At 39.5% G+C, this 1,153,433-nt stretch overlaps 2 protein-coding genes and 3 long non-coding RNA genes across 10 annotated transcripts; 1 reads left to right on the plus strand and 4 right to left on the minus strand.

The window, feature by feature from the left end:
* Positions 1-11,905: 11,905 nt before the first annotated feature.
* On the minus strand, positions 11,906-348,436 carry cntln (centlein, centrosomal protein). The gene is given in 27 exon segments (XM_057843797.1): positions 11,906-13,198; positions 50,476-50,550; positions 77,598-77,792; positions 89,552-89,737; positions 92,295-92,432; positions 92,932-93,058; positions 119,464-119,561; positions 119,906-120,061; positions 133,857-134,104; positions 139,191-139,272; positions 147,391-147,457; positions 153,757-154,082; positions 155,914-156,087; positions 156,089-156,118; positions 159,500-159,597; positions 171,252-171,352; positions 213,245-213,361; positions 230,046-230,167; positions 256,574-256,693; positions 308,092-308,322; positions 308,394-308,556; positions 313,885-314,018; positions 316,924-317,103; positions 321,844-321,978; positions 326,765-326,849; positions 338,059-338,147; positions 348,062-348,436. Coding segments are annotated over 27 exon segments (3,675 nt in total). The 5' UTR covers positions 348,143-348,436; the 3' UTR covers positions 11,906-13,081.
* A 45,114-nt stretch (positions 348,437-393,550) lies between these two features.
* bnc2 (basonuclin zinc finger protein 2) lies at positions 393,551-860,835 on the plus strand. 6 transcript variants are annotated; one of them, XM_057842560.1, is made up of 8 exons: positions 393,551-393,865; positions 614,419-614,727; positions 616,430-616,492; positions 729,607-729,709; positions 733,731-733,966; positions 821,096-823,473; positions 843,331-843,398; positions 852,268-852,414. In XM_057842560.1, the coding sequence occupies exons 1-7, from the start codon at positions 393,848-393,850 to the stop codon at positions 843,353-843,355; spliced, it is 3,132 nt and encodes a 1,043-aa protein (XP_057698543.1). In that variant the 5' UTR covers positions 393,551-393,847; the 3' UTR covers positions 843,356-843,398; positions 852,268-852,414. The 6 variants fall into 6 exon arrangements, with proteins under 6 accessions (XP_057698543.1, XP_057698541.1, XP_057698538.1 ...); XM_057842558.1 differs by lacking the exon at positions 843,331-843,398 and having other exon boundaries at positions 393,551-393,958; positions 852,268-860,835; XM_057842555.1 differs by lacking the exon at positions 843,331-843,398 and having other exon boundaries at positions 852,268-860,835.
* On the minus strand, positions 610,890-613,464 carry LOC130919918 (uncharacterized). The gene is made up of 3 exons (XR_009064031.1): positions 613,162-613,464; positions 611,762-611,813; positions 610,890-611,464 (listed from the first exon to the last, which is right to left on the minus strand). It is a non-coding gene; the product is annotated as an uncharacterized LOC130919918 (long non-coding RNA).
* On the minus strand, positions 809,787-881,541 carry LOC130919919 (uncharacterized). Its single transcript, XR_009064032.1, has 3 exons — positions 881,472-881,541; positions 842,985-843,017; positions 809,787-810,244 (listed from the first exon to the last, which is right to left on the minus strand). It is a non-coding gene; the product is annotated as an uncharacterized LOC130919919 (long non-coding RNA).
* A 167,713-nt stretch (positions 881,542-1,049,254) lies between these two features.
* LOC130920547 (uncharacterized) lies at positions 1,049,255-1,113,048 on the minus strand. Its single transcript, XR_009064170.1, has 3 exons — positions 1,112,852-1,113,048; positions 1,109,825-1,109,908; positions 1,049,255-1,049,869 (listed from the first exon to the last, which is right to left on the minus strand). It is a non-coding gene; the product is annotated as an uncharacterized LOC130920547 (long non-coding RNA).
* Between the last annotated feature and the right edge of the window lie 40,385 nt (positions 1,113,049-1,153,433).

The following is a 1,153,433-nucleotide window of genomic DNA, read 5'->3' on the forward strand; positions in this document are numbered from 1 at the left end:
GCCGGACCAATATATGCAAATCACGGCCGGGAAACCTTGATAAAATTTTAAGTTTCATGACCTCTGGGGCACTCCAAAAATCACTCTCATACATATCCTTGCTTAGGTAAATGCCTCGATGTGCTTTTGTGTGGAAATGTAGTTCATGAACAGTTGAAGTCAACAACGCATCCAATAGCAAGATGGGCAGGCGTACTTATATCTGTGCTATCAGGCTGTCTCACCCGACCAATATACGCAAATCACGGCCGAGAAACCTTGATAAATTTTCTACGTGTCACAACCTCTGGGACACTCGAAAAGTCACTCATACATATCCTTGCTTAGGTAAATGGTACCTCGATGTGCTTTTGTGTGGAAATGTAGTTCACGAACAACAAAGAAAACTATTTACCTTCTAGCCGAAACTAGTAAAACTCTTTACACAGCTATTATAACCAGTGTTGTCACTAACGTGTTACTAAGTAACACGGTATTGGATCTGCTCGTTGTCTTGGTGCTGCAAATTCTAATAATTTCAAGTCCAACTCTTCATAATATCACATATACTCTGCTTGTTTTTCTTAAGCTATGATATAAATGCTATTCATTTTATATTAGGTGTGCAGATACTATTCCCTCATTGATTATATTGGGTGTGTTAGAGCAGTGGTCCCCAACCTTTTTCGCACCACGGACCAGTGTAATGTGGGCCTTTTGTTCATGTGTGACAGTAAATGACAGTCAATATAAAATAACACGTCGAGGCTAAAAACCAATATTAAGTGCAAGGAAAATGTCACTCACCATACACCGAATTAACCTTTTTTTTTAACAGCGGCCTTGCCGGCAAATACCCGCGGTCGCAAGCATAATGAGTTCTTCTCCAATCGTGAAAAGTTTCTTAGCTTTAGCAATACCATTACGATACGAATGCAATATGATGCTCGTGTTGCCTCGTTTGCTAGCTTTTAGCCACATATCGTGCAGAATGGACATGGTTGTAGGCTCCTCTTCTGGCTCAGCAGGTGGCCTTTGCCCCGTAAAAAAGCTGTCCAAAGATGTCACCGCCCGCAGCACACGGTCAACAGCAGCTAAAGTTACTTTTTACGTTGACAGGTGCTGGGCCGCTATAGGTGTGCAAACACCCTAGTAATTGCGGCCAACCACAAGATGGCGACCGATACAAATCTTTACTCGAATTAGTCTATAGAGTAGACAGGGATATATTGTTGTGTCCTGCCCTGGGCTCAGTGGGCCGTGGCGGTCCCACGGTGTGCCGTGTCGGTTGGGGTCTGTTGTGGTGGCTCGTGGGCCGGGTGGGCGGGCGGTGGTGGATGTGGGGGGCGGTTCCGCGTCCTCTCTTCCCATCCCTGAAGGCCATTTGATAGTGGTGCAAATGGTCTGGGGGACCATGCTGGATCATGGAGGGATGACGGCGGTCCCCTTGCTGGCGCTGCAGGAGGAGGTGTGGGCTGCGCTGGCTTAACCCCCCCCCCCCCCCCCCCATTGGCTGGGGACTACCACATGTCTGATGGGATTCACGCATGACGAGGTGCAATTAGACACACTCAAATAGAAAAGCTCGGTCTCAGGATTAGCGATTAGGCAGCATAGAATAGGATGCCAACCAGAGGTTGCGCTAGACATTTTCGTTGTCTGTCATTTTGACTGCCAGGGTCATAAAAATCCGGTCGTAATCTATTTTTACCCGTCACTTTAATTTTTAAAATGATCATAATGAAATATTCAATAGTATTTAGTTTTCATTCATTTTTAATTAATATTGTAACGCTTGCTTGGCGGCGAAAAATTAGACACGGAAGTCATGGTATTTTTCTCCCTCTTTTTACTCTGCTTACCGCCCAACAACACCAACAAAACAACAACTCCGCCCCCAAAGAAAAAGAGGCAACTATATAGACCCCAATCACCAACGTCACACAATGATCTTAATTGTGGTTGTCAGCCCAAAATCTTCTAAATATATATTAAATGCATCTTACCAGATATAAAATGACTACTACATAGTCTGTGGTGATCGTTTGGTGCCCAGATTTCTTGTCGAATTACAGCAGTCCATCTTGCTCTCCTCTTCGGGTCTCTCAGAATACGGTAGAACTTCAAGTCTGTCCGTCTATCTTCTCTGTTACTGCAACCAACCATGGCATGTACGTAGCGGTAATGTGTAAACACGACGAGCTGACACACAATATGGCGGCTCCAGTCAGGGGGGCGGAGTTGTGACGTCATGTGATTGGGGTCTATACACAGGCAGCAATCTAGTCCACCAATTGGATGACGCGCTGGCACACCGGGTACACCAATAAGAACCTCGCGTTGATGTGTCAATCACGGTGCCGCCGCCAGACCCCGGTGACGCTACAATATTCTGACAGAATAGCCAACGACGTCATGCATTAAGAGAGACAACAGCTAATTAATATGCTCACTCACCACCCTGTGGTCTGGGGTGTGAATTGCAACCTGTCAAAATGACGGACGGACTTCAGTTTTTTCCGTCACCGTTTTAAAAAACCGGTCAACGACGGAAAATATTCGGTTAACGCGACCCCTGATGCCAACATATCCACACTCACAGGGGACTCACACAAATACTGGGTCCTACATCTCACATGGCTGATTTATGTACACTTCACCCCTCCCAATCTTTCTCAACTCCTCCACCTCCGTTTTCTCCTCAGTCATCAGGCCCCTCACATGATGTCAAACTGAAATACAACCAGCTAACGATAGCACCAACATATTCACAGTTAATGTAGGAGTTCAATGTATTTCCCTTGTTGTTTGTGCTTCTTCCGTCCCATAACCCCCTAAAAAGAAAGCTAACGAGTGAATAAACAAAAACTTGAAAAAGCACCGACCACCACTGCTTGCAACTCAAGGCAAAAATTGACCCGGCGACAGCTTGTAAGTGAAGTCACATTTGCTTGAAATTTCAAATCACACTATCTGCTACTCTGTGGCCCTCCGTTCCAACATGCTAATGTACCTGCGTGCTACTCTAATTGGTCCCAGTGATGCTGGCCCTGCTCCACCTGTGTTCGCCGACTGGGGGGGACCAGGCGTTCGCATTATGCATACAAACTTGTCTTTGTTGTCGGCCGCCGCAACTGAAGGCGAGAGAAAAGGATAAAAAAATAAGGGTGTGTTAGTTGACTTTGTTAGCTAGATTACCTGAGGTGGCACTTTTAACGCTAACACCGATTCAACCTTTGTATATTTTACTAGGCCGCCATCTTGGAAACTTGGAATTAAAGTCCCCGGCAACCCTACAAAAAACAATGAGTGCTTTCCAGTTTGACAATTAAAGCGCCTCTCTGGTGACTTTCCTTCTCTGACACACTTCTCCACGTTGCCAACGTCCCGCTTTGATATCGCCCGCCGTAGACGTTTGGCACCCGTTTTGCAGATAACAAGCGAACGCGGGACAAGCAGCCAAATGCGTTTTTGACGCATATATAATGCAGTGTTTACTTCTTTTGCATTGTGCTTGTAACCTCCATGTTCGAGCCACGAGGGAAGGAAGGGTCCTTATCAAAAGATGGATGCAGGCCTAATTATATGACTTATCCGCGATTAAAATTTTGGTAGTTTGGTGGTAGACACAATCTAAAGATGCTTTGAGATATACAGTGGGGCGAATAAGTAATTAGTCAACCACCAATTGTGTAGGTTCTCCTACTTGAAAAGATTGGAGAGGCCTGTAATTGTCAACATGGGTAAACATCAACCATGAGAGACAGAATGTGAAAAAAACCCAGAAAATCACATTGTTTGATTTTGAAATAATGATTATCCAAATTAGAGTGGAAAATAAGTATTTGGTCACCTACAAACAAGCAAGATTTCTGGATGTCAAAGAGGTCTAACTTCTTCTAATGAGGTCTAACGAGGCTCCACTCGTTACCTTTATTAATGGCACCTGTTTTAACTCATTATCAGTATAAAAGACACCTGTCCACAACCTCAGTCAGTCACACTCCAAACTCCACTATGGCCAAGACCAAAGAGCTGTCGAAAGACACTAGAGACAAAATTGTAGACCTGCACCAGGCTGGGAAGACTAAATCTGCAATAGGTAAAACGCTTGGTGTAAAGAAATCAACTGTGGGAGCAATTATTAGAAACTGGAAGACATACAAGACCACTGATAATCTCGCTCGATCTGGGGCTCCATGCAAGATCTCACCCCGTGGCGTCAAAATGAGAACAAGAACGGTGAGCAAAAATCCTAGAACCACACGGTGGGACCTAATGAAGGACCTACAAAGAGCTGGGACCACAGTAACAAAGGCTACTATCGGTAACACAATGTGCCGCCAGGGACGCAAATCCTTCACTGCCAGATGTGTCCCCCTAATGAAGCCAGTACACGTCCAGGCCCGTCTGCTGTTCGCTAGAGAGCATTTGGATGATCCAGAAGAGGACTGGGAGAATGTGTTATGGTCAGATGAAACCAAAATAGAACTTTTTGGTAGAAACACAGGTTCTCGTGTTTGGAGGAGAAAGAATACTTAATTGCATCCGAAGAACACCATACCCACTGTGAAGCATGGGGGTGGAAACATCACGCTTTGAGGCTGTTTTTCTGCAAAGGGACCAGGACGACTGATCTGTGTAAAGGAAAGAATGAATGGGGCCATGTATCAAGAGATTTTGAGTGAAAATCTCCTTCCATCAGCAAGGGCATTGAAGATGAGACGTGGCTGGGTCTTTCAGCATGACAATGATCCCAAACACACAGCCAAGGCAACAAAGGGGTGGCTTCGTAAGAAGCATTTCAAGGTCCTGGAATGGCCTAGCCAGTCTCCAGATCTCAACCCCATAGAAAATCTGTGGAGGGAGTTGAAAGTCAGTGTTGCCCAAAGACAGCCCCAAAACATCACTGCTCTAGAGGAGATCTGCATGGAGGAATGGGTCAAAATACCAGCAACAGTGTGTGAAAAGCTTGTGAAGAGTTATAGAAAACGTTTAGCCTCCGTTATTGCCAACAAAGGGTACATAACAAAGTATTAACGAGTTAATTCTGACTTACGCGAAAATTCTGGTTATGTCGCAGGTGTAGGAGCGGAACTCGCTTGTAACCTCGTGATGCGGGAAAATATTACATTATGCTTTTGTGGTATATGATTGCTTCTGTGACATAGATTGTAACAACTTCTATTATTTTTCACCTTGTTCCCATAGTTAGGAGACGCGCTTGAGAATCTCACGAGATAACTTGTTTTGCACCATAGTATTGTTTTACTACACGCCTGGGTCCCATAGAGATAACTTGTTTTGCACCCATAATATTTAACATTTGTTGGCATCTGTTGCAGCACAGCTTATTTGTCCCATGTGAAAAGCCCTTTTTCAAGGGGGCTGAACCAAAAGTAGCTTAAATGTTTGTGATTGGACGGGGCCGCGCCGCTCGGGGGCAGAAGTTGGCCTCTCCGCCTCCGGGAGGTGCGTCCCTACAAAAACCGAACATTTCCGGGCGACCAGTGAAGTCCGCTTGTGGATGAAGCGTACGCATCGCCCAGCTTTGTCCTTTTGCCGCTTTACTGGAGTGTTGCTGACTTCCCACTCACTTGTCATGGTAAGCGATTTTCATTGCTAAAGGGACATTTTGTTTTGCTGTCATGGTAACGCGGGGATTCTGGGGTTGACAAGCTCAAGTCTAGCATCATCGTTGACATTTGTTGATACTTGTTTGCATGCTCTTGTGGGATTGTAATCAATAAATCTCATTTATTCTGCATTTTCTAATCAATAAACATCGTCTATTGAGCAAAAGTGTGCCTGTTACTGATTCACCGTGAACCTGGAAATTTCGGACAACACCCGGGGAATACAGTGCCTTGCAAAAGTATTCGGCCCCCTTGAACCTTGCAACCTCTCGCCACATTTCAGGCTTCAAACATAAAGATATAAAATTTTAATTTTTTGTCAAGAATCAACAACAAGTGGGACACAATCGTGAAGTGGAACAAAATTTATTGGATAATTTAAACTTTTTTAATAAATAAAAATCTGAAAAGTGGGGCGTGCAATATTATTCGGCCCCCTTGCGTTAATACTTTGTAGCGCCACCTTTTGCTACAATTACAGCTGCAAGTCACTTGGGGTATGTTTCTATCAGTTTTGCACATCAAGAGACTGACATTTTTGCCCATTCTTCCTTGCAAAACAGCTCGAGCTCAGTGAGGTTGGATGGAGAGTGTTTGTGAACAGCAGTCTTCAGCTCTTTCCACAGATTCTCGATTGGATTCAGGTCTGGACTTTGACTTGGCCAATCTAACACCTGGATGCGTTTATTTTTGAACCATTCCATTGTAGATTTGGCTTTATGTTTTTGATCATTGTCCTGTTGGAAGATAAATCTCCGTCCCAGTCTCAGGTCTTGTGCAGATACCAACAGGTTTTCTTCCAGAATGTTCCTGTATTTGGCTGCATCCATCTTCCCGTCAATTTTAACCATCTTCCCTGTCCCTGCTGAAGAAAAGCAGGCCCAAACCATGATGCTGCCACCACCATGTTTGACAGTGGGGATGGTGTGTTCAGGGTGATGAGCTGTGTTGCTTTTACGCCAAACATATCGTTTTGCATTGTGGCCAAAAAGTTCAATTTTGCTTTCATCTGACCAGAGCACCTTCTTCCACATGTTTGGTGTGTCTCCCAGGTGGCTTGTGGCAAACTTTAAACGAGACTTTTTATGGATATCTTTGAGAAATGGCTTTCATCTTGCCACTCTTCCATAAAGGCCAGATTTGTGCAGTGTACGACTGATTGTTGTCCTATGGACAGACTCTCCCACCTCAGCTGTAGATCTCTGCAGTTCATCCAGAGTGATCATGGGCCTCTTGGCTGCATCTCTGATCAGTTTTCTCCTTGTTTGAGAAGAAAGTTTGGAAGGACGGCCGGGTCTTGGTAGATTTGCAGTGGTCTGATGCTCCTTCCATTTCAATATGATGGCTTGCACAGTGCTCCTTGAGATGTTTAAAGCTTGGGAAATCTTTTTGTATCCAAATCCGGCTTTAAACTTCTCCACAACAGTATCTCGGACCTGCCTGGTGTGTTCCTTGGTTTTCATAATGCTCTCTGCACTTTAAACAGAACCCTGAGACTATCACAGGGCAGGTGCATTTATACGGAGACTTGATTACACACAGGTGGATTCTATTTATCATCATCGGTCATTTAGGACAACATTGGATCATTCAGAGATCCTCACTGAACTTCTGGAGTGAGTTTGCTGCACTGAAAGTAAAGGGGCCGAATAATATTGCACGCCCCACTTTTCAGTTATTTATTTGTTAAAAAAGTTTAAATTATCCAATAAATGTTGTTCCACTTCACGATTGTGTCCCACTTGTTGTTGATTCTTGACAAAAAAATTCAATTTCATATCTTTATGTTTGAAGCCTGAAATGTGGCGAAAGGTTGCAAGATTCAAGGGGGCCGAATACTTTTCCAAGGCACTGTACCTGTACATGGATTTTCACAGTGTGTGAAAGTCCTTAAAAAAAAAGAGAGACTTCGCTGAAGTCAAAGGCAGAAGTCTTGACCTTGACGGGCTCTTTCAGAAAGTTGAGAGAAAGTAAAAAAAAAAAAAAAAAAAGGAGACAAGGGGATAAGAGGAGGGGAAATGACACCGAGTTGACTGTGCTGGAATGAATAAACAGGCAAGAGAAAGTCTGCATTTGGAAGAAGCGATCAAAGTCGCTCCCAGCGGAGACCTCGCTCTTAATGAGAGCAGAACAAGGAAAGACAAGTGGAAGATGAGGAGAATGAAACGTGCGGAAGAAAGAGAATGGCACTCCATTCCGACACTTGGGGGGAAAAAAAAAGACGACGTCTGGAGCGGGACATTCGAGGCGGTTTTAACGTCTTCACTGCGGGAGCATCAGAGGCAAGGCCAGGTTAATTAAACCCTCGGGGGTCACGGCGAATTTGAATATGTCACAGAAATAGAATAACACAAACATGTTGACTGCGCAAAAGGGAGAAGAGGCTCTAATTTGCCCGGATTGCTGCGAGTTATTAATGTTTGTTATTAACGACGGCGACAAAAGGGGAAGTCGGAGGGGGGCTGGGAATTTATATGGGACAAATATTGACAATAGCCAGCTCGTGGGTATTGGAGCGCAGGAGATGCAAACTATGTTAATGAATGGTAATTAACCACCAGGGTTCGTCTCTCCTGGATCTTGGCTAAATTGGTCCCCGAGATGCAGCCGGAGACAGTCCTGGCCTAATCCTTTATTATAAAAAGATAAAGGAAAACGACATCATTAGCATACGCTTGAGGAGGGAGGACGGTTGCGGTGGGGAGGGGATTAAAAAGTGGATTTTTTTAAGGGTGTAATTCTTTAACGGGGGGATTCTTAATTATATGTAATATGAAGACGGAAAGGCAAACAAAAAAGAAGAGGTGATTTACTCAAGGACAGCGGAGGGCGGAGTTGCACCTTAAACATGTGAACGAAGAGAGGCGAGGATGGGGGGAAAAAAAGTGTCAAGGATGGAAGCTCTCCTGCGTGTTAATGATGTCAACAGCGAGGGGTCGCCGCCCGCACGCTCGGCTGTCAGTCAGGAGGCGCGAGATTCGCCGCATGTTGAATCGGAATCGTCCCTTGAATTGAAAAGAATGCAAGAGAATGTGCCGTTTCTTATTGAATCCATTGGATGCAATGGTCCATTAGCAAAACCACGCCCCCAAATCACAAAAGTCAGACACCTAGCCGTAGAGTTGCATAGGAATACTCTGCGGTCATGATTTAAAACATCTTTTTTCTAACTTTAAAGTGCATGTGACTAGGGTTGGGCATCGAGCATCGATGGGACCCGGTTCTGACACTCCGATGGTCCCGGAACCGTTCGAATTTTAAAATTTCAATTCCATGTTTCGATGCCCTGACCGCCGAGTGGAAAAAAATTGCTGCCGAAAAGTAGTGTTGCACCGATCCCAATTTTTCGCCCCGATACCGATACCTGGCTGTGCAGTATCGGCCGATACCACTCAATTATAATATACATATATACAGGGGTGCACATAAGTGGTCCGCATGCGTGCATGCGGACCGGACGTAGACAAATGCGCTGGCCCTCAACGACTTCCATACGCTTTTGCGTACCGATGGCTGACCACCGTATTTGCGGCGGACACGAGAAAATAACTTCTCAAAATGTCAAAGAGGCAGGCCACACTGAGTAATTACTTCCGTATTCCCCCACCCCCGTCAAAAGACAGACAGACGACAGAGACGTCACCGGAGCTACCGAAAAAAAGGACTTTTGCTGAAAAGTAGGAGGTACCATGGCTAGAAGCAAATGATGCTCGCACGGAAATGCGGTACAAAATGTGCTGTGAGAATCCCAATGTCGCCGATATGAGCAGCGCATTTTATGTAGGGTCAAAGAATTTCAGCCATCCAAACTTTGAAAAGCACGAAAAAAACAGAGCGCATGTGGCAATTAAGCAAACTATCGATGTCAAACAGGACCCCGATCGCCCTATGGACAAGTGGCGGAATAAAGGTAATGAACAGCGACATGCACTGACAAACGTGTTTTTGCTCACATTTTACAAAGCTAAACATGCACGTTCAATAAGGTCTTATGAGGAGGACATCCCACTTTTAAAAAGGCTTGGAGTTGATGTGGGAGCCGCATAATGCCCTTTATTTTGAATTGGTGCTTTTTATTTCTTACATTTCAAAGTAATGGCAATTTTGTTGTGCAAGTTGATGTTAATCAAGCATTAATTGTTAATATAATTAATTAAAGTTAATTGGCTCTAAGTAAAGCTTGTCATAAATTTATCGCATCAGGCGGGTTGGCTCTCAAGCTCAATGAGGACCAAGTCACATCGCCAGGTCCTCCTCTGAGAACCTGGGCAAAAAAATTATGTGCACCCCTGCATATATATATATATATATATATATATATATATATATATGTATGTGTATGTATTAGGGCTGTCAAACGATTACAATTTTTAATTGAGTTAATTACAGCTTAAAAATTAATTAATCGTAATTAATCGTAATTAATAGCAATTCAAACCATCTATAAAATATGCCATATTTTTCTGTAAATTATTGTTGGAATGGAAAGATAAGACACAAGATGTATATATACATTCAACATACGGTACATAAGAAGTATTTGTTTATAACAATAAATCAACTAGATGGCATTAATATTATTAACATTCTGTTAAAGCGATCCACAGATAGAAAGACTTGTAGTTCTTAAAAGAAAAATGTTAGTACAAGTTAGAGAAATTTTATATTAAAACCCCTCTTAATGTTTTCGTTTCAATAAAATTTGTAAAATTTTCAATCAAAAAATAAACTAGTGGCCCGCCATTGTTGATGTCAATAATTACTTACGCAATGCTCATGGATGCTGAAGCCTATAAAATCAGTCGCACCCAAGCGCCAGCAGAGGGCGGCAAAACTCCATAAAACACAACAAGTGAGCGTTTCACTGTGTACTGTAATTTAAATCTCTCTGAGCGGGGCATCTGCGTTAATTGCGTCAAATATTTTAACGTGATTAATTACAAAAATTAATTAACGCCCGTTAACGTGATAATTTTGACAGCCCTAATTATATATACGGTGGGGCAAATAAGTATTTAGTCAACCACTAATTGTGCAAGTTCTCCCACTTGAAAATATTAGAGAGGCCTGTAAATGTCAACATGGGTAAAGCTCAACCCTGAGAGACCGAATGTGGAACCCCCCCCCAGAAAATCACATTGTTTGATTTTTAAAGAATTTATATGCAAATCATGGTGGAAAATAAGTATTTGGTCATTACCAAAAGTTCATCTCAATACTTTGTTATGTACCTTTGGTTGGCAATAACGGAGGCCAAACGTTTTCTGTAACTCTCCACAAGCTTTTCACACACTGTTGCTGGTATATTGTCCCATTCCTCCATGCAGATCTCCTCTAGAGCAGTGATGTTTTGGGGCTGTCGTTGGGCAACACGGACTTTCAACTCCCTCCACAGATTTTCTATGGGGTTGAGATCTGGAGACTGGCTAGGCCACTTCAGGACCTTGAAATGCTTCTTACGAAGCCACTCCTTTGTTGCCCTGGCTATGTGGTTGGGATCATTGTCACGCCAAAAGAACCAGCCACGTCTCATCTTCAATGCCCTTGCTGATGGAAGGAGATTTTCACTCAAAATCTCTCAAAACATGGCCCCATTCATTCTTTCCTTTACACAGATCAGTCGTCCTGGTCCCTTTGCAGAAAAACAGCCCTAGAGCATGATGTTTCCACCCCCAAGCTTCACAGTGGGTATGGTGCAATTCAGTATTCTTTTTTTCTCCAAACACGAGAATCTGTTTTTCTACCAAAAAGTTCTATTTTGGTTTCATCGGACTATAACACATTCTCCCAGTCCTCTTCTGGATCATCCAAATGCTCTCTAGCGAACCGCAGACGGGCCTGGATGTGTACTTTCTTCAGCAGGGGGACACAGTTGAAGCCTGGAACCGTGTGTATTTTTGTGTGAGACCAAGATTGAGCTTTTTGGCAACAAAGCTGAAGATGGGTCATCAATGGGTAATTCAGCAAGACAATGACCCTGAACATATGGCCAAATCTACACAGAAATGGTTCACCAGACACAAAATCAAGCTCCTCCCATGGCCATCTCAGTCCCCAGACCTTGTTTTGTTGGCAAAAGGGGGCTGTACAAAATATTAACACCAGGGGTGCTAATAATTGTGACACACATTATTTGATGTCAAATAATTTTTTTCTTTATGTGGGATTTTTTCCCCACTGAATGAATGCACTTGTATTGAAGGTTGGATTTTTCTCTTTTTTTCCATTAAGGTCCCATAATATTTGAATTTTAAAAAAATCATTAGATGCTTTTTCAGGGGTGCCAATAATTATGGAGGGCACTGTATGAGTGAGCAATTTGCTTTGAGAATTGTAAACACGAATGGACTTAGGCAAATTAATTCTACTAACTTTACATATTGATCAGACTAGATGAACGTTTGAACACCAATTGTTTTGTGTCAAATGTTTTATTGTTAAAATGCGTGTCGTTTTGAACATAAGTGTACGTATGTGTGTTACAGTTTTACAAATTGTAAAGAAATGGAGTTAAAAAGCTTCAAAAAGCAAAAATTGCCTTGTTTGCTGTCTGTAAAGCTGAAGAACTTTACGTTACGGCAGTTTTGACCATTATGCAGTAATTTAGCCCTGTCATACTGAATAAATGCAAAAAGTTTAGAGCTACAGTTTGTGGAGTTATGTGTGAGCAGTTTGCTTTGAGAATTGTAAATACGTTAGCGTTCGTAGCATTTAAGCTAGCGGACTTTTCCTTGGAAAATTAGGGGAATTTAATGTACTAACTTTACATATTGATCAGACTAGATGAACGTTTGAACACCAATTGTTTTATGTCAAGTGTTTTATTGTTAAAATGCGTGTCGTTTTGAACATAAGTGTACGTATGTGTGTTACAGTTTTACAAATTGTGAAGAAATGGAGGTAAAAAGCTTCAAAAAGCAAAAATTGCCTTGTTTGCTGTCTGTAAAGCTGTAAACTTTACGTTTAGTGAGGACAAAATGTGACATATTAAATAAAGTACAGTAAAAAATAAGATCCTGTGAGGTACAGGAAGGTAACGTTTATGTGACAAAAAAAAAAAAAGACTGGAGACAAAATGGTGGTCGAGAATCTGGCGTCGTAAAGTCGAAATCCCCTTAAGTCGGGTACGTCGTAACTCAGGGAACACCTTTATGTATAATATTTATTTATCTTTTTATGACTAATCTGATTTGGTCAAAGTGTCAACTTGGCATTTTCCAGATCAAGGTCCTTTAAAAGTTCTTGAGGTGCCGCCAAACCCCAAAACAGAACAATTAGCCTAAGCCTTGCCTTATTAAAGACTTTTGCGCTGAAAGGCGCTTCCCTAACACAGATGTTGAGGGGCTCATTACAAAAGCTCGGCCCGCAGCGGGTCTGAGGCTCAGCTCGGTCGAGTTCCCACCGAGCCGGCCGAGGGTGGAGGGGAGCTGAGAGGATGACAGTTTTCCCAGCCTCAGCCCGGGGAGTCAGGCTTTTTCGCTGACTGCGGCTTCTGCTGCCAGCGTGGCCAGCTCTTCTGTCAGCACTTTCCTCTCCTTCATCTTCACACGCAAAGCCTCCATTAGCTGGCCGGCTGAGGGGATCTGCGAGGAAGGAAGAAAAAAAAAAGTGGGGGTCAGGGTGACACCAGAAGAAGGTACGTCTTAAAGTATCTTATCAGTAAAACGTCCGCTTTTACAGTGATATGAAAAAGTATCTGAACATTTTGGAATTTCTCACATTTCTGCATAAAATCACTATCAAATGTGATCTGATCTTTGTCAAAATCACACAGATGTAAAAACAGTGTCTGCTTTAACTAAACCACCCCAAAATTGATAGGTTTTCATATTTTAATGAGGATAGCAGGCAAATGATGACAGAAGGGAGAAAAATAAGTACCCTAATTTTCGCACTATAAGACGCACCTTACAATAAGCCGCCACCCACCAAATTTGGCACGAAAACAGAATTTGTTCATAGACAGGACGCACTGGACTATAAGCCGCAGCTGTTTTCACTGTATTATGGGATATTTACACCAAAAGATATGAACCGGTAACACTTTATTTGATAGCGGCATCATACGACTGTCATAAGACCAAATGAACCACCGTGAAACTTTGAACCAATTGGCTGCAAAGCTTCATCGCTTCAAGAAACTTTATTTGGCCATCACTGCTGCCTTGAGGGAGACAGGCAACCTCTGCTGCCACCTGCTGTCAACACTGCTGTGTTCCAACATGCCTCCTAGCATACACTGCAGTGTTACAGATGTAAAATATAAAAAAATCATGTTCTGTGCTAGACATTTCTTTAGTTACTGTTCCAGTTTTTTCATTAATTGCTAGTTATGGTATTTGGTAACACTTCATTCGACAGTGGAGACATAAGACTGTCATTAGACAATCATAATTATGACATAACACTGTATAAAGCGTTAATGAATGCTTATAACAGATGTCATTTAGTGTTAACCGGCCAATTATTTCACTTTTGAATGGATGTAAAAGATCCAAGCTGTACTAAAATGGAGTTAGTGACATAATTTGCCAGGTAATACTAAATAACATCTGTCACAAGCATTTATTAATGCCCATGATAGTGTCATGACACAATTATGATAGTCTCATGAGACCGCTGTCAAATATAGTGTTAAATATTAGCCCAAATAAATCAACAAATAAGCCGCATTGGACTATAAGCCACAGGTATCCAAATGAAGGCAAAAAGTAGTGGCTCATAGTCTGAAAATTACGGTAAGTGAACCCTCTGCCTAGAGACTTAAAGAGCAACTGAAACCAATTTTTACCAAACAATTTATGTCAGGTGTGTGCCCACTGCCCATTCACTGATAAGTGGTTTAAAGCTGTCCTGCCCACTATAAAACACACCTGGTAAGAATTGTCTTGATGAGAAGCATTGTCTGATGTGCATCATGGCTTGGTCAAAAGAGATGTCTGAAGACCTGTGATCAAGGATTGTTGATTTGTATAAAGCTGGGAAAGGATACAAAACCATCTCTAAAAGTCTGGATGTTCATCAATCGACAGTCAGAGAAGTTGTCTACAAATGGAGAGAGTTTGGCACTGTTGCTTCTCTCCCAAAGAGTGGCCGTCCACCAAAGATGACGCCAAGAGTTCAGCGCAGAATACTCAGACAGGTAAAAAAGAACCCAAAGTCACACACATCAACTATATGTAAGACTATGGCCAAGAATGGTGTTCATGGATGGACTCCAAGTAGGAAGCCACTGTTGTCTTTTTAAAAAAAATTGTTGCTCGTTTAATGTTCGCAAAAAAACACTTGGACACTCCACAAAAGTTTTGGCAAAATATTTTTTGGACTGATGAAACCAAAGTTGAACTGTGTGGGAGTAACACACAGCTTCATGTGTGGAGGAAAAATGGAACAGTTCACCAACATCAACATGGTGCATACCCAAGCATGTTGGATGGAGCATCATTATTTGGAGCTGTTTTGCTTCCTCAAGGCCTGGACAACTTGCAATTATCAATGGTAGAATGAATTCTCAGAAATGAATTATCAGGATTTTTTGCAGGAAAACCTGAAGGCGCCTGGCAGACAGTTAAAGCTAAAAAGAGGATGGATACTGCAACAAGACAATGATCCAAAACACAGAAGTAAATCAACTTCAGAATGGTGTCAGAAGAACAAAAAACACATTTTGGAGCAGCCAAGTCAAAGTCTAGACTTGAATCCCATTGAGATGCTGTGGCATGACCTAAAGACAGCGATTCATGCCAGACGTCCCGGGAATCTGACTGAACTACAGTGAAGAATGGGCCAAGATTAGTCTTGATCAATGTGCCAGGAAGCGTCTGGTTGAAGTTATTGCTGCCATAGGGGGGGCACAAAATATAAAAAGTGATGCTTCACTTACTTATTTTTCCCCCTTCTGTCATTGTTTGCATACTATCCTCATTAAAATATGAGAACCTATATATGTTTGGGTGGTTTTAGTTAAAGCAGATGCTGTTTTATTCATCTGTGTGATTTTGACAAACTTCAGATTAAATTTGGTGATTTTATGCAAAAATGTGAGAAATTCCAAAAGGTTCAGATACTTTTTCCATACCACTGTACATTGATTTTGAAAGTGTGGAAAAATATGTGCTTGTTGTGGTCAAGTTAATCTAAAAGGTGCTTGAACTTGCCAACAGAACTTTGAGAAATTTGATTTTTTTCGTTTTTTAATATCATTTCGTGACCCTGGCATATCGAAGTTAATTGTATCATGAGTTAAAGGGTTTTATTCCATCTCTAGCTAGCACACACCCCTAGTGTTGTCTGTCTCTTTAAGCAAGCATTGTTAATGCATTTTTTTTTTCAAGCCTAAGTAGCCTAAATCTGAGACCTGAACATACATTTAAGAAGAACCAAGTGGTCTTCATCTCTTCAAGACAGATGATGGTTGAAGTATTTTTGTTTAGAAGCACCTTCATATCAATTGGTACTATTTCTCTGAGAGTAAGCTCAACAAATTCCCCATTCAAAGAGTTTCACCGTCCCCGGAAACCTTGGTGTTGTTCATTAAAAGGTAGCAAAAGAAGCCAACACAAGGCCACGCAGCGGCTGCTGGTGTGCGGCGGGAACGGAACATCAAACGCATCACAGGTCCTCGGAGATCCGCCAGCGCCCAAAGTAACTGCTGAGACATCGACCCCTGCAACTGACGCCTACGAGCTCCGCCTCCTCCCCGGGGAGGGGCGGGCTCTTGAGGTCCCACAAATACACACCTACTCAAGGGTGCGCTCTTTTAGCTAATTGCACTTGGAGTCACTAACTAGGTGCAAACAACTTGGAAGAGAGGAGGACATGACATGCAAAGGCTTCGATGGGTGGGTTAGAAAAACAATAACAGGTGATTAAGAGCACTTCTTGCAATAGCATGTGACACCCTTTGGGAATAAGGAGGTCCAATCAAATCAATTTTGGGGCACTTGACCTTGGACTTTGAAAGGAAAAGATGGAAATTAAAAAATAATCTGTTGTAGAGTCAATTGGCGCAAGAATTAGGGATTTATGAACAGTTCAGATGGTTGATTTTAAGTTTTATTGTCTTATTGAATGGAAAAATGATAATTCCCATGAATCTCATTATAATAATTGACAATCCGTGTAAAAAAATAATTCTGTGGTCAACGAACAGATACTGGCACAGAATTGCACGAGTCACGATGATCCGAGTCACAAGTCAGATTTCTAACCTTTTGAGGACAAGTTGAGTCGAGATGAGTCACGAGGGTATGTCGAGTCAAGTCAAGTCGAGTTTCGAGGTCAAGTCGTGTCAGGTCAAAGGTTGTAAAGACGAGTAGTGTCAAGTCAAAAGGTTGTCGAGTCAAAGGTTGTTCTGTGAGAGCGAAAGGTGGGAACCAATCTGTGATCCAAGATTTTCGGGTGAGCTCGTCGAGTCTCGTGTCATTGTCTCATGAGTCGAGTCCTGCTCGGACCCTCCCAGCTCAAGCGAGTCAAGTCCAAGTCTGTGTTTTTTTCTTCAAGTCCGAGTCGAGTTGCTAGTAATCAGATTTGCGACGCAAGTCGACCCGGGGCTGACTCCCTGTGATTCAAGTCCGATTGAATAGAATACAATGGTCTTTAATGTCATTGTATACAACAAAGTGAACTTTGTGAACGAACCAAAATTGAGGTGGCACTTCAGAATAATTTAGAAAAAAAAAAATATATAGGTAAACAGTAATATTTGACAGGTTTGAAGAGCGTTTGTGGGTATTTCTGTCCCCCCCCCCCCGCCTCATCTGCTTTTTGAGCAATGAGCTGAATGGAAAATTTGGACGTTCATAGCCGTCAATGGCATAGCCTGACTTGGGTGTCAGTTGCATGTCAATCCGCTGTAATGGTAAGTGTACGGTCAAAAATCACAGCCACTCATGTTTTTCAAAATCCATTCTGCCACATACCCAAGAAATGCCACATGGCAAAAGAAATGCTACATGCCAAAATACATTTTGCCACAGGGCATAAAAATGCCACATGGCAAAAAAAATATGCCACATTGCAAAATCAATTTTGCTACATACCAAAAAAATGCCACATGCCAAAATCTGTTTTGCCACATACCCGAAAAAATGCCACATGGCAAAAAAAAAAAAAAAAATGCCACATGCCGAAATCTATTTTGCCACATGCCAAAACCCATTCTGCCACATACCCCAAAAATGCCACATGTCAAAAAAAAAAAAAAAAAAAAGCTAGATACCACAATCTATTTTGCCACAGCGCAAAAATCCATTTTGCCACATATATAAAAAAAAAATTCTACATGGCAAAAAATGCCACATGCCAAAATCCATTCTGCCACATACCCAAAAAATGCCACATGGCAAAAAAAAAAAAAGCTACATTCAAAAATCTATTTTGCCACATGCCAAAATCCATTTTGCCACATACCCAAGAAATGCCACATGGCAAAAAAGTGCTACATGGCAAAATCTACTTTGCCAAATGCCAAAATCCATTTTGCCACATACCCAAAAAATGCCACATGGCAAAAAAAAAAAAAAAAAAAAAAAAAAAAAAAATGCTACATGCCAAAATCTATTTTGCTACATGCCAAAAACCATTTTGCCAAATACCCAAGAACTGCCACATGGCAAAAAAAAAAAAAAAAAAAAAAAAAAATGCTACATGCCAAAATCCATTTTGCCACATGCCAAAATCCATTTTGCCACATACCCAAGAAATGCCACATGGCAAAAAAATGTTTACATGCAGAATTCAATTTTGCCACATACCAAAATCAATTCTGCCACATACTCAAAAAATGCCACATGGCAAAAAAATGCTACATGCCAAAATCCCTTTTGCCACATACCCAAGAAATGCCACATGGCAAAAAAAATGTTTACATGCCAAAATAAATTTTTCCACATACCAAAAAAATACCATGTGGCAAACAATAAAATGCCACATACCAAAAAAATGCCATATGGCAAAAAAAAAAAAAATAAAAAAAAAATACTGCATGGCAAAAAATGCCATATGCCAAAATCCATTTTGCCACATGCCAAAAAAAAAAAAAAGCAACATGGCAAAAAAATGCCACAGGCTAAAATCCATCCTGCCACATACCGAAAAAATGCCACATAACAAAAAAGAAAAAAAAAAAAAAAATGCTACATGCCAAAATCTATTTTGCCACATGCCAAAATCCATTTTGCCACATACCCATGAAATGCCACATGGCAAAAAAATGCTACATGCCAAAAAACATTTTGCCATATACCAAATATCACATTTTGTTCGTTTCAGTCAGTTTGTAACAGAAAAAGTGTGACGATAGCAGGAGTGTCTAATTGTAAAAATTCATTGTTTTTCAGAAAGCCAAAATAAAATAACCCTTTCTGGATTCTTCACGGAACAATAGTAAATAAAAGAAAAATAATAATATAATATAATATATAGGGCTGTCAAAATTATCGCGTTAATGGGTGGTAATTAATTTTTTAAGATTAATCACGTTAAAATATTTGACGCATTTAACGCACATACCACGCTCAAACAGATTGAAATGACAGCACAGTGTATTGTCGACTTGTTACTTGTGTTTTTGGTGTTTTGTCGCCCTCTGCTGGCGCCTGGGTGCGACTGATTTTATGGATTTCAGCACCAAGACCATTGTGTAATTATTGACATCAACAATGGCGAGCTACTAGTTTATTTTTTTGATTGAAAACTTTACAAATTTTATTAAAACAAAAACATTACCGTAATATAAAATTTCTATAACTTGTATAACATTTATCTTTTAAGAACTACAAGTCTTTCTATCCATGGATTGCTTTAACAGAATGTTACTAATGTTAATGCCATCTTGTTGATTTATTGGTATAATAAACAAATACAGTTCTTATGTACATTATGTTGAATGTATATATCCGTCTTGTGTCTTATTTTTCCATTCCAGCAATAATTCACAGAAAAATATGGCATATTTTATTCTTCACAGAAAAAAGCCAGGAAATAAATAACACTATTGGGAAAAAAAGAAAATAAATCGAAATGCTCTTTGGTATTGTTCAGGGGGCCGGACCAAATGTGTAGGTGGGCCGTAACCGGCCCGTGGGCCGTAGTTTGGGGATCCCTGCTTTAAAGGGTTAAAAAATGATTTGTTATGATTTGAAAGGAAAATTGTGTTGACCTACAACTCCGACAGCAACCCGGCTGCGCACTTGATACCCTGCAGTGTAGTTTTGAGGCGCGCGGGTACACGCAGCTGCTCTCCCGCATCCCCCGGGTCGCTCAAGGCAAAGGTGTCAGTAGCCGCCCGTTAATGTTATGCTACACTTGATTTAGCCGGGCCTCCCCCTGTCGCCTTCGGCGGGCGTGGAAAAGGGCGCTAAGCAGGCCCGACGAGCTTCTTTTTCGCAAGAAGGTCCTGTCCCCCTTGGCAACGGGCAAATGGCTACAGCAGCATTAAGCCATGATAACTCACGCCCATTACTATTCAACAGGCCCCGCAGAGCAGACCTTTTGTCTGGCTGTGATTCCGCGAACATGTTTTAGAAGCGAACTGACACGGAAAGCCACTGACACCGACAACGTGCCAGGACAAGGACAGCGGCTCCGCCGGCAAAAGGTGTTTTCAGCAGCCAATTAAATGACATTGCTATTCCGTAGCCTGCGGCGCACCTCCGGGCGCGGGAGTTTGCGGCGCTCCGGTGGCCATTGTCTGCTCGTGGCGTTTTCATTCCAACTTTTTTTCCTTCTTATCCCCCTTCCTAGGAAGAAAGAAGCATCATTTTGACTCTTTTGTCTTCTCCCTCGGAACAAGTTAGCACGATTATTTTCAAGGGCTCAATTTGGGAGACAGTGGCAGGCTGCTGAATATCTAAAACGGTCTAAGTAGACAGGCAAAAAAAAAGGCGATCTTTTACTCAAGTAAGAGCAGCATTACTTCCAGAGTTGGGTCGTAACGCGTTACATTTACTCGAGTAACATTTGAGAAAAACGTACTTCTAAGAGTAGTTTTACTACGCCATACTTTTTACTTTTACTTGAGTAGATTTGTGAAGAAGAAACACTACTCTTACTCCGCTACTTTGGGCTACACTAGTCGTTCTATTTTTCCTCTTTAGCCTACATATTAGATTTTACTTCTTTTTTTTTGCCTGGGATGCCAACAGAGACTAAACCAGTTTCACCACTGAGACTTAGCAATAATAATCACTAAAGGTGCGCATCGGCACTGCCCTCACGATTCGATTTGATTCAGAGGGTCACGATTCGATTTGGTTCGATTCGATTCGGCAATGCATCGCGATGCATTAAAGCCTGGGATGCATTAAAATTCTAAAGCAAAGCGTATTTTTCGTGAATCATGAGGCAACACAAGCGGTCAGGCATTAAACAACTTTTTATTGGCTCTTGTGTCACTCCTGGTTGAAGTCAAATGAAAATACTTTCAGATACATACAGTGCCTTGCAAAAGTATTCGGCCCCCTTGAACCTTGCAACCTTTCGCCACTTTTCAGGCTTCAAACATAAAGATATAACATTTTAATTTTTTGTCAAGAATCAACAACAAGTGGGACACAATCGTGAAGTGGAACAAAATTTATTGGATAATTTAAACTTTTTTAACATATAAAAAACTGAAAAGTGGGGCGTGCAATATTATTCGGCCCCCTTGCGTTAATACTTTGTAGCGCCACCTTTTGCTCCAATTACAGCTGCAAGTCGCTTGGGGTATGTTTCTATCAGTTTTGCACATCTTGCCCATTCTTCCTTGCAAAACAGCTCGAGCTCAGTGAGGTTGGATGGAGAGTGTTCGTGAACAGCAGTCTTCAGGTCTTTCCACAGATTCTCGATTGGATTCACGTCTGGACTTTGACTTGGCCATTCTAACACCTGGAAACGTTTATTTTTGAACCATTCCATTGTAGATTTGGCTTTGTTTTGGATCATTGTCCTGTTGGAAGATAAATCTCCGTCCCAGTCTCAGGTCTTGTGCAGATACCAACAGGTTTTCTTCCAGAATGTTCCTGTATTTGGCTGCATCCATCTTCCCATCAATTTTAACCATCTTCCCTGTCCCTGCTGAAGAAAAGCAGGCCCAAACCATGATGCTGCCACCACCATGTTTGACAGTGGGGATGGTGTGTTCAGGGTGATGAACTGTGTTGCTTTTACGCCAAACATATCGTTTTGCATTGTGGCCAAAAAGTTCAATTTTGGTTTCATCTGACCAGAGCACCTTCTTCCACATGTTTGGTGTGTCTCCCAGGTGGCTTGTGGCAAACTTTAAATGAGACTTTTAATGGATATCTTTGAGAAATGGCTTTCTTCTCGCCACTCTTCCATAAAGGCCAGATTTGTGCAGTGTACGACTGATTGTTGTCCTATGGACAGACTCTCCCACCTCAGCTGTAGATCTCTGCATTTCATCCAGAGTGATCATGGGCCTCTTGGCTGCATCTCTGATCAGTTTTCTCCTTGTTTGAGAAGAAAGTTTGGAAGGACTGCCGGGTCTTGGTAGATTTGCAGTGGTCTGATGCTCCTTCCATTTCAATATGATGGCTTGCACAGTGCTCCTTCAGATGTTTAAAGCTTGGGAAATCTTTTTGTATCCAAATCCGGCTTTAAACTTCTCCACAACAGTATCTCGGACCTGCCTGGTGTGTTCCTTGGTTTTCATAATGCTCTCTGCACTTTAAACAGAACCCTGAGACTATCACAGAGCAGGTGCATTTATACGGAGACTGGATTACACACAGGTGGATTCTATTTATCATCATCGGTCATTTAGGACAACAATGGATCATTCAGAGATCCTCACTGAACTTCTGGAGTGAGTTTGCTGCACTGAAAGTAAAGGGGCCGAATAATATTGCACGCCCCACTTTTCAGTTTTTTATTTGTTAAAAAAGTTTAAATTATCCAATAAATTTTGTTCCACTTCACGATTGTGCCCCACTTGTTGTTGATTCTTGACAAAAAAATGAAATTTCATATCTTTATGTTTGAAGCCTGAAATGTGGCGAAAGGTTGCAAGATTCAAGGGGGCCGAATACTTTTGCAAGGCACTGTATATATTGAAAAAAAAACAGATCACAGCATTTAATTAGTGCTTTGAATGAGACCAGGGCTTTTTTTTTTATTTTTTACAGACAGTAGCAGCCTTTCACACAGTGCAACATCTGAACTCCTGTGCAAAATCAATAATAACAGTAACTGTATTTCAGTCACAACGACTGATCAATAAAAATATTCAAATAAATATTAAAGAAAACGACAAAGAAAATATTGCAGTGCAGCAGCATCTTGATCGCAATATCAATCCAGGGATCAGTTCAGTTGCAAACAAAACATCAACTAAATTGCAATGTAGAACAAAAGTAAAATGTAGGCCTAGCCCACTATATATGTGCAATAGAGGTTAGATCGGGCCTAAAAAATCCAGCCCGACCCGAAACGGCCCGCTGGTATTGAAGCCCGACCCGGCCTGAGCCCGATCAATTAACTAGATTTGCAGGCCCAGCCCGAAAAACCCGAATTTTTGTTGTTGTTGTTGAAGTGAGTCTTCGAGTTGGCAGAAAAAACGCAAGTTTTCTTAATATTTAAATACTCTATATATTTTTATGATCATTATAAAAGCATTTACACAACGAAATAATGCTGGGAAAGTTTAATATTAAAAAAAAACCAAAAAAAAACATGCGGGCCACGGCGTTCATGTGCGTGCACAAGCAAATGCACAATACAGAGAGCCTGCTCTCGGTTTTATCCCATTAAAAATTTTTTTTTTTTCTAATTTATTAGCCCGGCGCGGCGGCCCGACCCGACCCAAACGTGAATGCTTAACATTTGGGCCCGACCTGACCCTCGGATGTGGAGGGGGCAGTCAGAGAATGTTTAGTTATACTGATTTGTTGCTTAGCAGGCTGGCATAGCACTCTCAGTTGTTTTGTACTGTAGCCTACATGGGACAATAGATGGAAATTGTTTGTTTATATTGTGTCACATCACATTACGGTCTGTTAAATTTAACTGTCCATCTCAAATTAATTAATTTGAAAATTTACAGTCATTGCTTGCAAAGTGTTAAAAGTAGGGCTGTCAAACGATTAAAATTTTTAATCGAGTTAATCACAGCTTAAAAATTAATCGTAATTAATCGCAATTCAAACCATCTATAAAATATGCCATATTTTTCTGTAAATTATTGTTGGAATGGAAAGACTACGGATATATACATTCAACATACTGTACATAAGTACTGTTTTTGTTTATCATAACAATAAATCAACAAGAGAGCATTAATATTCTGTTAAAGCGATCCATGGATAGAAAGACTTGTAGTTCTTAAAAGATAAATGCAAGTACAAGTTATAGAAATTTTATATTAAGACCCCTCTCAATGTTTTCGTTTTAATAAAATTTGTAAAATTTTCAACCAAAAAATAAACTACAATAATTACACTATTCTCATGGTCACAAAATCAGTCGCACCCAAGCGCAGCAGAGGGCGACAAAACTCCAAAAAACGCAAGTATCAAGTGCGCTGTCATTTCAATCTGTTTGAGCGGGGCATGCGCATTAATTGCGTCAAATATTTTAACGTGATTAATTTAAAAAAAAAAAAAATTACCGCCCGTTAATACGATAATTTTGACAGCCCTAGCTAGTTAAAAGGAGAGCTGAAACGAATACTTGAGCAACTCGAGTAACTCGAGTTTAAAAACTGATCCGAGTAATTTTATTCACCTCGAGTAATCGTTTATTTTGACAGCTCTAAGCATCACGTTTTGCTCCGACTACTTTTAATGCGGGACAACGCGCTGATGTCACGTGCGTAGAGGAAGAAGCAAAAAAAAAAAAAAAAAAAACATCAGCCGACAGCTGCTACAAACGACGCCGACGTTGCTAAAGACTAGCCCGCACGATGCTACGTTTACAGCAGGTAGCGTCTGATGAGTCTCATAGAGATCACATCTATGTTGAACTAGATGCGCAATGACAGACTCGGCCGCGTCTGGCCAGCGTTAGTAAACAGCCGCCATCTTAAAGCAGTAGGGCGCTAAGCACTAATAAAGAGCGCTAAGCGCTAATAAATAAGATTCACGTAACGTTAGCCCTGCGGAGGGCTAGGTTTCTATTAATTATGACCATGTATGTATGTCGATGTGTGGCTAACTAGTCTTACATACAGGCTTTAACATAACATAGCGCTGTGGAGTGATGAAGGTGTAAAATAAAAACTCAATAATGCTAACTATCAATTTTAGCTCAGTAGTCATTTCTGGATAAAACACCAAGTAGCACTGGTCCCTAATGTGCTCCAATACAGCCTTTATCATACATTTATTTTGAACACTGCAAAAACTCAAAATCCTATCAGGGCTTACAGTTTAGACTAACTTAAAACTTAACTATAACTTAAAAATGGCTTGACACAAATAGAAATTCAATTGAAACACGTGGGGAAAAATCCGAACTTTTAAGTGATGTGTGTTATCAAGCGTAACGGCATTTTTAGGTGTGTGTGTGTGTGTGTGTGTGTGTGTATATATATATATATATATATATATATATATATTTTTTTTTTTTTAAAAATAAGATCTAACTTTTTTTGAGTGAAAGCAGTGAATTAGTCTTTTTTAAAATTCTAGTTACATCTGAGATGGAATTGTTGGCTGTTTTCAACAATATACATCGAAAATAAAGACATTGATTGACTGAAAATGGTTCAAGATGAGATTAAAGGTTTTGTTTTCTCATGTATATTTATAATTGCTCTTCACCTAAAAATATATATGTTTTATCCGATTACTCGATTAATCGATAGAATTTTCAGTCGATTACTCGATTACTAAAATATTCGATAGCTGCAGCCCTAGTTAAAAGTACTGCATATGTTGTCGTGACAAGCCGGTGGCAGGTCATGGGTGGGGGGGCCCTATTATGGTCTCTTGTCCCCGGGCCCCTGTAAGTCTGTTGACAGCCTTGCTCATGACCGTGTCATGTCATAATAATAACGGCGTTATGACAGTCATATGAACTCACTGTCAAAGAAAGTGTTTCCAAAATAAATAAATACATTTTCTATATTGCATGAAGGTGGTTGCCCGCCAACCACACATGTGACCCGCTCAATGTAGGCCACCATTCAAGGTGAGGGAAATAAAAACAAACCTACTGCTGATCTTTGATCTTCTCACTTTTGTTTGAAAATCAAATGTATCAAACAGGGGAATAATAACAACAACAACATAGATTAAAAAAGTCCAAGCACAAAGGCATCAGCGTCTAAAAAATCTTGCATTTGATTATCCCCGATAATGAATATGTCACATTTGCAAAGTGGGGCTCAGGTAAGAGAAGCGCTAAAGCACACACAAGCCTATTCTCTCCTTCATAATTACCTTCCCCTGCAGCGGCGCTGATCCCTCCTTTCTCCCCTTGAAGCCACAGGAGACTGATATGAAAGGGAATTGGACACTTGGGGCCACACGTAGTGTAATTAAAAAGCTCTCCCGTGCTTGATACGTTGTTTGGAAACATCATTTTCGGTGCGCAACGTGCATTTGTTAGGGATCTGACCTAAATACACCCCAGATTAAACACGGGGAAGTACCGGAGCTTTGTTTCAGGTTGCTACACTCATTAGGTGTGAAAATGAGGTGATTCAGGCACCGCTGGGGTTTAAATATAGAAAGGTGCTATCCATACAAAGGCGATGCAACCCTGGGGTAGGATTTAGTACCGGAGAACACGCCGGTCACTTTGCCACGGCTCATTGGCCGGGGCTAATATGCCGAAAAGCGGCGTAGGGATCAACCTGCGGCGCGCTGTTGGGTAAAACAGTGGGAAAGACAAGTTGAAAAAGTTTAGTGAGTGTTCTTTAATTGCATTACAATCACATCTATTTTTGATTTTTTTAGTTTTGTACAAGGGTACCTTAAGATACGAAAGTTTCAGTGCAGGAAAAATTCATTTCATTTTACAAAGTAGATGGTATGATGACAAGTGAAATAATGATAACATTTTGAGTAGGGCTGTCAAACGATTCAAATTTTCAATCGAGTTAATTACAGCTTAAAAATTAATTAATAAAATCGCAATTCAAACCATCTCGAAAATATGCCAGATTTTTCTGTAAATTATTGTTGGAATGGAAAGATAAGACACAAAATGGATATATACATTCAACATACAGTACATAAGCACTGTATTTGTTTATTATAACAATAAAACAACAAGATGGCATTAACATTATTAACATTCTGTTAAAGCGATCCATGGATAGAAAGACTTGTAGTTCTTAAAAGATAAATGTTAGTACAAGTTATAGAAATTTTATATTAAAACCACTCTTAAAATGTTTTCGTTTTAATAAAATTTGTAAAAATTTCAATCAAAAAATAAACTAGTAGCCCGCCATTGTTGATGTCAATAATTACACAATTCTCATGGGTGCTTAAGCCCATAAAATCAGTCGCACCCAAGTGCCAGCAGAGGGCGACAAAACAAAAAAAAAAACACAAGTAACAAGTTGGCATTGCACTGTGCTGTCATTTTAATCTGTTTGAGCAGGGCATGTGCATTAATTGCGTCAAATATTTTAACGTGATTAGTTAAAAAAATTAATTACCGCCCGTTAACTGGATAATTTTGACAGCCCTAATTTTCAGCCTGAAGGCAAAAATGGTGATGCTTTGAATTTGGCTGCTTTGGCAGAATTATGCTCCTTCAGAGTACTCCTCTATTTAAAAAAAAAAAAATCCAATGTATTTAACTCATTGCCTGTCATTGACAACACCCTCCATCCATTTATCCATTATCTACCGCTTAATCTGTGGTCGGGTCGCGGGGGTAGCAGAAAAGTCTGGGCTTCCCTTTCCACAACAACTTCAACCAGCTCCTCCGGCGGGATCTCAATGTGTTCCCAAGCCAGCCGAGAGACAGTCTCTCCAGCGTGTCCCACTGGTGGGACAATTCCCGGAACAGCTCTCTAGGGAGGTGTCCAGGAGGCATCCGAACCAGGTGCCCAAGCCACCTCAGCTGACTTCTTTCAACGCAGAAGAGTAGCAGCTCGACCCTGAGTCCTTCTCAGATGACCGAGCTTCTGACCCTATCTCTAAGAGTGAGCCTAAACAACCTGCGGAGGAAACTCATTTCGGCCTCTTGGATCCGGGATCTTGTTCTTTTGGTCACGACCCACAGCTCGTGACCATAGGTGAGGGTAGGAACGTCGATCAAATGGTAAATCGAGAGCTTCACTTTTGTCTCAGATCCTTTTTTCACCACAATGGACCGGTACAGAGTCCGCATCACTGCAGATGCTGCACTGATCCTCCTGTCGATCTCCCGCTCCTTCCTACCTACACTCGTGAACAAGACCCCAAGATACTTGAAATCCTCCACTTGTGGCAGGATCTCATCCCCGACCCGGAGAGAGCACGCCACCCTTTTACGACTGAGGCCCATGGTCTCGGATTTGGAGGTGCTGACCTTCATCCCAACCGCTTCACACTCGGCTGCGAACCGCTCCAGTGAGAATTGAAGATCACGGCTTGATGAAGCCCACAGCACATCATCATCTGCAAAAAGCAGAGATGCAATGATGAGGCCACCAAACCGGACCCACTCAACGCCTTTTGACTGCGCTTAAAAATTCTGTCTATAAAAGTTATGAACAGAATCAGTGACAAAGGGCAACCTTGGCGGAGTCCAACCTTCACAGGGAACGAATCAGACTTTCGATTGACAACACGAGATGGCCAAATCACCTTCAAATACTTATTTTAGACACTGTTTATGAGCCTTATTGAACTTTTGCTTTTGTTTTATGTTGTTGTACTCTGTCATCATCATCGGCGGTTACTCGTAATTGAGTATGACTGTCCTCCCTCTTGGTCCTTGTGGGTCTTCAGGTGGGCATAGAGGCTGGACCCAGTTATTCTGCTGCAGTGTGGGAAGGGGAAAGTAGTCGTGGTGGGTTTGGGTTGGTCCTGTTTGGAGGTCGCTCTCTCTCCCCCCTGAGTCCGCGTTTGTCTTGTTCAGCACAGTGGAGGTCAACATTGTACCGTGCAGCACCCTCACGGACGATGTTTCTCCAGGACGACCTTTCGGCTGCCATGTCTTCCCAGGCTTTTACATCAATGTGGCACTTATTTAGATTTGTTTTTTTGTTGTCCTTAAACTTCTTCTTCTGGCCTCCAGGAGCCCGCTTCCTTTCAACAAGCTGCGAGAAGTGGACTCGTTTCGGGAGACGAGAGTCAGGCATTCGGACAACATGGCCAGCCCATCTCAGCTGTTTTTGAGAAAATGGTGGCAGTGATGGTAAAAATACAGTTGGGCAAATAAGTATTTAGTCAACCACTAATTGTGCAAGTTCTCCCACTTGAAAATATTAGAGAGGCTTGTAATTGTCAACATGGGTAAACCTCAACCATGAGAGACAGAATGTGTGAAAAAAAAAAAAAAAAAGAAAATCAAATTTTTAAAGAATTTATTTGCAAATCATGGTGGAAAATAAGTATTTGGTCAATACCAAAAGTTCATCTCAAGACTTTGTTATGTACCCTTTGTTGGCAATAACGGAGGCCAAACGTTTTCTGTAACTCTTCATAAGCTTTTCACACACTGTTACTGGTATTTTGGCCCATTCCTCCATGCAGATCTCCTCTAGAGCAGTGATGTTTTGGGGCTGTCGGTGGGCAACACGGACTTTCAACTCCCTCCACAGATTTTTTATGGGGTTGAGATCTGGAGACTGGCTAGGCCATTCCAGAACCTTGAAATGCTTCTTACAAAGCCACTCCTTTGTTGCCCTGGCTGTGTGTTTGGGATCACTGTCATGATGAAAGACCCAGCCGTCTCATCTTCAATGCCCTTGCTGATGGAAGGAGATTTTCACTCAAAATCTCTCGATACATGGCCCCATTCATTCTTTCTTTTACATGGATCAGTCATCCTGGTCCCTTTGCAGAAAACCAGCCCCAAAGCATGATGTTTCCACCCCCATGCTCCACAGTGGGTATGGTGTTCTTCGGATGCAATTCAGTATTCTTTCTCCTCCAAACACGAGAACCTGTGTCTCTACCAAAAAGTTCTATTTTGGTTTCATCTGACCATAACGCATTCTCCCAGTCCTCTTCTGGATCATCCAAATGCTCTCTAGCAAACAGCAGAGGGCCTGGACGTGTACTTTCTTCAACAGGGGGACACGTCTGGCAGTGCAGGATTTGAGTCCCTAGCCACGCATTGTGTTACTGATAGTAGCCTTTGTTACTGTGGTCCCAGCTCTCTGTAGGTCATTCACTAGGTCCCCCCGTGTGGTTCTGGGATTTTTGCTCATCGTTCTTTATACCATTTTGACGCCACGGGCTGAGATCTTGCAAGGAGCCCCAGATCGAGGGAGATTATCAGTCTTCCATTTTGTAATAATTGCTCCCACAGTTGATTTCTTTACACCAAACATTTTACCTATTGCAGATTCAGTCTTCCCAGCCTGCTGGAGGTCTACAATTTTGTCTCAGGTGTCCTTCGACAGCTCTTTGGTCTTGGCCATAGTGGAGTTTGGAGTGTGACTGACCGAATTTGTGGACAGGTGTCTTTCATACCGATAATGAGTTAAAACAGGTGCCATTAATACAGATAACAAGTAGAGCCTCGTTAGACCTCGTTAGAAGTTCGACCTCTTTGACAGCCAGAAATCTTGCTTGTTTGTAGGTGACCAAATACTTATTTTCCACTCAAATTTAGACATAAATTCTTTAAAAATCAAACAATGTGATTTTCAGTTTTTATTTTCACATTCTGTCTCTCGTGGTTCAGGTTTATGTTGACAATTACAGGCCTCTCTAATCTTTTCAAATAGGAGAACTTGCACAATTGGTGGTTGAATAAATACTTATTTGCCCCACTGTACTCTTATGTTTACCATTTTTACCATTTAAATATCACATAAACAGAGCAAAATTCTCAATGTGATGATTCAACTTCTATCAAAGCCACTTTAACAAGCCAAATAACTCCGTCTTAACTCTGGCAAGAGAAAAAAAAAAAAACAGCGAGTTCTCTCGAGGGTCCTTCTTATCCCTGCCACTGTGTTGTGACATATTTACAGTAACAAAGCCACAGGGCTCCAGTTCCCGCCGCACGCATACAAACACACTTAGAGGAACCCAAAAAGATTTAATTAGTTGAATAATTAAATGAAGCTTAATTAGAGTCACTTTCCTTAGGAGAGGAGGAGCTGTTCCTTGTCATTACCGAGCCGTAATGAGCCACAGAACATGACGCTTCGCCTCGACGGCGATGATAATAACAATAAAAGTTTCTTTTTTCTTCCGAGGCGCGGCATCTTTGATATGTTTAGCGCAGAGGAATAATGATGTAAGCGGCTGCGGCAAGACAAATTAAGTGTATTATTTAGCAGCGGTGAGCTACAGCGCCCCCTTTCCCTCTCCCCCATCCCAAAGTTCAATAGGCTTTTAAAATGAAAGGAGTTATGTCAGCCCTGTAGCCAATCCATAAAGACCTTTGACGTTTTATAGCGATGCCCCTTCCAGATTGGTCCGGCTTGTCTCTACACGGCCGGGTCTAATGTTCACCTGCTTGTTATGGTTCCGAGGCTGATAAGAAGTGATGCTCGGCGCTCTCCCGCGGGTGTGATTGCCCAGTAAATATTAGCGGGCCCTCGGCGTGGCCCCGCGCCAGTAAACCACTGTCCTCTCATAAAGAAATCAACACACCCAATGACTTTTTAAATGTTAATATACTGTCATGAGGCCGCGTCTTCGTGTGTGTGCGCGCGAAATGAGTCTGAAAAATGATCTGGAGGGAACGCGAGCGCGTTTCTCCGTTTCATTATTGGCCGGCAGCAGAAGCCAGTCATTTCCCTGTCTTCATAAAGACTTGGCCCATTAAAATCTACCTCTATTCAATAATTAGGACTCCACAAATAAACCAAAGGCAATTAAATCAATGCTTCCCTGGGCTGGTGCCTGGACCCCATGGCCCACGTGGACACTAGATCTTCAGCGCTGGCATCATTCACGCCGGGTTGCAGCCGAGCGCTAGAGCACCCCCCTCGGCCCGCTCACGATTATTAGATAGCGCCGTCCCTAGACTCCGGACTACAGTGCCGCACGTGGTGGCTCTCTATTGACCGGCGTAGGCTTGCATCACATTAGCCAGTAGTGGCAAGTGAGCGATTTGGGATGACTCTGATGAGTCGATACTACTTTTCGACAACTTGGTGGAACGTCAATTATCAGGTTAGGATGTCTATGGAACAGTTTGACTCTGGTCTTTCTATTTGAATCTTTGGCGGCCATTGATGGGGATATATGTCCTATCTATTTTGACTGAAATAGGCTCTTTTCCACTGCACTCTGGTACGGTGATGGGGAAAATATTATGTGACCCGAAGTGAATTAGCACATTATGCCTTATGATAAATTCAATCCGGGTCAAAGGGCGGAATGATGGGGGGAAATATTATGTGATGCCTTAAAGTGCATGTGACACGAAAAAGCATGTTTATTTCATAATACACGCGGTATTTTATGCTCCTGAATGATATGGACCGCTTGGATGTGTGTGGAAGCGATCGCTATATTTATTTTGTGTTTTTTAATCCCGCGCCATAAAAATGAGTGACTTCCAGCTTCGGTCTTGCATTGGGGAGGAGGGCGCTGTGACGTGTACGGGTGAAGGCGTCCTCTTCACTAAACAGCCGTACTGTTGTGTATGAGGACTCAGGGGTCGCGTTAACCGAATATTTTCCGTCGATGACCGGTTGCTTAAAACGGTGACGGAAAAAACTGAAGTCCATCTGTCATTTTGACAGGTTGCAATTCACACCCCAGACCACAGGGTGGCGAGTGAGCATATTAATTAGCTATTGTCTCTCTTGATGCATGACGTCGTTGGCCTTACTCGGAAAAATGTCAAGGCAACTGAGTGTCCGAACTAAGGCTACATTCATACTACAGGTCTTAATGCACGAATCTGATTTTTTCATGTTTTTCCGACTCGAGTGAGGCATTAACTTGAAGGTCTGAACGTGACAAGTCGCATAGAACGGGACCATTTCAAATCCGATCTGGGTCACTTTCGTATGTGGTCTAAATCCGATCTGGGCCACATTTTTCCAGACTGTCGTGGCGGTCTGTACTGTCCAGTCCCGCAAATCGGATTTAATGCAGCAATTACATCATCAAAAAGCGAGAGACGGTACGGTAGCTACCAAGTCAAGTCCGACCCTTCCTAAAAAGCCGTGTTCAAGGCAAGCAAGGCACTAATAACGCACAGCTGCTTGATGTGTGATGGCGCGGTGTGGATTCTCTGTTAAACTTGTTCGGACAGAATATTAATTAAAGATGAATGAAAACATATTATTGAATATGTCATTATTATCATTTTAAAAATTTAAGTGACGGGTAAAAATAGATTATGACCGGATTTTTATGACCCTGTCAGTCAAAATGACAGACAACGAAAACGTCTAGCGCAACCTCTGTGAGGACTAAGGATTCAGCTGATTTTGCGGATTAATACGTTTATTTTTCGCATCACGCCAGTCAAACGGCTGCAGAAAAATCTTGCTTTATGAGGGAGAGGCGTGTGCGCCTTTTTGGAGTTTCAAAAGGTTCCCATTCACCGTGGATATTGGCCAAGCCCTACTACTGTGGGACCAGTGGACTTACGAGGAAGTGAGTAAACATCTTGTTTTGTATTATCTCAAATATTAATAAAGCGATTACAAAGTAAACACTACAAACTTTCTTTAAATAAAGGACTACTTACATTTGATCATTGATAGGCATGTAAAAAAATTTCCACATGCACATTGGCTGCATGTTAGCTGCACAACAACTGCAGCCGAACTGTAAATTGCTCTCTGCCGGGTGGTTTGCCGATCCGCGAAGACAATCGACAACCCAGTCGTCATGTCAAATAATCCGGGCTAGTTATGTATGATTTTCAGGTAAATATACCTATAAGCTAAAATACATATGCATGAAAACATTAGCTCAAACAAAAACTTATGTTGGTCTTAACAGGGAGCAGCTGGATTCAGCCATGTTAAATAAATTATGTCATTTTCACTGTTGACACCAGAGGGCATTGTTTGACACCAGAGGGCATTGTATCCACCCAAATCAATAAAACTAAATGCAAACACTTTCGAAACAAACCACTAAAACGCCACTCAAACAATACTCGAAGCAGGAAAATTTGATTCGAAGCATTTTTCTAATCGATTTAATCAATCAATCAATCAATCAACTTTATTTGTATAGCACATTTAAAAATCCGCCAAGGAGACCAAAGTGCTTTACATAGCAAAACACAGCAAAATAAGTCAACTTTGAAAGATAAAACAAACACATAAAATAAAATAAATAAAAGACGAGGTCATAAACTGTCATTGCACATTAAAAGCTGACGAAAAATAAAATGTTTTAAGACGTGATTTAAAATCCGTAAGTGAGGGGGCCTGTCTAATAGTAAGTGGTAATTGGTTCCACAGCCTGGGCGCCATCACCGCAAATGCACGGTCACCCCTAAGCTTCAGCCTTGATCTTGGGACTACTAGAAGCAGGTGGTCAGCTGATCTGAGGGTTCTGGTTGGACTGTAAGGCTGAAGCAGTTCTGACAAATATGGCGGCGCAAGATTATTCAAACATTTAAAAACAAATAATAATATCTTAAAATGTATTCGGTAATGTACCGGGAGCCAGTGAAGAGATGCTAAAATTGGGGTGATATGTTCACGCCTGCGGGTTCTAGTTAGGAGTCGAGCAGCAGAGTTTTGTACAAGTTGCAGACGGGCCAGTGCCGCCTGACCGACACCTGCATACAAAGAATTACCGTAATCCAGCCGAGTTGTGACAAAAGCATGAATCAATTTTTCCATATCAGAGCGTGAAACAATAGATTTCACCTTAGCAATCTGGCGAAGCTGATAAAAACAGTCCCGAACAACACAAGAAATCTGCTTCTCCAATTTAAAATCAGCATCAAATTGGACCCCTAGATTTTTGACATAATTCTTAAGAAACGGAGACAATGAACCGAGGTCAACATTCAGGGAGGCCTGGCTACTCGGTTTGAACACCATGACTTCAGACTTACTGTCATTCAAACTTAAAAAATTACATGAGAGCCACGACTTTATATCGTTGAGGCATTCAATAAGTTGACAGAAAGTGCCATTCTGCGCCAATGGAAAATAGATCTGACAGTCATCAGCATACAAATGAAATGAAACACCATGTTTTCTAAAAACAGAACCAAGAGGCAATAAATAAAGTGAAAATAAAAGAGGGCCGAGAACAGATCCCTGGGGAACCCCATGTGGAAGCGATGCCTTTTTGGACATGAAATTGCCCATTTTCACACAAAAACTCCGTTCATTTAGGTAAGACTTAAACCATTCAAGAGCGACACCTTGAATACCCACACTGTGTTCAAGACGAGAAATTAAAATCTGATGGTCTACGGTATCAAATGCTGCAGATAAATCCAAAAGAACTAAAACAACAAACTTGCCAGAGTCTGTTGCCAGAAGTATATCATTTGATACTCTTAAAAGTGCCGACTCAGTGCTGTGGAGGGATTTAAAACCAGACTGAAATGGTTCCGAAATCTGGTTTTCTTCAAGGAATGGTAGCAGCTGACTATAGATAACCTTTTCTAGTATTTTAGAGATGTATGGAAGATGAGAAATGGGCCTAAAATTTGAACAGAGGGTGGAGTCTAGGCCTCTCTTCTTCAACAAAGGTTCTACTACTGCATGCTTAAAGTCACATGGCAATGTGCCAGTAAGGAGACTACAGTTAATAATTTTTAAGACGTGTGGAGCAATGATGTCAAAAACCTCTTTAAATAAGCGAGGGGGAATTACATCGGAGGGGGAACCGGAGGGCTTTATATTACTAACAATGTTTTCGACAAAAGAAGAAGAAACTTGCTCAAACTGGGCGAAAACAGATGAACAGCGCATGGGAACGGAGGGATCATTGCAAAATGGTGAAATAGAGGCTCTAGTTGTAGCAACTCTGTCAATAAAGAATTGAAGAAAGCGGTCACATTTTTCATTTGATGCATCAGGATCTAGGGAAATTGGAGCATCGAGGACAGAATTTATAGTTTTGAAGAGAGCACGGGGATTATTACTACTAGCAATAATTTCCGATAGGTACTTGTGCTTCTCAGCTTTCACAGTCTTCTGATATTTCACCAAGCAGTCTTTTAGGATCTCGAGTTATTCGAAGAATCGTTGTAGCACTAAAAGTAAACACATTTTTTAATGTTTAAATTAGGGCTGTCAAACGATTAAAATTTTTAATCGAGTTCATTACAGCTTAAAAATTATTTAATCGTAATTAATCGCAATTCAAACCATCTATAAAATATGCCATATTTTTCTGTGAAATATTTATATATATTCTGTAAAATAAATTGTTGGAATGGAAAGATAAGACACAAGAAGGATATATACATTCAACATACGGTACATAAGGACTGTAGTGGGCATTTCACTCTACTGTCATTTAACTCTGTCTATGCTGTCCTCACTCCAAAGCGTCTACTTTTTCCAAACCAAGACAGCTAGTGAACGACGCCTTAATAATCAGACTTCTTCCTTTTTCATCTGATTTATTAATAAAATGGCCTCAAACCATTGTCCTCTTTAGACCGTTTACGTAAAACTACAAAAAAAAGTAAACAAGCATTGCATTAGCAACACTGTTAGCTTAGCACGCTATACAGGTTGACTAAACATAAACAAAAAGCGTCTCATACAAAAAATATAACATTTCGCTTATTAACATAATATGTACATTCTTTACAACAACCATACTTACGGACAAATCTTTTCCAAGGATCATACAAGCACAACAGAGACGTCGTGCAGCCATATTGAACTGGCAAGAAAAAAACAAACCATGTCGCAAAGCGACCACAAGAGTTCGCTTTTAGACAGCACAAAACGCCTTGCTGTAAAACTTACCAAAAGGCAGAATACTGTCTGAGAGGGACATGTGCGTTAATTGCGTCAAATATTTTAACGTGATTAATTTAAAAAATTAATTACCGCGCGTTAACGCGTTAATTTTGACAGCCCTATTTTAAATTATTACAAAATGCATTTCCTAAATAGAAAAACAGGAAAGAAAACAGTAAACTCTTATTTCTCATCATTTTTTCCTAAATTTTTTTTTTTCCAAAATAGGCAATAACATAAAATTCAATATTTTTGATTTCTATAGCCCTTGCTGAAAGCTAATAATCATCTTTGTGACAAACCAAAATCAATCTTATTTACATATGATTCAATCTCATTGAATGATTCATAAGGAAAATAAATTTGACGTATAAGCAAATTCAAACTGTATCTGAATCTAAATTAATACAATACGGTTAAAAAAAATGCTTCACTAAACATGATAAATTTAAGCAGCCTGTCTCTGATGCTATTCTGAAGACACCGCTGGCCGTTTGCTCCTCTTGTTATGTTGACATGTGGCTGAACATGACAGCCACGAAGAACAATGGCCCTCACTGGCGCACTAACACATACACACCGACTGAGTGACTGATGCGCGGACTATTGACAGGGCCACTGAGATAATAAAGCGCTGTCCCACTGGCAGCTCTATTAGACTCTGTCAGTGACAAGAGGAAGCTGCGCCGACCGACACATCCTCATCTCGACTCGGTGACAGCCCAGCCAGTTAAGGACACTCGTCTTCTCCTCCTCATCCGTCTATCGCGCGCTTCCTCGGTGTCTTCTTATTTTAGAAAGCGCAACGGAGAAAGGAATGATATCACCATTAGGGCAGGGTGACTATTAGTGTCACAGGGAGGGTGACAGGCGGGGAGAGTTGACTTCACAGATGTTCTGCTCGCTGAGCTTTTCATAAGCAATGACAGGGAGGAGAAGAAGACACGGGTGGGAGCTCACTTGTTTTTTTTCCTTGACTGGTGTTTTACAAGAAGGTCCTTACCGCTGTCTGCTCTTCTCATACAAGGGGTAGGAAGTAGGATTGATTATGAAGCCAAATATGAGCTCTCTTATACTGTAGATTTGGGACAAAATATCATTTGGCTGTATATCCTGATACAATATGCATTGAGTTTGAAAAACAGCCGCTAAATACCATATTGGGCCGAATATAAGACGGCCCTGATTAGAAGACGACCCCCTCTTTTTCAAGACTCAAGTTTAAAAAAAAGACTTTTTGAACACCAAATTAATTTTTATGCAGAAAATAATTACAGTATTTCTGAAACAAATGATTATAACAATATAGCTGAGGGAAAAAGCATGTTATTTTGCCTCATTCAAATCTTAATATCTGAACATTTAAATATGTAAACTAAAGTGCAATCACATTCGTAAATGAATGGCTTCTGGTTTTTGAAATGTAAATAAAGCAATCTATTGTGATAAAATAACAAAATTGCATTAACTAGAGATGTCCCGATCCGATATTTGGATCGGATCGGACGCCGATATGGGCAAAAAAATGTGCATCGGTATCGGATCGGAACACAGGAAAAATTCCGATCCAGACTTCCAATCCAGTTTTTTTTTAAAAAGTTTAACCCGGGTTTTCCAGCGCACCGATTTACATAATCCATTCCAGTTTTTGCTTCAGTTTCCCTAAAATCGGTGCGCATTTTACGGCACACCTTCAACACACTACATTTACATTACCGTCTCCCAATTTACCGAGAGCCTTTATCGGTAAAAATGTCAGCTGTGTGGGATCATTTCACCTTAAAGGACGACAAAGACGAAGAGGCAGAGAGCAACATATGCCACAATAAAGTCAAGCGTAGTGGTAAAGCTGTAAGAAGTTTTAATACAACCAACCTAATCAAGCATTTAGCGAAATACCACCACAAACAATATGAGGAGTATGTTAAGAAAACCGAAGACAAAAAGAAAGGTCCTACGCAAATAACACTGGCAGAAACTTTTGCTATGCGTGACAAACTGGCACTCGACAGTCCCAAAGCCCAGGGAATAACAAGAGTCATTGCCGAAGAATTCATTCTGGATGACGAGCCATTATCTCACGTGAGTAAAGACGCACCATCCAATACGCGATTCGGCCGTGGAAGATTCGAGAACGATTCACAAACATCCAAATTCCGATTACTGAAATATGTCAAGTAAAGCGGAACTAATACACGGCGCAGTCTTCGGGACGCAATGAGAAACTGACCGCATTGCGTCCCGAAAGTAAACATAACTTGTCTTAGGCCCGGGTAATGCCAATGCTCAACTCACTGCTTTAGCTCAACTCATGCCGCTGGATAAAAAACACAAGAATACCTGACTGATGCTGACAGCCGCTACAAACTACGTCAACGTCGTTTTACTGGAGATAATAGATATCATATGTATATAGAACCAGATGCTACACGACAGACTTGACTGCGTTAGCAACATTGAAGTATTGAAAACCAGATGCGTTAGTAAACCGCCCCCATCTTAAAGCAGAAGACTTCCCTAGTAGGCTGTTGTGAACCTTCCAAGCGAAGCTAATTAACTTTTCATCTAAAATACTCTTCAATCGGCAGAATCTTGACTTGAATCTATCTTCAAAACAGTTTTAAAACTTTCACATGTCGAAAGTAGACAGAAGGGAAATTATGGAATAACGGCAGCAATTTTAACAACTTTAACAGTTGATTTGCAAAATTAAATGAATTGAATGTAGTTTAAAGCTGCTGATACAGAATGGGGACTTGAGTATTTTATTTACTGTTTTAAAATGTTAACTTGATACTGAAATAGTCGTTTTTTTAAACCTGAGAGGCTTTTTATACAATTTTTGTAACTAATGCACGAAACATTAAAAGCATCTAATAGCTTGGGGGATTTGTGGGATTTTCCACTGAGGTTGTTGATGTGTTTTGCTTTTTTAAGACAGTTTACAAAATTATTTGCACGTTTTACTGACTAACTATGCCATTTCTGTTTGTTATTTATAATGTTTTGTGTGTCACTGAATAAACAGGTCAGTTTCTTGTTACCAACCGTTGTGTTTTATTCAAACTCACCTAATTCAGCTGGCTAGTTGTTATCAAGAGTACTAAAACCTTTATCAACATGAGTCTGACAACTAAGTAAGGAGGCTAAATAACTTTAAACTTTAACACATGCTCAGATAGGTCGGTATCGGTATCGGCCAGTATCGGTATCGGATCGGAAGGGCAAAACAATATCGGTATCGGATCGGAAGTGCAAAAACCTGGATCGGGACATCCCTAGCATTAACCATCAAAGTAAAGTCTAACTGTAACAGTAGTCTTGAAACAAATCTGAATAAGGAAAAACATTGCAATGAAATAATACAAACTGGTTAAACTTGAGAGTAGCTGAGATCTGTTATGAAAGAACATCCCTTCAATGATATCTGGCGCCATCTAGCGTCGTGAATGGGTATAATGTCTAGAGCGTGAATATAAGACGACCCCCTCTTTTTCAATCTTATTTCAATGCAAAAAACACCGTCTTATATTCGGGCCAATACGGTAGTTTAATCAAATTGCTTTATTGAACAGGTCTGGCAGTGCAGGATTTGAGTCCCTGGCGGCGCATTGTGTTACTGATAGTAGCCTTTGTGACTGTGGTCCCTGCTCTCTATAGGTCATTCAGTAGGTCCCCCTGTGTGGTTCTGGGATTTTTGCTCTCCTTTCTTTTATCATTTTGATGCCACGGGGTGAGATCTTGCATGCAGCCCCAGATCAAGGGAGATTATCAGTGGTCTTGTATGTCCTCCATTTTCTAATTCCTCCCACAGTTGATTTCTTTACAGCAAGCGGTTTACCTATTGCAGATTCAGTCTTCCAGCCTGGTGCAGGTCTACAATTTTGTCTCTGGTGTCCTTCGACAGCTCTTTGGTCTTGGCCATAGTGGAGTTTGGAGTGTGACTGACTGAGCTTGTGGACAGGTGTCTTTTATACCGATATTGAGTTAAAACAGGTGCCATTAATACAGGTAACGAGTGGAGCCTCGTTAGACTCCGTTAGAAGAAGTTAGACCTCTTTTATAGCCAGAAATCTTGCTTGTTTGTAGGTGACCAAATACTTATTTTCCACTCTAATTTGGAAATATATTCTTTAAAGATCAAACAATGTCATTTTCAGTTTTTTTTTCTCCCCACATTCTGTCTCTCATGGTTGAGGTTTACCCATGTTGACAATTACAGGCCTCTCTTATCTTTTCAAGTAGGAGAACTTGCACAATTGGTGGTTGACTAAATACTTATTTGCCCCACTGTGTCTCAAGAATTCAGGGATTTATGCATTTATTCACAAGAACTTTCAACGTAAAAAATTCTGTGTTTCCACTCGGACAGCTTTGCCCGAGATAGGCCCCGCCAATACATTATGAAGTCGATGGCGCAAGAAAGTTTGTCAATGGCGGTGATTTCGCGCTGAACCGGAAACAACAGTCCGAGCGGACCAATTACAGTCCGTTTGTGTCAAGTCACCACGCGTTGACGTGACGCGTGGTCAAGATTTTGCGGAGGTGCACGTCAGGCTACGGCGGAGGGTCGTAAATCGGGCCTGCCTTAATGGCGTAGGTCCGCCGCAGAAGCAAAAACCAGCCTTCACGTGCACGTGACACGAAAAAGCATGTTTATTTCATAATCAGTGTTGTTAATTTTACTTTAAAAAAGTAATTAATTACAGTTACAAATTACTTCTCCAAAAAAGTAATTGCATTAGTAACTCAGTTACCTGAATGTAAGAGTAATTAGTTACTTGGCAAAGTAACTAGTGATAATTTTTATGTTTTTTTTTTCCCTCAAAAAAAAAAAAAAAAAGGTCACACAATGTGAATTTTAAAGGGTTTTGGGGACAATTGGCCCTAGCCCACTTCTTTACCCTCCACTTAACTAGACACAAGGGTATTGCGATAACTAGATAGTAACCTTTGCTATGTGTGGAAGTCATTTAAAGTTGTGAATCAACTGTTAAAGTTGTTAAAATTGCTCCCGTTATTGCATTAGTTCCCTTCTGTCTACTTACAACAATCAACATGTGTAAGTTTTAAAACTGTTTCATCATTTAAAGATAGATTTAAGTCAAGACTTTACCGATTTAGGAGCATATTAAAAATAAAATTAAAAAAAAAAGTTACTTAGGTTCGCTAGGAAGGATCTCTACATCAGAGCCTTTCTGCGAGGTCTACTGCTTTAAGATGGCGGCTGTTCACTAACGCATGTAGTCCTTAAAACATGTTGCCAATGCAGCCGTGTCTGTCATTTGCATCTAGTTCTATAATATGTGATATCTACCGTATCATGTGGGCGTAGTTTATAGGCTATCGGCGACGGCTACAGTTAGGTTTATTGGAGCCACCTAGCATCGCGTTTGCAACGTCGTCTTCCCCACTCCTGCTCTGCTCTCTCGTATCCGTGAGTCCGTCTCTCTCAGACCTTTTTTATTCAACCAAATTAGTAACGCACACCTTTCCCGCCTCAGTAACGGTAAAGGCGTTGCCAAGATGAGAAAAGTAAATAATTAGATTACTCATTACTGAAAAAAATAACGCCGTTAGTAACGCCGTTATATTCTAACGCCGTTATTAACAACACTGTTCATAATACACGCGGTATTTTATGCTTCTGAATGATATGGACTGCTTGGATGTGTGCGGAAGCGATCACTATATTTATTTCGTTTTTTGAATCCCGCGCCATGAAAATCAGTGACTTCGGGCGTCGGTCTTGCATTGAGGAGGAGGGCGCTGTGACATGTACGGGAGAAGGACTCCTCTTCACTAAACAGCGGTACTTTTGTGTATGAGGACTAAGGATTCAGCTGATTTTGCGGATTAATACGTTTATTTTTCGCATCACACCAGCCAAACGGCTGCAGAAAAATCTTGCTTTATGAGGGAGAGGCGTGTGCGCCTTTTTGGAGTTTCAAAAGGTTCCCATTCACCAAGGATATTGGTCAAGCCCTACTACTGTGGGACCATTGGACTTACAACGAAGTGCGTAAACATCTTGTTTTGTATTAGGTCAAATATTAATACAGCGATTACAGAGTAAACACTACAAAGTTTCTTTAAATAAAGGACTATTTATATTTGATCATTGATAGGCATGTAAAAGCTCTCCAGTGCACATTAGCTGCACGTTAGCAACACGACAACTGCAGCCGCCCTCCTCCGCGGAACGAGCTGTAAATTGCGCTCCGCCGGGCGGTTTGCCGATCCGCGAAGACAATCGACAACCCAGTCGTCATGTCAAATAATCCGGGCTAGTTATGTGTGATTTTCAGCTTCGAAGACTTTGAAACATCACTCGGTTCGGGTTAGCATGTCGGCTCGCTGTCACGCCTCTTGGTTTGTCTACATTCTCCGAAGCCGGGGAAGGGAAATGACATATGTCCGATTTAGGTGTCATAAAATATCATTCAGAAGGTGCGACAGTAAAGGTGAAGTCGATAGTTTTGACTATTATAGAGTAATTTTGCCATGTCGTTCTGAATAAGTGCATTTTTATTATTTCATATTCCATTTAGCACAACACTGTTATTTGTCATGGCTATGCCATTTATTTAGCAGTTGGGGAAAATACTTGGATAAAAAGAATATCCTGTAAAAATATTGGAGTAGAGAGACTGAAACAATGACATTTTGCAGCTCTCTTCTTCCCGTTTTCCTCATTGTGAATAGTTTCCCCTCGACGGGCTGACTGGTCCTTCTCAAGCCATTTATTTAGCTATTGGGGAAAAATACTTGGATAAAAAGAATATCCTGTAAAAATATTGGAGTAGAGAGACTGAAACAATGACATTTTGCGGGTCTCTTCGTCGCGTTTTCCTCGTTCTGAATAATTCCCCCTCATTGGGCTGCATAGTAAAACCGATGAGCCCAGTCTCCCGCTGACGTCATCCACCTGTTGGGGACGCTTGAGCCCTATAATGGTAGGCGTGGCTGACCGGCAGATTAAAAGACTTAATTTCTCATCATCTGCGCTTTGCTAAATTGTTGTATATAGTCGAATCGTCTCAAAATATGATTCTAATTCACATAATAATGCTATTTAAGACTTTTTTTCTCCTGTTGTATGCTCTTTCAGTCCACCCACTCAGAGAGATCCCAGTCTGAATTAGCTCTCTTTTTCAGAGATGGTGAAGAAAACTCTCCAAACAGATCAAGAAAAAATGAACAAGATGGACTTGAAAGCAGATGGAAAAAGTCTGCTGGAGTGGGGAGGGAGGGCGGCGTGACTGCACGGGTCCCAGCGGTCCCGGGCGGTTTGGCGACCCGCGAAGACAATCGACAACCCAGTCGTCATGTCAAATAATCCGAGCTAGTCATGTGTGATTTTCCACTTCGAAGGCTTTGAAACATCGCTCGGTTCGGGTTAGCATGTCGGCTAGCTGTCACGCCTCTTGCTTTGTTTACATTCTCTGAAGCCGGGGAAGGGAAATGACATATGTCCGATTTAGGTGTCATAAAATATCGTTCGGGAGGTGCGACAGTAAAGGTGAAGTCGACAGTTTTGACTATTATGGAGTAATTTTGCCATGTCGTCTTGAATAAGTACATTTTTATTATTTCATATTCCATTTAGCACAACACTGTTATTTGTCATGGCTATGCCATTTATTTAGCAGTTGGGGAAAATACTTGGATAAAAAGAATATCCTGTAAAAATACTGAGGTAAAGAGAGAAAAAAATGACATTTTGCAGCTCTCTTCGTCGCGTTTTCCTCGTTGTGAATAGTTCCCCCTCGACGGGCTGACTGGTCCTTCTCAAGCCATTTATTTAGCTATTGGGGAAAAAAATACTTGGATAAAAAGAATATCCTGTAAAAATATTGGAGTAGAGAGACTGAAACAATGACATTTTGCGGCTCTCTTCGTCGTGTTTTCCTCGTTCTGAATAATTCCCCCTCAATGGCCTGTATAGTAAAACCGATGAGCCCAGTCTCCCGCTGACGTCATCCACCTGTTGGGGACGCCAGAGCCCTATAATGGTAGGCGTGGCTAACCGTCAGATTAAAAGACTAATTTCTCGTCATCTGCGCTTTGCTAAATTGTTGTATATAGTCGAATCGTCTCAAAATATGATTCTAATTCACATAATAATGCTATTAAAGACTTTTTTTCCTCCTGTCGTATGCTGTTTCAGTCCACGCACTCAGAGAGATCCCAATCTGAATTAGCTGTCTTTTTCAGAGATGGTGAAGAAAACTCTCCAAACAGATCAAGAAAAAATGAACAAGATGGACTTGAAAGCAGATGGAAAAAGTCTGCTGGAGTGGGGAGGGAGGGCGGCGTGACTGCACGGGTCCCAGCGGTCCCCGTAGGGACCCGGGGGCAAGTCTCAGACTTGTCATACTCGGCTCTTCTCTTCCTCACCCCCCCTCTCCTCGCCGCGGCCCCCCCTTTTCACCCCTGTTCTGCCCACGGAAAACGTCGATAGCAGGCTGCCGGTGCCGAGGTCTCTAGTGAACACTAGCTCATTCTCCCGGCATCGACAGGCCCGCCAAATCAATATTTAGTTCCCCACTAACAAGCTGCCTCGGGGTCTGAGCCAAAGAGAGAGAGAGAGAAATGTGGGACAGGCCAGGATGGCAGAGATAGACAGAGAAGAGGGACTGAAAGCTGTCCAGCTAGAAGGGAAAAACATGGATTCAAGTGTGTGTGTGAGTGTGGGAGGGGGAGAGGAAGGTGGAAAGGTCAGAGGAAGATCTGGGGAACAAGAGAACAGTGCCTGGTGTGTGTCGTGGTGCGGAGGCGACGCATGAGTGCCTGCGGCAGCCGCTGACAAGAACACAGAAGAGACGCGCACGTACACACGAATACACACTCAATCACACACATATCACAGCGAGCAGACGTTGACAGCGCTCCAGTAAAGCTCCTGCAGATGAGTGGCCGGAGTTGCTTTTGTTTTTTTTTTTCCTTTTCCGCAGAAGATACAGCGATGCCTCTCAGGCCCTCGTCCGCACAAGAACACGGTTATTGTTAAATTATTTTGTCTTGTTTTTTTTGTTTTTTGTTTTCATTTCGTGAAAAGGCGCAAGAGTCAAATGCATGCCAAAGCAAGAAGTGGCGCTGTAAGCCCTCGCAGTCAGGCCTGGCGTGGGTTGCCGCAAGCCCCCGGGGCGGAGAAACTATTACACCCGTATTCACAATGCCAATATTGAGCATTTTTGACCCCGCGGGGCCACCGTAGTTCTTAGCCATGTGTCGGTACTAGTGATGCGAGCCTAAACAAGTAGACGGGCCACATAATGTTTGCTGTTGTTTCTTATTCTGCAACAATTTGCTGAAAACATCAACCATTTGCCGTTTTTGTACTTAGATAAAAGTAAACTGCTGGAAAGTTACGTTCGGACCAGACGTGTTTTTTACTCATAATCTCATGTGAATCATGAGGGGTGTAACAGTAGTGGGGCTGCAGCTATCGATTATATTTGTAGTCGATTCATTTATGAACAAGTTAGTTCGAATAATCGAGTAATCGGATAATGAACATAAAACATTTAAATACCTGAGCTGAGCTTCAAACCGTATAAAAAAAATAAATAAAATAAAATAAATAAGGATCTAAGTACAACAAAAGAACAATTGGTTAACTTATATAGCAAAAGTCTGCTAGCTTAAATGCTATAAATGTTTTAGGGCTGTCAAACGATTAAAATTTTTAATCGAGTTAATTACAGCTTAAAAATTAATTAATCGTAATTAATCACAATTCAAACCATCTCTAAAATATGCCATATTTTTCTGTAAAAATTATTGTTGGAATGGAAAGATAAGACACAAGATGGATATATACATTCAACATACGGTACATAGCGGCTGTATTTGTTTATTATAACAATAAATCAACAAGATAGCATTAACATTATTAACATTCTGTTAAAGCGATCCATGGATAGAAAGACTTGTAGATCTTAAATGTTAGTACAAGTTTTAGAAATTTTATATTAAAACCCCTCTTATGTTTTTCGTTTTAATAAAATTTTTAAAAATTTCAATCAAAAAATAAACTAGTAGCACACCATTGTTGATGTCAATAATTACCTACACAATGCTCATGGGTGCTGAAGCCTATAGACCCTACCCACCGACGTCACAAAACCACGTGCTCGCTGTATGGTTCCGCCCACTTGTCCGTCATTTTGTCTCTGTATTAGCATTGGTTTCAATTGATCGAGGCATTTAAAATGCATTTCATGGAAGACCCGGTGCTTTCTGATGCCGTAAACTCACTGGATGTGTTGCATAAAAGGCGTTATGTGGAAAAGCTTCGTTCTATACAGTCGCCAGATCCATATTTGATGCCCAAATCGATGTTTTTGGACCCACTGTCTTCGCCCTGTCTGCCTGACATCTGCTACGCTGATATTATCTTGTCCACACAAAATCAGCCTATTCTCACGAAAATTTGAAAAACTTCAAGAGCTTGGAGGCTTATAAATACTTCGTTGCTGGTTGGGTGAAACAGGTCCTCGTCCACGAAAATTCGGCAGGAATGTATCTTGTGCTTGGAAAGGTGAGTTACGAAATTTTCAATTCAAAATCTTTTGTTATTGCTAACATCCACTGTCAAGTCTAATGTATTTCATGTCGTTTGTCAATGGAGTTAAGGCTTTTAATGTTTATATGGTTTAGCGATAGCACTCTCACTACATACATACGTGTATGTTGTCGGCGATTAGCCTAGCAATGATCTTAATTGTGGTTATTTGTCAGCCCAAAACCCTCTAAGTATATCTTAAATGCATCTTACCGGATATAAAATGACTACTACATAGTCTGTGGTGATTTTTTGGTGCTCAGTTTTCACGTCGAATTGCAGCCGTCCATTTCTCTCTCCTCTTTGGATCCCTCGGAATACGGTAAAACTTCAAGTCTCTCCTTCCATCTTCTCTGTTAGTGCAACCAACAGCCACACACGCCTTCACCATTTTGATTATTAATGTTAAGGAGCAGAAAAACACGCCGTAAATAGGAGGAATGTACGTAGCCGTAACAGGTTAACACTATGTTTTGACGGACAATTGGGCGGTACCATTCAGGAGAGCGGAGTTGTGACGTAACGTGGGTAGGGTCTATAAAATCAGTCGCACCCAAGCGCCGGCAGAGGGCGGCAAACAACAAAAAACAGGTAACAAGTAACAAGCGGACATTACACTGCTGTCATTTTAATCTGAGCGGGGCATGTGCGTTAATTGCGTCAAATATTTTAACGTGATGAATTAAAAAAAATAATTACCGCCCGTTAACGTGATAATTTTGACAGCCCTAGTTTTTTTTTTATTTTTATTTTTCTTTAACAATGCTCTTCACAAATTTTTATTTTTCTTTAACAATGCTCTTCACAAATGGTTAAAACACATATTCCCACAAAAAATGGCTAAATATTAGGGCTGTCAAAAATATCGCGTTAACGGGCGGTAATTAATTTTTAAAATCACGTTAAAATATTTGACGCAATTAACGCACATGCCCCGCTCAAACAGATTAAAATGACAGCACAGTGCAATGCCAACTTGTTACTTGTGTTTTTTGGAGTTTTTTCGTCCTCTGCTGGCGCTTGGGTGCGACTGATTTTATGGGCTTAAGCACCCACGAGCATTGTGTAATTATTGACATCAACAATGGCGGGCTACTAGTTTATTTTTTTATTTAAAAAATGCTATTAAAACAAAAACATTAAGAGGGGTTTTAATATAAAATTTCTATAACTTGTACTAACATTTATCTTTTAAGAACTACAAGTCTTTCGATCCATGGATCGCTTTAACGCAATGTTAATAACGTTAATGCCATCTTGTTGATCTATTGCTATAATAAACAAATACAGTGCTTATGTCTGTCCCCCATCCTTCACACCCTACACTGGCTCCCTGTTCACCTCCGTATTGAATTCAAAATCCTCCTTCACACCCATCACTGTCTACACGGTGTAGCCCCCACCTACCTCACCGAACTCCTCACATCGCATACTTCAGCCAGAACCAGGTCAGGCCAACAGCACCGTCTACTCCCGCCCAGGACTCGGCTCAAGACTATGGGCGACAGGGCCTTTGCAGCTGCTGCTCCCCGTCTGTGGAAGGCCCTCCCAGACCACCTCAGAGCCCCGCAGACGGTGGATGCATTTAAAAAAGGACTAAAAACTCACCTTTTTAAAAAAGCTTATTCTAGCTAATTTTATTTGACTATCTTATTTTTATCTGATTGGTATCTGATTTTATCTGTGCTTCTGCCCGTTTTGCTTTTACTCTTTTATTCTTAGTCTTTTTATTTATTTTATTTCTTTCTGGCGATGTGCACTTTGAGATTTGTTTTCAAATGTAAAGGGCGTTATAAATAAAATGTATTATTATTATTATTATTATTATGTACCGTATGTTGAATGTATATCTCCATCTTGTGACTTATCTTTCCATTCCAACAATAATTTACAGAAAAATATGGCATATTTTATAGATGGTTTGAATTGCGATTAATTACGATGAATTAATTTTAAAGATGTAATTAACTCGATTAAAAATGTTAATCGTTTGACAGCCCTACTAAATATACGTATAAACTAAATTACGAATACAGTAAAAAACATTAGCTAAAACAAAAATGGGTATGAGGTGCTTTTCAGCATGTGCATCTTTCGTGGCACGCCAGACCCACTTAGAGTGTTTGGTTCCAAAAAGCTCAATCTTGGTCTCATCTGACCAAAGCACACGGTCCCAGGCTTCAACTGGGACCGTGTGCTTTGGTCAGATGAGACCAAGATTGAGCTTTCTGGCAATAAACACTCTAAGTGGGTCTGGCGTGCCACGAAAGATGCGCATGCTGAAAAGCACCTCATACCCACTGTGAAGTATGGGGGTGGGTCAGTGATGCTGTGGGGCTGTTTTGCTTCCAAAGGCCCTGGGAACCTTGTTAGGGTGCATGGCATCATGAATGCTTTGAAATACCAGGACATTTTAAATCAAAATCTGTTGCCCTCTGCCCGAAAGCTGAAGATGGGTCGTCACTGGGTCTTTCAGCAAGACAATGACCCTAAACATATGGCCAAATCTACACAGAAATAGTTCACCAGACACAAAATCAAGCTCCTCCCATGGCCATCTCAGTCCCCAGACCTCAACCCCATTGAAAACCTGTGGGGTGAGCTGAAAAGGAGAGTACAGAGGAGAGGACCCAGGTCTCTGGATGATTTCGAGAGATTCTGCGAAGAGGAATGGCTGAAGATCCCTCTTTTTGTCTTTTCCCATCTTGATTAGGAAAAGATTAGGTGCTGTTTTGTTGGCAAAAGGGTGTTGTACAAAGTATTAACACCAGGGGTGCTAATAATTGTGACACACATTATTTGATGTCTAATAATTATTTCTTTATGTGGGATTCCCCCCCCTCCCCCCCACTGAATAAATGCACTTGTATTAAAGTTAGGATTTTTCTCTTTTTTTCCATTAAGGTCCCATATTATTTAGAAAAAAAAATATTAGAAGCTAAAAAACACATAATTATTATAAATCCAATAATTATGGAGGGCACTGTAAATGGATGCATATTTTTCAGGGCTTTCAATTTGGCTACCTCAGCAAAAATCTGTGTTCTCGGAGTACTTTATATATTTATTTATTTATTTATATTTTTCAAATTATTTCATTAACTCATTTTGACTGGGAGTGCTGGCAGCAATTGTACGTCTCGTTCTGTCAATGGCAGACATTCAGTTAAATTCTCTGAAATACCCATGTAATTTTTTAAAATACTCTTGAAAATGAATAAAGGAACATCAGAACTACTGCTGCAGATTAGATGGATCACAAATTGAAACTGAATAAACATTTGCAAAGAGACAACCCTTACCTTCTGTTGTAGGATCTGGTTTAGATAGTCCAACCATTCCTGATCTTCACGGAAATCTGAAAGACCCTCTGTCCCCTGCAAAGATGGACATGTTATGTACCATTAGAAACAGAAATAGCAGAAACCAAAACGAACTTTGACTTCTCCAGAGAGAACGGGCCACTATTTATCCAAACACTGGTCGAGTGGAGCGAACGAGCTCCGGACCTTGATGGACTCTCCCCGGAGACTCGACGGACGCCAGTGAATGTTTACCTATTTTCACGAGTAAAACGACTCTACAGAGTTGTGTAGCGGCTAATGAACACAGTGAAGGGTGACTGCACCGCACTGGTTGTGGACCAGGTGTTAACGTTCCAAATGAAGCGACAAGTCTAGTACTGTCTTACTGTGACTTGGCCAAACAGAGGAGAAAGTGAGTATCTGTGTGTGTCTAACTCAATGCTCAAAAAAATCAGGTAAACTCTGCGCCTCCATGTATGTACAAAGTAGGAACGATCATATTCCATAATGTTTCAAATTAAGTCTCCTATATTCCCAATAATGGTCAACTTTTATAAGAAAGGTCGTCACGCGAACAGAGAACATAACAGTTATCCTATTATATCGGCTATATATCGGTCGATGTCCGATCTTAAAAGAAGTCCATACATCACCGCTATCGAGCGATATATCGGCTGACCGATATATCACTCTATAGGGGTGTGTATTGCCTCATATCTGGCAATATGATTCGTATCACGTTTCATAGGTCACGATTTGATTCAATCCGATGAATCCAGATACTACACTTGAAGATTAGGGGTGTCAAACGATTAAAATTTTTAATTGAGTTAATCACAGCTTAAAAATTAATTAATTGTAATTAATCGCAATTCAAACCATCTCTAAAATATGCCATATTTTTTCTGTAAATTATTGTTGGAATGGAAAGATAAGACACAAGACGGATATATACATTCAACATACTGTACATAAGTACTGTATTTGTTTATTATAACAATAAATCCACAAGATGGCATTAACATTAACATTCTGTTAAAGCAATCCATGGATCGAAAGACTTGTAGTTCTTAAAAGATAAATGTTAGTACAAGTTATAGAAATTTTATATTAAAACCCCTCTTAATGTTTTCGTTTTAATAAAATTTGTAAAATTTTCAATCAAAAAAATAAACTAGTAGCTCACCATTGTTGATGTCAATAATTACACAATTCTCATGGTGCTGAACCCATAAAATCAGTCGCATCCAAGCGCCAGCAGAGGGTGACAAAACTCCAAAAACCACATGTAACAAGTGCACATAACCCTGTGCTGTCATTTTAATCTGTTTGATTTTTATTAACATTCTTTCTGTTAAAGGGATCCACGGATAGAAAGACTTGTAGTTCTTATAAGATAAATGTTAGTACAAGTTATAGTAATTTTATATCAAAGCCCCTCTTATTGTTTTTGTTTGATAAAATTATTAATAAAATTTAGTTTTAATGAAATTTGTTAAATCTTCAATCAAAAAATAAATTAGTAGGTTTATGTAATAATGGCGAGCCATTGTTGACGTCACCAAGCGGTGACGTCATATTATTAAAAAAAAAACTAGAGGTGCACGATAATTATCGGTTCCATAATTATCGGTCCGATAATAGGAATTATGACGTCATCCTAATAAATCCGATAACAATATGTTATCGGGCCTATTAACATATTTTTGGCACGGTGTCGAATTGGAATGTGTGCGTTTGTTTCCACTCCTGTTTTGACAATATGTAAAGTTTTGTTACTGTTCTAGAGGCCGAATTTTTCCTTCACTTAGTTATAAACCTTATTATGGCAATTAGCAAATGTTTGCATTTTACAGTATTATGTTTACAAGTTCTTGATAGGCCTTTTGGGTATTGATAGGCTTGCTGTTCTATAATTGCCAGGTTAAGAAAGTTGTTTCATGGCCCAAGACGACAAAAAATATCCTTTCCCGTTGCACCAAATGTTTTATCTGCTAACAAAGCACAATACCTGTTGGATTTATGTTTGTTTTAGATCAGTGATCATTGTTCAGGGTGACACATCGTCAATGACATTGACTGATTGTGATTGACTCAAATTATATTTATTTGAAAAAATTAATATTGGCACTTTATTTGAAGTCAAAACTGTTCTTGTCTTTGTTTTGTTCATTATAATAATGTTCATGTCATCATGAAAATTCTGGTTCAGTCAAAGGCAAATCTATGCTGAATCAACCTCAAGTATTTTTGATCTACATGTGTTCCGAAACTCAGGTGAATATACATTCAAAAATTATATATTATCGGTTATCGTATCAATATCGGCCTTGAGGAGCAGGAAGTTATCGATATCGGTTTCAAAAAATGGATATCGTGCACCCCTAAAAAAAACCACTGTCTTTAACTATGTAAGATAGTGATTGAAATACACCACAAGGTGTCAAAGGCGAGTTTTAAATTACTTAGAAATCAAGCCAAACAGTGTTTTGTCCCTCGACTGACGCCGTAGTTGCCTGTTTACTGGTGCATCCATTGTACTTCACGGTTATTGAGTGCAGGCTTCACAACGTATGAAACCTCTGATAGTTTGTATATTGTGACTAAATATTGCCATCCAGTGTATTTGTTGAGCTAAACGAAATGTTTGAATAGTTTGACCAAAGTCTGAGTAAGTTTATGTGTATTTTGCATAGCTATTTTGATTGGGAATGCCAGTTCTCTTTGCATTGTTGTTTAACTGTTAGAATAGGGCCTCATTAATACAGATTGAAGCGCTTTTCTTTTTGTGAACATTTTTTTGTTGTTGTTGTGAAGGAGTTGCCGAAGCTTATGCCAATAAACAGCGCGATCCAATGAACCGTGTCCACTCGTCTTTTGTAATATTCTGATATAGAATTATCCGAGGCACCCTGAAGTGCACGCGGCGCCAATGTTGTCTACTCACATGATGAAGGAGTGAGTTAGAGTTACGGCCTGCCGAGAGCCGTAAGCTGTGTTAATGTTGAAGCTGAATGTGCTAATAAAGAAACAAAGTGCCAGCACGTCGCGTGTGGTGTACCTTTGTTAAGAAAAAGCATAAAACAAGACACCTTTCTCTTCCTCTTAGCTCTCAAAGTGCAAAAAACAGCGTCATTGTAATCTGTTTGAGGCAATGCATGAGCGGGTTATTCCGTGCATGCGTTAAATGCATCAAATATTTTAACATGATTAATTTAAAAAATCACCGCCCATTAACGAGATAAATTCGACAGCACTATTGAAGACGGTTAAATATTCAGACCTATAAAAGGACTAAGCCGAGCAACCACTAGAGGGCTACATGAATTAGTCTAATGTTGTTGTTACTTTATCAGACTGCAAGGCAATGTTGCTGCGTGCTTCCAACTACTGGACGGGAGTAGAAGTGCAGCCACTGAATTGTTTATTCCCACCAAAAAGATGTGTAAGGACCGATAAAGATGGAATTTGAATCGGTATGAGAATTGTGTGACGTAATATCGCGATATATCTCAGAATCGATCTTTAATTTTTATGACATGGCCATTTGCGATCAAAATTTACTTGCTCACAGTGGCTCTGTTTACATGGATAATTTTATTTGGATTAAAAAGCCTGATCGGAATAAAAATGCTTCATGGAAACCCCCAATTCTAACCTGATCCAGCCCATTCCGATTGTTGAGTTAATTATCGAAGGTTGATTGAATATTTGCTTGATTGATTGAATATTTGCTTGCGCTCATAGATACCTAATACATACATAATACATATTGCCATATTTTTTCTTATTGATATAACAAGTAAATGATTATTGTTTGCTATACTAGGTTGTAGTATAATGTTTAAGTGTTATAAAGTGTTAAAGAGGGTCGGGGTGACAACTGCCTTGCTTCATGGCCACAACATTGCGTAACTAGACCTTCTGGGACATCTTCAGCATCTTACGTCTAGACTTTCGAGGACATCTTCCATTCGAGGACATCTTCCATGGCCGCAGCGTTGCATAACTGAAGTGTCTAGGTCATTCTGACCACTTTATCTAAGTGCCTTTGCTTACACACGTGTATTTAGTTAGTTCCGCCTACATGCTCGCCAATCAAAATCACATGGGTGTCTCCAGCTTGCTTTCCCCCTCCCTTTAGGGTGGCACCTTTCTGTGTTAGGACAAGCCCCTAATAAAAGAAAGAGCAAGGAGTTTAGTTTGAGATCAATTTTGGTGACTAAACAGCGTAATCTAGCATTTCATTGTCTAGTCCCTCCTTGCTTTCCTTGGCCAAGAAAACTGAGTGTCCTCTCTCCTTATTTTTTGGTAATTTTACAAATGTCTACCTAAGGGTCTATTTTTTAACTTGACACCGATCAAGATTCTATTCTGAAAGATAGGGGTGATTTATGTCGATTAATAATCCGATGGGCGCGCATGAAAACACTTTATTCCAAAATTGCGGAACAAACCATCTTTACCTTACATGTCCGTGATATCTGTATACCTGGTCCTTCTCAAAAAATTAGCATATTGTGATAAAGTCAATTGTTTTCTGTAATGTACTGATATGACTTTGATATATTTTAGATTCATTACACACAACTGAAGTAGTTCAAGCCTTTTATTGTTTTAATATTGGTGAATTTGGAAAAAAAGTCAAGAAAAAACAAAAATCCCTATCTCAAAAAATTTGCATATTTCATCCGACCAAGACAGTATTTTTAATACAAATAAAGTCAGCCTTCAATTAATTATATGAGCTTTGACTCAATACTTGGTCGGGAATCCTTTTGCAGAAATGACTGCTTCAATGCGGCGTGGCATGGAGGCAATCAGCCTGTGGCACTGCTGAGGCGTTATGGAGGCCCAGGATGCTTCGATAGCTGCCTTAAGCTCATCCACAGTGTTGGGTCTGATGTCTCTAAACTTCCCCTTCACCATATCCCACAGATTCTCTATGGGGTTCAGGTCAGGAGAGTTGTCAGGCCAATAGAGCACAGTAATGCCATGGTCAGCAAACAGTGGTTTTGGCACTGTGAGCAGGTGCCAGGTCGTGCTAAAAAAAGGAAATCTTCATCTCCATGAAGCTTTTCAGCAGATGGAAGCATGAAGTGCTCCAAAATCTCCTGATGGCTCGCATTGACCCTGCCCTTGATAAAACACAGTAGACCAACACCAGCAGCTGACATGGCACCCCAGACCATCACTGACTGTGGGTACTTGACACTGGACTTCAGGCATTTTGTCATTTCCTTCTCCCCAGTCTTCCTCTAAACTCTAGCACCTTGATTTCCGAACGACATGCAAAATTTGTTAAAATTTTTTTTCATCAGAAAAAAGTACTTTGGACGACCGAGCAACAGTCCAGTGCTGCTTTTCTCTAGCCCAGGTCAGGCGCTTCTGCCGCTGTTTCAGGTTCAAAAGTGGCTTGACCTGGAAAAATGCAGCACCTGTAGCCCATTTCCAGCACATGCCTGTGCACGGTGGCTCTGGATGTTTCTATTCCAGACTCAGTCCACTGTTTTTGCAGGTCCCCCTAGGTCCGGAATCGGCCCTTCTCCACAATCTTTCTCAGGGTGCGGTCACCTCTTCTGGTTGTGCAGCGTTTCCTGCCACACTTTTCCTTCCCACAGACTTCCCACTGAGGTGCCTTGATACAGCACTCTGGGAACAGCCTATTCGCTCAGAAATTTATTTCTGTGTCTTAGCCTCTTGCTGGAGGGTGTCAATGATGGCCTTATGGACAGCAGTCAGGCCGGCAGTCTTGCCCATGATTGCAGTTTTGAGTAATGAACCAGGCAGGGAGTTTTTAAAAGCCTGAGGAATCTTTCGCAGGTGTTTTGAGTTAATTTGTTGATTCAGATGATTAGGGTAGTAGCTTCTTTAGAGTACCTTTTAATAATTTTTTGAGTTAAGAGATTTTTGTTTTTTCTTGACTTTTTTTGCCAAAATCATCAATATTAAAACAACAAAAGGCTTGAACTACTTCAGTTGTGTGTAATGAATCTAAAATATATGAAAGTCTAATGTTTATGAGAACATTACAGAAAATAATGAACTTCATCACAATATGCCAATTTTTTTAGAAGGACTAGTATACATTTCCGTGATTCCCGGAAGCTAGTAGAATAGAAGTGGTTTGTATCTGAGATGAACACGTTGTTGGAGATATTAAAAGATCTTAAAATGGCTTTTTGAGGGTGGAAAAACGAGAAAAACACACGAAATAATGCTATGTTTATTGTCGAAATGGTCGGAGCGATGTTTTGTTGACACTGAAGGAAGTACAGCTTCTGCGCCCCACTATTTGAGAAGTACTGGGTTAGAGTTAGGGTTCGTCACCAGATAGGATAACTTCTGTTTGGTCAACCTGTCTTTTGTCATGGGCCATGTGGCACCGATGTAGTCTACGTACTCTAATTTATGTTCTATGTTGCTTTCCTGTCCCTCTCATCTTTTTGTTTTCCCCTGAATTAAGACAGTGGCACCACCAGGTGGTGGCCACGGCCACCCCTATAAATTTGTTGGCCACCCTAGTGGCCACCCCGCTTGCCAGTACAGTATATCGTTAGATTGTTGTAGCATCAGTTATGCATTTCATCCCAAATGCACAGCCAGGACTATTGTTGGATTTAACTCGGGTGTCAGAAGGGGGGCGGAGTCGCCACTGACAGGTGGGTATTAAACACACCGGGGTTTGATTGCAGTACGAATTAACAGCGCTCGTCACCAGCATGACCACACTGGTAAGCCACTTTAAGGTCATGTATTATATTCATGCCATTTGTTTAAGATGCCTGTTTGATTGATCACTCCTTTTCAATTTCTACTTTGTAGTGTGCGTGACGCTACATTGATAGTTCACTGTTGTCAGAGCCACGTGAGAAATCGCCCACAGTAGCGTTGACCGCATGGGCAAAGTCAGAAAGTTAGAGTTACAGACTTAAAAATGAGGCGATGTCCATGCCGTAATCAGTAGAGGAGTTCCAAAAAATCGATTATTACATGCATCGCGATTCGACACGTGACGATTCGATTACGATTCATAAAGGTTAAAAAACGATTATTTTCACTCCTAACAACGCTCGTAGCGAAACGAAATTCAAGACACGTCTGCGGCCCGGACACCGTTAACGGACGCACACACAACGTTATGATGGATGCTCCCAGTTACTGGAAGATAGATTTACTCCTTTTTAAAAGACTGGAAAATAAATTTGTGTATATGGCAGGCAGGACCAGAAGCCGGTCGCGCTTTTGTGCGCATTTTTAGAGCGAGAGGGGAAGAGAGATAGTTCTTTGCTCGTTGCTCCTTGCCTTTCAGATGACCAGCTGTAGTTTTAAGGCATTTCAATTAAAAAAAATATCCTGAGTGTGTTGCTAAGACCCGTGTGCATCTATAAGAGGTGAGTACAAGAACCCTCTTGTACTGTTTAGCCTTTATTGTTGTTGTTTTTGAGATGTTAATAGTTAGCGCCGAGCGCTAAGCTAATGAGCTAATTCGCTAACGTGTATTTCATATGCAGAACTTGTAAAACCATGATAAAGTACAGTGGTAACACTACAAACATGCGAAATAGAAAGAGAAGAAAGTGCGCGCGCTGTAATGAGTGTGAGTGTAGCAGTGTCAAGACCAGTTGAGATTTCCACCTGTTACTCCAAGAGGTAACACTGTGAAAACAAAGTATATTGGTTAAAAGAAGTCTTATTTCTAAAGACACTTTGTTTGTGTCCAGAAAATGTCGAATTCATTCCACCAGTGTAAATTTCATTGCATTGTTGAGAGAAATGAGTACTCCCTTTAAAATAGTTAAGCATTTTGCACTTTCTTGTAAAACGAAATAAATAAAAAAGCAGCTTAAGGGCAGCTTTTTGTTGTATGGGCATTATTCCATCTTTCCTGTTGAATCATAAGGATATTTTAAATAAATAATGGACATAAATTTGCTTGGCTGCTTTAGTAATCAGTGCTGCACGATGCATCGATAATCGTGATAACCGCGATCATAGACGATATCGCGATAATCGATTAAAATCGAATCGTGGCGTCCTGAATCGTAATCGAATCGAATCGTGGGGTGCCTAAGATGGCACACCCCTAGTAATCAGGCTACTCTATTTCCAATTGTCACGTTGTGTGTGTGTGTCTGATTATGCTGGAGAAATGCATTAATGCTTGGTCAACACCGGCGCTCAACTTCCTGCTTTGGTTGTGGGCATTCTCTTCCATTCACACAATTTCACTATAGTATTTGTAGTTCCGCTGACAGCCACCAGTCTGTGCTATTGGACAGTGTTTGCTTGTATTTCCCATTACCGTAATTTTTGGACTACAAGCCGCTACTTTTTTCCTTCACTTTGAACCCTGCGGCTTATAGTCCAGTTCGGCTTATTTGTTGATTTATTTGGGTTAATGGGTAACACTTAAAAGCGGCGTCATAAAACTGTAATAAGACTGTCATAATTCTGAAATGACACTATCATGGGCATTACTGATTGCTTATGACAGATGTCGTTAAGTGTCATCTGGCAAATTATGTCACTAACTAACACTATGTCACTAACACTAACGTTTATGTCCAGGCCGGATCTTTTACATCCATTCAAAAGTGAGATAATGTGTGGGATAACACTAAATGACATATGCATTCAATAATGCTCATGACAGTGTCATGTCATAATTATGATTGTCTAATGACAGTCTTTTGGCACCACTGTCAAATAATGTGTAACCAAATACCATAACTAGCAATTAATGAAACAACTGGAACAGTAACCGAAGCAATAATTAGGACAGAACATGAATTTTGATTGTTATTTACATATGTAGCGCTGCAATGCATGCTAGGAGGCATGTTGGACAACAGCATTGACAGTAGGTGGCAGCAGAGGTTGACTGTCTCCCCCAAGGGAGCAGTTATGGCCAAATGAAACATCTTGAAGCAATGACGTTTTGGAGCAAATTTGTTCAAAGTTTCATGGTGGTTCATTTGGTCTTATGATAGACACTCATAATAATCATATATGTAAATATGTTTGATGTTATATGATATATTTAACATGATTATCATCATGTATTTATACACTACATTCATGTTTACATATCATATATTTAACATGAGAAATACCCGGTAATAGTTACTGGTGACAATAGTAATACGTAATCCTAAAATCAATGTGTTGTAGTAGTAAAATCATACTATGTTATAAATTGTAGTTTATATCAGTTATAATAGTAAATATAAGTGAAGTTTTGCTTATTTGTTGCATTTTATTTAATTTTGTACGTTATGTACAGATACATTTTGATTACTCATGTTTTACTTTAGGTTATTACCTGCTGTGCTCTGCTGTGTGCTGCTGTGCCCAATAAAGTACGAAAAGTGTGCATAGCAAGTAATCCATTTTGTGCTGAGTGACGAACCCTATTCAGACGGCCGTGAAAAACGGAACAAACTGAAAAACTATGGATTATGGACTCTGCACATTAAATCATTAGTAATATTAAATATTACACAATACACCAAAGCATATCAGTAACCGTGTCCTTAAGTCTTTCTGATAGTTTTCCCCTGACCTTTTCACTGCAATAATATAATGGAAACCTGAAATTATGGCTCTTAGTTTTGGTGTGCCACCCCAAGATTTTAAGTAGCCCCACCTGGCCACCCCTATGAAAAATTTCTAGAGGCGCCACTGAATAAAGAGGGTAGCCATTACAACACCCACTCCACAAAAGCTACATCGACTTTCTGCGTGTTCTTTTTAGCCAAGCTAGGTGTACATAAACTTCAAATCTAACAGATGCACTACGCTCTTCTAACACACAGGGTTTAACACTTCCAGTAAATTAAGTGAGTGTTTATCCCTTGGCCTTTTATCAGCTTCCCGGAACAACAGGTGCTATCTTTTGCGATAACACCACGGATTGGTCTAATTTCAGCGTGTGCCTAATTAGTGGCTGTTGCTTTTCAGAAGCGAGAAAAGGGGAAGTGTGAGAAGGTGGTCTTCAAACATAAAACGTGTCAGGGGGCGATCTACATGCAGAACAATGCGTTCATCCTCCACTCTTTAAAAGGCCCGGAGCTGCTTGACCCTCGCTGATCTTTTGCTGCATACTGTGAAATGGACACATGCACATAAGCAGCATGATCCATGAGTGGGAGAAGAGGGCACATGTGCTGTATAGGTGCGTTACTATTGATCTTTAGCGTTTCAATCTGACAAGCCAGCTTATATCTTTGATTTTTATTAGCGATGACGACCAATTAATATCGCAGAAACTTTTCATGAGTTTATTGAGGAAAACGGCTCCAGGAAAAGATCAATGTTGCAGAAATAGCGGAGCAAACGAAGGCTTGTCAACTCATTCATTGCCATTGACAGCGATGGACGTCAAATCCATTTGAACGGAGATAGCTGGCATTGAACGATCATGTTTCAGTGCCTATAAAAAAGTTAGGCGTCTAATCCATTTTGACTAGCGCCGTCAATGACAGGTACAGTGTATCACAAAAGTGAGTACACTCCTCGCATTTCTGCAGATATTTAAGGTTAGCTTTTCATGGGACAACACTGACAAAATGACACTTTGACACAATGAAAAGTAGTCTGTGTGCAGCTTATATCATAGAGTTAATTTATTTTCTTCTCAAAATAACTTAAAATATAGCCATTAATATCTTAACAAAAAAAATGATTGCACCCCATAGAAAGTACATCTGGTTCGTGGCCCGGGTGGGCGGACGGGGTTGGGGACGGGCGTGGTGGTTGGTGGTGCGTCCCCTCTTGCCATCCCCGAGGGCGCGCCTGGATTCCGGGGGGGGGGGGGGGGGCTCCTTTGCTGGGCTCGCCCTCCCTTCCCTGGCTGGCTGGGTGGGGGCCGTGGCCCTGTGTTGGTGCCCGCGTGGCGTCTCCGCTCGTCTGCGTGGCTGCTGCGTGCCCGGCGGGGCCCGCATGCGGCTGAATGTTGTTGGGCACGCTCGGGCAGGGAGTCCTGGTGCCGGGATTGGTGGCATGGCGGCGCAGGGTCGGTCGCCAACGGGCTTACACTCACTAGGGATTCAGACGACTACTGGGTTCTAAATCACAGAGATGATTTGTGTAGACTCTACCCCTTTCTATCACTTAGCTTATAGACTCCCCCACCTTCTTCTCCCTCTTTCCCTGGTCAACAGGCCCCCCACATGGTGTCAACCGGAAATACATTTAGCTGACGATAGCACCAACATATTAATAGTAAGTGTAGTTAGGCGTTCAATGTATTTCTTGTTGTTGTGTTTCTTCTCCTGTTGTGTTTCTTTTCTTCTGTTCCCCTATAACCCTTTCCTGTTCGCTGTTTTGTCATAATAAATGAGGTATGTTGAATGATCAACTGTTCAGACTATCCGGGCACTTAGACTCCCATTCTCCGTGTCAAACAGCTGAGCAGGACAGGTAAAAAAGAAAAAAGAAACTACATCGCTAAATGTCCAAATTAAGTACTGCTTGTCATTTTCCCTCCAAAATGTCATGTGACTCCTTAGTGTTACTAGGTCCAGGTATGCAGAGGGAGCAGGTGTGTTCAAATTTGTAGTGCAGCTCTCACACTCTCTCATACTGCTCACTGAAAGTTCCAACATGGCACCTCATGGCAAAGAACTTTCTGAGAATCTTAAAAGACGTATTGTTGCGTGACATGAAGATGGCCAAGGCTACAAGAAGATTGCCAACACCCTGAAACTGAGCTATCTTAACCCCTGGCAAAAAAATGAATACACCCCGTAGAAACGACATCCCTAAATGTCCATATCGAGTATTGCTTGTCATTTTCCTTCCAAAATGTCATGTGACTCCTTAGTGTTACTAGGTCCAGGTGTGCAGAGGGAGAAGGTGTGTTCAAATTTGTAGTGCAGATCTCACACTCTCTCATACTGCTCACTCAAAGTTCCAACATGGCACCACATGGCAAAGAACTTTGAGAATCTTAAAAGACGTATTGTTGCGCGACATGAAGATGGCCAAGGCTACAAGAAGATTGCCAACACCCTGAAACTGAGCTGCAGCACAGTGGCTAAGATCATCCGGTGTTTTAAAAGAGCAGGGTCCACTCAGACCAGGCCTCGGGTTGGTCGTCCAGAGAAGCTGAGCGCACGTGCTTAGAGTCACATCCAAATGCTTTCTTTGAAAGATCATTGCACAAGTGCTGTCAGCATTGCTGCAGAGATTGAAGAGGTAGTGCTCAGACTATACGCCGCACTCTACATCAAATTGGTGTGCATGGCTGTCATCCCAGGAGGAAGCCTCTTCTGAAGGCGGTACACAAGAATACCCGTCAACAGTTTGCTGAAGACATGTCAACAAAGCACATGGATTTTGCAAAAGAAAAAAAAAACACGAATGCAAACTGCCACAACACGATCCCCAATTCCTAAAGCGCGATCGCAAATTGGCAAAAGCACGAACCCCAATTGCCACAACACGACAGCAAATGGCTCGCAACACGAATGCAAATTGCCACAACACAATCCCCAATTCCGAAAGCGCGATTGCAAATTGGCAAAAGCACGAACGCCAATTACCAATCGCGCTTTAGGAATTGGGGATCGTGTGGTAGCAGTTTGCATTCGTGCTTTTTTTCTTTTGCAAAGCGTTTACAATTGGGGTTCGTGCTTTTTCTATTTGCAAAGTGTTTGGACTTTGCATTTCACCTGAGACCTCTCTGCCACCATACATTCTATTGTAACATTAGCCGTTTCAACAATATGAAGGCTGTTTATTCCTTTCCTTAACCTCAGTGTTTAAATAGTAATACTGTATACCCAAGTTACAATGTGGTAAATGTTAAAACAGCTTATTTTTAAAGCAACTCTGGTTCATCTATCACCTTCAATGGCAGCCAATGAATTTATCAGCTATCCAAGAAGTTGCGTTTGGAGAAAGGCTTCAAGCATCTGCTTCAACCAAGACATAAGTAATGCAGTGCTGCTGTGCCAAAAGCTACCAGCAACTAAAGAAGAGCAGCAGAATAGACTGCACCCCAACATTGGAAACCAGGGGAGGGACATACTAATACATTAGCTATTGATACTTTTGCTATCCAACGTGAACGTCTGTGCGGTCGGGCTTCTGCTGACGAGGCGAACAATCGTGATGCGAATCTAATGTTGTGTCAACACTACAGTACATCCAAATACTAACCTGAAACACCAGATTGATTGTTCCCAAAAATTTGAAAACAACCTTTTCAAACGAACATTGACAGACAAGCACATATTGTAGCGTCTACAAGGACAACGCCAACTTGTTGATTATACACACTCAGCAGGAAAATGTCATTATTTTCAATTAATTATACCCTCCTGGACGCCACGTACTCTATGTAAAAATAAGTTGTCCGAGAGATGAGGCCCGCCGTTAGCATTAGCCTAATGCTAACGCGACTGCTATGCTAACGCTACGAGTTACATTTCGTGTGTGACGATCACTCAGCAAAGACTTTTAAAGGATAAAGCAACATTGCATATTCTCTCTGGCCAAGAAAACAAATCTTACTGTGTGTGCAAGCCTGCTCGGAGACAGGAGACGACACACTGGTGAGTCGGGGGCGGGGGGGGGCACAGCACGTCACGAGCTGACACAACAAGACACTGCTACATGCAGGTTAGCTACACATAAAATGTCATTGTGAAAATGTGACGGAAACAATGGCGCATTTTCGTCTCGTCTCTTCAGATGAAAACAGGCATTCTTCTCGTTATGGTTTAATCTCCCAAAACACGTTTTTAGCTAGTTATCGCCTCGTCACCATCATGACGAAAGTGTTCGTTGACGAAATATTTTCAGTATTGTCACCATTCACAAAAACAACGCTGGTTTCATGGGAAGAACCTGAAAAAAATATCCGACTGCTGATTGGACGATTGCTCTTCTCGGCACACATGCGAAAACTTTTAATAGTGTTCTTTGCTTCTCTTTTAATAAGGAAATGAAGTCTATTTCCAACAAAACTTGGGAAATTGACCTATATACAAAGAATTGCTTTGAATTCCGCCATAGTATTCAAGCAAATAGTCGCTTCATGGTCACGTCTGCAGCTCCGGCTTCTTTCCACTTATCGGCTCGCCATTAGAAAGTGACCAATCGGCATGAAGCAACAGTATGACGTGAAGAAAAACTTTTCATGGCGTTCTATTCCTCAGCCTGAGGAAAGGAAGTTTATTTTGGACAAAACTTCCGAAATTAAACCGCTTTGCACTTTGACATTGTATTCAAGCAGATCGTTGCTTCCTAGCAGTGTTGTTAATCTTACTGAAAAAAAGTAATTAATTATAGTTACAAATTACTTCTCCCAAAAAGTAATTGCGTTAGTAACTCAATTACCTGAATGTAAGAGTAATTAGTTACTTGGCAAAGTAATTGGTGATAATTACTTTTTTTTTTTCCTCCTCAAAAAAAATAAAAAAAATAAATAAAAACATTGGCCACACTATGTGAAGTTTTTTGTGGAGGTTTTTGGTACAATTGGCCCGAGCCCAATTCTTTACCCTAATTTACTCTTTACCCTGAATCAACTGTTAAAAGTTGTTAAAATTGCTCCCATTATTGCATTAGTTCTCTTCTCTCTACTTTCGACATATGAAAGTTTTAAAACTGTTTCATCATTTAAAGATAGATTCAAGTCAAGATTTTGCCGATTTAGAAGTATTTTAGATAAAAAGTTACTTAGGTTCGCTAGGAAGGTTCTCTACAACAGAGCCGTCCTAAAAAGCCTACTGCTTTAAGATGGCGGCTGTCTACTAACGCATTTAGTGCCATGTCTGTCATTTTGCATCTAGTTATATCTATATACAGTACATGTGATATCTACCATGTCTAACATATCTACCATAACATGCGGGCGTAGTTTGTCGGCTATCGGCTACAACATGTATTATTGGAGCTACCTAGCATCGCGTTTGCTCGGCGTCACAACTTTCTTGCCTCCTCCCCGCTCCTGCTCTGCTCTGTCGTCTCGGTGAGTCCGTCTCCCTCAGACTTTTCGACCAATATAGTAACGCATAGTAACGCATGCCTTTCCGTCCTCAGTAACGGTAACGGCGTTGCCAAGATGAGAAAAGTAATTAATTAGATTACCCACTACTGAAAAAAATAACGCCGTTAGTAACGCCGTTATATTGTAACGCCGTTATTAACAACACTGGTTCCTAGTCCCGCCTCTTTCTCCTAATTGGCTGGGGAAGTAGTTGGATAGTTGAGGTTTGCAAGACGATTCATGAAGAAGATGATTCATAATGAATCAATGAATCAAGAAGTACCGTCTTGCTTGCAAGGCTATCCAAATAAAGTACACATACAAAAACCACAGTTTAAAAATAAATAATAACTAGGCCTGCAAGTAGAACTGACTGGCATCTCGCAATTTGGCAATTTCTCGCAAGTCGGACGGCACACAGCTCAGGGTGGTGGCAGGTCGTCCCCCTCTCATGATCCCATGAGAAACTAACATGCGCTTGAATTCCTCCCCTTGTTTGTGGTGAGAAATACATTCACACACAAGTAAAAACCCTATGGTAATGGGTCAGACAAAAATTGAGGTGCTAATGAGATGTGCAGCCACGCCCTTATGCAAAACCAAAATGAATCTTCTAATTGGTCCAATTCGACCAACGGTGCCAAATTTCGTGGCTCTATTAAGCTGCTTTCAATGCAGTCATGTTCGGGCTGGAATACCTCTCATACGTGCCAGATATGAACAAGACTGAACCTTGGATTACAGAGTTATTAGTTATTTACTGAATTTGGCATGTTGCTAAAAAAAACCTGACTATGGCAACCTGCCCAGGTCGGGCTCGCGAATAAAAACTCACCATTTTGATAACTTTGTGATAAGAAATACATTCACACACACAAAAAGAAAAAAACTATTGTAAAGGGTCAGACAAAAATCGAGGTGCTACTGAGCTGTGCAGCCATGCCTTTATTCAAAACCATCTCAAGCATCTCTACAAATTGGACCTTCTGCTGCTAATACCACCATCAGTCCTGGTGCATCTATAGCCTGTCCGTCCTGGGAGTGGATCTCTCCTGACTGTGGTTCTCCCCAAGGTTTCTCATTTTTCCTTGCCGACATGGAGGGTCTAAGGATGGGGGTTGCCCAGGACTTGAATTTTATTAGTTCATCTGTTTCTGACTGTGTATCATATAGCCTCTGCAAAGCCCTTTGAGACAATTTTGTTGTGATATAGGGCGATACAAATAAAACTGACTGGCGTACCGCACGCATGCTATTTTTAGACCGTGACGTCGCATCGTAAAGCGGGAAGTAAAGCCGAAGTTATATATATATATATATATATATATATATATATATATATATATATATATATATATATACAGTGGGGAGAACAAGTATTTGATACACTGCCAATGGGTTTTCCCATTAGGGCTGTCAAAATTATTGCGTTAACGAGCGGCAATTAATTTTTTAAAATTAATCCCGTTAAAATATTTGACGCAATTAACGCACAAATGCCCCGCTCAAACAGATTAAAATGACAGCACAGTGTAAGGTGTACTTGTTGTGTTTTTCGGAGTTTTGCCGCCCTCTGCTGGCGCTTGGGTGCAACTGATTTTATAGGCTTCAGCACCCATGAGCATTGTGTAAGTAATAATTGACATCAACAATGGCGGGCTGCTAGTTTATTTTTTGATTGAAAATTTTACAAATTTTATTAAAACGAAAACATGAAGAGGGGTTTTAATATAAAATTTCTATAACTTGTACTAACATTTATCTATTAAGAACTACAAGTCTTTCTATCCATGGATCGCTTTAACAGAATCTTAATAATGGTAATTCCATCTTGTTGATTCATTGTTATAATAAAGAAATACAGTACTTATGTACCGTATGTTGAATGTATATATCCATCTTCAGTCTTATCTTTCCATTCCAACAATAATTTACAGAAAAATATGGCATATTTTATAGATGGTGTGAATTGCGATTAATTACGATTAATTAATTTTTAAGCTGTAATTAACTTGATTAAAAATGTTTATCGTTTGACACCCCTAATACATATATATATATAACAACTTTAGTCAGGGGGAAGTGTAAATAAATTATAGAATTAAGATTTGTTATCAATGAAAAAATTAAAAGTGTTCATTGGCTGTCGCTGAGTAGCATTTGCGATCGCTACACAAAGCTAACTAAATTACCCCCCAAGAACGGTCAGAGACGTAGGACAACCAGAGGATCTATAAGAAAGACAGGGCTGATGGTAAAGGATAGCTTGTTGAAACAGGACAATGTCATTGTCAGTCGCGTCGATAAAAAACCTAAGGCTATGCTTAGGTCGGCTCGTTTTTTTCGTCTTTTTCAGCCTTTGACACTCAAGCCATCTCTTTAACAGAACATTTTTATGTTCTTCCACATCTTTGCCAGTGAATTTGGCACCAGGCACATCATTTTCAGAGAGAATTGGTAGGTTTAGCTCTGTAAACATCTCCTTCGTACACGATTTCCATTCATTTCCCATTAGGGACACCCGGTGGCTTGTCCCTACTTAGCAACAGTAGCTAATGTCATGAATATTAATGAACGGAAGTGACGTGTTGATCGCGGTACGCCATTGAACTGAAAACCAAAACGACTCTTCTAATTGGTCCAATTCGACCAACGGTGCCAAATTTCGTGGCTCTATCAGCTGCTTTAAAATTCAAGGGAGTCGTGTTCAGGCTGGGATACCTCTCATTCATGCCAGGTATGAAAAAGACTGAACCATGGATCAGAGAGTTATTAGTCTTTTACTGAATTTGGCATGTTGCAAAAAAAGCCTGACTTTGGCAACCCGCCCAGGTCGGGCCCGTGGACAAAAACTCACCATTCTGATAACTTAAGATCTCATATGTCTCATCAACAGTCTCACCAATTTTGAGGAGGATCCAACAAACTCCCTCGGTGCCAATGTTTCAGATATGCACCCTGTAACCCAATATAAATTTCACATTCAATTCAAATGATCAGATTTCCTGATGGGTTTGGAATATGGGTGCAGGAGACTTTTTGGAGCAGTTTTGCACAAAATATTGACTCCCCAAATTTCATGTTCTATGTAGAAAACCCTAATAGGAGAGGCCTTTTTGAAAAATTCAAGGGGGCCATTGAGCCATTTGAAAGAGATGAGGGATTCGGAACCGGGGACCATTCAACGGTGATGAGTGGGAAATTTTGTTCTCCTTACAGCTTGGGTGGAGCTGAGCTGCGCGAGGATGAAATTGGTTTCAAGTGTGAGTAAGTGCAGGGCGCACCCACTCTCATCTCCGATCTGATGGAGGAACAGGAGGAGGACGTCTCGGGGGACTTGAGGTTGATTGCAACATGGATTTGCTAATTGTCGACACTGTCGGTGTGATGTGTGGCACTGTGAGTTGGCAGCTTGAGAAAGTGAGTGAAACTCTCTGACGGGGATGAGGACGAATTAATAATTGTTAAAATATGCTGGCAAAGGGGTGACAAGCACGCCTGCCAGAATTGGAGGACATTTTCATTTTAATAACATGTATTATTATTATTATTTTCGCTTCAAACAACGTTTTCGTCAACGATGACGATAACTAAAATATCAACGAACAATTTCTTCATGACGATAACGTCACGAGGACACGCTCAAATTGTATCTTCGGAGAAGAAAACATAACGAGATGGTTGTTGTCTGATGACACGAGTACTAGATGAAAATTCGCCATAGCTTCTGTCATAAATTCCCAATGTAGAATGTAGAGGCTCCATTGACTACTATGTTATGTTTAGCAAATGGCTCTGGCCCAAAATGGCCGACTTTAACAAAAAAATTAATTAAAATTTTAAATGTTTTGAAATTCAATTTGTGACTCTAGATTTATTTAGTATTCGACAAAAATATACATTTTAAAGTAGGGCTGTCAAAATTATCGCGTTAACGGGCGGTAATTAATTTTTTAAATTAATCGCGTTAAAATATTTGACGCAATTAACGCACATGCCCCGCTCAAAGAGATTAAAATGACAGCACAGGGTCATGTGCACTTGTTACTTTTTGGGAGTTTTGTCGCCCTCTGCTGGCGCTTGGGTGCGACTGATTTTATGACCATGAGAATTGTGTAGAGTGAAAAAAGCAGCAACACGGATGAAATCATTCGACTGATCAGAGTGAAGTATTACCGAAACAAAATGGTGACGTCACGTACCGTAATGGTCGGCAACGGATCGCCGCATACGTTTCTTCAACACAACATGGCCTTGTCAATTAAAAAAAATCGGTTTTTATTAGGGCTGTCAAATTATCGTGTTAACGGGATGAAATCAATTTTTTAAGATAATCAAGTTAAAATATTTGACGCAATTAACGCACATGCCCCGCTCAAACAGATTAAAATGACAGCACAGGGTCATGTGCACTTGTTACTTGTGTTTTTTGGAGTTTTGTCGCCCTGTGCTGACGCTTGGGTGCGACTGATTTTATGGGTTCAGCACCATTAGCATTGTGTAATTATTGACATCAACAATGTCGACCTACTAGTTTATTTTTTGATTGAAAATTTTACAAATTTTATTAAAATGAAACATTAAGAGGGGTTTTAATATAGAATTTCTATAACTTGTACTAACATTTATCTTTTAAGAACTACAAGTCTTTCTATCCATGGATCGCTTTAAGAGAATGTTAATGCCATCTTGTTGATTTATTGTTCTGATAAACAAATACAGTACTTATGTACAGTATGTTGAATGTATATATCCGTCTTGTGTCTTATCTTTCCATTCCAACAATAATTTACAGAAAAATATGGCATATTTTGTAGATGGTTTTCGGGCTGCAGCTATCGATTATTTTAGTAGTCGATTAATCGACTAACTAGTTAGTTCGAATAATTGAGTAATCGGAAAAGGAACATGAGAAATGAAAATACCTGAGCTGAGCCTCAAACGGTATCAAAAATGAATAAATGAGGATCTATGTACAACAAAAGAACAATTGGCTAACTTACATGGCAAAAGTCAGCTAGCTTAAATGCTATAAAATGCTAAAAAAAAATTTCCAATGCTCTGAACAAATGGTTCAGAATCATATTCCCAAGAAAAACGGCTAAATATACATATAAACTAAATTACGAAGGCATTAAAAAACATTAGCCCATAGAAAAAGCTTATGTTGGTCTTAAAAGGGAGCAGTTGGATTCAGCCATGTGAAATGAGGCAGACCAGAGGGCAATGTATCCACCCTAATCAATAAACTAAATGTAAACACTTTCAAAATAAAACATTATAAGGCCACTTTAATTAAACGAATACTCGAGGCAACAAAATTTAATTCGAATATTTTTTTCTAATCGAATATTCGAGTTTATCGATTAATCGTTGCAGCACTAGACGGTTTGAATTGCGATTAATTAATTTTTAAGCTGTGATTAACTCGATTAAAAATTTTAATCGTTTGACAGCCCTATTTTAAAGCATTATTTTTTTTCCCTCAGTTTCCTTTTTAGATTTGGTAAATTTACTCAAAAATGGCATGTTTTTGTATTTTGTATGTGCATCATTTAAATTGGTAGGACGCAAAACGTCCTCCATTTCTGGAACGACCCAGGAGTAATAGTTCTGTTGCTCAAGTGCTGAGATGTTTTCCCCCTCATCCGTCCTCTTGTTTCGCCATAACCTCCTGCCCAAACTCAGCCGGGATAGGCGCTAGCTCATCGGCGAATCTAATAAGTCCGAGCGGCATAGAAAATAGATGGTCTTCATAAAAGTTTGCTTTGTGTTCAGCCTTGCCCACGTCTGCTTATCCATCAATAACGCGAGGTTGACCAGGAGCAAAGAACGGCAGCGAGGCTAAACAACAGAAATGAACTCAGAAGTTCTCTCCACACCGACGCCAATCGACTGTTTTGACTCCCAGAGGATAAGCTGAGGTTACTGCGTTCATTTAGTCTCCGTCGACAAAGACGATGCCCAAAAGCAACCGGTCGATTGCGCCGTAACTCTGCCGTGTCAAAGCTTAAGGAAACTTTAGCATGTTTACAAATATTACAGTGCGTCGAGTTGGAGGGATTGCTTGTCATCAAGACTCGATCGACGCCGGCGGTGTCTAAACTACAGCTCGTCGTCTGTCTTTTTAGTTACCCGCGGAATATTTATGGGAATGCTTTGACTTTTCAAAGCATCACACGTTATTGCGTCTTCTTTTTGTTGCCAAAACTCCATTTATCCCCAATGGAACCATCAACAGAACATGTTGGCGTTGCTCATTGAGTTCTCATTGTTACGTTTTGTTGCTATTTGGTCAAAAAAAACTCACCATTTTGACCCAAAATCACAGGGAGTGACCCAGAATCAACACAAATGTCCCTCTTATTGACTTTAACTGGGACCTACAAAAAAGCCCCTAAAAATTAAACTGGAAATGACTTAAAACACCCCAAAATAACAGCAATTGACCCAGAATTTCATCAAATGGGGGTGGCGTGGCTCAGTGGTAGAGTAGACATTCCCCAGCCCAGAGGATGTGGGTTTGAGTCTCTGCCCTGATGAACTCATCTAAGTATCCTTGAGCAAGATACTGAAGCCCACATTGCTCCTGATGCTGCGTCACCAGCTAACTACCGTAATTTCCCGAATATAACGCCCCCCCCCCCCCCCCCCCCCAAATTAACTTGTAAAATCATTGTGCGCATTATAAACGGGTACAGGGATGGAGACAAAAAAAAATATATATATATAAATATATATATTATATATACAGTGCCCTCCATAATTATTGGCACCCCTGAAAAAGACGTGTTTTTTAGCTTAGCTTCTAATATATATTTTTTTTATTCAAATAATATGGGACCTTAATGGAAAAAAAGAGAAAAATCCAACCTTCAATACAAGTGCATTCATTCAGTGGGAAAAAATCCCACATAAAGAAAAAATTATTTGACATCAAATAATCTGTGTCACAATTATTAGCACCCCTGGTGTTAATACTTTGTACAACCCCCTTTTGCCAACAAAACAAGGTCTGGGGACTGAGATGGCCATGGGAGGAGGTTGATTTTGTGTCTGGTGAACCATTTCTGTGTAGATTTGGCCATATGTTTAGGGTCATTGTCTTGCTGAAAGACCCAGTGACGACTGGTCTTCAGCTTTTGGGCCTAGGGCAGGGGTGGGCAAACTATTCCACAAAGGGCCGCAGTGGGTGCGGGTTTTTGTTGCAACCCATTAAGAGGACACATTTTCACCAATCTGCTGTTTTACAAATGCAATCAGTCGATTGCAGTCAGGTGCTTCTCATTTCTGCTGAAACCTCATTGGTTATACTATCTGTGCTGGGTCAGTTGGAACAAAGACCAGGACCCACTGCGGCCCTCGAGGACCGGTTTGCCCACCCCTGGCCTAGGGCAACAGATTTTGATTTAAAATGTCCTGCTATTTCAAAGCATTCATGATGCCACGCACCCTAACAAGGTTCCCAGGGCCTTTGGAAGCGAAACAGCCCCACAGCATCACTGACCCATCCCCATACTTCACAGTGGGTATGAGGTGCTTTTCAGCATGCGCATCTTTCTTGGCACGCCAAACCCACTTAGAGTGTTTGTTGCCAAAGAGGTCAATCTTGGTCTCACACAAAAATATACATGATCCCAGGCTTCAACTGGGACCGTGTGCTTTGGTCAGATGACAAGACAGGCCTTCCTGTGTCTGATTTAGGAAGGGCAAAACATGTCTGACTGGTTTGGCCCTTCCTGAGTCAGGCTACTTTCTCTTTGCTTGCAAAGGTTTCGCCCAACCCCCCTCCTCATCTAATGGCTGAATTTGCATTTGATATTATTGCATACTTACCTTGTTTCGATCCAAAAACTCCTTGTAGCATGTATCACAGAGTGTCAAGACACAGCTGTGAATGGCCCCAGCCGGATTTTTGGGGGAGTTTATGGGTGAAACATGTTAATATAACAAGGGTCGCGATGCAGAAATCGCACACATCAAGGAGTGGTTGGGATTTTCTTTTTCATATATTGACCCATTAAAAAAAAAATTTTTTTTTCTTTGTTTGGATCGATTATCATCTAACACAGGGGTCCCCAAACTTTTTCCTGTGAGGGCCACATAACTTTTCCCTTCTCTGATGAGGGGCCAGGGTCAGTTTGTAACAGAAAAGGTGTGACGATTGCAGGAGTGCCTATATGTAAAAATTTTTATTTTTCAGAACGCCACAATAAAATAACCCTTTCTGGATTCTTCACGGAACGAAAGTAAATTAAAATAACCCTTTCTGGATTCTTCACGGAACGAAGGTAAATTAAAAAAAAAAAAATACAATAAATAAATAATAATATATGTAATATAGTATAATAATAAATAATAATTACACTTTTAATTAAATAGATAATAACAAAATAACCCTCTCTGGGTTCGTCACAGAAAAAAGCCAGGAAATAAATAACACAATGAAAATAAATAAATAAATAAATAAAAATTTTTGTTCAGGGGGCTGGACCAAATGTGGAGGCGGGCCGTATATGGCCCGCGGGCCGTAGTTTGGGGACCTCTGATCTAATATATCGGAGAAAATAAGACAGTAACAAAAAAAACATAAAAAAAAGTTAAAAATCCAATTAAGCGATTGTTATGAGGTAGATATCGTGACTTTTTTAACAGACACCATTTTTTTCATTGTGACGTAATTTTTTCAAAAGTTTAAAATATGCGAGATTCGTTTTTTCTTTTTAAAAACCAAATATTAGACATCAATTAATGATTCTAAGCTAAAATGACATTTTGAATAATAAACATAATTATTTACCTTTTTTTATGGCTGGGTTGAAACAAAAGCGGTTGTGCGACGTCTGTAAACGGGGGTTTCCAGAGTAAAATGGACAAATTAAAAATAGTTCAGGGGGCTTTAAGCGCCATGAAACTGCTATGGCAGCATATAGACATATTGTTCTATCAAACACAACAGTTCTCTCAAAGTGGCGCCACTGGGGGGTGGCAAGGGGTGGCCACGGCCACCCCTATAAATTGGTTGGCCCCCCCACTGGCCACCCCGCTTGCCAGTATCTCGTTAGATTGTTGTAGCATCAGTTATGCATTTCATCACAAATGAATGCATTTATTTTGCATTGTTATAATTTAGGGCTGTCAAATTTATCATGTTAACGGGCCGTAACTAATTTTTAAAATTAATCACGTGAAAATATTTATCACAATTAACGCATTCGCGGTACGACTCATTCACGCATTGCAGCAAACAGCCCACAATGGCGCCGTTTTACTTATATACAGAGATAAGAGGCAGAGTGGAGTAGATACAAGCATTCATTGGGGCCGTGCTTTTAATTGGCAAAAGCTTTGTCATCTCTCCCACAGCAACTATAAATATTGTGGGAAGCGACGTGGGGAAGAATGACAGGAGTTGATCTTTTTCTTAACATCCTGTAGTGTACCTAACACAGAGAAGATATAGCATTTGCAGCCACCAGACACAGTCATGGTTGCACCACTTCTGATCATGCATTTGGGCAGAACATTTAAGTCGCTACAGTATCATTTACTGAAAGCTCAACAAATACACTAGATGGCAATATTTAGTCACAATAAACAAACTCACATTTATCCTTTAAGAATTACAAGTCTTTCTATCCGTGGATCCCTTTCACAGAAAGAATGTTAATAAAGTTAATGCCATCTTGTGGATTTATTGTTATAATAAACAAATACTTATGTACAGTATGTTGAATGTATATATCCATCTTGTCTTATGTTTCCATTCCAACAATAATTTACAGAAAAATATGGCATATTTTAGAGATGGTTTGAATTGCAATTAATTACGATTAATTAATTTTTAAGCTGTGATTAACTCGATTAAAAATTTTAATCGTTTGACAGCCCTAGTTAAATGTACACCTTATGCCTAATATATACATTACACAATAAAACAGAATTGTTGTAGAACTCAAAATGTTGACTGGACAGTTATGGACTATGCACATTAAATCATTAGTAACATCAAATATCACACAATATACCAAAGTATATCAGTATCCGTGTCCTTAAGTCTTTCCGATAGTTTTCCCCTGACCTTTTTACTGCAATAATATAATGAAAACCTGAAATTATGGCTTTTAGTTTTGGCCACCCCAAGATTTAAAGTGGCCCCATCTGGCCACCCCTATGAAAAATTTCTGGAGGCGCCACTGTTCTTTCAGCTTAAAATACAACCGTTTATTTTAAGAGGGGTGCAAGAGCAGAAACTGCTTTTTCAGCCTTGTCTGTGTTTTCCACCATATATATTTCAAACGGAGTGGTATCGGTATGGTATCGGCCGATACTGCACAGCCAGGTGCAGTGGGGAGAACAAGTATTTGATACACTGCCGATTTTTCTGGTTTTCCCGCTTGCAAAGCGCGTAGAGGTCGGTAATTTGTATCATAAGTTCTCTTCAACTGTGAGGGACGGAATCTTATACAAAAAAAAAACAGAAAATCACGTATGATTTTTAAATAATAAATTTGCATTTAATTGCACGAAATAAGTATTTGATACATCACAAAAATCGAACTTAATATTTGGTAGAGAAACCTTTGTTTGCTATTACAGATACCAAACGTTTCCTGTAGTCCTTGACAAGGTTTGCACATACTGGAGCAGGGATTTTGGCCCACTCCTCCATGCAGATCTTCTCCAGAGCCTTCATGTTTCGGGGCTGCTGCCGTGCAACACGGACTTTCAGCTCCCTCCATAGATTTTCTATCGGGTTCAGATCTGGTGACTGGCTATGCCACTCCAGGACGTTAAGATGCTTCTTACGGAGCCACTCTTTAGTTGCCTTGGCTGTGTGCTTTGGGTCGTTGTCATGCTGGAAGACCCAGCCACGACCCATTTTCAGGGCTCTCACTGAAGGAAAGAGGTTGTCAGCCAAGATCTGGCGATACATAGCCCCATCCATCCTCCCCTCAATACGGTGCAGTTGTCCTGTACCCTTGGCAGAGAAGCGGCCCCAAAAAAATGATGTTTCCTCCTTCATGTTTCACAGTTGGGATGGTGTTCTTGGGGTTGTACTCATTCTTCTTTTTCTTCCAGACACGACGAGCCGAGTTTAGACCAAAAAGTTCAATTTTGGTCTCATCCGACCACATGACCTTCTCCCATTGCTCCTCTGGATCATCCAGATGGTCAGTGGCAAACTTCAGACGTGTCTGGACATGCACTGGCTTCAGCGGCGGGACCTTGTGTGCGCTGTAGGATTTTAATCCATGACGGCGTAATGTGTTTCCGATGGTTTTCTTCGAGACTGTGGTTCCATCTCTCTTCAGGTCATTGACCAGGTCCTGCCGTGTAGTTCTGGGCTGATCCCTCACCTTCCTCATGATCAGTGAGATCTTGCATGGAGCCCCAGAACGAGGCAGATCGACCGTCAACTTGAACTTCTTCCATTTTCCAATAATCGCTCCAACAGTTGTTACCGTCTCACCAAGCTGCTTGCTTATTTTTCTGGAGCCCATCCCAGCCTTGTGCAGGTCTATTATTTTATCCCTGATGTCCTTACACAGCTCTTTGGTCTTGGCCATTGTGGAGAGGTTGGAGTTTGTTTGTTTGAGCATGTGAACAGGTGTCTTTTATACAGGTAACAAGTTCAAACAGGTGCAGTTACAGTACTTCCGGTAATGAGTGGAGAACAGGAGGGGTTATTAAAAAAGAACTAAGAGCCGAAATATTTACTAGTTGGTAATGTATCAAATACTTATTTCATGCAGTTATATACAAATTTATTATTTAAAAAATTATACAATGTGATTTTCTGGATTTTGGAATGGAATTTTATCATTAACCGAAGATGACGACAAAGGCGGACGGGATGAAGCATATGCTTATCAGTTCCCCGTCCCCCCTATTTTTGGATTTGAGTCCGTCCTTCACAGTTGAATAGAACTTATAATACAAATTACAGACCTCTACATGGCTTGCAAGTGGGAAAACCAGCAAAATCGGCAGTGTATCAAATACTTGTTCTCCCACTGTATATTTCAAACGGAGCGGTATTGGCCGATACTGCACAGCCAGGTATCGGTGCCAAAAATGGTATCGGTGCAACACTACTGAAAACGAAGACCCTCACCTGGTCCGAGTCCATGATGTCGGCCAGATCGTTCTCGGACATATTGAGAATGGAGGCTGCGACGGACTTGGCTTTGATCATAGATTTGGCCGACGGGCCGCCCTTCGCCTCCACGGCGCCCCGCCTCCACCTCCTCCTCTTCATCAGCTGCCGCTTGACCTCTCGCACGTCTATCAGCATCTCGCCGGCGAGGGCCTGCACGGGGAGGAGTACAAGTGAGAAGAACATGACGAAACTGCGCCGGAGAAAAAGTGCGAGGGACCGCCGTGCCCTGTCGGATGAATAAATGAAATTGATCAAGCATGCGCCAGAGCGGCTTAGTACATTATGGAGGAATATTGAGTTTGACACACTCAGAATCTCCCCGGTTTTTGCCGCTCGCTCCCTTGAAGGAATGCGCTCCTGAGGGCGTGTAGCCCCGTCGATTGAAAAGCTGCGGGAACGCGGCTTTGATATCGAATGCACCTCGAGTTTTGGCTAAAATCTCCACAGACAGAGAATCATTCATCAGAGGCAGAAGAGGCAGAGGGGGGCTCGTGAAAAGATACAGCCATTCATTTATTTATTTGCTTTCCGAAGGTCTCGCGGCACAACAGGGCAGCATAACACGGTTAATAATTAAGCTTGCGAGGGGCCGCTGGAAAATGGTGCCCGGGTGGACGGCCGACCGAGCGAGGCGAGCGCCGGCCCGGGATGGCGCGGCTGTCGGGGCGCTAAACGGGAGCGTGCGCGCTAAATACGGAGAGACAATTAAATGTTAAAACTGCCACTGTACACGAGCAAGTCAATAAAGCAAACTCCCTTTTGCTTCATTTTCAGCTTATTGATCGAGGCAATAATCTTCCGTATCATTCCCCTGCAAGCCTGCCGAAGAGCTGACCTTGGAATAGATGGTCGGACGAGGGGAGCTGGGGATGGCTCGCGCTCTCATCGTGCGCAAACAAATAAACAAAAAGACGTGTTCAACTCGCTCTCGGAGCAAGGGACGGCGGGGAAAAAAAAAAAACTGGACGAGCGCGAAGGCTTGATGAAGATTTTTCAAGCGCGGTAACATCTATTGCTCGCGTAGTTGTACACTGGTGAGGTTCATAAAAGCTATGGTGAAGTTGGGTTTTGTCGACTAACAGAGTTAGAAGGTGATGTAATTGGAAAAAAAACAGCTCTACATGAAAAAAATATGATTTTCTCCAGTTTACTTTCAGTTCGCTATTAGTAGGGGTGCGACAATAGGGTTTCCCCTACAGATAAAAGATTGTGGCACACTGGCATTTATATATAAAAGCCGCCACACCTTGCAAATTAGATTAAATTTTTTTAAAGCTTTAAAGATACATTCTCATTTATGATTTGTGTAATTTAAAAATAACATCCAAATGAATATATATAGCTCATTATTTACGCCCTATTTGCCAGACGTCGTCTGAAATAGCGTGTCAAATACAAATTGTTCCTTTACGTGCTTTATTTCGAAAATCACACCGGTTCTCCTGTTGCAAGATTGTGCCTAACTTTGTTGGCTTTTTCACTTCCTGTTGATTTTGGGTAAGTGAAAAGGAAGTGACTCAAGAATGTCCCCAAATGAATAGAAAGTGACTCGAAATTAACAGGAAGTGACCTATAAATGTCCACAAGAATGCTCTGGTTTAAGTGCTATAGATGGTGCTAGATGTCCAGTCCAGTCAAAATAAATTGAATGTCTCGCGGCGTCAGTGGCAGCGAATGCCAGACAATGAGTTAATTTAGGGGCATTTCATTTGATTTTCGGTCACTTCATGTTGATTTTGGGGCATTTATGGTTAGCTTCCTGTTCATTTTGGGTAATTTAAAAGGAAGTGACTCAAGAATGTCCCCAAATGAATAAGACAGTGAGACAGACAGACAGACAGTGAGACAGACATAGGAGACGGATAGATAGACAGACAGACAGACAGACACAGTAGATAGACAGATATAGACAGACAGAAGGATAGATACAGTAAATAGACAGACAGACAGACACAGTAGACAGATGGATATATAGATACAGTAGACGGAGACACGATAGATATATAGATACAGTAGATAGACGGATAGAGTAGCTAGATAAAGTAGATAGAGGAGATAGACGATAGATATAGTAGAGGAGAGAGATACAGTAGATAGATGGAGGAGATAGACGGATAGATACAGTGAATAGACAGATACGATAGATGAATAGATACAGTAGACAGACAGCAGATAAACTGATACAGTAGATAGGCAGATACAGTAGAAAGATACAGTAGACAGACAGACACAGTAGATAGACGGATAGATACAGTAGATTGAGTAGCTCAACACAGCAGATAGAGGAGATAGACGGATAGATACAGTAGATAAAAAATAGATGATACAGTAGATACAGATAGTTATAGAAGACAGACGGATAGATACAGTAGACAGATACAGTAGACAGACAGACATACACAGTAGATAGATGGATAGATACAGTAGCTAGACAGATACAGTACAGTAGACAGACAGACAGACGGACACAGTAGATAGAGTAGCTACATACTGTAGACAGAGGGACAGATACAGTAGATGGATACAGTAGACAGACAGACAGAGTACATAGATGGATACAGTAGATAGAGAGATAAAGTAGATAGATACAGTAGGTAGACACAGTAGATTGATAAATACTAGGGCTGTCAAAATTATTGCGTTAACGGGCGTTAATTAATTTCTTAAATTAATCACGTTAAAATATTTGACGCAATTAACGCACATGCCCCGCTCAAACAGATTAAAATGACAGTAGTGTCATGCCCACTTGTTACTTGTGTTTTTTGTCTCCCTCTGCTGGCGCTTTGGTGCGACTGATTTTATGGGTTGACATCAGCAATGGCGAGCTACTGGTTTATTTTTTGATTGAAATTTTTACAAATTTTATTAAAACAAATACATTAAGAGGGGTTTAAATACAAAATTTCTATAACTTGTACTAACATTTATCTTTTAAGAACTACAAGTCTTCCTATCCATGGATCGCTTTAACAGACTCTTAATGTTAATGCCATCTTGTTGATTTGTTATAATAAACAAATACAGTACCGTATTTTTCGGACTACAAGTCGCTCCTGAGTATAAGTCGATCCAGCCATAAAATGCCCAACGAAGAGAAAAAAAACATACAAGTCGCACCGGGGTATAAGTCGAATTTTTGGGGGAAATTTACTTGATAAAATCCAACACATAGAACAGACATGTCATCTTGAAAGGCAATTTAATACAAAAATACAATAGAGAACAACATGCTAAATAAATGTACAGTGTACAGTGTATGAACAACGAAATGTGAATATTCGTCAAACCATTTCTTTTATCCCAGGCTGTCCTACGATACGGCTCGGTCCTGGCTATACAGCGAACTCCGAAAAGACAATGCTGGACGTCCGTATAATTTGCTGAATCAATTTGGTCCTCGATAGAAAACAGGTTCGCATCAATGTAAATAAATGATAATTAGGTACTATTAGTAATAAGTAACAGGTTAGCATGCGTTCGCTATCATTAGCACATCGTTCAAACAACCACACAACTGGCTCTAAGTGTCCGATCGCGGGTGGAAAACACACAACAACAACAGAAAAGATGATACACATAGGCGTTGCCTCTGTAGAGATGATTTAAAAGCATAAACAATGAAAGTAGGTTCGCAGCCATCTATTCTCTCTCGCTAACTCGCCCACTCATTCACTCACTCACTCACTCAGAGCTACGTAGCTGTCCATCTTCTTCTGGCGTGTGAGCACTCTTCTTCACGTAAACAAGTGCGAGTGCGCCCTCACGTGGGCGTGAAAGCGCCACAAACTAAATGCATCCATTTCAAGATAAAAAAGTCAATAATACAATTGAACATACACTGCTAAAGGCAGAACGCAAACGTGGCCATAGCTATAAAGAGTTATTCAGATAACTATAGCATAAGAACATGCTAACAACTTTACAAAACCATCAGTGTCACTGCAAAACACCAAAATAACATGTGAAATTATATCATAATGTGTTAATAATTCCACACATAAGTCGCTCCTGAGTATAAGTCGCACCTTCAGCCAAAATATGAAAAAAAAACGCGACTTATAGTCCGAAAAATATGGTACTTATGTACAGTATGTTGAATGTACATATCTGTCTTGTGTCTTATCTTTCCATTCCAACAATAATTTACGGAAAAATATGGCAGATTTTATAGATGGTTTGAATTGCGATGAATTACGATTAATTAATTTTTAAGCTGTGATTGACTCGATTAAAAATTTTAATCGTTTAACAGCCCTAATAAATACAGTAGATACAGTAGATTGACAGATAGAGTACCTAGATACACTATATAGAAAGAGAGGAGTTAGACGGATGAATACAATAGATAGATACAATACACAGACAGACAGACAGACAGACAACTTTATTGATCCTGACAGGGGAAATTCTGGTGTTCTTTAGCAGCACATGGGTAAAAACATAAGACATGGACAGTTAAAAATAAAAAATCATGAGCTTGGCATCACAAATCGTATCGTATCGTGAGCTACTCAAATGTTCCCACCCCTAATTATGATAATTAAATTTGGACATCTATTACAGTCAATAAGTGAAAACATTCCCCACAATATTGAGTTTGAATTCCAATCTCCAAACAAGAGGTCAAGTGCGCATCCCACAACAGATTGTGTTCGACCTTCCACCGCCAGCAGAATATGACAAAGTCATAACCGTCATCCATTTGATCTGATAAACGACTGCCGCTGGAGCTGGTTTTGGCGATAAAAGAGCACGTTTACCCTTAAGGACGACATCTCTCATTACCTAACAGCCCCAGATCCTGTTCCTTTATTTACCGCCTAATAGATATTCACTGTCACTAGTCGAGGGTTACATTTAATTGACCTAAACCCTGCATGTGGAATAATCCGGAAAGGAGATTAAGAAGGGAATTCATCAACCGTTCTGTGGCGCAATAGGGACGACTAAACCCACACAAACACACAGTCTGGGTTGTATGTGTGTGAACGCGTGTTTGTTGAGAACTCTTCCAAGCACAATGACTATAGCCAGAGGGCCAATTTAGACGAGGTGAGGATTAAGGCGTAGCGATGGGCATCAAACGAGCAGCTAAAAAGACATCTTCAATAATAACTAGCTTCTTCTGAAGCCTTTGACGCAAACAGAAACGCGAGGGCACTCAAAGCTTTGCGGAGAAGAAAATCATCTGCGTTTATTAAATGACAGGATAAATAAACCATTTTGACAGCTTCTGTTTACTTAAATCGAGTGCTGGAAAAAAAGTCTTGAATCACGATTCGGGCCATTAGATTTCACGGGAATGATATGCCATATGATTTTTTATTAATTGATGCAGTTTATCAAGTAGTGCTGCAACATAAAAGTATCAAAAAGTACACAACACTACAACGGGTTAATACTGTAATTTTCGGGCTATAAGGTGCACCTGACGCCATAAGCCGCCATCCACCAAATTTGAACAGAAACGGCATGTGTTCGTAGAAAAGCCACACTGGACTATAAGCCACAGTTGTCCTGACTGTATTATGGGATATTTACACCAAAAGATTTTAACCAAAGAAGACAAAGGCGGACGGGATGAAGCATATGCTTATCAGTTTCCCGTCCCCCATACAACTAAAGACGCACATTCAGATATGGAACATACATCAAAACTGTACAATAACACAATCAACAATCTGGGTTTAGTCACTTAGCGTCCTGTCAAGCAGCTCGATTAATTTCAGGGCGTACAAGGTTAGGGCTTAGTCATGTCCCTGACATTTTTGCATCTGTTTGCTGTGGAACATTTTGTTGTGGCTATGTGTGTGGCAAAAGTGATTATTTCTTATCACAGCTGGTGTGAGTAGCGACTCAAAATGCTTTTCTTGCAACAACTGCCGCACACAAAGGTATAGCGTGCTAAGCTAACGTTGTTGCTCATGCAATGCTTGTGTACTTTTTTTTTGTAGTTTTACGACGGTCTAGAGAGGACAATGGTTTGAGGCCATTTTATTAATAAATCAGATGAAAAAGGAAGAAGTCTGATTAGTATGGCGTCGTTCACTAGCTGTCTAGCTTTGGGAAAAGTAGACGCTTCGGAGTGAGGACAGCATAGACAGATTTAAAGGACAGTAGAGTGAAATGCCCACTACAGTCCTTATGTACCGTATGTTGAATGTATATATCCATCTTGTGTCTTATCTTTCCATTCCAACATTTTACAGTATATATAATTTACAGAAAAATATGGCATATTTTATAAATGGTTTGAATTGCAATTAATTGCGATTAATTACGATTAATTAATTTTTAAGCTGTAATTAACTCGATTAAAAATTTTAATCGTTTGAAAGCCCTAGTTATTACAGATAGTGTGCTGTTTTCCTGCTGGGTGTGGAAGATGTTGATGTCCTTGTAGACTCTACAATTATGTGCTCGTCTGTCAAAGTTCATTCGAAATTGTTGGAAACCTTTTATGTATTTATTCACGGACTAAAACTTATGAAGTTTATAGATGAAAACTTTTTTAGAATTTTCGACAAAAACGAGACGATGTTTGAGTTACAACGTACCCGACTTTAAAAAAAAATTTTTTTTTTTTTTTTTAAGGACTATAGGAATTAGGACTTTTTTTGTGTGATGCATGCTTTTATTTTGGCGAAGAAAGCGTAGAGCAGGTGGTACTAATGGCACATGAGTAAGAGCGCATGTACACATGAAGACGAATGTATGCGTGCACATGAAGAAGTCGTGCAGTGTGAGAGGGGGGAAGGATTACAGCTGCAAGCCTGCGCGCACATTTGTTGCTTGTGAAGGATTTACAGAGGCAACACCTGTATATAATACCTTTTGTCCTGTTTGTTGTGTGTTTTCAATTGTGGTCAAATACTTGGGGCGAGTTGATGTGATTTCTTTTATTGATGTGTGGACGCTAACTGATACAAGCTAATCGTTTGTGTGGATTGTTATTGCTGTATGAGCAGCTAGTTATAAAAGCAAATTTCAATTGCTCTTATTTAAGATGAAACCAGTTTCATTTCATTTTTAATTTAGTTTTATTCTGAAAGTGTTGATGTCATGAGCAGCTGAATGAAGACAGCAAACCACACGGACGACTGACATCGTCATTTCGGAGATTAGCTCGCTGCCTAGCTAGGACTGAGGTCCAAAATCTTGGCGAGGATATTACAATGACGTATAATACATGTTTTTGGATAGTTATTTTAAGATTTAGCGTGTATTTAGGGTTACTTAAAGGGTTAATTCCGATTTATGGGAAATTCGGGTTCCGTCGCCAGTGTAGGAACGGAATCCGTTCGTAATCCGGTGACTATCTGTCACTGACTGCTTGAAATGTGTACATAATATCCTCGACATTACAGTACATGTCATGACAGAACATTAAATTCTTGAATTGAAATCCTATTTTGACACACTTTATTATCGGCAAATATCATATTGCTGTCCAAAGAATTGATATCAATATCGTTTTATCGTGAAATTGGTTATTACTAGGGTTGTTCCGATCATGTTTTTTTGCTCCCGATCCGATCCCGATCGTTTTAGTTTGAGTTTCTGCCGATCCCGATATTTCCCGATCCGATTGCTTTTTTTTTTGCTCCCGATTCACTTCCAGTCATTCCCGATAATTTTTCCCGATCATATACATTTTGGCAATGCATTAAGAAAAAAATGAATAAAACTCGGACGAATGTATACATTCAACATACAGTACATAAGTACTGTATTTGTTTATTATGACAATAAATCCTCAAGATGGCATTTACATTATTAACATTCTTTCTGTGAGAGGGATCCACGGATAGAAAGACTTGTAATTCTTAAAGGATAAATGTGACTTTGTATATTGTGACTAAATATTGCCATCTAGTGGATTTGTTGAGCTTTCAGTAAATTATATTGTAGCCATTTAACTGTTCTGCCCAATTACATGATGGGAAGTGCAACCATGACTGTGCGTAGTGGCACCAATTGATATATCTTCTCTGCATTGGGAAATAACATAGGGTGTTAAGGAAAAGATCAACTACTACCTTTCTTCCCCACATTGCTTCACACGATATTTCTAATTGTTGAGAGAGGGATTGTAAGGCTTTAGCCAATTAAAAAAAGGCTCCAAAGGCTGCCAAAATTCTCTCTACTCATTTTACGCTGCCTTTTAGCTCTATATATATACGTAAAACGGCGCCATTATAGATTGAACGCGACAATGCGTGAGTGGGTCGTGCAGCGCATGCGTTAATTGCGTTAAATATTTTAACGTTATTACCGCCGTTAACGCGATAAATTTGATAGCTCTACTTTAAGCCAAAGACTCTAGATGAGTGTAAGACATTTTGTCTGTAACGTTAAATACAATTAGAAACCGATTTAATTAAAAAAAAAAATTTTTTAAAAAGGCATGTCCGACATTTTTTTGCCGATTCCGATACTTTGAAAATGACGTGATCGGACCCGATCGATCGGGACATCTTTAGTTATTACACACTCGTAGTGTTCACCCACTTCATAATTGATTAATTTTCATTAACTATTTGTTTTATTAATGCACCATGTGTTAGTGTTTTGTGGTGCCCTATGACACCTGTTTGTTTTTTTTTAAAATAAGAGACATCTACTGCCAGTTTTTTTACTTCTTTTGCCAGAAATATCAGCTCCTCATTGTAGCATACAGTCAGCAAGCAACATAAATGACAATAGTCACAGTAGAAGTAAAATTTTATATAATAATATATCACCAAGCACTACTTAAACCCAATTCAACTCGTAGTCTATAAGGAGGACAATAAGGTAAAACTTACTGCGCACTTGGCCACTGCACACAGGCGACTTTTTAACAGTTTTAACAGCCTGAGGCAAGTGCAAGGGCCAAAAGGGTCTGCTGGCCCACAATACTACTTAAAAAAAAAAACAACCCTGCATACACATTCAGCAACAACAGGCTCATAAAGACACCGAGACAACACATATACACGCACACATGCGCAGCCCCTCCAGTCGTGATCGATACACGACAAGAGTAAATCTCCTCCGGACGTAAGGCAGCCCAATCAAAGGGCTGGCGGTTCTTATAGGGGATCACAGGAGCCAGGGGCAGACAAACAATGATGTGAATCCTCAACACAACAACAACACGACGGCCCCACCCCGCCTGAGGTGATGGGAAATTGGACGGAAGGAGGAACGTAAGCATCGACTGGATATCGATACATCTTGGCTTCCTTGAATTCAAATTATGCATCTTTTTGTTTGGAGGAGTTAAGCGTGTCTTTTGGAACTGTGCGTACAACGTCACAGGAGCACTAAATGAGCTCCAAAAGAATCTGTTGGTTGCAGGCATGAAAATGGGTCAGGGGTTAAAAAGGTGAGAACGGTGTGGAGGACATATGTTCCGGAGTTTTGCCAAAATGTCTACATCGGCGAAGCGTCCTACTGTATATGAGGCAAATTTGACACACAAAGTACTACCGTGTGCTTTCAACTTGTTTTGTTTAGATGCATACAGGCAGTACGTACTAAAAAATGCCTTAAGAAAGACTTAAATGTAGTTATATCAAATAAGGACGGTTTAAATACGCTACGTGACTAATGTGGTCAAATGCTTTAAAGCTACCACAAAAAAACACAATGGTTAAATGTAGAGATGTCCCGATCGATCGCGATCACGTCATTTTCAAAGTATTGGAATCGGCAAAAAAATATCGGCCATGCCTTTTTTTTTAATATATATATATTTTTAATTTTAAATCGTTTTATAATTGTATTTAACGTTACAGACGTAGTATGTTTCACTCTTCCAGAGTCTTTAGTTTAGGCTTAAGGTAGGGTTATCACATTTATCCTAATAACGGCAGTAATTAATTAAAAAAAAAAAGTATCACGTTAAAATATTTAACGCAATTAATGCATGCGCTGCACGACCCACTCACGCATTGTCGCGCTCAATCTGTAATGGCGCCGTTTTACCTATATATAGAGATAAAAGGCAGCGTGAATTGAGTAGAGAGAATTTTGGCAGCCTTTGGAGCCTTTTTAATTGGCTAAAACCTTACAATCCCGCTCCCTACGATTAGAAATAGCATGGGAAGCAATGTGGGGAAGCAAGGTAGCAATTGATCTTTATCTTAACAACTTATGTTATTTGCCAACGCATAGAAGATATATCAATTGGTAGCACTACGCACAGTAATGGTTCCACTTCCCATCATGCATTTGGGCATGACTACAGTATCATTTACTAAAAGCTCAACAAATACACTAGATGGCAATATTTAGTCACAATCTACAAAGTCTACAAGTCTTTCTATCCGTGGATCCCTCGGAAAGAATGTTAATAATGTAAATGCCATCTGGAGGATTTATTGTCATAATAAACAAATACAGTACTTATGTACTGTATGTTGAATCAGAGTTTTATTTATTTTTTTCTTAATGCATTGCCAAAATGTATATGATCGGGAAAAATTATCAGGAATGATTGGAATTGAATCGGGAGCAAAAAAAAGCAATCAGATCGGGAAATATCGGGATCGGCAGATACTCAAACTAAAACGATCGGGATCCGATCGGGAGCAAAAAAAACATGATCGGAACAACCCTACCGTTAAATACACAAGCTTGACGCTAACTTAATGGGAGCTATTTTTTCACTGGAGATTTGGCTAGCTCTGGCAGTGACTAAAAGCTCAATCTTGGTCTCATCTGACCAAAGCACACGGTCCCAGTTAACTGGGACCGTGTGTATTTTTGTGTGAGACCAAGATTGAGCTTTTTGGCAACAAACACTCTAAGTGGGTCTGGCGTGCCACGAAAGATGCGCATGCTGAAAAGCACCTCATGCCCACTGTGAAGTATGGGGGTGGGTCAGTGATGCTGTGGGGCTGTTTCGCTTCCAAAGGCCCTGGGAACATTGTTAGGGTGCATGGCATCATGAATGCTTTGAAATACCAGGACATTTGAAATCAAAATCTGTTGCCCTCTGCCCGAAAGCTGAAGATGGGTTGTCACTGGGTCTTTCAGCAAGACAATGACCCTAAACATATGGCCAAATCTACACAGAAATGGTTCACCAGACACAAAATCAAGCTCCTCCCATGGCCATCTCAGTCTCAAGACCTTGTTTTGTAGGCAAAAGGGGGTGGTACAAAGTATTAACACCAGGGGTGCTAATAATTGTGACACACATTATTTGATGTCAAATATTTTTTTTCTTTATATGGGATTTTTTCCACACTGAATGAATGCACTTGTATTGAAGGTTGGATTTTTCTCTTTTTTCCATTAAGGTCCCATATTATTCGGGAAAAAAAAATATTAGAAGCTAAAAAACACATCTTTTTCAGGGGTGCCAATAATTATGGGGGGCACTTGTATATCGAAGTTGGAGAATATATCGATTTATCGGTTAAAAAGTCATTATCGGACAACTCTATTTATTAGTGCAAAGTAATGCAAGATCTTGTGAAATAAGTACGGCGATAAAACGCCCTTATCCACTGAAAATTTGCAATGGCGAACTGCCACCAAACTCGCCGCATGATTTATGTATGTGCAGAAATAGATTGTCTGGCCTCTTCCTTCTTTGACAGACAGGTGTCAGCAAAGCAGAGCTGCGGGACGCTCTTTATCGCTTTCTCTTCTACTTGCCAGATATACAAACAAACCTCAACGTGATGGATCACATCTCCCCAAAAACAAGCATGCCAATTCCCGCTAACCACTCATTTATCTAGCCGCGATGGCCTTTATCTCTTTATACCCACCAAAAACATGCATAATGACATCAATCTTCTCCGAGAGAAAAAAATGCGCTGGCCCAGAACGATGATTTAAGACCAGTTAGATGATTCAACGTTTCGCCCCTCTGGCTTTTGATCAAGCGTTGCTTTTAAGCGGAGCACCTTGATAAAAGAGCGAAGCTGCTCCAGCTGGGAGGAGGCCTGGCCGAGCTGCCTCTGAAGCCCGTCCAACGCTTGGGAGCGCTGCTGGGTCAGCCGCTCCGTTTCCTCAGTGGCGCTCTGCTCCAGAGCGGCCAAGGCCTGCTCGCCGGCTCCCACGCGAGCCTGGAGGGCTTGAATGCGATGCTCCTGCACACACACACAAAAAAAGACCACAGATAAGAGATGGTCAGCGATGGAAAAAGAAGGTGGGAACTGTCTGGGTTGGTTTGTGCAACACTCGCCAGATTTGAGTGGATCAATCAGATATACAGTAACAAGAAATAGGAAGTGTATTCTTTGGAATGACCCGAATTTCTGCAAGAATTGCTCATAAAATGTTATATGATCTAATTTCAACTAATAATATGTATGTTGTCCAGGCCCTGTGGGAGCAAAACGGTATAGGCCGCCATGAAGGGTGTAACGGTTCGGTTAGTCTTCGGGATATCAGGGAAAACGAAAAGGCTTTTTATTTTAATGACAAAATTTAATTGTTTGCCTCTTTTGGAAAAAAACTGAAAAGCAGCTGTTATTAAAGTACAAAATAAATAGAAGAAAACATCAAACTTGTGAATTTGTGTTTTGATTTGTCCCAACATTATTAAATTTACATTTTACGTGCAAAAATAGACAACCCACACTTTTTTGTAGAGATCGACTGAGGTAACAGTTAAAGCCAGGGAGCACTCGCCAGTTGTCAACCTTAGTAAGTTTTTTTTTAAATTTAAAAAAAAAATAATAAAAGGGTACCTCTACTTATGAATGTCTCTACATACAGAATTTTCAGGTTAAGACATGCCTCAACGGGAAAAAATTGCCTCTTGTTAAGAAAGAAATTTCAAGATACGAAAGGCAAAAATACAGTATGGCTAGTACTCCCAGCTCCCATTTTACTGAGAGTAATATACAGTGGTACCTCTGCTTACGAACTTCTCTACAAACATAAGTTTCAGGTTAAGACACACCTTAATGGGAAAATATTGCCTCTTATTAAGAAAAAACACATCTGGATACAAAAGGCAAAAATACAGGATGGCTGGTACTCGCAGCTTTACTAAACGTAACATACAGAGGTGAACATAACATACAGTGGTACCTCTACTTACGAACGTCTCTACATACAGAGTTAAGACACGCCTCAATGGGAAAATATTGCCTGTTGTTACGAAATAAATTTCAGTATACAAAAGGTAAAAATACAGAATGCTGGTTGTTGTTTACTTTCACAGGGGATGAGACGAAACCTACTCCATTATGTCTCAAGTTCCATTTAATATCATACCGAGTCAGTGTAAAATTTGAGAAATTATATTATAACTATGGGGCTTTGCTGTGGGGAGATACAGATCTTGGCCCAGCCCAGGTCGATTTGGGGGACAATATCAGGTCACTTCCTGATGATTTGGGGACATTTGGGGGACATGTTCTGGTCATATCAGGTCATTTGGGGACATTTAGGGGACATGTCCTGGTCATATCAGGTCATTTGGGGACATGTTCTGGTCATAAATGGTCATTTGGGGGACATGTCTTCGTCATATCAGGTCATTTGGGGACATTTAGCGGACATGTCCTGGTCATATCAGGTCATTTGGGGGACATGTCCTGATCATATCAGGTCATTTGGGAACATTTGGGGGACATGTCCTGGTCATATCAGGTCATTTGGGGACATTTAGGAGACATGTCCTGGTCATTTCAGTTCATTTGGGGGACATGTCCTGGTCATATCTGGTAATTTGGGGACATTTGGGGGACATGTCCTGGTCATATCAGGTCATTTGAGGACATTTGGGGGACATGTCCTGGTCATATCAGGTCATTTGGGGACATTTAGGGGACATGTCCTGGTCATATAAGGTCATTTGGGGACATTTAGGGGACATGTCCTGGTCATATCAGGTCATTTGGGGACATTTGGGGGACATGTTCTGGTCATAAATGGTCATTTGGGGGACATGTCCTGGTCATATTAGGTCATTTGGGGACATTTAGGGGACATGTCCTGGTCATATCAGGTCATTTGGGGACATTTGGGGGACATGTCCTGGTCATATCAGGTCATTTGGGGACATTTAGGGTGACATGTCCTGGCCATATCAGGTCATTTGGGGGACATGTCCTGGTCATATCAGGTCATTTGGGGGACATGTCCTGGTCATATCAGGTCATTTGGGGATATTTAGGGGACATGTCCTGGTCATATTGGGTATAAATAGATAGATATACTGTACAGAAAGTCATTTTCAAACATTTTTAGTTTGTGGTTTGTTGCAAGATTTTTTCCCCCAATGTAACAATGTGCCTAGCATCCCTGGCATCCAATTGGCCAAGAGGGACCTCTACTGTATTTGTATGCGTGTATTAATTTCGTAAGAAGAGGTACAACAGTACATGTATTGTATAATTTTGTGGAATGATTTCCTGATCCATGACTCGATAACTTGTAGATATATTGTGAGATAATCCTTATCGTGAGCCTTGTATTGCAAATCGTATCTCAAGGTACCCACCCCTGATAAGAAGTGACCCCAAAATGACCCCAGATCAACAGGAAGTGACTTGATATGAAAAAAAGTGACCCCGAAATGCCCCCCAAATCAACAGGAAGTGACCCGATGTACCAAACATAACAGCAAAGCTACCATCTCAATTTTTCCTGAAATTGTATTTTCTACTTAATTGCGTGATTATACTCTCAAACCTTTTTTTCCAGGTCATCCTTGAGTTTAGCGCACGATGCTTCATGTTGGCTCTTCTCGGAGGTTGCCACGCTCAGCCTCCTCTTCAGCGATTCAATGAAGGCCTTTCTGTTCGAAGCTTCCTCTGATAAACACTTAACCTGCGAGGGCGAAAGGGTGACACCATTTAAATGACGCAAAATACACAAGCAAACTTAATAGGAAACATGTTGCAAACACACAACATGGCTTTTGACTGCTGGCAAGACCTTGACAAAGGCCATTCCGCGCTGCTGTTCGCTGTTAATGAAATTAGCGCGCAAATGACACCGCACAACAGTCGGTCGGTCGTAATCCGATATTGTGTCCGCGCGTGGAAGACATCGGATGACTCATGCGAGCGCCATTGCGTCAGTTGGAACACTCGTATCGTTCAGGTAGATGACATCACCGTCAGTGCATTTGGCCACAAATTTGCTGTGCGCTCATGGTACAAACATCTGCATTTAGAAGGAATTCAACATTTGAAGACATGGTGTAATCATCCATGCTGCCCAGAAACAAATACAATTTATCTCAAAGGCACTTTGATCAAAGGACAGCTAAATCCTTTGATTCCAAACGTATGCGTTTTGAGCTTTTGAGAGGCATGTGAAGCACCTTCTTCTCCAGATCCTCCACCTGCCCGCGGTAACTTTTCTCCGTTTCTTGCACGAACTTGAGCCTCGTCTTCAGGTCTTCTACTAACTGCCTCTTCATGGTCGCGTCTCGCTCGGCGTGGCTCGCTCTGCACACATTTTGCATTCGGCGTATGTGATTTCACATGTATGCACAGGAAGAAAAAGACACAAAAAGTGTACAGTCCCTGCCAAAAGTCTTGTAGCTTATCCATTTTGTAGAAACAATTGCTAATAACTAGGGCTGTCAAACGATTAAAATTTTTAATCGAGTTAATTACAGCTTAAAAATTAATTAATCGTAATTAATTGCAATTAATCGCAATTCAAACCATCTATAAAATATGCCATATTTTTCTGTAAATTATATATATATTCTGTAAAATAAATTGTTGGAATGGAAAGATAAGACACAAGATGGATGGATATAGATATACATTCAACATACGGTACATAAGGACTGTAGTGGGCATTTCACTCTACTGTCATTTAAATCTGTCTATGCTGTCCTCACTCCGAAGCGTCTACTTTTTCCAAAGCTAGACAGCTAGTGAACGATGCCTTAATAATCAGACTTCTTCCTTTTTCATCTGATTTATGAATAAAATGGCCTCAAACCATTGTCCTCTTTAGACCATCGTAAAACTACAAAAAAAAAGTACACAAGCATTGCATTAGCAACAACGTTAGCTTAGCACGCTATACAGGTTCACTAAACATAAACAAAATGCGTCTCATACAAAAAATATAACATTTCGCTTGCTAACATAATATGTACTGTATATTCTTTACAACGACCATACTTAGGGACAAATCTTGTCCAAGGATCATATGAGCACAACATTACAATGTAGGCGTCAGCCCGAGATGTCATGCAGCCATATTGAACTGGCAAGAAAACAATAAAGCATGTCGCAAAGCGACCACAAGAGTTCGCCGTTAGACAGCACAAAAAGCCTTGCTGTAAAACTTACCAAAAGGCAGAATACTGTCTGAGCGGGACATGTGCGTTAATTGCGTCAAATATTTTAACGTGATTAATTAAAAAAATTAATTACCGCGCGTTAACGCGATAATTTTGACAGCCCTACTAATAACCTGACTTTTAATTATTCAATTGGGGTCAGAAATGGCTCATATGAAAGCTAAGACCCACTCGAATGATGTTGAATCTACAAAATATCAGGGCTGTCAAACAATTAAAATTTTTAATTGAGTTAATCACAGCTTAAAAATTAATTAATCGTAATTAATCGCAATTCAAACCATCTATTAAATATGCCATATTGTTCCTGTAAATTGTTGGAATGAAAAGAAGACACAAGACGGATATATACATTCAACATACTGTACATAAGTACTGTATTTGGTTATTATAACAATAAATCAACAAGGCATGGCATTAACATTATTAACATTCTGTTAAAGTGATCCATGGATAGAAAGACTTGTAGTTCTTAAAAGATGAATGTTAGTACAAGTTATAGAAATTTTATATTAAAACCCCAACTTAATTTTTTTAATAAAGTTTGTAAAATTTTCAATCAAAAAACCAACTAGTAGCTCGCCATTGTTGATGTCAATAATAATTATGGTGCTGAAACCCATAAAATCAGTCGCACCCAAGCGCCAGCAGAGGGCGGCAAAAAAAGCATAAAACACAAGTGTAAATGACACTTTGCTGTCATTTTAAACTATGAGCGGGGCATGTGCGTTAAATGTGTCAAATATTTTAACGTGATTCATTTAAAAAATTAATTAACGCCCGTTAACGCGTTATTTTGACAGCCCGACAAAATATATTTGTTTCACTGAAAAAAAGATTTATCATTTAATGAAGTCATAAAGGTCAAATTTTGGCAAGACAAAAGTTTTGTCGCCTACAGAAAGTAGTGTGAAAATTGAACAAAAAATGTATCGTATTGGCCCGAATTTAAGACAGTGTTTTTTGCATTGAAAAATACTGAAAAAGAGGGGGTCGTCTTATATTCGCAATCTAGACATTATACCCATTCACGACGCTAGATGGCGCCAGATATCATTGTAGCGATGTTCTGCCATGACAGATCTCAGCTACTCTCCCCATTCACAACGCTAGATGGCGCCAGATATCATTGAAGCGATGTTCTGTCATGACAGATCTCAGCTACTCTCAAGTTTAACTAGTTTGCATTACTTTATTGCAATTTTTTTTCTTTATTCAGATTTGTTTCAAGACTACAGTTACAGTTAGACTTCACTTTGATGGTTAATGCAGTTATTGCAGTTTTGTTGTTTTATCACAATCGATTGGTTTATTTCCATTTCACAAACCAGAAGCCATCAATTTACGAATTTGACTGCACTTTAGTTGACATATTTAAATGTTCAGATATTAAGATTTGAATGAAGCAAAATAACATGCTTTTTCTCTCAAATATATTGTTATAATCATTTGTTTCGGATGTACTGTAATTATTTTCTTTATAAAAATTAATTTGGTGTTCAAAAAGTCTTTTTTCAAACTTAAGTCTTGAAAAAGAGGGGGTCGTCTTATAATCAGGGTCGTCTTATATTCGTGCCAATACGGTACTTCAAACACAAAAATACAGTATGTTACATAACATAAGCGAAATAAGTAGTGGTGCTGTGAGATCCAAATTTAATATTTTGTATGACTTCCATGGGCTTCGGCAAGGATTCATACAATTTATAGATGAAGTCATCAGGGACATCAAAGAAAGCAGTCTTGTATGCCTCCCAGAGTTCATCAACATTCTTGGGTTTCATCTTCCATGCTTCCTCTTTCATCCTACCCCAGACATGCTCAATGATGTTCATGTCTGGTGACTGGGCTGGCCAGTCCTAGAGGATCTTGATCTTCTTTGCCTTGAGGAACTTTGAGGTAGAGATTGAAGTACGCGATGGAGCACCATCCTGCTGCAGAATTTGTCCCTCTTTATGATTAGGAATGAAAGAGGCAGCCAAGATGTGTTGGTATTTCAGAATATTTATCTTTTAGGGTGCAGACAAAAAAAAAAAAACGTGTGGCATTTGCCAAGGCCCACAGCCTGTCAAAAGGTTGGACGCTGGAAAAGTGGCAAAAGGTGGATTTTTCAGATGAATCTTCCATTGAATTACACCACAGTCGCCGCAAATATTGCACGAGACGTACTGGAGCCCGCATGGATCCGAGATTCACTCAGAAAACAGTGAAGTTTGGTGGTTACATCATTACCAAAATCATGGTCTGGGGTTACATCCAGTATGGGGGTGTGCAAGAGAGCTGCAGGGTGGAAGGCAACATAAATTGTCTGAAATATACAGTGCCCTCCATAATTATTGGCACCCCTGAAAAAGATGTGTTTTTTAGCTTCTAATATTTTTTTAAAATTCAAATAATATGGGACCTTAATGGAAAAAAAAGAAAAATCCAACCTTCAATACAAGTGCATTCATTCAGGTGGGAAAAAAATCCCACATAAAGAAAAAAATTATTTGACATCAAATAATGTGTGTCACAATTATTAGCACGTCTGGTGTTAATACTTTGTACAACCCCCTTTTGCCAACAAAACAAGGTCTGGGGAGTGAGATGGCCATGGGAGGAGCTTGATTTTGTGTCTGGTGAACCATTTCTGTGTAGATTTGGCCATATGTTTAGGGTCATTGTCTTGCTGAAAGACCCAGTGACGACCCATCTTCAGCTTTCCGGCAGAGGGCAACAGATTTTGATTTCAAATGTCCTGGTATTTCAAAGCATTCATGATGCCATGCACCCTAACAAAGTTCCCAGGGCCTTTGGAAGCGAAACAGCCCCGCAGCATCACTGACCCACCCCCATACTTCACAGTGGGTATGAGGTGCTTTTCAGCATGCGCATCTTTCGTGGCACGCCAGACCCACTTAGGCTACGTTCATACTACAGGTCTTAATGCACGAATCCGATTTTTTCGTGTTTTTCCGACTCGAGTGAGGCATTAACTTGACGGTCTGAACGTGACAAGTCGCATAGAATTGGACCATTTCAAATCCGATCTGGGTCACTTTCGTATGTGGTTCAAATCCGATCTGGGCCACATTTTTCCAGACTGTCGCGGCGGTCTGTACTGTCCACTCTCCCAAATCGGATTTAATGCAGCAATTACGTCATCAAATAGCGAGAGAGACGTTACCGTACCGGTGCAGCTGTGCGTTATTAGCGCCTAGCTTGCAGTGAACACGGCTTTTGGGGAAGGGCTGAGCTTGACAACAGTCATAAAAAATAAAAATGGGTAGAGGATAAGCCTGAGAATGATCGGTTTTCTGTCTGCTCCATATAAGCAATATTTCAACATTGCTTACACGGCCGAGAGTCCGGGCAAACTAACCGTGTGTGTGTGTGTGTGTGTGTGTGTGTGTGACATGCACGGACAGTGCGTGCATGCTATCGATCCATATAAACTTTGAATATAAACCTAAACGGGGATTATTTATGTCTGTTATTTGTGTCCTCCTTTTGAAAAGCAAAATATGATATCCCTGGAATGACGGATGACGTGTGTCATTTGTTTTGATGCTTCTGCGCATGCGGGTCTTCTTGCTCAACGCGTGTCGGACTGCGAATTACTGCGCATGCGTAATGCTTGAACGGTTTCAATGGACAAAGGCAGTTTGAACGGGCACGCCAAAAAAACGGATATGACAAAAAATCGGATTCGTGCATTAAGACCTGTAGTATGAACGTAGCCTTAGAGTGTTTGTAGCCAAAAAGCTCAATCTTGGTCTCATCTGACCAAAGCACACAGTCCCAGTTGAAGCCTGGGATCGTGTGTATTTTTGTGTGAGACCAAGCTGTGTCTTGACACTCTGTGATACATGCTACATGGAGTTTTTGGATCAAAACAAGGTAAGTAAGTGATAATATCTCGTTAAAATCGTGGCGTCTTTAATTCTGCTCTCGCGTGCTCTCGCCTCCAGTTAGGGTTTTGCTGTTAAAATTTGTATTTATTTTTTTTAAATGCCCTGCTGTTCAAAATGTTTCTTCCCGCAGAAAATTGAGATTTTAAGGTTTCCAATGATGTATCACACATGCTTATCGGACAATTTTGAAATTTGGCCAAAATTGGGGGTCTCACAACTTCAAGTCACCTTAGTGTTTTCCACCATATATTAAAAAAAAAATCCTAAAAGTCATCAAAGGTCATTTACAATTTCCAAAGTAATGTATTGCATCCTTGTCTACAACTTTCTAAAGGGACCAAAAATAATGAGACAATTAGCTGTTCGGTGGGCTTAAATAGCTGTCAAATGAGCTGCTTCTCTTGTATTTATTTATGATGATGATGAATATTCATGGACTTGAGTGTAAACGCTAAAAAAATGACAAAACTATTCTAACCTTGACACGTGCACAAGCACACAAACACACACAAGCAACACTGGCAGGCACGAGTCCCCACGTAGTGCGGCATGCATGACAGCTCATTATGACAACTAAATACGCCGCTACGTGGAGGTGTTGAATTAAAGATGCCTCCCAACAGACGCATATTAAATCAAGCGCACTGTCGAGGAACAGGAAGTGTGACGGCGAGCCCCCCTCCCCGGCCCCTTGTTGACAAACGGCATTTTGAATCGGCAGTGACACTGCTTGGCAGACAGTAATCAATGAATGTAAATGTTTAAATTACGATCAGAGGTTTAAGCAGTCACGTACAAGGAGGCATCACCGGGAGGTCTTAGTACGGATGACAGAAAATATTTGTTTGCTGACAATAATCCCCTTTAGACGCGAGTATGCACCGACTGTTGAAATTCTGACGAATGCAGCTAATGCCACTTCTCATTTCAATTAGCGGTCTTTAGCGGCATGTTTCGTTTTCAGCATTGGGTACAGTGGTATGAAAAAGTATCTGAACCTTTTGGAATTTCTCATATTTCTGCATAAAATCACCATCAAATGTGACCTGATCTTTGTCAAAATCACACAGATGATAAAACTGTGCTTTGACTAAAACCACCCAAACATTTATAGGGTTTCATGTTTTAATGAGGATACTATGCAAACAATGACAAAAGGGGAAAATATAAGTAAGTGAACCATCATATTTAATATTTTGTATGGTCTGAGCACTAACAGGCTGACTCCCACCTCTTAAATCTCTGCAGCAATGCTGACAGCACTCCTGTAACGAGTCACATGACATTTTGGAGGGAAAATGATGTACTCAATTTGAACATTTAGGGATGTACGTAGTTTCTATGGGGTGTACTCACTTTTGTTGCCAGGGGTTTAAATGTTAATGGCTATATTTTGAGTTACTTTGAGGGGAAAATAAATTAACTCTATTATATAAGCTGCACACAGATGACTTTTCATTGTATCAAAGTTTCATTTTGTCAGTGTTGTCCCATGAAAAGATATACTTAAATACCTGCAGAAATGCGAGAAGTATGGTTGTTCCGATCATGTTTTTTTGCTCCCGATCCGATCCCGATCGTTTTAGTTTGAGTATCTGCTGATCCCGATATTTCCCGATCCGATTGCTTTTTTTTCTGCTCCCGATTCAATTCCAATCATTCCCAATAATTTTTCCCGATCATATACATTTTGGCAATGCAATTAAGAAAAAAATGAATAAAACTCGGGACGAATATATACATTCAACATACAGTACATAAGTACTGTATTTGTTTATTATGACAATAAATCCTCAAGATGGCATTTACATTATTAACATTCTTTCTGTGAGAGGGATCCACGGATAGAAAGACTTGTAATTCTTAAAGGGTAAATGTGACTTTGTATATTGTGACTAAATATTGCCATCTAGTGTATTTGTTGAGCTTTCAGTAAATGATACTGTAGCCATTTAACTTCTGCCCAAATGCATGATGGGAAGTGCAACCATGCCTGTGCGAAGTGGTACCAATTGATATATCTTCTCTGCGTTGGGAAATAACATATGGTGTTAAGAAAAGGATCAACTACTACCTTTCTTCCCCACATTGCTTCCCACGATATTTCTAATTGTTGAGAGAGGTATTGTAAGGTTTTAGCCAATTAAAAAAAGGCTTCAAAGGCTGCCAAAATTCTCTCTACTCATTTTACGTTGCCTTTTAACTCTATGTATACGTAAAACGGTGCCATTATAGATTGAACGCGACAATGCGTGAGTGGGTAGTGCAGCGCATGCGGTAATTGCGTTAAATATTTAAATGTTATTACGGCCGTTAACGCGATAAATTTGATAGCCCTACTTTAAGCCAAAACTAAAGACTCTGGATAAGTGTAAGACATTTTGTCTGCGACGTTAAATACAATTAGAAAACGATTGAATTAAAAAATACATATATATATTAAAAAAAGGCATGTTCGATATTTTTTTGCCGATTCTGATACTTTGAAAATGATGTGATCGGACCCGATCGGACATCTCTAGGGAGAAGTGTACTCACTTTTGTGATACACTGTAGGCATTGATGTAACGGTGCAAAAATGCTATCATGTAACAGTGCAAATATTGTACAGTGGGGCAAATAAGTATTCAGTCAACCACTAATTGTGCAAGTTCTCCCACTTGAAAATATTAGAGAGGCCTGTAAATGTCTACATCGGTAAACCTCAACCATGAGAGACAGAATATGAAAAAAACAACAACTGAAAATCACATTGTTTGATTTTTAACGAATTTATTTGCAAATCACGGTGGAAAATAAGTATTTGGTGAAGGGAAAAGATACCGTCATCGCACACACCATATAATTGTTTGCATTAGTCTAACACATTCATCTAACTATTGTTTAAGCAGACTCCACTACATGCCCTTTTGACACAGTAAAGGGAATCACCTTATCCGGGCTAATGAGGGGGAGATGAGAAAGAATGGTACAGGTTCTCGTCGGCACCGTCTAACTGTTTGCATTACTCTAACACACGTAATATAATTTATCAGGAAATAGTATCATTTTCATATTTACAGTAGGACTGCACTACTAATATAAAATAAATAGCACACCATAGTTTAATGAGAAGAAATAGAAGAGATACACAATGTCGTCATATCACAGAAGCCCAACGCGTGCGTCACGAACAAGACTGACGCACCAACTCTTGCAATCAGCTCTCCCAGCAAACTCCAAGGACAAAGCGCTGTGTCCTAAAACAAGTACAAACCAGCCCGGGCAACAAAGTTGATAGTGGGGGTCCCATCCACGCACGAACCTAAGCCGCCCAAAACCAGCCACAGAGGGGAAGACCCAAAAGCAACGCCCAGACACACCTTCAGCATGGCCCGCTTCAGCAAGGCAAGGCAAGGCAAGGCAAGGCAAGGCAAGGCAAATTTATTTATATAGCACAATTCAACACAAGGCAATTCAAAGTGCTTTACATCACATGAAGATCATAAAAATCACATTTAAATCAACACAACGTAGAAACGAAGACAAAAGATCGCATTTAATCACAGAATAAAAATAAATAAATAAAATAAAAATAAAACAAAAACTACTACTACTAATAATAATTGAAATCAGCAATGGAGATAAAAACAAGAGGAATAGAAAGCAGGTAGATTGAAATATATAGACAGTTATAGATATGCAGTGCTAAACAAAAGCGTTTTTAGCCCTGATTTAAAAGAGCTAACAGTTTGAGCAAGGACTTTAAAAAGACTGGACACTGAGATAACACAGATTTTTGCTGCTCGGAAACACGTAGCCTTGTTTTGGATCCAGACTTGTCCCTCCGTCGTCTGTTTTTGCCTTGTTTTTTTACCATTGTCGACGAATAAATTGTCAACCTGTTTTTGGTGAGTGTTCTTCAAACTTTTGAAACATGGGAGTCAGTACAGAGGGTTAAAAATAAGAAGAGAACGCGCGAGGTTCAGCCTTCCCGGTTGGCGCGCGCGGAGGCAGCATCGGCAGAGCGACACTTTGTTCGGCCGTCGCTGTTCCCGTGCGCTTTGGCCGGGGGGGCGAATTTCAACATTGGTCAATACCAAAAGTTCGTCTCAATACAGTGGTACCTCTACATACGATCGCTTCGACACACGAACTTTTCGACATCCGACGTAAAATTTGACTCGCCATTTGTTTCTACATCCGACGACATGCTCGAAATACGACGACAATGGCAGCACCGCAGACGAATGCACGGCGGATTTTCTTGTGTGACAAATCAACACAGGTTTCAGAAAAGGTTGGTACAGGTGGTGAAACAAGGAAAAAGTTGATGCTTACCTTCGAAATGAAGATGCAAATGACAGAAAAATATGAGCGTGGGGTGGGCATCCGTGAAATGGCTCAACAATACATCTCCACGGTCCTCCTCCGACCATCGTTCGCCAGTCTTTATAAATTAAGCTGACAATTCTTATTGTCTCCAAAGAAATCGCCAGCTTCGCCACGTTTTCATCATTTCTTTTACAACTTATTCAACACAAAACGCCTGCTGTCTGCCGCAATTGATGGTGTTCTCAAGAGAACATTCAAAGTGAAAGTGAAACTCAAGCTCACCGGTCTGTCTCTGGCACGTGAGCCCCGCGGTGCGTTCAGGTACACAAAAAAACGTCCGCCTTATTAGAACCCGATTCGTTACACTATTACAGGAATTATTATTATTCTTTTTATTACATTATTCCAATTTTGATTTATAATTTATTTGTTTTGCTACGTGTAATTGCCATTTGTAATAGCACCAGCAGTATTTTTTAAGGAGTTAGTGCAGGTTTTTGGGCTGTGGAACGAATTAATGGAATTATAATGTATTCCTATGGGAAAATCCTGCTCGACATACGACCATTTCGACTTACAAACAAGGTCCTGGAACGGATTAACTTCGTATGTAGAGGTACCACTGTACTTTGTTATGTACCCTTTGTTGGCAATAACGGAGGCCAAACGTTTTCTGTAACTCTTCACAAGCTTTTCACACAATGTTGCTGGTGTTTTGCCCCATTCCTCCATGCAGATCTCTAGAGCATTGATGTTTTGGGGCTGTCGTTGGGCAACACAGACTTTCAACTCTCTCCACAGTTTATCTATGGGGTTGAGATCTGGAGACTGGCTAGGCCACTCCAGGACCTTAAAATGCTTCTTACGAAGCCACCCCTTTGTTGCCCTGGCTGTGTGTTTGGGATCATTGTCATGCTGAAAGACCCAGCCACGTCTCATCTTCAATGCCCTTGCTGATGGAAGGAGATTTCACTCAGAATCTGTCGATACATGGCCCCATTCATTCTTTCCTTTACACAGATCAGTCGTCATGGTCCTTTTGCAGAAAAACAGCCCCAAAGCATGATGTTTCCACCCCCATGCTTCACAGTGGGTATGGTGTTCTTCGGATGCAATTCAGTAGTCTTTCTCCTCCAAACACGAGAACCTGTGTTTCTACCAAAAAGTTCTATTTTGGTTTCATCTGACCATAACACATTCTCCCAGTCCTCTTCTGGATCATCCAAATGTTCTCTAGCGAACAGCAGATGGGCCTGGACGTGTAATTTCTTCACCAGGGGACACGTCTGGCAGTGCAGGATTTGAGTCCCTGGTGGCGCATTGTGTTACTGATAATAGCCTTTGTTATTGTGGTCCCAGCTCTCTGTAGGTCATTCACTAGTCCCCCCCGTGTGGTTCTGGGATTTTTGCTCACCGTTCTTGTTATCATTTTGACGCCACAGGGTGAGATCTTGCACGGAGCCCCAGATCGAGGGAGATTATCAGTGGTCTTGTATGTCTTCCATTTTTTAATAATTTCTCCCACAGTTGATTTCTTTACACCAAGCGTTTTACCTATTGCAGATTCAGTCTTCCCAGCCTGGTGCAGGTCTACAATTTTGTCTCTGGTGTCCTTCGACAGCTCTTTGGCCTTAGCCATAGTGAAGTTTGGAGTGTGACTGACTGAAGTTGTGGACAGGTGTCTTTTATACCGATAATAAGTTAAAACAGGGGCCATTAATATAGGTAATGAGTGGAGCCTCGTTATGAGAAGTTAGACCTCTTTGATAGCCAGAAATGTTGCTTGTTTGTAGGTGACCAAATACTTATTTTCCACTCTAATTTGGAAATAAATCATTTAAAAATCAAACAATGTGATTTTCTGTTTTTTTTTTCTTCTCCACATTCTGTCTCTCATGGTTGAGGTTTACCCATGTTGGCCTCTCTAATCTTTTCAAGTAGGAGAACTTACACAATTGGTGGTTGACTAAATACCGTATTTTTCGGACTACAAGTCGCTCCTGAGTATAAGTCGATCCAGCCATAAAATGCCCAACGAAGAGAAAAAAAACATATACAAGTCGCACCGGAGTATAAGTCGAATTTTTGGGGGAAATTTACTTGATAAAATCCAACACATAGAACAGACATGTCATCTTGAAAGGCAATTCAATATAAAAATACAATGGAGAACAACATGCTAAATAAATGTACAGTGTACAGTGCATGAACAACGAAATGTGAATATACTGTCCTACGCTACGGCTCGGTCCTGGCTATACAGCGAACTCCCAAAAGACAATGCTGGACGTCCATATAATTTGCTGAATCAATTTGGTCCTCGATAGAAAACAGGTTCGCATCAACGTAAATAAATGATAATTAGGTACTATTAGTGATAAGTAACAGGTTAGCATGCGTTCGCTATCATTAGCACATCGTTCAAACAACCACACAACTGGCTCTAAGTGTCCGATCGCGAGTGGAAAACACACAACAACAACAGAAAAGATGATACACGCAGGCGTTGCCTCTGTAGAGATGATTTAAAAGCATAAACAATGAAAGTAGGTTTGCAGCCGTCTATTCTCTCTCGCTAACTCGCCCACTCACTCACTCAGAGCTGTCCGTCTTCTTCTGGCGTGTGAGCACTCTTCTTCACGTAAACAAGTGCGAGTGCGCCCTCACGTGGGCGTGAAAGCGCCACAAACTAAATGCATCCATTTCAAGATAAAAAAAGTCAATAATACAATTGAACATACACTGCCAAAGGCAGAACGCGAACGTGGCCATAGCTATAAAGAGTTATTCAGATAACTATAACATAAGAACATGCTAAAAACTACAAAACCATCAGTGTCACTCCAAAACACCAAAATAAAATGTGAAATTATATCATAATGTGTTAATAATTCCACACATAAGTCGCTCCTGAGTATAAGTCGCACCCCCAGCCAAAATATGAAAAAAACCCGTGACTTATAGTCCGAAAAATACGGTACTTATTTGCCCCACTGTATGTAGTACCCAGATTGAGACAGATGTCTGAGAACATATTACAGTGGTACCTCTACATACGATCGCTTCGACACACGAACTTTTCGACATCTGACGTAAAATTTGACTCGCCATTTGTTTCTACATCCGACGACATGCTCGAAATACGACGACAATGGCAGCACCGCAGACGAATGCACGGCGGATTTTCTTGTGTGACTAATCAACACTGGTTTCAGAAAAGGTTGGTACAGGTGGTGAAACAAGGAAAAAGTTGACGCTTACCTTCTAAATGAAGATGCAAATGACAGAAAAATATGAGCGTAGGGTGGGCATCCGTGAAATGGCTCAACAATACATCTCCACGGTCCTCCTCCGACCATCGTTCGCCAGTCTTTATAAGTTAAGCTGACAATTCTTATTGTGGTAACATCTCCAGAGAAATCGCCAACTTCGCCACGTTTTTATCATTTATTTCACAACTTATTCAAAACAAAAACACCTTCTGTCTGCCGCAATTGACGGTGTTCTCAAGAAAACATTCAAAGTGAAAGTGAAACTCAAGCTCACCGGTCTGTCTCTGGCACGTCAGCCCCGCGGTGCGTTCAGGGTCAGCAAAAAACGTCCGCCACATTAGAACCCGATTCGTTACATTAATACAGGAATTATTATTATTATTATTATTCCGATTTTAATTTATAATTTATTTGTTTTGCTATGTGTAATTGCCATTTGTAATAGTACCAGCAGTATTTTTTAAGGATTTAGTGAAGGTTTTTGGGCTGTGGAACGAATTAATGGAATTATAATGTATTCCTATGGGAAAATCCTGCTCGACATACGACCATTTCGACTTACAAACAAGGTCCTGGAACGGATTAACTTCGTATGTAGAGGTACCACTGTACTTAGTGAGCTGCATGTCACAATGTTGTGGCATTAGCAGTGCAATGACAGTGACATTTCAGTGCAAACTTGCGTTTAGCCCGATTCCGATTACGTGACCGTATCTAATTAGAACGCAGTCTATGATATAGAGTGACTCCAAACCGTGTACTCTACTAGCTGTGACTTGAAACTAAACACATAATGCAATGCTTGAGCGAATGCTTTGCTGTAAGTAAATGTCGCCGGCTCCCCGGGTGGACGAGTGCCTGAGGGTTCGCCGGCTGAATAAATGCGAGCTTGCTTGTCCTATTGGAGTGGCATTAAATTAAATAAGAGCCGAGTCTGGCCCGGGGACTCGGGCGCCCCGACGGATTTGGCCATTAATGAGAAAACCCATATTGAAGCTTTCAGTTGACTGTCTGGTGTTGACTTAAAGATGAAGAGCGGCAATAAGGGCCTCGGTAGGCTCCCTCTGCCCCGACGCTAATGGCAATTAGATGGACAACATTTATTTTAGATGTTCCCTTCTCGCAGCCCAAAAAGAATAGAGGATGAAAAAGAATGAGGGATATATACGCTGCTTGTCTCCGGTGTGTGATCTGTATTTATGAGTGTTAGCAGACGGCGGAGCGAGAAAACTCCGGCTCTGATCACTAGCCACGTTTGTTCCCTTTGTTCTAACGCTTGTTGCGGCAATATTGTTCATCAAACATGCGCGCATTGTAATGATAACAGCGGCAAGCTCGCGCTTTCCCGCCCCGTGTTAAGAACGGAGCGGACACTTGATGTGGCTGATAGACAACAGGGCTAAAAGATGAAAGCGGCACCTTCATAAATAAAGCAGCGCCACAGCGCCCGGATATTGACTGAGGACATGCCGGTGTACTTTGAAATTCTTTTTTTTTTCCTGTGCTCTTCTCTTCTGTAAATCGAAGCAGCACCGGTCCCCATGTGCGCGCCGAGATGTATATTTCAGAGGCGTCTAGACGCGGTCTTTCATTCTGAGAAGAGGGGTCCTCTATTGCGGCGAATGGAGTGGCGGGCTACAAATGTGAACGCGCTTTGGCTTTCCGGAGGCTGTCGTGAAAAGCCGGCGCGAGGGGATGCTTCGCTCTGTCGAAGCTGTGATCCGCCTGCCGCTTTGGTCACATCCGAACACAACATCCCCACTGTGATTGTACACATGCCCCGGATGCATTATTGAGGGGCGGCGGGCACGCGACACAGCATGCCCGAAGCAGCGGAGATGAAGGAATGGCAGCGCTCCGAGAGAGGAAACTTGAAGACAAGAGTGATGATAAGGCGGGAGATCGGTGTTATGGTTTGATATTTGATGGACGTTTCGGCATGGGGCCTTGTGGGTAGTCAGACTGCTGCATAAATATAAGGTTCTGGCTTTAAATCTTGGGCAAACTTCATAATTATATTGACGGGACATGGGGCGGGGGGGCCGATTAGTAGGGGGCCTGCATTTTTGGCGTGGCCGTGAAAGCTGACCGAGTGGAATCACAGACGAAGACATTTTTTCGTTGAAAATTATTGTGAATAAATGCTTAAATCCCAGAATTCTTTATAGATATGGACGTAAAACAGTCTTGATTCTTGGTTATAGGCAAAGAAACTGTGTTGTAAGCATTTACTCGCATGCAGTTAGCCTTTACTTTACGTAAATACGTCGAAGTACAATGCTAGTCTGTTAGTCAATGTGGCGGCCGCCATATGTAACAGCTTTTCCGTTGAAAATTCTTGTGAATAAATGCTTCAATCTCTGAATTCTTTATAGATATGGACGTAAAACAGTCTCAATTCTTGGTGTAAAGCAAAAAAAAACAAAACAAAAAAAAAAATGTGCAGTTAGCATTTATTTTACGTAAATATGTGAAGTACGATGCTCGTCTGTTAATCAATGTGGCTGTCACCATGTGTAAACAGAGCTTTTCCAGTGAAAATTCTTGTGAATAAATGCTTAAATCCCTAAATTCTTTATAGATATGGATGTAAGACAGTCTCGATTCTTGGTTATAAGCACAAAAAACAAACAAACGTGCAGTTAGCGTTTACATAAATATGTCGAAATACGATGCTAGTCTGTTAGTCAATGTGGCGGCCACCATATGTAACAGAGCTTTTCCGGTGAAAATTCTTGTGAATAAATGCTTCAATCTCTGAATTCTTTATAGATATGGACACAAAACAGTCTCAATTCTTGGTGTAAAGCAAAAAAAAACAAACAAACAAACAAACAAAAAAAAACGTGCAGTTAGCATTTATTTTATGTAAATATGTGAAGTACGATGCTCGTCTGTTGATCAATGTGGCGGCCACCATGTGTAAACAGAGCTTTTCCGGTGAAAATTCTTGTGAATAAATGCTTAAATCCCTGAATTCTTTATAGATATGGACGTAAAACAGTCTCGATTCTTGGTTTTAGGAAAAGAAAAAAACAAAACAAAACATGCAGTTAGCCTTTACTTCACGTAAATATGTCAAAGTACGATGCTAGTCTGTTAGTCAATGTGGCGGCCACCATATGTAACAGCTTTTCCGTCGAAAATTCTTGTGAATAAATGCTTAAATCTCTGAATTCTTTATAGATATGGACGCAAAACAGTCTCGATTCTTGGTGTAAAGCAAAAAAAAAAAAAAAAAAAAAACAACAAAAAAAGTGCAGTTAGCATTTATTTTCATAAAATATGTCGAAGTACGATGCTCGTCTGTTAATCAATGTGGCAGCCGCCATGTGTAAACAGAGCTTTTCCAGTGAAAATTCTTGTGAATAAATGCATAAATCCCTGAATTCTTTAATTTTTTAAAATTTTTATTTCTTTTACCTGTCCTGTCCAGCTGTTTGACACAGAGAATGGAAGTCTTAGTGCCCGTATAGTATGAACAGTTTTAATGTTTCACATTGAGAGTCTGACATAAAACCATTGTGATCATTCAAAATACCTTTTTATTATGACAAAGCAGCGAACAGGAAGGGATTATGGGGGGACAGAAGAAAAGAAACACAAGAGAAGAAAGAAAAGAAACACATACACAAACAACAACAAGAAATACATTGAACATCTAGACTAATTATTACTAATATGCTGGTGCCATCGTCAGCGAGATGTATTTCCGGTTTACACCATGTGGGGGCCTATTGGCCAGTGAAAGAGGGGGGCGGGGGTGGGAGTGTCTATAAGCTAAGTGATTGAAAGGGGTAGAGTGTACACAAATCAGTTCTGTGATCTAGAACCCAGTAATCGTGTGAATGTCTTATGAATGTAAGCCCGTTGGTGACCAACCCTACACCGCCCCATCGCCAATCCAGGCATCTGGACCCCCAACCCGAGCATGCCCTACCACATCCAGCAGGTCGCGCGACAGCCACGCAGACGGGCGGAGAAGCCGCGCGAGCGCCAACCCAGGGCCACGGCCCCCACCCAGCCAGCCCGGGGAGGGAGGGCGGGCAGGGGGATTGGGGGTCAAGCGCAGCCCATCTCTCCTCCCGCAGCCCAGCAAAGGAGCCATCGCCCCCCCCCCCCCCGCCCCCCGGGATCCAGGGTGGTCCCCCAGGCCACCCGCGCACCCATCAACCGGCCTTCAGGGATGGCAGGAGGGGACGCACCACCAACCCCACGTCTACCCCCACCCTCGCCCAACCACCCGGGCCACGAGCCACATGCGCAGCCCCCCAACCGGCACGGCACGCCACGGGACCCCCAGCGGCCCACCAAGCCCAAGGCAGGGCAGGGTCCCCCGCCGGTGCAGGCAACACCCCGCTGATACACCGGCGCCCAGCCAGCGACCCGCGGCGGAGCGCAGGGCGGATGTCCAGTCAGAGAAGAGAGGGGAAGGCGGAGGCAGGAGAAGGCCAAGGAACTGCCACGGGGCGGAGCCCCGACCCCCCACCCCACTCCCGCGGCCGGCAGCCCAGGCAGAGGGGAGGGCAAACCCCAGGAGCCACGCCATAAGAAAAAAGTGTGGGACCCACCTACCACCCTATTACTGTGGCTGCCAGGTTCCTGGCTGGCAGCCATCACCCAGCACCATGATGGGATTGTGAGGGGAGGGTAGTGCAATGTATGCATTAAAATAGGAGAGCTTTGCTTGGGGCAGTGGGACCACAGCATGGAGTTTCTGCCCAGCCGCCCGTCCCACCGCTCTTGCCGGAGCTCTCCTATGGAGTATGATGTGTGTGGTGTGGTTAAAAAAAGGTGCAGGGATGGCGGGGCCTGTCGTGAGGAGGCAACCGTGAGGTACCCCCCCCCCCCCCCCAACAGGTCCCAACCATCCCACAACCTTGGTGTGTGGTGCATTAAAAACAGGGGGGAGCTGGGCCTGGACTGTAAAGCCCTGTCCCAACTCTCCCCGGAGAAATGTATGAGCATGTAAGTGCCAGGGTGAAAGATATTTACAGGATGTACGATGCTAGTCTATTAGTCAATGTGGCGGCCGCCATATGTAAACAGAGCTTCTCCATTGAAAATTCTCGTGAATAAATGCTTAAATCCCTGAATTCTTGAAAGATATGGACGCAAAACAGTCTCGATGGTTTAAAGAAAAAAATAACAGGAAAAAAAAAACGTGCAGTTTGCATTTATTTTACGTAAATATGTCGAAGTACGATGCTAGTCCGTTAGTCAATGCGGCTGCTGCCATATGTAAACAGAGCTTTTCCGGTGAACAATCTTGTGAATAAATGCTTAAATCCCTGAATTCTTTATAGATATGGACGTAAGACAGTCTCGCTTCTTGGTTATAAGCAAAAACAAAAAAAACGTGCAGTTAGCGTTTACATCAATATGTCGAAGTACAATGCTATATGACTATTTCGAAGTCCGATGGAAAACGTTAAGATTGTGTCATGTTCGTCCTCCGACAGGAACCATGTTAAAACAAAAAAAAAATATTTCCCTCACCCATCCGTTTCCATTTTCAAACATTTTTGAAATGCTCCAGGGAGCCACCAGGGCAGCGCTAAAGAGCCGCCTAGAATGATTTCGAGCCAGGATGTGTAGTCATTTGTTTTGAGCCTCTGACTCTTCTTCCTGCTACTTTTCTTGTTCAGCAGGCAGCTGCAGCTTGTTGCTTTGATCTAGCAAGAGAAGCTTGGGAGCGCTACCTTTCAAAGACAACGAGTCGTTTAGCTTGTTAACCACCAATGGAAGTGTGCTGTGTGCTGTTCTAAGCAGCGTGAGTGGATTTGAGAGGACTCACTCAATGAAGTATTCAATAAAGAATGCTAAATCTGAACGAATACATTGAACACGCCCCCCCAAAAAAAGATCATTATTATTATTATTATTTTTTTTTTATTTAATGTGAATAAGCTCTGCCTTTACTTCGAAGATTTTGATTATTGGCGGGTGGTCCACATTTCCGGCGAAAAACAAGGGATCACAGTTTTTTTTTTTTTTTAAACTTTCTTTCGTAGAATTGTTTATACCTGGTGGCCCGCCAGGCTTATTAAACACTGGGGAAAGCCCTGAACAGCTATGCTACATGACTGCCAAGCTAAAAAAAAAAAAAAGAGCAAATGAACACTTCTGTCAATGGCAAAAATGTGTCCAAATTTGGGCCTGTTATAGGATATTTAAATTAGCAACATTGTATTGAAAATAAGAACCGTTTTAAGAGTCTAAATGTGTGTTTAACAAGCCCTTTTGAATCCATTTTTAATGTCATCACGTTCATTAATTGTGTTCCTTCAACAGTGGTTTTTGCTTTTTCAGATACACTCACGACAAAGCGCGTGAATTGTTTACAGCAACACATTCAAAAGTCCGTAAGGCGTCGGGTGTCACAGCGCGAGTGTGTGCGCGCCATCTAACTCATTAGGGCTGGCGGCCCACAGGCAAAGAGTGATGCTGCGTGGGTTTTAGTGTCACGGGCCAAAACGGCGCCTCCTGCGGCACGCAATCGATCGATGCGCTGCTTTGATCAGCACTCCACATCAGCTACCCACATAAACAACAGCAGCGCTACATGACACATGCACGCACACATAGGAGACGCCCACGTGGCCACTCGCTAATTCCTTCAGCCACTTGCGTTCTCTTGCTCATGCATTATGGTGTGAACGCCGACAGTCGAGCGTTCACACTCGAAACAATGCAAATGTGTCACATGAATTCGAACTTGGTCAAGCATCTCATTTGGATTTGGTGATATATGAAACGCAACTTCTTCCAGATTATTATTTTGAAATTATTGTATAACTGGGGATAGACAGGTCAACACATCTTTTTCTCAACATTTTGAAAGCAAATTAATCATCTTGTTTTCATTTATTCTCAACCTTTCAGTAGGTAGACTTACTGTAAATAATAATTTAAACTAGGCCTGCAAGCAGGACTGAACGGGCCCTCGCAATGTAGCGCAACTCGGACAGTGTGCAGGTCAGGGTGGTGGCAGATCGTCCTCTCTAATCATCTCATTAGAACCTAACACACTCGAAAGTCGCCTCTTTACAGTCACACATCTAAGAGATAAAACTACCATCACAAACCATCACAAACTACAGGGGCTCTGCTGTGTCAGCCGGGGACTCAAATGCGGCATTAGCGGAGGAGTTGAACAGCTTTTTCGCCCGCTTTGAAGCCCGGGCGCAGCACACAGCCACACCTCCTCCGCCTCTACTACAGAACACACCAACTACCAGCACACCTCCACAACCCCCACTTCAACTAACAGCAATCACCGGCACTCCTCAGTTCATCTTGAGGGTGACGCCTGAGGAGGTGAGAGGAGTACTCAGGGCCGTCAACCCCAGGAAAGCCACTGGACCAGACGGAGTACCAGCAAAGGTGCTGAAGGCCTGCGCTGATCAACTAGCACAGGTCTTCACAAACATTTTCAACAGGTCACTGGAGCAAGCCATCATCCCAACCTGTTTGAAATCCGCCACCATCATCCCTGTCCCCAAAAAGTCACCTACAACCTGCCTCAACGACTACCGCCCCATAGCACTCACCCCCGTCATAACGAAATGCTTTGAGAAACTGGTTCTTCGTCACATCAAAACCTGTCTCCCCCCCACCCTGGACCCACATCAGTTTGCATACAGGCCTAACAGATCGACGGAGGACGCAATAGCCACAGCTCTTCACTCTGCGCTGAGCCATCTGGAGAGGAAAGGGAGTTATGTCAGAATGCTCTTCATAGACTACAGCTCAGCTTTCAACACCATCTTACCGGACATCCTAATCCCCAAGTTGTTCAGCCTGGGGCTCCCATCATCTATCTGCTCATGGATTAAAGACTTTTTAATCAACCGGCCCCAACAGGTGAAACTGGGCCGCCACCTTTCATCTACCCGCACACTCAGCACTGGCTCACCGCAAGGCTGTGTGCTGAGCCCACTCTTGTACTCGCTCTACACATATGACTGCAGCCCCTGCCACCCGGAGAACATCATCGTCAAATTTGCTGACGACACTACAGTGGTGGGGATGATAACAGGGGGAAATGAGGTGGCCTACAGGAATGAGGTCCTGAACCTGGAGAGGTGGTGTGCAACTAACAACTTGGCACTAAACATCTCCAAAACAAAGGAACTCATCCTGGACTTCCGGAGAAACAGCACCACTCCTGCCCCCCTATACATCAAAGGTGAATGCGTTGAGCGAGTGCAGTCATTCAAATTTCTAGGGGTCCATATCTCTGCGGACTTATCCTGGTCAACAAACACGTCAGCCTTGGCCAAGAAGGCCCAACAGCGGCTACACTTTCTAAGAGTGCTCAAAAAGGGACAACTGAGCACAAGCCTGCTGGTGACCTTCTACCGTTCCACCATAGAGAGCCTGCTGACCTACGCTGTGTCAGTGTGGCACTCAAGCTGCACAGTGGCAGATAGGAAAAGACTGCAGAGGGTGACCAACACAGCCCAAAAGATCATCGGCAAATCCCTGCCTTCCCTGGCTGACATCTATGCCTCCAGATGCCTGAACAGAGCAAAACGCATAATAAAGGACACCACACACCCCGGCTTCCATCTGTTCAACCTGCTACCCTCTGGCAGGCGATACAGATCTATATCGGCTAGAACTAATAGACTTAGAGACAGTTTCTTCCCTAAAGCTGTCACAATACTCAACTCCAGTCTGCACTGAGTAACAATATCGTAAACTTTTTTTTTTTTTTTTTTTTTTTTTTTCTTTTTTTTTTTTTCCTCTCACTGTTAATAACCAATATTTATCACTGAAAGGTATCACACGTCACTTTTACCTATACTACTGCCGCGATCTACAAATGGACTGTAAAACTGAAATGTTTTATTGCACTGTTAATAACCAATATTTATTACCGATGCTGCTATCAAATATCACTTTACCCTTACTTTTTGACCCTTTTTATATTGTTTTATCTTGCGATATGTAAATATATACATATGTAGATATATAAATATTTATATATAGACATATTTTTTAAATTTTGCATATTGGAGACTGTATATACTATTCTGTGTGTAAGTATGTGTGCACTCTATAGGGCAGCTTTGAATTTCATAACACTTTGTGTAATGACAATAAAGGCATTCTATTCTATTCTATTCTAAAACCCCTACTGGAGAAAGTACTACAAAAAAGGAGCGAATAAAGGGTCGTCACGGCAACAGACAGAGACATGTGGACGTGGGCCATAAAATAAGTATTTCAAAAGGTCTTGAAACTACAATGACCAACCTGAAAAGAACTGGACATATATTAGAAAAATGAGTGACTTTCCATTGCCACTAGTTGGCGCTGTAGGGTTGATGCAAATGACCCCTACAGGACCCTTCAGAGTATGACTCAACAAGCACAAGATGTTTGGCGCAGATATGGTGTAGCAGTTATGACTGTTCAAAACTTGTGGTGAGACGAAATGGCTTCAGTCATTTTCACTTCTCCTGTTGGACCCTTCTGCTTCAACCAAACCTCAGTATTTTTCGTCAGGCACCTGAACACATGTCTTATGGCTCCCCTGATGCAGGTTTGAGGTGAATATATATTTTTTCCTTGGAGGAGGAGCCTGTTTCCTAAAAAAAAGGCATTTCCTGTTCCCACTAGGGGGCGCTAGGCCTAATGGGTAATATTTCAATGCACTCGTGTTAAGGGTGGGATCCCGCACATACATGCCAGATATGAAAAAGGTTGAACGTTGTGTCAAGAAGCTATCAGTCATTTACTAAATTTGTCATTTTGCCGAAAAAATGGCTGACTTTGGCACCACGCCCAGGTCAGACCCGTGAATGAAAACGCACCATTTTGAAAATTTTAGATCTCCTATGTCTCCTGAATAGTCTCATCAATTTTAAAGATGATCCAACTAACTCCCTCTGTGACAAGGGCTCAAATGTGCACCCTGTTAATTGATAAAAATTTCACATTCGATCCAAAATACCCGATTTCCTGTTGGGTTTGGAATATGGGTTCAAGAGACTTTTTGGAGCAGTTTTGCACAAGGTATCGACTCCCCAAATTTCATTGCTCTACGTTAAAAAAACCTAATAGGAAACGCCTTTTTGAAAAATTCAAGGGGGCGCCACTGAGCCATTTTGTTACATTTTTTTGTAACGTCGCAAGATTATCGAAATCCAGGCAAAGCCGCATGTATGTGCAAAATTTAGTGAGTTTTCGTGCATGCTCAGGCCTCCAAATGTAAACTATACTACAAATGGATAAAAATTTCACATTCGATCTAAAATACCCGATTTTCTGTTGGATTTGGAAAATGGGTGCAAGAGATTTTTTGGAACAGTTTTGCACAAGGTATGGACTCCCCAAATTTCATTGCTCTACGTTGAAAAAACCCAATAGGAAAGGCCTGTTTTAAAACTCCTTTCTGTCGCCACTATTTGGCACTGTAGAGTTGATGCAAATGACCCTTACAAGACCCTTCAGGGTATGACTCTTAACAAGCACGGGAAGTTTGGCGCAGATATGTTGTATATCTGCCGAGTTATGACTGTTCACGTCATTTTCAAAGTATCGGAATCGGCGAAAAAATATCGGCCATGCCTTTTTTTAATACATATATATTTTTTAATTAAATCATTTTCTAATTGTATTTAACGTTACAGACATAATATGTTACACTTATCCAGAGTCTTTAGTTTAGGCGTAAGGTAGGGTAATCGGATAAATATGAAAAAATGAAAATACCTGAGCTGGGCTTCAAACGGTATAAAAAATAAAATAAAATAAGAATCTACATATGTACAACAAAAGAACAATTGGCTAACTTACATAGCAAAAGTCTACTAGCTTAAATGCTATAAAATACTAACATTTTTTTTTAAACAATGCTCTTAAACAATGGATCAGACACATATTCCCACAAAAATAACGAATGCATTAAAAAAAATTAGTTCAAACAAAAACCTAGCTCATGTTCGTCTTAACAGGGAGCAGCTGGATTAGGCCATGTAAAATGAGGCAGACTAGAGGGCAGTGTATCCACCCAAATCAATGAAACTAAATGCAAACCATTACAACGCCACTTTAATTAAACGAATACTCGGAGCAGCAAAATTGAATTCGAATCTTATTTTCTCATCGAATACTTGAGTTAATCGATTAACCGTTGCAGCACTACATATATTTACCCTTTTAAACCCCCCCCCCCCCCCCCCCCCCCAATTTTTCTTTGTTTGGATCGATTATTTATCATCTAAAATATTGGGGAAAATGCGACAGTAACGAAAAAAATACAATAAGCAATAGTTATGAGGGAGATATCCGTGACTATTATACAGACGCTAATTTTTTCATTGTGATGTAATTTGTTTAAAAGTTTAAAATATGCGAGTGAATAATTTTTTAAAGTCGTTTTTTTAAATTTTTTAAAGTAAATATTAGACTTCAATTAATGATTCTAAGCTAAAAATGACAGACATTTCGAATAATAAATATAATTACAGAGCTTTTTATGGCTGGGTTGGAACAAAAGCGCGACGTCTGTAAACGGGGGTTTTCAGGGTAAAATGGACAAATTAAAAATAGTTTGGGGGCTTAATGCGCCATGAATCTGCTATGGCAGCATATAGACATATTGTTCTATCAAACACAACAGGGGTTTTGGCTTAAAATACAGCAGTTTCTTTTAAAGAGGAGTGCAAGAGCAGAAATTGCTTTTTCAGTCATGTCTGTGTTTTCCGCCATATACCCTAATTTTCGGACTATAAGCCGCTACTTTTTTCCCCTCATTTTGAACCCTGCGGCTTGTAGTCCAGTGTGGCTTATTTGTTGATTTATTTGGGTTAATAGGTAACACTATATTTGACAGCAGCATCATAAGACTGTCATAAGAACATCATAATTATGACATGACACTATCATGGGCATTACTGAATGCTTATGACAGATGTCAATATGTGTCATGTGGCATATTATGTCACTAAATCCATTTATGTCCAGCTCAGATCTTTTACATCCATTCAAAAGTGAGATAATTTGCTGGCTGACACTAACTGACATCTATTATAAGCATTCATTAATGCTTATGACAGTGTCATGTAAAAATTATGACTGTCTTATGACAGTGTTATGGCTAGAGGTGTGCAAAATTTCCGATTCTTAGATTATTCGCGATTCGGCCGTGGAAGATTCGAGAACGATTCACAAACATCCAAATTCCGATTATTGAAATAAGCCAAGTAAAGCGGAAGTACAACACACTCAGCGCGCCGCGCGGTCAATGAGCAACGGAGCGAGAGTAGCTAAACATCATGCTTCTCATTACCTGGCCCCTCGGGTAATGCCAATGCTCAACTCACGGCTCTAGCTCAACTCATGCCACGAGATAAAAAAACACAACAACATACCTGAAGCTGCTACAAAAGTACGTCATCCACATAATGTTACGGTAGATATCATTTATATAAGACTAGATTCACTACGGTAGCGGTAGCGTTGGCAGCACATCTACAAAAAGCTAGATGCAGACGTAGTAAACGGCCGCCATCTTAAAGCAGTACACTTCTCTGCAAGGCTGTTGTAGCGAACCTTCCAAGCAAACCTAATTAACTTTTTATCTAAAATACTCCTAAATCGGTAAAATATTGACTTGAATCTATCTTTAAAATAGTTTTAAAACTTTCACATGTTGAAAGTTGACAAAAGGGAAATTATGGATTAACGGGAGCAATTTTAACAACTTTAACGGTTGATTCACAACATTTAATTAATTGAATGTAGTTTAAAGCTGCTGATACAGAATGGGGACTGGAGTTTTTTATTTACTGTTATTTTTGTATATTTGTTTACTGCTATATGTTAACTTGATACTGAAATAGTAGTTTGGTTTAGCCTGAGAGTATTTTTGAACAAATTTGGAACAAATGTACAAAATATTTAAAAAAAAAAAAAAAAAAAAAAAGGGGGGGGGGGTGCATCAATAATCGTTTTAGAATCGAATCGGACCATCTGAATCGTAATCGTAATCGAATCGTTAGGTGCCCAAAGATTCCCAGCTCTAGTTATGGCACCACTATCCAAGAAAATGTTACCAAGTACCATAGCTAGCAATTAATGAAACAACTGGAACAGAAACTGAAGAAATAATTCTGTAGTGCCGCCATGCATGCTAGGAGGAATGTTGCATGACAACAGTGTTGAGAGCAGGTGGCAGCAGAGGTTGATTGTCTAACCCAAGGAAGCAGTGATGGCCAAATGAAGCTTTTAGTGACAATAAGGCTTTGCAGCCAATTGGTTCAAAGCTTAATGGTGGGTTATTTTGTCTCATGACAGTCTTACGGGGCCATTGTCAAATGAAGTGTTACCAGTTAATATCTTTAGGTGTAAATATCCCATAATACAATGAGAACAACTGCGGCTTATAGTCCAGTGCAGCTTATCTATGAACAAATGCCGTTTTCATGTCAAATTTGGTGGCTGGCGGCTTATAGTCAGGTGCGCCTTATAGTCCAGAAATTACGGTATGTACATTTTAAATGATATTTATTGTACTAATAATTAGTTTAACAATAAATTAAATATTATTTGATACAGTATAGTACTTTCCTGCCTTTTATTGATCATGAACCATGTTTGCCTATGTTGTAAAGCACTTTGAGGACCTTTCGGGTTTTTATAAAGGCCTATACAAATAAAATTGATTGATTGATTGATTGACTTATTTTGTTCTTTAAAGAAATATTCCATACATAATTTGTGTTTTTTTAAAACCACAAATACATTGCTTATTATTTTCATAACAACGATAAATTCAACTCAACAAAATCCAATTATATTTGTTATTGCTATATATTGTAATAAAGCATCCCTTCCATCACTTCTTCTCTATGCCATTTCTCAGCATTGCATGCAACTTGAATATAATTCATTCTTTCCAATTGTGCTGAGTGAAAGAGTATGTGCCTGTGTGCTGCCACTTGGTGGAATCAAACACTGCAGATTCGAGCTGCAGCTGCCGAGCGGGAAGCAGGGTAGAGAGGAACAGACAAAGAGAAGAAGAAGTGACTAACTTGTCCTGCAGTTGTCGAAGCTTTTCCTCCTTCTCCCGCAATTGTCCTCGAAGGTCTTTGTTAGTCGCCACCTGCCTGGTGACCTCTGCACTTGTACTCTGGTGGGGGGAGGGAAGAAAAAAGCGCACGTTACGACCGTGCGCGACACGTATGGGGGAGCCGGTTGTCTCACGACGCGGCTGATGACAGGTCAGGCGCAGCATGCCTCCTCATTAGAGTTACAGCGTGAGGGGGGAAGTGCTAAAAGAGGTTAAGAGGAAAGCGTGCGTTCCAAAGTGGATGAGATAAAGGGGGTCGAATTGAACGCATTAACGCTCATCTTACATTATACACCTTAGTTTTGTACGTAATTAAGCCCCTGGAGGATGGGGAAAAGAAAATGACACTTGTCATGAGTTCTTGTGCAAAGATACTTAATGAAGTGTCCTGTGAGCAGACTGACCTTGACTTTGGCCTGCAGTTGTTTGACCTCTGCTTCCAAAGCCTGGCACGAGCAATCAGCCACACGGCGGGGGAAAGTGCTTTGCCTCCACTGCTCCAGCTCCATCTCCAGAACCTTCTTCTGCTGCTCCACACCCGCTAGCTCTGATGACAGCTTCTAAAAGGGTGAAGGAAAAAGTCCCAAGAGTAAGAAAATGTGGAAACTCTGGATGAAATTGGCTGCGTTCAGAAAGCAGGTACAGTGGGGGCAAATAAGTATTTAGTCAACCACTTCCTGTGCAAGTAACAAGAACGGGGAGCAAAAATCCCAGAACCACACGGGGGTGGGGGGGGCTAGTGAATGTCCTACAGAGAGCTGAGACCACAGTAACAAAGGCTACTATCAGTAACACAATGCGCCGCCAGGGACTCAAATCCTGCACTACCAGACGTATCCCCCTGCTGAAGAAAGTACATGTCCAGACCCGTCTGCGGTTCGCTGGAGAGCATTTGGATGATCCAGAAGAGGACTGGGAGAATGTGTTATGGTCAGATGCAACCAAAATAGAACTTTTTGGTGGAAACACAGGTTCTCGTGTTTGGAGGAGAAAGAATACTAAAATGCATCCGAAGAACACCATACCCACTGTGAAGCATGGGGGTGTAAACATCATGCTTTGGGGCTGTTTTTCTGCAAAGGGACCACGATGACTGATCTGTGTAAAGGAAAGAATGAATGGGGCCATGTATCGAGAGATTCTGAGTGAAAATCTCCTTCCATCAGCAACGGCATTGAAGATGAGATGTGGCTGGGTCTTTCAGCATGACAATGATCCCAAACACACATCCAGGGCAACAAAGGGGTGGCTTCGTAAGAAGCATTTCAAGGTCCTGGAGTGGCCTAGCCAGTCTCCAGATCTCAACCCCATAGAACATCTGTGGAGGGAGTTGAAAGTCCGTGTTGCCCAACGACAGCCCCAAAACATCACTGCTCTAGAGGAGATCTGCAAGGAGGAATGGGCCAAAATACCAGCAACAGTGTGTGAAAAGCTTGTGAAGAGTTACAGAAAACGTTTGGCCTCCATTATTGCCAAGAAAAGGGTATATATCAAAGTATTGAGATGAACTTTTGGCATTGACCAACAAGTGTCAAAATCGGATCTGGGGCCGTTCAGACTGGGCCGATGGGTTGCTGTGGAAACGGAGGCGTCATCTAGCGTAAAGTGATGCCACGGACAGTCAAAACTAGGGGTGAGAACCTCTGGGTACATCACGATAATGATATGGCGATACAACAATTATTGATACATGGATCAGGAAATACTACAAAACAACTAACAATCAGAAAAACAAGCTATTTTCATCCTTCTGCTTTGAATCGGAATGAGTTAATCACTCCGACTTTAACTGGCCGATAGTCGGGTAGTTTTGTGTGACTTTTAATTTTCGAAAGGCGAGGTAGAGACTTGGAAGAGCCGCTCGGTTCGGGTTAGCATGTTGCCTAGCTCTCTTGTCTCCAGTTTTGGTTATGCTCTTTCCTCCGTCTCCGAAGCCGGGGCAGGGAATTGACAAAAGCCGGATTAACTCCGGTGGCACAAAATACCGTTCGGGAGGTTTAAGAAGTGGGCAATTTTGACCGTTATGTAGTAATTTAGCCCTGTCGTACTCAATTAATGCATTTTTAGTATTTCATATTCCATTTTGCACAAGACTATTATTTGTCACGACCATACCATTTATTTAGCAATTGGGAAACATACTTCGAAAAAACAATAACCTATAAAATATTGTAGTAGAGAGATAAAAACAATGACATTTTCCTGTTCTCTGTCGCATTTTTCTCGTTCTGAATCTTCCTCCTCCATTGGGCTGAATTCCAAATCAGCTGAAATCGTTACTCTGCCGACATCATCAGCCAGATGGCGGCGCCAGAGCGCTATAAAAGACAGGAGTAGCTAGACGGCAGATTGAAAGACTCATTTCTCGTCATTTGCGCTTTGCCAAATTGTTGTATATACTCGAATCGTCTCAAAAATGATTTTAATTCACATAATAATGCTATTTAAGCTATTTTTACTGTGTCACAGGCATACTTTCACTCTATATGTAACTTGTAAGGTTAGTGTAGCATTCACGTTAGCATTAGCTTAGCATGGCGAGCACACTCTTAAACTTTCACTTGTTTACATCTCGCCGTGAGGTCCTGGTGGTTTTAATTATTTGAAAATAATGTACTGCTCTTTCTGTATACAAGCATAAAAACAGTGCTGCGTTGTAGGGTTGGTAGTACTTGACCAAATTAACCCTTTAAGTCTCAGCTAGGTCACTGTTGTAAATTTGAAGCTGTTGAATCAATTTATTTTGAAAAAATGGCCTTTGCCAAAAAAAAAAAAAAAAAAAAAAAAAAAAAGTAGATCGGCATCAAATATCGGCTTAGGATATCGGCAGTCGGCTGAATATTTGTTTAGATATCTGTATAGCCATCGGCATTTGAAAATCCCATATCGGTCGACTTGTAGTACCTTTCATATTCACTGCGTGATGTGTTGGAAGGAACTATCAATTCGGGCTGCAGCTATCAATTATTTTAGCAGTCAATTAATCGATGAACTAGTTAGTTCGAATAATCGAGTAATCGGAAAAGGAACATGAAAAATTAAAATACCTGAGCTGAGCCTCAAACGGTATTAAAAATAAATAAATGAGGATCTATGTACAACAAAAGAACAATTGGCTAACTTACATGGCAAAAGTCCGCAAGCTTAAATGCTATTAAATGCTAACGTTTTTTTCCCCCAACGCTCTTAACAAATGGTTCAGAATCATATCCCCACAAAAAACGGCTAAAGATACATACAAACTAAATTACAAATGCATTAAACATTAGCCCAAAGAAAAACTTACGTTGGTCTTAACAGGGAGCAGTTGGATTCAGCCATGTGAAATGAGGCAGACCAGAGGGCAATGTATCCACCCTAATCAATAAATTAAATGTAAACACTTTCAAAATAAAACATTACAACGCCACTTTAATTAAACGAATACTTGAGGCAACAAATTTTAATTTGAATATTTTTGAATCGAATACTCGAGTTTAGGGCTGCAGCTATCGATTATTTTAGTAGTCGATTAATCTATAAACCCTTAGTTTGAATAATCGAGTAATCGGATAAGGAACATGAAAAATTAAATTACCTGAGCTGGGCCTCAAACGGTATAAAAATAAATAAATAAATGAGGATCTACGTACAACAAAAGAACAATTGGGTAACTTACATCGCAAAAGTCTGCTAGTTTTAGAAAGTTTTAGTTTAGAAAAAAATATTCGAATTAAATTTTGTTGCCTCGAGTATTCGTTTATTTACGATGGATACATTGCCCTCTGGTCTGCCTCATTTCACATGGATGAATCCAACTGCTCCCTGTTAAGACCAACGTAAGCTAAGTTTTTTTTTGGGCTAATGTTTTTTAATGCATTCGTAATTTAGTTTATATGTATATTTAGCCGATTTTTGTGGGAATATGATTCTGAACCGTTTGTTAAAAGCATTGGAAACAAAAATGTTAGCATTTTATAGCATTTAAGCTAGCGGACTTTTGCCATGTAAGTTAGCCAAATTTTCTTTTATTGTACATAGATCCTCATTTATTTATTTTTAATACCGTTTGAGGCTCAGCTCAGTTATTTTAATTTTTCATGTTCCTTTTCCGATTACTCGATTATTCGACTAACTTGTTCATCGATTAATCGACTGCTAAAATAATCGATAGCTGCAGCCCTAGCTAGTTTAAATGCTATAAAATGCTAACTTTTTTACAATGCTCTTCACAGATGGTTCAGACACATATTCCCACAAAAATAGGCTAAATATACCTATAAACTAAATTATGAATGCATTAAAAAAAACATTAGCTCAAACAAAATTTAGCTTATGTTGGTCTTAACAGGGAGCACCTGGATTCAGGCATGTGAATTGAGGCAGACTAGAAGGCATTGTATCCACCCAAATCAATAAAACTAAATGCAACCAATTTCAAAATAAACCATTACAACGTCACTTTAATTAAACGAATACTCGAAGCAGCAGCAAAATTTAATTCGAATCTTTTTTCCTAATCGAATACTCGAGTTAATCGATTAATCGTTGCAGCACTACTCGAGTTAATCGATTAATCGTTGCAGCACTACTGTCAATACAGTATTTTGATCCTGGTTGCGTTACCATCTCTGGCCACCAGTCTTAAATATTGCGCCATTCAAAATGTTAAAAGACATTAGCTGCATATTGATGATCGTAAACATCAATGTGGATGCTTTTAACCAAATTTCTATGAACAAATGAAAATGATGAATGTCTAATGGCACTAATAGGAGACCTGATACGTGAAGATGTATGTCACACATACCCACGCTTGAAACCGCAGATTCCCACAGGTTAGCGCTCTGCTCTACATACACCGAGGTTATTGATATCTGCTTGCCGGCTGACACCTTTTAATAGAAACGCACTTGTTTTAGGTTTCCAGAGGTGAGCAAGTGATGGAGAGGGGTCGGCGGCGCTCTGGGAATTAGGAGTGGCATTGATGACACTTCCTGTTAACGCAGGCTTTGATTTCACCGGGCCATTTTCAGCCCCTCGGTGAGACGTGACACTGACATGGACTGATGACACGCTGGCGGTCCATTAGGCTGGAAAAGACAGGACACATCTCATGACTAACGTGGCTCGGAGTGACAGTCAATCATGTGCGGGAGAAATAAGGGAGGACAGGTTGCAGAAATAGCCACATGTCCGAGCCTGGCTGTCAGTGTTTGAAGAGGCACTTGCTGGCAAAAATGTGGCTAACAATAACGAAAGAGTTGAAAGGAAGCCGCAAATTCTACTAATACGAGGAAGTTTTTTTTTTTTTTTTGGATCAGTCAGTGGCCTCTTTAATCCTATGATAATCCTAGCACTTTACATGAAAGGGGAGGGTAAGACATTCCACGCTTAAAAAGATAAGGCAGGTAAAAAACACGGGCAACGTCACAAAATGGAGCCAGCTAATCCGTGCGAGGAAGAAAATGATCTTATATGTGGTTGATATGCTTGACAGGAACAGCCACCTGTGTTTTTTTTAAGCTTCTTATTCCACATTGACACTAGTAATTTTTACAACTTCAATCTCATTTGGAAAAAGTGATATTTTGTAGGGCTGTCAAACGATTAAAATTTTGAATCGAGTTAATTACAGCTTAAAAATTAATTAATCGTAATTAATCGCAATTCAAATCATCTATAAAATATGCCTTATTTTTCTGTAAATTATTGTTGGAATGGAAAGTTAAGACACAAGACAGATATATACATTCAACATACGGTAGGTAAGTACTGTATTACTTTATTATAAAAATAAATGAGCAAGATGGCATTAACATTATTAACATTCTCTTAAAGCGATCCATGGACAGAAAGACTTGTAGTTCTTAAAAGATAAATTTTAGTACAAGTTATAGAAATGTTATATTAAAACTAGGGCTGTCAAACGATTAAAATTTTGAATCGAGTTAATTACAGCTTAAAAATTAATTAATCATAATTAATCGCAATCCAAACCATCTATAAAATATGCCATATTTTTCTGTAAATTATTGTTGGAATGAAAAGATAAGACACAAGACGGATATATACACTCAACGTACGGTATATTAGTACTGTACTTGTTTATTATAGCAATAAATCAACAAGATGGCATTAACATTATTAACATTCTCTTAAAGCGATCCATGGATTGAAAGACTTGTAGTTCTTAAAAGATAAATGTTAGTACAAGTTATAGAAATTTTATATTAAAACCCCTCTTTATGTTTTCGTTTTATTAAAATTAGTAAAAATTTTCAATAAAAAAATAAACTAGTAGCTTGCCATTATTGATGTCATTACACCATGCTCACTCATGGTACTAATCCATTAAATCAGTTGGACCCAAGCGCCAGCAGAGGGCACCAAACACCAAAAAACAAGTAACAAGCGGGCATTACACTGTACTGTCATTTTAATCTGTTTGAGCGGGGCATGTGCGTTAATTACGTCAAATATTTGAACGTGATTAATTAAAAAAAAAAATTACCGCCCGTTAACACGATAATTTTGACAGCCCTAATATTTTGTAAAAGTTTTTACTTTTTATTCCAACATGTGCTTGTCTTTTGAATTCTGGTGGAATATTATACTTTGGTGATTATGTTCTGCTTTTTCCTAAATTCTCAGGAGAATTTCCCTTATTCATCCATTTCTTTTCCCTTTTCCAATGACGGAATCTGGTTGCCACTAAAACTGTCATGAGCATTAATGAATGCTTATAACAGATGCCATTTAGTGTTATCCGGCAAATTATCTCACTTTGGAATGGATGTAAACGATCCGAGCTGGACATATATGGAGTTAGTAACATAATTTGCCGGATGACACTTAATGACATCTGTCATAAGCATTCAGTAATGCCCATGATTGTGTCATGTTATAATTATGACGGTCTTATCTTATGACAGTCTTTTGACGCCACTTTCAAATAAAGTGTTACCAAATACCATAACAAGCAATTAATGAAACAACTGTAACTGTAACTGAAAAAAATAATTAGCACAGAACATGAATTTTGATTGGTATTTACATGTGCAGTGCTGCAATGAATGCTAGGAGGCATGTGTTGCCTATAAACCCAAATAAATCAACAAATAATCCGCACTGGACAAATAGCCGCAGGGTTCAAAATGAAGGAAAAAAGTTGCGGCTTATAGTCCGAAAATTGAGATGAAAATACGCCATAGTTTCCGTCATATATTCACAATTCTTTTCTTGTCTAGATATGTCATGTTGCTTTAGCCTTTAAAAGTCTGTGCTGAGTGATCATCACACACTAAACTAACTTGTAGCGTTAGCATAGCATTCGCTTTAGCATTAGCATTTCGCGCGGTGACTTCTTAAACTCTTGGAAAACATTTTAAATCCAGTTCGTGGCGTCCAGTAGAGTTTAATTAATTGAAAAATAATGTGCTATTTTCCTGCTGAATGTGTATTACCATAATGAAAATGGTGATGTCTTTACAGACTACAGTTATGTGCTCGTCTGCCATGTTTATTCGAAATTGTTGGAAACTTTTGGGGCCGTTTACATGGTGACTCTCCGAGAATACGAAAAATTTCAAATTTGCATTTGCATTTGCGTCTCCATTTGAACAATGGCGCGATTCCGCATGAAAACGATGTAGTATTCATGCCAGACCCTAGGGGGCAGTGCAGATTTACTGGGCAACAGAGAATGATGCACTTTGACCCCACCAAGATCCCTCAGCCCGGAAAAAAATATCCCCGCCCACTCGAAGCAATGTCATTTTTCTTTTGTTCAAAAAGGCACAAAAATTGAAACGTTCAACAGATTTAATTTAAAAATATGATTAAAACAGTAAATTAAAGCCGACATTCCGCCATATTTGCTGTTTTTAATGTTTAGTAGCACCGCTGCGCACGCCCAATGTGACGTGTACGAGTGCTGACGTTAAAGGGATCCTCTGTTTTTAAGACAAGTAATTCTTAAAAGATACATGTTAGTATGAGTTCTAATAATTTGATATTAAAACCCCTCTTAATGTTTTTGTTTTAATAAGTTTGTAAGTCGCCATTCTTGTGACGTCGCAGTGTGTGACGTCACTGGTCCCGTTGCGGAAATTCCAGCGTGTCACTCGTTAGCTTTTCCAACATATCGTCAGTTCTACCCTTCCTATTTGAACCAGATCTGAAAAGTGAAGAGCAGGACAGCACTGTCGGTCGTTCACAAGACGAGCTTCAGGGAAAAATGCGTACAGCAAATACCTGATAAGACAAAAGTTGGGCAAAACTGGTGATGCGAGAGAGTCCTGTTGGGAAGTCCGGTTGGGAGCGAGAGTGTATGCTGTCCGGTTTTATTAGCAGATATTCAAGGAAAGCATATTGTTTTTCAAACTTATCCCAATATAATTATGTAGATTGTTAGCATCCAGAGCTGTTGTGTGCTTACAGTACAGGCCAAAGAGCACACCTTGTGTAATCCATGTCTTGTACATTGTAACGCGTGGTAGCTAGGATACGTGTATAAAAGTACCAAAAAGGGGAGAAGCTTCCACTTATGCACATTTATTCACAAAAAATAATATTTCCACCTTGACCACTCTTCACTCGGGAGCTCAGCAGTACGCACACACGCGTTCCCTGACGAACTCAGACATTGTTGCAAGGTCCACGTCAGAGTCACTGTCGTCACTGTAGCGTGCCATAGTGCTTTGATTATTTAGTATGATTTGGGGAAAACTCCCACGAAGAATAGTCAACAAAAAAGATAGCAATAGTAATCCAAATCTGCGTTTTTTACTCACTCGAAGATCCAGGAATTAGACCTATACCATGGCAATGTCGCAGCCGCGATTAGGCCGTCGATTCCACACAATAGACTGAATCGAAAAGCCGCTGTGGGACCGACAAATAAAAAAAATGGACAGATCCGAAACCAAAATTGCAGAGGCAGTGGGACCGTCGGATCCAGAAAATAGAAGGATCCCTTACTTGACTGAGGATCCAGGAAAAATGTTCGGGCGCCAGTTGTAACGCGTGGTGGGTAGGATGTGTGCATACAGGGACCAAAAAGGGGGAGAAGCTTCCACTTATGCACATTTATTCAGTAAAAATAATAATTCCACCTTGACCACTCACTTCACTCCCCTTGTTTCCATTTGACTGGAAATTGCATCCAAAAGCAGCACATCGTGGCATTTTACTTCGCGAGTTTAGGCAGCGATAAGCAATTGTTGAACACGAAAGATACCAATGATGTCATCACAGCGAGCCCGCAAACCATGGCGCCAACTAACGGTCAAAATATGGACTAAATATTATAAAATATTGCCATTAATTTAACATTTTATGTGTTTCTAACAACATATTTCAGTACAAGAAAACAATTGTGGTTTATTAGAGCCTACATGTATTTAAGTTAGAGGATCACTTTAACAGTGCGGTCTCGCGCCGCAGGAGCCTTTGATATGCATGCCGAGGAAGTCTCCCTCAACCCCCCGCAATCGGATTCTTCCACTTTGGGGGCAGGATTCAGAATTTTTCGTCTTCGCCGACACCATATGCACGCGAGGCGAGTCCGCAACTCAGTCATTGCGTCTTTGTGTCGCAGAGTCGCCATGTAAACTGCCCCTTTAATTTATTTATTTATTTTTTTCATGGACTAAAACTTTTGAAGTTTATAGACGAAAACATATTGATAATTGTCGACTAAAACGAGATGAAATTTGTTTTCATTGACTAAAACTACACGAAGACGAACACGTTTTGAAGTGACTAAAATATGACTAAGATTAATAAGTATTTTCATCCAAAAGACTAAGAAGAAAATTAAAATGGCTGCCAGAAACGACAGTTATTTTGAGTATCATTTTAATAAGATAATCTTATAAACTTAAAACTTTGAGTTCTCACTACTTAACCTTAAGTCCAGTTTACTATAAATACCGTTTCTAACTTAACCTTTAACTTAACTAACATAAGTTTTTTTAGTATTCCATAAAAACGTGACTTATTTTAAGTAATGCTAACGAGTTTTATCAAGTTTATACTGTAAACTTATTTAACTAAAGTCCAGTTTACTTAAAATTTTGAGTTTTAACTGATAACGTTTTTCCCCATAAAAACTTCAAATTCAAGTGAAATTGGTCGACTTGGAATTTCAAATTTTTTCCATTTACAGTGTAGTTAGGGAGAAGTTGCCAAAATACGAGTAACTATTTTCCCAGCATACCTTCGTCAGCATTGGCACTACAACCGAGCAAGTTCCTGTGAACGTGTCCAAGTACTTCTCACATGATGCCCCCTGCGGAGACTGTCTAAAGCCAATTACACGCCACCGTCTGGAACGGACCCAAAGTCCACCACCTCGCGCCCTTTCCAGTTGAGGGCAACAAAACCCGGCTCGGTCGGCTCCAACTTTCTGTGGCAGAGTGACATTAATACTGCAAGAGTAAGAGGAAGCAAACAAGACAACAACGCCTCTCTGACTACACTAGTGTGTGCGTCCTGTGCACTTCTGAAGTTGGACTTGGCAATCAGATGCCTTGGCGGGAGCGCACAGGGGCCACATCCGAGGTAGTATCACTGTGAGGTCAGTACTACGACCCGTGCGCGGGTCCACTCCGCTGCACTGTAAGAGCACACGGTGAACATGCAGACAGACTGACACCTAATCAGGTGCTTTCCACCAGCGACCATGTTGGAAACCGCCGAAGATGTTTCGAAGGCCTGTCAGATTAATGACCGTGTCTGCCAGTTTCTTTGATGGTGTTCTTGTGTGGTCAAAATAGCTCTGACATTAAAATAATGGTGATATTTAGTCAACTTCAAGAGTCGTATCATAACATTGAGTAGCGATATGGAATTAAAAATCTCGAGATGGGCCAATTTGCATTAGTAAAATAAGACGCCATGATTACCTCTCCCAGTAGGTGAAACCTATGGAAGCAGAGTTGATGTATTCGGTTCTGTATGTCTTGTTTGTTTGTATGTTTTCGTTAAAAAAAAAAAAAAAAAGAACAAAGAACGGGCAAATAATAAAACTTGCAGGATAGGCAGACAATAAGTTAAATACTATGAAATTAAAAAAACATACAATTAAAATATTAAACTCCAATTTTGGAGTGTTATTGGGGGCAACAACCAACGTGTATTTTTTAAAAACATTTTATGCATTATTTTTTTATTTACTATGAATAGTTTTCCGATAATATCGGCCAATGAAAGCATTTTAAAATGATATCGGATATCGACATTGGTTTTTCATTATCGGTTATGGGCCAATATGCATGTTGACTTCCAAGTGAATGTAGAAGCCTTCTGCCTTTGTACAAGGGCTGGTCACCGCTTAGCACAACAGTTATGCTTTTTGACCATTAGATGTCTCCAAACTACGTTGCTTGTGATTTGTTATATCAGCAAACCATGTGCATTAATGGTGAAAAATTAAACGACCAATAAATGATAGAAAAATAATGAATTAAAAATTCATTACCATGATCGCATACAGTGGGGCAAATAAGTATTTAGTCAACCACCAATTGTGCGAGTTCGACTTGAAAAGATTAGAGAGGCCTGTAATTGTCAACATGGGTAAACCTCAACCATGAGAGAGAATGTGGAAAAAAGCAGAAAATCACATTGTTTGATTTTTAAAGAATTTATTTCCAAATTAGAGTGGAAAATAAGTATTTGGTCACCTACAAACAAGCAAGATTTCTAGCTGTCAAAGAGGTCTAACTTTTTCTAACGAGGCTCCACTCGTTACCTGTATTAATGGCACCTGTTTTAACTCATTATCGGTATAAAAGACACCTGTCCACAAGCTCAGTCAGTCACACTCCAAACTCCACTATGGCCAAGACCAAAGAGCTGTCGAAGGACACCAGAGACAAAATTGTAGACCTGCACCAAGCTGGGAAGACAATCTGCAATAGGTAAAAAGCTTGGTGGAAAGAAATCAACTGTGGGAGCAATTATTAGAAAATGGAAGACATACAGGACCACTGATAATCTCCCTCGATCTGGGGCTCCATGCAGGATCTCATCCCGTGGCGTCAAAATGATAACAAGAACGGTGAGTAAAAATCCCAGAACCACACGGGGGGACCTCGTAAATGACCTACACAGAGCAGGGACCATAATAACAAAGGCTACTATCAGTAACAAAATGCGCCGCAAGGGACTCAAATCCTGCATTGCCAGACGTGTCCCCCTGCTGAAGCCATTACACGTCCAGGCCCGTCTGCGGTTCGCTAGAGAGCATTTGGATGATCCAGAAGAGGATTGGGAGAATGTGTTATGGTCAGATCAAACCAAAATAGAACTTTTTGGTGGAAACACAGGCTCTCGTGTTTGGAGGAGAAATAATACTGAATTGGATCCGAAGACACCATAGCCACTGTGAAGCATGGGGGTGGAAACATTGGGGCTGTTTTTCTACAAAGGGACCATGACGACTCAGCTGTGTAAAGGAAAGAATGAATGGGGCCATGTATCGAGAGATTTTGAGTGAAAATCTCCTTCCATCAGCATGGGCATTGAAGATGAGAAATGGCTGGGTCTTTCAGCATGACAATGATCCCAAACACACAGCCAGGGCAACATAGGAGTGGCTTCGTAAGAAGCATTTCAAGGTCCTGGAGTGGCCTCGCCAGTCTCCAGATGTCAACCCCATAGAAAATGTGTGGAGGGAGTTGAAAGTCCGTGTTGCCCAACGACAGCCCCAACACATCACTGCTCTAGAGGAGATCTGCATGCCAAAATACAAGCAACAGTGTGTGAAAAGCTTGTGAAGAGTTACAGAAAACGTTTGGCCTCCGTTATTGCCAACAAAGGGTACATAACAAAGTATTGAGATGAACTTTTGGTATTGACCTAATACTCATTTTCCACAATGATTTGCAAATAAATTCTTTAAATCTCCTTCCTTGCTGATGGAAGGAAATTTTCACTCAAAATCTCTCACAGATCAGTCGTCCTGGTCCCTTTGCAGAAAAACAGCCCCAAAGCATGATGTTTCCACCCCCATACTTCATAGTGGGTATGTTGCAATTGTGTATTCTTTCTCCTCCAAACACGAGAACCTGTGCTTCTACCAAAAAGTTCTATTTTTTGTTTGATCTGACCATAACACATTCTCCCAGTCCTCTTTTGGATCATCCAAATGCTCTCTAGCTAACCGCAGACGGGCCTGGACGTGTACTGGCTTCAGCAGGGGGACACGTCTGGCAGTGCAGGATTTGAGTCCCTGGCGGCGCATTGTGTTACTGATAGTAGCCTTTGTTACTGTGGTCCCAACTCTCTGTGGGTCATTCACTAGGTCCCCCTGTGTGGTTCTGGGATTTTTGCTCACCGTTCTTGTTCTCATTTTGACGCCACGGGGTGAGATCTTGCATGGAGCCCCAGATCGAGGGAGATTATCAGTGGTCTTGTATGTCTTCCATTTTCTAATCATTGCTCCCACAGTTGATTTCTTTACAGCAAGCGGTTTACCTATTGCAGATTCAGTCTTCCCAGCCTGGTGCAGGTCTACAATTTTGTCTCTGGTGTCCTTCGACAGCTCTTTGGTCTTGGCCATAGTGGAGTTTGGAGTGTGACTGACTGAGCTTGTGGACAGGTGTCTTTTATACCGATAATGAGTTAAAACAGGTGCCATTAATACAGGTAACGAGTGGAGCCTCGTTAGAAAAAGTGAGATTTCTTTGCCAGCCAGAAATCTTGCTTGTTTGTAGGTGGCCAAATACTTATTTTCCACTCTAATTTGGAAATAAATTCTTTAAAAATCAAACAATGTCATTTTCGTTTTTTTTTCCACATTGTCTCTCATGGTTGAGGTTTACCCATGTTGATAATTACAGGCCTCTCTAATCTTTTCAAGTAGGAGAACTTGCACAATTGGTGGTTGACTAAAAATTTTTACCCTACTGTATGGTGTCAATGAGTTAATGTGCACATTAACCACAACAATTGACCGAAAAACAAGGTACTGATGTAACAAGCAGATTCGCTCACCACTGCAGAATATAACTCCCCTCTTGTCGTCTTGTTTTTTTTTTCCCATCCTTTTTAAAAAATATCAAGTACCACTAATTTGGTGAGTGTTAGTTCAGGCCCAAAACAAACTTGTTTGTAACTGTAAGGGCCCATTGGAAGACGTGCTTAGAGAAAGCAAAATGGAAGTGACAGACTACTGTTAAAACTTTAATCAGAAAGAGACAACAAGCAGAGTCACAGAAGGTGCGATGTAGCGGCACTGTCGAGGCTTCGCTTGTCAATCCAACCCTTCCAGTACCGGCATGTGCTCTCGGCCCCGCGGCAAATAAATATATGACGGGCACAAAAGCAAAAGGAACAAACTTCTACATCCTTTCCAGCTGGAGTTACCTGTGTGATCTGCTTGCTGCTGCCTAGTTTCTCAGCGAGGGAGTCGAGTTGCGCCGCCATCTTTTCGTTGGCGCTCCGTAGCTCTCGGGCTGAGAGCGCGGCGTCTTTCCTGGCACGTTGTAGCACGTCCACGTGCCGCTGTAGGGATTCGACGCGGCGTTGTAAGGCAGAAGAGGTGCAGTGTGAAGCCTTTATTAGCTGCCACTTCCTCCTCTTCTCGCCTCTCGTGTTGTGCTGTTGTTTGTTGTCTAAACAGAAACACACCAATCGCAACATACTGTAAGTGAGGACGTAATGGAGAATAGTGGGAAGAACTTTATTTGTACAAACACATCTCAGGAATTCTACGGAGCCCCCGCGTTTTTCATAGCTAATCTGTACCCACAGTTTTGTAATTTGCGCGGACAGTTTAGTAATCTGTGGGTATGGTTTAGCAATCTGTACCATAAATTTAGTAATCTGTAACCATAGTCCAATGTACCGTAATTTTCGCACTATAAGGCGCACCTGACTATAAGCCGCTAGCCACCAAATTTGGCACGAAAACGGCATTTGTTCATAGATAAGCCGCTCTGGACTATAAGCCGCAGCTGTCCTCACTGTATTATGGGATATTTACGCCAAAAGATATTAACCGGTAACACTTTATTTGACAGTGGCATCACATGACGGTCATAAGACCAAATGAACCACTATGAAGAAGAGAGCATTGCCTCAAGAAGCTTCATTTGGCCATCACTGCTCCCTTGGGAGAGACAGTCAACCTCTGCTGCCACCTGCTGTCAACACTGTTGTTGTCCAACATGCCTCCTAGCATGCATTGCAGCGCTACAGATGTAAATTCAATCAAAATTCATGTTTTGTACGAATTATTTCTTCAGTTGTTGTTAAAGTTGTTTCATTAATTGCTAGTTATGGTATTTGGTAACACCTTATTTGACGGTGGAGCCATAAGACTGTCATTAGACCATCATAATTATGACATGACACTGTCTTGAGCATTTATGAATGCTCATGACAGATGTCATTTAGTGTTATCTGGCAAATTATCTCACTTTTGAATGGATGTAAAAGATCCAACCTGGACATAATGGAGTTAGTGACATAATTTGCCGGATGACACTTAATGACATAAGCATTCACTAAAGCTCATGATAGCATCATGTCATAATTATGACGGTCATATGACAGTGTCATGACGCCGCTGTCAAATAAAGTGTTACCTATTAACCCAAATAAATTAACAAATAAGCCGCACTGGACTATAACCCGCAGGATTCAAAATGAAGGAAAAAAGTAGCGGCTTATAGTCCGAAAATTACGGTAATTGTTATTCTAAGCAATGTATCGCAATTCCTATCATATGGTGAGCTACCAAGAGGTTCCCACTCCTATTCTTTATAATTGTCTACTGATGTACAATCTGAAAATCAAGTTGGGGAAAAAAAACAATGATAATCGACATCAACTTTCGACCTTATTTTTGCCCGGTCGTCCAGACTAGGGTTGAGAAGCTCAGGTGACCTAACGATACGATACGTGATACAAGTAGTGCTGCAACGATTAATCGATTAACTCAAGTATTCGATTAGAAAAAAAAGATTGAAATTAAATTTTGCTGCTACGAGTATTCATTTAATTAAAATGGCATCGTAATGGTAAATTTTGAAAGTGTCGGTATTCAGTTTTATTGATTTGGGTGGATACACTGCCTTCTAGTCAGTCTCATTTCACATGGCTTAACCCAGCTGCTCCATGTTAAGATCAACATAAGCCAAGTTTTTTTTTTTTTTTTTTTTTTGAGCTAATGTTTTTCTTAATGCACCCATTATTTAGTTTATAGGTATATTTAGCCATTTCTTTTTGTAGGAATATGTGTCCATGTGTGAACCATTTGTTAAAAGCATTGGTAAAAAAAAAAAAAAAAAGCGTTTTATAGCATTTAAGCTAGTGGACTTTTGCTACGTAAGTTAGCCAATTGTTCTTTTGTTGTACATAGATCCTTTATTTATACCGTTTGAGGCTCAGCTCAGGTATTTTAATTTTTCATGTTCCTTGTCCGATTACTCGGTTATTCTAACTAACTAGTTCATCGATTAATCGACTACTAAAATAATCGATACAGTGGGGAGAGCAACTATTTGATACACTGCCAATTTTGCTGGTTTTCCCATTTGCAAGCCATGTAGAGGTCTGTAATTTCTATCATAAATTCGACTGTAAGGGACGGAATCTAATACAAAAATCCATAAAATCACATTGCATGATTTTTAAATAATAAATTTGTATTTAACTGCATGGAATAAGTATTTGATACATTACCAACTAGTAAATATTTCAGCTATTAGTTCTTTTTTAAGAACCCTTCCTGTTCTCCACTCATTACTGGAAGTAACTGCACCTGTTTGAACTTGTTACCTGTATAAAAGACACCTGTTCACATGCTCAAACAAACAAACTCCAACCTCTCCACAATGGCCAACACCAAAGAGCTGTGTAAGGACATCAGGGATAAAATAATAGACCTGCACAAGGCTGGGATGGGCTACAGGAAAATAAGCAAGCAGCTTGGTGAGAAGGTAACAACTGTTGGAGCGATCATTAGAAAATGGAAGAAGTTCAAGTAGACGGTCAATCTGCCTCGTTCTGGGGCTCCATGCAAGATCTCACCTCGTGGGGCATCACTGATCATGAGGAAGGTGAGCGACCAGCCCAGAACTACACGGCAGGACCTGGTCAATGACCTGAAGAGAGCTGGAACCACAGTCTCGCAGAAAACCATCGGAAACATATTACGCAAGGTCCCGCTGCTGAAGCCAGTGCATGTCCAGACCAGGGGTCGCGTTAACCGAATATTTTCCGTCGTTGACCGGTTTTTTAAAACGGTGACGGAAAAAACTGAAGTCCGTCCGTCATTTTGACAGGTTGCAATTCACACCCCAGACCACAGGGTGGCGAGTGAGCATATTAATTAGCCATTGTCTCTCTTAATGCATGACGTCGTTGGCTATTCTGTCAATATTGTAGCGTCACCGGGGTCTGGCGGCGGCACCGTGATTGACACATCAACGCGAGGTTCTTATTGGTACACCCGGTGTGCCAGCGCGTCATCCAATTGGTGGACTAGATTGCCGCCTGTGTATAGACTCCAATCACATGACGTCACAACTCCGCCCCCCTGACTGGAGCCGCCATATCGTGTTTACACATTACCGCTACGTACATGCCTCCTATTACGGCGTGTTTTTCTGCTCGTTAACATTAATAATCAAAATGGTGAAGACGTGTGTGGCGGTTGGTTGCAGTAACAGAGAAGATAGACGGAGAGACTTGAAGTTCTACCGTATTCTGAGAGACCCAAAGAGGAGAGCGAGATGGACTGCTGTAATTCGACAAGAAATCTGGGCGCCAAACGATCCCCACAGACTATGTAGTAGTCATTTTATATCTGGTAAGATGCACTTAATATATATTTAGAAGATTTTGGGCTGACAACCACAATTAAGATCATTGTGTGACGTTGGTGATTGGGGTCTATATAGTTGCCTCTTTTTCTTTGGGGGCGGAGCTGTTGTTTTGTTGGTGTTGTTGGCGGTAAGCAGAGTAAAAAGAGGGGGGAAAATACCACGACTTCCGTGTCTAATTTTTCGCCGCCAAGCAAGCGTTACAATATGAATTAAAAATGAATGAAAACTAAATACTATTGAATATGTCATCATTATCATTTTAAAAATTTAAGTGACGGGTAAAAATAGATTATGACCGGATTTTTATGACCCTGTCAGTCAAAATGACAGTCAACGAAAATGTCTAGCGCAACCTCTGCTCCAGACACGTCTGAAGTTTGCCACTGACCATCTGGATGATCCAGAGGAGCAATGGGAGAAGGTCATGTGGTCGGATGGGACCAAAATTGAACTTTTTGGTCTAAACTCAGCTCGTCGTATTTGGAGGAAAAAGAAGGATGAGTACAACCCCAAGAACACCATCCCAACCGTGAAACATGGAGGAGGAAACATCTTTTTTGGGGGCTGCTTCTCTGCCAAGGGTACAGGACGACTGCACCGTATTGAGGGGAGGATGGATGGGGCTATGTATCGCCAGATCTTGGCTGACAACCTCCTTCCTTCAGTGAGAGCCCTGAAGATGGGTCGTGGCTGGGTAATCCAGCATGACAACGACCCAAAGCACACAGCCAAGGCAACTAAAGAGTGGCTCCGTAAGAAGCATCTTAAGGTCCTGGAGTGGCCTAGCCAGTCACCAGATCTGAACCCGATAGAAAATCTATGGAGGGAGCTGAAAGTCCGTGTTGCCCGGCAGCAGCCCCCAAACCTGAAGGCCCTGGAGAAGATCTGCATGGAGGAGTGGGCCAAAATCCCTGCTGCAGTGTGTACAAACCTTGTCAAGGGCTACAGGAAACGTTTGGTATCCGTAATAGCAAACAAAGGTTTCTGTACCAAATATTAAGTTTGATGTTTGTGATGTATCAAATACTTCATGCAATTAAATGCAAATTTATTATTTAAAAATCATACAACGTGATTTTCTGGTTTTTTGTATTAGATTCCGTCCCTCACAGTTGAAGAGAACTTATGATACAAATTACAGACCTCTATATGCTTTGCAAGTGGAAAAACCAGCAAAATCGGCAGTGTATCAAATACTTGTTCTCCCCACTGTAAGTGAAAAAGTACAAAAACAAACAAACAAAAAAAAAAAACGAAAAAGAAAAGCTCATGTAATGTGATGTATGCAACTCTACCATGTTAGACTGTGCGTCCCTGGCTGTAGGGGGGGGCGGGTATTGATAAGCATATGCCTTTCCCGTCTGCCTTTGTCTGTCTTCGATTTCCTTTCTTTCTTCGGGCAAATTATTTCACATTTTGTGACTGCCAAAGATTTCTTTATTTCTTTGGGCAAATTATTCAACATTTAGTAACTGTCAATGCTACCGATGATGATGACAATAAACATTTCATTCATTCATTCAAATGAATGGCTGTTGGTTTTTGAAATGTAAATAAACCAATCTATTATGATAAAACAACAAAATTGCCATAACTGCATTAACCATCAAAGTGAAGTCTAACTGTAACTGTAGTCTTGAAACAAATCTGAATAAGGAAAAACACTGCAATAATGCAAACTGGTTTAACTTGAGAGTAGCTGAGATCTGTCATGACAGAACATCGCTTCAGTGATATCTGGCGCCATCTAGCGTCGTGAATGGGTATAATGTTTAGACCGCAAATATAAGACGAACCCGTCTTTTTCAGTATTATTTCAATGCAAAAAACACCGTCTTATATTCGGGCTAATGCAAAAGTTCCTTACCTCGATCGACAATATCAGGACGCCCCATGCTGGAATCCGCCGGCAGCTCTCTCGCGTCTGCGTTCGGCCGACACCTGTCGAGCTAAAAGCGCGAGAGCAGTCATGAGACAGTGATGAAAAGCAAGCGCATAATCTAACACAAGCGGTTGACATGTTGCGCTTCCCGCAACGCGGCTCATAACGACACCGTGATCACAGGCCGCTCTCGGTTTAACACGACAAGACAAATCACCCGGCGCTTTAATAATTCACCTGAGCGCGCTCGCTCGACTTTCCCGGCCGACGTCGCTCAGCGATATTAGCCGTGACGGGAGCTGGCGGAGGCCGCCTTTGTTCAATCACTGTCTCCCGGTCCTGACGCGCTCCTACGGTATGACACGTCTCAGCGCAGTCATTTGCGCGGATGTGTGACATCTCCCGAGCGCCGGATCGTTTGTAGTGACATCAAAGGGGCGCGCCCCCCTTCCCATCCCCTCCCTGCCGCTTCGCTAACTCTTCACTGTTTGCTTCCTGTGACGGTCAGGTATGATTTCATCAGCGGCGCGTTTGATCACACAAAGCCGTGCTTAGGCGACAGGAGATGAACTGTTAAAGAGCAAAGCTTGCCGTAAAGGTGATGCGAGTCATGCCGCTAATCAGCCTGGGAGGAGCCGCGGGGCGGAAATTACACGGGACCTACTTGGATGAACTCGTAGGCTGCCAATGACGGCTATAGACGTCCGATCTATTTGAACTAGGGCTGTCAAACGATTAAAATTTTTAATCGAGTTAATTACAGCTTAAAAATCAATTGATCGTAATTAATTGCAATTAATCGCAATTCAAACCATCTATAAAATATGCTATATTTTTCTGTAAATTATTGTTGGAATGGAAAGATAAGACACAAGATGGACATACAGTGCCTTGCAAAAGTATTCAGCCCCCTTGAATCTTTCGCCACATTTCAGGCTTCAAACATAAAGATATGAAATTCAATTTTTTTGTCAAGAATCAACAACAAGTGGGACACAATCGTGAAGTGGAACAACATTTATTGGATAATTTAAACTTTTTTAACAAATAAAAAACTGAAAAGTGGGGCGTGCAATATTATTCGGCCCCTTTACTTTCAGTGCAGCAAACTCACTCCAGAAGTTCAGCGAGGATCTCTGAATGATCCAATGTTGTCCTAAATGACCGATGATGATAAATAGAATCCACCTGTGTGTAATCAAGTCTCCGTACAAATGCACCTGCTCTGTGATAGTCTCAGGGTTCTGTTTAAAGTGCAGAGAGCATTATGAAAACCAAGGAACACACCAGGCAGGTCCGAGATACTGTTGTGGAGAAGTTTAAAGCCGGAATTGGATACAAAAGATTTCCCGAGCTTTAAACATCTCACGGAGCACTGTGCAAGCCATCATATTGAAATGGAAGGAGCATCAGACCACTGCAAATCTACCAAGACCCGGCCGTCCTTCCAAACTTTCTTCTCAAACAAGGAGAAAACTGATCAGAGATGTAGCCAAGAGGCCCATGATCACTCTGGATGAACTGCAGAGATCTACAGCTGAGGTGGGAGAGTCTGTCCATAGGACAACAATCAGTCGTACACTGCACAAATCTGGCCCTTATGGAAGAAAGCCATTTCTCAAAGATATCCATAAAAAGTCTCGTTTAAAGTTTGCCACAAGCCACCTGGGAGACACACCAAACATGTGGAAGAAGGTGCTCTGGTCAGATGAAACCAAAATTGAATTTTTTGGCCACAATGCATAACGATATATTTGGCGTAAAAGCAACACAGCTCTTCACCCTGAACACACCATCCCCACTGTCAAACATGGTGGTGGCAGCATCATGGTTTGGGCCTGCTTTTCTTCAGCAGGGACAGGGAAGATGGTTAAAATTGAGGGGAAGATGGATGCAGCCAAATACAGGAACATTCTGGAAGAAAACCTGTTGGTATCTGCACAAGACCTGAGACTGGGACGGAGATTTATCTTCCAACAGGACAATGATCCAAAACATAAAGCCAAATCTACAATGGAATGGTTCAAAAATAAACGTATCCAGGTGTTAGAATGACCAAGTCAAAGTCCAGACCTGAATCCAATCGAGAATCTGTGGAAAGAGCTGAAGACTGCTGTTCACAAACACTCTCCATCCAACCTCACTGAGCTCGAGCTGTTTTGCAAGGAACAATGGGCAAGAATGTCAGTCTCTTGATGTGCAAAACTGATAGAAACATACCCCAAGCGACTTGCAGCTGTAATTGGAGCAAAAGGTGGCGCTACAAAGTATTAACGCAAGGGGGCCGAATAATATTGCACGCCCCACTTTTCAGTTTTTTATTTGTTAAAAAAGTTTAAATTATCCAATAAATGTTGTTCCACATGACGATTGTGTCCCACTTGTTGTTGATTCTTGACATAAAATTAAAATTTTATATCTTTATGTTTGAAGCCTGAAATGTGGCGAAAGGTTGCAAGGTTCAAGGGGGCCGAATACTTTTGCAAGGCACTGTAGAGCCACAACATTTGGCACACTTGTCGAATTGGTCCAATTAGAAGATTAATTAGGTTATGAGTAAGGATCGGGCTGCACAGCTCAGTAGCCCCTCCTTTTTGTAGGACCCTCTTCAGTTGGGTTTTTTCTCCTAGGTGTGTGAATGTATTTCTAATCCCCCCAAAAAAGAGGGAAGTTTCAAGCATGTTAGGTTCTCATGAGATGATGACAGGGGGACGATCTGCCACCACCTTGACCTGAGTGGTGTCCGAGTTGCACCAAACTGCGAGGACCCGTTCAGTCCTGCTTGCAGGCCTCGTTTTTGTTTTTATTGAACTCTTTGTGCCATTGACAATGACTGATGTCCAATTATCCGTCTGCAATGAGTTGAAATTAGTTTGTCTCTAGTAGAAGTTTAGTTCATTTATAGTGGTAGGGCAGGTAGCGAATGAACATTCGCTGTCAATCACAGCCAAAAAGTTGATAGGAACTAAATTTGAATACCCTGAAGGTTACTTCCACTTTCATTTCTAAATTGTGAAAATTCATTTTTTTCCTCACAAACAAATGCGTGATTTCACTAACTCACCAACTGTTTCAATCTCACCCGTACAAAAAAAAAAAAGCAGTCTGTCAGAGGTTTGGAGTTAGCATGTTCTATTGTGAAGACATTTGATGGACACGAGCGTACCAACCGGGCTTTACGGCCTGGAGGGACGGAAAGTCTTTGCCAACAAAGGAACACAAAAAGTGGTTGGTTTAAAAATTTATAGCATTGACATGGTGCCGACAATGCAACAAATCCTGGATAGTTCGAGCAAAAAAAAAAAAAAAAAAAGCGCAGAGACATTTTATGTCCGTTTCCTTTTTTGGCCTAAATAATTCAAGGATTAACAAGGTTGGTCACTCTGTCACCGCCATCGACGTCCAATCCATTTGAACTGGATTGGACGCCAACACCATCAGTGGCAGGTGACGATTTGAGAATGGCTCACTGATTGGAGGTAAAATATTTGGGTACAATAAGTGTACATTTTTTTAAACTCTCAGTTGGGGTATATTTAGTCAATACTAAATAATTTCAGTATTAAAGTTAGAGATGTCCCGATCCGATATTTGGATCGGCTCGAATGCGGATATGGGCAAAAAAAATCGGTATCGGATCGGCCGACACGGAAAAATTCCGATCTAGACTTCCGATCCAGTTTTTTTAAAACTCCTGTCCGGGTTTTCCAGCACCGATTTACATAATCCATTCCATTTTTGGCTTCGGTTTCCCTAATATTCGGTCCACATTTTACGGCAAACCTTCAACACACTACATTACCGTCTCCCAATTTACCGAGAGACGATCGGTAAAAATGTCAGCTGTGTGGGATCATTTCACCTTAAAGGACGACAAAGACGAAGAAGCAGAGTGGAACATATGCCACAATAAAGTCAAGCGTGGTGGTAAAGCTGTAAGAAGTTTTAATACAACCAACCTAATCAAGCATTTAGCGAAATACCACCACAAACAATATAAGGAGTATCATGTTAAGAAAACCGAAGAACTTTTGCTATGCGTGACAAACTGGCACTCGACAGTCCCAAAGCCCAGGGAATAACAAGAGTCATTGCCGAAGAATTAATTCTGGATGACGAGCCATTATCTCTCATGAGTAAAGACGCACCATCCAACACTTAGAACCACGGTGCAACATGTCCAGCCGTCATTACATCCTTGAGGGATTCGGCCGTGGAAGATTCTAGAACGATTCACAAACATCCAAATTCCGATTATTGAACTATGTCAAGTAAAGCGGAACTAATGCACAGCGCGGTCTTCGGGACGCAATGAGAAACAGACCGCATTGCGTCCCGAAAGTAAACATCATGCTTGTCATAGACCTGGGTAATGCCAATCCTCAACTCAAGGCTTTAGCTCAAATCATGCCGCTGGATAAAAAAAACACATGAATACCTGACTGCTGCTGACAGCCGCTACAAACTACGTCAACATCGTTTTACTGGAGATAATAGATATCATATGTATATAGAACTAAATGCAAAACGACAGACTTGACGGCGTTAGCAACATTGAAGAATTGAAAACTAGATGCGTTAGTAAACAGCCGCCATCTTAAAGCAGAAGACTTCCCTTGTAGGCTTTTGTGAACCTTCCAAGCGAACCTCATTAACTTTTTATTTAAAATACTCCTAAATCGTCAAAATCTTGACTTGAATCTATCTTCAAAATAGTTTTAAAACTTTCACATGTCGAAAGTAGACAGAAGGGAAATTATGGAATAACGGGAGCAATTTTAACAACTTAAACAGTTGATTCGCAAAATTAAATGAATTGAATGTAGTTTAAAGCTGCTGATACAGAATGGGGACTTGAGTATTTTAGGGCTGTAGCTATCGAATATTTTAGTAGTCGATTAATCGATGGACTAGTTAGTGCGAATAATCGAATAATCGGATAAGAAACATGAAAATTTAAAATACCTGAGCAGAGCCTCAAATGGTATGAATTAAAAAAAAAAAAAAAAATGAGGATCTGTGTACCACAAAAGAACAATGGGCTAACTTACATAGAAAAAGTCCACTAGCTTAAATGCTAAATGCAAAAGTTTTTTTTTTACAATGCTCTTAACAAATGGTTCAGACAGATATTCCCACAAAAAACTTCTAAATATACCTATAAACTAAATTATGAATGCATTAAAAAATATTAGCTCAAACAAAAGCTTACGTTGGTCTTAACAGGAAGCAGTTGGATTCAGCTATGTGAAAAGAGGCAGACCAGGCAGTGTATCCGCCCTAATCAATAAAACTAAATGCAAACACTTTCAAAATAAACCATTACAACGCCACTTTAATTAAACGAATACTCGAAGCAAAAAAATTTAATTCGAGTATTTTTTTCTAATCGAGTACTCGAGTTAATCGATTAATCGTTGCAGCACTAGAGTATTTTATTTACTGTTTTAAAATGTTAACTTGATACTGAAATTGTCGTTTATTTAAACCTGAGAGGCTTTTTATACAATTTTTGTAACTAATGCACGAAACATTAAAAGAGTCTAATAGCTTGGGGGGTTTGTGGGATTTTCCACTGAGGTTGTTTGTGTGTTTTGCTTTTTTAAGACAGTTTACAATATTATTTGCACGTTTTACTGACTGACTATGCCATTTCTGTTTCTTATCTATAATGTTTTGTGTTTGTCACTGAATAAACAGGTCAGTTTCTTGTTACCAACCGTTGTCTGTTATTCAAACTCACCTAATTCAGCTGGCTAGTTGTTATCAAGAGTACCAAAACCATTTTCAAAATGAGTGACAACTAAGTAAGGAGGCTAAATAAATTTAAACTTTAATACATGCTCAGATAGGTAAAATATTTAAAGCAATTAATGCAAGCGCTGCACGACCCACTCACGCATTGTCGCGCTCAATCTGTAATGGCACCGTTTTACCTATATAGAGAGCTAAAAGGCAGCGTAACATGAGTAGAGTGAATTTTGGAAGCCTTTGGAGCCTTTTTTTAATTGGATAAAGCCTTACAATCCCTCTCCCTACGATTAGAAATATCGTGGGAAGCAATGTGGGGAAGCAAGGTAGTAGTTGATCTTTTTCTTAACACCCTATGTTATTTCTCAACGCAGAGAACATATATCAATTGGTAGCACTACGCACAGTCATGGTTCCACTTCCCATCATGCATTTGGGCATGGCTACAGTATCATTTACTGAAAGCTCAACAAATACACTAGATAGCAATATTTAGTCACAATATACAAAGTCACATTTGTCCTTTAAGAATTACAAGTCTTTCTATCCGTGGATCCCTCTCACAGAAAGAATGTTAATAATGTAAATGCCATCTTGAGGATTTATTGTCATAATAGACAAATACAGTACTTATGTACTGCATGTTGAATGTATATATTTTTCCGAGTTTTATTCATTATTTTCTTAATGCATTGCCAAAATGTATATGATCGGGGAAAATTATCGGGAATGATTGGAATTGAATCGGGAGCAAAAAAAAGCAATCGGATCGGGAAATATCAGGATCGGCAGATACTCAAACTAAAACGATGGGGATCGGATCAGGAGCAAAAAAACATGATCGGAACAACCCTAATAATTATTATTGACATCAACAATGGCGAGCTCGAAGTTTATTTTTTGATTGAAAATTTTACAAATTTTATTCAAACGAAAACATTAGGAGGGGTTTTAATATAAAATTTCTATAACTTGTACTAACATTTATCATTTAAGAACTACAAGTCTTTCTATCCATGGATCGCTTTAACAGAATGTTAATAATGTTAATGCCATCTTGTTGATTTATTGTTATAATAAAGAAATACAGTACTTATGTACAGTATGTTGAATGTATGTATCCGTCTTGTGTCTTATCTTTCCATTCCAACAATAATTTACAGAAAAATATGGCATATTTTATAGATGGTTTGAATTGCGATTAATCACGATTAATTAATTTTTAAGCTGTGATTAACTCGATTAAAAATTTGAATCGTTTGACAGCCCCAATTTGATGCTACTGCTCATGGAAACTCATATATGCCTAAGGGAGGTGCCTGTTTTGGTTTTAGGTCGCTAGCGGGTTTGGTTTTGAAAATATTTGGATTTTAAGTTTTTGAAAATAGGCCCCGTGTCCGGTCAACTGATAGTGAGGTCGATGGTTTACAAACTTTATTAAAACGAAAACATTAAGGGGGGGGGGGGGGGGGGGGGGGTTAATCTAAAATTTCTATAACATGTACTAACATTTATCTTTTAAGAACTACAAGTCTTTCTATCCATGGATCACTTTAACAGAATGTTAATAATGTTAATGCCATCTTGTGGATTTATTGTTATAATAAAGAAATACAGTACTTATGTACAGTATGTTGAATGTTTATGTCCGTCTTGTGTCTTATCTTTCCATTCCAACAATAATTTACAGAAAAATATGGCATATTTTATAGATGGTTGAATTGCGATTAATCACGATTAATTAATTTTTAAGCTGTGATTAACTCGATTCAAAATTTGAAACGTTTGACAGCCCCAATTTGATGCTACTGCTCATGGAAACTCATATATGCCTAAGGGAGGTGCCTGTTTTGGTTTTAGGTCGCTAGCGGGTTTGGTTTTGAAAATATTTGGATTTTAAGTTTTTGAAAATAGGCCCCGTGTCCGGTCAACTGATAGTGAAGTCTATGGTTTTACTCTCTCAAAACACGTTTTTAGCTCGTTATCATTCTGAAAAATGTGTTCTTGACTAAATATTCGTGTTATAGTCATCGTTAACATAAACAACACTGCTAACTACCATGTGACAGTGACAAAAATGAGTTTGACACTTCGTTCTGGCGTCTAAAAACCTTATTTTAGGACACATACAGTCCTTTATATCACCGACACAGAGTTAGCGCACCGCTAATCTGCCCAAAACTTCCATAAAGTTAAATGTACGCCTTTTCCCAACTTCTAAAACTACCCCCCTCCCTCTTCGTAATATTTACACCAGACCCTCATTCCACTTTTTAATCTTGTGGACCACCGTAGCGTTAATTGGGGAAACGCAGACCCTTAATTTGGAAAACTATGTTGCTCTCATAGATCCGAAATTGACAGCAGAGTTGATTTAAGCCCTAAATGGGATACACAGTAATGCGTGCAACTCCAAAACAGCAGGTGGACTCACCTTTCTCTTGCGTTGCGCGGTCCCTGAGGGCACACTGTCGAGGCTGTCGGAGTATTCCTCGCTGTCGCTGCGGGGAAAGTTGAAGTTCATTACAGTGTGAGAGTTGACTCCGTTTCTGCCCGTGTACCACCCTCGGACCAAAAATCCAATTTGCCTTTTATGCTTGATTTAGTTGACTTCAAGCAAAATATGTGCATTTCAAGCTCTCCTCCTACCTTTTAACAGAAAATCAATGTCCCATCCAATTTCTAAGCAGGAAGTGTAAATGCGGGTGTAAATTAAGTGGAAAAAAAGTGCGGCGTCGGTTGCCGACAGTGAATGCATCAACATGTGTGAGAGCGGCCGTGGCCTTCATTAGCCCGCCAACGTGTGACAGACGTGTGCGTGAAGCTACTCGCGCCTGATGGACGGCAACGGTGAGGGCTAGCACACAAATACGCCGACGCACACACTCGCGTTTATTGACAGTGACCTTTGACGTGAAGGTGGAAGCCAGTGACATTTACGCCGGTGGGTTTATTAAGGTGGAGTACGGGGAAGAGAAGCGGAGGGAGAGACCGCAGTAAGGGGATCTAACAGGAACATGACAAGGCCGGAGGCTAGTTAGGGTTAAAACTGGTCAGGAGGGAGTTCAGACGAAGCCGAGCTAGCCGCCCGCAAGCCCCGCCATCAACGGAAGCTTTCAGAAGCTTGTCGTAATACCGAACAATAGACGGAGAGCCCCTGAAGTAGCGGACGACCGCTCGCTGCTACTATAATGCGCACAACAAACAGGAAATGAGAACCCGTGGAGAATATTTTTATAGGCAGTGTCATCAGGTACTTGTACTATAGCAAAGGTCTGTTTTAAACTTAACCCTTCCTGTTGATATTTCGATCAAGGAAGTGATATCTATATCTATACTCACCGTATTTTTCAGACTATAATAGAGCTGAAACGAGTACTCCAGCAACTCGAGTAACTCGAGTTTAAAAACTGATCCGAGTAATTTTAATCACCTCGAGTAATCGTTTATTTTGACAGCTCTAAGCATCACGTTTCGCTCGGACTACTTTTAATGCGGGACAACGCGCTGACGTCACGTGCGTAGAGGAAGAAGCAATAAAAAAAATATATAAAACATTTCCGCAGCCGACAGCCGCTCCAAACTACGCCGACGTTGCTAAAAACTAGCCCGCATGATGTTAAGTTGGTAGCAGGTATCATCTGGTGAGTCTCATAGAGATCACATGTATGTTGAACTAGATGCGAAATGACAGACTCGGCCGCGTCTGGGCAGCGTTAGTAAATAGCTGCCATCTTAAAGCAGTAGAGCGCTAAGCGCTAATAAAGAGTGCTAAGCGCTAATAAATAAGATTAACGTTACTGTCACTACTAGCTCACGTAAAGTTAGCCCTGCGGAGGGCTAGGTTTCAATTAATTATGACCACTGTCGATGCGTGGCTAACGTGTCTTACATACAGGCTTTAACATAACATAGCATTGTGGAGTGATGAGGGTGTAAAATAAAAACCTAATCATGCTAACTATCAATTTTAGCTCAGTAGTCATTGCTGGATAAAACACCAAGTAGCATTGGTCCCTAATGTGCTCCAATACAGCCTGTATCATACATTTATTTTGAACACTGCAAAAACCCAAAATCCTATCAGGACTTACAGTTTAGACTAACTTAAAACTTAACTAGAACTTAAAAATGGCTTGACACAAAGAGAAATTCAATTGAAACACGTGGGAAAAAATCCTAACTTTTAAGTGATGTGTGTTATCAAGCGTAACGGCATTTTTGGTAAGATATATATATGTATATATATTGTTTTTTAATAAGTTCTAAAAGTTTTTTGAGTGAAAGCAGTGCATTAGTCTTTTTTTTTTTTTAATCTAGCTACATCTGAGATGCAATTGTTGGCTGTTTTCAACAATATACATTGAAAATAAAGACAGTGATTGACTGAAAATGGTTCAACATTAGATGAAATGTCTTGTTTTCTCATGTATGTTTATAATTGCTCTTCACCTAAAAATATATTTGTTTTATCCGATTACTCGATTAATCGATAGAATTTTCAGTCGATTATTCGATTACTAAAATATTCGATAACTGCAGCCCTAGACTATAAGTTGCACCTGAGCAGTGTTGTTTTTGGCAGCCCTTTTAATTTTCGTCTTAGTCTTTAGTTTTATCTGCCATTCTGTTGTATTGTTTCGGGCCATACTGCTCAATAAATCCACCCGGCATACAATAAAAAAAAAAAAATCCTGGAGAAGTTCTAATTTCGAGGTTTCATATGTGTCGTTTTAACAAACCTTGGGCTCAACAACCCAGCAACGCCATGCCATACTGCCAGTACAATAAGAAATGGTAACTAGACACTTGTTCAGTGTGTTTACACCATATAGGCACAAGGGCTGTTCGATTAACCGATTTGAAACCGAAACAGACTTTTCTGGCAAAAACGATGGTAAAAACGTTCAAATCGGTACAATAGATTTTCAAAACCACACCATTTCTGTTTACGGTAATCAAGCCGTAGTTTCCGCTACCGTAGACTTCACCATCAGTTGACGAAAGAGCTCCTACAGACATTGTGCCACGCTTCCCCGTAGGAGGCTGGCGCAGGAAGAGCGTTGGGGTGGCTTTCACTGTAATAAACTCAAACACACGCTGCGTTCTAACGCCGGATTTATGTGGAAACAGGACAGACGTTTTAGTGAATTCAAGCAGGCAAGAGTGATTTGGTTGACGATTCAAGGTAATTATTATATAAAATAACACCATGCATGCACTTTGAAATGTGAAAAAAATGAATGGAAAAAATTAGCGTAACTTTAGCTTGAAATATTTACGGAAAATGAATGATAACTGCCCATTTTTTGCTTCGAAACAAGAAGCTAGGCTGTCTTACGTTCATATCTATAAAAATTTGGGGATATACACATTTATTTACAAGAATTTTCAACTTAAAAGCCTTTCTTTTGTGATGGCCGCTATGTTGGATTTTGTATCCATACACAATAGAGGAACTTTACACTCAAATAATCAGGTAGTTTTCGGCCAACTGCCCAGCAAGACGTGCTGAGGCAATAGTGACATCGGAATTCAACTTATATAAGTGATTGTATGTAGAAAAATGCAAAATTTGCTTTTGTTGAGTGAAGTTAAGATGATTCTCCATGCTTTCCACAAGTATTAAGTTTCTGATGTGAAAACTGAGTGATTTATTAGCTGTTGAAAAGCTAGCTGTCAAAACTGCACTAGATTAAAAAAATTTAAAAATCAAGTCGCTATTTCAGGCAAAAAAATATATGTTAAAGGGTACAATTGATCCTGAAAATATAGGTGATTAGCTCTGCATTTGGTGATTTTTTTTTTTGTGCAACTAGCGTAAAATCTGAGGATTTTATAGCCATTTTAAGTTTTGTTATACAATGGTACCTCTACATACAAAGTTAATTCGTTCCAGGACCTTGTTTGCACAGTGGGCAAATAAGTATTTAGTCAACAACTAATTGTGCAAGTTCTCCCACTTGATATTGAATATTAGAGAGGCCTGTAATTGTCAACATGGGTAAACCCCAACCATGAGAGACAGAATGTGGGGGAAAAAACTGAAAATCGCATTGTTTGATTTTTAAAGAATATATTTACAAATCATGGTGGAAAATAAGTATCTCGTCATTACCAAAAGTTCATCTCAATACTTTGTTATGTACCCTTTGTTGGCAATAACGGAGGCCAAACGTTTTCTGCAACTCTTCACAAGCTTTTTACACACTGTTGCTGGTATTTTGGCCCATTCCTCCATGCAGATCTCCTCTAGAGCAGAGATGTTTTGGGGCTGTTGATGGGCAACACGGACTTTCAACTCCCATTTTCTATGGGGTTGAGATCTGGAGACTGGCTGGGCCACCCTAGGACCTTGAAATGCTTCTTACGAGGCCAACCCTTTGTTGCTGTGCGTTTGGGATCATTGTCATTGCCACGTCTCATCTTCAATGCCCTTCTTGATGGAAGGAGATTTTCACTCAAAATCTATCGATACATGGTCCTATTCATTCTTTCCTTTACACAGATCAGTCGTCCTGGTCCCTTTGCAGAAAAACAGCCCCAAAGCATGATGTTTCCACCCCCATGATTCAAAGTGGGTATGATGTTCTTCGGATGCAATTCAGTATTCTTTCTCCTCCAAACATTAGAACCTGTGCTTCTACCAAAAAGTTCTATTTTGGTTTGATCTGACCATAACACATTCTCCCAGTTCTCTTCTGGATCATCCAAATGCTCTCTAGCAAACCCGCAGACGGGCCTGGACGTGTACTGGCTTCATCAGGGGGACACGTCTGGCAGTGCAGGATTTGAGTCCCTGGCGGCGCATTGTGCTACTGATAGTAGCCTTTGTTACTGTGGTCCCAGCTCTCTGTAGGTCATTCACTAGGCAAGCCGTGAGGTTCTGGGATTTTTGCTCACCGTTCTTGTCATCATTTTGACGCCACTGGGTGACATCTTGCATGGAGCCCCAGATCGACGGAGATTATTAGTGGTCTTGTATGTCTTCCATTTTCTAATAATTGCTCCTACTGTTGATTTCTTTACACCAAGTGTTTTACCAATTGCAGATTTAGTCTTCCCAGCCTGGTGCAGGTCTACAATTTTGTCTCTGGTGTCCTTCGACAGCTCTTTGGTCTTGGCCATAGTGGAGTTTGGTGTGTGACTGACTGACTTTGTGGAAAGGTGTCTTTTATACCGATAATGAGTTAAAACAGGTGCCATTAATACAGGTAACGAGTGGAGCCTATTTAGACCTCGTTAGAAGAAGTTAGACCTCTTTGACAGCCAGAAATCTTGTTTGTAGAAACCAAATACTTATTTTCCACTCTAATTTGGATATAAATTCTTTAAAAATCAAACAATGTGATTTTCTGCTTTTTTTCATATTCTGTCTCTCATGGTTGAGGTTTACCCATGTTGACAATTACAGGCCTCTCTGATATTTTCAAGTGGGAGAACTTGCACAATTGGTGGTTGACTAAATACTTATCTGGCCCACTGTAAATGGAATAGAAAGTGAGCTGTTAACAAAAACTAATCTATTTTGATCCACTAATTGCTACGCCCATCTCTATTCCATAAACATCTGATCCTGGCCCTCTTTACTTAGTCCTCAATGAAAACGCTGATGTGCTGAAAACAGTCAGCTGCCTCCAGCTGTTTCAAACTTGAGAGAAAAAGACCGATGAGAGCCCGAGGATGAAAACAAAGCCATGTCAGCATCTTTTAACAAGCCTGACATCTTTGTCACGTTCCGGGCTAAACTTCTTAAGGCAGAATTGCGGCGTTGACCGACATATTGCTGAGAAGGGCTTTCCGGTAACACTAACAAATGAGTCGACAGGTGCCTTAAATAAGACAACATCTCCGTTTCGGCAAATCCGCTCCGATCCCCCCTTGCAGGTAAAGCGTGTATTAGACGGCTGCTTATTAGCCACGCGGAAAGCATTAAGAAAGCCGAGGCAAAGCCGCGCCCGGTCCCCGCTCAACTGCCTCCGGTGGGCCGGAGGTGGATTACGGCCTGATGAATTAGTCGGCGAAAAGGCGGGGCCTAGCACACAGGAAGGGGTGGGGCTAAATATCAGCTCCGAGTGTTTGAAATCAAATCATTTCGAACATCGCTCAATAAACGGCTCAGTGGCTTTTTTGCATAAAACATACATGAAATAATTACTGTCGATGGGTCTTAATTTAGAGGCTGTTAAACAGCTTGTCGACATCTGGTACGGAGCCGAGTGGGGTCATTCAAAATTTATCCCGGTAAATTAACGCGCGGCATTTTGCGAATTGACACCGCGCGAGCGGCGCAACAACGGGGCGCGTTCGCCGGGTGGTTTTACAGCATGCTGGGGATCCTTAGAGCTGTCAAGGGTTAGTGAATATGCAAAGGACCGTTATATTAAATCAAACTGCCAAACTGTCAATTCCGGTGCGTGAAAATGGCACAGCTGAAAGGTATCAAGACTTTGGCGGCCCCTTTATCCCCGGGCTTTTCTGGCACAGCTTCAACTTTGTACACAGAGACTTGTAATTTTGCATGCAAATTTCAGTCAATAAGCTTCCAGCGAGGCGTCCCGGGACGTTGACGGGATTTGACAGTGGGTTCCCCCACCTCTCTATCATTCCTGCTTGTATTCCTCATTGGCTCTTGAATACCAACTAGACAGGAGGATGAAATTCAATCACCCATTTGCTTATGCTTTGCATATGCGCGTTGTCCCCTCGATGCTCCGTGGCCCGCCGGCCTACTCGAAACACCTAAAAATAATGAGCTCGGAAGCAACGTGTGCGCGCGCGTGAGTGTGTGTATCATTACCTCGCCGCGCTCATGTCCTCCCACTCGTCCTTGGAGGGACTGAGGCTGCGGCCTTGCCAGCTGATGGCTTGATTGGGGATGACGGTCGGGTGGCGGCGCCGGCGTAACGAACCCCCGAGCTTAATTGTTTTCAACTTAGTCTTGCCGCTAACGTTGCCGGCGATCCCGCAAGGACGCGCCGGTCCCGTCGCGCGCTTTCTGTAGAAGTCCCTCGCCGCTCTGAGGACGCCGAGCTCCTGCCTCAGTTTCAGGAGCTGACGGTGGAGGTCGGTGGATTCTTTGCGAGCGGCGGACAGTTGGGATTGGAGACTGGCGATTTCGCTGGACTGTAAAAAATATAACAATTAGTCATGCTAACATACCTGTCAACCCGAGGCCGTTGGCAATCTTAAAAATAGTGACTTATGCCCTTACAAATTGGGGGTCCAGTGTTGTTAATCTTAGTTTAAAAAAGTAATTATAGTTACAAATGACTTCTCGCAAAACGTAATTGCGTTAGTAACTCAGTTACCTGAATATAAGAGTAATTAGTTACTTGGCCAAGTAACTTAGTTACTTGGCTAAGTAACTGGTGATAATTTTCACGCCCCCCCCCCCCCGAACCCCCCCCCCCCCCCCCCCCCCCCCCCAAAAAAAAACTTAGGTCACACTATGGCTACATCCATACTACAGGTCTTAATGCACGAATCCGATTTTTTCGTGTTTTTCCGACGCAAGTGAGGCATTAACTTGACGGTCTGAACGTGACAAGTCGCTAGAGCTGAAACGAGTACTCGAGCAACTCGAGTTTAAAAACTGATCCGAGTAATTTTATTCACCTCGAGTAATCGTTTGTTTTGACAGCTCTAAGCATCACGTTTTGCTCGGACAACTTTTAATGCGGGACAACGCGCTGTCACGTGCGGAGTGGAAGAAGGAAAAAAAAAAAAAACTTACTGCAGCCGACAGCCGCCACAAACGACGCCGACGTTGCTAAATACTAGCCCGCACGATGCGAATTAGTGCGCATGCGTAATATTTGAATGGTCTCAATGGACAAAGGCAGTCTGAACGCGCACGCCAAAAAAACAAATATGACAAAAAATCGGATTTGTGCATTAAGACCTGTAGTATGAACGTAGCCTATTTCGCAGTCCGACAAGCGCTGAGCAAGACGACCTGCATGCGCAGAAGCATCGAAACAAATGACCACACATGCTGGCAGTCATCCGTCATTTCAGGGATATCATATTTTGCTTTTTAAAAAGAGGACACAAATAACAGATATAAATAATCCCAGTTTAGGCTTATATTCAAAGTATATGGATCGATAGCATGCACGCACTGTCCGTGAATGTCACACACACATACGGGCAGTTTGCCAAGACTCTCGGCCGTGTAAGCAATGTTGAAATATTGCTTATTTGGAGCAGACAGAAAACCGATCATTCTCAGGCTTATCCTCAACCCATTTTTATTTTTTATGACTGTTGTCAAGCCCAGCCCTTCCCCAAAAGCCGTGTTCACTGCAAGCAAGGCGCTAATAACGCAAAGCTGCACCGCTACCGTAGCGTTTCTCTCGCTTTTTGATGACGTAATTGCTGCATGAATTCCGATTTGAGAGACTGGACAGTACAGACCGCCGCGACAGTCTGGAAAAATGTGGCCCAGATCGGATTTGAACCACATACGAAAGTGACCCAGATCGGATTTGAAATGGTCCAGTTCTATGCGACTTGTCACGTTTAGACCGTCAAGCTAATGCCTCACTCGAGTCGGAAAAACACGAAAAAATCAGATTCGTGCATTAAGACCTGTAGTATGAACCTTGCCTAAAAGACTAGTGTTCAAATACTTATTTAAAGCATTATTATACAAATGAATTGTTTAAAAAAAATCATATACTGTGATTTCTGGATTTTTTTGTTGAGATTTTCTCTCACAGTGGAAAAGCACCTACGATGAAAATTTCAAACCCGCCCATCATTTTTAAGTGAGAGATCGCAGGGTATTCAATACTTATTTTCCTCACTGTAAGTGGTTACTGACGATGCTAGACGTCCAATCCATTTTGACTTGGAGGGGGGTGGTGTTAATGTCCCTGTCAAAATAGATTGGACGTCTAGCACCATCAATAAATGAAAAGAATGTCGCCGCCGGTGTGCGATAACACTCCACCTGGGTTAAAGCCAAGGCACGGGCCTGGGCTTGAGCTGTTTGCAGGCGGACATTTTCCTGGGTTTGCAGATTGTCCAACGATGCTTGTAGTCCACGGCAATCGCGGGCCAGGTCTTCGTTGGCCTCGAGCAGTTGCTGTTTCTCATCCCTCAGCAGCTCTGTCTCCTCCTCCAGGGGACATCATCCTCCGCTCCAGATGCTCAATCTGGGGAAAATCAAGGATTTGGAGCCTCAGTGGTATAACAAGAGTTTTGCATATCAGTCGTTTTACTATAAATGGTCAAAGTCCTTTCGATGATTTAATTGCGGTCGAAAAACAATAGAGGTCGAAGTGCCGCGGTGCCCGATGTCGCGAGGGACTTCATTAAATCTCTGAAGATTTCAGCTCGGTGAGCATCGGAAAGATTAACTCCACAAGCTTTTTGTTTGGCAAAAAAATCTAATCCTAAAATCATTTTGGGAATTTTCAAGCCATAAAAACTGCAAAAAATGAACATTTTGTTTCATTTTACTGACTTTAATTCACTGTCTGCTATTGATTGAAAGTGTTTAGCCAGTTAGTAGATCTTTAATATCTATTTTGTATGAGCATTTAGGATTTGCAAACCTTTCCTAAATCAGGTCCTTAGTCTTTTTGTTAGATCTTTGTCAGGGATTGTTTTACAGCACAGTGGATGCCTGCTGGGGTTGTGCCTCTGGGCATTTTTTCCCCTTTCACATTTGTGTTTCGCTCTTCCCACTGGTGAAGAGCACTAGCTTTCAACTTGAATTAAAACATGCCACGAAAGCAGAAGGGAGGTGACAAAGTAGCATTTAAAATTAGGGGACTTTAAGTTGAGTTTTTTTTCCTGATTAACTGATAGCAGCTTAGCATGTAACGCAAAACTACAATACAGTATAGAATAATCATTCACATACGGTGGGGCAAATAAGTATTTAGTCAACCACCACTTGTGCATGTTCTCCTACTTGAAAAGATTAGAGAGGCCTGTAATTGTCAACATGGGTAAACCTCAACCATGAGAGACAGAAAAAACAGAAAATCACATTGTTTGATTTTAAAAGAATTTTATTTCCAAATTAGAGTGGAAAATAAGTATTTCGAGACCTACAAACAAGCAAGATTTCTGGCTGTCAAAGAGGTCTAACTTCTTCTAATGAGGCTCCACTCGTTACCTGTATTAATGGCGCCTGTTTTAACTCATTATCGGTATAAAAGACACCTGTCCACAACCCCAGTCAGTCAGACTCCAAACTCCACTATGGCCAAGACCAAAGGGCTGTCGAAGGACACCAGAGACAAAATTGTAGACCTGCACCAGGCTGGGAAGACTGAATCTGCAATAGGTAAAACGCTTGGTATAAAGAAATCAACTGTGGGGGCGATTATTTGAAAATGGAAGACATACAAGACCACTGATAATCTCCCTCGATCTGGGGCTCCATGCAGGATCTCACCCCGTGGCGTCAAAATGATAAGAACGGTGAGCAAAAATCCCATAACCACACGGGGGGACCTAGTGAATGACCTACAGAGAGCTGGGACCACAGTAACAAAGGCTACTATCAGTAACACAATGCGCCACCAGGGACTCAAATTCTTCTGCCGGTGAGGGCCGGACAAAGCATGGCTCAAAATGACCCCTTATGACGAATAAAATATATGGACTCAAGTTTCCCTTGCCCGGACGCAGGATACTGGGGGCCCCCCTTTGGAGCCAGGCCTGTAGGTGTGGCTCGAAGGCAAGCATCTGGTGGCCGGGCCTGTTCCCGTAGGGCCAGGCCGGGCACAGCCCGAAAGGGCAACGTGGGTTCCCCTTCACATGGGCTCACCACCTGTGGGATGGGCCAAATGGTTCGGGTGCGAAGGGAGTTGGGCGGCAGCCAAAGGGGGGGGCCTTGGCGGTCCGACCCCCAGTTGCAGAAGCCGCCCCTCCTCTCCAGCACCCCAGAATAGACTTTACCGGGAGGAGGAGGAGTGTGATCCCTCTATAATTGGAAAACACCCTTTGGTCCCCCTTCTTAAAAAGGGGGACCACCACAACCACCTAGGTCTGCCAATCCTTAGGCACTGTCCCCGAATGTCCACGTGATGTTGTAGAGGTGTGTCAGTGATTGATGCATATGAAAGTTGATGCCATTGACGGCCATGGACGTCCAAATTTCCCATTCATTTCCAATGGCATTTACGTTGGTTCATGCCATTGATTGCTATGTATGTCGATTCTATTGATGCCAATGTACTTGAATTCCATAGCACACAGATGCTATTGACGGTAATGATTCCAGAATTAATTATTCGACTCTTGTTATTCCCTGGGCTTTGGGACTGTCGCGTGCCAGTTTGTCACGCATAGCAAAAGTTTCTGCCAGTGTTAGTTGCGTAGGACCTTTCTTTTTGTCTTCGGTTTTCTTAACAAACTCCTTATATTGTTTGTGGTGGTGTTTCGCTAAATGCTTGATTAGGTTGGTTGAATTAAAACTTCTGACAGCTTTACCACCACGCTTGACTTTATTGTGGCATATGTTGCGCTCTGCCTCTTCGTCTTTGTCGTCCTTTAAGGTGAAATGATCCCACACAGCTGACATTTTTACCGATAGTCTCTCGGTAAATTGGGAGACGGTAATGTAGTGTGTTGAAGGTGTGCCGTAAAATGCGGACCGGACTTTAGGGAAACTGAAGCAAAAACTGGAATGGATTATGTAAATCGGTGCGCTGGAAAACCCGGACCTGATAAAAATTTTTTTAAAAAAACTGGATCGGATGTCTGGATCGGAATTTTTCCATGTCGGCCGATCCGATCCGATACCGATGCGCATTATTTTTCCCATATCGGCGTCCGATCAGATCCAAATATCGGATTGGGACATCTCTAAATGTATGTCAATTCTATTGATGCCAATGTACTTGGACTCCATTGAAGCAAATGTAAGTTAAAGCCATTGACGGCCATGAACGTCCAAATTTTCCATTCATTTACAATGGCATTTACTTCGTTTAATGCCATTGACGGCCATGTATGTCAATTGTATTGATGCCAATGTACTCTGATTCCATTGACGCATATTTAAGTCGATGCCATTGATGGCCATGTACGTCCAAATTTCCCATTCATTTTCAAGGTCATTTACATTGCATTGACCTGATGTCACCCGGACATTTCCCCAAAATGTCCCCAAATCAACAGGAAATGACCTGTTATGACCAGGACTTGTCCCCAAATCAACAGGAAGTGACCTTTCATCAATGGGACATTTCCCCCAAATCATCAGGAAATGACCTGATATTGTCCCCGAAATGTCCCCAAATCAACCTGGGCGGGGCCAAGATCTGTGTCTCCCCATAGCAAAGCCCCATAGTAATTTCTCCAGAAATTGCAGTTTCTAGTTATACATAATGTGCTGATTGTTGAAAGAACATTAAACTTGAAGACACGAGGACCGAAAAGTGACAGGTACAAAAAAAAAAAAAAAAAAAAAAAAAAAAAAAACATCGAAAGACTTGAAGGCAATTTACGCAATTATGGCTCTGACTGTTTTTTTGTGCTAGTGACAAAGAAAACTAAGTAATGGCATAGCGTTGTACCTTTATAAATGACTGTTCCAATCGCTCTGAAGAAACAGACTGCTTTTTTGGAGAAGAGCTTTTGACCCGGCGCTCCTCTTTCACTTTGTGAAGCAGCACTGCAAAAGAGAACAAAGGTGCTTGTTGTGACACGCGGCGTCAAACCCCGGGCCGCTCAGTCAATAGCATGATTAAAAACGGGCTACATTAAATCAATTAGCGCCGCTACTGGGCTAATTTTCTTCATATGGAACATTCATAAAGCACTTTTTTCTCTTCATGTCAGTCAAACGGAAAGAATGTTCAGAGACTTTGCTAAAGTCATCTTTACACCGAATCACAGTGGAGTGTTTATTTAAAAGTCCACTAGGGAATAGGAAAACAATGTTGGAAAAGTATACAACATGCAACCGCTCCCGAGGGATCGTAAACAAATGCGAGAAATACTTCAATCTCGCAGCTGAAGTGCTTTCTAGTCCACTAGGTTTTCCCATTTGTAACTGTACTTAACTCATTGCCGCCATTGACGGTGACAAATGTCAGTTCACGGGGCTGTTTTCATCCCTCTGTTGTGAATTTAAAGGAGTTTATCATTAGTAGATGTCCAATTCATTTGACCTGGGAGGCTAGCAGCTGCCATCCATCCCATTTCAAATGTATTGGACAGCTACCGTAGTCAGTGGCAGCCAATGAGTTAACATATGCGCTTGTTTTAAAGTTGTCACCATCACATATTTTTGGACCAAAGTTCTATGTATTTAAGCATATTTAGCAGTTTCCTTGTGGAATTATGTGTTTGAAAGATTTGTGAAGAGAGTTGTATTTAAAACAAATAAATGAATAAAAGTTAGCATTTTATTGCATCTAAGCTAGCGGACTTTTGCTATGTTTGGTATGTATGTAGTTAATGGCAGCCAATAAGTTCAGATATGCACTTGTTTTTGAGTTGTCCCTATCACATATTTTTAAACCAAAGTTCTATAGACCCTACTCACATGACGTCACAACCACGCCCCCGCGCCATATTGTCCGTCAACTCGTCGTGTTGACAAATTACCGCTACGTAAATTCCTCCTATTATGGCGTGTTTTTCTGCTCGTTAACATTAATAATCAAAATGGTGAAGGTGTGTGTGGCGGTCGGTTGCAATAACAGAGAAGATAGACGGAGAGACTTGAAGTTCTACCGTATCCCGAGAGACCCTGAGAGGAGAGCGAGATGGACTGCTGCAATTTGACGAGAAAACTGGGCTCCAAACGATTACAACAGATTATGTAGTAGTCATTTTATATCTGGTAAGATGCATTTAATATATATTTAGAGGGTTTTGGGCTGACAACCACAATTAAGATCATTGCTAGGCTAATCGCCGACAACATACAGTTTCAAATTCAAGATGCTTATTTCTTCCACCATCTTTATTTTTTAAATAATATTTAGCTGTTAACAAGTGAAAGAAGCTGGCCTCATCTACGGATCATCGGTTAAAAAGGGGTGTCCAAACTTTTTGCAAAGAGGGCCAGATTTGGTGTGGCAAAGATGTGGGGGGCTACCTGGGCTGATTTACGTAGAACAATACATTTAAAAAAAATTTTAGCAAGCCCTTCTGTGTGTCACATTTGTGTTATTATATTTTTTTTTTATTCATAATTCCAACAATCTCGCCTTTGTGGCGTTCTCTTTCGACCCTCGGGCTCTTGCGAAATACTACTGCTGTGAAATTAAATTAGCTTCAAGTTGCTTTAATTTCTCGTTGCATATCTTCCGCGACTGTCTCTTTGCAAATGAGGCAGACACAGTTGTGTATTTTATTGAAGAAATAGTCCAATATGCACCTATCCTTGACGCGTCGCAGTCAACTTTTTTTTTTTTTTTTATTGATTGTCGGAAGTAAAGAAATTGGAAGTAAAGGGTCACACGGGGTAATTTTGCTTAGAGTGCTGCTCTTAAAGTTTTTCAAACTTTCGTGAGAATAGGCTGATTTTGTGTGGACAAGATAGTTGTAGATATCAGGGTAGCAGATGTCAGGCAGAAACGAAGACAGCGGGTCGAAAAACATCGATTTTAGGCATCAAATATGGATCTGGCGAATGGATTAACTGAAGCTTTTCCACATAACGCCTTTTATGCAACGCATCCAATGAGTTTACAGCGTCAGATAACACCAGGGATTCCATGAATTGCTCTATAAATTGCACGACTAATTGAAACCATTGAGAATAGGGCTAAACAATGACGGACAATATGGCGGCCGGATACAGCGACACGTCATTTTGTGACGTTGGTGAGTAGGGTCTACATATTCAAACATACTTGTGAAAATATGTGTTTGAAAGATTTGTGAAGAGAATTGTGGAAAAGAAAAAAAGTTACCATTTTATAGCATTTAAGCTAGCGGACTTTTGCTTTGTTTGCTATGTACACTGCTAGCCAAAAGTATTGGCACCTCTACAATTCTGTCAGATAATGCTCAATTTCTCCCAGAAAACGATTGCGATTACAAATGCTTTGGTAGTAATATCTTCATTTATTTTGCATGCAATGAAAACACCCAAAAGAGAATGGAGAAAAAAAATAATCATTTTCATTTGACACAAAACTTTAAAAATGCGCCGGACAAAAGTATTGGCACCCTTTGAAAAATTGTTTGACGCTTCTCTAATTTGTGTAATTAACAGCACCTGCAGTATTACTTACCTGTGGCACATAACAGGTGGTGGCAATAACTAAATCACACTTGCAGCCAGTTAAAAATGGATTAAAGTTGACTCAACCTCTGTCCTGTGTCCTTGTAAGTACCACATTGAGCATGGAGAAAAGAAAGAAGACCAGAGAACTGTCTGAGGGCTTGAGAAGCAAAACTGTGAGGAGACATGGGCAATCTAAAGGCTACAAGTCCATCTCCAAAGACCTGGATGTTCCTGTGTCTACCGTGCGCAGTGTCATCAATAAGTGTAAAGCCCATGGCACTGTGCCTAACCTCCCCAGATGTGGACGGAAGAGAACAATTGACGAGAGAGTTCAATGAAAGATTGTACGGATGGTGAATAAAGAACCTCGACCACTCAAACATGGTGGAGGTTTCCTGATGATTTGGGGTTGCTTTGCTGCCTCTGGCACTGGACTGCCTGACCGTGTGCATGGCATTATGAAGTCTGAAGACTACCAACAAATTTTGCAGCATAATATAGGACGGCCATGTACGCCCAAGCCGCCGACGGCCATGTACGCCCATGCCGCCGACGGCCATGTACGTCCATTCCGCCGACGGCCATGTACGTCCATGCCGCCGACGGCCATGTACGTCCATTCCGCCGACGGCCATGTACGTCCATTCCATTGACGGCCATGTACGTCCATTTCATTGCCTGCCATGTACGTCCATTTCATTGCCTGCCATGTACGTCCATTCCATTGACAGCCATTTATGTCCATTCCATTAACAGCCATTTATGTCCATTCTATTGACAGGAACTGACATGCCGGGATCTCCAATTGATTACTTAAACAATCAATAGCTGTGGCCCCAACAGCGATAGAAAGTTCATTCACTCCCAGTTTATTGGATTGGACGTCTATCGCAGTCTTTAGCAGTGAGCGAGTTAAGCACTACAAACCAACCATCTGTGATCGTTTCAAGTAAGAAACCAGCAGACACTTGATCTTCTTCTGGCAAAATACCAACTAGGCCACCAAAATAATTACTTCGGACACTTGGATATTTCAGGTCAGTTATCCGGGCACCGTCAAAGGCAAGCGAAGGACAAAGTCAAACCTGCCGCTCCCTCGCGTTGCATCGACGCTTTGTCCCGGGAAGTTTGTTACTTCGAATTAGCCGGCTCTTTTGTCTTCCCGGCATGTCACATCCAATCAAAAGGAGCGCCCGCTAGGACAGAAGGCCCGCCGTGTCGGTCGGGTATACATAACCAGCACCGGGAGTAAATTATCCGGCTCCGACAGATCGTGAGTCGTCACCTTGATAAGAAGACGCGGTGGCTCCCTAGTCGCCCGCTGTCGGAGGAGGTCCCGGCACGGCGGCATACATTAGTGTCCCCTCCCATGTACGGCACAAAGGCCCGCTTCCTTTCATGTGCTGCCTTTGCTGGGAGATAATCCTTGCTTGAGCGCCTCAACCCCGCGGCTCTTTGATCAGGTCGCAGAGGTTTCAGGAGTGAACGTTGTAGTCGCTCACAACTTATTTTCCGCAACCGTTGAGGTGAGCTCCTCATGACTCCTGACACGCGGGTTACAGTCAAACTGCTCATGATGGGGCCTGCGAGTAATTAGATGAATAATTGAAAGGGTTTTGACGGAAAACGTGCCAAGCGTTATCATGTCAGAGGTGCTTGTCATTACGAGTGTTGCTTTTTCTTCGCTTTCTTTGCGATCCGTTCAATTCGTAAAATGTCATTGGCTACGTTTACAGAATGGAACCTATGGGTAGCAAAGGATACAACACAATTTGCGATAGAAGGCTCATGATCTCACGATTTGGTGATACAATTATCGATACATGAGTCAAAAAAACATTTCATGATATTCTACAAAACCACCATTAAACAGAAAAACAAGCTATTTTCATCCTTCTGCTGTCAATTGTAATGAGTCTCACTAGTAGACGTCCAATCCGTATGAAGTGGGAGGGTGGCAGCGAATGAACGTTCGTTCATTCGCTGCCATCCCTCCCACTTCAAACAGATTGGACGTCTAGGGCCATCAGTGGCAGCCAATACCAAGCAATTAGTTCATTTTGGGACATTTCACGTCATTTCTTCATGATTTCCGGACACTTCCTTTTCCTTTTGGGACATTTATGGGTTATTTCTTGATCATTTTAGGCCATTTACAGGTCAGTTCCTGTTCATTTTAGTTTACTGAAAAGGAAGTGACTCAAGAATGTCCCCAAATCAACAGAAAGTAACCTTTAAATGCTTTAAAATAAACAGGAACTGACTTGTAAATGCCCACAAAGTGAATACTCTGGTTTCAGTACCATTGACGGCGCTAGACGGCCAAGCCAGTCAAAATGAATTGGATGTCAAGCGCCGTCAATGGCAGCCAGTGAGCTGTCATAGACGCTATTCTAATGGAAGATTTTTAGTAAACCCCTTAAAACCATATATATATCAATTCTTGGTGGGAGCATATCGATGACGTTTTGGGCAACAGAGAATCGCAATTTGTCACGTTTTCGCTTTATTTTCACTCCTGGTGTTGTTTATAGAATTTGAGTTTCCATGAGGAGATGACCTTTTAGCTCTCAAAATGGCGGGGAGCCAGAGAAGTCTTTTGATAAGGATTTATATAGAGATAGATTTGTGTCTTTATTATTCAATCAAAAAAAAAAAAAAAGTCACTTCTATCAAAAAAAAAAAAAAAGCATTTAAAACCAAATTTTCTTGGAATTATTATTTTTTGATCAAAGTTATTTTTGATTGAAACTACTTTTTGGATTGATGTTTTGTGTTTGGACCACACTGTGGCGAGGACATTTGTATCTTTATTATTCAATCAAAAAAAAAAAGTCACTTCAATCAAAAAAAAAAAAAAAAAAAATATATATATATATATATATATAGTTGAATGCAAAATTAAATTTGAGACAAAAAAAAAGCATTTAAAAACAAATTTTCTTGGAATTATTATTATTATTTTTTGTGATAAAAGTTATTTTTGATTGAAACTACTTTTTTGACTGAAGTAATGTTTTGTGCTTGGGCCACATTGTGGCGAGGACATTTGTGTCTATTATACAATCAAAAAAAAAAAAAAAAAAAAAAAAAAAAAAAAATGTTTTTGAATGCAAATTTAAATTTGGGACTAAAAAAAAGCATTTAAAACCATTTTTCTTGGAATTATTTTTTTTATTGAAGTTATTTTTGATTGAAACAACTTTTTTGATAGGAGTAATGTTTTGCGTTAGGGCCACGTTGCAGTGAGGACATTTGTATCTTTATTATTCAATCAAAAAAATAATTTGCTTCAAACAAAAAAAATATTTTCTAACGAAAAATCACTTCAATTATTTTTTTTTCTAATCAAAGAAAAAAAGTTTTTGAATGAGAAAAAATATTTTTACACTAAAAAATTTGCATTTGAACACAATTTTTTTTTAGATTGAAGCAATCCTTTTTGTGTTTGGGCCATATTAATGTTGGACATTTGTGTCTAAATTATTCAATCCCTCCCCAAAAGTAGCTTCAAAAAAAAAAAAAAAAAAAAAAAAAAAAAAAAAAAAAAAAAAAACAATCTTTTCAATCAAAGAAAAATTCAAATGCAAAAATAAAATTGGCTTCCCCCCAAAAAATATTATTATTATTTTTTTGAATTTTATTTTTATTTATTTAAAAAAAAAAATATATATATATTTTGTTTGTCTGAAGTGGATAGTTTATAACATTTTTTTTGATTGAAGTTGAAAAAGTGTTCAACTATTTTATTTTGATTGAATCATTTCGACCTGAATGTTGACAGACAGACATGTTTGAGTGACAAGTGGCTACACCAATGGCGTAAGCCAGAAAAGCTTGAAGAAGCAAGAATTTTTTACACGGCAAAATAGACACAGTTTAGCACTTGGTGGCATTCTGAGTAGAACTTTCATGTATATAGACCCTACCCACCGACGTCACAAAACCACGTGCTCGCTGTATGGTTCCGCCCACTTGTCCGTCATTTTGTCTCTGTATTAGCATTGGTTTCAATTGATCGAGGAATTTAAAATGCATTTCATGGAAGACCCGGTGCTTTCTGATGCCGTAAACTCACTGGATGTGTTGCATAAAAGGTGTTATGTGGAAAAGCTTCGTTCTATACAGTCGCCAGATCCATATTTGATGCCCAAATCGATGTTTTTCGACCCACTGTCTTCGCCCTGTCTGCCTGACATCTGCTATGCTGATATTTACAATTATCTTGTCCACACAAAATCAGCCTATTCTCATGAAAATGTGAAAAACTTCAAGAGCTTGGAGGCTTATAAATACTTCGTTGCTGGTTGGGTGAAACAGGTCCTCGTCCACGAAAATTCGGCAGGAATCTATCTAGTGCTTGGAAAGGTGAGTTACGAAATTTTCAATTCAAAATCTTTTGTTATTGCTAACACCCACTGTCAAGTCTAATGTATTTCATGTCGTTTGTCAATGGAGTTAAGGCTTTTAATGTTTATATGGTTTAGCGATAGCACTCTCACTACATACATACGTGTATGTTGTCGGCGATTAGCCTAGCAATGATCTTAATTGTGGTTATTTGTCAGCCCAAAACCCTCTAAGTATATCTTAAATGCATCTTACTGGATATAAAATGACTACTACATAGTCTGTGGTGATTTTTTGGTGCCCAGTTTTCACGTCGAATTGCAGCCGTCCATTTCGCTCTCCTCTTTGGATCCCTCGGAATACGGTAAAACTTCAAGTCTCTCCTTCCATCTTCTCCGTTAGTGCAACCAACAGCCACACACGCCTTCACCATTTTGATTATTAATGTTAAGGAGCAGAAAAACACGCCGTAAATAGGAGGAATGTACGTAGCCGTAACAGGTTAACACTATGTTTTGACGGACAATTGGGCGGTACCATTCAGGAGAGCGGAGTTGTGACGTCACGTGGGTAGGGTCTATACAATAGTCTATAGCAGTGGTCTCCAACCCAAGGCCCGCTGTGGGTCATGGTTTCTGTTCCTGCTGATCCAGCACAGATAGTTGAACCAATGAGGTTTCTGCTACAACAAGCAGCATCTGACTGCAATCAACTGATTGCACTTGTAAAGTGCCAGATTGGTGAAAAAGAGTAGTCATCTTGTTTGGTTGGAATGAAATCCTGCACAGGGTTTGGAGACCCCTGGTCTATAGTACATGGCATTGAGAGGATCATTTACTGGGACCCCGAGAGGACTCGATAAGACCACATGTTGTATGTGGAACCACATTTCCAATCCACTCTATGGATAAACTATGCAAGTGTTTAATAACTGTTGTATTGCAAAATCATGAGATCATCATTATCGTGGTCCTTGTATCGCAAATCGTATCTGTAACATATTTATGTCACACTTCAGTTGCCATATTTGTGCGCTACCTGTGGTGTGGTATTACAGTAAAAAGGAACCTAAGTGATGAGTTGTGTGCACATGAAGTGTTGTTCCACTCAAGTCTTGACTTTACATGTACTTTGACTGAGGAAGTGCATATAACAGTATCGTATCGTGAGGTTCCCACCCCTGCTGGAGATATTAAAAGATCTTAAACTTGTTGAAGGACTTGACGATAGAAAAACGGGAAAAATACGTGAAATAACGTGAACGTTTCAAGTAGAAATGTATTGTTGACACGGAAGGCTTCTATTGTTATTTCTGGTATATTTTGTCAGTCCATAAGAAATATGATGCACAAACACGCAATACGTAATCTCATAAAACATTTTAAGTGTCTAAGAAAACAGTGTATCTGATCATAGATTAAATCTGAACTCAGATTTAAGACATGTTTTCCATGTAAACTATTGGAATGATTATTCATAAAAGATGTCAAATTAGAACGTCTTTTCCTATTTAATTTTCTATATTCTTTCGTATATTATTTGCATCTCATTTCTTAATTTTATTTAGTACATCCTTTCCGAGGAGTTCAATACTTTGACTTACTGCCTCGGGTGTCAATTGCAAAGGAATCTCCTTTTTAATTAGTGCCATCCTTTTAATGAAATGTTAGCGCCATCATTGGCGGGGAGGAAAATTAAAGTGATCCAGGACAGATTTGTTATTGAACGGCTTAATTAAAGCCATGGTGGTTACGTTGGTCACCGGCTGACAAAAGCCTTCCGACGGAATTAAAAGTGATTTTCCCCCCCCCCAACATCGGGAACGGCCGGCGCAGATGAGATGAAGAGTACTTGATCTACTGATCAATTAGCGGCGGGGTTGATCAAGTCTTAATTGAGTTGTCCAATTAATTCCGACGAGAGTTGCCTCGTTAATTTGGCTAGCGTGTCGGCGAAGATGGGAGTCAAAAGTGCTGTCACGTTTGAGATAGAAACGTTTTTGCACAGGAACAACCGGGAGCTAGATAAGTATATTGCAAGAAATTAAGTCTTGGATTGAGAATGAGCAACTATGCGGACTACTTTTGTGGATTCCATGCTTTTCAAGTGGACATTAATTGTTATTGAACTCATTTACTGTTATTGGCAGGGATTAGGAGAGGCTGGCAGTGAATGATCACGATGGTTTGATCGCTGCCAGCCTCCCAGTCAAATTGGATTGGACGTCTATTGCCGTCACGGGCAGTGAAACATGCAGCAGGGCCGAGAACCAAAAGTGGAATTTACGATGTGGCAAAATGGATTTTGTCATGTGGCATTTTTTTGTTTTGTTTTGTTTTTGGTATAGCCTGACTTGGATGCCAGTTGAATGTCAATGCGCTGTAATGTAAAGTGTATGGTTTAATAATCACAGCCCATACATGTTTTTCTGCCAATTAAAATGAATGGAAAATTTAGACGCGCATAGTTGTCAATGGCATGCACGTGCATGGCCTGCAAAACTGCCATTTACCCCCCCCAAAAATGCCATGTATCCCCTCCCCCAAAAAATGCCACAAACCAAAATCCATTTTGCCACATACCCAAAAAATACCACATGGCAAAATCAATTTTGACACATGGCAAAAAAAAAAAAAATAATAATAATAATGCCACATGGCAAAATCCATTTTTCCACATGGCAAAAAATGCCACCTGGCATAGAAAAAATGCCACATGGCACGATCCATTTTTCCACAAGGCAAAAAAAAATACCACATGGCAAAATCAATTTTGACACATGGCAAAAAAAAAAAAAAATAATAATAATGCCACATGGCAAAATCCATTTTTCTACATGGCAAAAAATGCCACATGGCATAGAAAAAATGCCACATGGCACGATCCATTTTTCCACAAGGCAAAAAAAAATGCCACATGGCAAAATCAATTTTACCACATGGCAAAAATGTGCCACATGCCAAAGAAAAAAATGCCACATGGGAAAATCCTTTTCGCCACATGGCAAAAAAATGCCACATGGCAAAATCCATTTAGCCACACAGCAAAAAAAAAAAAAGCCACATGGCATAGAAAAAATGCCACATGGCAAAATCCATTTTTCCACATGGCAAAAAAAATGCCACATGGCAAAATCAATTTGCCACATGGCAAAAATATGCCACATGCCAAAGAAAACATGCCACATGGCAAAATCCAGTTAGCTACATGGCAAAATCAATTTTGCCACATGGCAAAAAAAATGCCACATGGCATAGAAAAAATGCCACATGGCAAAATCCATTTTTCCACATGGCATAAAAAAATGCCACATGGCAAAATAAATTTTGCCACATGGCAAAAATATGCCACATGCCAAACAAAAAATGCCACATGGCAAAATCCATTTAGCCATACGGCAAAAAAAAAAAAAAAAGCCACATGGCAAATACCACTTGGTTCTCGCAATGCCAGCCTACCCTTATAGGGCAAAAAGCAACAAAATAATCCAGAGGTGTAACGAATATGGACGTCCCCGATTCATTTTGACAAGAAGGGTTAGCAGCAGTGATGTTTTCGTCAACGATGACTAAAATGAAAATATTTTGTTGACAATGACAAACAATTTTTTTCATGACGACGAAGAAACGATAAGGAGCTATAAATGTGTCTCGGGCAGTGTTCCTAATCTTACTTTGAAAACGTAATTACATGTACAAATAACTTCTTCCAAAAAGTAATTGAGTAAGGAACTCAGTTACATCATTGTTAGAGTAATTACTTAATCAGCAAAGTAACTGACGTGACTTTTCAGGTTGTACACATGGTTATATTATACATTCTATAACATCTTTCACATCAAATATGTTTATATTAGGGCTGTCAAACGATTAAAATTTTTATTCGAGTTAATTACAGCTTAAAAATTAATTAATCGCAATTCAAACCATCTATAAAATATGTCATATTTTTCTGTAAATTATTGTTGGAATGGAAAGATAAGACAAGATGGATATACAGTATACATTCAACATACGGTACATAAGGACTGTATTTGTTTATTAAAACAATAAATCAAGATGGCATTAACATTATTAACATTCTGTTAAAGCGATTCATGGATAGAAAGACTTGTAGTTCTTAAAAGATAAATGTTAGTACAAGTTATAGACATTTTATATTAAAACCCCTCTTAATGTTTTCGTTTTAATAAAATTTGTAAAAATTTCAATCAAAAATTAAACTAGTAGCCCGCCATTGTTGATGTCAATAATTACACAATGCTCATGGGTGCTTAAGCCCATAAAATCAGTCGCACCCAAGCGCCAGAAGAGGGCGACAAAACTCCAAAAAACACAAGTAACAAGTTGGCACTGCACTGTGCTGTCATTTTAACCTGTTTGCACGGGGCATGTGCGTTAATTGCGTCAAATATTTTAACGTGATGAATTTAAAAAATTAATTACCGCCCGTTAACACGATAATTTTGACAGCCCTAATTATAATGTATTCTCATGGCAAAATACTGCTCAACATACAACCATTTCGACTTACAAACAAGGTTCTGGAACGAATTAACTTTGTACGCAGAGGTACTACTGTACTATCGTCCAAAAGACTAAAACGAAAATTAAAAGGGCTGCTAAAAACAACATTGGTTAGCGGCCATCATTCGCCCACGCAGTCAACATAGAATGTGTACCGTCCACAATTGCGAAAAATTGAGTTCGAATTTTGTTTAAATAAAAATCCACCTTGGTGTTCTTCAGCGAGACACAAGTGCAGCTCCTTCACCAAGGCCCGATCCATCGCCGCCTGGACTCGTTGCGTGTCTAGCTCCTCTTCCAAACTGGTTCTGCATGAAACCACAACAAAACACATTTTCAAAATTCTGACACAACTTTACAACAAAAGGAGATATACAGAGTATCACAAAAGTGAGTATACCCCTCGCATTTCTGCAAATATTTAATTATTATTATTTCATGGGACAACACTGACAAAATGACACTTTAACACGATAAAAAGTAGTCTGTGTGCAGCTTATATAATAGAGTTGATTTATTTTCCCCTCTAATTAACTCAAAATATAGCCATTAATATCCAAACCCTAGCAACAAAAGTGAGTACACCCCATATGAACTACGTACATCCCTAAATGTCCAAATTATGTACTACTTGTCATTTTCCCTCCAAAATGTCATGTGACTCATTTAAAGCTGAAACAAATACTCGAGCAACTCGAGTAACTTGAGTTTAAAAACTTATCCGAGTAATTTTATTCACCTCGAGGAATCGTTGCATTTTGCCAGCTCTAAGCATCACGTTTTGCCCGGACTACTTTTAATGCGGGACAACGCGCTGAATAAAAAAAAAAATACTGCAGCTGACAGCCGCGACAAACTACGCAGACGTTGCTAAAAACTACCCCCGCATGATGCTAGTGTGGTAGCAGGTAATGTCCGAGGCGTCTCATAGATATAACATGCATTTAGAACTAGATGCGAAATGACAGACACGGCCGCGTCTGGGCAGCGTTAGTAAACAGCCGCCATCTTTAAGCAGTAGACTTCTCAGCGCTAATAAATGTAAGGTTACTGTCCCTCGCTCACGTAACGTTAGCCCTTCGGAGGGCTAGGTTTCTATTGATTATGACCACTGTCGATGCGTGGCTAACGTGTCTTATATACTGTAAAATAAAAAAGCTAACTGTCAATTTTAGCTCAGTAGTCATTGCTGGATAAAACACCAAGCAGCACTGGTCCCTAATGTGCTCCAATACAGCAGGTATCATACATTTATTTTGAAAACTGCAAAAACTTAAAGTCCTATCAGGACTTACAGTTTAGACTAACTCAAAACTTAAATAGAAGTTAAAAATAGCTTGACACAAATGGAAATTCAATTGAAACATGTGGGAAAAACACCAAGCTTTTACTGTAAGTGCTGTGTATTATCAAGCGTAATTAAATTTTTAGATAATTTTTTTTTTTTTTTTTTTTTTTTTTTAAATAAGATCTAGAAGTTTTTTGAGTGAAAGCAGTGATTTTTTTTCCCCCAAGTCACATCTGAGATAAAATTGTTGGCCGTTTTCAACAATGTACATAAAAAATAAAGACATTGATTGACTGAAAATTGTTCAATATTAGATGAAATGTCTTTTTTTCCTCGTGTATATTTTATCCGATTACTCGATTAATCGACAGAATTTTCAGTCGATTACTCGATTACTAAAATATTCGATAACTGCAGCCGTAGACTCATTACAGGAGTGCTGTCAGCATTGCTGCAGAGATTGAAGAGGTGGGGGGTCAGCCTGTTAGTGCTCAGACCCTACGCCGCACTCTACATCAAATTGGTGTGCATGGCCGTCACCCCAGGGGGAAGCCTCTTCTGAAGACGGTACACAAGAAAGCCTGACCATCTCATCAGACCATAGGACATGGTTCCAGTAATCCATGTGCATTGTTGACATGTCTTCAGCAAGCTGTTTACTGTTGACCAGCAGTACTCAAGTTTGACATTTAGGGATGTACGTAGTTTCTAAGGGGTGCACTCACTTTTGTTGCCAGTGGTTTAGATATTAATGGCTATATTTTGAGATATTTTGAGGGGGAAATAAATTAACTCTATTATATAAGCTGCACACAGACTACTTTTCATTGTGTCAAAGTGTCATTTTGTCAGTGTTGTCCCATGAAAAGATATACTTAGATATTAGGGCTGTCAAACAATTAAAATTTTTAATCGAGTTAATTACAGCTTAAAAATTAATTGATCGTAATTAATCGCAATTCAAACCAGCTATAAAATATGGCATATTTTTCTGTAAATTATTGTTGGAATGGAAAGATAAGACACAAGATGGATATATACACTCAACATACGGTACATAAGTACTGTATTTGTTTTTTTATAACAATAAATCAACAAGAGGGCATTAACATTATTAACATTCAGTTAAAGCGATCCATGGATAGAAAGACTTGTAGTTCTTAAAAGATAAATGTTAGTACAAGTTATAGAAATGTTATATTAAAACCCCTCTTAATGTTTTCATTTTAATTAGGGCTGTCAAAATTATCACGTTAACGGGTGGTAATTAATTTTATTAATTAATCACGTTAAAATATTTGACGCAATTAACGCACATGTCCCACTCAGACAGTATTCTGCCTTTTGGTAAGTTTTACAGCAAGGCTTTTTGTGCTGTCTCACAGCGAACTCTTGTGGTCGCTTTGCGACATGGTTTATTGTTTTCTTGCCAGTTCAATATGGCTGCACGACGTCTCGGGCTGACGCCTACGTTGTAATGTTGTGCTTATATGATCCTTGGACAAGATTTGTCCGTAAGTATGGTTGTTGTAAAGAATGTACATATTATGTTAGTAAGCGAAATGTTCTATTTTTTGTATGAGACGCTTTTTGTTTTATGTTTAGTGAACCTGTATAGCGTGCTAAGCTAACGTTGTTGCTAATGCAATGCTTGTGTACTTTTTTTTGCAGTTATACGACGGTCTAAAGAAGACAATGGTTTGAGGCTATTTTATTAATAAATCAGATGAAAAAGGAAGAAGTCTGATTATTAAGGCGTCGTTCACTAGCTGTCTAGCTTTGGAAAAAGTAGACGCTGCGGAGTGAGGACAGCATAGACAGATTTAAATGACAGTAGAGTGAAATGCCCACTACAGTCCTAATGTACCGTATGTTGAATGTATATATCCATCTTGTGTCTTATCTTTCCATTCCAACAATTTATTTTACAGAATATATATACAATTTACAGAAAAATATGGCATATTTTATAGATGGTTTGAATTGCGATTAATTGCGATTAATTACGATTAATTTTTAAGCTGTAATTGACTCGATTTAACATTTTAATCCTTTGACAGCCCTAATTTTAATAAAAATTGTAAAATTTTCAATCAAAAAAATAAACTAGTAGCCTGCCATTGTTGATGTCAATAATTACACAATGCTCCTGGGTGCTGAAGTCCATAAAATCAATCGCACCTAAGCGCCAGCAGAGGGCGACAAAACTCCAAAAAACACAAGTAACAAGTGGACATTTGCACTGTGCTGTCATTTTAATCTGTTTGAGCGGGGCATGTGCGTTAAATGCGTCAAATATTTTATCTTGATTCATTCAAAAAATTACCGCCCGTTAACGCGATAATTTTGACAGCCCTATTAAATATCTGCAGAAATGCGAGGAGTGCACTCACTTTTGTGATACACTGTACATTTTCTAAAAATCCCCCATTCCGCACTCCATTTTCTCCACTCCCCGAAATGAATTAAACCGTTTTATTTATTCACACGGAAATCAAAGTGACAAGTGAGATGAAACGCCAAGGTAGGAGGTCGTCGCGCGGTTCCTCTGCGCTCGACACAACAGGAAAGTGTGCCCAATTACCACTCCGCAATTAGTTTGATTCGTGCTAAAGGCTAATTACGCGGCGCCATTCTGGAGACTTTGCACTTTCAAGTTATTATTAGGACACCGAGCAACGTCTAGCGAGGATACGCGGCAGGATCCGCCGAGACCGGCGCACCTGAACAACACGCGGCTCGCATCCCTCCCCTTTGCTGCCGAGCGCAACGGCAGAAACGAGCTTCTGCTAGTGTCGCGGCATTCTACCGTCTGTTAACCTCATTTGCGCGGGAACGAGAAAAACAGTTAAAAGAGGTCGCTGGTGCAAACAATGCCGCCATGGTAATGGCAATTAACTAACGAGACACCTTTCATTTTACGTGAGATGTTTTCCCGGCCGAATGTCAGGAAAATGACCTGGGGAAAAGTTGTAGCCGCTGCACAGGGGAGGGAAATAATTAGCTTTTTAGCCCTCGCAGTCCAGTAAACGCCTGGTCTAATGGCTGACCGCAGCTTAAATAAGTACACAAATGACTCTCCCTTAGGGGTGGGGGTGAGGAAGCAGATGGATATGTGTCGCTCCTTTATGGATTTTCCTCCATAAATGAACTCCAGTCGATGAGGCACCAGCGCTGCCTCCTGTGTCCCGCCCGTTAATGGGACAAATGAGCTGAAATATGCAGTAAGTGGAAGGTGCCTGTTCCAGATCAGGTTTCTCTCGTCGACATGCCGAAGCCAAAACTGCGTACAAAACATTGTTTTCTTCAAAGCTGCATTTTTTTCACATTATTTTTCATAACCTAGGATGCCAATATTTGCATTTGACCTCTTAGCCAAACCGCTGTCTGACTCCAAGAAGACCAGCTTTTAGGGGTGTTAAAAAATCGGCTGAGATACAGTAAAGAAAATAAGTATTTGATAGGGGTGTAACGGTACACAAAAATCTCGGTTCGGTACGTACTTCGGTTTTGAGGTCACGATTCGGTTCATTTTCGGTACAGTAAGAAAACAAAATGCAAAATACAAATGTGCTAGTTGTGTATTACACACTTTTGTGCTTTCAACAATAGGAACATTAGCCTACACAAAGCTAGAATTCTGCTCAAAAATAGAAAATACAATATTTTAAATATTTATAATATATTTATATATATTATATATATTTATAATATTTTGAAAAACAAAATAAAAATAACTTTGGCTAAGACTTTTTCTTTAAAATAAATATCTGATGTGCAAAATTGAACAGTTGCAACACTGAAGTGAAGAGTTGTTCCATCTATATTCTTTTTTAATTTGAATTCCCCACCCAGAGGGCCAACCATCTTCCATGTTAACATTTAACCGTTACCCACGCTGCTCACTGTACTTCTGAGTGGTGCGACGGCCCTGGCTGTTAAATTGTTATCTTTTTTGAGACCGTCAGTCATCTGATCGCCGCGTCCGCCAGCTGGCTGCCTCCCCTCCCAACGTGGCGTACTCTGATTGACGCCGGACGGGCACACGACGTCACCGCCGCTGACGGGCCACCCGAACTAGCCGCTGTCTGACATGTATCCATTATGCAGCGCTTTGTTTACATTTGCGGCAATAACGATTAACGACACTTGCTTTACGGCAGCTAATCCGATACACGGTAATACGGCTCTGGGTAATACTATTAGGCCGTTGTTTGAGCTTGCATACCCGCATGTGTGTTGTATTGTGCTTGAGTCTTGTTAACCAAATAAAGGCAGCGTTAACAAAAGTCATCTGACCGCTCGTCATTTTACAGTCAACACTCAGAGTTGGCAAATTCGCATTTGACAGAATACGTGCCGCGTACCTCCTCGCCAGCTGTTTGCTCGCCATTCATTCACCTGTGCATTTGATCGCTATTTTGTTACACTCCCGCTTTTTCGGTGAGGTATTTTGTGTTCATTCGTGATTGGATCGTTTTTGTTCACCACTGTAAATAAGAGCACCGCAGCAGTAGAGGTAAACTGCCGTTTTCGTTCAACCCGTTTTGTTTAGTGTAGAAACCAGGGTAGTGGCTGTATTGTTTTTTCGTTTTTACGATCAGGGTTTACTTAGCGGGTGGGGTTCAAGTGTAGTTTCATTTTGTTTGTTGTTTTGGCCTGGGCTTACGCTGAAGCCAGCTTCCGCATTTTGTATATTTTGTTCATTGCGAGTTCGACTTGTGTGAACAAATTTGTGTCCACTTGCAACTTGTGTGCGTGGCTCATTTTAAGTTACGCCATTAGCAGCCGTCTGTGGGACGTAACAGTGGGATTATGGGAAGCATGAGCGGGCATTCCGCGCTTGCGTTAAATGCGTCAAATATTTTAACGTGGTTAATTCAAAAAATTAATTACCGCCCGTTAACGCGCTAAATTTGACAGCACTTTAGATTACATCAGAAACTCGTTCGGTACGCCCCTGTACCGAACCGAGGACCACGTACCGAAACGGTTAAATACAAATACATGTACCGTTACACCCTTAGTATTTGAACACCCTGATATTTTGCAAGGTGTCCCACTTAGAAATCATGGAGGGGTCTGAAATTTTCATGGTAGGTACATGTCCACTAGGAGAGAGATAATCTACAAATAAAAATCCAGAAATGCATGATTTTTTGAATGATTTGTGTGATACAGCTGCAAATAAGTATTTGAACACCTGAAAAAAACAAATGTTAATATTTGGTACAGTAGCCTTTGAACGTTTCCTGTAGTTTTTGACCGGGAGGGATGTTGGCCCACCCATTAGGCAGGTTTCTGGGCTGCCGCTGAGAAACACTGAGCTTTAGCTCCCTCCAAAGGTTTTTGATTGGATTTAGGTTTGGAGACTGGCTACGCCATGCTAGAACCTTGTTATGCTTCTTATGGAGTCACTCCTTGGATTTCCTGGCTGTGTGCTTCGGGATATTGTCATGTTGGAAGACCCAGACACGACCAATCTTCAGTGCTCTTACTGAAGCAAGGAGTCATCCTTTCACACAGTGCACTCATCCAGTCCTATGAGCAGCAAAACACCCCCAAAGCATGATGCTTCCAACCCCATGCTTCACAGTAGAGATGGTGTTCTTGAGATAGTACTTATCATTCTTCCTCCAAACACGGTTAGTGGAATTACGACCAAAAAGTTCTATTTTACTCTCATCTGATCACAAAACTTGCTCCCATGACTCCTCTAGATCATCCAAATGGTCATAGTCAAAATTTAGGGTGGGCCTTGACATGTGCTGGTTTAATCAGAGGAACCTTCATTGCCATGCATGATTTCAAACCATGACATCTTAGTGTATTACCAACAGTAACTAAGGATGGGAATTGATGATTTTTACGATTCAGATTCCATTATCGATTCTCTTATCGATTCTATTTTTGGGCTAATGGACTGTATGAGGTTCTGGGTTCAATATGTTTTATGGTTCATTCGCCTCGGGGTGTCGGTTAGAACACAAGCAGCGGAGCTGGTTTTTGGCACTTTTAATTAGGGTTGTTCCGATCATGTTTTTTTGCTCCCGATCCGATCTCGATCGTTTTAGTTTGAGTATCTGCCGATCCCGATATTTCCCGATCCGATTGCTTTTTTTTTTGCTCCCGATTCAATTCCAATCATTCCCGATAATTTTTCCCGATCATATACATTTTGGCAATGCGTTAAAAAAAAAAAAAAAAAAACTCGGGCGAATATATACATTCAACATACAGTACATAAGTAGTGTATTTGTTTATTATGACAATAAATCCTCAAGATGGCATTTACATTATTAACATTCTTTCTGTGAGAGGGATCCACGGATAGAAAGACTTGTAATTCTTAAAGGATAAATCTGACTTTGTATATTGTGACTAAATATTGCCATCTAGTGTACTTGTTGAGCTTTCAGTAAATGATACTGTAGTCATTTAACTGTTCTGCCAAAATGCATGATGGGAGGTGCAACCAGGACTGTGTGTAGTAGCACCAATTGATATGTCTTCTCTGCGTTGGGAAGTAACATAGGGTGTTCAGGAAAAGATCAACCACTACCGTTCTTCCCAACATTGCTTCCCACGATATTTCAAATTCTTGGGAGAGGGACTTCAAGGCTTTAGCCAATTAAAAAGAGGCTCCAAACTCCAAATTCTCTCTACTCATTTAACGCTGCCTGTTCGCTCGAAATATAGGTAAAACAGCACCATTATAGATTGAACGCGACAATGCGTGAGTGGGTCGTGCAGCGCATGCGTTAATTGCATTAAATGTTTTAACGTGATCAGTTTTTTAAAAAAAATTGCCGTTTACGCGATAAATTTGATAGCCCTAGTTTAAGCCAAAACTAAAGACTCTGGATGAATGTAAGACATTTTGTCTGTAACGTAAAATAAAATTAGAAAAAACGATTTAAATAAAAAAAATATATATATTAAAAAAAGGCATGTCCGATATTTTTTTGCCGATTCCGATACTTTGAAAATGACGTGATCGGACCCGATCTTTCTTTACTTTTAATACAACTTGGCAACAGGCACAACTATATACAGGCAATGGCACTTGATATGAGAATCACTCAATGAGCAGGTGGGAGCATGCGTGGAAAGATGTTGATGTATTTGAATGGGTGTGAAAGACTGGAATGTGTGGATATAATAGTATGTGTGGTTCTGAAAGAAAATTAGTGCTGACGCAATAAACAATGCAAATTGACTGTAAAGCAGTTAATAACACACATACATGACTCGCAGTGTAATGAACACAAAGGGGGGGGGGGGGGGGTACGCACAAGCCGGAAGCACGCTGCGTGCGCTGATAACGGCTCTAATTTATCATAAGAACTTTATGGCATGAAGAGGAAATACTTACATTCGTTCATGGACGCACAAAAATGAATACTTCCTCTAATAGGTTGCCGTTCTCTGCTCGAAATGCGCACCTTACGCCTATTCTCGGTCCCAGAAGACACAGCACGCATGACGTAGGACAATAACAGGAAATTGACTGGTTGCTATGGGAACGAACCAGCATACTCATGAAATCTCTCTAACAGGAGTATTAAAATTGCTAATAAAATCGTTTAGGATTATTTTGCATGCATATATGTTATATTTTTCTTATAGAGTATTTGACGAGGAATACGATGGACCTAATAAAACTTTTTTGGAAAAAACACAATTTCTTTAAATAGTCTCATGAATAATGACTTGGCCTGTGAATGTCATTGCGTTATGACTCGGCGGCGACACCTACTGGTACTTTTAGGTGGTTACACTGTGAGCAATCATGTTGTGACTAAAGATGTCCCGATCTATCCGATCACGTCATTTTCAAAGTATCGGAATCGGCAAAAAAATATCGGACATGCCTTTTTTTAATATATATATAGTTTTTAATGAAATCGTTTTCTCATGGTATTTAATGTTACAGACAAAATGTCTTACATTCATCCAGAGTCTTTATTTACAGCTTAAAATAGGGCTATCAAATTTATTGCGTAAACGACGGTAATTAATTTTTCAGAAATTAATCACGTTAATGTATTTAATGAAATGCAATGCACGACCCACTCCCGCATTGTCACGTTCAATCTATAATCACGCCGTTTTACCTATATATAGAGCTAACATGCAGCGTAAAATGAGTAGAGTGAATTTTGGCAGTCTTTGGAGCCTTTTTTTAATGGGCTAAAGCCTTAAAATCCCTCTCTCAACAATTAGAAAAATCGTGGGAAAGCAATGTGGGGAAGAACGAGTGGTTGATTTTTTTCTTAACACCCTATAATATTTCCCAATGCAGAGAAGATATATCAATTGGTGCCACTACGCACAGTCATGGTTGCACTTCCCATCATGCATTTGGGCAGAACAGTTAAATGGCAACAGTATCATTTACTGAAAGCTCAACATATACACTAGATGGCAATATTTAGTCACAATATACAAAGTCACATTTATCCTTTAAGAATTACAAGTCTTTCTATCCGTGGATCCCTCTCACAGAAAGAATGTTAATAATGTAAATGCCATCTTGAGGATTTATTGTCATAATAAACAAATACAGTACTTATGTACTGTATGTTGAATGTATATATTCGTCCGAGTTTTATTCATTTTTTTCTTAACGCATTGCCAAAATGTATATGATCGGGAAAAATTATCGGGAATGATTGGAATTGAATCGGGAGCAAAAAAAAAGGCAATCGGATCGGGAAATATCGGGATCGGCAGATACTCAAAGTAAAACGATCGGGATCGGATCGGGAGCAAAAAAACATGATCGGAACAACCCTAGTTGTGACATTTGCTTGCTTGTCGGTGTGTATCATGCGTCAATTTCGTGACATTGATTGTACTGTTAGGAATCTAAAAGAGAATCGTTAAATAATCTGCCAAACGATTCCATGGAATTGATACACGCGGAACCAGTTCTCTATAAGAACCGGTTCTTGATTCCCATCCCTAACAGTAACCTTGGAAACAATGGTCTCTTTTCAGGTCATTGACCAACTCCTGTCGTGTAGTTCTGGGCTGATTCCTCATCTTTCTAAAGAACATTATTTTAAAAAAACAAACAAAAAGAAAAAACGACTGTAGATTCCGGCATCGTCATGTCGAAATCACATAAGGAGGATTTAACTTCCAAACCCGATTGCAATCAAATTTTAAAAAAAGACTTCAACCAAGGACACACTTCCATTTCTCATGCATGAAACAGTTCAAAATATTGGAAACTGAGTAGAGTGCCTCTTAATAATGATTTGGTGATCAAGAGAGGATTGAATTGCAGATGTGGACATTGTTGGCCGAGAGCTTTCAGTTTGACTTCAAATGTGGGGTTCGAAACCAAATGCATTCTTCACTGGGAGTCCTTTATTAGCATGCTGTGCGACTAATGGATCTAACATACACTGAGAAAACCATCCAAGGATATCGCGGTAGCTACAAAGAGTACACCGAACGCACATAACTGAGTTTTTTTTTTTTTTAAATATCGTAAACGTCCAAACCACAAAATTCCCCACGCAGGTTTTGGGCGTATATGAGAGGATTACAAAACTATGTGCCCAAAATGTTTCAAGCAAATTTATTTGACCGATATTTGCGGTGAAAATCTTTTCAAAAATGTCACATTTCTGAGTTTTGACTCGTAAAAGGGGGAACATTATGCAAATTGATATTTTTATGGCTTGTCTGCAAACAGTTTGGTGCCCTCTAGAGCAGGGGTCCCCAAACTTTTTCCTGTAAGGGCCACATAACGTTTTCCTTCTCTGATGTAACAGAAATTGTAACAGAAAAAGTGTGACGATTGCGGGTGTGCCTAAATGTAAACATTTATTGCTTTTCAGAAAGCCATAAATAACCCTTTCTGAATTTGTCACGGAACAAAAGTAAATAAAATAAAAATAATAATATAATATAATATAATATATAGGGCTGTCAAAATTATCGCGTTAACGGGTGGTAATTAATTTTTAAAATTAATCACGTTAAAATGTTTGACGCATTTAACGCACATGCCCCGCTCAAACAGATTAAAATGACAGCACAGTGTCATGTCCATTTTGTTCTTGTGGTTTTTGGTGTTTTGTCACCCTCTGCTGGCGCTTGGGTGCGACTGATTTTATGGGTTTCAGCACCATGAGCATTGTGTAATTATTGACATCACCAATGGCGAGCTACTAGTTGATTTTTTGATTGAAAATTTTACAAATGTTATTAAAACGAAAACATTAAGAGGGGTTTTAATATAAAATTTCTATAACTGTACTAACATTTATCTTTTAAGAAATACAAGTCTTTCTATCCACGGACCGCTTTAACAGAATGTTAATAATGTTAATGCTATCTTGTTGATTTATTGTAATAATAAACCAATTCAGTACTTATGTACAGTATGTTGAATGTATATATCCATCTTGTGTCTTATCTTTCAATTCCAACAATAATTTACAGAAAAATATGGCATATTTTATAGATGGTTTGAATTGTGATTAATTGCAATTAATTAAGATTAATTAATTTTTAAGCAGTAATTAACTCGATTAAAAATTTTAATCGTTTGACAGCCCTAGTTTTAATATAAAATTTCTATAACTTGCACTAACATTTATCTTTTAAGAACTACAAGTCTTTCTATCCATGGATCGCTTTAACAGAAGGTTAATGCCATCTTGTTGATTTATTGTTATAATAATCAAATACAGTACTTATGTACAGTATGTTGAATGTAAGAGTGTGACAATATCTCGATACAGCGATATATCGCGATATTTTGCAACCCGATGGGTTATCGATATGCTCCCGCCAAGAATCGATCCTTTTATTTAACATATTGGCCATACAATGGAGTATGGATGCTGTAAACTGCTCAATGTTTGTTGAGCAATTCCTTGGCGGTCCACTAGGGGCGCTCGGGAGTGGCGGTGAGGGTAAAGTGCGCACAAGTTGTCTAGAGAAGAAGAGAGAAAGCTCCAAGTGGGTTGAAAAAATAAAAAAGCTCCGTGAGAACGGTGGAGGAAAAAATGAGAAAAATATTGCTACAAATCACACATGGGGACACACTTTAGATTTTACACCAACAAGAAAGGAAGTAAGGTGAACAAGGACTTTGCTGTATGCAAGAATTTTCTAAGAAAAATAAGTTTCACTGGGAGCTGGTGACGTAGTGGACACTGGAGTTTGTGAGCTTCGCTTTCATCACTTGAGGTAAGAAAGTTTTGCAGTGTAATTGACTTTTTAATTTACATGTATTATTTTGATGACATTTGGTGTTGAATGATATAAAATAAACCAGGACCCTAAACTGGATGAAAATGAATATCGAACAAGCCCACATGAATTTACAGATTTATTTGAGAACCAATTTCCATCTAGTTTACTACACAAACTGTTATGACTGTCATTTTGATACAATAAGCTATAAAAATGGTTTGAATAGGTTCCAAGATATATAAAGTGATTTGCATGATAATTAATGTAGCCTACATATTAAAAATAGGTAATTATTGATGTAGCCTACATATTAAAAATAGGTCATTATTGAATTTTTAATTTCTATACATTCAATTCATATTTTTTTAAATTCAATACTTCCAACACACACAAAAAAATCAGGATTTCAACTCAAACGCTATGAAGTAGCTAATATTTTTTGTTTTATTTTGTTGTTTTTAAGGTGAGGAAGACTGTGACTGAGCAAGTCTGACATCTTAAATGCTGAAGCAGATAGCGGAAGTGCTCAAACCAAGCAACAAAGGTCATATACGAAGAAAAGACCCACCAATTTTATCATTGCCCCACTCCAAGCTCAACTGCTGACACCCACGGCACTTTTTATAATTATTTTTTTTTTAAAGATTTAAAACTTTAAAGAAATTAAGGGTGGCATTCATCATGATCTCTCCAAGCGATATCAGTGGTCGTGGTTGGTTTCCTCTATATGTGCAGGGGCACAATTTGCAGTAGATTTATATTTTACAGCAATGTTGCACAGAAAAGGTGTCACTGTTTAATAAATGACAAACAGTATTTTTTCTATTTTTAAATATCTTTTTTTTTTTTTTTTTCGTTTCAACAGTTGTATCGTAGAATGTCATGTATCCAATTTCTGACCAACATATCGATAATCGCTGTATCGTGATATAATCGTTATCGTGAGCCTTGTATCGCGAATCGTATCGTATCGTGATGTGCCGAGGTTCCCACTCCTAGTTGAATGTATATATCCATCTTGTATCTTATCTTTCCATTCCAACAATAATTTACAGAAAAATATGGCATATTTTATAGATGGTTTGAATTGCGATTAGTTACGATTAATTAATTTTAAAGCTGTGATTAACTCGATTAAAAATTTTAATCGTTTGACGGCCCTACTATAAACCTAAATTAAACTGTTTTGGGATATATTTACGGATCCAAATAGTGATTGCGGGAATTATAAAACATTTTAGGGGTTGGTGGGGTGGATCTATTTGTTGAACAATTCAGTCCCTATCCCCTTTAGTGCTGCATATCCCACAAATGCACAAGAAAATCAGGTTAAAGTACAAATTTGAGCCCTATAGGGTACAGCGGTGCGGCTCCTACGATGTCTGTAGGGTCAACAACAATCGGACGATTTACAAAATACAACAGATTTCTCGCGCAAGCAAACCACAGGCATCTTGTTGCCGGGCGAAACAGTCGACATCGGTTTCAAGCTGCTCTTTTGGCCCCATTTTTGAAAACAAGCTCTCTCTCGCCGAGCGCTAGGACTTTAGCCCAGAGCAATACCCCTGAATGTCATTTGATCTGAAGTCTACCTATGCTGTAGCAAACGCACACGGCCAGTCGGGATCTGCAACCCAGCTGCATCCTCCGCAGCCATCGCGCCGGCAAGACTACGCCGCTCTTGTTCGGAACATAAGAATTCGCAAGGAATCAAGGGAAGAAAGTGGAAGGACCTCTGGCATTTCCATTGTTGGAAAATAATCTTGTTCTTCTTTGAGGTCTGTTGGGGGATACCCCTGTAGTCAAACTTGAGCTGGAGGGCTCCTTGTTCTTAGAGGGTCTCGAGTGGCTCGCGTGGAGACTTCGTAGCATGCTGCTGTATTTTACATGAGGGGAATGGAAAGCCCTTTTCACAATGCCTGGAAAAATCAGCATTTTTCAGATGGTTTGATCTTTGATAGGTTTCTCTAGAAGCGGCAAAGGCGTGGATTTAAGGAATGAATCGATTTAGTCATTTCAATCGATCGCAGATGATAGAACTACTGTATTTTGATACATTGCATGTAATTCAAAAGATACCATCAATAATATTCCTTTTTATCCCCGCCAATGGTGCCTTCCCAGCCACAACTGTTTGACCGATTGGCACCATTCATACACAAAAACGGACGGAATTACCATGTAACGCGGGCTCTTTTCATTTGATACCCCAAAATTAACCTTTCACTCAAAATCGTGTTTTTTGTTGTTGTTGTTGCTTTTTTGGGTGAAATTTCAAAATAAATTGTTGTCCAAATCAACTAATTATACACAGAAAAATTCAGGACGCTAAGTGGCATCAAAGTTTTTGCTTGAAAACATACAGTTTGGCCAAAATTTGCCAAAAACATACCCAATCCTTTCTAATGGCCACAATTTCACATTCATTTTCAATGGCCCTAAACGTTCATTAGCAAAAAAAAAAAATCATTCATTTCTATTGATTTCCAGCCAAAATGACCTGATATCAACAGGAAGTGACCCAATATCTACAGGAAGTGACCCCAGATTCCCTAAAATCAATAGGAAGTGGGCCAATATCTACAGGAAGGGAACCTGAAACCCCCCCAAAATCAACAGAAAGTGATGCTGAAATGCCTAAAAAAAAAATTAGCAGAAAACGATCCTGGAGTACCTCAAAGTCAACAGGAAGTGACCCAATGGCTCCTTTGCGGGGCTGCGGGAGGAGGGATGGGCTGCTCTGCCCCCACTCACACCCCTCCGCCTGCCCTTCCTCCCTCCCCGGGCTGGCTGGGTGGGGGCTGCGGCCCTGGGTTGGCCCCTGCTCGTCTCCGCTCGTGTGTTTGGTGGGGCTCGCATGCGGCTGGATGTGATTGGGCGTGCTCGGGTTGCGGGTCCCAGTGCCGGGATTGGCAATGGGGCGGCGTAGGATCGGTTGCCAACAAGCTTACACTCACAAGGGATTCACACGATTACTGGGTTCTAGATCACAGAGCTGATTTGTGTAGACTCTCCCTCTCCCTATCACTTAGCTTATAGACTCCCCCACCACCCTCCCCTTCTTTCCCTGGTCAACAGGCCCCCCACATGGTGTCAACCGGAAATACATTTAGCTGACGATAGCACCAACATATTAGTAGTTAGTGTAGGCGTTCAATGTATTTCTTGTTGTTGTGGTTCTTTTCTTTCTTTTCGTGTGCTTCTTTTCTTCTGTTCCCACATAGCCCCTTTCTTTCTTTCTTTTCTTGTGCTTCTTTTCTTCTGTTTCCCCATAATCCTTCACTGCTTACTGCTTACATACAGTACATAAGTACTGTATTTGTTTATTATGACAATAAATCCTCAAGATGGCATTTACATTATTAACATTCTTTCTGTGAGAGGGAGCCACGGATAAAATGACTTGTAATTCTTAAAGGATAAATGTGACTTTGTATATTGTGACTAAATATTGCCATCTAGTGTATTTGTTGAGCTTTCAGTAAACGATACTGAAGCCATTTAACTGTTCTGCCCAAATGCATGATGGGAAGTGCAACCATGACTGTGCGTAGTGGCACCAATTGATACATCTTCTCTGCGTTGAGAAATAACATAGGGTGCTAAGAAAAAGATCATCCACTATCTTTCTTCCCCACATTGCTTCTCACGATATTTCTAATTGTTGAGAGAGGGATTTTAAGGCTTTAGCCAGTTAAAAAAAGGCTCCAAAGACTGCCAAAATTCGCTCCACTCATTTTACGCTGCCTGTTACCTCTATAAATAGACAAAATGGAGCCGTTATAGATTGAACGCAACAATGTGTGAGTGGCTCGTGCAGCGCATGCAGTAATTGTGTTAAATATTTTAACGTGATTAATTTAAAAACAATTAATTACCGCCGTTAACGCGATAAATTTGATAGCCCTATTTTAAGCCAAAACTAAAGACTCTGGATGAGTGTAAACCATTTAGTCTGTAACGTTAAATACAATTAGAAAACGTTTCAATAAAAAAAAAAAAATATATATATATATATATATATATATATATATATATATTTTTTTTTTTTCAAAAAAAGGCATGCCGATATTTTTTTGCTGATTCTGATACTTTGAAAATAACGTGATCGGACCCGATCGATCGGGACATCTTTAAATGTTAATAATGTTAATGCCATCTTGTGGATTTATCGTTATAATAAACAATTACAGTACTTATGTACAGTATGTTGAATGTTCATGTCCGTCTTGTCTCATCTTTCCATTCCAACAATAATTTCCAGAAAAATATAGCATATTTTAGAGATGGTTTGAATTGCGATTAATTACGATTAATTAATTTTTAAGCTGTGATTAACTTGATTAAAAATTTTAATCGTTTGACAGCCCTAATATAAACATATTTGATGTGAAAGATGTTATAGAATGTATAATATAATAATGTGTACAACCTGAAAAGTAACGTTAGTTACTTTGCTGATTAAGTAATTACGATTAAAAATTTTCATCGTTTGGCAAAACTCGTACCGTATAGGCCCGAATATAAGACGGTGTTTTTTGAATTGAAATAAGACTGAAAAAGTGGGGGTCGTCTAATATTCGCGGTCTAGACGTTATACCCATTCACAACGCTAGATGGCGCCAGATATCATAGAAGCGATGTTCTGTCATGACAGATCTCAGCTAATCTCAAGTTTAACCAGTTTGCATTATTTTATTGCAATGTTTTTCCTTTTTCAGATTTGTTTCAAGACTACAGTTACAAGTTAGGCTTCACTTTGATGGTTAACGCAGTTATTGCAATTTTGTTGTTTTATTACAATAGATTGGTTCATTTACATTTCAAAAACCAGAAGCCATTCATTTACGAATGTGATTGCACTTTAGCTTACATATTTAAATGTTCAGATATTAAGATTTGAATGAGGCAAAAAAACATGCTTTTTCTCTCAAATATATTGTTATAATCATTTGTTTCAGATGTACTGTAATTATTTTCTGTATCAAAATGAATTTGGTGTTCAAAAAGTCTTTTTTCAAACTTGAGTCTTGAAAAAGAGGGGGTCGTCTTATAATCAAGGCCGTCTTATATTCGGGCCAATTCGGTAATATTGTGAAACCGCGGTATTTTTGCTGAAGGTTATCATACCGTCAAAATCTCATCCCGGCACATGCCTGTCAGGCCGAGATGACGAGGCGGACTCAGCTGCGGAGGTTCAGGCAAAAATTTATTTTGAAAACACAGGTTCTTCCGCTAACATGCGGGGATGAAAAAAAGCACAAACAAAAAGCGCTCCAACGGAGGAATGAGTCAGGATGACTAGAAACAAAATAAGGTTTCAAACACAAAGCGCTCCAAACGGGAGGTAATGCAAAAACAAAGCGCTCCACAAGGAGGAAAAATTCAAGCTGGCTAGGATCAAAAGTTACAAATGCAAAGCACTCCAAAGGAGGATAATGTACCGAATAACTATGATGGCTATGGCGAGAGGCTGACTTGACTGACCTTACATGAAAGACACTTCTGCACAAGACAAGGGGAACTAGGGCATTATATACACACACAAGGTAATGGGGAACAGGTGGAAACAATAGGTGATTAGATGACAAGAGGAAGGGCAAATACGCAACTATGAAGGGGGTGAAGCTTTCAAAATAAAACAGGAAGTGACGTGGCATGACAATGCCTAACTCTTGGTTCGAATAATTATTTGTGTTTAACCCTTTAACACTGAACGTGTCGGCAGCGACGCGTTTACGCATATCGTCTTTGAAGCTTCGTCACGCTGTAATTACATCACCCACGTGCTGCTGGTTGGTCTCGTTTGAAAGTGCGGAAGTTGATGTCCACACCAGTTTTTATTTGAAGTCAATCGGCCAAGAAAAACGGGAGATAATGTCATTTGAGTTTTATAGTTTTATTGCACTCATAAATATGCATTCAAACACTGCATGGACCATGTATCCATCTCCATAATGTCATCATTTCTTGTCCTTTTTCAAAAGCGAAAGCAGCACAAAAGACTACTTATCCCAAGAGTCGTTGTGATGTCAGGAAGGACGAACCGAATGTGATCATTTTTAATAAATTTCCGAGCGAGGCGCCAACTATTGAAAGGGAGGCATGCGAAGCAAGCAGCGGTTGTTTTGAGCGAGCGACTTTGAAACATGCAGAATGAATCTAAAACTACATTTAGCACAAGCTAATGCATTATTTCATTAACTCAAGGAAGAAGATGAGTCGTATTTGTCGTTGTTTTCCTCTGATGAATCGGCGTCTCGGCGAGTAGAAGTGACAGTAGAGCGCAAGCGGCGAAAGAGTAGGCTGTGTGACGTTGTGTGTGACGCAGCTCCGTGACCTGTTCATGCAGAAGCTTTATTGAGTGGGCAAAAAAAAAACAAAAAACAAAAAAAAACTTTATTGGGTCGTATGCCAGAAAAATTTAAATTGAACTGAACTACTTGTCAATATTTTTGGAAAATACTTTTTTTCAATGTTATATATATTTTTTCTTCACTATAATCTTTTCAATTTTTATGTAGATGTGTGTGCGAGAAGCTTGATTGCATGTACGTATATACTTCTGATAAGGTGATGGGTACAACACCTAACTTCACAAAGAGATATCTTCCAAACCCTTTTTTTGTTAGATGATATAAGGCATATTATTTTTTTTCTCACTATTTTGCACTATATATAACCTGTTTTGACCATAGTATGTGTAAAGGCCAAAAACGCCTATGACCATACTTGCTGTTTGTGTTGAATTGTCAAACATAAAGCTATTCAATCTTATTTTTTTCTATTGAATGTTTATCCTAACAAGTTGAATAAATATTATCAAGCTTCAAAACGGTTGGTCGAGCATGTTTGGTTGGCAATGGGACGTCAACATTACAAATTTTGAAAAAAGATTTTGGGATTTTTTTTGTCTTTTTGGGTCCAAAATGTGGATTATAATTGGTCAGTGAAGAAAACAACAGTTTAGACATGAAGTTCAAGGTGTCCTGAAAAAAGGGACCCAATTTGGCCATTGTAAACAATTTTTTCTTTGAAATATAAAGGCAACATCAAATGCATGCAAATTCGGCCAAAATAGGCTTAGGTGTTTAAAGGGTTAACAAAGAAAATAAATATTTCTAGGTTAGAAGGTGAAAACATTTTTATTTTTTAATTAAAATTAAAATTTAATAACAATAATCACTGTTTCCCCCCTTACTCTTGTGTTGAAAGCGTTGTTGTCATGCATACCAAAATACAAAGTTTTTTTAAAATCATCTTTCCTTTGGGGTCAATCATATTTCAGAATTTGACTTTCTTGAAATAACTGCATTATTTATGTCGCAATTCATTTTCGCTTAGACAGAAGCTAATACTGCGTGACAACACAGAAGCATGCATTCTAATTACAAAACGCAAAACAAATTTTCCCCCTCAAAATAATTAATTTCCCAAATAATTAATGAAGGGGAAATCCTTAGTAGTCTGATTTTTTAAAATCATGCATAAAACATTCTGTTTGCGCGAGCAAAATATGTCCCTCCTCCAGGTCCGGAGGGGGCAAAAGACACTCATTACTTGTATTACCTTTTAGCAAATCAAGATGAAACGAGCAGAAAGACGAGAAACGTGCTGGTAAACTTTATTAAACTTAATTAGAGTCAACGTCGCTTAGTGGGGAGCTTCGTGTCCGTAATGGTCACCGTGTAAAGGATCTCACATTGCTGCTGCTGCAGTGCAAATGATCTCAAAGGCGTTTTTTTTTTCCCAGCCAGTAAACGCTGGTTAATTTATGCTTTGATGTTATCTGAGTGCAGCATCTTAAATCTGAGGGAGCACTGCATGTGTTTACTCTACTTATGAGGCCTAAATAATCCCTGCCTCTTTTTACCAACAAACCTTTTACAACAATTAACAAGTGCGGACACCGAGTGGAGAAAGGCGCATAATGAGGCAGATAAAAGGATCCCACTGCGGTTATTTTCCAGCCCACACTGCAGCTACTTTCATACCAGTCAACCACGAGGACATCTCAATCAAACAAAAAAAAAGGAGAAATGGTTGGTAAATTGATGAAAATTGCCCTTTTGCCACTTTTGTCTTTTAAATAGAAATAATTCAAAATCTGTTCCAGGGTCAACTTAACCTAACCTTCATCAACTAGACACTGCAATTTCTGGATAAATTACTCTGGGTCTTTGCGGTGTGGAGATACAGATCTTATCCACGCCCAGGTTGGTTTGGGGACATTTCAGGGACAATATCAGGTCGCTTCCTGTTGATTTGGGACATTTGGGAGACACATCCTGGTCTTCTGAGATCATTTGGGGACATTTGAGGGGCGTGTCCTAGTCATATCAAGTAATTTGGGGACATTAGGGGGCGTGGCCTAGTCATATCAAGTCATTCGGGGACATTTGGGGGCGTGGCCTGGTCAGATCAGGTCATTTGGGGACATTTGAGGGGCGTGTCCTAGTCATATCAAGTAATTTGGGGACATTTGGGGGGCGTGTCTCATCAAATCAAGTCATTTGGGGACATTTGGGGGTGTGTCCCGGTCATATCAGGTCATTTGGGGGCATTTTGGGGGGGCGTGTCCTGGTTTGTCTGATGTTTTTACTGATTATTGTAACTGTTTCCGTTAGTGTATTTTGTATTGTTTGATATTTGTGAATGTTTCTTTGTGCTCAGGCCTCTCTTGTAAAAGAGATATTAATCTCAATGAGACTGCCTGATAAAATAAAGATAAAATAAAATTAAAAATATCAGGTAATTTGGGGGTATTTGGGTGGGCGTGTCCTGGTCATAACAGGTCATTTGGGGATATTTGGGGGCGTGTCCTGGTCTTATCAGGTCATTTGAGGAAATTTGAGCGGTGTGTCCTGGTCATATCAAGTCATTTGGGGGCATTTGGGGGGGCGTGTCCTGGTTATATCAGGTCATTTGGGGACATTTGGGGGCGTGACCTGGTCATATTAGGTCATTTGGGGACATTTGGGGGCGTGGCCTGGTCACATTAGGTCATTTGGGGACATTTGGGGGCGTGGCCTGGTCACATTACGTCATCTGGGGACATTTGGGTGGGCGTGTCCTGGTCATAACAAGTCATTTGGGGACATTTGAGGGCGTGTCCTAGTCATACCAGGTCATTTGGAGACATTTGGGGGGGGGCGTGTTCTAGTCATATCAGGTCAAATGGCGACATTTGGGGGGCGTGTCCTGGTCATATCAGGTCATTTGGGGATATTTAGGGGGCGTGTCTTGGTCATATTACGTCATCTGGGGACATTTGGGTGGGCGTGTCCTGGTCATAATAGGTCATTTGGGAGTACTTAGGGGCGTGTCTTCGTCATATCAGGTCATTTGGGGACATTTGGGGGGGCGTTTCCTAGTCATATAAGGTCAATTGGCGACATTTGGGGGGCGTGTCCAGGTCATATCAGGTCATTTGGGGACATTTATGGGGCGTGTCCTGGTCATATCAGGTCATTTGGGGATATTTGGGGGGGCTTATCCTAGTTATATCCCATCATTTCCTGTTGATTTGAGGACATTTATTTTTTGCCATTAAAAATGAATGGGTAATTTGGACGTCCATTGTCGTCAATGGCATCGATATTACAGTTGCGTCAATGGAATCCAAGTACATTGGCATCAATAGAATCGACAAACATGGCTGTGACAGTGACGAATGTCCAATCCATTTTGACTGGGAGGGAGCAAATGAACGACGTCTTTGAACAGTGGTTAAAGTGGGCCAGAACACCGTCCCGGTATAAAATTTGGGGGCGGAGCAGTGCTTTGATCCCAAAAATATGCCTACACTAACTATGATTATAGTAGTGCTATCGTTAGTTAATTGTATTTCCGGTTGACACTATGTGGGGTGCCTGATGACCGAGGAGAAAACAGAGGGGTGGGGGTGTCAGAAAAAGAAGTGATTAGGTGGAGAGTACACAAATCGGCAATGTGAGGTGTAGAACCCAGTGTTAAGTGAATCACTAATAAGTGTGGAGATGTAAACATCCTGTTCTATGCTACCTGATTGCTAATCCTGGCACCGATAGTTTCTCTATTTCAGTGTATCTAATTTCACCCAGGCATGCATGAATCCCATCAGACGTGTGATAGTCCTGCAGACAAGTGGAAATGCTGTGCAGGGGCCGCCCCAGGGCCAAGGCCACCCCCCCAGCCAATTGGGGGTGTGAGCCAACGCAGCTCGTACCTCCTCCCACAGCTCCAGCTCCCTCTGGGAGCAAAGGTGGTCCCCAGACCATCCGCGCCCCCATTAACCGGCCTTCAAGGAAGGAATGAGGGGACACGCCACCTCCCCCCATGCCTGCCCCCAACAACGCCCGCCTACCCAGCCCACCAGTCACTGCCGCAACCCCCTAACCGACACGGCACACTGAGAACCCCCACGGCCCCACCCGGAGTGGGCGACACCCCACCGACCCACGGCCCATCTGCGCCCCCATTAACTGGCCTTCAGGGAAAGGATGAGGGAAAGCGCCACCACAACCCCCACGTCAGCCCACACCACCGAACGCCCACCCAGCCAACCAACCACCGCCGCATTCCCCCAAGGGACTCTGCACACTGAGGACCCCCCCATGGCCCCAACTGGAGTGGGCAACACCCCACCGATCCACTGGCACACATCCAGTGACCCACGCCGGGGTCCAAGGAGAAAACAGAAGGGAAGACGGAAGCAGGAGAGTGTTGAGAGGCCACACCATAGAGAAAAAGTGTGGGACCTACCGCCCAATTACTGTGGCTGGCAGGTCCCTGACTGGGAGCCATTACCCAGCACCGTGATGGAATTGTGTGGTGAGGGTAGTCCAGTGTATGTATTAAAGTAGGAGAGCCCAGCTGAGGGCAGTGGGACCGCCGCATGGAAGTTCTTCCCAGCCCCACATCCCACAGCCCCTTGCCAAAGCCCCCCCATTGAGTATAATGTAAGTGGTGTGTTGAAAGAGGTGCATGAATGGTGGGGAGGCAACTGTCAGAATCAAGGGGGAGCCGGCCTAGGACTGTACGGCCCCGTTCCGACTCTCCCTGAAGACATGAATGAATGTGTAGGTCCAAAGGTGAAAGATATTTAAAAAGTAAAGTGAAGAGTGCGTGAGTTCAGAGGCAGGCTCCCGCAAGTGGGGCCCCTGCCCGCCATAACCACCGGCTGCAAAGCGAGAGAAGACCCAGGGCCCCGACCAGCCGCCGGCACAGACGACCCCCAGTGCCCCAGCAGCCAACGCCTCCCCGCCACCCATCCCGCATCCCCGAACGGGCGCCACGCCATGCGCCGGAGACCAGAGGACAACAAGCTCCACACCAGATCCCTCAGGTCCCAGGAGGGCCTGCCGATGACACCGCCGATAGAAGGGCAGTGGCAGCCACCCCAGGCCCGGAGAGGCGGGCGGACCCAGAGACAGGCCAAAGGGACGGAGGCGCACCCTCCGTTAAGATTGAAAATCCCATACAAAATACTGGCAAACTATACGAGTTGACAGGTATTTACTTTTTCTTTTGTATGTTAGCAAACTGTAATAAGCGCATTTTATTAGATTTTTATAAAAATTTGAAATGATTTAAAAATAAACTTTCACCTTAGAAGGTTTCACTTACAAGCCTGAATTGCCAGGAAAGGTTCCCCCAGTGGAAATTCATCTCAATATAGTTGCTAGTCAGATTTAAAGTAGGGCTGTCAAACGATTAAAATTTTCAATCGAGTTAATTACAGCTTAAAAATTAATTAATCGCAATTCAAACCATCCATAAAATATGCCATATTTTTCTGTAAATTATTGTTGGAATGGAAAGATAAGACACAAGACGGATATATACATTCAACATATGGTACATAAGTACTGTATTTGTTTATTATAACAATAAATCAACAAGATGGCATTAACATTATTAACATTCTGCTAAAACGATCCATGGATAGAAAGACTTGTAGTTCTTAAAAGATAAAATGTTAGTACACGTTATAGAAATTTTGTATTAAAACCCCTCTTAATGTTTTCGTTTTATTAGAATTTGTAAAATTTTCAATCAAAAAATAAAACTAGTAGCCCGCCATTGTTGATGTCAATAATTACACAATGCTCATGGGTGCTTCAGCCCATAAAATCAGTCGCACCCAAGCGCCAGCAGAGGGCGACAAAAGTCCAAAAAAACACAAGGAACAAGTTGGCATTGCACTGTGCTGTCATTTTAATCTGTTTGAACGGGGCATGTGCGTTAATTGCGTCAAATATATTAACGTGATTAATTTAACCCTTGAGAGTCGAAGGACGCGCCGGCGCGTCCTCAGCGCACGTCGTCTTTGAAGCGCCCTCACGTTTTAAATACGTCACCCACATGCCGTTGGTTGGCCTCGTTTTAAAGTGCGGAAGTTGCGGTTTACTCTCGTTATTATTTGAAGTCAATCGACCAATTAAAACGTGAGATATTGTCATTTAAGTTTTATAGTTTTATTGTCCTCTCAAAAAAACATTAAAACGCTGCATGGATCATTTGTTTGTGTCTATATTTCCATCATTTCTTGTCCTTTTTCAAAACGGAAGCTCCATGAAAAAAACACAAATCAAACGAACCCTTTCGAAGTCACAGTGGAAGCACAAAATGCGTTTTTTAAATAAATATAACTGCCGTGCGAGGTTCCACCGAACGAGAGAGAGGAGTGTTCTGAAGCAGCGAGGTGGCGAGCCGACGGCCGTTTGGATCGAGCAGCGACTTTGTGTGACTTTGAGAATGAACGGAAAACTAAATTTAGCGCAAGCAATTGTGCTATTTGATCAACTTGAGGAAGAGGATGGTCCAAATTCGTCATCATCGTCTTCTTCGGAAGAGTCCTCGAGTGAAGATAGTGACGTATTTGAACACGTGGGTGACGCCATCGACGAGCAGAGGTAAGCAAACTCACTTTTTTTTTTTTTTAGGCTGGAAAAAGTTTCTTTTGAAAGTTTCTTTTGATATTGCATGACAAAGTTAATTTTGATGCAATATAAGTGTGTGTTTGTGTATATAATAATAAAATGTGCATATCAGATCAAAGTCGTACGTGAACTGTGTGTATCCAAGGCAGGAATTTATAATTGTGGTGATCTTCTTTCTATATGAAGATTAGGGATGTAGCACATATTCAGCTATGGTATTCTTTCTATTGTCATACATATAGATTTCCATTATTATTTATTGCTGTATATATTTTTATTTTATACTTTATTATTTTCATAAATACTGACTTTTTTTCATGTACATTTATAGTGACAATGAAAGTAAAGTGCAATGAAAATGGAAGGGTGGAAAGAGGACCAACACCCCATGGAAGTGTGGGCTGTGTGATGTCGCCCTGTTTCGAATTCCAGGACGAAACTGCTTTTCGGAGTGGCATGCCTGAAAAAAATGTAACTTGTTTATTGTAAATATTTTTGAAAATACTTTTTTCCCCCCAATGTTATATATATATACATTTTTTCCCACAATCAGTCTTCTCAATTTGTGTATATAAATGTGTGTTCAAGAAGCTTGATTGTGTGTACATAGTTTTCATCAGGTGATGGGCCGCAATACCTAAACTCATAAAGAGATGGCCTTTAAACACTTTTTGTGTTAGATGGTATATATTTTTTCACTGTTCGGTCTGCTGTATATAACCTGTTTTGACTAGAGCATGTATAAAGGCAAAAAACGCCTATGCTATAGCTGTTGTTTATGTTGAATTGTCAAATATAAGACTATTTATTCTAATTTTTTTTGGTTGAATGTTCATCCTAACATGTTGAATAAATATTACAAAGTTTCAAAATGGTTCGTTACGCATGTTTGGTTGTCAATTGGACATCAAAATTAAAAATTTTGACAAAACGATTGTGGAATTTTTGGTCTTTTTGGGCCCAAAATGATGATTTACAATTGCTCAGTGACGGAAACAACAGTTTGGACATGAAGTTCAAGGTGTCACAAAAAAAGGGACCAAACCAGGCCATTGTAAACAATTCTTTCTTTGAAATATAAAGGCAACTTCAAAGGCATGCAAAATCAGACAAAATAGGCCCAGACCTTAAAGGGTTAAAAAGTTAATTCCCGCCAGTTAACGTTAGGGCTGGGCGATATGGCCTTAAGTACATATCACGATAAATTGAGCAGATTTACCTCGATAACGATAAATGACGATAAATCCGCCCAAGCAAACAGTTATATAATTTGAAAATTTGAATCAATGCATGGAATACAAATTAACAGTTTCTCGTTAAATTTATTTACCAGCTTTCAATTTAACAATTGCACATGCAGTCTAAACATTAAGTATTTAAAAAAATCTTGTAAACAATAAGAATTCTTGTGTGAACATTTATAACAGCTTGTATGGCTTGAAAAATATCATCACTTGAATTTCATTAAATTCATTCCGCATTGTTATACACTAGATAGTGGCATACGTTTAGATATTTAGAATAGATACAAATACGACACATCCACCCGCCCCCCAGAAATTATACTTAATTAAAAAATAAAATGTTTCACAAACCTTTCCTTTCTTTTATTCGGCTCAATTTACATCTTATGATTTTGGAAATCCTTACAGTATGCAATAATATTCCTGTTCCCAAGCACTGTGCTTACTGTAGTGTAATTTTTACAAAGAATAAACAATACATAGTTACTCGCCGTCATCTAGGACGAGCCACTTACAAGACTAGCACTGTCGTGTATTACAAATACTGCTTTGAACACATCTTCACAGACAAAAGCAATGACACAGGCTTAAAGAGGTCAACTTTAATTGTGTAATTCACACTTAATGACGACACGATCTCCTGGTTGAAATAGACGACATCCACTTAATTCTATTGAAGATACTGTATGTAATGCTGAGGCAATTTGTCAACTTTACTTTTAAAAAGAAACTTGCACTGTTTATCCAGTAGATGGGGCTCTTGCAGTGTGTCAAACAGTGATTCAATTTAGGGCAATTGTCTTAAAAGTGGTTCATTGTTTCAGAAAGCCTCGGGTTTTCCATCTTTATCTGGAACCCGTCAAGAGTTTACTTAATGTCGGGTGAAAGTTTGGCGAAGCTAACTTAAGCCCGACTTCATCCCGTTTACTTGTAGCGTTAGCCGCTAGCGTTAGCTGCTAGCGTTAGCCTACCGGGCTTCTGTTTGATTGGCTTCCTGAAAACCATGTGACTCCAAACGTAAGCGCACTGTCTGCTTTCTTAAAGGGGAATGAACATAGCCGAACAACACAGAGTCAAAGCGGGATGAAAAGGCTATATTTTCTTCTTTTATTAAATTACCGAATTTACCGACATGGTCAAAATTACGTCGGTCATCGTGAAGAATTTCGGTAACGGTAAATTTTCGGTTTACCGCCCTGCTCTAGTTAACGTGATAATTTTGACAGCCCTAATTTAAAGTCAATGAAATGGCAATTTTCCCCTTCTTGCTCAACCTTGAATCATAGGTCTGAAATTACCGGAGGAGTTAACCTTCTCTTAGCACTGTGTGGGACCCTCTGTGCAGGAGTTAACCCATCTGTACTTGCAAAGTCAAGAGTCATTTTGGACCTCTGGAAGGTGTTTTATAAGCGTTGTGCGCACTTTCATGACAAAGAAGACTACGGAAACCACAAGACGAATGGACTGATGAACACTGCTGGTGTTTAAATCTTTAAAATGAGTCCTAAACTCTCAACTAGCGGGATTTAATTAGCCATTAGTAGACTATTGCCCGACACTTGCACAGCATAACCTTCACGGGCGTAATCATCATCACACGGTCAACGGAGGAGCAAGCTGTGACGACTTGCCCCGCAAGTTGTAATTCCGCAAAATTGGGCTCTTTGTGCTTCGTGACGAATTGACTTTTTACAAAGACCAAGGTGTCTGATAATCCTACTGTGAGCTTTGTTCAATGGAGATTTGTTCTTAAGGTAGAAACGGAACTGGAATTTGTATCAAAAAATTCGAACCTACACTAACTCAACGCTAAAATAATGCTAACGGAACGTTTGCATGAAAACCACTTGTAGATGATGAATAATGACAAATTCCAACTCCAGTGGAAGTTTCCTGTCAAACCAAACTACAACCAAAAGGAATAATTTGTTAATTAAAAAAAACTGACAAACTACTTGGCCTTTATAAGAGGAGCTAAATGATAATATGAATAGGAAAAGCTACTGACACGCTAACGTTAACATAGACTATTGCGAGTTTACATCCTTTAACTGATTTAGCTGCCATTGCCATTCCACCAAAGCCAGACTATAGGATTGAAAATTTTGAAAATATACTATATATTAATCTTTTCCAGAACTACAACACATAGACTTCACTATCATTTGACGGTACATGGGGCTCGGGGCCGATCCGTATTGGGGCCTATTTTCAAAAACCTCCCTTAGGCATATATGAGTCTCCATGAGCAGAGACATCAAAAATTCAAAGTCCTTCCCTAATAAAATCCCAATTAATTGTTTTTATACAAGTAGAACAAAACTTAAAATGGCTACAAAATTTTCAAATTTTATGCTAGATGCACAAAAATCACCAAATTCCGAGATAATCACCTATATTTTCAGGATCAATAGCAATATTTAAACATATATATATATATATACAATACAGTGGGGAGAACAAGTATTTGATACACTGCCAACCATTGGCAGTGTATCAAATACTTGCTCTCCCCACTGTATATTAGGGCTGTCAAACGATTAAAATTTTCAATCGAGTTAATTACAGCTTAAAAATTAATCGTAATTAATCGCAATTCAAACCGTCTACAAAATATGCCATATTTTTCTGTAAATTATTGTTAGAATGGAAAGATAAGACACAAGACGGATATATATATTCAACATACAGTACATAAGTACTGTATTTGTTTATTATAACAATAAAGCAACAAGATGGCATTAACATTATTAACATTTTCCTAAAGCGATCCATGGATAGAAAGATTTGTAGTCCTTAAAAGATAAATGTTAGTACAAGTTATAGAAATTTTGTATTAAAACCCCTCTTAATGTTTTCGTTTTATTAAAATTTGTAAAATTTTCAACCAAAAAATAAACTAGTAGCTCGCCGTTGTTGATGTCAGTAATTACACCATGCTCACTCATGGTACTAACCCATAAAATCAGTTGGACCCAAGCGCCAGCAGAGGGCGCCAAACACCAAAAAGCAAGTCACAAGCGGACATTAGACTGTACTGTCATTTTAATCTGTTTGAGCGGGGCAAATGCGTTAATTGTGTCAAATATTTTAACGTGATTAATTTTAAAAAATTAATTACCACCCGTTAACGCCATATTTTTGACAGACCTAATGCATACATACATACATACATACATACATATATTAGTGCTGCAACGATTAATCGATTAACTCTTAACTTAGTATTCGATTGGGAAAAAAAAAAAAAATTCGAATAAATTTTGCTGCTTCGAGTATTCGTTTAATTATCATTTAATTATTATTGATTTGAGTGGATACACTGCCCTCTAGTCTGCCTCATTTCACATGGCTGAATCCAGCTGCTCCATGTTTAAACCAACTTAAGTTTTTGTTTGAGCTAATGTTTTTTTTTAATGCATTTGTAATTTAGTTTATGGGTATATTTAGCGTTTTTTTTTTGTGGGAATATGTGTCTGAACCATTTGTTAAGAGCATTGTAAAAAAAAAAAAAAAAAAAAGTTAGCGTTTTATAGCATTTAAGCTAGTGGAACTTTGCTATGTATGTTAGCCAATTGTTCTTTTGTTGTACATAAATCCTTATTTAATTATTTTTTGTAAAAGGCCAATATTAATTAAGTGAATTTTTTATTTTATTTGTTAACGATCTTTTGCGATTTTGTAAATTGTTAATAAATTGTTTGGACCAATGCTGCGCATATTTAAACGACGTAACATCCGGTTGTCAATCAGCAGACAGCCGCGTCTTGTCAACGCAGGAGCCGGTAAGCTCGCTTCCTTGTTGAGTTACGATATCTACGCTTTGCCTTTTTTCCATCTAACAAATTTAAACTGTTATTTGATTTAACCAGCTGATGTCAGCTCAATTTGTCTTGGAGCGGCACTTCCGTGTTGGGGTTGATTTGCACGCCTCGGAGAGCGCAGCGAGGTATTTTATTTTGGAATTGTTTGATAACTAATCACTGTGAAATGTTAATTGTTTTGTATTGAATTTTTAGTTTCACGGTGTTGTAAGGACGTTTGGAAAATAAAGAAACCTTACACATCAGTCGATCTCACGTCGTCATTCCGAGGGGCTGCTACAGTGAAACTCGTCGCTACGCCGGAGCTTCCGTCACGCCACATGCCGCTGTCATCGGAGTTCGTCAGCCTGTCACTGATCCACGTGTATTCAGGCAAGATCGGACATTGACAGCGATCACGTAGCGGAGCTTAACGGTGCAGTGAGAAACCACGAGTCACCTAAACGAAACGAACCATTCACCCGAATGTTTCAAGAACTACGAAGTTGTTGGATGTCATGTTTAAACGGATTTGAATTAGTTATTTTGATGTAAATGTCCGTAAAAACACGACTAAAACATTAATAAGTAAAGTTGTGATTGAAACCTTTAAACTTTGTGGAGCACCTCGCTGTGGTTAACGCAGTAAATTTAAAGGTTCACGTAGTTAAAATATTTTATTTTTGGAGTAGATTGACACTGATATTTATTGTATATTGTGGCCTTTCCAACCTTTAAAAACAAACAAAAACACACACACACACAAAACGCAAATATATCTGTTGCTACCTGTAAAACAAAATGGATGAGGAAAATATGAAAAATGCAAGCAATAGTCAAGAGGGAGTTCCAAATAGACCTGCACGTGAACGGCAGCTCACAGAAAAAGGGAACCAAATGTGGGAGGAAATTTCTAAAAGGCACCTAAAGGCTTTTTTCAATGCTTATCAATCATGGAAGGAGGTAGCCAGACAATGTCGGTCAAGATTGAAGAAATTCTGTGGAGTGGAGGATCTGGAAGAAATAAATAAACAAATCCAAAGTCGATATGATCTTGTAAATCAAAATTATGAGCCTCTTCAGCGTAATTCCTTAAATACGGAAAGCATTGTCCAGAAAATGGATGCTTGTGTTACACTCACAACAGAAATAAGTGATCTTGTCAGTAAACGACTTGAAGTGGAGCCAAAAAAAGGGACTTTTAAAGCAGAAGTTGAGAAGGAAAGGGTGCGAATGATTTTAAATCGGGATGATTACGGATCGGTGTTTGGTGGTACAAGCACAGAAAGTGTCATCTCGGAGCACTTTGAAAATGTCTCTGTCACCTCTCAAGCTTCAAGTAAAAGAGCTGATGCTGAAGCAGATTTGGCAGCTAAGTTGGAACAAATAAAGTCAATGCAGGAGATACAGGCCCAACAAACTAAACTCAGCAAACTTGAAAGTGATTGGAAATTGCATGAGTCTCAAATGATGGGCCAAATAAAGCAAAGACAAGTGGAGGTCGAAATTGCATTGGAGGAGGAGAAAGCAAAGTTAAAAATTCTTCAAGTGCAAATGGATGTTAATGCGGCTGCAGCTCGTGTAAGGGTGTACAACAACCAAATGGGAGGCGGTATAGATGCTGAACATAACATACCAGTCCCTACTACCGGAATAGCACCTGTTACAATTTTAAATGGACAAAGCTCCACCGCTGCCGCACCACCCCGGTTGCCAGATCTTTCTCAGAACTCAATAGGCAACTTAGCCGAAGCTATTGCAAGTTCTGTCACTTTAAATCGGCTGCCTGTTCCTGAGCCAACGATATTTTCTGGTGACCCATTGAAGTTTATTGATTTTAAAATTGCATTCACAACATTAATTGGAAAAACAACCTATCTCTGCTAGCGAAAAAATGCTTTATCTGAAAAACTACTTGACAGGAGAGGCACGTAAAGCCGTAGAAGGGTTCTTCTACCGGTGTTCAGAAGATGCTTATGTAGCGGCGTGGTCTGTTTTAAAAGACAGATATGGCAATCCATTTGTAGTTCAGAAAGCATTTCGAGATAAACTTGCGAAGTGGCCAAAGATAGGGCCAAGTGATTGTTTCGCACTAAGAGATTTTGCTGACTTCTTAAAAGCTTGTGCAGAAGCCATGCCACATGTCAAAGGTTTGTCTATTTTGAATGACAGTGAAGAAAATCATAAACTCCTAAAAAGGTTGCCAGATTGGATAGTGCATAACTGGAGCAGAATAGTAGTGGACGAAATTGATGCATCTGGAGACTACCCCACCTTTCAACATTTTGTGGAGTTCTTACAGAAGGAGGCACGTATAGCCTGTCATCCTATTGCTTCTCCCTGGTTGCTTGCTTCAACAGCATATGACGAAAAATTCCCCAGAAGGGCCAAGGCCTTTAATACCAACACCCTAGTTAATGATGATTCATTAGAAGGTCCTGTTGCCCAGAGGCCAAGGCTCCCATGTTTGATTTGTGAGAACGATCATCACGGTATAGCCAAATGTCCAGTCTTCGCCTCCAAGTCACTGAAGGATAAAAGGGCAATTATATATCAACATAGTCTTTGTTTTGGTTGTCTGGGAAAAGGTCACATGACAAAGGACTGTCGAACAAAACACATCTGTGGCGAATGTGGTCATCGCCATCCTACCAGTATGCATGAAGCGAAAGAGAGGCAAGTGGAGACGAGGATGACCAGAACTCCAGGCTCAGTGGAGGGAGGAACCAATCAGGAGATTCATACCGCTACGTCTCATGCCCTTGTTCACAAGGCCGCTTCTACTTCCAGTATTGTTCCAGTCTTTTTGTCATCTGAGAAGGAACCGCAAAGGGAAATCCTCACCTACGCTCTTCTTGACACCCAGAGCGACTCAACCTTTGTTTTGGAAAGTTTTGTCAAGGAGCTGGACGTTGAGACTCAACCATTGCAACTGAGGCTGAGCACAATGACCGCCTTGGACACTCTAATATCCAGTCAAGGTGTGTCTGGTCTGCGTGTTAGGAGTTATTATCATAAAAAATATTTACAGTTACGGCAAGCATACACACGCGATTTCATTCCTGTTGATATGTCGTGCATTCCAACAAGAACCACTGCTTTGCAATGGCCACATCTTGAACATCTTGCTAGTAAATTGCCCACACTGCAAGATTGTGATGTTGGTTTGTTAATAGGATATGACTGTCCATCAGAGCTAGCCCCACTGGAAGCCATTCGGGGAAACGATGATCAGCCATTTGCACAGAGGACCGAGTTAGGCTGGAGCATAATAGGAGCTGCAAACCCTCATTTTAAAAGACTGGTAAGTCACAGCTATGTCAACCGTGTCACTGTGAGTGAGCTGGCAGTTCCACTGGCCTCAGATGTTTCAAAGATTCTTAAATCAGATTTGAACGAGAGAAACCCTGAGAATAAATGTGACCACCAAGAGGATGCAAATTTTATCCAGCTTCTCAGTGAAGGCATCCAACAGCGACAAATGTCCCTTCCATTCATAGGCTCTAGGCCATCGTCATTGCCCAACAATAAAAGACTGGAAATCATTCGTTTGCAACATCAAAAGAAAAGACTCAAGGTGAATCCATACTGCTTTGAGCATTACCAGACGTTTATGCCGGACTTAATCAAAAAGGATGACGCAGAGTCGGCACTTGAAGATCTATACCCACGGTGGGAGGAACGGAAAGCTAAGCTGCAGAGTTTGGGAGGCTTTCTCATTCCCAAACGTTACCATCCTCCATATATAAACAATGATGCACTGAGATTTCTTTTGTTCATGACAAACTACTTTCAGTTGATAAAAAGATACAGCTGTCTGGAGGAATGGAATTTTGTTGATACCATGGAGGTCCAAACCATCAGAGCCTTTACAACAGTAGCTTGTGACTACACAGGGTTTCTTGACCATTTGTCAAGGTTTTCATATTGGTCGGCACTCTTCAAGGTGGTAGCAAGAATTATGAGAGTTTTCGCAACACAAAAATGTAATGCCATTGTGGTGACCGTCAAAGAGCGGGAAGAGTCAACTAGAATAGTGGTGAAGCTTGTACAACAGGCATTTAGCAAAGAAATTACCCTGTTTGAGAATGGGAAAGGTCTTCCCTCTACAAATCCACTATTCAAGTTAAATCCATTCATTCAAGAGGGCATGTTACATGTTGGTGGGAGACTTAAACATTCTTCTAGTGCAAAAGTCATACATTCATTCATTTTGCCAAAGGATGGCCATATTCAGCTCATCATAATATGCTGTCATCAGCAGATTTGCCACCAAGGTAGAAACCAAACCCAATTGGAGATTGAGTCAAGAGGCTTGTGGATTATCGGCTGCAGCAAGCTGGTTTCAAAATTTATTCAAAAATGTGTGTGGTGTATGAAATTGGGATGTCCAGGTGAAGAGCGACAAAGGGCGGAACTTCCTAAACGGCACATCGAAGCATCCGCCCCCTTCACATGTTGTGGAACGGATCGTTTTGGACCGTTTGTTGTTCAGAGAAATCGAAAAGAGAACACAAGATATGGGCTGTTATTGGCCTCTGTACTCCACAGCTGTCAATCTGGAAATGTTAGAAGATTGCAAGAAATTCCTCGGGAAAGTCCTTTTAAAAATGAACCCTTCAGTTGTAGAAAGACCAGTACAAAATTTGGTGCTGCTTCTGAAATTAATATTTGATCCTCATTCATTTTGTTATTTAGAATCATTCATTCAAAGTATAGTAGTGTGAATGATTGGTGGGAGTGTAAAAGGCCAATATTAATTAAGTGAATTTTTTATTTTATTTGTGAACGATCTTTTGCGATTTTGTAAATTGTTAATAAATTGTTTGGACCAATGCTGCGCATATTTAAACGACGTAATATCCGGTTGTCAATCAGCAGACAGCCGCGTCTTGTCAACGCAGGAGCCGGTAAGCTCGCTTCCTTGTTGAGTTACGATATCTACGCTTTGCCTTTTTTCCATCTAACAAATTTAAACTGTTATTTGATTTAACCAGCTGATGTCAGCTCAATTTGTCTTGGAGCGGCACTTCCGTGTTGGGGTTGATTTGCACGCCTCGGAGAGCGCAGCGAGGTATTTTATTTTGGAATTGTTTGATAACTAATCACTGTGAAATGTTAATTGTTTTGTATTGAATTTTTAGTTTCACGGTGTTGTAAGGACGTTTGGAAAATAAAGAAACCTTACACATCAGTCGATCTCACGTCGTCATTCCGAGGGGCTGCTACATTTTTTTTATACCGTTTGAGGCTCAGCTCAGGTATTTTAATATTTCATGTTTCTTATCTGATTACTCGATTATTCAACAAACTAGTTCGTCGATTAATCGACTACTAAAATAATCGATAGCTGCAGCCCTTATATATATATATATATACACACACACACACAAACAGACACACACACATTTTTTCTTTTTTAATTTAGTTTTCAACAGCCAACAAATCACTCAATTTTCACACCAGAAACGTCATATTTGAAAAGCATGCTTTTTTACTCAATAAAAGCAAAATTTGCATTTTACATATATATGTTTGCATTTTACATTAATGCAGACAGTTTTTTCATCTGTGTGATTTTGACAAGGATTTCACACATCACATTTGATCGCCTCTGATGGTGATTTCATGCAGAAATGTCAAATTCCAAAAGGTTCAGATACTTTTTCATTCACTGTATCAGTCGACCTTCACTAACAATCCTCGTCATTAACGGGAGATGACTAATAATACTACAACTTAGTGAGTTGTAGTACAGGTCAACCCTGTACCTCGACATGACCAGCACAACACACAAAGCACTTGGACCACTATCAAGAGTCTGGTCCCACGAACCAAAAGTTTCTGTTGATCAAACACAACCCGACGTGAAACTCTGAAAACCTGCGAGAGGCCGTAATCTGAAAAATAAAGTGTAGCCGGTCAGCGGCACATGAACGGGATCAACACTAAACCCTTAGGACAGGAGAGTTACACCGTCAGGAAAAGAGGTTTCCCCTCGCGGGTCGGTTTCAAGGACCCTGCGTGTAGTCTGTTTACCCCCCCTAGCACTGACCCCCATTTCCCACAGACCATCTAGTGCACTGCTCAGTTCCAGGCAGGCAGGCTGGCGGATGGACATCCCTTAACAGGCAGCATCAGCGGCACTAGGGCTACTAGCCTGTAATTAACTCGGACAGCTCAGGCTTGGAGAGAGGCAGCCGGGCTATATCATAATGAGCTCAGCTGGGATTAGGAGGACAGGGCAGGGGGCTGAGCAGAGGGGAGGGAAGGGGGTACCACAATTCTGGCCTCAACCTACACTGCGGCATCACGGAGGGCCAGGGGGAGGCGGGCGGCGAAGACGAAGCGGAAAAAGTGAAGAGGGAAGAAAGCGCGGAGGCGCCGGGGAGAGGTGAGGAAAGGTGAAGGCCGGGGGAGACGGGAGGAGCCGAGACTCTGGCTCGAGGCCAAGCTTTGTGCGGGGCGTCGCGGAGGGTCACCGCTAGTGCTGCACTTACAAGCGCTTCTTCACATCAAACAAGACAATGGAGGCAAGCAGAACCAACAGAGTACCGTGTTTAAAAAGACAAGAGCACATATTTAAACGTTTAATGTTTTTTGGGTGACGGAAAAATATTGAAAGCATTAAGTGTTTCATGCAACACAAAAAAAGGTCATGACATTGTCTCACCTTACTTAAAAACTTAAAACCAGGCCTGTCAAATTGAATTGAAATTAATAACCGTGCCGGAAGCAATACTTTTGAGTGAGTTGCAACAGGTGTATACACATTGGACTAGGGATGTCCCGATCCAGGTTTTTGCACTTCCGATCCGATACCGATATTGTTTTGCACTTCCGATTTGAGACGATACTGGCCGATACCAATACCGGCCTATCTGAGCATGTATTAAAGTTTAAAGTTATTTAGCCTGCTTACTTAGTTGTCAGACTCATGTTGAAAAAGGTTTTAGTACTCTTGATAACAACTAGCCAGCTGAATTAGGTGAGTTTGAATAACACACAACGGTTGGTAACAAGAAACTGACCTGTTTATTGAGTGACAAACACAAAACATTATAAATAACAAACAGAAATGGCATAGTCAGTCAGTAAAACGAGCAAATAATATACTGTAAACTGTCTTAAAAAGCAAAACACACAAACAACCTCAGTATAAAATCCCACAAACCCCCCAAGCTATTAGATGCTTTTAATGTTTCGTGCATTAGTTACAAAAATTGTATAAAAAACCTCTCAGGTTTAAATAAACGACTATTTCAGTATCAAGTTAACATTTTTAAAACAGTAAATAAAATACTCAAGTCCCCATTCTGTATCAGCAGCTTTAAACTACATTCAATTCATTTAATTTTGCGAATCAGCTGTTAAAGTTGTTAAAATTGCTCCCGTTATTCCATAATTTCCCTTCTGTCTACTTTCGACATGTGAAAGTTTTAAAACTGTTTTGAAGATCGATTCAAGTCATGATTTTGCCGATCTAGGAGTATTTTAGATAAAAAGTTAATTAGGTTCGCTTCGAAGGTTCACAACAGCCTACTAGGGAAGTCTCCTGCTTTAAGATGGCGGCTGTTTACCAACGCAACTAGTTTTCAATACTTCAATTTTGTGAACGCCGTCGAGTCTGTCATCTTGCATCTAGTTCTCTTTACATATGATATCTATTATCTCCAGTAAAACAATGTTGACGTAGTTTGTAGCGACTGTCAGCAGCAGTCAGGTATTCTTGTGTTTTTTATCCAGCGGCATGAGTTGAGCTAACGCCGTGAGTTGAGCATTGGCATTACCCAGGTCTATGACAAGCAGGATGTTTAGTCTCGGGACGCAATGCGGTCCGTTTCTCATTGCGTCCCGAAGACCGCGTTGTGTATTAGTTCCGCTTTACTTGACGTATTTCAATAATCGGAATTTGGATGTCTGTGAATCGTTCTCGAATCTTCCACGGCCGAATCGCTCAAGGATGTAATAACGGCTAGGCATGTTGTACCGTGGTTCTAAGTGTTGGATGGTGCGTCTTTACTCACGAGAGATAATGGCTCGTCATCCAGAATGAATTCTTCGGCAATAACTCTTGTTATCCCCTAGGCTTTGGGACTGTCGAGTGCCAGTTTGTCACGTATAGCAAAAGTTTCTGCCAGAGTTGGTTGCGTAGGACCTTTCTTTTTGTCTTCGGTTTTGTTTTTTGTGGTTGTATTTCGCTAAATGCTTGATTAGGTTGGTTGTATTAAAACTTCTTACAGCTTTACCACCAGGCTTGACTTTATTGTGGCATATGTTACACTCTGCCTCTTCGTCTTTGTCGTCCTTTAAGGTGAAATGATCCCACATAGCTGACATTTTTACCGATAAAGTCTCTCGGTAAATTGGGAGACGGTAATGTAAATGTAGTGTGTTGAAGGTGTACCGTAAAATGCGGACCAGATTTTAGGGAAACCGAAGCAAAAGCTGGAATGGATTATGTAAATCGGTGCGCTGGAAAACCCGGACCGGACTTTCAAGAAAAAACAGTAAGACCCAACCAGACAAAAAAAAGTAAGTCTGGATCGGAATTTTTCCGTGTTGGCCGATCCGATACCGATGCGCATTTTTTTGCCCATATCGGCATCCGATCCGATATTTGGATCAGATCGGGACATCTCTACATTTGACTATGTGCCATGTAGTGGAAGAGCAATTAATTGTTAGCTAGTCGTGATACTTTGCTAGCATAAATGGATTAACTAGGGCAGGTATGTCCGTCAACATCAGATGTTGTTAATCTTAGTTTAAAAAGTAATTAGCTACAGTTACAAATAGGGATGCGAATTGATAGGATTTTAACGATATTGCTTAACGATTTGATTCTATATCAATTCTCTTACCGATTCTAATTTGGGGAAAAAGAAGAACAAACATTTTGATTGGCATCTAGTTTGTTTAATCAGAAGTCACAACCTAACAAACTCCCAACGAGGTCAAAAGAGGCCCAAAGCCTCGATGTTAACTGTGGCAAATAGACAAGAACGTGTAACATTTTACTGAAACATTTTTCTCATAGAAATAAAAAATCCTCCTTTTTAAAAGAACATATGAGTGCAGTGGAGAACACCCACTCAGATGGGGTGGAGAAAGTATTGACGAAATACTTATTTTCCACCATGATTTGCAAATAAATTCTTTAAAAATCAAACAATGTGATTTTCTCATTTTTTCTCTCCACATTCTGTCTCTCATGATTGAGGTTTACTCATGTTGACAATTACAGGCCTCTCTATTATTTTCAAGTGGGAGAACTTGTACAATTAGTGGTTGACTAAATACTTATTTGCCCCACTGTAAAGTTGAACAACTCTCTTATGTCTTACTTTCAGACTCTTTAAAACTTGCCTGTACTGGACTGTCTCAGGAAATTAGAATACACAATATTCTAATTTTCTGAGACAGTCCTGTATATTGTTCTATGTAAAGGACGTCAGCCAAGGTCGGCCCCCCACATTTTTACCACGCCAAATCTGGTCCCCTTTGCAAAAAGTTTGGACACCCCTGCTTTAAATGGTGGATTAATGTACAGGACTGTCTCAGAAAATTAGAATATTGTGTATTCTAATTTTCTGAGACAGTCCTGTAATCAATTTATCAAAATAAACATCCCTAGCATATATAGTGCCTTGCAAAAGTATTCGGCCCCCTTGAATCTTGCAACCTTTCGCCACATTTCAGGCTTCAAACATAAAGATATGAAATTTAATTTTTTTGTCAAGAATCAACAACAAGTGGGACACAATCGTGAAGTGGAACAACATTTATTGGATCATTTAAACTTTTTTAACAAATAAAAAACTGAAAAGTGGGGCGTGCAATATTATTCAGCCCCTTTACTTTCAGTGCATCAAACTCACTCCAGAAGTTCAGTGAGGATCTCTGAATGATCCAATGTTGTCCTAAATGACCGATGATGATAAATAGAATCCAATTGTGTGTAATCAAGTCTCCGTATAAATGCACCTGCTCTGTGATAGTCTCAGGGTTCTGTTTAAAGTGCAGAGAGCATTATGAAAACCAAGGAACACACCAGGCAGGTCCGAGATACTGTTGTGGAGAAGTTTAAAGCCGGATTTGGATACAAAAAGATTTCCCAAGCTGCAAACATCTCAAGGAGCACTGTGCAAGCCATCATATTGAAATGGAAGGAGCATCAGACCACTGCAAATCTACCAAGACCCGGCCGTCCTTCCAAACTTTCTTCTCAAACAAGGAGAAAACTGATCAGAGATGCAGCCAAGGGGCCCATGATCACTCTGGATGAACTGCAGACATCTACAGCTGAGGTGGGAGAGTCTGTCCATAGGACAACAATGAGTTGTACACTGCACAAATCTGGCCTTTATGGAAGAGTGGCAAGAAGAGAGCCATTTTTCAAAGATATCCATAAAAGGTCTCGTTTAAAGTTTGCCACAAGCCACCTGGGAGACACACCAAACATGTGGAAGAAGGTGCTCTGGTCAGATGAAACCAACATTGAACTTTTTGGCCACAATGCAAAACGATATGTTTGGCGTAAAAGCAACACAGCTCATCACCCTGAACACACCATCCCCACTGTCAAACATGGTGGTGGCAGCATCATGGTTTGGGCCTGCTTTTCTTCAGCAGGGACAGGGAAGATGGTTAAAATTGACGGGAAGATGGATGCAGCCAAATACAGGAACATTCTGGAAGAAAACCTGTTGGTATCTGCACGAGACCTGAGACTGGGACGGAGATTTATCTTCCAACAGGACAATGATCCAAAACATAAAGCCAAATCTACAATGGAATGGTTAAAAAATAAACGTATCCAGGTGTTAGAATGGCCAAGTCAAAGTCCAGACCTGAATCCAATCGAGAATCTGTGGAAAGAGCTGAAGACTGCTGTGCACAAACACTCTACATCCAACCTCACTGAGCTCGAGCTGTTTTGCAAGGAAGAATGGGCAAGAATGTCAGTCTCTCGATGGCAAAACCTATAGAAACATACCCCAAGCGACTTGCAGCTGTAATTGGAGCAAAAGGTGGCGCTACAAAGTATTAACGCAAGGGGGCCGAATAATACTGCACACCCCACTTTTCAGTTTTTTATTTGTTAAAAAAGTTTAAATTATCCAATAAATGTTGTTCCACTTCACGATTGTGTCCCACTTGTTGTTGATTCTTGACAAAAAAATTAAATTTCATATCTTTATGTTTGAAGCCTGAAATGTGGCGAAAGGTTGCAAGATTCAAGGGGGCCGAATACTTTTGCAAGGCACTGTAACTACCAAATTTCATTGTGATCAATCCACAAATAATGGAGGAGCAATTTCAGTCAATGTCCTTCCTAAGAAGAGCAACAAGAAAAACTAAGTGAGCGAGAACTTGAGATCTCTCTCCGGGCGTTCAAAATAACCAACAATTTCACAAGCGCTATCATCTGATTCGTATCGGATTAAGTGAACTATAGGTGGGAAAACACCCTTGGTGAGACCGCCTCTTTTGTATCCGCTTGTGCTTTCATGTGTGAATATTTGGGTGGCCAATTTTACAAATGAGGAAAGTCTAATGATCTTACTCCGACCCCCGCTGTTGGGTAATGATGTGACGGATTGAAGGGGTGCTGTGAAGTTGGGAAGGTCAAAGTCAATATAAAAAAAAATTCAATGTGACTGTCAGTATCCTCATGGTGATGCAGATAAGATGCTCAAGTGTTTCAAAAGCGACTTACTTCTCAAGAGTGAGTTTCCGGGTGAGATTTTTGAAGTAGGCAAGTTCGTTCCACACGGCATCGCTATTCTCTTGTCGTAACTGCCAGGGCTCGGCACGCGGCGTCTTTCCATGTGGCCTGAAGTATAAAAGATGATTCTTAATAGTCATTACAATCAGGGCTGCAGCTATTGATTATTTAAGTAGTAAATTAATCGATGAACTAGTTAGTTTGAATAATCAACGAATCGGATTAAAACACCTGAGCTGAGCCTCAAACGGTATAAATAAATAAATGAGGATCTAAGTACAACAAAATAACAATTGACCAACTTACATAGCAAAAGTTTGCTAGCTTAAATGCTATAAAACGCTAACTTTTTTTTTTTTTTAACAAATAGTTCAAACACATATTCCCACAAAAAACGGCTAAAAATATCTATACACTAAATTACAAATGCATTAAAAAAAAACATGAGCTCAAACAAAAATTTAGCTTATGTTGGTCTTAACAGGGAGCAGATGGATTCAGCCATGTGAAATGAGTTAGGTCATATTCATTGTTGCCACTAGAGGGCAGTGTATCCACCCAAATCAATAAAACTAAACACAAATACTTTCAAAACAAACCATTACAACGTCACTTTAATTAAACGAATACTCAAAGCAGCAAAATTTAATTCGAATCTTTTTTTTCTAATCGAATTACTCGAGTTAATCGATGAATCGTTGCAGCACTAATTACAGAGCTACATACAGTATAGCTTGGTAGCATACGGTAAATTCAATAGGGGTGGGAACCTCAAGATAAGATACAATTTGTGATACACAGGTCAGGAAATCATTCTACAATATATTGAGGTTTGGTCACTTCCTGTTGATTTTGGAGCATTTCTGGGTCATTTCCTGTTGATATGGGGGCAATTACAGATCCTGACCCTGAAATGTTCCTAAATGAATAGGAAGTAACTCAAAATCAACAGAAAGTGACCTGTAAATGCCCTAAAATCAACATAATGTGACCTTTAAAGGCCCTAAAAACATATGAAAAAAACTTTTATATTCCACACAAAAACAGTACGTACCTACATCAGTGGGAAACAAAACTTTACTGCATTTTGCTGTTGTTTTTCATGTTGGAAAATTACCGTAATTTTCGGACTACAAGGCACACCTGACTATAAATCGTCACCCACCGAATTGGACACGAAAACAGCATTTGTTTATAGATAAGCCACCCTAGACTATAGGCCGCAGCTGTCCTCACCGTATTATGGGATATTTACACCAAAAGATATTAACCGGTAACACTTTATTTGACAGCAGTGTCATAGGACTGTCACAAGACCAAATGAACAACCATAAAGTTTTCAACCAATTGACTGCAAAGCTTCATTGCTTCAAGAAGCTGCATTTGGCCATCACTGATCCCTTGGGGGAGATAGTCAACCTCTGCTGCCACCTGCTGTCAACACTGTTGTCGTCCAACATGCCTTCTAGCATGCATTGCGGCGCTACAGACAAAATTCATGTTCTGTGCTAATTATTTCTTTAATTACTGTTCCAGTTGTTTCATTAATTGTTAGTTATGATCTTTGGTAACACTTTATTTGACAGTTGCGCAATAAGACTTTATAAGACAATCATAATTATGACATTACCTTGTCATGAGCACTAATGAATGCTGATAACAGATGTCATTTCGTGTCATCCGGCAAATTATCTCACTTTTGAATGGATGTAAAAGATCCAAGCTTGACATAAATGGAGTTAGTGACATCCTTTGCCTGATGCCATTTAACTCATTTTCTTCCAAAAATGTAAAAATACGTTCTATTTTTGTATTCTTTCAGTGTCCCAGAGATGTATTTATACGTCTTTTACGTTTCTTTTTTTTTTTTTTTTTTTACAAGAGACATCTCTGGGTTCTGATTCAACTTAGCTCCAAAGCAAAAAGCTGAAAATCTATTTTAAAGCTATAAACCTGGCCACTGGAGGGCAGTAGCGCAATTGGGAAGACACGCAACCCGTTTAAACGGCCACCGGCGGAAGACGACCGAATGGAGAACAAACTAGAGGACGCCCGGGATGACAGGCGCTGGACGATGCGGTTGAGTCCGTGCCGCTCGCCAAGCCGACCCCACAGAGATTTTTTAAAAATCCATCTTTATGAGATAGGCGGCGATGAGGGAAAAGTTTACCCGGCTGTCACAGCCACAACAGCGTCCTCTCTCAATTAGTTATGTGTAAATAAATTGTTACTTTGCTAATAAAAGCTCTATTTGTCTTGTTGTTTATGTTATTTTGTAAAAGGAAAACATTATTCAGATGTTTGGTATGTAAATCAAGCAAAAAATAGCTGTGTTAAAGTCAAAGGTACAGTGTGTTTGAAATGTATGCTTTCACAAAAAGCTCAATTTCTCTGTTTTTTCATCAGAAATTGGAAAATTGCTCAAACTAAGCTATTTTCTCATGCTGATTTCTAAACAATGGAAAAAGATATGAACTTACTTTTTTTCTGCTGAAAGAAGAGAGTCTAATCTTTCTTTTGTTGGGTTCCATGTTTATATAGCAATAGAACAGAATTTTCTGTGGGCCTTGCAAAATCAGTCAAAATCCAGTAAAACGGCCGGGAGAGAAGGGCCTTGCTCCGGTGAGGATGGCTGGGAGTCAATGACATCTGTCATTAGCATTCAGTAATGCCCATAATAGTGTCATGTCATAACTATGACAGTCTTATAACAGCCTTATAACGCCACTGTCAAATAAATGGTTACCTATTAACTAGGCCTGAACGATATTGGAAAAAACTATTGTTGCGATTTTTTGGGGGTTTGCGATATATTGCGATATTATATTGCGATATTAAAAATATAATAAAATAAATGTATATATATATTTTTTTTAAAGAAATTTTCACTAGATGACTTGAATAGTTTTTTTGGAAGGACTTTGGATGACTCACCATCACCACAGTGTACAGTGATCCCTCGTTTTTCGCGGTTAATGGGGACCAGAAACTGCCGCGATAAGTGAAAAACCACAAAGTTGCGCCCCCCCCCAATTTTTTATTATTTTTTTGTGGGTGTGTGTGTTTTTTGTGCTCAATGTATTCTGATTTAGCATTGGAAAGAGATACATATAAGACATGTTTTTTCTCACTTTCCTCCCAAAGTGATTTAAAAAAAAACTTAAATTAAACTATAAATGTTTTTTAAGCACTTCAAATGTCATAATTATGATCAGTTTTAAACATAACTGTCCAACCAAATTATTTTTGAACAAGAATAAAGTACTGTAGTAGATAAATGCTTGGCTTTATTAAATGCTTCTGTTTATCTACCTTAGCTGTGACCGTTGGAGTGACATGTAGAAATTTCAAACTCCTCATGATCACTTCTGGCATTTATATGTCTCCAACGTCTCCACACACACACACACACATTCATTCCAGCAAGGCTTCCTTACAGAAACTGTTTAACAAGTTAAACGATGATTGACAGATTGCTGCCCGGCTTCTTTGGCCAGATCAAAGCCATCGTTAACTTTAATAAGCAAGTGCCGCAGTGACTGAGAGGAACAAAGGGCTGGGAGAGGGAGGGTGTGAGGCTGTGCGCAGAGCAGAAAGCAAGGCATATGCGGATTTAAAAAAAAGAAAAAAACTATCGCACGTGCTTGCGATGGGACTATCGCGCAAGCGCACATCGCGATGGCGATGTTTAAACGATATATCGTTCAGGCTTACTATTAACCCAAATAAATCAACAAATAAGTCGCACTGGACTGTAAGCCTCAGGATCCAAAATGAGGGGAAAAAGTAGTGGCTTAAAGTTTGAAAATTACGGTAAATGAAACTCATTTCGTTCCAAATTGTTCTTTTTCTGTTTTTCAGGTCTACATTCTCATTTTATTGTCGCATCCTTGCATCATACTTTTTCATGACTTCCTCATACCAAGTGCGTGTCAACCTTCAACTGAGCAAACCAGTTTCTCCTTCCATTAGATGGAGGACTAGCAGTTGAAAGTTTGTTTTGCTTTGTTTAACACCCCAGGAATAAAGCCTGTAAATTGGGGGCAAACCAGTCCAAAACCTGGTCTAAAACAACACTTTGCCTTTAGTCAATGTATGAAAACAGGGCTCTGTGTGTCTTAACATTCGCCGAACCCCTTTAGACTTACTCGCCAAACCCCAGGGGTTCCATCAAACCCAGGTTAAGAACCACCGCCCTAACGGTTGGTACTGCGCATTACCACGCCACCTTTGGCCAAGTCGCACAGGGATAACGAGGCTCTCCGTCGCACTCTGTTTTCGTTATCTGGCTGTATTCAAATGAGAGACCTTGACTTTTAGTGGCAAATCATGTAGCCACCTATGCGTATTCGTTAAACCCCAGGGCGCCGCCTTGTGCGGCCACGCAACGGGGCATTCCCAGTGCACCAAGAAAATGTAAATACACATGCAAACAAGGGCCTTCAAATGTCTACAGCTCGCTTATAAATACTTAATGACACTTTGTGTTTTGTTTTCACTAGCTGAACTCAAACGCACGCAAACACACACACACGCCGATAAGTATTTGCCGAGGTATTCAATTCCAATTAGCCTTTCATTTGCAAACTAACATGGCTTTTAGGGAGGAATTGGCAGATTGGGGGAAAAAGGAAACCGCTTTTTGTGGCCTCGCAAGCAACTCTTACGCCACAAAACGCACACACAGGCTTTCTCATTCACATCAAATCGATGCGGTGCAAGTGCTCGGAGTGGACAGTGGGGCCTTAAAAGTTTAATTTTTATGCGAGACTCCAGTATTTGTCACAGCAGCTCAGTTAAGCAAGGACTAGGCGTGTACTTTGCTCTTGTCAGCAGTTCAATTCAAGAATTGAAATGGTGTGATGCTTCTATCTAGATTAAAATGAAAGGAGCACAATCATTAAACAGGGCAAACACTGCCTGATTTCTATTGAAGGATATGGTACCTTTTCTCGTAGGCACTGTCTAACTGTTTGCATTACTCTAACACACTTAATATAATCAATCAGGGAATAGTATCGTTTCTCGTATTTACTGTATGGCTGTTTTTATTACTTTAACACACCCAATGTAAAATAAATAGCACTTATAACATAGTTTAAGGAAGATAAGCAAAACATAGGGCACAAGAGATACATGACGCCTTCCTATCGCGGAAGCCCAACGTGTGCGTCATGCAACTGACTGAGCAAGACTGACGCTGACAAGCACATGTCTGCACCACAAAGTCTCGCAACCAGTTTCCTGGACTGTCCACGACAAAGGGCAGGATGATCTGTCCTAACACGAGAACACCCGATAACCAACTGATAACACGACTGACAAGACTCCAAGAGCCCCGTTGACGTGGAGGTGGGAAAAATCCACATCCTCGTTGCTCGGACAACAGTAACTCCCAAATCCTCCTGTCCAATCCACAAACAGAAAATAATCCCAAACACACCCTTCTCCCGCCCTGCGAGAGCCTTCAAGTGCAGCACAGCCCATTCCTCCTCTCGCAGCCCAGCAAAGGAGCCATCATTACCCCCCCCCCCCCCCCCCCCCCGGGATCCAGGGTGGTCCCCTGGGGCACCCACGCTCCAATAACTGGACCTCAGGGATGGGAAGAGGGGGACGCCCCAGACCACCCCCGGCGCACCCGCAACCGCCCACCCCTCCCCCCGCCGCCTGAGCACCAACCCCGTACCCCGAGCAGGCGCCAAGCCAAGCGCCGGACACCAGGGGATGTCCCAACCACTGGCAAGGGACAGCAAACCCCACCCAAGGCCCCGCGGGCCCCACCGACGACCCTGGGCGGCAGAAGGGCAGTGGCAGCCACCGCGATCCAGAGAGGCGAAAAGGGCCGGAGACAGACCAAGGGGACGGAGGCGCAACCACCCCAACCTACCCCCGGGCCAGGAGGGGTGCGCAGTATGACACCAGGAGGCACCTCCCCGGTACCCGAACAAGGTGACGCGGTTCCGGCCGGGCCGACCCGGGAGGGAACTATGGCCACCACATACACCACCCAACCCCCATCCCACTCCACCCCACCCTGCCAGCCAAGGAAGGGCCGCGGCCCCGGGGCGGCACCCCACCCGCCCGCGAGACCACCGCGCGCCCGACGGGATCCACGCATGACCAGACCCAACCAGACAAACCCTAGCTGAGAAGAAATTAAATGTGATGGTTCACTTACTTATTTCTCCTCCTTCAGTCATTTTTTGCATAGTATCCTCATTAAAATATGAATAACTGTTTGGGTGGTTTTAGTTAAAGCGGACACTTTTTCATCTGTGTGATTTTGACAAAGATCAGCTCAAATTTGATGCTGATTTGATGAAGAAATGTGAGAAATTCCAAAATGTTCAGACTTTTTTATACCACTGTACCTGCTGTTTCTGTTGAACTATCAAATATAAAACTAGTCACTCAGTCGAGTGCTGCAACGATTAATCGATTAACTCGAGTATTCGATTAGAAAAAAAGTTTCAAATTACATTTTGCAGCTTCGAGTATTCGTTTAATTTAAGTGGCGTTGTAATGGTTTATTTTGAAAGTGTTTGGATTGTTTTATTGATTTGGGTGGATACACTGCCCTCTAGTCTGCCTCATGTCACATGGCTGAATCCAGCTGCTCCATGTCAAGACGAACATAAGCCAAGTTTTTGGAGTGTCTGAACCATTTGATAAGAGCATTGTTAATTTTTATTTATTTATTTTTCAAGTTAGCGTTTTATAGCATTTAAGCTAGCGGACTTTTGCTACGTAATTAGCCGATTTTTCTTTTGTTGACATAGATTCTTATGTATTTATTTTTATATCGTTTGAGGCTCAGCTCAGGTATTTTTATTTTTCGTGTTCCTCATCCGATTACTCGATTATTCGAACCACCAAGTTCATCGATTAATCGACTTCGAAAATAATCGACGGCTGCAGCCCTAATTCAGTGTCATTTTTTTTTTTTTTGCTGAATGTTTATCCTAATAAGTTGAACATTACAAAGCTTCGAAACGTTTCGTCGAGCATGTTTAGTTGTCAATGTGACATCAATATTACACATTTTGGCAAAAGTTTTTGGGATTTTTTTTGTTTTTTTGGGTCCAAAATATTGGTTATAATTGGTCAGGAAGAAAACAACAGTTTGGACATGAAGGTTATGGTGTCCTGAAGAAAGGCACCCAACCTGGATATTGTGAACAATGTTTTCTTTGAAATATAAAAGCAAAATTAGGCCTGCAAGCAGGACTGAACGGGCCCTCGGAATTTGGCGCAACTTGGACAGCACGCAGGTCAGGGTGGTGGCAGATCGTCCCCCTCTCATTATCTCATGAGAACCTAACTTCCTGGAAACTCGCCTCTTTTTGGGGGGATAAAAATACCTTCACACCGAGGATAAAAAAAAAACTATTGAGGAGGGTCCTACAATAAAGGAGGTGCTACTGAGCTGTGCAGCAGTGCCCTTATTCAAAACCAAAATGAATCTTCCAATTGGGCCAATTCGACCAAATATGCCATATTCCCTGACTGTAAACAGTGTAAGTTCATGAAAAAAAGGTCGGTCCAGATATGAAAAAGATTAAACCTTGGATCAAGGAGTTATTAGTCATTGACTGAATGTGTCGTTTTGCCAAAAAAAAATGACCGACTTTGGAACTCCGCCCAGGTCAGGCCCATGAATGACAACACACCATTTTGAAAACTTAAGATCTTATATGTCTCATAAACAGTCTTACCAAATTTAAGGAGGACCCAAGTAACTCCAAGGTCTCAAATGTGCACCTTGTAATTTGATTTAAAAAAAAATTCACATTCAGTCCCAAAATTTCCTGTTGGATTTGGAACATGGGTGCAAGAGACTTTTTGGAGCAGTTTTGCGCAAGGTATCGACTCCCAAAATTTCATCGCTCTATGTTGAAAAAAAAACCTACTAGTAGAGGCCTTTTTTAATAATTCAAGGGGGCGCCACTGAGCCATTTTGTTAAATTTTTCACAATGTTTCAAAACTATCTAAATTTACGCGAAGTCGCACATATGTGCAAAGTTTTCGAGCATGTTCAGGCCTCCAAATTGGCCATTTTTATTTGCCATGAAGGAGAAAAAGAATAATCCATGCATTACAATAGGGCTCTCGCACCAGTTGGTGCTCGGGCCCTAATAAAAGCCATGCAAATTAGGCCAAAATAGGCTTAGGTGTTAAAGGGTTAAACCCAGCAACTTGAACTCGGCCGCTCCTGAGAAACACGTACTTTAGACCCCCATAACTTTTTAAATTCATTTGTGCTTCTATAGGTCCACTTAGCAAATAACCTCACTCTATAGTCACCATGAATTCGGCCTAAACTACCTTAAGAGTGGTTTCAATTTCCTGAGCGCGATATTTAGGTGCGTTCTAAAGAAAGGTGTAAGATGCTTTATTAAGTCACAGTAAAGCTTTATACATTTTAATTTGTTTGGAGTGCTCCTAAAAGCTGTTGAACACCAAGCCATGAGAGAGCTATCGTCTTCAGGCCTGACTGCTTCCCCCCTACGGTATCCTAGTTTCCATTATTAAGCAGGGGGAAACGGAGAGAACTTTTCCACGCCGCTACGGCTAATTGCTCTGATTCAGGGGGAATCTGTTTATGGGCGCAGCTTTGATCAGAGTACGGATGCTTTAATAACCTTTAATTTTATTTGCGCACCCCCCATCTCACCCAGTATGATTAAAAAACTTTTTCCCATCTCTAATATAAACAGGAAGTCGGCTTTTCCCCGCTCTCGACCACGCCGTTTCGTGAAAAAATATGTGGGTAATGTTGAATGGCAGCGAGGTTTCAGCGGGACTGATGGGCCGCACACTGTCTGCATTCTAATGAGACGGGAAATTTCAGGGAGGTTTTTAGTGAATTGACGTTGGGACGGACGGGTGAGGGATTGAAATCGGGAAGATGGTGAATGGATAACACGAAACTTTGTTTTGCTTTGATTCAGGGCTAGGTGATAACTGATCCCTTGCTATTTTGCGGCTCAACTTTCGCACCCTCAGTGCATCGCAGATTAAAAAAAAAAAAAAAAAAAAAAAAAAATATATATATATATATATATATATATATATATTAGGGCTGTCAATTGATTAAAATTTTTAATCGAGTTAATTACAGCTTAAAAATTAATTAATCGTAATTAATCGCAATTCAAACCATCTATAAAATATGCCATATTTTTCTCTAAATTATTGTTGGAATGGAAAGACAAGATGGATATATACATGCAACATACGGTACATAAGGACTGTATTTGTTTATTATAACAATAAATCAACAAGATGACATTAACATTATTAACATTCTGTTAAAGCGATCCATGGATAGAAAGACTTGTAGTTCTTAAAAGATAAATGTTAGTACAAGTTATAGAAATTTTATATTAAAACCCCTCTTAATGTTTTCGTTTTAAGAAAATTTGTTAAATTTTCAATCAAAAAATAAACTAGTAGCCCGCCATTGTTGATGTCAATAATTACTTACACAATGCTCATGGGTGCTAAAGCCTGTAAAATCAGTCGCACCCAAGCGCCAGCAGAAAGCGGAAAAAAAACACAACAAGTACTCCTTTCACTGTGCTGTCATTTTAATCTGTTTCAGCGGGGCATTTGTGCGTTAATTGCATCAAATATTTTAATGGGATTAATTTAAAAAATTAATTACCGCTCATTAACGCAATAATTATAATTATCTAATATATATATATATATATACATATATATATATATATATATATATATATATATATATGTATACACAGTGGGGCGAATAAGTATTTAGTCAACCACCAATTGTGCAAGTTCTCCTACTTGAAAAGATTAGAGAGGCCTGTAATTGTCAACATGGGTAAACCTCAACCATGAGAGACAGAATGTGGGGGGGGGGAAAAAAAAATCACATTGTTTGATTTTGAAAGAATTTATCTCCAAATTAGAGTGGAAAAAAAGTATTTGGTCACCTACAAACAAGCAAGATTTCTGGCTGTCAAAGAGGTCCAACGTCTTCTAACGAGGTCTAACGAGGCTCCGCTCATTACCTGTATTAATGGCACCTGTTTTAACTCATTATCGGTATAATAATGCGGGCTAGTGTTGTCCAAAATCTCAGTCAGTCACACTCCAAACTCCACTATGGCCAAGACCAAAAAACTGTCGAAGGACACCAGAGACAAAATTTTTTACCTGCACCGGGCTGGGAGGACTGAATCTGCAATAGCTAAAACGCTTGGTGTAAAGAAATCAACTGTGGGAGCAATTATTAGAAAATGAAAGACATACAAGACCACTGATAATCTCCCTCGATCTGGGGCTCCATGCAAGATCTCACCCCGTGGCGTCAAAATGATAACATGAACGGTGAGCAAAAATTCCAGAACCACACGGGGGGACCTCGAGAATGACCTACAGAGAGCTGGGACCACAGTAACAAAGGCTACTATCAGTAACACAATGCGACGCCACAGACTCATATCCTGCACTGCCAAACGTGTCCCCCTGCTGAAGCCAGTACACGTCCAGGCCCATCTGCGGTTCGCTAGAGAGCATTTGGATGATCCAGAAGAGGACTGGGAGAATGTGTTATGGTCAGATGAAACCAAAATAGAACTTTTTTGGTAGAAACACAGGTTCTCTTGTTTGGAGGAGAAAGAATACTGAATTGCATCCGAAGAACACCATACCCACTGTGAAGCATGGCAGTGGAAACATCATGCTTTGGGGCTATTTTTCTGCAAAGGGACCAGGACGACTTATCTGTGTAAAGGAAAGCATGAATGGGGCCATGTACCGAGAGATTTTGAGTGAAACTCTCCTTCCATCAGCAAGGGCATTGAAAATGAGACGTGGCCGGGACTTTCAGCATGACAATGATCCCAAACACACAGCAAGGGCAACAAAGGCGTGACTTTGTAAGAAGCATTTTAAGGTCCTGGAGTGGCCTAGCCAGTCTCCAGATCTCAACCCCATAGAAAATCTGTGGAGAGAGTTGAAAGTCCGTGTTGTCCAACGACAGCCCCAAAACATCACTGCTCCAGAGGAGATCTGGACGGAGGAATGGGCTAAAATACCAGCAACGGTGTGTGAAAAGCTTGTGAAGAGCTACAGAAAACGTTTGGCCTCCATTATTGCCAACAAAGGGTACATAACAAAGTATTGAGATTAGGGCTGTCCCAAACATCTAATTTTCTCCCGATTAATCAGCCGACTATTTTTACGATTAGTCGACTAATCTTTTAATTTTTTGCAATTTTTTTTTTTTTTTAAACACTAATTTAGCAATGAAATTTTTGTTGATGCTTATCAATTCACAAAAACTTTTTTTTTTTTTTTTTTTTTTTTAACTAATTTAGCAATGAAATTTTTGTTGACACTTATCAATTCACAAAAACATTTTGGAACACTTAAATTCTTTATAAAAGTACAAATAAACAAATAATAATAAATCACAAACAATGAGTTCAAATACTGATAGAATTAACTTGTGCAAATAAATCACAAACAATGAGTTCAAATACTGATAGAATTAACTTGTGCAAAAGAATGGAATGTGAACAGATTCAGGCCACTGAGTTCACCTTTCCAACATGATTCTAAACAATTCTTAAAAAAATACCTAGCATTAATATTATAGTATACTGTAGTACTACATATAATAGTATTATAATAATTATTCATTGCCAATCAGACTTTTCATAAAGGGTGTCATTTTAAAGGTATTCTTAGTGTAGAATCTGAAGTATGTGGGATTAACTCCAGAAATCGTTATTTATATGACGAACATGACATGCTTTTATTTTGAAATGTTCACCGGAAGTACGCTCGCTAAACCGCTAACTTATGCTTTACAGTCCACAAAAAAACACTTTTTGTCATTGCATGTGGTGTCAGTAGTAGATTTTTTTGTCCTTTTGCAAATGCTGTTCACCAGCGATTTTTCATGTTTGAAGTGTCACCTTTTAACTGCAAGTTTTGGACAAGGCTGCCTGTTTTATAGCCAGCTAAAGTAGGTCGTCTTTTTTCCCATTCACCTCAATGTAGCAATGCTAACGTATATAGTGTTTAATATAGATGTGTTTTCTTATTTTGTTTGTCTGAACTTTAATTCTACAGCGTGTTGATGACAGAGAAGAACTGGAGTCTCATATGCCATCAGCACGCACACACAACTGTATGCACGCACGCGTGCGCGCAGCGATAAAACCCAGCCGTGAAAATGACCGCCCTTATTTTTATTTACCATGCGATAAATGGAATCATTGCATATCGCGACAGGCTTAGCAACTTCAATAAAACATGTCATTAGTTAGTTAGATGGACTTACAATTTCCTGTCGTTATCATTCACGGCCGACGTGCAGCCAAGCTTGGCATTGAAGAGACAGGACACAACAGTGTACCCTCCTTTGTTTCTTTAAAAATAAGTCAATGTTTTGGACTCTCTGGTGCGCTTTTTTGGCTTTGTGCCGATTTCCCCGCTTGCATACCAAGCGTCCGACATTCTGAACTTTTCACGCATATATTTTTTAACCCTTCATTAACCGTCGACGGGATGTTGTGCTCGTCAACGGATTTACGTCATCGATGACGTCGACAATGTCGACTAGTCGGGACAGCTCTAATTGAGATGAACTTTTGGTATTGAGCAAATACTTATTTTCCACCATGATTTGCAAATAAATTCTTTAAAAATCAAACAATGTGATTTTCATGTTGACAATTACAGGCCTCCCTAATATTTTCAAGTGGGAGAACTTGCAGAATTAGTGGTTGACTAAATACTTATTTGCCCCTCTGTATACGTGTGTCGAATATGCTGCTAGTCTTTAAGCCACTGTGGCGCCGCCTAATAACAACAAAGAGCTTTTTACGTTGAAATTTTTGGGAATAAATGCTCAAATCCCTGAATTATTGGTAGGTATGGATGTAAAAAAGTCTCGATTCTTGTTTCAAAGCAAAAAAACGGTCAGTTAGCATTTATTTTACATAAATATTGTGAATTATGACGCCAATGCCATAGCCGTTAATTTCTCCCATTAATTTTTTTTCACGTTTCAAAAGTATTTTTCTGTATCAAAAAGATGTTCATGAATACAATCCAAATCCAAATTCAAAGCGAGTTTTTTTCTTTTTTTACTTGGTTAGCACTCCATGCTAAGAAGTAACGCCTCATTAACAAAGAATACAAACAATACAATTGGCTTCATTTACTCACCGCTGACGGAGGCACACTTGCTCTAACAATACAAACGAATCTAACTCCCGACACTTTGTAAAGTTATTGATTGAGCAACCCAACCTGAGTGTAGCAGTGAACCCTTTCTTTCATCGTTGGCGCCTTGTTGCCAACTTGCCAAATTGTTGGAAACCACGTTGGCAACTAATTTATTAACTGATTTAATCGAATAGTTGTTGCAGTTGTACTCTTTCTACTTAAGTCTCCTGGTAACCACTTTTGTACACATGGAGTTTGTTCAGACAAGAGTGCAGTTTTTGGGAAAATGTGCACACAATTTCCTCCTTCCTTAGAAACGATTTGAAGCCAAGTCATTTTGAGACGTTTCTCGCCAAGTGCACACTTCAGCATCTCTCATTAGGATGTGAGAACCAGAGGGTGAAGGTGTCTCCTCCTGCAGGGTGCAAGGTGCGGCGCAAAGAGAGAGGGCCACTTCCTGCTATATTCACCAGTAACCACAGGCCTTTTTTTTTTTTTTTTTTTTTTTAAAACAAAGTGTCAAAATATCATTAATAAGCGGGTATTGTTATCTCCATTCATTCAGCGAGGCTGTTTAAAAATGCATGTGCGAGTGCACATGGGTGGCGGCTGAACGGGAGCTAAGCGCGGACCCCCGTCAGATGTTTTCTCTCCGGGTTAATTAAAGACAACAGCGGTGCAACGTGAGCCCGTGAGAAAGTGTGGCGAGGGCGCTCGGCTCACGTCAGCTCGGTGCGGTTAGAACAAAAGGCGAGCGGAAGAAACGCCACGTGTTTTTCTTAACACTATCAAAGACCGTGGCAAACTCATCGGCTGACATTGACCGCGATACTGGCGATCGTTCGCTATTTATCACAGGCAATGAGCATACCTGTCAAGTTGTACGGTTTTGGTGTAATTTGTACAAGTGAGCACTGATTATTAAATGTGTACGCCGCATGTTCAAAATCCATACGTTTTTCGTGCATAAGATTTTTTTTTTCACCGTTCGGATTTTCTCACTATACTAACTTGTTTGGATGTTAATCGGGGTTCTTTATCCACCATCCCCACAATCTTTCGTTGAAACCTCAGTCTCGTCAATTTTTCTTTTCCGTCCACATCTAGGGAGGTTAGCCATAGTGCCATGCCAGTGCACTTATTGATGACACTGCGCACTTGGGATTCCTCATGTTTCCTCGCAATTTTGCTTCTCAAGTCCTCAGATAGTCTGGTCTTTTTCTCCATGCTCAATGTGGTACACATAGGAACACAGGACAGAGGTTGAGTCAACTTTAATCCATTTTAAATGGCTGCAAATGTTATTTGGTTATTGCCACCACCTGTTATGTGCCACAGGTAAGTAACAGGTGCTGTTAATTACACAAATTAGATAAGCATGACATGATTTTTCAAAGGGTGCCAATACTTTTGTCCAGCCCTTTTTTGAAGTTTTGCATAAAATGTTAATGATTTAATTTTTTTCCCATTCTCTTTTATGTTTTCAATCATTTTCTGGGAGAAACTGAGCATTATCTGACAGTCTCTATTGATTTACTTTATAGCAATATAGTACGCTATTTGTTTTTATTGTATTTTATTTAGTTAATAATGTGTTCATAGTTTGACAGTGAAGAATAAATGTCAGTTGTAAGAATTATGGTGTGTTACCTTAGGTAAGTCATATTTAAAAATTTTTTAATTAATGTTATTAATATGATGTGTAATACATGTTTTTGGATGATTATTTTGAGATTTGGGGGGTATTTAGGGGTACTTAAAGGGTTAATTCCGACTTACGCTGAAATTCGGGTTACGTCGCCAGCAGAACTCGTTCTTAACGATTTCGGCCATAACACAACACCGAGACCGTGCTTATCAAAGTCTTAAATGATATTCGTCGGAATACCGATGCAGGCAAATCATCTGTTCTGTTACTATTGGATCTCAGCGCGGCATTCGACACGGTTGATCACAACATACTACTCAGCAGAATGGAACAGTGGGTAGGGCTTACTGACACTGTTCTTCAGTGGTTTACATCCTATCTACATGATAGGGATTTCTTTGTGTCAATCGGAAACCATCAGTCAGAACGAACCAAATTCACGTGTGGAGTCCCTCAAGGGTCAATTCTTGGACCACTCTTATTTAACATCTATATGCTTCCGTTAGCTCAGCTAATGGAACAGTATGACATCTCCTATCACGCCTATGCAGATGACACACAACTGTACATTTCTGTGTCCCCACATGATTATAGTCCCTTAGTCTCCCTGAGTAAATGCATTCATTAAATCAATGAATGGATGTGCCAGAATTTTCTCCAGTGAAATGTGGAGAAGACAGAGGTGATCATTTTTGGGCCAAAAAAGGAAAGGTCAAAGATAAGCAGGCAACTTAGCACAATGTCACTTACAGCTACAAATCAAGTCAGAAACCTTGGCGTAATTATTGACTCAGACCTAAAATTGGATAGCCATCTAAAGTCCGTCACTAAATCTGCTTATTACCACCTAAAAACATATACCGTAACCAGAATTAAGGGGCTTCTGATTCAACAAGACATGGAAAAACTTATACATGCATTCATTTTCAGCAGATTGGACTATTGCAACGGTATATTTACGGGTCTTGATAAAAAATCAGTCAGGAAGCTGCAGCAAGTACAGAATGCTGCAGCCAGAGTCCTCACAAATACAATGAAGCTGGACCACATTACACCGGTTTTGAAATCGCAACACTGGCTACCAGTGAGTCAAAGGATAGACTATAAAATACTACTGCTCGTCTACAAAACACTTAATGGCCTTGGACCAAAATACATGCTTGACTTGTTAGATTCCTATGAGACATCTAGACCCCTAAGGTCGTCTGGAACCGGTCTTCTGCATGTTCCAAGAACAAGAACCAAGCAGGGTGAGGCAGCATTTAGTTATTATGCTCCTCACCTCTGGAACAAGTTACCCGAACGTCTGAAGTATGCTCAAACTGTTAGCTCTTTTAAATTAGGGCTAAAAACGCTTTTGTTTAGCACTGCATATTCATAACTGTCTATATATTTCTATCTACTTGCTTTCTATTCCTCTTGTGCTTATCTCCATTGCTGATTTCAATTATTATTAGTAGTAGTAGTTGTTTTATTTTTATTTATTTATTTTTATTCTATTTGTGATTAAATGCGATCTTTATGTATAATTTTATTTCCGATTTTGATTGTCTTGGTTTTTACGTTGTATTGATTTAAATGTGATTTTTATGATCTTCATGTGATGTAAAGCACTTTGAATTGCCTTGTGTTGAATTGTGCTATATAAATAAATTTGCTTTGCCTTAACCCGGAGACGACCTGTATAACTTCGGGCTTTCTGAATAAATTTGAGGTCAAATGATAACATTCTTGTCAAATACGTTATTTAAATTAGTCTGCATTGGCATTGAAGGTTTCCAATTCATTTAAACTAGTAGGGGCTGGCAGTATTGCCGTCAATACCACCTAATAATGATCATTCACTGTTACATCTCCCAGTTCAAATGGATCTATCTCCGTAAATGACAGCTAACAAGTTAATAAAAACATAAAAAAAACATTGTACGCACATGCCATTTTCTTTCTCCGCTGCTTTAAGCTGGTCTTTGACGGCCTTGTAGTTCTTCTGCACCAATAAAAGGCGCTCACGTCTTCGGTCGTGAGCTCTCCTCAGTTCTTCGTTTTCTTCTGTCTGTAAGAAGCAACAAGTTATTAAAAGTTTTTTTATATATACAAAAGTAATATATGCAAAAGTTACGTTAAACCAAAGTAATAGAAATTAATAATAGGGGGTGGCGTGGTTCAGTGGTCGTCATTCCCCAACCCAAAGGTTGTGGGTTCGATTCTCCGCACTGATGACCTCGTCTAAGCATCCTTAACTCATTCACTCCCAGCCATTTTCACCGGTGCAACCCCCTTCGCTCCCGGCCGTTTTACTGGATTTTGACTGATTTTGCAAGGCCAACAGGAATTTCTATTCTTTTGCTATATAAACATGAAACCCACCAAAAGAAAGATTCAACTCTCTTCTTTCAGCAGGAAAAAAGTTAGTTCATATCTTTTCCCATTCTTTAGAAATCAGCATTAGAAAATAGCTTAGTTTAAGCAATTTTCCAATTTCTGATGAAAAAACAGAGAAATTGAGCTTTTTGTAAAAGCATACATTTCAAACATAACTTTGACTTTAACACAGCTATTTTTTGCTTTTGTGACATCCCAAACATCTGGATAATGTTTTCCTTCTACAAAATAACAAACAACAAGACAAATAGAGCTTTTGATAGCAAAGTAACAATTTATTTACACATAACTAAACTATTGAACTGAGAGATGACGCTGTTGTGGCTGCGACAGCCGGGGTAAACTTTTCCCTCATTGCCACCTGTCTCATCAAGATGGATTTTTTTTTTTTAGTCTTTCTTTCGTGTTGACCACTGCCTCCTGGCGGAATTCGCCTGGGGAATATGTGTGGGGCATGTTGTGTTCCTAGGGGGGAACTGGTTTGGCCATGCGCGTTTCCTGCACGGCGGCGCGGGCTCTGCTCGGCAAGGAGCACGGCCTCAACGGAATTGTCCGCTGCACTGGTGGTCCAAGTCGTTCTGCTCTTGCGTCCAGCGCCTGACATCCCAGGCGTCCTCCCAGTTGTTCTGCTCAGTCGTCCGCCGCCTGGCATCCTGGACGTCCTCCTGGTCGTCGCACTTGGTTGTTTGTTGCCTGGCATCCCGGACATCCTGCTCGGACTTCCAACGCCTGGCGTCCTGGACGTCCTCCTGGTTGTCCATACGGTCATCTTCCGCCGCCACCCCGGCCATTCGTTCCATTGAATCTGGTTGCGGGTCTTACCAAATGCACTCCTGCCCTCCAGTGGCCAGTTTTATTGCTTTTAAATGGATTTTCAGCATTGTGCTTTGGAGCTTAGTTACATCAGAACCTAGAGATGTCTCTTGTGATAAAAAAAAAACAAAAAAACAACAACAACAGAAAAGACGAATAAATACGTCTTTGGGACTCTGAAACAATTAAAAATAAAACGTATTTATATAGTTTTGGGAGCAAATTAGTTAACAAGATACTACACCCTACATTGCTCCTGGTGCTGCGTCAACAGTAGGTGGATGAGAATATAGTGTGAAGCGTTTTGAGGGCCTTAAAAAAGGTGGAAAGGTGCAATACAAGTGTAAATCCATTTACCATTACCATTTAACCAATCAGAGGACGGGGTGAATACTAGTGCAGAAGAGAGAGGCGCGGCTGCATCTGAGCCTAAATAAACCCGTTTTAATGGCCGATACCGATGTATGTCAGATTTCCAAATATCACCGCTGAAATTGTGTGTAATATGAAATAAACATGCTTCCTGGTGTCATATTTCTTTCAGATGAGACGAAGATTTATTTGTTTGGTTCCGATGGTCTCAAGCATGTGTGGCGGCAACCAGGTGAGGAGTACAAAGATACAGTGGGGCAAATAAGTATTTAGTCAACCACCAATTGTGTAAGTTCTCCTACTTGAAAAGATTAGAGAGGCCTGTAATTGTCAACATGGGTAAACTATGAGAGACAGAATGTGGGAAAAAAAAAAAAAAATCACATTGTTTAATTTTTAAAAAAAAATATTTGCAAATCATGGTGGAAAATAAGTATTTGATCAATACCAAAAGTTCATCTCAATACTTTGTTATGTACCCTTTGTTGGCAATAACGGAGGCCAAACGTTTTCTGTAACTTTTCACTCTTCGCTTGGTGTAACGAAATCAACTGTGAGAGCAATTATTAGAAAATGAAAGACATACAAGACCACTGATAATCTCCCTCGATCTGGGGGTCCATGCAAGATCTCACCCCGTGGCGTGAAAATGATAACAAGAACGGTGAGCAAAAATCCCACAACCACACGAGGGGACCTAGTGAATGACCTACAGAGAGCTGGGACCACAGTAAACAAGGCTACTATCAGTAACACAATGCGCCGCCAGGGACTCAAATCCTGCACGGCCAGACGTGTCCCCCTGCTGAAGCCAGTACACGTCCAGGCCCGTCTGCAGTTCGCTAGAGAGCATTTGGATAATCCAGAAGAGGACTGGGAGAATGTGTTATGGCCATATGAAACCAAAATAGAACTTTTTGGTAGAAACACAGGTTCTCGTGTTTGGAGGAGAAAAATACTCAATTGCATCCGAAGAACACCATACCCACTGTGAAGCAGGGGTGGAAACATCATGCTTTGGGGTTGTTTTTCTGCAAAGGGACCAGGACGACTGATCTGTGTAAAGGAAAGAATGAATGGGGCAATGTGTCGAGAGAATTTGAGTGAAAATCTCCTTCAATCAGCAAGGGCATCGAAGATGAGACGTGGCTGGGTCTTTCAGCATGACAATGATCCCAAACACACAGCCAGGGCAACAAAGGAGTGACTTTGTAAGATGCATTTCAAGGTCCTGGAGTGGCCTAGCCAGTCTCCAGATCTCAACCCCATAGAAAATCTGCGGAGGGAGTTGAAAGTCCGTGTTGCCCAACGACAGCCCCAAAACATCACTGCTCTAGAGGAGATCAGCATGGAGGAATGGGCCAAAATACCAGCAACAGTGTGTGAAAAGCTTGTGAAGAGTTACAGAAAACATTTGGCCTCCGTTATTGCCAACAAAGGGTACATAACAAAGTATTGAGATGAACTTTTGGTATTGACCAAATACTTATTTTCCACCATGATTGGCAAATAAATTCTTTAAAAATCAAACAATGTGATTCTGTTTTTTTTCCCCACATTCTGTCTCTCATGGTTGAGGTTTACCCATGTTGACAATTACAGGCCTCTCTAATATTTTCAAGTGGGAGAACTTGCACAATTAGTGGTAGACTAAATACTTATTTGCCCCACTGTAAGTTTGTCATGCCTACAGTCAAGCATGGTAGTGGGAATATCATGGTCCGGGGCTGCATGTGTGCTGCAGGTGTTGGAGAGTGACATTCCATTGAGGGAAACGTGAATTCCAACATGTACTGTGAAATACTGCAGCAGAGCATGATCCCCTCCCCTCCAGAAACTGGGTTGCAGGGCAGTGTTCCAGCATGATAATGACCCCAAACACACCTCCAAGATGACCTCTGCTTTACTGAAGAGGCTGAGGGTAAAAGTGATTGACTGGCCAATCATGTCTCCAATAGAACATCTTACGGGGATCCTCAACGTTGACGAAGGGGTGTACTCACTTTTGTTGCCAGGGGTTGAAATATTAATGGCTATATTTTGATTTATTTTGAGGAGAAAATAAATTAAATCTACTATATAAACTGCACACAGACTACTTTTCATTGTGTCAAAGAAGTGTCATTTTGTCAGTGTTGTCCCATGAAAAGATGTACTGAAATATCTGCAGAAAAGCAAGGGGTGTACTCACTTTTGTGAAACACTTTATACAGTGGGGAGAACAAGTATTTGATACACTGCCAAATTGGCAGTGTATCAAATGTATGTCAGATTTCCAAATATCAGCACTGGAAATACCCTGTGTAATATGAAATAAACATGCTTCCTGGTAGCGATGCAACGGTTTGCGGTTCAAAGCCGAACCGTTCGGTTCGCCCTGTACGGTTCAATACGCCTTTATGAACCGCGCCTTTTCGGTTTCGCAATTAATGTATTCCGAACGCTTGTGGAATGAATTGATCGAGCTCTGTGTGCCTGTGTGTGACGTGAAGCACCGCTGTGGAGAAATTCCCGCCCCGCAAGTAAATGTCGGATCGCTGTCAAGCACCTGTGTAATAGAAGCCGAGTAACGCCCTCTCTCGCTTACGAGCGAAGTGAAAGTGAAACAAGAAAGACAACAAATAGCTATGGCGAGCGGAGGAGCGGAGAGGCCGAATTTTGAGGAAGCACCGGCTTCTTTCAAATCTGCGGTGTGGCAACATTTTGGTTTCCCCGTGGTCTACAATGCGGAGGGAGAGAAAATATTGAAGAAAAAAAAATTGCAAGCATTGCTCAGCGCTTGTTCCCCATGCTAATGGCAACACTTTTATAACATGACTCCGGCACCTCAGCCGGCATCACCCACAGATATCACTTTCTCAGGGTAGGACAACCCCGAAGATGACACCAGTGAAAACACCCGGCGGGCTTCGTTAATTTATTTGCAACGCTTGACCCGCGTTACATTGTTCCTCGCGGACATATTTCTTCAACAACGTAATCCCTGACATTTATGAAATGGCACACAAAGCCATCGATGATGATTTCGCTAAAGCACATAGTTTCACCCTGACCACTGACAGTTGGAAGTTGGACGTCCTGTGCTACAGAGTGCTACTACCCAACTGTGACGGTCCACTATAATTCATACCGGTCAAATTGTACGGTCTCGTCGTAATTTGTACAAGTGAGCACTCATTTTTAAATGTGTACGAACGTTTTTCGTGCATTACGTTTTTTTTTTCATCTGTTCAGATTTGGTCACCGTTTCTGCAACGAGACAATGCGTTGGTTGAATGACGCGAGAAAAGTCAGAGACTCGGAGAGGGAATAGTGTTTGTCAAGACGCTGTAGCAAACGCAATGCTAGGCTAGGTGGCTCCGATATTACCTGACTTAGCCGACAACATACAATCTACGCCTAGATATCTCATGCATATAGAACTACATGCGAAATGACAGACTCGGTAGCGTTAGTAAACAGCCGCCATTTTAGAGCAGTAAACCTCTCAGAAAGGCTCTGTTGAAGTAAACCTTACGAGCGAACCTAAGCAACTTTTTATCTAAAATACTCCTAAATCTGCAAAATCTTGACTTGAGTCTATCTTTAAAGGATGAAACAGTTTTAAATCTTCACATGTCGAAAGTAGACAGAAAGGAGCTAATGCAAAAACGGGAGCAATTTTATCAACTTTAACGGTTGATTCACCACATTAAATGACCTCCAAACATAGCAAAGGTTACTATGTTTTTTTTGTTTTGTTTTTTAATGAAAAAAAAAACAAAAACATGAAAGGTATCACCAGTTACTTTTCCAAGTAACTTTTTTACTACTGTGTGTGTACAGTGCCTTGCAAAAGTATTCGCCCCCCCCCCTTGAATCTTACAACCTTTCGCCACATTTCAGGCTTCAAACATAAAGATATGAAATTTAATTTTTTTTGTCAAGAATCAACAACAAGTGGGACACAATCGTGAAGTGGAACAACATTTATTGGATAATTTAAACTTTTTTAACAAATAAAAAACTGAAAAGTGGGGCGTGCAATATTATTCGGCCCCCTTGCGTTAATACTTTGTAGTGCCACCTTTTGCTCCAATTACAGCTGCAAGTCGCTTGGGGTATGTTTCTATCAGTTTTGCACATCGAGAGACTGACATTCTTGCCCATTCTTCCTTGCAAAACAGCTCGAGCTCAGTGAGGTTGGATGGAGAGTGTTTGTGAACAGCAGTCTTCAGCTCTTTCCACAGATTCTCAATTGGATTCAGGTCTGGACTTTGACTTGGCCATTCTAACACCTGGATACGTTTATTTTTGAACCATTCCATTGTAGATTTGGCTTTATGTTTTGGATCATTGTCCTGTTGGAAGATAAATCTCCGTCCCAGTCTCAGGTCTTGTGCAGATACCAACAGGTTTTCTTCCAGAATGTTCCAGTATTTGGCTGCATCCATCTTCCCGTCAATTTTAACCATCTTCCCTGTCCCTGCTGAAGAAAAGCAGGCCCAAACCATGATACTGCCACCACCATGTTTGACAGTGGGGATGGTGTGTTCAGGGTGATGAGCTGTGTTGCTTTTACGCCAAACATATTGTTTTGCATTGTGGCCAAAAAGTTCAATTTTGGTTTCATCTGACCAGAGCACCTTCTTCCACATGTTTGGTGTGTCTCCCAGGTGGCTTGTGGCAAACTTTATACGAGACTTTTTATGGATATCTTTGAGAAATGGCTTTCTTCTTGCCACTCTTCCATAAAGGCCAGATTTGTGCAGTGTACGACTGATTGTTGTCCTATGGACAGACTCTCCCACCTCAGCTGTAGATCTCTGCAGTTCATCCAGAGTGATCATGGGCCTCTTGGCTGCATCTCTGATCAGTTTTCTCCTTGTTTGAGAAGAAAGTTTGGAAGGACGGCCGGGTCTTGGTAGATTTGCAGTGGTCTGATGCTCCTTCCATTTCAATATGATGGCTTGCACAGTGCTCCTTGAGATGTTTAAAGCTTGGGAAATCTTTTTGTATCCAAATCCGGCTTTAAACTTCTCCACAACAGTATCTCGGACCTGCCTGGTGTGTTCCTTGGTTTTCATAATGCTCTCTGCACTTTAAACAGAACCCTGAGACTATCACAGAGCAGGTGCATTTATACGGAGACTTGATTACACACATTTGGATTCTATTTATCATCATCGGTCATTTAGGACAACATTGGATCATTCAGAGATCCTCACTGAACTTCTGGAGTGAGTTTGCTGCACTGAAAATAAAGGGGCCGAATAATATTGCACGCCCCACTTTTCAGTTTTTTATTTGTTAAAAAAGTTTAAATTATCCAATAAATGTTGTTCCACTTCACAATGGTGTCCCACTTGTTGTTGATTCTTGACAAAAAAATTAAATTTCATATCTTTATGTTTGAAGTCTGAAATGTGGCGAAAGGTTGCAAGATTCAAGGGGGCCGAATACTTTTGCAAGGCACTGTATTTCAGTAGTCAGTCACTAAACTAGCCAAAGAGCTATGAGGCATTTTAACAATCGAAAATGTTTACATTTTAAGTGTTTATTTTATTTTTTTAAAAGCAAAATAAAGGCAGTTTAAAAAAAAAAAACAAAAAAAAAAACAAAAAAAAAACAAAAAACAAAACGTAAACCGAACCGAATCCGTGATCCCAAAACCGAGGTTCAAACCGAACCGTGGGCTAATTGAACCGTTGCACCCCTACTTCCTGGTGTCATATGCACTTTAAGGAAAACTGTTTTATTTTCCACTATTACAAAATTAGCTCTGGTTTGAGACATTGTTGTTTTCGTCAACAATACCCAAAAACTGAACCGTTTTGAGGAATAAAATCAGATTGGCGCGCAGCTCTCGTCGACAGCTATTAAAACACAGAAAGATCACACTCCTGATTTTAAAAAAGAGGACTAAGAGGAGGCAGCATATGGATTTTTCTTGTCAGAAGAGGCCCTTCCCGCCTCCTCCCACTTCTCTGACCTTAACGGTGAGGGCGAGCGAGAAAACACTTTCGGCGGACAGGACGAGCAGGAGTGAAAGGAGGAGAGCGGCATCTGGTGAAAACAGAGAAATTAGAAGAAGAAGAAAGCGAGTGAAGCAAAAGTGAAAGGAAGAGGGGGTTCGGGGCGAGGAGGGGGTGGCTAGGTTTCTGCTCGAGTGGCCAGGGCTTGGGAGAGTTGTCTTTCTGAAGGGAAGGAGCTTGTTTACTGCTGATATGACACGGCTGCCCTGCAGAGAGGGAAATGCGAGCCCTCAGCCCTGTTATTATTAACAAGGACAAAGAGAACAGAGAGAGCGCACACAAACACGCGCCGGACAGCCGGCGCGCACAAACACCGAGACTACCAATGACAAGTATGGATTTTCCCTAGCGCGGATTATTCACAGAGGACATCTGCAAGACATCCTCTGCCCCTTCAAGCAGCCCGCAACCTCTCAAAACAAGGCGCTAATGAAAGGGTCCAGGGTTAGGCTAGTGCTACTAACTGCCGATGGGGGGACCGACTGGGGGGATGACGGAACAAGTGGCAGGGAATTAGCCACATCATGGATTCCCGGGCTTCTTCCGGCGCTTCCCAAGGGCGGTTATCAGGCCACAGCCCCTTGCCCGCAGATCAATACGCAGCCCATGCGTCGGACGTTCTCAAGCTGAAAAATAATTACGCGGCAACAAGCTGCTGCTAGCTTGAAAGTGAGGACAATGAGGAGGATTGTTTGTTTGTTTGTTGTGAAGGTCAACGTGTCAACGGCGCAGACGGGCGATCCCAATTTGAAAGGCGATCTGTTGGAAAGACGCGGACGAGTGGAGGCGAGGTCACTTTACGGCAATTTGGACGGAGGGTACATTGCTTAGCGGGAGATCTGGGTCGGAGGTACTCCATAGGCGGGCGAGGAAAGGGGATGGGGAAAGTCTACGCACCCCTGCATGAGAGTCGTTGTGGTGTTCTTTGAGTTCCAAAGTGTTGCAACTAGTTGGATGGGAAAAGATTCTTTGCTAAACATGACAGATCCGGGGTAAATGTGGTCCGCTCAGTAGATTTTAAAACATGTACACAGTGTTGTTATTGGCAGCCCTTTCAATTTTTGTCTTAGTCTTTTGGACAAAAATATGTAAGATGTGCTTTAATGCTTTTGCACACTAAGGCTACGTTCATACTACAGGTCTTAATGCACGAATCCGATTTTTTGTCATATCCGTTTTTTTGGCGTGCCCGTTCAGACTGCCTTTATCCATTGAGACCGTTCAAGTATTACGCATGCCCACTAATTCGCAGTCCGACACCCGCTAAGCAAGAAGACCCGCATGCGCAGAAGCATCAAAACAAATGACAGACGTCATCCGTCATTCCAGGGATATCATATTTTGCTTTTCAAAAGGTGGACACAAATAACAGACATAAATAATCCCCGTTTAGGCAAATATTCAAAGTTTATATGGATCGATAGCATGCACGCACTGTCAATGCACGTCACACACACACATACGGGCAGTTTGTCCCGACTCTCGGCTGTGGAGGCAATGTTGAAATATTGCTCACTTGGAACAGAGAGAAAACTGAGCATTCTCAGGCTTATCCTCAACCCATTTTTATTTTTTATGACTGTTGTCAAGCTCAGCTCTTCCTCAAAAGCCGTGTTCACTGCAAGCTAGGCGCTAATAACGCACAGGTGCATCGCTACGGTAACGACTCTCTCGCTATTTGATGACGTAATTGCTGCATTAAATCCGATTTGCGGGACTGGACAGTACAGACCGCCACGACAGTCTGGAAAAATGTGGCCCAGATCGGATTTAGACCACATACGAAAGTGACCCAGATCGGATTTGAAATGGTCCAGTTCTATGCGACTTGTCACGTTCAGACCGTCAAGTTAATGCCTCACTCGAGTCGGAAAAAGACGAAAAAATCGGATTCGTGCATTAAGACCTGTAGTATGAACGTAGCCTAACAGTATTTACAATAATTAAACCAATTATGTGTGTTTAAAACTAGGTGTTATTCGCTTGTGCTTTAGTGCTTACACAATGAAAAGAGTCATAATGTTTCTGTTTTCAGTAGACGTCACCATGTTTCTGTTTTCAGTAGACGTCACCATAATGTTTCCGTTTTCAGTAGGCGTCACCACAATGTTTCTGTTTTCAGTAGACGTCACCATAATGTTTCATTGTGCAATGAATGCTCTCCCACTGGTCAATAAAAGGCTGAGCTCCTCAGGGGGAGATAGAGAAGCTTGTTGTGAGCCACTCGCTCCGCATCAACCTTCCTCCTGACGGCCGTCAGCGTAAAAACGTATCTCTGTCTCCTGTCTGATCCTTGCTTTGATCCTCCCCTAGGCCTTTGTTGTTTTCTTAGTTCAAGTATTAAGTTGAGACCGAACAATCTTTTGGACAAAAATACTTATTATTCTTAGTCATATTTTAGTCACTTCAATATGTTTTAGGCGACAGTTGCTCAAAATGTTTTCATCTATAAAATTCCAAGTTTTAGTCCAGAAATAAATAAACGTTTCAAACAATTTTGAACGAACATAGACGAGCACATTAGGCATGTGCCGGTATGAGATTTTGACGGTACGATAACCGTGAGCAAAAATACCGCGGTTTCACGGTATCACGGTATTGCAATTATAGCTCCAAAATTTTGAGATGTATGGGTTTTTTTAAAAAAAAAGAAGGAAAAAAAAAAAAAAAAATTTTTTTTCCATTGAACAGGATTTTTTTTTCAGAACATATTTGCAAATTGGAACATGAATATAATGTGAAAATAAATAAATTAACAAAAAAAAAAATTTTTTTTTATAAAAATTAAAATAAATAGATCCTAGACTATACCCACAGCCAGAGCTCAAGTTGCTCAATATTAGAGCAAGAACAAAATAATTGCAATAAAAAAGTAAAAATTCAAAATAAAATTAAAAATATATACTGTATGACTTTTTTTGAGGGGGCTCAAGTGAAGTTTCGCCATTTTCAGCCAGTGTCAACTCTAGTCTACATTATGTCATGCCTTTGTGTTAAAAAGACCAAAGAATTCATAAGTCAATAAGTTAGTTAAAATGTAAATATTGTTGAGGAAAGGTTTCATCCCAAAAAAAAGTGAGGAGTGAGACCTCCTTTCGCAATTAGCGATCTTTGATGCGATCCTTTTTTTTTCTTTTTTCCCCTTCATTCAAGCTTGTTTCTCACTCAGCGGCTGTGAGACATAAAACCTTGCCGAAGCTGCTCTCCCACCTTAGCCTAGGCCAGTGCTTCTCAATTATTTTCTGTTACGCCCCCCCAAGGAAGACGTAAATGTTTCGCGCCCCCCCCCAACTCTCTGCCGCCACTGTAAATAGTATCATTCGTCTATATTACTATTATAAGTACGCCTCAGCCTAACATTGTGTCCTTTTTTTCTATTAAAGAAAAAAAGTAACATAGATCAACTTATAATAAAGTATAACTTTTTTAACATTGTGTTGCTTGTAACAGAAAAGACTTAATGCGCATCAATTTGCCTGAAGTTAAAAAAAAAAAAAAAAAGTCACATCCAAACTGTAAAAATACACTCAAGGTACATTTTTGACCATTTGATACTGAAAAATAAAATGTAATAAAATCAGTAAATAATAACAAATTCAAATTGATTAGAAACATTTACTCTTCAGGACAACATGCCAAAAAATTTGACCGAAAAAAAACAAAACTGAATAGAAGGGGGGAAAAAGGTCTCTGGACAGAAGGAAAGTTTTTATTTTCGCTGATTCACCACAGTGCTCACTGGTTTACTGATATAACACTGACAAAGCGGGACGATTGTGACAATTGGCAATATTCGGCACATTTTCGCTGAAAAACAATCAAGCAGCTTATCAATGAGATTGAGGTCTAATGTCTTTAAGTGGCGTCTTAACTGATTTGGCTTCTCCGCTATAATCATTTTTAGACTCAGTAAACAGTGGTCTTTCCTCATTTCCCACTATATTAAAAGTCAAAGGCAAACGGCCCGAAAAAAGCGCATTCTCGGCGGCCGAGGGAGAACCGTAGGTGAGGGCGGTGGTCGTGACGATCCCAAGCCGAAAACGGCACTTCTCGGCCGGACACGTGAGAAAGACAGTGGGGTCGCTGCGTGAGTCCAGCTCTGCATGAGTCTCTTCCGTGTGCTCTTGCTTACTTCAAAAATACTGCACGCACTTTGAAAATGAGAGCGCCACTGCCACCCACGGAGTGGATGTGCAAGTACACTTTATTCTAGTACGGCAAAAAAAAAAAAAAAAAAAGCATGTTCCCCGAGGTCACTCGCGCCCCCCCTGGCATCGCTCTGCGCCCCCCTGGGGGGGCGCGCCCCACCATTTGAGAAGTACTGGCCTAGGCTAACATTCGTCTTTGTAAGTTTTAGTTAGTTTGTATATTGAATTTGAGAGGAAAATGTGTGTTTTGTTTTTGGCGAACTTTTTCATGGTGCTACTGCTATCCTGTTGAACCTACTCACACGTGGAAAAATACAATTGTACAACGTTTTAAATATATTCATTTGTATATTTCACCACGATTTGCGAGCTCAATAAATTGAAGAAAAGTACGCCTTGTGTTTGGAGGGTTCGTTTTTGGGTTTGCTGGCTGTTTAGCAGAATAGCGTCACTGACACTCACGGCAACAAACAGGGGAAGGGTGAGCGCTGCCGCACCAAGCCACTTCGGCTGCGTTTTGGCACATGAAAAATAGCGAATACCGTACTAAGGTATGACGAAAAATTTTAGTGGTTTTGAAACCGCGACGTTTTCACACCACGGTAAACCGTGAAACTGGTAACCGGCACATGTCTAGAGCACATACAGGCGCAAATAAGTATTTGGTCAAACACCAATTGTGCAAGTTCTCCTACTTAAAAAGATTAAGAGAGGCCTGTAATTGTCAACATGGGTAAACCTCAAACATGTGAGACAGAATGTGAAAAAAAACCCCAGAAAGTTACAAAGTTTGATTTTTAAAGAATTTATTTCCAAATTAAAGTGGAAAATAAGTATTTGGTCAACCTACAAACAAGCAAGATTTCTCTCTGTCTAAGAGGTCTAACTTCTTCTAACGAGGTCTAACGAGGCTCCACTCGTTACTTGTATTAATGTCACCTGTTTTAACTCTTACCTGTCCACAACCTCAGTTGGTCACACTCCAAACTCCACTATGGCCAAGACCAAAGAGCTGTCGAAGGACACCAGAGGCAAAATTGTAGACCTGCACCAGGCTGGGAAGACTGAATATGCAATAGGTAAAACGCTTGGTATAAAGAAATCAACTGTGGGAGCAATTATTAGAAAATAGAAGACATACAAGATCACTTATAATCTCCCTCGATCTGGGGCTCCATGCAAGATCTCACCACGTGGCGTCAAACTGATAAGAACGGTGAGCAAAAATCCCAGAACCACACGGGGGGGCCTACTGAATGACCTACAGAGAGCTTGGACTACAGTAACAAAGGCTACTATCAGTAACACAATGCGCCCCCGGGGACTCAAATCCTGCACTGCCAGACGTGTTCCCCTGCTGAAGCCAGTACATGTCCAGGCCCGTCTGTGGTTCGCTAGAGAGCATTTGGATGATCCAGAAGAGGACTGGGAGAATGTGTTATGGTCAGATGAAATCAAAATAGAACTTTTTGGTAGAAACACAGGATCTCGTGTTTGGAGGAGAAGGAATACTGAATTGCATCCGAAGAACACCATACCCACTGTGAAGCATGGGGGAGTAAACATCATGCTTTGGGGCTGTTTTTCTGCAAAGGGACCAGGATGACTGATCTGTGTAAAGGAAAGAATGAATGAGGCCATGTATCGAGAGATTTTGAGTGAAAATCTCCTTCCATCAGCAAGGGCATTGAAGATGAGACGTGGCTGGATCTTTCAGCATGACAATGATCCCAAACACACAGCCAGGGCAACAAAGGAATGGCTTCGTAAGAAGCATTTCAAGGTCCTGGAGTGGCCTAGCCAGTCTCCAGATCTCAATCCCATAGAAAATCTGTGGAGGGAGTTGAAAGTCCGTGTTGCCCAACGACAGCCCCAAAACATCACTTCTCTCGAGGAGATCTGCATGGAGAAATGGGCCAAAATACCAGGAACAGTGTGTGAAAAGCTTGTGAAGAGTTACATAAAACGTTTGGCCTCCGTTATTGCCAATAAAGGGAACATAGAGTATTGAGATGAACTTTTGGTATTGACCAAATACTTATTTTCCACCATGATTTGCAAATAAATTATCTAAAAATCAAACAATGTAATTTTCTGGTTTCTGGCTGTCGCGTGTTTGGTGGGGCTCGCGCGAAGCTGGAATGTTATTCAGTCGTGCTCTGGTGAGGGGGGTCTGGTGACGGGATTGGCGATGGGGCGGTGTAGGTTCGGTTGCCGACGGGCTTACACTTAGAAGGGATTCACACGATTACTGGTCTCTAGATTACAGAGCTGATTTGTGTATACTCTAGGGCTGCGGCTATCGAATATTTTGGAACGGTTCGCAGCTGAGTGTGAAGCAGTTGGAATGAGGATCAGCACGTTCAAATCAGAGACCATGGTCCTCAGTCGGAAAAGGGTGTCGTGCCCTCTCCGGGTCCGGGATGAGATCCTGCCCCAAGTGCAGGAGATCAAGTATTTTAGGGTCTTGTTCACGAGTGAGGGGAGGAGGAAGCAGGAGATTGACAGGCGGATCGGTGCAGCGTCTGCCGATCCGATGCGGGCTCTGCAATGGTCCGTAGTGGTTAAGAAGGAAGAAGAACCATTCGATCTACGTTCCTACCCTCACCTATGGTCACGAGCTGTGGGTCGTGACCGAAAGAACAGGATCCCGTATACAAGCGGCCGAAATTAGTTTACTCCACAGGGTGGCCGGGCTCTCCGTTAAAGATAAGGTGAGAAGCTTGGTCATCCGGGAGGGACTCAGCATCGAGCTGCTACTCCTCCGCGTTGATAGGAGCCATTTGAGGTGGCTCGGGCGCCTCCTGAACACCTCCCTGGAGAGGTGTTCCCGGCATGTCCCACTAGCGGGAGACCGCGGGGACGACCCAGGACACACTGGAGAGACTATGTACTCTCTTTGCTGGCCTGAGAATGCCTTGGGATCCCGCCGGAGGTGCTGGTTGAAGTGGCTGGGGAGAGGGAAGTCTGGGCTTCAGCTAAAGCTGCTGATCCCATGGCCCGACCTCGGATTAAGTGGTAGGTTATGGATGGATGGATGGATGGATGAAATGGCCATGAAACTCCCACGAGGCACATTGAAACTGTTCAGTCTATAAGGACACTCAGATTCCCAGTTGGGTTGAATGCCATTTATGTTGGTAAATGTATTACAAAGATATTGTACATCAATTCAGAGGTAGTTAGGTCATTGTTTTTCCAACACATTAGTTCAAAACTAAAATAAACACAGTATAAATGTCATAATGGTGATAGAAAACCAAATCTGTTTTAAAGAGGAATGGTTTCACAATGACTACACAGTAACTCTGGCGTTGTTCAGACTAGCAGCCAAAATCTGATTTTTAGCCCATCAGGATTCAAACTAGATGGGAACGGTCACAAAGCACAGAAATCTGATTTTTGCGAGACGGATTAAAACTACATACGTTTCATATCAGATATGGACAACATGTGTTTCAGTCTGAACAACCAGTTATTACTAATAACACAAAAATTCGGAAAAAAACATCACCGACCTTCCAGTAACGGAATTAGAGCTGAAACGAGTACTCGAGCAACTCGAGTAACTCGAGTTTAAAAACTGATCCGAGTAATTTTATTCACCTGGAGTAATCGTTTATTTTGACAGCTCTAAGCATCACGTTTTGCTCGGACTACTTTTAATGCGGGACAACGCGCTGTCATGTGCGGAGAGGAAGAAGGAAAAAAAAAACTTACTGCAGCCGACAGCCGCCACAAACGACGCTGATGTTGCTAAATACTAGCCCGCACGATGCTACGTTGGTACAGGTAGCGTCTGATGCGTCTCATAGAGATCACATGTATGTTGAATTAGATGCAAAATGACAGACTCGGCCGCGTCTGGGCAGCGTTAGTAAACAGCCGCCATCTTAAAGCAGTAGAGCGCTAAGCGCTAATAAATAAGATTAACGTTACTGTCGCTACTAGCTTGCGTAACGTTAGCCCTGCGGAGGGCTAGGTTTCAATTAATTATGACCACTGTCGATGCGTGGCTAACGTGTCTTACATACAGGCTTTAACATAACATAGCATTGTGGAGTGATAAGGGTGTAAAATAAAAACAATCATGCTAACTATCAATTTTAGCTCAGTAGTCATTGCTGGATAAAACACCAAGTAGCACTGGTCCCTAATGGGCTCCAATACAGCCTGTATCATACATTTATTTTGAACAATGCAAAAACTCAAAATCCTATCAGGACTTACAGTTTAGACTAACTTAAAACTTAACTAGAACTTAAAAATGGCTTGACACAAAGAGAAATTCAATTGAAACACGAGGGAAAGAATCCTAACTTTTAAGTGATGTGTGTTATCAAGCGTAACGGCATTTTTAGGTAAGATATGTATTTCTTTTTTTTTTTTTAATAAGATCTAAAAGTTTTTTGAGTGAAAGCAGTGAATTAGTCTTTTTTTTAAAATTCTAGTTACATCTGAGATGCAATTGTTGGCTGTTTTCAACAATATACATCGAAAATGAAGACACTGATTGACTGAAAATTGTTCAAAATTAGATGAAATGTCTTGTTTTCTCATATGTATTTGTAATTGCTCTTCACCTAAAAATATATTTGTTTTATCCGATTACTCGATTAATCGATAGAATTTTCAGTCGATTACTCGATTACTAAAATATTCGATAGCTGCAGCCCTAAACGGAATTAGTGCGATTTCATCAAGTTTCATAAATTATCGTTCCATCGCTCCCAGTCCCTCCCAGTGAAAATGGATTTGACGTCTATTTCCGTCGTTGGTACTGAATAGGAGTCAATAAATGTTGCCATATCGAACTAAAAACATATTTGTAATACGAATATGAAGACTGAACGTTACGTTTTCATATTGAATTAAAACTTTTCAGAATTCCAGCAAAAAACGGACAAAAGTGAATAATAAACCTACACATACCCACTGCCCATATGCACTCCAACCACTAATAAATGTAGTCAGTTCCTGCATTTGAGTTGTCAGTTTGTCTCCCCTGTGCATTCCTTCACCAAACGCTCCTCAAGCGGCAGATACGTAAATGGCACCATTAACCAAGACAGTCATGCGTGTCGTCTGAATCCATGCCGGGCATCACTGTCCGCCTAGGTGCCTGCCAGTGATATTAAGTCAGACACTTCAGATCTGACAAGAAAATGATGCCTAATACGTTCCTGGGACTGTGTTCTAAAGGGAGATGACCTCTGCTTAATCACTTGCTCGCCGGTCAACCCAAAAGACGGGGAAAAGGATAAAGAGAGGTGAAGCGGAGGAGCGCTCCGGGGTATGTCTTAGGTTAACTAAAGAACAGAAACGGCTTTTAGAAAGTGTAATTGCTCTAAATTGGAACAAACCGGCTAGTAAAAACAACCAAAGGGATGAATGCATGGCTTTAAAACACATTACAGGTAATTAGTTATTTTCAGCAACGAGAAAGGTCTGCTTCACTGTGAATTTTAAATAGGGCGTGAGTTGTAGTACTGCACAATCTCCAGCAGATGGCAACTATGTTTCGAATGTTTTACAGCGGATTGCTAAAGTGGAAAAAAAGATAGAATCAAACTATTTTTTTCAGGGTTCGTACACCTTTTTCATTGCCATTTTAAAGCACTTTTGAAGGACTTTGAAGACCAATTTTCCATGCATTACCACCAGCGCCTCCTGTTGATGGATGTCTGTCATTACAACAGACCTGGCGGCATGGGCGGGCATTAGGGGGCCGTGCCCGCCCTGAAGGACGGCTGTGCCCGCCCTAGCTCGATTAAACTGTACTGTGTACATTTTTTTTTTTTTTAAATCTACCACAAAAACACACACACACGGGGAGAATGAACCCTATATTCCAGTGTTTTTCAACCAATTGTACCGCCGCCGTGAGAGATCGTCAGGTGTGCCGCGAGAAATTATCCAATGTCACTTTTTTTTTAAACATCGTCGGGCAAAGCTGCAGTAGGAAGGAAGGAATGGGGAAAAAGTTCTCGGTTGTGTGCAGATGAGTCGTGTTGCGTTCATTAACTGCTCGGATTTCTAGGCATCAGCCACCTTGCTCTCCGTAACAATGTGGACCCCAGCGCTTCTACTGTTCATTATTTGACTCATGAAGTGTCAATATATACAAAAGTATCCTTTCCATTTTATCCATATGTGACGACCGTTAATCCTCCCTCTTTTTTTTATTCCAACACATTATCGAGGACAGCTAGGTGGGAGATGCCTAGAAATCCGAGCAGTTCTTGAACACGACATGAGCGGCTATCTAGCGCCCTGGCGCCATACAAGCTTAAACGTCATCTCCAAATGAACGCCCGTCGCTTCAGAACAAGTCGATGGATTATTTTGTGCGCCTTCATGAAAACACAGAGAAATGGGCAACTTTTTTGAGAAAAACTACAAAGGTAAATAAGAACGCCCTGAAAGCCAGTTACTTTGTTGCTAAATCCCAAAAGTCCCAAACTGTGGCAGAGACGTTAATACTACCTGTCTGCAAAGCCATTGTCAGCGAGACGACCAGCCCTGATGTGCTTAAATGCATTGCTCAAGTCCCTGTCTGATAGTTTTTCAAGCCTAATTGCTAAACGTTTCACATTGAGTAAGTATAAATACTGAGAAATTATTTTATAATTAAATATACTATACAGAAAGTAATTTTGGAACATTTTGGTGTGGTGTGCCACGAGATTTTTTCCAACGTAAAAACGTCCCGTGACTCAGAAAAGGTTGAAAAACACTGCTCTAGTCATCCTATCTTGATCTGTTGTCATTCAATTCAACCAATCAGAGCAGCGAATGTAGGCAATTTCTAGCCAATCACAGATAAGGGGGGCGGGCTGAGTAGCCGGCCATTGTGTACTGCGATTGGATAGGGATTGCTCCGGTTACAGAAATGGCGACTGAGCGGCTCCTCCGTTGCTAATTCAAATTGGAATGGACATCCGTGTTTTTTTTTCAAGAAACTAAAGACGAACTCAAGCCATCACAAAGAAGCGGCCGAAAGTCAACATGAAGGGATAGCACTGCCACCTCCTGCAGTTTCACTGACTGACACTATCATCAGAAAATATAACGGGTAAAAACGCCACTGTTACGGCTAAATTTACATTGAATAAGTGTGCCCCCCCCAAAAAATGTAATGCCCCCCCTGTAATTTCTTTCTGCAGCCGGGTCTGCATTACAATGGGGGACTACAATCCTTGTTTGCTTACTGGCTTGTTATCCAAGCTAGAAACTAGAATTTACTCCACTGTACATCATGCTTTTAATTGCTTTGTAACCCTGAACTTGATCTTGAAGTGAGTATGGCACCAAAAACCATGTTTATTTCATATTTCAAGCTGTGTTTTATGCTCCTGAATGAAATGGACCACTTGGATGTGTGTGGAAGCGATCGTTTTATATATTCAATTTTTGAATCCCGCACCATGAAAATGAGTAACTTCCAGCTCCAGTCTCGGGTTTAGGACTAATGCGAATTCGACATCACCTGGGTTAGCATCTCACAATACAGAATTGCTTGATAACATACAGATGGACTGCGGATTTAGCTAATTTTGCAGATTAATTTGTTTATTTTTCACATCACGCCAAATGTGCTGCAGAAAATTGTTGCTGCACCATGGAGAGGAGTGTGATATTGGCCAAAAAAAAGCCCTACTACTGTGGGACCATTGGACTTACAAGGAAGTGAGTAAACATCGTGTTTTGTATTATGTCAAATACTGGGATCATGGCACACGTTTAAATACGGAGGTGGCTTGTATTTTGTGGCTGGCAATGCTCCTTGTCTACCGAGAATGCTACTTGGCAGACGACCGGCGGCTTGTCGCATACACCCCCGACGGGAGAGTGCTATACCCGGCCCTCTTTGTGTGCCCGGTGTTATGTCAAATTTTAAACTCCATCAGAAATGGCAACTTTGTGTTAAAAATGACGGCGAATACAGCTATTAAACAGTCAGCACTAGAGGTGGGAATCTTTGGGCACCTAACAATTCGATTACGATTCAGAGACTCCGATTCGATGATAAATCGATTATTGACCCCCCCCCCCTTTTTTTTTTTATTTTTTTATTTTTTTTTTTTTTTATGTTTTGTATATTTGTTCCAAAATTGTTCCAAAATCCTCTCAGGCTAAATAAACCAAACTACTATTTTAGTATCAAGTTACCGGTTAAAAACAGTAAATAAAATACTCAACTACCCATTCTGTATCAGCAGCTTTAAACCACATTCAATTAATTTAATGTTGTGAATTAACCGTTAAAGTTGTTAAAATTGCGCCCGTTATTCCATAATTTCCCTCATGTCTACTTTCGACATGTGAAAGTTTTAAAACTGTTTCATCATTTAAAGATAGATTCAAGTCAAGATTTTGACGATTTAGGGGTATTTTAGATAAAAAGTAATTAGGTTCTCTACAACAGAGCCTTCTAGAGAAGTCTACTGCTTTAAGATGGCGCCTGTTTACTAAAGCGGGAAAGTGTCATTTCACATCTAGTCTAAATATATGCGATATCTACCATAGCCGTATGTTGCCGTATGTTTGTAGCAACTAGCAACTGGGCGCTGTTTGTAGCGGCTGACGGCCGCAGTCAGGTATTATTGTTTTTTTTTTCTTTACCTAGCGGCATTAGCTGCACATGATATTTACTCTCGGTCCGTTCCTCACTGCGTCCCGAAGACCGCGCTGACTGCGTTTTATTTCCGCTTTACCTGGTATAATTCAATAATTATGGAATTTGGATGTTTGTGAATTGTTCTCGAATCTTCCACGGCCAAATCGCGAATAATCTAAGAATCGGAAATTTTGCACGCCTCTAGTCAATACTACAAACTTTCTTTAAATAAAGGACTACCGTATTGGCCCGAATATAAGACGGTGTTTTTTTGCATTGAAATAAGACTGAAAAGGTGAGGGTCGTCTTATATTCGAGGTCTAGACATTGTACCCATTCACGACGCTAGATGGCGCCAGATATCATTGAAGCGATGTTCTGTCATGACAGATCTCAGCTACTAGTTTAGCCAGTTTGCATTATTTTATTGCAATGTTTTTCCTTATTCAGACTTGTTTCACTAAAGTTACAGTTAGACTTCACTTTGATGGTTAATGCAGTTATTGCAATTTTGTTGTTTTATCACAATAGATTGGTTTATTTACATTTCAAAAACCAGAAGCCATTCATTTACAAATGTGATTGCACTTTAGTTTACATATTTAAATGTTCGGATATTAAGATTTGAATGAGGCAAAAAAAACATGCTTTTTCTCTCAAATATATTGTTATAATCATTTGTTTCAGATGTACTCTAATTATTTTCTGTATAAAAATTAATTTGGTGTTCAAAAAGTCTTTTTTCCAAACTTGTGTCTTGAAAAAGAGGGGGTAGTCTTATAATCACGGCTGTCTTATATTCAGGCCAATACGGTATTTACTTACGCTTGATCGTGGACGGACATGTAGAAAAGTTCTCCTCAGACACATCCTGCCATGTTAGCTGCACAACAACTGGACGTCGCTCTTTCACTGTTTACGTCTTTGCCGTGTAGTAAAGCATTATTTTACACCATATTCGTGTTGACCATGTGGCAGCTAAGCGCTACTCCGATGTCAGCCAGTGTGTCCAGCTGCTTCCCATGCTTTCCTGCTTGCAGCAGGGGAACGAGTCTGACGAGCTGTAATTTGCTCGCCGCCGGGCGGGTTGGCGATCGATGAAGACGATCAACAACCCCGCCACCGTGTGACATGATCCTGGGTGGTTTTGTGTGATTTTTTGCTTCAAAAGCAGAGAAAAAGACTTTGAAACATCACTTGGTTCGGGTTAGCATGTCGGCTAGCGATCACGACTCCTGGCTTGTTTACACTCTCCAAAGCCTGGGCAGGGAAATGATAAAAGCCGGAATAACTCCGGTGGCACAAAATATAGTTTGGGAGGTGCAAGAAGCGGACAGTTTTGACTAAGCCTGAACGATATATCGTTTAAACATCGCCATTGCAATGTGCGCAATAGTCCCATCGCCAGCACATGCGATAGTTTTAATTTTTTTTAATCCACATACGCTTTGCTTTCTGCTCTGCGCACAGCCTCACACCCTCCCTCTCACAGCCCTTTGTTCCTCACAGTCACTGCAGCACTTGCTTATTAAAGTTAACAATGCTTGTTGTCTTTGATCTTGCCAAAGAACCGGACTTCAAAGCGGAGCAATGTGTCAATCACCGTTTAACTTGTTAAACAGTTTCGCCAAGGAAGCCACGCTGGAATGAATGTGTGTGTGTGTGTGTGTGTGTGTGTGGAGACGTTGGAGACATATAAAATAAATGCCAGAAGTGATAATAAGGAGTTTGAAATTTCTACATGTCACTCCAAGAGTCAAAGCTAAGGTAGATAAACAGAAGCATTTAATAAAGCCAAGCATTTTTCTACTGCAGTACTTTATTATTGTTCAAAAATGATTTGGTTGGACAGTTATGTTTAAAACTGATAATAATTATGACATTTGAAGTGCTTAAAAACCATTTATTTATATACATTTTTTAAATCACTTTGGGGGAAAAAGTGAGAAAAAACATGTCTTATATTTATCTTTCCAATGCTAAATCTGAATAAATACATCGAGCACAAAAAAAACCACACACACAAAAAAAAAAAAAAAAAAAAAAAAATTGGGGGGGGCGCTACTTCGCGGTTTTTCACTGATCGCGGCGCATTCTGGTCCCCATTAACCGCGAAAAACGAGGGATCACTGTACACTGTGGTGATGGTGAGTCATCCAAAGTTTTTCCAAACAACTATTCAAGTCATCTAGTGAAAATTTCTTTAAAAAAAATTTTTTTTTTTTTTTTTTAATATCGCAACATAATATCACAATATATCGCGAGCCCCCCAAAAATCGCAACAATAGTTTTTTCCAATATCGTTCAGGCCTACTTTTGACCATTATGGAGTAATTTTGCCATGTCGTACTGAATAAATGCATTTTTAATATTTCATATTCCATTTAGCACAAGACTTATTTGTCATGACCTTACCATTTATTTAGCAATTGGGAAAAATACTTTGATAAAAAGAATATCCTGTAAAAATATTGGAGTAGAGAGACTGAAACAATGACATGTTGCTGCTCTCTTTGTCACATTTTCCTCATTCTGAATAATTTCCCTTCAATGGGCTGACTTCTAAATCAGATGAAACCATGACCCTGCCGACGTCATCCTCCTGGTGGGGACGCTAGAGCCCTGTAATGCTAGGCGTGGCTAAACGTCAGATTAAAAGACTAATTTCTCGTCATCTGTGCTTTGCCAAATTGTTGTATATAGTCGAATGGTCTTAAAATATGATTCTAATTCACATAATAACGCTATTTAAGACGTTTTTTATCCTGTCGTAGGCACTTTAAAGCATCATTTCAGTAACCAAAAGAATTATATTTCGCCCCGAGGAGGAACAAAATTACGATAAAACCGGAATAAAAACTGCTGCAAAGCTGCCTTATTAAAAGAATTGTAAGATTGCATTTTAACTCAAAGTAAAAGGAGAAGATGAAGAACAGCGCGAAGAACAAGTGGACCAATAAAGCTGATTTGTTCGAGGGAGCGTGGACGGTTTTCATTTTTGACCGGAGTCGTCTTGCCCTCCCGCTGCTTCGCTGCCTACACGCACACACTTGTGCTTCTAGAAGGTCAGAGAGGAATCGCAATTGAATCTTTTGAGACGGCGACAGTTACAGCGGAGATTCCTACCTTCCGGTGGATGATAGCTGTAATCAAACGAAGAGAAATTGGGCCACCGGTCTCCTGCATGAGGTTGAGCGACTCCAATATATGCCGATGAACTTTACACAAGTCAAAGTCATTTGACGCGACTTTCTTTAAAGGAATAAAAATGGAGAATGGCTGACTTTGAATTTTACAATTTCAAAATATCACGCAATTTTGATAAACGGATGAGTCACATTAGCATGCTACTTCAATCCGAGAAGTGAATTTTATTGTGAATTGTAGCCGTCTGTGTGAAAAGGTTACTGTAATTTCCACGTTAGCACAGTGCGACAAACAAATTGAAACGTCATCATTCAACAGGCCAATAGGAGAGCAGAATCATGTTGTGAGACAGCGAGAACGCGTGGAATTTTCCATGTGGCAAAATGGATTTTGCCATGTGGGATTGTTTTTGCCTTGTGGCATTTTTTTACCATGTGCCAAAATGGATTTTGCCATGCGGCATTTTTTTGCCATGTGGCAAAATTGATTTTGCTGTGTGGCTTTTTTTGTTTTTTTTGGTATGTGGCAAAATGGATTTTTTTTGCGTCATTTTTTTGGGGGGTATATGGCCTGTCCAAATTTTGCATTCATTTTAAATGGCAGAAAAACGTGTGGTTGTGATTGTTGACCGTACATTTTACATTAGATATGAATGGGAAATTTGGACGTTCATAGCAGTCAATGGCATAGCCTTACTTGGGTGTCTGTTGAATGTCAATGCGCTTTAATAGTAAGTGGATGGCCAAAAATCACAGCCACACGCTTTTCTGCCATTTAAAATGAATGGAAAATTTGGACGAGCATGGCCTCAATGGCATGGATATGCATGGCCTGCAAAACTGCAAAATACCCCAAAAAATGCCATATACCCCCTCCAAAAATGTAACAAACCAAAAACATTTTGACACATACCAAAACAAAAAAACAAACACAAAAAAAAAACGTCAAAATCCATCCAAAAATGCCACATGGCAAAAAACGCCACATGGCAAAAAAAATAATAAATAAAAATGCCACAAAAAAAAGGCCACATGGCGAAATCCATTTTGCCACATGGCAGAGACCACTTTTGGTTCTTGGCCCTGCTGATCATGTTACTAAGCTTGATGAAAAAGCCCAATAGGGCAGCAGGATCTTATAGCGCAACTTAGAACATTTTCTGCTAGCGGGAACTATGCATCTTTGATAGAACGCACTATATTTCGGAAGCTAAATTATTTTTCGACATATGAAGCGGAAAAAGCTTCGAGAAACTTTTTATAAAATGAATTTTCGTGTGCCAATAATGTCGTATCTCAAGGTACGAGTTAAACTGTAATCATTTTTGTATTTTTTCTTATGTTTGATGGTAGCTTTGCATGTAATGCAAAAGCAACTATTTATGTTTTTTCTTTATATGACGTGTCTTCGGCGTGCCGCACAGCCCAAGCCGTTTGGCCTATCAACACAGTCCGAATACCGAAATGACTGGAAATCTCGTGCGACACAAGAAATCTTTCAAATGACTCCCAGATAATTACAGTTTGTGCAAAAAAGCTTTTAATTTTTTTAAAAAAATGTAGATAGTTCTACAATTTTTATCCAATTCACATAAATCATACATCAAAAATTTCAGTTTCAATTTTGCCAAAAACCTACAGTTCCCCCAGAATTCACCAAAAACTTTCCCATTCGTTTCGAACAGGATGCCATTGCCATGTACGTTCTTCCATTCATTTCAAATGGCCAAAATTGCCTTTATTTTCAATGGCAGAAAAGCATGGGTGATTGTGATTTTTTTTTTTTTTTTTACCAAAAACCGACCATTTAAGACCTTTGACATTCAACTGGCGCCCAAGTAAGTCGATGCCATTGACAGCCATGCACGTCCAAGCCATTGACGGCCATGCACGTCCAAGCCATAGACGGCCATGCACGTCCAAGCCATAGACGGCCATGCACGCCCATTCCATTGACGGCCATGCACGCCCATTCCATTGACGGCCATGCACGCCCGTGCCATTGACGGCCAAGTACGCCCGTGCCATTGACGGCCATGTACGCCCGTGCCATTGACGGCCATGTACGCCCGTGCCACTGACGGCCATGTACGCCCGTGCCACTGACGGCCATGTACGCCCGTGCCACTGACGGCCATGTACGCCCGTGCCACTGACGGCCATGTACGCCCGTGCCACTGACTGCCATGTACGTCCGTGCCACTGACTGCCATGTACGTCCGTGCCACTGACGGCCATGTACGTCGATGCCATTGACGACCATGTACGTCGATGCCATTGACGACCATGTACGCCCATGCCATTGCCGGCCAGGTACGCCCATGCCATTGCCGGCCAGGTACGTCCATGCCATTGCCGGCCAGGTACGTCCATGCCATTGCCGGCCATGCACGTCCATGCCATTGACTGCCATGCACGTCCAAGCCATTGACTGCCATGCACGTCCAAGCCATTGACTGCCATGCACGTCCAAGCCATTGACTGCCATGCACGTCCAAGCCATTGACTGCCATGTACGCCCATGCCATAGCCGGCCATGTACGCCCATGACATAGACGGCCATGTACGCCCATGCCATAGACGGCCATGTACACCCATGCCATTGACGGCCATGAACGCCCGTGCCATTGACGGCCATGTACATTCATGCCTTTGACGGTCATATATGTCGATTACATTGATGCCAATATTATTGGATTCCATTAGCATTTTAGCATAGCAGTGTAACTGGAAGAAAACTAGAAGTTGTCAAGAATCCCCCAAAAAGACATTTACTCCATGTCAAAATGAATTGGACGTCGACCACCGTCAATGACAGTCAATAATTTAAAAAAAGAGCCATTTTTGAAGGGAGAAAATGCCATTAACTCGCTAATTATAATCAGTATTCCAACACCCTTCCAGTATCAGAATCCTATTCACAGTAGTTTTGGTGCAATACCTCACAATGTCATCCAACTTTACCTTAGATTGAAGCAAGTCCTCAAGGTCTCGAATTTTTTGCACTGCGCCTTTTCTTCCTTCCCGATAAAGCTCCACGCTGCCAGCCGGGGACAGAGACCGGGATCGCTGCACAGGTGCACCCTGGGAGACGTAAGCCGAAAGAGGCAGAAAGGTTGAGCGCATAATCGCGTAACAATACAACAATTAACATCCGTACTGCGGATACGGAGTGAATGCCAACAAGACAAAAAAAAAAGGAATAATCCCACTCCCTCCTCACCTTGACTAAAAAAAAAAAAACGCATTGCTGACTTTGGTGCACACAGATGCTCAGAAAAACAAACAGGCTACCAGAGGAATAAGAGCATGCTGGGGCAGCGGGCTTCGTAAGCTGAAGGGAGAAAGTTCAGCTCGTGTGCGTGTGTGAAAGAACGGCAAAGGTTTCTCTCTGCGACTGGCTAATGAGTATGTTCATTTCCATTTACATTGTTTCTTTGACAATAATGATGTCCCATTAGGGGAGACTAAAGGGGCTACAGATTCCAGAATGTGCTGGGCTTCATTACAAGAGGTGGGCAGGGAGGTCGCTCTAATTGCTCTACTAGGGGCCTCCAGGTTACACTTGATAGGACAACCGATTAGCGGGGAGCGGGGCGGGTAGTTGGGGAGTGCAGTTTTGCTCGCTAGTCCGACATCAAAAAATAAAGAAGTGCCGTGAAAAAAAAAAATAGAGCAGCGGAGACAATATGCTAGCGGAATATGAATAGGAGACGATGGAAGGCGCCCCGCAGAGCCCGGGAGGCCTGACCAGATGGCGGGCAAAAAAAAAAAAAAAATGCAGGGCGCCTAAACGCACAGTAGTCCTTGAGCTGGAGAGTGGGTGCGAAGTGCAAAAGAGGAAGCGCGTTAGATAAGATGGCAGATCATTAATTCCACTTCTGATGGCTGTTTGTGAAGCTAACGCCGCCGTTGCAAATTCAAACATACTCCGGAGGCGTGAGCGTGTGGGATCGCACGCGACGGCTACGGCCGACTCGGGTGACCCGGCGCGCGTTTCCGCCGCGGCGTCTGCTCGGGTGCCGACCGCGTGCGTTTCAACTCGGCGTTAATGGATGCGTGCAACTAATTAGCAGATTGATCTGCATATTCTTGATGCCAAGCGTGCCAATTGGCCTGACCCGGCGACGTGAAAAACGAATGGCCAGAAGGGGAATCCCAGATCAAGTGGAAAAAAGGCCAATGAAATTTTTCTCAAGTCTGCGGCATCATTATACATTCAAGGATAATAATAAGCTCTTATAGTGAAACTCAGTATTCTTTGAGTGGTAAAAAGTTTAGGGTACCAGTGCCAAACCTAACAATAAACTACCAAGGGTGGATTAGTTGATACAAATCCCTTTTGTTACCAGAGAAGGGTCATCTGACTCTAATCCGCATATCTTTTGTGAGCATTGAGGTCCTCATTAGTCATTCCCATTCACGCTCGCAAAACCACTGGGTTGGATTGCTCCAATTAGCATCTTCAATTCAATTCAATTCCCTCCATGTCAGCAAGGAAAAACTCCAAAAGCTCTTTAGGAGAAAATGAGAAACCTTGGGGAGTACCACAGTCAGGAGAGATCCACTCCAAGGACGAATAGACAGGATGCACCAGGACTGCTAATAGGAATTAGCAGACGGGGTTACAGTTTGTAAACCTGATCTTGAGTGTTTGCAAGGCAGGGCTGCCTTGGCTTTGTCAGACAGTGGACAGCTCAGGCAGGAAATCGGGCGGACAACCTTTTTATTGTATGGACTGTATACTGAAGCTTGTGTTTACTGTGACAAAACAGCTGTTTGAGCTGCTGTGGAAAGTTCTTTGGTCACTGTGTGCTTCAACATAATAAACTGTGAACCTTGACAACTGAATGTTGGACTTATCAAGACAAAGTACAGATGCAGCAGACACTCTAGTAGAGCTGAAACGAATACTCGAGCAACTCGAGTAACTCGAGTTTAAAAACTGATCCGAGTAATTTTATTCACCTCGAGTAATCGTTTATTTTGACAGCTGCATCACATTTTGCTCGGACTACTTTTAATGCGGGACGACGCGCTGATGTCACGTTCGTAGAGGAAGAAGAAGAAAAAAAAAAAAAAAACACTTACATCAGCCGACAGCCGCTACAAACGACGCAGACGCTGCTAAATACTAGCCCGCACGATGCTATGTTGATAGCAGGTAGCATAGAGATCACATGTATGTCGAACTAGATGCGAAATGACAGACTCAGCCGCGTCTGGTCAGCGTTAGTAAACAGCCGCCATCTTAAAACAGTAGAGCGCTAAGCGCTAATAAAGAGCGCTAAACGCTATTAAATAAAGATTAACGTTATTGTCACTAGCTCACGCATACAGGCTTTAACATAACATAGCGTTGTGGAGCGACGAAGGTGTAAAATAAAAACTCAATAATGCTAACTATCAATTTTAGCTCAGTAGTCATTGCTGGATAAAACACCAAGTAGCACTGGTCCCTCATGTGCTCCAATACAGCCTGTATCATACATTCATTTTGAACTAGGGCTGGGCGATATGGCCTTAAGTACGTATCACGATAAATTGAGCAGATTTACCTCGATAACGATAAATGACGATAAATTCACCCAAGCAAACTGTTATATAATTTGAAAATTTGAATCAATGCATGGAATACAAATGAACAGTTTCTCGTTAAATTTATTTACCAGCTTTCAATTTAACAATTGCACATGCAGTCTAAACATTAAGTATGAAAAAAAATCTTGTAAACAATAAGAATTCTTGTGTGAACATTTATAACAGCTTGTATGACTTGAAAAATATCACTTGAATTTCATTAAATTCATTCCGCATTGTTATACACTAGATAGTGGCATACGTTTAGATATTTAGAATAGATACAAATACAACACATCCACCTAGTTACATCTGAGATGCAATTGTTGGCTGTTTTCAACAATATACATCGAAAATTAAGACTTTGATTGACTGAAAATGGTTCAAGATTAGATGAAATGTCTTGTTTTCTCATGTATATTTATAATTGCTCTTCACATAAAAATATATTTGTTTTATCTGATTACTCGATTAATCGATAGAATTTTCAGTCGATTACTCGATTACTAAAATATTCGATAGCTGCAGCCCTACACTCTAGGGTTCTTTTTTACCTCTTTCAGTATTCTGCGCTAAACTCTTGGCGTCATCTTTGGTGGACGGCCACTCCTTGCGGGAGAAGCAACAGTGCCAACCTCTCTCCATTTGTAGACAACTTCTCTGACTGTCGTTTCATGAACATCTAGACTTTTAGAGATGCTTTTGTATCCCTTCCTAACTTTATACAAATCAACAATCCTGGATCGCAGGTCTTCAGACAGCTCTTTTGACCGGGCCATAATGCACCTCAGGGAATGCTTCTCATCAAGACAATTCTTACCAGGTGTGTGTTTTATAGTGGGCAGGGCAGCTTTAAACCACTCATGAGTGATTGGGCACACACCCGAATTAAAATGTTTGGTCAAAATTGGTTTCAATTGCTCTTTAAGAACTCCTTGGGCAGAGGGTTCATTTACTTATTTGTCCCCCTTCTCTAATTTTTTGCATGCTATCCAGAGTTAAAATATGAAAACCTATAATGTCTGGGCGTTTTTAGTTAAAGCAGACACGTTTTTTTTTCATCTGTGTGATCTTGACAAAGATCAGATCACATTTGATGGTAATTTTATGCAGAAATTTGAGAAATTCCAAAAGGTTCCGATCACAGTAACAAAGGCTACTATCGGTAACACAATGCACCGCCAGGGACTCAAATCCTGCACTGCCAGACGTGTCCCCCTGCTGAAGAAAGTACACGTCCAAGCCCGTCTGCGGTTCGCTAGAGAGCATTTGGATGATCCAAACGAGGACTGGGAGAATGTGTTATAGTCAGATGAAACCAAAATAGAACTTTTTGGTAGAAACACAGGTTCTCGTGTTTGGAGGAGAAAGATTACTGAATTGCATCCGAAGAACACCATACCCACGTGAAGCATGGGGGGGTGGAAATATCATGCTTTGGGGCTGTTTTTCTGCAAAGGGACCAGGACGACTGATCTGTCTAAAGGAAAGAATGAATGGGGCCATGTATTGAGAGATTTTGAGTGAAAATGTCCTTTCATCAGCAAGGGCATTGAAGATGAGACGTGGCTGGGTCTTTCAGCATGACAATGATCCCAAACACACAGCCAGCGCAAGAAAGGAGTGGATTCTTAAGAAGCCTTTCAAGGTCCTGGAGTGGCGAAGCCAGTCTCCAGATCTCAACCCCATAGAACATCTGTGGAGGGAGTTGAAAGTCCATGTTGCCCAACGACAGCCCCAAAACATCACTGCTCTAGAGGAGCTCTGCATGGAGGAATGGGCCAAAATACCAGCAACAGTGTGTGAAAAGCTTGTGACGAGGTACAGAAAACGTTTGGCCTCCGTTATTGCCAACAAAGGGTACATAAAGTATTGAGATGAACTTTTGGTATCGACCAAATACTTATTTTCCACCATGATATTCTGTGGTTTTTCTCCACATTCTGTCTCTCAGGGTTGGGGTTTACCCATGTTGACAATTACAGGCCTCTCTAATATTTTCAAGTGGGAGAACTTGCACAATTAGTGGTTGACTGAATACTTATTTGCCCCACTGTATGCATTCTGTATATACAGTAGCTGATGAAGTTGTCAAGGATTTTTTTGTGTTGTATTGTTTGTGTGCTAAATAAAAACAAAGTCCCCCCCCCCAAAATAAAATAAATAAATAAACTTGAATTGTGTCCAGTTCAAAAATAGACCCTTAGGTAGACATTTGTAAAATTACCCAAAAATAAGGAGAGAAGACACTCAGTTTTCTTGGCCAAGAAGAGCAAAGAGGGACTAGACAGAGGAATGCTAGATTACGCTGTTTAGTCTACAGAATTGATCTAAGGAAAAAACCCTCTTTGCTCTTTTCATTAGGAGTTTGTCCTAACACAGAAGGGTGCCGCCCTGAAGGGAGGGGGAAAGCAAGCTGGAGACACCCATGTGATTTTGGTTGGCTATGTGTGAGCATGTAGGTGGAACTAACTAAATACACGTGTGTAAGCAAAGGCACAGGTAAAAAATGGTCAGAATGACCCAGACACTTCAGTTATGCAACGCTGCGGCCATGGAAGATGTCCTCGAATGGAAAATTGTCCTCGAAGGTCTAAACTCTAGACGAAAGTCCAGACGCCAGATGCTGAAGATGTCCCGGAAGGTCTAGTTACGCAATGATGGCCATGAAGCAAGGCAGTTGTCATCCCAACCCTCTTTACTCCTTGTAACACTTAAACATTATACTACAACCTAGTATAGCAAGCAATAATCATTTACTGGTTGTATCAATAAGAAAAAAATATGGCAATATGTATTATGTATGGTATATATGAGCAAAGGCAAAAATTTACATCAATCGAGCAAATATTCAATCAATCAACCCTCGATAATTACCTCAACAAATTGTAAAAAAACTTTGGATGCTTTGGAGTGTTCCCATACCACATTTTTTTAAACCCAAAAATATACATGTTTAACTTGTAATATAACTATTTACATGTTATTTCACATTTTCCAAGTACAATTCTTAATGTTGCAAGGCCCTTCTCATTTTTGTCTATCTTTCAGCCTCATAACCTGCTCTATTTTAACTCATTGAATGCGACTGACAGCAACAGATGTCCATTCTTTCACGGTCAACTGCAGTAAATGAATGTCTATCATTATAGTAAAACTGTGTGGAAAAGTGAAGTAAGATGAGGATTTTCTAAGGATGGTATTTCTGCCTCATCCACACATTTTTGTAGTGAAAAAAGGGGTGAGACTATGATTTACAAAAAAAAAAAAAAAAAAAACACAAAGACCCCGCCACGGTCTACATCCGTTGAGCATGCCAGTTAGCGGCCACGACCTGACCCGCATGTTGCACCTGCTTATGTCGACATCACACACTCACACAGAATGCCGAAGAGAACAAGTCACGAAAACACCATTTAGACAGCCTCCATCAGCTTGTATAAAAACCGTCTGTAGTGGGAGCCCCGAGACGAAACATTTCATAAACATGTTCTCGCTTCTCTTCACCTTTCCTCTACATCTCTCATTGAGAGAGTTCAGAATTATCAATGGGCTTTTTCATGATTTTAGCAGGTCGTCTCATGTGCATCTGGAGACTCTTTGTTCAAGTTTCGCAGAAATGTTGGACACGTGCATACAAACACTCCTCGGAACAAACATACACATTTGAAGTTCCAGTATATGGAATAGGGCTGCAGCTATCGAATATTTTAGTAATCGAGTAATCGACTGAAAATTCTATCGATTAATCGGATAAAACATATATATTTTTAGGTGAGGAGCAATTATGAATATACATGAGAAAACAAGACATTTCATCTAATATTGAACCATTTTCAGTCAATCAATGTCTTTATTTTCGATGTACATTGTTGAAAACAGCCAACAATTGCGTCTCAGATGTAACTAGAATTAAAAAAGACACTGAATAAAAAATTCACTGCTTTCACTCAAAAAACTTTTACATCTTATTTAAAAAAAAAATATATATATATATATATATATATACACATATATAAATATTTATATATATACACATATATATATATATATATATATATATATATTAGGGCTGTCAAAATTAACGCATTAACGCGCGGTAATTAATTTTTTTAATTAATCACGTTAAAATATTTGACGCTATTAACGCACATGTCCCGCTCAGACAGTATTCTGCCTTTTGGTAAGTTTTACAGCAAGGCTTTTTGTGCTAACAGCGAACTCTTGTGGTCGCTTTGCGACATGGTTTATTGTTTTTCTCCTCTCGTTCAATATGGCTGCACGACGTCTCTGTTGTGCTTATATGATCCTTGGACAAGATTTGTCCGTAAGTATGGTTGTTGTAAAGCAGGGGTCTCAAACCGATTCCACAAAGGGCCGCAGTGGGTCCTGGTCTTTGTTCCAACAGATCCAAAACAGACAGTTCAACCAATGAGGTTTCTGCTAAAGTAAGCAGCACCTGACTGCAATTAACTGATTACACTTGTTAGACACCAGATTGGTGAAAAGGGATTGTTCTCGTTTGGTTGGAATGAAATCCAGTACCCACTGCGGCCCTTTGAGGACCGGTTTGAGACCACTGTTGTAAAGAATGTACATATTATGTTAATAAGCGAAATGTTATATTTTTTGTATGAGACGCTTTTTGTTTATGTTTAGTTAACCTGTATAGCGTGCTAAGCTAACGTTGTTGCTAATGCAATCCTTGTGTACTTTTTTTTTGTAGTTTTAAAGGGGACAATGGTTTGAGGCCAATTTATTAATAAATCAGATGAAAAAGTAAGAAGTCTGATTATTAAGGCGTCGTTCACTAGCTGTCTAGCGTTGGAAAAAGTAGACGCTTCGGAGTGAGGACAGCATAGACAGATTTAACTGACAGTAGAGTGAAATGCCCACTACAGTCCTTATGTACCATATGTTGAATGTGTATATATATATATATATATATATATATATATATATATATGTATATATATATATATATCCATTTTGTGTCTTATCTTTCCATTCCAACAATTTATTTTACAGAATATATATATAATTCACAGAAAAATATGGCATATTTTATAGATGGTTTGAATTGCGATTAATTGCGATTAATTACGATTAATTAAATTTTTTTTGTTGTAATTAACTCGATTAAAATTTTTAATCGTTTGACAGCCCTAATATATATATATATATATATATATATATATATTTCTTACCTAAAAATGCCATTACGCTTGATAACACACATCACTTAAAAGTTAGGATTTTTTCCCACGTGTTTCAATTGAATTTCTATTTGTGTCAAGCTCTTTTTAAATTCTAGTTTAAGTTTTAAGTTAGTCTAAACTCTAAGTCCTGATAGGATTTTGAGTTTTTGCAGTGTTCAAAATAAATGTATGATACCTGCTGTATTTGAGCACATTAGGGACCAGTGCTACTCGGTGTTTTATCCAGCAATGACTACTGAGCTAAAATTGATAGTTAGCATTATTAAGTATTTATTTTACATCCTCATCACTCTACAGTGCTGTGTTTTTACAGATTAAATAAAGCCAGTACGTAAGACACGTTAGCCATGCATCGACAGTGGTCATAATTAGAGATGTCCCGATCCGATATTTGGATCGGATCGGACGCCGATATGGGCAAAAAAAATGCGCATCAGTATCGGATGGGCAGACACGGAAAAATTCCGATCCGGTCCGGGTTTTCCAGCACACCGATTTACATAATCCATTCCAGTTTTTGCTTCGGTTTCCCTAAAATCCACTCCGCATTTTATGGCACACCTTCAACCCACTACATTTACATTACCGTCTCCCAATTTACAGAGAGACTTTATCGGTAAAAATGTCAGCTGTGTGGGATCATTTCACCTTATAGGACGACAAAGACGAAGGGGCAGAGTGCAACATTTGCCACAATAAAGTCAAGCGTAGTGGTAAAGCTGTAAGAAGTTTTAATACAACCAACCTAATCAAGCATTTATCGAAATACCACCACAAACAATATAAGAGTCCCAAAGCCCAGGGAATAACAAGAGTCATTGCCGAAGAATTCATTCTGGATGACGAGCCATTATCTCTCGTGAGTAAAGACGCACCATCCAATACTTAGAACCACGGTACAACATGCCCAGCTGTCATTACATCCTTGAGCGATTCGGCCGTCGAAGATTCAAGAACGATTAACAAACATCCAAATTCCGATTATTGAAATATGACAAGTAAAGCGGAACTAATACACAGCGCGGTCTTCGGGACGCGCGGTCAGTTTCTCATTGCGTCCCGTAGGGGGGGGGGGTGTTCCACAGAGGTTGTTTGTGTGTTTTGCTTTTTTAAGACAGTTTACAATATTATTTGCACGTTTTACTGACTATGCCATTTCTGTTTTTTTATAAAGTTTTGTGTTTGTCACTGAATAAACAGGTCAGTTTCTTGTTACCAACCGTTGTGTGTTATTCAAACTCACCTAATTCAGCTGGCTAGTTGTTATCAAGAGTACTAAAACCCTTTTCAAAATGAGTCTGACAACTAAGTAAGGAGGCTAAATAACTTTAAACTTTAATACATGCTCAGATGGCCGGTATCGGCCAGTATCAGTATCGGATCGGAAGTGCAAAACAATATCGGTATCGGATCGGAAGTGCAAAAACCTGGATCGGGACATCCCTATTCACATTAGAAAAACATGGCACATGAAGCATCCAGTAAACCTACATCAATAATATGCAAAGTAAGAAAGTTTTAGAAAATCATAAAGCGTGTACATTGATTACCATCACATCCATTCTGTTTAAAAATAAATTGTCAACTTCCCAGTTACGTTAACGCGAACAGCATCTAAATCCGCAACTTTAATGATTATTGGGTGTACACAACAACGTTCCATCATGTCCGAGCGTGTCCCGAGGCAAACTAAAACACACGTTGAATGACATCAATACTATTAAAGTATTTCGTGCAAAATAATTGCATTACGTGTTTAAAGGAGAAGAACAGAGGCCCTCCCGCTGAAGCTTTAATGAGGACAGTGGTAGAAATCAAACAACGTCTCTTCAGGCCAGCTTTAGTTGAGTGAGGCCATCTAGAAAGCTGCCAAACTTAAAGAGTAGGAATGGCGAGAAGATCAAAAGCTTGTCTCGGTCTTCATAATGTCCCGCTGAAGCGGTAAATCAGCCAGTGCCTGGGCCCAAGGCATGCGTGAAACCAGCAGCACACGCCGGGCCTGATCACAGAAGGTGGTGTGCGTGTGCATGTGTGTGTTCAGGACAAAAAGCTTGGCTGAGGAAGGGTCTAATGAATCACATGACTCTCAACACACCGCTGACTTCGTGTCGCTTCTCCGCTTTGATCTGACGCCGACGCGGTAATTTTCGGGAAGTGCGGGCACCTAAGCTCCTCGCACACGCGCCGTTCTAAGCGCAATTTGTGTAGGCGCCTACCCACCTGCTGCCTCCTGACAGGGAAGATGGAGCGCAGGGTCTTATTGTCGGAATGCTCGCGGTGAAGCGAACGCCCGCTCACGCACATTTGACTCGGAGGTAAGCAAGGCCTAAGTAAAGTCCGTCGCTTACCATTGATGAGCTGTTTTTAGCTGGGTCGAGTTAAGGTCGATATTTTCTGTTTTTGAATAAAGTCCTCGGGCTATGACGTCCTCGACCTACGGTAATACCTGCTTTCGGACAGTAGGAACCTGACTACTTACTTCCTATAACCGTAGGCCTCTCCAGTACAGTGGTATCTTAACTTACGAACATACTACATACGAAATTTTCAGGTTACACGCCTCAACTGGAAAATATTATCTTTTGTTACGACAGAAATTTCAGGGTATGAAAGGCAAAAATACAGAATGGTCTGCAACTCACAGGACCCAGAGTTTACTGAACATAACATACTTATAGCTACTCTGCCATTGACTATTGCCGGGCATCTTCTTGGCATCCAATTGGCTAAGAGGGACCTCTACTTAGGGCTGGGCAATATGGCCTTAAGTACGTATCACAGATAGAGATGTACCGATCGATCGGGTCCGATCACGTCATTTTCAAAGTATCGGAATCGGCAAAAAAATATCGGACATGCCTTTAATATATATATATATATATATATATATATATATATATTTTTTTTTTTTTTTTTTAAATTAAATCGTTTTCTAATTGTATTTAACGTTACAGACATATGTTACACTCATCCAGAGTATTTAGTTTAGGCTTAAAGGGTATGTAGTGCCCTGGGAAAATGTTAATATTCCATCATTTATCCATAAACGCCCGGCGCCCGAGATCTGGCAGATTGTGTGCGTGACGTCACGACAAGTGAAGAGAGTGCCACCGGCCACTAGGGGGGCAGCGCCTGTCTGCATCAATATAATTCCTTCTAGTGAGGGGAGAATTAGGGGTGTTTTGAGCTGTTTATGCTGATGCAGTGTTCGTCCTGCACATATTGCAGGTTCCTTCATGAAGAAACACCCCCCGTTGTCAGTAAAAGAGAATTCAGAATTGCCAGTGAGGGGTGTTTCTTCAACAAGAAAAAGGCTCAGTGCTTTAATACTGAATGGTGGCGATGATGGCAGACAATTTCGTTTCTAGTTTCAGCGACGAATCAGACGTAGAAGGACGTAACGAATGTTCATCTAATGGTGACGAGGAGAGTTACGAAGCTTTAATCGGTGTTTAAGGTTACCAATTTGAGCCCAAACGAACGCCAATGCAGCGTAATGAAACGGTCATTGAGGGGAGCAATGACACTGATGAAACATCGGCAGCAGATCGTGTGGGAAACACCAATGATTTGTTTTGCATTTCTTTTTGTGAAGCTGATATACCGTGACTGCAAAATAAAGGAATGCATAGAATAATTATCATTTATTGCGCTATCATAGCTTTTCGCTCTGCCGACACAAATATGAATGGGATCAGAGGATTTGTTCTATATATTTTACGAACAATAATGTATACGTGTCCAGTCCTGTATCCAATACGTCTCCGCCCCATTCGGCTGTTTCCGGAACACTTTCAGAAATGTTCGTCATTTTCGATCTATTTTCGATAATTGCTCATTAATGTGATTGATTTTTTTTTTAACTTTATCAATATTTGTTATCTTGGCACATAACGGCTCTATTGATGTCTCACACCCCCTTTGCCGCTACATACTCTTTAAGGTAGGGTTATCAAATCTATCCCGATAACGGCGGTAATTAATTTGTTTAAAAATGTATCACGTTAAAACATTTAACGCAATTAATGCATGCGCTGCACGACCCACTCACGCATTGTCGCGCTCATTCTGTAATGGCAACGTTTTACCTATATAGAGAGCTAAAAGGCAGCGTGAAATGAGTCGAGTGAATTTTGGCAGCCTTTGGTGCCTTTTTTTAATTGGCTAAAGCCTTATAATCCCTCTCCCTACGATTAGAAATACCGTGGGAAGCAAGGTAGTAACTGATCTTTTTCTTAACACCTTATGTTATTTCCCAACGCAGAGAAGATATATCAATTGGTAGCACTACGCACAGTCATGGTTGCACTTCCCATCATGCATTTGGGCATGGCTACAGTATCATTTACTGAAAGCTCAAAAAATACACTAGATGGCAATATTTAGTCACAATATACAAAGTGACATTTATCCTTTAAGAATTACAAGTCTTTCTATCCGTGGATCCCTGTCAGGGACGCGAGCAGGCAGGCAGGTTGTGTGGACCCAAATGCAGGGAAAACGAAAAAGGCAGCGAGGCAGGTGGCAGTGAACTCAAAAAACGTTTTAATAATAACTAACAAAAATCACAAAGTACAAACAAAAAGACTATGGATCAAAAGGCAAGGTTCAAACCAAAACTTACTTAAACAGAGGGACTGGTACACGAGGGCGTTGACCGGACTTGAAATTGACGTTCGCATAGTCAGATTTTGACATAGACAATGACGCAACAAGGAGTGACAAGAAACTGGGTCATTATATACGCAGACAAGGGGTAACGAGACGAGGAACAGCTGGGTAACACAGGTGGATGCAGATTGCAGGACACACTGGGAAAACACACACAGGTGAGAGCAATGGGTAATCACAGGGACAAGTCACACAAGGAGAAACCAAACACAAAACCTAACAGTACCCCCCCCTCAAGGGACGGATCCCAGACGTCCCGAGGAAACAAAAAGTCAGAAGGTTGCCCAGAGGAGGGAGCAACACCAGCCCGTCACGGCCAGTCAGGCGGGCGTCCAGGACGCCAGACGTGGGCCGATCGCACGGGTCAATCGGGAGGGCGCCCGGGGCGCCAGACATTGGGTGACCGCACGGGCAGATCAGGCGGGCGTCCCAGACGAGGTAGTGCTCGTTCGTCCATACCGCCACGTTGTGGCAGGAAACGGGGAGCAGCATCATCGGGGCGAGGGTCAGGAACAGAGTCGGAGTCGTCGTGCGGACCAGGAACGGAGTCGGAGTCGTCGTGCGGACCAGGAACGGAGTCGGAGTCGTCGTGCGGACCAGGAACGGAGTCGGAGTCGTCGTGCGGAGCAGGAACGGAGTCGGAGTCGTCGTGCGGAGCAGGAACGGAGTCGGAGTCGTCGTGCGGATCAGGAACGGAGTCGGAGTCGTCGTGCGGAGCAGGAACGGAGTCGGAGTCGTCGTGCGGAGCAGGAACGGAGTCGGAGTCGTCGTGCGGACCAGGAACAGAGTCGGAGTCGTCGTCGTCTGCTGGCGTGACAGCAGCGGAGTCGTCGTAGTCTGCTGGCGGGACAGCAGCGGAGTCGCCGTAGTCTGCTGGCGGGACAGCAGCGGAGTCGCCGGAGTCTGCTGGCGGGACAGCAGCGGAGTCGCCGGAGTCTGCTGGCGGGACAGCAGCGGGGTCGCAGGAGACTGCTGGCGGAACAGCAGCGGGGTCGCAGGAGACTGCTGGCGGAACAGCAGCGGGGTCGCAGGAGACTGCTGGCGGAACAGCAGCGGGGTCGCAGGAGACTGCTGGCGGGAGAACAAGACTGCGGGGAGACTGCTGGCGGGAGAACAAGACTGCGGGGAGACTGCTGGCGGGAGAACAAGACTGCGGGGAGTCGGCGCGGGAGGCACTTGACTGCGGGGAGCCGGCGCGGGAGGCACTTGACTGCGGGGAGCCGGCGCGGGAGGCACTTGACTGCGGGGAGGCGGCGCGGGAGGAACTTGACTGCGGGGAGGCGGCGCGGGAGGAACTTGACTGCGGGGAGCCGGCGCGGGAGGAACTTGACTGCGGGGAGCCGGCGCGGGAGGAACTTGACTGCGGGGAGCCGGCGCGGGAGGAACTTGACTGCGGGGAGCCGGCGCGGGAGGAACTTGACTGCGTGGAGCCTCGGGAAGCCGAGCCGTCAAGACGTGCCCACGACGTCGGCGTGGACGAGATCGCCGAGGCTTTTGGGCAGGGTTCATTGACAGACTGGGTGGTATGGAATGAGGGAGGCCTAAAAAAAACCGAGAGGGTGAAGAAAAGGGCATGGGAAAAAAATCTGGGTCGGAGTCAGAATCAGAATAGAGGAGGTCATATAAATTGTGATCCTCCTCAAAGTCTGAAAAATCAGAATCCAAAAAAATGTGTTGTGGTCTGTGGGTGGATTGAGGGTGTCGGCGCGGTGGCCGAAAATGAATCTTTCCCGCTGGGTCCAGGATTGATTGCGTCATTCTGTCAGGGACGCGAGCAGGCAGGCAGGTTGTGTGGACCCAAATGCAGGGAAAACGAAAAAGGCAGCGAGGCAGGTGGCAGTGAACTCAAAAAACGTTTTAATAATAACTAACAAAAATCACAAAGTACAAACAAAAAGACTATGGATCAAAAGGCAAGGTTCAAACCAAAACTTACTTAAACAGAGGGACTGGTACACGAGGGCGTTGACCGGACTTGAAATTGACGTTCGCATAGACAGACATTGACATAGACAATGACGCAACAAGGAGTGACAAGAAACTGGGTCATTATATACGCAGACAAGGGGTAACGAGACGTGGAACAGCTGGGTAACACAGGTGGATGCAGATTGCAGGATACACTGGGAAAACACACACAGGTGAGAGCAATGGGTAATCACAGGGACAAGTCACACAAGGAGAAACCAAACACAAAACCTAACAATCCCTCTCACAGAAAGAATGTTAATAATGTAAATGCCATCTTGAGGATTTATTGTCATCATAAACAAATACAGTACTTATGTACTCTATGTTGAATGTATATATTCGTCCGAGTTTTATTCATTTTTTCTTAATGCATTGCCAAAATGTATATGATTGGGAAAAATTATCGGGAATGATTGGAATTGAATCGGGAGCAAAAAACAAAACAAAACAAAAAAAAAAGCAAATGGATCGGGAAATTTCGAGATCAGCAGATACTCAAACTAAAACGATCGGATCGGGAGCAAAAAAACATGATCGGAACAACCCTAATCACAGATTAACCTGGTAAACGATAAATTACGATAAATTCGCCCAAGCGGACTGTTATAAAATTTGAAAATATGAATCAATGCGTGAAATACAAATTAATTGTTTCTCGTTGATTTATTTACCAGCTTTAAACGTAACATATTTAACAATTGTACATGCAGTCTAAACATTAAGTATATATAAATTTCTTGTAAACAATAAGAATTCAAGTATGAACATTTCTAACAGCTTGTATGACTTGAACAATGTACATCATTATAAAAATCAATAGAACTACTGTGCAAACATGTCATTGTAACACAAATGACTTACAGCTTGAACAGTACACTTCAAACAGACAACTTATTGTTAATGGCTGCTGTGACATAATTACTCAAGACTAAGCCTGAACGATATATCGTTTAAACATCGCCATCGCGATGTGCACGTGCGCGATAGTCCCATCGCAAGCACGTGCAATAGTTTTTTGTTTTTTTTTAAAATCCATATACGCCTTGCTTTCTACTCTGCGCACAGCCTCTCTCTCCCAGCCCTTTGTTCCTCTCAGTCACTGCCGCACTTGCTTATTAAAGTTAACTGGCTTTGATCTGGCCAAATAAGCAGACTTCATGCGGGCATCTGTCAATCATCGTTTAACTTGTTAAACAGTTTCTGCAAGGAAGCCGCGCTGGAATGAATGTGTGTGTGTGTGTGTGTGTGTGTGTGTGTGCGTGCGTGCGTGCGTGCGTGCGTGCGTGCGTGCGTGTGGAGACGTTGGAGACATAAATGCCAGAAGTGATCATGAGGAGTTTGAAATTTCTACATGTCACTCCAAGAGTCACAGCTAAGGTAGATAAACAGAAGCCAAGCATTTATCTACTACAGTACTTTATTCTTGTTCAAAAATTATTTGGTTGGACAGTTATGTTTAGCAATGATCATAATTTTGACATATGAAGTGCTTAAAAACCATTTTATATACATTTTTAAAATCACTTTGGGGGAAAAAGTGGGAAAAAACATGTCTTATATGTATCTCTTTCCAATGCTAAATCTGAATAAATACACTGAGCACGAAAAACACACCAAAAAAAAAAAAAAAAAAAAATTGAGGGGGGTGCGCTACTTCGTGGTTTTTCACTTATCGCGGTGGGTTCTGGTCCCCATTAACCGCGAAAAACGAGGGATCCCTGTACACTGTGGTGATGGTGAGCCATTAAAGTCTTTCCAAACAGCTATTCAAGTCATCAAGTGAAAATTTCTTTATAAAAATATATATAGAATTTTTTTAAAATATCGCAATATATCGCAAACCCCCAAAAAATCGCAACAATAGTTTTTTCCCAATATCGTTCAGGCCTACTCAACACAAGTGTTTACTTCAATATTAAGTTTTTCTTTCCCCAGAGCATTTTTTAATACATGCACGCACACACATGTACTCCCCACACAGACACACACATTAAAGCTATATTTCTCTTTTGCCAATTAAACATTTAAGATTTTACGATAGCAGCAATGACACAGAATAAAGCAAGCAAATACAGAAAAATAGCTGTGACCATTAAACGGTCATACGAAAGGTTTCACTGTTGGATTAAAATTTATGCTGAATGCTTTACCATCATAAATATATCAAAGGAATCACACACACAGATGCAAAATAATGCGACATAGTGATTGCTAGATGCAGTCCATGCCCAATCCACTTATTAAGTTCAGCCGTTTTGACAAGGTTAGAGCCGCTATCCGACTCCACGTTCATTTGAGACCCGATCAACCCCCGCCCCAGACCATCCCCGGCGCACCCGGGGGTGAACCCGGGAGATTGATTTTAGATTGATTGAGGATTTTACGACATTGCGGGTGTGCGCTGGTCCTCATGGGAAAAGCAGTCTTCCTTAAAGCAGTAATGTGAAGTAATTTCATAACATGCCAAATAGGGTCACAATTAAAGTAATTAAACATTGTCCAACAAATAAAGCATGAAAAAATCATTTATATGTTGTATATTTGACAAAATAACCGCGTTTCCGAAGTTCGAGCCTGAAAGGGGAAGTGATACGTCACACCGGGAACAGCGATGGGAGCTCCATACATACGGCCGCCATACAAAGCCCTTCAAACAATGATTCAAACAGCGATATGAGCGATGGATCTCCTCCCTTGCGCTCGATCTAAGTTTTTGAAGAGTTGGAGGAAGAAGAGGAGGTTGGAATTTTATGTTGGACCTAAGATGTATTAGCCAGACGCTAATCAGGATGCAAACAATGTGCCTAGACAACCTGACATGGAATGGATACAAGACCCATCGAGATTACAAGATTGTTAAGATATAGGCTGTTATTATTTTCATGATTTGAAGATGCAGGCATTTGCACATAATTTTATGTTTTTTTTGTTTTTTTTTATGTTCTTTCATTTTGGCAGATCCGGCAGCTCTCGTGCATATAAAATAATATTATAAAACCGTTGGGGGGGGGGAGAAGGAGATGAGTCGTTGATGGCTTTCTCCACTTTATTGTGGCAACAAAAAGAAAACAAAATAATAGCGGACTGCCGCAACATTCGACCGCCAAGTTTTGCTTCTCGCTGATCTCCTCCTCGCCTCCTACTACTCCAGCGTCTCTTAAACGGATTGTGCATAGTGTCTTGTTATTAGCTTTTTGTTGACAAATGTATCGAACACACGACGTGCCGACAACTTTGTTTCTTTTTTAACACATGGAGCTAATCAGTACAACATGGCTCGGGGGTCTCGGGAGGAAGTGGCGTCTAATGGTGTGAGGAAATGTAGTTTTTTCACACAAGCGAACAGATTACAAAGCACCACTTCAGTGTTGTCCCGAGACCACATTTCCCATGATTCACTGCGTGACCTGCGCGCTCGCTGATTCGCTGCCAGACATTAGAAGCAACACTTGTCACCTGTCAGCGGCTCTTATACGTAAAACACAAACTAGAAGGCTATCAAGCGATCACCGTGAAAGAAACGGCGAACCGTACAAATGCTTGAAGCATGAAGGTGGAAATACATAATACAAATACAAATAAATGTGCACAAACTCACCGGCGGTGTGTGTCTCTTACTGCAACGTGACCGTGAATTACCGCAACGCCGACCCGTTTATATGCACATCCACACCCGTTTCCCGATTGACAGTGTTTTAACCCTTTTGGACAAGATCGTAGATGATGCACAATTTAAACACGCTTAACCTAGCAAACGCAACAACAACTATGATCGGGGATTGCCACGAATTAACTTTCGGCTAACGTCGCTAGCTTATACTGTTCATTCCACAACAGTTGGCAGCTCTGCTTTGACAAAGTCATCAGTCATCTATCCAAAAATGACACTTACTTTTTGGCAAATCCTTGATCATAAGCAGACCGGTTAAGGAAGCAGGCGTCTTCGAAGTGTTTGCAGCAGAGAACACTACTCGATGATGGCGTGAAATTCATTCGCTTAGTGCGAACAAAAGATGTCCATTTACGTGCCCTGCTATCCTTTGGCCACTCATACAACTTTTTGTTTGAGTGAGAACAAAACATCGCCACACACCGCCGTGGCATCTTACCGAGAAGCAATGCAACAAACAATACTGTTCTATGGCGCACTTCCCTCGCACTTCCTGGTGTGACGTAATTTCCGAAGATTGCCGAAGAAAAACATTTTCGTTGTCAAGGGTGTTGCTATGGGTTAAACAAAGAATCTGGAAGGGTTGCGTTAAAAAAAAATAACGAAAATATGCTTATAACTGTTTAGCCATTGATATTATTCAAAAACATGGTTGGCCAACCTTACTTCACATTACTGCTTTAAGGCAAAACACTTCCGCTTTTGTCCACCGGCATTGGTAAAATTGACTAAAACTGAAAAGTTACCAAGTGTTACTTTAAGCTAACTGAGATAACATTAAAGTTTAGCCATTACACAAACAATCTAAAGCCAGTTTAACACTTTAATCTTTCTGAACTGTTGAATACCACAGAACTTCTTCATCCAAGTAAATTTACCTTGATTCACTTTCCTTGGCTTAAACTTCACTTTAGACTCCTGCGGACATTTTTAAACCATGGTATATTCAAACAAAACTTGCTGACATATATTTTAAGTTACAAAATTGGAACATCTGAACCTGGCTCCATTTGCCGACATCTTTACACCGTTGCTCAAATCTTGTGACAAAAAGGCGTAAAAATAAGGGGGGAAAAGCACAGCCACACCTGCTGCTGTCGACACTTAGCTCATCAAATCCAAGCCAACAGAAAACGGTGTCATCACCTTTTCCTCCCCTCCGACGAGGTTGTGATAGCATTATCAGAAATCTGGCATCTGGGTGCGACCTTATTAACTGCTGGGCTAATCAACTTTAAGCAAAAGGGGAGGTGAGGTGGATGATAAATTATTAGCGAGCGAGAGTTTGTTCGTTTTTTATTAAATTGCCCTGTCAAAAAGGGGGCTCGGTCAAATTATCTGGGGCCTAATTTAATGGACGCTCGCCATACTGGCCTATCTGCTACAATTATTTATCACTTTCACACTGTCGAGAAGGCCGACTAGCTTTTTTTTCTTTTAACAGCAATGGCCATACTAAGCAATTTAAAGGGTTTGTTTTTTTACAGTGCAATACCCATAAAATTTCACTAGTAACAAGAAACTGCAATTTCTGAAGAAATTACGATGGGCTTTGCTGTGATACAGATCTAACAGGTCGCTTCCTGTTGATTTGGGGACATTTCGGGGACACGTCCTGTTGCATGGCTGTCAATAGCATCTACTTACTTGGGCACCAGATGAATGTAAAAGGGCTGTAATGGTAAGTTTTTGGTCAAAAATCACAAACGCACAGGTTTTCATGCCATTGAAAATGAATGGGAAATTTGGACATACATGGCTCTCACTGGCATCGACTTACATGGGCCCCAGTTGAATGTCAATGGGCTGCAATGGAAAGAGTTCAAAAATCACAAGTGCCACTGTTTTCCTGTCATAGAAAATGAAGGGGAAATGTTTAATCAATCGAAAACTAAATTTAGCGCTAAAGCTAAATTTTATCAACTCGAGGAAGAGGATGGGCGGGATTTGTCGTTTTCTTCGGATGAGTCGGCGAGTCAAAATTGACAGCAGTGCGCAAACGGCGCTGTGTGAAGTAGCCCTATGTCCTCTTCAAGGGGAAACTGAGTGGCATGCATGAGAAAATTGAACTCAACGAGTTTATTGTCAATATTTTTGTAAACACTAGTTTTTCAATGTTACATTTTTTCCCAAAATCAATCTTTTGAATTTGTATAATAATATGTCTGTTCAAAAAACTTGATTGTAAGTATAATGCTTTGATAAGGTGGTGGGTGTAATTAGAGATGTGCCGATCAATCGGGTCTGATCACATCATTTTCAAAGTATCGGAATCGGCAAAAAAATATCGGACATGCCTTTTTTTGATATAGATATATATTTTTTTAATGAATTATTTTCTAATTATATTTAACGTTACAGACATAATATGTTACACTCATCCAGAGTCTTTAGTTTTGGCTTAAGGTAGGGTTATCAAATTTATCCCGATAATGGCGGTATTTTTAAAAAATTGTATCACGTTATAATATTTAACGCAATTAATACATGCGCTGACTCATGCATTGTCGCGCTCCATCCGTAATGGCGCCGTTTTACCTATAGAGAGAGCTAAAAGGTAGTGTAAAATGAGTAGAGTGAATTTTGGAAGCCTTTGGAGCCTTTTGTTAATTGGCTAAAGCCTTACAATCCCTCTCCCTACAATTAGAGCTATCGTGGGAAGCAAGGTAGTAATTGATCTTTTTCTTAACACCCTATGTTATTTCCCAATGCAGAGAAGATATATCAATTGGTAGTACTACGCACAGTCATGGTTCCACTTCCAATCATGCATTTGGGCATGGCTACGGTATCATTTACTGAAAGCTCAACAAATACACGAGATGACAATATTTAGTCACAATATACAAAGTCACATTTGTCCTTTAAGAATTACAAGTCTTTCTATCCGTGGATCCCTCTCACAGAAAGAATGTTAATAATATAAATGCCATCTTGAGGATTTATTGTCATAATAAACAAATACAGTACTTATGTGCTGTATGTTGAATGTATATATTGGTCCGAGTTTTATTCATTTTTTTCTTAATGCATTGCCAAAATGCATATAATAGGGAAAAATTATCAGGAATGATTGGAATTGAATCGGGAGGGGGGGAAAAAGCAACCGGATCGGGAAATATCGGGATCGGCAGATACTCAAACTAAAACGATCGGAAGCAAAAAAAACATGATCGGAACAACCTTAGGTGTAATACCTATCCTCACAAAAAGATACCCTGCAGACCCTTTTTGTGTTAAGCCCATTTCGCACATCCCAAAACACCGTAAAAATCCCGGGATTTATACGGGTAGCCCTTGTGTGTGAAAGCAATTTCCCTGGTCGCCTGACATGGAGATGACACTGACATTTACCAAGTATAATCTCTGAGACTTTCCCGGGAAGCGGTATGTGTGAAAGCAGGCGTTAAATTCACGGGTCAAAACGCAAAGGCTGATGACGTAAATATCCTGACGGGCCGATTGTCATTTCCTCTTTCTTTGCAGTAAGACGAAAAGCGGTAAACATCGCAATTGACAAACTGGAATAGCTAAATTAAACTCAAAACATAGCAAAATTAAAATGCTACTGGATCGTAGAGCCAAGGATTAGAGTCCATCGTCCATCTTTGGAAATAGGTGGTTTATTTTGTTGCCGATGCCAACCAAAAATGACGTAGTGGCCAGGTTATAAAATCCCGCCAGCCACCCACCCCGCACAGAGCGCCGAGTCCGCGACAAGTCTGTGAAAGTGTGAAACCCGCATTATTCCCGCAGAAAAAAGGCAGGAAAAAAATGACTCGAGACAAAATGGCAGCCGAAACACCAGCGTCGTAAAGTCAAAATCGTGTAAATCGGTTCCGTCGTGAACCTGTATTACCTGTATACAATGATCCTTCGCCACTTAGCGCTTCAACCTTCGTGCCCTAAGTCCATTGCGGATTTTTTTTTTTCCAAGTTAAAAAAAAAAAAAATAATAATAATAATAATAATAATAATACAGATGAGCTGTCCTGAGCCGATCGTGTAGTTTCTCTTCCTCACTGCTCTTATTGGTCAGACAGGGAGTGCGCTGGAGTTGCTTATTAACGTTAACGATGATTGACAGCAGTTAATGTTTGATCTTGCCAGAGCAGCGAACTTCAAAGAGCCACACGTGTCAATCATTGTTTAACTTGTTAAACAGTTGCTTCGGCAACTCATTATGTGCAAGTGAGCAGCTTGAGAAGATTTTGAGTGGACTTACTCGATGAAGCATTTAATAAAGCCAAGCATTTTTCTGCTTTATTCTTGTTCAAAAATTATTCGGTGCGACAGTTACATGTTTAAAAATTATAATTTTTACATTTGAACTGCCTAAAAAACATTAAAATTCCCCACACCATTAAAATTAAAACATTAAAAACACAGATGACCATACCTACTGTTTTTGTAGAATTACCAAATACAAAACTATTCAGTCTCATGTTTTCTGTTGAACGTTTAACCTAGCAAGTTGAATATATATTGTCACGCTTCAAAACATTTCGTTGAGCATGTTTGGTTGTCAATGGGACATCAAAATTACAGGTTTTGATGAAAAAATCGGGGATTTTTTTTTTTTGTCTTTTTGGGTCCAAAATGCTTATAATAATTGGACAGGGGGAAAAAAATCAGTTTGGACGTGAACGTTATCTTGTCCGGAAAAAAAAAGGGATCCAACTAGGCCATTGTGAACATTTTTTTCTTTGACATATAAAAGGCAACATCAAAGGCATGCTAATTTGGACAAAATAGGCCCAGGTGTTAAAAGAGTTAAATTTTGGTTTGAATGTGGACCTAGGATTATATCAAAACATGATGTCATGAAAAAAGCGGTATGAGAGCCCATTCATTAATTATTCTATGCATCTGAGAGAGCTTTTAATCAAAATTTCCTTGCACTTGTCCTGTTAAGTGTACAACAGAGACGAACACTCTTTTTAATTTCAAAAACACATTGCACTCTTATATTGACTTTCCGGTTCAAGCAGAGCCTACATGTAGAGACAACATAATGATGATGTCGTCATTTAGGGGAAAAAAAACAAAAAATTCGGAGTGAGCGTGAAGGAGAAAAGAGCACACAGGTGCTGAGAACAAGACAGCAAACAGATAAGTGGGAGGCTGAGGAATGGGAGGAGGGGGTGGAATAAGAAGGAGAGAAGAAAAAAAAGCCTGTCTTGGTAATTACCGAACACGATTAGGTTCTTGGGGGAACTTGTCTGGCACTCGCGGGCCTCGCTGGCGAGGCTCGACCATATGGAGGGGGGCTCGCAATCGCTCTCCCAGAAGCCCGTGACCCGTCTGTTGCCGAGCCCTTGAGCTGAATGCGGAATGAGACTTGCCAGGCCTAATGTTCTACACGTGCGCCATTTATGCCACAAAACAAATCTGATCACTGTTAATTACACACCGGCTACGATCGGGAGGGGCTGCTGCCACACACAGACGCGACAGAGATGCAGGGAGTTAGCATCTGCACGCTGGGTGACAATTTTTTTTGTGATTGGCTAAGCTTAAAAGCAAGCGCAGTTTTGCGTCTGACTCCATTTATGTCCAGCTTGGATCTTTTACATCCATTCAAAAGTGAGTCATTTGCCGAATGACACAAAATGATGTCTGTCATAAGCATTCATTAATGCTCATGACAGTGTCATGTCATAATTATGATTGTCTAATGCCAGTCTTATGGCGCCACTGTCAAATAAAGTGTTACCAAATACCCTAACTCATTATTAATGAAACAACTGGAACAGTAACTGAAGATTTAGCACAGAACATGAATTTTGATTTTCTGTAGCGCTGCAATGCATGCTACGAGGCATGTTGGACGACAACTGTGTTGACAGCAGGTGGCAGCAGAGATTGATTATCTCCCTCAAGGGAGCAGTGATGGCCAAATGAAGCTTTTTGAAGCCAATTAGTTCAAAGCTTCATGGTGGTTCATTTGGTCTGTTGAAATTCGGCCTCGCGTGCGCCAACCGGGAAGGCGGAATTTTGCGCGTTCTCTTCTTATTTTAACCATTTGTACTGACTCCATGTTTCAAAAGTTTGAAGAAGACTCACCGAAAACAGGTTGAGAATTTATTCGTCGACAATGGTCAAAAACAAGGCAAAAACAGATGACGGAGGGAACAATGCTGAGTCCAAAGCAAGGCTACATAGCAAATGTTTCCGAGCAGCCAAACTGTCTTATCTCAGTGTCCAGTGTTTTTTTAAGTCCGTGGGTCGGCCGAAGGTGTGCCCGGGCGTTGCTTTGGGATCATCCCTCTCTGGCTGGTTTCGGGTTGTTTAGGTTCGTGCGTGGACGGGATGTGGTTGCCACAGCGACCAACGCTGGTCTTGACGTCACAAGCGCCTGCTATCAACTTTGTTATCCGGGCTGGCACTACTTGTTTTAGGACAAAGCGCGCTGGTCTTTGTCCTTGTTCGTTTGTCGGGAGGACTGATTGCCTGAGTTGGTGCGTCAATCTTGCTCGTGGCGCACACATTTGGGCTTCTGTGATAAGATTGCGTTGTGTATCTATTGTTTCTTTAAACTATGGTGTGCTATTTATTTTACATTAGGTGTGTTAGAGTAGTGCAGTCCTACAGTGAATATGAGAAATGATACTATTCCCTGATTGATTATATTACGTGTGTTCGAGTTATGCAAACAGTTAGACGGTGCCTACGAGAAACGGTACCATTTTTCCTTTTCCCCCTCATGAGCGCCGATAAGGTGATTCACTTTACTGTGTTCAAGGCCACTGAGTGAAGTCTGCCTAAACTATGGTTAAATGAATGTGTTATACTAATGCAAACAATTATATGGTGTGTGCGAGAACGGTACCTTTTCCCTTCAGGTCTTAAAGCGTTACCAGTTAATATCTTTTGGTGTAAATATCCCATAATACAGAGAGGCGGCTTATAGTCCAGTGCGGCTTATCTATTTAAAAATGCAGTTTTCGTGCCAAATTTAGTGGGCGGCGCCTTATAGTCTGAATATTACGGTATATCGATTCTTTGGGCTCGATTCAAAGGCTTTCGATCATTTTATTGATATTATGTACTAGGGTTGTTCCGATCATGTTTTTTTGCTCCCGATCCGATCCCGGTCGTTTTAGTTTGAGTATCTGCCGATCCCGATATTTCCCGATTCGATTGCTTTTTTTTTTTTTTTTTGCTCCCGATTCAATTCCAATCATTCCCGATAATTTTTCACGATCATATACATTTTGGCAATGCATTATGAAAAAAATGAATAAAACTCGGACGAATATATACATCCAACATACAGTACATAAGTACTGTATTTGTTTATTATGACAATAATCCTCAAGATAGCATTTACATTATTAACATTCTTTCTGTGAGAGGGATCCACGGATAGAAAGACTTGTAATTCTTAAAGAATAAATGTGACTTTGTATATTGAGACTAAATATTGCCATCTAGGGTATTTATTGAGCTTTCAGTAAATGATACTTCAGCCATTCAACCCAAATGCATGATGGGAAGTGCAACAATGACTGTGCGTAGGGGCACCAATTGATATATCTTCTCTGCGTTGGGAAAGAACATAGGGTGTTAGGAAAATGATCAACTACTACCTTTCTTACCCACATTGCCTCCCAGGTTAATTTTAATTGCTGAGAGAGGGAATGTAAGGCTTTAGCCAAATAAAAAAAGGCTCCAAAGGCTGTCAGTATTCTCTCGACTAATTATACGCTGCGTTTAGCTCTATATATTGGTAAAACGGCGCTTTTATAGATTGAACGCGACAATGCGTGAGTGGGTCGTGCAGCGCATGCGGTCATTATGTAACGTGATTAATTGAGAAAAAATAATTACCGCCGTTAATGCAATAAATTTGATAGCCCTACTTTAAGCCAAAACTACTCTGGATGAGTGTAAGACATTTTGTCTGTAACGTTATATACAATTAGAAAACGATTTAAATAAAACATATATATTTATAAAAAATTGGGATGCCGATCGATCGGGACATCTTTATTATGTACACATTAATCAGTTACATCTAACCAAAAGCAAGGCAAATGTCAATGTTGACTGCACTGACAATATAGCTAAAACATTTCAGACATTTGTACATACTGTATCTAGTGTTGTCCGCCTCGCACCGTAGGGTGGGGTAAAATGGGCCAGGCAGGGCGACCAACCGACCGGCGCGCCCCGCCCCTTCCGCCGCCACCCTGCACTTCCCAGCCCACCGACCAACTTTTAGTCCTCCAGCTCCCGCGGCCGTCACGGGGACCCCTCTCTTGCCGGCGCCAACGCGGCCGACTCGGAACCGAAACCCTCAGGCCCCGGGTACCCAACTCTCCCCGGCCTATAGCACTAAAATGGCGTCATTGATATCGGGGAGTACTAAGGAATAACATACCGGTGCTCTGGAAATGTACTTTTCCAGATCTTGTCTGCCAACCGCTAGTCAACCTACCAATGGACACTTGTTGCTCTTCCCAAGATGTCCGATAATATCCACCACCTGATAATATCGGCCAGTAAAAGCATTTAAAATAACATCATAACATATCAGTATCTGTTTTGCACCAGTATGTATGCTGGGTTATAACTTAATGTAGAAGCCTGCAGCCTTTGTGCATGGGCTTGAAACAGTGGTTGTGCTTAGAGTGACCATTAGAGGTCTCCCAAATAAGATGCTTGGGAATTGTTGACTAAGGGAAGGAGCCTAATCACTCATGGTGCACAAATAAAATGACCAATAGACAAGTTTCCGAGGTACTTCCGGTTTACTTCCTTATGTCTTCCTTCCCCTTCCATTTCCGCCTGTTTACCACTGAAGTCAGTGGCGGTGGAATCGAAGTTGGAAGGTCTTTATACAAGATCCCGGGAATGTTATTTTGATGTAGGCGGGTGGAGAACCAAGCCAAGGCCTCCATGCTTCGTACCATGTCGATTTCCAAACCATGGGTGCTCGTACTCGTCATACAGGAGGGAGGGAAGGAGATGTACAAAACTGACAGCTCCTGCAGTCATGCCCCCGCTGTTATGGAAGGTAATGTGCTCTAAAAATACGAAACCTAAAATCTGGCGCATGAAACGACTTGTTGCCTTTGCTATTGATATTACGATGATGACTGTAATTACAAAGTTTAATCATTTTTACTCCAACTAGCTTCTGCTACTGCTGCTAGCCGCCTGTTGCTAATCGTGTTTGAATGCACCGCATAAATCCAAGTGTTACAAGTTTTTATTCGTTTGTTTACAGCTGGGAAACGCTGTTATAGAAGGGAAGACAACTTGACTTGTACGTTGATGGACATATATCAAACATATATCGTTTGCGTTCCACAATGATGACAGCTCGACTCCCGGGAGAGGCAGGAATTGTGACAGACGGTGGTTCGCCGAGATCGCCGTGATCCAACTACGAACTTGTGAACGGCAGTACCTTTAAATATGTGCTATTGGAGCTGGAATTACTGAGGACGGGAAAAAAGCACATCTAAATGCTGCCGAGGGCCTCCGTGATGTCGCTATTTCTTCACGACGCTCCGGAGCTCTGCGGTCTGATATCACATTCTCGTATGCTATTTTTGCAATACTTTTATAAATGTGATTTATTGACCTGTTTTGGAGTGCACCAATCGTTTTAAATAAAACAAGAAATGGAATCATGTCTAAATGTTTTATTGCGATCAATGCCTGCAATAAAAAAAAAGAATGACATACTATTTGTGTTTATATCATATGTACATAACCTTGTAGCATTTCCTTGTAACAAAACAATCCATGTCAGCCCTTCTGCAGTCGGCAAATGTAATATAACTTGTAATTTCACCACATTTTGGTCACTAATGGCCGTAGTATCAATCTATTCCTCACGTTAACACAGGCTGACCGTTGTTAATAATTTTGTCCACGAATGATCAACGAAGTGACACGAACTGCCATCCAATCTCATCTACGTGTCATCTAGGTCGTGCTGAATCAATTTTTGAAGATTCCATGGGTTGCTCTGGCTTGATTTCGTAGTTTTATCGTCGTCAATACACTGCTAATTACACTGCTACGTCAACCGGACCGGAAGTGCGAAGCAGACATTTTCCAAGATGGCGGCGCCCATATTTCGCTCAGGAAACTTGTCTATAGATTAAAAAATAATGAATTTTAAACGAATTAAATATAACGACTAGAGGTGGGAATCTTTGGGCACCTAACGATTCGATTCCGATTCAGAGGCTACGATTTGATTATAAATCGATTATTGATGACCCCTCCCCCACTATTAGCTGCTTTTAATGTTTAGTATATTAGTTACAAAAACTGTTTTAAAAAAAAAAAAAAAAAAAAAAAAAATTTATTTAAAAAAAAAAAAGCCTCGCAGGCTTAAATAAACGACTATTTCAGTATCAAGTTAACATTCAATTAATTTACTGCTGTGAATCAACCGTTAAAGTTGTTAAAATTGCTCCCGTTATTCCATAATTTCCCTTCTGTCTACTTTCGACATGTGAAAGTTTTAAAGCTATTTTAAAGATAGATTCAAGTCAATATTTTGCCGATTTAGGAGTATTTTAGATAAAAAGTTAATTAGGTTCGCTTGGAAGGTTCGCTACAACAGCCTTGCAGGGAAGTCTACTGCTTTAAGATGGCGGCCGTTTACTAACGCCCGCATCTAGCTCTGTACATGTGCTGCTAACGCCACCGAGTCTGTTATTTTGCATCTAGTCCCATATAAATATGATATCTCCCGTACCATTATGTGGACAAAGTTTGTAGCAGCTGTCGGCAGCAGTCAGGTATGTTGTTGTTTTTTTTTATCTCGCGGCATGATTTGAGCTAGAGCCGTGAGTTGGGCATTGTCATTACCTGAGGGGGCAGGTAATAACAAGCATGATGCTTAGCTACTCTCGCTCCGTTCCTCATTGCGTCCCGAAGACCGCAAGGCGCGCTGAGTGTGTTTTATTTCCGCTTTACTTGACATATTTATAATCGGAATTTGGATGTTTGTGAATCGTTCTCGAATCTTCCACGGCCGAATCGCGAATAATCTAAGAATCGGAAATTTCGCACTCCTCTAATAACGACTGTGTTACCAGAAGGAAATAGTCGCTAAGAAAATAATAAAATACATAATTATGATTAAAAATCTGTGCAAAAGCCCAGCAAAATGCATTTTGGGAATTATCATTGAATTGGCATGTCCTATCATTGCCTGTCTGTATTTGCAGGGCTCCAGAGTAACTTTTTCTCACTAGGAGCACAGTGGCCCCCAACTTGGGGCGCAAGCAGACGATTCAGGAGTGCACACTGTAAAACCACATGCAAAGTTGTCCTCTAATTTTCACTGTTTAACCGAAAAATACTTTGACAACAAATGCATTAAAATAAAAACTTATGAATCTATATTTTATTGTCTATCAGTTTCAAGCAGTATACTGCTGACAAATTAGGTTAACATGGGAATTTTGTTCTATTTCTGTCGCTGTTAACTTTTAATATTAATATTAATATACTTAATATTTTTTTCTCGTAGTAATTGTTTGACCACGTTCTCGTACTATTACGAAAAGAATAAAAATCGGATTATTACGTAGTGGTAATGCAGCTGAATAAACAGCAACGTACTTTACGTAGCGAGTTGCAGCCACCATTAAAATCAACAATATTGAAGGCATCTTGTGTTTTAGAATCGGTTTTACAAATAAGGAAAAATTTTGGCTCATCTACATCAAATTATTATCCATAGAATGATTTAAAATCGAATCAGTCATTGCTCCAAGCTAAGGTACATGTACTTCAAGTGCGTAGCGGCTTACCCCTACGTATTAATATGAATATTTTTTTTCCCATAGCAAAAGTACCACTTTAATCTTGACTTTTTTTGAGGGGCCCTTATACTCTGTCATACTGGTCGCGCATGTGCGAGAAGATGAAAGAAAGAAATACTAGCACGGGGTCGAATTTTTGTCGCAAATTGCAACCATTTGGTCGCAGTTTGGAGCCCTGATTTGTCATGCTTTGGTCCGCCTCTAGTGGCTCTTCGGGGTAACTAGTGTAAGCGTGATTTATTGTCATTTATTCATTTTATTTAATTAAGGACATTTCGGCTCCTTTCAATGTATTTTTTTATTTTGTACATTATTTTGGCACTTTTCCTATTCAGTTTAAGTTCTTTTATTTTTCACAGAATGTTTATTTTATTTGGAAGACTATGAAGTTGTTACATTGATCATTTTCAAAGCATCCAGTGGGGCATCATAGTACGATAAGCAAGAATATGTAAAGTCCACGACAGCATATATCAGTAATCGGGCTATTTGGTAAAAAGACTTTATCAGACAACTTTACACAAGATGATGATTGACGTCCGCTCATGTGGTGTTCAATCATCCTTCTGATGTCAAAATCAGTGAATTTATCACGAATACAGGCCTAATCCATTTGAAGTGGGAGTGTATTATGGTATGCTGTATGCATATTATGCAGTAATTTAGTATTAAAAGACCCAAAAAATGTTTACATTTTTTCATAAAACATTGGTATCAGGAGCCACAAAATAGTCTCAGTGAAACACTAATATTCAGGACGACAATATGTGAATTACGTTGATAACGTGATTGGATCGACTTTTCCGACTTTCCGAAACAAATTATGTTCTGTAGTTTTCGCACGTTAAGGCGCACATGACTAAGCCGCGGCCCACCAAACGTGACGCGAAAACGGCATTTGTTCACAGATAAGCCGCACTGGACTATGGAATATTTACACCAAAAGATATAAAGCGGTAACACTTAATTTGACAGCAGCATCATATGACTGTCATAAGACCAAATCAACCACCAAGAAGCTTTGAACCAATTAGCTGCAAAACTTCATTGCTTCAAGAAGCTTCATTTGGCCATCACTGCTCCCTTGGGGGAGACAATCAAATCCTGCTGAAAGTAACCATCAGAAGTTGGGTACATTGTGGTCATAAAGGGATGGACATGGTCAGCAACAATACTCAGGTAGGCTGTGGCATTCCAACGATGCTCAATTGGGGCCCAAAGAGTGCCAAGAAAATATTCCCCACACCATTACACCACCACCACCAGCCTGAACCGTTGATACAAGGCAGGATGGATCCATGCTTTCATGTTGTTGACGCCAAATTCTGACCCTACCAGCCGAATGTCGCAGCAGACATACAGACTCATCAGACCAGGCAACGTTTTTCCAATCTTCTATTGTCCAATTTCGATGAGCTTGTGCAAATTGTAGCCTCAGTTTCCTGTTCTTAGCTGAAAGGAGTGGCACTCGACATGGTCTTTTGCCGCTGTAGCCCATCTGCCTTAAAGTTCCACCTACCGTGCGTTCAGAAATGTTCTTCTGCCTACATTGGTTGTAACGGGTAGTTATTTGAGTCACTGTTGCCTTTCTATCAGCTCGAACCAGTCTGGCCATTCTCCCCTGACCTCTGGCATCAACAAGGCATTTCCGCCCACAGGACTGCCGCTCACTGGATATTTTTTATTTTTCGGACCATTCTCTGTAAACCCTAGCGATGGTTGTGCGTTAAAATCCCAGTAGATCAGCAGTTTCTGAAATACTCAGAGCAGCCCTTCTAGCACCAACAACCATGCCACGTTCAAAGTCACTGAAATCACTAGAGATGTCCCGATCGATCGGGATGCTGATCGATCGGGTCCGATCACGTCATTTTCAAAGTATCGGAATCGGCAAAAAAAATATCGGCCATGCCTTTTTTAAATATATATATATATTTTTTGATTAAATCGTTTTCTAATTGTATTTAATGTAGCAGACATATTATGTTACACTTACCCAGAGTCTTTAGTTTAGGCTTAAGGTAGGATTATCAAATGTATCCCAATAACGGTGGTATTTAATTTTTAAAAATAATCTATCACGTTAAAATTTTTAACGCAATTAATGCATGCGCTGCTCGACCCGCTTACGCATTGTCGCGCTCCATCTGTAATGGGGCCGTTTTGACAATATAGAGAGTTAAAAGGCAGCGTAAAATGAGTAGAGTGAATTTTGGCAGCCTTTGGAGCCTTATTTTAATTGATTAAAACCTTACAATCCCTCTCCCTCCGATTTTAAATATCATGGGAAGCAATGTGAGGAACCAACGTAGCAATTGATCTTTCTCTTAACACTTGGCATGTGCCGGTATGATATTTTGACGGTACGATAACCGTGAGCAAAATACCGCGGTTTCATGGTATTGCAATTATAGCTCCAAAAAATTTTGAGATGTATGGGTTAAAAAAAAACAACAACTTTTTTCCATTGAACAGGATTTTTTTTTTCAGACCATAGTTGCAAATTGGAACATGAATATATTGTTAAAATAAATAATCAATTAAAAAATATTTTAAATTAAACTAAATATAACTTATAGACTATACTCACAGCCACAGCTCAAGTTGCTCAAGATTAGAGCAAGAACAAAATAATTTCTATAAAAAAGTAAAAACACTTCTGAATAATTTTTTTTAGGAATTTATACTGCATGACTTTTTTTTTGAGGGTGGAAAAGCTTAAGTTTCGCCATTTTCAGCCACTGTGTCAACTCTAGTCTACATGATGTCATGCCTTTGTGTTAAAAAGAACATAAAACATTCATAAGTTACTTAAAAATGTATAAGTTAGTTAAAATGTCAATATTGTTGTGGAAAGGTTTCATCTAAAAAATAAAATAAAATAAAATAAACATTGGGAGTGAGACTGCTCCTTGATCCACCGAACGTGGATTTGTGCTTAGGGCAAGATCATCTTTCGCAATTAGCGATCTTTGACGCTATCACTTTTTCCCCTTCATTCAAGCGAATCAAGCTTGTTTTCTCACTCTGCGGCTGTCACACTCTCCCAGGTAAGCCTAGGCTAACAATCATCTTTGGAAGCTTTTAGTTAGTTTTTATATTGAATTTGAAAGGAAAATGTGTGTTTTGTTTTTGGCGAACTTTTTCCATGGTGCTAATCTGTTGAAGCTACTCACATGGAAAAATCTAATTGTACAACATTTTAAATGTATTCATTTTGTATATTACACTTACCACGATTTGAGAGCTCAATAAATTGAAGAACAGTACGCCTTATATTTGGAGTATTTGTTTTTGGGTTAGCTGGCTGGCTAGCTGATAGCGTCACTTTCACACACAGCAACAAACGGGAGGGGGTAAGCGCTGCTGCGCCAAGCTGCTTCTGGCTGCATTTTTGACACAAGAAAAATAGCGAATACCGTACTACGGTCTGACGGAAAATTTTAGCGGTTTTGAAACCGCGACGTTTTCACACCACGGTAAACCGTGAAACCGGTAACCGGCACATGCCTACTTAACACCTTGAATTGTATCCCATCGCAGAGAAGATATATTAATTGGTAGGACTACGCACAGTCGTGGTTTCACTTGTCATGGTTCCACTTCCCATCATGCATTGGGCATGGCCTTCAGTATCATTTACTGAAAGCTCAACAAATACACAAGATTGCAATATTTAGTCACAATATACAAAGTCACAAGTCTTTCTATCCGTGTATCTCTCTCACAGAAAGAATGTTAATAACGTAAATGCCATCTTGAGGATTTATTGTCATAATAAACAAATACAGTACTTATGTACTGTATGTTGAATGTATATATTCGTCCGAGTTTTATTCATTTTTTTCTTAATGCATTGCCAAAATGTATATGATCAGGAAATAATTATCGGGAATGATTGGAATTGAATCGGGAGCAAAAAAAAGCAATCGGATCGAGAAATATCGGGATCGGCAGATACTCATACTAAAACGATCGGGAGCAAAAAAACATGATCGGAACAACCCTAGAAATCACCTTTCTTCCCCATACTGATGCTCGGTTTGAACTGCAGGAGATTGTCTTAAACCATGTCTACATGCCTAAATGCACTGAGTTGCCGCCATGTGACTGGCTGATTAGAAATTAAGTGTTAACTAACAGTTGGACAGGTATACCTAATAAAGTGGCTAGTGAGTGTATGATTTCTGTACTGTAATGCGAGGGACTTGAGGCCAACAAGCTGTGCATGTAACGAGGCACCAAAAAAAAAAAATGTTTGGGGGGGGGTCGGAGCTTCAGAAACAGTGGGCTGCGAGGTAAAGGCCCCCCACCAGGCCAATAGTTACACTTGGTATGCAAACGGGTGCTTCTTCAAAGAATAAGTGTGTGCATATATGTATGAGTATGTGCGATAACTGGTGTGGAGAGGGACTTTAGAGAAGGACAGTGAGCAGTAAGTAGAAGGTAAGCAGTGTATATATTTGTGCGTGTGTGCACATATAGCCCTGAGTACTCCCACGCAGTCTGTTTGACCCCAGCGCGTATGTGCTTAAACAAGCGCCATGTAGCCGAGGCGGCACATGGCTGTGCTTCGTTAATGAGGTGGGCTGTGCAAACGGGCCGGGCTTCTCATCTAATGAGAGCAGTTGAGCTGGTAAAAGCGCACCGCCGGAGTCCATGTCATTAGGAACGGCTCTGGCCGCCGACGTGGCTCGGTTCCAGAAGGCGCATGACGACTTGTGTTGACAATGCTATTTATTTAAAAGAAACAGCCCACACAGAAGGGGAAGAGGAGAAAAAAGCTGCGACAAAATGATGCAAATGAGAGGAATATTTGATGTGTAAATGGCTAAATGGATTACATTTAAATTAAACATGCTCTTAAGAGACATTCTAATGGTGAGGCTAAAAGAGTGCAGCAGATGGTAAATGGCCACATTCAAAACAAGAGAAAATATGTCAATGCATATTAATCCGAGTGGTAATTAGTGGCGGGTGAGTTTTGATAAAAACTGCAATGTCATGGATGTTTCAAAGACAGCACATTTGTCCAATCCATTTGAAATCGGAGAAGTGGCAGTGAATGATCAATACTAAGTGCTATTGACGCTGATAGACGTCCAATCCATTTGGGGGCCGGTGAGTTACAGTTGTATGAAAAAGTATCTGAACCTTTTGGAATTTCTCACATTTCTGCATAAAATCACCATCAAATGTGATCTTTGTCAAAATCACACAGATGAAAAAACAGCGTATGCTTTTACTAAAATCACCCAAACATTTATAGGTTTTCATATTGTAATGACAATAGTATGCAAACAATGACAGAAGGGGGAAAAATAAGTAAGTGAACCATTACATTTAATATTTTGTGCCCCCCCTTTGGTAGCAATAACTTCAACCAGACGCTTCCTGTCAGTCTGGCACATCGATCAGGACTAATATTGGCCCATTTTTCATAACAATACTGCTGTAGTTCAGTCGGATTCCTGGGATGTCTGGCATGAATCGCTGTCTTTAGGTCATGCCACAGCATCTCAATGGGGTTCAAGTCTGGACTTTGACTTGGCCACTCCAGAACGTATATTTTGTTCTTCTGAAACGATTCTCAAGTTGATTTACTTCTGTGTTTTGAATCATTGTCTTGTTGCAGCATCCATCCTCTTTTTAGCTTCAACTGTCTGACAGACGGCCACGGGTTTTCCTGCAAAACATCCTAATAAACTTTTGAATTCATTCTTTTATTAATGATTGCAAGTTGTCCAGGCCCTGATGCAGCAAAACAGCTCCCTCTGCCATCCATTAGGGCAGGGATGAGGTGTTGATGTTGGTGAGCTGTTCCATTTTCCTCCACACGACATTATGTGTTACTCCCAAACAATTCAACTTTGGCTTCGTCAGTCCACAAAACATTTTGCCAAAACTTCTGTGGCGTGTCCAAGTGCCTTTTTGCGAACATTAAACGAGCAACAATTTTTTTTTTTCGACAGCAGTGGCTCACTCCGTGGAGTCCTCCCATGAACACCGTTCTTGGCCATAGTTTTAGATATAGTTGATGCTTGCAAAGAGATATTGGACTGTGCCAGTGATTTATGTAAGTCCTTAGCAGACTTGCTAGGGTTCTTTTTTACCTCTCCAAGTGTTCTGCGCTAAACTCTTGGTGTCATCTTTGGTGGACAGCCACTCCATGAAAGAGAAGCAATAGTCTCAAACTCCCTACATTTGTCAACAACTTCTCTGACTGTCGATTGATGAACATCCAGACTTTTAGAGATGGTTTTGTATCCTTCCCCAGCTTTATTCAAATCAACAATCCTTGATCGCAGGTCTTCAGACAGCTCTTTTGACCGAGCCATGATGCACATCAGATAATGCTTCTCATCAAGACAATTCTTATCAGGTGTGTATTTTATAGTGGTCAGGGGAGCACTAAACTACTCATCAGTGATTGGGCACACACCTGACTTAAATTGTTTGGTAAAAATTGGTTTCAATAGTTCTTTAAGTCTCCTTCGGTAGAAGGTTCACTTACTTATTTGTTCCCCCTTTTGTCATTGTTTGCATGCTATCCTCATTAAAATATGAAAACCTATAAATGTTTGGGAGGTTTTAGTTAAAGCAGACACTGTTTTTACATTTGTGTGATTTTGACAAAGATCAGATCACATTTGATGGTGATTTTATGCATAAATGTGAGAAATTCCAAAAGGTTCAGATACTTTTCATACCACTGTACATATACAAAATGGGATTTTTTTTTTTTTTTTTTAAATTAAAGAGCTCTACTTTTGTTTCCACTATTTTTTCATTGTCGTTCGAATTATCATCATCATTTTAAGGAATACACTTCTTGCTGTTAACCTTCCCGGGATTAATTTTTTTTAGAGGTACAGTATCTTAAAGTTCGTAAAGTTCAAAGTTCCAGCTCTCCGAACTTAGAAGAATGTAAGTGACAGTAGGTTGGAGTTTTTGACACCACTAATGGCGCTACATTAATTGAAAATAATGTAATGTAACTTTACTGTAAATAAATTTGATCCAGTTTCAGGTTGTACATCGTGTGAAATGTTTGACAATCACTTTAGTAGTGGTAAGTGAGTTGGTCTTGAATTGCGTATAAAAAGCCATCCAAAGAATAATCCCCATTGGAAAACTGTTTTAATCACTTCCATCTTGAAATACTAACCAAAACAATTACGAGCAGTCCACACTGTTTTATGATACATTTTTAAAAAAGAAGAGGAAAAACACTGATGTAAACTAAACGCTGCCTCTGGTAACAATAAGTGACAATACTCCATGACTAGCAACAGTGATGTGTAAACAATTCTTAGTCATCTCCACCAATTTACCAGCAGTCAACTTGTGGCTCAATGGAAATGTTCACAAACACCAACTTGTAAATGCAACTGGAATGGAAAAAAAGTCCAAGAAGACCACAAGCAATAAGTACAACTTCCTAAAAGCAAATAAACCACTGTTGTGCGCTTGATGGGAGCGCATCCAGTAGTTGAATGACTGCCCACAGGATGAGCACATTATCACTCATGTAGTCTGGTGAAGCTTCCAGAAAGCCTGAGGTCTGCTACGGATTACACTGTAATGTAGCTCTTTAATCACTGCACAGCGCTGACTGGCAGCCAGGCACAAAACTGCAATAGTAAAAGTGATACTAGGAGAGAAAAATAGAAATGTTCCAAAGGAAGATCACATTTCAGTGCCATTGACAGCCATAGACGCCCAATCCATTTTGATTGAATGGGCTGTCAGTCAAAATGGATAGGATGTCTACTAGTCAATGGCAGCCATTAAGTTGACGTTACACCGACACTGGTCATTTCTCAGAGACAATTTCAAAAAGATACAGCAGAATGTAAAATTAAAAGAATAAACAGTAGGGGTCTAACGGTACACAAAAATTAGTGTTGCACCGATAAAATTTTTTGGCCCCGATACCGATACCGATACTTGGCTGTGCAGTATCGGCCAATACTTGGCTGTGCAGTATCGGCTGATACCGATACCATACCGATACCACCCCGATTATATATATATATATTAAAAAAAAAAAAATCCTCCCAAAGAGCTACATAATTGGATGTGAAATCATTGCTATCAAGGCTTTGTCAGGCTGTTGCTTACCTTTGCAAAATAAGAAAAAGACTAGTACAAAGTGTAATACTAGCCCAACAGTAAGAAAGTAAAAATAAGTTCATAATAATAAACTCTGAATGAACTGAGTAAACTTTTTTTAAACCTCTCAAAGGCCAAACAGTGCAACTTTCATGAAATTATTGTCACATTCTGCTGCTGGTTAGATTGTGTTTTGTTGCCGGGCTGTTAGTGGGGGCGTCCCTGACGTCACACCTGAATCCAATGCGGGCTCATCAACGCAGCATTTAAGCACGGGTGAGCTCAGAGAAGGCTGCCGAGATATTTGCTTTGCTGATCGCCATTTGACATCTCGCACTATAGTCTCGCTACATTTGCTTGTTACGCCCCTGCATTGGGTTTTTTCTGGTAGTGTGCTGCACTCGTTTGTAACCTCTACCCTGTGCAGGTATTTGAGTGTTTTTATTTTGGCTTTTTGGCTCGCTGCCTATCGTCTTAGTTATTAAATCTTCGTGTTCGTAGTATTGAGCTCCGTCGACCTGCTGTCACGGACTCCTTTTGTTATTTCTACTATCCCACGATCGCGTGTTATTTTTTGTTTGCAATCATTAAACCCTTGTACTTATCCCCCGCTTGTTGTCCGCTTCGAGGTCCAACCTTGTTTCCGCATTTGCGGACGCTCACAATTATAAGTAATAATAATTGACCACAGCATCCCGTCTCTCTATTAGCCTCGTTTTTTCGGGAGGGTGTGGGTCCCTTATTTCTATTCCTGAAAGGTGGCAACCCTACTTTGGAAACAGTTCCCAAATTACTGCAGCATTTCTTTCAGTAAAAGACAATAAAAGTTAAGTAGAGGTAGTGAACTGACCAGAGATTGTTGCACCTGTCCAGCGCCCTTCCTCTGGATAGCAGTCCTGCTCTTGCAGGCTCAAACTCGTTGTGTTCGTTCACGTTTTGTCTTCACATGTTTTATCAGGTTCGAGGTATTGAAACTGGCTGATTTAACTCCACATCTTGAAACTTTCAGGCCGCAAATCTAGCACGCAGCCATTGATTTTAATTGACCGGATTTCTATTTTGAAATATTTCCCGAAAGCCGCCATGCCGCCATCGCGGGCATGTCGCCATGTCGGCCATGTCATTGGTCAGAAGTGGCTATTGGCCCGTTCTCATTGGTCTGGAGCAGGCCAATAGCAATAGCTGTTTGGTGGTCACGTGTCATCACACAACACAGAGAAAAAGTATAGTGAGCGCCAGGAGGAAAAAAAAAAGGCTGCGGTCAAATGTTAAAATAATGGACCGGTAAATGGTATCGGCACCGTCTTTGTTGGTACTCGCCGATACCACCATTTTGGGCCGGATCGGCGCCGCCTGCCGATACTAGTATCAGTATCGGTGCATCTTTAACAAAAATCTCGGTTCAGTACGTACCTCGGTTTTGAGGTCACGGTTCGGTTCATTTTCGATACAGTAAGAAAACAAAATGCAAAATATAAATGTGCTGGTTGTTTATTACACACTTTTGTGCTTTCAACAATAGGAACATTAGCCTCTACAAAGCTAGAATTCTGCTCAAAAAGTAGCGGGTATTTAAAGATAATGCAACAACAATTTGCCTTTCAGACCCTGCGTATTGGTCAGCTTTCTTTCTGAAAGACAGAAGTAAAAAGAAGTCCTGTACTACAGAGAAAAGCAATCCCAATGACAAAGATTTTAATATGTATTTTACAAATGAAATGCCTCAATGATTTTTTTTTCTTATGAACGGTTTTCAAAAGCTTTATTGGTGTAATTCTCAAGTTAAAGCGCCACACAGAAATTAATAAATTTAATTGTGTAAGCAGGATCTGTCTATTATTCTTCTGATTTAATTACAGGTGTTTTAGCTCATTTCAATATATTTTATTTAAATGGGCTATTATCTATTTTATTATGTTTTTGTATTTTAAAAATGTGATGTAGTATTCATTTATATTGTATATTGTATGTTGTATAACTTTAGTTCCTATGTGAATATTAGTTCTTACTTGTTTCATTGTGGTAGGGTTTTGTATTGAACATGGGGCAGTGTTGGTTATTATGATAGCAGAGAAGACAACTGTAAATCAACAAAGACAAGTTAACTGTGCCCCGATCTACCACTCGAGAGATCTGATGGACTAAAAAAGTAAGTTACGATTGCATATTAGTTTGAAAGTCGACCGTATCCACCGTATTTTAGACGTTATACCCATTCACGACACTAGATGGCGCCAGATATCATTGAAGCGATGTTCTGTCAACTCATGAAAGATCTCAGCGACTCTCAAGTTTAACCAGTTTGCATTATTTTATTGCAATGTTTTTCCTTATTCAGATTTGTTTCAACACTAGGTACAGTTAGACTTCACTTTGATGGTTCATGCAATTATTGCAATTTTGTTGTTTTATCACATTATTTTATTTACAGTTCAAAAACCAGAGGCCATTCATTTACGAGTAGTGGTTTGGCTAAGAGGTCAAATGCCAACACTGGCATCCCAGTCGGGCTGAGCTATATGGTCTTATGTACTTATCACGGTAAATTAGGCAGATTTACCTCAATAACGATAAATGACGATAAATTCGCCCTAGCGGACTTATATACCGTATTGGCCCGTATATAAGACGGTGTTTTTTCCACTGAAATAAGACTGAAAAAGAGGGTGTCGTCTTATATTCGCGGTCTAGACTTTATACCCATTCACGACGCTAGATGGCGCCAGATATCATTGAAGCGATGTCTGTCATGACAGATCTCAGCTACTCTCTCCATTCACGACGCTAGATGGCGCCAGATATCATTGAAGCGATGTTCTTTCATGACAGATCTCAGCAACTCTCAAGTTGCATTATTTTGTTGCAATGTTTTTCCTTATTCAGATTTGTTTCAAGACTACAGTTTCAGTTGGACTTCACTTTGATGGTTAATGCAGTTATTGCAATTTTGTTGTTTTTATAAAAATTGATTTGAAAAACCAGAAGCCATTCATTTACGAATGTGATTGCACTTTAGTTAACATATTTAAATGTTCAGATATTAAGATTTGAATGAGGCAAAATAAAATGCGGGCATGCGAGAGGGTCGTCTTACAATCAGGGCTGTCTTATATTCGGGCCCATACGGTACATGGAAAATGTGTCTCTATATACGGAATTTTCAGGTTTTAAAACTACTTTAAGATCCAATTGACTTCGTAAGTAGAGGTACCACTGTATTTGATTGGCTAAAATAGCACCGACATTGAAAAAAATGTCTGCTCCCGTGTCGGACAGCCACTTCCTGAAAAACCTAAATAACAACCAATATTTCCTCACCATTGCATATCGAAAAAACTGAAGCTTTTTTTTTTTTTTTTAATTATTATTAAACAAGATTATTTGTCTGTCTGTTGTCTTTTCCTTTATATGCTTAAAAAAATCATTTTAAAGTTTCGTTACCCGAAAAACTACGATTGAACTTCACTTCGTTATACTTCTGAGGCCTTCAAGGTTCTACTATTTAACTGTGTTGATCCAGTAGCTTTATGTGCCATTCCTGAGCCCATCGCACAGAAGCGTGCACAAAACCAGCTGTTCATCACAGTCTACCTTACTCCAGTCGTTATCTCGCCATAAACATAAGTGAGCACGGACCTGTAACTCACAATGGATGTTATTCTTCTCTTGTATTCCCTCAACCTACCCACACATGCACCCTGATAATAATAAGAAACCCCCCCAACACTGCAGGATGAGTGGAGTGTTCAAAGCCGCCACTCTGGCCTGTTTTCAAATGAGCGCTGCGTCTCCCCCGCCTTGTGCTCCTGTTGCGATCAGCACTTTGATCACCTCCGACGGTAACTTCCAACCAAACATTTAAATTTAAAATCACATCTGCCCCGACAACCCCGGCATTAGAATTTAACAGGTGTTCCGGAGGAACTTGTTACAGAATTTGCAATTACGTGCCCAAATACACACACGCCTTTTAATTCAATGCTGTTCATGTGCTCGTGCACGCACCCTCAACCTGTCAATGAAATTGCAGAGTGGGAAACAGAACGCCTTCCCGACTGAGTGCTATGCCTTGGGATGGTAGATCTGTTTACCTCCTGACTTTTATGTCAGTACGTACAGAAGTTAAAGAAACAAAACAGCCAAAATTCAAGTTACACGTGTTCACTAAATAAGGATTCATATAAGAGAAAACGGGATATATTGTCATTTTTGGACTATAAGTCGAACATTTTTCCTCCATAGTTTGGCTTAAATATATGCAGTACATGATTGTAACATGTTTGGAACTTTTGGCGCCCCACAAAAAAATTTATATATATTTTAAGGGTGTGACAAAAGATCGAAACGGTGATATATCGTGATACTTTGTCTCCCAAAAGGTTAGCGATATGCTCCTGCCAAGAGTCGATATACAGTGGGGCAAATAAGTTTTTAGTCAACCACCAATTGTGCAAGTTCTCCTACTTGAAAATATTAGAGAAGCCTGTGATTGTCAACATGGGTAAACATCAACCATGAGAGACAGAACGGGGGAGAAAAAAACTGAAAATCCCATTATTTGATTTTTAAAGAATTTATTTCCAAATTAGAGTGGAAAATAAGTATTTGGTCACCTACAAACAAGCAAGATTTCTGGCTGTCAAAGAGGTCTAACTTCTAATGAGGTCTAACGAGGCTTCACTCGTTACCTGTATTAATGGCACCTGTTTTAACTCATTATCGGTATAAAAGACACCTGTCAACAACCTCAGTCAGTCACACTCCAAAATCCACTATGGCAAAGACCAAATAGCTGTCGAAGGACACCTGAGACAAAATTGTAGACCTGCACCAGGCTGGGAAGACTGAATCTGCAATACGTAAAACACTTGGTGTAAAGAAATCAACTGTGGGAGCAATTATTAGAAAATGGAAGACATACAAGACCACTAATAATCTCCCTCGATCTGGGGCTCCATGCAAGATGTCACCCCGTGGCGTCAAAATGATAACAAGAACGGTGAGCAAAAAAATTACAGAACCACATGGAGGGGACCTAGTGAATGACCTACAGAAAGCTGGGACCACAGTAACAAAGGCTACTATCAGTAACACAATGCACCGCCAGGGACTCAAATCCTGCACTGCCAGACGTGTCCCCCCGCTGAAGCCAGTACACGTCCAGGCCCGTCTGCGGTTCACTAGAGAGCATTTGGATGATCCAGAAGAGGACTGGGAGAATGTTTTATGGTCAGATGAAACCAAAATATAACTTTTTGGTAGAAACACAGGTTCTCGTGTTTGGAGGAGAAAGAATACTGAATTGCAGCCGAAGAACACCATACCCACTGTGAAGCATGGGGGTGGAAACATCATGCTTTGGGGCTGTTTTTCTGCAAAAGGACCAGGACGACTGATCTGTGTAAAGGAAAGAATGAATGGGGCCATGTATCGAGAGATTTGGAGTGAAAATCTCCTTCCATCATCAAGGGCATTGAAGATGAGACCTGGCTGGGTCTTTCAGCTTGGCAATGATCCCAAACACACAGCCAGGGCAACAAAGGAGTGGCTTTGTAAGAAGCATTTCAAGGTCCTGGAGTGGCCTAGCCAGTCTACAGATCTCAACCCCATAGAAAATCTGTGGAGGGAGTTGAAAGTCCGTGTTGCCCAACGACAGCCCCAAAACATCACTGCTCGAGAGGAGATCTGCATGGAGGAAAGGGCCAAAATACCAGCAACAGTGTGTGAAAGGCTACTGAAGAGTTACAGGTTGGCCTCCGTTATTGCCAACAAAGGGTACATAACAAAGTATTTAGATGAACTTTTGGTATTGACCAAATACTTATTTTCCACCATGATTTGCAAATAAATTCTTTAAAAATAAAACAATGTGATTTTTTGTTTTTTTCCCCCACATTGTCTCTCATGGTTGAGGTTTACCCATGTTGACAATTACAGGCCTCTCTAATATTTTCAAGTGGGAGAACTTGTACAATTAGTGGTTGACTAAATACTTATTTGCCCCACTGTATCTGTATCTAAAATTCATTCTGCTCCCACTGCTTGAGCTGTGCGGTCGCGCAATTGAGCTCCTGAAGGGCACGCTCCTATTTAGGACATGCCCTTCAGCAAAATCACACTACTGAACCGCCATTGCAACGTGCGTGCAGAGCTTAAACCTGAGACAAAATGGAACTCATAGATACAATTGAGTTAAGTATCCCAAACTGCTTGGACTTCAACTGATACAATGAACTCAAATTGACAATATGCGAAATTTTCATGGCAATCAATGACTTTTGAACGAAATGCGTTAGACAATGACTGGATTGATACACAATATGCTGTTTGTGCGACCCAGGCTGATGGGGGACGGGTTTCCGATAACCATTTGCTTTTCCCGTCTTCCTTGTCTGTCTTCATCTTCGTCCTTTTTGATTTTGATGATTTGATGATGATGATGACAATGACAATAAATTCATTCATTCAAAATCTCCATGCCCCCACCCCCCCAAAAAAAAAAAGTCGTCTCTAAATTCTATATAATTTACTGGCAGGAAGATTACAGTAATGTATAATTAATTAATGGCAAAATGATCCATTTATACATGCAGTGCCTGGTTGAATTAACAGGGTTAAGTGGTTCAGGGCAATCACGTCTCACTTAACATTTGGAGCATCAGTATTAACGAGCACTCAAATTCAGCAAACAACCAAAGTTCAGTGTTGTTGTGTCATATGGTCCCCCCCCGGAAAAAAAAATCAACAATCTTTACTTCATTAGCTGCCATTTGTCACTAATTCTGCTGCATTTTTTTTATCTTACTTTAACACAGTCCATCACTCAGGGGTGACAGTTCAAAGATAGCGCGCTATCACACTCCGAGGCAATCTCACCCACGCAATCTGGCATCGTCTTTGACGCCTATAAGCTCCAATTAATCACATCTCTTAACTGAAATTGGTATTCACTATGTGACAAGTGTGCAGTCTAATGATATCTAGAGCAGCGTTTCCCAAGCTTTGAGCCGTGACACATATTTAACACAAACATACATGTGGCAAGGACTGAAATCAGAAGCTACTTCCAGAAAGAATTACAACAACATTGACATGTGATGTGACTGGCAAGTCTTTTCAGACGTAGGGCCTGCTCGGTTATCGATGTGTTCCCACCAAGAATCGATAGATTTTTTTGAAAAGAAATGACTAAAACTACATAATGGCTGCATTTAGACTGCAAGCATATTTGATTCCTGGGGCTGCAACTAACGATTATTTTTTAAATCGATTAGTCGGGCGATTAATTAAAAGATTGCTCGGACAAATGTCACTTTTTTTCAATCATTCACAATTTAACTTGAAGTTGTTTTAGACTAGAGCATAAGAAACGTTGAAGACAAAATGTATGACAATTTCCTTCAAAAATACTATTTTAGTGCAGCTTCCTGACTTAACTGTACTGTTTTAAGTAGGGCTGCAGCTATCGATTATTTTAGTAGTCGATTAATCGATGAAGTAGTTAGTTCGAATAATCGAGTAATTGGATAACGAACATAAAAAAATCAAAATAGCTGAGCCTCAAACGGTATAAAAGAATAAATAAATGAAGATCTACAAGTACAAAAGTACAATTGGATAACTTACATTGCAAAAGTCCACTAGCTGAAAAGCTATAATAAAATGCAAAAATTTTTTTTTTTTTTTTTTTTACAATGCAAACACTTATTCCTACAAAAAACGGCTATAAACTAAATTACGAATGCATTAAAAAACATTAGCAAGAAAAAAAACTTTGCTTATGTTGGTCTTAACAGAACAGCTGGATTCAGCCATGTGAAATGAGTTATGTCATGTTCATTGTTGTCACTAGAGGGCAGTGTATCCACCCAAACCAATAAATCTAAACGCAAACACTTTCAAAACAAACAATTACAACGCCACTTTATTTAAACAAATACTCGAAGCAAAACTTAATTTGAATCGTTTTTCTAATCTAATTATTCGAGTTAATCGATTAATCGTTCCAGTACTAGTTTTAACTCAACAACATAATCTAATGACGACGCAGACTGTAATTAATCCATTTTCTTTCCCAAATAAATAATTGTTCATTAATACAACTCGAACCCAATTTCAAAGCACACCCTCTTGTATGACAATGTAGTTTAAATGGGAGTTTGTGTTGAAAGAAGACTAAGCTGTTATATGAATGGGTTTATGTGCGTTTTTTTTGTTTGTTTGTGGTTTTTTTTTTTTTTTTACAAAAAGAAATGAGAATAAAATGAGATGAAATGAGACTAATATCGAACAATAACTCAAGTGCTAATATGCTTCTCCAAAACACAATACAAATGGACACTTAAGGCACCGATTACCATAATCACTAACTAGCTTAGCGCTCTGTGCTAAGTAGCAACGTAGGCCTCATTTACTCACCTCTGACGGAGGCACAATGGATCTAGCAACACAAATGACAATCTAACTCTTGACACTTCGTAATATTATTGATTCAGCAACTCAACCTGAGTGTAGTAGTGAACTCTCTCTCTCTTGCGCTAATCAGATCCGATCTGAAAGTCCATTTTAATGCAATAAAACTGGCCACTGGAGTGCAGTAGCGCATTTGGTAAGACCCGCAACCCGATTCAACAGCAACAAACGGCCAAACCGCATGGCCGGGCACCGGCGGAAGACGACCAAATGGATGCCAGGCGGCGGACGTCCGAGCAGAACAACCGGTAGGACGCCTGGGATGCCAGGCGCTGGATGACCGAGCAGAACGACCGGGACCACTAGTGCAGCGGACTATGCCTTTGAGTCCGTGCTGCTCGCGAGCAGAGCCCGCAGAGACTCGAAAAAATTCATCTTTATGAGGCAGACGGCGATGAGGGAAAAGTTTACCAGGCTGTCGCAGCCAGAACAGTGTCATCTTTCAGTTAGTTATGTGTAAATAAATTGTTACTTTGCTGTCAAAAGCTCTATTTGTCTTGTTGTTTGTCTTATTTTGTAAAAGGTAAACATTCAGATGTTTGGGATGTCACGAAAGCAAAAAATAGCTGTGTTAAAGTCAAAGTTATGTTTGAAATGTATGCTTTCACAAAAAGCTCAATTTCTCCGTTTTTTTCATCAGAAATTGGAAAATTGCCTCAAACTAAGCCATTTTCTAATGCTGATTTCAAAAGAATGGAAAAAGATATGAACTTTTTTTTCTGCTGGAAGAAGAGAGTCTGATCTTTCTTTTGGAGGGTTCCATGTTTATATAGCAATCGAACAGAATTTTCTGTGGGCCTTTCAAAATCAGATAAAATCTAGTAAAACGGCCGTGAGCGAAGGGCCTAGCTCCGGTGAAAATGGCCAGGAGTGAATGAGTTAATGACATCTGTCATAAGCATTCAGTAATGCCCATGATAATGTCAGTTCATAATTATGAAGGTCTTATGATGCAGCTGTCAAATTAAGTGCAACCTAATAACCCAAATAAATCCACAAATAAGCCTCAGAATTCAAAATGTAGGAAAAAAGTAGTGGCTTGTAGTCCGAAAATTACGGTAATTTATTAATCGATTTTATACGATCAAATCGATAAGATGTTGCAGGCTTCCTCCTCAAATCTGATTGTTAGGGCTGACTGTTCACACTATTTTTAATAAGTATCCAAATTAGATCTTGACCGGTTTAGACTGAGCCACATTATTGACATACCCGAAATGTGACATCACAGACAGTCACATCCTATCGGAAACTAGGCCTGTCGCGATAACACATTATAGTGTACGATAATTATTCTCATAAATTATTGCAATATGCGATATTATTGCGCGCCCCCCCATTTTTTTTTAACCAATTTACAATAACACAGTGAGAATACAGTATATAATAATAGATCAAGTACACCCATTTAAACACGATATTTACTCTTAAATTCAAAAATACTTTTTAAGAAATCACAACTTAAAACAATAGACCATGCCTCTTAAGTAAAAAACAACAATATTGATACCACACAGAAACACAGAACAAATAAAATGTGTTTTTAAAAAAAAAAAAAATTGGACTCAATAACTTAAGCATTTAGGCATATGAAAACTTTTCCCGTCATAGCTTCTGCAATGGTGTTCCATAGGGATGCAACGATACAGCTAAGTCATGGTTCGGTACGATTTTTGATACGGGGGACACGATTTTCGATCCGCTTCAATACATTTAATGCCCTGTAAAAAATAAAATACAAATTACATTTTTTGTTTTTGTTGTTGTTGTTTTATTTTTTTTTGCTAACGAGCAAAAATTAAATTGCCATCATATAAACATGCATTTTAGTGCATAATATTTATGTGCTTACTTCTTACTGATCTGAAAAAAATTTGTATAAAAGTGCTGAGAACAATCTTTACTGTTTGGAAAGTGAGACAGGGCACACTGTTGACTGCTACAGCTCTCTTAGCACCTAGGTTTACTACATTAGCAAGACATCCTATTTGTGGTCCGAATCCATCTGCGAAACGTACTGAATTAACAATATTTGCAACATTATCTATAGTCACTGGTATGGATTGATTTGGCCTTCTTAACTTCCATTCAGTCATGACCGTTAAGAATTCATAGATGTAGTATATGGACTACGTGTCCCATAATCACTCTGGGCTCACGTAGCCAATGGCATGGGACGTAGGTAAGCCTGTCGCAATATGCAATAATTCCATTTATCGCGTGATATATAACAATGAAGGCGGTAATTTTTCCGCTGCGATTTATCGCCTCGCGTGCACGTGCGTGCGTGCGGCAGACGTGCTGTTAAAAGTTCGGATTCCTCGTTACCAACTGCGCAAAATGCATCTTCGTTCCAAGTCCGGCAAAAAGTAGCGCCGGAGCCAATCGTTCCCATTATATCCTGTTGTTCAACGTATACCGGCCGCATCAGTGCTCCGGAGTGACTGTGGACAATCTACAGCGCCGGTGTCGTTGACGTGTGGGCGCTCCCGTCAGGAGCGACATTTCACGCGGGTGGCTGTTTTTCGGCACAACGCCGGATTTTTACAACGAAGTCCGCCAAAACATTGTTACCGACTAGGCTGCTACGAACAACCTCGCTTTGACAATAAACAGCTGAATGAAATTAAGAGCGCTGTGTCATATGCTGGTGTTGTGTAGTAATGAGCAGACGTGACTTCAGCGGCACTTTTTTAATGCGCGCACACACTAGATATCATGAAATGGCACACTAGATGTGCTACATCCCATGCCATTGGCTACGTGAGCACAGAGTGATTGTGGGTTACGTAGTCCATATACTACATTGATGAATTCTAAACTGTCATGACTGAATGGAAGTTAAGAAGGCCAAATCATTCCATACAAGTGACTACAGATAATGTTGCAAATATTGTTAATTCAGTACGTGACACAGATGGATTCGGACCACAAATAGGATGTCTTGCTCATGTAGTAAACCCAGCTGCTAAGAAAGCTGTAGCAATCAACAGTGTGTCTTGCCTCACTTTACAAACAGTAAAAATTGTTCTCAGCACTTTTGTACAAACATTTTCAGATCAGTAAGAAGTAAGCACATACAGTAAATATTATGCACTAAAATGGATGTTTATATGATGGCAATTTAATTTTTGCTCGCTAGCAAAAATAAAAAATAAAAATAAATAATAAATAAATAAAACGAAACAAAAAATATAATTGTTTTTTTTTTTTTTTTTTACAGAGCATTAAATGTATTGAATCGGATCGAAAATCGTGACCCCCGTATCCAAAATCGTACCGAACCGTGACTTAACTGTATCGTTGCATCCCTATGGAACTCCATTGCAGAAGCTATGACGGGGAAAAGTTTTAATTTGCCTAAATGCTGAAGTTATTAAGTGCAATTTTTTTTTCTCTCTTTTTTTTTTAACACATTTTTTTTATTCTGTGGTGCTGTGCGGTATCAATATTGTTGTTTTTTTTACTTAAGAGGCATGGTCTATTGTTTTTAGTTGTGATTTCTTAAAAAGTATTTTTGAATTTATCTATTAATGTATACTGTATTCTCACTGTGTTATTGTAAATTGGTTAAAAAAAAATTGGGGGGGGCGCAATAATATCGCATATCGCAGTAATTTATGAGAATAATTATCGCACACTAATATTTGTTATCGCGACAGGCCTAGACGTAGGACATGTAGTTTGCCATTTCATGGTATCTAGTGTGTGCGCGCATTAAAAAAGTTAGCAAGCGCCGCTGAAGTCACATCTGCTCATTACTACACAACACAAGCATATGAATATCGACTTTCATAAACAGGACGAGTTTGAAGCAGCCGTTCGTTGTCAAAGCCAGGTTGTTCGTAGCAGCCAAGTCTGTAACAATGTTTAGGCGAACTTCGTTGTAAATATCCGGCATTGTGCCGAAAAATAGCCAACCCTGTCACTCCTGACGGGAGCGCCCACACGTCAACAACACCGGCGCGCCATAGATGGTTCACAGTCACTCCGGAGGACTGACGCAGCCGGTATACATTGAACAATAGGATATAATGGGAACGATTGGCTCCGGCGCTAGTTTTTGCCGGTGTTCTGTCAAAATTTGCTCCCTTATAAAATTTTGCTCCCAAAGCTTTTGTGGCGCTGAAAAACCCCTCTTTTACATTCAATTGGACTCTCAATGTTATCCAAAGTGCTAACTAGATACATCATAAACATACATGTGCAACACGAAAATGGCATAAATTAATACTTAACGACGCGGCAAAGTTGTTAACAGTGAGAGCGCGGAGTGCAGTTACTGTGTGCAGCTAACATGGTAGGATGTGTCTGAGAACTTTTGTACATGTCTTTACATGATCAAACTTAAGTAAATATTCCTTTCTTTAAAGAAAGTTTGTAGTGTTTACTTTGGAATGGCCGCATTTGCGGCCATTTTTAACGTTACGCGCATGCGCAAAACCCGCAAGGTAGCAATTTTTGATGGGTTGCAAATTTTGTCAGAACACTGGACCTGGAACGAAGATGCATTTTGCGCAGTTGGTAACGAGGAATACGAACTTTTAACAGCACGTCTGCCGCATGCGCACACGCACGTGCACGCGAGGTGATAAATCGCAGCGGAAAAATTACCGCCTTCATTTTTATTTATCGCGCGATAAATGGAATTATTGCATATTGCGACAGACTTATCGGAAACTAAGAAATATCTTGTCCAAATCAGATATGGTTTCAATCAGTCTTGCAAAAATGTGATTTGCGAGTATGAACAAGCCCAGTTTCATATTAGATATGGACAAGATTCTTCTAATGTGGCCCCGTCTGAACAGGCCCAAATCTGATTTGGACACTTGCTCAAAAAATAGTGTGAACAGTCAGCGCTAAAAATCAGATTTGAGGAGGAATCTGATTGGAATAAGATATGCCTGCACCCGGAACGCAGCCTAACATCACCTGAGTGTTAACGACAAAAATCTGAAAAAGCAAGGGACGAATCCTTACCTTCAAATTGGTTTGTCTGTTGCTTGCAATGCAAAATGCTGTCTGCTGTGCTTGTTGCTGCTGCCGTGGTTCCTCCCGTTGCTCCTGTTGATGTTGTTGCAGCTGGGCCTGCAGTTGCAATATCTGCTGCTCTTTCTGGGCCAATAGCCTGCTCAGTTCCTGGTGGCTGTTCCTCAGCTTGGCCTCACTTGACACGAGTCTCTGGTAGCATTCGTTCAACTCGCCGTACAGCTGTCAAATACATGAATATAATGTCAAACACGACTTCGACCAAGTGGTTGGAGTTTTGAAAATCTGCATACTTTCTGACAGGAAGTTGTGTCAGCAGTGTGCGCCTCTTCCTGGTTCCTCATAATTCTCTGCGTGTCCACGTTGAGTCCCTCCAGTTCCTTGATCAGTTGGCTCTGCGCCTCCGCGTGCTCCGTGCTGCGTTTGTACAACGACTGCACTTCTGCCAACTCGCACCTGAGGCGCCGCGTAACACAAATTAATTTCGGCACAACAGTGTGACCGATAAAGTACGGATAATACGGATCAATTCCCCGAGTTCCTACGGAATTACAAGCGGAAAGTGCTCCTCTAACACGCCGAGCCATCGTTAATCACCGAGCTAAAACCTTGAGAGGCATTCGCGAGCGGCTCCGAATGTGACTGACACATCAGAGCGCGGCAGCCATTAAAAGAGAAAAGTAGTTAAAAAAAGGTTGAGATTACCTCTAAGGCTCCTAAAGGTTCCCAGAGTTTTTATCATATCGACTACAGCTTAGGCAAAGCCTGCCCAGTTTCCCTTTTCTCCCTCCTTTAAAGCGCATCCGCTATGCGAGGCTTACAGAGTGGCTTTAGGTGAGCTGTGCTTGAAAATATCAGTGTCACCCCCAAAGCCTTGACATTGAAAGCAATGTACTTAACACCGTCCACATGTTCCAGCGTTGTTTTTGGCAGACCTTTTAATTTTCGTCTTAGTCTTTTGGACAAAATACTTATTAGTCTAAGTAATATTTTTTCAAAAATGTGTTCATCTTTGTCTAGTTTTAGTCGATGATTGCTCTAGCGCTGCAACGATTATCGATTAACTCAAGTAATTTGATTAGAAAAAAGCTTCGAATTAGATTTTGCTGCTTCCAATATTCGTTTTATTTAAAGGGGCGTTGTAATAGTTCGTTTTGAAAGTGTTTGCATTTATTTTTGTTGATTTGGGTGGAAACACTGCCCTCTAGCTGCAACAGTGAATATAACATTTAACATGACTGAATCCAGCTGCTCCCTGTTAAGACCAACATACGTTTAGGGCTGCGTCTATCGATTATTTTCGTCGTCGATAAATTGATGAACCATTAAGTCCGAATAATCGAGTAATCGAATAAGGAACGTGAAAAATTAAAACACCTGAGCTGAGCATCAACCGGGATTAAAAAAAAAAAAAGATCTATGTACAACAAAATAACAGTTGGCTAACTTAAATAGCAAAAGTCCGCTAGCTTAAATGCGATTAAAACGCTAACGTTTTTTTTTTTTTTTCACAATGCTCTTAACTAAAGATGTCCCGATCGATCGGCATCCAGATCGATCACGTCATTTTCAAAGTATCGGAATCGGCAAAAAAATATCGGACATGCCTTTTTTTAATGTATGTATATTTTTTATTTAAATCGTTTACTAATTGCATTTACCGTTACAGACAAAATGTCTTACACTCATCCAGAGTAGTTTTGGCTTAAAGTAGGGCTGTCAAATTTATTGCGTTAACGGCGGTAATTAATTTTTTTTAATTAATCACATTGAATAATTCACACATGCGCTGCACGACCCACTCACGCATTGTCGCGTACAATCTATAAAGACGCCGTTTTACCTATAGATAGCGCTAAAAGGCAGTGTATAATGAGTAGAGAGAATTTTGACAGCCTTTGGCACCATTTTTTATGTGGCTAAAGCCTTACAATACCTCTCTCAGCAATTGAAAATAACGTGGGAGGCAATGTGGGGAAGCAAGGTAGTAGTTGATCATTTTCTTAACACCCTATGTTCTTTCCCAACGCAGAGAAGATATATCAATTGGTGCCCCTAAGCACAGTCATGGTTGCACTTCCCATCATGAATTTCAGCAAAAATGGCTGCAGTATAATTTACTGAAAGCTCAACAAATACACTAGATGGCAATATTTAGTCACAATATACAAAGTCACATTTATCCTTTAAGAATTACAAGTCTTTCTATCCGTGGATCCCTCTCACAGAAAGAATGTTAATAATGTAAATGTCATCTTGAGGATTTATTGTCATAATAAACAAATACAGTACTTATGTACTGTATGTTGAATGTATATATTTGTCCGAGTTTTATTCATTTTTTTCTTAATGCATTGAAAAATGTATTTGATCGGGAAAAATTATCGGGAATGATTGGAATTGAATCGGGAGAAAGAAAAAAAAGCAATCGGATCGGGAAATATCGGGATCGGCAGATACTCAAACTAAAATGATCAGGATCGGATCGGAAGCAAAAAAACATGATCGGAACAACCCTACTCTTAACAAATGGTTAAGACACATATTCCCACAAAAAAACAGCTAAATATACCTATAAACTTAATTACGAATGAAAAAAAAAACATTAGCTCAAACTAAAACTCATGTCGAACTTAACATGGAGCTGCTGGATTCAGCCATGTAAAATGAAGCAGACTAGAGGGCAGTATATCCACCCAAATCAGTAAAACTAAATGCAAACACCATCAAAATAAACCATTACAACACCACTTTAATTAAATAAATACTCGAAGCAGCAAAATTTAATCTGAATCTTTTTCTCTAATTAAATACTCGAGTTAATCGATTAAATGTTGCAGCACTACATATGTTTAGTTTCTGTTTGAGCTAAAATGTTTGTTTAATGCATTCGTAATTTAGTTTATAGGTATATTTAGCCGTTTTTGTTGGAATATGTGTTTGAACGATTTGTTGTCTATTGTAAAAAAAAAAATAGTATTTGATAGCATTCAAGCTCGCAGACTTTTGCTATGCAAGTTAGCCAATTGTTCTTTTGTTGTACTTAGATCCTTATTTATTTTTTTTTTTATACCATTTGAGGCTAAGCTCAGGTGTTTGAATCTTTATGTTCGTAATCCGATTACTCGATTATTCAAACTAAATAGTTCATAGATTAATCGACTACTAAAATAGATGAAATAGTGATGTGATTGATGAGACATCAATCAGTGATGATGTATCGTGTGTGAACTGTCTGTTGAAAATTAAACATCAAAACAACTCTTTTGGCACCAAACCTGTGCTTTATTCTTCAGATACTTGAAGTGTGACACGTAAATAATTCACAGTCTGACAGCAAATATATGTACACAATAAATGATGAAGTGCACCAACCAAAAATACGACATAAAGTAATAAAAAGCTGGCAGTTTTTGGCCGACTGGGTCACCACTTCATGTGGCCACTTGATTCCGAACACACACGTCTCGGTGGTTCTTCCATTTTTTTTTTAAATTTAATCACTGGCTGACCTTGCCATTTGGCAAGCTTTATGATGTCTTGACGAGACTTGCTCTTCGATGATACTCCCATCGGCTTGGTCCATTTTTGCATGTAGAAAAATAATGTTTGATTCTAGTCTACAATGGCGGTGATTTCACGCTGAACCGGAAACAACAGCCTAAGCGGACCAATCACAGTCCATTTCCGCCACGTCATATGCGTCGACGTACAATGGCGGTGATTTCGCGCTGAACCGGAAACAACAGCCTGAGCGGGCCAATCACAGTCCATTTCCGCCACGTCATATGTGTCAACGTGACGTTAGGGTTTGAAAATTCAATAGGAACACGTCGGGCTCGTAAATCGGGTCTTCCTTGACGGCGCAGGTCTGACGCGGAAGCATACCTCTGCCTTAAGTTATACAGTATCATTCTTTTGTTTCATATACAGTGGTACCTCTACATACGAATTTAATTCGTTCCAGGACCTTGTTTGTAAGTCGAAATGGTCGTATGTCGAGCAGGATTTTCCCATAGGAATACATTATAATTCCATTAATTCGTTCCAAAGCCTAAAAACATACACTAAATTCTTAATAAATACTGCTGGCACTGTTACAAATGGCAATTAAACATAGAAAAACAAATAAGTTATAAATAAATAATTCAGAATAATATAATAATAATAAGAATAATTAATAATTATTCCTGTAAATAATGTAACGAATCGGATCCTAATATGGCGGACACTTTTTACTGTCCCTGAACGCACCGCGAAGCTGACGTCTCAGTGAGATAGGTCGGTGCGGTAGAGATAATACTTCCGTTTTCTTGAGAGCAGTCAACTGCTTAAGACAATGGTCGTTTTGTGTTGGATAAGTTCTTAAATAAATGATAAAAACGTGACGAAGCTGGCGATTTCCTTGGCAATGTTACCACAATAATAATTGTCACCTTAACTTATAAATAGTGGCGAACGGTGGTCGGAAGAGGACCATGGAGCTGTATTGTTGAGCCAGTTCAGGGACGCGCACACCAAGCTCATATTTTTCTATAACTTGCATCTTCATTTCAAAGGTAAGCATCACTTTTTTCCTTGTTTCTCCAACTGTATCAACTTTTTTTGAAAACTGTGTTGATTTCTCACACAAGAAAATCCACCGTGCGTTCGTTTGCAGTGCTGTCATGTCGTCGTATTTCGAGCAACTCGTCGCATGTAGAAACAAATGGCGGCTCAAATTTTACGTCGGATGTCGAAAAGATCGTGTGTCGAAGTGATCGTATGTAGAGGTACCACTGTATTGTGTTGAACATTGTGGGGTTTAGATTAGAGACGATAATAGGAATTATGACGTCATCCCAATAAATCCAATAACATTATTTATTATCGGGCCTGTTAATATTAATTATGGCACATAATTACTGTTCTACAGGCCTTATTTCTTCATCACTGAGTGATGAACCTTACTATGGCAATAAGCAAATGTTTGCATTTTACAGTGTTATGGTTGCCCTTAAGTTATTAAGAGGCTTTTTGGTTATTGATAGGCTTGCTGTCCTATAATTGCCAGGTTAAGAAAGTTGTTTCATGGACCAAGACGACAAAAGTCTCCTCTCCTGTTGCACCAAATGTTTTATCTGCTGACAAAGCACAATACCTGTTGGGTTTATGTTTTAGTTCTGTGCTTATTGTTCAGAGGCACACATCGTCAATGACATTAACTGATTGATTGTGATTGACTCAAATTATAGCTATCTGAAAAAATTGATATGGGAACTTTATTTGAAGTCAAAACTGTTCTTGTCTTTGTTTTGTTCATTATAATAATGTTCATGTCATGAAATTCTGGTTAGGTCAAAGGCAAATCTATGCTGAATCCACCACTAGTATTTTGTACCTACGGGTGTTCAAAAACTCAGGTGAATTTACATTGAAAAATTATATATATATATATATATATATATATATATATATATATATATATATATTATCGGTTATCGTATCGGTATCGGCCTTAAGGAGCAGGAAGTTATCGATATCGGCTTTAAAAAATGAATATCGTGCACCCCTAATTTTGTACGTTTAAATTTATAGTCAAACTTAGTTGCTGCTAGCCGTATTTCTGGATTACAGTACGTATCATCTTTTGTATGTTGAATAATTTTTCGTAATATGTAGCGAAAAATCTTTTGAAAACTTTTTCGTAAAATGATTTTTTTTGTGCATCGAAACTTTCGTATCTTGAGTACTGTATTTACCTATTGTAGTTGGCAGATGAGTATTGTGTGGTGTACATCTTACCTGAGTTTATGAAGCTGATCCTCTTTTGTTGCCACCTCTTGTTCTTTGACAGAGACACAAGCTGCCAGGGTGCTGTTATGGCTCTGTATTTTGGATACCTCCTGCCAGGCGCTGCGTACTTCTTCCTCAAGTTCCTGGTAAGAAATTATTATAGCTTTCATCTAGTTTAATTTGTAAAGGACTGTCAAACATGTCCGGTTTTGTTAAATAGAGATTGCAGTAACATGATGGTTGGACATTACAGCTTCTACTTAAATGTATTTTGACTTTGGAAATTGTAACAATTTAGGAAGTAATTTAGGAGAGTACAGTAGTAAAACCAGATGGGGAAAAGTTCTAATGTGCAAGATATAAAGTTGACAGATTGTTAGGAACAGCTGATTTGCTGGAATTAAGTTTTACGTGAATAAAATGATAATATAACAAGGGGGGCAAAAGAAAAAAAAAAAATCACAATTAACTCTACCGATGAAGGAGTACGTTGCATAAGTAAAAAGTTGAATTGGGTAAGTCAATTTCACTATCATTTAACACAATTTATATCCTACAGATATAATCGGAATTTTAGGGGGATAACGTAATTTTGTAACACAAAATGACATCTGTCATAAGCATTCATTAATGCTCATGGCAGTGTCATGTCATAGTTATGATGGTTTCGTGACAGTCTTACGCCGCCACTGTCAAATAAAGTGTTAGCAAATTCCATAACTAGCATGCAATGAAACAACTAGAACAGTAACTGAAGAAATGATTAGCACAGAACATGAATTCGGCTTTGTTATTTACATCTGTAGCCCTGCAATGCATTCAAGGAGGCATGTTGGAAGACAACTGAGTTGACAGCAGGTGGCAGCAGAGCTTTACCGTCTCCCCCAAGAGAGCAGTGATGGCCAAATGAAACTTCTTCAAGTAATGAAGCTTTGCAGCCAATTGGTTCAAAGCTTCGTGGTGGTTCATTTGGTCTTATGACAGTCTTATGATGCCGCTGTCAAATAAAGTGTTACCGGTTGATATCTTTTGGTGTAAATATCCCATAATATAGTGAGGCCAGCCGCGGTTTATAGTACAGTACGGCTTATCTATAAACAAATGCCGTTTTCGTGTCAAATTTGGTGGATGGCGGCTTATAGTCAGGTGTGCCTTATAGTGTGAAAATTATGGTAGTCATTTTGAAAAATATGGCTGTGTATTCAACAGGCATACACGTTTACAATTGTTAATTAGCGCTTTAGATTAATTTAATTTCAAACCACAATGGAATGTAATCTTTACTGAAATATAATCAAGATACTACCTGTACAACGATAAAGATGACAATAACATAAGAAAAAAAATCATCATACTGATGATAAATTGTAGATACCGTAGTTTTCGGATTACAAGGCACAATTAAAATCCTTTATACTTCCCAAAATTGACTTTCGAATGAATTCTGGTTGTGGTGAACAATTTCATGAGCAGAAATGTTTATACTAGGGCTGTCAAACGATTAAATTTTTTTTTTAAATTGCTTAAAAATTAATTAATCGTAATTAATCGCAATTAATCACAATTCAAACCATCTATAAAATATGCCATATTTTTCTGTAAATTATTGTTGGAATGGAAAGATAAGACACAAGATGGATATATACATTCGACATACGGTACATAAGGACTATATTTGTTTATTATAACAAAAAAATCAACAAGATGGCATTAACATTATTAACATTCTGTTAAAGCGATCCATGGATAGAAAGACTTTTAGTTCTTAAAACATAAACGTTAGTACAAGTTATAGAAATTTTATATTAAAACCCCTCTTAATGTTTTCGTTTTAATAAAATTTGTAAAATTTTCAATCAAAAAATAAACTAATAGCCCGCCATTGTTGATGTCAATAATTACTTACACATTGCTCATGGGTGCTGAAGCCTATAAAATCAGTCGCACCCAAGCGCCAGTAGAGGGCGACAAAACTCCACAAAATACAATTAACATATGGGCATTTCACTGTACTGTCATTTAAATCTATCTGAGTGGGGCATGTGCGTTAATTGCGTCAAATATTTTAAAGTGATTAATTTTAAAAAATTAATTATCACCCGTTAACGCGATTATTTTGACAGCCCTAGTTTATACTATTATGGAGAAACTGCCACATTCACCATTCACAAAAAATTTCACTTTACAGTGTATCACAAAAGTGAGTACACCCCTCGCATGTCTGCAGATATTTAAGTATACTGTATCTTTTCATGGGACAACACTGACAAAATAACACTTTGACACAATGAAAAGTAGTCTATGTGCAGCTTATATAGTAGAGTTCATTTATTTCCCCCTCAAAAGAACTTAAAATGTAGCCATTAATATCTAAACACCTGGCAACAAAAGTGAGTATACCCCTTAGAGACTACATCCCTAAATGTCCAAATTGCGTACTGCTTGTCATTTTCCCTCCAAAATTTCATGTGACTCATTAGTGTTACTAGGTCCAGGTGTGTTCAAATTTGTAGTTCAGCTCTCACAATATCTCACATTGGTCACTGAAAGTTCCAACATGGCACTTTCACTTTTGTTGCCAGGGGTTTAGATATTAACTCTATTATATAAGCTGCACACAGACTACTTTTCATTGTGTCAGAGTGTCATTTTGTCAGTGTTGTCCCATAAAAAGATATACTTAAATATCTGCAGAAATGCGAGGGGTGGACTCACTTTTGTGATACACTGTACGCTCAAATTATTTTTGGATATGGATACTCTTTTTATGACCTTTTGGGGGAGGATTTCACTTTCCTCTCTTTGGAGTACCTCTTTTTATGTCAAAAATATTTTCATTAATTACATGGAAAAAGGATTTCTATTGTGATAACATTCTATAACCACCTATGTAGGCAGAACACCTCCCCATCATCCACAACTGTTTGTAAAGTTTGCTTTGCTGCCGTGTTTTTCCCCGATGTTAGAAAGGATCACAGATGTCAAGGTGCACCTAAGAAAGAGAGACACCATAGAGGACAAGGACCATCCTGTGTGTGTTATTCAAACCTTGACTCTGGCCTGAGCAGCCTCCCTCTGGTCACGGTGGTGCATGGCCTGCTTCTCTTTCTCCTCCAGGTCAGCTTGCAGGGCGACACAGCGGGATGTTAATCCCCCTTTCTCCTCCTCGAGTGCACGCGCTGCCTGCTGCGCCTCCTCCTCTTTCCTCCCACACTCCGTCTTCAATTCCTGGACGAGGATGAGGGAGGTGTGCGTGTCAGGAGGAGAGGTCGAGAGGGCCAAATAAACAATAGTGCAAGAAAAACAAAAGTTATTACGGAGGAGGTTTTGCCATCCCCTGTGTTTATTGTGATTGTTTGCTAAGTCAAAAAGTTCTGATCGTATTTGCATCGCTGCCAGATCTCAGATTTTTAAGTGATAGTTTATTATTTTGGACAGTTTGCAGTTCAAATGCTTATTTGTTTAATGTACCACATGATTTAGGGTTACTCAGGGGCAAGTTATCCCATTATAGGGCACTAATTTAACTCCAGTCTTGTTTTTGTCAACAATAAGGAAAATACTTTGTTGACGAACAATTTTTTCATGACGGTGGTGAGATAAAAACGTGGCTAAGGAGACTACAACATAATTAGACAGATGCCAGTTTTCGTCTCACGAGAAGACAACCAGAGGAAAATTCGACATAAGGGGGAAAACACTCAGGTGACTTGAAGTTCCGCTCTGAGACCCCCCATTTGGCCAACTTTCAAAATTGTCCGATATCCATGTGTCATTGGAAAGCTTCAAATTAAAGATGTCCCGATCGATCGGCATCCGATCACGTCATTTTCAAAGTATCGGAATCGGCAAAAAAAAATATCGGACATGCCTTTTTTAATATATCTTTTTTTTTTTTTTTATTAAATCGTTTTCTAACTGTATTTAACGTTACAGACAAAATGTCTTACACTTATCCAAAGTCTTTAGTTTTGGCTTAAAGTAGGGCTAACAAATTTATCGCGTTAACAGCGGTAATAACATTAAAATATTTAACGCAATTAGCACATGCGCTGCACTACCCACTCACGTATTGTCGCGTTAAATCCATAATGTCACCGTTTTACGTAAACATAGAGCTAAAAAGCAACGTAAAGTGCGTAGAGAGGATTTTGGCTGCCTTTGAAGCCTTTTTTTAATTGGCTAAAGCCTTACAATCCCTCTCTCAATGATTAAAAATATCGTGGGAAGCAATGTGGGGAAGAAAGGTAGTAGCTGATCTTTTTCTTAACACCCTTTGTTATTTCCCAACGCAGAGAAGATATATCAATTGGTACCACTATGCACAGTCATGGTTGCACTTCCCATCATGCATTTGGGCATGGCTACAGTATCATTTACTGAAAGCTCAACAAATACACTAGATGACAATATTTAGTCACAATATACAAAGTCACATTTATCCTTTAAGAATTACAAGTTTTTCTGTCCGTTGATCCCTCTCACAGAAAGAATGTTAATAATGTAAATGTCATCTTGAGGATTTATTGTCATAATAAACAAATACAGTACTTATGTACTGTATGTTGAATGTATATATTCGTCTGAGTTTTATTCATTTTTTTCTTAATGCATTGCCAAAATGTATATGATCGGGGAAAATTATCGGGAATGATTGGAATTGAAAAAAAAAACAATCGGATCGGGAAATATCGGGATCGGCAAATACTCAAACTAAAACGATCGGGAGCATAAAAAAATGATCGGAACAACCCTACTTAAAATCTCTATTTTCTGGGGGAACAAAAATTTTGAACAGGAGGGTATTTAAAAAAAATAAAATAAAAAACAATTAAACAGCAAAGCCCTAACTGGAGGCGAGAGCACGCGAGAGCAGAATTAAAGACGCCACGATTTTAACGAGATATTATCGCGTACTTACCTTGTTTGGAACTTTCGATCCAAAAACTCCATGAGGCATGTATCACCGAGTGTCAAGAATCAGCTGTGAATGGCCACAGCCGGATTTTTTTTTTTTTTTTTTATGGGTGAAACATGGTGATATAACAAGGGTCACGATGCAGAAATGGCAGACAACAAGGACTGGTTGAGATTTAATTTTTCATATAGTTACCCTTTTAAATGTTATTGTTCAATTTTTTTTTTGTGGTTTGGATCAATTATGTATCCTCTCACATATCGGGGAAAATCCGACACTAACAACAACAACAACAACAAAAAACTACAAAGAAGTGGTAGTTATGAGGTAGATAGAGATAGACGCCAAATTTTTCATTGTGACGTAATTCGTTTAAAAGTTTAAAACAGTCGAGTGAATAATTTTTAAAGTTGTTTTCTGTAACTCTTCACAATATTTTCACACACTGTTGCTGGTATTTTGGCCCATTGCTCCATGCAGATCTCCTCTAGAGCAGTGATGTTTTGAGGCTGTCATTGCGCAACACGGACTTTCAACTCCCTCCTCACCCCGTGGCGTCAAAATGATAACAAGAACGGGGAGCAAAAATCCCAGAACCACGTGGGGGGACCTCGTGAATGACCTACAGAGAGCTGGGACCATAGTAACAAAGGCTACTATGAGTAACACAATGTGCCGCCATTGACTCAAATCCTGCACTGCCAGACGTGTCCCCCTGCTGAAGAAAGTACACGTCCAGGCCCGTTTGCTGTTCGCTAGAGAGCATTTGGATGATACAGAAGAGGGCTGGGAGAATGTGTTATGGTCATATGAAACCAAAATAGAATTTTTTGGTAGAAACACAGGTTCTCTTGTTTGGAGGAAAAAGAATACTGAATTGCACCATACCCACTGTGAAGCATAGGGGTGGAAACATCATGCTTTGGGGCTGTTTTTCTGCAAAGGGACCAGGATGACTGATCTGTCTAAAGGACAGAATGAATGGGGCCATGTATCGAGAGATAATGAATGGGGCCATGTATCGAGAGATTTTGAGTGAAAATCTCCTTCCATCAGCAAGGGCAATGAAGATAAGACGTGGCTGTTTCTTTCAGCACGACAATGATCCCAAACACATAGCCAGGGCAACAAAGGAGTGGCTTCTTAAGAAGCATTTCAAGGTCCTGGAGTGGCTTAGCCAGTCTCCAGATCTCAACCCCATACAAAATCTGTGGAGGGAGTTGAAAGTCCGTGTTTCCCAATGACAGCCCCAAAACATCACTGCTCTAGAGGAGATCTGCATGGAGGAATGGGCAAAAATACCAGCAACAGTGTGTGAAAAGCTTGTGAAAAGCTACAGAAAACGTTTGGCCTCCATTATTGCCAACAAAGGGTACATAACAAAGTATTGAGATTAGAGCTGAAACGAGTACTCGAGCAACTCGAGTAACTCGAGTTTAAAAACTGATCCGAGTAATTTTATTCACCTCGAGTAATCGTTTATTTTGACAGCTCTAAGCATCACGTTTTGCTCGGACTACTTTTAATGCGGGACAACGCGCTGTCACGTGCGGAGAGGAAGAAGGGAAAAAAAAAAAACTTACTGCAGCCGACAGCCACCACAAACGACGCCAACGTTGCTAAATACTAGCCCGCACGATGCTAGGTTGGTACAGGTAGCGTCTGATGCGTCTCATAGAGATCACATGTATGTTGAACTAGATGCACAGTGACAGACTCGGCCGCGTTTGGGCAGCGTTAGTAAACAGCCGCCATCTTAAAGCAGTAGAGCGCTAAGCGCTAATAAATAAGATTAACGTTACTGTCGCTACTAGCTCACATAACGTTAGCCCTGCGGAGGGCTAGGTCTAACTTAAAACTTAACTAGAACTTAAAAATGGCTTGACACAAAGAGAAATTCAATTGAAACATGAGGGAAAAAATCCCAACTTTTAAGTGATGTGTGTTATCAAGCGTAACGGCATTTTTAGGTAAGATATATATATATATATATATATATATATATATATATATATTTTTTAATAAGATCTAAAAGTTTTTTGAGTGAAAGCAGTGAATTTGTCTTTTTTTTTATTCTAGTTACATCTGAGATGCAATTGTTGGCTGTTTTCAACAATATACATCGAAAATAAAGACATTGATTGACTGAAAATGGTTCAAGATTAGATGAAATGTCTTGTTTTCTCATGTATATCTATAATTGCTCTTCACCTAAAAATATATTTGTTTTATCCGATTACTCGATTAATCGATAGAATTTTCAGTCGATTACTCGATTACTAAAATATTCGATAGCTGCAGCCCTAATTGAGATGAACTTTTGGTTTTGACCAAATACTTATTTTCCACCATGATTTGCAAATAAATTCTTTAAAAATCAAACAATGTGATTTTCTGTTTTTTTGTTTGTTTTTTTTTTCCCACATTCTGTCCCTCATGGTTGAGGTTTACCCATGTTGACAATTACAGGCCTCTGTAATATTTTCACGTGGGAGAACTTGCACAATTAGTGGTTGACTAAATACTTACTTGCCCCACTCTATACTGTATATAATGAATATGTAATGATTGCTGGGCTTTCATATTTTGTTGTTCCCTGTATTTTGTCCCGGGAGATGCCTGCGTGATCCACTGATTGGCCAAGGTCACCTGCGCCGGCCGGACACACGCAGGTATCTTTCGCTCTAATGAGAATGGCGCTCATTGCAAAGCCCATTAGACTACCTTTTTGATGCTGTCCCCCTGCCATTTCTCGCCGTGAGGCCGCGCCAAAACTGCGAGAGGACTGTTCCTCTATCAATTAATCATAGCCGGGTCTTGTGCAGCCATAATTAAGGGGAGGCCACACCGTAATGCACTCTTTCCGCTCTTCTCCCCACTGACGCGGTCATTAAGTATTTATCTGCAAGTTTCCAAAGGCTTTTCTTTTTACTGTTAAGTATTCTCTGTTGTCTGTTGCAAGATAAATGTGTGTTCAAGAGGAAGGCCTCTATCTCATATATAGCTAAAGCTACAAGGGGACTTGTCGCGTTAGAAATTGTTGGACCGACCTGAAGTTGTGTGCTCTTGTCAAGCAGCTGTTGACGCATGTCTTCTAGCTCGCGCTTCATGAAAGAAGACTCTTGGTCCATCGCTGGGCGTCTTTGGAGGAGCTTGTTTACCTCTTGCTGCTTCTCTGACACTCTCTAGGAAAAGACGTTTGGCAAAAGAATAAGTGAAATAATGCATGGTTACCTTCAGGGATATTGTGTCTGCAGTGCAATTGCAACTTCCTCATTCATAAATAACTTAAACATAAAGGCATGACTATGAGCTGCAAAGCAACTGAAATACATCTTCCCTCAGGTGTTTGTGTTTTATGTTGGGATGCACTGAAAAGAAATTTCTTGACCAAAAACAAATATCCGAAATAAATGACAATTACTGGACTGTCTCAGGAAATTAGAATACACAATATTCTAATTTTTTGAGACAAAATTAGAATATTGTGTATTCTAATTTCCTGAGACAGTCCAGTAGGCATGTGCCGGTAAGAGATTTTGACGGTATGATAACCTTAAGCAGAAAATACCGCGGTATCACGGTATTGCAATTACCGTATTGGGCCGAATACAAGACTGTGTTTTTTTGCATTGAAATAATATTGAAAAAGAGGGGGGTCGTCTTATATTTGCGGTCTAGACATTGATTGATTGATTGATTAATTTATTTCGAGCAGTAATAACAAAAACAGCAAGAATAGGGGAAAACAATAACAATAGTACATGTTGATTTTAACAAAAAAATAATAACAAATACAGTGGTACCTCTACATACAAATTTAATTCGTTCCAGGACCTTGTTTGTAAGTCGAAATGGTCGTATGTCGAGCAGGATTTTCCCATAGGAATACATTATAATTCCATTAATTCGTTCCAAAGCCTAAAAACATACACTAAATTCTTAATAAATACTGCTGGCACTGTTACAAATGGCAATTAAACATAGAAAAACAAATAAGTTATAAATAAATAATTCAGAATAATATAAGAAGAAGAAGAAGAATTAATAATTATTCCTGAAAATAATGTAACGAATCGGATTCTAATATGGCGGACACTTTTTACTGTCCCTGAACGCACCGCGAAGGTGACGTCTCAGTGAGATAGGTCAGTGCGGTAGAGATAATACTTTCGTTTTCCTGAGAGCAGTCAACTGCTTAAGACAATGAGCGTTTTGTGTTGGATAAGTTCTTAAATAAATGATAAAAACGTGACAAAGCTGGCGATTTCCTTGGCAATGTTACCACAATAATAATTGTCACCTTAACTTATAAATAGTGGCGAACGGTGGTCATAAGAGGATCATGGAGCTGTATTGTTGAGCCAGTTCAGGGACGCGCACCCCAAGCTCATATTTTTCTATAACTTGCATCTTCATTTCAAAGGTAAGCATCACTTTTTTCCTTGTTTCTCCAACTGTATCAACTTTTTTTGAAAACTGTGTTGATTTCTCACATAAGAAAATCCACCGTGGGTTCGTTTGCAGTGCTGTCATGTCGTCGTATTTCGAGCAACTCGTCGGATGTAGAAACAAATGGCAGCTCAAATTTTACGTCGGATGTCGAAAAGATCGTGTGTCGAAGTGGTCGTATGTAGAGGTACCACTGTACATACAGTACATACGTAGCTCGAAAAGGAGTGGGAAGAAGCAGAACTTTTTTTTGGGGTCCCACCCCCAATTTACTCCCCAAAAATTCAATGTAAATACAGTCACTTCCCAAAAATCGTCATCATCATTGTACTATCACCACCACCATCACTACCACCGCCATCATCGTCGTCATTACCGCCGTCCCCATATTTGAATTGTACATTCAAAATCAAAATTTATGTAATAACAGCTTTACTGGTGCCAGTGGTGATATATAGTTGCAGTGATAACACAATATATCAGTAGTAATATGTATAAGTAACTATCGCATTTGTAATAATTATATATACAGTATATACCCAAAACATTTAGAGACCACTTTCTGTGTATTTTGACCAGACCTGATGTTTATAGAACAATTATACAGACATTATACCAGTACTTCTTAAATAGTGGGGCGGGCCCCCCCGGGGGGCGCAGTGCGATGCTGGGGGTGGCGCACATTACCTTGGGGAACATACTTTTTTTTACTGTACTAGAATAAAGTATAATTGCACATCCATTCAATGGGTGGCAGTGCCGCCACAACAACAGCATAAAGCAAAGAGCAATGGAGATATGAAAAGCCAAGACAAGGAAATATGACGAAGCGTATGTAGCATTTCACTTTTGGCTTTGACTTTTAGTACAGTGGGAGACGAGGAAAGGCCAGTCTGTTTACTTTGTATAAAAATGTTTGCAGCGGACAGCAGGAATTTTTTTTTTTCAGCGAAAACGTGCCGAATATTTCCAAAAATCCTCCCGCTTTGTCAGTGATACATCAGTAAACCAGCGAGCACTGTCAGCATCAAATAAGGTGGCATACCAGGTTGCTCAGTGCAAAATAACCCCACAACATAGCAAAGGACCTGATACTGCCTGCAGCAAAAATAAAAACTGTACCTTTGTCCAATTACATTGTCGTTTTTGTTCAATTAATTTTTGTTTTTTCAGTCTAATTGTTTGGCATATCGTCCTCGTGAGTTAATGTTGCTGATCAATTTGAATTTATTATTATATTACATTTTATTTTTCAGTATCAAACGGTCAAAAAATGTTTCTTGAGTGGATTTCTAAAGTATGGATGTGTTGTTGTTTTTTTACACTTTATTGTAAGTTGATCTATATTACTTTTTTTCTTTAGTATTAAAAAGAAAATGTGATGCAGAGGTGTACTTATAATAATAAGAATTTTTATACAAATGATACTACAGTATATTTACAGTGGCGGCAGAGATTTGGGGGGGGGCGCGGAACATTTACGTCTTCCTGGGGGGGCATAATAGAAAAATAATTGAGAAGCACTGCATTATACCCATTCACGACGCTTGATGACGCCAGATATCATTGAAGCGATGCTCTGTTATGATGATATGTTTAGTTTGTTGTCATTTTAGTTTTGTTTTGAACCCGTGAGTTTGAATGACTTTTGATTTAGTGACATGTTAGTCCCATATTTTTCGCACTTGAGTGTAAGTCGCACCTGTCCAAAAATGCGCAATGAAGAGGAAGGAAAAATATGTAAGTCTTACCGGAGTAAAAGTCGCATTTTGGGGGGTAAATTTACTTTATAAAATCCAACACATAGAACAGATATGTCATCTTGAAAGGCAATTTAAAATAAAAATACAATAGAGAACAACATTCTGAATAAGCGTACAGTATGATAATGTTCCATGATGCATGAACAACGAAATGCGAACGTGGCCGGTATTATAACGTAACATAGCTATTAATAGTTATTCAGATAACTATTGCCTATAGAACATGCTAACACATTTACCAAACCATCAGTGTCACTCCAAAACACCAAAATAACATGTGAAATTATATAATAATTAGGGGTGTCAAAATTATCGCGTTAACGGGCGGTAGTTAATTTTTTTAATGAATCACGTTAAAATATTTGACGCATTTAACGCACATGCCCCGCTCAAACAGATTAAAATGACAGCACAGTGTCATGTCCATTTGTTACTTGTGTTTTTTAAGTGTTTTGCCGCCCTCTGCTGGCGCTTGGGTGCAACTGATTTTATGGGTTTCAGCACCATGAGCATTGTGTAATTATTGACATCAACAATGGAGAGCTACAAGTTTATTTTTTGTTTGAAAATTTTACAAATTTTATTAAAACGAAAACATTAAGGGGGGTTTTAATATAAGATTTCTATAACTGGTACTAACATTTATCTTTTAAGAACTACAAGTCTTTCTATCCATGGATCGCTTTAACAGAATGTTAATAATGTTAATGCCATATTGTTGATTTATTGTTAAAATAAACAAATACAGTACTTATGTACAGTACGTTGAATGTATATATCCGTCTTGTGTCTTATCTTTACATTCTAACAATAATTTACAGAAAAATATGGCCTATTTTATAGATGGTTAAAATTACGATTAATTACGATTATTTTCAAGCTGTGATTAACATGATTAAAAATTTTAATCGTTTGACAGCCCTAAATATAATATAATATAATATAATATAATATAATATAATATAATATTATAACACTATTAATCAAATAGATAATAACCAAATAACCCTCTCTGGGTTTTTCACAGAAAAAGCCAGAAAATAAATAACACAAGTAAAAAAAATTTTTTAAATTCAGGGGGCCGGACCTAATGTGGAGGCAAGCCGGGTAGTTTGGGGACCCCTGCTATAAACTATAGAGCATGAACACCTGATTAAAAAATGTATTTTATTGGCTATACGTGTCATTTCCATCTCCATAAAATGGATTATATCGTGTGAATCTTATTTCTTTCTCGAGAATTTTCACATTTACTAGGCTAACAACAAGATACAATGTCATTGAAACATTGCAGACCCGAATTTCACGCCAGCTTCATGGCAGCTTTTGTGGCCCTTCTGGCCTCTCTCGGCAAGCGGCTGCGATTTAGAATTGGCTTATAATCCACTACCTTCTGCGAGCGTGCACTCGTCTCAAATAACACGCTGCTCTGGGATGCAATTAATTGCCACGATGGGGGAAATGGGTCTGATCCATCCAGATCGTGGATTTAGGCAGTCCTCGCTACTTCCAGATTGCTGTGCTAAGAGCACCGGGGCAGGGGGGGGCTTTAATAGAGATTTAGACGCGGGAGCGTCAAATAAATTCAAACGTTGATAATGAGGTCGACAAGAACAATTTTAACCCCGGTCGTGCTTAACTCGAGGGAGAGGAAGCAATAGTTTTTTAGGTCTAGGACAAAAGCTTCCCTGGATGGTTAACAATGAAAAAATATATGTAGTTTGTTACAAGCTATGAGATAAAACACACACAGTACCATTTCCAGATCCTGTATCTTGAAGTCTTTGGCCTGCAGGATCTCCAGCACCTTCCTGTCCTTCATTTCGCCTTTGTGCCTCTCCCTGCAAGACAGAATGATGAGATATTTGCATGTGTACTGACTGACAACCCAGATTATGTCCAGTGAAAGTGGTGCTTTAAAGTCCACTTTAAAAGAACTATTATGGAGAAATGTAGCGAAACCTTAGCAGACTGGGCGGAACTAATAAGTCACGAAGCTCCCCAGAACATTGTGAAGTGATCTCGTCAGGGTCTACTGGAGCACGAGACACAACGTAAGCTCATCTTTTATACTGCTCATGCTTTTGGTTCCTTAACAAGTGGACGGCTTTACAAACTTTAGTCAATTCATATAATGTTCACCTGATTAAAGGTCAAATTAAATCTACGGAGGTCTTGATATACCCATTTTGTCAATGTCTAAATATTTTTTCTAGGGCTGTCAAACGATTAAAATGTTTAATCGAGTTAATCACAGCTTAAAAATTAATTAATCGTAATTAATTGCAATTCAAACCATCTCCAAAATATGCCATATTTTTCTGTAAATTATTGTTGGAATGCAAAGACTAGACGTATGTATACATTCAACATACTGTACATAAGTACTGTATTTGCTTATTATAACAATAAATCCACAAGATGGCATTAACATTACAAAGAGACTTTCTGTGAAAGGGATCCACGGATAGAAAGAAATGTGAGTACAAGTTATAGTAATTTCGATTGTTTGTATATTGTGACTAAATATTGCCATCTAGTGTATTTGTTGAGCTAAACTAAATGTTTGAATAGAGTATTATTTTGCATAGCTATTTTGATTGGGAATGCCAGTTCTCTTTGCATTGAGCCCTTTTCTTTTTGTGAACATTGTTATTTTTGAGAGATAGGAATATTATTTTTGTTGTGCTTTCACTAAATGATACTGTCGCGACTTAAATGTTCTTAACCGCCCAAATGCATAATGGGAATTTGAGCAACCATGAGTCACAGTAGTGGCTTGAAATGGTATATGTTCTCTGCGTAGTTTTCAATACATGGTATTAGGAAAAAGATCATCTCCAGTCATTCTTCCCCATGTTGCTCGCCACAATAGTTATAATTGTTGTGGTAGATATGCCACAGCTTATACCAATAAATAGCGCGGCTCCAATAAATCCCTATGTTACCAATTCACCCTTCTTGATAATTGGTGGTGCTTTCAACTCCTCACCATTGTGAGGAGTCGACCGGCGATTCATGTTAGCTCGTCGTCGGTTGGCTCGGTTAGGCCACATTGTGTTGAAGAAACGCATGCGGCGATCCGTTGCCGACCATTACGGTACGTGATGTCACCATTTTGTTCACTCTGATCGGCCGAATGATTTCGTCTGTGTTAAATTCTGCTTTTTTCACGCTTCATAAAGCACAGAATTTAGTTTCTTGAACTCATTTGAGTCAACATTTATTGCAGCTCCGCAACTCGGACCATTACAAACTAACAACACAGACTTCCTCTGTGTGTCCGTCAACTACATCTGTCCCTCAGGAAACTCAAACCCAAATAACAAGAGTTCCTACTGCTACTGTCGTGTCGACAGCGATGAGCGCTCTCGGATTTCCTACTTACGTTCTCACTTTCATTTTACCGTGTCAATCCATGGAAGAAACATTTATTCATCACGATGAAACGAGCAAGTTTTACAACAGCCTTTAAAAGAAAAGTCACATCTGTTTTGTTTTCTCCTAGATTCTGGTAAGTTGGAGAAGTTGTCAAATCATATTATTACCGTAAATATTAAGGGTGTAACGGTACATGTAATAGTATTGAACCGTTTCGGTTCGTGGTGCTCAGTTCGGAACGGACGCGTACCGAACGAGTTTCTGCAGACCGGGCAGACCGGAAGTCACTCGTGTAAAAATACGGTGGATCCGGTCAATTTTCAAACTAATATGCAATCGTAACCTACTTTGAGTCCATCAGATCTCTTGAGTGGTAGATCGGGGCACAGTTGACTTGTCTTTGTTGATTTACTGCTGTCTTCTCTGCTATAATAATAACAACCAACACGGCCCCGTGTTCAATACAAAACCCTTCTACCACAACAAAACAAGTAAGAACGAATATTCATATAGGAACTATAGTTATTCAACATAAAATATACAATATAAATGAATACTACATCACATTTGAAAAATATAAACACATAATAAAATAAATAATAGCCCATTTGAATTAAATACCGTAATTTCCCGAAAATAAGGCGCACTTTTTTCCCCCAAATCCACTTGTAAAATCGAGGGTGCGCATTATACACGGGTATATGGATGGAGACAGAAATAAATACATATAAATATGTATATTTTAAGACTTTTTCTTTATTGACACGGCCATGTTGTGTTGAAGAAAACCCATACGGTGATCTGTTGCCGCCATTACGGTATATTACGTCACCGTTTGTTTTGGTAATACTTCACTCTGATTGGTCGAATGACTTCCGCGAGTTCGTTTCGTCTGCACTGTTATGAGCTCCTTTCGTTTTCCCACTTCAGTCGTCACTTTTACTTTACAGTATAATTCCAAGGAAGATACATTTGCGGTATTTCATGATGATGAAACGAGCCTTCAAAAGGAAAGTAATTTCCGTATCTGTGGAAGCTGGAATTCGTGAAGCGGCAAGACGGTATGACGTCGGAGAATCGAGTGTGCGGTATTGGAAACGAATGAAGAAGCAGCTGGAACAAGCAAAGTCATCAGCAAAAGCAATTGGTAGGGGCAGAAAAGCAGAGCACCCTGATCTAGAAAAAGAACTCATGGATATTGTGAAGGATAGGCGATGTCGCGGTCTTCCTATCAACACAGTAGAACTTTATTGGTGCTAAAATTAGGGTGCACGTTATACACGGGTACAAGAATTTTCCCTAGATTTTGCAGGTAAATTGGGGGTGCGCATTATACACGGGTGCGCCTTATATTCGGAAAATGACGGTACATTGAAATGAGCTAAAACACCTGTAATTAAATAATAAGAATAATACACACATCCTGCTAAAACAATTACATTTATTAATTTCTGTGTGGCGCTTTAACTTGAGAAAATCCACCAATGAAGCTTTTGAAAACCGTTCATAAGAACAAAAAAATGTTTCATTGAGGCATTTCATTTGTAAAATACGTGTTAAAATCTTTGTCATTGGGATTGCTTTTCTCTTTAGCACAGGACTTCTTTTTTTCTTCTTTTCATTCAGAAAGAAAGCTGACCAATACGCGGGGTCTGAAAGGCAAATTGTAGTTGGATTATCTTTAAATACCCGCTACTTTTTGAGCAGAATTCTAGCTTTGTATAGGCTAATGTTCCTATTGTTGAAAGCACAAAGGTGTGTAATAAACAACTAGCACATTTACCTGTATATTTTGTATTTTTTTTTTCTTACTGTACCGAAAATGAACCGAACCGTGACCTCAAAACCGAGGTACGTACCGAACCGAGATTTTTGTGTACCGTTACACCCCTAATGCTTTTACAAAAAGCTCAATTTCTCTGTTTTTTTTCATCAGAAATTGGAAAATTGCTCAAACTAAGCTATTTTCTGATGCTGATTTCTAAAGAATGGAAAAAGATATGTATTACCTTTTTCTTCCTGCTGAAAGAAGAGAGTCTAATCTTTCTTTTGGTAGGTTCAATGTTTATATAGCAATAGAACAGAATTTTCTGTGGGCCTTGCAAAATCAGTCAAAATCTTGTAAAACGGCCGGGAGCGAAGGGGGTTGCACCGGTGAAAATGGCTGGGAATGAATGAGTTAATAAAGAACTCAATTTTTAATAGGGTGTCCTCATTTTTTCATATGACTATTATTTACGATGACAGTACTCTGGGCTTAACATTATACAAATAAATGTGAATCGGAACCAAAATTACAGACTGAGAAAAGTTGGCGGAATGTAAGAGTATCGTTGTTTTCCACAGCAAAAACAGATGTTTGGAAATATCACACTTTGATCAATTTCAAAGATTATCAGTTTGCTTTCATCGAGGAGCACATAAATCTGAGAAAATGTACTGTTAGGAGGCTTAAAGAAGAGGATTTTGGCCATTTTTAGGCAATCTCTAAGCAATGACTATAAAAATAGTTCTAATGAATAGATGTCAACTTAGAAATCCAAGCCAGCCCCTCCCAGTTCAAACGGATTGGACGTTTATCACAATCGACGGCAGCCAATGAGTTAATGTACTTCATTTTGTACTGTAAATACAGATGAAGAAGAAAATGTGTTGCATCCAAAAGCTTTCCAGCAGCACCAGAGTGAACTTTCTTTCAGCCCCTGGCATATCTTTAATCGCGTGAACTTCTAGGGAGACAAAAACAGAGCAGCAATTGGGGACCGGTTTGTTTCAACTGCTGGAGGCCACCAGGGCCCCCTCCTCCTCCTCCGCATCCACGCACTCATCGCTCACTCCCGCTACACCTCTCGTCTTCAAGGCCTTTCCTGCAGTCTCTTTGCCTCTTCTGATCAGCCTTCTCCCTTGACAGACACTGAAATAAGTATCCGGGAGGTCCCCGGGGGTAGAAAATGGAACGCGAGCTGCCCTAGCTACATCTCCTGGTGCGCCGGGGCTGCGCTCACCGCATTCCCCCGCAAAGCAACCAATCGCGCCGCAAAAAAATCCACACGGGGGGAAAGGAGGGGGTTCGAACGGAGTCTCCCGGTGGGAACCTGCGCTTGACTGGAGTCGACACAATTACCATGTCAATATCCTCCTGCGCATCAGGTGATACGGTATACACACTACGATCTCTGGGTGGATGTTCCCTCGGCGGTCTCGGCGGACTAGCACACTTTGATGGGTTTCCTAAGGGGATGTGAACTAACTGAAGAAGGTGTGGAGAAGAAACAGGAGGCACCTGTACCGAGGAACTCTCTCTACGCGGTGTTTATTTTTTACTCTTCTGTTTGGAATTTTCTAACAACTCTCAGATATACAGTGGTACCTCAAGATACGAAAGTATTTCGTTAGGGAATAGCTTTTGTGTCATGATTTTTGATGAAACAAAAGTAGGGGTGGGACCTCTGGGTACCTCACAATGAGCTCACGATATGGCAATAAAACAATTAAGGATTCAATATATTAGAGCTGCAACGATTAATCGGTTAACTCGAGTATTCGATTTAAAAAGAAAAAAAAAGATTCAAATTAAATTTCGTGGTTCGAGTATTTGTTTAATTAAAGTGGCGTTGTAATGGTTTGTATTGAAAGTGTTTGCATTTATTTTAGGGCTGCAGTTATCGAATATTTTAGCAGTCGATTAATCGATGGACTAGTTAGTTCGAATAATCGAGTAATCGGATAAGAAACATGACAAATTAAAATACCTGAGCTGAGCGTCAAACGGTATGATTAAAAAAAAAAAAAAAAAAAAAAAAAAAAAAAAAGAGGATCTATGTCCAACAAAAGAACAATTGGCTAACTTACATAGAAAAAGTCCGCTAGCTTAAATGCTATAAAATGCTAACGTTTTTTTACAATGCTCTTAACAAATGGTTCGGACACATATTCCCACATAAAACGGCTAAATATACCTATTAACTAAATCATGAATGCATAAAAAACATTAGCTCAAACAAAAACTTAACTTATGTTGGTCCTAACAGGGAGCAGTTGGATTCAGCCATGTGAAAAGAGGCAGACCGGAGGGCAGTGTATTCACCCTAATCAATAAAACTAAATGCAAACCATTTCACAATAAACCATTACAACACCACTTTAATTAAACGAATACTCGAAGCAACAAAATTTAATTTGAATATTTTTTTCGAATCGAATACTCAAGTTAATCGATTAATCGTTGCAGCACTAATTTATTTTCATTGATTTGGGTGGATACACAGCCCTCTACCTCATTTCACATGACTGAATCAATCTGCTCCCTGTTAAGACCAACATAAGCTTGGTTTTTGTTTGAGCTAATGTTTTTTTTCGTGCATTCGTAATTTAGTTAAAAGGCATATTTAGCCAATTTTTGTGGGAATATGTTTCTGAATCATTTGTTAAGCTCGTTGTGGAAAAAAAAAAATGTCAGTATTTTATAGCATTTAAACTAGCGGACTTTTGCTATGTAAGTTCGCCAGTTGTTGTTAAAAATAATCGATAGCTGCAGGCCTACAATATATTCTACAAAACAATTAGAAAACAGAAAAACTAGCTATTTTCATCCTTCAGCTGTGAATTGGAATGAGTATCACTCGTAGACGTCCAGTCTACTTGAACTGGGAGGGTGGCCATCCTTCCCACTTCAAACGGATTGGACGTCTATGGCCGTCAGTGGCAGTCAATGCCAGCCAATGCCAGCCAATGAGTTCGTTTTGGGGCATTTCACGTCGTTTCCTGTTGAGTCCTGTTCAGTCACTTCCTTTTCCCTCTTGGGGAATTTACAGTTCATTTCCTGTTAATTTCGGGTTACTGAAAATCAAAGTCACTCAAGAATGTCCCCATTTACAAGGAGGTAACCTGTAAATGCCCTAAAATGAACAGGAAGTGACCTGTAAATACCTACAAAAGGCGGGCTGCGCGCTGGTGTCAGTGCCACTGACAGCACTAGACGTCCAATCCATTCCAAATGAATTGGATGTCTAGGGCCATGTGGGTCCCACACTTTCTCTCAATGGTGGGGCTCCCGGGGCATGGCCTCCGCTCTGCCTGGACTGCCTGCCGCGGAACTGGGGGGAGGTCGGGGCTCCGATCTCGCGTCGCCGCACGGCGGCTCCTCAGCATTCTCCTGCTTCCGCCTTCCCCTCTCTTCTCGCCTGGGCATCCACCCTGCGCTCCGACGCGGGTCCCTTGCTGGACGCCTGTGTGTCGGCTGGGTGTCGCCTGCTTCGGCGGGGAGCCCTGCCCTGCCCTGGGCTTGGTGGGCCGTTGGGGGTCCCGTGGTGTGCCGTTCCAGTTTGGGGGCAGCGGCTGTGGCTCGTGGGCCGGATGGGCGGACAAGGGTGGGGGTTGGTGGTGCTTCCCCTATTCCCATCCCTGAAGGCCGGTTGATGGGGGCGCTTGTGACCCCGGGGACCAACCTGTATCTCTGGGGGTGACGATGGCCCTTTGCTGGGTTGGGGGAGGAGGGATGGGCTGCGCTGCCCCACCATCCAGTCCCTTCCCTGGGCTGGCTGGGTGGGAGCCGTGGCCCTCGGGTGGCCCCCGCGCAGCGTCTCCGCTCGTCTGCGTGGCTGACGCATGTTTGATGGGACTCGCGCATGGCTGGATGTGATTGGGTGCGCTCGGGTGGGGGGCCTCGGTACCCGGATTGGCGACGTGACAGCGTAGGGTGGGTTGCCAACAGGCTCACACGAGCAAGGGATTCACACAATTACCGGGTTTTGGATCACAGGGCTGATTTGTACACTCCACCCCTCCCAATCACTCATCTTATAGACTCCACCCCTCTTCTTTTCCTTAACAGGCCCCCCCACATAGTGTCAACCGGAAATACAGCTAGCTGACGATAGCACCAACAACATATTCATAGTTAGTGTAGGCGTTCAATTTATTTCTTGTTGTTTGTGTTTTTCTTGTGTGTCCCTATAACCCCTTCCTGTTTGCTGCTTTGTCTTAATAAACAAGGTATGTTGAATGATCACAATGGGAGTATGTCATACTCCAATGTGAAACATTAAAACTGTTAAGACCAACCGGACACTTAGACTTCCATTCTTCGTGTCATACAACTGAACAGGACAGTTTTTAGAAATAAATAAATAAAAAGATGTCTAGCGCCGTCCATGGCAGCCAGCAAGCTCTCGTAGACACTATTCTAATGGAAGATTTTGGTCGCAACCTGGTTCTTTTTTTTTTTTTTTTTTAAATGACACCATTTTAAAACGATGCATCAATTCTTGGTGGGAGCATATCTATAACCTTTTTGGTCTACAAAGTCTTGCGATATATCACATTTTCAATGTATTATTATACCCGTAGTTTAAAACCAAACACTGTGGGAAAGCAATTATTTCTAAATAAAAATGAATCAATTATCCTTATTGCACTTGTTGTCTTTTGTTCATATAGTAACACAAGAACATTCATAGTTTCTTAAACAAAAAGCATTAAAATTCGCAACTGCGGCCTATTTGGGCTTCAAGACCACTTGAGAACAAATGAAGAAGCTTCATTTGGCCATCACTGCTCAATCTCTCTCTTCCCTTGGGAGAGACAGGCAAACCTCTGCTGCCACCAATGGTCAACACTTTTGTTTCCTGAAATTGCAACTCGTGCCTGATGCCTCCCAGCATGCAATGCAGCGTTGAAGATACAAATACAATTCAACATTTTCTCTGCTAATTATTTCTTCAGTTCCTGTTCCAGTTGTTTCATTAATCATTAGTTATGCTATTTAATTAGTTTTTATTTGATTATTTTTGTTTTGTTTAGAAACTGAGTTTGAATGACCTTTGATTTTCCCGCTATTACTTATCATTGATCTGTCCTCACGAGACCGACAAAATGGCTTAGTGGCTACTCATGGTAAGGTGGCAGGGTCAGTAATGAAATTTGACTAAAATATTTGTGGACGATACTACTTAAAGCAACACTAGGTAGTTTTTCAACCTTAATATTTTCATAACATTTGTAATATGTGGACTTTTAGTTGAATGACACCTCTTTTATATCTTGAGGGTGTCTGTATCGCTTTCACTGGCACTAATTAATTTTGTAGAGGGTGGCAGGAACCCTGCCACACACAAAAAAAAAACTGCAAATGTGCTGACTGTTTTACAGCATACGTAACTTCTCCCTTTCGCCATTCATTATAAGGACAGAAGTCGATGCGAACGCTTTGGCGCGAATTCTGCAAAGATGGCAGAGCAACAAAAGAGACAAAAAGTGTTGTCTGAGGAGGGGGAAAAAGGGGAGGCTACCAGGATATATAGAAAAAACATTGGCCCGGCTTTCACTCGCTGTCCTGACACCAGCGCTGACGAGTTTGTGTGGGGTGTGAGGGGTGAGTCACACTAAGCCACACTGTTCCTAACCGTCATATGCTATTGTTTAGCCACACCTGGATTCATTACCTGATTACGATTCATCTTTCAGACAGCCGCAGGAAACAGAAATGTTGTTTAATTCATCTGCAGGCGACCGGGAGATTTTTGATTGATTGATTGATTTTTACGACACTCTGCGGCCGGGTGCTGATCCTCATGGGAAACAGCGCTGGTCCTAATGGGAAACGGAGTCTTCCTTAAGGCAAAACACTACCGCTTTTGTCCACTGGCGTCGCTAAAATCGACCAAAACTGAAAAGTTACCAAGTGTTGCCTTAAATCTTTTGGTGGGGCATCTATGAATTTGATGCGGTTCATGACATTTGGTATCGCAATATATCGTCACCAAAAAAATTTCTCACAAAATTAATAAAGACTCTCAATCATATTTTTCACACCCAAGTCATTCAAAGTCATTCGTGTAACTTCACATACAGAGTTCTGAACAGATGCCCTAGTACATGTGTTAAAAAGATGGATAAAAACATGACCATTTACTGCCAGACTTCTCAACTCAAACGGTATGGATATCTATCACAAGAGGTGGGAATCTTTGGGCATCTAACGATTCGATTACGATTCAGAGGCTCCGATTCGATTATAAATTGATTATTGATGCACCACAACAACCCCCTCGCTTTTAATTTTTTTGTACACTAGTTCCAAAATTGTTCAAAAATCCTCTCAGGCTGAACAAACTACTATATCAGTATCAAGTTAACCGTTAAAAACAGTAAATAAAATGCTCAAGTCCCCATTCTGTATCGGCAGCTTTAAACTACATTCAATGCATTTAATGTTGTGAATCAACCGTTAAAGTTGTTAAAATTGCTCCCGTTATTCCATAATTTCCCTTCTGTCTACTTTCGACGTGAAAGTTTTAAAACTGTTTCATCATTTAAAGATAGATTCAGGTCAAGATTTTGCCAATTTAGGGTTGTTGTTTTTTTTTGTTTTTTTTTTTTAGATAAAAAGTAATTAGGTTCGCTACAACAGAGCCTTCTAGAGAAGTCTACTGCTTTAAGATGGCGCCTGTTTAAGGCGCAGGAAAGTGTCATTTCGCATCTAGTTCTGGGTATATGATCTAACACGGCCGTCGTCTGTCATTTCACATCTAGTTCTAGATATATGTGATATTTACCATAGCCGTATGATGCCGTATGTTTGTAGCAACTAGCAACTGGGCGCTGTTTGTAGCAGCTAACTGCCGAAGTCAGGTATTATTGTTTTTTTTTTCTATCTAGCGGCATGAGTTGAATGGTAAATGGTAAATGGTGTTATACTTATATAGCGATTTTCCACCTTTCCAACATGATATTTACTCTCGGTCTGTTCCTCATTAAGTTCTGAAGACCGCGCTGACTGTTTTATTTCCGCTTTACCTGGTATAATTCAATAATCGGAATTTGGATGTTTGTGAATCGTTCTCGAATCTTCCACGGCCGAATCGCGAATAATCTAAGAATCGTAAATTTTGCACGCCTCTATCTATCACCCTAGATGGCAGCACTTGAGCTTAAGAAATTCCACCACGGTCACATTTTATCAAACTTTTCCAATGTGAACGCACCCTAAAAATCTACAGTAGCTCGAGAGACAAGAGCCAGTCAAAATGTCTCCTCTAAACCATATCCAAACACGCCCAAATAAAGCGCTTCAACATGCTTCAGGGTAGATGACTTCTCTTTCGAGATGAAAAATGTTAACTTTCAAAAATAACACCCCGAGAAGTCAAGGAGTGTACGGTTTGCTTTAGAAGTGGCGTGCTTATGAGTATCTGTGCCAGAAATTCCCGCCCTTGGATCTTTCTGAACAGGAACGTACCCAAAGACAGAATCCTTCTATATTAGATTACATTTATACACGTGGGTATTGTCAGGAAAACTGTACATATTTTATCTCTTGTGAACGTTCCCATGCCACTGATCTTCGGGTGGCTTAGCCACTTGGTGAAAAAGGTCATATTCAATCTCAATTTATCCGTTAAAGACGCGCGTTGGCAGGGGTCTTTCGACAGTCCACAACAGGAGCCGTGTAAGAGTGTTTTCATTAAAAAGGTTTCCATGGCTGAACTGCGATACGGAGGATAACAGGGCTTAAATTGGCATCTGCGGCAAATTCCGTCCTAACCCCAGTAGAACGGCCAAGGTGCCTTACATCCACCCAGCGACTTTCACACTTATATCTCACGGCGCTGGAGAGAAAATAGAAATGTACAGATGTGCGGGTTTAGCAAAAAAGATGCATCTACTCACCGCTCAATGACCAAACTCACAGCCTGGGTCAAGTCTGGATGTTCCACTTGGAGTCGTTTCCAGAGGGACCACACAAAGTCTTTATCAGCCTGGAAAAACAGAAGATTAGAGTCAGTCATTCCTAATTGGCTTGAAATTGTGTACTACTGCTTTCATGTTAGCTCAATTTATGTATTACTCTCTTGTTTTGACATTGCACAGTAAAAGAGGATTGTGTAATATTTGTAAACAGAGCATTCCTCGAAGCGGTACCAGCAGAATCATTGTAAATACAAAAATATGATTTGTCATTTAATGCTTTCATTATTTTTAATTGGCAATGGATCAGCAATGGCTCGGTATCGGAGCTCAAAAAAATCTGTATTGGGACTAGGCCTGTCACAAACCTTCGTAAGCAATATATTGTCTCATAAATTAATGCCGATATGCTATGTTATAAAAAAAAATTTTTTGAATCAATGTAACCACGAATGTAGAGACTACCTATAAAAATAATACAACTGTTTATTTTTAAATAGAAGACAAAATATATCAAAAATAAGAAATTCATAAAATCACAATGCATAACATGTCATCTGAAAGCTAGTTTCATGTAGAATATGAAGTAGAAAGAAACCTAACACCAGTTTTGTGTTCTGACAAGTAGAGCCCATCAAATGCCTTTTGATGCAGTCCAAATAACTCATCTCTGCCTGCAAAGTGTGCATTTTAGCAAATTTGAAGCCACATTATTCCACTTTTTGCTATTTTAGTACAGAATCTGAGTATGTGAGAGCAACTGCAGACATATGCATTTCCATGTTGAACATGACACGCTTTTGTTTTGAAAATTTCACCGGAAGTGTGGGCGCTAAGTCGCTAACAGTAATTTATAACTTGGGAAAAAAAGGGCAATTGTCTTGTATTTTCTTCACGCATGTGGTGTCAAGTTTTTTTTTTCTATTTTGCGCAAAGTTGAAAAAATTATCTTTTAACTGCTGTGATTACGTTTTGGAGAAGACTGCCATTGGTTGATTGCTAAAGTGGTTAATAGGGTTGTTCCGATCATGTTTTTTTGCTCCCGATCCGATCCCGATCGTTTTAGTTTGAGTATCTGCCGATCCCGATATTTCCTGATCCGATTGCTTTTTTTTGCTCCCGATTCAATTCCAATCATTCCCGATAATTTTTCCCGATCATATAGATTTTGGCAATGCATTAAGAAAAAAATGGATAAAACTCGAATATATTTAACACAATTAATGCATGCACTGCACGACCCACTCACGCATTGTCGGGCTCAATCTGTAATGGTGCCGTTTTACCTATATAGAGAGATAAAAGGCAGCGTAAAATGAGTCGAGTGAATTTTGGCAGCCTTTGGAGCCTTTTTTTAATTGGCTAAAGCCTTACAATCCCTCTCCCTACGATTAGAAATATCATGGAAAGCAATGTGGGAAAGCAAGGTAGCAATTGATCTTTTTTTTTAACACCTTATGTTATTTCCCAACGCAGAGAAGATATATCAATTGGTAGCACTACGCAGTCATGGTTCCACTTCCCATCATGCATTTGGGCATGGCTACAGTATCATTTACTGAAAGCTCAACAAATACACTAGATGGCAATATTTAGTCACAATATACAAAGTCACAAGTATTTCTATCCGTGGATCGACGATTGATTTAATCGCTAAAGATGTCCCGATCGATCGGGTCCGATCACGTCATTTTCAAAGTATCGGAATCGGCAAAAAAATATTGGACATGCCTTTTTTTATATATACTGTGTATATATATATATATATATATATATATATTTTTTTTTTTTATAAATTGTTTTCTAAATGTATTTAACGTTACAGACAAAATGTTTTATACTCATCCAGTCTTTATTTTTGGCTTAAAGAAGGGCTGTCAAATTTATCGCGTCAACGGCAGTAATAACATTAGAATATTTAAAGCAATTAACGCATGCGCAGCACTACCCACTCACGCATTGTCGCGTTCAAGCTATACTGACACCTTATTACATATACATAGAGCTAAAAGGCAACGTAAAATGAGTAGAGAGAATATTGGCAGTAGGGCTGCAGCTATCGAATATTTTAGTAATCGAGTAATCGACTGAAAATTCTATCGATTAATCGAGTAATCGGATAAAACAAATATATTTTTAGGTGAAGAGCAATTATAGATTTACATGAGAAAACAAGACATTTTATCATTTTCAGTCAATCAATGTCTTTATTTTTTATGTATATTGTTGAAAACCGAACAATTGCATCTCAGATGTAACTAGAATTAAAAAAAAAAAAAAAAACTAATTCACTGCTTTCACTCAAAAAAACCTTTAGATCTTATTTAAAAAAAATATATATATATATATATATATATACACACACCTAAAAATGCCTTTACGCTTGATAACACACATCACTTAAAAGTTAGGATTTTCCCCCACGTTTTTCAATTGAATTTCTATTTGTGTCAAGCCATTTTTAAGTTCTAGTTAAGGTCCTGATAGGATTTTGAGTTTTTGCACTGTTCAAAATAAATGTATGATACAGGCTGTATTGGAGCACATTAGGGACTAGTGCTACTTGATGTTTTATCCAGCAATGACTACTGAGCTAAAATTGATAGTTAGCATTATTGAGTTTTTATTTGACACCCTTATCACTCCACAACGCTATGTTATGTTAAAGCCTGTATGTAAGACACGTTAGCCACGCATCGAAAGTGGTTTTAATTGATTGAAACCTAGCCCTCCGCAGGGCTAACGTAAGATGAGCTAGTAGTGACAGTAACGTTAACCTTATATATTAGCGCTTAGCGCTCTTTATTAGCGCTTAGCGCTCTACTGCTTTAAGATGGCGGCTGTTTGCTAACGCTGCCCAGACGCGGCCTAGTCTGTCATTGCGCATCTAGTTCAACATACATGTGATCTCTATGAGACTTACCAGACGCTAGCTGCAACTAATGTAGCATGTGCGGGCTAGTATTTAGCAACGTCGGCGTCGTTTGTAGCGGTTGTCGGCTGCAGTAAGTTTTTTTTTTTTGCTTTTTCCTCTACGCACGTGACATCAGCGCGTTGTCCCGCATTAAAAGTAGTCCGAGAAAAACGTGATGCTTAGAGCTGTCAAAATAAACGATTACTCGAGGTGGATAAAACTACTCGGATCAGTTTTTAAACTCGAGTTACTCGAGTTGCTCGAGTATTCGTTTCACCTCTAATTGGCAGCCTTTGAAGCCTTTTTTTTAATTGGCTAAAGCCTTACAATCCCTCTCTCAACGATTAGAAATATCGTGGGAAGCAATGTGGGGAATAAAGGTAGTAGTTGATCTTTTTCTTAACACTATTTTATTTCCCAACGCTGAGAAGATATATCAATTGGTACAATTACGCACAATCGTGGTTGCACTTCCCATCATGCATTTGGGCAGAAGTTAAATGGCTGCAATACCATTTACTGAAAGCTCATAAAAATCCACTAGATGGCAGTATTTAGTCACAATATACAAAGTCACATTTATCCTTTAAGAATTACAAGTCTTTCTATCCGTGGATCCCTCTCACAGAAAGAATGTTAATAATGTAAATGCCATCTTGAGGATTTATTGTCATAATGAACAAATTCAGTACTTATGTACTGTATGTTGAATGTATATATTTGTCCGAGTTTTATTCATTTTTTTCTTAATGCATTGCCAAAATGTACATGATCGGGAAAACTTATCAGGAATGATTGGAATTGAATCGGGAGCAAAAAAAAAAAAAAAAGCAATCGGATCGGGAAATATCGGGATCGGCAGATACTCAAACTAAAACCATCGGGATCGGATCAGGAGCAAAAAAACATGATCGGAACAACCCTACTATTAACCCAAATAAATCAACAAATAAGCCACAGGATTCAAAACGAGGGAAAAAAGCAGCAACTTATAGTCCGAAATGTTGTTACATTTGTCAAAAAACAGACTCACAAAGTTGTCAAGAACAACATGAACATTGATATTATAACAGCAATTCAGCTAACAGCTGTAGAATAGTTGTTGCTTGAGTTCTGACACTTAAGTAACACTTTCCTTTGGGTTATCTCCAAAAAGGACAGCAGCAAAACATCTCAGCTTTCTTTCCCTTAAAAAACAAAAATGAAGAGGAATTGCTGATGACATTAGCATAGCAGGGAAAAGAGGAGTCGATCAATAATTTAAGACATCTTGTACAAAATCATTTTTGATCGGCCCGAGTCAGTCATGAGCGGCTCACAACGCACGCGTCTGAGATGTGACCTTCGACTCAAGGGGAGTTTGCATTGGCACTTGTCATGATGCACTATTTATGACCGACGAGGGGCTGGCATCCATTTTGATATGGAGTATGCGGTTTCTTCATTAATCAAGACCTGTTTTTCCCAAAGTAAGCAGCCCCAAAGAAACTCCAAACTGATGACAGAGTGAGTCATCCTCGAGTCGACCAGCCCCTGACACATTTCCAATTCAAATTGTCTCTCGAGTTTTTTAAAGCTGCATTTCGTTTAATGAGGGACATCTGAAAAAAAAACTACATGTCTGACATTAAAAGACAGAATTATGCCAAATCGACTTGATATAAAATTATCTGATAAATTATGTTCACATCATCACAAGATAAAAGTCATCCCTCCCACTGGAATCCACTGGTCTCCAATTAGTACATGAATTTTAGCCCCCCATCTCAAAAGTGTCTCATCAATTATTTAGCCAAATGGCAGAGCGGACCTTGATGAGACCATGAGGAGAACATATAAAGTGGAAAGGACTGTCAGGCTACGCTCTCTGCATGCATCCGGGCGGTGCGAGTTCCTGCAATGCGGCTAAAGTTAAGTAGCGGCGGATAACTTTAGACGGCCGAGTGTTTGGTCAGGACCCTCATCAGCGCGCGTTTAAACATGTGTTGAATGTGCGTTTGATGGCTGGATGAATTATTCATTTTACATGTTAAGAAAGTGAAACACCACGGGCCAAACATGAGCCACTGGAATCCAGCCACACATAATAATTAAATTAGCATCGGTCTAGCAGGAGCACTTGCTGGCTGACAGATGGGGGCCTTTGTAGTTAATGGCTGTCCCCGAGTACATCTTGCCAGAGACTTAAGACATCACTGGTGTTCAAATGGCAATATTTAAATGGTACGCTACAGAACTAAAGCCTCCCCAATTAGACAGTCCGAAGCTCTGATCTCGTGCTGGATGGGACCACCAAGGATGGTGTGCGCGGAAGGCAGTTCATATTAGTGGGAGCAAGAACATCATCGGGAAGTGTCGACGCTAGGGCTTTTTTCACAAGTAGCAGGATTGTAAGAACAAATATCCTGTCTCCTCAGTATAGAAATAAAAATGCATATGGCGGAAAACACAGACAAGGCTGAAAAAGCTGTTTCTGCTCTTGCACCCCTCTTTAAAAGAAACTGCTGTGTTTTAAGCCAAAAGCCTGTTGTGTTTGATAGAACAATATGTCTATATGCTGCCATAGCAATTTCATGGCGCATTAAGCCCCCGAGCTATTTTTAATTTGTCCGTTTTACCCTGGAGCCTCCAGTTTACACACACCCCACAATCGCTTTTGTTTCAACCCACCTAAAAAAAGAAGGTAAGTAATTATTTTTAGTACCGGTATTCAAAATGTCTAATATTTAGTTAAAAAAAAAAAAAAAAAACGACTAAAAAATTATTCACTCGCATATGAATTTAAACCTTTAAACAAATTACGTCACAATGAAAAAAATAGTAATTGTCCTCATGGGTTAACCTCAACCATGAGAGACAGAATGTGGAAAAAAAAAAAACAGAAAATCACATTGTTTGATTTTTTAAGATTTTTTTTCCAAATTAGAGTGGGAAAATTTAAACAAGTATTTGGTCACCTACAAACAAGCAAGATTTCTAACTTCTTCTAACGAGGTCTAACGAGGCTCCACTCGTTACCTGTATTAATGGCACCTGTTTTAACTCAATATCGGTATAAAAGACACCTGTCCACAACCTGAATAAGTCACACTCCAAACTCCACTATGGCCAAGACCAAAGAGCTGTCGAAGGATACCAGAGAAAAAATTGTAGACCTGCACCAGGCAGGGAAGACTGAATCTGCAATAGGTAAAACATTTGGTGTAAAGAAATCAACTGTGGGAGCAATTATTAGAAAATGGAAGACATACAAGACCACTGATAATCTCCCTCAATCTGGGGTTCCATCTCACCCCGTGGCGTCAAAATGATGACAAGAACGGTGAGCAAAAATCCCAGAACCACACAAAGGGACCTAGTGAATGACCTATAGAGAGCTGGGACCAAAGTAACAAAGGCTACTATCAGTAACACAATGCACCGCCAGGGATTCAAATCCTGCACTGCCAGACGTGTCCCCCTGCTGAAGCCAGTACACATCCAGGCCTGTCTGCGGTTCGCTAGAGAGCATTTGGATGATCCAGAAGAGGACTGGGAGAATGTGTTATGGTCAGATGAAACCAAAATAGAACTTTTTGGCAGAAACACAGGTTCTCACAGGGTTGGAGGAGAAAGAATACTGAATTGCATCCGAAGAACACCATACCCACTGTTAAGCATGGGGGTGGAAACATCATGCTTTGGGGCTGTTTTTCTGCAAAGGGACCAGGACGACTGATCTGTGTAAAGGAATCAATGAATGGGGCCATGTATCGAGATTTGGAGTGAAAATCTCCTTCCATCAGCAAGGGCATTGAAGATGAGACGTGGCTGGGTCTTTCAGCATGACAATGATCCCAAACACACAGCCAGGGCAACAAAGGAGTGGCTTCGTAAGAAGCATTTCAAGATCCTGGAGTGGCCGAGCCAGTCTCCAGGTCTCAACCCCATAGAAAATCTGTGGAGGAAGTTGAAAGTCCGTGTTGCCCAACGACAGCCCTGAAACATCACTGCTCTAGAGGAGAACTGCATGGAGGAATGGGCCAAAATACCAGCAACAGTGTGTGCAAAGCTTGTGAAGAGTTACAGAAAACGTTTGGCCTTCGTTATTGCCAACAAAGGGTACATAACAAAGTATTGAGATGAACTTTTGGTATTGACCAAATATTTATTTTCCACCATGATTTGCAAATAAATTCTTTAAAAATCAAACAATGTGATTTTCAGGGTTTTTTTTCCACATTCTGTCTCTCATGGGTGAGGCTTACCCATATTGACAATTATAGGCCTCTCTAATATTTTCAAGTGAGAGAACTTGCACAATTAGTGGTTGACAAAATACTTATTTGCCCCACTGTAGGTCACAGATATCTACCTCATAACAATTGCTTAATTGTATTTTTTCCATATTCCATCCATATCAATAGGATTGGACGTCTAGCCTCGTCAATTGCACTGAAACTAGGGCTGCAGCTATCGATTATTTTAGTACTCGATTAATCGATTAACTACTTAGTTCGAATAATTGAATAATCGGATAAGGAACATGAAAAATTAAAATACCTGAGCTGAGCCTCAAACGGTATAAAAAAATAAGGCTCTATGTACAATAAAAGAACAATTGGCTAACTTAAATAGCAAAAGTCCGCTAGCTTGAATGCTATTAAATGCTCACTTTGTTTGTTTTTTTAAAACAATGCTCTTTACAAATGGTTCAGACACACATTCCCACAAAAAACTGGCTAAATATGCCTATAAACTAAATTTTGAATGCATAAAAAACATTAGCTCAAACAAAAACTTAGCTTACATTGGTCTTAACAGGGAGCAGTTGGGTTCAGCCATGTGAAATGAGGCAGAGCAGAGGGCAGTGTATCCACCCTAATCAATAAAACTAAATTCAAACACTTTCAAAATAAACCACTACAACGACACTTTAACTCAACGAATACTCGAATAGGCATGTGCCGGTATGAGATTTTCACGGTACGATAACCGTGAGCAAAAATACCGCGGTTTCACGGTATCACGGTATTGCAATTATAGCTCCAAAATTTTAAGATGTATGGGTTTAAAAAAAATAAATAAATGAAAAAATTTTCCATTGAACAGGATTTTTTTTTCAAAACATATTTGCAAATTGGAACATGAATATAATGTGAAAATAAATAAACAAAAAATAACAAATATTTTATATAAAATTAAAATAAATAGAACCTAGACTATACCCACAGCCACAGCTCAAGTTGCTAAATATTAGAGTAAGAACAAAATAATTGCTATAAAGAGTAAAAAGACTTCTAAATAAAATTAAAAATATATACTGTATGACTTTTTTTGAGGGGGGAAGCTCAAGTGAAGTTTCGCCATTTTCAGCCACTTTGTCAACTCCAGTCTACATGATGCCATGCCTTTGTGTTAAAAAGAACAAAGAATTCATAAGTTAATAAGTTAGTTAAAAATGTATGAGTTAGTTTTATACATTAGTTAAAATGTAAATATTGTTGAGGAAAGGTTTCATCTAAAAAAATAGAAATAAACAAAAGTGAGGAGTGAGACTTCCTTTCTCAATTAGCGATCTTTGACGCGATTCTTTTTCTTTCCCCCCTTCATTCAAGCTTGTCTCACACTCAGCGGCTGTGAGACATAAAACCTCGACGAAGCTGGTCTCCCAGCTTAGCCTAGGCTAACATTCGTCTTTGTAAGTTTTAGTTAGTTTGTATATTGAATTTGAAAGGAAAATGTGCGAACTTTTTAATGGTGCTACTGATATCCTGTTGAACCTAATCACACGTGGAAAAATACAATTGTACAACGTTTTAAATGTATTCATTTGTATATTTCACCACGATTTGAGAGCTCAATAAGTTGAAGAAAAGTACGCCTTGTGTTTGGAGGATTTGTTTTTGGGTTTGCTGGCTGTTTAGCAGAATAGCATCACTGACACTCACGGCAACAAACGGGAAGGGGTGAGCGCTGCCGCAACAAGCCACTTCGGCTGCATTTTGGCACGTGAAAAATAGCGAATACCGTACTAAGGTATGACGGAAAATTTTAGTGGTTTTGAAATCGCGACGTTTTCACACCACGGTAAACCGTGAAACCGGTAACCGGCACATGTCTATACTCGAAGCAATAAAATTCAATTCGAATATTTTTTTCTAATCGAATACTCGAGTTAATCGATTAATTGTTGCAGCACTAACTGAAACGTGATCATCATCGACATTTGTTCATGCATGCCGGCATGTGCGATTGGATGCCATGCGTGTAGTTTGTAACATAAAAAATATATACAGCAGCACTGAATTTCTCCTGAAGGAATTTTAAACAGTGCAATTAATTAAATTCTAAAACTTCAATCAATCTTGCAATGCAAAACAGGAAATTTTACTTTTATGTCCAAAATATTTAATTGCTGTCCTAATGATCCAATGATCAATTCGCTGCAATTAAGTGAAATGTGTTACTTGCATTTTTTCTCTCTCTCGTGCATTTTCATATTAGCTCTTGCTGTGCCTTTGAGGATGATAGACATCCAACCATGTGGCTCTTTTCATCCTCCTGCTATGAATTTGAAGAAGTTTGTCACCGGTAGACGTTCAATCCATTGGAACTGAGATCATCCCTCCCAGCTCAAATGGATTGGACGTCTATCAGAGTCATTGAGATGCAGGTTTCAGAATCTATCTACAAGTCGTGTGACTAATTTCTGACTTATGCAAATTGTACACTAAACATTATGATGCACCACCTGGTGGTGAGTAGGCCTATACTTTGAAAATCTCTTTTCACCCCCTTTTCTCAATAATAATCAGTGTGCATCTTTGTGTGCATTTGCATTGAAATGAGCAGATGACAGCTTCAGTGCATTTAGGTAAACGAAGAAACAGGTTACAGTTCATGAGTTCATAGTAGGTCCAAATATTTCGTGACTGTACTTTAGTTTAAGATTTATTTTGTTTATCAGCATGTATAAACATTTTATTTTTCATATTTTTGTTCATATACATGTAAATTAAAATTTGGAAGACATGAAACGGTCCATGAACGCATCTCATTCATGTGCAGAATAATGTTTTGAAGACATACCTGGCATTGCATCAACTCCTCCGATAAGCTCCTTACTTGGTCCTCCAGTGATAAAATACGAGAGTTGTCTGTGGACGACATAATGGCTCCAAAAATGTAGTTTCGCCTGCTAAAAAAGCACTTTTTACGATGCCGGTGCAGACACCAGAGCTAACCCTGCTAGCTTGAGCCAGCAGCAAAGAGGTACTAGTTCGCCTCAAGTTTTTGTCGCTGTCAAAAGTTCTATTTCGGCTCAAAAACTTGTTCCAGGGTGAGCGCGATTAAAAGTAGGCATTTATACGTCAGTTTGAGCTACGTGGATCCATACACAATGGTTGTCAAGACGCTATCCAGTTGTATGTATTTTTATGGTTTCCTCATTTCAAACTCACCCGCTGTTGCACGCCTACGTCATTATAAGCACGACATTTTACGACACTTTGAGACAACAAATGGCATTGAGGAAAAATTAGCTACAGACAGTAGATTTTAGTGATTTGTTTAGTGTAATTTCCATTAAAATGATCATATCTTCGCTTGAATTTAATCTTAGGACATTTTTGTATGATATGAAAATGAAAAGTTAAACCTAATTAAAAATACAGAGGAGCACAGAGTGAGATAATTTTAATTTAATTTTAATAATATTGCTATTTTATTATAATAATGATTCAAAAGCAACACTAGGTAACTTTTCAAACTTAACAACTTAATAACATATTTTCATAACATATGTGATGATATGTCCAGTAACAGCTACTGTAATTTTCGGACTATAAGCTGCCACTTTTTTCCTTAAGTTTTCCTTCATTTTTTCCTTTATTTGTTCATTTATTACAGTTAATAGGCAACACTTTATTTGACAGTGTCGCAATAAGACTGTCATAATCAGTGTTGTTAATAACGGCGTTACACTATAACGGCGTTACTAACGGCGTTATTTTTTTCAGTAGTGGGTAATCTAATTAATTACTTTTCTCATCTTGGCAACGCCGTTACCGTTACTGAGGACGGAAAGGCATGCGTTACTATGCGTTACTATATTGGTCGAAAAGTCTGAGGGAGACGGACTCACCGAGACGACAGAGCAGAGCAGGAGCGGGGAGGAGGCAAGAAAGTTGTGACGCCGAGCAAACGCGATGCTAGGTAGCTCCAATAATACATGTTGTAGCCGATAGCCGACAAACTACGCCCGCATGTTATGGTAGATATGGTAGACATGGTAGATATCACATGTACAGTATATAGATATAACTAGATGCAAAATGACAGACATGGCACTAAATGCGTTAGTAGACAGCCGCAGTAGGCTTTTTAGGACGGCTCTGTTGTAGAGAACCTAAGTAACTTTTTATCTAAAATACTTCTAAATCGGCAAAATCTTGACTTGAATCTATCTTTAAATGATGAAACCGTTTTAAAACTTCCATATGTCGAAAGCAGAGAGAAGGGAACTAATGCAATAATGGGAGCAATTTTAACAACTTTTAACAGTTGATTCAGGGTAAAGGGTAAATTAGGGTAAAGAAGTGGGCTCGGGCCAATTGTCCCAAAAACCTCCACAAAAAACTTCACATAGTGTGGCCAGGGTTTTTTTTTTTTTTTTTTTTTTTTTTTTTTTTTTTTTTGAGGGGAAAAAAAAAAAAGTAATTATCACCAATTACTTTGCCAGGTAACTAATTACTCTTACATTCAGGTAATTGAGTGACTAACGCATTTACTTTTTGGGAGAAGTAATTTGTAACTATAATGAATTACTTTTTTTCAGTAAGATTAACAACACTGGTCATAATATTGACATGACACCATAGACTTCATAATGTATTGACGATAAATACAGCGCCTGCATTGTTGGCGAGGCCGCCAAAGCTAACCGAGTGGAATCACAGTTTTTTTCGTTGAAAGTACTTGTGAATAAATGCCTAAATCCCTGAATTCTTTATAGATATGGTCTCGATTCTTGGTTAAAAGCAAAAAACAAACAAACGTGCAGATAACATTTATTTCACATAAATATGTCGAAGCACAATGCTAGTCTGTTAGTAAATGTAGCTAGCGGCCGACTGATGTAAACACAGCTTTTCCGGTGAAAATTCATATGAATAAATGCTTAAATCCCCAAATTCTTTATAAATATGGACGTAAAACAGGCTCGATTCTTGGTTAAAAGCAAAAAAAACGTGCAGTGAGCATTTATTTTACGTAAATATGTCGAAGTACAATGCTAGTCTGTTGGTGAATGTAGCTAGCGGCCACCTAATGTAAACAGAGCTTATCCGGTGAAAATTCTTGTGAATAAAGGCTTAAATCCCCGAATTCTTCATAGATATGAACGTAAAACAGTATCGATTCTTGGTTAAAAGCAAAAACCAATTGTGCAGTTAGCAATTATTTTACGTAAATATGTCGAAGTACAATGCTAGTCTGTTAGTGAATGTAGCTAGCGGCCGCCTGATGTAAACAGAACTTTTCCGGCCCCCATCCCCAGGTAGAATACGGTACAAAATAAAACAGTTCTTATTTGCAGCATCATCATATGCCATTGATTAGCCACAACTGGATTCATAACCTCATTACTATTCATCCTTCACACAGCCGCTGGAAACAGAAATGTCGATTAATCCATCTGCAGTAGACCGGGAAATCAGGATTTTATGACACTGTGCGCCTCATGAGGAACGCAGGCAAGACAATACCACTTTTGTCCACCAGCGTCGCTAAAATCAACCAAAACTGAAAAGTTACCAAGTGTTGTTTTAACTGACTTGAAATATGCAGTTTAGAACTATTTTTTTATATGTATATACAATATAAATATCCCTTACCATAGACCACTGTCAGTTGACGGGACATGGGGCACGAGGCCGATCCATAGGGGGCCTATTTTCAAAAACCTAAAATTCAAATATTTTCAAAACTAAAGCTGTGAGCAACCTAAAACCAAAACAGGCACCTCCCAAAGGCATATATGAGTCTCCTTGAGCAGCAACATTAAAAAATTCAAAGTCGTTCCCGAATGAAATCCTAATTATTTTTCATACAACAATAACAAAACTTATAAATTATAAAATTCTCAAATTTTAGGTGCACAAAAATCAACAAATGCAAAGATAATCACCTATATTTTCAGGATCAATAGCAATGTTCAACATATCATATATAACTTTTTGCCGGAAATACAAACTTATTTTTCTTTTATCTACTGCATGTTTTCAACAGTTAATTTTCACATTGGAAACTTAAATACTTGAGAAAAGCATGCAGAATCATCTTAATTTTACTCAACAAAAGCAAAATTTTCTTTTTTTTTATATACAGTACAATCACAACTTATTTAGGTTGAATTCCGATGTTACTATTGCCTCAGCACGTCTTGCTAGCTATCTGGAGCTCCTCAATTTTAGATTGAAATGTTACATAAAATAAAACAAGTAAAAAGTTAAAGGTAAAAAAACGTTTTTGTATGGACACAGAAATGTCTGAATTATTACTTTTCTGTCCAAAAAAAAAACCAAAAACGTGCAGTTAGCCGAAAATTACCTGATCATTTGAATGTAAAGTTACGCTACTGTGTATGGATACAAAATGGCGGCCATAAAAAAAAAAAAAAAAAAAAAAAAAAAAAAGCTTTTTAAGTTAAAAATTCTTGTAAATACAGTGCCTTGCAGAAGTATTCGGCCCCCTTGAACCTTGCAACCTTTCGCCACATTTCAGGCTTCAAACATAAAGATATAAAATTTTAATTTTTTTGTCAAGAATCAACAACAAGTGGGAAACAATCGTGAAGTGGAACAAAATTTATTGGATAATTTAAACTTTTTTAACAAATAAAAAACTGAAAAGTGGGGCGTGCAATATTATTCGGCCCCCTTGCGTTAATACTTTGTAGCGCCACCTTTTGCTCCAATTACAGCTGCAAGTCGCTTGGGGTGTGTTCCTATCAGTTTTGCACATCGAGAGACTGACATTCTTGCCCATTCTTCCTTGCAAAACAGCTCGAGCTCAGTGAGGTTGGATGGATAGTGTTTGTGAACAGCAGTCTTCAGCTCTTTCCACAGATTCTCGATTGGATTCAGGTCTGGACTTTGACTTGGCCATTCTAATACCTGGATACGTTTATTTTTGAACCATTCCATTGTAGATTTGGCTTTATGTTTTGGATCATTGTCCTGTTGGAAGATAAATCTCCGTCCCAGTCTCAGGTCTTGTGCAGATACCAACAGGTTTTCTTCCAGAATGTTCCTGTATTTGGTTGCGTCCATCTTCCCGTCAATTTTAACCATCTTACCTGTCCCTGCTGAAGAAAAGCAGGCCCAAACCATGATGCTGCCACCACCATGTTTGACAGTGGGGATGGTGTGTTCAGGGTGATGAGCTGTGTTGCTTTTACGCCAAACATATCGTTTTGCATTGTGGCCAAAAAGTTCAATTTTGGTTTCATCTGACCAGAGCACCTTCTTCCACATGTTTGGTGTGTCTCCCAGGTGGCTTGTGGCAAACTTTAAACGAGACTTTTTATGGATATCTTTGAGAAATGGCTTTCTTCTTGCCACTCTTCCATAAAGACCAGGTTTGTGCAGTGTACGACTGATTGTTGTCCTATGGACAGACTCTCCCACCTCAGCTGTAGATCTCTGCAGTTCATCCAGAGTGATCATGGGCCTCTTGGCTGCATCTCTGATCAGTTTTCTCCTTGTTTGAGAAGAAAGTTTGGAAGGACGGCCGGGTCTTGGTAGATTTGCAGTGGTCTGATGCTCCTTCCATTTCAATATGATGGCTTGCACAGTGCTCCTTGAGATGTTTAAAGCTTGGGAAATCTTTTTGTATCCAAATCCGGCTTTAAACTTCTCCACAACAGTATCTCGGACCTGCCTGGTGTGTTCCTTGGTTTTCATAATGCTCTCTGCACTTTAAACAGAACCCTGAGACTATCACAGAGCAGGTGCATTTATACGGAGACTTGATTACACACACGTGGATTCTATTTATCATCATCGGTCATTTAGGACAACATTGGATCATTCAGAGATCCTCACTGAACTTCTGGAGTGAGTTTGCTGCACTGAAAGTAAAGGGGCCGAATAATATTGCACGCCCCACTTTTCAGTTTTTTATTTGTTAAAAAAGTTTAAATTATCCAATAAATGTTGTTCCATTTCACGATCGTGTCCCACTTGTTGTTGATTCTTGACAAAAAAATTAAATTTCATATCTTTATGTTTGAAGCCTGAAATGTGGCGAAAGGTTGCAAGATTCAAGGGGGCTGAATACTTTTGCAAGGCACTGTAAATGTGTACATCCCAGAATTTCAATAGATATGAACAAAGAACAGTCTAGATTCTTGGTAAAAAGCAAAAAAAAAAAAAAAAAAAAACGTGCAGTTATCATTCATTTTTGCGTAAATATTTTAAGCTAAAGTTACGCTAGTTTTTTCCATGCATTTTTTTCACGTTTCAAAGTGCATGCATGGGGATATTTTATATAATAACTCCCTTGAATCCTTGACCAAATCACTCTTGAGACACTTCTGCCTGCTTGTATGCAGTAAGACATTCGTTCTTTTTCCACCCAAAATCCGGCGTTTGAACGCAGCCAGAGGCGTAGCAAGGGTCCCCGGGGGCCCCAGGCAACAAGCAACATGGGGACCTTCGAGCGTGTGCAAGTAAGGGGGACAGTTGGACTTGGAGCAATAGAAGAAAGAGTGGCAACACAAAAATACCACCATCGGATGCGGAGGTATATACCGTTGTGTGAAATCAGTAGTCAGATTGGCCCTACGACCCACCAAATTCAAATTATTCCGTAAAAACCACTGATTGGTGGACTACCAAACGAAATGAGTATTAAATTTGCTAATAAATTTGTTTAGGGTTATTTTAGATGCATATATATAATATTTTTCTTCTAGACCCTACTCATCTACGTCACAAAATGACGTGCCGCTGTATCCGGCCGCCATATTGTCCGTATTTTTTAGAACTATTCTCATTGTTTTCAATTAGTCGTGCAAGTTATAGAGCAATTCATGGAAGCCCCGGTGTTATCTGACGCTGTAAACTCATTGGATGCGTTGCATAAAAGGCGTTATGTGGAAAAGCTTCAGTTTATCCATTCGCCAGATCCATATTAGATACATAAATCGATGTTTTTCGACCTGCTGTCTTCTCCGTCTTTGCTTGACATCTGCTACCTTGATATTTACAACTATCTTGTCCACACAAAATCAGCCTATTCTCACGAAAGTTTGAAAAACTTTAAGAGCTTGGAGGCTTATGAATACTTCGTTGCAGGTTGGGTGAAACAGGTCCTCGTCCACGAAAATTCGGCAGGAATCTATCTTGTGCTCGGGAAGGTGAGTTACGAAATTTTCAATTCAAAATATTTTGTTCTTGCTAACATCCACTGTCAAGTCTAATGTATTTCATGTCATTTGTCAATGGAGCTAGGGCTTTTAATGTTTATATGGTTTAGCGATAGCACTACATACATATATAATATGTAATAAATATGAAGTGCGATAGCACTACAGATTGTCCCTAGTTGAATTTATTTTTTGGCTTTTGACCTCAATAGTGAAATTGTAAATTAATTGTATGACAATTAATTGTATCCCCTTATAATTATATATTTTCAGGTAGTTCATTCACAACGTCTGAGTGTATGTTGTCGGCGATTAGCCTAGCAATGATCTTAATTGTGGTTGTCAGCCCAAAACCCTCAAAATATATATTAAATGCATCTTACCAGATATAAAATGACTACTACATAATCTGTGGTAGTCGTTTGGAGCCTAGTTTTCTCGTCGAATTGCAGCAGTCCATCTCGCTCTCCTCTCCGGGTCTCTCGGAATACGGTAAAACTTCAAGTCTCTCCGTCTATCTTCTCTGTTTTTGCAACCGACCGCCACACACGACTTCACCATTTTGATTATTAATGTTAACGAGCAGAAAAACACGCCATAATAGGAGGAATTTACAAAGCGCTAATGCATTAACATGACGAGTAGACGGACAACATGGCGCGGGGGCGTGGCAGTGACGTCACGTGAGTAGGGTCTATACAGTATTCGACGAGGAATACAATAGACCCCTTAATAGACTTTTTTTGAAAAACAACCATTTCTTTAAGTAGTCACATGAATAATGAGGTGGCCTGTGAAAATCAACATAAAACAATGTGGCAAGGACTTTCTAGAGCAGGGGTGGGCAAACTATTCCACAAAGAACTGCAGTGGGTGCGGGTTCTTGTTCATACCCATCATGAGGACAGCCTTTCACCTATCTGGTTTCTTACAAGTGTAATCAGTAGATTTCAGTCAGGTGCTTCTTGTTTCCACTGATACTTCATTGGCTAAACTGTCTGTGCTGAATAAGTCTGAACTAAGACCAGGACCCACTGCGGCCCTCGAGGACCGGTATGCCCACCCCTGTTCTAGAGAGTACTTGTTGAGTCTTTTAAGAATCATGTGGTATTAATAGCCGATTGGAATTACTTAAACATGTAAAATCTTCGTGACATGGCTAGTGCTAATTGGGATTGATAACAGAATCATTAGATAATCTGCCAAATGAGTCCATGGCATTGAAACACTCCCTACACTTGTTGCTGCGGAAGCGCAGTAAAGCTGCGTGTGCTAAATCTGTTGGCCCTCTGGGGGCCCCTGCTGGCTGGGGGCCCTAGGCAATTGCCTGGTTTGCCTAATGGGACACGACGCCTCTGAACGCAGCATGTGTTTGAGTTTATCACAATAAAAGCCAAACGCTCTGCCTGGGTCGGCCCCCAACGGGCAGGCGTGGCGCAATGTTTGTGGGAGCTGTCTTGTCAACTGATGGTGAAGTGTATGCCTATAAACTGAATACATACTGAAACACTGCTGGTAAAAAGAAGGTAAACTCAAATTACATAAATTATCCATTAAAAAGTAAACACATATTTAGATTTAAATGGGCAAAGCTTTGAAGCAAAATGTAACATATTTTCATCGGTGATATGCGTAGTAGTGCACCCATGACTCTAATAAGGACAATTGCAGTAGAAAAACAAAGAACAGATGGATAAACAGCTACCTCGGACATGACAACTCTATCTTGTGTGGCTAATGTACTTACTGTCTTGAGGTCATGGTTTTGAAATATGAGAAAATATGTCGACTGGCTACACTCCTCTGCATTTACACAAATGTTATTTCATCCACTCCATCCGATGACTCGAGCTTGGTCGTTACTTGACCCGAGAACATGGCCCGTCATTACGACGCTCATTTGCGGAAAACCATTGTAGCGCCACTAAATTGGCAGATAATGTGCGACATCTGTCTGTGCCCTCGGTTAGATGCTTAAACTGACACATGATTTCTGTTAATGTTCTCTTCTATTTCTCACTGTCATGTATCAATAGAATGGCAAATTCATAAATTGGGGAAAAAATAATTTTAACGTTTTGCCTGATTAACTTATTATGAGTAAAAACCTTTTTAAGGTCACTTTTTTATGTTTGTATTGTATCCAGATTTTTTGTTTCGAATGTATAGATATGAATAAACTCTAAGCTCAGAAACTTTCACTTCAAACGTTGCTTTCTAAAAGTATCTATTGTCTGCTCTGTATTGTGTTTGAGAGTCAGACCAACATTATAATCTTTTATCTTCCACATACTGTACATTGGTATGAAAAGTATCCGGACCTTTCGGAATTTCTCACATTTCTGCATAAAATCACCATCAAATGTGATCTGATCTTTGTCAAAATCACACAGATGAAAAAAAGGTGTCTGCTTTAAGTAAAACCACTCAAACATTTATAGGTTTTCCTCTTTTAATGAGAATAGTATCCAACCAATGACAAAAGGGGGGGAAATAAGTAAGTGAACATTATGCCTAAGGAGAGCAACTGAAACCGATTTTTACCAAACAATTTAAGTTAGGTGTGTGCCCAATCACTGATGAGTGGTTTAAAGCTGCTCTGCCCACTATAAAACACACAGCTGGTAAGAACTGTCTTGATGAGAAGCATTATCTGATTTGCATCATGGCTCGGTCAAAAGAACTATCTGAAAACCTGCGATCAAGGATTGTTGATTTGTATAAAACTGAGAAAGGATACAAAAGCATCTCTAAAAGTCTGGATATTCATCAATCGACAGTCAGAAAAGTTGTCTACAAACGGAGAGTTTGGCACTGTTGCTTCTCTCCCAAGGAGTGGCCGTCCACCAGATGACGCCAAGAGTTTAGTGCAGAATACTCAGAGAGGTAAAAAAAGAATCCTAGAGTGTCTGCTGATGACTTACAGAAATCACTGGCACAGTCCATTATCTATGTGCACACATAAACTATATGTAAAACTACGGCCAAGAAAGGTGTTCATGGGAGGACTCCACGGAGGAAGCCACTGCTGTTTAAAAAGAAAACCTTGTTGCTCTTTTAATGTTTGCAAAAAGGCAGTTGGACACATCACAAAAGTCTTGGCAAAATATTTTGTGGACTGATTAAACCAAAGTTGAATTGTTTGGGAGTAACACACAATGTCATTTGTGGAGGAAAATGGAAAAGCTCACCAACAGCAACACCTCATCCCCACCGTGATGCATGGTGCAGGGAGCAACATGACATGGGGCTGTTTTGCTGCCTAAGGGCCTAGACAACTTGCAATTGTTAATGGAAGAATGAACTCAAAGGTTTTGCTGGAAAACCTGAGGCCATCTGTCAGACAGTTGGAGCTAAAAAGAGAATTGATGCTGCAACAAGACAGTGATCCAAAACACATAAATAAATCAACTTCAGAATGGTTTCAGAAGAACAAAATACACGTTCTGGAGTGGCTAAGTCAAAGTCCAAAATATTAAATGTGATGGTTCACTGACTTATTTTTCCCCCTTTTGTCAGTGTTTGCATACTATCCTTATTAAAAGATGAAAACCTAGATATTTTTGGGTGGTTTTAGTTAAGACAGACACTGTTTTTTTCATCTGTGTGATTTTGACAAAGATCAGACTACATGATGGGGATTTTATGCAGAAATGTGACAAATTTCAAAAGGTTCCGATACTTTTTCATCCCAATGTATGTAAAATGCTAAAGGCCCTAAGGCAGTGGATCTTAATAGAGATATGCCGATCGATCGGGTCCGATCATGTCATTTTCAAAGTATCGGAATCGGCAAAAAAATTTCGGACATGCCTTTTTTTTTAATATATATATATTTTTTAATTAAATCGTTTTCTAATTGTATTTAACGTTACAGACATAATATGTTACACTCATCCAGAGTCTTTAGTTTTGGCTTAAGGTAGGGTTATCAAATTTATCCCGATAATGGCGGTAATTAATTTTTTAAAAAATGTATCACGTTAAAATTAGAGATGCACGATAATATCGGTCACCGATAATTATCGGCCGATAATGGCAATTATGACGTCACACAGATAATCCAGATAACGCGAAATTCAACCGATAATGCAATCCGATAATTATATACTTTATTTAGCCTCCAAATGTGCGCAATCAACAGTTTTGTCCAATTCTGCTAGTTTTAAGGAGGTGTTTTTGCAGTGTAGTAATGTGATATATGTTAGGAATGGCTTACTTTTAAAGGCATTTTTGTGCAACTTGAGTGTTTACTCTCTAACTAATTGTTGCCAAAAGCTTACCATTACACAACGTCATTGCCATTGTTTAGTTGTTGGAATTTACTACTTGTTCACATTTGATGTGGAAAAAAATAGCACTAAATTACATTTTTTGCACAGTAACATTTGATCTTTGTATACTTTAAATTGTACATACATATTTGAATAGAATTATCAGCATGACATTATCGGTTATCGGGTGGTTGGGGCAGGGAATTACCGGTTATCGATATCGGTTGAAAAATGTTTTATCGTGCATCACTAGTTAAAATATTTAACACAATTAATGCATGCGCTGCACGACCCACTCACGCATTGTCGCGCTCAATCTGTAATGGCGCCGTTTTACCTATACAGAGAGCTAAAAGGCAGCGTAAAGTAGAGTAGAGTGAATTTTGGAAGCCTTTGGAGCCTTTTTTTAATTGGCTAAAGCCTAACAATCCCTCTACCTATGATTATAAATATCATGGGAAGCAATGTGGGGAGGCACCGCAGTAATTGATGTTTTTCTTAACACCCTATGTTGTTTCCCAACGCAGAGAAGACATATCAATTGGTAGCACTACGCACAGTCATGGTTCCACTTCCCATCATGCATTTGGGCATGGCTACAGTATCTTTTACTGAAAGCTCAACAAATACACTAGATGGCAATATTTAGTCACAATATACAAAGTCACATTTGTCCTTTAAGAATTACAAGTCTTTCTATCCGTGGATCCCTCTCACAGAAAAAATGTTGATAATGTAAATGCCATCTTGAGGATTTATTGAGGATTTATTGTCATAATAAACAAATACAGTACTTATGTACTGTATGCTGAATGTATATATTCGTCTGAGTTTTATTCATTTTTTTCTTAATGCATTGCCAAAATGTATATGATCGGGAAAAATTATCGGGAATGACTGGAATTGAATCGGGAGCAAAAAAAAAAAGCAATCGGATCGGAAAATATCGGGATCAGTAGATACTCAAACTAAAACAATCGGGATTGGATCGGGGGCAAAAAAACATGATCGGAACAACCCTAGTTCTTAACCTTGCTAAATGTACCAAACTCCATAAGTTTCACGTGTGGATGCACCGAAACCTCCCGAATTAGATAATAAAGCATTTTTTTTTTCTAATTCAAAACCAATATGTCTAACCTAGCAAGATAATAATGTAGCAAATTCCCATTCAAAATTCTCATTTTGACAGCATGTTTTTTTTTATAAACACGTCAAAATTTGAGACCACGCTGCCAATTGGTCTGTTGTATTCCCTCATCCCAAGTGCGAGTCAACCTTCCACTGAGCAAACCAGTTCCTTCTCCCATCAGATCGAGGATCAGCAGTTAAAATAAATGGATTAAGCTCGTAAATTGGGAGCAAACCAGTGTCTAAAAACCTGGTCTAAAAGCTACTTTGCCTAGATTTAATCAGCGTACGATTATAGGGCTCTGTGTTTCTTTACATTCGCCGAACCCCTTATACTTACTCACCGAACCCCTGGGGTTCGATCAAACCCAGGTTAATAACCACTGCCTTGAATGTCAGCGAGACGAAGCATTGACTAGTCACATGTCTGTCACTCCTGAGCAGATTTTCTGAAAGTTTCACTGCTCTACAACAGTGTTGGAGGAAGTGAGGACAGAGAATCACACTTCATGCAAATGCAACAGCTTGAAAATTCCCAAAGTACCCGACGACAAGCTCCGACACTGTACCGACACAGACAGGCGGCGCTAGGAGGAGAGGCACAAAAACGCGACACTCCGCGGAGAGTTGTGCTAAGCACGTCTCCGCCTGCCGCCTCAAGGTAAGCAGGGATATTGTCATGCATTAATGGCGTCTCCGGCTTTGATGCTGAAGAAAGTGAGAACTGAGCTCGATGACAAAAGGCACTTAAGAGCCACGAGTACCAAAGGAACAGTGATTGTACAAATGCCAGTTGGGATGTCAAGACTCAAAGAATGTTTAGTAGAACATCCTTCCCGTCGGGTAGAAACAATCTCGACTGCGAGTTGGAGATGAAATCTCTTGAGTCACTGAGCTCAGCTGATGCCTTTATTTCCTAAATGGCCTTAGTTCTTGTTCTATTTGATTAGTTACGACTGTTTTTAGCAACCATGCTACCAACATCTTATCACTGCTCAATTATTGAACATTATGCCGGGAGACCAAACATCCTCATTTGCCCGGACATGTCCACGTTTTACATCCTGTCCGGGGCATCTGGCGGGGTTTTATAAATTCATGAAAGTGTCCGTTTAGTATTGTTGTAAGGCTACTGTTTAATTTACGTTATTTTACTGAAAATAACTTTTTTTGTAAACTGGATTTTCTTTTTTTTTTTTTTTTAAATAAAAGAGGTATTATTTTGAACATTGTTTCAGATTATTTATTTGTACAGTATGAATTGAAAAGACAGCTGTTACTTTGTCCAAGGATGATTTGCAAATACAGAAGAGGCTTTTTTTTTTCGTTTTAATCATTATCACATTCCAGTTTTTTTTTTTTTAAGTTATTACCGTAATTTTCGTACGATAAACCGCTACTTTTCCCCCTCATTTTGAATCCTGCAGTTTATAGTCCAGTGTGGCTTATTTGTTGAGTTATTTGGGTTAATTTTACAGGGGCGTCATAAGACTGTCATGATTATGAAATGACACAACCATGGGCATAAATTAATGCTTATAACAGTTGTCATTTAGTGACATCTGGCAATTTATGTCACTAACTCCATTTATATCCATCTTGGATCTTTTACATCCATTCAAAAGTGAGATAATTTGCCGCATAACACTGAAGAACATCTGTTATAAGCATTCATTAATGCTCATGACAGTGTCATGTTATAACTATGATTGTCTAATGACAGTGTTATGGCGCCACTGTCAAATAAAGTGCTAACAAATACCATAACTAGCAATTAATGAAACAACTGGAACAGTAACTGAAGAAATAATTAGCGCAGAATATGAATTTTTATTGTTATTTTCATCTGCAGCGCTGCAATGCATGCTCGGAGGCATGTTGGACAACAACAGTGTTGACACCAGATGGCAGTAGAGGTTGATTGTCCCTCCCAAGGGAGCAGTGATGGCCAAATAAAGATTCTTGAAGCCTTGCAGCCAATTGGTTCAAAGCTTCATGATGGTTCATTTGATCGTATGATGCCACTGTCAAATAAAATGTTAGTTTTACCTCCATTCAAAAGTGAGATAATTTTCCGATGACACAAAATGACATCCGTCATGAGCATTCATATATGCTCATGGCAGCGTCATGTCAAAGTAATGATGGTCTTATGACAGTCTTATGGTGCCACTGTCAAATAAAGTGTTACCAAATATCACAGGGGTGCTCAAAGTTTTTTGCTCCAAGATCTACTTTTAAATGAGACAACCTCCCGCGATCTACCTTAAGAGAGGAGGGTGAACTAAAAAAAAGAAAATAATTTAAATATACAGTTACAGTAATTATGCTTTGTGAGCAACATATGAGGTTATGTTGCTCACAAAACACAAATAACTGTGTACATTTAAAAAAATATAAATAAAAAATGGACGGTAAATTATGTTTGCTCACATAACATGATTAACTATGTACATTTAAAAAAAAAAAAAAAATTTTTTTTTTTTTTTTTGGATGCTGCGAGCTACCCACACTAGCGTTGCGATCAACTGGTCGATCGCGATCGACGTAATGCCCACCCCTGAAATATCATAACTAGCAATTAATGAAACAACTAGAACAGTAACTGAAGAAATAATTAGCACAGAACATGAATTTTGATTGTAATTTAAATTTGTAGTGCTGCAATAAATGCTATGAGGCATGTTGGACAATAACAGTGTTGACAGAAGGTGGCAGCAGAGGTTGACTCATAGACTTCATAATGGTATTGACAGGTCACATCAGGCACATACTGCGCCTCCCCTTCAAGTAGGGGGCCGCCCACATAAAGAGGAGCTTTTCAAAAACACACTTACAGACTAACGCCGAATTTCTGTTGAAAAAGTACGAAAGCTGTACCGCATACAATCAGGAAGGATTGTCTCAGGAGTGATTTGTTCGAGGATTAAAGGTAATTATATTTTTCGTACCATGCATGCATTTTGAAACGTGAAAAAATCAATGGGAGAAATTAGCCGCTACTGCACTGGCATTATAGTTTGCAATATTTACGTAAAATAAATGCTAACTGCATGTTTTTTTGCTTTTAACCAAGAATCGAGACTGTTTTACATCCATATCTATAAAGAATTTGGGGATTTCAGCATTTATTCACAAGAATTTTCATCGGAAAAGCTCTGTTTACATAAGGCGGCCGCTAGCTACATTCACTAACAGACTAGCATGGTACTTCGACATATTTACGTTAAATAAATGCTAAAAGCACATTTTTTTTGTTTTTATTTGTTTTTTTCATTTAACCAAGAACCCAGACTGTTATACATGCATATCTACAAAGAATTTGGAGATTTAAGCATTTATTCACAAGAACTTTCATCGGAAAAGCTCTGTTTACATAAGGCGGCCGCTAGCTACATTCACTAACAGACTAGCATGGTACTTCGACATATCTACGTTAAATAAATGCTAAAAGCACGTTTTTTGTTTTTTTCATTTAACCAAGAACCCAGACTGTTTTACATCCATATCTATAAAGAATTTGGGGATTTAAGCATTTATTCACGAGAATTTTCACCAAAAAAGCTGTTTACATAAGGCGGCTGCTAGCTACATTCACCAACAGACTAGCATTGCACTTCGACATATTTACGTAAAATAAATGCTAACTGCACATTTTATTTGCTTTTAACCAAGAATCGAGACTGTTTTACGTCCACGTCTATGAAGAACTCAGGGATTTAAGCATTTATTTACAAGAATTTTCAACAAAAAAGCTCTTTGCCTGTGATTCCACTCGATCAGCTTTGATGGCCTCGCCAACAATGCAGGCCTCCTGTTTATCGGTCCCGCACCCCGTGTCCTGTCAATATATAATGAAGTCTATGCATAAGCATTCATTAATGTTCCTGGCAGTGTCATGACAAAGTTATGATGGTCTTGTGACAATCTTACGGCGCTACAGTCAAATAAGGTGTTAGCAGATATCATAACTAGCAATTAATGAAACAACTAGAACAGTAACTGAAGAAATAGTTCGCACAGAACATGAATTTTGATTGTAATTTACATCTGTAGCACTGCATTGCATGCTAGAAGGCATGTTAGACGAAAACCGTGTTGACAGCAGGTGGCAGCAGAGGTTGACTAACTCTTTTTAAAGCAATGAAAGTTTGCAGCCAATTGGTTCAAAGCTTCATGGGGTTCATTTGGTCTGATGACAGTTTTATGATGCCGCTGTCAAATAATGTGTCACTAATTGATATCTTTTGGTGTAAATATCGTAGAATTTAAGTATTTCGAGGCTGGGACGAGTGTCCTCTTTTTTGGAAATCAAAATATGGTCCCACTACATTATGCCATTAGTCAACCTTAACTATACAACACTCCTGACTTCAGAGGATGTCTGAAAATGGCTAAACACTTCTTAAAAATTAAATGCAAATGTTTTGAACATATAAAGTTAAATACAACTGAACTAACGTGGTACCTCTAATTAATGTCTCTAAATACAGAATTTTCAGGTTAAGACACGCCTCAACAGGAAAATATTGCCTCTTATTAAGAAATTTCAGGATAAGAAAGGCAAAAATACAGTAAGGCTGGTACTCGCAGAGTTTACCGAATGTAACATACATTGCTGCCCTGTCATTGGCTATTGCCTAGCATTCCTGGCATCCAATTGGCTAAGAAGGACCTCTGCTGTATGTGTATGTGTGTATCCCAGCATCCTCTTCATTCGCCCCTCGTGTTCTGACAGCTTTACATGAGTGTATTAACTTGTATTCTTTAATATATTCTTGTTTTTTTACACTATGCACAACTCATATTGGTTTATTGTGCAATAATCTAATTGTAACATGTATTTGTTAGATTTTTTAATGTGTTTTTAGGGCCCAGGCACCAACATGGTGCGAAGGATCTATTGTTATGCTAAGGATTATTATTATTCTTTTTTCATGGCAAATGAAAATTGCCCATTTGGAGGTCTTAACATGCTCAATAACTCACCAAAAATTAGCACAAACATGCGGATTTGCGAAAATATCGATAATTTGGCAACGTTGTGAAAAAATATCAAAAAATGGCTCAGTGGCGCCCCGTGGAATTTTTAAAAAAGGCCTCTTCATTTAGGTTTTTTCAACGTAGAGCGATGAAATTTGGGGAGTCGATACCTTGTGTAAAAATGCTTCAAAAAGTCTCTTGCACCCATATTCCAAACCCAAAAGGAAATCGGTTATTTTGGATTGAATATTGAAAAACATTCCATTTTTGTCAAAAACCAGGGTGCACATTTGAGACCATTGCGCCAAGGCAGTTAGTTGGATCGCCTCAAAATTAGTGAGACTCTTCATGAGACATATGAGATGTTAAGTTATCAAAATGGTGAGTTTTCATTCACGGGCCTGACCTAGGCGGAGGACCAAAGTCGGGTTTATTTGGGGGTTAGGGTTAGGGCTTCTTCAGGGCAAATGAAAATGGCCAATTTGAAGTTCTGAACATGCTAGAAAACTCACCAAAATTTGCACATATGAAAATGGTGACTTTTCATTCAGTGGCCTGACCTGTGCGGGGTGTTTTTTTTGTGTGTGTGTGTTGGGGTTTAGAGTTTAGGGTTCACACTCTGCTACTTCTTCTGTGGAAGAAAAAAATACTATGTATTTTTCGATGAAATATTTGGGGGATAAAACTACTTCTGTGGGAGAAAAAAATTGTACTTTTCAATGAAATATATTAGGGATAAGTGCCAAAGTCGATGGGGTCCCAAAGTCGTACATTTTTTTTGACAAAACACCAAATTCAGAAAATGACTAATAACTCCCCCGATACGACGTTCAATCTTTTTCAAATTTGGCATGTACGTGATGTATCCCAGCCTGAACTCGACTTACTCGAAATATCACCCATTAGGCCTGGCGCCCCCTGCTGGGAACATGAAATGTCATTTTTTACGAGACCAACTCCTCCTTGAAGGGAAAAAAAACCTAATGAGCCCCAAAAAAATTACCGAAAAGAAATTGGAGAAATTATTATTATTATTATTAGGTGGTTGATATGTCTTATTTTCTAGTATTATTCCTTTTTCATGGCAAATGAAAAGGACCCTTGCTTTTTTGACATTATGTCGATGCATAGGCCAAATGTATTTAGCATCCCCAAAAAAAATCACTGAAAAGAAATTGGAGGAATCGATAGGTTCCCTGACGAGAAATTGGAGAAATTGATACGCTTGCCCTCGGGCTCGTTGAGTCCTGCTTGCAGGGCTAGTGAGGCATTATAATAGATTTACAGTATGTCTGAATTTTGGGGGGCTTGGAATGGATGGCGCCTCTACTTACAGGATTTTCAAGTAAAGAAACTACGTACTTCCAGAACCAATTACATTTCGTAAGTAAAGGTACCACTGTAACTGCACTTAGGATTTTAGTCTTTTGCACACCACTAGAGGGCGCCTATTTACTATTATTGGAACTGGAATCGCTTTAAAAATCACTGAATTCCTTTAATCATTGAAGTTGGATACTCAAACTCTTTATTATGAAATTGTTACCAGATATTTATTGTTTCCGAAATATCGGTCACATATTTGTCACATACATTTCCATTGAGCTTTATCAACTTACGTCTCCCCTTTCCAGTCAGAAGACATGAACTTACCACTGCCACTGCTATCGTCAAAGTTCGGTCATGTGCATATTTGGACGCATGTGATAATTCCCCACCACGAGCACCTTTGTTTAACTGCTGACCTTCTGGCATTATCATGAAAGCCATCATAAAAGAGGAATTGATCAGTTTGAAGGCCATCTCCTTAAGGCAGAGGCACAGTATGTACTTTATGTACACATGCATGTCACTTATCCACAGTCCCATGCAGTTCACCAATCTGGATAACTCCACTTAGTGTGGGAACAAGAGCGCTGAGCTTTCCCCCAGGGATCTTGTCCTTTTCTTGCTAAAAGGGTAAATTGCACTGTTGAGGTTGTGTTTAAAGTTCTTATTTCCCTTGAGTGGAGAAGAAAAGACAAAGGACTTGGGACATTGATCGCCCAATGTAAAGGTTGGCTTGGCAAAAAAATAGCATCGGGATGGAAAAAAGTATTCTCAACACCAGTGTCTTTAGTTTGGGAGGATAACAGCTATTTCACCAATTTGTATGACTACCGAAATTTTCGGACTATAAGGTGCGCCTGACTATAAGCCACCACCCACCAAATTTGAAACAAAAACAGCATTTAATCAAAGATAAACCGCACTGGACTATAAGCCGCAGATGTCCTCACTGTTTTATGGGATATTTGTAGAGCTGAAACGAATACTCGAACAACTCGAGTAACTCGAGTTTAAAAACTGATCCGAGTAGTTTTATTCACCTCGAGTAATCGTTTATTTTGACAGCTCTAATCATCACGTTTTGCTCGGACTACTTTTAATGCGGGACAACGCGCTGATGTCACGTGCGTAGAGGAAGAAGCAAAAAAAAAACTTACTGCAGCCGACAGCCCCTACAAACGACGCCGGCGTTGCTAAATACTAGCCCGCACGATGGTTGGTAGCAGGTAGCATCTGATGAAGTCTCACATAGATCACATGTATGTTGAACTAGATGCAAATTGACAGACTTGGCCGCGTCTGGGCAGCGTTAGTAAACAGCCGCCATCTTAAAGCAGTAGAGCGCTAAGCGCTAATAAAGAGCGCTAAAGCGCTAATAAATACGATTAACGTTACTGTGACTAGCTCACGTAACTTTAGCCCTGCAGAGGGCTAGGTTTCTATTAATTATGACCACTTTCGATGCGTGGCTAAAGTGTCTTTTATACAGGCTTTAACATAACATAGCGTTGTGGAGTGATGAGGATGTAAAATAAAAACTCAATAATGCTAACTATCAATTTTAGCTCAGTAGTCATTGCTGGATAAAACACCAAGGCGCACTAGTCCCTAATGTGCTCCAACACAGCCTGTATCATACATTTCTTTTAAACACTGCAAAATCTCAAAATCCTATCAGGACTTACCGTTTAGACCAGTGCTTCTCAATTATTTTCTGTCACGCCCACCCAAGGAAGAAGAAAAATGTTTCGCGCCCCCCCAAACTCTCTGCCGCCAGTGTAAATAGTATCATTTGTCTATAAAATTACTATTATAAATACGCATCTGCCTAACATTGTGTCCTTTTTTTCTAATAAAGAAAAAAAGTAACATAGATCAACTTATAATAAAGTATAACTTTATTAACATTGTTTTGTTTGTAACAGAGAAGACTTGACGTGCATCAATTTGCCTGAATTTAAAAAAAAAAAAAAAAATCACATCCAACTAAAAAATACACTCAAGGTACATTTTTGACCATTTGATACAGAAAAATAAAATGTAATAAAATCAGTAAATAATAACAAATTAAAATTGATTAGAAACATTCACTCATGAGGACAATGTGCCAAAAAATTTGACCGAAAAAAAACAAATCTGAATAAAAGAGGAAAAAAAAAAGTGTCCTTGCACAGGAGAGTTTTTATTTTTGCTACTCACAGTATTTACCTCCTTTGCAATGGTGTGGAGTTATTTTGCAATTAGCATGCTAACAATGCTCACTGGTTTACTGATATAACAAATGACAAAGCAGGACGATTGTTGGCAATATTCGGCACGTTTTCACTGAAAAAATCAAGCGGCTTAACAATGAGATTGGGGTCTAATGTCTTTAAGTGGCGTCTTAATTGATTTGGCTTCTGGCTGTCTGCTATAATTATTTTTAGACACAGTAAACAGTGGTCTTTCATCATCACCCACTGTATTAAAAGTCAAAGCTAAAAGGCAAACGGCACGAAAAAAGCGCATTCACGGCGGCCGAGGTAGAAGCGTAGGTGAGGGCGGTCGACGTGACGATCCCAAGCCGAAAATGGCACTTCTCGGGCGGCGACGTGAGAACCGGACAAGGCAGTGGGTCGCTGCGTGAGTGAAAACGGCTTTCGAAAACGGCGGTGGCACACTGCTCTTCATATCTGTTGTCTGTGTGTGCTGAGTGCTCTTCCTTAGTTCAAAAATACTGCGCGCACTCTGAAAATGAGAGCGCCACTGCCACCTACTGAGTGGATGTGCAAGTACACTTTATTCCAGTACGGCAAAAAAAAAAAAAAACAAAACAAAACAAAAAAACATGTTCCCCGAGGTCACATGCGCCCCCCCTGGCATCGCTCTGCGCCCCCCCAGGGGGGCGCGCCCCACTATTTGAGAAGTACTGGTTTAGACTAACTTAAAACTTAACTAGAACTTAAAAATGGCTTGACACAAATAGAAATTCAATTGAAACACGTGGAAAAAAATCCTAACTTTTAAGTGATGTGTGTTATCAAGCGTAAAGGCATTTTTAGGTATATATATATATATATATATATATATATATATATATATATATATTTTTTTTTTTAAATAAGGTCTAATGGTTTTTTGAGTGAAAGCAGTGAATTTGTGTTTTTTTTTTTTATTCTAGTTACATCTGAGATGCAATTGTTGGCTGTTTTCAACAATATACATAAAAAATAAAGACATTGATTGACTGAAAATGGTTCAAGATGAGATGAAATGTCTCGTTTTCTCATGTATATTTATAATTGCTCTACACCTAAAAATGTATTTGTTTTATCCGATTACTCGATTAATCGATAGAATTTTCAGTCGATTACTCGATTACTAAAATATTCGATAGCTGCAGCCCTAGATATTTGCACCAAAAGATATTAATCTTCGGCATCATAAGACTGTCATAAGACTAAATGAACCAACATGAAGCTTTGAACCAATTGGCTGCAAAGCTTCATTGCTTTAAGCTTCATTTGGCCATCACTTCTCTCTTGGGGCAGACCGTCAACTTCTGCTGCCACCTGCTGTAAAGACTGTTTCCGTCCAACATGCCTCCTAGCATGCGTTGCAGCGCTACAGATGTAAATAACAATCAAAATTCATGTTCTGTGCCAATTATTTCTTCAGTTGCTGTTCCAGTTATTCCATTAATTGCTAGTTATGGTATTTTGGTGACACATTTGACAGTGGTGCAAGAGGACCATCATATTTATAACATGATAATTCCATTACCATTAATGAATGCTTATGACAGATGTCATTTTATGTCATCCGGAAAATGATCTCACTTATGAATGGATGTAAAAGATCCGAGCTGGACATAAATTGAGTTAGCGACATAATATTGCCGGATGACACTTAATGATATCTGTCATCAGCATTCATTAATGCCCATGATAGTGTCATGTCATTATTATGACAGTCTTATGACAGCACTGCCAAACAAAGTGGTACCTATTAACCCGAATAAATCAAGAAATAAGCCGCACTGGACTATACACAGCAAGATTCAAAATGAGGGGGAAAAGTAGCGGCCTTTAGTCCCAAAATAACGGTGTATACACTCACTTATTAGGTACACCTGTCCAACTGCTCCTTAACACTTAATTTCTAATCAGCCAATCACATGGCGGCAACTCAGTGCTCAGTGCATTTAGGCATGTAGACATGGTTTAAGACAATCTCCTGCAGTTCAAACCAAGCATCAGTATGTGGAAGAAAGGTGATTTGAGTGACTTTGAGCGTGGCATGGTTGTTGGTGCCAGAAAGGCTGGTCTGAGTATTTCAGAAACTGCTGATCTACTGGGATTTTCAGGCACAACCATCTCTAGGGTTTACAGAGAATGGTCCGAAAAAGAAAAAATATCCAGTGAGCGGCAGTTCTGTGGGCGGAAATGCCTTGTTGATGCCAGAGGTCAGAGGAGAATGGCCAGACTGGTTCGAGCTGATAGAAAGGCAACAGTGACTCAAATAACCACCCGTTACAACCAAGGTAGGCAGAAGAGCATCTCTGAATGCACAGTTTGTCGAACTTTGAGGCAGATGGGCTACAGCAGCAGACGACCACGCCGGGTGCCACTCCTTTCAGCTAAGAACAGAAAACTGAGGCTACAATTTGCACAAGCTCATCGAAATTGGACAATAGAAGATTGGAAAAACGTTGCCTGGTCTGATGAGTCCCGATTTCTGCTGGGACATTCGGATGGTTGGTCAGAATTTGGCGTCAACAACATGAAAGCATGGATCCATCCTGCCTTGTATCAATGGTTCAGGCTGGTGGTGGTGGTGTAATGATGTGGGGAATATTTTCTGGGCACTGGCATGTGCGTTAATTTCGTCAAATATTTTAATGTGATTAGTTAAAAACATTAATTACCGCCCGTTAATGCGATAATTTTGACAGCCCTACATTTTACACATAACTCCAAAAATGGGCCGGACAAAAGTATTGGCACCCTTTGAAAAATCATGTAATGCTTCTCTAATTTGTGTAATTACAGCACCTGTTTCTTACCTGTGGCACATAACAGGTGGTGGTAATAACTAATTCACACTTGCGGCTGGTTAAAATGGATTAAAGTTGACTCAACCTCTGTCCTGTGTCCTTGTGTGTACCACATTAAGCATGGAGAAAAGAAAAAAGACCAAAAAACTGTCTGAGGACTTGAGAAGCAAAATTGTGAGGAAGCATTGGGCAATCTCAAGGCTAACAGTCCATCTCCAAAGACCGGAATGTTCCTGTGTTTACCGTGCGCAGTGTCATCAATACGAGTTAAAACCATGGCACTGTGGCTAACCTCCCTATATGTTGACGGAGAAGAAAAATTGACGAGAGATTTTAACGAAAGATTGTGCGGATGGTGGATAAAGAACCTCGACTAACATCCAAACAAGTTCAAGCTGTCCTGCAGTACGAGGGTACAACAGTGTTGGCCAGTGTTGGGCACGTTACTTTAAAAAAGTAATTAGTTACCGGTACATTACTCACTACTTCTTCCAAAAAGTAACTGAGTTAGTAACTGAGTTACTCTATAGTAAAAGTAATTAGTTACCAGCAAAAGTAACTATTTCCGTTACTTTAAAAAGAACTTGTCGTATGTCAAAGAATTTGAAATTTTCTGAGCAGTATTCGAGTCAGTGGAATAGAGAAGAACAGACAGGTAGTTAACTTGTTAGGTTCTTCAGCAGATTTGAATTGCTTACCACAGATGTCGACAAAAGCTTTGCCCCGGGACATATATTACACATTGCATGCAGGTTCTTTCCTTTAATTTCGACAAACTTGAAATAGTGTCTATATCTCCACCTCTTAAAGGACAATTTTTCTTCTGAATGCTCTGCCATCCCGACCCTGTTCATCTGTTTTGCGTGTGTGTTTGTCGCACGCGCTGTTCCGGTTTGCTTGTGAAATCACCGGCTCTGATTGGCTTACCACGACACATGACTCTAACCCTCAGCCAATCACAATCACTTCCATCGCATCTCTCGAGGGGCTACATTCAGGTAGGCTCGTTTCCCGACAATTCACGTCACCTTCAAAGCGTCTGCCGTCCTCAAGATGGAGGCAGAATTGTTGCTGGCTGACAGTGGGAGATGGGAACGAGGCTAGCATCAGGTGTAGCAAACACAGAAACGTAACCAAACTTTGGAAAGCATTGCCTAATGGAATGAGCAGGGACAAACAGTTTGGAGTCAGAAGTACGTGCGCTATTCTCGAACCTGAACGCACCCCAAGTCTTGGATGACAAATCAACAGAGTAGAGAGTTGATTCGACACGGCTGGTAGTTTCTTCAATTTATTCAGAGTAAGTAACGCACCGCTTTTGACCGTCAGTAACGGTAACGGCGTTGTAACGGCGGAAAAAGTCATTAGTTAGATTACCCCCTTACTGAAAAAATAACGCCGTTAACGCCCATAATGAACCATAATATCCGTCGCCGACTGAATGAAAAGGGACTCTATAGTAGGATACCCAGGTAGACACCACTTCTGACCCAGAGACATAAAAAAAGCCAGGCTGGAGTTTGCCAAAACCTACCCGAGAAAGCCAAAACATTTTGAAAGAATGTTCTCTTGTCAGATGAGACAAAAGTAGAGCTTTTTGGGAAAATGCATCAACATAAGAGTTTACAGGATAAAAACCGAGGCCTTCAAAGAAAAGAACACGGTCCCTACAGTCAAACATGGCGGAGGTTCCCTAATGTTTTGGGGTTGCTTTGCTGCCTCTGGCACTGCATTGCTCGACCGTGTGCATGACATTATGAACTAATTAACTAACAAACTAATGTATAGTATAAAAGTGAGTTGAGAAAAAAATTGAAAAAAGAATTTGAGATATCCAAGGAACAATCTACATCTGATGCATACTAGTCCACCCCAAGACTTGAACCAAAGTACTCTCACAAAATTCTAATGTGTGATTTCATTTCAGTTCTTTTTTCATGTCAATGTCCCCCTGAAGTGGATCCATTCTTGGATAGCTTCCCATTTCTTTTTAAAAAAAGGACCTTGCAGCCTGAAGCCACCGTGTTAAATTACCGTAATGCACATAATGCAAACAATGATTCAAATGAGAGACGGCTGGCCTGACCGTAGTAGATTTGCAGGTTAGCAAGTTCACACAATTTAATGTTATGCTAACTCTGATCAGAGGTGGGTAGAGTAGCCAAACATTTGACTCAAGTAAGAGTACCGTTACTTCAAAATAATGTTAGTCAAGAAAAAGTAAATGTAGTCATCCAAAAAATGTACTCAAGTACAAGTAAAAAAAAGTATCCAGTGAAAATGCTCAAGTAATTAGTGACTTTGTGAGTAACGGCTTATTGTATGATTTTAAAAAAAAAAAACAATTGTAATTTTTTTCTCTCAGCACAAACTTATCTATTTGAACTGTTATAATGATACTGAACAATAACAATAACCCATTACAGAACCACATTAAGCCAAAGAACCCCCCCCCCCAAAAAAAAAAAAAAAAAATCTTTGAATTTCGGCACAGAGGAATAAAAAAGACAAACGTAAAGCATTATTCGTCCAAAGAGCATGTGTGCCCTCGAGTGGAGAAAATAGTTCCTAGTTTGAATAGTGAATGGTTCCTTTATAGCTACTATTATGAAATTAAAAGGATCAGATCTCCGGTTTTCCGTGGTCAATCGGTACCAAATAAAAACTGGGAGAGAGGTTAAAAGCCGCGCTTTCAAGTCATATTGAGGTCAGTGCTCTATGTCAAATACTTCATTTTTTTACGGCAGTTTAAAGACGCCACATGATTGAATAGGCTAGCATGATCATAGAACGGCAAACTTGCGTCTGATTGGTGTAATGAAGCCATGCGATTATTGTTCCAACGTCTCATTGGTGAAATTGGTAACGCTACTCTTTGCATCGCTAGCAAAAAAAATCCCAAAATATTTAATATGGAGAATAAAGAGGAAAAATGTAATGACTCTTGCGTAGCCCAAAGTAGCGGAGTAAGAGTAACGTTTTTTTCTTCACAAATCTACTCAAGTAAAAGTTAAAAGTATGGCTAAATAAGACTACTCTCAGAAGTACATTTTTCTGAAAAAAGTTACTCATGTAAATGTAACGGAGTATATGTAACGCGCTATTACTAGGTCTTTCAAACGATTAAAATTTTTAATCGAGTTAATTACAGCTTAAAAATTAATTAATCGTAATTAATCGCAATTCAAACCATCTATAAAATTTGCCATATTTTTCTGTAAATTATTGTTGGAATGGAAAGATAAGACACAAGATGGATATATACATTCAACATCTGGTACATAAGCACTGTATTTGTTTATTATAGCAATAAATCAACAAAATGGCATTAACATTATTAACATTCTGTTAAAGCGATCCATGGATAGAAAGACTTGAAGTTCTTAAAAGATAAATGTTAGTACAAGTTATAGAAATTTTATATTAAACCCCTTCTTAATGTTTTCGTTTTAATAATATTTGTAAAATTTTCAACCAAAAAATAAACTAGTAGCCCGCCATTGTTGATGTCAATAATTACACAATGCTCATGGGTGCTTAAGCCCATAAAATCAGTCGCACCCAAGCGCCAGCAGAGGGCGACAAAACTCCAAAAAACACAAGTAACAAGTTGGCATTGCACTGTGCTGTCATTTTAATCTGTTTGAGCGGGGCATATGCGTTAATTGCGTCAAATTTTTAACGTGATTAATTTAAAAAATTAATTACCGCCCGTTAACGCGATAATTTTGACAGCCCTAGTTATTACCCACCTCTGCCTCTGATGCAGCTCGGACTTCCAGTAGCAAAGTTAGTGGTGTTTCCCCTACCTCAGGGGTTTCCAAACTTTTTGCAAAGGGGGCCAGATTTGGGTTGGTAAAAATGTGGGGGGCCGACCTTGGCTGACGTCCTGTACGTAGAACAATATATTTAAGCAAAATTTAGCAAGCCATTCAGTGTGTCACATTTGCTTTATTATTTTTTTTTTTAATGAATAATTTCAACAATCTCGCAACTAGCCTTTGCGGCGTTCTCTTTCGACTCTCGGGCTCTTGCGATATACTACTGCTGTGAAATTAAACTAGCTTCAAGTTGCTTCAATTTCTCGCTGCGTATCTTCCCTGTAATCTTGTCGTACATGTCAGCGTGTCTTGTTTGGTAATATCGCCTCACATTGAAGTCTTTAAAAACAGCGACTGTCTCTTTGCAAATGAGGCAAGACACAGTTGTTGCGTATTTTTGTGAAGAAATAGTCCAATTTCCACCTATCCTTGAAGAGCCGGCCGTCACAGTCAACTTTTTTTTGTTGATTGTCGCCATTTTGGAAAATTGGAAGTAGAGGGTCACACGGAGTAATGTTGCTTAGCCCTTAAATACATGTGTAATAAGCGCTCTAATATCTATAACCTATGCAAAATCATGTTTTTTTCTTAACCTGCAGGTGCATGTGTTGACTTGCATCCATCATTTTTTTTCCCAAAAAGAAATGTCAAAATTCTAAATTAGTCTGAAAATCATGAAATTTTAGGTGTATCAAATGTGATACATTTGGCAATAAAGGGTTAAAGTGCTGCTGCCTTTTAGTGGGTAAATGAGGAGCAGCATTTAGTGTGTAAGCTACTTCATATGCTGGTTGCAGTACTGCTGACCAATTTATTAAGTCTGTGTGTGGGCCAGATGTTATTAATTTTATGACAGAGGCTGGGGGCCGGATGACATTTGACCAAGGGCCGCATTTGGCCCCCAGGCCGGACTTTGGACATGCCTGCCCTACCTCTTCTACATTGAGGTCTTTTTACGTTACTTACAGTGGCTGCTGCTGGCCGAAAAAAAACTTCTAATATCCCTCCTCTTTGTAGAGCGCGGAAGAGGCTGCGTGTTGTCGACATGAATCTGTCAGGGCTTTGTGAGTGTCTGTGTGGCAGGAGAGGGGGTCAAGTCATCAGCCAATCAAACATGCGTTTGACAGGGAAAAAGATGGACTGGCACATTCAGCAAGTAAGTCTGAACATAATAAAAATAATTCACTTAATAATGGTAGGGTCTATTCAATCCTTACAACATACTATGGGAAGACAATATAAATTACCTATACAACTGAACTCATTATAAAATGCAAATAAGGTTGCTTAAAAGTTGGTGGGGACAATTTGAGCATCTTGAAAAGTTGGTCGTGTTATGTCCCTACAGTCCCTATGCAAACCCCCGCCTTTGCTTCAAGTGATGACGTCCGAAACCTCGCTTGCACAGCTGAACCACGTGATTGCTTCGGGAAGTGGTTTGGATTTTGGCACGTGGTTTGACAGCTCGCTATATAGACACCTCAGGATACATTCGAAATGTGGGCAGTTGAAGCAGAGCTGCGATCAGTTGAGAGTTTGGATTGCGTTTAGATAGTTTCTATACAAGATTTAGGATAGCGTTAAGAAGTTTGGAGAAAGATTGGAGAGAGGGAGAAAGAGAAAAATTCCCATCCTGTAAATCAATGTCCAAGTTACACAAGCATAATATGTGCCCTTTTCCAAGTTAGACAAGCACTTTTATTGTCCTCGAATCACGTCATCATTCGAAATTATTATCTCAAGCCCCCATTTACTGCAAAATGGGCCCTAAGGGGTGCCATTCGTTTGTGCTACGTTTGCGTTAGTTGTTGGGATATCCCTCTGTTATTGAGAGAGTTGTTGTGCTTCATCAGCCGTGACGGGGGATGCTGCGATTGACGCCATCACTAGGAATCAATATCTCAATATCTATGAGAAGATAGCAGCACAAACGAAAATTGTTACAGCACAAACGAGCACAAACATAGCATAAACGAATGGCACCATTTGGTTCAAGAAGTCTCAAGAAGCATTGAACCACTCGAGCCAATTGGTTCAAGAAAGTGCTAACTTCTCAAAGCTTCATGTGTGCATCGTACCACATACTGGCTAAGTGTGTAATCACAGTCAGTTGACGCTCAACCACATACAGTGGGGCAAATAAGTAATTAGTCAACCACCAATTGTGCAAGTTCTCCTACTTGAAAAGATTAGAGAGGCCTGTAATTGTCAACATGGGTAAACCTCAACCATGAGAGACAGAATGTGGAAAAAAAACAGAAAATCACATTGTTTGATTTTTAAAGAGTTTATTTCCAAATTAGAGTGGAAAATAAGTATTTGGTCACCTACAAACAAGCAAGGTTTCTGGCTGTCAAAAAGGTCTAACTTCTTCTAACGAGCTCTAACGAGGCTCCACTCGTTACCTGTATTAATGGCACCTGTTTTAACTCATCGGTATAAAAGACACCTGTCCACAAGCTCAATCAGTCACACTCCAAACTCCACTATGGCCAAGACCAAAGAGCTGTCAAAGACCTAGTGAATGACCTACAGAGAGCTGGGACCACAGTAACAAAGGCTACTATCAGTAACACAATGCGCCGTCAGGGACTCAAATCCTGCACTGCCAGACGTGTCCCCCTGCTGAAGCCAGTACACGTCCAGGCCCGTCTGCGGTTCACTAGAGAGCATTTGAATGATCCAGAAGACGACTGGGAGACTGTGTTATGGTCAGATGAAACCAAAATAGAACTTTTTGGTAGAAACACAGGTTCTCGTGTTTTGAGGAGAAAGAATACTGAATTGCAGCTGAAGAACACCATACCCACTGTGAAGCATGGGGGTGGAAACATCATGCTTTGGGTTTTTTTTCTGCAAAGGGGCCAGGACGACTGATCTGTGTAAAGGAAAGAATGAATGGGGCCATGTATTGAGAGATTTTGAGTAAAAATCTCCTTCCATCAGCAAGGGTATTGAAGATGAGACGTGGCTGGGTCTTTCAGCATGACAATGATCCGAAACACACAACCAGGGCAACAAAGGAGTGGCGTCGTAAGAAGCATTTCAAGGTCCTGGAGTGGCCTAGCCAGTCTCCAGATCTCAACCCCATAGAAAATCTGCGGAGGGAGTTGAAAGTCCGTGTTGCCCAACGACATCCCCAAAACATCACCGCTCTAGAGGAGATCTGCATGGAGGAATGGGCCAAAATACCAGCAACAGTGTGTGAAAGGCTTCTGAAAAGTTACAGAAAACATTTGGCCTCCGTTATTGAGATGAACTTTTGGTATTGACCAAATACTTACTTTCCACCATGATTTCTAAATAAATTCTTTAAAAATCAAACAATGTAATTTTCAGTTTTTTTTTTTCACATTCTGTCTCTCATGGTTGAGGTTTACCTATGTTGACAATTACAGGCCTCTCTAACATTTTCAAGTGGGAGAACTTGCTCAATTAGTGGTTGACTAAATACTTATTTGCCCCAATGTACCTCTGGGAAGTTGGACCCCCATCAGACGCATATTTATACAAAAAATATGTCATTTGTTTATGCTAGGTTTGTTCTCGTTTGTGCTGAAATTTTTTTTCGTTTGTGCTGCTATCATTTCTGAGATATTAATAATTATTTTATAAGTCAGTCTAAGGTCAAACAGCCCACCATTTTGAATAAAAATTTGTTGATCTGTAGGCACCTCGGAGCTTTTCAGGTCCCTGATTATGTTTCCATTCAATGCCATTAAATCAATAAAACAAAAATATTTTGGGAGTGGCGACTCTTAGCCATTTCTTCATGCAGTCCTCCAAATCGTCTTTTTTGAGTGATTTGAATGAGTAATGCCAGCTTGTGTAAAACGGAAGTCGCAAGCAGAAATACGGAAATAAAGCGGAAGTACCTCGGAAACTTGTCTATAGAGCCACAAAATTTGACACACTACCTCGAATTGGCCCGATTAGAAGATTAATTTTGTTTTTGAATAAGGGTGTGGCTGCTCAGTGGCGCCTTATTTTTTGTAGGACCGTCTTCAATAGGTTTTTTTTCACCTAGGTGTGTGAAAGTATTTCTCATCTCAGGACATACAAACACATCTCCGTCAGCCATGCCCAAAACACAAAAGAGGGTCCACACAAAAAAACAGAGAAGTTTGAGCACATGATTGCCTCTCACGAGATGATGAGAGGGGATGATCTGCCACCACCCTGAGCTGCATGCCGTCCGAGTTGCGCCAAACTGCGAGGGCCTGTTCAGTCCTGCTTGCAGGCCTAGTTTTTTTTTTTTTTTTTGACTTAAAAAAGAGAAAACGATAGCAGCACAAATGAATATTTTTGCAGCACAAACGTAGCATAAACGAACGACACCATTTCGGGTCCATTTGGCAATAAATGGGGAGCTGCGTGATGACATCACTAGACATTACTATCTCAATAACTCAAAAACGGTAGCAGCGCAAACAACGTACAACAACACCGTAGCACAAATGATTGACATAATTTTTAGCCAATTTTCAAATCAAAATGGCGGGCAGATTGACTTCAGATTGACCTATAAAATAATTGTTAATATCTCAAAAACAATAGCAGCACAAACCAATAAAAATTCAGCACAAACAAACATCAACAAGTGACATAATTTTTGGATAAATTTGCATCTGATGGGGAGGCCAATTTTGAGGAGGTAAGTGGCTGAGCGACAACCAACTGTGGGTATACACTTAGCCAGTAGGTGGTACCTTGACACATGAATCTTTGAAAAATTAGCCATTCTTGAACCAATTGGATCATGTGGTTCAATGCGTTATGAGGCTTCATCTCACCAGCTCTCCTTGCTTAATAACACGTCATTAAATCGAAGGTCATTCAAGCTCACGGTTTCAAAACAAAACTAAAATGATAACATAGCAACAAACTAAATCATTTAACTAGCAATTAATGAAACAAGCGGAACAGTGAATGAAGAAATAATTAGAACAGAACATGTCGTTTGAATGCTATTTACTTATGTAGCGCTGCAATGCATGCTGGGAGGCATGTTGGAAGACAACAGTGTTGACAGCAGGTGGCAGCAGTCTGTCTCTCCCAATAGAGCAGTGATGGCTAAATGACGCTTACTGAAGCGATGAAGTGCTTCATGGTGGTTCATTTGCTCCATGGTGCTATTAAGTAGTCAAGAGGCTATCAGTGTTGATAATTATATGGCTAATTGTTTAAGAAAATGATATTAATGTGCTTGTGTATTATGAAATTTGGGTTGTTGGCTGTATAGTGTGAAATTCATGGTACATTTTGGCTAGTTTGAAAACGGTAAGTATTCTTCCAGCCTTGTTTATACAAAAGAATTAAACTCATTGGCTGCCGTTGACAGTGACAGCCGTCCAGTCCATTTGGCATATGAGTTAATCAGTAAACTGTTGAATCTCAAAGGGTTTTGAGTCCTAATATACCGGGGCACGGACTGATGGCTGTCCCAAGAGATGTCGGGTTCAATAGCTCATTATCATTACCATCATTTAGACCCGCTGCTTCAGTAATGAACAGTGTGGGACTTGTCACAGCCACAAATAAACACACATTGTACACTCATTAACTCATTAGATACTTGAGCTCAACCCTAAAATAAGACAAAAGCATTTATTATGATATGATATTACTTTTTGATGTGTGAATGAGGTAATCAAATGGCCGCAATGATAAATAAAAATAAAGGGGGCTGTTTGTTTTTTGCTGGAACAAAATTTGATGATATCACAAAGAAAACAGCTCTGAAACTAATAAATATAACCTTGAAAGTTCTAATTTTGGCCATTTACAGTAGATGCAATGATAAGTATTCAATGAACAGTTGCTTTTGGGTCAGTAAACCTTCGCGAATTAAAAGTATGACCAAAGCATATTTTTAAAAAATTTGTTGCCAGTGAGAACATTTTGTTGGGTTCATTTGCATCAACCCTACAGCGCGAACTAGTGGCAAGAGCAAGTCACTGATTTTGCTTATGCATGGTCAGTGTAGTTACAAGTAAGGTTGTTCCGATCATGTTTTTTTGCTCCCGATCCGATCCCGATCGTTTTAGTTTGAGTATCTGCCGATCCTGATATTTCCCGATCCGATTGCTTTTTTTGATCCCGATTCAATTCCAATCATTCCCGATAATTTTTCCCGATCATATACATTTTGGCAATGCATTAAGAAAAAAATGAATAAAACTCGGACGAATATATACATTCAACATACAGTACATAAGTACTGAATTTGTTTATTATGACAATAAATCCTCAAGATGGCATTTACATTATTAACATTCTTTCTGTGAGAGGGATCCACGGATAGACTTGTGACTTTGTATGTTGTGACTAAATATTGCCATCTAGTGTATTTGTTGAGCTTTCAGTAAATGATACTGTAGCCATGGCCAAATGCATGATGGGAAGTGGAACCATGACTGTGCGTAGTGCTACCAATGGATATATCTTCTCTGCGTTGGGAAATAACTTAAGGTGTTAAGAAAATGATCAGTTGCTACCTTGCTTTCCCACATTACTTCCCATGATATTTCTAATCGTAGGGAGAGGGATTGTAAGGCTTTAGCCAATTAAAAAAAGGCTCCAAAGGCTGCCAAAATTCACTCTAGTCATTATATGCTGCCTTAAATATATATATATATGCTTGCGCGACAATGCGTGAGTGAGTCGTGCAGCGCATGCATTAATTACGTTAAATATTTTAACGTGATACATTTTTAAAACAATTAATTACTGCCGTTACCTAACCCTTTGATAACCCTACCTGAAGCCTAAACTGAAGACTGCGGATGAGTGTAACATACTATGTTTGTAACGTTAAATACAATTAGAAAACGATTTAATTAAAAAATACACGTACATGGCCGATATTTTTTTGCCCATTCCGATACTTTGAAAATGACGTGATCAGATGCCGATCGATCAGGACATCTCTAGTTCCAAGACTTTTTGTAAGACTACATTTTAAGGCCCATGTCCACGTGTCTGTTGCCATAATGACCCTTTGTGAGCCATTAAAAGGAAGTAGGTTTTTCCAGGATCTTAGGCAGCTTATAGAGCCAAGAAATTTGGCATAATTGGCCTGATTATGAGGTTAATTTTGGTTTTGAATAAGGGCGTGGCTGCACAGCTCTATGGTCCCTTCTTTTTGGTGGACCTTCTTCAATAGGAGTTTTTTCTCCTAGGTGTGTGAATGCATTTCTAATCGCAAAAAAGAGGTGACTTTCGAGCATGTTAGGTTCTCGTTAGATGATTAGAGGGGGACGATCTGTCACCATCCTGACCTGCGTGCAGTCCGAGTTTGCGTGATGTCCAAGTTGCGCCAAACTGCGAGGGCCTGTTCAGTCCTGGCCTAGTTGTACCTGTTATTGGTTTGTAGTTGCACTGTCTGCTCCACATCTGCCTTCATGAATAAAAAAATCTCGTATTCATGTTTTAGGACACATTCAACTTTGTTGAATTGCAGGTACCTCGGAGATTTTCAGGTCCCTGACTGCGTTTCCGTTCACTGTCATCAATAAAATACAAAAATATTTTGGTTGTGGCGACTCTTAGGAATTTCTTCATGTTGTCCTCCCATGTCTTGATGATGGCAGATGGATGCGGCATTTCCAAATTGTCTATTTTGATGGATTTTGATGAGTAATGCTACTCTAGCTTCATTGTTGTTTTAGTTAGAGAACGTGTGAAACGGAAGTCGCGAGCAGAAATGTGTAAGTAAGGCGGAACTACCTCGGAAATTTGGCACACTTGGTCGAATTGGCCCGATTATAATATAAGATTAATTTTGGTTTTGAATAAGGGCGTTGCTGCACAACTCAGCGGTGCCTCTTTTTATAGGACCGTCTTCACAATAAGGATTTTTTCATCTAGGTGTGTGAAAGTATTTCTCATCTCAACACATACAAAATCTCTGTCAACCATGCCTACAACACAAAAGAGGTTCCACACATTCAGTCCTTGTAGGCCTAGTTAATATCTTTTTTTTTTTTAACTTTAAAAAGCATTTTGTTCTTGTTGTTACGGAACTTGGGTGGATGAGCGGTGTGGACCCAAAAGCAGGGAAACAAATGCGAAACAAGGCAGGGAGGCAAGGCCGGGTGGCAGTGAACTCAAAAATGGTTTGATGAGAATGAACAAAAACACAAAGTACCAACAAAAGGACAGCAGATCAAATAAAAGACACCAAAACTTACATAAAAAGGGAATACAGAAACACAAGGGCTTAGGCATAGATATCGACACACTAGGATAGACCTCGACAATGACGCAACAAGGAGTGAAAAGAAACTAGGAGCTTATATGCACACACACAGACAAGGGGTAACGTGACAACGAGGAACAGGTGGGTGACAAATGAGGATGCAGGTTGGAGGATACACTAGGAGCGGGTACAACAGGTGAAATCATTGAGCAAACACAGGGACACACTAGGAGGTAACCAACACAAAACTTTACACTTGTATTTATATAACATTTTTAAAATATTACTTTTAATTAGTGTATTGTCCCGAATATGAGACAGTGTTTTATGCATTGAAATAAGACTGAAAAGTGGGGGTCGTCTGATATTCGCGGTCTAGACGTTATACCCATTCACGGCGCTAGATATCATTGAAGCGATGTTCTGTCAGGACAGATCTCAGCTACTCTCAAGTTTAACCAGTTTGCATTATTTTATTGCAATGTTTTTCCTAATTCTGGTTTGTTTAAAGACTACAGTTACAATTAGACTTCACTTTGATGGTTAATGCAGTTATTGCAATTTTGTTGTTTTATCACAATAGATGTGTTTATTCACATTTCAAAAACAAGAAGCCATTCATTTACGAATGTGATTGCACTTCATTTTAAATATTTAAATGTTCAGATATTAAGATTTGAATGAGGCAAAATAACATAATTTTTCTCTCAAATATATTGTTATAATCATTTGTTTCAGATGTACTGTAATTATTTACTGTATAAAAATTAATTTGGTGTTCAAAAAGTTTTTTTTTCAAATTTTAGTCTTGAAAAAGAGGGGGTCGTCCTATAATCTGGGTCATCTTATATTCAGGCCAATACAGTATATTTACGACGGCAGAGGTTTCTTTGCATTTTATGAGATATCGCCGATCCGATCACGTGATCGGAAATCGGGCCCAACATGTCATTTTAAAAAGTTTGGAATCGGGCGAAAAAGACCGGATTTTGAAAAACTTTTTAAAACTCACTGCCTGCCATTGATGGCGAAAGACATCCCATCTATTTTGATAAATTTGGATTGGACATCCATCACCGTCAAAGACAGTGAAACATGATCACTAAATGCCAGCCTTCCCAGTTCAAATGAATTCCACATATCTCGCATACGCGGAGATTAAGGGGGGGCCAAGGGGCAATGTCATTGCATGTAATTGACTTTCTGATATATGAATTTAAAATTAAGACTTTGCCGGTTAAATGTTGTCTATAAACATTGTAAAGCAATAAAACAAACAACAAAAATGAATGAAATGAACAAAACAAAAAAAATACGTATATAATGGGTCAAAATTAATGGGTCAAAATTATTTTTCAAACAGATCATGTGACTAGCATCCTAGAGATGGTCATTTGCTTTATATGTAATATAATATATGATATATGTAATTCTTTCAATCTTAAACTTCCAAAAGCGAGAACAACTACTGAGCGAGAACCAAGGATTGAAGATGTGGACCATGAAACGCCGGAGAGGACCGCCAAAATGGTGAGCGGCGTTTCCGTTTGCCCCACTAAATATGTTAATTGCATAAAAGAGCCACCACCGGGCTTATCATATTTAATGGACGACAATCTTGGCCATAAGCATAGCTGTCCTAAGCAGCCTGATGTAGAATTATCCTAAAAAATGATGGGAAACAAAAAACACTAGACACGTCCCGATCGATCGGGTCCGATCACGTCATTTTCAAAGTATCGGAATCGGCAAAAAAAATATCGGCCATGCCTTTTTTTCTTTTATATATATATTTTTTAATGAAATCGTTTTCTAATTGTATTTAACGTTACAAACATAATATGTTACACTCATCCAGAGTCTTTAAATTAGGCTTAAGGTAGGGTTATCAAATTTATCCCGATAACGGCGGTAATTAATTTTTTAAAAAATGTATCACGTCAAAATATTTAATGCAATTAATACATGCGCTGCACGACCCACTCACGCATTGTCGCGCTCAATCTGTAATGGCGCCGTTTTACCTACATAGAGAGACAAAAGGCAGCGTATAATGAGTAGAGTGAATTTTGGCAGCCTTTGGAGCCTTTTTTTAATAGGTTAAAGCCTTACGCTCCCTCTTCCTTTGATTAAAAATATCATGGGAAGCAATGTGGGGAAGCAAGGTAGCAATTGATCTTTTTCTTAACACCTTATATTATTTCCCAACGCAAAGAAGATATATCAATTGGTAGCACTACACTTCCCATCATGCATTTGGGCATGGCTACAGTATCATTTACTGAAAGCTCAACAAATACATTAGATGGCAATATTTAGTTACAATATACAAAGTCACAAGTCTTTCTATCCGTGGATCCCTCTCACTGAAAAATGTTAATAATGAAAATGCCATCTTGAGGATTTATTGTCATAATAAAAAAATACAGTACTTATGCACTGTATGTTGAATGTATATATTCGTCCAAGTTTTATTCATTTTTTTCTTAATGCATTGCCAAAATGTATATGATCGGGAAAAATTATCGGGAATGATTGGAATTGAATCGGAAGCAAAAAAAAAAGCAATCAGATCGGGAAATATCGGGATTGGCAGATACTCAAACTAAAACGATCGGGATCGGATCGGGAGCAAAAAAACATGATCGGAACAACCCTAGTTAATTGTATAACAGAGCCACCACCGGGCGTACCATATTTAATGGACGACGATCTTGGCCAAAAGCATAGCTGTCCTAAGCAGCCTGATGTAGAATTCACCTAAAAAATGATGGGAAATATTAAAAAGCTCATTTTCAACGTATTATCATAAATGTTCCTGGCTGAAGAATTATTCTTGAGCCTCTCCACACTTTTTGGGCCCCTCAAGGTGACAGTCTGATGTGTGGGCCCGAGGGGAGTGGGGTGGGGGCAATCACATACCCCTAAGCTCCACCCCTGGTCGACAACTTTAATTATAACACATAACCAATATAGTACATTGAACAATTCAGTGTTTTCTGAATGTATGACAGACAATTGGGATTCAATACATAGTGCAGGTGTACCTAATAATATGATGTGTGAGTTTACATCCACACAATATAGTACATGTGGGCTTTTGGCCCACGTACGAATATGCAATATCTCATTTAATTAGCAAAGCCAAGCCCTCGGACTTCCAGGCATATGGTCTTCATTCTCCCACGGCCTCGGCCAAGTTATGAATATGCATACGGTGGGACCTCGGTAGCTCGTTAGCTGCCAATGAATTCAATGCGAACCTAATCCCAGACCTGTTTTTTAGCCCTTGACCAAACGTGCAAGTGGAGCTTCGGGACGCTTGACTTGCTTGAAATGACTACCTTGGGAATAAGCTGACTAGTACACCTTTGTCAATTTATACCAGCGCAAAAAGACTGTTGAGTGACCAGACAATCTTTAACGTATTCATACACCTCACTTGTCAAGATTAAAAAAGGTTTGGTGGAATAATTATTCGGGAACCAAAACCAATGGAGACGACTCCATTGCAACGACACAAAACGTTTGTTTTTTACGTCCGGCGCCGTCAATAACATTCACACATAGGCGTCCAAGGCCAATCCTCCCAGATTAAATGAATTTGACAGGTATCGTTTTCAATGGCAGGCAATAAGTTAAGAAAGGCGCTTGAAATATTAATTTCAAATGATGACAGGACTCGCAGCCCCCCATTTACTCTAAAATGGACCAAAAGGGGTGCCATCGTTTGTGCTACGTTTGCGCTAGTTGTTGGGACACCTCTCTGTTATCGAGAGAGTTGGTACGCATTGTCCGTCGCAACGGAGGTACAGCGATGGAAGTCATCACTCGAAATTCATATCTCAATATCCATAAAACGATAGCAGCACAAACGAACATGAGCAAAAACATCGCGTAAATGAATGATACCATTTTGGGCCCATTTTGCAATAAATGGGTGGCTGTATCACTCCAAATAAATACATTGGGGCAAATAAGTATTTAGTCAACCACCAATTGTGCAAGTTCTCCTACTTGAAAAGATTTGAGAGGCCTGACATTGTCAACATGGGTAAACCTCAACCATGAGAGATAGAATTGGGAAAAAAAAAAACAGAAAATCCCATTGTTTGAAGAATTTATTTCCAAATTACAGTGGAAAATAAATATTTGGCCTCCTACAAACAAGCAAGATTTCTGGCTGACAAAGAGGTCGAACTTCTTCTAACGAGGTCTAATGAAGCTCTACTCATTACCTGTATTAATTGCACCTGTTTTAATTCATTATTGGTATATATGTCCACAATCTCAGTCAGTCACACTCCAAACTCCACTATGGCCAAGACCAAAGAGCTGTCGAACACACTCCAAACTCCACTATAGCCAAGACCAAAGAGCTGTCGAAGGACACCAGAGACAAAATTGTAGACCTGCACCAGGCTGGGAAGACTGAATCTGCAATAGGTAAAACGCTTGGTGTAAAGAAATCAACTGTGGGAGCAATTATTAGAAAATGAAAGACATAAAAGACCACTGATAATCTCCCTCGATCTGAATTCTTTCTGAGAAAGAATACTAAATTGCATCCGAAGAACACCATACCCACTGTGAAGCATGGGGGTGGAAACATCATGCTTTGGGGCTGTTTTTCTGCGAAGGGACCAGGACGACTGATCTGTGTAAAGGAAAGAATGAATGGGGCCATCTATCGAGAGATTTTGAGTGAAAATTGCCTTCCATCAGCTAGGGCATTGAAGATGAGACGTGGCTGGGTCTTTCAGCATGACAATGATCCCAAACACACAGCCAGGGAAACAAAGGAGTGGCTTCGTAAGAAGCATTTCAAGGTCCTGGTGTGGCCTAGCAAGTCTCCAGATCTCAACCCCAAAGAAAATCTGTGGAGGGAGTTGAAAGTCCGTGTTGCCCAACGACAGCCCCAAAACGTCACTGCTGTAGAGGAGATCTGCATGGAGGAATGGGCCAAAATACCAGCAACAGTGTGCGAAAAGCTTGTGAAGAGTTACAGAAAACGATTGGCCTCCATTATTGCCAACAAATGGTACATAACAAAATATTGAGATGAACTCTTGGTATTGACCAAATACCTTTTTTCCATCATGATTTGCAAATAAATTCTTTAAAAATCAAACAATGTGATTTTCTGTTTTCCCCCCCACATTCTGTCTCTCATGGTTGAGATTTACCCATGTTGACAATTACAGGACTCTATAATTTTTTCAAGTGGGAGAACTTGCACAATTAGTGGTTGACTAAATAACACAGAAAACACAGACAAGGCTGAAAAAGCTGTTTCTGCTCTTGCACCCCTCTTTAAAATAAACTGCTGTATTTTAAGCCAAAAGAACTGTTGTGTTTGATAGAACAAAATGTCTATATGCTGCCATAGCAGATTCATGGCGCATTAAGCCCTCAAACTATTTTTAATTTCTCAGTTTTACCTTGGAGCCCCCCGTTTACAGACACCGCACAACCGCTTTTGTTTCAATCCAGCCATAAAAAGAAGGTAAGTAATTATATCTATAATTCGAAATGTCTATTATTTTTAGCTTAGAATCATTAACTGATGTCTATTACTTAGTTTTTATAAAATGACTTTATAAAATTATTCACTCGCATATTTTAAATTTAACGCCCTCCTGTTCAAAAATGATCTTCCCCCCAGAAAATTTAGATTTTAAGCTTTCCAATGATTTATCACACATGCATATCGGACAATTTTGAAATTTGGCCAAATTGTGGGTTTCAGAGCGGAACTTCAAGTCACCTGAGTATTTTCCACCACACAGTCGACCTGACGCAATCAGTTCACAATTTTGCCGAAACTGGGTCGAAATGGCTATTTGAGTGTTACAGGGTGCCGACTCATAGGCGGAGTTTGACTTTTGGGCTGGGGGGCACAGCATGTTGATGACCCCAAAATGCAGTGTCAGCATTAAAATTAACTTACAAGAATATTTATAATGAGTTGAAAATTAGCGTTTTTTTGTTTTTCATCATTCTTGAGGGGAATTCTAAATCAGGATGCTTTGGACAGCTATACTCACCAAGATTGTCATCCATTGAATATGGTATGCCCGCCGGTGTTGTGCCAGTGTAGTTACCCAGGTCAGAATTTCTATCCCCTGGGCGGAGCCATATGGAGGTAGATTTGTGTCTTCATTATTCGATCCCCCCAAAAATGTGTTTGAATGCAAAAATAAATTTGAAACTCAAAATGCATTAGAAAGCTATTTTTTTGTTTTTTTTGTTTTTTTTTTTTGATTGAAGCAACTTTTTTGATTGAAGTAAAGTTGTTTTGCGTTTGGGCCACATTTTGGCTAGGATATTTGTGTCTTCCTTATTCAATCAAAAAAAGTTGCTTCAAACAAAAAATATATATTTTCAAATGAAAAATCACTTCGATCAAAAAAAGAAAAATTCCAATCATAGAAAAAAGGTTTTTGAATGCGAAAAAATATTTGAGACTCAAATATTTGCATTTGAACATTTAATTTTTAGTTAAAAAAGTTTGATTGTAGCCATCCTTTTTGTGTCTGGGTCATATTATGGGTAGGACATTTGTGTCTCTATCACTCAATCCCCCAAAAAGTTGCTTCAATCAGAAAAAAAAAAAAAAAAATTCAAACAAAGAAAAAATCATTTGAAAAATAAAATTGCCCTCCCCTAATTTTTGTTGTTGTTGTAAATAATATGCAAAGCAAATGACCGTCTAAGGTGCTAGTCACATGATCTGTTCGAAAAAAATTTTTTTGATCCATTATAAAAATATATTTATTTGTTCATTTCATACATTTTGTTTTTTGCTTTAATGCTTTACAACTTTTATTTTATATTTATCTGTCTGTCTGTCTGTCTGTCTATCTATCTATATACACACACAATATACACAAAAATACACATGGTCCCAGGCTTCAACTGGGACTGTGTGCTTTGGTCAGATGAGACCAAGATTGAGCTTTTTGGCAACAAACACTCTAAGTGGGTCTGGCGTGCCACGAAAGATGCCCATGCTGAAAAGCACCTCATACCCACTCTGAAGTATGGGAGTGGGCCAGTGATGCTGTGGGGCTGTTTCACTTCCAAAGGCCCTGGGAACCTTGTTAGGGTGCATGGCATCATGAATGCTTTGAAAGACCAGGACATTTTAAATCAAAATCTGTTGCCCTCTGCCCGAAAGCTGAAGATGGGTCATCACTGGGTCTTTCAGCAAGACAATGACCCTAAACATATGGCCAAATCTACACAGAAATGGTTCACAAGACACAAAATCAAGCTTGTGAAACATTATAGGAGAAGATTAGGTGCTGTTTTGTTGGCAAAAGGGGGTTGTACAAAGTATTAACACCAGGGGTGCTAATAAGTGTGACACACATTATTTGATGTCAAATAATTATTTCTTTATGTGGGATTTTTTTCCCTACTGAATAAATGCACTTGTATTAAAGGTTGGATTTTTGTCTTTTTTTCCATTAAGGTCCCATATTATTTGAATTAAAAAAAAAATATTCGAAGCTAAAAAACACATCTTAACCAGGGGTGCCAATAATTATGGAGGGCACTGCATATATACATATACTGTACATATATCTAATATATATATATATATATATATCTATTAGGGCTGTCAAACGATTAAAATTTTTAATCGAGTTAATTACAGCTTAAAAGTTAATTAATCGTAATTAATCGCAATTAATCGCAATTCAAACCGTCTATAAAATATGCCATATTTTTCTGTAAATTATATACATATTCTGTAAAATAAATTGTTGGAATGGAAAGATAAGACACATAATGGATATATACATTCAACATACTGTACATAAGGACTGTAGTGGGCATTTCACTCTACTGTCATTTAAATCCGTCTATGCTGTCCTCACTCCGAAGCGTCTACTTTTTCCAAAGCTAGACAGCTAGTGAACGACGCCTTAATAATTCTTCTTCCTTTTTCATCTGATTTATTAATAAAATGGCCTCAAACCATTGTCCTCTTTAGACCGTCGTAAAACTACAAAAAAAAAGTACACAAGCATTGCATTAGCAACAACGTTAGCTTAGCACGCTATACAGGTTCACTAAACATAAACAAAAAGAGTCTCATACAAAAAATATAACATTTCGCTTACTGACATAATATGTACATTCTTTACAACAACCATACTTACGGACAAATCTTGTCCAAGGATCATATAAGCACAACATTATCAGCCCGAGACGTCGTGCAGCCATAATGAACTGGTAAGAAAACAATAAACCATGTCGCAAAGCGACCACAAGAGTTGGCTGTTGGACAGCATAAAAAGCCTTGCTGTAAAACTTACCAAAAGGCAGAAAACTTTCTGAGCGGAACATGTGCGTTAATTGCGTCAAATATTTTAACGTGATTAATTAAAAAAATTAATTACCGCGCGTTAACGCGATAATTTTGACAGCCCTAATATATATATATATATATATATATATATATATATATATATATATATATATATATATATATATACACATATATATATACACATATATATATATATACACACATATATATATATATATATACATATATATATATATACACATATATATATATACATATATATATTAGAGATGTCAGATCACGTCATTTTCAAAGTATCGGAATCGGCTAAAAAATATCAGCCATGCCTTTTTTTTAATATCTATATATTTTTTCATTAAATCGTTTTCTAACTGTATTTAACGTTACAGACATAATATGTTTCACTCTTCCAGAGTCTTTAGTTTAGGCTTAAGGTAGGGTTATCAAATTTATCCTAATTACGGCCGTAATTAATTTTAAAAAAATGTATCACGTTAAAATATTTAACGGAATTAATGCATGCGCAGCACGACCCACTCACACATTGTCGCGCTCAATCTGTAATGGCGCCATAAAAGGCAGCGTAAAATGAGAAGAATGAATTTTGGCAGCCTTTGGAGCCTTTTTTTAATTGGCTAAAGCCTTACAATCCCTCTCCCTATGATTAGAAATATCATGGGAAGCAATGTGGGGAAGCAAGGTAGTAATTGATCACACTATGTTATTTCCCAACGCAGAGAAAATATATCAATGGGTAGCACTACGCACAGTCATGGTTCCACTTCCCATCATGCATTTGGGCATGACTACAGTATCATTTACTGAAAGCTCAACAAATACACTAGATGGCAATATTTAGTCACAATATACAAAGTAACAAGTCTCTATCCATGGATCCATCTCACAGAAAGAATATTAATAATGTAAATGTCATCTTGAGGATTTATTGTCTTAATAAACAAATACAGTACTAGTGTACTGTATGTTGAATGTATATATTCGTCCGAGTTTTATTCATTTTTTTCTTAATGCATTGCCAAAATGTATATGATCGGGAAAAATGATCGGGAATGATTGGAATTGAATCGGGAGCAAAAAAAAAAAAAAAGCAATTGGATCGGGAAATATCGGGATCGGCAGATACTCAAACTAAAACGATCGGATCGGGAGCAAAAAAAACATGATCGGAACAACCCTAATATATATATGTCAATTACATGTAATGACAGTTTTCGGCCACCAGGTCCCCCCTTAAACTCCGCTTATGTGCCGACCCCTGGTCTAGTGTGAAAGCCCCCTAAAATTATTTTTGCATTGCAAAAATAAATAAAAATAGCCTTTATAATCTTGAAAAAACGTACAGGTTACAAATTATAAGGTCAAATTTGGATTCAGCACCCCAAATTACGTAAGGACTACAGTTTTAATTAAAAAAATTAGACCGTAACAAACCTTTTCATGCCACTAAACCCCATTTTTGTCCTTCTCAGTACCAGTACTACGCAAGATGATAAAATAGTCGAATCTTCTTGTGTTGACAAGTTTTTAAAACGCACTAAGACTAACATTTTACATTTATTAACTACATGTCACAATCTGTCATTATATTTTTTAAAATAGAGTTGAACCAGTAGTTGTACTTATAGCGCAGTCTTTGTCAACACGTCCTTGGAAAATGGCCCCAGCACTAAAAAACCTGGATAAAAAAAAAATGCAACCATTTTCGGCTCACGTTTTGTGCAATCAATACTAAAAAAAAGTGCACTTTTGATGGAGGTATTCATTCATTCGGTGTCAAACCACCGTTTAAAAAATGTTGACCCTCGTATCTACAGGTCTTTTTTTGTTGATGATTTTCGCACAAAGACGCCACACTTGCGTCGTGACACAAAATCAACTCATCACGCGAGCAAGTAAAGTCCCATACCGAAGCTTGCAGACACCTTCTCCGCAGGGTTGTCCATCCAGGGGAGTGTGCATGTGTGGGGGGAGGCGTTTTTTTCCCTCTCACTTAGCTTTTCCTCAAGGTAGGACAGACACTTTCTGCTTGTCGACTGACTCATTTGAAGGCAAACGATAAGGAAAAAGACGACCAGGAAGAAGGCGACGTAGTGAGAGCTCGTCAACGTCCGACTTTCCGAACCGAACACGAGCCGGTTCCGAAGCCTCTGTCCCGCCAATTGAATCACCTACGAGTATCAACTTCAAGTTTTACCGATTCCCGGCGCGCGACGAGGAGAAAGTTCCCCGCTTGAGGGCGAAAGCAGACTTTTGGAGTGCAGCAGGACGCCAAGTTTGCCAACGAGCTAAAGGAGTTCGCCAGTTCTACCAGATGCGACATGCAGCCATGGTAATTAACATTTTTGCTTTCTTTATTAAGTCAATTTAAGTTTAAAACACAGATTTAGAAGCTGAAACTGGCGATTACGCGGGTTATTCTGCGGTAAGTGAACGCATCATAGCTGATTGAAAGTTGCCATGGATATGACTTATTTTACGTTCATATTTTTATTAGAAACATTTGTAATTCCAAAAAAATACACTAAATACAGCTATTAGCCTCCAAGAAATGCAATTATTAAAAGTAATTATTTATTTTTTTAAATGATTAAAGCTCTAAAACGGTCAAAAAAATGGCAAAAGTGAAGTCTATAAGCATGTAAACACCTTTAACCTTTAGACAGTGCACTCATTTAACATATTGGCTGCCATTGACGGCGCTAGACGTCTAATGCATGTTTACTGGGAGGGCTCGGAGGGCGAATGATCGCTGCCAACCTCTCCCAGTCCAAATGGATTGGACGTCTAGTGCCGTCAATGTCACTGAAAGATTAGCACCCAGTTTAAATGAATTGGACTTTTATCATTGTTAATAACAGGCAATGATTTGCATACTATAAAATTAAAAAAATTATAAAAAGATAACTATAAATTGGTAGTTGGGGCCAAAACAGATTTTTATTCATTTGAAATGTATTATTTTGTTTTTATTTTCATTTTACGGATAACTGAATTAAATACAATAATGATCAATCACTGAAAAAAACATGTGGATTTAACGTTTTGGGTCACATCGGCCACAGAATGTGATGGATGTATATATTTAATGACCAAAAACAGTCACTTTCCCTATAAAGCAGGGGTCCCCAAACTTTTTCCTGTGAGGGCCAAATAACTTTTCCCTTCTCTGATGGGGGGCCGGGGTCAGTTTGTAACAAAAGATGTGATGATTGCAGGAGTGCCTAAATGTAAAAATGTATTGTTTTTCAGAAAGCCACAATCAAATAACCCTTTCTGGATTCTTCACGGAACAAAAGTAAATAAAATAATAATAATATAATATAATATAATATAATATAATAATAAATCTATTAATTAATTAGATAATAACCAAATAACCCTCTCTGGGTTCTTCACAGAAAAAAGCCAGGAAATAAATAACACTATTGAAATTTTTTTTTTTTTTTTTTAAATACAAAAAAATAAAAAATTTTTTTGTTTTTTTTTTCATTTTTTTCCCCAATTTTTTTTTTTTTTGTATTGTTCAGGGGGCCGGACCAAACGTGGCCACGGGCCGTATTTAGGCCCGTGGGCCGTAGTTTGGGGACCCCTGCTATAAAGGATTAAATTATAAGCTTTTTTTTTGCCTTTTACACAACACCATTGAGCCTTGCATGTTTATTTTGTTGCCATTTCCACATTATTTGAAGGCCTAAAATTCCTTTAGGCCTCATTTGTGACTTCTTGAAATAACCTTTCATGGTTGTCAAGTCTAGAAAAGTATCTATTTCACCACTGGGAAGGCAAATAAAAGGCAAAAAAAAATACAATGTTGTCCTCTTATCAGCTTTGAGCTCAGTTAACCTAAAAAAAAAAACCTCACACACATAACCACTCCATGTCGTACATTTTAGTGGACAGCTCATAGGAAGGTGGGAGCAGAAATAACGAAACGGTGCGAGATGAATGGTCTGGCGCTTGAAAGCACCGCCAAAGTATCTTCGCACATTCATCAATGAGCGTTTGTCACGCACTGGATTTTTTGGCCTGACCTGTGAGTGCTTGTGTGTCACTGATGTTTTGGAGGTCCTGTGCTGCCCGTGAAAAGAATGCCAATTCACATTCCAGGGGTGTCATGCTTGAAAGCGTTAGGATGATATTTTAATTCATCGGCTGCCATTGACATCTATCTGTGTCAGTGGTGCTGAAACGGTAGAAGCTGTAGTTGTCAACCCGGTCGTGATTCCAGTGGAACTTCGGGAATCATGAGACAGGAGAGAAATGTGTGTGCGGAGCTGCCGGTTAGTCGGTTCAATAATCTCCTGGACAGGTGGGCCAGCGAAGACCCTCTCGGCCGCTGCCCCTTAGAGAGGCTGCTAATGAAGAGAAAGGCTGCTTAGAGGTGCTCCGCTCCGACCCCATCAACCTACCCGGTACCCCCTGCTGGTTTCCTCTGATTACTGCCCAATAGTAGAGTACTCCATCTTCTCCATTCCTGTGACTGCACTATCCCTTTTGAACTAGAATCACCTGAGGAATAATGACAGTTGTAATGCCGCAAATGATGATATGATAGTAGGCATGTGCCGGTATGATATTGTAATCTTAAACCAAAATATCACAGTTTCACGGTATCATGGTATTGCAAATACAGCTCTAAAATGTGTTACTTTGAGATACTTTGAACAGGATTTTTATTTTTCAAAACATATGAGCAATTGGAACATAAGTATAACTAGCCCTGCAAGCAGGACTCAATGGGCCCTCGGGAGTCCTGTGTTGATTTCTCCAATTTCTTTTCGGTGATTTTTTGGGGGGGTCATTAGGTTTTTTTTCCCTTCGAGGAGGAGTCGGTCTCGTAAAAAAGGCCATTTCCTGTTCCCAGCAGGGGGCGCCAGGCCTAATGGGTGATATTTCAATGAAGTCGAGTTCAGGCTGGGATACATCACGTACATGCCAAATATGAAAGAGATTGAACGTTGTATGGGGGAGTTATTAGGAGGGTTGTTCCGATCATGTTTTTTTTGCTCCCGATCCGATCCCGATCGTTTTAGTTTGAGTATCTGCCGATCCCGATATTTCCCGATCCGATTGCTTTTTTTTTCTGCCCCCGATTCAATTCCAATCATTCCCGATAATTTTTCCCGATCATATACATTTTGGCAAAGCATTAAGAAAAAAATGAATAAAACTCGGACAAATATATACATTCAACATACAGTACATAAGTACTGTATTTGTTTATTATGACAATAAATCCTCAAGATGGCATTTACATTATTAACATTCTTTCTGTCAGAGGGATCCACGGATAGAAAGACTTGTGACTTTGTATATTGTGACTAAATATTGCCATCTGGTGTATTTGTTGAGCTTTCAACCCAAATGCATGTTGGGAAGTGGAACCATGACTGTGCGTAGTGCTACCAATTGATATATCTTCTCTGCGTTGGGAAATAACTTAAAGTGTTAAGAAAAAAATCAAATGCTACCTTGCTTCCCCACATTGCTTCCCATGATATTTCTAATCATAGGGAGAGAGATTGTCAGGCTTTAGCCAATTGAAAAAAGGCTCCTAAGGCTGCCAAAATTCACTCCACTCATTTTACGCTGCCTTTTACCTCTCTATATAGGTAAAACGTCGCCATTACAGATTGAGCGCGACAATGCGTGAGTGGGTCGTGCTGCGCATGCATTACTCTGGATGAGTGTAACATATTATGTCTGTAACATTAAATACAATTTGAAAACGATTTAATTTAAAAATATATATATATTAAAAAAACAGGCATGGCCGATATTTTTTTGCCGATTCCGATACTTTGAAAATGACGTGACTGGACCCGATCGATCGGCAAGTCATTTTCTGAATTTGGTGTTTTGTCAAAAAAATGTCCGACTTTGGCACGATGAAAAATACATTGTATCTTTTTTTCTCCTACAAATGAAGTAGCAGAGTGTGAAGCAACAGCCTTAATGAGTCAAAGCAGTTCTTCACTTCTATCATCAGATGAACCAATTTATCCCGAATATATTGCATTGAAAAGTACAGTCTTTTTTTCTCCCACAGAAGTAGTTTTATCCCTAATATGTCATTGAAAAGTACATAGTATTTTTTCTCCCACAGAAGTAGCAGAGTGTGAACCGTAAACCCTAACCCTAACACACACACACACAAAAAAAAAAACGCCCCGCACAAGTCGGCCCGTGAATGAAAACTCACCATTTTGATATGTACAAATTTTCGTGTGTTTCGAGTTTCGAGCATGTTCAGAACTTCAAATTGGCCATTTTCATTTGCCCTGAAGAAGCCCTAACCCTAAACCCTAACCCTAACCCTAATCCCCAAATAAGCCCGACTTTGGTACTCCGCCCAGGTCAGGCCTGTGAATGAAAACTCACCATTTTGATAACTTAACATTTCATATGTCTCATAAAGAGTCTCACCAATTTTGAGGAGGATCCAACTAACTGCCTTGGCGCAATAGTCTCAAACGTGCACCCTGGTTTTCGACAAAAATGGCATGTTTTTCAATATTCAATCCAAAATACCCGATTTCCTGTTGGGTTTGGAATATGGGTGCAAAAGACTTTTTGAAGCAGCCCAAGGTATCGACTCCCCAAATTTCATCGCTCTACATTGAAAAAACCTAAATGGAGAGGCCTTTTTTAAAAATTCCAGGGGGCGCCACTGAGCCGTTTTTTGACATTTTTTCACAACGTTGCCAAATTATCTAAATTTTCGCGAATCCACATGTTTGTGCAAATTTTGATGAGTTTTTGAGTGTGTTAAGACCTCCAAATGGGCCATTTTCATTTGCCCTGAAGAAGCCCTAACCCTAAATCCTAACCCTATACCCTAACCCTAATCCCCAAATAAACCCGACTTTGGTGCTCCGCCCAGGTCAGGCCCGTGAATGAAAACTCACCATTTCGATAACTTAACATTTCATATGTCTCATGAAGAGTCTCACCAATTTTGAGGAGGATCCAACTAACTGCCTCGGCACAACGTTGCCAAATTATCGCAATTTTCGTGAATCCGCACGTTTCTGCAAATTTTGATGAGTTTTTGAGCATGTTAAGACCTCCAAATGGGCCATTTTCATTTTCCATGAAGAAAGAATAATAATAATCCTTTGCAGAACAATAGGGCCTTCGCACCATGTTGGTGCTCGGGACCTAATAAGTTAAAATAAGCCACAGCTCAACATTATTACCATCACAACAAAAATAGTTGAAATTTCTTCCATTAAAGTGCGAACGACAGGATAAAAAAAGTCTTAAATCGCATTATTATGTGAATTAGTCATATTTTGAGACGATTCGACTATATACAACAATTTGGCAAAGCACAGATGATGAGAAATTAGTCTTTTAATCTGCCGTCTAGCCACGCCTACCATTATAGGGCTCTAGCGTCCCCAACAGGTGGATGACGTCAGCGGAGTCACGATTTCATCTGATTTAGAATTCAGCCCATTGAGGGGGAATTATTCCTAACGAGGAAAATTCAACGAGGAGAGCCGCAAAATGTCATTGTTTCAGTCTCTCTACTCCAATATTTTTAAAGGATGGTCATGACAAATAGCTATCTTGTGCTAAAAAGAATATGAAATAAAAAAATGCATTTATTCAGTACGACATGGCACAATTACTCCATAATGGCCAAAACTGTCGACTTCACCTTTACTGGCGCACCTCCCGAACGATATTTTATGCCACGCCTGGCTTTTGTCATTTTTCCCGGCTTTGTAGAATGTAAACAAACCAAGAGGCGTGACGGCTAGCCGACATGCTAACCAGATCCGAGTGACGTCTCGAAGTCTTATTTTCGTTTTTCGAAGCGAAAAATCACACTAGCCCGGAATATGTCACACTGCGGCGGGGTTGTCGACTGTTTTCGCCGATTGGCAACCCGCCCGGTGGAGAGCAAGTTACAGCTCGTTCCCCTGCTACTATGGACAGGAGAGCTTGCCGGGGAAGCAGCTGGAGAGTACTGCTGGACAAACCGACCGACGTCGGAGGAACACGTAGCTGCCACATGGTCAACACAAATATAATGAAAAATAATGCTTTACTACACGTAAACAGAGCGGCGTGCAGTTGTGCAGCTAACATGACAGACAGAATAAGTCTTACGAGATCTTTTCTACATGGCCGTCCATGATGAAACGTAAGTAAATAGTACTTTATTTAAAGAAAGTTTGTCGTGTTTACTTTGTAATCGCTGTATTCGCAGCCATTTTTAACACAAAGTTGCAATTTCTGATGGGGTTGAAAATTTGACAGACCACCGGGCACACGAAGAGGGCAATAAACCGAGGATAGTGCTCTCCTGGCGGGGGGATGTGTGACTCTGTCGTCGGCCGAGTGGACAAAGAGCATGTCAGCCACAAAATGCAAGCCACCTATGTATTAAAATGATCCCAGTATTTGACATAATACAAAACACGATGTTTACTTACTTCCTTGTCAGTCCAATGGTCCCACAGTAGTAGGGCTTGTTTTGGCCAATATCCACCGGTGAATGGGAACCTTTTGAAACCCCAAAAAGGCTCACACGCCTCTCCCTGGTGCAGCAACATTTTTCTGTAGCCGTTTGGGTGGCGTGATGCGAAAAATACACGAATTAATCTGAAAAATCAGCTGAATCCTTAGTCCTTCTCATACAACAGTACGGCTGGATAATGAATTGGACTCCTTCTACCGTACACGTCGCAGCACCCTTTTTCTCAACTCGAGACTGGAGCCAGAAGTCACTCATTTTCATGGCGCTGGATTAAAAAAACTAAATAAATATAGCAATCGCTTCTGCACACATCCAAGCGGTCCATTTAGAACTAAATTACAGTACTTGAGCTTGCCTCAAATGGCATAAAAAAATAAATAAATGAGGATCTAAGAACAGCAAAAGAACAATTGGCTAACTTGCATAGCAAAAGTCCGCTAGCTTAAATGCTATATATTTTTTAAATTTTTTAATTATAATTTTTTTACAAAGCTCTTAACAAATCGCTAAATATACTCCTAAACTAAATAAGGAATGCATAAACAAACATAGTAGCACGAACATAAACATACCGTATGTTGGTCCAAGCAGGGAGCAGCTGGATTCAGCCATGTCAGACGAGTTATGGCAAATTAACTCTTGCCACTAGAGGGCAGTGTATATGTGGGAAAATGGATTTTGCCATGTGGCAAAATGGATTTTGCCATGTGGCAAAATGGATTTTGCCATGTGGCATTTTTTTTTGACATGTGGCAAAATTGATTTTGCCATGCGGGATTTTTTTTGGCCATATGGAATTTTTGCAGGCCATGCACCTCTATGCCATTGACGGCTATGGTCGTCCAAATTTTCCATCCATTTCAATCACAGCCACACATGTTTTTCTGCCATTTAAAATGAATGGAAAATTTGGACGTTTATAGCTGTCAATGGCTTAGCCTTATTTTGATGCCAGTTGAATGTCAATGCCCTGTAATAGTAAGTGTATCGCCAAAAATCACAGCTACACATGTTTTTCCTGCCATTTAATATGAATGGAAAATTGTAACGTGCATAGCCGTCAATGGCATGGACGTGCATGGCCTGCAAAAATGCCATATAACCCCCCAAAATGCCACATGGCAAAAAAAATGCCACTTGGCAAAATAAATTTTGCCACATGGCAAAAAAAATGCCACATGGCAAAATCAATTTTGCCACATGGAAAAAAAATGCCACATGGCAAAATCAATTTTGCCACATGTGGCAAAAAAAATGCTACATGGCAAAAAAAAAAAAAAAAGCCACATGGCAAAATCCATTTTGCCGCATGGCAAAAAAAAGGCCACATGGCAAAATCCATTTTGCCACATGCAAAAAAATGCCACATGGCAAAATCAATTTTGTCACATGGCAAAAAAATGGCACATGGCCAAAAAAATGCCACATGGCAAAATCAATTTCGCCACATGGCAAAAAAAAGCCACATGGCAAAATCCATTTTGCCACATGGCAAAAAAATGCCACATGGCAAAAAAAAAAAAATGTCATATGGCAAAATCCATTTTGCCACATGACAAAATCCATTTTGCCACACGGCAAAAAAAAATTTTGCCACATGGCAAAATCATTTTGCCACATGGCAAAAAAAAAAAAAAAAAAAGCCACGTGGCAAATCAATTTTGCCACATGGCAAAAAAATGCCACATGGCGAAAAGAAATGCCACATGGCAAAATCAATTTTGCAACATGTCAAAAAAAAAATGCCACATAGCAAAATCAATTTTGCCGCATGTGGCAAAAAAAACATGGCAAAAAAAAAAAAAAAAGCCACATGGCAAAATCCATTTTGCCGCATGGCAAAAAAAAAATGCCACATAGCAAAATCCATTTTGCCACATGGCAAATTCCACTTTTCGTTTTCGGCCCTGCTGTAAAGTTCAATGTTTGCATTATTCAATTTTTAGGCCAATTTTTCCCCTTTTACCGCAAATGAATCTCAGATCCAAAAATCGGTAATTGGCCCCTCTGACTACGAATAATTACTATCGGTCCTGTAAAACTTGGTAGATCAAAGGATTTAAATCCAGGCCAAAATCCATTTTTTGATATTTTTGTCCCAAGTCTCTTCTCAGAATCAAATCCCTAATGAGTAGACACTTGTTGCAGCTCTCAAATAATCCACCCCTCCAGGCAAAAAAATCACAGCTGTTCACCCACTTTTTAACATTTTGGGACATTCGATGACTATTTTCTTTATTAGCATCCTTCTGATTGGGCGATCATCACGAGTCGACTTTTGTGTTCATACATCCTTCCACAAAGCTCTGCTGTGAAGTTAAAACCTCAGCAATGCACGGGTGAATACAAAGTATGTGAGACACGCGGGGAAGGAAGAGGAGGGGGAAAAAAGAACACATTTATTTTAGAGGAACTTTATCCAGACAGTGATTTCAAAGCAACATTCTTGCGGTGTATTTATCCGTCCAGGGGAGGGTCGCCTCCGCCGCCGCCATTTGGCCCCAATAATGTCTCAGGTGGCCCACGGTGCGACAGAAAAGGTAATATTGTGAGAAGGGAGCGGAGGGGGGGCCGAGGGTCGCACACCTGCGGAGGCTCCAGATGGAAAAAATGTCTGAACAAGACACCGGCCTGAAAGAGAGCGGGAGTACTTAAAACAAATTGCACGGCCGGGTTCCTAATTTTAAAAAAGCACGGGGCGAGACGTTAATAATCCGAAACAATAAACACCTAATAGATATAATTAGACTTCTCGATACCTCGGCCGAAATGGAATCCTCATGCCTCACTTAACGTTTAATTTCCTGCGAATACATTTGAAAACTCTCAGCTACCTTAAATAAACAGCGGACACTGATCGAGAGGCTTAACGGCTGTTATGACAGAAGCGTTTAGCGTGTTTTTGCTCTTGCCGTATCACATAGATTTCTATCTGCGGGAGTTTTAAAATGTGCTTAAAGATAGCCTTTGCCTCTTACTGATGGCTGTCTTTAATCTGATTATAATCATGGCTACAAGATGGGTTTGAACGGTAACCTGAAACTTGTACTTTGAAGCTCCGTTTTGGACGGAGTGGCATTTTGTTTAATTTGAATCAAAATGTGATTTCAATACAAAGGAAGTGTGGAGTTTAGCCACAAATGCATGGCCACAACTGGATTCATTTCCTTAAAACTATTCATTTTGACTGATTGATGATTTTACAACACTGTGCGGGTGTGCGCTGATCCTCATGGGAAACGCAGCGCTGCTCCTCATGGGAAACACAGTCTTCTTGAAGGCAAACCACTACCGCGTTTGTCCTCCGGCGTCGCTAAAATCGACCAAATCCTCTTTTTTGGTGTATTTCATATTGTTTTTAACTGGAATCCCCTTCCCCAATAAATATTCATTTAAATATTTTATAGGTGTGATACTTTATTTAAAATATTATAATATTATTATAATTATATAATTATATATAATTATGTATTAGATATATTATATATAATATCATTTTATATATTTTATGTATATATATATATGTATATATGTGTGTGTGTATATACTAGGGCTGTCAAAATTATCGCGTTAACGGGCGATAATTAATTTTTTAAAATTAATCACGTTAAAATATTTGACGCAATTAACGCACATGTCCCGCTCAGGCAGATTTAAATGTCAGTAGAGTGAGATGCCCACTTGTTAATTGTGTTTTATAGAGTTTTGCCACCCTCTGCTGGCGCTTGGGTGCGACTGATTTTATATGCTTCAGCACCCATGAGCATTGTGTAACTAATTATTGACATCAACAACGGCGGGCCACTAGTTTATTTTTTGATTGAAAATTTTACAAATTTTATTAAAACAAAAACATTAAGAGGGGTTTTAATATAAAATTTCTATATCTTGTACTAACATTTATCTTTTAAGAACTACAAGTCTTTCTATCCATGGATCGCTTTAACAGAATGTTAATAATGTTAATGCCATCTTGTTGATTTATTGTTATAATAAACAAATACAGTCCTTATGTACTGTATGTTGAATGTATATATCCATCTTGTGTCTTATCTTTCCATTCCAACAATTTATTTTACAGAATATATATATAATTTACTGAAAAATATGGCATATTTTATAGATGGTTTGAATTGCGATTAATTGCGATTAATTACAATTAATTAATTTTTAAGCTGTAATTAACTCGATTAAAAATTTTAATCGTTTGACAGTCCTAGTATATACATACTGTATACATATACACATATATTTATATACAGTATACATATACACGCATATATATATGTATATATGTATATGTATGTATATGTATATGTATATATGTATAATAAAAGTCCTCAACTTTATTCCTATTCTTCCATAAACATCTTATTCTCCGAGTTTTTTCAGCGCACCGCACAGCCTGAACAGTTAGAGCGATTGGCACCGTTCGAATATCAAAACGACCGGAATTTTTGTGCGACGCAGGGAATTTTTCAAACGACCCCCCAAAATTTTTCGTTCCGTTCGTAAAAATATATCTAGTTCTACAATTTTTGACCAAATCACATAATTTGGACATTAAAAAATCTAGTACGGTGAGGGGGCGTAAAAGTTGTATACAGAATTTGGGAAAAAACTTTAGCCAAAAACGGTCCAATTCATTTCTAATGGGATGCCAATGACAGCCATGTAAGTCCAAATTTCCCATTCATTTCCAATGACATTTACAATGCATTGACGTCCACGTCCCCCATGTATGTCGGTTCTATTGAAGTCAATGTACTCTGATTCCATTGATGCATATGTAAGTGGATGCCATTGATGGCCATTTATGCCCAAATTTCCCATTCATTTCCAATGGCATTTACATTGCATTGACGCCCATGTACACAGATGCCATTGACCGCCATGTACATCCAAGTTTCCCAATCATTTTCAATCGCATTTACTTTGGTTCATGCCATTGATGGCTATGTATGTCGATTCTGTTGATGCAAATGTACATGGATTCCATTGACGCATATGTAAGTCGATGCCATTGATGGCCATTTATGCCCAAATGTCCCGTTAATTTCCACTGGCATTTACATTGCACTGACGCCCATGTACACAGATGCCATTGGCGGCCATGTACGTCCAAATTTCTCATTCATTTCCATGGCCATTTACAGTGCATTGACCTGATACCACCAGGACATGTCCCAAAAATGTCCTCAAGTTAGCAGGAAGTGACCTGATATCAGTAGGACATGTCCCCAAAATTTCTCCAAGTCAACAGGAAGTGATCTGATATAAATCGGACATGTCCCCAAAATGACACCAAATCAACAGGAAGTGTCCTGATATCAATCGGACATGTCCCAAAATGTCTCCAAATCAACAGGAAGTGACCTGATATAAATCAGACATGTCCCCAAAATGTCTTCAAATCAGCAGGAAGTGTCCTGATATCACTAGGACATGTCCCCAAAATGTCTCCAAATCAACAGGAAGTGTCCTGATCTGAATATGACATGTCCCCAAAATAACAGGAAGTGTCCTGATATCAATCGGACATGTCTCAAAATTAGAGGTGTGCAAAATTTCCGATTCTTAGATTATTCGCGATTCGGCCGTGGAAGATTCGAGAACGATTCACAAACATCCAAATTCCGATTATTGAAATATGCGAAGTAAAGCGGAAGTACACAACACTCAGCGCGCCGCGCGGTCTTCGGGACGGAACGGAGAGAGAGTAGCTAAACATCATGCTTCCCATTACCCGGCCCCTCGGGTAATGCCAATGCTCAACTCGCGGCTCTAGCTCAACTCATGCAACGAGATAAAAAAACACAACAACATACCTGACTGCTGCCGAAAAGCTGCTACAGAGTTCATCCATATAATGTTACGGTGGATATCATTTATATAGGACTAGATGCAATATAGATTTGGTAGTGTTAGCAGCACATCTACAAAAAGCTAGATGCGGGCGTTATAAACGGCCGCCATCTTAAAGCAGTACACTTCACTGCAAGGCTGTTGTAGCGAACCCTCCAAGCAAACCTAATTAACTTTTTATCTAAAATACTCCTAAATTGGTAAAATATTGACTTGAATCTATCTTTAAAATAGTTTTAAAACTTTCACATGTCGAAAGTAGACAAAAGGGAAATTATGGCATAACGGGAGCAATTTTAACAAATTTAACGTTTGATTCACAACATTAAATTAATTGAATGTAGTTTAAAGCTGCTGATACAGAATGGGGACTGGAGTTTTTTATTTAATGTTATTTTTGTATATTTGTTTACTGCTATATGTTAACTTGATACTGAAATAGTAGTGTGGTTTAGCCTGAGAGTATTTTTGAACAATTTTGGAACTAATGTACAAAACATTTTTAAAAAAAGAGAGAGAAAAAAAGGAGGGGGGTGCATCAATAATCGTTTTATAATCGAATCGGAGCCTCTGAATCGTAATCGTAATCGAATCGTTAGGTGCCCAAAGATTCCCAGCTCTACTCAAAATGTCTCCAGATCAACAGGAAGTGTCCTGATATCACTAGGACATGTCCCCAAAATGTCTCCAAATCAACAGAAAGTGTCCTGATATCGATTTGACATGTCCCCAAACCAATCTGGGCGGGTCTTAAGACCTGTATCTCCACACAGCAAAGCCACATAGTAATTTTTCATGAAATTGCAGTTTCTAGTTTATTTAAATTTTAAAAAGGACAAACCAAAATTATTATTTTTTAAATTTAAAAAAAAAAAAAAAAATGGAGAAAAAACCCCAGTTTGATTTCTCTAGTCCTTGATGAAAGGAGACAATTATCTGTTATTAAGTGATTTGAAAAAGAGCCCATTAGTCAACTAATTGTAAAAAAAAAAAAAAAAATCTTGATTAATACAAATGAATAATAATAAATAATCATTTGCAGCTGTCCTACTCATGAGTTAAGTTGTTCACTGCCATCCCTCCCACTTCATATGCTTTGGAAGTCACACACCAGCAATGGCAGCCTATGAGTTATCATGACTGTTTTGACGTCTATAGTCGTCATTGGTAGTGAATCCCAATTACAACTACCCCAAGAGGAAAAAAAAACATGCTGCTTTAATTGGCTTTATCAGCAGCTAATTAGCAGTTACAGCGTTAAAAAAAAAACAAAAAACGGTGTGGCAGCTTGGCAACGGTCCAATCAGTCCTGAAATTGCATTTCAATGGTAATCCATACATTGCTGAGCAAACCGTAATTCAAAGTGACGCCACGGAAGCGAAATGGCTCAGCTGGGACATTTGCGCTTACTTGTCATTTACCTTTTATGGCCCCCTTTTGCCATAAAAGCTGCTCGCTGGAAACTCCAACAACTTAGTTTCTTTATTTTTCGAAGCGCCTTTCTGCTCAGGTTTTTGCGCCTCTGACGGAAAAAGATCACCTGGGGCCACGCGGGGGTGATTTGATTAAAAGAGAATCATTTGCCCTCGAGGTGTCTTTTCTGTTCCCTGCCGAAAAGCTGGCGTGAGAAATGTGATATGACAAGATAAGTGGTGGCTCATGAAAAATTCCTGAGGACCGAGACGTAGCATGTTGACTTTGGAATGGCTCAACCCGACAAAGTTACTTTTCCTGCGAAATGGCTCGCTCCAGAATGTTCTCATTTACAAGCTGTTTATATACCCAGCAAAAGGGGGGATAAAGTGTACCCCCTGTATTTCATTCCACACATTCTCTTCTGTAATGCCCACCAATACTGTTATTGGCTACTGTGTCTTTAAATAAATCAATACCGGTCGCCAGACAACCATTTACAGAGCTACACTGTAAAGCATTGTATGGTATTTAATGGAAGGAAAAGTACTCCAATGCACATTCAAATGCACATAAAACTGGAGGGTCTCTCTGATAAAGCAGATTTCTGCCTAAGCAACCAAATTCAAAGCATTTTTTCTATTTTTTGCGTGGGCACTTCCTTCTAACCTGACGTGCCAGATTGATTGTTCCATATACAGTGGGGCAAATAAGTATTTAGTCAACCACTAACTGTGCAAGTTCTCCCACTTGAAAATATTAGAGAGGCCTGTAATTGTCAACATTGGTAAACCTCATCCATGAGAGACAGAATGTGGAAAAAAACCCCTCAGAAAATCACATTGTTTGATTTTTAAAGAATTTATTTGCAAATCATGGTGGAAAATAAGTATTTGGTCATTACCAAAAGTTCATCTCAATACTTTGTTATGTACCCTTTGTTGGCCAAACGTTTTCTGTAACTCTTTACAAGCTTTTCACACACTGTTGCTGGTATTTTGGCCCATTCCTCCATGCAGATCTCCTCTAGAGCAGTGATGTTTTGGGGCTGTCGTTGGGCAACACGGACTCTCAACTCCCTCCACAGATTTTCTATGGGGTTGAGATCTGGAGACTGGCTAGGCCACTCCAGGACCTTGAAATGCTTCTTATGAAGCCACTCCTTTGTTGCCCTGGCTGTGTGTTTGGGATCATTGTCATGCTGAAAGACCCAGCCACGTCTCATCGTCAATGCCCTTGCTGATGGAAGGAGATTTTCACTCAAAATCTCTCGATACATGGCCCCATTCATTCTTTCCTTTACACAGATCAGTCGTCCTGGTCCCTTTGCAGAAAAACAGCCCCAAAGCATGATGTTTCCACCCCCGTGCTTCACAGTGGGTATGGTGTTCTTCGGATGCAATTCAGTATTCTTTCTCCTCCAAACACAAGAACCTGTGTTTCTACCAAAACGTTCTATTTTGGTTTCATCTGACCATAAGGCATTCTCACAGTCCTCTTCTGGATCATCCAAATGCTCTCTAGCGAACCGCAGACGGGCCTGGACGTGTACTTTTTTCAGCAGGGGGACACGTCTGGCAGTGCAGGATTTGAGTCCCTGGCGGCGCATTGTGTTACTGATAGTAGCCTTTGTTACTGTGGTCCCAGCTCTCTGTAGGTCATTCACTAGGTCCCCCCCGTGTGGTTCTGGGATTTTTGCTCACCGTTCTTGTTATCATTTTGACGCCACGGGGTGAGATCTTGCATGGAGCCCCAGATCGAGGGAGATTATCAGTGGTCTTGTCTGTCTTCCATTTTCTAATAATTGCTCCCACAGTTGATTTCTTTACACCAAGTGTTTTACCTATTGCAGATTCAGTCTTCCCAGCCTGGTGCAGGTCTAGAATTTTGTCTCTGGTGTCCTTCGACAGCTCTTTGGTCTTGGCCATAGTGGAGTTTGGAGTGTGACTGACTGACATGGTGGACAGGTGTCTTTTATACCGATAATGAGTTAAAACAGGTGCCATTAATACAGGTAACGAGTGGAGCCTCGTTAGACCTCTTTGACATCCAGAAATCTTGCTTGTTTGTAGGTGACCAAATACTTATTTTCCACTCTAATTTTGAAATAAATTCTTTAAAAATTCAATGTGATTTTCTGTTTTTTTTTCCACATTCTCTCTCATGGTTGAGGTTTACCCATGTTGACAATTACAGACAATCTTTTCAAGTAAGAGAACTTGAACAATTGGTGGTTGACTAAATACTTATTTGCCCCACTGCATTTCAAGTATTATTATCCAAAAGACGAACACTAAAGCCTGAGTTATGCTCCTGCGTTGCGGTCACGGTGAAGTGACTACGGCGTCAACGAGCATTCGATAGTCCTGCGGTGAGGGAACGCGTTGCTCTGTATTTCACCGCCAAGCCACTAGAGGGGTGTGGAGTTATGTTTGTAGGTTTTGGGGCATGCTTGTTGACTTCCTCTATTCTTGTATAACGGAGAAAAAAATAATAAACAATGCAAGATGGAACGCTCGAATGTGGATCTTCAGCTCATCACCATTGAATAAATGTTGATCACACAAATGTTGAGGCGCAAGCAAAGCAGAAGACGGTTTTGAAGCGGACTTTTGATGCCGCACAGAGAGTTCTAGCCTCGGGTGGAAACCAGCAAGCTGTGGCGGCTAACTTCAAACTGAAGTCAAGCAGTGCGTCCAACGTTTTGTCCGAGGTTTGCAAAGCCGTCCAGCCCGATTTGTTTGCCGTGTCCTACACCCAGCAATGGTTCAAACTAGAGATGTCCCGATCGATCGGCCGATCATGTCACTTTCAAAGTATCGGAATCAGCAAAAAAATATTGGCCATGCCTGTTTTTAATATATATATATTTTAATCAAATCGTTTTGTAAATGTATTTAGCATTAGAGACACAATAAGTTACACTCATCCAGAGTCTTTAGTTTAGGCTTAAGGTACCGATAACGGCGGTAATTAATTCTTTTAAAATGTATCACGTTAAATATTTAACGCAATTAATGCATGCGTTGCACGACCCACTCACACATTGTTGCGCTCAATCTGTAATGGCGCCGTTCTACCCATTTAGAGAGATAAAAGGCATCGTAAAATGAGTAGAGTGCATTTTGGCAGCCTTTGGAGCCTTATTTTAATAGGCTAAACCCTTACTATCCCTCTCCCTACGAATAGAAATATAATCGGAAACAATGTGGGGAAGCAAGGTAGCAATTGATCTTTTTCTGAACACGTTGTTATTTCCCAACGCAGAGAAGATATATCCATTGGTATCACTACGCACAGTCATGGGTCCACTTCCCATCATGCATTTGGGTTGAATGGCTGCAGTATCATTTACTGAAAGCTCAACAAATACACTAGATGGCAATATTTAGTCATAATATACAAAGTCACAAGTCTTTCTATCCGTGGATCCCTCTCACAGAAAGAATGTTAATAATGTAAATGCCATCTTGAGTATTTATTGTCATAATAAACAAATACAGTACATATGTACTGTATGTTGAATGTATATATTCTAGAGCTGAAACGAATACTCGAGCAACTCGAGTTTAAAAACTGATCCGAGTAATTTTATTCACCTCGAGTAATCGTTTATTTTGACAGCTCTAAGCATCACGTTTTGCTCGGACTACTTTTAATGCGGGACAACGCGCTGATGTCACGTGCGGAGAGGAAGAAGGGAAAAAAAAACAACAACAAAAAACAAAAAAAACTTACTGCAGCCAACAGCCGCTACAAACGACGCCGACGTTGCTAAATACTAGCCCGCACGATGCTACGTTAGTTGCAGGTAGCGTCTGATGTGTCTCATAGAGATCGCATGTATGTTGTACTAGATGCAAAATGACAGACTCGGCCGCATCTGGGCAGCGTTAGTAAACAGCTGCCATCTTAAAGCAGTAGAGCGCTAAGTGCTAATAACGAGCGCTAAACGCTAATAAATAAGATTAACGCTACTGTCACTACTAGCTCACGTAACGTTAGCCCTGCAGAGGCCTAGGTTTCTATTAATTATGACCACTGTCGATGCGTGGCTAACTTGTCTTACATACAGGCTTTAACATAACATAGCATTGTGGAGTGATGAGGGTGTAAAATAAAAACAATAATGCTAACTATCAATTTTAGCTCAGTAGTCATTGCTGGATAAAACACCAAGTAGCACTGGTCCCTAATGTGCTCCAATACAGCCTGTATCATACATTTATTTTGAACTCTGCAAAAACTCAAAATCCTATCAGGACTTACAGTTTAGACTAACTTAAAACTTAACTAGAACTTAAAAATGGCTTGACACAAATAGAAATTCAATTGAAACATGTGGGAAAAAAATCCTAACTTTTAAGTGATGTGTGTTGTCAAGCATAACGGCATTTTAATGTAAGATATAATTTTTTTTTTTTTTTCAATAAGATCTAAAAGTTTTTTGAGTGAAAGCAGTGAATTAGTCTTTTTTTTAAAAATTCTAGTTACATCTCAGATGCAATTGTTGGCTGTTTTCAACAATATACATCGAAAATAAAGACATTGATTGACTGAAAATGGTTCAAGATTAGATTAAATGTCTTGTTTTCTCATGTATATTTATAATTGCTCTTCACCTAAAAATATATTTTTTTTATCCGATTACTCGATTAATCGATAGAATTTTCAGTCGATTACTCGATTACTAAAATATTCGATAGCTGCAGCCCTAATATATTCGTCCGAGTTTTATTCATTTTTTTCTTAATGCATTGCCAAAATGTATATGATCGGGAAAAATTATCGGGAATGATTGGAAGTGAATCGGAAGCAAAAAAAGAAAAGCAAATGGATCGGGAAATATCGGGATCGGCAGATACTCAAACTAAAACGATCGGGATCGGATCGGGAGCAAAAAAACATGATCGGAACAACCCTAGTTCAAACATATATTCCCACAAAAAACATCTAAATATACCTAAGAACTAAATTACGAGTGCATTAAAAAACATTAGCCCAAACAAAAATTTATCTTATGTCGGTCTTAACAGGGAGCTGCTGGATTCAGCCATGTGAAATGAGTAACTATGTCATATTCACTGTTGGCACTCGAGGGCAGTGAATCCTAAAACTAAATGCAAACACTTCCAAAACAAACCATTAAAATGCCACTTTAATTAAACGAACACTCGAAGCAGCAAAATTTAATTCAAATCTTTTTTCTAATCAAATTACTCGAGTTAATTGATCAATTGTTGCAGGACTAAACATAATGCACATCTAGTCAAGCAAGTCCCAGAGATGAATTGCTAAACATGCTAAAAAACGCATTATCCACTTTATAACTTCACAAGGTTGAAACCGACAATAGTCGGACCTTCATTGAAGCCATCACATTTTTTGAGTAATGCTCTTTTAACCTTGCTATTTTTTTCTTATTTTAAAAATTTGATTCGGCCTTTTTGTGTCACGTCTTTAAAAGCTTGTTTATGCTTTTGTGTATTTGTACTAAAAAAGAGGAACGGCTTCCCTTGTCACATTCAAGTCAGGGTGGTGTTACACGTCAAGTCAGCGCTTTATGCATTTAAGCCACTTACGCGCCACTCTTTGACATTCCTTTTCAAACCCCAGACAGGTTCTGGAGTGCATTACGAGACATTCATGACAGTATTTTTCAATATAACATTACATAGTTTTGGCGTGTGTAATAAAGTCATATGTGACCTGGCATAGCAAAATGAGTCAGAAATCGCACAAAGCCAAAAATGTTTTCGCTCGGCAGAAATTTTCATTGACAACGTTCCATGAACACCTCTTTTATCTTTTCAAAGCTTTACTCACATCAAATAAACATTTTGGAGTGTTCAAAATTGTAAAAGACGTCAGAAATGATCTAAAAATCATTTATTTTTCTAACCGTTTTCGTGACTAGCCAACTGGGAATGTCCAATTTCGAGGTATCATTCTATATAATGCAAACAGAATATATAATGAATGAATATATATATAATTCTTTTAGGGCTGTCAAACGATTAAAATTTTCAATCGAGTTACTCACAGCTTAGAAATTAATTAATCGTAATTAATCGCAATTCAAACCATCTCTAAATTATGCCATATTTTTCTGTAAAATATTGTTGGAATGGAAAGATAAGATGCAAGACGGATATATGCATTCAACATACTGTACATAAGTACTGTGTTTATTTATTATAACAATAAATCAACAAGATGGCATTAACATTATTAACATTCTGTTAAAGTGATCCATGGATAGAAAGACTTGTAGTTCTTAAAAGATAAATGTTAGTACAAGTTATAGAAATTTTATATTAAAACCCCTCTTAATGTTTTTGTTGTAATAAAATTTGTAAAATTTTCGATCAAAAAATAAACTAGTAGCCCGCCATTGTTGATGTCAATAATTACTTACACAATGCTCATGGGTGCTGAAGCCTATAAAATCAGTCGCACCCAAGCGACAGCAGAGGGCGGCAAAACTCCTTAAAACACAATTAACAAGTGGGCATTTCACTGTACTGTCATTTAAATCTGTCTGAGCGTGGCATGTGCGTAAATTGCGTCAAATATTTTAACGTGATTAATTTAAAAAATTAATTACCGCCTGTTAACGCGATAATTTTGACAGCTCTAATATATATATATATATATATATATTTAAAAAAAAATATATATATATATATATATTTTTTTTTGTATCATATCGTGACCCTGGTATATCGAGGTGCACCGTATCTGGAGTTGAAGTTCTATCCCTGGTAAATGTCAAATCTATAGGAATGATAGTAATACGTCAGGTTTGGAAAATGATCCGCTAATCAAGCTCATTTGGTTGTGGATGACTTTCAATGTCACTGTTTCGGAAGGAATACAGTGTCGACTTAACTTCATGTCACGATTTTCTGAGGTAAAACTTTGTAGCAAAATGTTTTTTACGTCAACTGAAAGTTGAGATATTTCTCTTTTTCATTTTGAATCAATGTGACTCATTTTTTCTTTTGCCGGGTCACATATGACTAAATTGAGTTACAAACGCAACGGATAAAGGCGGCGCTTCTTCAAAGTACGTTTGAAAAGAGCGGCTGTCGTTGCTTGAGGCGGGTGGGGTGTTGTGGCGTCGGCCATGTTTTCGGAGTAGCGGGGGGAATTCTGCTGACAGGTAGCGTGTCGGCAGGCGGGGGGACAGTGGCGCTTTTGAGGCGGACACAAGAGACAAGTCTCCCTAAGCGGCAGGCGGGGAGAAATAGGGCCTCTTTCATGTGACTCCGCATTCCGCCAAGGCAGGCGCAGGCACAAGACGGAACATGCGTCTGAAGAGAAGCCCGCCCCTCCGCCCCCTGGTTGCGTTGCTGCTGCTGCACGATGACCTTAACGTTTAAGGACCCCGTGCTGGAATTTTTGCTGGCCATCTGTGTCAACGTATGCGGCATGGCATGCGCACATCTGCTTAGTGCATTTTTAGGAAGCGTTCTCATGAGATTTTAGCAGGAAACGGTACTCAAAGTTTAACAGGGCATCTTGTTTCTTGGTGGACTACGAGTCAGTGCTAAGATCAGAAAATATGTACGGCATATTGATATCGATACATTAACATTTAAATACAAAATAGGGCCAATTTTAAATGATCATCGATAAGGATTCAATCTTTCCTCTCTATTCATACAGAGATCCTGACAAAAATGCCAAATTGGGGCTTTCACAGTGTGGGTGACATTTATGTGCACCCGCCTTTTTATTCAAATCCCAGCAAAGCAGGATACAGCTGCAATGTTGTCCTCATTTATGAATAAGAACCTCATCACATAAAAAAATGTGAGATGTAATTCTTGGAGATGGAATGTTGATAAATTGTTTTTAAAACAACAGAAGGCAATGGTCCCGCATAGCACCCACTATAGTTTGTATAGTACTGAAAACAGTTTGCTCATCAACCTAAATTACCTAAATTACAAGCGACCAAAAACAACTACATTATAAGCTACCTGGGAACCAAACAAAAATGATATCTAAAATAGAATAGTCTTTATTGTCATTGACCCAGCAACACACCAAGCAAGCAATAAATGGTCCAAAAAACAAAAACGCAACCAACCAACCAACCAACCAACCAACCAACCAACCAACCAACCAACCAACCAACCAACCAACCAACCAACCAACCAACCAACCAACCAACCAACCAACCAACCAACCAACCAACCAACCAACCAACCAAGCAACACAAAAAAAACTAAGAGACCAATCAAGCAACTAAACAATTCAAACCAAGAAACTAACCACTCCATCAACCAAGAATCCAACCAAGCAAGCAACCAACCAATATCAACCAACTAAGCAAGCTAGGAATCCAAAACAACCATGAAACCAACCAAGCAAATAACCAAAACCAAGAAACCAACTAACCAAAACAACAAAGGCAACAAACTGATCAGCCAACTAAGCAACAAGCCACACAAGAACAAACCAACCAACCAACCAACCAACCAACCAACCAACCAACCAACCAACCAACCAACCAACCAACCCACCAACCAGTAGCCCAAAACCAACCAACCAACCAATAGCCCAAAACCAACCAACCAACCAATAGCCCAAAACCAACCAATAGCCCGAAACCGACCGACCGACCGACCGACCAACCAATAGCCCGAAACCGACCGACCGACCGACCGACCGACCAATAGCCCGAAACCGACCGACCGACCGACCAAGAGCCCGAAACCGACCGACCGACCGACCAAGAGCCCGAAACCGACCGACCGACCGACCAAGAGCACGAATCCGACCGACCGACCGACCAAGAGCCCGAATCCGACCGACCAAGAGCCCGAAACCGACCGACCGACCAAGAGCCCGAAACCGACCGACCGACCGACCAAGAGCCCGAAACCGACAGACCAAGAGTCCGAAACCGACCGACCAAGAGCCCGAAACCGACCGACCGACCAAGAGCCCGAAACCGACCGACCAATAGCCCGGAACCGACCGACCAATGGCCCGAAACCGACCGACCGACCGACCAAGAGCCCGAAACTGACCGACCGACTAACAAACCAAACAACCGACCGACCAACTAACAAACTAAACAACCAATTGCCCAAAACCAAACAACCGACCAACAAACCAAACAACCAATTGCCCAAAACCAAACAACCGACCAACCAACCGACCGACCAACCAACAAATCGCCCAAAACCGACTGACAACCAACAAATCGCCCAAAATCGACCGACCAACCAACAAATCGCTTAAAACCGACCAAGCAAACCCCCAAAACCAACCAACAAACCAAACAACCGACCAACCACCAACAAACAACTCGCCCAAAACAGACCGACCAACCAACAAATCGCCCAAAACCGACTGACCAACCAACCAACAAATCGCCAAAACCGACCGACCGACCCTTCCAAACTACTAATAAACCAACCAAGTAACTAACAAAAACCAACCACTCTACCAAACAAAAAACAACCAAGAAACCAACCTCTCTACCAAGCAAGAATCCAACCAAGAAGCCAACCATTCTACCAAGCAAGAAACCAAACAAGCAATCAAGAAAAAACAACCAAATAAGCAAGAAAGCAAGCAAGCAAGCAACCAACCAACGTAAAAAGCAAAGCAAAAGCAAACAAACCAATCAACCAACTAAGCAACAGGCCGAACAAGAAAGAAACCAAATAACCAACAAACCAACCCTCCAAAACCAACCAGAATCTAACCAAGCAACTAACCGAAACCAACTAAGCAAACCAAGAAAAACCGAGCAAGCAGGCAACCAACCCACAAATTTGAATTCAAATTCAACCAGCCCCAAAGATATGAGGACACCAAATTCTCTTGAGTAGGGTCTCAATATTGTGGCACTGTCCTGTTATCTCACTAAGACATTCACTCCTCATCTATGTTTCTTTATTGTACCTCCTGTCACTTTGTCCTATTCATTTAACCTTTCATTAGAGCCAGCAGACAGTCTACACAGCTTCAGGAACAATGCCAAAAAGCCCCACTGTCACAGTTATTAGATTCCTCTAGCCTCCTTCTACCCCGGCAACTCAATATGAAGAGAGAGAGAGAGAGACGGCCCGTTCCGAGGGATCGCCGGACCGAGCTCCACGGCGCCTCCCGCCTCCAGCTCCTCTCGACTTTGACGCAACGCGTGAGCCGTTGACGGAAACGGGAGAGGACGAGCGTAGCGGAGGGCTTGTAGTGAAAACAAGTAGTTTATGGAGGAATTCGCTACTAATACAGGACACTCCCATGTCCTGCTCCCCCCACTTCCGTCCGTCTGTCACTAGTGTCTCTCTTTCTCTGAGCGTTGCTTTAACAGCTGTAAAAATGCTTAGGGCCCTTTTTTGGCTGTGAATGATAACATGGTGGTCTTGTATTTTGATTGAGGGGAAGCCACATGTCTGTTACTGTGCCCATCTGAGCTTCTTTGTGTCGGGAAAATTCCACCACTTGTGACATAAACTCATGAGTTTTCTCATTCAGTGATGACTGATTTGCTTTTTATTTCCACCTGTTCTCGTTAGCTCCTTAACCAATCAGCTTCCCTCAGCCACCTGCGTCCCGTCCAGGTGTTTTTCGGCGTCTCGTCACTTTGTTGGCATTAAGTTGCGCGCTTTCTTTCGGTTTTTGTCACCTTTGTGTTAAAGTAACAATCACTAAGTTTTGTTTTAGCTGTTACTGTAGTTCTCCTGCTTTATAACGTGCTCTTTTTACATAGTTCCCAATATTATTTTTTGCAACATTTTTGTAAATAAAAATGGAAAAAAAAACAAAAAAACAGAACATTCCGTTATTCATAATTAACTCATTGTTTTTCAACTTTCAATTATTTTAAAAACATAAAAAAAAAACAAGACGTAAAAAGGAAAACATCTTATTACTCACCTAAAAACTGTCAAAATTCTCTTTTATTACTCTTAATAATAATTCTGATTTATTTTTTATTTAAAGTTTAATTTGTTTAACCTTTTTTTTTAACTAAAAAGAAAAACAGTGCATTTTTATTTTTGAACATTGTCTTAAACTGTATTTAGTTATTTAGTTACTATTTATTTCCACTTTTAAAAAGGTAAATCTAATTTTTAATTTTATTATTACTGATTATTATTATTATTATTTTTGATTACTTTTTATTTTTTTACATTGATATTATAATGTTGGCCTTTAGTTGCGCGCTTTCTTTTGGTTTTTGTCACCTTTGTGTTAAAGCAACAATCACTAAGTTTTCTTTCTTACTAATTTAATCTTAGTTTTTGTTTGTTTGTCTTGTTACTTTGTACCTTGTTTGTTTTAGCAGTTACTGTAGTTCTCCTGCTTTATAATGTGCTCTTTTTTACATAGTTCCCAATATTATTTTTTGGCGACATTTTTTTTTTAATTTAGAAAAAAAAAAACCCCAGAAGATTCCGTTTTCATAATTAACTCTCATTGTTTTTCAATTGTGTTTATTTTAAAAACATTAAAAAAATACAACAAGACGAATAAAGGAAAACGTCTTATTACTCACCTAAAAACTGCCAAAATTCTCTTATTACTCTTAACTCATTCACTCCCAGCCATTTTCACCAGTGCAACCCCCTTCACTCCTGGTCGTTTTACCGGATTTTGACTGATTTTGCAAGGCCCACAGACAATTCTTTTCTATTGCTATATAAACATGGAACCCAACAAAAGAATTATTACTCTCTTCTTTCAGCAGGAAAAAAAGTTAGTTCATATCTTTTTAGAAATCAGCATTAGAAAATAGCTTAGTTTGAGCAATTTTCCAATTTCTGATGAAAAAACAGAGAAATTGAGCTTTTTGTGAAAGCATACATTTCAAACATAAATTTGACTTTAACACAGCTATTTTTTGCCGTAGTTACATCCCAAACATCTGAATAATGTTTTCCTTTTATAAAATAACATAAACAACAAGACAAATATAGCTTTTGATAGCAAAGTAACAATTCATTTACACATAACTAACTGAGAGATGACGCTGTTGTGGCCGCGACAGTCGGGTAAACTTTTCCCTCATCGCCGCCTGTCTTATTTTTATGAGTCTTTGCGGGGTCTGATCGGCGAGCAGCATGGACTCAACAGCATCGTCCGCTGCAGTGGTGGTCCCGGTCGTTCAGCTCGGTCGTCCAGCACCTGGCATCCCGGCCATTCGTTGCTGGTGAATCGGGTTGCGGGGCATACCAAATGTGCTATTGCCCTCCAGTGGCCAGTTTTATTGCTTTAAAATGGATTTTCAGATTTGTGCTTTGGAGCTAAATACAGGTATAATCAGAACCCAGAGAGGTCTCTTGTAAAAAAAAAAAAAAAAAAAAAAAAAAAAACGTAAAATACGTCTTTGGGACACTGAAACGTTTAGAAATAGAACATATTTCTACGTTTTTGGGAGCAAACGAGTTAATAACAAATGTTCTAACTGATTTTTTCATCTAAAAAATTCGTTTAACCTTTTTTTTTAACTAAAAAGAAAAAAAAAACAGTACATTTGTCTTTTTGAACATTGTCTTATTAAACTGTATTTAGGTATTTATTAACTATTTATTTCCACTTTAAAAAGGAAAATTTAATTAATTTTATTATTACTGATTACTATTATTATTTTTATTTTATTTTTTATTTACATTGATATTGAAATGCTGGAATTTAGTTGCGCTTTCTTTCGGTTTTTGTCACCTTTGTGTTAAAGTAACAATCACTAAGTTTTCTTTCTTACTAAGTTAATCTGAGTTTTTGTTTGTTTGTTTTGTTACTTTGTACCTTGTTTGTTTTAGCATTTACTGTATTTCTCCTGCTTTATATTGTGCTCTTTTTACATAGTTCCCATTCCCAATATTATTTTTTTTACGACATTCTGATTGATTTTATTATTTAAAGTTTTAATTTGTTAACCTTTTTTTTAACTAAAAAGAAAAACAGTACATTTTTATTTTTGAACATTGTCTTAAACAGTATTTATTTTATTTATTTATTTACTATTTATTTCCACTGTTAAAAAGGAAAATTTAATGATTAATTTATTATTACTGATTATTATTATTTTTAATTAAATTTTTATTTACATTGATATTATAATAAATAGATAAAAAAACAAACAAAAAAAACGTATTTTCTTTTTTTATGATTGCGGTAATTACCGACTAAAACAGATTCTATATAATCAAATCAAATGATAAATTGGCAAAAATCTGCTTTTGAATAGTGTTGTCCGATATTAGCGGGTATAAAATCACTCAATATCGACATCGTTTTTTTATTATCAGTTTTGGATCAATATACATGTTGCCTTCAAAGTGTAATACAGTGGTACATCTACATATGAATTTAATTCATTCCAGTACCTTGTTTGTAAATTGAAATGCTTGTATGTCGAGCGAGATTATCCCATAAGGATACATTATAATTTGATTAATTCATTCCACAGCCCAAAAACTTATGCTAAATCCTTCAAATATACCGCAGGTAAAATTGCAGATAGCAAATACACATAGGAAAATCAATAAATTATAAATATAAATCAGAATAATAATAATAATTATAAATGTACAGAATTGGGTTGTAATGTGGCGGTTGTGTTTTGCATGCTGCTCCTGAATGCACAGCGTCCCTTGAAGTTCTTATTTGTCAAAGAATGTTTTTTGGGAGGATAATCTTGAAGTTGTTACATTTATCTTGATGAAAACATCTAGTAGGGCATCACAATACAATTGGCCATAATATGTTAATTCCACGACCGCATTTATCGGGATCGTTTTGATAACCGTATCAGACAAAAGTCAACGACTGGAGACTCCAGCACAAATCACGTAATTGCAAAAAATAATCACTGAATATTCACCTCGAGAAACAATGATTTGCATCCGCTCTTATCACGATGACACGTTTGTTTCATCGGTTGAAACGATTTAAAGCGCACCTTTTTCAAACAGTGCTAGAGAATGTTCAAAAATAATCTTGACTTTAAAGTTTGACCCTTATTTTGAACGGCTTTTCCCCTTCGCCTTGAATAAGGGACAGTTTTGTGCGCGCACGCCGTGCCCTTGGCCACCTCGGAGCGCTCACAGTGGCTTTAATTGTGCTCTTTGTATGGCGGTCCTTGCATAGCTCGACTTCATTTTGCAAAGCAATTACAAGGATGGCGGACGAAATACTTTTCAATCTTGAGAGTGATTGAAAAAAAACTTCTTTTATAGTCGTGCTTGTCACCTGCACTATGATCAAGGTCCGTGTGCTTAAGTCTTTTGAAACTATTCCAAGGTTTCCGTTCTTCACTTTTCGTACGCTGATTTGGGAAGCGAAGACATATTTGAAGACAACCTAGGGATCTTTTGTGCAGTAGTAGGAAAGGGTTAAAATATTCTTAATTAGAAATCTACTTTTAAAAAAATTAACTCATTGAAAGTGGATTTTTTTACACAGTGCCATCGATATACAGTGGGGCAAATAAGTATTTAGTCAACCACCAATTGTGCAAGTTCTCCAACTTGAAAATATCAGAGAGGCCTGTAATTGTCAACATGGGTAAACCTCAACCATGAGAGACAGAATGTGGGGAAAAAAACAGAAAATCACATTGTTTGATTTTTAATGAATTTATTTCCAAATTAGAGTGGAAAATAAGTATTTGGTCACCTACAAACAAGCAAGATTTCTGGCTGTCAAAGAGGTCTAACTTCTTCTAACGAGGTCTAACAAGGCTCAACTTGTTACCTGTATTAATGGCACCCGTTTTAATTCATTATCGATATAAAAGAGACCTGTCCACAACCTCAGTCAGTCACAGTCCAAACTCCACTATGGCCAAGACCAAAGCGCTGTCAAAGGACACCAGAGACAAAATTGTAGACCTGCACCAGGCTGAGAAGACTGAATCTGCAATAGGTAAAATGCTTGGTGTAAAGAAATCAACAGTGGGAGAAATGATTAGAAAATGGAAGACATACAAGACCACTAATAATCTCCCTCGATCTGGGGCTCCGTGCAAGATCTCACCCCGTGGTAGGGCTGGGCGATATGGCCTTAAACATGTATCACGATAAATTGAGCAGATTTATCTCGATAACGATAAATGACGATAAATTCGCCCAAGCGTACTGTTATATAATTTGAAAATCTGAATCAATGCATGAAATACAGATTAACTGTTTCTTGTTGATTTATTTACCAGCATTCAATTTCATATACTGTATTTAACAATTGTACATGCAGTCTAAACATTAAGTTTATAAAAATGTAATGTAAGCAATAAGAATTCAAGTATGAACATTTATAACAGCGTGTATGACTTGAACAATGTACATTATCAAAATCAATATGCCTGTGCAAACATGTCATTGTAACACAAATGACTTGCAGCTTGAACAGTACACTTCAAAAAGACAACTTGTTAATGGCTGCTGTGACATAATTATTAAATACAAGTGTTTACATTATGGTTTCAGGGTCCCCCCCAGTGCATTTTTTAATAAATGCACGCACAAATGAAACCCCAAACAAACAGAGAGAGACACACACACATTAAAGCTATATTGATCTTCTTCAAATGAAACGCTTAAGATTTTATGATAGCAATAATGACACAGAAATAAGCACATACAGAAAAATAGCTGGGGCCATTTCTCGGTCATTGTAAGTTTCGCCGTTGGATTGTACTTTAAGCTGAATGCTTTACCATCACAAAAGCTATCAGAGGAATCACACACAGACAGATACAAAATAATGCCACATAGTAATTGCTAGATGCAGTCCGTGCCCAATCCACTCATTAAGTTCAGCCGTTTCGACAAGTTAGAGCCGCTATCCGACTACATCACGTTCATTTGTAGCGTTAGCCGCTAGCTAGCGTTAGCCTGGCTACCAGTAGAAAGCACTGAAAGCACCATCTCCGGAAATTGTGAGAACAGCAGGGAGGACAGCGGGTGAAAGCCCGTCTGGATGCCACCAAGAGTCTACTAAATGTCGGTTAAAAGTTTGGTGAACCTCCCTTAAGCCACACTCCATCACGTTTTGCTTGTAGCGTTAGCTGCTAGCGTTAGCTTACTGGGCTTTTGTTTGATTGGCTCCTTGATGATCACGTGACTCCCTACGTAAGCCCATTGACGGTTTCTTAAAGGGGAATGAACATAGACGGACAACACAGAATCAAAGCGGGATGAAAAGACTATATTTTCTTGTTTTATTAATTTACCGAATTTACCGACATGGTCAAAATTACGTCGGTCATCGTTAAGAATTTCGGTGACGGTAAATTTTCGGTTTACCGCCCTGCTCTACCCCGTGGCGTCAAAATAATAACAAGAACGGTGAGCAAAAATCCCAGAACCACACGGGGGGACCTGGTGAATGACCTACAGAGAGCTGGGACCACAGTAACAAAGGCTACTATCAGTAACACAATGCGCCGCCAGGGACTCAAATCCTGCACTGGACGTGTCCCCCTGCTGAATACAGAACACGTCCAGGCCTGTCTTCGGTTCGCTAGAGAGCATTTGGATGATCCAGAAGAGGACTGGGAGAATGTGTTATGGTCAGATGAAGCCAAAATAGAGCTTTTTATGTAGAAATACAGGTTCTCTTGTTTGGAGGAAATTGCACCATACCCACTGTGAAGCATGGGGGTGGAAACATCATGCTTTGGGGCTGTTTTTCAGCAAAGGGACCAGGACGACTGATCTATGTAAAGGAAAGAATGAATGGGGCCATGTATCAAGAGATTTTGAGAGAAAATCTCCTTCCAACAGCAAGGGCATTGAAGATGAGACGTGGTTGGGTCTTTCAGCATGACAATGATCCCAAACACGCAGCCAGGGCAACAAAGGAGTGGCTTCGTAAGAAGCACTTCAAGGTCCTGGCGTGGCCTAGCCAGTCTCCAGATCTCAACCCCATAGAAAATCTGTGGAGGGAGTTGAAAGTCCGTGCTGCCCAACAACAGCCCCAAAAAAATCACTGCTCTAGAGGAGATCTGCATGGAGGAATGGGCCAAAATACCAGCAACAGTGTGTGAAAAGCTTGTGAAGAGTTACAGAAAACGTTTGGCCTCCGTTATTGCCAACAAAGGGTACATAACAAAGTATTGAGATGAACTTTTGGTATTGACCAAATACTCATTTTCCACCATGATTTGCAAATAAATTAGGGCTGTCAAAATTATCGCGTTAACGGGCGTTAATTAATTTTTTAAATTAATCACGTTAAAATATTTGACGCAATTAACGCAGATGCCCCGCTCAGACAGATTTAAAGACGGTACAGTGAAACGCTCACTTGTTAATTGTGTTTTATGGAGTTTTGCCGCCCTCTGCTGGCGCTTGGGTGCGACTGATTTTATAGGCTTCAGTACCCATGAGCATTGTGTAAGTAATTATTGACATCAACAATGGCGGGCTACTAGTTTATTTTTTGATTGAAAGTTTTACAAATTTTATTAAAACGAAAACATTAAGAGGGGTTTTAATATAAAATTTGTATAACTTGTACTAACATTTTTCTTTTAAGAACTACAAGTCTTTCTATTCATGGATCGCTTTAGCAGAATGTTAATAATGTTAATGCCATCTTGTTGATTTATTGTTACAATAAACAAATACAGTCCTTATGTACCGTATGTTGAATGTATATATCCATCTTGTGTCTTATCTTTGCATTCCAACAATAATTTACAGAAAAATATGGCATACTTTATAGCTGGTTTGAATTGCGATTAATTGCGATTAATTACGATTAATTAGTTTTCAAGCTGTAATTAACTCGATTAAAAATGTTAATCGTTTGATAGCCCTAAAATAATTAAAAAAAAAAAATCAAACAATGTGATTTTCAGGGGTTTTTTTCCGCATTCTGTCTCTCATGGTTGAGGTTTGCCCATGTTGACAATTGCAGGCCTCTCTAATATTTTCAAGTGGGAGAACTTGCACAATTAGTGGTTGACTAAATACTTATTTGCCCCACTGTATTTGCAGCTGTATCACATAAATATAAATCGATCCGACATTGTGATTTCTGGATTTTTCTTTTTAGATAATCTCTCTCACAGCGGACATGCACCTACGATGAAAATTTCAGACCCTCCATGATTTCTAAGTGGGAGAACTTAGCAGGGTGTTCAAATACTTATTTTTTTCACTGTATGTCGGCAAGATGGCGCTACCTTCCTTGTTCGTGGTATGTTTCTGCCTTATCACCTCAGTGCGCTTAGTGTTGTTGGGAAGTAAAAATGGCCGCACCAGTGATCTGTAATCCGTTTTTTGTGGTCGGAAAGGAGTACCAGGAGTTGAAATCCGTAGATGACATTCAGTACAATAAGGTGTCAATGTTTTTCTACTGGGTGGTGTTTACCAGTGGATTGAACAATTCCAAAGCAGGACGCTAGATTTGGGACAATATATCGTTTGATGATTTATCGTGAAAAGAAAAAGGGGATTTGGGAAAAACAACAGATCACGATAAAAAAATGAACTGAATGAACTGTCACAAAGTCAAATCACATGACAGACCCAGCATCCTAACCGCAAGTAGCCACCAGCTATTTTGTGGCGCTTATCACAATTCCAACCATTTCCCAAGGTTAGACAATTAATAGAACTCAAACTCACTGTTTCAAAACAACTAAAATTATCACATAACAACAAACTCAATAGCGTAACTAATAATTAAAGTGCCTGTGACACCATAAAATCAAAATCTTAAATAGCATTATTATGCGAGTTAAAAATCATATTTTGAAATGATTTGACTATATACAACAATTTGGCAAAGCGCAGATGACGAGAAATGAGTTTTTCAATCTGCCGTTTAGCTCCTCCTGTCATTATAGCGCTCTGGCGCCGTCATCTGGGTGATGACGTCGGCAGAGTAACAATTTTAGCTGATTGAGAATTCAGCCCAATGGAGGAGGAAGATTCGGAACGAGGAAAATGCATTAGAGCAGCAAAAGGTCATCTTTTTTTTTTAATCTCTCTTCTCCAAAATTTTTACAGGATATTCGTATCTAAGCATTTTTCCCCAATTGCTAAATACATTGTATGGTCCTGAGTATCGGGTCCGATCATGTCATTTTCAAAGTATCTGAATCGCCCAAAAAATATCGGACATGGCTTTTTTTAATCTATATGTATTTTTTAATTGAATCGTTTTGTAATTGTATTTAACGTTACAGACAAAATGTCTTCTACTCATCCAGAGTCTTTAATTTACTCATCCAGAGTCTTTAGTTTTGGCTTAAAATAGGGCTATCAAATTTATCGCGTTAACGGCGGTAATTATTTTTTAAAAAATTAATCACGTTAAAATATTTAACGCAATTACCGCATGCGTTGCACAACCCACTCACGCATTGTCGCGTTCAATCTATAATGGCGCCGTATTATCTATATATAGAGGTATAAGGCAGCGTAAAATGAGTAGAGTGAATTTTGGCAGTCTTTGGAGCCTTTTTTTAATTGGCTAAAGCCTTCAAATCCCTCTCTCAACAATTAGAAATATCATGGAGCGCAATGTGGGGAAGCAAGGTAGTAGTTGATCTTTTTTTCTTAACACCCCATGTTATTTCCCAACGCAGAGAAGATATATCAATTGGTGCCACTACGCACAATCATGGTTGCACTTCCCATCATGCATTTGGGCAGAACAGTTAAATGGCTACAGTATAATTTACTGAAGGCTCAACAAATACACTAGATGGCAAAATTTTGTCAAAACATACAAAGTCACATTTATCCTTTAGAATTACAAGTCTTTCTATCCATGGATCCCTCTCACAGAAAGAATGTTAATAATGTAAATGCCATCTTGAGGATTTATTGTCATAATAAACAAATACAGTACTTATGTACTGTATGTTGAATGTATATATTCGTCCGGGTTTTATTCCTTTTTTTCTTAATGCATTGCCAAAATGTATATGAAAAATTATCGGGAATGATTAGAATTGAATCGGGAGCAAAAAAAAAAGCATTCGGATCGGGAAATTCCGGGATCAGCAGATACTCAAACTAAAACTATCGGGATCGGATCGGGAGCAAAAAAACATGATCGGAACAACCCTCGTAATTACATTGTTTTGTATTTTTTTTTAAAAAGTTTAGATATTGTATCGTGGTCTATCGTGACTCTGGCATATTGGAGGTGCATCATATCGTGAGTTTAGGAGTATTATCCCATCCCTACAGGACGCCCAGCTACATCCACCATGGTGCAAACATTGAACAGGTCCGTGACATAAGACCGTCATATTTATGACATGACAGTGTCATTAGCAGTAATGGTTGCTTATGACAGATGTCATTCATCCAGCAAATTATGTCACTTGAGTGGATGTAAAAGATGTGGACTGGACATAAATGGAATTAGAGACAAATTTTTTTCCATGACACTTAATGACATCTGTCATAGGCAATCCTTAATGTTCATGACAGGGTCATGTCATGTCTTATGACAGTCTTATGACACCTGTGTTAAATAAACTGTTACCAAGTATCATTTTACAAAACGTTTCTCTCAATTTACTGTATTGTTTCTAAATTGAAACCATTACTTCTCAAATAATGAGGCGCGCCCTCCCCCTCAACACTCAAAATTGGAGATGTTCCGATCGATCGGGTCCGATCAAGTCATTTTCAAAGTATCGGAATCGGCAAAAAAATATCGGCCATGCCTTTTTTTTTGATATATACATATTTTTTTAATTAAATCGTTTTCTAATTGTATTTAACGTTACAGACATAATATGTTTCACTCTTCCAGAGTCTTTAGTTTAGGCTTAAGGTAGGGTTATCAAATTTATCCTAATAACGGCAGTAATTAATTTTTTAAAAAAATGTATCACGTGAAAATATTTAACCCAATTAATGCATGCGCTGCACGACCCACTCACGCATTGTCGTGCTCAATCTGTAATGGCGCCGTTTTACCTATATAGAGAGATAAAAGGCAGCGTAAAATGAGTAGAGTGAATTTTGGTAGCCTTTGGAGCCTCTTTTTAATTGGCTAAAACCTTACAATCCCTCTACCTACGAATAGAAATATCATGGGAAGCAATGTGGGGAAGCAAGGTAGCAATTGATCTTTATCTTAACACCATAAGTTATTTGCCAATGCAGAGAAGATATATCAATTGGTAGCACTTCGCACAGTAATGGTTCCACTTCCCATCATGCATTGGGGCATGACTACAGTATCACTTACTGAAAGCTCAACAAATAGACTAGATGGCAATATTTAGTCACAATATACAAAGTCACAAGTCTTTCTATCCGTGGATCCCTCTCACAGAAAGAATGATAATAATGTAAATGGCATCTTGAGGATTTATTGTCATAATAAACAAATACAGTACTTATGTACTGTATGTTGAATGTTTATATTCGTCCGAGTTTTATTCATTTTTTTCTTAATGCATTGCCAAAATGTATATGATCGGCGTATGTAGCGTTTGGCTTTTGGCTTTGATTTTTAGGACGGCAGGAGACGAGGAAAGACCTATTTATTGTGTCTAAAAATGTTTGCAGCGGACAGCAGGAATCCAAAACAATTAAGACGTCACTTTGAGACATTAGACTAGAACTGTCCCGACTAGTCGACGTTGTTGACGTCACCGATGACGCAAATGTGTCGATGGGCATAACTTTCCGTCGACGGGTAATAACGGGTTTAAAAAAATACATCCAGATAAAGTTGAGAATGGCGGACGCTCGCGATGCAAGCGGTGAAAGTGGCGTAAAGCCAAAAAAGCGGACCAGAGTGGCTAAAGTCTCGAATTATTTCAAGGACAATATGAAGGGTGCCACTTTGGGACAGCCTCACATTAGACCCCAAAGCTGCTTGATTTTTTTTCAGTGAAAACGTGCCTAATATTGCCAACAATCGTTCCGCTTTGTCAGTGTTACATCAGTAAACCAGCGAGCACTGTTAGCATCATATAAGGTGGCATACCAAGTTGCTCAGTGCAAAATAACCCCGTACCATAGAAAAGGAGCTGATACTGCCTGCAGCAAAAATAAAAACTGTTTCTCTGTCCAATGACACTGTCATTTTTGTTCTATTAATTTTTGTTTTTTCGTCGTATTGTTTGGCATATTGTCCTCATGAGTTAATGTTGCTAATTACATTTTAGTTTTCAGTATCAAATAGTCAAAAAATGTACCTTGAGTGTATTTTTACAGTTTGGATGTGACTTTTTTTTTTTTTTTTTAATTCAGTCAAATTGATGCCCTTCTTTTCAGTTACAAACAAAACAATGTTAATAAAGTTACCTTATTGTAAGTTCATCTATATTGCCTTTTTCCTTTCATTTTAAAAAGAACACAATGTCATGCAGAGGTGTACTACTACTACTACTACTACTACTAATAACTTTAGAGACATATGATACTATTTAGAGTGGCAGCAGAAAGTTGGGGGGGCGCGAAATGTCTATGTCTTCCAGGGGACACGTAACAGAAAATAATTGAGAAGTACTGGTTTAATCCATTTGACCGTGTTCAACAAAAAAAACATTTTCTGTCGAATTAAGGGAAGTCGAACTTTTCACATGCTAAATATATATTCAAAAGATAAGCTTGACAAATTACGGCATAGAAGAAAAAGGGATTAATAATGTCTTCCCGCTTTCTTTTGGTCCCTGTCCGTCTTCCTTTCTTTCCATCCCGCCCCCCAGCATGGAGCTTGTATTTATTAGCCTCTAAGTAATGACTTTGCTTTCTCTTTTGATAGACTGTTATTGCTCTAACTGGCCCAGGTCCCTATAGGTATTTGGAGGCTTTCCAGTTTTATTAGACAAAGGCCTCATTATTCAAGGCCGGCATTAAGAGTACCATTAGATCTATTTGCCCCCCAGTCACAAGTATCCAGTTGCAGCCAATTCATATTATAGCCGCCGTTCGCGTCGTATTTACAATGCAAACATCGCTTTTGAGCCAATGTTAAATGTGGATCGTAATGAGCTAGCATTGCCAACGTGTTTAATTTTTAAAATTTTTTCATGCCAAGCGATACAGTTGACATCAGCATTTTCGGATTGTCAAAGTTACGTGAAGTATCAATACTGAAGTGTTGTATCCGGATTTATCTGTTTTTGCGCGAGGTTAGCAGCTTCAGGTCAGCAGAAATGACAGTGATAGACGTCCAATCATTTTCACTGGGAGGGTGACTTCTTGTTGTTTTTAGGGCATTTCCAGGTCACTTCTTGTTGATTTTGGTTTACTGCAGGAGTGTTCAAACTATTCCATATTAGGCCGTAGTGGGTTCTGGATTTCATTCCAACAAAACAAGATGACAATTTTCACCAATCTGGTGTCTTACAAGTGTAATCAGTTGATTGCAGTCAGGTGTTGCTTGTTTTAGCCGAAACTTCATTGGTTAAACTGTCTGTGATCGATTGGTAGGAACAAAAACCAGGACCCACAACGACCCTTGAGGACTGGTTTGGACACCCATGGTTTACTGTTTGATGATTTTGTGGCATTCCCAGGTTAGTTCCTGTACATTAGGGGTGTGCCATCTTAGGCACCCCACAATTCGATTCGATTACGATTCAGGGTACTACGATCAGATTATCAAGCGATGATCGCGGTTATCACGATTATCGATGCATCGTACATTACTACTTAATACAGTAGCCAAACAAATTTATGTCTATTATTGATTTAAAATATCCTAATGATTCAACAGGAATGATGCAAACATGCCCATACAACCAAAAGCTGCCCTTAAGCTGCTTTTTTATTTATTTGTTTTTTACAAGAAAGTGCAAAAACATTAACCATTTTAAAGGGAGTACTTATTTCTCTCAACAATACAATAACATTTACACAGGTGGAACGAATTCCACATTTTCTGGAAACAAAGTCTTTAGAAATAGGACTTCTTTTAACCAATATACTTTGTTTTCACAGAATTCTGTACTGTTTCGAATGTTTGTAGTGTTACCGCTGTACTTAATCGTGGTTTTACACGTTCTGCATATGATAGGGTGACCAAACGTCCTCTTTTGCCCGGACATGTCCTACTTTCACGTAGTATCCTCGTCGTCCGGGCGGGTTTTATAAATTTATAGAAATGTCTGGTTTTTATGATTTTTCACTGGACCAATTTGAAGAGAATCCCTCCGGCCGCTGGGTGGCGGCAGTTGACATGGCTCCTACTAGAAGGGAGGGAAGGAGTAGTTCTTCTTGTTTTTGTTGGCAGTTTACCCCTATCATGAGGCATTACCGCCATCTACTGGGTTGACGATTTGGCCACAACGCCTGCCCAGTTGTTAAGTTTTTTCCGATAAATACGTATATAATGGCAACTGTTGACTTCTGTCGGTGCTTTGACTGTAAAATCCCATTTGGTGTCGCATCGTTACGCTGCCGATGATTGTAAACTTTTATAGCAAAGTTGGATTTTTGCCTCAGCTTACTATCAGTAAGCTAAACCACGCTAGGCATTATGGGAAACGTAGTTTTGAATTGCTACGTTTGGAAACATGCTGGTTGAATAGTTTGTCAGTTTTTTTGGGTTGTTGTTTGTGTGTAATCTAGAGCATTGAATGGGAATAACAATTTGTCAAGGACAATTGTCGCTATAGTAATTTATAAAAAGTTTAGTTGGAACATAGCCTACTGTGTGTATGTGTATTGACTGGACTACATTTCCATGGGTCTGCATTTTATATATATATATATATATATATATATATATATATATGTATATATATATATATATATATATATATATACACACATACATACATGCATTTTTCCATCCAGAGTGAGGAGGCACACTTTAAATATATTAAAGTGATATAGGCATCTTTGAGTGAACTTCGAGTAAATTCAAGTATCTTAAGGTCGGACTGAGTGTCCTCTTTTTTGGAAATCAAAATATGGTCACCCTAGCATATGAAATACACGTTAGCGAATTAGCTATTTAGCTTAGTACTCAGCGCTAACTATTAACATCTCAAACACAACAACAATAAAGGCTAAACAGTACAAGAGTGTTTTTGTACTGTGTGCTTTTAGATGCACACAGGTCTTAGCAACACACTCAGGACATTTTTCAAGTGAAATGCCTTAAAACTGCTGGACATCTAAAATGACAAGGAGCAACGAGCTATCTCTCTTCCCCTCTTGCTCTAAAAAAATAACTTGCGCACAAAAGCACGACCACCGGGTTGCACTTCTGTACCTGCCTCTCTCATTCACAAATTTATTTTCCAGTCTTTTAAAAAAGAGTAAGTCTCTCTCTCAGTAACCAGCACCATCCATCATAACGCGTGCGTACCCGTTAACGGTGCCCGGCGGCAGATGTGTCTTGAATTTCGTTCTGCTACGAGCGGCTGCCATAAAGTTATGAGGGAAAACATCGTATTTGAACCTTTATGAATCAAAGTCGAATTGTCATGTGTCGAATCGCGATGCATGTAGTAATCGATTTGTTGGAATTCCTCTACTGTACATGTTGGCACACTTCGTGTTCATTTTGGGGCACTTAACCCTTTAACACCGAACGTGTAGGCGGCGGCGACACGTTGACGCATATCATCTTTGAAGCGTCGTCACGCTGTAATTATGTCACCCAGGCAGAGACGTAGCAAGGGTCCCTGGGGGCCCCAGGCAACAAGCAACATGGGGCTTTTCGAGCGTGTGCAAGTAAGGGGGACAGTTGGACTTGGAGCAATAGAAGAAAGAGCAGCAACACAAAAATACCCCCATCGGATGCGGAGTTATATATGTTTGTGTGAAATCAGTAGTCGGATTGGCCCTACGAGCCACCAAATTCAAATATACAGATACAGATATGTAGATTGGAAGGTAAACGTACAAGTCTAAAGTGACTTTTAGTTGTCTCCAAGCAATCATGCTATGTAGAGGAGAAATGATTATGGAATGAAATGATTCACTTCATAACAGTCAGAAAAATTGGCAGGTCATTAAACCCAATGTCTTTCAAACTCGTGGTTTTAAAACAAACTAAAATTATCACATAACAACAAACCAATGTTCCAGTACTTTTCCTATAATTAAAGCAGGACTCTCGCATACAGTATAACATAGGACACAACTCATTAGCAATTAGATTTTTCTCTTTTTCATCTTAAGTGGGCCAACTCAATTTTATTAAAAGTAAGCTAATAAAAATTGCTGCTGTAATTTCATACTTTCTAATAAGACATCTAACTTGTAATGTTTCAAGGTTTTGAATAGGCGTAATACTGGTGTGTGGCCACAGCATACACATCTGATGTTGCTCACAGTGGTCATCGGTGTGCTAAGGGAGCTTGTGTGTCTGCTCAAACACATGAAAAATTAGAGGGACCATTGTAACAAACTAAATAGCATAATTAGCAAGTAATCAAACAACTGGAACAGCAACTGAAGAAATAATTATCACATAACATGAACTTTGAACGTTGCGTTTTACAATAGTATTTACATATTTTTCTTTGCAGACAATTGAGTCAAAGCTTCATGGTAGTTCATTTTCTGTTTGTCAAGTGGTCTTGAAGCCAAGAGGTCAACAAAGTTCAGAATTCTATAGCAATTTGCTTAAGAGAATGACATGAAAGTTCTTTATTTCTAATTACCGTAGAAATAATAGCTTTACCAAAGTTTTTTGGGGGTATTTCACTAGTTAAGATATAATTTTGATAATATTGTCTGCATGCATTTACTTGTTTAATCAATGTAGCTAATAAAATAACTTCATAATAACTGACTGGCCCAGATTCACCTGGATGCAAGGCATAAACAAAGAAACTTCAAACTTGCTACTTCTCTATTTCTGCCGTTTTTTCCCGTCTTTTTTTAAATCTCGGCGTAGCCACCAATGTCTCACCAGTGTCTCCAATAAGGTGCTCATCCTCTCTAATCGATGGCCCCTTATTGGTTTGCGCGTTTGGTCAAATATCTCATCGCCTCCTGGCCCCCGAGGCGAGAGGATCTCAACTAATAAGATATCTCTTCGCTCTCTTGGATTGTGTGTGTACAGATATATCAAATAAATATAAATATATATGATTCCATTTCCAGTGCAAGGTGTTTATTTGTGACAAAATCTTGTTTTCGACCAACAAGGCCCAAAAAGATGTGCGTAAAAAAATTCTAATAAGTAGCCTACAATTGAAGTAAGATTGTTGGCAATATTCGGGCATGTTTTCAAGACCGTCAATTGGGTTCAACGTAGGCATGTGCCGGGTACCGGTTTCAGGGTTTACCGTGATATGAAAATGTCACGGTTTCAAAATCACTGAAATTTTCAGTCATACCGTAATACGGTATTAGCTATTTTTTATGTCTTAAAAATGCAGCGAAAAATCCGTTGCTTGGAGCGCTGTGCAGCAGAATGGACACAATGGTTGAAGGTGTAAAACTACACATGAGCCCCCACCTCCCACCAAAAAAGTGGCTAGTATGGGAGTACTTCGGTTACCGAAAAGAAACAGATGGCCGCGGCTTAGAGGAGGAAGGACAGCAGGACCTGCAACATGATTTCACATTTACGTGACCATCATTCGTCACTTTGCACAAAATTTAAGGTATGTAAACACTGGCATGAATGTTTCCCACCAGCTACGAGAGTTCACTCCAGCTGGTTAAGTGTGTATTAGAGGAGTTCCAAAAAATCGATTATTTCGTGCATCGCGATTCGACACGTGACGATTTGATTACGATTCATAAAGGTTCAAAAACGATGATTTTCCCTCATAACTTTATGGCAGCCGCTCGTAGCAGAATGAAATTCAAGACACGTCTGCCGCCCGGGCACCGTTAACGGGCGCACGCACGTTATGATGGATGCTGCCTGTTCCTGAGAGAGATTTACTGCAGGGGTGTCCAAACTTTTTGCAAAGGGGGCCAGATTTGGGTTGGTAAAAATGTGGGGGGCCGACCTTGGCTGACGTCCTTTACGTAGAACAATATATTTAAGCAAAATTTAGCAAGCCATTCAGTGTGTCACATTTGCTTTATTATTTTTTTTTAATGAAAAATTTCAACAATCTCGCAACTAGCCTTTGCGGCGTTCTCTTTCGACTCTCGGGCTCTTGCGAAATACTACTGCTGTGAAATTAAACTAGCTTCAAGTTGCTTCAATTTCTCGCTGCGTATCTTCCCTGTAATCTTGTCGTACATGTCAGCGTGTCTTGTTTGGTAATATCGCCTCACATTGAAGTCTTTAAAAACAGCGACTGTCTCTTTGCAAATGAGGCAAGACACAGTTGTTGCGTATTTTTGTGAAGAAATAGTCCAATTTCCACCTATCCTTGAAGAGTCGGCCGTCACAGTCAACTTTTTTTTGTTGATTGTCGCCATTTTGGAAAATTGGAAGTAGAGGGTCACACGGAGTAATGTTGCTTAGCCCTTAAATACTTGCAACATGAAGCAATTATCAGAGAATCCCAAAATTTGAAAAATAAGGTGCTAATGAAAACTTTTTTTCAAATTTGTGAAAAGTCAAAATGAATATGTGTAATAAGCACTCTAATATCTATAACCTATGCAAAATCATGTTTTTTTCTTAACCTGCAGATGCATGTGTTGACTTGCATCCATCATTTTTTTTCCCAAAAAGAAATGTCAAAATTCTAAATTAGTCTGAAAATCATGAAATTTTAGGTGTATCAAATGTGATACATTTGGCAATAAAGGGTTAAAGTGCTGCTGCCTTTTAGTTGGTAAATGAGGAGCAGCATTTAGTGTGTAAGCTACTTCATATGCTGGTTGCAATACTGCTGACCAATTTATTAAGTCTGTGTGTGGACTAGATGTTATTGATTTTATGACAGAGGCTGGGGGCCGGATGACATTTGACCAAGGGCCGCATTTGGCCCCCGGGCCGGACTTTGGACATGCCTGATTTACTGCTTTTTAAAAGACTTGAAAATAAATTTGTGTATGAGACAGGCAGGACCAGAAAACCCGGCGGTTGCGCTTTTGTGCGCAAGTTATTTTTTCGAGCAAGATGGGAAGAGAGATAGTTTGTTGCTCCTTGTCTTGTAGCTGTCCAGCAGTAGTTTTAAGGCATTTCAATTGAAAAATGTCCTGAGTGCGTTGCTAAGACCCGTGTGCATCTATAAGAGGTGACTACACAAACCCTCTTGTACTGTTAAGCCTTTATTGTTGTTGTTTTCGAGATGTTAATAGTTAGCGCCGAGCGCTAAGCTAATTAGGTAATTCGCTAGGGTGACCAAACGTCCTCTTTTGCCCGGACATGTCCACCTTTCACGTCGTGTCCTCGTCATCCGGCCGGGTTTTATAAATTCATGAAAATGTCCGGTTTTTATGATTTTTCACGGGACCAATTTGAAGAGAATATCTCCGGCCGCTGGGGGGCAGCGCTTGCCTGCGTTGTCGTGGCTCCTACTAGTAGGGGCGGGAGAAGGACTACAGTTTACCCCTTGTATTATGGGGCATTACCGCCATCTACTGGGTTGACGGTTTGGCAAGAGAAGAGGCAGTTACAGACTACAATAAGGAGTAGTTTTAAGAGACGTTTATAGTGCTCCGTACACCTTTCTGTAACTTTATCTTCTGTTAATGTCGCTCATGTGTCTTCTGTTATATATTATACAATATATGGGGACAAAGAGATGCAGTATGTTGTAGTAGTCTTGCATTAATTGTTCTGCGTGTTTTTGGTTTCATGTTAGTATTATATTTTAAGTAGGAGCACCTGCCCAGTTGTTAAGAGTTTTTTTTTTTTTTTACGATAAATACGCATATAATGGCAACTGTTGACTTTTGTCGGAGCTTTGTACTGGCGTGATCTGTAAAATCCCGTTTGATGTCAGATCGTTGTGCTACCGATGATTGTAAACTTAAATAGCAAAGTTTGATTTTGCCTCATCTCCCGATACTAGCTAATAGGGTAGCTATCAGTGAGCTAAGCCGCGCTAAGCATTATGGGAAATGTAGTTTTGAACTGCTGCGTTTGGAAACATGCTGTTTGAATAGTTTGTCGGTTTATTTTGGTTACTGTTTGCGTGTAATCTAGAACATTGAATGAGAATAAAAATTGAGTGGGAATAACAATTCAACAACAATTGTCGTGATAGTAATTTATAAAAAAAAAAAATGTATGTGGCACAAGCCTACTGTGTGTCTTCATTGACTGTACTATATTTCCACGGGTCTGCATGATCCTTTTTTTTTGTCATTATTTTTTTTTTTTTTTTGTAAAAATAAAGCCTGTTAAGTAAAAAACTTATTTCCATATAATATATACTGTATGGCATTTAAAAAACAAAAAACAAAAAAAAACCTGAATTTTTCTGTCCAGACTGTGGAGGCACACTTTAAATATATCAAAGTGATATAGGCATCTTTGAGTGAACTTCGATTAAAATTCAAGTATCTCAAGGCCGGGCCGAGTGTCCTCTTTTTGGAAATCAAAATATGGTCACCCTAAATTCGCTAACGTGTATTTCATATGCAGAACGTGTAAAACTACGATTAAGTACAGCGGTAACACTACAAACATGCAAAATAGTACAGAAATCTGTGAAAACCAAGTATATTGGTTAAAAGAAGTCTGATTTCTAAACACACTTGAAAATGTCTGAAGACACCAGAAAATGGGGAGTTCATTCCAACGGTGTATTTTATTGTATTGTTGAAAGAAATAAGTACTCCCTATAAAATGGTAAATGTTTTTGCACTTTCTTGAAAAAAAATATAAATAAAAAAGCGGCTTAAGGGCAGCTTTTTGTTGTATTGGCATGTTTCCATCGTTCCAGTTGAATCATTAGGATATTTCAGATAAGTAATGGACATAAATTTGTTTGGCTACTGTATTAACAAGTAACGTAAGATGCATCAATAATCGCGATAATCGTAAATATCGTGATAACAGCGATCGTCGTCAATACAGTGATCATCATTCGAATCGAAGCACCCTAAATCGTAATTGAATCGAATCGTGGGGTGCCTAAGATGGCACACCCCTAGTGTGTATAGCGATGGTAAAACAAATATTCTAACTAGGGCTGTCAAAATTATCGCGTTAACGGGCAATTAATTTTTTAAAATGAATCCCGTTAAAATATTTGACGCAATTAACGCTCATGCCCCGCTCAGATTAAAGTGACAGCAGTGTAATGTCCGCTTGTTACTTGTTACCTGTTTTTTGTTGTTTGGCGTGTGTGTGGGGGAGAGATAATATAAATGCAGCATTCAAATGGCTTTCTTTTTTGTTTTGTTATCTGTTTGCTTGGTATGCTGACATAATTATACATGACGAATAGTTGGGGGTGCTGCTGGCGCCGGTGGCCCAGGCCGTTGCTCGTTGGGGCAAGGGCAGCTGGTTGGGGGCCCCCTACTGGTTGGGGGCCTAAGGCGATTGTCTACTTCGCCTGTATAGTAGATCCGCCAATGGAAAAGGGCTATTGTGAACATATAATGGAAACTATGACGCGTTCTCATCTCCTTAGACCAAAACTAGCATTCATCTCGTTATGTTATCGTCTCCCAAAACATATTTTTAACTCGTCATCGCAACATCATCAACGTTGACGAAAACAACAATGCAGCCAATGAGTAGTACTTGTCCTGGAATGTAAGACAGAGCCTCTTTGAGTGTGGTGGCCCATAGGAAGGATGCACAGTGGCGTGTCAGTGGCTGTGATGTTTATTTTCTCCCGCCTGGGAATGCTTTCAGTTGACTCGGGAGTCAGAGGGCAGCAGTACAAGGGCGCTCCTGAGCCACTTCATGTGGAGAAGTCCCTCTTGTCCCAGTTGGGACGCTAATCAGTCACATGAATGTGTTACATTATTCGACAATACATGGCTTGAAAAGTGTTTTAACTCATTAGCTGCTATTGACGGTGGTAAATGCCCAATCACGTGATTCTTTTCATTCTTCTGCTTTGAATTTAAATAGCTTGTCGCGACTAGACATTTTCATTGTCGAACAGATTTCCTATGGGAACACGCACACACACATTAGAACCCTCACCGCCATAAAAAAGGAAAGTCAAGCAGCTCTTATGTCATTCTTAAGGGCCTCCTATACACACTGCGCTCTCGCAAAGATAAACAAGAGTCGATGGCATGTTCGAAACCACACACGCATGGAACTACAGAGCAGAAAATTGTGGTTGAAAGAAAAAAAAACAATTCTTATTGTTTCCATCTTTCCACACACTTCGTGTTGGGTTGGACCAAAACAATGCCAGTGCCTGCGTGAGGGGTGTTAGGAAATCAAAAAGTGAGAGGAAAGGAAAGAGTAGCACTTTGGAAGTAAAGCTATCATTACCCCGGCTGGCGGACTCTCTCGTAAATACTCGTAATGAGACGCTTTCAGCCGCCTAATCATTTGTCAGTGCGGCGGTAGGTCATGTGAGAAGGGAAACTCACTTTCTACTATGTCTAAGGGACACTATTCAGTAGACCTTGTCTATATAGGACGTATTTAGTCAAACACTAATTGTGCAAGATCTCCCACTTGAAAATATTAGAGAGGCCTGTAATTGTTAACATGGGTAAACCTCAACCATGAGAGACAGAATGTGGGAAAAAAAAAACAGAAAATTACATTGTTTGATTTTTAAAGAATTTATTTGCAAATCATGGTGGAAAATAGGTATTTGGTCAATACCAGAAGTTCATCTCAGTACAGTGGTACCTCTACATACGATCGCTTCGACACACGAACTTTTCGACATCCGACGTAAAATTTGACTCGCCATTTGTTTCTACATCCGACGACATGCTCGAAATACGACGCAATGGCAGCACCGCAGACGAATGCACGGCGGATTTTCTTGTGTGACAAATCAACACTGGTTTCAGAAAAGGTTGGTACAGGCGGTGAAACAAGGAAAAAGTTGACGCTTACCTTCTAAATGAAGATGCAAATGACAGAAAAATATGAGCGTAGGATGGGCATCCGTGAAATGGCTCAACAATACATCTCCACGGTCCTCCTCCGACCATCGTTCGCCAGTCTTTATAAGTTAAGCTGACAATTCTTATTGTGGTAACATCTCCAGAGAAATCGCCAACTTCGCCACGTTTTTATCATTTATTTCACAATTTATTCAAAACAAAAACACCTTCTGTCTGCCGCAATTGACGGTGTTCTCAAGAAAACATTCAAAGTGAAAGTGAAACTCAAGCTCACCGGTCTGTCTCTGGCACGTCAGCCCCGCGGTGCGTTCTGGGTCAGCAAAAAACGTCCGCCACATTAGAACCCGATTCGTTACATTAATACAGGAATTATTATTATTATTATTATTATTCCGATTTTGATTTATAATTTATTTGTTTTGCTATGTGTAATTGCCATTTGTAATAGTACCAGCAGTATTTTTTAAGGATTTAGTGAAGGTTTTTGGGCTGTGTAACGAATTAATGGAATTATAATGTATTCCTATGGGAAAATCCTGCTCGACTTACGACCATTTCGACTTACAAACAAGGTCCTGGAATGGATTAACTTCGTATGTAGAGGTACCACTGTACTTTGTTTATTATGTACACTTTGTTGGCGATAGACCCCACTCACCAACGTCAAACAATGACGTGTCGCAGTATGCGGCCACCATATTGTCCGTCATTGTTTATCCGTATTCTAAATGGTTTCAATTTGTCATGCAATTTATAGTACAATTCATGGAAGACCCGGTGCTTTCAGACGCTGTAAACTCATTGGATGTGTTGCATAAAAGGCGTGATGAGGAAAAGCTTCGGTCGATCCATTCGCCAGATCCATATTTGATGCCTAAATCGATATTTTTCGACCCGCTGTCTTCGCCGTCTCTGCCTGACATCTGCTACCCTGATATTTACAATGATCTTGTCCACAGAAACTCAGCGTGTTCTCACGGAAGTTTGAAAAACTTTAACAGCAGCACTCTAAGCAACATTACCCCCGTGTGACCCTTTACTTCCAATTTTCTAAAATGGCGACAATCAATTAAAAAAAAAAAAAGTTGACTGCGATGGCCGGCGCTTCAAGGATAGGTGGATATTGGACTATTTCTTCAATAAAATACGCAACAACTGTGTCTGCCTCATTTGCAAAGAGACAGTCGCTGTTTTCAAAGAGTTCTATGTGATGCGATATTAACAGACAAGACACGCTAACATGTACAACATTACAGGGAAGATACGCAGCGAGAAATTAAAGCAACTTGAAGCTAGTTTAATTTCACAGCAGCAGTATTTCGCAAGAGCCCGAGTGTCGAAAGAGAACGCCACAATGACGAGATCGTTGAACTTATGAATTAAAAAATAATAATAATAAAGCAAATGTGACACACAGAAGGGCTTGCTAAAATTTGTTTGAATATATTGTTCTATGAAAATCAGCCAAGGTAGCCCCCGGCTTTTTTACCACACCAAATCTGGCCCCCTTTGCAAAAGGTTTGGACACACCTGTTTAACTGATCATCCGTAGACGAGGCCAGCTTCTTTCACTTGGTACCAGCTAAAAATTATTCAAAAAATAATGATGGTGGAAGAAATAAGCATCTTGAATTTGAAACTGTATGTTGTCGGCGATTAGCCTCGCAATGATCTTAATTGTGGTTGTCAGCCCAAAACCCTCTAAATATCTATTAAATGCATCTTACCAGATATAAAATGACTACTACATAATCTGTGGTGATCGTTTGGTGCCCAGTTTTCTCGTCGAATTGCAGCCGTCCATCTCACTCTCCTCTCCGGGTCTCTCGGAATACGGTAGAACTTCAAGTCTCTCCGTCTATCTTCTCTGTTACTGCAACCAACCGCCACACACGCCTTCACCATTTTGATTATTAAGGTTAACGAGCAGAAAAACACGCCATAATTGGAGGAATTTAGGTAGCGGTAATACATCAACACGACGAGTTGACGGACAATATGGCGCGGAGGCGTGGTTATGACGTCATGTGAGTAGGGTCTATAACGGAGGCAAAAAGTCGCTGGCTGATAGTAGCCCTTGTTACTGTGGTCCCAGCTCTCTGGAGGTCATTCACTAGGTCCCCCCGTGTGGTTCTGGGATTTTTGCTCACCGTTCTTGTTATCATTTTGACGCCACGGGGTGAGATTTTGCATGGAGCCCCAGATCGAGGGAGATTATCAGTGGTCTTGTATGTCTTCCATTTTCTAATAATTGCTCCCACAGTTGATTTCTTTAAAAGGATCCTCTAATTTTAAGACAAGTAATTCTTAAAAGATAAATGTTAGAATGAGTTATAATAATTTGATATTAAAACCCCTCTTAATGTTTTTGTTTTAATAAAGTTTGTAAAATTATTTTAAGTGATAGGTCGCCATTCTTGTTACGTCGCAGTGCGTGACGTCACTGGTGCCGTTGCCGAAATTCCAGCGTGTCACTAGTTAGCTTTCCCAACATGTCGTCAGTTATACCCCTCCTATTTGAACCAGATCTGAAAAGTGAAGAGCAGGACAGCACTGTCGGTCGTTCACAAGACGAGCTTCAGGGAAAAATGAGTGCAGCAAATACCTGATCAGACAAAAGTTGGGCAAAACTGGTGAAGCACTCGCTGTCTCAATGGCAACAAAGCGACATATTTGGTTGGGAGCGAGAGTGTTTGGAACTCCTGTTTTATTAGCAGATATTCAAAGTAAGCATATTGCGTTTTCAAACTTATCCCAATATAATTATGGAGATTGTTAGCATCCAGAGCTGTCGTGTGCTTTACATACAGTACAGGCCAAAGAGCACACCTTGTGTAATCCATGTCTTGTACATTGTAAGGCGTGGTAGCTAGGATACGTGTATAAAAGTACCAAAAAGGGGAGAAGCTTCCACTTATGCACTTTTATTCACAAAAAATAATATTTTTACCTTGACCACTTTTCACTCGGGAGCTCAGCAGTACGCAAACACGCATTCCCTGACGAACTCCAACATTGTTGTAAGGTCCACGTCAGAGTCACTGTCGTCACTGTAGCGTGCCATAGTGCTTTAATTGTTTAGTATGATTTGGGGAAAACTCCCACGAAGAATAGTCAACATAAAAGATAGCAATAGTAATCCAAATCCGCGTTTTTTACTCACTCGACGATCCAGGAATCAGGCCGTCGATTCCACAAAATAGACTGATCCGAAAAGCTGCTGTTTGGGACCAACGAATAAAAAAAATGGACAGATCCGAAACCAATATTGCAGACGCGGTGGGACCGTCGGATCCAGAAAATAGACAGACCCCTAACTTGACTAAGGATCCAGGAAAAATGTTCGGGCGCCAGTTGTAACGCGTGGTGGGTAGGACACGTGCATACAGGGACCAAAAAGGGAGAGAAGCTTCTACTTATGCACATTTATTCACTAAAAATGATAATTCCTCCTTGACCACTCACTTCACTCCCCTTGTTTCCATTTGACTGGAAATTGCATCCGAAAGCAGCACATCGTGGCATTTTACTTCGCTAGTTTAGGCAGCAATAAGCAATTGTTGAACACGCTACACATTTGGAAAGATCCTAATTACGTCAAGCCCGCAAACCATGGCGCCAACTAACGGTCAAAATATGTTCTAAATATTATAAAATATTGCCATTGATTTAACATTTTATGTGTTTCTAACAACATATTTTAGTACAAGAGAACAATTGTGGTTTATTAGCGCCTACATGTACTTAAATTAGAGGATCACTTTAAGCGTTTGGCGTCGCTCAGTGGTAGAGTAGTTGTACCCCAACCCAGAGGTTGTGGGTTCGATTCTCTGCCCTGATGAACTTGCCTAAGTATCCTTGAGCCACATACTGAACCCCACATTGCTCCTGGTGCTGCGTCACCAGTAGGTGGATGGCGATGTAGTGTAAAGCGCTTTGGTAAATGGTGTTATACAAGTATAACACCATTTACCATTTATTGCAGATTCAGTCTTTCCAGCCTGGTGCAGGTCTACAATTTTGTCTGTCTTCAACAGCTCTTTGGTCTTGGCCAGGGGTGTCCAAACTTTTTGCAATGGGGGCCAGATTTGGTGTGATTAAAATGTGAGGGCCTGACCTTGGCTGACGTCCTTTAATTAGAACAATATATTTAAGCAAATTTTAGCAAGCCATTCTGTGTTTCACATTTGCTTTATTATTTTTTTTAATTATTAGATTTCAACAAACTCGCATCTAGCCTTTGTGGTGTTCTATTTCGATTCTCGGGCTCTTGCGAAATACTGCTGCTGTGAAATTAAACTATCTTCAAGTTGCTTTCATTTCTCGCTACGTATCTTCCCTGTAATCTTGTCGTACATGTCAGCCTGTCTTGTTTGGTAATATCGCCTCACATTGAACTCTTTAAAAACAGCAACTCTTTGCAAATGAGGCAGACACAGTTGTTGCGTATTTTAGTGAAGAAATAGTCAAATTTCCACCTATCCTTGAAGCGTCAGCCATCGCAGTTAACTTTCTTTTTTGTGTTGATTGTCGCCATTTTAGAAAATTGGGAGAAAAGGGTCATGCGGGGTAATGTTGCTTAGAGTGCTGCTGCCTTTTAGTGGATAAATGAGGAGCAGCATTTGTGTGTAAGCTACTTCATAAGCTAGTAGCAGTACTGCTGACCAATTTATTAAAATCTGTCTGCGGGCCAGAAGTGATTGATTTTATGACAGAGGCTGGGGGCCGCATTTGGCCCCCGGGCCGGACTTTGGTTATATCTGGTCTTAGCCATAGTGGAGTTTGGAGTGTGACTGACTGAGGTTGTGGACAGGTGTCTTTTATACCGATAATGAGTTAAAACAGGTGCCATTAATACAGGTAACGAGTGGAGCCCCGTTAGACCTCGTTAGACCTCTTTGACAGCCTGAAATCTTGCTTGTTTGTAGGTGACCAAATACTTATTTTCCACCCTACTCTGGAAATACTTCTTTAAAAATCAAACAATGGGATTTTCTGTTTTTTTTCCCCCGCATTCTGTCTCATGGTTGAGGTTTACCCATGTTGACAATTACAGGCCTCTCTAATCTTTTCAAGTAGGACAACTTGCACAATTGGTGGTTGACTACTTATTTGCCCCACTGTATGTGTGGAGGTTCCAGGTTCATTGTCGTCGATGTGTGTTATGGTGGTAAATCTCATGTGATTGTCTATGTTTCCAAGCAGGAGGATCATTGTGAATGGCAAATCACAAACATGACAACACAGGGTGAGGTTCAGAATGAAGAAGTCAAGTGTGTACATGTCTCTTTTGAGTAGTTGACAATTGTCAGATCTTGAATCTTGGCAGGATTGCTGTACAACACTTGATTTTTAGGGTGTTTTTTGGGGGGGCGAAGGGGGCTATAAAGTCAAGAAATGTATACATAGCAGTGCTGCAACGATTGATTAATTAATTAACTTGAGTAATTCGGTTAGAAAAAAGCTTTGAATAAAATTTTGCTGCTTCGAGTATTCATTTAATTAGAGTGGTGTCAACATGGTTTGTTTTGAAAGTGTTTGCATTTAGTTTTATTGATTTGAGTGAATACACTGCCCTCTAGTGGCAACAGTGTATATGACATAACTTATTTAACATGGCTGAATCCAGTTGTTCCCTGTTAAGACCAACATAAGCAAATATTTTATGCATTTTACTTTAGTTAATATCTATACTTAGCTGTTTTTTTTTTTTTGGTGGGAATATGTATTTGAATGATTATGCGTGTTTAAAAAAACAACACAAAACAACAAAGACAACAACAAAAAATAGGATTTTATAGCATTTAACTTTTGCTTTGCAAGTTAGCCAATTGTTCTTACACAAATTGTACTTTGGTTTCTGAATACAGGACGATACTATTTTTCAAGGGACGGTTGGCAACAATGTTTGACGTGTTGCACCTTCCTGCTCCGCTCACCGGTGTCTGCTCCAGGTGCCAGGCTTGCTTGTTTTGAAACATATTTGCTTTATTATATGGCAAGACAGAATAGGCAATCTTGCTTTAGCCTGTAAAGGTCTATGCTGAGTGATCATCACACCCAAAAATGTAATTCATCGCGTTAGCATAGCAGTCGCATTAGCATAAACGTTAGCATTGCGAGCGTCTTCCTTAAACTTTTTTTTTTTTTTTATTACAATGTTTTTTTTTACCAGGAGGGTAAAATTAATTGAAAATAATGTACTGTTTTTCCGTTGAGTGTGTATTATTATCACAAAGTTTGCAGAACTGGTCTGTCAATGTTCATTCCAAATTGTTGGAAAGCTTTATTTATTTTTGAATGAAAACTTTTGAATTTTACAGACAACAATAGTATGAGTATTCGTTGAAGAAAACTACAGGAACACATTTTGAAACGACTAAAATCTAATTAAGTATTTCCATCCAAAAGTTAAGACAAAAATTAATAGGCTGCCATAAAATAACAATGATTCGACTGCCGTTGACATCGATAGACGTCCGATTCATTTGGACTGGTGGGGGGAAAAGGAACAAATGTTCCCATTTTATTTTGCACGATTGAATTACGCTAACGGGTTAATCCTGCTTTTATTTTCAACATGTAAAGACGTTACCTTCCTGGTTGGAAGGTTAAGCCAAAGCGGCCTAAGGACCGTGGAAGGAACCCGTGTATCGCTCCGGGTCATATGTACGAGCCTTCAAATCCGAATCAGGGCAAAGAAAGGTATCGGAGCTTAACTTTCTTGGCCTTGTTCTTTGATGATCTGACCAATAAAGTGAATTGCGGCTACGACCTGCTCGCTAATTAGCTTAATTACCATCGCTAGGAAGGGGATTATCAGATATTAATCATGAACGCCTAACGAGTTGCTGAGAGAAGCCTCTCTTTTCCCATCAAATTGGTATTACGTGGTTAAAAAAATGTTAATTAATAGGCCGAGTGAGTAAAGGCAAGGACAGAAAAAGAAAAATCAAGAAATATAATAAATTTGTATTGTCTTGGACTCTTGGTGGTTAAGTCTGTCTAATGAATGATCATTTTTGAGCGCCATTGACAGAAATAGATGTCCAATTTCCTCAAGCTGCTGTTTTCGGTCACGTGTTTTCCTCATAAATGCTCTTGCAAAATAACTAACTTTATTATCAGTGTTGTTTTTGTCAACAATGACGATAATGATAGTATTTCGTCGCAGAACACTATTTTCCTGACGATGATGTGTCGATGACGAGCTAAAAACGTGGCTTGTGTACAAGGAGTACATCAGTTTGCATCGTAGCAGTGTTAGGGTCGTGTCCCTCATGTGCTGTGCCTCTGTTTCAAGCTAGGTTGCGCTCCATCTTGCTTGTTTGGAAGCACATGGTCAGATTTGTTTTCTTATCTTGGATAGGCAGAATATGCAATGCCACTTTAGCCTTTAAAGTTCTGTGCTGAGTGATCATCACCCACTAAATGTAACACATTAGCATAGCATTCGCGTTAGCATTAGCATCAATTATAGCGTGGTGAGTATCCTCTTAAACGCTCGGATAACTTTTATTTTTTTACATTAAGTTTGTGGCTTCTAGGTGGGTTTAATTGAAAATAGTGTACTGCTGAGTGTATACCGTAATTTTTGCACTATAAGGTGCACCTGACTATAAGACACCACCCACCAATTTGACACGAAAAAGACATTTGTTCATATATAAGCCGCACTGGACTATAAGCTGTAGCTGTCCTTACTGTATTATGGGATATTTACACCACAAGATATCAAACGGTACCACTTTATTTGACAGCGGCATCATAAGAGTGTCATAAGACCAAATGAACCACCATGAACCATCATCGCTTCAAGAAGCTTCATTTGGCCATCGCTGTTCTCTTGTGGGAGACTATCAACCTCTGCTGCCACCTGCTGTCAACACTGTGGTCATCCAACATGCCTCCTAGCATGCATTGCAGCACTACAGATGTAAATAACATCAAAATTCATGTTCTGTGCTAATTATTTCTTCAGTTACTGTTCTAGTTGTTTCATTAATTGCTAGTTATGGAATTTGGTAACACTTTATTTGAAGATGGCACCATCAGACTGTCATAAGATCATCATAATTTTGACATGACACTGCCATGATCATTAACGAATGCTTTTGACAGATGTCATTTTGTGTCATCTGGCAAATTATCTGACTTTTGAATTAGAGTTCTCCCGACTAGTCGACGTTGTCGACGTCATCGATGACGTAAATGCGTCGACGGGCAAAACATACCGTCGACGGGTAATGATGGGTTGAAAAAAAAATTACATGCGGATAAAGTTTAGAATGGCGGGCGTTCGCGATGCAAGCGGTTGTTACCGGAACCCCCAAGGGGGCCGCTGTTATTTCAATGTGACCGGCATTGTCAGATTGAGCAAAGAGAAAAGTAGGCGAGCGAGAGAGAGGGAGTGAGATCGCTGAGTACGTGGGTAGCGCGGAGTTGGGTGGATGCATCCCCCACGTTTTTGTTTTGGTCAATAAAAGTATCCATAAAGAGCCATCCGACGCCTCTCGGTGTTTTTATGCACGCGGCCGCCTTCCTGAGGAAGAAATCGGACGAACCGATGACAACGAGCCAAGTGAATTGCCGGTTCACTCTTCACTACGGCGAGGAGTTGAAAACACCACCAATTACCAAAAAGGGCAGAATTGGTGACACATGAAAGTGGCATAAAGCCAAAACAGCGGACCAGAATAGCCAGAGCCTGGAATTATTTCAAGGAAAATATGGAGGGTGCCACTGTGTGTACTCTTTGCTAAGCTGAGCTCGCAGACCACGGTAGCACGTCGGCTATGAACGAACATTTGAAGCACCGTCACCCAAGTATAATTTTCGAAGACAACAAGAAACAACAAGCTAGCGGATTGTAAGTCCATACAACTTTCTCACGATTTTTAAAAAATGGAAGTTACCTTTATGTGCGTCATATCAACGTGCATTTTTATTTAATAAAGTAATTAATATAGATATTATATAATTATACAATATATTTTTTAAATTATTTTTAAATTTATTAGGATCATGGAAGCTCCCACATTGTATATATACATATAGTAGTATACTATATTTAAATAAATAAATTAATAATATATATTTAATTTTTGTTACTGTGAGTATGTGTGCCTCTCATTCAAAATAATTGTAATATTTCAGTGTGCCCTCTACTTTATCTATTTTCAGGTTAAAACAAACAAAAGTTGAACGGTTTTTCCCCGCCCCCAAAAATGCGGAATGCACACCAGAAAAAGCATCTGAACTCACACAAAGTATTCTGAAAATGGTTGTCCGGGACATTGCAATTCATTTTAACTTTTAGAACAATATAGACAATGACATACCACAAAAAGAGTAAGAATTGTTTTGATTCCTGTTAAAGAGGTGAAGTCTTAATGTTTCCGTTTACATTTTTTTCGCACTAGTTCATGCCGGCAGCATTTGACCTCATTGTTTGTGATTTATTATTGATATTTATGTTATTTATTTATACGTTAATAAAGAATTTAGGTGTTCCAAAATGGTTTTTTTTTGTGAATTAATAAGCTTCAACAAAAATTTCATTACTAAAGTAGTAAAAAAAAAAAAAAAATTTAGATTAGTCGACTAATTGTAAAAATAGTCGGCTGACTAATCGGGAGGAAATTAGTCGTTTGGGACAGCCCTATTTTGAATAGGTGTAAAAGATACGAGCTGGACATAAATGGAGTTAGTGACATAACTTTTCAGGTGACACTTAATGACATTTGTCATAAGCAATCTTCATTTGGCTGTCACTGCTCCACCTGCTGTCAACACTGTCGCTGTCCAACATGCCTCCTAGCATGCATCGCAGCGCTACAGATGTAAATAACAATCAAAATTCATGTTCAATGCAAATTATTTCTTCAGTTACTGTTCCAGTTGTTTCCTTATTAGCTAGTTATGGTATTTGGTGACACTTTATTTGACAGTGGTGCCATAAGACTATCATAATTATGACATGACACTGCCATGAGCATTAATGAATGCTTATGACGGATGTCATTTTGTGTCATCTGGCAAATTATCTCCCGTTTGTATGGATGTAAAAGATCTGAGCTGGACATAAATGGAGTTAGTGACATAATTTGCCGGCTGACACTTAATTACATCTGTCATAAGCATTCATAATACCCATTATAGTGTCATGTCATAATTATGATGGTCTTATGGCAGACTTATGACGCCACTTTTAAATAAAGTGTTATCTATTAACCTAAATAAATAAAAAAAATAAGCCGCACTGGACTATAAGCCGCAGGATTTGAAAAGTAGTGGCTTATAGTCCGAAAATTACGGTAACTACAATTTAGTATTATTAGTATTATTCCGTGGAACTAAATGGGAAGACATCATGCCAGCAAAGTTCTTTTGGTGTTATGGACTTCAGCCCTATCAAAGCAATAGCAGGAAAACAGGTCCATAAAATACTTCTGTTATTTATTTAGCCCACCAGTCGCTAGTTTGATGAAAAAGATACAAAAGTGCTTTTCCTGAAGTGGTCACTGTGGTCGTATGCAGCTTTTATATCACAGTTTGTGATGTGATGTTGTTTGGACTCATCCACTTTACGTCCCCCTGGACTGCTCCATCCATATCGCACTTAACGATCATACGAGTGGACAGCCGCTTAATGCGCCGGCGTCATCGGCGGTTGTCGGTGCGTTGACGTCGTCCCTCGGGCGCCCCTGACTCACATTTAGCAGATCAACAGCCATGGTTTCAAAACACCTCGATAAAAATGAATTACTTGAAGTGTACGCCGGCAAGACCCGATTTGTTCTTTTTGATTAAAAAGACGCTTGGTGTGGTTTCTGAGCGTTTGGATCGCCGTCAAAGCGAGCTCTTATATGATTTCGGCACTGATAAATGCGTCTCAAGTTGTTTGCCGTGTAAAGAAGGACAATGTGAGGTCAGAGAAGGCGAGTTAGGCTACTATGGCAACTTTAGCCGGTCGAGGACATTTTGAAGTCAATTGGCGTTGAGGCTTTAAAAATGACAACTTTATATTATTTCATGGCAGTTGTTGGGTCTAAAACACCTTCTTCAATTTAGCTGTTGACCCAGAGCGATGTGACAAAGGCAGGACACAAGGAGGCAGGAGTCAGAGAGTAGACTTTTACCAAACTGCAGTTTGGGGAGAGGTCTGAGATCGGGCAACGTGACTAAGAGCGTTTCATCGAAGTCTCTCTCAGAGCTCCCCGTGCTGCTGACTTTTATTGAGGGCTTGTCGCTGGGCAGAATATATTTACAACACTGTTGTCCAACGTGGCAGTTTCGATCGGGCAAGTTCCTTATTCTAGTCATTGATTAAATTAAAAGTCACACTTATTGATTAAATTAACAGTCACACTCTTGAGGGAGCAACATAACTTTGTTTTGAACACACATTTGCACTCGAAGTAGCATGGTGGAAAAGTACTGAGACGCTGTGTGATGAATCAACATATGTGTGTCTATCTATTTATCAGCAGAATGTGAGCAATTGCCAGTAATAAAAATGTAAGCACATGATTATGAGCTAAAACTGTATTCTTCATAATAGCTTGGGAGAGCGCGTATAATAGCTGTGGGAGAGCAAACTTGTATGACCCGCAGAGTATAATGGTCATACAATCAAGCATATCTTAGAGTAGTTTTGTTAAAAAGTTTTATTTCATTCATTAATTCATTCATCCTGACGAGGGTCGCAGGGGTGCTGGAGCCTATCCTAGCTAACTCCGGGAAGGAGGCAAGGTACACCCTGGACTGGTTACTAGCCAATCACAATTGTATACATATATTTAAAAGTTTGATTTTTTTTTCTTTTTTAAACTTAATATTTATGTGCTCATTGTTAAAAATATTCAATACTTATTATTGATGAACACTTAGGTCTACTATGCAAAGTGTTCTACTCATTGGCTTCCATTGACTGCAGTAGAGTAAGTAGTTATAAGGGTACTTTAAACTCACGTTTTGATAGCATTTCAGTTATTTAGTATTTCTATTTCAATCGAGGTGTATTTATATGTGAGAGGATTTAAGACGAAGATTTTAGGAGTATTCAGGGAACCTTTAGAGAACATTTTAGCACATCTAGAAGTATTTAGGTGAGTTTTTAGGGACATCGACGAAATAAAATAAATTCAAGCAATCTGGCGCGCACCAGAAACTGTCTGGTAAACATTAGCATTATGTAGCATTTAAGCTAGCAGACTTTTGCTCTGAAAGTTATCCAGTTGTTTAAAACATTAGCATTATATAGCATTTAAGCTAGCAGACTTTTGCTATGCAAGTTAGCCAATTGTTGTAAACATTCACATTATATAGCGTTTAAGCTGGCGGACTTTTGCTATGCAAGTTAGCCAAATGTTGTAAACATTAGCATTATGTAGCATTTAATATAGCGGACTTTTGCTATGCAAGTTAGCCAAATGTTGTAAACATTACCATTATGTAGCATTAGGGCTGCAGATATCGAATATTTTAGTAGTCGATTAATTGATGGACTAGTTAGTTTGAATAATCGAGTAATCACATAAGGAACATGAAAAATTAAAATACCTGAGCAGACCTCAAATGGTATATACTGTATATATATTTTCTATGTACAACAAAAGAACAATTGGCTAACTTGCATAGAAAAACTCCGCTAGCTTAAATGCTATAAAATGCTAAAGTTTTTTTACGATGGTCTTAACAAATGCTTCAGACACATATTCCCATTAAAAAACAGCTAAATATACCTACAAACTAAATTATGAATGCATTAAAAAACGTTAGCTCAAACAAAAACTCAGCGACATTGGTCTTAACCGGGAGCAGTTGGATTCAGCCATGTGAAAAGAGGCAGACCAGAGGGCAGTGTATCTACCCTAATTAAAGAGAATGATAATACTAAGGGGCTGTGAGATATCAATAGAACCGTTATGTGGCAAGATAACAAATATTAATAAAGTTAACAAAAAAATAAATCACATTCATTCTTTCCTTTACACCACAGGTGTCAAACCGATTCCAGAAAGGGCCAAGTGGGCGCAGGTCTGCTTTCCAACCAAAGAAGAGGACACCTTTTTACCAATCAGATCTTTTACATGTGTAATCAGTTGAACTTTGTCAGGTGCTGCTTGTTTTAGTAGGAAGTTCATTGGTTAAACTCTCTGCACGGTATCAGTTGGAACAAAATCCAGCACCCACTTGGCCCTTTCTGGAATCGGTTTGACACCTGTGCTTTGCACAGATCAGTCATCCTGGTCCCTTTGCAGAAAAACCCCCCCAAAGCATGATGTTTCCACCCCCATGCTTCACAGTGGGCATGGTGTTCTTCGGATGCAATTCAGTATTCTTTCTCCTCCAAACACGAGAACCTGTGTTTCTACGAAAAAGTTCTATTTTGGTTTCATCTGACCACAACAAATTTTCCCAGTCCTCTTCTGGATCATCCAAATGCTCTCTATAGGGAACCGCAGACGGGCCTGGACGTGTACTGGCTTCAGCAGGGGGACACGTCTAGCAGTGCAGGATTTGAGTCCCTGGCAGCGCATTGTGTTACTGATCGTAGCCTTTGTTACTGTGGTCCCAGCTCTCTGTAGGTCATTCACTAGGTCCCCCCGTGTGGTTCTGGGATTTTTACTCACAGTTCTTGTTATCATTTTGACGCCACGGGCTGAGATCTTACATGGAGCCCTAGATCGAGGGAGATTATCAGTGGTCTTGTAAGTCTTCCATTTTCTAATAATTTCTCCCACAGTTGATTTCTTTACACCAAGCGTTCTACCTATTGCAGATTCAGTCTTCCCAGCCTGGTGCAGGTCTTCAATTTTATCTCTAGTGTCCTTCGACAGCTCTTTGGTCTTGGCCATAGTGGAGTTTGGAGTGTGACTGACTGAGTTTGTGGACAGGTGTCTTTTATACCAGTAATGAGTTAATACAGGTAACGAGTGGAGCCTCGTTAGACCTAGTTAGAAGAAGTTAGACCTCTTTGACAGCCAGAAATCTTGCTTGTTTGTAGGTGACCAAATACTTATTTTTCACTCTAATATGGAAATAAATTCTTTAAAAATCAAACAATGTGACCCCCCCCCCCCCGCCCCCCACCTTCTTTCTCTCATGGTTGAGGTTTACCTATGTTGACAATTACAAGCCTCTCTAATCTTTTCAAGTCGGAGAACTTGCACAATTGGTGGTTGACTAAATACTTATTTGCCCCACTGTATATGTATATATATATATATATATATATATATATATATATATATATATATATTTTTTTTTTTTTTTTTTTTTTTTTTTAAATATAATATTTATAATATTTGAATTCAGTCCCCCAAAATGAGCATTGCGACTTAGTCGGAGGGACCTCAGCCAAGAGCGTGACACCCTGAGGACCCGTGCATCCTGGCAGTCTGAAAACAGATGAGACACTGCGAGAGGAAACTAGAAAACGGGTGAAAAAAATTGGCGCGAGAAGGGGAGGACTGGGCCCGATTGTTCCCCCCCGTCCCTCCTCCGTGTGGCCTCCGAGGGGGCTCCTTGCAACCTCAGCAAATTTCCGTCTGGCACGGAGTCGCGAGCTCCTGGGAGCAAACTGAAACATGAACTGCGAGAGGAGGGGACGAGAGGAAAGGCACACATGTACTTAGGATCGGACAAAACCGGGTGAGATTTAAGCTACCAAGTCCTACGGGGGGAAAAAACGCCGACGTACAGTGCTCGGGATCATGCGATTAGGCCGAAGTGACACTTTAAGCTGAACAAACACCAGAAGCCAGTGAAAGTGAACTGGTAAATGTGTTGCGCACGTGAAAGGTGTAGCGTGCCCGTGTTTTTCCAAGTGCTCCCGTGTTGTTTTAGCTGCACCAGACGGGAGCGCTCCCGCCGAGTCGAAGTGATTGGATGACTGGGCGGAGCGCAGGTCAGCTGACCCTGAAGGTGTCACGGCTCGCCCAAACCTCAAGGGGTTCGGTTCATGCGAGTTTGCCAAAGTGAACTCGTTGGCTGTGGTTGACGGCAATAGACGTCCAATTTGTTTTGACTCTGAAAGCCAACCCTCCCAATCAAAACAGATCGGACGTCTATCATTGTAAATGACAGTGGATTCGAGATGACAACGCTACACATTACAGTGGTATGAAAAAGTATCCGAACCTTTTAGAATGTCTCACATTTCTGCATAAAATCCCCATCAAATGATCTGATCTTTGTGAAAATCACACAGATGAAAAAACAGTATCTGCTTTAACTAAAACCACCCAAACATTTATAGGTTTTTTACGTTTTAATGAGGATTGTATGCAAACAATGACAGAAGAGGGAACAATAAGTAAGTGAACCATCACATTTAATATTTAATATTTACCATTCTTGGCCATAGTTTTACATATAGTTGATGTGTGCACAGAGATATTGGACTGTATGAGTGATTTCTGTAAGTCTTTAGCAGACACTCTAGGGTTCTTTTTTACTTCTCTTGAGTATTCTGCGCTGAACTCTTGGGGTCATCGTTGGTAGACGGCCACTCCGTGGCAGAGAAGCAACAGTGCCAAACTCTCTCCATTTGTAGACAACTTCTCTGACTGTCGATTGATAAACATCCAGACTTTTTGAGATGTTTTTGTATCCTTTCCCAGCTTTATACAAATGAACAATCCTTGATCGCAGGTCTTCAGACAGCTTTTTTGACCGAGCCATGATGCACATCAGACAATGCTTCTCATCAAGACAATTCTTACCAGGTGTTTTTTATAGTGGGCTGTGCAGCATTAAACCACTCATCAGTGATTGGGCACACATCTGACTTAAATTGATTGGTAAAAATTGGTTTCATTTGCTGTTTAAGTCTCCTTAGGCAGAGGGTTCACTTATTTATTTTCCCCCTTCTGTCATTGTTTGCATGGTATCCTCGTTTAAATATGAAAACCTATAAATGTTTGAGTGGTTTTAGTTAAAGCAGGCACTGTATTTTCCCCTGTGTGATTTTGACATTTGATGGGGATTTTATGCAGAAATGTAAGAAATTCCAAAAGGATTAAAAAATACTCGTACTCAAATACAGTATGTTACCCAAATACCTCTAAATCTACCTAATAAATCTTAGATCTACCAATTTGAGAGTAGCAAAGTACATCAATCAATAAGAGCTTTTTTGGCAGGAAATGATGTTTATCACAAGTATTGGTCATGAAAATAATTGTCGCTGAAATATTTTCGTTATCGTCATCATTGACGAAAACAGTGGAACAATTATAATAAATTAATTAACATCCAGACTTTTAGAGATGTTTTTGTATCCTTTCCCAGCTTTATACAAATGAACAATTGCATGTCTTCAGAAAGCTCTTTTGACCAAGCCATGATGCACATCAATGCTTTTCATCTAGACAATTCTTACCAGGTGTGTGTTTTATAGTGGGGTGGGCAGCTTTAAACCACTCATCAGTGATTGGGTATACACCTGACTTAAATTGTTTGGTAAAAATTGGTTTCATTTGCTGTTTAAGTGTCCGTAGGCAGAGGGTTCACTCACTTATTTTTCCCCTTCTGTCATTGTTTGCACGCTATCCTTATTAAAATATGAAATCCTATTAATGTTTGGGTGGTTTTAGTTAAAGCAGACAGTTTTTTCATCTGTGTGATTTTGACAACAATCAGTTCACATTTGATGGTGATTTTATGCAGAAATGTGAGAAATTCCAAAATATTCAGATACTTTTTCATATCACTGTATCAGAGGTTGCGCTAGACTTTTTCGTTGTCTGTCATTTTGACTGACAGGGTCATAAAAATCCGGTCATAATCTATTTTTACCTGTCACTTAAATTTTTTAAATGACTATATCTTGATGCAGTCACTATATGTATATACACAATAATACTTTATAATATAAAGTAACTAACATTAGTGCAGTCATGGAACAGTAAGCAGACCAGTACTGTTTCCATATATATTCTTATTATATTATGTATATACAGAATATATATATATATATATATATATATTTTTTTTTTTTTTCCCCCAAGTGGGACCTTCCATGATCCTAATACATTTAATAATAATAAAATATTATATAATTCCATTATATATATACATATATATATATATATATTTTAATTTTTTATTATTATTAAATAAAAATGCACATTGATACCACGCACATAAAGGCAACTTCCAATTTTTAAAAAAATCGTTAGAAAGTTGAATGGACTTACAATCCGCTAGCTTGTTGTTTCCTGTTGTCTTCCGAAATACACCTGGGTGACGGCGCGTCAAGTGTTCGTTCATAGCCGACGTGCTACCGTGGTATGTGAGCTCAGATTAGCAAAAAGAGTACACACAGTGGTGGCACCCTCCATATTTTCCTTGAAATAATTTCAGGCTCTGGCTAGTCTGGTCCGCTTTTTTGGCTTTATGCCGCTTTCACCGTGTTACCAATTCTGCCCTTCTTGGTAATTAGCGGCGTTTTCAACTGCTTGCCGCAGTGAGGAGTGAACCAGCGATTCACTTGATTCGTTGTCATCCTTCACTGCATCAGTCCCTCTTTTTTCACCTCTTTTATCAACACCATCGTCGTTTTGGGGCTTTTTGAAGAAACTTCGGACACTCAGTTGCCTTGACAATAGCTAATTAATATGCTCACTCGCCACCCTGTGGTCTGGGGTGTGAATTGCAACCTATCAAAATGACAGATGGACTTCAGTTTTTTCCGTCACCGTTGTAAAAAAACGGTCAACGACGGAAAATATTCGGTTAACGCGACCCCTGCACTGTATATCGCTCCGATATATCGGCCGTCCGATATATCGGACGACCTCTAGGGTCAACCCTCCCACTTCAAACAGATTGGACTTCTACTAGCGATAAAAGTCATGCAAACAGTCTGGATTTACTTTTTAAGAGCTACACGATTGGACATTTTGGACACCAGTCAGCATTTCAAAAGTGCGCGTTTGTGTGAAAGCAGGAGCGAATTCAGTCTGCCAAAATGGCAGCGACGAGGTGGGAGAGCGGCACATTCCTGCCAGATGACAAGCCGTCACAGTCACACAGCGGCGCAGGAATGCTGAGAAAACAGACGGGAGGGCGTACGGGGGGGAGGATGAGCGAGGGGTGGGTAACAGAGAGTGTCACTTCATCAGACCTTGTAGTCACGGGTTTCCAGAAAAAAAAAGGGCGTGAGTTAGGGTTGACTCTAATTAGTTTGCGCTCACCGGGAAGAGATGGAGACTGAAAGTAGATGGGAGACGTCTGATTTTTTTAAACTCCCCTTTTTCCACCTCCCGGACCCTTCCAATTTCTGTCATGCGACTGAAAAAGTGCCGGAGGGGTGAAAAAAAAAAAGGAAAAGGGGGGAAAATCCGGGAACAAATCTGTGTGTGCGTGCCTAAACTTTGCCGTTAACGACAAAGCGGGGGCCATCGAGGGGTGGAGGGGGGGCAGGAATGCGTCTGGTGGCAGCAAGTGTGAACACTTGCGAATATGTGCTCCAGATGTGTCGGCCTGTCACGCCGCCAGTAAACACCCGCGCTGATGGACAGCTCGGGACTGGATGGCCCCACCGGCTTTTCCCCCTCGGGAGATGGCCCGGAGAAAGTGGGGGGGAATCAGGGACGGGAGCCAAGAGCAAGACACCCCCAGGGACGTGTGTGTGTCTGCAAACATTCACACATTTCAAGATTCGTTCAGGGTAGAATGACCTTTTCTGTCGTGTGACGAATTTTTCCCGAAATCAAAAAGACGTTGTCTCTCAAACTTTTTAAACTTTATTTAAACTGTGAAATCTCAACTTTGACGACAGTTAATTTGGATTGATTATTCCACTGTTGTTTTCGTCAATGATGACGATAACGAAAATATTTCAGCGACAATATTTTTCATGACCAATACTTGTGATAAACATCATTTCCCGTCAAAAAAACTGTTATTGATGTACTTTGCTCCCCTTAAGTTGGTAGATCTAAGATTTGTTAGGTACATTTAGAAGCATATATACTGTATTTGAGTATATGAAAGACTAATTTTGAATCCTTTTGGAATTTCTCACATTTCTGCATAGAATCCCCATCAAAAGTCAAAATCACACAGATGAAAATACAGTGTCTGCTTTAACTAAACCCACCCAGACATTTTTCATATCTTAATGAGGATAGCATGCAAACAATGACAAAAGAGAAAAAATAAGTAAGTGAACCCTCTGCCTAAGGAGAATTAAAGAGCAATTGAAACCAATTTTTACCAAACAATTTAAGTCAGATGGTGCCCAATCACTGATGAGTGGTTTAAAGTTGCCGTGCCCACTATAGAACACACACCTGGTAAAAAAATGTTCGATAAGAGGCATTGTCTGATGTGCAATATGGCTTGGTCAAAAGAGCTGTCTGAAGACCTGCCATCAAGGATTGTTGATTTGTATAAAGCTGGGAACGGATGCAAAACCATCTCTAAACGTCTGGATGTTCATCAATTGACAGTCATAGAAGTTGTCTACAAATGGATTGAGTTTGGCACTGTTGCTCCTCTCTCAAGGAGTGGCCGTCCACCAAAGATGACGCCAAGAGTTCAGCGCAGAATACTCAGAGAGCTAAAAAGAACCATCGAGTGTTTGCTAAAGACTTACAAAAATCTTTGACACAGTCCAATATCTCTGTGAACACATCAACTATATATACAGTAAAACTATGGCCAAGAATAGTGTTCATGGGAGGACTCCACGGAGAAAGCCAATGCTGTCTAAAAAACATTGTGCTCATTTAATGTTCACAAAAAGGCACTTGGGCACTCCAGAGTTTTGGCAAAATATTTCATGGACTGATGAAACCAAAGTTGAATTGTTTGGGAGTAACATACTGTACATTGTCATGTGTCGAGGAAAAATGGACCAGCTCACCAACATCAACACCTCATCCCCACTGTGGAGCATGGTGGAGGGAGCACCATGATTTGGGGCTGTTTTGCTGCCTCAGGGCCTGGACAACTTGCAATCATTAATGGAAGAATGAATTCAAAAGTTTATCAGGATGTTTAGCAGCAAACCTGAGGCTGTCTGTCATACAGTTTAAGCTAAAAAGAGGATGAATGCTGCAACACGACAATGATCCAAAACACAGAAAGTAAATCAACTTCAGAATGGTTTCAGAAGAACAAAATACACGTTCTGTAGTGGCCAAGTCAAAGTATAGACTTGAACCCTATTGAGATGCTTTGGCATGACCTAAAGATACCGATTCATGCCAGACATCCCAGAAATCTAACTGAACTACAGCTGTTTTGTTAGAGAAGAACCCTGACCTGGCCGGGAAGCCAGAGTCGGCCTTTATTTTGGCAAAACACCAAATTCATTAAATGACTAATAACTGATACAGGGTTCAGTCTTTTTCATATTTGGCATGTTTGAGAGGTATCCCAGCCTAAACCCGACTGCATTGAAATATTACCCAATAGGCCTGGCGGCCCCTGCTGGGTACAGGAAACGCCCTTTTTTTACAAGACAGGCTCCTCCTCCAATGGGAAAAAAGCCCTAAAACCTGCATCAGGGGAGCCTTAAGACATGTGTTCAGTTGCCCGGTGAAAATATTGAGGTTTCGTTGAAGCAGAGGGGTCCAAACAGGAAAGTGAAAAGGACCGTCGCCATTTTATCTCGCCACAAATTTCGAACAGTTGTATCTTGGCAGATATACAACAAATCTTCACCAAACTTCCCGTGCTTGGTGAGAGTCGTACCCTGAAGGGTCCTGTAGGGGTCATTAGTCTCAAACCTACAGCGCCAACTAGTGGCAACAGAAAGTCGGTCATTTTACTTATACATGCTCAGTTCTTTTCAGGTTGGTCATTGTAGTTACAAGACCTTTTGTAATACTAAATTTTAAGGCCCATGTTGCCGTGATGACCCTTTGTTAACCATTTAAAGGAAGTAGACAATTAGCCCTTAAATACCTGCAACATGAAGCAATTATCAGAGAATCCCAAAATTTAAAAAATAAGGTCCTTATGAAACATTTTTGTCAAATTTGTAAAAAGAAGTCAAAATGAATATGTTTAATAAGCGCTGTAATATCTATAACCCTTGCTAAATCCTTTTTTTTTCTCATGAAACCGACAGATGCATGTTTTGACTTGCATCCATCTTTTTTTTTTTTCAAAAAGAAATGTCAAAATTCTGCATTAGTCTCAAAATCGTGAAATTTTAGGGGTATCAATGTGATACATTTGGCAATAAAGTGTTAAAAGATTCATTTTGGTCCTGAATAAGGGCGTGGCCACACAGATCAGTAGCGCCTCCTTTTTTGTAGGACCTTCTTCAATAGGGTTTTTTTTCTCCTAGGTGTGTGAATGTATTTGTAATCCTCCCCCAAAAAGGCGAATTCTGAGCATGTTAGGTTCTCATGAGATGATGAGAGCTGTGTGCCGTCTGAGTTGTGGCGTTCAGTCGTGCTTGCAGGCCTAGTTTCCCGTTGATTTTCAGTCGCTTCCTGTTCATTTTGGGGTATTTACGAGTCACTTTCTGTTGATTTTCAAATTGGATTGGATGTCTCTTGCTGGCAATGCCAGCTAAGAAGTTCATAGTGAAAAACAGACATAAATTCATTCATTTTAAAAACCTGATCATTCTTTACCCAATTCCCATCATCTGAAAATGACGTGATTAGGGGACATCCTTAAATAATATGTAACTGTGCAACTGTAATATTATTTTCCAAAGCAAAATCAGATGTTAGCAAATATCTAATTTCAGTTATTTACACAAGTAATACAAAAATATCGAATATTTACTAAAGATGTCCTGATCGATTGGGTTGCCGAAATTAAATCGTTTTCTAATTGTATTTAACGTTACAGACAAAATGACTTGCACTCATCCAAAGTCTTTAGTTTTGGCTTAAAGTAGGGCTATCAAATTCATCGCTTTAAGGGTGGTAATTAATTTTTTAAAATTAATCACGTTAAAATATTTGACGCAATTAACGCATGCGCTACACGACCCACTCAAACATTGTCGCGTTCAATCCATAATGGCGCCGATTTACCTTTATATAGAGCTAAAAGGCAGCGTAAAATGAGTAGAGTGAATTAAGGCAGTCTTTGGAGCCTTTTTTTAATTGGCTAAAGCCTTACAATCCCTCTCCCTACGATATATCGTGGGAAGCAATGTGGGGAAGAAAGGTAGTAATTCATCTTTTTCTTAACACCCTATGTTATTTCCCAACACAGAGAAGATATATCAATTGGTGCCAATACGTAAAGTCATGGTTGCACTTCCCATCATGCATTTGGGCATGGCTACAGTATCATTTACTGAAAGCTCAACAAATACATTAGATGGCAATATTTAGTCACAATATACAAAGTTACATTTATCCTTTAAGAATTACAAGTCTTTCTCTTACAGAAAGAATGTTAATAATATGAATGGCATCTTGAGGATTTATTCATTCATTCATTCATTCATTATCTTCCGCTTGTTCCGGGGTCGGGTCGCGGGGGCAGCAGCTTTAACAGGGAAGCCCAGACTTCCCTCTCCCCAGCCACTTCAACCAGCTCCTCCGGCGGGATCCCAAGGCGTTCCCAGGCCAGCCGAGAGACATAGTCTCTCCAGCGTGTCCTGGGTCGTCCCCGGGGCCTCCCGCCGGTGGGACATGCCCGGAACACCTCTCCAGGGAGGCGTCCGGGAGGCATCCGAACCAGATGCCCGAGCCACCTCAGCTGGCTCCTCTCTACGCGGAGGAGTAGCGGCTCGACGCCGAGTCCCTCCCAGATGACCGAGCTTCTCACCCTATCTCTAAGGGAGAGCCCGGACACCCTGCGGAGGAAACTCATTTCGGCCGCTTGTATCCGGGATCTTGTTCTTTCGGTCACGACCCAAAGCTCGTGACCATAGGTGAGGGTAGGAACGTAGATCGACTGGTAAATCGAGAGCTTTGCCTTTCGGCTCAGCTCCTTCTTCACCACTACGGACCGGATTCGCCTGTCGATCTCCCGCTCCCTCCTACCGTCACTCGTGAACAAGACCCCAAGATACTTGAACTCCTCCACTTGGGGCAGGATCTCATCCCCGACCCGGAGAGGGCACTCCACCCTTTTCCGACTGAGGACCATGGTCTCGGATTTGGAGGTGCTGATCTTCATCCCAACCGCTTCACACTCAGCTGCGAACCGCTCCAGTGAGAGTTGGAGGTCACGGCTTGCTGAAGCCAACAGCACTAAATCATCTGCAAAAAGCAGAGATTCAATGCTGAGGTCACCAAACCGGACCCCCTCAACGCTTCGGCTGCGCCTAGAAATTCTGTCCATAAAAGTTATGAACAAAATCGGTGACAAAGGGCAGCCTTGGCGGAGTCCAACCCTCACTGGGAACGAATTCGACTTACTGCCGGCAATGCGGACCAGACTCTGACACCGGTCGTACAGGGACCGAACAGCCCTTACCAAGGGGCTCGGTACCCCGTACTCCCGGAGCACCCTCCACAGGATTCCCCTAGGCACACGGTCGAACGCCTTCTCCAAATCCACAAAACACATGTAGACTGGTTGGGCGAACTCCCATGCACCCTCGAGGACCCTGCTGAGGGTGTAGAGCTGGTCCACTGTTCCACGGCCGGGACGAAAACCACACTGCTCCTCCTGAATCCGAGATTCGACTTCCCGACGGACCCTCCTCTCCAGCACCCCTGAATAGACTTTACCGGGGAGGCTGAGGAGTGTGATTCCTCTATAATTGGAACACACCCTCCGGTCCCCCTTTTTAAAAAGGGGGACCACCACCCCGGTCTGCCAATCCAGAGGCACTGTCCCCGATGTCCACGCGATGTTGTAGAGGCGTGTCAGCCATGACAGCCCTACAACATCCAGAGCCTTTAGGAACTCCGGGCGGATCTCATCCACCCCCGGGGCCTTGCCACCGAGGAGCTTACCAACCGCCTCAGTGACTTCAACCCCAGAGATCGAAGAGCCCACCTCAGAGTCCCCAGACTCTGCTTCCTCAAAGGAAGGCGTGTCGGTGGAATTGAGGAGGGCTTCGAAGTATTCTCTCCACCGACTCACGACGTCCCGAGTCGAGGTCAGCGGTACACCATCTTCACTATACACAGTGTTAATAGTGCACTGCTTTCCTCTCCTCAGACGCCGGATGGTGGACCAGAATTTCCTCGAAGCCATCCGGAAGTCGTTTTCCATGGCCTCACCGAACTCCTCCCATGTCCGAGTTTTTGCCTCGGCGACTGCCGAGGCCGCAGTCCGCTTGGCCAGCCGGTACCTGTCAGCTGCCTCCGGAGTCCCACAGGCCAAAAAGGCCCGATAGGCCTCCTTCTTCAGCTTGACGGCATCCCTTACCGCTGGTGTCCACCAGCGGGTTCGGGGATTGCCGCCACGACAGGCACCAACCACCTTACGGCCACAGCTCTGATCGGCCGCCTCAACAATGGAGGTGCGGAACATGGCCCACTCGGACTCAATGTCCCCCACCTCCCCCGGGACAAGGGAGAAGTTCTGCCGGAGGTGGGTGTTGAAACTCTTTCTGACAGGGGATTCTGCCAGACGTTCCCAGCAGACCCTCACAATACGTTTGGGCCTGCCAGGTCTGGCCAGCATCTTCCCCCGCCATCGGAGCCAACACACCACCAGGTGGTGATCGGTTGACAGCTCCGCCCCTCTCTTCACCCGAGTGTCCAAAACATGCGGCCGCAAGTCCGATGACACGATTACGAAGTCGATCATCGAACTGCGGCCTAGGGTGTCCTGGTGCCAAGTGCACATATGGACACCCCTATGTTTGAACATGGTGTTCGTTATAGACAAACCGTGACGAGCACAGAAGTCCAATAACAGAACACCACTCGGGTTCTGATCGGGGGGGCCGTTCCTCCCAATCACGCCCCTCCAGGTCTCACTGTCATTGCCCACGTGAGCGTTGAAGTCCCCCAGTAGAACGAGGGAGTCCCCAGAGGGGGCGCTCTCTAGCACACCCTCCAAGGACTCCAAAAAGGGTGGGTATTCTGAACTGCTGTTCGGTGCATAAGCACAAACAACAGTTAGAACCCGTCCCCCCACCCGAAGGCGGAGGGAGGCTACCCTCTCGTCTACCGGGGTAAACCCCAACGTACAGGCGCCAAGCCGGGGGGCAATAAGTATGCCCACACCTGCCCGGCGCCTCTCACCATGGGCAACTCCAGAGTGGAAGAGAGTCCAACCCCTCTCGAGAGGATTGGTACCAGAACCCAAGCTGTGTGTGGAGGAGAGTCCGACTATATCTAGTCGGAACTTCTCTGCCTCACACACCAGCTCAGGCTCCTTCCCTGCCAGAGAGGTGACATTCCATGTCCCAAGAGTTAGCTTCAGCAGCTGGGGGTCGGACCGCCAAGGCCCCCGCCTTTGGCTGCCGCCCAACTCCCTACGCACCCGACCCCTTTGGCCCCTCCCACAGGTGGTGAGCCCATGGGAAGGGGAACCCACGTTGCCTTTTCGGGCTGAGCCCGGCCGGGCCCCATGGGGACAGGCCCGGCCACCAGACGCTTGCCTTCGAGCCCCACCTCCAGGCCTGGCTCCAGAGGGGGGCCCCGGTAACCCGCGTCCGGGCAAGGGAAACTGGGGTTCAATAATCTTGCTCATCATAAGGGGTATTTTTGAGCCATACTTTGTCTGGCCTCTCACCTAGGACCTGTTTGCCATGGGTGACCCTACCAGGGGCTTAAAGCCCCAGACAACATAGCTCCTAGGATCATTGAGACACGCAAACCCCTCCACCACGATAAGGTGATGACTCATCCTCATCTTGAGGATTTATTGTCATAATAAACAAATACAGTACTTATGTACTGTATGTTGAATGTATATAGTCGTCTGAGTTTTATTCCTTTTTTTCTTAATGCATTGCCAAAATATATATGATCGGGAAAAATTATCGGGAATGATTGGAATTGAATCGGGAACAACAACAAAAAAGCAATCGGATCAGGAAATATCAAGATTGGCAGATACTCAAACTAAAACGCTCGGGATCGGATTGGGAGCAAAAAAACATGATCGGAACAACCCTAATATTTACTATTACGAGGCTAAAAAACGATTTTTTCCTTGAAACGATAAACTATCAAAACAGTTGTTGTAATGCCTTATTATGCTGCGTATGTGCCTCAACACCATCGAAACATAGTTTTAAAGTCGTTTTTTTTAGTGTACTTAATAAAATGTCCTGCGAGTGTACAGCACGTGTGTGTGTGTCTTTTTAGTCCTGATTGGCATCATCCTCTGGAACGAGCCTGGCTCCCTCTAGATCCGGTTGACGTATGTGCATGTGTGCGATTATTTCAGTGTGTGTGAGTGTAGGAGATATCACGGGGCTCTCATGTTTATTCAGCTCAACGCCTGGATGACCAGGACTTATCCGCTGTCCTGATTACCCTGCTTGGCCTGCCACCATTAATCCTTCAGAGACCCCAGGCTCCTTAAACACTCCTATCTTACACACACACTCCAAACCACACATTGTATTCCGCATTACATGTCAGAGCAATGAATTTTGCCTGTGATTTCGTTCGTAACGCGTTATTCACTAACGCGTTACTGACAACACTGCTTATGATGTAACGTGTTTTACATGTAAATCGCTTAATCGTTCCAAGCGCTTCTAAAGCGCATTCAATTTGCTGTCATGTCCTCTGATTGCCTGTCTTGTAATGCTTTGTCCCCTACTAGTGCTGCTTAATTGTAACTATTTTGTCAGTTTGTAACTCAATCTACAGATGTTATCACATGACTACTCGAGCTCATAGCAAACACAAAGCGCTAAAACAGGAGCTAAATTAGGCAACCATTGCTTGCTATTTCATCTTGTAGTTTTTGCCTTAGTTATATTCTTTTGTTACATGAGTGTTGTGTTGCACAGGGTGATGTGTATCTTTCATTTGTTCACATTTATAGCCAAACGCAGTTACATTATTGCATTGCTGCAAGTCGGAATGATCTACTACAAAAAGTGTTATCTTTCGTATGGTGAATAATTTTCGTAATATAAAGCGAAAAACTTCTTTGAAAAACTTTTCGTGGTACAAATGTTTCGTTTCTCAAGGTAGCACTGTACCTTTAAAGCAAATGGTCGTAGTAAGTGACTATGAGTAGTATGGGTTGGAACTAAGGCTGTCGCAATATGCAATAATTCCAGTTATCGCACGATAAATAAAAATGAAGGCGGTAATTTTTCCGTTGCGATTTATCGCCTCGCGTGCACGTGCGTGCGCGCGTGCGGCAGACATGCTGTTAAAAGTTCGGATTCCTTGTTACCAACTGCGGAAAATACATCTTCGTTCGAGGTCCGGCAAAAAATAGCGCCGGAGCCAATCGTTCCCATTATATCCTATTGTCCAACGTATACCGGCCGCGTCAGTGCTCCGGATTGACTGCGGACCATCTCCGGCGTGCCGGTGTCGTTGACGTGTGGGTGATCCTGTCAGGGGTGACATTTCACGCGGAGCGGCTATTTTTGGCACAACACCGGATATTTGGGTGGCAAATTAAGAGCGCTGTGCTTCAAACTCGTCCTGTTTATGAAATTCGATCGTCATATGCTGGTGTTGTGCAGTAATGAGCAGACGTGACATCTGTTGCGTTTGCAAACTTTTTTAATGCGCGCACACACTAGATATCATGAAATAGCAAACTAGATGTGCTACGTCCCATGCCATTGGCTACGTGAGCCCAGAGTGATTGTGGGACACGTAGTCCATATGCTACATTGATGAATTACAAACCGCCATGACAGAATGGAAGTTAAGAAGGCTAAATCAATCCATACCAGTGACTATAGATAATGCTGCAAATATTGTTAATTCAGTACGTGACACAGATGGATATGGACCACAAATAGGATGTCTTGCTCATGTAGTAAACCGAGCTGCTAAGAGAGCTATAGCAATCAACAGTGTGCCCCGCCTCACTTTACAAACAGTAAAGATTGTTCTCAGCACTTTTACCGTAATTTCCCGAATATAAGGCGCACCCGTGTATAATGCGCACCCCAAATTTACTTGTAAAATTTGGGGGAAATTATTGTACCCGTTTATAACGTGCACCCTAATTTTAGCACCAATAAATAGAAGAATACAAGAAAACAGAGCTCGTGTACAGATACAGAGATGTCATTTTACTGACTGGTGAAACACAGCACAAGCATAGCACATTGGTAGTTCAAAACATTACCGTAAACTGACAATATTTACGGTAATAATATGATTTGACAACTTCTCCAACTTACCAGAATCTAGGAGAAAACAAAACGGATGTGACTTTTCTTTTAAAGGCTGCTGTATAACTTGCTCGTTTCCTCATGATGAATAAATGTTTCTTCCATGGATTGATACGGTAAAATGAAAGTGAGAACGTAAGTCGGAAATCCGTGAGAGCTCATAGCTGTCAGCACGACACTAGTAACAAAAGGAACTATTGTTATTTGGGTTTGAGTTTCCCGAGGGACCGATATAGTTGACGGACACAGGAAGTGTGTGTCCTTACATCTGTTATGGTCCGAATTGTGGAGCTGCAATAAACGTCGACTCAAATGAGTTCAAGAAACTAAATTCTGTGCTTTATGAAGAGTGAAAAAAGCAGAATTTAACACAGACGAAATCATTCGGCCGATTAGTGTGAAGTATTACCGAAACAAAATGGTGACGTCTTGTACCGTAATGGTCGGCAACGGGTCGCCGCATACGTTTCTTCAACACAACGTGGCCGTGTCAATGAAAAAAAATCGGTTTATATATATGTGTAATACATATATATTTCTGTCTCCATCCATGTGCCCGTTTATAATGCGCACCATGAGTTTACAAGTTGATTTTGGGGAAAAAAAGTGCGCGTTATATTCGGGAAATTACGGTATACTAAAATTCTTCAGATCAGTAAGAAGTAAGCACATAGCTATTATGCACTAAAATGCATGTTTATATGATGGCAATTTGATTTTTGCTCGTTTGCAAAAAAAAAAAAAAAAACCGAAAAAAAAAATACAATTGTTATTTTCTTTCCAGAGCATTAAATGTATTGAATCGGATCGAAAATTGTGTCCCCCGTATCGAAAATCATTCCGAACCGTGACTTAACTGTATTGTTGCATCCCTATGGAACACCATTGCAGAAGCTTTGAGGGGAAAAGTTTTCATTCGCCTTAGTGCTTAAGTTATTAACTGCAATTGTATTATTTTTTTCTTGAAAAACGCATTTTATTTATTCTGTGTTTCTGTGCGGCATTAATATTGTTGTCTTTTACTTAAGAGGCATGGTCTATTGTTTTTAGTTGTGATTTCTTATCGCGTTTAAATGGGTGTACTTGATCTATTAATATATACTGTATTCTCACTGTGTTATTGTAAATTGGTTTAGAAAAAAATAATATCGCATGTCGCAATAATTCATGAGATAAATTATCGCACACTAAAATTTGTTATCGCGACAGGCCGAGTTGGAACCTCTGTTTACTTCCCGATACGATTTACAATACAAGACTTACGATAACAATTATCGCTAAGATAAACGTTCGTTCATTCGCTGCAAGCCCTCCTACTTCAAATGGATTAGACTTCTAGCGTTGTGAATTACAGACAAGGGGGTAAGTAGTGTCTGATAAAGCCAAGATAGCAATTACAGTAATTTTCGAACCGTAAACTGCCCCGCCTTTCTGAACCCTGCGTCTTATATTCCAGCGTGGCTTATATAAGATTGTAATGAGGCCGAATAATTGCATACCTTTTGGTATATATATCCCATAACACAGTTGGTATGTTTTCATTGACGATATTTCTTCAATCTCATCAGCGTTCGGATTAAAAATATGATCGGATGCACTGTTTTCATGGAGACTAAAAATATTAACAATAGGGCAAATAAGTATTTAGTCAATCACCAATTGTGCAAGTTCTCCAAATTGAAAAGACTAGAGAGGCCTGTAATTGTCAACATGGGTAAATCTCAACCATGAGAGACTAAATGTGGAAAAAAAACCTTGAAAATCAACATTGTTTGATTTTTATCAAATTTATTTCCAAATTAGAGTGGAAAATACGTATAATGTCACCTACAAACAAGCAAGATTTCTGGCTGTCTAAGTGGCCTAACTTCTCCTAACAAGATCTAACGAGGCTCCACTTGTTAGCTGTATTAATGGCACCTGTTTTAACTCATTATCGGTATAAAAGACACCTGTCCACAACCTCAGTCAGTTACACTTCAAACTCCACTATGGCCAAGACCAAAGAGCTCTTGAAGGACACCAGAGACAAAATTGTAGACCTGCACCAGGCTGGGAAGACTGAATCTGGAATAGGTAAAACGCTTGGTGTAAAGAAATCAACTGTGGGAGCAATTATTAGAAAATGGAAGACATACAAGACCACTGATAATCTCCCTCGATCTGGGGCTCCATGCAAGATGGAGCATGGCGTGGCATCAAAATGACAACAAAAATCCCAGAACTACACGGGGGGACCTAGTGAATGACCTACAGAGAGCTGGGACCACAGTAACCAAAGCTACTATCAGTAACACAATGCGCCGCCAGGGACTCAAATCCTGCACTGCCAGACGTGTCCCCCTGCTGAACAAAGTACACGTCCAGGCCCGTCTGTGGTTCGCTAGAGAGCATTTGGATGATGCAGAAGAGGACTGGGAGAATGTGTTATGGTCATACGAAACAAAAATAGAACTTTTTGGTAGAAACACAGGTTCTCGTGTTTGGAGGAGAAAGAATACTGAATTGCACCCAAAGAACACAATACCCATTGTGAAGCATGGGGGTGGAAACATCATGCTTTGGGGCTGTTTTTCTGCAAAGGGACCAGGACGACTGATCTGTGTAAAGGAAAGAACGAATGGGGCGATGTATCGAAAGATTTTGAGTGAAAATTTCCTTCCATCAGCAAGGGCATTGAAGATGAGACGTGGCCGGGTTTTCAGCATGACAATGATCCCAAACACACAGCCAGGGCAACAAAGGAGTGGCTTCGTAAGAAGCATTTCAAGGTCCTGGAGTGGCTTAGCCAGTCTCCAGATCTCAACCCCATAGAAAATCTGTGGAGGGAGTTAAAAGTCCATGTTGCCCAACGACAGCCCTAAAATATCACTGCTCTAGAGGATATCTGCATGGAGGAATGGGCCAAAATACCAGCAACAGGGTGTGAAAAGCTTGTGAAGAGTTACAGAAAATGTTTGGCCTCCGATGTTGCCAACAAAGGGTTCATAACAAAGTATTGAGATGAACTTTTGGTATTGACCAAATACTTATTTTCCACCATGATTTGCAAATAAATTCTTGGGATTTTCTGTTGTTGTTTTTTTCCACATTCTGTCTCTCATGGTTGAGGTTTACCCATGTTGACAATTAATGTTGACTCTCTCATATTTTCAAATGGGAGAACTTGCACAATTAGTGGTTGACTAAATACTTATTTGCCCCACTCTATGAACAAATACTGTTTTCATGTACAGTTGGGAGGCTGTGGTTTATAGTCAAGCATGCCATATAATCCAGAAATTAGAGTACAGTTAAATTTAGAAAAATCTGTATATGTTTTCAAAAAGCATGGCATCAGTCGATACCACACAGCTAGGTGTCGAAATCGGTATCGGGAGCCAAAAAAATGGTATCGGTGTAACTTTAATAAAAACCTTTTGGACACTACATGAAGAAATCCACTCTATTTATGTGCCAAAAATGGAGAAAAAAACTCAAGTTCTGAGAACTCTGTTCACTGTGTTCCATATCAGAACTCACATTTCACTATGAAAGCAAGCTGCATTTTATTTAATGTTCAAAACTCCCCCCCTTCCCTCAATAAAACATATACATTCTGGTAAAGAGTCTCACGGGAGCAGAGTGAATGCTCAAGCCTGTGTATTATCCCGCGTGAGCTCGTACATCCAGGACACAGCGGTGGCCGTGCCAAGACATAATATTGACCGTGGCTGCGTTTTGGCGTGTAATAAATGATGCAGATTAGAAAAGTAGAACCACATTGGCTTGATAAGCAGCCATTACTTCTTCGCGTGTGTGTGCGTCGATGGAAGTATTTGCGTACGCTGCCAAGTTCTGTTTGAATGCGCGTACAGAAGGGAAGCGTCCCATTGTGAACACGTACGGCAGTGCGTGCGCTCACATAAAAGTGCAACGTGTGTAAGGCGGTTTAAAGCAACAATACGTAACAATGAGCACTCAATATTATTGTACTTTATAAAAATATACAGCAACAGAGACACGGATCCTCTGTTTATTGAGTTGCCGAGATCTTCAGTGCAGTGTAGGGCTGCAGCTATCGAATATTTTAGTAATCGAGTAATCGACTGACAATTCTATCGATTAATCGAGTAATCGGATAAAACAAATACATTTTTAGGTGAAGAGCAATTATAAATATACATGAGAAAACAAGACATTTCATCTAATCTTGAACCATTTTCAGTCAATCAATGTCTTTATTTTCGATGTATATTGTAGCTAGAATTAAAAAAAAAGACTAATTCACTGCTTTCACTCAAAAAACTTTTAGATCTTATTAAAAAAAAAAATAATAAAATTAAAAAAAAAAAAAAAAAATATATATATATATATATATATATATATATATATATATATATTACCTAAAAATGCCGTTACGCTTGATAACACACATCACTTAAAAGTTAGGATTTTTTCCCACGTGTTTCAATTGAATTTCTCTTTGTGTCAAGCCATTTTAAAGTTCTAGTTAAGTTTTAAGTTAGTCTAAACTGTAAGTCCTGATAGGATTTTGAGTTTTTGCAGTGTTTAAAATAAATGTATGATACAGGCTGTACTGGAGCACATTAGGGACCAGTGCTACTTGGTGTTTTATCCAGCAATGACTACTGAGCTAAAATTGATAGTTAGCATGATTAAGTTTTTATTTTACACCCTCATCACTCCACAATGCTATGTTATGTTAAAGCCTGTATGTAAGACACGTTAGCCACGCAACGACAGTGGTCATAATTAATTGAAACCTAGTCCTCCGCAGGGCTAACTTTACGTGAGCTAGTAGCGACAGTAACGTTAATCTTATTTATTAGCGCTTAGCGCTCTTTATTAGCGCTTAGCGCGGTACTGCTTTAAGATGGCGGCTGTTTAATAACGCTGCCCAGACGCGGCCGAGTCTGTCTTTGCGCATCTAGTTCAACATACATGTGATCTTTATGAGACGCATCAGACGCTAGCTGTTACCAACTTAGCATCGTGCGGGCTAGTATTTGGCAACGTCGGCGTCGTTTGTGGCGGCTGTCAGCTGCAGTAAGTTTTTTTTTCCCCTTCTTCCTATCCGCACGTGACAGCGCGTTGTCCCGCATTAAAAGTAGTCCGAGCAAAACGTGATGCTTAGAGCTGTCAAAATAAACGATTACTCGAGGTGAATAAAATTACTCGGATCAGTTTTTAAACTCGAGTTACTCGAGTTGCTCGAGTACTCGTTTCAGCTCTAGTGCAGTGCTTCTCAATTATTTTCTGTTAGGCTAATTGGCTGCACAGCTTCATTGCTTTAAGAAACTTGATTTGATCGTCACTGCTCCACCTGCTGTCACCACTGTTGTCGTGCAACATGCCTCCTCGCATGCATTGCAGCGCTGCAGATGTAAATAACAATCAAAATTCATGTTCAGTGCTAATTATTTCTTCAGTTACTGTTCCAGTTGTTTCATTAATTGCTAATCGTGGTATTTGGTAACACTTTATTTGACAGTGGCGTCCTAACACTGTCATAAGACCATCATAATTATGATATGACACTGCCATGAGCATTAAAGTGCCTGTGACACGAAAAAGCATGTTTATTTCATAATACACGTGGTATTTTATGCCCCTGAATGATATGGACTGCTTGGATGGGTGTGCAAGCGATCGCTATTTTTATTTAGTTTTTTGAATCCCGCGCCATGAAAATGAGTGACTTCCGGCTTCGGTCTTGCATTGAGGAGGAGGGCGCTGTGACGTGTACGGTAGAAGACGTCCTCTTCACGCTACAGTGTACTGTTGTGTATGAGGACGAAGGATTAAGCCGATTTTGCGGATTAATACGTTTATTTTTCGCATCACGCCAGCCAAACGGCTGCAGAAAAATCATTCTGTATGAGGGAGAGGCGTATGCGCCTTTTTGGAGTTTCAAAAGGTTCCCATTCACCATGGATATTGGCCAAGCCTTACTAATGTGGGACCATTGGACTTAAGAGGAAGTGAGTAAACATCTTGTTTTGTATTATGTCAAATACGAATACAGCGATTACAAAGTAAACACTACAAACTTCCTTTAAATGAAGGACTACTTACGTTTGATCATTGATAGGCATGTAAAAAGCTCTCCTAATGCTCATTAGCAGCAGCACGTTAGCTGCACAACAGCTCCAGCCACCCTCCTCCGGGAACAAACTGTAAATTGCTCTCCGCCGGGCGGTTTGCCGATCCGCAAAGACAATCGACAACCGGGTCGTCATGTCAAATAATCCAAGGTAGTTATGTGTGATTTTCCGCTTCGAAGACTTTGAAACGTCACTCGGTCCAGGTTAGCATGTCGGCTAGCTGTCACGCCTTCTGGTTTGTTTACATTCTCCGAAGCCAGGGAAGGGAAATGACATATGTCCGATTTAGGTGTCATAAAATATCGTTCGGGAGATGCGACAGTAAAGGTGAAGTCGACAGTTTTGACCATTATGGAGTAATTTTGCCATGTCGTCCTGAATAAATGCATTTTTATTATTTCATATTCCATTCAGCACAAGACTGTTATTTGTCATGACCATGCCATACATTTAGCAATTGGGGAAAATTCTTGGATAAAAAGAATATCCTGTAAAAATATTGAAGTAAAGAGACAGAAACAATGACATTTTGCCGCTCTCTTCGTTGCGTTTTCCTCGTTGTGAATAGTTCCCACTTGACGGGCTGACTGGTCCTTCTCAAGCCATTTATATAGCTATTGGGGAAAAATACTTGGATAAAAAGAATATCCTGTAAAAATATTGGAGTAGAGAGACTGAAACAATGACATTTTGCGGCTCTCTTCGTCGCATTTTCCTCGTTGTGACTAATTCCCCCTCAATGGGCTGAATAGTAAAACCGATGAGCCCAGTCTACTGCTGACGTCATCCACCTGTTGGGGACCCTAAAGCCCTATAATGGTAGGCGTGGCTAACCGGCAGATTAAAAGACTAATTTCTCGTCATCTGTGCTTTGCTAAATTGTTGTATATAGTCGAATCGCCTCAAAATATGATTCTAATTTACATAATAATGCCATTTAAGACTTTTTTTCTCATGTCGTATGCTCTTTAATGAATGCTAATGACAGATGTAATTTTGTGTCTTCCGGCAAATTATCCCACTTTTGAATAGATGTAAAAGATTCGAGCTGGACATAAATGGAGTTAGTGACAAAATTTGCCGGATGACACTAAATGACAACCGTCATAAGCATTCATTAATGCCCATGATAGTGTCATGTCATAATCATGGCGGTCTTATGACGCTGCTGTAAAATAAAGTGTTACCTCTTAACCCAAATAAATGAACAAATAAGCCACACTGGACTATTAGCCGCAGGATTTAAAATGAGGGAAAAAATAGCGGCTTATAGTCCGAAAATTACGGTAGATCAATTTACAATAAAGTATAGCTTTATTTTAGGGCTGTCAAAATTATCGCGTTAACGGGCGTTAATTAATTTTTAAAATTAATCACGTTAAAATATTTGACGCAGTTAACCCACAAATGCCCCGCTCAAACAGATTACAATGACAGCACAGTGAAATGTGTACTTGTGTTTTTGGGAGTTTTGGCTCCCTCTGCTGGCGCTTGGGTGCGACTGATTTTATAGGTTTCAGCACCCATGAGCATTGTGTAAGTAATTATTGACATCAACAATGGCGGGCTACTACTTTATTTTTTGATTGAAAATTTTACAAATTTTATTAAAAGGAAAACATGAGGGGTTCTAATATAAAATTTCTATAACTTGTACTAACAGTTATCTTTTAAGAACCACAAGTCTTTCTATCCATGGATCGCTTTAACAGCTTGTTAATAATGGTAATGCAATCTTGTTGATTTATTGTAATAATAAAGAAATACAGTACTTATGTACCGTATGTTGAATGGATATATCCATCTTGTGTCTCATCTTTCCATTCCAACAATAATTTACAGAAAAATATGGCATAATTTATAGATGGTTTGAATTAAGATTAATTGCGATTAATTACGATTAATTAATTTTTAAGCTGTAATTAACTCGATTAAAAATTTTAATCGTTTGACACCCCTACTTTATTTACATTGTATTGTTTGCAACAGAAAACACTAAAAAAGCGCATCAATTTTTCTGAATTAAAAAAAAAAAAGTCACATCCAAACTAAAAGTACATTTTTTGACCATTTGATACCAAAAAATGAAATTTGATAAAATCAATAAATAATAATAAATTGATGATGATGAGCAACATTAACTCATGAGGACAATATGCCAAACAATTTGACCGACAAAACAAAAATTAATAGAACCAAAACAACAGTGTAATTGGGCAGAGGGACAGTTTTTATTTTTTGCTGCAGGCAGTATCAGCTCCTTTGCTATGGTGTGGGGTTATTTTGCACTGCTCGCTGGTTTACTGATGTAAAACTGACGAAGTGGGATGTTTGTAGGCAATATTCAGCATGTTTTCGCTGGAAAAAAATCAAGCAGCTTATCAATGTGATTGGGGTCTCATGTGTAGATGTGACATCTTAATTGTTTTGGCTTCCTGCTGTCCGCTGCAAACATTTTTAGTAGGGATGTCCCGATCCAGGTTTTTGCACTTCCGATCCGATACCGATATCGTTTTGCACTTCCGATCCGATACCGATACTGGCCGATACCGACCTATCTGAGCATGTGTTAAAAGTTTAAAGTTATTTAGCCTCCTTACTTAGTTGTCAGACTCATGTTGAAAAAGGTTTTAGTACCCTTGATAACAACTAGCCAGCTGAATTAGGTGAGTTTGAATAACACACAACAGTTGGTAACAAGAAACGGACCTGTTTATTCAATGACAAACACAAAACATTATAAATAATAAACAGAAATGGCATAGTCAGTCAGTAAAACGTGCAAATAATATTGTAAACTGTCTTAAAAAAGCAAAACACACCAACAACCTCAGTGGAAAATCCCACAAATCCCCCAAGCTATTAGATGCTTTTAAGGTTTCGTGCATTAGTTACAAAAATTGTATAAAAAGCCTCTCAGGATTAAATAAACGACTATTTCAGTATCAAGTTAACATTTTAAAACAGTAAATAAAATACTCAAGTCCCCGTTCTGTATCAGCAGCTTTAAACTACATTCAATTCATTTAATTTTGCGAATCAACTGTTAAAGTTGTTAAAATTGCTCCCGTTATTCCATAATTTCCCTTCTGTCTACTTTCGACGTGTGAAAGTTTTAAAACTGTTTTGAAGATAGATTCAAGTCAAGATTTTGCTGAATTAGGAGTATTTTGGATAAAAAGTTAATTAGCTTCGCTTGGAAGGTTCACAACAGCCTACTAGGGAAGTCTTCTGCTTTAAGATGGCGGCTGTTTACTAACGCATCTGGTTTTCAATACTTCAATGTTGCTAACGCAGTCGAGTCTGTCGTGTAGCATCTGGTTCTATATACATATGATTTCTATTATCTCCAGTAAAACGACATTGGCGTGGTTTGTTGCGGATGTCAGCAGAAGTCAGGTATTCTTGTGTTTTTTTATCCAGCGGCATAAGGTGAGCTAAAGCCGTGAGTTGAGCATTGGCATTACCCGGGTCTAAGACAAGTTATGTTTACTTTCGGGACGCAATGCGGTCAGTTTCTCATTGTGTCCCGAAGACTGCGCTGTGTATTAGTTCCGCTTTACTTGACATATTTCAATAATCGAAATTTGGATGTTTGTGAATCGTTCTCGAATCTTCAGCGGCCGAATCGCGTGTTGGATGGTGCCTCTTTACTCACTTGAGATAATGGCTTGTCATCCAGAATGAATTCTTCGGCAATGACTCTTGTTATTCCCTGGGCTTTGGGACTGTCGAGTGCCAGTTTGTCACGCATAGCAAAACTTTCTGCCAGTGTTAGTTGCGTAGGACCTTTCTTTTTGTCTTCGGTTTTTTTAACATACTCCTCATATTGATTGTGGTGGTATTTCACTAAATGCTTGATTAGGTTGGTTGCATTAAAACTTCTTACAGCTTTACCTCTACGTTTGACTTTATTGTGGCATATGTTGCTCTCTGCCTCTTCGTCTTTGTCGTCCTCTAAGGTGAAATGATCCCACACAGCTGACATTTTTACCGATAAAGTCTCTCGGTAAACTGGGAGACGGTAATGTAAATGTAGTGTGTTGAAGGTGTGCCGTAAAATGCGGAGCGGATTTTAGGGAAACCGAAGCAAAAACTGGAATGGATTATGTAAATCGGTGTTGTGGAAAACCCGGACCGGACTTTAAAAAAAAAAAAAAAAAAAGGATCAGAAGTCAGGATTGGAATTTTCCCGTGTTCCGATCCGATACCGATGCGCGTTTTTTTGCCCATATCGGCGTCCGATCCGATCCAAATATCGCATCGGGACATCTCTAATTTTTAGACACAGTAAACAGACTGATCTTTCCTCGTCTCCCACTGTATTGAAAGTCAAAGCCAAACGCTACATACCTTCGTCATATTTCCTGATCTTAGCTCTTCATTTTTCAAGTGCTCTTTGCTGTGCGCTCTTGTTTAGTTCAAAAATACTGCACACACTCTGAAAATGAGAGTAGGGCTGCAGCTATCAATTATTTTAATAGTTGATTAATCGATGAACGAGTTAGTTCGAATAATAGAGTAATCGGATAAGGAACATAAAAAAATAAAATAAACGAGCTGAGCCTGAAACGGTATAAAAAATTAAATAAATGAGGATGTAAGTACAACAAAAGAACAATTGCCTAACTTACATAGCAAACATCCGCTAGCTTAAAAGCTATAATAAAATGCCCACTTTTTTTTTTTTTTTTTTTTTTTTACAACGCTCTTAACAAATGGTTCAAACACATATTCCCACAAAAAAAAAAAAAAAAAAAAAAAAACGAATTTAAAAACCATTAGCTCAAACAAAATCTCAGCTTATGTTGGTCTTAACAGGGAGCAGATGGATTCAGCCATGTGAAATGAGTTATGTCATATCGACTTTTGCCACTGGAGGGCAGTGTATGCACCCAAATCAATTATACTAAATGCAAATACTTTCAAAACAAACACTTTACAACGCCACTTTAATTAAACGAATACTCGAAGCAGCAAAATTTAATTCGAATGTTTTTTCTAATCGAATTACTGGAGTTAATCGATTAATCGTTGTAGCATTAAATGAGCACGTCAATGTCACCCACTGAGTGGATGTGCAATTGCACTTTATTCTTGTCCGGCAAAAAAGTATGTTTCCTGAGGTCATATGCGCCACCCCGGCATCGCTCTGTGCCCCAATATATGAGAAATACTGCTCTAGTGGGATATATAATAACAGTGAAACATCTTTCTTAGTTTATCGGTATGGGATTCTTAGTGGTTCTGCGCAGAGGATAAAGAATAAATGACTGTTAGTTCTCTTATGTTGTCTGTCGACAGGTTTTTGTATTTTATTTCAGTAATTGATTGGCTGTTTATATTCAGAGATGTATCTATAAAGCTATAAAGCTATGTCTTAAGCCAGAGTCGACGGCGGCCATCTTGCGACAGTCACTGATGGGCTTTATCGTGAGTGATTTACTTCACTAAAATACTCTTAACTTTCCGAATTCTTGATGGATTTACAAACAAATTGGTTCATAACAAACTGTATTAACTTGGCTATGATTCAGGCTCTATGTTGCACATTTTTAAAAAAAAAGGTTATAATTATTTTTAAGTTTGTAGTAAAATTACTGCATCATGGATGTGAAAAACTAAGCTGTTTGAAATTTAGTTGAAATTTTAGCAATTTATTGTTGGCTTCAATGATCTTGATCTTTAAGGGGACCTCAGACTTCGAGACTTATAGGTTCTAATATGCCACAATTGTTCTCTTTTACAAAAATATGTTATTGGAAACACATAAAATATTGCAATTGATTAAAAATGTATAATATTTAGTGCATGTTTTGACCTACGGAGGGCGCCACGTTTTAAGCACGCAATCGAGGCTTGGGGTGATGACTTAGATTTTCACTGTGACAAGACGAACGTCTAACACATGCGCACATCGGTTAAAAGCGGCGAGTACATCCTATTTGCGTTTTTATTGTCTTTTATTACCTTTTCATTGCCTGAAAATATTTTATTGCATGTGTTTCCCGCTCATACTTTCAAGCATTGTGTTTTCTTGTGGTAGCTATAAAGCAGATTGTTGATCTGTTGACCACATTAGTCACGTAGCGTATTTAAACCGTTTTCTTAATTGGGTGTCAAATTCGCATCTTGTAGGACGTTTCGCCCGTGTAGCACATTTTGGCACAACACCATTTTTTTCCTACTCTCGTCTCCTCTCATCCCGTTTTTCCTGTTCATTTTGCTTTTGCTGCTTGTTTTGTGAAATATCGACAGTGGTGTCATGCTCATTATTGTTCCTCTCGGGTTCAAATTGAAAGGGTTGAACAGATGACATGATTATTTCGCTAGAGTCATACTTTGGAGTGTAACCCTGTGACGTCACTGCCCTGCAACGTCAACAACAATCGACCAACTAGTTAAACTAATATTACAAATTGTTTAAAAACGAAAACATCATAATAACATTTATCTTTTAAGAACTACAAGCCTAAATATCCGTGGATCCCTTTAAGATGGCCAATAAGTAACAATGTCTGTCCCTATTTGCTCACAGCGTAAATAAGATATCTCGCCTTATAAATGTGTCTGTTTTTTTAATTCTTTGTGTTTGTGATTGAGGAAATAGATTGCAATCATTTTTAGGTGTTATTAGGGCTGCAGCTATCGATTATTTTAGTAGTTGATTAATCGATGAAGTAGTTAGTTCAAATAATGGAGGAATCGGAAAAGGAACATGAAAAATTAAAATACCTAAGCTGAGCTTCAAACGGTATTAAAAATAAATGAGGATATATGTACAACAAAAGAACAATTGGCTAACTTACATGGCAAAACTCCGCTTGCTTAAATGCTATAAAATGCTAAAGTTTTTTTCCCCAATGCGCTTAACAAATATTTCAGACTCATATTACCACAAAAAAACGGCTAAATATACATATAAACTAAATTACGAATGCATTAAAAAACTTTAGCCCAAAGAAAAACTCAGCTTACGTTGGTCTTAACAGGGAGCAGTTGGATTCAGCCATGTGAAAGGAAGGGGACCAGAGGGCAATGTATCCACCCTAATCAATAAACTAAATGTAAACACTTTCAAAATAAAATATTACAACGCCACTTTAATTAAACGAATACTCGAGGCAACAAAATTTAATTAGAATATTTTTTTCTAATCGAATACTCGCGTTAATCGATTAATCGTTGCAGCACTAGGTCTTATACAGAAGCCTTTTTTTTTTTTTTTAATTTAACTGCACCTATCTCAGATATTTATTGACTCATTACCTTCCATTGACAAGGATTCAAATCCAATTCACTCACCCCTCCCAGTCAAAATGGATTGGACATCTAGAGCCGTCAATGGATGCCAATTATTTAAAGAGACAACTGAATAGTTTTAATGAACAAATGAACAGTTTAACATACGAAACAAACCAAACCAATGCCAATCTACATGTATACAATCTACACGGCTACATGCTAATAATGCTAACAGAATGCTAAAAGACAAATAAGTGCCTTTCCACCGTGGCAATGACAAATAAGCTAGCTTGTCTTTTGACTTTGGCACTTATGATATTTTAGTAGTAAAATGAACACATATAATTTCATTTTTGTGACGTGTTTTAGCAACTTTTAACAACTTCGTGATTACTTAGCTTAATTCAGTTCAGTCCTCACAATCAAAATTGATCACTCAAAGTGTCAATTTTTTTTTCCCACCTTGCTCCTTTGACTTTCACGTCGCCTAGGGAGGAACCCGTCCGGCACCTGAGCAGACAATTCCACACACCCACAAAAAAAAAAAAAAAAAAAGCCATCTCCCCCCGCCGCCCCCTCCTCCTGTCCCTTTCTTGTCCATGTTCTTCCCATAACAAATAACAAGAGCAGAATTCCCCTCGTTTCTCTCCTGGGGGATTTTCATCACCGCCCCGGCCGGTCCCCCCCTCGCCCCTCTCCTAACCCGGGACTCCCTCCTCGCCTCGAACGCTTCAACAGCTGCGTCGGAGACGCGCTCCTACCAAAAAAACAAAAACAAGACAGGTTCCCGAAACAGGGCGGAGGACCCCAACCTCGCACCGAGGGCCTTCACCTGGCCCCGCGCCGCACCCTCGCAACTGGGTGACCTACTGGCATTAATCAAAGGGGAAGCGGGTGTGCGTACGTGTGCGCAACGCTCCTATCGTTTCTTCTTTGGAAGTCTTGGCAGCAATGTTGGTGGAAGTCCCCAGCACTTGGACGCGGCCCCCGCTTGTGTGTGTGTGTTTAAGGAAACGGACCATTAGAATGTACTGGAGCAGGGACAGGATGAGCGAGTGGGAGGTACAGTATTTTGCCTCACATACTGTAGCAAATGAAGCTATTAAAGAGGCATTCATGGAAAATGCTTGGACTCAAAAATCGAATGACAAATGATTGGCTGGCGGGAGTTTCGCTTTTTTTAGTTTTTAGGATTATTGAAAGAAGAACAACTATCGATGAGAAGAAGTTCAAGCAGGAATTTCAATTAAAAAAATACTCTTAAACCAAATTATTCCCATAATACAATAATATTTAAACATATGTTAATAATACATTCAAAATTCAAACATGTTTTATTTTTTTTTAATGTTTCTGACATAAAAAAAAAAATATATATATATATATATATATATATATATATATATATATATATATATATATATATTATAAATAAAATGATAATATTAAAAATAAAATAAAAAAATAAAATATAATAATAATTAATATATTAAAATAATAAAAAATATAAGTATAAAATAAAATATATAAAATATGATAATATGATAAATATACAACATAATAATAATATAATAAGATATATATAATAGTGCTGCAGCGATTAATCAATTAATGTGAGTATTCGATTACAAAAAAAGATTCGAAATAAATTTTGCTGCTTCGAGTATTCATTTAATTAAAGTGGCGTTGTGATGGTTTATTTTGAAAGTGTTTGCATTTAGTTTTATCGATTTGGGTGGATTCACTTCCCCCTTGTCTGTCTCATTTCACATGGCTGAATCCAGCTGCTCCCTGTTAAGAGCGACATCAGCCGTTTTTAATTTTTATTATTTTTTTTCAAGGCATTCGTAATTTAGTAAATAGGTACATTCAGCATTTTTTTTGTGGGAATATATATTTGAACCATTTGCTAAGAGCATTGTAAAAAAACAAAAAAACAAAAAAACGTTAGCATTTTATAGCATTTAACCTAACAAACATTTATTCATTTTTTTTTTTTTTTATAGCGTTTGGGGCTCAGCTCAGGTATTTTAATTTTTCATGATTCTTATCCGATGACTCGATTATTCGAACTAACTAGTTCATCGATTAATCGACTACTAAAATAATGGATAGCCCCAGCCCTAATATATACAATATGTAGAATTAAAAGTGTTCGTTGGCTTTCACTGAGTAGCATTTGCAATCGCTACACAAAACAAACAATATAAATTACCCCCAAAAGCGGTCAGAGACGTATGACAACCAGAGGATATAATATATGAGAAAGACAGGGCTGGTGGTAAAGGATAGCTTGTTGAAACAGGAGAATGTCATTGTCAGTCACGCCGATAAAAAAGCTAAGGCTATGCTCAGGTCGGCTCGTTTTTTTTTCATCTTTTTCAGCCTTCGACACTCAAGCCATCTCTTTAACTGAACATTTTTATGTTCTTCCACATCTTTGCCAGTGAATTTGGCACCGGGGACATCATTTTCGGAGAGAATTGGTAGGTTTAGCTCTCTAAACATCTCCTTCGTACACGATTTCCATTCATTTCCTATTCGGGACAAAAGGTGGTGTGTCCCCCCCTTAGCAACAGTAGCTAATGTCATGAGTATTAATAAGCGGAAGTGACGTGTTGCTTGCGGTACACCATTGAGGTACCACTGTATTTTGGGGATGGATTTATATAATTTTATATCACCATTGTCATTCTTGGGCCACATTCCAACTTAAGAAGAGCGTATCACTCATCATAAACCCCAATTCAAACACTGTTGTCCAAAATATTGCGAGTGGGAGTCTCTGCAGCGTCTCTGCGTGTTAAGACACACCTGGTCCTAGGGCAGATTGTAGAAACACTATGCCGCTGCCGACCCTGACCCCCCCTTTTGCCTCCCTTATCCTCCCCCATCCACTCCACCCTTCTCCCGTGTGGACCGCCACCTCCCCCTCATCTGTCCACATTCCTTTCACCAGGATACCTCTCCATCCTGTCCCAGGAGTGCGCGAGCGTGCGTGTGCGTGTGCCCTACAGGCCTCGCCTCTGGTCACTTTATTAAAGTGTGTTTTAATTTACTCCTGTGAGCCTCTGTGACACGCACACGCACGGTCTCCCGGGACATGGCTTATTAACTCGGCTCCTGTCTGTCATAGTGTGTGCACATGTGAGTTGGAGATGTGTAGCACATTCCTTAGTTTGGACGCGCACACGCGTGAAATCTAAAAAAGATGACCTGTTTCAAATGTGGTGAGAAGATGTTTGTTTCATTTAAATTGGGAGAACTGGCTGTGAATGCTCAACTTCCAGTGACATTGACGGCGGAACACGTCCAATCCAGTTTGACTGGGACAGTCAAAATGGATTGAACGTTTACGGTAGCCAATGAAAACCTTACATTCATTATAAATTAGAATTTAATTGTGGTCTTGTGCAATGTCTCCGCACTGTGGTTTCAGAAATGTGGGGGAAAAAAAACTTGGTCACTGGAAAGTACTAACCTAAACTGGGAGATAATTTGGAGAATCCAAAGCTACTACAGCCATACATGAGCTGACTGTTGCAAAAACATTAGTAATAGGCTTTGAAAGTTGAAAATAAGCAGATGAACGGCCCTGGAAATTAATAACTGAAGCTGGGAGCCATTTTGGAGAAATCAAAGCTACGACAGCTAAGCTAATGCGACCGTAGGTTAGCAAACTATTACCAAAAACTGAGTAAAAGGCTGTGAAAGTTGAAAATAAGTACACAAAGTGGCCTGGAAAGTTGTAACCGATGCTGGAAGCAAATGTGGAGAATCCGATGCTAATATAGCTAAGCTAACAGGAGCGTAGGTGAGCTGGCTATTACTAAAAATTGAGTAAAAGGCTACAAAAGGTGAAAATAAGCAGATGAACGGCCCTGGAAACCAGTAACTGAAGCTGTAAGCCATTGTGGAGACTTCAAAGCTACTACAGCTAAGCTAACGGGACCGTAAATTCAGCAGACTATTAGGTAAACTTGAGTAAAACACTACAAAAGTTGAAAATAAGTAGACAAAGTGGCTCGGAAAGCTGTAACCGATGCTAGGAGAAAATATGGAGAATCCGAAGCTAATATAGCTAAGCTAACAGGAGCGTAGGTGAGCTGGCTATTACTAAAAATTGAATAAAAGGTTAAGAGAGTTGAAAATAAGCAGATGAACAGCCCTGGAAAGTAGTAACCGAAGCTATGAGCCATTGTGGAGAATTCAAAGCTACTACAGGTAAGCTAACGGGACCGTGAATTGAGCAGACTATTAGTTAAACCTGAGTAAAACACTACAAAAGTTGTAAATAAGTAGACAAAGTGGCTCGGAAAGCTGTAACCGATGCTAGGAGCAAATATGAAGAATCTGAAGCTAATATAGCTAAGCTAACAGGAGCGTAGGTGAGCTGGCTATTACTAGAAATTGAGTAAAAGGTTACGAAAGTTGAAAATAAGCAGATGAACGGCCCTGGAAAGTAGTAACCGAAGCTGGGAGCCATTCTTGAGAATTCAAAGCTACTACAGATAAGCTAACAAGACTGTAGGTGAGCTGATTATTGCTAAAAATTGAGTAAAAGGCTAAATCGAAAATAAGCAGATGAATGGCCCTTGGATGTAATAACCGAAGCTGTGAGCCAATGTGGAGAATCCAAAGCCACTACAAGTAAGCCTAACGAGACCGTAGGTGAGCAGACTATGACTAAAAACTGAGTAAAATGCTACGGAAGTTGAAAAGCAGACAAGGTGGCCTGGAAAGTAGTAACCGAAGCTGTGAGCGAATGTGGAGAATCCGAATGTACTACAGCTAAGCTAATGGGAGCGTAGGTGAGCTGACAGTTACTAAAAATTGAACAAAAGGTCACGAAACTTGTAAATAAGCAGATGAACAGCGCTGGAAAGTAGTAACCGAAGCTGGGAGACAATGTGGAGAATTCAAAGCTGCTACATCTAAGCTAACGGGACCGTAGGTAAGCAAACGTTACCAAAAATTGAAAAAAAGCCTACAAAGTGGGAAAAATAGCACACGAAGTGGCCTGGGAAGAAGCAACCAAAGCTGCGAGCAGATGTGGAGATTCCGAAGCTAATACAGCTAAGCCAACAGGGTCGTACATGTGAGGACTATGGCTAAAAATTGAATATAAGGTTACAAAATTTGAAAATAAGCAGATGAACGGCTCTGGAAAGTAGTAATCGAAGCTGGGAGCTAACATGGAGAATCCGAAGCTACTACAGCTAAGCTAACAGGACAGTAGGTGAGCAAACTTTACCAAAAATTGAATAAAAGGCTACAAAAGTTGAAAATAAGTAGACGAAGGGGCCTGGAAGGTAGTAACCGAAGCTAGGAGCAAATGTGTAGAATCCGAAGCTACTGCAGCTATGCTAACAGGGCCGTACATGAGCTGAATGTTGCTAAAAATTGAGTAAAACGCTACGAAAGTTGAAAATAAGAAGACGAAGGGGCCTGGAAGGTAGTAACTGAAGCTAGGAGCAAATGTGTAGAATCCAAAGCTACTACAGCTAAGCTAACAGGGCCGTACATGAGCTGAATGTTGCTAAAAATTGAGTAAAACGCTATGAAAGTTGAAAATAAGCTGCTGAACGGCCCTGGAAAGCAGTAAACTAAGCTGTGAACGGATGTGGAGAATCCAAAGCTACTAAAATTAAGCTTAACGAGACCGTAGGTGAGCAGACTATTACTAAAAACTGAGTAAAAGGCTACGGAAGTTGAAAATAAACAGGCGAAGTGGCCTGGAAAGTAATGACCGAAGCTGGGAGCTAACTTGGAGAATCCGTAGCTATTACAGCTAAGCTAACAGGGCAATAGGTGAGCAAACTTTTCCAAAAACTGAACAAAAGGCTACAAAAGTTGAAAATAAGCAGAAAAAGTGGCTTGAAAAGTAGTAACCGAAGATGGGAGCAAATGCGGGAAACCCGAAGCTTCTACAGCTAAGCTAACAGGACCGTACGTGAGCAGATGATAACTAAAAACTGAGTAAAAGGCGATGGAAGTGGCCGTATAAAGGGACATATTGTCCAGAAAATACAGTCGACAAAATCAACATTATTTCCAGGAAAACGTTGGTCAAATAGCCTACTTTGTAACTTCAGGTGCATATTCTTTTCTAGAATTAGCGCCTTGTTTACCATAATAGGAGCAAATTTTACGACCTCCGTGCCTCTCTAGTATCCACTGTCCTGCCATTGAGGAAGGACTCCCCATACTGTTTCAGCGCTGTACATCTCCATCGCCTATATTTCCTCCATAATTGATGTTTCGCAGGGGTCCTCTTGTAAATTATTCTGAGCTTGTGCGTCTCGCTATTAAATATGAAAGGAGGAGCTGCGGTGCGGCTCCAAAGGGAAGGTGGAGGAGTGGTGTCGGCCCGTCCTGAGGTCTTACCCGGTGAAGCTCGGGGCGGCGCCGGCTCCCCTCAGCCTCCGTGCCAGAAGCTCTGGGGCACAGCCGGAGGGCCTTTTCTGTGTTCTGGTGTTTGTGTGTGTCGCTGCTTTAGCGCTATCTAGGAGGGTGCGTGTGAGTCGCTACATTTGTTAGCGTCCTTGGACCTGAACTGGCCTGTTGAACACATGTCACTTGTTTGTGAAAAATGTATTACGAGGGCCAGTCAGAGTGAGGTGGAGGGGGTGAAGGGAGGGGGGCACAGCTGTAGGGGATTAATGCCCAGAGTGGAGGAGTCAAAGCCGGAGGAATGTTCCCCAGCGCCCCCTCAGGAGGGAGGGCCTCAGATGTGTCCTGCGCGGCACGATCTTTACCTGCATTAGAGAGTAGAAGGATTGGGGGGCTGGGATGGATAATGTGTGTGTGCGGAGGGGGTATTCCATCTTTGTCAGCACCCCCCTCACACGTTCCTCAAGGCACTCGGGCAATGATCAGGCCCAGTTCACAAGACTTCTCTGCTCCTCCCCGCCTGCTTTCAGTGTCACATTCTTTGTCTTGTGAGAGCTGTGATTTATGGACAAGCAAAGGAAGTTGTGTGTGTGTTCGTAATTGAAGTTGCAGGCACCAGAGAGCGAAAGGGACATCGGAAGACAATCGCGACGTTATCGATCCGATCACAGGGTTGGAGGGTGTTGGGTTTGTACATTTTTCAGTGCTGTGGAGAGTTTCCACTAGACATGCATGAACACAAGTGGGTGTTGGTTCATTGAGGATGGCAAACAGATAGGGAGGTAACGTTATGAATTTGGGGAGGATGGATAGTTCCGTTGATGGTATAGTGACACCAATTTAAGAACGGAAGGGAGGATTTCTTCTAATACCGCCAGCATAGCCTTGAAAAGTTGTACAATATGCAGAAATGATTTGTCTTGGTGGTGAAATATCAGTTACTTGCATTCAATGACTGACAGTTGGAATTTTCTCTTCGGACCTACCCTAATTTTCGCACTATAAGGTGCACCTGACTATAGACCACACTCACGTGACGTCACAGCCACGCCCCCGCGCCATGTTGTCCGTATACTCGTCATGTTAATGCATTAGCGCTTCGTACATTCCTCCTATTATGGCGTGTTTTTCTGCTCGTTAACATTAATAATCAAAATGGTGAAGTCGTGTGTGGCGGTCGGTTGCAAAAACAGCGAAGATAGACGGAGAGACTTGAAGTTTTACCGTATTCCGAGAGACCCGAAGAGGAGACCGAGATTGACTCCTGCAATTCAACGAGAAAACTGGGCTCCAAACGACTACCACAGATTATGTAGTAGTCATTTTATATCTGGTAAGATGCATTTAATATATATTTAGAGGGTTTTGGGCTGACAACCACAATTAAGATCATTGCTAGGCTAATCGCCGACAACATACACTCAGACGTTGTGAATGAACTACCAAAAATATATAATTATAAGGGGATAATCAGACAGTTGTCATACAATTAATTTACAATTTCACTATTGAGGCCAAAAGCCAAAAAAATAAATTCAACTAGGGACAATCTGGAGTAGTGCTATCGCACTTCATATTTATTACATATTATATATGTATGTAGTGAGAGTGCTATCGCTAAACCATATAAACAATTTACAAACAAATTTTCGTGTACGAGGACCTGTTTCACCCAACCAGCAACGTAGCATTTATAAGCCTCCAAGCTCTTAAAGTTTTTCAAACTTTCGTGAGAATAGGCTGATTTTGTGTGGACAAGATAGTTGTAAATATCAGGATAGCAGATGTCAGGCAAATACGGCGAAGCCAGCGGGTTGAAAGACATCGATTTAGGCATCAAATACGGATCTGGCGAATGGATAAACTGAAGCTTTTCCACGTAACGCCTTTTATGCAACGCATCCAATGAGTTTACAGTGTCAGATAACACCGGGGCTTCCGTGAATTGCTCTATAACTTGCTCGACTAATTGAAAACAATGAGAATAGGTCTAAAAAATAGGTACAATATGGCGGCCGGAAACAGCGACACGCCCATTTTGTGACGTAGGTGAGTAGGGTCTATAAGCCGCCACCCACAAAAATTGGCATGAAAACGGCATTTGTTCATAGATAAGCCACATCGGACTATAAGCCGCAGCTGTCCTCACTGTATTATGGGATATTAACACCAAAAGATATTAACCGGTAATACTTCATTTGACAGCAAAATCAAACAACTTTCATAAGACCAAATGAACCCCCATGAAGCTTTGAACCATTTGCATTTTTTTCCCCACATTTACTTTTGTATTTATTTTTATATTTGGCATTTTATGATTTAAACGGAACAATGAATGGTTGTATAGCCTGAAGGTCATCGTTTCTCGATCATGTGTTCACAGTAATCCACAAAGGTTGACTCAAAGTCAACTGAACTTCATCCTAAGGGTTTTTTCTCCAGCTCCACATTCGGTCTTGGTTCCCTCCCTTCCTGTCACTCGTGCCCCCACACATCAGCTGTTGACAGTCGTTCCGCGCCAAGACCAACCCTCTCATTTGGCTGTGACATGTTCGATGGGGCCGCACTGATGTCGAAGGTTGATTTTGTCGTTGACGATCAACCTGTCCTCCTGCTCGCCCGAGCGTGTCTTCAAGCACTCCACCCGGTTCGGACAATTACCCCCGCATCCGCTCGTCACCTCACGTGGCGCGCCGCCTTAACTCCAGCCACTTAAGTCGTGACGGGCTAAAATGGGTGCTTCAGCCACCCTCCGATTTCCGCCCCGTTATTACGCCCGCAGACGTTTGTTGACAGGCGGCGTCTCGTCGCGTCTCGGAACTTGCTGAAAAAGCCTCGACGGAATTCCCGATGACGACCGCTCGTCCATCCGTTAAACCGATAATCGAGGGGATTTGCAGCGACGTCTGGTCCCGCCGCCAAGTGTTGACTCAGTCCTGGCCGGCACCAGAGGTTGCGCAAAGGTCGTCACATCCTTTTTGTGCATTGTCCCTTTCAAACAGGTGAAATCATAGCAACCCCGACACCCAAACAGCTCAGTTTATGCGGAGAAAGTTGGACCATCTGCTTTTATTCAATCGCATTTATTAGCATGACTCAACGCTTTAATGCGACCGCCAGCCGCTTTCAACGCAGCAAAATCCCCTCGTACAACGCGTGATAAATAAATAAAGCGCGAGCCAGGTTTCTCTACGGTTAACTTTTGCATTCGGAGCCGACACAAAGTGGTCATTATAGTTGTGGGAACGCATGCAGTGGTCGATTGGTAGAAAATACTCAAAGATAGGAGAGACGCTCCATGAGAAATGCCTAAAAACTTTTTAGGCACAACATGTTGATGACCCCGAAACGCAGTGTCAGCAATAAAATTAACTTCCAAAAATATTTATAATATTAAGTTGTTTTTTTGTTTCCCATCATTCTTGAGGGGAATTCTAAATCAGGCTGCTTAGGCAATACTTTTCGCCAAGATCGCCATCCATTGAATATGGTACGCCCGCTGGTGTCGTGCCAATGTTGTTACCTCGGTCAAAAATTGTATCCCCTAGGCAGAGCCATATGGAGGTAGATTTGTGTCTTTATTATTCAATCAAAAAAAGTTGCTTCAGTTAAAAAAAAAAAAATGTTGCTTCAATCAAAATATATATTTTCTATCCAAAAAAAGTTGCTTCAATCCCCCCCAAAAAGTGCTTGTATGCAAAAATAAATTTGAAACTCAATAAACTCAAAAAATGCACGTGAAAGCTATTTTTCTGTGATTTTTTTTGTTTTGTTTTTGTTTTTTTTTTTTGATCGAAGTCAAATTTATTCCTGATTGAAGCAACTTTTTTGATTGAAATAATGTTGTTTGGGCCACATTTTGGCTAGGACATTTTTGTCTTTATTTTTCAATCAAAAATAAGTTGCTTCAAAAAATATATATTTTCAAGAAGACAAATCACTTCAATCAAAAAAAGAAACGTTTCAATTAGAGATGTCCATCCCGATCGATCGGGTCCGATCACGTCATTTTCAAAGTATCGGAATCGGCAAAAAAATATCGGTCATGCCTTTTTTTAATATGTATATATATATATTTTTTTTAATTAAATCGTTTATAATTGTATTTAACATTACAGACATAATATGTTACACTCATCCGGAGTCTTTAGTTTAGGCTTAAGGTAGGGTTATCAAATTTATCCCGATAACGGCGGTAATTAATTAAAAAAATTTTTTATCACTTTAAAATATTTAACGCAATTAATGCATGCGCTGCACGACCCACTCACGCATTGTCGCACTCAATCTGTAATGGTGCCGTTTTATCTATATAGAGAGATTAAAGGCAGCGTAAAATGAGTAGAGTGAATTTTGGCAGCCTTTGGAGCCCTTTTTTAATTGGCTTAAGCCTTACAATCCCTCTCCCAACGATTTGAAATATCATGGGAAGCAATGTGGGGAAGCAAGGTAGGTTTCTTAACACCTTATGTTATTTCCCAATGCAGAGAAGATATATCAATTGGTAGCACTTCGCACAGTCATGGTTCCACTTCCCATCATGCATTTGGGCATGGCTACAGTATCATTTACTGAAAGCTCAACAAATACACTAGATGGCAATATTTTAGTCACAATATACAAAGTCACAAGTCTTTCTATCAGTGGATCCCTCTCACAGAAAGAATGTTAATAATGTAAATACCATCTTGAGGATTTATTGTCATAATAAACAAATACAGTACATATGTACTGTATGTTGAATGTATATATTCGTCCGAGTTTTATTCATTTTTTTCTTAATTTATTGCCAAAATGTACATGATCAGGAAAAATTATCGGGAATGATTGGAATTGAATCGGGAGCAAAAAAAAGCAATCGGATCGGGAAATATCGGGATCGGCAGACACTCAAACTAAAACGATCGGATCGGGAGCAAAAAAAAAACATGATCGGAACAACCCTAATTTCAATCATAGAAAAAGTTTTTGAATGCGGAAAAAATATTTGTGATTGAAAAATTTGCATTTAAACACTTAATTTTTCATTGAAAGTTTTCTTTGAGTGAAGCAATCCTTTTTGTGTTTGGGCCTTATTTTGGGTAGGACATTTTTGTTTGAATCATTCAATCCCCCCAAAAATTTTCTTTAATCAAAAAAAATATTTTCAATTGAGGAAAAATATCATTTGAAAAATAAAATTGCCCTCCCCTAATTTTTTTTTTTTTTTTGGGGGGGGGGGGGATTATATGCAAAGCAAATGACTGTCTAAGGAGCTAGTCACATGATCTATTCAAAAAATAATTTTGTAAAATATATTTTGATATATTGTAATTTCTGGACTATAAGGCGCCAGCCACCAAATTTGACATGAAAACGGCATTTGTTCATAGATAACCGCACTGGACTATAGGCAGCAGTTGTCCTCACTGTATTATGGGATATTTACACCAAAAGATGTTAACTGGTAACACTTCATTTGACAAAGGCATTATAAGACTGTCATGAAACCAAATGAACCACCATGAAGCTTTGAACCAATTGGCTGCAAAGCCTTATTGTTTCAAAAATCTTCATTTGGCCATCACTGCTCCCTTGGGGGAGACAGTCAACCTCTGCTGCCACCTGCTGTCAACGCTGTTGTCATCCAATATTCCTCCTAGCATGCATTGCGGCACTACAGATGTAAATAACAATCAAAATTCATGTTCTGTGCTAATTATTTCTTCAGTTACTGTACCAGTTGTTTCATTAATTGCTAGCTATTGTATTTGGTAACATTTTTGGGGATAGTGGTGCCATAATACTGTTATAATTATTACATGACACTGTCATAAGTATTATTGAATGCTTATAATAGATGTCGGTTAGTGTCATCCAGCAAATTATCTCACTTTTGAATGGACGTAAAAGATCCGAGCTAGACATAAATGGAGTTAGTGATATATTATGCCACATGACACATATTGAAATCTGTCATAAGCATTCAGTATTGCCCATGATAGTGTCATGTCATAATTATGACGTTCTTATGACAGTCTTACGATCCCGCTCTCAAAAAAAGTTATACCTATTAACCCAAATAAATCATCAAATAAGCTACACTGGACCATAAGCCGCAGGATTCAAAATGAGGGAAAAAAGTAGCGGCTTATAGTCCGAAAATTAGGGTATATATAATATATTAAAAAATATATAATATATACAAATATATAATGTATAATATAGGGAAATACAGTATATTTTTTTGTTCATTTCATTCATTTTTGGTGCAGTTTTATTGCTTTACAACTTTTAAATATATAGGAAAGTCAATAACATGCAATGACACTTTTTGGCCACCAAGCGGGGCCTGTACCCCCCGGCCCCCTCTTAAAATCCATGTATGCTAAAAAGTCATCACTATTTGTGCATGGTATACTCCAGATGACCTGAACATCGTTTCAAGATGTGAGAAATTGTCAGCGATTTACACCACTTGTGATAAAATCTGTATAGTATTCAACAATTATTGGAAATCTTCTGATTAGCATCTGAGGAATCATGTTATTTCCCCCTGCTTTGAATACGTTTGATGTCCTGACTTGGCTCCAATTATGCAAAGACACAATACATCCATTGAATGATTAAATCTGTTTAGTTTGTTGGTGTCACGCTAAATTATGGAGTGCGGGACAGTTTTCCTAGAAATTATAAAGTTATGTTTTGTTTGTAGCAGGAGTCAGTGGTTGTTGTGACCAGGTGACTATGTGGGATTATTTCTGGAAGAGGAAGATAAAATTGAACTCACTTGACGGCGATAGGCGTGTACTTGATTTGAACTGGCAGCGAATGAACATGAACAACGAACAACAGTACAGTCCCTGAGAAAAGTCTTGTCGCTTATCCATTTTGTAGAAACAATTGCTAATAACCTGACTTTTAATTATTCAATTGGTTTCAGAAATGGCTCATATGAAAGCTAAGACCCTCCCAAATTATATTGAATTTACAAAAATATATTTGTTTAACTGAAAAGATATTTATCATTTAATGAAGACCTAAAGGTCAAATTTTGGCAAGACAAAAGTTTTGTCGTCTAAAGAAATACAAAAAACAAAAAATGTACTTCAAATACAAAAATTTGTTACATAACATAAGCGAATTAAGTAGTGGTGCTGTGAAATCCAAATTAATATTTTGAAGGATTTCCATGGGCTTGAAGGACTGCATCCATGCGGTTCGGCAAGGATTCATTCAATTTATTGATGAAGTCATCAGGAACATCAAAGAAAGCAGTCTTGCATTCCCCCCACAGTTCATCAACATTCTTGGGTTTCGTCTTCCATGCTTCCTCTTTCATCCTACCCCAGACATGCTCAATGATGTTCATGTCTGGTGACTGGGCTGGCCATTCCTAGAGGATCTTGATCTCCTTTGCCTTGAGGAACTTTGAGGTAGAGATTGAAGTATGCGATGGAGCACCATCCTGCTGCAGAATTTGTCCCTTTTTATGGTAAGGAATGTAAGAGGCAGCTAAGATTTATGTTGCCTTCCACCCTGCAGATCTCTCAGGGTGCAGACAATTAAAAAACCATGTGGCATTTGCCAAGCCCCACAGCCTGTCAAAAGGATTGATGCTGGAAAAGTGGCAAAAGGTGGATTTTTCAGATGAATCTTCTATTGAATTACACCACAGTCACCGCAAATATTGCAGGAGACCTACTGAAGCCCGCATGGATCCGAGATTCACTCAGAAAACAGTGAAGTTTGGTGGTGGCAAAATAATGGTCTGGGGTAACATCCAGTATGGGGGTGTGCGAGAGATCTGCAGGGTGGAAGGCAACATAAATAGTCTGAAATATCAACAAATCTTAGCTGCCTCTTACATTCCTAGCCAGAAAAAGGGACAGATTCTGCAGCAGGGTGGTGCTCCATTGCATACTTCAATCTCTACCTCAAAGTTCCTCAAGTCAAAGAAGATCAAGATCCTCCAGGACTGGCCAGCTCAGTCACCAGACATGAACATAATTGAGCATGAGTTTCATATGAGCCATTTCTGAAACCAATTGAATAATTAAAAGTCAGGTTATTAGCAATTGTTTATACAAAATGGATAAGCGACAAAACGTCAGGGACTGTATTCTTTCTTTCTGTCCCCCCCTAACAGCTGTGCTTTCTCCTAATAAACTAAACACAATGAATAATCACAATGGAAGTACAGTGGGGCAAATAAGTATTTAGTCAACCACTAATTGTTCTCCCACTTGAAAATATTAGAGAGGCCTGTAATTGTCAACATGGGTAAACCTCAACCATGAGAGACAGAATGTGGAACCCCCCCCTGAAAATCACATTGTTTGATTTTTAAAGAATTTATTTGCAAATCATGGTGGAAAATAAGTATTTGGTCAATACCAAAAGTTCATCTCAATACTTTGTTATGTACCCTTTGTTGGCAATAACAGAGGCCAAACGTTTTCTGTAACTCTTCACAAGCTTTTCACACACTGTTGCTGGTATTTTGGCCCATTCCTCCATGCAGATCTCCTCTAGAGCAGTGATGTTTTGGGGCTGTCGTTGGGCAACACGGACTTTCAACTCCCTCCACAGATTTTCTATGGGGTTGAGATCTGGACACTGGTAAGGCCACTCCGGGACCTTGAAATGCTTCTTACGAAGCCAGTCCTTTGTTGCCATGGCTGTGTGTTTGGGATCATTGTCATGCTGAAAGACCCAGCCACGTCTCATCTTCAATGCCCTTGCTGATGGAAGGAGACTTTCACTCAAACTCTCTCGATACATGGCCGATTCATTCTTTCCTTTATACAGATCAGTCGTCCTGGTCCCTGTGCAGAAAAACAGCCCCAAAGCATGATGTTTCATCACCCATGCTTCACAGTGGGTATGGTGCAATTCAATATTCTTTTTCCTCCAAACACGAGAACATGTGTTTCTACCAAAAAGTTCTATTTTGGTTTCATCTGACCATAACACATTCTCCCAGTCTTCTTCTGGATCATCCAAATGCTCTCTAGTGAACCGCAGACGGGCCTGGACGTGTACTGGCTTCAGCAGGGGGATATGTCTGGCAGTGCAGGATTTGAGTCCTTGGCGGCGCATTGTGTTACTGATAGTAGCCTTTGTTACTGTGATCCAAGCTCTCTGTAGGTCATTCACTAGATCCCCTCCGTGTGGTTCTGGGATTTTTGCTCACCGTTCTTATCATTTTTGACGCCACGGGGTGAGATCTTGCATTGAGCCTCAGATCGAGGGAGATTATCAGTGGTCTTGTATGTCTTCCATTTTTTAATAATTGCTCACACAGTTGATTTCTTTACACCAAGCGTTTTACCTATTGCAGATTCATTCTCCCCAGCCTGGTGCAGGTCTAGAATTTTGTCTCTGGTGTCCTTCGACAGCTCTTTGGTCTTGGCCATAGTGGAGTTTCGAATGTGACTGACTGAGGTTGTGGACAGGTGTCTTTTATACAGATAATGAGTTAAAACATGTGCCATTAATACAGGTAACGAGTGGAGCCTTGTTAGTCCTCGTTAGAAGAAGTTAGACCTCTTTGACAGCCAGAAATCTTGCTTGTGTGTAGGTGACCAAATACTTATTTTCCACTCTAATTTAAAAAAATAAATTCTTTAAAAATCAAACAATGCAATTTTCTGTTGTTGTTGTTTTTTTTTTTTTCACATTCTGTCTCTCATTATTGAGGTTTACCCATGTTGACAATTACAGGCCTCTCTAATCTTTTCAAGTAGGAGAACTTGCACAATTGGTGGTTGACTAAATCCTTATTTGCCCCACTGTATGTCAAACTCCCATGTGATACAATAAAACTGTTCAAACCAATAGGACACTCAGATTCCCATTCTCCGTGTCAAGCAGCTAAGCAGGACAGGTTAAAAAAAGCAGGAGAGATGGGGAATGTGTTTCCCTGCATATTCTCGTAGAGAATCATTCCAGTATTCGTTCCTTTTACAAATAAGACACTACTTTCAAGTTTCATGATAACACAGGACAAAGTGCGTCCCTTGAATGCTCAATATGGGTCGCGTACCTTTGTTTCTGAATATGGGACGACTCTTGTTTTTTCAAGGGACAGTTGGCAACTGTTCTTGGGAGGCAAACTCAAACCGGCAGAGAAGCGATAAAGCGTTCAGCGACGAGTCGGAAGTGAGCGGGGCGGAGTTGTTGTTAGGTGTCTGGCTGTAACAGCGCGCCGCTCTTCCCCTGACACCTCCAAGAACTTATCATCCCTTGCATTCCTGCACAGGGACACTCCCCAGCTTACTGACACTACACACTGTGCGTCTTTGTGTGCGCGCGCTTGAGTAATAGGGCATTCTGGCCTCCCTTCCCATGGACATCTGGCTGCAGATCTTAACAACAAATACGCGACAATAAGAGCAACAGCGAACGCTCCTGACCAAACACGACTGCGTATAACATAAATAGAAGGAGAAAGAAGCGTCCCTAAGCCACGTTTTCCTTCAGCATCTTAGCAGGTAGTCACAAAGGAATTTCCTGCCATTGAATAACAAGCCGCCACAAGAGTGTCCTCTGGGGTGTGGTGACCGCACGGACCCCCCGGCTGATTGGCGAAGCCGCGTGGCCTGCGTGGCGGCGAAAAGGAAGCCCCAGCGTGAACTCTGCTGATTACGCCCCGTCCGCGAGGTCGCGTTGAGAATGGAAGGTCGTCTAAACATGTCGGTGACACGTCGGAGGGGGATTCCTTCAAGTCGCTCGGGGGACATTTTAGTCTTTAGAAGACATTTAGGGAGGGGAGAAAGCTTTGATAAACTGACAAATGTTGATCTTTTTAATCCAAGTGCCATTTCTTAGACACTACATTCATTCCATTATGTTAAACCTTTAACACCTGAGCCTATTTTGCCTGAATTTGCATGCCGATGATGTTGAATTTATATTTTAAAGAAATAATTGTTCACAAAGGCTTGGTTGGGTCACTTCCACTGACCAATTATAATCAACATTTTGGACCCAAAAAGAATTTTAAAAAATATATATATATTTTGTCAAAATTTGTAATAATGATGTCCCATTGACAACCAAACATGCTCGACGAACTGTTTTGAAGCTTGATAATTTTTATTAAACTTGTTAGGATGAACATTCAACAGAAAAAATAAGACTGAATGGTTTTATATTTAACAATTCAACACAAACAGCAGGTATAGTCATAGGCGTTTTTGGCCTTTACACATACTATGGTCAAAACAGCTTTTATACAGTAGACGAACAGTGCAAAATAGTTACCGTATTTTTCGGACTATAAGTCGCAGTTTTTTTCATAGTTTGGCTGGGGGTGCGACTTATACTCAGGAGCGACTTATGTGTGAAATTATTAACACATTTTTATATCATTTCACATGTTATTTTGGTGTTTTGGAGTGACACTGATGGTTTGCTCAACTTGTTAGCATGTTCTTCATGCTATAGTTATCTGAATAACTCTTAATAGCTATGTTACGTTAACATTCTGGCCACGTTCGCATTTTATTGTTCATGCATCATGTAACATTATCATACTGTACACTTATTCAGCATATTGTTCTATATTGTATTTTTATTTTAAATTGCCTTTAAAGATGAAATATCTGTTCTATGTGCTGGATTTTATCAAGTATATTTCCCCCCAAAATGCGACTTATACTCCAGTGCGACTTGTATATGTTTTTTTTCCTCTTCGTTGGGCATTTTATGGCTGGTGCGACTTATACTCCGAAAAATACGGTAAGTCTAAGCGACCCCAAAGTTTTGAATCGTAGTGCATCATATGGGATTTTTCATTATGTACACTATGGTTCAAAGGTTTGGGGTTTGCCTAGACCCCAAACATTTGAACGTTGGTGTATATATATGGCGGAAAACACTCAGGTGACTTGAAGTTCCGCTCTGAGACCCCCAATTTAGGCAACTTTCCAAAATTGTCTGATATGCATGTGTGATACATCAGTGGAAATCTTAAAATCTCAGTTTTCTGGGGGAAGAAAATTTTTGAACAGGAGGGCATTTTAAGAAAAAAGAAACATTTTTTTAAACAACAAAACCCTATCTGGAGGTGAGAGCACGCGAGAGCAGAATTACAGATGGCATGACTTTAACGAGATATTATCGCGCACTTACCTTGTTTCGATCCAAAAACTCCATATCACTGAGGGTCAAGACACAGCTGTGAATGGCCACAGCTGGATTTTTTGGGGGGATTTTATGAGTGAAACATGGTAATATAACAAGGGTCGCGATGCAGAAATCGCAGACATCTCGGAGTGGTTGAGATTTTCTTTTTCATAAATTTACCCTTCTAAACGTTTTTTTTTTTAATCATCTAACATATCGGAGAAAATGCGACAGTAACAAAAAAAATACAATCAAGCGATAGTTATGAGGTAGATATCCGTGACTTTTTTACAGGCGCCATTTTTTTCATTGTGACATAATTTGTTTAAAAGTTTAAAATATGTGAGTGAATAATTTTTTAAAGTCTTTTTTTTTTTTTTTTTTTTAACGAAATATGAAACATCAATTAATGATTGTAATCTAAAAACGACAGACATTTTGAATAATAAATATCATTAATTACCTTCGTTTTATGGCTGGGTTGAAACAAAAGCGTTCACGCGATGTCTGTAAACGAAGGTTTTCAAGGTAAAACAGACAAATTCAAAATAGTTGAATTGAAATGAATCTGCTATGGCAGCATATAGACATATTGTTCTATCAAACACAACAGTTGTTTTGGTTTAAAATACAGCAGTTTCTTTTAAAGGGGAGTGCAAGAGCAGAAACTGCTTTTTCAGTCTGTGTTTTCCGCCAAATACATATTTATATAAATACATACATATCATCTAACACTAAATGGCTTTTTGAGGTTAGGTATCGTACCCATCACCTTATCAAACTATATACAGTGATCCCTCATTTTTGGCAGTTAATGGGGTCCACAACCTGCCGCGAAAAGTGGGAAAAAAATATATATTTTTTGTTAATATTTTTTTTGTGTTCAATGTATTCATTCAGATTTAGCATTGGAAAGAGATACACATAAGACATGTTTTTTCACTTTTTTCCCCATAGTATAATTAAAAAAAAAAAAAAAAAAAAATAAAAAAAAAAAATAATATATATATATATATATATATATATATATATATATACATACACACACACATATTTGTATGTATATGAATATATATATATTTATATATACGTTATATCTAATTATCGCAATACCCTTGTGTTTAGTTAAGTGGAGGGTAAAGAACTGGGCTAGGGCCAATTGTCCCAAAAACCCTTTAAACTTCACATTGTGTTGCCTGTTTTGTTTGTTTTTTTTTTTTTTGAGAAAAAAAAAAACAAAACAATAAAATTATCACCGAGTAACACCAGTTACTTTGCCAAGTGACTAATTACTCTTACATTCAGGTAAGTTACTAACGCAATTACTTTTTGGGAGAAGTAATTTGTAACTGTAATTAATTACTTTTTTAAAATAAAATTAACAACACTGCTCGCTACCTCGCCTCCCTCTCCTTTGGTGTTACCTGTCTCGGCAATTTATTAAAAATGTCCACATTGCTTCCGTCCTTCGTGACCTCACAATGGCTCCTGGGATATGTCGTTTTTCGTGGTGCTTTCGGTTTGGAAAAATGACAAGGAATGACTGAAATATGGACATAAACACATGGTCCATGCAGCGTTTTAATGTTTATTTTAGGGCTGTCAAAACTATCGCGTTAACGGGCGGTAATTAATTTTTTTGAACTAATCACGTTAAAATATTTGACGCAATTAACGCGCATGCCCCGCTCAAACAGACTAAAATGACAGTACAGTGTAATGTCCGCTTGTTACTTGTGTTTTTTGGTGTTTAGCGCCCTCTGCTGGCGTTTGGGTCCAACTGATTTTATGGGTTAGTACCATGAGTGAGCATGATGTAATTATTGACATTAACAATGGCGAGCTACTAGTTTATTTTTTGATTGAAATTTTTACAAATTTTAATAAAATGACAACATTTAGAGGGGTTTTAATATAAAATTTCTATAACTTGTACTAACATTTATCTTTTAAGAACTACAAGTCTTTCAATCTATGGATCTCTTTAAGAGAATGTCAATAATGTTAATGCCATCTTGTTGATTTATTGTTATAATAAACAAATACAGTACTTATGTACCGTATGTTGAATGTATATATCCGTCTTGTGTCTTATCTTTCCATTCCAACAATAATTTACAGAAAAATATGGCATATTTTATAGATGGTTTGAATTGCGATTAATTACGATTAATTTTTAAGCTGTAATTAACTCGATTAAAAATTTTAATCGTTTGACAGCCCTAGTTTATTTATAAAACTCAAATGACATTATCTCCCCTTTTAATTGGTCGATTAACTTTAACTAAAAACGGACGTAGATCTCAACTTCCGCACTTTCAAATGAGACCAACCAGCGGCACGTGGGTGACGCAATTACAGCGCGACGAGGCTTCAAAGATGATATGCGTAAACTAGGGTTGTTTCGATCATGTTTTTTTGCTCCCGATCAGATCCCGATCGTTTTAGTTTGAGTATCTGCCGATCCCGATATTTCCCGATCCGATTGCTTTTTTTTCCCCTCCCGATTCAATTCCAATCATTCCTGATAATTTTTCCCGATCATATACATTTTGGCAATGTATTAAGAAAAAAATGAATAAAACTCGGACAGATATATACATTCAACCTACAGTACACAAGTACTGTATTTGTTTATTATGACAATAAATCCTCAAGATGGCATTTACATTATTAACATTCTTTCTGTGAGAGGGATCCACGGATAGAAAGACTTGTAATTCTTAAAGGATAAATGTGACTTTGTATATTGTGACTAAATATTGCCATCTAGTGTATTTGTTGACCTTTCAGTAAACGATACTGTAGCCATTTAACTTCTGCCCAAATGCATGATGGGAAATGCAACCATGAATGTGCGTCGTGGTACCAATTAATATAGCTTCTCTGCGTTGGGAAATAACATAGGGTGTTAAGAAAATGATCAACTACTACCTTTCTTCCCCACATTGCTTCCCACGATTATTCTAATCGTTGGGAGAAGGATTGCAAGGCTTTAGCCATTTAAAAAAAGGCTCCAAAGGCTGCCAAAATTCTCTCTACTCATTTTACGCTGCCTTTTAGTACCCATACATATATACTGGATGGGTAAACTGGCGCCATTATAGATTGAACACGACAATGCGTGAGTGGGTCGTGCAGCGCATGCGTTAATTGCGTTAAATATTGTAACGTGATAAATGTAAAAAATATTAATTCTCACCGTTAACGCGATAAATTTGATAACCTTACCTTAAGCTTAAACTAAAGACTCCGGAAGAGTGTAACACATTATGTCTGTAACGTTAAATACAATTAGAAAACGATTTAATTTAAAAAAAAAATAAAAAAATAAAAAAAGGCATGTCTGATATTTTTTTGCCGATTCCGATACTTTGAAAATGACGTGATCGGACCCGATCGATCGGGACATCTCTAGCGTAAACGTGTCAATTTACTTAAAAAGGCAATTAGACTCTACAACTCTCCCAGTCCAAAATGGGTTGGACGCCTATCGTCGTCATTGGCGCCCAACGAGTTCAATTCCTGCTCTGAACAGAATAATTTAATGGACAGAACGGGATGGGTTTGCAAATGTTTAATAGCTGTGCAAAGTTGCATTTCTCGCATCCAGCGTCCATTAATCAGCGTCTGCGAGCGAAGGCGACGAGATGGGAAGGAAGAAGCGCTCGTAAAAAAAAAAAAACACAAGCACACGCTCCTGTAACTACAATGGCTTTCCTTTGAGAGGGAGCGAGAAAAGAGCCACCCACTCCAACCGCCCCCCCGCGGGCCCGTTTTTGTGCCAAGTCTTCTCCCACTGAAGCTTGTTGCGCCCTGCGGCCCTGGCGACGGTACGCGTGTTGCGAGCAGCCAAGCGGTGACTCAGCAGAGCAGAGCAGGTCAGGTTTAAAAAATATAAAAAATGCAACAACACGGGGGCCACTTGTAACAAGGGCGCTAAAACAGTCACCGTGGGAAGAGGAGGGGGGTTGGGTGGGCAGCTCTACGACGGATAAAAAGACCAATTTTCTTTTGCATCTTTTTATAGTGTTTTTTTTAATATCAGGATGGCAAATGAATCACACTGGCATGTCGCTATAGAGCACTTTTAAGTAGCCAGGCTGACATGTATGACAATTAGGGTTCTTCCGATCATGTTTTTTTGCTCCCGATCCGGTCCCGATTGTTTTAGTTTGAGTATCTGCCGATCCCGATATTTCCCGATCCGATTGCTTTTTTTTTGCTCCCGATTCAATTCCAATCATTCCCAATAGATTTTCCAGATCATATACATTTTGGCAATGCATTAAGAAAAAAATGAATAAAACTCGGACGAATATATACATTCAACATACAGTACATAAGTACTGTATTTGTTTATTATGACAATAAATCCTCAAGATGGCATTTACATTATTAACATTCTTTCTGTGAGAGGGATCCACCGATAGAAAGACTTGTGACTTTGTATATTGTGACTAAATATTGTCATCTAGTGTATTTGTTGAGCTTTCAGTAAATGATACCATGCCCTCCCTAATGCATGATGGGAAGTGGAACCATGCTCTGCTTAGTGCTACCAGTTGATATATCTTCTCTGCATTGTGAAATATCATAAGGTGTTAAGAAAAAGATCAATTGCTACCTTGCTTCCCCACATTGCTTCCCATGATATTTCTAATCGTGGGAAGAGGGATTGTAAGGCTTTAGCCAATTAATAAAGGCTCTAAAGGCTGCCAAAATTCACTCTACTCATTTTACGCTGCCTTTTATCTCTCTATATAGGTAAAACGGCGCCATTACAGATTGAGCGCAACAATGCGTGAGTGGGTTGTGCAGCGCATGCATTAATTGCGTTAAATATTTTAACTTGATACATTAAAAAAAAAAAAAAAATTACCGCCGTTATCGAGATAAATTTTATAACCCTACCTTAAGCCTAATCTAAAGACTCTGGATGAATGTAACATATTATGTCTGTAATGTTAAATACAATTAGAAAACGACTTAATTAAAAAAAATATATATATATTAAAAAAAGGCATGGCCGATATTTTTTTCCCGATTCCGATACTTTGATAATGACGTGATCGGACCCGATCGATCGGGACATCTGTAGTTAATACATAAAAATGAAAAAAGTATCAAATTTCATAGGGAGATAGTCATTTTTCAAAATGCTTGCAAATGTTTGGAAATTTACAGTGGATGGTTTTTTGTGTTCTTGTTTTTTTTTGGGGGGGGGGGGCGTTAAAATAATATATAATATAATATAAAATAATAATATATAATCGATGAGTTATCCATTAGTTGTTTAATTGTGGCAGCTTTTATGGTAAAGTTTTAATTTCTTATCAGTCAGCTTAACAAATATTGTCATACATCAAGGGCGTAGGTTTACATAGGGACGGTAGGGACATACTGTAACACTACCAACTTTTCAGGATGCTCAAATTGTCCCCACCAACTTTTAAGCAACCTTATTTGCATTATGCAATGAGTTCAGCTACAGTATGTAATATATTTATATTTTTGTCTCCATCCCTGTACCGGTTTATAATGCGCACCATAATTTTACAAGTTGATTTTGGGGGAAAAAAGTGCGTGTTATATTCGGGAAATTACGGTAACTGCATCAACTTACTGAAACACTCAAATGAAAAAAAAATCAACCAACACACGGTGAAGACAACCTGTGCTAAAACAGAGATAAAACATTTCCAAAGGGACATACCTGCTCAGCACAATGATTTGCGATACATGGCTCAGGACAACGATTATCTCACAATATTGCAATACAACAATTATCAATCGATGGGTCAGGAGATCATTCTACAATGTTCAATAAATTGATTTTTGGTCTCTTTCTGTTGATTTTGGGGGGGTTCCGAATCAATTCCTGTTGATTTTGGGGCATTTACGGATCACTTCCTGTTGATTTTAGGCTACTGACCAGGAAGTGACCCGGGAATATCCCCAAATGAATAGGAAGTGATTTTAAATTAACAGGAAGTGACCTGTAAATGCTCTAAAATGAACGTGAAGTGACCTATACATGCCCCAAAAACAGGGAACACTGGCTTTGAACGCTCTGTTTCAGTGCCATTGACGGCGCTGGACGAGGGTGACCATATTTTGATTCCCAAAAAAGAGGACACTCAGCCCGGCCTCAAGATTCTTGAATTTTACTCGAAGTTCACTCAAAGATGCCTATATCACTAATATATTTAAAGTGTGCCCCCTCAACCTGGATGGAAAAATGCATTTTGAAATACATAAATAAATAAATAATGACTAATATATAAAATGAAGACCCATGGAAATGTAGTCCAGTCAAAAAACATACACACAGTAGGCTATGTGCCAACTAAACATTTTATAAATTACTGTAGCGACAATTGTCCTTGACAAATTGTTATTCCCATTCAATTGATATTCTCATTCAATGTTCTAGATTGCACACAAACAATAACCGAAAAAAAAAAAAGACAAACTATTCAACTAGCATGTTTCCAAACGTAGCAGTTAAAAACTACGTTTCCCATAATGCCTAGCGTGGTTTAGCTTACTGATAGCTAGCTGAGGCAAAAATCAAACTTTGCTATAAAAGTTTACAATCATCGGCAGCGCAACGATGCGACACCAAACGGGATTTTACAGTCAAAGCGCCGACAGAATTGAACAGTTGCCATTATATACGTATTTATCGTAAAAAACTTAACAACTGGGCAGGCGTTGTGGCCGAATCGTCAACCCAGTAGATGGCGGTAACGCCTCATGATAGGGGTAAACTGCCAACAAAAACAAGAAGAACTACTCCTTCCCTCCCTTCTAGTAGGAGCCATGTCAACTGCTGCCACCCAGCGGCCGGAGGGATTCTCTTCAAATTGGTCCTATGAAAAATCATAAAAACCGGACATTTTTATGTATTTATAAAACCCGCACGGACGACGAGGATACTACGTGAAAGTAGGACTTGTCCGGGCAAAAGAGGACGTTTGGTCACCCTACGCTAGACGCACCGTAAATGGCAGCATATGAGTGAACACAGACACGAGCATATTGATAACCTTTTTGGATACAAAGTGTAGCGCATACTTAGTCAATGGCATGTACACACAACAGTATAAATTTGATCACTTATTTCGTGACATTTTAGTGGAAGCTGGGCTTCCCTTGCAGTCTTAAAGCAATCACCTCTGTTCTAAACTGTTTTTACAGTGACAGAATTTAGCGCCTCCTGTTGTTTTTTTCAACAATTTGGAAATATGACATTTTCCACTAAATGACATCGTCAAGCCCAAATTTCCTCACGGCAAATTATCGTCCACGGGCATCCATTTCGGTTTTGACCGTTGCTCTGACTGAGCGAGACAATGTGGCCATAAGAAGTTCACCAAGGAGGAGGAGGTGGTAGAGAAGTACAGTTAATGTCAGGATGTGCCCCATAATGACTCGCGTAAGCTCTGCTGGGAGCTTCCTCTCGCGCCAGCTCCGCCGAGCCCGGCTTGATTGGGGATAATTGGCCGGCCTTCACTAGCGGTTAGCATCCAGGCGTGGAGACAGAGGAGGGCACAGGAGAGGGCACGAGGGCTCCAGACACACACTATAGTATATACACTCACACTTTGGGGGATACATATTCATGCAGACACGCAAGACAGTTAAATAAGACCAAGTTCAAAGTAAGATCTTCATCTGTTTGGCTGTGTATTTTCTGTCCAATCACATTTCAGATGTTTGTGGTGCTTTGTAAGTGTGAACAGAATACCGAGTGTGTCGGAATAATGAGTTTCTGGATAATGTTATGCTAATTTATCAAAGACCAGTGTTGGGAATAACGCCGTTATAAATAACGCAGTTACATAACGGCGTTATTTTTTTCAGTAACGGGGTAATCTGATTATTTTTTTCCGCCGTTACAATGCCGTTACCGTTACTGACGGTCAAAAGCGGTGCGTTACTTACTTTGAAAAAATTTGAAGAAACTACCAGCCGTATCGAGTCTGCTCTGTTTATTTGTCATCCAAGACTTGGGGTGCGTTCAGGTTCATGGCAATGAAAATAGTAAACACAAATAGCCTACAGTGCCCTCCATAATTATTGGCACCCCTGAAAAAGATGTGTTTTTTAGCTTCTAATATTTTTTTTATTATTCAAATAATATGGGACCTTAATGGAAAAAAAGGGAAAAATCCAACCTTCAATACAAGTGCATTCATTCATTGGGGAAAAATCCCACATAAAGAAAAAAATTATGTGACATCAAATAACGTGTGTCACAATTATTAGCACCCCTGGTGTTAATACTTTGTAAAACCCCCTTTTGCCAACAAAACAAGGTCTTTTGACTGAGATGGCCATGGGAGGAGCTTGATTTTGTGTCTGGTGAACCATTTCTGTGTAGATTTGGCCATATGTTTAGGGTCATTGTCTTGCTAAAAGACCCAGTGACGACCCATCTTCAGCTTTCGGGCAGAGGGCAACAGATGTTGATTTAAAATGTCCTGGTATTTCAAAGCATTCATGATGCCATGCACCCTAACAAGGTTCCCAGGGCCTTTGGAAGCGAAACAGCCCCACAGCATCACTGATCCACCCCCATACTTCACAGTGGGTATGAGCTGCTTTTCAGCATGCGCATCTTTCCTGGTACGCCAGACCCACTTAGAGTGTTTGTTGCCAAAAAGCTCAATCTTGGTCTCAAACAAAAATACACACGGTCCCGGCCTTGGACCGAAGATGGCAAAAAATGGCACATGGCCAAAATTGCCCCAATCGCAAAAAAATGGAAATGGATTTTGCCATATGGCATTTTTTGCCATGTGGCAAAAGTGATTTTGCCATGTGGCATTTTTATGGTAAGTGGCAAAATGGATTTTGGTTTGTGGCATTTTGACCATAAAAATGCCACATGGCAAAAATTGCCCCATGGCAAAAAATACCACTTGGCAATTTTTCTTGCCATGTGGCTAAATCGATTTTGCCATGTGGCATTTTTTTTGCCATGGGGCATTTTTTTTTTGCCACGGGGCATTTTTTACCATGTGGCAAAAGTGATTTTGCTATGTGTCATTTTTATGGTAAATGGCTAAATGGATTTTGGTTGGTGGCATTTTCTTTGGCCATGTGGCCTAAATGGATTTTGGTTTGTGGCATTTTCTTTGGCCATGTGGCCAAAATGGATTTTGGTTTGTGGCATTTTTGGGGGGCCATGTGGCAAAAAAATGCCACATGGCAAAATCCATTTTGTCACATGGCAAAATCACTTTTGCCGCATGGCAAAAAAATGCCATTTGGCAAAATCATTTTTGCCACATGGCAAGAAAATTTGCCATGACTGCCGTATGCGAAACCTCACCGTGTCATAAAGGTCACATGGCAAGAAAATTTGTCATGTAGCAAAATGGAATTTGGTTTGTGGCATTTTTTTTGCCATGTGGCAAAATGGATTTTGCCTTGTGTCATTTTTTTTTTTTTTTTTGGTATGTGGCAAAATAGAATTTGGTTTGTGGCATTTTTTTGGCCATGTGGCCAAAATGGATTTGGTTTGAGGCATTTGTTTTTTGTGCCACAAAAAAAATGCCACATGGCAAAATCAATTTTGCCACATGGCAAATACCACTTTTGGTTTTCGGCGTCTCTCTAACATTTTCGCATCGTAATCATTGAATATCATTTGATGAAGAATGACATGAGGACATTTCTAATGAAGTTGAGCATCTCAATAATGGGCCATACTGCTAGTAGTTATATATATTTGGGCGTAGCAAAAAAAAAAAATGTAATGAAATGAACAGAAGTCACGTTTCTGTTTTAAAACTCAGAATCTTTGAGCCCGTTTAATCCAGGTACTATTTGATTTGTACTCCAGGGCCACATTAGGTCACATTAGTACATATTGGTGCACGTTTGTGTGTGCATGAGTGCAGCTGTGAGCCACTCAGTCAAGATGGCCGAGGTGTGGTGCCTTTGGGTGATGTGCTTCATTCTGCCGCTGTCTTGTTGTGACAGGACCCGCATTAAACGAAGGGGTGCCGGTGACTGAGCGGTGACAGGCCCCGCCCTCCCGTGTGTGCGTGCATGCCAAAACATTCACATTTTTGGCCTCACTGGGACAAGACATGACAACTGCGTGACGCTTCGTCCCGCTGCTCATCAAGCCTTGCCGCTGTTATGTTAATGGCGGTGCTAGCGACGCTTGCGAACACGCGCCGAGTGGCTTTATTATCATATAAAGTGACATATAAAGCGGAGGGGCGCTCCGGAATCAATCATGACGGCCGTACGCGAAAACTGCCTGTGTCATAAAAGTCACTGTTAAGATCATGTGTCAATAGTTAAATTACAACTAAATGAAAATCAACTCGTTGACTGCTACTGACGGCGATGGAGGTCTAATCCATTTTTTACTGGGAGGGTTGCCAGTTATCGGTGCTGATGCAAATTATCAGCCATGGCGGTTGAAATGGATTTGATCTACTCAACAATGCAAGGAATAAATAAAAAGATCTGTGGCTCAGAAGTTTGATCTTTTTTAGACGTACACAATGTAGAAGTACACGTGTCTAAAAAAATTGCTATCGTATTGTCATGAAATTGGTTATTTGCACCACCTAGTATCTTAGCCTTAACCATCTGAGCAAAAGAAGGCCGAGAAGGCTTGTCACACACTATGGTCGCCAGGGACGTGCAGAGGCCGATGGAGGGGCAGGTGCTCATAGATCAAAAGGGGCACATAAACACAAATATAATACACCTTACAACAACATAACTTCCAGTTTAACCAGACTTACAGTATAATTGGCTGTGACTGTGAGAGACTTTTATTGGGAGGGGGACAATAGTGAATAGAAATCAACACTATCATCAATACTTTCTGGCTGTGACTTAGTCAGTCTGTGCGTCTTTTCATCCTTCAACCTCTATATCAAAACTTGGCTCCTCAACTTGTTCATCTGAGAACAAACCACATCAGATGTTCACTGACAACATTGACAACAGTGACATTTGACAACTCTAGCACCTAATAATTCATAAAGTAATGACATAAAATGTTATAGAACAATAATATTGTAATTATGTTTTAAATTGTTGTATTTTATACGTTAATATCGTTGCAAACTGTGTTATTCTTACCAATTGTGCTCTTCACCCAGCTGATAAGGGATCCACTGTCTTTAGCAGCCTCATCAAGCTTTTTTTTTTCTTGAGTGGCATGTCTACTTAATGAAATATAAATCTTAAATTTAAAGGGAGATCAAAATAGCCATGGTGCGGGGGTAATTAATTTTTAAAGTAGAAAACTATGTAAGAGAAAATTAGTCATTATTATTTTTTAATCCTCAAAATACACCTGGTGTAAGAATTTTCACTATTTGCTCGAACACGGTTTATTAGGGTAACACCATTTGTTTTCAACCACCAGATGTCCTCACAGAGAAACAACGTGCAGTGGGCAAGGGTGGTGGGGGCAGGGGGGTGTTACGCGGTGGCTTTTTTTTTTTTTTTTTTTTTTTTAAAGGTGTTCCGGTCTTCAAGTAAAGTACTCGGTCGCTTGCCTGCACAGTCGGCCAGCACACATATACCAAAAAAAAAAAAAAAAAAGCCCAATCAAAAGGGGCACATTGGGCATGTAGGGGCAAAGGAGCAGGTGTTCAAGCATCGTCCGCCCCCCCTCTGCACGTGCCTGATGGTCACTTAGACCCCCTCAACCCTCTTCGTGTGGCCACCAATAGACCACCATCTTCAGCGTCGGCCGGTTTATCCACCGAGAATGCGCTATTTTCGGCGTTCATTCCCCTCTCTGCCTGCCCCACGGAGCCGCAGCAGAACCACAAGCTGTAACTTGCTCGCCGCCAGGGGCTGGCCGATCGGTGAAGACAATCAACCCCGTCGCTGTGTGTGACATGAGTCGGGGTAGTTTTGTGTGATTTTTCGTTTTCGAAATGCGAGAATAAGACTTGGAAAAGCTGCTCTGTTCGGGTTAGCATGTCAGCTAGCTGTCATGCCTCCTTTTTTGTTTACACTTTTTCCTCCCTCTCCGAAGCTAGGGCAGGGAAATGACAAAAGTCGGACTAACTCCTGTTGCATAAAATACCGTTCGGCCAATTTTGTCCTGTCGAACTGCATAAATGCCATTTTTAATATTTCATATTCCATTTAGGACAAGACTGTGATTTGTCATGGCTGTACCATTTATTTAGCATTTGGGGAAAAATACTTAGATAAAAAAAATATCCTGTAAAAATATTGGAGTAGAAACAATATTGAAACAATCATGACATTTTGCTGCTTTCTGTCACATTTTCCTTGTTCTAAATCTTCCCCCTCAATGGGCTGAATCCTAAATCAGATGAATTTGTTACCCTGCCGACATCATCATCCAGATGGGGACGCTAGAGCGCTATAATGATAGGCGGGGCTAAACGGCAGATTAAAAGGCTAATTTCTCATCATCTGTGTTTTGCCAAATTGTTGTATTTAGTTGAATCGTCTCAAAATGTGATTCTAATTCACATAGTAATGCTATTTAAGATTTTTCTATGCTGTCACGTATGTAAGATGCATTAAATGTCCGCGTAATCTCGGTGTCAGTCGACCCGGGAAATTGCTTTCACACACAAGGGCTACCCATTTAAATCCCGGGATTTTAACGGTGGTCAGGTATGTGTGAAAGGGGGATGTCATCGAAAACTGTAGCACTTGGTAGAACCTAACCAACATTTTTCTATTGTGAGGAAATGACAATATTACACATGTCCACACACGCACACACCGAGTGGTATTATCCTGCTGTTGTGTGTCTGTGTGCTGCAAAATGAGTTTTGCCCCCAACTCCATTAAAAGCCGAGCCAAGCTCTCCCCCGACGCGGGCAATGCATTTGCATACGCTCGCAGGGCGCCGGGCGGAAGCGAGGATCTCCTCCTTCTCGCGCACTTCCGTCCCGGCGGAGAGCGCGATAAGTGGGCCGATGACATTCACGGGGAAAGAGTGACTCCTCTGCGCTCGCCCGTCAGATGCGGCCGGGCGATATTGCCAATGACATGGGCAAATCAGCCGCAAATGGCCGCTAATTTGATTGACATCTGGGCCGCTGTCACCCGGCGAGGAATGTTCACAAAGAGACAGCTTTCGGCTAAATCGCTTGGTGTCCTGAGGGGGCTCTTCTGCCTTCTTGTTGAGCACCCCCCTCCTCACCAACTCACCCCTAACTCCATCCGCCCACCCACCACAGAGCCACTCGCCAGATTCTAATTGCGTGTGTCCTTCCTCTCTGCTGCAATTTTCCCATTACCGCCACAAGAGCGGGTGCACAGCTCATTTGAAAGCGAGGTTGTCTCCCAAAAAAACATGCGCCTCCGTGTTAACCCTTTGTTACCTGCGTGTAACCTCACAATGTCATCATGGAAAAGATGTATACCAATAATAATCGTAAAGAGACGGGCATTTTTTCCGTGGTGAAAACATCCGTTAGTCCATTTTTGAATAACGTTCATCATTGCTAGCACTTACAGTATGCATAGGCTAGGCTAGGCTACCTTAAAAGGTGATGTGTATATTCTAGCAAATTTCTTTCGATAGTTTCTAAATCATTTAGAAAATAATCTCTTACATCAGAAACTTTCATTTCCAGGCTTGTAGTCACAATGTTGTTGTGTGCCAAGTCATCATAAGCATTGGCAAACCAGATAGAAAATACCACAAAGTTGCTGTTTTTAAGACGTATTGAGACCAAGATTGAAACCGAGACTGAGTGTTTTCCGAGACTAAAACCGAAAAAAGAAGACCAGGACCAAGACCGGAACCAAGATCGGACCAAGACCGTGACTGAGATTGAATTTAAAGACCAAAACAAAACCAAGTCTGGTTAAAACACGAAAAAAGACCAGGAACAAGACCGAGACTGAAGGTTAGACTGAAACTTGACAAAGACTGAGACTGAACAAAATGACCAAGACCGTAACCGGACCAGGACCATGACTGAGATTGAAACCGAAGACCGAAACCGAGGCTGAGAAATTAAAAAAAAAAAAACCACCAGGAACAAGAATAAGACTGAAGCTGAGACTGAAACTCGACCAAGACTCAGACTGGAAAAAAAAACTAGGATCAAGATTCGAGCCGAAATCGGACCAAGACTGTGACTAAGATTGAAGCCGAAGATCCAAACAAACAAACAAACAAACAAACAAATGATCAAGACTGAAGCTGAGGCTGAAACTAAATCTCGACCAAGACTTAAAAAAGAACAGACCCTGACTAAAACAGAAAGAAGACCGTGACCGAAACAAGACCGAGACGAAGACCAAAACCCAAAAGAAGACCTTTGACCTAAGCAAGACCGAGACTAAGACCAAAACCCAAAAGAAGACCGTGACCGAATCAAGACCGAGACGTAAGACAAAAACTCAAAAGAAGACCGTGACCGAATCAAGACCGAGACTAAGACCAAAACCCAAGAGAAGACAGTGGCCGAAACCGAAGACCGAAACCAAGACTGAGAAATTAAAAAAAAAAAAAAAAAAAAAACACCAGGAACAAGAATAAGACTGAAGATGAGACTGAAACTCGACCAAGACTGAGACTGAAAAAAAGACTAGGATCAAGATTCGAGCCGAAACCGGACCTAGACTGTGACTAAGATTGAAGCCGAAGACCCAAACAAACAAACAAACAAACAAACAAACAAACAAACAAAAAGATCAAGACTGAAGCTGAGGCTGAAACTAAACCTTGACCAAGACTGAAAAAAGAACAGACGAGGACCAAAACCAAAAGAAGACAGTGACCGAAACCGAAGACCGAAACCGAGGCTGAGAAATAAAAAAAATAAAAAAAACACCAGGAACAAGAATAAGACTGAAGATGAGACTGAAACTCGACCAAGACTGAGACTGAAAAAAGGACTAGGATCAAGATTCGAGCCGAAATCGGACCAAGACTGTGACTAAGATTGAAGATAGTGACCGAAACAAGACCAAGACTAAGACCAAAAGCGAGAGAAAAAAAGACCATGACCGAAACAACGAAACAAAAAACCGAAACTGAAAAAAAACAACCAAAAAAAAGACCAAGACCATAACCAACATACCCACTCATATCAATTGGCAAAAATTTCCGATCAATTTCCAATGGCCCTATTTACCATTCATGTCATTAGCAGAAAAACTTCCATTCTATCATATTGATTTCCAACCTAAGTGACCAGATATCAACAGGAAGTTAACTGATATCAATAATGACTCTGAAATTCTCCCAAATAAACAGTGACCCAATATGAACAAAAAGTAACCCTGAAATGTCCCAAAATCAACAGGAAGTGATCGATATCTGCAGGAAATGACACTGAAATGCCTCAAAATCCATAGGACGTGACCTTGGAATACCTCAAAATCAACAGAAAGTGACCCAATGTTTACAAGAAGTTAACCTGAAATGCCCCTAAATCAACAGGAAGTGACACCGAAACCCCCCCATATCAATAGGAAGTGACCCAATAAGAACAGAAAAGTAGACCCAATATCATTGATATCTACAAGAAATCCGAGATTTCTCAAATTCTACGCGAAATGACCCGATATACCAACCATCACAGTAAAGCTACCATCGCAATTCCTCCAGAAATTGTACAGGTAGTCCCCGGTTTACGAACGAGTTCCGTTCCTGCGCTGGCGATGTAACCCGGATATCCGCGTAGGTCGGAATTAACCCTTTAAATACTACCAAACACCCTCTAAATTAAAAAAACTATCCAAAAACATATATTATACGTCATTGTACTGTCCTCGCCAAGACGTTTGAGCTAAGTCCTAGCTAGACAGCAAGCTAAGCTCCGAAATGACGATGTCAGACGTCCGTGGGGTTTGCTGACTGTATTCAGCTGCTCATGACATCAACACTTGCACAATGAAACTAAAATAAAATGAAATAAATCTGTCTATTCTTCAATAACAGCAATTCAAATTTGCGTTTACAAGTAGCTGTTGATACAGCAATAACAAACGATTAGTATTTATCAATTATCGTCCGCACATCATCCAAAACAATCACACAAAATGACATCTGTCATAAGCATTCATTAATGCTCATGGCAGTTCATGTCATAATTATGATGGTCTTATGACAGTCTTATAGCACCAGTGTCAAATAAAGCTTTACCAAATTCCATAACTAGCAATCAATGAAACAACTAGAACAGTAACTGAAGAAATAATTAGCACAGAACATGAATTTTGATTTGTTATTTACATCTACAGATGTGGTCAAAAGTTTACATACACTTGTGAAGAACATAATGTCATGGCTCTTTTGAGTTTCCAGTTATTTCTACAACTCTGATTCTTCTCCGATAGAGTGATTGGAACAGATACTTCTTTCTCACAAAAAACATTCATGAAGTTTGGTTCTTTTATGACTTTATTATGGGTTAACAGAAAAAGTGATCAAATCTGCTGGGTCAAAAATATACATACATGGATCTGAAAAAGTGAATCATTGACTTGAACAAGTCAGGAAAGTCACTTGGAGCTATTTCAAAGCAGCTGCAGGTCCCAAGAGCAACAGTGCAAACAATTGTTTGTAAGTATAAAGTGCATGGCATTGTTTTGTCACTGCCACGATCAGGAAGAAAACGCAAGCTATCACCTGCTGCTGAGAGAAAATTGGTCAGGAGGGTGAAGATTCAACCGAGAATCACCAAAAAGCAGATCTGCCAAGAATTAGAAGCTGCTTGAACACAGGTGTCAGTGTCCACTGCGTGTTTTGCATCTCCATGGACTGATGGGCTGCCGTGCAAGAAGGAAGCCCTTGCTCCAAAAGCGGCACCTTAAGGCTCAACTGAAGTTTGCTGCTGATCACATGGACAAAGATAAGACCTTCTGGAGGAAAGTTCTGTGGTCAGACGAAACAAAAATCGAGCTGTTTGGCCACAATGCCCGGCAATATGTTTGGAGGAGAAAAGGTGAGGCCTTTAACCCCAAGTACACCATGCCTACCGTCAAGCACGGTGGTGGTAGTATTATGCTGTGGGGCTGTTTTGCTGCCAATGGAACTGGTGCTTTACAGAAAGTAAATGGGATAATGAAGAAGGAGGGTTACCTTCAAATTCTTCAAGATAACCTAACGTCATCAGCCCGAAGATTGGGTCTTGGGCGCAGTTGGGTGTTCCAACAGGACAATGACCCCAAACACACATCAAAAGTGGTAATGGAATGGCTAAATCAGGCTAGAATTAAGGTTTTCGAATGGCCTTCCCAAAGTCCTGACTTAAACGCCATTGAGAACTTGTGGACAATGCTGAAGAAACAAGTCCATGTCAGAAAGCCATCAAATTTAACTGAACTGCACCAATTCTGTCAAGAGGAGTAGTCAAAGATTCAACCAGAAGCTTGTGGATGGCTACCAAAAGCACCTAATTCAAGTGAAAATGGCCAAGGGACATGTTACCAAATATTAGCGCTGCTGTATGTATATTTTTGACCTAGCAGATTTGATCACTTTTTTCTGTTCACCCATAATAAACTTCATGAATGTTTTTGTGACAAAAAAGTATCTGTTCCAATCACTCTATCAGAGAAAAATCAGAGTTGTAGAAATAACTGGAAACTCAAGAGAGCCATGACATTATGTTCTTCACAAGTGTATGTAAACTTTTGACCATAACTGTATATAGCTGCCATGCATGCTAGGAGGCATGTTGGACGACAACAGTGTTGGCAGGAGGTGGCAGCAGAGGTTGACTGTCTCCCCAAGGGAACAGTGATGGCCAAATGAACCTTCTTGAAGCAATGAAGCTTCATCATGGTTGATTTGGTGTTATGGCAGTCTCATGATGTCACTGTCAAAATAAAGTGTTTCAAGTTCATAGCTTTTGGTGTAAATATCCCATAATACAGTGAGTACAGGTGCAGCTTATAGTCCAGTGCGGCTTATCTATGAACTAATGCCGATTTCATGTCAAATTTGGTGGGTGGTGGCGAATAGACATGTGCGCCTTTTAGTGCAAATTTTACAGTACAAGTTCCTGGATTTGGTGACTCACATCTACATTCGATAATATAACAAGAGAGTATTTATGTATTTAACTCATGAGCCGCCATTTACGGCGATTGACATCAAATCCATTCTGACTGTGAATGAACGAAGTTAAGAAACATTAATTGCTTTAAAATAATACATTATCATAATAATTCTCAAGGTTTAACTTTAACCTTTCTCTTTTTCTTCTCTCTTCCATGTCCTCCTGGTTGCTTCTTCACAAAAGGTAAGTTTATTTTCACGTTGCTAGATGACGCCTAGCTAACAAGCGCTAACATGCATGCGTACCTTTTTAAATGTCACCCACACAAAACATGAAATCATTCTCCTTGCACTTCTTTAGTACTATGCGTGACGCTGGAAGGTGCCAACAGCCATGCCCAAGGCAAACAACGCAGGCATACATGGCAATGAAATGCTAATAAGCGTAGTGTCATTTCAATGTGTGCGTAGCATGGATAAAATATAGAAATAGACTTCTCCGCTAACCACCAGTCGAGGTTAGCGGTTTAGTTAGCAGAGATTGTTGCAGTTAGCTGGAATCGGCTACATGTACAAGTGAGTGAAAATGGCATTGCCCAAACATGTGCTGAGTTTTCAGACAAAAATGAGTCAGCCGGGAAATTTTTTGGCTTCATATGCAGCCTTGAGGGAGTTCTTAAGTCTACCAGAAGCTAATCTGGTTTTGGTAGGCGACTCTATTATGAAGGATTCAGGCAATTATTTAATGATTGTGCAGTTTTTATGTATGAGCCATTCCCTCGAAACCAGGCATTTCGCTTTCCCAAAACTGCAATGGTATTTGAAATGTGAATAAGAATTGGTGACGTTATCCCATTTGTTCAACCTTCAAATTTAAGGGTTTTCATGATAATGAAGTATGAGGAAATGGTTTTAATGCATTCATTTCAATTTTTTTAAGCGGCTACAAAAGAAACACAAGTAAACAAGAGGAAAAACTTCAGTAACAACGGTAGCAATAATGAATATAACAACAACAAAATAATAATGACAAAAAGAATTGTTTTATCATAAAATTTAATATAAAAAAAAAAAGATAAAAACAATTGCCATTAACCAGGGGTGTCAAACTCATTTTGGTTCATGGGCCACATTTATGGCAATTAGACCACATGCGGGCCATACTAGTTTATTTTTGGCCAAACAGGTAAACTCTTTATTACCTGGGCATAGACTTCATAATTATTGACGGGTCACATCCGTCAGACACTGTGCCACGCCTTCAAGTAGCGGGCCTGCCCACATCCAGCATCAAGAGGAGTTATTTTCAAACACACGCACAGTGATCTAATGCCAGATTTAGGTTGAAAAAGTTCGAAAGCTGTACCACATACAAACAGGAAGGATTGTCCCAGGATTGATTGCATTTAGAAACGTGAAAAAAATGAATCCGAGAAATGAGCTGCTACGGCATTGGCGTCATAGTTCGCAATATTTACGTAAAATAAATGCTAACTGCACGTTTTTTCTGCTTTTAACCAAAAATCGAGACTGTTTTATGTCCACTGGCGGCCGCTACATTTGCTTACTGACTAGCATCATAGTTCGCAATATTTACGTAAAATAAATTTGTACAGCACAGTTTTTCTGCTTTTAACTAAAAAATCGATACTGTTTTATGTCCACATCTATAAAGAATTCAGGGATTTAAGCATTTTTTCGCAAGAATTTTCAACGGAAAAAGCTCTCTGTTTTCAAATGGCGGCTGCTACATTTGCTTACTACCTAGCATCATAGTTCGCAATATTTAAGTAAAATAAATGTGAACTGCACCTTTTTTTTTGTTTTTTGTTTGTTTTAACCAAGAATCGAAACTTTTTTACGTCCATATCTAGAAAGAATTCAGGAATTTAAGCATTTATTCCCAATAATTTTCAACGGAAAAAGCTCTTTGTTTTCAAATGGCGGCTGCTACATTTGCTTACTTACTAGCATCATAGTTTGCAATATTTACGTAAAATTAATGCTAACTGCACGTCGTTTTTTTTGTTGGTTTTTTTGCTTTTAACCAAGAATCGAGACACTTCGGAAAAAGCCCTTTGTCTTCAAATGGCGGCCGCTACATTTAATTACTACCTAGCATCATAGTTCGCAATATTTACGTAAAATAAATGCTAACTGCACAGTTTTTTTTTTTTTTTTTGCTTTTAATCAAGAATCAAGACTGTTTTACATCCGTACCTATAAAGAATTCAGAGATTTAAGCATTTATTCACAAGAATTTTCAACGGAAAAAGCTCCCTGTTTTCATATGGCGGCCGCTACATTTGCTTACTGACTAACATCATAGTTCGCAATATTTACGTAAAATAAATGCGTACTCCGCGGTTTTTCTGGTTTTAACCAAGAATTGAGACTGTTTTATGTCCACATCTATAAAGAATTCAGGGATTTAAGCATTTATTCGCAAGAATTTTCAACGGAAAAAGCTCTCAGTTTTCATTTGGCGGCTGCTACATTTGCTTACTGACTAGCATCATAGTTCGTAATATTTACGTAAAATAAATGCTAACTGCACGGTTTTTTGGTTTTAACCAAGAATCAAGACTGTTTCACGTCCATATCTGCAAAGTATTCAGGGTTTTAAGCATTTATTCACAAGAAGTCTATGACCTGGGCCTGTATTGTCCAAATTTGCACGCCTTTGATGCGCTTTTTATTTTCAATACAAAAACTACAACGCACACTGTGGGTGAAATTTAACGCTGTCTTTGTAGTAGCCTAGTAGTAGTATGTTAACTATCCAGCGTGCGTGTGTACTGCCATTTTGAAAGCCTTGTAAGGAGAAAAAGCGCGAGCATGACAAATTTGGACTGAAACGGCTGTTTTTGGAAGGGATAGACAAGAACCTCATCACCCCCTACTGTGAGTAACTTCTCCTGCTTCCTTGTCATTTTAAGATACTTACAGATCTCTTCCTGGAAATTTTGTAACATTTCTGATGGATTTTTTGGGCATTTCCAGGCTGCTTCCTGTTGATTTTGTTTCACTTCCTGGTTGGTTTTTGGGCATTTTTGAGTCACTTCCTTGTTAACTCATTGACTACCATTGACGTCCAATCCATTTTGATCTAGAGGGGGTGAATGAATGAATGGAAAAAACATCTGGTTGTGATCTTTGACCATAAACTTTACATTGCAGCCCATTGACATTCAACTGGCACCCAAGTAAGGCTATGCCATTGACGGCTATGAACGTCCAAATTTTCTATTCATTTTAAATGGCAGAAAACATGTTTGGCTATGATTTTTGACCACACACTTACCATTACAGTGCAATGACATTAAATCAACAGGGACTCAAATCAGGTTATGCCATTGACGGCTATGAACGTCCAAATTTTCCATTCGTTTTGAATGGCAGAAAATGTGTGGTTGTGATTTTTGACCAAACACTTACTATTACAGCGCATTGACATTCAACTGGCCCCAAGTCAGGCTATGCCATTGACGGCTATGAACGTTCAAATTTTCTATTCATTTTAATGGCAGAAAAACATGTGTGGCTTTGATTTTTGACCACATACTGGAGCAGGTCTTGGACTTCATCTAGATCTGTATCAAGACCAGGACCTGGACCCAGATCCGATCCGGATCTGTTCTGGATCTGATTTTATTATAAGGGATGTAAAACTCGAATCACAATATGTCTTTATAATGCTGCAATACCCAAAATTTCCCTATACGAGATCAATAAAAGATGATCTGAATCTGAATCATATCTAAATCATCAATATTTGAATCTATATCTGGATCAGGATCGGTTCCGATCCGATCCGATCTGGATCTCATCTTAATATAGTAGCGGAAAACTGGAATGACAATACAATTCAACACAATTTAAATACTCCATCTTATCCCTTTGCTGACTTCGTCTACTACTTAATGAAAATACGTCCGTAAAGTCTGGTCCATATACATGAGAGGTCAAAGCTCTACAAGGTGAATAATAAAAAGAACATCACCTTCAAGACATAAAAACATGTTTTTTTTTTTTATTTTGTTGATAAAACCCTTTCTCAAACTCTTCCAAGTGAGTACAATACAAGGTTTTATGTTGTCCATTAGTCAGCTTCCGTGTTCATCTGAAGAAGCCACCCTTAATGGCCTCTCGACAATAATTGCTACCTGCACCTCTTATGTGTTCCCCCTTTCATTAGGACGTGACATGCTTTCACTAGAGCCACCGCTGCCCGCGTCCGCTCCCCGTTTCTCGTCGAAGCGTCTCGGCGCGCCTTTGTGCCGCCAAAGAGAGCTTTTTTTCGTCGTCTCCTTCGCTGCCCTCCGCGTTTCTTTAACTCCCTTCTCGGCTCTTCGGAAAGTTCCGCGCAGGGGTCGCTTTTATCCCACTGGCGCGGTCGACTAATGGTTGAATCGCGGCGAATGTTTTTGTACACCCTCCTGACCTGCTTTGCTTACGTCTGCGCGATGAAAAGCGTCCTTCCCGAGCGGCTAGTGTCACAAGTAGGGTCCCCAATAACACGAAAAGTGTGCGTGTGAGAGAGGAAGAGATTCGGCGATGAATGAAGGGTCTCGTAGGTCTTACGGCTCATCTCGGGTTAATGGAAAGCATTATCACGCGCACTACTCTGTCTCTTCTGAGTGTCACTTTCTGATGGAGGTACTTTGTTACACACTACACACACACGCACACACAAACATACTCGTGAGTCTTATCAACTCTTGTTTAGCAACTGTACAAGTCGTGTCCTCGTGCGGCCTTTGGTGGAGAGCTTGTTTGTTGTGGCTCGTAGCATGAGACAAGCTGCCCTTCGCGACCTTCGGTAATTTCTTTTTCACTCACTTTTGTCGTCTGTGCATTTTCGCTCGGTGCGGAAAAGCCAATAAAAGCAAAATTGCAGGAAAGATAAGACTCTTGACCTCAGTATTTTTCTTTACACTCTTACATCTGGATTTGAATAGACAAATTGATGCAATCATTGAGGTAGGCCATTCGTATCAATTTATACGGTATAGTTCTTTATTCAAAGGCCTCGCCCATGAAACATATTTGTTAGGGATGTCCAGAGCCGTATAAAGAGAGTCGCGACACTCTTTGATGTCGCCGCAGGTGGTCACGTGGTTCCTGTAGGGCAGTGCTTCTCAATTATTTTCTTTTACACCCCCCCAAGGAAGACGTAAATGTTTCACGCCCCCCCAAACTCTCTGCCACCACTGTAAATAGTATCATTTGTCTATAAAATTACTATTATAAATACGCATCTGCCTAACACTGCGTCCTTTTGTTTCTAATAAAGAAAAAAAGTAACATAGATCAACTTATAATAAAGTATAACTTTATCAACATTTTTTTGTCTGTAACAGAGAAGACTTGACGCACATCAATTAGCCTGAATTTCAAACAAAGTCACATCCAAACTGTAAAAATACACTCAAGGTACATTTTTGACCATTTGATATAGAAAAATAAAATGTAATAAAATCAGTAAATAATAACAAATTCAAATTGATTAGAAACATTCACTCATGAGGACAATATGCCAAAAAAGTTGACGGAAAAAACAAAACTGAATAAAAGAAAAAAATGTGTCCTTGGACAGAAGGACAGTTTTTATTTTTGCTGCTCACAGTATTACCTCCTTTGCAATGGTGTGGAGTTATTTTCCAATGAGCATGCTAACAATGCTCACTGGTTTACTGATATAACACTGACAAAGCAGGACAATTGTTGGCAATATTCGGCACGTTTTCGCTGAAAAACAGTCAAGCGGCTTTTCAATGAGATTGGGGTCTAATGTCTTTAAGTGGCGTCTTTGATTGATTTGGCTTCTGGCTGTCCGCTATAATTATTTTTAGACACAGTAAACAGTGGTCTTTTCTCATCACCCACTGTATTAAAAGTCAAAGCTAAAAGGCAAACGGCACGAAAAAAGCGCATTCTCGGCGGCCGAGGTAGAACCGCAGGTGAGGGCGTTCGTCGTGACGATCCTTTTTTCAATGTATGTTACTTATATCTTTATTATTAAAAAAAAAGTAAATGTTTACATTAACTTCAGTTTTAATATATATCTTATGTTTTTAACTAGTTAAAATTGAGATTTGGCATTTAGTATGTGAGGAAATGAGGGAAAATAAAAATTTGGAGATGGAGGTTGGGGTTATTGCTGTTTTTGCAAATCATTGAAAAAATACAATTTTAAATGAAAATCAGTTTTTGTATGTGTTATAGAAATAACTGTGCTAAAACAGTTTCCTTTGCATTTCAGTAATTTAAGAGGTTTGACCCCCCCCCCATCCCAAAAATTGAAAAAAGATAAATAAATAAAATTTCTGGCTCCGTGGCGACCTTCATGTCGGGGAGTTCCGGCAAGAAATTCTAGCCACTTTCACCCCTGATTATAACATATATTTAAATGCTAGTTCTACATTTGGAGGGGTAAGGCGACACCTGCAAACTCTGTAAACTGTTACGCAGAAGGGAACTTTCCCATGTGGAGTGAAAGTTTCATATTTGTGTTAGCATTTGCACGAGAAATCGACTTTTACGCGGTAGATGTTCAATCCAGTTGAAGTAGGATGACTGACCACCCTCCCACTTCAAATGGATTGGACATCTGATAGTGATTAAGCATTTGGTGGGAGAGTGCATATTTTTTAAGGTGGCGTGAGAAGCTGACAGCCATCTTGGGTAGGGCGACCGGCGGTTGGCAACCAGATCTCGCTAAGTACATATTGTGTGTCATCATTATGTTAATTCTTGCTACACCCTGATACCGATGGCGTATTTTTAGTGCCATTTTGATATCGTATCGAGTTATTATACCAATACCGATATTAGTATTGTATCGTACACTAATAAAAATCATGTGACATTTACTGTTATATTAATCAGAAAGCTTTCGTCGAAGATACACAAATGAAAATATTGCACTTTGTAATTTTTCCCTTTCAGATGCTTGCTTTGTATATTTAAATGGATAGACGAGGTCATGTCATTTATTTTCTGACTTGGACAGATATTTACATTACGCGTCTATGTTACATTACAGCAACGGACAGTCGCCCCGCCCTTTCTTTGATTGTGGTGAGGCAATCATGTACACTAGCTCAATAAACACACACATACTTTACAGAGTGGTGGCGGCAAACACTTCAACGTTTGGATGGCGAGCGTCCCGACGCCTCGCACCGCAAAACCTCTCGGAGACGACGCGCGGAAACAGCGGCGGTTTCGGGTTAGGCACGGGACACTGGAGCTTTGTGTTGTATCATTCCTTCGACCTCTCACCACATCCTCTTTGTCATGCCTAACACAAGGAAGCGCACACTGGAGAATATATTAAGTTGTGCAGTTCCAATTTCCATGCATGAAGTGCATTTTAGGCTTTTTTTTCTTACTGGGAAAGAAGATTTGATACGTGTCGGTTTTGAACCTGCTTTTGTATCTCCTTGGAGTATCTGCCAAACGTGTGGATGCAGCCAAGTAGGGCGCCTGAGGAACCACCCACTTGTGCTTTTTCACAGTTCAATGGTTGACGAAAAGAGCGTTTGTCCTGAAAATCAGTTTGGATTTGTTACATCACTCATGCTGTCAAAAAACAAATACAAATCCAATTGCGCTGTTGACTTTTTAGCTTTTTAATCTATCTTATCGCCAATGGCTTCAATCATTGCATGAGTTAATTTAAGGGTCACTTTAAAATAGGGTTGCAGCTATCGATTATTTTACTAGTCGATTAATCAAAGAAGTAGTTAGTTCGACTAATTGGATAAGGAACATAAAAAATTTAAATACCTGAGCTGAGCCGCAAACGGTATAAAAAATAAGTAAATGAGGATCTAAGTACAACAAAAGAACAATTGGCTAATACACATAGCAAAAGTCCGCTAGCTTAAATGCTATAAAATGCTAACTTTTTTTTTAACAATGCTCTTAACAAATGGTTCAAACACATATTCCTACAAAAAATGTCTAAATACACCTATAAACTCAATTACGAATGCATAAAAACCAAAACATAAGCTCAAACAAAAGCATATCTTATGTTGGTCCTAGCAGGGAGCACCTGCATTCAGCCATGTGAAATGAGTTTTGTCATATTCACTGTTGCCAGTAGAGGGCAGTGTATCCACCCAAATCAATAAAACTAAATGCAAACATATTCAAAACAAACCATTACAACGCCACTTTAATTAAACGAATACTCAAAGCAGAAAAATTTAATCAAAATATTTTTTCTAATCGAATTACTTGAGTTAATCGATTCATCGTCGCAGCACTACTTTAAACTATAAAGCAAATTTTGTGTCCCGGGTATATATTTTGTACGGATGTCCCGATCGCATATTTATACACCCTATTCAGAGTCCGAGTCACCCGAGTTTGTGAATCTGCCGATACCGAGTTTCGATCCGATTCCGGAAACAAAGTTGTAATTTATTTTAATTTATTTTTTGACAAAAGTTCCAAACGTGATACTGCCTTTAGGCAGGACACCTGCCTAAAACCTTTGCACAGTACTGTATATTTTTATTATATTATGTATATACAGGATATACTGTATGTATATTTTCACCAAGTGGAAGTTTCCGTCATCCTAATAAATTTAATAATTAAAAAAAAATATATATATATAGTACTGTCCAAAAGTTTTAGGCAGGTGTCCTGCCTAAAACTTTTGCACAGTACTGTATATATATGTATAGGGTTGTTCCGATCATGTTTTTTTGCTCCTGATCCGATCCCGATTGTTTTAGTTTGAGTATCTGCCGATCCCGATATTTCCCGATCCGATTGCTTTTTTTTTTTGCTCCCTATTCAATTCCAATCATTCCCGATAATTTTTCCCGATCATATACATTTTGGCAATGCATTAAGAAAAAAATGAATAAACTCGGACAAATAATATACATTCAACATACAGTACATAAGTACTGTATTTGTTTATTATGACAATAAATCCTCAAGATGGCATTTACATTATTAACATTCTTTCTGTGAGAGGGATCCACGGATAGAATTGTGACTTTGTATATTGTGACTAAATATTGCCATCTAGTGTATTTGTTGAGCTTTCAGTAAATGATACTGTAGCCATGGCCAAATGCATGATGGGAAATGGAACCATGACTGTGCGTAGTGCTACCAATTGATATATCTTCTCTGCGTTGGGAAATACCATTAGGTGTTAAGAAAAAGATCAATTGCTACCTTGCTTTCCCACATTGCTTCCCTTGATATTTCTAATTGTAGGGAGAAGGATTGTAAGTGTTAGGCAATTAAAAAAAGGCTCCAAAGGCTGCCAAAATTCACTCTACTTATTTTACGCTGCCTTTTATCTCTCTATATAGGTAAAACGGCGCCATTACAGATTGAGCGCGACAATGCGTGAGTGGGTCATGCAGCGCATGCATTAATTGGATTAAATATTTTAACGTGATACATTTTTTAAAAAATTAATTGCCGCCGTTATCGGGATAAATTTGATAACCCTACCTTAAGCCTAAACAAAAGACTCTGGATGAGTGTAACATATTATGTTTGTAACGTTAAATACAATTAGAAAACGATTTAATTAAAAAAAATATATATATATTAAAAAAAAGGCATGGCCAATATTTTTTTGCCCATTCCGATACTTTGAAAATGACGTGATTGGACCCAATTGATCGGCATTGATCGATCGGGACATCTCTCTCTCTCTCTCTCTCTCTCTCTCTCTCTCTCTCTCTCTCTCTCTCTCTCTCTCTCTCTCTCTCTCTCTCTCTCTCTCTCTCTCTCTCTCTCTCTCTCTCTCTCTCTCTCTATATATATATATATATCACTATATTGTAAATGTGTATGTATAGTATAAGCCTTTTCCAAGTCCAGCTTCAAAGCAAATTTCCCCAGTAGTTCTGTTTATTAGTGTTTGTTTGTGCGTGTGTGTCTATCTACTGTATGTGTGCAAAGAGGTTGTTGTGCGACCGTGTTGTGATGAGATCAGCAGGAAACAGCACCCTCCCCTAAACTCGCCTCAGTGGTCCCAGCATCATTACCGGCAACGGCTGCCGCACGCCGCCTTATCTGGCTGATACGGTGACAGCCACTCCGCCAGGACGGCCACGCGCGCGTTTATGTGTTCCGCACACACAAAACCACTCAGAGCAATCTTGCGGGAGTCGTCCCGTGTGGCTCGGGCTTCAATGAGGCCGCGGCCCACGCCGTGTGTGTCGGGTGACGGGAGGGGATTGGAAATGCGGTTAGCACGGGCCGCCAAGGTGGGCTTTTAGCTCGGTTGTGTGGACAGAATACAGAAAAAACACTCAATTTTCAGCTTTAAAAAGAGCCCGTCGCTAACAGTCGAACACTCTAGCTACGCTAACACGCTTTAGCGGTGTTGGTCGCGTAAACGCCGCAGCAGTCAATCGGTCCCGTCAGCTATTTCAAGTACAGTAAAGCCAAGATTGTATTTTATGATCCAACTTGTGTGTGTCGCGGTGACCGTTTACACCTGCTAAAGCGCTTAGAAGTGATTTCCCGATCACTCCCACTCAGCTACAGCTTTTTAAATGATGAATTCTCACTCAACGCATATTTCGTAGCGTTCTTTATGTGCCGTCAGCCTCATTCAGTCACGCCGCTGTCGGCTTTTTTATGACATCTATAAACAGGGAGCTAATTTACAGGCAAGGGATATGGTTAAAGGAGGAGTGTGTTTTGCGTTGAGGAAGTGCCACCAATTTTGCTTTGAGCGGCTGAATTGATGACGACTTTACACGTTTGAGGGGTATGATAGCGTTTATTCGTTGTAGGTTGTCTGGTCTGTCCACATTTTTCAAGTCTCAATCCAGGCGCAACTCCCAAAAGTCTGAGAATTGGTCTCAGTCTTGGCCTTGGTCGTGGACTTGTCTTCTAAAAAAATTCAGACTATGTCTCAGTATTACCGTTGATTTATGTCTTCACTCTTCTGCCTAAATTCAGTCTTGGTTTTGTCGCTGGTTTTGGACTTGAGTCCCAAAAATCAAGTATTTGTTAGGGACTTAACTTCTTAAAGTCTTAGTATTTATCTTAGACCTGGCTTGGTTTTGGACTTGACATGGTCTTGGTATTTTCTTTAGTTTTGATCTTGGTCTGAATATTGGCCTTGATTTTGGTCATGACTTCGTCAAGCCTCGGTCTTGGTTTTGTACTTGACTCCCAAAATCTCAGTCTTTGTTGCAGACTCAACTTCATAAAGTCTTATTATTGATCTTAGTCTTAGTTGGGTTAGGGTTAGGGTTAGGTCTTGGATTCGACTCAAAAAAGCCTCAGTTTGCAACTCGAGTTCCAAAAACTCAGTTTTTCTCTTATTCTTGGACTCAACTGAAAAAAAAATATCAGTCTTGATCTTGACTCCTAAAATATTTAACTTGGGCTCAGTCATTTCTGGTTTCTACTGTATTTGAAATGCTAATCATAAATATTTGTACAGTACTTGCATCTCTGAGTTGAGAGTATTCATTCTTTGAGCTTCAACTAAAAACAGACTCAGTCCTGGTCTCGGACTCAGTATTGATAGGGTTTTGGTCTTGGACTTGACCCCCTAAAGCCTCAGTCTTGGTCTTGGGTTGGGACTTGACTCCTAAGACATTCACTCTTGGTTTCAGACTAGACTCGAAAAAGACTGTAATAATGTCAATATTGGCATTGATCTTGTTCTGCACAAAAGACTCAGTCTTGCCTTTGCTTTTGGTCTTGGACTTGACTTCCAAAAGAGTCGGTCTTGGTCTTGATTTTGTCCCAGTTATTATGTTTGTTTTTGTTTTGTTTTTTGCTGCATTTGAAATTCTAAACATAAACACTGTATTTGCATCTCTCAGCAGAGAGTTTGCTATAAGTAAAATCAAGTAAACAAATCAAACTTTTGGGTTTGTCTGCCAACGTTGACGTATTGGCGTTGGAAAAAAAGTGATGACAGCACCTGATGTCTGTCTGTTCCAGCTGGTGTCAACCTGTTCTCAACCTTTTCCAATTTTTTTTTCAATTTTACTTGTCTGGTCCTGGTCTTTGGCCTCTCCTCGCTCCATTTGTTCTACAGGTGTACCTTGCAGGGAGGGATTACAATCACCCGAGTCGTGCCGAGTCATGCGACAAAAAGACACCACCTAATTTCACCTAGCTTAGGGCACGGGTGGACTGAAACAAACACTCCTTGAAATTCCTGGGCTTGTTTGGGAATGCTTTGGTTTGGTGACGGAACACTTTCTTGAACCCTTAACCCTTTATTTTACATTTTGCTCATTGGTTGCCATTGACAGTGCTGGACGTCCAATCTATTTTGACTGGGAGTGGCGAATGAGCAATCACAGCCACTCCTCGTAGTTTGAATAAATTAGATGTCTATCATTTTCAGTGAGTTAAATGCTATGAAATTTAAAGTGAAAAAATAGATGAAATAGTAAGCAGTGGCTGCTGAAGTTAACTAGTCTTTTAGCACTCGACTAGTCATGTGATAACATCTGTAGAATGAGCCTGACAAAGTAGTTACACTTAAACGCCACTAGGAGGTGACAAATCACTACAAATAAATGAGAGGCATTTGGAAGACATGACAGCAAATACATTTTTGTATAATATAATATAATGTGCAATAAAAATAAGTACAACTAACTATGCAAAGACAGTCTTTGTCATTAAAATAATCTATTGAATAAATGGTTGCTACTAGAGATGATGCCAATCGATCGGGTCTGATCATGTCATTTTCAAAGTATCGGAATCGGCAAAAAAATATCGGCGATGCCTTTTTTAATATGTATATATATTTTTTAATTAAATCGTTTTCTGATTGTATTTAACGTTACAGACATAATATGTTACACTCATCCAGAGTCTTTAGGCTTAAGGTAGGGTTATCAAATTTATCCCGATAACGGCGGTAATTAATAAAAAAAAAAAAAGTATCACGTTAAAATATTTAACGCAATTAATACATGCGCTGCACGATCCACTCACGCATTGTCGCGCTCAATCTGTAATGGCGCCATTTTACCTATATAGAGAGATAAAAGACAGCGTAAAATGAGTAGAGTGAATTTTGGCAGCCTTTGGAGCCTTTTTTTAATTGGCTAAAGCCTTACAATTCCTCTCCCTACGATTAGAAATATCATGGAAAGCAATGTGAGGAAGCAAGGTAGCAATTGATCTTTTTCTTAACACCTTTTGTTATTTCCCAACGCAGAGAAGATATATCAATTGGTAGCACTACACACAGTAATGGTTCCACTTCCTATCATGCATTTGGTTTGAATGGCTGCCGTATCATTTACTGAAAGCTCAACAACCACACTAGATGGCAATATTTAGTCACAATATACAAAGTCACAAGTCTTTCTATCGTGGATCCCTCTCACAGAAAGAATGTTAATGATGTAAATGCCATCTTGAGGATTTATTGTCATAATGAACAAATACAGTTATGTACTGTATGTTGAATGTATATATTCGTCCGAGTTTGCCACCCCCCCAGCTGACAAGTTCAGATGGGGTGTTAGCCACACTAAGCCACACCGTTGCTAACCGTCATATGCTATTGTTTAGCCACAACTGGATTCATTGCCTTATTGCTATTCATCCTTCACAAAGCTGCTGGAAGCAGAAACGTTGTTTAATCTATCTGTAGCCGACAGGGATATCATGATTTTAGGACACTGTGCGGGTGTGCGCTGGTACTCATGGGAAACGCAGTCTTCCATAAGGCAAAACACTACTGCTTTTTTTCATCAATTAATCTATAAAATCAATTTATCACCTAAGCCTAGGTTTTTTTTTTTCTTCTTTTAATTACCGTATTTTTCGGACTATAAGTCGCACCAGCCATAAAATGCCCATCGAAGAGAAAAAAAACATATATAATTCGCACTGGAGTATAAGTCACATTTTTGGGGGAAATTTACTTGATAAAATCCAACACATAGAACAGATATGTCATCTTGAAAGGCAATTTCAAATAAAAATACAATGGAGAACAACATGCTGAAAAAGTGTACAGTATGATAATGTTACATGATGCATGAACAACAAAATGCGAATGTGGCCAGTATGTTAACGTAACATAGCTATTAAGAGTTTTTCAGATAACTATAGAATAAAGAACATGCTAGCAAGTTTACCAAACCATCAGTGTCACTCCAAAACACCAAAATAACATGTAAAATGATATCATTGTTGCTGACAATGTGTGTTGCTGTTTTTGTCAATTGGTGTAAATATTGAAATTTTTGTGAATGAGCCAACATTAGTTGGTTGTCTGTTGGTTTAGTTGTTTTTCTCTGTTTTTCCTTTTTTCTTCTTTTTCATTGTGTGGACAGGAGTATCCCACGAGTAAGGATGCTGGACAATGAGATCAGGGGTGGGACAAAATAAGTTTTTTCTTCTTCCCACTCCCTTTCGAGTGCAATTATTTTTGTTGAATTATACTGTATGTTTTTTGTTTCTTTTGTGTGTACATGCTCGAAATAAAAAGTTTCATCATCATAATGTGTTAATAATTTCACATATAAGTCGCCCCAGAGTATAAGTCGCACCCCCAGCCAAACTATGAAAAAAACTGCGGCTTATAGTCCGAAAAATACGGTATATGGGGATTTGCAAGACAAAGGCCCAGATAGTAAAATTCCTTTTTTTTTTTTTTTTTTTTGAATGGCGTTTCTTCGGCACGCCGCACAGCCCAAACCATTTCACCGACCGATACCGTTCAAAATCAAAATGACCAGAATTTTTGTGCGACACAGGGACCCCCCAAAATTTTCTGCACGCTGGTAAACGTTTTTTTTGGGGGGGGGGGGGGGGACAAAATTGATCTAGTCTTACAATATTGACCAAATCACATAATTTACACATCAAAAATTCAAGGATTGTATGGGGCATAAGTAGGGTTGTTCCGATCATGTTTTTTTGCTCCCGATCCGATCGTTTTAGTTTGAGTATCTGCCGACCCCGATATTTCCCGATCCGATTGCTTTTTTTTTTGCTCCGGATTCAATTCCAATCATTCCCGATAAATTTTCCAGATCATATACATTTTGGCAATGCATTAAGAAAAAAATGAATAAAACTCAGACGAATATGTACATTCAACATACAGATAAGTACGGTATTTGTTTATTATAACAATAAATCCTCAAGATGGCATTTACATGATTAACATTCTTTCTGTGAGAGGGATCCACGGATAGAAAGACTTGTGACTTTGTATATTGTGACTAAATATTGCCATTTAGTGTATTTGTTGAGCTTTCAGTAAATGATACTGTAGTCATGCCCAAATGCATGATGGGAAGTGGCACCATGACTGTGCGTCGTGCTACCAATTGACATATCTTCTCTGCGTTGGCAAATAACAAAAGGTGTTAAGATAAAGATCAATTGCTACCTTGCTTCCCCACATTGCTTCCCATGATATTTCTAATCGTAGGGAGAGGGATTGTAAGGTTTTAGCCAATTAAAAAAAGGCTCCAAAGGCTGCCAAAATTCACTCTACTCATTTTACGCTGCCTTTTATATCTCTATATAGGTAAAACAGCGCCATTACAGATTGAGCGCGACAATGCGTGAGTGGGTCGTGCAGCGCATGCATTAATTGCGTTAAATATTTTAACGTGATACATTTTTTGAAATATTAATTACTGCCGTTATCGGGATAAATTTGATAACTCTACCTTAAGCCTAAACTAAAGACTCTGGATGAGTGTAACATATTATGTCTGTAACGTTAAATACAATTAGAAAACAATTTAATTAAAAATATATATATATATATTCAAAAAAGGCATGGACGATATTTTTTTGCCGATTCCGATACGTTGAAAATGATGTGATCGGACCCGATCGATCGGGACATCTCTAATCATAATGTGTTAATGATTTCACATATAAGTCGCTCCAGAGTATAAGTCGCACCCCCAGCCAAACTATGAAAAAAAAACTGCGACTTATAGTCGGAAAATTTTTATTTAAAAAATTTTTTTTTTGAATGGCATTTCTTTGGCACGCCGCACAGCCCAAACCATTTCACCGACCGATACCGTTCAAAATCAAAATGACCAGAATTTTCGTGCGACACAGGGACCCCCGAAAATTTTCTGCGCGCCGGTAAACATGTTTTTTGGGGGTGAAAAAAAAACAAAATTTATCTAGTCTTACAATATTGACCAACTCACATAATTTACACATCAAAAATTCAAGGACTGTATGGGACATAAGAGTTGTTTACAGAATTTGCCAAAAAAGTATGGTTCCCCAAAAATTCACCCAAAGCTGTCCAATTCATTTCTAATGGGATGCCATTGACAGCCATGTGCGTCCAAATTTCCCATTCATTTTCAATGGCATGAAAACATAGGTCCTTGTGATTTTTGGACCATTTACAATGTCAGTCTATTGACATGAAACTGGCGCCCAAATAAGTCGATGCCATTGACAGCCATGCACATCCCTGCTATGATGGCCATGTACGTCCAAATTTCCCATTCATTTTCAATGGCAGAAAAATCTGTGTGATTCAGATTTTTGACCAAAACCTTACCATTACAGCCCATTGACATTCAATTTGCGCCCAAGTAAGTTGATGCCATTGACAACCATGCAACAGGACGTGTCCCCGAAATGTCCCCAAATCAACAGGAAGTGACCTGATAGGTCTGTATCTACCAAAGCAAAGCCCCATTGTAATTTCTCTAGACATTTCTCTAATACAGTTTTAAGTTACTAAAAAAGTATTTACTTTGTTCATAAAGGGTTAAGACGATTCTATGAAGTACTTTCTTCAGGTTATTTCATCAAATGGTCGCTTGACATTTTACAGAATACATGTCAGGGTTTGAGACTGCGTCTTTGTGTTTGTAAAAATGTACATTCAAGAATGACAAAACGGAACTTTTTGCAGCAAACACCCTAATAGATGTACCACTAAGTGGTATAAGTATTAGTATGATTATTATTTTTTTGCTTCCTGGCACTCATACGCGCACTGGCTTACTCCGATGCGCAGCTGTGAAGAAGTCGATTGGTTTCAGGGACACTTGGCTAAGCACAATTACGGTACGTGGTTATTTTTGGAGGCCGATGTAACGCCCTCACGCAGGTAACAACTTGTCTCGTCTGCCTTGTGCAGCTGCTCTGAGTCACTCATATTGCATTTCGGAACGGTGGCTTTTTATGAAAGGGTCGCTTTTTACACGCCAAAGTGTGTATATGTGTGATCGTAGATGGGTCCTATATGGAAGCAATTACTGGCAGCGTTCAGACACCCACAGAGCCTCTCACTTTCGGCCAAACGGAATGTACCATCACCCCCCCTTCTATGCACGTTTTCTCTTTCTCACTTTCACTTGCTGTCTTTCTGGACGTAATTATTTTCACATGTGTCCCCAGAAAAGAGGGGACAAGGTAAAAGTCTTTTGTGGCCCTCACGGCAGCCCCCACTTCCTTTGGGGTACACGATGGCTGTTCATCCGGAATGCAAAATGTGTGGCAGTGAGGCACTTTATCACACGTTTAACTGGGAAAGTCGTCAACAGGAGTTCAATGAGGACTGATATTGATGATATGTGTAAAATTAATTGAAAAAGAAAAAAAACGTTTCAGATTACTTTGTCATGACAGCAAAATAAAATTGCGTCAAAATCACTGTTGTGCCTTAAAAAAACTTATTCTCAGATGAAGTTTTGCTTAAAAATGGATTGCTGTGACACCAACTTATGTTCTTGTGCCGGTTAATTAAAAATAGTGTAATGGAAAAAGTTTTTTTTTATTTTTACTCGATTAAAAAAAGAGAGTATTTTTCCATATGAGCCATAAAACACAATATTCTGTGAAATGTGAAATTAGGTTTGAGAATACTAAACAATTAATCGACAACTAATCTATCTAGGAAATCAATCACTGTTTTGTTAGTTGATTGTTTCGCGGTATTGTTGACCAACATTTTTGGGATTTTTTTTTTTTTTTTTCATGAAAAAGGGGTTCCACTACATATTGCTTTTTAAATTCATTTTTTTACATTCATTTTATTTAAAAAAAAAAAAAAAAAAAAAAAAAAACAGTATATATTACATCATAGTATAGTAGCTTAGTAGTCGTTCATATAGTAGTATATTATATATAGTAGTTCATATAGTAGTACATAAAAGCAGCATTTTTTATTCATTTATTTTTACATCTTAGTAGTTCATATAGTAGGATATAAAAAATCTTTTTTATTCATTTATTTTTACATTTTATTAAAAAATATATATTTATTAAAAAAAAAAAAAAGGACTAATGGTAATTAATATCTCTTGTATTTCTTTATATTTTTTCATTTATTTAAATGTTTTTTAATTAAAACAAAAGAAATGGGAAAAAAAAACATTCTTTGATTTGTGTCGTACTCAATCGAAGCTGCTAAAATGTAATGTATTAATATGTACCGTATACACAGGGGTATGAAAAAGTATCTGAACCTTTTGGAATTTCTCACATTTCTGCATGAAATCATCATGAAATGTGATCTGATCTTTGTCAAAATCACACAGGGAAAAATACAGTGTCCGCTTTGACTAAAACCACCCAAACATTTATAGGTTTTCATATTTTAATGAGGATAGCATGCAAACAATGACAGAAGGGAAAAATAAATAATTGAACCTTTGCCTGAGGAGATTTAAAGACTAATTGAAACCAATTTTTACCAAAATTTTAAGTCAGGTGTGTGCCCAATCACTGCTGAGTGGTTTAAAGCTGCCTTGCCCACTGTAAAACACACACCTGGTAAGAAATGTCTTGATGAGAAGCATTGTCTGATGTGCATCATGGCTCGTTAAACTATCAAAATAATCATTTGTGGCAGCGCTATTTGAAAATCTGCCTATTCTCTGTCATTGCTTTGGATGCTTTGGTGTCATCTCCAGGATGAGGAACTTTGTTGAAGTGAGAGGAAGAACTCCATTTACTCAAGCCACAGTTTTGGTGCCATCTTGGGGCTGATGAATTTTGTTGAAGTGATAGGAGGAGCTTCATTTAGTCAAGCCACATAATCGTTGCTTTGGTGCCAACTTGGGACTGAGGAACTTTGTTGAAATAAGAGGAGGAGCTTCATTTAGTCAAGCCACAGCTTTGTTGCTTTGGTGCCATCTTGGGGCTGAGGTACTTTGTTGAAGTGAGAGGAGCTTCATTTAGTCAAGCCACAGCGTTGTTGTTTTGGCGCCATCTCGGGGCCAGTAAACTTTGTTGAAGTGAGAGGAAGAGATCCATTTAGTCAAGCCACAGTTCTGTTGCTTTGGTGCCATCTTGGGGCTGGGAACTTTGTTGAAGTGAGAGGAGGAGATCCATTTAGCCAAGCCACAGTTTTGTGGCTTTGGTGCCATCTTGGGGCTGAGGAACTTTGTTGAAGTGAGAGGAGGAGCTTCACTCAGTCAAGCTACAGTGTTGTTGCTTTGTTGCTAACTCGGGACTGAGGAACTTTGTTGAAGTGAGAGGAGGAAATCCATTTATCCAAGCCACAGTTTTGTGGCTTTGGTGCCATCTTGGGGCTGAGGAACTTAGTTGAAGTGAGAGTAGGAGCTTCATTTAGTCAAGCCACAGCATTGTTGCTTTTGCGCCATCTCGGGGCCAATGAACTTTGTTGAAGTGAGAGGAAGAGATCCATTTAGTCAAGCCACAGTTTTGTTGCTATGGTGCCATCTTGGGGCTGGGAACTTTGTTGAAGTGAGAGGAGATCCAATAAGCCAAGCAACAGTTTTGTGGCTTTGGTGCCATCTTGGGGTTAAGTAACTTTGTTGAAGTGAGAGGAGGAGCTTCACTTAGTCAAGCTACAGTGTTGTTGCTTTGGTGCCAACTCAGGACTGAGGAACTTAGTTGAAGTGAAAGGAGGAGATCCAATGAGTCAAGCCACAGCTTTGTTGCTTTGGTGCCTTCTTTGGGCTGAGGAACTTTGTTGAAGTGAGAGGAGGAGCTTCACTTAGTCAAGCTACAGTGTTGTTGCTTTGTTGCCAACTCGGGACTGAGGAACTTAGTTGAAGTGAAAGGAGGAGATCCATTGAGTCAAGCCACAGCTTTGTTGCTTTGGTGCCTTCTTGGGGCTGAGGAACTTTGTTGAAGTGAGAGGAGGAGCTTCATTTAGACCAGCCACATCTTTGTCTAGTAAAAAAAAGTGAGTTACTTCCATCTTGTGGCATGTTTAGGCAATTACAAATCTTTTAGGCGGGCGTCAATATCTCAGGGTGAGCGTCCCTTATTTACTTTGTCGTTAATGAAGCTATACTATTAAATGTCAATTGGGATTAATCTTTCTTTAACATCTCACTCTTGGAACCAGGAAAAGACTGTAGCGGTATACGATTAACGCTCGGGTGTGTTCAAATTTTGTATTCATTCAACCAATCGAGAAGCGACGAGTGACGGCATCCAGAGTTTACTTGTCAAGGTTTTGCTGTCTTCAAACGCTTTCCTCTCGCTCCGCAAAACTTGGCAAACTGCAAGGCCTTACATTCCCATCATGTGAGTCCTAGCGCGGCCCGTCAACAGAAGGACCCCAGATTGCGCCGGCCGCAACGCCGGCCGCATTTGGGAGCGTGCCCGCGCCCCTCCGTCTCGGTAACCTTGGTTTTCTCCCCCTCCTCTTCTGTTTGCAAATTCCTGCCGTGCCATTAGGACCGCGCTGTCCCCAGCAAAATAAGTTCCTAGCGGTGGGCAACTGGACCAACTGGTGGGAAAATTGAAGCTGAAGGCTTCAAATAAATAAGAAGTCATTTGAAAGGTTGGCTAAGGGCTATTTAACGAGACAGAAGAGCTCGGAACGTGCGTGTTATTTCAAACACGCGACCAAGGTCAAGAGTCAATAAGAAGTGACTATTAATGACTGCTAAATTGCCTATTGAAGCTGAAAAATAATTAAGTGGAGTATGGAGCGGTTATTGGAGCACAATTATTTGACGTATTTTATAGTGAATTAGAAATGTAAGCTATTCAACTGAAACAACGCACTTGGGTAAAAAAAAATAAACTTTCAGTTTTGGTCCGTTCCTTTATGAGCTTTCTAAAACGGCAAAGATATTTAAATATCTGATGCATTTCTTTTCCTTCAGATTGGAATAATTTCCAAGATTCAAGACAATAAATTACATTTTTGCCTTTCAAAAGTCCTGAGCATAAAAATGAAGTGACTTCTGAACCGAGGTGTGTAGAGTAGCCATAACTAGCAAGTAGCGTTACTTCAAAATAATGTTACTCAAGTTAGTCAATCATCCAAAAAAATGTACTTAAGTACAAATAAAAAGTATTCTGAGAAAACAATACTCAAGAAATGAGTAACATTGTGAGTAACTGCTTACAACGTCGGATATCGTTTAAGCAATGGTAGCACATCATCTATATGAACTGTCCTTATTATACTGTCCTATAGCCTTTACATGACCATATTAGACTGAGAATTGTCTTGCGGGGAAAAAAAAAACCATTGTAAATTTATGAGATTATATCTAGGGCTGTCAAAATTATCGCGTTAACGGGCGGTAATAAATTTTTAAAATTAATCACGTTAAAGTATTTGAAGCAATTACCGCACGTGTCCCGCTCAGACAGATTTAAATGACAGTAGAGTGAAATGCCCACTTGTTAATTGTGTTTTATGGAGTTTTGCCGCCCTCTGCTGGCGCTTGGGTGTGACTGATTTTATAGGCTTCAGCACCCATGAGAATTGTGTAAGTAATTATTGACATCAACAATGGCGGGCTACTAGTTTATTTTTTGATTGAAAATTTTACAAATTTTATTAAAACGAAAACATTAAGAGGGGTTTTGATATAAAATTTCTTTAACTTGTACTAACATTTATCTTTTAAGAACTACAAATCTTTCAATCCATGGATCGCTTTAACAGAATGTTAATGTTAATGCCATCTTGTTGATTTATTGTTATAATAAACAAATACAGTCCTTATGTACCATATGTTGAATGTATATATCCATCTTGTGTCTTATCTTTCCATTCCAACAATTTATTTTACAGAATATATATATATAATTTACAGAAAAATATGGCATATTTTATAGATGGTTTGAATTGCGATTAATTGCGATTACTTACGATTAATTAATTTTTAAGCTGTAATTAACTCAATTAAAAATTTTAATCGTTTGACAGCCCTAATTATAACATATTCTTTTGAGCAATAAAACATTTTTTTTTTAAATTACCGTAAATTTCGGACTATAAGGCGCATCTGACTTACACCAAAAGATAACCGGTAACATTTTATTTGACAACGGCATCATAAGACTGTTATTAGACCGAATGAACCACCATGAAGCTTTTGAACCAATTGGCTTTAAAGCTTCATTGCTTCAAGAAGCTTCATTTGGCCGTCACTGCATCCTTAAAGGAGACAGTCAACCTCTGCTGCCATCTGCTGTCAACACTATTGTGGTCCAACATGCCTCCTAGCATGCGTTGCAGCGCTACAGATGTAAATAACTATCTAAATTCATCTTCTGTGGTAATTATTTCTTCAGTTACTGTTCCAGTTGTTTCATTAATTGCTAGTTAAGGTATTTGGTAACATTTTATTTGACAGTAGTGTCGTAAGATTGTTATAAGACAATCATAATTATGACATGACACTGCCATGAGCATTAATGAATACTTGTAACAGATGTGAAATAGTGTCATGCAGCAAATTGTCTCACTTATGAATGGATGTAAAAGATCCGAACTGGACATAAATGGAGTTAGTGACGTAATTTGCCAGACGACACTTAATTACATCTGTCATAAGCGTTCAGGAATGCCCATGATAGTGTCATGTCATAATTATGACGGTCTTATGACAGTCTTATGTCAAATAAAGTGTTACCTATTAATCCAAATATATCAACAAATAAGCCGCACTGGACTATAAGCTGCAGGATTCAAAATGAGGGAAAAAAGTAGCAGTTTATAGTCCGAAAATTACATTTATTTATTTATTTTTTTAATTATTGAAAACTTCGATGAGACTGACATTTCTTAGGACGGGTAAAAACATTTATCTGACAATGTCTAACAAAGTCTCATTGCTTCAAAACAATATTACTCAAGTAAAGGTAAATGTAGTCATCCAAAAAATGTACTCAAGTTAAAAAAGTATTCAGTGAAAAAAATACAGAAGTAATGATGAACTACTCCGGGGGTGGATGAGAGCCTGGAGTTCCTAAAGACTCTGGATTTTGTGGGGCTGTCGTGGCTGATATGCCTCTACAACATCACGTGGGCATCGGGGACTGCCTCTGCATTGGGAGACTGTGGTGATGGTCCCCCTTTTTAAGAAGGGGGACCAGAGGGTGTGATCCAATTATAGAGGGATCACACTCCGCAGCCTCTATGGTAAAGTCCAGGGGTGCTGGAGAGGAGGGTCCGTTGGGAAGTCGAACCTCTGATTCAGGAGGAGCAGTGTGTTTTTCGTCCTGGACGCGGAACAGTGGACCAGCGCTACACCCTTGGCAGGGTCCTTGAGGGTGCATGGGACGTCGTTCAATCAGTGTACATGTCTTGTGGATTTGGAGAAGGCGTTTGACGGTGTCCCTCGAAGAGTCCTGTTGGGGGTGCTTCTGGAGTCTCGGGTACTGAGCCCCTTGGTAAGGGCTGTTCGGTCCCTGTACGACCGGTGTCAGAGTTTGGTCCGCATTGCTGGCAGAAAGTCGAATCCGTTCCCAGCGAGGGTTGGACTCCGCCAAGGTTGCCCTTCGTCACCGATTTTGTTCATAACTTTTATGGACAGAAATTCTTGGTGCAGCCGAAGCTTTGAGGGTGTCCCGTTTGGTGGCCTCTGCATTGGATCGCTTTTTACAGATGATGTGGTGCTGTTGGCTTCATTAAGCCGTGACCTCCAACTCTCACTGGAGTGGTTCACAGCCGAGTGTGAAGCGGTCGGGATGATGATCAGTACCTCCAAATCCGAGACCGTGGCCCTCAGTCAGGAAAGGGTGGCGTGCCTTCTCTGGGTCGGGGATGAGATCCTGGCCCAAGTGGAGGAGTTCAAGTATCTTGGGGTCTTGTTCACGAGAGGGTAGGAGGGAGCGGGAGATCGACAGGCGGATCAGTGCAGCGTCTGCAGTGATACAGATTCTGCACCAGTCCGTATTGGTAAAGAAGGAGCTGGACCAAAATGTGAAGCTCTCGATCTACGTTCCTACCTTCACCTATGGTCGCGAGCTGTGGTTCATGACCGAAAGAACGAGATTGCGGATACAAGCGGCTGAAATGATTTCCTCCGCAAGGTGTCCGGGCTCTCCCTTAGAAATAGGATGAGAAGCTCGGTCATCAGGGAGGGACTCTGTGTCAAGCCGCTATTCCTTCACGTTGAAAGGAGCCAGTTGAGGTGGCTTGGGCATCTGGTTCAGATGCCTCCTGGACGCCTCTCTGGAGAGATGTTCCGGGAATGTCTTACCGGTGGGAGGCCCCGGGGACGACCCAGGTTACACTGGAGTGTATGTATCTCGGCTGCCCTGGGAACGCCTTGGGATCCCGCCGGAGGAGCTGGTTGAAGTGGCTGAGGAGCGGGAAGTCTGGGCTTCCCGCTAAAGCTGCTGCCCCCGTCACCCAACCCCAGATTAAGCGGGAGTGTCATGTACGAGACAGAGGAACCAGTTGCATATCGCAGAGACAGGATTTTATTGACGTTGACAGGCAAATAAAACAATCAGGACAAGCGGTAATGGGTAGTTAGCATGCAAACGTATGCTGAATCGCTGACGACCTGACACTGAATGCTATGTTTTCATGCCTTATATACTGTTCAAAGTTTTTCTTTGGGACACATTAAAGAGCAAACTGTCCTTGTGACGGAAACCTTTGTGATGCATGGGTGTGATGCAATTTGGTGGCACATGACAGAACAGACTTTGTGATGGAAGCCTGATGGAATATCATGCAATATGCTAGCAGATGACTGCACGCTGAGCCCACGTGACAGGTAGATGATAGGTGGACGGATTAACTATACGACTATAAGACTTTGTTTCAGGAGAAACATATTATCATGCAAAAATAAATGAAAACAATTCTTTTTAAAGTGATCCTCTAACTTAAATACATGTAGGCTCTAATAAACCACAATTGTTCTCTTGTACTAAAATATGTTGTTAGAAACACAAAAAATGTTAAATCAATGGCAATATTTTATAATATTTAGTCCATATTTTGACCGTTAGTTGGCGCCATGGTTTGCGGGCCCGCTGTGATGACGTCATTGGGATCTTTCCAAATGTGTAGCGTCTTCAACAATTCCTTATTGCTGCCTAAACTCACAAAGTAAAATGCCACGATGTGCTGCTTTTGGATGCAATTTCCAGTCAAATGGAAACAAGGGGAGTGAAGTGAGTGGACAAGGTGGAATTATTATTTTTAGTGAGTAAATGTGCATAAGTGGAAGCTTCTCCCCTTTTTGGTCCCTGTATGCACGTATCCTACCCGCCACATGATACAACTGGCGCACGAACATTTTTCCTGGATCCTCAGTCAAGTAAGGGATCCGTCTATTTTCTGGATCCGACGGTCCTACCGCGTCTGCAATATTGGTTTCGGATCTGTCCATTTTTTTGATTCGTCGGTCCCACAGCGGCTTTTCGGATCAGTCTATTTTGTGGAATCGATGGCCTGATCGTGGCTGCGACATGGCCATGGGATCAGTCTAATTCCTGGATCTTCGAGTGAGTAAAAAACGCGGATTTGGATTACTATTGCTATCTTTTATGTTGACTATTCTTCGTGGGAGTTTTCCCCAAATCATACTAAATAATTGAAGCACTATGGCACGCTACAGTGACGACAGTGACTCTGATGTGGACCTTACAACAATGTTGGAGTTCGTCATGGAACGCGTGTTTGCGTACTGCTTAGCTCCCAAGTGAAGAGTGGTCAAGGTGGAAATATTTTGTTAATAAATGTGCATAAGTGGACACTTCTCCCCTTTTTGGTACTTTTATACACGTATCCTAGCTACCACAAGTTACAATGTACAAGATATGGATTACACAAGGTGTGCTCTTTGGCCTGTACTGTATGTAAAGCACACGGCAGCTCTGGATGCTAACAATCTCCATAATTATATTGGGATAAGTTTGAAAACGCAATATGCTTACCTTGACTATCTGCTAATAAAACCGGAGTTCCAAACAGCACTGTCTTGCATCACCAGTTTTGCCCAACTTTTGTCTTATCAGGTATTTGCTGCACGCATTTTTCCCTGAAGCTCGTCTTGTGAACGACCGACAGTGCAGTCCCGCTCTTCACTTTTCAGATCTGGTTCAAATAGGAAGGGTAGAACTGACGACATGTTGGGAAAGCTAACGAGTGACACGCTAAAATTTCGGCAACGGGACCGGTGATGTCACACACTGCGACGTAACAAGAATGGCGACCTATCACTTAAAATAAATTTACAAACTATATTAAAACAATAACATTAAGAGGGGTTTTAATAACAAATTATTATAACTCATACTAACATTTATCTTTTAAGAATTACTTGTCTTAAAAATAGAGGATCCCTTTAAAGCCAAACGCCAGTTTTTCTTTGAACTGCTCAAAACTTTTTTGTGAAACTTTCTGAGGTGAGAGTTTATTCATGAATAGAAGTCAATGAGTTAAGCTTAACAAAACAACAACTACAACTGTTTTTGCAGTTGAATCCAAAGCTTATTTGAAGTACTACGATAGCACTTAAGAGCACATCGTATAGATAAGAGTGATGGTATACGCTGATAAGACTTTTAAAAGGTGAGTTTAGGGCCCGTGATTGCGGCTGTGTTTTGTGTCTGCCAACACCCGACGCGGTGGCCTGTGTTTAGCCTTGGTTGCTGCTTGTGCTGTCTAAGGAATTTCCCCGCTGGCTTGAGTCATTTGCAGTTATGTCTCCCTCGCTTGTGCTTTCTTAACGCTTTCTCTCTCGACTTCTCCTGAGCCTCGCTGAAAATCATCTGTTGCGTACTTCTCGTAAAAGGTCGACTTTCTCACAGAGACATTTGTAATGGCGATTCAGATCTGAATAGTGTAAAAAGTAGCAGCTCTTACATGTCGGTGAATTTTAATGAGTGGGGTGATGATTTAGTCATTAGAAGGATTAGGATTCAATCTACATATGTGTTTAGTCTGTCTGTCGGTCAGTCTGACGGTCAGTCGATCGATGGCCTTGTGGTTTTGGTGTTTTATCTTTCTTTCTTGTATCAATGAACCTAGACATGAAAGCCAAAATATTGATTTTGTCTCGCCTTTGCCTTTTTGAAGTTCAGTTTTTAGTGTACTGCAAAAAATAAAGGCATGTGCCACACTGTTCCAAAACATTTTAGAGTTGTAAAATACCAACTTCATGATGGTACGAATCATTAGATTTTTTGTGGACAACAATATGATATTTGCCCATATTACAGTGTTAGCCACGATTTGATTCAACATCCTTTGATTAATTTAACAGGATATTACATAGATACACTGCATATTTATAACGTCTTAATCAGAATTATTTTCTTAAATTTATTCAAATAATTTTCTCCATCTTGTTTTGAAGGTTAAAGGCTAGTTAACAGATGCGTCAGATTATTCCACTGACTTTTTGTAAATATCGCTATTTGTTCTTATTCAGCCCATTCATCTAAAAGTTGGTAATTTTTCACTCAAATCAACAAAAATTTGCTTTCAAATAATCTTTTGAACAATACCTATTCTTGAATTGAGAACATTTCTGACATTTTAAAGCTTTTTTAAGCTTAAATAGACTAATTTATTGCTTAAAATAAGTCTGTTATGCTTATTTTCAGCTAGTTATATTTTTTTTAGAAAAAGAAATCAAGTCTGTTAAGCTTATTTTCAGCTCGCTATTTTTTAAAGAAATCTAGGTGAGTAAAATTTATTTGAAGCTGTGGCAAATAATTTAGCTTATTTCTAGTAGATTTACAACAAAAACAAGGGAATTTAACGAGTTTTAAGGAGTTGTGTTTTAGATATGTGCTGATTACTGGTTTCAAGGTATACCGTGGTATGAAAACGTCAAGGTTTCATGACCACAAAATTTTTCCGTCATACCGTCCCTAAGGTATTAGCTATTTTTAATGTCCCCAAAAACACATGGAGAAATCCCTCGCTTGCAGCTGCAAGGCTCAACCCACCCCCATCGGTTGTTGCTCAGTGTCAGTGAGTCAGCTGTGCTACACAGTGGCTAGAGGAGGTGAAACTCCTGAACTTTTTCCCCAACTGAAGAAAACAAAATCGCTGGTATGGGAATACTTTGGCTACAGAATAGTTACAGATGACCACAGCTTGGAGGAGGGCCAACTGACATGTACTGTAAAACATGTTTGCAGAGGGTGGCTGCCAAGCAGGCATTACCTCCAATATGATTTCGCATTTAGAGTGGGGCAAATAAGTATTTAGTCAACCACCAAGTGTGCAAGTTCTCCCACTTGAAAATATTAGAGAGGCCTGTAATTGTCAACATGGGTAAACCTCAACCATGAGAGACAGAATGTGAAAAAACCCCCAGAAAATAACAATTTTTGATTTTTAAAGAATTTATTTGCAAATCATGGTGGAAAATAGGTATTTGGTCAATACCAAAAGTTCATCTCAATACTTTGTTATGAGCCCTTTGTTGGCAATAACGGAGGCCAAACGTTTTCTGTAACTCATCACAAGCTCTTCACAAAAGCTTTTCACACACTGTTGCTGGTATTTTGGCCCATTCCTCCATGCAGGTCTCCTCTAGAGCAGTGATGTTTTGGGGCTGTCACTGGGCACCACGGACTTTCAACTTTCTCCACAGATTTTCTATGGGGTTGAGATCTGGAGACTGGCTAGGCCACTCCAGGACCTTGAAATGCTTCTTACGAAGCCACTCCTTTGTTGCCCTGGCTGCGTGTTTGGGATCATTGTCATGCTGAAAGACCCAGCTAAATCTCATCTTCAATGCCCTTGCTGATGGAAGGAGATTTTCACTCAAAATCTCTGGATACATGGCCCCATTCATTCTTTCCTTTACACAGATCAGTCGTCCTGGTCCCTTTGCAGAAAAACAGCCCCAAAGCATGATGTTTCTACCCCCATGCTTGACAGTGGGTATGGTGTTCTTCGGATGCAATTCAGTATTCTTTTTCCTCCAAACACGAGAACCTGTTTCTACCAAAAAATTCTATTTTGGTTTCATTTGACCATAACACATTCTCCCAGTCCTCTCCTGGATCATCCAAATGCTCTCTAGCGAACTGCAGACAGGCCTGGACGTGTACTGGCTTCAGCAGGGGGACACATCAGGCAGTGCAGGATTTGAGTCCCTGGCGGCGCATTGTGTTACTGATAGTAGCCTTTGTTACTGTGGTCACAGCTCTCTGTAGGTCATTCACTAGGTTCCCCCATGTGGTTCTGGGATTTTTGCTCACCTTTCTTGTCATCATTTTGATACCACGGGGTGAGATCTTGCATGGAGCCCCAGATCGAGGGAGATTATCAGTGGTCTTGTATGTCTTCCATTTTCTAATAATTGCTCCCACAGTTGATTTCTTTACACCAAGCGTTTTACCTATTGCAGATTCAGTCTTCCCAGCCAGGTGCAGGTCTACAATTTTGTCTCTGGTGTCCTTAAACAGCTCTTTGGTCTTGGCCATAGTGGAGTTTTGAGTGTGACTGTCTGAGGTTGTGGACAGGTGTCTTTTATGCCGATAATGAGTAAAACAGGTGCCATTAATACAGGTAACGAGTGGAGCCTCGTTAGACCTCATTAGAAGAAGTTAGACCTCTTTGAGAGCCAGAAATCTTGCTGTCTTGTTTGTAGGTGACCAAAAACTTATTTTCCACTCTAATTTCGAAATAAATACTTTAAATAATCAAACAATGTGATTTTTTTTTTTTTTCCCGACATTCCGTCTCTCATGGTTGAGGTTTACCCATGTTTACAATTACAGGCCTCTCTAATCTTTTCAAGTAGGAGAACTTGCACAATTGGTTGTTCACTAAATATTTATTTTCCCCACTGTAAGTTATGGTTTATGCGACTAAAAAAAAGATTGGAGACAAAATGGTGGACGAGACTCTGGCGTCGTAAAGTCGAAATCGCGTAAGTCAGGTAAGTATTATCATCCAAAATTTAAAAAGTTAGCACAAACAAGACTGGTACTGGCTCTATTTTTAGTCCCAGTCTCGAGCCCTGTCTTAGGGTTCAATACAAGTGACAGTTCCGTTCCTCTATCCTAAACCTCCTCTTCCAGTTCTTTGCGTGATCGTCGCTGTAAACAATTGATATATTGATCAGATCGATGTTTCGTCATGTTATGGGTGCATGTGGGACCGTTGTGTGCGGTGCGTAGAAACTCCCTCCCGAGGCAAGGGCATGCCGACAGCTAAAGCTGCTAGCCTGGGCTTTTGGCTTAGTGGTTAGCGTGCTAGCCTGCCGTGCTGGGTGCATCGTGCGGCACTGGTACGAGTCCTGACATGGACGAAAGGGAGATGGATCGCGTCGAGTGGTGTGGCTCCATGCAGACTGGTTCCATTGGTCCCGTGACCCGGATCGGCAGTGAAGGTTATGAGGGGTGAATTTCACTGGTGCACACGGGACTGTTGTGCGCGGTGCATTCAACCTCTCTCCCAAAGCATTCAAGAGGGCACGTTGGCTGCTAAAGCTGCTCGTCTGGGCTTTTGGCTTAGTGGTTAACATGTTCGCCTGCGCGGGTACGAGTCCTGACCTGGATGAGGGGGGCGGATAGCGTCCTGTGGCTCCATGCAGACCGGTTACTGTTACCACTATAATACCATTGTTGTTTTCAGTGATGACAATAAAGAAAATATTTCGTCAACGAACAATTTTTTCATGATGATGACGTCACGGAGCTAAAATGTGTCTTGGGAGACTAAAACATAAAACAAATGCCAGTTTTGTCATCTGGTGAAACGACGACACAAAAATGTGACATAGTTTCTCTCATATTATCACATTTTCTTATTGTACGTTTTGTTGAAATTCGCCCCCCCCCGGCCCAGATGCACCCGGGAACAGCACCAGCCAAAACAAGTGCTGCTCGGCTGACGCTGCTCTGCGTGCACCCGCTGGGAAGGCCGAATATCGCGCGTCCTCTTATTTTAACCCTTTGTACTGACTCCATGTTTCAAAAGCTTGAAGAACACTCACCGAAAACATGTTGACAATTTATTCGTCGACAATGGTAAAAACAAGGCAAAAACAGACGACGGAGGGACAATTCTGGATCCAAAACAAGGCTACATGTTTCCGAGCAGAAAAAAAAATCTCTTGTTATCTCAGTATCCAGTCTTTTTAAAGTCTTTGCTGAGGCGGGCCTTGTCGAAGGCGTTTCTGGGCTTTGCTTTTGGGTCATCCCCTCTGTGGCCGGTTTTGGGCGGCTTAGGTTCGTGCGCGGATTGGGACGCCCGTTATCAACTTTGCTGTCCGGGCTGGTTGTACTTGTTTTAGGACAAAGCGCTTTGTCCTTGGAGTTTGCCGGGAGAGCTGATTGCCAGAGTTGGTGCGTCAATCTTGTGATAAGACGGCATTGTGTATCTCTTCTATTTCTTCTCATTAAACTATGGTGTTCTATTTATTTTATATTAGTAGTGTAGTCCTACCATAAATATGAAAATGATACTATTTCCTGATTAATTATATTACGTGTGTTAGAGTAATGCAAACAGCCAGACGGTGCCTACGAGAACCCGCACCATATGTATGTGTTAGACTATATATGTGTTAGACTAATGCAAACAATTATATGGTGTGTGCGATGATGATATCCTTTCCCCTTCAGTGTCGTACGTCAACCTGCATCTTAGCAGTGTTTGGGTCGTGTCACTCATTTGACATGTGCCTCTTGCTCACTCCCTTCACCATTGTTTAGGATGTGCTTCAAGCTAGGCTACACTCTAGGCTTGCTTGTTGTGGAACACATGGTAAGATTTATTTTCCTATCTTGGCAAGAGATGTTGCTTTAAACTTTCAAAGGTCTGTGCTAAGTGGGCATCACACACTAAATGTAACTAGCATTAGCGTGGAGCGTGTCCTCTTAAAGTTTTGGACAGTTTTTTTTACATACCTTCCATGGCATCCAGGTGGGTATAATTAATTTTTTTAAAAAAAATCTCTATATAGAAATTGATTCATCTTTTAACATGTTCATCTGTAATTTCTTACCATTTAAATGCCTGTGTCTACCATTCACCATATCAACTCACTGGGTGCCATTGACAGCGATAGATGTCCTAACTGTTGGACTGTGAGAGGCAGGTAAAGCCAGTAAATGTTGCAGGGCAGACATGAGTTCTAGTAAGTCACTCACAAAAAACACAAAAAGAAATTTAGGATTTCAAACTAGGGCGTCATCATTACAGTCAGGGTTTGAAGCGAAGGTTAGGGTTTCAAATGAGATTTTTGATTGTCATTCATCTTCTTAATTTTGGCTTTTAAAATAACCCAACAATCTCTTGCCAATTTGGACAGGAGCCCCACCGTCAAAGACGGATTACGGCGCGCCACATATCAAAGCCAATCAATCTTACGCCCCTGGAAGGCATCACTCTTCTAATGAATAATTACTGCTTTCCAAATAGGAAGTAGCTGTGCCAAATTGTTGCCACCGCCGCCGTCTTTTAGGACACTTGACGACTGATGAGGTTGTGCGCTCCTGCAAGACCGAGTGGTGCGACGGAAATAGACATTCAATGCAAGGACAGCGCCACTTCTGGTGTTAAGAGCTGTGAAGAAAAAGTATATTTTCATCTAATTTGTCATCTGTTCTTATTTCATGTCTAATTAATTTTCTTATTTTGCTACGACTAAAATATCCATACACATATACAGTTGTGCGAAAAAATTATATATACAGTTGTTTATTAAGAAATGTTCACATATCAATGTCTGATCTTGTTTTTCTTTATCTCTGGGAAAGAAAGTGATTTAACTGCAGGGAAACAACAAAATGAACATTGTTTTACTCATTAAACCAAATATATCAACAAAAACGCAAATTCTAACTGAGGAAAAAGTTAGGACACCCTACCACCTAATAGCTAGTGTTACTCCCTTTTGCTGAAATAACTTCAATGAGACTTTTTGTAGCCACCTACCAGTCTTTGACATCGGTCTGAAGAAAGTTTGCCCAACTCCTCAAGGCAGAATACTTTTAGCTGTGAGATGTTTGGGGGGTTTCCTCCATGTACAGTACAACCCGTTTCAAGTCACCCAACATCATCTAAATGGGGCACCCTCTGATACACAAAAGAATTCATGGTGGATTCTATGCTGGTGAGAATGGAGGTAGATTTGTGTCTTTATTATTCAATTAAAAAAAAAAAAAGTTGTTTCAATCAATAAAAAGTTTAGCTTTTAGCTTTGACTTAAAAAAATATATTTGAAAACTAACTATTTTTCCTTGATTTTTTTTTTTGGATTTAAGTCAAGTTTTTTTTGACTGAAACAACATTTTTGATTGAAGTCAAGTAATTTTGCGTTTGGACCACATTTTGGCTAGAACATTTGTGTCTTTATTATTTAATCAAAAAATAAGTTGCTTCAAACAAAAAAATTAGGGCTGTCAAAATTATCGCGTTAACGAGCAGTAATTAATTTTTTTAATTAATCCCGTTAAAATATTTGACACAACGCACAAAATCCCCGCTCAATCAGATTAAAATGACAGCACAGTGAAAGGTGTACTTGTTGTGTTTTTCGGAGTTTTGCCGCCCTCTGCTGGTGCTAGGGTGCGACTGATTTTATAGGCTTCAGCACCCATGAGCATTGTGTAAGTAATTATTGACATCAACAATGGTGGGCTACTAGTTTATTTTTTAAATGAAAATGTTACAAATTTTATTAAAACGAAAACATGAAGAGGGGTTTTATTATAAAATTTCTATAACTTGTACTAACATTTATCTTTAAAGAACTACAAGTCTTTCTATCCATGGATCGCTTTAACAGAATGTTAATAATGGTAATGCCATCTTGTTGATTTATTGTTATAATAAAGAAATACAGTACTTATGTACCGTATGTTGAATGTATATATCCATCTTGTGTGTTATCTTTCCATTCCAACAATAATTTACAGAAAAATATGGCATGCTCTATAGATGATTTGAATTGCGATTAATTATGACTAATTAATTTTTAAGCTGTAATTAACTCGATGAAAAATTTTAATCGTTTGACAGCCAAACAAAAAAAAAATTATATTTTCAAAAGACAAATCACTTCAATCAAAATTTTTAAAAAAATTTAATCGTAGAAAAAAAGGTTTGAATGTGAAAAAAATATTTGAGACTCAGAAATTCGCATTTAACACTTTATTTTTCATTCAAACTGTTTTCCTTGATTGAAGCAATCCTTTTTGTGTTTGAGCCATATTAGGGGTAGGACATTTGTGTCTAAATCATTCAATCACAATAAAAGTTGCTTTAATCAAAAAACTTTTTGATCAAATAAAAAGGTTTTTCAATTAAAAAAAAAAAAAAAAAAACTTGACTTAAATCCAAAAAAAAAAAAATTCAATCAAAGAAAAATAGTTTTCAAATATATTTTTCTGAGTTTCAAATTTATTTTTGCATTCAAACACATTTTTTTTTTATAATCGAACTGACTTTTTCTTCGATTGAAAATATATATTTTGATTAAAGCAACTTTTTATTTGATTGAAGCAACTTTTTTTTAATTGAATAATAAGGTCCTGCTTTGGCAAAGCATCCCCAAACCATGAAACTTCCACCTTCATGCTTCACAGTTGGTATGAGGTTTTTATCCTGGAATGCTGTATAGAGTTTATGCCAAACATGTCCTCTGTTCTGGTGTCCAAATAATTCAATTTTAGGAGACTTTAACAGTCAGTCACTCTTGAAAGCATTCTGCGTTGAGGAGTGGGGCAAACTTTCCTCAGACCAATGTCAAAGACGGGTAGATGACTACAAAAAGCATCTCACTGAAGTTAACACTAGCTATTAAGTGGTAGGGTGTCCTAACTTTTTCCTCAGTTAGAATATGAATTTTTGTTGATATATTTGGTTTAATGAGTAAAACAATGTTAATTTTTGTTGTTTGCCTGCAATTAAATCACTTTTTTTCCCCAAAGATAAAGGAAAAACAAGACCAGACATTGATATGTGAACATTTCTCAGTAAAGAACTAAATATTTAATTTTTGATAATTTTCTCACATGACTGTAAGTACACAAAAATGCATCAAAAACGTGACAATAGTTTTAAAAAAAACTGCAATGTTTGAGCAAAGCCAATGTGATATTTAGAATTAGCCAATTTTAGCCATTATTGTTTATGATCATCAAAGAAAAAAGACTAAAATGTGTCCCCAGTTTGCCAGTATGAGAATGTGTTTGCTGTGTCGCTGCGCCACCGGCGGCCATCGCTGAGTCAGCCACTTTTCAAACAACTGCTGTGACTCCCTCTCTTCGCAGCCACTTCCTGGATCTTCTCCCGTGCGTGGGAGGCTTTCATATTGATATTTTGTCCTTGCAAACATAAATGCATCATGCGGTGGGTTTAAAGCAGTATTGTGAAGTAATTTCTTCACATGCCAAATAGGGTCACAATTAAAGTAATTAAACATTGTCCAAACAATGAAGCATGAAAAAATAATTTATATGTTGTATATTTGACAAAATAATCGTGTTTCCGAAGTTCGAGCCTGAAAGTGGACGAACCCGGAAGTCATACGTCACACTGCGAACAGCGATGGCAGCTCCATACATACGGCCGCCATACAAAGCCCTTCAAACAATGATTCAAACAGCAATATAAGCGATAGATCTAGCGCAAGGGAGGAGATCCAAGTTTTTGAAGAGCCGGAGGAAGAAGAGGAGCTTGGAATTTTCTGTTGGACCTAACATGTATTAGCCAGACGCTAATCAGGATGCAAACAATGTGCCTAGACTACCTGACATGGAATGGATACAAGACCCATCGAGATTACAACATTGGTAAGATATAGGCTGTTATTATTTTCATGATTTGAAGATGCAGGCATTTGCACATAATTTTATGTTTTTGTCTATCTGATGACATTGTTAAAAAAAAATAATAATCAGACTTCATGTTCATTTTGGCAGATCCGGCAGCTCTCGTGCATATAAAATAATAATATAAAAACGTTGGGGGGAAAGAAGGAGATGAGTCGTCGATGGCTTTCTCCACTTTATTGTGGCAACAATAAGAAAACTAAATAATAGCGGACTGCCGCCACATTCAACCGCAAAGTTTTGCTTCTCGCTGATAATCCCTCGCCTCCTACTACTCCAGCGTCTCTTAAACAGATCGTGCATAGTGTCTTGTTGTGAGCTTTTTGTTTACAAATTTATCGAACACACGATGTGCTGACAACTTTGTTTCTTTATTAACACATGGCGCTAACAGTACAACACAGCTCGGGGCTCTCGGGAGGAAGTGCCGTCTAATGGCGTGAGGAAATGTAGTTTTTTCACACAAGTGAACAAATTACAAAGCACCACTTCAGTGTTGTCCCAAGACTACATTTCCCATGATTCACTGCGTGACCTGCGCGCTCACTGATTCGCTGCCAGACATTAAAAGCAACACGCTTGTTGTTGTCACTTGTCTCTTGTACGTATAACACAAACTAGAAGGCTATCAAGCGATCACCGTGAAAGAAACGCCGAACCGTACAAATGCAATGCAATGCTTGAAGCATGAAGGTGGAAATACATAATACAAATACAAATAAATGTGCACAAACTCACCGGCGGTGTGTGTCTCTTACGGCAACGTGACCGTGAATTACTGCGACGCCGACCCGCTTATATGCACATCCACACCACTTTCCCGATTGACAGTGGATTAACCCTTTCGGACAAGATCGTAGATGACGCACAATTTAAACACGATTAACCTAGCGAAGCAACAACAACTATGATCGGGGATTACCACGAGTTAACTTTTGGCTAACGTTGCTAGCTTATACTGTTCATTCCACAACAGTTGGCAGCTGTGCTTTGACAAAGTCATCAGGCATCTATCCAAAAATCACACTTACTTTTTGGCAAATCCTTGATCATAAGCAGACCGGTTAAGGAAGCAGGCATCTTCGAAGTGTTTGCAGCAGAGAACACTACTCGATGATGGCGTGAAATTCATTCGCTTCGTGCGAACAAAAGATGTCCATTTACGTGCCCTGCTATCCTTTGGCCACTCATACAACTTTTCGTTTGAGTGAGAACAAAACATCGCCACACACCGCCGTGGCATCTTACCGAGAAGCAATGCAACAAACAATACTGTTCTATGGCGGACTTCCCTCGCACTTCTAGGTGTGACGTAATTTCCGAAGATTGCCGAAGAAAAGCATTTTCGTTGTCAAGGGTGTTGCTATGGGTTAAACAAAGAATCTGGAAGGGTTGCGTTAAAAAAAATAACGAAAATATGCTTATAACTGTTTAGCCATTGATATTATTCAAAAACATGGTTGGCCAACCTTACTTCACATTACTGCTTTAAACTCTCGGACAAGTTCGTGGCGTCCAGGGGACTGTAATTAATTAGATAGGGCTTTGCCTTGCAAAGGCCCAGATAGTAAAATTCCTTAACTGTATTCTTATTAATCATCTTATTCTCTGCGCTTCTTCTTTTTTGGGGGTCTCAGTCTCGGTCTTGTTTCTGTTTTTTTGTTTATTTTTTGGTCATCGGTTTCAGTCTTGGTCGTGGTCCTTTTTTCAGTCTCAGGATTGGTCTAGTTTCAGTCTCAGCTTCACTTTATGTCATTTTCTTTTAGTTTTGGTCTTAGTCTTGCTCTTGTTTTGGTCTGTTTTGCTTTTGTTTTGATCCTGGTCTGTTATTTTTTTAATTCAGTCTCAGCTTCAGTAATGGTCTTGTTGCTGGTCTCTTTTTTTTTTTTCTGGTCTTTTCTTCAGTCTCAGGCTTGGTATAGTTTTAGTCTCAGCTTCCCTCTTGGTCTTGTTCCTGGTCTTTTTATTTTTAGGTCTTGGTTTTGTTTTGGTTTTTTTGTTTATCTTTTGGTCATCGGTTCCAATCTTGGTCCTGGTCCTTTTTTCAGTCTCAGGATTGGTCTAGTTTCAGTCTCAGCTTCACTTTATGTCATTTTCTTTTAGTTTTGGTCTTTGTCTTGCTCTTGTTTTTGTCTCTTTTGCTTTAGTTTTGATCCTGGTCTGTTCTTTTTTTAATTCAGTCTCAGCTTCAGTAATGGTCTTGTTGCTGGTCCCTTTTTCTTTTCTGGTCTTCAGTCTCAGGCTTGGTATAGTTTTAGTCTCAGCTTCCCTCTTGGTCTTGTTCCTGGTCTCTTTATTTTTAGGTCTTGGTTTTGTTTCGGTCTTCGGTTTCAATCTTAGTCACAGTTTTGGTCCAGTCTTGGTTCCGTTATTGGTCCTGGTCTATTTTTCAGTCTCGGTCTGGTTTCAATCTCAGCTTCAGTCTTGGTCTTGTCCTAGTCTTTTTTTTTTCTTTTCTTTTTTTTGGATGTTCGGTTTCAATCTCATTCACAGTCTTGGTACAGGCTCGGTTCCAGTCTTAGTCCTGGTCTTTTTTTCCAGTCTTAGGCTTGGTCTAGTTTCAGTCTCAGCTTCACTCTTGGTCTCGCTCCTGGTCTTTTTATTTTTCGGTCTTGTTTTTGTTTCGGTCTTGGGTTTCAATCTCAGTCACAGTTTTGGCCCAGTCTGGGTTCTGTTCTTGGTTCTTTTCTAGTTTTCAGTCTTGGTCTGGTTTCACTCTCAGCTTCAGTCCTGGTCTTGTTCCTGGTTTTCATTTTTTATTTGTTTTTTTTCGGTATTCATTTTCAATCTCAGTCTTGGTCTTGTTCCAGGCTCGGTTCCAGTCTTGGTCCTGGTCTTTTTTTCCAGTCTCGGTCTGGTTTCAATCTCAGCTTCAGTCTTGGTCTTGTCCTAGTCTTTTTTTTTTTTTTTTTTTTTGTCGATGTTCGGTTTCAATCTCAGTCACAGTATTGGTCCAGGCTCGGTTCCAGTCTTAGTCCTGGTCTTTTTTTCCTGTCTTAGGATTGGTCTAGTATCAGTGTCAGCTTCACTCTTGGTCTTGGTCCTGGTCTTTTTATTTTTCGGTCTTGTTTTTGTTTCGGTCTTGGGTTTCAATCTCAGTCACAGTTTTGGTCCAGTCTGGGTTCTGTTCTTGGTTCTTGTCTAGTTTTCAGTCTCGGTCTGGTTTCACTCTCAGCTTCAGTGCTGGTCTTGTTCCTGGTTTTCGTTTTTTTTTTTTTTTTTTTTTTTTTCGGTATTCATTTTCAATCTCAATCTTGGTCTTGTTCCAGGCTCGGTTCCAGTCTTGGTCCTGGTCTTTTTTTCCAGTCAAAGGCTTGGTCTGGTTTCAGTCTCAGCTTCACTCCTGGTCTTGTTCCTGGTCTTTTTATTTTTAGGTCTTGGTTTTGATTCGGTCCTCAGTTTCAATCTCAGTCACAGTTTTGGTCCAGTCTGGGTTCTGTTCTTGGTTCTTGTCTAGTTTTCAGTCTCGGTCTGGTTTCAATCTCAGCTTCAGTCTTGGTCTTGTTCCTGGTCTTTTTTTTCAGTCTTCATTTTCAATCTCAGTCACAGTCTTGGTTTGGGCTCGGTTCCAGTCTTGGTCCTGGTCTTTTTTTCAGTCTAAGTCTTGGTCTGGTTTCAGTCTCAGCTTCAGTCTTGAAGGGTTTAGGGTTAGTTTTTTTGTTTGTTTGTTTTTTTTGTTTTTTTTTTCGGTTTTGGTCTTAGTCATGTTTCTGTCACAGTCTTGTTTGGTTTTAACCCTGGTCTTTTCTTTTTGTAAATTCAGTCTCAGCTTTAGTATTGGTCTTGTTCCAGGTCTCTTTCTTTTTGGTCTTGGTTTTGTTTCGGTCTTCAGTTTCAATCTCAGTTACTGTCTTGGTTCAGTCTTTTTTAGGAGGGCTGGGGGTCTCAGTCTTGGTCTGATTTAAGTCTTAGATTCAGTCTTGGTCTTGTGCCTGGTCTTTTGTTGGGTTTTTTTCGGTGTTCGGTTTCAATCTCAGTCACAGTGTTGGTTGGGCTCGGTTCCAGTCTTAGTCCTGGTCTTTTTTTCAGTCTCAGGCTTGGTCTAGCTTCAGTCTCAGCTTCAGTCTTGGTCTTGTTCCTGGTCTTTTTATTTTTAGGTCTTGGTTTTGTTTCGACATTCGGTTTCAATCTCAGTCAGAGTTTTGGTCTGGTCTCGGTTCTGGTCTGGGTCCTGGTCTTTTTTTTTTTTTTTTTTTTGCATCAGTCATGGTCTAATTTCAGTCTTAGCTTCAGTCTTTGTCTTGTTTTTTGACTTTTTTTTTTTTCTCCAAAATGCTTTTGCATTTTATGTAAAGCTATCATGAAACAATGTAAATGTCACCACTGCCAGTAAATTCCAATTCCAACAGATTGGACGTCTATCACCGTCACTGGCAGCAAATGATTTTAAACAGTCCGAATTTCAAAGTGCTTGTTTTCTAACCGCACATTTATCAGGCCTTTCTTGTTTTGTTCTCCCGACCAGAACAGGCCTTTTCGCTTGTCTCATTTTTCCTTACTTAAAAAAATAATAAAAGTGTGTCTTGTGCGAATCCTCCGGCACTGGCATGGCACGACTTAAAAGGCTCTGATTAGGCTCGCGCGTCCCGCAGGTTGGCTGCGAAGGAACTCGTCACACATGCGCGGTACCCGCTCGCACCCCCCGGGACCTTCTCTGTGTGTTAATTAAAGGAGTCTCCACTCGCAATTAGACCTGCCTCGCCGTGAGCGCACGAACACGCGCAGAAAATGAAGAAGGCTTTTTGTAGAATCTCGCATCACAGTGCCATTGTGTCCTGTTTCATCCTCACTTAAAGAGCATACGACAGGAGAAAAAAAAGTCTTAAATAGCATTATTATGTGAATTAGAATCATATTTTGAGACGATTCGACTATATACAACAATTTAGCAAAGCGCAGATGACGAAAAAATTAGTCATTTAATCTGCCGGTTAGCCACGCCTACCATTATAGGGCTCTAGCGTCCCCAACAGGTGGATGACGTCAGCGGGAGACTGGGCTCATCGGTTTTACTATTCAGCCCAATGAGGGGGAGTTATTCAGAACGAGGAAAACGCGACGAAGAGAGCCGCAAAATGTCATTGTTTCAGTCTCTCTACTCCAATATTTTTACAGGATATTCTTTTTATCTAAGTATTTTTCCACAATAGCTAAATAAATGACTTGAGAAGGACCAGTCAGCCCGTCGAGGGGGAAATATTCACAACGAGGAAAACGCGACGAAGAGAGCTGCAAAATGTCATTGTTTCTGTCTCTTTACTTCAATATTTTTACAGGATATTCTTTTTATCCAAGTATTTTCCCCAGTTGCTAAATAAATGGCATGGTCATGACAAATAAGTCTTGTGCTAAATGGAATATGAAAAAAATGCACTTATTCAGGACGACATGGCAAAATTACTCCATAATGGTCAAAACTGTCGACTTCACCTTTACTGTCGCACCTCCCAAACGATATTTTATGACACCTAAATCGGACATACTGTAGGTCATATTCCTTCCCCGGCTTCGGAGAACGTAAACAAACCAAGAGCCGTGACAGCTAGCCGACATGCTAACCCGAACCGAGTGATGTTTCAAAGTCTTCGAAGCGGAAAATCACACATAACTAGCCCGGATTATTTGACATGACGACTGGGTTGTCGATTGTCTTTGTGGATCGGCAAACCGCCCGGCGGAGAGAAATTTACAGCTCATTCCCCGGAGGAGGGCGGCTGCAGTTGTTGTGCAGCTAATGTGCCGCTAATGTGCATGAGGAGAGTTTTTTACATGCCTATCAATGATCAAACGTAAGTAGTCCTTTATTTTTATAGAAAGTTTGTAGTGTTTACTTTGCTATCGTTGTATTCGTATTTGACATAATACAAAACAAGATGTATACTCACTTCCTCGTAAGTCCAATGGTCCCACAGTAGTAGGGCTTGTTTTGGCCAATATCCACGGTGAATGGGAACCTTTTGAAACTCCAAAAAGGCGCACACGCCTCTCCCTCATACAGCAAGATTTTTCTGCAGCCGTTTGGCTGGCGTGATGCAAAAAATAAAAGTATTAATCCGCAAAATCAGCTGAATCCTTAGTCCTCATACACAACATTACCGCTGTTTAGTGAAGAGGACGCCTTCATCCGTACACGTCTCAGCGCTCTCCTCCTCAATGCAAGACCGAAGCCGGAAGTCACTCATTTTCATGGCGCGGGATTAAAAAAACTAAATAAATATAGCGATCGCTTCCACACACATCCAAGCGGTCCATATCATTTAGGAGCATAAAATACCGCGTGTATTATGAAATAAACATGCTTTTTCGTGTCACATGCACTTTAAGGAGTCAGCGGTGTGATCAAATGTTGTTTACAGCGTTGGAAAAGACCTCTTTGACGAGCATTAACGTCGTTAGCGCCTGAATTACAAAATGAATTCAATTCCAGGCCCTAATTAGGTTGATTTTTTTGTTCACTTTGCGTTTAAAAATGAGCTAATTGATTTTTCAATTTATTTTGAGTGTTTTCATTTGATTGGCTTTTGTTTTGAGATGAAAAAGTTTCATGTTGCTTAAAATTGATAGGCTTTTTAAAAAGTGAAAAATAATTTTAGTAGGATTTAATTCATCGGCTGCCATTGACGGTGATAGACGTCCAATCCATTTCGACTGGGAGGGCTGGCAGTGAGCATTATAAAATAATAGACAAAAGAATCTTTTACTAATTATTTTTGATTTGGGGAAATATTTAAAAACTAGTTGGGAACGGCTTTAGAGTGACGCCTAAGTGACAATTAATCGACAGTGAAATTAATCGACGACTGTTTTGATAGTCGATTAATCGTTTCCTTAACATTTTTTGACCAAAAACTGTCTAAATTGGATTTTTTGAGCTTCTTAATTGAAAATATTCTTTTTTTTTTTTAAATAAAGTTTAATTCTTTTTTTAAGGTTTAAATATATATTTTTTAACAGATTGGACGTCTATCACTGTCAATGGCAGGGAGTAGACTATAAAGTTTAAAATAATAGCCAAGATATCTTAAAATATAGAATCATTTTTTTTACTAATATTTTAGATTTGGGGAAACATTTAATAACTTAATACTCAAACAATAGGTTTAGGGCTGCCGCGAGTAACTGACTAAGTGATGATTAATTGATTGTCAAATTAATTGACAACTGTTTTGATAGTCGATTAATCGTTTAGAGACATTGCTGACGAAACAAATGTCAAAATTGTCGTTTTTGAGCTTCTTAAAAGTCAATTTTTCGACGAAGGATTAGGGCCAAATAAAGGAGAAGAAAAAAAGGACTCTGAGATTAAAGTCGTACTGGTACTACGAGAAAAAAAAAGTCGTATTATTACATATGGTAAACCGCTACGCACTTTCCTTATTATGAAGTCTATGGTCCTAAATTTAAATTGATTTTTTTTTTTTTTATTGTTTTACGGTTTGTAATGTACTTTTTTAAACAGGAGGGAAAAAAAATATCTTTTTAATTGTCAAATTTTAATGGCAGATGTCTTTTGGAGTCTCTTGATTGAAAATATTATATTTATTTGTATTTAAATGTCTTTTTTTGTTTACGTATTTTTAAATTAAGAATCAAAAAGCGAAATAAACAAAAGCAAAATATGAAAACGGTAAATTCCATTGGTTTTCTATAGTCCTCGATTAGCATTAGCGTAATGCTTGCTCAAAATTGGATTTCACTGATGTTATAAATGACTTTGCTATCAATAAATCTAAGCACATCACTGTTTGAGGGCTTGATAACCCCAGGGATGTGGAGGGGGGCAGGCACAGGATGTTTAGTTATACTGTTTTGTTGCTTAGCAGGCAGGCATAGCACTCTCAGTTGTATTGTATTGTAGCCTACATTGGATAATAGATGGAAATTGTTTGTTTATAATGTGTCACATCACATTCTGGTCTGTTAAATTTAACTGTCCATCTCAAATTAAATAATTTGAAAATTTACACTGTCATTGCTTGCAAAGCGTTAAAGTATTGCGTATTTTTTCATGACAAGCCAGTGGCAGGCGTGGGCGGTCATCATTGACGAAAACAACGCTAGCCAGTACAAGTATTTTTTTTTATCTACTTGCACATGCGCGACCAGTATTTAAAATTATATTATGTTTAAAGCAAAGACCAAAAAAGAAAGAAAAAAAAAACAAGAAAAACTTTTTTCAAATAAAACAAAACAGAGTTCTGTAATACACAATGAAAGCAGATATTTATCTGAATGCTTAATCAAACGTCTGCTTTTACTTTGAAAAACAACTATACAGTTACACATGTATGTTTAATTAAGTCCAATTTTTCTCAATGCAGTTTTAGTTTCCCATGCACATCTACATTTAAATTAAGTTTATACTAGGGCTGTCAAACGGTTAAAATTTTTAATCGAGTTAATTACAGCAACCTCTTAAACTACTGAAATACAAAGAAAATTGTTTTAAGCACAGTTAAAAACTGATTTTCATTCAAAATTGTACATTTTCAATAGTTAGTTCAATAGTTTCAAAAGTAAAAAAAAAACACCAACCTCCATCTACTAATTTTTATTTTCCCTCATTTCCTCAAATACTAAATGCCAAATCTCAATTTTAACTACTTAAGAACATAGGATATATATTAAAATTGAAGTTAATGTAAACATTTACCTTTTTTTTTTTTTAAATAATAAAGATATAAGCAATATACATTCAGAAAAATAAGTACAAATGACTTATATTATGCGGAGTGAAATGGAATACATTTTGAAGATCGTGCAAACATTGAATTTTCAAACATAAGGAAATGAATAAGTAGCCTAACATGAATGAACAAATACAAGTCCAAAGTGCACATTGACAGCTAAGATGTTCTGAACCTTCCCATCAGAGTAAATAAAACTAAATATGATAAATAAGCCTCCTTAACTCTTGCCTTGCTCTTAAAGATTTGATCCATTTTCTGTTGCATTGCCCTTTTTTTTGTTGCATCTATTCAACAACTTTTTTTTTTTTTTTTTTGCTGTTCCAGAAAACATGCGCATTTGAACCAATCAGAGCTAACCATCTCTGCTGATCACATGTCAGTATGTCAGCCAATTGAACGGATAAACGAGTCTAGGCATTTTGCTTTGCTGCGTGCATTCGCACATTGACGTTACTCATCATCTTCAGACTCAGTTAAATGGAGCAGCTGGGGAAACCTCCATGCCGTCCGTGGAATAAAATCAATAATAAATACTGGTGGAAACGAGTTACGCTACACAAGCACTTTATTGTGCTTGTTGTTAACACTTGTGTATGTAAATCTGATGTTGGTAAATTGTTTTCTTCTTGGAGCTGCAATGCATGTGTGGCAGCTTAGCATTTTTTTAAATATATTTTTTTACATAGCGTTTTGACAGTTGTTGTCATATTTTCGGAATCAAAGCACCGTGTACCGGAACAGCATTCCGGCCCTGAATCTTATACCGGAACTGCGTTCCTGACCGTTCTGGCCCACTTTCACCCCTGATTATCTCCAGTAAAACGACGTTGACGTAGTTTGTAGCGGCTGTCAGCAGCAGTCAGGTATTCTTGTGTTTTTTATCCAGCGGCATGAGTTGAGCTAAAGCCGTGAGTCGAGCATTGGCATTACCCGGTCTGTTTCTCATTGCGTCCCGGAGACCGCGCTGTGTATTAGTTCCGCTTTACTTGACATATTTCAATAATCGGAATTTGGATGTTTGTGAATCGTTCTCGAATCTTCCACGGCCGAATCGCTCAAGGATGGAATGACGGCTGGGCATGTTGTACCGTGGTTCTAAGTGTTGGATGGTGCGTCTTTACTCACGAGAGATAATGGCTCGTCATCCAGAATGAATTCTTCGGCAATGACTCTTGTTATTCCCTGGGCTTTGAGACTGTCGAGTGCCAGTTTGTCACGCAAGGCAAAAGTTTCTGCCAGTGTTAGTTGCGTAGGATAGTGACGAGATCTGTCGTTCACTTGAGTAAACGAATCCATTCCGGATCGTTCAGTAAAAAGATTCGTTCAAACGAATCGTTCAACGAATCGTTCGCCCCCCTCATCTCCCTCCCCGTCCAAATGAATCGTTCGGTTACTGAACGGGAAGTGACGTTGCCGAACGAATCACCAAAGACCGCTTCGCAGTATAACTGAACGGGAAGTGACATTGCTTGGTCCCTCCCTCTCTTGCACATTGACCACTCGTCGTAGTTTCAATAATGAGTGACAGGCAATATCATTCTGCTTTCACAGACAGCCTCGTCTCCCTCCCTCCCGCTGCTGCAAAAGCGAGGGAGAACTTTCGCGTCGTCTGTCCTAGTTCTATGGGCTCAAAATCATGGCTCGTGCTTGCATTTCGATTTAGGACACGGTTAAACATTTTCCTTTTGTGGGAGGAGTGGAGGTTTGGGGTCGGGGGCGCACGGACTTTCTTTAGCATGTTCTCGATCACATATACAATGCTGCTGCTAGCCTGCTACCAGCCAACGCAGCATGCTTGCTGTCACGAAAATAAAAATACATCGAAAGTTTAATTTCTAAATGGAACGACCAACACATCATATTTACCTCTCGCTCTGTTGTATTTTTGTTTTCATGCTCATCACTATTATTTTTAGTCACTATTGTTAAAACTATAAGTGTAAATAGCTAGTTTTCGAATGTGCTGCTCTGAAATAAAGACAATACTGCATTTTGATATTTGACAGTTTAATTGCAAATCAGTATTAAGATGATCGTATTGAATTTTTGCACTGGTATTAATAAATAAAATAATCCGGTCAGCTCCCCTGTCGTCCCTGCATCTCAGATCGTCAAATGCTGACGAGAAATGGTTGTTTGCTCTTTACGATGTCGCCTTTCTACCCTTATTAGTCTGTTAAGAAAAATGTAGACATATTGCGACATCTCCCGTGTCCGCGTGCGTTGTTTTGGGGCGCTTGAGTAGTGCATGATGGACGGATTGACATAATTTGTCAAACCAACCAACACCTGACACGGGAAAAAAAAATAAAACACTCGGAAAAAAATGACATGTATATACAGTTTCATTGCAAATCAGTATTATGGTGATCGTATTGACGTTTTGCACTGGTATTAATAAATAAAATAATCCGGTCAGCTCCCCTGTCGTCCCCGCATCTCAGATCGTCAAATGCTGACGAGAAATAATTGTTTGCTCTTTACGATATCGCCTTTCTACTCTCATTAGTCTGTTAAGAAAAATGTAGACATATTGCGACATCTCCCGTGTCCATGTGCGTTGTTGTGGGGCGCTTGAGTAGCACATGATGGACGGATTGACATAATTTGTCAAACCAACCAACACCTGACACGGGAAAAAAAAAATAAAACACTTGGAAAAAATGGACATGTATATACCGTTTCATTGCAAATCAGTATTATGGTGATCATACTATTCTTTTTTTCTGTGCACATATGAGGTAAATATCGCTGCCATGAAGCCTCCATATAGTGACAGTTCTTTGCCCCCTTCATTGCTGTCACGCGACCGCAGCTCAGCTTTTGCTTGCCTCGTAGCTACCCGTGTTTTAAATTACTGTAAATTTGATAGTATGTCGTAATAGGTAGTCCCGAGTCTGTTGAGAAAAGTAGTACACTAAACCATGCTCGCTAGATTTGTGTGGTGTTTTTGTCTTTTTGAGCTGCATTTGATAGGCTCCACGTTAACAAATATGTGACAAAGTCCTTTCCTTTCATTTTTTGATTCGTTCACCGCATAGTCATTACTGGAAAGTCACGTTAGCAGCAAGCTAGGTCAGGAACCGGAGGACCGAGTCACTGAACGGGAAGTGACAAAACTCAGTCTTGCCCCCTTGCCTGCACGCTGGCTGCTTATTGGCCACACGTGGAAGTGAGTGACATACGCCCTGATTCTGTTTCCGGTCCCTCCCCTGCCCGCGATGAGGCTGGCGTCTGATTGGTCGTGTGCGATGTCAGAAGACGCTGTCGCTTGCTCAACGCCCTCCCACGCAGTGAACAAGCACCAACTTCATAGAACGAATCAGTGCAGATGGTGATTAGTTCGGTCTCGTTCACCCAAACAATTCGTTCAAAAAGAACGAATCGTTCGCGACCGATACAACACTAGCGTAGGACCTTTCTATTTGTCTTCGGTTTTCTTAACATACTCCTTATATTGTTTGTGGTGGTATTTCGCTAAATGCTTGATTAGGTTGGTTGTATTAAAACTTCTTACAGCTTTACCACCACGCTTGACTTTATTATGGCATATGTTCCACTCTGCCTCTTCATCTTTGTCGTCCTTTAAGGTGAAATGATCCCACACAGCTGACATTTTTCCCGATAAAGTCTCTCGGTAAATTGTGAGACGGTAATGTAGTTTGTTGAAGGTGTGCCGTAAAATGCGGACCAGATTTTAGGGAAACCGAAGCAAAAACTGGAATGGATTATGTAAATCGGTGCGCTGAAAACCCGGAACGAACTTTCAAAAAAACTGGATCGGAAGTCTGGATCGGAATTTTTCCGTGTTGGCCGATCCGATACCGATGCGCATTATTTTTGCCCATATCGGCGTTCGATCCGATCCAAATATCGGATCGGTACATCTCTATTCAACATATGGTACATAAGTACTGTATTTGTTTATTAAAACCATAAATCAACAAGATGGCATTAACATTATTAACATTCTGTTAAAGCGATCCATGGACAGAAAGACTTGTAGTTCTTAAAGGATAAATGTTAGTACAAGTTATAGACATTTTATAGTAAAACCCCTCTTAATGTTTTCATTTTAATAAAATTTGTAAAATTTTCAATCAAAAAAATAAACTAGTAGCCCGCCATTGTTGATGTCAATAATTACACAATGCTCATGGGTACTTGAGCCCATAAAATCAGTCGCACCCAAGCGCCAGCAGAGGGCGACAAAACTCCAAAAAAACACAAGTATTGCACTGTGCTGTCATTTTAATCTGTTTGAGCGGGGCATGTGCATTAATTGCGTCAAATATTATAACGTGATTGATTTTAAAAAATTATTACCGCCCGTTAACGCGATCATTTTGAAAGCCCTAGTTTATACATGAAGCAATTAATGAAAATAACCATTTTTTGGCAATGCTACAACGTTAAAGAAAAACTTCAAGATGCATTTTTAGTACTGAACGACTTCATCAGAACACAGTTTTTGACTAGAAATATAGCACACACAATGTATTATCGCTCTAATTCATCCATCCTCTTGTGTAATCCTGTTTGCCACTAAGCAGCGGACGCCCTTGTTCCTTCCTTCTCCGTTCGTCTTAACATGGAAGCGGGAGTCCAAAACGAGCTAAATGGCCCATCATCCAAGTCTCCTGATGTGGCAAATTAAAGAGGAGCTTGGCTTTGGTGTGCTCAGGAAATCAAGGCCAGGTGCACCCTAAGTGAACAAAAGCCCACTTTAGCACATTCGAGCGACGGTTGCCGCCCCCGCCGGCCCTCCCTCGCGCTCACGTCGTTTCGCTGATGTTCACAGTGACTTGGCGCTGTCAACTCTGCGGCGGTGCCGCTTAGCGTCGTTACTTATTTATCGCCGACGACGGCCGCGATGACAGGGCCACTCACTCTGGGAAAGCCTCCGAGGCCGGGCGGCGTCCCTTCAAGCCGTGGCGTAAAAATTTTAAGAGCCTCGGGCCCAGTTTGATGATTTTGACGCGGGTTTGCTTGTAGCGGAGTTGTCGGGTGCATTCAGGGGGCTAAATGTTCTAATGCTTTTACCCTCTCGCCGCATATGTGTGTCTCAAAGTGAAGCGGCGCGGCCACTTAATAATTTAGCCGCTGGTTTCGTCCCCTTCACCATCCATCCATCCATTCACAGCCCCTTTATGTCTGTCGCCTCTGGGGATGCCCGGGCCATCGCTCTGCCCCGGCGGGGTTGATGGAACAAGACCAGACGGAGAAGGAAATGAGGACAGACGGAATGGTCAACACACAAAGAACTGGAAGAGGAGGTTTAGGATAGAGGAATGGAACTGTCACTTGTATTGAACCCTAAGACAGGGCTCGAGACTGGGACTACAAATAGCAAAAACAAGGCTGGTACTGGCTCTAACTTTTTAAATTTTTGTGTTAAGTCTTTTGGATGATAATACTTACCTGACTTACGCAATTTCGACTTTACAACACCAGTCTCGTCCACCATTTTGTCTCCAATCATTTTTTTCGTCGCATAAACCATAACTTACAGTGGGGAAAATAAGTATTTAGTCAACTACCAATTGTGCAAGTTCTCCTACTTGAAAATATTAGAGAGGCCTGTAATTGTCAACATGGGTAAACCTCAACCATGAGAGACAGAATGTGGGAAAAAAAACAAAAAATCACATTGTTTGATTTTTTAAAAAAGTATTTATTTCCAAATTAGAGTGGAAAAAAAGTATTTGTTCACTTACAAACAAGCAAGATTTCTGGCTCTCAAAGAGATCTAACTTCTTCTAACGAGTTCTAACGAGGCTCTACTCATTATCTGTATTAATGGCACCTGTTTTAACTAGGGTTGGTCCGATCATGTTTTTTTGCTCCCGATCGTTTTAGTTTGAGTATCTGCCGATCCCGATATTTCCCGATCGATTGCTTTATTTTGCTCCCGATTCAATTCCAATCATTCCCGATAATTTTTCCCGATCATATACATTTTGGCAATGCATTAAGAAAAAAATGAATAAAACTCGGACGAATATATACATTCAAAATACAGTACATAGGTACTGTATTTGTTTATTATGACAATAAATCCTCAAGATGGCATTTATATTATTAAAATTCTTTCTGTGAGAGGGATCCACGGATAGAAAGACTTGTAATTCTTAAAGGATAAATGTGACTTGGTATATTGTGACTAAATATTGCCATCTAGTGTATTTGTTGAGCTTTCAGTAAATGATACTGTAGCCATGCCCAAATGCATGATGTGAAGTGCAACCATGACTGTGCGCAGTGCTACCAATTGATCTGTCTTCTCTGCGTTGGGAAATAACATAGGGTGTTAAGAAAAAGATCAATTACTACCTTCCTTCCCCACATTGTTTCCCACAATATTTCTAATCGTAGGGAGAGGGATTGTAAGGCTTTAGCCAATTGAAAAAAGGCTCCAAAGGCTGCCAAATTCACTCTACTCATTTTAAGCTGCCTTTTAGCTCTCTATATAGGTAAAACAGCGCCATTACAGATTGAACGTGACAATGCGTGAGTGGGTCGTGCAGTGCATGCATTAATTGCATTAAATATTTTTAACGTGATACATTTTTTAAAAAATCAATTACCGCCGTTATCGGGATAAACTTGATAACCCTACCTTAGGCCTAAACTAAAGACTCTGGATGAGTGTAACATATTATGTCTGTGACGTTAAATACAATTAGAAAACAATTTAATTAAAAAATATATATATATTAAAAAAAGCATGTCCGATATTTTTTTGCCGATTCCGATACTTGAAAATGACGTGATTGGAGTTTAGTTTTAACTCCTTATCGGTATAAAAGACACCTGTCCACAACTCCAGTCAGTCACACTCCAAACTCCACTATGGCCAAGACCAAAGAGCTGTCAAAGGACACGAGAGACAAAATTGTAGACCTGCACCAGGCTGGGAAGACTGAATCTGCAATAGGTAAAACGCTTGGTGTAAAGAAATCAACTGTGGGAGAAATTATTAGAAAATGGAAGACATACAAGACCACTGATAATTTCCCTCGATCTGGGGCTCCATGCAAGATCTCACCCCGTGGCGTCAAAATGATAACAAGAACAGTGAGCAAAAATCCCATAACCACACGGGGGGACCTAGTGAATGACCCACAGAGAGCCGGGATCATATTAACAAAGGCTACTATCAGTAACACAATGCGCCGCCAGGGACTCAAATCCTGCCCTGCCAGACCTGTCCCCCTGCTGAAGCCAGTACACGTCCAGGCCCGTCTGCGGTTCACTAGAGAGAATTTGGATTATCCAGAAGAGGACTGGGAAAATGTGTTATGGTAAGATGAAACCAAAATAGGACTTTTTTGTTGAAACACAGGTTCTCGTGTTTGGAGGAAAATGAATACTGAATTGCATCCGAAGAACACCATACCCACTGTGAAGCATGGGGGTAGAAACATCATGCTTTGGGGCTGTTTTTCTGCAAAAAGACCAGGACGACTGATCTGTGTAAAGGAAAGAATGAATGGGGCCATGTATCGAGAGATTTTGAGTGAAAATCTCCTTCCACCAGCAAGGGCATTGAAGATGAGACGTGGCTGGGTCTTTCAGCATGACAATGATCCCAAACACGCAGCCAGGGCAACAAAGGAGGGGCTTCGTAAGAAGCATTTCAAGGTCCTGGAATGACCTAGCCAGTCTCCAGATATCAACCCCATAGAAAATCTGTGGAGGGAGTTGAAAGTCTGTGTTGCCCAACGACAGCCCCAAAACATCACTGCTCTAGAGGAGATCTGCATGGAGGAATGGGCCAAAATACCAGCAACAGTGTGTGAAAAGCTTGTGAAGAGTTACAGAAAACGTTTGGCCTCCGTTATTACCAACAAATGGTACATAACAAAGTATTGAGATGAACTTTTGGTATTGACTAAATACTTATTTTCCAACATGATTTTCAAATAAATTCTTTAAAAATCAAACAATGTGATTTTCTGAGTTTTTTTCCCCACATTCTGTCTCTCTGGTTCAGGTTTACCCATGTTAACAATTACAGGCCTCTCTAATATTTCAAGTGGGATCACTTGAACAATTAGTGATTGACTAAATACTTATTTGCCCCACTGTATTGTACCTCACAGGATCTCATTTTTTTTACTTCACTTCATCAATATGACGTGTTGTCCTCACTAAACGTGAAGTTGTTCAGCTTTACAGACAGCAAAAATGGCAATTTTTGCCTTTTTTAAAGCTTTTTACCTCCTTCACTTTTGACAATTTGTAAAGCTGTAACACACGTATACACTTATGTCCAAAATGACATACATTTTAACAATAAAGCACTTGACACAAAAACAATTGGTGTTCAAACGTCTATATCGTCTAATCAATATATAAATTCAGTAGATTAAATTTGCCTAGTTTGCCTAGCAAGTCCGCTAGCTTAAATGCTATGAATGCTAACATATTTACAATTCTCTTAGCAAATCACTCACACCTAACTCTACAAACTGTAGCTGTAATCTTAATTACAAATGTATACAAACATATATTAGCTGAAAGTACTTACAGCCTTATGTTGTTTATCCATGTCAGACGAGTGTGAAAGCTCCTCTGTCAGTCAAGCCAGACCGAACGCTGCCACCAGAGGGCAGTGTATCCGACATCATTAAACAAAATACGATATTTTTGGAATATTTGTATAGTTATTTTGAGATTTAAAGGGTTAATTCCGATTCACGCGGAAATTCGGGTTACATCTCCAGCGCATTTAGGCGGAAATTCGGGTTACGTCGCCAGCATATGTACGGAACTCGTTCGTAACCCGCAGACTACCTGTAGTCTTAGTCATATTTTAGTATTTTCAAAATGTTTTTGTCTTCGTCTAGTTTTTGTTGACGTAAACGCAGACTAATTTCATTTCGCTATAGTTGACGTTTATTCAAAATGTTTTCATCTTTAAAATTTAAACGTTTTTGTCCAAAAATAAATAAAGGTTTCCAACAATTTCAAAATAAAGGTTTCCAACAATTTTGAATCAACATTGACAGATGGGTACATATTGTAGCTTCTACAAGGACAATGGCAACTTGGTGATAATGCACGCTCAGCAGGAAAACAGTACAGTATTTTCAATTTTTTACGCCCGCCTGAAGTCACGGATTGAATGTAAAAAAAAAAAAAATACTTTGTCCGAGAGTTTAAGAGGATGCTCGCCATTAGCTAAATGCTAACGTTTTGGTTCTGGTATTTATTTATTTTTTTTCAGTCGAGGTTTTGTTTCAGTCTTCGGTTTTAATCTCATTCACAGTCTTGGTCCGGACTTGGTTCCTGTCTTGCTCCTAGTCTTAGTCTTGGTCTAGTTTAAATCTCAGCTTCAGTATTGGTCTTGTTCCTGGTCTTTTTTGTTTTTTGTCAGGCTCAGTTTTGTTTTGGACTTTGGTTTCAGTTTTAGTCAGTCTTGGGCCAGGTCTTTTTTTTGTTTTGTTTCAATCTCAGTCTAGTTTCAATCTAACCTTCAGTATTATTCTTGTTCCTGGTCTTTTTTTTCGGTCTCGTTTTTGTTTCGGTTTTAGGTTTCAAACTCAGTCATATTCTTTGTCCCATCTTGGTTCCGGTCTTGGTCCTGGTCTTTCTATTTTGGGTCTCGGTGTTGTTGTTGTTTTTTTGAAGACTCGGTTTTGTTTTGGTTTTCGGGTTGAGTCCCAGTTACTGTCTCTTGGACCTGGTCTTTTTTTGTCTAAATCTTGGTCTAGTTTTAGTCTCAGCTTAAGTCTTGGTCTTGTTGCTGGTCTTTTTTTTCGGTCTCTGTTTTGTTTCGGTCTTCGGCTTCGGTCTTGATCTTGTTCCTGGTCTCTTTTTTTCATTGTTTTTTTTTTCTGGTCTTTGGTTTCAATCTCAGTCGCAGTCTTGGTCCTGGTCATTTTTTCAGCCTCAGGTTTGGGCTAGTTTCAGTCTCAGCTTCAGTCTTGGTCTTGTTCCTGGTCTTTTTTTTCTTGTCTCGGTTTTGTTTCGGTCTTTAGTTTCAATCTCAATCACAGTCTTGGTCACATCTTGGTTCTGGTCTTGGTCCTGGTCTTTTTTTTTTTTTTTTTTTTTTGGTCTCAGGCTTGGTCTAGTTTCAGTCTCAGCTTCAGTCTTGGTCTTGTTCCTGGTCTTTTTTTTTGTTCTGTTTCTTTTTTTTTCTTCTGGTCTTCGGTTTCAATCTCAGTTTTGGTCTTGGTCCTGGTCTTTTTTCAGTCTCAATCTTGGTCTAGTTTTAGTCTCAGCTTGAGTCTTGGTCTTGTTCCTGGTCTTTTTTTTCGTTCTCTGTTTTGTTTCGGTCTTCGGCCTTAGTCTTGATCTTGTTCCTGGTCTCTTTTTTTTCTGCTCTGTTTTTTTTTTTTCCTGTCTTTGGTTTCAATCTCAGTCACAGTCTTGGTCCTGGTCATTTTTTCAGACTCAGGTTTGGCCTAGTTTCAGTCTCGGCTTCAGTCTTGGTCTTGTTCCTGGTCTTTTTTCTCTTGTCTCGGTTTTGTTTAAATCTCAATCACAGCCTTGGTCTCATCTTGGTTCTGGTCTTGGTCCTGGTCTTTTTTTTTTTTTTTTGGTCTCAGGCTTGGTCTACTTTCAGTCTCAGCTTCAGTCTTGATCTTGTTACTGGTCTCTTTTTTTCATTCTGTTTTTTTTTTCTGGTCTTTGGTTTCAATCGCAGTCACAGTCTTGTCTTGGTCATTTTTTCAGTCTCAGGTTTGGCTTAGTTTCAGTCTCGGCTTCAGTCTTGGTCTTGTTCCTGGTCTTTTTTTTTCTTGTCTCGGTTTTGTTTCGGTCTTTAGTTTCAATCTCAATCACAGTTTTGGTCCCATCTTGGTCCCAGTCTTGGTCCTGGTCTTTTTTTTTGGTCTCAGGCTTGGTCTAGTTTCAGTCTCAGCTTCAGTCTTGGTCTTGTTCCTGGTCTTTTTTTCGTTCTGTTTCTTTTTTTTTCTTCTGGTCTTCGGTTTCAACTCAGTCACAGTTTTGGTCTTGGTACTGGTCTTTTTTCAGTCTCAGGTTTGGTCTAGTTTCAGTCTCAGCTTCAGTCTTAATCCTGTCCCTGGTCTTTTTTTTCCCGGTTTCTGTTTTTTTTTTTCAGTCTTTGGTTTTAATCTCAGTTACAGTCTTGGTCCGTTCTCCATTCCGGTGTTGGTCCTGTTTTTTTTTTTTCAGGCTTGGTCTAGTTCCAATCTCAGCTTCAGTCTTGGTCTTTTTCCTGTTTTTTTTTTTTTTTCAGGTCTCAGTTTTGTTTTAGTCGTCTGTGTCAATCTCAGTCAGTTTCGGTCCCGGGATTGGTCCTAATGTCTTTTTGTCTCAGTCTTGGTCTAGCATCAGCCTTAGCTTCAGTCTACCGTCAATAAATGTAATGTCACCACTGTTTGTACTTTATTTTTCTAGGCTTTTCTACATCACACCGTTTTGGAGTTCATTACTGCCCTGCTTCTCTGCATTTTGGTCCAATCTGCTTGGTCTTTGCCTACTAGTCTGCTGCCAATGAGAGGATTCAGGTTGTGTGTTTCCAGGCCTACGTAGTGTCATTTTGTTTTCAGATTTTGTGGTGTGTGTTTGAGTCTTTTGTGATTGGATGTGTGTTTGTGTCTTCAGGTGTGGGCTCAAGGTTTTCACATGAAGTTTTTAGTAGCTCTTGTACATTTAGCGGGTTGTACCTGGAATTCATTTTGTACTATGAAATTATGTTAAAGGACAATATATGGCCTATTCCATTCTATTTTAGATTCAGGTTGTGTGTATTCAGGTATAGGTTCAAGGTTTTCACATTGTGTTTAATATCTCTTGTTCCGTTGTTCCACATGTGTGGTGGTGCTTTGATATTGAGGTTATGTCTTTGTGTCTACAGGTACAATTTATGTGTTCAGGTTGTGTGTTTATGTCGTCAGGTTGTGGTTTAGTGGTTGTGTCTTTTTTCAGGCCACATGTTTTTTTCTTCAGGTGCCGGTTGGGTTTACATTTCGTCAGGTCTAAGTGTAGTCATGTTTTTAAATTCAGATTTTGGTTAGGGTTGTCTCTTTGTATTTCGCTTCGAGACTGTGTATTTGGGGCTTCAGGTGTAGGTTGTATTCTTAGTGTGAGGTTGTTAGACTAAGCCTTCAAGATTTCTTCAGTTTCAAGTTGTGTGTTTTGAGTCTTCATGTTGAGGTTGTGTGGTTGCGTTTTTGGGTATTGATTGTGCCTTTTTGTATGCTCAGTTTCACGTGGTCGAGGTTTCGGGTTTGGTTGTGTGTTTTAGCGAAATGGTCGTGACTTCAGGTAACATTGTGCCTTGATGTACGGTTTTTAGGTTGTTTATTTCAGTCATTAGGGTGTGTTTGTCTTTACAGATTTCCTAGTGTTTAATGAATTAATGTTATTTTTCTACGTTGAAGCATCCTCAAACGCTCTTCTTGCGGATTGAATGTCAATTCAGCATGGAAGCTCAAAGCCTTTATGCCAAATGTGCGGCTGCACTTGTAATAATCGAAAAACGTAGCTCGGCGGCGTGCGAGCGTGTGTTAATACATGAGAGCTTTCAACAAAGCCACTCAATGCCAGTGACCTCCTATATATTTTAATACCACTTGATGTTCACTTAACCCACACTCGCTCTCTTGTAATTGAAACCTGATGGTGAAACCATTATTGTTTCTGCTTTTTTTCCACCCCTTACTCACTCAGCATTTTTTTGGACTTTGGGTTAAGAAGTGATCCTTTAAAATGACTTTACCTTATTGGCCGCCATTGACGAGAATAGACGTCCAATCCATTTTGACTTGGAGAAATAGCAGGGAATGATCATGCTTCAAAAACATTGACGTTTGAATTGGGAGAGGCTTGCAGAAATTCAATTTTAGACCTTCCTGATTGTGCCTTTTATGAGATTTTGATGATAAATTTCACCTTCAAATTGTTACGGTCCGTGAATATGGAAAACAAGGTTGGACCCCAAAACAGACAACAAGAGAGTTTGTGTTGAAAGTTAATGTTTATAGTATACAAACAAAACACACAATCGTGAAAAAGAGATAACAATAAAGGGTCCGTGACAACTGGTTGACGGCAATGTTGTTAATCTTACTTTAAAAAAGTAATTAATTACTTCTCCCAAAAAGTAATTGAGGAAGTAACTCAGTTACCTGAATGAGAGAGTAATTAGTTACTTGGCAAAGTAACTGGTTTTACGTTTCTTTCTTTCTTTTTCTTTTTTTTTTTATTTGGAAAAAAAAACAAAAAAAAAAACATAGGTCACACTATATATATGAAGTTCAAAGAGTTTTTCGGACAATAGGCCCCAGTCCAATTCTTTACCCTAAACTTAACTAGACACTAGTCACTACTTTGTTAGTTTCCAGCCCATTCTGCAGACGTTACCACATGACTACTTGAGCTCATAGCAAAAACTATTTTTCATCTTATTCTCCCTGTTTTAGTTGTATACAGAATTTGGAAAAAAAATTACGGTTCCCCGGAAATTTGCCAAAAACTTTCCCATTCATTTCTAATGGGAAAATTTCCCATTCACTTCCAATGGGATTTCCAATTGGAATTTACATTGCATTGATGCCATTGACGGCCATGCATGTCGAATCTATTGTTGCTAATGAACTTGGATTTCATTGACGCATATGTAAATCGATGCCATTGACGGCCATGAACGTCCAAAATTGTTCTCTTTCATTTTCAATGGCAAAAAAACACAATGTCCCCAAATCAACAGGAAATAACCAGATATCAATAGGACATGTCCCCTAAACTTCCCCTATTCTATTGACGCTTATGGAGGGTGATGCCATTGACAGCCATGGACGTCCAAAAATTTTCCCATTCATTTTCAATGGCAAAAAAAAAAAATGTCCCCAAATCAACAGGAAAAGACCAGATATCAATAGGACGTGTCCCCCAAACGTCACTCCTTCCATTGACGCTTATGAAGGGCGCTGCCATTGACGGCCATGGACGTCCAAATTTTCAATTCATTTCTAATGGCATTTACTTTGTTTAATACCATTGACGGGTTTGTTTGTCCATTCTATTGCTGCCGATATACTTGAATTCCATTGACGCCTATGTAAGTCAATGCCATGGACAGCCATAAAGGTCAAAATTTTTTCCCATTCCTTTTTTAATGGCAAAAAATCCAGTGTCCCCAAATCAACAGGAAATGACCAGATATCAATAGGACGCGTCCCCCAAACGTCCCTCTTTCCATTGACGCATATGGAGGGTGCTGCCATTGACGGCCATGGACGTTCATATTTCCCATTCATTTCTAATGGCATTTACTTTGTTTAATGCCATTGACGGGCATGTTTGTCCATTCTATTGATAGCCCTGGGCGGGGCTAAGATCTGTATAGCCACACAGCAAAGACCCAGAGTAATTTCTAGTTTAGAATGTCTTCCCATATGTTGTAATGATAGAATAGGCCCTACCATTATTGCCCCCTCTTGCCAAATGTATCACATTTGATACAATTAGAATTTCATGATTCTATGACTAATTCAGAATTTTGAAATATCTTTCCTCAAAAAAATATAATGGATGCAAGTCAACTCATGCAACTGCTGGTTCCACGAGAAAAAGAAAAACAGGATTTAGCAAGGCTTATAGATATTACATTGCTTATTACACGTATTTTTTTTCTTTTTTACAAATTTGAAATAAAGGTTTCATTAAGACCTTATTTTTCAAATTTTGTGATTCTCTGACAATAGCTTCATATTTCAGGCATTAAGTGGTTAAGTGAATTATTTTCTTTATATTCAAAATTAGATTTATCCCTTTTCACTTGCCGAATGTGCCGGTCATTTTTTCCCCCTCAAACAAATGTTTAGTTGGCTGGTTGAAACAGCCTCCCTCCCACCCTCCGTCCCACCACAAAGACAGACACACACATACTCACACAGCCGACAACATGCCGCCTCTTCCGCCCCCTTCAGAGAGGAGGGATATTAGAAGTTTTTTTTTGGCCAGCAGCAGCCACTGTAAGTCATGTAAAAAGACGACAATGTTGTGGAAGTGGGGGAAACACCACTAATTTTGCTACTGAAAGTCAGACCTACATCAAAGTTAGCATAACTTGCTAACCTGCAAAACTACTGCGGTCAGGCCAACCTCCACAAGGAACATTGTTTGCATTATGTGCATTCAGGGAATATCGCCATTACCAATGTACCTACGCCTTAGATTCAAAGGTTTTTCAAAATGAATCAAACAAAAACTTTGACAATACACTTTTTTTCAATTAAGTATGTCTTATTTAAACTAAGGCTTCATTGGGGGAGAAACGTACCATCGTGCAAAAAATATAAATGAAAACAATTCTTCTGAAGCTGAACGTCTGTTTTTATTTGAACACTTATAAATCAACCAGAGACGGTTACGTGTTTTTTTTTTTTTAACTAAATCAGGACACTTTGTGCGACATTAAATTTTATAGAGGCATGGCGGAGTCACTAGCGTGTTTGTCGTCTTGTCAGCGGTTATGTTCCTTGTCGTGTGCGCCATAAATAAATACCCCGCCGCCTAATGTCATCCACATGTTCTCCTCCTTCTCCATCCCCGCAGAGCCGCGTTCGATTTTTTTTCTATTTATTTTTTCCCCCCCCGATCCTCGGGAATGTCTCCCGGCTCGCGTGAGGTCATTTCTGTCGGCCGTTATCAAAAGCAGTCGCGGACTTCCCTGTTACTCACAATAAGTCGGGGGGCCCGTATTTAATGTGTGGTTCCCATTACTTCACCACGGAGCACATGCACAGCTGGTTGCCCACTATGCACCCCCCACAGGCCCTCACTCATGACACATCTGCACATGCACACAGGGAAAAACGACACGATCAGCAGGAATTCGGGGTTTCTTCATTTGCTGCCATCCCTCCCACTTCAAACGGATTGGACGTCTTGCAGCGTCAATTGCAGTAGAAGAGTTAATTATACAGTAGTAAAAGTAGTGTTGATGATAAAATACTACATATAGAAAATTACATTGAAAATAATGGTAATTGTGAAAATCCTAAAATAAAAATAAAAAATCATAAAAATATTTCTAATAATAAGAAAATAACAATAAAAGTACAAAATTCATTAAAAATAAAATGTATATATTTCTTTTTATCAATAATACATAAAAAGGAGGATTTTTCTCAATATTTTACACAAAAAAGGATTCGTGGAAAGAAACATTTTGATTACTAATTTATAAACATTAAAAAAATCAAAACATAAAAAAAAAAAAAAAAAAAAAAAACAATATTTTTTTGAATAAAATAAAAAAAATACATAAACAGTAGTTAAGTTTTCTTTTTTTTATTTACTAAAAAAATCCAAATTTATTTTTGGGCTTCTTAATAGTAAATATTATTTTTAGGGGTGTCCCGATCCGATCACGTGATCATAAATCGGGCCGATCGCGCCATTTTTCAGAGGATGGGAATCGGGTGAAAAGGATCGGGTTAGTAATATTAGTAGTATTGATGATAAAATACTACATATAGAAAATTACATTGAAAATAATGGTAATTGTAAAAATCCTAAAATTAAAAAATATATATATTGAAAATATTTCTAATAATAAGAAAATGAAAATAAAAGTACAAAATTAATTAAAAATAAAACGTATATTTTTTTTATCAATAATATATAAAAAAGGAGGATTTTTCTCGATTTTTTATACAAAAAAGGATTCGTTACAAAATGGATAGAAATTAAAATTTTGATTACTAATTTATCCCCAAAAAAAAAAATCAAAAATAAAACTTTTTTTTTAAAATAAAATAAAATTGAAAAAATACATGTACATTAGTTAAGCTTTCTTTTTTTATTTACTAAAAAAATTCCAAATTAATTTTTGGGCTTCTTAATAGTAAATATTATTTTTAGGGATGTATTACTTATTTTATTATGTGTTTATATTTTACAAATGTGATGTAGTATTCATTCATATTGTATATTTTATGTTGTATAACTTTAGTTCCTATGTGAATATTAGTTCCTACTTGTTTTGTTGTGGTAGGAGAGTTTTGTATTGAACACGGGACCGTGTTGGTTATTGTTATAGCAGAGAAGACAGCAGTAAATCAACAAAGACAAGTCAACTATGCCCCGATCTACCACTCAAGAGATCTGATGGACTCAAAAAGTGGGTTACGATTGCATATTAGTTTGAAAATCGACCGGATCCACCGTATTTTTACACGAGTGACTTCCGGCCTGACCGATCCTAGCTACCGGTAGTAGTATTAACGCTGGAGGCTCGCGTCTCACGTCAAATAATAAACTCTGCCGTTCTCTTCGCGTGCGTCGTGTTGAGCCACTTCTGAGACGCGTCTAACACGCGGCCGCACTGCGACTGCTGTGCATTGGCTGATTGACTTTAACGCCTGCGTTTCACTGCGTTCTCGCGGCGGCCATGTTGTCGCGCCGTTGATGTTTCTGGGTTATACTGTTCCACTGTGTTGGTCCTCATTATAGTAGAGAAGACGGAATAAATATAAACTCCACAAAGAAACTGTAATCCGATCGACTCACAGCCTCAAAAAGTAAGGGTTACATTACGTCAGAAACTTGCTCGGTACGCCTCCGTTCCGAACCGAGCACCACGTACCGAAACGGTTCAATACAAATACATGTACCGTTACACCCTTAGTAGTTAGCACACATTTTAGCAGTGTTCAGTTGTGTCACTAATGTGTGAGCTTGTGCCCACTCCAGCTCCTTTTGTGAAACGTGTCAGGTTCTGCTTGGTAAGTTTAGTTTTTTTTTTATCTTGGCTGGATATGCCATGTTGCTTTAGCCTTTTAAAGGTCTGCGCTTAGTTAGCATCACACACTACTACGTAAGTTGTAGCGCTAGCATAGCCTTCACGTTAGCATTAGCATACAGCGTGGTGAGTTGCATCTTAAATTCTTGTAAAACTTTTTATTTTCAGTTTGTGGCATCCATGTGAGTTTAATTAATTGAAAATAAAGTGCAGTTTTCCTGCTGAGTGTGTATTATCATCACAAAGTTGGTGATGTCCTTTTAGCTACAATTGTGTGCTTGTCTGTCAATGTTCATTCGATTTATGTCTTTATTCACGGACTAAAACTTTTGAAGTTTAAAGACAAAAACATTTTGAGTCATTGTCGACTAAAACTAGACGAATAAGAACTAATTCCGTAAGTATTTCCGTCCAAAACACTAAGACCAGGGGTCCCCAAACTACGGCCCGCGGGCCGGATACAGCCCGACTCCACATTTGGTCCGGCCCTCTGAACAATACCAGAGAGCATTTTGATTTAGATTTTTTTCCCATTTTTCTTTTCAATAGTGTTATTTATTTCCTGGCTTTTTTCTGTGAAGAACCCAGAGAAGGTTATTTGGTTATTATCTCTTTAATTATATTATATTATATTATATTATATTATATTATATTATATTATATTATATTATATTATATTATATTATATTATATTATATTATATTATATTATATTATATTATATTTAGAGATGTCCCGATCGATTGGGTCCAATCACGTCATTTTCAAAGTATCGAAATCGGCAAAAAAATATCGGCCATGCCTTTTTTTAATATGTATATATTTTTTTATTAAATCGTTTTGTAATTGTATTTAACGTTACAAACATAATATGTTACACTGATCCAGAGTCTTTAGTTTAGGCTTAAGGTAGGGTTATCAAATTTATCTCGATAACGGCGGTAATGACTTTTTTTAAAAAATGTATCACGTTAAAATATTTTACGCAATTAAGGCATGCGCTGCACGACCCACTCACGCACTGTCGCACTCATTCTGTAATGGCGCCGTTTTACCTTCATAGAGAGATAAAAGGCAGCGTAAAATTAGTAGAATGAATTTTGGCAGCCTTTGGAGCCTTTTTTAATTGGCTAAAGCCTTGCAATCCCTCTCCCTATGATTAGAAATATCATGGGAAGCAATGTGGGGAAGCAAGGTAGCAATTGATCTTTATCTTAACAACTTATGTTATTTCCCAACGCAGAGAAGATATATCCACTGGTAGCACTACGCACAGTCATGGTTCCACTTCCCATCATGCATTTGGACATGGCTACAGTATCATTAACTGAAAGCTCAACAAATACACTAGATGGCAATATTTAGTCACAATATACAAAGTCAAGAGTCTTTCTATCCATGGATCTGTCTCACAGAAAGAATGTTAATAATGTAAATGCCATCTTGAGGATTTATTGTCATAATAAACAAATACAGTACTTATGTACTGTATGTTGAATGTATAAATTCGTCCGAGTTTTATTCATTTTTTTCTTAATGCATTGCCAAAATGTATATGATCGGGAAAAATTATCGGGAATGATTGGAATTGAATCGGGAGCAGAAAAAGCAATCGGATCGGGAAATATCGGGATCGGCAGATACTCAAACTAAAACGATCGGGATCGGATCGGGAGCAAAAAAAACATGATCGGAACAACCCTAATAAAATTATATTATATTATACTATATTATATTATTATTTTTATTTTATTTACTTTTGTTCCGTGAAGAATCCAGAAAGGGTTATTTGAGTGTGGATTTCTGAAAAACAATAAAATGTTACATTTTGGCAGTCCTGCAATCGTCACACTTTTTCTGTTACAAACTGACCCCGGCCCCTCATCAGAGAAGGGGAAAGTTATGTGGCCCTCACAGGAAAAAGTTTGAGGACCCCTACTAAGAGTAAGACTAAAATTAAAAGGGCAGCTAAAAACAGGGTTCTGTGTCATTGCGTCGTCTAACTGCAGGGATTTGCATTACAATACAAGGGCGCTTTTATTTCCAGTCAGAAAACTCCCATCGCACACTGTAGGTGAATAGAATGCTGTCTTTGTAGTAGCCTAGTAGTAGTACGTAAACTATCCAGCATTCTAGTATGTATGTACTGCCATTGTGCATGCCTTGTATGGAGAAAATGGGCAAGCATAAACTAAAAAAAACGATCCTCAGCAATACCCTGCTTTGTAGTGACTTCCAGCGTCCCTGAAATTGTGGCAGCTCCACTCAAAGCTCTGAGCTTTGGATTTTTCTTTCGAAAAAACTTGAACTGAGGCGAGGCCTCGTCGGACGTCGTCATAAGAGCGCGAGAAGGTCAAAGTAAAAAAAAGTTTGAAAGGAAATAATGAGAAACAAAGAGAAGAAGTGCAAAGAAGCACTTTGTCAAACTCTCTGCGGTTTTCGGGGAGCTCGGGAAGGGGGGTGTGAAATAGGGGGCGCTGGCAGGGGTTGCCACGGCAGCGTTCCGGATGGTCAGGCGGTCTCCTCTCGAGGGGGCGAAAGGGGGACGGGGTGCTGTCAGGGAGCCTGGCAGGTAGAGACACAAGGCCCTGTGACTGGGGGGAGCACGGGTCAGTGGGAGAGGACACAAGTGAGCGGATGGAGGCGATGCGGCGATGAGGTGGAGGCCTGTCTGATGAGCTGAGGAGAAAGGAAAGCGGCGCTCGCGGGCAAGTAAATGAGGGTGGAGATGATTAGAGGAGAATTATCCAAGTGTGAGTGGAGGGGAGAATGAATAAAGGGGGGTTGGAAGAGCCCCACTCTTTCGTCAAGTGATGGAACTCTAACTCTTCCTTCCTCAACATTGTCTTATCCTCATTATCATGTCTCGCGTCCAACAAAAAGTTGAGAGAATATCTTAAACGTTCTTCCTGTCAAAGAGTTTTTGAGTCTGTAGGCCATACTGAACTCTTAACTTAGACCGTGCGAGTATTTTAAACCATCCCGAAAATGTATGTATGTATTAGGGCTCCTATGATTAAGGAAATAATTTATATTATATTAATATTAATATTAATATTAACTATTCAAACGTTGACACTTGAGATCTTTAGCTTTCTATAGGGCAAATTTTTGGTAATTAAAAAAAACCCCAAATATTAAAATTTATTATCACATTTCTAAATATATGCACTAGTATATAGTATATAGTATATAGTATATATATATATATATATATATATATATATATATATATATATATAATATTTTTTATTTATATATATTAGGGCTGTCAAACGATTACAATTTTTAATTGAGTTAATTACAGCTTAAAAATTAATTAATCGTAATTAATCTCAATTAATCGCAATTCAAACCATCTATAAAATATGCCATATTTTTCTGTAAATTATATATATATATCCCATAAAATAAATTGTTGGAATGGAAAGATAAGACACAAGATGGATATATACATTCAACATACGGTACATAAGGACTGTAGTGGGCATTTCACTCTACTGTCATTTAAATCTGTCTATGCTGTCCTCACTCCGAAGCGTCTACTTTTTCCAAAGCTTGACAGCTAGTGAATGACGCCTTAATAATCAGACTTCTTCCTTTTTCATCTGATTTATTAATAAAAATGGCCTCAAACCATTGTCCTCTTTAGACCGTCGTAAAACTACAAAAAAAAAAAAGTACAAAAGCATTGCATTAGCAACAACGTTAGCTTAGCACGCTATACAGGTTCACTTAACATAAACAAAAAGCGTCTCATACAAAAAATATAACATTTCGCTTTCTAACATAATATGTACATTCTTTACAACAACCATACTTACGTACAAATCTTGTCCAAGGATCATATAAGCACAACATTACAACGTAGGCGTCAGCCCGAGACGTCGTGCAGCCATATTGAACTGGCAAGAAAACAATAAACCATGTCGCAAAGCGACCACAAGAGTTCGCTGTTAGACAGCACAAAAAGCCTTGCTGTAAAACTTACCAAAAGGCAGAATACTGTCTGAGCGGGACATGTGCGTTAATTGCGTCAAATATTTTAATATTTAATAATATTTATATTAATATAAATATATAAATAATATTTAATAATATTTTAATATTTTATATATATATATATGTTAGGGCTATCAAAATTATCGCGTTAACAGGCGGTAATTAATTTTTTTAAATAATCGCATTAAAATATTTAACACACATGCCCCACTCAAACATATTAAAATGACAGCACAGTGCAATGTCCACTTGTTACTTGTGTTTTTTGGAGTTTTGTCGCCCTTTGCTGGCGCTTGAGTGCGACTGATTTTATGGGGTTCAGCACCCATGAGCATTGTGTAATTATTGACATCGACAATGGCGGGCTACTAGTTTTTTTTTTGATTGAAAATTTTACAAATTTTATTCAAACTAGAGCTGTCCCGACTAGTCGACATTGTCGACGTCATCGATGACGTAAATCCGTCGACGAGCACAACATCCCGTCGACGGTTAATGAAGGGTTAAAAAAATACATGCGTGGAAAGTTCAGAATGTCGGACGCTTGTTATGCAAGCGGGGAAATCGGCACAAAGCCAAAAAAGCGCACCAGAGAGTCCAAAACATTGACTTATTTTTAAAGAAACAAAGGAGGGTCCACTCTAGTGTCCTGTCTCTTCAATGCCAAGCTTGGCTGCACGCCGGCCGTGAATGATAACGACAGGAGATTGTAAGTCCATCTAACTAACTAATGACATGTTTATTGAAGTTGCTAAGCCTGTCGCGATATGCAATGATTCCATTTATCGCATGGTAAATAAAAATGAGGGCGGTCATTTTCACGGCTGCGTTTTATTGCTGCGCGCGCGTGCGTGCTGATGGCATATGAGACTCCAGTTCTTTTCTGTCATCAACACGCTGTAGAATTAAAGTTCAGAAATACAAAATAAGAAAACACATCTATATTAAACACTATATACGTTAGCATTGCTACATTGAAGTGAATGGGGAAAAAAGACGACCTACTTTAGCTGGCTATAAAACAGGCAGCCTTGTCCAAAACTTGCAGTTAAAAGGTGACACTTCAAGCATTAAAAATCGCTGGTGAACGGCATTTGCAAAAGGACAAAAAATATATTACTGACACCACATGCAATGACAAAAAGTGCTTTTTTTGTGGAATGTAAAGCATAAATTTATTATTGTTATTTATCTGTTTATTTGTACTTTAATAAAGAATTTAAGTGTTCCAAAATGTTTTTGTGAATTGATAAGCGTCAACAAAAATTTCATTGCTAAATTAGTTTTTTAAAAAAATGTTTTTGTGAATTGATAAGCGTCTCAAAAATTTCATTGCTAAATTAGTAAAAAAAAAAAAATAAATTAATTAAAAATAAAAAAAATTAAAAGATTAGTCGACTAATCGTAAAAATAGTCGGCTGATTAATCGGGAGAAAATTAGTCGTTTGGGACAGCCCTAATTAAAACGAAAACTTTAAGAAGGGTTTTAATATAAAATTTCTATAACTTGTACTAACATTCATCTTTTAAGAACTACAAGTCTTTCTATCCATGGATCGCTTTAACAGAATGTTAATAATGTTAATGCCATCTTTTGATTTATTGTTATAATAAACAAATACAGTACTTATGTACCGTATGTTGAATCGAATTGGACGTCTATAGCCGTCAATAGCACTGAAACATATCATCCACTCCTATCCGATTTTGATCAAATTCCGGTGGCGTCAAAAAAGGTGCTTATTAAAACCAGCGATCATGTGGCCGTGTCCCATTATGTGGAGACCTTCGGGTGCCCCCGCCGCCGCTCTGCCTGCAATCACAAGCGAAGCGCCGTCATGTGATGTCCTTTGGCTCTGTCGGCAAACAGTGACACTTCTATCCCAGTGCCATCTGATCGACACGCAGAGCCTTGTCACATGGACGCTGCGGATTTATGTGCGTGCGAGGGTCCCTGGAAGGCACGGATCAGGTCACTGACAGTAGCAGTCCTTAGCCATGTGCTCTCGCTTAATGAACTCCACGTCACACCGGGGAAAAATTCGATTTCGATAATTCAGTTCCTCTCACTCAGGGAGGAAACAAAGATGAAAATGTTGTCATATCTCCTATATCAAGAAATTGTCATTTTAAAACTGACTTCTAGCCATTTGAGTGAAAAATAATCCAAATTGCTCGCTGGTTATTCCAGGAAATGTGATGCTAATACTCGGAAGATCTTTTCCCTGATTATGTTGTTGTTCTTGTCTGGCTTTCAACTTTATGTAATAAGTTTGGCTGTTTTTAGATGGGAATTTGGATGTCTCCTACATGGAACTAATAGGGCTGCCACAAATTATTATTTTCATCGTTGACCATCATGACCGCCATTTGTGTGATCAGTTGAATAATTGTGAGATCAGTTGAATAATTGTTTCCTGTTAAAATTAAAAATATATATGGCGGAAAACACTGAGGTGACTTGAAGTTCCGCTCTGAGACCCCCAATTTGGCTAACTTTCAAAATTGTCCGATATGCATGTGTGATACATCAGTGGAAAGCGTAAAATCTCAATTTTTGTTGCGGAAGAAAAATTTTGAAGAGGAGAGCATTTTTTTTTTTTTAAGTTTTTTAAACAGTAAAACCCTATCTGGAGGTGAGAGCACGCGAGAGCAGAATTACAGACGCCATGACTTTAATGAGATATTATCGCGTACTTACCTTGTTTCGATCCAAAAACTCCGTGTAGCATGTATCACTGAGTGCCAAGACACAGCTGTGAATGGCCACAGCTGGATTTTGGGGGGATTTTATCAGTGAAACATGGTAATATAACAAGGGTCGTGATGCAGAAATCGCAGACATCAAGGAGTGGTCGAGATTTTCTTATTCATATATTTACCCTTTTAAATGTGTTTTTTTTTTCTTTTTTTTTTTTGTTTGGATCGATTATTTATCATCTAACATATCGGAGAAAATGTGACAGTAACAAAAAAAAATACATCTAAGCGATAGTTATGAGGTAGATATCCGTGATTTTTTTTTACAGACGTCATTTTATTAAAAGTTTAAAATATGTGAATGAATAGTTTTTTTTAAAGTGGTTTATTTATTTATTTTTTTTTAAACGAAATATGAGACATCAATTACTGATTCTAAGCTAAAAACAACAGACATTTTGAATAATAAATATAATTAATTAACGTCATTCTATGGTTGGGTTGAAACAAAAGTGGTTGCGCGACGTCTGTAAACGGGGTTTTTCAGGGTAAAACGGACAAAATAAAAATAGTTCGGGGGCTTCATGCGCCATGAATCTGCTATGGCAGCATATAGACATACTTTTCTATCAAACACAACAGTTGTTTTGGCTTAAACTTCAGCAGTTTCTTTTAAAGAGGAGTGCAAGAGCAGAAACTGCTTTTTCAGCCTTGTCTGTGTTTTCCGCCATATATAAATGAAGAAAGGGAATATTAACGGCCTTTCCTTTGTTTTTTATTTAAAATATTTTTTAAAGAGTATTGCAACACCTGGGGAAATGCTAATATTCCATCATTTATCCATAAAAGCATGCCTTTTGGATTCATATCATGCCACTTCGTGGCATCGCAACACCAAGAAAATGATAGAAATTTGGATCGATTGTCAAGCTAAATGACCGGTGCCCGAGATCCCGGAAATCTAGCATATTGTGTGTGTGACGTCACAATTAGGAAACACCCGCCTCAGTGCTTAGTACTGAATGGCGGCGATGATGGCGGACAATTTTGTTTCTAGTTGCAGCGACGAATCTGAAAGCTTTTTCTGATCGAATTACTCGAGTTAATCGATTGCAGCACTACTATTGGGCATACCAAATTATAAGGCTCAGTAGTAGTAGTAGGTGTTGCATTATGCATCCAATAGATGGAGCTGCGCTAAAGGGAATGTCATGCCATGATTAACCAATATTAATCCTCATACAACCCCTAGCAAAAAGTATGGAATCACCAGTCTGGGACGAGCACTCACTCAGACATTTTATCATGTAGAACAAACTCAGTTAAAAAGCTTGAAAAAATATTGAATTAGTTCAAAAGTGCAACTTCTTTAACATTCAGAAACACTAAAAGAAATGAATATAAACATTGTGGTGGTCAGTAAATGTTACTTTTATAGAGCAAGTGCAGGGAAAATATATGGAATCACTCCATTCTGAGGGAAAAAAATATGGGATCATGAGAAACAAACAAATAAATAACAATCAAAACACATCTCTAGTATTTAGTAGCACCACCTCTGGCTTTTTTGACAGCTTGCAGTCTCTGAGGCATGGACTCGATGAGTATTCTTCATCAATTTGGTGCCAACTCTCTTTGATTGCAGTTGCCAGATCATCCATGCAGGTCAGAGCCTTGCTGTGGACCATTTTTTTTCAAATTCCATCACAGGTTTTCAATAGGGTTGAGATCCGGGCGATTTGCAGGCCATGACATTGACTGTATGATTCTTTCTCCAATGAATGCTTTAACAGTTTTAGGTCTGTGGCATGATGCGTTGTCACCTTGGAAAATGACAAGCATTTTTTCAATTGAAGGGATAAGAAAGCTGTTTAAAATTTCATTGTAAACTTGTGCATTTGTTGAAGATTTAACCACAGCTACAGTTTCTCAAAAGCCGGCAGTCCGATGCAGATTCTTGACTCGACACCTTGTCCAATGCAGATTCTTGACTCTTGACAAGGTGGTGATGCTGGAACTTTTGTTTGGTGCTGTTCCAGTGAGATTTACAAAGATGACTGCCTGAATAAGACATCAAAATTCCCTCAGTCCTTGATGATATGGGGCTGCTTGTCAGGCAAAGGCACTGGGGAGATACAGTGGGGCAAATAAGTATTTCGTCAACTACCAATTGTGCAAGTTCTCCAACTTGAAAAGATTAGAGAGGCCTGTAATTGTCAACATGGGTAAACCTCAACCACGAGAGACAGAATGTGGAAGAAAAAAACAGAAAATCACATTGTTTGATTTTAAAGAATTTATTTCAAAATTAGAGTGGAAAATAAGTGTTTGGTCACCTACAAACAAGAAAGTTTTCTGGCTGTCAAAGAGGTCTAACTTCTTCTAACGAGGTCTAACGAGGCTCCACTCGTTACCTGTATTAATGGCACCTGTTTTAACTCATTATCGGTATAAAAGACACCTGTCCACAAGCTCAGTCAGTCGCACTCCAAATTTCACTATGGCCAAGACCAAAGTGCGCTATAGGAGATCTGCATGGAGGAATGGGCCAAAATACCAGCAACAGTGTGTGAAGAGTTACAGAAAACGTTTGGCCTCCGTTATTGCCAACAAAGGGTACATAACAAAGTATTGAGATGAACTTTTGGTATTGACCAAATACTTCATTTCCACCATGATTTGCAAATAAATTCTTTAAAAATCAAACAATGTGATTTTCTGTTTTTTTTTTCCACATTCTGTCTCTCATGGTTGAGGTTTACCCATGTTGACAATTACAGGCCTCTCTAATAATTTCAAATGGGAGACCTTGCACAATTAGTGGTTGACGAATACTTATTTTCCCCACTGTATCTCCCCAGTGCCTTTGCATGACATGCAGCCCCATATCATCAAGGACTGAGAGAATTTTGATGTTATATTGAGGCAGTCATCTTTGTAAATCTCACTGGAACAGCACCAAACAAAGGTTCCAGCTAGAGATGTCGGATCACGTCATTTTCAAAGTATCGGAATCGGCAAAAAAATATTGGCCATGCCTTTAATATGTATATATTTTTTAATTAAATCGTTTTCTAATTGTATTCAAAGTTACAGACATAATATGTTACACTCATCCAGAGTCTTTAGTTTAGGCTTAAGGTAGGGTTATCAAATTTATTCCGATAACGACGGTAATAAATTTTTATAAAAACGTATCACGTTAAAATAATTAATGCAAATAATGCATGCACTGCACGACCCACTCACGCATTGTCACGCTCAATCTGTAATGACGCTGTTTTACCTATATAGAGTGATAAAAGGCAGCGTAAAATGAGTAGGGTGAATTTTGGCAGCCTTTGGAGCCTTTTATTAATTGGCTAAAGCCTTACAATCTCTCTCCCTACGATTAGAAATATCATAGGAGGCAATGTGGGGAAGCAAGGTAGCATTGATCTTTTTCTTAACACCTTATGTTATTTCCCAACACAGAGAAGATATATCAGTTGGTAGCACTACGCACAGTCATTGTTCCACTTCCCATCATGCATTTGGGCATGGCTACAGTATCATTTACTGAAAGCTCAACAAATACACTAGATGGCAATATTTAGTCACAATATACAAAGTCACAAGTCTTTCTATCCGTGGATCCCTCTCACAGAAAGAATGTTAATAATGTAAATGCCATCTTGAGGATTTATTGTCATAATAAACAAATACAGTACTTATGTATTGTATGTTGAATGTATATATTTGTCAGAGTTTTATTCATTTTTTTCTTAATGCATTGCCAAAATGTATATGATCGGGAAAAATTATCTATCGGGAATGATTGGAATTGAATCGGGAGCAAAAAAAAAGCAATCGGATCGGGAAATATCGGGATCGGCAGATACTCAAACTAAAACGATCGGATCGGGAGCAAAAAAACATGATCGGAACAACCCTAGTTCCAGCATCATCACCTTGTCAAGACTCAAGAATTTGCATTGGACAAGGTGTCAAGAGTCAATAATCTGCATCGGACTGTCGGCTTTTGAGAAACTTGAAGGCTTTTAGGTGCACCTTATAGTGCAGAAAATACGGTACACGGAATTCGAAATTACAAAATTAATTAAAAACCCGAAGATCCACAAAAAAGATGTTTGAAAGCTTTTTTTAGGTCGACTAACAGCAGCCTTACTAACAGCCCTAATAGAGATTGTAACTTAACCAGAAACAGACTGACCTAAAACACTTTTTGAGGCTTTTTTTTGCAGTACTCATTCCAAACAACACATTACCAGACGAGAAGTCACTAACATTGAGCTGATGCAGACTTGTTTTTGACAGAGGCGTTAGTGTCACATTTGCACGCTTGTGTCAGGGGAATAAAGATGCAGTGGCAGAGCTTTAACCTCGCAGCCACTCTTCTATCGATCCCTACAAGCCTCAGCGGCTGCTGCTAGAGAACCGGCTGCGCTCCGACTTTTCTAGCTGCCACCATCTCAACCCCCCTCCCGAAAGAAAAAAAAGTCACCTGACCTCCACCCCCACATCATCTGGCTTTCTCCCTACCTCACTTTTGCTCTAATGAGTTGCAACACTGATAACGAGGCTGATGATCTTCCATTGATTGGCCTATCACTTGCTTGTCTGGTAATTGATCCGTAGCTGAGGCTCTAGTTAATTATACGGCGTTGGTCATGGACCCTTTTCCTCAAGGGGGGGCTTCTGGTGGCCTTTCACAGTAGTATTTTTGAAGAAATCCCAGCCTGCGTATTGTCACTTTGATTATCAAGCTCTTTTCCACACTGTGTGGATGATGTTTCATTGCCATTGACAGGGATAGTAGTCTAATACATTTTGATGGGAGGAGGTACATATGCTGGAAACTCGAATAAAAGTACTGTATTAGGTTTTCTCTCGTGCATTCTCAAAATGGGAAAAAAAGTTGTTTTTTCTTTTTTGGATCTCGCTAGTGCAATGAAAATAATGGATTTGGATGGATGGATCATTGAATTTGGTATAAACAGTAATTTGATTTAATGTAATACTGAAAAATTGTAAATAAAGAAGTTTTCTCTCATGCTCCTTCCCAAGGAAAACAACAACTATCAAAATATAAACAGTAATGTGATTTTAAGCATTATTGAACCCCCCCCCCCCAAAATTTTTATTTTTTTAAAATTATTCATGACTAGACTCTTACCTAAAAAACATTCACTTCAAGATTTGCACCTTAAGGTTGCGTTTGAGTTTGTGTTCTTCAGCCGTTTTTTCGTGTTTTTTAATCTTGAATTTCTCGAAATTTGGAGGAGTTTAAAAATAAATAAATAAAATAAAATAATAATAACAATTGGCTGCCATTGACAGCAATAGACGTCCAATCTGTTTTAACTGGGAGGGGCTGGAAGCGATCGAACGCGATCCAAGCCTTTACTGTCAATTTCCGATTTTTACTAACTACCACAACTAATCATTACCGGGGAAAACAGCAAAATTATTTTTGAAATGACTAATGAATAAACTCACCTCTGAAACTTTCACTTCAACATATGCGCAGTAAAGTTTAAAGCAACACTATGTATTTTTTTCAGTTTTGGTCGATTTTAGCGATGCAGGTGGACAAAAACGGTAGTGTTTTGCCTTAAGGAATACTGCGTTTCCCGTGAGTACGAGCACACAGTGTCATAAAATCCTGATCTACCAGTCGCCTGCAGATGGATTAAATGACATTTCTGTTTCCAGTATGGCTGTGTGAAGGATGAGTAGTAAGGATTTTAGGGCTGCAGCTATCGAATATTTTAGTAATCGAGTAATCGGCTGAAAAATCCTATCGATTAATCGAGTAATCGGATAAATAATTTTTTTTAGGTAAAGAGAAATTATAAATATACATGAGGAAAAAAAAGACATTTTATCTAATATTGAACCATTTTCAGTCACTCAATGTGTTTATTTTCGATATACATTGTTGAAAACAGCCAACAATTGCCTCTCAGATGTGACGAGAATAAAGAAAAGACCAATTCACTGCTTTCACTCCAAAAACTTTTAGATCTTATATATATATATATATATATATATATATATATATATATATATATATATATATATATATATATATATATACATACACATATATGTTAGGGCTGTCAAAATTATCGCGTTAACGGGCAGTAATTAATTTTTAAAATTAATTACGTTAAATATTTGACGCAATTAACGCATATGCCCCGCTTAAAAGATTAAAATGACAGCAGTCAGTGAAATGTCCGCTTGTTACTTGTTTTTTGTTGTTTGGCGCCCTCTGCTGACGCTTCGGCCCAAATGATTTTATAGGTTTTAGCACAATGAGCAAGCGTGGTCTAATTATTGACATAAACAATGGCGAGCTACTAGTTTATTTTTTGATTGAAAATTAAAAAAAAAAAATTTTTGAATAAAACGAAAACATTGAGGGGTTTTAATATAAAATTTCTATAACTTGTACTAACATTTATCTTTTAAGAACTACAAGTCTTTCTATCCATGGATCGCTTTAAGAGAATGTTAATAATGTTAATGCCATCTTGTTGATTTATTGTTATAATAAACAAATACAGTACTTATGTACTGTATGTTGAATGTATATATCCGTCTTGTGTGTTATCCTTCCATTCCAACAATAATTTACAGAAAAATATATATTTTATCGATGGTTTGAATTGCGATTAATTACGATTAATTAATTTTAAAGCTGTAATTAACTCGATTAAAAATTAGCTTGATTAAAAATTTTAATCGTTTGACAGCCCTAATATATATATCTATAGCTATATATATATATATATATATATATATATATATATATAATATAATTTCTTACCTAAAAATGCCATTACGCTTGATAACACACATCACTTAAAAGTTAGGTGTTTTTCCCACGTGTTTCAATTGAATTTCCATTTGTGTCAAGCCACTTTTAAGTTCTGGTTTAGTTTTAAGTTAGTCTTAACTTAAGTCCTGATAGGATTTTGAGATTTTGCTGTGTTCAAAATAAATTTTTTGTAACATATCAGGTTATAATATGGCGGGGATATTTGCATGCGTTCCTGAATGCACCGCGTGACGTGCGGGGGTGAGGGAGGGAGCGAGAAAGGTGCCTTCCTGTTGTTGTTGTCGTTCCACAAGTTCCCAAAAAAGAAATAATTGCAACCTAACGAAGCGGGTGACTCTTTGTCAACGTTACAGTATGATACCTGCTGTATTGGAGCAGATTAGAGACCAGTGCTACTTGGTGTTTTATCCAGCAATGATTACTGAGCTAAAATTGACAGTTAGCTTTATCATATTTTCATTTTACACCCTCATCACTCTACAGCACTATGTTTTCACAGATTAAATAAAGCCTCTATGTAAGACATGTTAGCCACACATCGACAGTGGTCTTAATAAAACCTAGCCCTCAGCAGGGCTAACGTTACGTACGTGAGCGAGTGACAGTAACGTTAATCTTATTTATTAGCGCTGAGAAGTGTACTGCTTTAAGATGGAGGCTGTTTACTAACACCGCTGACTGTTATTTCGCATCTAGTTCAAGTAGTAGTTTTTTTTATTCATTCATAATTTAGTTTATAGGTATATATAGGCATTTTTTTGGGGGGGGATATGGGTTTGAAAGATTTGTTAAGAACATTGTAAAAAATAGGTTTTGTGTTTTATAGCATTTAAGCTAGCGGACTCCTGTTATGCGATAGCCAATTTTTCTTTTGTTGTACTTAGATCCTCATTCTTTTTTTTTTTTTTTGTATAACGTTTGAGGTAAGCTCAGGTATTTAAAAATTTTTTTAAATGAAAGTGCAATCCTGCATAGTTTGAAGAAACACTCAGGAATTTTATTTTGTATTCACATTTAATACTCTTTTGAAAGTGCAATCTTTGCAAGCCTTTGTTTTACATCTCCCAAAATTGTGTCTGCAACACACTAAATGTTCCTAATCTGATTACTCGATTATTGGAACTAACTAGTCGATAGATTAATCCACTACTAAAATAATCGGTAACTGCAGCCCTAATATTTTATTTCTATTATGAAGATTATATGTACGTTTTAAACAATTCTTTAATGTTCTAATGATGACATATTCATTTGTAGTGTTTTATATACAGTAAACTTACTGATATTATATATACATGAAAAATTGTTTGTTAAAAATGAGGAAGGGGTGACACTACTTAGCGGTTTTGCATTTTACGCGGTCGGTTCTGGTCCGCATCAAGAGCGATAAGTGAGGGATCACTGTCGTTGATTTCTGCTATGGCGCCAGCATGGAGTTTCGGTGTAAATACAAATGCTAGCTTCTACTATAAATACACTTTTAGCTGCAATTGCAATGTTTTGATCTCGGATGCAAGTGAGTCGTTTCTTAACTATGAGACAGATTTACTGTGAAAAGTGGCAAGAAAGCACATCAGGAAGAGGATGCCTTCATTGTTTAAGATGTGACCTACACTAGCACGAGTAGAGCTCTGCTGTGTGTGTGAGTGCGCCCTCCCTTCCTCACTTTTTGTATGCTACTGCTGCTGCGGGGACCAATTTGGCTAAAATGGAACCTCTTCCTCATTTTTTTCTTAATTAAAATTCGAGGGCCTCTGCGGGGGGGACCGTGTGTGTGCGCTAGTGGCAGACTGCCTGCGTTCCATTAGTCTCTCATTAGAGTCGCGCAAAGTCAAACAAAGGCGGAGGATTTTGTCGTAGAACATTTCTATTGATTTTTTTCCTCCTTTTTGTGGTTGGGGTGAATAAACACACTTAGGGACAAAATGAACATTTTTAAAGACACTCATGTTTAGAAAATCATTTTAAACATAAATAATTTTACAAAACGTGATACTTCACATTTTTACAGTATTTGTCATCGAACAAGTGTATAGATTACTTTTTTTTACCCTCTTTTGATTGTGTTTTGGGGATACATGCACACATTTACATGTAAAATACACTTTTTTAAGAAATCACATGTCTAAGAAAAAAATACTTTTAATGTAAATAATGTCATAGGATTTTCTATTTCATGGATTTTTGGTCATAAAACAAGTCTACTGATTCTTCTTTTCCTTTTTATATTGTGTTTTGGTGTAAACAAACATATTTACAATTAAAATTCACATTTTTGGAAGAAACTGTTAAAAAACTTTCCCCCCACATTTAAATGTATATATATATATATATATATATATATATATATATATATATATATATATATATATATATATATATATATATATATATATATTAGGGCTGTCAAACGATTACAAATTTTAATGGAGTTAATTACAGCTTAAAAATTAATTAATTGTAATTAATCGCAATTAATTGCAATTCAAACCATCTATAAAATATGCCATATTTTTCTGTAAACTATATATATATTCTGTAAAATAAATTGTTGGAATGGAAAGATAGGACACAAGATGGATATATACATTCAACATACGGTACAAAAGGACTGTAGTGGGCATTTCACTCTACTGTCATTTAAATCTGTGTATGCTGTCCTCACTCCGAAGGGTCTGCTTTTACCAAAGCTAGATAGCTAGTGAACGACGCCTTAATAATTAGACTTACTACTTTTTCATCTGATTTATTAATAAAATGGCCTCAAACCATTGTCCTCTTTAGACCGTTGTAAAACTACAAAAAAAAGTACACAAGCATTGCATTAGCAACAACGTTAGCTTAGCACGCTATACAGGTTCACTAAACATAAACAAAAAGCGTCTCATACAAAAAATATAACATTTCGCTTACTAACATAATACGTACATTCTTTACAACAACCATACTTACGGACAAATCTTGTCCAAGGATCATATAAGCACAACATTATCAGCCCGAGACGTCGTGCAGCCATAATGAACTGGAAAGAAAACAATAAACCATGTCGCAAAGCGACCACAAGAGTTCGCTGTTGGACAGCACAATAAGTCTTGCTGTAAAACTTACCAAAAGGCAGAATACTTTCTGAGCGGGACATGTGCGTTAATTGCGTCAAATATTTTAACGTGATTAATTTAAAAAATTAATTACCGCGCGTTAACGCGATAATTTTGACAGCCCTAATATATATATATATATATATATATATATATATATATATATATATATATATATATATATATATATATATATATATATATATATATATATATATATATATATATATATATATATCAGAGGTTGCGCTAGACTTTTTCGTTGTCTGTCATTTTGACTGACAGGGTCATAAAAATCCGGTCATAATCGATTTTTACCCGTCACTTAAATTTTTAAAATGTTAATAATGACATATTCAATAGTATTTAGTTTTCATTCATCTTTAATTAATATTCTGTCCGAACAAGCTGAACAGAGAATCCACACCGCGCCATCACACATCAAGCAGCTGTGCGTTATTAGCGCCTAGCTTGCCTTGAACACGGCTTTTTAGGAAGGGTCGGACTTGACAAGTCATTAAAAAAAATAATAATAATACTAAATAAATAAAATAAAGGTTTGAGGATAAGCCTGAGAATGATCGGTTTTCCTTCTGCTCCATATAAGCAATATTCCAACATTGCTTACACGGCCGAGAGTCGGGGCAAACTGCTCGTATGTGTGTGTGACATGCACGAACAGTGAGTGCATGCTATCGATCCATGTACGTTGAATATGAACCTGTACAGGGATTATTTATGCCTGCTGTTTGGGTCCTCTTTTTAATAAGCAAAAAATGATATCCCTGGAATGATGGATGACAGCCAGCATGTGTGATTGTATGGTCATTTGTTTTGATGCTTCTGCGCATGCGGGTCGTCTTGCTCAGCGCATGTCGGACTGCGAATTAGTGCGCATGCATAATACTTGAATGGTCTCAATGGAAAAAGGCAGTCTGAACGGCACGCCAAAAAAACAGATATGACAAAAAATCGGATTCGTGCATTAAGACCTGTAGTATGAACGTAGCCATAGGCTTGTTGCTGTTAAAAAGAGGACACAAATAACAGGCATATATAAACCCCGTTTAGGCTTATATTCAAAGTATATGGATCGATAGCATGCACGCACTGTTCGTGCATGTCACACACACACATACAGGCAGTTTGCCCCGACTCTCGGCCGTGTAAGCAATGTTGAAATATTGCTTATATGGAGCAGAGAGAAAACCGATCGTTCTCAGGCTTATCCTCAAACCTAATTTGTTTTTTTTATGACTGTTGTCAAGTCCGACCCTTCCTAAAAAGCCGTGTTCAAGGCAAGCTAGGCGCTAATAACGCACAGCTGCATCGCTACCGTAGCTACCGTACCGTCTCTCGCTTTTTGATGACGTAATTGCTGCATTAAATCCGATTTGGGGGACTGGACAGTACAGACCGCCGCGACAGTCTGGAAAAATGTGGCCCAGATCGGATTTAGACCACGTGCGAAAGTGACCCAGATCGGATTTGAAATGGTCCCGTTCTATGCGACTTGTCACGTTCAGACAGTCAAGTTAATGCCTCACTCGAGTCGGAAAAACACGAAAAAATCGGATTCGTGCATTAAGACCTGTAGTATGAACGTAGCCTTAGTTCGGACGCTCAGTTGCCTTGACATTTTTCCGAGTAAGGCCAACAACGTCATGCATCAAGAGAGACAATAGCTAATTAATATGCTCACTCGCCACCCTGTGGTGTGGGGTGTGAATTGCAACCTGTCAAAATGACGGATGGACTTCCAGTTTTTTCCGTCACCGTTTTAAAAAACCGGTCAACCAAAAAAAACCAATACAAGATTTCTGGGCACAGATAACGAAGAAACTCTCTTTCCTATTGAACTGCAGGATTCCATTGTCTCCAACTCTTTGTCTGCTTGGCGATCTGAATACAGTGAATATCTCTATCCATCAAACCCGTCCACTACTAGCAAGTCTAACGATAGCCAAAAAAACAATATTGTTGAATTGGAAAAACAAACAAAACATTAGCATTAACCAATGGCTAAATCTAATCATTGAATATATAACATTAGAGAAAATATCTGCCAAACAGACAAATAAAATGGACAAATACGAACAACAGTGGGAAACGGTCGCAAGAATGATGAACATAGACTAAGGATTCTCTCTCACCTGCGAAGGAATGCCACAAAAATAATAAAATTGTATACATAAATGGATGTATGCGGGGTGTCCAGGGAAGTTGTATGCATCCTTCTGCAGCTGGAAACTGGACATGTTTAAATCCGAATTGTTTTATACACTCCCAACAGCATGTAATAAATAATTTTTCTTCCTTCACAGTTTAGTCGGTCAATGGGCTTATTTTACAAGGATACTCATGGACAATTTGGTTTCCAGCTGCTGGGGATCATATGCAACTTTTTTTGGAACACCCTATATATTACTTATCAGACTTGGAACAATTAAGGAACTATGCGTAAATAATACACTTCACTGGTCCTTGGCATACATCTAATGGTGTTTGATAAACCTCTTCTTCTATCAGCTTTACAGGTGGAGTTTGTTGGCGTCCTGCCCTGGGCCGTCCCGCCGCCGGTCTTGGCCCCCGGGATTTTCGGCCGGGGCTTGTCCGGTTGCGTCTGGCTGTGCGGGGGGTCCCGTCGGGCGCGCGCTGGTGTCGTGGGCGGGTGGGGGGGCCGTGCGGGTGCCGGTCCGGGGCCGCGGCCCTTCCCCGGCCGGCCGGGGTGGGGTTGGGGTGGGGGTGGGGGCCGGGGGGTGTATGCGGCAGTCATGGTTCCCTCCCAGGTCCGCCCGGCCGGAGCCGCGTCTCCCTGTACCGGGTGCCAGGGAGGTGCCCTCTGGTGCCATACCGCGCGCCCCTCTTGGCCCGGGGGTGGGTTGTGGGGGGTGCGCTTCTCTCCCCTTGGTCTGTTTCCGGCCCTGTCCGCCTCCCTGGGCCGCGGCGGCCGCGGCTGCCCCCCGGCCGGCGGGGTCGTTAGCGGGGCCTCTTGGGGCCCGCGGGGCCTAGGGTGAGGCTTGTTGTCCCTTGCCGGTGGGGTGGACGTCCCCTGGTCGCCGGCGCTTGGTGTGGCGCCTGCTCGGGGTGCGGGGTGGGTGCTCGGTGGGTGGGAGGGGGGTGGGCGGTCGCGGAGGCGCCGTGGGTGTTCTGGGGCGGGGATTGATCGGGGCCCTGACGCTTCTTCCGCCCTGGGGCCGGTGGTTCTGGTGGACGGGGCCACGCCCGCGGGAGCCTGCCTCTTAACTCACGCACTTCTCACTTCGGCACTGTAAATATTTCTCACCCTGGCACTTACATGCTCATTCATTTCTCCGGGGAGATCTGGGACGGGGCTTTACAGTCCCAGCCCGACTCCCCCCTGTTTTTAATGCACCACACACCAAGGTTGTGGGATGGTTGGGACCTGCTGGGGGGGGGGGGGCCTCACGGCTGCCTCCTCACCACAGGCCCCGCCATCCCTGCACCTTTTTTAAATGCACCACACACATCATACTCCACAGGAGAGCTCTGGCAAAGGGCGGTGGGACGGGCGGCTGGACAGAAACTCCATGCTGCGGTCCCACTGCCCCAAGCCAAGCTCTCCTATTTTAATGCATACATTGCACTACCCTCCCCTCACACCCCCATCACGGTGCTGGGTGATGGCTGCCAGTCGGGAACCTGGCAGCCACAGTAATAGGGTGGTAGGTGGGTCCCACACTTTTTCTATATGGCGTGGCTCCCGGGGTGTGGCCTCCCCTCTGCCTCGGCTGCCGGCCGCGGGAGTGGGTTGGGGGGTCGGGTCTCCGATCTTGCGTCGCCCCATGGCAGTCCCTGGGCGTTCTCCTGCCTCCGCCTTCCCCTCTCTTCTCTGGCTGGGCGTCCGCCCTGCGCTCCGTCGCGGGTCGCTGGCTGGGCGCCGGTGTATCAGCGGGGTGTCGCCTGCACCGGCGGGGGACCCTGCCTTGCCTGGGGCTTGGTGGGCCGCTGGGGGTCCCGTGGCGTGCCGTGCCGGTTGGGGGGCTGTGGCTCGTGGTCCGGGTGGGCGGGCGGGGGTGGGTGTAGGCGTGGGGTTGGTGATGCGTCCCCTCCTGCCATCCCTGAAGGCCGGTTGATGGGCGCGCGGGTGGCCCGGGGGACCACCCTGGGTCCCGGGGGGGGGTGACGGTGGCTCCTTTGCTGGGCGGTTGGAGGAGGGATGGGCTGCGCGTGGATCCCCCCGCCCCCCCCGCCCGCCCTCCCTCCCCGGGCTGGCTGGGTGTGGGCCGTGGCCCTGGGTTGGTGCCCGCGCGGTCTCTCCGCCCGTCTGCGTGGCTGTCGCGCGCCCGGTGGGGCTTGCGTGCTGCTGGATGTGGTAGGGCATGCTCGGGTTGGGGGTTCCGGTGCCGGGATTGGCGATGCGGCGGCGTAGGGTTGGTCGCCAACGGGCTTTCACTCATAAGAGATTCACACGATTACTGGGTTCTAGATCACAGAACTGATTTGTGTACACTCTACCCCTTTCAATCACTTAGTTTATAGTCTTATAGACACCCCCATTCTCCTCTTTCACTGGCCAATAGGCCCCCACATGGTGTAAACCGGAAATACATCTCGCTGACGATAGCACCAGCATATTAGTAGCTAGTTTAGATGTTCAATGTATTTCTTGTTGTTGTTTGTGTATGTGTTTCTTTTCTTTCTTCTCTTGCATTTCTTTTCTTCTGTCCCCCCATAATCCCTTCCTGTTCGCAAAAAAAAAAAAAAAAATAAAAAAAAATAAATAAATAAAAAATAAAAAACCGGTCAACGACGGAAAATATTCGGTTAACGCGACCCCTGATATATATATAAACAGATATTCTAGACATTTTTTGTTTCCCAGAAATATTTACATGTAAAATGCACATTTTTTAAAAGTGCATGTCATACAGCTCATTTTTAAAATTATTTTACACATTGTATTAGGCACTTTCATATGTAAACACACGCAAAACACAGCTTTAGAAAAAAAAATGCATACTTTGTTTTGTTAATTTGAAGGAGAAAAAAAAGTTTAGGGACCCTTTTTAGGGTAGCACACCACCCGTTGAGAACCCTTGAACTTAGCTATGTTAACTCATAGCAGTCCATTGACGGTGATGGACGTATCATCCATTTGATTAGTATTTGGTCAGGTTTCAGTGTCATTGACGGCAATAGACATACACTCCAAAAAAATGCACATGCACTATTTCAACTTTTAAATAGGTGTTTTTCATTGTATGTACACATTAGCTTTGTGTTTTTACATATTACCGAATACATTGTTGTATTAATTATGTAAGAGTCAATTACAACACCTCTGAATAAGCATTGCTTTTGGAATATATATGTAACGTGATTAAATTAAATAAAATTAAATAGGTGTTTTCCATGTCTAAACAAATTAGCTTTTTGTTTTTACAAATTACGGAACTCATTGTTGTATTTTATCATGTAAGAGGGTCAATTAAAACACTTACGAAAAAGCATTGCTCAATATATATGTAACGTGATTGCACAAATTGTATGACTTTTGTCCCTGGAGTTGATTTTTTGGTGTACAGTGATCCCTCGCAGATTTTTTTTTTCAATTAAAAAAAAAAAAAAGACAGACGAGCTGTCCCGAGCCGATCGCGCAGCCTCCCTCTCGCTGATGATTGACGGATGAAAGTGTTTGATCTTGCCGGGGTCAGAAACTTCTGAAACGCCACATGTGTCAATCATCGTTTAACTTGCTAAACAATTGCTGTGGCAACTCATTGTGTGTAAGTGAGCAGCTCCGAGCGGATTTGAGTAGACTCACTCAGTGAAGCAGTTTTCTACTACTGCTTTATTCTTGTTTAAAAATAATTCGGTGGGATAGTAAAATGTTTAAAACTCATCATAATTGTTACATTTGAAATGCTTAAAAAGAAAAAAGATGTATTAAAAAATATATAGGCTATATACATTTTTTGGGGGGGTGAAAAAACATGTCTTATATGTACAGGGTAGGGCTGTCAAACGATTAAAATTTTTAATTGAGTTAATTACAGCTTAAAAATTAATTAATCGTAGTTAATTGTAATTAATCGCAATTCAAACCATCTATAAAATATGCCATATTTTTCTGTAAATTATTGTTGGAATGGAAAGATAAGACACAAGACGGATATATACGCTCAACATACGGTACATAAGTACTGTATTTGTTTATTATAACAATAAATCAACAAGATGGCATTAACATTATTAAAATTCTCTTACAGCGATCCATGGATAGAAAGACTTGTAGTTATTAAAAGATAAATGTTAGTACAAGTTATAGAAATTTTATATTAAAACCCCTCTTAATGTTTTCGTTTTATTAAAAAAAAATTTTAAATTTTCAATCAAAAAATAAACTAGTAGCCCGCCATTGTTTATGTCAATAATTTCTCCATGCTCGCTCATTGTGCTGAAACCTATCAAATAAGTTAGGCCGAAGCGCCAGCAGAGGGCGCCAAATACCAAAAAAAAACAAGTAACAAGCAGACATTACACTGCTGTTTGAGCAGTACATTGTTGTTTGAGCGGGGCATGTGCGTTAATTGCGTCAAATATTTTAACATGATTAATTTAAAAAATTAATTACCGCCCGTTAACGCGATAATTTTGACAGCCCTAGTACAGTGTATCACAAAAGTGAGTACACCCCTCGCATTTCTGCAGATATTTAAGTATATCTTTTCATGGGACAACGCTGACAAAATGACACTTTGACACAATGAAAGGTAGTCTGTATGCAGCTTATGTAATAAAGCCAATTTATTTCCCCCTCAAAATAACTCAAAATATAGCCATTAAGGCGGCACGGTGGCTGAGTGGTTAGCATGTCTGCCTCACAGTTCTGAGATCAAGGGTTCAATCCCGGGCTTCGGCCTTCCTGTGTGGAGTTTGCATGTTCTCCCCGTGCCTGCGTGGGTTTCCTCCAGGAACTCCGGTTTCCTCCCACATCCCAAAAACATGCATGGTAGGCTGATTGAATACTCTAAATTGTCCGTAGGTATGGGTGTGTGCGTGAATGGTTGTATGTGTCCTTGTGCCCTGCGATTGGCTGGCAACCAGTTCAGGGTGTCCCCTGCCTACTGCCCGTAGTTAGCTGGGATAGGCTCCAGCAACTCCGCGACCCTCGTGAGGATGAAGCGGCATGGAAAATGAATGAATGAATGAATATAGCCATTAATATCTAAACCCCTGGCAACAAAAGTGAGTACACCCCTTAGAAACTACGTACATCCCTAAATGTCCAAATTGAGTACTGCTTGTCATTTTCCCTCCAAAATGTCATGTGACTCATTACAGGAGTGCTGTCAGCATTTCTGCAGAGATTGAAGAGGTGGGGGGTAAGCCTGTTAGTATTCAGACCATACGCCGCACCCTACATCAAATTAGTGTGCATGGCTGTCACCCCAGGAGGAAGCCTCTTCTGACGACGAGATACAAGAAAGCCAGCCCGTCTCATCTGACCATAGGACATGCTTCCAGTAATCCATGTGCTTTGTTGACATGTCATCAGCAAACTGTTTGCGGGCTTTCTCGTGTACCGTCTTCAGAAGAGGCTTCCTCCTGGGGTGACAGCCATGCACGCCAATTTGATGTAGATTGCGGCATGTGGTTGGAACACTAACAGGCTGACCCCCCACCTCTTCAGTCTCTGCAGCAGGGATGGCAGCACTCCTGTAACGAGTCACATGACATTTTGGAGGGAAAATGACAAGCAGTACTCAAGATGGACATTTAGGGATGTACGTAGTTTCTAAGGGCTGTACTCACTTTTGTTGCTGGGGTTAGGATATTAATGGCTATGTTTTAAGGTATTTTAAGGGGAAAATAGATTAACTCTATTATTTAAGCTGCACACAGACTAATTTTCACTGTGTCAAAGTGTCATTTTGTCAGTGTTGTCCCATGAAAAGATGTACTTAAATATTTGCAGAAACGCGAGGGGTGTACTTGCTTTTGTGATACACTGTATCTCTTTTCAATGTTAAATCTGAATAAATACGTTGAACACAAAAAAAAAATTGTGTTCAATGAAAATAAAATTAAAAATTCGGGGGGCGGGGGGGCGCTACTTCGCGGTTTTTCACTTATTACTGCGGGTTCTGCGGGAGGGATCACTGTTTTTTCACTGTAAAATTATTTTTGAGTTTATTTAGAGTTCTTTTAACACTAGCAGTGTTAAGATCGCTCTTGGCACAGTGTCACTTAAGTGAGTTGAGCACAGACACCCAGGCAGAGTTAAATGTACTAGCAGAGTTTATCAGCCACACCTAGTTTAAGTGCACATGTCAGAAAACAAAGCAGGTGCAAAAGACTTGTTGGTAAATTGACACCACAACTTTAAATCGTGTTGTCTGTAAATAGCTGGAGTGTGTTCGGTTGAAAAAACACATAATAGTGAACTGATTTCTGTGCTTACTTGAGTGAGGGTCCAAAGTCCCACTGTTACCTCTTGCTAGCGTGACAATAGTGTCCAATTGGCAGTTAGGCATATCTTCTGCACTAGGGCCCCCCACACTCATCCAGAATATTAACAACTTCACAATGAATATTTACAATTAACACTCCTATTGTAAGAAAACAAAAGGTGGTTACAAATTTTTCATGTAAAATATTTGAATAGGAATTGCCTGTTCAAGTAGTTTATTAGGTCTTACTTAAATAATTTCGGATTTTTTCATTTGACACAACTTAATAGTAGACATGTGCCGTTTACCCATTTCAAGGTATCCGGTGGTATGAAAACGTCAAGGTTTCAAAACCGCAAAGATTTTCTGTCATACCGACCCTATGGGATTAGCTATTTTTATATCCAAAAAAATGCATGGAGAAATCCCTCGCTTGCAGCTGTTGCTCAGTGTCAGTGAGTCAGCTGTGCTACACAATGGCTGGAGGAGGTGAAACCCCTGAATTTTTTTCCTCATCGAAGAAAACGAAATCGCTGGTATGGGAATACTTCGGCTACAGAAAAGTTACAGATGGCCGCGGCTTAGAGTAGGAGAGCCAACTGACATGTAAAACATGTTTGGGGAGGATGGCTGCCGAGGACGCAACACCTCCAATATGATTTCGCATTTATACAAAATTAAAGGTTAGAAATGTGCGAAATTTCCAATTTTAAGATTATTTGCGATTCGGCCGTGGAAGATTCGAGAACTATACACAAGCATCCAAATTCCGATTATTGAAATATGTCAAGTCAAGCGGAACTAAAACACAGTCAGCGCGGTCTTTGGGACGCAATGAGGAACGGACCAAAAACTCATGCTGCTAGATAATAAAACAATAGTACCTAACTGCAGCCTATAGCCGCTACAAACAACGCCCACGTTGCTACAAACTACGCCTATATGATGCTACGGTAGATATCACATGTATATAGAACTAAACTGGCTCGCGTTAGCCCATGTTCAGAGAATTAGATGCAAAACGACAGACTTGCCAGCGTTAGTAAACAGCCGCCATCTTAAAGCAGTACACTTCTCTGAAAGGCTGTTGTTATTGTTCTAGCAAACCTTCCGAGCGAACCGAATGAACTTTTTATCTAAAATACTCCTATATCGGCAAAATCTTGACTTGAATCTATATTTAAAACAGTTTTTAAACTTTTACATGTCGAAAGTAGACAGAAGGGAAATTATGGAACAACGGGAGCAATTTTAGCAACTTTTACGGCTAATTCACAACATTAAATTAATTGAATGTAGTTTAAAGCTGCTGATACAGAATTGGGACTTGAGTATTTTATTGACTGTTTTGAACTGTTAACTCGATACTGAAATAGTAGTTTATTTAAGCCTGAGAGGATTTTTATACAATTTTTGTAACTAATGTGCGAAACATTAAAAGCAGCTAATAGCTGGGGGAAGGGGGGGGGCATCAATAATCGATTTATAATTGAATTATAGCCTCTGAATCGTAATCGAATTGTTAGGTGCCCCAAGATTCCTACCTCTAGTAAAGGTTAGTAAACACTGTCATGAACGTTTCCCATCAGCTACGTGAGTAAACTCCAGCGCGCTTAGTGTGTCTAGCGGTGGTAAAACGTAGTGGTTTTTTTTGGTTTGTTTGTTTGTTTGTTTTTTCTGGCAACTGTCTGTGTTGAGAAATAGAGTGTGTGTATAATGTAAACACGATATTAGTCATAAACACATGCTTTCTATGGAAAATTATTTAATTATTTTTGTTCTGATGGTCATAATGTTAAGCTGTTGCTGTGGGTTTATGCTCACCTATAGGACTGCATTTTTTTTCATTTTATTTAGAATATTTCAGTTATTGTATGTTATTTTAGTTATTTATTTTAACTTAGCGTTATACTTATGTTCCAATTTGCTATATATTTTGAAAACTAAAAATCCTGTTCAATGGAAAAGTTTTTTTTTTTTTTTTTTTAATCCAGATATCGCTAACACAATTTATAGCTGTATAACGCGATGCCGTGTAACCGTGATATTTTGGTTTAAGGTTAACATAATATCATATACACATATAGCACATGCCTAGCTAGTTACTTGAAGCAGTTGTGTGTAACCACTTGAAATAAGGTTCTTGCATAAATACTACGTTCATTTTTTTTTCAGTGTGGTTACACATTTTGCATGTAAAAGGTTTGAATTAGACATTTTTCATTTCACTACATAAGATTACTTAAAGCAGTTGTTTTCCTCTCCGATATCCATTTTTTTTTTTTTTTATAAATCTTTGCAATCTTAGCCCCATTGACGGCTATAGACGTCCAATCCATTTAAACTAGGAGCTGCCATCAGTGTCGACCCCTCCTACACTGTAAAATATTATAAGTTGACTTTACTAAAAAAAAATATGCAAACTTGCTGCCTTAAAAAATTTAATTTATGTTGACTTAGATGAATTAGATTTGATTAACTTAATTATTTTGAGTTGGCAGTACTCAAATTAACTTAAAAATTTTGGATTATAGTCACTTGTTTATTGTGAGTTGGCAGTACTCAAATTAACTTAAAAAAATTGGATTATAATCACTTGTTTATTTTGAGTTGGCAGTACTCAAACTAACTTAAATAACTGGATTACAGTAACTTGCTTATTTTGAGTGTACAATACTCAAATTAACTCAAATAATTGGATTGTAGTAAGTTTTTTTTTTTTGAGTGCAGTATTCAAGTGATAATTGTGTATTAATTATCTTTAGTTTTCCATTTCATCCATCATATTCAGGTCAACTTAATTTTCTTGACCTAAAAGAATTCCACAATAGAAATTACAACTGCACATACTAATTTTATTAAAAACACATTATCTAATAGTAATGACCCCCAAAACACAATAAATGGAGAACACTCATTGGATTAACTCAGTGGAATTAAAGTTTACTTTAAAATGCTCAAAAGTGCATTTAATGGGAGACACTGGCTCCTGGCAGGCTGAACAGTGTTTGGTTAATTCTCAGTATCAATGAACAATCAGTGGATTAATTATAAACCCACTTTTGCCAACATTTTGCACTTCATACAAAGTACAGTATAAGTACCTAAGATAACCTTTTGCGACAGAAATTACTGAATAATACCTGAACTGCATCAATGTTCACTCCTATCCTGTGATTTCCAAAGACTAACAGGAGAGATCCTATTTTCATAATTTCAGGACATTAACTTAGCATTGAAGACATGGCAACAAACTAGTTGCCCATTATTTTTATTTATTTATTTAATAAGGACAGTGCACATTGATGAACATCTAAAAAGATGTAAATATGCCAGATTGTAGCAAGTATATGCTAATTTACATCTGTAGTCCCTAAACAGGTGACACAAAGATACAAAAAGGAAAGAAATAACAAAAGATTACAATAAAACAACAATACAATACGTTACTAAGAACTTAAAAGTCAGTGATTGCAAGACTGATTTGCTTTCAACCACTGCTTGAGCTGAGTTTGAAAGTTCGTATTGTGGGACATTGCCTGATGGCCCATTACAACATGAGCTTGAGCTCTGGTAAAGCTAACAGTTCTGATTTCTTCAACAATATTAGTGATCACAACGAACTACAATCAACATTGCCCCATGGTTTAAACTGTGCAGCAGTGATAAAATAAATATAAAAATACAGAACTCTTTTTAAAACACACAACTCAGTTCAAATTCAAATTTCACTTTAACACCTGAAACAGTGAACAAGATACCTTGTTTTTTTCACATCACCAGAAGAGTACATGCAAAACGTGTACTGGAGTTATACACCTCAGAAACCTAAAATCTTACCAAGAATATGTGTCTTATTTTTATTCAAATTCTAATTTCATATTAAGCTCTATCGTCTAAAAAAAAAAGTCTAATTTCTAGTCAAAAGTATGTCATTAGTAGATATATATTTTTTTTCAATCGAAGAAAAAGTAACTTTAAAAAAATCAATTGTAGAAAAAAAGGTTTGAATGTGAAAAAATATTTGAGACTCAGAAATTCACATTTCAACACTTTATTTTTCATTGAAACTGTTTTCTTTGATCGAAGCAATCCTTTTTGTGTTTGAGCCATATTATGGGTAGAGGACATTTGTGTCCAAATCATTCAATCCCAATAAAAGTTGTTTCAATCAAAAAAACTATTTTTAATCAAAGAGAAAAAAAATCTTTTGCAAAATTTTTTTTTATTTAAATATATATTTTTTTATTGACGTGTCACTTTTTTTGAAAAGCAAAACGTTTTAAACGCCTTTTTTTTTTTTTTTCTGAAGTGGAAAAAGTTTTGAAGGCACTTTTTTTCGGTTGAATCATTTTGACACGAAGATACAACTTCAACGCTACTTCCGACATGTTTGAGTGGCAGGTGATTACGCCAATGGCATAAAAGCAGGCAGCAAGAATAATGGCCACCAGGGCTCCATCCAGCCATCGGACTCTGCTCGAGTCCAAGCCAAAAATAGGGCACCGGTAGGGGGGTGTGACATCGGCATCTCACCGGAGTGTCCGCGATGGTACGGTGCCCTGTCTCGGCACACTGGCGGACCCCGATATCACCCCCCCTCCTCGGCGCGGAGGCCGGCTGTTGAGTGGACGGCCCACGAGTGACACAACACTCATTCAAAGCTGAAGCGACGGGGCTCCCGAAGGAGGCTCCCGGCGCGGATGCCGGCGACTCGCCGGTAGTCTACTCGCTTACTGGGCAGGCTAGTGTCGGGCCACTCGTCAGCCACTCACGTACCGGCGCGTCGCGACACTGCGGTAGGACCACGATTGCCAACTATCACGTCAGGGCAGCGGGTGAAGTTCCCTTTGTTGAATGACATTAAGCAGCAGCGCACCATACCATCGCAGGCACTCCGGTGAGATGCCGATTTCACACCCACGTACCGGTGCCCTATTTTCGGCTTGGACTCAAGCAGAGTCCGATGGCTCGATGGAGCTCTGGTGGCCATTATTCTTGCTGCATGCTTTTATGCCATTGGCGTAGTCACCTGCCACTCAAACATGTCGGAAGTAGCGTTGAAATCGTATCTTTGTGTCAAAATGATTCAATCGAAAAAAAGTGCCTTCAAAAAATTTTTCCACTTTAAAAAAAAAAAAAGTTTAAAACTTCATGCTTTGCAAAAAAAGTGACACGTCAATAAAAAAATATATATATTTCAAAAAATATATATTTTCAAAAAAACATTTTAGCAAGAGGTTATTTTTCTTTCATTAAAAATATTTTTTTTGATTGAAGCAACTTTTATTGGGATTGAATGATTTAGACACAAATGTCCTACCCATACTATGGTTCAAACTCATTTCACATTTCTGCTTTTGTGTGCAGTGAAGGTAGAATAAACAGTGCTCTGAAAGTTACAGTCTTGATATATGCAAGTAACCATTTGCCTCAGCTTAAGATGTCTTCGCAAATGGGGAAAGAAGTCTGCTTCTTAACAAGGCTCCACAAAGTTGCACAACTGACAGTCAAATGCAGTTTCTCCACTTTTGTCTGCATCTTTTTGAGAGTGGCATGTCGATAGGTGTACTTTGAGTGCATTAAAAGATTTAAATGTGCAGAGGCAGTCCTTATGAAGACATGGGGAGTAGGGATGTCCGAGTGTGGAATCCATGTTTTAAGCGGTAATGCTTAAGCAAGTAGCCTCTCTTTCCAGCAGAAAATGTGCAGTACTTACAAGTCCACTGCATTAGAGAATACTGCTCTGGTTGACCTGAAAAGACAGAACTTGTTAGAAAAAAAAGTTACATTTTTTCTTAACAGTTACAAATTAAAATGTCCAATTATTTTTAATCACAAATTAAAATCTGCAATGAATTAGTGTAATATTCACAAACTGTGTAATAATGAGTTATTTTTAAATTAATGTAATTGATTATTTTTTTAACATTCAAATTGAGATGTACAATTAATTTCTTAATCCATCTGTAAAAACATTAATGCATGTTTGTTATCCCAACCCAACAAATACAAATATTAAATAATTCATTGATCAGTGTATGAGACATACCTGTAATTGCAGAGACTGAGGTATGTGTGGACTTCTGACCATTTGCTTCAGCCTGATTGGGGGACGGTGAAAAAGAACACAAAATTAAGGCAACAATTTTAAAATATAGGCACATAAATGACCAACCTTCAACACACCAGGTTGTTATAGCATCGACTGTGATCTCTGCACTCTGAAATGTGATCTAGTCCTCCGTTTTTGCGATTAATGCATTTTAAAACAATTTCAAATTATCAGTGCAGTTTGATCAAACATGGAGGGGGAGCACTGCACATGAAGAAAAGCAAATGGAAGTGCAGATGACAAACACTCTAAAGCAGGGGTCCCCAAACTTTTTCCTGTGAGGGCCACATGACTTTCCCTTCTCTGATGAGGGGCCGGGTCAGTTTGTAACAGAAACAGTGTGACGATTGCAGCAGTGCCTAAATGTAAAAATGTATTGTTTTTCAGAAAGCCACAATTAAATTACCCTATCTGGATTCTTCACGCAACAAAATAAAATAAAAATAATAACATAATATAATATGATATAATATCATATAATAATGAATAATAATAACACTATTAATTAAAGAGATAATAACCAAATAACCCTGTTTGGGTTCTTCACAGAAAAAAAGCCAGGAAATAGATAACACTATTTGGGGGGGGGGGTTCAGGAGGCCGGACCAAATGTGGAGGCGGGCCGGAAACGGCCCGCGGGCCGTAGTTTGGGGACCACTGCTCTAACGCAAGAACCGATTACGTTGGCGTACATAAAGTCTGAGTGTGCATTTAGCTCTTACCTGAGCCGAAATAGACAGGCTGAAGCTGACTTAATTCTAGCACTAACTCTGTAAATAAATCACTTTATCGACATTTCTAACATTTTTACGTGAGAAAGTAGCCGTTTAGATCCACAACGTGGAAATTCGGCGCTACTCAAGCTAGCCGTAGTGACTAAGGCACTTCCTGTTATTTTCACAAAATAAAACAACCACTAACGATAGAATTACTGTTTTTATTTTGAAAACGGGAAGCGAACCTCCTCTCGGTCTAGCTAACTTAACTGCTCGGTAACACAGGAAGCGAACCTCCCCTCGGTCCAGCTAACTTAAAACCGCTCGGTAACTGTTTTAAATCGGTTTTAAAAACCTCTCCCATCGCCTAAAAAACGTTACGAGCCCCGTCTGTCAACTTAATCACCAAGAATTCAAAACGCCGGCATAAATGGTAGTCTACCATAAACTGTAGTCTACATTTGTTTCTGAAAATTATGAGGTTACTGTCACGGTCATATAGCATGCTTGCTAGCGGTGATATTTGATGTAATTGACACTTTTCCTCCCTGGCAGCACACAGGCTACTACACTACAACAAGACAAATAGACGGTTTACAAAAGAGTAAAATATTTACTTACCAAATCAGTGTGCTGAGGACAAATAAACCCACAATGGCGAAAATAAATGAGAAAGGTGTTGGAAAGAGCGCGAAAGTAGGCAGGGCAGATCTGCGCATGTCTGATAGAACGCGCAAAGGACACTGGGTACAATAAATTATTTTTTCTAATTTGACTTAACTGGGATATATCAAGTTAAGCAAGTTCTCCAACCCCAAATTACTACTTACTTATTTAAAAGTAGTGTTCACAACAGGTTGATGAAAACTGAGTTTAGTTCACTTATCAAATTTAATTAATTTGAATGTTAGCATTTACAGTGTAGTTCAAATGGGATTGAACGTCTGTCGCCGTCAATGGCATTCAGTGAGTTTTGATGTTGCCTTTTTGTTTTACACATCTATAGTTTGCATCCTGTATTTTTCCTCCCTGTTATTTTAATTTAAGTATTTCAAACGTTCAAATAGATTCGACGTTGACAATGACAGCCGATAAATTAAATTGTGTGCTGTTTTTTTTTTTTCTTCCACATTTGTACTTTTTACATCAGATTTGTCTACGCTGCCACCAATTTTTCCAGAAGTTGCCATCTTTTTTTAAGAAATCCCCTCATACTTTATATCAATTTTTTTTTAAATACAAGCTGTATGTGTGTGAGTCTGTGTCGGGACAGTCCCACTGGGGGACTAACCGAGACGCTCCCAGCAAACATAGTAATGAGGCAGCAGGACCCCCACCCTTTCCCTTCCCCACCAGCGATCCCTCCACCCCTCTCCCTTTTGCCCCCGCCTCCTTTACCCTGAGCCGAGGAGGTGTATGTGTGAGATAGAAGGAGAGAGAGAAAGAGAGAGAGGAAGCAAGCGTGTGGCTCGATGTCATTGAGCATCTCAGTCCGGAGCGGCACACACACACGCACACACACAAGTCGCGGGCTGAGGGTCCACTTCCTCGGCGGACTAGAGAGTAGAAGGAACGGACGGACGAGGAAGGCAGCTAGGGGGACACCGAGAGAGCTTAGAAAGTAGAGAGAGGGAGACAGACAGTCGTCATCTTCACTTTTGCTGGGACACACACAGAGTTGATGGTAAGACGCTTTGCATATTATTGCTTTGATGCACTTTTGTGTGTTTTGCCCATCACCTCCGAGTCAAGGCCCCGAAAATTCGCCACTCATCTCCCACTCAATGGGAGGGTGCGTGCATAGAAAGAACCCGAAAAGAAGTCACCTTTATTTACCCCCTTGTTTCTCTCTCTCTCTCTCTCTCTCTCTCCATCAAGTCCAAAGAGGCAGATGTGAGAGGCAGCAGTGAGCGCCGCACAGCCCCACAGGAGCCCACCACAGCCGCCGCCGCCACCACCACGACCACCGGCAGTGACCCGGAGACGCCCCGCAGCACGCCGCCGCCGCCGCCTCCTCCTCAGGCTGAGCGCGGAGAGAGCGAGCCCTCCGTTCGTAGCGCCGGGGGAGCGGGCGAGAGCTCCATGCAGTTCAGCACCAGACCGCCTAGCGCTGAGCAGCCGGGCTTCATGGGGACATGGCAGCAGCAGAGCACTGACGGAAACCTCCTCTACAGAATGTCCCAGCAGGTATGGAACAAACTTTCAACTGCTGCTGGTTGCTGCTGGTTTATTTCAAACTTCTTTCCTATCTGAAAAAATAGTCTTAAAAATATATAATTCACGCAAAAATAAACAAAAACAACAACAAAAACCAACACATTTAGATTTTATGACTCTTAAGTTTGGTTGTTTTTAATAAACTCGCAAGGCCTGGTTTTTGGTTTTCCATCACCTCCGTGTTTGGGAGCGGGGTGTTTGACTTCACGTGGCCGAGTAAGGGAGCCCCCGGCGCGGCTAGATGAGCGCGCGGAGCCGTAAGCGAGCACCGGTTGTCCGGTAGTCGGAGGATGGAAACGATGTGAAAGAGAAACCGTCCCGCTGTTGTATTTGCTTCTCTTTTGGGAATCTTTCGATCAATTCGTTCAAGTTTATCATTTCTTAACCAATGAGAAAATTACTGGTTTGTTTTATTTATTTTTGAAATGAAAAATAAATTGGGGACGAAACGGTGCAGTTGTTGTGTGCGGGCGTGTATGCGGGCGTGCGTGTGTATGTGCGCGTGTGAGGGGGAGAAAGTCAAGATAGGGGATGCTGGTTGTCTTGCAGTCCATCAGCGGTACCAGGCACACGTTGTCACGGTTGCGCAACAACCATGTGCGGTAAAAGTGGGAGAAACTTTCAAACAGGGTTAAAGGGGTCATTTTTTAAAAAATCAGTTTGGGTGAAAAAGTATTAAATCCTGACTTTTTGAAGCATTTTTAATGCACAATGCGATGCTGAAGTAAATGAGGTTGTCAGGTGTATTGGGAAAAGGGGGGTCCCGTGGTTAAGGGGCCCATGAAATCCGCGCTCACGGATTTTTTTTTCATCACTATCTCCATATTTACCTTCATTGGCATACCACTTCACGTTTTTATTACACGAAAATATTTTCTAGGGCAGCACCCTGCGGTGCTGTGGGAAAATATATTTTTTTAAAAGGCCAGGGAGAAAGAAGGATGCGTTTTTGTGGTGGATAAAACCCGTAAATTGTGTTTAGAAAGTGTAGAAATTTGAAATTAAATGGCTTTAAAATATGCGTTGGCAAAATAGACATTTAAGAAAGGAGAAAATGCTTTTTTTGGAGTGTAAATATGTGGAATTAAAACAATTTCAATGAGTGGCATCGCGTTATAGAAGTGGCAAAAGACGCAAAATTTTAATGAGATTGAATAAGAAGCTTTTTCGTTTATGTTGCTTCAATGGAAACTCGTTAATTCTAGTTTCACAAATTGTTAATAGGTTAATATTCGACGTGTTAAAAAGGCCGCGCAGGAGCCTCATAAATATAAAGTCAACACACTTCAATCAATGAATTGGCTTCGATTGCATTCATAAAAAACAGGAGGGAAACGCGTTGAATAAAAGAGAGAAAATTACGATTTCACCGAGTGAAAGGGGAAAGACAAACATTTAAATGAAGAGCATCGATTATTCCCTCCTCGCCGCGGTCGTTAAATGCTTACAAAAAATCGACCATTGCAAAGTTTACAACCAAGCGCGTCTCCCCCCCCCCCCCTTCCTTGCTGCTGCGCTCTTTTTTTGCGCTTTTTGCGCAGGCCCGCCTCTGCAGCAAATGAGCCCCACTTGAGGACCAGCGTCAAAACACTCGTGTGCGTGTGTAAGTGAGTGTGTGTGCGCGCGTGCACGCTTTATCTCTAAAAAGCGTCTCCCCTTCTCTCCCTGCAAGGGTGCTGTAACGCGGCTTCCTATCAAGTGCGACAGGTCGACTATGGGCCGAGACCTGGACGAGGTACTGTTTCAACCCCCCTCCCCCTTATATAACGCAAAGCAGCACCCCCTTTTTTATTGCAACACACACCCAGGCGGGACTAAACGAGTGCAGAAAATGTAAATTCAGTGATGGTTTTAATGCATAAAATATTTTTTTTTAATCAAGAAAACAATAGGAATAAGGGAAATAAACATATTGTCATGCCAAAACCATCTAATGATGTATTTTGGTTTTGCATGTTGAAAGTGTATTGTAAATTTTTAGTGTAAAAAATGTGTGTTTTTTTTTTGAAAACTTTCCTGCACAAATTATGATCACCTAAATCAGGGTTTTGTTTTTTAGTCTTTAGGCGTGATCAGAACTCACCACTTAATATAGTGACCAATGTCCCTAAAAGTGTTCATTTTAATGATTAATGCTATATTGCAATGTTGTAACTGCAAAATATAATGCTATTTGCACGCAAAAAAATGTTTTTAGAAATATTGTGTTAAAGAACATCTGTTAGAACTGTAAAAATGTGTTTTATGAAAACATCCGTCAACATAGTGTTCACACGTTTTAACCGACTGTGTTAGTCTTATCGTGCTTTTTCATTTTTTTTCTCCTTTTATATTAAAAAAAACAAACAAACCTTAAAATTATTTCGAAACATCATTTACAAAAATTAATTGCATTTTCTCTTCTTCGAAAACGTACATCATTTCTCCCTTGTCTTGTAAATACATCCGCAACAATGATAGTAATCTCTTCGGATAACATCAGGAAGTGATAACATGCCTATTAACACACTCATCCCCATACAATGTGTGTGTGTCGCATATGTGCTGCATATGCATTCCGCGTCCCCGAATTGATGCACATGTGCGGAACTACGTGTGTGTGTGTGATTATTCCCATATCTGACTTTGATGAGTCGTTACACGCTAAGCATATGGGATGCCTATACATATCTGGTGTCAAGTGTGCGTGCGCGCTGCTCTCGCCATTTATTTTTCTGAGTGGGTGGCTAAATACTCCAGTGCCAGTTACTCCGGTGGGTGTGTAGCGTGCGAGAGGAGTGTATGGCGGAGTGTGTGTGTTGGCCGGGACTCCATGTGTGTGCGGGTGCGAGGTGAAGTGTCTCTTGGCTGGCCTTGGCTGGAGGTGAAAGCGGAGATTTTCACAAGAAAAAGACGCTCGCTTCGGTTTCTTTGCTGGTTTTCGTCTTCTGTTCATCACACTTTCTTCTGTCGATCATGCGTCGGTCTTCTTCATTTGACAGGCTTTCCTTAATCACGCTTAACCTAAAAACATCAAGCGCCGTTTAGAAAATGGCGGTGCGCAGTCGTTTGTGTTGTTAGTAGATGTTCGGGAGGAGTGTACGTGTTTCAGTTTGAATTATGAGTGAATATTTATGCGAGTGAATGTTTTTGAGGGCTTGAGAATGGAAATATATCATTTTTGGGTTTGACAAATAAGGATTTTTCAGACACCCAGTTCTTAAAATTCTGGTCTTCGCAATTTTAACTCCGTAGACAGCGGTAGACGTCCAATCCTTTTGAGCTGGGAGGGCGGATAGCGATCGTTCGAGAATGGATTGAACGTTTATGATTGTCAATGGCAGCCTGTGAGTTAAGTTGTGTGTTGTTTTAACACATATGTGCTTTGTGAGGACCCATACATATTTTTCCCGTTTTTTTTTTTTTAAGCCTAAAAATTCTAATATGTTATTTTATAGGTCATTTTATAGTTAGCTCCGTAAACAGTGATAGACGTCCAATCCTTTTGTGCTGGGAGGGCGGACAGGGATCGTTCGAGAATGGATTGGACGTCTATGTTTGTCAATGGCAGCTAATTAGTCATGTTGTGTGTTGTTTTTACACACATGTGCTTTGTGGGAACCCATACATATTTTTCCCGTTTTTTTTTTTTAAGCCTAAAAATTCTAATATGTTATTTTATAGGTCATATTACAGTTACCGTTCAAATAGATTGGACGTCTGTTGTTGTCATTGTCAGCCAGTGTATAACTTGTGTTTTGTTTTTACACATCTGTACATTTTACAACCATTGTGGGGACTTCAGATCTCACTGTATATTTTTCTCTTAGTCTAAAAGTTCAAGTCGTATGTTGTTTTATAGTTCATAGCAACAGTTCCAATGAATTAGACGTGTATTGTCGTCGATGCCGCTGGCACATCATTAATACAAATGGATTCGACATTAAAGACAACCACAACGCTAAATCATCATCCAGTTGAAGTGGATTTAACGTCCATCTCCGTCAATGGCATGGAGCGACTTAATCAGATTTCTTCCTTTCATTAAACTGCATTAGTGTCGCTTAGCTAGCTTTTGTCGAGTTTCCTGCGGTGAAAGAAGTCACCCATGTGAGGAGAAAGTGTGTGTGCGGATGTCGCCACCCTGCAGGCTAATGAGCCTCACACACATACAGAAGCGTATGCGTGTGTGTTAGCGTGTGCGGCGCTAGCAGGTCAACATGCACGCTGCAAGCAAGAGTGGACAGGAAACGTGTTTTCGAGGCGTGAGCGCACGTCTGAGACGTCGCGGGCCCTTTTTTGGCCGAAGGTGACGAGGCTCGTGACCCGCGCTAAGTGACGGGAATTCGGGGCAGACTTTCACGCCGGCTTCTCCCTTTTCCTGTTATTCCTCGACTTGTGTTATTTTGTTCTCCTCTGGAGCGGGGCCAGTGACGGGCACCACTTTTGCTTTGTCGTATTTTAGTTGATTATGATATGTCTTTAAGGACATTCGCAGCCGTGGCGTTTCTAGTACGGACGACACCATGAGAAGGGGGTTACACCGTTTTTACTAACGACAACTAAACAGACCGCAGCGTGCCTAGATTTGTTGTCGTTAGAAAGTCTTAAATTGACGGAATCTTTTTTTTAAAAAAAACCCAGCAGAGGCCGACTTGGCCTTTCCCAAGATAAGTACTCCTAATATTCCCAAGCGATTGGCCAATTTGGCTTCTCCTCCGGAAAAACCCAGAGGTGGCCAAAATGACCCAAGTGGTTTTGAATTAGCAACTCGTTGTCCAACAGAGAGCAACTATTCATATGTAAATGTAACCAGTAGGCATACACTGTGGTAGTATGCAACCCAAACGGAGAGGAACACACCACAGTTGAACTCTTCATGTGATAAGTTCAAGTCAAACTACATATATTTTTGCACATTTTTAACTCACTTCTCCTATACTCCACACACAAAAACAGAAAATAAAGACCCAAATGTGTATATTGTTTTGAAAAGTAAAGTGTTTTAGAACTGTAATTTGAGTGTAAAGCAGGAGTTGTGTCTATAGTTTAGAAGGACTGAATCAGGGGCATGGAGCATGAATTTAAAATACACATTCGGGCAATTTTTTTTTCTGTTTGTGTGTGTGTTGCAAATTCTTATGAATAAATGCTTCAATCCCTGAATTCTTTATAGATATGAACTTAAAACAGTTTCGATTCCTTGTTAAAAGCGCAAAGAACCGGGCAGTTAGCATTTATTTTATGTAAATATGTCGAATATGCTGCGGCCGCCATATGAAAACAAAGAGCTTTTTTCGTCGAAAATTCTTGTGAATAAATGCTTAAATCCCTGAATTCTTTATAGATATGGATGTAAAACAGTCTCAATTCTTGGTTTAAAAAAAATAAAATAAAAATAACGTGCAGTTATCATTTATTTCACGTAAATATTGCGAACTATGACGCCATTGCCGGCTAATTTCTCCCATTGATTATTTTCACAACATTTCGAAATGCATGCATGGTATGAGAAAATATAATAATAATAACCTTGAATCCTGGAACAAATCACTCCTGAGACAATCCTTCCTGTTTGTATGCGGTACGGCTTTCTTACTTTTTCCATCTAAATTTGGTGTTAGATCGCTGCGTGAGTGCGTTTGAGGATAACTCCTCATGATGTAGGCAGCCCACTAATTGAAGGCGTGGCGCAGTGTATGATGGATGTGACCCGTCAATATTAGGGTTGTTCTTACCATGTTTTTTTGCTCCCGATCCGATCCCGATCGTTTTAGTTTGAGTATCTGCCGATCCCGATATTTCCCGATCCGATTGCTTTTTTTTGCTCCCGATTCAATTCCAATCATTCCCGATAATTTTTCCCGATCATATACATTTTGGCAATGTATTAAGAAAAAAATGAGTAAAACTCGGACGAATATACGTATACATTCAACATACAGTACATAAGTACAGTATTTGTTTATAATGACAATAAATCCTCAAGATGGCATTTACATTGTTAACATTCTTTCTGAGAGAGGGATCCACAGATAGAAAGACTTGTAATTCTTAAAGGATAAATGTGACTTTGTAAATTGTGACTAAATATTGCCATCTAGTGTATTTGTTGAGCTTTCAGTAAGTGATACTGTAGCCATGCCCAAATGCATGATGGGAAGTGCAACCATGACTGTGCGTAGTGCTACCAATTGATATATCTTCTCTGCGTAGGGTGTTAGGAAAACGATCTTGCTTCCCCTTGCTTCCCCACATTGCTTCCCACAATATTTCTAATCAAAGGGAGAGGGATTGTAAGGCTTTAGTCATTTAAAAAAAGGCTCCAAAGGCTGCCAAAATTCACTGTACTCATTTTACGCTGCCTTTTAGCTCTCTACATAGGTAAAATGGCGCCATTACAGATTGCGCGCGACAATGCGTGAGTGGGTCGTACAGCGCAAGCATTAATTGCGTTAAATATTTTAACGTTATACATTTTTTTAAAAATGAATTACCGCCGTTATCGGGATAAACTTGATAACTCTACCTTAAGCCTAAATTAAAGACTCTGGATGAGTGTAACATATTATGTCTGTTACGTTAAATACAATTAGAAAACAATTTAATTAAAAACCCTAACCCTACCACCCATGGTGGCTACCCATGTCGCCTGCCACAGCCTCGCTTCTAGCCCCTTCCCCTGTGTTTTATCTGCTAATTTGCCCCATCAGCAATGGCAATCTGACCTGGACAAGAGCTTTCAAGTCTGCTTGTTTTGTGACTAATGTCCCCACTGTTGTTCAAAAAAGCACTCTGTCCGGATTGCTATTATTATTACTCCAAATTATCATTATTATGTACAGTAGTGGGGGTAATGACGGCCATTATCGCTGAGGACTCATGTGACTTTTTTACACGTATTCGCAAAATTGTTTAGTGAAAAGAACGTTTCAGTTGTTTTTTTACTTGGAGATGTAATGGCCAGAAGCCCAGGGAGGATTTTTTTTAAGGGAGGTTCTGGAGAAGGGAGGCAGTGGTACCGGCGCGTTGCCAACACACACACGCAAGGACTGTTCCATCCAAAAGGCAACGATGACCTTGTTGTTTTTTTTTGTGCGTTCACGGCGTCTCATTAGCTACTTTTGCTGTTGTTACAACATGTGTAAGCGTTTGTTTGCCGTGTTTGCGCTGCTGGATTAATAATGTTTAATAGCGGCTATTAAATGTGGCAGCCCGCGGTTCGTTTTTTCCCCCAAGCCGGGTGACTCTTTGCGGGTGGGCTCCCGGGTTGCCAGATTGTAATGACGGTCTCAAGCCCGATGACACTCTAAAACCCATCCAGATCAATAAAAAACAGCCCAAATAACAATAACCTGAAAAATATAGGTCAACAGTGGGGGGAAACGTTTCGGTGGGGAAACATTACTGTTTAGCAGATAAGAATTATTGGAGATGTAGTTGTTCATGTTCATGTGTTATCTCCCACACTCTTAAGCTACGTTCATACTACAGGTCTTAATGCACAAATCCGATTTTTTGTCATATCTGTTTTTTTGGCGTGCCCGTTCAGACTGCCTTTGTCCATAGAGACCATTCAAGTATTACGCATGCGCACTAATTCGCAGTCCGACAAGCGCCGAGCAAGATGACCCGCATGCGCAGAAGCATCAAAACAAATGACAACCAGTGGTGCCTCCAGAAATTTTTCATAGGGGTGGCCAGATGGGGCCACTTAAAATCTTGGGGTGGCGAAAACTAAAAGCCATAATTTCAGGTTTTCATTTTATTATTGCAGTAAAAAGGTCAGGGGAAAACTATCAGAAAGACTTAAGGACACTGCTACTGATATATTTTGGTGTATTGTGTAATATTTGATGTTTGTGCATGGTCCATAACTATCCAGTCAACATTTTGAGTTCCACAACAATTCTGTTTTATTATGTTATGTATATATTAGGCATAAGGTGTACATTTAACTAGGGCTGTCAAACGATCAAAATTTTGAATCGAGTTAATCACAGCTTAAAAATTAATTAATCGTAATTAATCGCAATTAATCGCAATTAAAACCATCTCTAAAATATGCCATATTTTTCTGTAAATTATTGTTGGAATGGAAAGATAAGACAAGACGGATATATACATTCAACATACTGTACATAAGTACTGTATTTGTTTACTATAACAACAAATCCACAGGATGGCATTAACATTATTAACATTCTTTCTGTGAAAAGGGATCCACGGATCGAAAGACTTGTAATTCTTAAAGGATAAATGTGACTTTGTATATTGTAACTAAATATTGCCATGTTGAGCTTTCAGTAAATGATACTGTAGCGACTTAACTGTTCTTCCCAAATGCATGATGGGAAGTGGTGCAACCATGACTGTGTGTGGTGGCTGCAAGTGCTATATCTTCTCTGCGTGGGTACACTACAGGGTTTTAAGAAAAAGATCAACTCCTGTCATTCTTCCCCACGTCGCTTCCCACAATATTTATAGTTGCTGTGGGAGAGATGACAAAGCTTTTGCCAATTAAAAGCACGGGCCCAATGAATGCTTGTATCTACTCCACTCACTTGACACTGCCTCTTATCTCTGTATATAAGTAAAACGGCGCTATTGTAGGCTGTTTGCGGCAATGCGTGAATGAGTCGTACCGCGAATGCGCGAGTTCCAACAAATATTTTCACGTGAATAATTAAAAAAAATTAATTACCGCCCATTAACGCGATAAATATGACAGCCCTTCATTTAACAAAACAAAATAAATGCATTCATTTGGGATGAAATGCATAACTGATGCTGCAACAATCTAACGATATACTGGCAAGCAGGGTGGCCAGTGGGGTGAAAAGTTGTTTTTGGTGAACTTTTCCATGGTGCTAATCTGTTGAAGCTACTCACACATGGAAAAATACAATTGTACAACGTTTTAAATGTATTCATTTTGTACATTACACTTAACACGATTTAAGAGCTTAATAAGTTGAAGAAAAGAACGCCTTATGTTTGGAGTATTTGTTTTTGGGTTCGCTGGCTGTCTAGCCGATAGCATCACTTTCACACACAGAAACAAACAGGAGGTGGTGAGCGCTGCCGCGCGCCACGCCACTTCTGGCTGCATTTTTGAAACGTGAAAAATGGCGAATACCGTACTACGGTCTGACGGAAAATTTTTGCGGTTTTGAAACCGCGACGTTTTCACACCACGGTAAACCGTGAAACCGGTAACCGGCACATGCCTAACTGGGAGTGAATGAGTTAATGTTGCATTCACGTGTTGTTAGAGTTATGTAAAAACGGATTCTCTATTACATGGTGTCTATGAAAACTGCCAAACAGTCACTCAACTTGTGATGTACTGTATGTTTGGAGCATTAAAATAGGCTGCCCATGTTTTTATCCCACATTACGACTTTACAACACATCAATTTGGGAACTCTGATCTCCCGATACACATGAACGACACTGGTGGGCTCACATGTGTTGTCACTCTCTCGCCACCTCTACCTCCCATGAAGTCCCGTAATCCGAGGAGCGTCTGCGGACTCCCTCCCTAACCCTCTCGTGACAATGGGTGCCACGGAACAGTGGGACAAAGTGAAAAACCGTGTCAGGGCCTAAATGCAAAAAATTTGTTTGTGTGTTAAAAGGAAGGAGAAATGTTTTGTTCAACCGCCTCGACCCACACGCATTTGACGCTGATGTTTTCCGTTGTCGGGAAACACTCAGACGTTAAGTGGCGGACTGATGAGCGCGACTCGGACTATCGTTTAATATTTCATGGCATTTAATCTATTTGATATGTTTTTCTTGCTAGCCACCCCCCAAAAATAAACACTCTGGCTCTTTTTTTGATGAGGTTTTGTAAAAATGTGACTGATTTTGGCGTAAAAGGAGGCCATGAGGGTGAAGAACAATGATTTGGGCTTTGATTTAAAGGGAAAGACATCACATTTGTTCTTCTTAGCGGGGATAAACTTGATCTCTGATGAGCAGTAGTGGAGAAAAATGAATAAAAGGTAGACATTTTCTCAATTCCAGTCCTATTTTAGCCAATCAAATGTGAGTATTCCAAATTACCCGCCATTCCTCGTCACGTCACTCATACTCATTCGCACGCACCTGTGCACGAGTCTATTAATGTGCATGTGCGTGGGTATAACTGACATCACAAAGTGGCTACTTGCGCCAATTACAGTGCCTTGCAAAAGTATTCGGCCCCCTTGAACCTTGCAACCTTTCGCCACATTTCAGGCTTCAAACATAAAGATATAAAATTGTAATTTTTTGTCAAGAATCAACAACAAGTGGGACACAATCGTGAAGTGGAACAAAATTTATTGGATAATTTAAACTTTTTTAACAAATAAAAAACTGAAAAGTGGGGCGTGCAATATTATTCGGCCCCCTTGCGTTAATACTTTGTAGCGCCACCTTTTGCTCCAATTACAGCTGCAAGTCTCTTGGGGTATGTTTCTATCAGTTTTGCACATCGAGAGACTGACATTCTTGCCCATTCTTCCTTGCAAAACAGCTCGAGCTCAGTGAGGTTGGATGGAGAGTGTCTGTGAACAGCAGTCTTCAGCTCTTTCCACAGATTCTCGATTGGATTCAGGTCTGGACTTTGACTTGGCCATTCTAACACCTGGATACGTTTATTTTTTGAACCATTCCATTGTAGATTTGGCTTTATGTTTTGGATCATTGTCCTGTTGGAAGATAAATCTCCGTCCCAGTCTCAGGTCTTGTGCAGATACCAACAGGTTTTCTTCCAGAATGTTCCTGTATTTGGCTGCATCCATCTTCCCGTCAATTTTAACCATCTTCCCTGTCCCTGCTGAAGAAAAGCAGGCCCAAACCATGATGCTGCCACCACCATGTTTGACAGTGGGGATGGTGTGTTCAGGGTGATGAGCTGTGTTGCTTTTACGCCAAACATATCGTTTTGCATTGTGGCCAAAAAGTTCAATTTTGGTTTCATCTGACCAGAGCACCTTCTTCCACATGTTTGGTGTGTCTCCCAGGTGGCTTGTGGCAAACTTTAAACGAGACTTTTTATGGATATCTTTGAGAAATGGCTTTCTTCTTGCCACTCTTCCATAAAGGCCAGATTTGTGCAGTGTACGACTGATTGTTGTCCTGTGGACAGACTCTCCCACCTCAGCTGTAGATCTCTGCAGTTCATCCAGAGTGATCATGGGCCTCTTGGCTGCATCTCTGATCAGTTTTCTCCTTGTTTGAGAACAAAGTTTGGAAGGACGGCCGGGTCTTGGTAGATTTGCAGTGGTCTGATGCTCCTTCCATTTCAATATGATGGCTTGCACAGTGCTCCTTGAGATGTATAAAGCTTGGGAAATCTTTTTGTATCCAAATTTGGCTTTAAACTTCTCCATAACAGTATCTCGGACCTGCCTGGTGTGTTCCTTGGTTTTCATAATGCTCTCTGCACTTTAAACAGAACCCTGAGACTATCACAGAGCAGGTGCATTTATACGGAGACTTGATTACACACTGGTGGATTCTATTTATCATCATCGGTCATTTAGGACAACATTGGATCATTCAGAGATCCTCACTGAACTTCTGAAGTGAGTTTGCTGCACTGAAAGTAAAGGGGCCGAATAATATTGCACGCCCCACTTTTCAGTTTTTTATTTGTTAAAAAAGTTTAAATTATCCAATAAATGTTGTTCCACTTCACGATTGTGTCCCACTTGTGTTTGATTCTTGACAAAAAAATTAAATTTCATATCTTTATGTTTGAAGCCTGAAATGTGGCGAAAGGTTGCAAGATTCAAGGGGGCCGAATACTTTTGCAAGGCACTGTAGATGTGATTTTTTTGTGGGTTTCAACATTTCGTTTAGTTTAAGAGGTCTCAAAAATTTACACTTTACACAGGTTGTCCCCGAGCTTACGCGATTTCGACTTTACGAGGCCTGCGTCTCGTGTTTTTTTTTTTGTTGTTGTTTTTTTTAACGTTAACTTATGTTTTTTGATGCAGGCTTATATTTTGGTACCTGTGCCAATTAGATGTGATTTTTTTGTGTGTGTTTCAACATTTTCTCCATTTTAAGAGGTCTTAGATATTTACACTTTATACAGGTTGTCCCCGGGTTTACGCGATTTCGACATTATGACGCCAGCGTCTTGTTTTCTTTCTTTCTTTTTTTTAATGTTGACTTTTGTTTTGTGTTGCATGCTTTTATTTTGGTACCTGTGCCAATTAGATGTGATTTTTTTATGTGTTTCAACATTTTGTCCAGTTTAAGAGGTCTCAAAAATTTACACTTTATATAGGTTGTCCCCGGGCTTATGCGATTCCGACTATACAACGCCTGTGTCCCGTCGTTTTTTGTTTTTTTTTCTTAATGTTAACTTTTGTTTTGTGAAGCATGCTTTTATTTTGGTACCTGCGCCAATTAGATGTGATTTTTTTTGTGTGTGTTTCAAAATTTTCTCGATTTTAAGAAGTCTCAGATATTTACACTTTATACAAGTTGTCCCCGGGCTTACGCGATATCGACTTTACAACACCAACGTCTCGTTGTTTTTTTTTTTCTTCTTCGTTTTCTTTTTTATGTTGACTTTTGTTTTGTGACGCATGCTTTTATTTTGGTACCTGTGCCAATTAGATGTGATTTGTTTTTTTGTGTGTTTTTCAATATTTTCTCCATTTTAAGAGGTCTCAGATATTTACACTTAATACAGGTTGTCCCCGGGCTTACGCGATTTCGACTTTACGACGCTCTGTCTCGTTGTTGTTTGTTTTTTTTAAAATGTTGACTTTCATTTTGTGATGCATGCTTTTATTTTGGTACCTGTGCCAATTAGATGTGATTTTTTTGTGTGTGTTTCAACATTTTCTCCATTTTAAGAGGTCTCAGATATTTACACTTTATACTGGTTGTCCCCGGGTTTGCGCGATTTCGACTTTATGACGCTCTGTGTCTCGTCGTTTTTTTTTGTATTTTTTTAATGTTGACTTTTATTTTGTGATGCATGCTTTTATTTTGGTACCTGTGCCAATTAGATGTGATTTGTTTTTTGTGTGTTTCAACATTTTCTCCATTTTAAGAGGTCTAAAAAATGTACACTTTATACACGATTTCGACTTTATTACGCCAGCATCTTGTCGTTTTTTTTGTTTGTTTTTTTTAATGTTGACTTTTGTTTTGCGATGCATGCTTTTATTTTGACGCACGAAACGTAGAACAGGAAGCGAACGCATGTACAGACGCACACACAGAGCAGCCGAGTGACAAGGGTGACAGCCTGTCCGAACATTTCTTGCTTGTGAAGTATCCAGACGCGATGGCTTTATATAAACCCCGTTCCGGTTTACCTTGCGGTCTAAAAATAGCATTCGTGCGGAACATTTTATTATCTAATTCCGAAGGGTTTGGTGAATCCACATGTGAAACCGGTGGGGCTCAGTACCTTTGGCAAGGTTAGGAACCATTGTTCTAATGTGAAAGTTCCCTAAGTGTTAATATTTGTCAATATAAAACTAAATTCTGGTTTGTCTATCACGGTCAATGGCAGTCAGTGAGTTAAGGATAAGGTGAGAGGGGCCGGGGGGTCGCGAGGGGAGATCAATTGGTCTTTTGGACGTCCGCATAAGTTGTTTACATTTTTTTCCTTTTTGGCTTTGGTTTCGTATGAAGAAAACATCCTTCATATGTGGACGATCGTAATGTCTAGAGTCGTTTCTACAAGTTCCATAGCAGCAGCGTTTAATCGGCATGTTCTTTTTTGAAAGATTACCGGCAAATAACAAGCAGTACTAGTGTTGGTTGTATGCGAGCGCGCTTTTATGTTGACCCCCTTCCGGTTTACGGTGGTGACGTCATGCAGCCCTGCAGTCTAAAAGTAGCATTTGTGCGGAATGCTATTGAAAAAATGGCTTTATTATCGTATTCCGAAGTGTTTGGTGAATCCACATGTGAAACCTGTGGAGTTCGGTAATTTTAGCAAGGTTAAGAACCACTGTTCTAATGTGCAAGTGTACTAAGTGTTAATATTTATCAATATAAAACTAAATTCTGGTTTGTCTATCACGGTCAATGGCAGTCAGTGAGTTAAGGATAAGGTGAGAGGGGCCGGGGGGCCGCGAGGGGAGATCAATTGGTAATAGGCTAAAGTCACAGAGGCGATTAGAGGCGTCGACTCGCCCCGTGTTGTAAATGCTGTCAGATCTGTTCAAGGAAGCCTAATACCTCTCAGGTTGAAAGCTGTAATAACATCAAGTGAAACCTGAGCCGCGGGGAAGTGCAAGGGTGAGTCTGGCCCGCTTGGAAAAAAAAAAAAAAAAAAAACAGGAAAAGGAAGTGGTTGAAAGTGGTGCAATGTGAAGGTGTGCACGAGAGCAAAAAAGCGGAGTGAACTTGTGGCACAAATTCCGACTTCATTATACGCAGTCCCCACCCTTAAACCCCTTTCACACTGCCTTCACGGTAAATTGGCGCAACACAGGCGTGACGGCGCTCACTTGTCCCTTTCGGATCGGGTGGGTTCTGGTGCTGCGGCTTCCCACTCTTAGATGATGACTTGTGGCTACTTGGCGTTTAACAGGTTGACATAATTAATCGACTACATGACAACTCACTGATTGTCAAATGAATCGATCATTGTTTTAATAGTCGACTGTTTAGAGACATTGTTGACCTATAAATCGTCCCCCTTTTTTTTTCCCTTATTAGCTGCCATTGATGGTGCTAGACGTCCAATCCATTTTGACTCTGAGAAGCTGGCAGCGAATGATCACTACCAGTGCTGGATGGATTGGACGCCTAGTGCCATCAATGGTGCTGAAAGATGAACAGTAACAGCCAGCTTAAATGAATTAGACATCTATTGTTGTCAATGACAGGCAATCAAGTTAATAAATATTCTATTCATTTTAGGGCTGTCAAACGATTAAATTTTTTAATCGAGTTAATCACAGCTTAAAAATTAATTAATCGCAATTAATCGCAATTCAGACCATCTATAAAATATGCCATATTTTTCTGTAAATTATTGTTGAAATGGAAAGAGAAGACACAAGACGGATATATACATTCACCATACTGTACATAAGTACTGTATTTGTTTATTATAACAATAAATCAACAAGATGGCATTAACATTCTGTTAAAGCGATCCATGGATAGAAAGACTTGTAGTTCTTAAAAGATAAATGTTAGTACAAGTTATAGAAATTTTATATTAAAACCCCTCTTCATGTTTTCGTTTTAATAAAATTTGTAAAATTTTCAAACAAAAAAATAAACTAGTAATAATAATATTAATAATGCATTTTAGCTCGCCATTGTTCAGCACCACCAATTCTCATGGTGCTGAAAACCATAAAATCAGTCGCACCCAAGCGCCGGCAGAGGGCGACAAAACTCCAAAAACACAAGTAACAAGTGCACATGACACTGTACTGTTATTTTAATCTGTTTGAGCGGGGCATGTGTGTTAATTGCGTCAAATATTTTAACTTGATTAATTTAAAACATTAATTACCGCCCGTTAACGCGATAATTTTGACAGCCCTAATTTATTTATTGTTGTCAATGACAGTCTATCAAGTTAATAAATATTCTATTTATTTATTTATTCATCTAAAATGTATTTTTACTTTTACTTAAAGTAAAACAAAAAAGGAAAAAATATGCATATACCGTATTGGCCCGAATACAAGACGGGCCTGATTATAAGACGACCCCCTCTTTTTCAAGACTCAAGTTTTGAACACCAAATTAATTTTTATACAGAAAATAATTACAGTATATCTGAAACATGATTATAACAATATATTTGAGAGAAAAAACATGTTATTTTGCCTCATTAAAATCTTAATATCTGAACATTTAAATATGTAAACTAAAGTGCAATCACATTCGTAAATGAATGGCTTCTGGTTTTTGAAATGTAAATAAACCAATCTATTGTGATAAACCAACAAAATTGCAATAACTGCATTAACCATCAAAGTGAAGTCTAACTGTAACTGTAGGCTTGAAACAAGTCTGAATAAGGAAAAACATTGCAATAAAACAATGCAAATTGGTTAAACTTGAGAATAGCTGAGATCTGTCATGACAGAACACCGCTTCAATGATATATGGCGCCATCTAGCGTCGTGAATGGGTATAACGTCTAGCCCGCGAATATAGGACGACCCCCACTTTTTCAGACTTATTTCAATGCAAAAAACACCGTCTTATATTCGGGCCAATACGGTTTACTTTTTATTTATTTAAAGCAACACTGGGTAACTTTTCAACCTTTATAAATTATTTTCATAACATTTGTGATGATATGTTGACTCACAACTAAGTGAATGACACGTTTTATATCTTGAGGGGGTCTGTATCGCTCTCATCGGCACTAATTAACTTTGAGGACGGTGGCAAGAACCCTGCCACACAAAAAACTACAAATGTGCTGACTGCTTTACAGCATACGTCATTTCCCTTTATCCCCATGCATTATAAAGATGGAAGTCAATGCTAACGCTTTCGCCGAATTCTGCAGAGATGACAGATAACCAAAAGAGACAAAATGTTTTGTCCGAGGAGGAAAAAAACAAGGGAGGCTACCTGGATAAAAGCATATTCAAGAATACATTCGCCCAGCTTTCACTCGCTGGCGTAAAGCACCCCCCTCACCCACCCACTTCAACCTAACTCGTCAGCGCGGACGGGTTCAGGTGTGGTGGTGGTGGGGTTTCGAACCATCATATGCTATTTTTTAGCCACAACTGGATTCATTACCGTATTAGTAGTCATTCATCCTTCACACAACCGCTGAAAACAGAAATGTTGTTTAATACATCTGCGGCGACCGGGAGATCATGATTTTACGACACTGTGCGGGTGTACGCTGGTCCTCGTGGGTAGCGCAGTCTTCCGGAAGGCCACCGGTGTCGCGAAAATTGAGCGAAACTGAAAAGTTACCTAGTTTTGCTTTAAAGCGTTGGAACAAATATAATACATGATGTATGTTTTTTTTTTTTACAGAAAAACTGGCAGGCAAGAGTGAATATATATTCTTTTGCTTAAATTAAAATTACATTGTTAGTTTTTTAAAATTTTATTTAATAAAATAGATATTCCTGGGAAAGTATATAATGTATAATATATATTTTTCACATTAAAAAAACAGCACTCAACAGGAAAAAAGCAAGGGGGAAAGTATATTATATATTTATTTATTGGATTTTTAAAAAGAGGGGAAAAAATTAAATATTTCATTTCCAAATATTTTTTTTTATAGGAAAAAGGGTATACATATCCATTTTTAATTGATTTTTTTTTTTTTTTTTTTTTTTACAATTAAAATAATAATAAATAGTCTTATTCACTCTTTTCCTAAAGTGAAAAAAAAGTCTAGAAAAATTAAAAAAAAAATTAAAAGAAATAACAGTAAATATTTGATTTCATCACTCTTTGGTGATGCTGCCTTTGTCATCAATCAATGTAATACAGTGAACGCTTGTTTTTCGTGGTTAATTTAAGAACCCGCCGCGATCAATGGAAAAACTGCGAAGTAGCGCCACCCACCCCAGCCCCTCAATTTTTTTTCATCTTTTATGTGTTCAATGTATTTATTAGGATTAGGCATTGGAAAGAGATACGTAAATACTGTATAAGGCATGTTTTTCCCTTTTTCCCCCCAGAGTATTAAAAAAAAACTATATATATTTTGATAAATGGTTTTTAAGCACTTCAAATGTAATAATTATGATAAGTTCTAAACATGTTACTGTCCCCAATTATTTTTAAACAAGAATAAAGTAGAAAAATGCTTGTCTTTTTTTAAATGCTTAATCAAGTGAGTCCACTCAAATCCGCTCAAACTGCTTACTTACACACAATGAGTTGCCACAGCAACTTTTTAACAAGCTAAACGATGATTGACGCATGCGGTGGTTTCAAGTTTCGACTTGTAAGCATCCCTGGCAAGATCAAATTTTAAGTTCTGTCAATCATCGTTAACTTTAATAAGCAACTCCAGTGCACTGCCAGATCAAGAAAAGCAGCAGGAGGGAGAGTGAGACTGCGTAATCGGATCGGAACAGCTCATTTGTATTAATTAATTAATTTTTTTAATAGAAAAATTCGCGATGGACTGAGGGCGCAAAGTTTAAAGCGCAAAGTAGCGAGGGAACACTGTATTTGCAAACATCTACTGTACATTTGCTTTAGAAAACAATGATACAAGTTACATAAATATGTGATATCCATTATCTGTGAATAACGTGAGTTGTTGCCTAAACAAAAATTAATAAATCAGCTATCAAAATTGCTTGTTGCAGCCCTGGTTGACAAGGAATGATCTTGTTTCATTGCCATTGACGGTGATAGATGTCAATAGAGCGCACATACACACCAACACACATCCCATTTCACTCTTCATACACACAGATGACACAAGCGCAGTGCACACGCAGTTTAGGGAATAGAAAATTGCCTTCTCAGGAAGGCCCCGGCCAATTAAGGACCTGACCGTATTGAATGTCAAGTGTTAATTTAGCCCCACCCCCCACTCCCTTCTTTAGCCCCCGCAGCCCACCATAACCCCTCCATTTCCCTCCAGTGCGGCTCCCAGGGATGAACCAAAGTTGATTGCCGCTCCGTATTATGTGTCGCAAGCACAAGTGGCAAACGTGCCCCCTCCTTTTTAGCCTTCGGCGGAGCCCCCCCTTCGCCCTCGACTCCCCCGTAGGGACGCAACGACGGAGGGGAGGAGGAAGGATTAACTGTACCGCAGTGATAAGCACGAGTGTGTGTTTGGGGAGGGAGGACTTTAGTTGGTGAAGAAGTCAGGGGGCGGCGGGATGAGGTTCGGGGGTGGGGGGCTGCAGAGAGAGAGAGAGAAAGAGGCCAAAGGGTTTGTTTGATCTCCTAGGACTGGGCGGTGACTCTTGATGGTCTTTTAATGGCCTTCACTCTTACTGAGGTGACGGGCCAGGCACACACGTCCTCCGCAAACGCCTCCCAAAGGAGATGGTGCGCTAACGCGCCAACCGTGAAAGAAAAAAAATGTTTTTTTTTTTTTGTTTTTTTGGTGGACTTTTTGGAATGCTGCAATATGCATGTCGGATGGTTGAAAGAAAAATGTTCGGATTATGTTTCGGTGCCATTGCCGACAATGGACGTCCAATTTGTTTTGACTGGGAGGGATGGCAGCAATCGTTCTATTGTAGAGGCAGTCAGTTAGTACATTTATGAAAAAAAAAACAAGCTGTGAAAACAGTAGGAAGGTTTTATGGCTATTTTTTAACAACTCTGGTTCATTCATCAATGTTACGTATAAGTATGAAGTAGTGCTGTTAAAGGGTACCACGGATAGAAAGACATGTACTTCTTAAAAGATAAATGTTAGTACGAGTTATAATAATTTGATATTAAAACCCCTCCTCATGTTTTCGTTTTAATAAAATTTGTAAAATTATTTTAACGAGTAGGTCGCCATTGTTGTTGACGTCACATGGGTACGCTGCCGGACTTCCACAGTGTCACTCTTGAACTACATAAACTAGGGCTGTCAAAATTATCGCGTTAACGGGTGGTAATTAATTTTTTCTAATTAATCACGTTAAAATTTTTGGCGCATTTAACGCACATGCCCTGCTCAAAGAAATTAAAATGACATCACATTGTCATATCCACTTGTTACTTGTGCTTTTAGGTGTTTTGTTGCCCTCTGCTGGCACATGGGTACGACTGATTTTATGGGTTTCAGCACCATGAGCATTGTGTAATTATTGACATCAACAATGGCGAACTACTAATTTATTTTTTGATTGAAAAATTTACAAATTTTATTAAAACGAAAACATTAAGAGGGGTTTTAATATAAAATTTCTATAACTTGTACTAACATTTACCTTTTGAGAACTACAAGTCTTTCTATCCATGGATCGCTTAAACAGAATGTTAATAATGTTAATGCCATCTTGTTGATTTATTGTTATAATAAAGAAATACAGTACTTAAGTACAGTATGTTGAATGTATATATCCGTCTTGTGTCTTATCTTTCCATTCCAACAATAATTTACAGAAAAATATGGCATATTTTAGAGATGGTTTGAATTGCGATTAATTACGATTAATTTTTAAGCTGTGATTAACTCGATTAAAATTTTAATCGTTTGACAGCCCTAACATAAACATGTCATCGGTTCTGCCCTTCCAATTTGAACCCGAGTGGAACATTAATGAGAAGGACAACAAAAGCTAAATGAACAGGAAGGACGGGATGAGACGAGCAGCGTTCATGTGTCAAGTTCGCTAGTGACAGCACTCTCCTGTTCTAGTGATGAAAACAGGAGAGTGTTTGATGTCAAAAACTGTTTGTATATCTTCACGGAAAATTATTGTTTGATCCAACTTATTCCAATATCATTATGGAGATAGTTAGCATCCAGAGCTGTCGTGTGCTTTCTATATGATTAGGGTATCCACTGAAACACAGCAGTTTGATTATTTTTGTTGATAGTTTGTGCGTCACAGGACATGAAAATGTCGAGACGTTTAAGGGGCTCCGTGACCGAGAGAACACTGCCTTACCCTATTTTTGTCACGTACAAGCAGATATCCAGATTTTTTGATCATCCTTCCATTGTTCTCAGATTTATCAGACTTATCAGATGTTGCTCCCGAATCGTGCTTCCCGGTGAATAAGTTACACGGAAAACAAATAAAAGTATTAAACTTAGTTTGATTGCTGGCTATTCGTATCATTTTCTGCCCAACTGATTAAAATGACGCCTTATTTTGCACATTGAGATCTGAGAGGCAGAGAAAGGCGAGTGGAGGCAGGTGTTTAGATTCGTAGCTCGGACCACGCCGTTTATTGGCACAAGCTTCGGCAACTCCTTCTTCACAACATACAATTGAATATAACTATAATCTGGTGAAAATACAACAAAAATAAAATTCATATCTCTCTAAAAATAATGTTCACAAAAAGAAGTGCTTCAATCTGTATTAATGAGGCCCTATTTTCACACAGTTAAACAACAATGCAAAAAGTACTGGCATTCACAAATTCACAGTCAAAATAGATATGCAAAATACACATAAAACTTACTCAGACTTTGGTCAAACTCTATTTAAACATTTTACCAACTCGTTTAGCTCAACAAATACACTGGATGGCAAAATTGAGTCACAATATACAAACTATGATGCTGGGAGCCATTATCAAGTGTCTTATCGTCATATTATAATGCACAATAGACCTGTACTGGGGATTAAAAAGAACGCTACGGCGTCAGTTAAGGGGCAAAACACACTCATTGGCTTGATCTCTAATTAATTTAAAGCTCACCATTGATAACTTGTGGTGTATTTAAATCACTACCTTACATAGTTAAATAGTGACGCTCCGGATGTTCGGTCAGCGTGGCCATGTGACGTCACCGCCCTGCGACGTCAACAACAATGGCGACCGACTAGTTAAAATAATTTAGCAAATTTTATTAGAACAAAGCCATTAAGAGGGGTTTTAATATCAAATAATTATAACTCATACCAACATTTATCTTTTAAGAATTACACGTTTTTCTATCAGTGGTTCCCTTTAAACTGTTGAATCTCATATAGTTATCTTTTAATTACCGTTTTTTCTAAATATCTAAATTCATTCAGCTTATGAACCGCTTATCCTCATGAGAGTCGTGGGGGTGCTGGAGCCTATCCCAGCTAATAACGAGGCAGGACGCAGAGTATACCATAAACTGGTTGCCGGTCAGTCGCAGCGCATATAGAGACAAACAACCATTCATGCCCACACTAATAATAATACTAGTACATTTTATTTATAACGCACTTTACATTTGAAAAACAAATCTCAAAGTGCACAATTTGCACTCACACTTACGGATAGAGATGTCCCAATCGATCGGCATCCCGATCGATCGGGTCCGATCACGTCATTTTCAAAGTATCGGAATCGGCAAAAAAATATCGGACATGCCTTTTTTTGATGTATATATATTTTTTAATTAAATCGTTTTCTAATTGTATTTAACGTTATAGACATAATATGTTACACTCATCCAAAGTCTTTAGTTTAGGCTTAAGGTAGGGTTATCAAATTTATCCCGTTAACGGCGGTAATAAATGATTTTTAAATTTATCACGTTAAAATATTTAACACAATTAACGCATGCACTGCACGACCCACTCACGCGTTGTCGTGTTCAATCTATAATGGCGCCGTTTTACCTATATATAGAGCTAAAAGGCAGTGTAAAATGTGTAGCGTGAATTTTGGCAGCCTTTGAAGCCTTTTTTTAATTGGCTAAAGCCTTACCATCGCTCTCCCTAGGATTACAAATATCGTGGGAAGTAATGTGGGGAAGAAAGGTAGTAATTGATCTTTTTCTTAACACCCTATATTATTTCCCAACGCAGAGAAGATATATCAATTGGTACCACTATGCACAGTCATGGTTGCACTTCCCATCATGCATTTGGGCAGTTAACAGTTAAATGGCTACAGTATGATTTACTGAAAGCTCAAGAAATACACTAGATGACAATATTTAGTCACAATATACAATGTCACATTTATCCTTTAAGAATTACGAGTCTATCTATCCGTGGATCCCTCTCACAGAAAGAATGTTAATAATATAAATGCCATCTTGAGGATTTATTTTCATAATAAACAAATACAGTAATTATGTACTGTATGTTGAATGTCTATATTCGTCCGAGTTTTATTCATTTTTTTCTTAATGCATTGCCAAAATGTATATGATCGGGAAAAATTATCGGGAATGATTCGAATTGAATCGGGAGCCAAAAAAAAACAATCGGATCGGGAAATATTGGGATCAGCAGATACTCAAACTAAAACGATCGAGATCGGACTGGGAGCAAAAAACATGATCGGAACAACCCTACTTACGGACAATTAGGAGTGTTCGAATATTATGTTTTCCTCCAGTCATTTTGAGAGGATAACTGGCTGATTTTTTTTTAAATTGTCAATGAGCTGGAAAAGATCCACTCTGACAGTCATACACGTTTCCTCTACATTTGATCGGGATAACCGAAATCGACCTCAAAATTTGTCACGATTAACTACCACACATCATCACCCAGCTCTAAAAGCTTTTCAAGTCCGATATCCCAAATTAAGCTGTTAGTTTTCCCCCAATATTGTCCAAATCTGCTGTCGCCTAAACGAAACGGCAAAGTTTGCAAGAAAGTTGCCCCGGCCTAATAAAACACTCCCACGTCCAAGCAGGCTTGTTTGTGAGTTTCACTGATGGTAAATGGCCACCTCCTTACCTCCATGATCTAATAGATATCCACTTAGTCTTAATGGGCAGATTCCCTTTCCCCACTCCTGATGACTCGCGCACACTTTAAAGGTAGAATTCCCATCTTGTCTTTCCCTTGTCTCACCCTTCCCCCCCTTACCGACCGCCGTTATTTCCAACATACCCTCACTCGAATACAAGCATTACCGCGCGACATGTTCCGGCCGCCTCCCCCTTGTGCTGTTTGGCGTCAAGTCTGCTTACGTTGACACGCCGGCCCGTGTTTGTGTGCACTGATGGTGATGTGGTGAAATTGAATCGAGAGTGTGAGTATTGATCACTTCCCCCCCTTGTGTGTTATTAGAGCTGTGTTGCTGCTCGACATGAGCCACCTACACAAAGCTGACAAACGCTCGCGCGCAACAGAAGCGCTGAGATTTTCGCTAATATGGTCGGACAATACTCATTTGGATCACTGCATGTGGATGCCAACTCCAATCGTGCGTGGTTCTGTTTTTTACTCATGAAAAACACCATGTTTGGCTGTGAATGCGCAATTCAGTTCCATTGACAGCGCTAGACGACCAATCCATTTTGACTGTCAAAATTGATGGGACGTCTATTACCGTCAATAGCAGCAAATGAGTCAACCTTTAGAAATAGAAATAAATAAATAAGCTCAAAATAACTTTTGAGAAAAGTGAAGGCTTTTAGGTGCCTTATAGCCCTCAAAAAATCATCTTCGGGCACTTGAACATTAGACCAAGATCACCAGGGTCCGGTTGGAGAGCTACAGTGGTATGAAAAAGTATCTGAACCTTTTAGAATGTCTCACATTTCTGCATAAAATCACCAACAAATGTGATCTGATCTTTGTTAAAATCACACAGATGAAAAAACTGCTGTAACTAAAACAACCCAAGCATTTATAGGTTTTCATATTTCAATGAGGATACCATGCAACCAATGACAGAAAGGGTAAAAATAAGTAACTGAACCCTCTGCCTAAAGAGCCTTAAAGAGCAATTGAAACCTATTTTTACCAAACATTTTAAGTCAGGTGTCTGCCCAATCACTGATGAGTGGTTTAAAGCTGCCCTGCCCACTATAAAACACACACCTGCACGTAATGTAGCATAAGCGCACCTTGGTCCGCTTGCATTCACAAGCGACCCAGGGTGCGCTTAAAGCCGACCAAGACCCACAATTTTTGAGTGGTCCAGAGTTTGTTTGTTTGGTCCGAACTAGAGTCCGAATGCGCGTTCACATTTACAAAATGAAGCGGACTATGACAAAAACAGTGCTAGTGTGAAAGCACCGTTAAAATTCGATCTTTTTCATCTGATTCCTATCCTTTGAAAATGTTGCCCTTGTTGTTTTCGTCAACGACGGCAATAATGAAACTGTTTCGTGGACGAAGAATTTTTTTGTGACGATGACGAGCTAAAAGCGTGTTTTGGGAGACTAAAACATAACGAGATGAATACCAGTTTTCGTCTGAAGAGACGACATCAAGACGAAAATGCGACATAGTTTTTGTCATATGTTCACAATGCGTGACTTTTTCAATTTATTCGTGGAGTACGTCAATCTGCTTCTTAGCAGTGCTTAGAGGTGTTACAATGCATTTCAATCTGTGCGCCGAGCTTGCTTTTTTGGAAAAACGTGATAAGATTTGCTTTTGTTATCTTGGCAAGAGAGAATATGCTATGTTAATTTTACCTTTCAAGGTCTGTGCTGAGTGATCATCACACGCTAAATGCAATTCGTAGCGTTAGCATAGCATTCGCGTTAGCAATTGGCAATTTAGCGTGGTGAGCGTCGTCTTAAATTCTCGGACAATTTTTTTTTTCCTGGTGGGTTGAATTAATCGAAAATAATGTGATGCTTTCCTGCTGAGTGTTTATTATCATTACGAAGTTGGTGTTGTCCTCGTAGATGCTACAGTATATGCTCGTCTGTCAATGCTCATTTGAAATCGTTTGAAACCTTTATTTATTTATATTTGGACTAAAACTTGTGAGTAATTTTTCACTAAAATAAGACGAACAAATTTTGAAATAACTAAAACATGACTAATAAGAACTTTCGTCCAAAAGATCAGCTGATACTGAGTACCGATTAGATACCGACACGACACTTCAATGATGCTATCTTACAGTTAGCTTCCCGTGACAGCTAGCATAAAGAATACTTTATTTGATGACTGTAAGTATCATCCGGCAAATTATGTTACTAACATGTAAATATTTACAACTCGGATCTTTTACATCCATTCAAAAGGGACATCATTTGCCAGATGACATGAAATGACATCTGTCATAAGCATAAATGAATACTCATGGCAGTGTCATGTCAGAATTACGATGGTCTTATGACGGTCTGATGGTGCCACTTTTAAATAAAGATTTACCTAATTCCATAGCTAGCGATGTTGCCGGTCCACGCAGTAGTAGTCGTAGTTGTGGTAGTTGGGGTTGTGTTTTACATCCACTAGATGGAGCTGCACTAGACGGAATGTCTTGCCGTGATTAACCAATATTGATCCATATATAAGGTGCATCGGATTAAAAAAGCGGACTGTCTGCTTTTGAGAAAATTGAAGGCTTTTAAGTGTGCCTTATAGTGTGGAGAATGTGGAATTTTATTGTTTTGAAGCCCTTAAAAAATCGATCTTTTTCATCTGATCGTTTGAGAATGATGTGATCAGTCCCGATTTCGGGTCATGTGTTCAGATCGGGGACAGCTGTAGTTGCTGCGATGATTGTAAAAAGAGAAAGTGATTGTTTGTAAACTGTCTTTATTTTCAATGTACTTTTAGCCAATGGCAAATCTGTTATTTTCTTGTCACTTAAATCGGGGCACTGAGAATCAAATGTCATCTGAGCAACATCATCCAGCAAAGGTCCGTTTGTTAAATGCCTTGAGCGATCATCATGTGGTGTTGAGTGTTTTTTCACATTTAAGTACACCGCACAAGCCGATTTTTGTTCCTCTCTGGGGTCAGTCACATTTTGAATATCGGTCAAAAAGATAAAAATCGATACGCGTGTACTCCACTTTGTCGTCAAAAAAGAATACAGTGCTGAAAACATCTTTGGTTGAAGGTAATTACAACTCCAGACGTGTTATGACAAGAGCGGGCTGTGCGTCGCAGATTTACGCGAGCCGGGGGCCTCCTTAACTACAGCCCATTTTTGCACACACGTTTGCATTGTTTCGCGCTACAATCTGTTATGTCAATAACGTGGCGCGAGTTCATAAAAGTCAAGAGGAAGTGTAATTCAGTCCCCCGATCCTCTAAAAAGAAGCCACCCATGCAGCAGGCCGTCAAAGCCCGGTTTAAGTGTGCCGTCACCGGGCAGATAGTGATGTCTGCGGGGCGGGGGCTCCGGTGGCCTCTGACAGGGCTTTAATTGATCACCCTGACCCGAGAGCGGCCGGGCAGCAGAGGGGGTGTGGAAAGATGCGCTAGATAAAAGCAAGAAAGGAGAAATTGTGCGAGCGAGTGGCTTAATCTCTGTGGAGCGCTCATTTCTGGGCCGGGGGATGATGAATACGGTCGGCCCGGCGGCTGACACAGATGGATAAGGCCGGCTGGTGAGCCGCGAGAGTTATAAATTAACACATTATCGGGTCTTAATGCCGACTCGCGACCCCACACCGACACCATCAACACACGCGAGCGCACTCCGGCACCTCGCAAGGGTGCCGACGGTGCTCCTCAAGGGGCATCGATTTGTTAAAGTGCTGAATTGGCGTCGCGCTTGCCGCTACTAGTTTCTTTCCCGTTACCTCCCCTCACCGACTTCTCATCTCTATTTTCAACATCCCGTCCATCGCTCATGTCTTTATTTGCCGACTCGCGTCGAAAAACGCCCTGTCCCCCGGGTCGTACTGGCCCAAATCCCCCTTTCTCGGGGTCCAGCCGCTCCCTTTCGCGGCCCACGCGCGTAACGCTGGCCAGCCAACATTGTTATGTCGCTGATTTCGAGACTGAAAGGGAAGCAGTATGCGTGTGTGTAGCAAGGGATTGGTTTTTAATAACCGCACGAACAGTGGGGCTTATATTCTGAGCGGCCTGCACATTGTAAGGCCACACGCGGTGACAAGGTCCTGCACAGTTCTCGCTATGTAAACCTTAACAGGGCTCTTCTGGTGCGGGCCAGGAAAACCAGCGAGCGGAACAGTTCTGTTAAGTACGGAATTACTGAAGTGACTGCGAGACTGATTGGGTATCGTGATACCTCGGGATACCCAATCAGGACCGAAGCACACTCTTCGTTACTCTCGAATAAACTGTTAAAAATGCTGGTTTTTAACGCCTAGATGCCTGGTTTGACATTTCACTCTTTACATACAGTATAACTTAGGGTTCGATCAAATGGCGTCCAGTCATTCTTTTGATGTGATTTTTTTTTTAAATTAGTTTATCACTAGTAGTGTGCGTCTGTGGCTTTCAGTGGCGGCCAAAGTATTGGAGGAAGACGTAAATACAGTGATCCCTCGCTACTTTGCGCCCTCAGTTCATCGCAGATTTTTTTTCAATTAAAAATATATATATCTACAAATGAGCTGTTCCGAGCTGATCGCATAGTCTCACTCTCCCTTTTGCTGCTCTTTGTTGGTCAGGCATTGCACTGGAGTTTCTTATTAAAGTTAACGATGATTGACAGACGTTTAATGTTTGATCTTGCCAGAGAAGCGAAACAACCGCATGCGTCAGTCATCGTTTAACTTGTTAAACAGTTGCTGTGGCCACTCATTGTGTGTAAGTGAGGAGCTTGACCAGATTTAAGTGGACTCACTCAATGAAGCATTTAATAAAGCATAAAGACAAGCATTTTTCAGCATTATTCGTGTTTAAAAATAATTCGGTGGGACCGTAACATGTTAAGAACTTATCATAATTGTTACATTTGAAGTGCTTAAAACCATTTATTAAAATATATATATCCATACAATTTTTATTTATTTATTTTTTAAATTATACGCTACGGTTTTTCACTTATCGCGGTGTGTTCAGGCCCCCATTAACCATGAAAAACGAGGGATCACTGTACATAAAAAAATACGAAATATAGCTAATTTTATATATAACAAAACACAGCTAAAATGAGAAAATCCTTGAATTAAAATAATCATAAAAACAAAAACTTTGAAATACAGAAAATCAATCAATCTATATATATATATATATATATATATATATATATATATATATATATATATATATAAAATTTAAATTAATAATTCCTCCTTTAAAACTTTTGTATTTTCTGCAAAAAATATTTGTTATTGTTTTTATTTATTTATTTATTTTTATTCAATTTTAATTTTACATCACATTCTATATTTTCTTCTTTTTAGTTTTTAATTTCTCATTTAATTTTTTTTTTTTTTTTTTTTTACCTTGGTTTTTTGGGATTTTCCAGTTTTTAGTTGTATTTTTGATGATGTCCATACATATAATTATTATTTTCATGTATGTGATTAGTGTATTCTGTAGAGCAATGCAGAAGCATCATTTGCCATGTTACCAAACAAGTGAGTGATTGCTGTGAAACAATTGATTTTTGGTGCTTTGTGTTGTGTAGGCTAATCAAATAAGTGTCAGTGGTGTATAAAAAAATAACGTTGACAACTGTTTGGACCTTTTTAAGGCACTTTAACTCATTGGCTGCCATTGACAGTGATAGACGTCCAATCCGTAAGAATTTTGCTCGCTTAATGAAGCGTAATTTGTGGATTGGTGGTGGTAATCAAATTCATGCAGGTACCACTGTCATGGGGGTTTAATTACACATTGCAGTTTGCAATTTTTATTATTATTATTTTTTAAATAGACTTTGGGCTCAAAAACACCCTCCCTAGCTTAGTTCTTGTTTGTCATGCTAACGGAAGTATTACTAAGCATTGGCCCATACAGTTTAGTTTGAGTAGCAGATGCATCCCAATCTGAACTCTCGGGTGATGTTGATGTGAACTAAAAAAAATGGTTACAGGTTTTTTAATAAGAAAAGATAGTTGGAGGAGCACACAACAACTGTTGAACTCAAGACCATGAGTGAGACTTGAACAAAACTAGAAATCACTGAGACCAATTTAAGACCAAGAGTTTTGGGAGTCAAGAGTAGGACTAAGAGTGAGACTGATTTAAGACTGAGACAGACAAGATCAGGATCGAAACAAAAAATAAGAAAGAAACTGAAACAATACCAAGACGGAGACAAAGATCAAAACAAGCCCAAGACTGAGTCTTAGACTGAATCAAAACCAAGACAAACACCAAGGCCGAAACAAGACGAGGACTGAAACAGGAGCAAAACTGAGAAAAAGCTCAAAACAAGACTTGGACTAATATCAAGACCAAAAAAAGGTCACAAGAGACAAACCAAAACTGAGACTAAGACCAACTCAAGACCAAGAAAAATTTCAAGGCCAAATTAAGACCAGGACTGAAAACTCAAAACAAGACCGGGACTAAGACAGAGGCCAAAACAAGATCAAGACGGAGACAAAACTGAGAGAGACGAAGACTGAAACAAGTTCTAGACTGAGACCAAGTCTGAAACAAGATCAAGACTGAGACCAAACAAAGACTGAGATGGAGCTCAAAACAAGACCAAGACCGGACTAAGACCAAGGCCGAAACAAGATCATGAATGATACCAAACCGAGAGAGACGAAAACTGAAACATGTTCCTAACTGAGATCAAGTCTGAAACAAGACCAAGACTGGGACTAAGACCAAGGCCGAAACAAGATCAAGACTGAGACAGAGCCAAGACTGAGCTCAAAACAAGAACAAAACTAGGACTAAGCCCAAGGCCAAAACAAGATCAAGACAGAGACAAAACCAAGAAAGACGAAGACTGAAACAAGTTCTAGACTGAGACCAAGTCTGAAACAAGACCAAGACTGGGACTAAGACCAAGGCCGAAACAAGATCAAGACTGAGACCAAACCAAGACTGAGATGGAGCTCAAAACAAGACCAAGAATGGGACTAAGACCAAGACCAAGGCCGAAACAAGATCATGAATGATACCAAACCGAAAAAGACGAAGACTGAAACAAATTTTAAACTGAAACCAAGTCTGAAACAAGACCAAGACTGGGACTAAGACCAAGGCCAAAACAAGATCAAGACTGAGACAAAACCAAGAGAGACGAAGACTGACACAAGTTCTAGACTGACACCAAGTCTGAAACAAAACCAAGACTGGGACTAAGACCAAGGCCGAAACAAGATCAAGACTGAGACAAAACCAAGAGAGACTAACACTGAAACAAGAGCAAGACTGAGACAAAGTTCAAAACAAGACCAAGACTGGGACTAAGATCAAGACTGAAACAAGATCAAGACTGACACCAAACCAAGACAAATACTAAGACTGAATCAAGACCAAGACAAATAAAACCAGGACTGAAACAAGAAAATTGAGGCAAAGCTCAAAACAAGACAAAGACTGGGGCTATAACCAAGACCAGAACAAGATCAAGACTGAGACAAAACCAAGACAGACGGAGATCAAGACAAAAACCAACGCCGAACAAGACCAGAACTAAAACAAAACCAAAACTAAGACCGATTCAAGACTAACACTAAGCGTAGTCCAAGACGAGACCAAAACCTTCAAAATCTCATCTTGACGGTCTCATGCATACAACCCTATCACGCGTTGAGTCACCCGTCGGTCTTGTTGTACTTGGCCCCTTTATTCTTTTGAGCCTACAGCCAAGAAGTGCACATCAGTTAGTGTCTGCTCCATTATCAGCCTTCGCTCACAAAGCATGAGTCTCTGTGCGTGTTCGCTATGATTGGCCGTAAGCGCCAGAAAACAGAGATTCAAGGGGAGTAATGAGACTGTCCCCCTGCTTTCTTGCTTTCTGTGGTCCAGCCCAAACATTTACCATCTGGTGACCATAGCCTGACCCTTTACTCGTCCCAACACATACACACAAACACACACTCGGACAGAATCCAAGTGATGAGTGAGTGACCCCCCCCCCCTCCTTTTCCTCACCGAGTGTCCATCTCTGCCAGACAACCCCCGCCGGCACCCCTCCGCGCGACCTCCCTTAAGCCCTGCCCCCGGTCGCACATGATTGGTGGACGGCTGATAGATTGATGGGTGTCTAATCCGTCCGCGGCTCTAATGAAACGCTCCATAAAGCGTCCATTCTGGCAAGGGGAACATCAGCAAACACGCCTGGCGCTGACCAAAACAAACACACAATTCGCTCGCTGGCTAATGACAAATTGCTGTTTTATTTTCCCCATCTCAGCTTTTTGCTTCATTTAGCCAACATGTTCATTTACTAAGACGAAGTTCGTGAAAGATGACGTGGTTAAGCGGTGAAGTCATAGAAAACATTCGCCTGGGGTTTCGGTTTTACGCGCTTTTGTCAAAATACAGAAGTAAATGCAATGGATTGGACGTCTAGCACTTTCAATGGCAGCCAATGACGTAAAGAATAAAATCATTTTATCATGAGTAGACGTCCAATCCATTTGAACTGGGAGGGTGGCAGCAAATGAACATTCGTTCATTCGCTGCCAACCCTCCCACTTCAAATGGATTGGACGTCTGTGGCGGTCGTTGGCAACCATTTTAAAGCATCACAGGTCAATTGCTGTTGATTTTCAGTCATTTCCTATTGATTTTTGCACCACTTCTGGGTCACTTTCTGTCGATTTGGGGGCATTTATGGGCCACTTCTTGTTAATTGTGGGTTACAGAACAGGAGGTGACCCGGGAATCTCCTTAAATAAATAGGCAGTGACTCAAACTGAACAGAAAGGGACGTGTAAACGCCCTAAAAATGAACAGAAAGATAGTGACACCATTTAAAAACGATACAGGTAGTCCCCGGTTTACGAACAGTTTCGTTCCTGCACTGGCGATGTAACCCGGATTTCCGCGTAAATCGGAATTAACCCTGTCAATACCTCAAAACACCCTCAAAATTAAAAAAAAAAAAACTATCCTAAAACATGTACAGTGTATCACAAAAGTGAGTACACCCCTCACATTTCTGCAGATATTTAAGTATATCTTTTCATGGGAAAACACTGACAAAATGACACTTTGACACACAGAAAACACACTTTATTTTCCCCTCAAAATAACCCAAAATATAGCCATTAGTATCTAAAACCCTGGCAACAAAAGTGAGTACACCCCTTAGAAACTACATCCCTAAATGTCCAAATTGAGTGCTGCTTGTCATTTGCCCACAAACAGTTTGCTAAAGACATGTCAACAAAGCACATAGATTACTGGAACCATGTCCTATGGTCTGATGAGACGGGTGGGCTGTCTTGTGTACCGTCTTCAGAAGAGGCTTTCTCTTGGGGTGACAGCCATGCACACCAATTTGATGTAGAGTGCGGCATATGGTCTGAGCACTAAGAGGCTGACCCCTCACCTCTTTAATCTCTGGAGCAATGCTGACAGCACTCCTGTAACGAGTCACATGACATTTTGGAGGGAAAATGACAAGCAGTACTCAGTTTGGACATTTAGGGATGTATGTAGTTTCTAAGGGGTGTACTCACTTTTGTTGCCAGGGGTTTAGATATTAATGGCTATATTTTGAGTTATTTTGAGGGGAAAATAAATGAACTCTATTATATAAGCTGCACACAGACGATTTTTCATTGTGTTAAAGTGTCATTTTGTCAGTGCTGTCCCATGAAAAGATATACTTAAATATCTGCAGAAATGCGATGGGTGTACTCACTGTATTATATGTCATTGTACTGTCCTCGACAAGACGTTACAGCTAAGTTCTAGCTAGACAGTGAGCTAAGCTCCAAAATGACAATGTCAGATGTCAATGTTGTTTGTTGACTTTATTCAGCTGATCATGACATCAACAATTGCAGGAAGAAACTAAAATCAAATAAGTCTCATCTTCAATAACAGCAATTCAAATTTGTGTTTACAAGTACCTGCTGATACAGCAATAACAAACGATTAGCATGTAGCGTTAGCGACACAATCTCATAAACTTGCCCCGAGTATTCGATCAAAATTGAAAACGCAAAATAAACAGTTCAAAAGTGGCTATATATAGATATATAGCCGTCGCCTCTGGATGCTACACAAGCAACAAATGTGCGCCCAGGCTGTCACCTCTTCACTCGGCTGTTTCCTCATATGTTCATGTGCTGTCACTGAAGTGTGTGTAGGGTGGACAGGTGTGTAAATGCTCTAGCTTGTGGAAGTAAAACCTGCTCTACACTTCCTGCGCCAAAATAAAAGCACACATCATAAAACAAACATTAAAAAAAAAAAATCTGATTCCGATCTTCTTAAAGTCACATGCTCGGGCCCGATTTCTGATCATTGCTTTGTTTGCTCGGAGCTCTTAACTCGTTCACTGTCGCAGGCATCATAAAGTCGAAAGCGCGTAAGTCGGGTCCGTCATAACCCGGGGACTACCTTTATCTCGATTCTCTTCGATCTCTATCAATAACCCTTTGGGATACATGGTATCACAATATATCATAATTTCAATATTTTGTCACACCCCTAATCTATATACTGTACATCTTAATTTGTTGCCTTGTAGCTTTTAAATTAAGTCAAAAAAAAAAAATCTGATTCCGATCTTCTTAAAGTCACATGCTCGGGCCCGATTTCTGATCATTGTTTTGTTTGCTCGGAGCCCTTAACTCGTTCACTGCTAGTGACGGCAATCAGCGTTAAATTTATTTACGCAGGAAGGCTGACATGGAGTAATCATAACTTGGCATGCTAGATTCACTGTTCCGTATATCCGGTACGAATTCATTTCATGGGAGGAACCTTTAAAAAAATATATACTGCTGCTGATTGGATGATAGCTCTTCTCGTCACTGTCGCGAAAACATCGTTTCCCTTCACAAAACATTTTTTTAAGTGGTGTTGTTTGCGTCTCTTTTAACGAGAAAATGAAATGTATTTCACAGAAAACTTAACCTAGCAACAAAAACTGCTTTGTATTCCTCCATAGTATTCAAGCATATGGTCGCTTCCTGGTCACGTCTGCTGCTCCCGTCTCTTTTCCCCGATTGGCTCATAATCAGATGGCAACCAATCCATACAAGGCTTCGCGGAAGAGCAAAAACATAGTTTCTCATCGGGAAAAGCTTTTAGTGACGTTCTTTCCTCTTCAGAAATTGACTGTTCTACAAGAATCGCTTTGCACTCCGACATTGTATTCAAGCAGGTAGTTGCCTCCTGGTCATGACTCTTTCTCCTGATTGGCTGGAACATAAGATGAATGGATAAGTGGTTGGACAGTTAAAGTTAGTAAGACGTGATGGATCAATGAATCAGGAAGTACAGTCTTGCTTGCAAGGACAGAGTGATCATGCTTCACTGCCAATGATGATGATAGACATCCAATCCAATTTGACTGGTACCTGGAGTTAGCTGGGACAAGCTCCAGCACTCCGTGACCTTGAGGATGAGCGGTACAGAAGATGAATGAATGAAAAATCACTATTATTATTTTTACTTAAAGGGAACTGACTAAAATAACACTTGCTTCTATTATACTTTATTTTTAACCTGAAAAAAGTGACCAAAAAATGCCCTAAAATCAACAGGAAATAATCCAAAATGTACAAGAAGTGACCTCAGAAAGACAGAATATCTGCAGGAAGTGACCCAAAATCAACAGGGAGTGACCCGGAAGTACCCCAAGTTACCCAAAACTAACTCATTTACTATGATGGATGTGCAGCCATTGAACCTGGCTGTGAGTGCTGAAGTTTCTGTGCCACGGACGGCGCTAGAGAATTTACAATCATTCGCCCTCTCCCAGTCAAAATGGATTGGACGTCTATCGCCGTCAATAGCCGCAATTGAATCAACCTTTAAAAATAGAAATGAATGCATTTTAAAAACCGATCTTCTAAAAGTGACATGATCGGACCTGATTTGGGACATCCCTTGTATGTACCTTTGTAAAGTCACTCAACGCCTGCTTCCTCCCTCTCCAGTCGAGTCGGGGGAACAAGGAGTGAGCGGAGAGCAGCTTGTGATGTTGTGACTGTGGCTTGACGATAGACAGAAAGAAAACGGGGGAGGAAGTAGAGAGAGTGACCGCAATGGAGGGGAGACACGGAGAGAAAGCAGAAGTGGGGAATCTCGGCAAGAAGATGGAGGGAGGGAGAGGGCGCCATCGCCGCCTTCGCCTGAGGCTGATTGGTAGTGACAAGTCACTTAGGAGGATTTCACTTCCTCTAAAGTGCGGCCGGTGGCAGGAAGCGACGTCGGGAGTTGGGACAATTAAGCGCTCGGAGGGAGATATGACGGGACGGCGCGCGGAGCGTGGCGCGCCGACGGGGAGCGAGGAAGGAAGTCGGGCCAGGCGTGTGCGTTTGTTTGGCTTTTCGACACGCCGCGCCCACGTGGTGTTAACTTGTTCAGTGCCAAAGACGGGTTCTTATGTATGGAGCCCCCTGGGTGCCAGGGTAGAAAAACAAAACTCATAGCTAATCTGTACCCACAATTAGTAATATGTGGGTAAAGTTTACTAATATGTGGGTACAGACTCCTAAACTGTGGGAGCAGTTTAGTAATTTGTGTGTACAGATTACTCAATTGTGGGTACAGTAAATAATCTGTGGGTAAAGTTTAGAAGCCTGCAGGTACAAATGACAAAACTGTGGGTATAGTTGAGGAGTGTGTGGGTACAGATTACTAAACTGTGGCTCATGTTTAATAATATGTGGGTACAGACTATTTAACTGTTAGTACAGTAATATGTGGGTACAGATTAGCAATATGTGTGTACAGATTACTAAACTGTGGGTACTGTTTTGTAATATGTAGGTACAAATTAGTAATATGTGGTACAAACTCCTAAACTGTAGGTACAGTTTATTAATCTGTGTGTACAGATTACTAAATTGTGGGTACAGTTTTGTAATACGTGGGTACAGATTAGTAATATGTGGGTACAGATTACTAAATTGTGGGTACAGTTAATAATCTGTGGGTACAGATTAGTAGTGTGTGGGTACAGATTACTAAACTGTGGGTACTGTTTAGTAATATGTGGGTACAGACTACTAAACTGTTAGTACTGTTTAGTATAATGTGGGTACAGATTAGTAATATGTGTGTACAGATTACTTAACTGTGGGTACATTTTTGTAATATGTAGGTAAAATTATTAATATGTGGTACATACTCCTAAACTGTAGGTACAGTTTAGTAATCTGTGTGTACAGATTACTAAATTGTGGGTACAGTTTTGTAATACGTGGGTAAGGATTAGTAATATGTGGTACAGACTCCTAAACTAGAGGTACAGTTTAGTAACCTGTGTGTACAGATCACTATTTGTGGGTACAGTTTAGTAATCTGTGGGTACAGATTACTAAATTGTGAGTACAGTTAATAATCTGTGGGTACAGTTTAGTAATATTTGAGTACAGATAAGTAATAGGTGGGTACATACTCCTAAACTGTGGGTACAGTTTAGTAATCTGTTTGTACAGATTACAAATTTGTGGGTACAGTTTAGAAATCTTTGGGTACAGATTACTAACCTATAGGTTCAGTTTAGTAATAAATGGGTAGAGATTAGTAATATGTTAGTACAGATTACTAAACTGTGGGTACAGTATAGGAACAGGTGGGTACGGTTTAGCATTCTGTGGGTACTAGATTACTAGCTATGAAAAATATTTTTTTCTACCCTGGCAGTCGGGGGGCTCCGTACTTACATCTTCTTACAAATTGACTTGAAGTTTAAAATCCATGGTGCTTGGGATTCGATTGCAGATGATGTTTGAGTTCAACTGTTTTGCAAATGAGTGTGATAAGCATGTCATAAAGCGCCTTATTGTGAGTACATGCCCACTTTGCGCTTCCTACACACCCAGTCGCCAGTGACTGGTTGTAATATACACACTGACCGCCACATACACTTATAATGGTTGTCGACTAATCGCTAGTTATTTTTCCGATTTACTGACTAATAGGCTCATTTGTAAAGTATATGTTATTTACTGTTAGGTAGCTTCAAAAACAGACTGATTTGATCTGGAATGTCACTAATTAGCAACAATGGGCATTAATCAGTTAACAATAGAAACCAAACATTCTCAGTCTTCTTCATATGCCATTCCAATTACATTCCTCCAACCTTTTTCTAAAACTACTTATACATTCCTGCCTGCGTGATTTGAAAATAAAAGCTAATTTAATCCAAATAGCGTATCATTTGCGAGTTTGGCAAGCGGTGCGAGGGAGGGCCGGCCTCGGGCTCCTCATGGTACTGCCTGTTACCGCTCTACCTCCCTCATTCCTTCACCTCACGTCCGCGAGTGAGGAGTACGCGGGAGAGGAGGAACAAAGACACGCTCGAGAGAGCCTGCCAAGAAAACAAACCTTTTTCTGCGTGTGTTGCAAATAGTTCGGTGTCACAAGCTCTGATAAGTGTCCCGAAAAGTTCTTTGGCTTCGGTACGTACCGTGTCAGCCGTGTGTGTACGGCCGTGCCAAGAATGTTCGTGTAATTGGAGTGCGGGCGGAATCCAAGAAATACACGTTTGCCTGTTTTGCAGAGTAGCGTTTTGCTTTTAGAGTGATTATGTGCCATCAAGAGTTGGTTGAAAATTCAACACACTCTTGTCGAAATGGTAGGATTTTGTGATTAGCTGCTTTTGGCGGTAATAGATGTCCATCGCCGCCACCACTCCCAGTTCGAATGAATTGGTTGTCCATTCGAAGACTCATTAAGAGGTGAAGGAGGTGAAGAGTCACGTGATTGGACATTTATCATAGTCAATGGCCTTGAAAGAGTTAAAGTTCAGATGTTGTCGATTGTTTGTCTTGTAAGGACTGTTTTTATAATGTTATTTTTCAATGAAAGGCACTAGTGCTGAAACAATTAATTGATTAACTCGAGTATTCGATTATAAAAAGAAATATTCGAATTTAAATTTTGCTACTTTCGAGTTTTCGTTTAATTAAAGCAGCGTTGTAATGGTTTGTTTTGAAAGTGTTTGCATTTAGTTTTTTTTTATTTGGGTGGATACACTGCCCTCTGGTCTGCCTCATTTCACATGGCTGAATCCTGCTGCTCCCTGTTAAGACCAACATAAGTTTCAACTCCCTCCACAGATTTTCTATGGGGTTGAGATCTGGAGACTGGCTAGGCCACTCGAGGACCTTGAAATGCTTCTTACGAAGACACTCCTTTGTTGCCCTGGCTGTGTGTTTGGGATCATTGTCATGCTGAAAGACCCAGCCACGTCTCATCTTCAATGCCCTTGCTGATGGAAGGAGATTTTCACTCAAAATCTCTTGATACATGGCCCCATTCATTCTTTCCTTTACACAGATCAGTCGTCCTGGTGTCTTTGCAGAAAAACAGCTCCAAAGCATGATGTTTCCACCCCCATGCTTCACAGTGGGTATGGTGTTCTTCGGATGCAATTGAGTATTCTTTCGCCTCCAAACACGAGAACCTGTGTTTCTACCAAAATGTTCTATTTTGGTTTCGTCTGACCGTAACACATTCTCCCAATCCTCTTCTGGATCATCCAAATGCTCTCTAGCGAACCGCAGACGGACCTGGACGTGTACTTTCTTCAGCAGGGGGACACGTCTGGCAGTGCAGGATTTGAGTCCCTAGCGGCACATTGTGTTACTGATAGTAGCATTTGTGACTGTGGTCCCAGCTCTCTGTAGGTCATTCACTAAGTCCCCCCGTGTGGTTCTGGGATTTTTGCTCACCGTTCTTGTTATCATTTTGACGCCACGGGGTGAGGAGGGAGTTGAAAGTCCGTGTTGCCCAACGTCAGCCCCAAAACATCACTGCTGTAGAGGAGATCTGCATGGAGGAATGGGCCAAAATACCAGCAACAGTGTGGGAAAAGCTTGTGAAGAGTTACAGAAAACGTTTGGCCTCCGTTATTGCCAATAAATGGTACAAAACAAAGTAGTGAGATGAACTTTTGGTATTGACCAAATACTTATTTTCCCCCATGATTTGCAAATACATTCTTTAAAAATCAAACAATGGGATTTTCTGTTTTTTTTTTTTTTTTTTTTTCCACATTCTGTCGCTCATGGTTGAGGTTTACCCATGTTGACAATTACAGGCCTCTTTAATATTTTCAAGTGGGAGAACTTGCACAATTAGTGGTTTACTAAATAATTATTTGCCCCACTGTATTTGAAGTACATTTTTTGTCCAATTTTCACACTACTTTCTGTAGGCGATAAAACTTTTGCCTTGCTAAAATTTGACCTTTATGACAAATATTTTTTCAGTGAAACAAATATATTTTTTGTACATTCAACATCATTTGGGAGGGTCTTAGCTTTCATATGAGCCATTTCTGAAACCAACTGAATAATTAAAAGTCAGGTTATTAGCAATTGTTTCTACAAAACAGGGACTGTAGAGCTTGGAAGTCAACTCATTAGTTCAAATCGATTCGACGTCTATCGCCGTCAATGACAGGGAATGAGATCAGGTATTTCCCATGCTTCTGCGAGGGGATAAAACATCTTTTCCGCTCATCCCTGAGTGGGTTTTACCACTCGTAACTCTACTTCTCAATACGTTTGGAGTCCACCCGTCTTAAATAATTCATCTCCGCCTGCTCGCTTTCTCTCCGTGTTGCTCTTTGTCCCCCCCACCGCCATCCTCTTGTTCCTCTCCCCGTCATTTGTTTGCTTTGAGGAGCTAAATCTTGTTTGCGCGTATTAATAAGTCAAGGCGGATTATCTCGACCCCCCTCTTTCTTCTAACCCGCTGGCTCACGCGAGTACACGGCGGCAGTGGCGGGGTAGCGTTTGCGGGCGGCGAGGGCCGGGTGGCTCTCTGTTTGCAGAAAGGCCGAGCGCGCCCTGCTAATTAGATTAATTCCGATGCCTGTAATGATTGCTCGCCATCTATTTTTAATGAGAGGCGCATATCAAAGAGCAGCAAAGCATGCCAGCAGCGCTGAGCCAACACTCCCGGCTGGCAAACCCCCACTTGGTATGTGCGTGCTATTTCAACTAGCTGGGAATGATCATGTTTTACTGCCATTGACGGGGATAAACGTCCAATCTAGTGAAATGTTTTTTTTCTAACCCCTCTAGTTGAAATGGCACTTAAACATGAGTCAAAGTCAGCGCTCTGAATTCAAATACAGTGGTATGAAAAAGTACCTGAACCTTTTGGAATATCTCACATTTCAGCATAAAATTACCATCAAACGTGATTTGACCTATGTCAAAACCACACAGATGAAAAAACAGTGTCTGCTTTGACTAAAACCACCCAAACATTTTTAGGTTTCTGTAAATTATAATAAGGATAGTATGCAAACAATGACAGAAGAGGGAAAAATAATTAAGTGAACCATCACATTTAATATTTTGGCAGCAATAACTTCAACCAGACTCTTCCTGTAGCTGCAGATCAGTCTGGCACATCGACCAGGACTAATCTTGGCCCATTCTTCTCTACAAAACTACTGTAGTTCAGTCAGATTCCTGGGATGTCTGGCATGAATCGCTGTCTTTAGGTCATGCCACAGCACCTCAATGGGGTTAAAGGCCACCCCAGAATGTGTATTTTGTTCTTCTGAAACCATCCAGAAGTTGATTTACTTCTAAGTTTTGAATCATTGTCTTGTTGCAGCATCCATCCTCTTTTTAGCTTCAACTGTCTGACAAACGGCCTCAGGTTTTCCTGCAAAACATCCTGATAAACTTTTGAATTCATTCGTCCATTAATAATTGCAAGTTGTCCAGGCCCTGAGGAAGCAAAACAGCCCTGAATCATGATTGTCCCTCCACCATGCTTCACGGTGGGGATGAGGTGTTGATGTTGGTGAGCTGTTCCATTTTTCCTCCACATGTGACGTGTGTTACTCCCAAGCAATTCCACTTTGGTTTCATCAGTCCACAAAATATTTTTGCCAAAACGTCTGTGCTGTGTCCAAGTGCCTTTTTGCGAACATTAAACGAGCAACAATGTTTTTTTTTTTTTGACAGCAAAGGCTTCCTCCGTGGAGTCCTCCCATGAACACCATTCTTGGCCATAGTTTTACGTATAGTTGATGTGTGCATAGAGATATTGGACTGCACCAGTGATTTCTGTAAGTCTTTAGCAGATTCTTTAGGGTTCTTTTTTACTTCTCTGAGTATTTATTCTGCGCCATTCCTTGGGAGAGAAGCAACAGTGCCAAACTCTCTCCATTTGTAGACAACTTCTCTGACTGTTGATTGATGAACATCTAGACTTTTAGAGATGGTTTTATATCCTTTCCCAGCTTTATAAAAATCAACAATCCTTAATCGCAGGTCTTCAGACAGCTCTTTTGACCGAGCCATGATGCATATCAGACAATGCTTGTCATCAAAACAATTCTTACCAGGTGTGTGTTTTATAGTGGGAAGGGCAGCTTTAAACCACTCATCAGTGATTGGGCACACACCTGCCTTAAATTGTTTGGTAAAAATTGGTTTTAATTGCTCTTTAAGTCTCTTTAGGCAGAGGGTTCACCTACTTATTTTTCCCCCTTCTGTCATTGTTTGCATGCTATCCTCATTAAAATATGAAAACCTTAAATGTTTGTGTGGTTTTAGTTAAAGCAGACACTGTTTTTTTGTCTGTGGGATTTTTGACAAAGATCGGATCATATTTGATGGTGATTTTATGCAGAAATGTGAGAAATTCCAAAAGGTTCAGATACTTTTTCATACCACTGTAGATTGAAATACCGTATTTTCTGGAATATAAGTCGATCTACTCAAATAATACCTCATGATGGGAAAGAACAAAATAACTCAGTGTTAGCTTAATAGCATAATTTTCTAACTCATTCTTTAACATTTTCTGGAAAATCGTTTTTTTTTTGTTTTTTTTTTGCAAACACGCAGTGGACCATAAGTCGCATTTTTGGGTACGAAATGTCTCTCGTTCACCAATTAGCTATACAGAGTAACTAGCATTAAGCCTTACTCAAAATCGAAAATACTTTCATGGCCAGCAGCATTGCACAGTCCTGTAATACAGTGGTCCTCAACCGTTTTTGCACCACGGACCGGTGTGATGTGGGCTTACAGAATAACATTGGCCCGGCTTTCACGCGCTGGCGTGCTAGGGTTAGCCAAACTAAGCCACACGGTTGCTAACCGTCATATGGCATTGTTTAGCCACAACTGGATTCATTACCTTATTACTATTCATACTTCACAACACCCCCACTGGAAACAGAAATGATATTTAACCCATCTGCAGGTGACCAGATTGATTTTCGATTGATTGATGATTTTACAACACTGGGTGTGTGCTGGTCCTCATGTGAAACACAGTCTTCCTGAAGGCAATACACTACCACTTTTGGCGTCAGTAAAATCAAACAAAACTGAATAGTTACCAAGTGTTGCTTTAAATGTTCTTAGATTTTTCCATAGTTCTTGATAAAAACATGATTATCTTGTGTAATGTAATAAATTAAAATGAGATCATAACAAAATATTCATAATCCAACTCAGCGCATATTTTTGCTTCCAGTACAAAAATCTCAAACCGAGACGAACACAACCGTAAAAAAACTGATTTCTATATGAACCGATGGTCAACTAAACCTAAAAAAAAAAAAAAATAGTGACTAATCAACTATCAAAATAATCCTTTGTGGCAGCCCTGTTGCCTGACACCTTCGCCATACCACAGCATCACCCCCACTTGATTTATGCATGTTGCTCATTTTTAATAGATAGATTGAAGTCTCTTCACCCCTTTGTCTCCTTGGCCCCGTAAAAAGCGACTATAAATATTTCAAAATGCACGCTTGTTCAAAAGTGAACAGGGAGGAAAACGATTTTGGGAATTGTTTGTTCGATGCCCCGCCTGAACTAAGACACTCAAAGGTGAAATTAGACCTGAATGTTATTTGCCGCAAATACCCTTCGGATGCGCTCACGCTTAATAAATATGAACACTTCCATGAAAAAATAAAGTAATTATAGCACTGTTTGCCTCTGCAGCAAAGCGAAGAGGACGTGTAATTAAATAGGAAGGCGCACGCATATTCAAAAGTCAGTAAGCCTAGTGATTGGCAAGTTTGACGTACCGTTTCGATCACACTTTGGCTGGGACTGTGACTTATACAGTGCCAAAATATAAAATTCTACATCGTCTAAAATGTTAGAGGGCACGCTTGGTTTGTGATTAAGAAAGAGTGAGCCATTGAACACATATTTACAATGGTATGAAAACGTATCTGAACATTTTGGAATTTCTCACATTTCTGCATAAAATCACTATCAAATGTGATTTCATCTCTGTCAAAATCACACAGATGAAAAAAACAGTGTCTGCTTGAACTAAAACCACCCAAACATTTCTAGGTTTTCATATTTTAATGAGGATAGCATACAAACAATGACAGAAGGGGGGAAAAAACTAACTACTGAATTATGAACTAATCTACTGGATCTAATCAACGTAACGAGCACATTGCCACGATCGACAATGGACTATTGGGAAAATGAACAATCAGAGGGGATGGTTATTATATAAAATAAAAAAATTTAAAAAAAAACTTGTAATCACCACGAAATCTGAATGTCAAAAATTGATATTCGATATTTTCCGCGTCCTATATGGTATGCTGGGGACGGGTTTCAATAAGCTTCGGCTTCTCCCGTCAGCCCTTTTCGGGTTGAATTAATTGTAAACACATACAGTATAAATGTTGTATGTTTGTTTGGATTTGTCATGCCTGAAGGGAAAATAAATAAATAAAAAATAAGTAAGTGAACCCTCTGCCTAAAGAGACTTAGGGGCCGTTTACATGGTGACTCTCCGAAAAGACGAAAAATGTCATGTTTGCATTTATATGGGCCCGTCTCCATTCGAACAATGTTGCAATTCCGCATGAAAACGATGTAGTATTCCTGCCAGGCCCTAGGGGGCAGTGCAGATTTACAAGGCGACAGCGAATGATGCACTGTGACTCCACCAAAGTTCCTCAGCCCGGAAAAAATATGTCCGTCCACTCGAAGCGATGGCATTTTTCTTTTGTTCAAAAAGGCACAAAAATGGAAACATTCAACGTATTTATTTTAAAAATATTATTAAAACAGTAAAATTAAAGCCGGCATTCCGCCATATTTGCTGTTTTTAATGTTTAGTAGCACCACTGCGCACGCCCGATGTGACGTGTACGAGTGCTGACGTTATCGGCGCGGTGTCGCGCCGCGGGACCCTTTGATATGCATGCGGAGATAGCCACCCCTCAATCCCCCAAAATCGAATTCTTCCACTTTGGAGGCAGGATTCAGAATTTTTCGTCTTCGCCGACACCATATGCACGCGAGGCAACACAGTCATTGCGTCTTCGTGTCGCAGAGTCGCCATGTAAACTGCCCCTTAAAAAGCAATTGAAACCAATTTTTAATAAACAATTTAAGTCAGGTGTGTGCCTAATCACTGATGAGTGGTTTAAAGCTGCCCTGCCCACTATAAAACACACACCTGGTTAGAATTGTCTTGATGAGAAGCATTGTCTGATATGTATCACGGCTCGGTCAAAAGAACTGTCTGAAGACCTGCGAGCAAAGATTGTTGATTTGTATAAAGCTAGGAAAGGATACAAAACCATCTCTAAAAGTCTTGATGTTTATCAATCGACAGTCAGAGAAGTTGTGTACAAATGGAGAGAGTTTGCACTATTGCACTGTTGTTTCTTTCCCAAGGAGTGGTCTTCCACTAAAGATGACGCCAAGAGTTCAGCGCAGAATACTCAGAGAGGTAAAAAAAGAACCCTAGAGTGTCTGCTAAAGACTTACAGAAATCACTGGCACAGTCCAATATCTCTGTGCACACATAAACTATATGTAAAACTATGCCCAAGAATGGTGTACATGGGAGGACTCCACGGAGGAAGCCACTGCTGTCTAAAAAAACATTTATGCTCATTTAATGTTCGCAAAAAGGCACTTGGACACTGCACAGAAGTTTTGGCAAAAATATTTTGTGGACTGATGAAATCTAAGTTGAATTGTTTGGGAGTAACACGCAATGTGCCGTGTGGAGGAAAAATGGAACAGCTCACCAACATCAACACCTCATCCCCTCCGTGAAGTATAGTGGAGGGAGCATGATGATTTGGGGCTGTTTTTCTGCCTCAGGTCCTGGACCATTTGCAATCAATAATGGAAGAATGAATTCAAAAGTTTAACAGGAGTTTTTGCAGGAAAACCTGAGGCCGTCTGTCAGACAGTTGAAGCTAAAAAGAGGATGGACGCTGCAACAAGACAATGATCCAAAACACAGAAGTAAATCAACTTCGGAATGGTTTTAGAAAAACCAAATACACGTTCTGGAGTGGCCAAGTCAAAGTCCAGACTTGAACCCCATTGAGATGCTGTGGCATGACCAAAAGCATTGGTTCTAACCTGGGTTCGATCGACCACAGGGCTTCGATGAGTAAGTCTAACGGGTTCTGCAAAGGTAAAGAAACGCACAGCCCCATTTTTGTATGTTTTGGACTGTTTTGCTACCAATTTACAGGCTTAATCCTTTTAACTCCTCGTCCTCAATCTGATGGGAGGAGGAATTGGTTTGCTCAGTGGAAGGTTGACTCACACTCGGTATGAGGGAATACAACAGACCAATAGGCAGGATGGTCTCAAAATTTGAGCTGTTTATGAAACATGCTGTCAAAATGAGAAGAATTTTGAACGGGAATTTGCTAAATTATTAGCTTTCTAGTTTAGCTATATCGGTTTTGAATTTGGGAAAAAAAAAAAAAAAAGGCTTTGTTATTTAATTCGAGGGGTTCGGCGAATCCACATGTGAAACTTGTGGGCTTTGGTACCTTTAGCAAGGTTAAGAACCACTGACCTCAAGACAGCCATTCATGCCAGACATCCCAGGAATCTGACTGAACTACAGCAGTTTTGTCGAGAAGAATGGGCCAAGATTAGTCCTGATTGATGTGCCAGACTAATGTGCAGCTGCAGGAAGCGTCTGGTTGAATTTATTGCTGCCAAAGGAGGGGATACACAAAATAATCAATGTTATGGTTCACTTACTTATTTCCCCCCTTCTGTCATTGTTTGCATGTTTGCAGACTATCCTCGTCAAAATATAAAAACCTATAAATGTTTGGGTGGTTTTAGTTAAAGCAGACACTGTTTTTTCATCTGTGTGATTTTGACAAAGACCAGATCACATTTGATGGAATTTTATGCAGAAATGTGAGAAATTCCAAAAGGATAAGATACTTGTTCATACCACTGTATATAATGGTAAGTTTTTTTCGAGTACTTTAAAAAGACACCAATGTCGTGGAGGTGGGAAACACACCACTAATTTTGCTGCTAAAAATCTGACTTGCATCAGCGTTAGCAAAACATTAAACTGTGTGAACTTGCTAACCAGAAAACCGTGTCCTTCTGTTTGTGTTTTCTGCTGTTAACGTTAATTAAACTGTGAGAAATGTAGTGAACTCTGCTGGAAACCATAGAACCAGAAAAACGTGAGCAAGAAGCTGCTTAGAGAGAGAGGGGTGCTGCATAACCTCATATGTTGCTCACACGACTCAACATACACACAACTTGATCATACCGTAATTTCCCGAATATAACGCGCACTTTTTTCCCCCAAAATCAACTGGTAAACTCATGGTGCGCATTATAAACGGGTACATGGATGGAAACAGAAATATATATGTATTACATATATATATAAACCGATTTTTTTCATTGACACGGCCACGTTGTGTTGAAGAAACGTATGCGGCCGCCTGTTGCCGACCATTACGGTACGTGACGTCACCGTTTTGTTTCGGTAATACTTCACTCTAATCGGCCAAATGATTTCGTCTGTGTTAAATTCTGCTTTTTTCACTCTTCATAAAGCACAGAATTTAGTTTCTTGAACTCATTTGAGTCGACGTTTATTGCAGCTCCGCAATTCGGACTATAACAAATGTAAGGACACACACTTCCTGTGTCCGTCAACTATATCGGTCCCTCGGGAAACTCAAACCCAAATAACAATAGTTCCTTTTGTTACTAGTGTCGTGCTGACAGCTATGAGCTCTCACGGATTTCCGACTTACGTTCTCACTTTCATTTTACCGTATCAATCCATGGAAGAAACATTTATTCATCATGAGGAAACGAGCAAGTTATACAGCAGCCTTTATAAGAAAAGTCACATCTGTTTTGTTTTCTCCTAGATTCTGGTAAGTTGGAGAAGTTGTCAAATCATATTATTACCGTAAATATGGTCAGTTCACGTTAATGTTTTGAACTACCAATGTGCTATGCTTGAGCTGTGTTTCACCAGTCAGTAAAATGACATCCCTGTATCTGTACACAAGCTCTGTTTTCTTGTATTCTTCTATTTATTGGTGCTAAAATTAGGGTGCGCGTTATAAACGGGTACAATAATTTCCCCTAGATTTTACAAGTAAATTTGGGGTGCGCATTATACACGGGTGCGCCTTATATTCGGGAAATTACGGTAATTAACTATGTACTTTGAATGGCGCGAGCTACCCACACTAGCGTTGCGATCGACTGATAGACCGCGATTGACGTAATGAGCAACCCTGATTTAGCATATCAATTAATTAGGTTCATATTCGTCAACCCAATCTGTTTGTTCTTAATAATGTCCCATCCCGAGGAAAAAGTGTACATGCAGGATATGCTGTTATATCGTCACTACCAATGTTGAGACAGAACCTACTCCCTTGCGTCAAAGACAATCCGTGATAGAAGGAGGCCTGACTACATCGGGATGAGGTTTGGACAGACACCATAGTGTGAAGCTCTGCCACGGGGAAAGTGTGCCAGCCAAGCTCTTTTTATGAATGAGCGGAATCATCCCGCCTCGTTGCTGGCAGCGCCCCCCTGGAGAGGGCACATCATTCGGCGGGACGCATCCAATCAGCGGCAGCGTATGTGCGACACATGTTTTTTTATTCAATTTTCTTGTCTTTTCATCTCGCGCCACCGCCAGAACGCTTCCTGCTATTTTCCTCCCAGCTTCGGGACAAACGAATAACAGATGTGAGAGGGTCGGAACGCAAAATCCCCTTCGCAACACCCCCCCTTCTTGTGTGACTAGTGTGCGACAACCTTTGCACTCGAGCTTCTTTTGTTCCCCCTCCAGACTGCCTATCCCATGTCCGCTATGCTAGAACATCATTCCATTTTGCTGGAAGCCTGCTGGCTGATGTGCGCGGAATCCAGCTCTGTATTTTGAGTCAGGCATCAAAGACGCCATGTTAATGCCTACACCTGGAGGTTAAATCTATAAATCACTCGCTTGTTTGTCTTGTTTATTAGGAAAGTATCTTCTGGTGTTGTGTAAAGCGGTACATGTGCTCTTAGTGTAATGTTAAAATTGAACATAGAGTCGGGCAAAATGACAGAAAACGCAAGAAACTTCTGAAAAGTTTGAAAAGTCTGAAAAGACGTTACGACTACGTGAGAGTCAAAAAATGAATTTTCTTTTTTGTTAGCAAAAAAAAAAAGATCAGGACTAGAGTTGTACTGTATTATCGGGTCGCCGATAAAAGAATGTTAAAATGATATCGGATGACATTAACATCCGTTTTTCATGATCGGTTTTCGGCCAATATGCAAGTTGCCTTCAAAGTGAATTTAGAATCCTTCTGCCTTCGTACAAGGTTTGGTCACAGCTTAGCACAGCAGTTATGCTTACTGACCATTAGATGTCTCCAAACTAAGTTGCTTGGGATTTGTTATGTTGGCAGACCATTTGCATTCATGGTGCAAAAATTAAATGAACAATAAATGATTCGAAGATAATGAATATATTAGGTCCACGGCCGCAGATATCGGTATCGGTATGATATCGGTAGGGCTGCAGCTATCGAATATTTTAGTAATCGAGCAATCGACTGAAAATTCTATCGATTAATCGAGTGATCGGATAAAACAAATATATTTTTTGGTGAAGAGCAATTATAAATATACATGAGAAAACAAGACATTTCATCTAATCTTGAATCATTTTCAGTCAATCAATGTCTTTATTTTCGATGTACAGTACTGTATATTTTTATCATATTATGTATATACAGGATATACTGTATGTATATGTTTTCCCCAAGTGGAAGCTTCCATGATACTAATAAATTTAATAATTTAGAAAAAATATATACAGTACTGTGCAAAAGTTTTAGGCAGGTGTCCTGCCTAAAACTTTTGCACAGTACTGTATATTGTTGAAAACAGCCAACAATTGCATCTGAGATGTAACTAGAATTAGAAAAAAAAGACTAATTCACTGCTTTCACTCAAAAAACTTTTAGATCTTATTGAAAAAAAAAAAAAAAAAAATTATATATATCTTACCTTAAAATGCCGTTACGCTTGATAACACACATCACTTAAAAGTTAGGATTTTTTCTCACGTGTTTCAATTGAATTTCTATTTGTTTCAAGCCATTTTCAAGTTCTAGTTTTAAGTTAGTCTAAACTGTAAGTCCTGATAGGATTTTGAGTTTTTGCAGTGTTCAACATAAATGTATGATACAGGCTGTATTGGAGCACATTAGGGACCAGTGCTACTTGGTGTTTTATCCAGCAATGACTACTGAGCTAAAATTGATAGTTAGCATGATTAAGTTTTTATTTTACACCCTCATCACTCCACAATGCTATGTTATGTTAAAGCCTGTATGTAAGACACGTTAGCCACGCATCAACAGTAGTCATAATTAATAGAAACCTAGCCCTGCGCAGGGCTAACATTACGTGAGCTAGTAGTGACAGTAGCGTTAATCTATTTATTAGCGCTTAGCGCTCGTTATTAGCGCTTAGCTCTCTGCTGCTTTAAGATGGCGGCTGTTTACTAACGCTGCCCAGATGAGGCCAAGTCTGCCATTTCGCATCTAGTACAACATACATGCGATCTCTATGAGACGCATCAGACGCTACCTGCAACCAACGTAGCATCATGTGGGCTAGTATTTAGCAACGTCGGCGTCGTTTGTAGCGGCTCTTGGCTGCAGTAAGTTTTTTTTTTTTTTTTTTTTCCCCCTTCTTCCTCTCCGCACGTGACATCAGCGCGTTGTCCCGCATTAAAAGTAGTTCGAGCAAAACGTGATGCTTAGAGCTGTCAAAATAAACGATTACTCGAGGTGAATAAAATTACTCAGTTTTTAAACTCGAGTTACTCGAGTTGCTCGAGTATTCGTTTCAGCTCTAGATATCGGTATCAGAATTTTGGAGTTGGACAATATCGGGATAGCGTTTATCGGTTAAAAGGTCATTATCAGACAACTATCATTCGGACCTTAAACAATATACAGGTGGTCCCTGGGTTACGACCTGCTTGACTTATGCGATTTGGACTTTACGAAGCCGGAGTCTCGTCTGCCATTTTGTCTCCCGTCGCTTTTTACTTCCTTCACTTTTGACAATTTCTAAAGCTGTAACACACATATGTACACTTATGTTCAAAACGACACACATTTTAACAATAAAACACGTAACACAAAACAATTGGTGTTTAAAAGCCCATCTCGTCTAATCAATATGTAAATTTAGTAGATTAAATTGACCTGATTTTCCTAACAAAAGTCCACTATCTTAAATGCTACGAATGCAAACATATTTACAGTTCTCATAGCAAATCGCTCACACGTAACTCCCCAAACTGTAGCTGTAAACTTAATTACAAATGCATAAACAAACATGTATTAGCTGAAACAACTTACAGCCTCATGTGGGCCAAACCAGAGCGCAGCTATCCTTTATCCATAGACATCTGAGTCTATTTCTCAGTCATACAAGGCCAGCCAGACCCACCGCTGCCACCAGAGGGCAGTGTATCCTCCGTCATTAAACAAAATACGGTGGTACCTCGACACACGATCTTTTCGACATCCAAAGTAAAATTTTACTCGCCATTTTTTTTCTACATTCAATGACATGCTCAAAATACGACGATTTACGACAGCTACTGTTTTCCAGCAAGACTGACGCACAGCGGATTTTCTTGTGAGAGAAATCAAAATGGGTTCCAAAAATGTTAGTGCAGGTGGCGAAAAAAGGAAAAAGGTGAGGCTTGCCATTGAAATGATACAAAACTATGAGCATGGTGGGCGCGTCTGTACACTGACCTCACAATACGGCCGTAGAATGTCTAGAATCTCGACAGTCCTCCTCCGACGTTCGCCAGTCTTTATAAGTTATGGTGACATTTTTATTGTGGTAGCATCGCCAACAAATTGTTGTCAGGTTCGTCATTTATGTCAGAACTTGTGCAACACAACATGCCTATTGTCCGCCCGCTCCCTAACTCTCTCAAGTCAGCCATGCGGTGCGCTCAGGTACACCACGCAAAACAAATCCGCCACATTAGAACCCCATTCGTTACATTATTTCAGGTATCATTATTATTATTATTATTATTATCTTTATTATTATTTTATGATTATTCCGATTTTTATTCATAATTTATTTATTTTGCTCTGTGTAATTGCAATTTGTAATCATACCGGCAGCATTTATTAAGGATTTAGTGTAGGTTTTCGGGCTGTGGAACGAATTAATGTGATTATATAATGTATTCGTATGGGAAAATCCTGCCCGACATACAACCATTTCGATTTACAAACAAGGTCCTGGAATGAATTACGTATGTAGTGGTGCCACTGTACAATACTTTTGGCCTTTTTGGATAGTTATTTTGTAGGCGTACTTAATGGGTTAGTTCCGACTTACACGGAAATACGGGTTACGTCACCAGTAGCAGAAGGATGGAAAGAGCCACAAACTGTAATTGGATTTATATATCTATACATTGATTTTAAACTTCAACTCTGAAATATAGACATTTTTGTGCAAAAAAAGGGGAACATTTTCCTTTATCAAATGCATTTTTTGAAATAAGCCGTCAATAAAAATGGTTCAAAACTTTGGCATTAAAAATTCAGATTTAGTACATTTTAAAAATTCCGTATTTAAACTAAATTAACAATATGTTAAAAGCTTAAAATTCACGTAAACATTTTTTACAAAACATAAAACAAAAATTCTACAGTTGTCCGATAATGACTCCTTAACCGATGACCGTTATCCCGATATGTCCAACTCCAAAAATCTAATACCAATTTCAAACCGATATCGATATATACAGTCGAATTGTATTGTAATGCCCCATTGGATGCTTTAATAATGATAAATGTAACAACTTTAAGATTTTCCAAATAATGATTATGTGAAAAATAAGAGAACAACAACCGAAGTTATGGAAAAAGTGACGATACTACACTCATTAAACAACAATATAATTTTAAAATACTTTTATATTAAATGTATGTATAATATCGGACAACTCCAAATAAAATTTAAGAAAAAAGTGTTTTTTCCAAATGTATTGTTTTTGATTTTTCATTTTAGAAAAAAAAACTAAATTAAAAAAAAAAAAAAAAAAAAACATCAACATTTATGAACGCTTTAAAATAACTTCAGCTCTTTCTAAAAAAAAAAAAAAAAATAAATAAAATAAAATAAAATTGGGAATTTTTTTGAGAGAAAAAATTCTGCTTTTTTTTTCCCAACCGAAAAATACATTTACAACTGAAAAAAAACAACAACAAAAACTGTTTCTTAATCCATATTTTTTCTAAAAGGAAATTTTATATTAAAAAAAAAAGTCTTATTTTCCTGAGAAAAAAAGAATAATTTCAATTTCTTTTGAATTTTTATTAAATATATATATGTAAAAAAAAGAAACGTGGTGCTGACTTAACCATGTCTTTTGTCACCTTTGATGTGCTGTGAAACGATGCCGCTTCCATCGTCTTCCTGTCCTGTACTCCCTCTAACTCCATGCAAAACTATCTTCCATAAGTTTTCTTTCTTTTATTTTTCACCACAAGCTTCCCAAGCTTCCGTTTTTGCAGCGAACGCCCAAATATTCCCATGCAAATCAATGTAGGACTTTAATAATTAAAGCAGAATCCAATACATTTGCTTATTTACGAGAGCCCGCCGCCCCCCGACTAATAAATCAATGGCGTATCAATGCGGCCGAGCCGGACAGATTTATTTCTGCAAGGCCGAGGACCGGAACGGAGAAGATCTGGTCGGCCGCGTCTGGGAAGCGTCAATATTTTCACATGTAAGGTTGCGAAATGAACGGCCTAATATCCGCGAGCGCGTAATCCTCCCTTTTGTTTCTCGTAGCGTCCGAATCGATGAGACGCTGGGAAAATGATAACCGAGCATGCAAACATCCCTGAAACACGCTCAAGTTCACTCTGAAAGTGACTTTACTAATGAGCCTTGGTTAAATCAATATTCTTTTGATTTTCAGGTATGTGGAAGTGATTCAGCGTTACTTAAAAGCAAAAAATAGAGTCGCATTTGGCTGTGATTAAAGGTAATCAAGTTATTGTATTAAGTCCAAAAGGCTGACACCAGAGTACCTGCGCAGTGAAAACACATGTTGATTAGTCATTGGGCTGTAAATAAGCGCCAGGTCACACAGTGCAAGCATGAAAAAAAAACAAAAAAACATGCAGAGGTGGGTTGTAACGAGTAACTATCGCGATACGTTGTAGCCCAAAAGGTTACTGATATGCTCCCACCAGGAATCAATATACTGCATCAACAGGTTGCAACCAAAATCTATTAGAATAGTGTCTACGTTTGATCACTGGCTGCCATTGTTGGTGCTAGATATCCAATTCATTTTGACTGGATTGGACGTCAATGGCACTGAAGTCAGCGCATTCACAGCCAGTCTTTTGTGGGCATATACAGTGGGGAGAACAAGTATTTGATACACTGCCGATTTTGCTGGTTTTTCCACTTGCAAAGCATGTAGAGGTCTGTAATTTGTATCATAAGTTCTCTTCGACTGTGAGGGACGGAATCTAATAAAAAAAAAATCAGAAAATCACAGTGTATGATTTTTAAATAATAAATTTGCATTTAATTGCATGAAATAAGTATTTGATACATCACAAAAATCGGACTTAATATTTATTTGGTACAGAAACCTTTGTTTGCTATTACAGATACCAAACGTTTCCTGTAGTCCTTGACAAGGTTTGCACACACTGCAGCAGGGATTTTGGCCCACTCCTCCATGCAGATCTTCTCCAGAGCCTTCGGGTTTCGGGGCTGCTGCCGGGCAACACGGACTTTCAGCTCGCTCCTTAGATTTTCTATCGGGTTCAGATCTGGTGACTGGCTAGGCCACTCCAGGTCCTTAAGATGCTTCTTACGGAGCCACTCTTTAGTTGCCTGGCTGTGTGCTTTGGGTCATTGTCATGCTGGAAGACCCAGCCACGACCCATCTTCAGGGCTCTCACTGAAGGAAGGAGGTTGTCAGCCAAGATTTGGCGATACATAGCCCCATCCATCCTCCCCTCAATATGGTGCAGCCGTCCTGTGCCCTTGGCAGAGAAGCAGCCCCAATAAATGATGTTTCCTCCTCCGTTTTTCACGGTTGGGATGGTGTTCTTGGGGTTGTATTCATCCTTCTTTTTCCTCCAAACACGACAAGCCGAGTTTAGACCAAAAAGTTCAATTTTGGTTTCATCCGACCACATGACCTTCTCCCATTGCTCCTCTGGATCATCCAGATGGTCAGTGGCAAACTTCAGACGTGTCTGGACATGCACTGGCTTCAGCAGCGGGACCTTGCGTGCGCTGTAGGATTTTAATCCATGACGGCGTAATGTGTTTGCGATGGTTTTCTTCGAGACTGTGATTCCACCTCTATTCAGGTCATTGACCAGGTCGTGCCGTGTAGTTCTGGGCTGATCCCTCACCTTCCTCATGATCAGTGATGCCCCACGAGGTGAGATCTTGCATGGAGCCCCAGAATGAGGCAGATTGACCGTCAACTTGAACTTCTTCCATTTTCTAATAATCGCTCCAATAGTTGTTACCTTCTCACCAAGCTGCTTGCTTATTTTCCTGTAGCCCATCCCAGCCTTGTGCAGGTCTATTATTTTATCCCTGATGTCCTTATACTGCTCTTTGGTCTTGGCCATTGTGAAGAGGTTGGAGTTTGTTTGTTTGAGCATGTGAACAGGTGTCTTTTGGTACCAATACTAGTTTTTTTCAATGATTTTTTTTTTGTTTCTCTACTTTTGGGGGGAAAAAAAATGAAATACTTTTTCTTAAATTAAAAGAGGAAAATCTTAAATTTATTTAAATTCATCCATCTATATTTTAATTAATATTTTTCACCTCACCTTAATATAACCCTAACCCTGCCGCGATAAGTGAAAAACCATGCAGTAGCGCACCCCAAAAAAAAGTCAATGTATTGATTCAGATTTAGCATTGGAAAGAGATACATACAAGACCCCCCCCCCCCCCCCAAGTATATTTAATAATAAAAATAATAATAATAATAATAATAATAATGGTTTCCAAGCACTTCAAATGTAATAATTATGATAAGTTTTAAACATATTACAGTCCCACCGAATTACTTTTAAACAAGAAAAAGTGCTGCAGTAGAAAAATGCTTGGCTTTATTAAATGCTTCATTGAGTGACTCCACTCCACTGCTCTCTTATACACAATGAGTTGCCAAAGAAACTGTTTAACAAGTTAAATGATGATTGACGCATGCGGCGCTTTGAAGTTCATGACTCTGGCAAGATCGGACACAAACCCCTGTCAATCATCGTTAACTTTTAAAAGCAACTCCATTGCGCGGCCTGATGAACAAAGAGCAGGGTGAGGGAGGTAGCCAGAGTGAGACTTCGCGATCGGCTAGGGACAGCTCTTCTGTATTATTATTTATTTTATTTTTTTATTTGGAAAAAAAATCCGCGATGGATTGAGGGCGCGTAGTTTGAAGCACAAAGTAATGAGGGATCACTGTAAATATATTGAGTTTCAGCTGAAAAATAGGACAGTTTTTTTAGAAAAAAACAAAAAGAGAATCCTGTATTTACTGTCTTTTGGGTAGCTGAATAAATAAACATGAATAAATTAAGAAAAATGTTACAACGGTAAAAAAAAACAACTAAAAAATCGACTATCAAACTAATTGTCGATGAATTCTATAATCGATTAATTGCAACTTGGGCTGTCAAAATTATCGCGTTAACGGGCGGTAATTAATTTTTTTGAATGAATCACGTTAAAATATTTGACGCAATTAACGCACATGTCCCGCTCAGACAGATTTAAATGACAGTAGAGTGAAATGCCCACTTGTTAATTGTGTTTTATGGAGTTTTGCCGCCCTCTGCTGGTGCTTGGGTGCGACTGATTTTATGGGCTTCAGCACCCATGAGCATTGTGTAAGTAATTATTGACATCAACAATGGCGGGCTACTAGTTTATTTTTTGATTGAAAATTTTTACAAATTTTATTAAAACAAAAACATTAAGAGGGGTTTTAATATAAAATTTCTATAACTTGTACTAACATTTATCTTTTAAGAACTACAAGTCTTTCTATCCATGGATTGCTTTAACAGAATGTTAATAATGTTAATGCCATCTTGTTGATTTATTGTTATAATAAACAAATGCAGTCCTTATGTACCGTATGTTGAATGTATATATCCATCTTGTGTCTTATCTTTCCATTCCAACAATTTATTTTACAGAATATATATATAATTTACAGAAAAATATGGCATATATTAGAGATGGTTTGAATTGTGATTAATTACGATTAATTATTTTTAAGCTGTAATTAACTCGATTAAAAATTTTAATCGTTTGACAGCCCTAATTGCAACCTTAATGTATCAACAAATATATCCGTAACTAGGCTCCACTTTCTTAGGTCAATTCATCAAATGTTCCATTCCCATTGCAAAAGGATTGGACGTCCATCGCTGTCAATGGGAGCCAATCGTTTAATCTGACCAACAAACAGGTCAGGCAACCTTGCCACCAATTGAGCGTCCTGCCCCCAAACCACTAACTAAATCTGCCGTGAAACACAAGAAGCTCCGCAATAAAAAAAGCGGTGCATCTGCACCAAACTGGAACCAGATGAAGCCGTCAAGGATACGCCGAGATTTTTCAACTCGTTCGTTTCCTTTGAGACCATCGCTCCTCTCTGAGCGAGCGGCCGGTGGAGTGATTTTGCGCATAATTACAGCAAATCCGCGTCCGTGCGCTGGTCTCCTTTTTTGCGTGTATCGTGTTATGCCCTAACATTGGCTGCCAACAACAGCAACAGCTACTGGCAACGCGCCATCCCGCCCCTGAGGCTTCTGGGATGCGAGCGGACGTTCGGCGTGGGAGGGCGAGGATTCGAAAAAGTGCCACTTTTTCACGCCGGCGTCGCAAATGACGCGGCATTGAGAGGATTTGCGATATAGGCGAAGTTCCTCAGGAGACGACAAGTGGGCTTTTTCCAACTCCAGCTCCAGACGACTTATTTCCGCAGCGCTGGTTTTTCGTTATTTGATCAGCGGCGAGCCAGGCAGGCCGCTGACACTGTACAGATGTGTACAGATGTGCAACGCTCTTGTGGTCCCCTCTATTTTTTTTCTCTTGATTTTGAAAAATAGCTGTGTGATGGCAAGGGAGGATGTTGGACTTGTGGAATTCGGTTTCACTCGGTCTGACTTGTTTGTTATTTCGCAAAAAATACCAGTTCACGTTTCCACGAGGTACGTTTCGTGCGAAAAACTTGTTTGCGACAGAGATGTTGATACACAATAAATTAGTGTAGCGAAGATTATTTGATTAACTCGAGTAATTCAATTTAAAAAAGATTCGAAATAAATTTTGCTTCGAGTATTCGTTTAATTAATGTGGCGTAGTAATGGTTTGTTTTGAAAGTGTTTGCATTTAGTTCTAATGATTTGGGTGGATACACAGCCCTCTAGTGGCAACAGTGAATATGACATAACTCATTTCACATGGCTGAATCCAGCTGCTCCTTGTTAAGACAACCATAAGCTAAGTTTATGTTTGAGCTGTTTTTTTTTAATGCATTCGTAATTTAATGTACACTATATTTACTCGTTTTTTGTGGAAATATGTGTTTGAACAATTTGTTAAGAGCAGTGTAAAAAAAAAATTGTTAGCATTTTATAGCATTTAAGCTAGCAAACTTTTGCTATGTTAGTTAGCCAAATGTTCTTTTGTTCTACTTAGATTCTCATTTATTTTTTTATACCGTTTCCAGGTCAGCTCAGGTATTTATTTTTTTATGTTCCTTATCTGATTACTTGATTATTCGGACTAACTAGTTCATCGATTAATCGACTACTAAAATAATTGATAGCTGCTGCCCTACAATAGATAACAAGTGAAACTAGGCCTGCAAGCAGGACTGAACGGGCCCTCGCAGTTTGGCGCAACTCGGACGGCACGCAGGTCGGGGTGGTGGCAGATCGTCCCGACACTCGCCTCTTTTTTTAGATTAGAATTACATTCGCACACTTTGGAGAAAAAAACCCTATTGGAGAGAGTATTACAAAAAAGGAGGCGCTCCTGAGCTGTGCAGCCACGCCCTTTCTCAAAACATTAATTGATCTTCTAATTGGGCCAATTCGACTAAGTGTGCCAAATTCCGTAACTCTATAAGCTGCCTAAGTCCCTGAAAAAATATACTTCTTTTAATGACGATTAAAGCGTCGTCATGGCAACAGACATAGACGTGTGGACATGAGCCTTAAAATTTAGAATTACAAAAGGTCTTGAAACTATAATGGACAACCTGGAAATAGCAGGACATGTATAAGTGAAATGAGTGACTTTCTGTTGCCACTAGTTGGCGCTGTAGCGTTGATGCAAATAAGCCATACAGGATCGTTCGGGATACGACTCTTACCAAGCACGGGATGTTTGGCGCAGATATGTCTGCCATGTTATGACTGTTGAAAATATGTGGTGAAACAAAACGGGGACTGTCATTTTCACTTTCCTGTTTGGACCCCTCTGCTTCAAACAAACCTACATATTTTTCATCAGGCACATTGCGGCCTTTAGTGTTGCACCGATACATACACCAGAATCAGTACCGATATGGTTAATAGATGTTAATAGATTTCACACTGGTAGGGGTGTGACAATTGCACACATACTTACATACATATACATATACTTGCATCGGGAACATTACCAATACTAGTGGCGTTGCCGATACTATACTTCTTTCTGTATTGATACCGATACTAGTATCGGTACTGATAAATTATTGGCCTTACTAGTGTGTGAAACTTGGCCTTACTAGTGGGGAACTTGGCCCAATCAGTGTGAAATGATTGGTACCGATACTAGTTTCAGACTTGGTACCGATACCAATACTAGTGTTGGTATCGGTACTGATACTAGTATCGATATGATATTAAAATCGGTCTTGATACTGATACTAGTGTTGTTACTGATACGATACTAGTATCGGTATCGATTGTTGTACCAATGCTAGTGTCGGTATCGGTACCGACGCCGATACAAGTATAAATATGATACTAATATTGGTACCGATACTAGTTTCAGAATTGGTACCGATACCAATACTAGTGTCAGTACTGATACGATACTAGTATCGGTACCGATACCAATACTAGTGTTGGTATCGGTACTGATACTAGTATCGATATGATATTAATATCGGTCTTGATACTGATACTAGTGTTGTTACTGATACGATACTAGTATCGATTGTTGTACCAATGCTAGTGTCGGTATCGGTACCGACACCGATACAAGTATAAATATGATACTAATATCGGTACCGACACTGATATTAGTATCGGCTCAGATACAGCATCGGCCCTACCATTGTTCCACAATTGGTACCGATAACAATACTAGTATCATATCAGGAACAACACTAGTATCAGTAGTATCGGTACCGTTATATCATTGGCCTTACTAGTGTGAAACGTGGCCTTACTAGTTGGGAACCTGGCCCAATCATTGTGAAATGATTAGTACAGATACTAGTATCAGAATTGGTACCGATACCAATACTAGTGTTGGTATCGGTAATGACACCGATACTAGTATCAATATGATACTAATATCGGTACTGACACTGATATTAGTATCGGTTCCGACATATCATCGGCCCTACTAGTGTTCAACAATCGATACTGACACCAGTATCGTATCAGTAACAACACTAGTATCAGTATCGGTACTGACACTAGTATCAGTAGCGATACATCATCGGCCTTACTAGTGTGAAATGATTGGTACCGATACTAAGATCAGAATTGGTACTGATACCAATATTAGTGTTGGTATCGGTACTGACACCGATACTAGTATAAATATGATACTAATATATGTACCGACACTGATTTTAGGATCGGTTGCGATACAGCATCGGTCCTACTAGTGTTCAACAATTGGTACCAATAACGATGCTAGTATTGTATCAGTAACAACACTAGTATTGGTACCGGTATCGGTACCGATATATCATCGGCCTTACTGGTGGGGAACTTGGCCTTACTAGTAGGGAACTTTGGCCCTATCAGTGTGAAATAATTGGTACCGATACTAGAATCAGAATTGGTACCGATACCAATACAACTGTTGGTATCGGTACCAACACCGATACTAGTATCGATATGATATTAATATTGGTACCGATAACGTTACAAGTGTTGGTATCAATACCGACACCGATACTAGTATCGAGATGATATTAATATCGGTACCGATAACGATACAAGTGTTGGTATCGGTACCGACACCGATACTCATATCGATATGATATTAATATCGGTACCGATAACGATACTAGTATCGTATCAGAACAACACTTGCAACCAGTGTGAAACATGGCCTTACTAGTGGGGAACTTGACCCAATCATTGTGAAATGATTGGTACCGATACCAATACTGGTGTTGGTATCGGTAACAACAATAGTATTTGTATTTGTACCGATGCTTGTATTTGTATTAGTCCAACCCAAATCACACCACTACTAGTGTGAAATCAATTAACACCGCCAGCGCGACATTACTGTTTCCGCTAAACGAGCGTCACTTCCTATTCCGCCATTTTTGTCCGTCTTTGGCCTCTCGATTCGATTGAAACGATATCCCTCCGTCTGAAGGCTTCCTAAGGCCAAAGTCCTCCTTGTCAGCAGCGTTGGGAGCGGTTCGTGGGATCTCGGGAACGAGCCGCCGTCGGGCCAAGAAAAACAGATCTCTTCCTGCGCCGGCGTATCGCGTTACTCTTCCACTCTCCGTGTAACGTCAAGAAGTCGCCTTGCGAAAGTGCAACTCGCCAGGAAAAATACAGCGGAGTCACCTAATTCGCGAACATGAAACATTTTTGGCCAACATTCGGTAAAGTCATCAGATCGCGAGGCGAGAAGGGGGGGTTTACGAGCCCCCGAAACAAGACGCGTTCATCCCCGGGTTACACTGTGCATCGTGTCTAGCGTGCTGACTTTGATTTTTTTTAATGAACAGCTCAATATCTAATTCATTAAAGTGGCTGTTTCATTTGATGCCTTTTCCTGACTCCGTCTGAAGCGAAAAAAGGAGAGGGGGGTGGGTAACGTCGATGGAGATCCGTCCGTCGAGGGACGAGGGGACGACGGTCGATGGCGGGAGCGGTTTTAGTTGTGTAAAAATTGTGCCGTTGACGATGATAGACGTCTAGTGTAGCTCTGAATATAAATGAGTTTATCGCTAGACGACGAGTTTATCGCTAGACGTTCAGGCCATTTGAAGTGGGAGCATGGCAGAGAATGAATTGAGAATGTAAAAATAAATATGAATGAAACAATGTTTTTTTAATTATTGAACAAAAAAGTATTTATTGTTTTTTCACTTAAAAAAATGTGTTTACATTTTTTAAAATTTGTTCTTGCAAACCTTTTAAGTACGTTAATTAATAAAAATGATGAAAGAACATGTTCACTCATCGGCTTCGATTGACGTCAATGGACATCTAATTTTTTAAAAAGCTGAAATTAGGAACAAAAAATACGAATTAAAATGTAAATGAATTAATTGAAATTAATTTAATTTTTTCCACTTTTTATTTTTTTTTATGAATTAAAAATTAGTTTGTTTTTTGCTTTTGTTTTCTTATTTCAAAAGTAGAAAAATAAAAACTAAATAAATTCATCATTTGAAAAAAAAAAAAAAAGTTTTTTAATTCAGACAAACCCAAAAAATTTTAAATAATATATGTATTTTTTATTTATTTAATACCCCCCCCACACACACACACACAACAACAAAAAAAAACAGTAAACATTATCTTAATTAAAACAATGTCCTATTTTCCCCCGAAATTTACTACATTTATTTTAGCATTAAGGCTGCCGCTCGGTTGGTTACAATTAATTGATAAATGATTAGTCAATTTAATCAACAACTAGTTTATTATTTGATTTTGTTAGGTAAAATGTGACTTATGAGATTACTATGTGACATTTTCTTGTGTGAAAAATAATGTCCTTTCATGAGATTAAACATATAGATATATGAATATAGGTACATTTATACCCCAAAAAAGGAAGAAAAATACGTTGCAATACGTCTATGGCCGTCAATGGCAGCCAATGACCTAAAAACGAGTGGCTGCTGAGTGTAGATTTTCATCCTCATTAGGGTCACAGGCAATCCACTGCCTATCCCTGCTGTTTTTGTGTTTATTATGATGATGATTATCATTATGGGTGTGCTGTGAAGCCAAGCAGTCCATATTACCTATACCTATTACCATATTCTTTTAACTAAAGTATTCAAGTGGAAACTGTCGGAGTTTTAAGTTATATAGTTGAGAGCACTATATACGTAGTATATATTTGACAGGCATAAGATACAGTATGAATCAATTTATTTCATTTTATATAAATGGTCTTTTCATTTTAGCCGTAAATGTGAATTAGAAATTAGAAACGATGCGCTGAGAAAAGCTGGACTGTGAATCTTATGTAAGTACTGTACAGGGTTTCCCTCAGTGTTTTATAAGCCTGGTGGGCTGCCAGGTTTTTGTTGAGCCCCCCACAAGGTTAAAACAGTGCTAAAAAAAAAAAGTGTAAAATGTATGCATTTTTTAAGTACTGGTTAAAAAAAAAAAAACATCAGTCATAATTTTTGAAATTTAAAAATTAACTTAATTCTATGTATTTATCCCTGAAGTGCACCATTTATTTTGATTTATTGCAAAAATACTCATCTGCTTTGGTCAGGGGGAAAAATCAGAGGATACTTACTGTTTTTACTTATTCCTTTTTTAAAAAAATTCTATTTTTTTCCCCTGTATTTTCAAAATGAAATTAAAACAACATTTTTGCATATATATATATATATATATATATATATATATATATATATATATATAGATGGATAGATAGATATTTTTTTTTCCATTTCTTAATTTCAATTATTTTTTTTCTAAATTCTTCTAACATTTAAATTTAAAAAATCTGAAAAAACAAAAAATAATATTAGTTTAAAAATATTAAAAATCTTAAAATAATAAAAGCAAAAAAACTAAAAATAAAAAAGAATAAGTTTAAAAAGATTAAAAATCTTAAAATAATAAAAGTAAAAAAACATAAAAATAAATAAATAAAAGATAAGTTTTTCTTTTTTATTTTCCACTCAGAAAATATTAAAAGATAACTAAAAATAGCCCCAAAAGGTTATAACAAACAAGACGATATTTATGTTTATTATTCCTTTTTTTTGTTGTTTTGATTTTTTCTGATTTTTATTTTGTATTTTTCCAAATTAAAAAAAAAAAAAAAAATTACATACATTTTCTAAAACAAATTCAATTTTTTTCTAACATTTAAATTTAATAAAACCTATATAAATAAAAACGAGACTATTAGTTTGAAATTTTAAAAACAAGAAAATAAAAGCAAAAAAGTTAAAATAAATTTACCATTTTAAAAATATGTGTTAAAAATATATATTTTTTAAAACTAAACTAAAAGTAGCGTAAAAAAAATACGTTGATATAAATAAGACGATATTTATGTTTGTTTTTGTAATTATCTTAAATTTAAGAAAAATAATAATGAAATAAGGTAATTACTATTTAGAGACTAAAACGCCATTTCTCTATTTGAAATATGATTAAAAAAAAAAAAAAATTAATGAATGGATATTTACCATTAACTCATCCCCTGTCATTGACAGCAAATCCGTTTAAATTACAATGGGTGGCATTGAAATCGTGTTCCAGTGCCAATGGCGGCAACAGAAGTCCAATCCATTTGGACTCGGATTGGACATCTATCGCCGTCAATAGCAGCCAATAAATTAAAGAGTCTCAAAAAGAGGATTTAGACATTTTTTAGAATGACAGTGACAATCAAAATAGTTGATTTTTTTGATAATCAGTCATTTGTTGATTTATGGTGGCGCATTTTGACAATCCCACTCCAATTTTCTTTTATAAATCCAAAATAAACCCACACATTCTATCACTCGGTACCCCCATTTCAAATTCCTGCTCAAGTCTTAGTCCATATTATTGTCACATTGATGTGCACGGAGTGTCTCTCTCCGCTTGAGATTGTGGGGGCGGCCTGGACAGTGTTGTTGTTACACAGAGGGCAGTGCTACAAGTTCCAAAGTATTGATTTCCCGCCTTGTCGAGAGGCAGGGAACTGTCATGCGGAGAAAGCCGACCTTGCGCACCCCCCGCTCCCTTCCGCGCTGCCAGAAGTAAAGAGAGAGGCGCAGTAACAAACAACTGGCTACCGGGGTCTCCAATGGGGGGGTGCGTTTGAGAGGAAGAAAGAGCGAGGAAGCTAACAGTCAAAGCGCCAAGGCCGTTTCCCCAGAGTTGTCAGTGGGCAGCCTCGCGTCTGGTTATTGTGCTGTTTGAAATGACAATGGCTTGACTTGGATTTTTTCTCCTGAGAGGGGGCTTAGATGTCGAAACCAGAGGAATGATAGGCAGCAGGTGGCGGCGGAGGAGCGAAAGCGAGGACGAGTGACTCGTTTGCACGCTAGCTAAGCCTTTGAGGCCTACACAGAGGAAGGAAGGAAGGAAGGCCAGAGACGGCGCTTTTTTTTTCATGTATCAGGATTTGACAACAAAAAGGCAGCGAGCGCTGTCACCTGCAGCTACGGGCGCGCCGAGACTGCTTTTCCTGCTTTTCCGCAGCTTTGCCAGAGCCTACAAAGCGGATCAGGGTGACAGACACTTAAGAGACCTGGATGTAGTCGCCAACCTTGGATCAGAGTCTTTTGCTAACAAGCTCAGCAACAACTTGACTGCTTTGTAACATGAGAGAACATCCAGAAGGGGTTTCGCTCTCTTTATGAAGCAAGTGTATTCACATGGTTGCTTCTTTTTTAGATTTGGAAAAAATCCTAATAGAATTAGCCGGCTTATTAGCGTCTGACAATGGAGGAAAGTCGGCGTATAAGGAACAGAGGTAACGAGGGCTGCAGGCAAGCCCGTCGACAGGGGGGGGGCAACTGGGTATGTTGTCCCAGGCCTCAGGACCGTAGGGGGCCCCTGAATGACCCTTAATTTATTTTATTTTACAATATATTGAAATCATTGTCTGATTTAATATTATGTTAATGCCGGTCATATTGTAGAGGATAGCGACCCCTTGGGGATGCCGATAACATTGAGCGTGAGTTTGCTCAAAAACTGGATTGCACTAATGTTATAAACGACTTTGCTGTCAAAAAAATCTAGGCGCATCACTGTTTGAGGGCTTGATAACCCCAGGAATGTGTTAGGGCAGGCAGAGGATGTTTAGTTATACTGTTTTGTTGCTTAGCAGGCAATCATAGCACTCTCAGTTTTATTGTATTGAAGCCTACATGGGACAATATATGGACATTTTTTTATTTATTTTGTGTCACATCACGTTACGGTCTGTTAAATTTAACTGTCCATCTCAAATCAGTTGAAAATTTAAACTGTCATTGCTTGCAAAGCGTTAAAGTTGTGCATATGTATGACAAGCCGGTGGCAGGGATGGGTGGGATTGGGGGCTATAATGATCTCTTGTCCCCGGGCCCCTGCAAGTCTGTTGACAGCCCTGGCTGCAGGTATCGATTATTTTAGTTGTCGATTAATCTATCAACTATCACAATTTTCGGACTATAAACAGCTACTTTTTCCCGTAATTTGTAATACTGCGTTTTATAGCCCAGTGTGGCTGTTTTTTTTTTTTATTTATTTGGGTTAATAGGTAACACTTTATTTGACAGCGGCGTCATAAGGCTGTCATAAGACCGTCGTAATTATGACATGACACTATGATGGTCATTACTGAAGGCTTATGACAGATGTAATTAAGTGTCATCTGGCAAATAATGTAACTAACTCCATTTATGTCCAGCTCGGATCTTTTACGTCCATTCAATAGTGAGATCATTCGCCAGATGACACTAAATGACATCTGTTGTAAGCATTCATTAATACTCATGATAGTCTCATTTCATAATTATGATGGTTTTATGACAGTTTTATGGCACCACGGTGTTGCCAAATGCCATAACTAACAATTAATGAAACAACTGTAACTGTAACTGAAGAAATATTTAGCACAGAACGTGAATTTTGATTTTTGGTATTTACATTTGTTGCACTGCAATGGATGCTAGGAGGCATGTTGGACGACAACAGTGTTGACACCAGGTGGCAGCAGAGGTTGACTGTCTCCCTCAAGGAAGCAGTGATGGCCAAATGAAGCAATGATGCTTTGCAGCCTATTAGTTCAAAGCTTTATGGTGGTTCATTTGGTCTTATTGGCATTTATAGGTCATTTCCCGTTTATTTTAGGGCATTTACATGTGTCTTCCTATTGATTTTGAGTCACTTCCTATTCATTTTCAATCTGTTTGAAGTGAGAGGGTTTGCAGCTCTACCCTCCCAGTTCAAATGGATTGGACGTTTACTAGTGCTAAACTCTCAGCAGAAGGGTAAAAATAGTTAGTTTTTCTGTTTATCAGTTGTACTGTTAATTATCATAGAATCATTTCCTGACTCATGTATCGATACATTTTGTATCGTGAGCCTTAGGCAGTTGGTTGGAATATAATTACACCTAATAGTTAAGGCTGGGCAATGATTACACATATAAATCGAGATTAATCATGTGAGATTAATCGCGATGAATCACAGTGTTACATAATCCGATCATGAATTGAAAAGTAGTATTTAGCACACTTTTATTTTAATGTTAAAGAAATACTCATTCATATTAACATATTAGGAATTCGGAATTAATGTGCTGTTAAAATAATAAACATGAGTTAACTCGAAGTTAATATACCCATATTATTCGTAATAATATTTAGCTCTGAGTTAATTTACCCATATTATTAGTAATAATATTTAACTAAGCTTAGCTAACTCTTGGCTTGAGGGCTAAATTTTTATGTATGTGTAATATTAAAAAAAAGAAAAAAAATCTGAATAGTTGAACAAATAATAAACATGAGTTAACTCAGAGTATACTCATTCACTCCCAGCCATTTTCAACCCCCTTCGCTCCTGGCCGATTTACTGGATTTTGACTGATTTTGCAAGGCCCACCGAAAATTCTGTTCTATTGCTATATACACATGAAACCCACCAAAAGAAAGATTCGACTCTCTTCTTTCAGCAGGAAAAAAAGTTCATATTTTTTTCCATTCTTTAGAAAATCAGCATTAGAAAATAGCTTAATTGAAGTAAGTTTCCAATTTCTGATGAAAAAACTGAGAAAAAACTGCTTTTTGTAAAAGCATACATTTCAAACATAACTTTGACTTTAACACAGCTATTTTTTGCTTTCGTGACATCCCAAACATCTGAATAATGTTTTCCTTCTACAAAATAACATAAACAACAAGACAAATAGAGCTTTTAATAGAAAAGTGACAATTTATTTACACATAACTAAACTATTGAACTGAGAGATGACAGTGGTTTAGCCGTGGCTGTCGCCCTGGCTGTGCAACCCGACCGTTTCGTTAAATCGGGTTACGCCTGGCGTCCTGTGTGGGTGAATTCTGGGGGGGACCTGTGTAGTGACCACTACCTCATAACAGAATTCACCTAGGGAACTTGTGTGGGGCATGTGCCTTGTGTTTTAAATCGTTCTCCACATTTTCTCACGCTTCTAACTTCTTCCAACTTCCGTTTCCTGACTATTTCTCTTCATTCACTTCCTTTCATGGTCCGATATGATTTCTCAACAAATGAGCTGTTGCCCTCCAGTTTTATTGCTTTAAAATGGATTTTGAGTGTTGTGCTTTGGAGCAAAGTTGCATCAGAACCTAGAGATGTCTCTTGTGAAAAAAAACGTAAAAGACGTATAAATATGTTTTTGAGACACTGAAACAATTAAAAATAGAACATATTTATACGTTTTTCAGAGCAAATGAGTTAATGTACCCATATTATTAGTAATAATATTTAGCTAAGCTTAGCTAACTTTAGGCTTGGGGGCTAAATTTTTATGTATACCTAATAATAAAAAAATAAACTTTCTGGATAGTTAAATAATTTTTTTAATTATTGGCTGCCATTGATGGCGATAGATGTCCAATCCAATTCGACTGGAAGGAGTATTATTTTTTTTCAATCTCAACACTATTCAATTGTCCTTATCTTCAGTCAGTGTCCCATTTTTGTGAACTCAACACTAACTGGAATTTGCGTTCGCATCCAAACATTTAATCCAACGGGGCAATCGAAATAAACAGGACCTTCTCGTCAATTCAATTTACCATTACAAGTCTCTTCTTGACATGCTTACAATATGTGTTTCTCTTGGAAATCAGCTTCACCTCACACGGCTTTACAAAGTTTCGGAATGGCCTAAAATAAGGTCGGACAACTGGCAGCAAACAAACAACTAAACCCTCGTCTCGGCGGAGGCGTGACGGCTCCGGCAAAGCAATTAAGTTCGGTGACAGTTGACGCTAAAAGGAGTGCTGTTACGCCACTTGGTCCCATCTCGTTGGGGGTATCAAGGAAGGACTCATGGGGGCCACCTGACATATCATTAAAGTGGCAACAGATGACTAACATCATTAGGCCATTACAGACTTGTAATGAATGCCATTTAACTCATTGACGGTGATCGATGCCCGATCTGTTTTGACTAGGGAACCTGGCAGTGATCTTTCAATGAGTTAACTTTGTGTACAATCTTGGTTAAAGCCTAGTGCTGCAACGATTAATCGATTAACTCGAGTGATTCGATTAGAAAAAACCTTTCAAATCAAATTTTGCTGCTTCAAGGATTGCTTTTCAGGATTTGTTTTGAAAGTGTTTGCATTTAGTTTCATTGATTTGGATGGAAACACTGCTCTCTAGTGGCATCAGGCAACATGTGACATAACTAATCTAACATGGCTGGACCCAGCTGATCCCTGTTAAGACCAACATAAGATTGTAAGCTTTTGTTAGCGCTAATAGGATTGTTTTTGTATTTGTAATTTAGTTTAGAGGTATGTTTCACAGTTTTTCATGGGAATATATGTTTGAAAAATTTGATAGGAGCATTGTAAAAAAAGAAAAGAAAAAAAAAAGTTAGCATTTTATAGCATTTAGCTACCCGACTTTTGCCATGCAAGTTAGCCAATTGTTCATTTGTTGTACTTCGATCCTCATTATTTTTTATACTGTTTGAGGCTAAGCTCAGGTATTTTAATTTATTTTTAAATGCGTATATTGCTTTTCAATTCTGCATAGTTTGAAAAAACACTTGGGAATTTCATTTTGTATTCGTATGCTCGTTTGAAAGTGCAATCTTAGCAAGCCTTTTTTTTTTGATACCTCCTAAAATTTATTCTGCAACACGATTACTCGATTGTTTGAACTAACTAATTGATAGATTATTAGATGACAAATATTTTTTAATTACGAAAAAAGAGGTCATAAAAAATGGAAAAATATTTGAATATTGTGCTTTAATTTTTTATTCACTGCTTTTATAACTATTTATTTATTATTTTTTTATGCTGTATATACTTTCCTAAAAATCATGCATTTTGAATTTAAAAGACATTCACATGATGTATTTTATTTTTAAAATTTTATTCAATTAATTTAAATTATATAAACAGTGTGATTAAGCATTTTTTTATTATTAATTAATGACTAAAATGTATTTATATAAACTGAATCTTATCTTTCTCATTATTTATATTAATTAAATAATTCATTAAAAATGAATGATATAATATTTTTAAATCATTTAGTATAATAAATAAAATGAATATTTACCATATTCATTCTGTGTCATTGGAAACAGCGTTTTCTGACTTCTGTAGTCCCTAATGAAAGCTGAAAAAATATTGAATATTGTTGTTTTTTTTTTTTCATTACTTTTTGTATTTTCTTATGTTGCATATTTTATTTTGAAAATATTTTAAATTAAAGAGGATACAATAAACTGTGAATCTTAACTTTTGTACTCCTTAAATAATATTGCATTTCTTTTATATTTAAAAAAAAAAAAAAAAAAAAAAGCAGCATTCATCAAATTGAGATGTTTTATTTATTTATTTCTATATTGCATATTTTTTATTTTTTAAATCATACATTACTTTTTTTTTTTTTAAATGAACAGAACCTTTGTTATTTAACTAGAAAAATTTATTTGAATTTTAAAAAACAAACAAAATATTTTGTCCCTGATGAGAGCAGATGTTATCTTATGGAATGACTCAAAACGAGATATTTGCAAACATCTGCTTTCATGTTGGAAAACAATACACTAATAATTTATTCATAGTTCAAATTTTAGCGTATAGTTGGGCCTCCAAATGCACATTTCCAGCTAAAATGTAAAACCTCCTCCACAACGTGTTAAACCCCGTCACCCGGTTCCAGTATGACATTACGCCGACGCCAATCTCAGTTACATTGTACGGCTTTCCGAGCAAATAACACAAGAGCATCTTTTATTTGCAAAAAAAAAAAAGTCTTCCTTGTATCCATCCTGTGTATTCCCAGCTGGCCCTGACATGTTGGAAATGCCTGCTTTAAGTGCTGCTCTGACATTAGCTGAGTGTAGTCACACAATTTGGCCTGGGGACAAACGCTAGAAAGGCCCTATAAATATGGATGGCGCTTCCCCCATCCGCCCTCCATCTCTTCTTCTTTCTCAAGCCACTGTCCCCTGTGCATGTGTCTGTATGTGTGTGCGGCACCATTTGCTCTGTCAAAGCATGTCGCCACTGTTTGTTTACTCACGCTGACAGAGATACGCCCGCTCCTGCTAACAGAGTGCCAAACACGCTACCAACATTGCTGTAAATAATGCAGTCGTTAAAGTAAAAATTTCCGGAAATTTCTCACGGAAAGTTTAGCATATGGAAGGAATTTTGGACGCAGTTGTTAAGATAAGAGTTATTGAATAATCATGAACACGTACAGTAGATTATTAGTGGATTTATTGCAATTGTTTTGATAGTTGACTAATTATTTGGGTCTTTGAAAAAAGACCCAGATAGTTTTATTCAGTTTTTTTTTTTTTTGAATGGGAATTCTGCGGCGCGGCGCACAGCCCAAACCGCTTGACCGATCGGCACCGTTCAAGTATCGACACGTCTGGAATTTTTGCGCAACGCAGGGAACTTTTCAAACGGCTCAGAAAAATTTTCCGTTGCGCCGCAAACGGCAATTTTCCGAAAAAAAAAAGAAAAATTTCAAACTATCTAGTCCTACAATTTTTGACCAAATTACATAATTTAGCTATCAAAAATTCCGGGACGGTGAGGGGCATAAAAGTTGTATACAGAATTTTGGAGATTTCCCCGGAAATTTGCCAAAAACTTGCCCATTCATTTTTAATGGGAAACAAAGAAAAGTTTCAAAATGTATCTAGTCCTTTAATTTTTGACCAAATCACCCAATTTGGGCATAAAAAATTCCGGGACGGTGATGAGCATAAAAAGTATATACAGAATTTGAAAAAAATTTACGGTTCTCGGAAATTTAACAAAAACTTGCCCATACATTTTTAATGGGAAACAAAAAAATTTCAAAATGTATCTAGTTACTGATTATTATCTTGCTTTTCTTTATCTCTGGAAAAAAGTGATTTAATTGCAGGTAAACAACAACAATTAACATTGTTTTACTCATGAAAACAAATATATATTTACAAAAATACCTATTTTAACTAAGGAAAAAGTTAGGACACCCTTCCACTGAATAGCTATTGTTACCCCCTTTCGCTGAAATAACTTCCTCAAGCACCCTCTGATTCACGATAGAATTCATGGTGGGTTCTATGATGGTGAGCTGGCCAGGTCCCGCTTTAGCAAAGCATCCCCAAACAATGACACTTCCACCGCCATGCTTCACAGTTGGTATGAGGTTCTTTTCCTGGAATGCTGTATCAGGTTCACGCCAAACATGTCCTCTGTTCTGGTGTCCAAATAACTGAATTTTAGATTCATCTGTCCAAAGAACATTATTCCAGAAGTCCTGGTCTTTGTCTACATTCACTCTGGCCTTCATGTTCTTCTTGGAGAGCAAAGGTTTCTTCCTTGCACACCTCCCATTGAAGGAGATAGTACCTTTTCTCATAGGCACCGTCTAACTGTTTGCATTACTCTAACACACTTAATATAATTAATCAGGGGATAATAATATTGTTTCTCGTATTTACTGTTTGTATTACTCTAACACACCCAAAATAAAATAAATAGCACTTATACTGTAGTTTAAGGAAAACAAGTAGAATATAAGGCATATAATATACACGACGCCTTCTTATCACGGAAAATTGACACACTAACTCTCGCAATCAGTTCTCCTGGACAGTCCAGAACGAATGGCGGGACGCTCTGTCCTAACACAAGGCGCACTGGAGAACGCCCAATATCCAACTGATAACACGACTTACAAGACTCCAAGAGCCCCTTTGATGCTGAGGTAGCATAATCCACAACCCCCGTTGCCCGGACAACAGTGATTCCCGAATCCTCCTGTCCAATCCACAAACAGAAAATAATCCCAAACACAACCTTCTTCCTGCCCACGGCCCGCCCCACAAGAGCCTTCAAAAGACTGAATGTTTAACTAAGCGTTGTCATTTTTTCTCGGGAACCTTTTGTTGACTTCTGATATGGTGACCTTGGAACGAGCTTGCCTCCCCGCCTGAATGTTTCTGTTTCGCCTTGCCGTTTTGATCGCTATCGACCTGAATAAATTGTCAACTTGTTTTCGGTATTTAAGGGTTAACCCTTAAATACCTGCAACATGAAGTAATTAACAGAGAATCCCGAAATTTTGAAAAATAAGGTCATAATGAAACCACTTTTTTTCAAATTTGTAAAAAGAAAAGTCAAAATGAATATGTGTAATAAGCGCTATAATATCTATAACCCTTGCTAAATCCTGTTTTTTTTCTCATGGAACCTGCAGATGCATGTGTTGACTTGCATCCATCATTTTTTTTTTTTTTCAAAAAGAAATGTCAAAATTCTGAATTAGTCTCAGAATCCTGAAATTTTAGGTCTATCCAATGTGACACATTTGGCAATAAAGGGTTAAACCTTTCAAAATGGAGTCAGTACAAAGGGTTAAGGCTAAGGTGAACGCGCAGGGTTTGACCTTCTGGCCGGATTGCCGGGGTCCCGCCGGCCCGGGCTGTTGGAGCTGCACCAGCGCGGGTCCTACAGTTCGGCTGGCGCGATTCCGGCGGTCTGGCTAGTAGGTCAGATTCCTTCCCCATGAAGGTTAGACTTGCAAAGTATCTTTCTGATTATAGAGGCATGCATTTTCACATCAACAGTAGCAAAAGCCTGCTGTAGGTCCTGTGATGACATTTTAGGGTTTTTGGAGACTTCTTTTCGCATCTTGCGGTCTGCTCTTGGGGTAAACTTGCTTGGATGGCCAGTCCTGGGCATGTTGGCTAGACTATTTTTCGGACAGTGGAATGGCAGATTTTATATTCTTTTGAGATCTTTTGAAATCCTTTACCAGATTCATAAACGTCTACAACCTTCTTTCTGAAAGCCTCAGACAGCTGCTTTGATCTCACTATAGTGTTTTCTCTCACTTCAACAGTCAGGGGCACACCAAACTAAATGTGAGGTTTAAATAAGCCAAGCCTCCTTCAAAACACTGGGTAATGATGTTCTAATCATGTGCACCTGAGATTGGGGTTTTGGATTTTAGCCATTTTCATTTGGATTGAATGGGGGGGTGTACAAAGTTATTCCTCAACAGAAATTGCATTTATTTAAAATTTCACACAAAGTTAGAAAACATCTTTTTTTCAGTTTTAATTGTTTAGTTCTATTACTTGAATCTCTCAAAATTGGTAAAATTGATATTAAATATCCATGAGACCAAATTTGTTAGAAAACACACAGGCTATTTTATGCCATTGATGTCACTAGGCACTCAATCCCTTTTGACTAAGCTCTTCCCAGTCAAAACAAATTGGACATCTATCACCGTCGATGGTGAGTAAATCAGCACACATCCCACTTCTTCTACCCTAAATCCACTTGATTTGTTTTCACCATGCTCGCAAATATGTCACCCGCCGTTAGGCGACAACGCAAGCATGCGTAACTCAACACACGGCCTGGCGACTGGTACCTTTGCCCCCACCGGCACCCTCACGGCTGCACTGATGGTGGCGCGTGCGCAGGCGTCGGGGAGGGGCCCCCGCTGGGAGGAAATGGGCCATTAGCGCAGTCCTTGCCCCAGTGTTTTACTCCACTTCAGTACACATCACACCGGGCCGCCCCTCGCTCTCTCTCGCTCGCACGTGCTAATTAGCCCGGCGACAGGGCACGGATCTTCCCGCCTCGGGAGCATATGTGCAGCTGCGCAACAAAGCTGTCTTGCCAGGACCTGGCCGGGGATTGACGCCGCCGTCGCTTCATTAGCGTTTCTTTCATTCCTGTCAAATAAGTGGCGATTCCGCTAATTCTACCGTGTAGCTTGAAACGGTAGCATGTACGGTATGATAAAGGAAAATTGTTCCAAGATGATCGTCCTAACCCAACGATAATCATGTGGCCATCTGGAAAACAAATCCCTATTTCATCTAACAATCGATGAAAGTTGTAAAAATGGTTTGCTTTGGACGATAAGACGGGCACAACAATGGCGAGGTGTGGCTTGTTATCAAGTCAGTGAAGCGTACTACGATATCGAGTCAATGAAGTGTACGACGATTAATCAGTTTATAGATTATCAAATTAATAGACAGTTTAACAGTTGACTAATCATTTGGGGAATCTCATGACACTCTGTGTAATGACAATAAAGGTGTTCTATTCTATTCTATTTGTTGATCTAAAAATGGTCGTAATTTTCCCTTTTTTATTTATTTATTTATTTATTTTTTATAAAAGCATCGTAACTCATTGCCTGGGGAGGATAAGAAACACTAGAATATGACTCGGGTGAACAGGTTATTTTAACTTATTGACGGCGATAGACGTCCAATCCATTTTGACTGGGAAGGCCCGCCCCTCCCAGTCTATGTCAGTGAATTAGTTAATATTGTTTATTAATGTATGATTGATTTTATTTATTCATTATATTTTTTTAAAACAAGAAAAATGGGCAACAAAACTAATTATTCATTATTTTTATTTTATTTTTATTTTTGAAATATTTTAAATTTGAAACAAATGAAAAATGCTATAAAACAAAATATTTATGAATTTTTACATTATTGGAGTTTTTTATTCATTATTTTAGCATGTATTTTTGCAAACAGTCTATTCTCTTTGTTTTTAATTTTAAAAATGTATTTTTGTACATTTATTAGTTTAAAAAAAAAAAAAAAAAAGCTCTAACACCTCCCAGTCAAAACAGGTCAGACATCTATGGCTCTCAATGGCAGCGAATTAGTTAAATTCAGCTGAAGTACAATGAGCTATGCTTTAGAATGGTTAGCCTAAGTAGTTTTTATTATTGTTATTATTTCTTCTGACACATGTGATTTTTTTTCCTGACCAAATGACAATTCTGCATCTAGTTATGACCTTCAGATATAAAACTACTAAAGTTTCAATTTTGGCTAGCCCTCGCAAGTTCTGGTATCTTTAAAAAAAAAAAAACACACACACACACACTAAAACATGAGTATATACACTACCAGAAAAGTAATCTGCCCCTCGTATTACGCGAAGAAACTCGAAACCGACCGTTTTCCTCAAAAGCTTGTAATTCCTACAGTGTCTCTACATCAAGATTGAGTGACTGCTTTTAATTAGCCAAGTACAGAAGGGAAGAAGCTGGGGAAATAATATTATGCTGTAATGGGATTAGATAAGAAAAACGAAACTCTACACCTCCACTACGGCTGAACAATCTAAATTTAGATCAGTTTTTGGAACACGGATTACTTAAAGAAAACTCACACGAGTTTAGATCCAAACCTTCCATCTCAAACCTGTAAATCTAATTTTCTGAACTACTACTACGCTTCTTTTAACGACAGGATATCACCTATTTTTCAGGCATATGGTATCATTCTAACCCTTAATTCACACCGCCTTCAGCTGCGATTGGCTGCTTTCCCGACGTCATAGGTATTCTCAAGCATTGACTCCACCATCAGTTAACAAGACAACTCCAACAGACTTTGCGCCACCCCTTCCTGTAGTGTTAGCTAAGCTGTATCTTCATCTGCAACTTGTCTTGAGAGGAAAGGGAAGCGGGGGAGTTGAACAGTGCAGCACACGTCAGAGCAGTGGGAGGAGCTCAGGGAAAAAGGCGGAGCTAGGTACCACAGTTAGTTTCAGCAGCCCCACCCTCGGTAGACAGGAGACATTTGACTCGGGCTGCAGCTATCGATTATTTTAGTAGTTGATTAATCGATGAACTAGTTCGTTTGAATAATCAAGTAATCGGATAAGGAACATGACAAATTAAAATACCTGTGATGAGCCTCAAAATGTATTGAAATACATAAATAAAGATCTGTGTACAACAAAAGAACAATTGGCTAACTTTCATAGCAAAAGTCCGCTAGCTTAAATGCTCTTAAACACAAACTTTTTTTGTTTGTTTTTTTACAATGCTCTTAACAAATCATTCAAACATATACCCACAGAAAACGGCTAAATATACCTACAAACTAAATTACGAATGCATAAAAAAAAAAATTAGCTCAAACAAAAACTTAGCTTATGTTGGTTTTAACATGGGGCAGCTGGATTAAGCCATGTGAAATGAGGCAGATTAGAGGGCACTGTATCCACCCAAATCAATACAACTCTATGCAAACACTTTCAAAATAAACATTACTTTAATCAAACGAATGCTCGAAGCAGCAAAATTTAATTTGAATCTTTTTTTCTAACCGAATACTCGAGTTAATCAATTAATCGTTGCAGCACTACATTTGACAATTTCTAAAACGTAGGTGAATGGTTCCGAAAACAAGGGAATGGCCGTATCAGTGCTGCAACGATTAATCGATTAACTCAAGTAATTTGATGACAAAAAAGCTTCGAATCAAATTTTGCTGCTTCGATAATTTTTTTATTTAGAGTGCTGTTGTAATGGTTTATTTTGAAAGTGTTTAAAGCCTTTTTTTTAAATTTGGGTGGATTCATTGCCCTCTAGTGGCAACAGTGAATATAATATAAAGCATTTAACATGGCTGAATCCAGCTGCTGTTTTTTTATGCATTCTTAATTCAGTTTTTGGTATTTTTAGCCTTTTTTGTGGGAATATGTATTTGAACAATTTGTTGAGATTATTGTTAAAAAAAAAAAAAAAAAAAAAGTTAGCATTTTATAGCATTTAGGGTAGCGGATTTTCACTATGCAAGCTAGCCAATTGTTGTTTTCTTATACTTAGATCCTCATTTATTTGTTTTCATTTAGACCGTTCGAGAAATCCTGGATAGTTTGAAGAACACTCAGTAATTTTTTGTATTCGCATTTAATGCTCTTTTGAAAGTGTAATCTTAGCAAGCCTTTGTTTTACATCTCCTAAAATGTATTCTGCAATGCATTAAATGTTCGTAATCCGATTACTCGATTATTAGAACTAGTTGATAGATTAATCGACTACTAAAATAATCGATAGCTGCAGCCCCAGAGCATGATTAAAAGCTCAAAAAAAGCGAAATTTGCATGCAACCCCCTCTTTAATTAATAACATCTGTAATCGTCTCTTATCACGCCGCCGGATCGCATGAGTATCGGAACACGCGACACTTCACAGGACGAGATCAGTGTCAGGTGGATTACACAGGATGATGAGGTGATGCGTGTCCCAGAATCCCCCCCTCCCTCACCTCGCTTTTTGCTGGCGAGCCCGCCATCCTGATTAAAAATTTCAGCTCGGCTGCCTTTCTAATTAATTAGCGAGGCCACTCAGAGGAGCGGCGGACCAATTAGTCTGCAGCGAGGCCGATGATGCCTATCGCTGGAGCATCACCGCGCAAGCTGTCGCTCGCCGCCCCGCGGCAGGGCCGAGACCCTCGAGGCTGGGGGGTGCGTGTCGGTGAAGTGCCCCGCCTGCGTGCACGCTACATGCGGGAAGGTGAATAATTTTGATTGACGCCGTCGCAGAGTTTATTGCTCTGCTTGTACAGTCGTTGACAGCTGGTTTTAATATTTGGACCGTGTTGCAAAGTGAGGAAATAAAAGCAAATCAACCATTTGCCCGGTTTCTGTACTGCCTGTTCTCATTAGGGTCAATCTCAGATGACTTTGGGCGTTTTTAAGCATTGACGCTCAGGTTCGTGCCTTATTTTAATCAATTTTTTGGTAAGATTGACCAACCCTAGGTTGAAGTGGGCACAGTAGAGGTGTGCACATACATTGTAGCTATGCATCGATATGTTATATTCAATATATTTGAGCATTTGACTGCACCAACTTGGTCCACAACGGTGATATAATGAAAACGTCTAATAGGCAATTAGAAAAAAGTTACGGTTTATTTTTTGGTGGGGGGAGGGGATCTTTGCTCAGTTTAACCAACTCATGCACAATTATATATATATATATATATATATATATATATATATATATATATATATATATATATATATATATATATATATATATATACAGTATATATACTAGGGCTGTCAAACGATTTAAAATTTTTAATCGAGTTATTTACAGCTTAAAAATTAATTAATCGTCATTAATCGCAATTCAAACCATCTATAAAATATGCCATATTTTTCTGTAAATTATATATACTGTATATTCTGTAAAATAAATTGTTGGAATGGAAAGATAAGACACAAGATGGATATATACAGTACATTCAACATACGGTACATTCGTACTGTATTTGTTTATCATAACAATAAATCAACAAAATGGCATTAACATTATTAACATTCTGTTAAAGCGATCCATGGATAGAAAGACTTGTAGTTCTTAAAAGATAAATGTTAGTACAAGTTATAGAAATTTTATATTAAAACCCCTCTTAATGTTTTCGTTTTAATAAAATTTGTAAAATTTTCAATCAAAAAATAAACTAGTAGCCCGCCATTGTTGATGTCAATAATTACTTAAACAATGCTCATGGGTGCTGAAGCCTATAAAATCAGTCGCACCCAAGCGCCAGCAGCGGGCGGCAAAACTCCATAAAACACAATTAACAAGTGGGCATTTCACTCTACTGACATTTAAATCTGTCTGAGCGGGACATGTGCGTTAATTGCATCAAATATTTTAACGTGATTAATTAAAAAAATTAATTACCGCACGTTAACGCGATAATTTTGACAGTCCCAATATATATGTGTATATATATATATGTGTATATATATATATTTTTTTTAAACCCTTACAAGGCACTCGTTGGCAGAGGTGGGTAAAATAGACAAAGGTTTTACTCAAGTAAGAGTAGCACCATAAGCGAATTTTTAAGGGGGGGCAGGCCCCGCCCTATAGGCTGAAAAGTGTCATTGCATATAATTGACTTTGCTACATATAGTTGCAAGTTGTAAAGCAATAAAACTGCAACAAAAATGAATGAAATGAACAAAAAAAAAAAATTTATAATCGGTCAAAATTAGACTTCGAACAGATCATGTGACTAGCAACTGAGACGGTCATTGCATATATTTTAAAACAAAAAAATATAAAATAAAATAAAAAAATAGGGGAGGGCAATTTTATTTTGCAAATGATTTTTTTCTTTGATTTAACTTACAGAAATGACATTTCTGTATCTGTACACGAGCTCTGTTTTCTTGTATTCTTCTATTTATTGGTGCTAAAATTAGGGTGCGCTTTATAAAAGGGTACAATAATTTTCCGTAGATTTTACAAGTAAATTTGGGGTGCGCATTATACACGAGTGCGCCTTATATTCGGGAAATTACGGTACATCCTGTACTTAAAAGACCAGGATTTCTTGCGTAGAAGCTCCATTCTCTATTAAAAGGGTTAACCAAGAATGTGAGCTAATTTGGATTACAGCCAAAAAACAGGTTCTTTTAAAGGGCTATACTGGCTTAAGTTTCGGTACATGATTATCGTGAATTATGAAAAAATAATTATTGGTTGTCTTAGAAGTGGACAGATTCTTTTTTTATCGACGGGAAAAAAGATACATCAGTCACTTGGACATCAAGATGAAAATGTTCAAATGAAAAATCATTTGATCAGTTTGTTGACGAGAGTCTCTTTAGTAGTCTTTTAAGTCATTGCCGGTTTATAGACGAAAACATTTGTAGCGGTCATGCTGAGTTCACAAAAAGTGGACGATACTTGATTTAACTGTTCTGTCATTTCTTAATACATTAGCTACCGTTGACAGCGCAAGATGAATGTTCCTTTTCAATCAAAATCGATTGTCGGCATTGGCAGGGGTCTCAAACATACGGATTCCGGCCTGCGGGGTTCTGGCTGACAGGCACATTGGCACTGTAAAACTAGAGATTTTTACACTGCTGTTCTTGGCTCGCTTTTGAGTTCACAGTCACATTTGTTCATTTGCCTATTGTTGCCGACTGGCTGTGAATGCTAATATTTCAGTGCTATTGACGACATGAGACGTTTCGTTCATTTGCCTCTCCCATTCCAAATGGATTGGGCATCTGGCACTGTCAATGGCAGAGAGAAGTGTCCCAAAATCAAAAGGAAGTGACCAATGAACAGGAAGCGGCCCGTAGCTATCCTAAAATTACAAGTATGTGACGCAAAATCAACTCTTTGGTTTCCATTGACAATAATAGACATCCAATTCACTTAGACTGGGATGGGCAAATGAACGAAACATCTCGTGTCGTCATTAGCATTGAAATATTAGAATTGACAGTCAGTCTTCCCCCCCCTGTGTTTGTGTTTGAATGCTAATATTTGTGTGCTACTGACATTTCATTTATTCACACCTCCCAGTCCAAATGGAATAGACATCTATCACCGTCAATGGCAGCCAAAAATGCCCCAAACCAAAAGGAAGTGACCCTAAATAAACAAAAAGTGACCTGGAAATACTCCAAAATCAGTAGAAAATTAACCAAAATGTACAGGAAGTGACCCGTACATACTCTAAATTACAAAGTAACCCAAAATGAATTCTTTGGGTTGCAATGACAACACTAAACATCCAGTTCACTTACACTGAGAAGTCTAGCTGTAAAAGCTAAAATATCAGTGCTATTGACGGCGGGATACCTTACGTTTATTCGCCCCTCACAAGTCCAAATGGATTGGACATCCATGTCAATGGGAGCCAAAATGCCCCCAATCCAAAAGGAAAGGACCCGTAAGTACCTTAAAATGACAAGAAAGTGACCCAAAATTGACTCATTGGCTTCCATTGACAACAATAGATGTCCAATTTACTTGGACTGGGAGGACTGTGAATGATAATATTTCAGTGGCTAGACCATAGACTTCACTATCAGTTGATGAGACCGCTCCTACAGACATTGCGCCACGGCTTCCCGCGTCGTGTTGGCTTTCACTGCGATAAACTCAAACACACGTTGCATTCTAACACCGGATTTAGGTGAAAACAGGATCAAAATTTTTGTGCATACAAGCAGGCAGGAGTGTCTCAAGAGTGATTTGGTTGAGGACTCAAGGTAATTATTATGTAAGATGGCACCGTGCCTGCACTTTGAAATGTTGTGAAAAAAAATGAAATCAATGGGAAAAATTAGCATAGCTTTAACTTGAAATATTTACGTAAAATGAATGATAACTGCCTGTATTATTTTTTTTTTTTGGTTTTCTTTTTTTTGCTTTTAACCACGAATCTAGACTGTTTTACGGTCATATCTATAGAAATTCTGGGATTTACGCATTTATTTACAAGAATTTTCAACTTAGAAAGCTCTTTGTTTTGTGACAGCTGCCATGTTGGATTGTGTATCCATACACAATAGCGAAACTTTACATTCAAATAATCAGGTAATTTTCGGCCCACTGCCTGTTTTTTGGGCAAAAAGCTCGCGATTTAGACATTTCTGCGTCAATACAAAAAAATTCGGCCTTCACGTTTTATTTGTAACTTGTAACATTGCCAATTTAAAAATTACAAGGGCCAGATAACTAGCAAGACGTGATAAGGCAATAGTGACATCGACATTCAACCTAAATAAGTTGTGACTGTATGTACAAAAATGCTAAATTTGCTTTTGTTGAGTAAAAATAAGATGATTCTGCATGCTTTCCTCAAGTACTAAGTTTCTGATGTGAAAATTGAGTGATTTATTAGCTGTTGAAAACTTGTCAAAATTGCACTAAATAACAAAAATTAATGGCTCTATTTAGGGCAAAAGGTTATATGATATGTTAAATATTGCTATTGATCCTGAAAATATAGGTGATTATCTCTGCATTTGGTGATTTTTTGTACATCTAGCGTAAAATCTGAGAATTTTATAGCCATTTTAAGTTCTGTTATAGTTATTTAAAAAGTACTTAATCGGGCTTTTATTACGGAACGACTTTGAATATTTTGATGCCGCTGCTCATGGAGACTCATATATGCCGAAAGGAGGTGCCTGTTTTGGTTTTAGGTCTCAAGTGGCTTTGGTTTTGAAAATATTTTGAATTATACGATTTTGAAAATAGGCCCCATACGTAGTGGCCTACGCGCCCCGTTTCCCGTCAACTGATAGTGAAGTCTATAGCTAGACTTTTTGATCATTTGCTCCTCCCAAATCAAATGTATTGAACGTCTAGCGGCGTCAATAGCACCCAGTGAGTTAACATATTTGGCGAAATATAAACCAGTCCGGCCCACGTGAGATCTAATTGCCATAATGTGACTTGTGAACCTAAATGAGTTTGACACCCTTAGTCAATTACACTAAAACACAATCATTCATTGAGTTAATCTACCACTTCAGACCAAAAAGACGCTGATCCGACTTGTCTCAAGGACTAAAAAAAAGCCCCCAAAAGCCTTGTTTTCCCCCGTGACAGACACGCAAACATACGCTGGCAGGCAAATAATTACAAAGTGGCATGTTTGAGCATAAAAAATTAGCTTGCGCGGTAAAAAAAAAAAACACACAAGAGTCACTTCAGATGCCGCTGATTAGCTTGAAAATCCGGGATAAATATTACAAGGAGGACGTCAAAGCTTTATGTTCGGATCTCGTTCATTAGACGCAACTCTACCGGACGCGCAGACCGGAGTAAAGTCACAAGGCGGCTTGAAAACAGATGTACTTATTAGATCGACGTGTCTGACATTTTGTCGACATAAGTAATTAATTTAGCCTTTCTATTGGGAAGGTCCAAAGAGCCCAATTAGCATGCCTAATATTGCCGCGTGGCATGAAAAAAAACATATTTTTCTCCCCCCCTCTTAAATACAGAGGGAATATTCAAATGGCTCGCCTTCATTATTCAAAGGAGTAAGCAAAAGTCACGAGCGGAGAGACGAGATGGGAGTCGCACTCGCGGGACCGCCAGGGAGATGATAATCAATCTTTTATTTCGGCAAATAAACACAGCATGGCCGGGATCGTTTCATGTTAGGGTTCGTGCGAGTCCTTACTGAAGGGCCGCCATGATTAATCGACAATTAATTGAACTGAAGTGAGAAGTATTTTGATAGTCGATTGTTTCAAGACGTTGTTGAACTAAAATTGGGTCAATCTTTTTTGTGAGCTTCTTCATGGTCAATATTCTTCTTTAATTTTCTAATTTGTTATTACCGTAATTTTCCGACAAAAAGCAGCTGCTTTTTTCCTTCATTTTGAATCCTGTTGCGAATAGTCCAGTATGGCTTATTTGTTGATTTACTTGGTTTAATAGCTAACACTTTATTAGACAACGGCGTCATAAGACCGTCATAATTATGACATCACGGTACTGAATTCTTATGACAGATGTCATTAAGTGTCATCCGGCAAATTACGTCACTACGTCCATTTATGTCCAGCTCGGATCTTTTACATCCATTCAAAAGTGAGGTAATTTGCCGGTTAAGTCTAAATGACATCTGTTATAAGCATTCATTAATGCTCATTACAATGTCATGTCATAATTATGATTGTCTAATGACAGTCTTATGGCGCCACTGTCAAATAAAGTGTCACCAAATACCATAACTAGCAATTAATGAAACAACTGGAATAATAACTGAAGAAATAATTAGCACAGAGCATGGATTTTGATTAGGGTTGTTCCGATCATGTTTTTTTGCTCCCGATCCGATCCCGATTGTTTTAGTTTGAGTATCTGCCGATCCCGATATTTCCCGATCTGATTGTTTTTTTTGTTTGTTTTTTTTTTTGCTCCCGATTAAATTCCAATCATTCCCGATAATTTTTCCCGATCATATATATTTTGGCAATGCATTAAGAAAAAAAATGGTAAATGGTGTTATACTTATATAGCGCTTTTCCACCTTTCAAGGCGCTCAAAGCGCTTTACACTATCTCGCCATCCACCTACAGGTGACGCAGCACCAGGAGCAACGTGGGGTTCAGTATCTTGCTCAAGGACACTTAGGCGAGTTTATCAGGGCAGAGAATTGAACCCACAACCTCTAGGTTGGGAGACAGGTACTCTACCACTGAGCCACGCCACCCCCAAATGAATAAAACTCGGACGAATATATACATTCAACATACAGTACATAAGTACTGTATTTGTTTGACAATAAATCCTCAAGATGGCATTTACATTATTAACATTCTTTCTGTGAGAGGGATCCACGGATAGAAAGACTTGTGACTTTGTATATTGTGACTAAATATTGCCATCTAGTGTATTTGTTGAGCTTTCAGTAAATGATACTGTAGACATGCCCAAATGCATGATGGGAAGTGGAACCATGACTGTGCGTAGTGCTACCAACTGATATATCTTCTCTGTGTTGGGAAATAACATAAGGTGTTAAGAAAAAGATGGTATTTCTAAACGTAGGGAGAGGGATTGTAAGGCTTTAGCCAATTAAAAAAAGGCTCCAAAGGCTGCCAAAATTCACTCTACTCATTTTATGCTGCTTTTTATCTCTCTATATAGGTAAAATGGCGCCATTACAGATTGAGCGCAACAATGCGTGAGTGGGTCGTGCAGTGCATGCATTAATTGCGTTAAATATTTTAACGTGATACTTTTTTTTTTTTAATTAATTACCGCCGTTATCGGGATAAATTTGATAACTCTACCTTAAGCCTAAACTAAAGACTCTGGATGAGTGCAACATATTATGTCTGAAACGTTAAATACAATTAGAAAACTATTTAATTAAAAAATATATGTATATTAAAAAAAGGCATGGCCGATATTTTTTTTGCCGATTCCGATACATGACGTGATCGGACAATCAAAATTAGAGATGTCCCGATCGATCGGCATCCCAATCGATCGGGACATCTCTAATTTTGATTGTTATTTACATCTGTAGCGCTGTAATGCATGCTAGGAGGCATTTTCGACAACAACAGTGTTGACAGGAGGTGGCAGCAAAGTTAGACTGTCTCCCCTAAATGTTGTGAAAAAAATCATTGAGGGAAATTAACCGCGACGGCAATGCCGTCATAATTTGCACTATTTACGTAAAATAAATATCATATCTATGTTCTTCTATGTTCTGTAGATCTATATTCTGTGTATCTAGTTCATATTTATGAAGAATTCAGGAATTTAAGCATTGATTCATAAGAATTTTCAATGTGGAAAGCTCTTTGTGGTGATAAGGCGGCGCCACAGTGGCTCAAAGACTAGCAGCCCATTTGACATGTTTATGTAAAATAAATGCTAACTGCCTGTTTTTTTGTTTTTGCTTTTAACCACGAGCCGAGATTGTTTTACGTCCATATCTATAAAGAATGTCTCCCCCAAGGCAGCAGTGATGGCCAATTGAAGCTTTTTGAAGCAATGAAATGTTTCATGGTGGTTCATTTGGTCTTATGACAGTCGTAGCCACTGTCAAATAAAGTGTTACCGGTTAATATCTTTTGGTGTAAATATCCCATAATACAGTGAGGACAGCTCCGGTTTATAGTCCAGTGTGGCTTATCTATGAACAAATGCCATTTTTGTGTCAAATTTGGTGGGTGACGGCTTATAGTCAGGTGCGCCTTATAGTGCAAAAATTAGGGTATTTTAACATAGGTAGTCCCTGGGTTACGACGTACCCGACTTACGGGATTTCGACATTACGACACCTGTCTCGTTGTTATTTTTTTTTTTTTGACTTGACTTATGTTGACTTTTGTTTTGTAATGCATGCCTTTATTTTAGCTTAGCTATTTTAGCCATTTACACATCTCTTATCCTACACATGCACATATTAGGAAGAGGTGACAGGCTGCGCGCACATTTCTTGCTTGTGAAGCATCCACAGGCCACGACTGTATATAACCCCTTTTGTACTGTTTATTGTGCGTTTTCAATTGTGGTCAAAAAGAAAAGTACGATGGGTCTCTGTTGTGGTCTATACAGATCTAAGACCCGCTCAGTTGATTTGGGGACATTTCGGGGACACGCCCTGTTGATATTAGGTCACTTCCTGTTTATTTGGAGACATTTTGGGGACACGTCCTGTCATTATTAGGTCACACCCTGTTGATTTGGGGACATTTCGGGGACGTCCTGTTGATCTGAGGACATTTCAGGGACACATCCTGTTGCATGGCTGCCAATGGCATCAGTTTAAATGGGTGCCAATTGAATGACAATGGGCTGTAATGGTAATTTTTGGGTCAAAAATCACAACCACACAGGTTTTTTTGCCATTGAAAATGAATGGGAAATTTGGACTTACATGGGCGTCAATGGCATTAGAAATTAATGGGACCGTTTTTTTGAAGAATTTTTGCCAAATTCTCTATACACCTTTTATGCCTCTTACCGTCCTGGAATTTTTCATGTGTAAATTATGTGATTTGGTCAAAAATTGTAGGACATGTTGCGTTTTGATTGTTTTTTTCAAATTTATGTTTATGGGCGAAAAGAAAATTTTGGGGCGTCAGTCGAAAAATTCTCTGTGTCGCGCAAAAATTCCGGTCATTTTGGTCATTTGAAATTTTGGGCCATCTAATAAATATGAATTGCATCATATTTTTATTTGGGCAAGATTTAAAAAACACATGCTTAACTCCTCAACAAAACATGGATTTGTCAAATTACCAGTTAATGAATTAACACTTCTCTTCCAAATAAAACTGCATGTTTTTTATGCAACAAATGTATTTTAGTATCAAAAAGCACAAAGTAGACTACATTATTGATCGCTGATTAATAATTTAAATTGATTAAAGATGCTGTTTAGACACGCGTGTTTAGCCAAAAACCCTAAATCCAATTGACAAAATAAAAGGTCAGTCAGGACGAGTGTGCATTTTCGAGTTTATTTGATTCCGTTTCTTTCCCTATTTTTTTTATGGAGGGCCATTGTGGTTCTGTGTTTTCTATTTTCACAGTTCGTTCAGGTATTTGTTTTCAGGCGAACTCGGGGGGCCCCACTACTGCAAGGCCCCCGCTCTCTGGCCCGACTCTCCCACTCGTCTAGCTATAACAAAGTCAATATTACAAAGAGGTAACACATGTCGAGGTATGCTCCGGGCCCGCCGCGCCGCTGTGATCCAAAGCATCGGGACACACACACACACACAACCAACAGACTGTAAAGGAAAAAAAAATGCATACCTCCGTGAAGAAAAATCCACCTTTTTGTGGTGATTTTTGCGGTTAAAAGTGTTATTTCGACTGAGATTGTACGTGTCACATGTGTGAGTGCAAAGTACTTGTTGGTGTGTGTGAGTGAGGGTCAGTTTGTTTTGTTTTTCCCCTTACTTCAGCACATCTGAGAGAGCTTTTCTGGAACTCCTGAGCCCTGTCTAAACAAAGATGGCCCAAAGTGAGGGGAGGGTGGAAGTGGGCGTCTCACTGGAACTGTGTGTGACCATGTGTGTGTGAGTCTTGAAGCAACCTGGGACCTGCAGGAGGGGGTGTCGAAACCGAGCCCCTGAGAAAAGCAGCTGGAAACACGGAGACTTGTGGTCTTTTTTTCCTGCCAACTCCTCTTCATACCCGTCCTTCTCTAGTCCAGCTGCACTCACATGTGTCCCCCCCCCTCCGTCCGCCCGTCCGTACTCCCACCCGGAGTCAATGCCACTGCCAAGGCGAGGCAGAGCGTCGCAGCTGCGAACACTTTACGGGCCGTTTTATTCTCGTTTTATTCGAGATTCATTAGGACGACGTTAGCGTAGGGATGCGGTGAAATGTTAGCACGGAATGAGAGATTGGAGAGGAGGAAGACTCACACGATACGCCTGTCACAATTTGTCTTTGTTAATGATTTGGGACGTTTGTTGAATTTCGTTGGTAGTTTTGTTGTCAAAAAAGAGAATAAAAAAGGACTTTATAGTGGCTAAAGGGTGTACATAATTTCATAAAAAGAAAAACTAGTCTTCTTCCGTTATTTGTTTTCTTATGTGTCAGTTTCCTCGAGTTGTATTTGGTGTTTGAAAAACTGTAGCCATATGGCGCTAATACGGTGTTAGCATGTGCAACTACTGTAGCATTAGCTAGCACGGAAAATGATATATTCCCTGTTTTTTGTTGACATATTAAACCAAAATTACAAGAAAAAAACAAAAGGCCGAATAGTACACGGAGAGCAGTCTTACGAACATACTGTATGTTGGATTTAGTTGGCAGTTTTATTGTCAAAAAAGACTTGATAATGGCTAAATTGTTAAAACAATTTAGTAAAAAGAAAAAACAGCCTATTTCCGGTGTTTCTTTTTGTGTGTCAGTTTCCCCGAGTCGTATTTGGTATTTGAAAAAACTGTAACCGTATGGTGTCAATACATTGTTATCATGTGCAACTTTTGTTGGACATATGTTGGATTTGGCGGTTTTGTTGTCAAAAAAGAGAATAAAAAAGGACTTGCTAGAGGCTAAAGGGTGTACATGTAGCCGTATGGTGCTAATACGTTCTTAGCATGTGCAACTATTGTAGCACTAGCTAGCAAGGAAGATGATATGTTCCTTGGTTTTGTTGACACATTGAACAAAATTAGAGTAAAGAAACAAATGGCCGAATGGTACACGGAGAGCAGTCTTAAGAACATATGTTGGATTTAGTTGGCAGTTTTGCTGTCAAAAAAGGGGATAAAAAAAGGACTTGACAGTGGCTAAATGGTGTACATAATTTCATAAAAAGAAAAACTAGCCAATTTCTGTTATTTGTATTTATGTGTCAGTTTCCCTGAGTCGTATTTGGTATTTGAAAAACTGTAGCCGTATGGTGCTAATACATTGTTAGCATGTGCAACTATTGTAGCACCAGCTAGCGCAAAAGATGATATATTCAAACGTGTTTTTTTTTTTTTTTTTGACGCATAAAACAAAATTACAATAAAGAAACAAATGGCCAAGAGGTACACGGAGAGCAGTTTTAAGAACATATGTGTGATTTAGTTGGCAGTTTTGTTGTCAAAAAAGAGAATAAAAAAGGTATTAATGGTGCCTGAAGTGTGTCCATAATTTCGCAATCCAAAAAAACTAGCCTAAAGTTAATTGTTTTCTATGTGTCAATAGAAATAAGGAGATTGAGTTCAGTTTGCAGAGTCATATTTGGTATTTGGAAAACCGTAGCCTTATGGTGCTAATACGGTGTTAGCGTGTGAAACAATTGTACGACTAGCTAAAGCGGAAGATGATATATTCAACCGGTTTTTTGTTTTTGTTTTTCTTGACGCATAAAACAAAATTAGAATAAAGAAAGAAATGGCCGAAAGATATTCTGCATAAAACAAAATTAGAATAAAGAAAGAAATGGCCGAAAGATATACTATTGTTGGCAGTTTTGTTGTCATAAAAGAGAATAAAATAGGACATAATGGTGGCTAAAGGGTGTCCATAATTTTGTGGAAAAAAAAACTAGCCTATTTACATTAATTTCTTTTTATGTGTCAACAAAAAACAGGAAATGAATTGTTTTCCGGTTTTGTGATCCATATTTTGGAGGCAAATTGAAAAATTGTAGCCCCATGATGTTAAATCTGTATTAGAATGTGCAACTTTGTAGCACTAGCTGGCACGGAAGGTGATATAATCCCTGATTTTTGTTGACACACATTAAAGAAAGTTAGAAGAAAGAAACGAATGGCTAAAAGGTACACAGAGCGCAGTTTTATGAATATGTGTTGGATTTAGTTTGTAGCTAAGTTGTCCAAGAGAATAAACTTGGAGTTGATAGCAGTTGAAGTCTAGTGTATTAATGTTTAAAACAGTTCAGTCCATAATTTCCTAAAAAGAAAAACTAGCCTATTTACGTTATTTGTATTTAAGTCTCAACAAAAAAAACGGGAAATTAATTCTTTATCTTCCCAAATCATATATTGTAATTGACAAACTGTAGCCCCATGTTGCTAATACTAAATCAGCATGTGCTAGCTAGCAGCAGGGTTCGTCAGATTAGCATCAGAGGAAGACGTTTTTCCTGGGTGACAAACAAATAATGGTTGTTATTTTCTGACTCATAAAGGAACATTGGATAAAGGGTAGTTTTTCAATGACCAATAATGAATCAGGAAACAGAAGACGATTTATTCCGTTTTTGTTGACGCACATAAAACAAAATTAGATGACAGAAACGAAAGAATGGCCGAAAGGTACAAAGAGAGAGTCTTAAGACCATATTTTGAGTTGGTCTTATCTTGATCTGGACTCCCAAAAATGTTGATCTGGCCAGTGGGACATGGTGAGTCATGTATTTTTGGTATTAATACTCTAGGGATGTAAACGCATCGATTCTTTGGCCCAATTTTTGGATTTCATGGCCGTCACATGGCATTGCAGTTGGGTGATTAGGTTGTATCATGATACGTTAGCTCTAATACGTTCTGTCGGGCGGTCTTAGTTGATTCGAACTTATTTTTGTCAAGACTAGCAGTTCAACTTAATTCATGTGATTGTTTTTTGACAGCTTTTTATAGTGTTGGTCCTGTCTCTGGTTTGGTCTCGGTCTTGATTCCCAAAGTTTGGGCAATTCTTACTCTAGGATAGTGTGCTCTTGAGCACAACGCTAGCATTCCCTTTCTTCAGGAACAGGACAAAAAATAAGCCCTTGTCCCTTTTAACTACATTATCCAAAAAAGACAAGCCCTGGAGTAATAACTGGTCTGTCAAGGCTTAGATAATATTATTTTATTATGACACATTAAGACTATCAAATTAAAGATCAGAGTCTCTTCTTTCATCTGAAAGAAAAATGTTGTTTCTAGGTTTTTTATTTTCTTTTTTCTTAGTCAGCAGTAGAACATGGGTTGCTTTCACCAATATGACCTTTCGGAAGGCAAACAAGAAGATAATCGTGACTTTAAAGCTTGATATATTTGGTTCTTATAGGCAACTAAAACATCTGCAATCCAACAATCCTATTGTGACAATATATCAAAATGGTGATGTATCTTGATACTTTGTATCCCATAACATTATCGATATGCTCCTGCCAAGAATTGATATATTGTTTTAAAAAGGTGTCAATGTTAAAAAAAAAAAAAAAAAAAGGAACAAACAAGTTACTTCCAAAATCTCCCACTAGAATCGTGTCTCTGTTAATTCAGTCCATTTAGCCTGGGACGGACGAATGAACAAAAACAGAGCTTTTCCGATTTTGGGAACATTTACAGGTCACTTTCTGTACATTTTACGGCATTTACATGTCACTTCCTGTTGAATTTGAGTCGCTGCCTAATCATTCCCAAATCATCAACAGGATGTGACCCAGAAATGCCTCAAAATCAACAGGAAGTGACTGAAAATCAACAACAAATGGCCTGAAATGCCCCAAAAGTAATCTTCATAGGCTGCCATAGACGTCTAATCCATTTGAATTGGGAGGTATGGCAGCGAACATCCAATTTATTTTGACTGGATTGGACGTCGAGCGCTGTCAACGGCACTGAAGCCAGAGCATTCACAGCCAGTCTTTTGTGGGCATTTACAGGTCAATTCCTGTTGATTTTAGGGCATTTACAGGTTACTTCCGGTTCATTTTAAATCAGTTCCCATTCATTTGGAGACAACACTGAGTCACTTCCTTTTCAGTAACCCAAAATCAACAGGAAGTGACCCGTAAATGCATTGAAGTGAGAATGAACTAACCCCAAATCAGCAGGAGGTGACCCAGAAATGCCCCTAAATCAACAGGAAGTCACTGAAAATCAACAACAAATGGCCTGAAATGCCCCAAAAGTAATCTCATTGGTAGCCATTGACCACCATAGACGTCCGATACATTAGAATTGGGAAGTATGGCAACAAACAGTTTCTGGAGGGACCGAAGAGCAGTGAGTTAAAGTAATCGAGCCGGGAAGTGACTAGACTACAGACAGGGGTCGAAGCGGTATGGCATGTGAGAGAAGGAAGGAGGCGAGAAAGGTTGCGAAGGTGGAAAAAAGCTGATCTGGTGATGTCGTTGAAATGGAAGCAGAAGTAAAGCGTGCTGTTGAGGATGACACCTAGACCCTTAACCTGAGTAGAGGGGGAGATTGGTACATTGTTGATAGTATTAAAGAAGTTATTGTCATTAGAGAGCATGGCATTGTTGCCTACAAGGAGGACTTCTGATTTCGAGCTAGTGAGGAGGAGAAAGTTGGAGGAGAGCTAAGAGTTAATATCTTCTAAACAGAGGGTGAGGGTGGAAGGGAAGAGGTTGGTTTTGAGGAAATGTTTATTAGCTGTTTTGCAGAATATTGTTGTGTCTGCATATCGTGAGATCATCGATATCGTTAACCTTGTATCACAAATCGTGGCTTATCATGAGGTACCCAGAGGTTACCACCCCGATTTAGCACTGGAAGATTCAACTCATTTTCTGCCATTGACGTCAATAGACGTCCAATTCATTTTGACTGGAAAACTTCCACCATCAACAGCAGTCTAAAGTTTTTCGGTGCACCCTGTGACTCGGGAATGACGTCTGGCCGTCACTTGGTCCCTTCTATCTTTGAACTTTGTAAGGCTGATAAAGACAAAAAAAACACCCTGATGGACTTTTCCTTTTGCTGCACACTCAATCACACACTAGCGCGTCTTTGGGAGTGAAACACTTTTTTTTTTTTGTCGCCATTGGTCAGGCCTCTCCCTCCCATCCTATCGTTTCTTTATTACATCTTCACCGTCTCTCACTCGTGGTTTATCATCTACCGGACTTGGATTGTCGCAAACATGGAAGTTAAACGCTTTGCGCGCACCTGAAGGAGTTTCCTTGCGATGCTGGCGGAGGTAAATGAGTTTTGTGATATTTTGAGTGGTTACCATGTTGTACTTTTTCCCTAATAATTTCTTACAAAATGTTTAGTGATTAGAAAAGAGGAAATATTGTGCATGTTTGGAATGTGGGAGGCTGCAACTGTGATGACTAAAACGCAAGACTTGCCTGTCGCCGTCACACTGGAAATATTTGTTTGTGTGTTGCAATAATCTCTGACTCAAACTTTCTTCAGCGGTGTTTTTTACGCTATCACGTCCACTTTATCAGTGGACTCATAGATTTATTGACAACAGCCACATTCAATGTCGGCGCAAGTCAATCTACGTGACTCTGTCCCACCCTTGTCACTGTCATTGTCATGATGTCAGCGTACGGCCGTTATCTGTCATCGAAGGCCGAAGTTCGCCACGCATCTGTAACACTATCATATTGTCTTCAATGGATCAGCGCATTGGTTAGGTGTTAGCATGAAATACAGTGGTTACGTAACTCCAAAAAGAGGCCATTTTATGTTGTCCTACTTTATGTAAATCTTGAAAATAGGGCTGTCACAATGATTATTTTGATCGTCGACAAATCAGTGATTATTGATTTTTAATTGGCCGACCACTTGGCGTTTGTTTGTATAAATTGTTGTATAAATTGTTCAGTTGTCCGATATTATCGGCCGATAAATACGGTGGCCGAGAGGTGTCAGGCGAAAGTCCAAACACTTTTCAAATAGAAAAAGCAGAAACCCCAATTGCAAACGCTTTGCAAAAGAAAAAAAGCACGAATGCAAACTGCCAAAACACAATCCCCAATTCCTAAAGCGCAATCGCAAATTGGCAAAAGCACGAACCCCAGTTGCCACAACACGGCAGCAAATGGCTCGCGGCACGACCGCAAAAGGCTTGCAAGACAATTGGTGCCATTCGTTTGTGGTAGTTGTTAAACGATGATTGACACATGCGGCACTTTGAATTTTCGGCTTCCAAACACCTCTGTCAAGCTCAAACCATAACGTCTGTCAATCATCGTAAAAAGCAACTCCAGTTGCCTGACCAAGAAAAGCGGCAGGAGCAAGAATGAGAGACTACGTGATCGGATTGGCACAGCTCTATAAAATACTGGATTTATTTATTCTTTTTTTTTTTTTTTTTTTTAATTAAAAAAAAAAAAATCAGCGATGGAATGAGAGCGCAAAGTTTTAAGCGCGAAGTAGCGAGGGATCACTGTACAGATTCTTTTCAGGACCATATTGATAACCTTTTGTAATACAAAGTATCGCGATACATCAACATTTGGATACATTGTCACACCCTTAATCGCAATACAATTTGCTATAATATGTCTAAAACCTTATATATCGGTATCGGTTTGGTATCAGTATAGTATCGGATGTTTGGAGTTGGACAATATTGGGATTATTAGTTATTGGTTAAAAAGTAATTATCAGACAGCTCTACATATGAATCAGTTATTCTCTGTTTATTACTTCAAGCTTAATATTTTAAATAGGGCTGTCAAAATTATCGCGTTAACGGGTGGTAATAATTGTGTTAAATTAATCACGTTAAAATAGTTGACGCAATTAATGCACATGCCCCGCTCAAACAGATTAAAATGACAGAACAGGGTCATGTGCACTTGTTACTTGTGTTTTGTCGCCCTCTGCTGGCGCTTGGGTGCGACTGATTTTATGACCATGAGAATTGTGTAATTATTGACATCAACAATGGCGACCTACTAGTTTATTTTTCGATTGAAAATTTTAATAACTCTATTAAAACGAAAACATTACGAGGGGTTTTAATATAAAATTTCTATAACTTGTACTAACATTTATCTTTTAAGAACTCCAAGTCTTTCTATCCATGGATCGCTTTAACAGAATGTTAATAGTAATAATGCCATCTTGTTGATTTATTGTTATAATAAACAAATACAGTACTTATGTACAGTATGTTGAACGTATACAGTATATCCGTCTTGTCTTTCCATTCCAACAATAATTTACAGAAAAATATGGCATATTTTATAGATGGTTTGAATTGCGATTAATTACGATTAATTAATTTTTAAGCTGTGATTAACTCGATTAAAAATTTTAATCCTTTGACAGCCCTAATTTTAAATAAATGTACTAAAAAAGTTGACGATTGTATTTTATTTTATTTTTTATAGAGGGGACTCAATTTAAAATGTTACACTAATTAGCAAATTTGTAATCAGTCTTGAGTAATCTTGATTGCATAGCAATATTTGTCAAGTAAAATTAGCTGATTTTACTTTAGTGGATGAATGAGTCAAAAAATATACTTTAGAAAATTTCAAATATTTACAAGAGTAGTAAAAACCCTGAGAAAACTTGAAAGACCTGAAATTAATATGCCAATTTAATAGTCTAAATGGTCAAAAAAAGACAAAAAATACAGCATAAAATGCACCTATTTCTACTGCAAATAGTAATATATAAGGCCTAAAACTCCAAGTAACCTTAGCTAAAACTATTTTGGACATTTTTTTTTATACTAGGGGCTGATTTCATATGAAGATATAATTTGACGAAACTTAAAAAAAAAAAAAAATTTTTTTATTGATGTATCTTTTTTCAGCTAAAACATGTTTGCTAAATAATTCCAACAATGGCTGCTAACCCTCCCAGTCTATCGTCGTCAACGGCACTGGAACATGATTGTTGTTTACTGCTCTTCCGATGTACAGACATGCAATTTTTCCCCACCCAAGACGTCTGATTACCGGGATTTATTATCTTCAAATTAGGCTTTAGTACTGCTACGCATGTACCCTACTTTACTTTTATTGTACACCGCTAAATATTAGCATTATACATACTGACACATGACTCATAGTTTGTCAAAGATCATTAGCTGGAGTGCATAGCGCAAACCAGTTGCTTCCTTGTACGGGTCCTTGAAGAGAAGGAAGGAAGGAGTGCACATGAAAACATGACAACACATGCATTTCCCTGCCAATCCACCGGGGACTCACGGCCCATTTGGTTGCCATTAGCATAGTTCTGGCCCTCCGTGGCCCGTGTCAGAGCCCAGATGCACAGCTGCACAGAGGACAGGGACCTCTGCCTCAGCGACTGGCAGCCACTCGGGCTCCAAAGCAGAACTGACAGGGGCGACGGGCCTTTTTGCACGCTGGGGATTGAATGGACAAGGTTTATTTCCCTTATTTTTTCCCTTCTCCCTTGTCTTCTGCTTTTTCCTGTCACTGAGTTTCATCTGTATTTATTTATTTCGCATAGAATTGCTATTTAAAGTCAGATCCTAATCAAAGCAGAGTGTGGAACTCCATCAAGGCCAAACAATCCTAATTTGGATCAGACGAAATGAGTAGATTCAAAGACATTCAAGAGAATTGATTTTGTTCTAGTTGGCTTGGACGTTTACATTTGAAAACTCAAATAATGAAAAGTGAATGAATCCAGTCTGACACAAGGCAAATAGAGTGTGAAGTAGGGATGTCCCCGATCTGATCACGCCATTTTTAGAAGATCAGATGAAAAAGAAAGATTTTTATGGGCGACAAAGCCACAAAATAGTTAAGATGTACAAAGTTATTATTCGTTCATTCACCCCATCCAATTAAAATGAATTGGACGTCCAGTTCTCTCAATGGTACTGACATGAGCATTCATAGTCTGTGAGAAGAGTTTAAGAATTGCTCGTCTATTGTTGTTAGTAGGACTGCAGCTATCAATTATTTTTGTAGTCGATTAATCTATCAACTACCGTATTGGCCCAAATATAAGACGGTGTTTTTTGCAATTGTAATAAGAAAAAGTGGGGGTCGTCTTATATTCGCGGTCAAGACATTATACCCATTCACGACGCTAGATGGCGCCAGATATCATTGAAGCGATGTTCTGTCATGACAGATGTCAGCTACTCTTAAGTTTAACCAGTTTGCATTATTTTATTGCAATGTTTTTCCTTATTCAGATTTGTTTCAAGACTACAGTTACAGTTAGACTTCACTTTGTTGGTTAATGCAGTTATTGCAATTTTGTTGTTTTATCACAATAGATTGGTTTATTTACATTTCAAAAACCAGAAGCCATTCATTTACTAATGTGATTGCACTTTAGTTTACATATTTAAATGTCCACATATTAAGATTTGAATGAGGCAAAATAATATGCTTTTTCTCATTTGCCTGTTTCAGTTACTTCCTGTTGATTTTGCGGTATTTTATGGGTCACTTCCTGTTTATTTTGAGTTACAGAACAGGACGTGACCTGGGAATCACCCAAATGAATAGGCAGTGACTCAAACCCAACAGGAATGACCTGTAAATGAACAGCAAGTGACCTGCCAATGCCCCGAAAATCGGACAGAATGACTGCGAATGCTCTGGTTTCGAATTAGTGTTGCAACGATTAATCGATTAACTCGAGGACTCGATTCGAAAAAAAGATTCAAATTAAATTTTGATGCTTCGAGTATTCGTTTAATTAAAGTGGCGCTGTAATGGTTTGTTTTGAAAGTGTTTGCATTTATTGATTTGTGTGGATACACAGCCCTCTAGTCTACCTCATTTCACATGGCTGAATCCATCTGCTCCCTGTTAAGACCAACATAAGCGTTTGTTTGAGCTAATGATTTTTTTTTAATGCATTTGTATTTTCGTTTAAAGGTATATTTAACTGTTTTTTTTTTTTTTGTGTGGGAATATGTGTCTGAGCCCTTTGTTAAGAGCATTGTAAAAAAGCGTTAGCATTTTATAGCATTTAAGCTAGCGGACTTTTGCTATGTATGTTAGCCAATTGTTCTTTTGTTGTACATAGATCATCTTTTTTTTTATATATACCGTGTGAGGCTCAGCTCAGGTATTTTAATTTTTTATGTTCCTTATCCGATTACTCGATTATTCGAACTAATTAGTTCATCGATTGCAGCCCTATTTCGAATGAACAAACGTTCCCAGTCTAAATGGATTGGGCGTCGAGTACCGTCAATGGCAGCCTTAGAGACACTTACCTGAGACACTATTATAGTGGAAGTTGGTATTATGGTTGGTTTTTTAAACATTGACACTAGGGCTGTCAAACGATTAAAATTTTTAATCGAGTTAAGTACAGCTTAAAAATGAATTAATCGTAATTAATCGCAATTCAAACCATCTATAAAATATGCCATATTTTTCTGTAAATTATCGTTGGAATGGAAAGATAAGACACAAGATGGATATATACATTCAACATACGGTACATAAGTACTGTATTTGTTTATTATAACAATAAATCAACAAGATGGCATTAACATTATTAACATTCTCTTAAAGCGATCCATGGGTAGAAAGACTTGTAGTACTAAAAGATAAATATTAGTACAAGTTATAGAAATTTTATATTAAAACCCCTCTTAAGGTTTTCGTTTTAATAAAATTTGTAAAAATTTCATTCAAAAAAATAAACTAGTAGCTCGCCATTGTTGATGTCAATAATTACACCATGCTCACTCATGGTACTAAACCATAAAATCAGTTGGACCCAAATGCCAGCAGAGGGTGCCAGACACCAAAAAAACAAGTAACAAGCGGACATTAAAGTGTACTGTCATTTTAGTCTGTTTGAGCGGGGCATGTGCGTTATTTGCGTCAAATATTTTAACGTGATTAATTTAAAAAATTAATTACCGCCCGTTAACGCGGTAATTTTGACAGCCCTAATTGACACCTTTTTAAAACGATATCCCAATTCTTGGCAGGAGCATATCGATAACCTTTTGGGATACAAAGTATCAGATTAAAGATCCTGATCGATCGGGTCCAATCACGTCATTTTCAAAGTATCGGAATCGGCAAAAAAAAATCTGACATGCCTTTTTTTAATATATATATATTTTTTAATTAAATCGTTTTCTAATTGCATTTAACGTTACCATCAAAATGTCTTACATTCATCCAGAGTCTTTAGTTTTGACTTAAAGTAGGGCTATCAAATGTATTTCGTAAATGGCGGTAATTAATTTTTTTTTTTTTAATTAATCACGTTAAAATATTTGATGCAATTAACGCATGCGCTGCACGACCCACTCACCATTGTCGCGTTCAATCTATAATGGCGCCATTTTACTTATATATAGAGCTAACAGGCAGCGTAAAATGAGTAGAGAGAATTTTGGCAGTCTTTGGAGCCTCTTTTTAATTGGCTAAAGCCTTAAAATCCCTCTCTCAACAATTAGAAATATCGTGGGAAGCAATGTGGGGAAGAAGGGAAATGGTTGATCTTTTCCTTAACACCCTATGTTACTTCCCAACGCAAGATATATCAATTGGTGCCACTACGCACAGTCATGGTTGCACTTCCCATCATGCATTTGGGCAGAACAGTTAAATGGCTACAGTATCATTTACTGAAAGCTCAACAAATACACTAAATGGCAATATTTAGTCACAATATACAAAGTCACATTTCTCCTTTAGGAATTACAAGTCTTTCTAGCCGTGGATCCCTCTCACAGAAAGAATATTAATAATGTAAATGCCATCTTGAGGATTTATTGTCATAATAAACAAATACAGTTCTTATGTACTGTATGTTGAATGTATATATTCGTCCGAGTATTATTCATTTTTTCTTAATGCATTGTCAAAATGTACATGATCGGGAAAAATTATCGGGAATGATTGGAATTGAATCGAGAGCAAAAAAAAAGCAATCGGATCGGGAAATATCGGGATCGGCAAATACTCAAACTAAAACGATCGGGATCGGATCGGGAGCAAAAAAAAAATGATCGGAACTACCCTAATCACGATATATCACAATTTCGATATTTTGTCACACCCCTAGTTTGAAGTGTGAAATAGCGAGGGATCACTGTAACTGAAAACATTTGACCGATACAATACACCGTTTACCTCCAGAGGGTGTCATGTCCCATTTTGATACAGTGTGAGACGCATCTGGTTTTACCGAGCAACTGTGCCATTTGGTGGTGGCATCCCAAAAAAGTCAAAGAAAGTTTAAGCAAACCTACAAGACGAGCAGAAATAAAAACGAACCAACAATTAGCTTTAGTAAAAGCTCTGTGCTTCCATGTTATGACTACACTGCACTACAAAGCCTCTCTGTTATTTGTCACCTGGTTCCAATATGGACACTGTGCGGTCCTGACGTCTCAATCCGAGGCCAGGGTCTTTATGACATGCAACTCCGCCGCGCCTCTTTTCCCCGGCACACATTGTCTGCACATTTCTGTCAGGAAATTGGCAGCGTTTTCGTCAGCTAAAGCTCACAGATGAGATAATACTTCACGGGCGGGGGGGGGGGGGGGGGGGTGGGGAGACGAAAGGACGAGACGCTCCCGGCGTTGTACGACCGATTCCGAGCTAGCAAAACACGAGGCGCGCACATGCTAGGCACACGGGGTTTTCATTTACGAGCCCGGCTTTGCTTAACTCGCCCGACAAGAATTGCGGTCTGTGGCGACGTGTTGAACACGGGTAGAGGGATTCGAATAAAGTGGGAAGGAACAATACTAGGCCATCTGTGCGAGTTTGCATTGTGCAGAGATGCTGGAAGAGAGGAAAAAAGCCTACTGGCGTGCGTTTACGACATTAAAAACGACAGTGCGGTAGTGCAGCTGAACAGGATGCTATTAGTCAAAGATCACCATTGCTTCTGTGGTCTCATTGTGTCTTCGCTGACGTCTGATTCCTGCTCGGGCTCTGTTGCATGTGTCGCTATTGGTCCCGGGCCACAAAGTCTATTTACGCGGCGCAACCCAGCCAAGAGTCCAGCCTGGAAGCATCTTGTTCGAACGCTCCCACCCATCTGTCGTGCTAACGTTCGTCACGGTGAGCCCGGGCCGTCGCCGGTCGTCAGTGTTTACAAGTGGGCCGGGATAGGCGATCCCGGCCAAGCAAAACAGCCATGAGACATCCAGCCTGCAGCTAAACACTAGGCCGCAATGAGACACACACTTGAGTCAGATAAGGACTGTGAATGATGCAGACTGAGTCAAGTTGTTGGTCGCGACGGCTAATCTGCAGCTGTGTGACACTCAGACGAGACCCCGAGATGATAATATTTTTGCTGTCCGTTAATTTGGGTCCGTATATCCTCATAAGATGGAGTAAATATTTGTGAAGTAACAGACAAGTGAACTGTTCTGTCCTACTTTCATTTAAAAAAAATGAAAAAATGAAAGTGGGTAATGAAACAAACTCGATATTACAGGGAATGATACCCCAATGAAAGATTTCTGAAAGTTCGTAACGTAGAGATCGGATTTTAACGCTTACAAAACAAAAATCGGATCGATATGTTGTAACGTAGAGATCTGATTTGTTCGTAAAAGTCAGATTTTCATGACTATATTACAAATGTAAATGCTAACCAAACTCTGAGAGGTACTCAGACAAAAGGATTTACGCTTACGAAACGTGGTCTCTAAACAAAAAGGTTTCGAAAGTAGTAACCATAAGATCGGGTTATTCGTAACTTTGACGCGTACCCTACCAAAAAAGATAGCTGAAATGTCGTAGCGTATAGGTCGGATTCGTTCGTAAATATCAGATTTTCCGGACTGAATTACAAACATAAACGCTAACCAAACCTGACTTTGACGCGTACCCCGACAAAAAGATAGCTGAAAAGTCGCACCGTAGAGATCGGAGTGTTCTAAAAGGTCAAGACCCTGACATGATAATATTATTGCTAGTAAATATTAGTCAACTAACAGACAAGTGAACTGTTCTTTCCTACTTTCATTTTTAAAAAATGAAAGTGGGTAATGAAACAAACTCAATAGATATTACAGGGAATTATACCCCAATGAAAGATTTCTGAAAGTTCGTAACGTAGAGATCGGATTTTAACGCTTACAAATCAAAAATGTTGCAAAAGTAGTAACAATAAGATCAGGTTATTCGTAACTTGAGATTCGTAACTTGAGATCAGATCGATATGTCGTAACGTATAGGTCGGATTTGTTCGTAAATATCAGATTTCCGTACTGAATTACAAACATAAACGCTAACCAAACCTGACTTTGACGCGTACCCCGTCAAAAAGATAGCTGAAAAGTCGTAACGTAGAGATCGGAGTGTTGTAAAAGGTCAAGACCCTGACATGATAATATTATTGCTAGTAAATATTAGTCAACTAACAGACAAGTGAACTGTTCTGTCCTACTTTCATTTAAAAAAAAAAATGAAAGTGGGTAATGAAACAAACTCAATAGATATTACAGGGAATGATACCCCAATGAAAGATTTCTGAAAGTTCGTAAAGTAGAGATTGGATTTTAACGCTTACAAATCAAAAATGTTGCAAAAGTAGTAACAATAACATCAGGTTATTTGTAACTTGAGATTCGTAACTTGAGATCAGATCGATATGTCGTAACGTAGAGGTCGGATTTGTTCGTAAATATCAGATTTTCCGGACTGAATTACAAACATAAACGCTAACCAAACCTGACTTTGACGCGTACCCCGTCAAAAAGATAGCTGAAAAGTCGTAACGTAGAGATCGGAGTGTTGTAAAAGGTCAAGACCCTGACATGATAATATTATTGCTAGTAAATATTAGTCAACTAACAGACAAGTGAACTGTTCTGTCCTACTTTCATTTAAAAAAAATGAAAGTGGGTAATGAAACAAACTCAATAGATATTACAGGGAATGATACCCCAATGAAAGATTTCTGAAAGTTCGTAATGTACAGATCGGATTTTAACGCTTACAAAACAAAAATGTTGCAAAAGTAGTAACAATAAGATCAGGTTATTCGTAACTTGAGATTCGTAACTTGAGATCGGATCGATATGTCGTAACGTAGAGATCGGATTTGTTCGTAAAAGTCAGATTTTCATGACTATATTACAAATGTAAATGCTAACCAAACTGTGAGAGGTACTCAGACAAAATGTTTCACGCTTACGAAACTTGGTCTCTAAACGAAAAGGTTTCAAAAGTAGTAACAATAAGATCAGGTTATTCGTAACTTTGACGCGTACCCTACCAAAAAAGATAGCTGAAATGTCGTAACGTATAGGTCGGATTCGTTCGTAAATATCGGATTTTCCGGACTGTATTGCAAACATAAACGTGAACCAAACCTGACTTTGACGCGTATCCCGACAAAAAGATAGCTGAAAAGTCGTAACGTAGAGATCGGAGTGTTCTAAAAGGTCAAGACCCTGACATGATAATATTTTTGCAACTAAATATTGCAACTAAATATTAGTCAACTAACAGACAAGTGAACTGTTCTGTCCTACTTTCATTTATAAAAATGAAAGTGGGTAATGAAACAAACTCAATCGATACTACAAGGAATGATACACCAATGAAATATTTCTGAAAGTTCGTAACGTAGAGATCGGATTTTAACACAAAACTAACCAAAACAAAAAGGTTGCAAAATAGTAACAATCAGATCAGGTTATTCATAACCTGAGATTCGTAACTTGAGATCGGATCGATATGTCGTAATGTAGAAATCGGATTTGTTCGTAAAAGTCAGATTTTCATGACTATATTACAAACGTAAACGCTAACCAAACTCTGAGTGGCACTCCGACAAAAAGATAGCCGAAAATTCATAACGTAGAGATCAAAATGTTCTAAAAGGTCGAGACCCTGAGATGATAATATTTTTGCTGTCTGTTAACTTGGGTCGGTACAGCCTCATAAAATGATGTAAATATTTCTCAATTAACAGACAAGTGAACTGTCCTGTAGTGCTTTCATTTAAAAAAAGTGGGTAATGAAACAAACTCATTCAATACTGCAGGGAATGATACCCTAATGAAAGATTTTTGAAAGTTCGTAACGTAAAGATCGGATTTTTATGACCGACTTTTACAAAGATTTACGCTTACGAAACTTAGTCTCTAAACAAAAATGTTACAAAAGTAGCAACAATAAGATCAGGTTATTCGTAACTTTGAAGTGCACCCCACCAAAAAAGATAGCTGAAATGCTGTAAGGTATATATCGGATTTGTTCGTAAATATCAGATTTTCCAGAATGTATTACAAACATAAACGCTAACCAAACTTGACTTTGAGGCTAAGCCCAACTAAAAGATAGCTGAAAAGTCGTAGCATAGAGAGCGGAATGTTCTAAAAGGTCGAGACCCCGAGATAATAATATTTTTGCTAGTAAATATTTGTCAACTATCAGACAAGTGAACTGTTCTGTACTACTTTCATTCTAAAAAATGAAAGTGGGTAATGAAACAAGCTCAATCGATACTACAGGGAATGATACCCTAATTAAATATTTCTGAAATTTCGTAACATAGAGATCGGGCATTTAGTACCGACGTGCTTTCATTTAAAAAAGTGGGTAATGAAACTAACTCAATCGATACTACAGGGAATGATACCTTAATGAAAGATTTTTGAAAGTTCATAATGTAAAGATCGGATTTTTAGTCCCGACTTTTACAAAGATTAACGCTTACGAAACTCTAAACAAAAGTTACAAAAGTAGTAACAGTAGATCAGGTTATTGGTAACTAACCCTAACCCAACAAAAAGAAAGAAACGAAAGAAGCTGAAATTTCGTAACGTATAGAGCGGATTTGTTCGTACAGGTCAGATATTGCAAATATATACCCTAACTCTACTGTGCTGTGTTTTATTGTAACCTCTTGGTCTCCCTTATGTCTTCTTGTGTGTTTCTATGCTGTTACCTGCCTAAGAACTGCATATGTAAATTAGCATTTTTTTGCTATAATCTGGCATATTTACATCTTTTGGATGTGTCTAAATAGACGTTCATTAACGTGCACTTAACTTTGATGTGTACCCCAACAAAAAGATAGCTGAGAAGTCGTAAAGTAGAGATCGGATTTTTTCGCAAAGGTCAGATTTTCATGGCTGTTGATTGCTATTTTCATCTGTAGCGCTGTAATGCATCCTAGGAGGCATGTTGGACGACAACAGTGTTGACAACAGGTGGCAGCAGAGGTTGGTCTCCCCAAAGGGAGCAGTGATGGTCAAATGAAGCTTCTCGAAGTAATGGTGGTTCATTTGGTCTTATGACAGTCTTATGATGCCGCTGTCAAATAAAGTGTTACCAGTTCATATAGTTAAGAGTAAATATTTTAGGAACTTAAGTAACAATAGGCAGCGTACAGCTGAACCAATTTGTACTACTGAGAATTATATCTCATCCTAATATTTCTTTTTAAAAAATGCCTAGTATGGGTACAACTGGATATTTCACTCATTCATTACCATTGACAAAGATAGACATCAAATCCATTTCAACAGGAATGGCTGGCGTTGCTTGATCATGTTTCTAAAAATGGCTGCCAGCACCAGGGGCGGACTGGGACTAAAAAGCAGCCCTGGACTTTGACTCAGCCCAGCCCACAAGAATCGCTTTATGAAAGGAAACACAGAACCCCTAGGGGGGTCCGGGAGCATGTCCCCCCGGGGAGAATTTTTCTTTTTTTTTTTTTTACATTTTATTGTAAAATGCATCAATTTCGTGCACTTTCAGAGAAAAATTAAGAAAATGTGTCTAGACTGTGACTGTCTGACTTGGGGCGCTCAAAGTACTGCAAGTCTGAACTGGAGTTGGATTCATTTTCTGTACTAGCTCTATGATCAACCTGAATAAACAAATTAAAGAATTTATTTTTCAAAGCAAGTTTTAGGTATCCAATTGATTATAATATATCTCTATATATATCTGTCTATAAAATGACTTCATTGTTTATGCCATAATTCAGTGGTCTCCAAACTATTCCACATAGGGCTGCGGCGGGCACAGGATTTCATTCTATTTCATTCTAACAAAACAAGACAACACCTCTGCACCGATCTGGTGTCTTACAAGTGGAATCAGTTGATTGCAGTCAGGTGCTGCTTGTTTTAGCAGAAACGTCATTGGTTAAACTGTCGGTACTCGATCGGTTGAAAAAAAAAACCAGGCCCCACAGCGGCCATTGAGGACCGGTTTGGAGACCCCTGCCATACAAATAATCAATTTCAATGAAAATACAATAAACATTTCAAGACAAATCCTGTATACATAACCTTCATTGGAAAGTATTAACCAGACAACAAAACGATATATAAATGATTAAAAATATATTGTATATCATATCAGTTTAACTACCTAAACTTTAAAGTAAAACTATTCATTTTATTAATATTTTGTTATATTTCTTCTGAATTAATATTGCTATGCTGCGTGTGCATACATTGTTTTACGGCTAAAATATTTTTTCTTAAGAGTGGGATAGTAGGACTAGCATACTGTAACTTGACACGATTGCAAACGGGTACATCGATTAGCTGGCACTAACCCTTTAATTGTCATTTATTTCATTTAAAATGTAGCTACCTGGTGGATAACAATTGCCAGTATACCGAGCAAGTAACCCTCTTCATCCCAATTTACTTGCCCTGCGCTTGTCTGGGGAACTTCCTCCAGCTTACTTCCCTCTTCTTTTCTCTCTCCCTGCACCGGCTGCACGTCAGAGCGGCTGCCGCTCCCTCTCACCATTGCCGGGAGCTGGGCTGTTGTTATCCGACGTGGCCGTTGCAGCCAGACTGCTGCTTGCGAAAATATTTGTCGACTTATGACATTTTAATGCTTCACTCTCCAGTTTAATTTTTTTCTCCCTAACCTTCTCCGCGCCATCCTGCTCTTTTCTGTTTTTTGCCACCACCATCCATATTGTGCATTAACGCTCGTCGCTATTTTGCTTCCACAAGGAAGGAACCAATGAAGGCTACTCTGTGCTTTCTTCATTCCTAGTCTATCAGATTGGCAGTCAACAGCCAGGCGCATTGCTGCCACCTGTCGGATTGGATGTGAACTGTAGATAATCAGAGGATAGAGGGGATAAAAACAGTGATGTATAATGAATGGCGGCCGCCGGCCGTCCAGGGCACCGGCCGTTCTGTGATCCTCCAGAACCCACAGATTACCAGTCCGCCCCTGGCCAGCACTACCAGTTAAAATGGATTGGATGCATATCGTCAATGGCAGCCAATGAGTTAAGAATCTTTTAAAACATTCTGAAAAAGTGTGCCAAACACATAGACTTCATAATGTATTGACGGAACACGGGGCCGATAAATAGTGGGTCTGCAGGGTTAGCGAGGCCGTCAAAGCTGACCGAGTGGAATCACAGACAAAGGGCTTTTTTTCGTTAAAAATTCTCGTGAATAAATGCTTAAATCCCCGAATTCTTTATAGATATGGACATAAAACGGTCTCGATTCTTGGTTAAAAGCAAAAAAAAAAAACGTCGTGCAGTTAGCGTTTATTTGCGTAAATATGTCGAAGTACAGTTCTAGTCTCTTAGTGAATGTAGCTAGCGGCCGCCTGAAGTAAACAGAGCTTTTCCGATGAAAATTCTTGTGAATAAATGCTTAAAATCCCCGAATTCTTTATAGATATGGACGTAAAACAGTCTCGATTCTTGGTTAAAAGCAAAATAAATAAATAAATGTGCAGTTAGCATTTATTTTACGTAAATATGTCAAAGTACTATGCTAGTCTGTTAGTGAATGTAGCTAGCGGCCGCCTGACGTAACAGAGTTTTTCCGGTGAAAATTCTTGGGAATAAATGCTTAAATCCCCAAATTCTTTATAGATACAGACGTAAAATAGTCTCAATTCTTGGTTAAAAGCACACACACACAAAAAAAACTGCAGTTAGCATTTATTTTACGTAAATATTGCAAACTATGATGCCAATGTAGTAGCGGCTAATTTCTCCCATTGATTTTTTTCACGTTTCAAAATTCATGCATGGTACGAAAAATATAACAATTACCTTGAATCCTCGAACAAATCACTCCTGAGACAATCTTTCCTGTTTGTATGCGGTACAGCTTTCGTACTTTTTCAACAGAAATCCAGCGTTAGATTGCTGCGTGCGTGTTTGTGAATAGCTCCTCTTGATGTGGGCGGCCCCTTACTTGAACGCAAGGCGCAGTGCATGACCGATCTGACCCGTCAATCCATTATGAAGTCTATGCCAAACAATACCGCAACAAGTACCCTAATTTTCGCACTATAAGGCGCACCTGACTATAAGCCGCAGCCCACCAAATTTGGCACAAAAAATGGCATTTGTTCATAGATAAGCCGCACTGGACTATAAGCCGCAGCTGTCCTCACTGTATCATGGGATATTTACACCAAAAGATATTAACCGGTACAACCTTATCTGACAGCGGCATCATACGACCGACTGTCATAAGACCAAATGAACCATAATTAAACTTTGAACCAGTTATTGCAAAGCTTTATTGCTTCAAGAAGTTTCATTTGGCCATCACTGCTCCCTTGGGAGAAACAGTCAACCTCTGCTGCCACCTGCTATTGACTGTTGTCATCCAACATGCCTCTTAGCATGCATTGCAGTGCTACAGATGTAAATAACAATCAAAAATCATGTTCTGTGCTAAATATTTCTTCAGTTACTGTTCCAATTGTTTCATCAATTGCTAGTTATGGTATTTACTGACACTTTATTTGACACTGGTGCCATAAGACTGTAATTACACAATCATAATTATGACATGTCTCTGTCCTGAGCATTCATGAATGCTTATAACAGATGTCATTAAGTGTGGCAAATGAGCTCACTTTTGGATGAATGCAAAAGATCCAAGATGGACAAAAATTGAGTTAGTGACATAATTTGCCAAATGACACTTAATGACATAAGCGTTCAGTAATGTCCATGATAGTGTCCTTTCATAATTTTGATGATCTTATGACAGTCTTATGACGCCGCTGTCAAATTAAGTGTTACCTAAAAAAATCAACAAATAAACCGCACTGGACTATAAGCCACAGGTATCAAAATGAAGGAAAAAAGTAGCGGCTTATAGTCCAAAAATAACGGTGCCTCAACAAAACTGTGACATGTCACCAAATATATGTAACCAAACTGCACAACCGTGACATTTTGAATTAATTGAGCCATACTATCTTTAATCTGATACTAAAAATCCTCCTAATCAGGTCCAGTCTTGTCCTTTCTCTCTGTTCATCTGCTTGTTGCGAGCCAAAGAGGAAACCCTGGCGAGACGCTAGCAAAGTGACTAATACAGCGATTCTGGCCTGGCCTCAGATAACACAACTCTCCCTTCCCTGCCCAACCTTCTGTGACAAATATGTGCGAGGGGAGCGGCGGGCTCCGGGCCCGGTACTCGTCCCTGACCGAAGCCAGGTTAGAACTTCCCACTTGTACAAGAGAGTTGGCGGCGGTGTTTATTCTTTTGTCTTTTTTGTTTTGTCTGTTAAAGCAAACACAGATGTTTCTGATGGCCGCCTTGGACTGATCTGAACGCTAGCTTCCTTATTAAGAGCCTTGTAATCAATTTGTATTCTTTCAACTTCTTCCTCTGTCAGCCTTTAAGATCTCTTCCTGACTCCAAAGTCCAAGTTGGGGGAAGAAAAAATCTTAGCCCCTGATGATGCCTTTTGCTGCTTTAATGCCGCAGTCTGCTTAATGGCCCAGATATGAGAGGTTGCCGCACGCCGGCGTAATAAGTCCGTGATTAGAGGGGCGCCTTGTCACAGCGGCAGCCCCGCAGATAGCGCCACGGTCTAATTGCCGTATTAGACGCCCCTTAACTATCTCGTCAGCTGTCAGATGCCGCCTCGTAAACAGCGGAGGTGCGCTTGATGTTTCCATTTGTTTGTTTGCATCTGCCGCTACTGCTAGGCCCGCCGCGCATGAAGATAATTAGTAAAAGGCATCAATCTGCGAACTGAGTTAAGGCCTTTTAACTCACAGGTGTCAAAGACAAGGCCTGGGGGTCAGTTAGGGCCAGGGGTGAAAGTGGCTAGAATTTATTGCCAGAACTCCACGACGTGAAGGTCACCACAGAGCCAGAAATGTTATGTATTTATTAGGGCTGTCAAACGATTAAAATTTTTAATCGAGTTAATTACAGCTTAAAAATTAATTAATCGTAATTAAACGCAATTCAAACCATCTATAAAATAAGCCATATTTTTCTGTAAATTATTGTTGGAATGGGAAGATAAGACACAAGACGGATATATACATTCAACATACAGTACATAAGTACTGTATTTGTTTATTATAACAATAAATCAACAAGATGGCATTAACATTCTGTTAAAGCGATCCATGGATAGAAAGACTTGTAGTTCTTAAAAGATAAATGTTGGTACAAGTTATAGAAATGTTATATTAAAACCCCTCTTAATGTTTTCGTTTTAATAAAATTTGTAACATTTTCAATCAAAAAATAAACTAGTAGGCCGCCATTGTAGATGTCAATAATTACACAATTCTCATGGTCATAAAAGCAGTCGCACCCAAGCGCCAGCAGAGGGTGACACAACTCAAAAAACAATTAAAACAAGTGCACATGACCCTGTGCTTTCATTTTAATCTGTTTGAGCGGGGCATGTGTGTTAATTGTAAAATATAATATTTTAACGTGATTAATAAAAAAAAAAAATTAATTACCGCCCATTAACGCGGTAATTTTGACAGCCCTAGTTTATATTATACATACACCCTCTTTCTCAACACAGGCAGTTGCCAAAGAGAAAAAAATACATGTTTTACCACCACTAGGCACACTAAACACGTTGGAGTTAACTTTCGTATTTAGTGGGAAATGTTCATAGGTTTTTACTAATATTTCATTTTTTATGAATGCGAAATCATATTGGAGGTATTGCCTCCTCAGCAGCCACCCTTTGCAAACATGTTTTACATGTCGGTTGGCCTTTCTCCACTTAGGCGCTACCGTCTGTAACTTTTCTGTAGCCGAAGTATTCCCATACCAGCGATTTCTTTTTCTTCGATGGGGGAAAAAAATTCAGGAGTTTCACTACATCCAGCCATGGTGTAGCACAGCTGACTTAATGACACTGAGCATCAACCGGTAGGGGCGGGTTGAACCTTGCAGCTTCAAGCGAGGGGTTTCTCGCTGAATTTTTGGGCCATAAAAAAATAGCTAATATCGTAACGGTATGTCATATATGTCGGTATTCATGGTAACGGCCCAACCAGTAGGGTTACATAAGTACAAGCTACGTATGACATATACACACAACAGTAGAGATGATGCCGATCGATCGGGTCCGATCACGTCATTTTCAAAGTATCAGAATCGGCAATAAAATATCGGCATGCCTTTTTTTAATATATACATATTTTTTTAATTAAATCATTTTCGAATTGTATTTAACGTTACAGACATAATATGTTACAATCAATCAATCAATCAATCAATCAACTTTATTTGTATAGCACATTTAAAAATCCGCCAAGGAGACCAAAGTGCTTTACATAGCAAAACACAGCAAAATAAGTCAACTTTGAAAGATAAAACAAACACATAAAATAAAATAAATAAAAGACGAGGTCATAAACTGTCATTGCACATTAAAAGCTGACGAAAAATAAAATGTTTTAAGACGTGATTTAAAATCCGTAAGTGAGGGGGCCTGTCTAATAGTAAGTGGTAATTGGTTCCACAGCCTGGGCGCCATCACCGCAAATGCACGGTCACCCCTAAGCTTCAGCCTTGATCTTGGGACTACTAGAAGCAGGTGGTCAGCTGATCTGAGGGTTCTGGTTGGACTGTAAGGCTGAAGCAGTTCTGACAAATATGGCGGCGCAAGATTATTCAAACATTTAAAAACAAATAATAATATCTTAAAATGTATTCGGTAATGTACCGGGAGCCAGTGAAGAGATGCTAAAATTGGGGTGATATGTTCACGCCTGCGGGTACTAGTTAGGAGTCGAGCAGCAGAGTTTTGTACAAGTTGCAGACGGGCCAGTGCCGCCTGACCGACACCTGCATACAAAGAATTACCGTAATCCAGCCGAGTTGTGACAAAAGCATGAATCAATTTTTCCATATCAGAGCGTGAAACAATAGATTTCACCTTAGCAATCTGGCGAAGCTGATAAAAACAGTCCCGAACAACACAAGAAATCTGCTTCTCAAATTTAAAATCAGCATCAAATTGGACCCCTAGATTTTTGACATAATTCTTAAGAAACGGAGACAATGAACCGAGGTCAACATTCAGGGAGGCCTGGCTACTCGGTTTGAACACCATGACTTCAGACTTACTGTCATTCAAACTTAAAAAATTACATGAGAGCCACGACTTTATATCGTTGAGGCATTCAATAAGTTGACAGAAAGTGCCATTCTGCGCCAATGGAAAATAGATCTGACAGTCATCAGCATACAAATGAAATGAAACACCATGTTTTCTAAAAACAGAACCAAGAGGCAATAAATAAAGTGAAAATAAAAGAGGGCCGAGAACAGATCATCCAGAGTCTTTAGTTTAGGCTTAAGGTAGGGTTATCAAATATATCCCGATAACGGCGGTAATTAATTTTTAAAAAAATGAATCACGATAAAATATTTAATGCAATTAATGTATGCGTTGCACGACCCACTCACGCATTGTCGCGCTCAATCTGTAATGGCGCCGTTTTATCTATATAGAGAGATAAAAGGCAGCGTATAATGAGTAGAGTGAATTTTGGCAGCCTTTGGAGCCTTTTTTTAAGTGGCTAAAGCCTTACAATCCCTCTCCCTACGATTAGAAATTTCATGGGAAGCAATGTGGGGAAGCAAGGTAGCAATTGAACTTTATCTTAACACCTGTTATTTCCCAACGCAGAGAAGATATATCAATTGGTAGCACTATGCACAGTCATGGTTCCACTTCCCATCATGCATTTGGCCATAGCTACAGTATCATTTACTGAAAGCTCAACAAATACACTAGATGGCAATATTTAGTCACAATATACAAAGTCACAAGTCTTTCTATCCGTGGATCCCTCTCACAGAAAGAATGTTAATAATGTAAATGCAATCTTGAGGATTTATTGTCATAATAAACAAATACAGTACTTATGTACTGTGTGTTGAATGTATATATTTGTCCAAGTTTTATTCATTTTTTTCTTAATGCATTGCCAAAATGTATATGATCGGGAAAAATTATCGGGAATGATTGGAATTGAATCGGGAGCAAAAAAAAAAAGCAATCAGATCTGGAAATAGCGGGATCGGCAGATACTCAAACTAAAACGATCGGGATCGGCTCGGGAGCAAAAAAACATGATCGGAACAACCCTACACAACAGTATACATTTCATCACTATTTTTTTACATTTTGGGAGAAGTTGAGCTTCCCTTGCAGTCTTAGAGCAATCGCCTCTGTTTGTGAGTCAATATACATCAATTTTCTTCTTGCAACGAGATGTCTTTGTATATGAGAATATGAGACCATGACCGTCTGGAACTGCTTCCTCTCAGCCACAGTGCACCAGAAGAACCATAGCGAAATGCCATGGCTTAGCACAGACTCAACCAAGCGGCTGTTGATGGATCTAAGTTAATCTAACTGGACATCCTCGGGATGTCCATTGCCTCCACAGTCCAAAAAAGTGCTGAAAATGTGCAATTTAAAGGTCAATGCTCATCGACCATTGCAGGACATTGTGAAATCGGAATCGTCCGATTGTGCAGACGCCAGACAGACTATGACCCCGCCAATTGTAAATTCATAAAGTTTCTGATAAAACATGCATGTATGGTTTGTGAAGACTCCAAATTTTCCATAGGTTTGAACGTGAGAGTGAATGTTTGCCTATAGAAGAATGCAGTCTTCCACTTTCGACTCAAGCAAACATGACAGCAAACAGGGCAGTTTATTGTACCGAAGTCACGGCGTAAGTTATTACGTGTATAAAAAAAGACATAAACAAAAAGCCGGTCGCGGCTTATTAAGATGAATGTTTGTCGTTTGTTTTCCTCCTCGTTTCATTCGGCCGCGCCGTCTGACGGAGGCGAATTTACGGCCTGCAGCTGCTCCACCCGTTTGTACTGTACAGATGTTTTTATCTGCGCTTACGGCGGAGGTTTTCTGGGTAGTCGTTAGAGGGCAAAGCGATGCGTTGACAGCTTTCGAGGCGGGTAAAGCGCTTTAGGAGAATTTGTTTTTGTGAAGAACGGCAAAGTGTTGCTTAAATTGTTTTTTGTTTAGTTGAGTAACGTGTCTTTGTTTGTGTCTCTTCTCTAGGCCATTCGCTGTACGCTGGTCAACTGCACATGTGAGTGCTTCCAGCCGGGCAAGATTCACCTGCGCACGTGTGACCAGTGCAAACATGGCTGGGTAGCTCATGGTAAGGACTTTTTTTTTTTTTTTTAAAGGCTACAATAATGGATTTATTTTATGAATTTCTATTATACATAACTGAAGCTGTGTACTGTATATCGGTTTAAAGTGTGGTACGAATAGAACTGGTGGGATGCAGCTCCCTCTAGTGGTACGCAAAGGATTCGCAAGTACAGTTTTTTACTTTTTTTTCCCCGTAACTTTGAGTCTGCTATTGACAAACTCACAGTAAAAGGATGAAATGAGCCACATGTTTGGACGTCTATTAATGTCAATGGTGGCAAATGAGTTAAGAAATTTGAGGTTTTTTGGAAACCGTTAAAGTTTAGTGCATTGTTTAAAAATGGGCTTCATTGCTAATGTTAAAGGGGAAGTTCAGATTTTTTTATGTTAGGCTTAATCTTCGAGTTAACGGGGGTTTAATTAGTTGTTGGTGTTGGTTTCAATGAATTCTGTGGAGTTTGTTGGTTATTTGTTAGTTTTAGGGTTTAGGAGTGGCTAAGCTAGCGCAAGTCAATGAGGTTTGCTAGCATGCCAATAAAAAAACGATATTACCAGATCTGTTAAATAGAAGCCATGTCGTGTTCAAAGAGTAAATAGTACGGTATGTCCGGGTGATTGATCTAGGGCGGGGGTCTGCAACCCGTGGCTCCAGCGCCGCATGTGGCTCTTTAGCGCTGCGCTAGTGGCTCCCTGGAGATTTTTCAAAAATGTTTGAAAATGCAAAGAGATGGGGGAGGGAAATATATTTTTAGTTTTAATATGCTTTAGGTTGATTCAAATTCATTAATATTGCAATGAAGTTAAACATTGTACAACAGAGTAGTCACGTGGTGTGTCATTCTCTATAGGATGCACTGCAGGGAAAATAAACATTTACCATATATTCGGCAATATAAGGCGCATCGGCGTATAAGGCGCACCTTTAATGAATGGCATATTTTAAAACCGTTTTAATGAATAGGGCGCACTGCAATACAAGGCCCAGTAGTAGTAGTTGTAGTAGTAGTAGTAGTAGTAGTAGTAGACGTTGCGTTATGCATCCACAAGATGGAGCTGAGCTAAATGGAATGTCATGCCATGATTAACCAGTATTGATCCAGATATAAGGCATATTGGATGATAAGGTGCACTGTCGGCTTTTGAGAAAATTGAAGGCTTTCAGGTGGGCCTTATAGTGCGGAAAATACCGTAATCATGAAGGGTCATTATGTATTCGTAGCCAACTTTGGCATTTTAACAGTAGGCTAATACAACTAATATAGATATCTACAGCATGTGTTGCCTTCATTATAAGGCTTACATAAGGCTTTCAATTTTTTGCGGCTCCAGACATATGTTTTCCCGGCCAACAATTCGGGTTGCCGACCCCTGATTTAGGGGATGGGAGTCCCTTTCGTTCCCAATAAAAAAAGCGGTGAAAAGAAACGATGTGACGTCATTCCATCCTGCTAGCCTAGGCAGCCTGTTCCCTGCAGAGCTGCTGGATTACAAATATTGCTTTTCATACTACAATTATTATGGACATGCAATGGTAAGTTTGAATAACTTTATCCTGAAAAAAATAGCCAACACTATTGATTGCATGGGTCATCGGTGATTCCCATGCGTGCATATGTTGTTTTTTATTGGCATGCTAGCAAACTACATTGACTCGCACTAGCTTAGCCTGTCCGGAGCCCCGCAACTAACAAATAAACAAATAATATTGGAGTCACCGACTTATTAAACCCCTGCTAATTCGAATTTTAAGCCTAATGTCAAAAATTCTGAACTTTCCCTTTAAGATGCTAAATGGTATATTGTTTTATTACTTATTTTATCATACGATTTATGAACATTTTTTCCCTCCTTTTTCTTGTAATGTTTTGACTGAAAAAAAAACAACTTTTTTTTGACAAATTGACACAATGTTGAATTTTTTTTGTAGTTTTAGAATGTTGTTGTTTTGGAATACAGAGGTTTTAGTGCCCATAAAATTGGAGTTGTTTTGTGTATTTTTCAACACATTGTTTTGATATGTAACAAATGTTTCATTTCTTTTCGTCGGCATTTTTTCAAAAAATATATTTCTTGTAATATTCTGAGTGGTTGCGGATTAGTTGTTGATTTTTTTACTTATAATTTTTAGACTTCATTCATGTAAACTTGGGTGTTTTTTTTTAAAGTTTTCTTACATCAGTTTTTTTTCTGCGTAGTATTTTGATTTATTCATGTTTTGTTGTTGTTGTCTTTGTTGTTGTTGTTGTTTTTTTAAAACTAGATTTTAACTCTTTCAGTGCCATTGACAGGGTAGACGTCAAATCATTTGGCTCTTTCAGTTCAAATGGATTGGACGTCTAAGGCAGGAAATGGGGGGGGGGGGGCGTAATTTAGTTTTTCTTAAATTAGTTTTTGTTTCTCAATGTTTTATTAATACTATTAATTAAAAGAATTACAAGAAATAATAATAATAATAAAATTCCAATAAATGAGTGCTCGATTATCAAAATAATTGTTTAAAAATTGTTTAAAATATTTTAAACAGAAATGAGAATATTTACTCCCCCCCCCCCATTATTTAAATCTTAATTTAATATTTTATAAAGGTGGAAGAGCTCTCCCTGTTCAAATGAATAGGACATTTATCGCTGTCAGTGGCAGCCAATGAGTGGATATTGGTTGAGATGGTGGTACTTGGAAGGGAACTGTATATTTAACTGTATATTAATATACAGTATAACTGTATATTTTTATTTTATTTTTTTTATAGGGTGTCATTTGGACGTAACAGAGTGGACACTTACAGACGGTACATTTTGTGCTAAAGTTAGCCCTCAGCCTAGCATTGCCAGCATAATAGCTAACATGACTTTGTATACTTGAGAAATCTATCATTTTACCAACCTTTTGAAATGATTCAATTCAATTTATTTCTTTGATTAATAGCTTTAACAGAGTGGACATCATCAACCACACTTAAAATACTTCATAAAATTGCAAAATTGAATTTTTAAATCAGGTTAAAAAAAATCTGCTTACCATAGTTGAATTTCCCGCCACTGGTGTGATGCTATCGCAGAAGAGTAATGGAGATTTTTCTTAAAGGGACACTAACACATTACAGTATAACAGATTGGACAGTGATATTGGGGAGGAACAGAAAACCCTATAAAATTCTTAAATTAAATAATATACTGTATTTTAATTGAAAAACAGATGATTAAAGATATTCAGGAGAATAAAATCATAAGAGTTATTTTGGATTTGGATGGACATACTGGGGACATAGCAAAAGTCCATATTAATCAAATTAAATTTAAAAGATGAATTAAGGAGCCTGTACCCTTGAATTTATAGTAGATGGCAACTGATAATACACCCACAAAAAAAAGTTGAGTATTTGTCCAACATCAGTGAAAATACAGCTTTAATTTATACTGGGGACACAAATGGTACCCTAATAAAAAAATCATATATATATTTTTTAGCTAGTACATTTTATCTATTGATTGATTTAGATAAAAGCATACATTTTGAGTCAGAAGCGTGTCGAGTCAAGTGTCGAAATTGTTCGGGGTAAGCTTTGTTTGTGGATATCGGACAGCGACCACACCTTAGCCTGTCCTCAGTCAGGTGTAATAAAAAAAAAAACAAAAAAAACAAAAAAACAAAGAGAACTAGGAGTGGAAGATAGCCGGCTAAAAGAAAACACCTGTTTGGCTGGGAAAATCAGAGGGGCTCTCTTGGTAAAATCAACACGAGGACCCGCGTGAATATTTCCCAGCCGCTCCCTGTGAAGTGTCAGGCATCCATCCCCCAACCCCCGGCCTCCATTTCATGTCAGCATTGGCAGCCACTCTGACAAGCACTTCTTCATTTTTTATTACGTTCGTGTCTGGCGTTGTCAGGCGAGGCCCGGAGAAAGCGAGACCCGGCCAGGTGTCACCCAGACAGGCGCGGAAGGGGATGGGAAGGAAGAATTGACCGAGGTTTCTTAGCATCTCTATCTGAATGATAAACTAATTGTGGTTGTTGCTTTGACGCAGCCCTGGACAAGCTGAGCACGCAGCACCTGTACCACCCGACGCAGGTGGAGATCGTACAGTCCAACGTGGTGTTCGACATCAGCAGCCTGATGCTGTACGGCACGCAGGCGGTGCCGGTGCGGCTCAAGATCCTTCTGGACCGCCTCTTCTCCGTGCTCAAGCAGGAGGAGGTGCTGCACATCCTGCACGGCCTGGGATGGACCCTGCGGGACTACGTGCGTGGATACATATTGCAGGTCAGACTGCCAGAAACACCAAAAATGACTTCTGTTAACTAGCACAACACATACTTTGCCTAATCTACATGCATACAACCTCTCAACCTTTCCGATTTCCAGCCTGTCGGGGACAAAAATTTGAGTAAAGGGTTATTATTGAATTATTAAATTTGTTCATAAAACTGATATAAATCGACCCCCACACAAAAATTATATTTTTTAATGCTACGATATGTTAGCGAAGCCTTACTTTTGTTAAGATGATGCTCCTTAACTTAACTAACACATTAATTTTTTGGGTACTAAGATGCCACAAGTGAAAATAAAGCTCATCAACTCACTTCAACAAATAGTAGTTCCTTGTCAGTGAGTAACACCAGACAAAAATGTGACACGTAATTTTCTGACTATAAGCCGCTACTTTTTTCCTTCATTTTGAATCCTGCAGCTTATAGTCCAGTCCGGCTGATTTGTTGATTTATTTGGGTCATGTCATAAATAATATTGTCTAATAACAGTCTTACGCTGCCCCTGTAAAATAAAGTGTTACCAAATACCATAACTAGCAATTAATGAAACAACTGGAACAGTAACTAAATAAATCATTAGCACAAAGCAGGAATTTTGATTGTTATTTACATATGTAGCGCTGCAATGCATGCTAGGAGGAATGTTGGACAACAACAGTGTTGACAGCAGTTGGGAGCAGAGGTTGACTGTCCCCCCCAAGGTACCAGTGATGGCCAAATGAAGCTTCTTGAAGCAATGAAACTTTGCAGTCAATTGGTTCAAAGCTTCATGACGTTTCATTTGGTCTTATGACAGTCATAAGATGCCGCTGTCAAATAAAGTGTTACCGGTTAATATATTTTGGTGTACTGTAAATATCCAATAATACAGTGAGGACAGCTGCGGCTTATAGTCCAGTGCCGCTTATCTATGAACAAATGCTGTTTTCAGATCAAATTTGGTGGAAGTGGCTTGTAGTCAGGTGCGCCTTATAGTATTAAAATTATGGTCATTGTATTTTGTGCAAATACAGGTAGTCCCCGGTTTACGAACAAGTCCCATTCCTACGCTGGCGATGTAACCCGAATTTCTGCGTAAATCGGAATTAACTTTTTAAGTACCCCAAAATACACTGCCCTCTGGTGGCAGCGTTGGGTGTGGCCTTGTATGACTAAGAAGCAGACTCTGATGTCTGACATGGACAAAGGATAGCTTCACTCTGGTTTAAAACTGTAAGTTGTTTCAGCTAATATACTGTATGTTTGTGAATGCATTTGTAATTCAGTTTACAGCTACAGTTTGTGGCGTTACGTGTGAGTTATTTGCTATGAGAATTGTCAATATATTAGCATTCGTAGCATTTAAGCTTGGCGACTTTTGTTAAGGAAATTAGGCTACTTTAATCTACTAAATTTAAATATTGATCAGACTAGATGGATGTTCGAACACCAATTGTTTTGTTTCAAGTGTTTTATTGTTAAAATGCATGTCGTTTTGAACATAAGTGTACATATGTGTGTTACAGCTTTACAAATTGGCACAATTGTCTTGTTTGCTGTCTGTAAAGCTGAACAACTTCAAGTTTCGTGAGGACAGAACATGTCATATTGATAAAGTAAAGTAAAAAATAAGATCCTATGAGGTACAATAAGATAACGTTTATGTGACTAAAAAAAAAAAAAAAAAAAAAAACTGGTGATAAAATGTCGGACATAAGCCGTAGTCATGAAGTCAAAATTGCGCCCCAAAAAAATAAAAATAAATAAATAAATATATAAAATGAAATAAAAAAAGAATGATAAAAAAATAAAAATAAAAAAATACATAAATCCATAAAATAAAATAGACAAAATAGAATTTTTTTTTTTTAAATCGCACAAAGTAATCCGGGGATTATCCTGTACTAATAAAAATATGTAAAAAGAAATGAAAAATGATTTACTTTTACCTTTTTTTTTTTTTTTTTTTTTTTAAATAAAGTACATTTAAAAACTATACAGTAGTAGCAGTTCCTTTTCACCAAAGAAAATACTAGACAAACAGTAAATAGGTGAGATTTTTGGCATATAAATACAGTAATATAATAAAAAAAAAATTTAAAGAATCATTACATTACTTTAAAAAATTGATAAAATTAAAAAAATATATATATTTACGATAGTATTCACTTTGACTTGTGAATTTAAAAGAAATAACATCAAATTCTATTTAATAGAATTCAAACTACAAAATTGAGTAATTGACGATGAAAATAAATGTCGATTAATTTGATAATTAGACAATTTAGCGTGGCGGCTTTAAAACCATTTAATATATTAGTCGTGAGGGTCCACTGTATTACGTCAATTCATAACAAATTTTTGCTATTTAACTCACTGGCTGCCATTGACAGCGATAGACGTCCGATCGATTTCGTCTGGGAGGGGCTGCCAACCCTCAGTAAAAATGCAGCTTAATTTATACTGGGGATACAAATGGCACCCTATTAAAAAAAATCATATACTGTATACATATATATGTACATTTTTTTATTTTTTTAGGTAGTACAGTACAGATAGCAGCACTCTGGTTTGGTCCACATAAGACTGTAAGTTGTTCCAGCTAATATATGTTTGCGTATGCAAACCCTCCCAGTCAATATGGATCAGACGTCTACCGCTGTCAATGGCAGCCAATTAATTAAGAAAGGTTAGGTCCAAAAACAGTTTCCCTGCAATTTTCCCTTACTTTCTAAAAGTTCTCCACACAATGCCATTTTTTTAAAGCAGCAATCACAAACCACTTTTGATCAAATCACACTTTCACTTTCCTCCCATCATTTTTTTTTCTTTACAAAAACTGACAGGCCAGCAAACTTCCCTCCTTCTTCCTCTATAATTGCGCAAAAGGGTTCTGGTGCTGAAACCCAAAGTGTTCCTGAATGAATTAGTGTGCAGCGAGCGGACATGTGCATGTGGTTTTCTTCCTCTGTGTGAGTGTGTGTCGTGTTCACATGTGCTTATCTGTATGCAAGTTTGTTGCTCCATTCCAAGAGTGTAAGTGGAACAGCATGGCAGGAATGGAGGAGCGGGGCGGGGGTAATATTAGGGGTGTCGGGGGGGCGCTGTGTATGCACAGAAATGGCTTCTGTGACTTAAAACACTTGCAGATCCTCACACACTTGTACTATGTTTATTATGACACAATTTTAGAGGGAAAAAAAGCTTATGACATATTTATTACAGTGTTATAACATAGTAATAACTTTTTATTCAGAATATTTTCTTATTTTTTTGGAAGTACCCACAATTTATGATAGAACCCTGACACAGAATCATAATTATTATTACCACCACCACCTCTGCAGTGAACTCTTATTGTCGGCCGCTAAGTAATAGCACGCGCCACTACGGCCTTTTATCTGGTAATTTAGTGAAGAAATTAAGCACAGCGTACCTCGCCCGCAGCTGAACAAAAAAGTCAACAGAAGGACGGAGGTGTGACTAAATATGCGTACACTTGGCAATTTACCTTTGTAATAGGCTGCTCATAGCGCGGGAGTTAATCAATAGCATTAACGACCGGAGTGGATGGAAGTTTGATTTGAAAAGGAGAGGAATTATACTTGGTGTCAATAACCATTAAAATAAATGATTGGCTTTTTTAGGTTTGTTTTGTTCAGTTGCATGCATCACATGGATATAGTATATAGATATGGTATTAATCGGGATGCCAACTTTGTCATATAATAGTCATATGTTCTATATTTCATATGATTGTTGACCTAATTTTTGTAGTTCAGTCCTACAACTAAATAATTATTAGGCCCAATCGACAATCAAACATCCAATGAATTGATAGATGTCCAATCCATCCATCATCGGATCGCTAGAAGGCACTCCTAGTCGAAATGAACTGGACATCGATCGCAGTCAATGGCAACCCATGAGTTGACAATAAATATTTTGATTAAATAATGTTGGTTTTGCCGCCAAACTAAACAAGTAAATTAGGAGATTTGGACAATCTATATTTTCTTATAAATGAAATTCATTGAAATAAGTATTAAATGTACATGAGATGTGATCACACACTATTTACGTATGTCTCTACCTACCTACTAAACTATCACTCAGGGATGGGCAATCTACCCCCACCTTAAAAAAAATATAGGCCTATATGTATATATTTTTTTCAGATTGTATTATCTCAAGTCTTTTCAAGCTTAACTGACAGTTATATAGCATCTGCAATTAAAAAAATATGAAAAACTAGAGTACTTTTACGACAGTCAATTTAATTCAAATATAAAAGTAATTGTTTTGAGAGTTGAATAAGGCAAATTGAGTTAATTTTCGTTAGCCTGTGAGTGTCGTTTTCTGTTGTATGTTGGTAGTAATTATTGGGTATTCAGAATATCAAAAATATTTTGTAGTTTATTGCTCAATATGTGCCGTGGAAAATCTTCCATTTTCACTTAAATGATGTGAAAATGTTTTTCGTAAATAAACCTGCGAGATCCGATATCTGTGCTGTCCAATAGTCGGTAATCATGCAATACTCTTCCATATCAGTAGGTGTCAATAGGTAGCTAATTACTTTTTTTTAATGATGTGGAAGGGGTAAGAGTGGCATTGGGGCTAGCGCTAGCAGGTAGCTAGCGAAACTACAATGGTGGCAGTGATGGTGAAGGTTTTTTTTTAAAAAAAAAACGTTCCTAACCTCAGAACTGGACAAGCTAGCGCAAGCTGTAATGGTAGTTATGCAACGAGTGTCCTATAGATGGCGCTGCCTCCATTTTTATGTGTTTGTTTTACTTTTTGTACTTGTTGTTCTTAGATCATATGGTCACATGACAATAAAAAGCTAGAAGCTCCCTGAAGCTTGCTACACGATGTTCCTGCTTATGTTAATAAGCTAATAGCCGAACAGTTCACTAGTGGCTAGCTGCTAGCTAACGATACTACAATGGTGGCAGTGATGGTAAAGGTTTTTAAAAAGGGTAGTCGTTAACTTAGAATTTGACAAAATTTATTGAATGGCGGTCAAAAGGAAACAAACATTGTTTCCTCTCGGAGAATCTCTGGTGTAGCGCAATAAGCAAAAGCTAATTTGGGCTAGACTGTAAAGAAGAACTAAACATAGCAGGATTAAGTTTGAACAGGGATTCAGTGCACTGAGAGTAAAAATATGATTATTAAATGCATTTTTCTTTGTGTTTGTTTGATTTCTATCCAATGTATGACTTTATATTAGGGCTGCAGCTATCGAATATTTTAGTAATCGAGTAATCGACTGAAAATTCTATCGATTAATCGAGTAATCGGATAAAACATTTTATTTTTTTTAGGTAAAGAGCAATTATACATATACATGAGAAAAAAAGACATTTAATCCAATATTGAACCATTTTCAGTCAATCAATGTCTTTATTTTCAATGCACATTGTTGAAAACAGCCAACAATTGCATCTAAGATTTGACTACAAAAAAAAAAATCACTGCTTTCACTCAAAAAACTTCTAGACCTTATATATATATATATATATAAACATATTTCTTACCTTAAAAATGTAATTACGCTTGATAACACACACCACTTAAAAGCTACGTGTTTTTCCCACGTGTTTCAATTTAGTTTCTATTTTTGTCAAGCTATTTTTAAGTTAGTCTAAACTGTAAGTACTGGTAGGATTTTGAGTTTTTGCAGTGTTCAAAATAAATGTATGATACCTGCTGTATTGGAGCACATTTATTCAGCAATGACTACTGAGCTAAAATCGACAGTTAGCTTTATTATGTTTTAATTTTACACCCTCATCACTCTACAGCGCTGTGTTTTTACAGGTTAAATAAAGCCTGTATGTAAGACACGTTAGCCACGCATTGACAGTGGTCATAATCAATAGAAACCTAGCCCTCTGAAGGGCTAACGTTACGTGAGCATGTGACAGTAATGTTATATTTATTAGCGATGAGACGTCTACTGCTTAAAGATGGCGGCTGTTTACTAACGCTGCCCAGACGCGGCAGAGTCTGTCATTACACATCTAGTCCTAAATGCATGCGATATCTATGAGGCGCATCGGACACTACCTGCTACCAAACAAGCATCATGCGGGCGTAATTTTTAGCAACATCGGCGTAGTTTGTAGCGGCTGTCGGCTGCGTTAAGTTTTTTTTTTTCTTTTTAATTGCTTCTTCCTCTACGCATGTGACGTCAGCGCGTTGTCCCGCATTAAAAGTAGTCCGAGCAAAACGGGATGCTTAGAGCTGGCAAAACTAAACGATTCCTCGAGGTGAATAAAATTACTTGGATCAGTTTTTAAACTCGAGTTACTCGAGTTGCTCGAGTATTCGTTTCAGCTCTACTTTATATTGTTAACAAAGTTTACATATATTCATTTTTACGTTTTTATGATGGTGCCTTGGGATTTTTTTAATGAAACGAGTGTGCCCGTGGCTCCAAAAAGGTTGAAAACCACTGTTTTAAAGTAATAATAGTAATATGGCAGTCTAAACAAGCCTCTGTTAAAGTAATATATTAAGTTATTTGGATAACTATAGCCTAAAAAACACAAAATAACGGGCTGAGTGGGAAAAAAAAAATTAACTCATACTTGAGTATAAGTTGCAGACCCAGTCAAACTGTGAAAAAAATGTGATTTATAGTCCGGAAAATACGGTAATAGGACTTTTAGCCTCCTCCCAAATTACAATAACTCTGCGTCTCCACAATGTGTGGTTGATTAAATATATCACAGCATATCAGTGATATCGACTTTTTTTTTTCTCGATCTACGATCTCGATCTTAAAATTGCCCAGCACTACTATCTATTCATTGGGTGGGCTCGCCTAGTACGAGCTAGTCCACAGTTTGGCGCTGTTCCGCGCGGATGTGATGAGTGGAAAATAGTGCGTGTAATGTCTTGTTTATGCCATTTCACACATTTGCATATGTCAGTGAAGGCTTCCCAGCAGTTCAAACCAGGACAAGATGGGAACTCTACCCTCTATCTCCGCTCTTCATCTCTCGGCCCTTGCATCCTTGTCATCCCACCGTCATGCCCCCCACCCTCGAAATCTGTCGCCGCTCCCCCTCCGTTGGCCGCGCACAGATGTGAATGTCATCAGCGTTCTGTCTCCCGCACTCTCTATTATGTTTTCCTCCTCTTAATCCCTCACCCGGTGAAAAATAAGTAGCGAGAGGAGCCGGCGCGCGGGCCCGCGTCCCAGGCTTTTCCTGAGCGACATTCCCAGTAATGTTCTGTCCTTGTAGAACATTGGGCTGCCTCCGCTTTTTATGAGATGCGGTTTTCCTGACTCCGCACGGCTTCCAGGAGACCCAGATGGAACCGCTAACAACTCCCAGCACTGTGCGCACACACACAGTCCTAACCCTAATTGCACACACACCCGGAGGAATGCTTATTCAAACTATCAGGCGCGCACGGCCGCAGAATCACTCTGGCCCGCCAACGCTCACTGCTTCATGCCTCCACACGAGGGTGTCTACTAACTGTTAATGCGCACAAACGGGCTGAAAAGAAAAAGTTGAACATACGTAGCGACATGCGTGCGGTTGATGTAATTACACGGATTGGTGGTGTAATGGGGAAACCAGACGTTGTACAGTCAAGTAATTCACTCCTGAAAAATGTTATAACTTTGGCTGCCATTGAAAGATGTCCAATCCAGGGGCGAAGCTTGAGGGGGTGCTGGCGGTGCGGTCGCACCAGGGGACCCGAGTGGGCGATTGGATGGGTGAAAATAAATGCGGGCATACATACAGTGTCTCATCAGACCATAGGACAGGGGTCCCCAAACTTTTTCCTGTGAGGGCCACATAACTTTTCCCTTCTCTGATGAGGGGCCGGGGTCAGTTTGTAACAGAAAAACTGTGACGATTGCAGGAGCGCCTAAATGTAAAAATGTATTGTTTTTCAGAAAGCCACAATCAAATAACCCTTTCTGGATTCTTCACGGAACAAAAGTAAATATTATATTATATTATATTATATTATATTATATTATATTATATTATATTATATTATATTATATTATATTATATTATATTATATTATAATAGCTGTTTGGAAAGACTTTGGATGACTCACATCACCACAGTGTACAGTGATCCCTCGTTTTTTGTGGTTAATGGGGACCAGAACCTGCCGCAATAAGTGAAAAACCGCGAACTAGCGCACCCCCCCAATTTTTTGTGTGTGTGTGTGTTTTATGTGCTCAATGTATTTATTCAGATTTAGCATTGGAAAGACATACATAAGACATTTTTTTCTCACTTTTTCCCCCAAAGTGATTTAAAAATGTATATAAAATGGTTTTTAAGCACTTCATATGTCAAAATTATGATCAATTTTAAACATAACTGTCCAACCAAATCATTTTTGAACAAGAATAAAGTATTGTAGAACATAAATGCTTGGCTTTATTAAATGCTTCTGTTTATCTACCTTAGCTGTGACAGTTGGAGTGACATGTAGAAATTTCAAACTCCTCATGATCACTTCTGGCATTTATATGTCTCCAACGTCTCCACACACACACACACACACACACACACACACACACACACACACACACACACACACACACACACACACACACACACACACACACACACACATTCATTCCAGCGCGGCTTCCTTGCAGAAACTATTTAACAAGGTAAACGATGATTGACAGATGCCCGTGTGAAATCTGCTTCTTTGGCCAGATCAAAGCCATCGTTAACTTTAATAAGCAAGTGCCGCAGTGACTGAGAGGAACAAAGGGCTGGGAGAGGGAGGGTGTGAGGCTGTGCGCAGAGTAGTAATAATCGAGTAATCAGATAAGGAACATCAAAAAATTAAAATTACCTGAGCTGAGCATCTAATTGTATAAAATATAAACAAGTAAAGAAGATCTAAGTACAACAACAAAAAATTGGCTAACTTCCATAGCAATAGTCCGCTAGCTTAAATGCTATAAAATGCTTGCCTAGTATACCAGACTCACTGCTGTTCCAGCGATTGAGTCTGGCGACCGTCCGGCGGATCAAATTCCGAGGGCGGAGCAAGCCACAGGAAACAGACAGCGGAGTGGACCAATCAGCGACGGGAACACGTGACGTTGTTAAAGCGACAAGCCATTAGCGTGAGCGGAGAATGGAGAAGTTTATTCAACATGGCTAGCGCGAGCCATGTTGACTGTTGTCGATGACTTGTTTCAATGTGTTTTTGGCCATTTTAAACTGGTTTTACCTCGCATTGGAACATATTCTCGGCTCTCCTGTTCGCCATCTGTGTTGTTGTAGACACGACTTTCGACGCGCAAGAGTGACGTTACTCGTTAAGAACACGTCATGCAAATAAACGAATCGGATTGGACAATTGATTTTGTACCTTGCTCGAATGGCCGTTAAATGAGCTGGGTCCCAGACTATTTCTCATGATGTTTGAAAAATACAGGGAGAATAGTCCAGTCAAATAAAATGCTAACATTTTTTTTTTTTTTTTTACAATGCTCTTAACAAATGGTTCAAACACATATTTCCACAAAAAATGGCTAAATATACCTATAAACTAAACTACAAATGCTTTGAAAAAAACATTAGCTCGAACAAAAACTTGGCTTATGGTGGTCTTAACAGGGAGCAGCTTGATTCAGTCATGTGAAATAAGTTATAACATATTCAATGCTGCTGCTAGAGGGCAGTGTATCCACCCAAATCAATAAAACAATGCAAACACTTTCAAAACAAACCATTACAATGCCACTTCAATGAAACGAATACTCGAAGCAGCAAAATTTTAATCTTTTTTCTAGGGCTGTCAAAATTATCGCGCTAACTAATAAAATAAAATATTTTTTTAAATTAATCACGTTAAAATATTTGACGCAATTAACGCACAAATGCCCCGCTCAAACAGATTAAAATGAAAGCACAGTGAAATGTGTACTACTGTACTTGTTGTGTTTTTCGGAGTTTTGTCGCCCTCTGCTGGCGCTTGGGTGTGACTGATTTTATAGGCTTCAGCACCCATGAGCATTGTGTAATTAATAACTGACATCAACAATGGCGGGCTAATAGTTTATTTTTTTGATTGAAAATTTTCCAAATTTTATTAAAACGAAAACATTAAGAGCGGTTTTAATGTAAAATTTCTATAACTTGTACTAACATTTATCTTTTAAGAACTACAAGTCTTTCTATCCATGGATCGCTTTAACAGAATGTTAATAATGGTAATGACATCTTGTTGATTTATTGTTATAATAAACAAATACAGTACTTATGTACCGTATGTTGAATGTATATATCCATCTTGTGTCTTATCTTCCCAATCCAACATTAATTTACAGAAAAATATGGCATATTTTATAGATGGTTTGAATTGCGATTAATTACGATTAATTAATTTTTAAGCTGTAATTAACTCGATTAAAAATTTTAATCGTTTGACACCCCTACTTTTTTCTGGTCGAATTAGTTAATCAATTAATCATTGCAGCACTAAATCTGACGTCCCTAGTTAACATATCTCTGCTAGCATGCACCTCGCTAATACAGTTACGGTGTGTCAACGTAGTGATGAAACAGTATTACCAGTGGGTCTCGATTGCTCAGCAAAATCTCTGCTAGCACCCACCCGACCGGCTCGGAGGGGTCAGCATTGGTCCTCTCCATTTTGACTGTGAGGATGGCAACGATCGAATCGCCAATGGATAAAAATCTTTAGTTAGCATGACTAATAGAACGTTTTATTTGGTGCTTATCCAAATTGGATTGGCTCAGGCCTTGGCAGAGGTATCCCATCCCAAAAGCTTGTTTCACCAGGACTCCTTGACGCTACGGTCCGATTCCTGCGAATCCAATATAAGTGGAATTATTCCCCAAATTCCTGCATACCATCTAACCTGCTCGTAACCTCGCCGCGCCAGCTTGAATTCATTTGGGGCTCAGATTCGGGATCGCGAGGCGCTGAGGATTTGGTACGCGGCAACTTTTTTGGAGGGGGAGTGCGTGTAAAAAGCCTAGCGAGCTTTGCGAGCTGTGAGAAACCGGTAACTCCTCGATACTGCCGTGCCGGCGCGCTATCACTGCGACCGCGGTCGGTTCTCCGACGTTTACGTTTGAAAAATCTGGAAACACAAGTGTGTGTGTGGGAAGAATCACCTTGATTAAGTACTGGCGGGCTGTCACGTGGCTAACAAAGCGTGCAAACCTTCCAGCAAAAACTGGAGTCTGACCTTCCCGCCCAAATCATAACCATATGAACGCAAGAATTTCCACCTTAAGAGGACGTTTGCTCTCACTCGCTCCCATCCATCTTCCCGGGGTGAGGCATTAAGCAGTGATAACAGAAAACAGGTTACAAGGGGAAGGGGAGGTGATGGAGGGCGGCAGTGGCCGGCAACCTGGAGATGTCATGAAAGGGATGACCTAAAATGGACATTTTAGGCGGAGCGGCAGATACGGCGACTTTTGCTACTGATGTAATGCGATTTTCTCGAAAGGCTTACAGATTAGCCAAGATTTACACTGCAGGCAGATTTAATGTGTTTTCCTGATTTTAGGAAAACATCACTGTACTCCTGTTTCAATTCAAGTGTCATGTTGGAGGAGAGCGATATTTCCCATGAGGGCCGCAAGTTTTGCTCTTTTTTTGTCTGAACTGCACTTATTCAAAAATCATTTCAACACAATTTACTGAATTTAGAATAATTTATTACTGGTAATCAGTAGGGTTGTTCCGATCATGTTTTTTTGCTCCCGATCCGATCCCGATCGTTTTAGTTTGAGTATCTGCCGATCCCGATATTTCCCGATCCGATTGCTTTTTTTCCCCTCCCGATTCAATTCCAATCATTCCCGATAATTTTTCCCGATCATATACATTTTGGCAATGCATTAAGAAAAAAATGAATAAAACTCGGACGAATATATACATTCAACATACAGTACATAAGTACTGTATTTGTTTATTATGACAATAAATCCTCAAGATGGCATTTACATCATTAACATTCTTTCTGTGAGGGGGATCCACGGATAGAAAGACTTGTAATTCTTAAAGGATAAATGTGACTTAGTATATTGTGACTAAATATTGCCATCTAGTGTATTTGTTGTGCTTTCACTAAATGACACTGTAGCCATTTAACTGTTCTGCCCAAATGCATGATGGGAAGTGCAACCACAACTGTGCGTAGTGGCACCAATTGATATATCTTCTCTGCGTTGGGAAATATGTTAAGAAAAAGATCAACTATTACCTTGCTTCCCCACATTGCTTCTCACGATGTTTCTAATTGATGAGAGAGGGATTGTAAGGCTTTATTCAATTAAAAAAAGGCTTCAAAGACTGCCAAATTCACTCATTTTACGCTACCTTTTAGCTCTATATTTAGGTAAAACGACGCCATTATAGATTGAACACGACAATGCGTGAGTGAGTCGTGCAGCGCATGCGTTCATTGCATTAAATATTTTAAGGTGATTAATTTTTGAAAAATTAATTACCTCCGTTAACGCGATAAATTTGATAGCCCTACTTTTAGCCAAAACTAAAGACTCTGGATGAGTGTAAGACATTTCGTCTGTAGCATTAAATACAATTAGAAAACGATTGAATTAAAATTAGGGCTGTCAAACGATTAACATTTTTAATCGAGTTAATTCATTCATTCATTCATTCATTTTCCATGCCGCTTAATTACAGCTTAAAAATTAATTAATCGTAATTAATCGCAATTAATCGCAATTCAAACCATCTATGAAATATGCCATATTTTTCTGTAAATTATTGTTGGAATGGAAAGATAAGACACAAGATGGATATATACATTCAACAAACGGTGCATAAGGACTGTATTTGTTTATTATAACAATAAATCAACAAGATGGCATTAACATTATTAACATTCTGTTAAAGCGATCCATGGATAGGAAGACTTGTAGTTCTTAAAAGATAAATGTTAGTACAAGTTATAGAAATTTTATATTAAAACCCCTCTTAATGTTTTCGTTTTAATAAAATTTGTAAAAATTTCAATCAAAAAATAAACTAGTAGCCCGCCATTGTTGATGTCAATAATTACTTACACAATGCTCATGGGTGCTGAAGCCTATAAAATCAGTCGCACCCAAGCGCCAGCAGAGGGCGGCAAAACTCCATAAAACACAATTTACATGTGGGCATTTCTCTGTACTGTCTTTTAAACCTGTCTGAGCTGGGCATGTGCGTTAATTGCTTCAAATATTTTAATGTGATTCATTTAAAAAATTAATTACCACCCGTTAACGCGATAATTTTGACAGCCCTAATTAAAATACATATATATATATATATATATATATATATATATATATATATATATATATATTAAAAAAAAGGCATGTCCGATATTTTTTGCCGATTCCGATACTTTGAAAATGACGTGATCGGACCCGATCGATCGGGAATTGCACAGTATCGGCACATTACTTCTTCGTACTCCTCGATACCGATACCATTTTAGCGCCCTATCGGCGCAACACTAGTAACTATTACTAGACGTCTAGCACCGTCAATGGCAGATCATGAGTTAATGAATGAGTGAAATGACTGTCCTTTAAAGAGTTCAGCAAAGAACTGAGATTTCAGGACAATTTTAGACACTCGTTCCTGGACTCTAAGCAGGTCAGCGCAATCCTGTTTGGATCCATGGCCAAAAAACGTGCAGGAATGCACCGGCTGCACACACGAAACCTGCTATCATCTAAAAGACTTGTTTGTAGTTATTCACATTCACGCCGACTGTGAAACAATCCAAGTCTAATTTCAGCTCCGGATCATCCATCATATCTGGCGAACGGAACAGGAAGTGGAGGCAGTTGCGTCGATAGATTAAAGGTTGGCTGAGGAACAAGTCACAGCTACTACAAAGACGTATTCATCATTGATTCACCGTCCAACACGGTTTTCCTGTCACTAGCGTCTCTCTGAGCTAACGCGCTCTTTATAACTTGGAACAACCGGATGTGTTTAGCCATTCTTGAGCAGTGTACTCACAGATTGAAACCAAAAAAAGGCTGTTGGACATGATTACGCATGTTATATTGGGGGAAATTACTCCTTGAGAGACACTTAAGTAATTAAGAAATCCATTAAACGCGAGCATTACATGCTTTTGCAGCGACATGCATATTTCACACATGGGTCGGAAGGCGTACGTTCAGATTTAAGAGTAATGAATATTTCATTGCAAATGTATAGGCAAAGTGTGGTATGATTTAATCAGATGGAGGAGTTGACATTTTGCGCGAGGAATATTTCACAAGTTTAGCATCTAGTGTTGGTAAAATGAGTGAGATATTTTTAGTTTTTGATGTAATTTTACGAATATCAACTTTGGAGGAGTTCGCCGAAACAATAGTGTCATTTCTAATGTATAACTGCGATGATAATTTGCTTTTTTTTTTAGTACTACTTCGATACTGAATTCCCAAACAGGGAAGTGTGACATAAATTCTTGAATGCAGACAAACGGACAAAATATGGCAATGATGCAACTAGCAACAAGCTGTCAAATGGCAGCAAGTCAATAACTCGGCAAGCCGCCTAGGATCGGTTTAACGACACTGCTTATGAGCTGGAATTAGATGGAAGTATGAGGTTAGAAACTCGTCCCACAGCTCTGTAATACAACAATCTGACCAGCAGCAGAATGTGACAAAATCATGCCTGTTATCATACTAGCTTCGCTTGCTAGCTAACGCAGCTATTCTCCCAGTCCAGGCCAACCGTGTCATCACCCCCAGCGTGCATTGCGCTCATAAAGCAATGCTCCCTCCGTAGGTCAAAACATGTTCTAAATATTATACAGATTTTTCAACCAATAGCAATAATTTGTTTTTCTAATATCATACAGTGGTGTGAAAAAGTATCTAAACTTTGGAATTTCTCATATTTCTGCATAAAATCACCATCAAATGTGATCTGATCTTTGTCAAAATCACACAGATGAAAAAATAGTGTCAGCTGTCGCTAAAACCATCCTAACATTTATAGATTTTCATATTTTAATGAGGATAATGTGCAAACAATGACAGAAGGGAGGAAAAATAAGTAAGTAAACCATCACATTTAATATTGGCCGTTGGAAGCAATAACTTCAACCAGACGCTTCCTCGAGCTGCAGATCAGTTTGGCACATCAATCAAGACTAATTTTGGCCCATTCTTCTCTACAAAACTGCTGTAGTTCAGTCAGATTCCTGGGACGTCTGGCATGAATCACTGTCTTTAGGTCATGCCACAGCATCTCAATGGGGTTCAAGTCTGGACTTTGACTCCACTGCCACTCCAGAACGTATATTTTGTTCTTCTGAAACCATTCTGAAGTTGATTTACTTGTGTGTTTTGGATCATTGTGTTGTTGCAGCATCCATCCTTTTTTAGCTTCAACTGTCTGACAGATGTGCTCAGGTTTTCCTGCAAAACATCCTGATAAACTTTTGAATTTATTCTTCCATTAATGATTGCAAGTTGTCCAGGCCCTGTGGTAGCAAAACAGCCCCAAATCATGATGCTCCCTCTACCATGCTTCTCGCTGGGGTTGAGGTATTGATGTGTGTGAGCTTTCAATTTTTACTCCCAAACAATTCAACCTTGGTTTCATCACTCCACAAAGTATTTTGCCAAAACGTCTATGGAGTGTCCAAGTGCCTTTTTGCGAACATTAAACGAGCAACAATGTTTCTTTTAGACAGCAGTGGCTTCCTCCGTTGAGTCCTGCCATGAACACCATTCTTTGCCATAGTTTTACATATAGTTGATGTGTGCACAGAGATATTGGACTGTGCCAGTGAATTCTGTAAGTCTTTAGCAGACACTCAAGGGTTCTTTTTTACCTCTCTGAGTATTCTGCGCTGAAGTCTTGGCGTCATCTTTGGTGGACAGCTAGTCCTTGGGAGAGAAGCAACAGTGCAAACTCTCTTCATTTGTGGACAACTTAGCTGACTGTCAATTGATGAACATCCAGACTTTTAGGGATGGTTTTGTATGCTTTCCCAGCTTTATAGAAATCAACAATCCTTGATTACACATCTTCTGAAGGCTCTTTTGACAGAGCCATGATGCACATCAGACAATTTTTCTTATCGAGACAATTTTTACCAGTTGTGTGTTTTATAGTGGGCTTGGCTTTAAACCACTCATCAGTGTTTGGGCACACACCTGACTTGAATCGTTTGGTAAAAATTGGTTTCAATTTCTCTTTAAGTCTCCTTAGGCAGAGTGTTCACTTACTTATTTTTCCCCCTTCCGTCATTGTTTGCATGTCCTCATTAAAATATGAAAACCTATAAATGTCAAGGAAAACGTGGGCTGGTGGCGTGGACCCAAATGCAGGGAAACAAAAGGCAGCCAGGAAGGTGGTGGTGATCTCAAAAAATGTTTTAATAATAACTAACAAAACACAAAGTACAACCAAAAGTACTGGGGATCAAAAAGGCAAGGTTCAAACAAAACTTACTTTACCGGAGGGTTTAGAACACGAGGGCTTGGACAGGATCTTGACTTTGACACAGACATAGACAATGACGCAACAAGGAGTGAAAAGAAACTGGGAGCTTATAAACACACACACAGACAAGGGGTAACGACACAACGAGGAACAGGTGAGCACAGGAGGATGCAGCTTGGAGGATACACTATGAGGTACAACAGGTGAAATAAATGGGCAATCACAGGGACAAGTCACACTAGGAGAAAACCAACACAAAACCTAACAATAAATGTTTGATTGGTTTTAGTTGAAGCAGACACTGTTTTTAAATCTGTGTGATTTTAACAAAGATCAGATCACATTTGATGGTGATTTTATGCAGAAATGTGAGGAATTCCAAAAGGTTCAGATACTTTTTCATACCATTGTATTTTAGTAAAAGACAACAATTATTACAGTTTACAAGTCTTTTAAGTCCGAGGTTCCCTTTAAAACAGCTGTTTTTACATTGAACGCACAGTAACTTTGTCAAATTACCACTTAAAACACCAAAATCCAAATCTTTAATTATTTTCCAACAAAAGCAGTGCATTGACGCACTAATGTGCCTTATAGTACAAATAATACGGTATGTTCACTTTCTGCGTTTTATCATTTTTGAACAGGACTGAGAAATTTCAAACTCTCTTTCTACCCCAAATTTGGTCTCCTTGGGGACCCTCCAAAGATACACAGTGTATTACCCGGCTCCCTACTGTCAAATCCCCCTTGATAACCCACTTCAAAGCGCCGTCGCCAATCCTACAGCTTTATCCGGCGAGCCCATAGCCCCGCTTCCCATGGCCCCCGCCGCCACTCCGACATTCACTTTGATTCCGACACAAGTCTCGGTCCGAGTGGCCGCCAGAGCCTCCGCTCCTCTTATCCGAATTCTGTCGGCGTATGGTGATTGGGCAAGAAAAGAATATTCAAAGCCGGATTAACGGGGTCCGTCCCCTTTTCTTGTCTGCGTAACGAGAGTTCTGCTTTCCTAGAAGCGCGTTGGTCTTTCCCGCGAGAGTTTCGCAAATTGAAACCGTATCAGGAGCTTTTATTTACCTCACAAAGGCTGGGATATAATTACCGCCTCAAACAGAATTCCTTAAGCTGTAATATCCTGTGCCGCGAGCTGGAAATGGCTACTAGAATTCAGCGGTGGCTTTTTTTTTTCCACGGATTCAGGGGGAAATTGAATTTTACTTCAAGGTCAGCGACACTAATGACGGCACGCGGGGGCACGGGCCCGGCAGGGTATCGATCCGCACGGGAGGTTCTGGCCCGGCATTGATTGTCACGCGGAATTGTTGGCAAGTGTGGTGGAAATCAACGGTGTTGGGTTTTCACTTCATTTTGGACCTTGGAGTGAGTTTGTTGCCATAAAATGATATTTTAAAAAAACAAGGTAAATAAAGATGCAAGTACCATATTTTCTGACTATAAGTCGCAGTTTTTTTCATAGTTTGGTTGGAGGTGTGACTTATACTCTGCAGGGCCGGCCCAGCCTATACGCAGACTATGCAGCTGCTTAGGGCCTCTGACCACTAGGGGGCCCAGATAGGGGGCAATCTGGCAATTGTTTAACCCTTTAACACCTAAGCCTATTTTGGCCAAATTTGCATGCATTTGATGTTGCCTTTATATTTCAAAGAAAAAATTGTTTACAATGGCCAAGTTGGGTCCCTTTTTTCAGGACACCTTGAACTTCATGTCCAAACTGTTGTTTTCTTCACTGACCAATTTAATCCACATTTTGGACCCAAAAAGACAAAAAAAAAATCCCAAAATCTTTTTTCAAAATTTATAATTGTGACGTCCCACTGACAACCAAACATGCTCGACCAACCGTTTTGAAGCTTGATCATATTTAATCAACTTGTTAGGATAAACATTCAATAGAAAAAAATAAGATTGAGTAGTTTTATGTTTGACAATTCAACACAAACAGCAGGTATGGTCATAGGCGTTTTTGGCCTTTACACATACTGTGGTCAAAACAGGTTATATACAGTGCAAAATAGTGAGAAAAAAATTATATATATCATCTAACACAAAAAGGGTTTGGAGGATATCGCTTTGTGAAGTTCGGTGTTGTACCCATCACCTTATCAAAAGTATATACCTACATGCAATCAAGCTTCTCGAACACACATCTACATAAAAATTGAAGATTATAGTAAAGAAAAAAATATATATATAACATTGAAAAAAAGTATTTTAAAAAATATTGACAAGTAGTTCAGTTCAATTCAAAAATTTCAGGCATGCGACCCAATAAAGTTTTTTTTTTTGTGCACTCAATAAAGTTTGAACAGGACACGGAGCTGCGTCACACACAACGTCACACAGCCTACTCTTTCGCCATTTGCGCGCTGCCGTCACTTCTATTCGCCGAGACACCGACTCGTGCAAAGAAAAAGAAGACAAATACGGCTCATCTTCCTCCTTGACTTAATGAAATAATGCATTAGCTTGCGCTAAACGTAGTTTTATATTCATTCTGCACGCTTCAAAGTCGCTCGCTCAAACCAACCGGCCGTTGCTTGCGTCGCACGCCTCCCTTTCATTAGTTGGCGCCTCGTTCGGAAATTTATTAAAAATGATCACATTCGGTTGGTCCTTCTTGACATCAGAACGGCTCTTGGGATATGTAGTCTTTTGTGCTGCTTTCTGTTTTGAAAAAGGACAACAAATGATGGAAATATGGAGTTAGATACATGGTCCATGCAGCGTTTGAATGCATATTTATGAGTGCAATAAAACTATAAAACTCAAATGACATCTCCCGTTTTTCTTGGTCGATTGACTTCAAATAAAAACTGGTGTGGACATCAACTTCCGCACTTTCAAATGAGACCAACCAGCGGCACTGGGTGACGTAATTACAGCGTGACGAAGCTTCAAGGACGATATGCGTAAACGCGTCGCTGCCGACATGTTCGGTGTTAAAGGGTTAATTTGTATTCTATTTTGTTTACTACAGTTTGCAATAATTGACTTTTGTGAGTTTTGATACTTGATTACAAGCTTAAAAAAAATGAAAGTTCTTCCTTAACTTCTTTCTTTCCTCTTTTAGAAAAAGGTTTGGCGTTATCTACTGTAAGTACTGACAATCATTTGGGGTGAGAAGTTTGAAGAATGCAGTGCGACAAAATCTGATTAATATACAAAATATGGACATATAGGTTGGATTGCATGTATGGGTTTCACAGTACATTGTGATGAAATGGTGGGCCAAAAATATGGGCCCCTTGGCATTATTTTGCTTAGGGCCCCCAAATGGCCTTATACTCTGGAACGATTTATGTGTGAAATTATTAACACATTATTATTATATCATTTCACATTTTATTTTGGTGTTGTTTTGGAGTGAAACTGATGGTTTGGTAAACTTGTTAGCATGTTCTTTATGCTATAATTATCTGAATAACTCTTAATAGCAAGTATGTTGCGTTAACATACCGGCCAAGTTCGCATTTCGTTGTTCATGCATCATTTAACATTATCATACTGTACACTTATTCAACATGTTGTTCTCTATTCTATTTTTAGTAGGGCTGTCAAACGATTAAAATTTTCAATCGAGTTAATCACAGCTTAAAAATTAATTAATCGTAATTAATCGCAATTCAAATCATCTATAAAATATGCCAAATTTTTCTGTAAATTATTGTTGGAATGAAAAGATAAGACAAAAGACGGATATATACATTCAACATACTGTACATAAGTACTGTATTTGTTTATTATAACAATAAATCAACAAGATGGCATAAACATTATTAACATTCTCTTAAAGCGATCAATGGATAGAAAGACTTGTAGTTCTTAAAAAAATAAATGTTAGTACAAGTTTTAGAAATTTTATATTAAAACCCCTCTAAATGTTTTTGTTTTAATAAAATTTGTAAAATTTTCAAACAAAAAATAAACTAGTAGCTCGCCATTGTTGATGTCAATAATTACACAATGCTCATGAATGGTGCTTAACCCCATAAAATCAGTCTCACCCAAGCGCCAGCAGAGGGCGGCAAAACTCCTTAAAACACAATTAACAAATGGACATGACACTGTCAATTTAATCTGTTTGAGCGGGGCATGTGCGTTAATTGCGTCAAGTATTTTAACGTGATTAATTAAAAAAATTAATTACCGCCAGTTAACACGATAATTTTGACAGCCCTAATTTTTATTTTCAATTGCCTTTCAAGATGACATATATGTTCTATGTGTTTGATTTTATTATGTAAATTTCTCCCAAAAATGCGACTTATACTGCGGTGCGACTGATATATGTTTTTTTCCCTCTTCGTTGGGCATTTTATGGCTGGTGCGATTTATAGTCCGAAAAATACGGTAGTCAACTGCCGTAATTAATACCAAAGTCTGCTGTGGTGTAGTTTGTTTTTAAATTGTTGATAAAAGTATTTTAAAATGATATTGAATAATATGGACATCGGTTTTAATTATTGGTTTGTGGCCAATATGCATTTTGGCATTTATTTACCCACGTTTACAAGTATTAAAGCATCCAGTCGGGTAACACAATACAATTAGCCATATTACCGTAATTTTCAGACTACAAGCCGCTACATTTTCCCTCATTTTGAATCCTAAAGCTTATAGTCCAGTGCGGTTTATTTGTTGATGTATTTTGGTGAGTAGGTAACACTTTATTTGACAAGGGCGTTATAAGACAGTCATAATTATGACGTAACATTATCATGGGCATTAATGAATGCAGATGTTATTAAGTGTCATCCGGAAAATTATGTCACTAACTCCATTTATGTCCAGCTCGGATGTTTTACATCTATTCAAAAGTGAGATAATTTGCCAGATTACACTAAATGATGTTGTCATGAACATTCATTATTGCTCATGGCAGTGTCAGGTCATATTTATGATGGTCTTATGACAGTCTTATGGCGCCAGTGTTAAATAAAGTGTTACCAAATTCCATAACTAGCAATTATTGAAACAACTAGAACAACAACTGAAAAAATAATTTGCACCGAACATGAGTCTTGGTTGTCATTTACATTTGTAGCACTGCAATGAATGCTAGGAGGCATGTTGGACGATAACAGTGTTGACAGCAGGAGGCAGCAGAGGTTGATTGTCTCCCCCAAGAGAACAATGATGGCCAAATGAAGCTTCTTGAAGCAATGAAGCTTTGCAGCCAATTGGTTCAAAGCTTCATTGTGGTTGATTTGGTCTTTTGACAGTCTTATGATGCCGCTGTCAAATATAGTGTTACTGTCAAATAACTTTTGGTGTAAATGTCTCATAATACAGTGAGGACAGGTTTGGCTTATAGTCCAGTGCGGCTTATCTATGAACAAATGCCATTTTCATGTCAAATTGGGTGGGTGACTGCTTATAGTCAGGTGTGCCTTATAGTTTGAAATTAACGGTATGTTAAGTCAAAGACTGCATATAGTGGTATCTGTTTGATATCGGTTATCCGTTAAAAAGTCATTATCGGAAAATCGAGTTTTTTTACCTTTTTTGGGAGGGGATTTGTCACCTATGGTGAAAGGAATTACCCAGTACAAGAAAAGTACACTACTCCTCCTGTAACACACTGTCGCACACCAGTGTCAACTTGCCAATTGACTAATTGATTATCAAATGGATATATTTAATATAATGTGTAATATATTTTTTTGATTTATATTTTGATGAGTCATTTAGGGAATTTTTTTTTATCTAAAAATTGTCCAAAACCTCTTTTTTGAGCTTCTTAATAGCAAGTATTGTCATTTATTTTTCATTTTTATTTCTTTAATAGGCATTTTTATTATTATTATATATTATTTTATATTATATATAGACATTATTATTTCAGTTTTCAGTATTATTTCTTTATTAATTCTTTTTTTCCGCTTTAAAAATTGATTTTTCATTTTGACTTGTCAATTTTTTGGTTCATAAAATAACAAAAAAAGGGGGGAAAATGTGCTTTTTTAACCCCTTCAGACCTGAGCATGCTGCTGAAGGACATGACGCGTTCGCGTCTCTGACCTATTAATACACTGAATTTAGTTGCTATAGCCACTTCTGGGAGATGATTGGACGAAACTTTACCCATAGAAATCAAGTCTTGAGGTTAAGCATGTCCTCTTTGCTATTTTTGGCTGTTTGAAAATGGCTTAGGCAAACTTCAATAACTTTAAAAATAACCAATAAAAGCATGAAATATACCTGACAAAAAAATTCTGGTGTTTGAGTAAAAATCAGCAAAAAAAAATGTTGTTGTTTTTTTGCCCAGCAGAAAAAATGCGGATCTGAAGGGGTTAAAAAAAAAAAGCGCTAAATATTTTTATTTTATTTATAAATGAATACTTTATTTTTAATTCAAAACAAATCAGGCAGAATTTTTATTTTCATTTCTATATTTTTCATTTTCTTTTTATTCATCGACTTATTCTTAATTAAAAAAAACAAAACAAACAAACAAACATGAGAATAACCTGTAAATGTTTGCGTTTATATTCATTGTTTCCATTTAAAAAAAAAAAAAAAAAAAAAAAAAAAAAAAAAAAAAAAAAAAGGGAAATGACTGTATACCCGTTACTTTTTTTATCTTTTAAATGTTTGAAAAATAGTATTAAAAAAAAAAAAGTTTTGCTCAATGTGGACTGCAAAAAATCTATTTTAGGGAGAAACATGACGTTGATACAAATAATCAATTTTTTCGGCGAGCAAAAAATGATGTGGCAGGCTAGATTTGGCCCCCGGACCTCAAGTTTGACACCTGTGATTTAGGCTATTACTCTACTTTAAAAGTAAAAAAATAGAAAGAAAAAAAACGGTTCCGTGACGCTAGTTAGAACCAGCGTAATCACGGCCCTGACATTCTGCAGGCTCGTCCTGCCGGTGTGCCACGATGAATGGCTGATTCATTCATTATTCCTGGTTAAGTTATAGCGGGCAGACATCCCACGGCGTGAGCGAATGCGTGTCACTTCCCCCCGCAAGTGGAAACATTTAGACACTCAAGTGTGTCCCGAGGTGAGAAGCTGGAGAAGCTCTCGCTCATAAAAGGCAGCGGGGAAGGCAGCCTGTGAAGGAAGTGAGCTAGGCGGACGAGCGTGACACACACAGACGAGGACCTCACACGCTCATATAGCAAAGGAACGCATTTGGCGTCCAATTTTGCATTTTTTTTTTTGAAGGTCAGCAGGCAGCTCGGGTTAAAAAGGCGAAAATGACCCCAGTGGGACCCAGTGCCTGACACCTGCTGGAAGCCACCATTAAAAAAAAATCCATACGAATGTATAGAACAGATGCTGCTTTTTTTAGGGGAGTTAATTTTGGCAGTATTGCTACTGTAGACCGGCGTTTTTCAACATTTTTTTTCTGAATACCGAATAGGGGTCAAACAAACACAAAAGAAACACATTTTCTAATCCTATTTTTCTCACTAAGTGTGACACCCAAGCTGTTTTACTGGTATAAGTTTCACTGCATGATGATGAACGTTAGCTAGCTAGATAGTTAGCTTTAACTTAATTTCCTTACCTGTCTTTGCTTTCTTTGGGCTGCCATTCAATGAATTATGTCCAGTCGCCAGTTCTGAGTTAGCATCTTTCCTTTTTAAAAACCTTTTCATTGCTGTTACGGTTATAGTTTTGCTAGCTAGCCACTAGCCTCTCTGTCACACTCTTACACATCGCTAAACAAAGTAATGAGCTACTTATTGACATCTACTGATATGAAAGCATATCACATGATTACAGACTATTGGACAGCACAGACACAGGGAAACGGCACAGTTTAGGCGGCAATAAGCAATGGCGTACCGCACGCAGGCTATTTTTAGACCGTGACGTCGCATCGTAAAGCGGAAGTAAAGCCGAAGTGGGACATTATAGACCCGCCCTCGCATAGACCCAACGTAAAAAGTGCTACTTTTCGCCGGTAATCTTTCAAAAACGAATATGCCGATCACGCATTGCTTTTTTGGAACTTGTAGAAACGACTCTAGACATTACGACCATGAAGGATGTTTTCTTCATACGTTTCCGGAAACCAAAAACTCGCGAGGAAAAAATGTGAAAACCAAATCAACTTGCGCGGACTTTAACACCAGCGTGAATCCATTCACATTTCATATGCAGTAAACATTATGTTGGGTTGGCATGGTCTTTCAGAGGACAAAAAGTTAAGCCATTTTTATATTTTTAATTAATTTTTTTAGCGTAACGTTGTGCCGTACTGCTTCTGTCTGACAATGAATGACCTGAAAAAAATTACAATGGTATCTGACTGCCACTGTTACTGTTTCTGTTATATATATAAAAAAACAACTTTAGTAAGAGGGAAGTGTAAATAAATTATAGGATTAGGATGTGTTATCATGAAAAAATGAAAAGTGTTCGTTGGCTGTCACTGAGTACCATTTGTGATCGCTACACAAAGCTAACTAAATTACCCCCAAGAATGGTAAGAGACGTAGGAAAACCAGAGGATATATACCGTAAGAAAGACAGGGCTGATGGTAAATGATAGCTTGTTGAAACAGGAGAATGTCATTGTCAGTCGCGTCGATAAAAAAGCTAAAGCTATGCTTAGGTCGGCTCGTTTTTTTCGTCTTTTTCAGCCTTCGACACTCAAGCCATCTCTTTAACTGAACATTTTTGTGTTCTTCCACATCTATGCCAGTCAATTTGGCACCAGGCACATCATTTTCGGAGAGAATTGGTAGGTTTAGCGCTGTGAACATCTCCTTCGTACATGATTTCCATTCATTTCCCATTAGGGACAAACGGTGGCTTGTCCTTACTTAGCAACAGTAGCTAATGTCATGAATATTAATGAGCGGAAGTGACGTGTTGCTTGCGGTACGCCATTCTTGAACACGAAAGATACCAATGACGTCATCACTGCGAGCCCGCCAACCATGCCGCCAACTAACAGTCAAAATATGGACTAAATATTATAAAATATTGCCATTGATTTAACATTTTATGTGTTTCTAACAACATATTTTAGTACAAGAGAACCATTGTGGTTTATTAGAGCCTACATGTATTTAAGTTAGAGGATCACTTTAAGACTCATATTGTAGGGTGACCATATTTTGATTTCCAAAAAAGAGGACAATCAGCCCAGCCTCAAGATACTTGAATATTACTCAAAGTTCACTCGAAGATGCCTATATCACTTTAATATATTTAAAGTGTGCCCCGTCACTCTGGATGGAAAAATGCAGTTTGAAAAAGAATAAATAAATAATGACTTTTATATATATATATATATGTACAATATATAATGCAGACCCATAGAAATGTAGTCCAGTCAATACACATACACAGAGTAGGCTATGTGCCAAGTAAACACTTTTATAAATTACTATCACGACAATTGTCCTTGACAAATTGTTATTCCCATTCAATTGATATTCTCATTCAATGTTCTAGATTGCACACAAACAAAAACCGAAATAAACTGACAAACTATTCAACCAGCATGTTTCCAAACGTAGCAGTTAAAAACTACGTTTCCCATAATGCCTAGCGCGGTTTAGATTACTGATTAGCTAGCTGAGGCAAAAATCAAACTTTGCTATAAAAGTTTACAATCATCGGCAGCGCAACCATGCGACACCAAATGGGAGTTTACAGTCAAAGCTCCGACAGACGTCAACAGTTGCCATTATATACGTATTTATCGTAAAAAAAACTTGGCGTTGTGGCCAAATCGTCAACCCAGTAGATGGCGGTAATGCCTCATGATAGGGGTAAACTGCCAACAAAAACAAGAACTACTCCTTCCCTCCCTACAACTAGGAGCCATGTCATCGCAGGCAGGCTCTGCCACCCAGCAGTCGGAGGGATTCTCTTCAAATTGGTCCCGTGAAAAATCATAAAAACCGGACATTTTTATGAATTTATAAAACCCGCCCGGACCACGAGGATAGTAGGTGAAAGTAGGACTTGTCCGGGCAAAAGAGAACGTTTGGTCACCCTATCATATTGTATTCGTTCATCAAACTGGGTGACTCCGCATCACATCCACGTCCCGTCCCACCTCACCCGGTGGTCCTCGCTCCCACTTAGCCATTTAACAAGACAATCGTAACGAGACCTGAGCCTAGAAGCGTATGCACCGAGTTGCTTCACACATTTCGCCTATTTCCATCCCCCATTTTTTTAAGAGCCTTGCTGGCATGCACTCACGCTGCGTAAGAATGCATGTGTACTAGGTACCATTTCTTCATTTATTACAACTATTAGCCCCCTTTTCTCCCTCAGTCGGGCAAAATAACGCTAATAAACAATCGGGGTAGCGCCACGCTGCGATGCCCATAATGGGCTCCTAATTAGCCACTCCAAACACAGAGAGCGGCCGCTTCACGCCCGCTTTTCTGCACTCATCTGCACAAAGCCGGATGAATTGATTCCATTTGCACGCCACTTAATGCGCTGATTGTTTATTGGCATGGACGGGCTTGAAAAGCAAAAGGAATAAAAAGAGAAACGTCTTTAACCTTGCGAAGAGAGCTGATATTCATCAACACCAATGCCTGCCAGGCCGCAAGACTCGGGCGCTCGGTTGGACCTTGAATGCGTCGGGGAAGTCGAAACCAGGCCGAGACTTTGGGTGAATGTTTTGATTCACGTGACGGAAAAGGGGAGAAGCATTTTTTCGGTCTACAAAATGATCCCCAAGAATAAATGTCACATAAAGAATAGTTTTTCATGCGTTATTGTGGAATTTTCTGAAGAATTGCTGTTAATTTATTTGTGGTGCATTCAAATCCAAAAATTGATTAATGTTGTCGACTTTACTAATTCTTGACTGCATGAATTACAATATTTTTTTTTAACTTAAATGTTTATATTACATTCATATAGGACAGAGGAGTTCTCAAACATTCGGCTCAGGGGCCAGGTGCAGCCCACGGGGCAGTATTTTGCGGCCTTTTTTGATATTACAGTCGTACTATTAGTGTTGCCCACATGTATTTTTCGACGGAAAATAATAATAGAAAATAAATAAATAAATATGTATATTATATTTATATATATATATGAGTTTTTTTTATTTTAATTAAATTACATTTTAATTAATTGAAGGCTCTGTTTTAGAAAACAAGTAGTTTAAATAGTAATAGAAATATATTTAAAAAAATAAAAAAGCCATGATTAAAATATAAATTCTAAATATAATAGCTACAATAAAACTTTTTTTTAAATCATACATATTTTGCGATGGGCAATTAAAAAACACTGATACATAAAATGAATGCATTGAAGGATCACTTTTAGAGGGAAAAAAAAATAGTAATAATATATATTTTTTTAATGCAAATAAAAAAACCTATGAGTAATTAAAAATATAATTTAATTATTATAATTTAAATTGAAGTAAGTACTTTGAAAAATTAAAAATTAAAAAAACTATTTCAAAAAATATGAAAAAAGCTATAATAATGAAAAACACTAAAATTAAATTTGAATAATTAAAAAAACAATTCTAATGAAATAAGTACTTTTAAAAATATTAAAAAGTCAAAAAAACAAAAAAACACCAACAACAAAAAAAACTAACCAAACTGTATTAAATTGAAAGAAAAAAAACAACAACAAAGAAATACAAATAAGTGTTGCTCACATGTATTTTTCGCCGGAAAATTAAATAATAATATGTATATACATACATATATATATATATATATATATATATATATATATATATATATATATATATATATATATGAGGTTTTTTTTTCATTTTAATTAAATTAAATTTTAATTAATTGAAGGGTCTGTTTTAGAAAACAAGTAGTTTAAATAGTAATAAAAATATTAAAAAAAAAAAAAAAAAAAAAAAAGCCATGAATAAAATATAAATTCTAAATATAATAGCTACTATAAAAAAAAAAATTTAAATCATACATATTTTGCGATGGGCAATTAAAAATATGGATATTAAAATGAATGCATTGAAGGACCAGTTTTAGGGAAAAAAATTAAATGCAAATAAAAAAACCTATGAATAATTAAAAATATAATTTAAATGAAATAAGTACTTTGAAAAATTAAAAATGAAAAAAAAAACTATTTCAAAAAATATGAAAAAAACCTATGAATAATTAAAAATATGATTTTAATAAAATAAGTACTTTAAAAAATTAGAAATGGAAAATTAAGAATTTTTTTATATAATAATAAATAAAAAAATGCACACAAAAAAAAAATAAGAATAATAAAAATTTAAAAATTAAAAAAAAAATTGAACCAAATTGTATTAAATTGAAAGAAAAAAAACAAAGAAATACAAATAAGTGTGACCCATTTACCTATATTTGTGTCTGGGAATTTTATGTATATTTTGTCTGTTTTGTTTTGTATTGTAAATGTCTTGTGACCTCACATACCTTACTTATTTAGCTGCCATAGACGGCAATAGACATCCAATCCATAACAACTGTTGAAATTAATTGGGTGTCTGTTGCCATCAATGGGTGTTTTCAACATCAATTTCCCTCTTTTATTAACTAACACGACACATAAACTGTGACTGGGCTAACCCTAAGCCTGGGCTGACAGTATTAAGCTAATCATAACTTGAATTGATGTCTACTGAAGGGACCGCTGTCCCTGAAAGTGTCAAGTTTAGTTTTTAAGACTATGTCATGTGTCTTGGGACAGATTTTACTTACACTCTACTATTCAGTAACATTTACTTGTCGCCACCCTCCCACTTTAAATGTATTAGACATCTGCTAGTAACAAACACATTGAAATTCACAGTTACATATCAGGACTAAAAATGAAAGAATCTCTCAAAACACACACACTTGTTGCATGAGCGCACAGTTGATCGCGAGGATCTGCCCTGCACATAAACAAAGATAAGAGCAGGAACGCAGAGCACGAAACCCTGCGAGGCTCTCGACCATTCCTTAGAGACCATGGTCGCGTGGCAACGCGTGTGCGGGAGTTGCGTTTATGTAATGTCAGTTGCGGGGTGGAGTTCCTGCATTGGAGGGGTTTTCAGGTCGTGGAGGTGATAAAATCTGCATTTTCTGACATTTGACAATGTAATTGCGGTGAGTCCCTATCAAAGAGGTGCAAACGCCCGTGACAAGTTGACACCGTCTTTGTGATTTCGACAGGTGTTGTCTCACTTGTTCAAAAAGGCGACGGTGATTTTGTGAAACTGGGTTTGAAAATCTGTCTTGTGAAGGCGACTCGACGCTCAGCCTTTTTTTGGAGATGGAATGATTGAATGTCTGCAGCCCGGTTCGTCAGATTTGATAGTCTTTTTAACCTGTTTGAGGTCATTGATGGTAAAAGTGCCACAAAGCATTGGAAACCAAAATTACGCGTGGACAAATGGTGGACTCTGACTACAGTATGTACTGAACAAAATATATTTGAATTAGGGCTGTCAAACGATTAAAATTTTTAATCGAGGTAATTACAGCTTAAAAATTAATTAATCGTAATTAATCGCAATTCAAACCATCTATAAAATATGCCACATTTTTCTGTAAATTATTGTTGGAATGGATAGATAAGACACAAGACTGATATATACATTCAACATACGGTACATAAGTACTGTATTTCTTTATTATAACAATAAATCAAAGAGATGGCAATACCATTATTAACATTCTGTTAAAGCGATCCATGGATAGAAAGACTTGTAGTTCTTAAAAGATAAATGTTAGGACAAGTTATAGAAATTTTATATCAAAACAAACCCCTCTTCATGTTTTCGTTTTAATAAAATTTGTAAAATTTTCAATCAAAAAATACACCAGTAGCCCGCCATTGTTGATGTCAATAATTACTTACACAATGCTTATGGGTGCTGAAACCTATAAAATCATTTAGGCCGAAGCGCCAGCGGAGGGCGCCAAATACCTAAAAACAAGTAACAAGCGGACATTACACTGCTGTTTGAGCTGTACATTGTTGTTTGAGCGGGGCATGTGCGTTAATTGCGTCAAATATTTTAACATGATTAATTTAAAAAATTAATTACCGCCCGTTAACGCGATAATTTTGACAGCCCTAATTTGAATATATCTAATTTTGATGAATTATAAAGATAATACTGGTCTACTAGCAAAATGCTGTCTGGATAAAAGTAGTGCGATTTTACTAAATTTGGGTCACTTAACAAGAAGAATGAGGTCAAAAGTGTCACTTGGCTATAGTTTTTGAGATTAAGTATATGGCCAAAATGTTTAAATCCAAGCAATTCAGGTGAATGTATTGAAGAAATCCTTGTGTTTTGGAAGTGGACCAAATGCATTAATGTAGACACACACTGGCACACACTGATATAGTATCCATCACATGTCAAATGTAGCAACTGAGCAAACTGAGACTACCATAATTTCCCGAATATAAGGCGCACCAATGTATAATGCGCACGCCAAATTTACTTGTAAAATCTAGGGGAAATTATTGTACCCGTTTATAACGCGCACCCTAATTTTAGCACCAATAATTAGAAGAATACAAGAAAACAGAGCTCGTGTACAGATACAGAAATGTCATTTTGCTGACTGGCGAAACACAGCACAAGCATAGCACATTGGTAGTTCAAAACATTACCATAAACTGAAAATATTTACGGTAATAATATGATTTGACAACTTCTCCAACTTACCAGAATCTAGGAGAAAAAAAAACAGATGTGACTTTTCTTTTAAAGGCTGCTGTATAAGTTGCTCGTTTCATCATGATGAATAAATGTTTCTTCCATGGATTGATACGGTAAAATGAAAGTGAGAACGTATGTCGGAAATCCGTTAGAGCTCACCGCTGTCAACAGGACAGTAACAATAGGAACTATTGTTATTTGGGTTTGAGTTTCCCGAGGGAAAGATATAGTTGACGGACACAGGAAGTGTGTGCTTACGTTTGTTGTGGTCCGAGTTGCGGAGCTCCAATAAACGTTGACTCAAATGAGTTCAAGAAACTAAATTGTGTGCTTTATGAAGAGTGAAAAAGCAGAATTTAACACAGACGAAATCATTCCGCCGATTAGAGTGAGGTATTACCGAAACAAAATGGTGACGTCACGTACCGTAATGGTCGGCAACAGGTCGCTGCATATGTTTCTTCAACACAACGTGGCCATGTCAAAAAAAAAAAAAAAAAATCGGTTTATATTTATATGTAATATATATATATTTCTGTCTCCATCCATGTACCCGTTTATAATGCGCACCATGATTTTACAAGTTGATTTGGGGGGAAAAAAGTGTGCGTTATATTCGGGAAATTACGGTATTATTATTGTAACATTGTCAAAGAAATCAACAGCTTGATCAGGTTTCTAATCATTTATTTCAGAACACCTGCTGTGCGCCGCAGCTGACGCCAACAACAACAGAACATTAAAAGTGAAAGTAAAACGCAAAACACAACCGCCACATAGCAACCTGATTAGCTACATTATTACAGGTATTATTATTACTATTATTATATTGCTATTCCTATTTTTATCATTTATTTGTTTTGTTCTGTGTAAATGCTATTTGCAATAGTACCAGCTGTATTTATTATGGATTTAGTGTGGATTTTTGGGCTGTGGAATGAATTAATGGAATTATAATGTATTCTTATGGGAAAAACCTGCTCAACATACAACAATTTCGCCTTACAAACAAGGTCATGGAACAAATTTACTTCATAAGTGGAGGTACCACTGTACAAGAAATTAAAAATAAATACAATATTTACTATCATAAGGCTCTAAAAAGAAAATTTGGCCAATTTTTAACTTCACAATGTCTCAACGATTAATCGAATGTCAAAATAGTTTCCAATAGGGTTGTTCCGATCATGTTTTTTTGCTCCCGATCCGATCGTTTTAGTTTGAGTATCTGCCGATCCCGATATTTTCCGATCCGATTCCTTTTTTTTTTGCTCCCGATTCAATTCCAATCATCCCCGATAATTTTTCCCGATCATATACATTTTGGCAATGCATTAAGAAAAAATGAATAAAACTCGGACGAATACATACATTCAACATACAGTACATAAGTACTATATTTGTTTATTATGATAATAAATCCTCAAGATGGCATTTACATTATTAACATTCTTTCTGTGAGAGGGATCCACGGATAGAAAGACTTGTAATTCTTAAAGGATAAATGTGACTTTGTATATTGTGACTAAATATTGCCATCTAGTGTATGTGTTGAGCTTTCAGTAAATGATACTGTAGACATTTAACTGTTCTGCCCAAATGCATGATGGGAAGTGGAACCACGACTGTGCGTAGTGGCACCAATTGATATATCTTCTCTGCGTTGGGAAGTAACATAGGGTGTTCAGGAAAAGATCAACCACTATCGTTCTTCCCCACATTGCTTCCCACGATATTTCTAATTGTTGAGAGTGGGATTTTAAGGCTTTAGCCAATTAAAAAGAGGCTTCAATGACTGCCAAAATTCTCTCTACTCATTTTAAGTTGCCTGTTAGCTCTATATATAGGTATAACGGTGCCATTATAGGTTGAACGCGACAATGCGTGAGTGGGTCGTGCAGCGCATGCGTTAATTGCATTAAATATTTTAACGGGATTAATTTTTAAAAAATTAATTACCGCCATTTACACGATAAATTTGATAGCCCTACTTTAAGCCAAAACTAAAGACTCTGGATGAATGTAAGACATTTTGTCTGTAACGTTAAATACAATAAGAAAACGATTTAATAAAAAAATATATACATATATTAAAAAAAGGCATGTCCGATATTTTTTTGCCGATTCCGATACTTTGAATATGACGTGATCGGACCCGATCAATCGGCATCCCGATCGATCGGGACATCTTTAGTTTTCAATTAACTAAACAGTGACACATGGTTTTACAAAAATCTGCTTTCGTCAAGGCCTACAAATATCATATATTTAGTGTTGATAAGCTCGAACAATATGATTTGGATGATTTTAAAGTAAAAAAAACAATTAATCGATCGATCCATCAGATAATCTATCGTGACGTCTCCAGTCGTGAACGAGTTTAAGAAAAAGAAGAGTATTTAAAGCTTTTTAAAATGCCAGAATTGAGTCATACAGTGTGACTCAACACATTTATAAGCTCAACAATTTTAAATGAGTTTTTTACAACATGATTTGCAGGCTGAAAATAGCCAGCTCTGCTCGTTTTTTGGCTTTAAGCTACGACTGAATTCCTCAGCCCTGCGACCACGTCGGTACTTCAAAAAACATAACGGACAGCGAATGGAGTCACGGAGTGTTTTTGTGTTGATATCAGAATTCGCAGCCACCTTCTTCTCCGTTTATGGGCATGTTTGGCTAATCTGGCTACCGGGCGCCGACTCTCCTAAGTCGAAACAGGTGTTGTGCTTCGCGATGGTGTGCGAGCACCTCGAGATCACACGCCCGACGCTGTTTTCTTTGCGGATTCTTGCGCGCCGTCGTATGAGTTAGGGTCATCGGCGCCGTTTTGATACGGGCGTAATTTTACATTAAGACCAGCTACTTGTCAGCGCTTGAAAAGAAGCGACCGTGAATTAACAGGCCGAGGATGTAAAACATGTCACTTACAGTATGTGCAGTTCAAACCCCAATACCACTTTCTCATCTGCCTTGCATTACAGAAGCGAGCAAGCACTGGATAGGGCAGAGACACCCCCAAGGTCGACAGATTGGGGTCTGCGTACGAACTCGTTGGACTCCTGGCAAAGATTAGTTGGAAACAAATTGTTTTTATCTAACATGAAACATGAGATGAAGGCGATCTGCCAAGTTTGGAAAGAAGCAAAACGTCTGTTGCACAGGCAGCGAGACCTTAAAAACTGACTTTTTGGTTGACTTTACAGTGCTTTCGACGTAAAGTCGAGACTGCGGTGTAGAAAATAGGGATATTTTAGTGATAATGATGAAAAAAATAACATGGTGGAACTGTGATGATAGTAGTGTCCTTCAAAAGTATTGGAAAGTAAGTCACGCTTTTGTTTGGAATCACCAACTTAGGATACGAAATTAATTTGTTCCGGAGTGGCTTTCGTATAATGAACTGAGTTTTACTAGACTTACAGGTAGTAGACAGCAGAGCTGGGAATCTTTGGGCACCTAATGATTCGATTACGATTGCGATTCAGAGGCTCCGATTCGATTATAAAACGATTATTGATGCATCCCCCCTCTTTTTAATGTTTTTTACCTTAGTTCCAAAATTGTTCAAAAATCCTCTCAGGCTAAACCAAACTACTATTTCAGTATCAAGTTAACATATGACAGTAAACAAATATACAAAAATAACAGTAAATAAAATACTCCAGTCCCCATTCTGTATCAGCAGCTTTAAACTACATTCAATTAATTTAATGTTGTGAATCAACTGTGACAGTTGTTAAAATTGCTCCCGTTATTCCATAATTTCCCTTCTGTCTACTTTTGTCAAAGTTTTAAAACTATTTCATCATTTAAAGATAGATTCAAGACAAGATTCTGCCAATTTAGGAGTATTTTAGATAAAAAGTTAATTAGGGTCGCTACAACAGAGCCTTCTAGAGAAGTCACTGCTTTAGTACTGCTTTAAGATGGCGGCTGTTTACTAACGCCGGAAAGTCTGTCATTTCACATCTCTGTTCAATAATACATGTTCTAAAACCGCCGTCATCTGTCATTTTGCATGTAGTTCTACATATATATGATATCTACTGTAGCCGTATGTTTGTAGCAACTAGCAACTGGGCGTTGTTTGTAGCGGCTGTCAGCCGCAGTCAGGTATGATTGTTTTTTTTTTATCTAGCGGCATGATTGTTTTTTTTTTTTAATCTAGCGGCATAAGTTGAACATTGATATTTACTCTCGGTCCGTTCCTCATTGCGTCCCAAAGACTGCGCTGACTGTGTTTTACTTCTGTTTTACCTGGTATAATTCAATAATTGGAATTTGGATGTTTGTGAATCGTTCTCGAATCTTCCACGGCCGAATCGCGAATAATCTAAGAATCGGAAATTTCGCACGCCTCTGAGTTCCATTCCTGTGCTAGCAATGTTACCCGGATTTCCACATAAGTCAGAATTAAGCCTTCAAATACCTCAAAATAAATAAATAAATGTACAAAAACATGTATTATACGTCATTGTACTGTTCTCGCCAATACGTTGGCGCTAAGTCCTAGCTTGACAGTCAGCTAAGCTCCGAAATGACGATGTCAGCTTTGGACGCGAGGGGGGGGGGGGGGGGGGGGGGCCTCCCCTTATTTCTATTTCTGAAATGTGGCAAACCTATCCATGCCCCTGATTCAGTCATTCTAAACTATAGACAAAATTCCTGCTTTAGACTAAAATTGCTGGTTTTTTTGTCGTTTTTTGTTTTTTTTGTTTTTCAGAACAATTTACACATTTGGGCCATTCTTTTCTGTTTTTGTGTGTGGCGTATAGGAGAAGTGAGTTTAAAAAAAATGTGTAAAAAGCGTAAAACTCCATCAATAAATGTAAATAAATAAACGTAGCTTGACTTGAACTGACACAAACTATCACATGAATAGTTCAACCGGGTTGTGTTCCACTCCGTTTGGGCTGCATACCAACACAACGTATGTCTAGTGCAGGGGTCATGAATTAAAAATTCTCTGGGTCCGAAATTTAAAAAATTACAACAATCTCAGGTCCGGAAATATTTTTAACACTTTTTTTTCCCCCCCCAAAAAAATACAAACATATCTTTACGTGGCCATGCTGATAATTACAACATTCAAAATTGTAAATAATATATAAAAGGTGCATAAAACTAAAAAGTGCTTTAATTCAATCATTCATTAAATAGCAACATAAGAGCATGTTCAAGACTTTTTTTTTTATTGTGGATGCTGACAAGGGGACTTGCTTTATTTTTTGATTTTGTTTTGACCCAATATCCATGCTATTCTGAGGGAGCATTCATTTGCGCGTTGCTGTGCAGTGAACGAATGAAACATGAGCATTGAGGTGCGATCATATTGAGCCCTTAATTCCGCTATCTTTTGAGAACGGATGGCAGAGTTCATAGGGAAACTCTGCGAAAAAGCTGCGTGCGTCGTCTCATATTGCCTTTTCAAATTGCTGCTCTTTACAAGCGCTACCGTCTCTGAACAGATGAGCCATAGCGGTCTTGTGCTGCCGCCAGGTAAAATGAACAAAAATGTGTTGGTCCACTCCTCCTTAAACACTTTTTTCTGCATCAATCTTGTGTAGTTTTGAGCACGCCATTTGCCGTACCTTTTTCGCCTCTTCCTCCAACTTCATTCGGCTCAGTATTTGGCTGTCAGTCCGCTGAGTCTGGAAAGCAAGTGTGAGGGGCCGTTTACATGGTGACTCTCCGAGAATACGAAAAATTTCAAATTTGCATTTGCGTCTCCATTTGAACAATGTCGCAATTCCGCATGAAAACGATGTAGTATTCATGCCAGACCCTAGGGGGCAGTGCAGATTTACAGGGCGACAGAGAATGATGCACTTTGACCCCACCAAGCTCCCTCAGCCCGGAAAAAAATATGCCCGCCCACTCGAAGCAATGGCATTTTTCTTTTGTTCAAAAAGGCACAAAAATTGAAACATTCAACATATTTAATTGAAAAAAATATTATTAAAACAGTAAATTCAAGCCAACATTCCGCCATATTTGCTGTTTTTAATATTTAGTAGCACCGCTGCGCACGCTCAATGTGACGTGTACGAGTGCTGACGTTAACGTCGCGGTTTCACGCCGCGGGAGCCTTTAAATATGCATGCCGAGGAAGCCCCCCTCAATTCCCGGCAATCGGATTCTTCCACTTTGGAGGCAGGATTCAGAATTTTTCGTCTTCGCCGACACCATATGCACGCGAGGCAAGTCCGCTACTCAGTCATTGCGTCTTTGTGTCGCAGAGTCGCCATGTAAACTGCCCCTGAGACATGCTGTTCTAAAAATAACTTTCAAATGCTTCACTCCCAATGGCTGGCTCACGTGCGTCACCGCTAAGGTTTTTGTTTGTTGCCCACCTCCAGCTCTGCAAACCCGCAGACAAAAATGATTTTTGTTGTTGCAACGTGTATTAGTCGCGACAGCTTGAGATCCAGTCCAGACGGCTTGGAGGTCCGGAATCGGACCGAGGTCCGCGGTTCCGTGACCTCTGGTCTAGTGGTTGTATTTACATATGAATGGTTGCTATCTGTCAGACAACAACTTGCTAGTTCACAAGTACTTGGGTCATTTTAGCCACATCTGGGTTTTTCCGGAGGAGAGGCCAAATCGGCCATTGCTTGGGAATATTAGCAGCAGAGGTTGCGCTAGACATTTTCGTTGTCTGTCATTTTGACTGACAGGGTCATAAAAATCCGGTCATAATCTATTTTTACGCGTCACTTAAATTTTTAAAATGATAATGATGACATATTCAATAGTATTTAGTTTTCATTCATTTTTAATTAATATTGTAACGCTTGCTTGGCGGCGAAAAATTAGACACGGAAGTCGTGGTATTTTTCTCCCTCTTTTTACTCTGCTTACCGCCAACAACACCAACAAAACAACAACTCCGCCCCCAAAGAAAAAGAGGCAACTATATAGACCCCAATCACCAACGTCACACAATGATCTTAATTGTGGTTGTCAGCCCAAAATCTTCTAAATATATATTAAATGCATCTTACCAGATATAAAATGACTACTACATAGTCTGTGGTGATCGTTTGGTGCCCAGTATTCTCATCGAATTGCAGCAGTCCATCTCGTTCTCCTCTTCGGGTCTCTCGGAAAACGGTAGAACTTCAAGTCTCTCCGCCTATCTTTTTATTATCCGCCTATTTTGATTATTAATGTTAACGAGCAGAAAAACACGCCGTAATAGGAGGCATGTACGTAGCGGTAATGTGTAAACACGACGAGCTGACGGACAATATGGCGGCTCCAGTCAGGGGGGCGGAGTTGTTACGTCATGTGATTGGGGTCTATACACAGGCGGCAATCTAGTCCACCTATTGGACTGGCACACCGGGTGCACCAATAAGAACCTCGCGTTGATGTGTCAATAACGGTGCCGCCGCCAGACCCCGGTGACGCTACAATATTCTGACAAAATAGCCAACGACGTGCATTAAGAGAGACAATAGCTAATTAATATGCTCACTCGCCACCCTGTGGTCTGGTGTGTGAATTGCAACCTGTCAAAATGACAGACGGACTTCAGTTTTTTCCGTCACCGTTTTAAAAAAACGGTCAACGACGGAAAATATTCGGTTAACGCGACCCCTGATTAGCAGTATTTGTCTTGGGAAAGGCCGAGTCGGCATCTGCTGGGTTTTCTAGTTAAACATGAACGCCATGCTTAATTCATTGTCCACCATTGACGGCGATAGACGTCCAATCTGTTATGACCGGTTCCTTCATACACCCCTTCCAGTCAAAATGGATCAGACGTCCATCGCCATCAATGGCACTGAATTATGATCATTCACAGAGCAGGCAGTGAACGTTAAAATGTATTGGACGTGATTTACTGTCACATGCTCCTTGTATGCACCCATGTGTGCATACGGCCACATCAAACAAGCCTTCGCCTATAGCCGTTCCAATAGGTTGGAAAAAAAGCGAGGAGTGAGTAAATTAAAGTAAAGGCAGATACATCTGGCCTGACGCGCAGACTTCGGGTTTCCAAGTACGTGTCTGGGGAGGAGATCTGGTCGGCTTGGAAGCAGTAGAAACGGACGTCACGTTGGAAATTTATACAGCGCGGTTCAGGGAGCAGCGGCTGTAAATTGACAAGCGAAGCTCGTGAGCAGCATTAGCCGTCTGTTTCCTTTTGTCTAATCTTCTATCTTCGCCCGCTCATCTCTTCTTCTTGAGAGTGTTGTTATGTCTTACATCTGTGCTCGCCCCCAGCGCTATTGTTAACGGGTGAGAGATACAAAAACAAGGAGGAGGAGGGAACGAGGCAGTTCGGCAAAGGAACGAGGGGAGGAAATGATTTGCCGCTTCTTGCTCGGTGGCGTCAATTGGAGGCAGAGGAGGTGAAAAGTGGCGAAAAGGGAAATAGAAGGATACGTATGCGTGGAGGGGAAATAGAAAGTTTTGCAAGAAAAAGTGAAAATGTTCGATTGAAAATGTAAAAATTTAAATATATTTTTCAAGAAAAGGGTTTATTTAATGGCTAAGTGAAAACAAATGAAATGTAACTACAGAAAAATTAAAAAATGGTGACTTTAAAATCAATGTATTTAAGAGAATGCTTAAAGTTTAAACTGTTGGGAAAACAAGTCCATTAAAAAATATATAATTGCCCCAAAATAAATTTAAAAAATTAAATTTAAAAATGACTCAAAAGTTCCACTGTCAAGTTGTTGAATTCAAAATGTTTCAATACAATAATTTGTTTGCCGGTATATTTTTTTTAAATTACACTTTTCTTCTTAAAGTGAGAAAATAAAAATTAGTCAAATGAATGATAATAAACAATGCATTCAATTTGGGAGCACTGTGTGACCCTCAAGGACACCGAATCAATAAAAACAGTTAAAATACAAAATTTATTGGACATAAGAAACAAGAAAATAGGACTGCGACATTTTTTGAATGTAGAATTTATTTATTTTTTTAGTAACTCAAGAGTCAATTCATCCCCCAATCGGTCTAAAAATTCAATACAATTTAAAACATATATATTATTTAGGGCTGTCAAATGATTAAAATTTTTAATCGATGTAATTACAGCTTAAAAATTAATTAATCGTAATTAATCGCAATTCAAACCATCTATGAAAGATGCCATATTTTTCTGTAAATTATTGTTGGAATGGAAAGATAAGACACAAGACTGATATATACATTCAACATACGGTACATAAGTACTGTATTTGTTTATTAAGACAATAAATCAACAAGATGGCATCAACATTATTAGCATTCTCTTAAAGCGATCCATGGATAGAAATACTTGTAGTTCTTAAAAGATAAATGTTAGTACAAATTATAGAAATTTTATATTAAAACCCTCTTAATGTTTTCGTTTTATTAAAATTTGTAAAATTTTCAATCAAAAAAAATAAACTAGTAGCTCACCATTGTTGATGTCAATAATTACACCATGCTCACTCATTGTGCTGAAGCCCATAAAATCATTTGGACCCAAACGCCAGCAGAGGGCGCCAAACACCAAAAAGCAAGTAACAAGCGGACATTACACTGCTGTCATTTTAATCTGTTTGAGCGGGGCATGTGCGTTAATTACGTCAAATATTTTAACGTGATTAATTTAAAAAATTAATTACCGCCCGTTAACGCGATAATTTTGACAGCCAAAATATTATTCAATATATATTTATTAATCATGACTTGTTTTATTTTATTTTTATTCATTTATTACAATTTATAACATTTTAAAAACAGGTTTTACACCATAATCTATGGTCAAAATGTATTAATAAAAAAAAAAAGTTCTAGGAAAATCTATATTTATGTGTGCTGTGATCCCTTGCTATATCGCGCTTCAAATTTCCGACCATCAATCCATTGCAGATTTTTTTCAATTAACAAAAAAATTAATACAGTATTTTATTCAAAAATATTGAGATATCTGCATGTATACATGTACAAATTGTTGTTTTCTTTAATATGTATCTCATATCAAAATTTTTACAGTTGCAGTGCTTAAAAAAATTTTAATAAAACATACATATACATATCAGGTTTTTTTTTTGTTTGTTGGTTTGTTTTTTATTTTTTAATTATACTTAAGGTAAAAAAGGGAAAAGAACAACATCGTTTATGTATCTCTTTCTAATGCAGTTAAATCTGGAAAAAAAAAAAAAAATAATACATTGAACACACCGTGAAAAAAATAATTTAAATAAGCTCCGCCTCTACTTCGCAGATTTTCATGGCGTTTTTGGGGTCCCCATTAACCGCGAAAAACAATGGATTACTGTATTATAAATGAGAACCAGGGTGCGACTAACCCCGTCAGACCTAAGCATGCTGCTGTTCGCGTCTATAAACCAATTAAATGCACTGAATTTAGTTGCTATTGTCACTCCTGGGAAATGATTGGATGAAACTTCACCCATTGAAATAAAAAAAATGAGGTTTGACACGCCCTCTTTGCTATTTTTTGCTCTTTGAAAATGGCTGACCGAACGCAACTTCAAAAAGGATAACGTAAAGTGCTCATTTCTCGTGAAAAACACATTAACTTTAAAAATAACCAATAAAAGCATGAAATATCTGCAACCAAAAAATTGCACTTTGTCTTGGTGTTTGTGTAGAGTTAAAAGCAGCGCAGATTTTTTTAATTTATCATTTTTTTGCCCAGCAGAAAAAAACTGCGTGTCTGAAGGGGTTAATAAATTCTCTTTGTCCCACTCCTTATCAGACATTTGTTTTGTCGTTGTTTGTTTTATTACTTGTAATGTGAACCAGTTGAAAACCGATAATTGTATTAATGCTGCAACGATTAATCGATAAACTCGAGTAATTCGATTAGAAAAAAGTTTTGAATTACATTCTGCTGATTGAGGATTCGTTTAATCAAAGTGGCGTTTTAATGGTTTGTTTTGAAAGTGTTTGCGTTTAGTTTGATTGATTTGGCTGGATACACTGCCCTCTAGTGGCAACAGTGAATATAACTCATTTCACATGGCTGAATCCAGCTGCTTGCTGTTACGACCAACATAAGTTTTTTGTTTGAGCTGTTTTTTTTTTATTTAGTTTATATGTATATTTAGCTGCTTTTTGTGGGAATATGTGTTTGAACCATTTATTAAGAGCATTGTAAAAAAAAAAAAAAGTTAGCATTTTATAGCATTTAAGCTAGCGGACTTTTGCTGTGTAAGTTAGCCAATTGTTCTTTTGTTGTACTTAGATCCTCATTTATTTATTTTTATACCGTTTGACGCTCAGCTAAGGTATTTTATTTTTTTCATGTTCATTATGTAATTACGCGATTATTCGAACTATTTCATCGATTAATCAACTACTAAAATAATCGATGGCTGCAGCTCTAAACTGTATGTAAGTCATTATAAATGCAGCTGCCTGAAATGAATGTATATTTTTTATTTTTTTAATTGTCAAGGAAGGCGTCCTTTCTAGGCATATGTATATGTATGAATTAGGGCTGTCAAACGATAAAAATTTTTAATCGAGTTAATTACAGCTTAAAAATTAGTTAATCGTAATTAATCGCATTTCAAACCATCTATAAAATATGACATATTTTTCTGTCAATTATTGTTGGAATGGAAAGATAAGACACAAAATGGATATCTACATTCAACATCCGCTACATAAGTACTGTATTTGTTTATTATAACAATAAATCAACAAGATGGCATTAACATTATTAATATTCTGTTAAAACGATCCATGGATAGAAAAACTTGTAGTTCTTAAAAGATAAATGTTAGTACAAGTTACTGAAATTTTATATTAAAACCCCTCTTAATGTTTTCGTTTTAATAAAATTTGTAAAATTTTCAATCAAAAAATAAACTAGTAGCCCGCCATTGTTGATGTCAATAATGACACAATGTTCATGGGTGCTTAAGCCTATAAAATCAGTCGCACCCAAGCGCCAGCAGAGGGCGACAAAACTCCAAAAAAACGCAAGTAACAAGTTGGCATTGCACTATGCTGTCATTTCAATCTGTTTGAGTGGGGCATGTGCGTCAATTGCGTCAAATATTTTAACGTGATTAATTAAAATAATTAATCACCGCCCGTTAATGCGATAATTTTGACAGCCCTAGTATGAATAATAGGATAATAGGAATATGTTGATTTTTTTTTTTAAATATGTCAGCAGCATAAAGGATCCGCGCCGGTCTCTGATCGAATCACTCTACTGTATAAATGTCGCTAATGGTGGCGCTCCTCTCAATAATGCACGAGCATCTTTTCCAGTCACATCGCATTTGCAGCGACACGAGCCACTTGTGTCCATCATACCGGATCGTGAGTAATGGGGGGGGGGGGGGGTTGGACCTCATGGGAGCTTGATGCGACTCTGAAAAAACAGCTTCGAACCACTGCTGGACCTCCTCCAATTGTTTAAGATCCTCTGTATGTATAAACAGCCCGAAAGTTGTTCAACACTGCAGAATCCAGCAATATTTCAAACAAATGACTTCCTGCGTCTGTTTCCAATGCTGTAAGTGTGCACAGATGCTAATAGCTCCAAATAAAGACGTAACATCCAAGAAATCCGGCATCAACAATGTCGTAGTCACAACCGTCTGGCTTATTTTGGCGGCCGACTGCGCCGCACGTGTTCACATACAGCAACGGCACGATGCGCCACATCAGGGACAGTGTGATGATAAAAGCTAGCTTTAGCACCCCCTAAACACACCAGTCCTCCCTTCTGCTTGCTCCCCCCCCTCATTAACCTCACCTCTGATTGCCCCCAGGACTCCCGCGTTCTAATTAGAGGTAGGGGGAAATATGTCTACAACGAGCGCACCTCTGTGCAAACACACACACTTGTCAGAAAGTCTAGCGTGCAGCCCCGAGGCGAGAGAATGAAAAGGCCCGTCTGCTGTTGTGTTTCATCCGGATTGGTTAAAGCCCGGCAGGTGACACATTACAGCGCTGTTGATTCCTTTGTCAGACGTCATCGACGCGCCACGTTAGCGCCGCAGACGCCAGATTTTTTGGTAATTAAGGGTGCTTGGAAGTGTCAAAGTGTAGTATGTTTTTTTTATCCTTATAAAGAAAAAACTAAGTGGGGCAATCGGAAACCCATACTCCACACTTTTTGATTTTAGCCAGAAAGAAATGTCACTAAAAGATTATCCTGAACGATTATCATGTAGTGTGTGGTGCGTTACTCAATTTTTTTTGTCCCTGATGTGCTTGAAAAACGGTTGACAATCATTTCTGTCTGACACTTCCAATGGCAAACCCTTATCAAGTAGAGTGCTAATTAGCACAGCACATATTACGCCAAATCCATATTAACCCTTTAACACCTAAGCCTTTTTTGGCCGAATTTGCATGCATTTCATGTTGCCTTTATATTTCAAAGAAAAAATTGTTCACAATGGCCAAGTTGGGTCCCTTTTTTCAGGACACCTTGAACTTCATGTTCAAACTGTTGTTTTCTTCACTGACCAATTATAATCCACATTTCGGACCCAAAAAGACAAAAAAATCCGAAAATATTTTTTCAAAATTTGTAATGTTGGTGTCCCATTGACAACCAAACATGCTCGACCAGCCGTTTTGAAGCTTGATAATATTTACTTGTTATGATAAACATTTAATAGAAAAAAATAAAATTGAATAGGTTTATGTTTGACTATTCAACACAAACAGCGGGTATGGTCATAGGCGTTTTTGGCCTTTACACATACTATGGTCAAAACAGGTTATATACAGTGCAAAATAGTGAGAAAAAAATTATATATATTATCTAACACAAAAAGGGTTTGGAGGATATCTCTTTGTGAAGTTAGGTATTATACCCATCACCTTATCTAAAGTATACGCACATGCAATCAAGCTTTTCGAACACACATCTATATAAAAATTGAAAAGATTCATAGTGAAGAAAAAAAAAATATAACATTGGAAAAAAAGTATTTTCAAAAATTCAAAAAAAGTAGTTCAGTTCAATTCAATTTTTTCAGGCATGCGACTCGATAGTTTTTTTTTTTTTGCGCACTCAATAAAGTTTTTTTGAACAGGTCACTGAGCTGCGTCACATAGAACGTCACACAGCCTACTCTTCTGCCGTTTGAGCGCTGCTGTCACTTCTACTCGCCGAGACGCCGACTAATCCGAGGAAAACGACAAATACAGCTCATCGTATTCCTTGAGTTGATGAAAAAATGCATTAGCTTGCGCTAAATTTAGTTTTCGATTCATTCTGCACGATTCATTCTGCACGTTTCAAAGTCGCTCGCGCAATCCAACCGGTGTTCATCCCTCCTTTTCTCGGCAATTTATTAAAAATGTTCACATTCGGTTCGTCCTTCTTGACATCACAACGGATCTTGGGATATGTAGTCTTTTGTGCTGCTTTCGGTTTTGAAAAAGGACAAGAAATGATGGAAATGTGGAGATAGATACATGGTACATGCAGCGTTTTAATGCATATTTATGAGTGCAATAAAACTATAAAACTCAAATGACATTATCTCCCCTTTTTCTTGGTCGATTGACTTCAAATAAAAACTGGTGTGGACATCAACTTCCGCACTTTCAAATCAGACCAACCAGCGGCACGTGGGTGACGTAATTACAGCGTCACGAAGCTTCAAAGACGACATGCGTAAACGCGTCGCTCCCGACACGTTCGGTGTTAAAGGGTTAAAGAGCATACGACAGGAGAAAAAAAGTCTTAAATAGCATTATTACGTGAATTACAATCGTATTTTGAGACGATTCGACTATATACAACAATTTAGCAAAGCGGAGATGACGAGAAATTAGTCTTTTATCTGCCGGTTAGCCACGCCTACCATTATAGGGCTCTAGCGTCCCCAACAGGTGGATGACGTCAGCGGGAGACTGGGCTCATCGGTTTTACTATTCAGCCCATTGAAGGGAAATTATTCAGAACGAGGAAAACGCGATGAAAAGAGCCGCAAAATGTCATTGTTTCAGTCTCCCTACTCCAATATTTTTACAGGATATTCTTTTTATCCAAGTATTTTCCCCAATTGCTAAATAGATGGCATGGTCATGACAAATAACAGTCTTGTGCTAAATGGAATATGAAATAATAAAAATGCACTTATTCAGGACGACATGGCAAAATTACTCCATAATGGTCAAAACTGTCGACTTCACCTTTACTGTCGCACCTCCCGTACGATATTTTATGACACCTAAATCGGACATATGTCATTTCCCTTCCCCAGCTTCCGAGAATGTCAACAAACCAAGAGGCGTAACAGCTAGCCGACATGCTAACCTGAACCGAGTGATGTTTCAAAGTCTTCGAAGCGGAAAATCACACATAACTAGCCCGGATTATTTGACATGACGACTGGGTTGGCGATTGTCTTTGCGGATCGGCAAACCGCCGGGCGGAGAGCAATTTACAGTTCGTTCGCCGGAGGAGGGTGTCTGCAGTTGTTGTGCAGCTAACATGCAGCAACAGTGGGGAGAACAAGTATTTGATACACTGTCAATTTTGCTGGTTTTCCCGCTTGCAAGCCATGTAGAGGTCTGTAATTTGTATCATAAGTTCTCTTCAACTGTGAGGGATGGAATCTAATACAAAAATCCAGAAAAACAAATTGTATAATTTTTAAATAATAAATATGTATTTAACTGCATGAAATAAGTATTTGATACATTACCAACTAGTAAATATTTTGGCTCTTAGTTCTTTTTTAAGAACCCCTCCTGTTCTCCACTCATTACCAGAAGTAACTGCACCTGTTTGAACTTGTTACCTGTATAAGAGACACCTGTTCACATGCTCAAACAAACAAACTCCAACCTCTCCACAATGGCCAAGACCAAAGAGCTGTGTAAGGACATCAGGGATAAAATTATAGACCTGCACAAGGCTGGGATGGGCTACAGGAAAATAAGCAAGCAGCTTGGTGAGAAGGTAACAACTGTTGGAGCGATTATTAGAAAATAGAAGAAGTTCAAGTTGACGGTCAATCTGCCTCGTTCTGGGGCTCCATGCAAGATCTCACCTCGTGGGGCATCACTGATCATAAGGAAGGTGAGGGATCAGCCCAGAACTACACGGCAGGACCTGGTCAATGACCTGAAGAGAGCTGGAACCACAGTCTCGAAGAAAACCATCCGAAACACATTACGCCGTCATGGATTAAAATCCTACAGCGCACGCAAGGTCCCACTGTTGAAGCCAGTGCATGTCCAGACACATCTGAAGTTTGCCACTGACCATCTGGATGATCCAGAGGAGCAATGGGAGAAGGTCATGTGGTCGGATGAGAACTTTTTGGTCTAAACTCGGCTCGTCGTGTTTGGAGGAAAAAGAAGGATGAGTACAATCCCAAGAACACCATCCCAACCGTGAAACATGGAGGAGGAAACATCATTTTTTGGGGCTGCTTCTCTGCCAAGGGTACAGGAAGACTGCACCGTATTGTGGGGAGGATGGATGGGGCTATGTATCACCAGATCTTGGCTGACAACCTCCTTCCTTCAGTGAGAGCCCTGAAGATGGGTCGTGGCAGGGTCTTCCAGCATGACAACGACCCAAAGCACACAGCCAAGGCAACTAAAGAGTGGCTCCGTAAGAAGCATTTTAAGGTCCTGGACTGGCCTAGCCAGTCACCAGATCTGAACCCGATAGAAAATCTATGGAGGGAGCTGAAAGTCCGTGTTGCCTGGCAGCAGCCCCGAAACCTGAAGGCTCTGGAGAAGATCTGCATGGAGGAGTGGGCCAAAATCCCTGCTGCAGTGTGTGCAAACCCTGTCAAGGACTACAGGAAACGTTTGGTATCTGTAAAAGCAAACAAAGGTTTCAGTACCAAATATGAAGTTTGATTTTTGTGATGTATCAAATACTTATTTCATGCAATTAAATGCAAAAATTTATTATTTAAAAATCATACAACATGATTTTCTAGTTTTTTGTATTAAATTCAGTCCCTCACAGTTGAAGAGAACTTATGATACAAAAAGGATCGATGTCCAACAAAAGAACAACTTAGATTTACAAAAGTCCGCTAGCTTAAATGCTATAAAATACCAACTTTTTTTTGTTTTTATTTACAATGCTCTTAACAAATGGTTTAGACACATACTCCCACAAAAATAGGCTGAATATAGCTTTAAACTAAATTACGAATGCATTAAAAAAAACATCTTATGTTGGTCTTAACAGGGAGAAGCTGGATTTGGCCATGTAAAATGAGGCAAACTAGAAGGCAGTGTACTGTATCTATCCAACAAAATTAATAAAACCAAATGCAAATACTTTCAAATACAAACCATTACAACGCCACTTTAATTAAACGAATACTCGAAGCAGAAAAATTTAATTCGAATCTTTTTTTCTTTTTTTTTTCCGAATACTCGAGTTAATCGATGAATCGTTGCAGCACTAGTGGCAGCTTATACTGAGGCGCGCCTTTATAGTCCAAAAATTATGGTAATAAAATGTCACGGATTGTGAACGCATAACACAAACTGTCACGTTTTCGTCTCGTCAGATGAAAACTGGCATTATCTTGTTTTGTTTTAGTCTCCCGATACACTTATTTAGTCATTGTCATGAAAAAAATTAAGATTCTAATGACAGTCAAATTACAACATTCTAGGTGTTATATTATAATTTTGACATTATTCTGCTCACTCCTCAGGACTTGTTTCCTAGCGACCGATTTCTAAACAAACAAACACCATTTTTTTCTTCTTTGTACACTATTTTCCAACATGACCTCCACGTGCTGTGGGACTTGTACAGCAAATTGCCATTTGTACCTGGACCGGAATGAGACGGGAGAGCCCGGGAATGACGGGACAAGAGCGGGTGGGAGGCTGAAGATACAGTAGGTGCAGGCGGGGGGTGCGAGGATGTGCTTGAGCATAAGAGGGAGTATTTAAGAGCACTTGAGTGCCAGCGTGGATGTAGTCCCTCGTCCCCGCGGACGCCAGCGGGCCCCTCCGCACTGTGGCATGATTTTTCACTTTAGCCGGCGCCACTCGTTTCTCTCTGCGTCCCTTCTCGGCATGCTTCAATGAGCCCGCCGCTCCCCTTTTTTCATTCAGTGTGGGGGCACACACAATTTGACCCATTTGCCCCCCTGCTACGGCTAGTAAATAATTCCATTGTGAGGGCCATTAGCGGCTAGTTCTGGGTTAAGAGGGGGCGTTCATAGAGGCACTCAGATGGGCGATTACACAATAAGGTGAAATTCAGATGCGTAATGTTTTGTTTTTTTTTGTTAGCCATACAAAAAGAAATAAGTTGTTGAGCTGTTTGATTAGATGTGTCGCAGAAATCTCATTTTAAAGTATGCTAGGTTAGCCAAAATTGAGACTGTACAGGAAGGTACTTAAATTATTAAAACAATGATAGACTTCCTATCATGTTTTTTTCCCATCTTTCTGCTGTGAATTCAAATGATTTTGTGTTTAGTAGATATCAAATGAACATTCGTTCATTCGCCATCCCTCTCAATTCAAATAGATTTGACGTCTATAACTGTCAATTACAGCCAGTGAGTGAATTGAATGTTGTAAATGCATATCAACAACTTATAACTGCTGAGTCGGTTTTTCAGATTTTTTTGTTTTAGGAAACAAAAAAATAAACAATTTGTTCTTTTCATATTTGCTAACAATTTTAATGTTGTTTTTGTGAAAAACAACTTCAACAAAAACAATGACATAAGCAATTAAAACTGTAGAGATCCTATTGTGTGATAAGAAATCAGTCTCGATTACATTATTTTTAGAGGATCGGAATGGGGTAAAAAGGCTTGAATTTTTCAGATACATTTACAGTACTTATTTTTATTTTCAGTTTTTAAGGGCTATCAAGCAAGAAAATCATCCATAAATACAAGGATGTTGCCACAGGAAACAAAATAAATCATTTTTGGACTACAAGGCGCACCTGCTAGAAGCCGCCACCCACCAAATTTGACACGAAAACAGCATTTGTTCATAGATAAGCCGCACTGGACTTTAAGCTGCAACTGTTGTCACTGCATTATGGGATATTTACACCAAAAATATTAACCGGTAACACTTTATTTGACAGCGGCATCATAAGACATATGACAATAAGACCAAATGAGCCACCATGAACCAATTGGCTGCAAAGCTTCATTGCTTCAAAAAGCTTCCTTTGGCCATCCCTGCTCCATTGGGGGTGACAGTCAAACTCTGTTGCCACCTTTTGTCAAAACTGTTGTTGTCCAACATGCCTCCTAGCATGCATTGCAGCACTACAGATGTAAAAAAAAAGACAAATCAAAATTCATGTTCTGTGCTAATTATTTCTTCAGTTACTGTTCTAGTTGTTTCATTAATGACTAGTTGTGGTATTTGGTAACACTTTATTTGACAGTGGCGCCATAAGACTGTTATAAGATAATCATAATTATGATATAACACTGTCATGAGCATTAATGAATGCTTATAACAGGTGCCATCTAGTGTCATCCGACAAATTAGGGGACTAGTCAACATCAAAACACAGAAATAGTTTAAGTGGAAGTAAACATAGCTGCTAGATGTCACGGGAAGCTAATGCTAAGGTGGTAAAATGCAAGAGTGATCCTGTCCTCAGTATGAGAATATTTTAAGAATAGAATAGAAAGCCTTTATTTTAATTACACAGAGTAAAACAAGATTTAAAGCTCCGCCATAACGAACACACATAAAACTAGAAACTGCAATTTCTGGAGAAATTACGATGGGGCTTTGCTGTGGTCACTTAGGTCACTTCCTGTTGATTTGGGGACATTTCGGGGACAGGTCCTGTTGACATCAGGTCACTTCCTGTTGATTTGGGGACATTGGCTGTCAGTGGCATCGACATACTTGGCCACCAGTTGAATGTCGATGGGCTGTTAAATTTTTGGTCAAAAATCTTAACCACACAGGTTTTTCTGCCATTGTCAATGAATGAAAAATTTGGACATACTGTACATGTCCGTCAATGGCATGGACGTGCACGGCTGTCAATAGCATTGACTTACTTCTGCGCCAGTTTAATGTCAATGGGTTGTCAAGGTAAATGGTCAAAAAACACAAGGACTTGTTTTCCTGCCATCGAAAATGAATGGGAAATTTGGACGTACATGGCTGTCAATGGCATCCCATTAGAAATGAAAGGGACAATTTTTGGCAAAATCTGTATCCAACTTTTATCCCCCTCACAGTCCTGGAATTTTTGATGTGTAAATTATGCGATTTGGTCAAAAATTGTAGGACTAGATACATACAACCCGCGTTTACGGGCGAATCGAAAAATTTAGGGGGGGTCATTCAAAAAATTCCCTGCGTCACGCGAAAATTCCAATCATTTTGATATGTGAACGGTGAAAAAAAAGGAATTTTACTATTTTACTATCTGGGTTTATGTCTTGCAAAGCTCAATCTAACAAAAGCACAGGTTACAGTGTACATACTGTATATTGCAAATAAAGTGAATAACTAACTAACAGCAAATGGTGGTGTAGTAGTAATATAACAGTGCGTATTTTACAATTTACAGTACTCAGACTAGGAGGATGGCTGACTTGATATGACATTTAGCCCATAGATATTGATTTAACAGCGCAAAGATGCTATAATGTAACTGCAATTATTGCGTATGTACAGTGGTATGAAAAAACTAAAATGCTATCCTCATTAAAATATGAAAACCTATAAATGTTTGGGTGTTTTTTGTTAAGGCAGACACTGTTTTTTCATCTGTGTGATTTTTACAAAGATCAGATCACATTTAATGGGCATTTCATAACGAAATGTCAGAAATTCCAAAAGGTCCAGATACTTTTTCATACCACTGTAATACCTAGATTATGCAGTACCCAGATTGAGACAGATGCCTGAGAACATTAGCGAGATGCATGTGATAATGTTGTGGCATTAGCAGTGCAATGACAGAGACATATTGATATACTTTTTTTCTCCTTAAGTATCAGGCCGAGACTTTGTATCCTCAAAATCAAGTGACTTGGACTCGACTTTGGCGCGAAAATATGGGATTGGACATCACTAGAAAACAGTTTAAAATTGTTTCTTAAAAACAAATGCTGTCAAAAAACAACATCACCCCACCTTACTCTTCAGCCACCTCCATAATAAAAATCCTAATCATACTAATACCTCTTCCTGTACTACTCTTGCACCCCACATTTGTATTGAGGTGCAGCCAACAAAGAGCACGCGGCATCTTATGAACATGCAAAGGTCATGCTTGCCACCGGCCATCCCTGCAGGCACACGTCTGCGAGTGTGTGTTGCCTGAGTCGGAGAGAAGGCCGGCGCGCACCTCTTTGATGGTTGCGTTCGGGTGTGTCTGCGTGTGTGTGAAAGGTGAGTGAAACAGCAGAGGGACTGTGTAATCCTCTGACATGCCTGTGGAAAAATACAAGGATCCCTCTGACAGTGGCTCAACTACAGGCCCCAGCGGCCAGTTAGTGTGTCCACATGTCCGGGCAACACACACACACAGTGTACAGTTGCCTCATTGCTAAAATAGATACCGGCATTCTCATGCGCAGGCACGATTCGAGCCTAGCTGGGGTGCAGTCCTGTGTTTTGACACACACACACACTGTGAAATATCTAACACGGAATATAATCTGTTCAGTGATGCTGCTGGTTCAGATTTGAGTTTTCTCCGAGGAAACAAAGTAAAACTCGCAATCATACCTCTTAGTTTTTAACTGATTGAGCAATGATTTAATTTGCATTCTAATGTCTTTAATTTGCAAACAAAATAGAAAACGTAATGTGTTTTTTATTGGGAAAAAAGAGGAGAAATAACATAACGGTTGAAGCAATGTTTTGAATGAACATTTTAACATCACGAACTGTCCTAACACAACTATTACTGTAAAGCCTAAAAACGATAAAACAACCAGGTTTATGAAAGACAAAATGATTTGCGTTCTCTTTTTGTTTTAAATTTCCAGTATCACAAGCGTAAAAAGAAACATTTTTCATCATAAATAATAAATTCCAGGGTAAAAACTTTGCTGCCAAAATATATATCTTTTAACGCAATATAATATTCTGACATAACAAATCAGTCTCAACTATAACGACCAAAGTAAAATATGATTTACCATATTCCACATTTTTTTTTAACTCAATAAAAATGAAAATAATCATTTTCAACATCAAAATATTGCCACCAAAACTTTTAGTAAACCATTAGCTAACATTGACGATGCTGGGCGGCCAATCCATTTTGACTGGGAGATGCTCCCTGTGCCGTCAATGGGGCTAAAATATGAACACTCACAGCCAGTCCGCCCAGTTTAAACGAATTGACGTATAACTAATGTTCCCCAAATGGTCCAAATATAGCATTTTTTTAACTCGGTAAAAATGAAAATGATCATTTCTGAGGTCAAAACATTGCCACTAAAACCACTAGAAATTCATTAGCTAGCATTGAAGGCACAAGACAACCAATCCAGTTTGACTCTCCCAGTCAAAATTTCAGAAAGTCAAGTCAAAAACTTTGAAAAAGTTATATCTTTTTCACGAGCCACAAGACTGGACGTCTATGATTGTCCAATGGCCCTGAAAGAATTACTGAAAAAAAAATTGTTTTTTAAAAAATATATGTTGCATCCGAAATGGTATTGAATAGGGATGTCCCGATCGTATATTTATTTTTGCACCCGAGTTTGAGTCACCTGATTATGAGAATTTACTGATATCGAGTCCCGATCCAATACTGGGAAAAAATGTTTGCTTTTTTATAGGGCTGTCAAAATTATCGCGTTAACGGGCGTTAATTAATTTTCTAAATTAATCGCGTTAAAATATTTGACGCAATTAACGCAGATGTCCCGCTTAGACAGATTTAAATGACTGTAGAGTGAAAAGCTCACTTGTTGTTATGGAGTTTTGCTGCCCTCTGCTGGCGCTTGGGTGAATGACCATCTCGCATGTTGCCTCAAACAGATTACATCATATGAGGCCGTTTATGGACATTAAGAGTGAAGAGAATGCCACCGGCCGCTTGGGGGCAGCGCCGTTCCATACTCATGTTATTTCTTCAAAACGTGGGAGAATTAGTAGTTGTGAGACGTTTATGCTGTATTCACAATGCAATGCTAATTGCTATTTGTGCTCCACACATATTTCGGTAAGTTTTCTTTCTTTTAGTGGCAATTATGTGTCTCTTGTTGTATTTTGGGTTATATATTTACAGATATATGTTATACAGTAAAGGCGAGTGGACACAGGCATTCTTTGGACCGCGCCGTTTATTGGCAACTCCTTCACAACAAACATAAAGTGGGGAGAACAAGTATTTGATACACTGCCAATGGGTTTTCCCATTGGCAGTGTATCAAATACTTGCTCTCCCCAATGTAAGAATCGTTTAGTGAAAGCACATCAAAAATAATATTCCTATCTCTCCAAAAAAAAAAAAAAGTTCACAAAAAGAAAAGCACTTCAGTCTATAGTAATGAGGCCCTATTCTTAAACAACAATGCAAAATGAACTGGCATTCCATATCAAAATAGCTCTGCAAAATACACGTAAAACTTTGGTCACACTTTTATTATTGTTATTTTTATTCTTATTATATTAACTCTACTTTTGATTGAACATTTTACAAATTTTATTAAAACGAAAACATGAAGAGGGGTTTTAATATAAAATTACTATAACTTGTAACTATAACATTTATCGTTTAAGAACTACAAGTCTTTCTATCCGTGGATCACTTTAACAGAAAGAATGTTAATGCCATCTGTGGATTTATTGTTACAATAAACAAATACAGTACTTATGTACAGTATGTTGTATGTATATATCCGTCGTGTGTCTTATCTTTCCATTCTAACAATAATTTACAGAAAAATATGGCATATTTTAGAGATGGTTTGAATTGCGATTAATTGCGATTAATTACGATTAATTAATTTTCAAGCTGTAATTAACTCGATTAAAAATTTTAATCGTTTGACAGCCCTACTTTTTTAACAAACGTTCCAAACATGTTATTGTCCCACCGTGCTGTCATGGGTGCTGAAAAATCACTCACAGCATGGGGTGCTGAGGATCTTTTTAAGTGTTTCCCATTCAAAAACAGCCATTTCTGTCCAAATTTGTCATGTTCGCGCATTTGTACACTTGCATTCTGGATAGTTTATATACTACTACCAGGCTGCCACAAAGACAGAGTTCTTTTTCACCTACAGTGTGTGTTGGAGTTTTTGTATTGGAAATAAAATCAGTGAATCAGAATGCAATTCCCCGCAAACAAGACAACGCAATGACAAACATATTTGAAAACTAAAAGGTCTGATAAGCTTTGGTTTAATGCCACCTTAAGCAAGGTGTCAGGTAGGGACCATGTTATTACCACTTCCCACGCCACTGTGTACTGCCTTCCTAATGTGAATTGTTTTCAAACAAGAAAATTATATATTATATATATATTATCATTATTAGTATATAAAATGCTTCATTGAGTGACTACACTCAAATCCACTGACGCTTTGACGCTCACGCTGCTGAGAACAGCCTCTCACTTACAGAATGAGTCGCCACAGCGCACTTATGAAAGTTTAACAATGATTGACACATTTGTGCTTTTGATCGTAGAGCTACCAAGCTTCTCTGGCCAGATCAAAGCTACAAACCCGTCAATCATCCTGAACTTTAAGTAGCAAAAGCAAGGTGGACAGTTTGGCCACACTGCTTGGCAGGAGGATGGGTGAGAGGCTGTGGCGCTGTATAAGCATGAAGCTGAAAAACAAATTTTTTAAATTAAAACCCAGATCCTTTTCACCCGATTTGGATCCTCTAAAAAATGGTACGATCAGCCTGATTTCTGATCATGAGATTGGATCGGGACATCCCTAGTAGAGCTGGGAATCTTTGGGCACCTAACGATTCGATTACGATTCAGAGGCTCCGATTCGATTATAAAACGATTATTGATGCACCCCCCTCCTTTTTTTTTTTTTTTTTTTTTTTTTTTTTTTTTTTTTAAATGTTTTGTACATTAGTTCCAAAATCGTTCAAAAATCCTCTCAGGCTAAACCAAACTACTATTTCAGTATCAAGTTAACATATAACAGTAAACAAATATACAAAAATAACAGTAAATAAAAAACTCCATTCTCCATTCTGTATCAGCAGCTTTAAACTACATTTAATTAATTTAATGTTGTGAATCAACAGTTACAGTTGTTAAAATTGCTCCGGTTATTCCATAATTTCCCTTCTGTCTAATATTTGTCAAAGATTCAAGATAAGATTCTGCCGATTTAGGAGTATTTTAGATAAAAAGTTAATTAGGTTCGCTACAACAGAGCCTTCTAGAGAGGTCTACTGCTTTAAGATGGCGGCTGTTTACCTACGCCGGAAGTCTGTCATTTCGCATCTCTGTTCGATAATACATGTTCTAACACCAACGTCGTCTGTTTTTTTGCATCTAGTTCTACATATATATGATATATACTGTAGCCGTATGTTTGTAGCAACTAGCAAGTGGGCGTTGTTTGTAGCGGCTGTCAGCCGCAGTCAGGTATGATTGTTTTTTATCAACATGAGTTGAACATGATATTTACTCTCGGTCCGTTCCTCATTGCGTCCGGATGACCGCGCTGACTGTGTTTTACTTCCGCTTTACCTGGTATAATTCAATAATCGGAATTTGGATATCTGTGAATCGTTCTCGAATCTTCCGCGGCCGAATCGCGAATAATCTAAGAATCAGAAATTTCGCACGCCTCTAATCCCTAGTATTGAGTTGTTTTTTTTTAATACAGACATCAAGTTGAAATTATAGTATCGCGACAACAGTAGTCTTTAGGTGTGACTGTCCCTGTGGCTTATCGTCCAGTGCGGCTTATACATGAACAAATAGTTTTCTTGTCAAATTTGGTGGGTGGCGGCTTATGGTCAGATGCGCCTTATAGTCTGAAAATTTTTTTTTTTTAAAAAGTATTTTTTATTTATTTTTTTGCCATTGACAATAATAGAAGTCTTATCTATTATGACTAGACATCTATCACCGCTAATGGCAACCAATGAGTTATTAGATTGAAAATCTATTGTTCAATTGAGCAATATACACACAGCAGTTCGGAAATCACTTGTATGAGGTCCTTTAAATTTCCCCGCTCACATTTTTGTCCTTTTTCTTCACCTCGACTACCTTAGCCTTCCCTCTGCTCTTGTAGAACCCCCAAAAATCAATTAGCAAGCGCAGTAAACACGTCGAGTCAACAACAAACCAGGTATGAGCCCTCTAAGACCTCTAACCCGCTTCCTGATCGATAGACAAAAGGCAGCGCTTAACACCTCATTTTATTCCACCCTAATCGTTCTCTCAATGTTATCTCTCCCAGTCGCGTCTCTTTTTCCTCAGCAAAATTTCCCAGAGCTGCTTAGAATTCCCAGAAGCCCCCGCGCCCCTCCTCCGCCGTAGCCGCGCAGACAGACACCCCCGTTAGAAGGCGATTACTATCACAAGGCCCGTCCAATCCGACTAGCTTTTCCATTCTAACAAGGCGCAGACATTAGCAAATCCATACTTATTGCATCTGGGATGATATAGCGAGACGTATTAGCGTGACATATTAGCCCGGCAACAGGTTCGCGAAGGTGAGACGCCTAACCGACGTGGCATTGACTGGGCGGCCTCGCGGGACGTCACGCCGGGCGAGCGGAGCTAGTCGCGGCTGAATCCGCCCCGTATTGGATTTCTGTGATGGCTGTTCAGCTTGTAGCGCAACAAAAGGGCATACAGGGCTATTTCGTCAGTTGACAGGAACCCGGAAGACCACAAGGCTTGCGGGGATCAATAGCAATACGCTGCACCGCACTGCCGACACGGGCCAGACGCAAACACGGGGAGATAGCGTTACATGTGTGCGGAAGTTTAAAGATGTCTAGAGAGCAGTCACCAGGTGCAAATGCATACCGTTGTTGGCGTGTAAATAAAACTACCGTAATTTTCGGACTACACACATAAAATGACATCTGTCTTAAGCATTCATAAAATACTCATGGCAGTGTCATAATTATGATGTTCTTATGACAGTTTTATGGCACCACTGTCAAATAAAGTGTTACCAAATACCATAACTACCAACTAATGAAACAACTGGAACAGTAACTGAAGAAATAATTAGCAAAGAACATGAATTTTGATTGTTATTTACATCTGTAGTGCTCCGATGCATGCTAGGAGGCATGTTGGACGACAACAGTGTTGACAGCAGTTGGTAGCAGAGGTTGACTGTCTCCCCAAAGGGAGCAACGATGGCGAAAAGAAGCTTCTTGAAGCAATGAATTTTGCAATTGGTTCAAAGCTTCATAGTGGTTCATTTGAAAGTCTTATGATGAAAGACTGCCTATTTTATATATTGGAAGATAAATCAAACTACCATATTGGCCCGAATATAAGACGGCCCTGATTATAAGACGACCCCCTCTTTTTCAAGACTCAAGTTTGAAAAACGACTTTTTGAACACCAAATTAATTTTTATACAGAAAATAATTACAGTACATCTGAAATTTAACATTATATAACATTATAACAAGAGATGATGCCGATCAATCGGGTCCGTTCACGTCATCTTCAAAGTATCGGAATCGGCAAAAAAATATCGGACATGCCTTTTTAAAATTTCTTTTTTTTTTTTTTTTTTAAATTAAATCGTTTTCTAATTGTATTTAACGTTACAGACATAATATGTTACACTCATCCAGAGTCTTTAGTTTAGGCTTAAGGTAGGGTTATCAAATTTATCCCGTTAACGATGGTAATTTTTTTTTTTAATTACTCACGTTAAAATATTTAACGCAATTAACGCATGCGCTGCACGACCCACTCACGCATTGTCGCGTTCAATCTATAATGGCGCCGTTTTACCTATATATAGAGCTACAAGGCAGCGTAAACTGAGTAGAGTGAATTTTGACAGCCTTTGGAGCCTTTTTTTAATTGGCTAAAGCCTTACAATCCCTCTCTCAACAATTAGAAACATCGTGGGAAGCAATGTGGGGAAGAAAGGTAGTAGTTGATCTTTTATCTTAACACCCTATGTTATTTCCCAACGCAGAGAAGATATATCAATTCAACAAATACACTAGATGGCAATATGTAGTCACAATATACAAAGTCACATTTATCCTTTAAGAATTACAAGTCTTTCTATCCGTGGATCCCTCCCACAGAAAGAATGTTAATAATGTAAATGCCATCTTGAGGATTTATTGTCATAATAAACAAATACAGTACTTATGTACTGTATGTTGAATGGTATATATTCGTCCGAGTTTTATTCATTTTTTTCTTAATGCATTGCCAAAATGTATATAATCGGGAAAATTATCGGGAATGATTGGAATTGAATCGGGAGCAAAAAAAAAAAAAAACAATCGGATCAGGAAATATCGGGATCGGCAGATACTCAAACTAAAACGATCGGATCGGGAGCAAAAATACATGATCGGAACAACCATAATTATAACAACATATGTTACATGTTATTTTGCCCAATTCAAATCTTAATATCTGAACATTTAAATATGTAAACTAAAGTGCAATCACATTCGTAAATGAATGGCTTCTGGTTTTTGAAATGTAAATAAACTAATCTATTGTGATAAAACAACAAAATTGCAATAACTGCATTAACCATCAAAGTGAAGTCTAATTGTAACCGTAGTCTTGAAACAAATCTGAATAAGGAAAAACATTGCACTAAAATAATGCAAACTGGTTAAACTTGAGAGTAGCTGAGATCTATCATGACAGTACATCGCTTCAAATGATATCTGGCGCCATCTAGCGTCTAGACCGCGAATATAAGACGACCCCCACTTTTTCAGTCTTATTCCAATGCAAAAAAACGCCGTCTTATATTCGGGCCAATACGGTACTACAACTAAAAACCTGTCGGCCATTTTGTATATCGGGCGACAAATCTATATGGCAATTATGGTGATAGGCCTAGCGACAATGACTTCAGTTTGTATTGCTTGGCATTCAAACCCAGTCAGTGTTTGAAAGAGGCGATACTGAAGAGACTAATGCTCCAGCTCCAATGTCAGAGAAAAATATTGGGCATTAAAGTTAGATTTAAGAAGGCCAAAGACTCCAATCAGCGTAGCAGTAAGGGACGGATAACTTCCATTTTACAATGAGCTAAATAACGTGCTGGACGATTACCCCGACTGTCGGCCTTACCAACTGTTTGACAGCTCAGTCGATTCTTCTGCGTGTCACTTTAGGGTCGTTACGTAAAGAAAAGGAAAATGGCGGTCTGCACAGCCACACAAAATGATTAAATAAATAAGTAAAAAATATCGGATTCATGCCTGGTGGGGTCTGAATGTCGCCAAAATTTTAGGTTGTTCGAAGATATCTGAATTTAGACTGTAGATTTTGGGCAAAATATTGTGGAACGATATATCGTGATACAAGATGTTAGAACATGCGTCAAGTTTGAAAAAAAAATGGATTGCAGTATTTAGACTATCAATCAGTCCATCAATCAAGTTTATTTATAGACTAAATGCATTGCCACATGATTTGAGAAAACTGCCCATAAAAGGTTTCGCCAAATCACCTTACTGGCCCGGCAACTTAATCATCAGCTGTTTAGTGGTGCTCATGTGGCAGGGAAGATGAAATCCCGCTTGTAATGTGTAAACAGAAGAAATATCTTCCACCTACTTCCAGAACAATGACAAATCAAAGGTCATTCAAACTCACGGTTCAAAACACAACTAAAATGATCACATAACATCAAACTCAATTGCAATGAAACAACTGGAACAGTAACTGAAGAAATATTAAGCACAAAACACGCTAGAAGGCATTAGGCATGTTGGGCGACAATGTTGACAGCTGGTGGCAGTAGAGGTTGTCTGTCTTTCCCAAGGGAGCACTGATGGCCAAATGAAGCGTGTTTAAGCAATTCAACACTTTTGGTCTCTTGGGCTTCAAGACCACTTGATGGCGCCATAGAGCAAATGAACCCCCATTAAGTGATGGCCAAATGAAGTTTGAAGCAATGAAACTTAGCAGCCAATTGTTGAAACAATGAATCTTTGCAGCCAGTTGGTTCAACACTTCATTGCAGTCAGCTGCTGCTTGGTTTAGCACAAACCTAATTGGTTAACTGTCTATACTTGATCAAAAAGCAAGACTGACAGCAGCCACTCAGGACCTGTTTGGAGACCCCTGCCTTAAAATAATAACCATAGAATTCTGTTGGCACAGCCAATGGCCAAATGAAGTTTGTTGAAGTAATGAAGCTTTGCAGCCAATTGTTTCATTGCTTCAACAAGCTTCATTTGTCATCACTTCATAGGGGTTAATTTGTTCATTTGCTCTATGGTGCCATCAAGTGGTCTTGAAGCCCAAGAGACCAACAGTGTTGAAGCTTTGAACCAATTGGCAGCAAAGATTCATTGCTTTAACACGCTTCGGAAAGACAGACAACCTCTGCTGCCACCTGCTGTCTACATTGTTGTCGTCCAACATGCCTCATGCCTCCTAGCATGTTCTGTGCTAAATATTTCTTCAGTTGCTGTTCCAGTTGTTTCATTAAATGCTAGTTTTGCGATGCCAATTGCAGCCAACTGTTGAAGCAATGAATCTTTGCAGCCAATTGGTTCAAAGCTTCATTGCTTCAACTGGCTTCATTTGGCCATCACTTCATGGGGATTCATTTGCTCTATTGCGCCATCAAGTGGTCTTGAAGCCCAAGAGACCAACAGTGTTGAGAATCATGGCTTTTTTTTTTAATGCAGGGGTCTCCAAACAGGTCCTTAAGGGCCGCTGTGGTCTTGGTTTTTGTTTCAAACAATCGAGCACAGACAGTTAAGCAATGAGGTTTCTGCTAAAATAAGCAGCACCTGACTGTAATCCACTGGTTACACTTTTAAGACACCAGATTGGTGAGGTATCGTCTTGTTTTGTTGGAATGAAATTCTGCACCCACTCCAGCTCTGTGTGTAATAGTTTGGAGACCCCTGGTTTAAGGAAATAATATGAATGTGCTTGTGTTACTATATGAACAAAGTTCAATAAGTTGTATTAGGATCGTTTACTATTAATTTTTATTTAGAAACAATAGTTTTCCCACCGTGTTAAACAGTTACTTTTTTTGGAAAGTATTTCACTACCACTAGATAACATTCTTTTAAAACTTTTTTTTTTAATATCATATTGTCACCCTGCCATATGGAGATGCATCAGGTTGTGAGTGTAAGTGTATCGTCCAATCCCTAGAAGACTGAAAGGCACAGACTGAAATTCTGTCTAAAATCATAAGCGGATTTTAAGGGGGGGGCAACCCCCCGGTGGCCGAAAATTGTCATTGCATGTAATTGACTATATATATAAAAGTTGTAAAGGAATAAAACTGCAACAAAAATGAATGAAATGAACAAAAAATATATTTTTGTAATGGGTCAAAATTATTTTTCGTGCACCTTAGACGGTCATTTGCTTTGCATAGAGTTTTCAAAAACAAAAAAATTGAAGAAAAAAAAAAATTATTTTATTTTTTTTATTTTTTTTTTTTTTGAAGCAACTTTTTTTTGGGGTTTGAATGATTTAGACACAAATGTCCTAATCATAATATGGCCCAAACACAAAAAAGATTGCTTCAATCAAAGAAAACTTTTTCAATGAAAAATTAAGTGTTGAAAAATGCAAAATTTTCAATCTCAAATATTTTTTTGCATTCAAAAACTTTTTCTATGATTGAAAATTTTCTTTTTTTTTTTTTGATTGAAGTGGTTTTCTTTTTAAAAATCTATATTTTTTTAAAGTAACTTATTTTCAGATTGAATAATAAAGACAAAAATGTCCTAGCCAAAATGTGGCCCAAACACAAATCAACATAACTTCAATCAAAAAGTTGCTTCAATAAAAAAAAAAAAAAATTGACTTCAGTAAAAAAAAAAATAATAATAATAATCATAGAAAAATAGCTTTCACATGCATTTTTTTTGTTTGTTTCAAATTTATTTTTGCATTATAACTTTTTTTTTTTTTTTAATTGAAGCGACTTTTTTTGGTTGAAAATATATATTTTGACTGAAGCAACTTTTTTTTGTTTTAATTGAAGCAACTTTTTTTGATTGAATAATAAAGACACAAATCTACCTCCATATGGGTCTGCCCAGGGGATACAATTTTTGACTGGGGTAACTACATTGGCACGACTCTGGCTGGCGCACGAAATTCAATGGATGACGATCTTAGCAGCCTGATTTAGAAAGCCCCTCAAGAACGATGGGAAACAAAAAACGCTCATTGTCAACTTATTATTATAAATATTCTTGTAAGTTAATTTTATTGCTGATGCTGCGTTTTGGGGTCATCAACCTGTTGTGCCCCCCTGCCCCAAAAGTCAAACCTATGCGTCCCATCCCTAGAAGACTGAAGGGCACGGACTGAAATTCTGTCTAAAATGACCGCACAGTCAGTAGTAGGTTTTTTTTTTGTATACCACCCACAGAGAAATGACTGATAAGACTGCCCAACAACAGGATGAACACGGACTTAAAAATCATTCTGAAGAACTCATGTCAATACAGCGATTGAAAGTACTGCCAATGTTTATTGACAGCTAGCAACCCAATGACTGCAAAAACAGTGACTCAAAAAACAACCAACCCATAGTGTGAGTTTTTAATAGAAGCAACAGAAACCTAAGCCACAAGACAATGGACGAACGCGTGTCGACCGAGGTAGCAAAGTGCTCAAATTTCACATTCTAAGTCTTTTGAGATGAAGTTCACAAAGGCTCCATTGTCAGTACACGTCAAACGCACGTACTCGCTCATGTTTTCGCTCTGAACAAACAGAACCGCCGTCGCCAGTCCTAGACTTGGTGCGGCTCCGGATATTCAGAAAGCTCCGCTGCCGGGTCACCGGGTTGACGTTTACCGAAGGAAATCGCTCAAGTCGCCGAGAGTTGACAGTCCACGTGGGCGCCTCTCGCTCTGGCTCGTTTCCGACAATAAAAGAAAACAATGAAGCCGTTAACCGCGCAATGATCCTCTCCGGGACGGCTCGAACAAGAGCGATGGCGTTAACGGGAATGCCATTTAGTGCCACCGCATGTGTTGTTGAAGCCGCCCGGCCGAAAAAGACGAGACTGTTTCAAAAAGCGCGTAAGGCGAAAACCCTTTTCAAATGAATGATGATGGATGAATATTGGTGGGTCGCGATGGGAGAGAAAGAGAGGGGGGATTGTGTGCGAGTGTGTGGGGGGGTGCTGAGTTTAGTGGACCGTGAGGAACAATGAACATCTCAAAAGGAGAAGTGGAGTGAAATAGATTGAGTGTGCTGAGGGCCAGATGTGCGGCGGATGGATCAAGCATCTGCCTGCTCGGCGGTCTCGATTGACCCCCGCCGACCAACCTGTGTTACAGACGAGTAGCTTTTAGCGGGGGTCCTCAAACTTTTTGTGTTGTAGAAATACTTTATCTTAAAGACAAATATGGCTACTATGAAGCAAGGGGTGTCAAAGTCATCTTTGTCATAGGGCACATTGTAGTTGGGTTTCCCTGGAGGGACGTTATGTCTGCCCAGAATGATTAACAACTAATATGGATCATCAAGTGAATCGATAACGATTTTTATAGTTGAATAATGGCATAAGTGGGTAGTAACGCGTTACATTTACTCCGTTACGTTCACTTGAGTAACTATTTGAGAAAGATTTACTTCTAAGAATAGTTTTACTAAGTAGACTTTTGAAGAAAAAACGCTAATCTTACTCCGCTACTTTGGGCTAAACTAGTCGTTCCACTTTTCCTCTTTATTCTACAAATTAGATTTTAAAGCCATGTTTGTTTTTTTTACCAAGCGATGCCAACTGTAGCTCCACCAGTTTCACCAATGAGACCTCGTACTAATAATCACATGACTCCATTATACCAATCAAGTTTGCCGTTCTATGATCACGCCTGTTCAATCACATGGCGTCTTTAAAGCACCATAAAAACTTAAGTATTTGACACAAAGACTCGAATGTGCAGATTTTAAATCGATCACAGTTTTTGTTTGTCATCGATTGACCATGGAATCCGGAGGTATGAGCCTTTTAATTTCATGATAAGGAGCGGCCGTGGTGCGGTTGGTAGCTCAAGTTGTCCTGGGACCGAAGAGTCAGCGGTTTGATTACCAGCTATGACTGCCCACTGTCAAAGTGCCCTTGGGCAAGGCACTGAACCTCAATTTGCCCCCAATGGGTTGGCAGCGCCTTGCATGGCAACAGCACCATCGGTGTGTGGATGTGTGCGTGAAAGCGTAAATGTGTGCTAATGTAAAGCACTTTGGGCATTGTAACAATGTAGATAAATGCGCTATATAAGTACTCTCCATTTACCATAATAAGAACTATGAAGAAACCACTCAAACTAGGAACTCTTTTCTCCACTAGAGGGCACTCATGCTCTTTGGACGAATAATGCTTCAGTACTCCAGTTTTTTGTTTTGTTTTTGCATTTCATTGCCTTAATGTGGTGATGTAACAGGTTATAGTGCAGTACAATAATAACAGTTCATGTAGATAACTTTGTGCTGAGAAAATGCAATTTTACATATATAATAATCAAACATCGTAAGCAGTTATTCACAATGTTCCCCAATACTTGAGTATTCTTTTCAACAAATACTTTTTTTTTTACCTGTACATGAGTACATTTTTTTTGGATGAATAATTTTACTCTTACTTGAGTAATATTATTTTGAAGAAACGGTAGTCATACTTAAGTAAAATTTTTGGCTACTCTACCCACCTCAGATTAATGGTTTAGAGAGATTGTTGACTTTAAAATTGTCCAGATTCTCTTAGTGGAGCCTCTTAATAGCAAAAATTATCGATTTTATTTTTAATATTTATGTTTTAACTTTTTTTTTTTTTTTTTTTTATAAAGAAGTTAAAAAAAATCTTTTTGAATGTTTTATTTTAATTAAGCGAGAAAAAATACAGTTTTTATTCTTTTTTTCCTTCTCTTGAATTATTTCCATCTTTTCATTCAAAACAGTGAAAAAACAGTATCTACTTTTAATGGTTAGATTTTATAATAAATGTTCGTTTGTATTGCTTTCATTTGATGTTTTTAAATCTTTGTTAAAAAGGCAAAAAATGGAAATTCGGCATTTTTTAAAAAATAAGTATGTATTTGGAGTATTTTTTAAAAAATTATTTATAAAAATTTCAAAATTTAAAAAAATATTCAAAAACAAAAACAAAAAAACACTATTCTCTAAAATTAAATAACTTCTAAATTACATCTAAATCACTACATTTCTACACTGTACTTTATATATATATAAAAACATTTTTTTTTTTTTTTTTTAAGTGAAAATTAATTAAACATACTCTGATTTTCATTGAGGACTTGAGAAATTTTACCAACATTTTATTTTTGCATAAAAACATGAAGTCGATATACTTTCACGGGCCACACAAAATGATGTGGTGGGCCAAATCTAGCCCGTGGGCCGCAGGTTTGACACCCGTTCCTTCGTTAACTCTTTCAGTGCCATTAACAATGCTAGAACTCCATTGAAGTACATCCTTCTGCTTAGTTTTCTACTAATAAACGTCCAATCCATTTTTGTTCATTCGCTGCCAACCTTCCTAGCTCAAAATGGATTGGACGTCTAGCTCCGTCAATGGCAGATAATGATTTCATGCCATTTGATAATTGCATTAGCAGAATGAAAATCACCGAAGAAATTCCTCTCCATGGATAACTTTACACAGGCGGCCTTTCCCGTGACGTCTCTCCGTCCTGTACATTTTGATGGTCCACAGCTTTTCCCGCCGTCTAAGTTACCGTAAGGACGTACGGCCAGATGGCGCGGCTGTTTATTTTTGCAGCTAGTAATCACCGTATTCGGAACACGCGACTTTGAGCGCATTAAAGACGCCGACAGTACTCTACGAGCCGACCGGCTACATTAGTTGATGTCCTCCAGCACGCCGTGTATGTTACGCCCCCTCCGCAGGAGCTAAGCCAGGCAACCTTTTTTACAAAAGAGTGTGGAGTTGGTCATTAGAGATACGAGTAAGAATTTAATTAAAATGTTTATTTGTAATACTGAGACATTTAAGGAATTTCTTCACTTTATTTTTACATGAAGAAAGCTAACTTAGGAGAACACGTTGCTAATTTAGGCCTGCTAGTTAACGTGACAGACGCGTACTCCTTTGGGGCACTCCGACCCCTTGTGGCTCGCATGCTGGGGGTGTGAAATACTGGCGGGAGTGATTGGGGGTGTGAGTAGCACAGAGAAAGAGAGAGAGGCTCCAGTTAATGGTCTTGCATCTTCCTGGCAGCATGTCAATAACGGCTCTGATCACATTAAGTAAAGAGTCCATTAGCTTATTCTCTTTGCCTCTTGTACGTTCCCCACAGATGGAATGTTAGGAACTCGAAATGTCGAAGGGTTTTTACTTCAGGTGGTCCAATTGTATTTCTTTTGGACATTCGTCACAAGGGTGTAGCGATTTGGCGAGGAATTAAAATATAATTGAGTTGTTGTTGAGATCCTAAAATGGCTAAAAAGAGGTCCAATTTTGTGATGATTGGAACTCTGGCATGCACAAATTCTGATTTTTTTTTCTTATAGGGCACTCATTTACCTCATTGGCTGCTGTTAACGGTGCCAGACGTCCAAACTATTTTGATTGGGAGAGGCGAAAATTTAATTGGACGTCTAGCGACGTCAATAGCCCTGAAATGTGAGCATTAGCAGTCCCGGTTTAAATGAATTTGATGTGTATCGCCATCAATGGTATGAAATGAGTGAAATACTGAAATGAATAATGATAATAATCAACTCCAGAGTGTTATTTGGAGCGGTAACCGGAGTGTTTTTTACACAGGGAGTCCCCGGGTCACGAGGTAGCCCACTTACGTGATTTTGTCTCAAGTTGTTTGTTTTTTGACATTATTGTACCTCAGAGTATCTTATTTTTCATTGATTTATGTTATTAATGTGATGCATAACACATGTGTTTGGATAGTTATTTTGAGATTTAGAGGGTATTTAGGGGTACTTAAATGGTTAATTCCAATTTACATGGAAATTCTAGTAACGTCAGCAACGTAGGAACGGAAGTCGTTCGTGACCCAGGGGCTACATGTATTGTAATTTCATTTAGTTTTTAATAAAAATTTTTTAATTCATAAATTTATTTAGAATTATTTTTTAAAATGTAAAAAATACAAAATTGATTATTTATATTTTGATTGCTTTCAGCCCCTCCCAGTTAGAACGGATTGGACGTCTTTTGCCGCTAATGGCAGTCAATTTAAGCTATGTCAGGTCACGAGATTTTTATAGCAAACTTAAAAATAGATACAATTCTCAAACCAAAATACATGAGGGTCATTTATTTTGCAATTTCTCTTCTTTTTTTCCATTATATGTTTAACTTTATCGTTGAAGTTGGAATATTTTTAATAGATTTTATTTTATTTTGAAATATTTGTATTTTTCTATTACTCATGGCTTTTTTTTTTTTCAAATTTACATTTTTTAAAAATTCTCTTACCGTATTCTCCGCACTATAAGGCACACCTAAAAGCCTTTAATTTTCTCAAAAGCCGATAGTGTGCCTAATTTATGGATCAATATTCGTTAATCATGGCATGACATTCCCTTTTAACCTAGCTCCATCTCTTGTGGATGCATAATGCAACCCCAACAACTACTACTACTACTACTACACCTTATAATACAGTGCGCCCTACATATGAAAAGTTTTAAAATAGGCCATTCATTGAAGGTCCGCCCTATATTCCAATGTGCCATATCGTGCAGAAAATACGGTACTTATTACTATTTAAATACTGTAATTTTCAGACTAAGCTCCTACTTTTTTCCCTCATTTTGAATCCTGCGGCTTGTAGTCCAGTGCGTCTTATTTGTTGATTTATTCCGTTAAGAGATAACACTTTATTTGACAGCAGTGTCATAAGACTGCCGTAAGACTGTCATAATTATGACATGACCCTATCATGGGTCTTAATCAATGCATTTGACAGTTGTTATTAAGTGTTATCTGGCAAATTATGTCACTAACTCAATTTGTGTCCAGCTCGGATCTTTTACATCCATTCAAAAGTGCGATAATTTGCCGGATTTCACAAAATGATATGTGCCATAAGCATTGATTAATGCTCATGGCATTGTCATGTCATAATTTTGATGGTCTTATGACAGTCTTGTGGCACCACTGTCAAAGTGTTACCAAATACCATAACTAGTAATTAATGAAACAACTGGAACAGTAACTGAAGAAATACTTAGCACAGAACATGAATTTTGATTGTCATTTACATCTGTAGCGCTGCAATGCATGCTAGGAGGCATGTTGGACGACAACAGTGTTGACAGCAGGTGGCAGCAGAGGTTGACTGTCTCCCCTAAGGGAGCAGTGCTGGACAAATGAATCTCCTTGAAGCAATGAAGCATGGTGGTTCATTTGGTCTTATGATGCCGCTGTCAAATAAAGTGTTACCGGTTTATATCTGTTGATGTAAATACCCCATAATACAGTGAGGACAGCTGCGGCTTATAGTCCAGTGCGACTTATCTATGATCAAATGCCATTTTTGTGTCAAATTTGGTGTGTGGCAGCTTATAGTCAGTAGTTGTGTGCCTTCTTAGGCACCACATGATTCGATTCGATTACGATTCAGGGGGCTATGATTCGATTCTTGAACGATGATCACGGTATTGACAATGATCACGGTTATCACGATTATCGATGCATTGTGCATTACTAATTAATAAGGTAGACAAACAAATTTTTGTCCATTATTTATTTAAAATATCCTAATAATACAACAGGAACAATGGAAACATGACCATCACAACAAAAAGCCGCCCTTAAGCTGCTTTTTTATGTATTTATTTTTACAAAAAAGGTCAAAAACATTAACCATTTTAAAGGGAGTACTTATTTCTCTCAACAATACAATAAAATTTACACAGGTGGAATGAATTCCACATTTTCTGGAAACAGTGTCTTTAGAAATAAGACTTCTTTTAACCAATATACTTTGTTTTCACAGATATCTGTACTATTTCGCATGTTTGTAGTGTTACCGCTGTACTTAATCATGGTTTTACACGTTTGCGTATGAAATCAATACACGTTAGCGAATTAGCTAATTAGCTTAGCCCTCGGCGCTAACTATTAACACCTCAAAAACAACAATAAAGGCTTAATAGCAGAAGATACTCACCTCTTATAGACGCACACGGGTCTTAGCAACACACTCAGGACATTTTTCAATTGACTTGACCTGAAACTTCAGCTGGACATCTGAAAGGCAACGAGCAACGGACTGTCTCTCTTCCCTCTCGCTCTAAAAAAATAACTGTGCGGTCGCGCTCCTTTTCCTGCCTGTCTCATACACAAATGTATTTTCCAGTCTTTTGAAAAGGAGCAAATCTCTCACTCAGTTACAAGCAGCATCCATTATAACATTGTGCATTAGCTACGAGTAGCTGCCATAAAGTTATGTGGGAAAATCATCGTTTTTGAACCTTTATGAATCGTAATCGAATCGTCACGTTTCGAATCATAATGCATGTAATAATCAATTTTTGGGAACTCCTCTAATAGTCAGGTGTGCCTTACTGTCCGAAAGTTGCCCAAAATGGACCATTCTATTAATTAATTAATTTCAAATGTATACAATTTATTGCCCATTAAAAATATGTGCAAGCAGCACTAATACTGCAAGTGGATGTCAAGTCGGCGTTACAAGTTTTAGACCCCATCCTGTATCAATGTAAAGTAAAACATTTGAGATTTTAAAAAAATCATAATTTCTGCATAAATTGTTGGCCTGTGTGATTGGCAGCGAAACTGACAAACCCGAGTCATTTGAATGAGCATCAAGTAACAACGCGTTCTTTTGCCAGAATAGTAATCAGGACAAAGGAGATGTGATACAAGATTAGTGGGTTAGAAAAGCAGGTTGTCAGCCACCATTTCGTAGCCGCCTGGTTGCTCACCCCCGGGCTGGTGCGGCGGCCCCCACATCTGTCTCGCAGACCCCCGCGACAGACCTGGCTGCAACCCGGCGTATCGCGGGAATCATCCTCAATTAAATGGGAACCATCAGGCTGCTGCGATCATTCCACCTTTCTTCTTATTCTCTGAGGCGTTCCCTCTGGCTCAGCGCGAGGTCCACCGAGTTTGGTCTAGGGTGAGCAGCTGGGCGAGGCGAGTTAACATGGCTTTGTGAAAAGAGCCAATCAATAGTTCAGAGCACACACGCCGCTCCCATTGGAAGTCGCTGGCAGTTCGGCAGAGGTTCTGAACTCTGAGGGGCTCGCTCTGTTCTGTTCTTACTGCACACCGGAGCCTTAAATGGCTTCCATGTGCTGTCCATCTGCAGCCATGCTGGGCTGTGTCCAAACGACTGTCCTTTCCACTTTTTAAAGATGGCTCAAGAACAAAAAAAAGTGAGGCGGAGGTCAAAAGGGTTAGATGAATCAGGGGTTAGAAAATTTTGGTATTTTTTTCCCCCCAGAAATGACAGATTTATTCTCTGTTACACATAATGAAAAAAGACAACTCGGTAGGAACAGACACAAGGAAAGAAGTTTACCTGAGGCCACCTGGATAATGGGAAAAGATAGAGCGTGACTTATCCTTCAATGGTGAAGCCCCCCGCCTTCCTTTCACAGTCTGCGACTGGACAATAAATCTTCCTCCAGTCGATTGGTGTGCCTTTAGCACCTTAACAACTAACACACAGCCATGAATTTTTAACCACAACCATGAGTTAAATCAGGTCGAACGGCGAGGCCTGCTGGTTGGTGTCAGTGAGCAGTGAAATCACCCCACGGCATCTCGACTCAGCATCAGCCTGATGTTCGTTTTTTTTGACAATTTACTGTATTTTCTCGACTATGTCGAGCTAATTGAAAAAATGCCTCAAAAAGCATACGGTTGCAGTGCTAACGCAAAACACCTTTCAATTAGCGAGCTACAGCATTACAGCACTTCAGATCAAAAACGAAAGCTTTGTTAGCAGTGTCATTAATAAAGTCATTAGAGTCTATAGGTGTTATTTTTTTCAGCTGTGAGATTACTTTACCAATCTTTGCAACGTCGTGATTGTTACTGAGGATGTGCAGGGGCGCATTACCACAATTTGGTTGAATGAAGCCGGAGTTGTCTGATTTTGTCACAGCTGTCTGGGAGCGAAAACAGCAGGGATTGGTTAGGTGGCATTAGCATAGGACTCTCTCATTCTAGTTAGCATTAGCATGGCGGGCGTCATATTAAACTATCACTTTAACACGATAATATGATTTAATTTTTTTTTTTTTTTTTTTACATACAGCTCATGGCAATTAATTGGTGTTATACAGCACTTGTATAGCACTTTTCTACCTTTCAAGGCCCTCAAAGTAGGGTTCAGTATCTTGCTCAAGGATTCTTAGACAAGTTCATCAGGGCGGAGAATCGAACCCACAACCTTTGCCAGACTGCCAACCCACACCGACATAACGACATGTATGTTTGCCACTTTCCCACTAAAATTACTGTGAACCGGCTTTCTAGTCGCCGGTTGTCGTATATGGACCATGTCCCATGATCACCCTTGGCTCACGCAGCCAATGGCATGGGACTTGGGGGGATATAACAAGGCACATCTAGGTTGCTATTTGATGATATTTAGTGCGGATTGAGGGAGTGTTGTCGGAGCATTAAAAAGTTAACATACGCCGCAAAAGTCACGTCTGCTCATTACTGCACAACACCAGCGTATGACCGGTGACAGTCGCTGTTTCGCACAATGCGCGAGCGAGATGCAGCCGTCAATGGAGCCAGATCTGGCTCGCGAGCCATAGGTCCCCGACCCCTGAACTAGAGCAAAGACAGGGGAGGCAGGAGATTCAGAGTCTCACCTGCATATTGAAAAAAAAAAATTATATATATATATATATATATATATATTTATACATATATATATATATACAGTGGGGCAAATAAGTATTTAGTCAACCACTAACTGTGCAAGTTCTCCCACTTGAAAATATTAGCGAGGCCTGTAATTGTCAACATGGATAAATCTCAACCATGACAGACAGAATGTGGAGAAAAAAAAACAGAAAGTCACATTGTTTGATTTTTAAAAAATGTATTTGCAAATCATGGAAAATGAACTTTTGGTATTGACCAAATACTTATCTCAATACTTTGTTATGTACCCTTTGCTGGCAATAACGGAGGCCAAACGTTTATGTAACTCTTCACAAGCTTTTCACACACTGTTGCTGGTATTTTGGCCCATTCCTCCATGCAGATTTTCTCTAGAGCAGTGATGTTTTGGGGCTGTCATTGGGCAACACGGACTTTCAACTCCCTCCGCAGATTTTCTATGGGGTTGAGATCTGGAGACTGGCCACTCCAGGACCTTGAAATGCTTCTTACACTCCTTTGTTGCCCTGGCTATGTGTTTGGGATCATTGTCATGCTGAAAGACCCAGCCACGTCTCATCTTCAATGCCCTTGCTGATGGAAGGAGATTTTCACTCAAAATCTCTCGATACATGGCCGCATTCATTCTTTCCTTTACACAAATCAGTCGTCCTGGTCCCTTTGCAGAAAAACAGCCCCAAAGCATGATGTTTCCACCCCCATGCTTCACAGTGGGTATGGTGCAATTCAGTATTCTTTTTCCTCCAAGCAAGAGAACCTGTGTTTCTACCAAAAAGTTCTATTTTGGTTTCATCTGACCATAAAACATTCTCACAGTCCTCTTCTGGATCATCCAAATGCTCTCTAGCGATCCGCAGACGGGCCTGGACGTTTACTTTCTTTAGCAGGGGGACACGCCTGGCAGTGCAGGATTTGAGTCCCAGCGGCGCATTGTGTTACTGATAGTAGCCTTTGTTACTGTGGTCCCAGCTCTCTGTAGGTCATTCACTAGGTCCCCCCGTGTGATTCTGTGATTTTTGCTCCCCGTTCTTGTTATCATTTTGACGCCACGGGGTGAGGAGGGAGTTGAAAGTCCGTGTTGCCCAACGACAGCCCCAAAACATCACTGCTCTAGAGGAGATCTGCATGGAGGAATGGGCCAAAATACCAGCAACAGTGTGTGAAAAGCTTGTGAAGAGTTACAGAAAACGTTTGGCCTCCGTTATTGCCAACAAAGGGTACATAACAAAGTGTTGAGATGAACTTTTGGTATAGACCAAATACTTATTTTCCACCATGATTTGCAAATAAATTATTTTAAAATGTTTTTTTTTTCCCCACATTCTGTCTCTCATGGTTGAGGTTTACCCATGTTGACAATTACAGGCCTCTCTAATATTTTCAGGTGGGAGAACTCGCATGATTAGTGGTTGACTAAATACTTATTTGTCCCACTGTATATATTATATATATATATATATATATATATTACAGGGGTGTGACGATACACACAAGTCCTGGTTCACGCACCTCGGTACGGGGGTCACAGTTCGGGGCGGGTTCATTACAACAGGAAAAACAAAAAGGCTTTTTTCTCACAGCATTTGAAAGCTTAAGTTTGTGTACCGATACACTCACATATAGGTGACATTTTAAAAAATGTAAAAAGTGTGACATACATTTTTTTTTTAAAGGAATGAAAAAAAAATCAGTTCAATTCAGTCAGTTGATATAAACGTCTGATGTGAAATATGTTCTAGAATGTGAAATGTAATAATGTGTACAACATGAAATGTAACGTCAACTAATTACTCTTAACAACGAGGTTACTAACTCAATTACTTTTCGGAAGAAGTGATTTGTAACTAATTACTTTTTTAAAGTAACATTAACAACACTGTTAGTTTATATTCCACTTTTGTAGCATATACACAGCCTATTACACAGTTTTGGGTAAAAGTCTGCTCGACTCTCCCGTTAGCTTAGCTGTATTAGCTTCGCATTCCAAGTTGACACAGTTGTTATCCAACTTGCTTCCAGTGTGTTCATTCAGGTCTCGTATCTTGCTTCTGGCAGCTCCAAAGACAGTTTAGGACTGTCCAGATTTTTGCAAGTACTTTTGTAGCTTGAAAAATCTACTTGACGGCCTTCAAAAACAGTAAATGGAAATGAAAGCGCTCAAAGTACTTAATACATTAAATCAAACAACTACCTACAAATTGATAATCCTCTCTAATCCTTATTATTGTGGTTTAAACAAATTCAGGTTGAATCCCGCCTTCTACCCAGACTTAGTTGGGGTGGGCTCCAGCACCCCCGCGATCCTTTTGAGGATAAGCGGCTCGGAAATTGAATGATTGAATCAATAAATATTCTTATGTTCTAAGCTTACTTTTTCTTGGTGCTTTGATAATCACAAGCCAAGAGTGCCCTCTAGTGACTGATCGTGAATGGTCTTCCTAAAATTTCCGACGATTTAAAACGTCCATATTTAAATATTATAAAAGTGGCATGGCCAGCCAAATTTAAAAAAAATAGTGCGACTTATACTCCAGAAAATACAATCATCATTTTTACACCAATCGGAATGTTCTGGTTGAGTTCACCAAACTCGTGAAAGAACATGGCAGAAGCGACAAAACTTTTCTATTTGTATTTTCTATATTTTTTTCATGTAATGGAGGACAGCTGGAAAGCACCGATGACTAATCCGTTGCAGACATTTTGCACGCCTTTCTGCGTTTTTTGTGCCGGTGTAAACCCATTTTTTTGGCAGCAGCAGAACAAAAGGACAAAGACCACGATGTAGTTGCAGAGCAACATCCGCGCGAGGTAGACGTAGGGTCAAAAGCCTCTGATGTGCATCGCTTGAACGAGCTATTTAGCATGATCACACAGTGCAAATTTTAACCTCTCTGATTCTTACAAATGTCCTCCACCCACGTCTGGACACAGCTACTGATTTCCCAGCGGTCCATCACAGAGAAAGAAGCAGAGCTACTTGCTCACTGCTCACCTCTGACCCGCGACGAGGGAGCCAATGGGGGAACGCTACGCGTCTTGGGAGCTCTTGGCCTCTGATGTGATGGCTCCAGGCAGTGAGCTTTGTGTGAAACCATCCCCCGTGGCACCTCACTCGCCACTCCATCCTCTCCATTATTCATACGGCCCCGAGACGGAGTGGGGAGTGAGACTGGAATATGGAAAAAGGGAAGAGGCAAGGTTCAAGACCTTCTCAGATCACAAGGAACTTCTGCTTAACCTTCCTTGAAGTGACGAACACAGGGATACAGCGATGTTTTTTTTTTTTTTTGTTTTTTTTTTTATAAAGAAACCAGATCTGAGAGCAGGGCTAGAAATCAATGTGGCTTCCCTCGGGGCTCAATGGAGATCGCATCCACTGCAAGGTGATTGGTCAATCAATGCGGTTCCCATGCTTCACTTTGCCATTGTGAGAACTCGACGTCCCTAACGTGATCAGTCCAACCGCCCTTGTTGTTGTGGTACTGTCATCCGGAGTCCATTGGCTTTTTAACATAATGAGATTCTCAGTATTCCTGCTTTCAGTACGAAGACAAACCTGTTGTGTTTAACTCCATGTAGCCTCGCTGGTAATCATAACTATCCTGGTTTGGTTGTCAAAATATGTCCTTCCAATGCAGACCACAATTCCCTTACTTAAGTTGTTTTGAAGATGATCCAAGACAGAGTCAAAGCAAGAGTTGATCACCCTTTTTTTTTTTAGGGCAGAAACGAGACCTGAAACTCAAAACGAGTGCGTAACTATGAATTTTACGGCTTTAAATGTCAAATATCAAGGCTATCCGTCATTTCAGTTCTGTTTTGGCCATTCGTTGTCCTCCTCTTTATAAGTTAAAGTGACAATTAATATCACAGTAACATCGCTAAGGAAGTCGCCAGCTTCATCTGGTTTTTAATCATTTATTTCAGAACTTGTGCAACACAACACGACTACTGTCCGCCATAGCCGATGCCAACAACAACAGAACATGAAAAGTGAAACATAGAAATAAAAACTTTAAAAAAAAAAGATAAAAAGTTAAAGAAAAAACGGACCTCTCTTACTCTGTAGTAAGTCCGTTCTGAACAGCATGCAAAACACAACCGCCACATGACAACCCGATTCGTTAGATTGTTATTAGGGCTGTCAAACGATTAAAATTTTTAATCGAGTTAATTACAGCTTAAAAATTAATTAATCGTAATTAATCGCAATTAATCTCAATTAAAACCATCTATAAAATATGCCATATTTTTCTGTAAATTATATATATATTCTGTAAAATAAATTGTTGGAATGGAAAGATAAGACACAAGATGGATATATACATTCAACATACGGTACATAAGGACTGTATTTACTATAACAAATCAACAAGATGGCACTAACATTATTAACATTCTGTTAAAGCGATCCATGGAAAGAAAGACTTGTAGTTCTTAAAAGATAAATGTTAGGACAAGTTATAGAAATTTTATATTAAAACCCCTCTTAATGTTTTCGTTTTAATAAAATTTGTAAAAATTTCAATTAAAAAAATATATATATAGTTGATGCCATTGTTGATGTCAATAATTACTTACACAATGCTCATGGGTGCTGAAGCCTATAAAATCAGTCGCAGCCAAGCGCCAGCAGAGGGCGGAACACAATTAACAAGTGGGCAGTTCACTCTACTGTCATTTAAATCTGTCTGAGTGGGACATGTGCGTTAATTGCGTCAAATATTTTAAGGTGATTAATTTAAAAAATTAATTACCGCCCGTTAACGCAATAATTTTGACAGTCCTACATTATTATTATATTGTTCCGATTTGTATTTATAATTTATTTGTTCTGCTCTGTGTAATTGCTATTTGTAACTAGAAACTGCAATATCTGGAGAAATTACGATAGGGCTTTGCTGTGGACATTTCGGGAAACGTTCTGTTGATATCAGATCATTTCCTGTTTATTTGGGGACATTTCGGGACACGTGCTTTTGATATGTCACTTCCTGTTGATTTGGGGACATTGGCTGCATCGACTTACTTGGGCGCCAGTTGAATGTCGATGGGCTGTAATGGTAAGTTATTCGTCAAAAATTCCAACCACACAGGTTTTTCTGCCATTGTAAATGAATGGGAAATTTGGACGTACATGGCCGTCAATGGCATTGACTTACTTGGGCGTCACTAGTTTAATGTCAATGGGCTGTCGTGGTAAATAGTCAAAAATCACAAGGACCTATGTTTTCCTGCCATTGAAAATGAATGGGAAATTTGGACATACATGGCTGTCAATACCATCCCAATAGAAATTAATGGGACAAATTTTTGGGGAACCTTACGTTTTTGGCAAATTGTGTTTACAACTTTTATGCCCCCTACTGTCCTGGAACTGTGATGTGTAAATTGTAGGACTAGACACATTTTGAATTAAAAAAAAAAAAAAAAAAAATGCATTTACGGGCGAATGGAAAATTTTGGGTCATTTTGATGTTGGAACGATGATGGTCAGTCAAAACTATTTGGAGTTTAAAAAAAAAAAAAAAAAGGAATTTTGCTATCTGGGCCTTTGCCTTGCATAGCGCGCAAAGGCTCACATAGTAAAATTCTTTTTTTTTTTCTTTTTTTTTTTTCTTAATAGAATTTGTTCGGCGGACGCACAGCCCAAACCATTTGACCGACCGACACCGTTCGAATATCAAAATGACCGGAATTTTTGCGTGACGCAGGAAATTTTTCTAATCACCCTCCAAAATTTTCCATTGGCCCGTAAACAGTTTTTAAAAAAAATATATATATATATATTTTTTTTTTAATGTATCTAGTCCCACAGTTTTTGACCAAATCGGATAATTTACACATACATACATTTACACTTACGGTTCCCCCGAAATTTGCCAAAAACTGTCCCATTAATTTCTAATGGGATGCCATTGACAGCCATGTCCAGAACGTCCAAATTTCCCATTCATTTTCAATGACTGGAAAACAGCTCCTTGTGATTTTTGACCATTTACCATGACAGCCCAAGACATTCAACTGGCACCTAAGTAAGTCGATGCCATTGACAGACATGCATGTCCATGCCATTGACGGCCATGTACGTCCAAATTTCCCACTCATTTTCAATGGGAAGAACAAGAAGTGACCTGATAGATCTGTACCTACCACAGCAAAGCCCCATCGTAATTTCTCCGGAAATTAGTTTCTTGTTATAGCTTCAGTATTCATGAATGATTTAGCGTAGGTCCTTAGGATGTGGAACGAATTCATCGAATTATCATGTATTTCTATGGGAAAATCCCGCTCAACATACGACCATTTTGACTTACCAAGCAGGTCCTGGAACGAATTAAATTTGTATATAGAGGTACCACTGTAGTTCAATCATAAAAACATTATAACCTTATGTACGTCGATATTTTAACACAAACATGTCTGAACAACTGTGACTACAATGAATTTAAAATAAAAATCAACAAAATAACCGAAATCCGATCCTGTCTGTTGCAGACAATAGCAGAACTATCCGCACCTTGTGGTCAATCACAGAACATGATGGGTAATTACTACTGGCATATGCATGTAACATCGTTAATCCCCTCACACTTTGCAACCTAACATCGCCGCACACCAAGGACTTTAATAAAGCTCGACGCTCGGCTCTGCTAATGGCGCGAGTAGCCTGATTTGTTTTAACTGACAGTTGCGCCCCAGCCCATGACAAGGCCATCATTTGCTCATCGTCGTCGTCAGCAATTTGCAACGCTGCTCAAACCCCCTTTCAGAGCCACTAAACACCATTCAGCCCCAACCCCGTAACGGAGACAGCCGCAAATTAAGAATGCTCGGCGACCGCCGAGAGAGATTAATAAATACAGCCGTCGTTAGATTAATTCTAAGCGACACGGAGGCCGGCAGATAAAATAAACTAACAGCAGTGGGCTGTCTACCGGATAAAGCGGGGGGACCCCCCCGTCGTGTTGGCCGTGGTAATTATTTGCTAATAGTCATTAACCTGGCAAACACAGGTTTAGCCGCATTGTTCAATAGGACTCTGGGACGCGTAATGACAGACTAATATGTCATAGCGCTGGGGGACATGGGGGAGGGTTGCAGGATTGATGAGATTTTACTGGTAGAGAGGTGGGGCATGCCTGGAAAGGAGAAGGGAAGGAAGAGGGCCACATTAAGCTAATTGGCAGATGAGTGCCTACTTGTAAAAAGTGCTTCTAATGGCATATTTGCTGCAAAGCTAATGCGAGAAAGCGCACTTGACTGAGTTGACTCAGGTCTGGATTTTTCAAAGTGGGTCAGTTTTGTTTACCAACTTCAACATGGACAGTTTAACCCTTTTTAAAGGGCAAGTGACTATTTTGGGTAATTTAAAAATATGTATTTTGGGTAATGTAGGCTTCACTTGTATAGCAAACTGTTGCGCTGTTATATTACAACTATATCACTACTTGCTCCAAGTCACTTATTCACTTTATTCCCAATCTGAGTACACTGTAACCTGTTTTTATCTTGGCCTTATTGTACTTTAGCTTTTGTTTTATATGGTGTATGTTATTTCTTCAGGATGGGACTTTAACACATTAATTATAATTAATTACAGCTTCTAAAATGATTGTTTTTTTTTTTGTTTTTTTTTTTTTTATGACAGTTGAATTGCAAACAGGGAACCTTTTAGTGCTAATTTTAGCACATTAGCTTAGCTAACAACTAGCGAAATCTGATTAAATAAGTGCATGTGTCATCTAAAATAACTAAATTGGCTAAAATAATGTGGGTTTGTGCAAATCTAAGGTCATTTGGAGTTTTAGGCCTCTCAAATAACCAATCAGAAGAAGAAAGATGCATACTTTGCTATTTTTATAGTCTTTTCTTTACCAGAATTTGGAGAAAACAAAACAGATGTGACTTTTCTTTTAAATGCTGCTGTATAACTTGCTCGTTTCATCATGATGAATAAATGTTTCTTCCATGGGTACAGTAAAATGAAAGTGAGAACGTAAGTCGGAAATCCGAGAGATGGTGACGTCACGTACCGTAATGGTCGGCAACAGATCGCCGCATACGTTTCTTCAACACAACGTGGCCGTGTCAGTAAAAAAAAAAAAAAAAAAATCGGTCTATATATATATATATATATATATATATATATATATATATATATATATATATATATATTAGGGTTGTTCCGATCATGTTTTTTTTGCTCCCGATCTGATCCCGATCGTTTTAGTCTGAGTATCAGCCGATCCCGATATTTCACGATCCGATTGCTTTTTTTGCTCCCGATTCAATTCCAATCATTCTTGATCATTTTTCCCGATCATATACATTTTGGCAATGCATTAAGAAAAAAATGAATAAAACTCAGACGAATATATACTTCAACATACAGTACATAAGTACTGTATTTGTTTATTATGACAATAAATCCTCAAGATGGCATTTACATTATTAACATTCTTTCTGTGAGAGGGATCCACGGATAGAAAGACTTGTGACTTTGTATATTGTGACTAAATATTGCCATCTAGTGTATTGAGCTTTCAGTAAATGATACTGCAGCCATTTAACTTCTGCCCAAATGCATGATGGGAAGTGCAACCATGACTGTGCGTAGGGGCACCAATTGATACATCTTCTCTGCGTTGGGAAAGAACATAGGGTGTTAAGAAAATGATCAACTACTACCTTTCTTCCCCACATTGCCTCCCACGTTATTTTTAATTGCTGAGAGAGGTATTGTAAGGCTTTAGCCACATAAAAAATGGCTCCAAAGGCTGTCAAAATTCTCTCTACTCATTATACGCTGCCTTTTAGCGCTATCTATAGGTAAAACGGCGTCTTTATAGATTGAACGCGGCAATGCGTGAGTGGGTCGTGCAGCGCATGCGTTAATTATTTAACCTGATTATTTAAAAAAAATTAATTACCGCCGTTAACGCAATAAATTTGATAGCCCTACTTTAAGCCAAAACTACTCTGGATGAGTGTAAGACATTTTGTCTGTAACGTTAAATACAATTAGAAAACGATTTAAATAAAAAATATATATATATATTAAAAAAAGGCATGTCCGATATTTTTTTGCCGATTCCGATACTTTGAAAATGATGTCATCGGACCCGATCGATCGACATCTTTAATATATATACATCATATATATATATATATATATATATATATATATATATATTACTGTCTCCATCCATGTACCCGTTTATAATGCGCACCATGATTTTACAATTTTGGGGGGAAAAAGTGTGCGTTATATTCGGGAAATTACGGTATTATTCTTATTATTATATTATTCTCATTTTTATTTATAACGTATTTGTTTTGCTAAATTTAATCGCCATTTGTAATAGGACCAGCAGTGTTTATTAAGGATTTAATGTAGGTTTTTGGCCTTTGGAACAAATTAATGGAATTATAATGTATTCCTATGGGAAAATCCTGCTCAACATACGACCATTTCGACTTACAAACAAGGTCCTGGAACGAATTTACTTCGTATGTAGAGGTACCACTGTATTAATGAATCTCACGTTTGTTCTCCTAAAGAAACCATATTAAAACAAAAAATATATTTCCCTCGCAGTTTTTTTTTTCCATTTTCAAGCATTTTTGAAAAAAGCTCCAGGGAGCCACTAGGGCATCGCTTAAGAGTCGCATGCGGCTCCAGAGCCACGGGTTCCTGACCCCCCGATTTAAAAATCTGAGGACTGGCTGTGAATGCTCATGTTTCACTGCCACTGACAGCGCTAGACATTCAATCCATTTTGACTGTGAATTGGATGTCTAGCGCCGTCAGTGGCAGCTGAAGAGTTAAATACATTCCCTATAAAGGGGTTAAAACACAACTCGACTTGTCTGAATTAAGAAACAAACGCTCATGGATGAAAAAAAAAAAAACAAAAGAGAGAGAGACTTTGCCTCTTTTTTATATAGTTTCAATTAAATCCAATAGAAGCCCCCTATGCCCAGATGGCCATGCAGTTTGAAATAATAGTGGCTGGGGCTAGAATTTAAAGTCATACCTCCAGGCAAAAAACTCCAGTGCACACACAGAATGAAAGTGTAAAATGTTTTTTAATGTATATTTAACAACAAATACCCTGGTGACTATTGATGTTTGGTCTCAGAAGAATCCTCTCCTCTCCCATATCTGAGGGCATGAAATCAAACCTCTCACACTTATTTTTCTGTTTTTTTTTTCTTCCTCTGTGTCTCTTTCACTTTCTCTCTTTAAACATTTATCTTCTGCTTTCTCCTTACAGCCCCTTTGTGCTTTGTGATGTTGATTTTTTTTTTTTCTCTCTGAGCTTTTGGTGCGCCGTGGTCGCCATTTATCTTTCATAGATGCCAGCAGCTAGGAACGCATAAAGTGTTTTCATATCATTGTGACTAATTGTCGTGAGCTCGTGTTTATTCCCTTGGTGTCGCTTGCGCCCCCTCTCAGAGGAACGCTATTTGCGTTAGTAAGACATTAGTTGATAATTGTGTTAGTTAGAGGACAAAATAATTCTTTCTCGAGCGAAGGTCAAGGATGCGATACCTCGAAATGTACTGCGAAGGCTTGGCTAGCGCGAGCTTTTGTTGTTTGACAATGAGAAAGCTTGTTATCTTTCAACTAGGGATGGGATCTGCTATTTGGAATATTATTCAAGTCCCGGAGGAGAAATTCAAGCCCTTCCCAAGCATTTTACAAGATAAATGCACCGATTGGAAATGTCAAACATAAGCAAATTTGTCATTCGGTATTTATGTCCCGCGTTACATTGACTGTCGACTCCTTTAGAGCTTATTTGCTAGGTTTCACACGGTTTTTGATGATTCTAAGGTGCGGCGTTGTGTAGTGGGAGTCAAAAACAAGAGTTCACGTCCTTGACGAAAGATTGTTTTCTGTGACTATGACCAGGGGCGCCGTATAGGGGTGAAAAGTGATATTGATTCTAAGGGCCCATGCCCTGATGGAGCCCACAAAGAAAATTAGAACATTAGGTAATCGTTTGCAAATTGAAATATCAATCATTATGATTTTAATAGGAATAAAATCAAGGGTTTCTTTTTCTTGTTTTGTTTTTGGCAAAATTAGTATTGCCAGCAAAACAAAACAACAACCTTATTTTCATTAAATGGTTTGGTCCGCCCTTCTTTCGATCAGACTGGGAGCAGCGGTGCGCATTTACACCAGTCAATGACTCTGAGTGCGCGGTACTGCAGCATAGGTTTGACTTTTGGGCCGGGGGGTGGGGGGGGGGGGGGCACAACATTTCGATGTCCCCAAAACACAGTGTCAGCAATAAAATTAACTTACAAGAATATTCATAATAATAAGTTGTTAAGGAGCATTTTTTTCCCATCATTCTTGAGGGGAACTCTAAATCAGGCTGCTTAGGCAATACTTTTTGTCAAGACCGTCCATTGAATATGGTATGCCCGCCGGTGTCGTGCCAATGTAGTTACCTCAGTCAAAAATTGTATCTCCTGGGCAGAGCCATACGGAGCTAGATTTGTGTCTTTATTATTCAACCAAAAAATGTCGCTTCAATAAAAAAAAAAAATTAAATGTGTTTGAAAGCAAAAATAAATTTGAAACTCAAAAAACTACAAAAAAATGCATGTGAAAGCTTTTTTTTTTTGATTGAAGCAACTTTTTTGATTGAAGTAATGTTGATTTGGTTTGGGGCCACAATTTGGCAAGGACATTTTTGTTTTTATTATTCAATCAAAAAATAAGTTGCTTCAATAAGTATAGATTTAAAAAAAAAAAAAAAAAAACACTTCAATCAAGAAAAAAATACATTTCGATCATGGAAAAATGCGAAAAAATATTTGAGATTGAAAAATTTGCATTTGAGCACTGAATTTTTCATTGAAAAAGTGTTCTTTGATTGAAGCAATCATTTTGGTGTTTGGGCCATATTATGATGAGGACGTTTGTGTCTAAATCATTCAATCCCCAAAAAAGTTGCTTCAATCAAAAAAAATATTTTCGATCAAAGAAAAAAAAAATCATTTTTTAAAGTCATTTTTTTTCTAAATATTTAGCTTAACATGTAAATTCACACGACTAGAGACTGGAAGCAACAAAATAAAAGCTGGTGGAGCATTTCAGACTGTTTGTTTACGTTGCTTGAAAATGAATAAAACCTACTCAACGGTGGCAGTCTGCTCTTTGACATGAGTCGTTGTGATAATAACAATATATAAGTAAAAAAAATATTTAGAGAAACTATTTAAAGAGTATTTTGTGTGCTCCAGCTTTTATTTTGTTACTTCTGGTCTCCAGTCATGTGAATTTGTATATTAAGCTAAATATTTAGTTCCAACCGTTTCCAGATTCAGCAATTAGGATATAGAATATAAATTTAAGATTTAAAGTAAATATTTAGTTTTGGATTTAAACATTCAGTTCCAAAACTTCTTATTTAAAAATGAATATTTAGGTTGCTATATAATGTTGTAAATGTGCAAAAAAAAGTGACTAAAAATTTCACACCACGTTTTCAACACTGTGTGGCGCTAAATGTGAGAAAATGTTGTCGTAATTTTCAGCATGTTCTGCTTTACAAACGGCGCCCCATAGTAGCCTATAGTGGAGATCGCGAGTTTCCAGATGGGGCTAAGCCTACTCCATAATGAAATACTGTAATTGTTTGCTAGCTAGTGTTTGCTACACTTTTAGCTTACATTTAATCTGTACAGTAGGCAAACCCTTAGCAAGCTCTTCATTCTAAAACAGTTGTATACTGTATACTGTAATGCAGGGGTGTCCAAACTTTTTGCAAAGAGGGCCAGATTTGGTGTGGTAAAAATTTGGGGGGCCGACCTTGGCTGACGTCCTTTACGTAGAACGATATATTTAGGCAAATTTTAGCAAGCCATTCTGTGTGTCACATTTGCTTTATTATTATTTTTAATTAATAATTTCAACAATCTCGCAACTAGCCTTTGTGGCGTTCTCCTTCGACTCACGGGCTCCTGCGAAATACTGCTGCTGTAAAATTAAACTAGCTTCAAGTTGCTTCAATTTCTCACTACGCATCGTCCCTGTAATCTTGTTGTACACGTCATCGTGTCTTGTTTGGTAATATCGCCTCACTTTGAAAACTTAAAACTCTTTACAAAGAGCGACTGTCTCTTTGCAAATGAGGCAGACAGTTGTTGCGTATTTTAGTGAAGAAATAGTCCAATTTCCACCTATCCTTGACAGGTCGGCTGTCGCAGTCAACTTTCTTTTTTTTTTTTGTTGATTGTCGCCATTTTAGAAAATTGGGAGTAAAGGGTCACACGGGGTAATGTTGCTTAGAGTGCTGCTGCCTTTTAGTGGGTAAATAAGGAGCAGCATTTAGTGTGTAAGCTACTTCGTATGCTGATAGCAGTAGTGCTGGCCAATTTATTAAGTCTGTGTGCGGGCCAGACATTATTGATTTTAGGACAGAGGCTGGGGGCCGGATTAAATTTGACCACGGGCCGCATTTGGCCCCCGGGCCGGACTTTGGACATGTCTGCTGTAATGTATACTGTAGTGTAGATAAGTTAAAACAAAACATTTATGCTAAGTCCTTCATTATGGTATTTGCTTTGAGAAAATTTGTAATAAAAATATATTTAGACTGTAAAAAATGGCCTTCAGTACATTTCTTATGCAGGAAATTACGTAGTTGATACTCTAAATGTGTGTGTGTCCCAGCACTGATGGTGGGGCCTAAAGTGATATCTTTTCACGGAGCCCAAAATCCCTGGCAGTGCCCCTGACGATGACTTCTGCGTAAGTTAGATGGTTGCTTTTGTAAAAATCCATCAAACTCAGTCAAATCTTCTATAAGTCACAGACTTATAGAAGAGAAGAAAAAAGTGGAATAAAATGCCTAAAAGAGAAAAGGTCGCTAGTTTCTTCTCACTCCAGGGCTTAACACCAACTGCTAACCTCTGCTCCATCTTCTCTTCGACTGGACTATTAGACACCGTCAATAATGCTTTTGTTTTCTCGTGTCTCTTCTTGGGTGTGCAGGACGCTGCCGGCAAGGTGCTGGACCGCTGGACCATCATGTCCCGAGAAGAAGAGATCATCACCCTGCAGCAGTTCTTGCGCTTCGGGGAGACCAAATCCATCGTGGAATTGATGGCTATTCAGGAGAAGGAAGGTCAGGCAGTCACCGTTCCTTCCGCCAAGACCGATTCCGGCATAAGGACGTTCATTGAGAGCAACAACAGGACGCGCAGCCCGGGACTACTTACGCATTTAGAAAATAGCAGCCCATCTAGTATCCATCATTTTGAGAATATTCCCAACAGTTTAGCTTTCCTTCTCCCATTCCAGTACATCAACCCTGTGTCTGCCCCCATGTTAGGCTTGCCACCCAACGGACTGCCGATGGAACAATCCGCTCTCCGACTTCGGGAGCCCAGCTTGCCCAATCAAGTGGAACAGGTGGAGACGAGCGAGTCCGACGTCTCCCTTTCGCCTTTCCGTACCGGCCAGAGTCCGAGCCGCGGGGTGCTCGGCGCCATGAACAACAACACTGAACCCAAAACCGAGCCTAGCAACAGGGCGTCCCCGATCTCGCCGTCTCCGTCCCTCCATCAAGCTCAACAGCAGCAGAGCCAGCAGCAACAGCAGCAAGGTCAACAGCAGTCCCAAACTCAGTCTCAGCAACCCAATACGCTGAGCGACCACCAGGTTCACCACCACTTCGTCAAAGAAGAGCAATCCAAGTCCATAACTCACACTTCGTTTTCCTCCAAAATGCATCGCATGCGCCGCATGGGCTCCACTTCCCGCAAAGGCCGCGTGTGCTGCAACTCTTGCGGCAAGACCTTCTACGACAAAGGCACGCTTAAGATACACTACAACGCGGTGCACTTGAAGATTAAGCACCGCTGCACTATCGAGGGCTGCAACATGGTCTTCAGTTCCCTACGCAGCCGCAACCGTCACAGCGCCAACCCAAATCCGCGGCTGCACATGCCCATGCTGCGCAATAACCGTGATAAGGACCTCATCCGGGCCAACTCCAACTCTGGTACGCCCGTCATCTCAAGTACCAAAAATGGTGGCTTCACACTTACCAGTCCCGGCAGGCCGCCGCTGGGCTTTACCACTCCACCGATAGACCCCATGCTTCAGTCCCCGCTGCAAAGCCCGCTGGTGTTCCCCTCTCTCAAATCAGTGCAGCCAGTGCAACCTGTGCCTCCGTTCTATCGTACGCTACTGTCCCCGGCAGACTTAGTGAGTCCACCTGTCTCGCTACCCACGAGCCCCATTTTGCCCACCACCACCAACAGCACCTCACTGATGGACCAGCAACAACAGATGCTGGCCGCGGCTGTGGCTTCGCACAATAACATCCACATGTCCGAGATGGGAGCCGTGTCTCATGGCATCAACGTATCCGGCGGCCATCAAGAGGCCACGACGGGCCCCGCCGACCCCGCTCCCAAGAAAAAGCCTCGTAAATCCAGCATGCCCGTGAAGATCGAGAAGGAAGTGATCGACGTTGCGGACGACTATGAAGACAAAGACGAGGACGACGACGATCACATCAACCACAATCACCACCATCACCATTCGTCGCTTCTTCACAACACGCACATCAAAATGAACGGAAACTACAACAGCAACAACAACGGCGTGACAGGGAACCACAGCGGCGGGAGTGGACAGCAGTCCCCTTCCCAAGATGAGATGAGTCCCGGCATTAATCTGCGCGGCATGATGAGACAAAGTGAAGACGAATGCCGGGAGGGAGGGGGTAGCGACAGCAGAAGCGAGCTCCGAGGCTCCAACGAGCTACGCTGCATGGACAGCTACACCTCCGAGGACCAAGACCACGAAAGAGACTTTGAGAACGAGTCGGAAACCTCGGACTCCAAGATGTATTACAGAGACGAGATGATGGATGTGGAGGAACAGCAGAAACACTCCAAAAATGGCAAAGATCACAACGATGACGGCCGAGAAGAAGGCCATCTGAGGAAAGAAATGGAAGGCAAGGGTCAACTATCGCCATCCCCTCACCAGGCATCTATCAAGATCAAGGAAGAACTCAACGACCCCACTTACGACATGTTCTGCATGAGCCAGTACGGCCTCTACAATGGAGGCATGGCGGCTGCCGCCGCCGCCGCAGCCAGCATGGCCGCCCTACACGAGAGCTTCATCTCCTCCATGGGTTACGGCGCCAGCCCGCCCAAGTTTCCCACTTCCCACTCACCCGACGGGGACCCGTGCTCGAGTCCGGATCCCAAGATCTGCTACGTGTGCAAGAAGAGCTTCAAAAGCTCCTACAGCATGAAACTGCACTACAAGAACGTACACCTCAAAGAGATGCACGTGTGTACGGTGGCTGGCTGCAACGCCGCGTTCCCTTCCCGGCGGAGTCGAGACAGGTGAGTGCTTGATCATGATTTGACTGCACGGTTGTCGGTTTGATCTTGCAGAGACGTGACTAAACCGCATTTCATTAGATACTAGAGAAGTAGTACTAACTTTTACTAACTCTGAAGGCGGAATACTAGTGAACATGTCCGTGTCAGTGGGACCTTTCAGAATTGAACAACATTATTCACTCTTCAAATTTTCTTATAATCGAAAAATACTAAACCATGCAGTTTCTGAGTAAATGAACTTGTCTGGAGAGGAATTTTTTGAGGGGAGGAGTGTTAGTTGTTTCATTGCTAGCATTGTTAGCATAACCTTTTTAGCTTGCTAAAGGAAGAAAACAGTGACTAACATGATACGCTAGACCTGACAGTTTGCCAAAACACTAATTCGGGCAAAGTTATGTCCTTATGTCTATTTTTCAACGTTTTATAAAATAGGTAAGCCTTTTTTAAATGTTTCACACTACCTCATGCTACAGAATCAGAATTTTTTTGTAGTTTTTTCTGACATAAGTTTCTTCTCTTGGTCAGCAGTAACAGCTAGGTACAAAGCTAGCTTCTCCTCCTGATAAAAAGCTAACATTAGTAGCTAAATAAGCCAAAAATGGATAGAAATTGAAATATTACCATTGATTGCTTGATAGTTTACCCGTAGAACTCACTATCAGTTGACAGGAAACAGGGCACGGGGCCGCTGTAGGGGGCCTATTTTCAAAAACTTAAAATATTTTCAAAACCAAAGCCGCTAGCGACCTAAAACCAGAACAGGCACCTCCCTTAGATATATACGTATATATCGGCATCAAAAAAATTCCAAATTCGTTCCCTAATAAAAACATTCAATTCATACAAGTATAACAAAACTTAAAATTCGAGATGTCCCGATCGATCAGGATGCCGATCGATCGGGTCCGATCACGTCATTTTCGAAGTACCGGAATCGACAAAAAAATATCGGACATGCCTTTTTTTGATATATATATATATATATATATATATATATATATTTTTTTTTTTTTAAATTAAATCGTTTTCTAATTGTATTTAACATTACAGACATAATGTGTTACACTCTTCCAGAGTCTTTAGTTTAAGCTTAAGGTAGGGTTATCAAATTTATCGCGTTAATGGCGAGAATTAATATTTCTTACATTTATCACGGTACAATATTTAACGCAATTAACTCATGCCCTGACCACTCACGCATTGCCACGTTCAATCTATAATGGCGCTGCTTTACCCATACAGTATATAGAGCTAAAAGGCAGAGTAAAATAAGTAGAGTGAATTTTGGCAGCCTTTGCAGCCTTTTTTAAAATGGCTAAAGCCTTACAATCCCTCTCCCAACGATTAGAATAATCGTGGGAAGCAATGTGGGGAAGAAAGGTAGTAGTTGATATTTTTCTTAACACCCTTTGTTATTTCCCAACGCAGAGAAGATATATCAATTGGTACCACGACGCACAGTCATGGTTGCACTTCCCATCATGCATTTGGGCAGAAGTTAAATGGCTACAGTATCATTTACTGAAAGCTCAACAAATACACTAGATGGCAATATTTAGTCACAATATACAAAGTCACATTTATCCTTTAAGAATTGCAAGTCTTTCTATCCGTGGATCCCTCTCAGAAAGAATGTTAATAATGTAAATGCCATCTTGAGGATTTATTGTCATAATAAATAAATACAGTACTTATGTACTGTATGTTGAATGTATATATTTTTCCGAGTTTTATTCATTTTTTTCTTAATGCATTGCCAAAATGTATTTGATCGGGAAAAATTATCGGGAATGATTGGAATTGAATCGGGGCAAAAAAAAAAGCAATCGGATCGGGAAATATCGGGATTGGCAGATACTCAAACTAAAACGATCGGATCGGGAGCAAAAAAACATGATTGGAACAACCCTACTTAAAATGTCTGTAAAATTCTTAGATTTTACGCTAAATGCACAAAATTCATCAAATAATCATCTATATTTTCAGGCTCAATAGCAATATTTAACATGTCATAAATTTGTCAAGATTTTGCCCCAATTAGCGACTTAATGCAATTTTGATAAGTTTTGAACAGCTAATGAATCACTCAATTTTCACATCAAAAACCTAATACTAGAGGCAAGCATGCAGTATCCTCTTAATTTTACTCATCTTATTTATGTTGAATTCCGATGTCACTATTGCCTTAGCGCGTCTTGCCGGCTATCTGGCCCTTACTAGTTTTTTTTCAAAAAACGGTCAATTGGCCGATAATTACCTGATTATTTGAATGTAAACTTACGCTATTGTGTATGGATACAACATGGCGGCCATCACAAAACAAAGAGGTTTTTAAGTTGAAAATTCTTGTAAATCAATGTGTAAATCCCGGAATTTCTAAAGATACAAACGTAAAACAGTCTAGATTCTTGGTTAAAGGCAAAAATAAAAAACGGGCAGTTATCATTCATTTTACGTAAATATTTCAAGCTAAAGTTACGTTATTTTTTTCATAACGTTTCAAAGTGCATGCAAGGTGCTATTTTACATAATAACGACCTTGAATCCTCGACCAAATCACTATCAAGACAATCCTGCTTGTTTGTGCAGTATACACTAAAATTTTTGTCCTGTTTCCACTTATATCTGTCGTTGGAACGCAGCGTGCTTGAGTGTATCACAGTTAGAGCTGAAACGAATACTCGAGCAACTCGAGTTTAAAAACTAATCCAAGTAATTTTATTCACCTCGAGTAATCGTTTAGTTTGACAGCTCTAAGCATCACGTTTTGCTCTGACTACTTTTAATGCGGGACAACGCGCTGATGTCACGTGCGTAGAGGAAGAAGCAAAAAAAAAAAAAAAAAAAAAAACTTACATCAGCCGACAGCCGCTACAAACGACGCCGACGTCGCTAAAAACTAGCCCGCACGATGCTACGTTGATAGCAGGTAGCTTCTGATGAGTCTCATCGAGATCACATGTATGTTGAACTAGATGCGAAATGACAGACTCGGCCGCGTCTGGGCAGCGTTAGTAAACAGCCGCCATCTTAAAGCAGTAGAGCGCTAAGCGCTAATAAAGAGCGCTAAGCGCTAATAAATAAGATTAACGTTACTGTCACTAGCTCACATAATGTTAGCCCTGCGGAGGTCTAGGTTTCTATTAATTATGACCACTGTCGATGCGTGGCTAACGTGTCTTACATACAGGCTTTAATATAACAGCGTTGTGGAGTGATGAGGGTGTAAAATTAAAACATAATAAAGCTAACTGTCAGTTTTAGCTCAGTTGTCATTGCTGAATAAAACACCAAGTAGCACTGGTCCTTAATGTGCTCCAATACAGCAGGTATCATACATTTATTTTGAACACTGCAAAAACTCAAAATCCTATCAGGACTTACAGTTTAGACTAACTTAAAACTTAACTAGAACTTAAAAATGACTTGACACAAATAGAAATTCAATTGAAACATGTGGGAAAAAATCCTCCCATATATATATATATATATATATATATATATATTTTTTTTTTTTTTTTTTAATAAGATCTGAAGGTTTTTTTTTTTTTTTTGAGTGAAAGCAATGAATGTCTTTTTTTTTTTTTAATTATTATTATAGTTACATCTGAGATGCAATTCTTGTTTTCTCATGTATATTTATAACTGCTCTTCACCTAAAAATATATTTGTTTTATCCGATTACTCGATTAATCGATAGAATTTTCAGTCGATTACTCGATGACTAAAATATTCGATAGCTGCAGCCCTAATCGCAGTGAAAGCTGCCACGACGCTCTGCCAGGCCCGGCCCCCTACGGTAAGCCGTGGTGCAATGTCTGTAGGAGCTATATCGTCAACTGATAGTGAAGTCTGTGCTTTACCTATTATTGATAAATATGTAAAAGAAAACCAGAAAAGTAAAGGCTTATTTTTCAAGAAATTTGAAGCCAGAATCTCTTCCATTTCTGTCGTTAAAACCGAATAGGGACTCGGCAAACTTCCAACTCTAAGTCCCAAATCTAAAAACTACATTAATTTCACTTGCATTTCTGGCATCTGCCAGTTAGTAACAAATACAAGGGGAAAAAAATATCGATTCCGTGACATCTGCTCCCAGTCAAATTCCTAAAAAGGCAGGTGCTAGCATGTAACAGACACATACGCGGCAACTCACGGCGGCCGTCGAGCCTCCAGCTGCAGTTTTGTTTACCTGCCCTCTCTCCTCCCGCCTTGTCGCGGAAAGGTGAAGGCGCATGCATTAACGTTGACAGCTGTTAGTCAAACCGCTGCATTTATTAGCGCGTCGGGGGAGGATGAGCCGAGACCCGGTCTCGTTAACACATATCGGGGTCCCCCCCGCCCTGCCGTGGAATATACAGTGTGTTCACCGTAGCAGCACGGAAGGTGCAGAGAATCTGTTGCCTCAGGCGAGTGCACAACCATGAACAGAATACAAACCAGTGTCTTTGGGGTGAAAAAAGTGACTGACCTTTCGCTTTTGTGTTGACGTCATCTACTCTTAGCTGTCTAATAGCGGTGGACGGCTAGCGGGTGGTAAATTCCTTCGAAAATACAGGACTCATTACTCAAAAAACGAATATACACGCTCGTGTCCTGTCCGTCCCTCGATACCGCGCTAATGACATAATGCACATTGGAGCGTAACGACAGCGATAAAAGGGCAATGCGATGCGCTCGTTTTCATAAAAGCCATTTAAGTCCGAGGAAATTAGGAAATGTTGACATAACATCGCCTGTTATTACTTTTAAGGGAGACAAATCAGGTTCCGTTCTTCGCGCCACTAATTTTATTTACAGCCAATTGTGTGGCAATAACAGCTAATTGGCACTCGTTTCTGCTGCTCTGCCTCGGCAATTAATATGAAAGGTCCGCTGGCCTAAGTGGAAGGCTTGATACGCGCGCCGCCATTACGAATCGGAAATATGAAAGAGGTGTTGGCGAAGCATTAGGAGTCTTTATCATCTGCTGCTATATGCTGAGCAAATGTGTTAGAAGTTGCGAACACGGTAGTAATGAGGAATATTATGAAAATAACAGTTTTTTTTATCAAGATTGAAGTATAAAATAGTTACAGTAATTTTTGGAGTATAAGACGCTACTTTCCAGTCAAGCTTATAATATGTGGATTTTTACAAGCTAATGAGCTGCATGCCTTTTGGTGTGCAATATGTATCCCATACTACATTTCAGACACGTTATATTCCAGTGCAGTTCATGTATGAATGAATAATGTTGTCTTGCAAAATATGGAGGGTGCGGCTTATAGGCCGGAAATTACAGTAATTGCTTATTTTGCGGGGCGGGGAATCTAGATTACACAACTAAATTAATATTTTGGGGGGGGGGGGGGGGGTGTAAGCCATACACTTCACTATCAGTTGACAGGATACGGGGCCGCTCTGTAGGGGGCCTACGTATTTTCAAAAACTTAAAATTTAAATATTTTCAAAACCAAAGCCGCTAGCGACCTAAAACCAAAACTGACATCTCCCTTAAGCATACATGAATCTCCATGAGAAGTGGCATAAAAAATTCAAAGTCATTCACAAATAAAATCCAAATTACTTATTTTTATATAAGTATAACAAAACTTGAAATTGCTATAAAATTCTCAGATTTTACGCTAGAGCAGTGCTTCTCAATTATTTTCTGTTACGCCCCCCCCAAGGAAGACGTAAATGTTTCGCGCCCCCCCAAACTCTCTGCCGCCACTGTAAATAGTATCATTTACCTATAATATTACTATTATAAGTACGCCTCTACCAAACATTGTCCTTTTTTTCGATTACAGAAAAAAAGTAACAGATAAACTTATCATAGAGTATAACTTTATTAACATTGTTTTGTTTGTAACAGAAGAATTAACGCGCGTCAATTTGCCTGAATTAAAAAAAAGTCACATCCAAACTGTAAAAATACACTCAAGGTACATTTTTGACCATTTGATACTGAAAGATAAAATGTAATCAAATCAGTAAATAATAACAAATTCAAATTGATTAGAAACATTAACTTATGAGGACGATATGCCAAAATATTTGACTGAAAAAAAAAAAAAAAAAAAAAGTATTTGGACAGAAGGACAGTTTTTATTTTTGCTGCTCACAGTTTCACTTCCTTTGCAATGGTGTGGGGTTATTTTTACCGAGCATGCTAACAGTGCTCACTAGAGATGCCGATCAGTCGGGTCCGATCACGTCATTTTCAAAGTATCAGAATCGGCAAAAAAAATATCGGACATGCCTTCTTTTAATATATATATATTTTTTTTAATTAAATCGTTTTCTAATTGTATCTAACGTTACAGACATAGTATGTTACACTCATCCAGAGTCTTTAGTTTAGGCTTAAGGTAGGGTTATCAAATTTATCCCGATAACGGCGGTAATTAATTTTTTAAAAAATGTATCACATTAAAATATTTAATGCATGCGCTGCACGACCCACTCACGCATTGACGCGCTCAATCTGTAATGGCGCCGTTTTACTTATATAGAGAGCTAAAAAGCAGCGTACAATGAGTAGAGTGAATTTTGGCAGCCTTAGGAGCCTTTTTTTGATTGGCTAAAGCCTTACAATCCCTCTCCCTACGATTAGAAATACTGTGAGAAGCAATGTGGGGAAGCACGGTAGCACTACGCACAGTCATGGTTGCTAAAGGCGTGTTACATCTACCCATCATGCATTTGGGCATGGCTACAGTATCATTTACTGAAAGTTCAACAAATACACTAGATGGCAATATTTAGTCACAATTAGAGCTGAAACGAATACTCGAGCAACTCGAGTAACTCGAGTTTAAAAAGTGATCCGAGTAATTTTATTCACCTCGAGTAATCGTTTATTTTGACAGCTCTAAGCATCACGTTTTGCTCGGACTACTTTTAATGCGGGACAACACGCTGATGTCACGTGCGTTGAGGAAGAAGCAAAAAAAAAAAAAAAAAAAAAACTTACTCCAGCCGACAGCCGCTACAAACGACGCCGACGTTGCTAAATACTAGCCCGCACATGCTACGTTAGTTGCAGGTAGCGTCTGATGAGTCTCAGAGATCACATGTATGTTGAACTAGATGCGCAATGACAGACTAGGCCGCGTCTGGGCAGCGTTAGCAAACAGCCGCCATTTTAAAGCAGTAGAGCGCTAAGCGCTAATATATTAGATTAACGTTACTGTCACTACTAGCTCACGTAACGTTAGCCCTGCGGCGGGCTAGGTTTCTATTAATTAAGACCACTTTAGATGCGTGGCTAACATGTCTTACATACAGGCTTTAACATAACATAGCGTTGTGGAGTGATGAGGGTGTCAAATAAAAACTCAATAATGCTAACTATCAATTTTAGCTCAGTAGTCATTGCTGGATAAAACACCAAGTAGCACTAGTCCCTAATGTGCTCCAATACAGCCTGTATCATACATTTATTTTGAACACTGCAAAAACTCAAAATCCAATCAGGACTTACAGTTTAGACTAACTTAAAACTTAACTAGAACTTAAAAATGGCTTGACACAAATAGAAATTCAATTGAAAAACGTGGGGAAAAAATCCTAACTTTTAAGTGATGTGTGTTATCAAGCGTAAAGGCATTATTAGGTGTATATATATACATATATACTTTTTAAAATAAGATCTAAAGGTTTTTTGAGTGAAAGCAGTGAATTAGTCTTTTTTTTTTTATTCTAGTTACATCTGAGATGCAATTGTTGGCTGTTTTCAACAATATACATCAAAAATAAAGACATTGATTGACTAAAAATGATTAAATGTCTTGTTTACTCATGTATATCTATAATTGCTCTTCACCTAAAAATATATTTGTTTTATTCGATTAATCGATAGAATTTCCAGTCGATTACTTGATTACTAAAATATTCGATAGCTGCAGCCCTAGTCACAGTATACAAAGTCACAAGTCTTTCTATCCGTGGATCCCTCTCACAGAAAGAATGTTAATAATGTAAATGCCATCTTGAGGATTTATTGTCATAATAAACAAATACAGTACTTATGTTGAATGTATATATTCGTCAGAGTTTTAGTCATTATTTTCTTAATGCATTGCCAAAATGTATATGATCGGGAAAGATTATCGGGAATGATTGAAATTGAATCGGGAGTAAAAAAAAAGCAATCGGATCGGGAAATATCGGGATCGGCAGATACTCAAACTAAAATGATCGGGATTGGATCGGGAGCAAAAAAACATGATTGGAACAACCCTAGTGCTCACTGCTTTACTGATATAACACTGACAAAGCGGGACGATCGTTGGCCATATTCGGCACGTTTTCGCTGAAAAATAATCAATCGGCTTATCAATGAGATTGAAATTAAATGTCTTTAAGTGGCGTCTTAATTGATTTGGCTTCCGGCTGTCCGCTATAATCATTTTTAGACACAGTAAACAGTGGTCTTTCCTCATCTCCCACTGAATTAAAAGTCAAAACCAAAAGGCAAACGGTCCGAAAAAAAAGCGCATTCTCGGCGGCCGAGGGAGAACCGTAGGTGAGGGCGGTCGTCGTGACAATCCCAAGCCGAAAATGGCACTTCTCGGGCGGACACGTGAGAACCGGAGAAAACAGTGGGTCGCTGCGTGAGTCCGTCCGGAAAACGGCTTTCGAAAACAGTGCACATCTCTTCATCTCTTTTCTGTGTGCTCTTGCTTAGGTAAAAAATACTGCACGCACTCTGAAAATAAGCGCGCCACTGCCTCCCACTGAGTGGATGTGCAAGTACACTTTACACTACAGTAGTACGGAAAAAAAAAAAAAAAAAAGGCATGTTCCCCGAGGTTACAAGCGCCACCCCTGCCATCGCTCTGCGCCCCCCTGCGCTAGAGGCACAAAAATCACCAAATGCAGACATAATCACCTATATCTTCAGCATCAATAGCAATATTTAACACATCATATAAGTTTTTGCCCGATATAGCGACTTACATTATTTCTATTATTATATAGTGCAATTTTGACATGTTTTCAACAGCTAATAAATACTCAATTTTCACATCAATAAGCATGTGGAATCATCTTAATTTTACTCAACAAAAGCAAATTTAGCATTTTTCTATATACATTTAGTTTGAATTCACTATTGCCTCAGCACGTTGTTTTTAGATTGGAATGTCACATGAAATAAAACACATAAAAGCCTTTTTTTGTTTTTTCTGTATGGACGCAGAAATGTTTAAATTGCTAGTTTCTTTCCAAAGAAACAGGCAGTTGGCCGAAGATTACCTGATTATTTGAATGTAAAGTTACGTTATTGTGTATGGATATAAAATCCAACATGGTGGCCATCACAAAACAAAGAGCTTTTTAAGTTGAAAATTCTTGTAGACAAAAGCGTAAATCTCGGAATTCCTATTGATATGAATGTAAAACAGTCTAGAAAAAAAAAAACGGGCAGTTATCATTCATTTTACGTAAATATTTCGAGCTAAAATTACATTATTATATATTTATATATTATATATATATATATATATTATATTATTTTTTCCATTCATTTCATTTTTTTCACAATGTTTCAAAATGCATGCATGGTGCTATTTTATGTAATAAGTACCTTGAATCCTCAACCAAATCACTCTTGCGACACTCCTGCCTGCTTGTATAAACTAGAACTTTTATCCTGTTTCCACCTAAATCCGGCATTAGATCAGCATTTATTGCTGTGAAAGCATCCGCGACGCTCTGCCTGGCCCGGCCCCCTACGGGAAGCCGTGGCGCAATGTCGGTAGGAGCTGTATCGTCAACTGATAGTGAAGTCTACAGTATGTGTAAGTACTGAATAGAATAGAATAGAATAGGTCTTTATTGTCATTGTCACCAACAGAACATTGTGAACAACAAAATTGGACATAGCACTCCAGTATAAACATATGCATTTGAGAAATAAACAAAAGTTAAGTCCGTTTTTTAAATTAAAATAAACCAAGAATAAAGTGTAAAATATGTGAGGCTAATTTATGTTACATTTACTTTTTCCTGAAAATGACTTTGTTTGTTTTTGTTTTACACCAAATTACAAGATAAAATGAATGAAAGAAATAATACCTGGGCATTAGTAAATGCTTCAAAACAAACAGTTCTTGTGTTCTATTTAACCCTTTCAGGGACGATATTCAGAAGTAGCTTTTTCCTATTTGACGAAACGAAACACTTCAGAACTTTTAACTCTTTATCGGACAAGTGACTAATTTTGAGTCATTAAAAAAATATCTATATATATTTTAGCAATACATATACATATAATTTGTGCGTGAAGGGGTTAAATGCTGGACGAATTATTAAATTCATATTTTGAATACTGTAACATTCAAGTCATAATTGTTTCATGAAAAATGGTCAAAGAAAAATACACTTGTGCCTAATATGTGATAGTAAATTGTGGTGCTGCAACGATTAATCGATTAACTTGAATTATTCCAAATAGAAAAAAGATTCAAATTAAATTTTGCTGCTTCCAGTATTTGTTTAATCAAAATGGCGTTTTAACGGTTTGTTTTGAAAGTGTTTGCATTTAGTTTTATTATTTGGGTGTTTACACTGCCTTCTAGTGGCAACAGTGACTATGATATAACTTTTTTCACATGGTTGAATCCAGTTGCTCCCTGTTGAGACCAACATAAGCTAAGTTTTTGTATGAGGTCATGTTTTTTAATGCAGTCATAATTCATTTCATAGGTACATTTAGCCATTTTTGTGGGAATATGTGTTTGAACCATTTTTTAAGAGCATTGTTTAAAAAAAACAACAACTGCATTTTATATCATTTAAGCCAGGGGTGTCCAAACTTTTTGCAAAGGGGGCCAGATTTGGTGTGGTAAAAATGTGGGGGGCCGACCTTGGCTAACGTCCTTTACGTAGAACAATATAATTTAGCAAATTTTACCAAGCTCTTCTGTGTGTCACATTTGCTTTATTTTTTAAAATTAATAATTTCAACAATCTCGCAACTAGCCTTTGTGGCGTTCTCTTTCGACTCTGGGGCTCTTGCGAAATGATGCTGTTTTGAAATTAAACTAGCTTCAAGTTGCTTCAATTTCTCGGTCCGTATCTTCCCTGTAATCCTGTCGCACATATCAGCGTGTCTTGTTTGGTAATATTGCCTCACATTGAACTCTTTAAAAACAGCGACTGTCTCTTTGCAAATGAGGCAGACACAGTTGCGTATTTTAGTGAAGAAATAGTCCAATTTCCACCTATCCTTGAAGCGTTGGCCATCGCAGTCAACTTTCTTTTTTTTTGTTGATTGTCGCCATTTTAGAAAATTGGAAATACTGTATTGGCCCGAATATAAGATGGCCCTGATTATAAGAAGACCCCCTCTTTTTCAAGAATCAAGTTTGAAAAAAGACTTTTTGAACACTAAATTAATTTTCATACTGAAAATAATTACAGTACATCCGAAACAAATGATTATAACAATATATTTGAGATAAAAGGCATGTTATTTTGCCTCATTCAAATCTTAATATCTGAACATTTAAATATGTAAACTAAAGTGCAATCACATTCCTAAATGAATGGCTTCTTGTTTTTGAATTGTAAATAAACCAATCTATTGTGATAAAACAACAAAATTGCAATAACTGCATTAACCATCAAAGTGAAGTCTAACTGTAACTGTAGTCTTGAAACAAATCTGAATAAGGAAAAACATTGCAATAAAATAATGCAAACTGGTTAAACTAGTAGCTGAGATCTGCCACGACAGAACATCGCTTCAATGATATCTGGCCCCATCTAGCGTCGTGAATGGGGAGAGTAGCTGAGATCTGTCATACCAGAACATCGCTTCAATGATATCTGGCGACATCTAGCGTCGTGAATCGGTATAATGTCTAGACCGCGAATATAAGACGACCCCCTCTCTTGCAATCTTATTTCAATGCAAAAAACACCGTCTTATATACGGGCCAATATGGTAAATGTTAAATGTTAAAATTAAATGTTGTTTAGAGTACTGCTGCCTTTTGATGGGTAAATGAGGAGCAGCATTTAGTGTGTAAGCTACTTTATATGCTGGTAGCAGTACTGCTGACCAATTTATTAAGTCTGTGAGCGGGCCAGACGTTATTGATTTTATGACAGAAGCTGAGGGCCGAATAAAATTTGACCACGGGCCGCATTTGGCCCCCGGGCCGGACTTTGGACATGTCTGATTTAAGCTGTCGTACTTTTGCTATGCAAGTTAGCCAATCGTTCTTTCATTGTACTTAGATCCTCATTTATTTTTTTATTTTTTTATCATTTGAGGCTCAGATCAGGTATTTTCATTTTTTGACGTTCCTTATCCGATTTCTCGATTATTCGAACTAACTAGTTCATCGATTAATCGACAACTAAAATAATCGATAGCTGCAGCCCTGGTAAATTCAATTATTCTGCAACATTTTTACTTTGTTTTTGGCACTTAATTCCAAGAGAAAACAAATATGCCTTATAACAGAGTTGCATGCGTGTTATACTTAAAAATTTAAATACAAATGAAATGCATGTGGTCATTTAATTCCTTTCACACGAGCGTGCAGTTTTTACCAGTAAGGTGTTTTTTTTCCTCACCGCTGTGCTAAAAAGATGGCTCACTTACCGCAGGGAGTTGAAAGGAACGACGGCGTGTGATTAAGTGCGGCAAACCGCCATCATTATTAGACCCGTTAATGGAGACACCAGTTATTCATCTCATTTTAATTTTGCATATTTTCAGCCTTCGCTTAGGTACTTGAACCTGTTCTTTTCACGCCGTACCGCCACGGCGGGTTCGTCCCTCGCCGCTTAAACGGAGAGAGAGTGAAGGTTAATTATGTTGGAGAGTACACCCCTCCCACCCTACTCGCCCCTTCATCCTCCCTAGCTTCTGCGGGTCCCAACGCGGGATGCGGGGGCCCTTCGAGCGCTCCTTCACAGTCTGTTTGTTCCTTGTTGCATTGTCTTTTACGTTTAAAAAAGGCTGTGATGCTCTGAGAGAATAGTAAAGCTGCGTTCACAACGGCCAAGTTTTATTCTCGTCGAGTGATCTGTTCCCATAAAAAAGGCAATAGAGTGGTACCTCTATTTACGAAATTAATTGGTTCTGGAAGTAGTTTCCTAACTTGAAAATTCTGGAAGTAGAGACGTGTTTTTCATGTAAATGCCCCCATTTAATCTGGTCCAAGCCCTCCCAAATTCAGACATAAATCTTTTATAATGCATAAAAATGCATCAAAACATGTAACAAATACGTGTTACAATTAGATTATTGCACAAAAAACATAAAATCAGAATTGTGCATCATGTAAAAACCAAGAATAAAGACTAAAAGTCAATAAACTCATGTAAATCTGTCAGAACAAGAATGAAGAGGCGAATAAAGAGGACGCTGGGATACACACATACATATACAGTAGAGGTCCCTCTTAGCCCATTGGATGTTAGGAATGCTAGGCAATAGTGAGTGTTGTCACGTATTACTTGAAAAAGTCTTAATTCCTGATTACGCCTCAAAAAAGTAATCTCGTAACTTTACTGATTACTTAATTATCCAAATAGCTAAGTTACCTAGCAATGTAGTGGTTACATTTACCAATTAATCTCCCTTTGCTACCTCAACATAAGAATGACAACAGAAAAATGCCATCGCATGTAATTGAATTTAAATGGGAAAATCTGAATTTTTCCACATGAGGTTTAATATAAACCACCATTGACTCCCGCTAGCTTAGCCACTCCGAAGCCCTGAAACTAACAAATAAGTGACAAACAGCATGGAATTTGTCGAAATCAAGTCCCCTGACTAATGAACCCCCGCTAACTTGAAGATTAAGCCTAATGTCAAAAATTCTGAACTTTGGGTTTGGGCTTAGGGTTAACAGCATATCAGTGCCAATGTAAAACAATGCAAATTGACTGCCAAATAATCAACAACACACAAATGAATTGCACAGTGCAATAAACACAATTGTGGGGGCGGGCGCGAATGCGCGCGCACAACCTGGAAGTATGCCGTACACACACATGGTCATTTTGGCCCCAAAACGTGGCGGCAACTAATCACTTTACACTTAATCGGACTTACAACACATCCCAAAGAACACAAACAAGCTAAACGAACACGTCACCTCACGGCATAAATGTGCAACACGAATATGATGTAAACAATGCTCGCCAACTGCCGCGATGAGGACTCGCCGTTGCAACGGCAAAGCTACGAAACGGCCGCACATGTAGCGGCTCCAACCTATTGCTCGAACCCAACAGAATGAAGGAAAAATATGTCCATTCAGATCAACATTCCCTCCGACTGTGATCTTGTAAAACTGCGACTTATGGAGCGTCATATGGGGTGCCACCATAAACATATGACCTATTAAATACTAGAGATGGGAATCTTTGGGCACCTAACGTTTCAATTACGATTACAATTCAGAGGCTCCGATTCGATTATAAATCGATTATTTTTTAGATAAAAGATTAAAGATTTAAAGATTAGATTTTAGATAAAAAGTTCATTAGGTTTGCTACAACAGAGCCTTCTCGAGAAGTCTACTGCTTTAAGATGGCGGCTGTTTACTAATGGCGGCAAGTCTGTCATTTCGCATCTAGTTCTCTAATACATGTTCTAACGCCGCCGTCGTTTGTTGTTTTGCATCTAGTTCTACATATATGTGATATCTACCATAGCCATATGTGGCCGTATGTTTGTAGCAACTAGCAACTGGGCGTTGTTTGTAGCAGCTGTCGGCCGCAGTCAGGTATTATTGTTTTTTTTATCAACTGGCTTTAGTTGAACATAATATTTACTCTCAGTCCGTTCCTCGTTGCGTCCCGAAGACTGTGTTTTAGTTCCGCTTTACCTGGTATAATTCAATAATTCGAATTTGGATGTTTGTGAATCATTCTCGAATCTTCCACGGCCGAATCGCGAATATTCTAAGAATCTGAAATTTCGCACGTCTCTTAAATACATATTAGTGTAACCTATAAATTTTTCGTAATATTAAGAGAAAACTCAAAATATTACAAGATTTAAATCGCAATATCACAAGAATGAAGTCATACATTGCAATAGCATGAGAGAAAAGCCACAATATTACAAGATAAAAGTCACAATATTACAAGTTTTTATTCTGGTAATATTACAATGCGTGACTTTATATTACGAGAATATGTTATACATTGTGATATTACGAGAAAAAAAAAAAAAACGAGATTAAAGTCGTTATATTACGTATCTACGTGATATTACAAGGAAGAAGTCATAATGTTATGTAACTTAACATGTTATAGTACGAGATTGAAGTCGTCATATTATAAGATTAAAGTTGTTATAATAGTTATTTTTACATTATGTGAACCGGAAATCAGGGGCGCTGGAAGTCACTCACAGCAGGGGGTGCTTAGGATCTTTTTTAGTTTTTCCCATCCAAAAACAGGCATGCTCAATTGCAGTACACATGCATGCTGAATAGTTTACGTACTACTACTAGGCTACTACAAAGACAGCGTTCTATTTCACCTACAGTGTGTGTTGGAGATTCTGTATTGGAAATAAAAGCGCCCGTGTACTATAATGCAATCCCCCACAGCTAGATGGAGCAATGACACACAAACACATTTGAAAAGTAAAAGGTCCAATAAACCTCGGTTTAACGCCCCCTTTTCACAAATAGCATATATGGGTTAGGGTTCAACCCTAAACCCTAACACGAACAAATACAATATATAAATATGTCTAAATACATATATATTTAACTCCCAAAGTTAAATACACTATTATTTCAATATGTCTTATGTATTTATTAGAGATGTCCCGATCGATCGGCATGCTGATCGATAGGGTCCGATCACGTCATTTTCAAAGTATGGAATCGGCAAAAAAATATCGGCCATGCCTTTTTTTTAATATATATATATATTTTTTTAATCAAATCATTTTCTCATTGTATTTAACGTTACAGACATAATATGTTACACTTATCCAGAGTCTTTAGTTTAGGCTTAAGGTAGGGTTATCAAATTTATCCCAATAACGGCGGTAATTATTATTTTTTAAAATGTATCATGTTAAAATATTTAATGCAATTAATGCATGCGCCTCACAACCCACTCACGCATTGTCGCGCTCCATCTGTAATGGCGCCGTTTTGCCTATATAGAGAGCTAAAAGGCAATGTAAAATAAGTAGAATGGATTTTTATTGTAAATGGCTAAAATCTTGCAATCCCTCTCCCTACGATTAGAAATATCATGGGAAGCAATGTTGGGAAGCAAGGTAGCAATTAATCTTTTTCTTAACACCTTATGTTATCTCCCATCGCAGAGAAGATATGAATTGGTAGCACTACGCACAGTCATGGTTCCACTTGTCATGGTTCCACTTCCCATCATGCATTTGGGCATGGCCTTCAGTATCATTTACTGAAAGCTCAACAAATACACTAGATGGCAATATTTAGTCACAATATACAAAGTCACAAGTCTTTCTATCCGTGGATCCCTCTCACAGAAAGAATGTTAATAATGTAAATGCCATCTTGAGGATTTATTGTCATAATAAACAAATGCAGTACTTATGTACTGTATGTTGAATGTATATCTTCGAGTTTTATTCCTTTTTTTATTAATGCATTGCCAAAATGTATATGATCGGGAAAAATTATCGGGAATGATTGGAATTGAATCGGGAGCAAAAAAAAAGCAATCAGATCGGGAAATATCGGGATCGGCAGATACTCAAACTAAAACGATCGGGATCAGATTGGGAGCAAAAAAACATGATCGGAACAACCCTAGTATTTATTTTATTTTTAACGCCCCTAAAAAATCTACAAAAACACTTTTTTTTTTCTCCCCAACACCAGAAGGTGCTACAGTTCCAGCGCCATTGCCAAAAATTGGTTTGGTGGACTTGGACTTTTGGTGATGAAAAGCATGTGTGAACACAAAACTGCTTTTGCCGATGAGCATAGCACAAGCAAGGCATTTTAGCATGACAGTTTAACGTTAGTGTGTGAATGCAGTTTTAAGCTTAAAGACAACCTGTGAATTTCTCAGAACATACAGGAAGCGTTCTAATTCCAAGTCACACACGAGACTGAAATCATGTCTCTTCATCCGGGAGCGAAAACCAGCAGAGGGAGACGATAAATATCAATAAAATCCGCGTCCTCCCACTTGTAGAGAATGCTCGTACAAAGCCCAAATGACAGCAAAGACAAAGAAGCGGTTGGGTTCACGTGCGCTGACACGATGGAGACGAGCCTGAAAGATGATTAACGCTGGGGCGGGACGGGTGAGGATGCGCTGAGATTTTTCCGCGTCATCCTCCTCTGCACAAAAAATAAATAAGTAAACTAGGCGGAAGCGAGGCGAATTGAGAAGCGAGCTAATCAGGGATATGGAGGAGGTGGGATATGTGGGTAGAAAGTTTAAATCTGATAAATGAGGAGATTAGTGCACTATATGCAAAATGGGTATTCTGTATTTTTTTTAATTATTATTATTATTTTTTTTTTTTAGATGATCAGAAAATTATTTAGTGTATTACTAATCTATTTATTTTCAGTGTCAGTGTCACATTTAGGGGGGACAATATATTATAGTTCTTTCTGACTGAATGAATTTTTTAAAATGTGTTGTTTTTTTTTTACTCTTTAGCTGTCGTTGATGGTGATAGACGAACCAGAATTGAATAAACATTACATTGACCACACAGTAATTTTAATATATTACCAATTACAACTTTGAAAATAAGGAAACAAGATCAACAATGGCGTTCATGTTATTTGCCGCCATTGACGGCGACGTGTATTGTCATCAAAGACACTGAAACATGACGATTCAGTGCCAGTCATCTCAGTTCAAAAAATATGGTGTTAATCGCTTTTTTTACATTTCCATAATAATAATAATAATAATAATGTTTTTAGTATAGTTTAAGTTTAAGGGGAAATGTGGTTTAATGGTTTTTAGTAGAAATATTATTGCATTAAATTTTAGTAACAAGGAGAAATGTACTTTGAGAAATGATTTGTAAAATGAAAAATGAGAAATTAAGTATTTTTTTCAAGTCATGTCTGGTTTTTGTTGTTGTTCTTTTGTTTTTTTTTTGTTTTTTTTTTTTGCTTTTTTTACAACTTGAAACAATATACATTTTTGAACAAAAATTATTATTTTTTTAAATTAAATTTAGATTTTTTTAATGATGATGTAATAATAGTTTTAGATTTTTTTAGTTTATTTTTATTTTTATTTATAAAAAAAGCAGTTTTACAACTTGAAACAATATACATTTTTGAACAAAAATTATTTTTAAAAAAAAAAATTAAATTTAGATTTTTTTTAATGATGATGTAATAATAGTTTTAGATTTTTGTTTATTTTTATTTATAAAAAAGCAGTTTTGTGATCTTTTTCTTTAAAAATAAAATAGAAATTTCATTTGACACATCCATTTATTTTTAGTAAATGTACTATGAGAATCGAGTAAGTACTGTACTATTTTGAAGTAGGGCTGCAACTAACGATTATTTTCATAATCGATTAATCGGACGATTAATTAAACGATTAAACGGATAAATGTCACTTCTTGCAATTACCTTCACAATTTACCTTATTTTTGGCATGCTGTAAGTAGCAATGAAGACAAAAGGGATGACTATTTCCTTCAACTGTATCGATTATCAAATTTGTTGACAACTAATTTATTAATCGATGTAATTGATTAGTTGTTGCAGCCTTATTAAGAAGCTAGTTTAGACAGTAAGATGTCCGAAAATTGGCAAAAATTTGAATTGTTGTCTTCTAAAGTGAAAGCTGATTTTTTTGTTAATGTCCTACTTTGACTTAACAAACATATAATGAAGAAATCTGATAATATTTACAACTGAGAAGTTAAATATGTTATAATTTCAAGAATTTAGACAAGTTGAAAAAGCTCCTAAACGATTAATCGGTTATCAAAATAGTTGATTAGTTGTCGATTATTAGATTAATTGTTGCACCTCTTTTTTTGAAGTCTTTTTTTTTTTTTAGTTTGTAAAAATGTATATTTATTTGTCGTTTTATTTTTCTTATTATGTGAGTGCATGTAATCTTTCATCAGAAAAATGCAAATTTAGAAAATGAGCTGTACATTTTCTATTTACATTAATGTAATTTTATGAATAAGTTAATAAGATACAGCATATTTAGAAAAGTTTTTTATTTCTCCCACACCCCCATAAAAATGGTCGATAAAATTATTAATCTTACATGACACGTGTCATACTTCAAGAATAAAATTATGTGGGATTTTCTTCCCCTCATCTAAATGTAGTTTCTTTTCCCCCCCTTGTGAAATATGACAACAGTGTGTTCCAAATATGCATTGAATTGCAGACAACTTTCCAATTTTTGCTTATAATATGTTATTACGTTCTTTTATTAAGGAGTTACTATAGATTCACTTTGAGCTTATTAGCAGTGAAGGTGTTGTTGTATTTAAAAGCAAAAAAAAAAAAACAAGGCCTGCCTACCTGAGCATCGTCAACAGCATCGTCATCTTCAACCTTTAACATAAAAGCAAAACACACCAATTTATTATCTTTTTTTAAACATAAGCGCAATCCTCACATGTACAATGTAAATTACCATCTCCACTTTTTGGCACTAAACAAACACGTGACAATCAAAGGCTGAAATCCAAGTAAAGGATTTCTGCCGTCTTTTTGATGCACAACGCTACACCGTCCCACATAAAAAGGCACCCAATCGATTGGCCACGCTTTTCCTCCGTGCTGACGATGCTCGAGTGGACGGGTTCGCGCTTGCCCGCTTGACGGAAAAGGGTCCCTTAAATGAATGTATTTCTACCTCTTGCAGGACGGATAGGGAAGTAAATAATTAAAGGAAAGGGACCCTTTTTGACTGCACCAACCCTGCCACTGCTGGTAAGCTCTACTTATCCATTGTGACTCCATACAGTATGTGCCCCCTTTATTATTATTATTATTTATTTTTTGGCTAAGGATTGTCCTTTTTTCCCCCCCTCACCTCCCTGCATGGAAATCCCTTACATGTAAAGGTGTTTGCATACTATTTATTTGGTGTGATTATGATGGGTCTGGGCTTTCTGTCTATTGCAGTTTTGCATTGTGACGAGTGTGTGTGACAGGGAAAAAATTGAATTTTTTCTCTAAGCATTTTTGCACCCCTTTGGCATGGCTTCTGTATGCTCACCTCAGATATACGTATATATTAGCGCTCCTATTTTGAATACTGTGACAGTCAAGTCATAATTATTTCATGAAAAATGGTAAAAGAAAAATACACTTGTACCTAGTATGTGATAGTTAGTTCTAGTGCTGCAACGATTAATCGATTAACTCGAGTAATGCGATTAGAAAAAAGCTTTGTATCAAATTTTGCTGCGTCGAGGATTCGTTTACCGTTATTGTTGGACTATAAGGTGCACTCGACTATAAGCCGCCACCCACCAAATTTGACACGAAAACGACATTTGTTCATAGATAAGCCGAACTGCACTATAAGCCGCAGCTGTCCACACTGTATTATGGGATATTTACACCATAAGATATCAACCGGTAACTCTTTATTTGACAGTGGCATCATAAGATTGTCATAAGACCAAATGAACCACCATGAGCTTTGCAGTCAATTGGTTCAAAGCTTCATTGCTTCAAGAAGATTCATTTGGCCATCACTGCTCCCGTGGGGGGGACAGTCAACCTCTGCTGCCACCTATTGTCAAAACTGTTTTTGTCCAACATGCCTCCTAGTATGCATTGATACAGATGTACATAACAATCAAAATTTGTGTTCTGTGCTAATTATTTCTTCAGTTACTGTTCCAGTTGTTTCACTAATTGCTAGTTATGCTATCTGGTAACTATCAATTTGACAGTGGCGCCATAAAACTGTCATAAGACCAAATGAACCACCATGACGCTTTGATACAATTGCAAAATGCAAAAATGCAAAGCTTCATTGCTTCAAGAAGCTTCATTTGGCCATCACTGCTCCCTAGAAGGAGACAGTCAACCTCTGCTGCCACCTATTGTCAAGACTGTTTTCGTCTAACTTGCCTCCTAGCATGCATTGCAGCGCTACAGATGTAAATAACAATCAAAATTCATGTTCTGTGCTAATTACTTCATTTACTGTTCCAGTTGTTTCATTGGTTGCTAGTTATGGTATCTGTTAACACTTTATTTGACAGTGGCACCATAAAACTGTCATAAGACCAAATGAACCACCATGAAGCTTTGAACCAAATTGCAAAAATACAAAGCTTCATTGCTTCAAGAAGCTTCATTTGGCCATCACTGCTCTCTTGAAGGAGACAGTCAACCTCTGCTGCCACCTATTGGCAACACTGTTTTCGTCCAACTTGCCTCCTAGCATGCATTGCAGCGCTACAGCTGTAAATAACAATCAAAGTTCATGTTCTGTGCTAATTACTTCTTCATTTACTGTTCCAGTTGTTTAATTGGTTGCTAGTTATGGTATTTGGTAACACTTTATTTGACAGTGGCACCATAAAACTGTCACAAGACCAAATGAACCACCATGACACTTTGAAACAATTGCAAAATGCAAATCTTTATTGCTTCAATAAGCTTCATTTGGCCATCACTGCTCCTTTGAAGGAGACAGTCATCCTCTGCTGCCACCTATTGGCAACACTGTTTTCGTCCAACTTGCCTCCTAGCATGCATTGCAGTGCTACAGCTGTAAATAACAATCAAAGTTCATGTTCTGTGCTAATTACTTCTTCAGTTACTGTTCCAGTTGTTTCATTGGTTGCGAGTTATGGAATTTGGTAACACTTTATTTGACAGTGGCACCATAAAACTGTCATAAGACCAAATGAACCACCACGACGCTTCAAACCAAATTGCAAAATGCAAAAATACAAAGCTTCATTGCTTCAAGAAGCTTCATTTGGCCATTACTGCTCCCTTGGGGGAGACAGCCATCCTCTGCTGCCACCTATTGTTAACTCTGTTTTTATCCAACATGTCTCCTAGCATGCATTGAAGCGCTACAGATGTAAATAACCAACGAAATTCATGTTCTGTGCTAATTAGTTCTTTAGTTACTGTTCCAGTTGTTTCATTAATTGCTGGTTATGGTATCTGCTAACACCTAATTTGACATTGGCGCTAAAAAACTTGTCATATCATAATTATGAGGGTCTTATGGCAGTCTTGTGACGACGCTGTCAAATAAAACGTTAGCTATTAACCCAGACAAACTGGACTATAAACCATAGAATACAAAATGAGGGAACAAAAGTAGCAGCTTATTGTCCGAAAATTACGGTAAATAGAGTGGCATTGTAATGGTTTGTTTTAAAAGTGTTTGCATTTAATTTTATTGATTTGGGTGGATGCACTGCCCTCTAGCGGCAACAGTAAATAGGACATAACTCGTCTAACGGCCGAATCAAATTGCTCCACTGTTAAGGCCAACATAAGGTTCTTAGTGTTTGTTTGAGGTCAAATGTTTGTTTTTGCATTAGTAATTTAGTTTAGAAGTATATTTAGATTTTTTTCGTGAGAATATGTGTTTGAGCGATTTGTTATGAGCTTTGTAAAAAAAAGTTAGCATCTTATAGCATTTAAGCTAACAGACTTTTTCTATGCAAGTTAGCCAATTGTTCATTTGTTGTACTTAGATCCTTATTTTTTTTTAATTTTACACTATTTGAGGCAACGCTCAGGTGTTTTAATTTAGTTTTAAATGCATATATTGCTTTTCTGAAATGAAAGTGTAATTCTGCATAGATTGAAGAAACGCTCAGGAATTTTATTTTGCATTCGCATTAAAGCTCCTTTGAAAGTGCAATTATAGTAAGCCAAAATAAATGTTATTGCAAGCATAAACACTTGTTTCTTTCGGTTAGTGCTCTTAAAATTTATTCTGCAAGGCATTAAATGCTTGTCATCCAATTGCTCGATTATTTGTACTAACTAATCAATAGATTAATCGATTACTTAAATAATCTATAGCTGCAGCCCTAATATATATGTACATTGTATTTTTCGGACTATAAGTCAGACCCTAGTATAAGTTGCATCAGCCAAAGAATGTACAATGAAGAGGAAAAATATAAGTCGCACTGGCGTATAATTCCTGTTTTTGGGGGTGATTTTTTTAATTGATTAAAAACCAAAAACATTATACTTAAAAGTAGTAAAATGGAGAACAACAGGTTAAATAGGCCTCTGTTAACGTAAAATATTTAAGTTTTTCGGATAACTATAGCCTAACAAACACAACATAACAGGCTGAGTGGAAAAACAAACAAACATATAACTCACACTTAAATATAAGTCGTAGACCCAGTCAAACTATGAAGAAAATTGTAATTTATAGTCCAGAAAATACGGTATATATGCTTGGTCATTTCATCACTGGCTACGTTTACATAGACAAAATGTCCTTAATCCGTTTAGTTTTCCTGTTAAAATCCTGATCGGAATGCACGGCTTTCGTGGACACTAAAAATTGAAAGTCGACCGATATAATGGGCTGATATATGGACTTTACAAGATCAGTCATCGGCCAATATAATAGGATAAGTGTTTTTGTCAAAGTTTGGGTGGTCTTTCTTATAAAGGTCGACCGATACGTATATCGGGCCGATATATGGACTTTTCAAGATCAGCCATCGGCGGTAATTTCATCAATGGTTATGTTTATATAGACCATATGTCTTTAATCCGATTAGTTTTCGGATTAAAATTATGATCGGAATGCACTGTTTTCATGGACACTAAAATATGAAGGTTGGCCGATATATCGGGCTGATATATGGACTTTTCAAGATCAGCCATCAGCCAATATAATAGGATAAGTGTTATGTTCATTATTTGGGTGATCTTTCAGATAACGGTCGACCGATATATCAGGCTGATTTATGGACTTTTCAAGATTAGCCATTGTAATAGGATTGCTTTTAATGTCTTCCGCTACTAGCTTCCGGAAAAAACAAAAAATATGCTGACGTCACAGACATGTGAGGGAAAGACTGTTCCGAAATTTGGGAATAAAGTGTTTTCATGCGCACCGACTGGACTATCAATCGACAAACTCTCTTTCGGAATAGAATCTTGATCAGGATCGGGTTACAATAGCGACTACGATCAGGCTTTTAATACGAATAAAAGTGTCCAAGCAAGAATAGCCGGTTTCTCCACGTTTGCCTTGACACAGACAAAAAATGTAAATGCTTGACTTAATTAAAGCAGGAGTGACGTGAATTCATGTTCATTTGAGCTGCCGGGGCCTGGTGCTAATACGCTACGCGGTTCCCCCTCGATTATCACATTACCGCGGCTCGAATCAATTGATAAACTCCCATTCAATACGCCCCGACTATTTAATTGAGTCACACTCTATTGGATTTGAGGGCCGTGCACAGTGCAGACATGCTGACAGCAGTAAACACTGGCAGGATGCGCTCTTCCTCTTCCTCTCGCTCCGTCTGTCGGCACGATACTGAGAGCTTAAATGTGAATACTGTACGTACTTATATAGGACAGACGCTGACTACCACCGTATGAGGTGAAAGGCATACAGTATAGTAAGTGGGAGGCCTAAATTTATTGGATACGGATATAGAATATCTACTTTAAAGATTACACCGTGTTACAGAAAAAAAAAAAAGTTGTTTATTCCTGACTTATAGACATTTTATTTGTGTTGCTTGGGTCCAAACTAAATGTAAAAATGCTACTAAACAGGTAGAAGTTTGGTTTTGCTCAAATTAGATCTTCAAAATTTGCAATTTTACGTCCTAGTTATACGAAAAATATTAATGTTAAATTTCATTTCTCTGTGTTTCAGTTCAAACTAAGTCTTTAAAAATAAGGAGTAAAAGTATACATATATACATATACATTTATAAAAGCATTAGAGAAAGTACCACAGTATAGAAAAGTGGAAAATAGAATTTCAAAGTCGTGACCACAAACCCAAACATTTAGGAAAACAAAAGTGTTTTTATATGTCAGTGCGACAATATAAACTTGGAAATACCACTTACAGTAGAACTGGGGACCAAATTTGTGTTACATGGTGTTATAGGTCATTTGAATTAAAGTCAAAGTCAACTTTATTCATAGCCTTAAATTTAAAAAAAAAAAAATAGGGGTGTCAAACGATTAAAATTTTTAATCGAGTTAATTACAGCTTAAAAATTAATTGATCGTAATTAATCGCAATTAATCGCAATTCAAACCATCTCTAAAATATGCCATATTTTTCTGTAAATTATTGTCGGAATGGAAAGATAAGACACACGACGGATATATACATACAACATACTGTACATAAGTACTGTATTTGTTTATTGTAACAATAAATCCACAAATGGCATTAACATTCTCTCTGTTAAATTGATCCACGGATAGAAAGACTTGTAGTTCTTAAACGATAAATGTCATAGTTACAAATTATAGTAATTTTATATTAAAACCCCTCTTCATGTTTTCGTTTTAATAAAATTTGTAAAATTTTCAATCAAAAGTAGAGTTAATACAATAATCATAAAAATAAAAATAACAATAATAAAAATAGAGTGACCAAAGTCTAAGTTTTACCTGTATTTTGCATAGCTATTTTGGTATGGAATGCCAGTTCATTTTGCATTGTTGTTTAACTGTGTGTCAGAATAGGGCCTCATTACTATAAACTTAAGTGCTTTTCTTTTTTTGAACATTATTTTTTTGGGGAGAGATAGGAATATTATTTTTGTTGTGCTTTCACTAAACGATACTTACAGTGGGGAGAACAAGTATTTGATACACTGCCCAGTGTATCAAATACTTGTTTCTTGTGAAGGAGTTGCCAATAAACGGCGCGGTCCAAAGAACGCCTGTGTCCACTCGCCTCCACTGTATAACATATATCTGTACATATCTTACCCAAAATACAACAAGAGACACATAATTGCCACTAAAAGAAAGAAAACTTACCGAAATATGTGTGGAGCACAAATAGCAATTTGCATTGCATTGTGAATACAGCATAAACGTCTCAAAACTACTAATTCTCCCACGTTTAGAAGAAATAACATGAGTATGGAACGGCGCTGCCCCCAAGCGGCCGGTGGCATTCTCTTCACTCTTAATGTCCATAAACGGCCTCGTTGTACTCTGAGGCAATATGCGAGATGGTCATTCACTCAAGCGCCAGCAGAGGGCGGCAAAACTCCATAACAACAAGTGAGCGTTTCAGTGTACTGTCCTTTAAATCTTTCTGAGCGGGACATCTGCGTTAATTGCGTCAAATATTTTAACGTGATTAATTTAAAAAATTAATTAACGCCCGTTAACGCGATAATTTTGATAGCCCTAAAAAAAAAAAAAAAAAAAAAAAAAAAAACAAAGGACTTCACAAATTGTAATCATTTAAATATTTAAGAAACAATAAATCAAATAGGTAAACATTATAATTTTGTAAAGAAATTGTAAATTTCCGATGATAAACAAATAATGCAAGTTGCACATTTACCGTGAATAAGAAAAAAAAAAAAAAAAAATCGATAATAGAGGAGCATTCAGAGAACAGACTTCTGCCTGAGCAGCCAAATTCAAACCATTACCATATTTGGATAAAGTAAGATAAAATAAGCTAAAATGAGATAATCCTTTATTGATATTGAAATTCAGGTATTGCAGCAGCATCAAAACAGCAGTCAAAAGTATAAAATATAGAAAACTATACAAAAAGTAAGGGTGGGAACCTCTGGGTACCTCACAATAAGATACGATCCCCATTAACCGCAAAAAAACGAGGGCTCGCTGTATATCGTTTCTTGGCAGGAGCATATCGATAAACTTTTGGGTTACAAAGTATCACAATATCACCATTTCGATATTTTATCACACACCTAATAAAAAGTACATACCGTAATTTTCGCACTATAAGGCGCACCTGACTAAGCCGCCAACCACAAAATTTGGCACGAAAATAGCATTTGTTCATAGATAAGCCGCATTGGACTAAAAGCTGCAGCTCTCCTCACTGTTATATGGGATATTTACACCAAAATATATTAACCAGGAACTGACAGTTGCATCATATGACCATCATAAGACCAAATGAAATACCATGAAGCTTTAAACCAGTTGACTGCAATGCTTCATTGCTTCATTGGGCCATCACTGCTCCCTTGGGGGAGACAGTCAACCTCTGCTGCCACCTCCTGTCAACGCTATTGTTGTTCAACATGCCTCCTAGCATGCATTGCAGCGCTACAGATGTAGATAACAATCAAAATTCATGTTCTGCACTAATGATTTCTTCGGTTACTGTTCCAGTTGTTTCATTTATTGCTAATTATGGTATTTGGTAACACTTTATTTCACAATGGCGCCATAAGATTGTCATTAGACAATCATGACTGGACATGACACTGTCATGAGCATTACTGAATGCTTGTAACAGATGTAATGTAGTGTTATCCTGCAAATTGTATCACTTTTGAATGATCCAAACTGGACATAAATGGAGTTAGTAACATATTTTTCCGGATGACACTTAATGGCTGTCTGTCATAAGCAATCAGAAATGCCCATGATAAGTGTCATGTCATAATTATGACGGTCTTATGACATCACTGTCAAATAAAGTGTAACCTATTAACCCAAATAAATCAACAAATAAGCTGCACTGGACTATAAGCGGATTCAAAATGAAAGGAAAAAAGTAGCGGCCTAGCTTCCAAAATTTTAACAATTTACAGTACAAGGAATATACAACTACAATACATAAAAGTGAAATCTGAAGTGACACTGAAAATAGGTGCTACGACAAGATAACAATGCTGATCCATCATTGTGTGTGCGCAAAAGGGAAAAAATTATGTGAGAGTGGGCACTCCTTTTAAGTATGAACCAAATTAAATAGGCTAATCCATTATAAAATTCTCTCTAAATTAATTTTCTGACTTTTGATAGCATTACCCCAAAATGTAATCACCTTTTCCGTTTCATAATACAAACATATCCTGCAAATTTGATAATCCCTTTATTCATTGAGTTACAGTGGGGCAAATAAGTATTTAGTCAATCACTAATTGTGCAAGTTCTCCTACTTGAAAAGATTAGAGAGGCCTGTAATTGTCAACATGGGTAAGCCTCAACCATGAGAGACAGAATGTGGGGGGAAAAAAACTGATTTTTTGATTTTTAAAGAATTTATTTGCAAATCATGGTGGAAAATAAGTATTTGGTCAATACCAAAAGTTCATCTCAATACTTTATTTACCCTTTGTTGGCAATAACGGAGGCCAAACGTTTTCTGTAACTCTTCACTCTTTGCTTGGTGTAAATAAATCAACTGTGGGAGCAATTATTAGAAAATGGAAGACGTACAAGACCACTGATAATCTCCCTCGATCTGGGGTTCCATGCAAGATCTCACCCCGTGGTGTCACTCCGTTATTGCCAACAAAGGGTACATGACAAACTATTGAAATGAACTTTTGGTATTGAGCAAATACTTATTTTCCACCATGATTTGCAAATTTTTTTTTTTTTTTTCACATTCTGTCTGTCATGTTTGAGGTTTACCCATGACAATTACAGGCCTCTCTAGTATTTTCAAGTAGGAGAACTTGCACAATTGGTGGTTGACTAAATACTTATTTGCCCCACTGTATCTTGAGTACATGACCTCCGCTTTCTGTATGTTTCACCTACTGACAGCTGTAATCAACCACTTGAAATGCTAGGCTTGTGAGTAGAATTTTAACTGATTCCTATGTTTTTCGTTCCTCACATTTAGGCACAGCTCCAACATTAACCTGCACCGCAAACTGCTGACCAAAGAGCTGGACGACATCGTCCTGGACCCCCAACTGACGCCTCTGCCCAAGGATTTCCGAGCTGAGCTCCTGGCCAAGATCTACGCCGGGCACCACCACCACATGTCTCTGGACCCGATGGGCAGGATGGCTTTCCGAGGCCCGCCCGGCGCCCGTTCCCCCCCGGGCAACGAGTACCCCGAACACCCCCTCCACCAAGACCTGCACCACCACCGCGGCTTCTCCCGAGGACGGCCGGACGACTACGTTGTGCTAGACTTGAGCGCCGCGTCCGGCCTCCAGTCGGGCGGCAGCGTCCACTCCTCGCACGAGTCCGACGAGGGCAGCGACGAAGGCGTCCTATTGGACGACCTGGGGGAGGAGGAGGACGAGGAGGGCGCGGAGGAGGACGACGAAAAGACAGAAGGCGACGCTCGCTCGGAATCGCCGTTCCGCCTCCCGTCCGATAACGACGCCGGCGGGGGGATCGTGTGCAACATCTGCCGCAAAGTGTACAGCAACAAGGGCACGTTGCGCGTGCACTACAAGACGGTGCACCTGCGCGAGATGCACAAGTGCAAGGTGCCCGGCTGCAACATGGTGTTCAGCTCGGTGCGCAGCCGGAACAGACACTCGCAGAACCCCAACCTGCACAAAAACATGCCCTTCGCCACTCTCATAGACTGACCTCCGAATTCCTCCTCCTCCTCCGGGACCATCCCGAAACTTTCGGAAAGAGCAAACTCGAGCGAGGACTTTTTCGGGTTTGTTTTCTTCAGTTTGATTTTCATAAACTACCCCCCTACTTTTATCTCCAAAGAATCTATGGAACTTATTTGTGACGTTGCCTGCAGACAAGATAGTATTGAAGAAAAAAACAAAAAAACAAAAAAATGTTGTATTTGTGTAATGATAGCTTTTAAATGACCCCTCCCCTTAAAATGGAGAAAAAAGCATGACAGCTTAATTTGTAAATAATGTCCCGGAGAGGCTTTTTGGTGTAAAAGACTTGTGTTGATGGTCGTTTGTTTCTTTCTCTCTTTTTTTTTTTTTTCGCTTCTCTCGCTTATGGTTTTATGTTACAGCTCAGTACAATACTTCCAGCTATAGGCAAGACAGAGGTAGCATCTTAACTATCTTGAGTCATTTTATCACGTAAAGGGGGGAAATGTAGAAAAAAACAAAACAAAAAATCCACAAAAAAAAAAAAGAATATCATGTGAATTACTTTGTTAAATATTCAGAGGTGGCCGGCATGCTATTTGAGGCTCCTACACTGATATCATTCTGTTTTCAACTGATTTTCATTCTCCCCCTCTTATGTTTATGAGCTTTATAAGTATACAATTCAGTTTTTTGCACTTTGCATCTATACGAGGGGATGTGTAATATTAGTAGAAGTGAGGACATTTTTTTTCCGCAATGGTGAGTGAAGAAACGTGTTGTTTGGCGCCAGTTTTCTCTTTTGCACGTGGCCAAATGTCAAAAAAAAAAAAAAAAAAAATCCCCAACAATCACATGCGGTCACTTAAGCAGGGCACACACATACGCTGTAAAATAAAATGTTGGCGGAACTTGAAATTTCAAGTCAAACAATTTTGCTTGAATTTTTACTGTTTTGAGGTTTAAAAAAAAAGTTATTGGTTTAATTTGCTCCAAGCGGCAAGCAAACGTGAGCCACATTAACATCACAAATGTAAATACAGGTAGTCCCCGGGTTACGAACGAGTTCTGTGACTACGCTGGCGACGTAACGCGAATTTCTGCGTAAGTCGGACTTGACCCTTTAAGTACCCCTAATTACCCACTCGCAAAATAACTATCCAAAACATGTATTATACGTCATACTAATTAAACAAAGTGAAAAAATTTGATATTACTTCCCCATAGTAACACAGATCGCACCATAGTTCCTCTTAAAACTGACATTTATTAATTTGTCACCGTCAAACTATGAACACACAATTAGAAAATTAAATACAATAATGGCAAAGAGCGTACAATAATGCTTTAAAGTAGGTCTGTCAAACGATTAAAATTTTTAATCGAGTTAATCACGGCTTAAGAATTAATTGTAATTAATCGCAATTCAAACCATCTATAAAATATGCCATATTTTTTTGTAAATTATTGTTGGAATGGAAAGATAAGACACAAGACGGATATATACATTCAACATACTGTACATAAGTACTGCATTTGTTTATCATAACAATAAATCAACAAGATGGCATTAACATTATTAACATTCTTTTAAAGCGATCCATGGATAGAAAGACTTGTAGTTCTTAAAAGATACTTGTTAGTACAAGTTACAGAAATTTTATATTAAAACCCCTCTTAATGTTTTCGTTTTAAGAAAATTTGTAAAATTTTCAAACAAAAAATAAACTAGTAGCTCGCCATTGTTGATGTCAATAATTACAAAATGCTCATGGTGCTGAAACCCATAAAATCAGTCGCACCCAAGCACCAGCAGAGGGCGACAAAACACCAAAAAACCCAAGTAACAAATAGACATGACACTGTGCTGTCATTTTAATCTGTTTGAGCGGGGCATGTGCGTTGAATGCGTCAAATATTTTAACGTGATTAAGTTTTAAAAATTAATTACCGCCCGTTAACGCAATAATTTTGACAGCCCTACTTTAAAGTAAAACAATAGAGGCATATTTGCTTCTAAAAACATACCTCGATGGCTGCACCTTAATACCGAGCCAAATAATGTCAAAATCTTGGGCAATTCAACAAGGAAAACGGAAGCTATTAGTGGCACAGGTCCAGCGGTGAAAACAAACGCCGCTCAATAAGCTAGCGGGCTAATAGCGAGCTAACAGGGGAGGGCATGGCCGAGCCTGTGCTGTTTACCGTTTCTGTGCCTTCTTGAAATGTTAACTGGCGTTCATCCCTGCTTACCAACGTGAAAGCAACGCTCGAAACTAACAGAAAATAGCTATGGCGTGACGTCAAACAAGTCCGGGTCCAACAAAGGAAAGCAAACAACACATACACTGTAGTGTAATGGAATACCAGATATGCATAGCAATTACTGTATAGTTCAACCATTTAGATTAATTACACTTAATAAATAAAATAAATGACAAATAATATACTGTACTTACCATGAATTATGGCTGCAGCTATCGATTATTTCAGTAGTCGGTTAATTGATGAATTAGTTAGTGCGAATAATCGAATAATCTGATAAGGAACATAAAAAAAAATCTACCTGAGCTGAGCCTCAAACGATATAATAAAAAAAAAAGCAATAATAAATGAGGATGTAAGTACAACAAAAGAACAATTGGTTAACTTACATAGCAAAAGTATGCTAGCTTAAATTCTATAACTTTTTTTTTTTTTTTTTTGCAATGCTCAACAAATGACCAACAAATGGTTCAAACACATATTCCCACAAAAAACGGCTGAATGTACATCTACACAAAATTACGAATGCAAAAAAACATTAGCTCAAACAACAACTAAGCTAATCAGCCATGTGAAATGAATTATATCAAATTCCCTATTGTCATTAGAGGGCAGTGTATCCACCCAGATCAATACAACTAAATGCAAACACTTTCAAAACAAACCATTACAACGCCACGTTAATTAAACGAATACTCGAAGCAGCAAAATTTAATCCGGATCGTTTTTCTAAACGGAATACTCAAGTTAATCGATTAATATTTGCAGTACTTTTATCAATGCTGAGAGTTGGGAGACAAGACACTGTTAAGCGACTAAAAATAAACTGACTGAAGAAAAAACAGCGGACAAGGCGCGCAAGTCGAAATCACGTAAATCGGGTACGTCGTAACCCGGGGATACCTGTATAGCCCACAAACAAGGGCGGAACTTAGGGAGATGCTGGGGGTTTGACACCAACTGGACCTCTAGGGCTGCATTCAGACTGCAAGTATATCTGATTGCAATCCGATTTCTCCTCAAATCTGATTTTTAGGGCTGACTGTTCACACTATTTTTAGCAAGTATCCAAATCAGATCAGGACCTGGTCAGGCCGGATCACATTATTGACAAACCTAAAAAGGTTGCTGCAGCAAAGAAGGCGTCATCCAACGTAGAGTGACGTTATGAAAAGTTAAATGCCATCTGACCTGTTCAGACTGAGAAGGATCTTGTCTGATATGAAACTACCTCCCATATGTAGTTTCAATCCATTTTGCAAAAATCTGCGCTTTGGGACTGTTTCGACTACAAAAGAACCAGCCAGTTTCAATCTGGATGGTCTTAAAATCGGATTTTGGCTGCCAATCTGTACAAGGTTTAAGGGGCCTGGTTGGCAGGTGTAAAGTGGGCGTGGTTGGTTGAAATACATATCGCGGAAAACACTCAAATGACTTGAAGTTCCGCTCGGAGACCCCCAATTTAGCCAACTTTCAAAATTGTCCGATATGCATGTGCTATACATCATAGGAAAGCTTAAAATCTCAATTTTCTGGGGGAGAAAAATTTTGAGCAGGAGGGCATTTTTAAAAATATATTTTTTTAAACAGCAAAACCCTACCTAGAGGTGAGAGCACGAAAGAACAGAATTACAGACGCCATGACTTTAACGAGATATTATCGCGTACTGACCTTGTTTCAATCCAAAAACTCCATGTATCACTGAGTGTCAAGACACAGCTGTGAATGGCCACAGCTGGATTTTATGGGTGAAACATGGTAATACAACAAGGGTTGCGATGCAGAAACTGCAGACATCAAGGAGTGGCCAGGATTTTATTTTTCATATATTTACCCTTTTGAACGATTTCTTTTTTTTTTGTTTGGATCAATTATTTATCTTCTATGATATCGGAGAAAATGCAACAGTAAGAAAAAAAAATACAATTAAGTGATCGTTATGAGGTAGATGTCCGTGACTTTTTTACAGACGCCATTTTTTTCACTGCGACATAATTTGTTTAAAAGTTTAAAAGTTTTTTTTTTTTTTTTTTTAAACGAAATATGAGACATCAATGAATTATTTTAAGCTAAAAACGACAGACATTTTGAATAATAATCATAATTACCTTTATTTTATGGCTGGGTTGAAACAAAATCGGTTGCGCGACGTCTGTAAACGGGGGTTTTCAGGGTAAAACGGATAAATTAAAAATGGTTCGGGGGCTTAATGTGCCATGAATCTGCTATCGCAGCATATAGACATCTTGTGTTATCAAACACAACAGTTGTTTTAGCTTAAAATACAGCAGTTACTTTTAAAGAGGAGTGCAAGAGCAGAAACTGCTTTTTTAGTCTTGTCTGGGTTTTCTGCCATATCCTTCCAATTTGATAATCCCTTCATTCGTTCTTGAGTTATTTTGAACACAAATGGAACTGACAGGGGCGGAACTTAGGGGGTGTGACCGCACCTGGGCCATGCTTGCGGGTGTAAAATGGGCGTGGTTGGGCGAGGGAAGGGTCAAACAGAAAGATAAGCTGATGCGTGAACCTGTAATGTAGTATTTAAATGTTAAAATATCTCTGCCAGCCGCTTGTTTGGAGGGGCCCTCAAAAGAAATTCCAAATGCAACACACACACACTGGACGATTATTTTGAGGGGCCTGTGAAAGTGTGTCAGGGCCCGCGACTAATTCTCCGCTAGCACCACCCCTAGTCGGGGGGTCCCGTTTATGCTCATCGCACCGGGGCCCTGTTGACATTTGTTCAGCCACTGCCCACAAACATACCACTTAATGCAATTCAGATCAACTCCTTTAATCAAGTTCACAATATCAACTTGATAAAATGAGTCATGAATGCAATTCAAGTGAGAGTTTAAGAATTTGAGTTAATAGTGTGCCATATAGTTTTACACAGTACCATGAGTACTCGTATGTGTGTACCCCGCTTTAGCCACAAAAACAAAAAGGAGGGCTAAATGAGTAACAAGTCAAACAATAAGCGTCCTCACCTCATGATATCGTGACAAAAAAATAGTCCTTCCACTGTGACCAAACAAACACGAAAAGCTCTTTCGGTATCAATGTACTTAAAACCCCAGTTGATCCATATGATGCACTTGAGTCTTAAAAAACATTTTGCTGTGACATTTCCAGCTGAAAATCTGTCTTATGGTACAAACACATCCAGTGGTCCAAGTAGCCGAGGGAACGGGGTATTTATTGGTGGGTAGACGTGTTAAATAAGTCCAGTAATTTTTTTTTTGTTTTTGTTTGGAAAAAAAAAAAACAGCTTTCTTCCTCTTTGTTTTTTTCTGAGCAATGACGTGTTACTATACAATATTTTTTTTGTCTTACTTGACTTGGTGCTACACAGAAGGACGAATTATGCAGTGTTACGTGCTGATATATGTACAGTATTTACATCGCCTCCTACCCATTTGTTTCTTGGTAAAAGACTGATGCCCCACCCCAAAAAATATTGATTCAATTAAAAGCGTAAGTGTGTACTGTATTCGCAACATGTAGAATAACAATAGAAACCGAATGAACAGCGTCTCTTGTGGTTGAACGCAGGTAACGCGCTTCATTTTAAGTTCAATTAACAGAACAAAAATACCAGTTGTTATAAATAGAGTTGTCCGATAATTACTTTTTAATCGATATCGCGATATTGTCCAGCTCCAAAAATCCGATACCAATATATGTGGTTGTGGACTTAACATATTATGACTTATTGTGATGCCCCACTGTATGCTTTAACAATGGTAATGTTCACATAACAAATCCCAATAATCTTACTGTGGAGATATCTAATGGTCAATTAGCATAACTGCTGTGCTAAGCTGTGACCAGCCCTTGTACAAAGGCACTTTGAAAGCAAAATGCATAGTAGCCCAAAACCGCTAATGAATAACCGATGTCAATATTATCTGATATCATTTTAAAATACTTTTATCGGATGATACTATCAGCTACCCGATAATATCGGCTAACTCTAGTTATAACTATTCTGAGAAAACAGCCATTAAAAAAGCTATTGAACTTTGTGTTAGCTTAAACGAGCTAACACAGTCGTACTAAATTACCACTGTGGGGAAAAAAATATTTGCCCGTTTTCACAAGTTTAGAGAAAGTTTGAAAATTCCGAACTAGCTAAACGCTAGCCTTATGCGTTTGGAAAAACATAGTTGTATGATTCATCAGTCGTACTAAATTACCACTGTGGGGAAAAAAATATTCGTCCGTTTTCACAAGTTTAGAGAAAGTCTGAAAATTCCGAACTGGCTAACCGCTAGCCTTATCCGTTTGGAAAAACATAGTTGTATGATTCATCAGTCGTACTAAATTACCACTGTGGGGAAAAAAATATTCGCCCGTTTTCACAAGTTTAGAGAAAGTTTGAAAATTCCGAACTGGCTAACCGCTAGCCTTATCCATTTGGAAAAACATAGTTGTATGATTCATCAGTCGTACTAAATTACCACTGTGGGGAAAAAAATATTCGCCCGTTTTCACAAGTTTAGAGAAAGTTTGAAAATTCCGAACTAGCTAACTGCTAGCCTTATCCATTTGGAAAAAACGTAGTTGTACGATTCATACCGTGTCGAATTGAACTGAACTGCGTTTAGTGTACACATGGCGGCAGACGATATCATCGGCTACCCGATCATTTCGGCTAACTCTATTTATAACTATTCTGAGAAAACAGGCATTAAAAAAAGCTATCGGACTTTTTAGCTTAAACGAGCTAACACAGTCTTACTAAATTACCACTGTGTGGAAAAAAACATTCGTCCGTTTTCACAAATTTACTGAAAGTCTAAAAATTACGAACTAGCTAACCGCTAGCCTTAGCCATTTGAAAAACATAGTAGTTGTACGATTCATAGCGTGGCAAATTTAACTGAACAGCGTATAGTGTACACGTGGCCGAAAATCGCTCTTTTAGTTCAGTTATTTAGTCAGGAAATGCAAAAAGTCGAACGGAGGACTGTTCATCACTGCTTTTACGTCATTCGGCGTTATCATGTAGCTTACGCGGGACTAAACATTCAAGTCGGCTTGTATAGATGCTTTATTCTTTATCCTTTCAACCTGTTTTAATTTGAACTGGAACCTGTGAAATGTCAACAGTCTTAAAAAAAAATAATAAAAATGTTGTAAATTCATATTGCTGATGTTTTGTGCCAATCATACTTTAGCGTTTTTTTAGGTAGTACACTTAAGGACCTGCATATACGTCTTAAAAAGGCCCGAGTCACAGCGACGTGGCAACGCAAAGCAGGATGGATTGTATGTGCTTTGCTGGGAGAGAAAAAAGTAAAAATTGTGATTTCAGAAGCTACGTCAACACTGCAAAAGTAACCTAAAAAGGTGTTTCTTGTTTGCAGACAAGAGGGGAAAATGCGGTCCTTTTTCGTTCCCAAAAATGAATTTTTTGCTCTTTTGTTTTTGTTTTTTTTTCTGTATCATACATGTCCATATTTGTCTTTTTTTTTTTTTTGGTTCGGTTTTTTTTGGGCATAAAATGCATAAGGGTTTTGGGATGTAAATGGAATTTTATTCATATTTTGTCCAAATACCTCTTGTAATTTGTATCAGAATTCTTGTACAATTTTTATATTAAAGATTTATCAGTCACTGGCATCTTGTCACTGCATCTTATTGCCCTGTGTGTATGTTGCCGCAGAAAACACGCACATACGTGTCAATCAGAGTGTGATATTTCAGCAGGTTTTGCAAAGGCCTTTAATTACCTAAAGATAAAAGTCTTTGGGGAGCAGGCTATCTTGACCAATTAGTGGACAATTAGATGAAAAGAGTTAATAAAAGGATGAGCGGCATGAGGCAAAGCCACGCTGCTGGTGTGTGCAAATTAGCAGGACGGTCACCGGAGAAAAGAAATAGTACAGAATTTCTTAAATTGAAACTCTTAAGAGTCTAACAAGACAATATGAGAATTTGGCTAACCACTTCTCTTGAAGCACAGGAGTGCTCATCATGACTTTGGCTAATTTGCTGCTAAAACATCACTAGCATTAGCAGTTTTTACAGGAGAGATTTAGTTTTATATCATGAATATTCACATTTAAACGCTGGAGTAACATACAGAAAAGTAATACAACAGAACTTGGCTAACCATTTTTTTTAAACAGGAGTATACATTACAATTGGTGAATTTACTGTTAAAATAACATTACTAGCGTTAGCATTAGCATTTATTACAGGAGTGATTTAATTTCAAAAATTCATACTGAAACGCTGTAGTTTCACAGACAAAAAGGTTGTACAACATACCTCAGAGGCATATATTCTTCCAAATATCTAAAAATAAATAAATAAATAAAATTAAACTAGGGTGACCATATTTTGATTTCTAAAAAAAGAGGACACTCAGCCCGGCCTCAAGATACTTGAATTTTACTCGAAGTTCACTCAAAGATGCCTATATCACTTTAATATATTTAAAGTGTGCCCCCTCACTCTGGATGGAAAAATGCAGTTTGAAAAAATAATAATAATAATAATGACTAAAAATTTATATATGCAGACCCATAGAAATGTAGTCTAGTCAATACACATAGTAGACTATGTGCCAACTAAACATATTTATAAATTACTATCACGACAATTGTCCTTGACAAATTGTTACTCCCATTCAATTGATGTTCTCATTCAATGTTCTAGATTGCACACAAACAAAAACCGAAATAAACTGACAAACTATTCAATCAGCATGTTTCCAAACGTAGCAGTTGTAAACTACGTTTCCCATAATGCCTAGCGCGGTTTAGCTTACTGGTAGCTAGCTGAGGCAAAAATCAAATTTTACTATGAAAGTTTACAATCATCGGCAGCGCGCCGATGCGACACCAAACGGGATTTTACAGTCAAAGCTCCGACAGAAGTCAACAGTTGCCATGATATACGTATTTATCATTAAAAAACAAAAACAAAACAGGCATTGTGGCCAAATCGTCAACCCAGTAGATGGCGGTAATGCCTCATGATAGGGTTAAACTGCCAACAAAAACAAGAAGAACTACTACTTCCCTCCATTCTAGTAGGAGCCATGTCAACTGCTGCCATCCAGCGGCCGGAGGGATTCTCTTCAAATTGGTCCCGTGAAAAAGCATGAAAACCGGACATTTTTATGAATTTATAAAACCCACCCGGACCACGAGGACACTACGTGAAAGTAGGACTTGTCCGGGCAAAAGAGGACGTTTGGTCACCCTAAATTAAACTGACTTTTTTCTGTATTCTTATAAAGAGTATCCATGCGCACATCACGCACATCGCCCACAAGAGGCCAAAGCACATATCACTTTTTTTTTTTTTTTTTGCTTGTTTATTTGTTTGTTTGTTTTCTATTGCAATTATTTTACTTAATCATAAGATATATTTTCGTTTCATATTCATTATTAGTTAGTTGAGCCTGAGTGGACAAACTTGATTTTGCCTCTGAAATGGAAATGTAATCCTTTCATCCGTGATTTTTGTTGTTGTTGTTCTTAAGTCCATGTAATACACTGGTCGCAAACATGTGGCCCAGGGGCCAAATGCGGCCCACGGAAAAGATTTTGAGGCCCCTATTTGACACCGACTGTAGTATTAGTGTTGCCCACACGTGTTTTGCTATATGCTAGAAAAAATATATAAGCTTCAGTGGTACATCTACATACAAAGTTAATACGTTTCAGGACCTTGTTCCTAAGTCGAAATGGTTGTATGTTGAGTAGGATTTTACCATATGAATACATTATAATTCCATTAATTTGTTCCACAGCCTAAAAACCTAGACTAAATCCCTAATGAATACTGCTGGCTTTTGCAAATAGCAATTACACAGAGCAAAACAAATAAATTATTAAAAAAAATGGGAATAATAGGGTCAACGAATCTGGTTCTAATGTGGCGAATGTGTTTTGCGTGGTGTACCTGAATGCACCGCGTGGCTGACGTACCAGAGAGTGAGGGGGGACTTTTTACTTTCACTTTTCATGTTCAGCTGGGCAGACGGTAGAAATGTTGTGTTGCACAAGTTCTGAAATAAATGAATAAAACCTTGACAATGCTGGCGATTTTACCACAATAATAATTGTCACCTTAACTTACAAGACTGGCGAATGGAGGTCGGAGGAGGACCGTCAAGATTGTAGACATTCTACAGCCGTATTGTCAAGCCAGTTCACGGACGCGCTCACCATGCTCATATTTTTCTATCATTTCCATCTTCATTTCAATGGTAAGCCTCACCTTTTCTTTTTTTCACCACCTGCACTAACATTCTTTGAACCCATGTTGATTTCTCTCATATGAAAATCCGCCATGCGTCCGTCTTGCGGGAAAACAAAGAAACTGCGGCGCTGTTATAAATCGTCGTATTTCGAGCATGGCGTCAGATGTAGAAACAAATAGCGAGTCAAATTGTACGTGGAATGTCGAAAAGATCGCGTGTCGAAGTGATCATAAGGCGAGGACTACAATGAATGAAATACCGCATTTTCTGCACTATAAGTCACACCTAAAAGCTTTCAGTTTTCTCAAAAACCAACAATACGCCTTTTAATCCGATGCGCCTTATATATTGGTTAATCATGGCATGACAGTCCCTTTAGCACAGCTCCATCTAGTGGATTCATAGCACAACTCCGAATACTACTACTACTACTACTGCGCCTTATAATGGTTGAATGATCCATTTTGAGAAAAAAATATTTTAAAAATAATCACTGAATAAAAACGTAAATTAAAAAAAGTTTGTTTTTTTTAAATACCGTAAAATAACATTTAGAAAAATTAAAACTTCAAAAAAATAAAACAAATTGTAATGACTTGGAAAAATAAAAGAATAAGAGCAAGTTCAAATCAGTGTGTGTATTTTCTGGAAACTTTTTTTTTTTTTTTGGTTTGTTTTGTTTTATAAATCTCTTGTGACCGCATATAGTTTAACTCTTTGATTGCCATTGATGCCAATAGATGTCCAGTCCATTTCAATTGATCTGGGCTAGAAGTGATCATTGGCCCCCTCCAGTTGAAATGGATTGGACGTCGATTGCCGTCAATAGCCGTTTTCAAAATCAATTATCTCTGTCACAAACTACCACAACACTTACCCTGTGACCTGAGTTGAACTAATGCTAACTTTTAATAACCATCCACTGTAGTGACCACTGTCCCTGAAAGGGTTGAAGATCATTTTCTCCTACCTAATATCCACCAAATTCCCTATTTTTCCCCTATTCTTTCTGGGCGTCATTGATTTAGTTCTACACCAGTGCGGTCTGCAATGCTGGCTAACGCTATTGACGAGCCATCAGTCTTGTCCAGAAGTGTGGAGGCTTGCAGCTCTCCTTCCAAGGCGAAGAAGAGCGAGAAAGACGAAAGGAAGCGAGGAATAGGAGGGGCAGATGGAACATCAATGGACAGTGATGGAGAGCGGGGAGGAGGGCGAAGATGCAAGCGCAGCACGCAACACTCACACCCATGTCCATGGTTTGGGAACACTAAATTAGAAAAAAGACAAAAGGGATGAGGAGAGGGAGAAACTGTAAACAGCCGCATCGATCCAACTAGTGTCGGGCAAATCAAACCATTAGGAGCTGGGAACGTCTCATGCCTGCTGGAGGAGACGCACTCCACTGAGCAGGAAAAGTTTGCAGCAACATACTGCTGAGGAACGCGCACTCAAATCGACAAATTGAGGCCGATTCTGACCGACGTCAACCTTGATGAGCCAGCGGCAGTGTTGTTCAAGTTACATTCGAAAAATGAGGAATTATAGTTACTTCTTTGGAATTAATTTACTAGTTATTCAATTATGAAAGTAATTACTTTACTTGAAAAGCCTCCACTGTCAGTGTCATGCGCACTTGCCATTGTTGTTGTTGAGTGTTAAGCCTGAGTTATGCTCCTGCGTTGCGGTGACAGCAAAGTGACTACGGAGTCAATCAGCATTCGATAGTTCAGCCGATAGGGAACGCGTTGCACTGTATGGTTTTGGGGGGCGCTTGTCGACTTCCTGTAGATTGACAGAGAAAAAAAATAAATACAAAATGCAAGATGGAATGCTTGAATGTGGCTCTTCAGCTCATCAACATTGAATAAATGTTGATTTTGTTTTCTCCTAGATTCTGGTAAGTTGGAGAAGTTGTCAATTGATATTATTACCGTAAATATTGTCAGTTTATGGTAACTACCAATGTGCTATGCTTGTGCTGTGTTTCACCAGTCAGTAAAATGACATTTCTGTATCTGTACACAAGCTCTGTTTTCTTGTATTCTTCTATTTATTGGTGCTAAAATTAGGGTGCGCGTTACAAACGGATACAATAATTTTCCCTAGATTTTACAGGTAAATTTGGGGTGCGCATTATACACGGGTGCGCCTTATACTAGGGAAATTACAGTAACCTTGCATCTGTCTGTCATTTTTTGTCACCTGACTGTTTTGTGAAGCAGAAGTTTGTATGAGACCTGTCCCAACTAGTCGACGTTGTCGACGTCATCGGTGACGTAAATGCGTCGACGGGCAAAACATACCGTCGACGGGTAATGACGGGTTAAAAAAAATTACATGCGGAAAAAGTTTAGAATGGCGGGCGCTCACAATACAAGCGGTTGTTACTGGCACCCCCAAGGGGGCCGCTGTTATTTCAATGTGACCGGCGTTGTCAGATTGAGCAAAGAGGAAGAAACTGGGCGAGCGAGCGAGAGAGAGGAAGCGAGATCAGTGAGTTGGTAAAGTGCGCGGGTAGAGCCAAGTTGAGTGGCTTCATCCCCCACGTTTTTGTTTCGGTCAATAAAAGCATCCATAAAGAGCCATCCGACGCCTCTCGGTGTTTTTATGCACGCCACCGCCTACCTGAGGAGGAAATCGGACGAACCCAGACGAACCGATGACAACGAGCCAAGTGAATCGCCGGTGAGGAGTTAAAAACACTGCCAATAGGGAATGGGACGTACTACGTCATTGTTTGGACGCGCCTCCATGCTGGCAATATGATTCACTTCCGGGTCGGCAGACTCAATGCGGATTGTAACGTGTGGTCGTGCTAAGCTAACTCTTTCGGTGTTTTAGAAAGAAATTATGGGTGTGTATTGTTGTGTTACCGGGTGCAACAGCTTCTCCTACGACTAAAAAAAGGGCGAGGAAAACTGGACTCACTTTTCACCGTTTTCCTGCATGGAGGACCAAATATCAGATCGCGAAGGCCCGACTGATGGCTGGATTGCAGCGGTTCGTCGGAAAAGCATTTCTTATGATCATATTTCTGCTGGAATGAGAGTATTCCCCTCATCTCTACTCTTGTAAATTGAACGATTTATCCGTTTTGGTTTCAATACGGTTTGTTTTTTTTACTGTTGTGTAAATCTGCCTCGGTAGCAATGCTAACCTACTCCTCCTCCCCTACCTGTTGTGTTACTAGGAAAACCTGCATATGAAATGCTGACAACACATCCCGATTGGTCACCATATCTCTTCTTGGATTATTCTGAGGTCAAGCGCACCACATCGGAGCGTTATGAGAGGTTGGAAAGGCGAAGAGTGCACGCTGAAACTTCAGTTTGCTCTGCTCTTACAAACACGATCCCAAGTGTTGTTGTGAAAAGTCAATAAAATATGAATACCAAAACATGACTTGAACAACTTCTTGACAAACTGTAACTGCTTGTTGTTTACTTCAGGTCTTCATAATAAACAGGTGTAATAATTACAAAGTCAGGTGACTTAATTTTGTTATTCTATTTGGAATATGCATTGACAATTTTTGGACAGTGTTGTAGACAAGAACTGGGACTGATAAGTTGCAATAGATTTATTTCAAGTAATGCAATTTCTCCAATACGATATTTGAATTGACAGTTTAAAATCTTTAAATTAGTGCAAACAAGGCCCACCCTCTGACGGTGGCAGCAAATATTATATAATTATAAGTAATACACAAATACAAGATCACAATAAACGTGTCTTTGTCAAAGCAGTTTAAAACACTATTTACTGGCCTTGGGTAAATTGCCAGACAGGATAAATATGTGCTTTAAAGTTCTTGCATTTCCATTTTAAGTATTGCAAGTACTAGTCTCCAACACAGTATTTGAACTGACAGTTTAAAATCCTTTTAGTACAAAATGGCCCACACTCTGGCAGGGGGCAGCAAATATTATAATACATAATACATTATAAAAAGCTATATACTATATAAATACAAGATCACAACAAAACCTGTATTTTTTCAAAGCAGTTAAAAAACATCCAGTGGCCTTAGGTAAATAAAGGTGTAAAAATATGTACTTTACAGTTCTTGCATTTCTATTTTAGGTATTGCAACTTTTCCAACACTATTTGAATTGACAGTCTAAAGTCTCCATAAGTGCAAATAAGAATATTATAATTTAAAAATAAAAATAGAATATATAAATTCAACATTACAATGAAACGTGTCTTTGTCAAAGTGGTTTAAAAAATAATAACAATAATAATAATACGTCACTGGCCATAGTTAAATAGCCAGGCAGAATAAATATGTGCATTACAGTTCTTGCATTTTCACAAGTTAAAAGCCCGCAGTTCATCGACGAGAAGGGCAGACCCAGATGGCGTCTGCAGCAGGGGCTTGTTTGAGTCCGACACAGGACAAATGGAACCACTCCATTGAACAAATTTTCTTTGTCAAATGATCCAAGAAGAGAGATGGTGACAAATCGGGATGTGTTGTCAGCAGGTTTACCTAGGAATACAACTGTTAGGTGAGTCGTAGTAGGCGAGCATTGCTACCGAGGCAGATTTACACAACGGTGTAAAAAAAGAAAAACGTATTGAAACCAAAAGTGGATAAATCGTTCAACTTACAAGAGTAGAGATGACAGGAACACACTCTCATTCCAGCAGAAATATGATCATAAGAAATGCTTTTCCGACGAACCGCTGCAATCCAGCCATCCGTCGTACCTTCGTGATCTGATATTTGGTCCTCCATGCAGGAAAACGGTGAAAAGTGAGTCCATTTTTCCTAACCCCTTTTTTTGTCGTAGGAGATGCTGTTGCACCCGGTAACGCAACAATAAGCACCCATTTTTTCTTTCTAAAACACCGAAAGAGTTAGCTTAGCACTACCACACGTTACAATCCGCATTGACTCTGCCGAACCGGAAGTAAATCATATTGCCAGCATGGAGGCGCGTCCAAACAGTGACGTAGTACGTCCCATTCCCTATTTCCAAAAAGGGCAGAGTTGGTAACACGTCAAAGCGGCATAAAGCCAAAAAAGCGGACCAGAATAGCCAGAGCCTGGAATTATTTCAAGGAAAATATGGAGGGTGCCACTTTGTGTACTCTTTGCTAAGATGAGCTCGCATACCACGGTAGCACGTCGGCTATGAACGAACACTTGAAGCGCCGTCACGTAACTGTAATTTTCGAAGACAGCATGAAACAACAAACTAGCGGATTGTAAGTCCATACAACTTTCTAACGATTTTTTAAATGGAAGTTGCCTTTATGTGCGTTGTATCAACGTGCATTTTTATTTAATAAAATAATTAATATAATCATATATTTTTAAAAATTACTATTAAATTTATTAGGATCATGGAAGCTCCCACTTGGGGAAAACATATACATATATCCTGTATATACATAATATAATAAAAATATATATGGAAACACCACTGGCCTGCTTACTGTAATCCATGACTGCACTAATGTTAGTTATTTAATATTATAAAGTTTTAACATATAGTAGTATACTATAAAATTAATACTATATATTTAATTTTTGTTACTGTGGGTATGTGTGCCTTTCATTCAAAATAATTGTGGTAATATTTCAGTGTGCCCTCTACTTTATATATTTTCAGGTTAAAACAAACAAAAGTTGAACAGTTTTTCCCATCCCCCAAAAATGCAGCATGCACACCAGAAAAAGCATCTGAACTCACACAAAGTATTCTGAAAATGGTTGTCCGGGACATTGCAATTCATTTTAACATTTAGAAATATATAGACAATGACATACCTCAAAGAGAGTAAGAATTGTTTTGACTCCTGTTAAAGAGGTGAAGTCACAGTGTTTCAGTTTACATTTTTTTGCACTAGTTAATGCCAGCAGCATTTGACCTCATTGTTTGTGATTTATTATTGGTATTTATGTTATTTATTTATAAGTTAATAAAGAATTTAGGTGTTCCAAAATGTTTTTTGTGAATTAATAAGCTTGAACAAAAAATTCATTATTAAAGTAGTAGTAAAAAAAAAAAAGTTTTTTTAAAAATAAATATATATTATATATATATATATTTTTTTTAGATTAGTCGACTAATCGTAAAAATAATCAGCTGACTAATCGGGAGTAAATTAGTCGTTTGTGACAGCCCTAGTTTGTATGCATGTAAGTGTAAGTAAGTTAAAAAGCAAATAAAAAAATAAAAAATATACGTAGTGTAGCATAGCATAGCATAGCAAGTCGCCGCTTAGCCAACAGCAGGGTCGCTCCCTCCCGACTCAATGTCGAGCGAACTGTAGTATATAAAAAATGCATTGAGGAAAATAAAATCACAAAAGGGAACCATGTGCTACCCAAAGTCACAAAGGTGCGCCTGTGAGCACATTGTCATTTCGGAGCCAAGCTCACTGTCTCGCTAGGACTTAGCTCCAATGTCTTGGTGAGGACAGTATAATGACGTATAACATAGGGTGACCAAACGTCCTCTTTTGCCCGGACAAGTCCTACTTTCACGTAGTATCCTCGTCGTCCGGGCGGGTTTTATAAATTCATAAAAATGTCCGGTTTTTATGATTTTTTTACGGGACCAATTTGAAGAGAATCCATCCGGCCGCTGGGTGGCAGCGCCTGCCTGCGAAGACATGGCTCCTAGTAGTAGGGAGGGAAGGAGTAGTTCTTCTTTTGTTGGCAGTTTACCCCTATCATGAGGCATTACCGCCATCTAATGGGTTGATGATTTGGCCACAACGCCTGCCCAGTTGTTAAGTTTTTTACAATAAATACGTATATAATGGCAACTGTTGACTTCTGTCGAAGCTTTGACTGTAAAACCCCGTTTGGTGTCGCATTGTTGCGCTGCCGATGATTGTAAACTTTTATAGCAAAGTTTGATTTTTGCCTCAGCTAGCTATCAGTAAGCTAAACCACGCTAGGCATTATGGGAAATGTAGTTTTGAACTGCTACGTATAGAAACATGCTGGTTGAATAGTTTGTTAGTTTATTTCGGTTATTGTTTGTGTGCAATCTAGAACATTGAATGAGAATATCAATTGAATGGGAATAACAATTCATCAAGGACAATTGTCGTGATAGTAATTTATAAAAATGTTTAGTTGGCACATAGCCTATTGTGTGTATGTGTATCGACTGGACTACATTTCCATGGGTCTGCATTCTATACATATATATATATTAGGGCTGTCAAAATTATCGCGTTAATGGGCGGTAATTTTTAAAATTAATCACGTTAAAATATTTGACGCAAGTAACGCACATGTCCTGCTCAAACATTACAGCAACAATGACAGCACAGTGAAATGTGTACTTGTTGTGTTTTTCGGAGTTTTGTCGCCCTCTGCTGGCGCTTGGGTGCGACTGATTTTATCGGCTTCAGCACCCATGAGCATTGTGTAAATAATTACTGGCATCAACAATGGCGTGCTACTAGTTTATTTTTTGAATGAAAATTTTACAAATTTTATTATAACGAAAACATTGAGGGGTTTTAATATAAAATGTCTATAACTTGTACTAATATTTATCTTTTAAGAACTACAAGTCTTTCTATCCATGGATAGCATTAACAGAATGTTAATAATGGTAATGCCATCTTGGTGATTTATTGTCATAATAAACAAATGCAGCACTTATGTACCGTATGTTGAATGTACTGTATATATCCATCTTGTGTCTCATCATTCCATTCCAGCAATAATTTACAGAAAAATATGGCATATTTTATAGATGGTTTGAATTGCGATTAATTGCGATAAATTACGATTAATTTCAAAGCTGTAATTAACTCGATTAAAAATTTTAATCGTTTGACACCCCTAATACATATACATACACATATATATATATATATTTTTTTTTTTTCCAAACTGCATTTTTCCATCTAGAGTGAGGGGGCACACTTTAAATATATTAAAGTGATATAGGCATCTTCGAGTGAACTTTGAGTAAAATTCAAGTATCTTGAGGCCGGGCTGAGTGTCCTCTTTTTTGGAAATCAAAATATGGTCACCCTAGTATAACATGTTTTTGGATAGTTTTTTTTTTTTTTTAATGATTATTTAAAGGTTGTTTTGAGGTATTTAAAGGGTTAATTCTGACTTACGCGAAACACCGGGTTACAGCGCGGGAATGGAATTTGTTCAGAAACCGAGGACTACCTGTAATAGGCAATTTGAGCTGGGCTAACTCTATTTCTTGCTCAATTTTGAAGAATGTGCTATCGCGGCTAGAAACGAAGGGGTTAAGCCGGAGAGGGGGGCGGCCGGCAGAAATGAAAAAAGCCCTTTGGCAACCCTGGGACAGAGGGAACGCTGAACTCATCACAAACTCCTCGGCTGGCATCGGCCGCTGCATAATGACCCCGACAAGACGGGAATCCCTTTTAATTAAAGTGAAGGCAGATCAGTTAAGCAGATGGATGCCGACAAATATTAGGGGAAATAGAATGTTTAATGGCCTGTGCACTTATCGCCGGCTATTTTCCGCACCCGGACCCAAACTGATAAACAGGACGGGGAGCCTTGTTAATCAACCTTACAACCTTTAAAGCCCGAGATAAGAGAATAATTCGGGATCTTTGTAAATTAGCTTGAGATGTGGCTGGGCGGCCGGGAGAATTTCTATCAGGGTAATAGCCTTGCGCCGCCGTGGAGAACTTTAGGGGCACCGAGCAGGAAAGATATTTTCCTGTTATTTGCTTGATTTTTTTTTTTGTGGAATGGTTGGGGTTTGACCCGCTTCGCAGAAACCCCGCCGCCTTCTTATCGGTCACACGGGAGAGTCACCCGCCCCTGTGGAATGCATCTACAAGGGGAATTGGAGAAGGTGGCCCGATTGAGGAGGTTAAGGCAAAGTCAAATAGAGAATAAGCAGGGATGGATAGAGATTTTTTTTATATGTAATGATAAATTGCTAGCCTTGCAGGCAAGATAGTACTTCCTGATTCATCATGCAATACCGTCTTTTACCGTCAATTTCTGATCGGTCGAAAAATTTGACAGAACACCGGGCACATGAGCACAATAAGCCGAATATAGTGCTCTCCCGGCGGGTGGATGTGCGACAAGCCGCCGGTGTTGTGCCGAAAAATAGCCGCCCCGCATGCATGTCAGCCACAAAATGCAAGCCACCTACATATTAAAATGATCCCAGTATTTGACATAGTACAAAACACGATGTTTACTCACTTCCTCGTAACTCCCATTAGGGATTGGAATTGGTAGGATTTTTACGATTCCGATTCCATTATCGATATTGCTTAACGATTCGATTCTTTATCGATTCTCTTATCGATTCTAATTTGGGGAAAAAGAACAAATGTTTTGATTGGCATCGAGTTTGTTTAATCAGAAGTCACAACCTTACAAACTCACAACGAGATCAAAAGAGGCCCAAAGCTTCAATGTTAACTATGGCAATAAGTGGCAAATACACAAGAATGTGTAACATTTTACTGAAACATTTATCTAATAGAAATAAAAAATATTGGTATATATTGGCAGATAGGTTTTTGTTCTGCCTTTGGCAATATGTGTTAAAGCAGGGGTCCCCAAACTTTTTCTTGTGAGGGCCACATAACTTTTCCCTTCTCTGATGAGGGGCCGGGGTCAGTTTGTTACAGAAAAAGTGTGACGATTGCAGAAGTGCATAAATTTAAAAAATTATTGTTTTTCAGAAAGCCACAATCAAATAACCCTTTCTGGATTCTTTATAATAATAATAATAATTAATAATAAAAACACTATTAATTAAATAGATAATAACCGAATAACCCTCCATGAATTCTTCAAGGAAAAGGCCAGAAAATAAATAAAACGATTGAGGAAAAAAAAAAAAAATTCAAACTGGCCGGACCAAATGTGGAGGCGGGCCGTATTTGGGCCGCGGGCCGCAGTTTGAGGACTATTGGAGCACGCATACACCCAAAGAAGAAATGCCGCATCCAAGTGAGTGAGAGAGGGAAACACTTCTACGAGCCTACGTTCTTTGTCATTGTTAATATCTACAGAGGCAACGCCTGTATGTATCATCTTTTGTGTTGTTGTTGTTGTGTTTCCACTCGCGATCGGACACTTAAATCCAGTTGTGTAGTGGTTTGAACGATGTGCTAATGCTAGCGAACGAATGCTAACCATACTGTTATTAGCAGCTAATCATCGCTGATTTACGTTGATGCAAACCTGTTTGTTATTGGGGATGAAATTGATTTGTTTCATTTCTATTCTTAGTTTCACTCTTCAAGTGATGGTTGAATAAAGTCACCAAATTATACCAACGTCTTCTGCATCGTCATTTGGGAGTTTAACTAGCTGTATAGCCGGGACTTTTATTTTTTAAAAGCCAGGACTGAGCCTTAGTCTCTCTGTGGGGACAGCGCAATCGTATTCCCTCCCGATGCAGTTATCTCCACCTTGCAATGACTGCAAGTCGCTTTGTTGTAATTTTTCCTCATGAAGTGAAGACACACTTTCGAGCGTTTGAACCTACGTGCTGTCATTGTTATGTTTATGGCTGCAATGCTCGTGCTTACCCGTCGTAACCTTTCATTTTCACACTCTTTCCTGGTGAAGTGTAGTCAAACTTTGGAGCGAGTGGTTCTTGGCGCCATGCTAGTTTGATGCGTCTGGACAACAACACACGTCACGACGCAATACGCGTCTTTAGGAATCGTTAGGATCGTTAAGGCTTTTTCATTGTGATGTCGAGGCCTTGAAACACTCGGAACCGGTTCCGAATTGGAATCGGATTTCGATTCCCATCCCTAACTCCCATGGTCCCACAGTAGTAGGGCTTGTTTTGGCCAATATCCACCGGTGAATGGGAACCTTTTGAAACCCCAAAAAGGCGCACACGCCTCTCCCTCGTAGAGCAAGATTTTTCTGCAGCCGTTTGGCTGGCGTGATGCGAAAAATAAACTTATTAATCCGCAAAATCAGCTGAATCAGTCCTTCTTGTACAACAGTACGCCTGTATAGTGAAGAGGACTCCTTCCTCCGTACACGTCACAGCGCCCTCTGTCTCAACTCGAGACTTTTGCCGGAAGTCACTCATTTTCATGGCGCGGGATTAAAAAATCCTAAATAAATATAGCGATCGCTTCCACACACATCCAAGCGGTCCATTAAATTCAGGAGCATAAAATACCGCGTGTATTATGAAATAAACATGCTTTTTCGTGTCACAGGTAGGGATGTCCCGATCCAGGTTTTTGCACTTCCGATCCGATACCGATACTGGCCGATACCGGCCTATCTGAGCATGTGTTAAAGTTTAAAGTTATTTAGCCTCCTTACTTAGTTGTCAGACTCATGCTGAAAAGGGTTTTAGTACTCTTGATAACAACTAGCCAGCTGAATTAGGTGAGTTTGAATAACACACAACGGTTGGTAACAAGAAACTGACCTGTTTATTCAGTGACAAACACAAAACATTATAAATAACAAACAGAAATGGCATAGTCAGTCAGTAAAACGTGCAAATAATATTGTAAACTGTCTTAAAAAAGCAAAACACACAAACAACCTCAGTGGAAAATCCCACAAACCCCCCCAAGCTATTAGATGCTTTTAATGTTTCGTGCATTAGCTACAATAATTGTATAAAAAGCATCTCAGGTTTAAATAAACGACTATTTCAGTATCAAGTTAACATTTTAAAACAGTAAATAAATTACTCAAGTCCCCATTCTGTATCAGCAGCTTTAAACTACATTCATTTAATTTTGCGAATCAACTGTTAAAGTTGTTAAAATTGCTCCCATTATTCCATAATTTCCCTTCTGTCTACTTTTGACATGTGAAAGTTTTAAAACTGTTTTGAAGATAGATTCAAGTCAAGATTTTGCCAATTTAGGAATATTTTAGATAAATAGTTCATTAGGTTCGCTTGGAAGGTTCACAACAGCCTACTAGGGAAGTCTCCTGCTTTAAGATGGCGGCTGTTTACTAACGCATCTAGTTGTCCATACTTCAATGTTGCTAACGCTGTCTAGTCTGTCAATTTGCATCTAGTTCTATATACATATGATATCTATTATCTACAGTAAAACGATGTTGGCGTAGTTTGTAGCGGCTGTCAGCAGCAGTCAGGTATTCTTGTGTTTTTTATCCAGCGGCATGAGTTGAGCTAAAGCCGTGAGTCGAACATTAGCATTACCCGGGTCTGTGACAAGCATGCTCTCCTCATACTCTCGGGACGCAATGCGGTCCGCTACTCATTGCATCCCGAAGAAAGCGCTGTGTATTAGTTCCGCTTTACTTGACATATTTCAATAATCGGAATTTGGATGTTTGTGAATCGTTCTTGAATCTTCCACGGCCGAATCGCTCAAGGATGTAATGACGGCTGGGCATGTTGGACCGTGTTTCTAAGTGTTGGATGGTGTGTCTTTACTCACGAGAGATAATGGCTCGTCATCCAGAATGAATTCTTCGGCAATGACTCTTGTTATTCCCTGGGCTTTGGGACTGTCGAGTGCCAGTTTGTCTCGCATAGCAAAAGTTTCTGCCAGTGTTAGTTGCGTAGGACCTTTCTTTTTGTCTTCGGTTTTCTTAACATAATTCTTATATTGTTTGTGGTGGTGTTTCGCAAAATGCTTGATTAGGTTGGTTGTATTAAAGCTTATTACAGCTTTACCACCACACTTGACTTTATCGTGGCATATGTTGCACTCTGCCTCTTCGTCTTTGTCGTCCTTTAAGGTGAAATGATCCCACACAGCTGACATTTTTACCGATAGTCTCTCGGTAAATTGGGAGACGGTAATGTAAATGTAGTGTGTTGAAGGTGTGCCGTAAAATGCGGACTGGATTTTAGGGAAACCGAAGCAAAAACTGGAATGGATTATGTAAATCGGTGCGCTGGAAAACCCGGACCGGACTATCAAAGAAACTGGATCGGAAGTCTGGATCGGAATTTTTCCATGTCAGCTGATCCGATACCGATGCGCAGTTTTTTGCCCATATCGGCGTCCGATCCGATCCAAATATCAGATCCGGACATCTCTAGTCACAGGCACTTTAAATGCATTAAATATTTTAACGTAATTTAAAAAATTAATTACCACCCATTAACGCGTTAAATTTGACAGCCCTAAATATAACCTGTCGTTCTTCACTGTTTTTTACTGCTCTCCTGACTTCTCATGGGGTAGTCCAACGGGTCACATCATACCTGTTAAGTTGTAGAAATTGCAAATAGGGAGATTTCTGTTTGCCAACCCCGATGACGCGCGCGCGACAATCGCTAAGACAAAATGCAACCATTTTTTTCAAATTCATTTTGGTCACAACACTTGTGTAAAAATTAACTACACTGTCAAAGAACCTCTTTTTGGTGGCATCAGAGATAGTCTTCAACTTGCTCCATGTATTGTCTGGCATCATGTGATACTGCTATGTTGCCTGTGTCATGCCAGTTCTCATTTTTCCTGTAATCAACGTCTAGGATATCCTCAGCTTTCCTGATCACATCCATTTGCACAAATTTGGACATCAGCTTCCTCAGCAGCCTCTTCATCTCATCAACCATCACTCCAATTAGGGTTTCGTCAGACTAAATCAGCAAGATTAAAAACATTAATTACATCATTTAGAAAATTAATCATATTTGTTTTTAAAAGTATCTTTGTCATGGCAGTTTTTTAATTTAATTGAATTGTAACCTAGAATTGAAACTTTATATTTTTTGTTTCAGCACAGTAATAATGATATAATGTAATAAAGTGTATAGTATACACTTTAGCTTTAGCATAATAGCGAATCTAAATGATTAAACTTCAAGTAAGTAACGATACGCTTTCTCACTTAAATTCATATATTGTGGGGGTAGGACCGCAGTGGTTTAATATTCCATGATGTTTGATCCACGAAAACACAGAGTAAAGCAGCGACTTCTTCCTCGTCATCGTTCTCCCATCATTAGCTCTAATGCTATTAGCATTAGGCTAGTTAGCTATCGCTGGCAGGTAAGACTTACGGCAATTACGTTGACGAACGTCGTTTTTCCCGAATACTGGAGGCCGACCAGGGTCAGCTCCATCTCTTCCTTCCAAAATAAAGACTTGAACCAGTCTAAAAGCCGGTTTATTAGTGCCAGCATCTTGGGAAGTCGGTGGTGCTTCGCCTCTTCCCTCACTGTCAGATGTTTGGTTGGGCTTTTCCAGCTCTGAAGGGGAGGGAGGGCAGGGAAGTCGGAGACGGCCAGGCTATTCGTTGTTGGTCACTTTCCGAATCGGGCCGAATGGTATCGTTACAAAACGGTGACAAACAAAAACGTTAAAAAAAAAAAAAAAAAAAAATTGACATTTTTGGAAAATCGGGAGATTTGGCTTTCTAATCGTGAGGCGTGAGCATTGGGGTCAAAATCGGGAGTCTCCCGACCAAATCGTGAAACTTAACAGGTATGTCACATGCGTAAATGCGCCACTGCCAGCACATCAGAGAATGAGGAGCTGATACGCTGGTTTCGTGGTGGTAGGAGAGAGATTACAGCAATGACACCCATTTGGCTGTCAAGTGCAACCTCTTAGATTTCAAGAACCGTTGAAATTTTTTCGATACCACGAACCGTAGCAGTTACGGTAGTTCAAAGCACGCATGCGTAAATGTGTCGTATGGACACATCCGTCGTTAAAAGGTTAAATGAGTCCCAATAAAGGATTAACACGTGTTCAAATTTTCTTCTATTCACAGGTAAAAGAATCATTCAACAAATATTGTTTCTCTTCCCTGAATAAGATCCAATAAGTTCAGGTTTCTCCAGCCTACAGAAACGGCATTATCATTTCCATGTTTTTTTTAACAGTTACCTTCAACCGCTTCCTCCCTGCGCCTCTTGAAAAATAAAAGGGTGGAGGGGGACACCAGATTGAAGGTAATTACACGGAGAAACACAGACATTTATCATTGGTGCTTTGGGACTTTAAACGCTCTCGCTTACTAATTCCCCCCATACCGTCGGCCATCGCGGGGCTGGCAGGTTGCGATCGGGCCCGGAGGCTCAGAGTGCTGCCATATGTCCGTTTCTGGCCGGCGCCAGCAGCAAATGTGCTGAACGACGCACCTCGAGCCACGAACTTCGTGCCTTGGCAGAGTGCGTACACACACACAAAAAAAGTCACCAAATGTTTTGTCCTATCTGTCAGCTCGCAAACATTACCGCTTCAGTTGCGCAAATGCATAATAGGTCGAAAAATCCATGGAGAACATCCCGGATCGCAATGGGTCACACCTGGTTATGCTTCTTCTCTCCCCCACCTCGCCGGTTCCCACACCGGCGGCATCTGGAAGCGATTGGCGGCAGAGTCACAGCGAGCCATAAAGCCCTCAAATGCTCACAAAAAGGCACGCCGGCTAGAACGTCAAACAATGTTGGCCCGACGGGCTGCCAACAGACACAGCGCATCTTGAACCCGAACAAACCCCGCTGCTCATTTTTTATCCGCCGTGAACTATTCCTCCCCCTTCGTTCGCTCGCAAAGCACCACCTGGGAATGGATTTTGCATTTTTAGACCGTAAATGGACTCGGGACACATGCTCACCCGAGACGTGGTTCCTGATTTCAGAACTTCTATCGTGTATAATAAATTGAAGCAGGCCATGACTCTCCCCACACTGAAAGCATAATTGACATATTTTTCACTAGGGTTGGGAATCTCTGGCATGAAGCCGATTCGATATGTATCTAGATCAGGCATGTCCAAAGTCCGGCCCGGGGGCCAAATGCGGCCCATGGTCAAATTTCATCCGGCCCCCAGCCTCTGTCATAAAACCAATAACATCTGGCCCGCACACAGACTTAATAAATTGGTCAGCAGTACTGCAACCTGCAAATGAAGTAGCTTACATACGAAATGCTGCTCCTCATTTACCCACAAAAGGCAGCAGCACTTTAACCCTTTATTGCAAAATGTATCACATTTGATGCACTTAAAATTTCCGATTTCAGACTAATTTAGGATTTTGACATTTCTTTTTGGGAAAAAAAAAATGATGGATGCAAGTCGACACATGCAGCTGCAGGTTCCATGAGAAAAAAACATGATTTAGCATGGGTTATAGATATTACAGCGCTTATTACACATATTCATTTTGACTTTTCACAAATTTGAAAAAAAAAAGTTTCCTTAGGACCTTATTTTTCAAATTTCGGGATTCTCTGATAATTGCTTCATGTTGCAGGTATTTAAGGGCTAAGCATCATTACTCCGTGTGACCCTCTACTTCCAATTTTCTAAAATGGCGACAATCAACAAAAAAAAGTTGACTGTGACGGCTGACGCTTCAAGGATAGGTGGAAATTGGACTATGTCTTCACTAAAATATGCAACAACTGTGTCTTGCCTCATTTGCAAAGAGACAGTCGCTGTTTTTAAAGATTTCAACGTGAGGCGATATTACCAAACATGACACGCTGACATGTACGACAAGATTACAGGGAAGATACGCAGCGAGAAATTGAAGCAACTTGAAGCTTGTTTAATTTCACAGCAGTAGTATTTCGCAAGAGCCCGAGAGTCGAAAGAGAACGCCGCAAAGGTTAGTTGCGAGATTGTTGAAATTATTCATTAAAAAAATAATAAAGCAAATGTGACACACTGAATGGCTTGCTAAATTTTGCTTAAATATATTGTTCTACGTAAAGGACGTCAGCCAAGGTCGGCCCCCAACATTTTTACCACGCCAAATCTGGCCCCCTTTGCAAAAAGTTTGGACACCCCTGATCTAGATACTAGGGATGGGCGGATCGAAACCAAAATATCGATATTTCGATCCAGCGCGTTGAGTTTTAGGTATCGATCCCCAAGCAAAAGTATCGATATTTGGAATTAATATATTATATTTTCTTTGTCTATTTTTTGGGTATATTTTTGTGCACACTTTGTACTACTTTTCCCTCAGGCTGACAGAAATTGGGAATTATTATTTTCCTGTCCAAACTCAAAAATACAAAATACATATTTTATCTTATTCCACAAAAAAAAAAAAAAAAAAAAAAAAAAAAAAAAATCAGGTATAGGGACTTTAATAAAAGTGTTAAGTGAATGATTTGTTAAATATTTAGAGATTTAAACTATCCTGCAGCAGACTTCAAGATTCTCAAGGAAACTTACTGACCTAATGCTTTACTTGACCTTATTATTATTTCTTATTCATTTATTACTATTTCTTGTTAATTTATGTTTAGTATTTATTTTGTTTAATGTTTTATTTATTTTTCTGTGAAATATATTTTTCCATATTGTTTTGTTTCAAACAATTAAATGCTTGATTTCTTATGTTTTGTTGCTATTTAAATTTTGTTACAGGTCTGTTGCAATTATTTCAAAATCTGTAAATTGTTTTAGTAGAATAAAATTCAAAAACGGCAAGTGATTTGTTTATTGGATTTGTTTTTAATGATCAACCATTAGAGGGCGGTAACATGCTATTATTAATTCATTCTTCAAGTAGATCAAAAATATTTAACTTGGGTAGATTAAAATTTGATCAAATACAACGTTTAGCAGGGAAATGTTCTGTGCATATGAATTTAAGGGTCATGGGACTGACTAATCAGATTTTGTTGATAATGGATTGGTTTGAGAGTTTGTAGGGAAACTGCTTTGCTAGTTATTAAAAGCAGCAGTTTTTTCATTGCAATGCATATTTGACACAAAGAGACTTTTAATAGTTTTTGAGTGCTTGCTGTAGTTGTACATTAGATATCATCAGAATGACTGAGGGGTTGTGTGTATATAAAATATATATAAGATATGAATTATTTGGCCTTGGTATTACTTGGTATCGGATCGAATCCAAAATCACTGGTATCACCCATCCCTACTAGATACACAGGTTACAATTCGATTAAAAAACGATACATTTTTAAGGCCGAGCGATTCGATATTGCCTGGTATACCTGGTGACCGTCCGGCGGATCAAATTCCGAGGCAGTGGCGCCACCAGGGGGTGGGGTGGTCTTGTACGTTTTCAATTTTCTAATAATTGCTCCCACAGTTGATTTCTTTACACCAAGCGTTTTACCTTTTGCAGATTCAGTCTTCCCAGCCTGGTGCAGGTCTAAAATTTTGTCTCTGGTGTCCTTCGACAGCTCTTTGGTCTTGGCCATAGTGGAGTTTAAAGTGTGGACAGGTGTCTTTTATACCGATAATGAGTTAAAACAGGTGCCATCAATACAGGTAACAAATGCAGCCTCGTTAGACCTCGTTAGAAAAAGTTAGAACAGACCTCTTTGACAGCCAGCCAGAAATCTCGCTTGTTTGTAGGTGATCAAATACTTATTTTCCACCATGATTTCCAAATAAATTCTTTAAAAATCAAACAATGTGATTTTATGTTTTTTTTTTTCCACATTCTGTCTCTCATGGTTGAGGTTTACCCATGTTGACAATTACAGGCCACTCTAATCTTTTCAAGTAGGAGAACTTGCACAATTGTTGGTTGACTAAATACTTACTTGCCCCATTGTATGTTTTGTGAAAGTGAAAGGATAATGTCAATGAAGGGTTAAGAAGTGCTAATGCCAGTCACATACAACACGATCTCTCCGGAGAATAGACGAGAGCCATTGTCACAGCACAAGCAGAGATTGGGTGGGGTTCGATGTGTCACAGCCTTATAATGCGCCTATCGATTGTCCGTATCTGTTACGGAGGCTGGGAAGAGCGTCCCAAATTCGATACGCTCTTAAAAGGGGGCGGTGGGCCATCATAAGAGATGACAGCAGCAAGAACAAAGCCTTTCCCAAGGAGTGACTCAAATCAGGCTGAATGATGTAATACACAGGTGTCAAACTCGAGGCCTGGGGGCCAAATCCGGCCCACCACGTCATTTTGTTTGGCCCATCAATGTAAATCGTGTGCGTTGACTTCATGTTTCTCACTGGAATAAAATTTCAATAGTCCTCAGTGAAAGATAAAGGTAGTAGTATTTACCCCCCCCCCCCCCCTTTTTTTTTTTTAAAGTAATTGTTTTCCCTCTTGTTTTTTTTTTTAGGGCAGTCAAACGATTAAAATTTTTAATCGAGTTAATTACAGCTTAAAAATTAATTAATCGTAATTAATCGCAATTCAAACCATCTATAAAATATGCCATATTTTTCTGTAAATTATTGTTGGAATGAAAAGATAAGACACAAGACAGATATATACATTCAACAAACGGTACATAAGTACTGTATTTGTTTATTATAACAATAAATTAACAAGATGGCATTAACATTAACATTCTCTTAAAGCGATCGATGGATAGAAAAACCTGTAGTTCATAAAAGATAAAAGTTAGTACAAGTTATTGAAATGTTATATTAAAACCCCTCTTCATGTTATCGTTTTATTAAAATTTTTGAAATTTTCAATCAAAAAATAAACTAGTAGCTCGCCTTTGTTGATGTCAATAATTACACCATGCTCACTCCCCAAACCCATAAAATCATTTGGACCCAAGCGCCAGCAGAGGGCGCCAAACAACAAAAAACAAGTAACAAGCGGACATTACACTGCTGTCATTTTAATCTGTTTGGGTGGGGCATGTGCATTAATTGCGTCAAATATTTTAATGTGATTAATTTTTAAAAATTAATTACCGCCCGTCAACGCCATAATTTTGACAGCCCTAGTTTTTTGGGTTAGAAATGTGAATAAATTAAAGTAAACTCAAGTAACTGTTGTTAGATCCAGTGTCCTACAGTCAGAGGTGAGTAAATTACGCCAATTGTATTGTTTGTATTCTTTGTTGATGAGACATTACTACTTAGCACGGAGCGCTAAGCTAGTCAGCGATGATGCTAATTGGTGTCCTCAGTGTCTTTTTGTATTGTGCTTTGGAAGGGCATTTCAGCACTTGAGTTATTGTTATTAGAGAGTAAAGTACTCTAGTTTCTCTTATATAAAACACACACACATAAAACCATTCATATAACAGCATAGAGTCTCATTTCAACACAAACTTTCATTCAAACTGTAAATTGCCATACAGAAGTGTGTGCTCTGAAATTGGATTTGGTTTGTATTTATGAACAACTGTTTGATAAAGAAAACCAATTCACTAAAATATGCCCTCTCATCATTTGAAATGTTTTGTTTAGTTTGTTTAAAGAGAATAAATGAGTCATTGACACAATTTATATCACAGTGCTTTGCCCACAAGAAAAAAATGTAAATTAGCAGCACTTTTTGTTAACTGAACGAACAGGACTTTTGTCTGATTTGTGTAACGAGAAGTTATTTTTATGTTTTATAATTAGACCCTTTATCGAAAACTTAAAACAGCACCGATGTAGACTACAGCTAAGTCAGTAACCTGTAACAAAATATTATTTTTGAAGGAAATACCGTAGTCATCCATTTTGTCTTCATTGTTACTTACAACATACCTAAAACAAAGTCAAGTTAAATTGTGAAGATAATTGAAAAAAGTGACATTTACAGTGGGGCAAATAAGTATTTAGTAGACCGCCAATTGTGCAAGTTCTCCTACATGAAAAGATTAGAGAGGCCTGTAATTTTCAACATGGGTAAACCTCAACCATGAGAGACAGAATGTGGAAAAAAAACCAAAAAAAACAGAAAATCACATTGTTTGATTCTGAAAGAATTTATTTCCAAATTAGAATGGAAAATAAGTATTTGGTCACCTACAAACAAGCAAGATTTCTGGCTGTCAAAGAGGTCTAATTTCTTCTAACGAGGCTCCACTCGTTACCTGTATTAATGGCACCTGTTTTAACTCATTATCGGTAAAAAATACATCTGTCCACAAGCTCAGTCAGTCACACCCCAAACTCCACAATGGCCAAGACCAAAGAGCTGTCGAAGGACAAAATTGTAGACCTGCACCAGGCTAGGAAGACTGAATCTGCAATAGGTAAAATGCTTGGTGTAAAGAAATCAACTGTGTGAGCAATTATCAGAAAATGGAAGACATACAAGACCACTGATAATCTCCCTCGATCTAGGGGCTCCATGCAAGATCTCACCCCGTGGTGTCAAAATGATAACAAGAACGGTGAGCAAAAATCCCAGAACCACACGGCGGGACCTAGTGATTGACCTACAGAGAGCTGGGACCACAGTAACAAAGGCTACTATCACTAACACAATGCGTCGCCAGGGACTCAAATCCTGCACTGCCAGACGTGCCCCCCTGCCGATGAAAGTACACGTCCAGACCCGTCTGCGGTTCACTAGAGAGCATTTGGATGATCCAGAAGAGGGCTGGGAAAATGTGTTATGGTCAGATGAAACCAAAATAGAACTTTTTGTTAGAAACACAGGTTCTCGTGTTTGGAGGAGAAAGATTACTGAATTGCATCCGAAGAACGCCATACCCACTGTGAAGCATGGGGGTGGAAACATCAGGCTTTGGGCCGGTTTTTCTGCAAAGAGACCAGGACGACTGATCTGTGTAAAGGAAAGAATGAACGGGGCCATGTATCGAAAGATTTTGAGAGAAAATCTCCTTCCATCAGCAAGGGCATTGAAGATGAGATGTGGCTGGGTCTTTCAGCATGACAATAATCCCAAACACACAGCCAGGACAACAAAGGAATGGCTTCGTAAGAAGCATTTCAAGGTCCTGGAGTGGCCTAGCCAGTCTCCAGATCTCAACCCCATAGAAAATCTGTGGAGGGAGTTGAAAGTCCGTGTTGCCTAACGACAGCCCCAAAACATCACTAGTCTTGAGGAGATCTGCATGGAGGAATGGGCTAAAATACCAGCAACAGTGTTTGAAAAGCTTGTGAAGAGTTACAGAAAACGTTTGACCTCCGTTATTGCCAACAAAGGGTACATAACAAAGTATTGAGATTAACTTTTGGTATTGACCAAATACTTATTTTCCACCATGATTTGCAAATAAATTATTTAAAAATCAAACAATGTGATTTTCAGTTTTTTTTTTTTTTTCCACATTCTGTCTCTCACGGTTGAGGTTTACCCATGTTGACAATTACAGGCCTAGTATTTTCAGGTGGGAGAACTTGCACAATTATTGGTCGACTAAATACTTATTTGCCCCACTGTATATGATTAACCGAAATAAAAATAATCATTAGTACAGCACGGGTTGTTTTTGGCTGCCATTTTAATTTTCATCTTAGTCTTAGTCTTTTGTATGACAATACTTATTAGTAGGGTTGTTCCGATCATGTTTTTTTTTGCTCCCGATCCGATCCCGATCGTTCTAGTTTGAGTATCTGCCGATCCCGATATTTCCCGATCTGATTGCTTTTTTTTTTTTTTGCTCCTGATTCAATTCCAATCATTCCCGATACTTTTTCCCGATCATATACATTTTGGCAATGCATTAAGAAAAAAATGAATATATACATTCAACATACAGTACATAGGTACTGTATTTGTTTATTATGACAATAAATCCTCAAGATGGCTTTTACATTATTAACATTCTTTCTGTGAGAGGGATCCACGGATAGAAAGACTTGTAATTCTTAAAGGATAAATGTGACTTTGTATATTGCCATCTAGTGTATTTGTTGAGCATTCAGTAAATGATACTGTAGCCATTTAACTGTTCTGCCCAAATGCATGATGGGACGTGCAACCATGACTGTGCGTAGTGGCACCAATTGATAGATCTTCTCTGTGTTGGGAAATAACATAGGGTGTAAAGAAAAAGATTAACCACTACCTTTCTTCCCCACATTGCTTTCCCACGATATGTTTCATTGTTGAGAGAGGGATTTTAAGGCTTTGGCCAACTGAAAAAAGGCTCCGAAGACTGCCAAAATTCACTCTACTCATTTTACGCTGCCTTTTAGCTCTATATATATAGGTAAATCGGCGCCATTATAGATTGAACGCGACAATGCGTGAGTGGGTCGTGCAGCGCATGCGTTAATTGCGTTAAATATTTTAACGTGATTAATTTTTAAAAATTAATTACCGCCGTTAACGCGATAAATTTTATAGCCCTACTTTAAGCCAAAACGAAAGACTCTGGATGAGTGTGAGACATTTTGTCTGTAACGTTAAATACATTTAGAAAACGATTTAATTAAAAAATATATATTAAAAAAGGCATGTCCGATATTTTTTCGCCGATTCCGATACTTTGAAAATGACGTGATCGGGACATCTTTACTTATTAGTCATATTTTCGTCATTTCAAAATGTGTTCGTCTTAGTTTAGTTTTAGTCAATGAAAACTCAGACGATTTTTGTCTTTGTTGACACAGCAACCTGTCAGGTGCGTCAATAATGTGGTCCAGTTTGAACAGGTCCAGATCTGATTTGGTCACTTGCTAAAAATTAGTGTGGACAGTCAGCCCTAAATATTAGATTTGAGGAGAAATCCGATTGGAATCAGATATGCCTGCAGCTTGAACGCAGCCCATTAACCAAACGAGGGACACCATAACTACGATGTGGTCAGCGAAAAAGTTGAGTTTGACACCTCTGATGTAAGCTTACATCCGGTCTGCTAAATTTTGCTAGCTTTTTCTCAATTTTCACTGAACAATATTCAAAACATAGATGTCAAATCCTTATCTACCCTGGCTGCTGTTTTACACTTTCTCCTCGTCCATCCTATCTCCCCCCCACCCCTCCCACCTTTCCGTGGCATGCAAAATGTTGGCCCAGCACCGGGGCAGAAAAATCTGCGCTGGAGCCATTTCAATCCAGCGTTTTATTGCAAACAAATGCTGCCTTTGATACCCGTTGCAATAGGCGATACTTGAGTGTTTGTTTGTGCTGGAGGTGAAAAAGATTTGCTCACATTTGGAAGAAAGACATGCCGGAGAAACCTGAGGCAGGCGCTCACACAGACAAAAAAAAATGTCGTGCGGGAGCTGGTAATGATTTTCCACTCATTAGAGGGGAGTTTGAAGTGTGTGTCGGAAACCTTAGCCGTGGAAATCTGACAAGACAAGATTGCGGTGCGTACTTTTCTTCTCCAAGAGCAGCCATTTTCAAGGTAACATTTCCACATCCTATTAGTTTGCGGTGAACGGACCGATTGGATCCAGCCGGATGCTTTCACGGGGCAAAACGGCATTTTTGACCTTGTTGCCTACCACGTAAAAATACATTAGGGTTGGTCGGCAGGGGCTGGATAAATACGCCTCTGTCAAGTTGAATTCTCCCTTGTGACAAGGACCGCAACGGCTTTATTTATTGACTAAATATTGGGCGTGGAGAAGTGCTTGGCTAGGCCAAAAGTACTGACTGCTGCCTCTTTGCTGTCAAAGTCTTAGAAGGGCCTAAATATTGATAACATTATGAATCAAATACATTCACAGCTAAATATCTTGGGGAGCTTTCACATTAGCACTGTTTGGTCCGTTTTAAGCGGACAAGAGTTCTGTTTCTGAGATAGTCTGATTCGTTTTTTAAATGTGAACGCGCACCCAAACTCCAATTCGGACCTAACGAACGAACTCTGGTCCGCTCAAAAATCGTGGGTCTCTGTCTAAAGCGTAACTGAAGCCTATGCTAAAGTCATGTTTGGCACGCGTGCATAAAGCAACAAGTATTTGGCCCATCAAATCAGCTCCAGAAACGTAAAAACAACCAACGTGATTGTTTACTGTTGGTAGAAAGTCTTAAGCAGATAGAAAAGTGGGTTAAGAATGTGTTTTTGCCAAGCAGACACTCGGTGAAACAGCGCTGCTGCCGTTGAGCACTTAGCACAGGTGCGTGTTTGCCCCAAACGCTCTTAACCCTTTAACACCGAACGTGTCGGCAGTGACGCGTTTACACATACAGTGCTGCTCAAAAGTTTGTGAACCCCCTCAACATTTTGGAATTTTCTATTATTTCAACCTGATTTCCTAATCAATCAATTCAGTAGTTTTTTTTTGTTTTTTTAACAGTTGTGTTGTCGAGACTAAATTAAAAAGAGTTTTCATCAACTGATGTAGGTGCAAAATTGAACTGTTTGGTCACAACCAAAACCGCCATGTCTGGCGAAAAGTCAACACTGCATACCACCAAAAGAACCTTCTCCCAACAGTGAAGCATGGAGGTGGTAATGTCAAGATCTGGGCTTGCTTTTCATCCTCAGGACCTGGACAACTCCACATAGTCCAGGGAATCATGAATTCTGAGGAATATTGTCAAATCCTAGAACATAACCTGACGCCATCTGTTTTGAAGTTAAAGCTTGGCAGAAGGTGGATCATGCAACATGATAATGATCCAAAGCATTCCAGCAATACAACCAAGGAATGGCTGAAAAAGAAGAAGATTCGTGTTCTGGACTGGCCCAGTCAAAGTCCTGACCTAAATCCCATTGAAATGCTGTGGCGGGACCTGAAGCGAGCAGTTCATGCCAGACGCCCATCAAACCTCTCTCAACTGACTGCGTTCTGCAAGGAAGAATGGGCAAAAATCCCCCAAAGTAGATGTGAGAGGCTGATTAGTCACTACAGAAACCGTTTGGTTGAGGTAATCTCTGCAAAAGGAGGCGCAATATCCTATTAACTGAAGGGGTTCACATACTTTTGCACACATGATATCTGAGTTTTTCTTAAATCAACCACTTTTGTTAAATAAAGAATGACAATATAACTATTTCTTTTGTTTCAGTCCATTATTTGGAATGTCAGTATTGTGGATTTGGGTATAACTTAACATTTAATAAGGTTATTTTAGTTTTTTTTACAAAAAATCTGACCATCGCTGTGGGGTTCACAAACTTTCGAGCAGCACTGTATCGTCTTTGAAGCTTCATCACGCTGTAATTAAGTCACCCACGTGCCGCTGGTTGGTCTCGTTTGAAAGTGCGGAAGTTGATGTCCACACCAGTTTTTATTTGAAGTCAATCGGCCCAGAAACAATGGGAGATAATGTCATTTGAGTTTTATAGCTTTATTGCACTCATAATATGCATTAAAACGCTGCATGGACCATGTATCCATCTACATGTTTCCATCATTTCTTGTCCTTTTTCAAAACCGAAAGCAGCACAAAAGACTACATATCCCAAGAGCCGTTGTGATGTCAAGAAGGACGAACCAAATGTGATCATTTTTAATAAATTTCCGAGCGCGGCGCCAACTATTGAAGGGGGGGCATGCGAAGCAAGCAACGGCCGATTGGTTTGAGTGAGCGACTTTGAAACGTGCAGAATGAATCTAAAACTACATTTAGCGCAAGCTAATGCATTATTTCATTAACTCAAGGAAGAAGATGAGCTGTATTTGAGTAGAAGTGACAGCAGCGCGCAAACGGCGAACGAGTAGGCTGTGTGACGTTGTGTGTGACGCAGCTCCGTGACCTGTTCAAAAAGAAGCTTTATTGAGTTTATTGGGTCGCATGCCTGAAAATATTGAATTGAACTGAACTACTTGTCAATATTTTTGAAAATACTTTTTTTCAATGTTATATATATTTTTTTTCTTCACTATTATCTTTTCAATTTTTATGTAGATGTGTGTTCGAGAAGCTTGATTGCATGTATGTATATACTTTTGGTAAGGTTATGGGTACAACACCTAACTTCACAAAGAGATATCCTCCAAACCCTTTTTGTGTTAGATATTTATAATTTTTTTTGTCACTATTTTGCACAGTATATAACCTATTTTGACCATAGTATGTGTAAAGGCCAAAAACGCCTATGACCATACCCGCTGTTTGTGTTGAATTGTCAAACATAAAACTATTCAATCTTATTTTTTTCTATTGAATGTTTATCCTAACAAGTTGAATAAATATTATCAAGCTTCAAAACGGATGGTCGAGCATGATTGGTTGTCAATGGGACATCAACATTACAAATTTTGAAAAAAGATTTCGGGATTTTTTTTGTCTTTTTTGGTCCAAAATGTGGATTATAATTGGTCAGTGAAGAAAACAACAGTTTAAACATAAAGTTCAAGGTGTCCTGAAAAAAGGGACCCAACTTGGCCATTGTAAGCAATTTTTTCTTTGAAAGATAAAGGCAACATCAAATGCATGCAAATTCGGCCAAAATAGGCTTAGGTGTTAAAGGGTTAATTTAAGGGAAGAAAAAGAGCTTTTTGGCGCAGTCCATAGACGTCACTATCAGTTGACTGGACACGGGGCTCGGAGCCGATCCGTAGGGGGCCTATTTTTAAAAACTTCTAATTCAAATATTTTCAAAACCAAAGCCACTAGCGACATAAAACTAAAACAGGAACCTCCCTTGGGCATATATACTGTAAGTCTCCATGAGCAGCAGCATAAAAAATTTCAAAGTAGTTCCATAATAAAATGAATAAAAAAAAATATACCAAACATAAAATGGCTATAAAATTATCAGATTTTACGCTAGATTGACAAAAACCACCGAATGCAGAGAGTCACCTATATTTTTAGGCTCAAAAAGGATCAAAGCAAAAACCAGGCAGTTATCATTCATTTTACGCAAATATTTGAAGCTAAACTTCCGCTATTGTGTAATCAAACGTGGAGGCCTTCAAAAGACTTTTTTTTTTTTAAATTGAAAGTTCTTGTAAATAAATACATAAATCCCAAAATTTCTATAGATATGACTGCCAAACAGTCTACATTCTTGGGTAAAAGCAAAAAAACGGGCAGTTATCATTCATTTTACGCAAATATTTCAAGCTAAAGTTACGTTATTGTGCAATCCAACGTGGCGGCCGTCACAAGACAGAACTTTTTAAATTGAAAGTTCTTGAAAGTAAATAAATGCTTAAATCCCAGAATTTCTATAGCCATGAACATAAAACAGTCTACAGTGGGGCAAATAAGTATTTAGTCAACCACTAATTGTGCAAGTTCTCCCACTTGAAAATATTAGCGAGGCCTGTAATTGTCAACATGGGTAAACCTCAACCATGAGAGACAGAATGTGGAAAAAAAAACAAACGAAAATCACATTGTCTGATTTTCAAAGAATTTATTTGCAAATCATGGTGGAAAATAAGTATTTGGTCAATACCAAAAGTTGATCTCAATACTTTGTTATGTACCCCTTGTTGGCAATAACGGAGGCCAAACGTTTTCTGTAACTCTTCACAAGCTTTTCACACACTGTTGCTGGTATTCTGGCTCATTCCTCCATGCAGATCTCCTCTAGAGCAGTGATGTTTTGGGGTTGTCGTTGGGCAACACAGACTTTCAACTCCCTCCACAGATTTTCTATGGGGTTGAGATCTGGAGACTTGCTAGGCCACTCCAGGACCTTGAAATGCTTGTTACAAAGCCACTCCTTTGTTGCCCTGGCTGTGTGTTTGGGATCATTGTCAGGCTGAAAGACCCAGCCACGTCTCATCTTCAGTGCCCTTGCTGATGGAAGGAGATTTTCGCTCAAAATCTCTCGATACATGGCCCCATTCATTCTTTCCTTTACACAGATCAGTCATCCTGGTTCCTTTGCAGAAAAACAGCTCCAAAGCATGATGTCTCCACCCCCATGCTTCACAGTGGGTATGATGTACTTCGGATGCAATTCAGTATTCTTTCTCCTCCAAACACGAGAACCTGTGTTTCTACCAAAAAGTTCTATTTTGGTTTCATCTGACCATAACATATTCTCCCAGTCCTCTTCTGGATCATCCAAATGCTCTCTAGGGAACCGCAGACGGGCCTGGACGTGTACTGGCTTCAGCAGGGGGACACGTCTGGCAGTGCAGGATTTGAGTCCCTGGTGGCACATTGCGTTACTGATAGTAGCCTTTGTTACTCTGGTCCCAGCTCTCTATAGGTCATTCACTAGGTCCCCCTGTGTGGTTCTGGGATTTTTGCTCACCGTTCTTGTTATCATTTTGACTCCATGGGGTGAGATCTTGCATGGAGCCCAAGATCGAGGGCAATTATTATATTATATTATTAAGAAGCCCGCTTCACAAAGATACGATATTGGAAATTGTAGCAAGGTTTCCAGTGCTCTCGTAGCGATGTCAGGATACTCCCGAATGACTTTAATCCAGAACCTCGGTGGAGTTGTTGTCTCAAATGTACGTTTAATAAGGTCGCCGTCATTTGCGATCTCTACAAGTTGATCTTCCTGTCGCACAGTCCAGTCATCCTCGCTCATGTGGGGGCTAATTACGCAGCCTAGTAATACGTTATTATCGAGGACAAGCGCACATAGATATATTATATACACAAAAAAGTTGTACTGCTAGCAGTCCAATCAATGGATTTCTATGACGACATTCTAATCTATCCCGTGGTATTATATCTAGAGTAGACAGGGATATTGGTGTGTTAAGCAGGGGCACAGGGTTAATTCGGCCAGAATGCGGTTGTTATTAAATTATTATTTCTGTGCGGCCCGGTAGCAAATGTGCCACGGACCGGTACCGGTCCGCGGCCCGGCAGATGGGGACCCGTTTTAAACCGATGAGTTAAAACAGGTGCCATTAATACAAGTAACGAGTGGAGCCTTGTTAGACCTCGTTACAAGAAGTTAGACCTCTTTGACAGCCAGAAATCTTGCTTGTTTGTAGGTGACCAATTACTTATGTCCACTCTAATTTGGAAATAAATTATTTAAAAATCAAACAATGTGATTTTCTTTTATTATTAGTCAAAGCAATCATGCATTCACATTTTGGTTAGTTTTATCAAATAGCATTTGGTGTTATAAGAGTAAGCTCAGTTATCTTAGTCCTTTGAAGACCACAAAGGTGTAACACGAACCCCCCTCAGTCTACTCAAGTCTTTGTTTATCCAATCAGGGGAAGCCACAAGAAAACCCCCAGAACTGTTCCTTGTTGACCAATGGTTTGAATGAGTAATGTAAACGCCCACTAGAGATGTATGTGATATATGTGAGGTATATATTGGAGTCAGATACTGTAATGTGTGTGCCTCATTCATTAAAACATGTGTTTGTTGTTTGACCGCACCCTGAGACTCTCAGTATTTGTGTGTCGATTCCGTTTTTATTAAAGCCTCCAGAACAGAAAAAGAATGCGGCGTTGAAGGTACGAGGTCGAGAGCCAACGCCAACAGTCTTTGCAGAAAAACAGGCCCAAAGCATGATGTTTCCACCCCCATACTTCACAGTGGGTATGGTGTTCTTCGGATGCAATTCAGTATTCTTTCTCCTCCCAACACGAGAACCTGTGTTTCTACCAAAAAGTTCTATTCTGGTTTCATCTGACCATAACACATTTTCCCAGCCCTCTTCTGGATCATCCAAATGCTCTCTAGAGGACCGCAGACGGGCTTGGAGGTGTACTTTCTTCGGCAGGGGGACACGTCTGGCAGTGCAGGATTTGAGTCCCTGGCGGCGCATTGTTTTACTGATAGTAGCCTTTGTGACTCTGGTCCCAGTTCTCTGTAGGTCATTCAGTAGGTCCCCCCGTGTGGTTCTGGGGTTTTTGCTTACCGTTCTTGTTATCATTTTGACGCCACGGGGTGAGATCTTGCATGGAGCCCCTAGATCGAGGGAGATTATCAGTGGTCTTGTATATCTTCCATTTTCTGATATTTGCTCCCACAGTTGATTTCTTTACACCAAGCATTTTATCTATTGCAGATTCAGTCTTCCCAGCCTGGTGCAGGTCTACCATTTTGTCTCTGATGTCCTTCGACAGCTCTTTGGTCTTGGCCATAGTGGAGTTTGGAGTGTGACTGACTGAGTTGTGGACAGATGTCTTTTTTTTATACCGATAATGAGTTAAAACAGGTGCCATTAATACAGGTAATGAGTGGAGCCTCGTTAGACGAGGTTAGGCCTCTTTGACAGCCAGAAATCTTGCTTGTTTGTAGTTGACCAAATACTTATTTTCCACTTTTCTGTCTCTCATGGTTGAGGTTTACCCATGTTTACAATTACAGGTTTGTCTAATCTTTTCAAGTAGGGGAACTTGCACAATTGGTGGTTGACTAAACACTTATTTGCACCACTGTACATCCCTAGTGGTAACGTGGAATTTTTTGTCTTAAAAGGTGAGTCTCCTAAATTTCCTATTAGCGGTCCTAAAATACCAAGTTAAGGGTCAAAACTGCAAAAGCCTGGAAGTGATCATTCCCAGTAAAAATGAATTGGACATCTTTCCCCGTCAAAGGCAGCCAATGAGTGAAAACCCAACTGCAGAGGGACGGGTGGGATTGTTAAAGAGATGACCCCTTTCCCTAATCACCCGGTTTTCCCTATACACACAAACACACCCTTGAACGTCTACAGATAAGCCTCCTTAAATCTGATAAGCCACCCGAGTGGCTTCTGCGGCCAATCTGTGCGGCGAGCGGCGTGGCCAGTATCAGGCATCCGCAAAGCCTCTCGTCAAGGGGGGGACTTCAAAGTGCTCGCTCGCACCCCTGCCATGCCAGGCTGATGTCATTATTGAAGTCTTTGCCTCGCTATCCTCGGTCTAAGTTCCCATTGACGGCACGGCACCCGTGAGGATTGATGACTTTGAAGCTCCTTTACTCTCTCTCGCTGCTTTACCTCTTCTCAATGCGCCCCTCCCCTCTTCTGAGGCGCTCATTATGCCAGTAGAGGGACAGCAAATGCAAACATATGCTAACTCACGCTGCTCGCTTTGCCCCTCCTCGGCAAATTACGGTGGCGGAGCGCAGCGGCATCCGGCTGCATCAGCACGGCTAAAGGACCGCGGCTATTGCTCACTTCCTCCATCAGCACTTAGCGGACATCTGTGCAGTGCCGGGCCCCCACCTCCGCCCCGCCGATCTCCTCCTTGGTACACTGCGGCGGCCTGAAAGATGGACGAGTGTGTCCATGCTGTGGCGTTGTACATAAGATGAAAAAAATTAGTACAATTTTTCCCCTCAAATTGTCAGTTCACTCATTTTCAAGCTATTTTATATTATTTTTTTTATTGTTACTTTAATAAGTTTAGATAGAAACTGGAGAGTAGTTAAAAAATTTCTTCACATTCATTCATCTTCCATGCCACTTATCCTCATGAGAGTCGCGGGGGTGCTGGAGCTAAGCCCGGATAACTATAGGCAGTAGGTGGGGTTGACCCTGAATTGGTTGTAAGTCAACTGCAGGGCATTTTTCTCCAAATATGAAGTAAGTTTTAACCCTTTCATGCAGGAACCCTTAACCGTTACAGGGCACACTTTTCATTAATTGGCTGCCATTGAAGGCACAAGATGTCCAATCAATCAGTGTTGTTTTTGGCAGCCCTTATAGTTTTTGTCTTAGTCTTAGGCTTTTGGACAATAATACTTATTAGTAGAGCTGGGAATCTTTGGGCACCTAACGATTCGATTACGATTACGATTCAGAGGCTCCGATTCGATTATAAAACGATTATTGATGCACCCCACTCCTTTTTTTTTTTTTTTTTTTTTTTTTTTAAATTTGTTTTGTATATTAGTTCCAAAATTGTTCAAAAATCCTCTCAGGCTAAACCAAACTACTATTTCAGTATCAAGTTAACATATAGCAGTAAACAAATATACAAAAATAACAGTAAATAAAAAACTCCAGTCCCCATTCTATATCAGCAGCTTTAAACTACTTTCAATTAATTTAATGTTGTGAATCAACCGTTAAAGTTGTTAAAATTGCTCCTGTTATTCCATAATTTCTCTTTTGTCTACTTTCAACATGTGAAAGTTTTAAAACTATTTTAAAGATAGATTCAAGTCAATATTTTACCGATTTAGGAGTATTTTAGATAAAAAGTTAATTAGGTTCGCTTGGAAGGTTCGCAACAACAGCCTTGTAGGGAAGTGTACTGCTTTAAGATGGCGGCCGTTACTAACGCCCGCATCTAGTTTTTTGTAGATGTGCTGGCAAATAAACCGAGGCTATAATGCATCTAGTCCTATATAAATGATATCTACCGTAACATAATGTGGCTTGTAGCAGCTTTTCGGCAGCAGTCAGGTATGTTGTTTTGTTGTTTTTTTTTTATCTCGTGGCATGAGTTGAGCTAGAGCCGTGAGTTGAGCATTGGCGTTACCCGAGGGGCCGGGTAATGAGAAGCATCGCTCCGTCCCTAATTGCGTACCGAAGACCGCGCGGCGCGTGTCGTACTTCTGCTTTACTTGGCATAATTCAATAATCGGAATTTGGATGTTTGTGAATCGTTCTCGAATCTTCCACGGCCGATCGCGAATAATCTAAGAATCGGAAATTTTGCACAACTCTACTTATTAGTCTCAAAAATCTCAAAATGTGTTGACGAAAACTTAATACTAATTTTTAAATTTTTAAAAATGTACTCCAAAAATAAATAAATAAATAAATAACAGTTTCAAACTGTTTCGAATGAACATTGACAAACGACCACATATGGTAATGTATATAAAGTACAAGGACAATGACAACTTGATGGTTTGGGAAACGAATGCCAGTTTTTGGCTAACGAGATGAAAATATGACATAGTTTCTGTCATATGCTCACAGTGCGTGACATTTTCATTTTGTATGTGGAGTACGATAGCTTGCATCGTGGCAGTGTTTGGGTCGTGTCATTCATTTGAAATGTGCTGCACCTCTCCCTCACGTTCCTCAGCAGAGTTTATTTAGGATGTGTTTCAAGCCATCTTGCTTGTTTGGAAACACATGGTAAGATTTGTTTTCTTATCTTGGAAGAGAGAATATGCAATATTGCTGAGTGATCAACACACACTAGTCACCTTAGCATAGCATTCGTGTTAGCATTAGCATCAACTTTAGCGTGGCGAGCAAACCTCTTAAATGCTCGTACAAGTTTTTTTCTATACATATAATTTGTGGCTTCTAGGTGGGTTTATTTGAAAATAATATACTGCTTTTCCTGCTGAGTGTGTATTATCACGAAGTTGGCATTGTCCTTGTGACGCTACAATATGTGCTCGTCTGTCTATGTTCATTGGAGATATTTGGAAACCTTTCTTTATTTTTGTACTGACGAAACCTACCGACTAAAGTTTTGTCTGAGATTTAGGTGGCCGTGGCGCAGTTGGTAACTGGAGTTGTCCTTTGACCGAAGGGTCAGCAGTTCGATTCCCGGCTACAACTGCCCACTGTTGAAGTGCCCTTGGGCAAGGCACTGAACCCTGATTTGCCTCCAATGGGTTGACAGCGCCTTGCATGGCAGCAGCCCCATTGGTGTATGAATGTGTGTGTGAAGGGGTAAATGTGTGCTAATGTAAAGCACTTTGGGCATGGTAACCATACAGATAAATGTGCCATATAAGTACTGTCTGTCTATTTACCATTTTACCATTTCATCGACTAAAACTAGAAGACATTTTGATATGATTAAAATATTACCAAGACTAATAACACAAAAATTAAAAAGGGCTGCCAAAACAAAACTGTGCAACCCCATGCTATTTTTTGTGAGTGAGTCAATGGTGTCTTCCATTGCATATTAGCATTAAGCTAATCAGTTTTCAGGAATGTATTTTAAAGCACAGTATATGTCAGTTTCTTTGTAACGACAACACTACATCAACTTTTTGCAATTCGAACAGCTAAGAATGCTACTCAACGCTAGAAAGCTACCGTAATTTACGGACTACAAAATGCACCTGACGATAAGCCGCCACCCACCAAATAAGCAACGAAAACGGCATTTATTCATAGAAAAGTCGCTCTGGACTACAAACCGCCAATGTCCTCACTGTATTTTGGGATACTCACACCATAAGATATTACTCGGTAACACTTTATTTGACAGCGGCATCGTAAGACTGTCATAAGACCAAACGAACCACCATGAACCTTTGAAGCAATTGGCTGCAAAGCTTCATTGCTTCAAGAAGCTTCATTTGGCTATCACTGCTACCTTGGGGAGACAGTCAACCTCTGCTGCCACCTGCTGTCAATACTGTTGTTGTCCAACATGCCACCTCGCATGCGTTACAGCGCATCGAATGAAAATAACAATAATGTTCTGTGCTAATTATTTTTTTCAGTTACTGTACCAGTTGTTTAATTAATTGCTAGATCATGGTAATTGGTAACACTTTGTTTGAGAGTGACGCATAAGCAGAGTTTAAGGGGGGCCGGGGGGCCAGGCCCCCCCTGGTGGCCGAACAGTGTCATTGGATGTAATTGACTTTCCTGTATATGTATAAAAGTTAAGCAAAGCATTACAGCAAGCAACAAAAATGAATGAAATGAACAAAAAAAAAATTTTTTTTTTTTTATAATGGGTCCAAAAATTTTTTTCAAATAGATCATGTGACTAGCACCTTAGATGGTCATTTGCTTTGTATATTTAAAAAAAAATAATAATAATAGGGGAGGGCAATTTTATTGTTCAAAATTTTTTCTTTGTTTGAAAATATTTTGGGGGGATTGAAGCAACTTTTCGGGGGATTGAACTATTTACACACAAATGTCCTACCCATAATATCGCCCAAAAACAAAAAGGATTGCTAAAATCACAGAAAACTTTTTAAATTAAAAAATAAGTGTTCAAATGCAAATATTTGAGATTCAAATATTCTTTCGCATTCAAAAACTTTTTTTCTATGATTTAAATGTTTCTTTTTTTGATTGAAGTGATTTTTTGTTTGAAAATATATATTTTTTGTTTGAAGTAACTTATTTTTTTGATTGAATAATAAACACACAAATGTCCCAGCCAAATTGTGGCCCAAACGCAAAACATTACTTCAATCAAAAAGTTGCTTAAATCAAAAAAAAAAAAAAAAAAAAAAAAAAAAAAAAAATGACTTCAATCAAAACAAAAATTAAAAGAAAAATAGCTTTCAAATGGATTTTCTTGAGTTTCAAATTCATTTTTGCATTCAAACACTTTTTTTTGGGGGGATCGAATAATGAAGACACAAATCTACCTCCATATGGCTCCGCCCAGGGGATACAATTTTTTGACTGGGGTAACTACATTGGCACAACACCGGCAGGCGTACGATATTCAATGGATGACGATCTTGGCGAAAAGTATAGCTGTCCTAAGCAGCCTGATTTAGAATTCCCCTCAAGAATGATGGGAAACAAAAAACGCTCATTTTCAACTTATTATTATACATATTCTTGTAAGTTAATTTTATTGCTGACACTGCGTTTTGGGGTCATCAACATGTTGCCTAAAAGTCAAACAAAAAGTCCATAAGACCGTTATTAGACAATCATAATTATGACATGACACTGTCATTAGCATTAATGAATGCTTATACCAGATGTCATTTAGTGCTATCTGGCAAATTATCTCACTTTTGAATGGATGTAAAAGACCCGAGCTGGACATAAATGGGCGTAGTGACATAATTTGCTGGATGACACTTAATGACATCGGTCATAGGTATTCAGTAATACCCATGTCATAATTATGAGGGTCTTATGACAATCTTATGATGCCGCTGTCAAATAAAGTGTCACCTATTAACCTATAAAATCAAGAAATAAGCCAAACTGGACTATAAGCCGCAGGATTCAAAGTGAAGGAAAAGGTCCGCAGCTTATAGTCCGAAAATGACGGTATATAAATTAACGCCATGCTAACATACAAACGTCAAAAAGTTTTCGAACATGACCCAAACTTGAAACTCATACGCCAGTAAGGTCAGAATAAACTTTTTAGTGCTATTTTCCCACATAGCTAAACAGACACAGTGGGAAAACGCATCACACACAGGTCAGCATACTTTTTCAATAAACGTGTCCGAATGATTTGAAAGCGCAAAGAACGATGGGCTCTGTTTTCCAAAATCCCAGGGAGGATGATGAAATGAAGATGACAGAAAGGTGACAGGAATAACCGAAAAGCCCACGCTTGACTTTCCAGTGTAACATTATGATTCACATAACAAAACGTGTTCTCCAAAAACACACAGCAAATTCTGTGTCCAGCCCAGGCTGGGGGTGGGGGTGCTGGGATAGATGATAGAAGGCGTGGAGTAAGGGAGGGATAGCGCTATTCCCTGGGTAACGGGCCCTGGCGAAGGAACTGAGAGGTGTTTTTGGCTTGTGTTGCATTCGGGGAGAGTGCAGCTTCTCCCAGAAGGAGGCTATAAAAAGACAAAGGAGACAGGAGGCCATGTGGAGAGACTGTTGAAAGGGAGCAAACACCCACTCCAAAATCCCACCACAGCCACCATTGCAGCACCGCTGGGAAGCAGACGCACATCAGATCAAATAAACACAATGCTAAATTCCTTCTGGTAACGCACACATGCATGCAAATGCCCAAAAACCAGCCGTGAACTTTTTGTCTTGCTTGGGGCATTAAACACGACAGGCCCCAACCATGAACAGATGGCCTGTATTGTTTGCATGTACCTTTTAAAACCTTACGCTCGAGATGGAACTCCTCCAGGACTAAAGTATGTCGGACACACCTTAAAACGTCTCAACGGTGACAACTCATCTCTTCCCTCTCTTAATGTTGAAAATAAATAAAGTTGAGATATTTGATGTCAAACCAGTTCTTCTGTTTTGTCAAAATGATACCCTGCTCATTTTTTCAACACGTTAGGTGAGACATTTGAAGTAAAAATCACCTCAGTTAGAAGCACTATTAGAGAAATTGTGATTCCTAGAAGCTAAATTCCGAAAGTGAAAGTTATATTTATTACAAATACCAGTTAAAATTAGGGCTGTCAAACGATTCAAATTTTTAATCGAGTTAATTACAGCTTAAAAATTAATGAATCGTAATTAATCGCAATTCAAACCATCTATAAAATATGCCATATTTTTCTGTAAATTATTGTTGGAATGGAAAGATAAGACACAAGATGGATATATACATTCAACATACGGTACATAAGGACTGTATTTGTTTATTATAACAATAAATCAACAAGATGGCATTAACATTATTAACATTCTGTTAAAGCGATCCATGGATAGAAAGACTTGTAGTTCTTAAAAGAAAAATGCTAGTACACGTTTCTAGAAATTTTATATTAAAACCCCTCTTAATGTTTTCGTTTTAATAAAATTTGTAAAATTTTCAATCAAAAAATAAACTTGTAGCCCGCCATTGTTGATGCCAATAATTACTAACATAATGCTCATGGGTGCTGAAACCTATAAAATCAGTTGCACCCAAGCGCCAGCAGAGGGCGGCAAAACTCCATAAAACACAACAAGTGAGCGTTTCACTGTATTGTCATTTAAATCTGTCTGAGCGGGGCATCTGCGTTAATTGCATCAAATATTTTAACGTGATTAATTTTTTAAAAATTATTAACGCCCGTTAACGCGATAATTTTGACAGCACTAGTTAAATCACAACCAATGAAAGTTACATTTAACAAATACAAATTATTTTTGCTACAGCTACAAGTTACCTTTTGAACAATGACAAGCTGTGCTGGCTAAAAATTAGGGTTGTTACGATCATGTTTTTTTTTGCTCCCGATCCGATCCCGATCGTTTTAGTTTGAGTATCTGCCGATCCCAATATTTCCCGATCCGATTGCTTTTTTTTGCTCCCAATTCAATTCCAATCATTCCCGATAATTTTTACCGATCATATACATTTTGGCAACGCATTAAGGAAAAAATGAATAAAACTCGGACGAATATATACATTCAACATACAGTACATAAGTACTGTATTTGTTTATTATGAAAATAAATCCTCAAGATGGCATTTACATTATTAACATTCTTTCTGTGAGAGGGATCCACGGATAGAAAGACTTGTGACTTTGTATATTGTGACTAAATATTGCCATCTAGTGTATTTGTTGAGCTTTCAGTAAATGATACTGTAGCCATGCCCAAATGCATGATGGGAAGTGGAACCTTGACTGTGCGTAGTGCTACCAATTGATATATCTTCTCTGCGTTGGGAAATAACACTACAACTACAATGCTGTGCAAAAATGTAATTTAGTGCTATTTTTTTTCACATCAAATGTGAACAAGTAGTAAATTCCAACATCTAAACAATGGCAATGACATTGTGTAATGGTAAGCTTTTGGCAACAATTACTTAGAGAGTAAACAACCAAGTTGCACAAAAATGCCTTTAAAAGTAAGCCATTCCTAACACATATCACATTACTACACTGCAAAAACACCTCCTTAAAACTAGAAGAATTGGACAAAACTCTTGATTGCGCACATTTGGAGGCTAAATCAAGTATATAATTATCGGATTGCATTATCGATTGAATTTCGTTTTATCTGCATTATCTGTGTGACGTCATAATTGCCATTATCGACCGATAATTATCGGTGACCGACATTATCGTGCATCTCTACACGTTACATTACTAAAAATAATTTTTGCAAGCTATCTTTTGTTCTAAAACAAGCTGCTCTTGTTACAAGTTAGATTTAGTAAGTTAGATTTAGTACTAATACATGTTCTTTTTGGTACAGCTACAAGTTAGCTTTTGTACAATAACATGTTGCTCTAGCTAGAACTACACAATTTACAAATGCAAGTAACATAAATACGTTTTTTTTTCTTCAAATACAGATTTTTTGTACGAAACAAGTTACTCATGTTACATTTACTACCAATACATGTTATTTTTGCTACAGCTACAAGTTAGGTTTTGTACAATAACATGTTGCTCTTGCTAGAACTACACAATTTACTGTAAAAATGCAAGTTACATTCCTAAAAATAAGTTATTTTTTCTTCAGCCACCAGTTACCTTTTGTACTAAACAAGTAGCTCTACATTTAGGACTAATGCATGTTCTTTTTGCTACAGCTACAAGTTAGTTTTTGTACAATAACATGTTACTCTTGCCAGAACTACACAATTTACTTTGCAAGTTACTTTACTAAAAAAAAAAAGTTATTTTTTGCTTCAAATACAAGTTATCTTCGTATAGGGTTGCCACCTTTCAGAAATAGAAAAAGGGACGCCCACCACCCCCAAAAAAAGGACATTCCCAAAACTCCTAAAATGCATAGAAATGTATCTATTCATATTGGTTCAATACAGAATGTAACTTTTAATTCCCAATTACGGAACGATCCCTTATTTTAAGGGACGTGCGGCAAGACTATCTTTGTACGAAAACAAGTTGCTCCTATTACAAGCTACATTTAGTACTAATACAAGTTATTTTTGCTACAACTACAAGTTAGCTTTTGTACAACATGCTGCTCTAGCTAGAACTACACAATTTACAAATGCAAGTAACATTACTACAAGTTTTCTATTTTGGCTTCAAATACAAGGTATCTTTTGTACAAAAAAAGTTACTCCTCTTACATTTAGTAGTTGGTACTGATACAGGCTCTTTTTGCTACAGCTATAAGTTAGCTTTTGTACAATAACATGTTGCTATTGCTAGAACTACACAATTTACTGAAAAATGCAAGTTACATTACTAAAAATACCGTAATTTCCCGAATATAAGGTGCACCTGTGTATAATGTGCACCCCAAATTTACTTGTAAAATCTAGGGAAAATTATTGTACCCGTTTATAACGCGCACCCTAATTTTAGCACCAATAAATAGAAGAATACAAGAAAACAGAGCTCGTGTACAGACACAGAAATGTCATTTTACTGACTGGTGAAACACAGCACAAGCATAGCATATTGGTAGTTCGAAACATTACCATAAACTGACAATATTTACGGTAAAATTTGATTTGACAACTTCTCCAACTTACCAGAATCTAGAAGAAAACAAAACAGATGTGACTTTTCTTTTAAAGGCTGCTGTATAACTTGCTCGTTTCATCATGATGAATAAATGTTTCTTCCATGGATTGATACGGTAAAATGAAAGTGAGAACGTAAGTCGGAAATCCGTGAGAGCTCATCGCTGTCAACACGACAGTAACAATAGGAACTATTGTTATTTGGGTTTGAGTTTCCCGAGGGACAGATATAGTTGACAGACACAGGAAGAAAAAAACGGTTTATGGCGGAAAACACAGACAAATCTGAAAAAGCAGTTTCTGCTCTTGCACTCCTCTTTAAAAGAAACTGCTGTATTTTCAGCCAAAACAACTGTTGTGTTTGGTAGAACAATATGTCTATATGCTGTCATCGCAGTTTCATGGCACATTAAGCCCCCGAACTATTTTCAATTTGTCCGTTTTACCCTGAAAACCCCCGTTCACAGACGTCGCGCAACCGCTTTTGTTTCAACCCAGCCATAAAACGAAGGTAATTAATAATATTTATTATTCAAAATGTCCGTCATTTTTAGCCTAGACTCATTAATTGAGGTCTAATATTTCGTTTAACAAAAAAGCAAACAAAAAAAATACGACTTTCAAAAATTATTCACTCACATATATTAAACTTTTAAACCAATTATGTCACTATGAAAAAAATGGCGTCTGTAAAAAAGTCACGGATATCTACCTCATAACTATCGCTTAATTGTATTTTTTTTTTGTTACTGTCGCATTTTATCTGATATGTTAGATGATAATTGATCCATACAAAGAAAAATTGAAAAAAAATACGTTTAAAATGGTAAATGTATGAAAAAGAAATTCTCGACCACTCCTTGATGTCTGCGATTTCTGTATCACGACCCTTGTTATATTACCATGTTTCACCCATAAAATCCCCAAAAAATCCAGCTGTGGCCATTCATTGCTGTGGTTTGAAACTCAGTGATACATGCTACATGGAGTTTTTGGATCAAAACAAGGTAAGTAAGCGATAATATCTCGTTAAAGTCATGACATCTGTAATTCTGCTCTCGCGTGCTCTCACCTCCAGATAGGGTTTTGCTGTTTAAAAAATTAAAAAAAGGGAAAAAATGCCATCTTGTTCAGAATTTTTCTTCCCCCAGAAAATTGAGATTTTAAGCTTTCCAATGATGTATCACACATGCATATCTGACAATTTTGAAATCTGGCCAAATTGGGGGTCTCAGAGCGGAACTTCAAGTCACCTGAGTGTTTTCCGCCTTATATATATATATGTAATATATATATATTTCTGTCTCCATCCATGTACCCGTTTATAATGCGCACCATGATTTTACAAGTTGATTATGGGGGAAAAAAGTGCGCGTTATATTCGGGAAATTACGGTAAGTTACTTTTGTTTCAGCTACTAGTTATCTTTAGTACTAAAACAAGTAGCTCTTGTTACAAGTTACATTTAGGACTAATACATGTTCTTTTTGCCACAGCTACAAGTTCTTTACTACTAATTCAATTTCAAAAGTTATATTTAATACAACAAATTGCTCTTGCAACAACTAGACGATTTCCAACTCTAATTTACATTCACTACAGCCACAAGTTAGTTACCAACTTTTACAAGTTGAAATGAACTTGACATCTATCATCTTCGGTACCATAAAATGAGTTATTAAAAGTCAAATTATCACTGTTCTGCTGGGATTTAAGATTTCAACTTTCAGTGGCAAACTTACATAAGGTCAGCACGTGCTGGAGTCATGATGCATAACTGTCCTGTGAGACAGACAGTCCGAGTCGCAAGCACAAATATACAGTACATACATAGAGAACACATGGTTTCGAAGGGTGTGGGGAGGGGCATGTTTTATCGGACCTCACATGTCTGAACCATGAGGTAAAATCTTGGCTGTCTTTTGTGGATAAAGGGCATAAACGTCTGCATTCCTGCTGCAACACAAATCAAAAGGAAACACATCCAAAGCCCTTCCCTGGCTTTTGTTTTAACTCCTGTCTTGGCCACCACCACAGCCTGCCAAGGGGCATCAAATTCAGCGACCTCTGATGGGATCGAAGGGAGGAGGATGAGACGTGAAAAATGGGATGTGCTCGATCCAATCGGGAATATTTACAATGTACAATCTGGGAATGCAGCGTGTTGGACCCTCGCCTGGGTGAATGTGTTCCCTAGACGGGGGCCGCATGTGGGCAAGGCACGAAGGGATGGAAGGGGTCTTTTTCTATCCGTAGTCAAACCCCGATTTGTGTTTTTTTGTATCTCTGTTCCACATAATAGTGCCAAAGCGCTGGTAGAAGTAAGAATTGGTCTCAAAGTCTTGTTAATTTGGGCATTTTAGTTCATTTGAACTGATCTTTCGAGGCCCACGTAACATTGTGTTAAACTGCAATATACACGAATCCACACTCGTCTTTCACCAGGAAAAACTTTTTCTGTTATTTAATCAGCAGTAATACATAGTAAATTTCCAGAGTTGTGGCAGCTTCTCAATAACTGAAAATTGGGGCTGTCCCTGATCCAATCACGTCATTTTTAGAAGATCGGAATCAGGTTTTTAAGTTTTATTTTTATTTATAAGTCTTAACATATTGGCTGCCATTCACAGCAATAGACATCCAATCCCTGATGAAATTTAATACATTTATTCGTTTTCCGTGTTGCTTATTCACCGGGAAGCAAGCTTCGGAGCATCATCTGATCACGCTGATAAATCTGAGAACACCGGCAGGATTATCAACAATCTGGACATCTGATTTTACGTGACAAAAATAAGGTAAGACGTCATTAGACATCTCGGTAGAGGCAAACTGCATCAACGTTTTCATGTGTTGTGATGCACGGCCCCGGCTATCAGCAAAAAAAAAAAAAAAAATCAAATACGACAGCTCTGGATGCTAACTATTACCATAATAATATTGGAATAAGTTGGATCACACAATTGTTTACCGTGAAGATCTGCAAACAGTTTTTGACATCAAACACTCTCTTGTTCTCGCCACTAGCGAACTTGACACATGAACGCTACTCGTCTCATCCCGTCTTTCCTGTTCATTTTGCTTTTGCTGTCCTTCTCATTAATGTTCCACCTAGGTTCAAATTGGAAAGGCAGAACTGATGACATGTTTATGTAGTTAAAGAGTGACACTGTGGAAGTCCAGCAGCGTATCCATGTGACGTCACTGCCCTGTGACGTCAACAACAATGGCGACCTACTAGTTAACAGTAGAACTATCAAGGGTGGGTCAGTTGATACAAATCACTTTTGTAACTAGAGAAGGATCATCTGACCCCAATCAGCATATCTTTTGTGAGCACTATGGTCCTCATTAGTCATTCCCATTCACACTCGCAAAACCACAGGGTTGGATTGCTCCAATTAGCATCTTGAGTGTTTGCAGGGCAGGGGTGCCTTGGCTTATGGGAGAAGGGTAAACTGGTGTTATTCTAGCTGGCCTGTTGTCACTTTCAAGGCCAGAAAACAGCCACCGTAAAATAGACCAAACTACTGACAGGATGCGACTTTTCTTTTTAAGTGTTTGCTTGTCCCTTCAACTCTTCCAGTTTTATCCTCTGTGTAAACCAAATGGAACAGAGGAGTCAGGTTTTCTTTTTTTTTTTTTAATGCATTCTTCATGCATGGAACCATACTGTAGTCAGACTGTATGTGTGTGTAAACTGTATGGAGACAAAATTATGCCATTGGATGGTTGTCTGAGGCAATGAACACCTTTTGAAGTCATTTTCTCTCCACCTTCCGAATAGGCTTGTCCGGTGTGAGAAAACAGTTGTTGCTTGTCGGACAGTGGACCGCTCGTGCAGGCAATCGGGCGGACAACCTTTTTACATCCTCCAAAAGCTGCAGTTTGCCTATACAAGGGACGGTGTAGTAAAAAAACAAAACAAAAAACAATTTATGTGGTGACATATGACACTTCACCCTTTTCCAAGGGGCTAGGTGTTGGAAGTTGTTGCTGAAGCAATTTTTCCTTCTGCGCCTTCTTTGCGGCCACATGAGAGTGAGCCAATTCCTTTGCAAGACCCACCAAGAAGTCCACCTGTCTCTCTTTTATTCAAGATGCTGATTGCAGCTATCCAGAGTGAACCCCTCCCCTTCACACTTAGGCAGCGACTTCACAGGAGTGTGTAGGGGGGTGGCCTGCTTGATTGCTTCTTTGAGTGGTCTATTGTTTGACAAAGCCGAGTAGTCAGTTTGGGGTCATTTGACGCCTTTCTGGTATTTCTTTATAGCACAAAAAACCAGGGACTTCCAGTGTTATAACAATTTTACAATTTTTATTAAAACGAAAACATGAAGAGGGGTTTTAATATCCAATTATAATAACTCGTACTAACATTTATCTTTTAGGAACTACAGTGGGGCAAATAAGTATTTAGTCAACCACTAATTGTGCAAGTTCTCCTACTTGAAAAGATTAGAGAGGCCTGTAATTGTCAACATGGATAAACCTCAACCATAAGAGACAGAATGTGGAAGAAAAAAAAAAAAAAACAGAAAATCGCATTGTTTGATTTTTAAAGAAATTATTTCCAAATTAGAGTGGAAAATAAGTATTTGGTCACCTACAAACAAGCAAGATTTCTGGCTGTCAAAGAGGTCTAACTTCTGATGAGGTCTAACGAGGCGCCACTCGTTACCTGTATTAATGGCACCTGTTTTAACTCATTATCGATATAAAAGACACCTGTCCACAACCTCAGTCAGTCACACTCCAAACTCCACTATGGTCAAGACCAAAGAGCTGTCGAAGAACACCAGAGACAAAATTGTAGACCTGGCTGAGAAGACTGAATCTGCAATAGGGAAAACGCTTGGTGTAAAGAAATCAACTGTGGGAGCAATTATTAGAAAATGGAAGACATACAAGACCACTGATAATCTCCCTCGATCTGGGGCTCCATGCAAGATCTCACCCCGTGGCATCAAAATGATAACAAGAACGGTGAGTAAAAATCCCAGAACCACACGGAGGGACCTAGTGAATGACCTACAGAGAGTAGGGACCACAGTAACAAAGGCTACTATCAGTAACACAATGCGCCGCCAGGGACTCAAATCCTTCACTGCCAGACGTGTCCCCCTGCTAAAGAAAGTACACGTCCAGGCCCGTCTGCGGTTCGCTATAGAGCATTTGGATGATCCAGAAGAGGACTGGGAGAATGTGTTATGGTCAGATAAAACCAAAATAGAACTTTTTGGTAGAAACACAGGTTCTCGTGTTTGGAGGGGAAACAATACTGAATTGCATCCGAAGAACACCATACCCACTGTGAAGCATGGGGGTGGAAACATCATGCTTTGGGGCTGTTTTTCTGCAAAGGGACCAGGACGGACCCGGACGACTGATCTGTGTAAAGGAAAGAATGATTAGGGCCATGTATCGAGAGATTTTGAGTGAAAACCTCCTACCATCACCAAGGGCATTGAAGATGAGACGTGGCCGGGTCTTTCAGCATGACAATGATCCCAAACACACAGCCAGAGCAACAAGGGAGTGGCTTCATAAGAAGCATTTCAAGGCCCTGGAGTGGCCTAGCCAGTCTCCAGATCTAAACCCCTTAGAAAATCTGCGGAGGGAGTAGAAAGTCTGTGTTGCCCAACGACAGCCCCAAAACATCACTGCTCTAGAGGAGATCTGCATGGAGGAATGGGCCAAAAAACTAGCAACAGTGTGTGAAAAGCTTGTGAAGAGTTACAGAAAACGTTTGGTACAAAACAAAGTATTGAGATGATCTTTTGGTATTGACCAAATACTTATTTTCCACCATGATTTGCAAATAAATTCTGTGAAAATCAAACAATGTGATTTTCTGTTTTTTTTTTTTTCCCCACATTCTGTCTCTCATGGTTGAGGTTTACCCATGTTGACAGTTGCAGGCCTCTCTAATATGTTCAATTGGGAGAACTTGCTCAATTAGTGGTTGACTAAATACTTATTTGCCCCACTGTATATGTCTTTCTATCCGTGGTACCCTTTAATGTCCGTGTCATCTCCGTCGACCAGGGCTAAAATGGCGGACTAGACTCCGGTGTCGTAAAATCGAAGTCACGTAAATAGAGTCCGTTGTAACCTTGGGACTACCATTATTTTTTCACACCAATCCCTATGTGAAAAATCTTAAGGACGTAAAAATACTTTTAATTAACCTAACAATGTGTGACAAATGACAAAGTTTTACGATCAGACTTCCATGACTACAAAAGACATGACTTTGCGGTTTAACCCGAACATGGGAGGTCCCCAATTTCTAATCTTGACTTCTTCAATTTTTGGGCAGGAAACTCATACATATGGAGGAAACCAAGCGTGCCCATAAAGGGAAGCGTCCACAACCTGGCACGGCTCGATCCCCTCCAGCTCATTGTTCGAATCCTTTATAAGCCTATTAGAGTGTGAATTTTTGCCCATCAAATGGAAGCGGCTGGTACTACCAGTAGATCTTTTATTACAGTTCGAGGCCCTTTCCTGCACTGTGTGGTCAAGCTGTAAGCCATTACGCTGACATCTCTACATCTGGTCCTGCGCAGCTCGCGTATGCATCGCGCCAATTACATATTGTTGTTCTTTTTGACATGTAATGTTTTTCATAATCAGATAATTGCTCGACCCTTCAAGCTAAAGCTAAACAGATTTTTTTCTCTCTCTCTGCTGTGAAATAATGTGCCAAGACTACTTCCTCCAAACTCAAGAGGGATGTTGTTCTTTTTTCCCCCCTTCTGCTCCGTTGAGGACATTTTGCAAAAATTACCAACGCAATGCGAATAATTACGTGAGGAAGGAAGAAACGCACTGTCCGCGACAAGAATCTGTCAGTGTCTAAATACTTGCATATGAAAAGAGCCACAAGGCACGCCGTCGAAAAACCCGATGAGGGCAGATCTCCTGATTGGAGGGGATGATATGCAGCCGCGTGACTCAATCAAGCAGCATGTGCTCGGCGTTCAACATCTGCGCAGGCAGCTCGCCTCCATATGCGCAACGCCACAATTGTCGGGCCGGGCACTTCCACGTACTCCACATCCTCTTAAGGATATAAACATTATTCTTGGAGGGTCTATAAATGAATTCTAATGGCCAGGGTGAAACCGTGATCCGTCTTTAGCAGCAGACTTAGAATCTGTGAAACATTTGCGCGAAAGCCTCAGGAATCTGACCTTCCGTTATTAAGACGTGTCCGCAAAGCATGCGATCTCATTGTAGCTGCATTGGAAATGTAGGATAGTTTGTAACTTTGCATAGAGCAGCAGATTGCCCCAAAACTTTGTGAAAATATACAGCGGAGTTGCTAAGGTCGAACACAAGTAATTTTTAGAACTCCCCGTCGGCGTGGAAGTACAAATAATCTGCTCCGTGGTGAATGAGTATGAAGATAGCAAATCTAGCAATTGAAAGAATACGCTCTTATTTGTCTAGGAAAAAGAAAAGTTTGAGAATACTTTTCTGTTCTTCAGGAATTAGCAGTAGAACTTTGGTAATTTTTCAAAAAAGAAGATATTTCTACTAAAAACATCTCATGTTATTTAATATCTATGTGACGGCCACTGGTCGTTTAATAGTTAATTTTCTGAGATTCTTCCAGTCAGCTGATCGTCGCCTCCACCAGCTGGCTGCTTCCCCTCCCACTGTGACGACAGCTGATCGACGCAGGACGGACCGACGACGTCACCGCCGCTGATTGGCCACCGAAAAAGGCGCCAAGCTTCTTAAACCTGCCGCTGTCAACGCTCTATGAGGTCGTATTTGACAGTATTCTGCCGCGCTCCTCCTCGCCAGCTATTTGCTCGCCATTCACTCTCGTTTGCATTTGATCGCTACTTTGATACACTCCCGCTTTTTCGGTGAGGTCTTTTGTGTTTATTCGTTATTGGATCGTTTTTGTTCACCACTGTAAATAAGAGCACTGAAGCAAGTAAGGGTAAGTCGCCATTTCTGTTCAACCCGTTTTCTTCTGTTTTGTATAGAGTAGGAAGTTAGGTTAGACGCTGTCTTTTCTTTGTCCCTTTTACATGATCAGGGTTTAGTTAGCGGGTGGGGTTTAAGTGTAGTTCCTTTTGTTTGTTGTTTTGGCCTGGGCTTACCCTGAAGTCACGCTTCGTCGGCATTCTGTACATATTCATTGCGAGTTTGATTGTTCTGTAAATAAATTTGTGTCCACTCGTACATTTGTGTGGCTTGTTTCATGTTACGCCCTTCGCGAGCCGTCTGTGGCACGTAACAATCTAAAACGGTGCATTACTGCCATCTGCTGCCAGTTGTGCCGCACTGAAACCGTTGAGCTTTAAAGGAACACGATGCTTTTCAGTTTTGGTCGATTTTAGCGACGCCGGTGGACAAAAGCGGTAGTGTTTTGCCTTAACACTAGAACAGTGCTTCTCAATTATTTTCCATTATGCCCCCCCAGGAAGACATAAATGTTCCGCGCCCCCCTCCTCAACTCTCTGCCGTCACTGTAAATATGCTGTAGTATCATTTGTCTATAAAATTCTTATTATTATAAGTACACCTCTGCATAACATTGTGTCCTTTTTAATATTCAAGAAAAAAAGTAATATAGATCAACTTACAAAAAAGTGTAAAAAAAAAAAAAACAACAAAAAAACATCCATACTGTAAAAATACACTCAATGCATTTTTTGACTGTGTGATAGTAAAAAAAATAAAATGTAATAAAATTAATAAATAGTAATAAATTTAAATTGATTGGCAACATTAACTCAAGAGGACAATATGCCAAACAATTTGACTGAAACAACAAAAATCAATAGATCCTACTCACGTGACGTCACAGCCACGCCCCCGCGCCATGTTGTCCGTATACACGTCATGTTAATGCATTAGCGCTTCGTAAATTCCTCCTATTATGGCGTGATTTTCTGCTCGTTAACATTAATAATCAAAATGGTGAAGTCATGTGTGGCGGTCGGTTGCAAAAACAGAGAAGATGGACGGAGAGACTTGAAGTTTTACCGTATTCCGAGAGACCCGGAGAGGAGAGCGAGATTGACTGCTGCAATTCGATGAGAAAACTGGGCTCCAAACGACTACCACAGATTATGTAGTAGTCATTTTATATCTGGTAAGATGCATTTAATATATATTTAGAGGGTTTTGGGCTGACAACCACAATTAAGATCATTGCTAGGCTAATCGCCGACAACATACACTCAGACGTTGTGAATGAACTACCTGAAAATATATAATTATAAGGGGATAATCAGACAGTTGTCATACAATTAATTTACAATTTCACTATTGAGGTCAAAAGCCAAAAAATAAATTCAACTAGGGACAATCTGGAGTAGTGCTATCGCACTTCATATTTATTACATATTATATATGTATGTAGTGAGAGTGCTATCGCTAAACCATATAAACATTAAAAGCCTTGCTCCATTGACAAATGACATGAAATACATTAGACTTGACAGTGGATGTTAGCAAGAACAAAAGATTTTGAATTGAAAATTTCGTAACTCACCTACCCAAGCACAAGATTCCTGCCGAATTTTCATGTACGAGGACCTGTTTCACCCAACCAGCAACGTAGCATTTATAAGCCTCCAAGCTCTTAAAGTTTTTCAAACTTTCGTGAGAATAGGCTGATTTTGTGTGGACAAGATAGTTGTAAATATCAGGGTCAGGCAAAGATGGCGAAGACAGCGTGTCGAAAAACATTGATTTAGGCATCAAATATGGATCTGGCGAATGGATAAACTGAAGCTTTTCCAAATAACGCCTTTTATGCAACGCATCCAATGAGTTTACGGAGTCAGATAACACCGGGGCTTCCATGAATTCCTCTTTAACTTGCACGACTAATTGAAAACAATGAGAATAGGTCTAAAAAAATACGGACAATATGGCGGCCGGATACAGCAACACGTCATTTTGTGACGTAGGTGAGTAGGGTCTATGGAACAAAAACGACCGTGTCACTGGACAGAGCGGCAGTTTTTATTTTTGCTGCAGGCAGTATCAGCTCCTTTGCTACGGTGTGGGATTATTTTGAACTGAGCAACTTTTTATGCCACTTTATATGATGCTAACAGTGCTCGCTGATTTACTGATGTAACACTGACAAAGCGGGACAATTGTTGGCAATATTCGGCACATTTTCGCTGAAAAAAAAAAAAAAATTCTGCTGTCCGCTGCGAATATTTTTAGAAACAGTAAACACACTGATCTTTCCTCGTGTCCCGCTGTACTAAATGTCAAAGCCGAAAGCCATATGCAACATACGCTTCGTCATATTTCCTCGTCTTAGCTTTTCATATCTCAAGTGCTCTTAGCTGTGTGCTCTTGTTTGGTTAAAAAATACTGCACAAACACATACGCTGAAATTGATAGCACCACTGCTACCCACTGAGTGTATGTGCAATTACTTTTTTACTGAACTAGAATAAAGTGTATGCAAGGCCATTTTGGGGCCCTAAGCAAAATAATGCAAAGGTGCCCATATTTTTGGCCCACCATTTCGTCACAGTGTACTGTGAAACCCATACATGCAATCTAACCCATACTTCCATATTTTGTATATTAATCAGATTTTGTTGCACTGCATACTTCAAACTTCTCACCCCAAATTATTGTCAGGTCTTACAGTAGTAGGAAAGAAAGAAGTTAAGGAACAACTTTTATGTTTTTAAGCTTGTAATCATGTATCAAAAGTCAAATAAAGCAAACTGTAGTAAACAAAATAGAATATAAATTAAACAATTGCCAGATAGGGGCCCCCCTAGTGGTCAGGGGCCCTAAGCAGCTACATAATCTGCGTATAGGCTGGGCCGGCCCTGAGTGTATGTTCCTCAAGGTAACATACGCCACCCCCAACATCGCTCTGCGCCCCCCTGAGGGGGCCTGCCCCACTATTTGAGAAGTACTGCACTAGAAGTACCAGGGGTTTTGGTGCTCCCTAGTCTTACCAAGGGTGTCCTGGCATCACCCCCCCCAAGCTTGGCCTAGCCTTTGTTTTGTAAATGGGGCCATTACTGATGCACCGCCGGCCGCATCCCATTTCTATTTTTCTACCCCTACTCCTTGGCACTTCAAACGGAGCAATAAGGGGTAGCGCTTGTAACATCAGCCCTACGAATTGGGACACCCCTTCACACTCACGTACATCATAAGTCCGTTCGGCCAGTTGTTATATCGCCAAAAGCTACGATAAAAGTGCACTAAGTGCACTTGTGCGTTTAGCAAAACTGAAAAACAAAACAAACATTACACATGAAGAAACCCCATGAACAATGAACTAACATTACAATTAATGGTGAAAATGGGCATTTTTATGCAAATGTTTCCCCACTAAACGGAGGCTGACAGAGATCAACCCATTTTAGAACAGTCCCAGACACATACAGTAAAGTGCAACTGTGTACAAAATTCTCTAAAATCCGCCCAGCCGTTTCGGCGTCCATAAAACAAAAACACACAGGCAGCCACACAGAAAGACTCGCATTTGTAGAGATTAAGATATCCAGCCGAAACGAATCCCTTTTTCATATAAAATTGTATTTTTTTTTTTTTATCTATTGTTTTGTTGTGGATTACTTAAAACCTCATTACATCACATCATTACAGCACATGCCACATGAGTGACATCACTCAAACACCGCTACGATGCAGGCTGACGTACAATAAGAAAATGTCAGAAACCATCTCGCATTTTCATCTCATTGTCGTCCCGTCAGACGAAAACTGGCATTCGTCTCGTTTATATTTTGGTCTCGTTTTTGGTTCTTCATCGTCACCTCATTGTCATGAAAAAAAAAAGTCAAATATTTTCGTTATCGCCTTATCGCCATCGTCGACGAAAACAACAATGCTGAACGTTAAAATGTTTAACTTACATAGTGAAATTTCAGACTGGTTAAGTCGTCCCCAGACTTGAAATCTATAGAGGATACATTTTCCCTTAAAAGAGACTCATATTGTTTGCAGGATTGCAATTAGGGCTGTCAAACGATTAAAATTTTTAATCGAGTTAATTACCGCTTAAAAATTGTAATTAATCGCAATTCAAACCATCTATAAAATATGCCATATTTTTCTGTAAATTATTGTTGGAATGGAAAGATAAGACACAAGACGGATATATACATTCAACATACTGTACATAAGGTCTGTATTTGTTTGCATATAACAAATCAACAAGATGGCATTAACATTATTAACATTCTGTTAAAGCGATCCATGGATAGAAAGACTTGTAGTTCTTAAAAGATACATGTTAGTAAAAGTTATAGGAATTTTATATTAAAACCCATCTTAATGTTTTCGTTTTAGTAAAATTTTCAATCAAAAAAATAAACTAGTGGCTCGCCATTGTTGATGTCAATAATTACACAATGCTCATTGTGCTGAAACCCATAAAATCAGTCGTACCCAAGCGCCAGCAGAGGGCGTCAAAACACAAAAAAACACAATTAACCAGTGGGCATTACACTGTGCTGTCATTTTGAACTGTCTGAGCGGGGCATGTGCGTTAAATGCGTCAAATATTTTAACGTGATTAATTAAAAAAAAAATAATAATGATCCCCCCCGTTAATGCGATAATTTTGACAGCCCTAATTGCAATATTTACTAAGATCCTGACTGAGCGACATCTGAGCAAGTTCATAAACTGAAATCATCATGTCACCAAACCGCAACATGATTGTGTGACGTTCGCAAAGTTCGCGAGGGTAGTTGTGACGCTATTTCCCTGAGGTCGATAAATATTGATGAATGGTTCTGTTTAGACGTCCAGCGGCCCCGGGCACTGGCACGAGTGTTAGGAAACAACAACAACTTTTATTCATTCCTGGACAACTGAATGCCACATCATCTGAGTTAGTCACTTTAAATTATAGCTAAATGCGCCCTCTGCTGGATAAGAGTCAAAAGGGCACCCTGACTGATTCGAATTCTTGATATGACAACACTTTAGTAGCTTAGCTAAATGACTGACGTGAAATTGAATGTTGTGAAATTAACCCATAGAGGGCAGTTATTTAATCATCCATCTCATTGGCTGCCATTGACGGCACGAGACGTCCAATTCATTTTGCCTGGAGTTCATTCGCCCCATCCAGTCAAATTGGATTGGATGTCTTGACAATGAAATGTGAGCATTCACGCTCAGTCTTCCCATTTTAAATGAATTGGACTTCTTTCGCAGTCGGTGGAATGCAATGAGTAAAATATTATTTAAAAATAAAAAGCTTTTGGGGCGGAGAGATATTTGCTCTCCGCCGGGGGCTGGCTGATCGGTGAAATCTGTCATCCTCAGCGCTGTGACATGAGTCGGGTAGTTTTGTGTGATTTTTATTTTTCAAAAGGCGAAAAAGATCGGAAGAGCCACTTGGTTCTGATTAGCATGTAGCCTGGCTCTTACGCTTTCTATTTTGTTTACGCTCGTTCCTCCGTCTCCGAGTCACCGGGAGGGAAATGTCAAGAGCCGCCCTAACTCTGGTAGCATACAATAACATTCGAGAGGTTTAAAAAAATCGGCAGTTTTGACCATTATGCGGTAATTTAGCCCTGTCGTATTGAACAAATGCATTTTTAATATTTTATATTCCATATAGCACAAGACTGTTATTTGTCATGACCATACAATTTATTTAGCAATCGGGGAAAAATACTTAGAGTCAATGAATATCCTGTAAAAATATTGGAGTGGAGAGAAAACAATGATGACATTTTACAGTATCAGCCCCCTTTTTGTTGTCGTTCTGAATCTTCCGCCTCCTCCAAATACGACTCAAACATATACGGCTGTATGCCACAGGCTTCCTCTGGATCGACAATATCACTTGAAAGATTCACACTTGAACCAGAATCGCTGAAAAATGCTTCCTTCTCCATTGGGATGAATTCTGAAATCATTACTCCGCCGACGTCATCATCCAGGTGGAGGCGCCAGAGTGCGATAATAACAGGCGGGGGTAAAAGGCAGATTAAAAGACTCTTTTAATATTATCTGCGCTTTCCCAAATTGTTATATACAGTCAAATTGTCTCAAAATATGATTTTCCTTGCAATAATAATGCTATTTAAGGTTTTTTGATGGTGTCATAGGTACTTTAAAGACTTGTAGGCTCTAATAAGCCACAATTGTTCTCTTTTACTAAAACGAACGCTGACGACGCGGTTGGACTGGACTGGGAAATTAGCTGTGCTAGTGAGCAAGCGAAGCTTGTATGACGACTGGCATGACTGGCATTCTGCTGCTGGTCAGTTTTTTTGTTTTGTTACAGAGATGTGGCATGAGTTCCCAACATTGTACCTGCATCCAATTCCAGCTCATTAGCAGTCTCTTTAAACCGATCTTAGGCGGCTTGCCAAGATATTGACTTGCTGCTATTTGACAGTTTGTATATCCCTTCGTTGCTAGTTGCGTCATCGCCTTGTTTTTTTTTTTGTTTGTCTTCCTCTTACTGCGGTTTTCCCTTTTTTTTTTTTTTTTTTTGCTTTTTTTTGTTTTGTTTTTTATCCTGACAGTTTATCCTGACCTACTGTCATGGACACTTCTTGTGTCTCCCTTTTCATGAACGCGTGTTATTTTTGTGTGTTCAATCAAACTCGTTTACGCAATCCCCATGTTATTTTGTCTGCTAGCTGTCTGAAGTGAGCCGTGTTTTCTAATTCCGTGGCCAAGCCAGCGGCAATTTCTTTTTAGTTGCGTTTCCCTTTTAGGTTATCCCACACAGACGGACAACGCATATGGGTTGCTATCGCTTTATAAGGAAAATCATGACTTGGACGTCACACGGAAATATTGTCCTATGTTGTCTACGCGATTGTCTGTCACACGGGAAACACAGTTTTAAATTCCACTGGAGACCTTCCTTTAACTCATTTGCTCCCAAAAACGTATAAATACATTCTATTTTTCATTGTTTCAGTGTCCCAAAGACGTATTTCTGCGTCTTTTACGTTTTTTTTTTTCATAAGAGACATCTCTGGGTTCTGATTCAACTGCGCTCCAAAGCACAAAGCTGAAAATCCATTTTAAAGCATTAAAACCCGCCACTGGAGGGCAGTAGCGCATCTGGTTAGACCCACAACCTGATTCAACGGCAACGAACGGCCGGGCTGCACGGTCGGAGCGCCGGCAGAAGGACACCAGGCGGCAGATGACCGAGCAGAACAACCGAGAGGACGCCCGGGATGCCATGCGCTGGATGACCGAGCAGGATGAGCGGGACCACCAGTGCAGCAGAAGATGCCGTTGAGTCCGTGCTGCTCACCTAGCAGACCCCACAGAGACTCAAAAAAATCCATCTTTATGAGACAGGCAGCGACGAGGGAAAAGTTTACCCGTCTGTCGAGACGACAACAGCGTCATCTCTCAGTTAGTTATGTGTAAATAAATTGTAATTTCTATCAAAAGCTCCATTTGTCTTGTTGTTTATGATATTTTGTAAAAGAAAACATTATTCAGATGTTTGGGATGTAACTAAAGCAAAAAATAGCTGTGTTAAAGTCAAATGTATGTTTGAAATGTATGCATTCACAAAAAACACAATTTTTCATCAGAAATTGGAAAATTGCTCAAACTAAGCTATTTTCTAATGCCGATTTCTAAAGAATGGAAAAAGATATGAACTAACTTTTTTTCTGCTGAAAGAAGAGAGTCTAATCTTTCTTTTGGTGGGTTCCACGTTTGTATAGCAATAGAACAGAATTTTCTGTGGGCCTTGCAAAATCAGTCAAAATCCAGTAAAACAGCTGGGAGCGAAGGGTCTTGCTCCGGTGAAAATGGCTGGGACTAGGCATGTGCCAGTTACCGGTTTCACGGTTTACCGTGGTGTGAAAACGTTGCGGTTTCAAAACCACTAAAATTTTCCGTCACACCATAGTACGGTATTCGCTATTAGACACTTTAACTGCCCAGATAGTCACTCTGGACAATGTAAGTGTAGCCTCCAGCACCACAGTTAAAAACCTAGGAGTTCTATTTGACCCAGACTTATCGTTTGAAGCTCATATTAAACAAACCTGCAGAACGGCCTTTTTTCACCTGCGCAACATAGCCAAAATTAGAAATATTTTATCTAAAAACGATGCAGAAAAATTAATTCACGCGTTTGTTTCATCTAGATTGGATTACTGTAACGCCCTACTTGCAGCTTGTCCTAAAAGTTCTCTAAAAGGTCTTCAGCTAGTCCAAAATGCAGCAGCAAGACTTTTAACAGGAACCAATAGAAGAGAGCACATCACCCCTGTGCTCCAGGCCCTTCACTGGCTTCCAGTCGAGTTTAGAATTACATTTAAAATCCTCCTTCTTACATTTAAGACCATTAATGGGTTGAGGCCATCTTATCTCACCGATGCTTTGGTTCCGTACCGCCCCAACAGAACACTCCGCTCTCAGAATGCAGGTCTACTGGTAGTTCCCAGGGTTTCTAAAATTACTGTCGAAGCTAGAGCCTTTAGCCACCAAGCCCCTGTTTTATGGAATCAGCTTCCAGCTAATATTAAAGAAGCCGAGACATTCTGCACATTTAAGATTAGATTAAAAACGTTCCTATTCGACAAAGTTTATGGTCAAGCTAGTTGAAGTCGGATTAGACTCACAGTTCAGTCTAAGCTGCACTAGAAGCTATCATGCTGGGGGAAGTACAGCCACTGAGTTCTATCTCCTTTTTCTCACTCTACCTACCACTTTTCTTACTTTATTTCTATTTTCCAATGTTAATATCTAGTTAACTAGTCTCTTCATCACTAGTCACCCGGTGTTCCCTTTCCCCCCTCCGCTCTGGGGAAACGATTGGAGATGGAATGGCAGACAAAACTCTGATGTCGTAAAGTCGAAATCAAGTAAGTCGGGTACATCGTAACTCGGGGCCTACCTGTATTGTTGGTTCTTGGGGTATTTTGACAAATGCTTTTCGGACACCAGCAATGACCATATTCATAAAAATGGCTCAACAACTATGCATTCGATCCTTTGCGGACAGTTTTTTGAGAGGGGACCGGGCTCCCTGAATTGAATTGAACAGTAAGTTATGTTTGTGTATTTGTCACGACTTCCTGTTTACCAGAAGTCCCATTAGGGGGTTTGTCTCCAAGCATTTGTTCTCTTGCTCACATCCCCTCAGTCTCTCCCTCACACACTTACTCTCTCAAACGCACACACATGCAGAGAGAGGACAGGAACACTGTCTACTTTATGCTCCGCAGATGAAACGCATTAGCAAATGCATGGCGAGGGACACCGAGGGAGGAAAATCCCTACTCGGTTCCAAAGACATCAGCATTTTTTCACAAATTTGCAATTAGTCTTAAGGGCCAGTGTAAATTAGGTCTCCTGACAAATGAACTACCGAGACGGGACACGAAGTTTCAATAAATCTGAGAGGCTGCTCAGGGCATTGGTGTCCTTTTACTCCTCAGCATCAAGAGAGAGTCCCAATAGGCAGAAGTGGAGAATGAGAAGAGGGGGCTAGGATCCACAGAACACACCCAAAGAGGAGCAATCACCACAGGGAGTCGCACGCCCAAGTTCCTGCCTCACCCCTCTCCAGGCAAATGTGGAAAAATGACTTCAGGATGGGGACATGAAAAGGGGCGGGGATGGTGGAGCGACTCTAACAAGCAGAGATAAGAAGGCGCTAATGTTGCTAAACTAGCTCAGAGTCTGTTTCTACATTAATACGAAAGAAAGGCACTTCAGTTATTCATTAAATAGACCTTATATTTCAACAGACATTTAAGAAACATGTTTTTTGCAAATACTTTATTACAGTCCCCATTTTAAAAGTCGATTCTCAGCCTGTAAAAGTTATTGTTTTGATTCAGTGTTTACAACAGATGTACAACGCACAATTACAGTGGGGCAAATAAGTATTTAGTCAACCACCAATTGTGCAAGTTCTCCTACTTGAGAAGATTAGAGAGGACTGTAATTGTCAACATGAGTAAATCTCAACCAGGAGAGACAGAATGTGGGGGGAAAAAACAGAAAATCACATTGTTTGATTTTTAAAGAATTTATTTCCAAATTAGAGTGGAAAATAAGTATTTGGTCACCTACAAACAAGCAAGATTTGTGGCTGTCAAAGAGATCTAACTTCTTCTAATGAGGCTCCACTCGTTACCTGTATTAATGGCACCTGTTTTAACTCATTATCGGTATAAAAGACACCTGTCTACAACCTCAGTCAGTCACACTCCAAACTCCACTATGGCCAAGACCAAAGACCTGTCAAAGGACACCAGAGACAAAATTGTAGACCTGCACCAGGCTGGGAAGACAGAATCTGCAATAGGTAAAAGGCTTAGTGTAAAGAAATCAACTGTGGGAGCAATTATTAGAAAATGGAAGACATATAAAACCACTGGTAATCTCCCTCGATCTGGGGCTCCATGTAAGATCTCACCCCGTGGCGTCAAAATGATAACAAGAACGGTGAGCAAAAATCCCAGAACCACACGGGGGGACCTAGGGAATACCTACAGAGAGCTAGGACCACAGTAACAAAGTCTACTATCTGTAACACAATACGCCGCGAGGGACTCAAATCCTGCACTGCCAGACGTGTCCCCCTGCTGAAGCCAGTACACGTCCAGGCCCGTCTGCGGTTCGCTAGAGAGCATTTGGATGATCAAGAAGAGGACTGGGAGAATGTGTTATGGTCAGATGAAACCAAAATAGAACTTTTTGGTAGAAACACAGGTTCTCGTGTTTGGAGGAGAAAGAATATTGAATTGCATCCGAAGAACACCATACCCACTGTGAAGCATGGGGGTGGAAACATCAGCTTTGGGACTGTTTTGGACCAGGAGGACTGATCTGTGTAAAGGAAAGAATGAATGGGGCCCTGTATCGAGAGATTTTGAGTGAAAATCTCCTTCCATCAGCAAGGGCATTGAAGATGAGACATGGCTGGGTCTTTCAGCATGACAATGATCCCAAACACACAGCCAGGGCAACAAAGGAGTGGCTTCATCAAAAGCATTTCAAGGTCCTGGAGTGGCCAGTCTCCAGATCTCAACCCCATAGAAAATCTGTGGAGGGATTTGAAAGTCCATGTTGCCCAACGACAGCCCCAAAACATCACTGCTCTAGAGGAGATCTGCATGGAGGAATGGGCCAAAATACCAGCAACAGAGTGTGAAAAGCTTGTGAAGAGTTACAGAAAACATTTGGCCTCCGTTATTTCCAACAAAGGGTACATAAAGTATTGATATGAACTTTTGGTATTGAGCAAATACTTATTTTCCACCATAATTTGCAAATAAATTCTATAAAAATCAAATAATGTGATTTTCTGTTTTTTTTTTTCCCCACGTTCTGTCTCTCATGGTTGAGGTTTACCCATGTTGACAATTACAGGCCTATCAAATATTTTCAAGTGGGAGAACTTGCAGAATTAGTCGTTGACTAGATACTTATTTGCCCCACTGTAGAGCATAGAATAGAATACATAGACTGCATGGGGTCCACATGGCCCAGGACAAAGGAAAGGCTGACTAGACAGAAGTTGTCATCTGGTGACTAACTATGATTAGGAAAGCCATAAATGTTAACTGTGTGCACAACAATTTTAGCAATTCCCCATTGCAAAGCCCTTATTCAGCAGCCCGAAATTTCTGCTCTTCAATAGTTTGCTCCTGGTTGCAGTACCATTTTTGTCCACCTGTCTTACATACAGTGGGGCAAATAAGTATTTAGTCAACCACTACTTGTGCAAGTTCTCCCACGTCTGGCAGTACAGGATTTGAGTACCTGGCGGCGCATTGTGTTACTGATAGTAGCCTTTGTTAATGTGGTCCTAGCTCTCTGTAGGTCATTCACTAGGTCCACTCGTTTGTTTCTGGGATTTTTGCTCACCGTTCTTGTTATCATTTTGACACCACGGGGTGAGATCTTGCATGGAGCCCCAGATCGAGGGAGATTACCAGTGGTTTTGTATGTCTTCCATTTTCTAATAATTGCGCCCACAGTTGATTTCTTTACACCAGTGCTTCTCAATTATTTTCTGTTACGCCCCCCCAAGGAAGACGTAAATGTTTCGCGCCCCCCCAAACTCTCTGCCACCACTGTAAATAGTATCATTTGTCTATAAAATTACTATTATAAATACGCATCTGCCTAACATTGTGTCCTTTTTTTTCCTAATAACGAAAAAAAGTAACAGATCAACTTATAATAAAGTAGAACTTTATTAACATTGTTTTGTTTGTAACAGAGAAGACGACGCGCATCAATTTGCCTGAATTAAAAAAAAAAGTCCCATCCAAACTAAAAAATACACTCAAGTTACATTTTTGACCATTTGATAAAGAAAAATAAAATGTAATAAAATCAGTAAATAATAACAAATTAAAATTGATTAGAAACATTCACTCATGAGGACAATATGCCAAAAAATTTGATCGGAAAAACAAAACTGAATAAAAGAAAAAGAAAAAAAAAAAGTGTCCTTGGACAGAAGGACAGTTTTTATTTTTGTACCTCCTTTGCAATGGTGTGGAGTTATCTTGCAATGAGCATGCTAACAATGCTAATTGGTTTACTGATATTACACTGACAAAACAGGACGATTGTTGGAAATATTCGGCCGTTTTCGCTGAAAAACAATCAAGCTTATCAATGAGATTGGGGTCTAATGTCTTTAAGTGGCGTCTTAATTGTTTTGGCTTCTGGCTGTCCGCTATAATTATTTTTAGACACAGTAAACAGTGGTCTTTCCTCATTACCCACTGTATTAAAAGTCAAAGCTAAAAGGCAAACGGCACGAAAAAAGGGCATTCCCGGCGGCCGAGGTAGAACCGTAGGTGAGGGCGGTCGTCGCGACAATCCCAAGCCAAAAATGGCACTTCTCTGGCGGCGACGTGAGAACCGGCCGGACAAAACAGTGGGTCGCTGCGTGAGTCCGGTCGGAAAACGGCTTTCGAAAACGGCGGCAGCGCACTGCTCTTCATATCTGTTTTCTGTGTGTTCTGAGTGCTCTTCCTTAGTTCAAAAATACTGCGCGCACTCTGAAAATGAGAGCGCCACTGCCACCCACTGAGTGGATGTGCAAGTACACTTTATTCCAGAACCAGAAGTAAAAAAAAAAAAAAAAAAAAAAAAAAAAAAAAAAGCATGTTCCCCGAGGTCACATGCGCCCCCCCTGGCATCGCTCTGGGCCCCCCCCAGGGGGGCGCGCCCCACTATTTGAGAAGTACTGCTTTACACCAAGCGTTTTACCTATTGCAGATTCAGTCTTGCGAGCCTGGTGCAGGTCTACAATTTTGTCTCTGGTGTCCTTCGACAGCTCTTTGGTCTTGGCCAAAGTGGAGTTTGGAGTGTGACTGACAGGTGTCTTTTATACTGATAATGAGTTAAAACAGGTGCCATTAATACAGGTAACGAGTGGAGCCTCGTTAGACCTCGTTAGAAGTAGTTAGACCTCTTTGACAGCCAGAAATCTTGCTTGTTTGTAGGTGACCAAATCCTTATTTTCCACTCTAATTTGGAAAGAAATTCTTTAAAAATCAAACAATGTGATTTTCTGTTTTTTTTCCACATTCATTCTGTCTCTCATGGTTTAGATTTACCCATGTTGACAATTACAGGCCTCTCTAATCTTCTCAAGTAGGAGAACTTGCACAATTGGTGGTTGACTAAATACTTATTTGCCTCACTGTATGTCTCCTTTAACTTCATGAAGAAGACCACTTTACGCCGAGAGTGAATGAATGAAAGTGCCCCGGTCCCATTTGAGTCTAGAGTTGCGTCTCATCATTGTTTAAACATGTTAAAGACCAGCCGGCGCAGATGTTGATTCGATCTGGCGCCTCGTCAGAAAGTCATAAAATATAAGCTTTTTCTTTAATACAGACAACTCTGTCCGAGCGTGGTATTGACCACGCATCAACTTACACATTTGGCACATCACTTTTGAACCAGTATGACAGCTAATGGAATTGGCATTGGAAGAGAGAGCAAAAGGATCTGCTTCAAATGGATCCCTAGTTATTGTCCGTTTAATCTGATTGGACTAAATAACACGCCACAATAAAGTGCTGCTTAAAGGTGGAAGAAATCCATTTAAAGGGGGGAAAAAAAGGTTGGGGAAAACTGATGACAAAGCGAGGGAATGTCGGACGCGACTTTGGATAGCATTAAAGGTCCATTTGTCCGCATTACCTGCATGAAAGGGAGTTCCAAGGGTGGAACGGCAGCGAGTGAGAACAATAATGCAGTGGCAGGAGGGACTACTTTACAAGGTTACACACGGATGTAAACCTAAGATCCAATTGCTAAGCATCTGGGTAGTTAGAAAGTACTGCCTAAGTGAGATCTGCCTCATGTTACACCGTGAAGTGTACAGAATTATCTTATAAAGGATGCACGTTAACGCTTTGGCTGCCATTGACGGCAATAGACGTTCAATCCATTGGAACTGGGAGGTTGCCACACCTGCTAGTGATTGGATGTTGATCAAAATATTGGCAAAAGCAAATGCGCATTTTTCCTTTTTAACCCATTGACTGCCGTTGGCTAGCTCGTTCAATCCATTTAAACTGAGAGAACTGGCTGTGAATGCTTGCGTTTCAGTTCCATTGTCTGGGACAGTGGTTCTTAACCCTTAGATGCATAAGTGGGTCAAAAATGACCCAGTGAGGTTGTTTTCTTGAAATATCTTTGGAATGAAAAATTGTTATCAATTCATATTCCAAGTATTCCTCAAAAAACATGTTCTTGATATAATGCCATTTAAATTTTTGATGAACATTTTATACATTTGAACAAATTGTCATTTTTGTATTACTACCCTAAGCTTCCACAAGTGGGTCAAAAATGACCCACATGCATTTTCTATGGAATCCAATGGGACTCTTTCATTCTTATCAACTTTGGCTGTCAGGAATAAATTTACCGTGGACCACACAGACTAGGTATGTAAAAAGTGACATCCCTTAAGAAGATTATTTTACACAGCAAGAGCTGATACGTGTACTGTAAGTACTTTATTATTATTTATCAACAAATTAACCTACTCCATAACTCGCAAGCTAACTAAGGCTAGGTTAATACCGCAGGTCCTAATACACAATTCCGATTTTTTGTAATATCAGTTTTTTTTTTTTGCGTACCCGTTCAGACTGCCTTTGTCCATTGAGCCAGTTCAAGTATCACACACGCGCTCTAATTTGCAGTCCAAGATGCGCTGAGTAAACTGGCCCGCATGCGCAGGAGCATTGGAGCAGAGAGAAAACCGAGCATTACCAGGCTTTTTCTCAACCCATTTTAATTTTTTATGACTGTTGTCCAGCCCACTCCTTCCCCAAAAGCCGCGTTCAAGCTAAGCGCTAACGCTAATGCACAGCTGCACCTATACCGTAGCACCCTGTCTCTCTCGCTCTTTGCTGATGTTACGTAAATGCTGCATGAATTCAAATTTGGGGGACTACACAGTTCGGATCGCAGCCACATTCTGGAAAAATGTGGCTCGGATGGGATTTTAACCACATACGAAAGTGACCTGGATCGAAATTGAAAATGGTTAACTTTTATGTGACTTTTCCCGTTCAGTCAAGTCGGAAAAACACGAAAAATGTGTGCTAGATTTACAGCTGAAATGGTCCTACAGATGTTGGATGATGGAGAGGCAGTGACGGGGTTGGACTAAAGTGTCCGAAATTTCTGATGATGAGGACCCAGACTATTGTCCAGGTGGCAGTAGCAGTTGTCCACCTGGAAATCCAACTGAACAGGATCAATCTGAGTCATAAGATTCCACCTATGTGTCCTCTGAAGAAGAAAGTGTCCAAATCATGGCCAACAGAATGAGTTGGTAGGGCTCTTACCAGAGAGAATTACCTCCCACCCAGGGCAGAACACAGAGCAACAATATCCTCAGAAATCAGTCAGTGCCTCCACAAGGGCTTAGCACCGCTGTCTCACCAAAAAGATGCATGGGAGCTCTTCATCATTGATGATAAAATACAAGGAAGGATAAAGTCTATTGCTGTTTTTTTTTTCTTTTTTTCCCAAAAATGTTAAATGGATCATAAAGATATTTCAAGCATGAAATCCTTCTTGTGTGGCCCTAAATATCATATTAATATACAAGTGATATTCTTCACCAAAATGGCATAAAAACACATTGGTTCTAATATGGGTCATTTTTGACCCACTTATGGAAGAGTGTAGGGTCGAGTAACTTGTGCATCTAAGGTTTAACCTTGTTAAAGGTACTGAACCCTACGAGTTTCACAGGTGAATTCAGCGAACCCTTCGGAATTTCATAACAACGTCATTTTTTTACGAATTCAAAAGATAGCCAGCTAACATCTAAGTCAGAGGCCTGCAATCAAAAATGTTGAAAGAGCCATATTGGACCAAAAAAACAAAACAAAAGACTGGAGCCACAAAAAATTAAAAGCCTTATATAAACCCCATAATGAAGGCAACACATGCTGTATATATCTGTATTAGCTATATTAGCCTACTATATTAGCCAACTATCAAAATGACTAATTTGGCTACAAATACATAATGAGCCTTCATAATTGAACTTTTTTTTTATTTAGAATTTAAAAATAAAAATGTAATAATAGAATTTTGAAATCCAAAAATTTAGGTAATTTCTAAGTAGCCAATGTCTCTAAACCAGTGGTTCTTAACTAGGGTTCGTTTCGACACTGTTACAGAACTTTAATTTTTTTAAAAATGACTGGAGACAAAACAGCGGACGAGACTGGCGTCGTAAAGTCAAAATCACGTAAGTAGGTCACGTCGTAACCCGGGGACTACCTGTACTTTTTTATTTTATTACTTTCCATAGCGACTATTTCTTACTGGTAACACAACAGTTGAATGTAATGAGTTTATAATTCATATATCGTTCATTAATTTTGCACTATAATTGCAAATGGTCTTCTCACATAACAAATCCCAAGTATCTTAATTTGGAGACATCTAATCTAGGGCATAGGTTTGGTTTCAACATTGGATGTATTATGATATTACCAGAATGCAAATATTGCAAACAACGATCCAAATAATGGACGACTAGCTTGACTTCGTTGTTCTTTGTGGAGGCTGGCCTGACCGCAGTAGTTTTGCAGGATAGCAAGTTTAATGTTATGCTAACTCTGATGCAGGTCGGACTTTCGGTAGTAATATTAGTGGTGTCTCCCCCTCTTCCACAACATTGATGTATTTTTACAAGACTTACAGTGGCTGCTGAGAAAAAAACTTCAAATATCCCTCCTCTCGGAAGGTGGCGGAGGAGGCGACATGTTGTCGACATGAATCTGCTGGGGTTGTGTGGGTATGTGTGTGTGTGTGTGTGTGTGTCTTTGTGGCAAGACTGGGTTGCTTCAACTCATCAGCCAACCAAATGTTCACTTGAGGGGGAAAAAAATAATGGACTGGCACATTCAGCAAATGAAAAGGGATAAATGTAAGTCTGAAAATAATATTCTATCATTACAACATATGGGAAGAAATTCTAAATTAAATTTATAACTGAACTCTTTTTAATGCAAATAAGGTTGCTTAAGTTGTGGGGACAATTTGAACATCCTGAAAAGTTGGTAGCGTTATGTCCCCACCGTACCTATGCAACCCTACGCCCTTGCATCTAATGGTCAAAAAGCATAACTGATGTGCTAAGCTGTGACCAGCCGTTGCACAAAGGCTTCAACATTCACTTTGAAGGCAACATGCAAAATAAGTTTGACACCCGTGCTCTATAGGGTTCAAGTCTGAGGGAAAAAAACTAAAATTTCTCAAATTTTGCCTCAGATGAACTCCAGTATTATTATTTTTTTTCCCAATAATGCCTCCTGAGCCATGCAGGAAAAGACGAGAACTGTCGACATCTACGTCGCCAATGTAGAATCTATGCCAAGTGAATGTTAACGTTCACAACCCCTTCCACCTTCGTCAAATGTAGACCATCAATTTTCTAGGTGCGGCTTGTTGAAACAATGGCACAGTAAAATGTGTGACAAGAGGTGCAAAACAAGACAGGTTTGAGATGACCTGCGTAAAAGGAAGCAGCAAGGGAGTAAGGTCAAAGAGGAAACCGTGGGACAATATGTTGAATAAAAGATAAGAACATTGCGCTCGGGCCGAGAAAAGCATCTGCACTCTTGCATTCTTTGGCGGCCGCCACCGCCGAGCTGCTTGTTTTGCGCCGCACACAAACGATTGACACGGAGCAAAAAAAAAATAGATGATAATTAAATTACATGTGTTGTGGTCGCAATGGTTTGCACATGTGGAGGGAGGAAGAGGGAACGCACGCTCATATCGAATTGGGCTGCATATTAAAGTAACACAAGGTACACAAAGGCGGTTAATGATGATGTCGTAAAAATGGGGAGGAAGTCGGCGATTGTGCCTTGGCCTGCAAATTATCATTTGACGCTTTTCCAACATTTTTAAGATTGGGAAAGAAGCATGAGTATTCCAGGTTTTGCATCTGTCCGTCCTCTGTTAAAACTGGGAAAGTTATGTACCACAATATTTAGGGTTGGGCATCGAGCTTCGATGGGAACCGGTTCTAACACTCCGATGCTCCCAGAATCGTTCGAATTTTTAAATTTTGATTCCTTGTCTTGATGCCCTGACCGCGGAGCGGAAAAAAATTGCGCGACTTTAACGACTGATATTTATATACAAGTTATAATTAGCCCTGTGAGGAGTTCATTTAATTTAAAAAAATGTCAAGAAGTTAAGTCTTTTTTTTTTTTTTTTTTTTTTTGACCCTGCCTCTTAAAAGAATCGGAATCGGGAATCGTTCGGAACCGGAATCTAAACGTGGAATCGGAATTGGAACCGGAATCGGTATTTTCTCAGACCCTCCGGAAAGCACGTAATAATTAGGGTTGGGAATTTCTGGCATGAAGCCGATTCAATATGTATCTAGATAAACAGGTTACGATTCGATTACAAAAACGATACATTTTTAAGGCCGAGCGATTCGATACAGTGTAAGAACGATACGGTTCAATAGAGTGAAAACGATACGATAGTAAATATTTTTTGTGTGTGTTTGTACAGTATTTTAAACATATAAAAAGACCACATTTCAAATATAGCAAAATTAAATAACAAAATTTCATACTGATGTTATGTTTTATTTTTCTATGAAAAAAAAAAAAAAATTGGCTTACTATACGACCGTCATTTTGTTGGATGGGATTGATAATAAAATAAAACTCCAGTGACAGACAACAATAAAGTGCAGTAATTCAATTAATGTATTTCCTGGTGTTTTTAACACAAGGGATAAGTAATTTAAGTGTAAACTTTCAACGTAAACATCTTACAAACAAAAAATATTAATTATATGCAGCAGCTCTAGAAAAAAAAAAAAGAATTAAACCTGCTAGTGTTATCATAAATGAATAATAATTTATGCTTTACGACTGGTATAATTGGGGGAATAAAAACATGGCATTTTAGACAGGTCAATAATCATTATTTTAACCTAATACACAGCAAAGTCATTCACTTATTCCTGTGCTTCCTCATATTTTATTCCTCATCACTGTCCATATCTTTTTTGAAGGGCAGATTTTTCTTGAGGAAGATCAACTCAACCACATGTTCATGTTTAAGTAGACTGCGTTTCGTGGAAACAATATGCCGCCCTTTCCACCATTGTAGTGGGTTATTTTTCAGGGTTAAAAACTCACGATCTCCATACCGCTCCACACTTCACACAAGCTCTGTCCCATGCGAACAGATCTGGCTGCCTTCATCACTTTAAAGCCCGACTTTTGTTTTCCTGGGTGCGTTGAAAATCAATCGCAGCATGTCGCTGGCGTCGGTGATCACACTGTCCATTGTTTTAGCATGTTGCTTCGTTGGCACTACTAGTTTAGTTTTGGGCTGTGAAGAAAATGCTACTGGAGCGTGCGTTACAGTGGTTTCGTTAGCTCTTGCGTTGTTATGACACGCCCGTGACAATCGGGTAATGACGGCGACTAGTAGCGGTTCTGCCGAAATGCATGGGAAGTAACTTGTGGCAACCACGACTGTGAGTAGTGCTTGTCCATATTATATCATGCGTGCGGTCTCGATCTAAGTGCGCTGTGTGGTGAATGACGCGAGCGCAGCATGTGAAGCAAAAGCTAAATTATTATATTAAGCAATGCATTGAACTAGGCATTATAAGCCGATTCCTGTGCGAGCGATACCCGAATTCTATCTCGACTATCGGTTCATTGAATATTTAATGGCTAATTACTGTCGAATGGTAACTTTACTATCGATACATCTGTATCTCTCAGCTGTAAAACCGGATATCCAGTGTATCGGTTTATCGTTCTCAAGCTTAGTAATAAGAGGACATGTCCGGGCAAAAGAGGATGTTTGGTCACCCTACACATAATACTTCTGAAAACCACCACAGATTCTTTCAAACTCATTCATTGTCACTATAAATTGATGTGAAATGATAGTAAAGATTAGTGGTTTTACCTCACAGGAAAACATGAATTCTTTACGTGTGATAAAGTTGATCATGAAAATGCAGCATTTAAACATTCTCAATAGGCCGCGATTCCTGCCCCTGAAGAATAACCGAGGTTTACAGTAGGGAATATCGGATCGGACGCCGATATGGGCAAAAAAATGCGCATTGGATCGGAACACGGAAAAATTCCGATCCAGTCTTCCAATCCAGTTTATTTTTTAAAAGTCCGGTCCGGGTTTTCCAGCGCACCGATTTACATAATCCATTCCAGTTTTTGCTTCGCTTTCCCTAAAATCTGGTCCGCATTTTACGGCACACCTTCAACACACTACATTTACATTACCGTCTCCCAATTTACCGAGAGACTTTATCGGTAAAAATGTCAGCTGTGTGGGATCATTTCACCTTAAAGGACGACAAAGACGAAGAGGCAGAGTGCAACATATGCCACAACAAAGTCAAGCGTAGTGGTAAAGCTGTAAGAAGTTTTAATACAACCAACCTAATCAAGCATTTAGCGAAATACCACCACAAACAATATAATGAGTATGTTAAGAAAACTGAAGACAAAAAGAAAGGTCTTACGCAACTAACACTGGCAGAAACTTTTGCTATGCGTGACAAACTGGCACTCGACAGTCCCAAAGCCCAGGGAATAACAAGAGTCATTCTGGATGACGAGCCATTATCTCTCGTGAGTAAAGACGCACCATCCAAATCTTAGAACCACGGTACAACATGCCCAGCCATCATTACATCCTTGAGCAATTCGGCCGTGGAACAACATGCCCAGCCATCATTACATCCTTGAGCGATTCAGCCGTGGAAGATTCGAGAACGATTCACAAACATCCAAATTCCGATTAGTGAAATATGTCAAGTAAAGCGGAACTAATACACAGCGCGGTCTTCGGGACGCAATGAGAAACGGACCGCATTGCGTCCCGAAAGTAAACAAAATGCTTGTCATAGAACCGGGTAATGCCAATGCTCAACTCACGGCTTTAGCTCCACTCATGCCGCTGGATAAAAAACACAAGCATACCTGACTGCTGCTGACAGCCGCTACAAACTACGTCAACATCGGTTTTACTGTAGATAATAGATATCATATGTATATAGAACTAGATGCAAAAGGACAGACTCGACGGCATTAGCAACATTGAAGTATTGAAAACTAGTTGCGTTAGTAAACAGCCGCCATCTTAAAGCAGGAGACTTCCCTAGTAGGCTGTTGTGAACCTTCCAAGCGAACCTAATTAACTTTTTATCTAAAATACTCCTAAATCGGCAAAATCATGACTTGAATCTATCTTCAAAACAGTTTTAAAACTTGTCGAAAGTAGACAGAAGGGAAATTATGGAATAACGGGAGCAATTTTAACAACTTTAACAGTTGATTCGCAAAATTAAATGAATTGAATGTAGTTTAAAGCTGCGGATACAGAATGGGGACTTGAGTATTTTATTTACTGTTTTAAAATGTTAACTTGATACTGAAATAGTCGTTTATTTAAACCTGAGAGGCTTTTTATGCAATTTTTGTAACTAATGCACGAAACATTAAAAGCATCTAATAGCTTGGGGGGTTTGTGGGATTTTCCACTGAGGTTGTTTGTGTGTTTTACTTTTTTAAGACAGTTTACAATATTATTTGCACGTTTTACTGACTGAATATGCCATTTCTGTTTGTTATTTATAATGTTTTGTGTTTGTCACTGAACAAACAGGTCAGTTTCTTGTTACCAACAGTGTTGTTAATAACGGCGTTACAATTTAACGGCGTTACTAACGGCGTTAGTTTTTTTCAGTAGTGGGTAATCTAATTAATTACTTTTCTCATCTTTGCAACGCCGTTACCGTTACTGAGGACGGAAAGGCATGCGTTACTATGCGTTACTATATTGGTCGAAAAGTCTGAGGGAGACGGACTCACCAAGACGACAGAGCAGAGCAGGAGTAGAGAGGAGGCAAGAAAGTTGTGACGCCGAGCAAACGCGATGCTCGGTAGCTCCAATAATACATGTTGTAGCCGATAGCCGACAAACTACGCCCGCATGTTATGGTAGATATGGTAGACATGGTAGATATCACATGTACTGTACATAGATATAACTAGATGCAAAATGACAGACATGGCACTAAATGAGTTAGTAGACAGCCGCCATCTTAAAGCAGTAGAATTTTTAGGACGGCTCTGTTGTAGAGAACCTTCCTAGCGAACCTAAGTAACTTTTTATCTAAAATACTTCTAAATCGGCAAAATCTTGACTTGAATCTATCTTTAAATGATGAAACAGTTTTAAAACTTTCATATGTCGAAAGTAGAGAGAAGGGAACTAATGCAATAATGGGAGCAATTGTAACAACTTTTAACAGTTGATTACGGGTAAAGGGTAAATTAGGGTAAAGAATTGGGCTCGGGCAAATTGTACCAAAAACCTTCACAAAAAATGTTTTTTTTTTTTTTTTTTTTTTTTTTTTTGAGGGAAAAAAAAAAAGTTATTATCACCAATTACTTTGCCAAGTAACTAATTACTCTTACATTCAGGTAATTGAGTTACTAACGCAATTACTTTTTTGGGAGAAGTAATTTGTAATTATAATTAATTACTTTTTTTCAGTAAGATTAACAACACTGGTTACCAACCGTTGTGTGTTATTCAAACTCACCTAATTCAGCTGGCTAGTTGTTATCAGGAGTACTAAAACATTTTTCAACAAGAGTCTGACAACTAAGTAAGGAGGCTAAATAACTTTAAACTTTAACACATGTTCAGATAGGTCGGTATCGGCCAGTATCGGTATCGGATCGGAAGTGCAAAACAATATCGGTATCGGATCGGAAGTGCAAAAACCTGGATCGGGACATCCCTAATTTGTGGTTTTACCCTACAGGAAAATACGAATTCTTAAAGTGTGATAATGTTGATAATGATAATGCAGTTTTTTAAAGATTCCCAATAGCCCACGGTTCTTGTCCCTGAAGAATAACCAAGGTTTACTTTTTTTACTTTTTACATTTCACGTTTCCAGACCACCTAAAGTGATCTCTAACTTAACAAAAAGTCATTCAAACGCGACTAACGGCCCATTCCTGCAGCACATCAAGCCGCAGTTTAAGGATAAAAAATGGCCCGGCAACTCCTCCCGAGCCTGCGCTCGACAGTCCAGTCCCCGTCCTAATTGAGTCAGCCCCCCTGAGCTGCCCGGGCCTTATCGTATCACGCTTTCTAATTGAGCCGCACTGCTCGGCGAAGACAATGCGCCAGGAGCTGAAGCAAAGTTATTAATTTTCACTTTGTCCGAGGCTCTGTCCCAATTAGGTCCCCCGACTGGGGCCGACAGGGCGGCTAACGTGATTACGGGACATGCTTATTAGTCTGCGGCAGCGTCGGCGAGCGAGAGGAGGAACCCAAAATGAGAAAGCCGGCAACCTCGGAGGCCGATTACCGCGTTCTATTCCACTCTATTAGCTTGAACGCAGGCTCTTATTTCTAATCGCTCATTTTGAGTATCTCGGAAAAGTCTCGGATCTTTTACTTAAGAGTTACAAACAGCCTTCAGTCCGTCCGGTTCGTATCGCGCCGGCTGTCAAGCGGCGCGAAGGCACAACGGATTCAGGATTGGTTAAGGAGAAACCGCGCGAGCCAAAGTTCACCGCGCGCCAGGAGCGATGGCAGCCATCCAGTCCTGGCGCTCGGCCACGTCACTGTGAACCGGCAGAGGTGATTTGACGAGCCCCGGGGAAAAACCAGTCTTCCCAATTAAGTATCAGTGCCCCGAGTCCATCTTAGTTTTGTTTACTTATGCTCAGGTTCTTTTCTTTTCTTTTTTTTACTGAGTACAACTGGCCTCAAACTAATACCGCCCGTGAATATGGCAGTACACATTCTCAACTGTCATATTATTGTATCAAGAAGTTAGGGGAAGTAAATAAACTTAAACTGAAATAAAATGACCGGTGGTGGGAAGTTTGGAAAAAGGACAGAAGTAAGACTTGAGAGTAGGGTTGTTCCGATCATGTTTTTTTGCGCCCGATCCGATCCCGATTGTTTTAGTTTGAGTATCTGCCGATCCCGATATTTCCCAATCCGATTGCTTTTTTTTTTTTTTGCTCCCGATTTAATTCCAATCATTTTGGATAATTTTTCCCGATCATACACATTTTGGCAATGCATTAAGAAAAAAATGAATAAAACTCGGACGAATATATACATTCAACATACAGTACATAAGTACTGTATTTGTTTATTATGACAATAAATCCTCAAGATGGCATTTACATTATTAACATTCTTTCTGTGAGAGGGATCCATGGATAGAAAGACTTGTAATTCTTAAAGGATAAATGTGACTTTGTATATTGTGACTAAATATTGCCATCTAGTGTATTTGTTGAGCTTTCAGTAAATGATACTGTAGCCATGCCCAAATGCATGATGGGAAGTTGAACCATGACTATATCTTCTCTGCGTTGGGAAATAACATAAGGTGTTAAGAAAAAGATCAATTGCTACCTTGCTTTTTCTAATCATAGGGAGAGGGATTGTAAGGCTTTAGCCAATTAAAAAAAGGCTCCAAAGGCTGCCAAAATTCACTCTACTCATTTTACACTGCCTTTTATCTCTCTATATAGGTAAAACGGCGCCATTACAGATTGAGCGCGACAATGCTTGAGTGGGTCGTGCAGCGCATGCATTACTTGCGTTAAATATTGTAACGTGATACATTTTTTAAAAAATTAATTACCGCCGTTATCGGGATAAATTTGATAACCCTACCTTAAGCCTAAACTAAAGACTCATGGATGAGTGTAATATATTATGTCTGTAACGTTAAATACAATTAGAAAACAATTTAATAAAAAAATATATATATATACATATATATATATATTTAAAAAAGGCATGGCCGATATTTTTTTGCCGATTTTGATACTTTGAAAATGACGTGATCCGACTCGATCATACATCTCCAATAATAAGTATTAGTGGAAATGGATTACGCTACACAAGCCCTTTATTATGCTTGTTGTTAACACTTGTGTATGTAAATCTGATGTTGGTAGATTGTTTTCGTCTTGGAGATTAAATGCATGTGTGGCAGCTTTTGTTTTTTGTTTTTTTTTTTACATAGCGTTTTGACAGTTGCTGTCATATTGTCGGAATCAAAGCACAGTTTACCGGAACAGCGTTCCAGCCCTGAATCTTATACCAGAACTGCGTTCCTGACCTGAATCTTATACCGGAACTGCGTTCCTGACCGTTCTGGCCCACTTTCACTCCTGGGTATAATAGAGTCATGTGATTATTGTACAACTTCTTGATGAAACGAAGAGCCAATGTGGGCATCTTTTGCAACTCTAGTGTTGCCCAAAGTAGCGGAGTAAGAGTAGCGTTTCTTCTTCACAAATCAACTCTAATAAAAGTGAAAAGTATGGTGTGGAAAAACTACTCTTAGACATATAGTTTTCTCAAAAAGTTACTCAAGTAAATGTAAGTGAGAAGAAAAAAATGTACTCAAGAGAAATTAATATCTACTTAAAATTGGGGTTGTTCCGATCATGTTTTTTTGCTCCCGATCTGATCTCGATCGTTTTAGTTTGAGTATCTGCCGATCCCGATATTTCCCGATCCGATTGCTTTTTTTTTGCTCCCGATTAAATACCAATAATTCCCGATAATTTTTCCTGATCATATACATTTTGGCAATGCGTTAAGAAAAAAATGAATAAAACTCGGACAAATATATACATTCAACATACAGTACATAAGTACTGTATTTGTTTATTATGACAATAAATCCTCAAGGTGGCATTTACATTATTAACATTCTTTCTGTGAGAAGGATCCACGGATAGAAAGACTTGTGACTTTGTATATTGTGACTAAATATTGCCATCTAGTGTATTTGTTGAGCTTTCAGTAAATGATACTGCAGCCATTCAACCCAAATGCATGATGGGAAGTGGAACCATGATTGTGAGTAGTGCTACCAATTGATATATCTTCTCTGCCTTGGGAAAAAACCTACGGTGTTAAGAAAGAGATCAATTGCTACCTTACTTCCCCACATTGCTTCCCATGATATTTGTAATTGCAGGGAGAGGAATTGTAAGGCTTTAGCCAATTAAAAAAAGGCTCCAAAGGCTGCCAAAATTCACTCTACTCATTTTATGCTGCCTTTTATCTTTCAATACAGGTAAAACGGCGCCATTACAGATTGAGCGCGACATTGCGTGAGTGGGTCGTGCAGCGCATGCATTAATTGCGTTAAATATTTTACGTTTAAAAAAAAAAAAAATTACCACCGTTATTGGGATAAATTTGATAACCCTACCTTAAGCCTAAACTAAAGACTCTGGATGAGTGTAACATATTATGTCGGTAACAAATACAATTATATATATATATATATATTAAAAAAAGACATGGCCGATATTTTTTTATATTTTCCGATACTTTGAAAATGACGTGATTGGACCCGATCGATCAGCATCTCTACTTAAAATCTTAAGTTAGCATGACAAAAATTGTATTTTTTACACTGATATGTACGACTTTTCATCCACTCAACTTTTTAAATGCATCAAATGCTCCAGATTTTATTTTTTTGAGAATTCAGCTACTTTAGGTCCCTGCAAAAAAAGCGGCTGATGTTGCTTCCTCGCTTGAAGTTGTCCGCAACCGCAGCATGTATCCACAGCCGCCTTTTATGTTTAGCGCGGCGTCTGCTGCGTTCAATCAGACACCATCGCGCGGATGAAGAGTTTTGAAGCCATCTCGTTGAAACGATTCCTCAGATGGCGTCTTCCGTCGCCCTGAGTGCAAAAAACTACAACCCACCCGAGTGCCCACGGGGGATGTTTTAATGACAGCTCACCACGACTGGGCTTCACCCACCGCGATTAAGGTTAGCCTTCATGATCAAGGCGGCGGCGTACAAACGGTTAGTCCAGGAAAACAAGAGAGCGAGTGGGAGAGGGGTTTGACACAAAGACACCTGCCAACTCAGCAGCTTTTTTAACTCTCACTTTTTTGGGGGGTAAGGCGGAGGCCAAGGGGGCCTCGTCGCCGCGAGCTAACCGGCTAACAAGTGCAGCGTCCTGCGGATGAGAGGAGAGTGACAGCGGCCCGGCAACATGAAAAACCAAACCCTGATTAAAATTTAATTTCGGAACTCCGGCTTTCGGATGTCTCCGAACTTGTCTTTAGATGACTTAGTGCTGAGGCTACAAAAGTCCACACGTCAATTCTCTTTTCCCGAAACTGTTGGTTGCAAGTTGGGTTTTTTTTGCTAGTAGGTCAAATATTTTCATCAACAGAGAACTTTGCGTAGTTCTCGGTGAAGAACAAAATGGTATGCTGTAATACGCTAAAGTAGGGTGAGCATATTTTGATTTCCAAAAAAGACGACACTCGGCCCGGCCTCGAGATACTTGAATTTTACTCGAAGTTCACTCAAAGATGCCTACATCACTTTAAAATGTTTAAATGCCATATAGTATATATTATATCCAGTAGGGTAAATAAGAGTTTAGTCAACCACTAATTGTGCGAGTTCTACCACTTAAAAATATTAGAGAGGCCTGTAATTGTCAACATGGTTAGACCTCAACCAAGAGAGACAGAATGTGGGGAAAAAACCCCAGAAAATCACATTTTTTGATTTTTAAATAATTTATTTGCAAATCATGGTGGAAAATAAGTATTTGGTCAATACCAAAAGTTCATCTCAATACTTTGTTATGTACCCGTTGTTGGCAATAACGGAGGCCAAACGTTTATGTAACTCTTCACAAGCTTTTCACACACTGTTGCTGGTATTTTGGCCCATTCCTCCATGCACATCTCCTCTAGAGCAGTGATGTGTTGGGGCTGTCGTTGGGCAACACGGACTTTCAACTCCCTCCGCAGATTTTCTCTGGGGTTGAGACCTGGAGACTGGCTAGGCCACTCCAGGACCTTGAAATGCTTCTTACGAAGCCACTCCTTTGTTGCCCTGTCTGTGTGTTTGGGATCATTGTCATGCTGAAAGACCCAGCCACGTCTCATCTTCAATGCCCTTGCTGATGGAAGGAGATTTTCACTCAAAATCTTTCGATACATGGCCCCATTCATTCTTTCCGTTACACAGATCAGGTCCCTTTGCAGAAAAACAGCCCCAAAGCATGATGTTTCCAACCCCATGCTTCACAGTGGGTATGGTGTTCTTCGGATGCAATTCAGTATTCTTTCTCCTCCAAACACGAGAACCTGTGTTTCTACCAAAAAGTTCTATTTTGGTTTCATCTGACCATAACACATTCTCCCAGTCCTCTTCTGGATCTTCCAAATGCTCTCTAGCGAACCGTAGACGGGCCTGGACATGTACTTTCTTCAGCAGGGGGACACGTCTGGCAGTGCAGGATTTGAGTCCCTGGCGGCGCATTGTGTTACTGATAGTAGCCTTTGTTACTGTGGTCCCAGCTCTCTGTAGGTCATTCACTAGGTCCCCCATGTGGTTCTGGGATTTTTGCCCACCGTTCTTGTTATCATTTTGACGCCACGGGGTGAGATCTTGCATGGAGCCCCAGATCGAGGGAGATTATCAGTGGTCTTGTATGTCTTCTATTTTCTAATTGCTTCCACAGTTGATTTCTTTACACCAAGCGTTTTACCTATTGCAGATTCAGTCTTCCCAGCCTGGTACAGGTCTACAATTTTGTCTCTGGTGTCCTTCGACAGCTCTTTGGTCTTGACCATAGTGGAGTTTGGAGTGTGACTGACTGGAGGTTGTGGACATGCGTCTTTTCTACCGATAATGAGTTGAAACAGGTGCCATTAATAGAGGTAACGAGTGGAGCCTCGTTAGACCTCGTTAGAAGTTAGACCTAGGTCCCCCCATTGGGTTCTGGGATTTTTGCTCACCGTTCTTGTTATCATTTTGACGCCACGGGGTGAGCTCTTGCATGGAGCCCCAGATCGAGGGAGATTATCAGTGGTCTTGTATGTCTTCCATTTTCTAATAATTGCTTCCACAGTTGATTTCTTTCCACCAAGCGTTTTACCTATTGCAGATTCAGTCTTATAAGTATAACACCATTTACCATTTACCATTCCCAGCCTGGTGCAGGTCTACAATTTTGTCTCTGGTGTACTTCGACAGCTCTTTGGTCTTGACCATAGTGGAGTTTGGAGTGTGACTGACTGAGATTGTGGACAGGTGTCTTTTATACTGATAATGAGTTAAAACAGGTGTCATTAATACAGGTAACCAGTGGAGCCTCGTTAGAAGACGTTAGACCTCTTTGACAGCCAGAAATCTTGCTTGTTTGTAGGTGACCAAATACTTATTTTTCACTCTAATTTGGAAATAAATTCTTTAAAAATCAAACAATATGATTTTCTGTTTTTTGTTTTTCTACATTCTGTCTCTCATGGTTGAGGTTTACTCATTTTGACATTTACAGGTCTCTAATCTTTTCAAGTAGGAGAACTTGCACAATTGGTGGTTGACTAAATACTTATTTGCTCCACTGTATTATCTGTAAGGCATCATTATAAATGTTTAACAAACTGTTTAACAGACATATGACAAATCAACAAAAAAATAATGGTAACACTTTATAATAACTATCCGTTTTAGTTGTTAATAGATCATTAGTAAACTGTTGATAAATGATTTATTGTTGATTTGTGAAGTATTTGCATTTACAGGGTGTTCTTAACCTGAAACACAGTTTGTGTAGAAACGTTGAAAGTTTTTGTGTGTAACGTTTGGCATTTCTATCTTTTCAGGTTAAGAAATGCCGTTCACTTCAAAAGAAAAGGCATTTTGCAGGCAGCGCTCATGTTGCACATGTATGAAAATGTGCCATAGAACCAACAAATATTTGTAATTTTCTTTGTATATTTAACCAATAAAACTTATGACCTTCAACATAAAGTGTATATAGTTTTATTAAGATCCATCAACTAGCATGGGCATTTAGAATGGGGTCAACCATATTGGAACACCCTGTAAATGCTTAACAAACTGTTAACAAATACTTCACAAATCAACAATAAATCATTCATCAACAGTTTACTAATGATCTATTAACTAGTAAAACGGATAGTTATTATAGTTATCAAAATAATTTATTAACATTTTACTATTGATGTATTAACTAGTTATAACGGATAGTTATTATAAAGTGTTACTTGAATATAACCTTTAACTGATTAGCCACTAGTTATTTTGTTCCAACATTAAAAATGTGCTGTTTAGAGACAACACAGTGCACAAGTGTGACCCAAAAAAATAAAAACACCTGATGGTCTTTTTTTTGCAGCAAAAGCGTGTCTGTTATTGGTTATTTTCCAAATGTTTGCTTGAAGAAAATGAGAAGGATGCGCAAATCAATAATCAGCAAAGTCCAATTATGGAAAAGTGCAGATTGTGGATCTGATGTGATGCCAAGCACACTCTCGCCTATAAACGCATACTTGTTTTCTTCCTTTTTTTGCACAAACAAGGCAAATATGAAATTCTAATATTTGGAGCCACAAGCTATTCGAGCGCGGTGTGACCGTATTCAAATGCGGACTGGAGGTTGATGAAAAATGTATCTCTTAATACTCGGATTTCCATTGAAGCCGCATTATTGACACCGGAAGACAACGGCAACTCGCGAGTTTCTATTACCATAATGCAATTGGGGTCATGAAAGTGGCTTTGAAGAGAGTTTAAGCAAAAGGAATCTCCTCCATATGTTTGCGCCGACCTTTAATTTTGCGCGTTACACAATCTTCGGCTTCCGTGGGTCGACCTCTCTGATTATTCACAGAGAAAAACTAGCAGCTGTTAACTGCGGACAGACACATTCCTCGGCAACACCCCCCCTTTTCCAATTTGTCTTAGAGCGACGGAGGGAAAAAAAAAGCCTTAAATAGCTCGACCGTGGCCTTTTTCCCACACAGGTCCCGGCGAGGTGAAGAAGAAGCCCACTCCTGCCACCGTAGCGGCGGATTCGACGGGGTCTTTGCGCGAGGTTAAAACATTCTGCTGGAGGAGGAGAACCGAGAAGGCAGCAGTGAAGGGTGGGGGGTGGTCGGGGTCTTTTGGAAAAGCGTCCCTCACAGCCGAGCGAAAACAGCGCTCGGATTCCTAACCGCCAGTGCCAGGTGGTCACAGGATGAATTCATTCGAGATATGGCTGCAAAGCCCGAGGCCGTGACAGCGCGAGATCCGAGACAAGGGAGGGTCTTCTTAACGCCCCGCCACCCTCCCGGAGAGAGGTACGAAGTTTGGTGGGGGAGGAGAAGACCGGGTTCACCTCCCATCGGGGCGCCAGAGGCCTGAAGGCCACAGGAACGCTCGCATACCCTCGTGAAGTTTCTCCGAGCGGATCCTTGGCAACGTTCATCCTTGTCAAGGGACCGGCAGTCCCAACGAGCTAAGGGTTAATCTCAAACAAGAGAGCGCGTACGCTTCGCCGACGTAACCTCGTAGCGCCGGAGAAGTTAAGGCAAGAGAGATGTGCTCAGAAAGGGCCAATGTATGCGCGCTTTCCTACGAAAGGTGATGCAGACCGAGAACTCGTGAAGCCTGCCAGAAAATGTGTGTGTGTGTGTGTGTGTGTGTCGGGGGTGAAACTTCTGTCGTTATAAAGTCAGAATCGAGAGTTTGTATGGAAATGGAAAGTGTGTTTACTAAAGATTAGGGGTGTAACGGTACACAAAAATCTCGCTTCGGTACGTACCTCGGTTTTGTACGGTGGCCGAGAGGTGTCAGGCGAAATGCAAAGTCCAAACACTTTGCAAATAGAAAAAAACACAAACGAAAATTGCAAACGCTTTGCAAAAGAAAAAAGCACGAACCCCAATTGCCACAACACGACAGGAAATGGCTCGTAGCACGAATGCAAATTCCCACAACACTATTCCCAATTCCTAACGCGCGATTGCAAATTGGCAAAAGCACGAATCCCAACTCATAAAACGCAACAGCAAATAGCTCGGAGCACAACTCCAAAATCACGCAACACAACGGCAAGTGGATGACCCGGAAGTTAAAAAAAATAAAATAAAATAAAAAAAGACGACACTTTATGAAGTTGCCCGCCCCCCATCAGACGCAAATTTATATAATAATGATGTTAATCGTTTGTGCTGCAACGGTTTTGTAGAAACAGTATTATGCTTTTATTGAGATATTAATTACGAGTGGGGACGTCACTCGTAGCTTTTTCTTAGCTTAGCTCCCGCGGCTAATGGTGCGTACCAACTCTCTCGATAACAGAGGGGTGTCCTAAAAACTAGCTAGCACGAACGTAACACAAACGAATGGCACCACTTCGGAACCATTTTTCAGTAAATGAGGGGTTTAGAGGGATGTCAGCACTCGAAATTGGTATCTCAAGCCCCCAATTTACTGCAAAATGGACCCGAATTTGTGTTATGATCGTGCTAGTCACTAGGACACCCCTCTGTTATCGAGAGAGTTGGTACGCTCCATTAGCCGCCGGAGCTAAGCTAAGAAAAAGCTACGAGTGACGTCCCCACTCGTAATTAATATCTCAATAAAAGCATAATACTGTTTCTACAAAACCGTTGCAGCACAAACGATTAACATCATTAGTATATAAATTTGCGTCTGATGGGGGGCGGGCAACTTCATAAAGTGTCGTCTTTTTTTTTTTAACTTCCGGTTCATCCACTTGCCGTTGTGTTGCGTGATTTTGGAGTTGTGCTCCGAGCTATTTGCTGTTGCGTTTTATGAGTTGGGATTCGTGCTTTTGCCAATTTGCAATCACGCGTTAGGAATTGGGAATAGTGTTGTGGGAATTTGCATTCGTGCTACGAGCCATTTGCTGTCGTGTTGTGGCAATTGGGGTTCGTGCTTTTTTCTTTTGCAAACCGTTTGCAATTTGGGTTTGTGTTTTTTTTTCTATTTGCAAAGTGTTTGGACTTTGCATTTCGCCTGACACCTCTCGGCCACCGTAGTTTTGAGGTCACGGTTCGGTTCATTTTCGTACTGTAAGAAAACAAAATGCAAAATATAAATGTGCTAGTTGTTTGTTACACACATTTGTAAACGGAGACGGACAATATGGCGGCCGCATACAGCGACACGTCATTCTGTGACGTTGGTGAGTAGGGTCTATAACAAAGATTTTAACATGTATTTTACAAACGAAATGCCTCAATGAATCTTTTTTTTATTCTATGAATGGTTTTTAAAAGCTTTATTGGTGGATTTTCTCAAGTTAAAGCGCCACACAGAAATTAAAAAATTTAATTGTGTAAGCAGGATCTGTGTATTATTATTTAATTACAGGTGTTTTAACTCATTTCAATGTAATTTATTTTATTATGTGTTTATATTTTACAAATGTGATGTAGTATTCATTTATATTGTACATTTTATGTTGTATAACTTTAGTTCCTATGTGAATATTAGTTCCTACTTGTTTTGCTGTGGTAGGAGGGTTTTGTGTTGAACACAGGGCCGTGTCGGCTATTATTATAGCAGAGAAGACAGCAGTAAATCAACAAAGACAAGTCAACTGTGCCCTGATCTACCACTCAAGAGATCTGATGGACTCAAAAAGTGGGTTACGATTGCATATTAGTTTGAAAATCGACCGGATCCACCGTGTTTTTACACGAGTGACTCCCGGTCTGCCCGATCCTAGCTACCGGTAGTAGTATTGACGCAGGAGGGTCGCGTTTCGCGTCAAATAATAAACTCTGCCGTTCTTTTCATGTGCGTCGTGTTGAGCCGCTTCTGGGACACGTCTAACACGCGGCCACACTGCGACTGGTCTGCATTGGCTGATTGACTTTACCGCCCGCGTTTCACTGCATTCTCGCGGCGGTCACGTTGTCACGCTGTTGACGTTTCCGGGTTAACTGTCCTACCGTGTTGGTCCTCATTATAGTAGAGAAGACGGAGTAAATATAATCTACACAAAGAAACTGTAACCCGATCGACTCACAGCCTCGAAAAGTAAGGGTTACATTACGTCAGAAACTCGTTTGGTATGCCTCCGTTCCGAACCGAGCACCACGTACCAAAACGGTTCAATACAAATACATGTACCGTTACACCCTTACTAAAGATTAAAGGGAGGTGGACACATATAGTAATCAGGTTGTTTTTTTAAGCATTTTTAACCCCAAAACAAAGTCAAAATACGATCCGAAAAGATAATGCTTAACAACTATCCTGTAGTGTTGGGTGTGTTAAAGTGGCGACGGCATTGCTACAGTGTCGACCCTACGCCGTCGATTAGCATTTGAAGCTCTGCTTTAAGGCTGCAACAACTACTAAATCTACTATCGATTAATAAATTAGTAGTTCATTATACTGAAACTAGAAATCGCAATGGAGTTTTGCTGTGGTACAGATTTAAGACCAGTTGATTTGGGGGCATTTTTGCAGTCACTTCGTGTTCGGAGTCACTTCCTGTTGATATTTTGACGTACATGGCTGTCAATGACTTACATATGTGTCAATGGAATCCAATTGCATTGGCATCAATAGAATCGACATACATGGCCGTCAATGGCATGGACATACATGGCATCGACTTAATTAGGCGCCAGCTGAAGGTCAATGGGCTGTAATTAAAGATGTCCCGATCGATCGGCGTCCCGATCAATCGGGTCCGATCACGTCATTTTCAAAGTATCGGAATCGGCAAAAAAATATCGGACATGCCTTTTTAAATATATATATTTTTAAATTAAATCGTTTTCTAATTGTATTAACGTTACAGACCAAATGTCTTACACTCATCCAGAGTCTTTAGTTTTGGCTTAAAGTAGGGTTATCAAATTTATCGCGTTAACGGCGGTAATTAATTTTTTTAAATGAATCACGTTAAAGTATTTAACGCAATCAACGCATGTACTGCACGACCCACTCACGCAATGTCGCGTTCAATCTATAATTGCGCCGTTTTACCTATATATAGAGCTAAAAGGCTGCGTAAAATGAGTAGAGTGAATTTTGGCAGCCTTTAGAGCCTTTTTTTAAATTGGCTAAAGCCTTACAATCCTTTTCTCAACAATTAGAAATATCGTGGGAAGCAATGTGGGGAAGAAAAGTAGTAGTTGATCTTTTTCTTAACACCCTATGTTATTTCCCAACGCAGAGAAGATATATGACTTGGTGCCACTTTGCACAGTCATGGTTGCACTTCCCATCATGCATTTGAGCAGAACAGTTAAATGGCTACAGTATCATTTACTGAAAGCTCAACAAATACACTAGATGGCAATATTTAGTCACAATATACAAAGTCACATTTATCCTTTAAGAATTACAAGTCTTTCTATCCGTGGATCCCTCTCACAGAAATAATGTTAATAATGTAAATGCCATCTTGAGGATTTATTGTCATAATAAACAAATACAGTACTTATGTACTGTATGTTGAATGTATATATTCGTCCGAGTTTTATACATTTTTTTCTTAATGCATTGCCAAAATGTATATGATCGGTAAAAATTATTGGGAATGATTGGAAATGAATCGGGAGCAAAAAAAAAAAAAAATCGGATCGGGAAATATCGGGATCTGCAGATACTCAAACTAAAACGATCAGGATCGGATCTGGAGCAAACAAAATGATGGTGTGGCATTTACATTATTAACATTCTTTCTGTGAGAGGGATCACCGGATAGAAAGACTTGTAATTCTTAAATGATAAATATGACTTTGTATATTGTGACTAAATATTGCCATCTAGTGTATTTGTTGAGCTTTCAGTAAATGATACTGTAGCCATTTAACTTCTGCCCAAATGCATGATGGGAAGTGCAACCATGACTGTGCGTCATGGTACCAATTGATATATCTTCTCTGCGTTGGGAAATAACATAGGGTGTTAAGAAAAAGATCAAATACTACCTTGCTTCCCCACATTGCTTCCCATGATTATTCTAACTGTAGGGAGAGGGATTGTAAGGCTTTAGCCATTTAAAAAAAGGCTCTAAAGGCTGCCAAAATTGACTACTCATTTTACACTGCTATTAAGCTCTATATACTGTATGGGTAAAATGGCGCCATTATAGACTGAATGCGACAATGCGTGAGTGGGTCGTGCAGCGCATGCGTAAATTGCGTTAAATATTGTGACGCGCCATTAACGCGATAAATTTGATAACCCTACCTTAAGCTTAAAATAATGACTCTGGAAGACAGACACATTATGTCTGTAACGTTAAATACAATTAGAAAACGATTTAATTAAAAAATATAAATATATTCAAGAAAGGCATGTCCGATATTTTTTTGCCGATTCCGATACTTTGAAAATGACATGATCGGACCCGATCGATCGGGACACCTCTAATTACAACGCCACTTTAATTAAACGAATACTCGAAGCAGCAAAATGTAATTCGAATCTTTTTTTCTAATCGAATACTCGAGTTAATCGATTAATCGTTGAAGCACTAATATAGATACTGCAAAAATCTTTATGATTATCTTTATCTTGAAAAAAACATTTTAATTGTAATATCTTGCTTTAAAATTCTAATTTCTAAACTCCCTCTTCAGCAAATAGAATGGTAACAAAAGCTGTCTGCAGCTTTGGGACACATCGTCTATGAGATTGGTGGAGTATAAATACAGAGCGTAATATGAATTTTTAATGACACCTGTGTCGTTTGGATATCCATCCATCCTTTTTGTCCCTTTGCTCGGCATCCCTGCCTCCCCTCAGTGAGAAATTTGAGAAGATGGGTGACAGTGTGGTCAGGAGACGGAGCACAAAGAGGGTGACAGGGGAAGCAATGAGTGCATGTATGTGTGTGCGGGGGTTTATATAGCACATATCACATCACATTGATTCGGTCCATTTGGTGGACTGAACATGAACCCAATAATCAGATCTTGCTTAAGCACGCGCTTCCTCAGTAATTGACTCTCGCGTATTGATTAAGATGTTGATGTGTCCCAGTCCTGCTCCTGCGCTAATGCAACTGAGAATGAGTCGGCCCGCCCCAGCTAATACAGTGCACCCGCCGACACACGCGGGCGGAACGAGGCTGTCGTTGGTCTCCGCCTAATAGATAAAGCTGTCATGCCGATGTTGCGGCGTCTCGCAGGGCCCGCGGACCAAATTAGCTAGTCAATAATTTATGTCGAATAAATAAAGACACCGGGATGCTAAAGTGAAAAACACTCAAATAGTGGCAAAAATAACATGCGTATGACTTGAAAATTTGTCATTTTGTTCGCCCTTTTGAAAGGAAAATCATAACAAATGTAATGGAATTTGTTGTAATCAACGCCACCAAGTAATTAAACCCCGCTAACTCGAAGATTAAGCCTCATGTCAAAAATTCTGAATTTGGGGTTAGGGTTAACAGCTTTTCAGTGACTGCACAATAATCAACAAAACTAGTGTTGCACCGATACCATTTTTTGGCCCCGATACCGATACCTGGTTGTGCAGTATCGGCCGATACCGATACCATTTCGATACCACTCCGTTTGAAAGAAAAAATATGTACAGTGTATCACAAAAGTGAGTACACCCCTCGCATTTCTGCAGATTTTTAAGTATATCTTTTCATGGGACAACACTGACAAAATGACACTTTGACACAATTAAAAGTAGTCTGTGTGCAGCTTATACAGTAGAGGGGATTTATTTTCCCCTCAAAATAAGTCAAAATATAGCCATTAATATCCAAACCCCTGGCAACAAAAGTGAGTACACCCCTTTGAAAAAACCTACATCCATAAAAGTCCAAATTGAGTACTGCTTGTCATTTTCCCTCCAAAATGTCATGTGACTCGTGCTGTCAGCATTGCTGCCGAGATTGAAGAGGTGGGGGGAGGGGTGGGGTGAGCCTGTTCGTGCTCAGACCATCCGCCGCACTCTACATCAAATTGGTGTGCATGGCTGTCACCCCAGGAGGAAGCCTCTTCTGAAGACTGTACACAAGAAAGCCCACCCATTCATCAGAACATAGGAAATGGTTCCAGTTATCCATGTGATTTGTTGACATATCTTCAACAAACTGTTTGCGGGCTTTCTTACCATCATTTTGGGCGCCCCCTGCCAATACTGGTATCGGTGCAACATTAAACTAAACACAAATGAATTGCACAGTGCAATAAATACAAAGGTGGTGGCGGGCGCAGATGCACACGCACAACCCGGAAGTACGCCGTACACACACGCTCTCAATTTGGCCTCAAAACGTAGCGGCAACTAAGCACTTTACACCCAATCGGACTTACAACACATCCCAAAGATGCAAAACAAACATGTCACGTCACGTCACGAATAAAATGTAACCAAACCTTGTCAACTTGTGATGACTGCCCGCCGTTGCAACGGCAAAGCTACAAAACGGCCGCGCATTTGCAGTTCCAACCTATCGCTGGAACCCTCCAGGATGAAGGAAAAATACTCATATTCGCTCATGGACGCACACAGATCAACATTCCCTCGCACATCTCAACAGGTGGCTGCACTCGGCTCGAATGCTGACCCGTGGTGGCACATGCATTTCTCAGTCCCAAAACACAAAAACAGGAAGTAACTATGAGCCGTTACCATAGAAACAAACACGGCGCGTGAACCTTTTTAACATTTTCTATTTAAAATGCTTTTCATACATGACTACAAAATTCATCATTCTACATACATTATGAGGCAATAACAAAATGGTAACGCACAATAATAAACGGTTAATTTGTGCCGGATCCTCCCGGAACAAGATCCGGCACCTCTTGATTTTGGCCTTCCTGTGTTACGGGACTTATTTGGGTAGATCCGGCACCTCACGTGTATAGAAAATAATAATAATATAAAAACATTTTTAAAAAATGTATAAAATAAAATAATAATATGCATACATTCGTTTACAGAACAAATCCCAAGAATTGCATGTTGTATATAAAAATTTAATGTCATTTGAAAGAATCGAAGATTTGTTGTTGCACTGAAAAGCTGGACCAACAAATCACGCCCTTGAGATTAAAAAAAAAAAAAAAAAAAAAAACTTGGGGAAATTTGTGGCATCTGGGGAGCAAGCAGCGGTATTTCAATGTGCCAAAACGACAGTTGCATTTACTGTTTTTGTTTTTAAAAGTAGGAAGATGGTTCAAAACGAGTCAGAAAAGCAACAACCGGCAGTAAGGGCAGCTGCAGCGATCATGCTAACGGAGAAGGCATACTAACAGCAGGAGGCTACGGCCGCAGCAGCTAGCCAGGTTCACGGACAGCCAGCCAAGCCGGGGCAGGAGGCTGCTACCATGGCAGCAGCTGGTCAGGTTCAGCGCCACCCGGAGTGGGGGGCAGCTACAGCGCCAGCAGTCAGCTAGGTGGAGCCAGAGCAACAGGCGAGTACCCTTATGTGAAATTCGGGTTTTGGCTGCACAATTTATAAGGCGGTGGGGACTTTGGGGCCAGAGAAGATTGGAGGCATGAAACTCGCAAAAGAATGAGTTTGTTTTATTTCTTGTAATCTCTTTTTTTATGTTATACAAGTTACTGTTACTGTTGAGAAACTAATTGCTGACTGTGTACTATAAGTCCCACTAGTGGTTATGTTGGCATTTTCCCGTGCTGTGCAGAGTATAGCCTAAATAATTGTAAATGGTTGTCTTAACATTTATACCATGGATATTATCTGACATTGAGGCTTGTAAGTCCCACAGCATGGCAAGTGGGCATTTGCGTGTTCTTTTCAGCACCATTTTCTGCCTATTTTCCGGGACCTGTGCCCGTCTCGTCATCCCTGCACTGTCATATGTACAGTATCGGCCAAAATATAAGACAGTGTTTTTTGCATTAAAATAAGACTGAACAAGTGGGGGTTGTCTTGTATTCGAGCTCTAGATGTTATATGGCGCTAAATATAATTGAAGCGATGCTCTGTCATGACAGATCTCAGCTACTCTCAAGTTTAACCAGTTTGCATTATTTTATTGCAGTGGTTTTCCTTATTCAGATTTGTTTCAAGACTACAGTTAGACTTCACTTTGATGGTTAATGCAGTTATTGCAATTTTGTTGTTTTATCACAATAGATTGTTTTTTTTTACATTTCAAAAACCAGAAGCCATTCATTTACGAATGTGATTGCACTTTAGTTTACATATGATTTCTGTGGGCTATAACGTCTGTTATAAAGATGTAATTTTTGGCCAGTATATAGAGTAGGCTCTTTCATTCAACCCCACAGGGCAGCACTGTCGCATGAGTTTTCCTGAGCTGACTTGAAGTTAGTGAGTTGAAGTTTGCATCAGTGGCCGCCAACTTACATCCGCGATCTTTCATATCTTGTCTCTGTCGAACATCGACAAAATGGCATAACAACAACAAAGCAGGGGCAGAAGAGGTAAGGGCGTAGGTTTGGTCTCAACATTGGTAGGGACAATATCTTTGCATTACTTGCATGTACACTTTTTGCTGGGGACTGGACATTAATAAGATCAAACAGATTGGGTGAACAGGGGTCTGGGCTACATTTCTCACAAATATGAACATAATTAATAGGCTAAATGATCAATGAGAAATAAATCTGTCTTGATTTATTTTAACTGTCATATGTATTGGTTCAGGTATTACACCGTTCAATTCAAACCTTTGTTTTCAAAAACTACTAAAGAAAAAAAAATTGAAAACTTCCAGACTAAATGTCTGGATTTGATTAGCAGATTTATATTGCAATATTTGTATATATACAAATATAATAATAATAATAATAATAATAATACATATTTTTCTTGATCCAATAGTAGGGGTGCACGATATCCATTTTTTGAAACCGATACCGATATCAATAACTTCCTGTTCCTCAAGGCCGATACCGATATGATAACCGATAAAATATACCGTATTGGCCCGAATATAAGACTATGTTTTTGCATTGAAATAAGACTGAAAAAGCGGGGGTCGTCTTAAATTCGCGGTCTAGACATTATACCCAATCACGACGCTAGATGGCGCCAGATATCATTGAAGCGATGTTCTGTCATGACAGATCTCAGCTACTCTCAAGTTTAACCAGTTCGCATTATTTTATTGCAATGTTTTTCCTTATTCAGACTGGTTTCAAGACTACAGTTACAGTTAGACTTCACTGTGATGGTTAATGCAGTTATTGCAATTTTGTTGTTTTATCACAATAGATTGTTTTTTTTTTTACATTTCAAAAACCAGAAGCCATTCATTTACAAATGTGATTGCACTTTAGTTTACATATTTAAATGTTCAGATATTAAGATTTGAATGAGGCGAAATAACATGCTTTTTCTCTCAAATATATTGTTATGATCATTTGTTTCAGATGTAATGTAATTACTTTCTGTATAAAAATTTGTTTGGTGTTCAAAAAGTCTTTTTTCAAACTTGAGTCTTGAAAAAGAGGGGGTCGTCTTATAATCAGGGCCGTCTTATATTCGGTCCAATACGGCATATAATATTTCAATGAGGGCTGTCAAAATTATCGCGTTAACAGGCGGTAATTAATTTTTTTAATTAATCACCTTAAAATATTTGACGCAATTAACGCAGATGCCCCGCTCAGACATTAAAATGACAGTATAGTGAAACGCTCACTTGTTGTGTTTTATGGCGTTTTGCCGCCCTCTGCTAGCGCTTGAGTGCGACTGATTTTATAGGCTTCAGCACCCATGAGCATTGTGTAAGTAATTATTGACAGGCAGACTACTAGTTTATTTTTTGATTGAAAATTTTACAAATTTTATTAAAACGAAAACATTGAGAGGGGTTTTAATATAAAATTTCTATAACTTGTACTAATATTTTTCTACAAGTCTTTCTATCCATGGATCGCTTTAACAGAATGTTGATAATGTTAATGCCATCTTTTTGATTTATTGTTATAATAAACAAATACAGTCCATATGTACCGTATGTTGAATGTATATATCCATCTTGTGTCTTATCTTTCCATTCCAACAATAATTTACAGAAAAATATGGCATATTTTATAGATGGTTTGGATTGCGATTAATTGCGATTGATTACGATTAATTAATTTTCAAGCTGTAGTTAACTCGATTAAAATTTTTAATCGTTTGACAGCCCTAATTTCAATGTATACTCACCTGAGTTTTTGAACACCTGTAGGTCAAAAATAATAGTGGTTGATTCAGCATTGCTTTTGAGCGAACCAGAATTTTCAAGGCCTCTCAAGATACTTGTAAACATAACACAGTAAAATGCAAACATTTGCTAATTGCCATAGTAAGGTTTATAACTCAGTGAAGAAAAAATACAGCCTCTAGAACAGTAACAAAACTTTGCATACTGGCTAAACAGGAGTGGAAACAAACGCACACATCCCGATCCGACATCGTGCCAAAAATATTTCTAATAGGCCCGATAACATATATTGATATCATATTTATTGGGATGACATCATAATTCCTATTATCGGACCGATAATTATCGTGCACTTCTATCCAATAGTCTATTAGATGAGGGCTCCATTTTACCAAATATTCGTTTGACAACCATTTTGAGCGCAAAACATGATCGGTCACGTAAACAAAAAACCAAAATGCAGCATTCCCTTGGAGAACAAGCACACCTCAGCCACCCTTCTAACTCCAACATGAACTTCACTTTTAATGGGTGCGTTTTCACAGCCATCTCAACATCTGGCTGTCAGATTTGCTTTTACCCACAATTCTGCTCCTGTCATTCAAAGATCTCGCCGTGATGCATCACCACGCCTCACTCGCTTTCAAAAACAATCTTTTTCCTACCTGGAACTACAGACGACACAACAATAGAAAACAGGTATTATAGGAGCATCTGGGGAAAAAAATCGCTAATCCGCAGACTTTTTAACTAAGATTTTCACCGTTTCTTCTCATTCTCCATCTATATTTTTTTCTTCTATCAGCCGTCAACTTGCGAGAAGCAGTCGTTGCCAGCGGCTGAATCATAGAAATATTGATTTGATTATGTAAAAGCTCAGAGGAACCTCAAGCCAGATGCAGAAATAACTCCTCACCTGGGTCCGGTGGGAAACCGCACACACACACAAACAAACACACAGAGTAGTTGAGAGAGGACAAAGAAATAGCAGTGGGATAAAAGCTTAATTACCCGCCTTTTACCGTTTTAACGACAATTTTTTGGGGGGCTGGATTTTCCAGGTAATGTGGCGCTTCCATTTGTGGCTTCCTGCGTTGTATTGCCGGATGATAATTAACGTGCTACACTGTATGGTTTTAGAGAGCAGGTATGAACTTTAAAGGAAGAGAAAATGTGTCTATGTTTATAGAAAAGCAGGGTAAAGAAGCAGCATGTTTTGCTCTGTGATCTATGGCACCCTCTTCTGGAGCCACAATCCTCAGAGTTGAGTCTCATACTGTGTAGAGGTCTAAAAAATGTATTAGTTTGGTTTAAGAAAAAATGCCAAGGGCGTAGGTTTGGTCTCGACATTAGTAGGGACGATATGGCATAACCTGCATGTACACTTTTTGCTGGGGACGGGACATTCTTATTGATCAATGGAAAATAAATCTGTATTGACTTATATTAATTTTTATGTGTATTGGTTCAGCCTACACCGTTCAATTCTAACCTTTGTTTTAAAAAATTACGAAACATTTTGAAAACTTCCAGGAAAAATGTCCAGATTTTATGAGCAAATTTAAATTGCATTATTTGAACATAAATTATATTAACATACACAATAAATACAAGCTTGTTAGTCATCTCTTAACTATGCAGGAATGCAAAAAAGTAAACATTTGTCTGAAGACCACATTGTCTAAATTAAGAAATTAAATATGACAGAAAAAACTTACATGTCAGGGAATAACAAAAGAAAAATGTTTAAAATGGAGCCGTTCTTCAGGTAAAAAAAAACTACTGTTTTTGTCCACAAGCACAGCCAAATTCAACAAAAAAAATGAAAGCTCCAGTGGGCTGCTTTAAAGACCATACGACAAGAGAAAAAAAAAAGTCTTAAATAGCATTATTATGTGAATTAGAATCAGATTTTGAGATGATTCGACTATATAGAAAATTTTAGCAAAGCGCAGATGACGAGAAATTAGTCTTTTAATCTGCCAGTTAGCCACGCCTATCATTATAGGGCTCTAGGGTCCCCAACAGGTGGATGACGTCAGCAGGAGACCGGGCTCATCGGTTTAACTATTCAGCTCATTGAGGGGGAATTATTCAGAACGAGGAAAACGCGACGAAGAGAGACGCAAAATGTCATTGTTTCAGTCTCTCTACTCCAATATTTTTACAGGATATTCTTTTTATCCAAGTATTTTTCCCCAATAGCTAAATAAATGGCTTGAGAAGGACCAGTCAGCCCGTCGAGGGGGAACTATTTATAACGATGAAAACGCGAGAAAGAGAGCTGAAAAATGTCATTGTTTCTGTCACTTTACTTCAATATTTTTTACAGGATATTCTTTTTATCCAAGTATTTTCCCCAATTGCTAAATAAATGGTCTGTTCATGACAAATAAGTCTTGTGCTAAATGGAATATGAAATAATAAAAATGCACTTATTCAGGACGACATGGCAAAATTACTCCATAATGGTCAAAACTGTCGACTTCACCTTTACTGTCGCACATCCCGAACGATATTTTATTCCACCTAAATCGGACATATGTCATTTGCCTTCCCCGGCTTCGGAGAATGTAAACAAACCAAGAGGCGTGACAGCTAGCCGACATGCTAACCCGAACCGAGTGATGTTTCAAAGTCTTCGAAGCGGAAAATCACACATAACTAGCCCGGAATATTTGACATGACGACTGGGTTGTCGATTGTCTTCGCGGATCAGCAAACCGGCCGGCGGAGAGCAATTTACAGTTCGTTCCCTGGAGGAGGGCGGCTGCAGTTGTTGTGCAGCTAATGTGCATGAGAGCTTTTCATATGCCTATCAATGATCAAACGTAAGTAGTCCTTTATTTAAAGAAAGTTTGTAGTGTTTACTTTGTAATCGCTGTATTAATATTTGACATAATACAAAACAAGATGTTTACTCACTTCCTCATAAGTCCAATGGTCCCACAGTAGTAGGGCTTGTTTTGGCCAATATCCATGGTGAATGGGAACCTTTTGAAACTCCAAAAAGGCGCACACGCCTCTCCCTCATTAAGCAAGATTTTTCTGCCGCCGTTTGGCTGGCTTGATGCGAAAAATAAACGTATTAATCCGCAAAATCAGCTGAATCCTTAGTCCTCATACACAACAGTACGGCTGTTTAGTGAAGAGGACGCCTTCACCCGTACACGTCACGGGGTTCAAAAAACTAAATAAATATAGTAGGGCTGACAAAATTATCGCGTTAACGGGCGGTAATTAATTTTATTAATTAATCACGTTAAAATATTTGACGCAATTAACGCACATGTCCCGCTCAGACAGTATTCTGCCTTTTGGTAAGTTTTACAGCAAGGCTTTTTGTGCTGTCTAATAGCGAACTCTTGTGGTCGCTGTGCGACATGGTTTATTGTTTTCTTGCCAGTTCAATATGGCTGCACGACGTCTCGGGCTGACGCCTACATTGTAATGTTGTGCTTATATGATCCTTGGACAAGATTTGTCCGTAAGTATGGTTGTTGTAAAGAATGTACATATTATGTTAGTAAGCAAAATGTTATATTTTTTGTATGAGACGCTTTTTGTTTATGTTTAGTGAACCTGTATAGCGTGCTAAGCTAACGTTGTTGCTAATGCAATACTTGTGTACTTTTTTTTTGTAGTTTTACGACGGTCTAAAGAGGACAATGGTTTGGGGGCCATTTTATCAATAAATCAGATGAAAAAGGAAGAAGTCGGATTATTAAGGCGTCGTTCACTAGCTGTCTAGCTTTGGAAAAAGTAGACGCTTCGGAGTGAGGACAGCATAGACAGATTTAAATGACAGTAGAGTGAAATGCCCACTACAGTCCTTATGTACCGTATGTTGAATGTATATATCCATCTTGTGTCTTATCTTTCCATTCCAACAATTTATTTTACAGAATATATACGTATATAATTTACAGAAAAATATGGCATATTTTAGAGATGGTTTGAATTGCGATTAATTGCGATTAATTACGATTAATTAATTTTTAAGCTGTAATTAACTCGATTAAAAATTTTAATCGTTTGACAGCCCTAAAACATAGCGATCGCTTCCTCACACATCCAAGCGGTCCATATCATTCAGGAGCATAAAATTCCGCGTGTATTATGAAATAAACATGCTTTTTCGTGTCACATGCACTTTAAGATCACATAAATAAAATAAAAAGTCAAACTGGGAAGAAGGGGGGTATAACTCTGTTCACTACATTTCTTATAGTTTAACGTTAACAGTAGAAAACATACAAAAGGACACTTCTCTCTAAGCAGCTACCTACTCGAGTTCTGCAGGTTAGCAAGTTCACACAGTTTAATGTCATGGTAACTGATGCAGGTCGGACTTTCAGTAGCAAAATTAGTGGCTGTGTTCCCCTCTTCCACAACATTGACATCTTTTTACATTTCTTACAGTGGCTGCTGCTGGCTGGGGAAAAAACATCTACTATCCCTAATACCTAATATCTGTGTGTGTGTAATGCGTGTGTGTGTGTGTTCATCTAGCTACCAAATGTGCGTTTAGGAGGGGAAAAAATTACCAGCACATTTAGCAAGTGCAAGGAGGTACATGTAAGTGTGAACATAATGAAAATAATTCACCTAACGATGGTAGGCTCAATTACAACAATTAAAACATGGAATGACAATTTAAATGAACCATATAATTGAAGCCATTATATAACGCAAATAAAGTTGCTTAAAAGTTGGTGGGGACAATTTGAGCACCCTGAAAAGTTGGTAGTGTTATGTCCTCTACCTATTTTCTAAGTGGGTAAACTTGCAAAATCACAAGGGGTGCAAATACTTCTGCTCCTCACTGTATTTTCACTATCATGCACTGTTGGTCGACTGTATAAAACCATATTAAACCAGGTATGTGCAAAGGCCAAAAACGCATATGACCATACAGTTGTGGTCAAAAGTTTACATACACTTGTGAAGAACATAATGTCATGGCTCTCTTGAGTTTCCAGTTATTTCTACAACTCTGATTTTTCTCCGATAGAGTGATTGGAACAGATACTTCTTTGTCACAAAAAACATTCACGAAGTTTGGTTCTTTTATGACTTTATTATGGGTTAACAGAAAAAGTGATCAAATCTGCTGGGTCAAAAATATACATACATGGATCTGAAAAAGCGAATCATTGACTTGAACAAGTCAGAAAAGTCACTTGGAGCCATTTCAAAGCAGCTGAAGGTCCCAAGAGCAACAGTGCAAACAATTGTTTGTAAGTATAAAGTGCACGGCACTGTTTTGTCACTGCCACGATCAGGAAGAAAACGCAAGCTATCACCTGCTGCTGAGAGAAAATTGGTCAGGAGGGTGAAGATTCAACTGAGAATCACCAAAAAGCAGATCTGCCAAGAATTAGAAGCTGCTGGAACACAAGTGACAGTGTCCACAGTCAAGCGTGTTTTGCATCTCCATGGAACGAGAGGCTGCCGTGCAAGAAGGAAGCCCTTGCTCCAAAAGCGGCACCTTAAGGCTCGACTGAAGTTTGCTGCTGATCACATGGACAAAGATAAGACCTTCTGGAGGAAAGTTCTGTGGTCAGACAAAACAAAAATCGAGCTGTTTGGCCACTATGCCCAGCAATATGTTTGAAGGAGAAAAGGTGAGGCCTTTAACCCCAAGTACACCATGCCTACCGTCAAGCACGGTGGTGGTAGTATTATGCTGTGGGGCTGTTTTGCTGCCAATGGCACTGGTGCTTTACAGAGAGTAAATGGGATAATGAAGAAGGAGGATTACCTTCAAATTCTTCAAGATAACCTAACGTCATCAGCCCGAAGATTGGGTCTTGGGCGCAGTTGGGTGTTCTAACAGGACAATGACCCCAAACACACATCAAAAGTGGTAATGGAATGGCTAAATCAGGCTAGAATTAAGGTTTTCGAATGGCCTTCCCAAAGTCCTGACTTAAACCCCATTGAGAACTTGTGGACAATGCTGAAGAAAAAAGTCCATGTCAGAAAGCCATCAAATTTAACTGAACTGCACCAAGAGGAGTGGTCAAAGATTCAACCAGAAGCTTGCCAGAAGCTTGTGGATGGCTACCAAAAGCTCCTAATTGAAGTGAAAATGGCCAAGGGACATGTTACCAAATATTAGCACTGCTGTATGTATATTTTTGACCCAGCAGATTTGATCACTTTTTTTATGTTCACCCATAATAAAGTCATAAAAGAACCAAACTTCATCAATGTTTTTTGTGACAAAGAAGTATCTGTTCCAATCACTCTATCAGAGAAAAATCAGAGTTGTAGAAATAACTGGAAACTCAAGAGAGCCATGACATTATGTTCTTCACATGTATATGTTAAACTTTTGACCACAACTGTACCTGCTATTTCTGTTGAATTTGGACGCTCAAAGATTTTAAAAAGGCGAATAGACGTATTCTTACATGCTGAACACACAGGTTTTCACGTTAACGACAAATATTTGCCTGATGGCCACTCATTTTTTTGTCCGCATATTAATTCCAACCCTCCTAGGACTTGTAAAAACTGAAATAGCCCCTGATAGGAAAACTGTTCCCCACCGCCGATCTAATGTAAGAGCGAACCGGCAATCCGAGGCGAGACGCTCTCGGCCGGGCACTAATTGGGCCACCTTTGTTCCCGGCCTCCGTGCATTATGGGAGTCCGGGGGCTCCGTCTTTAACCGGCCCAAATTACCATTCCACCTCAGTGAATCTCTGTCCCAATCAAACGACTGGAACATTGTGGTCAAGCCGGTGTAATTGGGCCGGGCTGGCGTCCCATGTAAAAACACTAATCAGATCACATGAGGGAAGGGGGGCGGGGGGTGGAGGGTCTTCAAAAGGGGAAGATGAGGTTTCAACCAATCTATGGAAGCGTGTGATTAGGCGGCTACAAAATGGACCACAATGACCAATCTCATTATACGGACAAAACAGCCCACCTCCCTCGCTTTTGTTCTCATGTTCACGTTTTTTAAAAATCACCCGCACTTAAAACGACAATAACGCAAAGCAGATCTCGAAACGAGAACGCCGTTAAAGCTGCTCGATTTGTAAACGCCAACTTTTGTTCGAAGGTACATGAGAATATGTTGAGGGGTTTTATGACGACAATGATTTTATGAGGTGATTGACATACGAGAAAGAAAAGAGGTCCCAAACTTTATTTTTCATGGATCATTAAAGTTAAAGGCTCCCCTCAAAGCTTTTACACGTTGTAAAAATGTTACTGCGTTGCCATTTTCTTTCGCTGCTGATAAGTTCACGAAGCTTTGAAATAATGGGAAACCCAGCTAGTTTGTTACAGTACATGGAAAAACACTGTGAGAGGTTTGATTAATATTCTTTCACACAAAAATGCATTCATCTTTTCAACCGCTAATACATTTTTTAACATAAGAAAGCGGTAAAAACTGAGTCAACAGCATACATGACATCAACTCATTGGGTGCCATTGACAGTGATAGAGACATCTAATTATGTGGCTCTTAAAGCTAAATTAAAAGTCTTTAAATAAGTTTATTACTAGTAGACATCCAAATCCATTTGAAGTGGGAGGAGTGGAAGCAAATATCCGCTAGCATTTAGTAGCATCACTTTCGAGAGTTACTCAGAGAAGTTGTGAACCGGTTGGATAGTAATAAAAGTCTCTTACCTCAGCCTGAGCGAGGATTTCAGAAGCAGTGTGTTTTTGATGAGATGCTTTCTGGATGTTTACCTAACAGTTCATCGAAGCTACCAAATGCTAGCGCAGCTAGCCAGACTCCACAAACCATCCAGCCAATCACATAACTGTATCCTTCTTATGTATTTGATTAACAGCACATGCTTCATTTTTCTGGAAAACAACATTATAAAATTAAAAGGTCATTGTGGATAAAGCACGAAGCCCCTAAAGGGTCATCTATTAGAATATAATAGATTTAAGCAATCTGGTGCACACCAGATTGTTTCCAGTGTGCACCGGAAACTATCTGGTAAACATTAGCATTATATAGCATTTAAGCTAGCGGACTTTTGCTTTACAAGTTAGCCTAGGGTGACCATATTTTGATTTCCAAAAAAGAGGACACTCAGCCCGGACTCAAGATACTTGAATTTTACTCAAAGTTCACTCAAAGATGCCTATATCACTTTAATATATTTAAAGTGTGCCCCCTCACTCTGGATGGAAAAATGCATTTTGAAAAAAAAAAAAAAGATAATAATAATGACATATACTGTATGTATATAATGCAGACCCATGGAAATGTAGTCCAGTCAATACACATACACACAGTAGGCTGTGTGCCAACTAGGGTTGTTCCGATCATGTTTTTTTGCTCCCAATCCGATCCTGATCGTTTTAGTTTGAGTATCTGCCGATCCCGATATTTCCCGATCCGATTGCTTTTTTTTTGCTCACGATTCAATTCCAATCATTCCCGATCATTTTTCCAATCATATACATTTTGGCAATGCATTAAGAAAAAAATGGATAAAACTCTGACGAATATATACATTCAACATGCAGTACATAAGTACTGTATTTGTTTATTATGACAATAAATCCTCAAGATGGCATTTATATTATTAACATTCTTTCTGTGAGAGGGATCCACGGATAGAAAGACTTGTGACTTTGTATATTGTGACTGAATATTGCCATCTAGTGTATTTGTTGAGCTTTCAGTAAATGATACTGAAGGCCATGCCCAAATGCATGATGGGAAGTGGAACCATGACTGCGTAGTGCTACCAATTGATATATCTTCTCTGCGTTGGGAAATAACATAAGGTGTTAAGAAAAAGATCAATTGCTACCTTGCTTCCCCACATTGCTTCCCATGATATTACTAATATTGATATTTTTTTCAAAATGTTTTTGTTCACTTAATTTTGACTCTTCCGGGGTTCTATATAATATGTGTTCATGAATACTTTAATTGGGGCTGTCAAAATTATCGCGTTAACGGGCGGTAATTAATTTTTCTAATTAATCACGTTAAAATATTTGACACAATTAACGCACATGCCCCGCTCAAACCAATTAAAATGACAGCACAGTGCAATGTCCACTTGTTACTTGTGTTTTTTTGTCGCCCTCTGCTGGCGCTTGGGTGCGACTGATTTTATGGGCTTAAGCAACCATGAGCATTGTGTAATTATTGACATCAACAATGGTGGGCTACTAGTTTATTTTTTTATTGGAAATTTTAATTTTATTAAAACGAAACATTAAGAGGGATTTTAATTAGGGGTGTCAAACGATTACAATTTTTAATCGAGTTAATTACAGCTTAAAAATTAATTAATCGCAATTAATCGCAATTCAAACCATCTATAAAATATGCCATATTTTTCTGTAAATTGTTGTTGGAATGGAAAGATAAGACACAAGATGGATATATACATTCAAAATACGGTACATAAGTACTGTATTTCGTTATTATAACAAAAAATCTACAAGATGGCATTACCATTATTAACATTCTGTTAAAGCAATCCATGGATAGAAAGACTTGTAGTTCTTAAAAGACAAGTTATAGAAATTTAAGATCAAACCCCTTTTCATGTTTTCGCTTTAAAAAAAATTTGTTAAATTTTCAATCAAAAAATAAACTTGTAGCCCGCCATTGTTGATGTCAATAATTACTTACACAATGCTCATGGGTGCTGAAGCCTATAAAATCAGTCGCACCCAAGCGCCAACAGAGGGCGGCAAAACTCTGAAAAACACAACAAGTACACCTTTCACTGTACTCTCATTTTAATCTGTTTGAGCGGGGCATTTGTGCATTAATTGAGTCAAATATTTTAACGGGATTAATTTAAAAAATTCATTACCACTCGTTAACGCGATAATTTTGACAGCCCTAGTTTTAAGATAAAATTTCTATAACTTATACTATAACTAACATTTATCTTTTAAGAACTACAAGTCTTTCTATGCATGGATCACTTTAACACAATGTTAATAATGTTAATGCCATCTTGTTGATTTGTTATAATAAACATATACAGTACTTATGTACCGTATGTTGAATGTATATATCCATCTTCTGTAAAGAATATGGCATATTTCATAGTAGATGGTTTGAATTGCGATTAATTACGATTAATTAATTTTTAAGCTGTAATTAACTCGATTAAAAAATGTAATCGTTTGATAGCCCTAATTTTAATACAAACTGTTAGTACATACTGCGAAAATCAATGCAATATTTTAATGTAATGTCAAAATGTATATGAAGATGAATTTCATCATGGTAAAGTTTACAGACTTAAATGGAGGAGAAATAAATGAGAGCAAAGTTTAGATTGTCACCATTGAATTTAGCCGTAATTGATTATTAATGAGGTGGAGCGTTCATGCTTTCAAAGCTAACCTGCATTGATGGGTTTGAGAGTAAACATCAATTTCACTCCCGCGTAATCATATTATCAAACTAATCGGCATCGATTTTCGCTCGGATCAAGAAAATAGAAGCAGCTGCAATGAAAGAAGAAGTTTATATGCACTTTAAGTTCAATATCGTGCTATTTTCCAAATAAATCCAAGCTTCTTTATTCAAGATGCCTGTTCTCTATGTGTTCAATGGTGAAAACATTAAGTAGTGCAATATTAAGTCAGAAAAGATGACTTAAGTTGTATTATGTGTGCATTATGTTAAGATGAAATAGTAAGTCGCTCAGGAGTATAAGTCGTACATTTGGCCAAATTATGGAAAAAACTGCAGGTTATAATCTCAGAAATATTTAAATAATTATTCATCATACGAAAAAAATACATACTGTAATAGATAGCAATGCAATTAGGATATAAAATAAAATATAAGTATAAATAAATAAATATTTATTTATTTACAGTGCCTTGCAAAAGTATTCGGCCCCCTTGAACCTTGCAACCTTTCGCCACATTTCAGGCTTCAAACATAAAGATATAAAATTTTAATTTTTTGTCAAGAATCAACAACAAGTGGGACACAATCGTGAAGTGGAACAAAATTTATTGGATAATTTAAACTTTTTTAACAAATAAAAAACTGAAAAGTGGGGCGTGCAATATTATTCGGCCCCCTTGCGTTAATACTTTGTAGCGCCACCTTTTGCTCCAATTTCAGCTGCAAGTCGTTTGGGGTATGTTTCTATCAGTTTTGCGCATCGAGAGACTGACAATCTTGCCCATTCTTCCTTGCAAAACAGCTCGAGCTCAGTGAGGTTGGATGGAGAGTGTTTGTGAACAGTAGTCTTCAGCTCTTTCCACAGATTCTCGATTGGATTCAGGTCTGGACTTTGACTTGGCCATTCTAACATCTGGATACGTTTATTTTTGAACCATTCCATTGTAGATTTGGCTTTATGTTTTGGATCATTGTCCTGTTGGAAGATAAATCTCCGTCCCAGTCTCAGGTCTTGTGCAGATACCAACAGGTTTTCTTCCAGAATGTTCCTGTATTTGGCTGCATCCATCTTCCCGTCAATTTTAACCATCTTCCCTGTCCCTGCTGAAGAAAAGCAGGCCCAAACCATGATGCTGCCACCACCATGTTTGACAGTGGGGATGGTGTGTTCAGGGTGATGAGCTGTGTTGCTTTTACGCCAAACATATCGTTTTGCATTGTGGCCAAAAAGTTCAATTTTGCTTTCATCTGACAAGAGCACCTTCTTCCACATGTTTGGTGTGTCTCCCAGGTGGCTTGTGGCAAACTTTAAACGAGACTTTTTATGGATATCTTTGAGAAATGGCTTTGTTCTTGCCACTCTTCCATAAAGGCCAGATTTGTGCAGTGTACGACTGATTGTTGTCCTATGGACAGACTCTCCCACCTCAGCTGTAGATCTCGGCAGTTCATCCAGAGTGATCATGGGCCTCTTGGCTGCATCTCTGATCAGTTTTCTCCTTGTTTGAGAAGAAAGCTTGGAAGGACGGCCGGGTCTTGGTAGATTTGCAGTGGTCTGATGCTCCTTCCATTTCAATATGATGGCTTGCACAGTGCTCCTTGAGATGTTTAAAGCTTGGGAAATCTTTTTGTATCCAAATCCGGCTTTAAACTTCTCCACAACAGTATCTCGGACCTGCCTGGTGTGTTCCTTGGTTTTCATAATGCTCTGCACTTTAAACAGAACCCTGAGACTATTACAGAGCAGGTGCATTTATACGGAGACTTGATTACACACATTTGGATTCTATTTATCATCATCGGTCATTTAGGACAACATTGGATCATTCAGAGGTCCCCACTGAACTTCTGGAGTGAGTTTGCTGCACTGAAAGTAAAGGGGCCGAATAATATTGCACGCCCCACTTTTCAGTTTTTTATTTGTTAAAAAAGTTTAAATTATCCAATAAATGTTGTTCCACTTCACGATTGTGTCCCACTTGTTGTTGATTCTTGACAAAAAAATTGAATTTCATATCTTTATGTTTGAAGCCTGAAATGTGGCGAAAGGTTGCAAGATTCAAGGGGGCCGGATACTTTTGCAAGGCACTGTATCTGTCGACTTCACCTATACTGTCGCACCTCCCAAACAATATTTTATGACACCTAAATCAGGCTTATGTCATTTCCCTTCCCCGGCTTCGGAGAATGTAAACAAACCAAGAGGCGTGACAGCTAGCCGACATGCTAACCCGAACCGAGTGATGTTTCAAAGTCTTCGAAGCGGAAAATCACACATAACTAGCCCGGATTAGTTGACATGACGACTGGGTTGTCTTTGCGGATCGCCCGGCGGAGAGCAATTTACAGTTCGTTCCCCGGAGGAGGGCGGCTGCAGCTGTTGTGCAGCTAACGTGCAGCCAATGTGCGCGAGGAGAGCTTTTTACATGCCTATCAATGATCAAACGTAAGTACTCCTTTATTTAAAGAAAGTTTGTAGTGTTTACTTTGTAATCGTTGTATTAATATTTGACATAATACAAAACAAGATGTTTACTCACTTCTTTGTAAGTCCAATGGTGCCACAGTAGTAGGGCTGGGCCAATATCCACGGTGAATGGGATTCTTTTGAAACTCCAAAAAGGCGCACACGCCTCTCACTCATAAAGCAAGATTTTTCTGCAGCCGTTTGGCTGGCGTGATGCAAAAAATCAACGTATTAATCCGCAAAATCAGCTGAAGCCTTAGTCCTCATACACAACAGTAGGCTGTATAGTGAAGAGGAGTCCTTCTCCCGTGCACGTCACAGCGCCCTCCTCCTCAATGCAAGACCGAAGCTGGAAAATTTCACATTCGTTGTGTCAAATATGCTAATCAAAGACCAAATTTTCATGTTTTGGGGATAATGTTTTCTTTATATTTGGCCGATTTAAATTCCTGTTTGAACCCCAAGGCTATAGACCCTACCCACCAACGTCACAAAACCACGTGCTCGCTGTATGGTTCCGCCCACTTGTCCGTCATTTTGACTCTGTATTAGCATTGGTTTCAATTGATCGAGGAATTTAAAATGCATTTCATGGAAGACCCGGTGCTTTCGGATGCCGTAAACTCACTGGATGTGTTGCATAAAAGGCGTTATGTGGAAAAGCTTCGTTCTATACAGTCGCCAGATCCATATTTGATGCCTAAATCGATGATTTTTGACCGGCTGCCTTCGCCGTCTCTGCCTGACCCTGATATTTACAACTATCTTGTCCACACAAAATCAGACCATTCTCACGAAAGTTTGAAAAACTTTAAGAGCTTGGAGGCTTATAAATGTTACGTTGCTGGTTGGGTGAAACAGGTCCTCGTACACGAAAATTCGGCAGGAATCTTGTGCTCGGAAGGTGAGTTACGAAATTTTCAATTCAAAATCTTTTGTTCTTGCTAACATTCACTGTCAAGTCTAATGTATTTCATGTCATTTGTCAATGGAGCTAGGGCTTTTAATGTTTATATGGATTAGCGATAGCACTCTCAATACATACATACGTGTATGTTGTCGGCGATTAGCCTAGCAATGATCTTAATTGTGGTTGTCAGCCCAAAACCCTCTAAATATATATTAAATGCATCTTACCAGATATAAAATGACTACTACATAATCTGTGGTAATCGTTTGGAGCCCAGTTTTCTCGTCGAATTGCAGCAGCCCATCTCGCTCTCTCCTCTCCGTGTCTCTCGGAATCCGGTAGAACTTCAAGTCTCTCCGTCTATCTTCTCTGTTATTGCAACCGACCGCCACACACGCCTTCACCATTTTGATTATTAATGTTAACGAGCAGAAAAACACGCCGTAAATAGAAGGAATGTACGTAGCCGTAACAGGTCAACACGATGTGTTGACGGACAAGTGGGCGGCACCAGTCAGGAGAGCGGAGTTGTGACGTCACGTGGGTAGGGTCTATAAGGACCAAGAGACTTTGCAAACAGTAAAGCTTGTGTTAAAATTGACCCCCACCTTTTTACTATTTTTGTTGTTGTTGTTGTATATATCTTGATTGTATGTGAATTGTTCACTCTATGTTTGTATTTGTTTTTGTGTAAATAAAGTTTGTTGAAAAAAGACCGAAGCCGGAAGTCACTCATTTTCATGGCGCGGGATTCAAAAAACTAAATAAATATAGCGATCGCTTCCACACACATCCAAGCGGTCCATATCATTCAGGAGCATAAAATACCGCGTGATTATGAAATAAACATGCTTTTTCGTGTCACATGCACTTTAATACAGGTAACGAGTAGAGCCTCGTTAGACCTCGTTAGAAGAAGTTAGACCTCTTTGACAGCCAGAAATCTTGCTTGTTTGTAGGTGACCACATACTTATTTTCCACTCTAATTTGGAAATAAATTCTTTAAAAATCAAACAACGTGATTTTCATTTTTTTTCCCCCACATTCTGTCTCTCATGGTTGAGGTTTACCCAAGTTGACAATTACAGGCCTCTCTAATCTTTTCAAGTAGGAGAACTTGTACAATTGGTGGTTGACTAAATACTTTTTTTGCCCCACTGTATATTTTTGGGGGAATCCTTCTGGGGTCACAGCAGGTTCACACAATTACACCCATCCTCACACATTCAGAATTTAGAAACACTTTGAGAAAAATAAGCAAGCGCTGCAATTATAAGCCAATCCTCCACATATAAAAACACTGTACAAATGGCAATAAAGTGGATAATGACCCCAGGATGCCAATGTAATATATTCACCCCCGGCTTTTTAATCGTAGCTATGTTTGCCCTCCCTGTTTCATGTTATGGGGTCAGGCGTTTTAAACTTTTCACAGCTGGGCGGAGAGGAAAAAGGGGACAGCATCCCGAGGCGCTTTCGTGAGAGTAGAGTCGCCGTGCCAGCGCCTGAGACTTGGATTCATTAGCCGCTTTTTTTGCAGCGCAAACATTACCTTACATGGCGCGGCCATATGCTGGCGTTCGCCTTGTTTCAATTACACGGAATCAAACATCGCAGGTATGCTCGGCGCAAGGTCTTTATAGGAAGACAGGAAAGGAGGGAGAACGGGATTTACAAAGGCCTCACCTCCCTGCTTGCCTGTGAAAGCGAGGCTTGTTTTATGGGAGGACTATTGTAAAACATTAACAAAAGAAAGTGGTAGTTTGGCCCGGCAACAACTTGATTCCTCTTCCAGCTATTACAATCCGTGTAGAGTTTTAAAGTACAAGTTCCCTTTTGATTTTACGCGACTTGTCAGCCTCGTTAAAACGTCCGAAAACATTATACCCGGATTACGTGTCACGCCGCAAAAGTTCGCGTATCATTAGTTTTCGGGACTCCTGCGGAGAACTCGGCCTTGCCCCTAAAACTAATGCGCTCATATGTGTACCGCAACGGTCTTTATTGGTAATGAGGTAACGGCACTGGAAAGTGATCAAGGGAATTGTTCTGATGTGACCGGAGCGAAAGGCATGAGATGGCAAGTTTGTGTGCCAACGTGCAAAAATTGCACATAAACTGAATGATTAAGGCCCCTTCGACTAGAAAAAGTATGTGATTGCGTATCGCACATGAACCTAGGCAAATGCTTATCTTCAGGATATGAGTCAGCGCAGCAGTCAATCACAATGTAGCCAGGGACATGAGTTGCATTCGTTCTGATGTAATGTTGTAGAGTAGAAGCGTGAGAGTAAGTGTAAGTATAGGTGTAGGAGTAAGGGCAGGGGTGAAAGTGGGCCAGAACGGTCAGGAACGCAGTTCCGGTATGAGATTCAGGGCCGGAATGCTGTTCCGGTACACGGTGCTTTGATTCCGAAAATATGACGGCAACTGTCAAAACGCTATGTAAAAAAAATAAATAAATAAAAATAAATGCTAAGCTGCCACACATGCATTTCATCTCCAAGAAGAAAACAATCTACCAACATCATACACAAGTGTTAACAACCCCACCTCTTCAATCTCTGCAGCAATGCTGACAGCACTCCTGTAATGAGTCACATGACATTTTGGAGGGAAAATAACAAGCAGTACTCAATTTGGACATTTCGGGATGTACGTAGTCAGTGTTGTCAGTAACGCGTTAGTTAGTAACGCGTTACTGTAATCTGATTACTTTTTTTCAGTAACGAGTAATCTAACGCGTTCATTTTTCAACACCAGTAATCTGATTAAAGTTAGTTTCCTTAGTGTCTCTGCGTTACTATTTTTTCATTGCCCCATAATGTATGTAGAATGCAGAATATTGTAGTCATGTACGAAGAGCATTTTGAAGAGAAAATGCTAAAATAAAAGGTTCCCGGTACGTGTTTCCATGACAACCTCTTAGCTATTTCCTGTTTTGGTCTCGTGTCACGTGTTGTGGGACTAAGGCGAATGGACATTCACGCCGAGTATTGAGACGTTGCGAGGGAATGTTGAGCTGTGGATATCCATGAATGAAGGTGAGTATTTTTCCTTCATTCTGGAGGGTATCAGCAAAAGGTTGGACCCCCTACATGCGCAGCCGTTTCGTAGCTTCGCCATTGCAACGACGAGCAGTCATCGCTCCAAGTTGGCAAGCTTTGTTTACATCATATGCGTGTTGCACATTCATGCCGTGAGGTGATGTGTTCGTTTAGCATCTGTGGGATGTGTTGTAAGTAGAGGTGTCCCGATCGATCGGGTCCGATCACGTCATTTTCAAAGTATCGGAATCGGCAAAAAAATATCGGCCATGCCTTTTTTTAATATATATATATATATATTTTTTTTAAATTAAATCGTTTTCTATTTGTATTTAACGTAAGAAACATAATATGTTACACTTATCCAGAGTCTTTAGTTTAGGCTTTAGGTAGGGTTATCAAATTTATCACAATAACGGCGGTAATTTTTTTTTTTAAATGCATCACGTTAAAATAGTTAACGCAATTAATGCATGCGCTGCACGACCCACTCACGCATTGACGCGCTTCATCTGTTATGGCGCCATTTTACCAATACAGAGAGCTAAAAGGCAGCATGAATTTTGGCAGTTTTTGGAAACTTATTTTAATTGGCTATATATAACCTTACAATCCCTTTCCCTACGATTGGAAATATCATGGGATGCAATGTGGTGATGCAAGGTAGCAATTGATCTTTATCTTAACACCTTGAATTATAGCCCATCGCAGAGAAGATATATGAATTGGTAGCACTATGCACAGTCGTGGTTTCACTTGTCATGGTTCCACTTCCCATCATGCATTGGGCATGGCTACAGTATCATTTACTGAAAGCTCAACAAATACACTAGATGGCAATATTTAGTCACAATATACAAAGTCACATTTATCCTTTAAGAATTACAAGTCTTTCTATCCGTGGATCCCTCTCACAGAAAAAAAATTAATAATGTAAATGCCATCTTGAGGATTTATTGTCATAATAAACAAATACAGTACTTATGTACTAGAGGTGTGCATCGACACTGCCCTCACGATTCGATTCGATTAGGATTCGGAGGGCCACGTTTCGATTCGACTCGATTTGATTTGATTTGATTTATTTATTTTGAGCAATAACAACAAAAAACAAAAAACAACAAGTATGGAAAAAATAAAATACAATAAAATAAAAATTAAACAGTCATGATGAATGTAACAAAAATTATAACAATCGATTTGATTCGATTCAGAGGGTCACGATTCGGTTCGGTTAGATTCGGCAATGCATTGCGATGCATTAAAGCCTGGGATGCATTAAAATTCTAAAGCAAAGCATATTTTTCGTGAATCATGAGCCAACACAAGCGGACAGACATTAAACAACTTTTTATTGTCTGTTGTGTCACTCCTGGTTGAAGTCAAATGAAAATAGTATACTTTCATATATATATATATATATTTTTTTTAAATCAGATCACAGCATTTAATTAGTGCTTTGAATGAGACCAGGAATTTCTCTCTTTTTTTTTACACACAGTAGCAGCCTTTCACACAGTGCAACATCTGAACTCCTGTGCAAAATCAGTAATAACAGTCACTGTATTTTAGTCACAACGACCCATCAATAAAAATATTCAAGTAAATATTAAAGAAAATGACAAAGAAAATATTGTAGTGCAGCAGCATCTTTATCGCAATATCAATCCAGGGATCAGTTCAGTTGCAAACAAAACATCAACTAAATTGCAATGTAGAACAAAAGTAAAATGTAGGCCTAGCCTATCTTATATCTATAATCTTTCTCGCTCCCTCTTTCTCCGTTTCAGCCATTGTTATGTTATGTCCTATCTCTCTGCTCTCTCGATTACAACTGCGCTTGTCTGTGACGTTACTCCGGTGAGGAAGCAGATTTGGGTTCCTCGTCCCAACTGCAAAGAGGTTAGATCTTGTGCCCGAACCCGACCCGACCCGAAATGTTAAGCATTCACGTTTCGGTGGGTCGGGTCGGGCCGCCGCGCCGGACTAATAAATTATTTTAAAAAAATAAAATAAAATAAAATGCGCAGAGGGCTGTGGCGCAGCCCTCTTTTTCTTCTTCTCCTCCCGTTATTTCGTTGTGTGAATGCTTTTATAATTCTCATAAAAATATGTAGACTATTTAAATATTGAGTAAACTTGCGTTTTTTTCCTGCCAACTGAGAATTCGTTACGAAAGACACTTTTATTTATGCACACAAAGGCAAATGTGATCCTTTTGAATCTTCTCCTCTGTGTCTGTAAAACCGTGTTTTTTTAATTTATTTATTTTTTTATAACTTTCCCAGCGTTATTTCGTTGTGTAAATGCTTTTATAAATCTCATAAAAATATGTAGACTATTTAAATATTGAGTAAACTTGCGTTTTTTTTCTGCCAACTGAGAATTCGTTACGAAAGACACTTTTATTTATGCACACAAAGATAAATGTGATCCTTTTGAATCTTCTCCTCTGTATGTCTGTAAAACCGTGTTTTTTGTTTTTAAATATTAAACTTTCCCAGCGTTATTTTGTTGTGTAAATGCTTTTATAAATCTCTTAAAAATATGTAGACTATTTAAATATTGAGTAAACTTGCGTTTTTTGTCTGCCAACTGAGAATTTGTTAGGAAAGACACTTTTATTTATGCACACAAAGGCAAATGTGATCCTTTCGAATCTTCTCCTCTGTGTGTCTGCAAAACCGTGTTTTTTTTATATTAAACTTTCCCAGCGTTATTTCGTTGTGTAAATGCTTTTATAACTCTTATAAAAATATGTAGACTATATAAACAGTAAGAAAACTTGAAGAAATGAAAATAAATTGCTGCTGCTGCGTTTTTTTTCCCCGCATCACTCGGCTCGGGCATGCAAATCTATAGTTAATTGATCTGGCCGGTCGGGCTTCAATACCACCTGGCCGTGTCGGGTTGGGCTGGAATTTTTTAGGCCCGATCTAGCCTCTGTGGGCTTGCTTTGAATGTAAAGTAGCTCTCTCTACAGGTAAACATGAGAATAACAATTCAAATGGGGAAACCAAATCCATTGCATCACCGGGATTGCGCAGGGAAGATTTTTGAACGTACTTATATATTTCAAAATGCGCTGAATCGATTCAGCGTGTTGCCCGCATCGAATCGAATCTTCCCTGCCCCGCGTCGGGATGCATCGCAGCATCGATTATTGTTGACACCCTTATTATGTACTGTATGTTGAATGTATATATTCGTCCGAGTTTTATTCATTTTTTTCTTAATGCATTGCCAAAATGTATATGATCGGGAAAAATTATCGGGAATGATTGGAATTGAATCGGGAGCAAAAAAAAGCAATCGGATTGGGAAATATCGGGATCGGCAGATACTCAAACTAAAACGATCGGGATCGGATCGGGAGCAAAAAAACATGATCGGAAAGACCCTAGTTGTAAGTCCGACTGAGTGTTAAGTACTTAGTTGCCGCCACGTTTTGTGGCCAAATTGACCGCGTGTGTGTTGAGAGGAGTACTTCCGGGTTGTTAATGTGCATGGCTGCAAGCGCATCCGCGCCCGCCACCACCTTTGTGTTTATTGCACTGTACAATCCACTTGTGATTGTTGATTATTGTGCCGTCAGTTTGCATTGTTTTACATTGGCACTGATGTGCTGTTAACCATAAGCCGAAATTCAGAAGTTTTGACATTAGGCTTAATCTTAGAGTTAGGGGGGTTTAATTGGTCGGTGGAGTTGATTTCAACAAATTCCAAGCAGTTTGTCAGATATTTCTTAGTTTCAGGGCTCCGGAGTGGCTAAGCTAGCGCGAAATTCTGATATTCCCCTTTAAATTCAATCATCGGAAAGTCAATTACATGTGATGACATTTTTCTGTTGTCATTTTTATGTTGAGGCGGAAAAGGGAGAAAAATGGGTAAAAAGTAACTTAGTTACTTTGATAATGAAGTAATCAGTAAAGTAACTAGATTACTTTTTTGAGGCGTAAACAGTAAACAGTAATTAAATTACTTTTTCAAGTAATCTGTGACAACACTGTACGTAGTTCCCATGCGGTGTACTCACTTTTGTTGCCGGGGGTTTAGATATTAATGGCTATATTTTGAGTTATTTTGAGGGGAAAATAATTAAACTATTAAATAAGCTACACACAGACTACTTTTCATTGTGTCAAAGTGTCATTTTGTCAGCGTTGTCCCATGAAAAGATACACTTAAATATCTGCAGATATGCGAAGGGTGTACTCACTTTTTTGATACACTGTATATGAGCCAAAATGTGGATTTTTCCTGTTTTACTGTACAGCAATGACACTCGCATTCAAGTTACCGAGTGTCTCGTCAGCTCTTTGGCAACTTCACTTATTTCTGGCCGTGCCATCTCAAATCAATAGCATATTTTCCCCCCGATAAATTATGTAAGCCTGAGAAAGGACCAAATGCATGCATCGACAGTCGGCTGCAATTAGGCAACAGCGGCCCGTGTAACTGATGACAGCGGCTCCCTCCCCGCCTCCGGCTCGTACTGGATCAGCAGAAAATGAAGACTCGGAGCCACTTTGTCACCGGCAGAGGGAATGACTACTAATGTTGAGCGAGGGGGGGCTATCCTCCGTCGCTGCTACATCTGCTGCTTCAAGCACTTTCTTCAGGCCAGTGGAGCAGCCCTGACCGGCTTCCAGATCCCTTTATCTTAGCCGTTAATATGCTCGGGTAAAGACTGCAACCGCCGCAAACTGAGGTCAGTCAGGATTGACTGGACGTGTCGCGGGTTAGGCTAGGATCACGACGATAGCTGAAAAATGCTGTTGACGTATGTTTCGGGATGTGACTTAAAATCGGCAGCCCGGAACTTTTAAGTTCAAATCTTCAGGGACAGTCATGAGCATGAAAAGAGTGAATACTTGTTTTGTTTTCAATTTATTTTTACTGTTTGTGTTGGTTTGTACCGCAAGTGTCAAACTTCTGTTACCAAATACCATAACTAGCAATTCATGAAACAACTGGAACAGTAACTGAAGAAATAATTACAGGGGTTGGACAAAAAAAATGGAAACATCCAACACTTTGGTATCATAATCATTGAACATGAAGGGAAAAGGTACCATTCTCGCACACACCATATAATTGGTTGCATTAGTATAACACATTCATTTAACTATAGTTTAGGCAGACTCCACTCAGTGGCCTTGAACACAGTAGAGTGAATCACCTTATCGGGGCTCATGAGGGGGAAAAGGGAAAAATGGTACCGTTTCTCGTAGGCACCGTCTAACTGTTTGCATTACTCGAACACACGTAATATAATCAATCAGGGAATAGTATCATTTCTCATATTAACTGTAGGACTGCACTACTCTAACACACCTAATGTAAAATAAATAGCACACCATAGTTTAAAGAAACAATAGATACACAACGCCATCTTATCACAGTAGCCTAAAACGTGTGCGCCACGAGCAAGGTTGACGCACCAACTCTGGCAATCAGTCCTCCCGACAAACGAACAAGGACAAAGACCAGCGCGCTTTGTCCTAAAACAAGTAGTGCCAGCCCGGATAACAGAGTTGATAGCAGGCGCTTGTGACGTCAAGACCAGCGTCGGTCGCTGTGGCAACCACATCCTATCCACGCACGAACCTAAACAGCCCAAAACCGGCCAGAGAGGGAAAGCAAAGCAACGCCTGGACACACCTTCGTCCGGCCCACGGACTTAAAAAACACTGGACATTGAGATAAGACAGATTTTGCTGCTCGGAAACATGTAGCCTTGTTTTGGATCCAGAATTGTCCCTCCGTCGTCTGTTTTTGCCTTGTTTTTGACCATTGTCGACGAATAAATTGTCAACCTGCTTTCGGAGAGTCTTTTTCAAACTTTTGGAACATGGAGTCTGTACAAAGGGTTAATATCAGAGATGAACGCGCGAAGTTCCGCCTTCCCAGTTGGCGCGCACAGAGGCAGCATCGGCAGAGCGGCACTTCGTTCAGCTGTCGCTGTTTCCGTGCGGCTTGTCTGGTGAGGGGAATTTCAACAAACATAATTGTTAAAAAATGGCATGAGGAACATTCGAATGAATTTTAGCAATGTTGCTTTCGTAGTTTTGAAAACAAAGGTATGAATGGGATGTTGTATCATCTGAACCAATACACATGAAAGTTAGTAAAAGTTAATAAATATTTATTTTGCATTGATCATTTAGCCTCTCTATTAATTAGGTTCATATTCGTGAGAAATATAGCCCTGACTCCCGTTCAATAATCTGTTTGGTCTTATTCATGTTCCTGATTCACCAAAAAGTGTACATGCAGGTTATGCTGTTATTTCGTCCCTCCCAATGTTGAGACCAAACCTACGCCCTTTAATAATACATACAGTGGGGCAAATAAGTATTTAGTCAACCACTAATTGTGCAACTTCTCCTACTTGAAAATATTAGAGAGGCCTGTAATTGTCAACATGGGTAAACCTCAACCATGAGAGACAGAATGTGGGAGGAAAAAACAGAAAATCACATTGTTTGATTTTTAAAGAATTTATTTGCAAATCATGGTGGAAAATAAGTATTTGGTATGTCCCAAAAGTTCACCTCAATACTTTGTTATGTACCCTTTGTTGGCAATAACGGAGGCCAAACGTTTTCTGTAACTCTTCACAAGCTTTTTACACACTGTTGCTGGTATTTTGGCCAGTCCTCTGTGCAGATCTCCTCTAGAGCAGTGATGTTTTGGGGCTGTCGTTGGGCAACACGGACTTTCAACTCCCTCCATAAATTTTCTATGGGGTTGAGATCTGGAGACTGGCTAGGCCACTCCAGGACCTTGAAATGCTTCTTACGAAGCCACTCCTTTGTTGCCCTAGCTGTGTGTTTGGGATCATTGTCATGCTGAAAGACCCAGCCACGTCTCATCTTCAATGCCCTTGCCGATGGAAGGAGTTTTTTACTCAAAATATCTCGATACATGGCCCCGTTCATTCTGTCCTTTACACACAGATCAGTCGTCCTGGTCCCTTTGCAGAAAAACAGCCCCAAAGCATGATGTTTCCACCCCCATGCTTCACAGTGGGTATGGTGTTCTTCGGATGCAATTCAGTATTCTTTCTCCTCCAAACACGAGCACCTGTGTTTCTACCAATAAGTTCTATTTTGGTTTTCATGTGACCATAACACATTCTCCCAGTCCTCTTCTGGATCATCCAAATGCTCACTAGCGAACCTCAGACAGGCCTGGACGTGTACTTTCTTCAGCAAGGGGACACGTCTGGCAGTGCAGGATTTGAGTCCCTGGTGGCTGCACATTGTGTTACTGATAGTAGCCTTTGTTACTGTGGTCCCAGGTTTCTGTAGGTCATTCACTAGGTCCCTCCATGTGGTTCTGGGATTTTTGCTCACCGTTTTCGTTATCATTTTGATGCCACGGGGTGAGATCTTGCATGGAGCCCCAGATCGAGGGAGATTATCAGTGGTCTTGTGTGTCTTCCATTTTCTAATAATTGCTCCCACAGTTGATTTCTTTACACCAAGCGTTTTACCTATTGCAGATTCAGTCTTCCCAGCCTGGTGCAGGTCTACAATTTTATCTCTGGTGTCCTTCGACAGCTCTTTGGTCTTGGCCATAGTGGAGTTTGGAGTGTGACTGACTGAGATTGTGGATAGGTGTCTTTTATACCGCTAATGAGTTCAAACAGGTGCCATTAGACCTCGTTAGACCTCGTTAGAAGAAGTTAGACCTCTTTGACAGCCAAAAATCTTGCCTGTTTGTAGGTGACAAAATGTTATTTTCCACTCTAATTTGGAAATAAATTCTTTAAAAATCCAACAATCTGATTAATGTTTTTTTTTCCACACTTTGTCTCTCATGATTGAGGTTTACCCATGTTGACAATTACAGCCCTCTCTAATCTTTTCAATGGTTGACTAAATACTTATTCGCCCCACTGTATATTCCTTTTTTTTTTTTAATGTTCCTTAAATGTACTTTTTTTTTTTTTTTTCAGAGAAAAACAGCAAATAGTGAGATTTATATTTACGTTTTACAAACTTTTAGTATTTTAGTATATACATGTTTGAATCCAAATTTGTTTTTACAATTCAATCTTTTATTAAAAATACCAGGATCGTTATTTTCAGCAAATCCTGTGAGATTTCAGATCAAATGATAAAATAATGTAATAACATCATCTTGACTTCAGCATCCAGTTTACTTATAAAATTCACTTCTACACTTGATTTATGTTGTATCATCATGACACATTCAAAACAACAGCTAAGAAAAGGATCTCCAAAAACTCCTTCGGGGACCTTTGGCTTGAAATATTGACAGCTTACCCGCACCTATTTTTTTCTCCAATTCCATCCAAGCAGATGAGAAAAACACATGTTCTTCAAGTCCTATCATATTCCTCTTCAAGAGGCCTTTTTGGTTTCTTGAGAAAACTCAACAAGAGGTGAAATTGTGGCGCTCACTTGTACTTGTCACATTTATGGCACACACACTCTTCTGGTAAGTACCAAAACACACACCTCCTTTACAAATCATACATATTCATTGTCTCTTTTTTCTCTCGTTTTTTTTTTTCTTTTCTTTTCTTTAAAAAAAATAAAAAATGTAGCTGGTTAGAAGCGGGGACAGACAGATCGAGCAAACATGGGGAATAGAACCGTGTTGGAACTATCAGCCTTACATTTCTTCTAACGTAACTCGTTACATTTTTCTCATTCCATAATGGCCCTATAGTTATAACACGAGCGTTACACATGTTATATATATTTACGTGATCCAAGTGAAAAGTGCAGTGCAGTGGCACATAAGTCTCAGACGTCTCTGTTGCGTCCAGTGAGTTCGCTATCAGGCTGCGTTCAGACTACAGGCATATCTGATTCTAATATGTTTTGTCCTCAAATCCGACATTTAGGGCTAGCAAATAGGAAAAAAATAGCAAATGTGCAAACCAGAATTGGGCATGTTGAGATTGGGCCGCATTATTGACCCATCTGACACTTATGTTGCCACATTCAACTCGTGTAGTGTTTGACGTTCGAAAATTGCGACAGTGGCAACAAATATGGAACGTGCAAGAAAGTATCTACACAGTTGGGAGCCAACATTACCATACTATTAGGTAGAGGTCGATATATAGACTTTTTTTCCCCACAACATCGGCTATCGGCTGATTAACAAACAAAAAATAAGCTGATAAAAAAAGGATTTTGATCAGGCATCTGTGTGGGCAACTGTGGTCATCACTGACTGACGATAGGAGACCGAAAGGTCCCCATAGCACCTTGAATGCAGGCTGCAACAGGAAACATGGAGCGTTAACATTAGCTTTCGCATGGCTAGCCTGTTTTGTATAATGTAAGATTTTTTTTTATCTTGCGTGAGAATACGAAATGTTGTTTTAGCCTTTAAGTTGTTTACTGACTGATCCTTTCACTCTAAATGTAACTTCTAGCATTAGCATGAGCTTTAGCATGGCTTGCCCATTTTGAAAATATAGTTGTTTTTTTAATCTTGCATGAGAATATGAGATATTGCTTTAGCCTTTTAAGGTGTTGACTGAGTGATTCTTTTACTCTAAATGTAACTTGTAGCGTAAGCATTAGCTTTTGCATGGCTTGCCTGTTTTGTAAATATTGCAGGATTTTTTTTTCTATCTTGCATGAGAGAATATGCAATGTTGCCTAAGCCTTTTTAGGTGTTTACTGAGTGATCCTTTCACTCTAAATGTAACTTGTAGCATCAGCATTAGCATGGCTTGCCTGTATTGTACATGTTGTAAGATTTTTTTTAATCCTGCATGAGAGAATATGAATATTTCTTTAGCCTTTAAAGGTGTTTACTGACTAATCATTTCACTCTAAATGTAAATTGTAGCATTAGCATTAGCTTTAGCATGGCTTGCCTGTTTTGTAAATATTGTAAGATTTTTTTTATCTCGCATGAGAGAATATGCAATGTTGCTTTAGCCTTTTAAGGTGTGAATGAGTGATCCTTTCATTGTAAATTTAACTTGTAGCATTAGCATTTGCATGGCTTGCCTTTTTGTAAATATTGTAAGATTTTTTATCTTGCATGAGAGAATATGCAATGTTGCTTAAGCCTTTTAAGGTGTTGACTGAGTGATCCTTTCACTCTAAATGTAACTTGTAGCATTAGCATTAGCTTCAGCATGGCTTGCCTTTTTGTAAATATTGTAAGATTTTTTTACCTTGCATGAAAAAATATGCAATGTTGCTTTAACCTTTTTAGGTGTTTACTGACTGATCATTTCACTCTAAATGTAACTTGTAGTGTTAGCGTTAGCTTTAGCATGGCTTGCTTGATTCGTAAATATTGTAAGATTTTTATTTTACCTTGCATGAAAAAATATGCAATGTTGCTTTAACCTTTTTAGGTGTTTACTGACTGATCATTTCACTCTAAATGTAACTTGTAGCATTAGCATTAGCTTTAGCATTGCTTGCCTGTTCTGTAAATATTGCAAGATTTTTTTCTATCTTGCATGAGAGAATATGCAATGTTGCTTTAGCCTTTTGGGGTGTTGACTAAGTGATCCTTTCACTCTAAATGTAACTTGTGGCATTAGCATTAGCTTTAGCATGGCTTGCCTGATTCGGAAATATTGTAAGATTTTTTTTTTATCTTGCATGAGAGAATATGCAATGTTGCTTAAGCCTTTAAATGTTTTGACTGAGTGATCCTTTCACTCTAAATGCAACTTGTAGCATTAGCATTAGCATGGCTTGTAAATATTTTTTTCTTCTTCCATTTTCCATTAGAATTGTGTCTACTTTAACTCACTGGCTGAAATGGACAGCGTTAGACACCCAATTCATTTCGACTGGATTGGACATCTTGCGCCATTCGCTCTGAAACCAGAATATTCCCAGCCAGTCTTTTGTGCGCATTTCAAGTCACTTCCCGTTCATTTTAGGACATTTACAGATTACTTCCTGTTGATTTTGAGTCACTTCCTATTCATTTAGGGAAGTTCTTGATACCACGGTATTTAAAATGTGTTATGGCATTTTTTTATCTCAGGAACAGGATGTAAGTGTTAAAGTCGCGGGCCCAAACAAGCTGCCCTCACAGTGACAGAGACGCTATGTCACCGCCCTGCAGGTGTCTGCACGTGATGGAGAGGGCTCTGGGAAACATTTATATCTCAAATCCACTTTATCGACCGCGCCGCTGTCAGAGGACCTGGCGAGCGGCTCTTAGCGAACAGCGCGCTGACACAAGGAAGCTTCCACAAGCCAAGTACGCAACCCCCCCAACCACCTCCCGAACCCTCTACCCACCCACCTTTTTAGCTGTGAGTCTGGAACCTCTTTATGGTGATTGTTTTATCAGCGTTTCTGCCCGTCCCCGGGGAGGGGGGCGGCCCGCGGAGGATGACCCTCATTTTCTGAAAGCAAAGTGTTCAGTATTGATCAGTGGGAATGAGCGGCCTGTGACACGGGTTAATTTACTGGACCCGGGAAGGTTCATTGTTTCCTGTCATTCCTGAACTCATCGCACTGACCTTTACCACCTCGTGATACAATTGTGTGTTTGTGTGTGCGTACTTGCACGTGTGACTCGGCTGTTTAGTGGCTGAACACAAAGAAAAAGTGAAAGGCGATACTTACAGAAATAATACTTGAAATCAAGAAATAAAATAATATACTGTATAATAATAATAATTGGAAAGGATCCTTTGCTCTAACGATCTTCTTTCGTATTTACTGTTTGTATTACTCTCACACCTAATATAAACTGAATCGCATTTATATCATAGTTTTAGAAAAATAAGCAGAATATTTGATATTATGCACAGTTGGACTTGATTAGAATTTGCAGCACCAAGACAAAGGGCAGATAAGGGCAGAACAGATACAGGACGCCTTCTGACCACAGAAGCGTCATGCAGCTGACTGAGCAAGATTGACGCTGACAAGCATGTGATAGGCAAGACATCTACAAGCCCACATCTGAACCACCAAATCCCACAATCAGCTCTTCTGGACAGCCCAGAACAAATGGCGGGACATCTTGTCTTGCCACAAGGAACATCTGATACGGAGGAACCCGCGACCGAGAAATGAACAGCACTCACGTGGCGCTGAGGATGGTTAAATCCTTAACTCTCATTGCCCTGACAACAGTAACGCCCGAATTCTCCAGTCCAGCTGACAACAGACAATTATCCTAAACAGCGCCCAAACACACCCTTCTTCCGGACCACAGCCCACTTTACCAGAGCCTTTAAAAGACTGAATGTTTAACTAATCGTTGTCATTTTTCTTGGGAATCTTTTGTTAATTTGTGATATGGTGATCCAGTTTGCCTCCTCGCCTGGGTCTCTCTGTGCTGTATGATTGCTGCCAACTTGGAATAAATTGTCAACTTGTGTTCCGAAGCCTTTTTCCAGCTTTTAAAATGGAGCCAGTACAAGGGGTTAAAACTAAGGTGAACGCGCGAAGTTTGGCCTTTTGGCCGGGTTGTCGGAGTTCTGCCGGCCCGGATCGTTGGAATTGCACTAGCGCGGTTCCAGTGGTTCGGCTGGCATAATTCTGGCAATCTTGCTAAAAGGTCAGATTCCTTCAGTCACTTACATATTAAATGACGTTTCAGTGCCAATGATGTTCGTTCAATCGCCCCTCCCAGTTAAAATGGATTGGACGTCTAGCGCCGTCAATGGCACTGAAACATGACCATTCACAGCCAGTCTTCCCAATTTCAATGAATTGAACGTCCATTGTAGTCAATGACAGGCAATGAGTGAGTTTTGGGTCAATTCAAATAGCTCTCTGTTGATATTGGTTGATTTTGACCAAATTTTGGGGCATTTTGAGGTCACTTCCTATGCATTTTGGATCATTTCCTGTTGACTTTAGACCAATTATAGGTCACTTCTAATAGATTTGGGACTTTTTTTTTTTTAAGCTTAAAATGAAGCATAAAAGAACCAACATGACATTTTATATCAAAATTATTTTAATAAATAGCCGTTTTTCATGTTAAGGGGAAAAAAGAAAAACATGGATGGAGAGGAAAAAAATCTACGTAAATTAACTGTCTTACAAATGTAACTGAGCAAAGGGCATTAGGGAATGCAGGCATATTTTATATATTTATATACAGTATATATACACATACTGTATATACGTACAGTGGACAAAATAAGTATTTGAACAGTATTTGAACGGGAAAGAAATAATGAGAAACTAGAGGATGGAGGCATGATTATTTAAAAGAGAGCAATGAAAAAATAAATAAATAAAATTGTAATAAAATGGTAATAGTAATGAATTAAAAAGATAACAGAACCAAGCACACACCCGAATATACACATAAAAATGGAATTAACGCAAAGAAAATTGAAAACTAGAGGATGGAGGCATTTGTTTTAAAGATCCTAATGAAATAGTAATGAAGCAGTAATAAACTTGTAATAGTAAATAGTTAAAAAGATAACAGAACCAAGAAAACACACCTAATATGTACATAAAATGGAATTAACGGGGAAAATGAGTAATTAGAGTATAGAGGCATGATTTTTTTTTTAAAAGATGGTAATAAAATAGTAATAAAATGGTAATAGCAAATAGAAATTCATTAAAAAGATAGCAGAACCAAAAACCACACTCCTAATATATACATAAAGTTGGAATTAACAGAAATAAATGAGAAACTAGTAGAGGGATGATTTTTTTTCAAAGGTGGTAATAAATTAGTAATAAAATGTTTAGCAACAGTAATGAAGTAAGAAGATAACAGAACCTAGAACACACCCCTAATATATACATAAAGTTGGCATGCGAAACTAGAAGATGAAGGCATGATCTCTTTTTAAAAGAAGTGATAAATTAGTAATAAAATTCTAATAGGAATATTAATGAATTAAAAAGATAACAGAACTAAGAACACACGCCTAATATATACATAAAGTTGGAATTATCAAGGGGGGAAATGAGAAAGAGGATGGAGGCATAATTTGTTTCAAAAATAGTAATAAAATAGTAATATAATGGTAATAGCAATAGTAATGATTTAAAAAGATAATAGAACCAAGAACACATCCCTAATATGTACATTAAGTTGGAATGAACAGGAAAAATATGAGAAACTAGAGTATGAAGGCATGATTTATTTTAAAGATTGCAATGAAATAGTAATAAAACATCAATAAAATGGTAATAGTAACAGTAAGGAATTGAAAATAAATAAATAAATAACAGAACCACAAGCACATACCTAATTAAGCTCTTAAATCAAACCGCTGCTGTACTTTCTTTGTTTTCATTTTCTGGGGTGACTAGTAACATGACAGCAGTCCGGCCACTAAATCAAACACATAACAGAAACGCTATCGATACGTGACCATCTTTAAGACGTGATCGATCCTCGCTTCATAACCTGTGCCGAAAGGTGGAGGTCAAAGGTGAATGTCCGCGGGTGAAAAGGCCACTTCACTTACACGGAAAGGTCAAAGCCTTAATGGGAGGCTCAATGGGAAAACTTATTAGGGCACGGCCTAACATGGATTAAATCTCGAAAACGCTGCAAATATTCAAAGCGTGATCGCTGCACGCGCTCTTTTTCATTCACTCTAAAGTCATCTTTATTTATTTTGCCTTCTTTTTGAAAGATTCTCCTAACTCGGTTTGGAGGTAATTAATCTGTGAGGTGTCATCTCTTTTCCACCCGGCGTGCGCGAGAGCGACGCCACTTCTGATTAGCGCCGCGGCTCCCCCTCGGGAAGCCAGCCGACAGGAACAAACTGATTACTGCCCATCTTCAGGGGAGAAGAGACACCGAACAGGAGGATTACATTAATATATTAACAGCTCTCACCTGCAGCTCTGAGCTTCTTAGTTGGGGAGGGGGTGTGGCACAGGGGTGATGATTGGCGAATAACTCACAATATCATATTAGGATGTTGTGTTGGGATATGGTGTGTAAGAATAAACCTTGAAGTACACTTTATCTACATTAGTTTAGGCGTTAATTATTATTATTATTAGGAAAATAACAGAAAAAAATGAACGCAATTCTGGATAGGGAAAAAAATCATAAGGTAGCGAACGCTGATGTTTCACTTATACGAGTGGGAAAAAAAATCAAATGCAATTTGCACTCTTAGAGAAAAGTTGTAATTTTACACAAATATTTGAGATTTTATGCAATCCAAATTTAACCAATTAAAGCAGGGGTCCCCAAACTTTTTCCTGCGAGGGCCACATAACTTTTCCCTTCTCTGATGAGGGGCCGGGGTCAGTTTGTAACAGAAAAAGTGTGACGATTGCAGAAGTGCCAAAATGTAAAAATTTATTGTTTTTCAGAAAGCCACAATCTAATAACTAGGGCTGTCAAAATGATCGCGTTAACGGGCGTTAATTAATTTTTTAAATTAATCACGTTAAAATATTTGACGCAATTAACGCAGATGCCTCGCTCAGACAGATTTAAATGACAGTACAGTGACACGCTCACTTGTTGTGTTTTATGGAGTTTTTCCGCCCTCTGCTGGCGCTTGGGTGCGACTGATTTTATAGGCTTCAGCACTCATGAGCATTGTGTAAGTAATTATTGACATCAACAATGGCGGGCTACTAGTTTATTTTTTGATTGAAAATTTAACAAATTTTATTAAAACAAAAACATTAAAAGGGGTTTTAACATAAAATTTCTATAACTTGTACTAACATTTTTCTTTTAGGAACTACAAGTCTTTCTATCCATGGATCACTTTGAGAGAATGTTAATAATGTTAATGCCATCTTGTTGATTTATTGTTATAATAAACAAATACAGTCCTTATGTACTGTATCTTGAATGTATATATCCCTCTTGTGTCCTATGTGTCCATTCCAACAAAAATTTACAGAAAAATATGGCCTATTTTATAAATGGTTTGAATTGCGATTAATTGTGATTAATTAATTTTTAAGCTGTAATTAACTCGATTAAAAATTTAATCGTTTGACAGCCCTACTAATAACCCTTAGTGGATTCTTCACGGGACAAAAGTAAATAAAATAAAAAATAATAATATAGTATAATATAATAATGATAAAATAACACTATTTATTAAATAGATAATAACCAAATAACCCTCTCTGGGTTCTTCACAGAAAAAAAGCCAGGAAATAAATAACACTATTGGGGGAAAAAAAAAAAAAAATCAAAATGCTCTCTGGTATTGTTCAGGGGGCTGGACCAAATGTGGAGGCGGGCAGTATCTGGCCCGCGGGCCGTAGTTTGGGGACCACTCAATTAAAGCAACACTTGGTACCTTTTCGGTTTTGGTCGATTTTAGCGACGCCGGTGGACGAAAGCGGTAGTGTTTTGATTTAAAGGGAACCACGGATAGAAAGGCAAGTAATTCTGAAAAAAAATTAGTATGAGTTACATTTTGATAGTATTTGTAAAATTTCAAACCAAAAAATTAACTAGTAGCTCGCCATTGTTGTTGACGTCGCAGGGCTGTGACGTCACATGGCCACGCTGGTGTACTTCAACAGGGTCACTCTTTAACTATGTAAGGTAGTGATTTAAATACGCCGCAAGGTGTTATTTTAACGGTGGCGTTCGTACCTGGCAGCCAACTTGGGTAGATTGACCAGGAGTTGTAAATTAGATCTCCAGAAGTACTTACTGCACAGCTTTGGTATCGGTGCAACATGAGTTAACATGGAATTCTTAAAACAAATAATTCAGATATAAATTGTGCCAAGACTCATCTTTTTGTCATTTGCTGCTTGTTTTGCAAGGAGTAAAACCGTCAAATTAAAAACCACAACTGCACATATTCGCATAATCAACATCTGATGGTGTATCAATATTATCAAGCTATTTTATATCGATATAGACAGTGAATGAAGGACAAGCGATTTGATCTCTCCCTCTTTCCCGCGTGGTTTTCTTTCCGTCATTCACAATAGGCGAAAATGAGACGAAACCCTTTGAAGTTTCCCGACGTTAAAAGGCTCAAACGCATCCTCTCTGCTAGTCAAATGAAATTAGCCGGCGGCGAAGACGAGGGGTAGGATGCTGGCCTCCGCAGCCACACCTAATCACTCTGACGGTAGCAGAGACGTCAGCATTCGCCCCGCTGGGAACGTCGGAATACAGGCGGAAAAAATACAAAAACAACAACAAAAAAAAGCTGTTACTCCTTGAAGCCTGAATTTACATTTAACTCATTGGCTGTTATTGACGGCGAGAGACGTCCAATCCATGTTGATCCTGTTGATTTTGGGGCATTTCCTGGTCACTGCCTGCTGATTTTGGGGCATTTTGAGATCACTTCCATCTTATCGGCTAATTTCCAGATGATTCTTGGGTGTGCCAGAGTAGATTTTTGCAGGTCTGGTTTGGAAATCTTTGCCCTTGTATGTCTTGTCCATGTGATTACCAGTGTTGTTAATAACGGCGTTAGAGTATAACGGCGTTACTAACGGCGTTATTTTTGTCAGTAGTGAGTAAACCAATTAACTACTTTTCCCATCTTTGCAACGCAGTTACCGTTACTGAGGATGTAAAGGCATGCGTTACTACATTGGTTGAATGACGCGAGAAATGCCTAAGAGAAACGGAGAGAGCAAAACAGGAGAGGGAAAGGGGGTTGTGACGCCGTTGCAAAAGTGATGCTAGGTGGCTCGGAGCGTTAGCATAGCATTTGCGTTCTCGTTAACTCATTTGCTCCCAGAAACGTATAAATGCTTAACTGTCCCACAAACGTATTTATATTTCTTTTGCGTTTTTTTGTACAAGAAGCATCTAGAGCAGACATGTCCAAAGTCCGGCACGGGGGCCAAATGCGGCCCGTGGTCAAATTTAATCTGGCCCCCAGCCTCTGTCATAAATTCAATAACGTCTGGCCCGCACACAGACTTAATGAATTGGTCAGCAGCACTGCTACCAGCATATGAAGTAGCTTACACACAAAATGCTGCTCCTCATTTACCCACTAAAAGGCAGTAGCACTCTAAGCAACATTACCCCTTGTGACCTTTTACTTACAATTTTCTAAAATGGCGATAATCAACAACAACAACAAAAAGTTGACTGCGTTGGCCGACGCTTCAAGGATAGGTGGAAATTTGACTATTTCTTCACTAAAATACACAACAACTGTGTCTGCCTCATTTGCAAAGAGACAGTCGCTGTTTTTAAAGAGTTCAATGTGAGGCAATGTTACTCGGGCTGTCAAACGATTAAAATTTTTATTCGAGTTAATCACAGCTTAAAAATTAATTAATCGTAATTAATTGCAATTCCAAACCACCTATAAAATCTGCCATATTTTTCTGTAAATTATTGTTGGAATGGAAAGATAAGACACAAGACGGATATATACATTCAACATACGGTACATAAGTACTGTATTTGTTTATTATAACAATAAATCAACAAGATGGCATTAACATTATTAACATTCTCTTAAAGTGATCCATGGATACAAAGACTTGTAGTTCTTAAAAGATAAATGTTAGTACAAGTTATAGAAATTTTATATTAAAACCCCTCTTAATGTTTTCGTTTTATTAAAATTTGTAAAATTTTCAATCAAAAATAAACTAGTAGCTCGCCATTGTTGATGTCAATAATTACACCATGCTCACTCATGGTACTAATCCATAAAATCAAATGGACCCAAACGCCAGCAGAGGGCGCCAAACACCAAAAAACAAGTAACAAGCGGGCATTACACTGTACTGTCATTTTAATCTGTTTCAGCGGGGCATGTGCGTTGATTGCGTCAAATATTTTAACGTGATTAATTTAAAAAATTAATTACCGCCCGTTAACGCGATAATTTTGACAGCCCAAAATATTACCAAACAAGACACACTGACATGTACGACGAGAAAGAGAAAGTCGAAAGAGAACGCCACACAGGCTAGTTGCGAGATTGTTGAAATTATTTTTAAAAAATAATAAAGCAAATGTGACACACAAAATGGCTTGCTAAAATTTGCCTAAATATATTGTTCAACGTAAAGGACGTCAGCCTAAGTCGGCCCCCCACATTTTTACCACACCAAATCTGGCCCCCTTTTCAAAAAGTTTGGACACCCCTGATCTAGAGCTTCCGATCTATCGCCGAAACAAAAAACAAGCCTCAAAACCAATTTTAAAGCAATAAAACTGGCCACTGGAGGGCAGTAGCGCATTTGTTAAGACCCCACAACCCCATTCAAACAGTACAACTTTATTAGGGAAGTTAGCAGAGCCCCTCCGCAGCTTGCTGCTCAGGTCCACCGCACGCTCGAGTGTCCTGCACGGAAACGCGCACGGCCAAACTAGTTCCCCCCCAGGAACATAAGTTCCCCAGGCGAACGAGACAGTGGTCACCACAAAAAAAAGACTAAAAAAAAAAATCCATCTTTACGAGACAGTCGGCAATGAGGGAAAAGTTTAACCGCTGTCGCAGCCACCAAACGTCATCTCTCAGTTAGGTAAGCGTGAATAAATTGTTACTTTGCTATCAAAAGCTCTATTTGGCTGGTTGTTCATGTTATTTTGTAAAAGGAAAGTTTGGGAAGTCACTGAAGCAGAAAATAGCAGTGTTAAAGTCAAAGTTATGTTTGAAATTTTTGCGTTTACAAAAAGCTCATTTTCCTCCATTTTTTCATCAGAAATTGGAAAATTGCTCAAACTAAGCTATTTTCTAATGCTGATTTCTAAAGAATGGAAAAAGATATGAACTTACTTTTTTTTTCTGCTGAAAGAAGAGAGTCTAATCTTTCCTTTGGTGGGTTCCATGTTTATATAGCAATAGAACAGAATTTTTTGTGGGCCTTGCAAAATCAGTCAAAATCCAGTAAAATTGGTAGCAAAGGGCCTTGCTCCGTTGAAAATGGCTGGGAGTGAATGAGTTAACATTGGCATGTTGCGTGGCGGGCGTCATGTTAAACACCCTGGAAACTTTTTACACACAGTATGTGGTGTTCAGGTTAGTACAATTAATTGAAAATAATGGACTGTTTTCCTGTTCAGTATGCATTATCATCACCAAGTGGGTACAGTCGTTGTAGATGTTACAATATACAGTGCCTTGCAAAAGTATTCGGCCCCCTTGAACCTTGCAACCTTTCGGCACATTTCAGGCTTCAAACATAAAGATATAAAATTTTAATTTTTTGTCAAGAATCAACAACAAATGGGACACAATCGTGAAGTGGAACAAAATTTATTGGAAAATTTAAACTTTTTTAACAAATAAAAAACTGAAAAGTGGGGCGTGCAATATTATTCGGCCCCCTTGCATTAATACTTTGTAGCGCCACCTTTTGCTCCAATTACAGCTGCAAGTCGCTTGGGGTATGTTTCTATCAGTTTTGCACATCGAGAGACTGACATTCTTGCCCATTCTTCCTTGCAAAACAGCTCGAGCTCAGTGAGGTTGGATGGAGAGTGTTTGTGAACAGCAGTCTTCAGCTCTTTCCACAGATTCTCGTTTGGATTCAGGTCTGGACTTTGACTTGGCCATTCTAACACCTGGATACGTTTATTTTTGAACCATTCCATTGTAGATTTGGCTTTATGTTTTGGATCATTGTCCTGTTGGAAGATAAATCTCCGTCCCAGTCTCAGGTCTTGTGCAGATACCAACAGGTTTTCTTCCAGAATGTTCCTGTATTTGGCTGCATCCATCTTCCCGTCAATTTTAACCATCTTCCCTGTCCCTGCTGAAGAAAAGCAGGCCCAAACCATGATGCTGCCACCACCATGTTTGACAGTGGGGATGGTGTGTTCAGGGTGATGAGCTGTGTTGCTTTTACGCCAAACATATCGTTTTGCATTGCGGCCAAAAAGTTCCATTTTGGTTTCATCTGACCAGAGCACCTTCTTCCACATGTTTGGTGTGTCTCCCAGGTGGCTTGTGGCAAACTTTAAACAAGACTTTTTATGGATATCTTTGAGAAATGGCTTTCTTCTTGCCACTCTTCCATAAAGGCCAGATTTGTGCAGTGTACGACTGATTGTTGTCCTATGGACAGACTCTCCCACCTCAGCTGTAGATCTCTGCAGTTCATCCAGAGTGATCATGGGCCTCTTGGCTGCATCTCTGATCAGTTTTCTCCTTGTTTGAGAAGAAAGTTTGGAAAGACGGCCGGGTCTTGGTAGATTTGCAGTGGTCTGATGCTCCTTCCATTTCAATATGATGGCTTGCACAGTGCTCCTTGAGATGTTTAAAGCTTGGGAAATCTTTTTGTATCCAAATCGGGCTTTAAACTTCTCCACAACAGTATCTCGGACCTGCCTGGTGTGTTCCTTGGTTTTCATAATGCTCTCTGCACTTTAAACAGAACCCTGAGACTATCACAGAGCAGGTGCATTTATACGGAGACTTGATTACACACCGGTGGATTCTATTTATCATCATCGGTCATTTAGGACAACATTTGATCATTCAGAGATCCTCACTGAACTTCTGGAGTGAGTTTGCTGCACTGAAAGTAAAGGGGCCGAATAATATTGCACGCCCCACTTTTCAGTTTTTTATTTGTTAAAAAAGTTTAAATTATCCAATAAATGTTGTTCCACTTCACGATTGTGTCCCACTTGTTGTTGATTCTTGACAAAAAAAATAAATTTCATATCTTTATGTTTGAAGCCTGAAATGTGGCGAAAGTTTGCAAGATTCAAGGGGGCCGAATACTTTTGCAAGGCACTGTAATAAAAAACATGTTTTTGATTTTTATTAAAAATCAAAACAATTAGAGAAATTATAGTAGAGATTTAAGCATCACCTGCATATTGAAAAATATATCTATATTAGGGCTGTCAAAATTATCGCGTAATTGAATTTTTTAATTAATCACGTTAAAATATTTGACGCAATTAACGCACATGCCCCGCTCAAACAGATTGAAATGACAGCACAGAGTCATGTGCACTTGTTACTTGTGTTTCTTGTTATTTTTTTTGCCCTCTGCTGGCGCTTGGGTGCAATTGATTTTATTGGTTTAAGCACTCTGAGCATTGTGTAATTATTGACATCAACAATGGTGAGCTAATAGTTTATTTTTTGAATGAAAATTTGACAAATTTTATTAAAACGAAAACATTAAGAGCGGTTTAAATTAGAGATGTCCCGATCGGGTCCGATCACGTCATTTTCAAAGTATCGGAATCGGCAAAAAAATATCAGACATGCCTTTTATTTTCTTTTCTTTTATTAAATCGTTTTCTAATTGTATTTAACGTTACAGACATGATATGTTACACTCATCCAGAGTCTTTAGATTAGGCTTAAGGTAGGGTTATCAAATTTATCCCAATAATGGCGGTAATTATTTTTTTATAAAATGTATCACGTTAAAATATTTAATGCAATTAATGCACGCGCTGCACGACCCAGTCACGGATTATCGCGCTCAATCTGTAATGGCGCCGCTTTACCTATATAGAGAGCTAAAAGGCAGCGTAAAATGAGTAGAGTGAATTTTGGCAGCCTCAGGAGCCTTTTATTATTTGGCTAAAGCCTTACAATCCCTCTTCCTACGATTAGAAATACGGTGGGAAGCAATGTGTGGAAGTAAGGTAGCAATTGATCTTTTTCTTAACACCTTGTGTTATTTCCCAACGCAGAGAAGATATATCAATTGGTAGCACTATGCACAGTTATGGTTGCTAAAGGCGTGTTACATCCACCCATCATGTATTTGGGCATGGCTACAGTATCATTTACTGAAAGCTCAACAAATACACTAGATGGCAATATTTAGTCACAATATACAAAGTCACAAGTCTTTCTATCCGTGGATCCCTCTCACAGAAAGAATGTTAATAATGTTTATGTCACTAGAGTCATACTATGGATGTCCGCCAGCGTAATCAAATGAAGTCAACAACAATGGGGACTAGGGATGTCCCGATCCAAGTTTTTGCACTTCCGATCCGATACCGATATTGGTTTGCACTTCCGATCCGATACCGATCCTGGCCGATACCGATACTGACCTATCTGAGCATGTGTTAAAGTTTAAAGTTATTTAGCCTCCTTACTTAGTTGTCAGACTCATGTTGAAAAAGGTTTTAGTACTCTTGATAACAACTAGCCAGCTGAATTAGGTGAGTTTGAATAACACACAACGGTTGGTAACAAGAAACTGACCTGTTTATTCAGTGACAAAGACAAACCATTATAAATAACAAACAGAAAGGGCATAGTCATTCAGTAAAACGTGGATATAATATTTTAAACTGTCTTAAAAAAGCAAAACACACCAACAACCTCAGTGGGAAATCCCACAAATCCCCCAAGCCATTAGATGCTTTTAATGTTTCGTGCATTAGTTACAGAAATTGTATATAAAGCCTCTCAGGTTTAAATAAACGACTATTTCAGTATCAAGTTAACATTTTCATACAGTAAATAAAATACTCAAGTCCCCATTCTGTATCAGCAGCTTTAAACTACATTCAATTCATTTAATTTTGCGAATCAACTGTTAAAGTTGTTAAAATTGCTCCCGTTATGCCATAATTTCCCTTCTGTCTACTTTCGACATGTGAAAGTTTAAAAACTGTTTTGAAGATAGATTCAAGTCAAGATTTTGCCGATTTAGGAGCATTTCAGATAAAAAGTTAATTAGGTTCGCTTGGATGGTTCACAACAGCCTACTAGGGAAGTCTTCTGCTTTAAGATGGCGGCTGTTTACTAACGCATCTGGTTTTCAATACTTCATGTTGCTAACGCAGTTGAGTCTGTTGTGTAGCATCTGGTTCTATATACATATGATACCTATTATCTCCAGTAAAACCAAGTTGACGTAGTTTGTAGCGGCTGTCAGCAGCAGTCAGGTATTCTTGTGTTTTTTGTCCAGCGGCATGAGTTGAGCTAAAGCCGTGAGTTGAGCATTGGCATTACCCAGGTCTAAGACAAGTTATGTTTACTTTCGGGACGCAATGCGGTCAGTTTCTCATTGCGTCCCGAAGACCGCGCTGTGTGTTAGTTCCGCTTTACTTGACATATTTCAATAATCGGAATTTGGATGTTTGTGACTCGTTCTCGAATCTTCCACAGCCGAATCGCTCAAGGATGTAATGACGGCTGTCCATGTTGTACCGTGGTTCTAAGTGTTGGATGGTGCGTCTTTACTCACGAGAGATAATGGCTCGTCATCCAGAATGAATTCTTCGGCAATGACTCTTGTTATTCCCTCGACTTTGGGACTGTCGAGTGCCAGTTTGTCACGCATAGCAAACGTTTCTGCCAGTGTTAGTTGCGTAGGACCTTTCTTTTTGTCTTCGGTTTTCTTAACATACTTCTTATATTGTATGTGGTGGTATTTCGCTAAATGCTTGATTAGGTTGGTTGTATTAAAACTTCTTACAGCTTTACCACCACGCTTGACTTTATTGTGGTTTATTTATGTTGCACTCTGCCTCTTCGTCTTTGTCGTCCTTTAAGGTGAAATGATCCCATACAGCTGACATTTTTACCGATAAAGTCTCTCGGTAAATTGGGAGACGGTAATGTAAATGAAGTGTGTTGAAGGTGTTCCGTAAAATGCGGACTGGATTTTAGGGAAACCGAAGCATAAACTGGAATGGATTATGTAAATCGGTGCGCTGGAAAACTTGGAAAAAAAATGGATCGGATGTCTGGATCGGAACTTTTCCGATACCGATGCGCATTTTTTTGCCCTTATCGGCGTCCGATCCGATCCAAATATCGGATCGGGACATCTCGACAATGAACAACCAAATTAGGAGTATATCAAACTCCCATGTGATACATTAAAGCTGTTCAGACCACAAGGACACTCGGATTCCTATTCTCCGTGTCTAAGCAGCTGAACAGGACAGGTTAAAAATAAAAAATCTGGAATTTCTTTTTTCCCCCCTTTCTCTAGCTGGATGTTTCATTTTGATTTTCTATTGCTATTTTTTCCCTATTTTTATGCACCTATGCATTCCTCCCACACTTGCTGCATAATTGTTAAATATAAAATCCAGCTTCAAGAGGTTAACGTGCCACAGTTTTTAACAATTTTCCATCCAAAGAAAACAAACGGGGTTTAAAAGTTTTGCCCCCCGAATCGATAGCGGGAAAGTTGATGCGCGACCGAATTGCTTTGATTTTTGCGCGGCGCAGAAAATCCTAGCGTGAGGCCATGAATCAATTACGAGGCCGGACGGAATGGTCCCTCCTATGAACCGCGTCCAGACAGTGATAGTTATCGGGCGTGTAAGCGCGCGGGGGCTCCTTTTTGCCCGCTATTATTTGAAGCCCGGCTCCCCAACAAAATGAGCTAACTGCCAAAGGAGATAAGGGGATTTAGAGATCCAAAGAAATAGAGATTTAAAAATTAATGGCGGAAAGGATTTTCCTTCATGTATCTACAACTTGTAAGCTGAACTCGGCTTATAAAGAGGAGCCACGGAGACAAATTGCATTTTAGAATAAAGTGATGGCGAAAGGGGAAAAACAAGCTGTGAATATTTAATGGAGCTCCGCAGACTCCTGGCAAACAAATCAATAAGGTGATAGTAAACATAAGGAGACTCAAAGTACGGGCGGAGAGGGAGGACAGGTGTCAGAATTTAGGTTTCTGTTGACATTTGGGAAGGTTAGGAGATTGTAAGTGTCTATTTGTGTCAATCAGTTGGCTCAAAAGGTCATAGCCACTCTATTTTTCTTGGTTAATTACAGCCACAGATGTCTACGCCACACGCCTTAAATGGCCGCCGAAAGGTTGGAACCGAGGAATACATAAATAAATTGATATTTCTGAGTTGATTTGGCGTTTTGTTGGCTTCTGTCTATAATGTAAGTGTTTTTAAGCTCTTTCAGGAACAGCGGGCATCTATGCAAAGGTTAATATTAGCTTAACTCATTTACAGTCAGCCCAGGTCACAGAGTATGTGTTGTGGTAGTTAGGTAGAGGGAAATTGATATTGAATGACCCTTCCAGTTAAAATGGATTGGATGTCTGTTCCTGCCAACGGTAGCCAAAGAGTAAAGCAACTAGAGAAAAAAAAAATAATAAATGAATACAATTCCCAGGGCAAAATAAACACGGGCCAGTCATTTGAATTTAGATCCTTAATTTTTTCAATTTATTACAATTTTTTAAAATTATTATTTTCTTTTATCAATATTTTTTTTTATTTAGAATTTATATCTTCATTTATATTGTTTATTTATTTGTTATTCTTTTTCCAAAATTAATTCATTCATTTTATTTAAAATTATGTATATGGCAGAAAACACTGAGGTGACCTGAAGTTCCGCTCTGAGACCCCCAATTTGGCCAAATTTCAAAATTGTCCGATATGCATGTATGATACATCATCGGAAGGCATAAAATCTTAATTTTCTGGGGAAGAAAAATTTTGAACATGAGGGCAATAAAAAAAAAAATAATAATAAAAAAATTAAACAACAAAACCCTAACTGGAGGTGAGAGCACGCGAGAGCAGAATTAAAGACGCCATGATTTTAACGAGATATTATCGCGTACTTACCTTGTTTCGATCCAAAAACTCCATGTAGCATGTACAGTTGTGGTCAGAAGTTTACATACGCTTGTGAAGAACATAATGTCATGGCTCTCTTGAGTTTCCAGTTATTTCTACAACTCTGATTTTTCTCCGATAGAGTGTTTGGAACAGATACTTCTTTGTCACAAAAAACATTCATGAAGTTTGGTTCTTTTGTGACTTTATTATGGGTTAACAGAAAAAGTGATCAAATCTGCTGGGTCAAAAATATACATACATGGATCTGAAAAAGCGAATCATTGACTTGAACAAGTCAGGAAAGTCACTTGGAGCCATTTCAAAGCAGCTGCAGGTCCCAAGAGCAACAGTGCAAACAATTGCTTATAAGTATAAAGTGCATGGCACTGTTTTGTCACTGCCACGATCAGGAAGAAAACGCAAGATATCACCTGCTGCTGAGAGAAAATTGGTCAGGAGGGTGAAGATTCAACCGAGAATCACCTAAAAGCAGATCTGCCAAGAATTAGAAGCTGCTGGAACACAGGTGTCAGTGTCCACAGTCAAGCGTGTTTTGCATCTCCATGGACCGAGAGGCTGCCGTGCAAGAAGGAAGCCCTTGCTCCAAAAGCGGCACCTTAAGGCTCGACTGAAGTTTGCTGCTGAACACATGGACAAAGACAAGACCTTCTGGAGGAAAGTTCTGTGGTCAGACGAAACAAACATCGAGCTGTTTGGCCACAATGCCCAGTAATATGTTTGGAGGAGAAAAGGTGAGGCCTTTAACCCCAAGTACACCATGCCTACCGTCAAGCACGGTGGTGGTAGTATTATGCTGTGGGGCTGTTTTGCTCCCAATGGAACTGGTGCTTTACAGAGAGTAAATGGGATAATGAAGAAGGAGGATTACGGGCGCAGTTGGGTGTTCCAACAGGACAATGACCCCAAACACGCATCAAAAGTGGTAATGGAATGGCTAAATCAGGCCAGAATTAAGGTTTTCGAATGGCCTTCCCAAAGTCCTGACTTAAACCCCATTGAGAACTTGTGGACAATGCTGAAGAAACAAGTCCATGTCAGAAAGCCATCAAATTTAACTGAACTGCACCAATTTTGTCAAGAGGAGTGGTCAAAGATTCAACCAGAAGCTTGTGGATGGCTACCAAAAGCGCCTAATTGAAGTGAAAATGGCCAAGGGACATGTTACCAAATATTAGCGCTGCTGTATGTATATTTTTGACCCAGCAGATTTGATCACTTTTTTCTGTTCACCCATAATAAAGTCATAAAAGAACCAAACTTCATGGGTGTTTTTTGTGACAAAGAGGTATCTGTTCCAATAACTCTATCAGAGAAAAATCAGAGTTGTAGAAATAACTGGAAACTCAAGAGAGCCATGACATTATGTTCTTCAAGAGTGTATGTAAACTTTTGACCACAGCTGGATTTTTGGGGGATTTTATGGGTGAAACATGGTAAAATAACAAGGGCCGCGATGCAGAAATCGCAGACATCAAGGAGTGGTCGAGATGTTCATTTTCATATATTTTTTTTTCTTTCTTTCTTTGGATCGATATCATCTAACGTATCGAAAAAAATGCGACAGTCACAAAAAAATGCAATTAAGCGAAAGTTATGAGGTAGATATCTTACTTTTTTACAGACACCATTTTTTTCATTGTGACGTAATTTGTTTAAAAGTTTAAAATATGCGAGTGAATAATTTTTCAAAGTTTTTTTTTTTTTTTTTTTAAACAAAATATTAGACTTCAATTTATCATTCTAAGCTAAAAACGACGGATATTTTGAATAATAAATATAATTAATTACCTTCGTTTTATGGCTGGGTTGAAACAAAAGCGGTTGCCCACTGTCTTGTCCGGTTCTCACGTCGCCGCCCGAGAAGTGCCATTTTCGGCTTGGGATCGTCATGACGACCGCCCTCACCTACGGTTCTACCTCGAGAATGCGCTTTTTTCGTGCCATTTGCCTTTAAGCTTTGACGCCACTTAAGACATTAGACCCCAATCTCATTGATAAGCCGCTTGATTGTTTTTCATTGAAAACGTGCCGAATATTGCCAACAATCGTCCTGCTTTGTCAGTCAAGTATCAGTAAACCAGTGAGCATTGTTAGCATGCTCATTGCAAAATAACTCCACACCACAAGGAGGTAAATACTGTGAGCAGCAAAAATAAAAACTGTCCTTCTGTCCAAGGACACTCTTTTTTTCTTTTATTCAGTTTTGTTTTTTCGGTCAAATTTTTTGGCATACTGTCCTCATGAGTGAATGTTTCTAATCAATTTTAATTTATTATTATTTACTGATTTTATTACATTTTATTTTTCTCTATCAAATGGTCAAAAATGTACCTTGAGTGTATTTTTTACAGTTTGGATGTGACTTTTTTTTTTTAAATTCAGGCAAATTGATGCGCGTCAAGTCTTCTCTGTTACAAACAAAACAATGTTAATAATGTTATACTTTATTTTAAGTTGATCTATGTTACTTTTTTTCTTTATTAGAGAAAAAAAAGGACACAATGTTAGGCAGATGCATATTTATAATAGTAATTTTATAGACAAATGATACTATTTACAGTGGCGGCAGAGAGTTTGGGGGGGGCACGAAACATTTATGTCTTCCTTGGGGGGGCGTAACAGAAAATAATTGAGAAGCACTGCTTTAACAGAGTGTTAATAATGGTAATGCCATCTTGTTAATTTATTGTTATAATAAAGAAATACAGTACTTATGTACCGTATGATGAATGTATATATATCCATCTTGTGTCTTATCTTTCCTTTCCAACAATAATTTACAGAAAAATATGGCATATTTTATAGATGGTTTGAATTGCGATGAATTACGATTAATTAATTTTTAAGCTGTAATTAACTCGATTGAAAATTTTAATCGTTTAACACCCCTAATTATTATATTTATAGGTACAGATCATTGTATTTCACAACATAATTTTTTTTTTTTTTTAAATGTAATTTAAAGCAGCAATAGGTAGCTTTTCAGTTTTGGTCGATTTTAGCAACACCAGTGGACAAAAGCGGCAGTGTTTTGCCTTAAGGAAGACTGTTTCCCATGAGGACCAGCGCACACCCACAGTGTCATAAAATCATCAGTGAATCAAAAAACAATCTCCCGGTTGCCTGCAGATGGGTTAAACAACATTTCCGTTTCCAGAGGCTGTGTGAAGGACGAATAGTCATAAGGTTATGAATCCAGTTGAGGCTAAACAATAGCATATGATGGTTGGCAACCGCATAGCTTGGTGTGGCTAACCTCCCCACCCCACCTGAACTCGTCAGCGCTGACGAGTTCGGTGCGGTGGGGGGTCGGCCTCACACCAGCGAGTGAAAGCCTGGCCAATGCTTATTCTGTATATCCTGGTAGCCTCCCTTTTTTTCCTCCTCAGACAAAACTTTTTGTCTCTTTTGTTGTTCTGCCATCTTTGCAGCATTCACGTGTAAGCAACATCCGTCTTTATAAAAAATGGGGAAAGGTGGAAGTGACATATGCCGTAAAGCAGTCAGCACATTTGAGAATAGTATATTTTCTCATATTTACTGTTTGTATTATTAAAATGAATCCCATTTATATCATAGTTAAGAAAAACAAGCAGAATGTATTTGATATAATGAACAGTTGGACTTGAAAGGATTAGAATTTGCAGCACCAAGACAACGGGAAAATAAGGGCAGAACAGATACAAGACGCCTTGTGACCACGGAAGCCCAACGCGTGCGTTACGCAGCTGACTAAGCAAGACTGACACTGACAAGGAGGTGATAGGCAACATATCTATAAGACCACGTCTGCACCACCAAATTTCGCGATTAACTCTTCTGGACAGTCCAGAACAAATGGCAGGACATCTTGTCTTGCTACAAGCAACATTTGATACAGAGGAACCCGCGACCGAGAAGTGAATACTCAGCACTCACGTGGCGCTGAGGATGGAAAAATCCTTAACTCTCGTTGCCCTGATAACAGTAACGACCGAATTCTCCTGTCCAACAGACAATAATCCTAAACAACACCCAAACACACCCTTTTTTCGGACAACAGTCCGCCTCACCAAAGCCTTTAAAAGACAACGTTTAACTAATCAATATCATTTTTCTCAGGAATCTTTTGTTGACTTGTGATATGGTGATGCTGGATCCAATTTGCCTCCTCACCCGGGTCTTTCTGTGCTGTATGGTTGCTGCCACCTTAAAATAAATTGTCAACTTGTGTTTCGAAGCCTTTTTCCAGCTTTTAGAATTTAGTCAGTACAAGGAGTTAAGACGAAAGTGAATGCGCAGTGTTCGGCCTCTTGGCCGGGTTGTTGGGGTTCCGCCGACCCGAGTCGTTGGAATTGCGCTGGCGTGATTCTGGGAATCTGGCTGAAAGGTGAGATTCCTTCCAACTTATACACTAATACTAAGGATGTTCCGATCGATCGGGTCCGATCATGTAATTTTCAAAGTATCGGAATCGGCAAAAAAAATATCGGACATGCCTTTTTTAAATATATTTATATATTTATTAATTAAATCGTTTTCCAATTGTATTTAACGTTATGGACAAAATGTCTTACACTCATCCAGAGTCTTTAGTTTTGGCTTAAAGTAGGGCTATCAAATTCATCGCGTTAACGGCGGTAATTACTTTTTTTTTTTTAACTAACCACGTTAAAATATTTTAACGCATGCGCTGCACGACCCACTCACGCATTGTCGCGTGCAATCTATAATGGCGCCGTTTTACCTATATATTGAGCTAAAAGGCAGCGTAAAATGAGTAGAGTGAATTTTGGCAGTCTTTGGAGCCTTTTTTTAATTAGCTAAAGCCTTACAATCCCTCTCAATAATTAGAAATATCGTGGGAAGCAAAGTGGGGAAGAAAGGTAGTAGTTGATATTTTAACACCCTATGTTATTTCCCAACGCAGAGAAGATATATCAATTGGTGCCACTAAGACAATCATGGTTGCACTTCCCATCATGAATTTGGGCAGAACAGTTAAATGGCTACAGTATCATTTACTGAAAGCTCAACAAATACACTAGATGGCAATATTTAGTCACAATATACAAAGTCACATTTATCCTTTAAGAATTACAAGTCTTTCTATCCGTGGATCCCTCTCAAAGAAAGAATGTTAATAATGTAAATGCCAACTTGAGGATTTATTGTCATAACAAACAAATACAGTATTGATGTACTGTATGTTGAATGTATATCTTCGTCCGAATTTTATTCATTTTTTTCTTAGTGCATTGCCAAAATGTATATGATCGGGAAAAATTATCGGGAATGATTGGAATTGAATCGGGAGCAAAAAAAAAAAAAGCAGATACTTTTCGGCAGATACTCAAACTAAAACGATCGGGATCGGATGGGGAGCAAAAAAAACATGATCGGAACAACCCTACTTTCAAGTGATGTGTGTTATCAAATACATTTTTGGGTAAGAATTGTTTTCTATTTATTTATTTATTTTTTATAAGATCTAGAAGTTTTTTGAGCGAAAGCAGTGAATTTTTTTTCTAGTCACATCTTAGATGCAATTGTTGGCTGTTTTCAACAATGTACATCGAAAATAAAGACAATGATTGACTGAAAATGGTTCAATATTGGATTTTTCCTCATGTATATTTATTATTTACTATATTTGCTCTTTACCTAAAAAAAAAAACGTTTCATCCCATTACTCGATTAATCGATAGAATTTTCAGTCGATTACTCGATTACTAAAATATCCGATAGCTGCAGCCCTACTTGTGATATGGTGACCCTGGATCCAGTTTGCCTCCTCACCCGGGTCTCTCTGTGCTGTATGTTTGCTGCCGACTTGGAATAAAATTGTCAACTTGTGTTTGGAAGCCTTTTTCCAGCTTTTAAAATGGAGTCAATACAAGGTGTTGAGACTAAATTGAACGTGTGGCGTTCGGCCTTTTGGCCGGGTTGTTGGGGTTCCGCCGACCTGGGTCATTGGATTTGCACTAGTGTGATTCTGGCAATCTGGCTGAAAGGTCAGATTTTTTCCAACTAATACACTAATACATCAATTGGCTGTCAAATGGGAGCCACAAAATATTGCCCGTGGGCTGCAATTGGCCCCTGTGCTACAAGTTTGAGACCCTTATCATCCAAGAATGTAATTTTAAAAAATTAAGTAACAACATAATAATAATTTGTCCATGAAAAGGTTAATGAGTTTGCGTGCTCTATGGTTACGTCCAAAGTATTTTGTGCTATGGTACCTGTTTGTCCACAGTAAGAAAAGTACTAGACAACATTTTTCCAATCTTTGGTCGGTCACGTAACGAATCATTTACCCTCATCGCATCCACACGTATTCCCGGAATTCAGTTTTAAGTGTGGCCCTCTAATGAGCCTTCCACAGACGTGCAGGTAGTCAGATGCAAACATGATTAAATTTTGATGCGGCTCATAGAAAGGCCAGAGTTTTAGCAGGACCCGAGGACAGAACGCGTCCTCCAATATTACCCTTGAAATATTCATACGGTTTTCAGGTATAATGGTGTCTTAACGAACACGGACTGAAGCGGGAGAAATTGTGTGGAATTTGTAATCCGTGTTGTTGAGAAAGAAATAACTTGTAAGGATGTGAGGGTACACAGGGTCCAGGGTTCTGGATGCAACATGAACCGATGTGATGTGGTAGAAAGGTTGAAATTACATGAACTAGTCGTATGAATCACTTTGAGGCTATAATAATGAAAAACATTATATACGGCGAAAACAGTGTGTACCTTTTTGTACCGTGTGATGACTAATAACCTGGAATTGCCATTAATCAGGTCCATTTTAACCAGAGGTGGGTAGTAACGCGTTACAAATACTCAGTTTTCTTTATTTGAGCAACTTTTGGAGAAAAATGTACTTCTGAGAGTAGGTTTACCACACCTTACTTGAGTAGATTTGTGAAGGAGAAAAAGCATCGACTCCACTATCAGTTGACAAGACAGCTCCCACAGACATTGCGCCACGCCTTCCCTGAGGGGGCCGACCCAGGCAGAACGTTGAGTTGGCTTTCACTGTGAAACTCGAACACGCTGCGTACTAACGCCAGATTTAGGTTGAAATCGGACAAAAGTTTTAATGCATACAAGCAGACAGGAGTGTCTCGAGTGATTTGGTCAAGGATTCAAGGTAATTATTATATTAAATAGCACCATGCATGCACTTTGAAACATCAATGGATAAAATTAGTGTAACTTTGACTTGAAATATTTTTACGTAAAATGATTGAAAACTGCCCGTTTTTTTGCATTTAACCTAGAATATAGACTGTTTTACGTTCATATCTATAGAAATTCCACGATTTAAGCATACACTTACAAGAATTTTCAACTTAAAAAGCTCTTCGTTTTGTGACGGCCGTCATGTCAATTTCACAATACCGTAACTTTGGCTTAAAATATTTACACAAAATGAACAATAGCTGCCCGTTTTTTTTTTCTTTCTTTTAACCAAAAATCTAGACAGTTTTACCTTCATATCGATATAAATTCCGTGATTTAAGCATTGATTTACATGAATTTTCAACTTAAAAAGCTCTTTTTTTTGTGACAGCCATCATGTCGATTTCACAGTTCCGTAACTTTGGCTTAAAATATTTACACAAAATGAACGATAACTGCCCGTTTTTTTTTCTTTTTTCTTTTAACCAAGAATCTAGATGGTTTTACGTTCATGGCTATTTAAATTCCTAGATTTAAGCATTTATTTACAAGAATTTTCAACTTAAAAAGCTCTTTGTTTTGTGATGGATGAATACAGTACTTATGTACTGTATGTTGAATGTATACATACGTCCGAGTTTTATTCTTTTTTTTTTTTTTTTTTTTTTTTTTTTTAATGCATTGCCAAAATGTAAATATGATCGGGAAAAATTATCGGGAATGATTGGAATGAATCGGGAGCACAAAAAAAAAAGCAGTCGGATCGGGAAATATCGGGATCGGCAGATACTCAAACTAAAACGATCGGGATCGGATCGGGAGCAAAAAAACATGATCAGAACAACCCTACATAAGAGTTATGCTGTTATATCGTCCCTACCAATATTAACCCTTTAACACCGAACGTGTCAGCAGCGACGCTTTTACGCATGTCGTCTTTGAAGCTTCGTCACTTTGTAATTACGTCACCCACGTGCTGCTGGTTGGTCTCATTTGAAAGTGCGGAAGTTGATGTCCACGCCAGTTTTTATTTGAAGTCAATCGACCATGAAAAACGGGAGATAATGTCATTTGAGTTTTATCGTTTTATTGCACTCATAAATATGCATTAAAACGCTGCATGTACCATGTATCTATCTCCATATTTCCATAGTTTCTTGTCCTTTTTCAAAACCGAAAGCAGCACAGAAGACTACATATCCCAAGATCCGTTGTGATGTCAAGAAGGACGAACCGAATGTGAACATTTTTAATAAATTGCCGAGCTAGGCGCCAAGTTCTAGACATGTGCCAGTTACCGGTTTCACGGTTTACCGTGGTGTGAAAACGTTGCGGTTTCAAAACCACTAAAATTTTCCGTCATACCTTAGTACGGTATTCGCTATTTTTCATATGCCAAAATGCAGCCGAAGTGGCTTGGTGCGGCACCGCTCACCCCTTCCCATTTGTTGCCGTGAGTGTCACTAAACAGCCAGCAAACCCAAAAACAAATCCTCCAAACACAAGGCGTACTTTTCTTCAATTTATTGAGATCTCAAATCGTGGTGAAATATACAAATAAATACATTTAAAACGTTGTACAATTATATTTTTCCACGTTTGATTAGGTTCAACAGGATAGCAGTAGCACCATTAAAAAGTTCGCCAAAAACAAAACACACATTTTCCTTTCAAATTCAATATACAAACTAACTAAAACTTACAAAGATGAATGTTAGCCTAGGCTAAACTGGGAGAGCAGCTTCTTTTATGTCTCACAGCCGCTGAGTGAGAGAAAAGCTTGAATGAACGGGGGAAAGAAAAAGAAGCGCGTCAAAGATCGCTAATTGAGAGAGGAGGTCTCACTGCTCACTTTTTTTTTTTTTTTTTTTTTTTTTTTTTAGATGAAACCTTTCCTCAACAATATTTACATTTTAACTAATTTATAAAACTAACTTATACATTTTTAACTAACTTATTAACTTATGAATTCTTTGTTCTTTTTACCACAAAGGCATGGCATCATGTAGACTAGAGTTGACACAGTGGGTGAAAATGGCGAAACTTCACTTGAGCTTCCCCCCTCAAAAAAAAGTCACACAGTATATATTTTTAATTTTATTTAGAAGTGTTTTTACTTTTTATAGCAATTATTTTGTTCTTACTCTAATATTGAGCAACTTCAGCTGTGGCTGTGGGTATAGTCTAGGTTCTATTTATTTTAATTTTATATAATATTTGTTATTTTTTGTTAATTTATTTATTTTCACATTATATTCATGTTCCAATTTGCAAATATGTTTTGAAAAAATCCTGTTCAATGCATTTTTTTTTTTTTTAAACCCATACATCTCAAAATTTTGGAGCTATAATTGCAATACCGTGATAAGGTGAAACCGCGGTATTTTTGCTCACGGTTATCGTACCGTGAAAATCTCATACCGGCACATGCCTAGCGCCAACTAAGGAAAAGGAGGCATGAACACTGGTTGGATTGCGCGAGCGACTTTGAAACGTGCAGAATGAATCGAAAACTAAATTTAGCGCAAGCTAATGCATTTTTTCATCAACTCGAGGAATAGGATGAGCTGCATTTGTCATTGTTTTCCTCGGATTAGTCGGCGTCTTGGCGAGTAGAAGTGACAGCAGCGCTCAAACGGCAGAAGAGTACGCTGTGCGATGTTGTATGTGACGCAGCTCAGTGACCTGTTCAAAAACAAACTTTATTGAGTGCGCAAAAAAAAAAAAAAAAAAAAAAAAAAAACTATCGGGTCGCATGCCTGAAAAAATTGAATTGAACTGAACTACTTGTCAATATTTTTTGAAAATACTTTTTTCAATGTTATATATATTTTTTTCTTCACTATGAATCTTCTCAATTTTTATATAGATGTGTGTTCGAGAAGCTTGATTGCATGTACGTATACTTTAGATAAGGTGATGGGTATAATACCTAACTTCACAAAGAGATATCCTCCAAACCTTTTTTGTGTTAGATGATATATATATAATTTTTTTCTCACTATTTTGCACTGTATATAACCCGTTTTGACCATAGTATGTGTAAAGGCCAAAAACGCCTATGACCATACCCGCTGTTTGTGTTGAATAGTCAAACATAAAACTATTCAATCTTGTTTTTTTCTATTGAATGTTTATCCTAACAAGTTGAATAAATATTATCAAGCTTCAAAACGGTTGGTCGAGCATGTTTGGTTGTCAATGGGAAACCAACATTAGAAATTTTGAAAAAATATTTTGGGATTTTTTTGTCTTTTGGGGTCCAAAATGTGGATTATACTTGGTCAGTGAAGAAAACGACAGTTTGGACATGAAGTTCAGGGTGTCCTGAAAAAAGGGACCCAACTTGGCCATTGTGAACATTTTTTTCTTTGAAATATAAAGGCAACATCAAATGCATGCAAATTTGGCCAAAATAGGCTTAGGTGTTAAAGGGTTAAGACCAAACCTATGCCCTTGATTTCGAAGCAATGTTACTCTTAATTGAGTAAAATATTTAGCTTCTCAACTCACCTCTGATCATAACCCAAGGTGTATTCTTCTCCTATTGTATTCCAAACAATTCCTACTCGTAAACACGCTTTTTCTTGTTTCTAGCGCGTGGGTGGGGGGCAGACCTCGTGAACAGGACTTCACCGTTTGCTTGTCCATTACTCCTCCTGCCACCTTTGACCTGTGTCGAAGCACTAAATGCTTTTCTTGTCTTACCGAGCGAAACAAGGCTGAACGAATGCTCCTCTTTCCGCTCGGGGGGCATTTGAGAAAATGGCGAGTGAACAATACCGTGTGCACTCAGAGCGGGAGGCTGCGACGGCAACGGTCGGGCCCTAAAGTGAACGGCCAACTCTTCTGAGGCATGAAATAATAATAACATCCCACTTCCGTCCGCCTGTTAAAGAGCCGGGCAAGACACAAGACCGGGGGCCCTCTATTGTCACCGTCCGCTGGAGAGATACGAGTATCCCCGGGTCTTTGATGGGAAACACAATAGGGCTGGCCTAAAAAGGCTTTCCCATTAAAATTTAACACAAGACTTTTGTCTCACTGTATGCGACTAAGAGAGTGCGCGCGTAACTGACCATAGGGACAGGTAAAGGCACTCAGGCCGTCCTCATCGCCTGTTGTTTGTTTCCTTTATCCACCTAGGGAGAGTTGCTGCCTTTTTTCCCCAGGTGTCTTTTCCTTCGCCATGCTAGCATACGGCGACCGCTCCACTCACAAAATGTTAAGGCCGAATTGGATTAACGCCACACTCCATGGTATGGCGTAGGGCACTTAACAAACACAGATGCACTTAAGGGAGGCCGCAAAATGATGTGTGACTTAACACAGAATTGCCGGGATGGAGTCTGCATGTGACCGCGGCGCTGGTGTAATGTGACTCTACCGGAAGGGTGATCAGTGAGTGGAAAAGTAGTGAACGACAGACGTTCCAGGTTTACAAAAGAAACATACCCTAAGAACGCTTGCGAAACTCATAGAGAGGTTATTGCTGTTCTTACTGGTTTTTATTTCAGATGTTAAAATGTTGGGGCTTACTAAGTTGGGCCTAAGTCATTGAAGGGAATAGTTACCTTTCTTGCACACACCATATACAGTTGTGGTCAAAAGTTTACATACACTTGTGAAGAACATAATGTCATGGCTCTCTTGAGTTTCCAGTTATTTCTACAACTCAGATTTTTCTCCGATAGAGTGATTGGAACAGATACTTCTTTGTCACAAAAAACATTCATGAAGTTTGGTTCTTTTATGACTTTATTATGGGTTAACAGAAAAAGTGAGCAAATCTGCTGGGTCAAAAATATACATACAGCAACACGAATTAGCAATTTCTTGTGAGTGATTATTGACTTGAACAATCATTGACTTGAACAAGTCAGGAAAGTCACTTGGAGCCATTTCAAAGCAGCTGCAGGTCCCAAGAGCAACAGTGCAAACGATTGTTTGTAAGTATAACGTGCATGGCACTGTTTTGTCACTGTCACGATCAGGAAGAAAACGCAAGCTATCACCTGCTGCTGAGAGAAAATTTGTCAGGAGGGTGAAGATTCAACAGAGAATCACCAAAAAGCAGATCTGCCAAGAATTAGAAGCTGCTGGAACACAGGTGTCAGTGTCCACAGTCAAGCGTGTTTTGCATCTCCATGGACTGAGAGGCTGCCGTGCAAGAAGGAAGCCCTTGCTCCAAAAGCGGCACCTTAAGGCTCGACTGAAGTTTGCTGCTGATCACATGGACAAAGATAAGACCTTCTGGAGGAAAGTTCTGTGGTCAGACGAAACAAAAATCGAGCTGTTTGGCCACAATGCCCAGCAATATGTTTGGAGGAGAACAGGTGAGGCCTTTAACCCCAAGTACACCATGCCTACCGTCAAGCACGGTGGTGGTAGTATTATGCTGTGGGGCTGTTTTGCTCCCAATGGAACTGGTGCTTTACAGAGAGTAAATGGGATAATGAAGAAGGAGGATTACCTTCAAATTCTTCAAGATAACCTAACGTCATCAGCCCGAAGATTGGGTCTTGGGCGCAGTTGGGTGTTCCAACAGGACAATGAGCCCGAACACACATCAAAAGTGGTAATGGAATGGCTAAATCAGGCTAGAATTAAGGTTTTCGAATGGCCTTCCCAAAGTCCTGACTTGAACTTGTGGACAATGCTGAAGAAACAAGTCCATGTCAGAAAGCCATCAAATTTGACTGAACTGCACCAATTCTGTCAAGAGGAGTGGACAAAGATTCAACCAGAAGCTTGCCAGAAGCTTGTGGATGGCTACCAAAAGCGCCTAATTGAAGTGAAAATGGCCAAGGGACATGTTACCAAATATTAGCGCTGCTGTATGTATATTTTTGACCCAGCAGATTTGATCACTTTTTTCTGTTCACCCATAATAGAGTCATAAAAGAACCAACCTTCATAAATGTTTTTTGTGACAAGGAAGTATCTGTTCCAATCACTCTATCGGAGAAAAATCAGAGTTGTAGAAATAACTGGAAACTCAAGAGAGCCACGACATTATGTTCTTTACAAGTGTATGTATACTTTTGACCACAACTGTAACTGTTTGCATTACTCTAGCACACGTAAAATAATCAATCAGGGAATAGTATCATTTCTCATATTTACTGTAGGACTGTTTATATTACTCTAACACACCTCATATAAATTATATACCACTTACACCATAGTTTAATGAAAAGAAGCAGAATAGAGGATACACAATGCCATCTTATCACAGAAGCCCAACGCGTCATGAGCAAGATTGATGTAACAACTCTTGCAATCAGTTCTCCCGGGCACTTCAGGACAAAGAGCAGGGCGCTCCGTCCTAAAACAAGTAGCATCGGAGAACACCCTCGCCCAACCAAGATAACAAGTTGATAGCGCGGTCGCCTTGCACGTCAAGACCTGCGTCGGTCGCTGTGGCAACCACGAAGGATGACGCATGAACCTGAGGGATGTGTCGGCCTGGCCCACTCCACCGCAGCTTTCAAAAAGAACTGAACATTTAGATAACACGGTCGCTGCTCGGGAACATTCCAATTTGTCCGTTTTGCGAACCTTCCATCCGACACTGCCACTCCCGTCGTCTGTTTTTTGCCTTGTTTTTGACCATTGTCAACGAATAAATTGTCAACCTGTTTTCGGAATCTTGGTCCCCCCACCGGTTGGGTTGCGGGAGCGGTACCAGTGGAAAAGCATTTCGTTCGGCTGGCGCTGTTTCCGCGGCTTGGCAGGTGGCCAGATTCCTTCATCATATACTAACACGTATATACAACCAGGTGACTGATTGCAATTACAAATGCTTTGGTAGTAATATGTTGAGTTAATTATCGAGGGTTGATTGAATATTTGCTTGATTGATTGAATATTTGCTTGTGCTCATACATACCTAATACATATTGCCATATTTTTTCTTATTGATATAACCAGTAAATGATTATTGCTTGCTATACTAGGTTGTAGTATAATGTTTAAGTGTTACAAAGAGTAAAGAGGGTCGGGATGACAACTGCCTTGCTTCATGGCCGCATCATTGCCTAACTAGACCTTCCGGGACATCTTCAGCACCTGACGTCTAGACTTTCGTCTCGACTTTCAAGGACATGTTCCATGGCCGCAGCGTTGCATAACTGAAGTGTCTGGGTCATTCTGACCACTTTATCTAAGTGCCTTTGCTTACACATGTGTATTTAGTTAGTTCCACCTACATGCTCACACATAGCCAATCAAAATCACATGGGTGTCTCCAGCTTGCTTTCCCCCTCCCTTTAGGGCTGCACCCTTCTGTGTTAGGACAAACCCCTAATAAAAAGAGCAAGGAGGTTTTTTTCCTTAGATCAATTTTGGTGACTATACAGCGTAATCTAGCATTTCTCTGTCTAGTCCCTCCCTGCTCTCCTTGGCCAAGAAAACTGAGTGTCTTCTCTCCTTATTTTTGGGTAATTTTACAAATGTCTACCTATACTTGGTAGCACAACCTTTAGACAAAATAACTGCGAACAACCGCTTCCGGTATCCATCAATGAGTTTCTTACAATGCTCTGTTGAAATTTTAGACCTTTCTTCTTTTGCCAACTGTTCCAGGTCTCTGAGATTTGAAGGGTGCCTTCTCCAAACTGCCATTTTCAGATCCCTCCAACGGTGTTCTATGGGATTCAGGTCTGGACTCATTGCTGGCCACTTTAGAAGTCTCCAGTTCTTTCTTTCAAACCATTTTCTCGCGCTTTTTGAAGTGTGTTTTGGGTCATTGTCCTGCTGGAAGACCCATGACCTCTGAGGGGGACCCAGCTTTCTCACACTGGGCCCTACATTATTCTGCAAAATTTGTTAGTAGTCTTCAGACTTCGTAATGCCATGCACACGATAAAGCAGTCCAGTGCTAGAGGTAGCAAAGCAAACCCAAAACATCAGCCATGTTTGACTGTGCGGACCGTGTCCTTTTCTTTAAAGGCCTCGGGTTTTTTCCTGTAAACTCCATGTTGATGCCTTTTCCCAAAAGCTCTACTTTTGTCTCATCTGACCAGAGAACATTCTTCCAAAACGTTTTTTAGCTTTCTCTCACTCCACATTCTGTCTCTCATGGTTGAGGTTTACCCATGTTGACAATTACAGGCCTCTCTAATATTTTCAAGTGGGAGAACTTGCACAATTAGTCGTTGACTAAATACTTATTTGCCCCACTGTATATAGGAAAGTCAAATACATGCAATGACCCTTTTTGGCCAACGCGGGGGTCTGGCCCCCCTTAAATTCCGCAGAAATGTGTTCTTATGAAAGGCCTAGCATACCGCGCCAGCTTCCAGCCCATGCACCTGCTTGCTTGACAATAGCAACCATACATTGCCTATTCAAAATCTTCATTAATTAATAAAGTTACTTGTATAGATCAGTTATTTGGACACGTTTTTGATAGCGAGGCTTTAGCATCGATTACGCCTCGACGCGTTGTAATTATTTCAAGATGCGTGGATCCTGCGCGTATGGATTTCTTTCCAATTAAGGTTGGAATTATTCACAAGGGGCTCACCCTTGACGGCACGCAAACAATGACATAACATTGGAAAAACATCTTTGAGCCGATCGATGATAAACAAACAAATGATGTCGGCTCAACGATTAACGGCTCTCTCCTGACCGACGGGCTCTTAAGGGTGTCGAGGGGGTGGCGAAGGGCGTAGGGCGGTGGGGGCAAACGCCATACAAACATGCGTCGAACAGGCCCCGGTCGTGTATGATTTAGAGGCAGTGGGATCGGCAACAGTTCCGCTCCATCTGGACGTGAAGAATAAGCAGGTAGGTAGGGAGAGAGCGGTGGGGGAATATTTTTCCAAAGGAATGGCTTTATGGAAATGAGGGTTAAAGGGAGCATTGTCCTTCCTCTGATAGGAACCTATGAAGCGCTGACACGTACCCCCGCCCCCGACAGCCCCGTCCAACCATCTGCCCGCCACTCTCAAACAAGAAACCGTGTTATGCGAGAGGGGGGTCACCGTTCATCCTAATCACGGCCGTGACATGACATGCTGTAGGTTGCCCCTCAGTGTTAAATATTTATGTCAGCACCGCTGTAATGCCGTGATGGCTGTCAGGACTTTGACACGTGGGCTCTCTCTTTCTCTGGTTCTCTACCTCTCTTCCCTCTTTCCATTTGCATTAAAATGCAGCAAAAATGGGGGGGGGGGCGACAAAAAGACACGGGAGAAGTCAAAGCTAAATGGGCTCCTTTCATTTTGGTCGTCTTTGCAAAGCCACGCAGACGCGAGCACATGAAACACGGGTTCTTGTTAAAAGTCATGCGGCGCTCGAGTAGTAGCGGCAACGAAAGAAGATCAATTAAAGTACAAGAGTATCACTATTCGTTAGGGTTGTTCCGATCATGTTTTTTGCTCCCGATCCGATCCCGATCGTTTTAGTTTGAGCATCTGCCGATCCCGATATTTCCCGATCCGATTGCTTTTTTTTTGCTCCCGATTCAATTTCAATCATTCCCGATCATTTTTCCCGATCATATACATTTTGGCAATGCATTAAGAAAAAAATGAATGAAACTCGGACGAATATATACATTCAACATACAGTACATAAGTACTGTAATTTTAATCGAGTTAATCACAGCTTAAAAATTAATCGTAATTAATCGCAATTCAAACCATCTATAAGATATGCCATATTTTTCTGTAAATTATTGTTGGAATGGAAAGATAAGACACAAGACGGATATATACATTCAACATACGGTACATAAGTACTGTAATTGTTTATTATAACAATAAATCAACATGATGACATTAACATTATTAACATTCTGTTAAAGCGATCCGTGGATAGAAAGACTTGTAGTTCTTAAAAGGTAAATGTTAGTACAAGTTATAGAAATTTTATATTAAAACTGTTCAGATCATGTTTTTTTGCTCCCGATCCGATCCCGATCGTTTTAGTTCGAGCATCTGCCGATCCCGATATTTCCCAATCCGATTACTTTTTTTTTTGCTCCTGATTCAATTCCAATCATTCCCGATAATTTTTCCTGATCATATACATTTTGGCAATGCATTAAGAAAAAAATGAATAAAACTATATATATATATATATATAAATATATACGTTCAACATACAGTACATAAGTACTGTATTTGTTTATTATGACAATAAATCCTCAAGATGGCATTTACATTATTAACATTCTTTCTGTGAGAGGGATCCACGGATAGAAAGACTTGTGACTTTGTATATTGTGACTAAATATTGCCATCTAGTGTATTTGTTGAGCTTTCAGTAAATGATACTGTAGCCATGCCCAAATGCATGATGGGAAGTGGAACCATGACTGTGCGTAGTGCTACCAATTGATATATCTTCTCTGCGTTGGGAAATAACATAAGGTGTTAAGAAAAAGATCAATTGCTACCTTGCTTCCCCACATTGCTTCCCATGATATTTCTAATCGTAGGGAGAGGGATTGTAAGGCTTTAGCCAATTAAAAAAAGGCTCCAAAAGCTGCCAAAATTCACTCTACTCATTTTACTCTGCCTTTTATCTCTCTTTATAGGTAAAACGGCGCCATTACAGATTGAGCGCGACAATGCGTGAGTGGGTCGTGCAGTGCATGCATTAATTGCGTTAAATATTTCAATGTGATACTTTTTTTTTTTAATTAATTACCGCCGTTATCGGGATAAATTTGATAACCCTACCTTAAGCCTAAACTAAAGACTCTGGATGACTGTAACATTATGTATGTAACGTTAAATATAATTAGAAAACGATTTAATTAAAAAATATACATATATATATATATTAAAAAAAGGCATGGCTGATATTTTTTTGCCAATTCCGATACTTTGAAAATGTCGTGATCGGACCCGATCGATCGGCATCCCGACATCTCTACTATTCGTAATTCTTTTCAGAGTCAGATTTACCGTGCACCGCCATTTTCTCATATTGTCCGGAGTTATTCTGAGACGCAGGAGCTAAATGTCCAAATTGATACAACACTAAAATGTTGGCATCGGTAGGCTTGTGGGGATAACAAATTTTAGTAGGCGATACCTTTTTATTTTAAACCAACTCAATAATGTAGTGACAATTCATCCTAATAAATCACCCATTCAAATGCAATAAATTGTTCTTAAATAAAACACAAAATACATTAAAACAATAGTAAATAAATAATAATAATAACTAGGCCTGCAAGCAGGACAGAACAGGACTGAACTCGGACGGCACGCAGGTCAGGGTAGTAGCAGATCATCCCCCTCTCATCATCTCATGAGAAGCTAACACGCTCTAAACGCGTCTCTTTTTGGGGGATTTGATATTGAAGGGAAAAGGTACCGTTCTCGCACACACCGTATAATTGTTTGCATTAGTCTAACACATTCATTTAACTATAGTTTAGGCAGACTTCACTCAGTGGCCTTGACACAGTAAAGTTAATCACCTTATCGGGGCTCCTGAGGGGGAAATGGAAAAATGGTACCGTTTCTCGTAGGCACCGTCTAACTGTTTGCATTACTCGAACACACGGAATACAATTAATCAGGGAATAGTATCATTTCTCATATTTACTGTGGGACTGTACTGCTCTGACACACCTAGTGTAGAATAGATAGCACACCATAGTTTAATTAAAAGAAGCAGAATAAATACACAACGCCATCTTATCATAGAAGCCCAACGTGTGCGTCACGAGCAAGATTGACGCACCAAAACTTGCAAATCAGTTCTGCAAGGACAAAGCGCTCTTTGTCCGACAACAAGTAGAGCCAGCCCAGATAACAAAGTTGATAGCAGGCGCTTGGCACGTCAAGACCAGCGTCGGTCGCTGTGGCAACCACGTCCCGTCCACGGACGAATCTAACCACCTAAAACCGGCCACAGAGCGATGGTCCCGGGACAACACGCAGCCACACCTTCGGCCCGACCTCCTACACCATGGACTTTAAAACACTAGATACTGAGATAACACAGATTTGCTGCTCGGAAACATTTTCTATGTAGCCTTGCTTTGGATCCAGAATGGTCCCCCCGTCGTCTGTTTTTGCCGTCTTCTTGACCATTGTCGACGAATAAATTGTCAACCTGTTTTCGGTGAGTCTTCTTCAAACTTTTGAAACATGGAGTCAGTACAAAGGGTTAAAATAAGAAGAGAACGCGCAGAGTTTTGTTTCCTCCCAGTTTGGCTTGCGGGGGCGATAAATAGCGGAGCACCAGTTCCGTTCGGCTGCCGCCGTTTCCGTGCAGCTTTGGCCGGGGGGACTAAGTTCCAACAACATACATTCACACACCTAGGAGGGAAAACCCCTGTTGAAGAGGGTCCTACAAAACAGCTGTACAACCACGCCCTTACTCAAAACCAAAATCAATCTTCTAATGGGGCCAATTTGATCAAGTGTGCAAAATTTCATGGCTCTATAAGCTGCCTAAGTCCCTGAAAAAAATCATCTTCCTTTTAATGCCGAACAAAGGGTCTTTACATCAACAGGCAGAGACGCGGACATGGGCCTTAAAATGTAGTTTTAAAAAAAGGTCTTTGTAACTACAATGACCAAACTGAAAAGAACTGGACATGTACTAGTATAAGTAAAACGAGGGATTTTTTTGTTGCCATTAGTTGGCGCTGCAGAGTTGATGCAAATGAACCCTACAGGACAGTTCTTGGTACAACTCTCACCAAACACTAGACGTTTGGCGCAGATATGTTCTATGTCTGCCAAGTTATGACTGTTGAAAATTTGTGGCGCGACAAAATGGCAATGGTCATTTTCAGTTTCCTGTTTGGGCCCCTCTGCTTCAACCAAACCTGAATATTTTTTATCAGGCACCTGAACACATGTCTTAAGGCTCCCTTGATGCAGGTTTGAGGTCAATTTAAATTTTTCCCTAGGAGGAGGAGCCTGTCTAGTAAAAAAAAAAAATATATTTTTTTAAACAGTCATGTTCAGGCTGGGATACCTCACATACATGCCAGATATGAAAAAGATTGAACCTAGTATCAGGGAGTTATGAGTCATTTACTAAATTTGGCCTGTTGCCAAAAAAAAAAAAACAACAACAAAAACAGCCTACTTTGGCACCCCCGCCCAGGTCAGTCCTGTGAATGAAAACTAACCATTTTGTAAACTTAGGATCTCATATGTCACATGAACAGTCTCACCAATTTTGAGGAGGATCCAACAAACTCCCTATGTGCCAATGTCTCAGATATGCACTCTCTAACTCAAAAATTTCAAACTCACACAAAATACCCGATTTCCTGTTGGGTTTGGAATATGGGTGTAAAAGGCTTTTCGGAGCAGTTGTGATTTTGTTCCTTTTTACAACCCGCTTGTTTCATTTTATAACTTTTAAAGTCAAATGCAAGCGCTAGTTGATCTAATAATAGAGGTGAGAGGATGAAAACTGATGACAGCAGCCTTTACTCTTTATGCAAGTACAATGGCACCTCTACTTACCAAATTAATTGGTTCTGGAAGTAGTTCCTTAACTTGAAAAGTCTAAGTAGAGGCACGTTTTCCATATAAATGCCCTAATCCAAATTCCAAGCCCCCCAAGAATCAGACATAAATGTTTTATAATGCATAAAATGTATCAAAACATGTTACAAATACATGTTACAATTATAGAACAATAAACATAATATCTGAGTTGTATACGTGTATATGTAAACAATCCTTGGCTGTCTGATTCATTATTCTCATTTGGTTATCTGTTGATACTTGTCTCGGAGTTCAAACTTGAGCTTCCCTGACACCATACTGTATAGACCCTACCCACCGACGTCACAAAATCACGTGCTCGCTGTATGGTTCCGCCCACTTCTCCGTCATTTTGTGTCTGTATTATCAATGGTCTCAATTGATCGAGCAATTTATAATGCATTTCATGGAAGACCCGGTGCTTTCGGATGCCGTAAACTCACTTGATGCGTTGCATAAAAGGCGTTATGTGGAAAAGCTTCACTTTATCCATTCGCCAGATCCATATTTGATGCCTAAATCGATGTTTTTCGACCCGCTGTCTCCGCCGTACTTGCCTGACTTCTGCTAGCTACCCTGATATGAACAACTATCTTGTCCACACAAAATCAGCCTATTCTCACGAAAGTTTGAAAAACTTTAAGAGCTTGGAGGCTTATAAATACTTCGTTGCTGGTTGGGTGAAACATGTCCTCGTCCACGAAAATTTGGCAGGAATCTATCTTGTGCTTGGAAAGGTGAGTTACGAAATTTTCAATTCAAAATCTTTAGTTATTGCTAACATCCACTGTCAAGTCTAATGTATTTCATGTCGTTTGTCAATGGAGTTAGGGCTTTTAATGTTTATATGGTTTAGCGATAGCACTCTCACTACATACATACGTGTATGTTGTCGGCGATTAGCCTAGCAATGATCTTAATTGTGGTTGTCGGCCCAAAACCCTCTAAATATATATTAAATGCATCTTACCAGATATAAAATGACTACAACATAATCTGTGGTAATCGTTTGGAGCCCAGTTTTCTCGTCGAATTGCAGCAGCCCATCTCGCTCTCTTCTCTCCGGGTCTCTCGGAATCCGGTAGAACTTCAAGTCTCTCCGTCTTCTCCGTCTATCTTCTCTGTTATTGCAACCGACCGCCACACACGCCTTCACCATTTTGATTATTAATGTTAACGAGCAGAGAAACACATCGTAAATAGGAGGAATGTACGTAGCCGTAACAGGTAAACATGATGTGTTGACGGACAAATGGGCGGCACCAGTCAGGAGGAAGGAGTTGTGACGTCACGTGGGTAGGGTCTATTTTTGCCTTTCTTATCCTGAAATTTCTTTCTTAAGATGAGGCAACATTTTCCCGTTGAGGTGTGTCTTAACCTGAAAATTCTGTATGTAGAGACGTTTTAAGTAGAGGTATCACAGTAATTTAATGCTAACTGCACAAAAGAAGCTAGCTTTTTTTTTTAAAACAGCATGGTATCGGACCGGTATAACATATTCAGTATCTGGTGCCAAAAAATGGAATCGGAGCAACACTACTTATTCGTCATACTACGTAAACTGCCGATTTTTGAATGTATCCCCGTGACGAACAGGAGCTCCAAGTACTAAAAATGATGCCGATCGATCGGGTCCGATCACGTCATTTTCAAAGTATCGGAATCGGCAAAAAAATATCGGACATGCCTTTTTTTAATATATGTATATTTTAATTAAATCGTTTTCTAATTGTATTTAACGTTACAGACAAAATGTCTTACACTCATCCAGAGTCTTTAGTTTTGGCCTAAAGTAGGGCGATCAAATTTATCGAGTTAACGGCGGTAATTAATTTTTTTTTTAATTAATCACGTTTAACGCAATTAACACATGCGCTGCACGACCCACTCACGCATTGTCGCATTCAATCTTTAAAGGCGCCATTTTACCCGTATATAGAGCTAAAAGGCAGCGTAAAATGAGTGAATTTTGGCAGTCCTTTTTTAATTGGCCAGAGCCTTACAATCCCTCTCTCAACAATTAGAAATATCGTGAAAAGCAATGTGGGGAAGAAAGATAGTAATTGATCTTTTTCTTAACATCCTATGTTATTTCCCAACGCAGAGAAGATATATCAATTAGTGCCACTACGTACAGTCATGGTTGCACTTCCCATCATGCATTTGGGCAGAACAGTTAAATGGCTACAGCATAATTTACTGAAAGCTCAACAAATAAACTAGGTGGCAATATTTAGTCACAATATACAAAGTCACATTTATCCTTTAAGAATTACAAGTCTTGCTATCCATGGATCCCTCTCACAGAAAGAATGTTAATAATGTAAATGCCATCTAGGGGATTTATTGTCATAATAAACAAATACAGTACTTATGTACTGTATATTGAATGTATATATTCGTCCGAGTTTTATTCATTTTTTTTCTCAATGCATTGCCAAAATGTATATGATCGGGAAAAATTATCGGGAATGATTGGAATTGAATCGGGAGCAAAAAAAAGCAATCGGATCGGGAAATATCGGGATCGGCAGATACTCAAACTAAAACGATCGGGAGCAAAAAAACATGATCGGAACAACCCTACCCAGTACCTGTTACTGATTTGGTAAGGAGCAAGTTTGCCCACGTGAAGCAGTCTAAAAAGACTTCAGAGGTGACAGCGATCAGAAGAGGCGAGGCTCTGCCCCTCGAGCCTGGCCGGCTCCCCCCATGATAGGTGTCAAAGATATTCTAATGAATGCCAGAGTACATTTCAGGGGGCCATACTCCGTACAAACCACTGGAGTGGCCCATCTGATGGGGCTGCCAAACTCCCCCTCTACTACCATACACACCACTCACTTCACGTAGGAGGGGGGTTCAGAAGATTAATCAATGTCAATGTCTTTTCCTTTTTGAAGCCAATAAGGTGCACAGTGTCTGGCCATGCCCAACAGAACATCACTTTGTACCGTCGCACAGGCGCCCCCGCTGACCCCCCGAGCAGTCCCACTTGTCAAAGTCAAGGGGGCGTTTGGCGGAGAGACTGGCCTTCCGCACGGCACTCAGCTCCGCCCTGCTTGACCTATTCTCTGATATTTGACCACTCGGTTGCAAGACACTTGCTCTTTCGAGCTGAAATGTCACTGGGGCATCTTGTCAGCTCACAGACACCTCGGCCTGACAAGCGATTTTACTTTGGTGTGCTACAAGGCAGAAAATGCAGGGCCCGTGGCCTTGACGCGCACAAACTGTCATCGGGGCTAACTTGATACCGACTAAACTGAGACACAGGGATTGCTTAAATGCTTGGCTATGACATGATATCGATAGCTGTAAAAACAAGGCTGGATGGAATGCACAGACAATAATCAATGGGACAAAAATAAATGGTGTATGAAGTCGAACCTTTTGAACACAATTTGAGCCAGGACAGTGATTTAACTTTGTGAAAATGTTTTACATTTAAATTGCCAAATTTGTTCCAAGCTCAATTAAAACACCATATTAAAGGCCAAATTTGAAGTAAGGTTGGCCAACCATGTTTTTGAATAATATCAATGGCTAAACAATTATAAGCTTATTTTCGTTATTTTTTTTAACGCAACCCTTCCAGATTCTTTGTTTAACCCTTTAACACCTAAGCATATTTTGGCCGAATTTGCATGCATTTGATGTTGCCTTTATATTTCAAAGAAAAAATTGTTCACAATGGCCAGGTTGGGTCCCTTTTTTCAGGACATCTTGAACTTCATGTCCAAACTGTTGTTTTCTTCACTGACCAGTAAAATCCACATTTTGGACCAAAAAAGACAAAAAAATCCCAAAATATTTTTCCAAAATTTGTAGTGTTGGTGTCCCATTGACAACCAAACATGCTCGACCAACCGTTTTGAAGCTTGATAATATTTATTCAACTTGTTAGAATAAACATTCAATAGAAAAAAATAAGATTGAAGAGTTTTATGTTTGACAATTCAACACAAACAGTGGGTATGGTCGTAGGCGTTTTTAGCCTCTACACATACTATGGTCAAAACAGGTTACATACAGTGCAAAATGGTGAGAAAAAAATTTATATATATCATCTAACACAAAAAGGGTTTGGCGGATATCTTTTTGTGAAGTATTATACCCAAAACCTTATCTAAAGTATATACGTATATGCAATCAAGTTTCTCAAACACACATTTATATAAAAATTGAAATTATAGTGAAGAAAAAATACATATAACATTGAAAAAAACTATTTTCAAAATTATTGACAAGTAGTTCAGTTCAATTCAAATTTTTCTGGCATGCGACCCAATAAAGTTTTTTATTTTTTTTGCGCACTCAATAAAGCGTCTGGTTGAACAGGTCATGGAGCTGCGTCACACACAACGTCACACAGCCTACTCTTTCGCCAATTGCGCGCTGCTGTCACTTCTACTCGCCGAGACACCAACTCATCCCAGGAAATCAACGACAAATACGGCTTATCTTCATCCTTGAGTTAATGACATAATGCATTAGCTTGCGCTAAATTTCGTTTTAGATTCATTCTGCACGTTTCAAAGTCGCTCGCTCAATCCAACCGGCCGTTGCTTTCTCCACATGCCTCCTTTTCCTTAGTTGAGTTGGCGCCTCGCTCGGAAATTTATTAAAAATGTTCACATTCAGTTCGTCCTTCTTGAAATCACAACGGCGCTTGGGATATGTAGTCTTTTGTGCTGCTTTCGGTTTTGAAAAAGGACAAGAAATGATGGAAATATGGAGATAGATACATGGTACATGCAGCGTTTTAATGCATATTTATGAGTGCAATAAATGTATAAAACTCAAATGACATTATCTCTCGTTTTTCTTGGTCGATTGACTTCAAATAAAAACTGGTGTGGACATCAACTTCCGCACTTTCAAATGAGACCAACCAGCGGCACGTGGGTGACGTAATTACAGCGCGACGAAGCTTCGAAGACGACATGCGTAAACGCGTCGCTGCCGACACGTTCGGTGTTAAAGGGTTAACCCATAGCAACGCCCTTGACAACGAAAATGCTTTCCTTCGACAATCTTCGGAAATCTTCGGAATTGACGTCACACCGAGAACTGCGAGGGAAGTCCGCCATACACACAGTATTGCTGCATTGCTTCTCGGTAAGATGCCACGGCGGTGTGTGGCGATGTATTGTTCTCAATCTAAAGAAAAGTTGTATGAGTGGCTGAAAGATAGCAGGGCACGTAAATGGACATCTTTTGTTCGCACTAAGCGAATGAATTTTACGCCATCATCGAGTCGTGTTCTCTGCTACAAGGACTTTGAAGATGCCTGCTTCCTCAACCGGTCTGCTTATGATCAAGGATTTGCAAAAAAGTAAGTGTGATTTTTGGAAATATGACTGATGACTTTGTTAAAGCAGAGCTGCCAACTGTTGTGGAACAGTGCTTAATTTGTAAATCATAAGGTGCCGGAACACAAGGTACATATCACAGCGCAGGGATGACGGCACGTGGACAGGTCCCGGAACATATTGAAATAGGGAAATAGAAAGGAGAGGAGTGAATGATGGCTTCTTTCACTTTATTGTGGCAACAATAAATAACAAATAACAAAAATAACAGCGGACTGCTGCAACATGCGACCGCCAACTTCGCTCTCACGCCGCACTCTTCTCCTGACTTCCCGCTACGTCACCACTCTGCTGTCCGATGGCCCCTTCACGGGCCCGCAAACAGTTACGGACATTACATTATACAGAAAATGGTGCTGAAAACAAAATGCAAATGCCCACTTGCCATGCTGTGGGACTTTTCTTTTTTTCTTTCTTTTCTATGTGCTTTTCTGACTCGTTTTGAACCATCTTCCTTCTTTTTGAAAAAAAGACAGTAAATGCAACAGTCGTTTTGGCATGATGAAATACCGTTTCATCCTGGCTGCTTGCTCCCAAGATGCCCAAATTTCAAATTTTTTTTTTTTTGATTTTTTTTTTTTTTTTTTAATGTCAGGAGTGTGACTTGTTGGTCCAGCTTCTCAGTGCACCAACAAATCTCCGAGTCTTTCATATGACGTTAATTTTCATAAACTACATGCAATTCTTGGGATTTGTTGTGTAAATGAATTCATGCATATTATTATTTTATTTTATACTGTAATGTCCTAACTGCGTGTAATATTCTGATATAATGTTTTTCGAGGCATCTTGAAGTGCACGCAACGTTACTCCTGTTTTGGTCACGTGACGCGGGAGTGTGATAGAGAGGCACAGGCTCTATCTATCGCTCCGCACAGCCTGCCGAGAGCCCCAAGCTGTGTTCATACTGTTAGCTCCATGCGTTAATAAAGAAACAAAGGTGTCAGCGCGTCGTGTGTTCGATACCTTTGTCAACAAAAAGCTCATAACAAGACACTATGCACGATCCGTTTAAGAGAAGCTAGGACAGGTTTCTTTGCATTTCAGTAGTTTTAGGAGGTTTGACCCCCCCCCCCCAAATTGAAAATAAATAAATAAATTACATTAACAAAATTTCTGGCTCCGTGGCGACCTTCACGTCGGGGAGTTCCGGCAAGAAATTCTAGCCACTTTCACCCCTGGTAATAAGTCTTTAAATAATGATTTTTCTAATGCACCTTGTGCCCTTTTAACTGTTTCCTGTGATGCAGTAATTTCACCACAGTCTCTTATCTCACTCAGCAAGGCCAGAGAGATACCTGAAGGTGTTATTTTTATGCAATCCTACGCAATTTTGCGATGTCACGGAAAGACGGAAGCCCTCATGGTCACATTTTAGTAAGAAGAAGAAATAAAAGGAGCATAAACATGAAAGAGACAGGTTTGTTGTGATGAAAAAAAGCTCATAAACATGTATACTTAGCGCAATTGCAAGCTAGTTATTTAACATACAGTTTAGATGGCATACTGCTAAAGCCAAATTATACTGTATCATTAGCCAGGCCTGTCATTTTAGAAATATTTTCAGTATTCAGCCAGCTGTAGATTAGTGTCAGTTAATTTACTCCCTCTCCCATGTTAGAGAAAGTTGGACAAAGTGTATGGGGGACTAAAATTTTGTCTTGCTGATTTTCATGTGGAGTTATTTGACTAATATAATGTAAAATCCCACTTTCTTCTCTTTGTAGATGGAACCCTTTCTGAAATATTTTCCTTCCACCTCTGTACATCCCGGGCCATCTTTTACTGCCACCTTATCCACATCAGCACCAAGTCCAAGCCTGCCAAGTCAAGTTACCTTCCCAAACACAGACTGTCAGTGGAGAAAGTACAGTGTGAGTGTCTAAATATTTGTGGTGAAAATAGCTAGCAAATATGTTGCCTAGGGTACCAAGTGGTCATGAACGGCCCTGGTGTTCGTCTTCGTCTAGTTCTAGTTGACAGTGACGCAAAAAGTTTACGTCTAAAATACAAAAGTTTCAGTCCAAAAGTAAATTAAGTTTTCCAACAATTTCGAATGAACATACACGAGAACGTATTGCAGCATCTACAAGGGCAACACCAACTTCATGGTGATAATACACACTCAGTTAAAAAAGCAGTACAGGTAGTCCCCAGGTTACAAACGAGTTCTGTACCTAGGCTGGCGATGTAACCCGAATTTACGTGTAAGTGGGAAATACAGTGCCTTGCAAAAGTATTCGGCCCCCTTGAATCTTGCAACCTTTCGCCACATTTCAGGCATCAAACATAAAGATATGAAATTTAATTTTTTTGTCAAGAATCAACAAGTGGGACACAATCGTGAAGTGGAACAACATTTATTGGATAATTTAAACTTTTTTAACAAATAAAAAACTGAAAAGTGGGGCGTGCAATATTATTTGGCCCCTTTACTTTCAGTGCAGCAAACTCACTCCAGAAGTTCAGTGAGGATCTCTGAATGATCCAGTGTTGTCCTAAATGACCGATGATGATAAATAGAATCCACCTGTGTGTAATCAAGTCTCCGTATAAATGCACCTGCTCTGTGATAGTCTCAGGGTTCTGTTTAAAGTGCAGAGAGCATTATGAAAACCAAGGAACACACCAGGCAGGTCCAAGATACTGTTGTGGAGAAGTTCAAAGCCGGATTTGGATACAAAAAGATTTCCCAAGCTTTAAACATCTCAAGGAGCACTGTGCAAGCCATCATATTGAAACGGAAGGAGCATCAGACCACTGCAAATCTACCAAGACCCGGCCGTCCTTCCAAACTTTCTTCTCAAGCAAGGAGAAAACTGATCAGAGATGCAGCCAAGAGGCCCATGATCACTCTGGATGAACTGCAGAGATCTACAGCTGAGGTGGGAGAGTCTGTCCATAGGACAACAATCAGTCGTACACTGCACAAATCTGGCCTTTATGGAAGAGTGGCAAGAAGAAAGCCATTTCTCAAAGATATCCATAAAAAAGTCTCGTTTAAAGTTTGCCACAAGCCACCTGGGAGACACACCAAACATGTGGAAGAAGGTGCTCTGGTCAGATGAAACCAAAATAACGATATGTTTGGCGTAAAAGCAACACAGCTCATCACCCTGAACACACCATCCCCACTATCAAACATGGTGGTGGCAGCATCATGGTTTGGGCCTGCTTTTCTTCAGCAGGGACAGGGAAGATGGTTAAAATTGACGGGAAGATGGATGCAGCCAAATACAGGAACATTCTGGAAGAAAACCTGTTGGTATCTGCACAAGACCTGAGACTGGGACGGAGATTTATCTTCCAACAGGACAATGATCCAAAACATAAAGCCAAATCTACAATGGAATGGTTCAAAAATAAACATATCCAGGTGTTAGAATGGCCAAGTCAAAGTCCAGACCTGAATCCAATCGAGAATCTGTGGAAAGAGCTGAAGACTGCTGTTCACAAACACTCTCCATCCAACCTCACTGAGCTCCAGCTGTTTTGCAAGGAAGAATGGGCAAGAATGTCAGTCTCTCGATGTGCAAAACTGATAGAAACATACCCCAAGCGACTTGCAGCTGTAATTGGAGCAAAAGGTGGCGCTACAAAGTATTAATGCAAGGGGGCCGAATAATATTGCACGCCCCACTTTTCAGTTTTTTATTTGTTATAAAAGTTTAAATGATCCAATAAATTTTGTTCCACTTCACGATTGTGTCCCACTTGTTGTTGATTCTTGACAAAAAATTAAAATTTTATATCTTTATGTTTGTGGCGAAAGGTTGCAAGGTTCAAGGGGGCCGAATACTTTTGCAAGGCACTGTAACCCTTTAAGTACCTCTACATACAAAATATCTGTCCAAAAACATGTATTATACGTCATATTAATAAGATCAAGTAAAAAATAAGATACAGTGAGGTATGCTGTGTTAAATGCAGTTATATTGCATGACTATTTGGGCTTTACTCGCGAGTGAGACTCTTTGCTGAGAGAAAAGGGCGCTGTGGGAAGAGTAGGGAGGCGAAAGAGGGGGGGGGATATCATGGCCGCTTAGGTCGCCTTTCTTAACGGGAGCCTGCCGTCCGAACTCAAAAAAACTTATCGGGACTCACAAGAGGAGTCGGCGCCAGTGGAGAAGCAGCAGCATAGGCAGCAACATTATGAGAACAAGGAAGTGGGATGTCCGAAAAAGGCGCATTGTCAGTGGCCAGGGAAGAACCGAAGATTGAGGCGGGCGTCATGATTCTGCCGAGCTGAAAAGGGGGCTTCTTGGACAGACACATGAGAACCGGAGATGACAGCGGGTGGCTGCTTGAGCCCAGTCCGAAAAATGCGCTTTGGCGGCGGTCAGAGGAGAACCGAAGGTTGGGGCTTGCATCATGATGCTCCCAGGGCAAGTGTCATCTGGCAAATTATGTCAATAACTCAATTTATGACTAGCTTGCATCTTTTACATCCAGTCAAAAGTGAGATAATTTGCCAGATGACACAAATTGACATCTGTCATAAGCATTCATTAATGCTCATGGCAGTGTCATGTCATAATTATGATATTCTTATGGTGCCACTGTCAAATAAAGTGTTACCAAATGCCATAACTTGCAATTAATGAAACAACTGGAACAGTAACTGTACAAATATTTAGCACCGAACATGAATTTGGATTGTTATTTACATCTGTAGCGCTGCAATGCATGCTAGGAGGCATGTTGGACAACAACAGTGTTAACAGCAGGTGGCAGCAGAGGTTAAAAATCTCCCCTAAGGGAGCAGTGATGGTCAAATGAAGCTTCTTGAAGCAACGAAGCTTTGCAGCCAATTGGTTCAAGCTTCATGGTGGTTCATTTGGTCTTCTGACATTCATATGATGCCGCTGTCAAATAAAGTGTTACCGGTTAATACAGTTGTGGTCAAAGGTTTACATACACTTGTGAAGAACATAATGTCATGGCTCTCTTGAGTTTCTAGTTATTTCTACAACTCTGATTTTTCTCTGATAGAGTGATTGGAACAGATACTTCTTTGTCACAAAAAACATTCATGAAGTTTGGTTCTTTTATGACTTTATTATGGGTAAACAGAAAAAAGTGATCCATGATATTTACATGATATCACGATATTTATCATGATATCATGATATTTACATGATAGATCCATGATATATCCATGATATTTCGGGGGTTGGCCGTCCCCACCCCCACGGGGCGCGTTCCTACAAGAACCGGACATTTCCGGGCGACCCGTGAAGTCCGCTGGAGGATCACGTACGGATCGCTCGGCTTTGTTCATTCGCTGCTTCCCCGCTCATTTGTCACGGTAAGCGGTTTTCATTGCTAAGGAACATCTTGTTGTGCTGTAACGGTAGCGCGAGGATTCTGGCATTGACAAGCTAGATCTAGCGTCATCGTTACCACTTGTTATGCTTGTTTTGATGGTTGTTTGCTTGCTCTTGTGGGATTGTCTCATTTATTCTCCATTTTCTAATCAATAAACATCGTATATTTCGCAAAAGTGTGCCTGTTGCTGACTCGCTGCGAACCCGGAAATTTCGGAAAACAGTCATTCACTACCGGTGATAAGTGTCTGCTTTTCAGCACACGACTCCAGCTGAACTTGAAATGTCAAGTCACAATGTATCCAGAACAACTTCGACTGTTGCCAACTGTTTATTGCTAGTTTTACAGAAGCTACGTAGTCCCATTTTACCTGTCAGTTTCCTTCGTTTTAACCACTCTGCTTGGTTAGTCCCCTTTATTTTCAGCTAAATGAGGGGAAAAACACTCTCACAGCGGCTCGCTTTTTGACCGGCGGTGGCATCGCAGCATGAAGGAGAAGGATGGGGATTGGAAGTAGCAGTCACATCATATCTGGTTTGTGCAACCTGCTCAAAGTTTGCAACTAAATGCTTGTCTCCAGTGGAGCTGACAGGGAGGAAGTGGGCGCTCAGTGAACCATGGCCGGGCTGCCATGAAATGACAGGAATCATTGGCATACATTTCAAACCGCCCTGCGCTATCCTATTAAAGTGCCACGTCCCCCCCGCTTTAAAACAGACAAGGAGGAATCCACGTTGATAGATAGAGACTAAAATGGCTTATTGATTTCCTTCCTTCTTTTTGTTGCCCTTTGTTAGGGAACTTAAACCAAAAAAAAAGTGATGCCACAAACTTACCTTTTTAAAACACTGTACTTGGTAGGAAAGCATAACGGGAAATGTGTAAACGAGTTAAAAGTAAAGGAATTGGCTATTAAATAAAGGACTAATGTCATTTAAATTGCCCAACAGTATATTTACTGGATGTAACTCATTACGCTAAAGGAAGCAAGACGATGTAATGGTCCTTTAAGCAGTTTACTGGGCTGTTAGCATCATTTCACAAGCCATGAAGCGGTTAACAGTCATCTCTACGGACAACAGGAGATATATTAGCCCTTAAAAGGGCTCTGTTTTAACTCTTTGATAGACGTCCAATCCCTTTTGACTGGGAGAAGTCAAAAGGGATTGAACGTCTAGCCCAGTCAATCGCACTCAAAGATAAGCAATGGAAAGCAATGAGTAAGAAATACGACAAAAAAAACAACTTTAGTGTGTTTTTGAGGACCATAAAAACCTAAGAAGAGTCTATTTCTGTTTTAAATCATTTCAGTTAAATGAATTTCGTTCTTAATTTCCATTTCTTGATCATTTTATCTATTCATAGAAATAAATTAAAATAGAATATTCAATAAAAGAATAATTGTCATATCAGAGTTGAGCAACGCCTGAGAGGAGACAAAACTACCAGAAAAAAAAAAATTAAAACATAAATGTCATTTATTAACAATATTTAAAACAAAACTAGGTCACTTTTCAGTTTTGGTCAATTTTAGCGACGCCGGTGGACAAAAGTGGTAGTGTTTTGCTTTAAGGAAGACGGCGTTTGCCATGAGGACCAGTGCACACCCGCACAGTGTCGTACAATCATAAGCTCCCTGTTGCCTGCAGATGGATTAAACGACTTTTCTGTTTACAGCGGCTCTGTGAAGCATGAATAGTGATACGGTAATGAATCCAGTTGTGGCAAAACAATAGCATATGACAGTTAGCAACAGTGTGGCTTCGTGTGGCTAACCCCCCCTCCCAAACTCGTCAGTGCTGACGAGTTCGGTTGAAGGGGGGGTGTCACGTCAGCAAGTGAAAGCCTGGCCAATATTTATTCTTCAGTATCCTTTTATCCCTGGTAGCCTCCCTTTTTTTCCCCTCCTGGGACAAAAATTTTTGTATCTTTTTTTTTTGCTCTGCCATCTTGGTAGAAGTGACACGAAAGTGTTCACATCACCTTCCGTCTTTATAATGAAAGGGAGAAGTGACATATGGCGTAAAGCAGTCAGCACATTTGTAGTTTTTTTGTTTGGCAGGGTTCCTGCCACCCACCTCAAAGTTAATTTGTGCCGGTGAAAGCGATACAGATCCCTTCAAGATATAAAAGAGGTGTCATTAAACTAGTTGTCAGTCGAAATATCATCAAAAAGTTTATGAAAATGTTTTATAAAAGTTGAAAAGTTACTTAGTGTTGCTTTAAATGTAGAGTACATAAACAAACAGATAAAAAAAAAAAAAAACAATGTGATACAGTGCAATTGCTGAGAGCTGGGACAGGTTTGTTCACATATCCAACAGAAGATGTCGCCATTGTGCTTTCAACCGTATAACCAAATTGGGTTAAAATATTTATACTTTTAAAATTTCTTTTGTTGCACTGTTTTAGCGTAGCGGGGTGCAAGACTAACCTGGCGACCCGTCAGGTTTATAAAGCACTGCGGAAACCCTGAATATAATTAAAAATGACACCTACCTGCATATATGTGGATATCTCAATTTGGCCACACTTGCATCCCAAATGTTAATATTATGAAGTGTCAAACAAATTTTGATTCCCAGGCCATTTTCATGGTGAGTAGATCTCTTTTGGGCAAAGCTACAGTGGAATTTCTCGCATTTCTGCATAAAATCACCATCAAATGTGATCTGATCTTTGTCAAAATCACACAGATGAAAAAAAAGTGCTGTAACTAGAGATGCCGATCGATCGGGTCCGATTACATCATTTTCAAAGTATCGGAATCGGCAAAAAAATATCGGACATGCCTTTTTTTAATATATACAGTATATATATTTGTTTTTTAATTTAATCGTTTTCTAATTGTATTTTACGTTACAGACATAATATGTTACACTCATCCAGAGTCTTTAGTTTTGGCTTAAGGTAGGGTTATCAAATTTCTCCCGTTAACAGCGGTAATTAATTTAAAAAAAAATTTATCAAGTTAAAATATTTAACGCAATTAACGCATGCGCTGCACGACCCACTCACGCATTGTCGGGTTCAATCTGTAATGGCGCCGTTTTACCTATATGTAGAGCTAAAAGGCAGCGCAAAATGAGTAGAGTGACTTTTGGCAACCTTTGGAGCCTTTTTTTAATTGGCTAAGGCCTTACAATTCCTCTCTCTACTAGTGTTGTATCGGTCGCGAACGATTCGTTCTTTTTGAACGAATTGTTTGGGTGAACGAGACCGAACTAATCACCATCTGCACTGATTCGTTCTATGAAGTTGGTGCTTGTTCACTGCGTGGGAGGGCGTTGAGCAAGCGGCAGCGTCTTCTGACATCGCACACGACCAATCAGACGCCAGCCTCATCGCGGGCAGGGGAGGGACCGGAAACAGAATCAGGGCGTTTGTCACTCACTTCCACGTGTGGCCAATGAGCAGCCAGCGTGCAGGCAGGGGGGCAAGACTGAGTTTTGTCACTTCCCGTTCAGTGACTCGGTCCTCCGGTTCCTGACCTAGCTTGCTGCTAACTTGACTTTCCAGTAATGAATATGCGGTGAACGAATCAAAAAATGAAAGGAAAGGACTTTGTCACATATTTGTTAACGTGGAGCCTATCAAATGCAGCTCAAAAAGACAAAAACACCACACAAATCTAGCGAGCATGGTTTAGTGTACTACTTTTCTCAACAGACTCGCGACTACCTATTCCCACATACTATCAAATTTACAGTAATTTAAAACACGGGTAGCTACGAGGCAAGCAAAAGCTGAGCTGCGGTCGCGTGACGGCAATGAAGGGGGCAAAGAACTGTCACTATAAGGAGGCTTCATGGCAGCGATATTTACCTCATATGTGCACAGAAAAAAATATTTAGTATGATCACCATAATACTGATTTGCAATGAAACGGTATATACATGTACATTTTTTCCAAGTGTTTTATTTTTTTTTTTTCGTGTCAGGTGTTGGTTGGTTTGACAAATTATGTCAATCCGTCCATCATGTGCTACTCAAGCGCCCCAAAATAACGCACATGGACACGGGAGATGTCGCAATATGTCTACATTTTTCTTAACAGACTAATGAGAGTAGAACGGCGATATCCTAAAGAGCAAACAATTATTTCTTGTCAGCATTTGACGATCTGAGATGCGGGGACGACAGGGGAGCTGACCGGATTATTTTATTTATTAATACCAGTGCAAAAATTCAATACGATCACCATAATACTGATTTGCAATGAAACTGTATATACATGTCAATTTTTTCCGAGTGTTTTTTTTTTTTTTTCGTGTCAGAGCGTGTCGGTTGGTTTGACAAATTATGTCAATCCGTCCATCATGCGCTACATAAGCGCCCCAAAACAACGCACGCAGACACGGGAGATGTCGCAATATGTCTACATTTTTCTTAACAGACTAATGAGGGTAGAAAGGCGACATCGTAAAGAGCAAGCAATCATTTCTCGCCAGCATTTGACGATCTGAGATGCGGGGACGACAGGGGAGTTGACCGGATTATTTTATTTATTAATACCAGTGCAAAAATTCAATACGATCATCTTAATACTGATTTGCAATTAAACTGTCAAATATCAAAATGTAGTATTGTCTTTATTTCAGAGTAGCACATTCGACAACTAGCTATTTACACTTATAGTTTTAACAATAGTAACTAAAAATAATAGTGATGAGCATAAAAACAAAAATACAACAGAGCGAGAGGTAAATATGATGTGTTGGTCGTTCCATATTTTGAAATTAAACTTTCGATTTATTTTTATTTTCGTGACAGCAAGCATTGTAAATGTGATCAAGAACATGCTAAAGAAAGTCCGTGCGCCCCCGACCCCAACCCCCCGCTCCCCCACAAAAGGAAAATGTTTAACCGTGTCCTCAATCGAAATGCAAGCACGAGCCATGACTTTGAGCCCATAGAACTAGGACAGACGACGCGGAAGTTCTCCCTCGCTTTTGCAGCAGCGGGAGGGAGACGAGGCTGTCTGTGAAAGCAGAATGATATTGCCTGTCACTCATTACTGAAACTACGACGAGCGGTCAATGAGGAGCCTGTGTGCAAGAGAGAGGGAGGGACCAAGAATGTCACTTCCCGCTCAGTTATACTGCGAAGCGGTCTTTGGTGATTCGTTCGGCAACGTCACTTCCCGTTCACTAACCGAACGATTCATTTGGGCGGGGAGGGAGATGAGGGGGGCGAACGATTCGTTGAACGATTCGTTTGAACGAATCTTTTTACTGAACGATCCGGAATGGATTCGTTTACTCAAGTGAACGACAGATCCCGTCACTACTCTCTACGATTAGAAATATCGTGGGAAGCAATGTGGGATAGCGAAGGAAGTAATTGATCTTTTTCTTAACACTCTATGTTACTTCCCAACGCAGAGAAGATATAGCAATTGGTACCACTACGCACAGTCATGGTTGCACTTCCCATCATGCATTTGGGCAGAATAGTTAGATGGCAGCAGTATCATTTACTGAAAGCTCAACAAATACACTAGATGGCAATATTTAGTCACAATATACAAAGTCACATTTATCCTGTAATTACTACAAGTCTTTCTATCCGTGGGTCCCTCTCACAGAAAGAATGTTAATAATGTAAATGCCATCTTGAGGATTTATTGTCATAATAAACAAATACAGTACTTATGTACTGTATGTTGAATGTATATATTCGTCCGAGTTTTATTCATTTTTTTCTCAATGCATTGCCAAAATGTATATGATCGGGAAAAATGATCGGGAATGATTGAAATTAAATCGGGAGCAAAAGAAAAGCAATCGGATCGGGAAATATCGAGATCGGAAGATACTCAAACTAAAACGATCGGGATCGGATCGGGAGCAAAAAAACATGATCGGAACAACCCTAGCTGTAACTAAAGCCACCAAAACATTTATAGGTTTTCATATTTTAATATGGATAGTATGCAAAGAATGACACAAGGGGTGAAATAAGTAAGTGAACCGTCACATTTAAAAATTTGTGCCCCTCCCTTTGGCAGCAATAACTTCAACCTGACGCTTCCTGTAGCTGCAGATCGGTCTGGCACAATGATCCAGACTAATCTTGGCCCATTCTTCTCTACAAAACTGCTGTAGTTCAGTCAGATTCCTGCAATGTCTGGCATGAATCGCTGTCTTTCGGTCATGCCCCAGCATCTCAATGGGGTTAAAGTCTGGACTTTGACTTGGCCAATCCAGAAGGTATATTTTGTTCTTCTGAAACCATTCTGAAGTTGATTTACTTCTGTGTTTTGGATCATGGTCTTGTTGCAGTATCCATCCTATTTTTAGCTTCAACTATCTGAAACAACCTCAGGTTTTCCTGCAAAACATCCTGGTAAACATTTGAATTGCTTTTTCCATTAATGATTGCAAGTTGTCCAGGCCTTGAGGTAGCAAAAAAGCCCCAAATCATGATGCTCCCTCCACCATGCTTCACGGTGGGGATGAGGTGTTGATCTTGGTGAGCTGTTCCATTTGTCCTCCACACATGACATTGTGTGTTACTCCCAAACAATTCAACTTTGGTGTCATTAGTCCACAAAATATTTTGCCAAAACTTCTGCGGAGTCTCCAAGGTGCCTTTCTGCGAACATTCAACGAGCATTTTTTTTTTTTTTCCCTAAAAGACAGCAGTGGCTTACTCCGTGGAGTCCTCCCATGAACACAATTCTTGACCATAGTTTTACATATAGTTGATGTGTGCACAGAGATGTTGGACTGTGCCAATGATTTCTCGAAGTCTTTAGCAGACACTGTATGGTTCTTTTTTACCTCTGAGTATTCTGCGCTGAACTCTTGGCGTCACCTTTGGTAGACGGCCACTCCTTGGGAGAGAAGCAACAGTGCCAAACTCTCTCATTTGTAGAAAACTTCTCTGACTGTCGATTGATGAACATCCAGACTTTTCGAGATGGTTTTGTATCCTTTCCCAGTTTTATACAAATCGACAATCCTTGATTGCAGGTCTTCAGACAGCTCTTTTGACCGAGCCATGATGCACATCAGACAATGCTTCTCATCAAGACAATTCTTACCAGGTGTGTGTTTTATAGTGGGCAGGGTAGCTTTAAACCACTCATCAGTGATTGGGCACACACCTGATTTAAAATGTTTGCTAAAAATGGGTTTCAATTGGTTTTTAAGTTTCCTTAGGCAGGCAGAGGATTAGCTTACTTATTTTTCTCCCTTCGGTCATTGTTTGCATTCTATCCTCATTAAAATATCGAGGACTATTTGAAGTCAGTTATCAAGAAATTAAGCGAATACTTGTGTTATAGACACCATTACAAGCGCAGGAATTGATTGAACGACACGATTGAATGATTTATGAAGATTATTATAGGCCATCACGCGAACTTTTAGATTTAAGAAGTTAACAATTTTTTACATTAATCCCTTACCTTGCCGCAATTTCCAACGGGTCCGGGCGAGAAGCTGGGATGGAGAGAGGTTCGGCCTCCTCATTGCTAATTGGTGATAAGTGTGCTCGTCACTTTGTCAGTTATTTGTTGTCACGAGAAGAGAGTGGCGGTGATAGGTCTAGGTCATAGGACTAGAGTGTAGTTTTGAGCATGGACTACGGTTTTGAAGTTAACGGTTTCACCCGCTCGTTGAACCCCCCCCCATTTTTTTCTCCTCGAATCTACGTGATTCAGAAGAATGACCCATTTTGATTTCAAACGGCGAAATTTTGCCAAAAGTTGGCAAGTTTGCATGCCTGATAAATGTTTGAGTGCTTTTAGTTAAAACAGACACTGTATTTTAATCTGTGTGATTTTGACGAAGTACAGATCACATTTGATGGTGATTTTATGCATAAATGTGAGCAATTCCAAAAGGTCCAGATTAGGGTTGTCAAAATTATCGCGTTAACGGGCGGTAATTAATTTTTAAAATTAATCACGTTAAAATATTTGACGCAATTAACGCACGTGCCCCGCTCAGACAGATTTAAATGACAGTACAGTGAAATGCCCACTTGTTAATTGTGTTTTATGGAGTTTTGCTGCCCTCTGCTGGCGCTTGGATGCGACTGATCTTATCGGCTTCAGCACCCATGAGCACTGTGTAAGTAATTATTGACATCAACAATGGCGGGCTACCAGTTTCATTTTTTAAAGTTTTATTAAAACGAAAACATTAAGAGGGGTTTTAATATAAAAATTCTATAACTTGTACTAACATTTTTCTTTTAAGAACTACAAGTCTTTCTATCCATGGATCGCTTTAACATAAAGTTAATGCCATCTTGTTGATTTATTGTTATAATAAACAAATACAGTCCTTATGTACCACATGTTGAATGTATCTATCCATCTTGTGTCTTATCTTTCCAGTCCAACAATAATTTACAGAGAAATATGGCATATTTTATAGATGGTTTGAATTGCGATTAATTGCGATTAATTACGATTAACTAATTATTAAGCTGTAATAAACTCGATTAAAATTTTTAATCGTTTGACAGCCCTAGTTTTAATATAAAATTTCTATTACTTGTACTAACATTTATCTTTTACGAACTACAAGTCTTTCTATCCATGGATCGCTTTAACAGAATGTGAAAAATGTTAATGCCATCTTGTTGATTTATTGTTATAATAAACAAATACAGTCCTTATGTACCGCATGTTGAATGTATATATCAATCTTGTGTCTTATCTTTCCATTTCAACAATAATTTACAGAACAATATGGCATATTTTATCGATGGTTTGAATTGCGATTACAATTAATTAATTTTTAAGCTGTAATTAACTCGATTAAAAATTTTCATTGTTTGACAGCCCCAGTTCAGATACTTTTTCATACCACTGTAGTCTGAAAAATATGGTAATTGATTGTGACAACATTTATACTCTAAATAAACCTTACAATGGGAGCTACTCTCATACAATCATTTTTACTATAACGCATGTATGAGTGTGAAATTCTCACATTAAACAACACATCCAACTATTTTATCAAGAATTTGTGTTTTTTCTTCTATAAGCCGAATACTTAACACATAACATGATGTGCCTGGCCTGAGCTATGTTCAACTTGAAATTAAAAATACACTGAATTCCTCGTGAAACAATATCCAACATTTGCATTTAATTGCACGGGCCGAGCTCGCATTGCCCGCGCCGTTCCGAGACGATTCCGCACAATTAGCCTAATCGGAGACTGTGGCCGGACAAAGTCCTACTAACAACCTTGTCAAATGCTTTGTGCCCTTCAGAATAGAGACTGTGTTCTGGCCCATCAGTTTCATAAGGCCTACATTATGGATGGTTGAGTATGTTGAGGCACCCACGGCAGGGGGAAAATGTACTAGCCTTCCTCGCCGCAAATATTATAGCGCCACAAACCCCTCATCTATCATTCAATCCTCTTTAATTAGTGTGTTTTTGTCATACGGAGAGAAAGGGCGCTAAGTACCACTTGTGGGGGGAGAGCCAATGATACAAAAGAGATGGTCTCATTTCCATCTGACAGCGTGATGGAGATTGAACGTGAGCTTTAGGAAGATAAATGGACTCTCCGCCAAAGCCTCCTCGACATTGTCAACAACGCCGCCCTCCCCGGGGAGATGCTTAGCAGGGACTGTTTGGGGGGGCCTCTTTCATTAAGTTCTGCTTAGGTTGGTCAATGACATGTCAGGTGAGCGGTGAGAGCGCCAAGTGGAGGAATCAAAGCGCTTGAAGTGGGCGTAGTGGTCAATATTGTTGATGGTTTGGAGGGGTTTTGTCAGGATTCTTTTAAACTTTTGTTGGTCATTAAAAAATACTATAAAGCATAAAGTGCCTATGACAGCAAAAAAACATGCTTATTTCATATTTCACGTGGTAGTTTGTGCTCCTGAATAAAATGTACCGCTTGGATGTGTGTGGAAGCGATCGATTTATATATTCAATTTTTTGAATACCGCACCATGAAAATGACTTCCTGGATTGAGGAAGAATGCGAATGTGACCTCATAGACTTCATAATGATATTGACGGGCCAGAATCGACCTTCAGTGCGTCACGCCTTGAAGTAGGGGGCTATCACACAATCCGCTTCAGTTATTCGCAAGTCGGTTGCACTGACGCATGCAGCCGGTTTTAGGTTGAAAATGTACGAAAGCTGTACCGCATACAAACATGAAGGATTTTGAGTGATGTGTTCGAGGATTTTTTTTTTCGTTTTTTCACAAGAATTTTCAACGTAAAAAGGTTTTTTGCTCTTTTGACAAAGAATCAAGATTGTTTAACGTTCATATCTATAAAGAATTCAGAGATTTAAGCATTTATTCACAAGAATTTTCAACGCAAAAAGCTCTTTTCTGTAAGGCTGCCGCAACATTGACTAACAGACCAGCATCGTACGTTGACATATTTATGTAAAATAAATGCTAACTGCTTGTTTTTTTTTTGTTTTTGTTTTTTTTTTTTGGCTTTTAACCAAGAATCGAGACTTTTACGTCCATAGCTACTAAGAATTCAGGGATTTAAGCATTAATCCACAAGAATTTTAACCGGAAAAGTTCTGTTTACAAAGGGCGGGCGCCACATCTAGCATCATACTTAGCATTTATTTTACGTAAATATGTCCAACTGCTTGTTTTTTTTTCTTGTTTTTTTTTTTCTTTTAACCAAGAATAGACACTGTTTTATGTCCATATCTATTAAGAATTCAGGGATTTAAGCATTTATTCACAAGAATTTTCAATGCAAAAAGCTCTTTTCTGTAAGGCTGCCGCAACATTGACTAACAGACCAGCATCGTACGTCGACATATTTATGTAAAATAAATGCTAATTGCTTGTTTTTTTTTTTTTTTTTTTTTTTTTTTGCTTTTAACCAAGAATCAAGACTTTTACGTCCATAGCTACTAAGAATTCAGGGATTTAAGCAATGATCCACAAGAATTTTCACCGTAAAAGTTCTGTTTACAAAGGGCGGGCGCCACATTGACTGACAGACTAGCATCATACTTAGCATTTATTTTACGTAAATATGTCCAACTGCTTGTTTTTTTTTTTTTTTTTTTTGCTTTTAACCAAGAATAGAGACTGTTTTATGTCCATATCTATTAAGAAATCAGGGATTTAAGCATTTATTCACACAAAAAAATCACTGGAAAAGCTCCGTTTACATATGGCTGCCGTCACATTGACTGAAAGACGACCATTGTATTTTAACATATTAACATAAATGCTAACTGCATGTTTTTGTTTTTGTTTTTTTGCTTTTAACCAAGAATCGAGACTGTTTTACGTCCATATCTCTAAAGAATTCAGGGATTTAAGCATTTATTCACAATAATTTTAATCGGTAAAGCTCGGTTTACATATGGCATCTGCCACATTGACTAACAGACTAGCATCGTACTTTGACATATTTACGTAAAATAAATGCTAACTTCTTGGGTTTTTTTGGGTTTTTTTGCTTTTAACCAAGAATCGAGACTGTTTTACGTCCATATCTATAAAGAATTCAGGGATTTAAGTATTTATTCACAAGAATTTTCAACGGAAAAAGCTCTTTGTCAGTGATTCCACTCGGTCGGCTTTGACTGCCACACCAACAATGCAGCCCCCCTATTAATAGGCCCCGCGCCCGTCAATATCATTATGAAGTCTATGCGCTGTCACAGGCACTTTAAAGACCTGACATTTTGGGTCATGTAGTCAATCGGGCCCGTGAGGCTGTCTTGCCTGACAGGCACTGTGTTGCTCATTCAAACTGTACATACAAAACTGTACGCTTTTAGCTTACATTGACACCGTAAAACCAGAGATTTGTGATGTGTGTTCAAGTGCCAGCACTAGGCTCACTTTCTTGTCCGCAGTCGCATTTCTTTGCCCCTCCTAGTCAACATTCATGTTCTGTGACGATTATTTCTTCAGTTACTGTTCTAGTTGGTTCATTAATTGCTAGTTAAGGTATTTGGTAACACTATTTGACAGTGGCGCCATAATACTGTCATAAGACCATCTTAATTATGACATAGCAAACAAATATGACATTATGAGAGAAGCCGCACTGAACAATAAGCAGCAGCTGTCCTCACTGAATTATGGGATATTCACACCAAAAGATATTAACCGGTAACACTATTTGACAGCGGCATCATACAGCTGTTGGAAGACCAAATGAACCACCATGAATTCATTGCTTCACGAAGCTTCACTTGGTCATCTCATTAAGGGAGTCCCTTGTGGGAGACCGTCAACCTCTGCCGCCACCTGCTGTCAACACTGCTGTTGTCCAAATTGCCTCCTAACATGCATTGCAGCACTACAGATGCAAATAACAATAAAAATTCATGTTCTGTGCCAATGATTTCTTCAGTTACTGTTCTACTTGTTTCATTAATTGCTATTTAAGGTATTTGGTAACACTTTATCTGACAATGGCGCTATAAGATTGCTATGTCATAATTAAGATGGTCTTATGACAAAGTAAATAGGACATTATGAGAAGCCGCACTGGACAATAAGCCGCAGCTGTCCTCACTGAATTATAGGATATTTACACCAAAAGATATTAACCGGTAACACTTTATTTGACAGCGGCATCATTCGGCTGTTGGAAGACCAAATGAACCACCATGAAGCTTTGAACCAATTGGCTGCAAAGCTTCATTGCTTCAAGAAGCTTCACTTGGTCATCACCTCAAGGGAGTCCCTTGTGGGAGACTGTCAACATCTGCCGCCACCTGCTGTCAACACTGCTTTTGTCCAACATGCCTCCTAGCATGCATTGCAGCACTACAGATGTAAATAACAATAAAAACTCATGTTCTGTGCCAATTATTTCTTCAGTTACTGTTCTAGTTGTTTCATGAATTGCTAGTTAAGGTATTTGGTAACACTTTATCTGACAATGGTGCTATAAGATTGTCATAAGACCATCTTAATTATGACATAGCAAAGTAAATAGGACATTATGAGAAGCCGCACCTGTCCTCACTGAATTATGGGATATTTACAGCAAAAGATATTAACCGGTAACACTTTATTTGACAGCGGCATCATACGGCTGTTGGAAGACCAAATGAACCACCATGAAGCTTTGAACCAATTGGCTGCAAAGCTTCATTGCTTCAAGAAGCTTCACTTAGTTATCACATCAAGGGAGTCCCTTGTGGGAGACCGCCAACCTCTGCCGCCACCTGCTGTCAACACTGCTCTTGTCCAACATGCCTCCTAGCATGCATTGCAGCACTACAGATGTAAATAACAATAAAAATTCATATTCTGTGCCAATTATTTCTTCAGTTACTGTTCTAGTCGTTTCATTAATTGCTAGTTATGGTATTTGGTAGTTATTTGACAGTGGCATCATAAGACTGTCATAAGACCATCTTAATTATGACATAGCAAAGTAAATATGACATTATGAGATAAGCCGCACTGGACAATGAGCCACAGCTGTCCTCACTGAATAATGGGGTATTTAGACCAAAAGATATTAACAAGTAACACTTTATTTGACAGCGGCATCATACAGCTGTCGAAGACAAAATTAACCACCATGAAGCTTTGAACTAATTGGCTGCAAAGCTTCATTGCTTCAAGAAGCTTCATTTGGCCATCACTGCTCCCTTGTGGGAGACCGTCAACCTTGGCTGACACCTGCTGTCAACACTGTTGTTGTCCAACATGCCTCCTTGCATGCATTGCAGCGCTACAGATGTAAATAACAAGCAAAATTCATGTTCTGTGCTAATTATTTCTACAGTTACTGTTCCAATTGTTTCATTAATTGCTAGTTATGGTATTTGGTAACACTTTATTTGACAGTGGCGCCATAAGACTATCATAATTATGACATGACACTGCCACGAGCACAATGGGTGCTTAAGACAGATGTCATTTTGTATCATCCGGAAAATTATCTTACTTTTGAATGGATGTAAAAGATCCGAGTTAGTGACATAATTTGCCGGATGACACTTAAAAACATGTCATATGCATTCATTAATGCTCATGATAGCGTCATGTAGGGTTGTTCCGATCATGTTTTTTTGCTACCGATCCGATCCCGATCGTTTTAGTATCTGCCGATCCCGATATTTCCCGATCCGATTGCTTTTTGTTTTTGTGCTCCCGATTCAATTCCAATCATTCCTGATAATTTTTTCCTGATCATATACATTTTGGCAATGCGTTAAGAAAAAAATGAATAAAACTCGGACGAATATATACATTCAACATACAGTACATAAGTACTATATTTGTTTATTATGACAATAAATCCTCATTTACATTAACATTCTTTCTGTGAGAGGGATCCACAGAAACTTGTAATTCTTAAAGGATAAATGTGACTTTGTATATTGTAACTAAATATTGCCATCTAGTGTATTTGTTGAGCTTTCAGTAAATGATACTGTAGCCATTTAACTCTTCTGCCCAAATGCATGATGGAAAGTGCACCCATGACTGTGCGTAGTGGCACCAATTGATATATCTTCTCCGCGTTGGGAAGTAACATAGGGTGTTAAGGAAAAGATCAACCACTACCGTTTTTCCCCACATTGCTTCCCACGATATTTCTAATTGTTGAGAGAGGGATTTTAAGGCTTTAGCCAATTAAAAAGAGGCTCCAAAGACTGCCAAAATTCTCTCTACTCATTTTACGTTGCCTGTTAGCTCTATATATAGATAAAACGGCGCCATTATCGATTGAACGCGACAATGCGTGAGTGGGTCGTGCAGCGCATGCGTTAATTGCATTAAATATTTTAACTAGGGCTGTCAAAATTATTGCGTTAACGTGCGGTGATTAATTTTTTAAATTAATCACGTTAAAATATTTGACGCAATTAACGCACATGTCCCGCTCAGAAAGTATTCTGCCTTTTGGTAAGTTTTACAGCAAGGCTTTTTGTGCTATCCAACAGCGAACTCTTGTGGTCGCTTTGCGACATGGTTTATTGTTTTCTTGCCAGTTCATTATGGTTGCACGACATCTCGGGCTGATAATGTTGTGCTTATATGATCGTTGGACAAGATTTGTCCGTAAGTATGGTTGTTGTAAAGAATGTACATATTATGTTAGTAAGCAAAATGTTATATTTTTTGTATGAGACGCTTTTTGTTTATGTTTAGTGAACCTGTATAGCGTGCTAAGCTAACGTTGTTGCTAATGCAATGCTTGTGTACTTTTTGTAGTTTTACGACAGTCTAAAGAGGACAATGGTTTGAGGCCATTTTATTAATAAATCAGATGAAAAAGGAAGAAGTCTAATTATTAAGGCGTCGTTCACTAGCTGTCTAGCTTTGGAAAAAGTAGACGCTTCGGAGTGAGGAGAGCATAGACAGATTTAAATGACAGTAGAGTGAAATGCCCACTACAGTCTTTATGTACCGTATGTTGAATGTATATATCCATCTTGTGTCTAATCTTTCCATTCCAACAATTTATTTTACAGAATATATATATAATTTACAGAAAAATATGGCATATTTTATAGATGGTTTGAATTGCGATTAATTACGATTAATTAATTTTTAAGCTGTAATTAACTGGATTAAAAATTTTAATCGTTTGACAGCCCTAATTTTAACGTGATTAACTTTTTTTTTTATTAATTACCGCCGTTTACGCAATAAATTTGATAGCCCTACTTTAAGCCAAAACTAAAGACTCTGGATGAATGTAAGACATTTTGTCTGTAACGTTAAATACAATTAGAAAACGATTTAAATTAAAAAAAGGCATGGCCGATATTTTTCTGCCGATTCCAATACTTTGAAAATGACGTGATCGGACTAAAGATGTCCCGATCGATCGGGACATCATTAGTGTCGTGTCATAGTTATGACGGTCTTATGACGCCGCTGTCAAATAAAGTGTTACCTATTAACCCAAATAAATCAACGAATAAGCCTCACTGGACTATAAGCCACAGGATTCAAAATGAGGGGGGGAAAAGTAGTGGCTTACTGTCCGAAAATTACCAAGAAATACGTAATGGTAATGTAAAATTAATGAATGAATGCAATTTTGGTTTTAGATCTACAAATAATCATTTGGGACAATGAGTAGGCGTGCACCAGAGGGCACGTGTGAGTATAATTGGGTTTGCGTCATGTGTATGTGGGCAGTGAGGGCCTGCGTGGCGGGGGTGGGGGGCGTCTTCCCGCTTTAACGGCCCCAGCGGCGCCGCTTTAGGCCCGGTGACAGGGCTCTGTCTCTCAGCCACACTTGACTGGGTCCCGCTGACACTCAACTGTCAAGCGCTCGAGAGGCTTGCAGCGCCGCCCTCGCATGCTCTACAGCTTCACCCAATTAACTTGCTTTCACTTGACATCGTGGCAAAGAGCTTCATAATAGGTGGTCAAGGTGCGGCGTGTCTGCTTTTTCCGGCCCTCTCGCTTGACGACCCGCCGCGCGCACATTGGAGCGTGGCGTCCGACGCCCCTCCCTCGCTGGAGCTTAATGCTTTTGTGCCTCCGCGGCCTCTCTCGGTTGATTCTGTCTGCTCACGGCACTGTGACAGCAGGAGAGTGTTGATCCAGGAGAGGACGAGGTAAAGTCTCGCCTAGCGAACAACGCGCGTAAGTCTCGGAACACCGCAACGACACGTGCGGAATTGCACGTTTACGCTCGGGTAGACTCTCAAGTGGGTTTGTTCACATGTTCTTGTGCGGTTTTGGTACTCAAGTCGTATGACTTGACCAGAGTCTCGGTGACAATTTTAGGACGCGGGACATGACTGTGTGACAAGTCTTATACTAATATAGAAAATGGTAGTCATGCTGATCAAACATAACTACCCTATATACACTAGAGATGTGACTGAAAATTCGGCACCGAAAACAGCTAAAATTGCATTTTCGGTTAAAAGACAGACAGTTTACCGCGGAATAGTGTGGAGAACCGTAGTCCTCTTGTGATGACATCAAAACGAGAAGCAAAACTCCTGGCTCACAGCCAACTTGTCCACTGTTTAGAACTACACATATTTTGAGGTATCAAAGGAATATATCAATTATTAAATGAAGGAAAATAACATAAATTTGCGTTGTCACTGGTACATGGGTGTTCGAAAGTTGCTTTTGAAGGAATCTGACCTTTTAGCCAAACTGCCGGAATCACGCCAGGCAAACCGCCGGACTCACGCTGGCGCAGATCCAACGACCCGGGCCAGCGAATACCCGACATCTCGGCCAAAAGGCCAAACTCCGCACGTTCACATTAGTCTTAAAACTTTGTATGACTCAATTTTGAAAGCTGGAAGAAGGCTCACCGGGAATACAGTGGGGCAAATAAGTATTTAGTCAACCACTAATTGTGCAAGTTCTTCCACTTGAAAATATTAGAGAGGCCCGTAATTGTCAACTTGAGTAAACCTCAACCAAGAGAGACAGAATGTGGAAAAAAAAACAGAAAAACATATTGTTTGATTTTTAAAGAATTTGCAAATCATGGTGGAAAATAAGTATTTGGTCAATACCAAAAGTTCATCTCAATACTTTATTATGTACCCTTTGTTGGCTATAATGGAGGCCAAACGTTTTCTGTAAGTCTTTGCAAGCTTTTCACACACAGTTGCTGGTATTTTGGCCCATTCCTCCATGCAGATCTCCTCTAGAGCAGTGATGTTTTGGGGCTGCCGTTGGACAACACTGACTTTCGACTCCCTCCACAGACTTTCAATGGGGTTGAGATCTGGAGACTGGTTAGGCCACTCCAGGACCTTGAAATGCTTCTTATGAAACCACTCCTTTGTTGCCCTGGCTGTGTGTTTGGGATCATTGTCTGGCTGAAAGACCCAGCCACGTCTCATCTTCAATGCCATTGCTGATGGAAGGAGATTTTCACTCAAAATATCTCGATACATGGCCCCGTTCATTCTTTCCTTTACACAGATCAGTCATCCTGGTCCTTTTGCAGAAAAACAGCTCCAAAGCATGATGTTTCCATCTCCATGCTTCACAGTGGGTATGGTCTTCTTCGGATGCAATTCAGTATTCTTTCTTCTCCAAACACGAGAACATGTGTTTCAACCAAAAAGTTCTATTTTGGTTTCATCTGACCATAACACATTCTCCCAGTCCTCTTCTGGATCATCCAAATGCTCTCTAGTGAACCACAGATGGGCCTGGACGTGTACTGGCTTCAGCAGGGGGACGCGTCTGGCAGTGCAGGATTTGAGTCCCTGGCGGTGCATTGTGTTACTGATGGTAGCCTTTGTTACTGTGGTCCCAGTTCTTTGTAGGTCATTCACTAGGTCCCCCTGTGTGGTTCTGGGATTTTTCCTCACCCTTCTTGTTATCATTTTGACGCCACGGGGTGAGATCTTGCATGGAGCCCCAGATCGAGGGAGATTATCAGTGGTCTTGTATGTCTTCCATTTTCTAATAATTGCTCCCACAGTTGATTTCTTTATACCAAACATTTTACCTATTGCAGATAGTCTTCCCAGCCTGGTGCAGGTCTACAATTTTGTCTCTGGTGTCCTTCGACAGCTCTTTGGTCTTGGCCATAGTGGAGTTTGGAGTGTGACTGACTGTGGTTGTGGAAAGGTGTCTTTTGTACCGATAATGAGTTAAAACAGGTGCCATTAATACAGGTGACGAGTGGAGCCTCGTTAGACCTCGTTAAAAGAAGTTAGACCTCTTTGACAGCCAGAAATCTTGCTTGTTTGTAGGTGACCAAATACTTATTTTCCACTCCAATTTGGAAATAAATTCTTTAAAAATCAAATAATGTGATTTTCTGGGGGGTTTTTTCACATTCTGTCTCTCATGGTTGAGGTTTACCCATGTTGACAATTACAGGCCTCTCTGATATTTTCAAGTAGGAGAACTTGCACAATTGGGGGTTGACTAAATACTTATTTTCCCCACTTTAAATGATCTAGGCAAAATAAATCCGTATTGACTTATACAACCCCAAGCAAAAAGTATGGAATCACGTGTCTCGGACGAACACTCACTCAGACATTTTATCATGTAGAACAAACTAATAAAAAGCTTGAAAAACAATGAATTAGATCAAGAGTGCAACTCTTTAGCATTCAGAAACACTAGAAGAAATGAATAAAAAGCATTGTGATGGTCATTAAATGTTACTTTTATAGACCAAGTGCAGTGAAATAGATATGAAATCACTCCATTCTGAGGGAAAAAATATGGAATCATGAGAAACAAACAAAGAAATAACAAACAAAACACATCTCTAGTAATTAGTAGCACCAACTTTGGCTTTTATGACAGCTTGCAGTCTTTGAGGCATGGACCTGATGAGTATTCTTCATCAATTTGGTGCCAACTCTCTTTGATTGCAGTTGCCAGATCATCCTTGCAGGTCGGAGCCTTGCTGTGGACCATTTTTTCCCATTTCCACCACAGGTTTTCAACAGGGTTGAGATCTGGGCTATTCGCAGGCCATGACATTGACTGGATGATTCTTTCTCCAAGTAATGTTTCAACAGTTTTAGCTTTGTGGCATGATTCATTGCCATCAATGACAAGGCAGTTTTATCAAGCGCTAAACATGTCTATAGTTATCAATCACAAAAATGTCTCTTTACTGCAATCAATCATGGAACCAGAGGCGTCGCAAGGGTCCCCGGGGGCCCCAGGCAACAAGCAACATGGGACCCTTTGAGCGTGTTCAAGTAAGGGGGACAGTTGGACTTGGAGTAATAGCATATTTAATAAAAGTATAATAACGCCTTGGTCTTATAGAGCACTTTTTAGGACACTCAAAGTGCCTGACTTCTACTACATTAGGACATAAACCTACAGTAACATAGTACACTCACCGCTGTCTTGCTTCCTTTTCTCCTCTTCTGCTTTTTTTCCCCCTTTCTTTTGTCACTTCCAGAAGAATAACTTTTCTTTATTTTGGATATACGCCAATTAAAAAACAAGCCAGTTCGTCGCTCACTCTCACTCTGAGTCACGTGAGGGAGTGGGGGGGGGAGTGTAGAGCGAGTGAAGGGGCCCCTTCAGGGAACTCAGAAACAAGGCTTTCACTGGCACTGTCGCAATTGTCGCTGCGACAGTGCAGTAAGGCTGCGTGTGCTAAATCTGTTGGCCCTCTGGGGGCCCCTGCTGGCTGGGTGCCCTAGGCAATTGCCTGGCTTGCCTAAAGGGACGCGACACCTCTGTATGGAACGTACTATTATAGCAATTGAAACTTTATTGTGAGCCATTATTGTTAAAAGCAAATATTTAATAAGCATTTAATATTATCATGTACCACAACAGTAAGACTTGTTAAGTCAAGGAATCAAAAGTGGAGTCTTATCAAAAGTTTTAGCCAAGAAAGTCGTCAAATGAGCGACGAAGTAAGACAAGTCTAGTCAATACAGTTGTTGTGTGTTGGGATTGTGTGAGAACTTGTTTGTGACTATAAGAAGTGAGGCTATTCCCAACTCTCCATTAGACACGTTGGGTGAAGGAAAGCGATTTGACCCCCGACAGCGCGTTTGGGGAAGAGGGTCTTGAAGCATGTCAGCTCCATTCAGGCTCCGCTTCCCCTCTGTGTCCTTCCTATTTTTTCCCCAGTGCCGAGTGAAAACTTTGAAAACATCCACCTTAATAGGACCCCGTCAGCGAGAGCTACTCTTACTGTCCGTCAAAGTGTGATCGGCGGTGTCAGGCCCGAGCCCGACTTTGACAGAATGTCTCCAAACGAACAGCGGCGCCGGTGTTTTCAGTTCCTCGCCGTGTAGTCCTCTGGCTGCTTGGCATCTCCGGAGCATTTTAGCTTCGCTCCCTCCGCTCTGCTGCTTGATTTCATCTGTTGGAGCGCCTTCTTCATACATCCAGCTGACAGATGGTCGCAAGCCGGACTATTTATTGTTTTCCGTGGTTAACGCTGTGTTGCAGGTCGCAATGAAAGTGGAAAAATAGCATTAAGTAAATGCTATAATGAATTAACCTTTTTCAGTGGACGTTCTATATTACAGTACAATCTAAATGTGATTGTTAGTGCTGTACAGTGTTGTTAATCTTACTTTAAAAAAGGAATTCATTACAGTTACAAATGACCTCTCCCAAAAAGTAATTGCGTTAGTTACCTGAATGTACGAGTAATTAGTTACTTGGCAAAGTAACTGGTGATAATTTTCATGCTTCGTTTTTTTTTTCCTCCTACAAAAAAACATACAGTTGTGGTCAAAAGTTTACATACACTTGTGAAGAACATAATGTCATGGCTCTCTTGAGTTTCCAGTTATTTCTACAACTCTGATTGGAACAGATACTTCTTTGTCACAAAAAACTTTCATGAAGTTTGGTTCTTTTATGACTTTATTATGGGTGAACAGAAAAAAGTGATCAAATCTGCTGGGTCAAAAATATACATACAGCAGTGCTAATATTTGGTAACATGTCCCTTGGCCATTTTCACTTCAATTAGGAGCTTTTGGTAGCCATCCACAAGCTTCTGGCAAGCTTCTGGTTGAATCTTTGACCACTCCTCTTGACAGAATTGGTGCAGTTCAGTTAAATTTTTCTGACATGGACTTGTTTCTTCAGCATTGTCCACAAGTTCTCAATGGGGTTTAAGTCAGGACTTTGGGAAGGCCATTCAAAAAGCCTGATTTAGCCATTCCATTACCACTTTTGATGTGTGTTTGGGGTCATTGTCCTGCTGGAACACCCAACTGCGCCCAAGACCCATTCTTCGGGCTGATGACGTTAGGTTATCTTGAAGAATTTGAAGGTAATCCTCCTTCTTCATTATCCCATTTACTCTCTGTAAAGCACCAGTTCCACTGGCAGCAAAACAGCCCCACAGCATAATACTACCACCACCGTGCTTGACGGTAGGCATAGTGTACATGGGTTAAAGGCCTCACCTTTTCTCCTCCAAACATATTGCTTGGCATTGTGGCCAAACAGCTCGATGTTTGTTTCGTCTGACCACAGAACTTTCCTCCAGAAGGTCTTATCTTTGTCCATGTGATCAGCAGCAAACTTCAGTCGAGCCTTAAGGTGCCGCTTTTGGAACAAGGGCTTCCTTCTTGCACAGCAGCTTCTCAGTCCATGGAGATGCAAAACACGCTTGACTGTGGACACTGACACCTGTGTTCCAGCAGCTTCTAATTCTCTGCTTTTTGGTGATTCTCGGTTGAATCTTCACCCTCCTGACCAATTTTCTCTCAGCAGCAGGTGATAGCTTGCGTTTTCTTCCTGATCGTGGCAGTGACAAAACAGTGCCATGCACTTTATACTTACAAACAATTGTTTGCACTGTTGCTCTTGGGACCTGCAGCTGCTTTGAAATGGCTCCAAGTGACTTTCCTGACTTGTTCAAGTCAATGATTGTTCAAGTCAATAATCACTCACAAGAAATTGCTAATTCGTTTTGCTGTATGTATATTTTTGACCCAGCAGATTTGATCACTTTTTCTGTTCGCCCATAATAAAGTCATAAAAGAACCAAACTTCATGAATGTTTTTTGTGACAAAGAAGTATCTGTTCCAATCACTCTATCGGAGAAAAATCTGAGTTGTAGAAATAACTGGAAACTCAAGAGAGCCATGACATTATGTTCTTCACAAGTGTATGTAAACTTTTGACCACAACTGTAGGTCACACTATGTGAAGTTTAAAGGTTTTTGGGACAATTGGCCCTAGCCCAATTCTTTACCCTAATTTACCCTTTACCCTGAATCAACCGTTAAAAGTTATTGTTAAAATTGCTCTCATTATTGCATTAGTTCCCTTCTGTCTACTTTTGACATGTGGAAGTTTTAAAACTGTTTCATCATTTAAAGATAGATTCAAGTCAAGATTTTGCCGATTTAGGAGTATTTTAGATAAAAAGTTACTTAGGTTCGCTAGGAAGGTTCTCTGCAACTGAGCCTTCCTAAGAAGTCTACTGCTTTAAGATGGCGGCTGTTTACTAACGCATCGTGTTCCTATACTGTACACGTTGTTAATGCCGCCATGTCTGTCATTTCGCATCTAGTTCTATATCTATGTGACGTTTAACATATCTACCATATCATGTGGGCGTAGTTTGTAGGCTATCGGCTACAGTCAGGTTTTATTGGAGTCACCTAGCATCCCGTTTACTCGGCGTCACAACTTTTTTGCCTCCTCCTACTCCTGCTCTGCATGTCGTCTCGGTGAGACCGTCTCCCTTTGACCTTTCTCGCGTAATTCACCCAATATAGTAACGCACGCCTATCCATTCTCAGTAACGGTAACGGCGTTGCCAAGATGAGATAAGCAATTAATTAGATTACTCACTACTAGGGCTGCAGCTATCAAATATTTTAGTAATCGACTGAAAATTCTATCAATTAATCGAGTAATCGGATAAAACTTTTTTTTTTTTAGGTAAAGAGCAATTATAAATATACATGAGAAAAAAAAGACTTAAAGATTTAATCCAATATTGAACCATTTTAAGTCAATCAATGTCTATTTTCGATGTACATTGTTGAAAACAGCCAACAATTGCATCTCAGATGTGACTAAAAAAAAAATTCACTGCTTTCACTCAAAAACTTCTAGATCTTATAAGAAAAAAAAACATTTCTTGGTAACACTTTATAATAACGATCCGTTTTACTAGTTAATAGATCATTAGTAAACTGTTGATAAATGATTTATTGTTGATTTGTTAAGTATTTGTTAACAGTTTGTTACTTTGTTGAGCATTTACAGGGTGTTCTTAACCTGAAACACAGTTTGTGTAGAAACGTTTCAAGTTTTTGTGTGTAACGTTTGGCATTTCTATCTTTTCAGGGTATGAAATGCCGTTCACTTTAAAAGAAAAGCCATTTTGCAGGCAGCGCTCATGTTGCACATTTATGAAAATCTGCCATAGAGCCAACAAATATTTGTACTTTTCTTTGTATATTTAACCAATAAAACTTATGACCTTCAACATAAAGTGTATATAGTTTTATCAAGATCCATCAACTAGCATGGGCATTTCGAATGGCGTCAACCATATTGGAGCGCCCTGTAAATGCTAAACAAACTGTTAACAAATACTTCACAAATCAACAATAAATCATTGGTGAACAGTTTACTAATGATCTATTAACTAGTAAAACGGATAGGTATTATAAAGTGTTACCCATTTCTTACCTAAAAATGTAATGATGCTTGATAACACACATCACTTGAAAGCTACGTGTTTTTCCCACGTTTCAATTGAATTTCCATTTGTGTCAAGCTATTTTTAAGTTCTAGTTAAGTAATAAGTTAGTCTAAACTGTAAGTACTGATAGGATTTTGAGTTTTCAAAATAAATGTATGATACCTGCTGTATTGGAGCACATTAGGGACCCGTGCTACTTAGTGTTTTATTCAGCAATGACTACTGAGCTAAAACTGACAGTTAGCTTTATTATGTTTTAATTTTACACCCTCATCACTCTACAGCGCTTTGTTTTTACAGATTAAATAAAACCTGTATGTAAGACACGTTAGCCACGCATAGACAGTGGTCATAATCAATAAAAATCTAGCCCTCCCAAGAGCTAACGTTACGTGAGCGAGTGACAGTAACGTTTTATTAGCGATGAGAAGTCTACTGCTTAAACATGGCGGCTGTTTACTAACGCTGCCCAGACGCCTAAGTCTGTCATTTCGCATCTAGTCCTAAATGCATGCGATATCTATGAGACGCATCCGACACTAACTGCTACTAGCATCATGCGGGTGTAGTTTTTAGCAACGTCGGCGTAGTTTGTAGCGGCTGTACTAAGGTTTTTATTGTTTTTTTTTTTTTTTTATTACTTCTTCCTCTACGCACGTGATGTCAGCGCGTTGTCCCGCATTAAAAGTAGTCCGGGCAAAACGTGATGCTTAGAGCTGGCAAAATTAAACGATTCCTCGAGGTTATTAAAATTACTCGGATCAGTTTTTAAACTCTAGTTACTCAAGTAGAGCTGAAACGAATTCTTGAGCTACTCACTACTGAAAAAAAATAACGCCGTTAGTAACGTCGTTATAATGTAACGCCGTTATTAACAACACTGGTGCTGTAATGATTAACTCAAGTAATTCGATTAGAATTTGCGGTTCAGCTGGCGTGATTCCAGCAATCTGTCTATAAGATCAGATTCCTTCTCATTTGTTCATTCGCTGCCATCCCTCCCACTTTAAACAGATCGGACACTGTATATTCTATAGGCGTCAATGGCAAACAACAAGTTAATTTGGGGGCATTTCACGCCATTTCCTGTTGATTTTGGCTCATAGGCCTACTTACTGGCAAACTCGGCAAAAAAATAAAGTCTTAACCAAAAGCTAATAAAAGTTTGACAGAATCCTAACCGTTAACAAACAGCCCTGTGATGTCTTGTGTGTCCTTCCAAATGACTCTCGGGCCTACAGAATGCACAATACTGCTGTTTTATTTGCCCGCAATTGTTTTTTACCCAGTAGGGTTGCCTCACGTCTCCCCCCAAAATCCACACAACAAATGCAAAGAAAATAAACATCAGTTTCCAAAATTCCCACTCGGTCCCTTCTTCTCGACTCTGCCGGAAATAACACAACTCATCTGAACAGCATCGATTGAGGATATTGACCGTTCACTGGATACAATTTGCCATGTTATTGCAGGGTAACCATATCGTATCATCATTAGAAGTTCTCTAGTGATTCCAGTAACAACCACGTTAGGATGTAGTCTGCCTTTCGCCCAAAGTCAATTGGGATACGGTCCAGAGAGCAGCAGATGGATGGATAAATACAAATACAGGAAGTCTAGGCGTAGACAGAGTTTCTGAAACAAATTACAATTGTTGTTTGGTTTGGGTTTGTTTTTGTTTTTGGCTTACCTGTCCTGATCAAGTGCTTAGACGCAAAGAATAGGAATCTGAGCGTCATTATGGTCTGAACAGTTTATTATATATTATTCTTTAGACTGTATATATATTTACTAGGGTTGTCAAACGATTAAAATTTTTAATTGAGTTAATTACAGCTTAAAAATTACTTAATCGAAATTAATCGCAATTCAAACCATCTATAAAATATGCCATATTTTTCTGTTGGAATGGAAAGATAAGACACAAGATGGATATATACATTCAACAGACGGTACATAAGGACTGTATTTGTTTATCATAACGATAAATCAACAAGATGGCATTAACATTATTATCATTCTGTTAAAGCGATCCATGGATAGAAAGACTTGTAGTTCTTAAAAGATAAATGTTAGTACAAGTTATAGAAATTTTATATTAAAACCCCTCTTCATGTTTTTGTTTTCGTTAATAAAATTTGTAAAATTTTCAATCAAAAAAATAAACTAGTAGCCCGCAATTGTTGATGTCCATTATTACTTACACAATGCTCATGGGTGCTGAAGCCTATAAAATCAGTCGCACCCAAGCGCCAGCAGAGGGCGGCAAAACTCCATAAAACACAATTAACAAGTGGGCATTTCACTTTACTGACATTTAAATCTGTCTGAGCGGGGTATGTGCGTTAATTGCGTCAAATATTTTAACGTGATTAATTTAAAAAATTAATTACCGCCCGTTAACGCGATAATTTTGACAGCCCTAATATTTACATATATATACACTCACCGGCCACATTATTAGGTACACCATGCTAGTAACGGGTTGGACCCCCTTTTGCCTTCAGAACTGCCTCAATTCTTCGTGGCATAGATTCAACAAGGTGCTGGAAGCATTCCTCAGAGAGTTTGGTCCATATTGACATAATGGCATCACACAGTTGGTGCAGATTTGTCGGCTGCACATCCATGATGCGAATCTCCCGTTCCACCACATCCCAAAGATGCTCTATTGGATTGAGATCTGGTGACTGCGGAGGCCATTTGAGTACAGTGAACTCATTGTCATGTATTAGAAACGAGTCCGAGATGATTCCAGCTTTATGACATGGCGCATTATCCTTCTGAAAGTAGCCATCAGAAGTTGGGCACATTGTGGTCATAAAGGGATGGACATGGTCAGCAACAATACTCAGGCTGTGGCGTTCTAATGATGCTCAATTGGTACCAATGGGCCCAAAGAGTGCCAAGAAAATATTCCCACACCATTACACCACCACCACCACCAGCCTGAACCGTTGATACAAGGCAGGGTGGATCCATGCTTTCATGTTGTTGATGCCAAATTCTGACCCTACCATCCGAATGTCGCAGCAGAAATCGAGACTCATCAGACCAGGCAACGTTTTTCCAATTTTCTTTTGTCCAATTTCGATGAGCTTGTGCAAATTGTAGCCTCAGTTTTCTGTTCATAGCTGAAAGGAGTGGCACCCTGCATGGTGTTCTACTGCTGTAGCCCATCTGTCTCAAAGTTTGATGTACTGTGCGTTCAGAGATGCTGTTCTGCCTACCTTGGTTGTAACGGGTGGTTATTTGAGTCACTGCTGCCTTTCTATCAGCTCGAACCAGTCTGGCCATTCTCCTCTGACCTCTGGCATCAACAAGGCATTTCCGCCCACAGAACTGCTGCTCACTGGATATTTTGTCTTTTTCGGACCATTCTCTGTAAACCCTAGAGATGGTTGTGCTTGAAAATCCCAGTAGATCAGCAGTTTCTGAAATAATCAGACCAGCCCTTCTGGCACCAACCACCATGCTACGTTCAAAGTCACTCAAATCACCTTTCTTCCCCATACTGATGCTCGGTTTGAACTGCAGGAGATTGTCTTAAACCATGTCTACATGCCTAAATTCACTGAGTTGCCGCCATGCGATTGGCTGATTAGAAATTAAGTGTTAACGAACAGTTGGACAGGTGTACCTAATATAGTGGCCGGTGAGTGTATATTATTTATTATATACTATATGGGACTTTGATATACTGCCATTGTGTGGGAAAGCAGCGAGCAGGAAAGGATTATGGAAGGACAGAAAGGGCGGAAGCAGACCGAAGAGGAGAAGAACAAACAACAACGAGACATTTTAACATTGAATTTTTACACGCCTATTTTTGTTATGAATATACCGTATTGGCCCAAATATAAGACGGCCCTGAGTTTGAAAAAAAAAAAAGACTTTTTGAACACCAAGTTAATTTTTAAACAGAAAATAATTACAGTACATCTGAAACAAAAATGATTATAACAATATATTTGAGGAAAAAAAAGCTAAGCAAAGTTATTTTGCCTCATTCAAATCTTAATATCTGAACATTTAAATATGCAAACTAAAGTGCAATCACATTCGTAAATGAATGGCTTCTGGTTTTTGACATGCAAATAAATCAATCTATTGTGATAAAACAACAAAATTGCAATAACTGCATTAACTATCAAAGTGAGGTCTAACTAACTGTAGTCTTGAAACAAATCTGAATAAGGAAAAACATCGCAATAAAATAACGCAAACTGGTTATAAACTTGAGAGTAGCTGAGATCTGTCATGACAGAACATTACTCAAGTTCAGCATTTGCTTCAATGATATCTGGCGCCATCTAGCGTCATGAATGGGTATAATGTCTAGACCCCGAATATAAGACGACTCCCACTTTTTCAGTCTTATTTCAATGCAAAAAAAACCACCGTCTTTCATTCGGGCCAATACGGTAGTGGTGCTATTGTTAGCTAATTATATTGATACGTGGACACCATGAGGGGGGCTGATAAAGATTCAGCAATGTGGGGTGGAGTACCTAGTAAAGATCGGGATGCCGATCGACCGGGTCCGATCACGTCATTTTCAAAGTATCGGAATCGGCAAAAAAATATCGGACATGACTTTTAAAATTTTTTTTTTTTTTTTTTAAATCGTTTTCTAATAGTATTTAACGTTACAGACAAAATGTCTTACACTCATCCAGAATAGTTTTGGCTTAAAGTAGGGCTATCAAATTTATTGCGATAACTGCGGTAATGAATATTTTCTAATTAATCACGTTAAATAATTAACGCATGCGCTGCACGACCCACTCACGCATTGTCGCGTTCAATCTATAAAGACGCCGTTTCACCTATAGATAGCGCTAAAAGGTAGCGTATAATGAGTAGAGAGAATTTTGACAGCCTTTGGAGCCATTTTTAATGTGGCTAAAGCCTTACAATACCTCTCTCAGCAATTAAAAATAACGTGGGAGGCAATGTGGGGAAGAAAGGTAGTAGTTGATCATTTTCTTAACACCCTATGTTCTTTCCCAACGCAGAGGAGATATATCAATTGGTGCCCCTACGCACAGTCATGGTTGCACTTCCCATCATGCATTTGGGCAGAAGTTAAATGGCTGCAGTATCATTTACTGAAAGCTCAACAAATACACTAGATGGCAATATTTAGTCACAATATACAGAGTCACATTTATCCTTTAAGAATTAAAAGTCTTTCTATCCGAGGATCCCTCTCACAGAAAGAATGTTAACAATGTAAATGCCGTCTTGAGGATTTATTGTCATGATAAACAAATACAGTACTTATGTACTGTATGTTGAATGTATATATTCGTCCAAGTTTTATTCATTTTTTTCTTAATGCATTGCCAAAATGTATATGATTGGGAAAAATTATCGGAAATGATTGGAATTGAATCGGGAACAAAAAAAAAAAGCAATCGGATCGGGAAATATCGGGATCGGCAGATACTCAAACTAAAATGATTGGGATCGGATCGGGAGCAAAAAAAAACATGATCGGAACAACCCTAGTACCTAGTATTATGTAAATCACATGTAAGTGTAGATATGTTGACATCCTATTTCATGCTACCAAATCGCTAATCCTGGCACCAACAATCTGTCTACCTGGGTGTGTCTAATTGCATCCAGTCATGTGTCAACCTGCTCTGACGTGTGACAGTCCAACAAAAAATTGGAAAATGCTGCGCGGGGGCCGCCCTAGGGCCTCAGCACCGCCCCAGTCAATTGAGGGGAGCATGCGTGGAACATGAATTTTTATCGTTATTTACATCTTTAGCGCTGCAATGCATGCTAGGAGACATGTTGGACAATAACACGTTTGACAGCAGGTGGCAGCAGAGGTTGGCTGTCTCCCCAAAGGGAGCAGTGATGGCCAAATGAAGCTTCTTGAAGCAATTGAACCACCATGAAGCTTTGAACCAATGGCTGCAAAGATTCATGGTGGTTCAGTTGGTCTTTTGACAGTTGTATGATACCGCTGTCAAATAGAGTGTTACTGGTTAATATCTTTTGGTGTAAATATCCCATAATGCAGTGAGGACAGCTGCAGTTGATAGTCCAGTTCGGCTAATTTCTGAACATATACCGTTTTTGTGTCAAATTTAGTGGGTGGCGGCTTATAGTCAGGTGCGCCTTATTGTCCGAAAATTACACTAGTAAGAAAATGTAATCATGCAAACTGTTATCATTTCTCTAGAATTTATTATTTCTAATTTTACAATGAAAATAAAAAAATGAGTTTTGAAAAATAAAATGTTTAATATTAATTTAGTAATATTTTTGAAATGAGAGTAAAGTGCAAATATTACAACAAAAAAATCTCCAAGTGAAAAATCAAATTTACATGGAAATAATCATTGTTTAATAAGAATAAAGAGTTTGAAACACTTTTAAGTTCTCATATTATGAGAATAATTTCAAAACATATGAAAAACACTTACAAAGTTACAATTGCAAAGAGTAATTTCAAAAGAAAAATTATTATAATAAATAGAGATGTCCCGATCGATCATCGAACAGGTCCGATCACGTCATTTTCAAAGTATCAGAATCGGCAAAAAAATATCGGCCATGCCTTTTTAATTTTTTTTAATTTTTATTATTAAATAGTTTTCTAATTGTATTTAACGTTACAGACATAATATGTTACACTCATCCAGAGTCTTTAGTTTAGGCTTAAGGTAGGGTTATCAAATGTATCCCAATAACGGCAGGAAATTTTTTTTTTAAATGTATCACGTTAAAATATTTAATGCAATTAATGCATGTGTTGCACGACCCACTCACGCATTGACGCGCTCGATGAGTAATTGCTCCGTTTTACCTATATAGGAAGATAAAAGGCAGCATAAAATGAGTAGAGTGAATTTTGGCAGCCTTTGGAGCCTTTTTTTAATAGGCTAAAGCCTTACAATCTCTCTCCCTACAATTAGAAATATCATGGGAAGCAATGTGGGGAAGCAAGGTCGCAATTGATCTTTTTCTTAACACCTTATGTTATTTCCCAATGCAGAGAAGATATATCAATTGGTAGCACTACGCACAGTCATGGTTCCACTTCCCATCATGCATTTGGGTTGAATGGCTGCAGTATCATTTACTGAAAGCTCAACAAATACACCAGATGGCAATATTTAGTCACAATATACAAAGTCACAAGTCTTTCTATCCGTGGATCCCTCTCGCAGAAAGAATGTTAATAATGTAAATGCCATCTTGAGGATTTATTGTCATAATAAACAAATACAGTACTTATGTACCGTATGTTGAATGTATATATCCGTCTGAGTGTTTTTTTTCTTAATGCATTGCCAAAATGTATATGATCGGGAAAAATTATCGGGAATGATTGGAATTGAATCGGGAGAAGAAGAAAAAAAAGCAATCGGATCGGGAAATATCGGGATCGGCAGATACTCAAACTAAAATGATCGGGATCGGATCGGGAGCAAAAAACCATGATCGGAACAACCCTAATAATAAACGAAAGGCAGTTCATATTAGTCATAATTTAACAAAAATGATGTTTCCGTGACTAAAACTTTTTTTTTTTTAAGTACTTTTAAGGACTTGAAATTTTTACATATGTTATGGTCAGGAGAGGGTTTTAATCCATAGGAAAACTTGATTTCATGAAATGTACTGTAAGTTGTATTTTAAGAGAAAAATCAAAATATTTTACTAACATAACAAGGAAAGAATGGAGTCGGAATATTTCTATTAAAACTTTAAAACTTAAATTACGTAGATGAAATGTACAATTATCACAGTTGTAATTTTATAGAAACAAAGCAATGTTTTCAAGAAAAAGTCAATTCAAGTCAAAGTTTGGAAATTTAAGAGTGATAAATTTGAACATGAAAATAAAGTCATTGAAAATGACAACTAAATTCATGTACTGTATGTGGAAAATGTACGGAGCCCCCCGGGTGCCAGGATAGAAAAAATAAAAAATCATAGCTAATCTGTACCCACAGTTTACTAAACTGTACCCACAGTTTACTAATCTGTACCCACAGATTACTAAACTGTGCCCACAGTTTAGTAATTAGTAAATTAGTAATTAGTAAATTAGTAATTAGTAATCTGTGGGTACAGGTTAGTAAACTGTGGGTACAGTTTAGTAAACTGTGGGTACAGATTAGTAAACTGTGGGTACAGATTGCTAAACTGTTGGTACAGTTTAATAATCTGTGGGTACAGATTGCTAAACTGTGGGTACAGTTTAGTAATCTGTGGGTACAGATTCCTAAACTGTGGGTAATAATGACAGTTTACAATTTTACAAAACAATAGAATAAACTGTCGAGAAATAAAAGTCTCATGGTATTATTGTTAAAGAGTTCCCTGAACAATATTTTTGCCATCATAATTAGGAGCGTTAAAGGTGACTGAATGGATTTCTCACCTATTTTTTTTTTCACGCCTGGCACTAATACATTCCATTTCGTAATGTACACCGAGTTCCACATTTAACATTCATATCAGGATAAGCAGTCCATTCTCAGGAGTGCCATTAAAATAAAGACAAGTATTTAGCTTGAAGGAAAAAACCTTTGAAATCAGGCCTTGGCTATATTAGCACAAGGAGCCACGTAGCTAAGAGACAGCCTCATTATGCACTGAAGCGATTTGCAACAGGACAGCCAGACTGTTTCCTGAGCGGTGTCCGAAGCTTATTATTTTTCTCTAACATACATATCGATTGCGTTTCAGCCAGACGCGGAAAACAATTAACCGAGCGCGCGAGCGAGACAGCAAGACGTACGGCTGCGTAAACGGGACGAAGGGAGGCCATATTTTAATGGCTGCCGTTGTCGCCGCTTAATATCCTCGCGGCGACAAAATGCTGAACAGGAGAAACCTGAGTGGACTTTCATAAAATCCCCCCCGGTCGCGCTTAATATATCTCCAGGATATTCCATAAACAGAGGTATAAATCTGGATTTTTTTCCCCCCCTTTCAGAGTCCCCCTCGTCCACATTCGACAACACGAGACGCAGGTCCCCACGGACACGGGACCGCGGTCGGAATACATACTTTACGCCGCTTTAGTCGGCTCATGTTGACATTGTAATAGCATAGTTCAGGTTCTCGCTGAAACTGTACTGGAGTACCACAAAGTTAAATTGATGCTAAGAGTCGTGTCTGCTTTCCTACATGACCTCACCACGTTAAGTTTTATTACTATCATATTTACTGGAATAATGAATTCAGAACTTGGACAGTGGTCACACGCTATTTGTAATCATTCATGTTTTCGAGAATATCTTTTTGTTATACCGATCACTGCTATTGACAGAAATGGACGCTAAACTGGGAGGGCTGGCAGGGCAGTGATCTTTTAACAATTACACATTTTCATCCTGGAACCAACCCTACAAAATTAGCAGGAAGTATCCAATAATTTCCCTTATATCACCACATCATTCAAAATTATTCCACATTTCTCAATATTATTCCGCTTAATTCCACAGTCTCGCACATCACTCAACTCATTTCACATTATTCTACTTCATTCGACTTTATTCCAAATCATCCCAAATCATTCAACATTATTTCACTTCCACCACCATCTACGTTATTCCATATTGTTCTACATTATACCACTTCGTTCAACGTTATTCCCAAAATTCTAGGTTGGTCCACATCATTCCCCATTATCCAAATAGTTTTAAATTATTCTACAACATTAATCATTGGTCCACATTTTCCACTCACTCCAGATTATTCCACTTCATTCCACATTTGTCCGCATCATTCCACATTATCCCATATAGTTTTAATTATATAAGATTCAACATTGGTCCACATTATTCCACTCACTCCAGGTTATTCCACTTCATTCTACTTTATTCCACATCATTCCACATGATCTCAAACCATTTAACATCATTCCACTTCATTTTACTTTATTCCCCATCATTCCACATTATTCCACACCATCCCAAATCATTTCACATTATAAATATCATTCTACATTATTCCACATCATTCAACATCATCCCAAATCATTCCACTTGATCAATATTCTACATGATTCCATATTCTTCTACATTATAATACTTCATTCTACATTATTCCACACATTCTAGGTTGGTCCACATCATTCCATATTATCCCAAATAATTGTACATTATTCTACAACATTAGTCCATGTTATTCCACTCCCTCAAGATTATTTTACTTCATTCTACTTTATTCAACATTTTTCCACATCTGTCAAAGTTATTTCCCATCATTCCACATGAGCCCAACCATTCAAAATTATTCCACTTCATTTTATTTTATTCCCCATTATTCCATGCCATCCCAAATCATTCTACATTATTCCATATCATTCAACATTATTCCACAACATTCAACGTTAGTCCAGATTATTCCACTTTATTCTACTTTTTCCCCACATTTGTCCACATTATTCAATGTTATTCCAGATCGTTCCACATGATCCCAAACCATTCAACATTATTCCACGTTATTTTACTTAATTCCACATCATTCTACATTATTCCAAATCATTCCACATTATCAATGTTCTACATTATTCCATATCGTTCTACATTATACCACTTCATTCAACATTATTCCACAAAGTCTAGGTTGTTCCACATCATTCCACATTATCCCAAATAATTTCATAATATTCTACAGTTGACCACATTATTCCACTCACTCCAGGTAATTCCACTTCATTTTTACTTCATTCCACATCATTCAATGTTATTCCACATCCTTCCACATGATCCAAAACCATTCAACATCATTCCATTTTTATTCCCCATCATTCCACGTCATTCCAAATCATTCCACATTGTCAGTATCATTCTAGATTATTCCATATCATTCAACATTATTCCACAACATTCAACGTTAGTCCAGATTATGCCACTTCATTGTACTTTCCACAGTTGTCCTCATCATTCAATGTTATTCCACATGATCACAAACCATTGAACATTATTCAACTTTATGCCCCATCAATCCACATTATTCCACATCATCCCAAATAATTCCACATTATCAATATCATTCTACATTATTCCATATCGTTCAACATTATACCACAACATTCAATGTTGGTCCACCTTATTCCACATTATCCCAAGTAATTTGACATTAATCCACAACATTCAACTTTAGTCCACATTATTCAACTTTATTCCAGATCATTCAACATTAGTCCACATCATTCAACATTTATTCATTAATTTTCCATACCACCTATCCTCACAAGGGTCACGGGCATGCTGAAGCAGATCCAAGCTAAATATAGGCAGGAGACCGGGTACAGCCGATCGCAGTCAAGTCTTTCTATCCGTGGATCCCTCTCACAGAAAGAATGTTAATAATGTAAATGCCATCTTGAGGAGTTATTGTCATAATAAACAAATACAGTACTTATGTACTGTATGTTGAATGTATATATTCGTCAGAGTTTTATTCATTTTTTTCTTAATGCATTGCCAAAATGTATATGATCGGGAAAAATTATCGGGAATGATTGGAATTGAATCGGGAGCAAAAAAAAACCAACAACAATCATATCGGGAAATATCGGGATCGGCAGATACTCAAACTAAAACGATCGGGATCGGATCGGGAGCAAAAAAACATGATCGGAACAACCCTAGTAATTATGACTACTGTCGATGCGTGGCTAATGTGTTTTTCATACAGGCTTTATTTAATCTGTAAAAACACAGCGCTGTAGAGTGATGAGGGTGTAAAACAAAAATATAATAAAGCTAACTGTAAATTTTAGCTTAGTAGTCATTGATGGATAAAACACCAAGTAGCACTGGTGCCTAATGTACTTCAATACAGCAGGTATCATACATATATTTTGAACGCTGCAAAAACTGAAAACAATTTACAATTTAGACTAACTTAAAACTTAACTAGAACTTAAATATAGCTTGACACAAATGGAAATACAATTGAAACACATGAGAAAAACACCTAACTTAAGTTATGTGTGTTATCAAGTGTAAAGACATTTTAGCTATGATTTTTTTTTTTAATAAGATCTAAAGGTTTTTTGAGTGAAACAGTGTATGTTGTTTTGTTTTGTTTTGTTTTGTTTTGTTTTTGGGCCGTTTTCAACAATGTATATCTAAAAGCCATTGGTTGTCTAAAAATGGTTCAATATTAGGTGAAATGTTTTTTCTCATGTATATTTTAGTGCTGTCAAACGATTAAAATTTTTAATCGAGTTAATCACAGCTTAAAAATTAATTAATCGTAATGAATCGCAATTCAAACCAACTATAAAATATGCCATATTTTCATGTAAATTATTGTTGGAATGGAAAGATAAGACAAGACGGATATATACATTCAACATACTGTACATAAGTACTGTATTTGTTTATTATAACAATAAATCAACAGGATGGCATTAACATTATTAACATTCTGTTAAAGCGATCCATGGATAGAAAGTCTTGTAGTTCTTAAAAGATAAATGTTAGTACAAGTTATAGAAATTTTATATTAAAACCCTCTTAATGTTTTCGTTTTTGTTGATGTCAATAATTACAGAATGCTCATGGATGGTGCTGAAACCCATAAAGTCAGTCGCACCCAAGCGCCAGCAGAGGGCGAAAAAACAAGCAACAAATGGACATGACACTGTCATTTTAATCTTTTTGAGCGGGGCATGTGCGTTAATTGCGTCAAATATTTTAACTAGGGCTGTCAAAATTATCGCGTTAACGGGCAGTAATTAATTTTTTAAATTAATCACGTTAAAAAATTTGACGCAATTAACGCACATGCCCCGCTCAAAACGATTAAATTGATGGTATAGTGAAATGCCCACTTGTTAATTGTGTTTTATGGAGTTTTGCCGCCCTCTGCTGGCGCTTGGGTGCAACTGATTTTATAGGCTTCAGCACCCATGAGCATTGTGTAAGTAATTATTGACATCAACAATGGCGGGCTACTAGTTTATTTTTTGATTGAAAATTTCACAAATTTTATTAAAACGAAAACATTAAGAGGGGTTTTAACATAACATTTCTATAACTTGTCCTAACATTTATCTTTTACAAGTCTTTCTATCTGTGGATCGCTTTAAGAGAATGTTAATAATGTTAATGCCATCTTGTTATGATAAACAAATACGGTCCTTATGTATCGTATGTTGAATGTATATATCCATCTTGTGTCTTAGCTTTCCATTCCAACAATAATTTACAGAAAAATATGTCATATTTTATAGATGGTTTGAATTGCGATTAATTGCGATTAATTACGATGAATTAATTTTAAAGCTGTAATTAACTCTATTAAAAATTTTAATCGTTTGACAGCCCTATTTTTAACGTGATTCATTTAAAAAATGAATTACCACCCGTTATAACGCGATAATTTTGACAGCCCCAGTATATTTATAATCTTTACCTTAAAAAAAAAAAAAAAAAAAAAAAAAAACACGTTTTATCCGATTACTCGATTAATCGATGGAATTTTCAGTTGAATACTCGATTACTATAATATTAAATAGCTGCTACTCTAATTCCCATACATTCCTGGGAATGTTTACCTAACTCCCCACCTTTAAATTAGCCACCCATTCGGCAACCCTATAAAAAAAGTCACACAAATTTTGCTTTCCTTTGGGGAAAAAAAATGCTTGAGACGCATCTAAATGAGGTAGGCGGAATGTGGTGAAAGGTCTCAGGAGTCGCCAACGCATTCCCGGCCACCAAAGTCGGGGGACGCAGCAGGAGAGCAAGAATGTGAGACTCCAAAGTGCCAGCTGGCTGCACAAAAGCTCAACAACTCAAGTGTCCACTTTGGATTACTGGTGCCTCTCTTTCATGCCAGAAGTACCACTTTTCACATTAATTTAACAAAAAAAAAAAAAAATGCTTGTACAAGTGTATCAGCAGTCATCCATCTTTGTTAGCTTGCTTCTCTGGACTAAAGTCGCTTCGGAGTCAGATTTGGGGTGATGACATGATGACACGGCGAGTGGGAGGTAACGGCAGAAGAAGAATAATTCATCCCCATTAACCTCTGCCTATGCTATACACGCAGCCTCATTGATCTTTCTTTCTTCTGACAGCTACACTGAAATAATAACAGCATAAAGAGAGATAACGCTGATTATGCGCACATTAACACTGCGAGGAACGAGTGGAAGATTTTCCCCGGCTCAAAGATACACAAATAAGGCAAAGTGGTCGCAGATGTGCATAAACCAATGGGACATTTTTGGGATACTTCATGCACAAATGTGTATAATAGAAGCGCACTTACTGCAATTGACGGGGATAGACGTCTAATCCATTTGGACTGAGAAAAACAGTTCAAATGGATTGGATCGATCCAATCTCAAAAGTGATTTTATGTCAGAAGTCACTTGAGCTGAAACGATTACCGTAATTTTTGCACTATAGGGCACACCTTACTATAAGCCACCACCCACCAAATTTGGCACGAAAACGACATTTGTTCATAGATAAACCACACTGGACTTTAAAGAGACCACGACAGGGGGGAAAAAAAAGTCTTAAATAGCATTATTATGTGAATTAGAATCGATTTTGAGACGATTCGACTATATACAACAATTTAGCAAAGCGCAGATGACGAGAAATTAGTCTTTTAATCTGTCGGTTAGCCACGCCTACCATTATAGGGCTCTAGTGTCCCCAGCAGGTGGAGTCACGATTTCATCTGATTTAGTATGCAGCCCGTTGAGGGGGAATTATTCACAACGAGGAAAAAGCGACGAAGTGAGCCGCAAAATGTTATTGTTTAGCCTCTCAACTCCAATATTTTTACAGGATATTCTTTTAAGTATTTTTCCCCAATAGCTAAATAAATGGCTTGAGAAGGACCAGTCAGCCCGTCGAGGGGGAACTATTCACAACGAGGAAAATGCGACAAAGAGAGCTGCAAACTGTCATTGTTTCTGTCTTTTTACTTCAATATTTTTACAGGATATTCTTTTTATCCAAGTATTTTCCCCAATTGCTAAATAAATGGCATGTTCATGACATGTCTTGTGCTAAATGGAATATGAAATAATAAAAATTCACTTATTCAGGACGACATGGCAAAATTACTCCATAATGGTCAAAACTGTCGACTTCACCTTTACTGTCGCACCTCCCGAACGATATTTTATGACACCTAAATCGGACATATGTCATTTCCCTTCCCCGGCTTCGGAGAATGTAAACAAACCAAGAGGCGTGACAGCTAGCAAAACTTGCTAACCCGAACCGAGTGATGTTTCAAAGTCTTCGAAGCGGAAAATCACACATAACTCGCCCGGATTATTTGAGATGGCGACTGGGTTGTCGATTGTCTTAGTGGATCGGCAAACCGCCCGGCGGAGAGCAATTTACAGTTCGAGGGCGGCTGCAGTTGTTGTGCCGCTAAAGTTCAGCTAATGTGCAAAAGGAGAGCTTTTTATATGCCTATCAATGATCAAACGTAAATAGTCCTTTATTTAAAGAAAGTTTGTAGTGTTTACTTTGTAATCGCTGGATTCGTATTTGACATAATGCAAAACAAGATGTTTACTCACTTCCTCGTAAATCCAATGGTCCCACAGTAGGGCTTGTTTCGGCCAATATCCACAGTGAATGGGAATCTTTTGAAACTCCAAAAAGGCGCATATGCCTCTCCCTCATAAAGCAAGATTTTTCTGCAGCCGTGATACTGGCGTGATACCAAAAATAAACTTATTAATCCGTAAAATCAGCTGAATCCTTAGTCCTCATACACAACAGTACGGCTGTTTAGTGAAGAGGACGCCTTCACCCATACACGTCACAGCGACCTCCTCCTCATGCAAAACCGAAGCCGGAAGTCACTCATTTTCATGGCGCGGGATTCAAAAAACTAAATACTAAATATAGCGATCGCTTCCACACACATCCAAGCGGTCAATATCATTCAGGAGCATAAAATACTGCGTGTATTATGAAATAAACACGCTTTTTTTTGTGTCACATGCACTTTAAGCCGCAGCTGTAATCAATGTATTATTGGATATTTACACCAAAAGATATTAACCGGTAACACTTCATCTGACAGCGGCATCATACGACTGTCATAAGAGCAAATGAACCACCGTGAAGCTTTGAACCTATTGGCTGCAAAGCTTCATTGCTTCAGGAGCCATCACTGGTCCCTTTGGGGAGGCAGTCAACCTCTGCTGTCAACACTGCTGTTGTCTAATATGCCTCCTAGCATGCATTGCAGCGCTAAAGATGTAAATAACAATCAAAATTCATGTTCTGTGCCAATTATTTCTTCAGTTACTGTTCCAGTTGTTTCATTAATGGCTAGTTATGGTATTTGGTTACACTTTATTTGACATGAGCGCCATAAGACTGTCATTAGACAATCTTAATTATGACTTAACACTGTGATGAGCATTAATGAATGCCTATAACAGATAACATTTAGTGTTATCCGGCAAATTATCTCACTTTTGAATGAATGTAAAAGATCCAAGATGGACATAAATGGAGTTAGTGAAACAATTCATATCGTCTTCGTAAGTTAGTGTTGCTAATCCATTTGAATTAATGATTAAATTTTAATTTCAGTATCAAATGGTCAAAAAATGTACCTTGAGTAGGGTTGTTCCGATCATGTTTTTTTGCTCCCGATCCGATCCCGATCGTTTTAGTTTGAGCGTCTGCCGATCCCGATATTTCCCGATCCGATTGCTTTTTTTTGCTCCCGATTCAATTCCAATCATTCCCAATAATTTGTCCCGATCATATACATTTTGGCAATGCATTAAGAAAAAAAATGAATAAAACTCAGACGAATATATACATTCAACATACAGTACATAAGTACTGTATTTGTTTATTATGACAATAAATCCTCAAGATGGCATTTACATTATTAACATTCTTTCTGTGAGAGGGATCCACGGATAGAAAGACTTGTGACTTTGTATATTGCGACTAAATATTGCCATCTAGTGTATTTGTTGAGCTTTCAGTAAATGATACTGTAGCCATGCCGTAATGCATGATGGGAAGTGGAACCATGACTGTGCGTAGTGCTACCAATTCATATATCTTCTCTGCGTTGGGAAATAACATAAGGTGTTAGGAAAAAGATCAATTGCGACCTTGCTTCCCCACATTGCTTCCCATGATATTTCTAATCGTAGGGAGAGGGATTGTAAGGCTTAAGCCAGTTAAAAAAAGGCTCCAAAGGCTGCCAAAATTCACTCTACTCATTTTACGCTGCCTTTTATCTCTCTATATAGGTAAAACGGCGCCATTACAGATTGAGCGCAATAATGCGTGAGTGGGTCGTGCAGCGCATGCATTAATTGCGTTAAATATTTTAACGTGATAGATTTTTTTAAAACTTAATTACCGCCGTTATCGGGATAAATTTGATAACCCTACCTTAAGCCTAAACTAAAGACTCTGGATGAGTGTAACATATTATGTCTGTAATGTTAAATACAATTAGAAAGCGATTTAATTTAAAAAAAAAAAAATATATATATATATATATATATATATATATATATATATATATGTGTTAAAAAAAGGCATGGCCGATATTTTTTTGCCGATTCCGATACTTTGAAAATGACGTGATCGGACCCGATCGATCGGCATCTCTCTAACCTTGAGTGTACTTTTTACAGTTTTGATGTAACTTTTTTGATGCACTTTAAGTCTTTGTTACAAACAAAAGAATGTTAATAAATTTACACTTTATTATAAGTTGATCTATACTATTTTTTCTATCATATAAAAAAGGACACAATGTTATGTAGAGATGTACTTATATTAATAATAATAATTTTAGACATATCCCCCCTCGTGGCCGAAAATGTAATTTCACGTAATTGACTTTCCTATATATGATTTTAAAATTAAAACTTTGCCGGGACAAAATGTTGTCAATAAAAGTTGTAAAACAACAAAACAGACAGGAAAAAAGAATTAAATGAACCAAAAAAAAAAAAAATTATAATGGGTCAAAAATATTTTTCAAACAGATCATGTGACTAGCACCTAGAGATGGAAACCACTTGAGGACAGAAGATGCAAGATGGATATACGTAAATTATTCCAAACCTAAGCTTTCAAAAGCGACAACATCTACTGAGCAAGTGCCAAAGGTTGAAGATTTCAACCATGAAACGCTGGAGATCACCGCCAAAATGGTGAGCGGAGTTTCAGTTTGCTCCACTAAAGACGTTAATTGTACAACAGAGCCACCACCAGATGTACCATATTCAGTGGACGACAATGTTGGCCAAAAGCATAGCTGTCCTAAGCAGCCTGATTTAGAATTCCCCCCCAAAATGGGAAACCCGTTAAAAAAATGCTCATATTCAATGCATTATAAACATTCATGGCTGAAATAGTAAAAAAGAATGCAGCGTCTACCTTTCCACTAGGTAAGACAGAAAAACGCGAGCGCTCACACATGCACGCACACACACACACACCAGTGATGCCTGTATGTACGAGCATGGGCTAACAGCAGGGCTGAGAACGAAAAGTGGTATTTGCCATGTGGCAAAATGGATTTTGCCATGTGGCATTTTTTTTTGTCATGTGGACAAATGGATTTTGCATTGTGGCATTTTTTTTGCCATGTGACAATAGATTTTGTCATGTGGCATTTTTTTTGCCATGTGGCTGTGATTTGACTATACACTTACCATCATAGTTAATTGACATTCAACTGGCACCCAAGTAAGGCTATGCCAATGACCGCTATGATCGTCCAGATTTTCCATTCACATTAAATGGCAGAAAAACATGTGTACCTGTGATTTTTTTTACAATTACAGCGCACTAACATTCCACTGGCACACAAATAAGGCAACAAATGCCACACGTCAAAAAACATTTTGCCACATGGCAAAAAAAAAAATATGCCACATGACAAAATCCATTTTGCGACATGGCAGAGAAAAAAAGCCACATGGCAAAATCCATTTTGCCACATGTTAAAACAAAAATGCCACATTGCAAAATCCATCTGCAACATAGTAAAACAAAAATGCCACATTGCAAAAAAAAAAAAAAAAAAAGCCACATGGCAAAATCCATTTTGCCACATGGGCAAAAAAATACTACGTGGCAAAAAAATGCTACGTGGCAAAATCAATTTTGCCACATGGCAAAAAAAAAAAAAAAAAAAACATGTCAAATGGCAAAATCCATTTTGCGAAATGGCACAAAAAAAGCCACTTGGCAAACTCCATTTTGTGACATGGCAAAAAAAAAAAAAATGCTACATTGCAAAATCCGTTTTCCCACATGGGCAAAAAAATGCCACATGGCAAAATGGATTTTGCCACATGGCAAAAAAAAAATACCACATGGCAAAATCCATTTTGCCACATGGCAAAAAAATGCCACATGGTAAAATCCATTTTGCCACATGGCAAAAAAAATGCCACATGGCAAAATCCATTTTGCCACAGACCAAATACCACTTTTGGTTCTCACTGTCTCTCTGGGCTAAGCTACTATCTGAGCATATATCTTTTAAGTTAATTTTATTGCCAACACTACGTTCGGGGTCATGAACATGTCAAACTCCACCTATGATTTTAGAGACATAGCCTATTTACAGTGGCAGCAGAGTTGCGGGGCGGGAAACTTTTAAGTCTTGCTGGAGGGGACAGGCGTAATAGAAAATAATTGACAAACACTGCATCAGCTGAACAAGTGTTCGTATGTTGAAAAACTGAGTGAGCCACGTCACTCGTAAGTCAAAGCGCCACTGTAATTTAAAGACTTTGTTCTGTTAGTCTTATTTTTTCGGGCCCCTTGAACTTGCAAAATGAAACTCTTAAAGCACCTTCATTGTCTGGCTTCTTTTTTTCTACTCTGGAGGCTTTAAACCAATTTACACACCAACTTCATCCACATCCCCCCACGATGTTTAAATTAAAGACGGATGAGATGGAGCGGTGGGTTGTTCAAAAAAAAAAAAGCTTTCCTGAACATGGTAGAAAATTATTTTCTCTGGACAGTTTTAAGAGTCGACATCCTGTGCTGGAGTTCTCTAATCATCACCAGCACAATTTACAATCAGAACACACAGCGAGCCAGTTCAGACCAGCTCATCTGTTGACTTTGGCCCCCGCCGAGCCCCGCGTCCCGCACTGCGTGTGTGTATTCGGTTGCCATTTGAGACTCGGGTGACTCGGCGGCGAGCCCCGACAAGGGCGGGGTGACCGCACACATGCACATGTGCGCGGTAAACACATGGAAACGCGCTCGGGCGCACATGCGAGTAAGATCGGGAGCGTTTGATAAACACAGATATGCACGCCACCGGACGGCCGTGACACACACACGCACTGGAATGATTTATGGCAAGAATCCACAGACGCGAGCGAATGTAATGCCAAACACACATGATGCTACATTTGCATTCAGCGTGGCCGATGCGAGTGCGTGTCACACTCGGGATGATCTCCCACCCACAGCTGCCTTGGCCGGCCTCCACCTCGCCACTGCTGCTGCTGCTGCTTTGCCGCAGGGCTAAACACAGTTGAGTGTGTGTGCGTGTCTGCCCCCTCACGGCCCCAGACTGTCCCGACCAATGTGCTTCTGATTAGGTGGCTTAATTACAGCTGTAAAAACAATGTTGATATAAGCCTCAAAATTGCAGTGTGTCAGATACTATTAGCCAGCCTTGGGTTCCAGCCAAACCCTCCCTCCCACTCATGTCCTCCCATACTTTTCCTCACCCTTATGATTTCCCCCCCTCTCTTCACTCTGTTTTATTCCACTCTTTCGTGACACTAGCTACACCACAGACGCGCTCCGAGCAGCCAAATACACCACAAATAAACAGCACCGACGTACTGTTTGACCCCGGATAGGCAAGGTGAAGTGTTGGAAAGCAGCGAGGAATGCGATCCCTGAGGATGGAGAATTCGTATTGGTCAACGTTTTGAGGGCGAAATGGGTTGCGAGCTCTGTTCGGCAAGTGTAGTCTGGCATGGGTTTTACTTTTTGCATTTAAAAAAAGTATGGATGAATTCATAAACAACTGAACAAATGAATGTGGTACCTTCAAGCAGAGCCAGGCCATTTGGGGGGCCCTAAGCAAAATGATGCAAAGGGGCCGATATTTTTGGCCCACCATTTCGTCATGGTGTACTGTGAAACCCATACATGCAATCCAACCCATACTTCCGTATTTTGTATATTAAATCAGGATTTTGTTGCAATGCATACTTCAAACTTCTCACCCCAAATGATTGTCAGTACTTACAGTAGATAGCGCCAAACCTTTTTGTAAAAGAGGAAAGAAAGAAGTAAAAAAATAAATAAAAGTTCTTCCTTAAGCTTGTAATCAAGTATCAAAACTCACAAAAGTCAACTAAAGCAAACTGTAGTAAACAAAATAGAATATAAATTGTACAATTGCCAGATTGGGGGCCCCCCCTAGTTGTCAGGGGCCCTAGGCAGCTGCATAGTCTGCGTATAGGCTGGGCCGGCCCTGCCTTCAGGCTTCTGGGTATTGCCCCCAAGGATAAACCAAATTTGCGCCAAGTCTACCATGATTTGTGTTGATTCAGAAGCCTTTCATTGATTTAATACAATATGATGTGCATCTTTAAAGTGCCCGTGACATAAAAAAAAGATGTTACATCCTACGTAAAAATGGGGGGAAAAAATTCCATGGGAGAAAGTCATTTGTCAAAATGCTTGCTCCGTATAAAGGAAATTTACAGTGGTTGTGTTTTTGTTTTGTTTTGTTTTTTATGTGCATAGGCTATTTTTTTAAATGATATAGAAGATACATATATTTTAATTAGGGAAAAAATACTCAAAATGCACAGTTGAATTAATGTTAAGAGTAGAAAACGTACAGAAAGACGCTTCTAAGCAGCTTTCTACTCGAGGTTTAGAAGTTCACACAGTTCACTGTTATGCTAACTCTACAGCAGGTTGGACTTTCAGTAGCAAAATTAGTGGTGTGTTCCCCACCTCCACAACAATTACATCTTTTTACATTACTTACAGTGGCAGCTGCTGCTGCTAGCCGAAAAAAAACTTCTAATGTTAGGGTTGTACAGTCATGGTTGCACTTCCCATCATGCATTTGGGCAGAAGTTAAATGGCTGCAGTATCATTTACTGAAAGCTCAACAAATACACTAGATGGCAATATTTAGTCACAATATACAAAGTCACACTTATCCTTTAAGAATTACAAGTCTTTCTATCCGTGGATCCCTCTCACAGAAAGAATGTTAATAATGTAAATGCCATCTTGAGGATTTATTGTCATAATAAACAAATACAGTACTTATGTACTGTATGTTGAATGTATACTTTTATTCATTTTTTTCTTAATGCGTTGCCAAAATGTATATGATCGGGGAAAATTATCGGGAATGATTGGAATTGAATCGGGAGCAAAAAAAAAAAAAAGCAATCGGATCGGGAAATATCTGGATCGGCAGATACTCAAACTAAAACGATCGGGATCGGATCTGGAGCAAAAAAACATGATCGGAACAACCCTAATTACATAATCCATCTATCACAATACTTATTTGTCATGACCATACAATTTATTTTGCAATTGGGCGGGGGGTACTTAGATAAAAAGAATATCCTGTCAAAATATTGGAGTAGAGATTAAAACAAAAATGACATTTTGCTGCTCTCTGTCGCATTTTCCTCATTCTGAATCTTCCCCCTCAATGGGCTAATTTCTAAATCAGCTAAAATCGTTACTCTGCCGACGTCATCACCCAGATGGAGGCGCTAGAGCGCTATAATGACAGGCGTGGCTAAACGGCAGATTAAGAGAATCATTTCTCATCATCTACGCTTTGCCATATTGTTGTATATAGTCGATTCGTCTCAAAATACGAATTCACATAATAATGCTATTTAAGATTTTTTTTAATGGAGTCACAGGCACTTTAACACTATCGGTTAAATTTCAACAAAAGGGTTAAAAGAAGTTTTGGTCAATTTGATTGGATCGTTTACACAATCGATCCAGATGATCATTACACCACTGCTTAGCATGCTAGCTCAGTCAACTATTCATTCACAAGGCATACAAATCCATCATAGCATATTTTGAGTTAACTGTTTTCATGTGTTTGTTGTCCGAGTTTTATATTTTTGACTCACTTCACTTTTATTCCACAATTTCGTGACACTAGCTACACCACAGACGCGCTCCGAGCGGCCAAATAAACCACAAATAAACAGCACCGACGTACTGTTTGACCCCGGATAGGCAAGGTGAAGTGTCGGAAAGCAGCGAGGAATGCGATCCCTGAGGATAGAAAATTCGTATTGGTCAACATTTTCGGGGGGAAACAAGTCACCTAAAATTTTGTGAGCTCAGTTTGTCAAGAGTCATCTTAGCTCAGTTTTACTTTTAATAAAAAGATGGATGCATGTTTCACATGTGGATTCATTGAACCCTTCGGAATTAATGATCAAAACCGATATATCTAAGCTAGCATGCTAATAATTTTTTAAAAATCATCTCATTTTGACAGCATGTTTTATAAACAGGTCAGAATTTGTGACCACACTGCCTATTGTTCTGTTGTATTCCGTTATACCAAGTACAAGTCAACCTTCCACTGAGCAAACCAGTTCCTCCTCCCATCAGATCGAGGACTAGCAGTTAAATTGGATTAAGCCTGTAAATTGGGAGCAAACCAGTTAAAAACCGATTCTTTATGGGTACCACGGATAGAATAAATTAGTACGAGTTATAATATTTTGATATCAAAGCCCCTCTTAATGTTTTCGTTTTTGTAAAATTTGAAAAACTAACTACTACGTCGCCTTTGTTGTTGATGTCGCAAGGCGGTGACGTCACATGGGTACGCTGCCGAACTTCCACAGTGTCACTCTTTACATAAACATGCCATCTGTTATGTGCTTCCAATTTGAATCAGAGTTAAACATTAATGAGAAGGACAGCAAAAGCAAAATGAATAGGAAAGACTGGATGAGACGAGTAGCGTTCACATGTCAAGTTCGCCTTGACAGCACTCCCCTGCTCTAGTGATGGGAGCAAATTTCTCACATTTCTGCATAAAATCACCATCAAATGAGGTGAAAATACAGTGTCTGCTTTAACTATAACCACCCAAACATTTATATGTTTTCATATTTTTAATGATGATTGCATGCAAACAATGACAGGAGGGGAAAAAATCAGTAAGTGAACCCTCTGCCTAAGGAGACTTAAAGAGCAATTGAAACCAATTTTTACCAAACATTTTAAGTCAGGTGTGTGCCCAATCACTGATGAGTGGTTTAAAGCTGCCCTGTCCACTATAAAACACACACCTGGTAAGAAATGTGTTGAGAAGCATTGTCTGATGTGCATCATGGCTCGGTCAAAAGAGCTGTCTGAAGACCTGCGATCAAGGATTGTTGATTTGTATAAAGCAGGGAAAGCAAACAAAACCATCTCTAAAAGTCTGGGTGTTCATCAATTGACAGTCAGAGAAGTTTTCTACAAATGGAGAGAGTTTGGCACTGTTGCTTCTCTCCTAAGGAGTGGCCGTCCACCAAAGATTCTGACATGAGCTCAGCGCAGAATACTCATAGAGTTAAAAAAAAAGAACCCTAGATTGCATGCTAAAGACTTACAGAAATCACTGGCACAGTCCAATATCTCTGTGCACACATCACCTATATGTAAAACTATGGCCAAGGATGGTGTTCATGGGAGGACTCCACAGAGGAAGCCACTGCTCTCTAAAAAAAAAAAAAAAAAAAAAAAAACATTGTTGCTCGTTTAATGTTCGCAAAAAGGTACTTGGACACTGCACAGAAGTCTTGGCAACATATTTTGTAGACTGATGAAACCAAAGTTGAATCGTTTTGGAGTAACACACAACTCATGTGTGGAGTAAAAATGGAACAGTTCACCAACATCCACACCTCATCCCCACCGTGAAGCATGATGGAGGGAGCATCGTGATTTGGGGCTGTTTTGCTGCCTCAGGGCCTGGACAACTTACAATACTTTATTAAAGAATGAATTCAAAAGTTGATCAGGATGTTTTGCAGGAAAACCTGAGGACATCTGTCAGATAGATGAAGCTAAAAAGAGGATGGATGCTGCAACAAGACAATGATCCAAAACACAGAACATACTTCAGAATGGTTTCAGAAGAACAAAATACTCATTCTGGAGTGGCCAAATCAAAGTCCAGACTTGAACCCCTTTGAAATGCTATGGCATGACCTAAAGACAGCGATTCGTGCCAGACATCCCAGGAATCTGACTGAACAACAGCAGTTTTGTAGAGAACAATGGGCCAAGATTAGTCCTGATCGATGTGCCAAACTGATATGCAGCTACAGGAAGCGTCTGGTTGAAGTTATTGCTCCCAAAGGGGGGCCACAAAATATTAAAAGTGATAGTTCACTTACTTATTTTTCCCCCCTTCTGTCATTGTTTGCATACTATCCTCATTAAAATATGAAAACTGATAAATGTTTGGGTGGTTTCAGTTAAAGCAGACACTTTTTTCATCTGTGTGATTTTGACAAAGATGCGATCACATTTGATGGGGATTTTATGGAGAAATGTGAGAAATTCCAAAAGGTTCAGATATTTTTTCTAGGGCTGTCCTACTGCCCGTAGTTAGCTGGGATAGGCTCCAGCACCTCCGCGACCCTTGTGAGGAAAAAGCGGCATGGAAAATAAATGAATGAATGTCAAAATTATCGCGTTAACGGGCGTTCATTAATTTTTTAAATTAATCACGTTAAAATATTTGACACAGTTAACACAGATGTCACGCTCAGACAGATTGAAATGACAGTACAGTGAAACGCTCACTTGTGTTTTATGGAGTTTTGCTGCCCTCTGCTGGTGCTTGGGTGCGACTGATTTTATAGGCTTCAGCACCCATTACATTGTGTAAGTAATCATTGACATCAACAATGGCGGGCTACTAGTTTATTTTCTTGATTGAAAATTTTTTATTCAAACGAAAACATTAAGAGGGGTTTTAATATAAACTTTCTATAACTTGTACTAACATTTTTCTTTTAAGAACTACAAGTCCCTCTATCCATGGATCGCTTTAACAGAATGTTAATAATGTTAATGCCATCTTGTTGATTTATTGTTATAATAAACAAATACAGTCCTTATGTACCATATGTTGAATGTAAAAATCCATCTTGTGTCTTATCTTACCATTCCAACAATAATTTACAAAAAAATATGGCATATTTTATAGATGGTTTGAATTGCGATTAATTGCGATTAATTTTTAAGCTGTAATTAACTCGATTAAAAATTTTAATCATTTGACAGCCCTAATTTTTTCATAACACTGTATTTAAACATTTTAGCAACTCATTTAGCTCAACAAATACACCGGATGGCAATATTTAGTCACAATATAAAAACTATGATGCTGGCAGCCATTATCAGATGTCTTAGCTTCTCAACATACAATTAAACATAAGGCACAATGGACCCGTACAGGGGAATAAAAAGAAAACATCACGGTGTCAATCAAGGGACAAAACGACTCATTGGCTTGATCTCTAAAATTTGCCATTGACACCTTGTGGCTTATTTAAATTACTACCATACATAGTTGAAGCGGAAATGTGAAGTAATGTTGGCCAACCATGTTTTTGAATAATATCAATGGCTAAACAATTATACGCATATTTTCGTTATTTTTTTTAACACAACTCTTCCAGATTCTTTGTTTAACCCATAGAGCACCCTTGACAACAAAAATGCTTTTCTTCGGCAATCTTCGGAAATGATGTCACACCTAGAAGTGCGAGGGAAGTCCGCCATTATCCTTATTAAAATATGAAAACCTGTAAATGTTTGGGTGGTTTTAGTTAAAGCAGACACCATTTTTTCATCTGTGTGATTTTGACAAAGATGCGATCACATTTGATGGTGGTTTTATGGAGAAATGTGAGAAATTCCAAAAGGTTCAGATACTTTTTCATACCACTCTATTTAAACATTTTAGCAACTCGTTTATTTATATTTAGTCACAATATAAAAACTATAATGCTGGCAGCCATTATCAGATGTCTTAGCTTCACAACATACAATTAAACATAAGGCACAATGGACCCGTACTGGGGAATAAAAAGAAAACACTGCGTCAGGCAAGGGTCAAAACGACTCATTGGCTTGATCTCTAAAACTTGCCATTGACACCTTGTGGCTTATTTAAATCACTACCATACATAGTTAAAGAGTGACACTGTGGAAGTACAGTCAACATGACCATGTGACGTCACCACCTTGCGACGTCAACAACAATGGCGACCTACTAAGTTAAAATCATTTTCAAATTTTATAAAAACGAAAACATTAAGAGGGGTTTTAATATTGTATTATTATAACTCGTACATTTATCTTTTAAGAACTCCATGTCTTTCTATCTGTGGTTCCCTTTACCTTCGCCAAACCCTTTTAGACTTACTCACCGAACCCCTGGGGTCCGATGGAACCCAGGTTAAGAACCACTGGTCTAACCTACTATGGGTAGATAAAAAAAAAAACATAATTGGTGCATGAAGGAGTTAAACAATATTCTTTTTTTCATTGTCTTTCACTTAAAAAAAGGTTTTCTTAGCCTAAAAGAGTAGGAGAAATTGTTTCCAAATCCAAACAAAACAAAGACTATACAGTACTGATGAATAAGAGCAAACCCAAAAAAATTGGCTGTCGCCGATTAAGTGAGAATCACACTTCATTTGCTTGATTGACTCGCTGGCGTGGGGAGTTTGCCCGTTTTTCTTAGTGGGCTGTGGTTGAGCAAAATAAACGCCCGGGCTCTGAGGCCGAGTAAGAGGAATGTCTTAGCGAGGCAAAACAGGCTGGGGGTGAGGGAATCGCAGGGTGGGGGGGGTTTTGGCAGTCTAGGACAGGACGCAGGGCCGCTTTCGGCGGTGACAGTGACTGAGGAGCACAAAGTGTTCCAGGAGTTTGGTCCAGGGAAAACTCGTAGAGTGAAGGGGAAGGAAGAAAAGCAAAGTCGAAAACCTCAAGTATTCAAATCCTGGGTGGTCCCGTCTGCAGACGGGTCCCCGCTTTTCTACTTTTTTCTCCCTATGTGTCCATCTTTGAGGCAGCTTCGCCTCCAGGTGCGGAGAATGAACGGCTGGAAATTCAGCAGGCTGACTTGTAGCTAATCAGCTGCGGTGGCGCAGACACCCAAAAGCCATCGGATCAGGGCAGAATCGTAGAGAGCGACACGCCAAGGGCGTGTTTCCAAATTCCGCGGGCCTTCATGGTGGCCCGCCTCAGCCTTGTGGCCTCCTTCTGCAGCTGGCATTTCAAGGTTTTCCTGAAAAATGCCCTCTGAATCACACCTTGCGTGGGACGGAACGACGGAGGACATTTTTCACATGAAATAATTCGAGTGTTGTATGTAGGGCTGTGAGAATATACCAAAAAGGTCATGTATCGCAATACTTTGTAGCGCAAAAGGTTATCGAATTGCTCCCATCAAGAAACGATATATTATTGCAAAAAAGGTGTCACTGTTTAAAGAAACTAATAACCAACAGGTTGCCATCAAAATCTTCCATTAGTGTCTATGTTAGATTATTGGCAGCCATTGATGGTGCTAGACATCCAATTAGTTTTGACTGGATTGGACGTGCCGTCAATGGCACTGACACCACAGTCTTCACAGGCAGTCTTGTGAGCATATTCAGGTCACTTCCTGTTCTTTTTACGGCATTTACAGGTTACTTCCTGTTGATTTCCCCAAATCAACAGGAAGTGACCTCTAAATGCCCCAAAGGAATAGGAAGTGACTGAAAATCAACAGCAAATGACCTTAAATGACCCAAAATTAGACTCTATAGTTGCAATTCAGCACCATAGACGTCCAATCCGTTTGAAGTGGGAGGGATGGCAGGGAACGTTGGCTGCCATCCCTGATTTCAATTCAGAGCAGTAGGATGAAAAGAGCTTGTTTTTCTGTTCATTAGATGATTTGTAGAATATCCTAAAATGATTTCCTCAACAATGTATTGTTGTATCATCAATCGTGAGCCTTAAATCGCAAATTTTATCTTCTCTCCTAAATTGCATTACATTTTTTGGCTCCCGATACCGATATTTAGCTGTTTGATATCGGCCTATCATAGACTTCACGATCAGTTGATGGAACACGGGGCCGATCCGAAACTTATAATTTAAATATTTTCAAAACCAAAGCCGCTAGCGACCTAAAATCAAATCGTTTTTTGTTTTTTTTTAACAAAATCCGACATAGCGGCCGCCACAAAACAAAGCTTTATAGGTTGAAATTCCTGTAAATAAGTGTTTAAATCGCAGGATTACTATAGATATGAATGTAAAACAGTCTAGATTCTTGGTTAAACGCCAAAAAAACGGGCAGTTATCGTTTATTTTACGTAAATATTTCAAGCAAAGGTTACGGTATTGTGTAATCCAACATGGCGGCCGTCACGAAACAAAGAGGTTTTTAGGTTGAAATTCCTGTAAATAAGTGTTTAAATCGCAGAATTTCTATAGATATGAATGTAAAACACTCTAGAATCTTGGTTAAACGCAAAAAACAGGCAGTTATCGTTCATTTTACGTAAATATTTTAAACAAAGGTTACGGTATTATGTAATCCAACATGGTGGCCGTCACGAAACAGAGGTTTTTAGGTTGAAAATTCCTGTAAATGCTTAAATCGTGAAATTCCTATATGTATGAATGTGAAACAGTCTAGATTCTTGGTTGAAAGCAATAAACGGGCAGTTATCATTCATTTTACGTAAATTTTTCAAGCCAAAGTGACACTAATTTTATCCATTGATTTTTTTTTTTCACAACGTTTCAAAATGCATGCATGGTGCCATTTAATATAATAATTACCTTTCTTGACCAAATCACTCGAGACACTCCTGACTGCTTGTATACAGTAAAACCTGCGTCCTGTTTCCACCTAAATCCGGCGTTACGATGCAGCGTGTGTTTGAGTTTATCACAGTGAAAGGCAACTCAAAGTTCTGCCTATGTCGGCCCCCTACAGGAAGGCGTGGCGCAATGTCTGTGGGAGCTGTCTTGTCAACTGATGGTGGAGTCTATAGACCCTACTCGCCAACGTCACAGAATGACGTGTCGCTGTATCCGGCCGCCATATCGTCCGTCTCTGTTTAGCCCTATTCTCAATGGTTTCAATTAGTAGTTCAGTTTATAGAGCAATTCATGGAAGCTCCGGTGCTTTCAGACGCTGTAAACTCATTGGATGCGTTGCATAAAATGCGTTATGTGGAAAAGCTTTAGTCTATCCATTCGCCAGATCCATATTTGACGCCTAAATCGATATTTTTCGACCCGCTGTCTTCGCCCTCTCTGCCTGACATCTGCTACCCTGATATCTACAACTATCTTGTCTCACGAAAGTTTGAAAAACTTTAAGAGCAGCACTCTAAGCAACATTACCCTGTGTGATTTCTAAAATGGCGACAATCAAAAAAATAAATAAAAAAGTTGACTGCGATGGCCGACGCTTCAAGGATAGGTGGATATTGGACTATTTCTTCAATAAAACACGCAACAACTGTGTCTGCCTCATTTGCAAAGAGACAGTCGCTGTTTTTAAAGAGTTCGATGTGACGCGATAATATTACCGAACAAGACACGCTGACATGTACAACATTACAGGGAAGATACGCAGCGAGAAATTATAGCAACTAGAAGCTAGTTTAATTTCACAACAGCAGTATTTCGCAAGAGCCCGAGTGTCGAAAGAGAACGCCACAAAGGCGAGATTGTTTAAATTATGAATTAATGAAAAAAAAATAAAGTAAATGTGACACACAGAAGGGCTTGCTAAAATTTGTTTAAATATATTGTTCTATGTGAATCAGCCAAGGTAGCCCCCCGCATTTTTACCACACCAAATCTGGCCCCCTTTGCAAAGGTTTGGACACACCTGTTTAACTGATGATCCGTAGACGAGGCCAGCTTCTTTCACTTGGTACCAGCTAAATATTATTCAAAATGTAATGGTGATGGAAGAAATAAGCATCTTGAATTTGAAACTGTATGTTGTCGGCGATTAGCCTCGCAATGATCTTAATTGTGGTTGTCAGCCCAAAACCCTCTAAATATATATTAAATGCATTTTACCAGATATTAAATGACTACTATATAATCTGTGGTAATCGTCTGGAGCCCAGTTTTCTCTTCGAATTGCAGCAGTCCATCTCGCTCTCCTCTCCGGGTCTCTCGGAATACGGTAGAACTTCAAGTCTCTCCGTCTATCTTCTCTGTTACTGCAACCAACCGCCACACACGCCTTCACCATTGTGATTATTAATGTTAACGAGCAGAAAAACACGCCATAATAGGAGGAATTTACGAAGCGGTAATGCGTTAACATGACGAGTAGACGGACAACATGGCGCGGAGGCGTGGTTGTGATGTCATGTGAGTAGGGTCTATAGGCCAATACTATACCTATAACATGATTTTTTAATTTTAAATATACAAAATATATATTTGATTCACAAACATTAAATGACCTCCAAACATAGCAAAGGTTACTATGTTTTTTCTTTATGAAAAAAAAAAAAAAAAAAAAAAAAACATGAAAGGTATCACCAGTTACTTTGCCAAGTAACTTTTTTACTACTGTGTGTGTATTTCAGTAGTCACTACACTAGCCAAAGAGCTAAGAGGCATTTTAACAGTAAAAAATGTTTACATTTTAAGTGTTTATTTCATTTTTTTAAAAGCAAAATAAAGGCAGTTTTTTTTGTTGTTGTTTTTTTTTAAATGCAAAGCGCAAACCGAAACCGAACCGAAACCGTGATCCCAAAACCGAGGTTCAAACCGAACCGTGGGCTGACTGAACCATTGCATCCCTAATCAGAACACATTTTATTTTTTAACTCATTGTTTGCCATTGATGGCGTTAGATGTCCAATCCATTTGAAGTCCATTTTAAATGGATTAGACGTCCAGTATTGATAAACTCATTTAAAATTTATTTTTAATTTTTTTTGCTGTTGGTAATCTTTGGTAGGGCAACCGGCTAAATCTCCGCATCAGCACATTTTATCTCCCCAACATGGATTATTTTAATGCCGTATCGATACCGATTCTACTATCGGTGCAAGACTAATTGATCTTGCGGATCGGTCGGGGTGTGTCTCAGCGCTTCCCGGCCTTGAGAGGCCGCCCTGTCACTAAAGGTGCAGGCAATAACGTATGCCATTTTTTGAATAATTAATGAGCGATTTCCTAAGTGATCGGTGTCCTCGGCAAAGACAATGCATTCCCTCGCTCCCCGGTGGAGAGAGAGAGCGTGGCCTGCTTTTGTCCCGATGCCTTTAGGAGCAAAAGGTAAAAGCCTTAATGCACCGAGGCCACTGGAAGTGCTGCCTCTGAAGGACTCCCCCCGGAATCCGTCGGGATGGTGGTCTCCTCAGGACGGGGCCCATCAGAGTGGCCTTCCAGTAAAGGGAGTGTGAGAGAGACAAAGTAGCAGGAAGACGGGGAGTCGCGCGCATGCATTTAGACACGCGCATGTCGTAAAAACCTATACTAAGTGTAAAGTTTGTTTAGCACATAAAAAGTACTTGCGCTCATGTTCCAGCATGTTTGCATAAGTGCCCGCCAGTGAGAGTGTTTGTGCTGGAATGATTTCTAAACAGGAAAGCAGTCCGGTTAATGGCATTGCCACACCTTTCCCCTCACGCAGGACCGTCGACCGACCCGAAGAGCTTTGATGATGTCTGGCCGCGGACACGCTAATGTCCCACTGGAGGTTTGTTTGCCGAGGTTCCAGGTAGAACACGCCTGAACAGGATTACAGTACAAAATAATCTCTTAAAGCAGATTCAATAAAACCGATTATTCTTAATGGCTTGTCGACAAACAGTTGGGTTATTTGCGCTAGTTAGCGATTAGCATTTCAAGCTAAAAATTTGCACAGAAAGTAGGCTACTGATGAACAATTTTTTTATGGCTTGTAGACAAACAGTTTGGTTACTTGTGCTAGTTAGCAAATAGCCTTATGATTTAAAGATTAGCGCTGAAAGTACTGATGAACCGATTTTTTTAGGCGGCTTGTCGGCAAACAGTTTGGTTATTTGCCCTAGCTAGCAATCAGCATAACAAGCTAACAAATAGCGCTGAAAGTAATGATTAACAGATTTTTTTTTTTTTTTGGCTTGTCAACAAACAGACCGGTTATTTGCGCTAGCTAGCAATTAGCATTACAAGCTAATTATTTGTACTGATCAGCAAATGTTTTAATTAGGGCTGTCAAACGATTGAAATTTTTAATCGAGTTAATCACAGCTTAAAAATTAATCGTAATTAATCGCAATTCAAACCATCTATAAAATATGCCATATTTTTCTGTAAATTATTGTTGGAATGGAAAGATAAGACAATATCGATATACACATTCAGCATGCCATACATAAGTACTGTATTTGTTTATTATAACAATAAATCAACATAATGGCATTAACATTAACATTCTGTTGAAGTGATCCATGGATAAAAAGACTTGTAGTTCTTAAAAGATAAATGTTAGTACAAGTTATAGAAATTTTATATTAATAACCCCTCTTAATGTTTTCGTTTTAATAAAATTTGTAAATTTTTCAATCAAAAAATAACCTAGTAGCTCGCCATTGTTGATGTCAATAATTACACAACGCCCATTGTGCTTAAACCTATAAAATCAGTCGCACCAAAGCGCCAGCAGAGGGAGACAAAAAACACAAGTAACAAGTGACCATCACACTGTGCTGTCATTTTAATCTGTTTGAGTGGGGCATGTGCGTTAATTGCGTCAAATATTTTAACGTGATTCATTTTAAAAAATAATGACCGCCCGTTAACGCGATAATTTTGACAGCCCTAGTTTTTATGGCTAGTCGACAAACAGATGGGTTTTTTGCGCTAGCTAGCAATTAGCATTACGACCTAAGGATTAGCGCTGAAAGTACTGTTTAGTGTGTTAGCTCCATAATGTTAGCATTAAGGTTGTTCCGATCGTTTTAGTTTGAGTATCTGCCAATCCCGATATTTCCCGATCCAATTGCTTTTTTTTTGCTCCCGATTCAATTCCAGTCATTCCCGATAATTTTTCCCTTCCCGATCATATACATTAAGAAAAAAATGAATACAACTCGGATGAATATATAGATTCAACATACAGTACATAAGTACTGTATATGTTTATTATGACAATAAATCCTCAAGATGGCATTTACATTATTAACATTCTTTCTGTGAGAGGGATCCACGGATAGAAAGCCTTGTGACTTTGCATATTGTGACTAAATATTGCCATCTAGTGTATTTGTTGAGCTTTCAGTAAATGATACTGTAGTCATGCCCAAAAGCATGATGGGAAGTGGAACCATGACTGTGCGTAGTGCTACCAATTGATATATCTTCTCTGTGTTGGCAAATAACATAAGATGTTAAGATAAAGATCAATTGCTACCTTGCTTCCCCACATTGCTTCCCATGATATTTCTAATCGTAGGGAGAGGGATTGTAATGTTTTAGCCAATTAAAGGCTCCAAAGGTTGCCAAAATTCACTCTACTCATTTTACGCTGCCTTTTTTCTCTCTATATTGGTAAAACGGTGCCATTACAGATTGAGCGCGACAATGCGTGAGTGGGTCATGCAGCGCATGCATTAATTGCGTTAAATATTTTAACATGATACATTTTTTTTTTTTTAATTAATTACCGCCGTTATCAGGATAAATTTGATAACCCTACTTTAAGCCTAAACTAAAGACTCTGGAAGAGTGAAACATTATGTCTTTAACATTAAATACAAATTGAAAACGATTTAATTAAAAAATATATATATTTTTTTAAAAAGGCATGGCCGATATTTTTTTGCCGATTCCGATACTTTCAAAATGACGTGATTGTGATAGAGATGTCCCGATCGATCGGCATATCTCTAGTTAGCATTAGAGGTGTGAATCTCAACTTCTCATGACTAAACGGTATTGATTCTCTGGGCAATGATCAGATTAGAGTTGTCCACTATTGTTGGGCCGATAAAAGCATTTTAAAGTGACATCAGATAATGTCGACATTAGTTTGTCATTATCGGTTTTGGACCAATATGCATATTGAAGTAACGTTTTTGGCACTTTGCTCTTGCTATATATATATTTTTTTTTCTAAACTGATGTTTGCACGATTTTGATTTCAATGCAATATAGGCACTTTTTCCATAACTTCATTTGAAGTTCTCATTTTTCACAGAAACGTTTATTTGGAAAACCTTGAAATTGTTACATTTATCATTATTAAAGAATCCAGTGGGGCATCTCAATACAATTAGCCATAATATGTTAAGACCACGAAATCCGATCACATATATCAGTAACGGTTTGTATTGGATTTTTAGAGTTTGACAATATCGGGATATCGGTTAAAAAGTCATTATCAGACAACTCTGGATACAATATTACAAAGTATACCATGATTCAAGTTGATTCAACAGCCTTCCATCTACTTAAGATAGTACCTATTTTTGTTTCAAAGATATCTATATTAAATCAGTTACAGAAATTACAAAGCAGTTTGCATAGTATTTGTGTAAAGTAATAGGAACACTTAACTAGCATACGTACAAAACAAGCATGGTCAGTATCCGTAAGTATTTCAATCAAAACCAAAATAGAGCATGTGAAGCGATTCTTTAACCCCCCCAAAAGAAAAATCAGTATATTACATTCATATTTAACACAGTTACATTTAACCAAAAGCTTAAAAAAAATACATTATGTTTTTGACAATTTTGATGCCCAAAAATTTCAAGTACCGTAATTTTCGCACTATAAAAGGCGCACCTGACTATAAGCAGCAACCCACCAAATTTGGCACGAAAATGGCATTTGTTCATAGATAAACCGCACTGGACCATAAGCCACAGTAACGACACAACCACACGAACCTATCCTGAATGTATTATGGGATATTTACACAAAAAGATATTAACCAGTAACACTTTATTTGACAGCGGCATCATACGACTGTCATAAGACCAAAAGAACCACCATTAGGCTTTGAACCAATTGACTGCAAAGCTTTATTGCTTCAAGAAGCTTCATTTGGCCATCACTGCTCCCTTGGGGGAGACAGTCAACAACTGCTGCCACCTGCTGACAACACTGTTGTTGTCCAACATGCCTCCTAGCATGCATTGCAGTGCTAAAGATGTAAATAATCAAAATTTATGTTCTGTGCTAATTATTTCTTCAGTTACTGTTCCAGGTGTTTCAATAATTGCTAATTATGGTATTTGGTAACACTTTATTTGACAGTGGCACAATAAGACTGTCATTAGACAATCATAATGATGACATGACACTGTCATGAGCATTAATGAATGCTTATAACAGTGTTTAGTGTTATCCAGCAAATTATCTCAATTTTGAATGATGTAAATGATCCAAGCTTGACATAAATTGAGTGAGTGACATAATTTGCTGGATGACACTTAAGGACATAAGTATTCAGTAGTGTCCATGACAGCGTCATGTCATAATTATGACAGTCTTATGACGTCGCTGTCAAATAAAGTATTACCTATTAACCCATATAAATCAACAAATAAGCCGAACTTGGACTATAAGCCACAGATATCAAAAAGAAGGAAAAAGTAGCGGCTTACAGTCCAAAAATTACAGTAATTAATCAAAGCCTTTGAACAAACCGGAATCTAAAAGAAGACTTGTTGATCAATGTAAAGCATTTTGATCGATTTGATTGAATCGTTGCTTACACAGTTGATGCTTCAATCCAGATCAGTGTATCGTTCCACCCCTAGTTAGCATGCTAGCTGAGTCAACTACGTATAAATTTATAAGGCATTCAAGTCTGTCCTGGCATTTTTTTAATTGTGTTCATGTGTCTGTGAAAATTTTACATTTTGAGTCAATTTAAACTGTGATAAAAGTCCCATGAATCAACAACAGGAGCTTTCATTGGAGGAGTTAGCTAGCTGCTATCCGGCTACAGCAGGGACGTAGCACGGACTACATAGCCAATATTTTGCATTCAGTTTTGTGATCGTCTGTTGTATGAAATTTCAGGTTCGCTGTGAATCAGTAACGGACACACTTTTGCTCAATAGACAATGTTTATTTATGACAATTGCAGAATATATGTGATTTATTGATTACAATCCCACGCAAACAGGTATCAAAAACAAGCACAGCAAGTAGTAACCTCACGCTAAATCTAAGTTTGCCAACCTCACACCCCCGCGTTACTGTTACAGCACATCAGAGTGTCCCTTAGAAATGAAAATCGCTTACCGTGACAAAAGAGTGGGAGGCCAGGTCAACACTCCAGGAAAAGCGACGAAAGGGAAGTCTGCTGGCGGATCTGGTGCCCATCGCGCAGCGTGTCCCTTTTTTTCGCCTTACTGGAGTGTTGCTGGCTTCCCACTCATTTTGTCACGGTAAGCGATTTGCATTTCTAAGGGACAACTTGGTTGAGCTGTAACGGTAACACGGGGATCTGAGACTGACAAACCCAAATCTAGCGACCCGTTACTACTTGTTTGCATGTCTGACCTGTTTTGATTATGCAGGTTTGACCTGTTGATGCTTGCTTTTGTGGGATTGTAATCAATAAATCTCATTTATTCATTTATTCTGCATTTTCTAATCAATAAACATCGTCTATTGAGCAAAAGTGTTTGCCTGTTGCTGACTCACCGCGAACCTAGAAATTTCGGAAAACCGTCTTTTGTAAAATATTTGCGTAAACTTTTTAATTATATTTTTTCTCATAACAACAAATAGGTGGGAAAACTCAAATGTTACTGTATCATTTGTTATCCTAATGGCTTCCAAACAAAATATTTTTTGTGAATTACAGTATACTGTCATTTTATTGGTTGCAATTTGTAAAAATAAATAAATCCGGGGTCCTCAAGGAGGTAAACTCCCTTCCAGCAGGACAACTAAAAGTGTTTATCGAAATGCAGCGGGATGATTTCAATATCAAAGGCTCTTTTGCTTAATTTCCATTAAACAGGCGAGGTTGGAAGCAAGTTTGGAGCTGAGAGGAGGTTCTCGTCCCGATCAGTCAGGAGGCATTACGGGTCAAAAAATGCTACAATTAGGGAGAAATGCACCAGTTGTCAAAAATACGGTGATGTCTTTTTATCCCCCAGCACGTCTCTTGTTTTTAGCGTGTCGCGACAATTAACTGAAATATGAGTTCATATCTTCTAATGAAACGGGTTTCTTTAAGAAAACACCTTCCAGCTTTAAGTGTCAACACAGCTGCCTGAAGATGGCAAAATCGCTTATTTTCACTTTCAACCACATCAAGCAGGTTTTTTTTTTGACTCCTTCCTTTCTGCGGCTCTTCGGCTGTTTATCTTGCATATTCATGACCTGAGTGATTCTTGAGAACCTGTCACTGAGCTTCTTTGCAAAGCTGCCATACGACTACAGAAGTAACAAAACAGAAAACCAGACTTCACACTGTCCAGGCTCTTTGACAGCCAGTGGATCCAATATACAGAAAATGAACTGGGCATGATATAACTGATATTTGGCAGGGTCACCTTCTGTCGTTGCGTATACGTGCATCCAAACACAGTAAAAGGCAACCATTGAAATATATACAGACACCTCTAAATCCAGAAAAATCCCAGCCTTGTATTTGACCTGCCGCCCACCTTGACTCTGGCTCCAGTAACTATGGATTTATGACTTAAACTTGGCTAGTTCGGAGTTCAATATCATAGAAAGATGCATGGGAATGATTCCCGACACGCAAAGGTAGATTTGACCGTTAAGTGAGCTGGATTAATAACGCAAGCAGGCGAGTGTTTCTGCTTCTGTGAACATTTTTCTGCACACCAACCCCCAATACAGTCCTCTCTTTACTGCTTGAGGCAAACAGCAGTCCCATACTTAAGGTATTTTGACATGACTACAGTGGGGCAAATAAGTATTTAGTCAACCACCAATTGTGCAAGTTCTCCTACTGGAAAAGATTAGAGAGGCCTGTAATCGTCAACATGGGTAAACCTCAACCACGAGAGAAAATGTGGGGGAAAAAAACAGAAAAATCACATTGTTCGATTTTTAAATAATTTATTTCCAAATTAGAGTGGAAAATAAGTATTTGGTCACCCACAAACAAGCAAGATTTCTGGCTGTCAAAGAGGTCTAACTTCTAACGAGGTCTGACAAGGCTCCACTCGTTACCTGTATTAATGGCACCTGTTTTAACTCATTATCGGTATAAAAGACACCTGTCCACAATCTCAGTCAGTCACACTCCAAACTCCACGATGGCCAAGACCAAAGAGCTGTCTAAGGACACCAGAGACAAAATTGTACACCTGCACCAGGCTGGGAAGACTGAATCTGCAATAGGTAAAACGCTTGGTATAAAGAAATCAACTGTGGGCGCAATTATTAGAAAATGGAAGACGTACAAGACCACTGATAATCTCCTTCAATCTGGGGCTCCATGCAAGATCTCACCCCGTGGCGTCAAAATGATAAGAACGGTGAGCAAAAATCCCAGAACCACACAGTGGAACCTGTCACGGCGGGGCACACACGGCTGAACTCAAATGCACAAGAAGAGAGGATTGCAATGTCCAAAAAGTATTTAATTCACAAAAGGAAATGTAAAAACAGGCTTCAAAGTTCAACACAAAACAGGCAACGGCAAAAACCTATCTTGAATGATGGTGGTAACGTGATGGCCTAATGATCACCAAAACATTGAAAACGCACTGGCAAAGGGCAACAAACAAGAGGAGTATTTAAGGAGTACAGCTAATGGGGAACAGGTGTCGGCACTCAGGTGATTAGGGAGGAAGACAAAGCTGACTTAAGTGAACACAAAGTAACCTACCAAAATAAAACACGATATGGAAAGACTAAATCAATGCCGCTGACGGCAGCTTGTAACAGAACCTAGTGAATGACCTACAGAGAGCTGGGACCACAGTAACAAAGGCTTCTATCAGTAACACAATGTGCCGCCAGGGACTCATATCCTGCACTGCCAGATGTGTCCCCCTGCTGAAGCCAGTACACGTCCTGGCCCATCTGCGGTTCGCTAGAGAGCATTTGGATGATCCAGAAGAGGACTGCGAGAATGTTTTATGGTCAGATGAAACCAAAATAGAACTTTCTGGTAGAAACACAGGTTCTCGTGTTTGGAGGAGGAACAATACTGAATTGCATCCGAAGAACACCATACCCACTGTGAAGCATAGGGGTGAAAACATCATGCTTTGGGGCTGTTTTTCTGAAAAGGGACCAGGACGACTGATCCGTGTAAAGGAAAGAATGAATGGGGGGGATCGATAAGGGTGTAACGGTACATGTATTTGTATTGAACCGTTTCGGTTCGGGGTCCTCGGTTCGGAACGGAGGCGTACCGAACGGGTTTCTGACGTAATGTAAAGCGCTGTCAAATTTAGTGCGTTAACGGGCGGTAATTAATTTTTTGAATTAATCACATTAAAATATTTGACGCATTTAACGCAAGCGTGAAATGCCCGCTCATGCATCCCATAATCCCACCGTTAATTACGCCCCACGGACGGCTCGCTAAGTGCGTAACATAAAACGAGCCACACACACAAGTTGCAAGTGGACACAAATTTATTCACATAAGTCGAACTCGCAATGAACAAAATATACAAAATGCGGAAGGAGCTGGCTTAAGCGTGAGCCCCGGGCCAAAACAACAAACAAAATGAAACTACACTTAAACCCCACCCGCTAAGTAAACCCTGATTGTAAAAAGGAAATAAATAAAAAGACAGCCACTACCCTGGCTTCTACACTAAACAAAACGAAAACGGCAGTTCACTTCTACTGCTGCGGTGCTCTTATTTACAGTGCTGAACAAAAACAATCCAATAACGAATGAACACAAAATACCTCACTGAAAAAGCGGGAGTGTAACAAAATAGCGATCAAATGCACAGGTGAATGAATGGCGAGCAAACAGCTGGCGAGGAGGTACGCGGCACGTATGCTGTCAAATGCGAACTCTGAGTGTTGACTGTAAAATGACGAGCGGTCAGATGACTTTTGTTAACGCCGCCTTTATTTGGTTAACAAGACTCAGGCACAATACAACACACACGCGAGGATGCGAGCTCAAACAACGGCCTAATAGTACTACCTTGTATCGGTTTAGCTGCCGTAAAGCAAGTGTCTTTATTGCCACAAATGTAAACAAAGGGCTGCACAATGGATACATGACAGACAGCGGCTAGTTTCTGAAGTTGGCACCCTTCCTCGGGTGGCCCATCAGCGGCGGCTGCGGCGTCTCCCCGTCTGGCATCAATCAGAGTACGTCACGTTGGGAGGGGAAACAGCCAGCTGGCAGACGCGACGATCAGCTGACCAACAGTCTCAAAAAAGATAACAATTAAACTGCCAGGGCCGTCGCACCACTCAGAAGTGCAGTGAGCAGCGTGGGTAACGGTTAAATGTAGACATGGAAGAAACAGTCATAAAGTTAATATGAGAAATTTGAAACTGATCAGTGTTGCAACTGTTCAATTTTGCACATCAGATTTTTTTTTTTAAAGAAAAAGTCTTAGCCAATGTTATTTATTTTTATTTTCAAAATATCTACATTTCAAAATATTGTATTTTCTATTTTTGAGCAGAATTCTAGCTTTTTATAGGCTAATGTTCCTATTGTTGAAAGCACAAAAGTGTGTAATAGACAACTAGCACATTTATATTTTGCATTTTGTTTTCTCACTGTACCGAAAATGTACCGAACCTTGACCTCAAAACCGAGGTGCGTACCGAACCGAGATTTTTGTGTACCCTTACACCCCTAGGTATTGAGAGATTTTGAGTGAAAATCTCCTTCCATCTTCCATCTTTCAGCATGACAATGATCCCAAACACACAGCCAGGGCAACAAAGGAGTGGCTTCGTACGAAGCATTTCAAGGTCCTGGAGTGGTCTAGCCAGTCTCCAGATCTCAACCCCACAGAAAATCTGTGGAGGGAGTTGAAAGTCCGTGTTGCCCAACGACAGCCCTGAAACATCACTGCTCTAGAAGAGATCTGCATGGAGGAATGGGCCAAAATACCAGCAACAGTGTGTGAAAAGCTTGTGAAGAGTTACAGAAAACATTTGGCCTCCGTTCTTGCCAACAAAGGGTACATAACAAACTATTGAGATGAACTTTTGGTATCGACCAAATACTTATTTTCCACTCTAATTTGAAATAAATTCTTTAAAAATCAAACAATGTGATTTTCTGGGTATTTTTGTCCACATCATGTCTCTCATTGTTGAGGTTTACCCATGTTGACGATTACAGGCCTCTCTAATCTTTTCAAGTAGGAGAACTTGCACAATTGGTGGTTGGCTAAATACTTATTTGCCCCACTGTAAGAAAGGCTACGTTCATACTACAGGTCTTAATGCACGAATCTGATTTTTTGTCATATCCGTTTTTTTGGCGTGCCCGTTCAGACTGCATTTGTCCATTGAGACCGTTCAAGCATTACGCATGCGCAGTAATTCGCAGTCCGACACGCGTTGAGCAAGAAGACCCGCATGCCCAGAAGCATCAAAACAAATGACACACGTCATCCGTCATTCCAGGGATATCATATTTTGCTTTTCAAAAGGAGGACACAAATAACAGACATAAATAATCCCCGTTTAGGCTTATATTCAAAGTTTATATGGATCAATAGCATGCACGCACTGTCCGTGCATGTCACACACACACACGGTTAGTTTGCCCCGACTCTCGGCCGTGTAAGCAATGTTGAAATATTGCTTATATGGAGCAGACAGAAAACCGATCATTCTCAGGCTTATCCTCAACCCATTTTTATTTTTTTATGACTGTTGTCAAGCTCAGCCCTTCCCCAAAAGCCGTGTTCACTGCAAGCTAGGCGCTAATAACGCACAGCTGCACCGGTACGGTAACGTCTCTCTCGCTATTTGATGACGTAATTGCTGCATGAAATCCGATTTGGGAGAGTGGACAGTACAGACCGCAGCGACAGTCTGGAAAAATGTGGCCCAGATCGGATTTGAACCACATACGAAAGTGACCCAGATCGGATTTGAAATGGTCCCGTTCTATGAGACTTGTCACGTTCAGACAGTCAAGTTAATGCCTCACTCGAGTCGGAAAACACGAAAAAATCGGATTCGTGCATTAAGACCTGTAGTATGAACGTAGCCTAAGTGTTACTTTACTACAAAATGTCATAATTTTATGCGCAGTAGCAATCCGTCGTGATCCGGTAGCCCGTCACGATTGGGTAATGACAGGTAGGAATTCCTGTGTTAATTAGCTAATAGGAAAACAAGGTGCCATAAACATCTTTTTAGTGATTTGTCACTTGTAAAATCCATTGCCTGTGTCAAGAAATTTGAAAGTTTGATACACGATTCATTAAAGAGTCTTTTTGCACGAATGTCGTTTTTCTGTACAGGCCCTCTAAAAAAACAGTTGAATACAGAAGAGGCACGCACGCTACAGTTGTGGTTATATTTAAAGCACCCTCTTATGACGTTCCGCGTGCATATATTTGCTCTCCGCTTGAACGTAGGATTGTGTAAGTAGGGTGATTTATCAACACGAACCCCCCTTCATCTCCTCCTACACTATGATCGCCCTCCCCCTTCCTCCGAGGCCTATCCCGGTTGCATACGCAGCCTCCGCAAAGTCCCCACGGAATCTCCCGTGTCAGTAAATTACCTTATAAGTGGAAGCATTGACTACGGGGACTCTTTGATACACATTCACATTGAGCACAATCACAATTGATCTCATACGGAACGGTTGTTGGCACAGGGAGTGTTGGCGCCGCACATGTGACGGATCACAGGCCTAGAGTGCGGAATAAGAGGGAACAAAACAGTCTTTTGATAAGGATGTGACGCGAAGCGATGTTTCCCCGGAGCTAGACACCACAGCATCGCGCTAAATACTATCAGCGATGTGGGAACCCTCGATAAAAAGCGTAACATTATCCCAGATGCAAGCATATGAATTATACATTTCCAGATCTTCTACGCGTGCACCAACTGGGGATGGAAAAATGACATCAACATCTGCAGCACAGGTCTTTTATACTGGCTGTGAAAATGATGTTTCCGTGCCATTGACGGTGATAGACGTGCAAACTAGGGCTGTCAAAATGATCGCGTTACGGGCGGTAATTAATTTTTTAAAATTAATCACGTTAAAATATTTGACGCATTTAACGCACATGCCCAGCTCAAACAGATTAAAATGACAGCACAGTGTCATGGCCACTTGTTACTTGTGTTTTGTCGCCCTCTGCTGGCGCTTGAGTGCGACTGATTTTATGGGTTTCAGCACCATGAGCATTGTGTAACTATTGACATCACCAATAGTGAGCTACTAGTTTATTTTTTGATTGAAAGTGTTACAAATTTTATTAAAATGAAAACATTAGGAGGGGTTTTAATATAAAATTTCTATAACTTGTACTAACATTTATCTTTTAAGAACTACAAGTCTTTCTATCCATGGATCGCTTTAACAGAATGTTAATATTGTTAATGCCATCTTGTTGATTTAATGTTATAATTAACAAATACAGTACTTGTGTATGTTGAATGTATCTGTCTTGTTCCAACAATAATTTACAGAAAAATATGGCATATTTTATAAATGTTTGAAATGCGATTAATTAATTTGTAAGCTGTAATTAACCCGATTAAAAATTTTAATCGTTTGACAGCCCTAGTCCAAACTATTTGTAACCTACTGGGAGAGCGATTATTTGCCCCTGTTGTCACTGTATTGCAATACATTGATAGGTTAAGCAATGATCCAATCCGTCATCTTTTAGATACGCTGTTTCGGAGAAAAGAATCTTTTTCTACAAAACTGAGTGTTGTGAGAATAGTTATCATGAGCCTAATAGATCAAATTGTTTCGGGAGGTCCCCAATCCTAGTTTAAAGACTTAATACCGTATCGTCATGAAACTGACAGAAGTTTCGGAGCAGTGTTGTTTTTGGCAAGCCCTTATAATTTTCGTCTTAGTCTTTTGGACGACAATACTTATTAGTCTTAGTTATATTTTAGTCATTTCAAAATGTGTCTTCGTCGAATTTTTGTTGACGAAAACTCAGACTAATTTCGTCTAGTTATAGTCGACGTTTACTTAATATTTTCGTCTGTAAAATTTGAATGTTTCATTCCAAAAATAAATGAATAAAAAAAGGTTTCCAAGTTCCAACTATTTCGAAAGAATATTGACAGATGAGCAAGTGATAATACACACTCAGCAGGAAAACAGTACATTACAGTGATCGCTAGTTTGCGCCCACAGTCCATTACAGATTTCATTTTCAATTTAAAATATATATATATACACACAGTGGGGCAAATAAGTATTTAGTCAACCACTAATTGTGCAAGTTCTCCCACTTGAAAATATTAGAGAGGCCTGTAATTGTCAACATGGGTAAACCTCAACCATGAAAGACCGAATGTGGGAAAAAAATCCCAGAAAATCACATTGTTTGATTTTTAAAGAATTTATTTGCAAATCATGGTGGAAAATAAGGATTTGGTCAATACCAAAAGTTCATCTCAATACATTGTTATGTACCCTTTGTTGGCAAGAACGGAGCCCAAACGTTTTCTGTAACTCTTCAGAAGCTTTTCACACACTGTTGCTGGTATTTTGGCCCATTCCTCCATGCAGATCTCCTCTAAAGCAGTGATGTTTTGGGGCTGTCGTTGGGCAACATGGACTTTCAACTCCCTCCACAGATTTTCTTTGGGGTTGAGATCTGGAGACTGGCTAGGCCACTCCAGGATCTTGAAATACTTCCTACAAAGCCACTCCTTTGTTGCCCTGGCTGTGTGTTTGGGATCATTGTCATGCTGAAAGACCCAGCCACGTCTCATCTTCAATGCCCTTGCTGATGGAAGGAGATTATCACTGAAAATCTCTCGATACATGGCCCCATTCATTCTTTCCTTTACACAGATCAGTCGTCCTGGTCCCTTTGCAGAAAAACAGCCCCAAAGCATGATGTTTCCACCCCCATGCTTCACAGTGGGTATGGTTCAATTCAGTATTCTTTTTCCTCCAAACAAGAGAACCTCTGTTTCGACCAAAAAGTTCTATTTTGGTTTCATCTGACCATTACACATTCTCCCAGTCGTCTTCTGGATCATCCAAATGCTCTCTAGCGAACCACAGATGGGCCTGGACTTGTACTTTCTTCAGCAGGGGGACACGTCTGGCAGTGCGGGATTTGAGTCCCTGGCGGCGCATTGTGTCACTGATAGTAGCCTTTGTTACTGTGGTCCAAGCTCTCTATAGGTCATTCACGAGGTCCCCCCCGTGTGGTTCTGGGATTTTTGGAAGGAGTTGAAAGTCCGTGTTGCCTAGCGACAGCCCCAAAACATCACTGCTCTAGAGGAGATCTGCGGGGAGGATTGGGCCAAACTACCAGCAACGGTGTGTGAAAAGCTTGTGAAGAGTTACAGAAAACGTTTGGCCTCCGTTATTGCCAACAAAGGGAACATAACAAAGTACTGAGATTAACTTTTGGTATGACCAAATACTTATTTTCCTTTGAAGGCCTCGTTTTTTTGCCCCCTGTAAACTCTACGTTGATGCATTTTCCCAAGAAGCTCTATTTTTGTCTCATCTGACCAGAGAACATTCTTCCAAAACGTTTTTGGCTTTTTCAGGTTAAAAAAATAAAAAATAAAGGCTAAACAGTACAAGAGTACTAACCTCTTATAGACGCACGTGGGTCTTAGCAACACACTCAGGACATTTTTCAATTGAAATGCCTTAAAACTACTGCTGGACATTTGAAAGACAAGGAGCAACGAACTATCTCTCGTCCCCTCTTGCTCTAAAAAAATAACTTGCGCATGGTCGCGCTTCTCTACCTGCCTGTCTCATACACAAATTTATTTTCCAGTCTTTTAAAAAGGAGTAAATCTCTCTCTCTCAGTAACCAGCAGCATCTATCATAACGTACATGCGACCATTAACGGTGCCCGGGTGGCAGACGTGTCTTTAATTTTGGTCTGCTACAAGCGGCTGCCATAAAGTTATGAGGGGAAAATAATCGTTTTTGAACTTTTATGAATTGTAAATAGTCACATGTCGAATCGCAATGCATGTAATAATCGATTTTTTGGAACTCCTCTATCGCATACCCGATAATATCGGATAAATCTACTAATATATGACTAGACTAATATGTATTTCGTCCAAAAGACCAAGACAAAAATTAAAAGACCTGCCAAAAACAACCCAGCTAGCAAGTGGTTCTCTCACGGTGTCACGCCAACACAAAGTAGAGAATATTTTCCGCGTGTTAGCTTGATACATTCAGATGAGCTGTGAATATCTAAACAAGTACTGAGGAAGAAGTCCTCCTTGGTCTATTTAAACCGTCCCACCCGCAGGCGAGCGTATTTACAAGGAAACGCTTATCATTTAGTCTCTGTTGCGGATCAAAATGTCAAGCTCCGCCGAGAACGTGTGCAACGCTAGCAGGCCAAAAGTGCAGTTTCGCAGCCTCGGGATGCGGCAGAAAGTGAGGGGAGGGGATCTTTCAAAAAAAATAAAAATAAAAATTGCAAACGCGCAAATACGGCTAATTGACCTGGAATATCACTCGGTGCGCGAAAATTGTTTGAAATCAATACGGAGAGCGAGAAGGATGGCCTCGAAGAGTGATTTCAGAGGTGGACGACGGCGCCGTTCCGCTTATGTTTTTTTCCGAGACGGCGTCAAGCGGCGTGCGAGAATCGGGAAGACGCGAGGAGGCGGTCACGAAAGGTCAATTAAAAACTGCGAGAATCAGAGCCAATTAAAAAAAAAAAACTGAAGAAAAATGATTTTTTTTTTTCCAGAGCAAGAATACGCTTTATGAAATATGTTATACTGATGATTTAAAATGGAACAAAGCTATTGTCATGCATTACAAGACCTTTTATGTTCTACAGTGGAGGGGGAGCAATCTGTCAGAGTTCATATTTTAGTTTTTGAATGTTGGAACAAACATTATTGCTAATATTTTTCTGAGAAAATCACATCAGAACGATACTCTCGCCCCCATTTTATCATGTTGTTGTCAGTGTACAGCTGTATAAAATTGTAATTTTACTGCACCGCAAAAGCATTAACGTCTTGCGACAAAATGAAGAACACCCCCAAGTGAAAATGTCCGCACCATAAATATCAAACGATCAAATGAAAACTGAGTAACTGAGCGTGCCTTCTGCTGCGTGACCACATACTGTACATACTAGGTTATTGTGCATCATTTATAACTTCATATGTGGGTACAGTAATAAACTGAGGAGCCCTTGAATATTAGAGAGACCACATGAAATAGTACATTTTGGCTTAGAGTTTTATGAAGCATTCTATTGTCAAATCGTTTAAATGTGTAGTCAAAACTTCAGTTTTTCAGCCCAAAAACTTTTATTAGATTTTAAAATTGAGATTAGATTAGATCTTAGATTTTAAGATTGAGAAAACATTTTAGGTCAGTTTCAGTGATCAGCCGTTATGTATTTAATCGACCAATCACAGAGGAGATGCAAATTGACTAAACCGTAATTTTCGGACTATAAGCCGCTACTATTTTCCTTCATTTTGAATCCTGCAGTTTATAGTCAAGTGTGGCTTATTTGTTGATTTATTTGACAGCGATGTCATAAGACTGTCATAAGACCATCATAATTATTTCATGGCACCATCATGGGCATTACTGAAAGCTCATGACATGTTATTAAGTGTCATCCAGCAATTTATGTCACAAACTCCATTTATCTCCAGCTTGGATCATTTACGTCAATTCAAAAGTGAAATAACTTCCCAGATAACACTAAATGACATCTGTTATAAGCATTCATTTATGCTCATGACGGTGTCATGTCTTAGTTATGATTCTAATGACAGTCTTTTGGTGCCACTGTTGAATAAAGTGTTACTAAATACTAGGGTTGGGAATCTCTGGCATGAAGCTGATTCGATATGTATCGAGATACACAGGTTCCGATTCGATGAAAAAACGATACATTTTTAAGGCAGAGCGATTCGATACGATTCTATGCAGTGTAAGAACGATACGGTTCAATAGAGTGAAAACGATACGATCGTAAATATTTGTTGTGTGTTTGTACAGTATTTTAAACATATAAAAAGACCACATTTCTAATATGGCAAAATTAAACAACAAAATTTCATACCAATGTTATGTTTTTTTTTGTTGTTTTTTTTTATGGGGGGGAAAAAGAAAAAGAAAAAAAAAGGCTTAGTATATGACCGTCATTTTGTTGGATGGGATTGATAATAAAATAAAACGCCAGTGACAGACAACAATAAAGTGCAGTACTTCAATTATTGTATTTCCTGGTGTTTTTAACACAACAGGTAACTAATTTAAGTGCAAACTTTCAACGTAAACATCTTACAAACAAAAAATATGAATCATATGCAGCAGCTCTAGGGAAAAAAAAGAATTAAACCTGCTAGTGTTATTATAAATAAATAATAAATTATGCTTTACGAATGATATAATTGGGGGAATAAAACATGGCATTTTAGACAGACAGGTCAATAGTCATTACTTTAACCTAATACACAGCAAAGTCATTCACTCATGCCTGTGCTTCCTCATTTTTTTATTCCTCATCACTGTCCATATCTTTTTTGAAGGGCAGATTTTTCTTGAGGAAGATCAACTAATCCACATGTTCATGTTTAAGTAGACTGCGTTTCGTGGAAACAATATGCCGTCCTTTCCACCATTGTAGTGGGTTATTTTTCAGGGTTAAAAACTCACGATCTCTGTACCGCTCCACACTTCACACAAGCTCTGTCCCATGCGAACAGATCTGGCTGCCTTCATCACTTCAAAGTCCGACTTTTGTTTTCCTGGGTGCGTTGAAAATAAATCGCTGCACGTCGGTGATCACACTGTCCATTGTTTTAGCATGTTGCTTCGTTGCCACTACTAGTTTAGTTTTGGGCTGTGAAGAAAATGCTACTGGAGCGTGCGTTACAGTGGTTTCGTTAGCTCTTGCGTTGTTATGACACGCCCGTGACAATCGGGTAATGACGGCGACTAGTAGCGGTTCTGCCGAAATGCATGGGAAGTAACTTGTGGCAACCACGACTGTGAGTAGTGCTTGTCCATATTATATCATGCGTGCGGTCTCGATCTAAGTGCGCTGTGTGGTGAATGACGCGAGCGCAGCATGTGAAGCAAAAGCTAAATTATTATATTAAGCAATGCATTGAACTAGGCATTATAAGCCGATTCCTGTGCGAGCGATACCCGAATTCTATCTCGACTATCGGTTCATTGAATATTTAATGGCTAATTACTGTCGAATGGTAACTTTACTATCGATACATCTGTATCTCTCACCTGTAAAACCGGATATCCGGTCGTATCGGTTTATTGTTCTCAAGCTTACTAAATACAATAACTAGCAATTAATGAAACAACTGGAACACTAGCTGAAGAAATAATTAGCACTGAAAATGAATTTTGATTGTTATTTACATCTGTAGCGCTGCAGTGCATGCTGGGAGGCATGTTGGACAACAACAGTGTTGACAGTAGGTGGCAGCAGTGGTTGACAATGATTACTGAAAATAAATTACTGAAAGCTCATGACAGATGTCATTAAGTGTCACCCGGCAAATTATGTCTTGAACTCCATTTATGTCCAGCTTGGATCTTCCACATCCATACGAAATTGAGACAATTTGCCGGATAACACCTAATGACATCTGTTATAAGTAGAGATGTCCCGATCGATCGGCATCCGATCACGTCATTTTTAAAGTATCGGAATCGGCAAAAAAAAAATCGGCCATGCCTTTTTTTAATATATATATATTTTTTTTTTAATTAAATCTTTTTCTAATTGTATTTAACGTTACAAACATAATATGTTACACTCATCCAGAGTCTTTAGTTTAGGCTTAAGGTAGGGTTATCAAATTTATCCCGATAGCGGCGGTAATTAATTTTTTAAAAAAATGTATCACGTTAAAATATTTAACGCAATTAATGCATGCACTGCACGACCCACCCACGCATTGTCGCGCTCAATCTGTAATGGCGCTGTTTTACCTATATAGAGAGATAATAGGCAGTGTAAAATGAGTAGAGTGAATTTTGGCAGCCTTTGGAGCCTTTTTTTTTAATTGGCTCTTTAATTGGCCTTACAATCCCTCTCCCTACGATTAGATATATCATGGGAAGCAATGTGGGGAAGCAAGGTAGCAAGTGATCTTTTTTTTTAACACCTTATGTTATTTCCCAACGCAGAGAAGATGGTAAATGATAAATGGACAGTACTTATATAGCGCATTTATCTGCATGGATACCATGCCAAAAACACTTTACATTAGCACACATTTACCCGTTCACGCACACATTCACACACCAATGGGACTGCTGCCATGCAAGGCGCTGTCAACCCATTGGAGACAAATCAGGATTCAGTGCCTTGCCCGAGGGCACTCGACAGTGGGCAGTCATAGCTGGGAATCGAACCATTGACCCTTCGGTCCAAGGACAACCCCAGCTACCAACTGCGCCACGGCCACCCATATCATTTATCATTTATATATCAATTGGTAGCACTACGCACAGTTATGGTTCCACTTCCCATCATGCATTTGGGCATGGCTACAGTATCATTTACTGAAAGCTCAACAAATACACTAGATGGCAATATTTAGTCACAATATACAAAGTCACAAGTCTTTCTATCCGTGGATCCCTCTCACAGAAAGAATGTTAACAATGTAAATGCCATCTTGAGGATTTATTGTCATAATAAACAAATACAGTACTTATGTACTGTATGTTGAATGTATATATTCGTCCGAGTTTTATTCATTTTTTTCTTAATGCATTGCCAAAATGTATATGATCGGGAAAAAATATCGGGAATGATTGGAATTGAATCAGGAGCAAAAAAAAAAAAAAAAAGCAATCGGATCGGGAATTATCGGGATCGGCAGATACTCAAACTACAACGATCGGATCGGGAGCAAAAAAACATGATCGGAACAACCCTAGTTATAAGCATTCATTAAAGCTCATGACGGCGTCATGTCATAACTATGATTCTAATGACAGTCTTATGGCATCACTGTTCAATAAAGTGTTACTAAATACCATAACTAGCAATTAATGAAGTTAAAAGTTCAGCTTTATTGTCAAGTATGCATATATGTAGAACATACAGCACAGATGAAATTGCTTTCCCCTCTCCCCAGTGCAAACATGCGTATAAAACCACAGAGCATAAAAAAAATAAATAATAATGAAGATAATAATAAATAATAATAGATAAAAGTAAAATAGCAACTGGACTATGTACAAACAAAAATCAATATAATATTAAAATATAATATGGTGCAAAAGATATGTACATGATGTAATGAAACAACTGGAACAGTAACTGCAGAAATAATTAGCACCGAAAATGAATTTTGATTGTTATTTACATCTGAAGCGCTGCAATGCATGCTTGGAGGCATGTTGGACAACAACAGTGTTGACAGCAGGTGGCAACAGAGGTTAACCATCTCCCCCAAGGGAGCAGTGATGGCCTAATGAAGCTTCTTGAAGCAATGAATTTTTACAGCCAATTGGTTCAAAGCATCATGGTGGTTCGTTTGGTCTTAAAGTGTTACCAGTTAATATCTTTTGGTGTAAATATCCCATAATACAGTGAGGACAACAGCGGCTTATAGTCCAGTGCGGCTAACCCATGAATAAATGCAGTTTTCGTGCTAAATTTGGTAGGTGGAGACTTATAGTCAGGTGTGCCTTATACTGTAGTGCAAAAATTACGGTACTTCGATTTTGAACAGTGTTGATTAGGTTGACCAATATTTTGATTTTCAAAAATGACGACACTCGGCCCGGCATCGAGATACTTGTTTTCCTGAAGCTACTGAACTTCACTCAAAGATGCCTTATCACTTTAACATATTTAAAGTGTGCCTCCTCTGTCTGGATGGAAAAATTCAGTTTTCTAAAATAGCTATATAACCAAAGACACAAATTCAAATTCGCAGAGAGAAAAACAAAAGTTGTTGACTTGATGCGACAAAAAAGGGCAATGCAACATAAAATGGATCAAATCTTTAAGAGCAACAAAAGAGTTGAGGAGGCTTATTTATCATATTTAGTTTTATTTGGTCTGATGAGGAGGTTCAAAACAGCTGTCAATGTGCACTTTGGACTTAAATTTGTTCATATATGTAAGGCTACTTATTCATTTCCTTATGATTTAAAAAAAAAAAAAAAAAAGTCAATGTTTGCGCGATCTTTAAAATATACTCCATTTCACTCTACATTTGTACCTATTTTTCGAATGTATGTTACTTATATCTTTGATATAAAAAATAAACAAAAAGTAAATGTTTACATTAACTTCAATTTTAATATACATCCAATGTTCTTAAGTACCGGTAGTTAAAATTGAGATTTGGCATTTAGTATGTGAGGAAATGAGGGAAAATAAAAATTAGGAGATGGAGGTTTGTTTTTTGATGTTTTTGTTAACTTTTATTTTGCAAATCATTGAAAGAATACAATTTTGAATGAAAATCAGTTTTTGTATGTGTTACAGAAATAACTGCCAAAACAGTTTTCTTTGCATTTCAGTAGTTTAAGAGGTTTGACCCCCGCCACACACACACACACACACACAAAAATGAAAACAAAAATTAATAAATAAATAAGATTTCTGGCTCCATGGCGACCTTCACGTCGGGGAGTTCCAGCAAGAAATTCTAGCCACTTTCATCCCCGATTATATACGTATTGACCACATGTCTTAACAACTGGGCAGGCTCTTTTGGAACATGTCACCGGCCCAAGCGCACCATAGTATTATTTGCAAATCACCAGTCAAAAAAAAAGGATATATTCATGAATTTATAAAACCCTGCTGGACGCCACGGACAAGATGTAAAAAGTGGACATATCCAGGCAAAATAGGATGTTTGGTCACCCTGCTATTGATGGTTTTCAAGCAGTTTGTTACACACAAGTTGAGGTCAACTGTAACACTAAACAAAGAAAATTATACATAGTGTTCACTTCATTTTTTGCCCGGCCGCTAGCTTAATGCTAATACTCAATGGAAGACACCATTCAAGTGTTAACGAAAACTATCATCAATTCACCTGCTTTACTGTAACTCTTCAAATAATATAATAACTCTTAACAAGTTCAGTTATATCAACCATCGACTGTAAAAAAAATAAACTGATCTTTTTTCAGCCAGATAGCCTAGCAATTAGCTTAGCTTAAATTAACTTAGAATTAACCTGGTTATTAAAATATCAAAACCTGGCTTTAGGATGGCCCTCAAATGGATGAACACTTGAGTTTTTTAGTTCCAATCAGATTTTTTTCAAGATATGTTTTGCCAATACTTATGCCGATCCCATACCTATATTTTTAGACCAGTAAATATGATGCAAAAAAATCTGATTTTGTTTGAAACAGCTCTGCTGACCTTCTCGAGAATATTACACGATGCTCTGTTACTATCATTAATCTATCAATAGTGTAAGAGCAGTAGTCTCACTCAGCGGACATGTTTGCCTAGTAATTTGATGATACTGAAAACAAAGTGACCAAATCCGATACTGTCCGATACTCCAAAAATAGCCGTATCAGATGTTGATACCGATATTGAGTATCGGATCGGGACATTACTAGTTGTAACCCTAATAGTACGTAAAACAAACTGCTGTCATTTTGTTAGTATTGTTGTCTACAAAGTTAAGATTTATGCTTTCCTTATTATAGTTAGTCACCAGCCTTTCCTTTGTCCTAGGCCATGTGGCCTCCATGCAGTCTATGGATTCTATTCTATGTTCTATATTGCTTTACTGCCCCTCCCATCAGTTAGTTTTGCCCTGAATAAAGAGGGTTGACATTAAAATAACCGGGGGGAGAAGCTACCAATCTCCACAAAAGCTATATATACATAAACCGAGCTTCAACTCTAACACGTTTAGAGAACGAGAGACAGTTTAGAGAGACAGTTATTACTTCAAGAAATGTACTCTATTGCATAAAAATCTAAGTAGAATAGTATATTAGGGCTGCAGCTATCGATTATTTTAGTAGTCGATTAATCTATCAGCTAGTTAGTCTGAATAATCGAGTCATCGAATTAGGCACATGTAATACTTTGATGAATCAATTTCATGAGATGTAAAACAAAGGCTTGCTAAGATTGCACTTTCAAAAGAGCATCAAATGCAAACACAAAATAAGAAATGCAAACACAAAATAAAATTCCCGAGTGTTTCTTCAAACTATGCAGAATTGCACTTTCATTTAAAAATAAAATACCTGATCATAGCCTCAAACTGTATTAATAAATAAATAAATGAGGATCTAAGTACAACAAAAGAACAATCGGCTAACTTGCATAGCATAAATTCGCTAGCTTAATGCTTTAAAATGCTAACTTTTAAATCGTTCAAACTAGGGCTGCAGCTATCGATTATTTCAGTAGTCGATTAATCGATGAACTAGTTTGTCGAATAATCGAGTAATCGGATAAGAAAGGTGAAAAATTAAAATACCTGAGCTGAGCCTCAAACGGTATAAAAAATAATTAAATAAGGATCTATGTTTAACAAAAGAACAATTGGCTAACTTACATAGCAAAAGTCCGCTCGCTTAAATGCTATTTTTTTTTTTTTTTTTTTTTTTTTTACAATGCTCTTAACAAATGGTTCAGACACATATTCCCACAAAAACAGCTAAATATAATCATAAACTAAATTATGACTGCATTAAAAAAAACATTAGCTCAAACAAAAACTTAGCTTATGTTGGTCTTAACATGGAGCAGCTGGATTCACCAATGTAAAAGGAGGCAGACTAGAGGGCAGTGTATCCACTCAAATCAATAAAACTGAATGCAAACACTTTCAAAATAAACCATTACAATGCCACAATAATCAAACGAATACTCGAATCAACAAAATTTAATTCGAATCTTTTTTTTTTTAATCAAATACTCGAGTTAATCGATTAATGGTTGCAGCACTAGTTCAAACACATATTCCCACAAAAAATACCTAATATATCAATAAAGTAAATTGCATTAAAACATCTCAAACAAAACCTACCTTTTGTTGGTCTTAACAGGGAGCAGCTCCATTCAGCCACGTGAAATGAGTTATGTCATATTCATTGTTACCACTAGAGGGCAGTGTATCCACCCAAAATTAATAAAACTAAATCCAAACACTTTCAAAACAAACCATCACAAAGCCACTTTAATTAAACGAATACTCGAAGCAGCAAAATTTGATTGGAAGCTTTTTTCTAATATATTATTCAAGTTAATCGATTAATCGTTGCAGCACTAGAATATACTGTATATCATACTTCATATTTTCTGTTATTTTGACATCTTATTAAAAAAAAAAAAAAAAAAAAAACTCTTGTAAATGCCTGACAACTGACTGAGAAGGTGCTTGATTAATGCACAGCGGTGCCCTCATTTTTAATGTAAAAATCAGTTTTACTGCACCAAGAACACATTTTTGGAATTCAAGTACACCAATTTAATTTACAATTACAATTTCCAATCCGGTCCACTCAGCCAGCTGACCTTATTGTATTTGCGTCCAGGTGCCTCCCGCGGAAGCCGGTTCCTCCATCCGCCGCGGTGACAGCTCCTTCGCTAGCCTTTGACCTGCCAGCAAGAGAAAACAACATCAATGGTAAATCCCCCTTCAAACACATTAACTGGGATGAACCGGGTCCCAGCGAGCCCCTCACAGCGGACGCATTGATCGCCAGAAATCCATGAATAAATTTAGCACTAATTGATTTTTTTTTTTTGCCTCCTTCTCTCTTGCTTCTTCTCTGTAGAAATACATGTCTAATTCTGAGAGGAGTGGACTTTATTTATTTTCTTTCTACGGTGTCTTAAAGCAGAAGTAGGGAGACGTTTTTTTCCCAATGCAATGAGTACAGTATTAATGTAATTGTATTTTAGAAGATATAATGCAACTATTTTTTTATTACTTTATGTGACGAAAAGCATTTGTAGTTTTTTTTTGGTACTTTTTTAGTGGATGCTCAAACCTCTCAGTATTTTTTTTCTTCAGTCAACAGGAGTTCGCCACGATAAATTATTTGCTTGTGAAGGAAATGAGTGATAGAGTTGACATTACACATTAAAAAAACTGGTTTAAAAAAATGTTTTTTCACTATTTATTATCATTTTCCTTGTGGTTTTTTTTTTCAGTCTTATAGAATTATATTAGTTGCATGGATGCTCCAAACAAAGCTTTGTTGTGCTTTTGTAAAAATGACAATAAATATTCTGAATCTGAATCTTACATGAGGCTTTGCATTGCAAAGGTCAACCAAGATAGTAAAATTACACATTATTTGGAATGACATTTGATTTGGAAAAAAATATATTACTACATGTACAAATTGAAATTTAATAAAGCACAGTGAGTATAATTCAACACATTGACGGAAATAAACGTCCAGCCATAGGGTTGGCAGCGAAAGAACTTTACCCTTCTAGTTAATGGATTGGACGTCTATAGTCGTCAATGGCAGCCAATGAATTAATAACATCAACCCCAAAAAAAAGTTTTTTAAATTTTTTTTTAATTAGGACTTCCATTAATCGTCATAAAATATAATTTGCATGGTATCAACATCTGGCACCAGAATCAGCTCCTGTGACTCAGATGCAGATTCAAGTATCATACTGCCACCTACTGGCCGTTAACGTTCTATAACATTTCAACAGGGATGACATCTGGGGAAGTGACACGTTTAGGAGTCGCACGTTTAGTTTAACATGAAATAATAACCAGGAGACGTCTTCCCGATGCTTCAGATGAGATGTGATCATCTCTCAAGACTCCTATTGCTCAACCACGCGATGATATTTGAAAGGGTGGTTGAATTTTAATGCTAGAGTTGCATTATATGTTAGAGTCTGAGAAATAAAGCAGAACGGGAACATCTGGGATGCATATAAACTCAATCTTTTGGAGTCTAAAATATTCATAAGAAATTGACTGGGATGAAACAAAATGAAGTGTATGAGATTGATTAATAAAAGTACAATATAACAACATAACAGCTGCTAAATTCAAGTATTTTTCCTGTTATTTTTTCCCATTAGCTTAGAACTGTTCCAAATTACTTTAGCTCAAATATTTGAAAAACGAAGGTAAGAATAACCCCAGAAATTGCTATTAGGGCACAATGAAATACAATTTAGTTTCATATTAGAAGGTAAAAATTAGTAAAAAAATTTTGTGTGATGTTTAGTAACCGCTAAACAACATGGATGCCACATGCCTAGTTATGAGATAATGCTGCCTTCATGTAGTGTCGTAAATATGGTAAATACCACTTGTCGAGCGGAAAATTGCAAATGAACGCCCCAACCCTCAAGTCTAATTTTCTTACAGTATTTATTTTTAGTAGGATACCCAAGTTTACCAGATGGGGGGACCTTTTACTTTTCAAAAGTTGTGAATGTTAAGAAACTAAGTTTATAAAATCATTCATCATCGATTTTCACTTTTTTTTTTTACGTCGGCATGATTACGTAGTGTACACGTTTATAAAATTACCAAGTGTTTGCTAAAATGTTCAGTTACAAACCAAAACTTACCGTTTGGATTTAATGAATTATCTAGTTGTTGTAGAAGATGAATGAATAGGTTTTAAACAGTTTGGCTTCCGCAACAAACCGAAATGAAGTCAGTGTTTGCCATGTCTTTTTTTTTTTTTTTTTTTTTTTTCCCCTAAAGCAACAAAAGCACATGAACAGGAGACACACGTAATTACAAATTAGCAAGTTGTGAGGGTCATCTTTCCCAGAGCATGTGAAGGCAACATAAGAGTTGAGTGTTTTGTCGATGTCTTCACGCCACGGTACATTTATCAAGAGGTAGGCCTTGCTTTCTTCTTATGAATTTTTTGCTTTAAAAAAATATAGATTTGCTGTACATGCCATGTCTTGATTGTGAAATCAAATGCTTTGCATTCATCTGTGGCCATTTTGATTTCCCATCATGCATCTAATGATTTTTTTTGTCACAAATACTTCTAAACTAGCTTAGAATTGGTAGTAGCATTTGTTAAATACTGTATATTTCAAATGATTTAGTTCAATTACTTTTAGTTCAGGTTTTTTACTTAAATATTGAAGTGCCTTCCTTACAATAATCTGTAATAATTGGGATAACACTGCTACCGAATTGATATGATGAATACAATTTTTGTGGTACAGTGCTAGGTATTTTTTTTAGGTGGTCAGCTCCAAACTTGCGTGGCAGTAGGGAGGAAAAAAATGGATTAAAAAAAAAAAAAGTATTTACTAACAAAAATAGAGGGGGGACTCTAAAAACTAAATTCACAAGCCCCCAAAATATGTATTTCAACTTAACAAAACACTCACCTCTACAGGAAACATGCACAGAAAAAGTGCAAGACAACATTTAGTATAAATGATACAGTATTCATATAAAAGAAAGTATTGAAGTATGCAAATGGAGAATTTTCAATGGGAAAATTATGTTTAACACCCAAAAAATGACATAGCTTTAAGGGTACAGATGTTTAACGAGTAAAGGCGGTAATTTGCGATACTCACATTTGATTGGCTGAAGTAGTACCAGCAGTGATAAAATGTCCGCCCTTACTTCCTGGAAATACTGGCTTTTATCTATATTTTCTGTAATGTAATAATAGTAATAATATAATAGAACAGAATAGTAATAATATTAGACTATTACACGTTTCAAAACTGACATTTTGTGTTTTTTCAATTTATTAAAATAGGTTCTTTAGACTGGGATGGACATGATGTGAATGTAAATGTGTTGTCTTTCACTTTAAGTGCAGCCACACATGGCAACAACGACACTAACAAGACGAGTCACACCTGGATGGAGCTGATTGGTCGATACAAGGAACAGGGCTGATGAGAACCAATCATGATTGGAAGTTAGAAATAATTTGGAATTAAAGTATAACCAAGTCTCATAATAGTCACGGAAACACACAGAACACACATAATTTTATTCGTTCACGACCAAAAAAAGTATAAACAATGTTGTTTTATGATGTTCATCTGCTCATAACTAAAGAACGATAAAATAGAGAAACTTTTTTTTTTTTTTTTTAACAATGAAAGATGGGAATGTAGTATTTTTTTTTGTAAAACTTGTGTTCATGTGCCATAGAACACAACAATCAGTGGAGCAGTGATCCGACCAAAATGACATGCTGGTTCCATATTGTGGCGCTCACAAGACAGTGCGGAACAAGTTGCAGTTAAGGTAACACTAGGTAACTTTTCAACCTTTATGAAAAATTTTCATAACATTTGTGATGTCAACTGAGAACTAGTTGAATGACACCTCTTTTATATCATGAGTGGATCTGTATCGCTTTCACCGGCACTAATTAACTTTTAGGAGGGTGGCACAAAAAAAAAAAACCTACAAATTTGCTGACTGCTTTACGGCATACGTCACTTCCCCCTTTCCTCATTCATTATAAAGACTGAAGTCGATGCAAACAGTTTTGCGCAAATTCTGCTAAGATGGCAGAGCAACAAAAGAGACAAAAAGTTTTGTCTGAAGAGGAAAAATAAAGGGAGGCCACCAGAATATACAGGATAAACATTGGCCCGGCTTTCACTCGCTGGCGTGACACCCACCCCACCTCAACTGAACTCGTTAGCGCTAACAAGTTTGGGTGAATGCCCCAAAATGTGTTGGAAGTGAGCCAAAAACAACAGGAAGTTCCCCAAAATCATCAAGAAAGGAACCTAAAATGAATTCATTGCCTGCTATTGACAACGATAGATGTCCAATCCCTGAAACATGAGTGCATACAAGGAAGTTACCCAAAAAGGCCCCAAAACTGCAAGGAACAGACCCTTGGGACAGAGATTAAAGTAACTTGTACAGTGCTTCTCTTTGCACTCCCCTTGAAATGTGCTGTAAAGCAATTCTGTATCTGATTGATATCAATTTTCTTGTCCTTCTTACCCAATGTCAGTAAATGTATTCTAATTCCGACCCTAGAAAACCAGGGTACCCGCGGGTTATCAAAAGTATTCAAAAAGCATTGAATTTAGTTTTCCATTATTAAAGGTATTAAAAGTATTAAATTAGCTGTCGTAAGTCTGGAATTTTTTCACGATGGTTTTAATTTTGAAGAACATCTTAGTGCAACCTAAATTATATCCGTGACGAAGTTTTTTTTAATTTTTAATCCATAACGAAGATGACGTGTAGAATTTTTACGATGCACTGCAATACAAATCATAATGCACCTCGTGCGTGCGCGCTGTTAGCATCATTAGCATCAACATCACAACAGCAGGCAATCGCACAGTACTGTGTGCTGATGTAAGGAACTGCTCAGATGCCTTAGTTGTTATGTTCGACGAAAGCCTCAACAAGACAACCAAGTCCAAACAGTTGGACCAGCATGTGAGGTATTGGATCGGCGACCAAGTCGCATCCAGATACTTTGGGTCGCAGTTTATGGGTCATGCGAAGGCAGTGGACCTGCTTAACATTTCAAAGTAAGTTGCCAATTTCTCCAATTAAAATGCGTTAGATGCAATAATGTATTTCTGCACGGTTTGCCTTTCGAATGAATGTGAATTTTGTAGTTTTAACTCAAGAGTTAGCCATGTTCAATGTGGTATTGGCAGGTGCACTAGCTTTAGCATGGATAAACCGGAGTCGTAGATCCACCATCACCCTCAGATACACGGTTATTATTGGAACAAGTGCGGGGTAACGTTGATCTGAATAACATGGCATGGTGATAGGCAAATTATAATGTAGGTGATAGTAAAACACCTCCTGGTATATTTAAATGTTTTTCTTGATTGAATAGGAGTATGGATTTTCTCTATATGATTAAAAGAAATGTCTTCAATAGCTAACAAAGGATTAACATGTGTTTTGTATACTTCTTCTAATGTGATTAGAAAAAAACAATTACCAAGGGAAATGGTCATGTGTAGCTTTTTTATTTTGTGGTAATTAATGTTAAACTACTGCCATTTAGTGGCTGTTTTTTAAACTTTCACTGCCAATTGCAAGATTTTCCCAAGCACTTTACAGTTAAGGTGACCAACTTGACAATCATCAACCTACCACCTTGACTAGGTCCTCTTAAAAGGGAAACCTGTTGTATTGCAAATGTAATTTCTGAAGTTGCTTTACAGAAATAGTGTAAAATCCATTTTATCCTGTGAAAAAAAATCCGAAAGACCTTATATTTAAATGTGTTTTAATTGTATCTTCAGTAAATGTGCATTCTATTGTCAAACACACTTAGTAATTGAGGTTAAATTTAATGTTCAGTGCTTTATTTTTTAAATATGATTCAGTATTATCTAAATATTGGGTTCGAGAAAAGTATTAATTTTCAGTTGAAATGGCATTAAAAAGGGTCTTAAAAGTCTTAAATTTAGATGTATCAATCCTGGGGGGACCCTGAAAACACTAGAACGTTATATATATATATATACCTCGCGCCACAGTGCATGCTGAGAGGCATGAGACTTTTCATATTGGTCTGTTCCGTCCTCAAAGGTCAATAGGTAATGTGATAGGACACCGTGGTTGCGCATCCCTTTCTTCAAGGGGGCGTCATTGCGGACGCCGACACCAAACGCAACATGGGTACTTTAAGTGCACGCACAGGAAGTGATGTCACAAGACTCACACTCCCTTATTTTTTGCTTTTGAATGTTCACTTGTATAAAATACCATTTGGATTGTTGTAGTTTGTTGCAAAATTTTGGGAAAGACAGTGAGAAATAAAAGTGGTATTTGGTATGTGGCAAAATGGCTTTTGGCATGTGGTATATTTTGGGGGGGGGGCATGTGGCATTTTTTGGGGTATGTGTCAAAATGGCTTTTGGCATGTGGGTGTTTTTTTTTTTTTTTTTTTTTTGGCATGTGGCATTTTTTTGTGGTGGGGGAATGTGGTGAAATGAATTTTGCCATGTGGCATTTTTTTTGGTATGTGTCAAAATGGATTTGGGTATGTGGCATTTTTTTTTATGTTCGTGGCATTTTTGCAGGCCGTGCACGTCCATGCCATTGACAGCTATGCACGTCCAAATTTTACATTCATTTTAAATAGCAGAAAAATGTGTGGCTGTGGTTTTTGACCATACACTTACCATCACTTTTTTAATTTTTGGGAGATTTTAGGACAACGTCTTGTTCATATTGGGTCACTTCCTGTAAATTACTGGTGTTTCTATCGGGTCAGTTGACACTTCCTATTGATCTGGGGTCATTTTGTAGTTACTTCCTGTTGATATCAGATTACTTTCTGTTCGTATCGCATCACTTTCTGTTGATTTTGGGACATTTCAGGACAACTTCTTGTTCATGTTGTGTCACTTGCTGTAAATTATCGGTGACTTCCTGTTAATTTAGGGGGCATTTCAGGGTGTTTGTCGTTGATATGGAATGGCGTCTTTTTTTTTTTTTTCCCTATTTCTTAGGGCTGTCAAAATTAACGCGTTAACGGGCAGTAATTAATTTTTTAAGTTAATCACGTTAAAATATTTAACGCAATTAACGCATGCGTGGAACGACACACTCAAGCATTGCCGCGAACAGACTGCAATGGCGCCGTTTGAAGTGTATTGAGAGCTAAGGGCAGACACTAGCAAGTGGAGTGGACGCAGGTGTTACCGGCACCCGCCAAGGGAGTCGCTGTTATTTTCAATGTGACCGGCAATGTCAGACTGAGCAGTGAGGAAGAAAGTGGTCGAGTGAGAGAGGGAGCGAGAGAGTAGAGAAAGTGTGCAGTTAGCGCAGGCTCAAGTGCTGCGTCCCCCACATGCTTTTGTTTTGTTAATAAAACTACCCACAAAATGCCATCCAATGCCTCTCGATGTTTATATGTATGCCGCCGTCTTCCTCAGGAGGAAATCGGACAAACCGAGCCAACCGACAACAACGAGCGAACATGAATCGCTGGTCCATAGCACCGTCAATTACCAAGAAGGGCGAACTGGTAACGCAGGTATTTATTGGAGCCGCGCTATTTAATGGAATAAGCGGTGGCATCTCCTCCACAACTGCTATAACTATTGTGGCAAGGGGTCATGGGGAAGAACAACTGAAGATGATCTTTTTCTTCACACCATGTATTGTACACAACGTAGAGAAGATATACCATTTGCAGCAACCACTGTGACTCATGGTTGGTCAAATTCCCATCATGCATTTGGGCAGTTAAGAACATTTAAGTCGCTACAGTATCATTTAGTGAAAGCACAACAAAAATAATATTCCTATCTCTCAAAAATAAAATAATGTTCACAAAAAGAAAAGCGCTCAGTGCAAAGAGATCTGGCATTCCCAATCAAAATAGCTATGCAAAATAATACTGTATTCAAACATTAAGTTTAGCTCAACAAATACACTAGATGGCAATATTTAGTCACAATATACAAACAATCAAAATTACTATAACTTGTACTCACATTTATCTTTTAAGAATTACAAGTCTTTCTATCTGTGGATCCCTTTCACAGAAAGAATGTTAATGTTAATGCCGTCTTGTGGATTTATTGTTATGATAAACAAATACAGTACTTATGTACAGTATGTTGAATATATATATCCGTCTTGTCTTATCTTTCCATTCCAACAATAATTTACAGAAAAATATGGCATATTTTAGAGATGGTTTGAATTGCGATTAATTACGATTAATTAATTTTTAAGCTGTGATTAACTCGATTAAAAATTTTAATCGTTTGACAGCCCTACTATTTCTTTATTATGCATTTTTTGGCCTGTGCGACTTATACACCGAAAAATTTGGTATTCACATTCATGTTTATGTAAAATTGAAAGTCTTTTAATTAGTCTCAAGCAATTCCTGAGATTATTCATCCTTACAAAACAGAACTTGAGTTTCATCTTTTTTGCCATGTCTCCAAACCTCCCAGAGGCTCGGCATCTGCCGCCCTGCCGCGTCCGCAACTGGAGGAGAGGAGGCGGTTGTCACTTTGGTGAAGCAGCATTCCCGGAAGACGGCGGTATGACGCAATCCTTCAGGTTGGCAGATGGGCCGCCGTGTCGCTGCGTGTTCACGTCCGCGTGAATGACCTCGCAGATGTTTTGACGGCCAGGTCACACGCGTGCACACGCTAAGGCAAGTACGCACGGTACACTTTGTTATCACATTAGGAGTTATGCGAAACATTACTCAAGCAAAAGTGGGCGTAAAATTTACACAACTGTTTAAGTGTCAGTGCCATTGACGATATTGAATGTCCAATCATCTTTCTGCTGTGAATTGAAATGAGTCAATCACTAGTTTATCACTAGTAGACATCCAGTCCAGCGAGCAAACGATCATTTGCTGCCACCCTCTCACTTCAAAATGATTGGACATCCAGCGCCATTAGGCAAAGGGTTAACAAGAATACATGAGTACTTAAAAACTAGTATTAGTAATAAATTGAAAATGCCAAACGCTGAAGCTAAAAAATTGAAAATCCTGAAATAAAAAAGATTTAAAAAAAGAATAATAATATCAGAAATAAAAATGAATATAGAAAATTTATTTAAAATCAAATATATACATTTATTTTTCTAATTAACAATAATTTTAAATCAAATCAATGAATTAACTGAAGGACCCATTTTTGAGAAAAAAAATAAATAATTTTTAAAAATGTAAATTATACAAAAATATAAGTAATTCTAAATAAAATGTATTAAACAAAAATTCATACTGCAAAAAAATTATTTAAAAAAAAAAGTTGTAATACATTGAAAAAAAGAATAAATACATAAATTCAAATAGTTTTGGCACGTGTGTATTTTGCTCTGGGAATTGTATTTTTTGTTACTGTCTGTTTGCGCTGTGACCACACATAGCTTAACTCTTTGGCTGCCATTGACGGCGATAGACGTCCAATCATTTGAGCGCTTCCAGCACCGCCCAGTTAAACTGGGTTGTGGGCGCCTCCACACGTTTGTAGGCGCCTCAAGACTAAGAATATAATGTAATATAGAGGACGAGAAAAAAGTCGTAATATTATAGTATAATAATCATAATACTATGTAACGGAGGCGACAAAGTGCTACCTACGTAATGTACTGTGCCCTCCATTATTATTGGCACCCCTGAAAAAGATGTGTTTTTTAGCTTCTAATTTTTTTTTTCTTTTTCAAATAATATGGGACCTTAATGGAAAAAAGAGAAAAACCCAACCTTCAATACAAGTGCATTCATTCAGTGGGGAAAAAATCCGACATAAAGAAAAAAAATATTTGACATCAAATAATGTGTGTCACAATTATTAGCACTCATGGGTTTAATACTTTGTACAACCCCCTTTTGCCAACAAAACAAGGTCTGGGAACTGAGATGGCCATGGGAGGAGCTTGATTTTGTGTCTGGTGAACCATTTCTGTGTAGATTTGGCCATATGTTTAGGGTCATTGTCTTGCTGAAAGACCCATTGACGACCCCTCTTCAGCTTTCGGGCAGAGGGCAACAGATTTTGATTTAAAATGTCCTGGTATTTCAAAGCATTCATGATTCATGATTCATGCTCCCATCTTGGTGTCATCTGACCAAAGCACACAGTCCCAGTTGAAGCCTGGGACCATGTGTATTTTTGTGTGAAACCAAGATTGAGCGTTTTGGCAACAAACACTCTAAGTGGGTCTGGCGTGCCACGAAAGATGCGCATGCTGAAAAGCACCTCATACCAACTGTGAAGTATGGGGGTGGGTCAGTGATGCTGTAGGGCTGTTTCGCTTCCAAAGGCCCTGGGAAGCTTGTTAGGGTGCGTGGCATCATGAATGCTTTGAAATACCAGGACATTTTAAATCAAAATCTGTTGCCCTCTGCCCGAAAGCTGAAGATAGGTCGTCACTGGGTCTTTCAGCAAGACAATGACCCTAAACATATGGCCAAATCTACACAGAAATAGTTCACCAGACACAAAATCGAGCTACTCCCATGGCCATCTCAGTCCCCAGATCTTGTTTTGCTGGCAAATGGGGGTTGTACAAAGTATTAACACCAGGAGTGCTAATAATTGTGTCACACATTATTTGATGTCAAATTTTTTTTTTCTTTATGTGGGATTTTTTCCCCACTGAATGAATGCACTTGTATTGAAGGTTGGATTTGTCTCTTTTTTTCCATTAAGGTCCCATATTATTTGAATTAAAAAAATATGAGAAGCTAAAAAACACATCTTTTTCAGGGGTGCCAATAATTATGGAGGGCACTGAACGTACTAGCTAATTGAGCGAAAATTTCGGGAAACGTATGAAGAAAACACCCTTCATATGTCGTAATGTCTAGACTCTAGACACCATCGAAACCAAAAACTCGGAGGAAAAAATGTGAAGACTGAATCAAGTTGCGCAGACTTTTAACGCCAGCTCGGCAGTAAAGATTTATGCAGTAAACATTTTGTGGGGTTGGCATGGTCTTTCTGAGGACAAAGAGGTAAGCCACTCTGATATTTTTAACTTATTTTATTTCGTGACGTTTAGCTGTGCTGCTTATGTTTGACAATGAATGACCTGAAAAGAATTAAAATGGTATCTGACTGCCACTGTCACATTTTCTATTGTAATAAAAAACAATTTTAGTAAGGGGGAAGTGTAAATAAGTTATAGAATTAAGATTTGTTAACAATGAAAAAATTAAAAGAGTTCGTTGGCTGTCACTGAGTAGCATTTGTGATCGCTACACAAAAATAACTAAATTACCCCCAAGAACGGTCAGAGACGTAGGACAACCAGAGGATATAATATATAAGAAAGACCACGCTGGTGGTAAAGGATAGCTTGTTGAAACAGGAGAATGTCATTGTCAGTCGCGTAGATAAAATAGCTGAGGCTATGCTTAGGTCGGCTCGTTTTTTTTTTTTCGTCTTTTTCAGCCTTCGACACTCAAGCCAACTCTTTAACTGAACATTTTTTATGTTCTTCCACAACTTTGCCAGTGAATTTGTCACCAGGGACATCATTTTGGGAGAGAATTGGTAGGTTTAGCTCTGTAAACATCTCCTTCGTACACGATTTCCATTCATTTCCTGCTAGGGACAAACGGTGGCATGTCCCCCCCCTTAGCAACATTAGCTAATGTCATGAATATTAACGAACGGAAGTGACGTGTTGCTTGCGGTACACCATTCCAGCTCATTAGCAGTGTCTTTGAACCGATCCTAGTCGGCTTCCCGACATACTGACTTGTTGCCATTTCACAGTTTGTATATCCCATTGTTGCTAGTTGCATCATTGCCTTGTTTTTTCGTTTGTTTGGCTCTCACCGTGGTTTTCTCTGTTTGTTTGTTTTTTTATCCCCTTTTCTCGATCACATGTTTTTTGGTGTTTTCAATGAACCATTTTACACAATCCCTTTGTTATTGTTGTCTGCTTGCTGTCTGAAGTGAGTTGTGTTTTCTAATTCCGTGGTCAAACCAATCGCACTTTCTTTTCAGTTGCGTTTCCCTTTCAGGTTTTACCGCACAGAGACAGACAACGCATGCGGGTTGCGATTGCTTTATAAGGAAAATCATGACTTAAACGTCACGCGGAGGCAGGGGTCGCGTTAACCGAATATTTTCCGTCGTTGACCGGTTTTTTAAAACGGTGACGGAAAAAACTGAAGTCCGTCCGTCATTTTGACAGGTTGCAATTCACACACCAGACCACAGGGTGGCGAGTGAGCATATTAATTAGCTATTGTCTCTCTTAATGCATGACGTCGTTGGCTATTCTGTCAGAATATTGTAGCGTCACCGGGGTCTGGCGGCGGCACCGTGATTGACACGTCAACTCGAGGTTCTTATTGGTGCACCCGGTGTGCCAGCGCGTCATCCAATTGGTGGACTAGATTGCCGCCTGTATATAGACCCCAATCACATGATGTCACAACTCCGCCCCCCTGACTGGAGCAGCCATATTGTCCGTCAGCTTGTCGTGTTTACACATTACCGCTACGTACATGCCTCCTATTACGGCGTGTTTTTCTGCTCGTTAACATTAATAATCAAAATGGTGAAGGCGTGTGTGGCGGTTGGTTGCAGTAACAGAGAAGATAGACGGAGAGACTTGAAGTTCTACCTTATTCTGAAAGACCCGAAGAGGAGAGTGAGATGGACTGCTGTAATTCGACAAGAAATCTGGGCACCAAACGATCACCACAGACTATGTAGTAGTCATTTTATATCTGGTAAGATGCATTTAATATATATTTCGAAGATTTTGGGCTGACAACCACAATTAAGATCATTGTGTGACGTTGGTGATTGGGGTCTATATAGTTGCCTCTTTTTCTTTGGGGGTGGAGTTGTTGTTTTGTTGGTGTTGTTGGCGGCAAGCAGCATAAAAAGAGGGAGAAAAATACGACTTCCGTGTCTAATTTTTCGCCGCCAAGCAAGCGTTACAATATTAATTAAAAATGAATGAAAACTAAATACTATTGAATATGTCATTATCATTTTAAAAATTTAAGTGACGGGTAAAAATAGATTATGACCGGATTTTTATTACCTTGTCAGTCAAAATGACAGACAACGAAAATGTCTAGCGCAACTTCTGCGCGGAAGTATAGTCCTGTGGTCTACGTGCTTGATTTGTGAAATATTGACAGTGCTGTCCTGGTCATCACTTTTTCGCTCAGGTTCAAATTGGAAGGGCAGAACCTACAACATGTTTATGTAGCTAAAGAGTGACACTGTGGTAGCCCGTAGGCGGCGCCCAGTGACGTCACTGCCCACAGTGCACTGCGTCCTCAACAACAATGGCAACCTACAAGTTAAGCTAATTTTACGAATTTTATTCAAATAAAAACATTAAGAGGGGTTTTAATATCAAATTATTATAACTAGAGATGTCCCGATCGATCGGCACTCGGGTCCGATCACGTCATTTTCAAAGTATCGGAATCGGCATAAAAATATCGGCCATGCCTTTTTTAATTTTTTTTTTTTTTTTTTAATTAAATCGTTTTCTAATTGTATTTAACGTTACAGACATAATATGTTACACTCATCCAGAGTCTTTAGTTTAGGCTTAAGATAGGGTTATCAAATTTATCCCGTTAACGGCGGTAAATAATTTTTTTTAATGTATCACGTTAAATATTTTACGCAATTAATGCATGCGTTGCACGACCCACTCACGCATTGTCGCACTCAATCTGTAATGGCGCCGTTACCCATTTAGAGAGATAAAAGGAAGCGTAAAATGAGTAGAGTGAAGTTTGGTAGCCTTTTGAGCCTTTTTTTAATAGGCTAAAGCCTTACAATCCCACTCCCTACAATTAGAAATATCATGGGGAGCAATGTGGGGAAACAAGGTAGCAATTGGTCTTTTTCTTAACACTTTATTTTATTTCCCAACGCAGAGAAAATATATGAATTGGTAGCACTACGCACAGTCATGGTTCCACTTCCCATCATGAATTTGGGTTGAATGGCTGCAGTATCATTTACTGAAAGCTCAATACACTAGATGGCAATATTTAGTCACAATATACAAAGTCACAAGTCTTTCTATTAGTGTTGCACCGATACCATTTTTTGGGCCCGATACCGATACAGATACCTGGCTGTGCAGTATCGGCCGATACCAATACCATTCCGATACCACTCTGTTTGCAAAAAAAAACAACAACAAAAACATATATATATATATATATATATATGTATATATATGTATATATATATGTATATACAGTATGTACTGTATCTACGTATAAGGGATGCAAGTTACCAATACAGTTAAGTCACGGTTTGGTACGATTTTCGATACAATTCAATACATTTAATGTTCTGAAACAGAAAATACAACTATTTTTTTTTTTGTTTTGTTTTTTTTTTGTTTTGTTTTTTGTTTTTTGCTAACAAGCAAAAATAACAGTGCCATCATATAAACAAGCATTTTAGTGCACAATATTTATGTGCTTACTTCTTACTGATCTGAAAAATTTTTGTATATAAGTGCTAAGAACAATCTTTACTGTTTGTAAAGTGGGGCAAACTGTTGATTGCTGCAGCTATATTTACCATATAAGCAAAACATCCTATTTGTGGTCCGAGTCCATCTGTAACATGTGCTAAATTAACAGTATTTGCAGCATTATCTATAGTCACTGGTATGGATTGATTTGGCCTGCTTAACTTCCATTCAGTCATGGCGGTTTCTAATTCATCAATGTAGTATATGGATTACGCGTCGCTCTGGGCTCACGCAGCTAATGGCATGGGATCTAATGTAGCACATCTAGGTTGCTATTTGATGATATCTAGTGTGTGCGCGCGAGAGTTGGCATGGGATCTAACATAGTACATCTAGGTTGCTATTTGATGATATCCAGTGTGCGCGTTGCGCCGCTTGAGTGTTTTCTGGCCACAGAAGTCACTTCTGCTCATTACTGCACAACACCAGCATATGACAATAGACTTTCATAAACAGGACAAGTTTGAAGTACGGCGCTCTTAATTTGCCACTCATTGTTCATCATGAAACCATTAGTTTGCTTAGTCTCCCACGGTCTCAACCTTTCTGATCCCATCGGCACTACAACAGCAGGCGGTAGCTTACGCATGCTAGTCTTTATGAATGCCATGTTAGAAAAGCAGCGTAACATTGCGGAAATGCGTTGTAGCGATCATTCTTAATATTGAAGACGAAGGTGTTAATTTGGTTTCGTAAATTCGAGACAAAGACATACAGGTGTCATGCATCGAGATTTGGGAAGTTGGCTCACGTGGGGAGGACAGTACATTTGCGTTCAAGTAATGCCAGTAGATGCTATCGGCACCCTAAATGTTGGTACTCGTCGATGCCGATACCACCAATTCGGGCTGGATCGGCGCCCCCTGCCAATACTGGTATCGGTATCGGTGCAACTTTACTTTCTATCCGTGGATCCCTCTCACAGATAGAATGTTATTAATGTAAATGCCATCTTGAGGATTTATTGTCATAATAAACAAATACAGTACTTATGTAGTGTATGTTGAATGTATATATTCGTCCGAGTTTTATTCATTTTTTTCCTAATGCATTGCCAAAATGTATATGATCGGGAAAAATTATTGGGAATGATTGGAATTGAATCGAGAGCAAAAAAAAAAAAAAGCAATCGGATCGGGAAATATCGGGATTGGCAGATACTCAAACTAAAACGATCGGGATCGGATCGGGAGCAAAAAAACATGATCGGAACAACCCTAATTATAACTTATACTAACATTTATCTTTGAAGAATTACATTTCTATCCGTGGTACCATTTAATCAATACATTACAGCTTTGCGCATCATCTTACCTTTCTGTTTGACCCTCCACTTGCCTGATCACGCCCACTTTATGCCCACAAAACAGGCCTGGTCCCGAGTGTGGTTGCACCCTCCTAAGTGCCGCCCTGGATTGGACGTCTCTTGCTGTCAATTAAGTGTTTTCAATATGAATTTCCTTCTTTTAGTTTTTTTTTTTTTTTTTTTTTTTTTGTTCAGGGTGAAAAATTTGTATCTCATACTTCTCAAAAACCAAGGTTTTTCTCCTTTCCATTGCAAACTTCACCTTTACAGGTCTTTTATGCCTGCGATATGTGTTGCAAAATATCTATTTGAGTTGTGGCGCTTAATTATTCAAGCGAACCAGACGCTTAATCGGGTTACTGTTTCTAATCGAGGTCGGTATTTGTTGAAAAGAACACAATCTCGAACCCTGTTGTATTGAAAAAGAGGTCTTTGAATGCAACACTGGGACAGGGATGTAAAGTTTAAACCTCTTCACTTATCCAGCCATGTTTTGACAAAAACAACTCGCACACTTTTTGCTGAAAGAAGCGCCTTTTTTGTCTTTTTGGGTCGTTGTGGATGATTTACTGCATACTGTAAAAACCTTACCAGATAAAATGCAAACACTTGGACGGATTGAAGCGATCACAGCGTATCAGCATAAAACCGCTGGAGTCTTTTTTTTTTTTCCCAAACACAGTCAATAGATCTAAATATTTTACGGTGCCGCCGCGGCCAATTTATTGTTTGATGTTTGAGAAAAACTTGCGCTGAATGAAAGAGGCTTCATTACAAGCAGGGAACGAGATCCTGCCATCGGCTTTGAACGTGGAGTTTAACTGGGGTATTGATCATTCTCTTTCTTCTGTGACAAAGGCCACCAGGGACGCCAGGAGGTGTCTGTGAAAAAGTAGTACTGCCAATAATAACTGTGTATGTGTGTACACCAGGGGTGTCAAACTCATTTTGGTTCGCAGGCTACATTTATGACAATTAGATCTCATGTGGGTCGGACTAGTTTATTTTCGGCCGACAAAGTGAACTCAGTGGCTGCCAATGACAGCGCTTAACGTCCAAACCATTTTGACTGAGAGGGGGCGGATAACCGAGCCTGTCCTTCCAGTATACAGTGAGGCAAATAAGTATTTAGTCAACCACCAATTGTGCAAGTTCTCCTACTTGAAACGATTAGAGAGGCCTGTAATTGTCAATATGGGTAAACCTCAACCATGAGAGACAGAATGTGGGGGAAAAAAACAGAAAATCACATTGTTTGATTTTTAAAGAATTTATTTCCAAATTACAGTGGAAAATAAGTATTTGGTCACCTACAAACAAGCAAGATTTCTGGCTGTCAAAGAGGTCTAACTTCTTCTAACGAGGTCTAACGAGGCTCCACTCGTTACCTGTATTAGTGACACCTGTTTTAACTCATTATCGGTATAAAAGACACCTGTCCACAACCTCAGTCAGTCACACTCCAAACTCCACTATGGCCAAGACCAAAGAGCCGTCGAAGGACACCAGAGACAATATTGTAGACCTGCACCAGGCTGGGAAGACCGAATCTGTAATAGGTAAAACGCTTGGTGTAAAGAAATCAACTGTGGGAGCAATTAGTAGAAAATGAAAGACATACAAGACCACAGATAATCTCCCTCGATCTGGGGCTTCATGCAAGATCTCACCTCGTGGCGTCAAAATGATAACAAGAACGGTGAGCAAAAATCCCAGAACCACACGGGAGGAGCTAGTGAATGACCTACAGAGAGCTGGGACCACAGTAACAAAGGCTACTATCAGTAACACAATGCGCCGCCAGGGACTCAAATCCTGCACTGCCAGACGTGTCCCCCTGCTGAAGAAAGTACACGTCCAGGCCCGTCTGCGGTTCGCTAGAGAGCATTTGGATGATCCAGAAGAGGACTGGGAGAATGTGTTATGGTCAGATGAAACCAAAATAGAACTTTTTTGTAGGAACACAGGTTCTCGTGTTTGGAGGAGAAAGAATACTGAATTGCATCCGAAAAACACCATACCCACTGTGAAGCATGGGGGTGGAAACATCATCCTTTGGGGCTGTTTTTCTGCAAAGGGACCAGGACGACTGATCTGTGTTAAGCTGTAATATTTTCTCATTTATTTTCCATTATTTCAATTAAGACAAAAAAAAACTACAATTTTTTAAAATCGAAATTTGTATCTAAATTAAAAATGATATATATAAAAAATAATAAGTATAAATGATCATAGTAAGTAAAAATTAGAACAAGTTCATGTATTTTTTTTCATTAAGACAGCACATGGGACTAAGTTTTTGTTTTGAATATCCATATATTTTCAATTCAAATTAAAAACCAAAAAAACAGAATATTCACAATTTTATTTTTATTTTTTTTTGAAAAATGTATTTTGAAAAATACAACAAAAATATATATGATTAAAGCAGAAAAAACATGCTTTTCTATATGTAGTCTTCAATGAAAGCAGACTTTTCTCAGTTTTTCGTTCCAATGCGACAGCTAAAAAATTTTTGTGAACAGTAAATAACCTGAATTATACATGGGCCAATTAGTTTACTTATCTAAAAAAAATAATTGGTGATTAGGCAACTATCGAAAAAATGTGTTGTGGCGGCCCTATTATATTGTGATACGATGTTTCTGTATTTCTGTCACCTCAATATCGCCATCTTATTGCACTTTTGTCCTTTTATTATATGGCACCGGAATGCGGATTGTGTGCAAACATGCCTAGATGGCATAAAAAGAGAGGGACAAATGTCCTTCACCGATACCCCTCGCTCAGGCCTTACCCTCGGCCACCCCATCAAGGTCTGCGGGCCGCCCTCTGAGGGAGCCTTGACGGGTGCCCGCCGGCAGACGTGACAGCGCAGCTGGGCCGCTTCATGACAGAAGGGGCACCAACCTCGCAAAGGGGGCGGGGAACGAGATGCCGCCGTGTCGGACGGGCAGATGTTCGGGACGTGGTGTAGACAGCTGCACCACCGGGACCGCTCTCATCTCGCTTCTATAATTGAAAATCATGTAAAAGGTCAATTGTGTAGTAGTGTCACTCTGCAAAGAGCGTGACAAAAACAATAGACGACAGTTTTAGCTCCCATCTGCTGAGGGAAACCTCATCATGGAGTACATTAAGCAGTCTGTTGTGACATATGGGCTCGGAAATAAGAACGACCATGGCCGGTCCTAGGCATAGGCATTAGAGGCAGTTGCCCAGGGTGCCATCTAGTGGCAGGGGCACTAAATTGCTTTTGAGGAAAAAACATTACCCTGAAAAAAATGTCTCACGCAATGCTTCTAGAATACATATCAAGTACATTTAAATAGGCTAAACCAGGGATGTCCAAACTTATTTCACATAGGGCCGCAGCGGGTGCTGGATTTCATTCCAACATAACAAGATGACACACTTTCATCAATCTGGTTGATTGCAGACAGGTGCTGCTTGTTTCAGCAGAAACGTCATTGGTTAAACTGTCTGTGTTCGATTGGTAGGAACAAAAACCAGGACCCATAGCGGCCCAGAAAATCACATTGTTTGATTTTCAAAGAATTTATTTGCAAATCATGGTGGAAAATAAGTATTTGGTCTATACCAAAAGTTCATCTCAATACTTTGTTATGTACCCTTTGTTGGCAATAACGGAGGCCAAACGTTTTCTGTAACTCTTCAAAAGCTTTCCACACACTGTGGCTGGTATTTTGGCCCATTCCTCCATGCAGATCTCCTCTAGAGCAGTGATGTTTTGGGGCTGTCGTTCTGCAACAAGGACTTTCAACTCCCTTCTCACCCCGTGGCATCGAAATGATAACAAGAACGGGGAGCAAAAATCCCAGAACCACACGGGGGGACCTAGTGAATGGTCTACAGAGAGCTGGGACCACAGTAACAAAGGCTACTATCAGTAACACAATGCGCCACCAGGGACTCAAATCCTGCACTGCCAGACGTGTCCCCCTGCTGAAGAAAGTACACGTCCAGGCCCGTCTGCGGTTCGCTAGAGAGCATTTGGATGATCCAGGAGAGGACTGGGAGAATGTGTTATGGTCAGATGAAACCAAAATAGAACTTTTTGGTAGAAACACAGGTTCTCTTGTTTGGAGGAAAAAGAATACTGAATTGCACCATACCCACTGTGAAGCATGGGGGTGGAAACATCATGCTTTGGGGCTGTTTTTCTGCAAAGGGACCAGGACGACTGATCTGTGTAAAGGAAAGAATGAATGGGGCCATGTATCGAGAGATTTTGAGTGAAAATCTCCTTCCATCAGCAAGGGCTTTGAAGATGAGACGTGGCTGGGTCTTTCAGAATGACAATGATCCCAAACACACAGCCAGGGCAACAAAGGAGTGGCTTCGTAAGGCGCATTTCAAGGTCCCGGAGTGGCCTAGCCAGTCTCCAGGTCTCAACCCCATAGAAAATCTGCAGAGGGAGTTGAAAGTCCGTGTTGCCCAACGACAGCCCCAAAACATCACTGCTCTAGAGGAGATCTGCATGGAGGAATGGGGCAAAATACCAGCAATAATGTGTGAAAAGCTTGTGAAGAGTTACAGAAAACGTTTGGCCTCTGTTATTGCCAACAAAGGGTACAAAACAAAGTATCGAGATGAACTTTTGGTATTGACCAAATACTTATTTTCCACCATGATTTGCAAATAAATAATTTAAAAATCAAACAATGTGATTTTCTGTTTTTTTTTTCACATTATGTTTCTCATGGTTGAGGTTTAACCATGTTGACAATTACAGGCCTCTCTAAAATTTTCAAGTGGGTGAACTTGCACAATTCGTGGTTGACTACATACTTATTTTCCCCACTGTACATGTCCCCTAGGGCATCTCGTTACCCAGGGCCGGGCCAGGATATGACTGCAGGGGGCAGGGATGAAATAACTTGGTTTCCATGCTTATCAACACTTGTGTAATGTCTGGCTACTACGTCATCACCAAATACCTTCACAGGGGTGATGCTCGTCTTGGGTTTCAAGTCTAATGAAGACAGGCGGTGTTCCAACTTGGCCTGTTCCAACCGTCTCTCCGATTGCGGTTGCTTAAGCAGAACCAGCTCCGAAACTGTCACGAAACATTTCAAAGACGTCCCGGCAGTCGATGCAGATTACAGCGGACGGTTATGAGGGCTTGTCAAACTGACCAAAAGGGATTTTTGTCGAGATTTGTAACAACCTGAGAACATTTAATTCTAAGGTTGTATACGAAGCTGCAATTGAGTTCTATTTCCATAATTACGGTTGGCAGTGGTGGGTAGTAACGCGTTACATTTACTTGAGTAAATTTTGGAGAAAAATGTACTTCTGGGAGTAGTTTTACCACGCCATACTTTTTACTTGAGTAGATATGTTTAAAAAAAAAAAAAAAAAAAAAAAAAAAAGCTACTCATACGCCGCTACTTTGAACTACACTAAAGTTCCATTTTTCCTCTTTACATATTAGATTTGACTTTATTTCTACCAAAAATGCCGACAGTGGCTCTACCAGTTTCACCAATGAGGTGTCACAACAATAATCACAAGATTCCTTTAAACCAATCACAGTTATCAGTACAGCCCTATCATCACACACAAGTTTGCAGTTGGAAGTCCTATGATCACGCCGGCGTGTTTAAACACGTGGCATCTTTAAAACATTGCAAAAATTTTTTGAAAAAACTATTTGACAGAGCGCTGTCGTCATGATTACTCGAAAATGTGGATTTTAAATACCTGCTTGCCAATTTAAATTTGGCACTGACAAGCCAAGGAAAATTGGAGGTGTGATCATTTTAATTTCATGGTAGGAAATGTTTTCTCCACTAGAATGCTCACCCATGCTTTTCAAACGGGTGATATTTCATGTCTTTAGATTTTCTAGTCGGAATTTGATGATTTTTTTTCTATTTCACAGAAGAGTGATGTCATTGTTAAACGGGGAATTTTCTTAAAGGGACACTAACACAACATGGTGGACAGGTGACATTGGGGACAACTGCTGATTGTACTATGGCTCTTCTCGTTACTCTCGCAAAATCATTGTTTCCTGTCCAAAAAAGCTTTTAATGAAGTGTATTTCAGACAAAACTTCAGAAATGTAACCGCTTTGCACTCTGACATTGTATTCAAACAGATATTTGCTTCCTTGTCCTACCTCTTTCTCCTGATTGGCTCGAACATTAGATGACCGGGGAAGTGGTTGAATAGTTGAGGTTTGCAACACGGTACTGTATAATGAGCAGTGTTGGGAATAACGCCGTTATTTTTTTTTCAGTAACGGGGTAATCTAACAATTTATTTTTTTCCGCCGTTACAACGCTGTTACCGTTACTGAAGGTCAAACGCGGTGCGTTACTTACTCTGAATAAATTGAAGAAACTACCAGCCGTAGCGAGTCTACTCTGCTCTGTTTATTTGTCATCCAAGACCTTGGGTGCGTTCAGATTCGAGAATAGCGCACATACTTCTGATGACTCCAGGCTGTTTGTCCCTGCTCATTCAATTAGACAATGCTTTCCAAAGCTTGCTAACGTTTCTGTGTTTGCTACACCTGAATGCTAGCCTCGTTCCCATCCCCCATCAGCCAGCAAGAATGCTGCTTCCATATTGAGGACTGCAGACGCTTTGAGGGTGACGGGAGGAGTAGGGGGACGAGACTACCTGAACACACCCCCTGGATAGATGTGATGGAAGTGATTGTGATTGCCTGAGGGTTAGAGTCATGTGTCATGGTAAGCCAATCAGAGCCAGTGTTTTCACACACAGACCGGAACAGCGTCTATAAGCTAAGTGATTTAAAGGGGTAGAGTGTACACAAATCAGTTCTGTGATCTAGAACCCAGTAATCGTGTGAATCTCTTATGAATGTAAGCCCGTTGGCGACCAACCCTATGCCGCCCCATCGCCAATCCCGGCACCAGCACCCCCAACCCGAGCATGCCCTAACACATCCAGCAGCACGCGAGCACCACCGGGTGCGCGACAGCCACGCAGACGGGCGGAGAAGCCGCGCGGGCGCCAACCCAGGCCCAGCCCGGGGAGGGAGGGCGTTTGGGGGGGGGGGGGGGGGGGGGTTCAAGCGCAGCCCATCCCTCCTCCCGTAGCCCAGCAAAGGAGCCATCGTCCACCCCCCAGGATCCAGGGTGGTTCCCCGGGCCACCCGCGCACCCATCAACCAGCCTTCAGGGATGGCAGGAGGGGACGCACCACCAACCCCACGTCTACCCCCACCCGGGGCCCGAGCCACAGCCGCAGCCCCCCCAACCGGCACGGCACGCCACGGGACCCCCAGTGGCCCACCAAGCCCAAGGCTCTCTGTTCTTCTCTATTCAATTGACTTAAATACTGGTCAGAAAATTTTAAATTCTTTGACATACAACAACTTCTTTTTAAAGTAACGGAAACAGTTACTTTCCCTGGTAACTACTAGTTACTTTTACTATAGAGTAATTCAGTTACTAACTCAGTTACTTTTTGGTTGTGAGTAACTATAACTAATTAAAGTAACGTGCCCAACACTGATAATGAATCAATAAATAATTTAGTAGTAAAAGAAAAAAATTGTATCAGTAAAGTATCGGCATTAGCCAATACCAAACAGCCAGGTATCGGGAGCCAAAAAATTGAATTGGAGCTGAAACGTAAAGAACTGGAACTGCATTTTTACTCATTTGGTATAGTTTCACAAATAGGGTTCGCATTCGGCCCACTTTTGACTTCATACACAATTTCTAATATCATGATTGTCACAGTGTACGTGCGCACTGTATGTGAATAGCGCGGCAGAATGCACATTTCAAAGGCAAGACAGCTCCTGGGCTTGCTGAACTTTTGCTTGTTATCAGGAGCTGAGAGTGAAGTGGAGGGAATTGATCTCTTGTCTAGCTGAGGTGCGCTAGCCCCCTCCAGGGCTGGGCTCTCATCCCTCCTCAGCACCTCCCTTCCTTGCACGATGGCTGCCTCTCCTCCAGCTGACACTTGTCCTGCCACTGCTGCGAGAGGTGTGCGCTGAGTTGCTGACACCGGGATTGATCTTTCCTCTTTTTTTTTAAGCTAGTTTCAAACTCCTGGAGACTACTTGTAGACAAAAGAGTGACCAGAGAGGGAAGAGGCAGTGGAGAGAAAGTGAGGGGATGAAGTAACGCTTATCTCATTATGAAAGTAAAATACAGTACTTTATTGATTGAGACATAATAAAGTATTAAATATTTATAGTTGTAGAAAATATACAGTGGTATGAAAAAGTATCAGAACCTTTTGGAATTTCTCACATTTCTGCAAAAAATCAAATCTGATTTGATCTTTGTCAAAATCACACAAATGTAAAAACAGTGTCTGCTTTAAATAAAACCACCCAAACATTTATAGGTTTTCATATTTTAATGATAGCACGTAAACAATAACAGAAGGGGGGAAAATAAGTAAGTGAACCCTCTGCCTAGGGAGACTTAAAGAGCAATGGTAACCTATTTTTACCAAACAATTTAAGTCAGGTGTGTGCCCAATCACTGTTGAGTGGTTCAAAGCTGTCCTGCCCACTATAAAACACAAACCTGGTAAGAATTGTCTTGATGAGAAGCACTGTCTGATGTGCATCATGGCTCAGTCAAAAGAGCTGTCTGAAGACCTGCGATCAAGTATTGTTGATTTGTATAAAGTTGGGAAAGGAACCATCTCTAAAATTCTGGATGTTCATCAATCGATAGTCAGAGACGTTGTCTATAAATGGAGAAAGTTTGGCACTGTTGCATCTCTCCCAAGGAGTGGCCGCCCACCAAAGATGATGCCTAGAGTTCAGCGCAGAATACTCAGAGGGGTAAACAAGAACCAATGTCACTATTGCCTCAGCACGTCTTGCCGGCTATCTATAGATGGCCCTCGTAATTTTTAGATTGAAATGTTACATAAAATAAAACACGTGAAAGCCAATTTTTTTTGTACAGATGCAAAAATGTCTAAATTTGTAGTTTTTTGCCCCCCAAAAAATGGGGATTTGGCGAAAATTACCGAGTTATTTGAATGTAAAGTTACGCTTTTGTGTATGGATACAAAATCCAACATGGGGGCCATCACAAAACAAAAAGCTTTTTAACTTGAAAATTCTTGTAAATAAATGTGTAAATCCCAGAATTTCTATCGATAAGAACGTAAACAGTCTAGATTCTTGGTCAAAAGCCCCAAAAAAATAAAAATATAACGGGCAGTAATCATTCATTTTACAGAAATATTTCAAGCTAAAGTTACGCTAATTTTTTCCGTTCATTTCATTTTTTTCACAATGTTTCAAAGTGCATGCATCGTGCTATTTTATTTCATAATTACCTTGAATCCTTGACCAAATCACTCTTAAGACAGTCTTGCCTGCTTGTATGTACTATTTTTGTCCTGTTTCCACTAGTGCTGTCAAATGTATCCCGTTAACGGGCGGTAATTAATCTTTTTAATTGATCACGTTAAAACAATTGACGCATTTAACGCATGCGCGGAATGACCCGCTCATGCATTGCCTCAAACAGATACATGACGCCGCTTTTGCCCATTGAGAGCTAAGAGGCAGAAAAATGCGAGAGAATAATGGTAGATTATATTTTTCTTAACACGCTTTATAGAACACAACACAGAACAAATACTGTTTGCAGCCACCACTGACAGTCATGGTTGCCCAACTTCCCATCATGCATTAGGGGGGAACAGTTAAATCGCTACAGTATCATTAGTGAAAGCACAACAAAAATATAAAAATATTCCTATTCCTCAAAAAAATAATTTTCACAAAAAGAAAAGAGCTCAATGCAAAGAGAACTGGCATGCCCAATCAAAATAGCTATGCAAAATACACATAAAACCTACTCAGACTTTGCCTTGGCTAGATCTCTAATTAATTTAAAACTCGCCATTGACACCTTGTGGTGTATTTCAGTCACTACCTTACGTAATTAACGACACTGTGTAATAGGTAGCCCATGTGACGTCCCGCTCGGCGACGTCAACGATGTCGAGCTATTAGGGTTTTTTTTTTTTTTTGATTGAAAATTTTACAAATTTTATTAAAACAAAAACATTAAGAGGGGTTTCTATAACTTGTACTCACATTTATCTTTTAAGAACTACAAGTCTTTCTATCCGTGGATCCCTTTAACAGAAAGAATGTTTATAATGTTAATGCCATCTTGTGGATTTATTGTTATAATAAACAAATACAGTACTTATTTACAGTATGCTGAATGTAAATATCAGTCTTGTGTCTTCTTTCCATTCCAACAACAATTTACAGAAAAATATGGTATATTTTAGAGATGGTTTGAATTGAGATTATTTCGATTAATTAATTTTTAAGATGTGATTAACTCGATTAAAAATTTTAATTGTTTGACTGCCCTAGTTTCCACCTAAATCTGGCGTTAGAACGCAACGTGTGTTTGAGTTTATCGCAGTGAAAGCTCACACGATGCTCTGCCTGGCCCCTACGGGAAGCCGTGGCGTAACATCTGTACGAGCTGTCTCGTCAACTGATAGTGAAGTGGATGGTATGGGTTTAATCAGAACAAATAGTAATATATACTTAAAGTAAGTCGAATAATCTGACGCATTAATCTGTTAATTAGTCTTTAACACTCAAAACAAGACGGAGAAAACGATGTGACTAGATTTAAGAAAAATAATCTGATTAAGACATTATAAATTTGAATCGTTATTGTTGTAAAAAAATGAACTTTTAGAAAATACATTTAGTTTGATTGTAAAAAGGAGAAAATAAATTTGTCATTGTAATAAAATTAACTTGTAGCAATTGAGAAAATCACTTGTAACTTGATTCATTACGGCTATGTTCATACCGCAGTTCTTAATGCACAAATATGATTTTTTTTCTTTGTTGTTTTTTTTTTTTAACTTGACGGTCTGAACGGGACAGATCGCATAAAAGTGGACCATTTCAAATCCAATCTGGGTCACTTTCGTATGTGGTTTAAATCCAATTTGGGCCACATTTTTCCGGAACGTGGCTGTGGTCTGAACTGTAAAGTTTCCCAAATCGGAATTCATGCAGCAATTATGTCAGCAAAGAACGAAAGAGGCAGGGAGCTACAGCAGTGATGGCGCGTTAGTTAGTTAGCGTCTAGCTTGACCTCGGTTTTTAGGGAAGAAGCGGCCTGGACAGCAGTCATAAAATAATAAAATGAGGATGTGGGTGAGCCTGAGAATGCTAGGTTTTCTCTCTGTGCGTCAAATGAGCAATTTTTCCAATATTGCTGACTTGGCCAAGAGTCGGGACAAACTGCCTGTATGCGTGTGTGTCATGCGTGCACAGTTTGCGTGCATGCGTTCTATCAATCCATATAAAACTAAACGGGGATTATTTATGTCTGTTATGTGTCCTCTTTTTGGAAATCAAAATATGATCGGCCTAGAATGACGGAGAGCTAGCATGTGTAGGCATACAGTTGTGGTCAAAAGTTTACATACACTTGTGAAGAACATAATGTCATGGCTCTCTGGAGTTTCCAGTTATTTCTACAACTCTGATTTTTCTCTGATAGAGTGATTGGAACAGATACTTCTTTGTCACAAAAAACATTCATGAAGTTTGGTTCTTTTATGACTTTATTATGGGTGAACAGAAAAAAGTGATCAAATCTGCTGGGTCAAAAATATACATACAGCAGCGCTAATATTTGGTAACATGTCCCTTGGCCATTTTCACTTCAATTAGGCACTTTTGGTAACCATCCACAAGCTTCTGGCAAGCTTCTGGTTGAATCTTTGACCACTCCTCTTGACAGAATTGGTGCAGTTCAGTTAAATTTGATGGCTTTCTGACATGGACTTGTTTCTTCAGCATTGTCCACAAGTTCTCAATGGGGTTTAAGTCAGGACTTTTGGAATGCCATTCGAAAACCTTAATTTTTGCCTGATTTAGCCATTCCATTACCACTTTTGATGTGTGTTTGGGGTCATTGTCCTGTTGGAACACCCAACTGGGCCCAAGACCCAATCTTCGGGCTGATGACGTTAGGTTATCTTGAAGAATTTGAAGGTAATCCTCCTTCTTCATTATCCCATTTACTCTCTGTAAAGCACCAGTTCCATTGGCAGCAAAACAGCAACACAGCATAATACTACCACCACCGTGCTTGACGGTAGGCATGGTGTACTTGGGGTTAAAGGCCTCGCCTTTTCTCCTCCAAACATATTGCTGGGCATTGTGGCCAAACAGCTCAATTTTTGTTTCGTCTGACCACAGAACTTTCCTCCAGAAGGTCTTATCTTTGTCCATGTGATCAGCAGCAAACTTCAGTCGAGCCTTAAGGTGCCGCTTTTGGAGCAAGGGCTTCCTTCTTGCACGGCAGCCTCTCAGTCCATGGAGATGCAAAACACGCTTGACTGTGGACACTGACACTTGTGTTCCAGCAGCTTCTAATTCTTGGCAGATCTGCTTTTTGGTGATTCTCGGTTGAATCTTCACCCTCCTGACCAATTTTCTCTCAGCAGCAGGTGATAGCTTGCGTTTTCTTCCTGATCGTGGCAGTGACAAAACAGTGCTATGCACTTTATACTTACAAACAATTGTTTGCACTGTTGCTCTTGGGACCTGCAGCTGCTTTGAAATGGCTCCAAGTGACTTTCCTGACTTGTTCAAGTCAATGATTCGCTTTTTCAGATCCATGTACAGTGGGGAGAACAAGTATTTGATACACAGTCAATGGGAAAACCCATTGGCAGTGTATCAAATACTTGTTCTCCCCACTGTATGTATATTTTTGACCCAGCAGATTTGATCACTTTTTCTGTTAACCCATAATAAAGTCATAAGAGAATCAAACTTCCAGAATGTTTTTTGTGACAAAGAAGTATCTGTTCCAATCACTCTATAAGAGAAAAATCAGAGTTGTAGAAATAACTGGAAACTCAAGAGAGCCATGACATTATGTTCTTCACAAGTGTATGTAAACTTTTGACCACAACTGTATGTTTTGATGCGTCTGCATATGCAGGTCACTTTGTTCAGAGAGTGTCGGACTGCGAGTTTGTGTGCATGTGCACTACATTTACCAACTCAATGGAAAAAGGCAGTCTGAACAGGCATGCCAAAAAAAGATATAAAGACTGTGACATATTTATGTCACACTGCTGTTGCCATAGTGTGCACTTCCTGTGGGTGTGGTATTACAGTATAAAAGGAATCTCTGTGATGTTTCGTGATATATATGCTGAGAAGCACACTGAATAAAGAAGTGTTGTTCCATGCAAGTGTCGGCCTTACATGTACTTAGATTAAGGAAGTACATAACAAAGACAAATCTTGATTTGTGCATTAAGACTTACGGTATGAACCTATCCTTAGTTTGAGTGCAAAAGTTGGAGAAAATAAATTTGTTGTTGTGGTAAAATTGAAGCGAATGAGAAAATTAATTGTAACTTAAGTCACTACTAGTACTTGTTTTTTCAGCTACATTCAACTTTTGCGACAAAAATCGCAATTAAATTGGCCCAAGTTGATACCGCCATTGTTGTAAAGGCAACACTTTTGATACTTGTCTCGTTATAGATCCATTTCCCAAACATTTTCATTAAAAAAATACCCAAAAGAGCATGTTGTCAGAAGCTTCTCAGGACCTCTGTTGTGTTTGTTAGGCCAGTGGATTTGTGTGGATGGACTGGGGGATCTTTACAGTTATTACTGTGCGTTATTGGCATTGCGAAGGGCGGGGGGTTACGAGGATGGGCAGACAACGGGGGGACGTCTGGCAGCAGATGTGATAATTTGCAGGTTAGCCAATTTCAGCGGGCCGCGTGGCCCGATACCCTTGGTAAGCATCGGCGTGCGGAGCTGGAGGAGACGAATCAAGTTTAATAACAAAGGGTTCTAATTGCCCCCCGCAACCTCCCCCCGCCTCTGCACTGAACTCTAATTACGGTGAGAACACGGCACACTGTCACCCAATATTAAGTTGTCCGGGAGCCGACCGGAGATGATCGATAAACACTTGAAATTGCGGCGAAGGAAAGTAACCACGCCGCTTCTGTTCAGTGGGAACCGCCGGCACCCAAAGCCCTCCCGGCTCATGAGAACACTTTTGGGACGGTCCGAGGATGATTGCGGGCTAATAATCCCGAGCGCGCCACCCCCTCCGCTCGATAGAAACGCTAACATACTTTCATGTGAGGAGAACCTCACCACCAGCGCTGGCAGCACCTTCCCAGCGGGCCGCCCGAGCACCCGTGTGCCTCGAGTGGAAAGGTGAACACGGTCACTCTAATTACAGGGGCCCCGACTCTCTCACACGCTCGCCAGGCATAAGTAAAGACAGGCCAATTAGGGCGAGCGGGAGATAAGGGAAGTTTTATTTGTATACTAATTAAGCCCCTGATGAAATTCAAAGGGGAGGCGGTCGGAAAGGGGATCAGGGGAGGGAGCGGGTAATTGTGTGTTTGAGGAAAGGTTGCTCTAGGTGCAGTTATCTGAGAAGCGCAGCCTTGAGATAGTTGCCCCCTAATCCCACGCTGAGCCCACCGCCGCGCTGCAAGGTCTCTCATAATTTGATCCGTTACGTACCAAACGGTAAGCTCTGACAGCAAGACCGTCGGCGGCGTTTATTGTCTTGTTTGCAGGGAAACGCGCAAAAAGGTAGTGTCTTCGTGCTTTAGTTGTTTACGTCAAAACAACAAGAACAAGCGAAGTAATAGATTGTTGCAAAGGAAGCGGTTATTAAGTTAGGAAAGATAGAAAAGAGGGTTGCATACCAACACCGTAGCTGTCGCTGTACCAATCTGCAGTCCTTTGATTGGCCGAAAGAAAATCACAATCTACCAGTGGCAGATGCTGGCAGTGGCGCCTCCAGAAATTTTTCATAGGGGTGGCCAGATAGGGCCACTTAAAATTTTGGGGTGGCCAAAACTAAAAGCCATAATTTCAGGTTTTCATTATATTGCAGTAAAAAGGTCAGGGGAAAACTATCAGAAAGACTTAAGGACACGGCTACTGATATACTTTGGTGTATTGTGTAATATTTGATGTTACGAATGATTTAATGTGCACAGTCCATTACTGTCCAGTCAACATTTTGAGTTCCACAACAATTCTGTTTTATTGTGTTAGGTATATATTAGGCATAAGGTGTACATTTAACTAGGGCTGTCAAACGATTTAAATTTTTAATCGAGTTAATCACAGCTTTAAAATTAATTAATCGTAATTAATCGCGATTCAAACCATCTCTAAAATATGCCATATTTTTCTGTAAATTATTGTTGGAATGGAAAGATGAGACAAGACTGATATATACATTCGACATACCGTACATAAGTACTGTATTTGTTTATTATGACAATAAATCCTCAAGATGGCATTTACTTTATTAACATTCTTTCTGTGAAAGGGATCCACGGATAGAAAGACTTGTAATTCTTAAAGGATAAATGTGAGTTTGTATATTGTGACTAAATATTGCCAACTAGTGTATTTGTTGAGCTTTCAGTAAATAATGCTGTAGTGACTTAACTGTTATGCCCAAATGCATTATGGGAAGTGTTGCAACCATTACTGTGTGTGGTGGCTGCAAATGCTATATCTTCTCTGCGTTGGGTACACTACAGGGTGTTAAGAAAAAGATCAACTCCTGTCATTCTTCCCCACGTCGCTTCCCACAATATTCATGGTTGCTGTGGGAGAGATGACAGAAGCTTTTGCCAATTAAAAGCACGACACCAATGAATGCTTGTATCTACTCCACTCTCCCTCTTATCTCTGTATATAAGTAAAACGGCGCCATTATAGGCTGTTTGCGGCAATGCGTGAAGGAGTCGTACAGCAAATGCATTAATTGAGATGAATATTTTCTCGTGATTAATTTAAAAAAAATAATTACCGCCCGTTAACGTGATAAATTTGACAGCCCTACATTTAACAAAACAAAATAAATGCATTCATTTGGGATGAAATGCATAACTGCTACAATAATCTAACGATATACTGGCAAGTGGGGTGGTCAACCAATTTATAGGGGTGGCCGTGGCCACCCTGGACACCCCCTGGCGGCGCCACTGGATGCTGGTCTTTCAATGAGTGGAAGTTCAAAGTGTGTCCGCCTGTGAGTTCTTTGTGGCAGTGGAGGGGCTCAGCGGAACCCGCTGCTCGGTGGGGAAATAAAGTAGAGTGTCAGAAGTCAAGTCTCCAAACACAAGTAGCTATAATAGAAAAAAACACCAGAAATAGAAGCAGGTGTTGCTAGGACGATTATGAAAGTCTTTGGTTCAACTTAGAACAACGGAATGAAAATTGCCTACCACGGATGTTAATACAACTGATTCGCTCATTTTGCTATCAATCAAAAAGGAATTCAGCCTCAGACAGATCATCCAACCAACATTAGCGATAGACCGATTATCAGATGAAGGCAGAAGTAGTCGCCGTCGTTCCTCCCAATCAAATTTTGTCAAGACAAAAGTTTTATCGCCTACAGAAAGTAGTGTGAAAATTGAACAAAAAATGTACTTCAAAGGCAAAAATATGTTACGTAACGTAAGCGAATTAAGTAGTGGTGCTGTGAGATCCAAATTTAATATTTTGTATGGCATCCATGCGTTTCGGCAAGGATTCATACAATTTATCGATGAAGTCATCAGGAACAACAAAGAAATCAGTCTTGCATGCCTCCCAGAGTTCATCAACATTCTAGGGTTTCGTCTTCCATGCTTCCTCTTTCATCCTACCCCAGACATGCTCAATGATGTTCATGTCTGGTGACCTGGCTGGCCAGTCCTGGAGGAGCTTGATCTTTTTCCACTGCAGCAGAGCTCCACGAGACCTTGTCACCTGAACATTCTATCAAATTCTGTCTAGAAATTGCCTCCATGGTCGAATTAGTGCCCAGAAACCAGCATTAAACGAAATACAATTAAAAAAACGTGTGGCATTTGCCAAGGCCCACAGCCTGTCAAAAGGATGGAAGCTGGAAAAGTGGCGAAAGGTGGATTTTTCAGATGAATCTTCTATTGAATTGCACCACAGCCACCGCAAATATTGCAGGAGACCTACTGGAGCCAGCATGGATCCAAGATTCACTCAGAAAACAGTGACGTTTGGTGGTGGCAAAATCATGGTGTGGGGTTACATCCAGTATGGGGGTGTGTGAGAGATCTGCAGGGTGGAAAGCAACATAAATAATCTGAAATAACAACAAATCTTAGCTGCCTCTTACCTTCCTAACCATAAAAAGGGACAAATTCTGCAGCAGGATGGTGCTCCATAGCATACTTCAATCTCTACCTCGAAGTTCCTCGAGGAAAAGAAGATCAAGATCCAGCCTAGTCACCAGACATGAACATTATTGAGCATGTCTGGGGTAGGATGAAAGAGGAAGCATACAGTGCCTTGCAAAAGTATTCGGCCCCCTTGAATCTTGCAACCTTTCGCCACATTTCAGGCTTCAAACATAAAGATATGAAATTTAGTTTTTTTGTCAAGAATCAACAACAAGTGGGACACAATCGTGAAGTGGAACAACATTTATTGGATAATTTAAACTTTTTTAACAAATAAAAAACTGAAAAGTGGGGCGTGCAATATTATTCGGCCCCTTTACTTTCAGTGCAGCAAACTCACTCCAGAATTTCAGTGAGGATCTCTGAATGATCCAATGTTGTCCTAAATGACCGATGATGATAAATAGAATCCACCTGTGTGTAATCAAGTCTCCGTATAAATGCACCTGCTCTGTGATAGTCTCAGGGTTCTGTTTAAAGTGCAGAGAGCATTATGAAAACCAAGGAACACACCAGGCAGGTCCGAGATACTGTTGTGGAGAAGTTTAAAGCCGGATTTGGTTACAAAAAGATTTCCCAAGCTTTAAACATCTCAAGGAGCACTGTGCAAGCCATCATATTGAAATGGAAGGAGCATCAGACCACTGCAAATCTACCAAGACCCGGCCGTCCTTCCAAACTTTCTTCTCAAACAAGGAGAAAACTGATCAGAGATGCAGCCAAGAGGCCCATGATCACTCTGGATGAACTGCAGAGATCTACAGCTGAGGTGGGAGAGTCTGTCCATAGGACAACAATCAGTCGTACACTGCACAAATCTGGCCTTTATGGAAGAGTGGCAAGAAGAAAGCCATTTCTCAAAGATATCCATAAAAAGTCTCGTTTAAAGTTTGCCACAAGCCACCTGGGAGACACACCAAACATGTGGAAAAAGGTGCTCTGGTCAGATGAAACCAAAATTGAACTTTTTGGCCACAATGCAAAACGATATGTTTGGCGTAAAAGCAACACAGCTCATCACCCTGAACCAGAGGTTGCGCTAGACATTTTCGTTGTCTGTCATTTTGACTGACAGGGTCATAAAAATCCAGTCATAATCTATTTTTACCAGTCACTTAAATTTTTAAAATGATAATGATGACATATTCAATAGTATTTAGTTTTCATTCATTTTTAATTAATATTGTAACGCTTGCTTGGTGGCGAAAAATTAGACACGGAAGTTGTATTTTTCTCCCTCTTTTTACTCTGCTTACCGCCAACAACACCAACAAAACAACTCCACTCCCAAAGAAAAAGAGGCAACTATATAGACCCCAATCACCAACGTCACACAATGATCTTAATTGTGGTTGTCAGCCCAAAATCTTCTAAATATATATTAAATGCATCTTACCAGATATAAAATGACTACTACATAGTCTGTGGATCGTTTGGTGCCCAGATTTCATGTCGAATTACAGCAGTCCATCTCGCTCTCCTCTTCGGGTCTCTCAGAATACGGTAGAACTTCAAGTCTCTCCGTCTATCTTCTCTGTTACTGCAACCAACCGCCACACACGCCTTCGCCATTTTGATTATTAATGTTAACGAGCAGAAAAACACGCCGTAATAGGAGGCATGTACGTAGCGGTAATGTGTAAACACGACGAGCTGACGGACAATATGGCTGCTCCAGTCAGGGGGCGGAGTTGTGACGTCATGTGATTGGGGTCTATGGACAAGTTTCCTGAGCGAAATACGGACGCCGCCATCTTGGAAAATGTCTGCTTCGCACTTCCGGTCCGGTCGAGTAGCAGTGTATTAGCAGTGTATTGACGACGATAAAACTACGAAATCAAGCCAGAGAAACCCATGGAATCTTCAAAAATTGATTCAGCACGACCTAGATGACACGTAGATGAGATTGGATGGCAGTTCGTGTCACTTTGTTGTTCATTCGTGGACAAAATTATTAACAACGGTCAGCCTGTGATAACGTGAGGAATGGATTGATACTACGGCCATTAGTGACCAAAATGTGGTGAAATTACAAGTTATATTACATTTGCCGACTGCAGAAGGGCTGACATGGATTGTTTTGTTACAAGGAAATGCTACAAGGTTATGCACATATGATGTAAACACAAATAGTATGTCATTCTTTTTTTTATTGCAGGCATTGATCGCAATAAAACATTTAGACATGATTCAATTTCTTGTTTTATTTAAAACGATTGGTGCACTCCAAAACAGGTCAATAAATCACATTTATAAAAGTATTGCAAAAATAGCATACGAGAATGTGATATCAGACCGCAGAGCTCCAGAGCCTCGTGAACAAATAGTGACATCACGGAGGCCCTCGGCGGCATTTAGATGTGTTTTTTTCCCGTCCTCGGTAATTCCAGCTCCAATAGCATATATTTAAAGACGCTACCGTTCACAAGTTCGTAGTTGGATCTCGGCGAACCACCGTCTGTCACAATTCCTGCCTCTCTCGGCCTCTCCCGGGAGTCGAGCTGTCATCATCATTGTGGAACGCAAACTATATATGTTCGATATATGTCCATCAACGTACAAGTCAAGTTGTCTTCTCTTTTATAACAGCATTTCCCAGCTGTAAACAAACGAATAAAAACTTGTAACACTTGGATTTATGCAGTGCATTCAAACACGATTAGCAACAGGCGGCTAGCAGCAGTAGCAGAAGCTAGTTGTTGTAAAAATGATTAAACTTCGTAATTACAATCATCATCGTAATATCAATAGCAAAGGCAACAAGTCGTTTCATGCGCCAGATTTTAGGTTTCGTATTTTTAGAGCACATTACCTTCCATAACAGCGGGGGCATGACTGCAGGAGCTGTCAGTTTTGTCCATCTCCTTCCCTCCCACCTGTATGACGAGTACGAGCACCCATGGTTTGGAAATCGACATGGTACGAAGCATGGAGGCCTTGGCTTGGTTCTCCACCCGCCTACATCAAAATAACATTCCCAGGATCTTGTATAAAGACCTCCCAACTTCGATTCCACCGCCATTGACTTCAACGGTAAACAGGCGGAAACGGAAGGGGAAGGAAGACATAAGGAAGTAAACCGGAAGTACCTCGGAAACTTGTCTATACACAGGTGACAATCTAGTCCACCAATTGGATGACGCGCTGGCACACCGGGTGCACCAATAAGAACCTCGCGTTGATGTGTCAATCACGGTGCTGCCGCCAGACCACGGTGACGCTACAATATTCTGACAGAATAGCCAACGACGTCATGCATTAAGAGAGACAATAGCTAATTAATATGCCACCCTGTGGTCTGGGGTGTGAATTGCAACCTGTCAAAATGACGGCCGGACTTCAGTTTTTTCCGTCACCGTTTTAAAAAACCGGTCAACGACGGAGAATATTCGGTTAACGCGACCCCTGCCCTGAACACACCATCCCCACTGTCAAACGTGGTGGCAGCAGCATCATGGTTTGGGCATGCTTTTCTTCAGCGGGACAGGGAAGATGGTTAAAATTGACGGGAAGATGGATGCAGCCAAATACAGGAACACTCTGGAAGAAAACCTGTTGGTATCTGCACAAGACCTGAGACTGGGACGGAGATTTATATTCCAACAGGACAATGATCCAAAATATAAAGCCAAATCTACAATGGAATGGTTCAAAAATAAACGTATCCAGGTGTTAGAATGGCCAAGTCAAAGTCCAGACCTGAATCCAATCGAGAATCTGTGGAAAGAGCTGAAGACTGCTGTTCACAAACACTCTCCATCCAACCTCACTGAGCTCGAGCTGTTTTGCAAGGAAGAATGGGCAAGAATGTCAGTCTCTCGATGTGCAAAACTGATAGAAACATACCCCAAGCGACTTGCAGCTGTAATTGGAGCAAAAGGTGGCGCTACAAAGTATTAACGCAAGGGGGCCGAATAATATTGCACGCCCCACTTTTCAGTTTTTTATTTGTTAAAAAAGTTTAAATTATCCAATAAATGTTGTTCCACTTCACGATTGTGTCCCACTTGTTGTTGATTCTTGACAAAATATTAAAATGTTATATCTTTATGTTTGAAGCCTGAAATGTGGCGAAAGGTTGCAAGGTTCAAGGGGGCCGAATACTTTTGCAAGGCACTGTATGTTCGACGAAAGCCTCAACAAGACAACCAAGTCCAAAAAGTTGGACCAGCATGTAAGGTATTGGATCGGCGACCAAGTCGCATCCAGATACTTTGGGTAGCAGTTTATGGGTCATGCGAAGGCAGTGGACCTGCTTAACATTTCAAAGTGAGTTGCCAGTTTCTCCAATTAAAATGTGTTAGATGCAATAATGTATTTCTGCACGGTTTGCCTTTCGAATGAATGTGAATTTCGTAGTTTTAACTCAAGAGTTAGCCATGTTCAATGGGGTATTGGTAGGTGCACTAGCCTTAGCAGGGATAAACCGGAGTCGTAGATCCACCATCACCCTCAGATACACAACACGGTTGACACTATTATTGGAACGAGTGCGGGGTAACGTTGATCTGAATAACATGGCATGGTGATAGGCAAATTGTAATGTAGGTGCTAGTAAAACACCTCCTGGTATATTTAAATGTTTTTCTTGATTGAATAAGAGTATGGATTTTCTCTATCTGATTAAAAGAAATGTCTTCAATAGCTAACAAAGGATTAACATGTGTTTTGTATACTTCTTGTAATGTGATTAGAAAAAAACAATGACCAAGGGAAATGGTCATGTGTAGCTTTTTTTTTTTGTGGTAATTAATGGTAATCTACTGCCATTTAGTGGCTGTTTTTTAAACTTTCACTGCCAATTGCAAGATTTTCCCAAGCACTTTACAGTTAATTAAGGTGACCAACTTGACAATCACCAGTTAAGGTGACCAACTTGACAGTCACCAACCTACCACCTTGACTAGGTCCTCTTCAAAGGGAAACCTGTTGTATTGCAAATGTAATTTCTGAAGTTGCTTTACAAAAATAGTGTAGAATCCATTTTATCCTGGGGAAAAAAAACTGAAAGACCTTATATTTAAATGTGTTTTAATTCTATCTTCAGTAAATGTGCATTCTTTTGTCAAACACACTTAGTAATTGAGGTTAAATTTGATGTTCAGTGCTTTATTTTTTCAATATGATACAATATTATCTAAATAATGGGTGCAGAAAAAGTATTAATTTTCAGTTGAAATGGCATTAAAAAAGGTCTTAAAAGTCTTGAATTTAGATTTATCAATCCTGGGGGGACCCTGACAAATCTACCTCCATAGGACTGTAGTTCAAACTGACTATTTCAAACAGAAATTTGCCACCTAAGTAGTCTTTTATGCTTTACCCAATCTGTCCTTCCTTTTCAAGGAGTCAGCGAGTGCCAGCGCACCTAATCGCCGTGATTCCTGCAGGTCCCGTAAATCCATTAAGCAGCCACAGATCCGAGAGAATCGTCACTTATCGCGACCACCTGAGTAAGTCGTCATTAGCAGTCAACCCCGAAGCGGTCCTAAAGATCAGCCGGGCCCAGTGTTTCATCCCTTATTAGAGATCACTTTCACAGACGCACCCCCGTGACACGTTGTCACAGTAAGCCGTGTTGGGTCGGCTATCAAAGCGGGATCCCCCAGTTCTCTTTTTTACAAGCTATTCTACAAAGACAGCCGATATGTTAAAAAAAAACAACACCAAGAAAGTCAAGAAATGTGCAATTTGACGGGTCATGGCAGGGGGCCTGCATTTGCTCATTTCTAAGCTCTCAGCTTCAAATTGAATTTGCACACTGGCTGATAAAAATATTAATGATGTAATCATTCCAACTCACGTCGGTAGCGTAACGCGCGAGTGATAAAGGGAATACATTAGGCCGCTAAACGCGAACACTCCAATAAAAGCGGCATTTTGGGCGATATTGTCTCGACATCTTGACGCTTAAACGCCGACTTTGAACTATTCCCACTGTCACGAGCACGTTTTCCCCGTCGTTTACGTTTAATATCATCTCACCGTGAGAAAAATAACATTTAGCCGCAACCGTTAGCGAGTGGATTCGCTTTGCCGGAGAGGCACTCGGGGAAGATTTGAATAATTCATCCGCGTTAAACCCATTAAGAATATCCGCGCGGACACCTTTTTTGATGTTAAAGACAGTGTATGATCTCGGGGTGCTTTCAAACGAGATCGGGCTTTACTTGGGGTGCCAGTTTTCCCCCCCAAGCGACAAAGATCAACTGACTCTTGTGCTAATTCTGCAGAAGTGTACTGTACATCCAAGTCTCGGCTGGGATTGGCAGGCTCGCACCCCAATCAGCGTCGGGCTGCCTCGGCGGCCCCGACGCGGCCTCGGACTGATGAATCACTCGGTACGTCTTGCGGGGTAAAATCAGCGCGCTCGCTGTCAAACGACTTTGAGGGCGTACTTCAAAACTTGGACTTCTACCTCAAAAGTTTATCAGCTTGAGAATTACTTTCTTTTTCATATGAAATTAATGTTGTTTACTCATTTTCTGCAAACACATCAGTTCAATCTTCATCCATCTGATAGGTCCACCCCCCCTCCCCCACAACGAAAAAGATGTATTTTTAGGTGATGCAAACCCAAGCAACAACCGGCGGCTCCAAAACAGAGCTCCGAGGAGCATAAATCATCAAAAATCGGCCAGCGCTGCGAGGTGAGTAGCAGACAAGCGTGAGTGTAAGCATTTGAATGAAAGGTAATTCAACACAATGCACGTCATGGATGGCAAAGAGACTGCACGTTGTCTCCCGAAGCGCGAGAGCTGTCAAATTTCTGCATGGTACTTACTTGACTCTTCAACACACACTCGCAGTGAGTGGCTCACCCTCAGGTTGCTCCAAAGTCTGACATTTTGCCTTGAGCAGTGGTTTGGAAATGGTGTAATTTGAATGCCAGGCTACTAGATTTTGGACGAATGATCGTTTGACGATATATCGCGATACCAAACATCACAAATAATGGATAGCTAGCTAACAACAGTGCAGCGGAGTTAAGAGACGCAAATGCTAACCCCTCATCATGGCAAAAGGAACGGGCAGCGATACTATACTTATCAAGCAAATGTAAAAAAATGAAATATGGAGAATGGAAGTCAAGTGTCCGGTTGGTCTGAACAGTTTTGTTTCACATTGAGAGTATGACATACTCCCATTGTGATCATTCAACATACCTCATTTATTATGACAAATCAGCGAACAGGAAGGTGTTATGGGGGAACAGAAGAAAAGAAACACTAGAAAAGAAAGAAAAACACAAACAACAACAAGTAATACATTGAATTAGGGCTGCAGCTATCGAATATTTTAGTAATCGAGTAATCGACTGAAAATTCTATCGATTAATCGAGTAATCGGATAAAACAAATATATTTTTAGGTGAAGAGCAATTATAAATATACATGAGAAAACAAGACATTTCATCTAATCTTGAACCATTTTCAGTCAATGAATGTCTTTATTTTCGATGTATATTGTTGAAAACAGCCAACAATTGCATCTCAGATGTAACCAGAATTAAAAAAAAGACAAATTCACTGCTTTCACTCAAAAAAACCTTTAGACCTTATTAAAAAAAATACATATATATATATATATATATATATATATATATATATACCTAAAAATGTCGTTACGCTTGATAACACACATCACTTAAAAGATTTTTTCCCACGTGTTTCAATTAAATTTCTATTTGTGTCAAGCCATTTTCAAGTTCTAGTTAAGTTTTAAATTAGTCTAAACTGTAAGTCCTGATAGGATTTTGAGTTTTTGCAGTGTTCAAAATAAATGTATGATACAGGCTGTATTGGAGCACATTAGGGACCAGTGCTACTTGGTGTTTTATCCAGCAATGACTACTGAGCTAAAATTGATAGTTAGCATTATTGAGTTTTTATTTTACACCCTTATCACACCACAAAGCTATGTTATGTTAAAGCCTGTATGTAAGACACGTTAGCCACGCATCGAAAGTGGTCATAATTAATAGAAACCTAGCCCTCCGCACGGCTAACGTTACGTTAGCTAGTGACTCAGACAGTAATGTTAATCTTATTTATTAGCGCTTAGCGCTCTTTATTAGCGCTTAGCGCTCTACTGCTTTAAGATGGCGGCTGTCTATTAACGCTGCCCAGACGCGGCCGAGTCTGTCATTTTGCATCTAGTTCAACATACATGTGATCTCTATGAGACTCATCAGATGATACCTGCTACCAACTTAACATCATGCGGGCTAGTTTTTAGCAACGTCGGCGTAGTTTGGAGCAGCTGTCGGCTGCGGAAATGTTTTTTATATTTTTTTTATTGCTTCTTCCTCTACGCACGTGACGTCAGCGCGTTGTCCTGCATTAAAAGTAGTCCGAGCGAAACGTGATGCTTAGAGCTGTCAAAATAAACGATTACTCGAGGTGAATAAAATTACTCGGATCAATTTTTAAACTCGAGTTACTCGAGTTGCTCGAGTACTCGTTTCAGCTCTACATTGAATGCCTACATCTAACTTTGAATATGTTGGTGCTATCGTCAGCTAGATGTATTTCCGGTTGACACCATGTGGGGGGCCTGTTGACCAGGTAAAGAAGGGGACGCGGGTGGGGGAGTCTATAAGCTAAGTGAGTGTGAGGGGTGGAGTGTACACAAATCAGCTCTGTGATCTAGAAACCAGTAATCGTGTGAATCCCTTGTGAGTGTAAGCCCGTCTGCAACCGACCCTACGCTGCCCCTTTGGCAATCCTGGCACCGGGGCACCCCACCCGAGCGCCCCCCAATCACATCCAGCCGCCAAACACGCGACAGCCACGCAGACGAGCAGAGATGCCGCGCCGGCGCCAGCCCAAGGCCTCTGCCCCGCACCCAGGTCCCCTGGGACACCCGCGACCCCATCCACCAGCCTTCAGGAATGGCAAGAGGTGACGCACGACCAACCCCAACCCTGTCCGCCCACCCGGCACAAGAGCCGCAGGCGCAGCTCCCCACGCAGCACGGCACGCCACTGGATCCCTAACGGTCCACCAAACCCAGGGCAGGGCAGGATCCCCCGCTGGAGCAGGCGACACCCAGCCAATACACCGGCGTCCAGCCAGCAACTCGTGACGGAGCTCAGGGCGGTTACCCAGGCAGAGAAGAGAGCGGAAGGCGGAGGCAGGAGAACGCCGAGAAGCCGCCGCGGGGCAACATCAGATCGGAGCCTCGACCTGTCCCCAATCCCGCTACCGGCAGTCCAGGCAGAGGGGAGGCCACGCCCAGGCCCACCTACCACCCTATTATTGTGGCTGCCAGGTTCCCGGCTGGCAGCCATTACCCAGCACCGTGATGGGATTGTGTGGGGAGGGTAGTGTAATGTGTGCATTACAAAAGGAGAGCTCGGCTTTGGGCAGTGGGACCACTTCTACCCAGCCCCTGTCCCACCGCCCTTTGCTGGAGCTCCCCCGAAAAGTATGATGTGTGTTGTGCTTTAAAAAAAGTGCGGGAATGGCTAGGCCTGCCGTGAGGAGGTAACCGTGAGCACCTAAAACAGGTCCTAACCATCCCACAACCTTGGTGTGTAATGAATTAAAATCAGGTGGGAGCTGGGCCGGGACTGTATGGTCCCGTCCCAACTCTCCCCGGATCACCCATGACCTCTGACGCAGACAGAGTTTTCAGACACTACATCCTACATTGCGGCCCAAAACGTTTTGATGGTCTTCAGATTTCATGACTCCTTGCACACTGTCAAGGAACCCAGTCCTAGAAAAAAAGAACTAGGCCAACACAGAAAAAACACAGTGCCTCTAGTCAAACTTGGTGGACGTCACACCAACGAGTGAAAGCCAGGCCAATGTTTATTCATGAGTGTCGTTTTATCCAGGTGGCCTCCCTTTTTTTGTCTTCTCGACAAAACTTTTTGTCTCTTTTGTTGCTCTGCCATCTTTTTAACAAAAGGGGGAAGTGACTTATGCCGTAAAGTAGGCAGCACATTTGTAATTTTGTTGACTATATGAAGAAAACACAACAAGTGTTACAAGGATAAGTTGTCCTTCATTTTGATATAGAAATAATAGCTTTCCCACAATGTCACGTAATTTGATTCGATTCAAAAATCAGGGTTTAATACGATTTAATGTACATATTTACCAGTTTACCAAATTTGTAGCCGAAACATTTGTAGAAAAATGATAATGTTGATCCATGTTTTGCCTTTCTATCAATTTCAATGGATAGTCACTTAACCAACATATCGATTCAGATTAGGGCTGCAGCTATCGATTATTTTAGTAGTCGATTAATCGATAAATATTTAGTTCGAATAATCGAGTAATCGGATAAGGAACATAAAAAAATTTAAATGCCTGAGCTGAGCCTCAAACTGTATTAAAAAAAAATGAATGAGGATCTATGTACAACAAAAGAACTGTTGGCTAACTTACATAGCAAAAGTCCGCTAGCTTAAATGCTATAGAATGCTAAAGAATTTTTTTTTATATATCTATAATGCTCTTAACAAATGGTTCAGACACATATTTCCACAAAAAATGGCTAAATACGAATGCATTAAAAAAAAAAAGCTCAAATAAAAACTTAGCTTATGTTGGTCTTAACAGGGGGCAGATTGATTCAGCCATAATGTAGTAGAC

This window comes from Corythoichthys intestinalis, chromosome 8 (assembly GCF_030265065.1).
Source record: "Corythoichthys intestinalis isolate RoL2023-P3 chromosome 8, ASM3026506v1, whole genome shotgun sequence".
In the NCBI taxonomy this organism is placed as follows: Eukaryota; Metazoa; Chordata; class Actinopteri; order Syngnathiformes; family Syngnathidae; genus Corythoichthys; species Corythoichthys intestinalis.

Excerpts from the sequence above, each read along its gene's own strand:
- bnc2 (XM_057842555.1), top strand. Across the intron at positions 614,728-616,429 it reads TCTACAGAATGTCCCAGCAG|GGTGCTGTAACGCGGCTTCC; the intron begins GTATGGAACAAA and ends TCTCCCTGCAAG. Across the intron at positions 823,474-852,267 it reads TCCCGGCGGAGTCGAGACAG|GCACAGCTCCAACATTAACC; the intron begins GTGAGTGCTTGA and ends CCTCACATTTAG.